Raw genomic sequence first — 1,153,433 nt, forward strand, 5'->3', positions numbered from 1 at the left:
TATATTGCCATTTATTATTCATACTTTTGATTATTTCATCTCCTCCTCCTCCTTCTTCTTCTCCTTCTTCTCCTTCTTCTTCTCCTTCTTCTTCTTCTGTAAGATCCTTTAACATTTTATATAATATTGGTTTGGTGGGGATAAACTCCTTTAGTTTTTTCTTCTCTGGGAAACTTCTTATCTGTCCTTCAATTCTAAATAATACCTTTGCTGGGTAGAGTACTCTTGATTGTAGATCCTTGCTTTTCATGACTTTGAATATTTCTTGGCAATCCCTTCTGGTCTGCAGTCTCTGTTGAGAAGTCAGCTGACAGCCTTACGGAAGCTCCCTTATAGGTGACTAACTGCTTTTCTTTTGTTAGTTTTAAGATTCTCTCTGTGTCTTCAACCTTTGCCATTAAAAAAAAAAAAAGACATTATTTATTTATTTTTAGAGAGAGGGGAAGGGAGGGAGAAAGAGAGGGAGAGAAACATCAATGTGTGGTCACCTCTCATGTGCACCCAACTGGGAACCTGGCCTGCAACCCAGGCATGTGCCCTGACTGGGAATCGAACTGGTGGCCCTTTGGTTCACAGGCTGGTGCTCAATCCACTGAGCTACACCAGCCAGGGTTAACTTTTGCCATTTTAATTATGATGTGTCTTGGTGTATGCCTTTTTGGGTTCATCTTATTTGGAGCTCTCTGCTCCTCCTGCTGGACTTTTATGTCTATTTCCATCACGAGGTTAGGGAAGTTTTCCATCATTAATTTTTCACACAGATTTTCAATTCCTTGCTCTCTCTTTTCTCCTTCTGGTACCCTGATGATTTGTATGTTGGTGTACTTGAAGTTTTCTCAGAGGCTCCTTATACCATCCTCATTTTCTCATTTTTTGGGTTTTTTTTTTTTTTTTCCTGTTCTGATTGGGTATTTTCTGTTTCCTACTTCTTCCAAATCTCTGATTTGATCCTTTGCTTCATCTACTCTACTGTTGATTTCCTGTAATGTATTATTCATTTCAGTATGTAGTCTTTATTTTTGACTTCTGTTTTATTTTGTTTTCTAATTCCATTTTCATGTTTCCTACCTCCTTGTTGAAGTTCTAAGTTCTTCTCCTCTTTCCCTAAGTTCATTGAGCATTCTTTTAACCAGTGTTTTAAACTCTGCATCTAGTAGATTACTTGTCTCCATTTTTGCTTGGTCTCTTTCTGGAGTTTTGTTCTGCTCTCTGTTCTTTCATTTGGGACCTATTTCTTTGTCTCCCCATTTTGGCTGTCTCACTCTGTTTCTTTGTATTAGGTTTAGCTGCTATGTCTCTCATTCTTGGTAGAGTGGCTTTATGTAGTAGGTGTTCTGCAGGTGCAGTAGCACAGCCTCCCTGACAATCCAAGCTGGGCTGTATACACCCTCCTGCTGCAGTAGAGAATTGATTGCTGTTGGCATGTCAGTGGGACATGCCACTCCATTCAGCTGCACACACTTGCTGCAATCACCATGGAGGATTAGCTGTGCAGGGGCTCACCCCTACAGAGCAGGACTTATTTCAGCAGGGCTGTGGTGCCTCCTGAGCCTGCCCCTTGAATGGGTTGCTTATGGAAGTGGTTGGGTGGTTCTTTGATGTGGTCTGAAACTGTCCACTGGGGGCTCTATCCTCCCAGGAGGTGCAGGCCAAAGTCAGCATTGCTTGTGTCCTGCCTGGGGCCACCTGGCACGAGCTACAAAGTGATCTGCAATTGGCTGCTACTTGTGCTGGGCTTGGAGGTGCCCAGAACAGGCCAAACTGCAAACCAAGACCAGTTAACACCAGTGCCAACTCAGGAGCCACTTAACAAGAGGTCCTGGACGTGCAAGGCCAGGTGCTACTTATTTGAGAGATTTAGGAAAATCTGAAGCACGAGCCAACACAGGCTGTTCATATGGAAAGCCGTCGGAGACAGCCTGGGTGAGCCTAAACCTTGGATTGTGCATTGTCTCAGGGAATCACCAGAGTGGGGTAGTGTTAGCCAGGTTGATGGAGACTGAGATATGGCACCTGCCTACCAGCTCTGTTGGGGAAGGGCTCAGAACAGGTACAATGGCCTCTGTGTGGTAGAGAGCTGCACCTTTAGCCCTCAGCCTGATGCCAGTCACTTCAGTTCCTCCTCGTATGTCCCTGGTGCCTCTTGAGCTGCTGCCCCAGCACTGGAGCTCAGAGGGAGTGAGTCCAAGTAAGACTGTGCATGGACCCTTTAAGATAAACTGCCTGGACTCCAGAGCCCTCCATCTTATTCAGCCACAGTCCCCACTGTTTTCTTTTGAAGATTTTATTTATTTACTTTTAGAAAAAGGGGAAGAGAAGGAGAAATAGAGAGAGAGAAACACCAATGTGTGCAAGAGATACATCGATCAGTTGCCTCTTTCACACCCCCAACCAGGAACCTGGCCTGTAACTCAGGTATGTGCCCTGATCGGGAGTAGAACTGGCAACCTTTCAGTTCATAGGCAAGCATTCAGTTCACTGAGCCACACCAGCCGTGGCTGTCTGGTTTCTACAGCCAGAAGTTATACAGACTTCTCTTTCTGGCACTGGAATCCTGGGCTAGGGTCCTCCTCAAGGGGGACCTTCACAGCCAAAACATCACTCAATTTTTATTCAACACACAAGGCCTGGGGGAAAAAATCCCTCCGACTGACAAGCCAAAAGCAATCAATTCTCTACTACAGCAGGAGGGTGTACACAGACAGCCCATCTTGGGTTATCAGGGGGGCTTGTTCCACACCTTCGCCCCTCCTACCAGTCCCAATGTGGCTTCTTTATATCCTCAGTTATAGGACCCCTGTTCAGCTAGATTTCAGGTGGTTTTGAATGATGGCTGGTCTGTAGTTTAGTTGTAGCTTTGATGTGGTTGTGGGAGGATTTGTGCACCGTATTTATCTACACTGCCATCTTGATTGGAAATTATTTTAACTCTTAAAGCATAAATAGACAAATATACCCATAACTATAACTTTTCAGAACAAGAGGGTCAATAATAAGTGGACATTTCCTTTCTCAGAAAACCCTGAATTTTATAAAAATCCCCAGAAATAGGGATGGGATGATAGCACAAATAGTTCCTCTTTGGAGTTGTTCTTTTAGTATAAAATAGGGGAAAAACTAGCTTTTATATGGCCTACTTAAAATAAGATTTCTACAGAACTTCAAATAAGAAAAAGAAATGAATTTCCCATTTTACCAGAATAGGTTATTGCTTTCAACTGGTTTTGCTAAGACCACTCAGACACAATGTTCATATCCTACTTTCTCTTATACATAGTCCTAGCTAAGTTTCACATTATGTTTAATCAGAGGATTTTAAAGCTAAAAAGGCTCTTAGAAATAACACACAGATTGAGATGAAAGCTCAAAGAGACAGGAAACAATAATAGCTAGCATTTATTGGGCACGAGTTCTTTTGTGAAGTGCCCATACAACAGGGAGTATCAGCCTTGAAGCTGTTAACATTTAAGGCCGTGAAATTCTCTGTTGTGAGGCCCGTCCTTTGCATTGTAAATTGCTTTAGTAGCATCCCTGGACTCCACCCACTAGATGCCAGTAGCATCCTCCCTCAGTCAGGGCCACCAAAATATCTCCAGACATTACCAAATATCTGCTTGGTGACATTTGAGAACCACTGCCATACAACCTTCAAAAAAATCCCTCATGACAATGAGATATTATGATGCCCGGTTTACAGAGGTGGGAATCTTCCAAGTCACTGAGTAAATAAGGGACAGAACCAGGACTCAGATTAGTCTCTCCCTAACTCCATATGATAACAATGTTAACTACCAATGAATAAACATTTATCTATAATGTCAGGCATTGTACTAAGTACTTGACTTGCATATGCTCATAAAATCCCCATATCAACTCTAATAAGTGAATGTGCTCTTTATTCCTGATTTCCATAGGAGCAAACTGAGACTTTGCAAGGTTATATATCTTGACCAACGTCACATAGCCAAAATTATGCAATCCTGAGTTGTAATGAATCTCTGCTTGGCTTCACAGTTTATGCTCTCCACATTAAGCCTGAGGTTTTATTACATCACACTCGTTGCCAAGGGTGGGTGGGAGAATTGCAAAAATATGCTTTGCTCATACAATTAGGGGTAATACCTGCTGTAATTGAGCTCATTTGTCATTCATTAGTTGATTCATTGCATATGCCCACACACTGGGGTGGCAGTATAGCATTGTCTAAAGAGCATGGCCTCAAATCCTGCTCCACCAGTTACTAGCTGTGTGGCTTTGGGCAAATTATGTAACTTCTCTGAGTCTTAAGCCTCATTTTCCTTGTCTGTAAAATTGGGGTAAATGACTACTTTTTAGAATTATAAAGAGAGAGTGAAATAATGCATGGACAATGTGGAGCATAGTAAGAAACACTCTAAGTGATAGATAAGGTTTATCAATAAATGTTATTATTGTTATCACTCCTCAGAAGGAATTGACCTGGCTGGGTTCTGAATGCACACAGGGTTGAATAATATAAAAACAGCATATGGAAAATCATCACTCAAGGGAAATGCAATTAAAATGCCAAAGCAATCTCAGGACAGTCCAATATGATAGCATTTACCTGCTGTTCTATAAGTTAGCTTTTGAAAAAAAAAAAAATCCACATTAACCCATGTGCGTCATTAAAATTTTTAAAAAATCAACTTTATGTGGGAAAATGCAACAAGATAGTCTTACAACACCATTTTACTCTAAAAAGAAACTAAAATACAGCTACGGTTTTCTAAATTTCTTATCATTTTGCCTGTTTCTTCTTTGAAGATTTGGGGGTGAAATGAAAACAACTTCTGTTGCTGGGAATATTTTAGTAAATAAAGATATTTCTCTGCCCACAAGATGCCCCAATGAACCAGTTCTTCTGTTCTCCCCCAAACCAAATTACACACAGATGTATGGCTAAGTCTGAAGATGTTTATTAAAGCTAGTTATTACAACTCTGAATTTAGTTACAGATTCAACACCAAATGGAAGAGATAAAAGGATTGTATGAATAATATAAATTCTTTCGCCCAGGAAAGCTTTGGTTTATCTGCTTTGAACCTAGTCGTCTGCCCAATTTGTATTTACCCTTATGTAAATTGCTCTGATGTTCTAAAAATTATATTGGAAGATCAAGGGGTCAGGATTTAGCACTGGACATCTTATGGTCATTAGCCTTACTTTCTAAAGTTACCCCTAAATAAAATCCATGGAATGAATTAATTTACCCACCCTGCATGGATCTTTCAGCTTCCCACTTCAGAGATTAAATTTTAAAAAATAATACAGTTAAGAAAATAGTAGAATCCATGTTAGAAAAATCAGATTAATCTTTCTGAGAAGTAATCAGGTTAATTTGGAAAGACGGTAGAGCATGCTGGTTAACTGTGGGGAACTTCAGAATTTGATGGGACTGATTCAAATCTTAGTTCAGCTCTTTAATTGCAGTGGCAGACAGAGTGTATAGTGAGCTCGAAGGATTCTTGCCTCATGGTATTTGTGCCCATATGTGATCCTCTCACCTTGAGTGTTCGCTTGCCTAGTGACTTGCTTCTAACCAACAGAATCTGACAAAGATGATGAGATGCCACTTCTGTGATGAGAGTATGTGAGAGATGAGTTCTGTCTTGCTAGAAGAGTTTCTCATCTACTAGCATAATGGAGTAAGCTGCTATGTTGGAACGGGCATCTGCCAAGGAAGGGAGCTTCAACCAACAGCCAGCAGGGAACTGAGTCCCTCAGAAAAACAACTGTCAAGGAACTAAGTCCTGCTGACAATCCATCATGTAAGTGAGTTTGGCAACCAATTGTTCCTCAGTCAAGACTTCAGATGAGAACCTAGCCCTGGCTGATGCCTTGATTGCAACCTGTGAGAGCACATGAGCAGAGGGCCTAGCTAAGCTCTGCCTGAATTCCTGAACCACAGAAACTGTAAACTACTGAGTAATTGCTGTTTTAGGCTGCTAAGTATGGGATCATTTGTTATTCCATAAGCAACACATAACTAATACAGGGGCTGTGCTTCCTTGCACAAGCCACTGAACCTCTCTGAGCTCTAGGTCCACATCTGTATAATGAGGATTGCAATACCTACCTCTCAGGGTGGCTGTGAGAATTCAATAATCTAAACGTTTAATATTGTAGCTGGCACCTGTATGCTTACTTTTATTTTATTTTATTAATAACATTCTGTATTCACAGTGCATACCAATCTCAGAAGTTAATTAATGCCAAGTACAGGAGATTTAAATATATCAGCCAGTATTTTTTAGAAATCACATTTCAGGTAATTGTCACAGTTGACATGAGAGAAAGCCCAGTTCAGGTTTCTGCCTCCTGATTCCTGTGCAATTAGGGTTGGGAGAGTCATTTGTGCATCTATAAGACAAAGAAAAGAAGACTCCAAAGGGAGGCAACTGAATACAAAAGTTCCACAGAAAAATCTGTCGGAACGAGGAGTGCATATGTACTTGATAAAAGTGAACTGGCCCACCCATGGCTTAGCAGTTAGGCTGGCAAGGGTAGGGGGCATTGGGGCATCTCCTACACTGTTGGCGGAAATAGGGGGCACTCTGAGAGACATCACCAGCATTTGCATGTGTATGCTCTTCAACCTAATGACCTCATTTCTAGGAACTTACCCTGAAGAAATTATCTGAAAGTATATCAACACGTTTAAGCTATGAGTTGCATTATTTCTTATAAATGTTAGGTTGAAATTGCCAATACAGTGGTAACTTGGTACGCATTAATTTGTTCCAACGAGTGGCGAGCAAGTGATGATTAATGAAGCAATTTCTTTTGTGGGATGGCATCATGACTTATATAAGTTCTAGCGGATGTGAAGAGTGGCAAAAGCAAGAGTCGAGTGATGAAACATTCTTCCTCGTCAAAATGTGATGAATACCAGGTTTGATGAGTTCTGAAGATGACAAGTACTGAGGTTTGACTGTATTTGACTGTTTTTTGATCTATGAAGACAGGAATTTCATGTAGTTTCACTGAGAATGGAATTTGTAACAACTTCAGAACCCAAATGGAATTGTGGGACAATAAGATTTTATACACACGTGCGCACACACATTCCTGTGGGCATCGAAAAATTGGGATATATATATATACATATAGATATATATATGCCAAACTGTTTACTGTAGTAATGCACAGGAAGAATGGAATTACAAAAACACCCATCATTTTCTCTTAACTACTTTGACATTTTATGAAGACCATAATATTTTTAGGTAATTGGACTTTTCTGAAAAATTAAAGAAGTTCCTTAAATGTCACAGAAGCTACCATTTACATTTCTTATAATACTGGAATACGCAGGTGGCAGACAAAGCATGAATAGAATGCCAGAAAATAAGGGTCATAAAAGAAAGAGGGGAAAAAGGAAAGAATCTGATAGATGCTATTTCAAAAATTTAGCATTTACGTGTCAATGATGGGAAAAAATGAGAATTTTGTTGGGTTTTCTCATCTTTATCTTTGGTATTATTTTAAATTATAAAGAAGGAGGCACTATGATTTCAGGTCTTAGGCCTCTAAAATTCTTAAGCTAATTTTAGTTCATGGACTTTCTGACATGGATGTGAGCTATCCAGGAAATATTGTTTACAGTCTGTGGCTCCCTCTAATAAAGCACTGAGGGACAGAAGAGGAAAACAGACCTCTTTGCTCTCTTGTTTTTCAATTTCTCTTATACTTGGTCTATGTCAAGAAGTGCAGAGCTACATGTCATACTGTAGTGCCGAGCTTCTGGTTATTTTGTACTTGTTGCAAGAGTCTTAACAACTGGACTGTAGGTTGTCACAGCACAGCGTTAGGCACAGGGGCAAGCATCACTCACGAATATAGGCTGGGTGACTGACTTGTGGCAAGTTTTATAGATAGTCCCATCCAAGGCCTCTTATAAAACACCATAAGCTTTAGATAATTTTGTTGTCTACTCAACATATTAGTGGGAAGGAATTAAGAGGGTCAGGTAGAACTAGACTCTGTGACTTCTTCCTCTCGTTCTGAGGCATTTCAGTACAGTAACACTTCCCTGAAATGAGATATTGTCTTAGTTTCCTATTGCTGTTGTAACAAATTACCACAAACTTAATGGCTTAAGACAGTACAAATTTATTATAGTTCTGGAGGTCAGAAATTCCAAAAATATTCCCCAGGCTAAAATGAAGGTGTCAGTAGAGCAGTGTTCCTTCTGGAGTCTCTAGGAGAGACTCTGTTTTCTTGCCTTTTATAACTTCCGGAGGTCACTACTCCTTGCTTTTCATCTCCTTTCCCTGTCTTCACAGCCAGCAGCATAGCGTCTTCTACACTCTCTCTGGATCTCGGGCCTCTGCTTCTGTTGTCACATAGCCTCTCTGATCCCAGGGTCACTTCACCTTCTCTTTCTCCATTTCCATCTTATAGGCACCTCTGTGATTACATTGGGCCCACCCAGAGTACCTAGGATACTTTCCCCATTTTAAGATCCTTAATTTGTTCATATCTTCCAAGTCTCTTTCACTGTGTGTAAGATAACACATTCACCAGTGCTGGGATTAGGACATGGACGTTTTTGGAAGACCATTATTCAGAAGTACCACAGGCACACGTCATTTTAGGTGAAACCTACTCCAAAATCAAATTATGTCAGATTACATAGAATGTTATTCCCTGCTCTGTTTCCTTTCAATCACACTGATGACAACAAGGGGGAAGTCTGGGTTGGTGCTCGTATGCCTTTGGCCCCTTTCTAACACTTGCTGATCTTCCTTCTTTACCCAACAGCAGCCCTCAGGTTCAGAGGTTTTAGCGATGACATATCTACCTGGATTCTAATAATGTTTCCTCTGTATTTGGTTTTACAGTTACCTTCTATTATGAGTTCATATGAGTTTTCCATTTTCAATGGTGACTATAAATTTACTTTTCAATTTAAGAGAAATTTAAGATTGACTTAGGGTGGTGGGCACACAATGCAATATAGAGGTCATATATTACAGACATCTACACTTGAAGCCTCTATAAACTTATTAGCCAGTGTCACCCCAATAAATTTAATTTTTAAAGAAAGGGGAAAAAAGTGTGTGGGGGGGATTTTGAAAAGTGACTTGATTTTAAAAAATACATTAAATGAGTAAGTAGTCCGGAAAGGATGCAAACAGGACAAAGATTGCAAAGACTGTTTCCAAATAACAGCAGTTTGAGAAACACTAGTATAGTGGAAAGAAGTCTCTAGTCAGAGATGCAGAACCACACATCACTTCTTCTGGGTGACCTTGTTAAGTTCCACTGTGAGTCTGTTTCCTACTCTAAAAAGTGTGCATAATAAATGAAGATAATTTGTGTAGCCCATGAAGCGCATGACCAACCCCAATAAGTGGTAACTGTTAATATTATTAGGAGTATCAATAAGTCAATTTCTTTATTTTTTCCTTTGTCATTCTCCAGGCATGACTTTCTCAATACGTAGCCTCAATAAACATACTGAGCCTACTCTGGGTGATGCATGGCTTGGAATTATCCTGAATTTCCCTAAGAAACTGATAAGGTTATTTAAAATTGAGTCTTTTTAAAATATGCCCCAGACATCATGGTTCTCGAGTAACCTTTCCCCTGATCTGCTCTGTATCACAGGGTCCTCATTCCTGTGGGCTGGGATCCCAGGTTCCCACATCAGCTGGCTAAATTCGACCAATGGTAGCACCCTTGGGAGGTATTTCCCCTCCTTCAGCTCTATCTTGCGCAATGTCTCTAGCAGGAATTATGTCTCCTTCACAGCTCCAGCCTTCACTGGAGTGGCCCTCCACGGGACCTACTTCTTTGCCTGGTAACACCACCTCCTCCCTCTGTTGCCAGCCAGAGGTGGGAGTGGTTTCCTGCTGTTGCTAATCTCTGATCACTTCGCTGACTCCCGTTTGGTTTCTCAGCTCTTTCCTCCCTGCGCAATGCATCCCCCACATTAAATCCCCTCTGTCGTGAACACTAGGAGAGCACTGTTTCCTGCTTGCACCCTCACTGTCACAACGATGTTAGAAAGAAGAGAACCAGTGACACAAAACAACTCATGTAAACACTGAGATCTCCTGAGATGGGATAATACTTACCAATGAAAAAGGGGAGAAAAAGCTGGACTCCAGAAATTGCCCAGAGTTCAGTCTGAAAGTCAAACGTGTGATGAATGACTGGTGACTTGAAAAAGCTTTCATCAGCTGTCACTTTCCGTTCTGTTATCCCTCCTGTACAACCTGCACCCATTACTTCCTTGCTTTCTTTCACCCTTCACCCTTCAGGGCCTCTGGCATGAAAATGAAATGTTCTATTAGTACTAGATTTCCATGAAACGGATGGGAAACGCCTTATTCTATATGACTTTGAGTAACTTATTTAAAAGTGCAGATCCTCTGTTCCCTCATTTGTGAAATGGGAAAAGTTATAATAGCCTTCTCATTGGGTTGCTCTGAGGACAAAAGGAGCACCATCTGCTAGCCATCCCCATAGTTACTACATTGTTCCTAGATTCCTTGAAATCTGACACCCATTCCTTCTAGATACTTCTTTTGACTCCATTACCCTGCACTATCTCTGTCCATCTAAACTTCCCCTTTTCTGCCTCCTTTATTGCTTTTCAGCTTCCTCCTGTCCTTAATCTTGACCATGGCTGCGCATCCCTGGTTCTCTGCTCTTCTGTTTCTACACTTACACCCATGGTGTTTCTCAAAGGTTTAGCTTACACTTTTACTCATGTGGTCCCCAAATTTGTACCCCTAACTCTGACTTATCACTGACTTGTATTTCCAATTGTATATAAAGGTAAAATATACATTTGTTGAACTGAAAGGGAATTTAGAGAGTCTCTACCTAGCGGGTCTCAAACTCAATTGCCTAAGGGAGACCAGGAACGTAACTTAAATGTGAAGCAGCCTTGGTATAGATGGCAAAAGACAACTGATATTTGGCCTCAGTTTCAGGAAGAATATGGGGCATGGTAGAGATTGTGGGAAAACTGGGGACCACATGTCATTGTCCAGTCTAAAGGGGGCAGTGGACGCTCAGTTTTAACCAACAGCAGGAGGCGGAAATCTGGGCTTTCGTGTAAAATGTTCCAATGTTGAAACGTTGGTAGCTAATTAAAATGTAAAACCTTATGCAGAATAAACAAACCACATCTGTCACCAGTTTGCTTACTTTGGTTTAACGCAATGCCCTCAATTTTAAAAAACCAAGTACCTGGGGCCCAGAGGGGCATATGATTGATTCGTTGTTAAGATCTGACTTAGTCATGACCAGATTCTAGGTTTCCTCATTCCAAATTTCCTCATATTATCTTTATGCAAAACTAACTCATTATCTTTTCTTTTTCTTTCCCAAGCTGGCTCTCCCTTTCAACTAACCTGTTTCTGAGAGTGGATCCAATTTTTCTTCTGTTTTCTCAGGCTAGAAGCCCAAGCCTTGGGATCCTGTGTGTGTTACAGTCCCTGAATTCATTTTGTTACAGGCCCTCTCTTTCATAGCGCATCTGTCTGGCATTTTTTCTGTTCCATTTTGACGGCCAGAACCTAACATTTAGCCAGTCCAGGTTTCAGTTGCCCACTTCCTGTCAATTCCTTCCAAACAGAAGGATGGTCTCTCTGTCTTTAGTCAATTTCTCTGCCTGGCCCCACCTAACCAGTCTTAGTTCCTGTTCTTCCCACAGGTGCATTTCTTCCCCTCCCTTCCTTTGTCGGCTCACCTAGCTTGTTACCTACGCTCACCTCTAGGGGAGCTCAAAAGCCCCCTCCCTTACCTCTAGCTGACTTTGTTGACCAAGGTCAACTGGACTATATTAAGGGGTGAAGCTTTCATACAAAATTAGAAGTAAATTCTGGTTTTTCCTTCTCTTGAAAACATTCTAGCTCGATATATCTATTATTAATACTAACAATAATGACAGTCACAACAGGTACCATTTTTGAGAGCTGACCATGGGCAAGTTAAGGTGTTTTTCCTACAGTTTCTCATTTACTTCTCCCCAAACCTCTATGAAGTAGTCTGTTTTGAAGATGAGACACTATGTCTCAGACAGACTTGGGGACTTGCCTGAGGTCATAGGCTAGTCAGTGATGAAGCTGAGATGCTACCCAGGTCTGTCTCCTCCATCTGCACATAATGTTCCCTACAGCCCAGTGTAATTTCTGGGGGGGAGGGGGGGGTGGGGAGGGCATGTATAACTTCTTTTTATCTTTCATACTGCCTCAGTTTTCTCATATCTCAAATGGCAATAATAGAAATCTGTACTCGTTTCCTAGGGCTGTCATAACAAATATAATATGAGGAACTTTGGAGTGAGGAAACCTAGATTCTGGTTATGACTAAGCCAAATGTTCACAATGAATCAATCATATTCCCCCTCTGGGATCCAGGTACTTGGTTTTTTAAAATTGAGGGCATTGCATTAAATGTTACTGCAGCAAAGAGCTGTAATGTTCACTTGCTGTTCACCCAATTCAGGTAGTTGGCCTCATCTTAGAGTCTAGACAAGTAGTTCTCCATCCCTGCTACATACCAGAATCATCTGGGGCATTTTTTAAGACCAAACCTTAGATCTCACCCAAGACATATTCAACATCAGAAACCCCAGAGTGAAGTCTGGGAATGGATATGCTTAAAAGCTCTCCACGTGATTGATCTAACCTGCAGCTGGGGTTGAGAACCACTTATTGAGAATAATGTGGTCAGAGTCCCAAGAAATCCACACAATGTGTTTGGGTGCTTTTGGATACAGCCCTTATTTTTCCAGAACATTAGCTCAGTGAAAAACTGAGCTAGTGCTTTGGGAAGATAAAAACCAGTAAGACTTGTCAGATTCAGAAGTGAGTCCAGTCATTCTTTCTTGTGGGAAACAAAGCATTGTTACAACATTAGCAAACAGGATTTGCTTTCAACCAAACAGTGCCCAGCACGACAAAGATGGAAAAATAAAATAAGAGGCAGGGCTGAGTGTGCCTATAGTGTTTGCCAACAAAACTAATGGCTATCACTTTGGTCTTGAGCCTCTAATAGCAGAAATGTCACCCAGAGAGGGCCAGGAATCGACTGCAGTTACTTTACACGGACACACGACAAATTAAAGCAAAGCACAATGCAAGAGGCAGGCGTTGAAGTATGCAAAATTTTGTTATGGTTGTCATCATTCACTGCAAACTGATCCAATACTGGAACATACGGAGAAACAACAGAATTTTAAAACTGCTCTCAAGACTCCCTGCATTAGTGAGTTTAATTGAGAATCAAATTCAGTTCAATTTGACATGTATTGATTGAGGGCTTCTTATGTATCAGACACTATTCTGGACACTTGGTGTCTTTCAGTGGAGATATACATACAGATATCTAGCTACCTGTTTATCTGTCTGTCTCTTGGGAAACTTACTTCTCTGCAAGGAGCTTAAATTATACACTAAATATACAATTGAGTTGAAATGATTGGAGATTTAAGGAGAACTCTTATTCTTGTTGGAAAAGGGAAAAATAATTTTTCACAACCCAAACTAAGTAACTGTGAAATATTTAAATGCTTCAGGAAGCTGAGTCCACTATTCAGATGAAGAAAATGAAGATTAGAAAGTCAAAGTGAGCTCCTGCAATCATACCAGAATGTTATTTATGAATGGTGTTAAGCAATGTAGAGAAGTTCCAAACGAAAATAAATGGATGAATAAAAGCCTAAGTGAGGAAATTGAATTCAAATTTCTGGATGAAAAAGGATTGAAATAATTAGTATAATCTGCTTCAAAGGCTAAGAACTTTATAATTAGGAATTCTTTCGGTTGTTCATTGTCCTCATAACAATCCTGTATGTGCCTTTGGGCAGAAAAACAGGAGTAACAGGCAGGGTTCCTTAGCTGCAAGTTGCTCATTGCATTTCTAAAACAGCGCTAGACATTTCTGCAATGATGGGGATATCCCATATCTTTGCTGTCCAATATGATAGCCACTGGCCAGATGAAAATATGGATGCCCAGTTATATTTGAATTTCAGGTAAACAACAAATGATTTTTTCATATAAGTATGCTAGGGCATACTTTATCTGAAACGCAACTTTAACTGTCCTGTGTTTTTTCCTCTAACTCTGCTCATCCTATTCACATGTGACTATTGAGCACTTGAAATATGCCTAGAGTGACTAAGAAATTGTGGTTTTAATTTTATTTAATTTTGGCAAGTTTAAGTAGCCACATGTGGCAAGTGGCTGCTGTAATCGTCAGTCAGCTTGATCTAAAGTAACAGGGTACATGAAAGGACTTATGCCAGCATGAGATTTCACTGGGGACAGACAGTTTTTAAACTCAGATTCTCCATTCCAGGTTCTGAATGTGAGGAAGAATTGCCTCAGTACACAAGAAGCCCGAGTGCACTGCAATACTAGGAGGTCTTCAGTGGTTTATTTTAAATTATAATGACTACAATGATAACAAGCAATTTATTGAGCAATTATTATGTGCTAAGATACACACTTTAAATATTCCATGATCCTGAATCCCGCCAACAATTTTGTCAGTAAAAATCTGTAGGTAATTATTATCCCCCACTTTATGGGTGATGAAAACAAAACTCAGAGAGGTTAAGTGACTTGTCTAAGTGCACAGAGGTAATAAGTACAATAGAATAAGTGAGTTTAAATTCAGATCATAAGACTGACCAACCTAGTCTCTAAAAGATTATGATTTTCAAAGCCAAGACTTAAGAAACTCTTAAAGCCAAATGGTGGGCCACAAGGAGGATTGATATAGATCTAAAGAGTACCAAATGGTCATGGAAATTGACCATGAGAGGCAGGAAGAGGTTATAAAGAGGAATCTTGGCTTTGCAACTTTTGGTAAATGGTGGGACAACTCCAGCCAAGGTACTGAGCTTCCTTAAGGCTTTATGATCTCATTTTTTAAATGAGATGAAATTTCATTTTGTTTGTGGAAAAAAAGGAGAGAATATGCATGAAATGCCTTGGCAGACACTCATAAAGAACAATTATATGCGATAACATACATAAGTTATGTTTTCTCTAATAATGAAAACAAAGCTTATAAGTTATACAACTCACCTAAGAGAGATGCAATGATGTCTAAAGGGTCTCAAGGAGCTGATTTAACTTTCATGTTGAAGAACATAGTTCTACCTGGGATATATCAGAAATTTCTCTAGCATCTTGACAAGGAAGAAAAATATGAAAGTCTTGTTAACATCAAGTCTGTGACAATATCATTAAATCAGTAATTAAAAAAGAACTCATGGGGGGGGGGTCTTAAGCACACATGACACTTTGACCTGGTCAAATCTATTTATTTCCACTTAAAAAAAAAAAGATCAAATGTATAGAACTGACATCTTTGTGGAATTCTCTTTGCCCTGGCCGTATGCCAGCCCCTAGTCACTCATTCCTAAGTTTCACCTGAAGAAGTTCTGGTCAGGACAGGGTAAAGGTAAGTGACATGTGGTGCCCACATTGCTTAGTAATTACATTGTGCTTTCACATTTGCATGTATCTCAAGTGTGCTCCGTGAGAATACCATCCTTCACTGGAGAATGATAATACCATCTTGAATTATGAGACCAACTCTGGGACTCCAACACTTCCAGAGAAGACCTGATAGTCTGTATTAGTCATAGTTCTCCAAAGGAACAGAGACAATGGAAAGTGTAGATACGGAGAAAGATGGCATGTCCCAAATCTGCAAGGTGGGCCAACAGGCTGGAGACCCAAGAAGAGCCACTGCTGCATTTCAAATCCAAAGGCTTTCAGCTGGCTGAATTCCCTCTTGCTGGGGGGAGGTCTTTCTTTTGTTTTATCCAGACCTTCAACTGATTGGATGAGGCCCACCTCATTATGGAGGGCAATCTGCTTTACTGACAGTCCATTGATTTAAATGTAAATCTCATTCAGAAAACATCCTCACAGAAACATCCAGAATAATGCTTGACCAAACGTCTGGCACCGGGGGCCAGCCAAGTTGACACATAAATTAACTACCGCACAGTCTAACCAGGAATGACTCTGCCCATCAAAGTAAAGCCCAAAAAGTTTACCCTAAATGAGACCTCAGGCTCTTAGGTCAAGCCTACTAGCTCAAGTCCATAAGCCAACCTGCCTAATAATCCTAACAACCTTTGTTATCCAGTTTCACAAATCTGGACAGATGAGAAGTAAGGGAGGGAGGGAGGTCTAACTAGAGGCAGATGCCAGAAATAGGAGGAAGGGACAGCTCACAACCTGCCAGTGAGGAAGAAACAGAAGATCTATAAAAAGTAGATAGAATATAAAAGCTCAGCTGCCTAGGGCCTTGGAGTGTTACAACAAATTGTTCTGCTTGCTCCATGGAATGAGGCTTAAATACAGGCCAGTACAGCAACTGATGTTCTTAATAATATACCTGGGTCTCTAATTAACAACACATTTTGATTAGTTGTTACAAGGGGTGGGATGAAAGTAAAAGGGCAGTTTTTAAATGGGGGTAGGGCATGATAATCACTAGCTGATATGCTCTCCCTCCTCTCAACTGCTCACTTATATATGGGGAATGTACTCAGTTATCTGTTGGCTATTTTTTTTCAATTAACCTTTCTCCTTTTCTCAGGACTATGGTATTCTGATCTCATTTTAGAGGATCTGTGCATTCTATTCTCAAGCATGTGGGGGGCAGGGGGGAGATCCTATCACTCATCTCCTACCAGGCAAATATCCTGGTAGTAGTTTGCTGGAAAAGAAAGGAATACTTTATTTAAAAAAATTTTTTTAAGTATATTTTATTGATTATGTTGTTACAGTACTTCCATTTTTTTTCCCCCTTTGCTCCCCTCTGCCCAGTACTCCCTTTCCCTCCAGCAATCCCACCCCACTTAGTTCATGTCTGTGGGTTGTGCATATAAGCTCTTTGGCTTCACCTTTTCCTATGTTATTCTTAACTTCCCCCTGTCTATTTTGTACCAACCGATTATGCTTCTTAGTCACTGCACCATTTCCCTATTTCTCTCCCTCCCCCTCCCAGCTGATAACCCTCCAAATGATCCCCATACCTATGATTCAGTTCCTATTCTGGTTTGCTTAGTTGGATTTTATTTTTATTTTTTAGATTCAGTTGTTGATAGTTGTGAGTTTGTTGTCATTTTGGTGTTCATAGTTTTGATATTCTTCTTCTTAAGTTAATCCCTTTGACATTTCATATAATAATGGCTTGATTATAATGAACTCCTTCAGCTTCACCTTGTCTGGGAAGCACTTCATCTGCCCTTCCATTCTAAATGATAACTTTGCTGGATAGAGTAATCTCGGTTGCACGTTGCCTTTCATCATATTGGATACTGCTTGCCAATCCCTTCCTGCCTGCAAAGTGTCCTCTGAGGAATCAGCTGATAGTCCTATAGGCACCTCCTGTAGGCAACTCTCTGCCCCTCTCTTGCTGCTCCCAGGACTCTGTCTTTATCTTTCACCTTTGGCATCTCAGTCATGATGTGTCCTGGTGTGGGCCCCTCTGGGTCCAGCTCACCTGGGACCCTCTGTGCTTCCCAGACCTGTATGTCCATCTCCTTCACAGAATTTGGGAAGTTTTCCTCATTATTTTCAATTCTTGCTTCCTTGTTCTTCACTGGTTGACTGTTTTTTTTTTTCCTGTGTTCCAAGTCATTGATTTGAACCCCGGTTTCCTTCCCTTCACCATTGGTTTTGTGTGGATTTTCCTTCATTTCACTTAGCATAACCTTCACTTCTTCTCTTATGAGTTTGCCGTACTCAAGTATATCTGTCAATCCTGTGAGCATCTTTATCACCAGTGTTATGAATTCTGCATCTGTTAGGTTGTCTATCTCCTCATCTGTGAGGTTGGCTATCTCCTCGTTGCTTAGTTCTCCCACTGGAACCTTGATCCGTTTCCCCTTTTGGACTATACTTCTCTGTCTCCTCATTCTGATAGGCTCCTGTGTTTGTTTGCCTCCGCATCCCAGGTAGAGCTGTGGCTCCTGTTATGTTGTAAGGGGTGGAGCCTTAGGTATTCGTCAGTACAGGGCGACCTGTTTCACCACGTTGTGGTGCTATATGTGGGGATGGGTCCGAGAGGGAACAATACTGCCTGCCCAGCACTCTCCCCTTTTCCAGGCACCTCTCCCACTTCTGCACCGAACTGGTGCCTCTTCAGCTGCTGCCCTGGCTGTCATTCCCAGAGCGAGTGGGTCTGCGGACGTTCTAGGACCATGGGGGCCCTTTAAAAAAGCAGACTCTGCTGAGAGACCAGCAGTTTCTGCTTCCACCCCAACCCCCACTGGTCTGCAGTCAGAAGCAATGAGGCTTGATTTTCCCCGGTGCTGGAACGGTGAGCTGCTAGGACTGGTGAGGAGCTGGGGATGCTCCCCGGGTGTCCCTCCTGACTTTTTAAAACATGTTACTGCACTTTCCTCCAGCCTGCCACTGCTGCTGCTGCTGCCGCCGCCACCACACTGCATCCTCCCGCCCCGGCTCCGCCCCTCCTACCTATCTAGATGAGTATTTCTTTTTTATATCTTTGTTTGCTGGACTTCCCTGTAGTTTGATTTTCTGGAACTTCTGGTTGTTTCTAGTTTTGATGTAGTTGTATTTCTTCTTAGTGGTGGAGGGAGACGCAGCGTGTCTGTCTACGCCTCCATTTTGGTCGGAAGTCTAGGAATCCTTTATTTAATGGCAAGTTTGTGCCTAAAATATCTGGGTAAAAATGTAAGGGGAAAGAAAAAGTCAGAGTATGACATCAAAAATAGCTACTTAAATATTTGTCATTATAATTACTACATAGATTAAAGGACTGAAAATAACACAATAACAAAAATATGTTCACAGTGCTGACTATTATCACCAAGGTCTTTGGAAACAACAGCAAGATTCTGCCTCAAACTCCCTTCCCTCTTAGACACCCAAAGAAAAATCGCCCTGTTACTCTCTGCCAGCTTAGTTCAAGGTTGCACCAGGAGCCTCTGTTCCCACCCAAAAGTATCATAAATGTAGGTGGCTTAGGTGGTCTCCAGTCACTGTCTAACTGCTGGCATCTTTCGAAGTCTGTGCCACCAGGCGTCCATTCACAGGCCTGTACTGGTCGCCACCATTGGCAGGCCTGCTGGTGACTGTTGACACGTACTTCACCCTCCCTCCACTGCTCAGGGAAGGGGAAAGAACCAATTGCCTTTTTGCTTTCCAGCATGCTCCGTTTATAAGTTCTCTTACAGAATCCCATGCATGCCAAAAGCCAATGGGATGTCCAGCCTTCCAACCAATGAGGGCCAGTGTCAGCTATATTTGTCTTTTCCCCTCTTCTGGCTGCCATGTTTAGTAAGGGGGCAAAGTCTTTAGTCACACATGTGCAGCTCAAATCCCTCCCCCATTTCCAGGGGTGTGTGTCCCCCTATTACATTTTGGGTGAAATTGATAGCATTCTTCTAAGGGTGGTTATGTAGCTTAAATAGATCTAAACATGTCCCTTACCCTTTTGACCTTGCTTCAGAGAGCAGCACATATCCAAATTGGCACTGTAGTAATGCAAGGGAATGTTTGCTGGGGCTCCTGAGAAATAGAGACTTCCCCTCTCTCTGTACTAGGTGGTGTTTCATGAGTATGTGGTCTAGAAGTGCTATCATCATTTTCCTCCTGTGAAAGGGGGAGCCTGGGGCTTCCAAGTGATGAGATGGAGTCCTCTGTGAAGATTAATATAAAGCCAAAATTACAAAAGGCAGAGAGGTTAAATGGAGAGAAGTTGTACTCTTATAACATCATATAAACAGCTGGGTCAAACTTCACCTGAAGCTGTTTGGAGTTTTTATTTATACATGCCAATGGATTCCCCCCCATACACACTTTTTTTCCCTGATTAAGCCAATTTGAACTATTTTTAGTTATTTTCAATGAAATGATACTGGCTAATATAATAGATGACACCTGAATAGAATCTTGAAAGAAGGGTAAAATTTTGACCAGAAAAGAATGAGTTAAGCATATTTCAACAACAACAGTAATAACAATAATATTAACAATATCAACTACAGCAAAAACTATCAACCACTCACCTAGTATGCTCCAGAAACTGCCCAGAGCTTCATTTACTTGTCACAAAAAACATATGAGTTTGGAGCTTCATTTGAGATGAACCTCAGATTGATTAAGTGACTTGCCCAAGGTCATACAGCTTGTTACCTGGACAGAACAGGTTAACCTGATGTTCAGGAATATGCTCTTTTCATGTTGCCTGTCTGCCTCCTCTAATCTTCCAGGCAGACAGCTGAAGAGTCTACGTGTTGTAAGACTATAGTCAGAGGGGAGTGGAATCACTGATGTGTACAGTGATAAGGGGAGAATAGGACAGTCATTGTGGTTCAAAGGTCACTGGACTCAGTGGTGGGCAAGTTGTAGTTGCAGCCATTACTACTGTCAACACACAAAATGTCCAAACCTATAGAGAATTTTTATAAGAATTTATTTCAGCCAAAATGATGACATGTCAGCGAGCAAGATCTCAAATGCTCTAGAGAGTAACAGTTTTGCAGCTTCTTTTATGCATTTGAAATTAAGGAGGGAACTAAGGAAGATTACATGGAGGTGGGTGAAAGCAAGGCGGGCGATTTGGCAGTGATCCCCACCCTTTTTGGCACCAGGGACCAGTTTTGTGGAGACAATTTTTCCACAGACTTGCGTGGGGAGGGATGGTTTCGGGATGATCCAAGTGCATTACATTCGAGCTCACCTCCTGCTGTGCGGTCCTGTTCCTAACAGGCCCAGACAGGTACCGGTTTGTGGCCTGGAACTGGTCCATGGCCCAGAAGTTGGCAACCCCTGGATTACAGGATATTTAACAAGAATTTGTTCTCTCTTGAGGGCTAATACCCTCTTTGAGGGGTAAGACTTTTGGTATTCAAAGGTGTGTTAACCTAGATGTACAAGAACAATGGAGAGGGCTGACTTAAAAGCTTTTACTAAAGAAGTTGTATCTTTGAGGCATGACTACCCACCATGACCTGCCCAGTTAGGAATTTATGACTAAATCACTGTGCAGCTACTTCCATATAACCCCCTTTTTGTTCAAATGTATCATTCCCAACCATGCAAAGGGCTGAGGGATAAGAGCAGAGTCCTATGAAAAGAATGAAGGAGACTTAGTTTAGATCAGAAGAGTATGCAAGTATGTAGGGCAAGGCCTTTCCATGAAAGTGTGATGTAAGCAGAGGCATTGATGTTCAAGTGAGCAGATACAGTCTAAGCAGAAGGAACCACATATGCAAAGAGGCAAACAGACTGTGTGTTTAAGGAACTGAAAGAGAACATGTGGCTGCAAAATTAGTGGGTGAGAGAGACAGGGGAACTCAAGAGTCAAAATTTTTAACTGTAATTATAGTTAATAGGCTTAAGTGAAAGCTGGGACCACAGCTCTTATCTGATTAACCTTTTTTTCCAAAACCACAAGTACCTACCTTTTTCTTCTCCTTATAAAGAGGTCAGCTTGAGATGAAATGTGAACATGGTTTTTAGGGTACATAACCTGCCATCTTCTCAGATCACTGGCATCTGAATAAAGCACCCATAAAGATTCAATTCTTGTCTCTACTTATTGGTTCTGGTAGTGACACCCAGCACGAATACTGACTTTTCCGGTTTCAAGATGTAGGCAGGGGCTGGATTTTGCAGGGCCTTTAGGCCACTATTGGAACTTTTGATTCTCATTTACTCATTTCCTTTTCAAACATTTCCAGAGAATCCTCCACTGGGCCAGGCCCTCTCCAGGGAATAGGGATAGTGATTAATAATAATGAAAATGATAATGGCTAATATTCATTGACTACTACTTACCACTGGCTGTTATTAGTTTCTAACCTTCCAACCCTATGCTGGGAGGTTAAAAACTAAAAAATTTTAGTTAGAAACTAATTAATTTTCAAGATCATACTACCAGCAAGTGATAACAGGCAGTCTGACTCAAAACTCCTAGGCACTTATACTCTTAATGTGAGGGAGTGTAAGAAACAACACAAAGAGAATTTTTATGAGTTTATTTGAGCTAACCTGATGACATATACCAGAGAGCAAGATCACACGTGCATTTGAAATTCAGGAGTGAATATAAGGAAGATTATATGAAAGTGGGAGAAAGCAAGATGGGATTGGATTACAGAATAGTTAACAAGATTACATGCTCTTGAGGAGGGCTACTTCAAAAGTGTGTTAACCTAGATACATAGAAAAGATAAAGCTTATACATGCTTCCCTGGGGCATGACCTACCACCATGACCTGACCGTTTAGGAATTTAAGATCAGATCACTGTGTGAAGTTATTTTCCATATGTTAGGGATAAAGAAGCAAGCCAGTGACTCTCAAACCAGTAGTAGATATTTTGGAAAAGAGGTCAGGTAATGACATTCCACAGCTCCTCACACCTATCTCTGGGATCAAAAGGAAGAAAATTGTCATTGCCAAACACAGAAAAATGGGAGGATGTAGCTAGATAACTTCACAAATAGGTTGAAAAATAGACCTTTAACTAGATTACCCTTAGTTAATCACACCCTGAGTTAAGTAGTTAATTGCCTTAGATTGTGAACCCGGATTAACCAGTAATGGAGAAACAGGGGAGAAAGAGAGGTGAGGGGTAGCTAATCACATTAGGGAGGGGGAGATAATCGCATTAGTATAAACCAGTTTTCTTTGTCTATTTAGCATGCACATGCTCCTGGCTGGAGGTGTGCCTGACTCTGCAGACTTGTGAATAAACGCCTCACTTCGCTGCTGAAGTCCTGAGTCCTGGTGATTTATTGTGAGCGTTTCTCACACATAGAACCCCCTTTTCTTTCATCCACAGGAGGAAGAAACTTTTCTCTACCCTCAAAGTTCTTTTGTCTGGTCTAATAATCAAATAAACATGAGACAGATTAGCAAGAGAAAATGACCAAATTTAATTGCATGTTTACATATGGGAACCCCTTATACATGAAAGATTTTAAAACAGCAAGGGAAAAGGAGGTATATGATATTCTGAGCAAAGGATTACTTTGCAGCTTCAGAGGGGAGGAAGGTAATTGCAGGACAATAAGAGAGCAGATGTACAATAATTAATTAGAAGTTTGCCCTGCCCTATAGATAGGACATAAAAAGATTATTTCTTGTAATCTCTTATTGTGGGCAAGGCCCCTAATTCAAAGTCTTCTAGGTCATTAAGGGGGAAGACAGGTACAGAAATATCTCTTGATCCCACAGAGTCTTGGTTGCCCTTAGCTCAGAGGACTCTGCATACCACAGAGGCACATTTTGGGGTGACTGATTTCAAACTCCTACATTAACCACTATGATTTACTGCCTCTGGTCTAAAATTAGAGGACAGTCTTCCTGGTCAGTTTAGCCACCAAAACAGTGCTTCCGATGTAGGCGGCTAGTTTAGAAAAGAAATTTCCCAGACTTGGCAGAACATAAGAGTTCTTTAGGGGAGTTAAAAACAGACCCTTTTCCTTAAGATTTCGTTTCAGTAGGTCCACCCTGGAATTTGCAGTTTTAACAGGTTTGACAAACTCTGGCTTGTAGTTCAGTTCAGTGGTTTTTGCTGGACAGTTGAAGCTTTGCTACTTTTCTAGAAGAGAGTCACCTTGTGCAAGCTGCTTCACCTCTCTGAGCATCAGTTTCCCCATCTGACAGATGATGATAATGATGCAGCACCATTTCCTAGGGCTGTTATGTGGATTAAGTGAGCCTCTCGCAAAGCGCCTGGAGCAGTGTCTGATATGTAGTGAGCGATGATGATGATGATAATAATAGGATGGTGATGATGACAGGGAAGCCGAAGACGTCTGATGATTAAGTGTCATAGATCACAGCTGGTGGTTGGAGCACTGTAGTGAGACAGGGCTTAGTTTTTTTGACCTTAAGGCAGTGTTTCCAGATAAAATACAGGCGTCCCTTGAAATTGGAATTTCAGATAAACAACGAAATAAATTTTTAGCATGTGACCCCCTAAATAATGCATGGAACATGCTTATATTGTACTAAGCAGTCATTCGCCGCCTATTAAACCCGACAAGCCTATTTGAAGGGAAGGGCTAGTCCCCCACTTTAGCCCAGATAGCCCGCTGAGCACAAGGGTCCCAGAATGGGATCCCCTCTTTCCCGTCCCCCAACTCGCCAGGCGCCTCAGTCGATCCCGGAGGGGCCGCTCAAGCTTCCGCCCCGCCCAGGCAACCGTAGCGGCGCCCCGAGCAGCCGAGCCCGCAGGCCAGTCCTAAGGTCCCGCCCCGAGCAGAGGGTGCACCAGCGCCCGGCCAGCGGTTGGGCGGTGTGGAGTTGCGCTGCTCCCTCCCACGCAGTGTACTCAGGCAGGGCGAGAAATTCGCTCGTCATGTCCACGGCGGAGGAGGGGGGAGTTTTCCACAGAGCCCGGGGCAGGACCCTGGACGCGTTTTCCGCAGGTACTCGGGGAGGGGATGACTTCAGGGCTGCGGAACCTTGCGCTGGGGGAACCTTCAGTCTGGGTGCGCGTTACTCCAGCCGGACCCCAACGCGGGCCGCAGCCGGTGCCGGGGACCGATAAGGTCTGCACACCCCGCATGTGAAGGCTTCCACCGGAGCTACAGAGACAAGCGTGTCCGCGCCAGGAGGCCGGTTAGGAAGCCTCGCTGGCCTTGACCTAACTTCCCTTAGAGTAGAGAGGATAAGTTAGGCGGCAAAGCAGTTAATAGTAGCGTGGGCTCTGCAGTTGGTTTTGGTTTCCGCCCCTTGCCTAGGGCACGTTACTCAGCAAGTCTTAGCCTCAGTTTCCTCATCTGTAAAAGGGGAATAAAAACAGGTTTTGTGGAGCACTCAAGCATAAGCGTCTGGTGCATGTTAGATGCCGTTATTTTTATTATAGTTTTCACCATGATGTATTTTATAGGCTGTAGTCACGGTTATCTAGTATAATATGAGTCATTAGTAGCGCCCCTCAGAAAGGTAGAGAGGGAAGGCAGTCGAGTTGTGTTCGAGTTAAGTGCTTGGACTTTAGATTTAGATAATCTGCCTCGCAGAAATGGGTTTGTTAATGTTCTCATAGATAACATTAAACAGATTATTCTTTTAACAGACTGAAACTTCTTGAAACCCAGCGTCTGACACTGACTAGGTTCCAAGTGAATGTTGGCCCTGGAGCTGTAAGGCTAAAGGGAAGTCTTTCTCTTCTGGGTTCTCTCTGTGCTTTTTTCTGCCTGGAGTCAAATTCCCTCCTTTGCACTCACCGGTTTTGTAAACCAAGGGAAGTCACCGATGCCCTGTTAGATCTGGCGTGCGCTCACATATCTTGCTTCATGCTCCGTTCTTTCTCTTGCCCGGTTCTCCTGCCACATTCGTTTTCTTTAATGGCATTTGAAAGGGCCAACTGCAGTATCTCTTTCTCCTCAGGACCTTGGTGGTACTTGCCCTTCCCTGCTCTCATAGCTAATAACTAGGCTGGGGGCCCCGGCTCTTTCTCAGTCTTCACCTCTCATTTAAAGTTAAATCACTTCTCATGCTATATCTAAGGTAGGTTTCTCTTGTAATTCTGTCCTAAAACCTTGTTCTTTTCTTTCTTTGTAGTTCTTGGGGAGAGTGGCTGGAAGAGCATGTGGGGACCAAAAATAGAGCTGTGGTGGATTTGGAAAATACAGTCTGCTGTAATGCCCATTTTCTAAATATTTTAATATGCCTTTGGTCCAACATGAGATTTTGTATTTATTCATATTGATACAAGTAGCTCTAGTTCAGTCATTTCTCTGCTGGGCAGTAACTTTCCATTTATAAACGTATACTTTGTGCATTCTGTTGCTGGACATGCTGAGTATCTTCCCTTTTTCTCTCCAGATTACTTTCCCTTCTCCACCATGCTCTGGGAGGTTGACCTCTATGGGCTTCAGTAGACTTCTTGCCTTTTTGGCTTTCTCTTGGGTTCAGCCAATGGGTAGTCCCAACCAGAGAGCAAAGGAAGGGGGAACCAAAAGTCAGGGTGTTTATTCTTCCATTTTACTCCCTGTGGGGTTGCCTTGGACTGGCTATATGCCTTAGCTGAAGATCACTGCTTTCAGGATAGCCTTTCCTTTGGTACTTTCTTTTCAGATTTCGGTAACCACTTACTCCTTCCCTCCTTTTGGATGTAGGAGTGGCAACAGCTCTGCTTTTCTATATTGTGGCTACTAAACTGTCTTTTGTAGTTTTTCTACACTCAACTCTTCTAAACAATCTATTTTTAAACTCCCCTTTAATTATCTTAATTTTGAGTGTCCCAGCTACTTCCTGATATAATGGACATTGAGTTGTTTCTGTTTCTTATACTTGGTAACAGTGCTGTTGTGAACATTTTTGTATAAATCTTGTGGACATGTGGGGAAATCTTTCCAGGGCATATACCTAGGAACAAAGTTCTGGACTATAGGGTATAATCATCCCCAGCTTTACTAGATCTTGTCAAACTGCCTTCCAGAGCCCTGGCACCAATTTATACATCCACAAGCAGTAAATGAGAGTTCCTTGTTACTCTCTGAGATATCTCTTATTTTCAGTTCCAGATTATTTGTTAGGTTCCAATAGCAAGCTACATGTCCTCTGGGGATCATAATCTAGGCACAGAGCCGTGGTACAAAAAACTAATTCTTGTCAACTGGTGGGCTTGTAGGCCACCGCAGTAGGAAGAGTCGGGATATTAAGTATTGGTCCTGGGTGATGGTGGGTCTGTTAAAATGGAATAAGGAGTGGGATCATGTTCGATGGGATTGGTTTGGGAAGTAATGTCTTCGAGGTACCATCAAGAAATAATGAAAAAAATTGGAACTATTGTAACAATATAATCAATAAAATACACTTTAAGAAAAAAAAGAAATAATGATGCAGCTTATGGGGTGTGGTGCACATCTGGGGATGAAAGTGTCAGTTCCACCCACAGCGAGGAGAAGAGGTATTGTTGCTGTAGGAGCCCATGCATTGCTAAGGGGAAGAGTGAGGAGTAGTGGACAGTGTGTGTCTCTGTGTGCATAATCTTAGAGTATGCCAGTGTTTAGGGGCCAGGAAGAAGAAAATGATATGCTGAAGGGCTCAGAGCAGAAAACAACCAGAAATTTAAAAGATTATTTTTAGAGAGAGGGGAAAGGAGGGAGAAAGGGAGAGCGACCTTTCACTTTGCAGGATGACGCCCAACCAATTGAGCCACACAGGTCAGGGACAACAGATTTGATTGTTATGTCACCTTGAGGAGAGCAGTTTCAGTAGAGTTGTAGGGGAACACCTGGTAAACAGTGTTTAAGGAATGGCAGAGAGTGAGGATATGAAGTCAGTCAGGGTAGGATTCTGTTTGGAGCCATTTCGTGATGCAAGGTAGATCTAAGGTCAGTAGCAGCTTAGGGGAGGAGGAATGCGGAAGGAAGCCTGAAGAGTCTGAAATAGGAATGATAAGAACAGCAGCATCTAACATTTATCAGGTGTTTATGGCAGCCAGGCACTATACTCTGGGCTGTATGTGGGTTATGTGATGTAATCTCCAAAATAGTCCTGTTGTGATTTAGCTATTATGGTTATCCTTATTTTATAATGGAAAGAGAAAAAAAAAAAAAAAAAAAAAAACACCCATCAAACTCAAAAAGACTAGGCACTTGCCCAAGGTCTCATGATTGGTATAAGATGGATTTGGGGTTGAAAATGTAAAAGGTGGGATAATTGTTGGAGAGAGATATCCGTGGAAATGGGATTTAGGGCTCAGAAGAGGTGTTGGCCCTGGGATCAAATGCACTCTTCAACCACCTCTCTGTTCTATCCATCTGTCTACCAGGCCATACATCCACCATTCTATACATCACATGTCCATCTCTTTATCTCTCTGTCTATCCAACTGTCAGTTCATTCATTTGCCCTTTCATCAAATATACTGAACACTTGCCTTGTCCCAGCCATGGTCCCGGATGCCAAGGTGGAGTGGTGGGCGAGAAACAGATGTGATTCTGCACCTCTAGCACATAGCTACTTGGAAGGTCTGACTTTCACTAGTCAGTAACACAAACCAGTGGAAATTGCAGTTATGATAAATGTCAGAGAAGGAGGGATTGGTTCCATGAGAGCCTCTCATTGGAGCATTAATAAGGGCATTCGGGGAGGGCTTCCTTGAGGAAGGGGTGTGTCATCTGATTGCTGAAGGATGATTAGAAGTTAACTGGACCTTGATGGGTGGGAAGACCTTGTGGACCATGGGCAGAGCAAGTTTGAAAGTCTGGTATGGTGGGACTGGAAAGGGAAAGATGAAGAAAGCAAGCCATTGAGTCTGGAGCAGTGTATGGGAGGACACTGGAGAATGGGGTGGGGAGTAGTCGAGTTTGTCTTTAGGTAATAGCATCAGAGGGTTTTAAGCTGCGTGTATGAAGAAACAGGGACACATAATCAGATACTCATTTTGAAAAGAATGGTCTGACTGCAGAATAACAAAAGAATTTCTACTTACAAGGGACTTGGGGTACACTCTGGAAGCTAGAGCTCAAGAACTTGACTTGCATATCATTTCCATATCACCACATTGTTTATTTTCAGTAACTGGAGTTGCATGTGGTCGTGGTGGTAGGAGATTCCAGTGGACTTACGGGGCTGCTGAGGTGTTGAAGCTCCCTAGTCCTTTGGAGCTGCCACAGGGCTGCCAGTGAGACCAGGAACAAGAGCATTGTTCACCTGGAAAAGAATCAGGGGAGGGGGATGGAGAGAGACTCAGAAGATAAATTGATGAGGTAGGAGGAGGGAAAATGACCCTGGGCTTTTCTAGAAGTGGGGCCTGCACTTGGTCTTCTCTGTGGGCATGCCCTGCATGGGTCACAGGGCATAGTTCAGGGCTTTTAGAGGCTTCTTCTTGAAGGCTTAGGCCTAGAGTCTCTAGTCCTGTTGGTTTACTTCACTGGGTGCTGAACCCCTAGTCCACCCCTGAGCTGTCTTTGTCACTGTCACTGTCTTTTCCCGGGGTTCTAGTTCCCTGCTGACTTTGAGAGATGCCTTTAAGGCCCAGTGTCAGTCCAGACTCTGCTGCTGGAAGGTAGAACCTTGAGCTGATAGAGTTGCCCCAACGGCCAGCCTGGAAGAGAAAGGGAAGGAACTGGCTTTTCTGGTCTGTTGCCCAAATGCATAATGACTGTCAGAGGTTCGGTTAACTCAAGCAGCAGTGTCCAGCATCACAGCCCCGATAACTAACACTCACTACTAGAAGCCCCTCCAGAATTAGCTAGTTAAACAGTTTGCTTTTCAAGTGAAGTCTGGCAAGTAAATGAAAGAACACTGTCTGAATCTGTCTGGGCTGCTATAACAGAATACCATAGACTGAGTGGTTTATAAACAAATTACTGCTCACCGTTCTGGAGGCTGAAAGTCCAAGGTCAAGGCACCTGGACGTTCGGTGTCTAGTGAGAACCCTCTTCCTGGTTCATAGAGGTCTATTCTCTCGCTGTGTCCCGACATGACAGAAAGGGTGAGGGAGCTCTCTAGGGTGTCTTTTATAAGGGCACTAATCCCATTACTAAGCCCTCAAGATCTAATCACCTCTCGAAGGCCCCCACCTCCACATACCATCACACTGAGGGTTAGGTTTCAACATAAGAATTTGGGGGAAGACATTCAGCCTCTGGCAAGCACTTTAAGACCATTTCCCCCTGATGATTTACATGAGTAATGGTATTCTCCTGCATGTCTTCCTGTAGTGTTACAGGTGAAGCTTGGCTTCAGTCATCCATTCCCTGTTAACATCATCTGCTAGGCTCTGTCGACAGATGTTTACAAAAAGCAAATTGTACATGTTTCACCTGAGAAGGCTCACAGTCCTTGGCATGTTCCAATAGTCATTTTAATCAGACAAATTGGTAATTATATTTCCTTGACACACATCCTAATTAAGACCACTTTTTCCTAACAAATCACTGTCTTTAAAAAGTTTATGACATCTCTTTTGAAGATTAAAATGTTCTAAAAATTACCTATATTTAGCCCTGGCTGGTGTGGTTAAGTGGACTGAGCATTGGCCTGTGCACTGAAGGGTCACCAGTTCGATTCCCAGTCAGGGCACATGCCTTGGTTGCGGGCCAGGTCCCCAGTTGGGGGCATGTGGGAGGCAACCACACAGTGATGTTTCTCTCCCTCTCTTTCTCTCTCTCTTCCCCTGTCTCTATAAATAAATAAAATCTTTTTTAAAATTACCTATATTTAATTGTTTTCCAGTCCAAATATGTTTTCCCAGATCATTTTACCACCAGAATATTTCCTCCTTACAAAACAGGGTTTTCTTAAAAAGGTTTCTGGTTTTCTTTAAAAAAGGTGACTTCCCTGGACATTTGAAACCTCAGCAGTTGTTTCAGAGAAACCAGTTTTGTTTATTCTGAATATTTTTTGGTCCCCTCTGGTAACCCTCTCACATGCAGAAAATAGAGTCTCTGTTAAAAAAAAACAAACAACAACAACAAAAAAAAAAACAACCTTTATCTCTTTAAGGTTTCACCTAAGAACCTTTTTAGAAACAGTAGACCTATTTATGCAAGTCTGAACGGGGTTGTAAATGTTGTAGTTTTAAAAATTCTAAAATATCAATGAAGAAAATTAAATGAATGCTTTTAATTATGCCATAATTCAGGCCAACCCACTCTATTTAAGAAGGGTTCTCATGACTAAAATAGAAATTTTGATTATTTATCCCCTGCTCATTGTCATCAAAGGTCAAAATTATTGTGTAAAAATTTCCCATTACAACATTTTTAAGAGGCAAATGAGCTTTTAATTTTGAATGTCCTTTTTTTTTTATTTTTGGCTTTTCTGTTTTTTAATAACTTTATTGAGGTACCTAACATTTACTCTTTTAAGCTTACAAGTCAGTGGTTTTTAATAAATTTACAAAGTGGTACAACATCACAATTTTAGAACATCTCAGTCTCCTCCCCCAAAGAAACTTTGTGCCCATTTTCAGTCTCTTCCTGTTTTGACTCGTAGTACACTCTTAATTTACCTCTATAGCTTTGCCTTTTCTGGACATTCCATATAAATGGAATCATATAATCTGTGGTCTTTCGTGATTGGCTTCTTTCCTTTAGCATAATCCATTTAAGATTCACTAATGTTGCAGCACATATCATCAGCACAATATAATATAATTCCGTTGGTATGGGTCACCACATTTTATTTATCCATTCATCCATTGACGGACATTTGGACACTGGCTGTTATGAGTAAAGCTGCCAAGAAAATCTACATGCAAGTCTTTGTATGGACATGTTTCATTTTTCTTGGGTGGAAGCCTAGGATTGGAATTGCTGGGTCATATAAGTAACTAACATTTTGAGGAACCACCAAACTGTTTTCCAAAGCAGCTGTGCCATTTTATGTTCCCACCAGCAATGTATGGGGTTCACATTTCTCTATATTTGTCAACACTTGTTATTGTCTGCCTGTTTTATTATAACTAGCCAAATGGGTATGAAGTGGAATCTCACTGTGGTTTTGATTTGCATTTTCCTAATGGCTAATTATTTGAACATCTTTTCGTGTGCTTATTGGCCATTTATAATCTTTGTAGAAATGTCTATTCAGGTCCTTTGCCCAGTTTTTAATGAGGTTATTTGTGTTTTTATTATTGAGTTGTAAGAGCTTTTTATATATTCTGGATATAATATCCTTATCAAGTATATGGTGTGCAAATATCTTCTCCCATTCTTTGGATTGTCTTTTACTTTCTTGGTATCATTTGCAGCACCACAGTTTTTAATTCTGTTGAAGTCCATGCGACCATCTTTTTCTTTTATCACTTGTGCTTTTGATGTCATAGTTAAGAAATTTTTGCCTAACCCCAAATCATACTCCTGTGTTTTCTCAAGTATTGTAGTTTAAGCTCTTATATTTAGGTCTAGGTCCATATTGAGCTAATTATCATATATGGTAGTTTTTTAAAACTGGAGTAGAAGGCTGATATTTAGCCAATGAATAGAAAAAATCAGTTCGAGAGGGCAATCATAAAAGTACCACATATTCTAACATTTCATTTTAATGTAAACTATAAATGTACATTTATTTACCAGTCTTTTGAGGTCAAGCCAAGGATGTGTCTTGGAGTATGGGTTTGTGGATGGGACTGTCATATAGCCTTTTTTGTATAAACACCTATAATGAATCTTTTCCAGTTTGGGATTTTTCCAGTGGGTAGTCAGTTAAAAATCACTTGGAAAACACCCTGAAGGAAGAATGATTCTAGGGTTATACTTCTTTTTCTTCAAAATTTTTACACTTGTTTCCCTAACACCTAATTCAATTAAAGTACTAGCATAAACAGATTTGGGGACAACTGATGGACATGTAATGAGCAAACCCCTTGAGGGGCAGGGGCCAAGGCGCACAGAGCATGAGAGGGTGACTCAGTGTGCCCTGAGCGATCGGCAGTGCCTTTACAGAGGGCATGGGGAGTGTCGCTAAACCCTTCATTTGGTCTCGTGGAGGTCTGTTAAGACAGTGTCTTCCTCACAGAGAGGACTGACAACTTTTTATGTATGTGCAGTATGTGATTTTTAACTTCGCCAAACCCTCCAGCATGGAAGGGGCACATGGTGCCAGAACTACTAGAGACTCCAGGAGCCCCAGAACCAAGTCTGATGTGTAGTCAGACACTCCGGAAATCTTCGTTGGGTCCCCAAACGCCCCATGCAACCTTGTTTAAAAGACAAAGAAAAACCTAGTTGCGCTAGTGCCACAGGTCCTCATTTGTAAAATGAAGGCAGAGTGTCGGCTAGATCTGTGTTAAGGTGCAGCTGTATTGATGTATGCAGTGATTTCATTTGCATGAGGGCACCGTGCCACTGGGCTGATTTCAGGTCCCCAACTAGTAAGTGGGAGGGCCAAAAAGGGATGCAGCTTTTCTGGCGCCCAGCCCTTTGGCTTTGCCACCAGAACACACTGGAATAGGACAGAGCTCTTCATCTTTCCACTCCTCCCCAACCTGCATCTTTCCAGTCTTCCCCAACCAGAAGCTTAGGAGTCATTTCTGACCTCAGCTTCACCCCTCCTCTCCATGTCGCAGCCGTCCACAGTCCTGTCTATTCAACCTCCAGAGGTCACCTTGGTTTTGCCCACTTCCTTCCTGGCTCTCACCACTGTGACCCCAATCACCCTGTCTCTCACCTGGACAATTCCACCAGCCTTCAGCACCACTCCTGCCCCTATAATCCTTTCCCCATATGGGATTCAGAGTCATCTCCTTGAAACAAAAATTGGGTCTGTCACTGCTTGACATGGCTTTTCTCTGTCCCTCTCTTTTTCTCTCTGTGCTTTCTTATTCTCAGGTCACAGTTTAAGAGGAGCCTGTGCTGATTCTCCCATTCTAAATTAGATCCTCTGTCATTCACCCTCACTCATTCTTTTCCTTTATGACTTATTACAACTGATAGTTGTGTATTCAGTGAATTTGATGTCTTTTCCTGCCTCTAGACTAACTTCCTGGAGGGCAGGAAGCCTGGACCTAGGATGGTGTTAGCAGTATTGGATACTCAGTGGCATCTGTTATGTGAATAAACAAATAAATAGGAATGAGTGAATACACTGCCTCTGGGCCACAAGTATGCATCTGCCTAACTCATTGCTTTGCACACACCATGTATTCACTGGATGAAACAAAACAGAAACCATGATTTGAACCAATCAACATGACCCTTACAAACCACCCTGGCTCTCTACAGTTTGTGAATTACTCAGAGACATCCATTGGAAGGAGGTTCTGGTAACCAGGTGGGTGCCTTTGCAAGGAGCTCATCTCACTCGAGTGAGGGTAGCCTTCTCTTGACATCCAGGCTTCTGCTTGCCTAGCCTTGTGCCTGCAGGGCTGCCTCTGCCCGGGGAGAGCGCTTTTGTCCAGTTCTCCCTGAAGCACCACCTGGGCCAGCAGTCTGGGCCAGGAGCCTGGGGAACATGGGGAAAGGTGGGGAAAAGTCGTAGCAAACATCCACCCAAGACAGGCGAACCCCCAATGGAGTTCTGCTTCTGAAAAGCAAGTGAGGTTTGGGAAATGCCTTTTTATCCCCTGTCACCTGTTGTCTAGAATAGCCTGGCCAAAACCAGCGACGCTGAAAGCCACCTGGCCAAGTTGTGCTGGCCCATCTGCTTTCTTACGTCTCTGAAGGGTAGCGGATAAGGTTTTGGCAGGTCTTTCCTTCCCAAATGGCGAGTGTGGCCGCCAAACCATGACTCAGAAGCTTTTGTGTATCTCAGAAACTACCTTTTGGGCGCATTTAGGCCAAGAAAAGAGAAGTTGGGTAAATTCACTAGGTACTTAGGAAACGTAATTTGGAGACTCTGAGGATATTGCTGTCACAGTTAATTATTTTTGCAGAGGAGGGGGTCCTGAAGGACACTTTTTTTCAACAGCTTCACATACCATACAGTTCACGCTTTTAAAGCGAACAATTCAGTCAGTGGCTTTTAGTCTGTTCACAGAGTCGTGCAGCCATCACCACAGTCAGTATTAGCACATTTTCACCACCCCAGTAGAAGCCTCACACCCCTTAGCAGTCACCCCCCACCTCCCCTCCCAGCCCTAGGCAACCACTATTGAAAGACACTATTAGCTGTTGCATTGAGTTCTGGCAGTTGAACAGTTGGGACATTTGGGATGTTAAACAAGAAAGAGTCCCAAAGTGGTGAAGGATTGTTTTGCTACTATTTTTTGTTTTGTTTACCACAGAAACAAGATTAGTCCCCAGAGAACATGAGGCATATTGCTGAAGACATTTACATAGTGATTCACTGTGCAGATTGCTACTGTGAGAAACTACAGAAACTGCATTTTGTTGGCGTTTGTTCTTTAGCCAGAAAGCCTCCTGGTTATTCATTTTTGCTGTTTTATAACCAAAGCAGTGTCCACAATATGTGAAGGAAAACATGTGAAGGCCAGAGCATGTAAATATATGTGTGTGTGGGGGCAAAGTAGGTTTACAATTGTTCATATAGAAAGTAATACACTAATGAATAAATAATGCAAGAATACACTATGTTTTGTATACTCACAAAAGGCTACTTTTGCCCAACTCTGTATACATACGTATGTAACTATATCATCAGATAATTTCTGAACCCTACTTGTTCTATGGGGAACAAAGAATTGGGTGAGATTTGATAGCTCTGTCTCTGCTAAGACAAGGGTAGGAGTTACCATGAGTAATAGTCATGGAAATAGAAGCTCACGCTTGACTGCCTTTTGTGGGCCAAGTCCAAATGCTTTACATATATTAACTCATTAATTCTTCACAACAACCCTTCTGAGGTGGGTGCATTCCTCTTACTTTACAGATAAGAAAACAGAGGCCGAAAGAGGTTAAGGAACTTGCATCATGTCACTTAGTTGGTAAAGGATGGAAATGGGATTTGAACCTGGCACTCAAGCCTCAGAGTCTACACTACACTGGGACCAGATTAACGCTTCAGGAGATGGAAGCTCAAGGTGCTACAGGGGTTTTAAGCCCTTCCCCAAGCCCTCATGTCCTGGCGTGATATATTCCACCCTATATTCCCATTTGCCCCTGGTCTCAGGATCTGGGTACTTGCCATGCCCTCTGCCTGAGGGCATACCCACAGCTTCCCCCATACCTGGCTCTTTCTTATTCTTTTTTTTTTTTTTTAAGTATATATTTTTGATTATGCTTTTACAGTTGTTTCAATTTTTTTCTCTTTACCCCCCCTCTGCCCGGTATCCCCTTTCGCTCCAGCAATCCCACTCCCTTAGTTCATGCCCATGGATTGTGCATGTAAGTTCTTTGGCTTCGCCCTTTCCTATATTATTTTTAACTTCCCTCTGTCTACTTTCTACCAACCGATTATGCTTCTTAATCCCTGCACCTTTTCCCCATTTCTCCCCTTCCCCCTCCCAGCTGATAACCCTTCAAATGGTCCCCATACCTATGATTCTGTTCCTGTTCTGGTTGTTTGCTTTGTTTTTGTTTTTATTTTTTAGATTCAGTTGCTGACCGTTGTGCATTTATTGTCATTTTAATGTTCATAGTTTTGATCTTCTTTTTCTTAAATAAGTCCCTTTAACATTTCATATAATAATGGCTTGGTGATGATGAACTCCTTTAGTTTTCCCTTGTCTGGGAAGCACTTTATCTGCCCTTCCATTTCAAATGATAGTTTTGCTGGATAGAGTAATCTTGGTTGTAAGTCCTTGCTTTTCGTTTCTTGGAATACTTCTTCTTTTTTTTTTTAATATGTTTTATTGATTATGCTATTACAGTTGTCCCAATTTCTTTTCCCCTGCTCCCCTCCATCTAGTGGCCCCCCTCCCTCCAGTTGTCCCCCCCTTTTAGTCCATGTCCATTGGTTGTGCATATAATTCTTTTCAACATCTTCCTGTCTACTCCACTCCCTCCTACTATGCTTCTTAATTCCTGTACCATCTCCCTCTTTATTTCCCCCTTCCTCCTCCTTGCTGACCTCCCCCCCAGTATGTTCCCCATACCTATAGTTTTTTTCCCACTCTTGTTGCCTACTTAGTTTGTCTTTGTTTCGATTCCCTAGCTTCTGTTGTTGGCTGTTATGATGCAGTTTTCATTTTAATGTTCATAGTTTTGATCCTCCTTCTTCTAAACAAGTCCCTTTAACATCTCATATAACAGTGGTTTGGATCTAATGAACTCCTTTGGTTTTACTTTGTCCTGGAAGCACTTTCTCTGCCCTTCTATTCTGAATGACAGTTTCGCTGGATAGAATAATCGTGGCTGTAGGTTTTTGCTTTTCATTACTTTGAATATTTCTTGCCAGTCCCTTCTTGCCTGTAGGGTCTCCTTTGAGAAATCAGCTGATAGTCTAATTGGGACCCCTTTGCACATAATTCTCTTCTCTCTTGCTGCTTTTAAGATTCTCTCTTTATCTTTAATTTTTGATATGTTGATTATAATGTGTCTTGTTCTCCCTGGGTCCAGTTTTTCTGGAACTCTCTGTGCTTCCTGGACCTGTAAGTCTATTTCCTTCCCCAAGTTAGGGAAGTTCTGTTTCATTATTTTTTCACGTAATTTTTCAATTTCTAGTTCTTCTTCTTCGCCCTCTGGCAATCCAATTATTCGAATGTTCGTTTGCTTAAAGCTGCCCCAGAGGTTTCTGATCCTCTCCTCACATTCCTCACTTTTTGTTTCCTCTTTCCGCACTGGTTGACTGTTCCTTCTCTATGTTCCGGTTTGTTGATTTGATCTCTGGATTTTACTTCCTCACCACTTGTTTCATATGTGTTTTTGTTCGTTTCAGTATGAGTAGCTTTCATTCCTTCCCTGTCTTGTTCCAAATCTTTTGTTAATTCTGTAAGCCACCTTATAACTATAGCTCTAAACTGAGCCTCAGAAAGGTTTTTTATTTGTTTGTCTGTCAGGTTTCGCATCTGTTGCCTGGTGAGCTGCATCATCAGGATTTCAATCACTGTCTGCTTCATTCTGACAGATTTGTGTTTAGCTTTGCTTCCTGGGCAGGCTATAGGGGGCGGAGCCCCGTGCAGTCATCACTACCCAGCGATGGTGGTGATTGGCGACCTTTTTCGCCGCGCTGTGGCGCTTTGTGTGGGGCGGGGGTCCAAGATGGATTCCTGCCGTTACTCTCTGCTGAGAGACTGGGATCTGTCCCCCTGCCCTCCAGGCCTCACTGCCTGAGGCAATGAGGGGGCTGCCTTCCCCAGCGTTGGGATCATGAGCTACCGGGTCTTGACTGCAGCTGGGATTGCTCCCCTTGCATTTCTCACAGTCCCGCCTCTATCCCCGCTGCTATCACAGACAGCACCATGTTTTCTCGCCCCTCCTACCTGTCTGGATGAGCTCCGCTGGTTTATAACTTCATACGTTGGGCTTCCATGTAGTTTTATTTTCTGGAATTTCTAGTTATATTTTGTTTTGAGGTAGTTGTTTTCCTTTTTAGTTGTAGAGGGAGACCGAGCATGTCAGTCTAAGCCTCCATCTTGGCCGGAAGTCCGTTTCTTGGAATACTAAATGCCAGTCCCTTCTTGCCTGCAAAATTTCTTTTGAGAAATCAGCCAATAGTCTCATGGGAATTCCTTTGATGTTGTGGTCTGCACTAGTTTTTGTTGTGAAACTTCCCTGTGTAATGTGGGATGTTTAGTATCACCCCTGGCCTCTATCTGGGTGCCAGAAGCACCACCCACCTCCCGGTGTGACATCCAAAAATGTCTTCAGACATCAAATGTCCCCTGGGGATCAAAGTTGCCCACGGGTTAGAGCCACAGGTCTAGTGGGAACAGTAATCTGTACAGCTGGGAAAGTTTTGGGTTATGTTTTAGCCTCAAGTGCCAGAAGGAGTAGGGATCCATTGCTGTCTTTATTATGCCTTCTCCAAATGTTTATGGGTGCCTCCCACAAGAAAGGACCAAGTCATACTGCTGACAATATACTGGAAAGGGAAAGCAACCTGGGACTTTTCTCATGGAGATTAATGCCCTTTCACAAGTGAGTTTGATGATCAGGGTGAGGGTTTTAGGAAGAGTGGCAGCGGCAGTGATTGCCTGGGGTGGGTCAGAGTGGGAGGCGCTGCACGGAGCTGTCCTGGTAGCACCAGGTGGGAAAGGTGAGCGCCTCGCCCAAGGTGGTGCTGCTGCGCATGGTAAGGACGGAGGAGTGTGGGAGATGCTGTGGACTGAATGCAACCACCTGGGTGGCTAAAGGTACACAGTGGCACATGATCCTAATAACTATAGACTGGTGGACTGGGGACCATGGCGGCAGAATCAGGGCCATCAGGGGAAGGACTCAGTCTTGAAGGAAAGATGATAAATTTGCTTGTGGGAGTGTTGAAGTTAAGGTGCTGAAGGGACAAACTGGGAGCTTGGACATGTCCAGAAAAACAAAAAATGGCTTTCTACTCATGTTTTTGTTAATTCTGTGGCTTTCTAGTCAGATAGAGAAGTGTGGCCCCTGTAGTCCCAGTTCATGTATTATTTTGAGTCAAATAACAGGAGCCAAAACATTGAATTTTTAAATATTCTTACAGTGCAATGGATGTGGTATTGCAATAACAGCAACCTTGTTAATCAGATTGCCTGCTCATCAGACTTCTTAACCAGTATCTTATGATTTTGTTTTCCAAAAGGCAAACTAGATTTAGAAAATGAGGCTTTATAAGAATTAAATTATCATTGGGTTCACCTTGAATTTATGAGGTTGCCTATAAACTAACAGGTTTAGCACATCATGAGAGCATAGATTACTATAGTATTAGGTATTAATAACAGGACTGACTCCCATAGGCCTTTTCCTAGTTGGGTGATGAAAGTAGTGGTTCATTTGTTTTTGGGAGCACACTTAGTATAGTTAGTCATTGATTAACTGGTTATAGTGAAAGGATCAATGAAATTTCTAATTCTTGGTATATATTAAAAAGTAAGCTTTCATTAACAATTGACAAATATGCCCAAAAGGTCTTATTAAAAGTGCAACTGTAAAGAGTGATTGCAATTTTTTTTTTGTTTTGTTTTTGGTAATTGTTTTATAACCACAGCAAATGACTACAGAGAATGCCCTGTACAAAACAACACAATAAAGGTTCAAGATCAAGGTGTTCCTTTAAGCAAGCCTGAAGATTTCAATCTCTGGTATTTGGAATTTAGGCTGCAATCCTTATTTTTGGATGGATCACTAGGTATGTGGTACAGTCCACTTTAAACCAGATTTGAACGGAAGAATGGCCACTTGGCCCAGGTAGAAGCAGGTGAAGTGTCTGGTTTCATGTGCCACATAACTACCAAAGTTCCTCCCCACGATGCAGTGCCAGGTGGGATTGTACTTCTTGTCAAACTTCTTCTTGATATGGGCCACAATATCCTTTTCTGTGTTGTATTTCTCCAACGCCTGAGTAGCACATTCCACAGAGTCTTGTTGCATCTCCTCCGACGTATCGGCATTTTTGATCACCGCCTTTCAGCTGCCCTTGATTACAGCGCAGCAGGTGCTGGCCAACTGCGACAGTCTCCTGGGGGAGGGGCTGGCGAAGCTCACACGCTGCGGGAGAAGCCATTGCTACCGAAGCCGTGGCGCATCTCTGATTGCAACGTGAATATCTGTCTTTAAGACAGGATATGGCACAGAAATAGATTATCATAGGAGGGGTTAGTGGTAAGGCATTGTATGACTATTTAGAGGTTTTTAAGATTTTTCTCTGTATGCCGTTGCTATGAACTTGATAATATTTAAAGAGGACTCACAGGCCTTTCCTGTCCCCAGTATAATGCCACCCCAGATCCACTGTCTTTTTATTCCTCAATTTTGAAAGATGGTTACTATGACAGTCTCTGTCAGTTAAGTGGCCAAATCTTGTTATTCTCTATATGATGGCTGAGTCAAATTTCTTTCTAAGGCCGTTTTTTTCTTTGGAAAAGAATTTCAGTTTAAAATTTTGATTTAGGCAATAGTAACAATAAATTATACTTTATGATGGTAACTCAGAGCTTGTTTTTTCTGGCTTGTTAATTTGGACACACACTTCAGCATTCGTAGCTGAATAGTTCCCTGTAATCTCACCTGTGTAATCACCTGCCCTGAAGCTGGGGCTCTGGGGCACGGTAGGCCTGGTTCTGCCCCTCACCACTTTTTGATCTCGATCAGGTGATTTACCCTAGAGCTTGCCTGGTTCCGTCTTCTGCACCACTGAGCAAAATGGAGGTCTTACCATAGATAAACGGCTTGTCGGCACAGGTCTACAGAGGTTTGGTGATGAATTGGGTCAGGTGTGGACTCCGGTGAATTTGAGAACACATGCCGCATTAGAGGGGCAGGCACTGCTCAGCCCCAGCCAATTGTTGGCATGCTCCACTGGGGCCTGGTGTGGCCAGATTTTCTACAAGAAATCACAAAGCCAGGTGTATGTGTCAAATTCATGAATTTAAAATGTTGGCAACAAATTCAAAATTTTATAAACACTGTATGAGCCAAATAGAAGACATCTGCTAACCAGACCATATCCAAAGATCGGGAGTTTGTAACCGCTGAAGAAATCACTGGTTAGCATCCCACAGAAGATGAAGGTGCTGGCTCTCAGGCTGTACCCCACAGTTAGCCCTGTGCTCCCGGCAGGGTCTGTGAGCACCACAGCCTGTGGGGAAAAGTTTGGGGCCTTGCCAGTGTTATCTTTGTGTACAGTCTTATTATTTACCAAAATGCTCCATTCAGAGGAAACTTTTTGGAGACGCACGTGTCTTTGTGGGGGTGGACAACTTGCGGGCACCTCTGGGCACATTCCATCTTCGTGGCTCTCTCCTCTTCAGACTGGCCTGGCTGCACTGAGATTTTTGAACAGTAAAAGCTGCTGCTTATTAACTATGTGACTTTGAACTTGAGCCATGACTAAGATCCCTACCCAGGCTTCAGTATCTCCTCTTGGGTGAATGAAAGGGTTGGTTAAGGTAACTCGACACCCTTCCATCACTGACAATTTCCAGTTCTTCAGTGGGAAAAGTGGGCCTCTGTACGTAAGCCTTTGGCCTCCTCAGATGGGTTGCAATAAACAGGCTCACTCAGCTCAGACAGATAACTTAGAGGGTGATGATTATATAGTAAGGGATAATACCAAGAAATGTTTAGGACCAAATACCTGAGCTGGGCACAGACAGGGACCTAAAAATGAGTAGGAAAATATACAAAACAACACAAAATCATAAAAATACCACCTCTAACAACAAAATCCTCCAAGTCATTATTTCAGTTTAGGAAAACAAAAATCACTTTGCATCTGTTTCTTATAAAACATGTTAAAGCAATTCCTTGATTCGTTGCAGGCCAATGCTTCTCAAAGATGGATTTGCATACAGATCACCCAGAGGTTTGTTAAAGTGCAGATTCTGCTTTACAGCAAAGTCCCAGCTGATGCTGATGCTGATGCGCCACACCTTGAGGACTCAGGTGTAGGCCGGGCCCCACCCTCTGAGCCCCAGTGCAGCCTGCTTCATTGTTACTGTCATCCTTGCCTTCTCTCTCTGCCTCAGCCTCCATTTCCAGACAATTCTGCTCCTTAATTTGAATTGTATTTACTCTTTAACCAGGCAGTCTCATATTTAAGTTATTTGACTAGGAAAAAAGAAAACCCACCCCATCCCAACACGGGATTCTAAAGTGTCTTTTCTAATGCTCTGATGGTGTAGCAGGGTGCTTGAATTGCCAGAACAATGCTTTCAGGGAGTCTAACGAGAGAATCTGGGCTCTGCCAGGGGCCAGACACCTGCTCTGCCCCAGAAAGGATGGCATCACAGGCTCTTCCCTGGCTCCTGTAGATGTCAGCTAATATCTGTGCCCTGCACTGTGCGTAACTCGGGACTTTGGTGAAACAATTTAATGCAAATGTTCATTTATTCTCATAATATAAAAGTTTGCCCTTCTGAAGGGTTGGGGGAGGTAAAAATGTATACAACAGATTCTTCCTTCTAGAACTAAGGATTAAAGGCCTCAGGTATCTTTAATTCAGCTTTATTAAAGTTAAGGTGAGACCGAAGACCACAAACTTTTGTAGCAGGGACCTTAAGAGGATCCAAGTGCTTTTGAGAATGCAGAGCCTTGAGTCAACAAATTACCTTTATTATGCAGCTAAGGTAGCTGGAATAGTGAAATGTGAGCTGTCATTCATTTTAGGTCAGATTTATTTATTTTGTACCTTATCATCATAAAATTGAAATTCTAAGATTTTAGTAAGTAGACAAGTAAAAATGAAAATTTTATTTTAATACCTCCAAGAACTACTGATTTTTGAGATTCTGACTAGTGATTTTCAACCTTTTTCATCTCATGGCACATGTAAACTAATTACTAAAATTCTGTGGCAACCAAAAATATATTATTTGCCAATCTGACAAAAAAAAAAGTATAATTTTGATTCACTCACACAGGACAGCTATTTTTGTGTTGGCTGATATCATTTTTTTATTTGACAGTCTAAGAAAAAAGAGGTCAGTGCCCCTGACTAAAGAGTCAGATATTGCATGTTTTAAAAATTCTTGCAACACACCAATATGCCATTGCACACTGCTTGAAAATCACTGTTGGAGGAAACTATATATGTTAAAACACTTGCTGTAGAAAACTGTTTATAAATTCTGTTTGTTGTAGAACACTGAGTTATGCTTCAACCTTGGAGTGACAGTCACCTCTCTGATCTGGTTCTTACTAATTTATCCAGTTGAAACAGCTCTGCAAACTGTCTCATAGACAGAAACATAGTGCCTTGACTGGTGTGGCTCAGTAGGTTGGGCTTCCTCCTGCAAAGGAAAAAGTTCGCTAGTTCGATTCCTGGTCAGGGCACACGCCTGGGTTGTAGGTTCGAAACCCAGTTAGGGCACCTATGAAAGGCAACTGATCGATGTTTCTCTCTCATATCTGTGTTTCTCTTGGTTGCTTCCTTCCCCCCTCTCTCCAAAAAATAAAAAAATCATGTCCTTGGGTGAGGATTAAAAAAAAAAGGTCAGACAATATTTGTCTTTCTGTGACTGGCTTATTTCACTTAGCAAAATGTCCTCTAGGTCCAGCCATATTGTCCCAAGTGGCAAACTTCTCTTTTTCTCTTTAAGGTAATATTATATTTATTTATTGCGCATTTTCGCTCTATTGCGGGATTTTGCGGTACTGTACAGTAAAACCTAAAATGAAAGTAAGGTTCCTACTTCGCGGATTTTCACCTATTGCGGGGGATCAAGAACGTAATACCCACGATAAGTGAGGGATCACTGTACGACATTTTCTTTATCCATTCATCATCAAGGGACATTTAGGTTATTTCTATATCTTGGTCTAGCCTACCCCCTGACCAAACTGGACATCATATCACTGCATTCTGTTTACTAGAAGAAAGTCACTAGGTCCAGCCCACACTCAATGGGAGGGGATTGCACAAGGATGTTGAGTATCATGATGCAGGGGTCTTTGGGGCCATCATGGAGGCTTTCTGCCACACAGAAAGGTCTCAGTGAATGAGTTGAGTCCATTATGGTAGAGGATCACTTGCTGTTTCTAGCAATAAGATGCATACACCGGGGTTTTATGCAGTCCTTGTTCAGGATGAATTCAGGTTGATTGTGATTTGACTGAGCAGCTAACACTCTGAGCTGTAGGTCAAGAACTGGTGGATTAACATACATATACAATATCTTCCATGAAGTATGTACAGGTTGCTTTGTTTACATGCTTGTCTTTTTAAGTTCTGAAAAAAAAATTAAGAAGGAAGGGAGGCCTAAAGCCAGAGGTCCACTTTAAGATGATAGTAAGCTAGGTAGGGTGAGTGGGAGGCTGGTTGTGGTATTTCTAAAGGTTCTATGCACCTGGCTCTTCCTTGCTTTATAGTTCTCAGCTTAAGTGACACCACCTCTGAGCGGTGTGCCCTCTGCATCCAATTTAAATTACAATAGCATAGCTTCCCTCTTCATCCTCACATAGCCCTTGGCACCCTCTGGCTCCATTCTGTGCTTTTGTCTTTATCTATCTCTCCTCTGAGAACTTCGCCCAGGACAGCAGGGACCTCACCTGTCTTGGCCCACCCCTGTATGGTCAGCACCTGGAACCGAGCCTGGGAAAGAGTAGGCTCTCAGTAACTATTGTATTTACTGAGTAAACATGAAAAGAATGGAGACATGAGATTATTCCAAGGAGCTTTTGGAAATTATATATTTTTGACTTCCTAAGGAAATGCCACTTACCCAATTAACATGTAAAATACATTAATTTATTTTTAAAAAGAAAAGAGTTTCAAGATTGTGGGGTAGTTTTGTCGCTGTCACTGATTGCTGTTGGGCCATTAGGCAGGTCAGGTCACTTCTCTGGGCTTCAGTTTCCTTGGAGAATAAACACCAGGGCTGTAGATCAGGATCAGGGGCCTTCAGACTGTGCCATCCTCAGATCCCATTTTGGCAGAGGCAGCTCTTTGTTTTCAACTGGTCTGCCACGTGAGGTTTTGGTGGAAGAAAGAACTCTGACCCCCAAAAAACACACACAAAAAAACAAAACAAGCTTGAATCCACAGGGCTTCCATGTGCATTAATGGCTCTTCCAGCTCTGCAGAAGCAGTCACTGGCTGTGGTTCTCTTGGCAGATAAGGGTAGAGACATGTGGTTGGCGAAACTTTGGGCCTGTGGAACCAATAAGAAGGGCAAGCCTGGTCATTTCGGAGTCTGTGACTAGCTCCTTTCCCAATAATCCCCTCTCCCTTTCCCCATCCTTCCCACCCCCCAGACTCACACCTAGCTTATGCCCACGTCATGCTGCCTTTGAAATGTTAGCATTGATTTTTTTTCACATTGACTTACTCATTTCAAGATTTCATTTCTGGCACAGCGTTTCCCACCAGATAGCCAGAGCTTCCGAGCTCTAAGTTTTATAATTAAAATTCTGTTAACATCCCCTCGAAACAGTGTAAATTGTGCCATTAAGCCTGGCATAAAAGATTTGAGAACACTTCACCAGTAATTTAAAAATAATACTTCTAGCAGCTTTCAATTTGAGGTATTTTTAATTCTAATTAAAAAACTATTATTGAACATTAATATCCTCTATCTAGAGTGTTGTTGCGCCTCTGAGCTCCATTTTGGCCAGCTAGCTTTTAAACAAACAGCTTGGTTGCGTGGCTGTTGAGGCCCACGTGGTTTGTCCTGGCCTTTGGGAAGCACCAGGTCCCAGGCATAATTAGTATAAATCAAAATCCTCTAGACTATGACAGGAAAATGGTATGTTTGAACAGCAGCTTATTAAAATGACCTACTTAATTTAAGAAAAATATTGTATCCATTCGCATAGTAATCTGGATGCTTTCCCTGAAAGATTTCATAATATTTCTTCTCTCTCTCTCCCTCTCTCTTTTTTAAGAAAAGGAAAGGGAATGGAAAGGCCCATTCTACTTCATCCAGGGTGCAGACCCACAGTTTGGACTGATGAAGGCCTGGGCCACTGGGGACTGTGACAACGGTGGAGATGAGTGGGAGCAAGAGATTCGTCTAACTGAGCAAGCTGTTCAGGCCATCAATAAGCTGAACCCCAAACCCAGATTTTTTGTTCTGTGTGGGGACCTTATCCATGCCATGCCAGGTAAGATCTGGGTGGTTGCTGTGGCCTTTTCTCCTTTACCCGGTTATAACTGTATTTGGGGAAAAAAAAAAGATTTCTCTTAAAAGATGTCTTTGTTCTTTAATGGCTCATTTGTTCTCTTCATGACTGTTGCAGTATCATTGAACATCAGAAAATGCACGCTCATTTTATATTTAGAATTTGGCGAGATTAATCACAGTAATTAGGGAGAGCTACAGTTCCAATGATCTGAGCTTAATATGAAAAATAGAATAGATTTCCCCATGTCACCTTTCTTATTTCCAGGGGACAAACTTGAACTGCTTCCAGATAACTATATCCATAAATGTAATTTTCTCATCTCATTTCCCATCTTCTAACACTTTTATTTCTCCTGTATTTGTTAGTGTTTTTTTAGTTTCAAGTGACAGAAATCTAACTTAAACTGGATTTTTTTTTAAGGTATGTTTTACTCAGTGGGACTGTAAATATCATGGGTAGAGTTGGTTTTCAGGTATGGCTGAATCCAGGGCCTCAGAGGAATTTTCAGGACTTGGATTCTCAATCTCTCAGCCCTGGTTTCCTCTGGGTTGATTTCATTCTAATGTAGACTCTCTTGAGGTAGTGGTCCCTGGGGGCTCTAGGTTTACATCCTTCTTACAGAAACTACAACAGAAAGAAAGTGCCTCATTCTTGGTGGTACAACAATCAAAGCCCCAGACGGACACTCATCTGGTTCATATGGCCCCCTGAAGCCAGGATGTGGGGTCAGCTCTGTCACAGCCATGCGGTCTGAAGAATAGGATGGTTCCCCTAAAGAGGAGTATTATTCTGGGAACGTGAAAATAATAGATGCCTTCTAGAACTCACTTCCTTTTTTTTTCCTCCCCTACTCTGATATCCTTCTCTTCCAAGCAAGAATAAAACCCAGTGAGCAAGTATAAGCAAGGGGATAGTGCCCGTGCCCCTTAGGGAGGCAGAGCAGGTATCCATGGCTGCTTTTATGGGGTCCTGGTCTCTGCCTAGTGGAGTAGCAATGACCTGAGGAGCGTTGCATAAAACATTGCAGTGGCTGTAGAAGTTTGTTTTCATCTGATGTTATCTTGTAAACCAAGCCTCTTGAGTACTGTGATGATGGCCATGCCTTTGGAAGCCAAGGCTCTTTGCAGTAAGCCGAGGTGTAGTAATTCCTTCCCATCAAGGCTCACTTGTCGGAAAGCTCACCTATCCAGAGCAATCCCAGGATGAAGATATAAGAATGGGGAAAGGGCTGCCCAGAATTGCTCTCTCCAAAGTACAGGCAGTGTAATTAGCAAGGAGAACCCTCAGACCCTTCCTTATTCTGTTGACTAGTATTTTACACAAACTCATGAATATACACATGTGCATATCATCAACTCCCACCAGGCAGAACTCAGTGATGTGATCTCTGGAGAAGCAGCCTGTTCTGCTATGGGACCTCTACAAAGGTGGCAGGACAGAGAAGATGGAAAATAAAGTAGTGAAGAAAAACCTGAATGAGGGCTCAGGTAGGCAGGATACCAGCTCCCCATGTGCTCCTGATGCACTGAGTTAACTTGGACACACTTCTTACCTTCTTAAGGCCTCAGTGTCTGAGCCAAAGCCCATTGATGGCAGCAAGAATTTAAAACCTCAACAGTCTGGGGCAATGTAGTGCAGTGGCAGATGACTATACTCCTGTTCAGGTGCTGGACATCTTAGCAGCTTGGTACAGAAACACATTCACAGGGAAGTTCTTAGTTTTGTTTTGTAGAGTTGCCTGTGAACTTGGCCACCCTTGGTGACTCCTGGCCAAAGTTTCTCAGGTGCTGTGATTGTACAGTGCTCAAGTGACCACAGAGTGCCCAGTTTCTAAAGGAGTTAGAAATCATAACAAGATTCAAAGGCTTGGTTTACAGAGTAAATCAAGATAAGGTGTTAGTTGACCAGATAGGTTAATTTCCATTTACAAATGATATATTTGCAGTAAGCTGTTTTTTTTTATTTTTTTTAACTTTTTAAAAAACACTTTTATTTATTTTTAGAGAGAGGAGAACGGAGGGAGAAAGAGAGGGAGAGAAACATCAATGTGTGAGTGATGCATCGATTGGTTGCCTCTTGCGTGCCCCCAACTGGGGACCTGGCCTGCAACCCGGGCATGTGCCCTGACTGGGAATCAAACTGGTAACCTCTTGGTTTGCAGGCTGGCACTCAATCCACTGAGGCACACCAGCCAGGTCAGTAAGCTGGCTTTTTTAGGAATCATTTGGCCCAGTAAGCACTGTAGCATCAGCTAGAGCTCTCACTCTAGATCACACAGTAACCAAATTTCTATTTTTACTGGACACTTGAAAATCAGATTCTGAGTTTAACATTTTTCTGTCCAGTGGTTTCTTTTCTTTGAAAATAGAGTATTTTGGGACTCATTAGAATTATATAACACGTTCTTGTAGATTTTTTTTTATTGTTGTTCTATTATAGTTGTCCAAACTTTTCCCCTGTTGCTCTCCCCTGTCCCGCTCACCCCCACTGCTTCCAGAGTCAATTTCCACACTGTTCTCCATGCCCATGGGTCATTCATACATGTTCCTTGACTAGATTCTTCCCCTTCTAACCACCCCCCCTTCTCCCCCTTCCCCATCCCCTCTGGTCACTGTCAGTCGGTTTCTTGTTTCCTCTTGTAGATGTTTACTGACTTGTTCTGAATTATGTTACGTATTCTGTTATGTTGTCACCAGAAAGGGACCAGGACCCAGGCAGGTCTGCCCTGGCACTGTCTGGAATGTGTGGTTTTTTATTTCATGCAGGAAAGGTTTCATAACACAAACCCAGGGGATTTGGGGATTACATTTACTAAAGCTGGGGACAGTGAAACCAAGGAAGAGTTTAAGAGAGAAGAAGCAAGATCACAGCAACAGGAGTGAGCCTAGGAGGAGCTGTCTCAGCCCTTTAGAAAGGAAGTCACAGAGGCAGAAGTGAGCCAGCTGGCTGTGAGGACTCAGGGACAAATTACAGAAGCAAAAGGAAGGCCCTTGGAGACAAGTTCAGGGGCTTAGCCTGGCGTGAATTGCAGCTGCCTGCTGCTCCCCTGGTTGCAAGTCTTCTGGGAACCCTTTTTGCTTAGGAGAAAGAAAGCAAAGATGCATGCCTGAGAAACAACGGGAGGGGAAGGTGCTGGTGTGCTCCAAAGAGAGTGTACAGTGGAAGGGCTTTTATCTGTTTTCTAAAGGTGGGAATTTTAGGGGTCATCTGAGAAGGATATCAGTAGAACACTCATCAGCTTTCCAGGTGTGTTCTTTAATATGCAGATTCATCAAAATGAGCTTACAGGGTCAGAGTCATTTCTCTGGCCAGTTTCACCTTCAAAGAATGTCACCAAAGAGGGAACGGGACTGAGGTGGGTCTTCCTTCTAAGTGTCCTTGGTTAGGGAAGATAAGACCTTGGCGATTTATCATCTGGCTGCAGATTGCTCAGCCATTTAACTCTCTGTCTCCGTTTCCCCATTCCACTTGCCAGGGAATTTTCCTAACTTTTTACTATCCTGCCTTAATATTGCAAAATAAGATTTAAAATCATAACTTTCCATGAGATTACATTGCTTCTTAAATAAAATATACTGAACATAAGTACATTAAAAGATACAGTTTTTATGATCAACCTTACCAGTTGGTCAGAAGACCTCATAAATGTGACCTGGTAAACTTTTGTATATGTATTTTATATTCAGTGTGACCCAAGCAGAATTTACATCTGTTGTGAAGATTTGGATTGTTTTGTGAGGTTGTAACTGAGCCAATGAAAGGACTGACTGTTTTGCATGTTGTGGTCTGAGATTAAATTAAAACTAGTTACCATTTTTTAATATGCAATTAGTGACTTCCCCCTCATTTTGTTCTTATACAGGGGCAGACACTAGAAAAGTAATTATTTGCTTTGACTGCTTAGCACATTGTTAATTATCAAATGAATATATTAGGCAAATAAAATCAGAAAGATACTTTTAATTCTACCTTAAATATTATCTTGGTCCAAGTAGTTTTAAGTTCAAACTGGAGAAAAAGAACTTTATGGGTAATTATCTTTCTAATGAAAGTGATAATATGCTTTTTCCATTGTAAATATGTATCATACTTGTTCCTCCACAAATATTTATTGTGTGCAAACTAGGTGCCAGTAACAGAGCTAGATGCTGTGGACATAATAGTTGTGAATAAGATACCCAGACCTTCCCATGGAGCTTAGAGTCTGGTAAGGGAAATGCAAAACCAGAGATGGTAAGGAGAGCTGTTGGAGCCGAAGAATTCAGGACAAAATCCATTTCGTTTTGAAACACGTTTCCTTCTACAGTCATCTTTTTTATTATCTTGATATTTTCTTATTTTCATGAAGCCTCTCTATGGGAGAAGCCACATTATAAATAACAAATGAAGATTTGTACAAATATTGAGACCACTGATTTTCAGTCCTTCACTCTTAAGCCCAGGGTTACTTTCTTTGGTCCTCCTGACGCTGAGGCATAGACCCGCTGATGCTGTCCCGGGGAGCCTTGTTAGATTTCAGCAATTACATGAGAAGCCGACCAATGGGAACGCGATGCGAGTGTAGGAGATTCCCTTCTGCCTTTAGCATAGTTTTTTATTAACACATGTGTCCAGGCCTGTTTATTAAAAATTGCCCTAACCAAACAAAACAGATAGTGTGGGAGGAATTCTTCCCTTGATACCAAGTCTCCTTGAAGAATTCTTTGTGTATGTGAAGTGAGGCAGGCCTGCTTTAGCGGTGTTCTTGTAGATGGTGTGTTAGTGTCCTGTGGCTGCTGTAACAAATTACTACCAACTTAGTGACGTTTTTTAAAACAACCCAAATTTATCCTCTTAAAATTATGGAGGTCAGAGTCTAAAATGGATCTTAAGAGAAGCCTTCCTTCTAAAGGTTTCTGCTTCTAGAGATTGCTCACATTTCTTGGAATTAGGCCCTTTACCCTACCTTCAAACAGCATCTTCTCTCCTCTCGGACCTTTAGATTTTTTCATATTCTCTCTATTACTCCTACCCTCCTGCTTCGTTTTATAAAAACACCTGTGATTACATTGACCCATTCAGGTAACCCAGGATAAGGTCCATCTTAAGTACCTTAATTTATCATATCAGAAATTCACCTTTTGCCATGTATGGTAATGTATTCACAGATTCTGGGGACTGGGAGGTGGACATCTTTGGGGGGACCATTATTTAGCCTGCCACAGATGGCATAGGATGGAATTCAGGGTCTGTTATTCTTCCAGAAACTGTGTTGCTAGCTCACCTACTCAGTATGGTCATGAAAAGGAGTTGTCCTTGTTATTTCCACTTTTACCAATGGTGGAAACTGGCTCATAGCAGTTAAGTACTTATCCCAGGGTCATTCAGCTTTTAAGTGGAGTCAGGATCTGGCTCAACTTCCAAACTTCATGCACTTACCACTGCAGCCTTCCGACAAAAAGGATGGTCCTCAGAGAGGAGCCAGGAGCTTGTGTGAAGTGTAAAATCTCTGCTCCACCCAGACCCATTGAGACAGGCAGCATTATAACAAGATCCCCAGATCAGTCAGAAGCACTTACTAGACTAAAATGCCCAGGACCTTGCATGTTTTTGCTTTTCAATGTATGGCAGGCAGACTGACAGGAGCAGAGCAAGGATGGTGGGCCAAGTACAGAAGGTCACCAGGGTGGAAAGCCCTGGGTGCCTAGCAAGGGGCAAAACTGGGAAGACAGGACCTCGCCCTCAGGGTAACCTTTCTTCCCCTAACATATCGCTGGTCATGTGGTTTAGACTCTCTGACCTTTCATATTGTTGGTCATACTGTTTGGACCCTTCCTGACCTTTCCTCCCCTGGCATGTTGCTAGTCATGTGGGTTAGACCCCCTTAAAGAAAATGAACAAGGGGGCAGGAGAATAGCCCTTAAGCATTAGGCCCCTGGACAATGGGGTTTTGACCTGCATCAAGTACATCTAGGCCTCAGCTGTGTTTCAGCTCTAGGCCCAGGAAAGTAACAAAACCAGACAAGTGATGCTTAGGCTGACATTAGGACCAGCTTCATTGACTAATAACCCCAAGTCCTGGCACTGACCAATCAGTAGAGACCTCAACCCTGAAAGGACACACCTGGAAAGCTGATGAATATTCTACTGCAATCCTCCCCTGAGACCTCCAGATAAATACCCTCAAGATGAGAACCCAGCACAACTCTCTAGGGAGCAGCCCATGCCTTTCACCACCCCCATCTTCCCAGGCACGTTTTCCTTGCCTTTCTTTCTCCTAAGCTCCAAGGGCCCATTCTTTGTAATTTGTTTCCTGAGCCTACTTCTTCTACAACTTACTTCTTCTCTGTGACTTTCTAAATAAACTTTCTCTTATAGTTTGAGTCTTGGCTCTAAATTCTTTCTTAGCCAGAACTCAAGTACCAAGGTTGCTGAACCAAGGTCCAGTCTTGAGTCCACCAGTCTAACATCTGGCGCCATTTTGCCACCAACAAGTATATTATGTACAATTTTTGTGTATGTACAAGTGGTTTGATCTTCTAGTCAGGGCACATCAGAGAAGGAAAACTCTGATTCCAAAAAACCTCCGCTCCCTTGCGGCATACCTCTTCAGGGGAAAGGCTAAGGGAGTAAACCCCGACAGAAAATCCGGAGCCGGAGTCCCTAAGGCGGTTTGACGTTGTAGTCAACACCGGCAACTCCTGCGGCGCACCTGAAGCCAAGCACTATTGACTCCGTCTTTCCCTTGGATCCTTCAGCTGCGAAGAGAGGGAGGGTCTGCTGCATGGGCAACAGCAGACCCTCCATATCACCCTGCCCAGGCTCTGTAGCTTCAGCTTCGCTGGAGAGGACACTCCAGCGTCATCGCAAGATGTCGATTCAACACGGGAGGAGACAGATACCGTGTCACTCCCGAGTCGGACTGCACAGCCATTCTCGGCGGTGCAGATAGACTCTTAAGAAGCTACACCATCGTCTCTCGAGACGGACGGCTGCCGACGATTCCATGGATTGGAATCTCATAATTGGTTAATCCTCTCTCCTAGCCAGATCTAAGCATGATAATGTCCCTGAGTGGGAGCTAATTAAAACTATGCTGCTATCAGACGTTCTTCTTGTGTACTCAGGTCAGTTTTCTTTAAGTTTGAAGTCAGAATGGATTGGCTAGGTTTGAGTTCTGCTCCAGTACTTGCATTGAGTGAACACTAGCCAGTTTGCTAGGTAGTTTCCTGGAAGACATCTCTCAGGACTGACTGGCATTTTCCTTCCATATTATGTCTTTTCTGCAACCAGTGTCTCAGTCCCTGTCATACAAAGTGGTAAGTGCCTGCACTGCCTACCACAATGTGGGTACTCAGAAAGTTTCCACTGACCGGGAACCATTCAGTCTCTGTTACAATAGGATTTGTTGTTGCTGTTTTTAAAAGAAACTTAGTTAACTCAGGTTCATTTCCTCAGCAATATAATTTACCTTGAGTTTTTATTTTTAAGTGCTTATTCTAGGCACTAAGAAATACCAAGATTAAAGACAACTTGCTGTACAGTTTAATATACAGAAACATAAAAGGGAAGTTACGTGAGTGCCAAAGAGTGATATGCCTGGCTTGGGCGTGGGCTGTCTGCCTCAGCTTTTCCAGCAGGTTGTGTGAACCAATGCTGAGCAATGGTACCCAGAGCAATCAGACAGCCCTGTGGCTCCATGGCTCCTTCACATCCATTAGCAGCACTGTTAAAGCAGCCAGGCAATCAGCAACACTACCTCCCTCCTGCAGAAGCTGATTGAAAGTGGTTTGAGCTAATTTACCTAATATTGCTAATTAGTGAGCTCAGAGCGTTGAAAAGTTGTTTCTGATTAGGAGTGCGATCAGAAGCAGTATTGTTGGCAGCAGCGATCCTCCTCCCACCCAGCCAGCGTTTGCCACATGGCATCGTGGCTGAGGGGCTGTGCTCACTGCTGGCTGAGTCAACTCTTTGTTCCCAGTCAGGGCATCCTAACCTGTTTCGTGCCTTAGACCCCCTTGGCAGATTGGTGACTCCTCTGGACTACCTCTCAGAATAGTGTTTTTAAATGCTTAAAATAAAATGCATGGGATTTCAAAGGAAATCAATTATACTGAAATATAGTTATCAAAATATTTTAAAAATTATTGCATACGGTGATATACATGCTTCTTTGTTGATCTGTTATATAACACAGCCTAACAGCGGGGCTCATAACTGGGGTAATTTCCAAGTGGTGTTGAGCTTAAACAATATTGCAAGATATTGACAACAACCATAAAGGGATAGAAAAATTCTTGTGCTTTCTGTTGATGACAAAGTCACTGGAGCATTAATAATGCTATGAGTTTTCTGCCCAACTTCATAGTGGAAGGAAATGCTAAATATTAGCTAGAGATTAGTGAAAATTAAATGTTTTCCCCCTCCAGATTCACGGATCCCTGTGACCCCAGGTTAAGAGCTCTTCTCCATGTACACATATGGATACACTCTTATTTGGGTAGTTGGAGCTGTCTCTTCATAGTCAATATGTGGATATTATAATTGACCAAAGTATAAACTCAATGGCAGAAACTCTACCTTTAATTAAAGGCTAAAGCTTATTAATTGTAGCTAAAAAAAATGGCCATTTTATTATTCAGTGAAAATAAATGACTGTGGCTGAATAATCATATTCAGGAACTAGTTTACAATTGCTTTTTGATTAAGAAAAAACAATAAATCTTCCATATTTTTTTCTTTCTGGTTTCCAGCTTTTGGAACATTGAAAGATCCTTGCATTAGTTTTTTGTTCCATGAAGTGCTTGAAAAGGCTTTAAATGAAGAGAAACATACATTGAAAAAATATAAGAATCAACCAATCAAGACCAAAGAAAACATAAGTTCATATAGGAAGTCAAGACCAGAGGGAGGGAGGCAGAAGCAAATAGGGCCATTGTAGTTGATAAGATGGAAGTTTAGCCAGAAAGAGAGTTGTCAAAATAACAAAGTCACACCCATATCTAACAGAGACACAGATTTTCATAGAAAGTCCTTGATTTAAAAGATAATTTGTAATAGAATTCCATTCTGGGGTACTAAGTAATATAACATCCAGTGGGAGAATTCTACAGGCAGGTTTCTTAACCTGGGTTCCAAGTTCATGAATGGCTTTGGCCAGTGAGACCCATAAAATTGGGCAAAATCCATTGTATTTGCATAGATGCTTTTGGAGTGGAGGGGGGAGGTCTATAGCTTCCATCAGATTCTCTAAGGGCTCCGTGACTCAAAAGAATGATAAGGAGCCAAGGAACAAAACTAATTTACTCAGTGCTCTTGTTTTTGACTCGCATCTAAGGATGTTTTCCCTTGGAGCAGACCGTGACTGTAGAGGGCATTGACAGAGAACCTGTGACAGTCTGCTTAGGGATGCTGAACCAGCCCTCTGAGCAGAATAGCTCTGGAGCCCACTTCTACCCTCTGCCCTTCCTTGGGGCTTTTCTGGAGATGGTGGGTGGGTTCTATGGAAGCTTGCAGGGTCCCCTGGCAAACCAGTATGGTGTAGACAAAACTAGTGCCTTCAAGCTTCTGCTTAGCTGATTAGAATATTTACATCTCTCCTTTCATTGTTTTTTTTCTTCGAACAGTCATTTTCTAGAATTGGAACATTTTACCTCTTTGATGGGCCTATTTGCTGCAGCTAATGAAATGCTAAAAGGGAGCATGATCCCAAAGGAGTTTAATTATCAAATAATTGGTCAAGTGCTCAGAATGTGAAATGAAAAAAATAATGAGAGGTCAGGAAACAGAGCACATTTAAATACCAAAACTGCTGAGGACACCCATTGTGTAATACCCAGAGTTTAGAAACTCACCGGCATATTTGGAATTCTATATTGTTCCCTCCAGTTCCTAAATAGTTTATTGGAAAACCATGATAGGTTCTTTTCAATATATATTATTGGGGTTGTATAACAAATTCATTATTCCTGTCTTTGTAAATACATTTTATGGGTGAAATACTGTGTCATAATCCATAAATATTCTTGTGAAGAAATTTTATATTGATATATAAGGTAGCATCTTTAGAAATTTCACTTGGATAATATACCTTCCTTAATCTTTTTTTCCAAGACACATTAAAGTGTATTTTATATCATACCAAAGTCCCCCATTATATCAGTTTATTTTATTAATCAGATCCTAAGTTTGCTCATAGTACAGATTCAACACTGAGTTGCTATAAATGTCTGAGAGCAGCAAAGGTAATAGCTGTAGCTGTTAGATACAAAATTATGTGAATCTTGTCTAATAACGTGTGTAATTAAAAAACCAGTAGAACTTGATTAAGCTTGATCTGTTAGCAATGTGGTGCTGGATCACTACGTGAGCAATGTTTATGCGTGCAAAGTTTCAGATCAATGAATTTACATACCTCAGTTAATTAGGAAAAGATAATGGAAAAGATCTGATATGGAAATGATTATGGTTCCATACATTCTCTGGGACTAGATGAAAGTAAGTGGTTTTGGAGAGTTCAAGGGGGTTGAAAGTAAATGTTTTTAATTAAAATAATAAGTCATTTTCTTAAGGCTGCTTGTGCCACTGTGTCCTAGCGCCCCACTTCCACCAATCACTGCTTGCGCCCTTGAGTGTTGGCAGTTGAAATCAGTAATTTGACCTTAATTCATTTACTCATTTTTTTGTCTGATGCATAATAGCAAGTAATTGTAGAGAGTCTGCTTAGCAAGAAACCCATCGTCTGCCTTCAGGAAGCTTACAGGCTGGTCAGAGAGAGGAAGGAAGCAGAAAGCCAGGGAAATGAAACAAAATGGTGGCCTCAGTGAGTGACACCAGGAGTGAGTGACACCGGGAGTGGGCGACACCAGTATGGTGAGGGATGACATTAGGAGGTGCAACGTGCAGCCCTGTCCTTGACTGGTGGGTTAGAAAAGGCTTCTTTGAAATGGACACTTCCTGCCACCACGGACCTACTTCTCAGAGAAAACCACTTACTAGGTTTTCTCTGACAGAAAATCATCATGCATATGTATACTTGCACATAGAGTGTTTTGTGAAAAGCACAAATGGGAACAAGAAAGGCGCTACATTTGTTTACATTGTTTCTGTTGTCTTTCCATAGCAGCACACACACATAGCCTCATTCTTTTCAGTGGACAAGATACCAGAATGTGTTTGTACTGTTTCCAACTGGTGGACATTTATGCTGTGTCCTGTGTTCTGTCGTGACAAGTGCTGCAGGGCCTCTGACTGAGCCCGCACTTCTTTGTACGTGTGTAGCTGTTAAGAGGATGGCTGTAAAGTCAGGTTGCTTAAATTCAAATCCCAGACCCCTGTTTCCTAGCTTTTCACCTTGGGCAAGTTATCTCTCCTTTTTGTAGCTGAATTTTCTTACCTGTAAAATGCAGATAATAATGGTACCTACTTCAAAGGCTCCTCCTAAAACTTAAAAAAATGCTTAGAACACTGTCTGGCATTTAATACCATTCAATAACTACAATTACTTCTACTAGTTGTTTTTTAATAAAAGCTTTTTGAGATATAATTCTTATGTCACACAGGGCTGGGCAAAAGTAGGTTTACGGTTGTGAGTACTCAAAACACAGAGTTTATTCTTTTATTATTACTTTCTAATTATTGTATTATTTTCCATACAAACAACTGTAAACCTACTTTTGCCCCATCCTGTATAATTCATCCATTTCAAGTATACAATTCAGTGGTTTTTAGTGTAGTTACAGAGTTTTGCAATCACCACCACCAATTTTGGAACATTTTCATCAACCTAAAAGGAAGCCTCATACCCATTAGCAATCACTCCCCATTTCCCCCACCCTCTTCCTTATCCGCAACCCTGGGCACCCACTAGCCTACTTTTTGTCTTTATGAATTATCTTTTCTGGATGTTTTATATAAGTGGAATCGTAAAATATGTGGTCCTTTGACTGCTTCTCTCACTGAGCATCACATTTTCGAGGCATCCATATTATAGCATGTATCAGCACTTCATTTCTTCCTATATCTAAGTAATATTCCATTTTGGTGTTTGTTGTTATTCTGGGAGATAAAGTGTTAGAAATAGATTGAACCAAGTGGTAATTTTAAGGAAAGTGGAAATTAGGCTATTATCTTAACATATGGTACAACTAGTATATTTTAATCTTTTTATTCCATTACTAAATAATATCACCAGGGGCCGAAAAGATCAGATTTACTCTCTTCTTTGTATTACCCTCCCCACTCCCCCCAAAAGTAAAAGCAAATATGAGGGTGTTTTGAATGTGTTGGGTTGGCCAAAAGTTCATTTAGTTTTTTTTTTGTAAGATGGTCCTAGTAGTGCTTAGTTGTCTTTAACTTCATCCGAAACAATTTTGTTAGATTGTATTGTGACAGCTGTAATATTGGCCTGTATTAAAACATCAATTCAAAAGAACCTATGCACCCCCATGTTCATAGCAGCACTATTCACAATAGCCAAATGCTGGAAACAGCCAAAGTGCCCATCTGTAGATGAGTGGATTAAAAAACTGTGGTACATTTACACAGTGGTGTACTATGTAGCAGAAAGAAAGAAGGAACTTCTACCTTTTGCAACAACATGGATGGAACTAGAGAGAATTATGCTTAGTGAAATAAGCCAGGCAATGAAAGAAAAATGCCATGTGTTATCATCTAATACAGGAGACTAATGAGCAAGACAAACAAATGAGCAAAATAGAACCAGAGGCAAGTAAACAAAGAGCAGACTGACAGTGACCAGTGGGGAGAGGAGAAGAGGGGGGTAAAGGAGAAGGGTCTAGACAAGGAACTAGTATAAAAGATCCATGGACATGGACAACGGGGTAATGAGGTGGGGATGGACTGTGGGAGAAGGGTGGGTGGGGTGGGGGTGGTGAGCAATGGGAGAAAAAGTGGAAAAACTGTAATAGAAAAAAAAACATTAAGATTGGTGAATTTTTATGCAGCCATTTTAATATTGAAAATGGAAGAAGATACACAACATTTTAGACATATTATGCTTTATTATTTCAACAAAGGTAAAAATGCAACTGAAATGCAAAAAAAAAAAAAGATTTGTGCAGTGTATAGAGAAGGGGCTGTGACTGATTGAACATGTCAAAAGTGCTTAGCAAAGTTTCTTGGTACTATTGAGATTTTGGCCAAATAATTCTTTGCTGTGGGGCTCTTCTGCATTGGGAGATGTTCAGTAGCATCTCTGGCCTCTACCCACTAAAAGCCAATAGCAGGAGATAGCTGACATACTCGAAATATCCAAATCAATAAAGTTATTGGTGAAAATTAAAAATGTGTCTTTTATTTTGTGGAAAAAACATAATGGACTTTTTGGCCAACCCAACAGAAATTAAAGTCCCAGGGCATGAAGTAGAGGGAAGGGGTCTAGCGTGGCTCATCTCCTTGCCTTTGGGCAAACTCCAGTTTGCTGTCTCAAATAACTGAGTGCCTTTCTTTTTTTTTTTTTTAAGACTCTACTTCATTTTTTAGAGTTTTAATTAAAGATATTTTGTCTGAAAATGAAACCCAAACTTTTGGGAAAAAAGCAGCACATTTACTAAGTTCAGTTGAGTTGCTGATATCCTTAGCCTTCTTTCATTTCTTTGTAGTAGTCAGTATGAAAAAGTCTCCTCTGATTCCTTCCTCATCATTAGGTAAACTTAAGTGGCCACTAAAAATGGGGCAGAGCTTGTTACTATAAAAAGTAGTACTCTTGGTACTGTAGAGTCACCAAGGTAGCTGTATTATGATGAAATAAGAGTATTTGTATCCCCTTTTCTGGATGAGCAAATGGTCAGATCTGGCAACTTGCCCAGCACCACCTGCTGGTGATGTGCTGTGGCTGAGCCCAGCGCAGTAACTCAGAATGAGGACGCCTTGTACTGGACCCTCAGAGAGTACAGTCCTGCTTGGGGGAACCCTCCTATCTGCTGCCCTCCAACGGGCCACGGATGCATAAAAACTGGGGGAACGGGGTGCTGAAGGCGGAGGACAAGGTTCCCTACTAGAATTTGCTGATAGCCGGCCCTAGGTGTGCTTTTGGATCTAAACCTATAAAATACAAGATGATCTGTCTCTGCATCTATGTAAGGGTGAAGCTGTGTCTCTGTGAACGGAAGCAGGTGCTGTTTAGCTGCAATGTAGGCCATCCGGCCAGCCCTGCGCCACGTCAGCATTATCAGGTTAAGTTTATAGGATGACCTTGGCATGGAAATTGCTTCTCTTTGTTTAATAGACCAGGGCAGCAGTACTCAAAGATGCCACATTTTAAAATTTCGCTTATCAGTAAGTTAAAAATGGTCCTCAGAGTCCCACACTTGGCACAGGCTCTGGGAGATTCACAGCACTTCTGAACAGAAGACAGTTTTGTTTTTCTCAGTGAATGGGGCCTGCTGACAGCCCACTCCAGGACCACTGACCCCCCCCCCCAAGTCTGAAAAACAGACTGTATCGTTATAGCAGCTTCTAGACTCCACTAAGGATGAATGTGACCATCTTGTCCAAAATCTTGGCATCGCCATCTTAAACTCTTTGTTCATTCTGAGACATGTAAAATTTAACAATTATTTGGAAAAGACAGAACAGGATACTTGCAGTGGACATTTAGCCTTCTTGACCTCCCAGTATCTTTGAACTCCACCTCCCATCTGCCTTGGAGGGAGGCAGAAGTTACCTGCCGTGCGTGATTGAAGCTAGATGCCCCGGTGTTCTTTCCAGCTTCCCGTGCTTCTAAGACTCGAGCATGTGACCTGGTCTTAACCATTCAGACCCACCTGAAGCAGATTTTGAATCTTTGGCCATTGACAGAGAGGAGGCAAGATTCATCCAGGTGAGGGAATTGACAGCTCCACCCGCCTTCCAGTGGCTGCAGTGCGCAGGGTCTCAGCATTATGAGCACCCAGCCTCTCCATCAGCAGTGGTAGTGGGCAGGAGGGGGCTGGGCTAGTCTGAGCTTAGGCCAGTGGTTTTGCATGTGTTTTGAGGTGCTGCTTCTGCCCTCTCAGCCTCAAAATCTGGTTTTCCAGCTTTCTTTAAGACTCACAGCTACCTGATATCCTTGAACAAATTGCTTTTCTTATTAAACTAGCCAGTGTCAGTTGTTGGCAATGAAGAACCTGACTGATGGAAGCTTCCACAGTCACTTCTTCTAGTTGCTGCCCAAATGACCACTCCAGGGCCAGATTTTGCTCTGTGCTTCTCTCTGGGTACTTCTGCCTGTTTGTTCCACTCACTGCTCAGGGTTATTATGTAAACACCAAATTCATTCCCTTCTTGGAGCTTCCTTTTGGTTTGGTGCTATATTATTGTTTCCTCAATCATAAGGATGTGAACTTCGTGGATTCATTCTTGAACCAGCTTCCCTCTCCTCACCCCTTGCCCAGTTCTGTCCACCCTTCCTATAGTTTTGACTCCCCTCTGTCTTGACTCTCAGGCCAGGACTTTTACAGCTGCCTCCTGTTTGAGCTTTCTACGTACAGGGTGGCTCCTTGTCACATTGTCCCTTCCTTTGTTTGCCTGATCCATCTTCGCCCTGTTACATGCTTGGCTCACCACCCCTGTGGTACTCTTATTACAAAAGGGCCATAGTCCTATATCCGTCCCTGTGTTTCTGCCCTTCAGCATAACTGCAGCTCTTCCCATTGGGAGATAGAGTGTGTCCTCATGTTTCTCCCACTTTGCACTAACAAAGGGGCAGTATGAGGTGGTAATTAAAAGCACAGGCCATAGCATCTGTCTTTATTGCAGGGGTGCGACTCGCAGCTCCATCCTGTCATGGCCATGAGACTTTTGGCCACTCCTCTATAGAATGGGGCTAATAATGGTACCGATTTCAGAAGCTTGTTGTGGGATGAGGCAGGGTAATGACCAGAAAAAGGCGGGCACAAAATAAGCAGTGAATAAATGGTGACTGCCCCATCCTTCCTCTCCATCACCTTCCATCTGTGTTGTTGCTATTGTCATTGTCATCACTGTCATCATCACCATGTCTTCCTTTGCGATTCAGCACCATTTCCTATATCCTTGAAAACTTCCCCAGGAGTACTAGTTTTTAGTGATTTCTTCTCCTTGTAAACTCAGCGGTCCATGCACTTCATTAATGTGTTGCTGAGCTCAGGCTGTCATCTATTGCATTTGCCTGGTACACAGTCTAGTTAAAGAGTCTGGGTTTTAGAGTCAGAACCTGTGACTAATTAACCTTGTGACTTTGTTTTAGTTGCTTAACTTCTCCGAGCCTGAGGGTTTATAAAACATGGAAAATAATAGCTATATCAATAGGTAGTGGGAAGATTAACTGAAATATGGACTGGAAAACATTTTGCATGATATCTGGCACCTGATACGCACTTAGTAATTGTAGTAATTTTTAGCGGTGTTGCTGCTTGTATTCCTTCCCAGCTTGTGAACCTCTTCAAGACATGCTTTCTGCCATTTATCCATTAGTATCCCAGGACCTACCACAGTATGTGACACATAGTAGGTGCTCAAAGCATAGGTGCTCATATAAGCTGTTTGGAGACAGGCAGACCCAAGTTTAAAACTGCCATTTAGTAGCTGTTTGAACCCTGGGTAAGGTCCTCAACCTCCCCGAGTACCTGCCTCCTTATCTGGAAGCCAGGGCGGGGGCAGAGGATGATAATCTATGCTCCTGGGACGTTTGGAGAGTTAAACAGGATCATAAATTACAGGGTCTGTGACAGACCTTGATGGTGGCAGTAATGGGCTGATGGCCTGGCTTGTTTTTATCATGTGATACCATGCTAGACCATGTAGTAGTTACTATGTGTCTTTTCCTGTAGGAAGAAGATATCTGAAGAAGGGAGAGGGGCTTTGTTTTTTTTATTCCTTTGACTTTCTAGCTTTTATTCAAAGTATTCCAAAAGCTTGCACAGAAAATCAGGAACAGCCACAAGCCCTATGAAGAGAAGTGGCTGTTTGATGACATGATTTACCTAGATAACTGGTTCCCCTTCTGCCTTTCATTGCCATATATTTTGCTCAGAGCAGCCTTAGCTACCTACCAAATTTATTTGGAAACATGGCCTTTTCAGCCAAATACTCTGATATACCATCATCTCCTGTAACTAATTACACAGTGTTTGAATCTAGTATCACCTGGCAGCCTGCTAGGATTTGTTGTCCTCTTTTAAAAGGTTGCTATTAGGGCTGCTTTTGTAGATCATCCTGAAGGAATAAAGCCTGCCCGTAGATGCAAACTGATGTTCATTCATGACACCTGCTGCCTAAACCTCCATGGAGAATGTCAGTGCCTAGGGTCAGAGGCTCTGTCTATGAAATACCCTGTGCTCAAAGGGACACTAGTTGAAGCATTCAGTCATGTGGGGCAGGCTTTCTTTCTTTCTTTCTTTTTTTTTCTCTTTCTTTCTTCCTTCCTTTCTTTTTTTTTAAGGTTTTTATTTTTGAATTCAAAGCTTTTTTATTGAGGTATAATTGATATTATATTGGATTCTGCTGTATAATAATGATTCAATACTTGTACATATTGTGAAATCATCAGCACAGTAAGTCTAGTTAACATTGTTATCATACATGGTTACAGATATTTTTCTTGTGGTGAGAACTTTTAAGATCTTTCAAATATGCAGTACAGTATTATTAACTATAGTCACTCTGCTGTATATTATATCCCCAGGGCTTATTATTTTTATTTTCAAGTGTATTAAAGTCCTTCTGTACAGTTAAGATGGGCAAACCCTATAGGCAGACAGCATTATATGGAGCTCTTAGCATTGGTGGGAATGTTTGCAGTTATACTTTGGAGTTCTGTATTGCTCAGGACTAGGGTGGCCAGCCACTCTTGTTTGCTGGGGACCGTCCCGGTTTCAGCACCAGAAATTCTCACAATCTGGGAAACTTCTTAGTTGAGGGCAACTGAGATGGTGAATCACCCTCAATATGCTGTAATAGGCTCCTCCTATACCCAGATTGTAGTTTGTGAAGACAAACATTTTTCAGGGCATTGTAATTAAAAATTGTAGAAGTGAGACATGGAAAGTGCTTGATACATACATTTAACATAAATGTTCACCACTTGAGGAAATAATCCATTGAAGATATATTTGGGGAGCATCATAGTTGAGATATATAATTTTGATCTCAGGGGTTAAAGATGTACCTTAAACTTCCCTAAATACCCTTCAGTTGCTTATTTTTTGTCTGATTTATTATGTTGCCAGTTGGCTTTCCTGGCATTTCTCAAGAGAATCACTAACTATTGTTAAATAAATACATCTCTGCTGCTGCTTCCCCTGGAGCTGTTTGCACAGAACAGTGCATGTGAGAGGCAGCTCCCTCGCAGACCACCTGTCATTCACAGCATTTGCCCTGTGACTTTCTGAGTGGGGCTCTTATGTAAAACACAGCTGTGTTCACAGCCTCAGGTACTATGGACGGTGTGCTTTCCCAGTCCCCCACCCCGTGGACATCCCAAAATGGACATTCCACTCTGTAGCTGAACCAACTTCCACTTCTTTGAGGCGCCTCATAGAGCTTCCCAGGGCAAATTTCAAATGTACCACTTAACCTGATTTCACATCATACTGTCCCAAGCATACCTTCCAAATTAGATGTGTCTAGCTGTTTTCGTATGATGAAGCAATAGAGTGAATTAACTTTTTAAGTATATTTTATCGGTTATGCTGTTACAGTTGTCCCAATTTTTTTCTCTTTGCCCCCTTTCACTCAGTACCCTCTTCCCTTCAGCAGCCGCCACCCCATTAGTTCATGTTCATGGGTCATGCGTGTAAGTTCTTTGGGTTCACCCTTTCGTATATTATTCTTAACATCCCCCTATTTTGTCCCTACCAATTATGCTTCTTGGTCCCTGCACCACTTCCCCATTTCTCCCCCCTTCTCCCTCCCAGTTGATAACCCTCCAAATTATATCCATTCCTATTATTCTGTTCCCATTCTGGTGGTTTGCTTAGTTTGTTTTTGTTTTTTAGATTCAGTTGTTGATAGTTGTGAGTTTGTTGTCATTTTAATGTTCATAGTTTTGATCTTCTTTTCTTAGATAAGTCCCTTTAACATTTCATAGGGTAATGGCTTGGTGATGATGAACTTCTTTAGCTTTACCTTGTCTGGGAAGCTTTTTATCTGCCCTTCCATTCTAAATGATAGCTTTGCTGGATAGAGTAATCTTGGTTGTACGTCCTTGCTTTTCATCACTTTGAATATTTCTTGCCAGTTTCTTCTTCCCTGCAAAGTATCTTTTGAGAAATCAGCTGATAGTCTCATAGGCACCCCTTTGTAAGTAACTCTCTGCTTTTCTCTTGCTGCTTTTAAGATTCTCTGTTTTTGACCTTTAGCATTTTAATTATGATGTACATTGGTGTGATCCTTTTTGGGTCAAACTTGTTTGGGACTCTCTGTGCTTCCTGGACTTGTATGTCTACTTCCTTTGCCAAATTAGGGAAATTTTCTTTCATTGTTTTTTCAAATAAATTTTCAATTTCTTGCTCTTTTTCTTCTCATTCTGGCACCCCTGTGATTCGGATATTTGTATGTTTATAGTTGTCCCAGAGGTTTGTAATCTTCTTTTTGTTTTTTCCTTTTCTTATTTATTTATTTATTGTTTTTCTATTACAGTGGTTGTTTTTCTCAATTCTTGTTTCTTCTTTCTGTTCTGGGTAAATGTTTATGTCTTCCTTTTGTTCCCAATCATTGATTTGAATACCTCTTCCTTCCCATCACTGTTGGTTCTCTGTATATTTTTCTATAATTCACTTTAGTATAACCTTCACTTCTTCCTTTATTTCGTGCCTGTACTTAATCAATTCTCTGAGTATCTTTATCACCAGTGTTTTGAACTCTCTGCATCTGACAGGTTGGCTAGATCCTTTTCACTCAGTCTTTTTCTGGAGTTTTGATCTGCTTTTCCATTTGGGCTGTACTTCATTGTCTCCTCAATTTGACAGCTTCCCTGTATTTGCTTCTGTGTCTTAGTAGAACTACCACACCTGTTACATTGTATGGGATGGAGCATTAGGTATTCGTCAGTGTGGGGCGACCCATTTCACCACCTTGTGGTGCTGTATGTGGGGGAGGGGTCTGAGAGGGAACAATGCCCCTTGCCCAGCACTTGTCCCTTTTCCCGTCACTTCACCTACTTCCCATACGTGACTGGCACCCCTCTAACTGTTGCCCTGGCCATTGTTCCTAGAGTGGGTGGGTTTGCGTATGGTCTAAGACTGTGGGGGCCCTCTAAACGGACTCTCCTGAGAAACCAGCAGTTTCTTTTACTGCCCCAACCCCCACTAGTTTTCACAAATAGACTCTGTGAGGCTTTATTTTCCTGGTGCTAGAACCGTGAGCTGCGTGATCTAGCCTGGGGCTGGGATCGCTCCCTAGGTGTCCCTTCTGGTTTTTATCTGCTACACGTGAGTTGGGGACCACTGGTTCCACTGTCTTCTGCCTTGCCACTGCTGCCTAGTGTCTGCCACACCACATCCTCTCCACCCCAGCTCCCCATCTCCGCCCCTCCTACCTGCCTGGATTAGTATTTCTCCTTTAAATCTTCAGTTGTCAGACTTCTGTACAATTTGATTTTCTGGTAGTTCTGGTTGTTCTTTTGTTTTGAAGTAGATGTAATCCTTCTTATGGTTGTGTAAGGAGGAGAAGCATGTCTACCTACGTCTCCATCTTGGCTGGAAGCCCCACAGAGAATTCTTTACTATCAAACTAGTCATTAGCTACTTTGACAGAAGGTAGGTCATCAAATGATACTATGGACAGCAGTAGCACCCCCACCACTCCCTCCTTTATCTCTACTACTACTGCTGTCCATGGTCCTGAGGAGGGTTACAGGAGCTTTGCTGCTGGCCATAGTTAGGCTGCTGTCCACGCAGCCCCCACTCTGGGGCTGCCCATAGTTGGCTCTGAGAACTTTACCGTAACTTCCTGAGGTGCTGCTAGGAGCTGGTTGCTGGCCATAGCCAGGGTAGGATGACTGAGAACTGTGGCCACCACCACAGCCACTAGTTGAGCCATATCCCTGGGGAGCTGAATGCCATAGTCTGTCTTTTGGTTCTGTCCATAAGAACCACAGGTGCTCTGGCCATAGCCTGAAGTGTCCGCTCACTGACTGTAGCCACATAATTCTGTTGTCCATAGGGCTGATTGCTCTGCTGGGAATAATCCTGCCCAGGCTGTGTGGGGTAGGCCCCATAGCTTTGAGTTGCTTGTTGGGTATAGTCAGTTGAGGCCATGTTGGTGCATGCGCACACAGGCCAACATGCAACAAGATTCCAACAGCACAGAGCACTCACACCTGGAGGACTGAGACCTGTACCTCCTAATACCACCGGATTGGGGGTTGGGATTTCAACATAGGAATTGGGGGTAGGGGCATAAACATTCAGTCCATAACGTGTTAAAAATTTAGTAATTTATTTTAAAGAAATATTTTTAGTGGTTGATAGGATAATAAGAAACAATGTTAACATGAACTCACACTACTGAATTTATGATGGTGCATACTAGTTGAATTTGCTTTAACTTCATTTTGCTATTTATTTTTAGCTTGTAAATCTGAAAGGCAAGAGAGTTTGTAGCTGGTATTGACACACATTACATATAGTCTCTTTCTTTATTCATTTTTTTCTACCTGCCAGAATAGCCTTCAATTAACTGATTTTTCAGAGTTTAATAAATCTGATCTACTTAAAACTGACACAGATGGATTTATTCCCACCAATCGAAAGACAACCATGGTTGAACAGAAGGCAGTTAGGGAGAATTAAGTGGGAGCTGTCAAGATTAAACAAAGCTCCCCTATTTGTGTGGTAGAATTAGATAACATGAGCATTTCTTATCCAACATGGCAACTCATTAAATCTCGAACAGTGATTCAGGCACACGTTGATGTTATAAACTAACATCAAGTAGGATTTTTAGGATCCGAAAGATGTTTCTCATCAAACTTCATTTATACTCTGTATTCTTTTTTTTTTTTTTGAAACCTGAGAACATTTATTTTGTTTTGCACAAAACTCTTAACCTGACAGAACATAATCAACAGTATGTTCCACATTAAGAAAAAGTCCATCACCAAACAAAAACCTCCTCAGGAGAGGGGTCCATCTATTCTAAATACACCCAGTGTCTCATACAGGTAGTTACTCAGGGTTCTCATATGAAGGAAGCATCACTGTGGCCTGGGGGATGGTCCACTTTTCTTGACCAAGATCTTCAGGCCACAGAGCAGCCACAATGGTACGTGGGCTTCTGGTGCCAGGACTTAGCCCCACCTGATGCTGCCTCAGCCTTCTTGACCCTTTGGATCTCCTGGATGAGCAGGGAAAAGGCCTCCTCTACACCTTGCCGTGTTTTAGCTGAGGTCTACACAAAAGGGGGCCCCCAGCTCTTTGCAAGGGCTATAGCAGCAGCATAAGCATCTCCCTTGGTGGTCACAAGGTCGCACTTGTTGCCCACAAGGACAAGGGGCCGGGTATAGTGAGGGCCCCAGTTAGCCTGCATCTACTGCAGCTGGGTTAGAGATGAGGGGTCATCGAGGGCAAAGATACCCAACACACCATCCCCAGCAGCCAAGCACTGGTCACGCAGGGCCTTATGAGCAGCCTGCCCAGCTGTATCCAGCACATTTAGAACACAGCTCCCTTGGTCCAGGGTCACCTCCTTCCAGTAGGAATCCTGGATCGTGGGGTCATGATCTTCCACAAAGCACTCATGGTTCAGCTGGATGGTCAGTGCGCTCTTGCCCACACCACTTGCACCCACCACCACTGCCTTGTACTCTGGCAGCTTCTTGCTAACACCACTGGAAGGTGCCTGAGCACCATGGCTCTCCTCTTGGGCACCAGCATTCAACGTACCCAGGCCCAGATCGAACACATTAGGCTTTTTTGGTGGTGCCATGCTCAGGCAAGAGATGTGGATAGCAGACCATGCAACTCGGTCATGGGAGAGGAGGTTGCGCTGAGACCCGAACTCACTGGAGCTCTATATACTCTGTATTCTTAATAGATTCTTTTAAAGAAAAAGTGAGCCCTTTTATTTTAAAATAGTACTTTAACCTTTGTCGTATTTGTGTTCTGTTTGATTTTATAAACTAGAACTAGTTTATTATGAGAAACCTTTATCTTTAAGGCAAACTGTGTTTACTTGTTAATTTAGGCTGTACTGGGAAACACGTGAGTCTGAGGTCAGATATAGCTGGGTTTTCTATGAGCTAGGTGACTCTAGAAAGTTTTCTTATTATTTCCAATTTAGTTTATTTATTGAGTTGCCTACCACAGGCATTTCTCATATATTTTATCATTGAGTCTTCAAAATCTTACTGAGGATTAGGTATTAAGCTACATATTTTTAAAGTTATAAATGTTTCAGCATTTTAAAAAACTGAAAAGCATAAATAACACCCAAAATAGTCTAAAGATTAATAAAATGAGTACACAGCCAGCTTGTGAAATATAACATTAACAATACTATTGAAGTATCTAGTGTGCCAGTTTCAGTTAGGCATTAAGGGCATGTGACAGAAAATCCAAATAACAGTGGCATATATGTTTTATTCCTCTCAGGCAGTAAGAAGTTTGGAGATAGGTGTTCCTGGGACCCACGCTTTTCTAGTTTTGTGCTGCTTCATCTTTAGGGGGTGGCCCTTGTTTCCATGCTGACAGAGTGGCTGCCAGGGCTGCAGCCATAATGTTTGAGTTCCATGAAAGAGGAAAGGCCCGTGACAAAGGGGCTTTTCTGAAAGGCCCATCCTGTGGCTTTTCCATTTTAGAGATCAGAATTGTACTGGACAATGTAGTTATTAGCAGAGACCATTTTTGCTGCCATCAAAATGTAGGTTCTTGAGACGACCGGTCAAGATGGAGACGTAGGCAAGGCAGCTCGCCTCCTTGTACAACCACAGAAAAGTTACAGGTAAACTACAGAACAAATATCACTCAGAACTGTCAGAAAATCAAGCTGTGTGGAAATTCTGACAACTAAGGAATTAAAGAAGCCGAGTTCATCCAGATGGGTAGGAGGGGTGGAGGGGTGGAGACATGGAGATGCAGAGCTGGCTGCTCCCAAACTCCCGTGTGGTGGATGTAAAGCAGGAGGATATCTTGGGAGTGAGGGATCCCAGGCCCTCACCAGACCACCCAGCCTGGCGTTCCAGTGCCAAGAAGATAAGTTCCCATTATTTCTGGCTGTGAAAACCAATAGGGGTTTGGGTCAGCAAAAGGAACTGCGGGATTCTCAGGCCCCTCCTCTTAAAGGTCTTCTCACTGCACACCGACTTGCTCAGACTCACTCCGTCTGGGCTTCAGCACTGGGGCAGTGCCTTGAAGGGCACCAGTGGCATACGAGGAGGAACTAAAGTGTCTGGCGTCAGGGCGAGAGCTGGGGACAGTTTCTTCCCAGACAGAACTGTAGACAGGGCCCATTGTACCTTTTCTGAGCCCTCTCCACACAGAGCCACAGTGTGGTGGCACCATATCTGACTCTCCATCTGCTTGGCTCACATAGTAAGTCCCACCCTGACAATTACCTAAGGGCCCACCCCATCCAACTTACAGGCCCACCTAAGCTGGTAACAGTGGCTTTTTTATATGAAGGGCTGACCTAGGCTCAGCCTTCAGACCTTCCTAAATCTCTTCAAACAAGCAATAGCTGAACCCAGCCGCTGTATCTCTCACTGAATGGCTCCAGGACCAGCACTAGCAGCAGCCATCTGCAGATTGCTTTGTAGCTTATACCAAGAGGCCCCAGACAGAACACAGGTGGAAGCTGACCTTGTCCTACACCACCTGGGAAACCCCAGAGCCTGCACACCCCAGCAGACAGTTACCACATCAGAGTGCCACCCAACCACCTCCACAAGCCAGGGAGGGAGGTGGTTGCTGGCTATGGGTCACAGCCAGTTCCACCAGCTGTCTGGACTGGCCTACAGACAGCAATCAAGACTTATCAATGAGAGGAAGGAGTATTCAGCCCACACAGAGGGCACATCTCGAGTTCATAGCTTGAGAGATCGGGGAGGCTGTGCTACTGGACTCTATAGGACACCTACTACATTAGGCCATGCCACCAAGACACGAAGACAAAGCAGCTCTACCTAATACATAGAAACAAACACAGGGAGGCTGCCAAAATGAGAAGACAAAGAAATAATGGTCCAAATGAAAGAACACAACAAAACTCTAGACAAAAAGCTAAATGAAGTGGAGATAAGCAATCTCTCAGATGCAGAGTTCAAAACACTGATTATAAAAGACCCAGGCAGAAGTGAAGGATATACTAATTGAAATAAAAAACAGTTGACAGGGAAAAAACAGTAGAGTGGATGAAGCTGAAAATCAAGTCAATGATTTGGAATGAAAGGAAGAAAAAGACATCCAGTCAATACAGCAAGAAGAAAAAGAATCCAAAAAATCGAGGATATTGTAAGGAGCTTCTGGAACAACTTTAAATGTTTCAACATTTGTATCATAGGGGTGCCAGAAGGAGAAGAGAAAGAGCAAGAAACTGGAAACCTATTTGAAAAAATAATAAAAGGAAACTTTCCTAATTAGGTGAAGGAAATAGACATACAAGTGCAGGACCTACAGAGAGTCCCAGAGAAGGTGAAGTAAAGAGCACCACACCAATGCACATCGTAATTAAAATGCTAAAGTTTAAAAGTAAAGAGAGAATCTTAAAAGAATCAAGACAAAAGCAGATAGTTACCCACAAAGGAGTTCCCATAAGATTGTCAGCTGATTTCTCAAAAGAAGCTTGCAGGCAAGAAGGGGCTGGCAAGAAGTATTCAATGTGATGAATAGCAAGGACCTACAACCAAGATTACTCTATCCAGCAAAGCTATCGTTTAGAATGGAAGGGCAGATAAAGTGCTTCCCAGATGAAAGGTAAAAGCTAAAGGAATTCATCATCACCTAACCATTATTTTATGAATTGTTGAAGGAACTTATTTAAGATAAAGATCAGAAATATGAGGATTAAAATGGCAATAAATACATAACTATCAACAACTGAATCTTTAAAAAGTAAGCAAACAAGCAGAACAGAAACAGAATCATAGATATGGAAAACATTGGGATGGTGGCCAGTGGGGATGGTTGGTCTGGGTGAATGGGGGAAAGGTGAACGGATTAAGAAGTACAGTTCGGTAGGTATAGAATAGACGGGGGGGTGTTATAGGAAGTGGGGTTGCCAAAGAACTTATATGCATGGACATGAACAAAGGAGCAGGGATGGCTGGAGGGAGTGGTGGGTGCTGGGTGGAGGGGGGCAAAGGGGGAAAAGTTAGGACAACTGTAATAGCATAATCAATAAAGAAAATGTAGATTCTGTTAGTAAGGCAGAAAGTAAGGGTTATTACGTAGTCAGCTAGCAGCTTCTCCCTGACAACTAAACACTATCCTAAATTAAGATTTTTTAAATCGCATCTCTCTATTTTTCCTAAATATGTATGTATTCCTTAGAAATATATAAGCATATTTCACATGTTTTTAAACTTCACATAAAGGGTATCATGTCCTTTATATGTTTTACCACAACTTGCTTTTTTTCTTTCACCCAGCTGTATGTTAGGGTCATCTACATTCATACATAGCATTCTAGTTAATTTCTTTTCACTGTTGGAAAGTATACTAGTATATGACAGTATTATAATTTACTTATCCATCATGTTGTTGTTAGACATACAGGACGTTTTCAGTTTTTTGCTACTATGTCTACCCTCTTTCATGTCATTGATCAATTGATTTCTCCTTGTTGTGGGTGTTACTTTCCCGCATCTTTGCATTTCTGGTAATTTTTTACTGGATTTCAGACATAGTGAGTTTTACCTGGTTGGATGCTAGATTTTTTCCCCCTCTGTATCTAAATATTTTTGAACCATTCTAGGATACAATTATTTGGAAACAGTTAATCCTTTCAGTCTTACTATTGCGTTTGTCAGGCAGGACCAGAGCAGTTTGGTTCGGGGCTCGTTTTGCCCCATTACTCAGTGGTATTCCTCTCTTGGTAGGTGTGCATAGGAATTTCCCTGGCCCTGTGTGAATACTGCGACTGTTCCTCCTAGTTTTTTCATGTGTTTCCTTCCTTGGCCTGGTATAGTTTCCTCGCATGTGGTGGTCAGTTCTTAGCACAGTCTGAAGCAGGGACCCTCAGCAGGTATCTGGAGTTCTCTGTCAATGCAGCTCTCTCCTCTCTTGCTCTCTGTCCTCAAACTCTTGATGCCTTGATATCTGGACTCCCAGCTCTGTGTTCTTAACTCAGGAAGACCTTTAGGCTCTGCCTGAGTCTCCCCTCCCTGCAGCATGACCTGGAAACTCCACACAGGATTTGGGCAGTGTAGGGCTCTCCTCACGTGTTTCCTGTCTCTTACAGTTACTGACTGCACTGGCCTCCGGTTCAGGGTCTTGAGTGCCATTGGTTTATATAGTTTGTTCAGTTTTTCAGTTGTTCTAGGTAGAAGAGTAAATGCAGTGTGCATTCCTCCTCAGTTGGAAGCAGAAGTTAGTTCTCATTGTGGTTTTGATTTCCCTTTTTGTAATTACCAGAGGTTTAGCATCTTTTTACGTGCGATGACCACGTGGATGACATCCTTTTTGAATTGTCTGTTCATCTCAGCCTGTTTTTTCCATTGAGATATAGATGCCTTTTTCTAGTAACTTGCAATACTTCTTTATGTATTATACAGATCATTCTTTTGTCAGCTTATATTGGTTATAGCTAACTTTGTTGATTTAACTACCCTTTCATTTTAAAATATTTTGTTTTTGATGAGCAGAAGTTTTTAAGTTAAATGTAGTCGAATTTCCTTCATGCTCAGTGCATTTTTTTTGTTTTGTTCTGTTTAAGATATCATTCTTTACCCTGAGGTCATTAAAATGCTCTGTTTTCTTCTAAAAGCTTAAAAGATCTTTTATACTTAGGTCTTTAATTTGTTTGGAACTGACTTTTGGATGTGGTAGTGATAAGTGCCAGTTACCTAGCACCATTTAATGAATAGTCTGTGCAGAAGAGAGGCAGCATGGTGGCCCTGAGACTCCCCTCCGAGAGGCCCCTAGCTGACTTGGGGATCCTGGATTTCGGGAGGGTTCCTACCATTTCCTGGGCTGGTGAGAAGGGCTCACTGTGCCCCCACTGTACAGACAAGTGGTCCATGCTGACACCCCCTTTCCTTCTGTGAGCCTCGAATGGTGGGATGTGCCAGGCAGAGGCTGCCTTCATGACCAGCCCCCAGTAAAAAGCCTGAGAATGGGGGTCTCTGATGAGCTTCTCTGGTAGACATGTCACACGTGTTGTCACAGCTCCTTGCTGGAGGAGTTAAGCACATCCTGTGTGAGTCCACTCAGAGAGGAAGCTGGCACCTGATTTGCTGCATACTTTGCCCTGTGCACCCGATCCCTTTGCTGATATTGGTCTGTGTCCTGTGCTGGGATAAATTACACCAGGAGTAATATGTGCTGAGTCCCATGAGTCTTCCCAGTGAGTCATGAAACCTGAAATGTAGATATTGGGCAATGTTCCTACCACTCTTAAACATTAGGTTCATCATCTGAACATCTGAGCCCCCTTCCCTTTCAGCTCTTTTTTATAATGCCTGGCAGATATTCTTTATCACTCAATGAATGATTATAAATAACCCTAAGAAAGGAATAGGTAAAGTACTATGGTAGTTTGGAGGAAGGTTAAATATTCAGCAGTAAATCTTTCAGGCAGGTATATTTTATGTTTTTGCAAATAGTGAAATAAATTTACCTATATTTAATGTTGATAGTCATGATTTTTTTTTATCATCTTGGAATACTTATCGTTCCTTTAATATTCTTATGAATTTTCAGTTTTCTCAATTTTGTCTGAGATTTTAAAAGTCCAAGGTTATTTAACATGCTTCATACTCATGCCCTTGTGTCATGCTATGGACTGAATATTCCCCCCAAATTCCTGTGTTGAAATCGTAACCCCCATGTGATGGTATCAGGAGGTGAAGTCTTTGGGAGGTGATAGAACATGGGGGTAGAGCCCTCATGATTGAGATTAGTGCCCTTAGGAAAGAGACCCTAGGGAGCTCTCTCGCCGCTCTTTCCATCATGTGAGGACACAGTGAGAAGTCAACCCGCTGCACTTGAAAGAGATCCTCACCAGAACCCCACCATGCTGGCACCCTGGTCTCAGGCTTCCAGGACTGTGAGACAAAAAGTTCTGTTGTGTGTAGGCCACCCAGTTTATGGCACTTTGTTATAGCAGCTCAGATTGACTAAAACATGTCCCTATATGATTTTTAATGTAGCAGGCCTGCTCTTCAGCCAGTTGCTTTTGTCATATAATGTTTCTTCAAGCAGTAGTTCATTATTAGTTAAATTATTTTATTAAAATATGTTGAAAGGCATGTCCACAGTTGTTTAAAATATTTTTCCTGAAGTATTATAGCTATTTTTACATATTTCTCTATTTGTGTGTTTTTTAGAATGTCTCCATTTTGTCATGTTTTAAGTACTATTGACTTTGCCATTAGATAGGAAGTAAGCAAGCATATAGTGACTGGCATTTTAAGTCATAGCACAGTTAACTGTGAACCCGCTCACAAAATTCCAACAGGTGTCTTATTTGACCATTTAGTGTCTCTTGTTCCTCAGAAATTCACATGCCTGACTTGATTTTCGGTAGTGATTTTTTTCCGGTGGCTTGTGTGAACAGATCAATAGTGTCCCACTAATTTCTTCCCCCAATGAATGGAAGCAACTAATCATGCCCATTTCAAAAACTGTGAATTGAGCTTAAAATACCTTAAATCATACCCACAGTGAATGGAGTCCCTTTATCACTCAAAATGACGGCCATCACTCCCCACTCACATGTAATTCTCCACAGCTCTCCATAAACAAGTTCATCTCAATTTACTTATTCTACAGAAAAGCATTTGAAGGAGGATTTTTCTGCCCCTTTTAAAAAATATGAAACCATTCTGAGTGTCTGGTGCTATTTATGAGGCAGAACAGCTCTTTCTGGTGATTTACCTCATCTGTTGTCTTGCCCACTCCATGATAAGTACCATCCAGCTAGTTGGCCTGAAGTTATAGTCGTATTTTTTCATAATTGGTTCCCATTATATTGCTGTTTCAAGCAATTCTGGTTTTGAAATGGGAATGTTACCTAGTGCAGTGCATGCTCCTTAGAGCTGTTAAGCAAGTTCCTTACCAAGCATATTGAATAGTTGTGGGCCCTTAGCCTTTTCTCCTTTGATCAAGTGAGAAAAGACAGTACATGACTTAGGAAAGTGTTTGGCTGCAATTAACAGGCCACCCAAGTGTTGGCAGCTTAAACAAATAGGGGTCTTCAGTTCACCAGCCCGGCAGTGCCCTCGCTGACCCAGGGTCTTCCTGACCTTAAACACATTCGCTCTTAGCATGCTGGCTTTCATCTTCCTGTTTGTTGTCTTGTGGTCTCAGGATGGCTGTGCTGACCACACACAGTACCCTTTTAACAGGATTGTGCCCTCTGAACACACCTTCACCCCCAGCCCACCCCCACCACCAGCTGGACTTCTTCTGAGCTCCCATCAGTCAGATCCAGGTCACATGACCATTCCTGGACTTGAAGGAGTCTTGGACAAAAGGGAAGAGGGAAGAGGGATTGGCTTGGACCAATCATAGTCCTTTAGTTGAGCATGGCACATTTGCTGCCCCGAACAAAATTTGCTTTCTGGTGGCAAGGAAGAAGGGAGAACAGATATTGGGTATGTGGTTGTCAGTGTTGGCCACAGATATGTATCCTCAATCTCTGTCTCGTATGCCACAGCACACTCACAAAGATGCACGACCACCAGAATCCAAAATGAAAATGTCCCCTCTTTGCCAAGCTCACTTATGTTGCTTCCCCTTGCTCTTGGGGGGGAGGGGGGAGTGGACAACTGAATACTTTAAAGAAATACAAGGTCGAAAGAGGTCTGACCCTGCCCACCTCCCGTAGTCTGATCCTGTATTATACTTCTTCAGGCAGCCCACTGTCATATCTAAGATCTCACACTTATACTCTTCTATTCTGCCACAGGGCCTCATACCTGCTGTTCACTCTGCCGAGAATTGTCTCCTTCACCCCCCACTTTTTCCGCTATCATCATGACCTCTCGGGAAGCTTTACCTAACCACTTCAGCTGGCTCCAAACCCCTGATATATGAAGGAGAAGATTTCAAGTAGCCCCATTTTCATAACACTAATAGTACATTATAATTTTACTTTTATTTGTGAACCCTTTTTATTGTCCTTATCCTCAGCAGGCAATAAACTCCGTGAGAGCAAGGACCAGATGTAATTGTATTGATGATCTGTATTCTTTCAGAATGTTTTTGGCTGCAGGTTTAAACAAAAAGTAGCCTAAATAAATTGGAGCTTATTTTTCTTTCATAGTAACAAGTCTAAATGTAGGCAGCTCCTAGTATTGATTAAATTGCTTAACACTGCCATAATCAGTGTTTCTGCCACTTTTTTTTTTTAACTTAACTCCTGGTTGCCTGACAGGTGCTATAGCTGAGACATGGCCCCCATCTTAAAGAGGAGAGGAAGGAAGGTTGGGAGGCAATACCAGGGACATCCGATCCCTTTTTCAAAGTAACAGAGGTTTCCCTGGAATTCCCCCAGCCAATTTCTGCTTGTGTCACCTTTAACTAGAGAGGAGTCTGGAAACCATGTGGGTAGCTTTTCCAGCTTGTACACTGGAGGTGAACAAGGGAGAAAAGGCAAGGAAGTGGGAGCTGGGAGTGGTCTGCCCCACCCCGTTGCTCCCGCACTTCCCCGAACAAGTACTTTGGCATCAGCAGACAATACAGAAAAGGAGGGAAAGCTCACCTGCTGTGATTACTTGTCCTTTCACTTATTCATTGTCTGGTCTGAGCCAGTCTGCTAGTCACTGCACATACACTTGCGTATTCTTATGGCAGCTCTGGCAAGTTAGACTTTGTACTTATTTTGGGATAAGGATCGGAATTTCAGGGAGAATGAATGACTTGCCTAAGGTTGAGCATCGCTGTAAGGACAGATCCGAGATTCAGACCCAAATCTCCCACCCTGTAGGAGCCCCCTTGTCTACCACAGCGCTCCACTGCCTCCCGTAACAATTACCTCTGATCCCGTGAAAACTCCTGCATTTGACGCTTGTCTATCATGGGGCAGTAGTTATTAGCCTGCCGAAATTCAGCTTCTTCATTAAACATGTTGGCAAAAACAGTCTGCTAATAATATTACAACTGTAATTTGGCGTAGCTCTTTGTATTTGGGCGCTAATAAGGTAACATTCATTTTATGAGCAGGGTTATAATTTTTAGGACAGGGCCCTGTATGGTAGACTACTTAAAAAGCATTTTCCCAGTAGTCAGTTCATACTCCTAGCACTCTAAATAATTTGCATATATTTTTCCTGTTTAAGTATGTAAAGCACTTTGCCAGGAGCTTTTGCCCTTTATTATTCCTGAAAATCCCAGCATTCATTTTTGTTTCAGAATAAATGAAATAGTGATCATCTGTATTCATGTCCACAGCTTATAGTTATGCATTTGTGAACTAAAATATTCAGAGATATTTTATTTCTGCACCATGTTTTTTACAAAAAATAGTGTGTGTTTGTGATTATAAGAAAAAAAATTGGAAGTATGAGAAAAATCACTCATAATTCTGTACCAACCAGGGGTAATAACTATTAACATTTTTAGTGTGTTTCCTTCCTAATCTTTAAAAGACATTTTTTGCATAGCTGAATTCATAAATTATTTGCAGTTTTCTATGCTGTGATTTTTCATGTAACATAAACAAGCCTCCTTGTTATTACAAACATCATTGTGAATAGCTGTATAATCTCTCTTCATTAAAACACACCATTCTTCACAATTTTGAAATGCTCACTACAATAAGACAGTGATATAGCATCATAAGTAAAAAAATATTTTCAATGTTATTTTACATACTTTAAGATAGAAGCATTTTCTTTTTATCAAAAGAAACATTTTCTTGTTAGATATGCTTCAGGATCTGCCTCTTCAAATTAAGAAGACTTTGTACTTGTGTTTGTGGAGCTACGTACAATGGTGTACTGCCCTCCTTGCCAGTCTCTCCTTTATTCCAGTAATGTTTGTTCTTTTTTTAAACGTCCACTGTCTTCCTCATTTTATGGTTCACCATGACTGGTGCCTGTTTCCCTGGCTCATTTTCTGTGTCTTGCTTTATTCCTGCCCCGCAAGCATTACAGGGCTAACATCAAGTCCAGATTTGTCAAAACAACAGTAGAAAAGCCTGTCTCCAACTCCACTATCCTCATTTCTCCTTTTCTTTTCCCAACACTTCTGATCAAATGGCCTCCAAATAGAGTGACTCAAGCTTCTGAACCAAGGCCCTCCCTCAGAAGCAGCAGGTTACCACCCTGATCCCCACCAGAGCTCTGAATAAATGGCAGCAGGTTTTGTGGAAGGGATTTCTGTAATTGCTTTCATGGCTGGAGCTGATCCTAAAGTTAGTATGGAGAAAATACTTTTTGTGTGTGTTTCTTTTAGTTTTGTGGTTCAAGACTTGGAAAATAATTTATTCTACTCTGTGATGTGATGTATGCTTCAAATATGAGAATTTATTAGAGAAGAGATATTTTTAGGTATATTTTATTGATTACGTTGTTACAGTAGTCCCAGTTTGTATTTTCCCTTTGCTCCGTTCCATCCAGTACTCCCCTTCCCTCCAGCAATCCCACCCCCCCTTAGTTCATGTCCATGGGTCATGCATAAAAGTTCTTTGACTTCACCCTTTCCTATATTATTCTTAACTTTCCCCTGTCTGTTTTGTACCAACCAACTATGCTTCTTAATCCCTGCACTATTTTCCTATTTCTCTCCCTTACCCCTCCCAGCTGATAACCCTCCAAATGATCCCCATACTTATGATTCTGTTCCTATTCTGGTATGCTTAGTTTGATTTTGTTTTTAGATTCCATTGTTGATCATTGTGAGTTTGTTGTCATTTTAATGTTCATAGTTTTGATCTTCTTTTTCTTAAATAAGTCCCTTTAACATTTCATATGATAATGGCTTGGTGATGATGAACTTCTTTAGCTTTACCTTGCCCTTCAATTATAAATGATAGCTTTGCTGGATAGAGTAAAATTTGTTGTAGGTCCTTGCTTTTCATCACACTGAATACTTGTTGCCAGTCCCTTCTTGCCTGCAAAATTTCTTTTTAGAAATCAGCTGATAGTCTTATAGGCACCCCTTTGTAGGTAACTCTATGCTTTTCTCCTGCTGCTTTTAAGATTCTCTCTTTATTTTGAACCTTTGGCATTTTAATTATGATGTGTCTTGGTGTGGTCCTCTTTGGGTCTAGCTTGTTTGGGACTCTCTATGCATCCTGGACTAGTATGTCTATTTTCTCCACCAAATTAGGGACGTTTTCCTTCATTATTTTTTCATATAAGCTTTCAATTTCTTGCTCTTCCTCTTCTCCTTCTGGCACCCCTATGGTTTGGTTGTTGGCATGTTTGAAGTTGTCCCAGAAGTTCCTAAGCCTCTCCTCATTTTTTTTTCAATTCTTGTTTCTTCATTCTGTACTGGGTCAACTGTTTTTTTTTTCTTCCTTATGTTCCAGATCATTTATTTGAACCCTGGTTTCCTTCCCTTCACCATTGGTTTTATGTGGATTTTTCTTCATTTCCTTTAGCATAGCCTTCACTTCTTCCCTTATGCTTTTGCCATACTTAAGCATATCTGTCAAGCCTTTGAGCATCTTTATCACCAGTGTTTTGAATTCTGTGTCTGTTAGGTTCTCTATCTCCTCATCTGTGAGGTTGGCTATCTCCTCGTCGCTTACTTCTCACACTGGAACCTTGATCTGTTCCCTCTTTTGGGCCATACTTCTCTGTCTCCTCATCTTGACAAGCTCCTGTGTTGGTTTGCCTCTGTGTCTTAGGTAGAGCTATAGAACCTGTTATGTTGTAAGGCACGGAGCCTTAGGTATTCATCAGTATGGGCGACGCATTTCACCACATTGTGGTGCTGTATGTGGGGGAAGGGTCTAAGAGGGAACAATGCCACTTGCTCAGCACTCACCTCTTTTCCAGGCACTTCTCCAACTTCTGTATGGGACTGGTGCCTCTCTAGCTGTTGTACTGGCTGTTGTTCCCAGAATGGGTGGGTCTGTGGATGTTCTAGGACCATGGGGGCCCTTTAAACAAGTGGACTCTGCTGAGAGACTGGCAGTTTCTTCCTTTGCTCCAATCCCCACTGGTTTACACAGTCAGAAGCAATGAGGCTTTATTTTCTCCAGTGCTGGGACCATGAGCTGCACGGTCTGGTCTGGTGCTGGGAGCACTCTCCAGGTGTCTCTCCCTATTTTTTAAAACATGCGACTACACTTTCCGTTGGCCTGCTGGTGTCGCCACTGCTGCCGCCACCACACCGCATCCTCTCCGCCCCAGCTCTGCCCCTCCTACCTGTCTGGATGAATATTTCTTCTTTATATCTCTTTGTTGGACTTCCATGCAGCTCGATTTTCTGGAACTTCTGGTTGTCTCTAGTTTTGAGGTAGTTGTATTCCTTTTTAGTTGTGGAGGGAGATGCAGTGTGTCTGCCTATGCCTCCCTCTTAGCCAGAAGTCTAGAAGAGAGATATTTTTAATTTTTAGAAAAAGGTATTTCAGATATTTCCTTCAAAAGACATCATTCCCTTCAACATTGAATGTGTAATTTAAAGAGTGACTTTTTAGCAATCTGCAGAGTGTGTTCCAACTCTGTTATGAAGAAGAGTTAAGAACTGGTACCTTGGTGTTCTTCTAATGCCAAGCCTTTGCCTTTGCCCTTTCATTTTCTTTCTTTATAACTAAGTTAACCTGCATATGATGGTTTCTCTGTTGTCAAAACAGCCTAAAGTTCTTTTGGAATTTCCAAATGGCCATTTCCAACACAGAAATAGTTGCTACATAATAGAGACTTCAGTCTAAGAATTTCTCTGCAGATAACTCTTACGTTCATTAATAGAAAGCCTGCCCATCTTAGCATGGCTTTGTGCATGGGAGTCCAGTCCTCGAGCCCACCACTAACAAAGCATTGGCATGAACTTCCTGTTTTACTCTGTAATGCCTTGTGGTGTCGGGGTGCCCAAAGTTTTTAAGAGGCCACTGTCTTAGAGGATGATGTATTGTGCAGAGGAGGCTGTGGAGCTAGGGCTGTGGGTGCTACAGAGGGTGGTTTGACGTTGAGCATAGAAGAGTCTGTAGCTATCCTTACTGAAAGTGAGCACATCTTTGAGTTGCACATCCCTTCATTCCTGCCTTTAACTCCACATCCAGCTCTTCACAGAAAATTATATATAATGGAAGGGTGCCATTCCATAGCCTTGGCTTAAAGGACAACTCCCCAAAATAGAACACACCATCTGTTATTGATTGACATTTAGAATATCTCATGGATGTTATGATGTGAGCCTTGAATTGCTAACATTTTCTAAGTGAAGAATAATCCAAATCATGATACATCTACTAGCAGGTCCTCTACCTACATCAAACAGGTTGTCATTGACAAGCATCAGTCATTCTTATTGTCATGATTTTTCTCTGGTACAAGATACTAGTGAGTTTTTTACTTTTAAAAATAACCAGATCCTTTAGTCTTGCAGGTATGTGTCAAGCCCCCTGACAGCAAGAGGGTGAATACCAAGAAGTCAGAAAATTACTCATGTGTTCCCTCCAGCTGGCCCCTCTGCTGTCCCATATCTTGTCACCACTGCCTGCTCCAGTGTCCCTTTTCTTCTCATGACTCAGCAGGCCCCTCTTTGGTAAGAACTCTTTGGTAAGGCAATAGATCATCTGTTAACTTTTCATTCTTTAGAGATGGTATAGACAATAAAAACATTGCAGCCCAGAGGGATTATTTGAAACCTCAGTCCTGAACATGCCCATCCCTGCTTAAAACCCTTCAGAGGCTGCCATAGCTGTTAGAATCCAGACGTGCATATGGTGGGTCAGTGGCTCTGCCTGATCTGGCCTTGCCGGCCGTGTCTCCTGTCATTCTCCCCTGACCTCTCTGGCCTCTAATCATACCAACTGCTCTCATATACTGTTCTCACATACTGTTCCCTCTTTCTGGAAACTGTTCCTTTTACCTCCTCTCTTTTCTCTCCTTCCCTGACCTCCTGCTTGTCCTTCAGTTTTTTGTTATCTTACCAAGTCTTTGCTCACATGTGGACAGGAAAGTTACTTTTTAAATTAATTTTTTTTTAATAAGGTTACTTTATTTTATTATTTTATTTTATTTTATTTATGTGTTTTTAGAGAGAGGGGAAAGAAGAAAGAGAGGGAGAGAAACATCAATGTGTGGTTGCCTCTCACGCACCCCCAGCTGGGGACCTGGCGTGCAACCTAGTCATGTGCCCTTACTGGGAATCAAACAAGCGATACTTGGTTCGCAGGCCGATGCTCAATCCACTGAGCCACAGCAGCCAGGGCAGGAAAGTTATTTTTAATTACAAAAATTATTGTGTGATCCTTTATAGGTTTGAAATTGCTACTTATAGTAAACAAAAATAGTGTTATGATTTAAAGTTTTGCTTTTTTGATTTAGTTTTTCATTTTTGTCAGTGTTATATATGCAGGCATAATGAGTCAGAATATTGAGAAGCAAAAATTTACAACTTCTCACCTACCCTTTACTCACTTCCCATTGACCACTACCTTCAATGATTTTAGCTAATTTTGTTGATAATCACTTACATAGTTCTAAACAGCATAATCATGTTGCAACTTCTGGATCTGTTATTGTTATTGACTGTGTTTGCATCTTTGTCAAAGCCTAATTTTGGTGATACAGGTTTTAATATTTATAATAGTTCATTGGTATATACATTATTTTAAGCATTATTCACAATTAAGCTATATAGTATGTCATGATTATTTTTTCTGCAAATTTTATTTGCATTTTCAAAATAAAATGTCTTAGTTTCTAAAATACACTAATTCAACCTCAGTATCATCTTCCAAATGCATAAGTGCATAAATTTACTGTCAATAATTTAAAAATATTAGGCATTCTATCAGTTTCAGCTTCTTGAAGAAGTTTCTCCAAGGGCCCTCTGTTCCCCGACTGGTTACTCTCTCAGCCTGCTAACGGCATCACCTTGGGGTGTCCATCCCCATTCTGGGAACTGATTACTTTTCCTTCTCTCTCATGTTGGATCCCCACTTCCTTTCTTTTCAGATGCATCACAGCTTCTTGTGGTTGTTGGGGAAGAATTTACATTTGAAAATATCTTCATTCGACCCTGACATTAAATTGATAGTTTGGTAGTTTGGCTGGGTATAGAACATTAGGTAAGGAGTTATTTTTCTCTCAGAATTTTGTAAGCTCTGCTTCCTTGCTTTTGCTTGGTCAGTATGGGTTTTAAGGTGCTCAATTCTATTCTGATTCTTGATCCTTTTGTGAGACTAGAAACATGTAGGATCTTCTCTTTGTATCCAGGGTTCTGAAGTAGCACTGTGATGTACCATGGTGTGAATCTGCTTAATCTGTTTAATAACATCATGAACTCCAAATATTTTTGAATTATTTCATTGATGATCTTCCCCTGTGAGTTTTTCTATATTCTCTGGTACTCATTTCTTCAGATGTTGGGTTTCCTGTACTGGTCCTCAAATATTATCTCCTTTTTTCCATTTCTTGCTTATTCTACAGTCTGAGATAGTTCCACAACTTTATCTTTTAAGCTTCTGCTGGATTTTCATTTCTTCTACCATAGTTTTAATTTCAAAGAGCTTTTTTGGTCATTACTCTTTTTAAAAATAAGCTACCTGTTCCTGACTGGCATGGCTCAGTTGGGTTGGAGTGTCATCCTGTAAGCCAAAGGGTTGTGGGTTCAATTCCCAGTCAGGGCATATGCCTAGGTTGCAGGTTCTATCCCCAGTCTGGACACATACAGGAGGCAACCAGTCGATGTTTCTCTCCCTTCCTCTCTCTCTAAGGCAATGAAAAAAAATGTCCTTGGGTGAGGATTAAAGAAAAAAAAACCTCTGTAATTGTTTGATGAGTACGGTATCTTCTTTCTCTGAGAATACTGATAGTTTTCCCCATGCTCCCACTTCTCCCTTCTTCCCCTGTGTCTTGAGGTCATTTCTTTTTGGCTCTCAGATGCCCCAGAGTAGACTCTTCCTGTCTCTGGCTGGAGGGCTCTGCCTGGCTGCTCTTATTTGGATTCATTAGAGGCACAAAGCTGTGTTCACAAAATCACAGCAAACCTTTCATCTTCATCTTCCTGGCTTCACTATGGTAACCCAACCGCAGCTCTACCTGTTGGGTCACAGAAACCCCTGTTTACTTTTACAAAAACTGAAACCCCCATCTGCTGAAGTGAGAAGGACAGTAGTCCAGCCTCATGGAACTTCAAGCTATCTTTCTGTTTTAGGGTCTCTTGTACTCCCATTTCTGAGGTTACCTGTCACTAGAAATTCCTGGGTCTGTTGGGTATCTGTGATACAAAACAGATTTTTAAAAATTAATTTTTCTTTCCTTTTTTTTTTTTTTTACAAAATTGAGGTTTAATAAAAAGCAAAATGCAATGAATCTGAAGTGAAGAGCTTGACCATACAAATCCACTCTTAACCACCACTCAACTCAAGATATAGAACGTGTGCCTTATGCCAAAAGGCACCTTTGTGCCTCTTTGCCAATAATCTTTATGTCATTGTCAGTTGGGTTTGTCTGTTCTTTAACTTCATAAGAACAGTGTCATATAGTTGTACTTCTGGCTTGTTTTCTGTATGTACTCTCTGAGACTCATCTGTGTTATAGCATTTATCAGCAATTAGTTCTTTGTTATTATTGTCATATCCATCTAATGATTATATCACAACTTAGCTCCATTCCACTCTTGATGGATAGGTGGGTCATTTTTATTTTGGGACTCTGAATAAAGCTTCTGTGACATTCATATCATATCTTTTTAGCAGGGCTACACACTCATTTCTTTAATTATAGTCCTGCGAGTGGAATTGCTCGGTTCTTGGGAAGATGTAGGTTAACTTTGGGAAATACTGCCAAAGGGTTTTCAAAAGTGGTTGTACCAAGCCAGTTGTTTATTGACTTTCCCACTGCCAGCTGAGTATTTAACTTTCTAAGTTGGCTAAGCACATCACCACTTGTTCATCTGCTTTCTGGTTTTCATTTTTCTGTGTCTTTCTCCTTTCCCATTGTCTTCATCCTTGGGAGTTTACTGTCTTTGCAGTAGGATTTGTGGAAGGGACAAAGCCGAGTTTTTAATCCACCATCTTTAACTAGAAGTTTCTATTAGGATTTTAAGATGGCTTTTAGCTCTGTCTCACCAAATACACTTACCCCGTGTTTTCTCTGAGTTATTTCTGCTTAAAAGGTTTTATTAAATCAAGATTTTATTACTCTCAGCCTTTCACAGCTATCCAAACATTGTTCTCTATGTTCTACATTGTCAACAAAATGACAAGATAATTCTGATCCAGGTCTTTATCACATGAAGATTAATATAGAACACAGACCCAAGGTATAGTTTGTGGGATTCTTCCTCTTAAATTTTTCCCCCTGGGTCTGCAAAACCCTAAGTGTACTATTGTATTTAGGATTCTCAAGGTGATCATATTATATTCAGGACTAGGCAAATCTGAATCCCTAATTTTAACCTCATAATATCCCAACATTTAACCATATTATATTCTAAGTGTGTGTCCAGGTGTTCCCCCCACCCCTTCAACCTTTTCACCCCTTGGTTTAGGTGCAGAAGTCTAGGAGGAAGGGTGGAACTTCTAGAGCTCGGATTGGGAGTCAGATTGTGTTTCCCCAAAAAGCCAATGGTGTATCTTGACCCCTAACCACCACTTGCACTCCCTCTGGCGCCCCCTTCCTTTGTAGAGAAGGTGACAGGCAGGGCAGGGACGGCAGTGAGGAGTCCTTAGACACCTCCTCTTTTCACAGTGGTGACAACTATGTCAGGACAGCAGACACACTCAGTGCCTGAGACTGTACCTTGCATTCATTTGCCACTCAGGCCCTTCCCCAGCAGAGCGGGCTCTTTGTTCTCTACTTAAATTTGTCTTTACCCATCCTTCCTATATCACAGAACTGGCAAGATCATGCTTCTTCTCTCTTGGCTACAGTTCACTTCATTTGATGTGGTTTTTACTCATTAGAATAATATTACCATGACGAGGGCTCCAGTCATGTGGTCAGCCACGCATGTACCATGTTGTGGTACAGTAACAGTTTGTCATTGTGCAAGTAATGCAGGCGCTTAGCACATGGTAAGGATTCCATTAATGACATCATACTTATTCTTCTTATATAGTGAGCTTCTGAACCCAGGAGACTTACTTTCTTAATTTGGCCATACTCCACCGTGACCTTTGGTCACATATTCCTCTGTGGTCTCAAGAAGATAATCAAATTGCAAACCTTTTATTTTGATCTCCCCCTACTTCTTCATGTATTAGAGATGTATTATCCTAAAACCACTAATATAGTATATTTTACTTCTGTTAATATAACAAATAATATCTCTAAGTACAAATAACCACGAAATTATACCTATACCAACCCTCTAATCAGATGCACTTAATATACATATTATTTTACATAATATATTTCTAATATACTAAATTCCCTTTTCATTGTTACCAACAGGTATAAGTAGTGGTTAAGTTCTTATGCTAGCTGGTAAGGTCATTTCTGAAAGGATAAAAAGAAACAAAATCTGGCAACAATAATAAATCTCAAATGTTTTGCTAGGCAAGTAAACATTGCAGCTGGAAAGAGAAGCTTGATTGTAACTCTTCAGTGGTTGAAATAATGCGTTCATCTGTGCTGTGGATTAACTAGGTTTTTGTGAGTTAGCCTGAGATCTAACTACCAGTTAAAATGTTATCTCTGTGAAAAACCCTAATTGCATTACCACAACCCATTTATGAAAAAACTTTTGTCCACATGTGTAAAATAAACACCACTCTAAGAGGTTAAAACAATTTTATAATTGTAGTGTCTTTCTCTTTTTTTTTTACTTCTGCATGCTACAAGGAGATAATTTGCAAAGCAACAAACCTTTTCAAGTTAATAAATCCATATTATAATGTTAAGTGTGGAATTATGATGGATTCAGAAATTCTAAACCCTTATCTTTATTTGAGGACTTGACGTTACTCTGTCAGAATGGAATGCTTAAAAAAATGGCTTCAATACCCAGAATTTTCCCTAAACATCCAGTGATCTCCCTGATACCTTTGGCAGAGTTGAGAATTTGGTCAAAGGATTTTGCTTCTAGGTATTCCCTATTACCACTAGCTGGAATGCCTTCTGAATGATTACATTAGATATATAATATTTCAACAAGTCTAGAACTCCCCTGTATTTGACACACATTTGGTTGTAGTAACTGTATTTTGTAAACCCAGGGGTCAAGTTGTTTATTGTTGAAAGCCTGTAGGGTTATTTGCTCTTTGTGGTCACTTAGTCAATGGTTCACTGACAGGTGCTGTGTGGGCAGTCCTTAACATTGAGTGCAACTGTCCTTCCTCCTGCCTCCTCTGGCATAAACCTTGTGTACAAATTCTAAGCTTCATTTTATCACATTTTCCTGGCATCTAGCCCATATATGTTATGTTGTTACTTGAGGGGGAACCAACCCAGAGCAGGTCTGCCTCAGGCCAGTCTGTTGGGTTCTTGACTCTGTGCAGGAAAGATTTCGCAATACAAGTCCAGGTGATTTTGAGAGTACATTTATTAAAGGTGGGGACAGTGAGACAGGTAAGGGCTTAGATAGAGGAAGCAACAGGAGAGAGCCTAGAAATGATAAGGGAAAGAAGTGAGCTGAGGTGAGGCCGCTTTAGCTCACTGGAAAGTCAGAGAAAAGGGAGGCCTTGGAGACCTGTTCAGGGGGTTAGCTTGGGATGAGCTCCTGCTGCCCCCTGCTCCCCTGGTTGCAAGTCTTATGGGAGCCCTTAAAGTTTAGGAGAAAGAAAATAAAAAGTTCATGTTCAAGAATAGGCTTAGGCAAGCTCCCAAGCAAGCCCGGGCCAGCGTCCTTTGTCTTGAGGGTTTTTATCTCTTCTTTGGGTGAGAATCTTAGGGAAGAGTTTCAGCAGAATACTCATTAGCTTTCCAGGTGAGGTTTTAATATGTTGATGCATCAAAATACACATTATTGTATAAGGGAATTTGGGATTATTCTCTGGTCAGCTTTATTACTTTTATCTTGGGTCTGTCTGGCTGTAATTGGGTTCTTGTTATTTGTTCCCCTGACTTCATCTGTCCTTGGGTTTAGTTGTCACAAATGGTGTTAATTGGGTCTCTGTACCTATCTCCCGACCAGGGTGATCTAAACTATGTATTCTCTGGTTGGGGAGGAGAGGTAGAAACCTTTTGTGCTCAGGTGTCTTGGTTAGGGAAGATAAGGTCTTGTGATTCACTAGCTGACTGTAAATTGGTCAATTGTTTGGCTCTGTTTAATCATCTTGTTTCAGTTTCCTCATTCCACTTGCCAAGGAATTTTCCTAGCTTTTTACCATCCTGCCTCAATGTCATTGTTTTTTTTTTCCATTAGTTCATAATAGATATAGCAAATTCACTGTTACTGCTTTATACCTGAAGAAATTAAGGCAGCATACAGTAAGTAAGAGATGCTGACAAGACTGTTGTCATGACGGAGTAATATGTGAAATGCTTACCTTGGTGCCCCGGCAAATAGAAACACTTACTAGTGATAGTGAGAGGCATATTTGTAATTGATTATTGCCAAAGAGAGCACTGCCAGTGCTTCACAGAGTGAGATTTAGAATGTGGATTGCCTTGCTCCCCAGTGAGCCCCACTGACGAGCCAGTTCCCAGGTTCCCTCCATGGCTGAGCCCTGGGCTCTGCATAGCTCAGCTCTGATTCCTCATTCCCTGCCTCCTCCCCTGTGACTGCAGTAAAGCCTTGGCTAACTCATCTGTAAAGGGCAGTGATAAAACAAGGAGGTTGATGCTCTGTGAATCCAAAATAACACAATACCCCCCAAAAAACCTTTCTTCATGTTTTAGCTTTGAAGCAGTACACAGTTCTTTTTTTGTTTGTTTTTGTTGTTACTTTTATAAGTATATATTTTTGATTATGTTGTTATAGTAGTCCCATTTTTTTCCCTTTGATCCCCTCCACCCAGTACCCTCTTCCCTCCAACAATCCCACCCCCCTTAGTTCATGTCCATGGGTCATGCATAAAAGTTATTTGACTTCACCCTTTCTTATATTATTCTTAACTTCCCCCTGTCTATTTTGTACCAACCAACTATGCTTCTTAATCCCTACACCATTTCCCCATTTCTCCCTCTTCCCCCTCCTGCCTCATAACCCTCCAAATGATCCCCATACCTATGTTTCTGTTCCTATTCTGGTTTGCTTAGTTGGATTTTGTTTTCATTTTTTAGATTCAGTTGTTGATCGTTGTTTGTTTCATTTAAATGTTCATAGTTTTGATCTTCTTTTTCTTAAATAAGAGCCTTTAACATTTCATAGAATAATGCCTTGGTAATGATGAACTCCTTTAGCTTTACCTTGTCTGGGAAGCTCTTTATCTTCCCTTCCATTCTAAATGATAGCTTTGCTGGGTAGAGTAATCTTGGTTGTAGGGCCTTGCTTGTCATCACATTGAATACTTGTTGCCAGTCCCTTCTTGCCTGCAAAGTTTCTTTTTAGAAATCAGCTGATAGTCTTATGGACACCCCTTTGTAGGTAACTCTCTGCTTTTCTCTTGCTGCTTTTAAGATTCTCTCTTTATCTTTCACCTTTGGCATTTTAATTATGATGTGTCTTGCTGTGGTCCTCTTTGGGTCTAGCTTGTTTGGGACTCTCTATGCATCCTGGACTTGCTTGTCTATTTCCTTCACCAAATTAGGGAAGTTTTCCTTCATTATTTTTTCATATAAGCTTTCGATTTCTTGCTCTTCCTTTTCTCCTTCTGGCACCCCTATGATTCAAATGTTGGCATGTTTAAAGTTGTCCCAGAGGTTCCTAAGCCTCTCCTCATTTTTTTCAATTCTTATTTCCTCCTTCTGTCCTGGTTGACTGTTTATTTCTTCCTTATGTTGCAAATCATTGAATTGAACCCTGGTTTCCTTCCCTTCACCATTGGTTTTATGTGGATTTTCCTTCACTTCACTTAGCATAACCTTCATTTCTTCTCTTATGCATTTGCTGTACTTAAGCATACCTGTCAAGCCTGTGATCGTCTTTATCACCAGTGTTTTGAACTCTACATCTGTTAGGTTGGCTATCCCCTCATCACTTAATTCTCCCACTGGAACTGTGATCTGTTCCCTCTTTTGGGCCATACTTATCTGTCTCCTCATCTTGACAGGCTCCTGTGTTGGTTTGCCTCTCTGTCTTAGGTAGAGCTGTTGCACTTGTTATGTTGTAAAGGGCAGAGCCTTAGGTATTTGTCAGTACAGGCAACCCATTTCGCCACGTTGTGGCACTGTATGTGGGGGAGGAGTCTGAGAGGGAACAATGCTGCTTGCTCAGCACTCGCCCTTTTTCCAGACACTTCTCCCACTTCCAAATGGGACTGGTGCTTCTCTAGCTGCTGCCCTGCCTGTCGTTCCCAGAGTGGGTGAGTCTGTGGATATTCTAGGACCATGGAGGCCCTTTAAACAAGCGAACTCTGCTGAGAGACTGGCAGTTTCTTCCTCTGTCCCAACCCCCACTGGTTTGCACAGTCAGAAGCAATGAGGCTTTATTTTCCCTGGCGCTGGGACCATGAGCTGTGTGGTCTGGTATGGTGCTGGGAGCACTCCCCTTCCTACTTTTTAAAACGTGTGACTTCGCTTTCCGCTGGCCTGCCGCTGCTGCCACTGGTGCATCCTCTCCGCCCCTCTTACCTGTCTGGATGAGTGTTTTTCTTTATATCTCTGTTTGTTGGACTTTCATGCAGCTCGATTTTCTGTAACTTCTGGTTGTCTCTAGTATTGAGATAGTTGTATTCCTTCTTAGTTGTGGATGGAGATGCAGCATGTCTGTCTATGCCTCTATCTTGGCCAGAAGTCCTCCACATTTCTTCAATTTAAACATTTGTCAAGAATTGTGTTATCTTAGAGCTGGCAAAGCTGATGATGAAGAAATGCAAAATCCTCTTTGTGCTTCTGCAAAACAGCAGGGACACTTCAGCTGGTACACAAACCGTTCTGTTTCAGGAGTAGTCTTGAAACATGCAAGTTTTGAATTGGGCAACGTTTTTCGATGGTGTCTTTTTCATAAGATGCCAGAAGGCCATCCATTGCACCATCAGAGGGATGATGTAAGGATAGATGGCATAAAATATAAGAAATTGGGATTAAGTATATGTAACTTTGACTTGTGTTTGAGAGAGGTGAGCAGTGTGACAGGCTGGTGACACTGAAAAAGCCGGTGCCAGTGGCCGCGTAAGGACGGACTGAGTGGCCGCCCAGGAGGTTACTGCGGCCTGGCCAGCAGTAAGCTACAGCCAGGGGAGAGGAAGCGTGGTCTTGTGGTGCGGCGACGCAGCAGAGGTGGTAAGGAAGAGCTGAAGGAGGGGACAGAGGGTCAGCTCTCCTGGGCAAAGGCTCAAATACTGTCTGCAGTTACTGGAGATTAGGATTGCAACATAGGAATTGTTGGGGTCAGGGAATTCATTCCATAACAGGCAGATGCTACCACCCATTGTAGTTTCATAGATTGTAATAAACCACAAGTCATAATTTCAATTGCCTAAAGATTGGCCACAGCTATGTGAGGGAAAGAAACTTCAGAAGGCAGGAGGAGCGGTGGTGGTGATGCTGGCAGTGGTGTGTACAGAAGCTGGATTGGAGCTGGGTGGAGAAGCTGCTGAACCTTCTGCTTTTATCAGTAAATCCTGAGGCTGCCCAGCTGATAACACACTACTGAAATCAGGGAAGGAGGAGCTAGAGATGGGTGTTTTGCATGTATCCTAATGTCTCCCTGTTGATTTCTACATTTTGCTGATCCCAAATTAGACCAAATCCACTCACATCTACCCAGCATCTTCACTGTGCAAAGAAAACCCTGCTGGAGACTGCTCACCACTGCACAGCCTGGTACTGGGATGGGGGTGGTGGTGAGGCCGGGGTCCTTGTGAAGTCCCAGCAGAAGAAAGCCTTGAGCTGGGGCGGACCCAGAAGACTGCGGTGTGAAAGGATCTGACAAAGTGCAGCAGCAGTTTTTAGGACAGAAAATTGTAACCCATGGCAGACTTGAGCTATTGGCCTCCCCTTCACAGGCCACAACTGGAGAAATCATTGGGTTTGCAAGTAACTGCTCAGAGTGTGCTTACTTGGGGCCATATTGATTTTGTTGTTCTTTTTGCTGCTAAATGTATTGAACCTGGAAGTCCACTCTATATCCCCCTGAATGAGCAGCTCATTACATCCCCTGGCTGTGTCTCTCCTTAGTCCTGCTATTTAATTTAAATTTTCCTGACAGTGGTTGAATGGGTATCAGCATCAATACTCGTTAGAGTTCTTGTGCCTGCAGGGACTAGGGGATAGAGAGTTCTTATTTTCTTTAAACAACATTCTTTATTGTCCTGTTGTTATAGAGAGCATTGATCTAGTTGAAGAAAGAAGAAAAACTTCTTACTAAAACAGTAAATAGATTCACAACCCTCAAAATCTAATCAGAGTATCTGTTGTTTAGACAGCCTCCATAGGAAAGAGAAAATATTGTGAAGATTGCAGAGGTGGGTGGTTTTTAACAGTAGTTTGTTGGTGAAATTTTGTCCTCACTGTGTATTGCTGGCCAGGGTGGGGATGGTTAAAAAGGAAAGGAAACCCATGGATTTGTTGTTCATTTCTTGCTCCATATTTTCTGTAACCAGGTTGTGTTCTCCAGTACTTTGCAGCAGCTTCCTTTCTTCTCTACCCCCAAAGGGGAAAGCAGAATGTGTGTTATCACGATGTTTTGTGTGTAGCAGGGAAGCACTAAATTTCTCTGGTATCTGCCTGCACTTCTGGCTGAGATATAGTTTAAATGAAGCATAGTGGTTATTTTCCCTTCAGAAGATGGAGCCCTAAGCCAGGGGACAAAACGTGGTGGTAACCTGGACACCTGTGTTCTTGGAAATGAAGCAACCCACCTGGGTTCTCTATAAGCAGTAAATTGTAGTGCATTAAAATCCTAAGAAAAACTGTATGGGCCTAGAGTTCATCTCATCCTTCCAAGGGTTTTACCATTGCTTCTGAAATATTATGGCAATATTCTATGAATAGCCCTCCAGGTTCACTCTGGTGTTTACTTCTAATTTACTACGCCCCAAAGAGTTCAGTTGTGGAATAAACGAATGAAGCAGTGGGATTTTATTCTAATGCAATAAAAACACACAATTTCATTTAATCATGTTGAGCTTCAACCTGTATGAAATCAGAAACCCATGTTACTAGCGAAGATATGGGAAAGAAGAAGGTTCCTTAGTGGCAACGCAAGTCCTTGGGAAAGAATACAGAAACGGAATAAATAGCTTGTTGAGGAAAGCTTGCTAGCAATGGAAGCCAAACCACAAATAGGTGTCTGATTTCAGGTGCAGCCTAGAACACTCCAGAGAATACGACATTCTTATTTTTAGGGCCAAGGATTCTTTCCCCACTGGGGACAAAGCTACAGGTGAGAAAGGCCTGGTCCTGCATTCCTCTCATCAGCCTCTCTGGGTGCCTTCCCCTGGGGAGAAAAATGATGCTACCTCCCAGACCAAGATTGGATGCCCTGAAGTGAGTGGGCTGTGTGAAGACACCCAGGCTTTTATCTGGGCTTGCCTGGGATTATATAAAGTCATCCAGTTTTTTTCAGTTCTAACAGTGGTTTGATAACACAGCATGTGCATGTGTGTGCATATCATGTAATGTGTGTGTAATTAACATTCGTGTCTTTATATGTCTTCAATTTTAAGGTAATACTTGCATATGAGGAAAAAATTAAATTCCATATATGGATTGGCAGCTGGTAAATTAATCACCCCCATTCACACCCCAGATGCCATTTTTCCTCCCAGAGACAACTACCACGTTCTTGTGTAACCTTCCCAGATACATTTCTAAGCATATTTGCATATTTCTTTCTTATATTTTTTCATAATTTTCTTTCTTTACATTTTTAATAGAAATCTATTTATGTGGACCAACTCTCAAAAGTTACAAATAAATATAAAGAATGTATAAAATGTTTCTAACCCAGCTCCTCTCCCGGGAGGCAGCACATAGAACCAGTTTTTAAGGCACCCTTTCAAAGATAGTGTGTGCACATGTTATGTGTAGTTCTACTTTTCTTTTTTTACATAAAAGGCAGCAAATATGCACAATGTACAGGCAGACCTCATTTTTCTTGTGCCAGCAAAATGATTACCACTCACTTTATTGCAATACTTTTGCTTGATTGCAATGGTCTGGAACTAAACCTGCAATATATCTGAGGAATACCTGTATTGATCTTGCTTTTTCCCCTTAGTACAGTATAGACAATTTTCCTCATTCTTTTTTGTGGCTACATAGTATTTCATTGATTGGCTAGACCATAATTTATTTACCAAGTCCCTGTCCATGTTCACTGAGGTTGACTATGATTATATGCTACAGCACCAGGGGTAGGGCGATGCACGTGAGGTGTCCAGGGAGCAGAACTTAAGGAGGCGCCCACTCTTGGTGTCACACAGATGCAGGGCCAGCACTTGCACAAACCCGAGAGTGCTGGCTGCTTACGTTTTCCACTCACTCCCCTTAACCTACTCCTAGCCCTGCTCTGCTCTTACAGGCTGCAATAAAAATTCTTATTTGTACAGTTTTTTCTCACATATTGTTGGGAAATTTTCCAGATGTTAAAATGTTGGGGTCAAAGTATATGTGGGTTTTCAAATTTGAATTCAGAAAACCTTTTACACTCCAGCCAATACTATAAGAAATGACCTATCTCCCCATACCCTGACCAACAGACTATATTAGCAACACTTTTTGGTTGTTGCCAGTTGGGTGGGTAACACATCAAGAAAAACATGGCCAAACTAACTGTTTAAGGGATTGGACTGAAATCATGGTCTTGCATTTCAATGTAGAAAGTCATGGAGTTGTCTGCAGCTCCCTCTCTCATCCACATCATGTTCACCCTGCAGCTGCTCTAGGCTCTGACCAGGAGATGGTGTATGTACCCATTTCCACTCCTAGCTAGGAACAGCAGCTTTGGAGTCAGGCTGGTTAACCCCAGGTGGACCTGAATTTAGGGCTGCCAGATTTGGCAAATAAAAGTACAGGAATACAAATACTGCGTGGGGCATACTAATACTAAAATACTCGTCGTCGGCAGCCGTCCGTCTCGAGAGACGATGGTGTAGCTTCTTAAGAGTCTATCTGCACCGCCGAGAATGGCTGTGCAGTCCGACTCGGGAGTGACACGGTATCTGTCTCCTCCCGTGTTGAATCGACATCTTACGATGACGCTGGAGTGTCCTCTCCAGTGAAGCTGAAGCTACAGAGCCTGGGCAAGGTGATATGGAGGGTCTGCTGTTGCCCATGCAGCAGACCCCCCCTCTCTTCGCAGCTGAAGGGTCCAAGGGAAAGACGGAGTCAATACAGCTTGGCTTCAGGTGCGCCGCAGGAGTTGCCGGTGTTGACTACAACGTCAAACCGCCTTAGGGACTCCGGCTCCGGATTTTCTGTCGGGGTTTACTCCCTTAGCCTTTCCCCTGAAGAGGTATGCCGCAAGGCAGCGGAGGGTTTTTGGAGTCAGAGTTTTCCTTCTCTGATGTGCCCTGACTGGTAGATCGAACCAGCGACACTTAGCTCGCAGGCCGACGCTCAATCCACTGAGCCAAACCAGCCAGGGGTAATACTAAAATACTATCCTCTTGAAATCCATATAACTGGACAGCTTGTATTTCGTCTAGCAGCCCTACCTGAGTTAAAACCCAGTGAGCATCTTATAAACTCTGTGACCTGGAATGAGGGCTTTACCTGTGCCTCAGTTTCTCCATTTGCATTACTAATTCTACTGTGTTGGGTTCTTGTAGGAGCAAATGAAATCATTAGTGTAAAGCACTTAGCTCAGTGCTGAGACCTAATAGGCACTCCAAAAAATGTAAGCTTTTTATTTCTTGCTCTGGCTTGTACACTCTTCATGGTCCCACTTCCCAAAGGGTACCAGGTTGTCTTTCTGACCTCTGTGCTTCAGCCTGCTCTTTCTTTGCCTAGGAAGGCTTCCTTTTTTCTTCAGCAGGCCCTAATTACCCCTAAACCTTTGCTGTTTGATTGGACTATTGCTTGCTCTGGGAAGAGTCTCTCACACCTCTCAACTGTGTAGGTCATCCCAACCCTGTGCTTCCACAGGGCCCAAGGCTTCTAGCACAGAACTTCCCAAGTCGCGTGATGCCATGTCTGGTTCCCCTTCCAGACTTTGAGCTCCATGAGAACAAAGATAACTCACTTCCTTGCAGTGGTGTTGCCATTACCTAGCACACAGTGGGACAGCAAGTGTGCTGAATAAATGCCTATCTGAAGACAAATAGTTTCTATTCTTCTAGCTTTATGATAACTGGGGCATTTTAGATTTTGCCTCTGACTTTGAAAGAACAGTGAGTGTATCTGGAGTTTTAACTGTGAAACTTCTATTAGCTTTTCATTATGTTGTATATTTAAAACCCCAAATGAGACCAAAGATTTAGGTATATAGCCACTGGTGCCAAAGTTCAGATTACAAAATGGAATCTTCAAGTAGAAGAGGCAGTCTTTCTAAATAAGACCTCACCAAGCACCTGACACCAGCAGCTCTAAACAGAAATGCATTGTCATCCCTCCTCCTGAGGGGACTGGCCAGCGCCAAAGGTGAGCCTGCTTATAACTGTCCTGGAGCTTCTTTGTCCGAGGGCATTGCTTTGTCTCTTGTCAGCATCAGCCTTGAACCATGTCTTACATGTACCAAGTGCCTAATAGTCTTTTGTTAAATTGAATATTCTGTCATTATGTATGTACACATCTTATAGTAGCACCAAGGCTGGCTCTAAAGAACATAAATACTAGAGACCTGATCACTTTGGCGGGAAAATAATCTACGGAAGACTGGCCGATAGTAGCAAGTTCAGACAATGACAGACACTTACATATTTTCTCCTCTCTGTTTTCTTACACAAACAGGACAAAGCTTACACATATTTGCGTGGTCTTTTTTTGTTCCATTTCTAGTTTCACAGTCCTGTTCTAGTTTTTATTACCTTGTGCCTGAGAACCATAAAATCGCCTCTCTGCCAACCCCCTTCTCTCTACTCACCTCCCACTAAGCCATCCCGCCTGCCTTTGGCCAATGAATCTTTATGGGGACTGAGTCCTAACATGACAGCACCCTTCTCAGAACACACCAGGGCTCCCACACCCTCGCGGCCTCCCTCTCCTGTGTAGTGCAGGTGCACAGGTGGTTGGGACATTACTTTCAGAGGTACACATCACCTTTATTCTGGGCATGGGCCAACCTTACTGGGTTGCCTTCCACTCCAAGAACTCCAGGCTGTGGGTGTGTCCGCAGTAAGAGAAATCCAAACAAGACTTCTTAAAAGGCTGTGAGCTTCTTGTGTGGTGGACCTTGAGCTTAGCTCTCCTGGATTCTACAACTACCAAAAGCTGATCCTGAAATCATACAGAAATTCAGGGGGCCCTTGCAAAAGGAAAAACAAAGTTGGAGGACTCACATTTCCTGATTTAAACTTATTAGAAACTACAGTAATCAAAACACTATGGTACTGTCATAAGGATAGACATAAAGATCAATGGCATAGAATTGAGAGTCCAGAGATAAACCCTCACAATTAGGGTCAATTGATTTCTGACCCGGTTGCCAAGGCAATTCAATGGGAAAAGGATAATTTTTATAACAAATGGTACTAGGACAGTGGGATAGCCACATGCAAAGGAGTGGCTCCACCTCTTGTTTTTATTTATTTATTAGGATTAAATATAAAAACATTTCAGTGACATGGAAATTCTCAACTCTTAGGCATCTGACAATGTAGCTAAAAGTAAATGAATATGCAAGTTGGCAGAATTTCAAGAAGAAATGGATTGATCCATAATTACAGTAGCCACGTGACCAAGTCTTTCAGAAATTGATACAGATCAATAGGCTAAAAGCAAAGAATAATGACATAGGAGATCTGCACCACACCGTTAACAAGTGTGATTAAGTGGAAATATGAGGAACTGCATAAGCAACAATTAGAGAATGCACATTCTTAATAAGCTCACGTGGGGAATTTAGAAAAACTGGTGTATACTTGGTTGTAAAGGAAATCTCACTACTGCTAATCTTTTTGTAGTAATAATTTCTGAGATAGTTTTGTGTTTTCCTCTATTTCTTTCCTGAGTTATTTCTACCCATTCCTATTTCACCTCTCCCTATTTTATGACCATGTAGATGGATTCTTTTATTTCTGCTTTATGATCTTTCTTAGCTGTAATTGCTTTGTAAAGACTTCTTTGCTTTCTTTGTAATTCATGATGGAAATGAAATGTTGGGTTATAATTTTCATCTGCTTATGGCAACCTTTTTTTCATCATTTTCTTAGGCTGTCTTTGCACAATACTGAGCATATGCCTCAGGACTAACATGGTGAGGGAAGTATGCCTTCTCCCCACTTTACTTTTCTCGGCAACGCTTCAGAACAGTGGACACTGGAAACATTGGAAGTTGACTTCCCAGTTTGAAGGGTAGAATTTGTGTGTCTTTGGCTCATAGCTTGCCCCCACTAACTAAATCAGTGCCTTATACATAGTCTGCACTCAGTAAATATTTATTGAATAAGTTAGCACAGAAAGGCTCAAAAAAAAGATATGTAATTGAATTGTTCATTTTAAAACCCATTTATTAAAGTTGTGAGTTGTGCATTACTATGAGAAGTGTGGAAGCCAGGAATCTGAGGGAGGAGGGTCCGCACACATTTTCCACTTTTTTAACCAAATCATCATCTCCACACTGAGTCCTGGGAGCCAGAGGGGACACACTTACTGTTAGGACGTTGAGCCCTTGCACTAATGGGATATGAAGTCCCCCTTTCTCTGCACAAGGGGTGTTTGGTAAGATGCATGTGCCAGTTGATCACGCCATTCAGCTTCTAAGAATGTTTCCTATAAAGGTGCTCACACAGTTTAGAAGGCCATGTGTATGGTATTAAAAACTTCAGTTTGGGACTGATGTTCAAAGCTGGATCCACACACCATACGGGTACTCAAATCATGATCCATTGAGTTGAGGCAGAAGAGTTATAACTGTTTATATTTATTTTTCATCTTAATAAAAGATAGAAATCAAGCTGCACCAGCATTTAATATTACAATGACTCCACCGTCATTCAGTCAGAAGCCTTGGGTCAAATGGCCACTTAGTCATTGAATTCCAAGGCATCCAGAGGGAAGGACAGATCAAACCAGGGGGTAACGGTTCCCATCTCACTTGTTGATTTGCTTTTAGCATGTTATTACTGTATTTTTCACACCATAAGATGCACCTGACCATGAGACGCACCTAGGTTTAGAGGAGGAAAACAAGAAAAAAAAAATATTTTGAACCATATGCTGTACTAAATTATTTAATAAAATATAACAGAATAATATTTCAACCATGTAAAGTGAACAGCAGTCAACAGCGGTATTAAGAACCATGATCACTGTCATTAACAAATGAGGAGAGACTTTAAGGTTCAAGTACTCTTCTAGTTTTCTGGGAACCCCAAGAACTCATCATCGCTAGTGTCAGAATTTATGAAGCTCGGTTGCTCACAATCACTGATATCACTTTCTTTGCTGTCTTCATACTGACCAGAGGCACTAAGATTCATCAGTAAATGGGACATTTAAGCGTCCCCAGGGGTTTTGCATGGGCCCACCGCTTCCTCTTGTAACAGCCGTTGCCACCGCTGACAGGTCAGGTAATACACATAATGGTCTGTGATGCAATATTCGCTCCACAAGACGCACAGACATTCCCCCCCTCTCCCACTTTTGGGGTGAAAAATGTGTGTCTTATGGAGCAAAACAAACAAACAAAAAAACGGTACTTTTGTCGTTTCCATGTGCTCAGTTGAATGGATTTCTAGATTGTTCCCTCTTATTTTGCATTAGTAAATGTATAAACAGCCTGGCCATTAAAGGATGTGACCCTCACTCTTTCAGGGGCGCCCTGGCGGAAGGAGCAGACAGAGGACTTGCAGCGGGTGCTCAGGAACGTGGACAGTGAGATCCCACTGGTCCTGGTCAGTGGCAACCATGACGTGGGCAATGCCCCCACCCCCGAGACCATCGCGGAGTTCCAGCAGACGTGGGGAGACGACTATTTCAGCTTCTGGGCCGGGGGCGTCCTGTTTCTCGTCCTCAACTCCCAGTTCCTTTACGATGCCTCCAGGTGCCCTACCTTGAAGCAGGCCCAGGACCAGTGGCTGGAGCAGCAGCTGAGCACCGCTGGGCAGCGGAAGTGCCAGCATGCCATTGTCTTCCAGCACATCCCACTGTTCCTGCAGAGCATCGACGAGGACGACGACTACTTCAACCTCACCAAGGCCGTTCGGAAGGAGATGGCAGACAAGTTTGCCAAAGCAGGTAGCGGGCAGGACCCCAGGTGCCTGGGTGGAAAGGTCTGAAGAAGAGGTTTCCAGATCCTTCTCCTGCCCCTCTACAGCCTGGCGAAGGGGAGAGGGGGTGGGGCTGCAGACAGAACCAGGTTCTGATCCCAGCTCTGTCACTCACTGGCCGTGAGGCCTTGGACAAGCGGCTTAGCCCTTCCCAGCCTCAGTTCCTCATCTGTAAAACAGGAATAGCAGAAGGAGTTCTCCTAGGCTGGTCACGAGGATTAAATGAGAAGAGGCTGTAAAGCATTAGAATAACCCCTATCCTATAAGTACTAAAGTTGTGGGAGCTCTCACAGCTGAGGACGGGGGCCCTGCAGGTGGGAGTATGACAGACAACACATACCCCCAGAAAAGGGAAGCTGCCAGGGGCACCTTTTCTCATTTCTCCAAGAAGCAGGCGCTTGTCCCAGGGCAGATGATCTTTAACAACCAAGCTTCACGCTCCTTTAGATGGAACCTGTGACATCCTGGGGTGGGGCTGCAGTGGGCAGGCCCTGGGGCCTCATCGGTTTCCTTAGGAGGAGACCAAGTTCTCCAGAACCAGGAGAGAGAAAGGTATTTGGGGTGATCTTACATTAAGTGTATTTTGTCTGTTGTACATTTTTAAGTGATCAGGCACTTGTCACATGTGTACACACTCACACAAAAGTAAGATGCTCCTTTTGTAGAGATCTTGTTTTCTGATGTTGCCCACACACCTCATTTCTCCTGGTAGCACTTGCAGTATTCCTTGCACAGAAAAGGGTGTGATCTGAGCCGATCCCCTGAGGTGCCATGACTTGCTAGCATTCCAATTTTGACAACTCTTGTGTCTCTTGTTTTGGGCCTAATACCACCTTTAATATCTTTCCAGAGTGTACTTCATCAGACTTTGCTAAAATTTAAATTTATTTCTTAGAAGGTAAGGAGAGGGAGGTGGCCTAACCAAGTAACAATCATTTATTAGAATGTTTTTTAAGTCCTGACACTTTTCTTTTCGTCTTTGAATACTAAATGAGTTCACATTTACTTGTGAGAAGTACAATAGGCCCTTCTGTGTTTCTGAGGCATTTTACAAAAAGCTTGCATAATTAGAGACATTTTCCAACTGTTCCATGGAGATGAAGTTAGAAAATTTCTATTAAGGGCCTTGAGATTTTGTACCGTGCTTGAGTTGGTGCAGAAAACCATTTTGATGCAAGGAAATAGTGTCAAGATGGCATCAGCACCACCATGGAGACTATTTTGTAACTGGAGGATAATGTCAGAGAGAACATTTAATGCCACTGAAATGATTTCTTTCATATCAAAAGATAAATGATGCAAATGCTGTCTCCATGGCTACTCTTTGTTCTCCAATCTTGTCAGCCATAGTCTTGAGTGGCGTGTGGTTCTGGGTTTCTCATCGTAGGATGGAGCACATGAGGACCCCAAGCACCCCCAGATATTTATAAAAAGAAAGCCCACTGCTCTAACAGGGCATCCTTGGGGAAGCCTGCTCCCCCTCCATCAGGAACTCCAGAGGGTGGTATCATGTCTGGGACGCACCAGCCACCTCCCTTGCCCAACCTGCAGCCTTGCAGGCTCAGGAAGGATTTGTTGGCACACCCAGAGCTGGTCTCTGTCTGGGAGGTGGACTCCATTTGCTCTGGCTCACAGAGACTACTGTCTACCACGAGAATGCCAATTAAATAACCTAGGGCAAGACTGAAACACTCCTCTCAGCCCCCGCAGTGTAGTCTCTTCCCAAAGGCAGAGCAGCATGGGGCCGCAAATTTTAATCAGGAGGTTGCTGGAGACAGAGCAGGGATCTAGGTTTCCTGTTCCACTCTAAAGGACATCAGGTTCTGGAATCCTGATGGCCTATCTCCAGTAGGGCCTTCCTGCCCAGGAGGACTCATAATATGTCATGTGACTTTAATTCTACCTCCTTAGTATCTCTCCAGCCTGTCTACTCCTTTAGGCCACCATTGTCTCTCAACCGGGGCACAGCAACAGCTCTGAACTGGTGCCCCTGCACCATTCCATTCCATCTCCACCTACCAGCCAGAGGGGCACGGCGCTCCACCGCCCCCTCACCCCCAGGAGAGGCCCAGCTCCTCACCTTCCCCATTCCCTCTGCCTCACCCATTTGGCCTGGCCAATGCCTCCTCAACTCTGACATCTTCAGTGTGAGGTGCACCCTGACCCATGCCATTTTTTCAGCTTTCCTTGATCCCAGCGGATTTGTATGTCTTGACTTGTCTGAATCCCCCACTAGACTAAGCTTCTTGAACACAGACACTGTTATAGTCACCTCTTCATTCGGGAGGCCTGGCTCAGGTCAGCTCATACTGAATGCCTCATCCATGTTCGTGGGATCATAAAGGCCTGAAACTGACTCACCCTCCTTTCCTCAGGGACAGGCTGACAGCAGCTCGTGTCTTTGGTTAGCACCACTGTATGCCAGGCACGGAGCAGACTGAGTCCCCAGGCACAGGCTTTCCGTGGTGTGTTCTGAGTGTCAGCACATGTCACGTGGCCTCCAAGTCCTTTGGTCCTTGTGCACCTTTCTGCTCTGATCCACATGCAGGCTTTCCAGGTTCACGAAGCAGTCAGTTCTCTCTTCATAAGTGGCCCCCAGTATTCCCACCAGGCACCACTTCACGCGTGATAAGGTGTCTTCTACTTGGCAACTGGTGCTAGGATCTTCACCTAGACCCGCTTATAAGGAAAACCAGAGAGATGGATGCCCTTCTTGCAGTCACCTGTCAGTTTTAGTGGCTTAACCAAATCAGGCTCTTTGCTTAGTGGCCTTTTAAACACAGAACAGACCATGGGCAACATCAGGAAGAGATTGGACCAGAAGTGGGCACAGCCCTGGCCGGCTGAGTGGCTGCTTGGCTTAGCAGCTCAGGTAGGGGGTTCTCACAGGGTGTGCGTGCACCTGTAACTCAGTGGTGCAGGGGGCTGCTGGGGTCACAGCAATGGAATTCGAATTCATTTTGGAAAGCCAGAAATCCAAGTGACGTTTTGTAAAATTAATTAGCTTGAAGACCATGGTAAAATTGGAGGTGATGATGGCAAGATGGTATTTAATACTGCCTCAGCTTTTTCCTCCACAGCAATATTATTCCCTAGTACTATTTCAGTCTCATTTATCTCCTTGTGTTAAAATGCCAGTACTCAAATATATGTCAAAAGCTCATCAGAATATCCAGGGTAGCTTTTAATTATGATAATTGTGTTGTTATAAAATATCCTTTTAAAGAGCACATCCCTTCCAAACTACCTTGGAGGTAAAACCCAGCTCCTTTCTGGCAAGCTTAATGAATAATTCTGAATCATTGTGTGGGATGAATAAATGATTTAATAATGAACATCAACAATCATCTCACATTGTTGCATTAATTTCTAAATGGGATGAGGCAGATGAGGAGGAGGGGTGTTACTATACAATGGGCCACTGTGTGTGTAAGGATGCGATCTCTGAATCAGGCCTGCAAGCTTCCCAGCTCAGGTTTCCCTAGAAACAGATGCATTCTGTTTCTCTTTCTGAAGCTCAGTAAAAACCTTCTTTGTATGATATAAAACGTTGTCAATAGCCAGTGCAGATAAACAGTTATCAGGGCGGGACAGATGCACAGAAGCGAAGCAGCACCTGTTATTTTCTGTCTTCTTTTTGCTCTGCCTGAGGATAATCAATTTCATCATATCCATGGGATGTCGAATTTGGTTTTTCCCTTAATTCACCTGATACCTAGTTGGACTTGCAAAGACAGATAGTAGGTGATGAACTCTTGGTTGAACCTGGCCATTATCTCCATCCTTCATGCCTTTTTCAGCAGTAGGTTAATATGTGACCCCAGCTAATATGGTTTCCAATCTAAAAACTCAATCTTAAAAAACAAAAGTCTTATTCTTTAACTCTTTGCCTTGATGTCTTGATACCTTTTCATCTTTCCTCTCTTCAGCAGAGAGATTAGAACTGTGTAGTGGAGAGCCAAGAGTGAATTTGGCAATTATGAAAAATCCCAGTAAGTGACCTTTCCTGGACAAGTTAATGAGTAATTTCACAGAATTAGTTTCATCCCTAGTATTTATGCTAAAAAGCAAACAAACAAACAAACCTAGAGACAGAGAGCTCTTAGCCCAAGGTTATGGTCTTAGAATTTCAAAGTTTTAAAGAACAAAAATGTTTCACTTTATAGGAAAAAGAAAACACCAAATCGTTCTCTAACATCTACATTGTATTGAAAGTATTTTATATCCTGGGTTTTTTCAGAAAGTAGGATCCCAGCTTTGTTCACCTTTTTAAGCCCAGTCCCTAGCGAAGACTGTCACATAGTAGCCCCTCAATAAATTAATATTGGTTAAATGGAATTGATTTAAATTTGATTCAAATCTATTTATCAGCAGAATCATAAATAATGTCCATATTACCCATAGATCAGTGTTTGCCAACTGACTTTTGGGTGGGAAATGCATTACCTAGAGCAGGGGTTGGCAAACTTGCAAACTTTTCTTGCAAAGGGTCAGGAACTGTGGACCACATTCTTTGTGGAGACTACTCATCGCCACCTTCGCAGCGTGAAAGCAGCCACAGAGGAAACATGGAGCAAATGGGCATGGCCATGTTCCAGTAAAACTTCATTCACAGAAACAGGTGGCAGGCTTACAGGCCGTAGTTCTCCCACTCTTGGCTCAGAGAAATGCTCCCATTACAATGTGTCACTCTTGCTCTCCCCTGTGACCTCTCCACACCGCATACATCCAGTTCCAGGAAGCCCTGGTGACTTCGCTGAGACAACTGTCTGACTCAGTGCCCAGAACTAGGCTCAGCTTCCTCGGTGGAGGGTGTACCTGGGTGAGGCACATTCCATGGGAGGCCCTCGATGTAATTGGAGCTGCAGGCGGAGGTGGAAGGGTGCTGGAGGCACTTACCATCTAAGATTTGAGTGTTTATTTTAAGATGTGTTAGAAAAAAGATAGCTTATCAATTTAAAGAACAATGTTAGGTAAGTAATAATATGGGCAGTATGCAGGTAAGGGAGAAAATGTGAAGGTGGTGCTGGGTGACGCGTTCATGCCTGTGGGGTGGGTGACAGCATATTACGGTGAACAGACGGGCTTTGGCTTCGGATAGACCTAGATTCACATCCTTTGGTGCTGCCCCCAGGTAAGTGGCTCCACGTGAGCTGCTAACCACCTTTCTGCCATAGTTTCTCACGTGTTAATGAGAGTTGATGTGACGATCACTGAGGGGAATGTAAAAGCACTTGGCACCGTGCCTGGAACGTAGTACGTGCTTGGTAAAGGTTTGTTTGTCGTCATACATGTGGTGAGCTCCTAGCAGGTAAATTTGCTTTGGCAGGGGGTCTGGCTTTGCCCTTGAGTTAGAGCAGGGCTTCTCACCCTGGAGGTGCTGGCAGGAGGGTGGCAGGATCCTGTGGGTGCACATGAGACACTCCAGGCAAGGACAGGATGTGTGGGACATGCCTGCAGTGTGCTAACAACATTCTAAATCAAAAAAGGAAGAAATTAGCAACTCTTCATAATACAAACCACAGTAAATGAAGCTACACAAAAAACTTCTTGGCTCTTAGGAAGACAGAGTCACAAGGAATCTGAGATTTTTCACAGTGGATGGCAGTGCATGTTATTTTTAGTTTTATCTAAAGTGTATATTAGTTTAAAAGGTTGGAAAGCACTGAACTAGATGGAAAATTTATGTGGAATTTAGTGATAGAATTTGTTTATTTTTTAAAGCATATACCTTGCCAATTAATGTATTACTAAACACAGCTTTGAATACATAACTTCATAGTCATATTTTTCTAAATCTAGCATATGTGTTCACAAGGAAATGGCAATCAATCAATTTATGATGCCCTCCGTTTAAAATGCATTTTAAAAACTATCTTCTGGCTTCTTTTCTTAAACTACCTTTCAAGTGAGAACTTATAGCCCTATTTGTAAGCATGTGTAAAACCAGAGTTTTTGATATCAGCTTCAGGAATTTACCCTCTTTATTTTTAATAATTTGGCCTTGACTTCGTTTTGTGAATCAATTCAGCATAAAACATCATGCTTTTGTCATTTGAAGTTTGTGTTTCATTCTTTATAAAACTAGATAAAAGACTAACTGCTGAAGCTACATCTGGTGCAAAGTGATGGATTACATTTCCCACTTTGGAGGTATCCTTAACAGTTGGACTAATTAGAGCTAAAACCAAGTCCTGATGGTAAATATTTGTAAATTGAGAATCTGGCATGTGGAAATGTGTGCTGTTGGTTCCCAAAGTTAAGTCAACATTCATTCATTCCACGGACAGCTTGAGCCCAGCACTAGGCACTGAGGATGGGAATGACCAAAACAGATAAAGGCCCTTCTCTGGTATTGTAGATCACATTTAAACTAAAAATTTTTCGAAACTTGTTCAAAAAATCGTATTGCAACATTTCTAAAAGGAGCCACAAGTGCATGGGAAACAGCAATGTCTGTTCATCAACTCAGAATATTATATCTTCTCATTTTAGGTCATGTTCTAAAATGACCTCAATGAGCAGTGGGATTCCTTTGTCAAATTGAAACATCCCAGCCATGGCCGGGTAGCTCAGTTGATTAGAACTTCATCCCGATACACCAGGGTTGTGGGTTTGATCTCCAGTCAGGGCACATACAAGAATCAAATGAATGCATCAATAAGTGGAATAACAAATCAATGTTTTTCTCTTGCCCTCCCCCTTCTCTTATCTCTCTAAAATCAATCAATAAATTTTTTTTAAAAATTGCAATTTCCCTCACTTAGCTGAACATGCATGCTTACTTTCTGTACTAGCTCAGGGTATTTTGTATCTACTGGGCTTGCTTTCACTTGAGGCATTTACCCCCATTATATCCAACAGTATAAGTACAAATTTAGGATAGTGCTACATAAAATAAGCTAGAAACTGCTTTAATTTTATTTTTCTATTTTACTTAACAAAAATGTTTGCATATTGATGATTCCTTTGGAAGTGAAAGAATGGCACTCAGTTAGGTCAAGCCTCCTGGTGCAGATGTGGCTCTTCATCCCCCTGTCATAACCCCGAGGATATCCTGACCTGTCTGCGGTCTAGGTGAGGACACCACGCACACAGTAGGGAGGAGCAGGTAGAAGAGGCTTCGTCTGGAGCAAGTGTGGTGTTCCCTTAGCCATGTGCCTCCAACTGGGCCACCCTGCCTGTGTGGGGCTGCACTTCTGGCTCCCTTGGTGGACTGTGACCTCATTTCCTCCGTTGTACTGCTGAAGGAAGAGCAGTTTTTCCTCCTGAAAAAGACAAAGAATTAACAAGCTTCTTGAGAGCCGCGGTAATAATGTTGAGTTGTATTATTCCTCACATTACTGTCAGTGGCTGTCCTGATCTGATCGTCACCACAGCCTGCACAGCGCCCCTACAGGGTGCTGGCTTTCTCTGCACTTCACTGACAAGCTAACTCAAGTCCTCAAGGCCAAATCTTTTGTTTGGGTCACAGAGCTATGAAGCAGGGATCAGATGACAGATAATCCAACATCTTGTACAGATGTGCTATTAATATTATCCATCTAATGTCATTGATATCATTATAAAAATACTTAAATGACAACATTAGAGAAATTGGTGTGTAAGAAACACATTTTCTCTTTTGCCACAAGTTCATACCTCTGACCCACACTGCTGGGTTGCCCAAGTGTTGTCAGAATGGGAATCCAGCTCTTTGTGGCCATGTGTTCTGCCGCTGCTGTGCCTTCCACACTGGGGAGCCACATCCCAGAGACAGCCCTGTGATGTGCCACCAGTGGGTGCTAAAACCCACAGGGGAACCATCTTCTTGACCATCAATTTTACTCTCTAAGCCATTTAAAACACAATTAACATTATATTAATATAATAACAACAATTATTATTATTATTACCACTCACTAAATTCTATACTTCAGGGAGCATTCTGACTTTATAGACAAGGAAACTGAGGCACGGAGAGACCAGTCTGTTTACCCAGATTCACACAGTTGGGAAGAGGCAGAGCTGGGCTCACATCAAGGGCTCTGCCTCTGGAGCCTGACTTCTTAACCACGCTGCTGTCTGGGTAATGAGGAGAGTGTGCATTGGGCATGGTGTTCACAGACAGACGAGAGGAGCCAGCCGAGCAGGTCCCATTTGCTCACCCACCACATCCACTTTCCACCTGCCCTTTTTAAGGGGCTCTCTCAGAGAAGGAGCTGGCCCAGCCAGACTTTGAAGCTTAGAATGGGAACGTCTGAAGGGGTCTGCAGAGTAAGGGTCCAGGGAGTCCACTGGACATGGAATTTCCCTCTGGCCTCACCAGCCAGCAGTTTTTCTTTCAGAGTAAGCCTCTGAGCTCATTCTTTCACCTTGAGTGTGTGAATTGTGCCTTCCGTGGGCAAAGATGCTGTTTTTGTTGTTTTTCCTGAAACAGGGAAGCATCTTTACTAGCCCCACAGATCTCTGAGGGGCTGCCCAGGGGCACAAGTTCAGTTAAGCTTTTATCTGAGAATTATAGGCCCCTGAAAAAGGTCACTTAAAAAAAATGGGGACTGTAGCTCTAGAAAAATAATGGAAAAATAAAAATAAAGGTTGATTTGAGACACTATCTTTTTTTAAAATTGTTTTTCTATTACAGTTGTCCCACTTTTTCCCCCATTGCTTCCTTCCACCCCACCCACCCCTTCTCCCACAGTCAGTCCCCATTTAGTTGTCCATGTCCATGGGTCATTTGTACTAGTTCCTTGACTAGACCCTTCCCCTTCTTACCCCCCTTCTCTCCATCCCCCTCCCCCCTTGTTACTGTTAGTCTGCTCCTTGTGTTTATATGTCTCTGGTTATTTTGCTCATTTGTTTGTGTTGTTCATTAGTTTCCTGTATTAGGTGATATCATATGGTATTTGTCTTTCATTGCCTGGCTTATTTCACTAAGCATAATTCTCTAGTTCCATCCATGTTGTTGCGAATGGTAGGAGTTCCTTCTTTCTCTCTGCTGCATAGTATTCCATTGTGTAAATGTATGACCTTTTTTTGATCCATTCACCTAAAGATGGGCGCTTAGGCTGTTTCCAGCACTTGGCTATTGTAAAAGAGCTGCTATGAACATAGGGGTGCATAGGTTCTTTTGAATAGGTGTTTCAGGATTCTTCGGGTATAATCCTAGCAATGGAATTCTTGGATCAAAAGGCAGTTTCAGTTTTAGTTTTCTGAGGAAATTCCATACTGTTTTCCATAGAGGATGCACCAGTCTGCATTTCCACCAACAGTGCACTAGCGTTCTCTTTTCTCCACATCCTCGCCAGCACATGTTGTTTGCTGATTTGTTAATGATGGCCATTCTGACTGGTGTGAAGTGGTATCTCATTGTGGTTTTTATCTGCATCTCTCTGATGGCTAGTGATGTTGAGCATTCTTTCATATGCCTATGGGCCCTCTGTATGTCCTCCTTGGGGAAGTGTTTGTTCAGGTCCTTTGCCTATTTTTTAATTGGGTTGTTTGTCTTCTTCGTGTTGAGTCATACAAGTTCTACATATATTTTGGAGATCGACCCCTTGTCTGAGGTATCATTGGCAAATATGTTTTCCCATATGGTTGGTTCCCTTTTCATCTTGCTGATGTTTTCTTTAGCTGAGCATAAACTCTTTAGTTTAATGTAGTCCCATTTGTTTATTCTTTCCTTTATGTCCCTTTCCTTAGGAGACGTATCGGTGAAAATATTGCTACGTGGGATATCTGAAATTTTCCTGCCTATGTTTCCCTCAAGGACTTTTATGTTTCACGGCTTACATTTAAGTCTTTTATCCATCTTGAGTTTATTGTGGTGTATGTGTAAGTTGGTGGTCTAGTTTCATTTTTTTGTATTCCATGTCCAGTTCTCCCAGTACCATTTGTTAAAGAGGCTCTTCTCACTCCATTTGATGTTCCTTCCCTCTTTGTCAAATATTTGTTGACCATAGAGGCCTGGGTTTATTTCTGGGCTCTCTATTCTGTTCCACTGATCTATATATCTGTTCTTATGCCAGTACCAGACTGTTTTGATTACAGTGGCCTTATAGTATTGTTTGATGTCAGGTATTGTGATTCCTCCTATTGCGTTCTTCTGACTCAAAATTGCCGTGGCTATTCGGGCTCTTTTTTGGTTCCATATAAACTTTTGAAGTATTTGTTCTAGCTCTGTGAAATGCATCACTGGTATTTTAATAGGGATTGCATTGAATCTATAAATTGCTTCGGGTAGTATGGACATTTTAATGATGTTGATTCTTCCCATCCATGAACATGGTATATGCTTTGATTTACTTGTATCTTCCTTAATTTCTTTCTTCAGTGTTATGTAGTTTTTCGAGTACAGGTCTTTTACCTCCTTGGTAAGTTTATTTTTAGGTACTTTATTTTTCTTGTTGCTATAGTAAATGGGATTTTTTTCTAGTTTCTATCTCTGATATTTTATTGTTGGTGTACAGAAATGCCTTCAATTTCTGAATATTGACTTTGTACCCTGCTATTTTGCCAAATTCACTTATTAAGTTGAGTAGTTTTTTTCGTGGAGTCTGTAGGGTTTTCTATAAACCGTATCATGTCATCTGCAAATAGTAACAGTTTTACTTCTCTTTTCCAAATTGGATGCCTTTTATTTCTTTTAATTGTCTGATTGCTGTGGCTAGAACTCCCAAGACTATGTTGAATAGGAGTGGAGAGAGTGGACATCCTTGTCTTGTTCCTGATCTCAAGGGCAATGCTTTCAGTTTTTGCCCATTGAGTATGATGTTGGCTTCAGGTTTCTCGTACATGGCCTTTATTATGTTGAGGTATGCTCCCTCTATTCCCAGTTTGCTGAGTGTTTTAATCATAAATGGGTGTTGTACTTTATCAAGTGCTTTTTCAGCATCTATTGATATAATCGTGTGGTTTTTGTCTTTCATTTATGTGGAGTATCACATTTATTGATTGCGGATATTAAACCATCCTTGCATCCCTGGGATGAATCCCACTTGATCATGGTGTATGATCTTTTTAATGTGTTGCTGGATCCGGTTTGCCAATATTTTGTTGAGGATTTTAGCATCTACGTTCATCAGGGATATTAGCCTGTAGTTTTCTTTCTTTGTTGTGTCTTGACCTGGTTTTGGAATTAGGGTAATACTGGCTTCATAGAAAGAGTTTGGGAGTCTTCCCTCTTCTTCGATTTTTTGGAATAATTTGAGAAGGATAGGAGTTAGTTTTTTAAATGTTGGGTAAAATTGGCCTGTGAAACTGTCCTTTCCAGGACTTTTGTGTGCCAGGAGTGTTTTGATCACTGCTTCAGTTTCACTGCTTGTTATCAGTGTGTTCAGGCTTTCTGCTGCTTCTTGATTTAGTTTTGGAAGATTCTATGTTTTCAGAAATTTGTCCATTTCATCTAGGTTTTCAAGTTTCTTGTGATACAGTTGTGTGTTCATTATCATTTGTTTCCAGAAACTTTTTGATTTCTTCTTGATGTCATTATTAACCCATTCATTATTTAATAGCATGTTATTCATTCTCCATGAGTTTGAATGTTTTTGAGTTTTTTCCTTGAGGTTGATTTCCAGTTTCAAGCCATTGTGATCTGAGAAGATGCTTGATATAATTTCAGTTCTCTTGAATTTGTTGAGACTTGTTTTGTGTCCTACCATGTGGTCTATCTTTGAAAATGTTCCATCTGCAGTTGAAAAGAATGTATATTTTGCTTTTGTGGGTGAATGGTTCTCTCTCTCTCTCTCTCTCTCTCTATATATATATATATATATATATTAAGTCCATTTGATATAGAGTGTTGTTCAGTGCCTCAATATCCTTGGTGTTTCTTTGCCTTGGAGATCTGTCCATTGTTGACAGCGGGGTGTTAAAGTCCTCCACTATGAGTGTGTTGCTGTCAATATCCTTCTTGAAGCCCTTCAAGGTTTTTCTTATATATTTCGGTGCTCCTATGTTGGATGCATATATGTTTACAAGGGTTATATCTTCTTGATGGATTGTTCCCTTAAGTATTATGAAATGTCCTTCTTTGTCTCTTTTTATGGCCTTTGCTGTGAAATCTGTTCTGTCTGATGTAAGTATTGCTACCCCAGCTTTTTTTTCATGTCCATTTGCTTGGAATACTTTTTTCCATCCCTTCACTTTCAGTCTGTGTAGATCTTTTGTTCTGAGGTGGGTCTTTTGTAGACAGCATATATGCGGGTCATGCTTTCTAATCAATTCAGCTACACTATGTCTTTTGATTGATGCATTTAATCCATTTACAATTAAGGTTATTATTGATAGCTACTTATTCATTGTCATTTTTCCCCTTCGTACCTGTGTTCTTCTCTGTCTCTCCCTTTAGCATCTCTTGCAATGCTGGTTTGGTGAAGATGTATTCTTTTAGTCTTCTTTTGTCTGGGAAACTCCTTATTTCACCTTCCATTTTGAGTGAAAGCCTTGCTAGGTAGCGTAGTCTTGGTTGCAGACCTTTGTTTTTCATTCCTTGTAATATTTTTTGCCATTCCCTTCTGGCTTGTAGTGTTTCTGTTGAGAAATCTGATGATAGCCTTATCAGAGTTCCTTTGTATGTTATTAGCTGTTTCTCTCTTGCTTCTTTTAGGATTCTCTCTTTGTCTTTGAGTTTTGCCATTTTACCTATGATGTGTCTTGGATTGGGCCTGTTTGGGTTCATCTTCATTGGGACCCGCTGTACTTTCTGGACTTGCATGACTTTTTCTCTCATCAAATTAGGGAAGTTTTCTGTCATTACTTTTTCAAACAGATTTTCTGTCCCTTGCTCCTCTTCTTCTCCTTCTGGTATTCCTATGATACAGATATTATTACATTTCATGTTATTCTGCAGCTCTCTTAAAACCTCTTCATTCTTTTTCAGTCTTTTTTCATTTTGTTGCATTGTCTGGGAATTTTTTTCTACGTTGTTACTTCAGCTCAGTGATCTGATCTTCTGCTTCCTCTAGCCTGCTTTTCATTCCTTCTACTGTGTTCTTCAATGCAGAAATTATATTATTCATTTCCTCCTGGCTCTTATTGATAGCTTCTATGTCCTAGTTAATGCTAGTATAATTCTCAGCAAGTTCCTTATAGTTTCTCTGGAGTTCTTTATAGTTTTCTTTGAGTTCGCTGAGCTCATTGAGCTTCCCTATACAGTATTCCCTCACTTATCGCAGGTATTACATTCTAGACCCCCGCCCCCCATAGGTGAAAATCTGCAAAGTAGGAATCTTACATTTATTTTAGTATTTATATATTTTTAAGGCTTTATAAACCCTTCCCACACACTTATAAACCGTTCCCACTCCCTTATTAACCTTTTCCACACTTTTATAAACACTACTTACGTTCTTAAACATATTCTACCCTCTTAAACCTATGTAACTTTAACAACATACATATACAGTACCACAAAATCCCATGATATAGTGAAAAATCCGCAATAAATAAATATAATATTTTTTAAAATTCTGCGATACAGTGAGGCCATGCTAAGTGAACTGCAATATAGAGAGGGATTACTGTAATCCATATTTTGAATTTTATGTCTGCTAGTTTGCTTCCTTCTGTTTCATTTAGCACTCCTTCTGGGGATTCCTCCTTTCCTTTTAATGGGGGGTTGTTTCTCTCTCTCCCCATTTTTGTGACTCTTCTTTTTTGTTGCTGCTTCTTAGATTTATCTGCACTTCCTGGGTCTGCCCCTGGTGGCAGATCGTGTACCAGTCTGGGCCTTGGCAGCCTGTTAGAGACTACCAGAGATCTACTACCTGTGTCTGTCTCCTTTAGTTGTTAATCTGTTCAATCTGTGATCAGCCATCAGGCTTAAGCACTGAGGGTGGGGCAGATTAATTCCCATTGGCAGAGCTATTGCTTCCCATCAGGCTGATGCCATTTTGGAGGGGAGTGGTCTGCCTGCAGTATGGGGATGAGTCAGCACTGAGACCAGGTCAGCTGCTCCCTCAGTTCTCTTCTCAAAGCCACTGCCCCAAATTCTCCTTAAGCATCTCTAGTCCTCTCTTCCCTCCCTCTGCTGGAGCCCAGGGTAAGTGGGTGCAAATATATTTTCATACATAATCTTTTAAGAGCTCTTTGTCTCCGGCTGTTTCTTTCAGGCCAGCAAAAAAAAAAAAAAAAAAAAAAAAACCTTTGACTTTTCACTTTTTAAAGCTGGATGCTATCTTACTTTCTGCTCTGTTGCTGTAGGCTGGAAAGCCCAGCCGGGGGTTTAGACCCTGCCCTTCTCAGGGGCAACCCCCGGCTGCTGAGCTGTTTCTCAGTCCCTTCAGCTGCCACCCATGGGAGCCCAGCCAGCCCTTTTGCATCTCCACACTTCCTACCAGTCACGTTGTGATGAAGCAGCCTTTTCTGTCTGTCTGTGGTTATAAGGCTTATCACCAGCTAGTGTTCCTTTGGTTATTCCAGATGATTTCTCCACAATTAAGTTGTAATTCCAGATTGGTCCTGGGTGGTTAGTGTAGCTTCCACTTACTCCTCCACCATCTTGGATCTTCTTGAGACATTATCTTGATTAAAAAGAGACCAATTATGACAACCAGTTTATTTCAGCTTGATAAAGCGTTAGTTGTTACTGTGAATATGCACCAAGTCTCAGAATGAACAAAGAACAAATCACATGTCAGCTTGCTCTCCTTGGCCAAAGTTGTCTAAAATAATTGTCTGTCAGCATCCTGCACTTTACATTGGGCGCTGGCAGCAGCATCATGGAGGGTCATTTTGATAAGAGAAAAAACTATTTGCTGGTTCATCAGTTTTCCTAAGGGTCTCTCTCTGAATCCATCAATAATCTGATTATTGCCTTTCTCAGGAGCTAAGCTGCGTGTTTACTCTACCAGAGCTTTATTTGTCAATGACTTCCCCATAATTCCACAGTTCCCTAGCGCCAGTTTCTTGGCTTTATGAAATTTTGCATCTTTAGTATGATTTGTGATTTAACACAAAGGTTCTGTCTGCCTCGTTGCACAGGTTGGGGTGTTTTGAGTAGGTGGCTTTGTTTCTAAGCAATCCATTTATGAGCGTTTTCTGGTTATTAAAAAGGTCCTTTTCATACAACTGAAATATCATTTGAGCATTTTAGAAGCATAAGATTATGTCATTATTGTGTCATTTTAACCATAAACCACAGGTAATGTGTACTATATAGACATACCACGTTCATTGAACTGTTTACATTATTGGACATTTAAGCTGTTTCTACTTCTTTTCTGTGATGAATACTGCTACAGTGAACTTCTTCATGCACGAAAAGCCCAAATCTTAAAATAAAAATGCTCATGAGTGCAAACAGTGTGGCTGCCATCTAGTTTGTACTCCTACTTCATGCAGGCTTCACTCTTTGTAACACATGCTTCCCCTCTTTTCTGTGGTGCCCAGGCCTCTGCCTTGCCCAGCTCCGCTGGAGCTCAGGGGCAGCTCCCATTCTTCCCTGGACTCCTGAGCAGGGGCATACCTTACTTTAGGGCTTCTGGTTAAGATGGAGGCATAGGTAAACATCACTCGCCTCCTCGTGCAACCACAGCAAAAATTACAACTAAACTACAGAACAACTATCACCCAGAATTGCCAGAAAATCAAGTTGTATGGAGGCCTGACAATCAAAGAATTGAAGAAGTCATATCCACATGGGTAGGAGGGGTGCAGACATGGAGATGTTGAATGACCAGTCCAACCCCCATGCATGGTGGATAAAAATCAGGAGGGATACCTTGGGAGTAAGGAATCACAGTCCCACACCAGACCAGCCAGCCCAGGGTTCCAGTGCCAGGAAGATAAGTCCCCACAGCTTCTAGTGGTAAAAACAGTAGGGGTTGGGGTGGTGGAAGAAACTCTGGGATTCTCAGGAGTCTCATTTTAAAGGGCCTGCGACAACTTTAGGACTTAACACAGACTCACTCCCTCTGAGCTTCAGCACCAGGGCAGCAGCTAGAAGGGCCCCAGTGGCATATGAGGAGAAACTGAAGTGTCTGGCATCAGGTTGAGTGCTGGGGGACAAAACTCCAGAGGCCAGGCAGTGGCATCGTCCTCTCGCTGAGCCCTCCCCCACCCAGAGCCACAGAGCAGCAACTCCATATTGGAGATTCCATCAACCTGCCTAAGGCTCCACCCCACCCAATTTACTAGTGTGCTTTTCTACAACAGGCCACGCTACTAAAGGAATCAAAGCAGTTCTACCTAATACATAGAAAAAAACACAGGGAGGCTGCCAAAATGAGGGGACAAAGAAATATGGCCCAAATGAAAGAACAGAATGAAACTCCAGAAAACGAACTAAACAAAATGGAAATAAGTAATCTATCAGATGCAGAGTTCAAAACACTGATTATAAGGATGCTTAAGGAACTCATTGGGTATTTAATGGCATAAAAAAAAGACCCAGGCAGAAATGAAGGTTACACTAAGTGGAATACAGAAAAATTACAGGGAACCAACAGTGGAAGGGATGAAGCTGAGAATCAGATCAGTGATTTGGAACATAAGGAAGAAATAAACATTCAATCAGAACAGCAAGAAGAAAAAAGTCCAGAACAATAAGGATAGGCTGAGAGCCTCTGGGACAACTTCAAATGTACCAACATTTGAATCGTAGGGGTGCTAGAAGGAGAGGAGAAAGAGCAAGAAATTGAAAACTTACTCGAAAAAATAATGAAAGAACACTTCCCTAATTTGGTGAAGGAAATAGACATACAAGTCCAGGAAGCACAGAGTCCCAAACAAGATGGACACAAAGAAGACCGCATCATAATTAAAATGCTAAAGGTTAAAGACAAAGAGAGAATCTTAAAAGCAGCAAGAGAAAAGCAGATAGTTACCCACAAAGGCGTTCCCATAAAACCGTCAGCTGATTTCTTAAAAGAAACTTTGCAGGCAAGAAGGGACTGGCAAGAAGTATTCAAAGTGATCAAAAGCAAGGACCTACAACCAAGATTACTCTATCCAGTGAAGCTATCATTTAGAATGGAAGGGCAGATAAAGCGCTTCCCAAACAAGAGAAAACGAAAGGAGTTCATCAGCAACAAGCCATTATTCTATGAAATGTTAAGGGGACTTATTTAAGCAAAAGAAGATAAAAACTATGAACATTAAAATGGCAACAAATTCACAACTATCAACAGTTGAATCTTAAAAACAAATTAAGTAAACAAGCTGAACGGAAACAGAATCATAGATATGGAGATCATTTGGAGGGTTATCAGTTGGGTGGGCGAAGGGAGAGAATGGGGGAAAAGGTTCAGGGATTAAGAAGTACAAATTGGTAGGTACGAAATAGACAGGGGGATGTTAAAAACAGTATAAAAAGTGGAATATCCGAAGAACTTACATGCACAATCCATGGACATGAACTAATGGGGCATTGCTGGAGGGAATGGGGGTACAGGGTGGAGGAGGGCAAAGGGGGAAAAATGGAACAACTGTAATAGCATAATCAATAAAATATATTAAAAACAATGTACATTTTTAAATTTATAAAATTAATGCCTGAAATTGGTCTTGGTAAGGTATAATTTGACGAGAATGTTTTGTGGAAGAGGTTCTGCATTTTCATTAAAGAGTTATTGGAGCTTTTGCCACTGGGATGGGGTGCTTTGATTGTTATTACATTCTTACATGCATTTGTGATCACTTACTGTGCATGCTCTCTGCATTTCCAAACTGGGGGACAAAGATAATAATAGTCTACACTCAAAAAACTCAGAGTCTAGGGGGAGAAATCAGGAAAGGGACCAAAGCCTTCCTATCAATGTAGAAGTCTTGGAATGGGGATTTCATGACACTTTAGAGAGTTTTTTAAATATTTAAATTCCTTTATCTATAAATCACATTTGAAGATGTGGTATTGCTTTGCTTAGCTACCTGTTGGGTAGGGGTGTGGTTTCCCTGAAGAACGTGTGAATAGTGTCCCGCCTGTTGCCATGGGTGAGCTCCACATCAAGAACATGTTAATATTCCTTACTGTTTTCGTCCTTTCCTCTTCCTTCATTATTTTTCCTTCCTTCCTTTACTTTAATTCATAACAACTTTTACTTCATGGTTGTGTCTCCATGAAATCAGTCTGTCAAAAGTTTGCTTTGGGGGCACTCATTCAGTTAATTTGGTAGATTTGGAATTGCCTATTTTGTGCTAAGCCCTAGTAGCATGGCAAAGATCACTTGGAAGGGAAATAAACCGTTTTTGGGTGACTGATTCATCAATACATGGAAGCACTATGATTAGTGCCCCCATTTCCTGTCTTCAGATCAGATTTATGGAAGAGCTATTCTTAACCTTGTCAGGGTCACTGACCCTCTGACCAGAGGTGTCCATTCTTTATAAAGGTAAAGCCAAGTGCCTCTGGGACAGCAGGGGGTGGTAAAAGGGACTCTGTAATTATATACAAATTATGTGAGTATATTTTTTTCTCTTAAGAACTGTGAAAGCATCTTACGAGATGTTAATATTTGTTATCTGTGGGTGGTGGGAATATACATGTTATATTACTTTTTGGACTTACCTGACTCTTCTTAGTTTCTCAAAAAAATGAAAAAACAATAATGAAAAGAATCCCTTTAATGAGGTCTAGGTCAGGGGTTGGCAGACTGTTTCTGCAAAGGACCAGATAGTAAATATTTTAGACTTTGTGGGCTAGAGGCAAAATTGAGAATATTACATTGGTACTTGCATAAACCTAAATGTAGTGATTTAATAATGTAAGAGGCATTCTTAACTCATATTCTTTATAAGCAAACAGACAATGGGCTGTGGTTTGCTGACCCCTGGTCTAGGTACTTAAGATCAATCATTGTTGTCACACATTTAAGGATAACAATTACAAATCCATCGATTTTCAAAAATGTATGCCATTTAGCACTCTCCACACTTAATCTCATCTAGCCACAAGTGCAAGGCTAAAATTGAAGGGAGAAAAGAGTTTTTTCATTCCTGGTTGACCATGTTTCAGGCGTTGTAATAACTCACCGTGTGTTGTTTGTCTCTCACTTCCAAGTTGCCTCCGTTGTCTTACAGACGTGGCCTGAGGCTATGGAGCCGTCCTCCCCCTCTGTGCCGCGGCCCGCCTGGGACCCGCGCCTGAACACGTGCACCACAAAGCAACCTCACGAGCAGTAGAAAGAATGTCCAGAAGAACACTGACAAAACAATACTTCCATGGAATCCTACTGAATTCTACCCTGTCAAGGAAATGTCCTGGGACCTCTTATTTTGAAAGAGCTTCTGAAGGCCAGCTTAAGTAGTTCTCAGAACCAGATTATGGTCACCCATAAGGAGTTACTGTCCTAAAATATACACTGTAGGATTAATTCCTTTTGGCTGCGCTCCAGCTCACCCGGCTCAGACAGGGAAGTTGATCGTCTCCTGGGGTGGCTCAGGCTCTCTGATGAGCTAACTCAGGGACCAGGATCTTGCCTTAATTCTGGCTCCCCACACCCCATGCGGCCCTTCTCTTGAGTTAGACTTTCTCAGGTGGCTGCCACGGCTCTGGACGTCACTTAACAACCACCAGAAGCAGAAAAGGAGACTTCTTAAAAGAACCAGAGCCTGTCCCGGGACCCCCAGCAGGCATCCTCCCCCAGCTCCCTGTTCAGAGCTGGACCACAGACCCTTTCCCAGCCCTCGAGTGGCCGCAGGAAGAGACTTGCCACAGCTCCCTCAGTCCCGGTTCTGGGGATGGGGCCCAAGACCTCCCAGAGCAGGACATTTCCCAGAACAAAATGAGGATTCTTTCAGCAAAGAGGAAAAGATGTGATACTGGGAGGCAACCAGCATATCTTCATGGTAAGGCAGAAAGAACCCCATGCTCACACCTTATTTCAAAAACAATGCCAAAAAACATTGTGTTCCTGTGTGCAATAAGGAGCCTGTGCTGGGTTTTAAACTCATCATCTCTGAGACTCACAGCACTTCCATGAGGGATCTGTCATTACACAGTTTTTAAAACTGAGGAAATGGATGTTCAGGGAAGTAAAAATAGTTTATCATGAAACACTGAAGTAACAACAGGATTCAAAGTCAGTGTTCATTCCACTCTCTTTCACCCATCAGGAGGCCTGACGTTACCCACATGAGGGTAACACCTAAGGAATATGGCAATTCTTATTCAATATCAGAAAATGCTGGAACTCTTCTTTTCCTTAGATGATATTGGCAAAGAGGGAAGATTTGAGTTTGTCCTTTAGGGCAACTACTAAAAATGTAGCATGTGAGTTGCCACAAGTTTCAAATATCCAACCGTCCATTCATTTATCCGACAGTCATTTTTAGAGTGGCAGCTCTAGTCCATTCATTCTGGAGATAGATATTCAGTTACCTAGATTTGGTCTCTGCCCTCACAGACCAGGAAGACACCAAGGTGGGAACAAGAAATCGCAGGACAAAAGTAGAGGAATGTTAAAGGATCAGGAGGAAGGAGAATCCATGTGTTGCAGCTGGGCCAGGGCTGTTTTCCCTGAGGAGAGGAGCATGCAGGGTCTTGAAGGATGAATAAGAGTTCGTCACACAGACATGGGCAGGAAGAGGGCATTCAAGCACAGGACTGAGCATGGGCTGAGACGGGAGCCACGGAACAGCCCAGCTGGCACCGAAGCTACTCAGTGAGGAGAGTGGGGCTCAGGTGTCTGATGACATGGCACAGGCGCCGAATCAGGACCCTGAGGCGGCGGGGAAGCACGGAGAAGCTTTCCATGGATAAGTGCCACCGTTGGGTCTCGCATTTTAGAAAGACAACCTTGCTCAGTGTGTCCATGATGCATTTTCTCTTCCTTCCCTAGTTTTGTTTAGGGCATCAGCATGACAGGCTGAAAGCACTTCCCTTCAGACCTGGTTACAGATACATGTGGCCACATGACCCATTCCTGAAATTGCGCAAGTGGGGCTACTGGGAAAGCTTTTCATTGGCTCTTTCCTCTTCTTTCTGCTTGGAATTTGGACACAATGCCAGGAAGCCCAGCAGCCATTTTGTAATCTTGAGGACAAAGCCACAAGCTGAGGATGGCAGAGCAGAAAAATAGAAGGAGCCTGATTCTTACTGAAATCCTTAAACAGTTGCATCCACCCTGGCTGCCCACCTCCTTTCTTTCTATGGGATGGAGCAGTAATCATAAGTAAACACAAATATACCCTTTACTGGTTTAAGCCACTGACAGATGAATGTCCTGAGACATCTGGGGTTGGAAAGGAGGGCAGACTGGAAAGGCACAAGGACTGCACTGAGGATGGAGAACAGAGACGGCTATGAGCGGGTTCGGGCAGGAAAACAACGAGACGCATGGCCCAGGGGAAGGAAGGGAGTCTGGAGCGACTCCTACATTACCTGCTGACGGTGCCTGCTGGCCCGGGGAGCCCACAGGAGGAGGAATAGGGAGCAGGCAAGAGGAGCAAGTGAGAGAGTGAGTGAGTGATCAGTGTTTGCAGGGATGTCAGGAGGAGAAGTCCCTGAGGCAGTCCAGGAGCTGAGTCTGGGCTGGAAATGATTTGGAATCATGGGCAGGTGGGGTAGCTGAGGTTATGACAAAGGCTGTGGCCATCATCCGGTGACAGGGAAGGCCACCTTCGAAGGCTGTGGGAAAGCATGCTACCTTGGCGAATGCTGTGCTCTTTAAGGCATCTCTGCCAGTTTAGAATCTTTCTTTCCCAGTCATTAGCACGGCTTTCCCATTTGGTTGCCTGCAGCGCTCTCTCCCGGGACCTTGCCGGCTAAAGTCCCACTAGAGCCCTTTTTTCTGAGTGAATCTCATCTTCCGCACTGCAAAACTCCCTTCCGTGACTCGCTGCCACCCCTGTCTACCTCCCCTGAGTATTTTTGGACAGATTTCCAATTTGATACATGAACATGCCATCAGTCAAAACAATCTTTTTAATGAGCCTCTTGTCCTGACAGCTGTGTTTAAGGTAGGCCATGGAGAACAAGAATGGAAATCTAGAAAATTGTCCACTCTGCATGGAAGCCTTAATGTGTGCCCCACACTCCATGTCCTAAAGAGGAGATTATGAATAGCTTAAAAAAAAAAAAAAAGCTGTAATTTGTGCAAATGAAAAAAAGATCTCTTAGATACTTAGAAAAGGATGAAAGGAAGGTACAATTAATGAGCGCCGCCTGAGTGTGTCACACACAGCTTCCTGCTGTGTGACCTGTGCATTGCTCTGAGTCTCACTTGAACTCCGTGACCCGAGGGGTGGTTGATGTCACGTCTGCCTCCGAGTCTGAGAGGGCAGTGGAAATGGCGCACTCACACCCCATGGCAGTGGCAGCCTGAGTTCCACGTTCATGCCACCTGACCCCTGCCCTAAGCTGCCACTGCTTTTCTGGCAGCCAAATATTAATCTAATAGAATACACCCTCCTCTGGCATACACATACATGTTTTGAATTTCCAAGTCATCAGGAAAGGGGGAGATTAACTAAAAGTTGAGCATAGCCTCCCATGTAGAAAAGAATAAGGGGGAGTAAGTGAAGGCTGAAGGAGCATACTTAATCCCTGAGTGCCTGGGGTGGGGGGCCGGTGGGCGGGGAGTGCCCTACTCTGTGCTGCAGCCACAGCCCAGCAGGCCCCCAAAGGAGTGACTTCCCAGCCGCACAGCTCTGTACCCAGGACTGTGGGAGGGCTCCTGTACTCCAAGGTGGGGGAGGCTGGTGTCCTTTATAATTAGCGGGTGCAGTAGTGGAAGTAGAAACATCACTTTGTAAACAGGAGCTGGGCCTTTCCTGGCTGCCTTCGGGTATTGGTGTGAATTGCTCCCTATCTCTCTTCTTTGGGACTTTGGCTGCAGAACCACTTCCATCTTGATGAAGCTGAAAATGCACAACCCTGATCCACTTCTCTGCTGTCACAAATTGTAGCTTCAAAGCCCTCTCCCGCCTTATTGTAGCTTCTATTAAGAGGAGCCTTGAAAGGGAAGAATATAATTTTTATTGATTATTATTTAGATGAGGCAAGAAAACTGTAACTTAACGTGCTTTTTTTAAGGGATGAAATTGGGGGACTCGCACCCTGGCTGGTGTGTCTTAGTGGACTGAGTGCCAGCCTGCGAACCAAAGGGTCGCTGGTTCGATTCCCAGTCAGGGCACGAGCCTGGGTTGTAGGCCAGGTCCCTAGTTGGGTGTGGGCAAGAGGCAACCACACATTGATGTTTCTCTCCCTTTCTTCCTCCCTCCCTCTTCTCTAAAAATAAATAAATATATATGTATATTTTTTTTTTTAAGAAAGAAATTGGGGAATTGTTTTTTAAAAGAAAGAAAAGAAATCACTTCTGGTTATAGAATGTGATCTGGCCTTGGGACTAGGTCATTTCAACAACTGGGCCATTACTTTCTACACAAACAAAACATTTAAAAAAGTAAAGAAAAGAGGGAAAGAGAGAATCTCAAGAAGTGGCTGTGAGTCCTTAACACAAGCCAGATATTTCACATCACAGAGACTAGACATCTAAACAAATGCCTGAGGTGACCAGATGTTGGCATGTATGCACCCACAAGAGGAGAGGAAGGAACCCCTGTTCCCAGCAGTGAAGCAGCCCTGGGCCACTGGGTCCCATGATAATGAAGCCTTCATCAGCCTTCTGTGGCTGCTCTTGACCTTCAGAAGGCAGGGACTCAGCTCCAGTGTGGGATAATGGACCCCTACCCCCAGGTCATGTCACACAGGACAGGGCCCCTTTACTCAGGTGCTTCATAACCTGAGGCTCTTCTTGTGCTAATGATCCTGCAGCAAACATGAACAGATGGCTCCTCCCCTGAGACCTGGCCGCCCTGCTCACCACAGACTCCTGCCCAGGATAGGATGGTCCCTGCCCAGGTCTGAGGGCTTTTTCAGAAGCCACACTAACTCTGAGTGACTCCATCATCCTGAGCAGCCCTGAAGGGCTTAAATCTCTGAGCCCACTTGACCTCCCAGTTTAAGATAAAGAATGACCATCTGACAGCCTGGATTTTCCATACCAGAAATACAGCTGTCAGGATGTTACAGGGTAGCTCTGTATGTCCTGAGTGGGATAATTAAATGATACAGTGTTGAGAGAATGAGAGCAAGTTGCAAATCCATAGATAGTATATCTCATTTTGTGCATATGTGTATTTCTGTAGTTATATCTAAAATCTATATTATTAGTACGGACATTTAAATTATCTGGATAATACACATTGAGCTCCTAAAACAGGAAGAGATTTCAAGACATTTACCCCCCACTTCTTTTATGCTCTGTATCTTTACATTTGATTTTATTTTCTAGCAAATATGCATTGCTCTTTTCTTTTAACTATTTATGAATATTTTTAAGCTTACAGAAAAGCTACAGGTAAAAAAACACCTATCTCTATATGCTCTGCTCAGAGTTATTTGGCATTTTACCCCAGTTGCTTTATTTATTTTTTTATTATTTGTGAGAGATATTGCAAATACATATTTTTTCCTGATCTGAGGGTCAGTTGCATGCTTTGTGTGTGTGTTTTCTTATTTTCCCCTTTTTCATACACAAAGGAAGGCCACTGTATATATATTTTTTGCACGTTCGCATAATTGTTTTGGCACTCATTCCACATCATTCACGGCCATCTTCCTCATTCCTTATGGCTGCAATGTGTGTACCACAGCTGATTCCACTGCTCTCCTGAAGTATGCATTACTTTTGAAGGCAGAAAGGCAATAAAAATAAATAGTGGAAGGAAAATGTAAAAGCCACTGAAAAGAATGAGCTGAAGCTCTAATAGAAAGTCTCTGTTCTATTTATTTTGTATTTTTTTATTGGTTAAGGATATTCTTTTTATATATATACTTATTATACTTGTAAAAAAATTTTATTGTTGACACTGTTGCAGACGTCCCCCATTTCCCCCCTTTTGCCCACCTCCACCCAGCACCCCCTTCCCCTGACACTATTGCCTGTGTCCATGGGTGCGCTGTGGGGGCCCTCAGGCGGCCTCTGCCACTGCAGAGTAACAGGCAGCAGCAGGTCCAGTCGGCCTTAGGTCAGGATCCCTGAAAGCAGAACCAGAGAGGGGTTGGAGGACAAGTGAGGGGCCTCTAGGGAGGAGGGAAGTGACAGTGTAGGACCAGGCAAGGAACAAAGCTGAGCAAGGACATGTGCTCAGCCTGAGGGGGGCCTCAGCCTCAGCCTCATCCAGCCAGAGGTCCAGAGCACAAACCCCACCACAGAAGTAGTCCCGCCTTGCCGGGGGGTGGGAGGGACTCCCTCAGTTCCCATGTACAATAATCCATGGGAATGCTGACGAATTTAAAATAATGCATGTAATTAGGCTTATTCATGGTGCCTGGCTTGTAGATCTTCAACAAATGCTAGCTATTACTCTTACTCTTACTCTTACTATTATGGTCATTGTTCCCTTTTTTGCTTTTTTTCTGCCATTGCAATTTTATTGACATGCCATACCAGTAACATATCATTCAATTCACTTATTTAAAGTGTACAATTGAGTGATTTTTGGTGTATTCACAGAGTTGTGCCTGAATCACCACAGTCAACTTTAGAACATTGCCATGACCCTGTGAAGAAGCCCTGTCCCTTTAGCAGTCACTCCCCCATTTCCTCCCCAACCCTGTCGCTTTCTCTTTGCCCTGTTACTTTTTACTTTTCTTAACGTAGCCACTAGGAAAATGTAAATACACACGAGGCTCACATATTTCCTTGAACAATGTTGCTCGCTACAGAGCTCTTCCCACTTTATCTAGTCTCTAAAGGACAACTAGAAAGTTAATTCAACAGCATATATTTTCATTGATTGAGTGTAAACTATATGCTGGTTAAATTTATGGTTTTTTCTTACTGGTACATATATTTATTCTGTGAACCCATTGGCTATTTAATTTCAAGCAAAAATTGTCAGCAAGCAATTCTTTTTTAACATTTCAGGTCTGAATTAGATTTTTAGGTGAAAGGATGTGGATCCTCTCAGTTTAAAGTAGATAAAGTACAGTGATCCCTCACTTATCGCAGGTATTACGTTCTAGACACCCCCCACCCCCGCAATAGGTGAAAATCCGCGGAGTAGGAACCTTACATTTATTTTAGTATTTATATATATTTTAAGGCTTTATAAACCCTTCCCACACTTATAAACCGTTCCCAGTCCCTTATTAACCTTTTCCACACTTTTATAAACACTACTTATGTTCTTAAACATATTCTACACTCTTAAACCTATGTAACTTTAACAACATATGTATACAGTACTGCAAAATCCTGCCATATAGCAAAAAACCCATGATAAATAATTAAATATAATATTTTTAAAAATCCTGCGATACAGTGAGGCTGCAATAAGTGAACCGTGATATAGAGAGGGACTACCGTAGTCTCTTTCTGACCATCATAACAGATGTTCTCGTTCATAGAATAATTGACTGGTTTTGCATTCATCAAAGCACTGGGCAAATACGTGTGACTCCCCGGTCAGAATGGCAGTTTATAAGCTAAACTACATATTACTGTTTTCTTTGGTTTGGAGAGGCACAGGAGCTTCTAATTTTTGAAGAATCAAGAAATCGTGACTGAATTTTGAGCTCCCATGTTTTTATATTTTTTAGATGCTATGCTTTTGCCCCGTTATTAGGGGTTTCCCTCCTCCTATTTTTGTAAATTAAATTTTATTGGATTACAGTCATGCCCACGTGTTTGCTAACCTTCTGGGGCTATTTCCATGCTCCAAAAGATGGCAGAGTTAAATAATTTAGCAGAGATCCCATGCCCTGAAATATTTACTGTCTGGCCCTTGCAGGAAAATGTTTCTGGACTCCAGGTCAATTAAGTTACAAATAATCCTCAAAGAAGATCCCTGAAAAGTCTTTACTACCCCATTTCAGTTAGCAGGAATGGGGGTGGGGGTGTTGAATGGGTGAGGGGCTGGAACTGGAAGTGCTGGGGTGCTTTGATGCTGCGCATGCAGAGGAAAGGCAGACACGCACCTGAGCTTGGCCCTCGGGTCCCCTCCATCTAAGCCAGTCTGGTCCAGCCTCTGGCCTTGCCTCCCCTGCCCTCCACCTGAGCTGGAATCTGACCTGGAACCTTGGTATTGTCCCCCGTTCATCCCTGGAAAATACACATAAGAATTTGTCCCATGTTGGATGTCTGGTGAGGATTCAGAAGGCTAGAGAGGGAATACCTGTGTGAGGTGGCTAGTTGGCAGGAGCCTTGGAGCGGGAGCCATTGTTTTATTTAGCTCCCGCTGCTTCCTAAACGCACCTGACTCTCGTTCTTGCTCGTGTGGCCCACTTGTGATGTGCCTGTAGTTTGCCTCCATTCGTGAGGTGTTGTGGTTGAGAGCGCTGACTCTGGGTTCGGATTCTGGCCTGCCACTTCTTGGCTGAGGCAGGCAAACTCCTGTCTCTACATCTGTTTCTCATCTGCAAAACTGGGATAAGAACCATGCCTTCTTCATAGGGACATTGTGCAGATTAAGTGACTTAAAAACATGTAAAGTACTGTGAATAGTGTGTGACAAATAGTGAGTACTCCATAAATATTACTTATTACTCATTATTATCACCATAATCATGATTCTACTTCAAGTCCCAGGTCTGACACAAGCAAAAAACTAGAATAAGTTAGGGATGTGTTTAGGTCAAAGCCACCCACTTCAGGAAGCCTTCTGACAGCCTGCAGTGCCATGATCTTTGGCACTTTGTACCTCTGGGGATAGACAGAGCATCTGCTTTTGGGTCAGCCTGATCCAGGTACACGTCATAGCTGTGAGACCCAGGACAAATTATACTTAACTTCTCTGTGCCTCATTCCCTCACCTGGAAAGGGGGGTTGGGGGGTGGGTGATGTTTTCCTTGTTGGGGTCCTCTTGGGCTTAACTGAGATGATACATATTCGAAGTGCTCAAATAAAGCACTGCTAAACCGTGTTATTGTTACTTTCTGCATTTTGTTATGAATAGCTCTTTACGTTACTATTTAGATGTAGGCAGGCCTTAAGCTCTCCATTGCTGGGAGTGGTCGATATGGGTGCCCTGCTGTGCTCCGACAACACTTGGTGCCAAGAGGGAGTTGGTGCAAATGTTTGTTGCCGCAAATTGGCTGAGGAAGCAGCATCCTGACTCACCCACAGAATGTGAAACCAGCCTTTTTTCTCTCCCCGTTCCCTGGCAGTTCTGGCCTGGGGCACTTTGGCATTTGGGAAGATACATGCTAGTAAAACTCAGAGAGTGAGTGTAGAATTCCTAAATTGGCAACTCAAAACCACAGCTTAATAGTGAAGAACCTCTGGCTGAATGAGCCTTGACCCCTATTTTGTATCAGCGACTGCACCTTCCAGCCCTGCTCCGGAAACACCTGTCCCTCCCCCTTTTCCTGGGCCAGGCAGGCATCTGGCTGCAGCCTCTGGGCTGCCTGCTGAGGAAGTGGTTTCCCTGCAGGAGAGGTTATTAAATACCTGCTTTCTATACATTCATACCCAGCCTTTCTTATTTTTACTTTCCTTTTTTTTTCTTCCTTTTTTAAAAAAATGAGTCGCTTTTTTTTTTCTTATTGCTGAGAGAATAAATTTGGTGTGATAATGATTTACGATGGATTTTTTCACTCTTTCAGCTGGCAATATAAAGGTGCATGAGATCCTTCATAAATGTGTACATACTCAGGCAGGATGCAAGTAGAAGCTGTCCGATTTGAACTTGTTTACAATTTTTGGGCCTAAGTCACACGAAGGCTGGAGGAAGCCAGTTTTTAATATCAAAATTGTCCCAAGGTGGATTCCCATTTTCTGATTGATTTGAGGAAGTTTCTGATATTAGACTATTAAATTATACAGAGATTGCATCCCAATCCTCTGATTGATTTGAAATGAATTTGAATCAGGGCAGCTTAAAAATAGCTTTTATAGCATCTTCATGACTTGATACCTTGGAGAAATAAACATGAGGCTAATGCCACAGAAGTCATCCTCTGCTGATGCAGGGGCTGCCTTTGCTGGGAATTCTTCTAATTGTTATTTAAGAAGATGCTTGTCATCTCCACACTGCAGTTCATAATTCAAAAACAATCTATATGTAATATTCAATTAAGGAACCATAGAGGCATGTTGGCCAGATGACTGATGAACAGCCGAAATGGAAATTCTGCACAGCTATTGAAAACACGGGTAAAATCAATCCCCCGTCAGGGAAACCATAACTTATTAATACATTCCCTGCCTCCACTGAGTCATGAATCAATGCTTTCCTATCAAAAGCTTACAGAAAGCCAAGATGGGTAAAACTTCTTACAGGTCCCTGTGGCCTGTTGGTAAAGGGCAGAACCGTGACGGAGACTGAGGCCAGCCCCCGAGTCGGTCCCACCCCAGCAGTGAGCGGCTGGCCCAGGGGTGATGAGCCCCTGCTGTTTACTGGTGCTCGTTACCAGCGTCCAAACTCTCCTTCAGACCTGCAAACCTGAGGCAGATGTTGTCATTATTCATCTTACAAATGAGGAAATCAAAGCTCACGCATTTCAGTAGCTTCCCAAAGGTCCTGAAGACCAGAACCTGCGTCTGCAAGGCTGGTCAGGGACTTGGACTCTGACATCAGAGCACCCATGTTCTGATCCTGGCCGCCCTGTCTCCTGACTGTGTAACTTTGCCTTGGTTTCATACCTCCTCCAGGCCTCTGTTTTCTCATCTGTAAAGTGGAGATGATTCAAGTCCTTAGGACATAGGTCCATTGGGATGGTTCAATGAGATGATGGGTAAAAAGTCCTTAACCCTTTGAGTGCCATGCGTAATTTGAAATTTGGATCAACATGAGGAAAAGTTATATATAACCTGAGGTACAAGAAAAGAGAACAAAACATAAAATATGAATTAGTCCCTTGTTATTGACTTTTATAGCCATCAAAAAAAGTCACTGGGCGCGACACTGGCACTTTTGGGAAAATCTGTCAGCATCACTCACAGTGACATTGGCACTCAAAGGGTTAACGTCCTGTTCTGTCCTCACCCCACTCTGCCTCAGTGTTTGCCGTTCCTTGGGGCAAGACAAGGAGGACATAATCCTGGACTTGCCAGGAGGTAGGAAATAGACTCAGAAACTCCCACTACCAAATAATAACTCACCAGGATTCTGCTCTGGTTTCCCAAGAGGAGGCTTCCTCACCTCCCACCCCAAGTCTCATCCCTGGGTTTTCGGTTTCTACTAGACTATCCAGAAATAACTCAGAGCTTTGAACTCTGCCCCAGAACCGAGAGAATGGAGAGTTCTTCATATGCTCGTACTTTTGAGGCAGATCCAAGTCTGTAATGCCGGTTGAAAGCTTGGGCTCTGACATCAGCGTACCGTGTGGCCTTCTGCTTGACCATTTCTTTGTAAACTTATTATATGATCATTGCGTACTTTCTCATTCAGGATCCAAAATGTCGAGTTCCTCATTGTAATGGGGGTGGGGGGAAAGCTCTTTTACCAAAAGAGAAGGTTCTGACACAGTGGCTCTGCTCACTGACAGCCTCTTTCATCTTTTTTTCTAGTTCTCTGTGGACATCTTTGCTCATGTAAGGATCTGCGTTTGGTCGTTTTCTGTGACTTGGGACAATAGCAATGAATCGTGAGCCTTAGGGTCCTGCAATGGGGGGTTGGACGGGACAGTGCATTGCAGAGAAGCCCTGCTGCCTCGGTCCCCTGAGGCCTGCTCTGAAAGTTCCGCTGGTCACTTGAACAATCCCATTAACACTCCTGTCTCTGCAAATGCCAATTAATGGCATGAAATTTAAACATAAATGAGTTTTTACAGCTAATTACTGCTAATGTGAGCTACTTTCAAAATTGCTAAACATTCCTTCCAGAATAGTACAGTTTGCAGCTACGAATTAGGGATAAAGAGCCAAGTTTCATAAACATAATTTAGCATACAACAAAATAATAATAATGCTAAGTGCTTTCTCACCGGCCATTAGGAGCTCCTCCAGGCGGGACTAATAGCACCCGCTTTCATTTGGGTCTCTGAGGGCCACAAGCCTTTGAAACCCCAGGACGGCAGCAGAGGAAGCAGTCATTTCCACAGCCCTTCAGCCGAGTGATCGGGAGCTGTTTACGGCTCCATTTGCAGCGAGGACCCATTGGGCACCCAACCCAGTGGTTCCAGCGGCAGCTCTTGAATGAACACTCAGCTCAGGCCTGGGATGTTGGCACCTCCATCTTTCCTGTCACCCTTTTCTTTGTCCATCAGTCACGCCACCTCTATACTGTTCATCTCACCTTGATATTTTGTTTGTGATCACCAGATCAGTTCATAATCACTGCAAGCATTACAGTAGTAAAAAGGTAGAAAGTGATTCCCCTCTTGCTGATCCTGCCCAACCAATCTCACCATGAAATCACCAGTATGAGGAGCTGAGTGTGTGTTTCTCCCCCATTCAGCTGGGGCTACAAATGCATTCACACATACCCTCTTACACATTCTTTTTTTTTTTTTTTTTTTTTTACAATAACAGGATTACACTTTTACATCTTTTTGTTCATACTGAATATTTGGTGCCTTTCAATGTCAGTATATGTTAATCTACCTCTTTTTAAAAATATACGTACTATAATTTATCCAGTCTCCCGTACGTGAACATTACAAACAGTGCCTCAGTGAACACTGTACTTTATTTTCTGCCCACAAACACAACACACCTACATCTGCCGACTCTTCGCTGGGTATTTCTGAAGGATAAACTTATACGGAAATGGTAGTGTTGGATCAAGGGCACAATAAAATGTGATAAGATAGCATCTAATTACCCTCTGAAAGGAGTCAGATCTGTTTCCATCTAATAGTAGTATCGGGTTGGCAAAAAAGTCCGTTCAGTTTTTTCCATAAAATAAAAGACACATTTTTCATTTTCACCAATAATGTTATTGATTTGGATATTTTTGAGTATGTCAGCTCTCTCCCGCTATTGGCTTCCAGTGGGCAGAGGCCAGGGGTGCTGCTGAACACCTAGTGCATAAGACAGCCCCACAGCAAAGAATTATTTGGCCACAGTGTCAGTAGTACCAAGAAACTTCACAAACTATTTTTGACACATTCCATCAGTCATAGCACCTTCTCTGTACACTGCACAAATCTTTTTTTTTTATTTGCACTTCTGTCACATTTTTTATCTTTCTTAAAATAATAAAGCATAATATTGCAAAAATGTTGCGTGTTTTCTTCCATCTTCAATATTAAAATGGCTACACAGAGATTCACCAATTTTGGTGTCTTTTTTTAATGCATGCTAATACGACAGCTGTCACAATACAACCTAACAAAATTGTTTCGCATGAATTTGAAGACAACTAAGCACCAATAGGGCCATCTCATGGAAAAAAAACAAATGAACTTTTTGGCAAACCCAGTAAATGGAAATAGTTGTTTCTCCTCACCCTTGGCTGTAGGGTAACCCGGGTCACCTTCCTTTCCATCCCTAGTGGGTCTCAGTTCCTGCCACATGCTTGTGGCTGTGGCCTTGAGAGCTCTGTCGAAAGTCGCCCAAGCCCTGGCTGCTGTGGCTCAGTGGATTGAGTGTCGGCCTGTGAGCCAAGTGTCGCTGGTTTGATTCCCAGGCAGGGCACATGACTAGGTTGCACGTCAGGCCCCCAGTTGGGGGTGCAAGTGAGAGGCAACCACACAGTGATGTTTCTCTCCCTCTTTCTCCATTCCCCTCTCTCTAAAATAAAAAAATAAACAAACAAATAAATAAATTATTTTAAAAAATAAAAGAAAGTCTCCCAGAATCCTACTGACCAGCAGCCGCTGCTGTAAACATTTTGAATGTATTTCCCTCATGCCTTTTTGAATGGTTGTCAAATGCACACCCCAAGGATCCCTCCTGCTACCCTCCTGTAGCCACACCCACTCCCAGCTCCTTTCATCTCTGTTCCTAACTCTTAGCAATGATATCTATACTTTTGTCATTTTAAGAATATGACATAAATGGAATTACACAGTCTGAAACCTTTTTGGCTTTCTTTAACCATTATACTTTCCTTGATATCCACTCAAGTTATGCGTATCAATAATTTCTTCCTTTTTATCGCTGAGTAGTATTTCACAGCGTAGATGTATCATAGTTTAACCATTCACCCTCTAAAGGACATGTTTCCATTTCCTGGCTATTACATGTAAAGCTGATATGACTGTCTATGCACAGGTTTTTGAGTGAACATACTTTTCATTTCTGACACTGATGTCCAAGAGTTCCCTTGCTAGTATGTTCAGTTTTATAAGGAACTGCTAGACAGTTTTCCAGGTTGGCTGTGCATATTTACTTTGCTTCAGCCCTGTAAGAGTGATCCAGTGTCTCTGTACCAGAGCCAGTATTTATTTGTGTTAGCAACATTTTTAAATTTTTTGTTTGGTTGGTTGTTGTAGTTATTGTGATTAACCCCATTTTTGCAGATTAAAGGCTATAAATTCCACTTCTATTCTTTTGGAAATTAATATGTTTTTTAAAAATATAAACTTTTAAATTTTGGAACTATTTTAGACTTACACAAATATTACGAATATAAATACAGAGAATTCCCGTATACCCCATACCCACTACTAATATCTTATGCAGTATATAAGGTCTGTCTTGAAAAAGTCCAGCCATTGTTAATATAATGAGAACAGTTTGTGCGACATCATTGTAACCTGGCACCAAGGAGAGTGGACTGGAATGTGCTTGTGTGAACCATGATGACTTCACTGTATGTCAGTGGGGGCAGTAGATGCCTTTGAGTGAGCGTGTGTACTGTGTGGCTGTCGCAGTCAAAATGACAGCGTGAGTTGAGCAATGAATCTGCATCAAAGTTTGTGTTAAGCTTGAACATTCCTCTGTGGAAACTATCCGGATGATTCAGTAGGCATTCAGGGTTGATGCAATGAGTGCAGCACAAATAAAAGTGTGGCACAAATGCTTCAAAGTTGGTTGAGAATCTGTTGAAAGTGATCCACGTTCTGGAAGGCCTGCAACAAGCAGAGCACCTGAGAATGTTGAATGTGATTCAGCCCCCCTACAGCCCAGATTTGGCACCCTGTTACTTCTGGCTTTTCCCAAAACTAAAATCACCTTTGAAAGGGAAGAAGTTTCAGACCATCAATGAGATCCAGGAAAATACGATGGGGCAGCTGATGGCAATTGGGAGAACTGTGTGAGGTCCCAAGGTGCCTACTTTGAAGGGGACTGAGGCATCATTGTCCTATGTACGGTGTTTCTTGTATCTTGTATCTTCTCCAATAAATGTCTCTAGTTTTTAAATCATACATGGCTGGATACTTTCTGGACAAACCTAACATAGAATCCATAATCAGATTCCATTACTTTTTACCTAATGTCCTTGTTTTGCTCAGGTTCCCATCTAGCATACTGCATTATAACTAGTCATCATATTTCCTTAGTCTCCTCTTAGCTGTGACAGTTTCTCAGACTTTGCTTGTTTTTAGTGACCTTGACCATTTTGAGAGGTACAGCTCAGCATTTATAGAATGCCTTTCTATTGGGACATGTCTGATGTTTTTCTTATTACCAGGGTTATGGATTTTGGGAAGACCACACAGGTAAAGTGACATTGTCATCGCAGTCATACCAAGGGCACAAACTGTCAGCGTGACATCATCACTGTTGATATTTGTTTAGTTTCTCCACTGTAAACTTAACTCTGGGAAGAAAGTCATTAAGCCCAGTCCACATACGAGTAAGAGGTGAGGAATTATGCTCCACCTCCTTGAGGACAGAATATCCATGTAAAGTATTTGTTATTCTTCAGTGTGGGAGGTCTGTCTTTTTTCCCACCTGTAGTTATTTATTTAACCATTTAGCTGGACTCATGGATTTTTAAAAAGTATTCTGACTTATAATTTAATACTCATTTTGCCCTGACTGGTGTGGCTCAGTGGGTTGTGCATTGTCCCACAAACCAGAAGGTCACAGGTTCAATTCTCAGTCAGGGCACATGCCTGGGTTGCAGGCCAGGTCCCAGTTGGGGGCACGTGAGAGACAACTGATTGATGTTTCTCTCACACATTAATGTTTCTTTCCCTCTCTTTCTGCCTCCCTTCCCCTCTCTCTGAAAATAGATTTAAAAATCTTTTAAAAATACTAGTTTTGTTTTGTTTTCTTAAATTGTTAAGTTTGTCCATTGAGAGCTCTTTCAGTTAGCTATTGCATCCCTAAGATACGCCCTCTCCATTGTGAATTTTTGAACGCTTGCCTACATTCTGACTTTGCTAGATTATTTCCTGCCCCAGCCCTGCAGTTAGCCATTTCTCCATGGAAATGTAAGTTGTTTTGTTGGAGAATGGTATGAGAAACTAGTGTCTGGATACTGGTGTGCTCATGGCTAGTACGTGTCCTTGCTTCTCAAGACGCTCTCAGCTGACAGCAAGGAAATGTGGGTCTGAATACCAACCTGTGTTTTACACATCAATGAATATTCCTGTATATAACCATTTGCTTCAATATTAAACTAAACATGAGTTCATACTAATGTGTTCAACTTTATTACCACATGGATCATTCTAGCCTCCTCCCTTTCCCCTGCCTCTTCTTTTTGCATTTTTTTGAGCTGTGTAATTCACACACCATAAAATTCACCCTTTTAGAGTATAAAAATCACTGGTTTTACTACATTCACAAGGTTGTCTGACCATCACCACTAATTCCAGACCATTTTGCCATCCCCTAGGGAAACACTGTGCCCGTTAGCAGTCGCTCTGCATTCACCCTTCCCTTTCTTCCCCCAGCCCCTGGCAATAATCTTCGTTCTCTGTGGATTTGCCTATTCTGGGCATTTTATATTAATGAATCACGCAGTATAGAGCATTTTGTTTCTGACTTCTTTCCCTTAGCATAATGTTTTTGTGGTCACTCCATGTTGTAATATGTGTCCCTACTTGTTTTCTTCTAATGGCTGAATAATGTTCCATGTCATGGATGTACCACATTTTGTTCATCCATTCATCAGTTAATGGACATTTAGGTTGTTTACACTTTTAGTCCATTGTGAATAATGCTATTATGAACATCCTTGTACAATGTTTGCATTAATGTATGTTTTTATTTTTCTTGACTATATATAACTAGGAGTGAAGTTGCTAGGTCATGTGGTAACTATATATTTAACATTTTGACGAATTGTCAAAGTGTTTTTCTAAAACTCCTGCACCATTTTATATTCCCACCAGTACTGTATAAAGTTTCTGATTTCTCCAAATCTCTGTGAACACTTGTTATTTTCCATTGTTTTTATTATAGCCATTTCGGTGGGTGTGAAGTGATATCTCATTGTGGTTTTGATTTGCATTTCCCTAATGGCTGATGATATTGACCATCTTTTTATGTGCTTATTGGTCATTTGTATATCTTCTTTGGAGAAGAGTTCAAATTCTTTGCCTATTCGTTGATTTGGTTATTTCTGTGTGTGTGTGTGTGTGTGTGTGTGTGTGTGACAAAGTGTTTATTTCCTGAGCCCCAATGACAAAAAAACAATGATTTAGGTTTGGGTGAGGAAATAGGACAGCTATTAAATGTAGTGAAGAAATTGCACAGGCCTAAAGAAATTATTAAAAGGAAGAATGAAGTAGAATTATATCATGAAATAGAATCCTACTTCTGATAAAACACGTCAGCTTGAATTTATGAATAATCAGTAGGATTCAAAGTGACTATTTTCAATTGCAATCTCATTCTTAATATTCTCCCAGAATCCTTAATCCTGGGAAAAGCAGGGCAAAATATGGCCAAAGGTTTCAGAACCTTTCTTTCCAATGTTATCCCACCAGCAATCAGAACGTAATTAAAGATCTAACTATGGCAGATTCCAAGCTCCAAAGTCAATTCTTCCCATTCTCTCTTTTGCTATGCACTTTAGTTGATCTAATGAAAGCTTCTGATTTCACAGTTAAAACACCTCAAGATAAACCAGAGTAAGAAATCCCATTTACTTAACCCTGCTACATTCAAAACTGTTTCATTTTTAAAGTAGTTACATATTCTGTTATGCACTGTTATAAACTGTGATGAATTAAAGGCTGTAAAGAGCTGATAAATGTATGGACCTCTTAATTTGCAAAACCAAATAATTCCCAAAGGAGCTGTAATCTTTTATAAATCTACAAATTTTCCTATAAATACAAAAAAATGTATATGTTTCTTTTACAAATAATCTATAAATTTTCCTGTAAATACAGAAAAATTAGAGGAAATTATTAAAGCCTGTACTTAATACAAAACTTAGTAAAGGGGGGGCAGGAAATTACCTGTTTTAATACCTACCTTAGATGATTTCTGCATACTTTTTGGTGAGATTTAATCACACTCTGGAAGCCTCTGCTTTTTCTGTCCCCCAAATGGTGGCACAAGGCTTTCTGGTTATTTATTTTTATTGTTGAATTTAAGATTTATTTTCTGGTTACTTTAGACCCTTATCAGACATAGGATTTGCAAATATTCCTTCCCATTCTGTGGGTTATCTTTTCAGTTTCTTGATAATGATCTTTTTCAATTTTTAAAAATTTTTGTAAAGCAAGTTTATTATTTTTACACTGAAATTCAACCTTTTTTATTCCCAGATCCCTCCACTCCCCTTCCTCTTTGGCAACCATCAGCTTGTTCCCTGTATCTATGAGTCTGTTTCTGTTCTATTTGTCCATTTATTTTTGTGTTTTAGTTGCCACATATAGGTGAAATCTTGTGGTATTTGTTTCTCTCTGCTTGACTTATTTCACTTATGTACCTGAATAATATTCCATTCATCTTTTTTATTCATCTTTTGATGGACATTTTGACTATTACTAGTAATACTGCAATGAACATAGAGATGCTTATATCTTTTTGAATAGATGTTTTTCTTTCTTTGAATAAAAACCCAGAAGTGGAATTGCTGGATCATACAGCAGCCCTATTTTTAATTTTTTGAGGAATCTCCATACTGTTTTCCACAGTGGCTGCACAGATTTACCCTCCTGCCAACAGGGTATGAGGGCTCCCTCTCCACATCCTTACCAGCACTTACTTGTTGATTTTTTGATGGTAGCCATTCTGGCCAGTATGAGGTGATATCTTGTGGTTTTCATTTGCATTTCCCTCATGATTAGTGATGTTGAATGTATTTTCTTTCTTTGTTGACCACCTCTATGTCCTCTTGGAAGAAATGTCTATTAAGTTACACTTGCCATTTTTTAATTGGATTGGATTATTTTTTTTAGTGTTAAGTTGTATGAATTCCTTATATATGTTATTTTGGATAGTAATCCCTTATTTGATGTATCATTGGCGAGTATCTTCTTCCATTAGTAAATTGCCTTTTTGTTTTGTTGATGGTTTACTTCACTGTGCAAAAACTTTTAGTTTGATGAAGTCCTATTTGTTTATTTTTTCTTTTGTTTCTCTTGCTTGTTGAGACATATCAAAAAAAATATTGCTAAGAGTTTACTGTCTGTGTTTTCTTCTAGGAGTTTTAGGGTAGCCAGTCTTACATTGAGGTCCTTACTTCATTTTGTGTTCATTTTTTATATGGTATAAGAAAGTGATCTAGTTTCATATTTTTGTGTATATCTGTCCAGTTTTTCCAAAGTTGCTTATTGAATAGGCTGTCTTTATCTCATGAAGATCCTTTTGTCCTTTGTCATAGATTAATTTTCCATGTATGCAAAGATTTATTTCTGGGCTTTCTATTCTATTCCATTGATCTATATATCTCTGTTTTTATGCCAGTCCCATGCTGTTAGGATTATTGTAGTTTTATAGTATAGTTTGATGTCACAGATCATCATACCTCCCACTTTTCTCTTTCTCAAAATTTATTTGGCTATTCGGGATCTTTTGTGGTTCCATATAAATTTTAGGATTAGTTATTATAATTCTGAGAAGAGTATCATTGGTATTTTAATAGGAGTTGCAATGACTCTATATATTGCTTTAGGCAATAAGGACATTTTAACAAAATTAACCCTTTCAGTTCATGAGCAAGGTATATCCTTCCATTTATTTGTGTCTTCATTTAGTGAAGGTTTTGAAGTGGTAAACTTTTAGTCTTTATATGGCCAAACATGTATTTATTTTGCCTTAAAATCGAATGATGGTTTGTTTAGCTAGGTATAAAATTTGAAAATTTGAAAAATCAGCATTTTGAATATAACTCCTTGATTCTGTTATTGCTGAGATGCCTGCTATCTAATTGTCATTCCTTTGTAATATTTTACCATGTTATCTTAAGACTTTTTCTCTTTGATGCCCCACAATTTTACTATGATATAGAAAATTCTCATTATTACTTTTTCAGAAGTCTTACAACTATTTCCTCCTTTCTCCTGTTTCGGTTTCTCTTAAGCATCCATCGATATCTCTTAATCTATCATTTGGGTTGTTTGGAATGATTGTTATATCAATTGTGTCTGGGACTCTGTGTTGTCTTCTGGTTCATTTCCTCAATTCTACCTTTTAACTCATTGATACCACATGAGTACTTGTTTAACATATCAGCACAACCCTACCCTAGCCCTAAGCGACAGCTGTTTTCTTCAGTCCCCTTCCATAAACAGAGGCACTCTCGCCACCTCTATTTCAAGTGGGGATTGCCTGTGTGTTTCAGGCTGGATTGCCTGTCTCACAGAAAATGCTTCAGTCTCGATTATCTTTTTTTTTTAAGATTTTATTTGTTTATTTTTAGAGAGAGGGGAAGAGAGGGAGAGAAACACCCGTTGGCTGCCTCTCAATGTCCCCTGGCCAGGAATCAAACCAGCAACCTTTCTGTTCACAGGCCGGTTCTCAATCCACTGAGCCACACCAGCCAGGGTTCAATTATCTTATAATAAGAGCTTAGTTCACAGAAGCATTATAACCCCACTCATTACTCTGCCTTCCTGTTTTGTTTCTGGTCCACAGCACTATTTACTTTGTTGTTGTGGTTGCCTCTGTCCTTCGGTTTTCTTTTTTTTTTTTTTTCAGATTTAATGTGTTTTATTGATTAAAATATTACATTTGTGCCAATTTCCCTTCCCTCTGCTCCCCTCCACCCGGTGACCCCCCTCCCTCCAGTTGTTCCCCCCTTTTAGATTATGTCCATTAGTTGTGCATACAGTTCCTCCCAACCTCTCTCCGTCTATTCCATTCCCTCCTACCTTGATCCCCAATTCCTATATCATCTCCCTCCCTCTCCCCACTCCCCCTCCCTGTTGACCTCCCCCCAATATGCTTCCCGTACCCACAGTTCCTTTTCCACTCTCGTTGCCTATTTAGTTTGCCTTTGTTTCATCTCCCTAGCTTCTGTTTTTTTAAACCAGTCCCTTTAACATCTCATATAACAGTGGTTTGGATCTAATGAACTCTTTCAGTTTTATTTTGTCCTGGAAACACTTTCTCTGTCCTTCTATTCTGAATGACAATTTTGCTGGATAGAGTATTCGTGGTTGTAGGTTTTGGATTTTCATTACTTTGAATATTTCTTGCCAGTCCCTTCTTGTCTGTAGGGTCTCCCTTGAGAAGTCAGCTGATAGTCTAATTGGGACCCCTTTGTACATAATTCTTTTCTTCTCTCTTGCTGCTTTTAAGATTCTCTCTTTATCTTTAATTTTTGACATTTTGATTATAATGTGTCTTGGAGTGGTTCTCCCTGGGTCCAGTCTCTTGGGAACTCTCCTTGCTTCCTGGACCTGCAAGTCTATTCCCTTCCCCAAGTCTGGGAAGTTCTCCTTTATTATATTTTCACTCAATTTTTCAAGTTCTAGTTCATCTTCCTCACTCTCTGGCAAACCAATGATTCTTATGTTGGGCCTTTTATAGCTGTCCCAGAGGTTTCTGATCCTCTCATTGTTGCTTCCCATTTCCTCTCTCTGCATTGGTTGACTGCTTGTTCCTTCTCCATATTCCAGTTTGTTGAAATGAACTCTGGATTTTTTTTTCTCACCATCTATCTCGTATGCGGTTTTGTTCCTTTCGTTATGAAAGTTTTTCGCTTCTTATCTTTTTCCTGCTCTTTTGTGAATTCTGTAAGCCACCTGATAACAATGGCCCAGAACTGAGCCTCTGACAGGTTTCTTATCTGTTCATCTGTCAGGTTCTCTATCTGTTGCCTGGTGAGCTGTGCCACCGGGATTTCTATAGTTGTCTGCCTCATTTTGACAGATGCGTTTTGTTTTCTTGGGCCGGCTGTCGGGGGCAGTGCCTGTGTACGCGTCACAAATTAGCGACCGGCGCCTGCCTGTCCGCGACCTATTTCGCAGCCCTGTGGTGCTTTCTTTGGGGGCGGGGGTCCAAGATGGATTCACACAGTTATTCAGCTAGGAGACCGGGATCGTCCTCCCGCCCCCCTGGGCCTCACTGTTCAAGGCGATGCGGCGGCCGCTCTCCCCAGCGCCGGAGTCGCACACCGCCTGGGGCTTGGCCGCAGCCGGGATTCCTCGCCAGGGTCGTGCACCGCCAGGGGCTTGACGGATCCGGGATTCCCCGCCGCCGTTGTCCAGGTGCGACCGCAAACAGCGCTGCCCTCTTTAACTCTTACCTGCCCAAATGGCACCGCTGGTTTATAACTTCATATGTTGGACTTCCGTGTAGTTTTATTTTCTGGAATTTCTAGTTATCCTTTGTTTTGAAGTAGTTGTATTCCTCTCTAGTTGTAGAGGGAGACCTAGCGTGTCCGTCTAAGCCTCCATCTTGGCCGGAAGTCCCCGGTTTTCTTTTTTATGTTTTATCCATCATCGCTTTAAGTTTGGAGTAGACGATGTACCTTAAGTATTGAACATGCTGTGCTGTCTTGCCTAGAACTCCATAAATGTTATTTTTTGTAGACATAAAACTTGGGTCATATGGCTACTTATGTTGCCCTCAAAATATTTCCTTCAGCCTTCTTCATCTCTCCCAAAATCATTCACCTTCTCCTCATTTTCTGTTCTTCCTTAGTACTTTCCTGTACTAGTTACTACAAATGTAGTAACACAGTGTACTTAAGAGTTATCTTTAAAAAGATTCTGGATGTCAATATGCTGCTTTCTTATTTATTATATACTGGATAATATTATGCATGTAATATAATATATTATTGTTCAAACAAGAAAACAGTGGAGCCCCCATTTTACCGAAATGGAAATCCTTGGCTCCTAATATTTATTTTCCTTCCCTGCAGGTATCAAAGCTGTGTTCTCAGGCCACTACCACAGGAATGCTGGGGGCATCTACCAGAACCTTGACATGGTGGTATCATCTGCCATCGGGTGCCAGCTGGGCAAAGATACCCATGGGCTCCGAATCGTGGTGGTCACTGCTGAGAAAATCGTTCATCGGTACTACAGTTTAGATGAGCTGAGTGAGAGAGGAATAGAAGATGACCTTATGGATTTAATGAAGAAAAAATGATTGCCATTTATGATCCATTCACTTTTCATTTCCACTATTTTTAAATTTTGCCTGAGGGAGCAGCTGCACACAACCACTTATTGAATATAAAATATTTCAAGCAGATTTGTGAATCTGTGTCCTGTTGCGTAAATCAGAGAGCTGGGTCCTATCCTAAATTATATTTGAAATAGAAATGCCCTCCCTTTGAAAAAGAGAAGTGGATGTGGGTTAGAGCCTGGGAATAAAAGAATAAATGATATCTCTGCATGAGTGTTTGAATAAACTCTCCTAATGATATGTTTCTCAACTTTCTCAAGTTTTCTGCTTTAGAATCAAATTGTTTTCTCAGAGCATATGGTGAGTGTCTGTCTACCCATGGGCCTCAATCCCGAATTGACAACCAAGTGCGATCTTTGATAATTCCTTGAACAAACTGCATCTGGTCATGTTAAATTGCAGTCATGACTCTCATACTTGGCAAATCAAAGGTCATTTCCATTCTTTCCTGACAGAACATTGTTTCCTAGTACCAGAGCCACATAGACTCATTTTAACAAGGAGTTGGGTGGCCAAGATTTGCCGTTAAATGCTGAGACTTCTCTGATGACTGGTGATGCAGTTGATAGAAGTCAAAGCTTGAGTTGGCCTTGTTGGTGACTAGAAAAGTCACCTTTGCACATAAAACATAAATTAGCCTTTTATAAAAATCTCATCCAGGAGAGTAGAACCAAAGCTCTGAAGTGCCTCCTCTGCCGTCGCTCAGCAACACATTCTGGTTTACGTATTCCTTTCACCTTGGATGCGGCAGTAACTCCACAGGTCGGTGTCCTCATGCGATCGTAATGACCCTCCATTCCCGAGACTCTTCACTATGTGTACTTGGACAGAAAAGGGAGGAACCTATGCAGGAGTTCTCAAAGGAAACAAAGCAGAAATTTCAGTGGGGCAAAAACTGCTTTTAGATGCTTTTTTGGAATTGGCACCAACTTGGATTAATTGCACCAGTGCAGTGGAGCGTGGATGGTTAAAATCAGCATTGTTTTCATGTGGTCTGCTTTGTAGCATCTCCTCCACAGCTCCTGACTACGTGTTATTTCCTCTACGTGGTCCGTTTCAGCCGTTGTCCTGATGGACAAGGAATGTAGGCACCCCTGTCCTGCCAGGACAATCTCACAGCATTACACGGTAGCATTCAGTTATCTTAAAATGCCTTTAACAACTCACTGCTTACAAATGAACTTCAAAATACGTTAAATTAAAAGGCTTTCCTGTTAAAAAAGTTATAGGCAATGTAGCAAAACCATGAGAAATTAAATAGAAAGATAATTGGGTATGTAAATTCACAAAGAGCAAAAGACAAAAAGTTAATTATACTACAGATTGGTGACATCATAGCTCATTGTTATGTGGCACAAAAAGATTGAATATTTTCAAAATTAGAATGTTCTTGTTTTAAGCGTTTTGCCACATTCTTGCTTTGTATTCATTTTTCTTTACAACAGGTGTGGATATGAGCGTTCCAGAAGAAGAAATCCAGTTAGTGGCATAACTAATAAGCCACATGGGTGAGGCACAGGATGTGGGAGTACTTTGAGAATTAGCTACCATGATTGTGCACCAGGATCCTAAGCGCAGGGTAGGGTTCCTGGGGGGGAAATGGAAGAGTTTAATCAGAGTGGACTGATGGAGTCATCTTTGTTGTGTTATGTGGCACTTGAGTTTTGGGGGAGGATACACAGATAATGAAAAGCAATGGAAATTAAATTTACTGAGCATCCTTCCCAGAAACCTAATAAGTGAAAGAATTGATTCAAAACACAGCAAGACTATGCTAAGAATAGGGAATCATATGAAATTCTCACCATTTTTGAAGTAACCAAACAGCAATATTCCCACTGGTGAGAGGGTCAGAAGAGGTTAGGAAGTGATTCTGTAAATAAGCATGTATCACTCCAATAGTAGAGAAGTGCTAATGCATTCATTTATGATTCCTTTTTAAGAAAAAAAAATATTAAACAACTGCCTTATACTGTGAAAAACAAGAAAACAATGATCATAAAAACTGTGGTTTTTGAGTGTTTCTTATGTGCTAAATGCTGTTTTGAGTGCTTAGGTTCAGAGCGGTGGTGCCACTTGGCCAAGGTCGTACAGCTTATCTGTGGGGAAGGAAGAGTCAGATACATACTGTCCAGCGCATGCTCCCTAACACTGTCCTCTCTTCCTGGAAAATGTTTTTAATGAGGGAGAGTTTGTACCAGCTCAGCCCATGACAGCACTACAGTATTCAGCACCTTTGATCATCTTTCCTGGATGAGAACCCAGTGTTGGCTGGAGGACCTGGGACTTCATCCCAGGGTTTGCAAAGCCGAGGGGAGGCCCAGAGCGCCTTCTCTGAACTGCACTGGGTTCTCAGTGGCAAAGCCTGTCCAAGGAGCAGATTGTTCCAGATGGAGAATTTTCACTGGAGGATGCTGGAAAACAACTGAACTGTAATGGGCCAGAGGACACAGCTCTGCTGCCCACATGATAAATGCAGTAAATGCTTGTCAGATCACGCTTCACGTCTGGTTTATAGCTCCCAACCCAGGGGCAGGGAGTGTGACATTCTCTTGAGGCAAGGAGTGCCAACTAATTAATGCTTCCCCTTCCAATTAATCATGTTAATTAGAAAAAAAATAAGGGGCTGCCAAAGGGGAAAGGTTACTTAAGGTGATCTAAAATTGGATTGTCAAGACTCAAAAAGAGCAAGTTTGCAGATTAGGCGGAGAGATGATCATCTAACTACATTCACTTTTTACAATAAATAAGTTTATCTCTAGGCTCCAATCATGTTTCTCCTGAGTCTGGAGACCAGTAAACTTTATGGAACCAGCAAACAGACGGAACATTTCATAATGTGCTTTTCAGCATTAACAGATTGTTAGTCCCTGATGGTTACAAGGCAAACACTACCTGCAAAAGATACCAAGTTATATGTAACTGTAGAAACTATATTTACATAATACAGTCTAATGTTCTAGTCTGTTTTCTAATGTGAAATCTTTTGAGAAAAGGTAGCAAAAACATCATTTGCATTTACTTGAACTCTTAAAATTTCCCCAAATTCTTAAAACAGCTTTGTGCAGTCATGAAGTTGGTGGCAATATTGTATTAAGCTGAGATGGGGGGATGATTTAGGAATAAATTGTCAAGGCAAGTTCTACTAAAAGCTTTGTGTAATAGGCACTAGGGATTCCTTGTTGTGATAACCTTAGCAGTTGGGTTGCACATGCAGAAGATTTTATCAATGTAAATAAAGTTGACTGAAAAATTACAAGGTATCTTTCATTATTCTTCATTATTCTGATACTTGTCTTTAAAATGTAATTTTCTTAATTAAAGTAGCTTTGCACCTCACGTAGACAGAAGCCCGGACTCTTCCCCGTGACTTTCCAGGCCCCACCCGCTTGGCCCCATACCCACCGCAGCTTCATCTGCGCTGCCTAGCCCTCGCTGACCATCCCACTGCCCTGTGCACTTGGAGCTTCCTCTGATGGAAATTCATTTATGTGTTTATTTACTTATTCATTTAGAGGGGAAGAAAGGGAGAAAGAGGGAGAGAAACATCAATATGTGAGAGAAATCATGCGGTTGTTTCTTGGGTGACCCCCACCAGGGACCTGGCCCACAGCTCAGGCATGTGCCCTGACCGGGAATCAAACCAGTGACCTCTTAGTTTGCGGATGATGCCCAGCTCACCGAGCCACACCACTCAAGGGTACTCAGCTTCTTCACATCATTTTGATCTTAGCACAAAAATCACTTCTCAGAGTGGCCAGCCCTCGCCGCTCTGCCTGTGGTCGTGCACCTCAGCCGCAGGCATCACCTCTCACGCCCGCGTTTAGTTCCCTCGTAGCACATCGGGAGTGCTTGTTTCATGTTCTTGGTGAAGTCAAGCTCCAGGACAGCAAGGACCTTTCCGTCTCATCTGTCTTCCCAATGCCCAGGGCTGCCTGGCCACAGCGTAGCTGTTCAGTGGATACTTGGCAGTGAATGAGGAATAAACAAAGTGAGCAAAGGTATGCACGTATAGCAATACTCTTATAAATATGAGCACTTAGTGCAGAGGGGGAAGGAAGGAGAGGAGGCCGTATTCCTAAGTCTTATGGTTGTTCTTTGGGGGTTGTCCTCAAATTTAGGTATTGCCAACGGGTCAATAAATAACGTGAGTGGTTCTCCACTCCCATGGAGAAATTGGGGATCATATGAGAAGTGTTTTTGCCTTAGTATTGCTAAACCAGCTCACTGAACAAATAACTATATCAGGTACCAAATCAGGTGAGTCCAGAAAAGGGACTGATTCTAGGCTAAAGTTATATGGGAATATGTAAAACAGATGGCTGGTATAAATACAAGTATAAAACCCAAAAGACAGTGAAAAATGTGTCTTGGAAGTGCTGCCCAGAAAGGTTATGTGAATGAATGGGATTCTTGAGAAAATGTAGCAGCACCAGAGGAGACCGAAGGACCGAATTTTAAAATAGACCTTTGGGGAACTTCTTTGTTTCAGCAAATGAAGAGAGAGATGGAAACCAGAAACGGAGTGAAGGGAAATCTTTTTTAAAGTTCAGACTGGTGCACATGGAACAAGCAGGAAAAGGAATTGGCTTCACTTTGAGTTCAGTGGTCTAAGCCCCCACAGACCAGCCCTCCCGCAGATAACGATAAACTCAAACCTACCTCTCTGCCTGCCCCCACTCTGCCCTGAGGACAGCCCACAGTTGGAGAACAGCACGTCAGGGATGAGACAGTTTTTATCAGAAAGTCCAGCATATTAAAGCCCAAGCCACTGGAGAATGAGGAATCCCTCATTTTGTATGCGAACTTCACACACATCTCTGGCTTACCTGTAAGTATGCATGAGCAGAACAGACGCAGCAGCAGAAGTTTAAAGAATTGAACTGAGATTCGAACTACTGCCCAGGGCTAGCAGCAGAGCCTACAGTTTGATCAAGTTGCCTATTCAAGCAAAAACCTCAACATTCAGGAATAAAACAGAATCCTGATTCTTCACAGTGTAACATGTACAATATCCAGGATACAACTCAAAATAACCTGATGTACAACAAAAAATAAAATGAAATCAAGAAAATCTGAGCCACTCTCAAAGGAAAAGACAATCAAACCCTAAGATGTCCCAGATGTTGCAGTTTCACACTACGGCAGTAAAGTGCCCATTAGTAAAAAAAATTTTTAATATTTAAAAATTTTTTAAATTTAAAAACATGCTGGAAATGAATGAAAAGAAAGGATATCTCATCTGAGAAATAGACCATGTAAAAATAATCAAATGGAAATTTCAAAACTAAAAATGTACAATATCTGAAAATTCTTAATTCTCTGAATGGGCTTTAATAAGAATGAAAATGAGAGAGGAAAAGAGTCAGTGAACATGAAGATAAATGAATAGACATTATCCAATTTAGAGAGAAAAAAAGGTTGGAAAAAATTGAACAAAGCCTTGGGGACCTGTGGGGCAATGTCAAAAGGGCTAATTACATGCAATATGAGTCTCAAAAAGGAAAGAAAAAATGGAGCAGGTAAGTAATTGAAGAAATTATAGCCAACAACTTTCCATATTTGTTGAGAGACAAAAAGTTACAAATTTTAGATGTCAGCAAATGCAGAAAATACAAACCATAAGACAAAATATTGCCAAATAGGACTTTATAAAGATTCTACTCTTCAAAGGACATCACTCTGAAATGGAAAGCAAGCCACAGGTCAGAAAGATGCGTTTGCAACACATTTACCAGATAAAATTGGCAAAATATTTGAGCAGACACTTAATAAAAGAAAATATAAGAAAGGCCAATAAACACATGAAAAATACTCAACATCACAGCCAGCGTGGAAGTGCAAATTAAAACTGCAGTGAGATGCCATCTGTCACTCAGTAGAATGGCTACAATGGAAACAATCGACAAAACCAAATGTTGATGAGAATTTGGTACAAGCCTAACTGTAACATTGTGATGCATGTTAAGAAATATTTATTTGCCCTTCTTTGTCTCTGGCAGAGTTTATAAAACCCTTGGAATTTTTTAAGTGTTAAGAGAGATAAAGGTGCTTTTTGCTATTCATAACAAGCCCCCTTCTACCACACCTGAGTTGGTTAATGAGGTGACTTTTTGGGAAACCCCTAAGGATGGGAGCTGGTTGCCAAGGAAACCGATCATGTGATTAGAGCAGCGATTTTCAACCCTTTTCATCTCATGGCACACATAAACTAATCACTAAAGTTCTGCGGAACACCAAAAGTATGTTATTTGCCGGTCTGACAAAAACAGAGATATAATTTTGATTCATTTACATTGGATGGCTATTGTTCTGTTAGCTGCTGTCATTTTCTTAATTTGACAGTCTAAGAGAAAAGAGGTCAGTGCCCCTGATTGAGTAGTCAGGTACTGCATGTTTTAAAAATTCTTGCAGCACACCAGTAGAAAAATCTCTGGATCAGAGGGTTGGAAATTTTAGCCCCATCACCCATCCTCAGGGGAAGACAGAAGGGCTGGCGGTTGAATTGATCACTAATGGCCAATGACTTAATAAATTATGCCTACATAATGAAACCTCCATTAAAAAAAAAAGATGGGGTTCAGGGAGCCTCCAAGTTGGTCAACACATGGAGATTCGGGGAGAGTGGTGCACCTGGAGAGGGCATGGGTGCTCTGCGCCCCCTTCCCACCCTTTGCCTTGTGCTTCTCTCCATCCTGGCTGTTCCTGAGTTATGTCTGTTTATAATAAACTGCTAGTTTAGTTAGTAAGATGTATCCATTAATCCTGTGAGCCACTTTAGCAAATGAATCTGAGGGGGGGTAGGCGTGGAACCTCTGATCTATAGCAGGTCAGTCAGAAGCACAGGTGAGACCCGCAGTTGGCCTCTGAAGTAGAAGGTGGGAACCAGTCTCGTGGGAGCCCTTTCACCTGCGGGATCAGATGCTGTCTCCAGGTCGTGTTGGAATTGAGTTTAATCGTACGATGCCCAGCTGGTGTAGCAGAATTGCCCAGTGTGTGTGGGGGTGGGGGTGGGGGGCATTTGGTGACTAGAAGTGCCAGAAGGGAAGTATTCTGTGAGTAGAGAATAAAGGGAAAGAAGACTTTTTTCTGTGCATTAATTCATACATTCCTGGCAAGAATATATATGGTACGACCATGTCAGAAAACAGTTGGGCAGTTTCTTAAAAATTAAACTCCACCAAAACCCAGTAATTCCACTCCTAGAGATTCATTCTGTTTACCCAAGGAAAATGTAAACATATATCCACCAGGAACAACCCAGATGCCCATCAATGGATGAGTAAAACTGAATGGATAAGCAAAAGGTGGTACAGTTGTACATTGGGATAGCTCTCAGCATTACAAAGGAAGGAACTCTTGATAAATGCAACAGATGAATCTCAGACTTGTCATGCTCAGTGAAAGAAGTCTCACTTCTTTCTGTATATTCAAGTCAGTTCCATTTACATAAAAGTCTAGAAAATACAGACTAATTTACAGTGACAGAGGCAGACCAGTGGTTGCCTGGGAATGGGTGGGGGGAGTGATGCCCTGAAAGAGGTGTACGAGGAGACTTGGGGTGACAAAGGTGACCTTTTTCCATGTGACATGCTGCTTCCAGAGTCCTTGTGCCTCAAGAGTGAAACCCAGGTTTCAGCCTGTGCCATCAGGGTGGCCGTGACCATGCACTCTCGAGCAACATGTTCTAACCTCTCTGTCCCTCAGTTTCCTTGTCAGTAAAAGTGCACACACTCCACCAGGTGGAATGCCCTTGCTGACAGTGACACTATCAGATCAGAAGTGGTCTTACTTTCTCACACAAGGTCCATCCTGAGTCCTGAAGTCAGTGTTTCCAGGGTGTTCCAGGAGCTCAGCATGTGGGCGGCCCCGTGACTCCTACTCACAATAGGGCTGCCCAGCTTCAAGCATCATGTCTTTGTAAAACCATGTTTAAAGACAAGAAGAAAAGGCTGGTGGAGCAGATCTTCACCTCCACAGTTGCTTTTTTTCTGAGAGGAAATCATCTCCCAGAAGCCCCCAACAGATTCTCAACAGGCCCCATTGGCCAGAACCGGACTTGCCAACAGTTCATTCCATCAGATCCTACAGGTCAAAAAGGCAGGTGGGAGGGGGGGCCAGGGCCATCTGTGATGATGGAAGGGCTCCTCGCCAAGCTTCAGAAAGTCACACTACAAGTTCCGTAATAGATGAGTAGCGAGAAAGAAAAGGGAATAAGCAAAGACCAGTTTTTCCAGGGAACTTGGGAGGGGAGCAGACTGAGAGGTAATGAGTGGAGAGAAGTGTGGGTTGAGCGTGTTAACAGAAGGAGGAAATAATCGAGAACGAGGGTAAAAATGGACCCTAAACAGGAGAATAACTGACGGAACAAGGACATGGGGAGGGGAAAGAAATGGGTTTGGAGCACAACCTGGACTTGTGAGACCGGAATGAAGAGGATGGAACGGGCTGGTACCTCTAAGAGAGTAGGTGGACTGTGGGTTGACTGACTGATTGACAGGTATCTTCCACTCGCTGCAAATGCTGTTCTCACAGGTACTCTGTGCAACCGTGTGGAGCACGTGACTTTCTGGACTTACGTATGGTTCCCCTTCGTCTCCTCAGGCAAAAGCCACCATCTGTACAGAACTGGTAACCATCTGGCTTCCACTGAAGCTCTGCCTCCAGGCAGACCATATGGGAGTGGGCTTTGGGCGTTGAAAGAGAGCAAATTTAGGGTGTGGCTTACTACCATGCCATATAAATAGTCTGTTCTTGGGCTTGAAAGCTGCCCTTTCAAGCTTTCATAGAAAAATTAGACAATTTCATGTCTTATACTATCTTTGAAAGACTGAATTTACTTTTTTTGAAACTACTAACTGGAGCATCATATCCCTCAACCACATATTTTAGCTGTCACAGATTTCCTGAAAAGACATTTAAATGAAATCGCACCATACTTACCACACAGGCCGTACTTCTCTGGTCTCCTGTGTTTGTCAGACAAGCTCCTGAGGATGGTACACCATTTTTTTTTTTTTGGCCACCATGTTCCCGCGACGTGGCCCAGGGCCCGGCACTCCTTCTTAACATTTGCTGATTCCCTACCAATACACTCCCCTCAGCAGCCTTGCGTCTGATTATTCCTCCATCCCAAAGACACTTGCCAAGTACAAGCCACGCCTCATGCCAAGCCCCAGCAAACAGAGCAACCTTTGACTTCAATGAGACCAATCAATATCGATCTTTTCATGTCCCAGCAGCCTTCTCTGTGCCCTTTGTCCCTGGGACACTTTGACACCGGTAGCATTAATCACCACTCTTGTGATGACAATTCCCACGTAAACCATTCTTAAGATGAGGTGAACGTCTAAGCCTTGGAGTCCCGTATGCCAATGCCAATTGCACAGCATGACAATGTCCCAAAAATGACTCAGACACACCATTTCCAAAATTTAATTCCTCTCCCTTCCAAAAATACTTTCTCTTCTATTGTTCCCGGTCTTGACAAGTGGCAACATCCCCCACATGACTGCCCTGAATTGGAAACCCAGCTCCCACCTCTCCCTCTGCCCCATGTGCCAAGTCTGATCTCTCACTGCTTCAAACCCCTCGGTGCCCCCTGGTCCTGGGCATAGTGGTTGACGGCGGGAGCTCCAAACACAGACTTGAATCCAAATCTCCTCTGGGCCACTAGTGGCTGCCTGACGGGGCGAGTTTTTAACCTCTGTAAACCTTTAACGTCCTCTTCTGTAAAACAAGAATTACAGTGGCACCTGGGTGAAGATTAAGTGACACGATGCTTGTTGAGCCATTAACCTATGTCAGGCACACAGTGGGCACTTAGTAAATGTCATCCCCATAGCCATGGCCCTCATCCAGGTCACTGAACCATTGCTGCAGCCTCCTAACCAGCCTCCTTGCCTCTAGTACATCCTGCTTCCTTCGAGCCAGGGAGGGAGAGAGGCAGTGAGGGGGGATGGGAGGCAGGGAGGAAAAGTTGCTAACAGGACAGAGTCAGCCCATCTGGGACTGAGTCCTGGCTCTGTCACTCAGTGACTCTGTGGCCTTGGACAGGTAATGTGCAGTTCGGGGGACTAAGTTTCTTTATTTATAAAATGGGTACAATATAGTACCTTCCCCGCAAGGTTTAAATGAGCTTATTTCTTAGTGCATTAGGTGCAGAATGTGCACACAATAAATAATGATGCCGATCATCATCAAACATTACACAGTTGGTTGCCCACCCCCCAGCCCTCAGCACAGACCCCTGCAGTACACCACAAGGGGCTCGCTGTCCCCAACTTGTGTTGAGTCTTCCAGGTGGGCTCCTTAAGAATAGAGTTATATTCCTGGATCCTAGGCTAACACTGGTGTTCATTACAAAAGGCGTTGAGAATGGGCATGACGATGGGAAGGGAAAGGAGAAGGCGGGTGCATGTGAACAGCAAAGTAGCAGTCAGTGTTTTTATAATCCAGCCTCAAAAGGAGAAAAGAAGCCGCCTTCTGGTCAGTGAGGACAGGACAGTTGAGACACGGAGGAGGTCACCTAAATACCAGTCACTCTTCTGATTCCCTCACGTGTATAAAAACCACCCAACCAAGGTAAGACCTTTTATTAGCCCCATTTTACAGATGAGGACACTGAAGAACTTGCCCGATATCACACAACTTGTAAGTGGCAGAGCTGGGATTCAAATCCAAGCCACACACTGTACAAGTGGCCCGCCAGGGGCTGGCGTTAGCCGAACCTCCAGTCTCCTGTAGTGGGAGGGGCGGAAACAACACGCAGACCCCTTAGCTGCACAGCCGACGTGGTACCAAGCAGGACCTCGGCGTGTCCTCCATCCAACCCGGAGGTCCCTCTGCTCACCTCAGAGTCAGCCTGGAAAGCAAATTCTTTCCCTTCCAAAAGTATGTCTCCTCTGACAAATGGAACCAAGTGTTATCTATTTAATTATTAAATTTAGTTCAGTAGCTTTTTTTTCTCTTGCCAAGGAATTCTAGCAATAAAGTCACACATTCCCCAGAAGATCTCCAGCAGAGGGGTTTCTGGGCCAACCTTACACACCTACAGAGACTCCACAGCTCCTGGCGCAGATGAAAAGGAAGTTTCATTAGCTTTATTTACTTCTCCCGACATAATTGGCCAGCGGAGTATAAATGCTGATGTCATGTCTAAGGAGCGGCGGCCTCTGCCTCCCTGGTCACAGTACCCCGTCTAGCTTGTTTGTGTGGATGAAGCAATTTCATAGGGAGTGTCTTTATGAACTGGCCTCCCACCAAGATGTTCTAATTATAATTTAAGAAAACAAGCTTTTTGATGTTGTATACAGTTCAGCAACATCTCCCCAACAGGGCGGATAACTGTGACATCCTTCTCGTGCGTGGTGGGCTTTTCTGAAGGTGCGAACACCTGATTCTGGAGAACTAGGAGTTAGGAACACATCTCTGCTTCTCTGTCCTGGACACCTTGCCGACCTTGGCTCCTGTTGCGTTCTTCAAGAGCTCTAAAGCTAATTGCATCGGGATGGGTTTTGCTAAGTATCAGAAGTTCAAATTAAACCACCAATGCAATCATGTGCCCTGGGTACCATTGTCTCAAAATCAAACCCAGCAGAAAGGAACATCTTTCAATACCTAAAGATTAGAGCAGATACAAATATTAATTGATATGGATGCACTTCACAATATGCTTTTGTTTAAAAAGGGAAAAAAGGGGAATAATTTGAATCCTCCAGTGGCAGGATTCCACCGAGCTTTGGAGAAGAAACGATTTTTAGCAGAGTCAATTACAGCGTGAGAACGGCAGTCTGGCAACGGCGCTTCCTTCTGGTTTCCATCCTTAGGTTCCGGAAACCCATAAGGGAGAAACCATGTGCCATCAGGGGCTCGAGGCGGCTCATCTCAAGTTTTCTCAATTCCTCTAATGAGGCGGCCTTCTTGACCCTTCTCTTTGGGTCCATCCCCAGACCTGTCTGTGCTCTCAACCTCTCCTCCGAGCTCTGACAACTCCCCTCCCGCTCTGACGTGGCTATCCAGCAGGGCCTTGCGTTGCCTACAGCTCCCTCTGTGTGTAAGCTGTCCCCTCCCCTCGATGGCAGTGACCCCAGTTCCCTTAAATAAGGCTGCTGTGCTCCCAGTTATCCCGCATGTATTCCAAGCCACATTATTCCACTGCCTTTTGCTCCTTTGTGTATCCATGCTGCAAATTCTTGGCCACCTGCTCTATTCTGCGGACATCCTCATGGCTCATTCTCCTTGTAATCATCTACCAATTTGTCAACTCATCCGCCTTCCATGGAAGGCTTTAGGACCTTGTTAGCAGTCTTCCTGTTCACGCAAATCTAACCTTTATCCAGGATGACTTCATGGCCATGCCACTGGCATCCATTGCTTATATCTGTGGAGCATCCATCACACCTTCTGATTGTATTTGGGGGGCCTGCTCTCCCCTACTTTAGTCTGCTGTTTAGGTGGGGTTGGTCCCATTCCTGGGTTTTGCTGCAGTGGAAGTAGGAGTGCATGTGACATGTCAGAATGCCATGGTTCTGGTGCCAGGGCAGACAAGCCCAGGTCTCCTGCTGGAAATACCGTGAGGACAGACTCTCTTTCTGCTCGGGATCCCACCTGGGAGAGCACTTAGCTGGGAGTGAAGCATCAGAGAGGAAACTAGAGCAGAGAAATGGGTTCTGGAGAGAACAAGAATGAAGAGGTAAAGACCCAGAATAAGCCCATGGGTCCAGCCATTCCTGAAGCCAGTGAATGCCTGGCTGCTCAATTAAATGAACAGACAACTTTCCTTCATTGCTTAGGCCTGTTTTCTGTTGTTTGCAAACCAAAAGAGCCCTGACTAATATGCCATGCCATATGTTGATCTCAACTCCCATTATCTTCTCCATTCCACCTCTGCGACTTCCTCCAGTAAGCCAGAGCTGGGGCTGGGTGAGGGGATTATAGGCATGGCAAGGGAGTAATGCGCCCCTACTGGTCAGGAGAGAAATCAGAAATTCAGACCATCCTACTTGGATGAGTGAGTCACACTTCACAGATACACATTTGTGACTCTCAATTAGTTCTGCAAATATTCATTGAGCACCTACTACTCACCAGGCCCTGGCTGGTTTGGCTCAGTGGATTGAGCGTCGGCCTGCGAGCTAAGTGTCGCTGGTTCGATCTTCCAGTCAGGGCACATCAGAGAAGGAAAACTCTGACTCCAAAAAACCTCCGCTGCCTTGCGGCATACCTCTTCAGGGGAAAGGCTAAGGGAGTAAACCCCGACAGAAAATCCGGAGACGGAGTCCCTAAGGCAGTTTGACGTTGTAGTCAACACCGGCAACTCCTGCGGCGCACCTGAAGCCAAGCTGTATTGACTCCGTCTTTCCCTTGGATCCTTCAGCTGCGAAGAGAGGGGGGGTCTGCTGCATGGGCAACAGCAGACCCTCCATATCACCCTGCCCAGGCTCTGTAGCTTCAGCTCCACTGGAGAGGACACTCCAGCTTCATCGCAAGATGTCGATTCAACACGGGAGGAGACAGATACCGTGTCACTCCCGAGTCGGACTGCACAGCCATTCTCGGCGGTGCAGATAGACTCTTAAGAAGCTACACCATCGTCTCTCGAGACGGACGGCTGCCGACTCGACTCACCAGGCCCTCTTCCAGGTCCATGGATGGAGCAGTGGACCAGTGAGATGGACTCCCTGCTCTGAAGCCTGTTAGGTAAAGTCTACTGGCTTGTACATCTGATCAAATTCCTCCTGTTATGCATCAGTTGCCAAGTAGCCTCCCTGCCCTCCCTAAGCCTTAAAAAGATGAAAATCCCAGGTGCTTTTATTATGTTATGAGTTCACCACGTGAGTGGCCTTTATTCTGCCAAATAGCTTAGGCACTCTTATTATATTTTTCAAAATATATTCTATTTATAACTTATAAATTTATTTTAAGCTATTTGATATCATGACAGTACATATTTTCCTTTGTTGCCATCTTTCATCTGAGGAGACCCAGATAGATAAATCTGGCAACTAAGTTTCAAGAGCTGTCTGTATATGGAAATCTGCAGTATTGTGCTATGGACTGCATGTTTGTATCCCCCCAAAAATCTGTATGTTGAAGCCCTAACCCCAAATGTGATGGTGTTGGGGTGGGGTTTTCGAGAAGTGATTAGGTTCAGACGATGATGTCTTGAGGATGAGGCTCTTACGGGTTTACTGTCCTTATAAGAAGAGGAAAAGACCAGAGATCACTTGCTCTCTCCCCACCTCTCTCTCCCCACTCCTTCTTTCTCTCTTCCCTCCCTCTCTCCTTCTCCCTCCTCCTTCCCTCTCTCTCAACCACCTGAGGACACAGGGAGAAGACAGCCATCTGCAGACCAGTAAGAGAGCTGGGATGCCATTTGGAATGTCAGAACCACGGTCCTAATTATGACAGAGGAGAAGGACTTGGACAAAGGCAGGTGATCAGAAACATGGTGAACTGAGTCGAGTTATATGTCACCAAATTTTTCTGATCCATTCAAAATATTTTATTTCACAAATGGGAAACTGGGTCAGAGAGGCCATGGGGCTTATTCAAGGTAATTCAACAACAGGAAGAAGCAGAAGGAAAAAGAAACCAAGTTGGCCTTGACATTTCAGGGTTGTGGTCTAAATGATAAATACCAGAAAAGAAAAGAAAATGATGACTAGGGTACTGGGCTAAGACAAAAGACACATCAAAAACACAAACGCTCCCAAATGAGAAAATCAAAAGGTCACTGCTTAGTTGAAGGATAATTATAAAGCTGTCTGCAATGGCAGCCAGGTCAGCCCCTTGACCCATCCCTCCTGCCTGGCAGGGATGCGGGGGAGGACTGTGGGCACACCACCAGCCTTCCTGACATCAGTTTCTCTTGGGAGGCCGCAGCTCTGTGCTCGGCCTCCTTCCTCCACAGCTGAAGCCTCCTGACAGCCTGTCCCACCTCTGCAGTCACATGACCAAAGGTTATTTCCAGAGTCCCATTTTGAGCCACACATTAAACAGAAGGGGTCCTTCCCTTTTCCGTTGGTAATGACCCCCTGCCTCTATAGAGGTGGCTTTTCAATGTCTTTCTTGAGAAAAAGAGATCGTGACTCACATCTCACAAGTCTGAAATCACTCGTTTCAGGGCAAATGCATGTAGATACGGGTAAATGCCTTCACGTTAAGCTCTCTAATCAACAGGAAAGGAGCAGATGGCAGGTTTTTAAAGGAATTCAGAGACCAGAGACAAACACTTCCACTACATCCTGGGCTGGACAGATCATTTAATGGAGCTTTAGGGAAGAATATACAATTCTGGAATGTTAGGGCTATAAAAACCCTGTAAGGAAACAGTATATTGTAGCAATGACCAATAAATGGCACTCTCTCCATCACCTCCCCTCTCGCACCCATGCCAGACATTAATAATCTATCACAGCACTATTGCCCTCTGGATCCTCCGAGAGACAGTCCAGGCAGTCACTCTCAATCATGGTTATCACCCTGGATCTAAATTGTCTTATATGGTAAAATTTAAATTAAGTAAAATTAAATTAAAAATAGAGTTCCTCAGTCACACTGGCCACATGTCAAGTGCTCAGTATTCACATGTGGCCAGTGGCTGCCATGTCAGCAGAGATGAGAGTCCTGTCACTGTGAAAATTTCCATCGGACTGCGCTGCCCTCAGTCCACATTTCCCAAATGTCAGGCAGTCCCGTGCCTTTACACTTCTTGCCACACTGACTCACTTTTTTATTTAAGAAGGAAATTTTACATTATCAACTGAAATGGAAAGCCGTTATTGCTTACCATAAAGAGAAGGTAACAGTGGACACGCCGCTCTGAAAACCAATGTGACTTCATTCTGTGGAGACGCTGTGACTTCCAGAATGCCCCGGCCCTCAGGACTGGCATGCATGGCAGTGACTGGCTAATAGTTCACAGTTTCGGTGTTCTCTCTCTCTGTTATTGGTTCACGCCCCTCGGTGCCAGTTCCAGCTCTGAGACCCTCGCTGGCCATCCTCAAGCTGTCTTCTTCCCCCTGCCTGCCAGCTGGATGCAGAGGTGGAAGGAATCCGCCAAGGCCAGGGGTTTGGCGGAGCCACAGAGGGATGGAGGTGGGTACCTGACCAGGATGGAGCAAGAAAGGAGCCGTTTTGAGTTCAGACAGTAAACTTTCTGGACTTGCTTGTTACACTAGCTAGTCGTACTTTTCCTGATTACTCCAACTCTTTAGGAGAGTTAAAAGCATACCAGCACTCAACTATGGCTTTCTCCTTGATGTAAGCAGAGAGACTGAAAAAGAATTTGAGGTGAAATAACTTTCTCAATAAGTAACTTGAAGTTATTTAATGCCAGGTGGGTCCTGTAGCAGGAGAGCACCATGTCATTCAAGGAATGGGGACAGTGGCACTGGATGAGGCTGGCCAGGGCGGCAGCATCCAGACCTGGGAGAGCCTTCTAGATCACACGGGTGACTGGTCTAGACACTGGCATGGGACCAGGCTCCAGCCAATGAGATATAAGGGGAAATCTGATAGGGTCTGGCATCTATTTAAAAGAGAGACATGTCCTCAGAGAACCCCTCCCGCCCTGCCCGCTTTTGGGCATCATGAGGTGCTGGTGTCAGTGCAACCCTAGGAGGAAGGTAAAACAAAACCAAAATTGCAGAAAAACTGTCCCAGAGATGTTGAGATCAAGGGCTGGATTAAGTAACTTTAAAATCACCTACCCCCAGGCTGTTCATTCAATGAGACAATGAACGTCTTTGCTGTTTGGGCCACTTTTAAGCAGATATTCTTTTACGTGTGGCCCCAAACCATCACACCATTTTTCAGAAGAGAAAGAGAAGGTTGGCTGGGAGGGAGAAGTACCCAGGTCAGACAGCTGGGGTGCCTCACTGACACCAGTGCCCTCAGCAGCCCTCCAGCCCAGCAGAGCCACTCAGGAGAGAGGAATCTCTGTGGGGATCACAGAGTTGTGTATTTCTGGCCCCCACACACCCCAGCACCTGTCAGCCTCCCAAGGAGCTGCGTTCCTGCTGCCCCATCTTTCGCCGTTGGAGTTCTGCCATCTCTTCTAGCCAGTGATTGCATGTGAGGAGCAACTCATGGGACCTCCTATTTGTAGCCAAGTCAGACAGAAGTCATGGGTAATATCTGTAATTGGCATCTGAAGTGGGGCGGGGTCAGTCTCATGGGAAGGAGACTTTAACCTGAGGGGTCTGCACGCACTCTGAGTAGCATCAGGATTGGATTTTGGGTCACCTAGCTAGTGTTGCAGAGTGTTGCTTGGTGGGGAAAACTCCACATCTGGGGTCAGAAATGAAGTGTGGAGGAGGGGAGACACACAGAGTGCCCGTCCCAGACAGCTTCCTTTTTACCCCAGCCCACTGCTCTGTTCCTCTCTCTGAACCTCCGTTTCCTCATCTGTAAAATATCAATAATATTAGCTACCTCATAGGGCTTAATAAAAATTAAAGAAGATAAATCTGGAGCATTTTGAAAATAAACTATTCAATATTATATATTACCCTTTTCATTTAAGACTGAATTACTTAAAAGCAAAGACCATTTCACTTAAATTTTTTTTGTTAATTCCCAGATCTTAGCAAAGGATTTGACACATACCAGGGTACTCAGTAAATGTTTGTTAATGAAATAAAGAGATGATATTTAATGAGCTCTTCATAGGGATTATCTCATTTAATTCTTTTAGCCCCTTGAGATAGATAGATATTATTACTCACTCCATCCTACACAAGAGGAAAGGAGGGCTCGAAGGAGTTGGATACATTTTCCAAGGGCACACAGTAAGTGGTGGAAGCAAGTCTTCTTAAACTTCATAATCGCTGTAGGTGCCAAGTTCCCTATAATGGGTGTGCAAGACTTGAATAAACAAGATCTTTCCAAAGGGCCTGATTTGTAATAATAAAGCTTTGTTTCCTTGTCTATACAGCGCCTGGCTCATAACAGGAGTGGAGTCGTTTCCCCTCCTTTGCTATTAAGAGAAGGCAAGCGAGTAAATGTGAAGCCCCTCAGGGCCCCAGTAACAAACAGCCTGAAAATGCACATAGAGTGACCTCCTCAGACTCAACTCTGTGTGTGTGTGTGTGTGTGTGTGTGTGTGTCTGGCATCTCTGGTGAAAATGCAGACCCAGGCTTCCCCCCAGCAGCAGCTGAGGCTCGTTGGGTCTGGGTGAATCCACAAAGGTGGTGGAGATCAGATCCTGCCCTGGGACGCTAGGCCCTCAGCTGTGGAGCATATTCATCAGCCAGCGTGAAGCCCAGGTGCCCCTCCTGCTTGTCAGCGAGAGAAGAGGGGGCACAGGGAAATCCAGGTCTCCGGGGAGCCCAGGAGGTCTCCGGAAGCCAGAGAGGTGAGTGCCCCCTTCTCCCATCTCTCCACAGGCTGGGGAAGCCCCAGACTTGAGCTGCATGTCCATGTCCCTGCTGACTCAGCCTTGGACCAGGCCTCTGAGGTTTCACTCAACTGACGGCTGTAGTTCAGGGAGAAGATGGGATTATCTGAGGACAGCTGCGCATGGGGGAGGGGCTGAGGAACCATGGCGCGGGGGATGAGGGCTGGACTGTCCACTGTCTGGGACAGGGCCTGGCACCCGTGAGTGATGCAGGGACAGGGAGAGGGGGCCAGAGGCCAAGTGCTTGATGAAGGCTCTTTAAACCACAGCCTCCACACTCCCGGCTGTATTCTTAGAGAGGGGGATGGGTGTGCAGAAAGGAAAGCAACACCCTCTTGGTCCCTGTGTCCCCTCTGCTGGCTGTGACCTAATTAAGAAGCAGCTCCAGGGACTGCTGTGCAAGGAGCAGCCACCACCTCTCTAGTAATAACTCAGCCAGGGAGACACAGTCATCCATGTCCCCAGCTCCCTGCACCTGTTTCCCCTCATGAAAGCAAGTGCTGCCCTCTCCAGTGAATCTTCAGAAAGTCACCTTGAGGGGGCGCCCTGCTGGGGGAACAGGAGGAGGGGCTCCTGGACCCAGTGTGCAGAGCTTAGAGGGGCAGGCGTGGGGCCTGGCTGGCTGAGGAGAGGAGAACAGTGTAGAGGTGGGCACAGGGAAATCCAGGGAAAGGGCAGTTTTTCACGGTCTGCTGGGGCACCTGATGAGTGGCTGACCACTACAGTATAGCTTGAGAAGGAGAAAGGGCCCCAATCCCAGCCTGGAAGGTCAAGGAAGGCTCCCGGGAGAGGGTGCACAAGCAGGGTTAGCCCCTTAAAGGCAGCAGTCAAGGGTGTTTGCTGGGCCAGGGAGCAGCTTTAGCTTCCTGAAGTTGGGGGAGTAGGGGCAGGTGGAGATGGCATTGGGGTTCCTGGATCAGCATTGCCTGGGAAAGTGTTAGAAATGCACAGTCTCGGGCCCTGCCCAGATGGGCTGACTCAAACTGTGGGAAGGAAGAGTGGGAAGCCATCTGTATTCTAACGAACCCTCCTGGTGATGTGGGTACACCGGGAAGTCTGAGGAGCACCGTCATAGTGATTCAGCAACGGAGATGGCAGAGCTCAGGCACTGAGGTGTTTCGGGGCCTGAAGCTTCTACGATTTGGTGGGCCTCCTTAAGAAAAGATGACGGAGTTATAGCTATGAAGTCAGTTACTGGGTCTTGGAAGGGGACTTTGCAAGTAATGGGAGGCATTATTAGCTTCCTGTTAAGTTTGCCTTCGACTTACAGCTCCCAGTCAGTATCAGCAGAGGGGAGGCTGAGGCTGGAAGCAGAAAGGTGGGGTTATTGGTGCCGTCCCTCGCTCAGGCTGGCCGTGGCTTTGCCGCAGTGGGGAAATTCTGCACAGCAGCTGTGGACGGCTGGGAAGGTGCCTGCTGCCTGCTTACTGCAGGCTCTGGGTCTCTGCAGGCTGGGCCTGCCCTCAGAGTGGGGCTCCCTTCAGAGTGTGTGTCTCTAACAAGCTGCTGGGCAGGCCTGGCTACAGAGTTTGCAGGGCCCCTTGCTCAAATTAAGAATTTCAAGGTGGAGAGAGCAGCTCTTGAAATCCAGCAAGGGGACATTCTGAGCGCGGGACCCAGTGTGGCTGCACAGGCCTCTCGGCCGGGACGCTGGCTTGCCTCCCAGGTGCTGATGCTGTTGGTCTGGGGATTGTTCCTTGAGAGCCACTGCCTTAGAGTGTCCAGAATAAGAAAAATGAGAGCTGTACCTTTGGAAATGGGCATTAGAACAGTATATTACCTCTAATCACTACTATTCATCCTCATAACACCTCTATGAACCATCAGGTGTGCAGTGCTAAGCTAAGCATCTTTGTGTCTCCCCTCGTGACGTGTTTCCTCAACCCCAGAAGTAGTTGCTGCGTTATTCCCAGTTTGCGGATGAGAAAACGGAGGTTCAGGGATATCAAAGGAGCTGCCTGGGAGCCCACAGTGAGGCCCCAACCCAGGCATCCTGCCTCTAGGGTCTCAGACACACTGACTCTTTCTCATCCAACCCTCATGTTTCTTTCTTAACTGAAGGGGACTGGGCAGGGCACACATTTCCCTACTCGGAATCTTAGCACCTGCGCAGACAGATGATTGTGGCTGTAATTTCCTGGGCACCTGCTCTGGGCCAGGCATTTTGCTTATGTTGAACTCTGTGAGGCTGGTAATATTACTGTTTCCATTTTTACAAAGGAGGGAGCTGGAGCACCTGGCTGCTGGGGTCAGGATCCTAATTCGAGCCTGCCTGACAGCACAGCTCTGGGGCTATCCCACGTAAGCACTATGACTTTTGGGATTGACTGGAGCCTGGTGGCCAGGGCAGGGCCCAGCACCCAGGCCATAGGCATTGTGACCATTGCTCCCTGTGGGCACAGCTGGAGTGGGATGCTCTGGGCTGGCGATGGTGGCTGCCTGCACACTGCCACGTGACCCCAGCAAGGCTGGAGAGGAGGTCCAGGCCATCTGAAGGCTCAGGGCCCCAGCTTTTTATTTTCTTATACAAGATCACCTCTGACTCCCAGGTTTTGGTCCCAGGAAGGAATCCCCTCTCCTGATGGCTGTTGAGCCTCCCTCAGGATCTCCTCACTTACCCCAGTTTCCCCCATGCAGTCAGGAGCCAGCTTGGGAAGCTGAATCTATTCCCTGATTAAGCTTTTGAATGGCAGCCAGCTGCACTGGAGATGAAATTGAGGACCCTTTGATTTTGCACCCCTGCTTACCTGCCCAGTGACCACTGCTTCTCACTCCCTCGCTGCAACCACAGTGCTGTTTCAGCCACTCTGCAAACATGCATGTGCACCCCTGCCTCTGGGCCTTTGCATTAGCCATACCCTCTGCCCGGCATGATTTCACCGCAGATTTCTTGGATGACCGTAGTTGTTCAGACACCAGCTTTTCAGAGAGCTCCCCAACTACCCTGCGTAAAGTAATCCCCTCTCTATCGAATCACCCTCTTTTATTCTTAGCTAGGAGCTTATTGCTGAAGTTACTGTGGTATTAATTTGTTGGCTTATCTGTCAGTTTTCTTCCCATTCAAGTCTAAGTGCCAATGAGGATAGTGATTTTTTTTTCTTTTTACTAGTCCCTGAGACCTAAAATAGTGTCTGGCACATAGTAGGTATTCAGCTAATATTATTTGCTGGCAAATGCCTCTCTGCTCTTTTACTGCTCTGATCATAAAGCTTGGTGATGCCCTGGACTTCTCCCTTTCTCTCGTACTCCACCTCCAGTCCTTCAGAAGCCCTGTTGGCCCCGCCTTCACAGTGCACCTCCAGCCTGAGTCCTCCTGGCCACCCTGCTCCAAACCACCACCGTCTCTTTTCTAGACTATTCAGCAGGCTAGCTGGGCTCCTTGCTTCTGCATGTCCCCTGCAGTCTGTTCTCTACCAGTGCCTGGGGCTGGTTCATCCTTTGCTGTGGGGCTGTCCTGTGTACCATAGGACACCTAGCAGAACCCCTGGCCTTGCCCACTGGAAACCCCTGACTTGAGACAAGAAGTATCTCTAGACATTGCCAAATGTCGCCTAGGAGGCCCAGCCGCTCGTTTGAGAACAGCTGCCCCTAGAGAGATCCTCTGAAGTGTGAAGCATGTGATGTTCCTCCTCTGCTTAGAACCCTCCAAAGACTTCAGTCTCACTCAGAGTAGCTTCTGGAGCCCCATGTCTCCAACATCATCTTCCAGCCCTCACACACTCCTCTTCCAGTCCCCCCACCCCCCTGCCACTTCCTGGTTCTCAGACCCACCAGGCATCCCTGGCCTCAGGTCTTTGCACCAATAGTTCCCTCTGGAGTGTTCTTCTCCAGCTGTCTCTGTGCCCAGGAGTCACAGTTCCTCTCTGGCCCCCTGCTCCGTTGGCACCACTGCAAGGAGACGTCACTAGAATGTTTCATCTCAGTAGCCCCCTTCTCCTTCCAGGCTGTAAGACCCCCTGAAAGCAGAGACTTGGCTTTGCCCGGCACATAGTAGGGGCTCAGCGCTTGATGGGTGAAGGGAGAGAGTGACTGCCTAGTCCTCCAAGCTTCAGGCTTTTTCTGAGAATGGCTTTTGCTGGGATGTTTGTAAAGCACTCAGCACAGTACCTGGCTCACCAGGAAATGTTACCTGTCAGACTCAGCTGAGCCTCCCCTTACCCCCCAACCCCCGCCTGCCCCGCAAGACCAGTCAGTCCCTGTTCAACTCTCTCATTGTGTCCTTATTTCTTACATAAGTTACAACTATTTTGTACAGTATTTGAACGTATGCCTCTCTGTGCTGATCAGGATGTCTTGGGCTCTGCTGCTGTAGCACACCCCGCGTCTCTGTGGTTCACACACTACAGCCTGGTGGCTGTCCCCCATGTGAGGTCACTCGGTGGTCATCCAGGTGGTGGCTCAGCACCTGCCTCCAAGGAGAGCTGAGAGTCGTGTCTGGACTCCTAAGGTCAGTGACTCCCACTGCAGAGGGTTAGAGCCCCATCACAGGCCCCTCCTACTCGGCTGCCATGGGGCAGGGAACTGGCACCAGGAAACCGGCCTCAGTAAGTGATGTTGGCACAGTCACCCACTGGGGACGGGGCTCTGGGGTCTCGGTCTATCCCACTCATTTCTGAAGTCTGTGTGTCGAGGAGTGCCAGGCGCAGAGCGGGCGGCCAGTGAATGGGCGAGTCTGAAGGAAGGAGGGATGAGCCTTCAGAGGGAACCGGAGCTTTAGGATGAGGCTCAGTTCTCCTGCTCAGCCACTCACCTGCTTTGTTCCCTTAGATGTTCCTCCCAGGCTTAGTTTTCTAATCTGTGAGGTGCAAATGATGGCGCTGCGCCTGTAGGGTTGGTGAGAGACTTATACATAAAAATATATGTGAATTCTTAGCACAGGGCTAGCACACAGTCGGTGCTTAATAACCCACTGCCAACACGCTGGCCTTCGAAGTGGCCCCTCATTCGAAGCGGCACGGCAGTAACATGAGCACTTCTCTCTGACGCATTGTGGGCTATACTCGGCGACGAGGCAGGTATCGGGTGGAGACTGAGGCAGCAGGAACGCACCCCACTTGGTGGCCTTGCCCCCATCACCAGTCACCTGGGAAGAGCATATAAAACACCCTCCACAGGGGAGTCCCCACCCCCCACTTATTAACTGTTGGCCCTTGGGCAGGTCGGTTCCCTATAAAACGAGGAAAACGACCAATGCTGTTTTACAAGTTTCTGAGAGAAGTAAATGAGCCAACCTGTGCAAGGGGCTTAGCACAGTGCCTGACACACAGGAGGTGCCCATGTGGTGGCTCCTTCTCCTTGGTACCGTCTTGGCCTAATGATGTGCTAAGAAGTAGTGCCCCAGATGGAACCCCAGGTCCCCCAAGGACAGTGGGAGCCCCCGCTGGTGCCTGGGGAGAGATGAGAGCACCTGAGAGGGCAGGGTCGGGGCAGCTCACACACAGAGCTGGAGCGGCATTGGGCACGGCTGCTTGGCTTTGGTTCCAACCGGAGGGCGCTGCCGCTCACGGACAGCGAGGCCCGCCCAGGTCACGGTCCTCTGCCGAGCCTGGTCCCTGTCTGCGCACCGGAGGCGCACAGGTTGTTGCTGAAGAACCGAAAGCATTTGGCCCTACGGTCTGCTCAACGCATGAAACCTATAGCTTCTTCTTATTATCACGCTCCCTCTTGACATGGTCGCTTACTATTTAGATCATGAGAACCGAGAACGTGCCGATTAAGGACTGCGCTGTGGTCTCGTGGGAGAACAGTCGCGGCGGGACGGAAAAGGACGGCGGATGTTCCCATCGGAACCGTGGAAGGTTCGACGGGTGCGGGACCGAAGCAGTAAGTCTAGAAATTTTCCAATAAAAAATTTAGGATCTGGATTAAAATGCTGTAAGTATGGCATAGACTCTAAATTTCAAAGAATTAGTATTCCTCAAGAGAATGTAAATCTCTCACTAATAATTTTATAGCAAGTTAAACTAATCCTTTTGATATATTGGATTACATAAGTAAAAATTAATTTTACCTGTTTCTGTTTACTTTTGAACATGCTGGCAAGTTCCGAATTGCATGTACGGCTGATGTATTTCCTCGGCCAACATTGCTCTGGAGGCTCCACTGATTTTATTTTGTCAGTACCTAGTGTTGCTGGTGTTTGTAATTTTGTCCAGTTTGGTGCTCAATACCAGTATCTCATTTGTTTTTAATTTTCCTTTTCTTGATCTTTCATTGAGGTCAGGTATTTTCTTGATTTATTGGCTTATAATTCTGGAAATTATCTTTTTCTATTAGAGAATTTGCATTTTTCATCGTGGCTTATGAATGATCTTTCTGTATTAAATGTGGCATTTATTGCTTTGAAAGTTTGTTACCTACCTTTTAATTTTTGCTTATATTAATTGATGCAAAGAAGTTTAAATTTTTTGTGATCAGATATTTTCTTTTTAGCCAGGAACCACATTGTTTGATGCATTTTTTGTTAAATGGTTTCCTTTTTTTCTATTTGATTATTTCACCTTGGCTTTATTTTAGAATGTGACATAAGGTATTGAACTGATGAGAAAGCTTTGGGGAAAAAAAGCTATATTAAATAAGTTTTTAATTACTTTTAAAAAATATATTTTATTGATTATGTTGTTACAGTAGTTCCAATTCTTTTCTCCGGAGCTCCCCTCTGCCCAGTACTCCCTTTCCCTCCAGCAATCCCACCCCCCTTAGTTCATGTCCATGGGTCGTGCATATAAGTTCTTTGGCTTCACCCTTTCCTGTATTATTCTTAACATTCCCCTGTCTATTTTGTACAACTGATTATGCTTCTTAGTCCCTGCACCATTTCCCCATTTCTCTCCCACCCCTCTCCCAGCTGATAACCCTCCAAATGATGCCCATACCTATGATTCTGTTCCTATTCTGCTCTGCTTAGTTGGATTTTGTTTTATTTTTTAGATTCACTTGTTGATAGTTGTAAGTTAGTTGTCATTTTAGTGTTCATAGTTTTGATTTTCTTTTTCTTAAGTTAATCCCTTTGACATTTCATATAATAATGGCTTGGTGATGATGAACTCCTCTAGCTTCACCTTGTCTGGGAAGCATTTGATCTGCCCTTCCATTCTAAATGATAGCTTTGCTGGATAGAGTAATCTTGATTGTAGGTTGCTTTTTGTCACATTGAATACTGCTTGCCAGCCCCTTCCTGCCTGCAAAGTGTCCTCTGAGAAATCAGCTGATAGTCCTATAGGCACTCCCCTATAGGCAACTCTCTGCCTCTCTCTTGCTGCTCCCAGGACTCTGTCTTTATCTTTCACCTTTGGCATCTCAGTCATGATGTGTCCTGTTGTGGTCCCCTCTGGGTCCAGCTTGCCCAGGACCCTCTGTGCTTCCTGGACCTGTATGTCCATCTCCTTTGCAAAATTTGGGAAGTTTTCCTCATTTTTTTCAATTTTTGCTTCCTCATTCTGCACTGGTTGACTATTTTTTTCTTCCTTATGTTCCAAATCATTGATTTGAACCCTGGTTTCCTTCCCTTCACCATTGGTTTTGTGTGGATTTTCCTTCGTTTCATGTAGCATAGCCTTCACTTCTTCCTTTATGCGCCTGCCATACTCAAGCATATCTGTCAAGCCTATGAGCATCTTTTAACACCAGTGTTTTGAATTCTGCATCTGTTAGGTTGTTTATCTCCTCATCTGTGAGGTTGGCTATCTCCTCATCGCTTAGTTCTCCCACTGGAACCTTGATCCATTTCCCCTTTTGGGCCATACTTTTCTGTCTCCTCATTTTGACAGGCTCCTGTGTTTGTTTGCCTCAGCATCCCAGGTAGATCTGTCACTCCTGTTACGTTGTAAGGGGCGGAGCCTTAGGGATTCGTCAGTGCAGGGGAACCTGTTTCACCACGTTGTGCCACTGTATGTGGGGGAGGGGTCCGAGAGGGAACAATGCTGCCTGCCCGGCACTCGCCCCTTTTCCAGGCACCTCTCTCACTTCTGCACTGGACTGTTGCCCCTCTAGCTGCTGCCCTGGCCATCCTTCCCAGAGCGGGTGGGTCTGTAGACATTCTAGAACCGTGGGGTCCATTTAAACATCAGACTCTGCTGAGATGGGCAGTTTCTGCCTCCACCTCCAACCCCCCTGGTCTGCACAGTCAGAAGCAATGAGTCTTGATTTTCCCTGGTGCTGGGACCACAGGCTGAGAAGTCCAGTGAGGAGCTGGGAACACTGCCCAGGTGTCCCTCCTGACTTTTTAAAATGTGTGACTGTGCTTTCTGTCCACCTGCCACTGCCACTGCTGTTGCCGCTGCTGTTGTCACCGCCACACCACGTCCCCTCTGCCTGGGTCCACCCCTCCTACCTGTGTGGATGAGTATTTCTTCTTTATATTTTTGTTTGCTGGACTTCCATGCAGTTTTACTTCCTGGAACTTCTGGTTGTTTCTAGTTTTGAGGTAGTTGTATTCCTTCTTAGTTGTGGAGAGAGACGCAGCATGTCTGTCTATGCCTCCATCTTCTAATTACTTTTTAAAAAGTATGTTTTATTATGTCATTACAGTGGTCCCAATTTTTCCCCTTTGCCCCCCTCTGTCCAGTACCCCCCTTCCCTCCAACAATCACACCCCCCTTAGTTCATGTCTATGGGTTGTGCATATAAGTTCTTTGGCTTCACCCTTTCCTATATTATTCATAACTCCCCCTGTCTATTTTGTACCAACCGATTATGCTTCTTAGTCCCTGCACCATATCCCCATCCCTCCCCCTCCCCCCTCCCAGCTGATAACCCTCCAAATGATGCCCATACCTATGATTCTCTTCCTATTCTGCTCTGCTTAGTTGGATTTTTTATTTTTATTTTTTAGATTCAGTTGTTGATAGTTGTGAGTTTGCCATCATTTTAATGTTCATAATTTTGATCTTCTTTTTCTTAAGTCCCTTTGACATTTCATATAATAATAGCTTGGTGATAATGAACTCCTTTAGCTTTACCTTGTCTGGAAAGCACTTCATCTGCCCTTCCATTCTAAATGATGCCTTTGCTGGACAGAGTAATCTTGGTTGTAAGTCCTTGCTTTTCCTCACCTTGAATACTTCTTGCCAGCCTTTTCTTGCCTTCAAAGTTTCTTTTGAGAAATCAGCTGATAGTCTTATAGGCACCCCTTTGTAGGTAACTCTCTGCTTTTCTCTTGCTGCTTTTAAGATTCTCTCTTTATCTTGAACCTTTGGCATTTTAATTATGATTTGTCTTGGTGTGGTCCTCTTTGAATCTAGCTTGTTTGGGACTCTCTGTGCTTCCTGGACTTGTATGTCTATTTCCTTTGCCAAATTTGGAGAGTTTTCCTTCATTATTTTCTCACATAAGCTTTCAGTTTCTTACTCTTCTTCTCTTTCTGGCACCCCTATGGTTCAGATGTTTGGACATTTAAAGTTTTCCTCGAGGTTCCCAAGCCTCTCCTCATTTTTTTCAATTATTTTTTCCTCATTCTGTACTGGTTGACTATTTTTTTCTTCCTTATGTTCCAAATCATTGATCTGAACCCCAGTTTTTGTCCCTTCACCATTGGTTTTGTGTGGGTTTTCCTTCACTTCATTTAGCATAGCCTTCATTTCTTCCCTTATGTGTTTGCCATACTTAAGCATATTTGTCAAGTCAGTGAGCATCTTTATCACCAGTGTTTTGAACTGTACGTCTGTTAGGTTGGCTGTCTCCTTGTCGCTTAGTTCTCCCACTGGAACCTTGATCTGTTCCCTCCTTTGGGCCATACTTCTCTGTCTCCTTATCTTGACAGGCTCCTGTGTTTGTTTGCCTCTATGTCTTAAGTAGAGCTGTCACACCTGTTACATTGTAAGGTGGGGAGCCTTAGGTATTCATCAGTATGGGTGACCCATTTCACCATGTAGTGGTGCTGTATGTGAGGGAAGGGTCTGAGAGGGAACAATTCCGCTTGCTCAGCGCTCGCCCCTTTTCCAGGCACTTCTCCCACTTCCATATGGGACTGATGTCTCTCTAGCTGTTCTCCTGGCTGTTGTTCCCTCAGTGGGTGGGTCTGTGGACATTCTAGGACCATGGAGGCCCTTTAAACAAGTGGACTCTACAGACTGGCAGTTTCTTCCTTTGCCCCAACCCCCACTAGTTTGCACAGTCAAAAGCAATGAGGCTTTATTTTCCCAAGTGCTGGAACCATGCAGCGGTCTGGTCTGGTGCTGGAAGCGCTCCCCAGGTGTGCCTCCTGACTTTTAAAAATGCACTACTGTGCTTTTCCGCGACCTGCTGCTGCCGCCGCCACCACCACACCACATTCTCTCTGCCCCTCCTATTTGTCTGGATGAGTATTTCTTCTTTATATCTTTTTTTGCTGGACTTCCATGCAGCTCGATTTTCTGGAACTTCTAGTTGTCTCTGGTTTTGAGGTAGTTGTATTTCTTCTTAGTTGTGGAGGGAGATTCAGCATATCTGTCTAGGTCTCCATCTGGCTGGAAGTCGAGTTTTTAATTACTTAATGAGTATGTACATACTTTATCCTGGTATCTGGGTCTTTCTTTTTAGGGGTGGGGTGAGTCATATTGAATTATGTTATTATAGTTTTTGTTACAGTTTTCAGAGCGCTTTTGCTTATATATGTTTTTTGTGTAAGACTCACCATAACCCAGGAAGGTAGCAAAGACATGCCATGTGACCCTGTTCCATGTATATGGAAGTCTTAGACTCAGCAAGGGCAAATGGTTTGCCCACAGATTGCTGGTTTAGAAGTTTTGGAGGTAGGACTGGAATACAGCAATTCCGATTTTGTCACTGTATGGAAGCTGTGGCACTGGGATCAGATGATATACTACTTCCTTAGGTTGTTAAGTTGATCTCCCGGAACTTGAACCAAAGAACACTTTACTCCCGAAATCGGTGTACTCAAGTTAAGCAAACCCAACCTAACACATCTCCAAGTCTGGTTCCCTGCTCACACCCATTGCACATTTCCTTAGGATTAAAGCAGCTATTTCTCAAGATCCTTTTCAAGACTTTAAATATATTGACCAAGTGTGAGTTATTCTCATTCTCTTTAGAGAATGACGTTCTGTACAATCCTTTTGGATTGTTTATAAGACTAGAGTCCTCCCTGACCACTAGCCACAGTCTCGGTCTCCTCTCCTTTCCCTCCTGTGGGCGTGATGTGTGATGAGTTTCAAATGTGTCTTTCCAGACCTTTTCCTGTATGTTAACGTCCAAACCATTAGAAACTATTATTTTTGGTGTCATTCACCCAGTAGCTGGCATTTGGGTTGTCGTCTGATTTTGCTGTTAAACACAGTGCACTGAACACACTTGTTCAGGCTTTCTTATTGATATAGGCAAGTGCTTTTCCAGAGGAGACAGTAGAACCTAGAATTGCTCCATCCTAGGGTATGTGCATATTTTACTGTCAAAATACTCCCCCAAATGGTTATAGCAATTTACCAGCTGCAATGTATGAAAGTACATTATCATACTATTTAAATTTGTGGCAATTTAATAAGTGGAAATGTTATTTCATTGTTTTAATTTGCATTTCTCTGATTGCTAATGAGGTGGAACATCTTTTCATGGGATCACTGGGTATTTGTATTTCTTTTCCTGGGAATTGCTCGTTCATAATCACTCTTATTTCCCTTCTGATTGATAAGTGTTACCGCCCCCCCCAAAAAAACATATATTGGTATATTGTAGATAATTATTATATATGTTACAAATATCTTATGGAATCTTGCTTGTTTAACTTTGTTGATACATTTTGTTATGCAGAACCATAGCATTTTAGGACAGTAAGTCCTCACTTAATGTTGATATGTTCTTAGAACTGTGGCAGAACTACATACAATAAACCAGTATTACTATAGACTAATTGATATCAGCAAGAGTTAAATTCCTACAGCATCTTATCAACATTATAACAAAATGATGTTATTGGAGGACTTGTTTTATGGTCAAATTTTATCAGTCCTTTATGGTTTTTAAAACATTTTGTTTGTACAGGTCTTTAAAGCCCCAAAGTCAAAAACACTTGCTTATATTTCAGTAGTTTTTGTTTTTACTGAAATTTGTTTTTGTGTGTCCTATGAGGTAGAAGTCCAACTTATATTTTTTTCTAAATGTACAGCCAGTTGTTTTAATACAAAGTATTGAAAAGTTTTTCTTTCTCTGCTCATGTGAAATACCTCCTTAAACACATATTAAACCTTCATTCCTGCCTGGGTCTGTAGTCTCTTTCATTGATTTATTTCTGTATCACAATAGCTAGTCACATAGCTTTGTCATATATTTTTGGTGTCTGGTGAAAGAAAATGTCCTTTCTTTTTTTACCCCCAAGTTAGCTTGGTAATTCTTTTGAATTTCAGAATAAATTTGTCAAATTCTGTGAAAAATATAATTGGGACTGCATTTAATTTATAAAATAATTCGGGAAGAATTGACTAACACTTTTATACTATTGAGTCTTCTCATTCATAAACACGGTATATCACCCCATTTATGCAAGTCTCTTGTTCAGTGAAGAGTTATTATTGTCTCTATAAATATCTCACTTCTTATAAAGTTAGTTTTGTTACTATTGTTCAATTTTTTTAAATTCCCTATTTTACCTTCTACTTGTTATTTTTATGTTGATCTAATATCTGGCCACTTTGTTCTCTTAATTATCAATGGTTTGTCAATTTGTACCCTTAGAATTTTGTAGGGAATATCTTCATTTATATCATCTAACTATAGTTTTATATTTCCCTTTCTAATATTTATAGTTCTTATTGCATAGGCTACCACCTTCAGCACAATTTTGAAAAGTAGCAGTGATGGCATGAATGTCTACAATGCCCCTAACCTTTACAGAATTACAGTGGGGTCCGTTTTAAGGTTATTCACTCAGTTCCAGTTATTGGAGGGGCATTCTTACTCTATGCACCACACTGCTCTACTCATTGCTGCTTTATACTGTGCTTTAATGTGTAGGTAGATTACTCACCACCATCATTGTTTTCCTTTATTTTCCTTTAACTATTGCCTCCTTATTCTTTCGATGCTGTCTTTTCTCAGCTTTAAGCATGAACAACAGGTTCTTTGGGCATAAAATGGTTAGGTCCATGGCTTTTCCTCTCAGAATCCTTTAGCTATTGTTCTGCTGTATTCTTATTTTTTTTCTCCCAGAAAATCTGTGGCCTATTGAGGGTAACCTTTATTGAATTTTTTCCTGGATATTTTTAGAGTTTATTTTATCCTCATAATATAAAAACATTATTTTTTGGTTTATGCAACTTTATTGAAGAAAAAATAATTACTAGCAGAGCTATTAGTTGATAACTCACCCATCAACAACTTGCATCATTTATTCAGTGCTGTATTAAACAGTGTACTGGAAGATAGATCAACTAATAGCTCCAAGCCTCCTAACAATTTAAATGAAAATTGTAAAATGTTTGAGACCCTATTTTGGAACACAAAGGATGTCTGACTTCCAATTTCCAGTCTCTGTAGAACTAGAACAAGTCATTCCTTCGTTGAAATGCATAAAATACCTCCCATTTTCTGTTCTGCTGATGCTATAAATTCAATACTTAATCTCCAGCCACATCAGTTATGAGCATAAAATATATCATGTAACCTCAGATTTCTGACAGTGGAAGGATGTACAAGAATGGATGCTGCTGGAGCAATGCTGCTTCCCTTGATGCGACAACTGAGCATCCATCCCCCTCCCCCACAGATGATTTTTTCAGCACGTTAGAGCAGCGAGGAATGGTTTTAGTCTCATAACAAGTTGGAGTGAAGACGTGAGCCATATAATAACACATGCTCCATGTTTTAAAAAAAATTCTGAATCTTGAACAACTGTTCTCTTATAATTACTTTAATGTTTCTAAAAGCAATTATTGTCCAAAGCTGGACGAACTTAAGTCTTCTCTGATGAGCATATGAACAAATGGAGGGAGGTAAACAAAAAATAAGATGAAAAAAGATGAGGTCTGATAGAAGAGCAGCCAGATAAGAGAATCAAAAAAGGAGCAATAAGTTAAAGTTCATTTCAGCTATAATGCAGGTTATTCTGACTTGAAGGTAGCATCACATGGCACACTTCTGAGTTCATTCCCGAGATACTGTGTTGTACTTACCTCTGTCTGTTTTATAGATCTGTGTCATCTCTGGCACTAGAGAGTCATCTAGGTTTGGATCACATAGCAGTGAATAGATGGATAAAAGAGCTTTAGAAATAGGTTAAGCAGGAGACCACTATGATCTTAGCGTTTTGAGACAAATGCTGCCATTACTGTAAATATTTGGATGATAAATTTTCTTATATATGCAACCTTAGGTGTTTTGAAGGGGCAGTCTGAAGGAAAATGAATTGTCAAAAAGAATACACAGCCTTGCTATGGCTGTCATTAGGTCCCATAGTTGTGGCTTGCCAGTGAAACATACCATCCCCAACTGGACCTGCAGAACACGGTGCTGGAGGGTCACGGGCCAGATCACTGAGTTCCGTTTTGGTGTCAGTCTGTGTTTCACGTCTGGCTCGTCACTAACTCAGTGTGTGCACCGGCCAAAACTCCTGATTATCCCAGCAGCAGGGAAGGATTGTCTCTTTGTCTCACACTGGCTCTGCCAGACCCAGGCGCATTTCTTTCTTTTCAGAACAGCACCTTCTTATGAAGCAGATGGGAGGCTGGACTGGGAGGGCACAGGGCTGAGGCCGGTCGTGGGCTGGGGGGAAGGGTAGACGGGCAGCAGAAACTCTTTGTCAGAGAAGCAGCGAGAACTGTAGACCATGAGAGGAAGGTCTGTCCTCATAATATAAAAACTTTAAGAACATTTTCCAATGCTAAGTAGTTTCCTCAGCTACATCTTTGTTTATTCCTTCTGTTTTAATTTCTTGGGGAAACCATCATTTTTAAGGATCATGCTTCTTTCTTCTCCTCCAGATGCATTATCCTCTCCTTTGCTTTCTTGGTTCTTTCTCCTGGTTTGTGGGACAAATGAATTATCTCACGGTCAGTTCTGCTTATTCCCCCAAGTGCTGTGGATTCACGGACACTCTTCAGCTCACTCACCTCTTCTGAACGGTACTCTGGGCGTGGTTCTAAACAATTTCCTCAGGACTATTTTTTTTTTTTTTTTAGTGCAAAGAACTCTTAAAACTAAGATTGAGGATAACGATGGGATGTATTCGTACATCTCTCATGATTGTGAGTGCTTTGATCTAAGTCACCTGATTGATTGTCACAGTGAAGCATCGTAGAGATTAGTACCCCCTCTGTACAGAGGAGGTGAACTAAGGATGTTCTGTAGCCATGCGTAGTGTCATGGGTGAAGGCAGGGTCCATGTTCCTAAACTCCTGGTCCTCAAATGGCTGATCATTGAATTGTCCAGGCGCTTTTCTAAAAGTATTCTTGCCAGGGGACGCTTCCTTGGTCTGCATACAGGAAGTGCGCCCTAGCACCCACGAAGGGCAGGATCACCCTGTGGTCAGGAGCACAGCTCTCATCCTGCACACTATGTACCTTGAGCCTCCATTCCACAGCTGTTAAATGTAAAATGGGTAATAACAGTACCTACCTTTAGTATAGTAGTTATGATTGCGATAATCCATGTATTATGGACTGAATCATGTCCCTCCCTGCCAAATTCATATGTGGAAGCCCTAATCCCCAATGTGACTGTACTTGGAGATGAGGCCTTTAAGGGGTAATTAAGGTTAAATGAGGTCATAAGGGTGGGGCTCTAATTCAATAGAACTGGTGTCCTTATAAGAGGAAAAGACACGAGGACAGTGTACACTAAGAAGAGGCAAAGTGAGCCCAAGGAAAAGGTAGCTATCTGCAAACCAAGGAGAGAAATTTCAGGAGACACCAACCCTGTTGGCATCTTGACCTTGAACTTCAGCCCCCAGAACTGTGCAAAAACCAGTTTCTGTTGGATAAGCTACCCAGTTCATGCTACTTCATCATGGCAACCCAAGCAAGCGCTATGTAAATGACAGTGCCTGGCACACTGCAAGCACTCAATAAATTTTGGCTACTTTTACTTATGAGTACCATAGCTATTATCATCATTATTTCACAGCCTTTTAGGACAGAAGTAGACAAATCATGCTTGGACCCTTGACCCCTTTTGCCAGTTCCTTCCTCCATTGAGTATCTGCCATTGAATAGCATTCCACATAGATGTATAATGTTATTTATTTATTATTAGGTAACATATACATTGACTAGCTGCTGGAGTCCCTCTTCGGAGTGTGATGTCAAGGCTGCGTCGTCGGCGAAGAGCATCTCACGGATGAGCACCTCTTTGACTTTGGTCTTGGCTCGTAGACGGGCCAGGTTGTAGAGCTTGCCATCGGATCTGGTGTGAATGAAGACACCCTCGCTGCAGTCCTTAAAGGCATATTGGAGGAGCATGGAGAAGAAGATTCCGAACAGCGTAGGCGCGAGGACGCAGCCCTGCTTTACTCCGCTGCTGACTGGGAAGGCCTCAGAGGTTGCGCCGTTGTAGGACACCGTGCTGTGCATGTTGTCGTGAAAGGACATGACCACAGCAAGCAGATGTGGTGGACAGCCAATCTTCCGTAGCAAGCTGAAGAGTCCGCTTCGACTGACCAGATCAAACGCCTTCGTGAGGTCGATAAAGGCGAGGTAGAGTGGTTTATGCTGCTCGTGACACTTCTCCTGCAGCTGGCGTAGGGAGAAGATCATGTCCACTGTTGATCGGCCAGCTCTGAAGCCACACTGGGACTCTGGGAAGACGCGGGAAGCAAGGGTCTGCAGGCGGGCAAGAGCGACCCGGGTGAATACTTTGCCGACGACGCTGAGGAGAGAGATGCCCCGGTAGTTGTTGCAGTCGCTGCGGTCTCCTTTGTTCTTGTACATGGTGATAATGTTGGCGTCTCTCATATCCTGGGGGATGTAACCCTCCTTCCAGCAGAGACAGAGTAGATGGTGGAGCGGCTATAGCAGGACTGGTTTCCCGCTCTTTAGGATTTCTGGAGGGATTCCGTCGCTTCCTGGTGCTTTCCCGCAAGCGAGGCGGTCGATGGCTTTGCCGAGCTCTGCCGCAGTAGGTGGGGTGTCTAGCTCCTCCATGACTGGTAGGTCTGGGATGGCGTTAAGAGCAGTGTCTGTTACGGTGTTCCTCGTCGCGTACAGCTCGAAGAGGGACTCCAGCAGCTAGTCACTTGCCTTTCCCACGCATGCAAGGAGTTCGGACTAGCCATCAGCCTGACGAAGACGAACGTTATGGCTCAAGGCACGGGGACTCCCCCATGCATCACCATCGACGGATACACCCTGGAGGTTGTCAACGACTTCACTTACCTCGGGTCCACCATCTCGAGCTCTCTGTCAGTTGACTTGGAGGTCAACCGGAGAATCGCCAGGGCAGCCACAGTTATGGCCAAACTGAACCGGTGAGCGTGGAACAATTCCAGCCTCACTGAGAAAACCAGACTGCGCATCTACCAAGCCTGCGTACTCAGCACTCTCCTCTATGGCAGCGAGACGTGGACCACCTACGCAAGGCACGAAAGGAAACTCAACAGCTTCCACATGAGGTGCCTGCGACGCGTCCTGCATGTCGCCTGGCAGGATAAGGTTCCCAACACCGAGGTGCTGAAGCGAGCCAACATGAGCAGTTTGCATGCAGTTCTTAGTGAGAGACGCCTCAGGTGGCTCGGCCATGTCAAAAGAATGGATGCAGGCCGTATTCCCAAAGACCTCCTCTACGGCGAGCTAGCAGAAGGCCAGAGGATGACAGGGCGCCCAAAACTGTGGTTCAAAGACATCTGCAAAAAGGATATGACACAATGCTCCATCAATCTCAACACATGGGAAGTTCAAGCAGACGACCGCCTAGCCTGGAGGCTCGCGGTCAGGCAAGGTACGTCACGCGCGGAGGCTGCGCGCAACGAGGAGGCGGCCCAGAAAAGATCGAGGCGGAAGCAGCGTCAACAGCAGCAACAACAGCCATCTGCCTTCACCTGTAACAAGTGCGGCAGGGATTGTCACTCCCGAGTCGGACTGCACAGCCATTCTCGGCGGTGCAGATAGACTCTCAGGAAGCTACGCCATCGTCTCTCGAGACGGACGGCTGCCGATGATGACGATGAACATATACATTGTTAAAGACTAACACCTTGGTCACTTACAGAGTTTTCTTGGCCCCAAAATAAACAAAGTTGGCGGGCGATAAACTGCGAACATCCTTGAGAAAGATGGGGCTCACACATCAAGAGATTAATAGTACATGCAGTTAAACATCCATTATAGTTCAGAATCAGGACTCTTGCTGATTTCAGGCTACAAACTGATATCACAGAACTTTGTAAGAAACTAGCAGGTGAGCCCTGGCTGGATGGGTAAGTTGGTTGGAGCGTCATCCTGTGCACCAAAATGTTGCAGGTTAGATTCCTGGTCAGGGCACATACCTAGGTTGCATGTTCAATCCCCTGTGAGGGTGCTTATGGAAGGCAGCTGATCATTGTTTCTCTCTCACATCATCGTCTCGCTCCCTCTTTCTTCCTTCCTCTCTCTAAAATCAATAAACATATCCTCGAGTGAGGATAAAAAAACAACAACTAGAAGGTGAGCCCCAAAAGAAAAGCAAATATGCATGTCTGCAGCTTTGATTGAGTCACCAGGTTTGTGTGAGTCGCTCCTGCAATAGTTTCCCCAAACACTGTGGCTGTTGGAAGGTTTCTAATGAACTAAGCGATGGTGCCAGATGTGCCAGATGTGGGAAGGAAATGAGAAAGAGTGCCTCCTCCCCCTTAGTCCTTGAGTTCAAGGGCAGACACACCCAAGTGTGTGTTCATTAACAAGTTATTAACATCTTCTGGTCTTGCACTGTTTTCCCTGGGAGCTTGACCAAGGTTTTTCTTTCCCTTTTTAATCCATTCTCTCTCCTGGTTAAAGTGTGATTTTCATCTAATGTACAATTTGCATTGTAATTATCAAATCTCAAGGCTAAAAGAGACTTTAATTAAAGTATCATTTAGTTCAGTGATTTTTTTTTTCCTGTAAGAAAGGGGAAATGCAGTAAGCAGCTTCCCGGGCCTGTTACTTCCCATTTCAATTAGAACAGCACCCTTATCAATTTTACACATATTTAGTGTGGAACCCTAATGCCAGCTGGGGGTCTCCCAGGACCCTAAGAGATAGGTGAGATTGATTTACACCCCTGTTCCCTGCATTTGGAGGACTTCAAAGGACTCTCCAACATTTTCCCAAATCCCCAGAGGCTTCCTAATGTCACATCATGACCTTTTCTCGGACTTTGTTTCTTACCAAGTTCTTATTTGGGCTTCAGTGGTCAGCACGCCGCCTGGGCTACCGCGAGTCCTCCGATGCTCGTGGGATGGCCGCCTCCACGGGAAGCTTTTGTGTCTGTTGTGCCCTGAACTCCCGGGGGGACCTTGCAGGGCTGTCTCAGTGAGTATCATGAGGCCGCTTCACAAACAAGAACTGAGGCCAGGATGGGATCAGAACCAGCATCGTCTGGTAGGAAGAGAATAGGCTTCTGTGTTGGAATCCTGACTCTACCCCTCTCCTGGCTTTGTGGTTTTTGGCAGCCTCCTTAACTTCTCTGAACCTCTTCCTGTGTCTGGAAGACAGGACTAGAGCCCTCTTCCTCTGAGAGTTAATGTGAGGATTACAGCTAATGAATGTAAGGCACCTCACAGGTAGCAGATGTCAAATTAAATGCAAATATCATTATTCTCCTGTCTCCACAGAATTTGCTCACTTTCTTACAAGAAAGGGAAAGAACACTGACCTCATTCTCTGAGATCTAATATCCACTCATCTCCCCAGAGCTGGATTTTAGTAATTGCTTATAGTGTGTGGGGTTCAGCAAACTTTGGGCCAAATCTGGCCTGTGCCCCCATTTTGTAAATACAGTGTGATTTGAATGCAGTCATGCCCAGGTAGAAACGAAGATCTAATGTCCTGCAAAGCCTAAAATATTTAGTAACTGGCCCTTCAGAGGAAAAGTTTGCCGACCCCTAACTTACAGCAGTGATTTCTTCTCATTCTCTTGTCCAGTCAGAGCTGGAGAAGGTTCATGCAATTAACCAAATCAGCCATCGAGGGTTACCTGCTCTGAGCTCAGTGTTTGGGGAAGGGGTGTGTGTGGGTGGGCCCTGCCCCGCGAAGCTTGCAGCTTAGCTGTGTGGACAAATACGCACTGGTGAGCCATGACCAGAACTTCAGTCCAGGCTGTGCACTGACCAGCTTTGATCTTTTCATCTGTCCGGCCTCTGATTCCCCATAATAACAGGACTTGCCTCATTTGATTATTGTAAAGACTAAACACGCTATTAAAAATTCTTAGTTCATATAGTATTTGGGTTATATGATGACTTCTCACCTCTACTCCCAACTTGCCTGGCAAACGGTGCTCTTCTTAAAGGGCGCATTCTAAGAAGTTTCCCACCTTCCTGCCTGTGCTTCCCTGTGCACACCCTCCTCTCCAGCCTGTGGGCTCTGGGGGCCACCACCGTGCACTGCTTGTCAGCTTCCCTGCTGGGTGCCCTCTGCATGGGACCCCCAGTGCAGACAGACCACCCCAGGCACCCTGCTCTGGGTGGGGAAGCCAGAGCCACTTTCCGGGTGGGGAGCTAGAGAAACTCTGTCTGTCTGCTAAGGGCATCGCCAAGGACGTCTGATCTGGGTACCTTCAGCTCAGACCTGGAGGCTGCTACACTTTGAACTAAATTGGGGTCACTGATTCCACCTCTGCATGCTAGCCCCTCCCCTTCCCCGAAGCACTGGAGCAGATGGTGGTCATTTTCTTTCCCTCCCCTCGGTCTCCCTCTTAATCAGCATGCCTCTTCCTCCGCCAGGGCCTCTCTCAGCAGATGGTAAATGACAACCCCTGTTCTGTGTCAAAAGCTCCTCTAGGGACAGGGGAGGAGCTTGCGGTGGCTTCAAGAGTACAGAGCAGCTCTTAGAGATGCTGGGTAAAATGTGTTGGAATGTGGTAGGAGGAGGTGCTGAGAGCCTCCAATAAGACTCTCATGTCCCTTCTTCGTCCCCCTCCATGCCCCAGCAAGCAGCCCAGGCGACCACTCCTTGGATATGTCTCCTCCCCCTGTCCCCCACCCCAGTGCCCCTGTCCAGGCCTCCGCAGCCTCTGCTTGGATGCCGCAGTAGTGTCTGTGTGGTCTGCCTGCCTCCGGCCTCACCCTCCCTTCTGCTCACAGGGCAGCCCAGGGTGGGCTTGGCGCAAGGCAAATTTGAAGAGGCCAAGCATTACCCAGCTGCAGGCTCCCATGGGATTGGGAGTCAAGTCCATCAACTCTAACATGGCCCCTGCCCTGCTCAGTGCTGCTCCCCCCTTTGCCTGTAGAGAGCCAGCTGCCTGCAGTTCCCGGGCACAGTCTTCCAGCTCACCTCCCCATGGGGGTCTCCGTGAAAACCGCAGCTCCTTCCTCCCGTGGCTTGAACCACAAGCTTTAGCTCAGGCACTGCTTCCTCTTGAAAGTCTCCTTGATTCCCCCCTGTCCTCTGCCCCAAGACTACCTTTAGTGATCTTGTGTTTCATAGCACCCAGTACCTACTATGTGCGAGGAAAAGTACTGGATATACTGGGGTCCTCTTGCTGCTGTGACAGATTACTGTATGCTTATTGGCTTAACTACACAGTTATCTTATATAGTTTTGTAGTTCAGATCTGAAATGCGTCTCACTGGGCTAAAACTCAAGGTGTCAGCAGGGCCACACTCCTTTCTGAAGGCTCTCAGGAGCATCCTTTTCCTTGCCCTTTCCGGCTCCCAGAAGCCACCTGCATTGCTTGGCTTGTGGCCCCTTCCCCTTCCTTCAAAGCCAATAACAGCAGGTAGACTTCTCATGTTGCATCTCTACCCTCTTCTGTCCCCAGTGAAGGACTCTGGATTACTGGATTACATTGAGCCCTGCCCAGATAATCACCCCATCTAAGATCCGCTGGCTAACACCATTAAGTTGCCTTTGCCATGTAGCTGAGCACATTCATGTTCCAGTGATTAGGATGTGGACATCTTCAGGGCCATTTTTCTATCACAACTTGTTGAACTTTAATATTTGCCAGCTTGCCATGCATAAACAATGGATCTTCTTTACATTTTTCAATTACAGTTGATATACAAGTTTATATTCGTTTCAAGTGTACAACATAGTGATTAGACATTTATATAACTTATGAAAGTGATCACCCCAATAAGTCTAAGACCTGTCTGACACCACACGTAGTTATTACAATATTATTGACTGTATTCCCTATGCTGTACTTGACATCCCTGTGACTGTTTTTATAACTAGCAATTTGTACTTCTTAATCCCTCCCCCTTTTCATCCAGCTCCTGCTATCTTACAACCATCAATTTGTTCTCTGTATTCCTGAGTTTGTTTGTTTTGTGTGTTTATATCCTTCCATTTAATTGTATCTTCTGCAATTTCTCTCTTCAATGTCTTATAGTTTTCCAAGTGCAGGTCTTTTATCTCCTCGGTAAATTTATTTCTAGGTATTTTTTCTTCCTGATGCAATTGTAGATGGCATGGCTTTGTTTCCTTAATTTTTCTCTCTGACAGTTTGTTATCAGTGAATAAAAATCCAACCAAATTCTAAATATTAATTTGTGTCCTACTTTACTGCATTCATTTTAGTTCTGAGAGTTTTTTGGTAGACTCTTTAAGGTTCTCTATATAGTATTATGTCATCTGCAAAGAATGATAGTTTTACTTCTTCTTTTCCAATTTCAATGTCATTTCTTTTTATTTTCTGATCTCTGTGGCTAGAATTTCCAGTACTATGTTGAATAAAAGTGGTGAAAGTGGACAACCTTGTCTGTTCCTGATCTTAAAGAAAAAGCTTTCAGCTTCACACCGTTGAGTGTGATGCTAGCAGTGGGTGGGTCATATATGCCTTTATTATGCTGTGGTATGTTCCCTCTATTCCCACTTTGCTGAGAGTTTTTTATCATAAATTGATGTGGGATTTTGTCAGATGCTTTTCCTGCATCTATAAATATGATTATATATTTTTATCCTTTGTTTATGTTGTGTATCCTGTTTATTGATTTGTGAATATTGAACCAATCTTGCATCCCAGGAATAAATCCCAGTTGAACATAGTGTGTGACCTTTTTAATGCTGAATTGGGTTTGCTAATGTTTTGTTGAGGATGTTGGCTTCTATATTTATCAGGGATGTTGGCCTTATTTTCTTTTTTTTAGTGTCTTTGTCTGGTTTTGATATCAGCTTAATTCTGGCCTTGTAAAATGAGTTTGGGATCATTCCCTTCTCTTCAGTTTTTTGGAATGGTTTGAGAAACAGAGGTATTAATTTTTCTTTCATTGTTTGGTAAAATTCACCTGCAAAGCCATCTGATTAAAGACTTTTGTTTTTTGGGGCTTTATTAATTACTGGTTTGATTTTATTAGTAGTTACCAGTCTGTTCAGATTTCCTGTTTCATCCTAACTCAATCTGGGAAGATTTTATGTTTCTAGAAATTTATCCATTTCTTCCAGGTTGTCTAATTTGTTGTCATATAATTGTTCATAGTATTTTTTAAAATAATCTGTTGTCACTTCTCTTCCATTTCTTATTAATTTTGGGCCCTCTCTTTTTCTTGATGAGTATCTAAAGATTTATCTATTTTGTTTATATTTTCATCAAACTAGTTCTTGGGTTTCATTTATCTTCTGTGTTTTATCTTTAGGCTCTGTTTTGTTTATTTCTGCTCTGATCTCTCTGGGCTTTGTTTTTCTTTTTCTAGTTCCTCTAGGTGTAAAGTTAGATTGTTTGAGATTTTTCTTTTTTCACTGATGCAAGCCTATATTGCTATGAATTTCCCTCTTAGAACTGCTTTAGTTGTGTTAATTTTGGGTTTTTATTTATCTCAAAATATATTGTGATTTCTTCCTTGATCTTGTTGTTAACCCATTCACTGTTTAGTAGCATGTTATTTAGCCTCCACATGTTTGTGCATTTTTGAGTTTTCTTCTTTTAATTGTTTTCTAGTTTCATACTGCTGTGACTGGAAATGATGCTTCATATAATTTTGATGTTCTTAAATTTATCGAGACTTGTTTTGTTTCAAAACATGTGGTCTACCCTGGAAAATGCCCCATGCATGCTTGAATGTGTATTCTTGGGAGAAATGCTCTAAAAATATCAATTAGATATGTATGGTATAATGTGTCATTTAAGGCCACTGTTTCTATGTTGATTTTCTGTCTGGATGATCTATCCATGGATGTCAATTAGGTATAGAGTCTCCTATTATGATTGTATTACTGTCAGTCTCTCATTTATGTCCATCAATATTTGCTTTATGTATTTAGGTGCTCCTGTGTTGGGCATGTAGATGTTACAAGAGGCATATCCTCTTGTTGGAAATACCCCTTTATCATTATGAAATGTCCCTCTGTATCTCATATTATGGCCTAAAGTCAATTTTGTCTGCTATAAGTATTGCTACCTCAGCTTTTTCCTCATTTCCATCTGCATGAAATTTATTTTGAATCCCTTTAATTTCCTGTGTGTGCTTCCATCTGAAATGGGCTCCTGTAGGCAGCATAGGTACAAGTCTTGTGTGTTTTTAATCCATTTAGCCACTACAAGCCTTTTGATTGGAGCATTTAGTTCATTTACATTTAAAATAATTATTGATAGGTATGTAGTTATTGCCATTTTATTAATTGTTTTCTGATTGTTTTTGTAGTTCTTCTTTCTTCCTTATTGTCTTGCTCTCTTCTGTATGTAGGTGACTTTCTATAGTATTATGTTTAGAGTCCTTTCTCTTCATTTTTTGTATATCTATTATAGATTTTTGGCTGTGATTACTCTGTGATTCCTATATATAAAAAGCTATGCTTATAGCAGACTGTTTTAAGTTTATGGTCTTTTAAGTTTGAACACAATCTAAAATCACTACAATTTTTACTCACCCCCCTCCATGTTCATATTTTTGTCATTATTTTTAACTTTTATGTGTATGTTTTTTTTTTTAAGATTTTATTTTTTAGAGAGGGGAAGGGAGGGAGGAAAAAAGGAAGAGCAACATTCATATGTAAGAGAAACATCAGTTGGCTGCCTCTTGCATACCCTCAACGGGGGACCTGGCCCACAGCACAGGCATGTGCCCTGACCGAGAATTGAACTGGTGACCTCTCAGTTTGCAGATGACACCCAACTCACTGAACCACACCAGTCAGAGCCTGTGTGTATCTCTTCATTTATTGTTGCAATTACACATGATCCTTCTATGTTTGCCTTTAAACCTTTGTGCAAGCTTTATAGTTGGTTGATCCACTGCTTTTACTAAGTATTTGTCTTTGTCAATGAGCATCTTTTCTTTCCTATAGTTAATTATTTCTACTTTTGATATTTTCTTTTCTACTTAAAGAGGTCTCTTTAACATTTCTTGTAATACTGGTTTAGTGGTAATGAACTCCTTCTGCTTTTTCTTATCTGAAAAACTTTCTCTCCTTAAATACTAAATGATAGCCTTGCTGGGTAGAGTAATCGTGGTTGTAGGTTTTTACTTTAAACATCACTTTGACTATTTTGTGCCAATCCCTCTGGCCTCCAAAGTTTCTGTTGAGAAGTCAGCTAACAGTCTTATGGTTGCTCCATTGTAACTAAATAACTGCTTTTCTCTTGCTACTTTTAAGATTCTCTGCCTTTAACTTTTGGCATTTTAATTATGATGTGTCTTAGTGTGGGCCTCTTTGGGTCCATCTTATCTGCACTTTCTGAACTTGTATGTTTATTTCCTTCACCAGGTTGAGGAAGTTTTCAGTCATTATTTCTTCAAGTAGGTTTTTCAATCCCCTCTCTCTTTTCCTTCTAGTACCCCTATGATGCTAATGTTGGTATACTTGATGTTGTCCCAGAGGTTTCTTAAACTATCTTCATTTTAAAAAATTTCTTTCTGCTGTTCCAATTGGGTGCATTCCTCTACCTTGCCTTCTAGATCACTGATTTGATTCTCTTCTTCATGTAATCTATTGTTCTCTTCCTCTAATGTATTCTTCATTGCATTTATTGTACTCTTCATTTCTGACTAGTTCTTTGTTTTCTATCTCCATTTTTAAGTTTTCTATGTCTTTGTTAAAGTTCTCAGAAAATTTATATATTTTTTCTGCTGAGTTTATTGAGAATCTTTATAACCAATGTTTTGAACTCTGCATCTTATAGATGGCCTGTCTCCCTTTCATTTCATTTTTTGGGAGTTCTGTGTTCTTTCATTTGGGAAATATTTATCTTTCTCCTCATTTTAGCTGCTTTCCTGTGTTTATTTCCATGCATTACATGGATCTCGTATGTCTCCTGATGTTGGAAGAGTAGCTTGTGTAGCGGGTCCCCTATTGTATCCAGTGGCATTCTTCTGAGTTGGTTGTCCCTTGTGTGGGTTGTGTGTGCCCTTCTGTTGTAGTTGAGCCTTGATTGCTGCTGGCACATCAGTGGTGAGTAGAATTCTCCCTCACCCTGATGGTTGTGAGGACTGGCTCTGACTGCAGTGGACAAACTGTTGTTTGGCACCTGACCCCATGGAGTAGAAGCTACTATATGGGGCTCTAGTGCCAAATGAACCAGCCTTTTGGGTATGTCATTTGTGGAGCTGGTTTGGGTAGTGCTCTGGTGTAGTCTGAAGCTAGCCACTGGGAGTGTTGGTTCTGGGGCCTCTTGGGAGGTGCTCCAGTGGAAGTCAAGGTCAGCCATCACTTATGCTCAGCTTGAGGCCATGTTGTAGGAGCTAGAAAGTGATCTGTGGTTGATTGCTGATTGTTCTGGGTTTGGAGGTGCTTGGGAGAGGTTATTCTGTAAACTGAGACTGCCCCTAGTGTTGGGCTTGGGACCCTTTGGCAATGTGAGCTGATTTCAGCTGCTACTTGTGCTGGGTTTGTGGCCACTACATTCCAAGCCAAGACTGGCCACTGCTTATGCCAGCCTTGGGGCTATGTGATAGGAGTTACGATGCAAGTTGAGACTGGTCACCACCTGTGCTGGTGTGGGGGTAGCTTAGCAAGTGGTGCCAGGCACACCAAGGCTAGCTGCTGCTTGTTTGGGGCTTTTAGACACTGGAGAGATTTTAGGAAAGTACACAGCATGAGCCAAGGCAGGCCACTTATATGGAGGATCTGCTGGAAGAGGTTTGGCCATGTGTGTGAATTAGGTGGGGTGGGACAAACACTGTTAGCTGGGTAAGTAGAGAACTGAGATTTGGCACCTGCCTGTTCTGGGCTGTCTTGGGTGGGGAAGGGCTCAACAAAGGAACAATGGCACCTGCCAGCATTTCCGTCCTCAGAGAGAGCCTGTGCCCCTCCCACCATTGCCCAGAAGCCAGTCAGTTGAGTTCCTCCTGTGTGCCCCTGGCATCTTCTGAGCTGCTGTCTCTGTGCTGGAGCCCAAGTGAGTGAGTCTGTGAGGGAGTGAGTGAGTCTGTGAGGGAGGGAGTGAGTCTGTGAGGGAGGGAGTGAGTCTGTGAGGGAGGGAGGGAGTCTGTGAGGGAGTGAGTGAGTCTGTGAGGGAGGGAGTGAGTCTGTGAGGGAGGGAGTGAGTCTGTGAGGGAGTGAGTCTGTGAGGGAGTGAGTCTGAGGGAGGGAGTGAGTCTGTGAGGGAGTGAGTCTGTGAGGGAGGGAGTGAGTCTGTGAGGGAGGGAGTGAGTCTGTGAGGGAGGGAGTCTGTGAGGGAGTGAGTGAGTCTGTGAGGGAGTGAGTCTGTGAGGGAGGGAGTGAGTCTGTGAGGGAGGGAGGGAGTCTGTGAGGGAGTGAGTGAGTCTGTGAGGGAGGGAGTGAGTCTGTGAGGGAGGGAGTGAGTCTGTGAGGGAGTGAGTCTGTGAGGGAGTGAGTCTGTGAGGGAGGGAGTGAGTCTGTGAGGGAGTGAGTCTGTGAGGGAGGGAGTGAGTCTGTGAGGGAGGGAGTGAGTCTGTGAGGGAGGGAGTCTGTGAGGGAGTGAGTGAGTCTGGGAGGGAGTGAGTCTGTGAGGGAGGGAGTGAGTCTGTGAGGGAGGGAGTGAGTCTGTGAGGGAGGGAGTCTGTGAGGGAGTGAGTGAGTCTGTGAGGGAGTGAGTCTGTGAGGGAGGGAGTGAGTCTGTGAGGGAGGGAGTCTGTGAGGGAGTGAGTGAGTCTGTGAGGGAGGGAGTCTGTGAGGGAGGGAGTCTGTGAGTGAGTGAGTCTGTGAGTGAGTGAGTCTGTGAGGGGGTGAGTCTGTGAGGGAGTGAGTCTTTTCTTTGGCCCTTTAAGACTTGCAGTGCCTGGGTCTCCAGAAGCTCTCTGCCTCACTTAGATGCGATCTCTCCGCTGGTTTTCACAGCCAGATGTTATGGGGGCTTTTCTTCCTGGCCCATTCCACATCTCTGCCTCTCCTACAAGCCTTGAGGTGGCTTCTTGTTTATATCCTTAGTTAGAGGACATCTGTTCAGCTAGTTTTAAGTGGTTCCCAGAGACGGTTGTTCTATAATTTAGTGGTAATTTTGATGTTGTGGGAGGAGGCACAGCATTTATCTATTCTGACATCTTGACCAGATGTCTGGTCCTTGGTCATCTTAACAAAGAGTGGTTTCAGGTGAGTGGCTGGGCAAATGCAAGATCAGATGGGTTCAGGGGAGAGTGGGAGGAGAGGAATGTGGAGAATGCATATGAGAAGAAAATTGTACAAATCAGGATAGAAAAGGTTATGCTGTAGTAATAAATGTCCCCAAAGTCACTGGCTTCATTCAGTAACACTTTCTTGTTTCTGTTTGACATAGGCCCACAAGAGGGCTCTAGTCATTGGAATTAACCTGTTGCCCTGGCAGGTACAAGGTCTCTCTAAACATGAACTTGCTTGATCACTATGGGCAGAAGGAAGGGAAGGTGAATTGTGCACCAGCGTCTCAAGCTTCCACCTGGAAGAACACATATTAGTTCCTTTCAAATTTCACAGGTGGAAGCATGTCACATGGCCATGCCTACGTTAAATAGTGTCTAGAAGGAACCAGGGATATCACTGAGTAGCACTAATGAATAACACAAAAAGCGCAACCTATAGTTGAACTTTCTTGCAAATCATTTGTTCATTCAACAAATATCGTCAAAGAGATTCCTCAAGGCACTGAGACTGCCCTGGTGAGTGAGGCCGAGTCCTGCCCTCCCCAAGCTCACAGTGTAAGGGGTGGACCAACTGCCTAGGATTAAGCAGTAACATAATTTGGAATGAACTAGTACACTGGGCATGTGTGGTGCTATTTTACACCGGATGGGCAGGGAAGGATGAGTTAGTCACGTCTGAGGAAGGAATGGAGGCTGCAGGGCAGCGGCGCCCCGGGAGCCGGAGGCCAGTGCAGGCCCTGCCCAGTCACAGAGTCAGGGTGGTTGGCAGAATTCAGGGCACATGAAGCCGGAGCCACAGTCAGAGGCTGTATTTCAGCCTGAGCCCTTGGGAGCCGTTGGTGAGCTTTAAGCACTGGGAAGACATGATCTGATTGTTTTTAACACATTATTTGGTCCACTGGGATAAGTCAGCAGTAAAAGAGGATACATTCTCGACATACACAGCACCATGGATGAGTCTCAGAGATTATGCTGAGCAAAAGAAGCCAGATTCAATGAGGGTGTACACTGTATGATTTGATTTATGATGCCCAGGAATAGGCGAACTCATCTATGTGACCGTGATCAGAAAGTGGGTACTTGGTAGGTCACGTGTGTGTGGGAATTAACAGGAAAGGGGAAGGAAGGGGCTTTCTGGGAAGAAGGAGATATCCTCTCTTTTTCTGTTAGGTGGTTATACTAGTGCACATCACACGCACACAGCATATGCACACGTACGTCTATTGTATTTATATATCATTTATAAATATACACATACGTACACATATACTTGTGTGTGTGTACGAGGGAGAGAATGGAGACCAGCTGGCAGGGTGTTGGGAGGCCCCAGGTGAGGGCTGATGGTCACCTGGAAGAATGGTGGCAGAGTAGATGGTTTTGTTTAGTGTATTAGTTTCTTCCTGGAGTTGCTACACAAAATTACCACAAACTTGGTGTGTGGGGGACCGGTGGTCAGGGCACGCGGCATGCTGGGAAAGCCAGCCCGAGGGATGCGTGAAGGGAATAGAGTGCACAAGGGGGAGCAAACCAGGGCAGGTGAGGGCTTGGCGCGCGGGAGTCCTGGGAAGATCAGAAAGAGGGGTGCAAGGGGAGGGAGGGAGAGAGTGTGCAAGGCGTATGTGGAAAAGAAGGCCTGGGCCAGGGCATGGGCACTGAGAGCAGGAGGGATGGGGGTGGGGCACAAAACAAATGTGGAGCCATCGGTCCATCTAGGAACACTGACTGACTCAGTGGCCCCAGAGTGCAAACACTGGCTCTGATGGTCCCAGGCTTGGATGCCAGTCCTGGCCTCAGCCCTTGCCAATGGGGTGGCCGTGGGCAAGTGCCCTGCCCTGTTGGTTTCAGGGATCCTGCCCACAGGGACGTGGAAGGAGCTGGAGATCAGGAATGTGAAGCACACAGCCTGTGCCTGGCATGGGGTGGCTGCTCCATGAAGGCAGCTGTGTGGAGGGTACTTGTCACTGGGCACTGAAGTCCTGATCGCAGTGGCTGCTGACCTTGAAACTTTGATGACAGACTCTGGTCCCTCCATCACAATTAAATGGTGACATTTCCCCTCCATTCCTGCCAATGTCTTGGGGATCTTCTGGCATTGACCTTGATGCTCCTGTTCCAGCTCAGTTCCACACAGCACATGACCCTCACCCTCCCTTCCTCCTATCTGTCCTTCCATCCAGTCTACCCAAGGAATATCTATTGGATGTCTGCTCTTGGCCAGGTGACTTTAACATGGCTGCTGACCTTGGCAATCTCCAGCTTGCCATTGGCATCCGCTCACTTGTGGGCTCCTCCATGTCTGGCCGCCCAAGGTCAGGTCGCCATGGGCACCTTCCCCCACTGCAGGTGGGCATCGGGTAGAAAGTGGAGGTGTTGTCTGTGACCACACCTGGAAGGAGGCTTCACTCCAGAACCTTGTGATGACAGTACAAGGATGCCTTGGGAACCTCTGAACCCACATCGTGGCACGTGAGACCTCGTGGTCAGACTACCTGGGAGCAGACTGCGAGCTCCATCCCTCACAGTTTCACCTTTCTGGGCTTGACTTGGCTTTTGTGAAGCAGGGAGCATGAGGTTTCCTGCCACGCGGGGCTGCTGTGAGGATTAAATGGGATGCTGCAAAGACAGCACCTGCACTGTGCCTGACCCGGAGCAGGTGCCCACTGCACAGGAAGTTTAGAGCTGGGGTACAGGGGAATTTGGAATCGGAAGACGAGGGCTGGGATCCCTAATAACCGCCCCCTCCCTTGCTAGCTGTATGATCTTGGACAAGGTGCTTAAACCATGACCTCCATGTGTTCACCTGCAAAATGGGGACCGTTGTTCCCACCTCAGCTGTTTGTTAGAGGGTGAGATGAAACGATCCACACATAGTGCTAAGAAGGGTGTTTAATGCATAGCTAGTCTCAAACCTACCGCAGTTATTGAAGTGAGCTAGATGAAAGCCAAGAACTTTTGAAACTTCAGAGGTGGCAAAACTGGGAGGAAAAGAATGATTTCAAGTCTGCAGACAGACTCATTTCTTGCTGAGTATTTTTCTCCTGCAGGTTGTGTGCAGTCTGCTCCCTCTGCCCGAGCACCGTGCCTTTCATTGTTTAGACCAGTTCCTACTTCCCCCTTGCGCAGTGGCTTAAATCTTGCTCCCTCAGAGTGTTCTCCTGTCCTGCCAGCTGCACATGAGCCCTGCCTCAAATCACAGCTCCAGTCCCAGCCCCGGGGACCCCCACCCAGGAGCACGGCCTGCAGGCATCAAGGCAGCACTTGGCTTTGGGCTGCTTTTCATCCCAGTTCAGAGCTTTCTGATAAATGGGGCTGGGAGGGGGCAACTCTGATTTAGACCAAATAGGCCTCCTTCCCACACCCTCACCCCCAGGTCAGGCCCCTCGTGTCTGGCAACCGACTGGCCCCGCGCCTGAAGGGTCTGGGGTGAGGAATGGAAACACATGAGGCCTTAATATATGAACTACCTGGGAACGTGCTGGGCTGGAACACTTGCCCCTGGGGAGAGGGAGGGGAGCTGGGAGCCCTTCTACCCAGCGGCCTGGGACATCCTTGGGGTCCCTGAGGCCCATGGTCTTGGGCTCTGCAGCAGTGCCACTGTGCGTTTTATCTCCCCACACCTCGGTTTGCTCATCTGTGAGACGGGCCTAGTGATAGCACCTGCCCCCTGGGGGTGTGGGGAGAGAGGGGGTTACTTATGCAAAGGACCCTGCACAGGCACAGATCTCACAGCCACTGGCTGAGCGTTAGCTCCTAACGCTTCCGCTTCCGTCGCCGCTGCTGCCACCTCTGCTGCCCAGGTTCTCCAGTGTGGCCCCCGGTCTGCAGAAGGGGCTGCAGCTGGGAGCTCGGTAGAAATGCATATTCTTGGGTCTCCAGCCTCCTGCCCCCCGGGAGCAGAAGCTCTGGGAGTGTGCCTGGCAATCTGGGTTTTAATAACCCCTCAAGTATACCAACTGGGGTCTTGCGATGGGCCGGGGGTGATCCTGAGATGGGGGTCCTGAGGTGGAGTGGTGAGTTGTTGAGCATCGCTCACGGTGGACCAGGGGCTGAGGGAAGACACCGTCAGGACTTAAGCCCAGGGCTGTCAGCCTCTGGTGGTACATCCATCCCCCACAGTGACAGGGACAATAGGAATGTTCCTGGGCCAGGAGGTGGCCTCTCTGAACCACAGGTCCCCCAGTGTCCCAGGTGATAGTCTGTCCGGCCACTACGAGGGATTTACACATACAAAAACCACTGCAAATAAAACTTGCATGGGCACCATCCTTGGCTCTTCGCCAGAACTCTGTGCGCACAGAAGGACAAAGAGCACAGGGGGACGAGTGCTGTGCTCAGGAAAGAGCAGAAGGACAGGGAGCAGGCAGAGAGATGACGCAGGAGTCAGGACGGTCGCAGGATGGCAGCGTGAAATAAGAGTAAATTGTTTTTTTTCTGGAAAAGGCACACAGCTGAGCCACTCATTTCCACAACAGCTGAGGGAGCGAGTCGGGAGCAAAGACAAGACTCGGGTATCCCCCGCAGCGGTGCTCCAGGGAAGCCTGCCTTGCAGTGCTGTGCGGCCCCACGCGTGGTCCGCACCTCTCTGGGCCTCGTTTCCTCCGGAGGTTGCTGTGAGGAGAAAATACTGGCTAGGGGCTTAGCCAGTGCCTGGCACACAGCCGCCTCAGTAAATGAGAGTAATCGCCTTCACTGGCGGTATAGGACGCCCCAGGCTCCTGCCTGCCACTGCGGGACACTTTCATGGCGCAGCCCGGTTTCCACTCCCGTGGGGCAGGAAGGGCCCTCTGTCATTGAGCTCCTGTCACTCGCACTCTGTCACTGTCCTCTTGTTTGGTTCTCCTACCAACCCTGTGAGGTGAGTGATACTGTTCCCACCTGACAGGTAAACAGGCCACACAGAACGGGGGGCACCTGCTTGAGTCTTCTTCCTCGTGGTTCTAGAATCTTTGTTGACCCTCGTGAGGGATTTTTGGTTTGCAAGTTGCTTCTCTTCCCCAAACCTCACTTTCCCTGTCAGTGAAATGGGTTGATCAGAATCCCTCCCTCATGGGATTGTGAGGATTGTAAGTCAGACAAGTCAGAGAGGAAGAGGTTTACTCGTGTGGTCACTGGACATGATGCTTTTGGTTCCCGGGGCATGTTGAGAGCGCCGGGGTCACAGCGGAGGGAGTGAGAAGCCAGGAGCTCACAGTGTGTGCAGCCTGGGGAGAGAGAGAACACGGGAATGATACACGGTATGAATAGCAGAACACCTGTGCTAGCAGGTGCTGGGCGCACCAGAAACACTCTAGAGGCCGGTGTCCTAAGCGTTTTACACGTTTTCCTCATTTAATACTCAAAAGGAAGTGTGCTGTGATCCTCATTTCACAGATGGGGACACTAAAACCCAGAGAGGCTGAGGCACATCCAAGGTCACACAGTCAGGAGGTGGCAGAGCTGGGATTCAAGCCTGGGCAGGAGGCTCTGTTGCATGCCTGTCACGGCCTCACAGCACTCGATGCCTTTTCATCAGTAGGCACGCAGGGCTTCCATTCTTTATTCACCCAGTATTTCTGGATCTGATCATGACATTGGTGGGAGCAAACCTGGGAGACTGGAATGGCCGACTGTGTCATCCAAGAGGGAAACCCAGTCCCTGTGGCAGGCTGGCCTCTTCATGGTGGAGCCGGCCCAGCCTCACCTTGCTCAGCGGCCCCTTGACCCTGCACACACCTGTTCCCTTCGGCATGGGCTGTTAGACTGTCTTAGACGTCATTTGGGCCACCCCCACCTGGAATGGCAATCCTCCGGCAGTCTTCTGGATAGAGAGATGGTGGCTCAGCCTCTATTTGACTACGTTGACGGCTTCCACAGAGCCATCACCCAGTTCCGTTGTAAATGTCTCCATTGTACTGACAAACTCTTGGGCAACCTTTGAAGTCCAAACTTCAAAGTGACAGAAAGCCCTATGGGACATAGGATAGAAAAGATCATACATTGATGGACTTTCAACTTTTATCCACTATTTTAAAAATTTAATCTTTATGGTATATTTTTCCATTACCATTTAGTCCCCTTATACCCCCTCCCCCAGCAGTCACCACATGGTTGTCCATGTCCACGAGTTGCTCAGTTGTTCCTTGTAGCTCAGTCCCTCCTTCCACTGTTGCTTTAATGCCCTTTAGTGAGAAGAGCCACATGTGGAGTGTGCCCAGCCTGAGTCTGCCTCCCCACAGGGACACACAGAAGCCACAGTCACTGGGAAAGCTGCTTCACTCCTCTGGGCTTCAATCATCTCTTCTTTGAAATCAGGGTGACAGTTATTTCAGTTGTGATAAAATACACATAACATTAACTTTACACTCAACCGATTTTAGGTGTGCAGTTCAGGGGCGCTGAGCACATTCAGAACACTGTTATGGAACCATCGCCACCATCCCCTCCAGAACTTCTTTCACCCTGTGACACTGAAACTCTGTCCCCATTAAATGCTCACTCCCTATTGTCCCCTCCCCTAAGCCCCTGGCAACCCCCCTTCCGCTCTCAGTCTCTATGGGTTTGACTCTAGGTGCCTCATGTAAGTGGAATCATACAGTGTTTGTCCATTTGGGACTGACTTATTTCACTTAACATAATGTCCTCAAAATGCACGTGCCAGCATTTCCTTCCTTTTCAAGGCTGAGTAATATTCCATTATATGGATAGACCAGATTTTATTTATCCATCCATTAGAATGACATGTTTTTTTTTTTTCAGATTTAATGTGTTTTATTGATTAAAATATTACATTTGTGCCAATTTCCCTTCCCTCTGCTCCCCTCCACCCGGTGGCCCCTCTCCCTCCAGTTGTCCCCCCCTTTTAGATTATGTCTATTAGTTATGCATACAGTTCCTCCCAACCTCTCTCCGTCTATTCCATTCCCTCCTACCATGATCCCCAATTCCTATATCATCTCCCTCCCTCTCCCCACTCCCCCTCCCTGTTGACCTCCCCCCAATATGCTTCCCGTACCCATAGTTCCTTTTCCACTCTCGTTGCCTGTTTAGTTTGCCTTTGTTTCATCTCCCTAGCTTCTGTTTTTTAAACCAGTCCCTTTAACATCTCATATAACAGTGGTTTGGATCTAATGAACTCTTTCAGTTTTATTTTGTCCTGGAAACACTTTCTCTGTCCTTCTATTCTGAATGACAATTTCGCTGGATAGAGTATTCGTGGTTGTAGGTTTTGGATTTTCATTACTTTGAATATTTCTTGCCAGTCCCTTCTTGCCTGTAGGGTCTCTCTTGAGAAGTCAGCTGATAGTCTAATTGGGACCCCTTTGTACATAATTCTTTTCTTCTCTCTTGCTGCTTTTAAGATTCTCTCTTTATCTTTAATTTTTGACATTTTGATTATAATGTGTCTTGGAGTGGTTCTCCCTGGGTCCACTCTCTTGGGAACTCTCCTTGCTTCCTGGACCTGCAAGTCTATTCCCTTCCCCAAGTCTGGGAAGTTCTCCTTTATTATATTTTCACTCAATTTTTCAAGTTCTAGTTCATCTTCCTCGCTCTCTGGCAAACCAATGATTCTTATGTTGGGCCTTTTATAGCTGTCCCAGAGGTTTCTGATCCTCTCATCGTTGCTTCCCATTTCCTCTCTCTGCATTGGTTGACTGCTTGTTCCTTCTCCATATTCCAGTTTGTTGAAATGAACTCTGGATTTTTTTTCCTCACCATCTGTCTCGTATGTGGTTTTGTTCCTTTCGTTATGAATGTTTTTCGCTTCTTTCTCATCTTTTTCCTGCTCTTTTGTGAATTCTGTAAGCCACCTGATAACAATGGCCCAGAACTGAGCCTCTGACAGGTTTCTTATCTGTTCATCTGTCAGGTTCTCTATCTGTTGCCTGGTGAGCTGTGCCACCGGGATTTCTATAGTTGTCTGCCTCATTTTGACAGATGCGTTTTGTTTTCTTGGGCCGGCTGTAGGGGGCAGTGCCTGTGTACTCGTCACAATTCAGTGACTGGCGCCTGTCTGCGACCTATTTCGCAGCCCTGTGGTGCTTTCTTTGGGGGCGGGGGTCCAAGATGGATTCACACAGTTATTCAGCTAGGAGACCGGGATCCGTCCTCCCGCCCCCCTGGGCCTCACTGTTCAAGGCGATGCGGTGGCTGCTTTCCCCAGCGTTGGGGTCGCGCACTGCCAGGGGCTTGACTGCAGCCGGGGTTGTTCTCCCCGGCGCTGTCCCAGGTGCGACCGCAAACAGCACTGCCCTCTTTAACTCTTACCTGCCCAAATGGCACCGCTGGTTTATAACTTCATATGTTGGGCTTCCGTGTAGTTTTATTTTCTGGAATTTCTAGTTATCCTTTGTTTTGAAGTAGTTGTATTCCTCTCTAGTTGTAGAGGGAGACCTAGCGTGTCCGTCTAAGCCTCCATCTTGGCCGGAAGTAGAATGACATGTTTTGAGGACAAGAGGCCGTGTCCTGTTCTTGCTCCTCTGTCCTTTAGCATAGCCCCAAGATGTCATAAATTGTTTAGGTGTCCTCAGCATCATCAAAGAAGGAGATGCGTGTACTTAAGTAGTTCTACTTATCTGAGGGTATCAAATGACTGCCGGTCCTGGCAGCCTATCTTCTGCTTCGAGGTCACTGGATGCCCAGGCCAGCCTGGGGTTGGTGTTGTTCAGAAGATGCATTTGCTCTCTGGCCTTTTCCAGCTTCTACAGCCATTTACATTCCTTGGCCCATGGCCCCTGCCCCTCACCATGTTCAAAGCAAGTAGTGTAGCATCTTCAAACCTCTCTCTCTCTCTGCTCCCACCATCACATCTCCTGTCTCTCTAAGGACCCCTAGAGTTACATTGGGATCACCTGGATGACCTGAGATAATCTCATCATCCGGCAGCCCTTCGCTTACTCACAGCTTCCAAGTCCCTCTTACCACCTGCAAAGCTTCCTGGGCTGCTGTGACAGATAACTACACATGGGGTGACTTAAAACAACAGAAATTTATTCTCTCACAGTTCAGGGGCCAGAAGTCCAAAAGCAAGGGGTCAGCAGGGCTGATACCTGCCGGGGCTCTGGGATAGTCTGCCGTTGCCTCCCTCCCGCTGTCTGGCAGCCGGCAGTCCTGGCGCTCCTTGCCTTGCAGCTGTGTCCCTCCCATCTCTGCCTCCACCTTCACGCTGCCATCTTTCCTCTGTGTGTACTTCTGTTGTCCAAATTTTCCTCTTTTAAGGACACTGCTATTGCATTAGGGCCCTCACTCACCCAGCACGGCCTCATCTTAAACTGGTAACATCTACAAAGACCCTCTTCCCAGTCAGGCCACACTCATGGGTTCTGTGTAGAAATGAGTTTGGAGGAGACTGTTCAACCCGCTGCAGATATAAGATAGCACAGTCACTCAGTGCAGGGATGAGGTGTGGATGTTTGGGGGCCATGGATTAATTGGTAATAGATGGGGTTGTGCGGGTGTGCTGGTGACCTCAGGGTGCCCCATGCGCCAGGGCTCAGGAGGCCCAGAGTGACACACTGTCATGCCCTCATTACCAGTTAGTCAGTGGACTGGATACAAGGTCCTCAGAAGCCAACCTCCGAGGCCTTTCCCCTGATTATCCGGTGGGCTGCAAGGCTGCCCCCAAGACAGGTTTCCATGACAACCTCCAAAGGCCTATGATGATCATTACTGCACATTGTCCCCACAGAGCCAGCTGGGGTTGAGGGGCATGGAATATTCCATGAGGAGAAACTGAGCCTTCAGGGTAATCCCGCCGTGTCTGTTCACCCAGCTGACGAGGGGACAGGAGCGGCCCAGCTGTACCCACCCCAGGATCCCAGCTCCAAACCACAGATGAACAAATCTGGCCTGCTCAGTTTTTGCAGCCTTACCCTAACTTAGTGTGCATCTGCTGAGTGTGAGAGACCGTGAGGTTAATGACAATGACTAGTCTGTCATGAAAGTCCTCACGGGCCAGGTGCTTTGCAGACCCAGCAGACCAGAGCCCAGGTGTCCCATTATATTCTAACATGAAAATTGGAGCCTTAAGCCCTACAGCTAGTAAGTCGCAGAGTTCAGATTTGAACTTGAGTTCTTGCGATTTCAAAACACTTGCTTTCTTTTATTTTCAATTTTTTTTTACGATGGTAAAATACATATAACATAAAATTTACCATCTTAACCATTTTTAAGAGTGAAGTTTAGTGGTATTAAATAATTCATTATGCTGTACAACCTCCACCACCATCCACCTCCGTAACTTTCATTTTGTAAAACTGAAAATCCATAGCCACTAAATAGGAACTGCACGTTCCTTCTCCCCGCACCCGCCCTTGGCACCACCATCCTGCTTTCTGTCTAAATGACTGATGACGCGCCATGTCTCACGTAAGTCTCTTCTGTGTTTATCTTACTTCCTTAGTGTAATGTCATCGGGGTTCATCCACGTTGTAGCACATGCCAGAATTTCCTTCCTTTTTAAGGCTGAATAATGCCCATTGTATGGAGAGACCACATTTTGCTAACCCGTTCATCTGTCAGTGAATTCTTGGGTTGCTTCCATGTTTTAGCTCTTGCAAAAAAAATATTGCTGTGAACATGGGTGTACAAATATCTCTTTGAGACCCTGCTTTTAATTCTTTTAAGTATATATGCAGAAGTGGAATGACTGGGTCATGTGGTAATTATATGTTTAATTTTTAGAGGAACCACCATACTGGCATTTTGTTTGTTTTCAATTGCAATTGATATAAAATATATTAGTTTCAGGTATAAAGCACAGTGATTAGACATTTATATAGCTTACAAAGTGATCACCCCAGCTAAGTCTCCTGACCATCTGACACCACACATACTTATTACAATGTTACTGACTATATTCCCTCTGCTGTACTTTATGTTCCCATGACTAGCTTTATAACTGGCAATTTATACTTAATCCTTTCCCTTTTTATTGTCCATTTCCCCAATCCCCTCCCATCTGGCAACCATCAGTTTATTCCCTGTATCTATTAGTTTGTTTCTGTTTTGTTCGTTCATTTATTTTGTTTTTGGATTCCACATAAAAGTGAAATAATATGGAATTTATCTTCCTCTGTCTGACTTATTTCACTCAGCACAACACCCTCTCGGTCCCTCCATGTTGCCACAGAAGGCACGATGTCACTCCTTTTCATGGCTCAGTCATACGTCCATATGCACCACTTCTTCATCCGCTCATCTATTGACGGACATTGTTTCCTCTGTGATTACCGTGAGGATGACACTTAACATCCTAAAGTCGTGTGGATGATAATTTGAATTTATATCAGCCTAACTTCGGTGACAAGACACTGTTCTTTTCCAGCTCTGTCCTCACTCCTTCCAGTTGTTGATGCTGTAGACATGTTTGTATGTCATCTGTGCCAAAACACAAACTAGTAACTCTTTTAACTGCATTGACCTCTTCAGTTATGCAGTTGGGTTTGAGTAGGGCTGGGTTTTCAGCAAGCAGCTGTGAGAGAGGGACAGGGAATCTGGGAGGCCTGGAGGGAGCAACGGCCATCCTGGCCCCGAGAACCAGTGCAGGGATGTGTAAGGACGACAGAGTTTTGTTTGTTTTTAAATGACAATTAAGGTCTTGAAGAATTTGAAGCGTTGTTGCTGTCCCCACAGAGCTGTGTTGAGAGGATAGAGTGGAAAATCTGAAGGCAGAAGCCCAAGCTGTGCAGTCATTACTGCCCTAGTCAGGAAGAGGACCAGGTGGCGCAAAGGAAAAGCCTATGGGGGGGGGGGGCGGTGGGCAAAGGTCAGAGAAGTGAGCCTGGAGGGAGGAGACCAGTGTGCGTGGTGCTGACCCTCAGAGTGCGGGGCGCTGACCTCGGAGTGCGGGGCGCTGACCCTCGGAGTGCTGGGCGCTGACCCTCGGAGTGCAGGGCGCTGACCCTCGGAGTGCGGGGCGCTGACCCTCGGAGTGCGGGGCGCTGACCCTCGGAGTGCTGGGCGCTGACCCTTGGAGTGCAGGGCGCTGACCCTCGGAGTGCGGGGCGCTGACCTCGGAATGCGGGGCGCTGACCTCGGAGTGTGGGGCGCTGACCCTCGGAGTGCAGGGTGCTGACCCTCAGAGTGCGGGGCGCTGACCCTTGGTGAGTGAGGAGAAGCAGCTCCCAGGTCCATAGATGAAGCCAAGAGTAGGTGTAGAGGGTTTTACAGGCAGATGGTATGAGCTTCAAAGGAACTGATGTTTTTGAGGAGGCAGTGGTTTAAAATAGGGAAACTGAGAGGTAGGAATATGGATTAAGGGAGGGAAAAAAAAGAGCCTCTACTTGGGAGAGCTCAAGGGAATCCTGTCCTTGGGGCACTAAGAGGCTTCACTGAGAAGTTGGGGGTGTCAGGAGGGAAGCAGAAGAGGGAGACTGGGACCGACCACAGAGCAGCCGAGATGACCCAGGCTGAGCACAGCAGCAGCAGTGCCTTCGGTTTCTCCTCTGAGCCAGGGGACCGCAGGCCAGCACTCAGTCTGTGCTTAGTTTTCTCATCTGTTTGAATACAGAGTATAGCACCTACTTTGCTGGGGCGGTGCAAGGATTAGGTAAAGAGGCGTGGCCTCCCTGCAGCGCTGGGCGCAGCGGCCTAAGGTGACACCTTTCGTGGGGCCCTGGTCAGAACTCACCCAGGAATTGTGCTGAGTTACATGTACAGACTTCATGCCCGGGCTCTTATTCTGAGGCTCTGTTTCTTCTCCTCAGTCACCATAATTAGGTTAAAAAGGTAAAGTCCCTTGCTAGCTCTTATGGATTTTTAACCCAAGGTCATTGGAGGTGTGGGGACAGCGTAGCATTTCTTTCTCATTCCACAGGTCATGGCTTAAAGGTCAAGTCACTTCCGCCAACGTAACCGTTGGCCTGGCCCCACAGTTCTTAACTGGGGACCATGCTCATTCAGGCGACATGTGGCCATATCCTGGAGACATTTCTGGCTGTCACGACGGTAAGGATTCTGCTGGCATCGGTGGGCGGAGGCCAGCAATGCTGTGAACACCCTTCAGCACACAGAACAGCCCCAGCAGCTGTCCGGCCCCACCTGGTGCCAGTGGTGCCGAGAGAGGAGCCCCGGCCTGGAACCTCTGCAGCAGCTCCTCTTTTTCCAAGTCCTGCTGCTTGAGTTCTTCGTGGAGCTCACTGCAGTCTGTAATTATCTGGGTGGCTAACTCTTCTGAGGAAAATGTTTTTATTGTCCTGGGTGTCAGTCCAAGACAGCAGGGCTTTTCCTGTCTGGTTCACTGCCAAATGCCCAGCGCCTGGTCCGATGACGGGTGTCCAGTAGGTGCACAGTAATGATGTTTTTGAGCAAATGCATAGGGGCCTGTCATGAGTGCTCTGTCTCTCCCACTTACACAGCTCTGCCTAGTGACTCAAAATGGAATTTTGCTCCACTTCAATTCAAATCAGATTGCTATTAGTCCAATCCAACCCTGTTGTCCAGGATATCATGTCCAACGGTGAACGGCCATTATCAAAGTGCTTATAACATGCACACTGAAAATTCACCTACTCTCCACCTGCTGAAAAAGGGCTAAGACAAGACACAGAGACCATAAACTGAGTATTTAATTTATAAAATGTCACCATTTTTATTTTGTCATTGTAAAGAGGTGTGTCTCAACCAGATTGTAACAAAATTACCACAGTTTATTCCAAAAGAAAATTTTAATACAAGAGATTTTAGAAAATTAAACACATTTGTTTAAAAATTCTATCATGTAAACCTTAACATAAGAGGGTAGTTAAGATAATACTACACGTTTCAGAGCAAATCTGCACATATCTAGGCCTCATTTACAGACAGTAGACCAGACTCGGATGTGCTGCCTTCTTACCCCAACAGCCGGATCCCGGGGACCCAGTTGTGGGGACTTCGGCCAGGCTGAGGGCCTCCAACCTGGGATGAACATGGCTCCTGCATTCAAAAGACCCCCTCCTCCGAGAAGTCAGTACCTGATGGGTTAAGTGTTTTACCGAACAGCTATGCCAGGGATGGTGAAGCTAAGGCTGCAGAGGTAAAGACATTCTTTCTAGGATGAATCCTAGGTAATAAAAAATCCTAATTAGCTCCCCAACCCCCTCACTCCTGGAAACACGTGTCCTCCAGGCTCATTTCTGGAGTGGTTAGCAACTCGTTGCAAAGGTGCAGTCTGCCCCCTGGTACCCTTCCATGTCCCCAGACCCAGGTTTTGCAAGGGCATCTCCTGCGTGGTCTATAGATGGGAAAAAGAATCATTGCGGGGAATGAGTGGCCTCTCCCCTTGAAGTTCCCGATGGCTGGAGGCAGCCCTGAGCAGACTTGAGGGGAAGGTGGAAGTCTGGACGGGTCAGCTGTGGTTTTCCAGTTATGATGGGAAAAGTCACGTGCCAGTAACAACTGACCCCCTGGACTCAAAACACTAATGGACCCAGCATGTTCTACTACTGGGATGATCACCCAGGCTACAGGCTCAACCATCTTTTAGAGAAATCAGAACTTTTTTGCCCCAGATAAACTGATTGGGAAGGTCAGAAAGCCCATTCAGTGCGGCCATTAGGACCCAGAGACAGAAATAAGGGCTCTGTGACCGACTGGCTGTGCCTCAGGGCTGAGAAGGTGTGGAATGCAGAGATGAACCAGTGAGCATTTCAGTCACTGGGCTGAGTAGAACAGGGTTTGCTCAGAGCACGGAGCTCATCAGTGCTCCACCCTCATCCCTATTGATCCAGCAGCTGAAGTTTTATTTTAGAGACATAATCAAGACCGCGTGTTACAGAAACATGAAAATGAATTTTTTGGCACAGAAGTCTTAGATAAAATATACAGTGCTACAATTGTGCAAAATTAGCACAGAAGCCAATCTGAACAGCAAATATTTAGTGAAACAATGCACAATATTTAAAAAATAATAGCTCTAAAAGACCTTGCACAGAAGCAGACGCCTGTCTGCCAGAAGGGCCCTCTGTCTGTCGAGGCTCAGCCCGCAGGCCGGGGGACAGTCCAGCATGCGTAGCCTTGTCCTGGGGAAACACCCAGGGTGAGTTGGGATAGTTATTGCCTTTGTGGCTGAAGACTGAGTATGAGGTGCACCTCCTCTCAGGTACCTCTTAGCCAGTCTGATGTTGTGGGCAGATGGGCCCCAGGAGGGTCTTTCTCGGGCAGGTCTGGGGCATGCCCGTCCCCAGGTCTAGGCTGGAAACCAGCCTGTTCTTTGCTGTCAGTTACATGCTATGGTGAGAAGACAGCCTGGGTGCCTCTGGACACGGGCTTGTAGAGAGGAGCCAGGGTGGAGGGCTGTGGGACTGGTGAGAAGCTGCCTGCTGGGACCCCGGAGAACAGGGCATGGCCTCCACGGGAGGGGCCCGCTGGCACCTCTGGGCTGGGCTGGGCTGCCCCCTTGTGAAGGTGAGCAGGTGGCGTGGGAGCCGAGGCCTGTAACCCTGTGACCTGGTCCTCAGGTGGGCAAATAGTCCCATGTGATACCGAGGAAAAGGAGGCCGCTAGCTGGCCCGGCCGCAGCCCTGCTGCTGGGAAATAAGCCACTTTGCGTCTGGTCATCCTGGCTGGGCTGGCAGTCTTCCTTCTCCTGACTCTGGCCCTAAACCTGGGGATTCATTATTGGGCCTCCAGGGCCTGTTGCCTCTTGCATTAGTTGTAGGTGTTATCAATCCTAGAGATGTAAACAGCTTTGATTGCCTCTGTTTTGTTATAGTCACAACATACAACCTGCCACCCTTGTAAAATTTCAGTGGTTTTATCAAAGGACTCATCTTAATAAGCTCTGAGCCGGGGCAGAGCCACGTGCTGTAATTAGACCTCGTCCTCAGGCCCTTGCCCACTCGTCTCACAAGATGGTGTCTTGTCTTACAACTCAAATCAGGTGCCCCTTTTGTAACCAGGAATCCCGTGGACGTGCCTGGCTAGCGGGGGTCAAGTGCAACCTTCATGGACATGAAAGCCAAGCCCTCCTCCAGGGGCCTGACTAGGCAAATGCCAGGCTGTTTTAACTGTGGCTCCATGAGCCCCGCCACTGATTGCTTGTCAGTGACGTGAGCAGTGCGTGCCCGGGAGTGAGAGTCTGTGAGCGGGAGCTGGCTGTGCCGAGCTCCACCGTGGACTGACCTCAGGCCCTGGCCGCGGAGGCTCACCCCGTCGGAGTTGCTCTGGGCTCAGTTACAGCAGCCTTGGACCGCTTTCCTGGGAACTTTGGTTTTCTCTTTTAAGGAGAGGCATCTCTGCCGACCCTGCTCTCCCTGACTATTTCATCTGGGGGATGGAGGAAGCAGCAAACGTAGATGATGACAGAGACAGACCCTAGCGATGTTCTTGCTGGAGCTTCTGGTGAGCCGACAGCTGTCCTTTGGTGAGATGACCTGGGATGGACTCGTGCACCCAATCTAGGTGTGGTCCTCAAGGCCCTCCAGAGAGAGGCAGACCCTTTGTTTTCCCTCTGAACAGAAAGGGCATCCCCTCTCAGCTGCCAATTTTGGAGGCACCGAAAAACCTTCAAGCGGATCAAGGAGAAACTGGTCCTTTCCACAGGCTGTCTCTTCTGCTGACGGGCCCCAGGGGGCCGAGGGGGTATTCGGAGGGAGGGCCACGGCCTGCCTGTCCTCTAGATTGAATCTGGGTTGAAGGGGAGATGAATGTCCTGAAGGGGTGACGTTTAATGCACCAGCTCTCAGCCTGGACCTTGCTGGTCCTGGGTAGTTTGTCTTTTTCCGGAACTAGGGGTCAGGGGTTTTCTGAGCAGCTGAATGGATTAAATCATTGCAGAGCATTCTATGTGATTCCAAAATTAAGGCTTTGAGGAGTTGCGGTAATGTGCATGTCACATGCATATCTAAGCTAAAATCAGAGGGGGTAGTCTGTGCATTAAAGATGATTCCAGGGTTTCTGCAAAGAGGGGGTGCAAAGAGCAAGTAGCTGATGATCCTTTTATAATCCACACTTTGGGAAAGCAGGGCAAGTTTTCCATGAATAATTAAGCTTTTAAAAATGGGGAGGCAGGGTTTCTCCTTTTTAAATACAGGCTGGGTGTGGACTTTTTTTCCCGACTTAGCATCTGTCCTGTCTTGGCTGTGAAGCAGGTTCCTGGGGCGGAGGTTGGAGAAGACAGATGTTTCAGGTCAGGTACCAGGAGGCTGGCCAATCAGAACCCTGGGCTCCAGTCAGGGTATGCCAGGGGTGGGCGGTCCCATTCCATCTCTAACACACACAGCAAGGGGAGATGGCTGGGGCAGGTTCCACTGTCCAGACAGGCGATGCTGGGACAGCCTTACAGCTGGGATCAGAGACTAACCTCACAATGACCGAGGTGGAGAAAACACCACGAGGGCGTCAGGCACGGGGCAGCCTGCGCTCCGGGGCAGTCCTGACGCCGCAGTGGAGGAGACCTGTGCAGAGCAGACAGCTGCAGGGGCCGCGGGGCCCATAGGCTTGCCACTGAAACAGAGGAAGAAAGAAACCGTGCTGCCATCTAGGACACGGTCTCTCAGCGCCTCTCACCCCCACGAGCGGAGAGCAGGGACCCCGGCCACACACTCCTGCTTCCAGCCAGGAGAACGGCAGGCCCTTTGCTCCCCTGGGCACGGCTCGCAGGCTCATGTTCCTCTGCAGGGCTGTGCTGTGCGTACATCATGTCCGCTGTAAAGCTGCCCTGAGTAAGGTTCCTCTGGCTGACAGGCACACGCAGCATAACCTTCGGGTGGGTCTCCCCAGAGCCTGCCTCTGTCTAGGAAACGCTCAGTGCACCCCAGCTCATTCACCACGTCCCAAGCTAATGAGGCAACATGTCCCAGGTAGACAGCGTGGGTAGCCGCCCACTGACCGTCTGTCACACGTTCACGTCATCAAACTCCCCACGCATCTATCTATCTTGCGGTTTAATTTGGTCCCATGTAGACTGCTGCACAATTTCGTATCTAGTTTTTTAATATTTCCTCCAGAAAATGCAAACTCTTCATAATGGCACTCAGCCACTGAGGATGGCTCCTGCCAGGGGGAGAGGCAATTCCATGATTCTGGGTGTAAACACCAGCCGGACAGCTCCTGCCCGGGGAGGGGTCCGGTGTGAGAGGCGGAGGAAGAGCTGGCGGTGATGGCCACGCTCTCATCTTCATCCTGTTCCTGCTTGTCACCAGGGTGGGGAGGTGCGGTGCAGAGGATCAGTCCAGGGGCACACAAGGTCCTGTTCCCACTGCAAGCACATTGGGGGGGCAGAGGGCACACTGTGAACCCATGTCTTCAGGGGATGATCATGATCGTTCAAGGTGGACTCTGTGTCCAAGTTCACAGAGAGCCACGTTGAGGTCCACGGAGCTCCAGAGCTAGTGTGGAAGCCTGGGGGCTTACAGAGCCTTCTGCACAGCTGAGTCTCTCTCAACCTTGACCCTCCTGGCTTGTGAGGCCAAGGCCACTGACTTCTGGACAGTCCAGGGCTCTCCAACATGGGGTCACCAGGTTGCTGTTGATGGTTGGCCTGGATGGGTGAGGTTTCCCCAAACCTGACAAAGGTGCATGTGGATCCAGGGGCCTCAGGTTTCCTACATGGGCTGGTCCTTCCAGAAATCATGCTTCAAGAACCACAGTTCTGCATCACTTCATTGGCTCTTTCACATGAAGGCCACTGCACTGTCTCCCCAGAGGAGAGGTGCCACAGAGCTGCTGCTGGCCGTGGTGGTGATAACCAGGGTGTCTAACGACCACTGGCAGAAAGTAAAAGGGAAAGGAACACCCCACCCGAACTTGGCCATAGGTTGTACCAGGCAATTACATTAAAAAGAAACAAAAAAACACTGTAACAGTCATTCTAATTCCCATGTGGGGAAGAGTTAAGAGGTTGTTTCTGAGTGAATCTTCTGACCAAATGAAATATCAAAGTTGTGCATCTCAACCAGGGGGCTCAAAGCCCAACCTGGCGCCCACCCTCCTGCCAGCCCCTGGGCTAGGGAAGGAAACAGGAGACGCCTGCTGCTCAGGGCAGACCCTGGGAGAGTGGTGCCCATGTGCCTGAGTCTGCCCAGCAAGCAGCCCCCTTGCTCTCTGACCAGCCAGTTTAATCATGGAGTCATGTAACCAGTGGGGAAGGTGTGCTCTCTGGGTTCGCTGGGTGGAGGTGGTTGTCACTCCATGGTGTAAGGGGCCAGCTGCTGTAGCCAGACTGGATGCAGAGTGGCCAGGGTGGAGGCAGCTGGCGCAGCACATAGGGCCTGAGCCTGGGATTCCATCGAGGTCAGAGGTCGCCGCTCTGGGGCTCCACATTGCGCGTCTCCCTGGGGTGACTGCGGGACAGCTTGGGGAAGCGGGAAGCCACTTTGGGCCGGCTGCTCTTGTTCAGTGGTTCTCCAGGAGGGGTGATGTCACTGCAAGACAGAGCAGGGAAGAATCTGATTAAGTCGGGGGTTCCAAATGCAAAGGACCAGGGGACCTGCAGGACAGTCAGAGACAGTTGTTGCCCAGCTCTGACTGGTGAGTGCGACATGGAGAAATCGAAAATTGACATTGTTATGTAAACGTTGTCTTTCAAAAGCTCTCAAGCATAGTTATGGTCCAAGTTAGCTTGTGGGGCCACCAGCTCGACCGTAGTTTAAGGCTATGAAAGAAGCTCCCAGCCACGGCTTTCTTCCCCGACTTCCATTGATCTTTCAGCAGAGGCACACTTCAGGCACAGAAAAGAGGACGCTTTGGAGAACACCGCCTGTAAAGTCATAAAAGAGGCGCAGCACAAACACAGGGTAAGGACTTCCTGTAGAATTTATCCTAAGAGAATAGTCAGGTTGGATACCAACATCTGACTAGAAGGCCGTTCATCACGACATGTGTGGAAGAGCCAAAACAGGGAACAAAATACGAGTCCAGCACGGATGACTGACGCTGGTTACCAAACATCGACACTACGGGGCAGCAGAGGCCCTGCAGGCCAGCGATGGGCGTGGTGTTTATGACGAGGAGAGGAGAGCACAGCTAAAACCAAGTCGGGAGGTGCAGGGCCTCCCGGGGCAAGGCGGTTGGGCTGGAGCTTCAGGAAAACACTAAAGATTGGATTGCAGAAAAAGGAAAATAGAAGCAATGTTTCGAAGACCTGCGCCATGGGTACTTCATCAGTTTGTAGGACACGAGTGAACTAGCTGGCAGCTTTGTTCTCAAAGATCTCTCAACTGCGCAGTGACTTGGGTGGGCGGCTCAGGACCCTGTGCTGAGACAGGCGGACGGGAAAAGCCCAGTCACAGTATTTTCTCTAGCAACACCTGAGATGTGGAAATCTGGAGGGAATGAAGCATATCAATCAAAATGATGTCATTCAAAAGACAACATGGAGCCGATTTTTAGTGTTCCGACCAGGCCTCAGAGATGCTGCATATCAGTATGTGGAAAAGGGGTCTCAACTTCATGTGGAAGGGAAAGTAGACAATGGTGAATGAATACATGGAAAAAATAACGCAGAGCGACAAGCAACAACAATCATAGCTGATAGCTGACTGACCAGACAGAAGAGAAGGCAGAGTGGACATTCTTGTTTGGCTAGTGTTTGGTACTCTCAGTTTCAAATCACGTATGGCCTATATAGTTTCTAAAGACAAGAATTGAAGCATTCTTTTATATTAAAAATAAAAAGTGTCGTGGGCAGGGGGACTCTAACCCTGTCATGTGTAGAAAAACCCTGAAGGACGTTCGTTCATTCCTTCATCCCATGGATCTTTCTTGAACACACACGTGGGTCAAGCACTGTCCTAGGCACTGGGGATAAGACGGAACAAAACAGCTCCCAGTCATATGTTATAACGATTTAGGTTACAAATGCAGCCAGAGTTTCTCTGAGGGGCAGCTGCGAGGCTGCTGCTTGAGGATGGGAGCCCCAGAGAGGGGCGCGTGGGGCTGAGGGGCAGGCCCGGGTGAAGGGGACAGGGACGGGGCCTGAGTGTAAAGGGAACAGCGGAGGGATCTCAGCAGGGAGCCCACAGGCTGGTTGCGTTTTGGGTGACTCACGTCTGCTGGGTGGAGTGGACTGGAGGGGCCAGGGCTCTGGGCCCGGGGAGCATGCAGAAGCTGAGCTATGGCCGTGAACATGGGGTGGTAGGTGGACTCTGATTTTCTTTGGCTACTTGAACTCACTGCCACACAGTTAGTGGCCCAAGACAACACAACATGCTGTCCTGCTGTTCTGGAGGTCAGACATCCAAAATGGGTCTTATGGTCTAAAGTCCAGGCCTTGGCCAGGTAGTTCCTCCTGGAGGCTAAGAGGAGAACCTGTTTCCGTGCCCCTTCCAGCTGCAAAGGCTGGTGTCCCTCCATCCTCAAAGCCAGCAGCGCACTAGCTGCAGCTCTCTCTCCCTCTTCCAAGGCCCCCTGTGATGCACTGGGCCTGCCCAGATAGTCTCCTGTTTCCGGAGACCTGTAATCACACCTGCAAAGTCCCCTTTGCTATGTAAAGCAACACCTTTACGGGTTCCAGGGAACAGGGTGTGGGCATTTTGGAGGTCATGATCTGTTTAGCACAAACCTTTTTTTTTTTTTTTTTTTTTTACCAGCACTTGTGATCTTTACTTCTTAACTTTGTATCACTAACAGTTCACAGTCCCATGAACCTTTGTGTATCTTTTGGTTTGAAAGGCTTTAAAGTACAGCAAAATATTTCATTGGTGCCTAATGTGCTAATCTTTGCACTTTCTTTTAAAACTTTTTACAATTTATTTTTCAATTACAGCTGACATAGTATATTAGTTTAAGGTGTGAAACACAGTTCTTAGACATTTATATGCCTCATGAAATGATCAGCTGATAAGTCTAGTACCACTTGACACCATACACAGATATTACAATATTATTAACTAGACTCCCTGTGCGGTACTTGTCATCCTCATGACTGTTTTTATAACTGTTAAGTCTGTATGTCTTAATCCCTCCCCCTTTTCACCCAGTCTCCCAAGCCTTCTCCTCTCTGGCAACCATCAATTTGTTTTCTGTATCTATGAGTTTGTTTTGTTTGTCCATTTATTTATTATTATTTTTTTAGATTCCACATGTAAGTGAAATTACATGGTATTGTCTTTCTCTGTCTGACTTATTTCACTCAGCACAATACCCTCTAGGTCCATTCATGTTGTTGCAGATGGCAGGATGTCATCCTTTTTATGGCTGAGTCATATCCCATTTTCCTACGTCTTCTTTATCCAATTTTCTATGGATGGACACTTAGGGTGCTTCCATATCTTGACTATTTTAAGTAATGCTCCAGTGAACATAGGGGTGCACATATCTTTTTGAATTAGTGTTCTGGATTTCTTTGGATAAATACCCAGCAGTGGGATTGCTGGGTCATACGGTAATTCTATTATTATTATTATTATTTTTTTTTTTTTGAGGAACCTCTATACTATTTTCCATAGTGGCTGCACCAATTTACAATCCCACTAATAAACACAAGGGATCCCCGTTTCTCCACATCCTCTCTAACACCTGTTGTTTTCTTGATTTACTGATGATAACCGTTCTGAGAGGTGTGATAGCTCAGTGTGGCTTTCATTTGCATCTCCCTGAGGATCAGTGACATTGAGCATCTTTCCATGAGTCCACTGGTCATCTGTGTATCCTCTTTGGAAAAATGGCTGTTCAGATCCTCTGCCCATTTTTAAAACCAGATTATTTGTTTTTTGGTGTTAAGTTGTATGAGTTGACAAGTATCTTCTTCCATTCAGTAGGTTGTCTTTTTGTTTTGTTGAGGGTTTTTCCTTTGCTGCACAGACTGAGATTTGAATAGGAAGTTAAATGGTAAGATTACAGCTAGTAGAAGATATAAATGAGAAATAAGAAAAATACTGTGTAATAGATATCTCACTGGTCCAAAATGCTTTTAAAAATACAAACCCAACTCAGATTAAAGCTCACTCTGTGTCTGTGTCTTCAGGCTCCGTGCCAGGGGCTTCCAGTGTGAGTCCTGAGCCCCCTGCCGCTGCAGGGGTAAGCAGGGCCCACCTAAGATGAGCACTAGGCTCAGGCGGGACCAAGGCCACCCAGTGATAAGTGGCAGATCCAGGATCAGCCAAGCCAGGTCCAGATGAGTTAGGGAGTGAGTCACACTCAAATTGTGACCCCCACCCAGGGGTCCCTGCAGGGTTCCTGAAGTAGCCCCATTCCTTCCTGTCTCAGGAGTGGTTCTGTTTACAATGATCTTCAGGGACATGGCTGCCGTGCTCAGGGAGACTCCCCTTGTTTCAAGTTCGGGACGATAGCTCAATAGGATGGCAAATGAACTAGCCCTCTGGTTCTTTCTTTCTGCCTTGGCAATCTGAGTGTGCTTTGTCTTCTGCCCATGGAAGGAAAGGAAACATCTGACCTGACCCAAGCAGGTACCGTCCCTAATCATTTCTGCAGCCAGTCCAGCTGCTTTGCTGCACGGCCCTCCTTCGAATGCCATTTGGCCATGGGCCCAAAGCTAACATGTCCTCTCCTTTCAAAACACCCATGTGACCAAAGCTTCTTTATCCCCAAATGCCCCTCAGAGGATGGGTAGAAGATGCTGGAAGGAATGTCTGCTCACACTGTGTAAGTGGGCTTACATATAAATGTCATTTAAACCAACTGCCGCCCCTCACACTGGGGGAATCAGCCTTAAGCCTGTGGCTGTTGCCATCCTTGGGCATGGTGTGCAAAGCAGGATTAGCCCCGCTTGCAACAACCAGAGCCAGCTGGGCCCAAAGGTAAGTGGCTTTTGGGCAGGGAGAGTCACAAGTCAGTGGGGCCAAAGACACTGGCCATTTCCTTTTGTTTTCCAATAAATGGCACTGTATGGGAAGGCAGCCCAGTGCTAGGCACCAGGGCAGTCCTGGTCCTGGGAGTGAAGAGCACATGATTCTCACGGTCCTGTGATAAGGACTCGCATGAACCCCAGGCAAAGCCACTTACTAGCTGCATTTCCTTAGATAAGTTCCTTGCTCTCTTTGAGCCTAGGTGTCCTGGATATAATAAAGGTAGGGTGATTCTGAGCATTATTGGATGAAGTTAGGACGATACCTAGCAAGAGTAGCCACTCGGAAAATGTGAGCTTTGCCTTGCCAGATTCCCTGCTAAGCATTGAGTGGTACAGAGGTTAGTACAAGTCTGAGGAACCCACAGTCTCACTGGAGAGTGGGCAGGGCAGACCCCAGAACAGACTGTTACAGTGGAACATGGTAGCTGCTTCAACACAGGTAAACACAGGGTGTTGTGATCAGTGTGCCAGACTTGTTCACTGGGGTAGTTAGAGAGGGCTTCCTGGAGGAGGAAGAGCCAAGAAGGGTGAGCAGCAGTGAGATGGATGGTTTGCCATGAGAAGGGACCTCTAGGTTTAAGAACAGAACACATGAAGGCGGAAGGGCCCTGTGGTGGGATGTGTGGGCCTGGAGCTCGGCAGATGCTGCCCAGCTACTTCACCTCCCTGGAAGGCAGGATTCCCTTGGGGGTGTAAGGAGAAGTCTCTGAGAGCATGTCTGTCAAATGCCCACACTTGGCACCTTAGACCCAGTGTCTGCTGCTGTGGCTGAGGGCACAACAGTGAGTGCAGGTGGTACCCAGGGGTGGTCTGGACTGGCGATAGCCTGTCAAGGCTGGAGCAGGCCTGGGGTACCAGGGATAGCACAATCCTAAGGTCACAGCAAGTACTGACAACGAGCTAAGCCCACAGGTGGCTGAGTAGGGAGAACGTGCTGGGGTGGGGGAGACAGGGGCAGAACTGTTGTAGTAATTCCCACAAACACAGAAGAGTGGGTGGCCGTGAGGCTCCTGGAAGATGAGTTTAGTTGGGGACAAGCTGAGGAGATGACAGCTGTAGAAGATCCAGCCGGAGGCTTCTGTAGCAAGTAGCCGGGTGAATGGAAGAAAAGGCAGCTGGACAAACGGGTCTGGTTCTGTTAAAGAGCCGAGCGGCACAGAAAATGGGGGGTCACTGGCGTACACAAGGCCAACCCACACAGAACTGCCGTTTTTCCAGGTCAAGAACCATCGAATAGTTTCATGTACCTGTTGGCCATCTGCAGGCCTTCTTTGAAGAAATGTCTATTCAAGCCCTTAGCCTAATTTTTTAAAAAGATTTTATTTATTTTACTTTTTAGAGAGAGAGGAAGGGAGGGAGAAAGAAAGAGGGAGAGGAATAGCGATGTGCACATCAGTCGGCTGCCTCTCACACGCCGCCAACTGGGGACCCGGCCCACCACCCAGGCACGTGCCCTGACTGGGAATCGAACCGATGACCTTTTGGTTCGCAGGCCCGAGTACAATTCACTGAGCCACACCAGCCAGGGCACTCTTAGCCTATTTTTAAATCAGGGAAATGAAAATCAAAACCACAATGATACTGCCTCATACCTGTCAAAATGACTATTATAAAAAAAAATTAAAAAGAAAAAAGACAACAAATGTCAGTGAGGATGTGCGAACTTGAAACCCTTGAAGACTGTTGGTGGGAATGCAAAATGGTGCAGCTGCTGCAGCAAACAGTATGGAGGTTCCTCAAACAATTACAAATAGAACTGCTATATGGTCCAGCAATCCCACTTCTGGGTATTTATCCAAAAGAATTAACATGGGGATCTCAAAGAGATATCTGCTCTCCTACATTCACTGCAGCACTATTCACAATAGCCAAGGTTTGCAAATCACCTAATCTTCCTGGAGGATGAATGGATTAAAAAAATGTGGCATATGCATATGACAGAACAGTATTCAGGTTTATGTGACAACATAGATGAAGCTGGAGGACATTATGCTGAATGAACTAAGCCAGTCACAGTAGGACAAATCCCTCAATACCATACCTAAAACAAACAGTCAAACTCATAAAATCAAAGACTGAAATAATGGTCACTAGAGGTGGAGAGAGGTGAGGGTGGGGAGTTATTAATAAATAGGTATAAAGTTTCAGTTAAATCAGGTAAATAAGGTACTACACACTTAAAATTTATTAAGAGGGTAGATCTCATGTTAATTTCCTATGGCTTCACAGTAGAGTCTGAAAGCATGGGGTTGTGGGTGGATGTACACTAGGAGGACAAGGGGCCTGGGGTGGAGAGAGAAAGGGGCAGAGTCGGTACTGAAAGGGGAGGAGACCTGGTGTGTCCCCCAGGTTCCTTCTCTATAGCAGAGCCCCAGGGCTGAGTGCAGGCAGTTTCCAGGGAACTGGGAAGACCTCAAGTTGATGAGGACAGACTTCAAAGAGGGCCACTGATTTTTTTTTTTTTTTTAAACCAAAGTTCACTGGAGCCCTTGCTGCAGCTGCGACCTCCAATTCCATCACATTCTCTGTCTCAATAATGGAATTCTCATTTCTCGTAGCCCTCGTTAGCTGCCGACTCCCTGCCTCCTGCACTGGTGAGACTGAAGGACAGCGCCACTTTCTCCCTCACCATAACAGAAGTCAGGCCATGGAGAAACTAGCCCGTCTCTTCTCCAGCATGTCTGTGCTTTCAAAACAAAGCGGGCTGTGGCACTGGGGCTAGGTGAGAACAGAGCCAACGGGCCTGCCGCTGCTGCTGCTGCTGTTGCCACCACACCCCGTCCTCTCCGCCTTAGCTCCACCCCTCATACCTGTCTGGTAGGTCCTGCCAAACTGCTCTCCAAGATGTTTCCCCACACCTTGGCCAACAAACACATACCTTTTGAATATAAGACCCACCATTTTGTATCCCATTTGCCTCCCAACTGCAAAGAGGAGGAATGTCTGAGGCTACCTGCTTTCTGTTCATCTCTATCAGCAATGGTTGTAGCCTGGAGGAGCTTAGGGAGATATGGAGACTAAATTCAATCTGGATTTTGGATTGGACTGTGAAACAAAGTTTCTGGGAACACTGGTGAAACCTAATAAAATATATAGTTTAACTAAAAAAAAAAAGAACAGAGCCAATGAGCAAAGTAACACTACATTCCTGATCCTGCTGACTCTTTTAATGCAGGGCTGTGTTGACTCCACTTTTATAGACAAGAAAAGGAGGGGGGTTCTGGATAGCAGAAAAGGCCCCATCTCCACCATAAGAATAGATTTCACTCCATATTCAGAATCAGATATGTTAGAACCTTGGAAGAAGATACATAATCTTCCAAGACTCAGTTTTCTGATCTGTGAAATGGGGATGGTATTGGTCCTTCCTACTATTCACATATCACTCTACACATGAGGCTTGTCCAGAAAGTATCCAGCCATGCCGTATAAAAAATAGATATTTATTGAAGAAGATACAAGATAAAAGAAACATTGTACACAGGATAGTGATGTCTCAGTTCCCTTCAAAGTAGGCACCTTGGGACCTCACACAGCTCTCCCAATTGGCATCAGCTGCCCATCATATTTCCCTGAATCTCATTGAGGGTCTGAAATCTCTTCCCTTTCGAAAGTGATTTTAGGTTTCAGAAAAACCAGAAGTTGCAGGGTGCCAAATCTGGGCTGTAAGGGGTCTGAGTCACCTGGGTGATTTGATGTTTCACCAAAAAATCTCTGCACAAAGCAAGATGCATGAGCAGACATGTTGTGATGAAGCTGCCAATCACCAGTTGCCCATAGCTGCGGCCTTCTGAGTCATCTGAGTGGTTTGCACAGAGGAATGTTCAAGCTTAATGCAATTTTTTTTAAAAATTATATTTTATTGATTATGCTTTTACAGTTGTTTCAATTTTTTCCCCCTTTGCCCCACTCTGCCCGGTATCCCCTATCCCTCCAGCAATCCCACCCACTTGTTCATGTCTATGGGTCATGCATGTAAGTTCTTTGGCTTCACCCTCTCCTATACTATTCTTAACATCCCCCTGTCTATTTTGTTCCTACCAATTATGCTTCTTGATCCCTGCACCATTTCCCCATTCTCCCTCTTCCCCTTCCCAGCTGATAACCCTCCAAATGATCCCCATATCTATGATTCTGTTCCTATTCTGGTGGTTTGCTTAGTTTTTGTTTTTGTTTTTTAGATTCAGTTGATAGTTGTGTGTTTGTTTTCATTTTAATATTCATAGTTTTGATCTTCTTCTTTATCTTAAATAAGTCCCTTTAATATTTTCTGTAATAATGGCTTGATGGTGATGAATTCTTTTAGGTTTACCTTGTCTGGGAAGTACTTTATTTGCCTCTCCATTCTAAATGATAGCTTTGCTGGATAGAGTAATCTTGGCTGTAGGTCCTTGCTTTTCATCACCTTGAATACTTCTTGCCAGTCCCTTCTTGCCTGCATAGTTTCTTTTGAAAAATCAGCTGAGATAGTCTTATGGGAAACTCCTTTGTAGGTAATCCTCTGTTTTTCTCTTACTGTTTTTAAGATTCTCTCTTTATATTTAATCTTTGGTATCTTAATTATGGTGTGTCTTGGTGTGGTCCTCTTTGGGTCCAACTTGTTTGGGACTCTCTGTGCTTCCTATTCGTGTATGTCTATTTCCTTCACCACATTAGGGAAGTTTTCTTTCATTATGTTTTCAAGTAAGTTTTCAATTTCTTGCTCTTCCTTTTCTCTTGGTACCCCCATGGTTGGTATGTTTAAAGTTGTCCCAGAGGTTCCCAATCCTCTTCTCATTTTTTAAATTTTTGTTTCTTCTTTCTGTTTTGGGTGAATATTTATTTCTTCCTTTTGTTCCCAATTGTTGATTTGAGTCACAGGTTCCTTATCATCACTGTTGGCTCCCTGTATATTTTTCTCTATTTCACTTTGTATAACCTTCATTTCTTCCTTTATTTTGTGGCTGTACTCAATCATTTCTCTGAGCATCCTGATCATCAGTGCTTTGAACTCTGTGTCTGATAGGTTGGCTATCTCCATTTTGTTTAGTTCTTTTTCTGGGGTTTTGTTCTGTTCTTTCATTTGGGCCACATTTTTTTCCCTCCTCAATTTGGCAGCCTCCCTGTGTCTGTTTGTGTATTTAGTAGAGCTGCTGTGACTCTGTGTTTTGGTAGTACGGTCTAGTGTAGTAAGTGTCCTTTAGGGTCCGGTGGCACAGCCTGTCCTATCACCCAAGGTGGATACTTGAGGTGTGCTCTTTGTGTGGGCTGTGTACACCCGCCTTTTGTAGTTGAGACTTGGGCACTGTTGGCAGATCAATGGGAGAGATTTATTCAGGCCAATCAGTTGCAAAGACTGGCTGTGACCACTGACCACCAACCTCCACTCTCCTTGGAGGATCAGCTATGCAGGGGCAGGGTGGTTGGTGCTCTGATGTGGTCTGTAGCTGTCCACTGGGTGCACAGGCTCTGGAGTTTCCCAAGTGGTGCAGGCAAAGGTCAGCCCCCACCTGTGTTTTGCCTGGGGCACCCTGCCTGAACTATAAAGCAACCTGAGATGGCTGCTACTTGTGCTGGGCTTAGAGATTACCAGGTGAAGCCAAGCTGTGAAACTAAACTGGCTTCTGACAGTGCTGGGCCTGGGGCTCAATGAGGTCAGCTGTTGGTTGCTTAATAGGATTTAGGAAGTTGTGAATCATGAGCCAAGACCAGTCATATGGAAAAGCAGCTTGAGTGGGCCCATAAACTGGGTGGGGCAGAGTCTCTGGGGATCTCCAAGGTGGTCAAACAGTTTTAGCCAGGTTGATGGAGTCTCAGATATGGGACCAGCTTGCCAGCTCTGTGGGGGAAGGGAATAGAAAAGAGATAATGGCCTCTGCTCCCCTTGATGCCGGACACTTGTTTCTCCCTGTACACCACTGGTGCCTTTCAAGCTGCTACCCCCGCTGCTGGAGCTCAGAGGGAGTGAGTCTGAGTAGGTGAATCCTTGTGTGGATTCTTTACGATGAACTGCTTGGATTCCAGAAGTTTCTGCCACTGACTCTATCCCTGCTGGTTTTTGCAGCCAGAAATTGTGAGGACTTATTTTCCTGGCACTAGAACCTGGGCTGGGGGGCCTGGTGTGGGGCTGGGACTCCTCACTCCTGAGATGTCCCTCCCAATTTTTTATCCACCACACGTGTGTGAGGGACCACCCCGTCAGCCTCTGTGCCCCTCCTACCAGTCTGGATGGATATGGTTTCTTTAATTCTGCAGTTGTCAGACTTCCATTCAATTCAATTTCTTTTTTTTAAATTATATTTTATTGATTATGCTTTTACAGTTGTTTCAATTTTTTCCCCCTTTGCCCCACTCTGCCCGGTATCCCCTATCGCTCCAGCAATCCCACCCCCCTTAGTTCATGTTCATGGGTTGTGCATATAAGTTCTTTGGCTTCACCCTTTCCTATATTATTCTTAACTTCCCCCTGTCTATTTTGTACTAACCAATTATGCTTCTTAATCCCTGCACCATTTCCCCATTTCTCCCCCTTCCCCCTCCCAGCTGATAACCCTCCAAATGATCCCCATACCTCTGATTCTGTTCCTATTCTGGTTTGCTTAGTTTGTTTTTGTTTTTATTTTTTAGATTCAGTTGTTGATAGTTGCAAGTTTGTTTTCATTTTAATGTTCATAATTTTGATCTTTTTCTCAAGAGTAAGTCCCTTTGATGTTTCATATAATAATAGTTTGGTGATGATGAACTCCTTTAGCTTTACCTTGTCTGGAAAGCACTTTATCTGCCCTTCCATTATAATAGCTTTGCTGGATAGAGCAATCTTGGTTGTAGGTCCTTGCTTTTCATCACCTTGAATACTTCTTGCCAGTCCCTTTTTGCCTGCAAAGTTCCTTTTGATAAATCAGCTGAGAGTCTTATAGGCACCCTTTTGCAGGTAACTCTCTGCTTTTCTCTTGCTGCTTTTAAGATCCTCTCTTTATCTTGAACCTTTGGCATTTTAAATATGATGTGTTTTGGTGTGGTCCTTTTTGGGTCTACCTTGTTTGGGACTCTCTGTGCTTCCTGAACTTGTATGTCTATTTCCTTTGCCAAATCTGGAGAATTTTCCTTCATTGTGTTCTCACATAAGTTTTCGACTTCTTGCTTTTCCTCTTCTCCTTCTGGCACCCCTATGGTCAAATGCTGGCACGTTTAAAGTTGTCCCAGAGGTTCCTAAGCCTCTCCTCATTTTTTTAAATTCTTGTTTCCTCATTCTGTACTGGTTGACTGTTTTTTTCTTCCTTATATTCCAAATCATTGATTTGAACCCCGGTTTTCTTCCTTTCACCATTGGTTTTGTGTGGACTTTCCTTCATTTCATTTAGCATAGCCTTCACTTCTTCCCTTATGCGTTTGCCATACTTAAGCATATCTGTCAAGCCTGTAAGCATCTTTGTCACCAGTGTTTTGAACTCTGTGTCTATTAGGTTGGCTATCTCCTCGTTTGTTAGGTTGGCTATCTCCTCATCACTTAGTTCTCCCACTGGAACCTTGATCTGTTCCCTCTTTTGGGCCATACTTCTCTGTCTCCTCATTTTGACAGGCTCCTGTGTTTGTTTGCCTCTGTGTCTTAGGTAGAGCTGTCACTCCTGTTACATTGTAAGGGGCAGAGCCCTAGGTATTCATCAGTAGAGGGCAACCCATTTCACCACGTTGTGGCTCTGTTTGTGGGGGAGGGTTCTGGGAGGGAAGAATGTCACCCACTCAGCACTCGCCCCCTTTCCAGGCATTTCTCCCACTTTGTATGGGACTGGTGCCCCTCTAGCTGTTGCCCTGGTCATCATTCCCAGAGTGGGAGGGTCTGTGGTTGTTCTAGGGCCATGGGGGCCCTTTAAACAAGCAGACTCTGCTGAAAGACTGGCAGTTTCTTCCTCTGTTCCACCCCCCACTGGTTTGCACAGTCAGAAGCAACGAGACTCTATTTTCCCCAGCGCTGGGACCATGAGCTGCGTGGTCTGGTCTGGTGCTGGGAATGCTCCCCAGGTGTCCCTCCTGACTTTTTAAAATGTGTGGCTGTGCTCTCCACTGGCCTGCCACTGCCGCCACCACACCGTGTCCTCTCCGCCCCGGCGCCACCCCTCCTACCTGTCTGGCTGAGTATTTCTTCTTTATATCTTTGTTTGTTGGACTTCCATGAGGCTTGATTTTCTGGAACTTCTTGTTGTCTCTAGTTTTGAGGTAGTTGTATTCCTTCTTAGTTGTGGAGGGAGACGCAGCGTGTATATCTAGGTCTTCATCTTGGCCAGAAATCCAACTCAGTTTCTGATGGTTCTGGCTGATGGATGTTCTATATTTTAGTTGTAACCTTGATATTGTTGTGTGAAGAAGTGAGCCATGTCTGCCTATGCTGTCATCTTGACCAGATCCTTAATGCAAAATTTGACATAGATTTGTTGCTCTACTCGCTCATTCATTTTGAATGCGATGGCCACACAGTACACATGGTCACTTAATAGTGTCTACCACCCACACTGATTAGTACAGTGAAGTCATCATTGTTCACACATGCGTGTTCCAGTCCACTCTCCTTGGCTGCCAGGTTAGATCAATGTCACACAAACCATTCTCATTATATTAACAATGGCTGAAATTTTTCTGGACAGACCTCGTATTTACTGAGTTGGTCAGAGTTAGGAATAAATGTGGCTTTTCAAGACCCTGAGATAACTGACAAGAATGTAAGCAGCACACGAAAAATCTGGCAAGATCTTAGGAATTTGGGATGCAGAAGCATCAATATATCAAGAGAACCAAGTAGAGGCATTTACAAAGATTTTAGAAACTACTAAGTAAATTCCCAAATCTCCCTTTTCCTTTTCCCAGAGCCAACTCCTCAACTCCCTACATCTGTCTAACCTGGGGATGAGGCTGGGAGGCAGCAGAAGGAACCTTTCCTAAAGAGACCATCCTAGTCTTTCTGGAACAAAATTAGCCTCTTTGTCTTGATACACGAGATGATGGTCTCATGTGCTATCAGGCAGTCCTAAAAAGTTACAGAGATAGAGAGGTGGGCATTTGGCAGGATGTTTGAAGTGAGCTTGAAGAAATCAGTGAGCAAAGAAGTGGACAATCCAGCAATAAGATATGTCAGCAAACTAGGGCGAGAAAACTGGCCATGCCATAGTGAAGACAGGAGATGAGCACTTTTTCCTCATAGCTGGGGCCAGACCCTGTGCTAGGCTCCGGGGAAATGAAGATCACAGACTCAATTTCTACCTTCAGGCTGCTCAGACCAGGGATCTGATTGGGGGAGGGGAAGGAGGAGGGCAGGGAACAGGCATGACCAAACAGAAGCCACACACAGTGCTGGGGAGGGAGGGAGCTGGGGAGGGCCAAGACTGAAGGATGAGCAAGGCTCAGCAGGGTTCAGGGGGAAGGAAAGGGCTTTCTGGGCAGGAGGAGAAGGACAGCCCATGTGACGATGCTGCTGTATAGTCTACAAGGCAATGTATGGGTCAGGAAGACCATGAGATGACACAGATGTGTGAGGCCCATGAGTTCTAATCCACTTTCCACAGGTGTAGACCTACTTAGCCAGTGATGAGAGATGACAGCTTTTCAATGGCAACAAAATTCATTATGGTTCCGCCTTGGCCAGTGGTTTCCCCATCACTGGCTCGACTCCACTACCAATATGTTAACAACCATACTAGGCTGCTACATTTGCCAACTAAGGACATAATACGCATTCCACAATCCAACTACCATCTGTTTGCACTGTCACTGATACTGACATAATATAAAGCACAGACTCTCAGAAGAAAAGCCACTCCTTTTAGTATAATCACTTTTTTTCACCTGGAGAACACACTGTGGGGTGGGCTCCAGACCAGACAGGATTTTCAGAGCCTCTTGTCTAGATAACTGTGAAGCTCCTCTGGTCCCCAGGGTCAGTGACAAAGGGGAGGCCACCTGGGGGGTATGATTCTCAGACTCTCAGCATGTTTACCATGGGAAGTAACTGTCACTGAGGCCCAGGTCACTCTGCCCAGAGTTGTGATCAGAACATGTAGCAATGTTTCCCAGATCCCATTTTTATCATCTTTTATGATTTCCTTATTGTTTTCCCCAGGTCTTCAAATATCTTATATAAACATGGATGGAACTAGAGAGAATTATGCTTAGTGAAATAAGCCAGACAAAGAAAGAAAAATACCATATGATATCACCTAATACAGGAAACTAAAGAACAACACAAACAAAGGAACTAAATAGAACAAAGAGCAGAATAGCACTCAATAGGGGGAAGGGGAGAGGGAGAGAAGGGGGATAAGTAAGGGAAGGGTTTAATTAAAGAGCCTGTATAAAAGACTCATGGACATGGACAACGGGGAGGGATATGATTGCAGGAGGGGGGGTGGGTTGGGTGGGGGAGAGAAATTAGGGGAAAAGGGGACAACTGTAATTGAAAAACCAAAATAAAAAAAAAAAGATTTTTCTTTTAATACCTTTATGTTTTGGTTACTTTGGCCTGTATATTTAAAAAATCCATAAACATGGATTTAATGCACATTAAAACATTAAAAAATACTTTTCCTATGCATCACCTTCACTTATCACCCCAAATACTGGGTGAATGTTCTCTTGTTCAAAATGTATGTTTTTGGCATGTTGGATAAATCTCGCTCAAAGGCTACACCCTATCTTATTTCATTCATGTCATTCTGGAAAAGGCAAAACTATAGGCACAGAGGACAGACTGTGGGTGCCAGGGGCTGACTAGAGACGGGCACTAGGGAATGCTGGGGGGTGAATGAGCTGTTCTGTCTCTTGGTGGTGGTGGTAGTACATTACCTGACTTCATGCATTTGTCAAAACTCACAGAACTGTACAATAAAAGTGCAAATTTTACCATGTAAATTATACCTCAATCTCAGTAAGCTTGGCTGAAAAAAGGCAGTGTTTTTAAATCTCTGCTTTTTCAGCATGAATGAGCACCTCTTGTCTGTCTGGGTCTCCTAGGAGACAGTGACCTCATCTCCTTCCCTGGATAGAAAGAGCAGGGGCCCTTGGGACAGAAATCTTTGAATCTGTTGTTTACCAGCTAAGTTACCTGGACAGGCCACTGATGCTCCAGTGGACTCAGATTTCTCATGTGTAAGACAAGATCACCTTAAAAAGATACATAACAATTTAAAAATGGACAAAGGTGCCCTGGCCAGTGTGGCTCAGTTGGTTGGAGGATTGTACTGTAACTGAAAGGCTGTGGGTTCAATTCTGACCAGGGCACATGCCTAGGTTGTGGGTTCGATACCCACTCAGGCACAAGGACATGCTACCCCCAGTCCAGATGCTTATGACCCCCAGTCTGGGTGCCTACGACTCTTGGTCTGGGCATGCATGGGAGGCAACCAGTTGATGCTTGTCTCTCACATTGATATTTTCCTCTCTTTAAAAGCATTGAAAAAAATGTCCTTAGGTAAGGATAGAGAAAAAAAATGGATGAAGGATTTGAATAGCCATTATTTCCAAAAGAGATATACAGACGACCAATAAAGACATGAAAAGATACTCAACATCATTAATTATCAGGAAATGAATATCACAACCACATGAGATACCACTTTATAGGCACTAGGATGGCTGCTATCAGAAGGACAGATAATAACAAGTGTTGGCGAGGGTGTGGAGAAATCAGAACCTTCATATACTGCCCATGAGAGTGTAGAGTGGCACGGCCGCTTTGTTTTTTGTTTAAATACATTTTAACTTTTCTATTACAGTTGACGTACATCATTTACTTTCAGGTGTATAATGCAGTGCTTAGACATTTATATAACTTATGAAGTGATCATCCCTGATAAACCTAGTACCCATGTGACACCATACACATTTAATCAATATTATTAACTATATTCCCTATGCTGTGCTCTACATTCCCATGGCTATTCTGTAACTACAAATTTGTACTTCTTAGTCCCTTCTCCTTTTCAGCCACCCGCCCTCCCATCTGGCAACCATCAAAAAGTTCTCTGTATCTATTAGTCTATTTCTGTTCTGCTTATTCATTTATTTTGTTTTTTTAGATTTCACATAAAAGTGAAATCATGGCATTTGTCTTTCTCTGTCTGACTCACCTCACTCAGCACAATACCCTCTAGGTCCATCATTTTGTTGCAGATGGTAAGATTTTATTTTTTATGGCTGAGTCATGTTCCACTGTATATATTCTTTATCCACTCACCTATTGAGGTACACTTAGGTTCATTCCATAGCTTGACTATTGTAAATAATGCTGCAATGAGCATATAGCTGTATATGTCTTTTTTAACTTTTTTCTGTTTTTAAAAATAAATACCCAGAAGTGGAATTGCTGGGTCCTTCTTTTCCTCTTGTTACAGCCTTTGGTGAAAGTCTGTTTTGTCTGGTACAAGTATTGCTACCCCAGCTTTTTTATTCATTTTCATAAAATACTTTTTCTATCCCTTTATTTTCAGTCTATGGGTATGTTTTGATCTGAAGTGAGTCTCTTATAGACAGCATATGTAAGGCTCTTGTTTTCTTATCTATTCAGCAACTATATATTTTTATTAAAACATTTAACCCATTTGCCTTTAAAGTAATTGTTGATACAGATGTATTTATTGCCATTATATTCATATTTTTAAATCTTTCTTCTTTTTTAAAAAGACCCTTTTACATTTCTTATAATACTGGTTTGGTGATGATGAACTCCTTTAGTTTTTTCTTGTCTAGGAAGCTCTTTATCTGTCCTTGGATTCTAAATGATAGTCTTGCTGGGTAGTGTAATCCCGGTTGCAGGTCCTTGCTTTTCATCACTTTGAATATTTGGTGCTAATCCCTTCTGGCCGGCAAAGTTTCAATTAGTAAATCACCTGACAGTCTTATGGGAACTCCCTCGTCAGTAACTAACTGTTTTTCTCTTGCTGCTTTTAAGACTCTCCCTTTGTCTTGGACCTTTGGCATTTTAATTATGATGTGTCTTGGGGAGGTCCTTTTGGGGTTTATCTTGCTTGGGACACTCGGTGCCTCCTGGACCTGTATGTCTTATTCCTTCACCAGGTTAGAAAAGTTTTCTGTCATTATTTTTTCAAATACATTTTCAATTCCTTGCTCTCTCTCTTCTTCTATCATGATGCGAATGTTGGTACATTTGAAGTTGTCCCAGAAGCTCTCTAAACTATCCTCATTTTTTTAAATTCTTTTTTTTCTTTTTGTTGTTCTTACTGGGTGTTTTCTATTTCCTTGTCTTCCAAATCTCTGATTTGATCCTCTGCTTCATCTACTCCATTCTTGGTTCCCTGTAATGGATTCCCCTGTAATGGATTCTTTATATCTGATTGAATCTTTTTTGTTTTCTAGTTCTGTTTTTATGTTTCCTATCTCTTTGTTGAATTTCTCACTAAGTTTATCTACTCTTCCCCTAAGTTCACTGAGTATCATTATAACCACTGTTTTGAACTCCGCATCTGGTAGCTTGCTTGTTTCCATTTTGTTTAGTTCTTTTTCTGGAGTTCTGTTCTGTTCTTTCATTTGGGACATGTATCTTTGTCTTCTCATTTTAGCTGACTCCCTGTGTTTGTTTCTGTGTATTAGGTAGAGTTGCTATATCTCCAAGTCTTGGTACAGCGGCCTAATATAGTAGGACTCAGTGGCACAGCCTCCTCAGTTACTTGAGCCAGGCACTCCAGGTGTACTTTCTGTGTGAGCTATGTGCACCTTCCTTTTGTAATTGAGCCCTGATAGCTCTTGGCACTTCTATGAGAGGAATTTACCCCCAGGCCAAGTGGCTGTGAAGACTGGCTGTAACTACAGCAGAGGATCTGCTGTGCGGAAGTCAACCTAATGGAGCAGAACTTGCTGCAGTGGGGCTCTAGTGCCCAATGAGTCTGCCCCTTGAGTCACTGTGGAGGTGGTTGGGTGGTGCTTCAATGTGGTCTGAAGCTGTCCACCAGGTCTGTGTCCTGCCTAGGGCCACCTGGCCTGAGCTACAAAGTGATCTACAGATGGCTGCTACTTGTGCTGGACTTAGAAGTGCCTGGGAGAGGCCAAACTGTGAACCAGGCCCAGCTGCCACTAGTGCCAGGTCTGGGGCCACTTATCAGGAGGTATGGGATACACCGAGGCCTTTTCTTTGTGTCTCTATTTTGTTTTTTAGTGAAGGTTCCCATGTCATGTAACACTCACATATATCTGCTCCCCTGTCTTATGTTAGTTTGATTCTCAGGCCCAGGCACAAAAACCTAAGAGAGATGAGCCTTGAAAATATTGTACTATGATGTCAGACTGAGGAGTCCACATATTAAATTACTCCATTCATGTGAAAGTCCATAGATATGGGAAGTAAATTTGCGGTTGTTTGGAGAGCAGGAGGAGGCATGGGGTTTGTTTCAGAAGTGACGAAGATGTGGTGATGTGGTGATGGTTGTACATCTGTGAATATACTAAAAATATACTACTGATTTGTGTACTCTTTAAGTGAGTGAATTGTATGGTATGTGAACTATATCTCAATAAGGATGTTTTAAAAAATGGCACAAATAAAGCAAGAAGGACATCACAGGATCTCCTCGGGCACATTTTGTGACAAAGTTGAGGTATGACAGTCAATGCTTGGACAGAGCATGACAGCATGGGGGTTGCTTAGTAAATGTCCCCTCCCTTTACCTGCCTCTGAACTTGGCTTTGGTCACCTCCAGCATGCCTCATGACCCCTCTGAGAAAACTGCCCCCAGGTCATAACTAAGTGCTGTTGAGCCTTTTTGGGGTCAATGAGGGGATAGTTTTGAAATCAATAAATAGGAAACAAGGAAGAAAATGGTGCAGAGGCTTCCTTCCCCCAGTTCCTGAGATGCCAGCCTTCCTGAGCTATAGGGACTCACTGTAACGAAGATGGGGATATGTCTGGGGACAGTACTTCCCCATGGCTTGCACTTTATACCTGGTGCTCAGCTAAGCTGCAACCTGGCCTGGGCCCCCATTTGGAAGACTACAAGAAAAACAGCTTCCTGAGAACTGACGGTCACCCAGGAGATGGCCCCAATGTCCCTATTGTACCTCCTCCCCTCTGCTGCAGGGTGAGGCAGTGAGCCCCTATCCCCGTCAGGTCTCCCACTCCTGAGACGCCAGCTTGGTATTCATTCTGGAAGCTCACTGTCTGATCAAGCTCTCCTTGCTGTTGCCTACCACCAAGGCACCAAGAGTCCAGGCCTGTGCAAATGGCCCCTGCCAGGAGCCCGGGGGGTGCCTGTTCTTTTTAATAAGCCTCTTGGGCACGTTGCCACCATGTCCCAGTCCCCCACACACAGGTGAAATTGATTTGATGGTCTCAACCACTCATCAGTGAAAATGACCACTGGGAGAGATTTGCTTTTCATCTCATTTATCAACTGGCTTTCAAAGGCTGGTCAATATTCTATTTGCTGAGAGCTGCCTTCCGTAGCTTAGAGGGTGGCTTTGCACAGGCCATGCCTGCAGCTGAACTGGACCACAGAATGCAGCTGGGCCCGAGCCGTGTGCTGCAGAAGATGTGGCCACTGTCCCCAGAGACCTGGCTCCCTGAAGAAGTCTGTGCCTGTGGGAGTTGGGAGAACAGTTCTACCTCCAAAATGGGCAAAGCATGGAGGAGCGCTGCCCACCCCGTGTCTCATGCCCTTGGATCTGGGTGCTGGGAGGGGCGGCCCGGCCCTACTTCTGTCTTGGTGGTTGGAGGGCTGCAGGAGACATGTCAGTCAAGGTGATCCAGGCTCAACAGCCTTTGAATTCACTCATAGGCCTGACTATATGATGGGGCCCCGTGGAGAGCCGACTCGACCCTGTCACTCCACTAACGCCTCTAAAGTCTCTCTCTGGGATCCCCACCTAGTGGATCTGTGGAAGGAGGCCGCTGAAGAATTGCTGCAGCATTTCCTGTTTCCTACCCCTTGGTTTGACCCTGGATCCCAAGAGTTTCACCATCCAGATGAGACCCTGAAATGGCTCCGGTAGTACAAGGGTTCTGTGAAGGCAGGACGATGTCCTGCTCTCCTGTGGATCCCCACAGTTCCTGGCTCCAGAAGGCACCAGGTGATTAGTTATTCTGATGGATGAAAGACGGCCACTGCTTGTCAAGTTTTGGGGCTAAAAGTTATACAAATTCTCATATAATCTTTAACCTAATGAAGGAGGGGCTGTGGGTGTCATCTTAGTTTTACAGGTGTGGACATTAACGCAGGGAGGGTAAGTTACTCGCCCACCATCCCACAGCATGTAATGAGAAGAGGCTGGTCTTGAACGTGCAGTTTGACCTCAGAGCTCACAAGGAGACCTTGCAGTTAGACAGGGGCAACAAGCAGACAGGAGTCCAGGCGTCTGGCGATCACTTCTCTCTGAGGTACAGATGGTGCACGGACAAGCTGTTATGGGGAGTTATGGGCAGGTGTATGGCATGAGCCCCTGAGCAAGGTTTCAGTCACAGAAATACAAATGACCTGAACTAGGGGAGGCTGCAAGGCACATGCCTGGCAGAGCAGGAGGTGAGCATGACCACTGGGAGGAAATGGCAGGTCTGGGGGAGGGGACAAGAATGCTTCCTGTGCTGACGGTCTGGCAACTGACCGGTTCAATTTACAGAGGGCACATCTGTCCCCAGATGAATGCAAACCCCACTACAGTTCGAGTGCTTTGATAGTGCTCTGATACAACTGTTGTTTGTTTATAGGTTTCTAATATTTTAGCTTTAAGCTTTTCTACTCCAAGCTCCCACCAGGTAGTTACTCATCCATAAGCTCAAGTTAAATGAAGGTAAAAAGGGAAGCAGGAGGAATGTAGACAATCCTCTCACATCATTAAAAATAGTTAAAGAAGAGAGATACAGCTCACTGGTTGTTGCCGTTGTTGTTTCTTACAGAGACATAAAGGTCTGAAGATGAGAATGGAAGTGGTTTGGAACCCTGTCCGCGTGGATGACTACTATTAGGGGAGTAGGATATGTATGTTTTTTCCAGTCATTTTCAATGTGTGTTCCTTACAGTGAATCATTCAAAATGAAATGGTTACTTCCTACATAAACATGCTCTGAAATTTGATGTTCTTTTAAATTCAAGGTATTCTGTTCACGGAATGCCACAGATATTGGTGATACGGCCTGGAAGATAGATGGTAGTGACCATGATGATCTGCAATGATAACAGATAACGTTTTCTGAGTGCTTGCTGTGTGGCAGGTGCAGGGCTAAGCACCAACCATGGGAGGTAAGGGGTCTGTTTTCCATGTAGCAATGCAAGAAGTTACTGTCTAGTGTAGATTCCAGAGGTGTAGGTGGGCAATGTCACCTGCCTCCTGTGTTACGGAGCAGGATGCAAGCCAGGGCCCATCTGACTGGAGCAAGTTCTTCTCATCCTCTGGGTTAAGTGGCCAGTGACAGGGTAGCATTAGCAGGGAAAAAAGGGCCTTCAGGGTTCTGGGAAGATTCTGTGACTTTGACTATGAATTTACTTGCCTTAAATGAGCCTGTTCATGTTTCTTCCCCATTTGTATATCTCCTGTATAATCATCTATTTACGAAATTTCTTTAATGACCTTAATTATTAGATTAGCCTTATCCTAAGAATTCTTAATCTCTACAATCACCATCTGAAAAATGGGGCAGTGAGATTAAACAAGACAATATGGGGTGTGTTCTCTGTCGAGGAGGCCTCTCTGACAAGGATGGCTGGAGGGGCTGGAAAAGGTCGGATTGTGGACTCCCATGTGAACCCCTGAGAGACCTGGGGTACCCCATTAGGAGTGCAGCCTGCTTTGAATGTACAAATTCTAAAGAATACCCAAGGGGGCTGCGAGTGATAGGGACAGAGGCGGAAGCCTGGTCGTGGGGCTGATGTACCCCAGAGAACAGATCCTGACATCAGATATTTCTCAGGTTCTGAGAGGGACAGCGGGCGGGGGCAGAGCTGGTGGTGACCACCCAAGGTATTGGAAGGAGGTCAACCCTAGGGCGCGATGATCAGTAGGCTGGACTAGGGGAGTGGCTGACCTGGAGAGGAAGGCACAGAAAATGACAGGTGGATGGCAGTGCCTGAGGTGGAGACATGGCATTTGTGTCCCTCAGGTGAATTATGCTATTAAGAAAAGTAGATGCATTTGGCCTGGTTGGCCACAAAGGACAGCGTAAGTCCATAAAAGCACTGTACTGCCTATGTGAGCTGTCAGCTTTGATTATCTCATGGCTACAAACCGCGCTGGATGAGATTCTGGTGGGGCTGCACTGGGCCCTGGCGGGGAGCCTCAATGGCTCCTCCTCATCCAGGGGTCCTGAGCTAACCTGCACTGATGCTTCAAATGGTCTATACATGTATCTTCTACTGGTATCACACATTGTCACCTGAAAGGCTGTTCTGAAAAGGGGCTGATGGTTCTTTTGCTCACTCCCTCTAATACCCCCTCTGCTAATTCCTCATGACCACTCCCTGGATCCTGCCACTGGCCCATTCTCAGCCCTCACTTCCCTTCTTATGGGCTAGACCTTATCACATCCCCATGGTAATCACTGTCCACCCCCTTGTAGAGCCCTCCCCCCAAACCCAGCCCTGGTTTACTTTTCTAGAACAAGGAAAAGAAAATCTTGGAACAAGGCAGAGTATATTTTCAGTTCCTGGCTAACTCTGTAGGCCCCAGAATTATGTTTGGTATGCGTAACCATTTGCATCGAGTCAAAGTGGCCTGTAAATGCCAAGCTTATCCACACTGACCTCGTCCTCCTGGTCTGACAGTACCTTGGACATGCCCAAGGAGGTGGTGTGATGCTGGGACACAGGCCTTGGGATCGGAAGGCCTGGGGTTGGACTCCTGACAATGCAGTGGTACCGACTGTGTCACCGTGAGAAAGCTATTTAACACCTCCGAGGTTGAACTTGAGAAAACAAGTGTAATAATCCACATTTGCTTCTTTCATGCAAAATGGAGATAATAATACTTATTTTTTCTCAGACTGTTAAGAAAAGTAACCCCCTCCGAAGCATCACCCAGGCAAAAGCTACAGTGGTTATAACGTATGGGTGCAGAGGGAACCATAAGGGGCATTACAAGTGCGTGTGAAGTGAACAGACCCAACACCACATGCAAAAATGCATAAAGGAGAAGACTGAGAGCTGCGACTCTCTTCATCAAGAGACAGATACGAAATGTCCGTGTGTCCTACAGACCCACCAGAGAGGCCGACCGCCCAACAGACACGCAGGGGGAGAATGTAGTGAGCACTTCACAGAAGAAAAACGTGTTCAGTAGTTCCGCTGATATTTGTCAAGGTCCCAGTAGGTACCAAATAGCAGAGTTCCTGCTCCTGGAGAGGTGACACTGAGGCGCTGGGCACTAGTACCTGTTTCCTGAACTCCCTGCCCCCCTAGCCCCCCGGCTGCCAGTCCAGTCCCAACACAGCACCCGAGCAGTCCGGCTCAGCAAGCGGCCACACTGCGGCACTCTTCTGCTCCAAACCCTCCCCTCTGCCCCCTTGCTGTGATCCATTCCTTAAAATGTACTCTGACGGGCACTGCCCCTCCACTTCAGACACCTCAGTGGGTGCTGGGCACACCCCTGCCCTGGGGCCTTTGCAGCTCCTGGTGTCGTCACCCCTAAGGAAAGAAAGGCTGTCTGCCTGGCTTCCTCCCTCACCTCCTTCAGGTCTCTGCTCTTCTCTGAGGTTCTCAGTGCAGCCCGCCTTGCCCACCCCCTCATTTCTTACCTCCCCTACTCTGCACTGTCTCTCACTCGGTATGTTTCTCTCATTCGGTACGTTGTACTGATGTGCTATCTTTGTCAGCCTTGTTCACTGCTGTCACCCAGCACCTAGAGAGAGGGTGACACAGAGTCCTAGAGGGGACACAACACAGCCAGGACAGTTATCCTCAGTACTCATCTGGAAATGCAACCTGCAAAAGTTGAAAGATGACTGTTGCCAGGCACTGGCGGGGTGCTGAGAAGTGGTTAGGGGTGGCTGGGAGCTGTACCAGGTGGTGAACACGTAGGGACATTAAGGGAGCTGCGTGTGTGCACGTGTGTGTGCACGGGTACCCACATAAACATACCCATGCAAACCCTTTGACTCAGGAACCCCTTCCAGGCATCTCTCCTACACAAATACAGTGGAACCGCAGTTCTTGAACTGAATTCATTACAGAAAACTGTTTGAAAAACGAATCTCCTTTGCTGGTTGCCTGAGAGATGTGTGATTGACCACACAGGGACCAGCATGGGAGGGATTTGGGTAGATAACTGAGACCTGAAGCTTTGTTCGACAGTTGAGACTTTTTTTTCCATGAACAGCTAGGTTGAGAACCAAGGTCTGACTGTACTTGAGATGTGTGTGCGAGGACGTTCAGTGCAGTATGGTTCTCCTAAGGAAGCGTGGAAACAAAGTCCCTGCCCATAGGTAGGAGACACTAAATATATGAAGGTACATTCACAAAAAACCAACACAATCCTGCCGTTATGGAGGGTGAAACACACCCATGAGCACCGACACAGAAATATCTTCAGGATGTTTAAGTGAAAAAAACAGGTTACATAACCAGATACAATGCATGGTCTCATTTTTACTAAAAACGAAACTTCCGATGCTGACAGTGGGCCTGTGCACGTCATCCTGCACCTAAATGCAGAGACCGCAAGGGCGGTGGTGAAGGCCATGTTCACACTGGCTCTGCATAATCACATTGTTGAACATTTTTCAACTGGAACTTATTCACACGTTCCTCATTCACTAAAAAATGCAATAAAGGAGAAAACTTCGCATGAAAGAGTCCCTAGGCTGCGGCTTAGAGATGAACGAGGGGCAGTTTCCACGGGCGCCTTTGCGCGGCCGTGACAGCAAGTGCGCACAAGCCTGGCCTGGGTTAAGCCATTTAGAATGAGCCTGAGCTGCCAGGTACAGCTCTGACCTGATCCGTGTTTCAGTGATGAGAGCATCTGATCTGTGTTTCGGTGATCAGAATTGCCTCTAACCAGTCCAATTTATCACCTTCTCCTCTGTCTTGACATTGAGTTTGCCAGCTGGGTTTTCCCAGTGTCTTGCTTTCACCCTCCTTCACAGACCTGGGTGGGTAGCTCCAGGAAACAGTGGTCTTCAAGAGTCTCCCTCCCTAGTCCTTAGTCCCCAATCACTAGCACTGCCCCTGGGAAGAATTGCAGGTGTCTGTGGACTAGGATTCAAAAAATCCCAGACAGATCACAGAACTGTATGGCAGAAGTCCAAGACCTCCCCAGTCTGCAAAGCGAAGGCCACACTGAACAACGCAGCAGCTCTGAGAGAGCTGAGGGTGTTAGCGTGGTCTGTTCTAACTAGGTTTACATAGCTTCTTAAATCAAAAAGCTACTTCTGGTCAAGATGGCAGCATAAGTAAACACAGCTCACCTCCTTGCACAACTACATCAAAATTACAACTAAAATATAGAACAGCATCACCCAGAACCATCAGAAATTGAGTTGAATGGAAGTCCGACAACAATGGAATTAAAGAAACCACATCCATCAAGACTGGTAGGAGGGGCAGAGATGCAGAGGGGCTGGTCCCATACCCACAGCTGGTGGGTAAAAATATGGGAGGGAGATCTTTGGAACGAGGAGTCCCAGCCCACACCAGGTACCCCAGCCCAGGGTTCCTATGCCAGGAAGATAAGTCCCCATAACTCTTTGTTGCAAAAACCAGCAGGCATTGAGTCAGTGGAAGAAACTTCTGTGGTCTCAAGCAGTTCCCCTTAACAAACCCACACACGGACTTACTCAGACTCACTCCCTCTGAGCTCCAGCACCAGGGTAGCAGCTTGAAAGGCACCAGTGGCATACAGGGAGGTACTGAAGTGTCTGGCATTAAGGTAAGAGCTAGGGGACAGCTTTCTCCCACACAGAAAGGCAGGCAGAGACCACTGTCCCCTTTCTGACCCCCCGCCACCACCACCACAGAGCTGGCAGGGGGGTGCCACATCGGAGACTTCATCAACCTGGCTAACACTGCTTGCCATGCCCTGGGTATCCCCAGAGAGTCCATCCCATCCAACTTACCAGCACACACAAACTGTTTACAGTGTCCTTTCCATATGAGTGGCTGGTCTTGGCTCACACTTCACAACTTCCTAAATCCTCTCAAACAAGCAACAGCCAGCTTCTGTGGAGTCCCCTGTCCCCATACCTCTTGCTAAGTGGCCTCAGGCTTGACACTAGCAGCAGCCAGTCTAGAGTCACAGCTTGGCTTCACCTGGGAATCTCTAAGCCCAGCACAATTAGCAGCCATCTCAGGTTGCTTTATAGCTCATGCAGGGTGGCTCCAGGCAAAATACAGGTGGGGACTGACCTCAGCCTGCACCACCTGGGAAACCCCAGGGCCTGTGCACCCAGTGGACAGCTACAGACCACATCAGAGCACCAACCACCCTGACCCTGAACAGCTGATCCTCTACAGAGGGTGGAGGTTGGTGGTCAGTAGTCACAGCCAGTACTTGCAGCTGACTGGCCTGGGTAAATCCTTCCCATTGACCTGCCAACAGCAATCAAGGCCCAAGTAAAAGAGGAGTGTGTACTCAGTCCACATGAAGAGTGCACCTCAAGTACCCAGCTTGGGTAATAGAGGAGGCTGTGCCACTAGACTCTAAAAGACACCTACTACATTAGGCCAGGCTACCGAGACAGGGAGTCATAGCAGTTCTACCTAATACATACAAACAAACAAAGGGAGGCTGCCAAAACAAGGAGGCAAAGAAACATGGCCCATGTGAAAGAACAGATCAAAACTCCAGAATAAGAGCTAAATGAAATGGAGATAAGCAATCTATCATATGCAGAGTTCAAAACACTGGTTATAAGGATGCTCAGGAAACTTAGTGAGGACCTCAACAGCATAAAACGATCCAGTCAGAAACAAAGGATAAACTGATTGAAATAAAGAACAATTTACAGGGAAACAACAGTAGGGCGGATGAAGCTGAGCATCAAATCAATGATTTGGAACATGAGGAAGCAAAAAACTAATCAGAACAACAAGAAGAAAAAAGAATAATAATAATAAAAAAGGATAGTAATAAGCAGCCTCTGAGACAACTTCAATAGGTCCAACATTCACATCATCGGGGTGCCAGAAAGAGAAAAGGAAGAACAAGAAATTGGAAATCTATTTGAAAAAATAATGAAAGAAAACTTCCCTAATTTGGTGAAGGAAATAGACATGAAAGTCCAGGAAGCACAGAGAGTCCCAAACAAGATGAACCCAAAGAGGCCCACATCAAGACACATCATAATTAAAATGCCAAAGATTAAAGGTAAAGAATCTTAAAAGTGGCAAGAGAAAAGCAATTAGTTACCTACAGGGGAATTCCCATAAGACTGTCAGCTGATTTCTCAAAAGAAACTTTGTGGACTAGAAGGGGTTGTCAAGAAATATTCAAAGTCATGAAAAGCAGGGACCTACAGCCAAGATCGCTCTACCCAGCAAAGACATCATTTATAATCTAAGGGCAGACAGAGATTCCCAGACAAGAAAAAAATGAAAGAGTTCATCATAACCAAATCATTATTATATGAAATGTAAAGGGACTTATTTAAGAAAAGATCAAAACTATGAATAAAATGGCAATAAATATATATCTATCAATTAAATCTAAAAAACAACCTACGCAAACAAGAAGAACAGAGCCACAATCATGGATACGGAGAGTGTTTTGAGGGTTGCCAGATGGGAGTGGGTGTAGGGGAATGGGTGAAGAGGTGAGGGGACTAAGAAGTACAAATAGGCAGTTACAGAACAGCCATGGGGATGTAAAGTGCAGTACAGGAGATGGAGTAGCCAAAGAACTTATGCATGACCCATGGACATGAACAATGGTGCGGGGATTGCCTGAGGAAATGGGGGGAGGGGGGAAAAGGGGGGAAATTGGGACAACTGTAATAGCATAATCAATAAAATATAATTTAAAAAAATAAAACATAAAGCTGATCATGTCACACTCCTTTAACACAACCCTTCAAAAGCTGCCTGATGCCCTCTGAATAAACTCCGTGCCCCTTAAAACCAGCTGACAAGGCCATGTTCCCTCCACCAGACAGACTGTGTATGAAACCAAATCCTTGCTTATCAGGAATTTACCTCTAAGCTCAGAAGTCACTTCATTGGAACAGTGGCCCCTATTTTAACATGATCCCTCCCTCTCAGGCCCTGTCCTTGCTGCTTTACGTATCCACTCCTTGTATCCACACAAAGCCAGCAAGGGAGGTCCAGCTGATACCCCAACCCCTTCTCAGATGAGGAAACTAAGTCACAGAGGTTCATTGGCCCAAGGTTTAGAGCACATAGGTGAGGGAGCTGGGGCTGGGCAGCTGGCACTCTGAGTCCCAGGCCCTCCCCTGTAATCAGAGCACCATCTTCCTCATCCTAGTGGTGTTCCTCTTTCCATAAACTTTGATAAATACAATGCTAAAGATAACATAAAGGCAAAACCACAAATTAACTTAGAGTAGGGATTAACAAACCACAGGGGTCACATGCCTTTGTAAACAAAGTTTTAATGGAACACAGCCCTCCATTCAGTTCCATATTTTCTATGGTGCAGTCATGTTACAATGGCAGAGTTGAGTAGTTGCAGAGACTGAATAGCCTGCAAAGCTGAAAACATTTACTATCCAATCCCTGACTCACAGCCTCCTCTAGAGAAACACCCAGGTCATGATGTGAAGCAGGCCAGCAGGAGCTGCCATTCCTGAGCACTTACTCTGAGCTGGAGGGTGGGGCCTGGAAGAGGTTCATCTGGTTGAGTCCTCAGGGCAGCTCTGTGGGTTGGCAATGACGAGCCCACCTTTCAGATGAGCAGGCTGAGGCTCAGCAATGTCAAAGAGCTTGTCCCATGTTGCTCAGCTATGAACTATAGAGCTGGGATCCGGAAGTGTGACTCCAAAGTGCACGTGCTAGTTCATGGTACACATAAAGCGGGGCCACTCGTCCCTATAAGCGGTGGCGAGGACGCACTTGTGTACCGAGTCTGCTGCTCCCTTTCACAAGTCCTCTCACTCGGCCCTCGTAAATCGGCTGTGAGGGAGGCGGCATGCATCCTGTCCTACAGATGTAGAGACCAAGGCTGAGAGAGAAAGCTACTGGGCCCAGGCACTGTGGGTGGCTGAGCTGATGTTCTGACCCAGGCCTGACTCCGGAGCCAGAATTTATTCTAGCATTTTAAGTCAGGGGCTTTCAACCCTGTTACTTTAGAATCACCTGAGGAACTTTTAAAAGAAATAGTGATGCTCGGACCCAAGCTCCAAAGATTTATGCTGTACTGATCTGGGCAGGGCTTGACCTCTGCATTTAGAAGCATGCCAGGGGAGCCAATGTGCAAGCGAGGGCTGAGAACCACAGCTTTAAAGCAATTGTACCATTTGAGGAAATTCTGCAAATTTAAAGATTAGCTAAAAGTAGAATAAGGCCATTTATCTCTGAGGTCAAAGGTGGCTTTTTGGTGAGCTGGCAAATGAAAGATAAGTGTCTGAACTTTCTGAAGAAATGTTCTAAACTGTTTTTGGAAGCCAGCAGATCTGGGGACGGACTGTTTTTGAAGGTCCGCTGGAAGGAGATCTGCATGCATGAGGCCAAGGGTTTTCCAGTATTTTCCTGGCAATGTGCACCCTCGTTTCATTATCCCAGACCAAAGCAGGCCTCATGCAGGACAAAGATCACCAGATGATGAGGAGGCTCGGCTCCCCTCGCCAGGATGCACTTGGCTTTTGAGGATCACTCAGCCCACCGTGAACAAATACTAAGATCATGTTTCATTGCACCCTGAGTCCTTCTACCCTGTGACTGAACTGAAAATGTATTCCCATTTAAATACAACTGGCAATCCTGAGCTTCCCTCATAAGTTTCCTCCCAGAAAGAGTGTTATGAAAATACCATTTCAAAAAAAATCCCATGTAAAAAAAAACTACAGTTCAGTCTTCCTTAAATAGTTGAAATAAAGCAAAAGATACTCCTTCCTCCACCTGCCTCTTACCGCTTCAGCCTCAATATACTTTTTGAACTAAGTTATTATTTTTTTGAATAGGTGACACATAAAGTGGTACAAAATAAAACAGCAGAGGGAGACGTATAGAAAGTGAAGTGTCCCCACCCCTGTCCTCCAGCAACTATGCTTATCCCTTTTTAATGTATCTTTCTAAAGCTATCCATTGTCTATATAGCATATAAATATACACATGTGTGTATGTGGGTGTATACTACATATACATCTATTTCCTGTTATTTCTAAAAATGGAAATCTATGCACTGTGCTACACCTTGTATCAGGGAGATTTTTCTGTATCACTACATCTAGATTGGCCCCATTTTTCTCGTCCAGTGGTCAGCAAACTTCTCTAAAGGGTCAGATAATAAACATTTTAGGCCTCCTGGGCTCTTTGGTCTCTATTGCAACTACTCAGTTCTGCTCTTGTAGCGTGAAAGCACCATAGACAGTATGTAAATAAATGGGAGTGGCTATGTTCCAATAAATATTTATTGACAAAAACAGGCAGTGGGTAGGATTTGGCCCACGGGCCAGAGTGTGCTAACTCCTGTTTGTCTTTATACTTCAGCTGTCTAATTGCAGTTCCATCCATCAATGGCTGCATAAGACCAAGGAGGCAACGGCCTACTGGCCCAGAGCACAGGGACGAGGGATGGCCTTTCTCCTTTACAAGTACTTGACTGCAAACGGAGACCATCTATCTGTTTACTACTAAATGCATTTCAAGCTAAATGATGGAACAGATTTTGCATAATGACTCCACTGGCCACTGAGCAGCATCCAGGACACCAAAATGCCAGGCTTTGGGACCACCTCAAGCTGGTTTAAGCAGCTCTGTTTTCTTTTCACATATATGTGCAGAAGGGCTGGGGTCCTGGGACAAGGGATGAACGTGAACTCTGCTTCGACCCTTATCCGCTACATGTGAAAATCCAAAAGACACTAATGCAAAGTGTCTTGAGGTGGCCTGACCTATAGATACTCAACAGACAGCAAATATGATGAGGAGGGAAATCCATTAAATAAAAGGTCAAAACTCTACCCCAGGATTTTCCATCTGCTGTGTTTCCAAGAACCTACATCATTTAATGGAAAATCAGATGCTATGATAAAGACCCAGCTGTGAGTATGGCCACAAATCCAAGATATCCCATGATCTGTTCTCGCTTGCCCAGCCTTCTCTCCCTCCATGTTGGAATGCCTGACTAGATGTGCTGAGGCGACCAACTTGTTCCTTCTTCAGAGAAGTCTGCCCTGACCTCTGGCCTATAGTTAGAATTGCCTGTTAAACTTTTTGCTCTTCAAACAGACACAAACCAACAATTCCCTGCAATTTCTCCAAGCACCTGGCCCATAGCAGGTGCTTCCAAAACATCAGCTGCTGAAGTAAATAATGACATCTTCAGGATGCACACCGTGGACCCTGACTGGAGACTTGAGCCATGAGAAAGAGCTGGCCAGAGCCAGGCACAACACAGGTCCATCCTCTGACCCAGAGCCCCCACAGGTCTAGCTGGAGAGGAATTCTCAACACAGACAGTGTAGTGAGTACAGGACAAGAGACCCCAATTGAAGCCACTTTTATCAAGAGCCTGCACACAGTACCAGACAGTGGGCCCTCAAGGCACACAGGTCAGAGGAGGCACAAACTGTAACCAGCTAACTGCCCCTATACCCCTGTATGAGCCAGCGGGTGGCAGAGCTGTCACAGAGGAGCGCCTTGTGTGCCACTAAGATGCAGCATCAAGGGGAGCTGGGGTCAGTCACAAAGGTGACATCTGACCTGGGTCTTGGAGGTGTGGGATTTCAAAAGGGGATGGGAGGGGCCATTCAGGCAAGGAAAGCAGCCTGATTGAGGGCAGAGGGGACACCGTGTTGTGCTCATGTCCTGTCTTCTATAACAAGTTACAAAAACTTAGCATCTTGAAACAACAGAAGTCCCAGCTGGGCTTCCCTGGGCTAAAATCCTAGTGTCTGTCACAGGACTGGTTCTTTCTGGAGGCTTGAGGGGAAATATCTTTTCTTGCCATTTCCTTCTCCTGCTGCCTGCCTGTGTTCCTTGGCTCGTGGCCCCTCCCAACCTCACAGCCAGAAGTGGCTGGTCAGTCCTCCTCATGTCACGTCTCTGACCCTGGCTGTTCTTCTTCCTCCCTCTCCCACGTGCAAGGACCTCTGTGACTACACTGGGCTCACCCAGCCCAGATAACCAGGCTCATCACTCTACTTTAAGGTCACTAGATTAACAGCCTAATTTGTATCTGTGGCCTTAATTCTCTTTGGCCACATATCGTATTCACAAGTTCTGGAATTAGGACGTGGACGTCTTTAGAGGGACATTAGTCTGTCTACCACAGGTCATTCAGTTTAGCAGGAGGAGGAGGAAGCCGTGGAAAGAAGGTTGTAGCAGAGAATGCAAGCCTGATACGCTGGCCAGGTGGCTACCCACTGCCTGGTTCAAGACCAGGGACAGACTCAGGGAGAGAAGTGTCATGGGAACAAGATGTCTCCTTGAGACAAACCTGGACAATGGACAGCCCTCGCAGCCCTCCTGAGGCAGCCTTCAGGAAGTTTTTCAGAAGCATACATTGAATACTGTGTGCCTGGCAACATGCCTGCTCTTAGACCATCTTGCTTAACTGAGAGTGAGTGGATAGTAGGTGAAGGGCCTGGCTTCTAAGGTACGGCTTCCCCGCTTTCTCCACTGCGTCCTAATAATGGTGGGCTTTCTAGGTCAGTCATAAAAGGAGCAGGTTCCTCTCTGCTCGGGCTTCTCTGCCACCCATGTCCTATATATAGAGCAGGCTAACCGGCTGCAGCCCCAATGGGACATGACAGCCCTTGCCTACTTTTGGGGGTGCCCCTGCAGAGAGAGGAGCTGCAGCAGTGTGGTTTGGAATTTCAGGAGAGTCACTTAATCAGTGGAGCCTCGACTTGCTCAACATGGAACTGCAACACTGTCACCACATTGTAGGGTTAAGGAAGAGGACCCAAACCACATATAAAGTATTTCTCACAATCTCTGCAGTAGGGTGGGATCAATGACAGCTATGACTACTATTGCTATTATTTTGTAAGAACCACAAATCAGGTTCATCTTCAGACCCTGTTCTACGAGCAGAGGCTACCCAGGCTCCACCGCAGCGAGGCTGGGGCTCATCAGCAGTGTCAAACAAAGAGGCAGAGGGGAAGGGCTGGCCTGTGTGCCAGGACTCTGCCTGGGATGAGGTACATGTGGGTGCTCACGACACTGGTCCACAATTAGACCCCAACGGATGCACATTCTGGGTGCTGATTCAACATGCCTAAGGTAGCCACTCTGAGACTGAAACCACCTTCCCAGGGAACCTGCCAGACTGGTATGTCAGCCAGTATGTGGCCGTTTCCTCTGACCCAAGGAAGAAAGTTCCCTTCCTTCGTCCATTGCAAAACCTACACCTGCTCAAGTGAAGGCACTGGAGAGAGGGTTAGAGCTCCTCAGTGCGGTACACCCATTTCAGAAGCGAAGAGCTGAGGCTCAGAGAGGGGACCGAGTCAGCGGAGGTCTCCCTCTAGCTACTTAAAGAAAGGCCCAGCCATTCCTTTGCCCAGGGGCTTTGTGCCTGCTCCTGCCTGGGCTCCTCCACAGACATCAGACTGCCTCCAGGAACACACTGCCCTTGGCAAACTGGGGCCCTGGTTTAGGAAAGGGACCTTCAATATCCTGGAAGCTGACAAGGTAGAATGTGGCCCAGCAGAGCACAATCTTATTGATAGGGCAGCCGCTTTCATGTGTCAAGGGTGCCATTTGTAAAGGAGGACAATGATGGGGCAGATGGACCCCAGGCTGAGACAGAGATGACAGGGAAGACGAGGCATGTGGCCACATGGATGGAGTCCTGCTTGGCCTGGACTATGCCCCTGCCATCCTGTGCTATCTGTCCAGCTCCCCTACCACATGCCACACTCCTCTCTCCAGATCCTATGTGCAGCATCTGCTGAAGGCAGCTGGCTACTCTGGAGGGTCTAAGACAGGGCAATGAGAGGTATAATGGGGAACAACAGCTGTGGGGCACAGACAAAGAGGGTCCAGGAAATTACCATCGTCAGAGATGCCCCTCGAGATTGACGTCAGCATCCTGTCACAGACAAGGTCTCAGAGGGTGACTGCCACTGCAGCCCATGTGGCTGCAGTGCATGGCTACGTCTAGGCTCAGGGCTGTTGACTCCCAAACGTAGTTCTCTCCACCACACCGCAGCCTCCGGGACAAAGCGAAGAGGATCGTCCAGGTGGGAAGAGCCAGAGCTCTAGACCTCATTTCATCAGCCCCCCTGCCAGCCCAAGGCTCACACTCCTTTGGCTCCCAGCTGGGCTTTTCAGGATGCACTGGGTGCCCTCCTCTGTCTTCTCTGTGGGTCCCTATCAGGTACTGACATCCCCAAGGTGTGTGGGCAGGGCTCCATCCTCCTCTCTATTCTCATGTCTTAGCAAACTAATTTCAGCTCATGGCATTAAATGCCACCTACGTGAGATGATTCCTAGGATTCTCTACCCACCCCAGAGCTCCATCTGAACTCCAGGCTAACCTTACACTCAGTGCCCACAAGCACTGCAAACGTACCATGTCCAAGGCCACCTCTTTATTCACCTACTGCCCTTGGCTGTCCCCAAGTTGTAAGTGGCAACTCTCTTCTCTCAGTTCTTTACACCAACAACCTTGGCACCATCCTGACTCCTTTCTTTCCCTCATACCCTCGTTGACCTATCCGCAAATTTTGTCTGTTCTACTTTCAGAATACATCCAGAATCTGACTGCTGCTCACCATTGCCCATCCCAGCCACCATGTCCTCTCACCTGAGAGACACATCATCTTCTACAAGAAAGCTAACAGCTCCCATTTCACTCTGATAGGCAGCCACAGTCCTCCCTTGACAAGGCCTGAGTAACCCAGCTGTCCCATCACCTCCCTGACCTCCCCTCCACGGCTCTTCCTCCCCCTTCACTCCGCTTTCTGCTACACCAGCTTTCTGGCTGTTTCTCAAGCACACTGAACACACTTTGCCACCCCCCTGCATGTGTTTCCTCTGCCTGGCTCAGTCCTTCAGGTTTCTACGCTGTGTCAAACTATCCTTGTGGCCTTCCCCAAACCTTATATAACACATCCCCATCAGGCCCCTTTCCCTACACACCCTCTAGGATGCCCTTTCTGGTTTTTTTTCTTTAAGCACTTACTACCTGACATATATGCATTTATTTAATGTTTATCTCCCCAACTAGAATGTCCATAGGGCAGAGACTTTGTTTTATTCACTGTTGAATTATCAGTATCTGAAATGGTGCCTAGCACATAGTAGGTGCACAATAAGTATTTGCTGGGGGAACAGATGGACGGATGGCCTGAGGAATTTCCCCCACATCATCCCTGCTCAGATCCTGATATGCCTTGTACCTGCTCTCTGCTGGCCCAGATGAGGCAGCTGTGCTTGTCCCTGGAACTCTGACAGATCCTGGGGAGAACCAAGCCAGCCCAATCTTACCTTTTAGTGTTTAGACTAATTTTAATCTCTTTATTTTTATGTATCTTGAAAGCGGTTTTAATCATTTATATTTAAAATGTCTTTTAATAAAAATGTATGCATAGGAGGCAGCTGCTTAAATGTCTCTGTAATTTTCTCATCATGTTTTCTTAGTTTTCCAGTCAAAACAACATCCTTAATCACAGTGGTTCTATATGTATTAAGAAATAAAGATTCCACCCTTTGTTCTTTATAATTATTTATAATTATTAATTGATCAATCAGGTAGTTATATTCTACTTATCCTTCTTGGGTTGAACAAAGGATGGAAAAGGAGAATTAGTTTTACTTTATGGGGTTGAACACCTACTCTGTGCCTTGTTGCTGTGTATTTACTGTGTCACTACCTACCTCCATGCTGTGAGGTCTGGGTCATTAGCTCCATTTGTCGATAAAGAAATATGAGGTGCAGAAGACAGAATAAATTGTCCAAGGCTCTACAGCCAAGTGACAGATTGGGGACCTGAACCCAGACTCCCCATTCTTTTCAGTTGTGGGTTTTGTTGTTGTTAAATTTTTTACATTTATATAGACAAGTTATAGTTCCCCTCAATGTACAGAAAAACAAATATTCCAAAATACCAGGGCTGCTCAGGCTCCCCCTGAGACTCTTTTCCCTTCTTGGTATTTCTTCTCTTAGAAAGGACTCCCACCAGAGGTAGTAATGCCTCCCATCTCTGCACCCCCTGCAGGGAGTGTCTTGAGAGCCAGACTCCAAGGCCGCTGTGATAAGGGAGGCCCTGCCTGGCTTAGCAGCACCACACTGAAGGCAGTGGGGCACAGCAGGGCACCCCATGTGCTGCTGAGGCTGGACGAGCAGATTCAGGAAGCTGACTGAGCCCGGGCCTGGTGTCTGCAGGACCTTGCTGGCCCGGCGGAGGTTGGTCTCTCTCCTGCCCATTGCACAGAGTGGGCACTCAGTGTCTGGTGAGGAAACCAACCAAAGAGCCCCTACGTGCCCAATGAAGAAGACAGAGATGTTTTTCAAAGGCTGCCCCTGGGTCTCAGGCTGGAATCTGAAGGCCTCATCATAACCCCTGAGGCCCCGCCTGGACTCTGACCTCATCTTGTACCACGTACCCCCCAGCTTCAGTCCTCACTGACTCCTGGTCATCCTCCCCACTCAGCACAGACTTCCCTGACCCCAGACCAGGAAAGACTCCAGTATCTCACCTAACAGCAGCGTGGGTCCCTTGTGACACTCATAGTCATAACTGATACCCTGCCCTGGGTAAGTGGGTCATGGCTCACTCTCTCTAATGGTGGCAGTGCCAAGGGGCCACCCCCATAACACCTGCCCCTCATGGTGTGAGGCACTACAGACAGACCCCTGCACTGACTACGGCTTCTGTACCCATACAGAGCCTCCAGGCTGACCTGGAAGCTCCCTGAGGACAGACTGTTGGTTTTGTCTCCCTAAAGCCTAGCATGGTGGCTAGGAAGGGGCAGAAGAGGCTCGACAAGTGTTTTTTTAAATAAAGGCACGACTCTCAAAGCAGGGGTGACGTGGCTATACTGATATCAGAAAAAATTGATTTTAAATAAAAGGTTACAAGAGACAAGAATATTATATATTAATGAAAGATTCAATGCAGCAAGGAGAATTAACAATGATAAACATTTACCCACCTAATAACAGACCATCAAAACCTATGGAGCAAAAACTGACAATTGAAGGGAGAAATAGACAGTTCTACAATAACAGTTGGAGACTTGAAGAACCGACTCTCACTAATGGATAGAACTACAGGCAGAAGATAGAAACAACAAAATAAACCCACTAAACCTAACAGACCTACAGAACACGCTACCCAATAACAGCTTCTCAGGTGCACATGGGACATTCTCCAGGATAGACCATAGGTTAGGCCACACATTAAGTCTCAAAAGATTTAAAAAAATAGATGTGCAAAGTACCTTCTCTGGTTTCAGTGGGATGAAATTAGAATAACAAAATAAAATTCACAAATTGTTAACGGCATTAAATAACACACTCTTAACCAATGGATCAAAGAAGAAATCACAGAGAAATTAGAAAACACTTTGAGGCAAATGAAAACAAAAATCAACCCACCAAAACGTATGGGACACAGCGAAAGCAGTGCTGAGAGGAAAATCTACTGTCATAAATGCTTAAAGAGCTAGAAAGATCCCAAACCAACCATCTAACTTTACAACTCCAGGAACTAGAAAAAGAAGAACAAATTAAACCCGAAGTTAGCAGAAGGGAGGAAACAATAAAGATTAAAGGGGATAAACAAAATAGAGAACAAAGAAGCATTAGAGAAAATTAATCAAACCAGAAGTTGGCTCTCTGAAAATAGCAACAAAATTGACAACCCTTTAGCTAGATGGACTAAGAAAACAAGAAAAAAAGACTTAAGTGACTAAAATCAGAAATGGAAATGGGGACACATCCCAATTCCACAGAAATAAAAAGGATTATAAGAGTGAACAACTGTACCGTCGGCGGCGGCAGCCGTCCATCTCGAGAGACGATGGTGTAGCTTCTTAAGAGTCTATCTGCACCGCCGAGAATGGCTGTGCAGTCCGACTCGGGAGTGACACGGTATCTGTCTCCTCCCGTGTTGAATCGACATCTTGCGATGACGCTGGAGTGTCCTCTCCAGTGAAGCTGAAGCTACAGAGCCTGGGCAGGGTGATATGGAGGGTCTGCTGTTGCCCAATTTGTTGTACCAATAAATTGGAAAACTGAGATGAAATGAACAAATTCTTAGAAACACAAACCAACCAAGACTAAATCAAAGAAGTAAAAAATCTGAATAGACTTATAACTAGTAAGGAGATTGAATCAGTAATAAAAAATCTCCTGACATTTAAAGGCTGGGACCTGATGGCTTCACTGGTGACTTCTGTCAACAATTAAAGAACTAATGCCAATCCTCCTCAAACTTTTCCAAAATATCGAAGAGAAGGAAATGCTTCCTAACTCGTTCTTTGAGATCAGCGTTGTCCTAATATAAAATAGACAGAGACACTACAAGAAAACTATAGATCTATATCCCTGATAAGCATTGATGAAAGATCCTCAACAAAACACCAGCAAATAATTTAGCAGCACATTAAAAGGATCATATGCCAAGACCAAGTGGGATTTATTCCTGGAATCCATGGATGGTTCAACATACAAAGACTGATAATGTAATATAGCGCAGTAACAGAATGAAGAAAAAGACACAATCATGTCGCCTTTTGCTTTGTTGCTCCAGAGAGAGCAAGATGGGTCACCAGGAGCTCTACTGGAGCCATCTGAGAAAATTCAGCCAGAGTTCTTGTTCTTGCTGCATCTGCTCAAACCGGCACAGTCTGATCCACAAATATGGCCTCAATGTGTGTGCCAGTGTTTTCATGAGGACACATAGGATGCAGGATATAGTCTTTGTAAAGTTGGACTAAGTGAACTTCCTTGAATGGGCCATTCAAGACATCCATCTTAACACAGAAACAATGCTAGCTCTTTGCACATAATGTGAATGAAATAGTCATGTGATTATACAAATCTTTTAAAAACTTACTATTATCTTCTCAGTGGATTTATCTTTAAAATTTGTGACTTATTTTCCTCTGGTTATATAAAAGTATTCGTGGTGAACTCTGGTAAATGCCAGTTTTTTAAAGTGTCTGCTGTATATAGGAACATTCAGTATATAATCAGAGACAAACTGTCTCATGGGTTGGGGCAGTAAAAATAAAGCTGTTGAAAAATTAAGGAAAAAACCCATAATCATGTCAATTGATATTAAAAAAGCATAAACAAAGTTCAACACTCTTTCATTACAAATACTCTTGCATCTTTCACTTCCAGAACCCAACCCTGCACTTGGCCATGTGGGGAGGAGTTTAAATGCATTAGTCTCTCTCAATCCTCTTAAGCAATCCCAAGGGAAAGGAACTACAATTACACCCAAACTATAGAGCAGGAACTGGGGCTGAGTGAGGCTTTGTGACTCCCAGGTTCAATACAAATATTAAGCAACCGAACCAAGACTTGGACCATATTCTAATGTAAAGTCCATGCTCTGCAGCAGCAGGGATGGCAAGTGTCTATCACCCCATGCTACAGCTAACTACTTCTTGCTCTGAAATTCTTTATAACGAATACAAATGGGTTAATTATTACCCTTCCTTGGAAGCTATGGCATCTCACCAAGGAGCTCTTGCTGAATTCCCTGGCATGAGGCCCCCGGCATGGTTAAGAGCTTGAGCTTTGGGATCTCGGCGCTGCCATCCACCAGCCAAGCCAGGTGGCCCGGGGGAAGTTCTTTCACCTCGCTGGGCTTAATTTTCCTGATCCTCTTGAGAGGATGGTAAGAGGAGACAATTCTAATTATAGCTCTGTCAAGGGCTGCTGTGAGAAATAATGGGATTTCCTGTGAACCCACTGACCCCAGGGTCTGACAGAATCAGGAATGGCAACTGATTAATAAATGCCTGCCGAGGAAATGAATCCCGTAACGGGTGGCCTGGAGGAATGTTCCTATGCCATACAACTTGAAAATTCCATCAAAGGCCCCAATAAGGGAACTGGCCTCTTCAGAACAAGAGTGAATAGAAAGGAAGTTCAGAGTCTCCACAGATGACAGAGCCTGCAAATTTTACCAGGCAAGCCCTATGACCCCTTTCCACTGTCCAGCATCAGCCCTCCCTTCCACCAGTCTTTTGACGTTTGCTGCTTCAAGACTACTGAGTCCACCTTCCTGACCCTGCCTGAGTGTCAGGGGACACTGCCTCAGAGCCTAAGGCTGTGTTTACGTGTGACAGCGAGCTGCAGCCTGGGTGAAGTCACCCAGGTGTTGTGGTTCCTTGCCCCAGCTTCCCTGTCCCTCCTGCCTATGTTCTGATCAGTGACAAAACCTTATTTAAAAATCCAGGACTGTGGACTTATTCACCAGGACAGCCTTCAGCAGCCACATCTTCTGGAAGACCTTTGCCCCTGGTGAGGTGAGCAACGGTAATTCCTGTGGCTTTGGAATGTGACACGTGAGGGTTGAGTCTAGAGTCTACAGTCTCTGCCCTTAACTCGGGTGACCTTGGCCAAGCCAAGGGATCTGCTCCTGCTCTGTAACAAGAGGGCATCTGATTCTACCTTAGACACCCAGGATGAAGAACGTTAGAGTTCCTGTAGAGCGGTGAGAGGACTTCTCATCCTAGACTCTGTCCTCCAAATGGAAAGAAAGTCCCTCAAAAGTCCCCATCAGCTGGGAGAAACTTGCAGCAGCAGACACCTGGGGAGTCTACTTTACAAGTCCAGGCAAACGCACGACAATTCCCAAGGTCATGAACTCATCCTGGTTAATACTTCACAATAAAACCTCCTTGCCAAATCCCAGCTGGAAGCATGTCTAAAGATAGGTGATGCCTGCTAGGGAGTGTTAAGGCACACTTCCCACTCCATTAGGAGTGATGAGCTGGGGATGTGCAAAAGATTCCTGCACAGAATCGTGATCTTCTGGCTTAGTGGGTGTGGAAGGCTGGGCCAGAGGCCTCACAAGCTTCTTAAACAAAAACGGCCACAGACGTCAGCTGTAACTTTCCTGACAATTGTACAACAGACCCACAGAATGGACGTTTGTCCGCCCACCTTCTTTTCTTTCAGGGGGCCACGCCCTCCTTCTGTAACAGTAATGTTCAGTCCATGAGTTGAGGTGGCTGAATGCCCGCCCCCCACTCCCCCTTTCTCCAGATTTAGCTAATCAAGATCCCGATTCCCTGGGTCACATCATTGGCTCAGAGAGGAGACCATCAGAATCATCCCTGGAATTTCAGCTGGAGCTACGGGAAAGATGTGATGAGGAAAAATCTGACCTAGGGCTTAGGCTGGAACTAGTGATAAGATCAGGACCTGGATCTATAGGTCCATAAGGCCCATAGCTGCCAGGGGCTGTCTTTCTAGCAGATAGAGAAAACTTGCTTGGCATGAAGCCAACACATGAGCTAGTAAGTACTCCTTTTCAGCTTATGCTAATTCAAAGTAGGTTTGTGAAATTTTGCAAACCAGAGTCATTCATGACACATACCTTGCTTCTGGGACTTTTAGAGACTTGGACACTTAGCATTTTGAGCACCTACCATGGGTCCAGATACCTTACTAGAAGCCTTTACCTTATTTTAGCAGTTATCTGATTTTTTAAAGGCAGTGATAGTATAGTGCTTACATGCAATGGACTCTACAGTAAGAAACCTGGGACCAAGAGCTGCCTGTGCCCAAAGTTCATGCTCCCAACACTTTGCCTTAAAACAGTGCAAGTTTAGGAGTTTAGACCCAAGCTCAAATGCCAGCTCTAAAACTTACTCACTGTGTGATCTTGGTCAAGTCCTTCAATCATCACTCTAAGCCTCAACTTCCTCATCTATAAAGAGGGAATAACAATAGACCCAACCTCTCTTAGAACTGCAGACTAAATGAGATCCTGCATATAAAATGTTTAACACAAGGCCTGACACAGCAGGAGCACCAGGTGACCTGGCTGATTCAGAAATGGTGGTTCAATTTCGGGGTAAGTCTGGGATAAGACATTGAAGGATTTGAGCTAACTGGTGATTAGGTCTGTCTTTGCTCTACTAATTTTAAAAAAGAAAATAGCAGCAGTGTTGCAAACATGAGCCCTTCTGGACTTATCAGCTAAGCCACATCTCCTTAAATGGATGTTTGGAGTTCCCTATTGCAGGAAATCAATGGAAAACAGTTTTTGGTCATTACAGTAAATATTCTCTGAGCATCTACCATTCCCCAGCCTTGTGCTCCACAGTAGGCACAAAAGGCAAAGGGGCGGAGTTGCTGCCCTCTGGGCATTTGCACTGGAGGGGCAAGAAGCACAGGCACACATATCACGGTGATAGGGGACGCAAATGTTGGAAAATTTTAGTTTAGGTAATAGCTAATAAACTTAAGAGTCAATGCATGTAAAACGCTATTGTTTCAGGAACTGACTGTATGACCGCATGACTCCAGGAGACCATAAGCAGCTCCACCTCTGGGCCTCAGGAGGACTGCAGGCAATCAAGGTGGCATCTGAGCCATTGTACTCCAGGGTGAGAAGTCCACCACCCAGGACACAGATGAAAGAATGCTACAGCCTTTATCTGACTAACTTTTCCCCTGAATTCCTAACCCCTTACCTATACCTTTCTCCTCCATAACCCACTGTCTTCTCAGGTCACCAGCCATCTGAATAAAGTACCCATAAAGATTCAATCCCTGTCTCTGCTTATTGGGTTTGGTAGTGACAGGCAGCCTGAACACCGTCTTTCCCGGTTTCAAAGTCAGCACGAGGCACTGGCTGCCAGGATGGAGAGAAGTAAGGACACGTGGTGATGGGAATCAAGAGAGGGGCCCATCCCTGCCTGATGGTAGTGGTGATGGGGTATCAGACAGCTTAAGGTAGACTCCATTAAGTCAGAGACTCGGCCCAGGCCTGACCTCAGGAGACAGGTTGGGCTGTGATGTGTGGTCTGGCAGTTCTGATAGGGGAGGGCAATTAGAAACTGCATGGTGGAGTGGTTACAATTTGGGGTCCTGGAGTCACACAATCCTGGCTTCATCACTAAGTATGGATTTTTTGTTAGATTCTTGAGCCTCAGTTTCTTCATAAAATGGGCCATGCAATTACCCTAATAGGGAAAACTATAAAAGTTAAATAAGATAATTCTGGCAGATGGAAAGTGCTCAGTACATGCTGACCATCACGATATTCCTGTTACAGAGTATTCACTCCCTGGCATGATGCATGTTCACACAGCACACCTGTTCTTTGCGTGCATAACTGTTCCATGATACTTGGGTATAGACAATGCTGAAGAAGGAATTGCAGACCTGGGTAAGATGGAGTAAACTCATTTTACCACACGTAGCTATAAAACCTGGAGAGAAAGCACAAGGCAGCTATTCGAGGATTCTGAAAAGTAAATAATTGCAGGCGGATTAGGGAAGATGATCAGAATTTGATGAATCATCAAACCTGCACTGAGTTTACCATTTCTTCCCTCTCGTCTCCTCCAGCCTGAGATCGAGGCAGTCGAACCCCTGAAAGTGGGCAGGGTATGGACAGAAGGCTCCAGGGCAGCCCCCTAGTTCTGGCTCAGAGAACAGAAAAGTGGACAATTAATGCTCAGAAAGAGCGGGGATGTCCGTGTTTCTTTTCTCTCTCTTCTCTGTTTCCTCATACCTCAGTCTGCAGCTGTCTGCAAGCACCTAAAACTCTGAGGGAGGGTACGGTAAAATGAACAATGGTTCCCCAGAAATACCCACATCCTAATCCCTGATACTTGATATGACAAAAGGGATTTTTCAGATGTGATTAAATTAATCACAGAAGGTCCTTCTAAGAGGGAGGCAGGAGGTCAGTCACAGAGCAGTGGATGGAAGCAGAAGGTGGAGTGTTGCAAGGAAGGAGCCACACTGTGAGCAGCTTCTAGAAGCTGGAAATGGCAAGGAAACAGATTCTTCCCTACAGTCTCGAGCAGGACCCAGCCCTGATGACACTGACCTTAGTCTGGTGAGACTGATTTTGTACTTCTGACCTCCAGAACTGTAAGAGAATAAATTCGTGTTGTTTTAAGCCACTGAGTTTGTGGTGATGTGTTACAGTAGCCATAGAAACCTAATGAAGGGGGAAATCTTCCTGTTAAGTGAGAAAGCCATGATCCCTTTTTCTCTCTGCCCTCTCCACTTGGCCCTGGACAAGGGTGCAATCATGGAACTATTTAGCCTTGATCCGATCCTCACACCTTATACAAAAGTTACCTCGAAATGAATGACGGATCAAATGTAAAATTACAGAACCTAGGAGAAAATTTTTGTACCTTTGGATTAGGTAAAGTTCTTAGACATGACACCAAAAGCATGATTCATGACCAAAAAATTTGAGAAACTGGATTTTATCAAAGTCAAAAAGTTCTGTTATGCAAATGTCACTGTTATGAAAAAATTAAAAGGCAAGTTACAGACAGGGAGATAATATTTGCAAATTGCCTATCTGATCAAGGACTTCTATACAGAATAAAAAGCCATCAAAACTCAACTGTAAAACAAAAACAATTTTTAAAAACAGGCATAAGACCTGAATATACATTTCCTCCAAAGAGAACATAGCTAAGAAAAATAAGTTCATGAAAAGATGAGCAATATCAATAGCCATTAGGAAAATGCCAACTAAGGTCATGATGAGATTCTACTATGCATCCTTTGAATGACTAAAATAAGAAACTGACAATACCATGTCCTGACAAGGGTGCAGAGCTCTCTCATGTATCGACTGTGGGAGTGTACAATGGTATAGCCTCTCCAGAACACAGTTACCACCCTACTCTTAAGTATTTACCCCAGAGTAACAAAAAAACTTAGTTCACATAAAAAGCTGCACATGAGAGATTAAACAAACAATTCAAAAGATCAACAAAGGTAGGAGTTGGTTCTTTGAAAAGCTAAACAAAACTGACAAGTCTTTAGCCAGGCTCATCAAGAGAAAAAGAGCACTGGCTGCTGTGGCTCAGTGGATTGAGCATCAGCCTGCAACCCAGGTGTCGCTGGTTCGATTCCCAGTCAGGGCACACATGACTACATTGCACGTCAGGTCCCCAGTTGGGGGTGTGAGTGAGAGGCAACCACACAGTGATGTTTCTCTCCCTCTCTTTCTCCTTTCCCCTCTCTCTAAAAATAAATAAACAAATATAAATAAATAAATTATAAAAAATGAAAAAAAGAGAGAGGACTCAAATAAACAAAATCAGAAATGAAAGAGGAGAAATCACAACCGATATCACAGAAATACAAAGGATTGTAAGAAATTACTACAAACAACTATATGGCAAAAAACTTGACAACCTAGATGAAATGGACAAATTTCTAGAAACATAGAATCTTCCAAAGCTAAATCAAGAAGAAGCAGAAAGCCTGAACAGACCAATAACAAAGAGTGAAACTGAAACAGTAATAAAAAAACTCCCAACACACAAAAGCCCTGGACTGGATGGCTTCACAGGCGAATGTTACAAAACATTTAGGGAAGAACTAACGCCTACCCTTTTCAAACTATTCCAAAACATCTAAGAAGAGGGAAGATTCCCAAACTCTTTCTATGAAGCCAGTATTACCCTAATTCCAAAACCAGGTCAAGACATAACTAAGAAAGAAAACTACACACCAATATCGCTGATGAACATAGATGCTAAAGTCCTCAACAAAATATTGGCAAACTGGATCCAACAACACATTAAAAATATCATACATCACAATCAAGTGGGATTCATCCCAGGGATGCAAGGATGGTTTAATGTTCGCAAATCAATAAATGTAATAAACCACATAAATAAAATGAAAGATAAAAACCACATGATCATATCAATAGATGCTGAAAAGGCATTTGATAAAGTACAACACCCATTTATGATGAAAACTCTCAGCAAACTGGGAATAGAGGGAGCATATCTCAACATAATAAAGGCCATATACGAGAAACCCGAGGCCAACATCATACTCAATGGACAAAAACTGAAAGCATTCCCCTTGAGATCAGGAACAAGATGAGGATGTCCACTCTCTTCACTCCTATTCAACATAGTCTTGGAAGTTCTAGCCACAGCAATCAGATAAGAAAAAGAAATAAAAGGCATCCAAATTGGAAAAGAAGAGGTAAAACTGCTCTTATTTGCAGATGATATGATAGTGTACATAGAAAACCCTATAGACTCCATGAAAAAACTAGACCTAATAAGTGAATTTGGCAAAATAGTAGGGTACAAAGTCAATATTCAGAAATTGAAGGCATTTCTGTACACCAACAATAAAATATCAGAGATAGAAACTAGAAAAAAATCCCATTTACTATAGCAACAAGAAAAATAAAGTACTTAGGAATAAATTTAACCAAAGAGGTAAAAAACCTTTACTCAGAAAACTAACACCGAAGAAAGAAATTAAGGAAGACACAAATAAATGGAAGCATATTCCATGTTCATGGATGGGAAGAATCAACATCATTAAGATGTCCATACTACCTGAAGCAATTTATAGATTCAGTGCAATCTCTATTAAAATACCAGTGATGCATTTCACAGAGCTAGAACAAATACTTCAAAAATTTATATGAAACCAAAAAAGAGCCCGAATAGCCACAGCAATCTTGAGACAGAAGAACGCAATAGGAGGAATCACAATACCTGACATCAAACAATACTATAAGGCCACTGTAATCAAAACAGTCTGGTACTGGCATAAGAACAGACATATAAATCAATGGAACAGAACAGAGAGCCCAGAAATAACCCAGGCCTCTATGGTCAACAAATATTTGAAAGAAGGAAGGAACATCAAATGGAGTAAAAAGAGCGTCTTCAACAAATGGTGTTGGGAGAACTGGACAGGGACATGCAAAAAAATGAAACTAGACCACCAACTTACACCATACACCAAAATAAACTCAAGATGGATAAAAGACTTAAATGTAAGCTGTGAAACATAAAAGTCCTTGAGGGAAACATAGGCAGGAAAATTTCAGATATCCCACGTAGCAATATTTTCACCGATATGTCTCCTAAGGAAAGGGAAATAAAGGAAAGAATAAACAAATGGGACTACATTAAACTAAAGAGTTTCTGCTCAGCAAAAGAAAACATCCACAAGATGAAAAGGGAACCAACCATATGGAAAAACATATTTGCCAATGATACCTCAGACAAGGGATTGATCTCCAAAATATGTAAAGAACTTACATATCTCAACACCAAGAAGACAGACAACCCAATTAAAGAATGGGCAAAGGACCTGAACAAACACTTCCCCAAGGAGGATACACAGAGGGTCCATAGACACATGAAAGAATGCTCAACATCACTAGCGATCAGAGAGATGCAAATAAAAACCACAAGGAAATACCACATCACACCTGTCAGAATGGCTATCATCAACAAATCAGCAAACAACAAATGCTGGCAAGGATGTCGAGAAAAGGGAACCCTACTGCACTGTTGGTGGGAATGCAGACTGGTGCAGCCACTATGGAAAACAGTATGGAATTTCCTCAAAAAACTAAAAATGGAACTGCCTTTTGATCCTGCGATTCCACTGCTAGGACTATACCCAAAGAATCCTGAAATACCAATTCAAAAGAACCTATTCACCCCTATGTTCATAGCAGCGCTGTTTACAATAGCTAAGTGCTGGACACAGCCTAAGTGCCCATCTGTAGGTGAGTGGATCAAAAAACTGTGATATATTTACACAATGGAGTACTATGCGGCAGAAAGAAAGAAGGAACTCCTGCCATTTGCAACAACACGGATGGAACTAGAGAGAATTATGCTTAGTGAAATAAGCCAGTCAATGAAAGAAAAATACCATATGATATCACCTGATACAGGAGACTAATGAACAACACAAACAAATGAACAAAATTGACCAAGGAGCAGAGTAACAGTTATTAGGGGGGAGGGGGAAGGGAGGAAAGGGGGTAGGTAGGGGAAGGGTTTAGTAAAGGAACTAGTATAAATAACCCATGGACACAGACAACGGGGTGGGGATTGACTGTGGGAGAAGGGGTGGGCTGGGTCGGGTGAGCAATGAGGGAAAAAGTGGGACAATTGTAACAGAAAAACAATACAAATAATTTTTTTTAAAAAGCTGCACATGAATGTTTGTATTAGCTCTATTCAAAACTGTCAACAACTAGGAAAAACACAAGTGTCTTTTATGAATGGATAAACAAACTGTGGTATATCCATATAATGGAATACTACTCAGCAATAAAAGGATCTAATTTCAGATACATCCAACAGTGTGGATAAACCTCAAAGGATTTGTGCTAAGTAAAAGAAGCAAGAGGTTACTTATGGCATAATTCCATACAGATGACATTCTCAAAAAGACAAAACTATCATGACAGAAAGCAGATCAGCAGTTGCCAGGGCTCAGGGCTGGGGAGGAATGTGTGACCATAAAGGGACAGCACAAGAAAGCCTTTTGGAGTGACGGAACTGTCCTATATCCTGACTGTGATGGTGGTGGTTACTCAAATCTATACAAGTACTAAAATTCAGAGAACTGAACACCGCACCTCCCCTCCCCCCCACCAAGTTAATTTTACTATCTGCTAAAATTTGTTTTTTAAGTCAAGGCATGGAGGACTCTGGTCAATATATTAAAGACCCTAACTTGGCCCTTTCCCAGAATACAGTGGAATGCCCCCTCTCTGAGTCCCACTGTTGATTTATAGACTGTCTGGGCTCTAATCACTAGCCTTTCTTCCATCTTCTTACTAGTTGAAATATCATTTGCAAAATTTCACAGCTGTGCCCCTACCCCAACCAGTCATACTTTCACATCCTATCAAGGATAAGTTATTAAACTGTGGTAGTTGCAAAATGGCTGTAATTATTCACCCCTCTCTGCATCTTGTGCTTTGCCATGTGACTTTGCAGCACCCGCCCCCCCGAGCCCCCAACTCGGACCTGGTCCCTGCCTTGGCCAATAGGATGTTAGCAAACAGACACAGTTAGAGGTTGGAAAGTGTTACAACAATTGGGCTTTCCCTGTTCTCACTCTCTGCCATACACACCCAGGCTAGCCCTTCCAGCCCCCAGTTGTCCTATTATTCCCGGTCAAGGCCAACCTAGACATGGAAGCAAATGGAGCCAAAATCAACTGGGCCACACAGCCTCTCACCCAGTGCATGAGCAACATGTTCTTGTTACTGCACACACCAAGCACGCAATGGTTGTTTATTACACAGCATTGACATGGTAGTAGATAACTGACACACAGCCCAATAAAGTGACCATTCTCAGTTATCACTCATAGGTATCACTAAAAAGTGCAGGGAGAAATGCAGAGTCCTGTGGAATTGCATGACCCACTGAGAAGAAAGCTATCACAGAGACCGGTTATACTTCGGTGGGATAAGACAATTTGGTCTGCAAAGGGCTCTCAACTTCTTGTGTGGCAGAGCCTCACCTGCCTGGTATTAGAGAATGTTTATTACTATATCTTTTACTAACCCAAAATAGGATGGAGGCTATTGTGCCAAAAATAGCCTAATCTACTTCCCTTGCTCCAAACTGAATTTTCAGATGCTCTAATGTTTAAAAATATAAGACATGAAGTAGGACAAGCAACTGTAATAATACCTAAGCTTTCAACTGAAATCACTTTGAGATTGAAGCGAGAGTCTGAACAAAGAATTAGGGGAAATGTGACTGTAGCTGAAATAGCTCCTCTTGAAGAAGCTCCTATTAGGTGACATTTCATTTAATCCTCTCGGCAAGCCTGCAAGGCCTGTGCTACTGGTCCCAATTTATATAGGGAAACTGAGGCACAAGAAATCAAGGTCACAAGTCCACTAGGTAGTAGAGTTGGCATATGAACTGAGGTCGGACTCAAAGTCTTGCTTTCAGTTAGGTACCAGACTGCTTTGTGAATCATATAAGAAAGTAATAACAGAGCTTGGTTTACCTATTATAAGGAAATCTGACTATTCATTACACTGAACAGTTTACTGGGGTGAAAGTCCATTATTTGGAGGGAACCTGTTACTTTGCAGCCTGGTCTCCGGGCTCAGCAATTTAGGGCTTGGCCATAGGGGTGCCATCTTGATGCTAACAAGATCACAGAGTCTCAGTGTCCCAGGTCAACTTGACTGCTATTTGGGAAGAAAAGGAGTGACCATGGTACGGAGACTCTGCACATAAATGTTTGTATTAGCTCTAGATAAATTTATACTGCCTCCCAAATGTCCTCAGTGAGTGTGCTTGCTGTGTGCTCCTTTGAAAGTCCCAGAGCTCCAAGGTCTTCCCTGGTTCTAAGGAGCCCAGCATGAGCTGTGTATACTCCTGCTAACAACAGAAACGATTATTATTGTCACTACAGCCAAAGGAAAACTAGTAAGTGCTTACTGTGGGCCTGGTGTGAAGTGCTCTGGCACTGTCTTGTTAAATCTTTGAATCTGCCTCTTGAGGTAGGGCCAATTATCTGTCCCATTTTACAGATGGGGGAATCGAGGCACAAAATCCTTACAGGGTGTAATCCAAGTTTACCAAACTAATAAGCGGCACAGCCTCAAGTGCAGCCCAGGCCTGCATCACGGCAGCCCCTTCTGTCAGGTATGCCATTCTGTTTGCACCTTTCATGTGAGAGTCATAAAACAAGCTACATCCCAAACCTAGACAGAACGGTCTGCTTCCCTGCCTCCACAGAACAAGCTGGGGCGAGAAACGCCCACCACTCTGGCACAGCAAGTTCCCACGTGTGAGAAGAAAACTAACAAGGGTCCTGCTCCTACTCAGCAGTCCGTGACCGGCTTCATCTTCTGAGCGATACAGCCCAGCCAGGGCTGTGTGCTCAAAGGAGAGTGTTCCCAGGGCCAAGACAGGACCTTTGCTCACTTTGCTGGTCCAGTTAAAACATCCTGGGCATATTCGATTAACGAAGAACAAGAAGGGGCCGTGGCTCAGAAGCCAACCAGACAGGACGAGGAGGGGTGTGGTGTGGGGTAGAACATATGTCTCAGACCACTTCTCTCAACAGGGTCGAAGCCCTCATTCCTTAAGCCCCCTCAGTCCATTTCCCAGGCCTTCTGTGCAATGGTTACCTAGGAGTTAAACCCAAAGAGGGAGAGAAGGTAGGACCTCGGACAGCACCACCCAGCAGGCTCACAGGTGTATGCAAGGAGAGGCGGCAGCAGGGAAGGGCAGAGACCCTGCAGAGGAGAGGCAGTGTGGCCCAAGCTGAGTGTGAAAAGGGGTGGCTTCCTGTCCCATGGGCATGGAGGCCCAACCATCAAAATCCAGACGTTGGAACTAGTCAAACATGGAGATATGTAGGGCTGCTCTATTAGGTGCTTCATTTGGACATCATGATGACAAAGAATAGAGGCTGCTGAACCACACAGACTCAGCTTACAGTCCCCGCTCCACCACATCTCAGCTGTGAGATGATGGCTAGGTCACTTCACTGTCGGGGGCTCGGTTTATTCGTCTGAAAAAAGGGAATAAAAATGCCAACCTCAACGGTAGATGTGAAGACCTAATGTAAGAAAACCTCCTGGCCTGATGCCTGGTTTCTTCTCCTTATCTCTTTCCTGGCCGTGCAGCCACAGGGGTTTGCAGTTGGTTAAACAAGAACCAATGCCAGGCCAGCTTTGTGGGCAGGATCAGGCTTCTCAGCCTTTGCATACTGATCTTGGGTCAGGTAATTCTGTTGTGGGAGGTTGTCCCATTCATGGTAGGAAGTTAACCAGAATCCCCAGATTCTATCCACTGGGTTCTAGTAGCACAACCCCCCCAACCCCCCAGTGTGACAACCAAAACTGTCTCCACTCACTGCCACTGTCCCTGGGGCTGAAGAGCGAGGCAACACTGCCCCCAGCTGAGAACCATGGGGTGGAGGCACCAGGAAACCCAATGGAGCATACAGGGCAGGGTTAGTGAGTGAGAGAAAGTAGGACCACCAACAAAATCAGAACAAATAATCCTTCAACAGCTGCTCTGCATGAAAACCTTTCAGGAAAATTGTACCTGTGAATAGAATTTTTGTCTTGAACTTAACAGGTGAGATGCCAGACTTCCTTTTCAACTCTAACAACCTGTGACCAACTCCCTGGAATAGATGCCATTGCCCTCCAAGAACCCATATTCCTTGGTCAGTTGCAGAAAATTACAGAATTACAGGCATGTGTGCGTGTGTGTATTATTGGTACGCAAGTACTGCCCGTGGCCAGCAAAAACCAGAAACAAAAAACTGCTATGGAAATGACACTCAGGCAGGCACTTTGCCCAGAAGAGTCAAACATATAGGTGGTCAAGTGGCCCTCTGGGAATACAGTACCTTCCACACAAGGAGAGGGCACGGTGAAGGGGTGTACTTGGATTTGAAGCAGGAATCTACTGCCTGAGGATCGTGTCAATGAAAGCATCCCTTGTCAGATCCAAACTGTGAAGGGGACCTCAGTCAGAATGCCAGGGGACATTCTGTCTTGAGGGCCTGGAGTCAGAGTTACCCTGGTCAATATCTTGTCATCACTGTCTCTGGGGATTGAGTGGGTCCCTGCCTCCTTCCACCCTGCAGCTCTTCATGTGTTGAACAGATCTAATGTAGTTTCCTTTTACCAGAGAAGACTTTTAATGTCCAATAGGCCATATGTGGCCCATAGAAGTTTTGTTTGGCTCACAAATTAGTTTCCAACTATGTAATTTAAAGATTAGATTTTATATCTAGTTACGGGTTTCTGTTATTTCTTGGAAAATTCAAAGATCTGGCAACCTGCAGTCCTACACAGCAATAATTGCCTGGGCGAGTAGTGGCTGACCCTTAGACAGGGTCTGTGAGCTCCACTCCCCACCGCTCCCTATCATCATACCGTTGGGCTTTATTCACTTAAATGACCTGCCTCTTCGATACAGGTGCCTGAGTCTGCCATGGTCCCCAGTCGATAGGGGTAAGTTTGGGGTGTTTGCTCTGTTGATCCTAGATGCGGGGAAGGTGCCAAGCATCAATAAGCAAGATGCTGAAAGATCACAGAAGCAAGTCAGGAGGGCCCTGCCACTGGGACATGTCTGTCCCAATTAGGGATGTCAGTCCTGATGGAGAGCTGCTTCCTCCCCCAAATAACAGTGGGGATAAGAGGTGAAAGCTAAGAGAAGGTGACAAAAGGCTGCAATGGGAAAAAAGGTTTCCCCTCTAATTTCTGCAAGTCTGCTCACGGTGCCCTCTGAGCTGTGGGTGAGGCATCAGTGCTTTGTCCACTATCATGTCCACATGAAGCACCAATACATCAGGAAAGGGTCAAAGACTACCAGTTCAAAGGGCCTCTCTCTGATCTAAGTTATTCCAGGACCCGAAGGAGCTCTAGTTTCCCAAACAGTCACTGAAGTGAATTTCCAGGCAGAGCTGTTCACAGTGCTCCATGTGAGAAGAAACAGCGCCATTGTGCAAAACGACAGCACAGTCCTCCATTGCCTCAGACAGCCGCTAGTTCCAGAACCCAGTTCCTTCAGAGGCCTGTCTGTCAGAGGCAGTGGCATTTCTAAGCAGGGTTCCCAGTGAGAGGCACGACAGGCCAGCTGGGGCTTGCGAAGGCACTGCTTCCCCTCAGCAGCCCTCCGTGACTTGTTCACCGTGCCCTCCCCGTGACAAGGGTGACAGCTGTGCACTGCCACCTGCTCCATGGTCCTCAGCCAACTTGGCAGTGAAAAGGATGGACAGCTTGCTGTTCTTGATGCTCTGAGACTAACTGCTAATTCTGCAGGAGACTTCTCTGGGAAACCCTCTCCCCTCACAAGCCTGACCGAAGTTCCTGCAAGTCTCCCTCCCCTCCCTTGGCTTTGCTGGCTCCACATTGCCTGCCCTGTCCCCACTTCCATCCATCCTGGATGGTCACCTCTTCTTATTCTCCCTCCTTCCTGGGTACCTTCCGCACCTCTGTGTTTACCATTCCCAAGTTTGTATCAGGAAATTGTACCCCAAAGAATACAGGTACACTTTCCAAATTCCTGAAAGAGATGACTCCTTGAGATTTAAGAGCAGGAAGTCAGATTTCCTGGGAGTTCTCAAGAATTCCCCAAATCATAACTTAGTCTTAAACTATTCTTCATGCTATTTATTCATTATTGTGGATATCTAAAGTGATTTGCTTAATAAATAAAAAAATATCTAATTTGGTAGTATTTACAGAGAATCTTTGTAGCAAATATTCAAACACTGGAAAACACTGTTGGGTCGTCGTCGTCGTCGTCGTCGGCAGTCGTCCGTCTCGAGAGACGATGGTGTAGCTTCTTAAGAGTCTATCTGCACCGCCGAGAATGGTTGTGCAGTCCGACTCGGGAGTGACACCGTATCTGTCTCCTCCCGTGTTGAATCGACATCTTGCGATAACGCTGAAGCTACAGAGCCTGGGCAGGGTAATATGGAGGGTCTGCTGTTGCCCATGCAGTAGACCCCCCCTCTCTTCGCAGCTGAAGGGTCCAAGGGAAAGACGGAGTCAATACAGCTTGGCTTCAGGTGCGCCGCAGGAGTTGCCGGTGTTGACTACAACGTCAAACCGCCTTAGGGACTCCGGCTCCGGATTTTCTGTCGGGGTTTACTCCCTTAGCCTTTCCCCTGAAGAGGTATGCCGCAAGGCAGCGGAGGTTTTTTGGAGTCAGAGTTTTCCTTCTCTGATGTACCCTGACTGGAAGATCGAACCAGCGACACTTAGCTCGCAGGCCGACGCTCAATCCACTGAGCTAAACCAGCCAGGGCACTGTTGGGTACTGTTTGAATAACAGTGCACCCAGTGAGTCTCCTACTGCACAGAATCGCTTGTGGGAATCACTGATATAAGGACATACTGTGCTCCAAAACTTATTTTTTCTTGGACTGCCATTCACATCAAGTATACCATGCACATAAACTTATTAGTATTTATTTGCAAGACTGACTCAATGTTTGCAGCAGATAGAACTATGAACACACACAATAGAGCATCAACTAAAAACGCAAGACTGACTAATTAGATTGTGACCATTTCTCTCCTACGGGCTTCCGTCCTGGTTCCTGGAAATGCTGACCTTAACCTCCAGCTTTGTAGTGGCTGTTCCTGCTCTTGCTTCTCTCTGCTGGCTGTGGAATCCTTCAAAGCACGAAAGAAGATTGTTGCACTTTTATTTTCACAGGAGAATTACAGTGTTTCTTCCTGATTTCTTGACTGATTTTTCTGAGATTTGGAAACATAATGTTTCCTGACCTGATGCCAAGGTCAGAGTGTGCAATCCTATCAGACCCTCACATCTCTCTCTTGCTGGGCTTCCAACCTGCCCTCAGGACCTCACAGAGACCAGTTTCTAAACCCAGCACCTCATTCTCACCTACCCTGCTCTCAGACTAGCTCCCCCTCCAGCCCCCTGACCACCATTCACCTAGACATCCACCCTCAGAAACCTGGCAGTCATCTGGTTCAGCCCCGCCCCCCACCTTTTCCCTGGGCTACTATGAAAACACCCTATTGTGTTTCCCATCCCTACTCCATTGTCCCCCCAGCTGCCACTGAGATCATCCCAAAGCGCAGACCTGATCTCTAAGGCCTGCAAGGACACCCCTTCTTGGAGACCAAAATGGAAACTCCCTCAGGACCTGCCACCCACACGTCCCAGCCTTGCGTTCCAGAACACCCTGACCACAGGGCAAGTGTCCTGTTCTCTGGCCACAGGAGATGACATGGGCTCTTTGAACTTGGCAGCTGTCCTGCACATCTGGAAAGAACATCTCTCCCTTCTATGACTATCAACATTCTGCATATCAAATAGGTATACATGGTGGGGTTTGTGATATCTGAAAAAGTTTAAAGGCACATGCCATTGAGCCAGAATCACTCATAACAATCAATCCTACAGCCCTACCTGCCAAAATGTGTACCTATTGATATGTTCCTGGCAACGCTGTTCGAGGGGAAATAATCTGAAAACGTCTAAAAAATGTTCAAATAGAGCAAGGTGAAATAAGTTACAAAACAGCCACTGCACTGGATACTACATAGTTCTCAAAAAGAATGAGCCAGCTTTATTAAATTCAAAAGGCAAACGACAGAACACTGTGTAGAGGGTGCCTTTGGTTTACATAAGTATTGACAATTCCTGCAGTTACATAAGAAACCCGACAGTGATCACAGGGCGGGGGCGGGGGCATGATGCACACTAGAGGGGTGTGTGACGTGTATTTCATCTTATATCTTTCTGTAATGCTTCAGTATTTTTTAATAGTGTAAGTTTATCACTTCCTCCAAAACATCTGCTCCCCAGACTCCCTTTCTGCTGGTAAAAATAGTTACACACGTTCAGAGCTTACTATGTGAAAGGCACTGCTCTAAAAGCTTGGCATACATGTGCTCATGCAACCCTCATGGACACCCACCCCAACAGGTGGATGCTATGGATGCCTCCACTGCGCAGATGAAGACAGGAGGCCCGGCAGAGCTTATGTGACTTGCTTGGGGCCACCCAGTTAGTCAGTGTCGGAGCTGGCAGTCAGACACATAACTAGGCACCCTGGAAATTCCTATTAAGTCAACGAAAGATATAAGGCTTTGTAATATCATGACCTACACATCTGTTGGCCCCTGAGTGCTGAGTCCAGGTTTAGTCATCTGTGTAAAACCCTACCAACCTCCCTGCTAGCCCTGAGGCCTATGAAGAGTAGGTGCTCAGTGTTTGTTGACTTGAGCACAAAGCTTTTCTATATTGAGCAGCTGCGGTCTTCTATATCTCTGCCTGGTCTGGCAGGAGCCCAGGCATGTCACAGAAGTTCTCTTTTCTCACACCTGATATCCGGTCCTCGGTATAACTGCTTGTCACACTGGCCTTCTTGTTACCTTGGCCAACTCACCAACTCCTCCTGCCAGGACCCTAAAAAAGCCTCACAACCTGCCCCCTCCAATTCCATTTTCCATTCCACATCCAGAGTCAGATTTTAAAAACATAAGCTAGGTCATGTCATACCCTGTTCCATACCTTTTGGTTGCTTCCCAACCAACTTAGAATAAATCTCAGCTCTGACCAGCATGGCTCAGTTGGTTGAACATTGTCCCAAAAGACAAAAGGTCACTAGTTCGATTCCTGGTCAGGGCACATGCCTGGGTTGCGGGCCCAGTCCCCAGCTGGGGTGTGTGCGAGAGGCAACTGATCCATGTTTCTCTCCCTCTCTTTCTTCCTCCCTTCCCCTCTCTCTCTAAAAATAAATAAATAAAATATTTTCAAAAAAAGAGTAAATCTCAGTCATTGTCATGGCCTCTGAAGCTCTGGTGACCTTCTCCCCAGTCTCTGTCTGTACTGGCCACACTGGCATCATCTCACACACTCAGCTTGTTCCTGCCTCAGGGCCTTTGCACCTACCTACCCTCTGTCTGAACACACCTCCCTGAGAAATTCACAAGATCTTCCCTCAGAGAGACCTTTCCTGATCATTTTATGAAAAACGCCCTGTGTGATTCTATGATCTCTAATTCTACATTAATTTTCTTCAAATTCATTTTCACGTAGTGGTATAGTATATGCTTATTTGTTCATTTTCCATCTCCCCTACTCTGTAAAGGCAAAAGAATTTTAGCTTTTTTCTGTTTTGTTCTCTGCTATATTCCCAGTATTTTTGGAGTACACAGTAGGTGCTCTATAAGCAGTGGCTAGATGAGAGTCTGCTGAATACAGGCCCCTCTGAGGGGACTTTCCATACATCCACTCAGCAGTGCTTGTCCTGGAGATGTTCCAGATTCCCCCACTTTCTCTGGAAATTGTAAAAGCCAGTCCCAGTCTCCTCTTCCTTGCCCTTCTCCCACCTCTCTGTGGAAATGACCTCTTCCCTGTCACTACCAAATGGAAAGAAATGGCAGAAATGAAACATAATAACTGTGATTGGTGGGCTGCCCAGGGGACAGGAAGCTGTCTGAATATTAGAGAGGAAGAGCTGTCACCCTTGTCACTTTCAAAGAGTGATTCATCCTAATCTCCTTGGATGGGAGCCCTGTGGATCTGGAGGACCAGCACCCTGGGGACCGAACCTTTGCTGAATCTCTTAACAGCCCATTTACATGTCATCTCTCCAGGCTGTGGGTCCTCCAGGGGAGGGGCCTCCAGGTAAGGACCTTCCCAGGAAGGAGGCACTGGTGTTCTGCATGGGAGAACTGGCACCTTAGAGCAGGGCTGCCATCTGGACCCGGGCTAGCCTCTCACCTCCCTGCAAAGCTAGAGTTCAGCTGGAGCACACCGTTCCCCCAGGGCAGGCCCTGAGTTACTGGATCCACAACTGGAGAAACCAGGAGGGCAGGGAAGGAAAGAAAGGCTGACTTCAGAATAACTCATGTTATAATGGTTACCCCAACAGGTAACCGTTATAACAGTGATGGTGGTACTTCTCATTTTATACAGAAGGAAATTCAGACTCAGAGAGGCAAATCCTTGCCCAAGATCACCTCCTCCTTTGTGGCAGAGCTGGGATATCACTGACTCCAAAGTCCCCACACTTTCCATTTGGCAGCCAGGGGTCTCAAACTCATCCGCCTTTGAGAACCAGGTAGCTGATGTGAATCAGTGAAGCAGGCCAAGGGCAAATTAATGCAAGAGGGAGAGGTCGGAAATATGCCAGACTGGGGGATCTTATCCCATCAAGAGTCTTTCACATTTTTATACATTCTCTATGCCTTTCAATTCAATATAATACCAAGTTATTATTACCACTTCAAGGCATATGAAATATATGCTGTTTCTCTCCCCCCTTTTTTTTAAATAAAAATAACTTTTATTATCTCTCCTTATTTTTGCAATGGATATTATGAGAAAAAAATTTTTAATGAACACAAGCAAGAAGATAGCCCATAATTTTACCTACCAGAAAAAAACTATTAAAAAAAAAAGACTTTATTTAATTGTAGAGAGAGGGGAAGGGAGTAAGAAAGAGAGGGAGAGAAACATGTGAGAGAAACATTGATCAGCTGCCTCTCATGCCCCAACCAGGGGCCCAGCCTGCAACCAGGCATGTGCCCTGACGGAACTGAACCAACAACCTTTTGATTTGCAGGCCGGAGCTGAATCCACTGAGCCTCACCAGCCAGGGTCTTTTTATTTTTTCTTTTTTAATTGACGTATAATTGACATAAAACATTATACTAGTTTCAGTGTACAACGTTATGATTTGATATTTGCATACTGCAAAATGATCACAATAAACCTAGTTAAAAACCATACCACATGTAGTTACAAAAATTTTAAATATATTATTTATATTCATATGTATTGCAATATTTTATTTTAAAACACTGTCCACACCTAAGCAGTCTGCCAGTCTAGCCACATTTTTGAAACCTCTGGCAACTGGGCAACACTGAAGACTTTGGAGCCTGGAAGGTTTGGGCTGACAAAGCAATGTGAGTTAAAGGTTCCTAGGAAGGAGCTGTAGAATTCCTGTTAGCAGTGACTTGTAAAGCAAAAGGTATCAATTTAAGTTCAGGTGACCTCTGGTGGTGCATAGGCTGGAGCATTTCATCCCTGAGCTAAACTCCTGCTCACTGGGAGAAAGTGGCAGCTCCTATTTCAGCAAAAAAAAAAAAAAAAAAAAAAAAAAAACTTTAAGAGTGAATGTGGCAGCAGATGGGGGTGGGGAGTGGGGAGAACATCGACTGCATTTTCTGCTGAATATCCAGTTGGGAACTTGTGCTGTGACCTACATTACTTTAGCTTCCACCCCTGTTAACTTTCTCTCCCCTCATAGAACAGAAGAATATGATACATTTCCCAAGGATAAATTATTCTGAGGGGGGGAAAAAAGCCCATTTTAAAAGCGTGCTAAATGACAGCATGCAAATCATTTAAGCCTCCACTGATTTGTGGTCCAGTTACACAGAATGAGTTGTTGGAATCTAAGCCTCCCCTCGTTAACGTGCTTTCAAAGCACACCTGATATTTCCCTCAGTATCTGCTAACATCTTCCACGTGTCACGTCTCTGTACACATTTCTCTGAAATGCCTGGGTAACACAAAGTATATAGGGCTCCCAAAAGAAGAGGGTTTGGGGGGACTGCCATTCATCTACCCACCATTTTGGTGGGCAGACTCTGGTCCCTACCTGGTCCAGATTGTTACATGGAGTTCAAAATGGAAAAGAAAGGGCCCGCTTCCTATGGTCCTACTGTCTGATGCAGAGCCTGCTGCTGGCATTAGCAAGGAAGGCAACGGGAGGCCGAGGGGTTTGAAGAAAAAACTCAACCTGCTGATTCTTCAACTCTCAGATTTGTACAGATGGCAGAATACTTGGACGTCATGGTGCCCCTTGCAGAACACAGTGAAACACTGACACAGTAAACAGAAAAAATAAACCAGAAAAGTATGTGCAAAAGCAGGTCCCATGTAATATGGGACTACAGGCTGCATAAGCCTGAGAGTTTTAAGGAATATTTATGAAAAAAAAAAAAAAAAAACAGCAGAAGAAAACCACAAGCAAATTCTACCTATGGGCTTTTATTCCCCTGCCCATTTTCCCTCTCCCCTCCCAAACTGGAATGGGACCACCTTTTCTGAAGTTTAGCAGTAGACTAGCTCATAAAGCATACATGGGAGCACAAGAGTGAGCCAAATGCATCACGGGCAACAACGTCTGGCCATCACATCCAAACTCTGTATGGAGAGGCCATCTGAGCAGTGTGTAAGAGGAAGGACTGCAAACTCAGGTGTCTACAGAGGCCAGGCAGGTAATGTGAGTGAGTGATACCACTTGAATATACGAGAAAAACATCCAAATACCAACAGGAAATAGCAAGGAAGGCTCAGCTCCGTGTCAAAGAGACAATGGTGGGGGTGGAGGTCCATGGGGACAAAGCAGCATGTTCAGCAAAGATGTAGCCAAGTGTGCTTGAGTGAAAGAGGATGTAGGCACTGGTCTGTCCCACTGCCTTAACAAAATACCACCTAGTATTTGTGCTTTCAGTAACAGAAACTTACTTCTTCCAGAGGCTGCAAGTCCCAGATCAAAGAGCTGGCAGATTTGGTTGCAGGTGAAGGAAGGCAGCCCTCCTGGCTTCCAGACAGCGGCCTTCCCACTCTCTCCTCACAGGGCAGAGAACGCTCCGGTCTCTCTTCCACTTCTGATACTAATGTCATTGGGGCCCCACCCTCGTAACTTCATCCAGACCTTATCACTTCTCAAAGACCCCAAATATCATCACATTGGAGGGCAGCACTTCAACATATGGATTTGTGGTGGGAGGAACAAACATTCACTTCGTAACAAGGTGTGACTGTTCTCATTTTCAAGAGAAGCCTGATATCTGTTTTTTTAAATCTGACACCTTCTAATTTTTCAATGACGGCAACACTTCAATTATGAAAAACAAATAACCAAACTGCACTGGACTGGTCCGAGGGTCAGGCTCCATCCACAGGTTGTGGGCTTGTCATCCACGCCCCAGACACGGGCTATGGGACCAAACAGCCCGGGCTCCCCGTGTGCTGCTGGGTGAGCCGGGGGTCAGCCAGGTAGCCTCTCAGAGCCTCACTTTCCTCAGCAGTACGAGTTTACTGACAACTTGGTAAGACTCTTCCTCATAAAATGGAGATGCGCTGCCCACTTAATAAGCTCTCAGGGAGATAAAAGCAGGTCAGCCGTTAAGCCAGTGCCCATAGTAAGTGCCCACCAAAGGGAGGGGAGGAAGGGGCCGCACCAGCCCCGTAAACAAGCCCATTTGTGTTCAGTACCAAAAGCTGGTCTTTAGGATCCTGAATCACCATCTAAAAGAGCCAAGAAAATCTGTCAAAATTTATTTTAAAAATATGCTTTTCGGGGTTTATTTCCTTACCCAAGAGAGTTTGTTTGTTTGTTTTTAAACTAGGAATCTCTTATGGTGAGCTCCTGAGCTGAAATACCAGTCTCACTGTCATCCGTGGGAGCACACAGACCGGAAATGCTCACGTGGGTTCAGCAGCTCATCTTCCATTCCCGCCCCCCCCCCCCCCACCAAAACCCTGCAAATCCGACCCGTAACCCCACCTAACTCAAAGAGAACTGCAAGGAAAGCCAACAGAGAAAAGCTGTTTAATTCATCTGGGGTCCAGACCAATGTTCAGTCAGAAACCTGATGTCAATATTGTGTCATTCGCGACAATCTCCTACTGAAATTCTTTGTGTTGTTTAAAGTCCTTGAAATTGAACCTTATGTTCTCTGTGCTAATCAGGCACAAAAGGTTTCTCTCCCAGCTCTGATTAATGGCAACCAGTGCAGCCGAGATTGCACAACACACTGGGACGCTCTCATTAACACACAATTTTCACAATTCCTCAGGCTAATGTTTGCTAAATGCTCGACCAGAGATGCCAGGACGTGCCAGGCAGAAAGGCCACCAGCTTGCCTGTGCGGGGCAGTGTTTTCTCCTTCTCAAGACTCGTTTCACGCAGCCTTGCTCAGCATCTGAGCCTTAGGACCAACTTTCTAACTCAAGTTTCATCAGGGAATTTAGCCAAAATGCATAGGACTTGATGAGAGGTTAATTTCCAGTACACCTCACGGGCTGGAGCTGCCTTTAAATGAACAGGGATTCCTTTCACAAACTACCGCAGCACCTTCAAAACGCAAGATCAACGCCGTGGCATCACAAATAATTGAATAAAAGAAAAACATAGTTTTCCATATGGTGGGTGTCTTTTATCACAGGCAGCACAATAAAATGGTATCTTCTCACGAAGCCTTAGAACAATTAGAAAAGCATAAGCAACCAGTTTGGCTACAATTTCCAAGGCCCTAAGCAGGTAAGAGGAGCAGTGCTGCCCATGTTTGTCTGGTTGGAAGTTCAACTTGGAAAACTAGGGAATCAGGATGCTAAAGGAGCACCCCTACAGTCAGACGCAGAAATAAGCCCCCTGTTTTATGTTACAGCATCACTGTTAGAACAAATCAGATCCTCCCAATCCTCATACACCATTTTAAAGAACTTTAGTGAAAGAAACTCTTATTTTACCTCAGTAAAGCATACATACTCAGACCAATGTTTCTCAAATGACAAGTCCCAATCCCATCTTGGGAGGGCCATGGGTTTGCTATGTGTTTCTATCTTGTGTTTCCATTATGATGATAATATTTTAGAAATAATGGAATTAAATTCTACAACATCTAAAGACTCTGTAAAAACCAAGAACTGCTTCATCATTCCAGTTCTCAAAACTCCAAGGATGTACGTGTCTCAGGCTGAGAAGAGACTTAAAGGACAAAGTAGACTCATCGGTGGTAAGGTAGTGACACCAAGTGACGGCCACCTACGTCCAGGCGCAGCACAAACCGATGTTTCCAGGCAACACGACCCGAGAAAGATGGGGAGGAATGGAGTCAGCAGGCACACTGGCGTGGCTCACAGAAAACACGGAAGGCCCCCCGCACACCACAGTGAGCAAAGATTTGGTTTCAGAAAAATGGCCTAAGCATTGCACCGACAGCTTTGAATTGTAACGATTTTGTAAGTGCTTAACATGTAAACATCTTAAAACATTTTTTTTACTTTTATAAGGACATGTAAGAACAAGGAATTTATAGCTAATTTAAAGTTTGTTTACACATAAGTAATAATTAATACAAAAATCATTTAAGTCAGTACCCATGGGAGTCTGAGAATTTTTCTTTGGGTTTGTTACCCAAGCAGAAGACACTGAGAGAGCATTTTAGCTCTGGAACACCTGTGAGCTGCACAGAACCTGAATTTTTCCTGTGATCACAAGGTATGACAGTATAAAACAACACGGCCCTGAATTTATTTGCAAACTTCAAATCAACAAACTCATTTACAGACTCGCTCTCATGAGCCCTTGAGGAATGTGGGAGCGCCATGGCCCGCGTCTCCCCATCAGGCCTCCCACAGCTCCGGGAGCACACTGGGTCCCGGAGTGTCTAGGACACAGCCACGCTTCACTGCCCATCCATGGAGAGAGAAAGAAAGATGTGTGGGCGGAGCACAGCCCTGTGAATGGTACTTACACAAAGAAAGGCATCAGCTGGACGAGGGTCTCTTTCTTGGGATTGGTGGCAAACTCAGGGACCATCTGGATGACTTTGTTCATGACGTTGCGCAGGTAGCTCTGGAGCTGCTTCCTTCGTTCCTCTACAAACTTGGCATCCTGAGAAAACAGGTAGACAGGTGTGCTCAAAGTATGCTTTCCTTTCCTAGCCATAAACCTCCCCCTAGAGCCTACAACGATCAATCATTACAACCCAGACAGCTAACATTTATTGAGTGATTGCCTCATGCAAAGGGTGTCTCAGGCTTACATGTGTGATCACATTTAATAACAGGGAAGATGCTCACGATATTAAGATGGGGAAAGCAGATCCATCAAACTCCCTACAGTGTGTTCCAGTGAATGAAGTCTTAGCAACTGTGGCAGTTATTTACTGAGTATCTACCATGTGCCAAATGTGGTGCTGGGGACTAAGGGTCAAACAGTAAACACATGCATCACTGCTGTGGCCCTGGCGGAGGTCACGGGCCAGAGAGGGAGACACAGATAAATCTAGTGACCACACAGGTGAGTGTATAATTATTAATCACACTAAATGCCACCCTGTAGAGAGGTGCTTAATTTTGCGTTCAGAGGAATTTTCTGAAATATAAATTAGTTGTCACTATTTAAGAAAGATTTTATTAATAAACAAAGAAATGCTATCTTGTCTTGAACAACCCAGAGACATGCAGCACAGTCCTACCCACAGGGTCACACCAGGCCGGGCAGTGCTGTGTGGCCCGAGGCAGGGCAGGGCTGGCACGGGCTCCCCCATCCATGCTCCAGGCCCTCCTGCTCCCGCCCCCACCCCTACCCCCCAGTATCCTCCTGGCCCTTGCCAGCAGAGCCAGCATCCCAGGTGTGTGCCCTGTGCAGTCACCCAGTGTCGGAACTTGGACCTGTGTGATGATCTGCTATCCCTGTCTTGAAATTCTTAATAATTTTGGAACAAGGGGATCCACATTTTCATGCTGCTCTGGGCATCACAGATTCTGTAGCCCATCCTGTTCGTTCCGATGTGCACTGGGGACCCTGGTTTCTAACAAAAAAGCCCTGGCCAGCAAGGGAGCAGGAATGGCTTTCTCTGAGGCAGAGATGCTCCTTCTGGACTGAAGGCCAGAGGGTGAATGAGGGAACAGCAGAGAGGGCGGTGGGGGGGACAGGGTCCCTCACCCTCACAAGTACAGAAGAAGCACATTCTGGTTTAATGTCATTGATGAATGAGGAAATTGCAGCCTAGACAGGAGCTGGGTAGCTCATCCACGGGGTCCTACAGATGGAGCGGGGCGCCTACCTCCGCCACACCCCCAGTGTCAGCACCGAGCGGCCCTGGGCAGACCCAGTAACAGCCTGCTGAAGGAGGCCGCACACTCAGGGCCACCTGAGAACCGCCCAGTATGCACCCTAGTCTCTGGCAAAGTCCCTACAAGGCCTTGCCTAGTTCCCGAGCATGGCAGGGAGATTTTTTAAGAAGTGCCAGATTTAGCAAATAAAAATACAGGACACACAGTGAAATTTGAATTTCAATAAGCAATGAGTCATTTTTCAGTTTTCATAACTCAACATTCAATAATTCATAATTCAATAATTTTTGAGTGTTCAAATGTGCACCACACAATAAAACCTTTCCATAATATTTGGGACACACTGAAACTAAGAAATTATTCATTGTTTATCTGAAATTAAAATTTCACTGGGTGTCCTGTATTTCATCTGGCAACCCTCCTCTGAGCACCAGGCGAGAGGAAGAAACACTGAGTAGGGGCTGGGGCCACTTCTAGGTCTCAGCAGGTCCTCAATCCAAAGCCACTCCCTGATAAATGGTCTCGGCGGGACCTTCCTCCAGAGGGGTGGCAGTCACAGAACACTGCCGATGGCCACTCCACCTCACCACCAGCACAGTCCAGACAGGGGGCAGAGGGATGCACTAAAATCATCTGCAGCCTGGCGGGAGGGGCAGGTGCGCTGAGTGGGCAGGGCCGAGGCATCGGCCAGGAGAGCTGCAGGTACGCGGCCAAGCTGAAGCCACCCAGGCTCTGCTGCTCCCTGGCCTGAATGCCAAGTTCTGCTCCAGGGTCTCCAAGTTTCAACCCATCATTAAGCAATTAGATGCTCCTCCTGGGGAAGGTGGTTAATATGCCAGGTTAGTGCTGAAGCAAGCTCCTTAAACCTAGTTTTTCGTCTGCACGAGAAGCCCTCAAGGACAGCTTGAGAGGTGCAGCTGTGTGCAGGCAAGAAAGGAGCTAATCAGCCTTGGAAGAACTGGCACGGAGTTCTCCCTCTTCTGGAGGGGGCTGCTCAAAACACTAAAGCAACAAGGAGGGACTGGAGATGGCTCCTCATGCGACTTGTGGGCTGGTCTACAGGGTCCTAGGAAGGTGAGACCCCCAAAAGGAAGGCCAGAGGAGCCAAATCCACCCATTTCCGCTTGATTGGTGCTGCTTCTCACCCAAGTCCCAGGGGCAACAGTGACTTGGCAGATGGTTAGCACCTTGGAGGAATTCCAAATTCTTCCCATGTACTGATTCCTCAAGGCAGCCGGTCCTGGGAGCCCCGGCCAGCTGCTGAGAAAACCCAGCGTGGCGGCAATGCGAGTCTGCTATCCAGGCAAGTTTACCCGAGCCATTGGGAAAGGTGACGGCGTCTACGGCATCTTTATTCTCGCTCTGCACTCAGTGCCTTCAGAGAAGGAAAACTCTGACTCCAAAAAACCTCCGCTGCCTTGCGGCATACCTCTTCAGGGGAAAGGCTAAGGGAGTAAACCCCGACAGAAAATCCGGAGCCGGAGTCCCTAAGGCGGTTTGACGTTGTAGTCAACACCGGCAACTCCTGCGGCGCACCTGAAGCCAAGCTGTATTGACTCCGTCTTTCCCTTGGATCCTTCAGCTGCGAAGAGAGGGGGGGTCTGCTGCATGGGCAACAGCAGACCCTCCATATCACCCTGCCCAGGCTCTGTAGCTTCAGCGTCATCGCATGATGTCGATTCAACACGGGAGGAGACAGATACCGTGTCACTCCCGAGTCGGACTGCACAGCCATTCTCGGCGGTGCAGATAGACACTTAGGAAGCTACACCATCGTCTCTCGAGACGGACGGCTGCCGACGACGACTCAGTGCCTTCCCTGCCCCGGATCCTTCCTGCGCCTCTGAGGCTGGGAACTGAGGCCCAGGCAGGGTAAGAGTCTTGCCTGAGAGCACAGAACCCAGGGCAACAATAAGAGCCGCCCACAATCCAGAACAGTCCTGAATTTACATAAGAAAAATCTACAGGCGCCCTGAACCGCAGGCTTGCTGGTTGCCTTGGCCAAAAACACTTGCTGTGTGAATAGCAGGTGCCTGTTACCTGGTGCCTGATGGCCGGCCTCTGCCAAGGACACTGCTTCCTCAGTCCTGGAAGCGTCAGCACTGGCGAGTCATGCGCGTGACTGGGCAGAACGCCGTGGGGCAGAGGCCATCTCAAAACAATTCATGGAAGGCTGTGTGCTTCCTGTGACTGTCATTTCAGTTTTTACATTTCTTATCATGAAAATTTCAAAACATGGCAAAAAGTACAGCAAATAAACGCCCATAACCTTTTATCTAATAAACGTCTTAACTCTTTTTCCTATTTGCTTCTTCATTTTTACCTTTTTGCTAAGGTGTTTTAAATTAGGCCCTGAATACTTCAGTGTGTATTTCTCAATTACTAAGAACATTTTCCTATTTATCCCTCATCACCTCTGACAAAATAAATGGTATTTTTTTTGGTGTTGTCTCATACCTAGTAAGAATGCAAACACTGGCATTTCCAAGAGTGTCCGGCGTTTCTGGGCTTTTGAAAAGGAATTGTAGTCGCTTCCAGAACAAAGCTGCCAGTTCTTCAGCAGGCTGAACGCGACACTGTTCCTAACAGAGTCCCCCTGGGATCAGCCAGGGGCTAACCTTTGGTGAGGGCAGTCCTGCCTTTTCACTGTAAGCTGTTGAAGACTTGTGCAGCCCAACAACATGTAAACCAGGATGTTTCTGCATAAAATTCAGATTCCTGGCTTCCCTCGGAAAATGAGCAGAACTGCCCCCCTGAGCTGGAAGCATAGTGCCAACTCTGTGCCCGCCTGCTCCCCCCAGTCCCGTCCTCTGCCTGGCTTCAGAGGCCTGAGTTTGAGACCCCTAGTTGCACAGACAGTAGGATTGCCTGGGGCCCTACAAAACCATGGAAGAGACTGCCCGCCCTGTGAGATGATCACATTACAAAATGAGATGACATTCCCTCGAGCAGACAGAGCTGTTCACATGGCCATTTACCAGTTTTAAGTCAGGTGGTAAACCGCGTGGAGCCTCACTCTTCTCATCTGTAAAATGGGCATAAGGATGGTGCCCACTTCCTGTATGATAACCTAAACCAAGCGCCTGGCAGCCTAAGCATCACCTGCCAGTCTCTGAGACAGACGCTGCTCATTCACTGATGCTCAGCCAGGATGCTTTTATTCAAGGACTGGCTATGCGTCTGGTGTGGGGCCAGCTAGCAGCTAGCTGGTGAGCACTCAGACAGGGGCATGAGCTGGGAGGCTGCAACCTACAGGTGCCCAGGGAAGCTCGCAGGAAGTTTGCATGAGAAGTGGAGAGAGTTTCATTCAGAGGAAGTGAGTCCTTGCAGATGTTGCTTCAATTTCTTTTAGAGCAAAGACATCCTCAGGTGGTCTAGGTGGTGCCCTCAGGTGGGGGAGGGGCAGGACAGGTGGAGGAAACAGCAAGTGCAAAAGCCATAGGCAGAAGGAGCTTGGCTTGCTGAAAGTACAGCAAAAAGCCTCCCCCCATCCCCCCAGTGACTGGGCTTAACAGGTCCAGGCAGGTAAGACAATAGGGGGTGGGCAGGGTAGGGGAGAGCTATGGGGGGAAATTGGAACAACTGTAATAGAACAACAATACAAAATAATATGAAATAATAAAATTAAAAAAAAAAAAAGACCGTAGAGGCAACCGGTGTCCAATCACATACAGCCTTGGTGACCACGGAGAGAAGCCAAAGGGGAGTGGGGCGCAGGAGGTGCGTGAGCTCACAGCATTTAGAAACACTGCTGTTGGGGAAACAGGCTGTACACAGCCTTAGGTAGAGAGGTCATTCACAACTCTCTCTCCTGTTTGGAATTCTTCACTGGCTCCCTATGGACTCTGCCCACGTCCCAACACTCACATCTAAACCCTGGCAGGGTTCACAGGAACCTTCACCATGTGGCCCTTGCACACCCTGCCAACCTCACTTCACATCATCCTCCTCAATACCCACCCAACACCATCAACATGTGAGCCCATGACTTTCTTCACATGTCCTGCACATCACCTCCAAATATCTCCGGGCCTTTCATGAGCTGTTCCCTGGGCCCGGAATGCCCTGCCATGTAGGCCTCCGCTCCTGTGCCCCACCTCCTGGAGGCCTCCTGGGCAGGCCAGCAAGGTGGCCCAGGCACTCCCCAGCCTCAGCCGTTCCTGTTCCTTCAGAGCCCCTGCTGCTGCCTGGAATGATCTCATGGTTCACCGTGTGCCTCTCCTACTCCATTGTAAGTCCCAGGAAGGCAGGGACCCGTATCGCCAGAGCCTAACACAGGGCCCAGAGCTCATGAGAGCCCCCGTAAATATTTGCTGCAAGAATGAGTAAATGTGGGGGGTAGCTTTAGGGGAAGCACGGCAGGCCACCAGTGAGAATGGTTTGGAGGCTGTTGCCAAGTCCAGACAAGAGATGACAAAAATCCTGACTACAAAGGGGGATGGAGAGAAGGCTGGCCTCTAAACCAGCTCCCTGGACCCCGGACCCTCTAGGCAGGGAGTGAAGAGCAGAAGATCAGTAATAAGTGAATGAAGACAGGAAGCTGGTCCTTCAGAGACCCCATTTGTCACACGGGGCTCCCAGGAAGAAGTCGGCATTGGTATAGGGGCCTGCCTCACTGCGTGGGGTCCAGCGCTTAAAGAGCTAGGGGGTGTTTGTGAGATTTTTTGCTTGGGCTCCTGGGGCTGCAGCCAAGACATGGCGTTAGGAGTGATGGGACTGGATGGAACCCTGGCTCATGAAATCTGCCAGGCTCCTCCGGTGGCCGCTTAGTGAGTCCTCGCTACCCATGGCCCTGCTGTCATTTCATGTGACATTCCAATCATAATACTTTTGTCGATTATGATTTAGAACTAATAATAAGGAGCACTGGGAGTTAGTCCTCACTTTACAAAAGGACATTCAGGACTATTTTAATGGAAGTATTTTCTTTCCTCCAAAAAAGGCTACTTTTATTTTGAGCTTCAAGAAGATAAAGACACCATCAAATTAAGAATAGCTATTTTTAAGACAATAGAATGTTGTGAACAAGATGACAAGCTATGGTTTCTAGAACAAATGCACAGACCCCCAGATCTTCTGCACTTTCACAACCTTTTCTTCCTGGGGTCCTTGCTGACAAGTGCATCTTCCTGACCACACCCCCCTCACCAAGGGGAACTTCCCCAGGAGCTGCCCTTCATGTGAGCTGTCAGCCAGGCAGAGGTGACTCTCCACCTCCAGAGTTCCCTTTTATTTTCATCTAGGAATATCACAGTGTTTCTAAAATAAACAGAAGGTCCATCCATCAGGAGCAGCAGGCAGCTCGGGCCCTGTTGAGAGACGGCTGCTTCAGAGTCAGCTGATCTGTAAGCATGTCACTGGCTAGAAAATTCTGGAACATTGATTGATTGGGACTCTCAAGGAGCCAGGCATTAAGGCCCTCTGGCTCAGATTCCCTCCCATGCCCAGTTCTGATGGGACAGGGCACAAAGGAGGACAGACTTCCCAGCATCCCTGCAGTGAGATGGGAGCCACAAACCAGGTCTGGCCAGTGAGATGTGAGTGGGAGTAAAGCAGCCACGCCCAGGCCTAGTCGGGGCAAGGGAAGTGCTCTGAGACCCTCCTCTCCCTCACTCTCCCCCTCCTTCAGCAATGTGGCACCACATGTGGAGATGGCAGAAACACTTGAAAGAAGGAAGGTGACCAGGGCCACCCAACAGGCATTGGGCTGTGACATGAATAAGAAAACACCTTCATTGCTGAAGGGCACTGAATTGCCAGTTTTCACCACAGACTGTTAGAGCACTTGTGTTAATTATGCTAATTCACACATGGCTTACACAGTGACTGCTTCATGTCTGCCCTTGTCCAAGGCAGCGTGCCCTGAAGGAATGTATACCTATAAAAAGATGTGGCCCTGCCCTGGAGGAGCTTAGAGTCTAGTAGAAAAAGGAGATAAAAGCAGGGACAGGAGTGCATAGTAGTCAGGGCTTTGGTGGAGACAGGTGTGGGATGAACATGAGGAAGGAAGGCAGAATAAGCCTGGGAGGCGCTGCTTTCAAAGGCAAGACCTGCAGAATAAGAGGAGGGCAAAACTGGTGGCAGGAAACACACAAAAATTAACACAAACTGGATTAAAGGCTTAAGTATAAGACTCAAAGTCATAATAATCCTTGCCCTGGCTGGTGTGGTTCAGTGGACTGAGTGCCAGTCTGAAATGTCGCAGGTTCAATTCCCAGTCAGGGCACATGCCTGGGTTGTGGGCCAGGTCTCACTTGGGGGCGTGCTAGAGGCAAATGATCAATGTTTTTCTCACACATATATGTTTCTCTTTCCTTTTCTTTCTCCCTCCTTTCCTCTCTCTCTAAAAATAAAAAGAAAGAAAGAAACCATGAAAATTCTAGAAGAGAATAAAGTAAAACATTGGACATTTTTCATAACAGTATTTTTTTCTGATATATCTCCTTGAGCAGGAAAACAAAGGAAACATATGGGACCACATCAAACTAAAAATTTTATGCATAGCAAAGGAAACCATCAACAAAATGAAAAGATAACCCACTGCAAGGGAGAACATACTTGCCAATGACACATTTGATAAGGGGTTAATATCCAGAATTTATAAATAACTTATACAACTCAACACCAACAAAACAAAAACAACATAAACATTTCAATTAAAAAATGAGCAAAGAATCTGAACAGATACTTCTCCAAAGAGGACATACAGATGGCCAATAGACATATGAAAGGATGCTCAATGTCACTAATCATTAGAGAAATGCAAAGTAAAACCACAATGAGATACCACCTCACACCTGTCAGACTGGCTACCATCAATAAGTCAACAAACAGAAAGTGCTAATGAAGATGTGGGAAAAGGGGAGCCCTCCTGTACTGTTGGTGGGAATGCAGACTGGTGCAGCCACTTTGGAAAACAGCATGGTGTTACCTCAAAAAATAAAAAAATGGAACTTCTTTATGACCCAGTGATTCCACTTCTAGGAATATACCCAAAGAAATCCAAAACACTAATTTGAAAAAATATATGCACCCCTATGTTCATTGCTGTGTTATTTACAATAGCCAAGATTTGGAAGCAGCCCAAGTGCCCATCAGTAGATGACTGGATAAAAATGCTATGGTACATTTTATACAATGGAATACTGCTCAGCCATAAAAAGAAGGAAATCTTACCTTTTGCAATAGCATGGATGGACCTAGAGGGTATTATGCTAAGTGAAGTAAGCCAGTCAGAGAAAGACAAATATCATATGAGTTCACTTATATGTGGAATCTAATTAACAAAATAAACAAAATAGAAGCAGACTTATAGATACAGAGAACAGACTGACAGCTTTCAGATGGGAGGATGGCTGGGGAGCTGTGTGAAAAAGCTGAAAGGAATAAGCAAAAACAAACAAACACACAAACAAATTCATAGATACAGACAACAAAATAGTGATTACCAGAAGGAAAGGGTGTGTGTGAGTGTGTGTGTGTGTGGAGGGAGGTAGAAGAGAGTAAAAGGGGGATAAATGGTGAGGGAAGGAGACTTGACTTTGGGTGGTGAACATACAATATACGGATGATGTATTGTAGAACTATACACCTGAAATCTACATAACTTTATTAACCAATGTCACCCCAATAAATTCAATAAGAATTAATAAAAGAAATCTGGAGGCAAGAATACCAGTCAGGAGACTGGTGAGGTCACCCAGCAGAAGGTGCCCATGCACGGCCAAGGCCAGTGGCCACAAGGAGCAGTGAATGGATCTGAGGTCTATTTTAGAGCTAACCACCCAAGTGGGAGGTGCTGATGGGTTGGAGTCACTCTTTGCTCATTCAGATATTCCTCAGGGCCTCCTGTGAGGCAGGCCCTGTGAATAAGAAGATAAGACACGGATCCTGCCTTCATGCAGCTCACAGTAGGTTGAAAAAGAAAGACAAAGCAATGATCACAGAACACGGAAATAAAACCATGAACACACATGATAAAGATATGCTAGGGTCTGCCGCATAGGCACATGGGGGCACCTTCCCAGAGGACTGTTGATAAGAAAAAGAAATAAAAGGCATCCAACTTGGAAAGGAGGAAATAAAACTGCCATTGTTTGCAGATGACATGATAGTATACATAGAAAACCCTATAGGCTTCGCCAAAAAACGACTTGACTTAAGAAATGAATTTGGCAAAACAGCAGGATACAAAGTCAATATTCAGAAATCAAAGGCATTTCTGTGCACTAACAATGAAATATCAGAAACAGAAACTAGGGGAAAAAAATCCCATTTACTATAGCAACAAGAAAAATAAAGTACCTAGGAATAAACTTAACCAAGGAGGTAAAAAACCTGTACTCAGAAAACTACATAACACTGAAGAAAGAAATTAAGGAAGACACAAATAAATGGAAGTATTATATATACCGTGTTCATGGATTGGAAGAATTAACATCATTAAAATGTTGATACTACCCAAAGCAATCTATAGATTCAACACAATCCCTATTAAAATACCAATGACATATTTCACAGGCTAGAACAAATACTTCAAAAATTTATACGGAACCAAAAAAGACCCTGAATAACTTCAGCAATCTTGAGAAAGAAGCACAAAGTAGGAGGGGTCACAATACAATACCTGATTTCAAACTACACTACAAGGTCACAGTAATCAAAACAGCCTGGTACTGGCATACGAACAGACACATAGATCAACGGAACAGAATAGAGCCGAGAAATAAACCCAGGCCTCTATGGTCAATTAATATTTGACAAAGCGGGCAGAAGATTAAAATGGAGTGAAAATAGCTTCTTCAACAAATGGTGCTGGGAGAATTGGAATGTTACATGCAAAAAAATGAAACTAGACCACCAACTTACACCACGTGTGAGAATAAACTCAAGATGGATCAAATACTTAAATGTAAGCTGTGACACCATAGAAGTCCTAGAGGAAAACATAGGCAGGAAAATTTCTGATATCCCACGCAGCAGTATTTTTGCTAATATATCTCTTAGGCCAAGGGAAATAAAGGAAAGAATAAACAAATGGGACTACATCAAATTGAAAAGCTTCTGCATGGCTAAAGAAAACATAAGCAAAATGAAAAGAGAATAAACCATATGGGAAAACATATTTGCCAACGATACCTTGGACAAGGGTTTAATCTGCAAAATATATAAAGAACTCAAATGAGTCAACACGAGGAAGACAAACAATCCAATTAAAAAAGAGGCAAAGGATAAGCACCTAATAGTAGTAGCATTTACCGAGCAGACCCTCTGCCAGGCACTGGGCTAAAGACAGGTGCACTTTTCTCATTTCAAGCTCCGCAGCCCACTCAGACAGGTACTGTTTAGTATTCCTGCGTCAGAGAGAGGAAGCTGAGACTCAGAGGGGCTAAGTGCCAGGGCCAAGCACACTGCTGCTGAGGCGGGGACAGGCCCTGGCCGCAGGAGGCCCGCACCTGTATGCAGCCTGCTCTGAGACAGGGAGAGAAAGGGGTGCTGGTCAGGGAACAGCCTGGAGGCGCACAGCTGGAGGGCGCCCGGATTTAGGATCAGAGGGACACAGAGCACGGAAGCTGGAGTGGAAATTGAAAGCAGACCTGGGGGTCATGTTAGAGAATCTGGACTCCATCCTTGGGGTGACAGGCATTTTAAGTAAGAGAGTGACAATGAGCTACTCCTTTCGTGAGACTGAAAAGAAGCTTCTGATGCTTCAGTTTTAAACAGCTCTACCTTGTCTCTATCACTCTATTTTGTCCCTGGGGTACTGAAAATCTGCCTTTCCTCTTTCATGTACTGGTCCACTGGGAGGTGTGGGTGCAGCTCAACTGAATATCAGGCCCAAATTCCCCATCCTGGGACACGGGGGATGAACTGTGTTTCGGAGCAAGTACCGCAAAGCTGTGAGCTCTGTTCGAATACAAGTGGGAGGCCTGCCCTTACAAATTTTGTCTATTCAATTTCATGCCTGGCTCTAATGTCATTGGTTTCTGGGTTTCCTTCTCATTAAGCTCTGGTCTACCTTTTCTCCAACCTTCATTTTTTATCGGTTTGTTCTGCAAACCTGGTTGGTTCTCAGAGAAGCCTCCTCTCACTCACCCTGTTGCCACCCCACCCCTGGCCTCCCATGGCATGGAGCTGGCATGAGGTCTAGAGGCGGGTGTGTGGCCAACCCTACCAGCTAATGGGCGTACAAAAACTGGTATCTAGGTGTTTCTGGTCATGGGTTGAAACCAGAGAGAATAACTCCTTCATGTTAAGCATAAAATGAAAATGTATCTCTGCTCTTCCTTGCTCAGAAATCTACGGCTAACTGCGGTTTGGTGAGGTTGAGGGGTCACAGGTTATGAAATGGGAGACCTGGGTCCTGGCCTTTAGCTGCCTGTACACTGTGCATGTTCTCGGGAAAGCCAGGTCCCCTCTGAGCTTTGGTTTCCTTACCTGTAAATGGAGAGAGCAGGTCAAAGGATCCCTCAGCTTCCTTCTTGTGAAGATACCTTAGGATTTTTTATTTAGTTAAGCTGTACTTTCTGCTTTCACTCCACATTTCAAGAGAATTCCCTAAGTATTCTCATGCTCTCACCAGTGACAGCACTTCTCCACAGAATGACAATGTAAATCAAAACAGATGTGGCTAGTTTGTCAGGGGAAAATGCAGAGTGGTCTGATAGCACCCACAGTCAACATGGCAAAGGCCTAAAGAATTCTGAACTTCTGTAGGTCTTCCAATACCCTGACCTCTGTAGTGGAAACCTCCCTTAGAGATGAAGAAACACAAACTCATCAGTCCATGACCTTATTTAACTTTTAACCTGCTGGTGTCTTTTTACTATTTAGGCCCAGGAGCTACTCCATTCTCCCAGGAGTTCCTTTGATAACTTTAAGCTCCTTGCTGTCTTCCCCACTTGAGTTTTGTCCCCATCCTTGTCCCCTCTCCTACTGTGAAGTCAACAACTGCTTCTGTTGGCCGTGAACGGGAAAAAATACAAGGAAGAGGGGGAGGAATAAGGAAACTAATCATAATCACTATGGTGGCTAAAGTTACAGAGCTGGTGGGAAGCACCAGGCCCTTGCTCAGCCCTTGTGGGCCCTGGAGACAAGGTGTTACTGGTGTCACTGTCATCACTGTCATCATCATCGTAGACCCCCTTCACAGGTAAGGACACTGATGCTCAGAGGTGATACTCACCATGCCCAAAGTCAACAAGGATAAAGTGATGGTGCTGGAATTTGAACCCAGGTTGTCTAATACCTGCATCCTTGTTCCTAATCTGCAGGCAACAGTTTCAATAATACTTACTTAAAGGGGGAAGAAGACCAGCATTTCTTACAGGCAACGGGCTGGGTACATTTACCGCTGGGAGCTCACACAGCCCACAAACCGTCGGCACCTTGGGCAGTAACAACCCCACTCCACAGGGAGGCGGTGACAGAGATCTAAGAGGTTATTTACCTTTACCTTTTCCAAAGCCATACAAAAGTAGGAGGGCCAGAATTCAAATTCTGGACTTTTTGACCCAAATCCCACCACTGTCTTTGTACAAAGTTGCTGAATTGCCCTGAATTGTTGCCCTCTTTGTTGTGTTGAATAAATTGTGTGGTGAAGGCAAAGAAACCATGAACTCTGCCTTATTAATGGGGAACAGAAAGTCCTAAGGGCCTAAAAAAACATCCTCACCATGAAGACAAAGAACAACAGCAGGAATAATAATAATAATAATAGCTAACATGTTTACTATAGGACACTCTGTTTTAAGTCCTTTGCATCTATTATCTGGTTCCACCCCCGAAACGACTTTCCAAGGTAGGGTCTCCTGTCATTTCCATCTCCCAGAAGAGGAATCGGAGGTGCAGGGAGAAGAATCACTTGCCCAAGCTCATGGATCTGACACAACGGAGGACTGACATATAACCGAGGTCCTCTGCTCCATCAATAGCATATGCTAACACCCCACGGGGAGGGCAAGGGGCTACTGAAGACCCGCCTCCCTCATCATATCTGAAATAGGACTTTCCGTGTGACCCACATGAAGATTTGCAACCCTGCTGGCCGCTGGGGTCTGATGGCCTCCGGATGGACTGTTGCCTGCGGTGGGAAGAGAAGGGGCTGACTCAAGAGGACATCACAGACCCAAAGCCGTCTCCATACTTCCTTCATGAAAAAGGCCACAGGGCTTAGTGCCCACACTAAACTCGAACTTGCTCTTCCTGTTGGTCCAAGACTCCCTCTTCTTCCTGCTCAAACTATCCCAAGTGATCCCCATTGCTTACAAGGTCTTACTCTAAAACGGAGAAAAGAGAGATCAGACCCCCATGGCTGAGCAACTGAAGGAGGGAATACAACATGTGACACAGCTTGAAAACTGTATAGCAGCAGTCACAGGGTATCAGTGAATTATGCTAAATGTCAGGACAGAAAATAAATCCCGACCCCCCACCCCTGCAGTGAAGGTGCATCCAGTCCAAATCTTAACTGCAAACACAGGGAAGAAAGCAAATCTCTATTTTAGAAAAGGAACAGAGGACCCACAAGGGATTCAAGGTACATTTACACTCTCCTCCCCCCTCTCCCCACAACACTGATGACAGCAATGATGATGATAATAATACCACCCTTTATTTCAAGCTTACTATGTGCCAAGCCCTATGTGAAATGTTTACTTGCATTATATTAACAGACTCCTGCAATCTTTTTTTTTTTTTTTTAAATAGAGAGGTAGGGGAATGGAGGGAGAAAGAGAGGGAAAGAAACATTAATGTGAGAGAGACACATCAATCGGTTGCCTCTCATAGTGCCCCATTTGGGGACCAAACCCGCATCCCAGGCATGTGCCCTAACCGGGAATTGAACCAGCAACTTTCCCCTTTGCAGGACGATGTCCAATCAAGGGAGCCACACCAGTAAGGGCTCCTGCAATAGCTTTATGAAGTACATAATTATATCTCCATTTTGCAGATGAAGAAACTGAGGCTTCAAGAGACTGAGTGCCTTCTTTAAGGTGACCCAGCTGGTGAGGACCAGAGCTGGAATTTATAGCCATGTTCACTGGAGTTTAGCTCATAACCACGATGCTGTCCTGACTCGTAGGATCAATGGAGTCACAACTACAGGACATCTACAGCTTTGCTCAAAACAGAAATGAAAAACAAACTAGTCCTGCAGCTCATATAGGGTGAACAAAATACTATAATTCTGAAAACCTCCTCTTGGCACAGCAATAAGTATTTATGGCTGGATGAATTCTCGTCCTTATATCAACAGAACCCCATCTGTGGGAGGGTGGATTATGTACAGAGGCTTCCTGGCAGACTCGTTTATTAAATGGGTTGGATAAGGTGGCCTGTCACCCACAGGCGGGAATTGGTCTGCAACGTCTCCTCCACCCTCCATGGGTCCTGGCACAGGCTGGGCAGGACACAACAAATGATTTCATGGCAGGAGAGCAGCAGGCTCAGTCGAAGCTAAAGCCTATTTTTCTCTGTTATTGACTTTGTAACCAAGGGAAACTGCAGGCTGGACAGCTGGAAGAAGGGGACAGGCTGGTTCATGCACTCAATGGAAGAACTCAGCAGCCACTTGGGAAGGACACTGCCCACATGCAAAAGTGTCTGTCCCAGGAGCTTCAGACTCCAGTGTTGGAAAGGGCCTGTGGGGGGTGTGGGCAATGGAAGGGGACAGTCTGGACAGGGTGAGCTGGAACGGGACAGCTACTGCTTTAATTCCAGAAATGATGCCTCGTGGGCAAGTGGGCCCACTGTTGCCAGATCACCTACATTATGTGAAGTCTCAGATTTTAAATTATTGAAAAATAATTGTAAAAAATTTAAAGGGCAGATAGATCAAACAAAGCCCAGAGTGCAGGACACACGAAGCCACAAATTTAAGACATACAGTAATCTCATGCTCCTTAACTTGGAACGCTTTCCACAAATTCCAGGGTTAGGATTAGGATTCTTCAGGGAAGCAGTGTGGTGTGTCCCCAAGAGTCACTCAGAGCCAGCTCAGCTCCAGCTACTGCTTGGCTGAGTTACGCTGCCTTTCTGGACCTCCAGTTCTTTATTTGAGCAATGCAGATGTTAAGAATGCCCATTTCAGAATTTTATTGTGTGAGCAAATAATTCTTTTTAAAAATATATTTTATTTATTTACTTTTCAGAATGAGAGGGAGAGAAACATCAATGTGAGAGAAACACTGATCAGCTGCCTCTTACATGCCTGACAACCCAGGCCTGTGCCTTGACTGAGAATCGAACTGGCGACCTTTCAGTTCACAGGCCAGATCTCAGTCCACTGAGCCACACCAACCAGGATGAGATAATTCTTGTAAAGCAAAATCTGGGGCTGTTCTCAGCACATAGTTTAAATATACAACAAACTTCCTTTTTAGAAGGAAGCACAATTCAGGTTCCTTCTGCCTTTAAAACTGCCATATTTTTAATAGCAATTGGCAGTATCTGGTCAAAATAAACATAGCAGACAACATGACCCAGGAAGCCGAGAGAAAAAATATAAAAGACCAGCTACTATAGCACAAAGGCATGTACATAAATGAAAAATACAACAACGCAACATACTCTAGAAGGGTGTATACAAGTTGACAGCTATGAGCCAAACCCACTGGGACAGCTGCCGTGTGGGGACAACAGGAGATGGAGAGGATAAGAGACAAAACACACTGGGCTCGAGGCTTCATGGTGATCAATGAAGTCAGTGTATCAGGAGCTGAGGAATAAATAGCATACATTTACTTTTTTTGTATCTGAGGTCCAAAGAGGAAAAACAAAACAGAGAGATGTGGTACCTTATTGTCTGTACCTGTTGACCTCTCTCCATCAGATGTAAAGATCCACGAGGGATCTTGGGTTCAGATATGTTCTTCCCTAAAAAAACTTCAAGTCCAATTCCAAAACTGAGACTGAGCTGTAACAGTGCAACCAAAAATTGAGAGTGTTGTCTCGTATTTTAGCTCCAGTCTTGCCTTGGGGCACGTGGCCGCCCCCCCCGTCTCCCCACCTGCCTTGCCTCTCCTCTATGCGACTGTTCTGGCTGTGCTTGCCCTGGCCCAGCACAGCGATCGCTGGGCTGACAGATGGCACGCATGCGGCCATTCCCTCATTATCGGTAGGCGGGTTCCCTCACAATGCCCTGATCATTTCACAGTCTACTGAAAATGTGATGGTCACATGGTATCTGACTTAGAGATTCTCAAAGGTTTTAACAGCAGCAGTGGCAGCATCATGTGGCACCACCTCTAACTGCCTTAACTGGAGCTTGTACAATCAGCATAAATTCCGAACCTCTGATGCTTCAGGCTGAAATGGTTGGGAAGGCAAAGGAAGGCAGAATTGAGGCAAAATGTTAACACCAGCCAATGCGTGTTGAATGCCAGGAACTGAGTGGAGGCACTTACGAATATTATTTCTAACCCTAATAACATTTCACAGAGGCTGCTAAAAGGAAACCACATAGCTGAGGTGGGGCAGAGCCACAAGAGAACCATCTCCAGAGCCCGTTTTCCTTCTTCTCTGCTGAACCACCATGCCCCCGGGAGTGCCCCTCATGGGTGGACAAGACTGGGAGGACCAAGGAGGTTCCAAAGCCAAGAGAGAAGAGGTGGCAAGACATCTGCGTGCCCTCCTAGAGCAGGTGGACAAAGGCACACTCCCCAAATGCACTCCCACATGCAATAGGCAGGGGCCAGGGTAAAGGTGTAATGTACAAGACACACCGTGTTCCCGCAGGCCATTGTGACAGGTGGGCGGGTATGGGACGAGGCCCACAGTGCTAACTCATCCCACTCTTTAAGGGAAGCTGCAAACCTGGATTATTAGGTTAAATCTTTCAACTCTCAAATCAGGTGGCAGATCATCTAAATGCTTAAATATTATAGTGCAGAACAGACCAAAGAAAATGTATCTACAGGCCACCTGGAAGCAACAGAAAACATTGATGGGTCATCAAAAAACTGATCTCTGCAAGACTGGTTCCAGCCCACCATTAGTTTCATCACGTGATGCTGCTGAGAGTGTGTGACAGTTCTGTGCTTCTGAAGGTCAGACACCTTTCTGCAGAAACCAGCCAGACACCCTGGGAAAAGCCGCAGCCTGCTCACCCTCCCGGGCAGTGCTGGGATTGTGCTACAGTGCCATCTCCTTGCACTGCTGTCCTGGGTGATAATCACACAAACAGAGCGCCCAGCACACCCACGTGTGCCTAGACATTCAAAATATAATACTGGACTTAATCCTCAAAGACACGCTTCTCAGGGACGGGGTGGCACGTCCCTTTTACAGAAAAGAGCACTGAGACTCAGATGTGAATTAACTTGCCTGTGGCCACACTAGAAAGGTCAGAGCTAGAATTTGAACCCAGGTCCATCCAACTTCCAGGCTCAGTTACTCTGCTGTCCCACACTGTCCCTGTGTTTATACAGGGGAATTTTACAAAAAAAGTCATTCAATTCAAAAACCAGTTGGTCCTCTACCACGGGGACTGCTGGGAGGAGAGACACAGAGGACAGGAGCCCTACCTCTCAGGCCATTTGAGTTTGATGCAAACTTCAACTGTTTTTATCTACAATACTTCTGACACCGAATGTGTGGGTTTCTTTTCCATAACAACCAATTCTCCAACTTTCCAGACACCAACTTGGTACTCCTGACCAACTGGCTAAAAATCAGAGATTCCCATGACCCTCTCTTTGGGTTCAGTAACTTGCTACAAAGGCTCCCAGAACTCAGAAAAACAGCTACTTTAGAAAACGAACAGTGCTTCAAAATGTTAAACAGAATTACCACGTGACCCAGCAATTTCACTTCCAGGAGGAATGAAATGAAACAAAAGGAAAATGAAAACGTATGTGCACACAGCAACTTGCACACAAATGTTCATAGAAAACAATATCTGTAACAGCCAAAACAGCAGAAACAACCACAACCCAAATGTCTATCAACTGATTAATGGATAAACCAGTGTGGCACATGCATGCAGGGCAATGAAAAGGATTGACGTAGGGATACATGTGACAATGTAGCATGAAACATTATGGTTTTGTGAAGTCAAAAAAGATTACATAGAATATGATCCCATACTTATAAAATTTTCAGAATCGGCAAATCTGTAGATACAAAAAGTAGAGTAAAACTGTTAGAATATTTTTGAAAGGCGCAGTGAAATCTGACCCCAGGATTTCTGCTGCAGCTACCGCGATGGAACTACCAGAGGCTCTGTCCTGGAGAAGGGCTGCCTGAGAGAAGGAAGCCTCCGGCACAGAAGGGTGCAAAGGAGAGAGGCAAGGAGAAAAAGGGAGCAAGACATCAAATTCTGCTGGGATCACAGGAGCCCTGGGGCCAGCTATGCCTGAAGCTGATGCCGTTCCTGTTCTTTCCACTCGTAAAACAAAATTCCTCTCATGCCTTTGTCAATCTGGGAGGATTTTAAGTTCCTCACTGAAATGCTGAGTCTTCTTTGGCATCTTGCACTCATCGTGACTGTTCAGGTCATAGACCCTTCCTTCACTGGGCTTTCCCCCGGGGCCCCCTTTGCCCCCAAACCCCGACTCTCCCAGTGCACAGGCTCCGCTGCAGACGGCCTCCCTCCCACTGGCAGCAGCTTCCATCCACCTCGCCGAGCCTCATTTTAGCCGGACACGTCCTCTACCTGGAGCAGGGCCTGTAACACAGCTGCTTAAAAATAAACATAACCAGTATTACTTCCAACAAATCTTCCCACCCTATTTATTATTTATCTACCACCTGCTTCACACAAAAGAGCAACTTGGCAGGGAGGGACTAGGGAGAAGAGTCTGGAAAGAGTAAGCCGACAAGTGTGGGGGTGGGCAGTGGCCCTGGCCAGGGCAGGGGGCGGTGGGTATGGGGAAGAGCCCAGGGCAGAGGGAGGGTGTGAGCATTCTCTGTGGCCTTGCTGAAGCCTACCATCCATCCCCTTATCAGAACTGTATTTTTAAATTCATGAAACATAGGATTAGAAAGAAAAGCACTTATATTTAAGCACAGTTATCAAAACAGTGATAAAGCAATGCCAATGTGTCTTTGCTGAGGGATTAAATAACAAGATCTAGTGTCATTTCAAAGTAGTGATGGGCTTTGAGGCTACTCGGAGCCCAGTGCAGCAACCGTCATGTGAAATGAAAATGCATACAACTGATTTCTGCTGGGGACAAAGTCACAGATACCATGACTGCTGTTATGGTTTGTGGCCTAAATTTATGTTTCAGCTACATATTAGTGAAAATAAGAGCACAATTCTTTTCATTTTGATCATCTGAATTTTACCCTCAGACCCTAGGATAAGAACTTCAGAGCTAGCTCAGACCCACCCCAGAGCAAGCCAGTGGAGGGGGAATAATGCCCTGCCTGCGGTGGGGAGGGGCTGAAAGCAGGGGAGGTAAACGGGTGACATTAAAAGGCAATATGGCCAGAAGAGCCAGGAAATGGCCTTATAATCACCACAAGCAGCTTCTGAGAGCACTCACTGCGGGCCAGGCCATGTTCTAAGCTTAGTCACTGCATTTCCTCACTTAATTCTGGCAGCAACTCAAGAGGGGGTGCAAGTATTCTTACACTTGAGGACACCAAGGCACAGAGAGGTGGCATGCTTGCATGCACTGGTGTCAGGATTAAAACCCAAGCGCACTGACCTCAGAACCCATGCCCTACTCTCCCACCTCTCCTGAGCCCCAAGGAAGATAAATGCCCAGAGGAGACAAAGAGCTGAGTCAGACTTGATTTTGAGCTGGAAGCCTTGGTTGCAAACCTTGTATATCTGTACGGAACATGTCTTATGCCCAGGTCAGAGGCCATTCTCAGGCCAGAGATCAGTCAGACCTCACACTTTCACTAAGACCTAGAATATTTCCATTCCAATGAGATGGAGAGCCTATGAGCCGGGGGGGGGGGGGGGGGGGGGACTGAGACCCTCTGCCCTTGTATCCAGTGTGGCACTGCCCACAGGCCTGCATTTTCCTTGCCACTGCTACTGCCTTGACCTGGAATATACTTTCTGAGTTGTTCCCTAGCTAATGACTACTCAGCCCCCGTATTTCAGTTTAAGTGTCCCTGCCTGGACCCTTTACATCAGGTTCTCTCCATTATAGCTCCCTGCACTGCTCCTACATAAAAATCTGGCACCATTTGGAAATATCTTTATTTAAGGGTTTATTTAACATCTGTCCCTGCTAAAGCAAAAGTTCCACAAGAGCAGGGACCACATCTGTCTTCCTCCACCATCTTAAACACAGGTGATGGATGGCTGTGAATGAGTATCACACAGGAAGAGAAAGGAGCGAGGGACAGAAGCTGCCTGTTTCGGGCTGGGAGGGTGAGACGGAGCACACACAGGCACACCCTGGTTTACCAATTTACCACACATTGGCTCTGCCCACTGACAGGTACGGCTCAGAACCTGACCATCTGACCACCTACGCAGCCACCCCTTGGAGGGGAACAGAGTGAGCAGTGTAGGAAGGGGATGGGGAAGAGCCCTCTTTGAAGGGTCATCAGATATGAACATGAAGGTAACACAGAGCAGTGCCTCTCAGACTTTCATGTGTATACAACTCACCTGGGAAACTGTTAAACATGCAAATTCTGATTCAGTAAGACTAGGGCAGGGCCTCAGAGCCAGCTTTTCTAACAAGCTGATACCACCAGTCCATAGACCACACTTTAAGCGGCAAGATCTTTAGAAAGGATAGCAAGAAGACAGAAGCTTAAAATCATTCTTTGAGGTCCTATATGGTCTCAATAATCTCAAGCCAGATTTTGGCTGGAAAGCCCGACACCAACTCATAAAAACATTTGCCATTTGCTCTTTGCTTCTCTGCATAACAGCACAATGCTGAGACTGAAGGGGACTGCTGAGGTCATACAGGAGAAATTCCAGTCCTGGCTCTGAATACTGCACCATGGAACCTCAGGTAAGTACCTTCCTCCTCCTGGGCCTCGGTCAGCGGCCTCCAATCACTGATCTGCAGACCAGTTGTGTCACCATTATCCAAGAATTTTTCAAAAATACAGATTCTGGGAGAGCAACAGGAAACTTGGGCAACGGTAACTGGACTACAATAAAATAATATATATATATATAGGTTCTAGAGCTTCACCCCTGGATATTTTAATCCACTAGGTCTGGGCTGTGGTCTGAGCAACCAAATATGTTTAAACACAATGATTTAGATACACACCCAGAGCGGGAGGAGGAGGAACTGTCCATGGTGCTGACCAGTGCTGCACATTGGGGCCTGAACACATTATTTAGGGGACACCTGGAGGCAGTAAATTACCACTTCGAGACTCTGGAAAAGACACAGCCATCTTTTGCCCAGCTTGGGTGCTGGCATTATTGGCACACCCATCAATCACCTGTGGTATGGCTATGAAGCCTAACCCATTGGAAAAGAGAAAAGTTATGTGCAATTATTTCCAAACTCAGTACATTTAAGGTATCTTCAACTGTCGCCAAAGCAATGGTGAGAGGCACGATTTACAGCTCCCCAGACCTGCCCGAACACTAATGGTCTGACTGAGGAGAAGGCCCCAGATAGCAAGCCTATTTCTTGTTTATTGCTCTAGTTTGAAGAATGCCTTTGTAAAACTCCAGTTGGGGCTTTCTGCAGGCATTCCCCTCTGTAGAAGGGAGGGATGAAGAGAGGGTGAGGGGAGCAGGTAAAAGGTAGAAATAAGGATTGAGCATTTCATTCAGAATGCCAGGCCTGCCAGGCTGGCTCATTTTTCTAGTTCCCCCAAAGATTTATGCACCTGTCTGAACTGAACTACGGATCCATTACCCAGCTCACAGAGGCACTTTGAAAGTCAAGCAGCAGAAGGTCAAGTCCAAATGATAGTTCATTGCTAGATGAAAACCTACCATCTCCATTTTTACCTGTCTTTCAAAGGGAGCTACATAATTTTACTTCGGTTGGCAGCAGTGGGCAAATATATATATATTTAAATTTGCAGGTTGAAGAAATTCCATACTGTTCAGTTTATAATTTAAAACTGCCTGTGATCTGGGTAACCTTCCAAGACAGTCCTAGAGGTAAATCTCTTTTACCTGGTTTATGTTACTCAGAGATAATTACCTACATGTTTAAGTGTACATTGTCTGCTCCCCTTCCTTGAATTGTAAGCCCATGTAAACAGGGCTTTTCTGTTTAGCTCCCTGATATATTCTCAGTGGCTGGCACATATAATATTAAGTGCTCAAGAAAAATTCCTTGAATAAATGGATGTGTGAGTAAATGATGTTCCTCTTGATATGTTTGTAGCCCTCTGGGCATTTCTCTGGGCTGGTCTCCCCTCCTGCCATTCACCCTCCACACTGCTACTGAGGAAACAGTTTTCTTTTAATGAAAAAACATTTTAATTTTAATTTTTTAAGTTCTCCTTTGAGGATATGTTTTTATTTATTTTAGAGAGAGGAGAAGTGGGAGAGAGAGGCGGGGGGCGGGGAGGGAGAGAGAGAGAGAGAAAGAGAGAGAAGCATTGACGTGAGAGAGAAACATCAGTCAGCTGCCTGCCGTATGCACCCCGGCTGGGATTGTACCTACAGCCTTTTGGTGTGTGGGATGATGCCACCTGGCCAGGACAAACACAAAACCATGCTATTTTCTTTGCTTTCAGGATAAAAGTCCAAACTCAGCTAAGTATGTATGCAAGGTAACTGTCCCTGCCTGGCTCTTCTGAGTCATCTCCTAACACACCATGTGCCTGTCACATGCACCCTGTGTGTGCAGTACATTCCGTCTGCTTGGCAGGCATCATGGGCCTAAGGAGGTCCTGCTGCTCCATGAACTCTGCCTTCTGAAGTGCTGCTCCCTTTGCTTGAAACCCATCATCTAACTCAGCAGCTAGATCCTGCTCATCCTTCAAGGTTCAATTCCGGTATCACCTCTCTTCTGAAGCATCTCTGATCTCACTTTACCTCCCCCCACCCCACCCCTGCCCCCAGGCTGGCTCCCTTTGTTGTTTCACCTACTCACCACCCACTCCCAGGCCATGATGGGATTAATCCCACCTCTGGACCCATGCACATGGCCTGGCCAGTCACTGTCATTATTACTGGTCCTGAGATAGGCACAGGACCCGCACGGGGCCAGTGAGTGTCAGCACTGGGACTAGAACTACTGGGGAAAAGACTTGCTCTTTCTGCCTGAGGTATGAAGGTGATATTAAGAAAGCCTAGAGATGTGTGAGCATCTTTGCCACAAGAAAGGAACCTGTCTAAAAATGCAGCAAACACAGCAAAAAAGAAAAGCAGGTGGAGAGAGAAACAGGCAGACAGACAAAGCAAGAGAGTGCGTCAGTGAAGGAGAGACTGGCTAAGATACTGATGTCTGATGTCTGATGATGCCATTCCCGAAGTCAGCCAAACCAGGAGTCAGTAAAACTTGTCAGTTACGCAAGCCAGTAAATCCTCTTCTTAAATGAAAAGGCTTGATTTGGTTTTGGTCCCTTGCAGCGGGAAGCATCCTAGATGCTATACTCTCCCCTGTGCTCCCACAGAGCCCTGACTTAACCTCCTCCATGGCACCCACTGGGCAGGGGGGATCTCAAGTGCCTCACTAAACTGTGAGCTACCTGAAGGCAAGAGACACATCTCATTTGCCTCTGTAGCCACCAGACTTGGTGTACTGTAGAAACCCAATAAAGATTTGTGAAATGAAAAAATGAAGGAATATTTATCTGGGAATTAATGGAGGTTTCCATTTACTTTGTTTTACTTCAGGGACCTTTCTGACAAGAACTCTTAGACTCCTGGGAATCTTGTCTGCTCTGCTCCAAGAATGCTAGTTTTTCAGTTCTCAGAAGTCAGAGGTCCTAAGGAGAACAGGAAGGGGCAGGTCCAAAGTCTTGAGAAGGCACCTGGCACAGGGCCCTATTATTGGTGTGCTTCTTGCTCACCTGGACTTCGCCGAAGGCCAAAGTCATCACTGGCCCCCTATGTGTCCAGATGAGGGGAGCACTGGGACATATAAAATGCAACACACAGCTGACCCCATTAATCCTCCATGCTCTGCTCCTTTGCTGATGACAAGCCCCCTAAATAGAATGCCCTCCTTCTCTTCTTCTGTCACTCAATTCTTCAAAGCTCAGATGAAAACATCATTCCTCCAAGAAGTCTATCCTGAACTCCCAGTGGTGACAAATTTGAAAGCCTTCAGGGACTAGGAAGTGAGGGAATCAGGGTAGGTTGGCGACCTGGGGAGCACATGCCCCAGCTAAGGGCCAGCCCCCATTCAGCTCCTGCCAACTGTTGTCACAGAAAATCTGCGATAGAGAAAGACCAGCCTCGCTTGCTGGGTAGTCTGGAATCTGATTTGTGGACATGGGTTTACGTATTATTATTGCTGTCCCTGTGAACCACATCAACACCATTATCATCAACACAACCCATGTCTCAGAGGAATGTGGCCTGAGTCACAAGCTGACCACCTCTGGGCCAGGGCTTTGCCACAGCATAACTATAGGTTATGATGCCACAGAGTATACAGCCACCTGTGCATGTCTGCCTGTCTATGAGACGCCATCTCTGCAGGCTGGACCCCACATCTTCAGGTCTGCTAATTACCCTTCCTATCTGCAATGGTGCTGCACTAACCCAAACCTCAGCAGCACTAGGTGCAAACATTCTGCCCATGTACTGGCATGAGTCTCCCTGCTTATCCCACCAAGCCTTCCTCCACATGGTAGCCATGTCTCCAAAACACAAATAGAAACTGGTCATTCCTCTGCTTAAAATCCTTCAATTGTTTGCCTGGCCAACAACAGACATGCGTGCACAGTGTGCGTGTGTACACACGCACACACACACACACCCACCTGCCATGTTTTAAAAAATAACTGTACTTACAAAATGTGATAATACTACAAAAGGAAAAAAAAGGGGGCCAAGAAAGCCCATGAATCATATATTCTGGGAAGTTGGGAAAGGGTTCTCTGAGGAGGAAGAATTTAAACTGACAAGCAAGACCAGCCACAGGAAGAGTGGGGAATGAAGAGTTCTGGAAGGAATGGCATGTACAAAGGCCCAGAGGCAAGAAAGAGCTTGAGAGGTCAAGATCTAGGAGGGAGCAGTCCACAGCAGCATGAGGTGAGGCAGGGGTAACCATTCCTGGGCCACCAGGCTGCTGGGAGGATTAAATGAGAGCAGGCAGGCAAAGCCCTTGGCATGGGGCCTGGTGCGTAGTTAGTGCTCCAAGAATGGCTATTGTTCTTAAAAAGATGGCACTGCTGCTGTGAAGAAAGGCTGGTTGATTTCCTGCTACTAGGGGCAGGCTGCCGAGTACAGGAGGGAGAGCTAAAAGCCAGTATCAAAGGTTCCTGTATGCTACAATACAGTCCCATTTTCATGGGCTTATGAGGATCAGGCACTTAAGTCAAAAAAGCTCCCAAACTCATTCTAAGAAAGAACTTCTCTTTCCTTCAGAAGGCAGAAGAGCTGGGAAATTAATGATGAGCAAGGTCCAAGAGGGTGGCTAAGCTTAACATAGTTTGGAACTGGTAGAGAAGATGGTTCTCCAAAGCAGCAAAGGAAATTATACCCAACACTTCTAGGACACTCAGAGTTTTCTGGGCCCCATCTAGGAGAGAGGAACTGTGCAGAGGGTTTACTGTGAATCCATAATAAAGAATGCAATCTGGGGACTAATGTTTTTGTATCAATAACCCGTAATCCAGCTTCCGCTGATACAAGACACCATGCCAGTGCCTTGGTGTGCACAGGCTGATGAGAAGTTGTTGCTCCTCTGGAAACTCAGACGCAGAGTGTCTGCAATAATCCATGATGGGGGCTGTGAGGACACTGGGTGCAGGAAGCACGGGGAAGGAGGAGGGGTGGTGGGTTCTCCTGTGTGGGGAGCAGGAGAAGTTTCCTAGAGGAGGAGGCAAGAGCTACAAGGGACGACTCGAAAAATACAAAACATATTTGTAAAAAATTGTGTGTTTATTCTTATATGTTTATACTTCAGTCACTTTCAAAGTATTCTCCATTTGATGCAATACTCCTATCGAGACTTTTTTACCACCACTCAAAACAGTTTTGAACTTGTGGATTTTGATGTCTTTTAGTGCTTCTTCCGTTTTTTGTTTCACCTCTTCCACATCAGCAAACCATTTCCCTTTGAGGACATTTTTCATCCAGGGAAACAAACAAACAAAAAAGTCACTCAGGGTAAGATTGAGTGAATAAGGAGGGTGGGGCACAGGGGTCATGATGTTTTTGGTCAAAAACTGCTGAACACCCAGTGCGGTGTGGGGCGGTGTGCTCATAAATCCCCCATCATGAAATGGGCAAACGCATTGAAATAGTCTTCAAAAAAATTCACTGAAGCCAAATGCAGCCTCTCACAATAACACCAGCTGGTACACTGATACAGATGGGTTCTTAGAATACTCACCTAGCAGGGGAAGCCTGTACTATAAAGGCCCTGCCCTCCAGAAAATAATTCTGGGTTTTTTTAGGGGGTCCCCCCTTGTGTATCTTTTAGAGGAATGAACAAAGTTTGGCATCCAGGAAACATAATGAAGTCCTAGACACCAATAAGAAAAACACAAAATCCTCAGTGGAAAAATGACCAATGGATACAAACAGGCAAAAAAGGGAAGAGGGAATCTGAATAGTCAAATATCTTGAACAGATAATCAACCTTGTCAGTAATCAGGCAAACATGAACGAAAACCATGATGAGATACTGTTTTGCACCCATCGTGTTCATAAAAATAAATAAGTTGTAAGTCTAATGATGCTGAGTGTTACTGAGACCATGAAACACGGGAATTCTCATCCACCTGGTTGGGAGTGAACAATTGGTGCCACCACCTTGCAGAGCAGTTTGGAAATAGCTGGGACAGTTAGGGACAAGCATGCCCTATTAGCCACCAACCTCATTCATGGGACACAACCTCGAGAAACTAAGTATCAAGCATGTGTGCCCAGAGATCTGTCCAGGATGTTCACTGCAACACAGCCTGAATAGGGAAGGATGGTAAACAACCTAACTGCCCATCCAAGGGAGAATAAGTAAATACACCATTGAATATTCATACAATTGAATATCAGTAACTATAGCAGTTAAAGTTAATGAATTAGAATGCTACGTGTCCAAATACATAAATCTCAAAAAGGCAATACTGGTTAAAAAAAAAATGCAGGTGTGAAAAAATACTTGAAGACTGATACCATTTATGTGAAATGAAAAAAAAAGAACCATCTTGTAATCATATGTAGTTAAAGTATAAAACCACAGACAGGAAAAATATACAACCATGCCACAGAATGGTTCCCTCTGGGAGAGGGGGTACAAAGAGGATTCTATAATGTTTAATTTCTAAACACTAACATTTATTAAATCAGAGTGATGACACGTGTGCTCCTTATATTTTTCTGTGTATTTTGAGCACATTTGAAACATTTTGTAATAAAATTTTAAGAGCTTAGAAGCAAATATGACAAAATGTGAATAGCTGCTAATGCTAGGTAGTGGGAATATGGTGCTTATTACCTTATTCTTTGTATTTGCCCCTTCCTTTAAGAAAGCATTTTTGTAAACCACGTATCACTGTATAACCACTTCAGAAATTGGCAGTATCTACCAGAGCGAACACACACACAGCCTATGATCCAGTAATTCCATTCCTAAGTATAAACCCACAGAAGTCAGCCTTACAGCGACTAGCAGACATATATAAGAATGTTCATCACAGCACTACGTGAAATTGAGTCAAACTGGGAGCCACCCGAACATCCATCAGAAACAACTGCTACTTGCAATGCTATGGATAAATCTCTCAGAAAGAGAGAGAGACCATACACAAAGGAATACATGCTGTATCATCCCCTTTATGTAAAGTCCAAAAACAGGCAAAACTAACCTAGGGATTAGATATCAGGAGAGTGGACACCCTAGTGGGGAGTGACAAGAGGAGGTTTGGAGTTTTGCTGATGGTGCATTTCTTGGTCTCCAAGCTGTTCGGATAGGTGTATTCATTTTGTAAAAATCCAACAAGCTGTACACTTAAGACTGGAGGTATGTAATATCTCAATTTTTAAAAAACCCAAAAAGGGGGGAAGAGAGAAAACCCGCCACCCATAATGATGAGAGAAGTGAAGGGAAGTAAGAAGAATCTAGCCTGCGTATGTCAAAGTTATCACAAATGACGAAAGAATGCACACCAGATTAGCACGGCTTCCCTATAGGCCTGTTATTTTAAGCAGCGTTTGAAGATTCAGCATGTGCCGTGTGCTGTGCTATATAGCTAACTTACAGCACCTCACTGAATTGCTTAAGGAGCCCGTGATGTAAGCACCCTCACCCCACACGGAAACTGAGACAACTGAGCATCGCAGAGGCTGGGCGATGTGGCGGAGGTCACACAGCCAATGTTGCCAGAGACAGGATATGAACCGAGGCCCGTGAGACCCCACAGCCCAAACTCTTAACCTCTTCGCATAGCTTCTAAAAATGTACAGAACAGTGGAGCCGCAGAGAACATCAGGGGAAGGGGCCTGCTTCCTCCATATACAAGAGCGGCTGAACCCCAGAGACCTGGTAGTGAGAAAATAACTAAAATGGCAGCACCTGAGAAATTAAAAGTGTTTTTTTCTAGCTTGCTTAGATGAACCAAGATTGCAATACACAACTCTCAATGTTAATGGGAATACTAAAGAGAAAGGTGGCAATTATTCTCAATTATTTGAGAAGAGAGTACAAGCTGAGAAGGACTCTTCTGAGTTGTGATTTTAATCAGCTGTCCAAAAATGAAAAGGGGTTAAAGAGGCCTTCAGAGCTAGAAGGAGAGATTAAATAATGACATACAAGCAAGTTAACAGCCTCAGAAATATTTTGGGCAACACCTAATGCCCAGCAGAGCGCCAGGGGTCTTATGACTCATGTCAATGTCCAAACCGATGGCGTCAGCATTGCTTCACTGCGGGCCTCATGCTCAGCCTGAGGTGAGTACAGTAAGGGGAGCTGGCCGACTCTGGTTGGTGAATTGGGAAGGCCAGATCGCAGATGTGTCAAATAACTCATCTTTGTCAGCAGGCATGGCTAATGCAAAGTCTTTGAAGAACTTCCTGCAAATATTTGCAGTGTTTTGTCAGTATCCATTGGGTAGGGAAGGCCCGTGCATCTTTCTATGAACAATGATCAAAGAGCTGTAAGTTAAAGTAATGAAGGGAACTGGGAAGAGGGGGAATTAGTAACCATACTAACCGGTGTTACACACCAATTTCTATATAGTTTGGGCTCATTTGTTCATCAAACACGTTTTACTCAGCATCTATTATGTGCCAGATGTGCCAGATGCTGAAAAGATAGACTCTACAGGCCTTGTTCTGCTCTCTAATTGATAGAGAAATAGGGGAGAGAGAACTGTGTATCAGGTAGCCAAGACAGGATGAGAAAGGAACCCAGAGGAGGTCTCCACGTGTGAGAGGGTGGAGGCTGGTGCTCTGCAGACATCTGCCTGGCTTACATATCAGCTCTGACACTGCCAAGTGAGATGGCCTTAGACAAATCACTTTGCCTCCCTCTGCCTCCATTTCCCCATTTGTAATTGAGATAATAGTAATAGTTCTGTACCTTAAGCAAGGAAAAAGAGGTGTGAGGTTGGCAGAACAATTTCTCCCCAGAAGATGTTCACACCCCACTCTCCAGGACCAGTGCATGTTATCTTACATGGCAAAGGGGACTTTGCAGATGTGATTAAGGACTTTGAGATGGTGACATTATCCTGGGCTTTCAGGGTAGGCCCAATCTAATTCATTGGGACACAACCTGGAGAAATTAAGCATCAAAAGTGGGGGACCTTTCCCTGTTGTGTCAGAGAAAAATGTGACTACGGTGAATGGTCAGAGAGATGCAGCACTGAAGACAGAGGAAGGGACCACGAGCCAAGGAATGCAGGCAGCCCCTAGAAGCTGGAAAGGGCAAGGAAACAAGACTCTCCTAGAGCCTCCAGGACACAGCCCTTCTGACACCTTGACTTCAACGCAGTGAGACTGTGGCAGACTTTTGACTTGCTGAAATATAAAGGTAGGAAATGTGTTTTGTTTTAAGCTACTAGGTTTGTGGTAATTTGTTATGGCAGCAATAGAAGACTAATACAAGATGTATGGAGGAAAAAGGGTGCACAGAAGGAAAAGATGTCCCCTGAACTGACCCTGCTTGCCCACTTGTGAGATTAATTCAGGCTTCTGCTGGCCCTTTAAGCACTTCAACTCCTGCAGAATGTAGCTCTGCTTCCCCTCCTCACTCTTCTCCAGAACACACTGAGACCCTCCTCCAGCTCAGAGGACTCCTCCATGAGAACTGATTTACTTGTCTTTCTCCCTACAAGACCGTGAACTTCATAAAGGCAGAGACTGTTCTTCAAATCATCTTTGTAACCTCTGCACCTAGCATGACACCCCTGCACTCTGAACATGTTTTCCAAATGGAAAAATTAATCAGCTTTATCATTCTTCTAGATGCCCACTCATTCCCACTACTACAGGCATCCACCCTCCACTGCTGGCGTCCTACCATCCCCAGAGCTGCATTTAAAGCTGTGACTCCCAGGAAGCTGCAAAGGCACTCTCCATGGCTCAGTGAGTGTCAGTCAGTTTCTCGCCACACACTGGTGTATGTGTTTTTAATGAGAATTTTAATGCATAATTTCTCCAACAAGTTGAATTATCTGCGGCTCAGGGGGAAGCGATTTGCCTTGCCTTAATGCCAAATGAACTTTCAGAGACCGATGCCATTATCCTAAGAAGGAATGACAGTCTCTCAATGTTCATCTGCTCCCTGAGCAATAATGTAGACTTTTAGTAGCATCATCAAAAATGAGTCTGTTACCTAACCTTCAGGCTGGCAAAGTCCATTTGGATAGGGAGCTAGCCATGCAGCTCCCTCAGATCGGATCGTTAGAGAGCCATCTCTCCCGGCTCCAAAGACCTGCAGCCTCTTGTCCATTCTGCGAAAAGTATTCACTCAGAAGTGGAATGAGAACGACCTCCCAAGTCACCTGAAAGTATGTCTACTCACTTTCAGAATTTAGATTTTTTGAATTTGTGCCAAGAACCCAGTGAAGGGAAGAAGGAAACAAAAGGGAAACTTTTCCATTTGATTTCTGTTCATTTACTCATTAATTCAGGCCATAAGTATCTCGGGTACTATTCTAGGAGCTGGGGGAAAACCAGAGAGAAGAAACTGACTCAGGCCCTGTTTTGTGAACTTCCAGGACATTGACAGGTAATAGTCAAGTACACAAATAAATCATTTCCATTCCTGGGATGTGCTAGGAGAACCTTAAAGCAGAGTAATGGGCTACAGAGTGACTGAAGGGGCAGCATTAATGAGGGTGGTCAGGAAAGGCCTACCCATGAGGAGGTGAAATTTGAGCCGACACCTAATGAGCTAAAGAAGCTGTCCCTGTAGAAACTGGGAAAAAAGACATTCCTGGCAGAGGGACAGCAGGCAACAAGGTCAGGATGTGAGAAGAGCGTGGATTGCTAGGAGGTCAGTGTGGCTGGAGCAGAGGGAGAGGCGTGGGGCATGAGTAAGGCAGGGAGGCGGTGGGGAGTGGTCAGGGACACCTTACAGGCCATAGCAGAGTCCTAAATCCAACAGCCATGGGTGCCGTTGGAGGGCTTTCATCAACAGTGACACAATCTGACTTATGGATACACACCTCACAGTGGCTACAGCGTGGGAAGTAGACTGTTAGTTGGGCAAGAGTGGGAAAGGGCAGCCACTGTAGGTACTCATGCCAGAAAGGCCCATGGCTTGGGTTAGGATCATCTAAGCAGGGAAGGAGGGAAGCAGCTAAACTGAGATTACCTAGAAGTGGAGACCACCAGACTTGGATTAGTGAAGTTCTGCTCTCTTATTATCTCAGTCCTGCTCGATAAAGTGGCTCAAGAGAAGTGCCGCCCCCACGGGGGTCATGAGAGCTGACCACGAAGATTATGGTTCTCCTTCTCCGCACATGGTAAGAGTGGTCTCCTTTGTCACCTTCGCATTAGGCATGGCCCATAAGCTGCTTTGGCCAATGGAATATGAGTGGAATTGACATCTATCACTTCCAGAGAGAGGCCTGAAGCACCCATTTCTGATCTGCCTCTGCCCCTTGCTCTGCTGCCACCATGCAGAGACAGGAGCCTCCAGCAGCCTGGTCCCCAACACTACGATGAGCAAGCTCCCAGCCAACCCACGTGGACACAAAGGGAGCCAAAAACACACTTTAGTTGGTTTGGTCTGCCAAGGTTATAGAGTTGTTTGTTAACTCAGGCTAACCAAACCTATCCTGACCACTATAAGCCCTGCCTGTGATATTTAAACATTAATGAGTAATTTTAATATACAACTCCTGTGGCTTGACTCAGCTAAAAAGGAATAAATTTCATCAAGTGGTGGACTGTTATTCAGGTAAGTATTTTAACAAGATTTGGGCTTGATGTGGTACATGAAGGCATGACTATCTCTAATGAGTACTCTGGGCATCGCTGCATTGACAATTAAACACATTCATGTCCTATCAAGGCAAAAGAAATGCTTTGGTAAAGACAAATCCTATACACAAACTACACAATGTGCTATTTTATCAATTAAAAAATTCAAATTGGGGTTGAGATCACATTTTGCTTCTGTAACTGGCATCATAGGGAAATATCTAGAAATTCAGGCTAGAAAGATACTCATCTGATGAAATAAAAAAGCTAACCTATATTTAATATGTGCTTGAGCATTGTCCAGGTCTGTGGATTCTGGAGTGATTCATTTAACAAATCCAAGGCTGCGAGTATCAAGGTATATATAACCCAGTCCCTCCACAAAGACAGTGTGTCTGAATGTCTTATGGTTCAAGTAACAAGTGCATCATTCTTGAAGTGACTGAATCAAAGAAAAGATTCTGATCTGGTAAATTTTTTTGGTTCAATTCAGAATCAAGTGCTCTAGGAAATTTGCCCTCAGGGTATCAAAGCAAGTATCCAGAGCTATCCGGCCTCACTGGGGCCAGTACGAGCTTTGTCTCTTAGCAGAGTTCACTGATAGCCTCTGCTGAAAAATGAAGGCCTGCATTCTGATTCAGTCTGCACTTGAAAATCAGATGGACCCTCAGAGCTGTGCTGGGGAGCAGCCAAAGTACACTGAAGGGAAGTGGGTACATCTTAGCTGAACGCTGAAGAAAGAGACGATCAAAGTGCAGTCATGGCATGACCAGCCAATTGAAGACTGAAGGGCTGCACAGGCTACTATGCAAGGCACAGGCCCCATGAGGGCACACGAGCTGTCAGATTCCTGAGCAACAGAGGAAACTGTCAGATCCACCCCTGACCACAGGGAGCAGGACCAAAGGGCTAACGAAGAACCAGCTGGAGCATTTGTATAAACCAGTCATCCCTGGGCCAGGCCCACCAAGATGGTACCCTGCATTCCCAAGCTCATTTATTTGCAAATACAGTTGCGCTGAAGGGAGGGGAAGAGAGGGGCACTGCCCTATTGTCACAGATTTCATAAGAAGAAATCACAGCTGCTCAAAGTTGTTCCCAAAATTGGTAATGTTCTTGAGAATCCAAAGCAGGGCTGAGGATGATGCACCTCAGAGGGGAAACTCACTTGTAGGGAAAGTATTCAGCAATGTGTGCCCCAGAAGACGCCCACATCCTAATGCCAGAACCTGTGGGTATTTTAATTTACACCACAGAAGGGACTCTGCAGGTGTGTTAAGGTAAGGATCTTGAGATAGTTTATCAAGGGTTATCTGAGTGGACCCACTGTGATCACAAGGGTCCTTTTGAGAGGAAGCACTGGCCAGAGTCAAAGAAGGACCTGTGACTGTGCTGACAGAAGCAGAGGTCAGAGTCATGTGACTGCAGCTTTGATGACACAGGACAGCCAATGCTGAGGAATGTGGGTGGCCTCTAGGAGCTGGAAAAGGCAAGAACAGACTCTTCCCTGGAGCCTCCAGAAGGAATGCAGCCCTGCTGACACTGTGACTTTACCTCTGTGAGACCAATTTTGGGCTTCCGACCTCCAGGGCTGAGATGATACATTTGTGTTGTTTTGGACCACTACACGTGTGGTGACGTGTTACAGCAGCCACAGGAAGTGAATGCACAATGCAAGACACGTGAATGACCGGGGTCAGCCTTGTGCTAGTTTCGCTTGGCAAGATACAGGCAGGCCAAGCTCCCTGAAGGAAGTGTCATGGAAAGGCTGCTTCAGTGCAATGCCTTCTGCAAGTGAGAACATCTTATAATGATAATAGGATGGTTAGGCAGAATTTTGTTTTATGACATTTTGAGACATTCTGGATGGGTCCCAAGATTTGTATGAGCCTACGAGTCATTAGATTAAATCGGTATATAATTTCTCCTGCTATTTTCATAAGAATTATTATATTCCTTGCTATGAACAAGCATAGAATTTCTAAGTCTTCCATTTTCATGGGCTTAACTCCACTTTTCTTCAACAGAAAAAATGGAATGACAGATTAATTCTGGGCCTGAGATAAACTGCTTTATAACTGTTTAAATTAAGATCTAACAGGCGCTGACGTGATCAGATTTCTAATCGGGTTTAAACATAGAAATCTATGAATATGTAAATATAACAGTCAGTAGCCCCTGGCTGGTTTAGCTCAGTGGATTGAGCGTCGGCCTGCGAGCTAAGTGTCGCTGGTTCGATCTTCCAGTCAGGGTACATCAGAGAAGGAAAACTCTGACTCCAAAAAACCTCCGCTGCCTTGCGGCATACCTCTTCAGGGGAAAGGCTAAGGGAGTAAACCCCGACAGAAAATCCGGAGCCGGAGTCCCTAAGGCGGTTTGACGTTGTAGTCAACACCGGCAACTCCTGCGGCGCACCTGAAGCCAAGCTGTATTGACTCCGTCTCTCCCTTGGACCCTTCAGCTGCGAAGAGAGGGGGGGTCTGCCGCATGGGCAATAGCAGACCCTCCATATCACCTTGCCCAGGCTCTGTAGCTTCAGCTCCACTGGAGAGGACACTCCAGCGTCATCGCAAGATGTCGATTCAACACGGGAGGAGACAGATGCCGTGTCACTCCCGAGTCGGACTGCACAGCCATTCTCGGCGGTGCAGATAGACTCTTAAGAAGCTACACTATCGTCTCTCGAGACGGACGGCTGCCAACGACGAACAGTCAGTAACAGTTTCCCCTGTGGAACTTCAAGTGTTGGGAGTAGGTTATGGAGACTCTTGCTCTGGTTTTCTAAGTTAAAGATGGAAGAAAATTCTGAGAAAATGCATTAAAACCACAATGAGCTATCACTTCACACCTGTCAGAATGGCTACCAACAATAAATCAATGAACAAGTGTACGTGAGGACATGGAAAAAGGGAAACCTGTGCACTGTTGGTGGGATTGAAAATTGGTGTAGCCACCATAGAAAACAGTATGGAGGTTCCTCAAAAACTTAGAACTACCAGATGACTCAGCAATCCCACTTCCAGGTATCTATCTCAAGAAACCCCAAACACTGATTCCAAAAGATGCACCCCAATGTTCACTGCAGCATTACTTACAACAGCAAAGATGTGGAAACAACCTAGATGTCCACTGATAAACAAATGGGTAAAGAAAATGTGGTACATGTATACAATGAGATATTATTTATACATAAAATAGAATGAAATCTTGCCATCTGTGACAATGTAGATGGACCTAGAGGGTATTACATTAAGTGAAACAAGTCAGACAGAGAAAGACAAATACTACATGATTTCACTCATATGTGGGATCTAAAGGAACAAAATGAACAAACAAAACAGAAACAAAGTCATAGACACAGAGAACAAACTGATGGTCACCATGAGAAGGAGGTGGAGGACGGGTGAAAAGGTGAAGGAATTTAGAAGTACAAATTGTCAATTACAAAATAGTCAGGAGGACGTAAAGTGCAGTATAGGGAATACAGTCAATAGTATTGTAATAACTATGTGTGGTATCAGATGGGTACTAGAGTTATCAGGGTGATCATTTTGTAAGTTATAAGTTAAATATCTAACCACTACGCTGTACACCTGAAAGTAATGTAATATTGAGTGTCAACTGTAAGTGAAAAGAAAAATTTTAATTATAAAAAAAAAATGAAAGGAAATTCTAGCCAAGCCACCTCTTCAAAAGAGAAACTAGGAAATCCATCACATGAGGAATCTGCCACAGGGCTTTGCCGATACAAGATGGCACTGTGGTTCTTACACATCCTGGTTCATCAGCACCACCTAGAGGGCTTGTTCAACTCAGATTTCTGGGTCCCAGCCTTGGAACTCGTTTTCAGTAGGTTTGGGGTGGAGCCAGATAATCTGTATTTCTAACAAACTCCGAGGTGATGCTGTTTCTACTAATCAGAGGCCATACTTTAAGAACTACCAGTAGAGGGATCCCTCTTACACAAGGCCCAATTTCTCACATGTCCTGAGATGGGTTATGACTGTTCATCTGATTGAACTGTTCCTGCCAAGCTAGTTAATACACTGCAATTGTTGAAGTAACTCCATCAGCCTACTTGACTCCAAGGCAGAGGGGATCACTGGCTTGGCTGCATATTGGAATTACATAGAGAGCTTTTTAACCCCTCAGGACCCAGGCCTCCCTCCAGACAAATTAAATCAGAATGGAGCTGGGGGATGAGCAAGTCTCAGTAGTTTTTAAAATTCCCCAAAAGATCTAAAGTGCAGCCAAGACAGAGAACTGCTGCTCTAAGCAAACATGAGAAATGACAAAATGATGCCAACTGGCCGAAACAGACATTCCACAGTGCCCTATGCTAAGCACAGGCCTATCTTCTGAAGGGCTGGACTCTTGCATCCTGCACTGTGACATATAATAGGTGCTCAATAAACACTTGCTGAATGAAGAAAACCAATCAATTGGCAAACTTGTGGGGGATTAGTGCCTCCCTTCTCTAGGGTAGCTGGATGAATACACAGAAACAAACTATGTCATTATAAATCATTAAGCCTCGTGACAGCTGTAACCCTACAATAAACGAAGCTCTTTTGAGAAAGCTCTGCTTGGGAAATAACTCCACATTCATAAGTCCAAATATATATCATAAGAAGTATGGATGAAAACTAGGAAACATTTTTTTGGTCCAGAATAGGGGTCAGCAAACTATGACCCACAGGCCAAATCCAGCTGCCACCAATTTTTATAAATAAAGTTTTATTGGCACACTGCCACACCCATTTGTGCCCACACTGTCTGTGGCTGCTTTCACACTCCAAGGGCAGAGCTGAGTATTTTCAGCTAAAACATTATGGTTCACGAAGCCAGAAATATTTATCCTCTGGCCCTTTGAGAACAAGCTTGCTAACCCTTTCCCTAGAGATTTAAAAGAATGTAAGCAAACAAAACATAATGTGATTGTTTTTAGGTAGTGGAATTTTGGGTGACTATTTCCTTTCTTTTTTCTCATATTAATCAGCTTTTGACTTGTATGTTTATAGGATCATGTGAGAAGGGTATGTAGCAAAACGGCTGTAATCAATAAGGGTTACAGGGAGATAGTAAGACCAACCCCCAAAGGATTTATGGCTCAGAACCAGCAGAAGACCAGCTTGATCCAACATAGAAACTAATTTTATCTTATGGAGACCCATCCTCATCACACACTCACCGTCGTACATTAGCACGCTGAACAACAAACCCTGAGCTGCGATCGGACATGCAAGGCCACAGAAGGACACAAAATGGCCAATGGGCCAACTTCCAAGAAAGCTCCACCCCCCCCCAAATTCTAAATATTCCTCCCCCTATTGAATGCCATACCCCTCAATTAAATGAGCCTCAATAAAAGAAGTAAATCCCACGAAAGGGGGACTGCTCTGCCTGTGTGGCAGCCCACTCTCTGTTCCACTGCTTCACGTTAAACTCTATGCTGATGCATATTAGAATTCTTCCCTGTGTGAAGCCAAGAACCCACAGTGGGTCTCACACCTTCAGGTCTCCAGATCCCTGGAATGCCTGTGTCACATGTGTGTTTAAATCAGAAACTTAAGAAAAAAAAGAAACAGTCTGCCTCCATGTAGGCACTAGTGCTGAGACCCTGGCGCCCCATGGCGATGGTACCTTGTTTCCAATGGCCTTTTTGGGTGGGAAGTTGTAGGCTCTCACTTGAGGGTATTTGTTCTGTAACTTGTGGTGCAAACTCCTGAACTCTGTGTACCGTCGATAGACATTCCATTCATCATCCTTTATCCGGATGTAGACCTGAAAAAAAAAAAGAAAAGAGAAAATAATGAAGACTTCTCTTAAAACTTCATTATAAAGGGGTGGGAGTCCGGCAATGCTCCACTCACAAAAACCAGTTCTTTGAGAGCAGAGGTCACACTGTCTCCCATGCCACTGATGCCCAGTGCCTGGCACAGAGTAGGAACTCAGTATTACTGAGTGAACAAATGGGTACATGAATCAGGCAGGTTACAGGAACAACATGCTGTATATCATTTCCCCAGTAAATCTCAGCAATGCATTATTCATATTTTTGTCACAGGCATATTGCAGCAGAGACAAGTTGTTGGTGAGAATCTATCCCTCCTCTCTGGCTGTGCGTTTCCTCATCTGTAAGATGAAGCTAATAGCTCCTCTTCCCAAGGTGGTGTGCACAGCATTCAGGTAAAGAAGCAATGCAGCAGTGACTGGGACCATGCAGACCACCACATGGAGGAGGTGGAACTCAATTTCAGGAAGGAGGGAGGAGGGGTCAGAGATCACCGCAACGTGATGGAAGGTCATGTCCAGATGGGATAAGCACAACAGGGCATAAACCATCTTTATTTTAATCAAGTTGTAACTCCCAAAAGAACACTCTGGAGGTACAAAATGTGAGAGCAGCCTCATCAGCTTTTTACAGGCCCTGGCAACTTCCAGGGACACAAGCAACTACACTGCGAGGAAAATGGGTAAGTGGGAGCGAGAGCAGTGCATTGTAAAAATCACACAAGTTAAGGGCAGCATAGAGTGAAGTCCCCATGATAAATGGCTAGTGTAATTTGCAATCTGTAAATGTCAGTACACATCCTAAAACCTCTTTAACCACAAAAATGTACATTTCAATGCAATGATAACTTCTGCATCTACATAAAAATCACCCAGCATCCCAAGGCAGACATCCTGCATTTGAACTTTGGTTAGGAGACTATCAGAGTTTCTCACAATATTTGACTAAGACAAAGAAAGGAGGACTTAAACCAAGCAATTGCAATTAATGAATAGAAGTTTCCAGTGGAATTAGATAGAGAAACAGAGGCCTACTGGGTTTATTAGAAGTCTCCAAGCTAAGAAAGACAGTAAATATACTGGATGATAGATATCAAGTGGCCTCAACTGGCCTGAGAGATGAGTCTAATCCAATGTAATGAAATGCAGGAAGTTCAATGTCAGGACCTGCCATAAAATCCAAAAAAGTCAACGCCGTAAGTATAGGATGGGGAGATACAGCCCAGCAGTAGCCTGTGGGACAAAGACTTACAGATCTTAGTAATTTCAAGCTAAGTGAATAATGTGGGAGAACCATCAAAAAAGTCCATGTAATCTTCAGACCTCATTTAAAGGTAAATGGTAAGTTCTAGAATAAAGGAGTTGAAAGTCTTGTTCTTTCCTAAATCAACTAGACAAACTTAGTTAGGTTTTGGTTGCTACCTGTTAAAATTAAACTAAAGTATGTTCAGAAAGACTCAAGACCAGTTGCTACTCAAAGTGTGGTCTGTAGACCAGCAGCATTGGCACCACATGAGAAGATGTTAAGAATTCAGCATCTCAGGATCCACCCTAGATGCACTGACCTAGAACCAGCAATTTAGTAAGAATCCCAAGTCGTTCATACACACTTTAAAGTTTGAGAAGCATTAGGCTCTATGAGATGATTTACAGCCAAATTATCAGACCAAAGATAAAAGACATTGGAGGATGATAACCTGAGCCTCTGGATGGAGGGAGTAGAGATCTCCAAGTTCCTGGAATGAAGAAGAGGAAAGACCAAGACAACATGTTTCAATGATTCCAGGAAGTAGAGAAAAACACATTTCAGCAGAGAAGAACTTTCTAGCAGCACAAGCTGCCCAAAGAGGGAAAAGTATGTCTCAAAAGGTTTCTTGGCACTGGGTTTCCAAGCAGTGCTATGATGACTAATGGGACTGTTATAATCACAATTATGCATATATTTGGTTTATAACAAGGAAGTATGCAGAGTCCAAAAGCGTCTGGAATGGCATGGTAGTTATGGAGAACCGGGCCTTCAGGTTCACAATCTCCATAGACTGAGACGTCATTAATCAGTGAATAAAGGAATTCTGGCCAAGATGGGGGCTTAGACTGACATGCTTGGTCTCCCTCAACAACTAGAAAGGAATACAACTACCTCACAACAAAAGATAACTAGAAATTCCAGAAAATAAAACTACACAGAAGCCCAGTGTACGAAGTTATAAACCAGCAGCGCTCGTCAGACAGGTAGGAGGGGCGAAAGCAGGCGGTGCTGTCTGCGGTAGCACCAGGGACAGCAGCAGGGAGAGCAATCCTGGCTGCAGTCGGGCCCCAGCAGCTCACGCCCCCAGTGCTGGGAAAAGCAGCACCTGCATTGCCTCAGAGGGCAAGACCCAGAGGGCAGGAGGACGGATCCCGGAGAATAACGGCAGTAATCCATCTTGGACTCCTGCCCCCACACAAAGCGCCACAGCACCATGAAAAAGGTTGCGGATTGCCACCAGGTCGCTGGGTAGTGACGAGTACACGGGCTCCGCCCCCTATAGCCTGCTCAAGAAGCAAAGCTAAACACAAATCTGTCAAAAGGAGGCAGACCACTATAGAAATCCTGGTGGCGCAGCTCACCAGGCAACAGATGAAGAATCTGACAGAAGAACAAATAAGAAACCTTTCAGAGGCTCAGTTCAGAGCTATAGTCATTAGGTGGCTTACAGAATTAACAAAAGATTTGGAACAAGACGAGAAAGGATTGAAAGCCACTTATATTGAAAAGAACGAAAACACATATGAGACAAGTGATGAGGAAATAAAATCCAGAGATCAAATCAACAAACTGGAACATAGGGAAGGAACAAACAGTCAACCAGTGCAGACAGAGGAAACAGAAAGCAAGGAAAGTGAGGGGAGGATCAGAAACCTCTGGGACAGCTATAAGAGATCGGACATACGGATTATATGATTGCCAGAGGGCAAAGAAGAAGAACTAGAAATTGAAAAATTATGTGAAAAAGGAATAAAGCAGAACTTCCCTAACTTGAGGAAGGAAATAGACTTACAGGTCCAGGAAACACAGAGAGTTCCAGAAAAACTGGACCCAGGGAGAAACACTCCAAGACACATTATAATCAAATTGTCAAAAATTAAAGATAAAGAGAGAATCTTAAAAGCAGCAAGAGAGAAGAAAAGAATCATGTACAAAGGGGTCCCAATTAGACTATCAGCTGATTTCTCAAGGGAGACCTTGCAGGCAAGAAGGGACTGGCAAGAAATATTCAAAGTAATGAAAATCAAAAACCTACAGCCACGAATAGTCCAGTGAAATTGTCATTCAGAATAGAAGGGCAGAGAAAGTGCTTGCAAGACAAAATAAAACTGAAGGAGTTCATTAGAACCAAACTGCTGTTATATGAAATGTTAAAGGGACTTGTTCAGAGAAAGGAGGACCAAAACCATGAACATTAAAATGAAAATTCCATCACAAGAACCGACAACAGAAGCTAGGGAATTGAAACAAAGGCAGACTAAGTAGGCAACGAGAGTGGTGAAAGAATTATAGGTATGGGGAACATTTTGTGGGGAGGTCAGTGGGGAGGGGGAAAGGGGAAGGAGAGGGAGATGGTACAGTAATTAAGAAGCATAGTAGGAGGGAGTGGAGTAGACAGGAAGAGGTTGAGAAGAACTATATGCACAACCAATGGGCATGGACTAAGGTGGGGGACAACTGGAGGGAGGGGGGCCACCGGGTGGAGGGGAACAGAGGGAAGGGAAATTGGGACAACTGTAACAGCATAATCAATAAAACATATTAAATAAATAAATAAGGAATAAAGGCCAATTATGGACCAAAAAAAAAAAAAAATCAGTGAGTAAATAAACCTAGCAAAGCTCAGGGGACTTCATTATGTATATTTGGAGCATTCTTTTGAGTCTTCCTGAGCAACAGCAAGTGTCAGTTGTCCACCCAATATCCATTTTCCCCCAATATTTCTGAGGTAGCAATGTATTCAGACAGAAAAAATTGGACTATATTTTTCTGTCTCCAACAGATAAGAGTAACTAACAATATACAAACAAAAATTATTGTTTGGGGCTTCTAAGAAAGTTCTTAGGGGAAATTTGACTCAGCCAGTAAGTGCCCCCCCCCCGCCCACTCTTCTTCCAGTCCTTTTCTTTCTCAAACAGATGTGATGACTGGAGCTCCAGAGGTCACTTTATGACCATGAGGTGGTTGTGAGAATGGAAGCAAAAAGCAGGACCTTGGATCTCTGATGACTTTTTGAAGTCACCACACCAATTTCTAGAAAAATACTGATCTCAAAGAGAAATATTTATCTCTAATTTGTTCACACTAATGTTTTAAGGGCCTTTGTACTCTAGCGGCTGAATGCAATTCCAATCTGATATATGCTAATAACTGTATCTGCTAGTATATTCTTATACAAGTCCAAACACCCTTCCCCGCCTCCCACTCCCCCAGAGTGGCAGGTTCAGTCACTTGTCTGATCATCATGCACAAAACTAAATCAGAAGAGACAAACTATAACCTGTGAGCCAAATCCTGCACATCCATTTTTTACCTACTGTTTATAGCTGCTTTTGCAATACAATGGCAGAGGTGAGTCGTAACAACAAAGACCATATAGTCTACAAAGCTGAAAATATTTACTTTCTGGCTCTCTCTCTCTCTGTGTGTGTGTGTCCAGATGGGATGAGCACAACTGGGGCACAAAGTTCACACACACACACACACACACACACACACATTTTGTTGACCCCTGATCTAGGTTTTGGAAAGTCTTCATTATTACTTTTTTCACTGATATATCCAAGATCCGGTGTGGAGGAGGGCAGTGCTTTCCAAATAGTAGCAGTTCCTGGATGGGCTATATTAACCATCTGAGACCCAGGAGTCCATGGTGTTCCAAAGCTTCCCTGGTGACTCTAAGGAATGGCTGTTGTGGCCTGAGTGTTTGTGCTCCCCCACCCCCCATCTTTCCCCCATGTTTGCCAATTCATATGTTGAAATCCTAACCTACAGTGTGAAGTTAGTAGGAGGTAGGGTCTGTGAGAGGTGACTAGATCATGAAGGTGGAGCTCTCATGAATGGTATTAGTGCCCTTATTAAAGAGAGCCAGAGAGCTCCCTCGCCATTTCTGCCATGTGAGAGGATGGCTGTCCAAGAACCAAGAAGCAGGTTTTCACCAGACACCAAATCTGTAGCACCTTGATCTTGGACTTCTCATTCTCTACAAAGGTGAGAAATACATGTTTGTTGTTTAAGCCACCCTGCCTATAGCAGTTGGTTATATTGATGCAAGTGGACTAAGACTGCAGGCATTTGGGTGTGTGTGAGACAGACAGGCTATTCCTCCTCTCTGCCAATGCATTTCCTCATTTGTTAAAATGGAGCTCACAGCACCTCCTCCCAAGGTACGGACAGCATTCAGGTATAGACGTAACGCAGCAGTGCCTGAGACCATGCAGACCACCAGACGGAGGAGATAGAACTCTAGTTGGGGTAGGAGGGAGGAATCAGAGATCAGCCTGACTGAATGGAAGGTTATGTCTAGGTGGGATGAGCACAACTGGGACACGAAACATCTTTATTTTAATCTAGTTGTAACTCTCAAGAGAACACTCTGCAGGTACAAAGTGTGAGGGCTATTTAATCATCTTTTTACAGGCCCTAACAGCTTCCAGGGACACACAGCAAGGGAAAACAGAGAAGTGGGAGAGTGATCAATGCATTTTTAGAAATTACACGAGTTAAGAATAGCCCAGAGAATAAAATCTCCAGTGATAAATGGCTGTTGAAACCTGCAACCAGTGAATGTCAATACACATGATAAAAACTTCTAACATAATGATAAAAATAAGCACCTCTAATGTGTGTGATGAATTCTGATTCTATATTTTTCATAACACACTCTGTGAAAGCTCTGAGTCCCCTCCTGCTTCTTCCATGGCCTCTCCTGGCCTTCCACATGGGCACCTCCTTTTCTGCCCACCCCTTAAAGGCGGAGGTCTTATGCAGGGCCCTCCGCTCCCCTACACAAGCATCCAGTCTCAATGGCCCCCACAGCTATAGCTCTAGTCTGGTCCTCTAATATGAACTCCAGACACAGACTTGATAAAACTCATGGTGTCAACATCTGAACCCAACATCTGCACTACAAACCCACTCCTCCTTCTCCTGGGACACCACTCTCTCAGTGTGAATGGACCACTGAGTTGCCTGAGCCAAAAATCTGAGCATCGAGTTTGACCACTCTTGTTCTTTACCCCTCTCCCCTACATCCAAATAGTAAATAATAGGGCTTGTCACCTTCACTCCCAAAATGCACCTCCAGAGCTATGCATACTTCTGCTGGGACACCGCAACAGGCCTCTCGTTGCCCTTCTAGCCAGCTGTTTTCCCCATCCAATTGTGTCCATCTCCCTTGTTCAGACTCCTTTGCTGACTGCCCACAAAGGATGCCAGATGGGTTCTGGACGTAGGCAGCGCAGCCTCCATGGGCTCGGACAGCTCCCGCCTCACCTCACCATTTCCTGCAGGCTCCGTCCCTTGCTTTGGCAAATCAGCAGAGTACCTGTTTCCCTGCATTTTCTTTAAAATTCTTTAATTTCTTAAATTCTTAAAAATTTCTTACAACCAGGTGGTGTCAATTTGCCTGCCTTTCTTTAAAACATTCTATAAAATGTTCAGCTCAGGCCAAATATCCTGCCCTAGCAGTAGCACCCCTTGGTCTTCTAACACTCCGCTTGTTGTGTCTCCTGCTGTGGGTTACAGCAGACATTCAAAAGCCCAGAACTTAAGGATCTGGGTTAGAAAGGAGCTTAGAAACCATTAGGTCAACGCTTCCTTTTATAAGTCATAGGACATTGTGACAAATACCTCCTCCCCATCCCATATCGTCCACTTTGAGAAGGTGTACCCAGGTCTGGCCCCAGCAGACTGATGACTTAGGGGAAGCCACCTGGACTGAGGGTACGAGGAAACCAGCCGAGAAGAAGGAACTTCATGGGCATGTTGACCAGGGCAGGAAGAAGAGGAAGACCCTTTTGGTGACATAATAATGTGATTGGTAAAGTGACACAATGTACTGGGGTGGTTAAGAGTACAGACTCTGCTCCGAATTCCCTGCCACACACTAGCTGTTGGACTAAGAAAGGGACTTTACTTCTCTGTACTTCCACTTCCTCCTTTGAGAAATAAGGGTGATATCACCTCCCTCGCTGGGTCTTGGGAGGATTAAATGAGTTCACATGTGGCATGGGCTTACCAAGGCCTGGTACATAGAAGATGCTATATGAGTGCTTAATAAATAAATAAATACTTAAAAATAATCTAATTGGGGATATTAACTAGACATTGTGGGTATCGTTTTGCTACACACACACACACACACACACACACACACACACACACACTTACATACATCAAACCATTATATTGTACACCTGAAACTAACATAATGTTATGTCAATTATACTTCATAAAAAATAAATTTTAAAAAGTCACCTTATTGATTAGGTTGTCACTGGGAAATGACAAAGATTTTGATTTTGGAAATTTCTGATCTCGGTGATCAGCTTTAACATGAATTTAATCAGGGATCAGGGTAAATCCTCCCTTTGCTAGCTTAAGAGGAAGTTAGAATTTTGAGGTTGAAGTTTCTTTTCCACTGGGAAGAATCACCCCAGTTACATCTGTGGTAACACTCAGGTAAGGAGAGGTTAGCAGGGACAAAGAGTAAGACCTTAGCCCATCAATGAATTGAATCTAGAACAAACTCTTGTGTAGACTGGGCCTCTGCTTTCTCAAGAAGATTGGTAACATCTGCCAGAGCATTCCTATCAGCCCTCCTGCCCCTCACCCACTCTGCTGAGCACTCTACCCCTGGTTTCTTTCATCTGTTTTTGAACTAAATCTAAATGGATTCACAGAGAGTGTGTTCCTTTGTGTCTGGTTTCTTTCATTCTATACTCTGTTTGTGAAATGTCTTCATGTTGTTGTACATAGCACTCACTTGTCCTTGTTCAATGCTGCATAGTATTCCACTGTACAAATAGGTCACAATTTATTTAGCCATTCTGCTAAGATGGGAATTTAGACTGCTTCCAGTTGGGACTATTATGGGTAAAGGAGCTATGAGCATTCTTGAGCATGGCTTTTGTACTCATTTCTTTGGGGAGCATAGATTTCAATGTGAAAGGTAAAATAATACAGCTACTAGGAGAAAACATATTTTATGACCTTGGGAGTAGGCAAGGATTCTTACACAGAACATGAAAGGCCACAAAGAGCCTTCTGGGCAGTAGTTACATGGGTATATTACAAAAGTAAAAATTAATTGAACTAAAAACTAAGAGTTATGTATCTGATATTTATATTAAACCTAGATTTAAAGCAAAAGTGAGGGGGGAAAAAAGTCATGCCTTCACTATCCTCAGGAGAGTGAGCTTTTATCCTGACTCCTGATCCTGGGATATCCACAGTAGACCGTAGTGGGTGGGCATCGACTCGGACACAACATGCAGTCAGATGTCGGCACTCAGAGGGGGTCCAGAGACTGGGCTGGCCTCAGCAGACCTGCATTCAAATCCCAGCTCTCCCTCTTGCTAGCCAAGTGATCCTGGGTAAGTTAGTTCCCCTCTTTAAACCTCAATTCTCCATTTGGAAAATGAGGACAGAGCTGGTAGCTGCTTCTTAAGGGCAGGAGGAGAGCTGAGTGATTAGGTGCAGGATATTCTTTACGTCTGTTAACATGTCCTATCATCAAGTGTTATATGTTCTGGGGTAAAACTGATCTCTGAAACACACACACATATCTATCTATGTAAATCTACATATCTACACAGTATAGCAATCTATCAATCAATTGAGAGAAAGGGAGGGAGGAGGAAAAGGAGGAAAAATGAGAGAGAGATACAAGGAAAGGGAGAATGAAAATTTAAAAGCTGTTTTAAGTCTATTTAAGTCTAAGATGTGTTTTCAGGGTCTGCCAAGCACAGGCACAGGCTTCTAGCCAGCAGCATGCTGGGTCTCAGGCACGCCCGAGGCCTAGAATGCAAGAGGCAGAACGGCCCAGTGAAAGGGCTGTGTAGGGAGAAAGGCCTGGGTTCGAATCCTAGCTCTTCCCTTTGCCAGCTGTGACACTGGGGGTGATATTCCACCTCAAGACGCAGCTCCTCAATCTGTAAAATGGGGACTATACCTATCTGGTTGGGTGGCTCTGATATGCTGTGCTTGGCAGGTAGTAAGCAGTGGCAGATGTTAATGTCGTAACTTCCTCACCTTCGTCGCCATTTGCCTTTGTGTACATGAACTTTCCTATTACAAAATTAGGGGTAATTATAGGATGTGCAATCACGAAATTAAAGCAGGTAATTACCATGCCTAATTAATTGTCAAATGCTAGGCAAGCAAGGAAACACAAACAGCATACAGTCTGTGGGCTGGGCAGTTAAACATCCCCTTTGATTCCAAAATACTGTCAACAGAAACAACAGAATTCAGTAAATGGCCTTCTTGGGTGGAATTTTCAAGCTCTAAAACAAAACCTGGGAAGTGTTACATGGGCTTCTGACTCAGAACAAGCTTGGTACGCCTCTCTGCTGGCTGCAGGATGGCGTGGCCTTCATACTGCCCTTGGACACAAGCACCAAGGTTCTCTGACACGAGGGGACCTCAGAGGAGACATTCGATGGGTGCTGAAAATTCCTCAAGGATCAGACTCTACAGAGAACTCTACTGATGAGAATGCAGCAAGAATGCTGCAATAAATGCCCCTTTATACACCGCTGGCTTGGAAACAAAACATCTGACTGCTCCCACTTCCTGCAGCATAGATCGAAGGTGTCCTCCACTTCAAAATTCAGACAACTTTTTAAATACCTAAACTCCTCCGCCTTAGAAGCAATCACATTTTTATTTATTTAATTTTTAATCCTCACCCAAGGATGTTTATTGATTTTAAAGGGGGAGGAAGAGAAAGAGAGAGAGAGACACCAATGTGAGAGAGAGGACTATCAACCGGTTGCTTCCTGTGTGTGCCCTGAACAGGGATCGAACCCACAACCTAAGTATGTGCTGTGACCAGGGATCAAACCTGCAACCTTTTGGTGTATGGGACAAAGATCCAACCAACTGAGCCACCCAGCAAGGGTGCAAACACATTTTTATTCATGTTGTGATAGTTAAAAGTGAAAGCTAGCAGTAACTATGAAATGTCCCTGGACTTACGGAAGATGATGCACCATTTCATAGCACTATCATGTGTCAGCCATTTCACCTACGATTTTTATAAAAGCCCTGCAATTTTATACACCTTAAAACAGAGACTTGGAACAACAAGCAACATGTCCAATACAATCCAGGGAGGGAGGAGAACCAGACCCAGGCCTTCTGTGATGCTACACGAGGCATGGGCTGCAATGTCTCCATCTTGGAGAAAACCAAGTGCTATAAACTCTAAACTCTGATGCCCTTTACATAGACTGTTAAATTTAAAGATAGTTGATGACATTAGGAAAACAAAGATTCTTTTAAAAATGGCTTTGGGTTCCTAATTCATTTTGTTTCCTTAATATCCAAGAAATGAAATGATTTGTGTTTTGGTTGGCAGCCCGTGTTAATGTATCCTAACAAAGCTTTCCCTTTAATGAAATGGCTTCATGTGTTATTAACTGTAAGTGTCCTCGTTGCTAGAACAAAACGCCTGAATTACTGTATGGCCATGCTGAGGGAGTGATAGTATTGCAGCCCAATGCCGAGAATAAGATGAATAACTTAGCTGGAGAAAAACGACTTTTCAGTTCACTGGATTATGGAAATGAGGCAGAAATGCATTCTTTACTACAAATTGCCAGCCCAAGCCCACATACCTCCTAAAGAAGGATGAGCAGTTTAGAAGTGGGACAGACCACACCCAGTATCTGCCCTCCCGCGATCGGGGACATTACCATCAAGGCAGACTCCTCATTTCAGGGAGAAGACCACAGAACACACCATATTCCCTACGGTCCAGCCCAAGCTCTGCTGTCTCCAGACATCTGACACCAGCCTCAGCACCTCTGAAAGCAGCATGGTCAACCATCCCACCCGACTGCAGCTGACTGGTTTTTGGAGGTGACAGGAGCTGGACACTGGGTTCAGGGCATCTACTCTTCCTTCGAGACCCTGCCCAGGTCAGGCCTCTTCTTTCCCCCATGCCCTGTGGACCCCAAGCAAAACGGGGTGTTCCTTCCCTGGGTAACCGCTAGTGCCTCTTAGTGCCAAGCTCAGGGCTGGGTCCTTGGGATACTGTGGAGAACAAAACCAGGCATGATTCCTGCCCTCCTGGAGCCCAGCCGGCCAGACAGCCAACCAAACAGCCGACCTGATGCCAGTCACAAAACACATGAACCCACCAACTCCTGAGGAGCTAGGACAGCGGGGACAGGAACACGGTTCTCGCGGCTGTTCTAGGCCCGGGAGGGGGTTGGGTTAGTGGCGCAGGGCTGTTTGACCTGGGACAAAAACAGTGAGTTAAGAGTGGGACAGTCTAGCAAGGGAAACAACTCCAGGCAAAGGGCAGGGCACCAGCTGGTGGCAAGAACTGGTGAGGTCCAGGACTGGGACAAGATGGATGTAAGCAGGTGCTGGAGGTGGGTGGAGCCGACTTTCAGATGTAACTTGTAATGAAGGGGGAGAGCCTCAGGGCCTTTGCTTTGCTATTCCCTCTCCCTGGGATGCTTGCCCCCTCATTCCCTTTCACTTCTGGCTCAACCATCTGGCACGCTGGGTCTTCGCTCCTTGTCTGCCTCTCCCAACCAGAGGATAAGCCACCTGAAGGCAGTGCTCTGGGTGATTTTGTCTACTGCTGTACCCTCTGCCCGAGCACAAAGTAGGCACCCAATATACATTCACTGACATGAATGTTTCAAGAGAATGAAATGAATGACTGATAGATAAACAGGCAGATCTGGGTGGACACAGACACTTTGCTCAGACACTGGTTGGAGTACTGCCAAGCGGGTTCCTGTTGACAGGCCTCGCCCAAGGTCTCATAAAAGCAGTGGGCCACCTTCCTCATCTGTGCATGTGCTCTATGGGCCATGTCCAATACATGACCAGGGACCACTAGGAGCACGGGACTGCCAGCTACAGCGCTTATGAATTCGGAGGGGGGATAATGAGAAACAGATGGCTGCTTTAGGGAACAGTGACCATTTATATCCATTTATATGCAACCCAGTGCTCCTCCACTCACTTTCAGATTACCGGAGGGACAACAGAGGTATAAGTTTCTAAGAGGAGAGCAAACCTTTTTGCTTTAACACCACATGTGTGAAACATGGGTGACCCATTCGCTTTCACTTTTTTTGATGTTCTGTCTTACAAGGCTGAACCGCTGGTCCAACACAGAGCTGGTCAGAAGGGGAGCCCAGGGCTTCCTGACTCCTGGGCCCCATCTTCCCGTTACTGTCCACCATCTCCTCCCCAGGACCCAGGGAAGCCAGTGAAAAAGGCAGGAACTCTGGCCCCCCGGACTTGCTGAATTCCTGACCCTGCTTCCCACCCCCTAACTCCCAAGTCAAGCCTATGACTCATAAGTCATGGGCAGTGCCATTTGCAGTGAAGGTCAGATGTAGATGGGCTCTCATAGGGGACTCATGGGGACAGTGTCCACCACACACCCCCTGCAGTCCCTCTGTCTCAGCCCCTGCTCCCACCAGCCCCTGCCCGAGAACTGAGGAAAAGATGGGGTGACATGCCAGTGCTCTGGGACTCATGGCTGCTGAGCCTGGGCTCTGGGCAGAACCCTCCCCTGGTGGGGCAGGAAGCTGGCCTTTCAAGGGAGTGGGAGACCAGAAGTAAGGCTGGGAGACACCATTCAGAGACCCCTGAAGATGGGCTTGGGTGCGAGTGGAGCCATGTCTAGCAGCAGCAACTGAGAGTTCCTGCCTGTGTTTTATTTCTCTGCCAGGATCCCTACACAGCTGGCATAGTTTTGTTAATTGTTCTAGCCTGGTCTCAGCTGAGCTGCAGGATACCAGAAACACACCGAACTGTCATAGTTTGGTTTGAGGAACAAAGCAGAGAAAGCTGCGTGCACCTCCCTCATCCCAGGCCAGAGCGGCAGTGACCACTAGCAGGCAGCTATGCCCAGGAGCTTGGCTGCCTAATGAGGGTCATCGTCAGCATGGCCTGCAACATCAGGGGCCATGGAGAAAGTCACAAGGGTCCCTGAGTGATCATCAGACAGTCCCTGGGGAACTCAGAAACAGCTGCACCCATTTTGATGGAAGTTAGTTTCTGGCAATCATGCTACTGGGGACTCCAATGATCATATTTGGGGAATTTTAAAAGGAAATATGACTATCCTGCAATCACATGTTACAGTTTGGATATTTGAGCCATGCACATTATCCCCCACTTAGCCATGTGCCTGCAATAGACGTTCATTTGCTAAAAGCTGGTTACTTTGTTTGTAGCACTGAAATTACAGAGTTTTAAACTCTCTGGGAAAGCAAACAGGTCTTCTGATTCTTTTGTTGCTGATAAAAATATCAGCCAAGTAGTCTTCCTGGGGTGGGGGTGGAAAGAGAGAACAGAAGCTGGGCATCTGTTTCTTTAAATAATTTAATTCAGGGACTACTCATAATATATTGGTAAATATGATTCCAATCACATGTAAGTATGCATGCAGTTATATTCTTATAAAAATAAGACCAGCAGATCAAATCAAAGCATTAACAGTGGCTACTTCTGAATGTTGGTAGATTTTTATTATCTTTATGATTTCTTTATTGTCGTCCAAATTTCCCAAATTTCTTTCCCTTATTAAATATTGACTTTGGTAATAGAAAAATTAGAGGGTATTTTTCAAGTCAGTGGGGCTTCTGGTGAGCACTGTGAAGACAATATATACCCTACCCACTTCTCCCCAAATACAATTGGATAAATGTTAAAATAGAGAGATACAGTCATATCTTGATACTTGTCAGCTTCGGCACTCATCACGAGTTCTGAACGACTTGATGGTGAGTACTGAGGTACCACTGTATTTTGAAATACACAGCTACATCCAAAGATAAAAGGAAAGTGTCTGCCATTTAGGAACAAAGAGGAAGCCTCCCAGAGTGAAGAGGGGGAGCAGAGCTGACCACAGGAACAGGGCCCAACCTGGGCTGCAGGGCCATCATACGAGTGCTCACTGGGACCCCCGGAGCAGGCATCCCGCCCATGGCTGGAGGCCAAGCTGGGCAACCAGTGGGAAGCCAGCACTGGAGCCCAAGATGTTTGTGCTACTGATCTCCAGACATGCCTGACTTCTTTCAAAATCAAGAAATGTAAAGGAAAACCCTTTTGGAAGATCTGATGTTCCAAACTGTTTCAGCCCCAAACAGCTGTGATGTTGCTTGCTATAATAGATGAGAAGTTACTTTTCACCTGTGTCCTCAGAGCTAGTGCCTTTGAGAAAGCTGCAGGTACAGGAAATAAGGTTTTAAAACACAACTTCTTTGACTCAGAGACAAGGACCCTGGTGAGAACTTGCTCTCTTACTGTGTGGGAAACCAAGCCTGCCTCTAACTCTCACCACAGTCATAAAAGAAGCAAAACCACCTCTGACAATGTCCTTCTCAGAATGAGCTTAGATATATAGATATCAAATCCACTTCAGTTTACCTAGAGTTAACTGAGCACCTACTAAGTGCCAGGACCTGCAAGGAGACAGACAGGAGGATTAACCATGTAGAGCAGTGAATATGAGCACACTCTGGGGACCACACTGCCTGGGTTCATACCTTGATTTCATCTTCTTATTAGCTCTGTGATCTAAAGTAATTTATTAAACCTCTCCATATACCTTTTTCCTAATGTGAAATGAGAACAATTTTAGCATCTACTTTCTAGGATTGTGTTTAAGATCAACTACTTCCCTTGGCATGTAAATATCTAACAAAAATTAGCTATTATTAGCAAAAAGCTATGTGCCTGCTTCTAAAGAAGTTCACACATTAGTGATGCAGACAGAAAGACGGACAAAAACTATAGTTCAGCAGAGTAAGTGTTAGCTCATGCCAGGAGACAGAAGCAGCAGCATTGAAGGCAATGTGGACACTATCAGGGAAGACTTCCTAGAGAAGGTGATGTCTGAGCAAGGCCTTAAAGGATGGGGAGGAGCTGGGAAGGATGTTGAGGGGAGTGGGAAGAGGGCAGTCCAGGTCAAATCTACAAGAGGAGTTTTTGCTTTCTTTGATTATACCAAGATCTTTCCAAATCAAATGTTCTTGAGAATAGGAAATTAGTAATAATAAAATGGTTATAAAATAATTTGGCATTTGAACAAGCAGTGCACCAAACTTGGAAGACACCAAACAAATGGCTGCCCCCAAAAGAAGGTTTGGGGAGTCCCCTACTGAATCAGGATTTCAGCTGCATTTATTTAGCCTCCAAACATGAGCTGAGTGATCAGGTACCATTCAGGCCAGCAGCTCTTGTGTAAATGAATGGGTTAGGGAGGCAATAATTCAGCAAGGATAGCCATTAGGGTGTCACTTTCTAATGCGATTAAGAATGACCCTCCTCTGGCCACTGCTAATGTCCCTTGAAAAACTGGCAGCTCCTCTCATGTGCAGCATTCAATCCCCGCCAGGCTCTGCTCTGCCTACTGTGCCTCTGCTCTGGTCATGTCAATCCCCACTGGGAGCCAGATACATCTGTCCTGGAGAGTAACCCTGTGAGCCAGACTAATGCTGTCCCTGGTCCCTCTCTTTGTAGTCATGGTCTCTTTGACTGCCAGAAAGAAAAGCCAACTCACTGTGGCTTTGTGGAAATGGAGATTTACTGGAAGGATATAAAGGTATCTCAGAGAACTAAGGGCTGGCAGTGCTGCTAGGCTCCCTGGGGGTTGGGCCAGGAGCCAGGAAGCCGTGCAGAACCAGGGCAGTTAGCTTCGCACCCACGCTCTGCTCCTCCTCCCGCTCCTACTCAACTCTGCTCTCTCTGTAGCCTAGCTGTCTCTGTGTCTTGAGCTCATGGTCCCAACACAACACCCCTCAAGCTAAGCCCCATATACACTCAGACCAACCCAGTCGATGCCTGCCCCATCTCAGATGTCCCAGGAGAGAGCCTCGCAGTGGACACTGGGTATTTCTCTCTGCCTGGCTTTCATGCCCCCTCTTTAGGCAGCAGCACTTTGATTCTCCTCTAGGGACCCACTTTCCACTCAACCTCAGTTTCTGTGCTTCCCACGGATCCCACTCCAGCTCCAATGCGAGAGGCAAGCATGAGATCTAGGTCTGGCCAATCAAAGCCCTCCCTGCGTGCCCACAGGACAAGCATTTCATCCAAGTCGTGCTCATTCAGGAGCCTGTGTGAGTGGGAAGGAGAGGAGGGTGTTTCGGTTATACCTGGCCTGTGAGGATGTGACCTCAGAGCTGCTAGTGACACCTACCAAAAGATACAGCCTTTAGAGAAGGAAGCAGAAACGAGAGAGGGGGAGGAAGGAAGGGAGAGTGATCGAGCCCCTGGATCAAGCCACACATCAACTCTTTAGTTACATGAGTCAATAAATTGTTTGGTTTAAGATGATGTTTTTGCCACTTGCAATCAGCATAAGTCAAGCCAAAAGAGAATGTAATAAGACCTGTATCTGGACAGTTTTCTCCTGGGTGAGTGTCCACTCTGGCCAATGAACTACAGCAAGCACCTACCCATGTATCTGTGCAGCGTGTCTGTGGACAGAGGGGCAATGCTCAGAGAAGTATAACTAAACTGGTAAATACCCAAAAGGATAGCTCCTCCTTGGTACTCAAAGTATTCACAAAATAAAGCAAAGCTTCTTCTTGTACCCTTGGCAGTGACTCTGGCAACTGTGGGCTGAGAAACCTTGGAGTCAATACCAGGACTACAAATACGTCCCTCCTCATTCTAGAAACAGGACGACTGGTGACTTTCGAACAACAACAACGAAATGTGGAGAATAAATATTAAGACTCTCCAACTAGAACTGATCCTTAATCACACAGCTGCACACTCCCAGGCAGCCACTGAAGCGAGACTGCACAGAGGTCTGGTGGGCATGTAGAGACCATATTTTTCTTCCTCCTGTGCCTTCTTTCAAGGTCTCCGGCTTTCTTCAGAAAGCCTCAGCATCCCTGTCTTGGCATTATGGGGACCCATTCCTCCACTGAAATGTATTTAGGAGGCATTAGTTAACTAACGCCAAGACGACGGCATCAAGCTCAGGCAGAGATGCTACCAGGAGCCAACTCAGCTCCACGCAGGCCTGTGGAGAGAACACGGCAGAGGCACCCGCGGCAGGCCTGCAGGTTTCTTCACACGTCACCGAGACCCCGAGGTGAAGCCGCTGAAGCTCCACCCAGAGCGCACACATGCTTCTCTTTCCCACACAGCAGCGAGCCCGTGCTCAGGGTCTTTAAGCCTCCTCTTGGAAAAGCATCCAATTTAGGAATTTTTGCAGATTATTTCAGAGTAATGAAAAACAAATAGAACATTTCAGATGTGACACGAGAACTCTGGACACCTCTGTCTAATGTATATTTAGAAAGACGTGTTAGTCGTCAGGAAGAACCCCCTTTCACCTCCCCACACAACCGGATTCTGCCTGCGAGCAGACCGCAAACACTGAGTACAGTCGACACCATCCAGGTAATCATTTCTCCTTCCTAACGATGCCCAGAAGGCAGCATTAAAAATACAGTTCCTGACGTGCAAGATGGGGTGTGATGAACATTTTTCCACATCTCACACTTGCAAGGAACTGAGGTCGGTGCTTTGGTGTCATTTGGTTGTCTGCATCTTTTTACGGTGAGTCAAACGAGTGTGAATGGGGTTTGCCCAAAGGCCCAGAGGCGCTAGTGGTGGAGATCTGACTTGAACTTTTGTCTTTTCCAGCCCCCAATCTGTCTTTCTTCCCCCGCAGCACCCAGGTGGCAGAGAGGAGCTCTGGTCCTAGAGGAAGCAGCATGTGCATCCTTCAGAGCCACGGTGTCTGCAGTGCTCAGCAAACCAAGCATGGGGCTGCCCCACTCCAAAGAACAAAGGTGAAAAATTCCAGGCTGTGGGATCTGCTGCCTTGTTTGCAGCCCCGGCTCCATCCAGCTTGGACCTTGGCCAAACTACTTAAAATTTTCAGAGTCACGGTTTTAGCATCTGTACAAGAGGGATACTACCTCACAGGGTGGCTGTCATGGCCCAATGACATAATGCATGACACGTGTCTACCTTATTATTAATAGTAATTTATGAGGGATTGAATTCTCATCAAATGTTAGATGGACACACGTGACCTGACTCTCTCTGACTGTATTGCTACTTGGTAAGGGGAAGAAAAGGGAAAAAAAAGGCTTCCCTGATATCTCAGCTTACTGCCCACTAAAGGGGGTGGCAAGAAGGCAAAGGAGTTGTCATAGCTCTGGCAACTCGATCCAAACACTCCTTTAGCACTGAGACACACGAGGCATTTTCCCTGGAGGTCTTTGGGAGGTAGGATGATGAAGGTCCCCTGTGTTCCAGGAGTTTGCGTGCAGGGGAGCGCCTGAGCAGCTCTTATCTACCCCGGGATGGCTCCCTGTATTGGGAATCTTTCCTGGGTCATAGGCCCCCAGAAAATACTCATAAAGCCTATGGATTCTCTCCTGGAAAAAGACAGTCACACACAAATACCCACGGGTGAATGTACACACATGTGCACCCACCAGGTACACACGGTTTTACAGATTATCTCAGCTTGTTCGAGGAAGTCCCGGGGCCCATGCAGCCACCACAGCGAGGAAGTGGTGACAGGCCAGGTCTGAGCACGGAGCTCCTGAGCAGCCCACCCTGAAGACCCACAGCCTCAGCACCCCCTGTAGGCCAGTGCTCAGTGGCATTCACATGTCTCCTCCCATTTACTCCCTGCTACAACCCCAAGGGGCAGTGACACATTTTCACCTTAGAGAGGGAGACACTCACCTTCTGATAGGTGATAAGGTGCTTCTGGCTCCAACAGGTTCAAAAAGGATACCACCACACTGAAGACACTTACTGCCCTGCTCCTAGGAGCCCCTCACTCCCAGATCCTAGCTGCTGGTCCAAGCCCCCCAATATGGTGGCAGACAAGCCATAGAGACAGTGAGGCAAAGGGAATGCCTGTGCTTTGGCTGCCAGTAAACCCAGGTGATGGTGCCGCAGCCTGCTGTGAGCTGGCAGCTAAGCGCCGGAGATTCCCTCCAGGTTCCTCCTGAGATTCTGCCAAATCGCCGTCTGAGCCCACAGTCTAAACCTGTTGACCCAGTGGACATGGGCGAAAAAATGGCCTCAGCTGGCCCTGGGGGAGGGGCTGTGTGTCACTGGTCAGCAATGACAACAGCAATGTTAATAGAGGCCCGATCCCTCACCCACAACCCCCACAACAGCTCCCAAATCCAGAAAGTTCTGAAAACCAAAAGGCTCTTAGTAAGTTTAGTGCAAACTGATTTGTTGGCAAAACTTGACTGAACTGATTTAAGGGTATTTATAAACTCAACTCAGCCCACTTAGCGTGAATGCTCCTGTTTCAGTGTAGAAATAGTGAACGATTTGATTACAGGGTGTTGCCTCAGACCTACTGATACTATTATAATCCTATTCCATTCTAAAATCCAAAAATAAAAGAAAAATGAAAACATGTTTCTTAAATTCTGACCTTAAGAATTTTGACTAAGGGACCATGGACCTTCAATAAAAGAGTTCATTTAAATAAAGTTGAACTTCATGTTTTAAAATCCACCCAGAAGCAAAAAAGCAAGCTTGGTCAAAATTATGACCTAGAAATCTCTTAAACTGACCATAAAGTACAGTAAACTTGGCTAGGTATACAACCCTAGACAGTAATTTGGCTATATAAATGTGTAATGCGTACAAGTATTATGCAATATAAAAGGGCTATGTGCAAAATGTAATTTCATAAGATTTTTAATTATATAAAAGAAGCAGATCTTTAACACTACACTCTGGGAGCAACTTTACACTTAACACCAAGAAAAGGGCCAGCAGACTGCCTCCTATCCCGTGCTTCTTTGAGGGGACTTGAAAGAAACGTAGGGTAGCTACACTATTTAAGTTTTTCCTCTATTTTTTGGTTGCCTCCTGTGGTACACTGACTTAGTGGCCCCAGTTCTCTACGCTCCCCATACCCCACACCACTCACCATGCGACTTTTCAGTCCTTCCCTCTAGAGCCAGATTGCACTGTCTTTGACTTTGGGCTTGGCCATCTTGCTTGCTTTGGCCAACAGAAAATAAGCAAATGTAACTCAGGGGGAGGCTTGGGATACGTATACTGAATGGTTGGGTGGATCTTTGCACCTCTGCCCTCCCCAGGAGGGCACATCCCAGTGTATCTGCTGGGCCGAGAAGAATGAGAGACATGTGAAGAGGAGACCAACTGCACATTGTAGCTAAGCCCAGCCTAGATCAGCTAACCTCCAAATAATCCACAGCTACGTGAGCAAGGATTAACTGTTTTAAGCTGCTAAATTTGGGGGTTGTTTGTTACACAAGGCTAGTGTGGCAACAGCTGATTGATATGCTTGGCTAGAATAGGTGAAACTGGGTAAGCTGAACACATGAAGCCACCCTACTGTGTACTTATGACATGGTCACTGTTTTTCACTGTACTAACTGCTTTCTACACATTTTACTTAATCATCCCAAGTACTGGGAAACTGAGCCCCAGAGGGGTTACATGACACAGCCTGGTAGCTGCAGAACAGGGATTTTAGACCTCAGTCTGTCTGACCTTCAAAGCCTGAGCATTTTAGCCACTGTTATACTCTTTCCTCCGAAAAACATCACTAATGTTAATTCATTAATTTTCTGAGTGCTGACTCTGTATCTAGAACTACGCTTAACTCTGGAAAAGTAGAAAAAATAAGAGGTATGAGAACTAATACTAAATCTGACAACAACTACCATTTACTGAGCACTCTACTGTATACCATATTTAATTCTCAAAAACTCCAAAAGGCAGGTACTATTGTTTTCCTTATTTTAGAGACAAATTAACTGATGCTCAGAGAACCAGATCTGATAGCAAAATCCCAGATGGTTAATAACTACACTTAACTTAGAAATCTTCAAATATCTCTCCCCACTCCCACTCTTAGTTTTCAAGCATCCTTTTTACTATCAAATCTCTTTTACAAACCACATCCTATGTGTAGACCTGATATACATAAGACATGAAGGCTGAGCAGCTCCAATTAAGCAAGGAGGGGCTTAGGGCCCCACCTGTCTCTCTCTACCCAGGGGAGAGCTGAGGTACCTCAGTGAAGCATGAGGTCACCACAAACCCACATCTGAAAGGACCCAGGTGGAAGATCAACTCCACAGTTCTTGACAAAGCACATGAGGTCCCTCCCCATCTCCCCTCTCTGCCTGCCTTGGTAGCCCCATCATCTCTCATGTGCCATCCTGGAGCCAGGGCCACATCCCCAGAGATCCCGGAATTCTCCCCGGCCCTGGCCCCTGCCGCAACCCGTGTGCTCGACCCCATGTGGCCTTTTCTATGCCAGGCCCTCTGCCTGCAATGCTGTTCTCTCATCAGTCTGCCTGGCAAAACCGCACACATTTCCCAAGACAGCTCACTGGATTCCTGCTACCCTCCCCAGCTGATTTCCTCCTGCACTCTGTAGAAGCTTTTATCATATCCCCACTCCAAATTATCCTCTACCATATTACTCTATGTTTCTTCCTAGAATTTTACATAGTCAGAAATTTTCTCATATATGTTTTTGACTGCTCTCTGTCTCCTCTCAGCTAGAATGAAAACTACACAATTCTTATTCACTATGCTCCAGCACCGAGACCAGCGCCTAGAAAATAAGAGATGTCCAATAAACATTGTTCAATGAATGAATGAATGAATGGCACGTGAAATGCATTTGTGCATTTTGCAAGTCTTTCTGTATTTACCAGGAAGTAAATTTTCCAAGGACAAGAACCTATGGGTGAGATGCTCCTGGGACTCCTCAGGGCCTAGAGGTGCTCAATGGGTGTTGGATGGGCAGGGATGTAGATGCACAGATGATTGGATCATTGTATAGATGGATAAATGGAAGGAAGAGAAGGAAAGAAAGAAAAAGGCATGCAGGACGGAGGGAAGGCAGGCTGTTCATCCTCTGCATATTGTCACACACACACACATAAACACGCTTATCCTTGCTGGTGACTGGCAGCGAGCAATGGACTGATATCTTTGACAGGCAGGACCAAGGTCAGGGCATGCAAACTTCTGTGTGTGAAACCCAACCCAGCCTCCTGTACAAATAAAGACTTTGTAAAAAAGATATGACATTCGCAAAAGTGGAAACTGAGAAGTCAAAAGGGGTAGCATGTAAGACAACAGAGAGAAAGAGGTAGGGACCTGGATCCAAAATTCAGGAAGGGAAGAGAGGAACACTGGCTACTGTGGACGAAAAAGGACTTCTGGTTGCCATGGCGCTGATAGCCAGAGAGGCAGCAGGCAGCCACCGCCACCTAGAGGTCAGTGGCAGACACAGCGGGATGGTGGCCAAATTTCCATTGTTCACATGGCCTGAGGCTAACCAACAATGGAGAAATTCTCAATTATAAGGCCTTTGACTGGAAGAGACCTACAGTCAGTGGAGAAGTCCCAGCCCAAAATTTCAAGAGCTCTGGGCATTTTTAGAAATGTCATAAGCACTCCAAGGTCTGACTGGTCACCCAAGTAAGATTCAGGGCTCTGGCATTAAAGGGGTCTTAGAGCGGGCAGACAGGCTCAGCTCTTATAGGAAGAAGAAGAAACCTCTGTCAGCATGGATGAAGTCAGCTGTCTCCCTTTTCACTCCCTTCTCCATACCACAGCCAGAGTGATGGTTCCAAAGCACAAACTGAAGTCTTTCAATGGCTTTCTATGGCCCTCAAGTTTAAGTTAAATTCCTGGACGTGGCTTAAAGGATACAGCATGATTTTTCCTTGCTCATCTCTCCTTAAATTCTTCTTGATTACTTTCCCTCTTAAATCCAGCAATGAGCTATACTGCTCAGTACATGTGGAAACTCATAAATAGCTGTTGAATAAATTAAATGAACTTCAAGATCCCTAAATGCCATGTGCTATAGTCACCTCTAGGGTTCTGAGCATGCAGTTCTCTTAATCTCTTTCAAAGAACTGCTTGTAGCAGTTAGGAATTACATTTGGCTCCAAAACACCAGGGGCTTAATCATTTGGGGTTTATTTCCTCATATACAATAGTTTGAAAGGAGACAGTCCAGGATTTCCACAAAGTCATCAGGGACCAAGTGCCCTCCATCTTTCTGCTCTACCATCCTCTCTGCACAGCTGTCATTATCAAGGTCATCTCATGGGCCAAGATGGCTGCTGGAGCTATCATGTCTGAATTCTAGGCAACAGGACTGAGAAAGAAGAGAAGGGCAAGGTACACAGCACTCAGATGAGGTGTGCCCCTTTAAGCAGCCCTCCTGAGAAGCCAGAAACACTGGCCAGATTATAGTCACATTACCATATGTAGCTGCACGGGAAGCTGGGAGATATGGTGTTTTCCACTTAGGCACACTGCCCAGGGCTCTGTTACTAAGATATCTGTGAGAAATGAATATTTTGGATAAGCAACTAGCAATCATTGCCACATTCCCATATATCCAACTACCATATCTTGACAGAAGGCCTGTGAATTAAAAGTTTTCTAAGACACCATTCCTGCTCTCTCAATGCCCACAATCCAATTGAGGATTAAGAAAAATGCAGCTAAAAAGATTAATGACCAAGCAGGTGGAAATAAAATGGACCATAAGTTCTAATGCAGTCATTGAAGGATAAGTTGCATGCAAACAGGAAGGCAATTAATAATTATTGAGTTCATACTAAATACTTGGGGCTATGCTAGGTACTTGATATATTTTTGCCTCTCTAGTGTTCATAACATGGAAAGTAGGTATTATTTTCCCCAGTTAGCAAAAGAAGAAACAAACTTAGAAGGGTCATATGATGTGCTCAGGGCCAAGTCTAGGGTTGCTTGCCTACTCTAGTACTCTATTGGTGGCCACCCAGGGAAGGTAGTGGATGTGTGGAGGATTCTGAGAATGGGTCTGGGCTCACTGAAAAAAGTTGTAATTGATTAGCTATGTCTGCCACAAACATGGTAATGGGGAGAGCCATGCATTTAACATTCCTATTTAAGAGACTTCTCAGGGTCATTTTGACTGTGGAAATGCTGCATTTGTACTCTGATGTCTACGTCTGCGTAGAAGGTGAGAGATAGAGGGTGGGAAGGGAGACACATGCCGCCACTAGGTAAGATGGCCCCAGGTCTTGCTAAGAATCTTTTCTGCATCTACGGCCCCTGTGCCTTGAGAAAATGGGTGCTTGGAAATTTGCCAAAATGAAGGCCACCTCCAAGACATAAATTATGCCTCTTACTACCAAACAGCCCCAAAAGTAACAAAAGAAGTGACCACTATAGTCAGAACAAGATGCTATTTTATTTTAAAACCCAACTTTAAAAGGACAGAGCTGCGATCTCAGACTGGAGCAGACGTGACAGTTCCTGTCCTGGAGCTCCAAGTCTGCCAATACCCTCACCACCCGGCTCCTCTCCTCATTCCCACAGGTCCATATGACTGACATCAGAGGGGCCCAGGAGTCACGCAGGCAGGCCACCTTGTCTCTACACCCCCGTCCCCAGGGCTGGTGCCCCAGCTCTGATATCAACCAGGCCAAATGGTGGAGAGAAAAGGATTCATGGGAAATTCAGGACTCAGCTCCTCCAAGCTGTGGTCCCTGACCCGTTTTCACCCCTGCCTGCTTAAACGCAGGCTGGGTTAAGTGACTCTCCTCTGAACTCCGGTACTTTTATCACCACCACTCAGTGGACGTGTGTCTTTGACCTCTGGCTCTCTAAATCTGGTACAGTCCCTGGCACAGAGCACCCACCATTTGATAGGGACTCTATTGAAAACATGCTCAGTGCCAAGCACTGTACTAAGAAATTTTGTACATCAGAGCTTGTCAGCCTCAGCCTGGGGTTGGATAACTCTTTGTTGTGGTGCTGTCCTGTGCACAGAGGATATTTAGCAGCACCCCTGGCCTCTATTTACTAGACACTAGTGACAGCCCCCAAGTTGTGACAAACAAAAATGCCTCCAGGTTTTGCCAAATGTTCCCTCAGGAGCAAAATCACCCCCAGTGGAGAATCACTGGAAGACACCATCGCAGAGAAGTCCAGGGTCACACAACTAGAAATTGTGCTAAGCATCTTAAAGGTGATCTTGTATCTCATTTAAGCCTCACAACAATCTGATGAAGTGGGTACAAGTACACCTAACCCACAGAGGACAAAACTGAAGTTCGGAGAGGTTCAATGGCTTGCCCAGAGTCAAACAGCTGGGAACAGGCCTTTTAAAAAACAATCCAAAAGACCTGTATGGCTAAAGCTGTGGGTGCATGGTCAGATACATGACCCCCTTGTTTCAGGACAGGAAAAGTGAGAGGTACCAGCAAGGCCAGCTGGGTTTGAAACCATCTGTTTCTTGAAGCAATGTAATCACTGTGTGGTCATCTTTTGTATTTATCTTAGTGCCCCCAAAGGCTGCTGCATAGGACATCTTCTGTTGGTAAATAAAACAGAGAGGGTCATAGGTCATCCTGCACACTGGGCTACCACCAGATCATTAAATTATGGGTCACAGAGGCTGGCTACCAGTCAGTGATTAGTAACACTCCTAACCTAAAGCTCCTTTCTACCCTCCACTAAGAACACTGCTGTCAAAGGAAATGAAATCTCGACCCAGTGGGGCCGGCAGGGAAGCTAATTTTCTATTACAGTGCATCTCCATTTTCTCACAGAGCACTGAAATGGTATTTATGAACCTAACAAATACTTTAGAGGAATGTGGTGAAGAATAATGAGGACATAAATCTCAAGAGTTTGGGGGCCACTGGGTAGTGGGTTGTTGACTACATAAAAATAGCAGTAAGTACTCTGGGAGATCTCCTATTCAAGAACAAAAGTGGCTACTGTTTTGGCAGTGGGTCAGCTTTCTCCCTGACTTGTGGGAGATAAGTACTCAGTTTAAAATCATGATGAAAAGCCTTACATTTCCCAGGACTAGGCCCCCAACTTGACTGCTCAGTATAGCTTCACTCAGTCTTCTCAGCCGGCAAATGAGTGTATCAAGTCCAACCAACTCTACCCTCTCCTGTGTTCTGGGTTTGTTCCCTCTTCTTCTCCAGTCTTGAGTTCAGTCCTTCATCACCTCTTTTCAGGACCCTCAAAGAGCCCCTGCTCAACCTCACCTTCCCCACTGCCTTAATGACTGGCCCAAATCGCTAATCATACATGCCACTTCCCTCTTTGAAAGACTTTACAAACTCCTCATCATATTCTGAGCAAAGACCAAGCTCCTTGGCTCAGCAGACAAGGCCCACTTTGCCAGCCTGTACTATACCTGGGCTGCTTTGGGCCACCTGGTATACATGGCACCCTCTTCGCCTACCGTGGCCTGACTGCTCTTTGAGAAGCCACCGTATTCCCTTCTCTCACACTGTGTGCTCTGAATGGCATCGATGACCCAGGCTTAAGCCAATCAGCCTATTCCCTCATTCCCATGGCCACAGCGAGTGGTTCAAGAATAGGCATACAGGGAACTTATGGCCAAGATGGAGGTGTAGACAGACACTCTGTGTCTCCCTCCACAACTAAGGAGGAATACAACTACCTCAAAACTAGAAACAACCAGAAGTTCCAGAAAATCAAACTGCATGGAAACCCAGCAAACAAAGATATAAAGAAGAAATACTCATCCAGACAGGTAGGAGGGGAGGAGCCAGGGCAGAGAGGACGTGCAGCGGCAGACCAGCAGAAAGCACAGTCATACATTTTAAAAAGTCAGGAGGGACACCTGGGGAGCATTCCCAGCTCCTCACCAAACTGCGCAGCTCACAGTTCCAGCACCGGGGAAAATCAAGCCTCGTTGCTTCTGACTGTGCAGACCAGTGGAGGTTGGGACAGAGGCAGAAATTGCAGGTCTATCAGCAGAGTCCGCTTGTTTAAAGGGCCCCCACAGTCCTAGAACGTCTGCAGACCCACCCACTCTGGGAATAACAGCCAGGGCAACAACTAGAGAGGCACCAGTCCCATACGGAAGTGGGAGAAGTGCCTGGAAAAGGGGCAAGTGCTGGGCAAGCAGCATTGTTCCTTCTCAGACCATTCCCCCACATACAGCACCACAATGTGGTGAAACAAGTCGCCCTATACTGACAAATCCCTAAGGCTCCTCCCCTTATAACGTTAACAGGAGTGACAGCTCTACCTAAGACACAGACACAAACACACACAGGAGACTTCCGGCCAAGATGGAGGCCTAGACTGACACACTCCATCTCCCTCCACAACTAAGAAGGAATACAACTACCGCAAAACCAGAAATAACCAGAAGTTCCAGAAAATAAATGGAAGTCCAACGTATTAAGATATAAAGAAGTGGTGCTCATCCAGATGGGTAGGAGGGGTGAAGCCGGGGCGGAGAAGTCAGGCTGTGCTGGCGGCAGCAGCAGTGCTGACGGAGGCAGGACAGCGGTAAGCGCAGACACCCGTATTTAAGGGCAGGCAAGAAGTGCCTGGGGAGCTCCCTCAGCTGCAGACCAGACCTGTCAGCTTGTGATTCCAATGCCGGGTAAGGCAGACACCCATTGCCTTGGACTGTGAGGCCCCGTGGGGGTGGGGACAGAGGAGGAGGCTCCCGGTCTCTCAGCAGACAGTGCATGGCAGGAATCCATCTTGGGCCCCCACCCCCCCAGAAAATGCCACAGTGTGGTGAGAAGGGTCGCCTGGTAGTGATGAGTGCACGGGGCTCCGCCCCCTATAGTGCAGGAGGTGTGACAGCCCTGCCTAGGAAGCAAAGGTAAACACAAAACTGTCAGGATGGCACAAATCATAATAGAGATCCTGGTGACACATTTAGATGGACAGCAAATATCTAATCTAACGAAGCAGCAGATAGGAAATCTTTCTGAGGCACAGTTCAAAGCTTTGGTTATAAGAATGCTTACAGATCTAACAGCAGATCTTAAACAAGACGGGGAAGGAATGAAGGCTAGTCCTGCTGAAATGAATGAAAACACATACAAAACCAGTGGTGAGGGAAAGAAAACCAGGGATCAAATCAACAAATCAGGACATAGGGAAGGAACAAACTGTCAACCATTGCAGAAAAAGAAACAAAAAGTGAGGAATATGAGGAGAGGCTCAGAAACCTATGGGACAGCTATAAGCGGGCCAACATCTGAATCATAGGGTTGCCAGAAGGTGAAGAAGAAGAACTAGAAATTGAAAAATTATGTGAAAAAATAATGAAAGAAAACTTCTCTAACTTGGGGAAGGAAATAGACTTACAGGTCCAGGAAGCACAGAGTTTTTCAAAAAAACTGGACCCAGGGAGAACCACACCAAGACACATTATAATCAAAATGTCAAAAATTAAGGATAAAAAGAGAATCTTAAAAGCAGCAAGAGAGAAGAGAATTACATACAAAGGAGTCCCAATAAGACTATGAGCTGATTTCTCAAACTCTGCAGACAAGAAGGGACTGGCAAGAAATATTCAAAGTAATGAAAAGCAAAAACCTATAACCATGATTACTCTACCCAGCGAAACTGTCATTCAGAATAGAAGGGCAGAGAAAGTGCTTCCAGGACAAAGTAAAACTGAAGGAGTTCATCAGATCCAAACCACTGTTATATGAGATGTTAAAGGGACTTGTTTAGAAGAAGGAGGATCAAAACTATGAACATTAAAATGAAAACTGTATCACAACAACCAACAACAGAAGCTAGGAAACCGAAACAAAGGCAAACTAAGTAGGCAATGAGAGTGGGAAAAGAATTATAGGTATGGGGAACATTTTGAGGGGAGGTCAGCAGGGAGGGGGAAGTGGAGAAAGGGAGGGAGATGGTACAGGAATTAAGAAGCATAGTAGGAGGAAGTGGAGTAGACAGGAAGATGATGAGAAGTCCAATGGGCATGGACTAAGGGGAGGGGACAACTAGAGGGAGGGGAGTCACTGGGTGGAGGGAAACAAAGGGAAAAGAAATTGGAACAACTGTAACAGCATAATCAATAAAGCATATTAAAAAAAATAATAAAAAAGAATAGGCACACAACTTCCCATGGTTTGGTGAGGCTTTCGCTGAGATTATCAAGAAAGAGATTCTTACTCTTTTCTCATTGACTTGGAGTCAAGTTGATCACATTTAGAACTGCCGCAGCTGACTTTTGCTGTGAGAAGAAAGCCTATCTAAGAATGTGTCTGCAGAGAACAAAGCAGGGAAATGCTAACAGCAGGAGGACCTCATGTGAGCCCCTGATCAACTTGTGCCCAAAGCCAGACTACCCCAAGACTGTTCACTTAGGTAAAATAATAAATTCCTTTTTTTGTTTAAGCCAGTTTGGGTTTTCTGTCACTTCCAAGGGAAGTGCTAGATACAAACCTCAGTACCCACTTTGCGCTGAACCAACTAACTTGTGCTCGGCATTTGTGCCATGTCCCCTGTCCCTGCTATACGTTTTCTCAGCATATGCACTCCACCTGGCCCCACCTGGCCATCTTTATCTGACGGAGTCCTTCTCATCTTGCAAGTCTCGAGCATCTTCTTCTTGGAACAGCATTCCCAGATCTCTCCTCCTACTCTCAATGGTACCCGACTTCCATATTCCCACAGGGCTCTAGGCCAACCTCATCAATGTCCTTCCCCACCTGCTTCTTCCCTGTCTCCTCTGTCCCACCATGTCCCGCCTAAGCAGACTGAGCACCACCTGAGGGCAAGGAGCTGTAGCTCCTCATCTCTCTGCCCCCAGTTTTGGGCACCATACCCAGAAGTAAGTAAGTCATTTGGAAAGATTTTTTGAAATAAAACTCAGTCTCGCTTCATTGGCACCCTCCTGGCAACCAGCAACCATTCAAATACCTTGGATAGCCAATCACTGGGAATCAAACTGGTCCCTCTGGGTAGAGTCTAGTAAATATAGAAACCAAACAAATCACTAATGTCTAAAGGAAAAGGAAGATGCTTAATTAGAAGAAAATGGGCAAGACTGGACACAAATGGTTAATATTCAAACAACCTCATCAGAATGTGTTGGAGAAAGACAGACATGATTATGAACCACACACTTTATGGAAGGTCTCAGCTGTGTCTCAGGGCATCGGGCAGCTGCTTCTATGATTAGCACTGTGTACTGATGTCTAAATGAACAGGATGAGGTCCTATGATAGGGTCAGGCTTTTCTAGGCAATAATGAGGGTAAGAGAATTATCTGGAAAAAATCACCTACTCTTTTCCCACATACCCAAACCAGTGCCACTTAAGACTAACTGTGGATTATGCTATGAGGGAAGTCCAAACAGTGTGATGGGGATTGGGAAGAGGGTGAGGTGAAATCTAGCCAGGCAAGGGAACTCTAGTTGAATGTTGGAGGATAGGTGGAAAAAGAGCAGAGGGGGAAAGAATCCAGGCAGAGAGAATCTAAATTCTAAAGAGACTATAGAAGCATGAAGAGAAAAGGATGGAACATAATTATGTGAGATGTTTTTCTCAAGACCTTGGGAAGTTGGGAGAGGAGGCTACCTTCAGGAAGTTCAAGAAAGTAAGCCACCATGATGGATTTGAACAGAGCGCAACATGACCTGCATAAGAAAGAGGGGTGCTGCCTGTGTGTAAGACCAGCCTGGTACCTAAGTAAAGGCAAGTGTTAGGCCAGCCAGCCCATGTCCAATGCTCATACTTGTTCCTTTTGAGCTAGAAAAAAGAAATTTTCAAATAGTTCAACCTTCAACCTAATACTTATCTAAGAAGGAAGCTAACACTGGCGTTGCTCATCCCAGCATTGTCTGTCACCAGATTTTAGGTCCTTCCTATTGCACTGGCAAACCTTTCCCTATTGTGAGATGAAACATCCAACCATCGTAGCCTGGTGCCATTGACATGTAATTGATTTAATGGTGCCTGGCATCTCAATATGTAGCATCCTTCTAACTAGGATCTGTCTTCTGGGATGCTCTGTCAAGTTTCCATAAATGCAAAGGGTAGGGGTCTTTTGCTCATTAGTGTATACCCAGCACCTAATACAGTGATCAGCATATTGTCTGAATGAGTGAGTGAACAAAAGAACAAATAAAGAATGCACTGACTGCACACACACACACACACACACACACACACACACACACACACACACACACACACTACAGTATTTCCGTTCCTGTGGCAATAACAGCAGGAGCCTTTTTTTTTTTAATCTATTTATTTTGTTGTTTTGTTTTCCTTCCCAGTCTGTCCACTTCCCATTCCTATGGTTAAAATATCCTGATTTTGCTTTAAGGATCTTGTCCCTTAACCTCACTTTTAGCCAACGTGTTGCTAGACCTCCAGAAACGGGAAACCTGAGCTCTTTGAAAAGTCACAGGAGCCCCAGAGACGTAAAACCTTGTGAGAAGTCCCCTGCACAGGGCCAGCTCCTTCACACAAAACTGTTTCTGCTAGCTCCTATTTTGAGAAATGTTCTTGACAAGCTCTTTCCACTCTCTTCTCTGCTCATCGAGCACACAATGGGTGCCTCTTGGAGTGCTAGATCAATCCTGAATTACCCATTCAATTAAAGGAGGTTAACGCATTCAATACGCTACAACATGAAAAAGAACAATTACTAACTGTGCTGCACTTTTAAGATTGAAGTGGAGAAGCTGAAAGAAGTTTCCTGTCTTAAAACAAATGGAATGAGGAGCTACTGTTTCAACAGCACATCCAGGGCTGTAGCAGGCAGGATGTGTGTCATAATGAGCACAGGCTCTGGAGCTCAGCTGATATGTTTGAATGCAGCCCCTTCCCTCACACGTGCATTTACTAGCTGGGTATCCCGGGGAAGCTGCTTAGCCTCTCCAATGTACAATATCCCCATCGGTAGAATGCGGGAAACAGTAACAGGACCTCCTTCTTTGGGTTGTCCTGAGGCTCGAATAGGATAATCCGAAAGCACTGAGTACAAGGGCCTGGCACACAGTAGATGTGTTGTTGACTGTCAGCTACTTTTATTAGTGATACCTACTCATTGTGGGGACAGGGGAGGGACAGAGACTTTCTAGACCACATGTACACTGAGATCACATTTCTGCAGATGAAAAAGCTGAGCTCAGGTTTATCCAGGAAGAACTCTACCTGAGTCCAATATTTACTGTTTGCTTCATTCATTCAGCCAACCAGTCATCTGTCTCATAGTTACTGAGCACCTACTGCATGTGCTGTGAGAGAGATGGGGACCTGGGATGAAAGAAGCACTGTCCTCAAGGAACTCCTAACTGATAGGGAGACATACACAGGAACAGACCATCACTACACAGCAGGGACAGTGCCAAATGCAGGAAGCCTCAGTGACAAGAGCCCTGAAGAGAGACATGGAGGGCAGGGGCGACCATGTTTTCTATAAAGGACCAGATAGTAAATATTTTGGGCTCTGTTGCAAACACTCAACTCTGCCACTGTAGCATAAAAGCACCCATATGTGGAGCAGACTGACAGCTGTCAGAGGGGAATGGGGCAGGGGACACTGAATGAAAGAAGGGGAAGGGATTAGCCAAAGAGCATATATGCATATAGCCATGTGCACAGACAACGGTGTGGTGATGGCCAGAGGGAAGGGGGGGTGGGGGCTGGGTGGAGGCAGGCAAGTGGGGGTGAAATGGGGACATCTGTAATAGTGTCAACAATAAAAATAAAGAAAATACACACACACACACACACACACACAAGCAGCTACAGATATAAATGAACGGGTACACTGCACTCTAATAAAACATTATTTACAAAAACTATCAGGGCCCAATGTGGTTGTGGGCTGTAGTCTGCTGATCCTTGATCTAGAACGAGCTCTGGGAAGATATCTGTAGGGTGGAGCTGGGACCACCAGAAAGAGGCAAAGAGACAAAGGAAAGGCCTGTGGCTGGGGAGTCGGGCTTAGAGCCAGGGAGAAAAAATGTTCCCTCACTCAAAGGTCCAGGAAAACTATACAGGTATAGTCAGAGACAAGCCCAAACAGTAGCTCTGGGACAGAATAAGAATTCCCCCAGACCCACTGACCCAACTCAAGCCAAAGAAGAGGGGTGAGCACCTACTATTCTCCAGGGTCCACAGCCAGTGTTTGAATATCTGTGTCTGTTCATGTTACAGATAAGGGCATGGCTCAGGGATCTGCCGCATGCTGGACACGGACACCTTTATGCCCCTTGCCACCCGTCACAATGAGGGAAGTGGTGGTAACAGCATCCAAAGGGCAACTCGCTCTTATTAAGTGCTTGCTGTGTGAAGAAGTGAATGCTCTCGACTACCCCTTTTTACAAGTGAGGAAAAACTGAGGCTCCAACAGGCTAGCTAACCTGACCAAAGTCTCACAAGACACTGTCTGGCAGAGTCTGTACTGGCTCTAAAATTTATACTTTCCCGAGCAGGATTTAGATGGGCCAGTTGTAGGGCAAGGAGGACTGAGGTTTCCCCCGAAGGGGAGGAAAAATCTGTTGCTGGCATTCCTTACTGTTGGTGTATCAGACAGAGGGTCTGCGTGGAGGGCTTTCTGCTTGCCTGGACAGGGCCTGATGGAGCCCTCAGGGAGGGAGGAGCTGTCTGCAGTGATGCTTCTCTGGTCCCATATGAGTTCTGGGGCCCTGACGTCTCAGTGCAGAGCTGCCGTGTCCCCAGCAGGGCCTACCAAGAAGCTTCCATAGGAAAGAGGTGATTCTGCAAGGAGGGGTGCCAGTAGAGAAAACCCACCCAGGCCCAGGGCCATGCATGATTAAGGGGGATGCTCGGCCTTCCTCTGCAACACTCCCTCAAGATTCATGTCCCTCGAACAGGGATTGACATCCCTGCTGCCTGTTTTTGATGGTCTGCAGATTAAGAATGGTTTTTACATTTTTTAATGGCTGGCAAAAAATCAAAAGAAGAATAAAAATTTTTAACATATGAAAAGCATGTGCAATTTAAGTTTCAGTGTCAAATAAAAAAATTAAGTTTTATTAGAACACAGACATGTCCATTCATTGCATATAGTCTATGATTGCTTTGACTCTACAAGAATAGAGATGTTGAGATAAAGACTGAATGGCCTGCAAAGCTTAAAATATTTACTGTCTCCTACTTAAAAGAGTTGTGAGCCCTTTCTCTAAACTCTAAAGAACGCAAAAAAAGGTCAAAGGAGAAAAAAGAAAGAACAGAGAAAAGGATAATAAATGGGTGGTGAAAAAGGAAGGAGACAGAACAATAGCAGAAAGAAAAGAAAGGGAAGAAGAGAGAACGGAATCCAGCTGAGCTTATAAATTAGGTGAAAGGGTCTCAAGAACAGATGATGCCTTGGCTGGAGACCAAGGAGGGTCTGGCAGGTCTGCAGTGAACTGCCTGCTCCCAAGGCCTCACAGGACTGGTGGCTGCCTAAATACTACTGAACACCTGACCCCACTGAACAGGTAAGAATGAGGACTGCCTGAGGCTCCAGGAGCCAGTCCAAAAGGTGAATATGTGGGGCTACTTGAAAAGGCTGACAGTAAACTCCATTTTCCCAGCAGTCCCATGTTCTGAAACGCAAGGCTCTGCATTTGCCCAACTCGGGGGTGAGGAGCCACACCAGGCAGAATTGGGCCTGGCAGTGAGCAAACTGACTTCTGAAGCCCAGGACTTTGCGGAGCTACAGGAAGCCCAGCATGAACATGCAAGCAGCAGCTATATGGAGGGGAGAAGCATGCCCCCAAAGTGGCTCACAGGCCAGCCCTGTTCGCCCAGAGATAAGAATGTCAAGGGCCAGCAGCCAGCAGGGGAAGATGGGCGGACCAGATCAGGGTGCACCTAGCACTTCCCAGAGCCTTTGGGCCTGAGGCTAGCGGTGTGCAGGGGTAGGGGGAGAGAGTGGAGAGCACCTGTGTGTGAAGAAGGAGCCAGGGTGAGAGGAGAAGGAGTGGAACTGGCTAACCAACTGTACAGAAAGACGGAGATGTCACCCTAACCACTAATCCCACCCTTCCCTTCATTTTCTTTGACAATCAATTTCAGACATGTAGCCCAAGACTCAGCTCAGGTGATACCTGCCCTCCAGAAAGCCTTTTTGACTCTCAGGCCTGGCAGAGGCAATACACCTCTGAGCTCCTTCCACCCTGGACTCCTCTCCCTCCACACCTGACCCCTGCATCACAACTGCCTGAACTCAGGATTCTTTCCCCCTCAGGCGGGTCCCATCTGCTCCAACCCTGGCACTTAGCACAATATTGGCCAATTGCCATGGTTAATGAGAATGAATGAGTGAGTGAATAAATGAACAGGGTAATAAAGCTAGAAAAGAAAAGGAAAGAAAAGAGAAAGAATAGGAAGAGAGGAAGGGAAAAAGAAATGTATCACATTCATTTTGGCTATGGTGAAACAATACAGGATTTCAGTGACATTTTACAAGAAAAATAACAGGTCTGTTGGACATGTTGTCTGTCCCATGCTAAGCAGGAACACAACTTTCTTTCAGAATCACAGGTCTGATACGTTCCTTTCACATATTCAGAAATGTTGCTGTGTCTAACCCGCAGGTTCACAGACAAGGGGAGGGAGGCCGGAGAAGTGAAAGGGCCTGGCCAGGGTCACTAGGCGGAAGGATCCTTGGGGTGATGACCACATCACTGCAGGCCAGGGGTCGGTGGTCCACCAGAGTCCTGCCAGACACAGCTGGAGCTCACAGAGTCCCCTCTGCCATCCCAAATCCTGAGCCAAGCCAACACCTGAGCAGTCGGAGGTGTGAACGCCTGTCTGAGCAACACAGGCATCTTCCTGCAATGGCACCTGGCAGGGAGGAAGGCAGCCAGGTGCTCGCTCCACACTCCCCCGGCAGCACCACACCTTCCACATGGAGACAGCACGCATCACGCATCATGCTTACGCCAAGCTGTCACATCTCCTTGTACTAAAAACGGCACCGTGTTCCTCTCTTCATTCCTTCCCCTCTCTCCAAATAGAAACTTGTCTGGGAGCTCCTTAACCCACCGCCTCCTGTCCAGAAAGTGATGCCCGGGTCCCAGCAGGGGATGTGGCCCTCACCTGTGTGGGTGCCTCTCACTGAGGGGCTTGGAGAGGACATGGCAGCGTGCTTGGGCTTCCCTAGAAAACATCTTTGACCCTCTGAAAAATCAACCCTGAGAGATGGCTGCAACCCACTATGAAACTCCTAGATCATGCATGGCCCCTGTTTGGGCACCATGCACCCCCCTCTTCTCACCTGATCCTAGCAGGTGCTATGACCAAGGGGAATCTGAAACCCAATAACTAGCTCAGGGGCACTGAGCAGGAATGTCCTCAACACGTGGTGGCCAGATGACTCGACCCTCCACCATTCCAGCCACGACCTCCAGGGAGCTAAGTATTAAAAGAAACCCACACCCTGTCTGGTGCGGCTTGGTGGATTGAGCGTAGCCTGCGAACCAAAGGGTTACTTGTCTGACTCCCAGTCAGTGCATGAGCCTGGGTTGCGGGCCAGGTCCCCAGTTGGAGTGTGCGAGAGGCAACAACAATTGATGTTTCTCTCCCTCTCTTTCGCCCTCCTTTCCCCTCTCCCTAAAAATAAGTAAATAAAATCTAAAAGAAAAAAGAAACCCACAGTGAGGACCCAGACAGTGCTCCTAAATGGAGTCACTAGGAGGAACTATGTTCCTCAGGGGGTGAAATATGTACTTAATTAGCATTCCCTAAACGGGGTCCTCAAATGGCTGTCTCACAGGAGAAGTCTACAGGTACTGTTAAAAATGGAAAGACCCAGAGACACGCTGTGTCTCCGGCAGGTCCTCAGAACCTCTGCTATGCCCTTCTGTAGCGAGAGGCTCTACAAGGGTGAGCTGAGAAGGGGCAGGTCACTGACTTACTTGACCAAGTAAATCACTTGACCACCTTGCAGTCCTCAGTTTAATAAATGGGATCTTTCCCTAAGCTGGAGAGAGAACAGTTCAAAATTTTAAGAAATAGGTGTAAGACAGACCATCCTCCTGCAAAGTCGCTTTACGCTAGACACGGGCTGACACCAGGCGAGTCCCACCAGCTGTTACTTAAGCTGATCTCTCAAGGCAGAGAAGCTGCATGCTCTTGACCGAGGACCACCTACAAGGTCCAAGTGCAGCTTTGATTCCTCCCACCCTGCCCTAGGCCTGAGGGAGTGAGGCTCCTGGAATGTAACCTGGTCACAGCCTCTTCCCCTGGAAGGGATCACCCCACCCACTTTTAATATCCAGTAGGACTGACAGCAAAGACACCCAGGGATGGTTACCATCTCTTGGGGACCATAAGGGACTGACTTCATTCTCCCACAGATGTCACAATGTGACATGGAGGAATGTCCCCTGACACAATGGGAATGCCAAGCCTGGAGAGCATCTTGTTTTAGCCCTCCCTCGTAGGTTAACGCCAATGTTCCCAGGGGACTGGAGCAGGCTGAGCTTCCCTGGGGTGAGGTCAGCAGGTCCTAGGGCACCAGATAAAGGCAGCACTGTCACAGATGAAGGGCCAAAAAAGCCATCAGCACTCCAAAGGGCCATTCAAGGGTCCCCAGGACTCAGCGGGGCTGGCTTTTGGGAGTGGAGGGGCACTTGTGGGCCTACTGCTCTAGCTGCGAGATAGAGCAGGAATGGGAGAATGGACCAACAGTGGCAATAGTGTCCTTCTCTGCCTGTGTTCCAACCCATCCTCTACCACAAAACATCCTGCTCCACTGTTGTCAGGGAATAGGGCTGTCACCAGGGTCCTGGGGCCTAATCTTGCAGCTCACCGATTAGCACTCCCTATTTGGAGGCAGAGCAACAAAAAGTGACTAAGAGCTTACATGTTGCAGACACTGCTTTTAACACTTTACATCATCTTACAAAGCTGTCCATATCATCATCCTCGTTTTATAGAAAAGGAAACTGAGGCCTGGAGAGGTCAAATAAGCTGCCCAAGGCCATACAGAAGTTGGTGGGATACAACTGGAAACCAGATGTAGGACACAGAGCCCCAGCATTTCAAAGGATATAAAATAAATGGTGCCTTGTAAACTCACTCATCATCCTTGACCTAGGGACTGAGTTTGGGGGAACATTTAAAAGGATACCGAACAAGCCTCAACAAATTCAAGAAAACTGAAATTATATCAAGCATCTTCTCAGATCACAATGGCTTAAAATTGGAAATCAACCTCAAGGAAAAAACTCAAAAACACTCAAACTCATGGAAAATGAATAACATGCTATTAAATAATGAATGGGTTAACAATGACATCAAGGAAGAAATAAAAAAGTTTCTGGAAACTAATGATAATGAACACACAACAACCCAAAACCTATGGGATACAGCGAAAGCAGTCCTGAGAGGAAAGTTCATAGCAATACAGGCCTACCTAAAAAAGATAGAAGAATCTCTAATAAAAAATTTAACCCTACAGCTACAAGAACTAGAGGAAGAACAACAAGCAAAGCCCAGATCAAGTAGCAGGAAGGAAATCATCAAGATCAGAGCAGAATTAAATGACATAGAGACTAAACTAACAATTCAAAAGATCAACATAAGTAGGAGCTGGTTCTTTGAAAAGATAAAATTGACAAGCCTTTAACCAGGCTCATCAAGAAAAAAAGAGAGGGGACCCAAATAAATAAAATCAGAAAGAAAAAAAAAAGGATACCCAATATGAGGACCTCAAAATAGGGGCAGGTGAGCCAAGCAAGAGGCAAACATAGTAATGAAGACAGCTATGGCTGGAATAAGAGAGTCCAAAGAGAGCACAGCCGGGGTTGCTAAATTCCAGTTTCTGTAACAGTTCTGGGACCCAGAAATGTTTTCATGCACACTCCAGAAAGTTGAATGTGACCTTTGATTTCTGCAATTCTCACTTTCTTGTTAGAAGACTTACTAACGGGTATATCCCAATTAGTGGACATTAAAACAAAGGAAGGAGGCTCATTATGTAGACTATTATTTTCCCCAAGACATTCCCCCCTCCCTTTTCTAACTGATCAAAGCTGTGCAGACTGTAGCTAACCAAGATGTGACAGCAGTAAGGACCCGTGGCGGGAGGAGACCTCTGCAGTGGTCAGAGAGGAATGGGGCAAACAAGCTTCTCAGAGGGGCATGATTGGTGATTGGTTCTGTCTTCTTGGGACCCCCTCCTCAGGCCCCATTCCACGTCATCCTGAAGGCACTGGGGCCCCGTGGCATGGTCCCATACCTTGCCAAGGCTACCACCCCATGTCCCATGTCCACGGGTTGGCCACATCCTTCCAAGGGAACCCCCCCCAAAACCCTCCCCTACAAGTGAAAAGCTTGGAGAAAGTTCTCTGCTCATTGGCCTTCCTAACCCAGGAGGAACACCCACCATGCAAGCATGAGGAGACACAGTGAGTCATGGAGGTGGTGAGTCCAGCTTCCTGGGCTCAGGGATGAGACCACTGAGCTTCCATGATATTCTTCTAGTTGCAAAAATTAAGAACTCTCTTGCATATGTGTGTGTGTGTGTGTGTGTATATATATATATATATATATATATATATATATATATATATATATATATTTTTTTTTTTTTTTTTTTTTTTACCATTAAAACTAACCAAGTTCCTGTCATTGGCCAGCAAATGATCCAGACTAAGACTGCCCTGTACTTGGACTTCACACTTAATAGAAGGTCTGACTCTGGGCCTAGAAGATGTGGACTACAGCCGTGAGTACAGCAATGCTGCTTCTGACACGTGTTGTTTCATGGCTCCTGCTTTGGGTCATTCCCTCCACATGGGATGCCCTGCCCACCCTCTTGGTCTGATCACCCTTCACCAGCCCAAGTATCTCTTTTCCAAAGATGTGTCTTGACTGAACAGTCTCCCTCCCAGTGTGAGCTTAGTGCCCTAACCTTGGACTTCTATAATCCTCATGTTCTCCCCTCACCAGAGGGCATTACAGTGACAGCATTTACCCCAAAACTATCTGTTTCCTCTACCAGGCCATAAAGTTCCCTGAGGACATGGGTCAAGTCTCAGAAAACAAAGACATACAAAGAGCTGTAAGTAACCATAACTGTTTGTTGAATCTTTGAATGGGAAGGACCAATTCATTCAGTTGCCAATAAGCCCAAGGACTTACTCCCACACCAGCCAATAAAGAAAGGCATCCCAGATGTTCCCACCTGAAGCAGCTTCTATGTGAATATGTACTCCCCAGTCCCCTCCATCACATCACGCATCTTATTTCGTACTCAGTACTAACCACTAAATGAAACTTCAGCGTTTGCTTATTTGTTTACTGAGCCTCTGCACTAGAGCACATGCTCCGTGGAAACAGGGATCTTATCCTTTTGGCTCATGAGTATATCCCCAGGGCAAAGAAGAAGTTCTGGCACAGAAGGTGCTCAACAAATATTTATTGGTGGGCTTCTTGGTTGGTTGGAAAAAAATGAATGAATGTACAATGAACAAACTTCCAGAAAGGCACACGTGAGCTAGCTTATGTTGTGAGCATTACCAGGGCTTACGTAATGACTCAGAAGACACTGGGTGCAAGAGCAGCACCTCTGAATTCTTACCGCTCCGAAGCAGAAAATGTTACTCCGTTATTTCATAACTTTGTTCAACTCAGGGAGAAAAATATAGGTGCGCTTTACATCACACACATGGACTTATTTTCCGAAACAGTTTTTAAAGGTTCCATTTTTTTAAGGTGGAATGAGTACTTCACTTTCCGATGTGTTTCATCAAAGCTAAGTTTTTTCATTACACCACAGAGCTAGAGAGCATCACTCATATACCGTGGATCAATAACAGCAATGCAAGAAAATAAAAGGAGGCTCCATCCCCCAATGAACGAGGCAGCAGAAGAATTTAATACTCTCCTACTCCCTTCCTCCCACACCTCCACAGCTCAGTTAGTTGGGGGGATGTTCTCAGAGTCTACTCTGACTCGGCACTTGCTTTGGGATCCTGGCCATTCCTCTAACCAGCCCTTCTCCCAGCCATCCCCTAGTTTGTTCTCATCTCTGGACCTGAGAGCACGCAGGACCCTCTCTCATTCATCAGGCTCATCCCACCTTAGCATAAATACTAGTTCGGGTAGCACTCCTTCCTGGAAGTTTCTCTGACATCCCACCACCACTGGCAAATAGAGTGAGTGTCTCCAAATTCTCCCAGAATTCTCCCATATTCTCCATATTCTCCCAGGTTTATAAAGCTCACATACAGCACTGAAAAATGAGGATGACAGGAATAATAGTAATAACTAACAATAATTGTTCTCGTAAGTACTATGAACTATAGTATAGGTACTCTATGAAGTGCTGAACATATGATCTCATTTTATTAATTTTATTTAATCCTCATAACTCTTTTGTAAGCTTTGTAGAAATCAATAAACTGAGGCTCAGAGGTGTTACATAACTTGCCCAAGGTTTACAGCTCCCTCAGGGCAGAGCTGAGATGAAACTCAGGGATGACCCCATTCCAAAGCCACTGTGTCTGGTTTCAAGGTCACTGCAGATCAGATCTTCTGTTCTTGCAGCCCCCAGCATATCGAGTTACCTGAGTGCTCCCGGGAGGCAGGCACTTCACAGTCATTATTTTGAATTTCATAATGACTCTGCAAGTTTGGGAGCTTTATTCCCCACTGTGCAGATAAAGAAAGTGATGCACAGGCAACTGAATAAGTTGTTTGTGGTCACAAAGCAAGAAAATGGGTTGGAACTTGCATCCACTCAGAAGTGCCTGCCATTCTACATCACAGTGCTGTTCCTCCTCCCATCGCAGACCTATCTGGAAAAAGAATCTAAAATACAGACTAGGCCTGAGAATAATGTGGCTCTCTGCAACTGTTTCAGACAATGAGAAGTTGGAAAAAAACTAAATGATGAATAAAAATTGTTAATCAGACATGGAGGCCATTAGATTGAGGTGCTCTAAATGCCTTGGTCGCCTACATATGCAAACTGAAACCTAAGCCAGGGTGAAGCCCTGTAAACTCTTCAAGGTTAGGAAGAACAACTATGTATCTTTACAAGTATTTTCTAATTTGTTGGGTAGATACCCAGAAAAGGGATTGCTGTGCCATATGGTAGCTCTACTATTCTTTGTTTTTCTGAGGATGCTGCATACTGTTTGCCATAGTAGCTGCGCCAATTTACATTCCAACCAGCAGTGTACGAAGGTTCCCTTTTCTCTACATCCTCACCAACACTATTTCTTGTCTTACTGATAATAGCCCTATGTTCACTGCAGCACTATTCACAATAGCCAAGACATGGAAACAACCTAAGTGTCCTTCGATATTGACTGGACAAAGAAGATGTGGTACATACATACAATGGGATACCACTCAGCTATAAGAACGACGAAACACTGCCGTTTGTGGTGGATGGATCTTGAGAGTATCATGCTAAGTAAAACAAGTCAGGTAGAAAAGGACAAGAACCATATGTGGGATATAAAGCACAAAGCAGCAAATGAACAAACAAAGCAAACATACAAACAAATAAGAAAACAGACTCATAGGTACAACAGAATGGTGATCACCAGAGGGCAAGAGAGTGGGGGAGAATGAAGAGGGTAAAGGGAGTCCAGTACATGGTGACAGGAGACTAGACTTTGGGTGGTGAGTGCACAATAAAGTTAATAAAAAAGAAGAACCAATCACAAACAGGCAACTAGGCTTCCCCAAATAATACAATCACTTAAGCTATAGCCAATTGAATTTGCTTTGTTTCTGCATCTTCTCTCTAAAAACCTTGCCCCTCGCTAGCGCTTTAACCACTTCTGGGTTGGTGCTGCCCAATTTGAATCACTGGTTGCTCAAATAAACTCTTAAAATTTTTAATATGTCTGTATTTCAACAGAACGATCAAAGAAATGATAATACATCACTATGATGGAATTGCATATAGCTTTGAAAGACGAATTTGACACAAAGTGTAGAGTAACGTGGCAAAAATTATGTTAAAAAGGAAGACACAAAAGTTCATATGTGGGCTGATGCCATCTAGAGAACAAATACAGAGAGAAAGATTAGAAAAAGGTATTAATTGTGATTGCATCTATGTAATGGGGTGATGAGTCATTTGTTTTCCTTCTAATTTTCCAAATTTTTAAATAATCAATATGTTCTACTTTTGGCATTTTTAAAGGGTTTTATTTTATATTTTTTTGAAACTAGCTATTATAAAGTAGGGCTGAGTCCTAGCTTATTTTAATCCTTGGAATGGACGCCATCCTGAGTTGTGATTAAGGGTAATTCAAGTCTTTCAAATGTCCAAATTATCTGTTGATTTTTTGAGGCGAATAATTGCATTTTACACTAAATTTATTTGCAGCTCAAATACAGCTCAAAACCTTGTTTTGATTACTTGTTTAGGGAAAGAGTCACATTAGAAAATGCATAAGAATCACATTTGCATGATGGGTGATGAAGCGGGGAATTACAGTTGGGGAAAAAGGAAATGAAAAAAACAACAACCCCTGAATATTCAACAGCGTGTACTGCATCTAAAGCTTACTTCTACATTCACTTCGCAACCAACACATTTTCTCTCCCACCCCACACTGTCTCCTGCATCCTTAAAGGCAAAGGACACATTAGGTAAAGAGAGGCACTGCAGGCAGTTGTACTTTAACTGCTAAATGGCAGTCCAAGTGTCTTACTGCATTATTTTTAGCAACTATTCTGGGAACTTGCTCTCAGAACGTTTCTCCTCTCTCCCCCTAAAATATTTGGCTTCTTTCTGCATCATCCCAATCTTGGTGTCTGTTTTAGGAAGACATGTCGTCCAGCTCCGTGTCCATAGCACCCAGCCCAGAGAGTCCTTGAGGTCAGCCAGCCACCATGGGGGACCCCTGAGCTTTCTTCCCAGCGACCGACCACGTGGGGTTCAGCCTTCCCAGACCACCTGGTCATAGGCACTAGTCCCTGGCAGTTTGATTAACATTAAGCAGCTCCAAGTACAGCCCATGCTTTAGGGAACTATTTTTTGATTAACTGCCAACTGAATAGTGAGTTACAAAATCAAGAGCAATTGCTGTAGCTAAAATATATTTTTTCTTTTATTATTGTTTTCGCTATCATTGTCACTAAGAAATGCCTGGTTTTGTGATAAAGTTAGAAAATAGATCAGTAAAAAAGGGAGGAAAAATCATACAAAATCTCAATACCCAGAGAAAATCATTTTTGGTTCAGGAAGTACAATAACGGCAGTCCATGCAGGTTAAAATTTTTAATCACTTGACAATATTATAAAATAAGAGGTTTTAACATTTAAATCCAGATTTCCATGTTTTTAAAGCCTGAAATATCAGGGGACACAGAGCCCAAATTCCTGCACGGTGACAATCAGCTGGTGCTGAGAAGTAGCGGCTGATTCATTTCCTGCCTGGGCCCTGCAGAAATCAGGTTTGCTGCATATGGCTGGATCCTCCATTTTATCTTCCTGTGCTATTATACACATTTCAAATGTTGGGGGTTATTTTTTAATAGGACTAAACTACATATTCTTATTTAATTAACTGTTTTTCCTTATTTTATCATGTTTAATAACCTTTCAAGCTGCCATAAAAGATCTACATCATCACTTTTAATGGCTCCATAATGCTTCACTATCTTTTCTGATCTTTCTGTTATGAGTATCACTTTTTGAGGTACACCGGATTACTGCCCCACCAGATATTCCAGGTTCCCTCTCAGCAGGTCCCCTTCTGATGAGATGATAATTCTTACTGTCCCGTTCCCATCAGGCTTCTTATGGGAATGATGAGTCTTACTCCTGAGCAGAAGCTTTCAGAACCTAGCAGGGCTTACCATTTTCCCTTCTCCCTCTGCCATGAGAGCAGGATGCCCCAAGGGCAGCTTCTTTGTATTGGATCCTGGCACACGGACCATATGGAGCATAACGAAAGCCAACTCAGGATGGACCACATGCAGCATGAGTGGGAAACAGACATGTAATAAACAACATTGGAAGCAATAGGGACTTGGAGACTGTTTATAACAATGGCATAACTTAGTCTTGGCTGACTGATATGCTGAAGTAATAACACACTTTTTAAATTAAAAAAAGCTATATAAAACCATTCAGAAAGGTCTCTGACCTGAAGGTCTCAGTGGGTGTGGCTGGGGTGGCTATAGGTGCCTGCTGGATCCAGCACAGGGGGGTCCAGATGGGCACTGCAGGAAACACACACGTTCTGTGGCTGAGACAGAGATGGTGATTCGTGTCAGCAGTGCCCAAGGGTGCACGACAGCAGTACTGAAACACATGCAGCTTTGAGCAGCCCAGTGCTCACAACAGGAAAGGAACTTGAAATGAAGTCTGACCAAGGGAAGGGCAGATCCCTGCCACCTGTGTCGATCAAGTCCACTCCGGGACATGTGTTCTTTGCGAGACCTGGTCCAGGCCTCCCCGGGATGGAAACTGGGTTAGATGTGTCTGTCTGCCTCTCTGGGCCTCCTCTTCCATTTCTGGTCAGTGAGGTAGGGTGGACTCCATCTAACTGAAATTGTGCAATGGAATTCCCTGTGCAACCAAAGCCCCTGTCCTTCTTGTGCTCCATGGACATTGTGGTCTCAGAGCCAAAATGGTCTGCTGCTCCCTCAACTAAATAATAAATACATGGGTGAGGCTAGAGTCCTCAAAGGGGACGCTGCGACCTTATGACATCTGTTGAGCTAATGACTAGCAATGGTTTCACCCTGTCTAACCTCTTTGGAATCTGCCCCTCCCAGGCTTTGATGCTGGTTTCTCAACATGTAAGAGGTGACCCAGCTCTCTCTTCTTTCCTGGTCCCTCCACTTTCACCCTGAGTCCTGCTAACCTAAGCGACCCATATCAGCCACACCTCACCACCACCCCCCCAGAGGGCCTGGTTTTTGTGCTTGGGTTTTGTTTTGTTTTGTTTTTTTGTAATGGTGAAAAATTTAGATTTAGAATTAACCAGTTGGGCTCAGTTTAGATGATCCTAACTTTGTCGGCAGCATCCAAAGTTTCATAGTCAGGAGCCAGTCTAATGGGTGCCTCCTTCTTTCCATGAGGCCTGATCAAGGTGTTGACCTTGGTCATGTCAGTATCTTAGAGCTTCTTCACAGCCTACTTGATCTGGTGCTCACTGACACCGATGTCCGCAATGAACACAGTGTATTGTTGCCTTCTGTCTTCCTCATGGCTGACTTGGTGGTCAGGGAACTTCATAATGGCATAGCAGTCAAGCCTGTTTCTCCTGTTAACCACAATCAGCACCTCCTATAGCATGGATCAGTCTTGCCTACTATTGCATTTAGATAAATGCAATCACCTGGTGTGTATTTCTTTCTTTCTTTCTTTCTTTTTTTTTTTTTTTGTATCTAGCTTCTTTCATTCAAATTGGGAGACTCATCCATATTGTAGCATGGAGTTAGAGATCTTCATTCTCCATGCTGGCCAGTGTTCTATTGTATGAATATGCGGACCACGGTTTAGCCACTCTTCTGTGGATGGGAATGTGTGATTATTTTGCACTTATTTATGTGGTTAATTAATATTTGTTTTCCCCTCACTAGGCTGTAACCTCATGATGACAAGAACCTAGTCTACACTTTCCCAAACTGTAATCCAATCCTTAACACAGAGCCTGATCCATAACAGAAGATGGAAGGACAGGGCAGTATGGAAGGAAGGGAGGGAAGAAAGGAAGAATACATGTTACAAGTACACCCAGAGATAGGACCCCACTCTAAAATACAAGGTCTTTTCAATAATCAGGCTAAATAAGTTCTCTATTCCTGCTTGCTATCAGCTCTTTCCCCTGCATATTTCACATTAAATTAAGCCTCTAGGTTCTCATATAACCCTTGCCTCTTATGGCCCACTAAGATATTTAGATGTTATAAGTAATAATTTGCAGATACCAGAAGTCTCTGGCTCTCAAAATAGGCTGCTTACAAAGATTCCAGTTGCCCTAGCAGGGGCCCTAAGACAGACCATTGTCATCTTCATGTTATCTGTACATTCAAGAGATAAAACCATTCATAATTAAATTATCTCTAATTTTCTTTGTAAAATATGCACTGGCAGGAAAAAACAAACCAAAACAAAAAACCACCTCATGTGTACACGCACACTCCAGCACAAGGCAGAGAACAAAACATGATAATGGCCATCTGGCAGCGGCCAGACCCTAGAGGGACTCCACACTCCATTCTTGAAGGACTCACCACACTGCCGTGTAAAAACATAAAGTAGCTTCTGAAATCTGAAAAACACACTTCACCTTTTTAAAAGTGAATCCTCTGCCCTGGCCAATGGCTCAGTTGGTTGCAGCACCATCCTGTGCACCAAAAGGCTGTGGGTTCAATTCCAGTCAGGGCACATACCCAGGTTGCAGGTTCAATGCCCAGTCAGGGCGCGTATGGGAGGCAACCAATCAATGTTTCTCTCACATCAATGTTTGTCTCTCTCCCTCTCTCTCTTTCTCTCTACCCCCTCTCCCCCTCTTCCTCTCTCTCTAAAATCAATAAAAAAATCATATCCTTGGGTGAGGATTAAAAAAAAATTTTTTTTAAGTGAATCCTTCCAATCACACCTGGGAAGCTTTAACTTGGACACATGCAAAGCCAAGGCTACCTGTGGTCCTGCTTCCCCCTGACCAACCAGTAGAAGAATAGCTTGTAGCTTCACTTTGTGGAGCTCACATTCTATGGGTAAAATTATGAACAGCCCAGACACAAGGCACATGGCCACCTCCCCAGCTTCATCTTTTGCCCACATGCGTTGGCTCATAGTGCAAATACTCATTTCCCTAATGCATGTAAACATATGTTTTCCTGGTTTTTTCATTTAATAAATATTTATTGGCAGGCACTGGCCTAGGTACCAGGACACAGCAGAAAAATAAGATGGCACTCATGGAGAACGTGTGAGAGACAGACAGCAAACAAGCAAGCACAAAAAGATAAGCGCTACCATCTAACAGCAAGATGGAAACGGAGAGTAGGCACATGTATATTAAGCATATCCTATGTGCCCAGTACTGTGCTTGGCACTTGTCCTGTGTATCTCACTCAGTTCTCACATCAACCCTGGAAATGAGGTCATCAGTAGATACATTTTACAGATGAGGAAAGCGAGACACAGAAGTTGAGTGCCTTGCCTAAGATCACACGGCTGGTAACAGAGGTGGGCCTTGCATCCTGATCCCTCGGCTCCAAAGCCCAAGGGGTTTAAAAACCAGACTAACAGAAGCCAAGCTAGCTACAGCTTCTCTATTTTTCATAAAAAGACCTCGAAGTCCAAAGTGATAGGTGCTACTCCTAATAGCCATGGGGGTAGAAATCGCAGCAATGAGAACCTCCGCCACCACCTCTAGCCACCTCCCAGGTTGCAGGTTATATCTTTGTTTGCTGGACTTCCATGCACTTTGATTTTCTGGAACTTATGGTTGTTTCTAGTTTTGAGGTAATTGTATTCCTTCTTAGTTGTGGAGGGAGACGCCGCATGTCTGTCTATGCCTCCATCTTGGCCAGAAGTCCTCCTAGTGAATATTTTAATTGAATTATTATATTCTTCAATTCCTGAAGTTCTGTTTTTTAAGATATTTTCATTTTGTTCATGCATCATTTTCCTGATTTTCCTTAGTTGTCTGTTTTCTCTCGAAGTTCATTGAACTTATTTAAGATGGTCGTTTTTATTTTTGTCTCATAATTATTAGGTCTTCATTTCTTTAAGGTTGTTTCTGTGCTGGCTTAGGGGAGGGGCTCTCATGGGTGAAATAATTTTTTTAACCATTTTAATGTAGCTGGTTTTGGCTTTGCACTTTCCTGAGATATTATGACTTTTTAACTGGTTTCTGGAGTTCTCTTAAAGCGTTTTTAGACAGTATATTGTTAAGTTCGTGTCTCTGTGGAAGAACAAAGTGTGGGGCTTCCTATTTTTCTAAAGGATTGGGCTGGCCTGGCAGAGGGTCCCTGGTTTATTCTTTGGGTGTTCTAGAGGGAACAGGCTATGAGGCAGAAGCCTGTCATTCTTCCAAAGTTGTGTAGTTTTTGTATTTTATGCTGTTTTAGTTTGTAACTAGCCCTATAGAAATAAGGTGATTAAAACAGGGGGAAATGATAGCAGGGCCCAGGTGTTAGAGTTTAGCCTTAATTGATAGGCTTAAGTAATTGAAGCTGTGACTGGATAGACTTTCTTTATCACCAAACCTTTGCTTCTGGAAATTTGCCTAGAGGGTGGCGGCAGGCAGCAGGACCCCAAATTGCTTTTCGGTAGCATAACTACTATTGAATCAAGATTAAAGCATTTCCATCTCCCTAAAAATTATCCTGTGTCTTGTTGTATCATCCTTTCCTCTAGCCCCATAGCCCAAGGCAACCAGTGATCTACTTTCTGTCTCTATAATTTTGCATTTTCTAGAACTTCATGTAGACTTTTATGCTTTGCTTCTTTCACTTAGCGTAATGCTTTTTGAGATTCATTTGTGTTGTTTTGTATATCAGTATTTTGATCTTTTTTATTGCTGTGGATGTCTGTGACGCGATATTCTAGCGTCCGCATCGTTTAGAGCTGCGACTCAGAACATGGCGCGTTCCTAGAAGCCGCTTTCGGCATCAGTGGGCGGCGGCGCGTGGACTTGCAAGCGTGGGGCGCGGGACCAACCGACGCCACTTCGTGTTGGACAGTGGAAGCTGGAGAGCCGGGCTATTCGGACTGAGCCAATTGGTTTCCATGGATCTCAATAGTGCCAGCACTGTTGTTCTTCAAGTCTTAACTCAGGCCACCAGTCAGGATACTGCTGTGTTAAAGCCAGCTGAGGAGCAGTTGAAACAGTGGGAAACACAGCCAGGTTTTTATTCAGTGTTGCTGGTAAGTTGCTTAAAAATAGCTATTATTTTTAATAAAATGAGACACTATTCTATTGTTTTAAAAACCTACTTGTGTTGGTGGTTTACTTAGTGAAACTGATCCAAATGTTTGGCTGCCATTGCACTGCCATTTACTAATTCGAGGCATGGCACTTGGAGGACATTTAAGAGATGTTTATTGTTGGGTGAGTATACCCAAGCAGGGTATTGGTAGTATCTGCTTAGAAGGTTACACTGCCAGTTTTCTATTTTAGCCTGTAAATGCTGCCCTCAAGACTGTAAAGGAGGAAAGAGGAAGGACATCTCTAAAATCAGAGAAGGAAAACTCTGACTCCAAAAAACCTCCGCTGCCTTGCGGCATACCTCTTCAGGGGAAAGGCTAAGGGAGTAAACCCCGACAGAAAATCCGGAGCCGGAGTCCCTAAGGCGGTTTGACATTGTAGTCAACACCGGCAACTCCTGCGGCGCACCTGAAGCCAAGCTGTATTGACTTTGTCTTTCCCTTGGACCCTTCAGCTGCGAAGAGAGGGGGGGTCTGCTGCATGGGCAACAGCAGACCCTCCATATCACCCTGCCCAGGCTCTGTAGCTTCAGTTTCACTTGAGAGGACACTCCAGCGTCATCGCAAGATGTCAACTCAACACGGGAGGAGACAGATACCGGTTATAAGCTCATCCGATTGGCGAAGGAAACGAGCGCCAGGGGTCTCCTCTGACGGTGGGAGAGGTCATCGCACCTCACTGGACAGCTACCGTCTCGCCATGGCTCGTCTGCCCCACTGGGTGCGTGGGGATCAGAGAGGCGCCTCTCAAAAAGTGGGCCACAAAACACCCGCACCAGTTAATTCCAAGCAAACAACAAGAAAGAAGCCTCCGGCTCTTCGCCTCGCTAGCTGGAACATCAGGACCATGTGCCCCAGACTTACTGAAGACCTTCCGTGGATCAAAGGTGCCAGGAAAACCGCTGTCATCGATAGGGAACTGGCACGACTAAACATCGACATTGCGGCTCTACAGGAGACCCGGTTGGCCGACAACGGAACTATCAGAGAAACCAACTACACCTTCTACTGGCAAGGGAAGTCTCCGGACCAACCAAGACAGCACGGTGTTGGGTTCGCTGTGAAGAACACGCTTGTTAACTCCATAGAGCCACCCACAGGAGGCACAGAGAGATTACTTACCCTCCGATTGTCAACAACTTTCGGCCCAGTCAGCATTCTTAGCGCGTATGCCCCAACCCTCTGCGCCACCACCGAAGAGAAAGAACAGTTCTACCATGCACTGGACGAAGCGTTATCCAAGATTCCCAGAAGTAACGCTCTCTATCTCCTTGGAGACTTCAACGCAAGAGTAGGAGCCGACCACATGGCCTGGCCCACCTGCCTTGGAAACTTTGGGAGAGGAAAGATCAATGAGAATGGTCAGCGACTGCTTGAGCTTTTGTGTCACCACGGCCTGTGCGTGACAAACACATTCTTCAAGTGCAAAGAGATCCACCAGGTGTCATGGAGGCACCCCCGCTCCCGCCATTGGCACCAGCTTGACCTCGTCATCACCAGAAGAACGGATATTGGCAGCACCCTCCTCACCCGCAGCTACCACAGTGCAGACTGCGACACGGACCATGCCCTCGTGGTAAGCAAGGTGCGCATAATGCCGAAGAGGTTGCACCACTCCAAGATGAAGGGTCGCCCACGCATCAACACCAGTTGTGCCAGCAACCCAGTTAAGACCCAGCAATTCATCAACAAGATGGAAGATGCACTTGGCGAGGGAGTGGCGGCAGATGACATTATCGAATCCAATTGGCCACGTCTCCGCGACGCCATATACAACTCCGCCATTATTGCTTACGGGAAGAAAGAGCGGAAGAACGCTGACTGGTACGAGGCTCACTGGGAAGAAATGGAACCCGTGATCGAGGCTAAGAGGAAGGCCCTACTGGCTTACAAGGTCACGCCCACTCCCAGTACACTTCAAGCTCTACGGGCTGCCAGGAACAAAGTCCAGAAGACCGCCCGCCACTGTGCCAACACCTATTGGCTAAACCAGTGCAGAAGCATTCAGGAAGCCGCCGATATAGGCAACGCACGAGGAATGTATGAGGGTATCAAGAAGGCAACAGGCCCAATCCCCTCCAAGATCGCCCCCCTTAAGTCCAAGACAGGTGAGGTCATCACTGACCAGGAACAGCAAATGCGGCGGTGGACCGAGCACTACCTTGAGCTGTACGCAACGAAGAACACCGTAACAGACACTGCTCTTAAAGCCATCCCAGACCTACCAGTCATGGAGGAGCTAGACACCCCACCTACTGCGGCAGAGCTCGGCAAAGCCATCGACCGCCTTGCTTGCGGGAAAGCACCAGAAAGCGACGGAATCCCTCCAGAAATCCTAAAGAGCGGGAAACCAGTCCTGCTACAGCCGCTCCACCATCTACTCTGTCTCTGCTGGAAGGAGGGTTACATCCCCCAGGATATGAGAGACGCCAACATTATCACCATGTACAAGAACAAAGGAGACCGCAGCGACTGCAACAACTACCGGGGCATCTCTCTCCTCAGCGTCGTCGGCAAAGTATTCGCCCGGGTCGTTCTTGCCCGCCTGCAGACCCTTGCTTCCCGCGTCTTCCCAGAGTCCCAGTGTGGCTTCAGAGCTGGCCGATCAACAGTGGACATGATCTTCTCCCTACGCCAGCTGCAGGAGAAGTGTCACGAGCAGCATAAACCACTCTACCTCGCCTTTATTGACCTCACGAAGGCGTTTGATCTGGTCAGTCGAAGCGGACTCTTCAGCTTGCTACGGAAGATTGGCTGTCCACCACATCTACTTGCTGTGGTCATGTCCTTTCACGACAACATGCACAGCACGGTGTCCTACAACGGCGCAACCTCTGAGGCCTTCCCAGTCAGCAGCGGAGTAAAGCAGGGCTGCGTCCTCGCGCCTACGCTGTTCGGAATCTTCTTCTCCATGCTCCTCCAATACGCCTTTAAGGACTGCAGCGAGGGTGTCTTCATTCACACCAGATCCGATGGCAAGTTCTACAACCTGGCCCGTCTACGAGCCAAGACCAAAGTCAAAGAGGTGCTCATCCGTGAGATGCTCTTCGCCGACGACGCAGCTTTGACATCACACTCCGAAGAGGGACTCCAGCAGCTAGTCACTTGCCTTTCCCACGCATGCAAGGAGTTCGGACTAGCCATCAGCCTGACGAAGACGAATGTTATGGCTCAAGGCACGGGGACTCCCCCATGCATCACCATCGACGGATACACCCTGGAGGTTGTCAACGACTTCACTTACCTCGGGTCCACCATCTCGAGCTCTCTGTCAGTCGACTTGGAGGTCAACCGGAGAATCGCCAGGGCAGCCACAGTTATGGCCAGACTGAACCGGCGAGTGTGGAACAATTCCAGCCTCACTGAGAAAACCAGACTGCGCATCTACCAAGCCTGCGTACTCAGCACTCTCCTCTATGGCAGCGAGACGTGGACCACCTACGCAAGGCACGAAAGGAAACTCAACAGCTTCCACATGAGGTGCCTGCGACGCGTCCTGCATGTCGCCTGGCAGGATAAGGTCCCCAACACCGAGGTGCTGAAGCGAGCCAATATGAGCAGTTTGCATGCAGTTCTTAGCGAGAGACGCCTCAGGTGGCTCGGCCATGTCAAAAGAATGGATGCAGGCCGTATCCCCAAAGACCTCCTCTACGGCGAGCTAGCAGAAGGCAAGAGGATGAGAGGGCGCCCAAAACTGCGGTTCAAAGACATCTGCAAAAAGGACATGACACAATGCTCCATCAATCTCAACACATGGGAAGTTCAAGCAGACGACCGCCTAGCCTGGAGGCTCGCGGTCAGGCAAGGTACATCACGCGCAGAGGCTGCGCGCAACGAGGAGGCGGTCCAGAAAAGATCGAGGCGGAAGCAGCGTCAACAGCAGCAACAACAGCCATCTGCCTTCACCTGTAACAAGTGCGGCAGGGATTGTCACTCCCGAATCGGACTGCACAGCCATTCTCGGCGGTGCAGATAGACTCTCAAGAAGCTACGCCATCGTCTCTCGAGACGGACGGCTGCCGACGAGAAATTCAAAGCTGCCCACTCTGTGCTTTTAACAAGTCCAAGCAAAGATCTAGTCAGAGAGAGAGTACAAACTAAGGTCCCAAAGGAGGTTAGGGGTTTAAGCAGGCCTTTCAGTTCACATTGCTCTGCTAAGGCCTTAGCCACGAACACCTGAAAACCCTTTATAATGTGTAGAACACTTTCTCTAAATGGTGAAAAGAATCCTGGATCTTTCTTGATCTGCTTTTCCTTAAAACAGACAGGGTAGTCAAGGAAAATGCGAGCCTCCTCTTATTCCTATGGCTACAACTAGAACTTTCCCATCAGAGCACTATGAGAGTTTGAGGAGATAAAACAGAGAGAACTCAGCACAATGTTTGGCTCATGGGAAGCACTCAAGAAACACAGCTACTGCCATCATCAATCATCCTCTCAGTATCCTCCACCACCATCCTCATCCTCATCAACCATCACCAGCAACCATCAACCACAGCCATCACCACCATCACCATCACCATCACCATACCATGAGCCATCACCATCCTCTTCCCAATCCACCATCCAACATACTCATATTTATTTCACATTCTCCTTTTCTTCTTAGTGAAACTCAGGTAAGAAAGAGACACAGTTTTCTCTTAAAGAAGGAGAGCTGGAAGATCATCTAGATCTAGGTCTGTAGCTCAGCCCTGCCACTCATTAGCTGTGTTATGTTGGACGAGTTACTATACCTCTTTGATTTCAGTTTACTGTTCTGTAAATAGAGTTGTAAATACTTCCCCTTGTGGGGTGGTGGCAAGGAATCAAAATTATGTATATGAAAGGCTCAATAAATATCAATGCTTACTCTTCATAGTGGCCTTATGTATCTGTTTCTCACGTCCTTTTTTCATAAATAAGCCCATGTGAAAACAAGCAGGGGAGGGGCAGACGTAACATGACTCAGTTACTTCCATAGTCCAGCACGTAGCTTCTTCTAAATCACATGCTGCAAATGCAGCTTGTTGTTCTCTCTTCATCTTCCGGTAATTGGGTTGTTCAAACCTTGTTTCCCTCCAAATCTTCCCTGGCTCTCTGCCTCCAACCTGCCTCCTGTTGCCTGGGCCACGGCGGACCGGCAGCATCACAACCCCAGCTCCACTGCCTTGTGTGACAGTCAGAGTACCGGCCTTCTAGACTTCCTGGGCCCCCGTCAGTGCACCAGGCATTTTCACATACTCCTCTCTAGTGGCCCCTGCAAAGCAGCCTCCGCACACCGCCACCCTGAGTAGCTTCCTCCAGCTCCAGACAGCCAGAGCAGTCTGACAGAATTCCGCTCTGCTGGGAAGTCTGGCAAGGAGCTGGAATTCACAGTCTCTTGGGATGAGTCTGCTGGCGGCACAAGAAGATAACCTTTAAAGGTTGGACTCAAATACTTTTCTGGATCTGGAAGAGGTAGGAAAATAGACCCAAAGCTAAAAGCAACAGCCCCACCCTTTCTACCTTATAAGACCAAGGCTTCTCAAAGCCCAGCACAGTGGACAAAAAACCACAGAAGCCCTAGTGGTGTGAGCCCGTCGGTTCAGATGAGAGCCCTCTCAAGGCCAGCGCAGTCCAAGTCCTGAAGATTGTAAGAGAGCTCACCCCAGCTAGGAGAGGCATTTACTCACCAAAAATGCAGAGGGGCATCTTTTTTAACACAGAAATAAAATAATTATTATTCCCATGCTTTAGGCCTTGGGGAAACACTCATCACATAAACAGAATAAATCACAATAGCTGACAATTGAACAGCTGCCTAATTGCTTGCAAACTGTTTCTACCTGCTGCCTCCCACAACCTGAGGGTGAGTGTCAGGGAGCAGCATCACCAGTTTCAGATGAGGAAACCCAGCTCAGGAGCTCCAGACCACAGGTTAGGTCTTCTAGTCTCAATTAAACCCAACAGCAACGGCCGGACAGGCAGACACTTGCATCCAAACCCAAATTCAACTGAAAGGAAAGCTAGGGTGGTATGGGTTCAGGGTTCCCTGCTGGAGAGGAACATATTTCTAAGGCGCTGGGCCACTGTACGTCTACAGATGCACACGTGTGATGTAAAGGCTCACCGCACACACAGGTCTTTTCATTAACGGGCACATGTGTTTGCACAGAGGTGTGTGCTTGTTCGGCTGGGCAAAGGGTGATAGTGGCTGCCCTCCCTGGGTCCTTCCCTTTCACTGAATAGGCCAGGCACCGTGCTAAGTGCTTTAGCAACACGCTTTCATTTACTGCTCACAGCAGCCTTGTGGAGGGAGCAGTATACCTATTCTAAAGAGGAAAAATTGTGACTTCAACAAGGTAATAGACAGTCCATCATGAAAGGTCTTCCAACTATTCCAACTATGAACAAAGTGGCAGATCTGCGTTTAAACTTGGAGTATTTCTAGAGTCCACACTGGAACCACTATCTCAGGTACCCAGAAACCCTGATAAACTTACATCTCAGACACATCACCTACTCATCTCTCCACAGCCACGTTACAGGTCTAAACCACCATTCTTTCACCTGCTGTCCTGCAGTAGCGATTAGGTACACAGGTAGGTGGGTGGTTCAGTAAGTGGATGGATGGATGGATGGTTGGATACGCAGACAGAAAGACAGACTCCCTTGCAAGACCTTGGAAAAGCCAGCCATCTGCAGAGCCCTGAGCCTGTCTCCCACTTCTCCCCAACTCACCACTCCACTCCAGCCACACCAGCCTCTTAGTTCCTCTAATGCTCCATGTTCTTTCCTACCTGCAGGGCTTCACATGTACCATCCCCTCTGCCTGAGATGTTCCTCCTGCTTACTTATTTAACTCTGGGTCACCTTTTAGGAAGGAGCAGATGCCCTCAAAGGTCCCCTCCTTACCCCCAATTTAACTAAGCCCCTTCTTGTAATCTCTAGAACCTGGTTTAGCATTCCCTCAGAGTACATATACAGTTTATAACTATATATTTATCTGTGTATTATCTTTACATTATACATTTAAAGTATCTTCTCTGACAAGACTATAAGCTCCAATTGGGGGGGGGGGGCAGGGTCGTGTCTGCATTGTTTGCTGATGTCTCCCCAGGACCAAGCACAATGCCTGACTCACAGGAGAGGTTTAATGAATCCTTATTGTCTGACCTTCATAAAGGCCCTTTTGCTGATCCTGAACTCTTACGCCCAGTACCTACGGTGTTGCAGCAGGTGCTGGAACAACGGTCCAGAGTATGTAAAGGTAATTATGGGAAAGTTCGAGGATGACAGCTGGGAGTTGTGGGCTACATTTGACCACTGAACTCTAGGGAAACTAAACCACTACTGAACTACAAGATAGCATAATACCTGGGCCAGGTAAAACTTTCTGATTCGGGGCTGGGCCGATTACAAGCAATGAAAAAAATTGTTTGAATCAGTGAGAAGACTGAGGTAAGGCTGAACTTGAATGATAAGAGGAATGATCAGGAGGGCCTGGGAGTTCAGGAAAGAGTTTCATAACACATCCAATGTGAGCACTCTGGAGGGAGGTTCCTATCAGGATCTACTAGGGCTGGAGAATTACAAGTAAGAGTATGGCATCAAGGCAGCAAACCAGGTGCCTCCCACTATAATGCTTCATTCATTCACTCAGTCACTCATCAACTATGTAATGATTTTGCCTCTAGGCACTGGGGATACAGCAGTGAACAAAACTGACACAGAGCTGTGGCTTCTCGGAGCTGACCTCCTCCTGCGTGAGCAGCAGGGGTCTGGGGGAGCAGTGCCTCATGGCGCTGCCGGTCGTGGCCTGCACATGGTGTGATACCACGGGCCGTGGCCAGGCTAGGCTAGGGACATAAATGTGGTAACCACGGCTGTGCTGACTGCAAGAGAACCTTGGCGAGAAGCTAGGCCTCTGGCTTTTGAAAAGCCACACCCCCTGCTCGGGGGCACCTTGGTTTAGAGGCAAATCTTTATAGTCTGTAGTTCTAACTCTGATGGCTACAAAGAGCTCAGATTTCAGCTACCCCCAAGAAGTGCAAAGCTGAGGGTCAGTCAGTATACAGGCTGCTTCCGGCAGCTGGGTCAGCCTCAATATGCACAGTACCTCTGTACCCACTTCTCTTCTGAGAATCAGTAAGGTTTTAAAAACCTTATAAACTTGGAAAGGGGCTGCAGAGGTCATCTTGCCCCTCCTGCATGGGACAGGGGTCATATGTGGCTGGGGAGTCAAGATTAGTACTTGGTAAGGCCACCTGCTTTTGAACAGCTCTCCACGTTCAATTTTTCTTAAATCAAGTAGTCGATGACTGAGACTGCGTCTCTGTCCTTTGCAACTACATCCCCCCTAGCACTCTGCAGGACGTCTGGATAAAGACACAGACCGATGAGCAGGTAGGTGGTAGGAGAGAACAGCAGATGAGCCAAAACCTGTTTCTCTCCAACTTCACTGGTCTCCATTCTGTCCTCCGGGGGCAGCTGGGAGTCCAGGTCAAAATCCTACTCTTAGTGAGGGGAGATGAGCAGTAATTCTGGCTCTGATGCTTTTGAGCTGTATAACCATGAACAACTTATATACTAACCATTCTGAACATCTCTTTCTCCACCTCTAAAATGGAAAGAATGTCTACAAAAGCTCAGGGCTTTTGCAACAATGAAGTGAAATAAGGCACAGTTCTTGAGCAGGTCAGCCAAGACACGCCTTGCTTCCCACGATTTGGAGACCAAGAAACAAAAGAACACTCAATAAATCTAATAAGTAAAGTGAATGACAAGCAAGAGACTAAACCATATAGTACATACAGTTACTGTCCAAAGGATTATAACTGACAAGAAAATAATGAACAATACCGTAGAAAAGTGGGACAAGGACACAAGTAGGCAATTCACCAAATAAAAATACAAATGACAAATTAAAGCACAAATGTATGCTCAACCTCACAAGTAATCAGGAAAATGCAAATTCAGACACCAATGAAACGTTGTTTTTTCTTCTATCATATTGGTAAAATTTAAAAGACTGATAATAGCCAATGTCAGCAAGGACATGGCGACAAAGTATTCTTCTACCTGTTGGTAAACTGGTTCAGGCTTTTGGGAGAGCAATCTGGACGGCCTATTAAAATAAAAAATGTAGATATTTTTTACCTTTGCAAATCTACTTCTAGCTAATTATCCTAGAGAAAATCTGTAATGTATACAAAGAGGTCTATACACCTTTGTTTGCAATTGGTCAGGAAATAAAACAATCTACGTGTCCATCACCAGAATAGTTACATAAATAATGGTTCACTCATACTAGGAAATAATCTATATGTTGAAGTTTAAGAAGAGTAAAGAGGAGAGAGGTCTATGTACTGAGGAGGAAGGCTTGTATGACAGAAGCTCATTTATTTCCAACGAAGTAAAATAAAACCATAACAGCATGCAATGGATCCATGAAAAGCAGCAGTTCTCAACCTGGAGCAATTGTGCCCTGAAAGGACGATCTGCAATGTTTGGAGACATGTTGAGTCATCTTAACTAAAGAGAGGGTGTGGGAGCTACTGGATAGAGGCCAGGGATGCTGCTCAACATCCTACATGCAGCCCAACCAAGAGAAAGCCAAATCCAAGAAGCCACCCAATGACTGAAGGTATAAAACATAAAAACACTCACCCGCCTATGGCCTACAGAACTTCTCTGTCCAGGGCACGAGAAAAATGGGCAGATACAGGGAGTTACAAATTTCCTCTCTGAATTGAGGATGAAGAATTGCAAGGAGAGAGAAGGTAAGGGGAGGAAGGAGAAGAAAGGCAGGAAGGGGAGAGAGAGGAAGGAGACACAAAACAGAGAGGGAGAGAGGAGAGGGGGAGAAGGAGGTGAAGGGGGAAAGGAGAGGGAAGCAGAATAAGAAAGAGAGGAAAAGACTAGAAAAGGAGGAAGGGAGAGAAGAGGGAGAGAACTACAAGAAAGAAGAATCACAGAGCAAAGAAAAAAAGAGGAAGAAAATGAGAAAAGCACTCCACCCCATTCTCCTATCCTAGCCCATCTTCCTGGCCAGTGTCCCAGAGGGAAGTCGCCACCCCCCTGGCCCTCAGACAGATGCTGGGCTACCAGGGGAGCCAGACAGCACAAAAGAAGCAAGTACACCCTGGAAGCAGGCAGCTTCCATCAAAGCTCATTCTGGAGCCGGGCCCCCAGACTCTGAATACAAGAGGTGTGCTGCAGGGCAAAGTCTGGACTAAACACCTGAAACCCAGGCCACTTTCACTGTAACCCAGCCGGGGGAAATGCAACCATTTTTAAATGACAAGCTATGGATGGATCATGGAGTAGAACGCAAAGTGCCCGCGGCTGTCTAATGTGGCACAGGAGGCTGCCAGTACCTGAGAGGCTGCTGGGCTGGTCGATCTGGAGGGAGGGCCCATTCTACCGCTGATCTGAGCACCGGGCTAGCACACGGGCGGGGCTCAGGAAGTGTTTGATGAATGAATAAATGACTGGACTGTGTCCCAAACGCCTGAGCTTTCCTGGCTTCCATGCTAAGTGGGCTGGAGAGGAAAAGTGTAAGAAAAGCAGGAAGACACTGATGTTTAAGAAGGAAGGACCATCAGCAATCTTTCTGAATCAGAATCTGTGAGCAAAGCACTGCCTGTTCTGCTTTCCTTACCTCCCAACAGGCCAGCAAGGGGCTGAGGACGCGGCAAGAGCGCGCTGTCTCCAAGCACACCTGCCAAGGCGGAGGCAGGCGAGAGAGAAAGGGGGCCCTGGCCACGTCCTAGGGAGTAGCCACTCACTTCAGCAGCACTAATACCCCTCAGACAAGCTTCCCAGGAGATTTCCTGCCATGTCTCCTGGCCAGAGACCCTCCCCAGGGAAGACAAGAACGTAATGGCCATCACTGTCACAACTTCATTAAAAAAAAAAAAAAAAAAAAAAAAAAACCATTTGGGGCGTATTAAAGGAAAGACTGGGCATTCCCAGCCTGCGTTAGGCAGCATCGGGGCACACAGTATGGTACTTTACAGAATGTGCCATCTTTTCTCCGTGGACACTGGCTGGGGTGAAGAATCCATCCACCTGTCAGGCCTGACCAAGTCTCCTCTCCCGGCCTTATTTCATCCCCTGAAGGAGCAAGATGATGTGCTGAGAGGCTGGGCATCTCATCCTTCCTGCTACAAATGATGACAGGTCAGCCTTGTCAGCAAGTGGGATGAAAGGTCTGATGGATGCACTCACTAGGCCTTAGATTATGGAGCAAACATCAACCCTCCTGCGAGGAGACCATCATGGCTGAATTAATTCATCTTGGAATTTTTTTTTAACTTTTGTATTTTGTTCAGGCAAGGGGGTTAGGGAGAAGTGACAACCTGTCCTTCTGGTGTCGTTACAAGACTTCATTCAAACATATGGTGCATGAGGTGGGTATGAAAGTCAAGGTTTGCAGAAGTAACTATTGATTGCATTTCAACCAAAACTCCAAGACAGTCCTGCAGAGTTGGTGCGGAAGGCCACTCAGCCCTCACCGGGATTCTGCCCCCGTGCCTGGTAAAGAGGACAATGTGGGTGCTGACATGGAACCTAGGCCACCCAGAGGGGGCCTCTGACTTGCATACACTGGCATGCTTGCTGCCAGTCTGTGGGTCCTTCCTGGTGTTCTGTCCCCACACCACGCAAGGCCGGCTGGAGCTTTGCCCAGGCCGGGGCTCCAGATGTCCCGGAGGTCTTGCCTCTCCTGGTGCCCCACCACCAGGCACTTTAGCTCCTTCCCCCAGCCCCCGCCTGTTTTCTCAGGCCAACACAAATGCAGTCTCTCTTTAAAAAGCAAGAACTCTAGGCCTTTGTAAAACAACAGTCAAACTGGAAAATGTGTTTGTCAGGACTCCAGCTTTCACCTGGAATCTCAGGACAGAAAAGGGCCAGCTGCCTACGGCTGGGAACCTGGAAAAGAGACTTACCGGCAGAAAACACAGGTGACTACTTTAGCCGAGCTATTCTTCCTTAGGCTTCTGCTTCCCTAACGGCGGGGGTGAGGGTGGGACAGTGACCACACTGATGCAGGCCCACTGCAGCCACGCTTAATGCACCACAACGGAAAGAGAGTGACTCCCAAACACCCCTCCTACTTTTTAGTGTTATTATTTACATCCCGTCTCATCTGGAAAGAAATTAAGGTGGGCTCAGAAAAACTGACACAAACCACCATCTAAAAACAGTAAGTGAAGATGGTAACTGCCAGCAAGGCAGTTCTGAAAGCCAGGGGCTGAGGGAAGAAGGGCCAGGGCCGTGGCACCTGGTACGTGGCCTGTCAGCATTTCTGCCCGTTCACCTCCCTGCCCACCCATCACTCAGAGGGGAGGGAGGGACTCGGCTGTTGCTGCTGCACTGCGGAGTAGAACTGACCACCTCTTTCTGCCTCAGAGGTGCCACTGTCCCTTCCTCTCCCAGTTCCTCCATCAAAAGAGGGGCTGAGCAGGCTGGGACAGCAGGCCTGGGGCAGGGCATCTGGGCAGGCTTCCTCCGGGGACCTGGGAGTCTCAGCTCCAGCTGGAGCAAGAAGTGATGACTTTGGGCTCAGGAGCCTCAGAGACCATCTTATTGGACAGGAAGAGACAGGGGCCCACAGGGGAAGTGGTTTGGCCAAGACACACAGAGGTGGGCAGACCCGGAGCCAGGGCTCTGTCCCCCCTGTGCGAACGCCTGCCGGAGACCAGGGACACCTGAAAACACTGGCTCTGCCTGCCACCCCTCGGCTGGGTTCTCCTCACTCCTTCCTTCCTCCCTTCCCCTGGAATGCCTCCTGCCTCCTTCCACAGAGCCTCTCTACAGCGTCTTTACACCCAGCTTCTCACTGCAACGCTCTCCCCGCCGCCTTTCACTTCGCCTGGCTCACTCCCCTCCCCTGTCTCCCGGGGGAGACCACGCACTCCAGTCTCTGCTGATTAGGCCACTGCTCTGCTCTCCACGTCTGCGGTCCTCCCTGTCCACCGCCCCATCCTGCGCCCTGCCGACGCTTCTGTTTCCTGGGGTGACAGTTATTACTGCTAAGGTAGTTCGCCTGCAAATAGGAGACACCACCACCATGTCAGCACGGGTGGCTTGGCTACAGCCTTTCCTGTTTTTGTGCCTCGCCCTCTGAAACATTCAATGCTTGTCATGAATAACATCCCCAGGCTCCATTAGAACTTAGCTGGTTCATTCACAGACCCCTCCCTTCCCAACTCAACCCAGATGCTCAGTAAGTGACACCTGTGACCACAGAGCAGAGAAGAAACAAAAGCTGCCGAGCTCCATGATGAGCAAACTTAGTAGCGCCGCGCTCTAACCTCCCAAGTCGCCCTCCTAGAAGTGCCCAGAGCAGCTCTCTGGGCAAAACGCAGGCTATGTGGGGCCACGGAGAGAGGGTGGGGTGACCCTGAGACACAGCAGGAAGACAAAGGGCTCAAATGCAATATATCTATCTTCTACCCTATGTGCCGGTATGATCTTTTACAAACCACTTTTGGCTTCCCCATATAAAAAAAATCAATACAGAAGGAGTTAAACCTGGATATCCCACCGCCATGGTGGTGTGTCCACCTCTACCTATAGACTTCTTTCCAAAGCCCATGTCTGTCTTTTACTCAGCTTTCCAAATATACAGTACTGACTACATCTTCCAACACACACACACACTCTCTCTCCCTCCCTCCCTCCCTCTCTCTCTCTCTCTCTCTCTCTCTCTCTCTCAGGTCAGCTCTCCATTTTCTTCAAACTCTCATACTCTACAACTAGATCGCTTTAGGTTGAAAATCTCTGCCTTAATGAATTTCTCAAATTCCCAGGGACCCATTAATTCCACACTCTGGTCTTCCAGCTCTCTCTACTCCATGAGAACATTACGTTGTCACCAGTATCAGCTGCTCATGGGAGTTTTAACAATGAGTGATGGGTCAATGAAATTGTGGGCAGAATTCCTTGGAGGAAAAAAGTGATGGAAATGAGTTCACTTCATTGAAACACATAGTTGTGGCAGATGCCCATGGGGTGGGCAGAAGAGCTGCATGGACAGGAGAAAGAGAGGAACAGGGCCTAGTCTATGCATGGCCCATGGAGTCTTGGCTTCCTTGTTGATAAAAGAAGGGTGATGACAATGCCTTCCTCATAAGCTGGCTGAAAGAATTAAATGACAATGTACATTAAAGTGCTTGTGTCATTGGCCACTGGTTGCCTATCCAGTGGGAGCTCCCTATCCATCTACCTGGCAGCAGAGCCCATGTCCCATTCAGAGACTGAAATGAACAGATGCCATTCTCCTAGCTTCCTTTCCAGCTACAGCGAGCCTATGTGACTTCCCCTTGGGTCAGTGGGATCTAGGAGAGACCACAGGAGGGCTTCGGGCAAAGATTTTCCTTTTTCATAAAAGCACACATGTAAGTCAACACTTCCTTTCTTTCTAACATGAACACTGTCTTGTAATGAGAACAGGCTAGGAGCTCTGAAGCCATTCCACAGACCCGAGAGGGGGGAACCAGGAGAATCTCAAGAGACAGGCTTGTCCAATGCCGAGACCATGAGCTATAGAATACTTCACTCCCCAACTTCCTGTCATGTGTATTTACTCCTACTGCTTAATCACATTGAGTGCGATAAGTTGTTACTTGCAGCCAAAAGCATTCCTAACCCAGGACAGGCAGAACTTGCTTTATTGTGCTTCACAGATAATGTGTTATTTACAAACTGAAGGCAAGACCCTCCAGTAGCAAAAAGATTATGACTCGATGAAGGCTCGGATTATGGTTAGCCTTTCTTTTAATTAGCAATAAAATATATTTTCTACGATTTTATTTATTTATTTTCAGGGAGGGGAAAGGAGGGAAAAAGAGAGGGAGAGAAACATCGATGAGCAAGAGAAACATCGATTGGTTGCCTCTCGCACATCCCCAACTGGGGACTTGGCCTGCAACCCAGGCATGTGCCCTGACCAAGAATCGAACCAGTGATCTTTGAGTCCACAGGCCGGCTCTCAATCTACTGAGCCACACCAGCCAGCGCTGAAGTCTTTTTAATTAAGGTATGTACATTTTTTAGATGTAATGTTATTGCACACTTAATAAACTACAGTATTGTGTAAATATAACTGTTATATTTACTGGGAAACAAAAAATTTTGTGTGATTCCTTTATTGAAGTGCTCTAGAACTGACCCTGCAATATCTCCAAGGAATGCCTGTACTTAATACTCAATAAATTCAATAGAGCCCATTTCTATGCCAAATGAGAAACAGAGATGTCCTGAAAGTCCAACATGAGAAGTCTTGCCAATTCACAGTCAGGGAAAGCCTTAGTGAAGACAGAGATTTTACAAAGCAGATCCGGAAGCAGAAGACCTTCCAGATGGTCATCAACAACAACCAGATGCCAGTTGCAATACGTACAGTGTAGAAAGGTGGGCCAGTACACCAGACCTGAGGGGCTACCCTCGAGACTGGCCCCAGCTACGAGTCCAGCAACTGAAACTAAGGATAAGCAGGTGATTAGGTCATCCAGACCTGCACACGCTGGTGAATAATGCCAGTGGTCCAATTCACTACTTGACAAGTAGTATATTCTAAACAAGACTAAACTTCGCTGACAAAACTGTAATGAACTGGGGCCTGGGCATCAATTCCTTTAGGCCTCTAGGAGTCAGTTCCTCCTGACTGGAAAATCTAAAAACAGGAACAAAAAATAATAGTGACACATACGTCCAGGGGGAGGAAAAAAACAGGCTTGGGGGGGGGGGGGCGGCGCGCGTTGCCTATATCAGGCTTTCCCGGAAGCCTCAGGTATTCCAAGAGCAGCTGGAGGTGAAAAGGCTGCCAACCTCAGAGGTGCCTGACTTTGTGGGATGGGAAGTCTGGGAGGAAGGTGCGAGCAAGAACAAAGGCAAAGGCTCCTCTGGTTTTGCTTACCATGCAGCACGTAAGCCAACACTGGCTGGAATGAAACTCAGAAATCAAACAGCCCATAGCTGTCCTTCCTGCCCGCCTTGCACACAACAGGTATGGCAGGAAGGACCAGACATGAATAAGAGAGAATTGCCTCGGCCTCAGGAGTGACCTGATTTCCCCAGACCTGGCACGGTAACTTCTAGGGCAGTGGCTGCTCAGAGTGTGTGTTTACTGCAGCCGTGGCCCCCGTTTCTGCACTTGGCGCAACCATTTCATCCTGCTTTACTTAATAATCCCTCCCTCTCCACATAGCTACATGCTAAGAAAGCATAAAGGCTGAGCTGTAGGTCAAGCAAACTTGAGGGGCCAAGGGGTAAGCCTTTTTAGAAAAGAAGATGAAAAGAAAGAACTGAGAAACTCAAAACTGCAAAGTGCAAAAACATCACCATCCTGCCAACTACCCGCAGCCCCATGCAGACTACCTAGACCTTGTAATCTATTATTAATAGGAAAAATAATAGAGTTTCCCTGCATTGCATATATAAATATGCTCTGCTACAGTGAACCTTAAAAATAACTGCCTAAGCTACAGGATTTCCCACTGGGGGTGGAGGGGACCTACTGGGGATCTCAAATACTCAGTGACTCTTCCTGGGATACCACCCTTCCTCTGGGCCAAGCCTGTGGTCTCTAGTAAAGGGGACTTATTCCAGAAGGAAAAAGCTTTGCTGAAGCAAAGCAACCTCTTTACAAAGGAGACCTAATTAGTTGTGCCACACAAATGGAATATTGTACAGTAGTAGCCTGTGTTTCTGGTGAGTAAATTCAAAGGCTAAAATTAATCCCGCCTAGAGGTCTGATTCCTGCTGTGGTTACAGTGAATGGCTCTTCTCAAAGGGAAAGACCTAAGCATTCAGACCAATTTAGTGGCTGTAATATTTGCAGAAGGAAAAAAATTGGTGGGTTGTTTGAAGGTCTAGCCTGCCTTTATAAGCACACAGTAGGCTATAAGAGAGTGGACCTCAAACTTGTTTGGAAGCCAGGGCACTTGGGGAATAACATCAAACATTTACAAATGAAGAAACGAGGAACTAAATGATTAACAACAGATGTGACTATCGGATAGAAGTGATGGAAACGCAAACCTAGAAGCACAAATGTGTTAACACCGAGAGAGGAAGCGAGAGAGAGAGAGAAACTAAGCCAGACCAGTGAGTAAACTGAGCTTTGTTTCTTACATTTTACTTGTTGCTGCTCAATCATTTATCTCTAGCTGGTGTCTGTCAGCGGCCACACGTTAGTGGGGGCCAGAAGTGTAAGGAATATTTATGGATGAAAAACTTAAATGAGAGCGTTCTGGACATCAGCTTTACTCATTCTGAAACCTGGTCAAACGCTGGCATTTCTTGCTTTTAGAGCCAGAACCCCCGTGGGCCCCCGTCTCAGAGTGCAGGAGCGGAGCAGGAAACCGCTGTCTGCAGAGGCACAGACCTTGGCTAATAACGTGCACTCAGTCCTGGGCAGGGACAGCACTACTCGTCAGAGTCCTTTGTGCCAGAAATGACTCCAACCCCTTCCCAGTACAAAACCTTAGTTCCTCTGGCAGTTAAGAGTACATTTTCCAAGCATTCAGATGGATTCTCATACAATGTCTCCTGATACTGCTCAAAAGCGAGGCTCTAAGGGGGCATCCCTGGAATCTTCTATGGCCAGAGCAGTCAACGCGAGCCAGTACCTACTTTAACGATTGTCCAAAGCAAAGCCACCTCAGCCTGGCTCTGGAATGGGTGAGGCTTTGCCGACAATGTGTCTGCAGTGGACCAGAGCAGTCCCACAGACTTGCCTGGCTTGGCTCAGGTGTGCCCTTGCCCACCGTCTTAGAGATGCAGGGGACGGCCATGCAGGCAGGACGGTGGTCAGGCCGGGCCCATCCCTTCAGAATAAAGCAACTGTCCCATCTCTTCCTCAGATTTTTAAAGAGCTGGACTCTGTCCTTATTCACAAATCTGAAAACTGGTACCTTGTCAGGAAATGGCATTTGGATTTAAAAAAACATGTTACAGAATGAGATGCTTCTCTATGCCTTTGTTTTCTCATCCATAACATGGGAATAATAACGGTTCTCACTTCACAGGATTGTTGTGAGGATTGAATGAGCTATTTTATGTAACACACTCAGACCAGGGAGAAGCAGCTGCTGCTGCTTCTTAGTAGCATTACTATTATTTCTATTGTATCCCAATCTACCTATTCCTTTAGATCAGTGGTTTCCAAATATTATTCAGTCACATAGTACTGTCCTAAACTTCTTGCTGTTTTCACTATTATTTATTTAGTGTTTTTCTTTAAGCTTGAGTCAGTTTCTACTTATATCTATTTAAAAGTAAATTATATATCACCATGGCAAATGGAAAATAGAATTCTCTGTTATAACTAGAAAGCAAATGTAAAAATAAATACAATGAAAGCAAGTAATTGATTAAACTCAAGTCTGTTGCCTGCCAAAAGCACTGATCCTGAGCCTTCCTCTGTCCTCACTAAAAAGACAGATCAGGGGGTGTAAAGGCACCGTGACTACACGGAGACGCATCCCTCTGGTAATCACAAGCAACGCAACAGCTGAAAAGCGAGTGGCCTCCCTGCAGAATCTGTATGGAACATCCAAGCTCTGTCTTCCTGAAGCCGTCCAAGCACATGTAAAACCATCTGGTTTTCTGCCACTCTGGGCGACTGTTCCGGAGCGTCACTACCCAACAAACCTTCTGCGAGGAAGGAAATGTTCCAGGTCTGCACTGCCCACTACAGCAGCCACTATCCGCATGTGGCACTTAAGCACTTAAAATGTGGTTAGTGTGCCTGAAGAATTGAATTTTTAATTTCATTCAATTTTAAGTAATTGAAATTTAAACTGCCACACCTGACTATTGGCTGTCGTACTGGTTAGCACAGATTTACTGAGGAAACTACATGTGTCACCTGGCTCTTCAAATGAACTTATGTTCACTTTTAGGCTCTGCCCTTGCTTCTTTTGAGGGAGGTCTCATGACACCAGACAGTGACTTGTCATAGGGATGTAACAGCAGATCGCCAACAGTATCCTTCATTATTGTTTAACCTAAAGCCTGGTGTGGAGGTTTCTTTTAAAGTCCCCATTGAGAAAATGATATATTTTCTTCTCATTAGCAATGGAATGATCCAAAATAGTCACACTTCCATTTCACATTGGCTGTCAGGAAGCTTACAGGAAATACAAAAATCAATGCAAGCAACTGTGTAGAATTTCATGACAGCTATATATGATTTCTACTGTTTCCTTAATGAAAATTCTCTTAGTTTATATTTTCTCTGACTCTATTATTTTATTTCTAACTTCTATTTTATTGTTCTTTTCCATGAGTTTCTCTAGAAATTACTTTTTGTGGAATGATATAGAATGCATTATTTACAAAGAAAAATAATGTCCAAAGCTATGAGTATTTTGAGTGAGTCACCTTTTATCCAATATCATTTATGATTTTAAAAAGAAAAAGAAATTATAACAAAAGTTTTCTAAAATGCTTCAAAACACATGCTCAGATTTTGCTCTTGAGATAACCAAGCAGAAGCATCATTAACCCTTTGAGTGCCATGCATAATTCAGAATTTGGATCAACAAGAGAAAAAAATTATATCAATATCTAACCTGAGGTACAAAAAAAGAGAACAAAACATAAAATATGAATTATTCCATGGTTATTTACATTTAAAGCCACCGAAAAAAAGAGTTGCTGGGAGCGATGCTGGCACTTCTGGGAAAATTTGTCAGCGTCGCTCACAGCAATGTTGTCACTCAAAGGGTTAACTAAAAGGTGGAAAAACAATTGCATTCAAGAGCTGCTGCTTCATACATGCCAACATCAAGAAAGATTTCAGAGCCTGAGGTGAGGGCTGAAGCTGCTCCGGGAGAGCGGGAGCTGCCAGGTCTGTGCTGCATGGCATCTGGATTCCACATCCTCCATGCACTGGAAAGCCCTGAGAACAGTGTAGGGGGAGACAGTGGCTTGAATGCCACTGTGACCACTATGGAAACCATCTCCCAGGCAACGGCATATTTGCTCTGTCCATCTCATTTCATAACAGACTTTCAGAAGCTAAAACCTGCCAAGTCACTTCCTGGGGTGAGGAGGTTGTGGGGGGAAGAGTCCAAATGTAAGGGCAAGGAAAAGTCTGAAATGGTATCACATTTTCATTTCACTGTAAAAAACAAAAGGCTGCCAGCTTCACTTTTCTCATCCTCAAGCTCTCTGATGACTGCAAAGCAGAACTTGAAGGGCGTTCAAATAAGGGAGTTGTTTGTTGTTTGGGGTTTGGGATAAAAAAAGAAAGAAAGAAAAGATATTCAGATATCTGTCATATCTAATTCTCTTTTTTAAGTCAGAGCTTATAGCAACATGAACACTCAGCTTCTCTAACACTTTATTAAAGTGCTAGTGTTGCTCAGCTAAAGAAGCAAGCTAAGACGACCCTCCGGTGCAAGCTTCCCTGCCAAAACCACCTGTCCTAAGACTTTAGGTAAGATATGTGTGCCATACTCATACCCGTTCTTGATAACACATGTCCACCACCAGACCTGCCACTGGAGTCCAAGCATGGCAATCGTTTTGGAAGACAAGAAATGAATACTAAGTGTCTACCAGGCACTATATGATTTTAATGCTAAGAGCTTTCCAAGGTAAGTATTATTATTATTTGCATTTTGCACATGAGAAAGTTAAGATTTACTTAAGGTCACAAAATTGAAACTAGAACTTTTATTTTCAGGTCTAATATCATTTTTTTTCACCACATAAGTCTTCAGGGAAAATATCTCAGTATCTGAGAAGACTTCTTCAATGGGCCAATTCCCCACTAAGAGAAATGGCAACAAAACTAAAGTGTGGTGATTTTCTTTTTTTTTTTTTTCTTTGCCCTGGCCAGGTGGCCCAATTGACTGGAACATCCTCCTATGCACCAAAATATTGTGGGTTCAAGTTCCAGTCAAGGCACATACCTAGGCTGTGGGGTTTGATCCCCAGTCAGGGCGCATACCGATCAATGTTTGTCTCTCATATTGATGTTTTTTTCCCTTTCTCTCTTTCTCTCTCTCTCTTTCTCATCAATAATATATCCTTGGGTAAGAATTAAAAAAAAAAAAAACCTCAAGGAGCTCATGGGAAATGAAAACAAAACTTAATGAAAATTGTTGTGATACAAAAAGACAGTAGAACCGGAATCAGCTATGAGTCTGAGTTGAAAACAAAACAGTCCCAGGACAAGTGAACACCAATGACTGGAAATCAGGATCCAAGGCAAGAAAGAAAAAGCAGACAAAAAAGGATACGTAGGCACGGCTGGAAGAGGCATCATAAAATCAGAGAAAAGATGGAAAACCGGGGTCCCAGTTGTTGAGGCAAAATCACTTCCATAACAGACAAAGGTCCCATGGTCCCAGACACTTAATCCCGAACCAGTTGGAGGCAGAGGGGATGCCTGCAGTTTTTGCTTGTCAACTGCCTATTGCTCCTTCTTCGAAAGGAGTAGCTTGGTTTACATTGGGGAGCCATACCTCCCCTCTCTCAGGTCAAATAAGGTCTACTCTGACCCCAGTGCCAGCTGTGGTCGCATGCTCCAAACCCGGCCAATCACAGAGGTCTATCATCTAATCCCAAGGTTTAGAGATGGGCTAGAGACCCAAGACAGACCCATTAAAATTGCTGGGGACCTGGCTGAAACCACCCTGACAGGCTCAGAGTCTGGCGCTGCTGGGAGTCATCTCATCAAGCCACGGAAGCCAGCCTTAAAGGAGATGTCAGCAGACTCCTGAACACAGGAGCAGTCATTCCTGAGGCCAGATCTGTGCCTGGACTTTTCCGTTGCAACAGAAACCAACAAAACCCATTTCTGCTCAAGCAGTCTAAGCTGAGGGGTCAGGGCCTCACTAAGAGACCTAACGAGCGTGCTAAGTTCCACCTTGCTCCCTCCAGTCTGATGGAGGCAGGCCAGCTAGAATGCTGATGTTTGCAGGCTATGGCCTTCTAAGTACACACCAGCACTCCACTGCCAAAAGGAAAAAGGCACCACAAAGAAGTGTCCATTCTAGCCCGGCAGTGATGCCTGCCTGAAAACCAGGTGCTTACCTGATACACATGGAACGCATTCGTGGCTTTGCCCCGGAGAAACACAGATGGGATCCAGACATTGATCAGTGCCCGGTTGGATCTGACCAAAGGGAAAATCAAAATTGGTCATTTCAATATACTGAAAAAAAGGGGAGCTTATCTTTTCTTCTAAGAGGCATTATGCAGAAACAATTTATGACATCTCTAACACTTAACAGTAAAAGACCAGTTTAAGTCTCATTACTTGGTCCCGCAAAATTATTTTTAAAGGACTTAGTTTTGTGTGTGTGTGTGTGTGTATGTGTGTGTGTGTTTAAATTTCTATATGTAGTTTGTATTCTGGAATGAGAAAGAGATGCCCTTCAGTTCTGAGTGACCATGGCTTATAATTTATATGAACTTCAGTTTCCTCATCTGACAAAGGGGATAATAACCAGAGCCCTGATGAGACTGTGGAGGGTCATGTATGGGAATGCCCACGGGGTCTCTGGAGAACCCAGACGAGCCACACTGCCTCCTCACAGTGCTCACTTTAGACCATGTCCCCTTTTTAAGATGAGGCTCCATGAAAGAGTTCAGGAGACCAACAGGCATAGCTGTGAGAACAATAGCTGTTGGGGTGGGGGGACCAAAAATGACAAGGTAGGAGATCAGGAAGCCAGGCACAAGTACCCCTCTTTCAACTTGTTCACAAGCAAAAACTTTGTGTATGGCTCAAATAAAAGAAGATTTAAATTCAAATACAAAATCCTTTACCAAGTACCTAACAACTTATGGCTCTGTGCTTTTTTATATGTATTATCTCAGTTAATCTCATAGGTTGTTTAAGGAATTTTCAAGGGTTATTTTGGTTATGTGACAGTTTTGCCTTCTGTGACGACTTTAAACTTATGAGTCACTGGGTATATACACCTACCACCACCACCACACTTCCACCAGGCTGGATCCAGTTCAGGAGGGGCTGATCAGTTAACTCAAGGAGCTGAAACTTCAAGATCAATCACAACAGCTATCAAAATAATTGGAATTCTGGAAGGGCGAGGGGGTTTCAGCCCTCACCTCTACTTACCAGCTGTTCCAGGGCTTACCACTTAATACTTTTCCCCAAGTTCTGGTTCTCTCTAAAGAGCAACTCATAAAAATTCACCAGCCTGCCATGCTGGAAACCTGAGATGGTGATCATGGAAGATTCCATGGCTCAATATGTCTCACAATCTTTAGAATAAAAAGCATTTTATTTTCACAAAGAAACAGTCCTCTCCTGAAGCAGCATTTCTTCTGAGCTCTGAGCCAAGGTGCTAACCTCCTTTATTGGGCAAAATAAGTCCTATTGATCACTTCTCCTGGGCTGCAAATATAAATTGCAATTCTGAGCCACCAAATTGGTTTGTTTTTCTAATGATTGTCTTCTTGTAAAGGTCCCCCAAATTATACAAGTGCCTAAAGTGTTCTCCTTTCATTTCTGCCACTGTGAGGGGGCAGGGGGGTGCAGAGGTGGAACTAACACTCTGGTTTTCACTAACCTTTCTGGATTGCTAAGGCCTGGACAGCCTCCCCAGGCTACTGCAAGGTCACCTCAATGGGTTAAGTGTTTCTCCCCTTCCAAACATTTACCACACTGTATTAGAACCAACTGTTACATGGCTGTCTCCATCCTAAATATTAGCTCTTTACACATTCTTTTGTTTGTTCACTCATGCATTAAACAAGAATTTATTGAGAACCCACTATGTGCCAGATACTATTCTAGGTACTAGAGATAAACCAGTGAAGAAAGAAGATATAGTCCCAGCCCTCATGGAGTGTGCACTTTAATGAGGGAGAGACAAATCCCCATTAAAATTATTCTGCTGTGGTCACAGAAGATACTTTGTATGATTTTCATCTTTTTAGATTTACTGAGATTTTTTGTGTGGCCTAACCTATGACCTATGCTAGAGAATATTCCATGTGCACTTGAGAAGAACGATGTTTGGTGGGAAATTCTATATGTGTTTGTCAGATCTAACCGCTTCATAGTACAATTCCAGACTTCTATTGCCTAATTAGTCTTTCTGGTTCCTTCCATTATTGAAAATGAGGTATTGAAGTCTTCAAGTATTACTGTAAATCTATTTTTTCCTTCATTTCTGCCAATTTTGTACATGATATATTTTGAGGCTCTATTATTAGGTGCATATATGTTCATAATTGTTACACAGAAATTATTTAACTATCATTGTTGTAGGTACCACCAAAGAACACCGGCTGTAAGGAAAGCAAACACCATGGGGTCCTGCTTCCTTCAGGAAGCCATGTCTGGGCAGGGCTTTGGGGAATGCTGAGAGTTAGCCAAACTGGGGAGGAGAGGCTGAGGTTGGGAAAGGTGCTTCCAGCAAGGGAGTTAACATCTGTGAAGGGCACAGAGTCCAGATCAAGACTGCCTGGGTCTGCATCCTAGCTCAAATTTGTCATCTGTAGACAATATCCATGTCACAGGGTATTGCAGGAACTGAGTTAGAACAATGCCTAGTGTAGAGAAAACGTTATGCCAGGGTGGGCTACAAAAATAAAATAATGATCCTGAGTAGGAGAGACCAAGTGAGTTAGAGATGTCAAGCCATCCAGGGTGACTGATGTGCAGAGAGGGGACAGGAGAGGGCTGGGGAGGAAGCCAGAGGTCAGCGAGGGCCTTCGTGGCAAGCTACAATGAACAGTTGGGTCTCCATCTTGAGAGAGGGAAATAGCGCACCCCTCTGGCTTCAGTGGAGATAGCAAACCAGTGGGAGACGGTCGCAAACCTCCAGGGAAGGGATGATGTGACTGGAGGGGCAGAGGCTGCTTGAGGGCGGGAGCTGTGGCTTATTCAGCCCCTCCAGTCAAGGGCCTGACACAACACTGCCCTGCAACAGGTGCTCGATAAATTCTCACTTTAATAATGAGTCCCTTCTGCTCACAACTGACATGTCTCTAGGATTCTCCGGTACAGCTTTCACCCGTGTTCTCAGCTTGTCCCTACCCTGGCCGTCCAGCAGGCTACCATTCCATTATCCTTTTCACACTGAATTCACCCCACCCACGGACCCATGGGAGGCAAAGTCACCTCTGGTTTTCCTCCTTCACCTTTAACCACATTGACCTCCTCATCCTACCAACCTAATCGCCACCTCCACCTCCGTTGCAGCCACCCCAGCACTGAGAGGCCTCTTGATGCCCTCCATGGTTTTCATAATCTCACTCTTATCACCACCACAACCCTGCAAGGCTGGCATTATGACCTTCGTCTTATGAGTGAGGAAACTCAGGCCCAGTGAGGTTAACTGGCTTGCCCAAGCACACAGCAATGTGAGTCCTATAGCTAAGATTTCAACATAGGCCAGCCTGGCCATGACAAAACACTCTGTCCCATGCCCTGCCCTCTCTCTCCAGAAATGGCCTTTTCCCAGATAATGCCTTTTCTCGAAAGGCTGAACCTTCTTCCACTCCGTGCAAGTGAATGAGAGAGGAGGGGGGGTTCTGCCGGCCTTAATCCAGGACCACCTCCACTTTCTTTACCAGCCCAATGGGATTATCTGTCGGAAAACCAAGGCAACCTAATCCAAAATAGTTAGTGTGAAGACCAACTAAATTCCTTAGGGGTAATCAGCAGAGGCACCAGGTAGAATTAAATCCTATAAAAAAATCAGACCAATATACTAAACTATTGTTGTTTCCAATAACCCAGGGGTTGTAAACTCAGATCCCTACAGGAGACACACAGACAACTAAATGAGTGGGGGGGGGGGGGCAGAGTCAGCAATAGGGAGAAGTGGAGTCAGCTGCTGCTCAGCTCTGACTGTGGCTTTGTAGGGATTTGAGTCTTCTTTTAAAGAAAACAGAAATTTACATTTTTATGTGATATCTTCCAACTCTTAAATGTCAGTCAAAAACATTTGTTTTTCAATACTAAAGCAGAAACATAAAACACCTCTGAAGGCCAGACTTGGCCTGCAGGACAACTTCCCTCCTCTACAAAAACCAAACCAGGCTGTGCAGTCTTAAACTGTGATTTCTGTCCCCTGGGTGGGCCTTCTGGGACTCAAGCCAAACCACAGAGTCCCATTTCTAAAGGGCCCCTCGTAAGCAGACTCTGTGGACTTACATTTCAAAATCCGACAAACTCTGGTCTTCAGATGTTTGACTCAAATCTCCAGGCACCTGCCATCAGGAGAGGGAAAAGGGAAAGAGAAAACACATCATGGTTACCACAGTTTGCATAATCATAAAAGAATCCTGCCTCTCAATGAAGCCTGAACGCTTCCTGCTCAGACTGAGGTGAAAAAGCAGTTGCTGGAAAACAATGAGAGATTCTAATGAAGGAAGGTTAGAGATGGTGTCCAGGAATAAAAATATGCCGCCATGAGAGATCTCAGTTACCTTTACAGAAAAAGTGCTGTTAATCCTATTGAGATAATTACAGACATGTAAAAAGCATGTAATTTTGGAGCTATAAAGACCTAGTTAAAATCTGAGATGAAAGATATCAAATGTCCAGCAAAGAAAATGTCCATTGTCACTAAGATGAACATCCCACACATAGCTGCACCCAGCGCATGAGCACAAACAGCCAATGTCTGCCGCCCGTGGCTCCATTCTTTCCCCCTCACAATGTGTAAGTAATTCAAGGCAACAGAACATGGTTCCTCTTCAGACTCAGAAGGGCCTCACGAGAACATGACTGAGTGAAAGGAACTAATCTGCTTGCAGTGATGATACCGATTATGTAAAGCAGACGGCAAAAGGGCCAGCACAAGTGGATGCTCAATAAATGGTGACGACATGATCACACCCAGGGGATACATTTCCTTTTGTGAACTGATCGAGTCGGAACTGGTTAGAGCTTAAGAATGTGGATCCAAACTAAGAGGAACCAAGTAGAGCTGAGAAAGCTGCAGGGTAGTGAGGGAAAGAGAACTTTTTTTTCACACTTTGCACCTAACAGAGTTTTCATATTATCACAATCTTCATTAGTCTGGATGGCAATACCAGGGGTGGGTATTACCCCTGTCACCCCTTAAGAGGAGACAGAGGCTTGGGGAGGCAGTAAAAGTTGCCCACAGTCTCACATGTAGGAAGTGGATACAAATCCAGGTCTGTCCAATTTCAAAGGCTTTTTTGCTACAAACCCTCCCAGACAGACAGCTGAAAAGTGGGAGGAGAACGTGAGCCTTTGAGCCAGAAGTTCTGCCCTTACAGCAGTTCAGAAGACAAAGGAAGGTACCCCTTAAAGAAACACTGAGTTCCCTTTGGAGGGAGGAGAACCCAGTGATCATGGAGCCTACGCTCTGGGGCCACATGGCTCAGGATAAAATCCCAGCTCCTCTTCTTCCTGACTGCACAGTCATGAACAAATCATTTGATTTCTCTGTGTCTCACTGACCTAATCTGTAAAAAAGTTACAAGAGTAGTAATAGCCATAGGTTATTCTGAGGGCAAAGTGAGTCCATACCTATAGAGTATACAAGGCAGTGCCTGGCAGGTAGAAAGGACTCAATAACTTCCTTGTGCACTATAATAATGAAATAACAGCTATCAAGAAGTAAGAGCAGTATTTTCTGTTATCCTTGACACTAGACACAGATCTGTCCTTCCAACCCAAGGGGTGTCTCTCACCTCATAAACGGCAGCGCAGAGGGAGGCTGACCCAGCCTGAGCCCTTACAGATGTGTGGAGCTAAGCAATTAAACTAGGTTCCAGGCAGCAGACTTTGCTAAGAAATTGCTTTTGAGAGATTCCTTCAAACCCAACAAGGAGGAAACCTGCCTAGACCCTTGAAAAAACTTTATTTTGAAATGATTAGGAACTTCTGGGCTGGCGGTTGGGGGGAGACAGCGTGGCCTTCTGTTAAGGTGACTGTCATTTTTGTGTAGGTGACTGGGAGGAGAGATGCTATAATCTACGAGGAAAGCTGTGAGGCTGTGTGCACCAAGATCCCTAAAAACATCCACACCCTTTAACCCAGAAATCTCACTCCCAAGAATTTATCTAGAAGAAACAACCAAAGACACCAACGTTTACACCAAAGATCATTCTCCTTCCATTGCTTAGACAAATAAAATAAAATTTAAAAAAATGCAAATAACCTAAAGGTCCAACTATAGAGGAATGATTCAAGAAATTATTGCGTGTCTAAATGAGGTGGCCAAGTTAAAAATGGGGTGTACACACACTCATGAGGGTGCAAACATAAAGATAATTCTGGAAAAGTATATAAGAAAACAGTAACAATGGCTACCACTGATAATAGATTAAGAGTGGGATTGGGAGAAAAAAATGCTTATTTTTAATTTGTTATCTTTCTATAAGATAAAAAAAAGAACAACTTTTGAACCGCTTTTAAAAAAATGAAACATGTTTTTGAAGAATGAGTTAGCATTCCATGTGCTGTTTTGAAAAGGGCTTCAAGGCATATCATTAAGTGAGAGCAAAAGCAGGGTGTAGTTTGTGGTTCTAATACACTACCCTGGGTCCAAAAATGGATAATTAAGAATATCAAGTTGTATTTGTTTGTCTTTGCATTAAGAAGCTATAGTGGTGAAATTCAAGACACCAATAAAGAGGGCAGCCAGTGGGTGCTGGGATGAGGGCGCAGGCAGCTCGTGTGCAGCACTGTGTGTGAGGCTATATATTAAACACCCTTTTATATTAGTTGGGGTTTTAAATAATGCACTACTACCCAAAAATTAATATTAAAATGTATAATCCCACCGAAAGAGTGCTTTAGATCAATTTTTAATGACATAGAGAAAAGCTCCTGGTCACTGTTTAATAAAAGCTGCTATGGACTTCCGGCCAAGATGGAGGCATACACAGACACGCTGCGTCTCCCTCTACAACTAAGAAGGAATACAACTACCTCACAACTAGAAATAACCAGAAGTTCCAGAAAATCAAACTACATGGAAGCCCAGCAAACAAACATATAAAGAAGAAATACTCATCCAGACAGGAGCGACAGCTCTCCCTGGGACATGGAAGCAAACAAACACAGGAGATTCCAGCCAAGATGGAGGCCTAGACTGACACACTCCGTCTCCCTCCGCAACTAAGAAGGAATACAACTACCGCAAAACCAGCAGTAACCAGAAGTTCCAGAAAATAAATGGAAGTCCAACGTATGAAGTTATAAAGAAGTGGTGCTTGTCCAGAGAGATAGGAGGGGCGAAGCCAGGGAGGAGAGGTCAAGCTGTGCTGTCCACGGCAGTAGCAGCGACGGCAGCAGGACAGCGGTAAGCACTGATACCTGTATTTAAGGGGAGGCAAGAAGTACCTGGGGAGCACCCCCGGCTGCAGACCAGACCTGTCAGCTTGTGATTCCAAAGCCAGAGAAGGCAGACCTCCATTGCCTTGGACTGTGAGGCCCCCTGGGGGTGGGGAGAGAGGAGGAGGCTCCCAGTCTCTCAGCAGACAGTGCATGGCAGGAATCCATCTTGGACCCCCACACCCCCCAGAAAATGCCACAGCATGGTAAGACGGGTCACCTGGTTGTGATGAGTGCACGGGGCTCCGCCCCCTATAGTGCAGGAGGTGTGACAGCCCTGCCCAGGAAGCAAAAGTAAACACAAAACTGTCAGGATGGCACAGATCATGACAGAGATCCCGGTGATGCAGCTGACCAGACAGCAAATTTCTAATTTAACGAAGCAGCAGATAGGAAATCTTTCTGAGGCTCAGTTCAGAGCTTTGTTTATAAGAATGCTCACAGACCTAACAGCAGATCTTAAACAAAACAGGGAAGGAATGAAGGCTAGTCCTGCTGAAATGAATAAAAACACATATGAAACTAGTGGTGAGGGCAAGAAAACCAGGGATCAAATCAACAAATCGGAACATAAGGAAGGAACAAACAGTAAACCAGTACAGAAACAGGGAAAAAGAAGTGAGGAAAATGAGGAGAGGCTCAGAAACTTATTGGACAGCTATAAGCGGGCTAACCTCCGAATCACAGGGTAGCCAGAAGGTGAAGAAAAAGAACTAGAAATGGAAAATTATGTGAAAAAATAATGAAACAGAACTTTCCTAACTTGGGGAAGGAAATAGACTTACAGGTCCAGGAAGAACAGAGAGTTCCAAAAATACTGGACCCAGGGAGAATCACACCAAGACACATTATAATCAAAATGTCAAAAATTAAGGATAGAGAGAGAATCTTAAAAGCAGCAAGAGAGAAGAAGAGAATTACATACAAAGGGGCCCCAATAAGACTATCAGCTGATTTCTGAAAAGAAACTCTGCAGGCAAGAAGGGACTGGCAAGAAATATTCAAAGTAATGAAAAGCAAAAACCTACAGCCACAAATACTCTATCCAGTGAAATTGTCATTCAGAATAGAAGGGCAGAGAAAGTGTTTCCAGGACAAAATAAAACTGAAAGAGTTCGTTAGATCCAAACCACTGTTATATGAGATGTTAAAGGGACTGGTTTAGAAAAAGGAGGATCAAAACTATGAACACTAAAATGAAAACTGCACCACAAGAAACAACAGAAGCTAGGGAATGGAAACAAAGGCAAACTAAACAGGCAACGAGAGTGGAAAAAGAACTATAGGTATGGGGAGCATATTGGGGGGAGGTCAGCAGGGAGGGGGAAGGGGGAGAGGGAGGGAGATGATATAGGAATTAAGGAGCATGGTAGGAGGGAATGGAATAGACAGAGAGAGGTTGAGAAGAACTATATGCACAACTAATGGACATGGTCTAAAAGGGGGGGACAACTGAAGGGAGGGGGGCCACCGGGTGGAGGGGAGAAGAGGGAAGGGAAATTGGGACAAATGTAACATTATAATCAATAAAACACATTAAAAAAATTATATATTCAAAAAAACAAAAAGAAGCATAGTAGGAGGGAATGGAGTAGACAGGAAGATGTTGAGAAGAACTATATGCACAACCAATGGGCATGGACTAAGGGGGAGGGGACAACTGGAGGGAGGGATGTCACTGGGTGGAGGGGAACAAAGGGAAAAGAAATTAGGACAACTGTAACAGCATAATCAATAAAGCATACTTAAAAAAAAAAAAAAGGCTGCTATGGACTGCAGCCACCCAGTGTGATTCCTAACATAACTTACGGTGCACGCATATCAACAAAGAATGAAACAGGTCTGAAAACTGACAGAGGGAGCTCTCCAAGACAAAGGGCAGATGAGTGTGGATTATATATTTGAATACTGAGAATGCATTAATCGTATAACCACAGATATACATTATATATTAGTGTGTACATATTGCTATGTAAAGTAAATAATACATTTTTTCAACTCCTTCCCCTACCAAGACATTTTGATAGAATGCAGAAAGCCATATGGGAGAGACTTAGCCTTCAAAGTCTCATGCATCAGGGGAAAAAAGGGGCAAAGGAAGGGCCTGAAGACACACCATCTTCCAGACACTGTCTCCTTGATGGAACTGGAAGCTGGTGGAAAAGGCCCAGACTCTGGAGCCTTCTCTGGTGGGCTGTGGGGCAACTTTCAGTCTCTTGTCTCCTCTGAGACTCTCCCTCAGCACCTGCATCCCTCCTGACAGGGTAAGAAGGTTGGATGCAGTAAACAGATCCGAGGAGTGACCATGAAGATACCAGCTGCACCATATGCCCGTCACCGCCTGGAAATGCGGCCTCATTTCAAACTGGAAGTGAACCGAGCTCATACACAGGAAACCCCCATCACCAGGAGGAAGCTTCTGACTGTGTCTATCCCACAAAGCAGAAGGGGATGGCGACCAGAAAGACCAAAGCAGAAGACAAGGTGGGGTCTTTAAGAATGGACATCACCTTACAATGATGAGAACAAAAAGCCTCTTCAAAAATTATTGATTTCTTAGAAGAAGGCATTTTCTTGATAGATTAGTTTTTCCTCAAGATGCTGATTCTTAGGGAACCTTTTAGACAATGGATGTAAGTATCTAGGAGTTGTTAAATCCTTCTGACTTTGAAAGTTTTCTTCTAATTATGTGGTATTAAGGGGATCAGCAAGCCAGGAGACATTTGTGTGTGTACATGAGTTTTGGGGAGGCTGGCTGGAAACAGAATGTGAACTTTATGACCTTGTGGCATGTACCTGGAAAACCAGTCTCAACAGCAACTGCATGATGATAATTGATGGCCAAATTATTAAACTTCTGAAAATTTCATCTTTTCATGTGATCTATACAGACTGGTGCTAGATATCACCTGGGGTTTACAGTAATCATCCGGGAAGCTGGTCTTACTTCATACTCTGGCAGGAGAAGAAGTGTGGAGCAGAGTATTCTAACAGAAAAATCAACTTTCTATTGATACTGGCCAGAAACATCCCTTATGACCTCCTGAAGCCCCAGGGAATCCGGAGGACACAGCTGTGGGATGCTGCCCTCCCTTTGATTTGCCTGCCACCTGGGGCATAAGTAAGTGATTGGCAGCATGGTTGTCTTCAGTCACTTCTCCTTGACCCGCGGAGCAGGCAGCTCACCATCTGGCCTGTGGTCTGGGAAGTCATGTGGCAGAACGTGGGTGCGGAAAAAGGCAGAGTCCCTTACTGGGGAAACAGGGCCACCAGGAAGCCTGGATCCTCTGTGAGCAAAGAATCCAGGTGCTGCACACACAGGACTGAAGGGACAGACAAGAGCCACAGAGAATCAGCGTCTGTGCTACAACAGCAAAGAAGCTTCCACAAACTCTCCTGACAAGAGCAGTTACCTCCAATCTGGGAAGAGGGTTCAAATACTCGAGGTTCTGGCACAGAGAATGACAAATGCACTGAATGAATGTTTATTTGAAGAGGGAGAGTGGGAGGAAAGAATGAAAGAAAGAAGAAGAGCTAGGGAGGATGGAAAGGAGGGAAGGAAAGACAGAAAGAGTCAGTCAACTTGCTGATTCTGCCAATGAGAGAAGGAATAGGGGAAAAACTAACCCTCCGCCCACGGGCAGATCAGGACCCAGGCAGGTGTAGCAGAGGAGGACAGGGCACCCTCCCCACCCTTGAAGATGCCCCCCACTACCGGTCCTGAGAAGTGTACAAACATAGCAACGCCACCATCACAACAGGCTTCCTGCTTTACAGTGCTTTCATATAACACCTCTGCTCACATCCTCCCTCACACAGACTTGTGGGAAAGGCATAACCCCCATTTCACAGATGAGGACAAGTGCCATCAGTGTCAATAAGCAGGAAGTAAAGATGCCATGAGCCCCCCACCCTACCCCCCAAATCTCCCAGCCTCAGCCTGAGTGACTCCAGCTGGAGAAACGCACAATCCCATCTGAGATGCCAGAGGACAGCGGCACCACCTACCACGTGAATGAGTGCGCCACCTTAGATGTCCAGCTCAGTCGGGCCCCAGGTGATGCAGCATAACCACCCAGCTGAGCCCCGTCAACCCAAATAATCATGAGAGATAAGAAAATGGATGTGTTACAAAACAAACTAATGATCAAAATAGAACCAGAGGCATGGAAACAAGGAACAGACTGACAGTAACCAGGGAGGGGGGAGGGGAGAAGGGGGAAATGAAGGGGAAGGGTCTAGTCAAGGAACATAAATGACCCATAGACATGAACAACAGGGTGGGGACTGACTGTGGGAGTGGGGTGGACAGGGCAGGGGAGAGCAAGGGAGAAACATTGGGACAACCGTAGTAGAACAACAATAAAAAAAAGAAAATGAATTTTTTTTTAAGTCATTAAGTTTTGGAGTGGTTTGACATATAGCAATAGAGAGCCCCCAAAGTAGCGTGTCTGAGGTCATTCAGCTAGTAAACGACAGAGGGGGGATCTAAATGCAGGTGGTCTGGCTCCAGAGTCTGCACTTTCCACCATTGAGCAATACTGCCACCCACTACAAAGTACCCGTTCTTTGAGTTTTGCATCTGCATACTAGGAAGCCCAGAAGATGACACAGAACTCCAATGGGGTGAAGAAAGCCTGGAAGGGCTCAACCACTCAGGAGGAGATGCGCACAGGTGTTCAGCTGGGTCTAAAACCCTAAGCCTTTCTTAAAGCCTGTTTTCTCTGTCGCCACAGGATGATTTTGGCAGGCACCAGTCCTGGAGGCTAAGGCACAGACCTGGCCCAGTCCAAGGTGGAGGATTTTCCCCCTTGGAAGCCCCAGCTTCTTTTCCACTCTGAATACATAAGTCACCTTCCAGTCTCTGAGCCGAATCCATAAGATCTCAGGGACAAATGGAAACTTGGATATCTTGAGTTCTAATCCAAGGCTTCCACTGTTAATTAGAGAAATCACTTGGCTTCAGCAAACCCTGGTTTCTTCCTTGCCTACGCCATGACAGTCAGCCTCTGACTATCCTATTAGAAAAACCAACACAGTGGGGTGAGGGACCAACATGTGTTGCACACCTACAATGTGCCAGTATATTCACTCAATCCTCAAATACTCTGAAGCAAGTACTATCGCCGAGTCACGGTTCCCTACTCTCTTATCCCAGCCTCTTCGTGTGGCTGGCTTTCTTCTCTTCCCCTAAGTCCCTGCTAAACCATGAATTCCCATGAGCTGCCTCCCCTGACCACCAAAACTAAACGGCTTCCCCCTGCACGCCTCTATCGTTCATGTGTTTGGCTGGCAATGACTCCACTCTGGTTTATCTGTGCACTGGCCCCTGCCTAGGAACTCAAGGACAGCAGCTTCCACATCTCTGCTCACAGTGACACAAGGCAGCCTTGCCTAGCACCTGGTACACTGTGGAGACCGAATTGACATGTGTGGCTAATTAAATGAATGAATAATAAAATGTAAGTTGTTGTCTCCAAACTGAAATGCCAGTCTGTTTCTAAACTGCTTTGTAGCAAATTCACTATCTTCTCATGATAAGGAAAAGTTAGTTTGGAGATGGGAAGAACCAGAGGAAGTGAATTGTATTCTCTTCTAATTACAGGACTCTCAGGTACACTGCTTTAAAAAAAAGGCTGCAGGAAGGCATTACAGGACATCAAAACTTTGTCCCAGTCATGAAATGAAACTCATAATTTATGTTTCTCAAAGTCACTTTATCACTCATCCCTGTTTTTAAACAGCCTTCCCTTAAGCAATTAGCTCTCATGTTGCACTGCCAAAAATGATAACTATTTCCCATCCCACCAACATCCTTGCTTTCTCACCTCACTTTTTAGTAAGGAACAAAATGTGAAAGGCCGCAGCTCTGTCTTCCAGCATGGCTGGCCAGGTCACAGGACAGACAGGCCCAGGCCTGCAACGCTGAGCATTAAGTCGGCCTGGGCTTTCCTTGCCTCCAGGAGGCACCCACCTGGGTCTGGACCACTGCCAGCGTTCTGTGTGTATCTGTTTGTTAATTTGTTCTTTTGTTTTACAATGAGAGGTATCAGAGCCACATGTAGTTTTAAAAATCAGTTGAGATCTAAGACTTTCTGCTGGGAGTAAAGAATGGGCAAATAAAAGTTTTAAAGAGTTTTTTATTCTCTCCTCTGGGTAGCCCTGGAAGCTTGCACAAATGCAGACTATCACACTTCTGTGAATTAGTTTTTGATGTGTCTCTTTTTCTCAAAAGACTGAGAGTCTTGACGGCGATATTCTCAGAGCCCAAGACAGTATCAAGGACACACTGCTCAAAGAACGCTCCTGTCGGATGGATAGATATAAAGATGTACAAATGGACAGACGGGTCAATGAATGGTTGGAGGAGGGGTGGGGATGAGAGGAAAGGAGTGTGAGCAAATTGTCTAGTTTACTCAGATGGACATCTAATTTCTTTTCAAGTAATTAAGATACATGGATAACACCTGTACAAAGACACCTATACAAGGACATTTATTGCAACACCATTTATGACACTAAAAGCCTGGAAACAATGAAATGGCTCCATAAAATATTGCTACAGTTAGACCAGCCTGTACAACTACTAAAAGAATAACATGGATCTCCTCTGCTAATAGGGAATAAGCTCTAAGATACAATGTCAAACGACAAAAGCAAGACATAAAACAATATGTCATACAAGCTACTATTTTCCTGAAGAAGCTGGGAGACAGATGTGCCTATGTGCCCGGATCTGCATTGATCGTTTCTAGAGACACAAGAAACTGCCGAGTGTGGGTGACTTTGAGGGAAGGGCAGTGAGAAGCAAAGGGTCACAGGCAAGAAGATGATTTATTTTTCCCTGTAAAACTTCACAGCTTGTAAATCTTTACCATGTAGTTGAGTTGTTACCCTTCTAAAAAATAAGTAACAGCCTTGAAATTTTAAATTAAAAGAAAAAAGGATTATGTCTATGATGGGGGAAAAAAATATGGCAGTGACTGGCTCTGAGAGAGTGGGGTGGAGATTCACCTGCAAGGGGCACAGGGAACATTCTGGAAGGATGTGATGTTCTATACCTTGACAGGAATGTCAAAACTCAGTGAGCATCCAATTAAAATGTGTGCACTTCACTGTACATAAATGTTACCACAAAAGAAAAAATGTAAACAAGAATATTAAACTCCAAAAAACACACTTTAGTATTTTGGAAGAACTATAAACTAATATTTGCAATTTACTTTAAAATGCATCAGGGGGGAAAAAAAGATGAATTGATGGATGTATAAAGGGAGGGTAAAACAAATACAGTCAAATACTAATGGCTGCATCTAGGTGATGGGCATACAGGTGTTTGCTGTAAAAATCTTTAATATAACTATTTTAAAATTTTCAAATAAAATGGTGGAAAATATGTCTTGATCAACCATGTAGAAAAACAACTGAATTATCTTTCTATTCTCTGCATAGAAAATGACATTATAATATCATCACTGTCTTATAAAGAGGCTATCCCAGTATAACCTCTATACTTAAAGCTATTAGATTAAAAATGTAGGAGAAATAGTGTAGAATTGTGTTAGATGGTTAATTAATATAACATATGTCTCTGGATTCTGAGATATTGGTGGTATTTACCAGCTCTTTAAAAATGATAATGTGTTGTGATTTCTTTCCCCATTCTAAATAAATAATTTTTTATTTTTTTCCCAAGGACTGGATTGGGACTTAGGCTGCTGGGATTGAGCTCTGACTTGGCTGTGTGACCTAAAATAAGCCACCACACCTCTCTGGGCCACTCCATCCTCCTGTAATAGCCCTGGTGGGGCAGTTGAGAGGCTTCAACTTGATCTGCAAGCACCATCCTTGGCCAGTGCCTGATGGAAGACAGCTGCTTGGTGAATGGCAGTTACTTTCATTATTCACAGACAGAGTTCAAGGATGTTGGACAGAACAGACCAGCAGCTGGGGGTCCCAGCAGCCCTCAGCACTGCTCCATTCCCCAAACACACAGGCTCTCCAGCTTTTCAGGTGCTTACTCTACAAATTCATACTACGTTCCTCTCATGGGGCAGACATTCTGGGTACCAGGGTGGCATCAGTGCACAGGAGAGACAAAGCTCTGGGGCGCAAGAAGTAGTCACTCCATCAGGAGAGACTGCCTTTATACAAATAATCAACACTATTAATTATATGATTTCCGTGTGAAAAGTCTGCAGAGCAGAACTGGGATAACAGGCCTCTCTCTGCAGGAGGATAAGGGAAAAGGACTTGGAGGAAAGGTGACCACCACTGAGGGAGACGCCTGAAGGAAAACAGCCTAGTTTCTAGCCTCTAGTCTCTGCTCAAATCAAGGGCAGCCACTGAAGGGAATTAAGCAAGGGAGAGACTGGGCAAGCTCACGTTCCAATGTCACTCTGGATGCAGAGAGGCTGTGAGGCAGGCAAGAGGGAAATGCCTGGAGGCTGCTGCAGACAGAGAGACACACAGACACAGAGACACAGACACACACATCTCAGCTGTGCACATGAGAGAATATGCCAACATCTCTACCCCACTGCCTTTTATGAACAGATTGTTTTAAAGCTCAGTTTTAAGAAAAGTGCTAATCAACAACTGTCTACACTTCCGCTAGGCTTAATTACTAATATAAAGTTATCCTTGTGAAGAATTTTCAGACAATCTCTAGTGAAATACTTAGGCCTATAATAACAAGATGAGAGATTCTACTACTCCAAGTGGGCTTCTGCCACAGATGAGGAAACCAAGAGCTGAGGAGTGAAGAAACAGCCTCATGGTGTGTTGGTCTCCTGGCTGCAGACTTCTACTGCCTCTCAACTCTATGGGGGAAGGGCCTTCTTACCTGTTCCTGACAGGTCCCTGGAGTTACTAGTACCTGCACCATGGGCTTAGTGACCAGAGGCTCCCCTACTGCCCTCCCCCAATGCCCTGCTTCAGCAAGATCTGGTTCTAACAATACTTGGATCCTTTACCCATACTGAGTTTCCAAGGAGGAGCTCCTCTTAAAGAAAGGGTTATACAAGCATAACTTACTTAAAAGGAAAAAAGTTTAGAAAACACTAAACAAAATGCCTCATTCGACCTCATTTCATCCTTCACTCCTCTTGAATAACCAGAGAAATTGAGGCCCAGAGCAACCAAAAAATGCCAAAGAAAAGCAGAGTTGTGCAAATTCTAGAATCCAAACCCGCTCTCACTAGTTATAACTAGAGAGTAAAGGTAGGACTTCCTTAAAAACACTGCAAACACCACTGGAATTGTCACTTAGAAATTAGCCAGGGAGCAGCATTTAAGAGCATTAAGGGTATCAAAGATGTTTAGGCAGCAGGTCTGAGAAGCTTGTTATTACAGACAGGGGTAGCTTTGGTTTATCTGGGTAGATCTGCTGGAGACATCAGACTGTGAGGAGAAGAGAAGGGACCTGCCATGTCTGTCACTCCAAATGCTGTCTTCTTGCAAACAGAACATCCCTCATGAGCTTGCAAGGGTAGGCGTGTCACTGGGAAAAACCCTCCAGGGCAGAGATTGTGGCTCATTCGCTTTTGCATTTTCAGTCCCTGAGTCTATATCTCCCCAAGGCCCCCATCAGGGGTCGGCAACCACGGCTCCAGTTCCCTGCTCATGACAGTCCCCAGGAACATCCTTCAGGAAACATACGTCAGGAGTCACTTCCTGCTGTGAAAGTGGCCATGTCCACTCCAGGCTCCTTCCTTACACAAGTGCCCAGACATGTACCTTGCAAGGTTTGCACTTTTCAAACCCTACGTGGCTCAGGTGTCCCCGACTCAGTGGAGCCTTTTGAACCTTGCATCCCCTCTCACAAAGGGAGCTGAGTGCTGCCGCAGCGCTTTGTACGTGTGTCTATTACAGCCCCTCTAACACGCATGGAGGTAGGTCACTGGTTTACTTTCTGCTCCCCTACAAGGCTGCAAGCTAACTGGGCACCATGCTGTGCCTTAACTCACCTCAGAATGCCCGGGTGATAATCCATGACATGTATCTTTCTATTCAAACAGAAATGTCTGCAAGGATAAGTACCCAACACATCAGGATGGTTATCTCTGGCCTGGGGAATGGAATTGAGGGTGATGGCGAGAGGTTTCACATAGCACCTGAATGTTTGCATTGAGAATGTACTCACATGTTACTCGTACCTTCCAAACATTTTTCCCTTTAATAGCAGCTATAGTGGATTAAATGGAGACCCCCAATAATACGTCCACATCTTAAGCCCCAGAACAATGTAAATGTGACTTATTTGAAAAAAACAAAATCTTTGGAGCCTGTAAATATGACCTTATTTGAAAAAACAATCTTTTCAGATGTACTTAAGTTAAGGATCTCGAGATGAGCTCATCCTAAATTATCCAGGTGGGCCCTAAATCCAATGAAAAGAGTCCTTATAAGAGACACAAAGAGGAAAGACACTCAGGGATAAAAAGGCATGTGGCCCCTGACCTGCGTGGCTCAGTTGGTCGGGCATCATCCTGCAAAGCCAAAGATCACTGGTTTGATTCCACATGCCTGGGTTGAGGGTTTAGTCCCTGGACAGGGCGTGTAAGGCAACTGATGTTTCTCACATTGATGTTTCTCTCCCTTTCTCCCTCCCTTACCCTCTCTCTAAAAATAAATAGACAAAATATTTTTTTAAAAAGGAAAAAGAATAAGGAATGTGAAGAGAGAGACAGGGATTGGAGTGATGTGGCCACAAGCCAAGGAATGCCAGGAGTCACCAGAAGGCAGAAGAGGTAAGGAAGGATCCTTCCCTAGAGCCTCCAGATGGAGCATGGCCCTACTGACTCCTTGACTTCAGGGTTCTAGTCTACAGAACTGTTGAAGGGTAAGTGTGTATCGTTTTGTTATATCTCTTGCCCTCTTGCTTGGTGCCAGGCCACGTTACACATTTTTAATAGATCATCATCCTAATGGGTCAATATTATGATCATCCTCATTTTACAGATGGGGAAACTGAGATTCAGAGAGTTGACTTAACTTGCGCCAAGGGCACAGGGTTTTAACAGAGCTAGGAGCAGAACCAGGCAGTGTGTGGTACAGAGTCCACCCTGGGCTATAACACCATCTGAAAAGAGCGCAGCTTTACAGTTACAGAGCTCTAGGCTGGCACTCTGACTTTGCTATCCCAACCAAGGCAGCTGACTTTCCTGAGCCTCACTTTTCTCAGTTATAAAGTGGGGAAATATTACTTCCCTGCCAGGCTTATGATGGATTAAGGGAAAGAATGAAACACAGCATCTGGTTATTACATCCCAGTGATTGACACAGAGGAGGTGCTCAGTATCTTCTGAAGAAATGAGTAAAGTAGGGTCACAGTGTTTGTTATTCGTTAGTAGAGAAGGTCATTTCGGAAGGCTGGGGGCAGGGGATGGCTCAAGGACATGTTCTTCCAGGAGGAACACAGTGACTAGAGGTACAAATCATTTTTTAAATTCACTCCCCCAACCTGATCCACTATGCTGTCAGCTCTTGGAAATGCCAGGTAGGTGGGTGGGTAAATAAATTTCAGAGAACAGTTTAGGCAGTTGATTAGCCTTAGTAATTCCATTGTGCAAGACAGAAAGATTATAGTTTTGATAGCAGAAAATGAGAAAGAATTCTTGCAGCTGAACTCTCTGTCCTCAGACATTAAAAAGGCATATTCCAGAACCTGCCTCTTGGACAACTCGCTCTGTGATATTCAATAAGGAAGACTAGCAGTAACAGTACCTCCCAGAAATACTCGTAGAGATTAACAGCCTGCCCCCCACCGTCACCACCAGGGGCTTCCACACCAGCTCAACAATGGCCTCATCACAGTTGGGGAGCCCCTATTCGTGTGCCCTAAGGACTCAGGAAGCCAATCACCAAAACTCTGTTTCCTGCAGAAATTAGACACAAGAAGCTGACCCACAGGGAGAAATCTGCCTGATTTTCAAACTGTCTTTTACCATTAACCAATAAATGATGAAGTTTTGCTAATTAAAGATGGCAGGCATAATACAATTTAACATCCATTTTATAATCACATCTCACTAAGTGCAATGTTTCCCTAAGCCTTTTTGAAACTGATCACTTTTTGAGATGTTTTTAGAACTGAGTCAAAGCAGCACGAGGCACAGTCCTAGACCCACAGACTGGCCCCAATGGTGTTTCTAACACCCTGAGGTGTATCAGGCCAATCATGTCCCTGCTCTGAGCTGCCACATCTCACCCAAGAAAAGGCAGAGGGGCAGAATAAAGGGGGGACTGTGCTGTTTGTTGCCTGCCATACATTCCCTTCCTCGAAAATCACTAACTGCAGATTTGTGTGGAATGACACCATGCCTCGATCCAAAGGTGAGCACAAATAACTCAGGCCAATGAGCATATCCCATTCCTGTGGCCGCAGTGACTGGTTCAAGGCTGGCCAACGAACTAACTAAGCTGGCTCGATCACAATAAACTTTGGGGATTTTGCTGGCAATGCTGGAGAGTCTCATTCTTTCCCAATGACTAGGAAGATGAGCAGCCTAGCTCTGAACTTTTCAGTTACCTAATGCAACAAATTCCCTGCTTTGCTAAGACCAGTTTGGCTTGGGTTCTCTGTTTCTATCATTGAAAGCATTCTAACTGATACAGAAATGATGATCCCTTCCAGGTCCAGCACTCATTTTATATTTTATGTCTTCCTAGCAAAGCTGAGACCTGAAAATAAATACCCAGAGGGAATCCCTCAGTCCCTGCCACCAAGGAGACGGTCAGGTTTCTGAGGACATGGATCTTGTTGCTCTTGTCTTTGATCCTCAGTTCAAAGCGCAGTACCTGGAAATCAGGAAACTGAGAAATGATGGGATACATGGGACTGGCTGAACAGATCAGTAAGACCAAGGTCAGTAAACTTGGGCCCCTAGGGAGGTAAGCTTTACCTCTCTACTCAGCATCGTCACCACAGCCCCCAGCACCGCCCCAGCACCACTGTTCAGTGAGTGCCAACCAGGTGTCGGGCACTAAGAGCTCTGCGCGTATTATCTGATCGAATCCTCATAACCATCCTGGCAGGTGAGTAAGCCGTCTGTCACTTATGGGAGTTATCAGGGTCACCCACAAATAACTCTGGTCTTTCCAGATGCCTGGTTAAGACCACTTCCCCACCCACCTGCAGGGAGGTCTGTCCATGGGACTCGCTTTGCCAATGAAATAAGAAAGAAGTGGTACGTGCGATATCCAGGTGGAAGCTTCAAGGGAGAGTGTGTGCTTGGCCAGGCTCTCCTGTCCCTCTGCCGCAGTCTGAGTGTGAGGATGATGACAAAATGGAGCAGAGGCCCAGCCAATGCATGAAGGACACGTAACTTGACTGAGACAGAAATTTTTGTGTTTTCTGTAATGATATTTTGGAGTTGTTTGTTACTACAGTGTAACTCAGCCTATCCTAAAATTCCCCCTCAGCAGCCTGTGAACAATCCGTGACAGAGGACCAGCAACACTGCACCTGGATTCCTGACCCTCAGAAACTGTGAGGTCATAAATGGTGTCATTCCAAAATAACACCTCTAAGTTTTGGGACAATTCTGTTATGGAGATATGGATAACCAGTACAATCCCCAAATAAAAACAGTAATGAGTTTTGTTCACTATTTGTTATTGGTGCTATCCCTTAATGAATCCCTGGCATGCCACCACATCACTCCCAGTGATTCTGTGGAGCCAAGATACAGGGCCTAAAACTTTAATCCTGGGATAAATTCTAGGAGTACTTCCCAAACTTCAGTCCACCCCGAGGCACCATCACGATTTTGCCACATTCATATACCACTTGCACTACTGTTTACTAATGTTATTTCTTAAATTGACTCACCTTTTTTAGTTATAAAATGTACTTAAAGAGGAAATTACTCTAGCACATGGAAGAATAATTTCACTTGCTATATATGGAAAGCAAACTGACTCCAATGAAAACAAACTTGATTGAATTCTAAGAGTCAGTGGTTCTCAACCCTGGCTGCGTCAGATCACCTGAGGTATCTGGGATATCGGCCCTACTGCAGAGATTCTCTTTCAGCTGACCTGGGCTGAGCCCGGGCATCCAGGCATCTAGGTACCATCCTGACTGGCACCCTGATCCCAAGTCTTTCTTGCTTTGTCAGGGTATCTAAGAAGCAGGAAAGACATGTTAGCACTGCACCAGCATAGCTGAAAGAAAACTGAAAAGGAAACAACTTCTTGCTACCAGAGTCAATGTTACTTACACCTGACTCTTGAACCACCTGAAATCACCCTGCCTCACATCAAGGCTACACAGATCTGGGGACTGAGCAGAACCATCTGTCTGGGAAATCCTCCGTCCATGGTGTGATCTCTCAGAATACAGAGATTCTGAGCAATAGATACTTGTAGATTACGGGCTCTGGTGAGGACCTGGATTTCAGCCTCATAGCTCAGCTTGGGTAGGTATTCTTCCCTACCTTCCCCCCTCCACACACACACACTGCAGACTGGAGGGTCCAGGGGACAGTGCAAGGCCTGTCAGCACCTGACAATAGAAGATGCTAATTTTGCATCCAGTGAATAAATAAATGAGGTGTCATCCTTACTGGATCTTAGGGGATGGGTGAGATTCAGACTACTGTCCAAGGGTAGAAGTGATATTCCAGAGGAGGCCTGGGGCAGAGGGGGCAAGTCTTCTTTAGCCAGCCCTTGCTCTTGTACCAATAGCTTCTCCAAATAAGCTCTGGTTTGTTCTGATAGCCACAGTCTCTCTGTAACTGATGGATAATTTCATACCCAGATTGGAAACTATTTAAATTGAGACATCAGGAAAATCAGGGTGGGAGACATACGATAGCTCCTTATATATGACAGCAAATAGAAAATGAAAAGAGCAGTGTTGATCATCTTGTGACAAATAAATTCATGGTCCCTTGTCGGTATGCGGAATTGACACAGAATATTTTGTTCCGTCAAATTCACCAGCTATTTGCTGGGCATCCACAGTCAGAATGCAATGGTGAAAAGTGGAACCAACGTTTATTCATTCAGTCATCAAATTTTTAATACTCTCTACCAGGCACTGAGGACACAGCCAAACCTAAAATGAACAAAGGCAGAGACAGCAAATGAACAACTCTATGTCAAACAGTGATAAGTGCTATGAAGAAAAATAAAGTGGGGTGCTATTTTATTGAGGGTTATATAAGGTGGTATTTGCCCCCTTACTTTGGGTGATTTAGAGGCATTTTCTCATTTAATTCAAACCTCATACTGCTCACACTGGTGAGCATCACCAGTTCTATTTAAAGATGAGGACATGAAAACTGAAAAAGTAAGAGACTTACAAGCTCCATCACTTATTAGTCCTGAGGACTTGGGGAACATCATCTACCCTACTGCGCCTTATTTCCTCATCTCTAAATTAGAGACAGGAGCATCTACACCATGGGCTTGCTACTACCTATAAAACACTTGGGAAAGGGTTTGGTATACAACAGGCATTCAATAAAATGTTACTTATTGTGGTAGGGTGGAGTGTAAATGCCACTCTCACTTTTAAGGACTTCATTATCTGATGGAGAAGCCAAAAGATACACCTATAAAAACTAGTGGCCGATACTATCCATGAACAAACGATGCTGATCATAATACCATTCTCTCTGCTGAACAGACCCATCTTCCTGGCCAACTTCTAGTAATCCTTGGAAACCCAAGTCAAATGTCTCCTCTTTGAAGCCTTCCATGACCAATCCCAGCAGTTAATTAAGCCACACAGTATCACCATTATACCTGATAACTGACATAACTCTATCTCTTCTTTGTTTGTTCATTCTTCATTCAACAAATATGTTTCAAAAGCTGAGCTCCTGCTAGACTCGCATTGCATCCCATTGCAATCGTGTGGGACAAACTTCCTTCGATGGAAGACAAACTTCTTGAGGATGGAGAGAATTAACTGGATACATTTCAACAGAACAAATTCTTTAGTAACTAAAGAACAACATTTAAAAAGTAGGTAAAATGGGTAGTCCAGAGGGAAAAAGATTAGAGCAATTTAGAGGAAGTTAAAAATAAAAACAAGTCAGTATTGACAAGGCCTCTAACGGCTTTCTTAGAGAATGAACTGGATCTTGAAGGATGGGAAGAGTGGGAAGGAAGGAGGGCCAACACATGGAGAAAGCCAAATCTCAACAATATGAGTAGTACAATATAAATGATCCCGTTTATGTATATGCTTCCCTGTATGTAAATGCACACAAAATATCTAGGAGGACATATACCAAACTCTTCATTATAGGGATCTCTGGAAGAGGGACACATATTTTTTACTCTCTTCAGCTGCACATTATTTCTTTCAAAAATATATTCTTCAGTTATTTATGTAATTTAGAAAAAAAATTTAACGCATGTTTTCTAAAGATAAAAGGTAGAGAAACAAGACACTGCAAATAGAAGGGTATGGTAAAGGGCAGGACTCCATGGCCAAAGGGCCAATAGCAAGAGGTGAAGAAGAAGGTGAAAGTCGGGTCCTGCTTCAGGATCTGACAGACTCCTTTTAAAACAAAGCTAACATGATTCTGCATTATATCAAGGCACTGGGAGCAGCAGCTGGCTGTGAGCCTGGCCGTAACAGGAGCAGAGATGATTCCCATTGGAGGCATGCACACACTCATGCTAGCAAAGGCAATGATACTCCAGAAAAGAAATAAAAAATCTAAGGGGACCTGAGGTTTCCTTGACTGGCCAAGTCAGATCTCAGACACGTGGCTGGCCACATTAGTCGCATGGCAAACTACAACCAACCACTTGGGTCTGGATAAGACCCTTAGTTTTTTAGTTTCCAGGAAAACACATTTGAACCCTGGTCAACAAAATCATTATCCTCAAAACCAGAATAGGAGCTTTGCGGACCCAGGGCAAGAAGGCTTAGGAATCTAATGGGCAACTCCAGGACGATGCCCACTTTTCAAGAGGAGGCCATTTCTAAAACGACAGAAAAAGGGAACCAATGATTTGGCTTTTTGCACCTTAATCAGGGGTCTCTTTACCCAGATACATCTATTCCAATCCAGTCTCATAACCAACTGTTTTACCACAAGAGACAGTAATACAATCTATACACAAAAGGCTATGGATTCCAAAAACCGGCTGGCCAGGGACTCAACCTCTATGAAAATACAGGGAAAAAGCATTTATTTTTACTGGAAATATATATAAATCCATGTAAAGGACATGCAAACAGCTTCCAGAACAAACTGTAGGATCCCTTTGAGGTCCATATGTCACTAAATCAAGCTCAGCCCTAAGTTAATGATTGTCCAGGAGAGAAGGAAGTAGAGATGGGCCTTTTTTAAAAAGACTGTAAAAAATAGGAAGAAATCTAAAAACCAGTATATAGAAAGTCACTTGTAATTGGTGGGGAAGGAAAGACTAATCAGAGGGGAACTCTTAGCATGGAGAAAAAACTATTCATAATAAATATTAGGTAATAAGTACATATATTTAATTAGAGGGTTTTTATAAGTATAATGACATGGTTATTATGTATCCTTAGAAATAATGTGTGCTAATTTAGCAGAAATTAAATTAGGACTTAGACAGATAGACTTGGTCTGTAAGATTTACCAGGCAGGGTGCAGAGAGAATGAAGAGGCTGGGAGAGCCTACATTTTGAGGATGACAAAAAGGAAAGGAGTCAAGGATAGTGCTGCAGTCTGACCACAAGGGACAGACAGAGGGCCCCAGTCCCAGATCAGCCTATACAGGAGTCCCATGTGGTTGACCCAGTCACAGAAACCACTTTTCCATGCTAATAACTTTCTACTGAGAAACGTACATGCTGATTAAATATACAGTGGTCAGGAGCCAAGCATCCCGGGGTCTTGAGGTTGCTACCTGGGAAATCTTGAGGTCACTCCCTGGGGGGTGTGGGGGTGGAGTCTGGGAGCATCTTTCGTAGAAGGCAAAGGGAGAGGTCAAAGCTAACTTATCAAATAAGAGCAGGTCTTTCTTACACCAATAATGAGCATGTGTCATGAGCTCAGTATTTTGATTCATCAGATGAAAACAAAAAAAGAAAGAGCGAGCTCATTTCAGGAAGGACGTGATGGTAAACAAAAGGGGAGCACAGGGCTGTGAGCCCCGAGAGCACCTTGGCTGCTGCCGCCTGTCTTCTCTCCTGCTGGTGGGCGTGGAGCAGCAAACTCAAACCAAGGGCTCCCAAAGCCATGCTGGGGAAAAAACTATCATGGGAGTCAGCGGTTGCCTCATAATCCTGGCTTATACTTCTTCAGAATTTGTGACAGGAAAGGTCTCAGGGTTATATTTTTTTTGGACCTCAGTCTCCAAGCCAAGTCACATGAAATCAAACCAGAGAGGCACAAGTCACATCAAACATATTCTGTCTTTGACCTCATCAAGGGTAGAGTGCATGTTGTCCACATCTGCCACATCCCACCATGTGCCCCACCCTTTCTATAAGACATCACAAAAACACAAGTGACCGACGGGCAGGCTAAGCAGGTGCAGAAAATTCCTCCCTCAACCCACAGCTGGTTGTCATGGAGCAGAAAGTATATAAATCTTGATGATTCTGTACCTTGCCAATGATTCCAATTTGCTGCAATGTGAGATTGATTTTGAGGCAGTCAGCACATGCTGCATTTGCTAATAGACACAAAACTCGCATCTTAATGGAAACGTATTTCCCAAGTTCCACACCCAGAAGCCTTAGGGAGCCAGGATCTGCCCACCTGAGCCCTACACCATGGCCCCGAGAGCTCCCCAGCAGAACCCGACTTCCCCTGGAGATGAGCAAGAGTTTAACATGAGTACATGTTGGGAGAAAGGCCTGTGACTTGGGAGCCCTCTGAGGTATAGGAAGAATCTGCTTTAATGTCAAGAAGCATGTGATCACGTGGGGCAGAAAACGATGGGTGGGCCTAAGGAGAGGCTGTTATTCTCTGGCACGAAGAACTTTAAAGTGCATTCTGCAAGCACCTTTCCAGATGATTTTGTGTCAAAAACTAGTATTTCTGAGCTAAGCTTCTATGTGAGACATATTTTTAGTGGCCTCTCTTTAATGGCACTTTTAAAAATATCTCCTTCAAGACAGGAGACGATTAAAACACAATGTCCAAGTACTGATTTAAAAATCCTCTTATATCTGGAATGTGATGTTTAGAGCTGCTGTGGGACCACAGACAATTTGATATTTGATCATTAGATATTCAGCAAGTGCCACCCAGCTGAAGAATATATCTCGTATTAAGCCTCCTTACTTAAATAGCACCAGCTTCAGATGAGATCACTCCCTCTAAAGGTTTTAAAGATATCAAGAAAGACCCAGGAAGCATTTTATTTCAAAGTGAACCTTATTACAAAACTGGGATGAGTTTTTTCTACCTATCTCACTGCTGAATTTTAAATTACTTGTCTTTCTCTCCCATCAGCTCAGTTATTTCAACAGTGGAGGGAAGGTGACCCAATGGAAACACCAAGGAGCTTACAGCAAGTCTCTGTTATCTAGCAGGATCCAGGAAGGCACCTTCCTGGATAATACAATGTTGTGGCTAACAGAGTGTTACCATAGATACCACAGGTATGTGGTCAGATTTATACATCATATGCTCCATGAGTGACCATGTGTGCCAGCCTCTAAGAAGAAGGAAATGAATATGCAGTCCCTGTCTCAGTCCACAGGTGAAAAAAAGAAAATTCAGCACAAGGTGATTATACAGAGTGACAAATGCTGGAGCACAAAGTGCCTTGGAAACACATATGAGGGTCAGCCACAGACTTGGGAGGGGAGGGTCTGCAAAGGCTTTCATGGATGTGGATTCTACTGGAAGCCACATTACAGGGACCTGGTGCAAAACACAGATGTCTTGGACAATAAAGAAGCCAAAAGAATCTGTGGTTTACCCAAGACAATTGCAACAAACAGCAATAAGTAGCATGTCACAGATTGAGGTACATTTTTACGGACCTAGAGATAATGGGAAGGGAAGAGACAGAGGGAGACGGATGCAGAGGAAGAGACTTAGGCATGGGGGAGAAACAGGCAGACAGCGACCCACACACACAGGGGAGTGAGAGAGAGAGACTCAGAGGAGGTCAGGCAGAGGTAGACCAACAAAGACAAGACAGAGAAAGTGAGGAACAAAGAGAAGCAGGGAGAAAGAGGAAGAGAGCGAGAGAGGAATAAAAGAGATGCACACAGAGGCAAATAAAAAACAGAAACAGAGCAAAGCAGAGAAAACAGAGAATACAGGAGAAAACCAGAACCACCTGGTCTTTGAAAGGCAATGTGAAAGAGGCCCAAAATGCTGGGGGATCCAGGACTGTGACATGGCTGAGACCCAGGCCAGCTGGGGAGGACATAGGCCAGTTGGACTGAATGCCAACCTGTCACTCACCTCCGGTGGACTGTGGGCAGACTCACTGTACCCCGCACCACACAATGTCACCTCCCCTCCTCCAAGCCCATCAGATCCCGTACCCAGGCAGCTCATGAAACAAACCAGGCTTCTACTACCTCCTTGCCAGCCGGTGCCTGGGTAAATAAGATGATATGCAACTCAGCCCTACATCTCCCAAATGCATTCCTTGAAAAGCCTCTTAGAAAAGATGCTCCTTCAGGAAATAATTGTGAGAAATAACGCATATAATGCACACTATATCTACACCCTTTGGAGAGCCATGAGGCACTCTGGAGTAAAGTGCTACAGCCAAGAAACCTATTGAACACCCTTTAATCTAACATTGTTCCATCTTATTCCATCGGAGATCTGAATCTTTAAAACCACCCAGAGTGTTGTGCCTAAAGCAAAATAGACACTACATTTTCCTTGAAATAAAAAAGAAGGAAGGAAGGAAGGAAGGGAGGAAGGGAGGAAGGAAGGAAGGAAGGAAGGAAGGAAGGAAGGAAGGGAGGAAGGAAGACAAAAGTGTAAGCAGCATGGTGTCAAAGAAGGAGATCTGCATTCTGTGCTACCAGGAAGCTGCATGCCTCGACGTAAATCATGAAATTAATCTGCACCTCAGTTTGCTCACCTGAAAAATGGGATGTAATACATTATACAGAGCTGTTCTGAGAGTGAGAGGACAAAAATGCAAACCAAGATCAAGCACACAGTACATGACTAACGAAGTGTGGTTCCCTCACCAAACAGACAAGGGAGGGGTCAGGTGAGAGCAGTGGCAGGAGGAACAAACCAACAGGTTGATGCTTTGAGCCAGGGAAGTGATTATGCGGACCCCAAGTCAGACCACACCAGGCCACCTCTTCTGCTTGGGAACAGAGACTAACCAGAGAAAAAAGAGGACTCCAAATTCAATTATATACAGTGAGACCAAGTTTCCTCCCCCCGCCCCCCATGGGAACAAACCTGCATTTAACGAGTGTTTCACTTTCCGCTTTCCCCATACTGTGGCTTTAAATGACCTCTACAGCTCACATGTTACAGATTCTATTTTCCTGTCTCTACTTATTATTCAAAATAGAAGCTCTTTTCCCAGAGAAGTTTCAGGGCTGTAATCAAATCTAGCTACAAGGTAAAACACAAAAACAAAACCCTCTAGCATTGATTCACATCTTATACAGGGCGGGGGTGGGGGGTGGGAATAATGAGAGCAGTGTCCTAAAAAATACATTCAGAAAAAGAAAAAGAAAAAAGTCAACCCTTACTCCCAAACTCATTCTTAAAGTAAGTGACTTAGCTTAAAAGTCTATAATATCATAAAAAGATACCTACCACTAAGAAGAAACTGTCCCTGTGCCTACCTTTTAACTTCCTGTAACCCTCACCCAAGGATATGTTTATTGATTTTAGAGAAAGGAGCAGGGGGGTGGGGAGGGAAGGAGAGGGGGAGAGAGAGAGAGAAACATAAATGTGAGAAAGAAACATCACCTGGTGACTTCCCATATATGTCCCGACCAGGGATCAAACCCGCAACCTCTTGGTAAACAGGACGATGCTCCAAAGAACTGAGTCAGCCAGCCAAGGCTGTGCCTATCTTTTAAAAAAATTATTGTTTTGTCCATGTAGTCATTTTCTGTCTATGAAAATGAAGTTCTCATTTAACCAACATTCAGTGAGCACCTACTATGTGCAGGGCACAGTGCTGGGCCCTGAGGATTCAGAGATGCAAACAGGGTGGGGCTCTTACCGCATGCCCACCACTGAGCTGTTTTACTGGCAGTGTCTCAACAAGCTGACCAATGAGGCTGCTGCCATGTGATTCCCCATTTGACAGAAGAGGAAACTGGGGGTTCCAAATAAAGCAGCCATAGTTCTGCCCTTCAGGTGTTCAAACACTGTTGGTCTGGGAGAGAGTCTCATCCACGGTCTGTAGAGAGTCAGGCCAAGAGGAAATGAAAGGAGAGGCTGACATTTCCAGGACAAATGCCTCTCACAATTAAAAGGGAGATACGGCTCCAGATCCGCAACTGAACTTCAAATTTTGTCCTTCCTTTTGCCCCAGCTGTCTGACTCTGGAGAGATGAATGAGCAGGGTGGGCTTGAGGCAATAATGATAAGGGCAAAGTGTCCACTTGGGGCCACTGCTAAGTGACCAGCTTTTCCCAACAGCCTTCAGGCCCTCAATGACAGCCTTACTCTTTCCCCACTCTGGCCATCCTAACCTGCCCCAGGAAAGGATCCCATGAGGATCAGAGCTGCCTTTGTGTGAAGAGATATCCTGAAGGGCATGCAGACTTGAAGCAAAAGGGAGTGTGGCATGGAGGAGAGGTGGGCTTGCATGTCATAGGGGCCCTGGAAAAAGCTGGACTCCACTGCATACTACCTGTGATATTCATTCATTCATTCATTCATTCATTCACTCACTCACTCACTCAATGAGCCAACCCACCTTTACTGAGCACCTACTCAAGGGGTGCATAAAAGAGACATGGAAGTTGCCCTCATGGAGCAGGGGAGACAGATACTGATCATTAAGAAACGCAAAATTACATTAAGAGAAGGGAGAGGTACATATAAGCATCATATTCAACATGAAAAATCTGACCTTGTCAGGGCATCAGGAAGGTTTCCTGAGGAAGTAGTGAGCTGATAACTTGAGGAGAAAGCTATCTGGGCCCAGAGTACTACTGCAGGCAGAGGAAACAGCAGGAGCAAAGGCCCCATAGAGGAGGAAGCAAAGGGCCTGGAGCAGAAGAAAGCCGATGGGTTGGGAGCCTAGCACCGCAGTGGAGCATTATGAGAAGCCTCTCAGGACCTATACCCTTCTACATCTCAGATGCCATATTTAAAAGAGGACAATCATCCCACGTGATTCACAGGCTTGTCTTCAACATTAAGTGAGAGAATGAAGGTGAAGACCCAATGTGTGCCTGACACATTGTTGGAACTTGATTAAATCATGAGCTGCTGACGGATGCTCGCCCTCGGGAAAAGTTTTCCTGCAACAGGTGAAGGAGGATGGAACATGGTGGTGGTCTTCCCCAGTGCCCTGGGGTCTTACAAGGCAAGATCTCTGGGGCTTCACTGACCAAGCTGAGCGTCCCCGCTGCCAGATAACATTCTCACCTAAATGTAGGATTTCATAAGAATGTTATGCCAACATTGTTGTAAAAATAAAAACGGGAAGTAACTCAATATCCATCAACAGAAACCTGGTTAAATAAATCATGATATTGCCAGTTTAAGGGAATATAATAGAACCCTTAAATAGAAGGCTGAAGATCTAAATGTAAAGTAAAATAAGATCTCTAAAGTATTTGTTAATTGGGGGAAGGGGGAAGTAATATACAGAACTGCAGGGAGCAGGCTACTAGATAGTAAAACGTGGGGTGTCTGGAAAGACAAATCTAAGACTAGTCATTGTTATTATATTTGGGTAGTAAAACTAGGAGACAGGGATGGAGGGGGAATTTATTTTTCACTACTTGACTGTTCAGCATGGGTGTAACAAGTTTTGTCAGGAATCGAAAATTTTTTAAGTTTCCACTGTTTAAAGAAAAAACCCAGTCTTTCAAAGCAGATAGATGGTCCCAGATCTGCCAATTCGAATTGTGTGAGCTGAGTTACTTCATTTCTGAGTTTCCTCTTCTGCAAAGTGGGATCATAATAGCAATCACTGCTAGGGTTGGTAAGGAATAAATGAATACTAATACTTTTAAGATATTTAGTTAATTTTTTTGCAGATATCAATTACTCAATAAATGTTAGCTATTAAAATCAGAATTATGATTTGTATTAGCTGCTTTATTGCTTTTTACAGTTCACAAGGAGAATAGTGCACTGAAGTTGCTCTCTGGAAATGCATCTGCAGTGAAAGTACTCACCTATCTTCCTTTCAGCATAAAGGACACACAAGGACTCCCACAGAGTTTAAACTGAACTTATCCTATGGAATGGGACCACTTCTTGGTCCCTACCTGTCATCAGGTCCCTCTCCACTAAGGTGGGCCTTAGAGGGTGTCAGGACCTTGAAACTGGGTAGGGGGGCAGGAGAGACTTGCCTGCCCACAGACTGGCCCCACTCATACCAGGAAACTGAGGTCAGCGCCAGGACTTCTCTATCCCTGCACCCTCACTGTCCTTTCCCAGCTGCAGTAAAAGGAGAAGCCACGTTAGACACTGTCCAAGCCTTTCATGTAGGGCAAACTGGGAAGGCCATTGCAGAGGGTCAATGGGCAACACAAGGAAGTCCCTCATAACTGCTCCCCCCAATTCCCTAGGGCTGGTTGAACGTGGAGGAAGAAAATAGACTTTGTGATTAAATCTGAGTTTGAATCCAGCTCTACAACATACTTAATGAAGATGTGGGGTCTCTGTGAGCTTCAGTCAACCTCAAAAACAGAGATAAGGTCACTTCCCACAAAGGGGTCTTAGTGTACATGTAGGTGTTTGTTAAATGTGCTTCCTTCTTAGGAAACCTGCATCTCCCCAATTAAAGAAATCCACAAAGGCGTATACAAAGTTGTGAATTATGAAGGATTAGAAAACAGACTCAATCAGGGAGGGAGTGCACTGTAGGGCTTTAAGTCCTGGAAGCAACATTCATATGCTGGCCTCACATAAACAAACAGGGTCTGATGGGAACCAACGTTCTTGCGCCTCCTGATGGAAGCACACACCACATCCCGAAACATCAGAAAATCAAAGCCGAAACTCATCGAGCTTGTAGAGCTCATGATCAACCCAAAAATCCAAAGGAAGGCAAGGAACAGAGAAATATGGGGAGCATTACCATAGAGTTGCAATCAACAAAATCCTAACTAGGGTCTGGCCAAGATGGAGGCATAGACTGACACACTGCATCTCCCTCCACAACTAAGAAGGAATACAACTACATCAAAACTAGAAACAACCAGAAGTTCCAGAAAATCAAACCACATGGAAGTCCAACAAACAAAGATATAAAGAAGAAATACTCAACCAGACAGGTAGGAGGGGCGGAGCTGGGGTGCAGAGTACGCAGTGTGGTGGCTGGCAGCAGCGGCAGGCCAGCAGAAAGCGCAGACACACATTTTAAAAAGTCGGGAGGGACACCTGGGAAGCATTCCCAGCTCCTCACCGGCCCTCGCATCTCACGGTTCCAGCATCGGGGAAAATCAAGCCTCATTGCTTCTGACTGTGCAGACCAGTGCAGGTTGGGGCAGAGGCAGAAACTGCCAGTCTCTCAGCACAGTCTGCTTATTTAAACGGCCCCCACAGTCCTAGAATGTCTGCAGACCCATCCACCTGGGAACAACGGCCGGGGCAGCAGCTAGAGAGGCACCAGTCTGGTGCGGAAGTGGGAGAGGTGCCTGGAAAAGGGGCAAGTGCTGGGCAGGCAGCATTGTTCCCTCTCAGACCCCTCCCCAACATACAGCACCTTAACGTGGTGAAATAGGTCGCTCTGTACTGACGAATCCCTAAGGCTCCGCCCCTTATAACGTAACAGAAGCAACAGCTCTACCTGGGACGCAGAGGCAAACAAACACAGGAGCCTGTCAGAATGTGGAGACAAAGATGTATGACCCAAAAGGGGAAACAGACCAAGGTTCCATTGGGAGAACTAAATGACAAGGAGATAGCCAACCTAACAGATGCAGAATTCAAAACACTGGTGATAAAGATGCTCACAGACTTGACAGATATGCTTGAGTACAGCAGATGCATAAGGCTATGCTGAGTGAAACAAAGGAAAACCCACACAAAACCAATGGTGAAGGGAAGGAAACCGGGGTTCAAATCAATGATTTGGAACATAAGGAAGGAAAAAACAGTCAACCAGTGCAGAATGAGGAAGCAAGAACTGAAAAAAATGAGGAGAACTTCCCAAATTTTGCGAAGGAGATGGACATACAGGTCTGGGAAGCACAGAGGATCCTGGGAGAACTAGACCCAGAGGGGACCACACCAGGACACAACATGAATGAGATGCCACACGTGAAAGATAAAGAGAGAGTCCTGGGGGCAGCAAGAGGGAGGTCTGGAGAGTTGCCTACAGTGGGGTGCCTATAGGACTATCAGCTGATTTCTCAGAGGACACTTTGCAGGCAGGAAGGGACTGACAAGAAGTATTCAATGTGATGAAAGACAACCTACAACCAGGATTACCCTATCCAGCAAAGTTATCATTTAGAACGGAAGGGCAGATGAAGTGCTTCCCAGACAAGGTAAAGCTAAAGGAGTTCATCATCACCAAGCCATTATTATATGAAATGTCAAAGGGACTTACTTAAGAAAAAGAAGATCAAAACTATGAACACCAAAATGAGAACAAACTCACAACTATCAACAACTGAATCTAAAAAATAAAAGCAAAATCCAACTAAGCAAACCAGAACAGGAACAGAATCATAGGTAAGGGGATCATTTGGAGGATTATCAGCTGGGAGGGGGGAGGGGGAGGAATGGGGATATGGTGCAGGGACTAAGAAGCATAACTGGTTGGTACAAAATAGGGGGAAGTTAAGAATAATATAGAAAAGGGTGAAGCCAAAGAACTTATATGCATGACCCATGGACATGAACTAAGGGGGGTGGGATTGCTGGACGGAAGGGGGGTACTGGGCAGAGGGGAGCAAAGGGGGAAAAAAACTGGAACTACTCTAACAACATAATCAATAAAATATACTTAAAAAAAATTCTATCTAGGAAAAACTACAGTTCAAAGAGCCAAGTTCCTTCAACAGGGACAGCAAAAAGGCAAGGGGAGATAAAACAGAAATAGAGGGGGAATATGCAGATTACAACAGACGGAAGAAACCTATCACTCAAATGCAATATTTGCGCTTCATTGGGATGTGATTAGAGCAAATAAATTGAAAAATATTTTAAGAGAACTGCAGGAAATTGAACACTGATTAGACATTTGATAATATTAAGGAATTACCATTAATTTTTTTAGGCATGATAATGGTACTATAATTATCATTTAGTGATAAATATTAAATTATTTATGAATAAAATATCATGGCTTGAATATGCATCCAAATAATTTGTGTTGGGAAGTGACTGGATTGTATATGAATGACACAAGAATGACTGTGAGTTGATTATTATTGAAGCTGAGTGATGGGGTTTCATTAAATGAGTCTCTGCTTTTAGAGAGGTTTGAAATTTTCTACTTTTATTAAAACTAAATGAGTAAACCAAAGGTTGGGAGGGGATATTTACAACATGTAGAAGTAAAAAAGATATATTAAGAACTGCTATAAATCAATAAGGAAAAGAAACACAATCCATAGAAAGAAAATGGGCAAAAGGCCATGAGAAACCAGTCACAGAGGTAGAAACCCAAGTGGGCAACAAGCAAATGAAAAGATGGTCCAGCCCTGGCTGGTGTGGCTCAGTGCATTGAGCATCAGCCTACAAACGGAAGGGTCACGGTCCCATTTCTGGTCAGGACACATGCCTGGGTTGTAGGCCAGGTCCCCAGGTAGAGGCGTGCAGGAGGAAGCCAATTGATGTTTCTCTCACACATTGATATTTCTGTTCCTCTCTTTTTCCCTCCCTCCCCTGTCTCTAAAAATAAATTAAAAAAAAAAAAGATGATCTACCTTACTTGTGAGTAGAAAATGCAAATTAAAACCACCTCATACTTGAATGTGTTAGTAGGAATGTAAAAATGCTGAAAGGAACTCTTGCACACTGACAGAGGGATCACAAATAGGTTTTTTACTTTACCATATGGCGAAACTCAGTAAAGTTTAAGGTACCACACCCTACAACTCGGGAATTTCATACTTAAGACATTAACTTTCAGGAAACATTTGTGTAATGAATGGATGTAGGAAGTGATAATAAATGGCTACTAAGATCAAAGAGAGAGAGAGAAGTAAGCATTGTGCATTTCCTGATAGAAAACATTGCCCCAATAAGAATTATGTTTCCAGCAAAATAAAACCTGAATCCAAGCCCCGAGATTCAAATGCTAATTTAAGAAAATACAGTTAACCGAGGAGCCTGTCAAATAGCACTGATTAGAGATGCAATCAGGTGGTGAAATGACCCAGGATTCAATAAATGCATTGTAAAAAGAGAGAGAGATATGAAAGAGGGTTCTACAGGATGAAAAGAAATATAAGAGAGCAGTTAAATTCAGAGACTGCAAGTAGCATAATGATTTCCAGAGCTGAGGGAGAGGGGAAGGCGAGTTCATGTTTAATGAGCCTAGAGTTTCAGTTGGGGAAGATGAAACTGCACGTCCAGGAGGCAGGTGGTGGTGACATTCCACAACACTGTGCATGCACCTAAGGCCGCAGAACTGTACACTTAAAAATGGCTAAAGTGATGAATTTTATATTATGTATATTTTATTACAATTTAAAAAAACAAACAAAAAAAACATTAAGAGACATGAACAATATAACACTTGGACCTCATGGATCCTGATTCAAAAATATATATAAAATTATGGTATGATAAATTTAAACACTGATATTTGACGGAATAAAGGAATTTTTGGTAATGGAAGGATGACAATGATATCATACTTATATTTTCCTATTTTTAAATACACACACACATATACACACTGAGGTGTCTGTAGATAAACTAGCCCCCAATATTTGATTCAAAATAAGGCAGAAGAGGGAAGTGGGTATGGGTAACTTCAAAAGGACAGACCAGGATTAATAATTCAATTTAACAATGGATACATAAGGTGCATTATACTAATGTGCCTACCTCTGGGCATTTAACATTTGATGTACCAAAAAAGTTTTCAAATGATAAAGAAATTATTATAAATGTGTTAAAAAAAGACAAGATGTTCTCAGCATCATGATTTGTGATAGCAACATAATGGCAACTATCAATGGACATATGACTGGATTAAAAATACTGTGGTATTTCATTCAGCAGAGAATTAAAGAGTCAAGAAAGTGAGTGAACCAGGTCAGGAGCTCTCAGCTAGGGGTGACTTTGCCTCCAGGGGACATCTGGCAGTGTCCAGAGACATCTCTGGTTGCCATGATGGGGTAGGTGCTACTGGCCTCTCGTGGGAAGAGAGTCAGGGATGCTGCTAAACATCTTACATGCACAGAACATCCCCCTTCCCAAATAATTATACAGCCCAAACTATCAAGAGTGCCACAGTTTAAAATCCCTATGTTAGATCCATATGAGATAGTGTTCAAACCATAGTACTGAATTAAAACAAAAATAAGAAGCAAAGGGATATGTAAAAGTAACACTATGTAGGTAAAATTTACACAAAACCAACATTGTTTATTGCTAATGGGGATTTATCTATGTAGTAAAGTATAAAATACGGAGGGGAAGGCTACTATTGATATAGAGGGCAGGCGTATAAAATGCTGCAAAGGGGGCTTCAATAGAATTTGTAGCATTTATTTTATATATTCTATCCCTCCCACCTAAAAATAAAGCAAATGTTGTTACGGTTAATGTACATAAAATCTGGATGGTAGGTATATAAATGCTCACTCTTTTAGACTCTGAACTTTTCCAAACCCCTGACATTGCTAACAATGAACAAACTGAACTTGTGGGCAGGAAGGGCTGGGTGGACAGACAGAGACTGGGAAGAATGGCAAGACCGAGATGTTCCTGATTGGTGGCACTCACCGGCCCCCGGAGGTCAATGAGCTCCTGTCGCATCTGGGACACGAGGGCCTCCTTGGCCACCAGGGCCCTGTGCAGGCGCTCGTTGAACTCAATCAGCTCGCCGTGCATCTCCGCCACCTGGAACACACAAGCACTGAACAGTGAGCCTCAGGGGCGGACCCTCCCCAGTGGCCTCCCCCGCCTTCTCTGGGCCCCCCATTCGTCCGCAAGGCATCAGGAGGTTGCTTGGGCAGAGACATAACACTGCTCACCTACGAGCTACACAAACCCACCCCTAAGTTGCATACATTTTTTTGATTTTAACACTATGGAATTGACAATCTGCAGTTTATGATCAGAACATGACTGTATCAGGTCATTTTTGTTACCTTAGGCTTTTACTCTTAATTAATGAACACTTGTCTAGTAAACACTTTCTTTCTAACCTGAGTTACATCTATCAAGAATGTCCCTGCTAGTGGCACAGTTAGAATAACTGAGCATTTCTGTTCATCGGGGCCTTGGTTCTGAAAACCAAGAAAACAGAACCAGAGCCTGCTGAGATGATGACAGTGATGGTGACAGACATGGTTGTAGTGGCACAACTACCCTTTAGTCACTGCTTCTTCTGTGCCAGGAAAATACTCCTTGTGCCCTCCTGTGTCTTCATTCCAACAGCGCTATGAAACAGGTATTACCATACCCACCTTACAGAAAGAGAAACATGTTGTAGTTAAAGGCGCTGGGCCGAGGTCAGACAGCTAATAAAGGACTGACTCTGGAGTTCTGGCCCTTGACCACTGGGCTACCTGCCACAGCCCTACCTCTCTACTGTGCCCAGATGTAACCCACTCAGGCCTACTGGAAGCCCTTGAATTTTTCCACATTCATGCAATACTCTTAGCTGATCCCAAATAAATAAAAATGGTGGCAGCCATAAGGTTATTTATAATTGATGTACAAAATGAACAACAGGTATTTCCAGCTGTAACTTACAAAAAGCACAAAGATATATCCTATATGGTCAAGGCATTTATGATGCCCTATATAATTGTAAATATCAGACCATTTGCAATAATACTTTACCTGATATATAAAACGTACTGTTAGAATTAAAAAGAGATATTGGGAGAGGCTTTTTAATAAAAAGGATCCTTAACCTGAGTCCTGCTGCCTCGGGAAGAATAAAGGGGAGCCCTCCTTTTTTGGATATGCTGTTATATAAAAGGCAAAAAAAGGAAATATACCAGAATATTAACATTCGTCAAAGTCTGTTCTATTGTCCCTTACTTTTTTAGTTTCCTAATAAGGTGCACTCTTTCATTTATCAGCCAGGATAACCACTTGGACCTCTTCAAAAGAATTAAAACTCTTCATATGAAACTAAAGGAAGCCATGGTGCAACCAATGTGAAATTTATCAGGCGCCCAACAGTAATTTGAAGCTTCTATTACCTTACTCTGTGAAGCCCCACTCTGTGAATGGCACCCTCTCTGTCCTTTCGGTGCCCATCTCTTTGAAGTCAGTGTGAAATGCAAAGTGGAAGTGGTACAAAAGACACTGCGAGAAGCATGCCATTAACAAAGGGAGAACAAGTCACTGAGCTTTAAAGAGTTTTCCATTGTACAGACCTAAAATTAATATTCTCCAGTTGCCTTATTCCTCTAGCATATAAAAATAGAGACGCTTAAGATGATTTTCCTTTGACCTTTCACAAATAAATACGATCTCACTAATAATGCCTGTGTGGATTCTCTGCACGTATTCACACATACCCTCCATAAACTTCTGCAGGGCTGAGATTCCAGTTACCTCACAGTTAGCAGGAAGCACAAAACTGGCAATATTCCTGCTGAATACCTGCTAATATGCCCCCACAAAATTCAAGCTTTAAATAAATGCCACTCTCATTTCCAAAGCAAAACAGGCTTTGGCTTTGTTTTTGTTTTTATTTTGTTTTGCACAGGGAGACAGGATGTTAAAACAATTTTCCACAAATGCATAAAACATCAGAACATCCCAGCTTCAAGCGGTGTTTAGTGTGAGCTGTCAAATCCCTGGTTCTCTGTTGTAGCCAGAAAAGTGACCTGACCACATCAGACAAAGCTTTCATATCACAAGGAGTGGGAGAAAAATCTGATGGAACTGAGGAGACAAAATTTGATGAAATAATTTCCAGCAGCCATTAAAATTGCAATGTTCATTGCTATTAGCTCAGCTCCAAAATTCCGAATTTCCATATTATATATCCCTATGTGCAGCCATTGATATAAACAGCTTTCATCTTACACAAACCATACCGAGCTTAATGTTCCTCAGATAACTCTTTCCAAACTCTGGAATAACTAGAAATGAATTCAAAACTCAGAGTGAACCTCAGAAGAGGAATCCGAGATCACAAATAGTTCCTATTATCATAAAAATAACAGCAGGCTACACAGCCACTGCCAGCTGGAATTTCTATTAGGTTCTGAGGGCACTTACAGGTCTCATCTAACCTTCTTCCTCATTTTCAACAGCTACAGAGAATTGCAGGGAATAGGACACAGAGAAAACACGTGCCCTCCAAACCATTTCCTGCCAAGTAGGCAGAATGATCTTCCCAAAACAATATCGGATATTGTCACCTGCTGCTTAAAACCTTCAATGCTTCCCACTGTTCTAAGGATAGAATACAAACACCTTTCAAATCTGGCACCAGCCTCTCTAACCCTTTTTCCTGCCTGCTCCCTTTCAGCATCTAACTTTCACTCCATCTTCTATGCTGTATAGAAGTGCTGAGCTGTAGGTCACCCAGGAGACCACGAGGAGAAAGAGGCACCCAGTGGAGGCAAGTTCAGGTGCAAAGGCACAGAGGTTGACAGGGGACAGTTGAGAGAGGTGGTTAAGGGCTCAGACTCTGGTGTAAGACAAGCCTGTGCTTGATCACGTATGGACAACGTGCACTGGTACAAGTCATTTAACCTTGATAAGCCTGAGGCTATTCATCTACAAAATGGGAATTAAAAACCACCCCCACTTTACCAGGCCACTGTGTGGAGGAAGTGAGCTACTGCTCTCAGCAGACCCAGCACCGTGTCTGGGGCTGGCAAATGCTCAGTGAATAAGAGCTGGTTTTACTTGATGGGAGATCACAAAGGAAAATGAAGGAGGAGGAAGACAGGCAGGTCTCCAGAAGCCAGGTGGGAAGGGGCCATATGTGCTGTACCAAGGAGTTCGGACAGCTGTGGAGAGACTCACTGTCCCCCAACAGAAATGTCACCAACAGAATTGTTGGCCATATGTCAGGCACTGTCTTGGGACTGGGAGCAGAAAAGTAATGCTGTTCATATCCTAAAGGTGAAATCATTTAGTGCTCAGGGAGAAAGGAAGACCTGGAAGGAGGGCAGCATGTCAGGGAAGACCTCCCCAGAGAAAATATGGAGAAGCCACCTCTCTAATCAGCCTTAACACATGCCAGGCCTGCCTGGGCCGATCTGTGCCCTAAATCATGGTGCAGGCACTCACTGTGTTCTGGTACCATCAATGCTCAGGGCCACTTTGAGGGTCTGCCGTATTTCTTTCTATTCTCAGCACTTTTATTTCATTGAAAATTAATCTGAAGGTAGTAGAGGAAGTGCCGTTTGACAACACTAATGACAGTGACAAATCAAAAGCAAATGCCAAGTGGAGATACACTAATCACAGCTGATGCAGCTTTAAACATAGACCAACATGGGCCAACGGGTTGAGAATGAAGGCTTGATTCTCTGAAAGGCCCAAGGAGAACACCTGGCTGGCGGAAGACATGGTTCCTAAGTTGTGCTTGGAAAGTGCATGCTCCTAATTAATAAGGTGTAAATGCTTATCAGTCACTATTTGGATTTCATTCTTTAGGCTAGTTCGAGAAGATGGTAGAAAAACTTAAGAAGTCACAGGGTTGTTCAGCAACATCTACCAGCCTTTAAAAATCCCTCATCTGTGACTTGGCCAATCCCTGCTGGGGAGTTATCTTGCCCCTGTAGTTACATATCAGTTCAAAGCAGGAGTTTAGTTCCAAATGGCTGGAACCTACCAAAAGGCCAACCACTGGGGCTGATGAATTATATCAGGTTCAGCTACTCTCTCCCAAGGCCTGCTCCTTGGCAGACATCAATAGTCATCCGCAGAATCCTTCCTCAAGAAGACACCCAGGCAGCCATCAGAGTCTTGGCTTACAGGATGACAACTATTTGTATCACTGGCATAAGGGAAAGAAGGAAAGCGTCATCAAGAAGGTGACATTTGAGCCGGGCTTTAGAAGATGCCTTTGGAGCTTCAGGAGACTGAGCAATCCATTCCAGCTGGAGCATCACGGAAGATATCTCCCAAAATAATGTGGCTGTGAAAAAGCTTTTAAGTCTGTGAAAATCCCAGAAATTATCATAATTACCTGCCAAATCATAAAAGGATTATACATTTTTTTTAAATGCCTCTGGCACTTCCTTTCAAATCAGAGTGTTCTATCTAATCACATGCAAGTAAATCATACTTTGTCCTCCTTCGGCTCCCTAATTAACACACTTCCAGATTAATTAGATCAAGACACACTCACCTTCAAATTTTAACAGCAACCAAGGCTCTATTGGTCATAAAACCAAAGACTTCAAGAATGATCACTTACATGCCTCAAAATATACCTAGCTTAGATAAGATGTCCAAGCTTGTGGTCCCATTTACACTGGCTGGGGGGTGGGGGATCTGGAAGCTCCTTTTGTGATGATGAGACTGCACCTGCCTCAGGAAAGACCAAAACCCCGCCAGCACCCATTTGCCTTAACATACATGGAGTGTCAACTACATGCCAGGCCTTTTCCAGGCATCACACCCATCAGCTCCTGTCAGCCCTGCAACCCTTCTGCAGGATGACGCCTGCAGGCTCAGGGAGTCAGGACGTGGCAAGGCAGGGATGGCCACTGTCTGTGCTCTTTGATCTCCACCTTGGGGTGTGGTAGGAAGCCAAGCCCTTCAGGGGTTCAGGAGAGGAGTAGCGCCCTAAGCAAGCTGATCATTAGTCACAGGAGTGCTTCTGAGAAAGGCGGCTTTCTGAGCCTCACTCCAAGTGGAGGAGTCTGAAGGCCCCAGTGACCTTGACGATCCATCAGATTTGTGAACCGCCGGTAAAGACAAAAGGAAAGGATTTCACTCACTGAAGTCTGAATTGCACTGGTCCACTCCCTAGTTTTAGAAACCAGGTTTCAGATCTTCATTTGTAGACTAGGGATGTCAGAGAAGCTCTTCCACTAGTCAGTTCTCAACTACTGAATTCTCACAGAGATGAACAAGCCACGGGCCAGAGAAATACTGCAGCAAGCCTGCCAGCAGCAGCAGATAACAGCAGTTACACGTGCAGCGCTGTTACTCTTGGCAACTGCATAGAAGCTAGTCTGCAGCAGCGCTGACCAAAGGGGATCTGGGAACCGGGATGCAAACTGTTCCCTGCCGGTCTGAGACAAGCACAGAAATTGACATTAAGCATTTAGAAACATTTAAAGCAATTTCTTGCTGTGGAGAAAGCCAGTATTTTACAAAAGCATCAGTACGCAATGAACTGGAAAAAAAAAATTTTTAAAGCTGGTTTTCACTACAGTTTGAGAAGCAACTATATACAACACATTTGCTATATTTGAAATAATGTCTAGCATTATTAGAAATAATAATGAATAATAATAAAAAAATAAAAATAAAACCATTTTGGATAAAATTTAAGAGAGCTGAAAAATAAAATAGAATCAGCACTATCGACATACTGTTCTTTTAGATGCATACACATTGTTTTCTTATAGAGTGTCAATTTAGGCTTGAAGATTAAGAAAATTACAAATAGTAAGTGAAATAGTGCAAGTCCAGACCTGGCCCCGGACGCAGGTCACATAAGTCCTTGGAAATGACAGCTGCCATCGCGTCTTGGACCCTGGCTTGGTGAGCCCTTCCAACAGTTGCCTGATGGTGCCCATTTCCCAGGGGAAGGTGAGGCTCAGGGAGTAAGTAACAAACTGCCCAGTTCACAAAGCTCATAGGTGACTGCTAGGATTTGAACTCTAGTTGTTATGGCTCCAAAGCCCACATCTTTTCCATCATGTGAGCTGTCGGACAATAAATAAATAACCCAGGAAGAAAACTACTGCGCCCATTTTGGGGTGGAGGAAGCCGAGGCTCAGAGAGGCTAAGTGGCCTGTCTAAGGCCACACGGCCTATTCTCTCACAGAGCCAGTGCTGTAGACCACCTCTCTTGCTTTCAAATCCAATCTGCTCCTCCACTGGGAGGAGCAGGGAGGGAGATGGGGTCTGAGACTCAGAAAAGAAGAGAAACGGGGAAAGCATTTGCACAGCAGCAGTGTGGAGGGGAAGCCAGGCTTGGAGAGCACTCAACTCCGCACCTCTGCAGCAGGCTGCTCTACCTTTTCTCAGTGACACACCTCATTGGAATCCTACAGCTCCCTGGAAGGTATGTATTGTTTCTAATTTTATAGCTAAGGAAGGTGAGGCACAGAACAGGTAAACACCTTGCTCAAGGCCACACAGAAAGCAAGCAGCAGAACTGGGATTCAAATTTCTGAATCTGTTTTGGACTCCCTACCCTGCCTCTCATCTCAACATACACCATCAGCGGCAGCATCTCTCCCCCCGTCCACCCCCACCCCCCACCACACACACACAGAGCAAGAGAAAAGGCAGCCTTGGGCTGTTCCCACTGCCCTCTGAGATCCCAGAGGCCCACCCTGGCTTGGTACAGGCGAGTTTGCATACATACTCCCTGGGGGGATCCTGGCAGTAAGGGAAGGAGCCCCCTTGGTAGTCAGTCCTGCCTGTAAGATTCAGGGGCCAAAGAAGAAACTAGAGAAGATTCTGAGAATTCCAGGAGCCAGAGATGAACCTTCTTCAAAGTGGCTTTGCTTCATGTGAAGGCATTTTGGAAAGCAGTTTCTAAATGAAAATTCCAACATGAAGACATTCCAGGGAACTGACAGGTATTCAGGATGCTCAGCATCAGGAGCCATCTAAGTGGGGGCACCTCAGATGGGTTATAGTAAAAGGAGGAACATGAAGGTCAAACCTAGATCCTGCCTATTCACTGCTGGGTGACCTTGAGTTAATAATTTCAGTCTCTGATTCTTGCTATCGTCTTTGTTAAATGAGGATATTGCCCTCTATTGCACAGGTTTGTTTTGAGGAACAAAGAAATAAGAGTTTGGGTAGCCACAGACAGTGATCCTTAAATAATCCTGATGAGCACTTCCTGGGGGCAGGCAGTGTTCAAGGCATTGTACACATTAGCACACATGGCAACGTGGAGGTAGAGCTGTATGCCCATTTTACAGATGAGGGAATTTCGCAAGGCTCAGAAAGGTAAAGCAAGTGTGCAGTCAGCAGTCTGCAATGGGGGTCAGTCTGACCCGGGAGCTCATGGCCCTATATCTTGCATCACTGGAGCTTCTCCAGTTACTTTCTTTCTTCATTCTGCTTTTTGCTTTGATTAAGCTGCAAGTGGAGCGGACCCCAGGGGCTGCTCAGGCACCTCCAACTGAGGCAGAAGCCCTGGTATCTCGGGACTGAGCTCCTCAACATCACATGGTAGAGCTGCTAAGTGACACTCTCGCTGGAAGCCAGTGAGGCAGATCCACTCTGAAGTGCCACCCAGACAATGCTATGTGGGCTCTGTCTGCAGAGCCACTGAGCTAAGTAGACACTTGTAAAGAAACCCCAGTGATGAGACCACATTCAAAAGAGCCTCCCTTAATCTCCTCTGTAACAAGCCCCTCTGTGCTCAGAATGGAGCTTGAGAGAAGAGCTACTTAAAAACATTTGGCTGAGATTACCCTTTAATGGAAAGAAACACCCAGAACTAACAACAGCTCAATTAATAATAGGATGCCTCTGAGAAACAGATGTTTAGGTAACTGTTACAGCTCCGAAACGGAGCTAGTCCTCATTTCTCCTGACATGTGACCTTTCAGAGAATACACGAGGCAAGCCGGGCGAGGGGCTACACAGAGCAGCAGCGGTAACAGCCCAGATGACACCTCTTCTTCCTGCCTTCCCACTAACAGCCCTTAAGGAACAAGGGCAGAATGTACAGAAATGGCAATAATAAAATAGCAGCCAACACCTTCCTGCATGTTGTTTGAGACAAATCAGCAATGACAGAAGACAAAAGCAAAAACAAACCATAAATTCCAGCCCTCTGCTGAAAGATAGTTATACAAGAACACAAGAGGCATTACACAGCTGTGAAGCTTTGCAAACAGGCTGCCATCAATTGTCACCCGTCCTGTGGCAACAGCATCAGAGACTGCATGGCATGGTGTTTAAAGCACAAACTCCAGAGCCAGGAGGCCTGGGATTAAAACCCTCCTTCCCCCCTCCAAGTTGTGACTTTGGACACGTTGCTTTTACCTCTTGGCCTCAGTTTCTCATCCATAAAATGAGGATTATGAGAGTGTAAATGTCACAGGGCTTTTGTGAAATTTAAATGAGTTCTTATATAAGAAGTGCTCAGCTTAGAGTTTGGCATGCATTAAGCACTCCATAACTGTTAGTCATTATTATACCATTAAAAAGGCACCAATAAAATCATCAAGTGCCACTGGTTCTCCAGAATACACAGCCTTAACCTCTCTCAGATCTGTCCCCTGTCCTCCATCCTGTCACTCCAGCCCTTATTCCGAACCACCTAGGCAGACACGGCAGCCTGCCCACTGCTACCCTGCTGGGCATTTGTCCTCCACCTGCCGCCAGGCTGTTGCTCCAACAGGCACCCCCCCCACCCCAAAGCCTAAACCAGATTATGTCCCTTTCTGCCTAAAACTTTTCACTATTTTGACAAATGAAATAATATCTGCAATTCACTTCCACAACAGAGGAGGGGTAACAGAGAGCCAAGCACGAAGTAGGGCTGGCCTTGGAAGATGGAGCTGAATGGGACTGTGTAATGGGTACCCTGAGGTATATTAAAATTTCTCCATATTCCAGAGTTTAAAATTATCTTTCAATGTATTCCCACTAATTTCCTTGGCATGGCATATAAGCAATGGCAGGAGGGGAAAGGTGGGAAGCGGAGGGGAGGAAATATTTCAAGGGAAATGCTGACACTGATTAAATGAGATTATGTCCACCTCCTCCTTTACTTTTCTCCTACTCACACCTCTTAAAACCCTACCCACCTTTCTAAGCTTAACTCAGATCTCAGTTTAGCTCACTCCCCAACTTCTTAGGTCCTTTCATTCATCTTCTCCACAAATGACTCCTCAATAGTAGTGGCAGCAGTTACTATTTTCTGAGCACTGACTATATGTCAAGTACAGGGCCACAGATAACGGCTCTTCTGTACAAATAAGAAAAAGGTGCCCCCTTGAGTGGCCACAGGCCTATGGGGCCTAGGTTCTAGGAGGTGGAGCATGGGCTGGAGAGAGCTCCCACTGGTCCCAGAGCCACATGCCTTTGCACAGGGTACAAGGTGCACAACCGCACACAGCGGCCTTCAACATTGTGCTGGGTGCTGCTACTGCTCCCATTTGAACTTAGGTCCAAAGGGGCTAGAACGCTTGCCCACGGTCACACAGAGATGATTACAACAGGTGACACCCAGACACACACTCTTTTGTTACAGAGAGCTCCCACAGAGGATGGCGTGGCCCTGCCGAGCTCAGCCGCCATACACCTCAGCCGACAATGCTGTCTCCTGGCAGTTCACAGTCCTGGCTTGGAGCACAGGATATCACCCAACTCCACTTGTCTTACTTGGGATTGCTGCCAAAGCAAATGACAAAACCAGATACTTACAGGGCTGCTTATTTCTGCTGGATCAATGGGGTCGGGGAGGGCAATGGAGGATAAGAGGGCAAAGATTCTCTTCTGTTAATACAGCAGGTAATGTAGTTTACCTGATGTCATACAATGGTTGTAATTATAACCCATTAGAACTACAAAACACTGTGTTTGGCTGGGCTTGTGAAAATGGGTCAAGAGTTACTTTAAAGGGCTCTGCTGGCCTCTCCTTTCTAAAGCACTGTTGTTACAGGCTTGCTGACAGAAATGACTATCGATTTCCAAGAATCCCAGAGTTGGAAGGCAGCTCCACCTTGGCCTCTTCAGGCTCCCCAGCATAGAAAGCCTCCCAGCAGGCAACAGAGGGGGGAGAGAAGAAGGAGGAGATGGAGAAGGAGGAGAGGAAGGGAAGAGAACAAACATTTATTGAGCACATACTCTGTGCTGGCCCCAGGACTAAGCATTGTCCCTACATTTAGTTCATTCACAGGCAACCTTAAAGGCCTGGCAACAGCATATGCCTTTCCTTAGAAATTCATGTTCAGTATCCGAGCCAGCCTGAGGCAGGAGAACAAGCTCAAAACCAGGCCCACCACTTCCAAGTCCCCACACTCATGCTGTCTGTCTCCTTATCTCTGAAGTGGGAATCTGCCACGTTGAGCAGTCAGAGCTGGTGGGAGAACCAAATGGGACCAGCACTGACTTCAGAGCTCCCTGGCTGGCATACAGTAGGGGCTCACCATGGAAGAACTTATTATTATTATTCCTAAGAACTAGTTGCCAGACCAAGGAAGTGCTATAATATCATATTCGCTTCCCAATTCAGTTTTCTCCAGAAAATATTTCACCCTGAAGTGTTGCTTTTATATTTATTGTGTCACATGCTGGAAAGCACAGAATTTCATACAAAGATTTAAATTCTGAAATTACGTGGCCCTTTGGCATATTCTAATGTCTTCCAGAAATCAGGGGAGGCCAAGTGTGCATTTTTAATCATATTTCCTTGGAAGGATTACATAGAGATCTCCTGCATATTTCAAACACAGCTCAATAAATTATGCCCAAGTTTCAAAAGAAAGACAGTAAGTGAAAAACATTAAATTATATGAACATCAAAAAATGTTTTTCTCCCCAGACAGTCCCTTTCTCATACCAAACAGCACTTGCTTAAAGAGCCCCCTTCATAAAAGGACAACCTTGCTTCCCCCAGGGTGGAGTACACAGTCACTCACTCGTGCCAAGTAGGAAACTGTGGTCACAAACACCTGCACAGAAGGAAGGTTGTACTCAAGCATAAGTAGGCAGGGTGGGGTAGTGGTTTCGAGGATGAACTTGGACCTCGATGGCCAGGTTTGGGATCTTGATCTGCCATAAGAGGCTGGGTAACGTTGTACAAGTCATTCAGTCTCTCCGGGCCTCAGTTTCTGCACCTAAATATAGCAGCCACGAAAACAGTATAGTATTCCCTCACTTATCGCAGGTATTACATTCCAGACCTCCCCGCAATAGGTGAAAATCCATGAAGTAGGAACCTTACATTTATTTTAGTATTTATATATCTTTTAAGGCTTTATAAACCCTTCCCACACACTTATAAACTGTTCCCAGTCTCTTATTAACCTTTCCTACTCCCTTATTAACCTTTCCAGACATTTATAAACACTACTTATGTTCTTAAACATACTCTACACTCTTAAACCTACGTAACTTTGACAACATACGTATACAGTACCGCAAAATCCCGCGATATAGCGAAAAATCCGCAGTAAATAATTAAATGTAATATTTTTTTAAATCCTGCAATACAGTGAGGCTGCAATAAGTGAATCGGGATATAGAGAGGGACTACCGTACATCCCAGGGTTGCTCTGAGGATTAAGTGAGCTGATACATAACTAGGGTTCAATTAATAATATTGAAATTATGTTTTGGAGTCTTACAGCTTTTACTAACAAACAAAAGTGAGTGTATCTCTAAAATTGCTTTAAGCTTCATGGCCTTCACAATGGAAAGACAGGATGGGATGGTAAAAAATATATAATAAAAACATGAAAGATGAAGGCAGACAGACTGGGTTTAAATCTGGGACCACACTGAAGGTTGGTTGAGTCCCATGAAGAGGAGAAGTTATTATTTCTCTACAAGTCTAAACATTTTTAAGCCCTGCTGTTTCACTGGCAAAATGGAGATTATAACCTCTTCTCTCAAAGGGGTACTGTGGGATATAACTAAATTCATAGATATTTAAGTAATGAGAGTATGGCCTGGCCCTCGGCAGGCATTCAGCAAACATCAGTTACCTTCTTTCCTTCCATAGAGGACCACAGGAAATATAGCTTTTTCTCTGGGTCATTCAAGCCCTCGTAACATATGTAGTAAAGATAAATACAACAATATCACAGTGCTCCACACCACCCTCAACTCAACTGGCTTATTAAATGTGATTTCCTTCTGTTTTCTATTATTTAGTCATCAGTTGCCCAATAAAACCACATCTATCTCTCAGCATCTGGTACAGGTAAAAGGGAGCTCACATTTTCAGCAGCATCCATCAAGCTAGAAAGCACTGGCCTGGAAGTGATCTGGCTGGCTGTGAAGTCAGGAGCCCACAGCTGCTCTAGCCCTAAAATGGACATTATGCTGAGACAACAAATGGGGCCCTGCAGCAGAGATACTAATGCCCAACAAGCACTCAATCTGCTCCCCACATCTTCCAGTCCCCTGTGCACAACTGGGCACAGACTTTTGAATATTCTGGCCAGCGAGCTCTGGACAGAAGTTACACAGGTGGCTTCTGAGCCTCAGCATAGGCTTAATGCTGTGTGACCCTGCTACATTAAGTGAAAAAAATCATGTTCTCCAGATGATGTAATGGCAAAATGGAAAGCCTCTGTCAACCCAGATTCCTGAGTGACTACATGGAGCAGAACACTCCCACCCTTGGCCCTGGACAGCCCATGTTAGACACATGATATGAATGGGAAATGAACTGTTAATCTGTTAAACCACTGAGACAAGGGGTTGTTTGTTACTGCAGCAAAACCAAACCTATCCTAACTAACACAATCTTCAGCTTGGCAATTCTGTATCTCCATGACTCTCCAACAAGTATGCAGAATGGCATAGAGGCCAAAGAAGTTTGTGTAAGGCTGCCTTAGAACACCCAGGAGAAGGAGGTATCATGTTCCTTCTCCCTTTCACTGAAGAGGAAACTGGTCTCAGACAAATTAAATTAAATCACTTATTGAAGGACATTCAACTAACAAGTTGTGAAACCACAATTTGAACCCAGGTCTGTCCATACCAAGGTTTGTGTTTTATTTACATGGGCCCAGAAAAACACTTTCTAATTTATTTCACATTCTGTGAGGGCCCCAAATACAATACAGTTCTCTCATTGGGCTCCAGTGATAATAGTAACTTTAGGTTTGATGCATTCTATGTGCCAGACACTGTCCTAGGTCATTTAGCAGCATTCCTGCACTGTAATATTCATATCTCCTTATGGCATTATTCCCATTTTTTGGTAAGAAAATAGAGGCTTAAAGACACTATGGGCAGGACTCATAATGTGAGTGTGATATAGATAAAGGAAAGATACTGACATAAACGAACAAAGGATATAAGTTCCTCTAATGGAAGTAAAGAAAAATACTACACATAAACAGCTATAGAATGGGAGACTCAGCAACAGTCCCGGTCAGAGGATGCCTTGCCTTCAAGGGCCCACAAAGGTCTCTCCATGCCCAAGATACTACATGGCCAGAGGGATCTAAGATGCTTCTTCCTAAGGTGGAGGGGAAAGAAAGGAGAGAGATAATCTCTTTCACTGTTCTGGAGGGACTAGTCTCTTGCCTACCTGGCAACCAGGATCAAGTGACTGATAATAACTACACAATGTCCCTGAGTGGTCACTCTACACCAGGTGAATCAAAGATCAGTTTCTCCACAACTGCGGTTTCAAAATCTATCCAGCTCAAAGTTATATTCTTCCCACTCCACCTACCAGATCCATCCGTCCATATAATAAGTAAATATTTACTGTCTAGACACTGGAGATACAGCAGTGAACAGACATAAATTTCTTCCTCCCTTGAGATTCATTCCAGTGCCCAAGGTTATAAATGCTTATTGACCAGAGGACAGAGTGTTTGTGCCCATCCCAAGAAATGGGGCTTCAAACAAAAGGTCGGCTTCCACTGAAACTCTGCTTCCTTCGCAGCGTCCCAACTGTGCATCTGGAAAATTACTTAGGTTTCCGTGCAGCCAGAGTCTGTTCTAGTAGTTAGTTATCCCAGGAAAGGAGAAGGACATGAAGACAATGAAGGTGAAAATGAAGAAGAAAAAGCAGCAGTAAACACTTCTAACTAAGAATTTCAGCAGTTCATTACATTTTATTTAGAAAAACTTTAAAAAGTGATCTTCAATTCCTTCATTTGATGCTCAAAGACCCCTTACCAGTGGCCCTCAGGTCAAACAGCTCTTGTTTCTCTGTGCCCAGAATCCATTTCCCTCTTGTTTAGCTAACGGCACCCTGCTTTTTCTCGAGGAAACTCCCCTCTTCCATTCGTAGCTCAAACCATCTGGGGGGTTGGCTGCACTCTGCCCAATGCCCACTGGGCATGTGCCCTGGTCCTACCAATCAGCATATGCCATCACCTTGGCCACAATGATTGGTTCAGGGACGGCAGGAGACTTGAACCAATGGAATTCAGTTCCAAGATTCTTGTTGGATCTAATGGAAAAGAAACCCTCTCATCACCAGAATTGCTAAGCTCATAGCTCGTGAGCCTGGAGTTGCTGGAAACCACCACAAGAGAGAGGCTGCCTAAAAAAAGACCACAAAGAAGAAAGCAGAGACCAGCAGAAAAATAGGACATTCACACTTTATCATTTGACCCCTAGATGCTGTGGGGCCTGAGGTTACACAAACCCTTGGGTGGATATCCAAGGATTATATGAACCAACAGACCTCATTTTTTATTAAAACTCAGGTTGAGTGGGGCTTTCTGTCATTTGGCTTAGAGAATTCTGCCTAACTGGGCCACCAAGTGACTGTCTAGTCTCTGCTTAGATACCTCCAATCATAAGAAATTCACTACCATTCATATTTGCACAGCAACTACAGTACATTCCTCCTTTCTCTGAGCTAAAGTTGTCTGTGCGGAGTCCTAGGACTGGCCCATGAGGACCAGAGCTGGAACAAGTTCAATCTCTCCCTCCACATGCCATGCCTTCATTTCAGGGGACTCTCAGCTGCAGGATGACATCACAAATCCTCCACTGGGAAACACTGTGTGGTGTTGGGTGATACATTGTTAAATCTATTTCTTTCAAACTCTTTCATTGAGCAAAATGTTCGAAGTGGGCCTCCCACATGTAAGGTGAGGAGGAGTGGGATACAGCAAAGACTTAGATACAGCCCTATCTCTCAGACCCCTGCTATCCAGGAAATCAAGATGTTTAGGATGATGTCTTTCACTAAGACACGTAGCTGTGGCTGACTTCCCCTTGGTGGAATGGTGTATAGGCTGTGGGTTCAGGCAGACCTGGTGTGACCTCATACAAATTACATCACCTCTCTGAGCCTCCATTTTCTCATCTGTAAAATGGGATGTCAACGACAGGGAATTTCCAGAGCTCTTAAGAGCCTGTGACGTATTGCACAGCATCTGATAGACAGCAAAAGCCCAATAAGAGAAGACAAGTTTCAATGCAACTGGAAATACATGACAGTGGAAAGGCCACCAAGAGAGGATGGGAATCCCCACTGGCCCACACCCACAGTGCTGTGTTATGTACCTGCAACATCTGGACAGGGCACGCCTCCTCTCTCCCTCTGACCCTAGGTCTCACACTTCACCTCCGCTCTGGTTAAAGATGTGCACTATATTCCTACACTTCTTTTCAAAGAAAATAAGGGACTTGCCTTAGCAAGTTAAAAAGGTGATGTTTGGCCTAAACAATTGATCAACATCCCACCTTCATAATGACTCACCCCCTGAGAACACCAATGAGACATTTAGGCAGAAGTTGACTTATGCCAAAAAAACAGAAACAAAAAAAATCATATACACCCATTCCATGATGCACCAAATATTCTCCAACTGCAGATGCCTTATGTGCTCTCCAGGAGGCAGCTGCAGAGAGAACATGACTTTGGCCCAAGCATGTGGCACATCAAGTGGACGCAGCTGAGGGCCGGCTCTGGAAGTGTTACTCAACAGTTACTCAGCCCCAGAAACTTTCACTCGGCTCTAGTTTTGTGGCATAATCTGTCTGTTTCCTTGATGCTTTTATTTCTAAAACTTGAGATGAACTGTTCCAGAGCTGGGATGATGAGGGAGGATGCTGAAAGTGGCAGCTGATGGGTAAGGACTGCCAGGTGCCAGGGCTTCCCCGGCAGGCAGTTGTCCCCGTAAAGGCGGGCAGGCCACCTTCTCACTGTCTCAGGCAGACAGTCCTTCATGTCTCTATTCAACACTGGGGCAAATGGGTGTGCAGATGTTTGCAAGCCTTCTTCAAAGTGAGATTTTTAAGAACCTCTTTGGATAAACTCAGCCAGTCCTATGGTTTTCAATACCATCTGTACACTGCTGACTGCGAAATTCCTATCTCCTGCTGGGAACCCCAGACTCACATTCTGCTTACTCAACAGCTCCACTTGGATGTCAACAGGCATCCAAAACATCAAACAAATGGCCTGAAAACCAAACTCTTTAATTTTCCTCCCAAATCTGCTCCCCTTGTAGTCTTCCCCACCCTACTAAATAATAATTAACAGATTCCATTCGCTCAAGCCAGTAACTTTGGAATCATCCTGGACTCGCTTTCAATCAGAGCCTACATGCAACCCACAGCAAATTCTGACAGCCTTGCTGTCAGAGCAAACCTAGAACCCAGCCGTGCCCTCACCCATCCTCTGTTAGCACACTGGTCCAGGCCACCAGAACTCCTGCAAGAGCCCCCAGGCAGTCTCTCTGCCTCTGCCCTGCCCATCATCCACCTGCTTTCAACAGAGTGGCTCTGTCACTCTGCTTAAAATCCACAAGCAGCTCCCCACATGGCTCCAAGTAAAAGCCAATTCCATACAGCTTGACCAGGCCCTTACATCTCTGACCGCTTCTCCCACCAACGATCCCTCCCCCGCCACCTTCTCCAGCCATATCAACCCCATTTCTGTTCTTTAAACACAAAGGGCTTTGCACTTGCTGCCCCCTTTGCATAGGACTTTCCTTGCCGAGACAACTGACTTCCTGGCTCATTCCCTACCTGCAGCTGTGGATCTCTATTCCAACATTATCTTATCAGTATGGCCTTCCAAGTCCACCCCATATAAACTATCCCCCCACCCCCATCGCTCCATACCCTTGTTCTGATTTTCACATAGCCCTTACTATCACCTGATGACTGTTTCTTCACACTCGCTTCATTCCCACAAGGTAAGCAACAAGCGGGCAGCGACTTTTGTCTGCTGTGTCCACTGCTGTGGTCCAGCGCCAGAAGCAGTGCCAGACACACAGGAAACATTCAATAAATATGTGTGGCATGTGAGAGGTGGATAAAAATTACCTATAGGCATTTTTTAAATGTTAAAAAAAGAAACATCCAGAACATTAGAACTTCAGGACTTATTTCCACAGTGAATGGTCTTCAGTCTCACACGTCTCCCTGCAGTGTAAGTTAGTGCTACAGACTGAATGCTTGTGCCCCCGACCTAAATTCATACATTGAAATCTAACACCCAATGTGATGGTATCAGGAGGTAAAGCCTTAGGTCATGAGGGTGGAGCCCTTACAAATGGATCCATGCCAGTCCTAGTCTGCTCAGGCTGCCATAACAAAGTATCACAGACTGGGTGGCTTTGAAACAACAGACATTTCTTTCTGTCAGTTCTGGAGGCTGGAAGTCTGAGATCAGGGCGCCGATGTGGTTGGGTTCTGGTGAGGGGCCTCTCCTGGGCTACGAACCGCTGGCTTCTTACTGTGTCCTTACATGGTGGAACAGGCTAGGGAGCTCTCCTGAGCTTCTTTTATTGGGACATTAATCTTGTCTCTGAGGGCTCTGCCCTCATGACCTAACCACCTTTCATACAGCCACCTCCTAATGCATTAGGCTTTTAACCTATCAGTTGGGGGGGGGGGGGCACAAACGTATAGACCATGGCAATGCCTTTATAAGAAGAGATGAGCAAGCTTGATCTCTCTCTCTCTGCCACGCAATGATACAAGAAGACGGTCACCTCCAATGCAGGAAGTGGGCCCTCACCAAGAACTGGATCTGCTGACACCCTGATCTTGAATTTCCCAGCCTCCAAGACAGTAAGAAATCAATGTCTGTTATTTGCAAGCCACGCAATCTGTGGGATGTTGTTACAGCAGCCCAGACAGACTACGACAGTGAGACACTTTGCTTGGGGGCTCTCTTCTGCTCAAGGAAAGAGCCGGAAGGTGATGGGGGAGGCTCTAGAGCAGAGTGGGAACCACCAGCCTCAGGCGGGGATCACGGGCCTGGTCATGCTTCTCCCCAGGTCGCAGGGCCCCTCTGGCTGACCGTTCCCAGGCTCCTGGGTCCTGCTCACAGACTCTCAGCGTGGCCCAGATCAGCACACCGCCTGCCAGTGGGAATGCAGACGGTGGCCTCAGTGGCCTTCCCAAGATTGTGGCATTTAGAATACAACTTTAACTCTCTTTTTGCACATTAGGGTCTCCCTCTAGACTGGAGTTGGTGCAGCTTAGACAGCCACTTTGGTTTTGTTCTCTGCTGTATCTCTGGGACAGGAAAAAATAAATAAAAGAAAAAAAAATAGTGCCTGGCACACAGTCCATACTCTAAAAAAACTCACCAGTGAACTGACTGGTCAGTCACTGCAGGCAGCCCAGGGGTCCAACCATCAAGAGAAGTGATGGAAATGCCTGCTCACATTCCTGTCCACACGCAGGATGGTCTTTCACACAACACTGAAGCCTCTCTCTACACCTGCTCCATGGGTTCTGGCATCTTCTCAGCATTGTTAATGGATGTTTTTTGACCCAAGACTTTTGAAAAGGAAAATAAAAGAAGGTGTGTGGCCAGCAGGAAGGGGACAGGCTTGGAGGCAGGGGGCTTCAGGGAAGGCCCACCTCCATTAATCCCTGCTATGAAATGGGCAGGCTAACTGAACTCCTGGGCCTGGGCTCCCACACTGCAAAATAGGGTCATGATGCCCACCTCATAGGCAGGGGCTATGAAAATCAGTTCAATAAGCTATACATGTAAAGTTCCAGGGACAGTGCCTTGGATACAGCAAGCATGCAATATAGGGGAGGGAGCATGCAATATACCATGTATAACATGGTACTCGTATAACACAGTTTCACTCTAACATGGTTAGAGAATTGGGGAAAACTTCCGTATAACATGAAATTAGGAAAATCCCCGTATAATACTGAATGTGATAAAAGCTTTTAAGAGTGAAAGATAACGCATTTAAAATTTTTCATTCAAGCGCATACATTGCATCAGATTTGCCTGTAGAATTTTAAAATTAATCAGAATTTTAGACCTATTCTGTTCATGGAGTATTAATCACGCTTTAAAACTTTAATTGTGTTTTTCTTTTTGCTACATTATACATACATAAATTAAAATTTGGGGGGTAATATCCAACCTTTTTTAAAGAAATGGTAATTATGTTTATATTTTTGTGAATTAATTTGTAGTCCTGAACTATGCCTGGCAGAAATTTTTTTAAAAAATACCTCTTACAAGACATTTCATCTCGCTAAAACAAAAATTACAGATTTTGAATCAGCTCAAAAAGGGTGAAAAAATATCATATGTCACAAAAATCCTGGGTTTAAATGAAGCAACAATCCGGACTATACAGAAAAATGAACATAAAATTAGAGCTTCTGTTGCTGCTGGTTGTTCTATCTCTGCAAATATGATATCTCATCCTAGAGCAGCAATAATTGAGAAGATGGAAAAATCCCTTAATATCTGGACTGATGATTGTTCAAAAAACAGATTCTAGAGCGTCAGTCCGCGAGCCAAGTGTCGCTGGTTCGATTCCCAGTCAGGGCACATGACTAGGTTGCACGTCAGGTCCCCAGTTGGGGGCATGAGTGAGAGGCAACCACACAGTGATGTTTCTCTCCCTCTCTCATTTCCCCTCCCTCTAAAAATAAATAAATAAATAAATAAAAACAGATTCCACTGGGCACCAATATTATTAAACATAAGGCTTTAAAAGTTTACAATTACTTAAAGGAAAATGGAGAATCTGCTACGAACCCCAACTTTGTTGCTAGTGATGGGTGGTCTGACCATTTGAGAAAACGTTTATCACTACAAAACCTAAAAATACAAGGAGAAAGCACATCAGCTAATGAAGCAGTGAAAATTTATGAAAATTGCTTTAATAAAGCTATTTCTCTTAATTATAAAAATATAATAGTATGTTTTTTAAGTTTTTGGAAAGTAACCCCTTTTTGAACTAGTTCTTTGTTTCGTAGAACAGACTCGCATAGCACGGCGTCTGTTAGGAACCGAACGAGCGTGCTCTACGGGGTGTGCCCGAACAGCAGCAGGCGCCCGGCCCCCAGACACACTGGCTCTTGGCTTCCCCGAATACAAACACAAACCTCACTAGAAAGTTTAGTTCTGAAGTCAACAAAATGCTCTGGAGCCTTTTCAACGGAGGCACCTGTGAATTTTCAAATATAACATCATCTCTGAGCCCTTCCTCATCTGAGAACTGTCCCCACACTTCAGGTCACCCGCCTAGACTTGCCCAGGCCTGAACCACCTTCCAGCTCCATCACCCTCCGAGACAATGGCCCATGCACTGCTTTTCTGAGATCACGTTCTGCTCCTTTTACCAGGCAGGGTCTCTCCCCAGCATCCCCATGAGCCAGACACCTTCAGTGCTCTGTCCTCCAGAAGCCTCCCCACCCCTCCAGCTGGATGTGATCAGTCTACCTTCAGCTCCCAGTAGACCGAGTGTCCCCCCTACAGAACGGTCTCTGCCACCTCTGCCTTGTTCCTGGGCCTCCTCTTTGGCGCTGCATGCTCTCCGGGGTCAGGGATGATCACTGCAGTGTAAATCCCGTATTGTCCAAACCATCCTGCACACAGGGGCCCGCTGTGTTCTGTATGTTTCATGACTCTGAGTACAGATAACCAGGATAGGATCTGCAGCCAGTGCAAGATGACCAGTTCCAGCTCAAAATAAGAGTAAAACTCCCCGGGTGATGACAGCCCCTCAACAGTCAGGCTGCCCTGTAAGGTGCTGAGTTCCCTGTCACCACAGGTTTCTAGGCAGAGGCTAGTCTGTGCCAAACTTTTCAGCCTAAGCCCACTTTTTTTTTTTTTTTTAACTCACTATGCCTGACATGCCATCCTTCTAGCTCCTCCTGCCTCAGAATCTCAGTCTTCTGTTCCCGCTGCTGGGACTACTCTTCCTCACTCTTCCTTTTCATTACTCAGGACTCAGCTCAAATGTCACAGGCACAGAAAGGCCATCCCCCTGGCCACCCTGCCCTCAGAGGCTCTTCCCAGCCTGGTTCTTCCTCACCTCACACTTGCATATACGGCAATCCCTTTCCCTTGAGTATGAGCCAGACCCAGTAACTTAGTTCTAAACAAGAGAAGATAACAAAAGCCTTGAGACACCATTGCTACAGGTTATAAAAGAGTGACTTCTCTCCTGCATTCACTCTCTCTGCTTCTTCTCCACGACGCCCCCTGAGGAAGCCAGCCACCACGTGTTAGCTGAGAGGCCCACGTGTTCGGAAGTGAAGTCTGTCTGCCCGCCCAGAAGGGAAACGGCCTGTGATCAATCCTGACATACATAGGTTGGACGGGTACTTTAGCCACAAATCAACAATTATAATGTTGTTCTAAACCACTATGTTTTGGAGTCATTTGTTGCCCAGAAATAGATAACTGATGCACCTAGACTAACTTAGTTGTTGACGACTTATTTATAGTCTCTTCCCTTTGCTAGATAGAAGCTCCATAAAAGCAGGACCAAGTCTGCTTCATGTGCTCATATATATTCATATGCACACATGTATGTACATACATACACACACACACACACATTTGGAAAAGGCACTTAATATTTGGGAAAAGATAGGAAAAAAAATATTTCTACAACAGTTAGCAGGTTACTCAGGTTTGGGGATCCCACCCTTCCAGTGCTGGGATTTCATAACATCAGTCATGCTTGGAAATATTTTCCTGGGACAGCTCCCTGGGCCACTCCGCAGCAAGGCTCCCCACAGCAGGGAGAACATCATAAACTTCGAGCTAGCAAGAATAGCTGGCATCTATTGAAATGTGCCAAGCACTGTCTATGAGCTGTGTCACTGAATTCTCTCACAATCAGCCAGGCAGTGTTCTCTTTCATTTCACAGGTGAAGGCACTGGGCTGATGTAACTGGCCAAAGCCACCCTGTAGTCAGATTCAGAGTCAGGTGGGGGGCTTCCCTGAACCTCAAATGACTGCTTTGGCAAAACAAGCTTGGATGAGTTGGGGCAGTTCGCAGGTGGCCTCTCCTGAGCAATTTATTCTGGGGAAGGAACTGGCATATGATTTCAGTACTGACAGACTAATATATACATATGGGTTTTTGTAAATTTAGCCAGAAATCAACTTAAAATAGGTCTTGAAAAACAGCTTGCTGCTCTTCAAGGGGCACTAACACAAAAACTTTCACTGATTCCATGAGATTAAAAAGGAAATCAGCAAAGAAGAGCCTGGGGATGGGGCAGGGGTGAGGCTGGGGCTGGAGAAGCTCTCACCTCGACCCCTCAACCTGGCTGCCAGGATGGGCTGAGCAGCTGAGGAAGGGCGCGCAGAACACACTGTTCTTCACTCTCCGTAAGAGCCCCTGTCAGAAGGGCAGGTGGTTTACTAGATAGGGACTGTGGTGAGCCAGACTAGCTGTCCACTTTCCCAGCTGCAAAGGGAGGTATCAGCTTCTTTCAGCTGTCAGGATGGAGTACTAGAAGGAGCTGACTGTAGTCAAAGAAAATACTGCATGTACCATGGACCACTTAGGGAACATGGCTCAAATGCAACAGGCACTTCTGAGCTAATACGGTGGCAACAGATTTATTACACCAAAAATTAACTTGAAGGTCGCCCAATATCCCTATGTCTCATTTACTCCTTGATATCTCTCTCTCTCTCTCTCTCTCTCTCTCTCTCTCTCTCTCTCTCTCTCTCTCTCTCTCTCTCTCTCCCTCCCTCCCTCTCCTCTCTCTCTCTCTCTCTCTCTCTCTCTCTCTCTCTCTCTCTCTCTCTCTCTCTCTCTCTCTCTCTCTCTCTCTCTCTCCCTCTCTCTCTCTCTCCCGCCCCCCCTCCCTCTGACCTGCCATAGCATCTCTTTGCAATGGGCGTCTGCTATTTACTGCCCAGTACTCATTCCTCCTTCTTTGCAATAGAGCCTATACTTGCCTGTGCAAAACCTGGAAACCCAGAAACTCAAATAAATGATGGACATGCTTAATTACATAGAAAGTAAAAACTTTAGCATGGAAATGACCTTAAGCAAAGTCAATGGTCTAGGTTCACATTCATGGGAATGTAACTCATGCAGTCTTATGGGGCCTCAAGCTGAGAAAGGGCAGTCACTGCACTTGGGGCTTAAAGTTCTGTGTTCACCGACTTGAGATTCTTAATTTTATCTCTGAATTGGTGCTTTGTAAATGAAGTCTGGTGGGACGATGGAGCATGTGCACAAACAGAGGGCACACAGTTTTTGGCTGTCGATTCCCCATGCCCACCTAGCAAGTGCTGCCACGTTCCACCCCCGAAAAGAGGTCTGGGTGTGGGCACATGCCCCGTGTGTCAGATCACAGAACAGGTTCTTGCGCGAGTGTGTCCCTGCCCTGAGAGTATCCCCATGCCCAAGGGGGCACAACTTTAAATAGCAAATAGTATTTTGAAAACACCAGGACTGATCAAAAGAAAGACTGCAGAAGAAAGGAACTTTTGAATAAAGACCAGCACTTATTTCACACTGGGCCCTGCAAATCATGTAGCCAGCCCTGTAATAGGCAAATGACAAATCTAAGGAAGATATTTCCACAACACAGATGACAAGGAGCTTTTCCAAATACCAGGTGAAAGGGTCCCTCTCCATTCTTCCCCACAGGCACTTGGCAGGATCAATCTGACCTCCACCCTGAGGTACTGCTTCAGAGACAGCCACATCAGATGGAACCTCGGTGGGTACTTTAAGACATCTCCATCTAACAGCTTTGGGGGCAACGTGGCACTGGGACATGAACAGGGCTTTTGGAAGGAAGACAAATCTAGTTTTGCCTCCCAGCTCTATCACCTACTAGCTGCATGACCTTGAACATGTCGTAATTTACACCCAGTGCCCTTGTCTATAAAAGCATCCACTGCTACCTGCTGCCTAGGATGGTTAAGAAGATCAAATCAAGAAAAAATTCTCAAGAGCCTAGCCAATGCTGGTACTCAATTCATGCTGAGACCCTCGGCCTTTGATGGCTTACTGTAATACCAGCCTCAGGGGATGGCTATGGTAAAACATGGCTTCCTTGTACCTCAGTCTTCCTTGTATCAGCTCTAAAAGGGAAGAACAAGTCATCTGTTACCTGCCACCCCTTCAGAATACACAAAGAAGAGCAAATGTCTCCAGTTTAAATGGAAAGCCCCTGGACACAGAGGAAACACCATACCTCAATTATTTTTCACTAAGAGGATAGGACTTTAAGGTATTAGAGTCACTACAACAAAAGGAGCAGCCAGTGAATCATGCCAACCTGCTCGGGCCAATCTGAACAGCATCATGACAGATACAGGGCAGTGTGAACAGTTTCATGTCACCTGCTAATAGCTTGCGTTTTAGAAATAATTTCTGCCAAAAACTGCTCTGCAGTCAAATTTATTTATGGCTCTCATACCGTCGTGGGATGCTGAGAGAGAGCCTACTTTAAATACATTGACTGTACCTGCACAGTGAGCTCCATACCAAAACTTTCTCCCTAAAAGCTGAAAGACCGCAATACTAAGTAATTTCGACCTTGTTAGCTACTCTGGGAACAGTCCATGCCTCTGGGTCTCTGGCTATCATCTGACTTAATTTAATTTAAAATGGAAATTTTATGTTTTTCTACCTCTCTAAACAACAGCTGGTTCTTCTTCGAATATGACATTGGTTTGACAAAGATATAAAGTGCCCTGGCCACTGTTATCCACACAGACCCAGAGAGACTGTCATCGTGAATATACCTTGTCCCATGGGAGGCAGGAGGGCATGGAGGTGCCGAGTCAGACTGCAGGTTCAAATCCTGATCCTGCCAGTTGCAAAAAGTATGACCTTGAGCATGTACTGACCATTGCTGGACCTTACCACCTTCATTAGTAAAATGGGTAATCATGGTACCCATCTTACTACTTCAAGAAATACTTGAAATAATCTGGGTCAGGAGCTTGGCAAACCAGAACAGGAACAGAATCATAGGTACGGGAATCATTTGGAGGGTTATTAGCTGCGGGGAGAAGGAGGAGAAATGGGGAAATGGTGCAGGGATTAAGAAGCATAACTGGTAGGCTCAAAATAGACAGGGTGATAGTAAGAATAGTACAGGAAAGGGTGAAACCAAAAAACTTATATGCATGACCCATGGACATGAACTAAGGGCGGTGGGATTGCTGGAGGGAAGAGGTACTGGGTGGAGGGGAGCAATGAGAAAAATATTGGGACTACTGTAACAACATAATCAATAAAGTATACTTTTTTAAAAAAGAAGAAGAAAAAAAGAATGTGAATAGCATTAGCTGCAGCTGTCTTTATTACTAGTGACCATCACTGTTTAGAGAGTTTTTGATTGATAAAATGAATTCTTACAATAACAATAGCTGCAGATAAAATTAAAGTTTCTTTTCCACATCCAGAAGAATCACCTCATCCTCTGTCCCCAGCATGCCTGGAGTCCACAGTCCACAGAGAGCTATTACCCAGCCATCTCAGCCATCTCAGACCATAACAAACATGAGTAACTACAGAGATCTCCAAAGAAGCCACGCTTTCACAGGAGATCACTGTGGGAAGTGTTGCCGAGGGTCCCATTTGCTCTTCCACTGTTCCAGTTTCAGTCATTTCCCACAGAAGAAGTCGTGAAGTGACAGTCAACCAACAGCCTATGCTTCTTGGCAGATTTCATTTTCTGGCACATGTTTGCCAAAATAAATGTTGAATGAATGACATGTCCAAAAGTTTATATATGAAATCAAATTTGAGAAACCATTGCTTTAAAAGTCTTGAAAGGTTGATCATTTAAAGCAGAAGGGGCCAACAAAATGAGTACAGGCACCAGGCAGTAAGATCAGTGAGAGAAAGGAGCTAGGTGGGATGCAGCAACGAGACCAGGGCCACCTCTTGAAAAAGGGACAGCTGCTATTCAGCTGGGCAAGCACGCACCTGTTGCTGTTGAATCTTTCTGCTTTTTTTAAAAGAGAAATTGGAAATCAAAGACATTATGGGAAATGTCTTAGCTGTTCAACACTGACAATAAATTCAATTTGAAAAAACTGTATTAGCCAAATGAAACAGATCTATGGGTCAGATGTGGCCCAGTTTGGCAGATTCCAATCTCTGCTTTAAAGGAGTTCTGCAAATGAATTCATCTTTGAAGGGAAGAATCCTTTGTAATCGGAATAATGTCCCCTTCAGCCCTTCTACAAATCAGGATTAAATGAGATAATCCATGCAAAATGTTTTACACAGTAACTAGCACATAGTATTATGTGGCCAAGTATTATTTTTCCCTGAAGTGGGACTGCCTACAGAGGAAGATGGAAACCTCAGAAAAGCAAAGCCCTGAACCTCAGTCTCCAATGATTCTCCATCAAAGGGCCCATCAGCAAACAGAGGCTGTGGAGGTTGCCCTGAGCTCAGAGGGCTCACCTGCGTTGCCCTTCATTTTAAAGCATCCATCTAAATGATCCCCAGGCTCCTCAGGTTTTTAAATCAACACATCATTCCCTTGTACTTCTCTTCCATCAAAAAACTAGGAAAGCTGGAGGGGCTGGTTTCAGAGGGGTAACTGCCTTTGAAGTGTGATTTCCCGTTTGCTTCCTTCTAGAAAAAAGGAATGATCCATCTTTTTTTCTTTCCTGAAAGGATGTCCAAAAATTAAACCACCCAAGTATTTAGCAACTAGACCCATCCGCTGCAGAAGGAAACAACAAGCGTTCCAATGGGGCTGGAAAGGCCGTGAAATAAAGACAGACATGGGGCACAGAAAGGCTGGATGCATCCAGTCAGGAGCTGCTCATCATTCTCAATTGAGTCTCCAAAACAACCAGAACTGACTGGACTAAACACTCTTTTTCCTAAGTCAGTCATTCAACCTTATGGGAGCCCCCCGTCCCACCCAGTCCGCCAGAGGTAGGCTCTGTGAGGGCTATAAATAATGGTCCAAGTAGGACCTTATCACCTGGTTAGGAGGAGTCCTTATCAGATGATGTGGTGTCATAAATCGAATGAAGAGAATTCCTAGATCACAGCTACAAGCCCAGTACCTGCAACAGCGCCAGGTCCATCGCAGGTGGCTGATGAAAAGTTGTTGAATGACTGAACGGACTCTGAATTCAACACTTCATTGCTACTGTCTCTGGTCAAATTATTTAATGTCTCTGAGCTTCAGGTTTCTTATCTCTCAAACAGGAAAAACAGCACCACCATCCTCAGAGCTATTGTAAAAATTAACTGATTAACTATAAAACTTGGTACCCAGCACACCCCAGGTGTTAAACATTCATTTCCCTCCTCCCTTCCTCTGTTCTTCAATATCCTCCCACCCGAACTGCCAGCAGCAAAACTTGTGTAAGCTCACACCAAAGGTCTCAAAGTTGGAGTTGAAGCTTGAGGGACCGGGGAAGATCTCAAGAGGATGAAGGAAGGTATCTGAAGCCCAGAGGAGAGGCAGGAAAGCAGAGAGGACTGCAAGGACTGAGGAGGATATCAGTCTGCAGAATAAAAGGTGGGAGCAGGGCTGGTAAAGGGGGGGATTTGAAGCTGCCATTCCAACAGGCAGAAGGAACACACAGAGAGTAACACAATTCTAAGATATCACCAATAAAACTGCTTTAACAGGACTTTCTTAACGGGCCTGACTACTAATGAGCAATCCCAGTTAGAGCAAATGTTAATTTGCTCAGTATCCATGGAAAATGATGCAGCTTCATGCAGGGGAAAACTAGATGCAATCTTTCGACAATGAGGTCAGGACATGCACGCATGCATGCATGTGTATACAAGCTCATGTGCACATGTACACACACACACACACACACACTCACATACATACACACAGTTCTAAGCCAGACTAACAGCTCACCTTCCCTGATAATCAATTTTTCTATAAGATGAGCAAAATAATAAAAATAATGCTAAAACAACAGTAACAAAACATGAGTAAATAACACATACTGTAAGTTATTAATTCTCAAAACAACATTCTGCTCTAGGTCTTCTCTTTTCCCCATTACACAGATGGGGAAAACTAAGACTCAGAGAGGTTAGGAACATGCCCAGGACAGTGTTTCTGATCCAACAGCTCACACACCCAGCACCACTACATGTTAGATATGTTGCCCCAAATGCTTTTTGCAACAAGACAGGGTGTAAAGAAAAAATAAATCAGGTTTCGGTTAATCTCTGTATCCATTCTTTGGCACCACTTGGCCCAAGCAATTTGTGCATAGGGGACCCAGCTGGACCACACGGAAAAGGTACTAGAGGCTTTCCTGTAATCTCCTCTGTTCTGTAATCTCAGAATCTCCACATAGGAGGTTCTGGGAATGACACGTGTCCAAGTCCCGCAGCCTGGGAAATTGGGCTAGAGAGGCTGAGGCCAAGATAGAGAAGGGCCGAGCCGACCTGGGCTCCTGGGCCCTGCCCTTGCCTGCTCCCACCAGCCCAAGGTTCATGGTGGGAGCCACGACACCCTGCTCAACACAGATACAAACTGGGAACCAAAGAGGAGCTGTAGTTGGCTTCACAGACCCAAAAAAGATTAGATGCTAAACTGTTCCCAGCATATGGACATCGGTTAAGGAATCCTCTGATAATACATAAGCAAGTAGGGATATAAGAATGGAGTGGACAGACATCCGTGTTCAGTATGTAGGGCTCTGCCCTAGGAATCTCAGGAAATAAATACAGGGAAGATAAACTTTTTCTTTTGAATATGAACATGGCCCAAAGCTCATCCAACCAGCCAATCAAAATGGGCTGTCTGACTGAGCAATTCAAATCTATTGTTAAAAGTATTGATGTGACTTACTGAGAGCCAGGATGTCTATGTCATAGGACAGGAACTCATCACAGGCATAGGCCCTGAGGCCCAGGACTCAGGCACAGGGTAACCAGGGCTCTAGGATCAGCTGCCTGGCTCCATTACTTGCCAGATGTCACCTTAGGCTACTATTCAAACTCTTGAGGACTGTTTCCTCATTCCGTAGAATAGTAGCAAGTGCCCACTTACATATAGAGCTGACGGAAGGATTCAGTGGTTTACTTCTTACAGAAACCCTGGCTCAAAGACACACTGCATGACTGTTAAGCTATTATTATCTACGACCATCAAGCCCATTTCATAGGTGATGCAACTGAGGCTCAGAGACTTTAAGTCACTTGCTCAAGGCGATGAGGAGGTCAATGTTTCCCAAGCAACATCTCTGTACCAGGCCCTTCCTAAGCCCCTGACACCACTGTGAGGTGAGCATTATTGTTCCCATTCTGCACATGCAGATGGGGCCTGAGAAGCTGAGTGGTACAGTCATGACAGAGTAAATGACAGGAACAAAATTTACACCTAAAGCTGTTGAAGATAAAATCTACATTCTTCTAACAATGTCACATGTTCTCTAACGAACAACCCAGAAAATGAGAAACCCCCCCATAAAACCACTTGGAGCAATGGTTAGCAAACGTTGGCTGGCCGGCCATATCCATGCTTTTCTAAACAAAGGTTTGCTGGGACACAGCTGTGACCACCTACTTACATAGTGCCTCAGGCTGCTTTTGCATGACAATGACAGACTATATAATCCACAAAACCTAAAGTACTTTCTCTCTGGCCCATTACAGAAAAAGTTTGTGAACCTCTGGCCTAAAATAATGGCTAGGAGGTAACACTCAATAGATGGTAGCCATCAGCACCACTATCTTGTGTTACTTTTACTACTACACACAGGAGAGCACAGTGAGGAAGACCAGAAACTCAGCCACCAGGCCGGCCTGGATCCCAGTCTGGTTCTGTCACCCCCACCACGTCACCGGATGCAAGCTATCAACCATCTGCACTTAGGGTCTTTGCATGTATGTACTATAGGAATGAGACTAGCCCAGGGTTTCTCAGCCTCGGCACTACTGATATTTTAGGCTGAATAATTCTTTGCCCTAGGGTCTGTCCTGTGAGTTGCACGGTGTATAGCAGCATTGCTGGCCTCTACTCACATAGCCAGTGCCATCCCCTCCCAGTTTCGACAACAAAAATGTGTCCAGACATGACCCAATGCCCCTGGGGGAGGCTAGCCCGCCGTAGGGTTTGGAGAAGGAGTGGATGTGCAGAGCACCCTGTCCCAGGAGCCCGTCAACTGCAGTGGTTGATTCTGAAGCATTTGCAAGATGGCACCTGAGGACAAGAACCGGTGCCACTGGAGGCACTCATTAGTGGAATTTCTATCCCGTTCAATTAGGGGACAGAGAAGACGTATATTCTTACAGTTTTGTTAGTGCTGCTTGGTGACACCTACTTGGATCACAAGAGTGAAGTGGGCCAGCCTAGGAGCGGAACCACTTGCATTTAGAATGGTTTCTGTGAGAAGAGGCAGGGCCACCTGGAAACTAACTACGCACCCCACTTAGAATGACACCGGAATGCAGTGCACTGAAAATGGGCCCAGCTGTTCACACAGGCACACACACAACTGCAAATGGCAGAATCCCCTCGAAAAGGGGGCCCTTTTGTCAAGGAGGAAGAATGACGTTTGTGCTAGTCAAGGAACATGTCTGAAAAATACCAGTGAAGTCATTTAACATCAGCTGAATGAAGAAGGGTCACTTCACATGTGTACAAACATCTCTAGCCCACCCTCTCAAGTGACATAAAGCAGGACTAAGTGTCAATGAACTGTGGACCCTAGATGGCCAATACTCTCCAAAGCAATGTGCTCCACACCTGGCACATGTAGACCCTGAAAGAACACACGCTCCTGTTTACTGCACAGGGTAAACTGTACAGGGTACAATTCTCTCTCATATTATTTATGCCACTGAAAGACAGAGTCCCAAAAGCAATTGGGAGGGCAGGTCCAAGTAAGGATTCAAATTATCTTCAAGTGACAATTTTGTTCAACACCTGGGATTTCTTTGCTGGGTGCTGTATGAGGGGCTGGAACCACAAAACCTGGTAAGCCCCAGTTCCCTGTCCTTGAGGGGTTTGAGAAGAGGTCAGCTCTTTGTGGCAGCCCAGCATCTCCTGCCCTCTACTGGTGACAGCCCAATTTTGTTTTGGGGAAACTGACTGCCCACCTCCAATGTGCATGGCCCCAGTGGATGGCTGCCTAGTCTACTGAGTCCTCCCCCAAGAGGCCATTGGGATTCCACCCCAGGTCTTCAGCTGGGGTCAGTGAGATGCCAGAATGAATGCCTGGAGCTGAAGTGCTTATTCTCCCACTTCATGTGAAGAGCCCACTGAAAAAAAACCCAAGATGGGAAAGCTGAGCTGAGAGAAACAGGGAGATAGTGTCCTGATGGCACCATGTTGGCACCCATATCTAGTCATACCTGAAGCCACTCTCTTAGAACAGTCTGTTACATGAGCCAATAAGTTTTGCTTAAACAATGCTTAAATCTTCTTAAGTTTCTGGTCATCAGAGTGAAAACAAGCCTAACAAGTGGCATACAGATATAAAGTCAGCAGAGCTGTGATAGAAATGTATTCCCATCTAAAGGCAGCCCAAGGGAAGAGACCAACAATTAGTCTTCAAGAAAGGATTGAATGTGGTGAGATATAGGAGGGTGACTGACTGGCTCGAGAGTTGGGTCCTCTGGGGACAGAGAACCACAAGAGGCAGGCACCCAGGAACTGGTCATTCTCCAAGAAGCCTGGCCATCTGCAGCCTTTCACCAGCCAACAATCAAGTGTCTCGGGGTCTGGGCCACAGCCTGTGCTTTTGTCTCCTAAGAGTTGTGCCAGCACAGTCACTGCGAATGTGAGGCAGACAAGGACTTGCTATTTAGCTCGTGGAAGAATTTTCTTTATGTTTAGCTAAGGTACTTGAAACTGTCACAGAGTCCCCTTTAGAATTAGCTGGTTTAATAAACAGGCTATATCTGAAAGACCAAGGGATACATACCAACAAGCTCAAAACATTTTCGGCTGAGAGTGATAATAATAGTAGTAAAACAATAAAAGCATTAGCTATAATAAAAGAATATAGTTAATGTTTACTGAGGCGTACTCTATGGGAGGCACTGAGCTAAACACTTCATGTGTCAATTCGCACTAAATCCTCCCAGCAGTATATGACAGGCGTGTGTATCTCCATTTCACAGGTGAAGAAGCTGAGGCTCAGGCAAGTGGTGACCTGCCCAAGGGCAAACAGCAAGCAGCCCAGCTTCGGAAACCCAGGCTGGTCTGACTTCATGGTGCTGCTTGCGCCACCAGGTGACTATCTGAAGACGGTCCCTCAGTGGGTTTGAGCTCCACAGTCAGGCACTGTGGAAATCGAGAGTACGGTGCCATGACCCAGGCTGGTGCCGTGAAGGGCCCTGTCCACCTGGCTCTCAGTCCAGTGTTGCTTGGACCCAATCCAAAATGGCTTCCTCTCTGGGGTGAGCCCAGCAGGTGGCCCAGTTTAGGACCAGTTGTCCCTGCACACATCAACAGCCCAGAATTTGATTTCTGCACACTCTCATTTATACACTCCCTGTTTCTAGGTGCCAAGAGATTCCATCTGTTAATGGCCTAACTTTATAGTCCTACCCCAAATTCATATGTTGAAATTCTAGCCTCCAGTACTTCAGAATGTGACTGTACTTAGAGATGGGGTCTTTAAAGAAGGTAACTAAGGTTATGTGAGGTCATTACAGTGAGCTCTAATCCAATGGGACTGGCATCCTTAAAGAAGAGATTAGGACACAGACAAACACAGGGGCGGTCACACAGAAAAGACGGCTGTCTACAAGCCACAAGAAGAGGCCTCAGAGGAAACTAGCCCTGCTGACACCTTGATCTTGGACTTCCCAGCCTCCAGGATTGCTAGAAGATAAATGTCTATTGTTTAAGCCACCCAGTGTGGTACTTTGTTGTGGCAGCCTGAGGAAACTAACACACCGTCCAGTCTCCTCAAATTGAAGAAACTCCCACCCTGCTGCAAAAGCTGAAAGCTACTGAGAAGCTGAAAAAGACCCTAATCATGTACAAAAAAGATGTCTGGGGTTATTTCATCAATACTGACCAAGAGATGAATGTGACCGACATGGAAGACTTGAGATCCCAAGTGAAGGAAGCTCCTTTGCTGACCCACGGAGGAAAGGGAGAGGGTGTCCCACAGAAGCTGGGGTGGGTCCTATTAGATCACCCCTCCAGTTCCCTAATGGGAAAGCCCACAATCCCATCAGCCCAACAGGAAGCCTCGAGTATCTACATGTTTAGGAGCTGTCCCACCCCATCCAGCATTTCCAAATGCCTCTGACAATGGCCCACAGTAACAAACACACCGTCCTCCACCCAAACGAGGCTGCCTCCACTGACCCGTGTCTAGGCACAGCCACCTGTGCATACTCTCCACACCTCTCAGGGTCTCTGTGCCACCTTCACTGACCCACCAGGACACCAGGTACTACAATTCGTCCCATTTTACTCTGAGAAACCTACAGAGACACTTGTTCAGAGTTTCAAGCTTGGGAGTGACCTAGATTCAAACCCTGGCAACTTGGCTCCAACTCTAGCTGGGGCTGGCAAACTGCAGCCTGTGGCCAAATCCAGCTCTGCTGTCTGTTTCTGTATAGAAAGTCTTACTGGCACACAGCCCCGCCCACTCATGTCTGTCCTGACTGTGACTGTCCGCACAGTTAAGCAGACGCAACAGAGACCACAAGTCCATTAAGCTGAACTTACTTATTATCTGGCCTTTTTGAGAAAGCTTGCCAACCTCGCTCTAGGTAAGCAATTTTCAGTCTTTTTCATCGCATGGTACACATGAACTAATTACTAAAATTCTGTGACACACCAAAAAGTATATTTTGATTCACTCACACCAGACAGCTATGTTGTTGGCTGTTGTCATTGTTTTATCTGACAGTCTAAGGGGAGAGAGGTCAGTGCCCACGACTAAACAGTCAGGCACTGCAGGCTTTACAAACCCTTGCAGCACACCACTTGAGAATTTCTGCTCTAGACTCTTGACCCCACACCATGCCCACGCAGTTCGAACCTTCCAGGACAGTCCCCAACCCTGACTGCCCCTCACACCCAGACAGAAGAAAAGAAAAAAATTATATTTAAACATAATCCTACTGATAAAATAAAGAACGAGCCTAATTCTTACCAATCCTTTTGTTCTCCAAAATTGCCAAGATGTCAACTTCACACAAGATAATAAATAAGAAGCAGCAGCAAAGTACTTCCCAAATACTTAATTAATGCATTTTATCTGCTTCACCACCTGAGAACAATGGGCCACAGGTTGGAAGATCAACTCTAAGCCTTAATGTTGAATTCTTGGTTTTATAAAGTGCTTGTCACAACCTTCGTATTACTGAAATGTAGTTTTTTTCCTGTTATTATTAATTAGGTTTTCCCTAACAGTCAGTATCACAATTAACCTTCAAAGAAGAGCTGCCAAGCATTTAACCAATTTTTACAATGCAAACCTTTTCCAAATCACTTCACATTGGTTTTCTAATCCTTCTTCCTGGGCACAGTTTCCTTGTCAAATTAAAATCTGCCACAATGCCATGCATATGAATGCCTTGTGACAGCCTAACAATGCTGTTCTCATTCTTAGAAATGTCTTTCAGAGGAGACACACTGGAACGGCTACAGTCAAACTGTAGACACTTCGGAGTTCTGTTCTCACTTCCCATTAGGGAGGGGCCTGCTCAACTGCAGAAATAGGTTAAATTGCTAGTGAAGGGCAAAATTTTGCAAAGGAAAGTCACTTAAGCACTTGGAATAGTTACACATTTTCTGTGCTTTTCAACAGGCAGTCATTTTGCAATATTGCTGTAATGTACCTACCATTATGGAGGATTACATAAAAGGTCAGAGGGAAAAGGAAAATAAAAAGCCTTCTGGGTGAAGTCACTCAGAGCTTGTGTCCTAGTAGAAACTTTTCTGCTACTGTTTCTGCTGTCCTAATTTCCCTCAATATCTTTTATTACCTGATGGAGTTTTGGGGGTTTTAGAAATGGATGTCTAGGTAGTTTGGGAGTTTTCAGTAATTTCTCAAAGATGGATTCCTGGGTCAGGAGAACCATTTGTCAGCTCTGAGCTGTGCCCGTGGCTTTGGCTACCCAGCAGAGGCCAGGGAAGGGGATAGAAGCAATTAACAGAAGGGCTCCATCTGAGATTGCAAATAGGTTTTGCTCACCCAGAATAACGGAAAGAAAGACAACATTAGCCAGACGCCAACACTTAAATGCACAAGAATCAGCTGTACGGGCCATACTCTGGGCACTCCTGCCTTCCTCCCATGTGTCCCAGCCCTCACAAATGCCCCCAGTCTGGGCCTTGGCATCAGCACCAAGGACCCTGCCTTTGGAGCATCCAGGGACCAGTGGTGATGGGCTGCTCTGTTCTCCCAGGTTCTGAGGATGTCGTCTTCAATGTAAACTAATCGGATCCCCAAGAGGCCATGGAACATTGAGAAAGGAGAGAGACTCATGAGGAAGTTATACTCACACTGAGAAAAAAACATCAATAAATAAACCTCTGATGGCTCAACTGGGGTCTCTGAAAGACCAGTGTGAACTCAGACCCTATAGAAAAACTAAGTAACTTTCCTAGATTCTTCTGTGGAGGTAGTTTGCTCAAAAAAAAGACTTAAAATCAATTTCTATTTTAATATTTTTAAACCAAAAATATTTATTAAAAAGTACAGGACAAGCCCTGGTCAGGTGACTCAGTTGGTTGGAGCATCGTCCTTTATACCAAAAGCTTACAGGTTGAAGTCCCAGTCAGGGTACATACCCAGGTTGCAGGTTTGATCCCCGGTTAGGGCGGGTACAGGAGGCAGCTAATTGATGTTTCTCTCTCATATCAATGTTTTTCTCTATCCTTCCCTCCTTCCCTCCCTCTCTACCTCTTTCTTTCTAAAATTAATAAGCATATCCTTGGGTAAGAATTTTTTTTTTTAAGTACAGGACAGCTGAAATAACAACTCAAACCAATAATAATAATACCCTGCATTTATCAACTGCATATTTCACGTGAAGCTTTTTGAAAATATGATTCTGTTTAATCCCGCAACCCTGTGAGGATAGGCCCATATATTACAGATGAGGAAACTGAGGCACGGGAGTTAAGTGATAACGACAGTGTTCAATCTCGCACCTCACACTCCGGGGCATGTGTCTCAAAGGGAAGGGCGGCCCCCGGCAGAGGCCCCGCCTGCGCGCGGCCTGACACCGAGCGCCAGGAGCAGCCACCTCTGCACTGCCGACCAGACTTCCCTAGAGGAGCCCTGCTCCCTGCAGAAAGCCAAGGTACAAGAGAAACTGCTATGATTAGATTTCCTCCAAATAGAGCAGGCAGGAAGCAAGCTGGACAAATCCCATATAATAAAAAAGCAATGTAATGTGATGTTTCTAACCCCCAGGGACAAGGGGCTTCTGCCCCAGCCACCACTCGGCTCCATGCTCTATTTTTCAACCCAACAGTCAGAAGGAGCCTTTTAAAACCTGCCTCTGCTCAAAACTCTCCAATAACTTCCCAACGGCCTTGGAAGAGCTCGCTTTGTGCAGTATTTCCGAGACCACCATGAACCAGCACTGCCCTTATCACTCTACCTACAAGAGAACTGTGGGAAAGTTGGCAAGAGGCAAAAGCATGCAGAGAAGCCAGGAGCAGGAAAATATGAGGATGTGCCCACTCTCACTGAGTCCAAAGGGGGCAGGACCCCGGGAGGGACAAGAGGGTGCAACAGTGAGGACCTTGGGGTGTGGAGTGACACAAAGTGGCAGGGATGACCCCTGAGGTGACAGAGAGTAAGACCCTGACTCCAGTGAAAGGGGCCTTTGCACATAACACTAACCTAGACACAAGTCAGCCTCATATCTGGGAAGTTCACCCAAAACTCTCTACCCTTGAGGCTACTGCCAAGTCCCCTCAGCCTTCTAAGCTTGCCCCTGGCCCCTGATATTTGACCCTACCTGGCTCTCCGCCTGGGACACTCCACTCCTAGACCTTTGCATTCCAAGCATCACCTCCTCAGAGGACCCTCCTAAGCGCTTTCCCCACCCACCCGTGCCCCCAACAGTCCTCTAATCACATCACATGCGTTTTCTTCAGAGCATTTGGCTCGCTATCTGAAATTGGCTCAACAGTATATTTGCACATTTGTTTGCCCATCTCCCCCAGTAGAATGTAACCTCCATTCCAGCAGAGAACTTGTGCCTAGTTAATACCCTTAGATCCTCAGCACCTAACCCAGAATACCTGCACTAAATCTTCCTATTGATGTCTTTAGTGTGGACAGTCCCCTAGAGCAGGGTCAATGAACTATAAGCCACAGGCCAGATATAGCCAGACACCTGTTTTTGTAAATAAAGCTTTATTGGAACTGTATTAGTCTCCTAGAACTGCCAAAGGGCTACTGACTAGGGGACATAAACAACAAAAGTTATTGCTTACAGTTCGGAGGCTGGAAGCCCAAGATCAAGGTGTTGGCAGGGTAGGTTTCTCCCCAGTCCTCTGTCCTTGGCTTGCACCATCTTGCTGTGTCCCCACGTGGCCTTTCCTCTGTGAGCAAACAACCCTGGTGTCTCCTTCTGTATCCACATTTCCTCTTTTTATAAGGACACCAGTCCTGTCCTATTGTCTTAGGGCACCTTTCTTATGACCTGTTTAACCTTAATTACTTCCTTGAAGGCCCTACCTCCACATACAATCACACTGGGGGCTAGGATTTCAACAGTGTGTTACAGAACGCAGCCACCCTTCCCTGTTTACACATGGTCTCTGACGGCTTTCGTGCTACAGCGGCAGAGCTGACCACTTACTACGCAGACCATCAAGTCAGCAAAGCATGAAAACTTTACTCTCTGGCCCTGTATGGAAGTCTGCTGACTCCTGGTCTGGAGCAAGGCCCCCACTCTGGTTAAGCTGTCACAACAATGCTCACTTTCCCATGACTCTTGATGAGGAGACGCCACTGAAGTCCAGTCCAGGGCACCCAGCTTCTTTCATTTTGCTTCACAGTCACCAGTGGTTTTGTCACACACACGCCCACTGCGGGTCAGACAGAATAGGCTCCCAAGATTCTGGAGTATGAAATGAGAGATTAAAAGTGCAAGCCCGTGGGTCATAATTAAGATACGCCCAGGACATGAGGGAACAGAATTACCTGTCAAATGCCAGCCCCACAGCAATTTGGTAGAGCACATGGTTTGCTGGCACCACTTCCATTATAATTCAGAAACCACTCGAGGACTGCTCAGAAGACAGGGAAATCTGGTGTTCCAGGACTTCCGGTATGAGACAACGTGGTGCCATATGTCACTTTTTACCCACTAAGATCTATCATGACTGGCTTCCATTCCTCTTGTGGCTTTCTTCTTTATGCTCAACCACAATTTCAATTAGAGTCGAAGAACCTCAATTTCAAAAGCTTATAGGGAAAAAGATGCTAAGACCCAATTTTAGTTTTTTTTAAACAAAGACTTAAATGGCGCTTCCCGCATGCGAGGCATTGCTATAACCTCTTCATCTCCACTAACTCATTTAATCAATGCCCTCATTAAAACCTGCCCCTCCTATACTTCCCACCTTGTTCTAGGTGGTGCGGACACAGCAGTGACAGCCGAGGTCTCTGCTTCACAGAGCTCACATTCTAACTGGAAACAGACAGAAACACGGAAATGGTCGTTTAGACTGTGTCGATCTGAAGGGAGAAAGATGGAGGGTTTGAGATTAATCTCTGTGAGCATGGGAGGCCAGCAACACCCTCTCAAGGAAGTGAGAGCCAGGAGCTGAAGGCTGAAGAGCTGAGGACTTTGGGAAGAACATTCCAAGGCAAAGGGACCTGCAAGTCCAACAGCACTGAAGCCTTCTGAAAGAAAGAAAAAGAGGCCACTGCAGGGCAGTCCACGGAGCAGAGGAGAATGAGACTGGAAATGAGGACCGAGGGAAGCACCTAAGCTAGCCTGAGTGGTCCAAGGAGGGCTGCCTGGAGGAAACAACACCTGGGCAGGGTCTCAGATGATGTCCAGGGGTGGGAGGGTGTGTTGCAAACAGGCGCAAGTGCACAAGCAAAGGCAATCAGGAGCCTTCGCCCTGAGCCTTCCACTCCTGCCGCCTGTGTACAGACGTGCTGACGTGCCCGCAACCTCTGGGGAGAGAAGCACTGAAGAGCTGGGGAAAAAGGACCCTTGCCCAGAGGGATTTCGGAAAACCAGAAAGTGACTCCTTGACTCCCTGACAGTGTTTCAAATGAAAAGTTGGAGTTTTTAGTGATGCATTTTGGCCTGAAGAGCTGATTATAAGTGATCAGCTCCTGCTTATAAAGGAAGCCGTATTTATACTTTTTACTACAACTTATAACTACGTTATGGTCCTCCCAGGAAAGCCTCTCATTACATACCGCCTTCCTCCTTCCACAGCAGTTAAAGAAATAACACACTTCCCTAAACAGAATTGCTACTTATAATTACTCTTCTCTAAATGGATGGATGGATTTTAGTCTCTCCTGCAGCAGGGCACTGCTCCAAAATGGGCCAGGATGCCCTACGCACTTTTGCCCTCACCTTTTTTCAAGCAGCTTTATTGAGGTATCAGTGACATACAATTAAAATGCACATGTTTAAAGTATGTAATTGGTAAGTTTTGACATTTGTTTATACACACGAAGTTATAATCACCATCAAGCTAATAAACACATCCCTCACCCCAAAAAATTTCCTTGACCCTTTAGTAACTTCTCCCTACTCCTCCTCCTCATACCTCATTCTCAAGCAACAAGTGTCTGTCTGTATAGATTAGTCTGCATCTCCTAGAGTTTTCTATAAATGAAACCATACAGTGCATACTCTTTTGGTCCGATTTTTTTCACTCAACAATAATTTTGAGATTCATCCATGCAATTGCATGTACCAATGGTTCGTTTCTCTTTATTGTATGGACATACCATAATCAGTGTAGCTCTATTTGGGTTTTTCAATTTATGGCTATCACGAATGAAGTCACTCTGAATGTTCATACACAAGTCTTTGCGGGGACATGCATTTCCTCTTCTTGTGGATAAAAACCTAGGAGTGGAATGACAGCCTTGTCTTTGAAGGTGGAGGATCATCCTTTTGGTGCATCTCTTTTTTCACGTTCAAATACTTGGAGTACTGTGTAGATGAATCTCTCCAAATGCAGTACACATGTGATCTTTGCTATGAGAGGGAACCTGAAGTGGTGCAGAGGTAAATGTTTTTGTTTTATTATTACTATTCACATTTGGAGCACTTAATGTATATCTCAGGCTGTGATAAGCACTCCCCGGTTATTAATTGAATTAATCCTTTTAAAGCTCTTTGAGATAAGTATTATTTTTCATCACCACTTTGCAGACAAGGAAACTACTAAGAGCCAGATGGCTGAAGTAACCCGCTGCAGGTGACTGATACAGCAAGTCCACAGTGGTGGCAGGATCTGAACCCAGGCCATCTGGCCCCGAGTTCACATTCTTAACCAATTTGCAAAGCTGCCTCTCAGTGCTTTAATATATTTTTACAGTATGTATTCTGTGGCAACTTTCTAATGTGCCCACCTAGTTGGGCTGAGCTACATTTCCCAGGATTCCCTTTCCTGCATATTTCCAGTTAGGGCAGTCCATGGAATAGATTTGGGGACTGAGGTGATATAGCAAGCAGTCCTTCTGTAGCTCACTCATCTTGCTGATCTGTGGACTCACTTCCCTAGTGGGAAGCAGCAGCTGAGCCTGCAAATACTCCACCTTCGCCTGGGTCCCCCTTCTGCGTCGCTCTCTCCTGAGCAGGGGTGTGTGTGTTCACTTCCATGATGAGAGGCCTGGTGTTTGAGCTGCAGGAAGTCAACAAGAACTGGCATGGGCTGCATTCGTGTATGGCTCCCAGTCGGCTCTGGATCCTCACACCAGACCCCCGCCTCCCTTCCCGGCGGCCTTCCCTGAGGACTGCAAGCCCCAGCACCAGGTGCGAAGACAGCAGCACTACGGAGGCCGCTTAACCTGCAGCCACAGAGTGTACAGCCAGGTTCTGAATCAGATTCCTCAATACATACATGTACATATCTCTCAGTGGTTCTGCTTCTCTGACTGGACCCTGACTGCTGCATACTTAGCTCCAGAAGTATGAAGGCAATATGAACTAGCACTGAGCTGGGACTTCAGCCACAACACTGAAGGGGATGCACGTGGATTTCAGGCAGAGAGCAGGATGACAAAGGCACCGAGTGACACCTACACTGGAGCCTTTAACTCCCCTGCCCTTCCTAAAGGAAACACTTCCAATTTCTCCACACCACACAACGCCTCCAGCCAGACAGTAACTGGCACGAGTGATTTAAAGTTGTGAGTCAGTCCCCATGGCCTCACTGTCCCTGACAACAATGGAGCCCACTTCCAGGAGTCCTTGTGAGTGTTCACCCATTCAACACACACCTGTGAAGAACCTACTGTGTGCCTGGAACTGTGGCAGGTCCGGAATAACACAGTGAGTGAAGCAGCCTCTCTTCTCACAAAGCAGACAACCCAGCTGATGAGGACAGATGGCACACAAACAGGTTCATGTGCCAGGTGCTGGGGACGAAAATGTGGCGGGGAGGGGAGGGCAGGAGCACGACGGCAGGCGGCAGCTCGTTTTGGTATTGAGGATCAGGGAGGGGGGCCGTGCTGGGGGGCAGCCATTTGGGCAGAGACCATGTAATGCCTTTAGCATGAGAGCCCTCACCTGCTGTAGTTGGTTGTTACATACGGTCAACCAGAAGCGTGTGCAGCGGAGTGGGGCCGACTGGAGTTTAGCTCGTGTGTATCTGCACCTCCCCCACCTGGACCCCTTGCGGGCAGAATGAGGCCCTGTCTGCTCAGCCGCTAACCTAGTGCTTTGTCCAAGCCAAGGTCTTGTGAGCTGCACACAGCTCCAGCAGAACCTCAAACTCCCCCGGGGAAGCCCTTCTCTTCACCGGCTTTCTCCGGGTACACAGACATCACCGTGGGGTCTCAGAAACCACAATCGCTCCTAAACACACTGGGTGGGTAATTCTATCTTAGAGCAGTTTCTGCCGATGCTAACGCCCCCCCAAAGAGACAACCTTTTGTGATAGCAAGGCTTCCTTTTAAACAGCCTCTGCTGTCACCATTCATGTTTGTACCATTATCCTCAGCCAGCCGTGACCTGCCGTTTCCCTGATTCATTCTTCTCCTTTCTGCACACAACAGGTTTAATGATCTTCTAATGTATCTGGACATAATCAACAGCTTACATAACCACACTTACCATCGCTGTACCTTGTCAGCATTCTTATTGCCTCTGCTGATTAGATAAACAAAGCCTTACATGTTGTCAAGACTCTCCAGCTGAGAAACTGACGGAGCAGTCTTTAATTTGTACCCATCTAGAAATATCATTTCTGTGTAAACAGCAATAGTGAATATTAGCCATGCATTGCAGCAATCTGCCTTAGACTTACAAAGTCAAGGATTTTTTTTTTTTTCCTGTTTTGTTCACTGTTGATCCCTGGCCCTCAGACAGTGCCTGGCATGTAGTAGGTACTTGATAAGTCAACAAAGTAGAGATAAGGACAGTACCCACCCAGCAGGAGTGTCTAGGGACTAAGAGCAGTATCTGAAACCAGCAGAGTGGCTTAGCAATTGCCTTGTTATGTGGATAACAAGCAACCTGAAGCCTGAATCAAATCCTGGACTACCGCAAACCCTGTGGGAAAATGTTCATGCGACTGATCAGATGGAACAGAGCAGAGGCCTCAGGTCCCAGTAGCTGCCATGAACAGGGACTGGGTAGAAAGCCAGCCAGTGGGGACAGATGAGCAGCAGGCCTTTGCCTGTCAGGCACTAGCACAGCCAGTGAGGCGCCACATCTGCTGCTGCCTGTAAAACCATTCAGAGCAGGGGTGGCTGGTGGGCCAGGAGTCCAGAGGGTGAAGGTCACTGGGGAAGTGAAGGTGGACACAGGGAGTTGGTGGCAGCACTTTACCAACAGGTAGGGGGTATTGTACCACTTTAACAACCAGCACAGCCATGCCATGCTAAATCCAAGCTCTGACAGAGGGCCTCCAGGAGTCCCAGAGCCATCTGAGCTCCAACACAATTGGGACCACTCAGGAGGCCACCACTGATGGCTTCTTGCCTCTTCTTGGCTTAGATGTACATGCAGCAAATGTTTATCCCCAACGAGCTGCCTGACTGCCAGTAAACAAGGGACAAAATGGTGAGAAAAAGGCCCCTGAGACATCTGTCCCCTGTTCAACATTCACGAAACATGTGTGTGGTGATAAGTCCATGTGCCTGCCACCACTCCTTAGGCTGTTCATGACATCACCTCACTTAGTGACAGGAAAGGCAACCTCGCTGCATGGCAGAGCAAACAGTTCTCTCCATCTCCTTCACAATATAATGCACCATTTATCCCACACCCTCTGTCTGCCGGCACCTCATCTAGGTAATCATTCATCCTCCTGACAATTTGCTGTCAGTATCTCTACTGCATTTGACGGAGGAGAAAATGTACACTCGGAGTGGGTAAGAGTACCCAGAAATTGAACACAAATCTTTCTGTTATCAAAGCTGTTACAGTTCACAGGACTCTCTTTTGAAATCCATCCTCAGAACAGCCTGTTCATCAACTGTTTAGGGACAAGGAAACTGAGGTGAAGAGAAGGGAAGGGGCCTGATTCAGGTCACCCAACCCCACCAAAAGGGCCAGCGCGGAGAACCCAGCTGGTATCTCCAGACAGTGTGCTCTCTCTACCACCCCACTCCACTTCCCTCACACCCCTCCCTTCACAGCCATGCTCCCCACGCAGCCGCGTTTCGGGTACATCTGTGCTCCCACGATTCCCAAGGCGGGGTCTTAGGCCAAAGCCTGGAAGAGCCGTGACTCTACCCACCTACCCCTTCCCCCCACCACCAAGACAAACACTCTGCTTCAACTGGACGCTGGCGCTTCCAGTGAGTTTAACAGGACAGCTCAGCTAACATGTCTGTCCTTTGCTGCCAGATCCCTAATAACTTTTTTGAAGAATCTCCAAAGTGCTGAGGGAACAAAATCAAATATTTTGCCATCTTCCCCCAAAGCCAGGCCACTGCAGCAGGTATGCTGCCATTAGCAGTGGGCTTACTCGGAGCAATCATCACTAAGTGCAAAAGGTGCCTTCAATTTCAGCTAGAGGGAACATGGCTGTAAAGGCAGTGGGATATGCTTTCAGACATCTACACACTCAGCCGTGGTCAGAACAGGACAAGGATTTCAAAGGTTCTGTAATATCCTAATTCTCCAGCCAAAGACTCTGCTAGTTCAACAAAGTCCAAAATGTATTTAAAGGCCTGTTGTAAACTTGGACACGTTATAACTTGTCAGTACTCTACCTTTCCACATACAAAGGACAAGTAATTTGACCAAATTCTAGGTGGAAAACACTGTCTTTTCCTATTCAAAGCTCAGAGAACAGTAATTAGGAAACTGCAAATTGTGCTGTGTCAGAGATTTTCTGAGCCCAGATGAGGCCTGATGTCAAGAGCAATCCATTTTTTAGGGTGGGACTGGGGTAACTAAGAGCCAGATGCAAAACTTAAGGGAGCACCAAAAAACTCAGTTATCATAAGTAGTATTTCCATGTAATATTTTGAATAAAAAACAAAGTTAATGCAAAAAAAAAAAAAAAAAAAAAAGAAAAGAAAAAAGAAAAACTATAGTGACCAAAACAGCAAAATTTTAAAATAATACAGACAGGATCAGTATAACTAATTTTTCCTTTTGCCTCAGGCTCTGATACAGCTGGACTCCACCCTGCTATTCTTTCTGAAGACAATAAAACATGTCCCCAAAAGAGAAGTGATTGGCCACCATCACGTTGCCACTGGTCACTAAAATAGGCAGGTCGAGAGGCCCTCTGCACTGTGCTCTTGGGACCCCTGTCACCTTGCAGTGGAGGGAGGTTCTGCACAAGCCTGCCTTGCCCCAGCCTAGCCCCCTTCTAGTCCTGATATCACACTGCTGCGGGTGATCTTCTGGTCACACCTCTGCTGAGAGAGTCATCAGGTGCTTCTCCCAGACTGACAGAGGACAGCAAGTGAGTAGCTGGGAAGCTGAATTCAGCAACCAAATGCATTTTGTTGGACTCCAGGTGTTTACAATTAAAATCAGTTGCCAACATTTTGAAATTAAGATTTCAGAAAAAATGCAGATGTGTGACTTCTCTTTTTTGTTCTTTTTTTTTTTTAGTTCTTTCCTAAATGTTTTGTAAAATTCACCTGTGAAGCCATCTGGTCCAGGGCTTTTGTGTGCTGGGAGGTTTTTGATTACTGCTTCAATTTCACTGGTTGTTATTAGTCTGTTCAGGCTTTCTGCTTCTTCTTGATTCAGTTTTGGAAGATTATATGTTTCCAGGAATTTGTCCATTTCTTCTAGGTTGTCAAATTTCTTGCCATACAGTTGTTTGTAATAATTTCTTACAATCCTTTGTATTTCTGTGGTATCGGTTGTGACTTCTCCTCTTTCGTTTCTGATTTTATTTATTTGGGTCCTCTCTCTTTTTTTCTTGATGAGCCTGGTTAAAGGCTTGTCAGTTTTGTTTATCTTTTCAAAGAACCAGCTCCTACTTTTGTTGATTTTTTGAATTGTTTGTTTATTCTCTACGTCATTTAATTCTGATCTGATCTTGATGACTTCCTTCCTTCTACTCGCTCTGGACTTTGCTTGTTGTTTTTCCTCTAGTTCTTGTAGCTGTAGGGTTAAATTTTTTATTAGAGATTCTTCTGGCTTTTTTAGGTAGGCCTGTATTGCTATGAACTTTCCTCTCAGGACTGCTTTCATTGTATCCCATAGGATTTGGGTTGTTGTGTGTTCATTATCATTAGTTTCCAGAAACTTTTTGATTTCTTCCTTGATGTCATTGTTAACCCATTCATTATTTAATAGCATGTTATTCATTCTCCATGAGTTTGAATGTTTTTGAGTTTTTTCCTTGAGGTTGATTTCCAATTTTAAGCCATTGTGATCTGAGAAGATGCTTGATATAATTTCAATTTTCTTAAATTTTTTGAGGTTTGTTTTGCGTCCTATCATGTGGTCTATCTTTGAAAATGTTCCATGTGCACTTGAGAAGAATGAATATATTGCTTCTTTGGGGTGAAAAGTTCTATATATATCGACTAAGTCCATTTGATCTAGAGTGTTGTTTAATGCCTCAATATCTTTGGTGTTTCTTTGTTTCGAAGATCTGTCCATTGCTGACAATGGGGTGTTAAAGTCCCCTACTATGAGTGTGTTGCTGTCTATATCTTTCCTGGAGTCTTTCAAAATTTTCCTTACATATTTGGCTGCTCCTATGTTGGGTGCATATATGTTTACAAGGGTTATATCTTCTTGATGGATTTTTCCCTTAAGTATTATAAAATGCCCTTCTTTGTCTCTTTTTATGGCCTTTGCTGTGAAATCTGTTTTGTCTGATATAAGTATTGCTATGCCTGCTTTTTTTTCATGTCCATTTGCTTGAAATACTTTTTTCCATCCCTTCACTTTCAGTCTGTGTAGATCTTTTGTTCTAAGGTGGGTCTCTTGTAGACAGCATATATGTGGGTCATGCTTTCTAATCCATTCAATTACCCTATATCTTTTGATTGGAGCATTTAATCCATTTACATTTAAGGTTATTACCGATAAGTACTTATTCATTGTCATTTTCCCCCTTTGTACTTGTGTTCCTCTCTGTCTCTCTCTGTTTCTTCATCTTCTTAAGGCAGACCCTTCAGCATCTCTTGCAATGCTGGTTTGGTGGAGATGTATTCTTTTAGCCTTCTTTTGTCTTGGAAACCCCTTATTTCACCTTCCATTTTGAATGAGAGCCTTGCTGGGTAGAGTATTCTTGGTTGTAGGCCTTTGTTTTTCATTGCTTGGAATATTCTTTGCCATTCCCTTCTGGTTTGTAGTGTTTCTGCTGAGAAATCTGATGATAGCCTTATCAGAGCTCCTTTATATGTTATTAGTTGTTTCTCTCTTGCTGCTTTTAGGATTCTCTCTTTGTCTTTGAATGTTGCCATTTTAATTATGATGTGTCTTGAAGTGGGCCTATTGGGGTTCCTCTTCATTGGGATCCTCTGTGCTTCCTGGACTTGCATGACTCTTTCTTTCCTCATGTAAGGGAAGTTTTCTGTCATTAGTTTTTCAAAGAGGTTTTTTATCCCTTGCTCTTCTTCTTCTCCTTCTGGAAATCTTATGATACGGATATTATTACATTTCATGGTGTCCTACAGCTGTCTTAGAACATCTTCAGTCTCGTTCAGTCTTTTTTCATTTTGTTTCACTGTCTGGGAGTTTTTGTCTACGTTGTCCTCCAGCTCGCTGATCCAATCTTCTGCTTCTTCTAGCCTGCTTTTAATTCCTTCTACTGTGTTCTTCAATTCAGAGATCGTATTCTTCATTTCCTCGTGGCTCTTATTGATAGCTTCTATGTCCTTTTTCATGCTGGTGTAATTCTCAGTAAGTTGCTTGTAGTTTTTCTGGAGTTCCTTGGAGTTTCCCTGCAGTTCTTTGTAATTTCCACAGAGCCCATTCAGCTTCTCCATAATCCATGTTTTGAATTCCATATCTGATAGTTCGCTCCCCTCTATTTTATTTAGCACTCTTTCTGGGGATTCTACCTTTCCTGTCCACGGGGGGTTGTTTCTCTGTCTCCCCCTTTTTGTGACTCTTATTGTTTGTTGCTGCTTCTTAGAATGATCTGCACTTCCTGGATCTGCCCCTGGTGGTGTCATGACTTCTCTTAAGAAAGAAATGTCCTGGTGACTCTGGGCCCACCTTCCCACAGGAAGTGGAGAAAGCACAAGCTCTCCAGTCAGTGTCACCATGTGCTGGGCACTGGTCAAGGCGCTGGGGACACAACAGTGAGCAGAAGTGACTAAACGCCTGTTCTCATGGAGTTTATATTCCAGTGGGAACACACAATGAACAGAGTACATGCAATATAGAGTAAATAGAAATATAACTAACGTGGAAAAAACAAAGCAGAAAAAAGAAGTAGAAATAGTTGGTCATGGGGGTGAGGGGATCAGCTTTAAATAGAATGGACAGAAAAAGATGAAAATCCTGGCTTCTTCAACAACACGAGTGGACCTTGAGGGCATTATTGTGTTTGGAGAACTGAGCTCTTTCCACCATGCCCTACCTGCCTCCCCTTTTCTGATACTCCACCTATAAAATCATATATGAACTACTCACATGTGGGGGCTTGAAAGACCTATATATACACTATAGGCAGGCACTCTAAATTCTAGTTCCCACAGATTTCAAATAATCAGAAAGCTGAAATAACCAGTTTTTTTTATAGTGTCACACTATGATAATTGATGTTCGTAATTATGGTCATGAGGAACGGCAAGTTCCTTAACTGCTTTCTAAATTATCGAAGATCAAATTATGTTCAGTTGCATTTTAGTGTTAAGTGTATTTTAATTATATTCTCATTCTTGGAAAATTAGTAACTCACATGGCTGAAATAGATGATCAAGGCAGCTTTGTAAATAAAATATTCTGGATAAAGCTCAGATTTCCAAAATGTCCTCACAAACCCTAAAATGAGAGTTTTAATTTAGATCCTCTCTTTTTTCAAAGATGAATATGTCCACTTGTCATAAACAGTTATATTGTAGAATAGTATTTTAAAATTACACAAGGAAATAAAAAAGAGAAGAGAGCCAGGAGAACAGATGAAGCCAAAAGAAAGATTAAAATTGAAAATACATGCCACAATATCTCCCTTTTAGCTAAAGATGAGCCCACATTTGCCTCTGAGCTTCCTAGCGGCCAAGGCAAAGAAAAACATGATCAGTGACAACATTTACAACATCCAGAAGACTACTTAGTCAAGAGAATCATTCCTCATTCTTACATGAACACCTGAGGGGAATTTCTCTCATGTAAACATTACTCCCATAGCATACAACATGAATGACCAACAACATCTTTACCTACATTGTTGCAGAAAATACAATGGTGACTTTTCAGCAGGCTGTTTCCCTAACATCCCAAGGCCAGAGGTCAAAAACTCAAATGCTACTGAAAATGAGTGCGATAGGCTGGGCCCAGGGAACAGGAGGAGGAGACAGTAGGTAGTAAGGACTAAAATAGACTAAAGAGTATGTGTAGCATCTGAAGGGCGCAGCTAAGACTGGGCTCCAGCCAACTGCAGCTGTGTAGGAAGATGGGCCTAACACACCCACGTAATCCAGTTTTTTAATTATGAAGTATTTCAAGTATACAAGAGTAAATAACACATACTCACACAAATATAGGAAATGCATAACAGTAATAAAACAAATAACCTGAATGTCACTTAAGATATAGAGCCTTCTGGGCCAAGAAACAACAACAACAACAAAAAAAAAAAAAAAAAAAAAAAAAAAAAAAACCAGAAAATCGAAACTACAGCAAAGTTCCTCAAAGAAATAAAGAAGAAATAATCAGCCAGAAAGGTAGGAGGAGGGGCGGAGCCCAGGCAGAGAGAAAGAAAGAGGAGTGGTACAGTGGCTGCGGAGGCCGTGCTTGGCAGGCATGGCTGTAGGCACGGCTAGCAGTACAGCGACTGTAGCTGTGGGGAAAAACAATCATACAGCCTAAATCCGAGAAGTGATCCCAGCCCCAGACAAGACTGCATAGCTTGCAGTTCCAGCACCATGGAAAATAGAGCCACATTGCTTCTGACTGTGAAAGCCAGTGGGGGTTAGGGCAGAGGAAGAAGCTACCAGTCTTGAAAAAGAGGCAGCTTGCTTAGTATGGGAAGGGGGAGAAGTGCCTGGAAAAGCGACAGCAACTGGCATAGTTTCCTCTCAGACCCCTCCCCACATACAGGGAAAAAACAGGTGAAATGGGCACCAGCACTAACAAATACCTAAGGCTCTGCCCCCTATAACGTAAAAGGTGCAACAGCCCTGACCCAAATCACAGAGGCAAACACAGAAAACTGTCAAGATGAGGAGACAGAGAAGTTCGGCCCAGGGAGAGGGGCAGATCAAGGTTCCAGTGATATAACTAAGCAACGAGCAGCTAGTGAATCTAACAAATGAGAAGATAGCAAATCTAACAAATGCACAGTTTAAGGCATTGGTGATAAAGATGCTCACAAACTTGACAGAAAAGATTAAACAAGACAGGGAAAGAATGCAGGGTATCCTGGATGAAATGAAGAAAAATTCACACGAAACAAGTGGAGAAAAAAAGGAAACCAGGGTTCAAATCACCATATTGGAACATAAAGGAGAAATAAACAGTCAACCAGTACAGAAGGAGGAAATGAGAATTGAAAAAAATAAGGAGAGGCTTAGAAATCTCTAGGATAGCTTTAAACTTGTCAACATCCAAATAATAGGGTTGCCAGAAGGTAAAGAAGGAGAGCAAGAAATTGAAAAATTACGTTAAAAAATAATGAAGGAAAACTTCCCTAATTTGGGGAAGGAAATGGACATACAGGTCCAGAAAGCACAGAGTCCCAAACAGACCAGATCCAGGGAGGACCACACCAAGACACATCATAAGCAAAATGCCAAAGGTTAAGGATAAAGAGAGAATCTTAAAAAGCAGCAAGAGAGAAGAGAATTACCTACAAATGGGTGTCTATAAGACTTAGCTTATTTCTCAAAAGAAACTTTGCAGGCAAGAAGGGACTGGCAGGAAGTATTCAGTGATGAAAAGTAAGGACTTACAACCAAGATTACTCTATCCAGCAAAGCTATCATTTAGAATGGAAGGGCAGATAGAAAGCTTCTCAGACAAGGTAAAGCTGAAGGACTTCACCATCACCAAGCCATTATTATATGAAATGTTAAAGGGACTTATTTAAGAAAAAGATAAAAACTATGAACTTTAAAATGAAAACAGATCACAACTATCAACAACAGAAGGTAGGGAATGGAAACAAAAGCAAACTAAGCAGGCAACCAGAGCAGAAACAGAATCATAGGTATGGGAGCATGGGGCGGTGGGGGGGAGGCCAGCTGGGAGAGAGAAGTGGGGAGAGGGAGGGAAATGGTGCAGGAATTAAGGAGTATAGTAGAAGGGTGCAGAAGGGGCACAGGGATGTTGAGAAGAGCTTTATGTACAACCCATGGACATGGACTAGGGTGGAGGGAACTGCTGGAGGGAGGGGGGTTGCTGGGTGAAGGGGAGCAAAGGAAAAAGAAATTGGAACAACTGTAACAGCATAATCAATAAAACATAAAAATAATAAAACTTAAATTAAATTAAAATTTAAAAAAATTAAAAAATTTTAATTGTATTTTTCCATTACCATTTAACCCTCTTATATGCACCCCCTGCAATCACGACACTGCTGTCCATGTCCATCAGTCCTTTTTCCTTTTTGCTTGACCCCCCCACCTCCCTGCCCCATAGCTGTCATCCTGCTCCCTATCTGTGAGTTTCTCTCTATTATGCTTGTAGTTTCAGTTTGTTCATTAGAGTCCACATAGAAGTGAAATCATATAGTATTTTTCTTTCTCTGACTGGCTTACTTCACTTAGCATAATGTTCTCCAGGTCTACCCATGTTGTCACAAAAGGTAAAATTTTCTTCTTTATTACGGCCACATAGTATTCCATTGCATAAATGTCTCATAGTTATTTCATTCACTTATCTACTGATGGACACTTGGGCTGCTTCCATATCTTGGCTATTGTAAATAATGCTGGAATGAACATAGGGGTGCTTATGTTCTTTCAAATTAGTGTTGTGGGTCTCTTCAGATATATTCCCAGAAATAAATCTAACCAAGGATATAAAAGACCTGTACTTAGGAAATTATAAGACACTGAAGAAAGAAATTGAAGAAGATTCAAATAAATGGAAGCACATACTGTGTTCATGGGTAGGAAGAATTAACATCATTAAAATAGCCATATTACCCAAAGCAATCTGTAGATTCAATTCAATTCCTATCATGATTCCAATGACATATTTCAGAGATTAGTATATTTCAAAAATTTATATGAAACCACAAAGGCCCTGCACAGCAACAGTGATCATGAGAAAGAAGAATAAAGTTGTAGGAATTATGCTACCTAATATCAAACTATACTATAAGGCCCCAGTAATCAAAACAGCATGGTATTGGCATAAAAATAGACACATAGATCAATGAAACAGAACAGAGAACCCAGAAATAAACCCATACCTTTCTAGTCAATTAATATTCCACAGAGGAAGCAAACACATACAATGGGCTAAAGGTAGTTTATTCAATAAATGGTGTTGAAAAAACTGGACAGATACGTGCAGAAAAATGAAACTAAACCACCTTCTTACACCACACACAAAAAATAATTTCAATATGGATCAAAGACTTAAATGTTAGACCCAAAACCATAAAAATTCTAGAAGAAAAGGTAGGCAGCAAAATCTCAGACACTGCTTGTAGCAATTTTTCATTGGATACACCTCCCCAGATAAGGGAAACAAAAGGAAAAATAAACAAATGGAACCATATCAAACTAAAAGGTTTTTGCACAACAAAGGAAAACATCAACAAAATTAAAAGGCAACACATGAAATGGGAGAACATATTCACCAATACATCTGACAAGGGGTTAATATCAAAATTTATAAAATACTTACAAAACTCAACACCAAAAAAGCAATCCAATTTAAAAATTCAGGGCAAAGGACCCAAATAGACACTTGTCCAAATAGGACATATAGATGGCCAATAGACATATGAAAAGACACGGTTACTAATCATCAGAGGGATGCAAATTAAAACCACAATGAGATATCACCTCACACCTGTCAGAATGGCCATCATCAATAAATCAACAAACAAGTGCTGGTGAGGATGTGGAGAAAAGGGAATCCTAGTGCCAGTTGGTGGGAATGCAGACTGGTGCAGCCACTGTGGGTAGCAGTATGCAGATACCTCAAAAAATTTCAAATGGATCTGCTTTTGACTACCCTGATTTTAAATGATTATAATTCCCTTACTTTTCTGAATAGCTTACCCATGTGTGAATTCCTAACCGGTCTCCTGTTCCATTCCACATTTACTGGGGACATTTATTCATTGCTGCATTGATTTCTATGCTATGCCACAGTTTTTAAAATCTACTGTCTTGCTGACTGATTGATATTAGAGTTGTATTGAATGTTTTGTCACTATGAGCGATGTGATGAACATGGCTGTGTGTGTCTCTCTTGGTCCATGAAGGCAACTGTTTCTCTAGGGTGGGGCTAAAATCTAGATGTTTATATTGGCCAAACTAATTCCAATTAAAAAAGAGCATGTGTGGACCAACTCTGTATGTGGAAGAAAAACACACCTGTGGGCTGGTTACTACCAGCTGCTGGTCTGCAGCCTTCAACACAGGCTGACAGCTTCATGGTGAACTATGAAAGAATAATTCTATAGACAGTAAAACAATTCAGGGTGCATTTGCTCCTGCCTGTGATCTAGCTTAATTCAAGGACAAAAGGGTCTTCCGTGGACAGACCATATGACCTTCAGGCAGGTGTTCATGAGTATCGTTTCTTAAAAATGAGTTTTTGAAGACTTTTGGATGGCATCAATTTTGACCTCATAGTCACACAAACCCAGAGGGAAGACATGCTACTGACCGAGGGCAGTTCTCTATCCTATCAGAGCCTGTTGAATCGGGGGGAAATCTGACAACCTGTTAGGTGGTCACATTATGCGCTTGGAAATGGTGCTAACAAAACCTACTGCTGACAACACCTCGGGAGTTGAAACTTGATTTCAATGATAAAGTTACAAAACTCTGCCGAGAGTATGACCCAAGTCTGAAAAATTCATATTCCAGTCAAAATTAAGTATATTATATGATATACAGCATCCATATTTATATAATTATATGGAAACAAATGCTGTCATAACAGACCCCAGGGTTTGCAGTGATTATCTCTGGGATGAACGGTAAGTGAATTTTCTTTTATAAAGTTTTACTTATATATATATTTTCCCCAACAAACGTGGTACTTGTATTCCTAGTGACACAAGGATGTGACTAAACCAGTTACCTTAAATTTGCAATGGCTGCTCTTCTCAAGAGCCCAGAATGGCCCTGGCTGGTGTGACTCAGTGGATTGAGTGACAGCCTGTGAACAGAAAGGTTGCTGGTTCGATTCCCAGTTGGGGCACATGCCTGGGTTGCAGGCCAGTTGGTGAGCATGCGAGAGGAGACCACACACTGATGTTTCTCTCCCTCTCTTTCTCCCTCCCTTCCCCTCTCTCTTAAAGTAAATAAATAAAATCTTTTTTAAGAAAGAGCCCAGAATGGACCCTCTTGAAATAGAAATGCTTTTAGAAAATGGTGAGATTTCTTTCAAAATGCATCACCCTAAAATATGGCTCCAAGAAAATTCACTGTGCTTGGTGAAAGGTATTATCTAACAAAGTTTCTAAAATGACAGAGAGAAAATCATCGACAATAATAAACAGAAAATTACAGTGTCAGTACAAAAAACATATAGATGCCTCCTTAACTGTAGAAGAGAATTTTTATTTTTATTTTTAGAAATGGATTTTCATCAAGTTTTCATAAAGAACACAGCTAGGCCTCACTTTCTTACTCTCTGAAGTGGCAATAACCACCCTTACCGTTCATGCGTTTATGAGCACTAAATAGGCATACTCCCTGGACTGTGACAGGCACTCAAAATAGTGCCTGACCCTGACAACACAATCCCCATCACTGCCATCACCTCCATCATCATGAAGTAGGAGAATTATCTAGATGAGAGACTGGCACACTACCACCTACAGGCCAAATACAACCAGCTGCCTGATTTGATAAATGAAGTTTTATTAAAAGAGCCATGCTCCTATCTTACAAATTGCCCAGAGCTGCTTTAGCACTACCATGGCAAGGTGAGTAGCTACATTATATGCCCTGAAACCCCTAAAATACTTATTATGTGGCCCTTTATAGACAAAAGTTTGCTGACCCATGATCTAGAAACTGTAAAGTGCTATACAAAAAAAAAGGTATAATTCTGATGGATCAAAAAATATTGTAGATAATTTACATTTTATTCCCTACATTTATAAAGGCTGTTGGGCACAAAGTTTCAGATACAAAATGGCGTTTCAACTGCTGACAGCCAATTTAATCCACTCAATTTTATCACTTTTCATCCAAATTGACCACCACTTTTGCTTGAAAATATATGCCCATCAAAGCAGTTCAGACCTCAAACACCAGGAAGGCAGTTGTTAACGCTATTTACAGAGAAACCGACATCTTGCTCTCCTCCTGAGCCACAGCAATAGGGTGGAGGAATTTTCCATTAATTTTAAAAGCTTTCATGACCAAGGGCAGAAAAGATTTTTCAAGAGAAGAAGGTAATATTTTTGCATTTAAATCCAGTTTTCTTCACAAAGGAAAAATAATTTCTACATACGACACAGTTTCAATCAGGTTGTTAACAGAGAACACATTTCATTTAGAGGAGAAGAACTAAATGTAAAAGACTCATTTTCAGAAGCATTAATCTCAGGCACCTGGAAATGAAAGAGCTGGCACGCAGAAGGGGCTGGCCTTTGAAGATAAAAGTTTTCAACTTTTTATAACACTGTCTCCCTGCCCTACCTTTACATTATTAAAAATGGATCTTTCTTTTAAACCATCTGGAGGGTGTGTTGTGTGTGTGTTGTGAGGGGATCACCAGAATCCAATTTCAATTTCCTTTGCTAAAGAAATATCATTCTTTGCCCCAAGGAGGCCACAGAGTTGCTGGCAAGACCCAGAGAAGTAAATGAATCAGGGCATTTTAAAGGTTCCATGAAGGCGAAAAGAAACTTTTAAAAGATACTTGTCACTGTAAAAAGAAAAAGAAAAGAAAGAAAGAAAGGCTGACAGTTTGTCCTGGCGAAGCTGAGTTTCTGGTACTGAACACGGAACCTGTGAGTCACAGTGAGGAACCTGAGGAAGCCGAGTGCATCAGGTCTCTGCCTCACCAGTTCCAGAGGTAAAATTTAGGTTCGTCTATGTAAGTTACAGAAAGACCTGGCTGCTGTTGGAAAAAAACTGGCCTCTAAGGGATTTGTGAGAGAGTTGTTTTCTGAAAAACAAAACACAGAAAGCTGTGGGCCACTTGGCAAACAAACGCGCCGAGGCCGGTAGGAAGCGCCGGCAGGTTCCGGGATTCTGTGGCTGCCCGCACTGCCCTGGCGGTGAGTCTGCAAGGCGCAGGCTCGTGGGAACGCTAACAGGGGTCCCAGGTGAAGCGGGAGGCCGACCTCACCGCCTGTGCTGGGGTAAGGCTTCCCTTAAAGGGGACTGAGGAGCCCATTGTTCATCATTCTGGTAAAGCCAACCCCAGGACAGGCAGAAGTGAGGAACCACAGAAGTGGGAATGGGGAGACATTCTCTCCATGGGGCTCTGCACTGGGCCCAACTGAAGGCCCAGAGAGTCCAGAGCAGTTCTAACAGTAAAAACAAGCTGTCCTTGGCCAAGCCTGGGGGCGAGGAGAAAGGATGGTCTGGGCAGTGACTGAAAGAAAGGGCCTGAATCCATCCCAAGAGATGTGTCCTCATCCCTTAGATGAGGGTCAGGGTGAGGAGCCAGAACTAATTGTGGGGATGGGAGAGGGGGTAGCACAGACGATACTCTCTGCAGTAGTGGCAGCAGCATAAACACAAAGCTGCCCAAACTCCCGCACAGAGGGGCGGTGACATGGACTTCTCTGGCCTCAGGCAGAAGGGGCGTCCTCAGAAACCGGGAATGGTGCATGCTCCCTGAGGAAGCACAACAGGCCGCTCTCAGCCCATCAGGGGACAAGGCCCAAGAAATGACTTCTCTTGTAGCTACTCTATGCCCGGTGGGGCTCAGGGCTGTTCGTCTCAGGAGGGGCACTCTCTGTCCCCTGGCAGGTAAATAAGACAAGAGAGCCCTTCTCCACCGCCCGCACACCACCTGAGGTAGAGAGGCTGTGACAGGAAGCAATGCATTCAATGCATTCCTCCTCATTCAATCTGCAAACACAATACACCAGAAATGAAATGACTATTCCTAGGCTATGGGTGAGGACAACTGAGGCTCACAGAGGTGAGGTGACAGGGCCAGGGCACACACTGAAGGCCATGATGGGAATCCTCATATCTGGCCAGTGTGGGGACACCACCATCTCACATAGTTTAAATTTAAGGTTCTTTTCAACAAAGAGTGGTTATAAGCCTCAGGTCTGGACTTGCCCACCCAGCTCTGCCACCAATTATTTACATAACCCTGAACATCAACAATCTCACCATGCCTCAGTTTCTTCCTATATAAAATAGGGATAAGAATACTAGCACCACACTGCATGACTAAGGATCAAATGAGATCAATAAAAGGCTCAGAAAGCTGCCCAGCACAGTGCATACACTGAATGGAGGTAAGCTAGCCAGCCTTTAAGGAGCTTAACAATTACTCAGAGAGATACCTGCCCAAAAGAACAGAATGGCTCCAAATTAATTAGTAAAAAGGATTCTTTCTGCTTTGTATTTTTTAAGCCACTCAACCATGCCCCAAAGTGGATTAATAAAAATGTTCAACTCCTTCTTTCAACAGAGCTATTGGGTCAAAGCAAGTTATTAGCAAAGCTACATAATTCATCTGATTAATCTGCACTGCAATGGGCCAGGAGAAGCAACAAAAACTCAGTGTCACCCCAAGCCCAATTTTGAGTCTATTTCAAGCATTAGAAAGTATTCTGCTGCAAGACAGTCATAAAATGTGTCAGGAAAGAGAAATGGTGAGCTTAATCTCCAACGAGGGCCATCACATCTCAGTGACACCTTTGTAAATGAAGGCACTATCTGAATAGCAAGGTAGTAGGATCACAGCCACTGCTGTCACCAGAACTGGATTAATACACCAGTTCTACCCACTTTCCAACTGTGTGACTGGGATATTCTACTCGACCTTTCTGACCTTCAGTTTCTTGACCTGTTGTGATGATTAAATGAGAAGGTGCGTGTGATGCCCCAGTCTGGTTTGGCACACACACTAAGTGCTTCTTAAATGGTATCAGCTGTATAACTGTATTTCACAATTCATTCATTCATTTCTAGGTGAGTGAGACACTTTGGGGAAAATTTCAATTTATTTCACTGAAGAAAGGAATTCTTACACACACTTGGATAAAGTTAGTTGCACCTCTGGTTTTTGCAAACCTATCCCCAGACCCACTGTGCTTTGTGTCAGCCTCTCAGTGGAAGAGAACAGGCAGGTGATGGAAGGCGTCAGCTCCTTTAAATAAAACGCACAAGCACACCAAGCTATTAGAAGTAAAGTCCCAAGCCTGGCTATCACAGATCAAGGGCCATTTCTAAAATGACAGGGCACCCTCAGGCAGCACTTTCCACAAGCTGTTTCACAATTACATGCAGCCAAATTGCTATAAAGTGCTCCTGCTGAAAGTCTTCAGGTGGCATCCCTTAGGACCAAACAGCAGAGGCTTTGTGCGAAGTCTCCCGGTACCACTGACTTGACCCACAAAACTGCATCCTCCTGAACAGGTCAAAAATGGCTGGCTGGACTTGAGAATTTGAAAAGGACGTTTCTATCAGGTGGCCAAGAGCAGTGAAGGGGTGGGAGGTGTGGCAGTGCACATGTGCCTGTGGCAGGAAAACTCAGAGAAGAAAAGGCAAAGGAAAGAGAAAACTTTACAACTGTACCATTTGCAGTAAAAGAAACATTAATCCATTATCATAGCATCTGACTGAAAAGACTCTCTCTAATAGGAATGACAAATGGGTAGTGCTAATAAAAAGAAAATCTGAAGACGTTTCGTCCCTGTCTCACTCTGTCATGTATCAGTCAGCTGCCTCCTGACAACTTGGTCAAATCTTTGCATATGCTGTTCCAGAAACTTGATTGCCCTTCCCTTCCCTGTCTTGCTAACAAATTCCTATTCTATGTTCAAAACTACACTTGGAAATGACTGGTTCTGCAGTGTCTTTCTGAGACACTGCAAGCCATGCCCGCTCCAGTACCAGACCGCAGAGCTTATTCCCCCCACCCCAGTGTTACTTCTTCTTATTCACTGATAACTTGCTGCTACAAACAACTATTTTATGAAGCTAAATTCCCTGGTAGGCCCTGTGATTCCCTAAGACAAGAGAAAGGGTTGAGTCATCAATGTATCCACTAATCTGGCATTCATTCATTCATTCATTCATTCACGTATTCATTCAAACATTTACTGAGTACTAAAGGGGACCTTCGTTGTCTGTCTCTATGGCATCCACTTCGTGTCTGACAATAGTCTCAGTTTTCATTTGAGGAGCCAGTCCTCGTCCCACCTTCATTCTCCATTTCTGAATGGAGCTCCTCCCTCAGCCTTAGCATGAGACCCTGTGACTGGTTGGAAAGGGAGAGTGGAATCAAGGATAGCTCTGCAAAAGTGAACTCAAGGCTCTTGCCAGGAAGGGAGACATACATGCTTGCCTTTTCCTTTCAATGTCAACCTGGAATAAAAATTATTTGTCCAGGGGTTATCAGGACCACCTGTGACCAGGAGGGGAAAACCCACCCAAAATGGTATCAAGAGCAGCTCCCTTCCAAGTGGTGACTCAGGGATCTAGGCCACGTTGTCTTTTAGCTATGCCACCTGGAACACATGACTTTTGGGGTCATCACGGTAAGAGGAGCGAGAACAAAGACAATTCATACCAGCTCTTCTGTGTTTCAGCCTTGGATGATGCTCAGCACTTCTACTTAAGAGCCCACTATCCAAAACTAGTCACATGGTCCCAACCTAACCATTAGTGAGCCTGGGAAATGCGCCAGTCCTCTCTGTCCAGGAGAAGAGAAATGAGACAGGCTTGATAAACACATAGTATAGTCTCTGCTACAGTCAGTTTCAGCCAAGTTTTCTGTCACCTGCAACCAAAAGACTCCCAAATGATATAAGCACCAGCCAGGTGCCAGGATCACAATAGATGCTGGGACCACAACAGTGAACAGGATAATGTCAGAGCTGCAGCCACGGAACTGACAGCCCAGTGAGAGGCAGGGAAAGAATGAGGGAAACAAGAACACAGACGAGACGGGCAAATATCCAACACCACACTGTCAGGACCAGGAGAGGCGACATAGAGGATGCAACGAGACACCTGGGCTACCTGAACCCAGCTTCCAGCACTGAGGAGGGGTGATTGGAGAAGGCTTCTAGCATGAGCTCTGAAGGATCAGAAGATGTCAACCACAGAAGATGGGGAGGGGACGGACATGGAGAAACAATAGGGTTCCAGGTGAAAAGCCAATCTGTGTCAAGCTCTGGTGATGAGTGAGAACATGTGCATTCAGAAATGGAAACATGCTCAGAGTGAGCTGAGAAGTATGACTGAAGAGTAAGGCAAGAGCCATAATACACAGAGTCTTATGTTAAAATTACAAAAAATGTGTGATGTTTAAATGAACCTAAGGGGAAAGGTGAGCCACTGGAGAGTTTTCAGCAGGAAAATGGCCCATGCTGACTAGGCCTAAAGTAGTTTTTCATTATTCCATCATGTGCATTAAAATCAACATCTCCCTCTCCTTCCTGTCTCATTAATATGCCACCCAGACCTGCAGTTTCTATAGCTCCACATTTCTAGTGACAACTCCTAGATGTTACTGGTGAGAGAGGCTCATCTGGTACATGGGACAGCCCCGTCCCTTCACCTGGTGTATACTGAACACTGAGTCCAACCCCGACAGGACATAGTCTTCTGTACCCTCTGCCACGGAGACCAGACAACTCCTACTGCAGGCCCCGAAGTAGCTCCAAGAAGCCATTTCCTGCCTTTAGGAGGAATGCAAATATAAATCAGGCCCAAAATAGTGTGAGTCTGAGAAGCTGAAAACCAGTCACCATAATTACAACTATTTTTATCTAGCACCCAAAAAGGAGTACTGGATTATTTTCCAAGTGTCTCTCTAAGGAAGTTCTTCTGTTCATTCTCAAGTACTCCAGACTCCCAGTTCGGAGACACTACTGGCGATGGAAGCAGAACAGAATGCAGAGGCTGGTGGCATGAGCCAACAGCAGGGCGCACAGCACCATCATCGACAGAGGGCAGCGGCACCACCATGAACTGGAAAACGAAGATGCCCAAAGGTTCACAAGAAAAATGAGAAGATGGAAGGGACAAGCACTAACAAGTCTGGGAGCGTGGGCATGCCCACACAGGAGCACAGCTGTCACCTGCAGCTGGCCATGCCCTACCTAGTGCAATAGGCGGTGAAAGGCCAAGGTGACAGGAAAGAAAGAAGACCTGCCCGGTGAAAAGGGGGAGCTGCCTAACATGAAGTCTTTCCCTTTGCTACACTGGGCTGGTCACCTAAGCACACGGGAACAGACTGGGGACCTCCAATGGGCACCAGGGACATAGGAACAGCCTGCCATGTAAGCAAGCACTCAGGTTTGTTTACATCTATAAGGCTTATATCAGGTAGTGTGTCAGCTAGAATGTATTTCCATTTTCCCTCCTTAGTCCTATGATAATTCCCTTGGGTTTGATAAGCTAATAGATAACATGCCTGTCACTGCTTTCATTGTCCTGGTTCATCTTAGAGTTAAAAGTTAAAGCCAACCAGGAAAGCCTGATTCGTGTGTCTAGCCAGGCATAAAGAAGCATAATGGAAAGAGCACCAACTCCAGAGTCAGACAGCCAGGGTCACATCCTGGTTCTACACATGGAAGCTGTGACCTTGGGCAGGTGACTTATCATCTCCAAGCTTTAGCTTCCTCATCTGAAAGGATGCAGCTAACATTAAATTAGGCAACCCTATGGAGCACAATTAGCACAGGACCTAGAAATAGAAAAAGCCCTCAACTTAGGTTGCCATTGTCATTATCATCATCAATGTTTAATGGTTGTTTTTCTTTAAACAAATATTACCAAAATCCTAACAGGTCACAGAGCACCAAGCACATAACAGACCCTCAAAAAACATGGGGGGGTGGAATTCTCCAGGATCAACAACCCAGTTTCTTCAACTAATATAGTAAAGAAAAAAGGGAGAGGAGGAAAGATAGAGATGGAAGAACCTGTAGATTAAGAGAACCTTAAAAGGTCAATCAGCCGATCACAACATGTGGATGGACCCTGTATAAAAACTTATTCAAACATTTGTTTGAAGTGGAAATTTGAACACTTACCAGCTACTTGATGATATTAAGGAATTATTACTAATTTTTAGGTGTGATAATGATATTATAAGGCTCTTTCTTTTTAGAAAATGGGGCCCTTATATTTTATTAGAAATATAGTCCAAAATACTCTGGGATGAAATTAATGTGGTACCTGGATTTGCTCCAAAATATGGAAAAGTAGGAGGATGTCTGGATGAAGCAAGATCAGCCCTGAGATGACAGCTGTTGCAGCCGGGTGATGGGTACATGAAAGCTCATTATATCTGTCTGCCTATGCTTACATATATTTGAAGCATGCATAATAAAAACATTTTTTTAAATGCTGATGAAGACACCTGTGGGAGACAGCCTGCCCCCTTCCCCTTCAGAGCCCGTCCTGAGGGAACTAGTGCATTCATGAACCAGGACACGCAGGAGGCCCCGAAACCCAAACACTGGTGGAAACCTGCAAGCTGTGGTCACCCCTCCTTGATCCAAACTCCCAAATTCCCAAGGGCCAGGGCAGCTGTCCTGCTGCCTCAGCTAGGGCTGATGTTAACTGTAACCAATGGATAAAGCCTAGCAAAGAGCAGAATTGAGAGGCAGAAGAAGCCTGGGCTTGGTCATCTTGCACGAATTAGATGCTAAGGTTCCTCCCTCAGGCAACTGAGGAAGGGCGCAGTAAGCAAGGGAACCACTGAAAGATGTCTCTCTGTGATATCCCAATTTGAGATTCACTGGAACTGGTATGGGCATTCTTTATAAAAGGCTTTTTAATGATACTGTGTTTTGTTTTGTTTTTAAGAGCTCTTATTTTTTATAGATAAACTTGTATTCTGAAACACTTTGTAATGAAATAATGTAAAATCCTGGATTTGCTTCAAAATACCATGAGAGACTGAGCAGCAGGCCAGGACCGAGATAAATCAAGGCCGGCCAGTAGTTACTCACTGCTGCAGCCAGGAGAAGGGTCTGTGGGGGCTCATTACACTGTTCTATTTTTCTGCAAGTTCTAGCTTTTCCATAACAAAAAGATTTTAAGAATTCCTTGGAGGAATTCCTTGTTAGTCGTTCATGCTTTAGTGAGAATTACAGTGGAGGTTTAGCCTTGTTAGTCATTCATGCTTTAGTAAGAATTATAGTGAGCTCCCCAGAAAAGAGAACTCCTTACCAAGTTTTCACTCAATACATGACAAGCACTTAAGCACAGCTGTGCTGGGTGAGAAAACTTTTTTCTCCTCACATGAGGTGACGGCCTGGTTTCAGTCACTCAGCATCATGTGATTAAAAAAATAAATAAAAACAAACTCACATCATGCTTTTTATTTTGAGTGTCAGTTTAATCAGAACTCAGCTCAGAGTTCTTAATCCTAAATTCGGTATTTTATTTAAAAGCCCATCCGTCTTTTGTATAAAAACAATTCTCGGGTACACCAAGAGTGCTGGAACCCACAGTGCCAATTTTGAAGCCAGTGCTGGTGGTGTAACAGCTCCCAAGGTCCCAGCTGCTTCAGGAACTTTTACATTTCATTAAAATGATGATCATGTTCAGTTGTCTATAGTGTGTAATTATGAATGTATTTTCACCAGCTTCATGCTTAAGCTTACTTTTCCATTAATAGTAACTCTGCCATCATAATGAGAATAAATGTTGCTAATATACCATTGATGTCACCCATGAGCAAAAACTCAGGCACTAAATACACTCACAGTGTAAATGATAAGTATCCTAAAATTTGAAAAATCAATCAACAGCTAGCTGAGTCCTGCCCCTGGGAGGAAGTAAAGATCTATTTGCAGAGGGCGCACTGGCGATACTGAGGCACAGGACCCACAGGCCAGGCAACAGCGGGGTGAAGCAAGACGTGGGGCAGGATACAGAGGCAGAGTGTGGAAGGGGAAATGAAAGGAAATGGCACCTACCGATCTTATACACAAACCTGCATATGAGCTAGGGGACTTTGGAGGTAAGGAATGGAAGAAGACTATCCTAAGGTAAAAAGGAATTCCTGTAGCCAGTCAGGAAAGTGGGAGAATCTGGCTCAGAGAAGGGACTGTAACCACAACAGCTCTGGCAAGTTCAACACAGGAACAACTGGCTAGGTACCAGAATCCTCCCCAGCACTTTTGCTATTCTGTTCAAGTCAGGAGAGGGAGCCCCTAGTGCCCTGGCTCACGTCACACACCCACCCCTGGACCAAAGGAGGGCAGAGGACTTAGATTCACTCCTTCACCAAGAGAGTAAGCAGTGGTGGAGAGGCCATTACTCCCAAGGAAATCAGAAGAGAGACAAGGAGGCACATAGTCCCACCTGTCTACCACAAGCACTGAGCCAGATTCTCTATATTTAATTCTCAAAGCCACCCTACTAGTTTGTACTACTGGCTGCATTTTACTGACAGAACAATGAGGCTTGGAGAGGTCACGTGGCCTGCCCAGGAACACATGGCAATAAGTGACAAACTTGAATTCAGTGTGTCTGACGTGGGATGTCATGTGCCTTCTAAGCCACCAGGCTGCAGAGACAGTAGCCAAGAGAAGCAGGATGGAAGCTCAAATGCCACCAAACTTTTACGTTTCTGTTTTTGTTTTTGTTTTTTGGCAGCTACTGCTGGAAAAGAATAAAAAAAAATCTCTGGAGGTGAGTCTAAACCAAAGGAATTGTACTTAAAAGAGGTAAAGAAAATCTTAGAACAGATCTATCCTGGATGTGTCCGATAACTTTTAACTTCAAAACCCATGGTAAGAACAAATTCATTTCCTCTGATGTCTAGAGTTTCAAGATGGATGGGAAGTTTACAGAAGAAATTACAAGTGTCATTACTAACAATCCCAAAGAAAAAGGGAAGAACATCCTAGAAACTCCAGTTAGGTGCACAAGCTCTGCAGAATTGCTTTTGAACACATGGCTCTAGAACCCCATGAAGCAGATGTAACTCTGCGTCTGCATTTCACCCCCGCTTCCTGATGATCACAATGGACAGGTCTACTTAACCCACTGAGAGCTGGGAGTTCGCTGAAGACAGCATGTTGTCGTTCCTCTTTGTAACCTAGGACCAGCCTTGGGGGAATACAGAGCTAATGCTATTCACAGAGAAGCATCAATGACTTTGCAGTCAAAGAAAGAAGAACTCAAATCTAGGGAAGTAAATGCCAGTTGAGGAACATGTCTGCTACAACCCCGCTTTTTTTGTGGCTCCCATCCCAGAACCATCAACTCTATCACTTCCAGGGTGGGGGAAGCCACTGAAGGTGGAGAAAGGAAGCTAAAGGCTGGGCACTTAGAAAGCACTCAACAAAGATGTGTTAAATGAGTTGGCAGCATCCATCTATCTGTTACCCTCTCCAGGCTCTCCAAACTAAATTTCCCCCTAAAATTGAGTGCCAGAAAGTGTGCCTCCTCTAAAGAACCCATGTTTCCTCTCACTAGATACCCAATCCTTCCCACAGAATGCTCTGAGCTATAGCAGGGCCTTGGTACAACTCACTTTCAGTCTGGGGTCCAGAAGTCACATCTATCACCCTTTAAACATTAAACAGCTGAATCCATTCAACAGACTATCATTCCATTCAATATTTATGGACCTCCTTACATATGCTGGAGCTGTGTAAGGCAATGAATATACAACCAAAAAGATAATGTTCCCAACCCCCTCAGGGAGCTCCCAGCCTGTGTTCTATTACAACATGCTTCAGGAGCAGGTAATTCCAGCCACAGAAGACACACTCACTCCCTTCTTCTGCAGTAACTCAGGGTGTGAGAGGGGCCCTCCCAGCACAATTTCAAACTGCTATGGTACATTTTTGTTATCTACAGCTGGCTTTCCTCCTCAGTTCCTTTCATTCATTCTTTTAAATGTTACTGGTCTTTCTGTCAAGTTCACCTTTTGTCTCTTAAATGAGCTCGCCTTCCAGAGCAGAGCAGGATTATGAGTTTGAGTTCTGGGGCTAGATGGCGTGGGTGATTTGAATCAAGCTCTGCTTCTCACCAGCTAGAAAATCTTGGACAAGTTACTTAACTTTTCAAAACCTCCTCTGTGAACAGTTATCTTCCTCACAGGGCGCCGCTGAGGATTACATGAGTCCATCTACGTAAAAGCCTTAGCATGCTGCCTAGAATAGAAGTACACACCCCACAGCTAGCTGCTAGTACTACAGTGGCAGTTATATAATGAGTGTTTTTATACTAATGTTCCTCCCCTGCCAGATTAACCTACGCCTGCCAGCATTTTCCTTCTCTTCTTGTTTTCAAAAGTTAATCATCACAGGGTGCCAAGAACAATCTTTCTACATCCAGTCCTTGGCCCCTGACGCTCCCCAGCTAGTGGAAGATGGCTTACAGTGTTGACTTTGGGTTCTGAACTGCCTGGGATGCTGGATTCCAGGTCACTGAGCTTGAATGTATAGAATGCAGTGTTCATGTGCAGATGGGTGAGGTGGTTTTAATGCTTTAAGAGATACCTAAATAAAGAAGGTTCAAACTTCCAGCCAAGATGCAGGCCTAGACAGACACGCTGGGTCTCCCTCCACGACTAAGAAGGAATACAACTACCTCAAAATTAGAGACAACCAGAAGTTCCAGAAAACCGTGCTGCATGGAAGTCCAACAAATATATAAAGAAGAAATTACTCATCCAGACAGGTAGGAGGGGCAGAGCCAGGGTGGAGAGGATGCAGCATGGTGGTGGCAGCAGCGGGGCAGCAGCAGGCCAGTGGAAAGCAAAATCACATGTTTTAAAAAGTGGGGAGGGACGCGTGGGGAGCTCTCCCAGCACCAGACCAGACCGCACAGCTCACGGTTCCAGCACCGGGAAAAATAAAGCCTCATTGCTTCTGACTGTGCAAACCAGTGGAGGTTGGGGTAGAGTCAGAAACTGCCAGTCTCTCAGCAGAGTTCACTCATTTGAAGGGCCCCCACGGTCCTAAAATGTCCAAAGACCCACACACTCTGGGAACAATGGTCAGGGTAACAGCTGGAGAGGCACCAGTCCCATACAGAAGTGGGAGAGGTGCCTGGAAAGAGGGCAAGTGCTAGGCAGGCAGCACTGTTACCTCTCAGATCCCTCCCCAACATACAGCACCACAACGTGGTGAAATGGGTTGCCTATACTGATGAATCCCTAAGTCTCCCCCTCTTACAGGGTAACAGGTGTGATAGCTCCATCTAAGACACAGAGGCAAACAAACACAGGAGCCTGTCAGGGTGAGGAGACAGAGAAGTATGGGACAAAAGATGGAACAGATCAAGGTTCCAGTGGGAGAACTAAGCAACGAGGAGACAGCCAACCTAACAGATGAGGAGATAGTCAACCTAACAGACATAGAGTACAAACACTGGTGATAAAGATGCTCATAGGCTTGACAGATATACTTAAGTACAGCCAAGATATAAGGAAAGAAGTGAAGGCTATGCTAAATGAAACAAAGGAAAATCCACACAAAACCAATGGTGAAGAGAAGGAAACCTGGGTTCAAATCAATGATTTGGAACATAAGGAAGAAATAAACAGTCAACCAGTACAGAAGGAGGAAACAAGAATCAAAAAAAATGAGAAGAGGCTTAGAAACCTCTGGGACAGCTATAAACGTGCCAACATCTGAATTGCAGGGGTGCAAGAAGGAGAAGAGGAAGAGAAAGAAATTGAAAGCTTATGTGAAAAAATAATGAAGGAAAACTCCCCAAATTTGGCAAAGGAAATAGACATACAAGTCCAGGAAGCAAATAAAGTCCCAAACAAGCTAGACCCAAAGAGGGCCATGCCAAGACACATCATAATTAAAATACCAAAGGTTCAAGGTAAGAGAGAATCTTAAAAGCAACAAGAGAAAAGCAGAGAGTTACCTACAAAGGGGTGTCTATAAGACTGTCAGCTGATTTCTCAAAATAAACTCTGCAGGCAAGAAGAGACGGGCAAGAAGTATTCAATGTGATGACAAGCAAGGCCCTACAACCAAGATTACTCTACCCAGCAAAGCTATCATTTAGAATTGAAGGGCAGATAAAAGTGCTTCCCAGACCAGGTAAAGCTAAAGGAGTTCATCATCACCAAGTCATTATTATATGAAATATTAAAGAGACTTATTTAAGAAAAAGAACATCAAAACAATGAACATTAAAATGACAACAAACTCACAACTACCAACAACTGAATCTAAAAAATAAAAACAAAATCCAACTAAGCAAACCAGAATAGGAACAGAATCAGAGGTATGGGGATCATTTGGAGGGTTATCAGCTGGGAGGGGGAAGGGGGAGAAATGGGGATATGGTGCAGGGATTAAGAAGCATAATCAGTAGGTATAAAATAGACAGGGGGAAGTTAAGGAAAATATAGAAAACGGTGAAGCCAAAAAACTTATATGCACAACCCATGGAGATTAAATAGGGGGGTGGGACTGCTAGAGGGAAAGGGGGTACTGGGTGGAGGGGAGCAAAGGGGAAAAACATTGGGACTACTCTAACAACATAATCAATAAAATATACTTAAAAAATAGAATGTTCAGGAACTCCTTTTTTATTGGAATGATTCACAAAAGAGTAATTCAACTGCTGGGGTACTTCAAAAGTCGTATCATTTAAATTAAAATGTTTCTTCTTCCTTTGCCCTTCTGAAGTAGAAAGAGAAGTACATAAACTTTCCCCCCACATTCTTTCATTAGTCCACTCCAATATGTGTTTACAACTCTTGTTAAAAGCCAATCCATTAATAAAATGACAAGCATCACAAAAAATATAGTAAAGAGTTAGATTAATGTTAACATAGAGGGTTTAGCACAAGTCTTATTGTAATGAAATGCTAATACTATTCACAGATGAAAGATCACTGACAGAACCTCACTTTGCAACCAAAACAAAGAAAAAAAAATCAATCTGGAATAGTCAACTCCACTGGAGGACCATCTTCCCTTCAGTCTCTCATCTCAGCCCGTTGACAATAGCCATCAACTCTGCTACTCCCTGGGTTAGGGAATCACAGAAGCACAAGAAAGGAAATCAAGGCTAGCAACAGAAATCTCTACACCCAACCACTGCTCCCTCTGATGTGACAGTTCCAGATTCACTTGCTGGCAGCTAACAAGAGCAGCAATGCAAGTGGATCTGACAGACACTGGCTGTATACTTAGATGTGTGTACGTATACAACCATACACGACTTGTAATAAATACCACCATGTGACCACCACAACATATACATACACCTGTATGTATTCTATAAACTAGTTACTTAATCAAAAACTTGCGTCCCTGCTTTACCATTGAGTATGGTGATAATAAATGGTTTCTCGCTTAAAAAAAAAAAAAAAAACAAAAACTTTATCATATCAAAGAAATACCTTTATTCTTCATTTATAAAGAATATTTTTATCAGATCTCAATGATCATTGTTATCAAATGACTTTTAGTACCTATCAAGATCAATATCTGGTTTTCTTCCTTTGATCTATCAATGAGTTGGCCTAATGAATTTTTTAACATTAAGTTATACTTGAAATCCTAAATAAATCCTATTTTTATGTGGATTGTTCCTTTAACATGTGACTGAATTTAACTGAGTAATATCCTTCTAGAACTTGTACGCACCTACGCACAAATGAGACGAATCTATAGTATTGTTTCTTATACTATCTTTGTCAGGTTTTTTATATCATAGTAAAGCATACTTAAACCAAGATAAAGAGACAAAAATATATGTATAGATGTAGCTCTATAAATACAGGTATAGATATAGACACAGATAATGCTTTAAGGAAATATAAGTAGCAAAGGGCTTTTGCATATATTTGAAGGGTTTCCTAGAAATTACCATCAAACCATCCAGACTTGCTACCTGCTATGGAAACAGTTCTTTAATTAGTTTCTTAAGTTCTTTGGTACCCATTAGGCTATTTGCTTCATCTTCTATTAATTTTGATGATAATATGCGTTATCCTAGAAAATAGTCCATCTCATCCATAGTTTCACATTTATCAGCCTCAACTTGTATGTGATATTCTCTCCTGTTTTTAATTCTCTCCAAAACCAGGAGTACATTTGTTTTCTTATATTCAATATTACATATTTATGTCTTCTCTCTTATTTCCCGGCCAAATGTATACAAAATTTCAGTTAAATAATATGCTTCAATGAATTAGCTCTTACTTTTCTTTATCAAGTACAATCTTTGATTGCTTTGCTAACATCTGTTTAACAGATTGGGCCTATTTCCAGGAAGTCTCCAAAGCAGCCAATATCAGCAATAAAGGCAGACTGTTCCAGCCTTACCTCAATGAGCTTTCTTTCATAGGAGCTTGCTAGTTCCTCAGCAACTTCTCCCGGCTTCTGTTCAGTGACTGTAACTTCTCCATCGACATTCCAAAGGTTTGGTACAACTTTAGGAAAAGAAAGACATTCCATAAGTATTTTAACAGTAATCAAAAATTATCCCCCCAGAAAAAAAAAAAAAAAACCTCCTTTTCCAAATGGCTTCTCCAGAGAAGAAAGCTCTTTTCAAGGAGTAAAGAATCACAACTACTAATTACTTAAACATTGCGGCATTTTCACACAGTGCAATAAAGTAAAGGATAAGGTGTATTTAAAAATGGAAGAACCATCATAGAGACAGATGCACAGGAGTCTGGGGAATAATCTTGCCACTACTTCCCACTCCAGGGGAACAGACAATGCGGTGGCAAGACGTAAGAGCCTCCTATACTTGCATCTTTTACATGGGACAATTTCTTTTTCTCAAACAAAAAGTTTTCCAGTGAGGTTGGGCCTGCCTACAGCCCAGGGTGAAATGGTAGTGGAGGTCATAGTGCATGTAGAGCCAATAAGAGTTAGCACTGATAAACCATACTCAGCCTGAAAGCAAGGCAGCTTCTGGAAAAACTCTAAAACCAATGCATAATGGCAATGCAAAGACATCTTAAAGAGACTGGCTCCCAGGTCAGCGCAAGAATTAGCAGGATTTGGGGAGATGAAGTTAAGAGAAGAGTAAAGGTCACCAAATTCAGGTTAAGAAGCTTTTACTTTAATGGACAGATATTAAATGTTTTGAACATGCAGTGACATTTATAAAACAATGTTTTGGAAAGAATAAATGATAAAGAGGTGAGAACTGGGTCTAAGTTAAGATAAAGTAGAAGCTGGTATATAGTACATCTTCAATAAATATTTGTTCTGTGAAATGAATATACATAGGGAAGATGGAAGGATAATTACATCCAGATATGAGACAACAGAAGCCTGAATTACGATGTTGGCCTTTACGGAGGTTTGCCATTGAAAGAAAGGAAGATAATGAAATGGTTCAAGGGAATAGGAGGGTTTAGGCACAGACTGAAATCAGTAAAAAACAGAATTTAGTAAATGTTCTTGAACACAGTATGCTCTGTGTGCTCTCTAAAGCCAACTGAACAGAACTGGATCCCACCCCAAAGGGCTTTACAATGTGAAATTTAAAAATTACAAACAAACAAAAAGAAAACTTCCATTACAAAAATTACGTGGTAAATACCAATAGGTATTTTTACGTTTAGGTATATATCCATATATGCTTAGTTTGTAGAGAAGAGTAAATAAAAACTGAATGAGCCAGTTAATTCCAAAAGAAGTACAACAAGAGGAGGAACTGAGGCAGCAGTTAGGAAAAAGACCCAGCGGCGTACGTTGGGAACAGGGATCAGCCCCAAGTCTGAAAACAAGCATCAACCACGCAGATCCAGCTTCCTGCACAGTCTGGGAGGGGAAACTCCTGGATGCCAGATCAAGTGTGATGAGAAGGTCATGAGGCAAAAGAAGAATCTAATAAGGCCAGCCCTGTAATGACGGGGATCTGAGAAACAAGGGGACAAGGAGACGGTGTGAAAAGAAGCGGCACAGAGAAAGGAAGTGAAAGTGGGGAAAGGCTGAGCAAAACTGGGGGTCACCCAGCCTAAAATGACCTGTGGTCCCACCTCCAGTCCTTCATGAAGCCTCCATCAGACTGTAAATAGTTAAGAGCCTGCAGAGGCAGCAAAGCCCCGGAATGGCAATACAGAGCATACTGGAATGAAACCCTATGTTGTTTCCACCCCAGCAGTGACTACAGTTCTAGCCACTCTGTAGGGGCTGACCAAACAACAATCTGAAGCCTGAAAGGGGTATTAAGAAAAAATTTAAAGGACTTCCAGTTAAAGTTGACAGACTCAAGACTAATTTACATTCATATCCTCTCAGAATCCCATTAAAATACCAATTTAAAAAGTCCTTTCTAAGGGCCTCACCCTTAAAGAAAAAAAGAGAGAGAGGAAATGACAATACAATTTTAGAAGCTAAGAAGCAGGTAAGTAACTTGACATACCTGAGAAAATTTCATTCTCAGCTGAAAGTGGGCAACACCGAAACACCATTTGATTAAAATGGAACAACTTGCAAAAGGCTGATGAATGGCTAATACAAGACACTTCTGGAGGTGGGAATGAACTGGGGGTAGAGGGAGGAGGCTACGAAGCAATTTAAAAGACGGTAAGGGTTTATTCTCTGGAAAAGGTAAAACAGTAGGTTTCAACTGAGTTGAAGGCAGAAACATCTTACTGAAAAGGGAGAGAGAAATAAACATACTGAAATTTTGAGGTTCTTCCATCTTGTTCACACCCCTCCCTTCCATTCCCAGAACAGCAGGCAGCCAACCTATAACTCTAAGCAAGGGAATAGAGAGTATTGTCTTGTAAATCTAACTAACTGAAGAGAAAAGACCTGAAGAGACCACTGTGGTGGTAGAAGGGGTCTCTCTAGAGAAATAGCAGAGCCAGAATCATTACACCAAGAAATGATCATAGAGTTTTAAATCAGCTTTTTATTACCCCACTCCTGCCTCTGAGTAGACAGCCAGAAATCACCTTCCACTTGAGACAACCACCTAATATGGAAAGATAGGGACCAGAGTAAACAGACAGAGAAAAATAACTTGTAGGAAAGAGACACAGTTTAGGGAGAAGTGCACTTCAAAAGCAAATGATCAATAATATTCCCAGAGAGAGAGGATAAGATAGTGTAGCTGAGAAACAATAGTAGGGAGATATTTTAAAAAGAGAAAAAAATAACAGAGCGAGAGAAAGCAAAGAAGCTCTTTTGGAGAGCAAAACTGTGATAGCCAAAATGGAACGCTGGATATAAAGATCAGGGGATAAGAAAATATCCAGAGAACAGAGCCAAAGGATACCAAAATGGAAAACTAGAAACAAAATTAAGAGTCACCACATGAGAAGGATTCCCAAAGGGGGTGGAGGAGATAATGCAGACAGGGCAGGAACAAAGATATGATTCTGGAAATGTCCCGGCAGCAAGAGACAGGAGAGCTGAGACAGAAGAGCCCCGAGAGCAGCTGGCATGACAGGTGAGCCATGTGCTGGCGCCTCGTGTTGAAGTCTTAGAACACGGGGACAAAGAGAAGACAGCACAAACCTCCAGACTGGAAGCAGAATTTTGCAGAGGAGGGGAAATTAGAAATGGCAGAGGATTTCTAAACACCAGTATTGTAGGATCAAAACAATAAGTGATGCCATCAACATCCCCCTGGGAATGATTTTCAAGCTAGAATGACATACCAAGCCAAACCACGTGAGAGGTAAGTAAACACATTTGCAGACATGTAACCTCTCAAAAATTTGACCTCCCACCAAGAAAAGGGAGAAGAAATCCAGTTAGAGGAAAACATACATTCCAAGAAATAGGGGATCCAACACTAACATGAGTGAGAATATCATTCATAACCTCCAAAAAGTGAAAACAACACAATACAGGCAACACAGATGGATAAAGAAAATGTGGTTTATTTGTACAATGGAATAGTATTCAGCCATGAAAAAGAATGCCATACTAATACATGCTACAACACAGATCGATCTTGAAAACATCATGCTAAGTGAAAGAAGAGAGATACAAATGGCCTCATATTTCATGATAACATTGATACAAAATGTCCAGAACAAGTATTTGTTTCCAGGGACTGTGAGGACAAAGGTATAGGGAGTGACTGCTAATGAGCATATAGAATTTGTTTTGGGGCTGATAGAAATGTTTTGAAATTAAGAGTGTGGCGATGGTTGCACAATCTTGTGAATGTACCAAAAGCCACTGAATTGAGTACCTGTATGGTATACGAGTTACATCTCACTAAGGAAGGAGCAGGAGCAGGAGCAGCAGCACCTGCAGCAACAGCAGCGGTGAACCGAGGGGGATGGGCCGCAGCACAGTCAGGCTTCCAGCTGCACTGGGTCAGAGAACTCCAGGAAACACTGCCTCTGGATGAAACTGACAGTGTCTCATTTTTTTAACAGATAGAGGAAATTTACATAACTGAGAGGGCATTTGGAGTTGAATTAGTATTAAGTACATAGAACACCAACCAAATTAAAAGATAAGTATTAACTCAAAAGAAATTTAAAAGTTGTGCAAAAATAATGATTATGTACCTCACGGCTTAGCTGGATAGTATTTTCAGAATCATAATAATGTAATCATGGACCAGGGTTTAAGCTGAAAAGATTATATGTCTGTGCTGGAGGATGTGTGTGTGTTTTGTGGGGGTGGAAGGATCAAACAAAGCTAATTGTCATCTTCCACACCTACAACAGAGAAATCAACAAGTGGCAACAGACACATGTTATTCAGAGATATCAAGGCAACTACCAAAAGAATCAGTTAAAAAGCTTAAAGCAGTTGTTTGTGGGGAGTGGGAAATGGGGAAAGGTGGTGGCTAGAAGCATCAGGTGTTTTATGATAAATTATATATATATATACACACACACACACACACACACACATATATGTGTGTGTGTTTGATTTTTTTTAAAGCTAACTAAACTTTATTTTAGATTAAAAAAAGAATTTGAGAGGAGGCAGCACTTAGAAATGAGACCTAGAGAAGTCAGATAACAGCAGTGCCGTCAGAGCAGGGCAGGCACCCCCGTCATGAAGTAGGATGAAGCTGGTTAGCAAACCCTGGTGCTAACGCACACCTAAGGTGCACAGATGTGCAACGGCAGAGTCTAGTCGTACTGTCCACATGACCATCTGATCCTTGCCTGACCTAGGTTTCTTTCCTCCACAAGAGATCCTGCTGATCAGATCAGAAAGAGATGGCCAGCCAATCTGCTTGATAACTGCACATCCTTTTAGAAATCAAGCCACTGGCCTTCTGTCCTCAGGCCCCAAGCCTCTGGGGCACATTTAAGAGAAATCAGCAACCTGCACTGAAGGAGATCAGATTTTAACCTTCACAACTGGGGCACAGACTTTGGACAGTCATGCATTTACAGAACGTGTCTCAGAAACTAGTCAGTCAACCTTTCCCTACAATTATCTGACCCCCTACTGCCTTGGTTCAGCTCCTGTAGCTTTAATAAGCACATCAGAAACTTCTATTCCATATATAATATAATACAATAAAACACTAAGCTCAACTATATCATACTTTTCTCATCAGTAGGCAGCCTCTAAGGTGGCCCCCGGTATTCACACTTTTCTATAATCTCCACCTCTTGAGTATGCGCTGGACTTACTGACTCACCTCTAATGAATAGAATATGGCAGAAATGACAAATGTAACTTCTAAGATTAAGTTATAAAAAGACTGTGGCTTCTCTCTTGGGTACCCCCACTCACTCACTCACTCCGAGAAAAGCCAGTGGAAAGGCCCATGTGGCAGGGAAATAATGTACCCAGCCAATAGTCAGCAAGAACCTGGGGTCTGCCACTAGCCACAGGAGTGGAGATGGATCCTCCCCGGCGAGCCTTGAGGTTCCACCTGCAGCTACAGCTGACACTCCAACTGCAGGCTCATGAGACGATAGGAGCCAGAGCATGTGGCTAAGCCATGCCTGGTGTTTTCAGCTACTAAATTTTGGGATAATTTGTTACACAACAATAAGACTAATAAGGTGCCTTCAATCATTCAACAGGGACTTCTTCAGAGACTAAACCTGAATAAGAATGATTAGACCATGAAGTTACAAAGATAGTTCCACATGGATGATATTTTTGAAAAGGAAAACTAAGAGGTGGACTTGGCCAATGCATCTCAATAGCTTATGGATTAATATCATGAAGGAGAAGGGAGCCATTTAACTGGCCAGCCACTTCTCTATTGGCAAGATCAACACCTCACGAGGCACAAGAAGTCAGTTCATCCCATTAGTTTAAGTTTATATAAGCACCACATCAGATTTGTTAATATTCCAGGGTGTTCAAGGAAGGCAGCACAAAGTCTTAGTAACATCTAGTCATTAGAGAACCCAAATGGCAAGTTACAGTATACCCCCAATCCATAATCTGCATGCCCCCCAATAGGCCATTCACCTTGGAGAGGATCAATTGTGGTTGAATTCTAAAACTGAAATCTAACAATAAATGCAGACATTTGTGACTAATCAAACTACAAGTTTGGTTTTTTTAAAGACACATAGTTTCAGAGAGTAATCTATTAGTTTAGAATGTACAGAAAGAAAATCAAAAAGCTTCGGAGAAAAACATATTTCTATCTATTCATGTCAATAATAGTTCACTCTGAATTCAAGAACACAGGCTTGAGACATTGGTTAGCAATGAAATTGTACACCTAAAATTCAATCCTCAATAATTTCAGTCCATATTTTGAGTTACTTTGAGAGTGCTCAGAACTTATCAAGGACTACGATAGAATTGGAGCAGCAGGCACCCAACAAGACAGAGTATTTCATCTACATGGTTAGATATTTCAGTTTGGGTTAAGAAACTTAAGTTGTACTCAAAGGATCAAAACATGAAGATAAGTCTAAAAACAAAATAAAGAAGTGTACTTAATGTGCTAACCAAAATTTGAGGGCCACATCCATATGCAATGGGCCTCATAAAAATAAAATAATATTCCTTCATCTTATGTAACACTTTGGAGTTTGCAAAACATCTTCAAATGCATCATCTCATTGGATTACCATGAAACTATTTACTTTGCTGGAACAACTATGGTAAGTGCTGTCCTGTAGAAATCATTGCCACCTGACCCAGGAGGAACCTTCTCCGCTGGAACCTTAAAGCGCCCCAGAGTTCCCAGCACAAGGAACCTGGCCTGCTGATCTCAGTGTGGCCGTTGTACGCTGTGCTAAAGGTGAGGATGTTCATGTAATCTGTTTAATACAGGATGCTCCATTAACCCCATCCATCCGGTTACGCCCGCCTCCCGCACAGGAAAAGCTGCATGGTGTTAACCCGCACGCGCTCTGAGCAGTCAGCTGCCTTCTCCTGTATTTCCATGACGGCACAGTTACAGAAGTTAGACTCCAAATGGGAAAATTTGGCAAAAACAATAAGCCTTCTCTTTTTAAATTCAAACAGACACTAAAACTGTGTTTGGTAGAAGCGCACAGACTTTGACTTTAAATCAAAACTATCTTTCATGTTCCAGAAAAGCTGTGGGTTTGTTAGCACCATGAGCAGGTCATTTAAACTTAGCAAGCGTGACACGGGTTTCAGTCCCTTGCAGCCTGCCGTTACAGTTTGGGGTGTCTGTGATAAGTCATCTGAAATAACTAGGCTCTATGCTGGTCTCACTAGCAGGCACCAGAGACACATGGGGTTTTCTGCCTGAATTATTTTAAGCAAAACTTGAGATACCAGGGAGAGCAGCACGGCAAGCAGTATGAGAAAGGTTACTGTTTTGCTTTCAAGTAAGCGAGCTTAGCATGACCCCAGATGCAAACAGGGGGACATGCTGGTGGCGGGCGAGAAGAAGAAACCACTTCTAATTCAGAGACAGTTCCCTTGAACACTCCAGTGATCAAAAGGAAGTGTGCCAGGTCCTGTGACAGAAGGCCAGGTTCTATGTGGCAGGAAATCTGGGACGCTTTCCGGTTGCGAAGAAGAAAGGTTCCCTCTGGGTGGGATGACAAGAATCCCTACAAGACAGCAGGCACCTACAGTTCTTCCAGCTATGGAAACCGTCTTCATAATAATAGCATCCCCCATTTTCCAAGTGCTCACGGCAGCAAGGACAGAGCATGGTGAACAAGACGGCGTGAACTCTGCTCTCAGACAGATGCCAGGTGCAAAGTCCGGCCCCACCACTCACCATGAGTGACCTTGGGAAAGTCCCTTATTCATTCCCTCAACAACTAGCTATGACGATTCATTACATGCCAGGCACTATGCACTGGAGACAAAGGGATGGATTAAGGAGGGAGGGGGGCAGTAAATGCCAACATGAAACTTATACTTGAGTGGGGGACTCAAAATGAAGAACTAACTACTTAACATGTCAGGCTGTGAGAAGTGCTAGGGGAGAGTTAAAGCGTGAGAAAACGGTGTGGAAGAATACTAATTAAATAAAGTGTAATGAAAGGCCTCACTAGGGAGATACCATCTGAGCAGAGACCAGAAGTGAGGAAGTGAGCCATGGAAAGCCCTGGAGGAAAGCATTTCTGGGAAATGCAAGTGCAAAGGCCCTGAGGTGGGCGCAGGCCTAATGCGATCCTGGAACAGCAAGAAGGCCAGTGTGGCTAAAGGATAATGGATGAGAGAGATGAACAGGAAATGAGACCATAGAGAAAATGGCATGAGGTTGTCAGGCTATGGTATTTCATTTTGAGCAAAACGGGAAGCCCCTGGAAGAGTCTGATGAGACTTATTTTTTAAAAGATCATTCTACCAGCTGTATGAAAGGGAAAGTCAGGAGCTGGGAGAGGCAGTGTAGAGGCTGGGAGAAGAGGTGCAGAGCTCAGACCTCCCTTCAAGGAAGGACTTGCCACTGTTACTAAAAGTGCAGTTAGTTGACAACCTCCAGGTCTAGGACCTTCCAGATGTGCTACCCCACATGGGCCACTCTAGCCAATGGCTGAACACAGAAAGGTATTTCTGCCCCTCTGATGGGCAATCTTTACACAGATCTTCCCACTGGGCTGGGTGAGCAAAACTTTGTTAGATCTACATCAAAGTCTGAGGCTTTCACTGCCCAATGCCACCTGCCCCTTCATCTCTCATAGGCATGATCCCCCAAGACTCATCCTGCACTCCTAACTTTGCCTTGGCATCTTCTTCCTAGAGGATCCAACAGACACAGCTAGTCAGGACACCGTAGCAGTGGTCGAGGCACGAGGTGATGATGCTGGCCTGGACGATGGTGATGACAATGGGTGTGAGGAGGAGTGAAAGAAGATGAGGAGGAAAAGTCCATGAGAACTGCACATAGATCTGATGTGGGGTTTGGGCAAAAACAGGAGTCAATGTAACACCAAGATTTTTGGCCTTAGGAACCTGAAAAAGTGGCGCAATCATTTTCCTGGGCTGGGCAAGAGTGGGGAGGGAGGAGGTGTGGTGAAGAGGTGACCACCAGGAATTTGGTTTTCAGACAAGTGGGTTTGATATAACCATTAGCCATCTGAGAAAAAACAGCACAAATGCAGTAGCCTCTGAGCTTGGAACTTAGGGGAGAGATTAGGGTTGGACATATGGAATCAGGAGTCAATATAAAGATGAGAGAAATCATAGGACGAGGTGAGATCACCCAACCTTTGAAAGCTGGGTTTCCAATGACAAAATAATAATAATAACCCCAACTCCTAAGAGTCACAGTATAAAACCCCACTGCCACCTGCTACCTGCTCCCAGCCCAGCTCTAGGTCCACAAAAACCAGGTGTCACCAGGGCAGGAGGTCTCTGTCATCTCAGGTGAGCTCCTGTGATTTGTAGGGATGGGGCAACAGATGAACTTCAGCTGCTACTCAGTTAATTTCAACCGTGGGGAAGGGAGTCCCCCAAAACTGAGAACTCTTTGTTCAACCTAGAGTTTCTCAGAAGAAGCCAGGCCATAGAACTTTGGAAAAGAAGGTGGCATAAAACAGATTGTGGCACTGAAAAGAATGACAGCTCCCTGCCATGTGCTCAGGCTACATACAGCACAGAACATCCACGGGCAGCAATGGAGAGGCAAATGAGCTACGTCTGCTGAGCCCTATGAGCACACCACCACCAGATGATTCATATCATCTCAAAATACCACTGCATGATATTGCCATTGCAGAGAGGAAAAAATAAAGGTTTGGATTTTTTTTCAAAGACATGTTAATTTTGAACCCAGTAATACTAATCCCAGTCTGCTGTCCTCAAAACGCCACTCCCTTCCTAACTCACCACAGTCTTTTCCTACCATCTGAAGCCTACTCACCTCTGTGGTACCAATTTCCACTTGTGACAGACTTCCAGGGCCATGAGCTAAAACTCCAAAGGGTCCCACTTCCCTACATACATCTCACACACACACACACACACACACACACACACACACACACACACACACTTTATGTTTTGGGTTGCCTACTCATGGTATAAGAACACTATAAATGTCAAACTCTCCAGAAAGTTGAAACCAAATTCTTTGAAAACTTAATATAAACCCACCCATCATCTGACAGAGAGATGGTTCTTTGGTAAAAAGCAGGAGGCTCAAGTAATAGCAAAGTTAAGGAAACGTTACCAAATAATGTCCTAACAGACACCATCCACACCGGCAAATGCTATCCAAAGAATGCAGACTCATCTGCATTCCTGAAGAACTGGACCAGGAGCCATGGGATGGAGAGGAGTAATGTTTTTCATAACCGACAAGGACTTATGTATGAGTAGTGTGGGCAGAGACACGGGGCATCCTCGGGTTCAAACTCTGGCTCTGTCACTAACTAGAGTGAAATCTTAGCACATTACTTTATTCTCTGAAACTCAGGTTTCTCATCTATAAAACGGGAATAATGGGCCGTCTTGTGAGGATTAAACATAAACTACTTTATATTCTTACCCCAAACTTTGAAGATAAAATTTTTTAAAGACAATACAAAGTGATAGTCTACCTTCTTTTTCAAATCAGGAAGCCTCTTCATTAGAAGTTTCCATTTCCTACAGGTCTTCCCAGAGAAACCTGCTCACCGGTTCAGATGCTGCATCTCCCTTCCAAGAGATCATCTAAATATATAACGCACACACAGGGACAGCTGGGAATGGCTGTTGCGTAAAAGCAGAACTGTCATCACACCCTTCGCCAAGCACATTTTCACCTGCTCATGAGATGCAGCCTAGCGGAGGCTCTGATAGAAACTTGAGTTGTGTTTTCCCTCTAAGTGAAAAAACACTTTGACAGTGAAAACTGTTTGCTGAAATAAGACACGCAGCTAGGCATGCCAGACAGAGTGATTTCCTGCCCTGAGTGTTTCCTGACAGGACTCTGGGCCGCACTGCACTCTAGAGCCCCGCAGAGGGACAGGTTACCACCACAGGACAAGGTGATGTGGGCGGCTCCGAATGTTGCTTTAAAACTGTTCATTCCAAACTGCAGATGTGTTTAGGTTCAAGAATTACACTAGTAACAGACGTGTGTAATGTGGTTCTATTTTGGTGGAAGGGAGGCAGGGAAGGAGGAAGGGAGAGAAGGATGGGAGGGAGGAGGAAGGACACCATCTAGATGTGTACCTGGTGGTCTGAGCAAGGACAAAGGGCCTGCCTGAGCTGTTAACTTTGGTAACCTGGGTGCAGGGAGCAGTAAATAACAACCAATGTTTTCATTCTAAACCTTTGGATCATTTTATTCAAAATAACAAGCATGTGCAACTTCTGCAATTCATTCTTAAAGCAGCAGAGCTATCCATATCAGAGGCAGAAATTTTCATCTGTAAGCCCTGGGTTTATGGGAATCAAAACCTTCCTTGGGAAATCACTGTACAACCTGCCCTTAAGAAGATACTCCTAGAATTTCTAACATATGTGCAAAGGATTTCTTTCAACTGCCTCAATCCTAGGATTCTGTGCCATACCACAGGCAGTCAGATGTGGTGTGGTTCAAAAAGGAAATGGGTCAATAGAATGAGAGGCACACGGCAGTGCAAAAAGCACAGGAGCTGACTCAGATGGACCTGGATTCAAATCCAGCTTGACTACTTTCTGCAAGGCCTTCTGCTTGATAGGTAGGGGATAACTGCACCCCTCTTTCAGGGTCCTGTTGGAGAATTCAACAAGGAAATAGATGAAGCAACTACAAGAGGCCTGCTGCAGAAAGCACGGTGATGGTACACGGTGACAGGGGTGACAGCTGTTGGGGTAATTAATGGAACGTCAAATCATGACCTTGTATACCTAGACTAGAAGTATCTTAGAGTCAAAGGTGCCATCTTATTTCTCTGAATTCACAAAATGTTCAGAATCAAAGAGAACACAAATCAGATTCTCAATACTTCCTGACTGCCTGAGCAACACCTCTTTGAGTCTGAAGGTATCAACTTATTGAGAACACCGTCAATATAGATTTGCCATTCTTACTGGAGATGCCATCTAACTGACAAGGCATGGTTAGCGCTGCTCTCAGGCCTTATTGTTGTGTTCTCCTTTATTTCTTTAACAGGAAATAAAAGTAACACATGCTCACTGCAGAAAAAACAAATCCACTTTTATATTTTTATGCCACTGTTGTACATTCAACAGCTCTGCAAATCAAGGAGCAGGAAGAGTATATAAATCCCAACCCAGCCACAAGTCATGAGAATCCATTATATTTCTAAACAGCTGAGATTCTCTCAAAGGTGGGTACACACCCACTCTCTCACTTGGTCCATAGAGTTTTTCAGGGATTGGGTGACTGTCCAAGAAGAGAAGACACATAAAGTAACAGCAGTTACCATTTACTAGATGCTAAGTGCCCAGCACTATTGTAAGCACCTTACATGCCCTGATTTATTTCGTCCTCCTGCAAGTACAGGAACTGAGACTACAATCTTAACCACTACATTACATCACTCCACAGGAGCTTCAACCCCGCCCTTCAAACAGGTCAATCTGGCCTAGTGTAGATATATGCAAATCTGGATTCCAGAGGGAAAGGCTGAGCAAGCGTCAGTCAGGTTGGGTATGCTATTCCCCAAGATGTAGGGCTTTTTCCGCTTACAGTGGAAAAACACTAAGAGTCCAGGAAACCTGACATTCTAGATGTTACCACTTATTTTCTATTTCCCAATTCATTATAAATTCAAAAGAAATACATGAGTACAAGACTCATTGTTTAAAAAATTCAATCCAAGAGAATTTAAAATATATGTACACAAAAACTTGTATTCAAATTTTCATAGCAGTATTATTTGCAACAGCCAAAAGGTGGAAGCAACCCAAGTGTCCATCAATGGATGAACAGATAAGCAAATGTGGTACGCACACACAAGGGAATATTATTCAGCCTTCAAAAGTAAGGAAATTGGAACACATTCTATAATATGAATGAACCTAGAGGACATCATGCTCTGCGAAAGAGCCAATCACAAACGAGACAAATACTGTATGATTTCATTTATATGAGGTACTTAGAGTAGTCAAACTCACAGAGACAGAGAGTAGAATGGTGGGTGCCTGGGGCTGGGGGGAGAAAGGAATGGGGAGTTGTTGTTTAATGGGTTTGGATTTTCAGCCTGGGATGATGAAAATGTTCTAGAGGTGGATGGATGGCAGTGATGGTTGTACAACTAAGTGAATGTACCTAATACCATCGAACTGTACGTTTTAAAATGGTTAAGATGATAAATTGTCTGGTGTATGTATTTTACCACAATTAAAAATAAAAAAAATTTTTTAAAGGAATGAAGCACTGATACGTGCCACAACATGGATGAACCTTGAAAACATTATACTAAGTGCAGGAACCAGATACAAAAGGCCACATATAGTATGATTCCATTTATATGAAACGTCCAGAATAGGCAAATCCATAGACACAGAAAGCAGTTTCACAGTTGCCAAGGGCTGAGGGGAGAAGTGGGGGAAAAGAGACTGCTAATGGGTACAGGATTTCTTCTCAGGGTGAAGAAAATATTCTGGAGTAATACAGTGGTTATGCCTGCACAGCTTCATGAATATACTTAAAAAAACACTGAATTGTATACTTAAAACAGGCAAACTGTGTGGTATGTGAATTTTATCTCAAAAAAAAATTCAAATAGTGCCTAGAAAGTACAGGTCATCCTGAACCACAACGTCTCCCTCCCACCCCCAACCCATTCTCCTCATTACTGTCACAGAATTATTCTTCCAGGTCACATATTTTTCTATGTACTTACATGTACATATTTATATATTCTCACAGGTTTTGTTTTTAATACAACATAAATGGCACATCTTGTATACTGGCCTTCGCAACTGCACCCACCAGTACAGATTGACCAGCCTTGTTCTTTATAACAGCTGCATTAGAGGGTGGAACTACAATCTATTTTTTCAATCTTTTATTGATCCCAATTCAAATAACGCCTCAAACCTTGTATCTGTTTCTTTGTGCACCTAAGTAAATCTTTCTTTGCGATAGACCCCTAGGAATGACACAGTTAGGTCAAAGGCTATGCAGTTTAAATTTTGATAGCTAACAAATGATCCCCAGCCCCCAAATCCCACAGAATGTTCTGTGACCTTGAACAGCACCTCACTTCATGGGCCTCAGCATCCTCATTGATGAAACCAAGCAGAAGATGTTCTAAGTGCATTTCAGTTCTAACATTCATTTTGTAAACCACAAGATCAAGAGGAAGCCTGACAAAGAGTCATGTGGAGCTGCAGCAGATATGCAAACCCCACAGAACAGCCACTGCACCAGGGTGGCCTGGCTGAGCAAGCTCAGAGAGCAAGCAGGAGAAAGACACCAGGAGTCTGAAACTCACTCAACCAAACAAGGCCTCAAACCACAGCACCGGCAAGCCACAGGGCAGAGACATACCCCCACCCTACCCCCGGTGGAGGGACACAGGCCTGAGCTCCAAGGAGTGGTCTATCCAGCAACTACATCAAGCAGGGCGCAAGGACTCCCACCACACCTGAGCAGAAGCCCAATGCACAAAGACAGTCATTGAAAGCCAGTAACCCAAAAGATTAAGACTAAGGAAGATGATTTTGTCAGGAGGAAGGGTTAAAGAAAAAGAGTCACACAATTAACGTTGAACACTGGAAGTCCATCCCTGTTCCAGGGACCCACAAGAAAGCAGTGTGAAGGCTGAAAAAGAGACACCCAGAACACAGCCAGAACACAGGCAGGGAAAGAACACTCATCATCCCTGAAACCCAAGGTCATGGTGAAGTCTAATGTTTTGAGGGGTGAAAAAAGATTGGCTTAAAAAAGAAATCATGCTAAAAGCTCACATCTCTTAAGAATTCTAAATAATGCCACAGGGTCACGTCACAAAGGAAAGAAAAAGAGGTCACAGAGAAGCACAGGAGAAGCTTCGACATGGCAGCTGCTTCCTACGGAACAGAAGAGAACAAGGAAAAGAGGATGCTCAGCAGGAGGAGCAAAGGTACGAGCGGCTACACTCACCAGGGCAGGGGCACGTGCAGGAGGGGACAGGAGAAGGCTGCTGGTGGGGACGGTGGACAGGGGCTCATGGGTGTGATGGTGGCCTGGCAGGGAGGGGCATCATGGTTCTAAGAGTGAGTCGTAGGCTACCCATATCAGAACCACTTGGAGAGCGACAGGACAGGGCAGGGCAGTGTTAAGATGCAGGTTCCTGGAACCCATTCCCAGAAATTACTTCAGTGAGTCTGAAGGGGGACAGGAATCTGCATTTTAATAAATATCTGGGGTGGTCGCAACACACACAATAAGTTTGAGAACCAGTACATTAGGCAATGAGAAAATGTCCTAAGACAAAGAAACTAGAAAATGGGAGCACAACCTCATCCAAGGACTCTCCTCTAGAACCCACACATGCCGCTCCAGGGCTGGCCCCGATTCTGACCTTCGGCACTCCACCAGCCTCCCCAGGGGTGATGCCCTCTATTACAGCTCTTCTCAAGGCTGCTGGCATTCCCCACACTCAGCACCATTAGGGCCTGTTCAAGCTGCAGGAGGGCAGAGAGAGGACTCCACGTCAGCCCAAGAGCCCCCTAACCCAACCAAGCCCATGCTGCCTCCTCTCAAAGGGGGTAGGGGGACCAGGTGTCCCAGCCATGTCCACTCTGTATTCTGACTAATTCCCCTGGACACCTGGAAGCTGAGTGTGTCTCTTTCCCACCTGGGAAAGAGTCCTTGACACATTTGGAACAACATGATAACAAATGACAAACCACAGGCAATTTCAAACAGCCCAGAGATGCTCGGCAGCCCTGACAACTTCCCAGAAAAATCTTAATTATATCTAAGAAGCCAGAGCAAGGAAGAGCTAGAGGAAGCAGAGGACAGAAGAGAGAGCAGGAGGAACCTGGGGAAGGAACTGGCACATTCCGAGCTGGAGGGCTGAATTCACCTCTGTCTCTGTGCTGATGAGATTCTCTTGTCTGCTTACAGCAATCTCTCTGTACTTGATTATTACAGACAGATAATGATATAACACAGAAGTCCTCCTCCTACTAAGATTTAAGGAAATTTCCCAAGGGAGGTTGCAAGTCCTCTTGGGTGTCTTATTGTATATTAGATCTTTTTTTTTTTTTAAACTCTCTACACTTGGCACCTCTGAGGACACATCTAAGTCTCAAAACTTTACAAGTCCCACAAGACATGGGCAGATGAAAAGTATTTCTTCCTCTAAACAAAAATTGTGAAATAAGGAGTATATATAAAATAAATAAATAAATATATATATATATATGTATCTATTTGGGTGTGTGTGTGCGTAAGTCTTTGACCCTGGTTCCTGACACAGAGCTCCTAAATCCCTTGGAATTCCTGGATAATGGAGAACCTTTTGTTCTCATCAGGAAACATTGGGTGGGCTCCTACATGGCTGCCGGAAGGGGCTGAGCAGGGGAAAGATCAAGCTATGACTAGAAACTTGGCCCCACCCAGAACGGGAGAGGGGCTAGAAATTGAGTTTATGGCCCATTATGCCTATGTGAGGAAGCCTCCATAAAAACCCCTGAAGTACAGGGCTCATAGCACTTCCAGGTGGGTGAACACAACTTCACGCGGGGAGGATGCAGCACCCAACTCCACGGGAAAGATGCTCCTGTGCTCGGGACCCCTCTAGACCTTGCCCCGTGTACCTCCTCACCTGGCTATGCATCTGTGAGCTTCTTCCTAATAAACCAGTAAATGAAAGTCAGTGTTCCCCTGAACTCTGATCCGTTCTAGCAAACTACTGACCTGAGGAGGAGGCTGTGGGAGTCCCTGCTTTAAAGCCAGTGGATCAGGAATGCAAGCCGTAACCCAGGACTGGTGACTGCTGTCTAAGTGGAAGCTGGAGTGCAGGGCTGTGCCCCTAACCCGTGGGCTGTGCATTAACTCCAATCAGTATTAGAACTGAGCTCAACTGTAGGGCATCCAGTTGGCATCCAGAACGTTGGAGAATTGGTTGGTGTGGGAAAAAATCCCCACAGAAGTGTTGTGAGTCAAGCAAAGAAAGGTTGTTTATTTTAGAAATACAACTCATTCTCCAAAAAGACTCTGAATTCTGAAGCCACGACTGTGTGTTTTCACCCGGCGTATATGGGTCAGACACTGTGGATCCCATGGGGAGCAGGGCGGGCTAGGCTGCTGCCTTCCGGGCCCTCACATCTGGTTTGTGGCAACTGAGCAAAGGGATAGAGAGGATAATTTCTGATGGAAACAACTGCCACGCAAATATACACCCGGAGAAAGTGCCTTGGGGGACCTCCTTTAGACAAGAAGCGATTGGCCTCTCTGAGGGGACAAGAAGATCAGTCATGGAACTGTCCCAGGGAAAGTATTCTGGCAAAGGGCCTGGAGAATGTTACGACATAGGGTCGAGAAGGGCTTCTTCGAAGAACAGAAAGGAGAGCAGTGGAGTGGGAGCACGATGAAGGGGGGCTCGGTGAGAGGTGAGAATGGGCGCAGGCGGCTCACAGGGCTTCTCGGGCTGCGGGAGAATTTCCCATCCTTTTCTCATGAGCAGGCAAAGCCAATGGAGGGTTTTAAGCAGGGAAGACACGTGATGTGATTTGTTTGCTTATTTTCAAATCCCTCTGGTTGCTGTGTGACAAAGGAGTGCAAAGGAGGAAAACTGGAAAAGAGGAGACCAGTTAGAAGCTTCTACAACATTTGAGACAAGAGATGGTGGTGGCCCAATCCAGGCTGGTAGCAGTGAGATGATCAGAAAAAGGATGTATTTTGGAACCGACAGGACTTCCTGATGGATTGGAAATGGGAGGCGACGTACACACAGAAACAAAGGATGACTCCTAGGCTTCTGGCGTGAGCTGGTGGCACTTACTGAGACAGGTGTGGTAAGCAGAATGGCTACAAAGATGCCTATACTATAATCCCCAAAAGCCGTGACTGTGTTACTTTACACAGAAAAAGGAACCCTGAAAATGTGATTAGGACCTTGAGATAGGGGGATTAGCTTGGATTACCTGAGTGGGTCCAACCTAATCATTGAACCCTTAAAAGAAGAGAACTTGGAAGCAGAAGAGAGAGGTGACAGAGAAGGAAGACAGGAAAGATGCAGGAGACAGGGAGCCAGATTCCAAAAGTGAGAAGGAGTTGATGTGACGCTGCTGATCCTGACATGTAGGGGCCACATGCAGGGACTGAAAAGAAGCTGGTGGGAGTTAAGACGGGCCCCCCAAAACAACCAGCAAAGAAATGAGGACCTCAGCTTCACAACTACCGGGAATTGAACTCTGCAACACCTGAATGAGCGATGAAATGCATTCTCCCGTAGAGCTTCCAGAAAGGACACTATCCTGCCAAAACTTCAATTTCAGCCCAGAGACCCACACTGGACTTCTGATCTCCAGAACTATAAGATAATAAAGCTGTGTTGTCTTGACCCACTAAAGTTCTGACCCTGTTATTGCAGCAAGAAGAAACTAATATAACTGGGAAGAATGAAGAGGAATTGAAGGCCAGGTAGAAAGAGAAACAGTTCTGTTTCCACTGTCATAAACCCGACTGGAATAGGCAAGAAGGCACGTGGTTATCACATCTGGAACTAAGTGGAAATATCAGAGGTCACACCTGCCTTTCCTACCATGAACCCCAGTAGACATAACTCCCATGTACTCAGGAGCTATGTCTTGTTCCCCACTGTCAGACCATAGCACAGTACCTAGCACATAGCAGGCTCTCCATAAACAACTGTTGAATGAATGGTGATTATCCTCTTTCAAAAAATTTTGCAGTTCATGCCCCTGCTATTCATTGCTGCATTTCCTTGCTCTCATTTGCAGCCAACCCGCTCCAAAGACCCAACTACATTCAGTGTCCACAATTCGTCTTCTCCTATTCTCTCTTCAACTGTTCAATGCTCTCTAACCAGGCTTTCACCCCACCAGACTATTGACTTATTTCAATCAATGTCACCAAGGCTGCCATCTCATTTGATCCATCAGCAGCACTAACACAGTTGCTCACTCTCTCTTCCTTCAAGCATGTTCTTCACTAGGCTTCCAGGACCCCACACTCTGTTTGTTGGTTTCCCTCCTTCTCCCCAGGCTCTCCTTCTGCATCTCCTTTTCCTACATCCTCTCAATGAGGGAAGCCCTGGGCTCAGTCCTAGTCCATCCACACTTGCTCCCTTGGGGCACGCACCCAGTCTTGGAGTTTTAAATATCCTGATATGTCCACATTTTCTGCGTCCGTGTTTCCAGCCCAGGATTTGCGCTTCTCCTTGCTGTCTCCTCTTAGAAGACCAGGTATCTCAAACTCAGCACGCACACAGCAGAGCTCCGGCTCAACGCCCCCAAAGCCTGCCCTGCCCAAACAATCCCCATCCCGGTTAATGGTGATTCAATCCTCCCAGTTGCTCAGGCCATGGCCATCTTTCACTGCCCCCACTCACACCACGACACCACATTCCAGGAAACCCTCTCAGCTCCAGCTTCACAGAATGCCAGGGCCCGCTGCCCCTCACCACCTGCACTGCCCACCCTGGTCTTGGCCATCAGGTCTTGGCTGGATAACCTCCTTGCTCTCCTCCCTGTTTCCAGCCCTGCTCCCTGACACTCTAGTGAGTAGTCCAAGCCACCCTTGAAAACATAAGTCAGATGATACCCTTTCTCTCTCAAAATCCTTCAATGACAACCTCTCCCCTCCATAGCACAGAAAAAATTCCCAAGCGCCTCACAGCATATCTGACCCGCTGGAAGCTTCTGTGACTTCACTGCCTCCTGCTCTCCCCGTCACCACCTCCTGGATGTTCCTGGGACATGCCAGGCACACCCCCACCCCAGCTCATTACGCGCCGTCTCCTCCGCCTGAAACATTCTCCCACTTGATGGCCGCTCCCACCTTCGTTCAAGTCTGTGCTCAAATACCACCTTCTCAATGAAACACATACTCACTTGTTAAGACTCATAATCTCCCCATGTTCCTGAACCCCCAGCCTGCTCTATTTTACTTTTCCCCATAGCAATTATCACCCTCCAACATGCTGTACATTATTTGTTAGTCATGTTTGTTGATTATCATGTGCCTTCCCCTAAGTAGACTATAACTCCACAAGGGCAGGAACCTTTACCTGTTTTGTTTATTGTTAGCCCAAATACCTAGAATAAGCACTTAATGAATACTTATTAAAATAAGAAATGAAGGAACAAACGTATGATAAGCAAATGAACAAATGAAGAAGGTGAATGCCCAGTTCCCAAGGGCTTAGGTCCAAATGACTGTGTCCCATCAACATTTTATTTCTCATCTCAAGATCTAACTGGCACATGATAGGGTTTAGAAGACATCTGCTGAATAAACACACAAATAACCATTCCCTTGGAATCACCGGGCCCACAAAGATGGCCCAGAGACCCAAACACCACCAGCTTCTCCTTTTGGGTCTGAAAGCTCCTCAAACCCAACCCACAAACCCTCCCTCATCCTGATCTCAAGGCTGGGCAGTCCAGATCATGAGAAATATGGCTTGGGATGAAGGAATAAATGTGTAAAGCTGGTGCTCAAGAGGATCAGATGAGCAATTAAGACAGCTGGGAGAGGCAGCTGCTCCCTCACCGTGGGCCCGGCGCCACTTGGAGAGGCAGCTGGTGGCCCACCGAAGGCTCCATGTGGCTGAGTGCCCAGAGCCTCTCAGATAGCTGTGCCTTTTAGGGGTTGAGCCAGAGAAGCGGAACTTTCCCTGAGATGCAGGACAGAGGCCAGGCCGCCAGCACCGGGAGGAGGCAGCTCTAAGGCAGGTGCACGGAGGCTGCCCTTATGAGCAGGAGTAAGAACAAAGGTCACTGGTGGACTAGGAAATGAGCGCATGTTCACACAGAAAGAGTTAATAATCATAATGGTTATACTATTGATTACTGGATTATTAGACTATTATTCCAGCAAGCATTTATTGAGCATGTAATATAAACAAAGGAGTGCACATTATCTCATTTAATTCTCTCATTAATCCCATTTAGTACGTATACTCCTCCATTCTGGAGACAAAAATCAAATTCCCAAGAGGACAAGAAGCCAGCTGGTGGTGAAGGGGGCGAAGGCTCAGAGTTCCAGGGGAGATTCGAGTAGGTCTTCAGGTGGGGAGCCCAGACCACACCCTTGTGGCAGCTCTCGGTGTTCCAGCTGACACCCATGGGGTTCAAATGTTTTTGGACCTAGGGCTGGGGGTGTAAAAGTTCCCTTTAAATCTAAATCTGTCACTCTGAGGTTTGAGGGTGTCACTTGTGGACTGTTTTCTCTGTCACTTAATTTCATTTCTAGAAATCCTGATGGATGTGGAGAAAACCTGGTCAGAGCAGGGGAAGAGATGAATCATTACAATAAGCAGGGCCTGGAGAAATGCTACAACACCCTTTCAAAGAAATTAGTTAACAGCCTCTTATCACAAAGTTTAAGTCATTAAAAATCCTAAGTAGCAGTCCACTGAGAATATCAATGGTTATAATAACTATATTTATTGAGTTCTTACTGCTCTTAAGTTCTTCACACATATTAGCTCATTTAAACCTGAGAAAAGTTCTGTGAGGTAGGAACTATTATTGCCTCCTCTTTACAGATGAGCAAACGGAGACAAAAGTGGGTTAGGTGTTTTTCTCAAGGCCAAAAAGCCGGTAAAAGGCACAGCCAAGACTCCAACCTGGCAGTCTGACTTCTGACTGTGCTCCTGTGCAATCTGGACCCTGGAGGTCAAGCAGGAAACCTCAGAGAGCTCTGAGAAGGAGCAGCAGGCAACTCTCTCCTGTACCATCCTCCCCAGCATCAAACTACAGTCTCCCAGACAGTACAGCAGCCCAAGGCTGACTGTGAGCAACCCTGACTTTCCCTGGAAGAAAACTAAACCACTGGCAGTGTCTCTGGATGCAGATGGGACACATTCAGAAAATCCTTGTTTGCGTTTCTGCACTGAGCTCAGAAGTCACTTCTTCCAGGAAGCCTGCCCTGACCTACCTAAGACGGCCCATCTCTCTGCCCTCTCAACTTCACATGTGCTGCAACTGGAGCAGTTAGAGTCCAATGCTTCAACCATTTGTGCACAGATCCATATGCTTCATTTCTCTGGCATAAACATAGGTAATGGAAATGCTGCCTTACTTTCACAGGCAGGATCATGCAAACCCAGTGGGGTACAACAGGTCCTCCAAAAACCATAATTGAGGTCAATGTTGTTTCATTATAATGTTGATGAGATACCCCAGAGCCTAACTCTTGTTTATATTGATTAGCCTATGGTAAAATTTGTTCCACCATACACTGCTTTGCTTAAAGTCACAGAACCTACTGACAATGCTCCATGAGGGCTTACCATCCTTCTCACTCATTCGACAAATACAGAGAATACTGTGCACTGGTTACTGAGCCCAGGATTTGGCAGAGAATAGAAGAGACAAAGCCCCTAGTGGGGAGTCAGATAAACCAACAAATAAGTTAATTTTATGTCAAGGGCTGAGAGTTACATTAAAAAAAATAATAAGTCACATCAGTGGTGTTATTCTAGATAGCATGGCCTCTTGATAAAGTGATATCTAAACAAAGACCTAAAGGAAGAGGGGAAGAAAACCATACAAAGGTCTTAGAAGTAGAACCTTCCAGGCCAACAGGACAACAAGAACGAGGGCTGTAAGAGGGAAACGTGCCCAGCAGGGAGGAGGGGAGGCATCTTCAGGCAGGGTCATGGTAGGAAACTGAGGAAAAGGTGCCCAGACCGTGTGGGGCTCTGAGGGCCATGCTCAGGGCCTGCTGTGTCCCAAGGACTAAAGGCAGCCTGAGAGGCTAAAGGCCGGTGAGTGACACGGCCCGACTTCCATTGTCCAAGGATCACTCTGAAGGCAGTGAGCACTCAACAGCAGGGCGGCCCGGCCCGGGTGCATGCAGGGACTCCCGTGAGGAGGCTGCTGCGGAAGTCCAACCACGTGATGCGACAGCTTGGATGGACAGAGGGGCATGTGGGCATGGTAATCCCATGCTGGCAACCAACAGGGGACTGTCTACCTTTCTCTGGGATAAAAATCAGATTGGTAATCACTCTTGTACAGCGACAGGGTTGGAACTGGAAACAAGCGGTTGCTGTCACAGCTGGTTTTCTTTTAAAAGACACTCCAGCAGCACCTCCTGAGCATAGCATGTACGGAACCCAACTAAGGAAAAGCAAAACTAGTCTGGAGACTGCTTGGCAGTGGGACTTTTCAACATTAACTGAAGCTGAAAATGAACCAAACGTTGTAATGCTCCACTGGGTAACACCACTACAAAATGTGGGCCCTGCTGTGTGTTCTGTAAATGAGACACAAGCCCCCAGCTCTCCGGGCTGAGACGCTGCACCTGTGTCAGTCACGGACCACTGGTCCCTTTCTTGGTACAAATCACTGCTCACTGCAGGCACTCACTCATTTGCTTCATCTGAAGAGGAGCTGCTCTTAAGTTGGAACACACTTATTTTTACCCATAGAATCATTTTCAGGGAAAAGCAGATGGAAAGAGACTGTGAAGGCCATAGGAAAATTAAGTAAAGGGAGAAAGGCCAAAGAAAAAATATAGTCTGAGGAGAAAAAAATTCTATCTAAATGCAAGGCATGGCTCCTGGCCCTGTCCATTTCTCTCCCACCTGCCTCCCAATGCTTCGGCACTTCCACCCCAAATGCCACGCAGCAGCCCCAGCTGGGTGACAGCAGCAGCAGCCACTGACCACCCCATACCTTTGTCTGGTCAGTTCTTTCTCCACAGTGCAGGGAAAGGTGATACATTTCAGATGAAGATGACCCTGTCAGTCCCCTATTTACCTCACAATAAAGATTAAACCCTTTCCTGGAACCTATGGGGTCTTGCATGCTCTGGGCCCCACCCCACCCCACTCTCTGAGCTGCAGCAATAGGGGCCTCTTTACAGTCTCTCCAACACCCTGTCCCCACCCCCAACCCCGCCCCAGGCTTTCTCTATCTACTAGGCAACTAGATAACCCCGGAGAAAGATAAACACCCTTCCTGTCTTTCAGATCTGAGCTCCGGCATCTCCTCCTTAGAGAGGCTGCCCCTGACCCAAGCCTCCCACCCCCACACCTGAGCAGATCCTCCAAAGCTGTTGCTTTTTTGTGACTGCTGTGAGCCTGGGGTCATTTTCCTTGGACTATCACAAATTGGCCCTTCTGAACTGGTCATACAAAAAGGTTGCCCTTTGACTCTAGGACTCAATCACCAATAATCAAGCTTAGCACTGTTTTTGATACAGTTTATCCCAGCTATAACCCACACACAAAAAAGAGGGGATTGTTAGCTGTAACATTATTATTAGTTCCGCCTCACACCAATATCCTCTCCCTTCCTCGGGCCATCCAAAGCCACATGCCAAAACTTCTGCAAGCTAGATGCTCTTGGAGACATCAAGACATATGCTTATTTCTGAATAAGGGTACCACCTTATTTCACCATTGAACTTATTTCAGTATTGATATATATCAGCCTAAATGACACACGCCAAGGAAAGGGATGACAAGGTCAACACATGCAGACACACTCCTGGTCATCATTAGTGCTTTGGAAAGAAAGTGACAGCAGAAATAAAAATACAACAGTTCACATTTATGGAGTGCTTACTACATGCCAGGGACTATGTTAATTACCTTTTGTGGACTCATTTAATCTGTACAAAAACTCTACAAAGTAACCATTGTTAACAACCCTATTTCACAGATAAGGAAAATGAGGCTAAGGAAATGATTAACCCAAGGTCAAAGGGCTGATAAATCCAAACACATAACCTTTCCACTGTCAATCAAGACAACCAATTCCTCCAGCAGAAAGCTCTGTCCCCCCAGCCAACTCATCTCTCCAGAACACACCATTGACCTCAGGCCCAGCCTATCTCATAGTAGCCAACAGTGTGTCTCCAGCCAAAGAAACAGATGTGGCTCTTGCAGGAGACAGCTTTTGTTTCAGAACCTTCAACCAAGGCCTGTGAATTCTGCCATAAATCAGGAGACGGGTGACAGTGATGTAAGCTAAATGTCAGCCACAGGATTGGATTTGACCAAAAAGAATAAAATTAAATTTTTTTAAGCATTATACCTTTAAACGTGTTTAAGAGGATTTTTTTTTCTTAAATACAACTAGGAAAAGTCAGTATCTCATATGCCAGAGGAAACATAAACAAAAACCTGTCTCTATAATTCAAAGCCCAAGCATATCTCCTCGGCGCTGCCTACGGAGGCGGCAGTCACCTCCTTCTTGGCCCGATGGTCACCCTCAGGCCCCTTGTGAAATCCAAGAGCATCAAAAAGAGGACCAAGACATTCATCCAGCACCAGCCAGACTGATATTGAAATTAAGCGTAACTGGCTTAATTTAGGAAACACAGAGGCATTGACAATAGGGAGCGCAGAAGATTCAAGGGTCAAATCTTGATGCCCAACGTTGGCTATGGGAGCAACGAGAAAACAAAGCAAATGCTGCCCAGTGGCTTCCAAAAGTTTCCAGTCCACAATGTCAAGGAGCTTGAAGTGCTGCTGAAGTGCAACAAATCTCACTGTGCTGAGATTGCTCACAACATCTCGAAGAACCTCAAAGCCAACGTGGACAGAGCAGCCCATCAGTCACCAATCCCAATGACAGGCTGCGCAGTGAAGAAAATGAATAGACAGCATGTGTGCACATTGTATTGGTGTTAATAAGACCACAAAATTCTGCCCCTCCAAAACAAGCAGATGATAAGAATTCAAAGTAATCATAGTAGTAGTCACACATATTGGGCAGGTTCTAGAGAGACAGCGGCCACCCTACTAAGCACTTGACACACATTGTCACAGCGTATCACAGGCATATAAGTATCCAGTCAACCCTGTGAGGAGCTCCTCTTGTTACACCACTTGACAGATGGTGAAACTGAAGCTGGGACCCATCATACATCTTAGCCAAGGTCCCATAGCTAATAAGGAGCAATGCAAGATTCTGCCTTAAGAATGACCATTCCAGAGTCCAAGCTCTCACCCACCATATAATTAATCCAACAAAAAAGGGAAACATAACTTTTCAATTTACCATTTAGGAACAGTTTTTGTAGGGGAAAAAAATCAATGTTCTCTGTCATTATAAGAAAAACATGCCCTTTCAGACTTATTTTTAAAGCAGTGTTATTACCACTTAGGTGGGTCCTACCTGAAGCCTCATCAAACAAGTGTTATAATTAGATCTACTAATAAATTGCCACAACAAATCTGGAAGGAGAAACGTGACTGTTCTTTTGAGAACACAAAACTGTCGTTTCAAATTAAGTAACAGTAACAAATGGTGAGAAATGTGACTCCAGAAGCCGGGCACATCTGTGCTTGAGCGTTAGCTAGCAATCCTCCTTGTTAATGCATCCACGCTCTTCCCCCCAGCAGAAGACAGTTCTCAGGGATGTGGAACAGTCTTTCAAAGATGGTAAATCATCTTCCTTTTAGGTAATACTGGGCCCAAAGCAATATTGAAAAGATAATTTTGTTTCTAGGATCACAAGAAACCCTCCATTCAGCATATGTGATTTGTGTGATTCTACGAAGGGTAAAAGAGAATTCTTTGTTCCATTCACAGAATTCTAGATGCTGCTTTATCACCCAGAGGGGACGAGAGTAGCCACCAGGACCTAGTTCAAGTTATCCTGCAACCTCAGATCCCACGAGTCCTTCAGCCAAATGTAATCTTACTTAACCATTAAAACTCATCACAAGGCATCAGAGATATTACCAACAGCCAAAGGAGCCGTCAGGCATGAAGAGATGAGCAGCCAGGCAGTAGAATGGGAGAGGCCCGGGCTCAGAGGTCAGCAAGGGCTGGACAGGAAACCTGCCCCAGCACTCCCTCTACAAGCTGGGTGAAGTCCAGGCTAGGTTCCAGGGCCTTGGTCACGTGAAAGGCATGAAGCCTGGCCATGTTTGGCATAAGCCCTAGGGTGACTGACATCAATGCACACTTAGTTTATTCATATTCAACTAGGTGCATGGATCAGTGTGTGCGTGAGAGAGCTGCCAGACCTACATTAAAAGATACCAAAATAGAGAGAAAGAGGAGAAATAATGCCACTATTGTGTGCCACCCCGCAGTTCCATTCATGGAGCCTGTGTGCCAGGTCATAGGGAAACAGATGCGTGAACTACTGCTCCTCCCCAGGAATCTCAGCAGCCACGTGCTTTTTCCCAGTATGAGGCTCAAGACTCTGGCTGAACTGGGAGGTTGTAGGAGAGAAAGGGCGAGAGGAAGAGGGGAAGAGTGGGGAGAGTAGAGTGTGGGAGATGGGAAGGAAGGCAGGGAGGAGATGAGGGAGAGAATGAAAATGACCTTCTTAAATACCCACCAGGCACTTCACCTGTTGTTCGACTTCAGAAACAACATTGCTGGAAGAAAAAGCCACTACAAAATTGCACCTTCCTAGGGGATTTCCCAGAGCAATTCTAACTAGTGATTCTCACCTCCCTGCTGGTGAGAGCCTAACCTCTACAAGAGCGGCAAAGGACTCTGACGTTAGACAATGAACACTAACTGGTGTGCTGAATGGACTTATACAGGAAGTCTTAACAGATCTTATCCTACTTAATCCACACGACACCGTGATGCAGGTGTGACCAGTGCCTCTTCTGTTTGAGCAAAGCAACAGTGTGGTATTCAGGGCCAAGATCCCATGTGCACAGAACCAGACCCACAATCAAAGCCTTTGAAGTCTTTCTAAATGGATGGACCTGAAGCCCAACCAAATTATTCAACCCAATTAAACGCCTCCCAGATGCCTGGTCCAGGATGAAGGCCCAAACAGGCCATCAGTATTCTTGAATAGCAAAGAGGCATTTCTTGAGCCCACCAATGACTCAATCACTGGGCCACTTATTCCAAGCTCGGCAAGACCTTTCATGGGAACACAAAATGCCAGCCAAGACCACAGAACAATGTGTTGGAGAAATACAAATGACAAGAAAAAATATGAATATTAACAGTGTTTTTGGATAAGAGAACATATTTCCATTAAACCTATTGCTTTAACTCTTTATTTACTGCCTTCTTCAAAGCACCTATTTTTCCTCCTCCTGCGTATGTTCTTAACCAACCACCACCATCTTGCTTTGCAGTGACAGTCACATGACCAATGTTGGCTCTGTTTCATCCCTACAGGAAATCAGGTGTTGAAGAAGTAAAAATTGGCAAGAGTATCTTCATTTTCTGGTGGGCTGCATGCGAGTCTGATTCTCTAGTGGTAACTTCAGCCAGCCATACCCGACATCACTGAACTCCTGGGACAGGCGCTCTTCTCTGTGAAACTTGGCAGCCTAATGCTCCTCTCAGCACAAACAGGAACAGAACTGGCCATTTTCAACATAAAAGTCAAGAGGGCCATAAAGAGAAATGCTCACAGGATTCGCAATCAAAAGACTGGCTGCAAGTCCTCCTGAAAAAGTCAGGGCAGGGGCAGCTTCCTCCAACAGCCCCCTCTCGGCTCCTCACTCTCCCATGGTGCATTTCTTGTGAGTGCTCTGCCACTCATAAGAGATTATTGAAGAAATTTGCTATATCTCAGAAGCCTGAACTCCATTCACCCAACTTCTGTTAGGGAAGCCAGTTGTCCCCAATTTTCAATGTCACTGACTCGATCTACCCCAGGACTGACTCCAGTATAGCTCTGAGGGCGGCATGTGACCCATGCCCAGCCAATCAGAGCCTTGTAATCTCCCTGGACAGCTGCTGGTTCTGAGGTCAGCATGCTGGAGCCAGGGCAACTCCAGGAAACTTGTGCAGAGCTTTTCCCCCTCTTCCACACTGGACTTGAACTAGGAAGAATCAAAGTCCTAGAGCAGCTGCAATCATCTTACAGTTAGCCATTCAGAAACTGACCTATCTGATGATGGAACCAATGGGGAAGAGAGAAAATTTTAAAGAAAGACATAAAGACAGACAAGGAGAGAAACAGAGACAAAGAGATACTAACAGACATAACAGACCAACCTAGAGACAGACTAAGTCCTGGTTAACACCAAGACCTTGATCAAGCATTGCCTGAAGCCAGAAAACTTTTGTTACATAAATCAATAAGCTTCCCTTTAATGTGAAACATAATTACTAACTTTTATGGTTCCATGCCTCAATATTAACAATTGTCTTCGTCTATGTATAACAATAACTTCAAAGTGACCACCAGGCCAAGCCAGACAAGAATTTTACTCAATAATCATTAAATCCTCTTAAAAGTCACCTAGGCATTTTATGAGATTCAATTAGAAAATTAGAATCCTACCGCAAGATCCTTCCCCATGTGGGAAAGCCACCCTCCCCTCCACATTCCCACTCTATTAGGGATTTCTGGACCCAAGGGTAGGTAGGACAATGACCATGTCCAGCTTGAAGCAGCTAGAGGAACACAAGACCTTTGCCCATTGTCCTTTATAAGATTATAAAGGGTCTTAAGTCTGAGAGGAGGGAATTATTACAGAGCAGAGGTCCCCCCGCAAAAAAAAATTAATTTAAAAAAATAAAAATTAAAAAAGAAGAAAATTAGAATCCTAGTTAATTATGTTTTTAATTTGACCCAATTTTAAAGCTCATCTAGAAAGCAAACAAATAAAAAGTGACATTTCTATTTTTTAAAAATGCAGTACATTGAGACTTATCCCAACACTTACGCATACTACAAAGTTAAACTAATTAACATAATATAAGTGTCTACCAACAGATTCAGTGCAACAGAAAAAATAACCAGATAAAGACCCCTAAAATGCTGGGAGGTTGTGTCATGATAAAGACAGAAAAGCAGTATCACAAATTATCAAGGGAGAAGAACTGTTACAAAGAATGCAGAACAAAATAATTGGTTAATTAATGGGTGGAGGCAGAGCAGGAACAAGTCAGACCCTCTCTTTATATCTTATACTGCCATAAACTCTAAATATACTAAAGAGATTTAAAAGTTTTAAATAAGTCAAATAAGAAAACACTAGTTCTCAGGACCTGTAAGACATTTCCAAATCAATGGAAGAAATCACAAAGTCAATAGATTTGATTTGGTCAAAATTAAAAACTGGAACATGTCAAAAAACCATTACACAGAAAAACGAAAGAAAAACAACCATTTGCCACAAAAATGACCAAGTGTTGGTATACTTATAAATAAGAAGCACAATCAAATAAAAAATAAAAAAAACATAAAGTTCTGAAAGAAAAAAATATAAAGATTGACAATAAATTCACTATTCACAGTAAAAAACAAACAAAGCAACAAATGATCAACACACTTGGGAAAACCCAACCATTGTAGAAATATAAAATAAAACAAAACTTGCTCTCAAATTAGCAAAGAGTGAAAACAGTAATGCTCACTCCCACGAGGGTGAAGAAAAACAGGCATGTGCACACACGGCGGTGTCGGCACGCTCTCTCTGGAAAGCACAGTGGTGCTGCTTGCCAAGAGCCTTAAATAGACTAATGCTTCTCTCCACAGGAGCAGACCAAAAGAAGTCATTAGAATCACATACTAAAATGTCTGCATAGCACCAGTAACAACAAAAAAAACTTCAGTGCCCACCATAGGAAGTATGAAACATTATGAAGCTATTAACACTGTTAAAAAAAAATATTTAACATAGAAAACTGCTCCTGACATAATCCCAAGTGAAATGAGAGAATACAAAATGATACACATAGAATGATCCAGATTTGTTGTATACAGACACATAAAAATACAAAGGGAAAAGATCAAAAATGGATACTTCAAATATCATAAAAGTGGCTATTTCTGATTGATAAGACTAAGTGATTTTTTTTCTTTGTCCTAGTTCCTATTTTTAATTCTCTCTAACAAATGCACAACGCTTTAAATCAGAAAATACATATACAAATAACAACATACATGTGATATATTATAGAACTGTATATCTGAAACCCATATAATTTTATTAACAAGTGTCACCTCAATAAATTTAATTTAAGAAAAGGAAGAAAACACATATATACACACAGAGAGACGCATATAGGCATTTTTTCAGTAGAAATAGCCTTGGTTTCCTAAGTCAGCATTTGGTGAACATTTCTTAGGTATATAGCACTGAGCTAGGTACTTGGGAGGACAAAAGCAAGTACTTCTGTCCTCAAGGAGTTTACAGTCCAGTGAGCTAGATTCAACCCCGGAAATGGTGTTAAACAATTTACAAATCTATATGCCAAGGTTGAGGGTTCAATTCCTGGTCAGAGCACATACTAGAATCAACCAATGAATGCATAAATAAGTGGAACAATAAATCAGTGTTTCTTTCTCTCTTTCTTCCCCCACCACCTTTCTCTCTTTCTCTAAAATCAATAAAATGAAATAAAATATTTTAAATCTATAAGCCAACCAAATGTTAAATGCTGAGGCAGATGTAAGCTCAACTGGCTACCCACGTGCCACCTCTAATGAGCGCTCAGTGCGCTTCCTGTGGTGTCCTTACTGTGAAGTAATCACTCAGTGAACGTCGGCTACTGCTGGCATGGCCTCTCTAACCGTGGCAGTGTAGCCTGCTGGCATGCACACCCTCCTTCTTCCTCCATGGCAGAAGCCCCATTTTATTCAGGGACGTCATGCATGAAGCCCATATTAAGTGCAGTGAATAAATCCAGCCAGTAAGATGTAAACTCAAGTTGTTAGACAGGACTTGCAAGAAAACTCTTTTACTGAAGGTCAGAAGGCAGGCATGAGGCCGTTCTGTCTCCGCTTTCTTCCTCAGAGATCCATTTGAAAGAAGGCTTTGAAATAAACACGTGAAGACTGAAGCTGACTGCTCTCCTTTCTCCAACCCAGTCATTTGGTTCAACCAACAGGATTTATTAACTGTTGGAACAGTTGATGGACATTTACTTAATGAGATCTGTGTCAAATTAGTATGAAGTAACCAGAGATATATAATCAAAACCTATAGTGTTATAAAATAAATATGTAAAGCAGTTCAGGGTTATCAATGCAATCAGAGGCAGCACATATTTAAAAGAGAGAGACCAGGTTTTATGTCACACGTGTGCCCTTCTCCAGGCAGAAACAAGGCCTACAGAAACAGAAAATTGTACTTTTCCAATAACCCCTAAAGTGTTATTTATTTCTGAATCCTTACTAGTTACACTATTTAGCTCCCTGAGGTTTCTATACACTGTCAAAAAGAACTGTGATTATCAATCAGAATCTACACTCCAAACACACACATACACACAAAGAACAAATTTATAACCTATATATTCACCACCTTTTATTGTGTTTCAGTTTTCTATTCAAAACACTGATTAATTTTCTTTTCAGTAAAGAAGTATGGAGTGCAATTTTTTTTTTTTTTTTTTTACCCAGAGGTTTTTCCATTTCTTTCCTCTGTGTTATTTTGAGTCTTGCCACTGAAATAGAAAGCAAGAATCCTGAAGAATATTCCAACACTGGGCAGATGAAAATATATCATTATAGGAGAGTAACAGGAATATAGAAAGGCAGAAATAGTGATTTCCATAATAAAACTCCTGACAAACTCAGGCAGTAGTGCATAGGGAAAACTTGGCCTGAAATGCTCCCATCCAACATGCCAAATATGTGCCTCGGAATGTGAAAATGTATCTTTGTGGTTTTCTAACCAAGTTTCTTTGTGGTTTTCTAACCAAGTTTCAAGTTAAATTCTATGGGTTGAGGGAACAGGCTCCTATTCAGTAAGGGGGAGGCCTGAGGCTGCAGCACACTGGTGCCAGCTGACTCCCGGGTCACTTCTGCCAACTCTGGGAAATGCAAATCAAAACCAAAGTGAGATACCACTTCACATCTACTAGAATGCCTATCACCAAAGGAAAAAGAGAAATAGACAGAGGGTAACAAATGTAAGCAAGAATGTGGAATAACTGGAACCCTTATTCACGGCTGCAGGAGGTGCAGTCACTTTGGAAAACAGTGTAGCAGTTCCTCAAAATGTTCAACACGGCGTTACCATTTGACCCAGCAATGCCACTCCTAAGGAGACACCCAAGAAAAATGAAAAACGTGTTCTCACAACTTGTACAGAAACGTTCTGAGCAATGTTATTCACAATAGCCAAAAAAAGTGAAAACAACCCAAATGTCCACCAACTGACGACTGGATAAATAAAATGTGATCTGCCCATACAATGAAATGCCATTCAGTCTTAAAAAGGAAGGGAGTACTGATACATGCTACAATATGAATGAACCTTCACATTCTGCTCAATGAAAATGGCCAAACATGAAAGGTCACATATTATATACCACTCTGTTTATGTAAATGTCCAGAATAGATAATTCCATAGAGACAGAAAGGAGATTGGTGTTGCCAGAGGATGGAAGCAAGCGGGTAAGGAGTGGCAGCTTCCAGTGGGGAAGAGAAGACTTGAGCATAGAATTACATAAATGATGGCATAGCTGCAACTGGGCAAGGCTGACCAACAAGCAGCCCAAGTGAAGGGAAATAACCTGCCTGGCTCCTCCGACTGACTGGCCCCTGAGGCCCCTGTGCCTTGTGCCCATAGCTGAGGCCTAAAGGATATAGGCACTGGCCTGTTTACTTTTTTCCCTGGGGTCGGGGGTTGGGAGGTAGGGTTCAAGCAAAAAAAAAAAAAATAAGAATAATAATAAGTCAGTGCAAAGGCTCTAAGAAGAAGAGGGCCATGGCTCCTGAGAACTGAAGGCAGGCACAGGACATGTGGCCAGAACAGCCAGAGAAGAGTGAAGTGGGGTGTGTATGGGGGCGAGGGCTCGGGGACAAGGGGATGAGGCCGAGGAGACAACAGGCTGGGCCACGCTGATATGAAGAGCAACGAGGCGCACATGAAGGGTTTTTAAGCAGTGACACATGGTATAAATTGAACTGTATATTAAAAAAGACCAAAACCCATAAAATTATTTTATGGATGAAAATAGCTAATAAATATGAAAGCACTTTATCTACTCCAGGCATATCACTGTGAGACGGAAAACAGGAAGACAACTTCATCAGAGTCCTTTCTGTGCCACGTGTGCCACTTGCTCCTCTCATGTGATCTCTGTACAGACAGTCCTCAGGGAACTACTGCCACACCCTCTTTGAGGATGAAGACCATAAAGCTCAGCAGAGTGGCCTGCTAAGGGACACAGCTCAACAAAGGGTATGGCCAAGACCCAGCCTGCAGCGAGCCTGACACCTGAACCTTTCTCTCGGCAACCCTCCAGGGCTCAGCACAAAACAAGTGTTCAGCAAACACTGTCAGCCATCAACACACCTTTAACTGGCTGTCTTGAAACCCTTGCTTTGTCCCTATAGTAACAGGCTCCACGCAGTAACTCAGTACCAGAGTCCTTGTAGCTTTGCAGAGAATTACACACTGGTGAGTAGCCAGATTAAATTTCAACTACCCACTGTGAAGCACATTGGGAGACTAAAAACCAGAGCTGTTCTTTTGTTTACTGAAGGAAAAGTAAGCTCAGGACTCAAGCTTTTAGACATCTTGTTAGGGCCAGAGACCGCCACTTTGCCTGCCCTGTGACCTACCCCCTGATGTACTGGGGAGAGGACCTGAGCCACCGCCTGTGCTGAAACAGAGGGTTGTGCCCCCATTGCCCCTTCCCCTCTCCCTTGAGCATTTCCCAGAAACAAGGACATAAATTTCTTGGCAGCCATCCCTCATCAGAGGATGCTGTTTTGCAAACACCTACACCCTGGACATCTGGAACTGACCAGTAGGGAAACTAACCGCCCCCCACCCGGCCCCGGGGTCTACTCCACACCCTTAAAAGTCCCTCTGCCCCTTCCCTTGGCGCTGCAGTCACTCCAGACTCAGCCCGCCTGCTTGCAGCTCCCCAATAAAGGCTTAGAACTAGTTTACACGTCTCCTCTCTTCTTCCTCGCACAATTCTAACACATCTACTACCCAAATAACTATACCACAGGAAAGACAGCAGGGAGATTCCAACAGGGATTACAGATGCTTTCCCCGCTGAATGATCATAAAACCCTTGTAAGTACCTTCAAACAAAGGCTTGAAGGTTTCATCCTCAAAATATAGACTCTCAAAGCACCTAAACCAGGCCAACTGCTAAAAACCTAAACTGGGGGACCCTATACAAGGGAAGGACAAACTATGACTATTCCTATGCTATAGAAAATGTGACCCCCATTAAAACAAAAACCCAGTTATTTGTGCTATAAGGTTAATTAATAAAGGCATTGCTAGTTAAAAAACACGAAGCCAGGATCTTTATTGATGCCAAGCCCTCATATAACCCATAGCAAAAATACTTAAAACATATATGCCAAGGAAATGGAATGATAATTCAGCAAAAGGAATTTTGGTTTATAAATACAGAAAATAATATTCCATCTCTGCAGCAATTCAGGAAATACAAAATACAACCAGCTAGATTTTTGCCTACTGGCGTTTAAGTGATAACCTTCCATTAATGCTAGAGAGGGAGACCAAGGGGCTCTGTTCGCTGGTGACACTTTCAAATGACACAGTCCTTCTGGGAACAATATGAAAATACATAACAGAAGTCAGAAAAAAACAGCATTTCATCCAGCAATCAATCTCTCTCTCTCTCTCTCTCTCTCTCTCTCTCTCTCTCTCTCTCTCTGTCTCTCTCTCTCTCTCTGTGTCTCTCTCTCTCTGTCTCTCTCTCTCTCTCTCTGTATCACATCCTCCCCAATACCAATAGCTGGAAACATGGGAAAATTCTGTACACAAGAGACATTCCTTGCAGCACCTTTCGGTAAAATAACAGTACCAAGGGGTACAACAACAGGCAGTTGACTAAACTCTGGTCTCCCCTCTAGAAATATCAGGCAGTTGTTACAAATTGGAGTTATGCAGTCTATATACTGATAGAAAAAGCCTTGATATAGATGATTAAGGGAAAGAAGATGCCAAATTGTATGTATAGCATGAGTCCAACAATATTTTTTCACTAACTTCTTCAATAAAATTAATAAACGATACAGTATTTCTATGTGTTGAAGTGTGGACTCCGTGCCATACTGACAAACTTCTTGGAACAAAGTCAGCTTTCATAATACATCTCTGGATAAATATGTAATGTTAAAAGATGGGAACTATCTCTAAATATGAAAGCGTAATTTTTTTTATTTGAAAAGTATTTCTATTAGCCTTCTGTGTCACAACTGTATGAACAGTCTTATTGCATGCATGGAGAATGTAACGCAGACTGGGGACTGCCAGAGGCAGGGGGTGGGGGTGAGAAAAATGAGTGAAGGGGATCAGAAGGTTAAAAAGAAAGATATTACCAGAAGGTCCTCCCCACTACCATCCAGAAAGGCAAGACATAGGCTCATAAGCTTATTCTTATCATGTAGCACCTGCATTAGGCATAATGATATTTTTTAAGAGTCTGGAAGGGAGAAAATCTTTTGAAAGAGGTCCTGCTTCCCTTATGTTCTCTAGGGAACCGGCACAGTGTGGTAGACAGGAACCGAGCTTTGGAGCCCCGATGAGTGAGTGAACTTTGCTCCCTATTTACCCAAGCCGAGCCTCAGTTTTCTCAGCCAGTTTAACCTTTAAGTGACTTGTTATGAGGGAATAAACCCTTATTCTTAAAAGCCACGACTGTTACTTGCAGCCAAAATCATTTCTAGGTAGCAGAGGAGTATTAATTCTCACTTTGTACTTGTTTTTGTATTTTTTTTCCAACCTAACTCAAAGATAAGTGTTTGGAGCGTTCAAGGCCTATCAACTGCTCATTGGTCAAAAAAAACAAATGCTGACATTTGTCCACATGCAGTTTTGTTTGCTACACCTTTATTAAAGAAAAAAAGCCCAGGCCCCAAATGGCATCACTCGTGCTAAAAGCCCATGATATCAAACCTAGATTTAATACCAGAGCTAACGGAAGTGAAGTTTCAATCTCTGTCAGAAACATAATCAACTACTATGGAATTTTCTGGTGGGCCCTCTTCGTCCCTCATAGAAAGAAGAGGCAAACTGCTTAATAAAAACACTTCTTCATCTCTTCCCACAAGCAAAAGATGTCTAGGCTCCAAAATAATCCTTCCTTTTCTTTCAATAATAACTCTCTTGCCCATCCTCCTTCCTATAGTCTTCCCATTTTGTATAAAACCTAGGAGTGCCCTTCTAGTTGCTAGATGGGATGCTGCCCAAGTCATGAATCTTGTAGTAAAACCATTTATCTTCAAATTTATTCGGTTGAATTTTGTTTAACATCTTGAAGCATTTTGGCATATCCACTAATGTTGAATGGCCCCACTCAGCATTTGGGCAAGGATAGTGGGTCCATTGACAGAACAGTCAAGTGTCAAAAAAAAAGTGCTACATCACTAAAGAAAGAGTTAGTTTGGATTATGCAATCTTGCTACTGTGTTTACAAACGAATCTTTCCTTGGTGATGCAGAGGGCCCAGAAGATGGATTATTTATGAAGAAAATGTGATTGTTTATTTGAAAAATAAAAACTATTTTTTACAAATGATAAATCATTGCTTGACTTTTTGCCCAAATAGGAAGCCAAAAACATTTCTCAAGTTTAAGAACCAGTTCCCAAATCCAAAGAACAGCTTCAAAGCCATCTTTTCAAGGCATTCTGCAAAAGTCTGGACAACAAATAAAAGCTATCTAATTTTTAAAGTGTTTTAATTTTGGTTTTTATTTTAGACATTGTAGAACAAGGGCCTGCAAACTGTCCTCCCATTCCATAATTCATTCATGCATATGTCCAAATTATATTTATTGAATGCCTACTATGTGCCAGGCACTGTGCTGGTTCTTTGGGTGTGCGGCCAATAATACAAACAGGATTTATGCCACCAGGTAGATTAGACACTAGCAGAGAGACTGAAAACAAGCCAAACAACAAATAAATAAAACTAATGACAAATTATGACAGGTGCTCTGGAGCACACCCATAGAACGCTGAGACAAAGAAGATGGGCTGCTGGAGCAAAACAGCACAGAAGGCCTCTCTAAGGAGGTGATGGGCCCACCCTGAGGGATGCAGAGAAGCAGAAGACTCACTGGAGACTCCCTGGTATGGTCCACTGGGCATTAAAATGAACTCACTCCAGCTCTGACTGGTCAAGTGGCCTCAGGCAGATCAAACCTCTGTGTTCCTCAGCTTTCTCACATGGACAGTGGGGAAGCTTGGGGAGACAGGGACTTAGGTCTGGCCCAGCCCTGAGGTAGGAAGAGCTCTGCATGCTCTAGGAACCATAATGAAGCCAGAGGGCAGAGAACAGGTGGCAAGGAGAGAAGAGAGGCACGAAACAGGGCCAGAAGGTGAGCAGTGACCAAAGCAAGCAAAGTCTTACAAGTCATGACAAGGAATTCAGATTTTACTTTAATTGCAATGGGAAGCCACTAAAGGGTTTGAAGCAGGGGAATTTTGTACAGTTATAGCTTGGTATCCATGAGGGACTGGGTTCCAAGACCTCCTGCAAATACCAAAATCCATGGTGCTCAGTCCCTTACATAAAATGATGTAGTATTTGCATATAGCCTACCATATCCTCCCCTACACTTAAATCATAACTGCATTACTTATAATACCAAATATAAGGTAAATGATGTGTAAATAGTTGTTGTATTGTATTATTTAGGGAAGAATGACAAGAAAAAAGTCTGCATGTTCAGTACAGAGCAACCACTGTAGGTCTAACTACTCAGTACGTGTCAACAACTTAACAGTTTTGTTTTTTCTTTTTTACTTTTTTCAAATAGTTTCTGAGGTTGGTTGAGTCCATGGAGGCAGCAGACCATGGATATGGAAGGTCAACTGCCCTTTAAAAGGATGGCTCTGCTGTGGAGAATGGGGAAGAACATGGGCAGGAGTGGACGCAGGGAGACCAGGATATTGCGATTGTGAGGATTGTGGGCTGTGGGGGAGGTGGGGTAAAGTGGCTGAACTTGATTTCAAGTGCCTCCTCTAAGCAATTGGAATTGACTACTCAAAACACTGTGCTGAGATGTATAATGAAGTTTAGACAGGGCTCCCTGGGGAAACACATCCGGTTCGGTTAGTGACGCCTGCCACAGGAGAGGAAATAACACGGGTGTGTCAATACCTGTCCCCCATCTGTCTACAAAAACTTCAAGCAATGCTTCTCACACTGTAATGTGTGTACAACTCCTCTGAGGATCTTTAGTGCAGATACTGAAAGAGTGGGCCTGGGCCTGAGATTCTACATTTCCAACACTTTCCCACATGATGATGCCAATACTGATGGTCCAGGGACCTCATTTTGAATAGCAAGGATCTAGAGAACTACTCTTTTTTCCCTGTAGATTTGCACATGATGTGCACCAGCTCCCAGGGCTTGACGCAGAAGGACATTCAACAAATGTTCATGATTTGCGTTGGGGTTGGGGTTCTGAGGGGGTTGTTTTTCTTGGGGGGAAGCACTTTGGTGACTTTCAGGCATCAACTGCTATAAAAAGAACTCCAAAAATTCCAGGCAGCTGACCATAAAAAAGCACCCCCTAGAACACGACCAACATCGCACATATGTATTGTACATCCACTGTGGAGTTGCAACTCATCCTAACTGAGCTGGAGATCAGTTGGGTGGGAGTAAGGAGTCTAAAAAGAGAAGTGAGGGCAATGCAAAGGCTAGAAATCTGCTTAGCAGAACTGATTCTTACCACAGGGCTATTATCTGAACTGTAAGCTCCATGACAGGACAGCAGAAATGTGGTAAGGAAAGAGAGAGTCGCTGTTGCTCGGTCCCCAGAAGAGCAGCACTGCACCCCCACCCCTGCTGGGCCCCGAGCTGTGCTGCTTTATGACAGCGAGGCTGACTCTTACAAAAGCCCCAAAGGGGAGTCTGTTCTCCACAACAATCCTGGTCCATAATACCAACTGACTGTGGGCATCAGCCAAGTCCAAATTGCCCCCCGCTCCAAAGACAGATCCAAGTCAGTTCAGAATCAAGAATCGCAGCCAGACCCTGCTACCTGAAGATGAAATCACCTGGCCAGCAGACTCCATGTTATATAAATGTGCACAAAACCTGAAGACTCTGTCCAAGGCATTCCGCATCCCTGGACACCAAAACTCCCTTTCTTTTTTTCAAGTATATCTAATTGATTATGTTACTACAATTGTCCCAATTTTTCCCTTTTGCCCACCTCCATCCAGTACCCCTCTTCCCTCCAGCAATCTCCCCCCCTTAGTTTGGTCCATGGGTCATGCATATAAGTTCTTTGGCTTCTTCATTTCCTATATTATTCTTAACACCCCCCTATCTATCTGCACCTACCAATTCACAATTTCCCCATTCACCCTCCTCCTCTTCCAGCTAAAAACCGTCCAAATGATCTCCATATCTATGATTCTTTTCCTGTTCTGGTTGTTTGCTTAGGTTTTATTATTATTATTATTATTCAGTTGGTAGTTGTGAATTTATTGCCTTTTTAGTGCTCATGGTTTTGATCTTCTTCTTTTTCTGATATAAGTCCCTTAAACATTTCCTGTAATAATGGCTTGCTGGTGATGAACTCCTTTATATTTACCTTGTCTGGGAAGCACTTTATCTGTCCTTGCATTCTAAATGATAGCATTGCTGGATAGAGTAATCTTGGCTGTAGGTCCTTGCTTTTCATTACTTTGAATACTTCTTGCCAGTCCCTTCTAGCCTGCAAAGTTCCTTTTGAGAAATCAGCTAATACTCTTATGGGAACTCCTTGGTAGGTAACCCTGCTTTTCTCCTGCTGCTTTAAAGATTCTCTCTGGCATATCAATTATGATGTGTCTTGGGTTGGTCATCTTTGAGTCCAACTTGTTTGGGACTCTTTGCACTTCCCAAACTTGTATGTCTATTTCCTTCGCCAAATTAGGGAAGTTTCTTTCATTATTTTTTCAAGTAATGCTCTTGAATTCCTTGCTCTTCCTGTTCTCCTTCTGGCATCCCAGTGATTCAGATGCTGGCACATTTGGAGATGTCCCAGAGGTTCCTAAGCCTATTCTTGGTTTTTTGAATTCTTGTTTCTTTCTGTTCTGGTTGAATGTTTATCTCTTCCTTATGTTCCAATTCATTGGTTTGAATCCTGACTTTCTTCCCTTCTCTGTTGGTTTCCTATGGATTACTGTTTATTTCACTTAGCGTAACCTTCATTTCTTCCTTTATTTTTTTTGCCGTACTCAATGAGTTCTCTGGGTATCCTGATAACCAGTGTTTTGAACTCTGTATCTGATAGGTTGGTTACCTCTGTTTCACTTAGTCCTTTTTCTGGGGTTTTGTTCTGTTCTTTCATTTGGGCCATATTTCTTTGTCTCCTCAATTCAGCAGCCTCCCTGTGTTTGTTACTGTGTGTTATGTAGAGCTTCTTTTACACCCCATCTTAGTGGTGTGGCCTATGTAGAAAAGGCACCTGCAAGTTGTGTGGGGCAGAGCCTTAGGTAATTGCTAGGGCAGGCACCCCACTTCACTTTTTTGTGGCTGTGAGGTGAGGGCTCAAAGAGGGGACAGTGTGCCACCTGGCTTCTGGCAGTTCACCTGGCACTTGCCCCATTTCCAGTCACTTCACCCATTTCCCATGTGCTACTGGCACCTTTTGTGTCGCTGGTTCGATCTTCCAGTCAGGGTACATCAGAGAAGGAAAACTCTGACTCCAAAAAACCTCCGCTGCCTAGCGGCATACCTCTTCAGGGGAAAGGCTAAGGGAGTAAACCCCGACAGAAAATCCGGAGCCGGAGTCCCTAAGGCGGTTTGACGTTGTAGTCAACACCGGCAACTCCTGCGGCGCACCTGAACCCAAGCTGTATCGACTCCGTCTTTCCCTTGGACCCTTCAGCTGTGAAGAGAGGGGGGGTCTGCTGCATGGGCAACAGCAGACCCTCCATATTACCCTGCCCAGGCTCTGTAGCTTCAGCGTCATCACAAGATGTCGATTCAACACGGGAGGAGACAGATACCATGTCACTCCCGAGTCGGACTGCACAGCCATTCTCGGCGGTGCAGATAGACTCTTAAGAAGCTACACCATCGTCTCTCGAGACGGACGGCTGCCGACGACGACTGGCACCTTTTATCCTGGCTGGTTTGGCTCAGTGGATTGAGCGTCGGCCTGCGAGCTAAGTGTTGCTGGTTCGATCTTCCAGTCAGGGCACATCAGAGAAGGAAAACTCTGACTCCAAAAAACCTCCGCTGCCTTGCAGCATACCTCTTCAGGGGAAAGGCTAAGGGAGTAAACCCCGACAGAAAATCCGGAGCCGGAGTCCCTAAGGCGGTTTGACGTTGTAGTCAACACCGGCAACTCCTGCGGCGCACCTGAAGCCAAGCTGTATTGACTCCGTCTTTCCCTTGGACCCTTCAGCTGCGAAGAGAGGGGGGGTCTGCTGCATGGGCAACAGCAGACCCTCCATATCACCCTGCCCAGGCTCTGTAGCTTCAGCTTCACTGGAGAGGACACTCCAGCGTCATCGCAAGATGTCGATTCAACACGGGAGGAGACAGATACCGTGTCACTCCCGAGTCGGACTGCACAGCCATTCTCGGCAGTGCAGATAGACTCTTAAGAAGCTACACCATCGTCTCTCGAGACGGACGGCTGCCGACGACGACGACTGGCACCTTTCCAGTTGCTGCCCCAGTGGTGAATTCCAGAGTGAATGGGTTTGCACACATTCTGAGACCATGCTGGTCCTTGAAGCAGCAAAAATCTGGCAGTTTCTTCTGCTGCCCAACCTTCCTTGGTTTTTATAGCCAGAGGTAATGGGGGTCTATCTTCCTGGTGCTGGAACCTTGGGCTTTGCGGTCTGGCCTGGGGTTGGAACCATCTGTCCTAAGGCCTCCCTCCCAACCGTTCAGCCGCCACAGCCACCGCCAGCTTTTGGTGCTACACTGACTCTCCCTCATCTCCAGAACTCCACGCCTCCTACCTTCTTTATATCCTTGGTTGTCAAACTTCCATATAGCTCGATTTCTGGCAGTTCTGGGTATTATTATAGTTTTGAGATATGGTTGTAATTCTTTCTATAGTTGCACGAGGTAGCAAAGTGTGTCTACCTATTCCTCCATCTTGCCCGGAAGTCCCAAAGCCCCCTTTCTAAAGTCAACAGGGACCTTGTGGCTCCATGCAGGTCCAGTCAACCCAAGAATTGCCTGCCTCATATGAATCATAGAGTCTACAGATTCTTCTTGTTTTTTCCCCCTCTCTCTCTCCCTTTTAAAGTCACAGAATTACAAAAGCCTTCATATTTAAAGAAGCTACCTTAATAGTGTACATTCATTTCCAGGAGGCCATTACAAAATCATGAGAATATTCTCCTGTTGCAGAGAAGTGATTCATGCCCTCCACCAGCACACCCCTCACTTGTGGGTCTCTATGGCTTACAGCATCCCAAACTCCCAGACCATATTAATTCAATTTATTCTGCACCTTTTTAAGTGGCTGCCTATTAGCATTAAACACATATAGCACTTCTCAGGTCACCACAATGTTGAACAAGATTGCTCTTCAGATAATGTAAGAGCTAAAAGATTAATCACCGCCAGGATTAATTGTTAGGAATGAGCGGGACAGCAAAGAAGTCATTTGTATGTGAGAGATTTCGTACCTTGGATAAATTTGCCTCTTGCCAGAATGCTAGAGGATGAGGGCCACATGCTAGCTGGTTCCCAAGTGTAAAACAGAACTTGATTGCTCCATTTGTATAACATGGGTTCGTTAAAAGGCAGGAGGACCTCTTCATTAACTCCAGTGTTTTATTGTAGAATTAACTACAATGAGGGTGGCAAAGTCAAAGCATTTTTTAGTAGATCAAGGAAGGATTGCTGAGTTCAGAACTAAGAAAAAAACTTGTTTGAAATCTGGTCAGATCCTCAGATCCTCAAATAATTCAGAAAGAAACCTCTAACCTTCCATGCTACCACTACCCTGCATCCTGGACCTGGGCTGACCCAGATGCCTTCTACAAATTTTACAGCGTATCCAGAGCCAAGTACAAAAGATACCTTTTAAAGATAGAAACATGAAGACCTCAGTCTCTTATCACCACCAAAGACTTTGTTCATTAGAACAATGAGCGTTAGAGAAGATTTTGCATTGAGGTAAAAGGAGGTCAAGATTTACACATTACCTAGAAATGTTGCATACTCTGTCTTGCTTGGATAAAGATAACATCCAAGAAACCCAATAGCCTTCACTCTTTGGGGGAACCCAGGCTCCAGTCTCTACTGGCCTGTGTACAGCCACTGATCTGAACCCCTAATGTTAACTGATCCTGCCCCTAGAATATTGACGCATTTGCCTTGGGCTCTTTCATGAGCAACTATGGCAACATCCCAAAGAGCACTGAGCTAGGACTCCATTAAGCATACCCTAATATATTACCTACTCCTGTGCCTGCTTGCTGTTAAAAACATATATATATATTCACTAGAGAAAGATCAGTTGTGAGGTTCAATGATCCTCCCTGCTTTTGCACACAGGGTTTCTTTAGAATTCTTCAGAAAACTTTGGCCATCTCATCCTTCCTTTTTGATCTAGAGAACACCTACTCAACTGTCAACCCTCAAAACAGATGGCACTTTCTCCAGAAGCCCTTCCCTGCTGCTGTCCCTAGATCTAAAATGGGTAAGGGCTCTCCGCCATGCTCCTGTCACACCTGGACTTTCCTCAGTGCCACTTATGGGGACATACGATGCTGTGCCATAACTTCTCCCCGCTCATCTGTCTGTCCCACTTGTCTGTGAGCTCCAAGTACAGTGACAGTGGCTCATGTTTGCAACCCACCCTCCTGCACTGGGCCTGGTCTGTGGCAGGCCCTCTATAAATGCATCAGAGAAAACAATGAAGCAAGGAGAGGGTGGAAGGAAGAGAGAAGCAAAAGGAAGCAGAAAGAAGAAAAGAAGGAGAAAGGAGCAGTAGGGATGGAGATATATTATTTGCCACATTATTCATTCTGGGAGTCGGATGCAGGTGCCCCCCAATAAATGAAGTAGCTTAGCATTTCATGTGCTGAGGAAAAAGTCTCCCCACAGAACAAACTGGTGAGGGAGTATAAGGGTACCCAATGCAAAGCTACTCCCCGAGGCAAGGGTTAAGAGCTACGACTCGGGTGTTAGTGGACTTGGGTGTCCAAGTCTGCCCTGCATTAGCCACAAGGCCTTAAATAAGTGGCTCACCCTATCTGAAACTCAGTTTCTTTTTATGTTCAACAGCGGAACTATCAGAACATGCCAGAAAGTACTGTGCTGAGGATTTCACACTGACCACGAAGTGCTGAGCCAACAGCCTGGCAAGTGCAAGCACTCAATAATGGTAGCCACCAGGATGGCCAGGGGGAAGCAACACTTCGAGTCTAAATGCTTCATCACTGCTCAGGAGCGCTGGGCCCACACTCCGGGCAAAGCAGAACAACTGCCCATGAATTTCAGGTGCTACTTTCAAGTGCCCACTGCTCTGCAAGGGGTTGCGGGGAGGGGACTAGGCACAGACTTCTAGTTTGCAAGATGAAAAGCATTCCTGCAGACTGCTTGCACAACAACGTACTTAACGCTACCAAAGTACAAACCTAAAAATGGTTAAGATGGTAAATTTTGTTACGTGTATTGTACTACAATTAAAAATAAAATTTATAGAAAAAAATAGCAATGATAGTGAATGTTTACTGAGTATTATCTTATTGCTATCACTCTGCAGTTCTAACAAACCCAATGGCACCACTACCATTACCTCGATTTTACACATAAGAAAGCAGAGGTCCAGGAAAGGTAAGTAACTTCCCCAATGCCACACAGCTATTGAGTAGTAGGGCTGGGCTCACCCTCAGACAGTGACTCCAGAAACCCTACTCTCAACCGTGACCCAAACTGACTAAAAGGATTCCAGAATTACTTGTGTCTAAAGGAGTCCCAAGCCAGAGTCCCAAGCTTGAAATCCAAAACCTCAACTCAATTTCCAGCTCACTCTGCCACTTGTTGGTTGTAGAGCCCCATGTTAAGCCTCAGATCTCTCAGCTATAGAATGAGAAGAATGGTGTCCACACTAGTGACCTCAAAGGGCTGGCAAGGGATTGACAAAAAAACCTGGTTTGCACTCTGCAAACCATAAAGCTTCACTCCAAAATGAAGGAGTTGGCTTGCCTCCTCTTTCTGCTCCAAACAAATGTCCCTTTGATGCAAAACACAGAAATTGGTGATTAGCTTTTATCAAGTAGACTTTTTTCTTATAAAAAGAAATGCAAAAGTGTAAAGAAGGAAACAATCCTCACCCTTAATTCCAGTAGCTCTGAGAGAAATTCCCAGAGCATCAGTGTGGCTGGAGCAAAACAAGAACAAGCAAGTGTGGCAGGAGATAAACGGGGACAGAAGAAAACACAAAGCGGGTCCACAGCACTTCAGAAACAAGCAGACATCATTACTGCGGGAAGGACAACCTAAACCAACATCCAAACCCACAAGAACAAAGACACATACATTTTTTAAAAGAGGCAGTTTAATACCAACAAATATCTGGTACAGGTTGGCGAACTATATCCCATGAGTGGAATCTAATTTATTGTAATAACCATACATTCTAGGAAGAAGAGGTAGAGGAAGAGGAGGTAAAGAGGATGAGGAGACAGAGACCATCTACAAGGCCTAAAATATTTACTATCGGACTTTACAGAAAATGTTTGCCAACGTCTGGCCTCTAAGAGATAATAGAATGTAAACATCTACTTCTTGTCATTTGAAGGTGTGATGAGGTTTGCACACATTTTGGAGGAAAAACAAACACCAAGGAGGGCTGCCCAGACACAAAATAAGGAGGACACCAAGCCTTCCCCATGCTACAGAGGCACGCTATAGGAGGAGTGGCGATCCACACCAAATCTGGGCATAGAAGTAGGAGGCATGGTGGGTGCCCGGACACCTAGATGGGGAAGAGGTGGAGTCAAAAGAGGTAACAGAAGAAGGAGAGATGTCTTCATGAGTAAGTCCAAGTTTGCTTGAGAATGTTTTTGGTGGGCAAATCAGGCATTTTCCCAGTGCCACACTACCAATCAATGGAAACTTACCAGACTGTCTCACCTTCCTACTTTCCTGTATCATCTTAGGCATGTGACTTAAGTTCTCTGTTAATGTTTCTTCATGTGCACGGGGAGATCACAGGAGCACTTACAATATAGGATTGATGTGAGAATTAAATAAGTGGACAGTTCTTCAAATAGTACCTGGCACAGAGCAAGTACCACATGACCATTAGCTGTTGTTATTTTTTTAATCACCCTCTCTACCAAACATTTTGCTGCATGGTTCATTTCAAAGAGAGATGGGAAAGTTCACTCCACTGGCCTTGCTTGCAAGTTGAACTGACATTGTATGGTCAGTGATGGAGCCCTATTAACCAACCCCCTTGCTCTCTCTCAGGGGTTTCTTAGAGCCCCCAAGGGAAGATGGGACCACCAGAGTAAAAGGCAGAAATGAGGCATTACTAACAAGAGAATCTGGAGGGGCAGGCAGGGCCAGGTCATGTGGAGCGTCATGGTTTTATAACAGATGCTGCTCAATTGTTCTCATCCCAGTGTCTCTCCACAATGTTGCTGCCGTTAATATTCAGAAGAGCTTCAGCTCCTATATGCCATGAACATCCCATACGGCCATCCTTTGGACGTGAACAAGATGAGGTCCTGATTTCTAAGGTTCCGCTACAAGGACACCAGCCCCGCCAATGCACCACAGCACACTGCCCTCACCCTCCAATCTGTCCACTCCCTACTCAGCTTTCTCTGTATTAATCACGAACTTGCCATTCTTCAGAACTATTAGAAATTACTACAGTGTGCTGTGCAGAAAATGCTGAGTGGAATGAAGGGGGAGAGGAAAAAAAAAACCCTTCATGAGATTCATATATGGGCAGGAGCTACAAACAATTCAGGGCGCTAAAATTAATTTGCTCCCTTGCCAATGAAGAGATAGTGAGCATCGAGGCAGACTGTAATAAAAACATACTTAATGTGTACAGCACATATTTATTCATTTTTAGAAATTTTTCAATGCTGCCACCCTCCTTCTCCCATAAAATCTGACCATCCTACTCAGCTTCTATTCTTATCCTTTGCTCATTTGCGTAATTTTAACACTGCAGAATATAGCTAGCCTAAGAATTTTTTTATAATTACACCCATCACAGGAACTGTCAGTATCTAATGAAGGATAATTTCAGCTATTATAAGAAGCTTAAAAGATCATTTTCATGAATAATTCGTAATATGAATCATTAAATTCAAACAATGTCAGAAATTTCAAAAAAAAAGAAAAGAAAAATATTTTAGGTATCAAAAAGTAACCATCCTTCTAAAGGCAGAATCGAGTTTCCGACGTGCATGGAAACAACGCAGCACATGGAGAAGATCCTTGTGTGAGGAGGGGAAACAAGAAACTGGCTCACGTCACTTCCCACTTTACATTTTCACCAGGTCCCCCCCGGCCTGAGGATAAAATCCAAGCCTCTTAGCAAGTCACGTGGAGTGCTCCTTGATTTGACCCCTGCCTGTCTCTCCAGCTCATCTCTCATCTCTTCCTCCCTCTGACAAAGAAAACCTGTCTGAAACTGTAAACAAACCTACACTGGAAGCAGAACTAAGAGGGAAAAAGATACATCTTCCTGGTAAACTGTTTGTACACTTGGATCCAGCCATACGCGCACCCTATATTCTTCATTCTATGAGATACACTTTTTCGTTGGCCTCACTTGGTTTCTATTGTTTGGCAAAGGAAAAAAAGTTCTATTACTAAAATAAGGCTGCAGGCTTCAACAGATCCTGACGAAACAGCAGAATATTTCTCATGCTGGTCTAGGCCAAAGCCCACAGAGCACTAAGCAGGGAACACAGTAGGAGTTAAGGCCAGGTGGGGGAGGTGAGGAGGGGGAAGAGGGTGATGGTGGTGGTGGTGGTGGTGTGCAAATGCTGGGGTCGGGGGCTGGTCGGGGTGTATGTCTGAGCAATTGGGCTAGACCTGAGAGGGCACCCCTGAGATGGTTTGGCTAACAGGTGCTTCCATGGTGTCAAAACCCCCAAGTATGTACACTCTCTTCAGGAAAATATCAGGATCAAAGAAAACTCCCAATGGCAAAGGAAACTGGTCTGTGTCCCACCTTGAAACTATAACGACATTATGTATTAAAATATGTGTGAGTTTCCAGCAACAGAAATAATGTTTAGACCTAAAATAAGGGAAGAAGAGAGGGATGACTTTGACCAACAGAAAAAATACCAAATTTCTTAACTAGATTAAAAGATTCCAACAGTATATTCCTTTGTATAAAATGATATTTTTTTCAAGCTACAGGTTGTATCTCTTTATTAAAGTGGCAAAAATAATTGTGAGTCACAACTGATGTTTGTTACAACAGAACAGGATATAAAACATGAGAATGCTTTGCATGTAATAATGGTTAAGTATTGTTCCAGGAAAGCTGTGTCTCAATTACATATATACATGGATGTGTATGATTAAAGCATATTTACTACTGTGGGCCACAGTCAAAAGGGATTGAAAATCACTTTTATAAAAGACATCATAAGAAAATACGCCAGATCAGAGAAGACATTTGATGACATGACATGTTGATTTCAAACCAAAAGACAACCAATGGGCAGAGAGCCCACACTTTCACTCAGGGACTATACTTTATAAACCTTCCACACCAAAATGAGGCCCCAAGAACATAAGGACACATGCATGTGGGGCTTACTGCAACATTGTTTGTAGTGGAAAAACCTGAAAACAACCTAAATGCCAACTATAGGAGAATGATTTTTTAAATGATAGCACAGCCACAATGGATTCCAATATGCTGATATTAAAAAGGATGATTTAGATCTGTATCTGTTGATCTGGAGGAAGATTCATGACTGTTAAGTGGTACACTGTTACCTGAGAAAGGCAGAGTAGATCAGGGGTCATCAAAATTTTTCTTTAAAAGGCCATATGGTACATATATTCAATTTTTCAGGCTACATGTTCTCTGTTGAACTAATATTCAACTCTTCCATTGTATAAAGAGAGCATATATAAGCAATACATGAATGGGCATGGCTGTGTTCCAATAAAACTTTATTTACAAAAACAGATGACACACCTGTGAACCATAATTTGCCAACCCAAGAGAAGAAACTGTAATCCCTTGGTGGGGGAGAGGGGGGTAAATAGGTAGAACAAGCAAGTAAACATGTTTGTAGAGTATAGATTTGCATAAATTTACACATATCGATTAACTCTGGTTGTCTAAAGTGGGCAGTACAGGGGTAGATTATTAACTTTATATATCTCTGCATGGCTAATCTTGTTATAAAGAGCATATGTAACTATTTTCAAATTTCAAAAAAATATTCAATAATAGAAAGTGCATAAAATATAAGCTATCTAGTGATTGCTTTCACTAAAATCAATTCTCTCTAATATATTTAACCTAATTTTTACCATTGTAAATAACAGATGGGACCTTGCATAATTCCTTAATTCATATTTAATTGGAGTCCAACTGTCATACAAAGAACTCTACAGCTAGACATTATCCAAACAAGACAGAAAAAGTAGTAAGTCATGGGAAATCAAGAAAAATTTCATTCTCTCCCTGTGGGAGACCAAATGACATAGAAAGAGTAGTTTAAAACTTAAGCTTATGAACCTGGGGTCCACTGTTAATTAAGCTAGGTAGTTGTTATTGTCCACATCTGACAGATGGAGTCGCTAAGTTTATGCCAACCTAAAATGACATGACAGTTGAGCACTAAGCCAAGACTTAGACCTCGGCCTGAATCCTAGTTCAATCAAATTCTCTCGGCACCGAGCAGTAGCTGATCAATAGGACATGTGCCCAAGATAAGGCTAATCCTTCATGCTACAAGGACACCTGAGATTCACAGGGAAAATTAAGCATGGGACACAAAGTAACGGACTGCCTTCCTTCTTAAAAATAAAAAGGACGACTGTATCACCCAAATGGGGAGAATTTCAAAGTGTTGAGTAGACACCATTGTTCACCTTTTACTTCTCCCCATTTTTCCATTGAAACTGCTCCCAATACCATCATCGCTGGCAGAGCCAGCACCACTGTTTTCCCACTTACACATTAAAATCAGAGTAAGTGCTAATTCAGAAGTGTGGCAAAAACAGCTAGTGTCCTCTAATAGCCATTCTTTCTTAACAAGAAAAACACCAGGTTTCGATGGGGCGTGTGGTCATCTGGGTAGAAAACAAAAGCTATGCTTCCCAGTATTCCTTGCAACTAAATGTGGCTACATAAAAGTGTCACAGGCAAATTGCAGAAGAAAAGATTAGTGAACTTGAATTTAGCAACACGAAACATACAGAGAGAGAAGGCCAGGTAACCTGCCCACAGTCACACTACGGCAAAGGGCAGAGCCAGGACTTTCTGGGCCAAACCCACAGTCCACACCTTCATGCTCTAACACCTCCCAGTATGGCTGCCTTCACGAACGCCTTCCTGTTCTCCTCTGGAAAAGAGGTGAGGAAGGAAGCAAGGCAGCAATAACCAGCTCACATGCCCATCAAACCCCACTTCCATCATCTTCGCACGTGTGCTGCTGACAGGCCCCTGACATAATTTACACTCATATTTTACCCTTCCCTGATTCTCTTACTGACATCCTTACCAATTATTTGTTATTTTTCTATGCCCTCAGCTTTCTTCTTAGCCCATTAAGGCCACGTGTCAAGGAAACGGGTGTAGGGCCTTTAAGCCCGTCACGCAGGGTGCTTATCCCACGAGTGTTCACAGAGCAAAGCGCTATATCTATCTGAACGAACAGGTTGCTAAGCTTTAATCATGCTCGAGAGTATACAGATGATTTTTATTTTCTCCTTTTCTGCTTGTCTCTTTTTTAATTCTCTTGAATAGATATGGTTTCGTTTTTTAACAAGGAAAGTAAACACAAATCATTTCCTCACAATTAAGTTGCTGAAAAACAATGAGGGCAAGCTATGATGAGTTCAGCAGACTGTTTTTGGCCCATGAGTGTATTTTTGCTTATTGTCTATCCCAAATCCTTCATTTGACTCACAAGGAAGCCAAGACCACAGGAACAAGGCCTCAAACTGTGCAGGCACCATTCCTGGTTGTCAATGGGACTCCTGCATTCTGCTAATTGTATTATAATGAGAAAAACCAGATGTAAATGAAGGCAAGAATAATTAAAGGTAGAGTAGAGCTTGGCCTAACCGGTTGGTTCCACCTCAGGGAAGGAGGGCATTCTTTTGGAGGCACTGGGTCCCCCAAACAATGAGATTATGAGGAAAGAGTTGGGGAGAAATGGAAAGGTAACGGGGAGCCTATCGTGGCACGAAGTCTGAGGTACAGCACGTGGTTAGAATGCCCCTCAGTAACTCAGGTCAAGTGCACCACACAGCATATCTTCACCTCTTCTGCTCACTGGATTCCAGGAGCCTGGGTTCCTGTCCCCACCCTGTTACCCAGCGGTGAGCACCATGGGGAGAGATACTGTGGGTCACTCACCTCTGTCTCAGGACGTCTATGTTCCAGCCCCCCTCTCACCACTGAGCACCTTGGGCAACAACAACAGCAACCTGACACCCACACAGTGGACGGCGGAGACTTGATCCAGACAGTTTGGCCCCATTATGCACTCTCACTGACCTAAGCTTCATTTTCCCCACCTGTGAAGTGGGGATGACACCGTACGGACCTCACAGGAACACTGCTTATTAAAAGAAGTGAGCACAGGGCCTGGCATATGGCGCTTAATCCATATTATCAATTATTACTATTATAAGGTGCTCAACAAATACATTCATCCATCCATCAATTTATCAAACATCTACTATCACCTACCAGGGTCAGGTATCAGTTTTAGAAGCTCGGATGAACAACATTATCAAAACCAAGCCATTACCTACTGTCATGGAGCTTACATCCTGGTAAATGTTTAGCATATATGTCACTAAAGGAAGAAATAAATACTTTATATACAAAATAGGCAGTAACTATAGATCTGGATGGCACAACTAGGAAATGACAGTGGGAATCACAGAGAGCTTCCCGGGGCAGTGACATCTGACTGTGAATGGGGGATGTGATGAACAGTCAGAAGATTCTAAGCAGAGTGAGTAGAAGACAGAGGGCGAGAGGCAGTGTATGGCTACTGAAAGGCAAAGAAGGAAACTGAAGCCATAACCAGTGACATAAACCCCTTATCTCTTTACAGGATGTCTTTTTTTTCTGTTCGGTCCAAGAAAAAAATTTAGACATGTCACTCTTAGACGATGTACAAGGCATCATTACCCACTCAAAGGAAAATGACCCGCTGCCTTATGAAAGCTGTAATTAGAAACTTAACACAGAGCAGTGTTCGGAACCAAAATGGCATTTAACAAAACAGGCCACCTGTCGGCTGCCAGGAAGGGGAGAAGTTGAGCACCAAACAAGACACCGACTGACAAACTGCATGACAATCAGCATAGTGCTGAGACGGCTCTAAAAAGCAACGATGCCAATGATAAATACACGTCTCCCCAGGCCTGCAAGGAGAGCGGAAGCGCCCCCAGTGCTCCTGTTCTGTTTCTGGGCCTTTGTTTCCTATGGAACAATAAAAAGGGAATGAACAAAAATCATGAATTGATACTTGGTATTTTCAGACAATTGCTTTTGCAATGACTTAGGAGGGGGAAGCATCCTGCAGGGAATAAAATCTGGTTGAGCAAACAAAACATCATCCAGAGTGACAGAGATAGTCTAGAACCACAGACTGGATTCTTTTGCAACTATGACCCTGTACCTTTGATGAAGCTGTCCCCAGTAGTGACAACATTAAGGGGTGGCTTGGGGGTACTTTAGCACCTGCCCCCACTCCTTCCACAAAACTTCCTTCAGCCTCACCCTCCCCAAAGCCACCTGGGGCAGCAACTGCTGCCTATCTATCCAAAAGCTAATTCCTTATGTGCCAATTAAGCAACCACATTTCCCAACTTTGCTTGCAATTAGAGAGGCCCAAGAGCTACAAGTAGAAGTCATTTAAGGGAAGGGGGAGGGAATCCTGCAAAGCTCCTTAAAAGAAGGCTTAAATCCTTGTAGAACTCACCTATGAAATACAGATGTGATGAACCAAACATCAGCCACTACCTAGGTACCATTAGAAAAGCATTAAGATTAAAAACCGTGTACTAAGGATGGTAGAGCAAAAAGGAAAAAGCAGTCTGAGTTCCTAATGATCATAAAAGCATCACACCAGCCCTGGACTAAACTACTTACTTCTGAAATTGTGTTAGATAATAGAAAACCTTGTTTGTGTTAAGTTTTATTTTTTATGCAGCCAAATCTAGTCCACCTGAAACACTAGCCCAAGTACACATACAGATTCAATAAGAACAAAGTGACAGAGGCAGTCTCAAGACAAGCCCTCCAAACCCCCTTTCTAACAAAACAACCTAATCTCTCCTATATAAAGATTCTGGAGCTGGCACTGTTTCCCATGCAACTCCAGCTGCATGATCACCTGTGTTTCTGCTACCCAGCATCCTCTCTTCTCACATCAGCATCCATCCTGTCTCTGGGGGCCTGCCCCTCTCCCATTCTCAATCCAGCATGTGTGGATGGAACTGCTCCCACCTCACCCCCTTCCAGAAATAAGCCATGTGAGCCTGGATTGGCCCATCAGAGTTCTAACTCCCCACCCCCTTCAGTCCCCAGATCAGCTAAGTTGAGTCATGCCACCAAGCTCGGCCAGAGTTCATCTGAAAACATCTATGGTCATAATCAGTAAGGACACCCTCAACTGCACTTACAACTTTTAATACTTTATTAATCTGAAATAAATATGGAAAATTATGTTAAATCTGGGTGGGAGCACATTGGGGGTGTTGAGTATATTACTCCCTGTACTTTTCCAGTAAATTCTGATTTTTTTAAAAATCAGAGCATGGGCTACTGTCCCTGGAGTATCTTTTCCTGGTGCTACCAGTACAGAGTGAGCACTTACTAAGAGCCAGGTACAAAGGCTACCTGTTCAGATATTTACTTAAAGGCCAGGAAACTAGGTAACCACACAAATATTGTTTTACCAGGATAATGGACTGCCAAGCTTTCAAAGAGGTTTACTCTTTAATTATCACCATAATTATTCACCCACTTTCATAAATTAATGTACAGGTGTTCTGTTAATGTGTCTTGACCTTCCATCACCTGGATGCCCTTCTAAATGCATCTCCAATCCAAAATAATGTCAATAATTGCATGGTACATGGCACATGTCATCCCTTTGAAACTTCAAATAATTCTATAAAGTCAACATTATCATCTCTACTCCTCAAATGGAAATATTGAAGCTCTGAGATAAAAACTTAATTCCAAGAATTTGGAGCTAGTAAATACAGAGCTGAGCTGCAACCCAGATGCTCCAACCTGGAAAACCTTTGCCTGCCTTTTGCCTCCATGCTCTCCTATCCCTTCTTCATGCTCCTTGTCTCCTTTACTGTGGAAGGAGGAGCCTTCATGTAGGAAGGAAAAGTGCCAATTGCGTGCCTTGCCTACACACGCCACTGTGACTGAGAAGTGGGTTGCCCCAAGTCGGATGTCCAGTTGTGAGTCCCTCATGCTCTGACCCAGTCCCTGCCCACCATGTGGCTGATGGCACACAATTAGATTTCAGTCACCCAAAAAGGAGAGGGGAATGGAGTGGATTTTCTTGAGATCAAGTTAAGGGGCAGATGCTGACCAGTCGAGCCACCCAGCCCCAGGCAGAGGCTGCCCCATACAGGCAGGCATCTCTTGGGTAGCTATGACACACTACCTCTGAGGTACTACATAGATCACATGGTACTTTTGACTCAACCTCTTTCGAGGCAGATGACTTGTAATAATTTCACATGTCAACATGGCGGGGCCAGGGCACCCAGATATTTGGACAAAAAGTAGTCTGTCACTATGAAGGCATATTTTAGGATATGACTAACATTTAAAACAGTGGACTTGGAGTAAAGCAAATTGCCCTCCATAATGTGGGTGGGCCTCATTCAAACAGTTGAAGGCCTTAAGAGAAAAACTGAGGTCCCCAGAAGAATAAATTCTGCCTCTAAACTGCCTTCAGACTTGAGTTGCAACATCAACTTTTCCCTGGGTCTCCAGTCTATAGCCTATCCTACAGATTTTGGAGTTCCCAACCTCCACAATAGCATGAGCCAATCCCTTAAAGTCAATCAATCAACTCTAGATAGACAGACATAGATGTGTGTATGTATACATATATACATTTATACATCTCTGTGTGTACATGTATGTGTATGTACATGTATAAGTGCATACATATGAAGTTTGTCCAGAGGTATCCAGCCATGTAATATTAAAAATAGAGATATTTATTGAAGAAGATACAAGGAACATTGTACATAGGACCATGATGCCTCAGTCCTCTTTAAAGTAGGCACCTTAGGACCTCACACAGTTCTCCCAATCGCCATCAGCTTTCCCGTCATATTTTCCTGAATCTCATTGATGGTCTAAAATCTCTTCCCTTTCAAAGGTAATTTTAGTTCTGGGGAAAGTCAGAAGTTGCAGAGCAGCAAATCTGGGCTGTAGAGGAGCTGAGTCACCTGGGTGATTTGATGTTTCATCAAAAAATTCTGCACGAGACGTGATGCACAAGCAGGCGTGTTGTTGTGATGAAGCTGCCAATCACCAGTTGCCCACGGCTGCAGCCTGGCCTTCTAAATCACATGAATAGTTTCCACAGAGGAATGCTCAAGTTTAATTCAAAATTTGATTCAGATTTGTTGCTCTACTCAGTCACTTTGAATGCGATGGCCACACAGTACACATGCTCACTCAATAGGGCTACCACCCCCACTGACTAGCACAGTGAAGTCATCATTGTTCACACATTCCAGTCCACTCTCCTTGGCTGCTAGGTTACATTGATGTTGTGCACACTGTTCTTCTTATATTAATAATAGCTGCACTTCTTCCAGATAGACCTCACGTATGTATATATGTATGTATGTATGTATGTATGTACGTATTGGATGTTACATGGGAAACCAGAAACACCTTTCAGAAAAGGGAAAGTACAACATGGTCTCTTTATCCCAATTAGTGACTGGCAAGAAAATCAGTTATTCTGACAGACATATCGTTGACACATTCACACTTTTCTTTCTACTGCAGACCCCTATAAGCTACCAGGCATTCCTTCTGAGATTCTTAAGAGCACAAACCCAAAAATAGGCTCATTGGGTATAAGGTTCCTTTCTAAGTAGCCACACAAATGGCTTTGAAGATGGAAACCACCTGCATCAAAGTGAGTGCCCAGCACCAGCAGCATGAAGCCATGTTCCTCTGCCATTATATTAGCATCTTGCTGGAAGGCAGCTGCCCAGCCAGAGACAACACTTGGCAGGCCCCTTTGCATCTAGGGGTGACCATATGACTAGTCCTCACCAATGGCTCATGAACAGAGTGGTGTGGGTCACTTCTGGAAGAAGGGAGAGCAACAATAATTATTCTCTTCCTCTTAAGTAGTATGTAACATCACTTCCCCCAACATTTTTCCTTCTTAGAGAATGTTGTTCCCATCTATATCAACTTGTCTATTACTCTGAAATCAGGCCTAAGAGTACTCAGATAGAGTCTGGCAACAAGTTTTTAAACATCTCCTGTGTATTTGGTCAACACACACACAGAAAAGTTTTAAGTCATAGATCACGCTCATTGTGTGGTCAGACTACATACAGACAGGGCTGCCAACTCGCTCATGAGAGCCAACACTGGGCCTTGGTTACTGCTCATAGAGTGCAATAGGAGCTTAGGAAACTGAATGGTCAGAGTGACTAGATTTCTTTAAGGTGACAGGAAAAGAGCTGGCTCTCACAACAAACGTGACATCTGGGCTGAGCAAGGGGAAGAGAAATGGCACACCCAGGAGAGGAAATCAGATGAGCAGAGAGGATCAGAAAGCGGTCAGCATGGGGGCACATGGGAGACAAGAGTGAGTGCAATGAAACTTCGTGATGAGCTGCAAGAGGGAGCGGGTGCAGGACAGAGGGGAAAGGGCCACGTTTTAGTGGAATGTGAAAGGGATGAAATGTGATTAACACTCGCTTCAGATCCTTGACGGGGCCAGGGGCGGGGGTGGGCACCAAAAAAGCACTGCCTTAACTTGTATGGTGATAATGACCAACTTCCACTGCATGCCCCCCGCCTTCCCCCCTGGTTTTCTGAATTGGTGGAGCCTATCTGGAGAAGCAAATTCTGAGGCTAAATCTGAATTTAAGGGGAAAAAAACTAACCTTGATTAACTTGAGATATCTAGTGCTGGCCAAGAATCAAAGAATGTTGGCAAATTTGTAACATATTGGCTGCCCCTAATCTTTATGTATTTGAAAGTGATATCCTCCAAGGCTGTGGTTCCAAGTGGCCAAGCACTGGGATTTTTAAAACTCCCCAGGTGACTCAGTATAGAGCCAAGATTAAGTACCATGGCTCTAAATGGGGATAGATGGTAAATGGTTTATAAGGAAACTAGTGGGGAAGGAAGCTCTCTCTTCCGCTGAGTTGCTGAGAAGATTAAACCTAGAGCTGCTGGCAGCCTCTTGCCTGCATGAGAACACCTGCCTAAGAACGGAGCCAACACGCAGTGGGGTGCCGAGCTGGGACCTGTCAGCTCCCAGGAGCCCTGTGCGTGCGTCTCCGCACTCAGTGACACAGGGGCAGCAGCTTGAAATCAGCCACAGTGGGAGCACTGACACCATAAAGATCAGCAAGCCCTTTTTTCTCCCCAGAGGGATGGATGTTAAACATTTACCAGCACACATGGCCAATACTGAAAAAGAGAGAGAGAGAAAGCTGAGAAACGGGGGGCTGGGGGGATATACTCATGACATAGTCTGAGCTGCTGGATCAAGCCATCCTTGGAGATGGGAGCTCCCAGACTTTTGTTTTGTTTTGTTTAAGCCAGATTAAATTGGATTTTATGACTCTTATAATCAAAAGAGCTCTGGATGATGAAACCATGGAAAATCAAAGGCATGTGCTAACTGTAGTGACAAGGAGCAAATACATGATCAGAAGAATCTGGTTGGAGGCACAACTGAAAGAAGCAGTTACATGAGACACAGCACATTATTGGTGAGCTCCCCACAGCTGCCATGGGTCCTCAATTATCTAAACGCCATGAGGCCAAGTTCTGCAACAGCTACTCTTAGGATGCCATTCATTCATGTTATAAATATGTATGGAGCACGTACCATGGGGTCAAGCACTGCTCAAAGCACTTTGAACACAGCAGGTAACAAAAACTGGCAAGGTCCCTGCTCTTGCAGATTATAGAGTGCAGGGTGGGATGCAGACAGTAAACAGGGAAGGGGATAAACAACCAAGAGACTTTGAGGTACTGGTAAGTCCTGTGATGATGATAAAGGCCAGTATGGTGGAGGTGAAGAGAGCAAGGGGGAGGGAGGTAGGAGAGGGTAGTAGGGGAATATGGGGAAGAGCCAGATCACACCAAGCCCTGAAGGCCATCATCAAAAAGTCTGGACTGGGTTTTAAACAGTAGAGTGATGGGATCTGATTTATCTTTCTGTGAGGTTACATGTTTAGCCCACTAGAACCAGATAGGAAAACATACATAGGCGGTCTGTCCAAAACAAAGTCCAGCCATTGTTAATATAACAAGAAAGGTATGGGTGACAGCGATATAACCTGGCAGCCAAGGAGAGTGGACTGGAATGCACATGTGTGAACAGTGACAACTTCACTGTACAAGTCAGTGGGGGCAGCAGACGCCGTACAGTGTGGCTGTCGCATTCAAAATGACTAAGTAGAGCAAAACTATGCATCAAATTTTGCATTAAGCTTGAACATCCCTCTGCAGAATATATTCACATGACTCAGAAGGCTGCAGCTATGGGCAACTGGTGATTGGCAGCTTCATCACAACAGTGCACCCACTCGTGCATCACGTCCCATGCAGAGTTCTCCTGCGAAACATCAAGTCACCCAGGTGGCTCAGCCCCGCTACAGCCCAGATTTGGCTCCCTGCAACTTCTGGCTTTTCCCAGAACTAAAATCACCTTGGAAAGGGAAGAGATTTTAGACCATCAGTGAGATTCAGAAAAATACAATGGGGTAGCTGATGGCGACTGGGAGAACTGTGTGAGGTCCCATGGTGCCTACTTTGAAGGGGGCCGAGGTGTCATTGTCCCGTGTACAATGTTTCTTGTATCTTATATCTTCTTCAATAAATGTCTCTACTTTTCATAGCACACGGCTGGATACCTTCTGGACAGACCTCGTATAGTCATGAGCTCCCTTTCCGTACAACTCAAGAAGCCTGCTTCAAACAAAAATGTCTTTGTCTCTGTGCACACTGGCGGCAGATTATGAGACCACCCAAGAGGAGACAGTCTAAAGCCTACATGTATGAGGCTGAAAAAATGTAGCCCTAGGAATTCCCTCACCCATAACCAACGATCTCCCCAGAATCAGGCTTCTTAACCGTCAAGTCCTATTTCCTGGGAGCCCCGGGAACCAAGTCCCCTCACTGAGAGCACGAAGCGCATGCATGCAGAGTGGAACAGGGGACCAGCAAGCATGCCACGTGCAGGCAGAGACGTGACATGTGAAAGAGGTTTATGACTTCCTAGTTTTTTTGTTTTTACTTCTTTTGTTTCTTAGAGTGAACTTTTTAAAAACTGCTCCCAAGCTGCCCTCATCTGTCAAGTCCTTCCCAGTATATCTCCCGACTACTGTGACTGCCACTAGCACCAGGCCATTTCTTCTTCCTCTGTCCCTGAGCCTATGGCAGATTAATTAAATGGGGATGCCAGCAAGAGCTTGCAGCCTTAAAATCCATCACTACGAACAGGTCTGTGGTGGCCAGGACAGATGATGACTATGGAGAGTACTGATAAGAGAGAGGGCAGAAGGAAGAGCCTCCTGATACAGCAACTCACTCTGGAGAAATAACACCCTTCACAAGGACAGATGAACTCCATAACCAGTAAAGAAAGAGATAACAGTCTGCCATGGACCATATGAGCTTTCAAAATCCAACTCAAGCTGGAAAATAGGGGCAGAGGGGTTGGTATAATTATTGTTCTTATTAACAAAAAGTTCGGAGTTGGACTATCACATCAGGCACAGCTGAATTAAAGGGCTCAGGACCTGAACAGAGCCCAGTTCCTCTCCACCTCTCAGCTCAGCTTCTCTCTGTGTGTGATGGCTTCATCCCCAGCCTCCACATGGAGAAAAGATAACTTCCAGGCTCAACAGAAAGAAAGAACTCTATTGACAGCCTACTAGAGCCCTGAGACCCAGCTAGAGCCAGCTGGCTAAGGTCAAGTACAGGACAGAGGGTGGAGGATGCTGGTCATATGAAAACTGGAGCAAGTGGGACCTGATGCTACGGAGGACACAGATGTCCACTATACACCGGCAGATAGGGGAGTCAACACAAGTCATGTGACAAGGGCAGGGCCATGTCCTTCCAGAACGCCGAGTCGGCTGCCCCGAGCAGGAAAGTATCTTCCTCAGTACAGAAAGAAAGCTCTGGTTCATAGGCAAATGCTCTTCAGGAGTACCCAGGAGAAGCCCAACACCTAGTGAAGTTTGGTTTAGCATGAAAGGCTTTTGTAAGAATGTCCTCCCATGAGACATTCAGAGAAGCCAGCCTCCCCAGCTACACATGAAAACAAGATTATGCCCAAAAAGTAATACCAAGGGTCCACCAGACAGTGGGGTCACAACCATACAGCTCTGGAGGTTTCAACTCCAATCTCCAGAGAAGGCTGGTGACAAGATTCATCCGTCAGGACTGGTATCAGCAACCCCAGGGTGAGAGAAGTTTGGACTGGGGCAAGGCCTTCCCTTGCTTGACCAGACAAGCATACCATGCATGGGTGTGGGGGAACAGCAAGGGGCTTTACTGTCCCAGATGTGGCTGCAAATCAAAGACCATGCTCTCCTCTGTGGTCCCAAGTTTGACTACCAGGGAGCCTCTGACAATAAAATCCAACCTTCAAAATATCAACCTCCCACCACAAGCTCCATAAGATTATGATGAAGAAAATCCTCAAGTCCATCAATGATAAAGTTAATACTTCAATTTAACTAAATATTTATATTAGCTTCCTATTGCTGCTATAACAAATTGCCACAAATTTAGTGGCTTAAAACAAACAGACAAAAAATCTTATAGTTCAGGAGGTCAGAAGTCCTAAATGGGTCTTACAAGCTAAAATCAAGGTGTCAGCAGAGCTGTGTTCCTTCTAGAGGCTCCAGAGGAAGACCCATTTCCTTGACTTTTCCATTTTTAGCGGATGGTCACATTCCTTGGCTTGTGGCCTCCTCCTTCATCTCCAACTACATCACTCCAGCCTCTGCTTCTATTATCATATCTCCTCTGTCTCTGATCCTCCTGCCTGCCTCCTACAAGGTCCCTTGTGATTACATTGGTGTCAGCTAGATAAACCAGGATAACCTCCCCATCTCAAGACCCTTAACTTAATCATACCTGAAAGTCCCTTTTGCCATATACGGTGGTATACTAACAGATTCCACAAGTAGGATGTAGACATCTTTGGGCAATCATTATTCTGTCTACTACAGCATTTCTAGATCCCAGACTGTAATCCAAACATGTCTATTATCTGAATTATGTCACTTAATAGTTAATCCTGAAGACAACCACCTATTAAGTACATACTATTTTAATCCAAATTTTATGATTTATTGAAAGAGGCTGTGAGAGGTAAAGATAATAAAAGTGGTAAAAACAATTCCAACATTTATTGAGTGGCTACTATGTACAAGACACTTTGTAAGTGTATTAATCTATTTCATCTTCCCCAAACCCTATGAAAAAGGTAATATTACAATGACTGCTTTACAGAGAAAGAAACTAAGTCACAGAAAGGTCATCTTTACTCTTTAAGTCTGTTGCCAAGGGGAGTTTTCAATGTTTTTATCACAGAAGTTATTCATTCTCTAATGTCCATCATGACATGCAAAAAAATGTAGGAATGCACACTTTTTCCTAAATGTTTTGGCCATGACCACTGTTTCCATGGGGGCATATGCAGAGAGGGATGAAGTGACACCCTTGGAGAATAACACACAGCGACAGGTGAGGCAAGCTTTCCTTCTGTTGATACGGCCTTTCTCCAGATAGTCAGGTGCAATGGAGGAGGTGTCCACTCACTGAACCACACTCCTGCCCCAGCCCTGCTGTCCTAGGATCTCCCTCAGGAGGCATCTCAGCGGCTGCAGTCATCACAGTTCTTAGTGAAGGGCCTCCACCCTGAGGCCATGTTTCTATGAGGAGACTTCCACCATAGTCATGACCTCAGTTGCACTTCCTACCTCCAACCTGATTGGTGAGATTTCAACTGGGTAGAGCTGATGTGCTACAAAGTGAAACACCCCCATTGACTCTTTTCCTGCTTGGTCCCCACTGGGTGAGAATAATTCTTCATACCCAACAATCCCTCAGTCTACCTAAGTCTATCTGAGTAGCAGTGTATTATTAGGGAGTGTAACTCTGGTTACAAGTCAAGCTTGAGTTTCCAATCAACTGTCAGTCATAAAAATGTTATTTTGCTCACTATGTGTCTGAGTCTTGCATCTATGTCTTATAGAGAACTTGGAGGTATGGGAGAAGAGCCATCATTAATTACAACCACTAAATTAAAACAACGTTTTTTGCTGACTTTTTATATTGAGGTAAGTACAAAGTATCACTATAAGAGCGGTGCTCTGTCTCACCATCAACCAACATCCAATGGAACTAGCATGTCTCAAAACTTTGATGAAAATAAGGAAAGGGCTATGTGAAGAGCCAGAAATTGAAAGTCTCTCTCCAAATGAGGGCTTTCCCAGGCCTAGAGATCTCTCCCTCTCTAAATAATGGACACATCAAGCCACTGAGCATGTGAAACACCCAACCAGTTTCCCCTTCTCTGACCCAATAAGCAGCCATCAGGTGAGAATCCAGCTCCCCAGGGTGATCAGCCCAGAGCGGTGATAGGGTTGAACATCAGATGTGGACTTTCTGATCTACCCAATGACTCTATTTCTCATTAACGATGAATAAACTACTCTCCTGATTGTACATCACTCTCTATGTGCTAAGCTAACATAATTCCATTCCTAAGAGAATGAGCAAGTCTTGCTAATACAACCCATCATGTATCTGAGGCTAGGAGGTCACCTACTCCCCAGGCCTCTCATTGAGCTGCCAGAAAGCCTCTCCAAGCAAGAGGCCAACTTGCCACATATCTTGTTTCAAACTTCAGCAATAAGCCTGAGAGGAAAGCGTGACTTTGAAGAGTGGTCTCCTGCTCACCCTCTGTAAGTGCAGCTGCCCTACAATGGTTCCCTGGAGTAGGGGTGGGAGTAGAGAAAAAGGTTGTCCAAATTCTTCAACAAAAGAATGAACTGAAAGTCCAATAAGAGTTACAACAGAAGTATAATTGCCAAGCCGGTTCCGCTGGGACATGATGGTCCTTATGCCACAGCTGGAGGGACAGCACAACACAGATCCAGGATGAGAAACATCCCAAAATGCAAATGGAGGCAACAGCTTTTGGAAAATTCTCTGACCTTACCAAGGAAAAAGAGCATTTGAGTGGTGAATACTCTAACCTTACCTCTGGATAACAGGGGAGAAATCTTTCAATTATTTGATGAGGCCACTCAAAACTCTACTTCACACATTGCTGATTAAATCATGATTTTCTCAGAGGGACTATATCACTCTTGAGAAAAAGGGGAAGGGTGGGAATTTGAAATAAAGTTAGAGGTTGTAAACAATCTAGTCTAGAGGTCCATTTTAAGTTTGGGGGGTTTTTTTGTTTTGTTTTCTTTTGTTTTGTTTTGTTTTGATCCTGGATCCATTTTCCTACAACAATGTAATAATGAAGGTGAGGATCCCAATATAGCTCTCAGCAATCTATTCGACCCTAAAGGTATTTCACGTCAATTTAAATGACTTTTTACTCTTTTCCCTGCAGATGAGCTCATAATTTCATAAACAATTTGTTGCCAACACATAAAAAGAAGCTGTATATCCTCAAACTAAAAAGCTTATATGTGGAAAATGATTTCTGAATTTCCATCTGGAATTTGGGGAGCCAGTCCCATCGCTATCTATGTCCGTCACTTTAACATCAGGAGACGAGGAAATTACAGCTCAGAAAGGACCCCCTCCCTCTCGGGGCTCTCCTTGCCCCTGTTCCTCCAACTTCCCAGACACCCGAGCCGCCACAGAGTGGCCAGAACTCCCCAAGCCACTGCAGCCTGGTCGGGGCACATACACAATGGCATCTAACAAACTGAGTCAGTGTGGTTGAGGAGCAAAGCTTCAATTTCTTTGAGTAACATATGACATCACTTGAAAATCAGGTAAAAGCTCTTAAAGGGCCCAAGTGCAATTTTTGAAAGAGTGCCTTTTAATGAGAGACGGAGCTGGTGCTCACTAACATTTGTGGAGTGAGAGAAGGAGTGAAGTGCAGGACTTCAATAGGCAACACAGGGCATCGGTACATCACCAAACTCAAGGGCTTTTATAAAAACCTTCCACTGAAGGATGACTCACAGATAAGGCAGCCAGTCTTAAATTACATGGTAAGAAAGAGTAGTAAGGGACTGCTACTACACAAGGTAACAAAATAAGCTTAATTATCTCTGCTCCAATCCATTTAAGGATCATCTCAACTTTGTCCTGAAAAGGCTCCTTCCTAGCTTTGGTGCAGAGCATTCAGGCTGGGCCTTAGGAAAGGGAGCTGGGCTGCCATGAGAACCCATTCAGCACATTGTAAGTTCCATGTACCCATTTGGAGGGAATCACCCCCAAAACACTCCTACTCAGAAATGTATTTTATAGGGTTGAGGTTTTTAAAGCAAAAGCAAGTCAGGCAGTGCTTCTTTTTTCCCTAGGCTTAATTTTCTTACTGCACAAAATCAAAGTTCTATATAGATAGAATACAGATTTCTGAAAAGGTGGTGGTGTGGTCCACAGGTCACATGCATTAGGGTCACATATCTAGATGTGCAAATCTAGAGCCCCATCCTAGATCCACTGAAATAAGTCCTAAGGAAAAGAATTCTCTTCACCTCTGAGAAAAGGCATATTTAATATGCTACCCAGATAATTCCTCTGCACACTAAAATTTAAACTGTATAAGCAAAGAACCAGAAATTTGGAGAAAATGACCCAAGTTCATTTCCACCCCAGATACATGTTCAAGCCCCATAAGCTCTCCTGAGCCTCCAATAACAAACGTTTTTAAACGGAGGAAAAGGACATACTCATCACAGTTACAGAGCCATATGCGAATAGATTTGAACTTGCTTGGAAAGTGTGAGGGGCTAGACAAATACTATTCATTCAAAACATGTAAGGAATAGAATGAATGACTATAAAAGCCAGGTGCTGGGGAAACAAAGATGAGGAGTGAAAAGTTGGAAGACCAACATATACGTAACTCCATAGAATGAAATGAATTTGGGGCCATAATTGCAATATCTGTATGAAAAGAGTGACGAGCCCACAGGGGAAACCACGATGAATAATTAATTCTGCAATGATAACCCCCAGACTGGTAACAGATACAGACCAATCATGAATGAAGCGAGGCATGTTATTTTGTAAAAATCATCAATATGTTGAATCTGATCAAACTGACACCATAAGAAATAGAAAGGCATCAAAGACAATTCAAGTCTTTATGATAATACTATGCGAGCCATATCCAGATTCCAATCCTGCACCCCTCTGTTACAAGAAAAATAACTAGCATGTACTGAGCACCTAGAATATGCCAAATGCCATACTGGAAGCTTTGCATTGTTTGGTAAACCCCCACAATGACATTGATGTGATGTTTTCGCTCACAGATGACAAAATGACTCCAAGAGGTCAAGTTACAGTGGGTGATCCTTAATTCAAATCCAGGTGTGGCTGACTCCCAAGACCTGTGAGCACAGGCTACCCACCCCTTTGTTAAAATGTCCACAATTCTAAGAGCTCATTTCTGTTAAAGAACATCTTGTAATGGTCATTTGGCTGAAGGCTGCAAGATACTTCAGCCAAAGTTAAACATTCTTTCTTCAGGCTGACCTGAGAAACATTTCAGTAGATTCATGACAGTTAAACTGTAGCCAAACTGCAGAGAGAGGAAGCATAGGTCACCCCCTCATTTTGTGAGAGCTTGTCAAGTGATCATTTCTTATTAATAATATTACTAACAGCTAAAATTTACTCAGTACTTACTCTACAGCAGGCATTATGCTGTCTACATGGATTGCTTTATGAGGCAGGCACTGTCAACAAACCCTGTTTTACAGATAAGAAACTAAGATACAGAGAGTTGAAGAAACTTAACCAGAGGTGGGACTGGAACCTTGTCAACCTAAGTTCAGAGCTTAGATTCTCCACCATTTCAGCATTCTGTTGCTTTCACCCCTGGCCTAACCAGGCTGCAGGATGTCTCAAGACTCTAAATATAAAATCCCCTAAGTATACAAATTGATATGACTGTTGTTAATAATCTAGCAAGTAAGTTTTACAATATTAGTTTAGCTAGAATACACAGCAGGCTTTTCCATCTAATTAAATTTCTCGAATCCAGCTTTTCTAAGTCATCTGAAAATGCACTTGTCACATATTAGTGTCTACTATGTGCAAGGCACAGGAGTGGTAAAGGTGCAAAGGCCTGGCCCCCTCCTCACCCAGGCTTGTCTCCCCCTTACCTTCAGCTGTTTGGCCTTCTCTTTTCAGCATCTGGACAGCTCCTACATATTTCTTCAGCTGGACTTTGAGCACCTCATTTTCCCTGCAGGTACAAGAATGTTAAAAAAATTATTATTTTTAATAGGCAATTTAGACCAAAGGCAGGTGGGGTCTGTGTAAAGAAAAACACACAATGTTTATCTTATAAATAATAACACTGTCTCTGTTTTTGAGATCATCACTGGAAAAGACATTAGGAAAGGCACATTAGCAGAATGCATTCAAGAACTGTTCTTTCATGATGGAAATAAGCTAACTGGTTCCAGTGCCAGTAAAATCAGGATGTTGACATATGCTATGCTCAGGTTATCTACATCTATCAATCTTTTAGATACCTATTCTGTGTCAGGCACTCAGTAATATACTCTGCAATTACAGAAGTACATGCCAAGTACTATGTATTCAACCTGGGGAATATTCTTAATATGTTTATTAATCACTAAATGTAGTGGATATTCACTTTTTGCCAGGCATCATGTGAAATCTTTAAGTATCTCATTTAATCCTTCCAAGGTATACCACAACACCCATTTTAGAGATGAGAAGCAGTTGACCAAGTCCATATCCACCCCCATGTAAGACTGTACTATGAAACATGGAACTCGGGCTAAAACAAGACCTCACTCCACTGAATTCACTACCCAGATACACTGGCTAAGGAAAAGAACATGAGGACCAGGGGAGGAAAACTACCACTTGTTGAGTATTTACAACATAGCTCAGACTTTACATATGTCGCCTCAATGATCAAGCATACATTCACTCATTTATTCGTTCCTCATTCAGTAGAAAAGTGTTTATTAAGTGTCCGTGATGTGTCAGACCCAATGACACTACAGTATTTTCCCCATTTTATAGGAGAGGAATTGGGGCACAGATTATGTCTCCAACCATTGTACAAGTAAGACAAACTGCCAAGATCCAAACACAGGGCTCTCGGCCCCCAAGGCCCAAAAGAGCTTTTCTCCTTCTCCTTTAGGATTTGGACTTGGTTTCTCACCAGTCAGACAAGACAGACATTTCTCTTCCACATTTCTGCTTTTGCTCATCCCCACAAAGGTCGTAAGCCTGAGTGCCTTTGAACCTGCTAGAATATTTTCTCACAATGAAAAAAGCTTTTAAGATTGAGTTTATTTTATTTTTATAAAAATAAATATAAAAGTAAAAATGCTCATTGCAAAATACTCAATTAGAATACATTTAAGAAGGAATATAAAAATCAGTTGAAAACCCAGCACCTTAAAATAAACCCAACATTTTTGTAACTATTCTATCATACCCCTCACTAGGGACACACACACAAACACATACATTTCTAAATATAATATTTCTGTGAATGAAACATCTTTCACACTCCTTTAATTTTTTGCTTGAAGTGTTTTTTTCCTTGTTTACTGTTCCACTCACCCCTTCCCCATGGCACCCAATGTTAAAAACCTGATATACACATTTCATGCCTTCCTCCATGATCATATAGTCACTACAAACCCAAAATACTCAAATAGACATACTTTATAAAACCAGATCATATTATAAATTTTTCTGCAACTGGGTTTGTCTCATTTAACAACTCACCACCAGAAGCTTCTAACTCGGCCTATTTACAAATGAAGTGCCATTCCTTGATATGGATATGCCACAATTTCCCCAGTGGGAAAACCTGAGACTGCCCATCACTGGCTCTGTCTTCTGTTCTCAATGCATCTTAGCCCACAAAGACGGCACTTTGTATTTTGCTTTTCTACACTATATTTTGGCAGAAAAACCATCCTCGCCAACTGCAGACACTACCAAATACTTAGCTGTTGCCTGAGAACGCTACATTCATCCCAGAAACTTTAGAGAGAGTAAAGCACAGAGGAGTCCCTTAATTACCTCCCTCCTCCTAGACAGCCTGTCACGGATGTTTCTATAAGTATCTGCCTTTTGTCTGTGATATGAATAGCTAACATCTGAAGCTATACGACTAACAAGTCCTGAAAAGGTTTGTGGGAGAAAAAACATTCCCCGACGCACAGGGAAACACAGCCTGTTTCCCTGGGCTCCCTCAGCCAGAGTCTTGTCACTCATCCCCAGCCTAGTCTAATCTCCACATGTGAATTCAAGTTACATATGATGTGAAAACTAGGGAAAGAAGGAAATTTACACGCATTTCTGTGTGGCATGATTTTAACAATGGCTTATGGCAGAACCGCCTCCAGAAAGCAGACTAGGCAGGTTCATTCTAGCTGGCTGATAGGTGAGTCACGTCAGCGTTTGGCTGCTTTGTCCCATTTGCTCACACCACACATGCCAACCCTCGGCTTCCTGATTTATCTTCGACTCTACAGCAAGCACTGAAATGTTTCAAGTGGCTGCTTTTCTTCAGGCTTGGATCAATTTTTTTGTAGAGTCCTAAGACTCTATCTAAATATCAGACCTAACATATGAAAGCCAAGATTTTTAACATAAATCCGACTTCCATCAAATGATGAGAAGCCATGAAGAATATACCAAACTACTGGGTCAGACACCTTTGGGAGCCATAAATTCATCCCAGTCAACTTTGTATCAATGAATTTGTTTGCCTTTTGTGGGAAGTGAACACATTCAGGTCACTGGAACTGCTTCTGAATAAAAGTCAAAACACCTGGAGGGCAACTGGCCACTCCAAAGAGTCAACTGGCTCCTGACCACCCCATTCCTGACAGAATGAGGCCCAATTCTTTGTGAGAAAATAATTGTAGATAAACATGAAGTTGCAAAGATAATACCAAGAGATTGGTCAGGTAAACCCTTGGCCCAATTTCCGCAATAGTAACATCTTACATAACCATGGTGCAGTAGCAAAACCAGGACTCTTGACAGGGTCACAGCATGTGTGGGTGGTTCTATCGAGCCCATTATTTTAGCTCTGGTTCATAACAGTCCTCTGCCACAGCGTGTCTCTGAAGATGAAACACAGACTTAAATGACCACAACAGGCCAGGCCAATGAGTACAATAACTACAAAAGGGAATTGGGGGGTGGGGGTGGGGGTTGGCAAACTACAGAGTTTTTGCCCCATCAAAAGGTATTTTTAAAAACTTAACATGTTAGTGACCCAAAAAATAATTCCTAGGCTCTAGACAATTAATCTGCCACCAGCTAAATGGATTTGAATTTGTAAACAGAAGAACTGTATAGAATTCATCATTCTTATTATTACACAGGTCTCCATTATAATCATCAAATAAAAATGTGTTTTTATCTGACACTTCATGAGACAATGGAATGGATCTATTAATTAAGCACATCTAACTGTGAAAGGCCCCAGAACTGCAATGATGGCTGAGGCCCACCCAGCAGGGACCTTTGACCCAGCACAGGTCACACACACGCCAGGGGCCTAGAGGCGAGGACAGCGGCAAAGACCAAAACCTGACCAGGGCTCCAGGGCATCGGCACCCACCTCAGGCCCAGGCAGTCTGTCTTCAGAGCCTGGCAGCCCATCCTCCCCACTATATACCACCTCGCATACATGTGTGTGTGTGTGTGTACATGCACATGCACATGTATAAGAGAGCAACAGTGGCAGAGCCCGGAAGGCTATATACACACGGCTTTTACTTTTAACTTTGTGGGTGGATGATGAAGCTGCTGTGAAGCAGGCTGTCCCTTTGTCTCTTCCCACATTGGGTGAGGTGCCTCCCCTCCTCCGCCTTGTCTACACTGGAGGCAGCTACACTGAGTGGGCCTGTGTGGATGAGACCTCCAAACAGAGGCACAGATGGCTGGCACCGTCCTAGAGCAACTTCCCTTCTCCATGTCACGGGGTTTTACTCCTCTCTGGTTCTAGGGTGAACCTGGCTCAGCTGAATATCACCCTTGCCACCTGGCTCTTTTCAACTAAAAAAGTGATTTCATTAAGGCTCCATCTGAAAGTCCACCCAGAAAAGTTGGGGTGCTGTTATTGTAAAGGAACTGTCAGTGCTCAGATCTTCCACAAAATGGGCTGCATGGGAATCCTGAGGGTTCAACCAGTTTCCCCACCTCCATCCCCAAGGTAGTCACTGGTGCTCCAGGAACAGCTAGTGTACTTCTCACCCTCTGTGACAATCATTGACCCGTGTGAGACAGCTGGGCTCTTCCCAAGGATTCAGCCTTTCAGCTGCAACTCACACATCTGCCTCAAACGAGGAGGTAGATAGACTTGGGGGCCCCTCAGCGATTATAATGGTGACAATAACAGTCCACAGGACAAAAAGGAACAGGGGTAGGGGTCTGCTCAAGTGGACTCTGTCTTTTGTAACCTAAGCAACTACAGTGGAGTCCAACCTTACAAAGATAAACTTGCAGAAACTCCCAATTCTTTCTTGTCCAATTCTTTCTACTCTGTGAAGAGTGGCAGGATCCAACTTCCTCACAGTTCAATGGACCCACAGGAAATGACCTGAAGCAGAATCTCCCACATATGACACTTTCCCAAATTCATTTGAGGAGCTCACCAAACTTTTTTATGTTAGCATTTCTTCTAGTATGTTTTTTAAAAACTGACGTTGCCATTTACTGCAGTGATATACAGAATCCTTTGGAAAGAAATGCAAATGTTTTCAAGAGTGAATGGCTTAAAAGAAGAACATTAAGGAAAGAAAACGTGGGTGATACACAAGCATGGCAAAAGCCGTGAAGGTTGTGCAAAGTGACTGAAATCTGAGAAAGAGAATCTTTGCTTTAGATCAAATAAGGGAATAGGGAGGAGATTTTTTGAAGCACTTTCTCAAACTGTCATCCAGAAAGTGACAAAGGGCTTAAAGAGAGATTAAAGTTAAATACAGTTAGGAAAAGATGCACTAAACATTAGCGAAGTTCTCTCTCCCTCCCTCCCCACCTCCACAGGGCTTCTCAATGCCTTCAAAATATTTATGCACATTGATAACCTATTAACCCCGCAAACCCTACAATTTGCGAAAGACTGCCTTTTCAGATGGAGCACATAGAAAAAATGTAAAGAAACAGAAACAAGTCTCTGTTAGAAAAGTACTGCCCACATGGACTGTGGCAGAGGTGGGTATTTGAGATGCTTCTACCTTCCTTGAAATTCTCCATGCTCGGTAAGAACTGAGGCCTCCTACAGGTAAATACTCTACTTCATTCCCCATATATTTCATAGGAAACAGACTTTTCTTTCCGTCTATATCACATGAGTATTTGCCTCTGAGTGGGGCACTTAATCTCTTGTTTAATCTGCACAGCCACTGTGGAAAGAGTTGTGATTGTCCCCCTTTTTTTTAAATTGTTTGTTTGTTTATTTATTTATTTTTAGAGAGAGGGGAAAGGAGAAAGAGAGGGAGGGAAACATCACTGTGTGGTTGCCTCTAACTTGCGCCCCCAACTGGGGACCTGACGTGCAACCCAGGCATGTGCCCTGACTGGGAATCGAACCAACAACACTTGGCTCGCAGGCCAACGCTCAGTCCACTGAGCCACAGCAGCCAGGGTCTGTCCCCATTTTTTATTACCCTCACTTTACAGATGAAGAAACTGAGGCTCAGGGAGATTAGTGGCCTATCAAAAAATTTACACAGCTAGTACAAAACAGGACCACAATTCACACTTAAGCATCTCCAAGTCCATGTCTTCCTCTCTGTCACACAGCTGGTCTCATTGAATTAACACCTCATAAGGCTGGCTATACTGTGCCCATTTTGCAGATGGAAAAGCTGAAGGCCAGAAAGTCAAATGACACATACACTCAAACCTGGGACTTGAGTGTATTCACATTGCTCCATATAAATTTAGGGAAATGGACAAAATAGAAAATGTAAAGCCGTGAGAGATTCCTGTAGAAAAACAAGGGCTGATAAGCATAGATCTGTAGAATCTTGTGGTTAGACTCTTGCATGAATATGAACAAGATTCTTCTGACTGGTGAGCTGTGTTCAGAGGTTAAGGAACTTTCCTAGGGTTACCCTGAAGCCTCTGCTAGCAATCATCAGACATCCATAAATGTAAGTGGTTGGTCACAGGTGACCTTTAGGAAATATGAATCAACAGCCTCAAGAACTGTATACCTTTGGATTAAGCAATTTCACTTCTAGGAAACTATGCTCAAGAAATAATGAGCAAGTCTCAAACATATACATAAGGATGTTAGGAATATAGCAGAAAGAAACTGGTTACAAAATAAATATCTTATAGTGGAGGAATGAATAGATAAATTTGGTATATCCACCTATAAAAGAATATTACGGAGCTGTTCAAAGTTATGATGAATATGTATGTTTATTAGCATTATGTGATTAGAATATAGCATTACGTGACTGCAGCAGAGAACAAAGAAAGTATATTTACTATAACCTCTTACATACATTAATTGGTATATAAATGCATTGGAATTATATACACCACAATGTTAACAGTATTCATTTCTGATGATGGAATTAGAAGAAAATTTATTTAAATTTTTCATCAACACACTTTACTATTGTTCAAAAAATGTATTTAGAGGAGGTTAGAGCTAGGGAAAAAAATTCTACATCAAGCACCATTGTTGGTGGTGATTTAATGGTCTCCTCTAAAACTGAGAAAAAAGTCAAGAAAGTCTTTTCTCCTCACTGCCATTCAGCACAGTACTAGAGGCTCTCACCAGTGAAATACAGTCCCAAAAAGAGGCACGCAGAGAAAAACTAAAACTGTCCTTATTGGCAGGTGATGTGATTTTCTACACAGAAAATCCCAAGACTCTAAAAAAGCTCCTAGAACTAATAAGTGAGTTTTCCAGGTCAAATATAAAAACTAATTGCATTTCAGCCCTGGTCAGGTAGCTCAGTCAGTTAGAGCATCATACTGATATGTCAAGATTGCGGGTTCAATCTCCGGTCAGGGCACACTCACAAGTAGCAACCAATGAATACATGAGTGGGTTGAACAGCAAATCCATGATTCTCTCTCCCTCTTCTCCTCTCAGCATCACCAATGGCCCTGTCATGAGGATGCCTGGAAAGCCTGTGCAGAGAGGCCCATGCTGTGAGGAACAAGTTCTGCCAGCAGCTGTGTGTGAGCTTAGAAGCAGGTTCCCCAGGCCCAGAGGAGCTTTGAAATCACCACAGCTCCACCCAACACCCTAACCACAACCGCATGAGAGATCATGAGCCAGAGGCATCCAGCTAAGCCATGTCTAGATTCTTGACCCATAGACAGAAACTATGAGATAATAAATGTGTTGTTTTAATCTGCTAAATTTGAGGGTTAATTTGTTACATAGCTGATAACTAATACAGCTTTACATATATTAATGCATTTAATCCTCACAACAATTCTATGAGGTACCTCAATTCCTCAATTTTGGGCTCAGGAACAGAAAGGTAAGAACAACAGAGAGGACAAATAATGTGCCCAAGGCAACTAGTTTCACTGACCCTCAATTCCCTTATGTGTCAAAGGAAAAGTCTAACAGTCTGAGTAATATCACACCTAGCCAAATGTGTGCAAGGTGGACATCTCTCTCTACACCTCAGTTCACTCACCTAAATAATGGGAGTACTGAGGACTTCACCAGATTGTTGCAGAAAGTACAGAATTTATTCAATAACTTTCCTCAGACCTACTATGTACCAAGTATTGTTTAAGCAACAGAAATGGAGGGGGTAACAAAAAGGACTAGGTCTCTAGCCCCATGGAAGTGACATTCATAAAGGGGAGGTGCATAAACCAGTCAGCGAGTAGGATTTGGAAAACAATGAGAACTACAAAAAGCTAAAGCAAGCCACACCTGTTAGAGTAACTAAAATCCAAAACACTGACAACACCAAATGCTGACGAGGATGTGAAGCAACAGGAACTCTCATTCACTGCTTGTGGGAATGTAACATGGTACAACCTCTTTGGAAGACAGTTTGGTGGTTTCTTATAAACTACATACACTCTCACCATGTGATCCAGCAACCTCGCTCCTTGGTATTTACACAACGGAGTTGAAAACTTACACCCACATAAAGCCTTACACACAGGCTGGGAAGATGGCAGCCAACCAGGTGGAAGATGAGTCCACTTGCTCTTGCCTCCAACTCAGATTTTCCACTGATTTTCCAACAAGTGACCTGAACAATCAATGGAATCTTAGCTGATATGAGGTTTTGAAGCCAAGGAGTGCAGAAGTACCTTCGTACCATCCGGTAAGGAGACTGTAAGCTGAAGGGAAAATACCCTGTGTGTGGCACCTTGCAGCAGAGGACAGACTAGACAGAAATCACAGTGTTGCAGCTCCTTCCCTTACTGGGGCAGGGGGCCCTAATCCCACACAGGGACCCCCCAACCCTAATCGGGAGTGACTTGGGATGATACACAGAGCCTGGGAGATCCAGGCTACACGCACACAGCGTGCAGCACACCCACAGCTGCAGCACCATCCGGGACAGTACCAAGAGGGACTATCTCCTAAAATGATCAGGGGCTGCACCTGGGTCTGTCTGAGGCATCGGCAGGCTGCACGCAGCCATGACTGAGAGAGACTTTTTGCTTTTGGGGAAAGTGGTGTGCATGGAGAACTGGACAGTGACTCAGTACTGCAGTGTGGGTGCCACATGGAGACGTTTTAAAAGGAGAGCTGAAGTGTGGCTGGGCAGAGACCCCACGCGCAGCTGCTCTGCCAGCAAGGAGAGCAGATTGAAAGTGCAATCCATTCCCACTGAATCCAGCTGGGCAGGGGTTCAGAAAGTGGCACAACGGCGCAGCTAGCAAGCCCAGGGCTACAAAGAACAGAGAGTTCGGGACTGTGCCATGGGCTGGGAGTTAAGTTGAGTGGCTGAGATCCTCTGCAGCCAGGCAGACTCCCCTCCCCAAGTAGAGTAAAAGCCTGTGGGAAGAGAAGAGACTGCAAGCACCGTATGCAACAGGGAAGCTCTGCAAAACAGTCAGGCGAGGCTCAAGAACGCCCTGCCAGCCGCAAAGCCACAGGAAAAAGAGAGGGAGACACCGGTGGGGAGGTTTTCTGAACTTTTCTCAGCCATGACAAGACACACTGGGTCCTCAGGCCCTATTCCACTGAAACCAGCTGGACTGAGCGAGTACAGAAGTTGGCACAGCAAGTGGAATTCAGGGCCCTGCCCAGCCTTGGCTCTTACACAGACTTGCCATCAGTGCCAGGCAGGAAAGAGCTGACCCTATTACACAGATTGGCCCCTTACATGAAATGGACAGCTAGTTCATCAGAAACTATACATTATTGGAAATAATCTGGGTCAGACCAAGACCTGTGGTACAGGGATGGGGGAACACTTCCACAATTTTCTCTGAAGGCTGAACAGTGCCTTCCAAGGGAGATCCAGGGATCCCACCCTCTCTATTGCACCAGAAGGCTCCTCCAGAGGCAGGCTGAGGTGGTGCCTGCGGTGCCACCGGATGTTAGATGACCCAACTCTGGGCCTTGTGCCAACAGGGTAGAGTAGCAAGGACCAGCCCAGACGCAGCCAAGCATGAAGGAGACAGCCACAAACTGTGGACCACTTGTAGCCTCAAACCGGCTGCCTAGACCTAGACAGGAACAGCACCTGACATTACCAGAGTTGGACCCAGAAGAAGACAACAGGCAAACACCAAACTCTGCTGAGACAAATTCTACCTCGTTCTTTTTCAATATTTGTGTTATTTTATTCTCTTGCATAGCTTTTTAACATTTCCTTTTCTTCTATTTTATTCCTATTATTTCACTTTATTTTAATTTCAAATCTCGTATTTTACTCTTCCCTTCCCTTACTCCAGTTTGCCTTCTTCCTTTCCTTTCTTATTCTTGTTTCAAATTTTATTTTATCCATTTCCAGGTCTTGTTTCTATTCCTTACTCTTACTATTTCTCCCCCCTCTACCCTTTCAAAATCATCTTTCTCTCCTTTAGTCATCTCACATTCCTTTCCCTTTTCTTATATTCTCATTCTCTTTCCACCTTTATTAGTCTTGCTCATTTGTCATTGATACTGCTGCTGTTGTTTTCTTCAATTCTGTTCCTACTGTTTCACTATTTTTAATTTCAAACTCTGTAGTAAACTTGTCTCTTTTCTTACTCCATTTTTGCATTCTTCCTTCCCATTTTTAATTTTTATTTTAAATTTTATTTCTGCCCTTTCTTCGCCTTGTTCTAATCCCTATGCTTATTATCTATCCTCCCTCTACCCTCTCAAAATTGTTTTTCTTTCCTCACTCATCTCATATTCTTTTTTCCTTTCTTATAATATTTTGTTCTCTTTCCATCTTTATTAGTCTTTACTCATTTGCTGTTAATATTGCTGTTGTGGTTGGGGGTATTTCTGCTGATGTGGGTTTTGTTTTCTGGGTTGTTCTGTCTCATTCTGCCAGTACCTGTACAACAGCATGCAAGACATGATGGAGGCCGTGACTCTCAGTCAACCAGCCAGAGGGGAAAAGTCACCAATAAATGAGCCAACAACAGTCAAAATGCAATTACAACAAGAGAGCCCACATAAACTGCATAAAGGGCATCACTAGAGCATCCAGCTCAGGAGATCACAGAGAATGCATCACTGAGTCCCAAAGGACTCCTACCATAGACAGCTACCCCATGAAGACAGAGAATCAAAGCAGATCAATCTACTAGGCAGGGGAAAAAAATAGGGAGACAAATAAATAGCCCCCAATCAAAAGGAAAGGAGGAAGCCCCAAGAAAAGAGCTAAATGAACTTGAGCCAAGCAATCTATCAGATATAGAGTTCAAAGTAATGGTTATAAGGATGCTCAAGGAATTCAATGAGAACTACAAGGAACTTTATGGGAGCTACAGGAACTGAGTAGAAACTACATCAGCATGAAAAAGGACACAGAAACTATGAATAAGAACCAGGTGGGAATGAAGACTACAGTATCTGAAATGAAGAATAAACTAGAAGAAATTAAAAGAAGGCTAGATTAAGCAGAGAAGCAAATCAGTGAGTTAGAAGACAAGGTAGGAAAAAAAGACCCAGTCAGAGCAACAAAATGAAAAAAGACCAGAAGGAGAAGAATAGAAGCAAGGGATAGAAAATCTATTTGAAAAAATATGACAGAAAACTTCCCTAACTTGGTGAGGGAAATAACCACACAACTTAAGGAAGCACAGAGGTTCCCAATCAAGATGAACCCAGAGAGGCCCACTCCAAGACACATCATAAATAAAATGGCAAAATTTAAAGACCAAGAGAGAATCTTAAAAGCAGCAAGGGAGAAACAGCTAATAACATACAAGAGAGTTCTGATGAGGCTAACAACTGATTTCTGAACAGAAACACTACAAATCAGAAGGGAGTGGGGTGAAATATTCCAAGTAATACAAAGCAAAGACCTGCAACCAAGACTACTCAATTCAGCAAGACTCTCATTTAAAATGTAAGGTGAAATAAAGAGCTTCCCAGACTAAAAAAAAAAAAAAAAAAAAAAAACGCTAAAGAGTACATCTCCACCAAACCAGTAAAATAATCACAGTGAATAAGTACCTATCAATAATAACCTTAAATGTAAATGGATTAAATGCTCCAATCAAGACATAGGGTAGCTGAATGGATTAGAAACCACAACCCACATATATGCTGTCTACAGGAGACCCACCTCAAAATAAAATATCTACATAGGCTGAAAGTGAAGGGATGGAAAAATATCTACATAGGCTGAAAGTGAAGGGATGGAAAAAAGTATTCCAAGCAACTGAACATGAAAAGAAAGGTGGAGTAGCAATAATTACATCAGACAAAATAGACTTCACAACAAAGGCTGTAACAAGAGAAAAAACGGTCACTATATAATACTTAAGGGAGCACTCCAACAAGAGGATATAACCCTGGTAAATACATATGCACCTAACATAGGAGCACCTAAATATATAAGAAAAATCTTGGAGGACTTTATGAAAGAGATCAACAGCTATAGTCATCATAGGGATTTTAACACCCCACCGTCAACAATGGACAGATCTTCCGAAGACTCAACAAGGATACTGTGACATTGAACAACATCCTAGATCAAATGGACTTTACAGATATTTACAGAACATTTCACCCCAAAGTAGCAAAATATACATTCTTTTAAAATCCACATGGATTATTTTCAAAGACAGACCACATGGTAGGACACAAAGCAAGCCTTAAAAAATTCAAGAAAATTGAAATAATGTCAAGCATCTTCTTGGATCACAATGGCTTGCAACTAGAAACCAACCTCAAGGAAAAAACTCAAAAATATTCAAATACATGGAGATCGAATAACATGTTATTAAATAGTGAGCAGGTTAATAATAACATCAAGAAACAAATCAAAAAGTATCTGGAAGAAAATGAAAAATTAACACAAAACAACCCAAAACCTATGGGACACAGAGAAGGTAGTCCTGAGAGGGAAGTTCATAGCAATACAGGTCTATCTAAAGAAATTAGGAAAATCTCAAATAAACAACCTAACCCTGCATCTAAAAGAACTAGAGGAACAACAACAATCAAAGACCAGAGAGCAAGCAGAAGGAAGGAAATAATCAAGATCAGAGCAGAATTAGTTGACAGAGACTAAAAAAACATTATAAAGGATCAACAAATCCATGAGTTGGTTCTTTGAAAAGATAAACAAAATTGACAAACCTTTAACCAAACTCATCAAGAAAAAGGAGAGAGGACCCAAATAAATAAAGTCAGAAATGAAAGAGAAGTAACAACTGATACCACAGAAATACAAAGGATCGTAAGAAATTAATATAAACAATTATATGACAAGAAATTGGACAACCTGGGTGAAATGGATAAATTTCTAGAAACATACAATCCTCCAAAACTGAACCAAGAAGAAGCAGAAAGGCTGAACAGACTGATAACTAGAGAAATTGAAGCAATAATCAAAAAACTCCCAGCACACAAAAGCTCGGGACCAGATGGCTTCATAGGCGAATCTTACCAAACACATAAGGAAGAACCAACTCCTATCCTTCTCAAACTATTCCAAAAAATTCAAGAGGGAAGACTCCCAAACTCTTTTTACGAGGCCAGTGTTATCCTAATTCCAAAACCAGGTAAAGACACAAGAAAGAAAGAAAATTACAGGGCAATATTTCTGATGAACTTAGATGCTCAAATCCTCAACAAAATATTGGCAATCCAGATCCAGCAATACATTAAAGAGATCATACACCATGATCAAGTGGGATTTATCCCAGGATGCAAGGATGGTATAATACTTGCAAATCAATAAATGTAATACATCACACAAACAAAATGAAGAACAAAAGCACATGATCATATCAATAGATGCTGAAAAAGCATTTGATAAAATCCAGCACCCTTTTATGATAAAAATATTCAGTAAAGGGAGCACACCTCAACATAATAAAGGCTACATATGAGAAACTATTGCCAATATCATACTCAATGGGCAAAAACTAAAAATGTTTCCCTTAAGATCAGGAACAAGACAAGGATGTCAGCTTTCACCACTCTTACTCAACATAGTACTGGAAGTTCAAGCCCCAGTGATTAGACAAGAAAAAGAAATAAAAGGCATCCAAATTGGAAAGGAAGAAGTAAAACTGCCATTATTTGCAGATGACATGATAGTGTACACAAAAAACCCTATCATCTCCAAAAAATTACTTGACCTAATAGGTGAGTTTGGAAAAATAGCAGGATACAAAGTCAATATTCAGAAATTGATGGCATTTTTGTGTACCAACAATGAACTATCAGAAAGAGAAACTAAGAACAAATGCCATTTACTATAGTAGCAAGAAAAATAAAATACCTAAGAATAAATTTAACCAAGGATGTAAAAAACCTGTACTCAGAAAAGTATAGAACACTGAAGAAAGAAACTGAGCAAGATACAAATAAATGGAAGCATATACCATGTTCATGGATTGGAAGAATTAATATCATTAAAATATCCATACTACCCAAAGCAATCTATAGATTCAATGCAATTCCTATTAAAATATCAATGGCATATTTCACAGATCCAGAACCAATATTTTAAAAATTTATATGGAACTAAAAAAGACCCTGAATGGCTCAATAATCCTGAGAAAGGACAAAGTTGGAGGAATCGCAATACCTGACATCAAACTATATTACAAGGCCACTGTAATCAAAACAGTCTGGTACTGGCATAAGAACAGACACATAGACCAATGAAACAGAAATAAACCAATGTCTCTTTGGGCAACTAATATTTGACAAGAGAGTAGAAGTATACAATGGAGTAAAAACAATCTCTTCAATAAATGGTGCTGGGAGAACTGGACTGGTACATGCAAAGAAAAAATGAAACTAGACCACCAACATACACCATACACCAGAATAAACTCAAAATGCATAAAAGACTTAAATATAGGCCATGGCACCATAAAAGTCATAGCAGAAAACATAGGCAGTAAAATTTCAGATAATCCACATAGCAATATTTTTGCTGATATATCTCCTAGGGCAAGGGAAACAAAAGAAAAAAAATAAACAGGTAGGACTACTACATCAAATTAGAAAGTCTCTGCACAGCTAAAAAAAGCATCATCAAAATGAAAAAGTAATTGTACATGAGAACGTATTTGCCAATGATACATTAGACAAGCGTTTAACTTCAAAAGATATAAAGAACTCAGTGACTAAACTCCAGAAAAACAAACAATCCAATTAAAAGATGGGCAAAGGACCTGAACAGACACTTGTCTGAGGAGGACATACAGAGGGCCCATAGACATATGAAAAGATGCTCAACATCACTAGCCATCAGAGATGCAAATTAAAACCACAGTGAGGTATCACCTCACACCATTATCAGAATGGCCATCATTAACAAAACAACAAACAACTATGGAGACAAGAGAATCCTAGAGCACTGCTGGTGGGAATGCAGACTGGTGCAGTCACTGTGGAAATCAGCACAGAGATACCTCAAAAATCTAAAAATGGAACTGCCTCATGACCCAGTATTTCATTGCTGGGATATACACTAAGAATTCCAAAACACCAATTCTAAAAACTTATGCACCCCTATGTTCACAGAAGCACCATTTATAATAGCCAAGTATTGGAAACAGCCTAAGTGCCCATCAGTGAATGAGTGGATAAAAAGCTGTGGTACATTTACACAATAGAATACTATGCAGCAGGAAAAAAAATTCCTACCTTTTGTGATTGCATGGATGAAACTGGAGAACATTATACTACATGGAATAAGTCAGTCAGTGAAAGAAACACCATGTAATCTCACTTAAAACTGGAATCTAATGAGCAAATCAGAACCAGAGGCATGGAAACATGGAACAGACTGTAAGAAGGGAGGAGGGAGAGGGGCAATGGCAGATGGAAGGGGAAGGGATTAGTCAAAGAACATGTATGAAAGACCCATGGACATGGACAACGAAGTGGGGAATTGACTGAGGGAGTAAGCGTAGGCTGAGAGGAGGGGGACAAAGGGGAAAAATATTTGGGGACATCTGTAATAGAATAAACAAAAACGCCTTACACATAATATTTAGCAGTTTTATTTATAATTGCCAAAAGTTGGAAGCAACCTAGATTACCTTCAACAGGTAAATGGATAAACAAACTGGTGTATCCAGACACTGGAATATTATTCTGTGATGAAAAGAAATGAGCTACACAACCATGAAAAGACATAGAGGAAACTGAAATGCACATTGCTATATGAAAGTAGTCAATTTGAAAAGGCTATAAAATTTGATTCCAACTATAAGATACCCTGAAAAAGGAAAAACCACGGAGACAGTAAAAATATCAGTGGTTGCCAGGCACTGGGGGGAGGGATAAATAGGTAAAACACTGGGGGGTTAGGCAGTGAAACTAGTCTGTGTGATCGATCCTGTAACGGTGGATCCACGTCATTATGCATCTGTCCAAACCCATAGAATGTGCACCACCAAGAGTGAATCCTGATGTAGACTATGGACTTTAGTTAATAATAATGCATCAATGTTAGTTCATCAATTGTAATAAACATGCCCTACCAATGCAAGATGTTAATAATAAGGGAAATGGAGGAGGAACGCAATGAAGGGGGTATGTGGGAACTCTCTGTAATTTCTGTTCATGTTTCTGTAAATCTAAAACTGTTCCCCAAAAAAGTCTATTGATTTAAAAATAAATAAACAAAGCAATGGGAAGGATACAGAGTCAGGGGCATTTTTAGAAGGCCTTTCTAAAAGGTGATATAGGCAAGAACTGAAGGAAGTGAAGAAGTGCACCATGTGGAAGTATGGGGTGGGCTCACCTGGCGGTCTTGCTAAAATGCAAATTCTGATTCAGAGCATCTCAGGTGGGGCCTGATACTCAGCATTTCTACCAAGCCCCCTAGGGATGCAACTACTGACAGACCTTGGGCCACACTCTGAGTAGCAAGGTTCTGGGCAAAGGAAGGAGTCTGGGCAAAGCCCTGAGACCAGCCTGTGCCTGGCCTGTTCCTGGAACTAAGGGGTGCTGCAGCAGGGGTGGTGGAGCAGGGGTGCTGGAGCAGGGTGGGGACTCCTGAGGGGCCCTGAGGCTTGGTGAGAAGTGTGAACTGCAAGCCCGAAGGGCAGCCAGAAATGGTGTTTGCAGGGGAATGACAGGCCACATGGAAAAACAGAAGAAGGGGGCGGGGGGATAGGAACAGACAAGTGTGCAGACCTGAAGAAAGCTGCTGTGATTCATCATCCATCCAGGCAAAAAATGATTATGGTCAGAAGGGGGAAGACTGGGGTGGTGACAAGGGAGACAGAAGTATTCACATATTCATCTAAAGGGTTCCAAAAAGCTTTGCCAGCTGCCACCCTCATCCCCAAATACACCTGCTGGCCACCCTGCTGTTTTCTTTAAAAACATCAGGAAAGGAAGCAAACCATGGAGAACATAGCAAGTACCTCTCAAACAGCTTCCAATGACTGCAATAATTAATGTTTGTAAGTCAAAGCAATTATGCCTGCCCCAATGTCGGAACAAACAACTGGCAACCCCAGACAGCAGCACTCAAAGGGTAATTACTCAAAACAAAACGAATGACCCTGTGAAGTGCATCTGGTAATTCACAGGCTTCAAAACATCACAGTAAGATGCACCTACAGGAATTTGCTTTCCCCAACCAGAAGCTGGCAGGAGAGAGAGTATCTCAGGTCCACTGTTGGGTGGGTACTGAGTAGGCACTAACCATAACTACAACTGACTACTAGAAAAACATGGTTAAGTGACCAGGCTCTCCAAAAAAATGACTGTCCCTTGCAGCCACCAACAAAAGCCAGGAAGAGAGGCATAAATCTCCTGGCTTTATGGTATGTACAGCAACACATAAGGATTCAAGGTCATGATGACTGCAAAATAGAACAGTCGAGTATGCCTTACAGAGTACCTACCCCAAGGCCATCCTGGGGAGCCTGCTCCAGGCTTTCACACAGGCTACCCTGTCCCTTGCCCTCCTCTCGTGCTGTCCAGGGCTCCACCAGTAGCTCATGACAGGCTAAGAGAGAACCCCACCCCTACTCTAGGATTTGGCAACCAGCTCCTCACTGTGGCCCACACCAGTCAGGTTCTTTCTGACTCCTGTGCCTTGCTGAGACTGATCTGACCCTCTGTCTACAATTTCCCCACCTGCCCAGGTCCCTGGTGAGCACCTCCAAGTTTTGTAAGCAGGTCCTCAAAAGCCCTTCCTGCTAACCCACCTCCACTGCCCAGGATTTGTGACACTCCCTTTTCTGCCTCCACCATATCCCAGACAAGCCTCTCTCCCCACTTTATTACTTCGGGCCTGTGCTCATCTCCCCCATCTAGACTGTGAGACCGTGTGGAGATCATATTTATCTCAGTTTACCCCATAACCATAAGGTATTACCACTATCCACACTTGACCAAATGAGGAAATGGAGGCTCAGTAGTGTTGGTTGACTGGCCAAAGTCATGCAGGAGTGGGACAGGGACTGGTGTCTGGGTAACTCTGAAGTCTACACCCTCAAGACTAGGCCAAGGTTCTGCCAATGCAGTCAGAGGTTCTCTTACAATGGGATCAGCTGGAGGGGCTCATTCAAAGAGCTGATCTCCTCCCAGTCCTGCTCTTCCCCCTTCCTGGACAGTTCCGTTCCAAGCCTCTGGAGACCAGTTACATACAGGAGGCGTGAGCAAATAAAGTGAGAAAACCAGAAGTCAGCACTTTAATGTTCAATTGAAGTTCAAGGCGCCAGGGTAAGCTCATGGGACATTTCAAAAGGCCCCAGATGCCAACAAAAAGGTTCCCACTGGACAAATCTGGGACAATTTGAACATTAAGATAATAACAACAATCGATAATGAACTACTGGATATAAAAGAAATCCAGAAATCCACAAATTAATAAATGGAAAGTCTAATGCATAACAAGATATTTACAAAGGTTCCAACTGCCTCTTCACAAAATACTTAATAATCGTAAAAGGGAAAAGATTAACTTCATAGTGGAGAAGGGCGGCAGACACCACCTTAATCAGGATACCAAAGTAAACATGATCGTAATGAAACAAATTGGAGCCATGCACCACCTGCCAGGATGCATCATCTTTGTGATATTCCTACCAAAGATGCATAAACTGAATCAAACCATAAGGAAACACTAAATCAACTAAATTGGGGGCCATCCTGCACAATAAATTGGCCTATAGTTTTTAAAAAATGTCAAGATCACTAAAGTCAAGGAAAGCAAGAAACTGTTCCAGACTGAAGAAACATGACAATTATAATGCAACAAGTCATTTTGGACTCAATCATTTTGCAAAAGAGACAATCAGTCCAAGTTGAATGTGAGGTAAGGACTAGATGGTAGAAATGTATCAATTTTAATTTCCTGATTTTGATTATTGTTTGCAATTATGAAGGAGAATGTTTTGTTTGTAGAAAACCATACACTAACACACGCAGAGTAAGAAGCAAATTCTCAGGTCCCGCTGAAGAACTCAGCAACCCAGACACCAGGAGGGGCCTGGAGCTGCATTTTAGCGAGCCTCCAGGACACTTCTGGGCCACACGAAAGCCCCAGAACCATTCACTGCCCTCTGCTCTCCTCTGATGGCCTGTCTTCTAACACTCTTCAGAAACCAGGAGCCTCCTGCCCTATTCAAGAAATCTGACTACTTCTCCCTTCTTTCCAGCCATTTTCTTTAATAAGACAGGGCAAGGTTTGGCAGGGCACTCAAATTCCAAGAAGTCTGCATTTCTCCTTGAATGTTCTCCGACTTGAGCTGTGTGGTGTCTGATCTGCCAGCTGGAGCGAGGAGGGGGACCATAAAAAGCTTGTTGGATTTTTAGTGCTCTCCCTGTTCCCATCATTTCACTCCTTCTTTTTTATAAACCCCATCTCATTAGCCACCTGGTAAATTCCACTCAGAAAGGCGGGCTGGCCCCCACATTTCATATCCAGAGCCAAGGAAACAGCCCAAACAACTCCAGTAACTCACGAAGGTAATTAATTGCAGATGACACACACCCAAAATATCCTGAGCACAACAGGGAAATCGCAGTGTTCCAAACTCAATAGGCACAATCATACTTGACTGCCATTTCACTCACTCAAAATTCTTCCAAGTTACTTCTTGGGGCATTTATATATCAAGAAAGCAGCTCACGTCAGTCTTCTGTGCCATTAAATGTGTTTGCTCTGAGGTCAGACAGGCTGGCTTTGCCTCTCTGTTACCTTGGACAAGTCACTTAATCTGTCTGGGTCCTGGTTTTATCACCTGTAAAATGGGAGGATAAAAGTACCTACTTCAGAAACTACAGAGAGAGTTAAAATACAGGTATGTCTGTGTTTGGTGTGTACACATATATTCAAATACATATAAAGTGTCTGGCATATAGTAAGTACTAAATGTTGGTTATTATTATTATTCTTTTAATCCTCACTCAAGGATATATTTTATTGATTTTAGAGAGAGAAAGCGGGGGAGAGAAACACAGATGTGAGAGAGAAACATCAGTTGGTTCCCTCCTATATGCACCCTAACCAGGGACTGAACCTGCAACCTAGGTATGTGCCCTGACCAGGAATCAAACCTGCAACCTTTTGGTGAATGGGACAATGCCCCAACCAAATAAGTCACCCAGCCACAGCTGTTAGTTATTATTTTTTATCATTACTATTATCACTATTCATAAATTATAAACCAGGACTCCACTGCTATCGTATTCTAACACCAAGAAGTCTGTTTTCCCCAGGGAAGTGAAGGGCTAAGAAGACCTAGAGTGATTTCCTAATCATCCTTGGAAGTATTTCCAGGTCAAATATCAATATTGAGTCCTCTTCCCCCAGCCTGTCCCCTAGCCAACTCAATGCATCCCCAGATTCAACCTTACCTCCTCAGAAATTACTTGTCTGATTTCCCTAGGCTAGTTTAGGTCCCTCTAGGAAATGTAACATTTCCCCCATTAGCTGGGAATTGAAAGAGCCTCTCACCAAATTGGGCTTCTATGAGAGCCAGTCTGGGGCACCCTAAGGTCCTCCATGTGACAATCTACCTTTAGTAAGAATGAATGCAAATGGTATCCTGCAGGAGAGATAAGAATGAATATCCATAGGCCAACCTCCCTAAAAGAGGGAAGAATAGGCAAGAGGAGCAGATATAAAATGGCAGCTTGTTTCCTGAGAAGCTCAAAGAAGAATGCAGGCACCGTGCAGGAGCGGAATACAAGAGGGAGCAGAACTGCGAGCCTATCCTTGACGTTTCAGAGCCATGTACTGACAGGAGCCAGGCAGGCAACATAAAGGAGCGAAGTAGGCCGGAGGAGTGCACATTGGGCATCATGTGAGGGGTCAAAGTCACAGTGAAGTAGAAAGCGTGTGCCCATCTGAAGGGAACATCTCTGACTTGACACCAGGCACATGGAAATGTGGCCGTGTGTTGCCAGATCTTCAAACATTTCAAGACCTGCTGAAAACCTGTATTTCTCTGTGAGATATCAAGGTCTTAAAACACAGATTCACAATTTCTTACAACATCTCACATGCCAAACAAAACATGTTTGTGAGACAAATTCTGCCTGGGGCCACCGAGTGCTACTTCTGCACTTAGCCTTCACCTTGGTATCAAGCTTTGCCATCCTTAAGACCAGAAGTGTACTTGCTAATTGGTGTCCCTTTATTAGGCCAACAGGAAGTAGACTTAAAACCCTGGTGATCCTGTCAAAAATACAGAACCTGGATCTAATCACGAGAAAACAGCTGACAAACCCAAATGGAGGGCTTTTCTACAAAGCAACTGACCAGAAGAGAAACGCAATAAAGTCAAGGTTATTGAATTGCAAAGAAGCTGTGGAAGTGGTCCAGAATAATGGGGATTGAAGAGCACGATGATTCAATGCAGTGCCTGATTCTGGCCCAGATCCTGGATCAGGCAAAGAAAATGGCCATAAAAGGCTTAATTTGCTCAATTGGTGAAATATGAATATGGGCTCTGGTTTACATAATAATACTGCATCAATGTTAAATTTCCTGAATTTTATCATCACACTGTGGTTATGTAAGAAAGTGCCCTTGCTCTTAGGAAATACAAGTTCTTTGGGGTAAAAAGTCATAATGTTTACAACTCTTTTTTTTTAATTTTATTTATTGATTTTAGAGAGAAGAAGGGAGAGTATGAGAGAGAGAGAGAGAAACATCAATTTGTTCTTCCACTTATTTATGCATTCAAGGGCTGATTCTTGTATGCACCCTGATGGGGGAACAAACCCACAAACTTGGTGTATCAGGATGGCGCTCCAACCAACTGAGCTACCCTGCCAGGGCCTACAGCTAACTCTTAAATGGATCAGGAAAAAGGTTTATATGCGTAAATATGTACATAGATAATCTATTTCAAATGTGGCAAAATAGTAACAATTAGTGTATCTAACTGAAGAGTACATGAGAATTCTTTTGCTATTATTACAATTCTTCAGCAAATTCAAGATTATTTCAAAATAAAAAAAAAATTTTAAAACCCCATTGGAAAGAAAGGTTCCCAAACAACAAAAATATGGGTTTATAATAACATCCTACACAGTAGGGCTGAAAGGGTTACTGAATAGCTTGTAATTGGCACTTAAAGGCCAAGAAAATTAGCTTGGTAAATATAAATACAGGATATTAAATATTTAATAGTATCTAGGAATAACAAGGCCCAAATACCACTATTACTTTGATGAGTATCATGGTTCCGAGGGACGCAGTTTGCAAAACCTGCCCCCCTCCTTTGTGAGAATGCTGCAGGGCCACTGAGACAGAACCTAGAAAACACTTGAAGCAGGGTTGGGGAAGGAGCGGTGTAGTCATTATTATCTTTTGCAACCTGCTTATGAGGGAAGAGGGAAAAGGCTTAGAATGATCCCTTTCTTTCAAAGACAGAGTATGGTGCCTGGCCTTTTGATCTGCTCTGGAGGAGCCGTTGTTACTGACATAGCATTTGGAGAGAAACATCCCACATCTGAATACCAAGTTGAAAATTCATTTTGGCTCTTGAACAAGTCACAATAGTCTCATCAAATTCAAGCCTGTTGAGACCACAGGCAAAAAACATGACTGTGAATGAAGCAAAAATAAAAAGGTAACAACAAAATACAACATTGGAGGCCAAGAAGCAGAGAGAGAGAAAGGCAAAGGTTACTGCAGGAGGGGGATAATACCACTCATCCAAGCCCCAAGGAATGTAGCTTGTAGGCATGCTTTACTGACCCTGAAAGTATATGAATGTGAGTGTGATATGGCTTTTAATTAGGTGAAAATAATTAAAAATCAAGACATTTCCCTTAAAGATCTCGCTTTCCAACATCTCTTGAAAAATCCCAGTACCTAACCACATAGCCCATGTGCCCCTGAGGTGACACACGGCTAGCACTGAGCAGTTGTGGCTAGAGGACAAGTGCTTCCCAGTCCCCTAAAGACTCCGCCACTCCCTCCTCTCACATGTGGCCTGCTTTATGCACTTCTGTTACCCACCGGCCCCTGCAGAAATGCCAGTTTCAGACCCCCTACTGCACATGAGCACTGGGACTCCGGCAAATTCCATTGTTGGATGTGGGATGTGAAGTTAAGGGTCAAAGCAAGGACATGACATAAAATTTAGGTCGCTTATGGTTCAGCAACCATGGCAAAACCATCACTGGTCTGCTTAAAAAATTACATTTGTCTTAATGCAAAGCAGGTCAGTGCCCAAACATGAATGGGTTCTTACAGATTCCAGGAAGCTGACCAGGCATGGCGGGTTGAAGATCAGGAGGGAGGGAGCTAGATGCCAGCTGGTATAAAGGTGAATTGAAACTCCTACAAATAAAGCTACCAGCCTAGAAGTCTAGGAGGTCCGAATCTGTATTGCTTTTATTTGTAATATGGCTGCTTCTAGACCAAATCCAGCAGAGTGCATGGCCAAGAATTCAGTCTCAAGGACAGTCCAATGTCAAAATAAACAAAGGTAATTCATAAACCTTGTTTGGATCTTGAATCTAGAGAATGGCTAAAAGAGACACTTTAAGAACAAGTAGGGAATTGCGAAAATGGACTGTGTGTCAGATATTATGGAATTATTGTCCATTTTTTCAGGCATGATAATAATTGTGTGGTAATATGAGAGACTGTCTTTATTCTTGGGAAATAAATGTAGAAAGATTTAGGAGTAAAAAATCACAATGCCTGAAAAAATTTTCAAATAGTATGGAAAAAAATATCTACGCTGTACACGTGTTTATTCATTTATTTACTTATTAATAAGAGTGTAAAGAAAATGTGCAAAACATGAACAAATGGTGAATCTAGGTGAAGGTTATATGTACCCAAGTTCATTGTACTAGTCTTGTACTTTTTCTGTAGGATTAAATTTTTTCAAAATAAAAGGTAAGAAACTTCTTTAAAAATAAAAAAATTTGATGAATAAATAAATCTATTGTAAATCCATAAGCAAGGCTCAAAATGACATTTCTATGCCCCATTGAGGATGAACAGATGAAGCCCCTCAGATTGGAGGCAACTGGCCAGAGGCTGCTGCCACCTCGGTCCCCCTGGCAGCCCCAAGGGCGGAAGCAATTACCATCTCAGCCCCCATGAGCCCTCTGCAGCAGCCTGGCTGGGAAGCTCTGCTCTGAATAAAGGGCGGTATTTAGGAGCCAGCAGAGTAATCACTTTCGTGAAGCAAAATGAGCTCAGGTCCACAGTAATCAATCGGCCTATTACCAGCTGACTATTCACCTTCCATTTCAACCTCACTGGTAGTTTTCTTCTTTTGTGCTTTGTCTGGTGGGAGTACATTATGAGGGGATTTATTAGTATTATTTTAAATGTCTAGTTAACCAAAAGCCTACAGATAATATAACAAAGCTAGATGACAAGATACTCCCTCAAAGCCAAAAATATAACCAGTAAGGACAAACCAACAGCCACAAGGTCTGTATGGCATCAGCATCCATGTTAAGAGAATACAGAAGAAGCCACACAGGGCATCTGATGAGATATCCTGAGAAGAGAACCCCAAATCACCAACAAGTATTCTCTGAAAAGAAAAACATGCTGGGCCAAATCAGAACTACAATAAAACTACAGCTGAGTGTAAGGAGCCTGTGGTAAAGTGGAAGGGACTAATGCTGGCTGACCTCCACTTATTCTCAACCGTGGCCCACTAGGACCCCCAGGACAGGGCCCCACAGCGACAAAAAAAACTACTGACTGAAGTGGAGTCATAAGTGAGCAGTAAAGAGACACTAGAGACAAAGGAAAGGAAAGATCTTGATAAAAGTAGGGGAGGGAAGCAGAGACAGGGAGTTTCAGAAAACAGGTTGCCATAAACCTGATCAGTACATGAAAACAGCAGAAGGGAGGCTCTGTGAGGTAAGAAACCTCACCCCCCTTTAAAAGTTTACTTTTCTGACTACAGTTAAACAAAAACAACAAGGAAGTATACAGATACAATTCCATACAAAGTTATAAAAGAAGAAAGAGAGAGATTAAGTAGAACTTATCTATAGGTAACGAAGGCATTCCAGAAATACCTATGGAACCGAAACCTTCTATTTCAAAACAAGCTAAGAGACAATACAGAAATGATACAAAATATGAAACATGAACCAGAATTTAAAAAACTAAATAAAGAGGTGATAAAACTCAGGAAACTTAAAGAAAAAATATTCCAAAATAAATACCAATGTAGAAGAAACACTTGGAAGGTGAACAGAAAAAGTGTCAAAAAAAAAAAAAAAAAAAAGAAAGAAACTAAAAGGAAATGAAAAAGGAATTTAAAAAAATGACGAGAGAAAGTGACAAATATTTTAAAACAGGCAAATAAAATACAGCAAACAGAAAACAAGCCCCTGGAGAGAAAAAGTATAAGAAAGGAACAGATACTAAACAATGATTAGAAAAAAATTTTTTGAAATAAATTTGAAGTTACACATTGAGAGAGTACACCATGTACCTGAGAAAACTAATTCTGAGTGACTAACACCAAGATGCATTCTAGTAGAATTCCTGAACTTGAGAGAAAAAGAACTCCTTTGGGCAAGTGATTTCTAAGGGAAAGAAAATGAGACCATGATCCAACTTTGACAGCAATGCTACCCCAGAAGGCAGTAACAGAGTTAGATAAGAAAATGTGATCAAGGATTTTAGATCCACAAAATTGATTTTTAAGTACAAAAAGCACAAACTAGTAATAACATGTAAGAAGTCAGAAAATATGTTCCCATAAGCCCTACTGGCAGAACCTATCAGAGAATAAGCTTGAAATGGTCAGAGCGACAAGCAAGATACCAACAGAACTGATGGGAAAACATACAAATTAAATCAAACTTACAGAACTAAGAATCAATAAGATTAAACGGAAAGACAAAAGTGTATTTTGGCTATATTTTCAGGTCACGTAGATATAGAATGAATATTTTTCAAGAAACAAAGGAGACTGGGGAAAGCATATGTGAAAATTTTTATGTTTTCAGCAATTATATTGTGGCAGTAGTATTGGTGTTATATGAGACTTTACAGATTATCTACACATAGGAACATATATAGATATATATACACAAACATCATTAAGATAAAATATCTCTATTGATAGTGCTATTGGTAACTCAAATTCACTATTACAGTGTTTTTTGCTTAACCGCTTTTATATTGCATTTGTATGTGCTTTCTCCTCATCAAAGTACATCAAAGTTACACAGGATGATAGAATTAGCATATACCATAATAACTCAGGTGTTTTGTACTACAACATATACACAATAGACTCAGAATTACCATACTGCTAGAGACTCAAGAAGTCCGTGTGTCAATTTAGCCAACTATGCTCCATTCGATTTTACAAAGAAAAAAAAAAGACACCATTCAAGTTAGTCTAAACTTGATGAAATTTCTCTGATGACTTGCATGTTATTTCAGGGTCCACAAAGACAGGTAATCCCCATCACAAAGTAAAGGAGAGGACCCCATGGTATGCATACAGTTGACCCTTGAATAGTATGTAGGTTTGAACTTTACAGGTCCGCTTATAAGCAGATTTTTTTTTCAATTGACCCATGTAATTCAAACCCATGATGCTCAAGGATCAAGTCCACCAATGTGGGTTTTCAACTGTGTGGGAAGTCGGCGCCCCTAACCACCACATTGTTAAAGGATTTAACTATACACTGGGAAGTCCTGTTTTGACTCATCTCTGGTGAATCCAAGAACCTGTCCTTATCCTCTCCACAATAAAAAGACAAAATTGCCTATGAAATGAGCTTCCTGATTGTTCAGGGTTCCATATTGTTCCCAGACCACAGGCCTCTTACCCCAGGAGGTTAATTTAAAGGTAAATGAAAGCCAGGGTGGTTTGTGGAATCTTGGGATCTAGCTGATGACCTGCTTGAGAGCTGCATTCCATGGGACCAAGGGCAATGTCCCTAGCTTCACTTTCAAATGAGTAGGACTTAAGCCTTCCATCTCTTCCCACTGCAACTAACAGCTTACACCAGCCTTCTTCCAACACAATAACTATCCACAGATCATGGCAAAGAGAAAACCTTATCAGAAGAGACCAGAGAAGTCACCCCACCACTTCAGCCATTCCGTATAACCAGGAGATGTTTAATCCTGAGACGTTCCCTCATATTTCCTCCTCTGGAGCTCGCAGAATTGTGTAACCTCCGGCCTGATATTTCCTGCTCATGGTACCCTCTCCATGTCCAATGAATACTGATCAGATAAAAACTACAATGACATACAGCCTATGTCAGCAACTTGATAAACAGCAGGGACAATGAAGTCTAAGATAAAGGGAACTGTGGGTTATCACTGGGTAGCTCTATTCAATAGCTAGAGAGAAGCTACATGAGAGCGGGAAAGCCAAACACTACCAAATCTTGGCTCACAGTGTTCCCCTGGCGAGAATGTGAACTTCACCAAGATAGAGGAGTTCATATGACTGTGAGACTGCTGAATCCCCAGTGTTAAAACTAGCTCCTTACCCTGCACATTAAAGTAGGCACTCAGCAAATACTGATACACTGAATGAATGGATGTTACATATGAAGCAACAGATGAAGAATTCATTCATTATTTTAAGTGAGAAAATATTTGAGCACAGTAAATGTACTAAAAAAAAATTAAATTACTTTTTTTTTGGCTTTTAAATAATTTTTAATTAACTTATTTTTTAATTTTTCTTTTTTTAAAGCATATTTTATTAATTATGCTATTCCAGTTGTTGCAATTTTTCCCTTTGCCCCCCTTCATCCAGTACCCCCTTCATTCCAGCAATCCCCCCCTTAGTTCATGTCCATGAGTCATGCATATAAGTTCTTTGGCTTCTCCATTTCCTTTACTATTCTTAACATCCCCCTGCCTATTTTGTACCTACCAATTATGCTTCTTAGTCCCTGTACCTTTTCTCCCATTCTCCCCTTCCCCCTCCCAGCTGATAACCCTCCAAATGATCCCCATACCTATGATTCTGTTCCTCTTCTGGTTGCTTGCTTAGTTTGTTTTTTAGATTTAGTTGTTGATAGTTGTGAGTTTGTTGTCATCTTACTGTCCATAGTTTTGATCTTCTTCTTTTTCTTAAGTAAGTCCCTTTAATATTTCATATAATAATGGCTTGGTGAGGATAAACTCCTTTAGTTTTACCTCATCTGGGAAGTACTTTATCTACCCTTCTACCCTAAATGATAGCTTTGCTGGACAGAGTAATCTTGGCTGTAGGTCCTTGCTTTTCATCACTTTGAATACTTCTTGCCAGTCTCTTCTTGCCTGCAAAGTTTCTTTTGAGAAATCAGCTTATACTTTTATGGGAACTCCTTTGTAGAAAACTCTGTTTTTCTCTTGCTGCTTTTAAGATTCTCTCTTTATCTTTAACCTTTGGCATTTAAATTACGATGTGTCTTGGGTTGGTCCTCTTTGGGTCCAACTTGTATGGGCCTCTCTGTGCTTCCTGGACTTGTATGTCTATTTCCTTCACCAAATTAGGAAAGTTTTCTTTCACTATTTTTTCAAATAATTTTTCAATTTCTTGCTCTTCCTCTTTTCCTTCTGGCATCTCTATGATTCAGATGTTGGCACTTTTGGAGATGTCCCCGAGTCTTCTTATTCTCTCTTCATTTTTTTGAATTCTTATTACTTCATTCTGTACTTGTTGAGTGTTTATTTCTTCCTAATGTTCCAATTCATTGATTTGAACCCCAGTTTCCTTCCATTTACTATTGGTTCCCTGTGGATTATTCTTTATTTCACTTAGTGTAGCCTTCATTTCCTTCATTATGAATTTGCTGTACTGAGTTTTCTGAGCATCCTTATCACCAGTGTTTTGAACTCTGCCTCTGATAGGTTGGCTATCTCCATTTCGCTTAGTTCTTTTTCTAGAGTTTTGATCTGTTTTTTTTTTTTTTTCCATTAGGCCATATTTCTTTGTCTCCTCAATTTGGCAGCCCCCTGTGTTTGTTTCTGTGTGTTAGGTAGAGCTGACTCCCTGTCTTGGTGCACCTGTTATGTTTTAAGTGGTGGAGCCTTAGGTATTTGTCAGTATGGGGTGACCCATTTCACAGCTTTGTGGTGCTGTATGTGGGGGAGTGGTCAGAGAAGGAACAATGCCACTTACTCAGCACTCTCCCCATTTCCAATCACTTCACCCACTTCCCATATATAGCTGGTACCCCTCTAGCTGTTGCCCTGGTGGTGGTTCCCAGAGTGGGTAGATTTGCATACATTCTAATACAATAGGGGCCCTCTAAATGGGCTCTCCTGAGAGAGGAACAGTTTCTTCCACAGCTTCAACCCCCACTGGTTTTCACAGCCAGAAGCTATGAGGCGTTATTTTCCCGGTACCGGAATCCTAGGCTATGGGTTCTGGCCTAGGGCTGGGATTGCTCCCCAGGAGTCCCTCCAAGCTTTTATCCACCACACGTGAATGTGGGACTGCCCTTTCCACAGGCCTCTGCCACCTTTCCACTGTTGCCTCACCACATCCTCTCCGCCCCTCTTACCCATTTGGATGAATATTTCTTCTTTAAATCCTTGGTTGTCAAACTTACATACAGTTCAATTTTCTGGCAGTTCTGGTTGTTTTTGTTTTGATGTTAGTTGTTATCCTTCTTATGGTTGTGCGAGGAGGTGAAGCATGTCTACCTACGCCTCCATCTTGGCCAGAAGTTAAAGTACATTCTTTAGATGGATGAATTACATGACATGGTAACTGTATCTCAATCAAGTTGTTGAAAAATAAAAAATTATTGAGCATCTACTATATACTAGGCATTGATAAAAAGCACTGGAGATATGAGAGTATAACCAACAAGGTCTGCCTCTCAAGAAGATCAACATATTTTTCGTCAAGGCCCTACAGAAACTGTTCTGACTGGTGTAGCTCAATGGGTTGGGTGTCAGCCCACAAACGGAAAGGTCACTTGTTGATTCCCAGTCAGGCACATGCCTGGATTGCAGGTCAGGCCTGTGGCTGGGCGCATGCTAAAGGTAACCAATCGATGTTTCTCTCGTACATTATTGTTTCTCTCCCTCTCTTTCTCCCTCCCTTCCCCACTCTAAAAATAAATAAAATCTTAAAAAAAAAAAAAAAAGAAAAGAAAAAAACGCCCTATAGAAACGAATACCCCCACCAAGCTAGAAAACCCACAAAGACAGTCATGGGAGGTCTAGTCACATTTGGATTATTAAAATGAAGTGATAAAACCAAGTTTGTACCATATACAAGAAGATCCAGCCCAACTCCATTCCCGGCCCCATTTTATAGCTGAACAAACTAAGGCTGTCAATAGGAAAGAAGCTAGCCAATGGCTAACCCCAACAGAGAGACAAAACTGAGATGAAAACCCATGTAGCCTGACCCCAGAACCAGCATATCTGCCCAATGCCACACCACTTTGATCATAAATCCAAACCTATTAAGATGCTTTCCTCCAGCATTGACAAATGTGAGTCTCTGAAAACAAACTAGGATCCTGCAGGGACAATGAACGTCATCAGTATGTGGATTATCATTAGACAGCAGGGCTCTCATGGAGTCAACTCCTTTTACAACTCACACTGAAACAACACATATGTCATGATACTCAATTTCTGGGGAATACACTATCCCCGTTTTACAAAAAAGGAAACTGAGACACAAAAAAGTTAATTAGCTTGTCCCATGTACTCACAGCTAATAAGCGCTGGACTCAGGATTTGAACTTGTACCTGTCAAAGCTGGGAGAAGAGACATCTTCAAGGGCTACCATAGTTCAAATACCACAGACCAGTGGCTTGAACAATAGAAACTAGTTTCTCATGGTCCTGGAGGCTGGAAATCCAAGACCACAGTATAGGAGGTTTGAATTCTCCTGAGGCCTCTCTCCTTGGCTTATAGATGCTGCCTTCTCTCTATGTCCTCAAATGGTCTCTCCTCTGTGTGCACACATTCCTGGTGTCTCATCCTCTCATTATAAGAATATCCAGCATAAGCGCCCCACACTTACAATCTCATTTAACCTTAATTACTTCTTTAAGGATCCTATCTCCAAACATGGTCGCATCGAGGGTTAGAGTCTCAGCATATGATTTTTGGGAGGACATAACTGAGTCCATCACAACCAGGGACCCACTTCTGACAGGGGACCAATGCCTGCTGCAGATCTGTAACAGAGGCAATGAGTAAAATGCAGAACAGAAACAGATTAGTAACAATTTAGATAATCCTTGAACATCGACCCAAAAAATAAAATAATCCCCAAATTATTATTCCCCAAACAATCTCCTTTTAGAAGTTACCTAAGCAGTAAATGACACATAATTAATTTTTGTTGGGCATCTCAGGTGACGGCACTAAGCTATGTACTAACCCTCCTACCTTAGTGTCAAAAAGAATCAAAATTTTAAAAGTATTAACAATACTTTCAATTTATAGAACCATTTTCCTCCCCTAAAAATCCAAAGAGCAAAACCACATAAAATCTTCTTAAATACGCTATTTATTAGAGCAGGGAGAACTTAGCAACTTTCAAACAAGCCACCCAACAGATTTCATTTTCATATCATTTCATAACCTCCTAATCTTTTTATTATTCATTATTTATAAAGCACCAACAGCCTTATCCTGCAGAAAATAAAGCTATTCCTTGGATCTTAAATGAGCTTGGAGAATCCTTTTGTGCTGCTTCAATTGCTGCCTTGAAAGCTGGCAGATGCCACATGAGGTGGTTTGTCAGTCATTTTTAAGTCCTCTTCCTGCCCAGCTCGGGTCAACCCGAGCTACTGTTGCTGCGGAGCTGGCTGAAATCCAATGCTAAATCTCTCTCCCCCTCATCTGCCCAGATCTAACACTGGCAGCAATAACTGGATTCTCTTGCTGATTCTTTTGAGCAGAGGTCAAGGCTGAAAATCTCAAATACTTATCTTGCCAAGATGGGACCTTCTTCTTGCCCTTACTTTCAGCAGTCAGAATGGTGACAGAATGGGACCACTTGCTCTCTTGATGGGTTTCACTCCTCCATCCCTCCCACACAGTTACTCCAGCAGTGCAGAAGCACAAAGCAGATGCCCGGCTACCTCCCAGCAGATGCTGTCGGTGGCTGCTGGGCAGTAGCACCACAGCACCAGGAAGGCTTCTGACCCCCTCTCTGTAGCCTGAGATGGGCGCTATCAGGAGCCGGCCACCCCAGAGACAGACCTAGAGCTCATCAGATTCACTGCTGCTGAACTGTCAACAAGCAGCACGCCAACATAAGACACAGACAGGAAGCCTCGCTACAGGCATCTCACAGGCTGGGAGACGAGGACTTCCCTTCTCTAATCAGCTCCAGAAGCAGGTGTTTTGCTCCTGGTTGGCAGACTAGCATCTCCCAATACTCATATAGAGAAACTCGCGTGTCACAGTGAGACAGGGTTAGATTTTGAAGCCAGAAGACCCAGATGCCAAGACATAACTCAGCACCTGGCCACTTACCAGCTATGTCAGGTTTTGGTAACCATGGCCCACAGGCCAAATTCAGCCACCACCTATCCTTGTAAATACAGGTTTATTGATGCATAACCACAATCAAAGGTTGACGTGTCATCCATGGTCATCCGTGGCTTTCACATCACGACAGCAGAGCTGGGTACTTACCAGAAACCATAAGACCCACAAAGCCAAATAGATTTACTCTCTGGTCCTTGACAGAAGTTTGCTGACCATGTGCCCTGTGATACTTCACACAGTTACTTTGTATCTTTGAATCTCAGTGTCCCTTCTCCTTAAAATGAGAATTGCATGACTATCTATCCTTCATATCTCAGAGTTATAAAAATAAAATTCATTCATTATAGAACCATACTACTGACTATGACAATTCTTTGAGCCCTTAATGTCTGCCAGACAAGATTCTAAGCCCTTTGCCTGGATTATTTTATTTAATCCTCACAACAACCCTATGAGGAAGCTAATATTATGAATCCATTTTATGGGTAAGGACACTGAGGCTCAGAGAAGTGAAGGATGTGGACCAAGATGAGACGTAAACAGTAGAGCTGGAGTTCAATCCCAGCTCCTAACCCATCACCAGCCTCTTCTCTTTCAGGCCCTGGGCACATAGGGGCTGGAGGTGGTGACTACCAGAGCAGTGAAATGATGGCTCTTAGCCCCACACCCACCTTGACACCCTCTAGCCTTTCTCCACACCTTCCTTCCAACCTTGCCCCTCTCTTTCCTTCTATTCCATCCCCTCTTAAATTGCCAAAAGAGTTTTCACCTTTTATTTAAGAAACATGCACTGCTTACTTCTCTTCAGCTGGTAAGCAAAGTCAAACAAAATAAGAGCCACTTCAGGAACCAAATTGATTTCATTCTTACTCAACACTTCACATTGTTACATAGAAACAAACAGACAAACAAAACCTCCAAATCAGAGAGAGTAACACTTCCAAAACAAAGATTCAAAGGTTTTGTTGTGATGTGTGCCCCAGAATGACACCAATAATAATAAGCAGCAAGATGTTTGCTAGGAACGTCATCATTTACCAAGTCGGGATTCTCACCTGATCCTCACAAAGGGGCAATGGAGTAGGCAGACCTGCTGTTCATTGAAAACTAAAGCCCAGAGAGGTGTCAAGAGACTTGCCCTGAAGACATATAGCTGGTAAGGAAGAGAACTGAGAATTAAAACTGTCTGTGGATACAAGAAGCATTAGAGGCTGGTATCAACTGAGTACTTATAATAATCATTAGAGAAAAATGAACTTGACTCACATGTTGTATATTGCCTAAAAGTGAGGCTCCCTACCCTTTTTGGCAGAATTAATTACTCTTTGCTTCAAAGACCTAAAACCTGGGTTCCTATGGCTGTGGGCACTGGCTAAGGTTTCCAGGTGGAGGGATCTCTTCTATTTTTGGTCATCCCATATGTCTTCCTTCTGGAAATTGCCCTTCATGAGATTCTAGTCAGCCTGTCAATCCCATGGCTCCAGCTTCCCTACCAAGGGTGACTGGCCCATCCCTCTGGAACTGATGACTGAACCAGTGAAGGCCCTACAACCCATAAAGGGTACTTTTGCGGAGGAATGAAGTGTCACTTTGCTGAGGTCCTGACCTGCAGGAAGAATGTAAGCCTGGAGCTCTGAAGGCCAAGCCCGCCATGTCTGGAGAAAGCCCATCTAAGCATGATGTCAATCCAGAAAAGCGCAGGGGGAACTCAGAGGCCAGTAACTTCATGATTTTTCTGTATCCATATCATTGGAAGTCTACACCATCCATTCGAACATATTAACCAATATGTTCCTTGATTTTTGGTTTGGTTTTGTATAAACTAATGAGTTCGGAGTCTCTTTATTTGCAATCCAAATAATCTTCATGCACACTGCTTCCCCTAGAGTCTCCATTCTTAAGAGAAAAAACCCATAGACAACAGAGGAGGCTACAGCTCTGAATTACACTCATCTTTAGCAAAGAGAAACAACTACACAGACTCTGGGCCACAGCCAGAGCTGGGGCCTCCTTCCCTCCCTCCCTCAGCAGTCTTTCTGAAGAGCACAGGTTCAAAGTGTGAGAGTCCACCAACACCACCTAAAAAAAACCATGCTCTGGGAAGGACATATCAAAACCAAACATTTATAGCTACCTGACACAGGATGACCCAAGACAGAAGGGACTGTGAGTACTTTTTCCTCTCCCTTTTTATAAATTTCAGCCTTCCAGAAAGGCTTAGCAGTGCAACAGCAGACTTCAGAGCCAGGTTCAATTTGGTGCTCGTAGTTATCACATAAAGATGAAGTGGGCAGCTTTTTGAAATCCACAATTAACGTGACAGTCACCTGTGAATGCCATCAGAGACCAGTCCTTTCATTCTCACAGCAGTGTGGTGAGGCACTGTCTCACCTCCACTTTACAGCTGAGGAGACTGATTGGCACAGAGGAAAGTGACACCCCCTTCCCCAGTGTAACAGGGAGGAGGAATAGAGCCAGGCTCTCAAACACTATGCAGGTTACACTGCTTTTCCAGCACATGCTCAACTGTCAGTCAGTGGGTCCCCTTCACCCACATGCCATCACCGTCACCAGCCCTCTCTCTCAGACCCACATGCTCGCCGTGGTTCCTCCACCACAGGGATCTGACACAGGCTGCTCCCACTATCTAGACTGCAGGTTCTCAATCAGGGGCAATTTCAACCCCAGGGGACACTGGACAACATCTGAAGATGTTCTGGTTGTCATGACTGCGGGGAGTTGCTCCTGGCATCTAGTGACTAGAGATCAGAGACGTTGCTAACCATCCCACAGTGCACAGGACAGCCCCACAACAAACAATTATAGCCCAAAATGTCAGCATGGTTGATGCTGAGAAACCGGCTCTAGACTGTAAACTCCACAGGGAGAGAGCCAATCTACCTTCTCCACCATTTCTTCCAGTGCCTTTTACAGTGGTACTCGTACATTTGAAAAATGAACAAATTCCTCTAAATGTCCACTTTGCTCTCCTGTTCCCAAACCAGCTCCATGGGTGTCCTGCCCAAAGCTGAAGCCACTTCAGGTAGGAGGCAACAAAGGCCTGTCCCCAGCCCAGGCCCAGTCATCCAGCCTTGCCCAATTGCAAGTCCCACGGGGCCTCCTGGGATCGTTTCTAGGAAGAAATCCCATCAAGAGTTCTGCACGTAGTAGGCACACTCTGGTGTATTCATCAGAGCGTGGCCTCACGGGGCCTGTGTACAAACCAGTGAGTCTCAGTAGCGCTTTGAACCTACAGAGCACTGCCCTGCTTCCAAAGATTATCAACATGGGGACCATATTAATGATGAGGATAATGAAGCCAACCCTGGCAAGGAGAGAAGCAACTAGGTGAGTCCAGGGAAGGAATGAGAGATTTTAAGAACTCTACTTGGGTGCAGGGAGACTCCATAACATCTGACACCTGGACAGTCTGGATGGCCAGACAGGTGACCCACCAGTCACCTCTCAGCAACTGACCCACCTGCTTCTGTGACAGAGCTCAGACAGGACCATTAGGTGAGTCCCGCTCTGGGCCAGCCAAGCAGCTGGTGCAGTCACAGGCCACTGGAATCCAAGTTCTCAAGAGACAGGGAGACAGAGAAAAACAACATGGCATTTCCATTTCCAAATGAGGACCATGACCTCACGAGCTGAGAGCTGGCCAGGATGGCAGTTGTCCTGTTCAGCCAGCAAAGTTTAGACTTCATTACAGGGTCTCATAGTCACACGTTCCCTTGGAAGCAAAAGATGGGCATGGAGCTAATGAGCCATGTGGGGAGTTGTAACAGAACGCCCCTAGTTTGCCACCATCATTGATCACTGGCTGACCCCATAGGAAAGACCCATGCAGCAACCCAAAGGACAGATGGAAGCACTGGCATTTTCAAAGTAGGGCTTGAGTTTTGTTTTACAAAATAATTGTATCAATAAATAGCCCAAACAGACCAATAATTAGTTACAGTTACTAATTCAAAGGGTTCCGTTGGACAATCGATTCTCTTGAATCATTTAATTAATGACATTTTTAAAACACAGGAAATATGATGTCTAGGTTTTAAACACACACATACTCACACAAGCAGACATAACACACTCTGATGTTTGAAACTATTGGTGGAAGTTCTCAAATAAGTAGAAAGCCTCTGACAGAGGAAGGGCACAAAGCATTCTCAGAGTTTCCCTGAGTTCGTTCCTATCCTGGCTCCCTAACAGAAAACAGTCACCAGGGAAGTAGGTGGGGAAAGGATGTGACAATGCAATCACCCAAATGACATAACTAGCCCCTAGTGCCACTCTCCTCTGCCCCCGGCACTCGAGCCTTAACCACGGGATTTAGCTGTCGATTCCCTTAGCCCTGTGAGCTCCTCTGCAGGGAGAGCCCTTCCTTCAGTACCTTCACCTGGCTGACTTCTCCAGTTTAAGGCCCAGCTCCACAGCCTTCTCTGATGCTGGCACTGTGCCAGCCCAGCTCCCATGCCACCCTCCAAGCACTCACCACTCCACACTCCTATCATGGCTCCCATTTGTCTCTCCCACTAGACGGACTGCCCTTCAAGAACAAGAGCTCTGCCCACTTACTGCTGCATCTCAAGTACTCTGCTCAGTACCTGGCACACTGTAGATGCTCAATAAACATTTGTTTCATTAATGAAAGACTATCTACTTGGTAGAACCTCCAAACAACATTTTTAACTATGAGCCATGTGTATTATACTAATGCTACTAGTACTACTACCAATAATGACAGCTGATATTGACTAAACATGTACCATGTGTTAATTCACTATGATAAGCACTTTATACGATTCTGTTGCAATTCTTCCAACAGCCCTCCAAGGTAGCCCTACTTCACAGGAAGGACAGGGGCCCAGAGACGTAAGGCAGGAAGCCCAAGGTCACATAGCTAGTGTGCAGACAGATGGCTTACTCTGGGCAGTCTAGCTCAAGACACAAACGCTAAACCATGACAGTGTCAGGTCTGTATGCACATCGCTCACTGGTGAGCCACTCTCAAGCTACTTACTACATCCTATGGCACCTATGTTAATATTGCCTTGATAGTATTTTTTTAAATTAACTCATTTTTTGTATCATCTCATTCTAGGCAATAGAATCTGAAAAGTCACACATGTAATGGTTATAGTTTGTTTTCTAAAACTCAATTGAATAAATGTAATTATGTAAATAAAGAAAATCTTCATCTGAGTAGCAGGGACATTTACTGAATGTACAAGTGGGGCGTGTGCTGGGCAACTAAAGGGCAGGAGGAGGGGTCCGCAGATGGACAGGACGCGTTGTAAGGGGCAGCTCTTGCTTCTGCTCTCAGCAAGAACGTCTCCTCCATACCTATTTTCCCCCAGAGGCTCACCCAGGAGCTACCTCCCCACCTCCCTCACCTCCAGGGATGGGTGTGTAATTCAGAGCTGGCTAATCAGGCCATCGCATTCCCTAGCAGTAGAAACTAACTCAGGGCTGGGCACATATTTGCTCCAATATGAGACAACGAGAATCAAGCCTGAGAACTGACTACGTAAAACTGAGAAGATGGGAGGTCTGGCGCTGCTATGACTATCTTGTGCCTGCCAGTGGAAAGTGTCAAGGAAGGAGGCCCACACAGACAGGGTAGCAGAGGTGGACCCTGGATTCAGCCATGCTAAAGCCAAAATCTACCTAGGCCATGTGAGCCCATGAATCCCCTTTCTGCTTCAGTCAATTTGCATTCAATTTTCTGATGCTTGCCACCCAGAGCCCTACATGAGGCACAGCCCCTCAAGAACTGCTCAGGGAATTTATTTTTTAATATTTGGATGATAAAAATAGGCCTAGAAAACTAGGTTGATATAAACTGTTTAGCTGAGTAAGCACTCAGAAACTAAAGAATCGACAATTTTGACTGTATACATCACTCTTCCCTTTCCTTAGGCAGAAGTGAGTTGACCTGAAACAAAAAAAAAAATGACAGGCAGGTTATCTTTTCATGCCACTAAATTGATGAACGGCTTGACAAGCCATGCATGTGCCACCAAATAACCAGAAAGCACAGTGCGACAAGGACAGAGGTGTTTGCAGACAGTGTGTTGCTCAAGCAAATCTAAGCTTCAGGTCGATTGCCTAGAAAAAGCATGTTTACAAGACTGAGTGATAATGACGCCAAAGCAAAAACACAGGCCTATGCTATTCATACTCACTTCTGTGTGAAACCACCTATTTTCCACTTAATATAAGAAGTTAATCTCTCTCCCAAAGTTGAGATACCTGTTCCTTATCTGTCCTTCGAAAGAATGAACACGATGAATTCTTGATTCATTCATATGGTGGCAATGCAAATTCAAGAATAGCCGTGGGAGAAGTGAGTCAAAGAAACAGGAATAAACACACTCCCTATGAATTTCACTGCCCGAAATAAGATAATCCCATGATCAAAAACAAGCCAAATGCTCAGACTGCTCGACTGCTTTCGAGTGCCAGCCCATTTCGAAGTGAGAAGTTTAAAAAAATATTGTCAATCAAAAAGAAACACACTTGTAAATAGTACTACTTCTCAAAGTTATAATGCTGGACTGGAGCAGAAAGTAAGCTGCTAGGCCTCTAAAAACCTCAAACCTACACAATCAAGAACTCCCAAGTACATCTTATAAATCTCCATCACATACCAGTTCACTATTGCACAGGTTTTCTTAAACTGGCATAACTAGTATCCTATTAACCAGAAAGCTCCATTACCTAGAAATTCTGTTTCCCAAACTCCTTACAGTGGCTTCCGTGACAGGGCTCCTGACAGGCTCACTGGCCTAACTTCACTCCCCTCCAAACATTCTGCTCTAGTCACCCTGGCCTCCTAGACATGCTTACATAGCCCATGCTCATTCTCACCTCAGGGCCTTTGCATATGCCCTTCCCTCTGACTGGAACAGTCTGCCCATCCTTCCTTCCCTTTTCATCCTTCCAATCTCTGCTCCTCTGTGCCCCACCCCCACCAAAAGGCCTTCCTAACTAGGAAAGCAGCTTCTCCTCCCCAAGTGTCCCCACCAACCTTCACATCAACCATCTTGTACTGTCTTCTTGGTCCTTATGCTACCTGAAACCTGATTTTTCAATTCCTTGTTACTGTCTGTCTCTCCCCCCCACCCCACCCCACCAAAATGTCCAAATCTGAACAACATCTGGTCCCCCTCACACACATACCTGCTCACCCCCTGCACCAGGGAATAGTACCCACCGTCTACTAAGCCAGAAACAGAGTCTGCATCAGCCTACCATCCATTCTCGCCCACACCAAGTTCCACGGCAAAGAACAGTTCCCAGCCCTGGCTGAATATAAAATCCAACTTTAACAAACACCCAACCCTGAGACCCCACCCCAGACCAAGACCCACTCTTGGGCAAGAAGCTTCTAAACAGTCTCCCTATCTCCCGCTGCTGCAGAACAGTGACCAGACCACAAGGCACATACACAGGCCCCTCCACAGTCTGACCTCTGAGAACTCAAGTTCCTGTCCAGGCACTCGGGGCACCCTGGGCTGCAGAGTCCTGTCCCTCTTACACATCATTCCTTCCCATCCTTTTCAAAAGCCTTCCTTCCTGCCATCCCACCTTGTTCCACCTGCCAAACCCCTAATCAACCTTCATGATGTGGCTCAAGGGTTCCTCCCTGTGGAGGTCAGTCTTCAACTTTCCCCACGGAGTAAGTCCCTTCACCTGCGAGCACCCATGCAGCCATCTCCATCTGTCATTGGAAGCAACAGACGTGTTGTGCAATAAATGCATGCTATCTGTCCTCCAGAGCCCCCAGGGGCAAGGACTTTGTCTTATTTTACCACTGTTGCCACTGTCCGGCACCATGACGTCCATGGAGCAGGCATTCAGTAAGTGCTTGAACTCAGGGAACATTTACTACACAACTCAGCCTATGTGACAGGCCCAGTTCAGAGCACTGGGGCCCAAAGGGGATGAGACAAGGTTCCTGTGCTCGGGAGCTTTCAGTCTAGTTCAAGGTTCTCAAACTATGGCCCACAGGCCAAATACACCATGCTGTCCACTTTCTTGTCATTCTTTAATAGCTTTATTGAGATATAACTTTCCTACCACAAATTCCTGCTCTGTTTTTGTAAATGAAGTTTTCTTTGGAAAACAGACATGCCTGTTCATTTATTTATTCTTTGTGGCTGCTTTCTGCAGTGATGGCAGACTTCAGAGGTTGCAACAGAGATGATGCAGACTAGTTAAGTGAAAAATATTTACTCTCTGTTCCTTTACAGAAAGTGTCTTCTGACCCCTGCTCTACCTAGGAGTGGGGGATACCCTGGACAAGGCCAGCAGGCCAACCAAGAGATGACCTCAGGGACCAAAGTGTTTTGTTTTTTTAAACCCATGGTCCCAGGACAGAAGTAGACCAGGTGCCTCTAAGGCAGTGATATCTGCACTGAGCCCGGGTGTCCTGAAAAGGAGCCAACCATGCCAAGACCTGGAGAAAAAACATTCCAGAAGGGGAATAATTAAGTGCAAAGCCATTAGCTAGATCAAGCCCAGCAATTCAGTCACAGTCCAGCAGAAACAGATGGCACAGTCCAAGGGGCAGATCATGGGGTTTAACGAAGAAACTCTCTAAAGAGGGGCAGATAACAAGAAACTAGCAAGAGATGGTGACAGACTCAGGGGCTGGCAGTGGTAGAAAGCCACTACCCCACACTCCTCCAGAAACAAAGACAGAAGGGAGTCAGCAGTTACTGGAACCCAGTGTGACACGGGGAGACCCTTAAGGACATGTGAATTCCAAAACAGGAACACAGCCACTGCAAATCCGAGGCCTGGCAGGGAGGGAGCCAGAGGAATAAATGTGCCAACCTTGTCTTCCTCCTGCCAGTACCTCTCACTGACCACAAAGACCAGACCCTACCAGAAGCCGGGGGCAGGGGAGACCAGCGACAAAGTACATCAAGCTGCATTTCCTGGGGTACAGAACAAGGTTGAGAGGAGTGGACAATAAGCCCAGAAGGAAAACACAGTCTATATGGCATCCTTTGTATATCTGAAGGTCAGAATGTAGCTTCAAGGGCTGTCAGTGGGGTTAAAAATGTCAGCATCATACACTATCATGAGGTACCAGATAGACCTACTCTTTGGGAAAAAGAAGTATTATACAAATGAAGGATGAAATTATTATTTCTGTCTCTCTATCAAAAATGTAATCGGGTATGTGCCTTGTTCGGTTGTAACACGTCAGCAACCCTGAGAGGCATTAGGAAAGCAAGGAAAGAATGATCTGCCTATCTCAAAAATCACATATACCTTAACTGCTGCCTGCACAAGGTCAGAAATGAAAGCCATCAAGTTCCGACTAGGTAGGACCCAGAAGAGAAAGCTTACAGTCTTCTTCACCAGGATGTTCTGATGGAAGAACAAGAAACAGGAAACACAGGACACCAACACTTGTGTCACCAATTTATTCTTTAAGTGCTCAATACATGGTGGCTGTTGTTAAAACTTGGTTTTATTTTATTTAAAATCCTCGTGTACTTTTCCATCATTTTTAATTGAGATATAATTCACAATTCACTCTTTAAAAGTATATAATTCAGAGGTTTTTAGCACATTCCCAAGAGTATACAACCACCACAACTAATTCCAGAACGTTTTCTCACCCCAAAAAGAAACCCTGTACCCATTAGCAGTCACGCTCAGCTGCTCCTACTCCATTCCCCATCCTCTGACATCTACTTTCTGTCTCTATAAGTCTGCCAGTTCTAGACATTACCTATGCATGGAATCATATAAGAGTACCAAGCTATTTTTAAATGCTTTGTTTAAGATTATTCTTCTGGCTATGACCTTTCCAAGTTGGTGACTGGTCAGCAGAGAGCCCAAGGCCTCTGCTATGTAACCCAGGACGCAGACTCAGAGGCTAAAATAAAATAGATTGTGAATCCAGACCAAATGAAGACAAAGCATTCTCCAACCAGGGAAGTTTCTTCAAGTGACAACTTGACATTTATTCCTACAACAGCCAGCTGCAGTGTGAATGCAGCTCTTAAAGGGCCAACAGAACCGGCAAGTTGGTCAGAGGTGGACATATCCAGCCTCACTGCCATCATTACCAGGCCTGCCCTTCATGCCAGGCTCAGTGCTCTTTCTGGCTGTGGCAAGACTGTCACCCCCACATGGCCTTAGAACCATTTTTTTTTGAGAAGCGTGGCCCATCTACCCTTTCCAGAAAGGGCCTATCTTAGGGTTCACACATACAGGAAAGGTAAAGAATATATTTCCACAGAAAAACCAACTCTGATCAGAAGTGGCCTCCTAGGCAGAGAACGAAGAAGATTCTGGGGCTAATCCAAGACTGCCAGGATTGGGAAATAACTCCTACCATGGGCACGGGATGCAGGAGCGACAGGAAAGGGCCTGTACCTTCACCTCTCCCTCAGAGGTTCATCACACACAGTGGGCCCAGTAGCCAGGAGACCTCCGTTCTCCCAATCAGCTGTGATTTTATTGTCCTGCTGCTGGGGTCAACTCCTCTAATTAACACTTCACTGTGTCTCCAAGGAGACGGAGCCCCAACACATTTGGTGAAACTGGCATTATCTTCGAGGAGAAAACTTTTGTCCAAAACATCTGAAGCCCAAGCTTAGCAAATAAAATGGCTGGAGTGCTCCCAACCCTCTGTATCGCTCAGTGCTGGGCTCTCGGATGACTAGGGATTAGCTCTCGCCTGTGTTCAGAAGCAGCCAAGCCCACAGCACAGGGCCATGGTCCCTGAGAGAGTAGCAGAGGGGTGGGGAGTACAGCCAGCTCCCTGTCATGCTCTGTGGGCTATGCCTGGTCCTGGGGATTAGGCAGAGCCTGGGATTAATTTGGCAGGGAATCGCGACGCAGTTGTAGAGGTGCCAGCCGCTGCTGGGAGCCAAGGAAGCCCTTTGTTGGACTGATGTCCCTGCAGGGGTCATGTGGAAGCTACATTCGGGCTAACTGCTAAGGTAATGAACAAGACGTGCTCCCCACCAACACCCACACCCTGTTAGCTCCAGAGTTCTCCTGGCAGGAGGGCTGATCTAAACCTGCAACAGGCGTGTGGCAAGCAGCATTCTTCCTTCATCCCCCATGGCTAGAGGAACAACTCAACCCCACAGGCAAAGGAGGCTTTTGTTTTGAGTTGAGATCAAATTAACAACAATCACTGGGCACTAATTAATGATCCGCACTCAGTGGTCAGTAACTTTCTACTCAAGGCTAAGAGTTCCATTTTATTTCATGCTCACACTCCCATTTTACAAATGAAGGCACAGGCTCAAAGGTGCCCAAGGTCACACAGCAGGAAGTGAAGGAACAGGACTCCATTCACCCGCGTCTGGCTCAGTGCACACTGCATTGTGCCTGCTGGCACAGGCCCCTTCCTTGCAGCAGCGTCTGTGACAGAACAGGGGAGGCCACAGGGCTTGTGACCACTCAGCATCTTCATGCTGGTGTGGCCACTCTAGCAGGAAAAACTTGAGAAAAGTCCCAGGTCCAAAGTGCTCTCAGGCACCTAGTTCAGTCTACCCGTTTAACGGCCACCTAAGCATGGCACCAAACTCTAGTCAAAGGCCGGTGAAGGGGTCTGGGCTCCTTCAACCCAAGCCAGATCCTCCCCTCTCCTTGTTAATAACTGTATCCTTGGTTCATCTTCCTTGTGCTTTCAAGAAGATAAACATACAGTTGCTCTTAATTTCTTCCCAAAGTCTTGCTAAATTGTACATGTTCTTCTGAATTCACTGCCTTAGCACAGTAGTTTCCTAACAACATAATACACAGAATATTTCCAAGCGCACACAGCCACACAATTATGCTGTCATAAACCTTCTAAGCAGACCCGTTTCCTCCCAGGATGGAACTTTCTTTTCTAATCAATACAGTGGCAACAAGGACCAGAGTGGCCTACAGAGGGGCACGGCAGTCTGACGGGGCATCCAGGATGGAGGCACACAGGACAGGGGCACCCGTCAGTGGGAATCAGCGGTGGAAGAGTGCAGGGGCTGGTTGTGAGGAGTAAGAGGGCAAGTCTTGTTCAAGTTACATTCATTTCTCAAATACTAAAGATTGTGTGAGCGACGGGGTTCAAGCCTGAGGATGAAGAGCCAGAGACGACAGAAAGAGGCAGGATCCCCTCTTTCATGGGACTCCAAGTCTAGGAGAAGACAGACCTTAATCAGAGGCACATACATATGTGTACAGTAAGTCAAGAGGTTCTGAGACTTCAAGCAAAACAACTTAAAATGAAACTGATTTTATCATAGGTTAACTGATAGAAACAAAAGTTAAGTTCCTACAGTATCTCATCAACATTATAATGAAATGATATTGAGCGAAGCAAGGCTATTCAAGGACCTGCTGTGATTATAAACCCAAGTGAATGCTATGAAGAAAAGCCTGCCAGAAATCTACAAAAGAACAGCCTGTTCCATCTCGAGGATCTCAGAGAGGAAAGGGAAGCCAGCTCCCGTCCTGCCAGGGGGGTCTGTGAGCGGAGGAGACAGCCTGCCTTATCAATGCCACCAAGGCCTGGAAGATCCCTTTCCACCTCTAAAAGTAAACATGTTTTTTCTCCCTCTCTGGGCAATTACCGTAAGCTTGCTGCCAAATTCCCCCTAAAATCCATTTTATTCTAGGACTTTGAGACTTCTTTTAAGGAAAAGCAAGAGAGAGAGCGCCAAACTTCCAATTATTTATATGTCAAAACTGTAAAAATAAAAAAGGACTTTACATCTAATTGTTCTTAATGCTTTAATATAACAGTTCCCGATAAAACACCTCCCAGCAGTTTCACCTTCAAAGCAAAAGGAAATCATCTCCATAATTCAAACTCGAAGAAGGTAGAGGAACAGAACTGGAACACATCAGACAAATTGCCTTCTGGTTTTCTTCAATTTAAAGCTCAACAATTTGTCTTCCTGTCACAATGTCTTGCTACATAAAACTTTCTGAAAAAGCTGCTTTCAAAAGCTCCCCATAAAGATTCAGGGAGAGGTGAAATGTGGGGACCGTGAACAGAAGCGTCCGGCCTGCGGTGGTAACGTGCTGTGAGACTGGCTGAGAGACTGAGAGGGGGAACAAGACGGCAGGTTCAGAACCAGGTGATATTTTGGAAAATGAAATGTCCCTGCTTACAGGATAAGATGAAGGACACAGCCCTTTTAAACTATCATTATCCTTGACTGAAAGCAGCCAGGGCTGGGACACACACACACTACAGTTGTAGACTTGACAACAGAGACACACTGACAATCACACAGTACAAAAACCATCCTGATGACCATAAAGAGTGATGTCAAGGGGACCTGACAACAGAGTCTGGAGGCAGACAGAGCTCCAGCCCTGCCACTGCTTGTGTAACCTTGGATGAGCTGCTTAACCCATCACCCTCCTATGAACTGAGGAAACCACAGTACCCAGCTCATCAGTCACTGGAGGACTGAGCTGATGTATGTGAGACAGCACAATTCCTGGTGCACGAAAACGTTTTGGGGGAAGAAAAAAAAGGATAGCTATTAAAGCACGTTTTGCCCATAATTAATGGGCAGCATCTGTTCCAGAGGCCTGTGGGTGTGCACTGTGTTTATCTCTCGGCCTGACACTGTCGCCAATTATGTTGCTGCCAATACAAACTGGCCTTTCCGTGCAGGACACAGGGAAAGAGTGCGGGGGAGGTCTTATGGCCCACTGTTTGGAGATGCTAGCTCACCCCATTTTATACATGAACTTGAGGTTCAGAGAAGTAAGTGATGCACTTGGGATTATGCAACAAGGAAAGGGCAGGGTTTCCAAACAGTTCTACTCTGAAGCCCCAGGCACGACCCGCTGGGCCTCATTGTCTTCTCTCCAGATCCACGCGAGGCAAAGCCTTGAAATGACCACGTGGAGGTACCCTGACTTCCCAATCCATAAACCAGTTTCCTGGGCTGGATGTGGAAGGTGATGGTTCAAATGTGGATTTGGGACTTCCTGTTAACAGGAAATAATTATATAAACCAAGGATTCTACAATGTGGTGTCTATTAGTTATGCAAATAACAGCTACCACTGGCATGGCTTTTTCCCAGAGCATGAACTGCTTATGCCAACAATGCAATTACAAAAGGAAGGAAGGAAGGAAGGGAGGAAGGGAGGGAGGGAGGAAGGGAGGAAAGGAGGAAAGGAGGAAAGGAGGAAAGGAAGGAAGAAAGGAAGAAAGGAAGAAAGGAAGAAAGAGAAAGGGAAAAGGAAGAAAAACTCCCCTTGTTGGATACTCCCCCCAGAGGTGAGTGCTCCAGCCTTCACGCGCAGAGGGGCTGCGCTGTGCAGCGGCCCACTCACTCAGTAAGCACTGGCCAGGCAGCTCCTGTGTGCAGGTGCTGGGCAACCGAAGTGGCCCGCGGGCCTGCCCACCTCCCTGATCTGACATCTGTGCGAGGAAGGGCAGCTCCATCAAACAAAAACACAGAGAAGTGCACAAGAACAAGTAGTGCAAGGAAGTTTAAAACCAGAACAGGGTAAAAAAAGATGATGGAGGAAGAGGGGCAAGACCTGCTTCAGACGGGCTGCCCTCTCCAGAGATGAGGAGAAGGAGCTGCCACACAAAGGCCGGGGGTGGGAGACTCCAGGCAGAAGACCCAGCAAGAGCCACAGCAAGAAGCAGATTGCAAAGGCCCTCACACCATGGAAAGGAGTGTGGATTTTTGTTTCTGAGTGCAACAGAGAATGACATGAACTGATGTACACTTTTAAGCAGTGAAGTCAGAATTGATTCAGACAAAACCACTGTGAAAGTTTGAGACAACTAAGAATCTTGGAATTTACAGACTAGATGATACCAAGGGATTATTGCTAATTTTATTAAATGTGAGAATAGTGTTGTATAGTGTTGTACGCAGTTATTTTTTTAAGTCCTTATCTATTAGAGCTTTATATATAACCAATATTTATAGGCAGTGAGTGGTAAAGATAGTGAAAAGAGAGTAATAAAATGTTAATAACTGCTATGGAGGGTGATGGGTACACGGGATTTGTTATACTATACTGTCTACTTTCATATGTATTTGGAAAATGTCATAATAAATAAAAGTTAAATAAGAAACATAAACAAAGCCCTGGCTGGTGTAGCTCAATGGATTGAGCTCCGACCTGCGAATCAAAGGGTCGCCAGTTCGATTCCCAGTCAGGGCACATGCCTGGGTTGCAGGACAGGTCCTCTGTAGGGGGTGTGCAAAAGGCAACCACACATCAATGCTTCTCTCCCTCTCTTTCTCCCTCCCTTCCCCTCTCTCTCTAAAAATAAATAAAATCTTTAAAAAAATGTTTCCAAAAAAAAAATTTAAAAAGAAACATAAGCAAGCAGATATTAAAAGTTTCACTCTATAGCTATGTGGCAAAGAGGGTAAAAGCCATCTTACCCTGGTTAAGGACCTCTGAAAGCCATGGTCACATCCATATTAGTAATGAACCTGGGAGGAAAACCCAGGTCAAATCTCGCCTCACACCTTCCATCCCAGTGCATCCATCGGCTAAATGACCACGTCTCCTGCCCAGCTGAGCAATTTCCACTTTAAATAAAGGAGTCAAAACAGATTAGCCTCAATCTGCACAAATGAACCAAAATCACAAGCTGTAACCCCTCTGGTGACCCAGGGAAAACCTCTTCCCTGTGGGCTTGGGGCCTGCTGACATGGTGACCATAGTGATTACAAAGGACTGCAGGCCAGGCACACACAATCTCAGGGTGTGATCGCTGGGCAACAATTAGCTCATTAGCCAGCTATTCCTGGCAGTGATAACCTGCCACAGGACACATGTTTTTAGAGTTGTGATGCTCCCTCGCCCTTCAAAGACCTGCCTCTTAACAGCTTCAAGTCAACAAATGATGCACAGGCTCAGGAACAAGGTAAACACCGTCGGTGAAAAGACCGATGCCAGCAAGGGCCTGAGTAGGATCTGGACTTACTATTTGGAGGAGCTGTGCAAATACTTCATTTACATCTTATTTACCCTCAGGAACAGAATGACTAGCATCAAAACTTATAAGTGTTGATGATCCTACCCATTACCTCACCTGCCACATCTTCTTTCTGGAATCATTGGCCCTGCACCATTTCTTGCCTGAATGACTCCAAGAACCTCCAAACCCAGACTCACCCCCTCCAAGACTTGCCTCCTTCCATCTAGTTCTCCTAAGGCCAAGCAGATGGAACTATCCATAGAACAGACCTAATCAATCACCCTCCTTCATAAAGGCCTTTGCTAGTTAGTTCCCCACTGTCCACAGACCAGGGCCAAACTCCTCACCGGAGCCTTTGGAATCTGCCCCAGGTCACCTTCCCAAAGCTTCTTTAGTCATTCTACAAATATGCCCCGGACTCCAGGACTCAGCACTGCAGTCAGCATGAGCTACCTGCAGCTTCCTCAACACGTCATCCTGGTTCACGCATCTCTCCCTTTGCACAAGCTGTTCTCTCTGCCTGAAATGCCCTTCTGGGAGTTTCTGGAACACAGAAATCACACCTTCATCATCTTTGGATCCTTGGCATCTAGAAACCATATTTGACTAAGATGGTGATAAAGATCATGGGACTGATATAGTAGGCCATTAGACATAAACAGAGTAGGAACAACAGGCCAGGTACAGAAGTTCACCAGGGCAGAAAGCCCCGGGTGCCTAATGACAGGCAAAACTAGGAACACAAGTATTGCAGGGTGGAACCTTGCCCCCAGGGTGACCTTTTCTCCCCTAGCAGACCTCTGATCATGTGGTTTACACCCCCTGACCTTTCATATCAATGGTCATGTGGTTCAGACTCTACCCTGACTTTTCCTCCCCTGGCATGTTGCTAGTCATGTGGTAGACCCCCCTTAGTGGAGAAACAAGGGGGCTGGAAAATAGTCTCATATGACTCTTTTACATGACCGCTCCTTTAAGCATTAAGCCCTTAGGACAATAAGGTTCTGACCCACATCAAATAATCTTAGGAACAAAGTACCAGGTCTATTTACCACAGAGACAGAATTTTGGTCAAACTAGAAAAACATCTAGGCCTCAGCTGTGTTTCAGCTCCAGGTCCAGAAAAGCAGCAAACCAGAGAGAACAACACCATGGCCAACATCAGGACCAGCTGCAATGACTCCCAATGCTAGCGCCAACCAATCAGTAGAGACGGTGACCCTGAAAGGACACTTGGCGGCGGCGGCGGCAGCCGTCCGTCTCGAGAGACGATGGTGTAGCTTCTCAAGAGTCTATCTGCACCGCCGAGAATGGCTGTGCAGTCCGACTCGGGAGTGACATCGTATCTGTCTCCTCCCGTGTTGAATCGACATCTTGCGATGACGCTGAAGCTACAGAGCCTGGGCAGGGTGATATGGAGGGTCTGCTGTTGCCCATGCAGCAGACCCCCCCTCTCTTCGCAGCTGAAGGGTCCAAGGGAAAGACGGAGTCAATACAGCTAGGCTTCAGGTGCGCCGCAGGAGTTGCCGGTGTTGACTACAACGTCAAACCGCCTTAGGGACTCCGGCTCCTGATTTTCTGTCAGGGTTTACTCCCTTAGCCTTTCCCCTGAAGAGGTATGCCGCAAGGCAGCGGAGGTTTTTTGGAATCAGAGTTTTCCTTCTCTGATGTGCCCTGACTGGAAGATCGAACCAGCGACACTTAGCTCGCAGGCCGACGCTCAATCCACTGAGCTAAACCAGCCAGGGCCCAAAGTAGTTGTACTACAGATAAAACTACTAGAAGTTTTTTCAACCTGTTTGTGTGAAGTGATATACTCATTATTATGGTTTTTAACAACCAGAGAAATAGCCCCCTTTTGTCACTAGGATCTGGTCAGAGAACATGTCTATTATACTGGCGGTGGGGAATCAAACGCGCTGGGGTTTGCCTGCAGGCATCAGAAGGACTAGACACCTCCATTGCCCAGGGTACGGGCATCACATCAGTAGGTGTGTCATCAGCTGAGGGCCTACTGCACGCCGGTACCAAGAGCCAGCAGAGGGACGCCCACAGAAAGGAGGCGTAACACAGGCTGAGGAGGCGCTCTGCAGGCGAAGTCGAACTTCGAAGGTCAGAAATGGTAGTAAATCCTGGGAAACTTCCCCGTGAGGGCCACGCGGGAAAGCAATCTAAGCTGTGCCTGTTGCTGAAATGCGTGTCACACCTATAACAACACCTACACAGACACTTGGCAAACCTAATGAAATTCTATTGAGATCCTCCCCTGAGACCTCCCCTAAAAAGCCCCACCTCTGGCCTAGCTGGTGTGGCTCAGTGCATTGAGTGCCGGCCTTCAAAACAAAAGGTCGCTGCTGGTTCAGTTTCCAGTCAGGACACACGCCTGGGTTGCTGGCCACACCCCCAATTAGGGTCGTGAAAGAGGTGACTGATGCATGTATCTCTTTAACACTGATATTTCGCTCCCTCTCTTTCTCCCTCCCTTCCTGTCTCTCTAAAATAAAATCTTTAAAAATCCCCACCTTTGGAAACAGATAAAACCGCTTAAAGTGAAGGATGCAGTGCATGCTCATTCGCTCTGGAGAGAGGGTACACCCACCCCTTACCTCACCTACTTCCCCCAGACATGTTTTCTTAACTTTTCTCTCTCCTAAGCTCCAAGAGCCCTTCTTTTGCCTCTGTAACTTGTTTCCTGAGTCCACACAGCTCAGCTGGCTCACTTCTTCCACCCCTGTGACTTTCTAAATAAACTTTCACTTGTATTTGAGTTCCTTAGTTCTGAATTCTTCTCTTAGCCAAACTCAAGACCCGAGGTATAACATCTGGTGCTGTTTTGCCATCAACAGGATATTTAATGGCCCCCATCTGTTAATTTCCTATACCTTAGACACCATGTCACGTTTCTTTACCTGTACTACCTCACTTTATCCTCACCATCACCCATAAAAAGGCTCTGTATTATCTCTACTTTATAGATTTTTTTAAAAATTGAGTTTCATAGAGGTAAACTAACTTGTCCAAGGTTACATAGTTAGCACGTGCTTAACGTAGGGATTTGAGCCCAGGTCTTCCTGACTCAAAGTCATTCAGTTAATCATCATGGGGACAATCTGATATACTGATGCTCACAGATCTTAAGCTACCTCACCATTTCACATAACAAAAGAAGTAAATTTTTCTAATAAGAGTTTATTATGTTAAGGCACTGATCATAAACCATTATTTGCCTTCCAAAATACCTGTTCTTCCCCTTCTTCTAAAAAAACAAAAAACAAAAAAACACACACTCCTCAGCATTTCTAGCAGAGTAAGAAATGTAAAAGAAAAAGTTTTTAGTGACTTGCAAGTAACCTCTTTATAAGAAGTTAGCACACACTTTTTCCCCTTCTCCTGCTTCACCCTCCCTGCTGCCTAGAATGCAGATGTAATGGCTGGGGCCCTTACAGCCATATTGGACTACGAAGAGACCTTACAAACATAAACCAAATACAGCAGAGCAACAACATGAAGTAATTGACAAATACTCATTTGTTTAGTCAACAAATTTCTGAGGTCTTCTATGTACCAGGCATTGTGATAGATCTACCACAGAACAAATGAGCAAAGGTCCCTATCTATCCTCAGGAGGTTTATAAGAGAAAAAGGCAATAATAGTGAATAAGTAACATATTAGATGACAAATGCTATTGGAAAAACAAAGAAGTAGAGAAAAATAAGTGGGGCTGATAATCCAAGGGAGAGGAGAGATTGCACTATGAAATCTGACAAACAAATGAGTGAATGAGAAGAAATACAAGAAGATCCAATAAGAGGCAGTTAACTTTGCTCCCAAGGACACTCCCTTGGGAAACGAAAGGGCCTTCGAGATGGAGAAGAGATGTGGAGACCATCTGTGGATTGAGTTCAAGCAGGACAGCTCCTTATTCCTCATCACCATAAATGAGAGAGAACTGGACTCAAAGGAAAACTTCGTCCACCCTAGATGGTCATTTGTAAATTGCCTTTTCTATAAGGTTCACAGGAGAGGGTCTGCAGCTTAGTAGGTGGTGTTCCAGACATCCGCACATTTCAGCTCTCAGTAAAGTTACATTTGGAGCTTCCAAGTAAGACTGCATTTGAAGAAACGGTTCTGCTGCTGGAAAGGAAATGCTCGTGTGATGGTGGTTTGGCAGCACGACCAGTGCAGCTGTGCATTGTCTCTGTTTGGCTCCCAGTATGAACTCAGTGAACTTTTGTTTGTTCAGTGAACAAGAACTTTGCAAACTTCCAGAATCACTAGACTTGACAGTTGTCTCTCTTTAAACTGCATAACTGCAGCTGCCAAGAATATCTCCCCTTCACCCTCCACCAAGCTTCCTGTTGTTCCCCTCCCTGGCTCCAAAATAACAAGAAGTTGCTTGGCACTGATGTCATCGCCACTGTCACCACCCGCAGGGCATTCACATGCTGGCTATATTTAAGATCCAGGCTTCATGTTCAGTGACATGGAAATTGCCACCTTGTGAACCGTACCGGAAAGGCAAGATTTGAAAAATTATTTTCTCTGAATAACTAGTTTACAAATTCTACCTCTCCCAAAGCAAACAGGAAAATCCAGGATGTTAAACTGAGCAATGGGCTCCAGCCCTGGGATTAGCTAATACCAGCTGTTAATTTCAAGCATTTCTCTCAAGGAACACAGACAATGACATTCACTTAGTAGCACCATGTCTCTTCCAATTGCCCTCCTTTCCTGGGCTCTTCTGTTATCCCTCAGAACCATTCTGTTGTTTTTGTTTACTCCCCTAGACTTCTCTACCTACTTCTCATTTTAAAAGGCAGCAAATGGAGCAATAATGAATGGTAAACGCATTTCCCTCCCCCCCTGGATAATTACTCTAACCTTTTAATCAGTGTTCTATCATAGTTACTGGTTTTAATCATTTTTTATCTCCTCCTGTTTCTGTGCTTTGATGAGGAAAGTGGTGATCTAAGCAATGTCTCAAACACAACTTTCTCCCTTTTCCCTTAGCAGCTGCATAGTTTTTGCATCTTGATGAACCACCTAAGTCCATGTTTGGTGCACATTTTTCAGGGAACATCTGGCACCAACTACTAATGGCTCTGACACTTAACCATTCTTTGTGGGCACATGCTTCCAACTGCAGATGTTCATGCAAATATACCTTGCTACTTACCCCCTAAAAATTTTAGTTCATCAACAAAATCTGAGTCTTTGATTGGATCTGGAATCAGAAAATAAACAAGCACATGGCTTTCTCCCTGGAACACGACTGCTAAAGAGATGCCACTCTAGCTGTTCCGGTCCATCATTTCTATATGGAAGAATATCCAGGAAAGTTACATTGGTCACAAAATTCTGAAAGGCTGTGAAGGAAGTGATATGGCTCTCCACCGCTCAGTGCGTGTAAGAAGGTGCTTCCATAAATATAAGTTCAGATGGTAACACACTTGGCATTTCTTTTTTTTTTTTTTGAATCCTCATTTAAAAGCATTTTTCATAAAACAGGAAGGGAGAGAGAGAAACATCAATGCAAGAAGAAGCATCAACTGGTTGCCTCCCGAATGCACCTGCACCAGAGAGCGTATGCGCCCACGCTGGAAATCTTACACATCTAGACCAGGAATCAAATCCACAACATTTCAGTTACCACATGACACATCAACCAACTGAGCTACACTAGCCAGGGCTTGGCATTTCCATCCTCCTACTTCTAAGGGATTCCGTGCCTGTAACTGCCATACGAAAAATCAGCTGGAAAATCATTCACACCAAGGGTCCCTTCATCTCCCACAACTGCACAAAGCACAAGCCAAGAGGCAATGAATGATGATGCAATCAGCTCAAGCTCCAGTGCGCAGGTCCTCCAGCCTCCCCCTGGGGCCAGAACACATACCTTGTGCCATTAAAACATTCACATCCTTTGCCCTGTGATCCCACTGCTGAGAATACATACTGAGGAATGAAACTGACAGAGGTAAAATGAGCTACAGACATGAAGAGAGCATCTTGACCTTTGCTACAGTCTCAAAAACCAGAAGTCCCAAAGCACTAACCTATGTGGAAACCACTAAGTAAACTGTGGTGTACTATACAGCCATTAAAAATGACACCACACACTGATGCAGGGATATCAAGTGAGAACGCTTTCTTGAAAAGATTTTGACAATATGAATCAAGAGCTTTTACAGACACTCATTCCTTTTAACACAGGAACTTCACTTCTAAAAATCTAGAGTAAGGAAACTTATTAAAATGTGTGTGCGTGTGTGCGCGTGCGCGCATGCACGCATTTACATGGAAATACTCCTAAAGGTGGAATGGGAAGGAATGCTTCAGGAACTGGTTTGAGAAACAAGGACATATCTAAAAAGAATTCCATGTAGTCATCAAAAGTGGTATCTATACAAGTGAGAAACATAAGAAAATGTTTATGATAGAATATTGCTTTTCAAAGCACATGATCAATTTAGGGATTCAGAATGCTTTGAATTATGTAATATGAATAAATGAATGTATACATAAAATAAACTGGAATATAATGCCTCGTAAGTAATATATAAAGCACACTAAAAATAATTTAAATAATAATAATTGTGATTCCTACCCCCCCCCCAAAAAAAAAACCTCACAGGTAGGAAAGTGAACAAAAGAAAATGTAAAGTATGGAAATGCAATTTTAGTGAATATCAGAAGGACAAGAATTTTCCTTCACATTGTATATTGTTGTGTTTATGCAAATGAACAGGATAAATTAAAACTGGATTTAATGCAGTCCCTTTAATGACAAGGAAGGTAATCTTAAGGAGAAAGATCACGATTCAAGGAAAACCACAATGCTCAGTGGTAGACTATAAAGTAGTACAGCTAACTGTCTTTCAAGTTTATTTTCATTTAAAGTTTGTTTTCATTTAAAAGTTAAACTAGGTCTGTGACATCATCAAAGATGCTTAATTTACAGGCAAGAAGAATGTCAAATGCCTTACAACTGGATATCTTCCCAATAAGACAGTCTCGCAGATTTAGAAACTAGTTTGTGGGTTATATTGCGTAAATTAACATGTGTGTTCTGTTTTCATAGGGCATAAGCCTATGATCTCATTACCTGAGTGATTGTTTGTATGTACAGGCCTCACTTAATCCTGTCTGCATCACTGCATCCTGAGACTCAATGGTTTGGCTGAACAAGTGGCTAGGTTGAAGTATGGGGTGGTCTGTGGGCTTCACTTTAAAACTGGTTTCTCTTTTCTATCCTAATGGCTTGGACAGAAAGGGCCCAGAGGTCTGAGATTGGGGGGGGACCTAAAATATTCCCCTCAGCCCAAACTAAGTATAGTGAGCAAAGGGGTTTTGGACAAGTGTGATGTGCCTTGCACACCTTCCTCCAAAGAAGCCCTTTTTTTCCCCAATATGGGACATTGAAAAATTAATACCTGCCTTTTGTCATCTAGTGGTTATGGATTGAATGATGCCTTTTAACCCTGTTGCCAAAGATGTTGCCCCCAGAATACAACAAGGATGCCAGCCTGTTAAACTAAGCATGCCATTGTCCGGGGACAGCCAACCAACCTGGAGTCTGCATGATTCTTCCCCATGTGAGAAGGCTACCCTCCCACTACACCCCCATTCTTATTAGGAATATCTGGACCCAAGGGTAGGTAGGACAACGACCGTGTCCAGCTTGAAGCAGCTAGAGGAGCTCGAAACCTTCGCCCATTGTCCTTCATAAGATTATAAAGGGTCTTAAGTCTGAGAGGGGGGAGTTGTTATTTTTTAATGTTATAAAAAATGAATTAATTAATTAATTTTTAAAAAGACTAATATAGGAAAGGGTGAAGCCAGGGAACTTACATGCATGAGCCATGGACATGAACTAAGGGGGTTGGGATTGCTGGGGGAGGGGACATGCTGGGCAGAGGGGAGCAAAAGGGGGGGGGGATTGGAACTATTGTAACAATATAATCAATAAAATATACTTAAAAAATAAAAATAAATAATAATAATAATTGTGCCCTGGCCCAGTAGCTCAGTTGGTTAGAGCATCATTCTGATATGCCAAGGTTGCAAATTCAATCTCTGGTCAGGGCACATAAAGGAGGCAACCCACTGATGTTTTGCTCTCACATCAATGTCTGTCTCTCTATCACGACACCCTTCTCTCTCTCCAAAAATCAATTTTTTTAATTTTTAATTAAAATTTTAAATAATAATAATAATAATCATGTCCAGGTGATTTTTTTTTAAGCTTTCTGTTCTTCTCAGACTTACTTATGGATTATAATTTGTGCACTATTTTTTATATTCTGGGGAGGAAAAAATCTCTATTTTAGACATAATTTGAACTCTACATAGAAAGGTAAGAAAACATAATAATAAAAATTGCACTAATGGTGGTGTAACTGCACAAAAATTGTATTTAAATGGTCTAAGAGAGGAAATAATTGTCATGCTAGGGTTGTGAGATTTGGGGCTCTTTTCTCCATTTAAGATTATTAGGTTGTTTTTTACAACTTAAAGGTAATTGTTTGAGGCATGAAAACAAAAGCTTTCCCAAGAAATCTTGAGCTGGCCAGTCATGGCAAATTTCTGTCCTAGAACCCCATTTGTGTGTATCTTAACCTGAAAGCCTTCCACTCAATGTTGGGTGAGCAAAGTAAATAGCAGGAGGATGGGCTCATGTTAAAAGCTCACATGCAGATCCTTTAAAACCCACCAAAAAAGCAAGCCTAAACATCGTTTACAGTTCACATAAAAATAAAACTGAAAGTAAAAATGACCAATGTAGTCATTCCTGTAGTGGGTCACAGCATTTTTTGTCTTTTTCAAAGAAACCAACCAACAAACTAACCCCGAGTTCAGTTCTGAGGTAAAAATCACAAGTGCCTTCAGCTAAGAGCCCCAGTATTCTCAAATATTTGAACTTAACCTTTCAGATCATCATTAGCATTCTGTTTGAGCCCTTGCTACTCCAAGCATGGTCTAGGGCCAGCAGCATCAGCATCACCCGGGAGCTCATTAGAAATACGTATCAGACCCCTCCCAGAACTGCTGAAACACAGTCTGAAATCTACCATGATTCCCAGGTGCACTTGAGATGCGCTGCTCTAAGCCACCAGTTGTCAGCCTTGGTGCACACTGGAATTACCTGAGCAGTGTGGGTCTCACCTCCACAGGTTCTGACTTAATTGGTCTGAAGGGCAGCCTGCACATAGTTTTAAAAGCTCCCTTGGTGACTGTAATGGATAGCAAAGTCAAAGCAAGGCATTTAGCCCTTCCCCAGAGAATTCTCAGTTTGAAAATTAGTTACACCTGAGCAACAGCAGGTTCAGTGAACCCCAGAAAATGACTCTTTGCAGTCTTGAATAGAAGAATAATTTACTTCCACAAAACCAATAATAATCACGGCTGGCTTTTACTAAGTACTTGCTCAGGGCACTCACTGTGCTTAGCACTCTTTTGCATCAGCTCTTGCATAGGATCTATAAGAGAGAGGCTATTATTATTATATTATCCCAGTTTTCTAAGCAAGAAGTATTAGGGATAAAATGGTCACCTAAAATCACACAGCCAGAAGTGGGAGAAGCACTTGCATGACCCTCAGAGTGAGCACCTCTTTAAATGTTGCACCCTCACGCCTCATTCACCTTTCTCTGGGTCCCATTCCTGAGAAGCAGGGCTCAAGTCCAAGGCTTGCCTCACTCCATCACACTATACTTCCTTCTAACAATGGCCAACTCAACTGAAGCATAAGGAATTGTCAGCCAAAGGGTTAAAATCTTTGTTTATATATCCTTCCCTCGATTTTCAATACCTATAGGTTAGAGTCAGCTGCATCTTATTTATCTCTGTTTGACTAAGTTTAACAGGGAATAGATATTTGATGAGCGAATCAACGAATGAACAAATGAGTATTAACTAACCATCAATCTGTCACTGAGTTTCAGCAGCATTAGACTTCAGGAAACTGCCAAGCCATCTTGCCTCCTGCCCTGGCACATGTGTCTTGCATTCATTGCGGTCCCACCCCATGCCTCAACTCTCCTTGGCTGCTCTGGTGTAAGTCATTGAAGACCCATCAGCTGCTGACAAGGATGGCTAATGAATGATGAAGAGCCCAACTCAGCCAATGAGACTCTGCCAAGTGAGAGAATCAGCAACCTCGAGGAAGCAAACTTCATGCCCACAGAGACGTGAGAGACAGGAGAACCAGGGTGGGCTGGGACGCACTATAGGAGCTCAATAGGGTTCCATCTCAAGCCAAAAACTCTAAAAGAGGGAGGCGACTGAAAATGGACCAGAAGGCGCCTAAACACAAAATGCTGATAGTAAACTTGCAAATGGTATTGAAGAAAACACTGGAGAAAGACCTAAGGCAATTATTCTCACTGGGGACCAGCACTGCCTTCTAGAGGTGTAGGCACAGTTGTTGCACAAGTGCCCCCTGTGAGTGCAATGTATAGCAAAGTTAAAGCAAGGCAAGCGTGTGCAGACACTATTGCACATCACAATGATGAAGGGGTGCTCCCAGCGTTTACAGGGTAGGGCCAGGGACACTAGCTGCCCTGAAAAGCCAAGGCAGTCCACAACCAAGAGCAACCTACATTCTGCCATACTTTCAATTGTCCTGACAGCCCAGTGTGTAGGTGAAAAACTTGTTTATAATCTCAGCCTACAATCGAATTCATTTAATATACATTGAATATATTAGTTTTTACTCTTGAGTCCATCCAGCTCTGCTCTTTCATTTTCTGTACTGCTTATAAAGAATGAGTTCTGATCTTCTTACTGCCTTTAAATCCAAACTTATGCATTATAAGTAGGTGCAGGCACTTAACCACCTCATGTTTTCTGGCAAAGCCATGCCCAGTGAATATATATTGAAATCTACTTTCTATTATAAATTACTTTCCTTTTCTTTCTCCTTCATAGAGTTAGCATTTATAGCAAATTTTTAAGAAGTTAGTTGTGTAGGTAGGTTATGAGGGCCCCCCCAAAAAAGCTGGTATTTATTTATAAGTACTTGTGTATTTATTCTTACATGTTTAAACTTCAGTCACCTTCAAAGTACTCTCCATTTGATGCAATACACCTATAGAGATGTTTTTCCACTGCTCAAAATAGTTTTTGGACTCCTCAATTTTGATACCTTTTAGTGCTTCTGTTGTTTTTTTTGTTTCACCTCTTTAGCAAAACAGTTCCATTTGAGGACTTTGTTTTTCCAGGGAAACAAATAAAAAGTCACTTGAGGGTGAGATCAGGTGAATACGAAGGGGGACACAAGGGTCATGACATTTTTGGTCAAAAACTGCTGAACACACAGTGGAGTGTGGGCAGGGGTGAAATGGGCAAACACCCTGAAAGAGTCTTAAAAAAAAAATAAATTCACTGAAGCCCAATGCAGCCTCTCACAACATCACCAGTTGACACACTAATACAGATGGGTACGTAGAACACTCACCTAGCGGGGGAAGCCTGTACTACAAAGGGCCCACCCTCCAGAAGATAATTCTGGTTTTATTGGGTCCCCCCTCATATATTAGCTATGAATTTCATTTCAAGAGTAGTAAAGGGGAAGTTGGTTATCAAATATTTTTCTAAAAATAGAAATACTGATTCGTCTAAGACTAAGAAGTAAACATCTAAAGATGCCAAAATAGCTAGATTCAGTGCCTGCTAGTGAGGTCAAATTATTACTGAATATTAAGATCCTACGAGGAAAGCCACTAAAGAGAACACAGCACAGGGACATTGGACGACAGATTAGAATGGCTTAAGGCAAGATTCATTGATCACAGTTGGCTCAAGAGTGACAGCACAGTACCTTTACTTTGAGAAATCTACAGAACCCAGATGTGCTGAGGAGAGGAGCCCACTGCAAGGAACATCTGTCTTTGCCTACCCAGCATTCATTGCCCCCCGCCATCTGATGGCAGAAGCCCCCTGATTTTCTCTGCTTGAGGAAAGGTGTCTGTCCCCTATAGTCAATGAGGAAAAGTTAGCCACCTCCTGGCTCCAGGGGGTATAGGAGGTGAGGTGCCACCCAGGCCTGTGAGCAAGAATAACACATCCCACTACAGAAATGAAGAATGAATCCCAATACTTTCTCTGGTTCCCACGGAAGGATAGCACAGAGGGACCTAAGCAAGGCTATGGTCAAGTAGGAGATGGTGGGCAAAGCTTTCTGCATCAGTGAGTGCTCTTGATGTAACAAGAAAATCAAAATCAAAATCAAACTCAAACTGGCATACAGCAAAGGGTCCATGTAAGTGGAAAATCTGGCTTCAAGGGGAAGTTGATTCAGCAACACGTTGATGGAATCAGACCCAATTCCCTCATTTCCACCCCTCCACATTCCAAGATGCAGCATAAGCCCACCCTGAGGCTGTCTCCCTCATGACAGTAAAATGAATAAAGAAGTTTCAGCCCTTATGCCCTCACAGCATGTGATGCAGATGAAGGGAGCCACTCTAGGCACCCATGACCATGGGACCATCAGAAGTCCCAGCAAACCTCCAACCAGGTCTCCCAGGCCAGAATTAGATCACATGTCCACTTTCTGAAGAAAGTCCAATTACCACACCTACCTGAGTCAAGCATGAACCAATCACTACGAAAAACAGAGAGAATTCTCTTTACCGTATTAGACAAGCCAGGGTTGAACTATGGCACTTGGGAGAGTTCAACCCCCACCATCAATCAAGGAAGAAAAAAAAAGAAAGCAAGTCATGGCTGGTCCTTCAGTGAGAGAAATGTAGAGGGGACTTTTAGAAAGACAATACAGTGTCCACTACAGCAACTCTTCTAGGGAAAGAATCTGCTCTTTCTCCCCAACTCTTGGGCCATACACATGAGCTTCTTGAATCAGACAATAAAGAAAATGTTAATTTTTTAAAAGATGCACAAACAAAAACTGGGCTTTATTTCTGGTCTCTACCTGAGAGCAAAGTTTCATTGTTTTACATGAGATATTCCTCCAGAGTATGTTGCTTTTACCAGACAGAACTGAACAATGGGGACTTCTTTTTAAAAAATGACAAATTCTCCCTTTTTCAGTCTCTTGTGCAACACTGCCATCTTGGCTTTGGGGTTTTCTCAAGCAGGCTCCACTGCTCCACCAGCACTAGCACAGGAACAGTGAATGCCTGGCATGCTTGTCACCACTCCCTCTTACCTTGTCCACAGAAGACATCGGTAATCAGGGAACAGCACTTCTCCTTGCTCAGCCCAGATGAGACCCCAGAGTCCTTCACAGCCCAGAACCCCAAGCAGCCACTCTCAGAGTTGGCAATAGGATGAAGCCTACTGGCTTTCCCTGTCAGAGCATCTATTATAACAGGGGGCTGGCAATGCAAAGGTCCAGACTCCTAGTTCCAAAGGGCATCCCTAACCCAGGACAGGCTCAGATTTAAAGCCAGTATCTCCATGTTTGACTTTCTCAACTCTGACCATTTAAGTCTTGTGATTAAAAAACAATCAACAGCATTAGCTGGACCCTGAAGCAATTTACTGTCCTTTTTCTCAAAAGACACAGCCTTCATATTTCTCCAATAATTTAAAAACAACAACAAAAAAGGCAAAGACTGAGCATCAGGGTAGAAACTGAGATTTAAAGCCTTCACAGAAAACCAATAAAGGCCTCCCAGGGGGCCTCCGAAGGCCCGTGACACAGCCTTCCCTTGCAATGTGCCGCATGGTTCTGTCTCGCATGCAGGACAGTGTCACAGCAGATTGCTGCTCAGCAGCCCAACAGGGAAATATAAACAAAGAGATACATGCTGGACAGGCAGGGCTGGAAAAATAACACCAGGAGGAGCTGAAGGTCAGATGAAGGCCAGTGGCGAAAGGCTCCAAGATGCTTGTTGCAAAGGGAAGCTGGGACAGGAAAGAATCCACAGATCTGGCCTAGCCTCGGCACCTGTAGCCACCCGTGGGCAAGGCACCAGCTAAGAAGAAAGCAGAGAACATCCACTAAGCACTTAGGATGACCCTGAGCTGCATGGACTGCTTTAGGAGCATTATAGCTCATATAATCTTCCACACAATCCTATGAGAAAGTATAAAAGAAATGATTTATCTGCCCACGTGACCTAACAGCCATGGGGACTTCTGCTCACTCCTGGTCACAATATGCCCAGTAAGAGTCTTCCTAAAATGTTATATATGGAGGAGAAAGGGACTGTCTTCTCCTTGGATCCTTGGGGCAAACACTACCCAATTTTTCTTGGCAGGTTCTTCCCCCTCCTGCCCCATGTAGTTTGGTGAGACTGACCCTACCACTGCCTGCCCTGGGTTCCTGAGTAGGCCAGATGACCCAGGCCTGGACAGTCAGCTTGTTCCATTCCTCAGGCATCGTGGTTGGGTCAGAGAAGGGCATGAGGCCAGGCTGATCTGATTAAGAGCCGATGATAGCATTCCTGAGAGGATATGATATAAGCCAGGCTTCCTGCTCCCAGAGACCATCTTCACAGCTGTGTGCAGAGGTCCTACCTAAGAAGGACACTAACATTCAGAGGGCCCCGAGCCAAGAGTAGGGGAGAAAGAGCACTGACCTCACTTGGAGCACCCAGGTCCAGTGACACCAGAAGAAACCGACCAGTTATAGCCACACAAAATTCCCGCTGACCGAAGTTAATTTGGTTTGGGCTTCCACTGCCAAAAGCATACTAATACTAGTTAAGGCTATATTATAGGACACAGTTGCACAGCATCCTTACATGAAGTATGAAGGGGGCCCATGTCTCCCACTCCCTTTCAAATTTTTAAACAGACGAAGAACCAGAGGCTCAGAGAGGTAAAGGAAATGGCTCTGGTCACACAACTGACAACATGTTCCTGTTAGTGCACCAGAGGTCCTCAACAGGAAAGTTGTGACAAAAGAGTAATAGTAAGGCTGGTCCCGACATGAGAGACAGGAGAAAAGGCCTTGAACACTGTTCTGACAAACAGTCTAGCAAGTCATGTTCACATCCTTGCTGAATCACAACAAACTGGAAGTCTCTTCATGGGCCTGGCAGGTTGATTGTTGAGGGAACACAGAGAAAACACGACTTGCTCCAATCCAAACTAGAAGCCTCATTAATTAGGGCTCAGAATTACAAATGAGAGAAGACCAATAACAAACTGGCTCAAATACAAAAGGAATTTACTGGCTCACATAACTGAAAATTCCAGAGGAAAAACAGCTTCAGGAAAGACTGGATCCAGGAGCTAAAACAATATCGTTAGGACCTATGGGTTTCTCTCTCTCGCTGTTCTCCACTGTGTTGTCAGCATGTGGATCTTCCCACATAGTAGCAAAGACAGCTGCCAACAACTGGCTTACATCATATTCTCTCAGGAATGCTATTACTGGCTCTTATCAGATCAGCCTGGCCTCATGCCCTTCTCTGACCCAACCACGATGGCTGAGGAATGGAACAAGCTGACTGCCCAGGCCTGGATCATCTGGCCTACTCTGGGACCCAGGGCAGGCAGTGGTAGGGTCAGTCTCACCAAACTACATGGGGCAGGAGGGAGAAGAACCTGCCAAGAAAGACTGGGGTATTGTTTGCCCCAAGGAGAAACAGAAGTCTGGTGAACATGGTAGGCAACCTCCAAGATGGCCCCCAACAATCCCCACCTCTTGGCGTGCACACCAAGGTTGATCAATGTAACAACAGAACATAGCAGAAATAATCTTGTCTCATTTCCAAAACTAGGTTATAAAAGACACAGTGGCTTCCATGTTGCATGTGTTCTCTCTCTTGAGTTACTCACTCTGGGAAGCCAGCTGCTGTTTTGTGAGCAGCCCTTTGGAGAGGCCCACGTGAAAAGGAACTAAAGCCTCCTGCCAACAGCTACATGAGTGAGCTTCAGCTTTCAGATGACGACAACTCTGGCCAACAGCTTGACTGCAATCTTATGAGAAACTTAGAGCCAGAACCTACCATCTGAGCCATTCCGATTCCTAACTCACAGAAATTATGAAGGATCATAAATGTTTGTTGTCTAAGCTACCAAGTTTGGAGACAATTTGTTACACAGCAAGAGATAACTAATACAATGAACAGAAAAGAAAATGTCTCCCCAACAATCCAATGACCCTGTTCACTTGCTCCTCTAAAGGTACTTCCCATGTCAATGTGCATCATCTTTCTGTGAACACCTGTCTCAGAGCTTGAGTTTTCTGCACTCGGTGGGAAGTACGGCAACCAATTACTTAGGGAACAAGATTTACCTACCCTGAACTGCTACTGAGTATAATGCCTCCACCTCAGAAACAAGCAGCTGCTTGGGGCCACACAAGTATTGGGCTGGCTATATGACCTTGAAATTGGTTGAGCCATGACAGCATGAAAGGAAAGCCATTAATTTTGAGCAAAAAAAGAAATGTGTAATAAAATGCTCAATTTGTTCAAGGATGTTTCGGTTTTACAGCTAGCATATACTCGGAGCCAGAAAAACACTCATACACACAAACACACTCTTAGAATACTTATAGCAAAAATAATTTTTGAGTCTGAAATAGCCTAGTACTTAATTCTTTTTGCACCACTGCCATTAAACTGTAATTTTTGATTAGGCAAGGTTTCTTAGTAATATAATTATTATACTAAAAATTGATAATGATAGTTAACATTTATTGAGCATTTACGAAGCACATTTATTGAGCTGACATATGGTCTCTCATTTTACTGTGCATTGACCCTATGAAATAGAGCATTTTCTTACCCTCAATTTATAAGTAAGGAAATATAAACAGAGAAATTAAGTAACTTGCCCAAGGTCCCACAACTAACAAGCAGTAGAACCATAGACCCCCGCAGCCCAATGCCAGAATCTTTGCCACCAATCACTAGGCTAAACCACTGGCATTATGATAGTTGCCATCTCAACACACATGAACCTGAGAACAAGGTGGCCCCAATGAACACACATAGGCCTGGCCTCCTGCCCCACTGCCCCATTGCCCCAACCTGCCTGTGCCCCACAGCCCCCAAGAAGCAACTGACCACACAGGGCCACCACTTGATAACACTGACAGCTACTCTTCTGTGGCAAGAAGAAAGTTCTGACAGTTGGAAAAGATTAACTCTGCCTGGAACATATCAGCAGTTGAATTTTTCAAAACGTACACACCCAGTTTCTCTGTTTGCTTTCTTCTTGTTTTTTCCTGAAATATTTGCTTATTTTATAGATGCTCCTTCTACCTGCAAACTGCAGACTTTCAGGAACCTCAAACTCTTAACTACCCATTGTTTAAATGAGATTTCAGATTATAAAACTGCTTTTAAGAAAACTTTTTTCTACTCCATCCACAGTCTAAAATTTTCCTAAGAATTATCATATACTAAAATACGCTTCCTGTGAAGTACACTTGCAACAGCTTGCTCATGTCCAGAGCCTTCTGCCCTTCCACATACACTCTTCCTCACTCGATCCTCTCAGGCGCATAAATAAGATTAGCGTCTCCATTTTATCAACAAGGACATGAACACTTGTGAAAGCTAAGCCATTCACCCAGAAACACACAACCTTTGCGCAATGGAGCAGGGACTCAAGGCTAAGCTGCCTAACACAATCCAAAAGTGACAGAGAATATAAGTCTGTCTTTCTCTGATGATTCAGAACCACAGTCTCCATAGACATCAGCCTTTATTGTGAACAAACACCACACACCACAGAATCCTGGCACGGCCAAGTAAAATGGTGGTCCCGCTGACAAATGCCAAATTAGGCACGGATTACTGTATTTTTCACAGTCATTTAACTGACTCAGACGGCTCTTGAGATGTCATTTTAAAATGTAAGGCAAGGAGAGAAGTTCACATTGAAGTTAAATATGAGATCACGGTGGCAACCTTCGATTACACACACATAACAATTACGTTAGTGGTGCTCGCACTGACGGCCCAGTGATGGGAAGTGCGGGTCTGTGAATTTACTCAGCTCGACATTCCCCTGCACAGCCACAGGCATATTTATCTCCTGGTCTTATTTTAAAGTAGTTTTATATAACAACCAATAAACTCTTTGTCTTACCTAAAACAGGGAAAAACTAGAACTCAAATGCCCACCAAACGTTTATTTTAATATAGTACATCAACGCAATGAAATGCTACATCCACATATTACGGAAATGGTTAACATGAAGCTTCAGTGGTGGAGGAAGCCGGACTAAAAAGTGACAGACTATAGATTTTAAGTATAGTAGAGAAAAATAACTTTCCCTTTGAACAAATTCCATAAAGATGAATGTTTTTATGGAAGCGGGGATTTTGGGGGGGTTTACCTTATAGTTTTCTTTAATAAGATATAAACGAAGTCACAGAAAAATAAAACGGCCTTAACACGTTGCGTACCGGGGTATTTAAATGCCTTTTAGAAATGACGAGAATTCTCGCTACCCGTACGCAATGTGTTAAATAAAAATAGGCTCAACCATACCCTTAATTAGGGAAATGAGAATGAAAAATATTCTGCCAGTGTCATTTTTCACCTGCAATATTATCAAAGGCCCAGAAGTTGGAACTGAACCCCATGGGCATGGCTGTGCAATCATGCTCTCTCCCCTCTACTGTGAAACGTAGGTTGCTCAGCCTCCATGGAGGGCAAGTTGATGAACTCTGTTCACCTGAGAAAAGCACAGAACTTTGACCTTGCAATTCTATCTCCAGGAATTTTTCCAACAAATACAGTCATATAGGAGCAAATAATAAAAGCAATGGTTATTCACAGGAGCATTATTAGAAGTAGCAAAAGACTAAAGTCCACCTCAACACCTGGCTGTTGGCAGAGTGATCAAATGAATTCTGGTGCAGTCAGACAATGAAATATGAGCCATTAAAGATGGCAGCCTTATGTACAGCAACACAGAACAATCTCTACAATGTAAAGTGAGCAGTGTGGAAAATACACCACCACTGTGCATTAAGGAAGGAAAGAATAAAGGGAGGCAGGGAGGGAAATGAAAAGAACGTACATATATATGCATCAGCTTGTGTATACATGGAGCATCTCTGGAATCAGTAATATTGCCCTCCAGGGGCAAACAGGGTCACTGGAGATTGCATACCTTAACCATTTATATTTTGAACCATGTGCATATTATTCAATACATATTCAATAGAATATTAAAATTTCAAATGTAGAAATCTTATTTCCATTGTTCACTATCTTTTTTTAATTAAAAAGTGCGGGTAAATGTGTGCTTGGCTTTTAATAAAGCCTCCCCACACCTTCCTCCCAGTTCCTCTGCCCTCCTACCTTGCCAATGCCTGGATCTTTGTGACGTGCCGCTCCTCCTGCTCAGCTAGCTTCCTTTTCAAGGTGTCAACCTCTTGCCGGAGGGCAGCCGAGTGCTCCATCTCACCATCCAGCAGGTTTCGTAGTGATCTGGGAAGAGGAGGGCCCATCTGTTCAGAAGCTATTAACCTAGAGTCCATTGAGCCCAGAACACAGTTATTTACCTAAGTCAAGTTCTAATGCATTTGTTTTCCACAAGGTTCTGCAGAAATCATAATTCATGTCTACCCATATAAATTCCTGTAAGGAGATACCAAACTCTTCTCAAAAGCCTCAAAGTAATAATTAGGATGAACCCCAGGGGAACCAACTGCAACCCCAGGCCCATAGCCTGTGGGCAGCTTTTCTTTAATTTCATTTTATTTTAATTATTTTTTATTGATTATGCTATTACAGTTGTCCCAATTTTTCCACACTCTGCCCCCTTCACCCACTCCCTGAGGCCACCCCCAGACAACTATTCATGTCCATGGATCATGTGTAGGTTCTTTGGCGGCTCCATTTCCTATGCTGTACTTTACATCCCCGTGGCTATTCTGTAACTGCCTATTTGTACTTCTTAATCCCCTCACCTCTTCACCCATTCCCCCACACCTCCCCTCCCATCTGGCAACCATCAAAACATTTGTATCCATGATTCTGGGTCGGTTCAAACCAAGAGAAACAATGAATTGAACGAATCCCAAGCAAGCCCTTTGATAGACATCCCACTCAAAGGTAGGGTACATTAAACTGAAGCCATTTTGTTATAGCCACACTGAAAAAGAGATTTAATGAAGGAAAGGATGCCAGTTCAGACCAAAAGAATAATCTCAGCCATAAAAACAGAATACAGACTCAGATTACCTGATAGCTGTCTACCCTCATTTTCCACTTCTACCCACAAAACACACTATAACCCTGTCCCTCTGCTATCTCCAGGTTACACAAGCATATATAGAGTTTTATAGAGCTATGTAGTTTGACATTGCATATATTTTATATTATATTTGGAGTTTTTTAACCCACCAAAACATGTTCAGTTGTGAATCTGTCATCCTTGTCTTAAGTAGCAGAGAAGATAGCAGCTCATCCAGAAATAACCATAAATTAGCACCTAGAAGTGAGCCAAACATGGTTCTCCTGACCATTTACTTCACTGGACCTCAAATAGCTATTTCTAGAAAACATTTACTGATTTTGTTGCATCTGCCTCCCAAACCTAGAGGACACTTGCCATGTGACATCAGAATATATATAAGCAGAAATGCATGACCTCCCCACCCCTGCAGTTTACTAAACTCTCCAAGGCCTATGTTTCTTGAGAGTTTTGAGAAAATTCCCTTCTTGGGGCCTGGGACCCCTGACACAAATCACAGTATGATGTGTTTTTTTCTCTGGGAAGAAGAAATTGACAGGCAGTGACTATTGTTTCTCACAAGGGAAGACAAAACCTAAGGATTCTTCCAAGACAACAGCTTCTGCTGGAGCAAGTGGGAAAAAATCCTACAATGTCTACATGCCTTTTGTTGAAAGTGTTAGTTGGAAAACAGTGCTGAGGATTCTGTTTTTAAAAATTCTCTTTTGTTTTAGAAATCATGCTTGAGTTTATATGTTTCCATAAAGGATGAGGGAGAAAGAAGCTTGTCAAGCAGAGCCCAAAATAAGGTTTAAAAAGAAGAATCATGATTACATGTCACCATGGATGCTTAATTTCTGCTCTGAGAAAAAGAATAAAAGGGCGACATGAACAAATATCGACACGTGTGGGCACGCACATGCAGGCACACACAAGCCACCCCGAATCCCCAGGGAGGCAGTCAAGGAACTGTAGGCAAATCACTCTGCTGACCACCTTGTAGCCGACACCAGGTGCTGGCAGTTGAGAAGCTCCTGTGCAGGTAGCCAGACTGTAGTGACACAGATGACACCTTCCTGGTATCTAGCACTGATTTCAACAGGGAATAAAAGACAAAAAAAAAGCCCTTTCCCTCTCAATGTCTGCAACTGAGCTTTTGAGGAAGTCAAAAGAACTCAAATACCTTCTTGCCCGAAGAATCCCTTATTTGAGAAAACTTTAAGACAAGTATTCGAAGTGCCTGGAACATAGTAGATAGGCCCTCAATTAAAGGTTATTCCAGAGACTGCTTGAGCAGGTCAGAGGGTGACAGCTAATGGGTATATGGGATGTGATGAAAATGTTCTAAAATTGTAGTGAATTTTAGCTGTGAATGTACTAAAAACCACTGACTCGTACAAGTCAAATGGGTGAACTGTACGGTATGTGAATTATATCTCAATAAGGCTGTTTTTGAAGAGGTTTACAAAATTTTTAATTTGTTCTAAGGTGGTGCCATGATTGTAAGGTTTTCACTCCTTGCTAATATTCAGACTAATATATATATACATATATATATGTGTGTGTGTGTCTATGTGCGTGTGTGTATATATATATATATATATGAAGTGGTGCTTTGCAGACAAAAAAAAAATTAAAAATAGTTGGTCACAATTTTGCCAATAAAGCAAAATTTTCTTCATCTGTGATATTCTCTCTGTCCTAGAGGTAGAATGTCAAAGGAAGAGACTCTGCCTTGAGCCTGAAGATCACAATACCTGTTCTCTTCCTCCAGCTCATCTTTCCTATTCATCATGGCCACGATGGCTTGTCGCAGTTCATCTAAGGGAAGAAAGCAAAGTCAAAATTAATCAGCAGATCTCACCTGCTCCACCGTCCTCTCATCAATCTGGATTATGTGCTATTTACAGTGACTTGTCTAGCCAAGTTCCCTTTTCCTTTCAAAATAATTCCTATACAGTCTAAGTTACCCAGTGGTCTCAGTTACTCACTTATTAGCCACACGGAATGGAAGGGCAGGGTAAAATGAGAATAAATGTGGAGGTGCTTCCTTGGTGAATATACTCAGCTGCACTGGAAAAAAAGGTTTGCAATTTCTGAGTGCTTTTCCAAGTTCCTCCTACTGGACAACATCTGTTTCAAACAATGATATATTCCCAATTACAGCTGTCTATCAACAGCAGATCAGACAGCAGATCAAGTGACATTTGAGCCCACAATGGCATAGGACTACTCAAGTTTACTGAGATATCTGACTTTCCCACACCATTTTCTGTAGTTAGTACACAGGTGAGACTCTAGGGGAAGGCTTTTCAATACACAATCCATAATTACTTACAGGAGCTACTCTTCTAGGTAACGTCTACATAAGAAATAATCCACTGATAGGAAATCATGCCTTTATAATAAATAACCACCCAAGTTTCCTATCTACACGAAACAATTCTTGTCACTTGTCCACCACATATTAAAGACATTGTTTACCATATCTCTCAGGTATCAAGACCAGGAACTTCCGAATTTCCCCCGGAGCCCCAGTGTTTCCCCCTAAGACACCCTAGTAGCCTGAGATTGGCGACCAGGAAGCTCACAGTCAAAACTGAGCATCTAGTGAGTGTGTACGGTCACACGCAAACCGAGACGTGCTCTGCCCTCCCTCTGTCTTCTCCTCCAGCCTGTAGTTCCACCTGTGGCAACATACGTATCGATGGCCTTGTTTCATTTTTGTTTTAACACGCTGCTTCAAATCTTCTTTTGGAAACAGGTTTTGTTTGTTGGTTTCTTACTTTTAGCTAAAATTTGAACCCTTACACTTGTCAAGCTCTGTTCAAAGTCCTTACTGGCACCATCTCATGTAATCCTTTGCATCCACCTAAGAAATGTATGTCACTGTCCCATTCTATTGGGGTATAAATAAAATACAAAGAAGGAGAAGGAATAAAAAGGAGAAGAAGAATACATATATAAATAGGGTTTCTGTCCCCTTATTCTCAGAAGCCCAGGGAGACAGAAGCCTGCCAAACTCCCCAAGGAAGAAATGGGGTCATGGGGCCAATGCTGTCCTCAGACGTTAACGAAGGAGATAAAAGCCCACAGCCCAGGTTTCATGGGGAAGAAAGGCAAGGAATGAATTATGGGCACTCCTCCCCAGCCTCTAGGTCAGACACTAGAGGCCCCTCTGTTCAGATGAAGCAGGATAAAAAATAGACTGTCCCCTGGGGATATGACTAAGACGTCTTCACACTGGTTTCCTCATCGCACTTTCAAAGATGTAAAACCTGTGGGTTATACTGTGAGACTTCTAAGGTGACTGTGAGGACGTGTATGTCTCAGGTGTCTCTCTCCTGCTGTCACCAAGGCATCACCAAGGAAGATTCAAATACTGGGTCAACACATATTCATTAAGCACCTACAAGGTATAGGCACTATTCTTGGAACTGCAGGTAAAAATGAACAAACGGACCAAGTTCCTGCCTGCAAGCACATAACACTCGGGATGATGAAAAGTGCCCGGAGGAAAACAAAGGCGAGGTGAGTTGAAAGAGACTGATGGTGGGGAGTGGTGCCATTTCACACGGTGCTCCGGAAAGGCCTCTCTGAGGAGAGGACGTATGAGCAGAGGCCTGATGAAGAGAGGGTGCCAGCTATGCTGCTCTATGGAGGAAAAATACTCCACACCGCTAAAAGCACGTGCAAAGGTCCTGAGGAAGGCATAAGCTTGGTCCCATGAGAAAGGCAGAGTGACATGAGGAAGGTGGGACTGGCACGCAATGAGGGCAGAATCCGGCAGACAAAGACTCTGCCAGGGTCGGAGGGCGTGGTGGGGGGCCACAGCACATGACCCTGCCTTCAGGAAACTTCCAGTCTTGAGGGCTTGATGACAGTTCTAGCTCCCACCAGCTAAGTGTGTCATGTAGATGCGTCACTGGTGCCACACATCAGCTCTGTGGGAAGCTATCTTTGAGTCTGTTTCACGGGCAGGCAAACAGGCTCAAAGGACCTGGAATTTGAATCCAAATCTGTCTAATTCCAAACTGTTTAACCCCAGAAAACAATAACTGCTACCACTTACATGCAGAGATGTACATGTAAGAACTATTCTTTTATTGACGCCTCACAGTCATGTTTACCCATTTTACAGGTGAGGAACAAACCTGGGGAGGTTATTCAGTAAGTCGCACGACCGCACACCTTTAAATGTCAGAACCAGGATCAAACCAAGGCCTCTGGCTTCAAGCTGGTGATACTATAAAGCACTGCACGGACTGAGGTAGAAGGACCAGGAGAAGACCACTCACTGTCATCTGTGTGCCATGTCTAGGATCAAGGCCACTGAATAGCATGTGTCCAGCTAATGAGGCCACAACCGGGACACTGAGGGGCTCAGTTCCCGGCACATGTTGTAAGGACAGAGCTATACATGATGCTTTCACTTTTTCTCAATGTTTGATAATTTTCATAATAGAAAACAGGCAGAAAACAACATTTCCATAAACAATCATAAGAAAGATTAGAAAGATGGGGGAGAGAGTGGGACTGAGAAAAGAAGAAAAGAAGGTTAGACCCACAGCAAAGCTAATCCACCTAGAGAGACAGAAAGAAGCTGAGCTACCCACCCACCCCTGAAGCTCCTGAGAGAAGGGAGCTGGCACACGAGCAGAGAAAGCCTCAACCGAGCGGGCCACACTCTGCCTGGGGTTACGGCGGCTCAGAGCCCATGCATTTGTTCATTCGTCAGTAAACACCTATTGGGCACCTACTGGTTACAAGGTACCTTTCCAAAAAGAGAGCCAGACTCCCAACTTACCTAAGGAAGGAATGTCCTTGAAGAAGAATTTCTTAATGGAGAATAATAAATAATACACATTCACATGTGCCTACGATAAAAGTCTGTATGACTGCACTCTGAACATCAACAGATAACTAAGGTTCTGGCTCAAGACCTTAGACCAGTGTCTCATCTACTCTGAGACTTTTTTTCCGGTACAAGGGGTGAAGAGCACCCACTTTCCCAACCTCCCAGGAACTGTACAGTTCAGAGGAGAGATGAGATGGGGTAGTGCTATGTCCAGGCACTGCCTCTTATGGACTGCAGCAGGGAGCAGTGACAATTTAGCACTCATCCTAATGCTAGTTTAAAACAGTAGTTTAACTGAAAACACTGATTAATGTGTAACAAAACAAAACAAAACAAAAAACAGTAACTTATTCCCATGACACCATAGCCATGAAAGAAAATCAGGCTTAACATAATCTTGAACACAGGCAGGACACTCTCACACTGGCTTCCACCTTCCAGAAAGCCAGAGCAGGCAGGGGGCTGCAGCTGTGTGCTGCGGACACACGCTCGGGGTACTGCTCCTGCATGCCAAAGCCTGCAGCAATTCTGAAATTTCCAACCAGGCCTTCTTCCCCACTGGGGTTTTCAACTGCCTGAACTTCATATGGGAGCAAAGAAATGGGTTTTCATAATTGCAATATGAGACTGGAAGAGGTGAAATCTCTTCCCTTTTTTAAGATAGGTATTTTGGGGGCAGTTTTAGAAAACTTGGGAGGAAAGTACAGAGATTTCCCATATACCCCTGCCCCCACACATGCAGAGCCTGCCTCCCCATTATCAACATTCCCCCACCCAAGTGATACATATGCTGCAAAAGATGAACCCACACTGGTACATCATAATTACCCCAAGTTAACATCAGGGTTCACTCTTGAGCTGTATATTCTATAAGATTGGATCAATGTTATAATGACATCTAACCACCATTACAGTATCTAACAGAATCGTCTTGCTGCCATAAAAATTATCTGTGCTCTACCTAGTCCTCCCTCCCTCCCTCAAACCCTCGTAAAATACCCTCTTAATTAAAAAAAATTAAACTGGGGGGACTTCCGGTCAAGATGGAGGCATAGGCAGACACGCTTCTCCTCGTCATGCAACAACAGAAAGAATCACAACCAGATCCCAAAACGAATAACACCCAGAACCATCAGAAAATCAAGCCGTATGGATGTCTGACAACAAAGGATTTAAAGAAGCCACATTCATCCAGATAGGTGGGATGAGCAGAGGCAGCAGAGACATGGACGGGAAGGAGACCTTAGGAATGAGCAATCCCAGCCCTAGGCCAGACCGCAAAGCCCAGGGTTCCAGCACCAAGAAGACAGACCCCAGTTACCTCTGGCTGTAAAAACCAGTGGGGGTTGGAGCAGCAGAAGAAACTGCTGGATTTTTGCTGCTTAAAGGGGCAGCACAGTCTTAGAACATACGCATACCCATTCACTCAGGGATTCACCATTGGAGCAGCAGCTGAAAGGGGCTGAAGTGACAGGAAATGAAGCGAGTGCCAGGCAAACCACCAGAAGTCAGGTGGCAGCACTGTCCCCTCTCCAACCCCTCACCACACAGCCACAAAGCAGTGAAGCAGTTGTCCGACACTGGCAATTACTTAAGGCTCCAACTCACACAATTTACAGGTGCCTTTTCTACATATGTCAATCTACTAAGAAGAGGGAGTAAAAACAGCTCTACCTAATACACAGAAACAAACATAGGGAAGCTGCTAAATTGAGGAGACAAAGAAGTACGGCCCAAACGAAAGAACAGAACAAAATCCCAGAAAAAGTAAATGAAACGGAGATAGCCAACCTATCATATGCAGAGTTCAAAACACTGGTTATCAGATTGCTCAGAGAACTCATTAAGGACAGCAGAAAAATAAAGGAAAAAATGAAGGTTACACTAAGTGAAATAAAGAGTAATCCACAGAAAACCAACAGAGAAGGGAAGAAAGCCAGGATTCAAAGCCACAATTTGGAACATATGGAAGAGATAAACATTTAACCAGAAAAAAAGAAGAAAACAGGAACTCAGAAAAACAAGGATAGACTTAGAAACCTCTGGGACATCTCCAAAAATGCAAACATCCAAATCAGAAGGATGCCAGAAGCAAAAGAGGAAGAGGAAGAAATTGAAAACTTACTTGAAAAATAATTAAAGAAAACTTTCCTAATTTAGCACAGAAGAAAGACATACAAGTCCAGGAAGCACAGAGTCCCAAACAATTTGGACCCAAAGAGGACCACACCAAGACACATCATAATTAAAATGCCAAAGGTTAAAGATAAAGAGAGACTCATAAAAGCAGCAAGAGACAAGAAAAGAGTTACCTACAAAGGAGTTCCCATACAACTATCAGTGGATATCTCAAAAGAAACTTCGTAGGCAAGAAGTAACTGGCAAGTGATGAAGAGCAAGGACCTAAAATCTAGATTACTCTATTCAGAAAAGCCATCATTTAGAATGGAAGGGCAGAAAAAGTGCTTCCCAGGGAAGGTAAAACTAAAGGAGTTCATCACCAGTAAGCCATTATTACAGGAAATGTTAAAGGGACTTATATCAGAAAAATATCAAAATCATGAGCACTAAAAAGGCAACAAATTCACAACTATCAATTGAATAATAATAATAAAAAAAACTTAAGCAAACAACCAAAACAGGAAAAGAATCATAGGTATGGGGATCATTTGGAGGGTTATCAGCTGGGAGGAGGAAGGAGGAGAATGGAGGAAAAGGTACAGGGATTAAGAAGCATAACTGGTTGGTACAAAATAGACAGGGGGATGTTAAGAATAGTATAGGGAAGGGTGAAGCCAAAGAACTTATATGCATGACCCATGGGCAAGAACTAAGGGAAAGGATGGCTGGAGGGAAGGGGGGTACAGGGTGGAGGGAGGCAAAGGGAGAAAAAATTGGGACAACTGTAATAGCATAATCAAAATATACTTAAAAATAAATAAGTTACCAGGAAAAAATAAAAATAAAAGAACTACCCTCTATTCGCCAGGCTTCTGCTCAGTGGCAGCACATCACCGCACATCGGACTTACACTAATGAGACACCTGCACTGGATCTGAGCAGGATGAGAGCAGGGCCGAGCACACAGTGCAGGCACCCCCATTGCTGGTGGGCCCCACACGGGGCACCCTGGGCTGCACGGGACAGGAGCGGCATGAGCCTCTCCTGGAGGGAACAGCTGGCCACTGCAGATGGGAGCCTTACACTAAGATGTTCGTGTTATGCCCTCTCCCACTGTCACCAAGGTGTCATCAACCCCTTACCTGGTCTCAAATGTAGAGACAGCAATCTGTCTGGGCCAGCACCATCTGTCCCAAGGCCTTCCTGAGAGACTCTCCAGAATGATTTTATAGTACTATTTTGTCCCTACCCACAAATGTGACAGCCTCTCCCTGAGTAAGATGCAAACCCAACAGTGTTTTATTGTGGTAAGAGCTCTTAACATAAAGTCTACCCTCTTCATAGATTTTTTTTTTAATCGCTATATGGAAGCACAATGATGTGCAGATCTCCAGAACGTATTTGTCTTACTTAACTGAAACTCTATACCGACTGAACAGCAACTCCCCATTTCCCCTTCAACCCAGCCCTGGCAACGACTGTTCCATCCTCTGCCTCTCTGAGTTTGACTACTTTAGAGTCCTTACATAAGTGAAATCATGCAGCATTTGTCCTTCTGTATCCGGCTTATTTCACTTAGCATCACATCCTCCAGGTTCACCCACAGGCTCGCATAAGTCAGGATTTCCTTCTTTTTTAAGGCTGACTAATATTCCAACAGATTGTTATTGTATGGATTTCTTGGCCAGAATCTATCTTTCCTTGTTTTCACCCCCACTGCCAATCTGATGAAATTCATAGAGAAGCCCTCCCTGATTCCCCTACCCTTGAAGCAACTTGCAGATTGCGCCATAATTAACCACCTCCATCTCCTGCAATTAGCACACAGCTCCTTACAGGTACACAGCGTGTCAGGCATCTCGGGTTCCCAGAGCCCCCACATGCTGGGTGCTCGGTGGAAATTATGGGAAATGAGTGACCCTGTGAGACTGTTCCTATCTGACCATGGTACTCCTAAAACAGCAAAAATAACAGCTGCCATGCAGTGAGCACTTTTCATACACAGTGTCAGCACCTGACAAGCCTTGTTTCAATTCTCACAACCACCTGACGGGGGCGCACAATACTACAGAGCAGGAAACTATGCTGGGACACGTTCCATGCAAGGTCCCAGGGGTCTTTTAAACCCTAAGACTGAAAATTGTGGAAATCACCCTGGGCAGGACAAAGAGATGAGGAGAAATAAAGGGCTTCCGTGGGGAGCTGCAAGTGGCAAGAAGGTGGTCAGGTGGGGACATCCAGTAGCTTCCACTGCCATGACAGAAGCAGGATCCATAAAGAGCTGCTATCAACAGGCTCCTGGGCTGGACAGGTCTGAGTTCAAAACCCTGCTAAGCTACTTACTGACTGCTTATCTATCTCTAGCAGGCCTCCATCTTTGCAAAATACAAAATGAGGAAAATGCCACAGTCTCTGCAGGATGGTTAGAAGAGTAAATTAAAGCTCCCGGCCTGGTGTAAGCACTGCATTGACTGCCAGGAGGTGGTTCAGGGTCCTGGATTTTAGAGCACAGTCCCTAGAGTGAGGGCCCATGTTCAAATTCTGACTCGTCAGCTGGGTAATTTGGGCAAGTTACCTTCCCTCTATGAGCACCAAGTCTCATATCTATAAAATGGGATCTTGAACAGTCACTATTTTATAGAAGTGCTGTAAGGATTTAATAATTATGTGAATGAGGTGCTTAAACAATGCCCAGCACATAGAAAGCATTCAGCAAGCATTATTGATCACTATAATTAGTGCCTTTCCGGGTGATGGAAAGACAGGGACAAGGGAGCAGTGACCACCAAGTGTGCACTGGTTCAATAGAACCCATTTTCAGAAGTTAGGAGATTCACTGAGCTCCTGTGTACATCAACCTCGAGAAATAAAAAGTAATGTTTAAAAGTGGTCTATCCCCTAGATCAGCAGACTAGATAGCAGGATTTTCTGAACATTCAAACAAGATCACCAAGGCCAGTGTGGGAAATCTGACCCGGAGAGTGAGGTGTCACCTGGAGAAGACTGAGCGAGTGTTTGGGTTCTGGGCTTTTAAGGCACAACATGCGGGGATCCCAAATACTGCCTCTCAGACTTTACAGGTGAAAATTGTATATCCCATGGGAAAAAGAAAACCTGGAGGAATAACTGCTTCCCAGGAAGTCCCAGAAAACATAAGAAAGTACTTCAGGCAAAGAACAGCCACAGTCGCTGTCACGAGAAATCTTGGCCACAAGCTCGCTTTGAAGGGAGCAGGAATCACACTGCACAGAAGCCACAGAGACAATGGGTGACCAACGTGACCCAATGCCACCATCATGCTTATAGAGCCCTTCCCCTCCATGCTGTACACATCCAGCCCCTGTGTTTGCATCAATGTCAAAATGACTGAGGACACAAGCCAGTCTTCTGATACTGGGAATCTTAAGGGGAAAAAATCCATCACAGAAATAAGGCTGTCAGGCAGTCCCTTCTGACGTCCCTCCCCATGCTGCCACCACAGAATGTTCGTGGTAATGGTGGAAAAGAAAATGGTCCAAGAGCTGGTATTATACAACCCACCCCAACCCCAAAAGAAAACACTGCTTCTACAAGCTTTAACTTTATATGCACTCACTTTGCTGATTCTTCATGGACAGTAGTAGGTAATGTTTGGGTTGGTTTCCATATATCACATAAATATTATACTTATCCAAGCCAGTGACACTCACACTGGCAGAGGCACTGCCTAACTTATAATTTTCTCTCCTCTCCCCAGCACTGCACATCCCATTATTTGTTTATTCTATCACTGTCATTTCCTTCCTCTCTATTACCTGTCACAGCACACACTGCAAGAGACAACAGAACAGGGTTTCTGCACTGAGGCCTCTGCAGAGCCTGGCTGAGCCGGGTCTCGCTCTCCCCACCACCATCCATCTCAAAATCAGTTCCTGGCTTGGCTTTAGAGAACCAAAAAGCCAACCTGGTCAAGACCACAGGAGTATGTTAACATCGCCATAGGCAGTCAATATGGGATAAAGAACAGCATTTCAAATAGCTGCAGAAAGAATGGATCTGACCATAAATGTTGCCAAGCAAGAAACCATTTTGGGAGCAAGAAGCAAAACTTAAATCTCTTCTGCTATATATCAAAATAAATTTCAGACAGAATAATATAAATATGTGAAATGCAACAATAAAGCTGATAAATATGTGAACCAACATTTATGCCACCTTGGGACAGCAGAGGTCTTTCTTAACGTGAAGCAAAGAACAAGTCCATTAAGGAAATGTTTGACTTTTTTTTTAACTTCTGCACATAACTGGCCAATCTAACAAATCTAACATCAGGGCAGCAAACAGGCAGTGCAGAAAGAACACAGGTTTTCTAATCAAATCCCAGGTCCCCCATGTCTCACCTCTACAACCCTGGGTAAATAAGCATCTCTTTGCTTCTCAATCCCCTCCGCTGAAAAAATGGTGCTAATATTGCCTACCTCATAGGACAGGCCAGGGGTCAGTAACAGTTTTAATGGAACACAGCCATGCTCATTTTTTTTCATATTGCCTATGGCTGCTCTCATGCTACCATGGCAGAGCTGAGTTGTTGTGACAGAAACCGAGGGGCCTGCACGACCTAAAATACTTGCCATCTGGCCCTTTACAGAAAAGGTTTATTGAACCCCATCTTAGGAGGACATCCAGAAGCTCTTCCCTCCTCTCCCCTACTTTCAGCCCTCTCCAGCTCAGGGCTGGAGGAGGCTGTCTGTGGTGAGGCACATGGTCTGCCAGACACTCATGCCAACAGGCAGGGCCGCTGGCTAGACACCAACAAGAAACTATAGACCAGGCTTGAATAGATACAAAACAGCAGTTGAGCAGCTGCTGCCCCAGACACTGTGGATCCCTCCTCACCTCTTCAAAGACCCCCTCAGCTTTGCCTCTGGTCCCTCTGGCTGTCCCCCCTCAGCCTTCTGCCCTGGATATTCTTTCTCCAGAGGCAGCTGCATCTACACCCAGAGCTCAACCACCACCTCCAACCTGCAGACACCCAAAACTCCAGCCCACATGCACCACAGCGCCCCCCACTGGCCAAGGCCTCGGCCTGTCTCCTTCACGCCTCCTCTTCCCCTTCTCTTGTGCCTCTGTGCCTTTGCACAGGCTTTTCCCAGCACCTGGAAGGCCTGGCTGCCTCCCCTACTTGGAGCCTCCTTCAAGTTCCAGCTCAAGATCACCTCTTCTGTGACACCTTTGCCCACCAGCTATGGCAGATGTGTAAGCCAGCAGGCCTGTCCTGTCTTATGCCCCTTCTCTGTCCCCAGAGACCTCCAATTCCCACCCACCCCCAGCTGTAGTGGGTTGGACTAGAGGGGCTAGATGAGTCAAACTAAGCCAACCATAGAGTCTTCCAGAAGTTTGGGATGGGCTAAGTACATGCTCAGAGATGCAAGAGGATGGGGGGCAGGTGTCCTCATCCTAGAGCACAGTTCCACATCACTCCACCAAGATCCGCCTGCTGAAAGGCAAGCCGAGGACAGTTTGCTGGGGCTCTTTTACCACCAGATACAGAGGCCTGGCCGGCCACAAATTAGATGCAAGCACAAGGCAGCAGCCCACCACAGAGAGGAATCGGTGGTAACACCTTTCAGGGCTAGCCCACCCAGCACAGAGAAGATGCAGAGCTCAGCATGGGCTACAAAGCCCTGCAGCCTGACCCTGGAGCAACACCACAGAGGCACCCAAACCCTGAAAAGAGCCCCTATGGATTTGGTAAACTTACCTTTGGCTGACTTGGTTTCTTGCTGTACAGATGTAACCAAACAGCTCTCTGAGGGCGGCATGCAGACACCATGTGGCCATGGGAATAAGCAGGCCCAATGTAGGAATGGCCATCCTAGCTCCTGCCAGACTCCCACCCAGGCTGCTGGGAGCCCTTTGATACTCTCTGCCCTTATGATCTAAACCTGAGTGGATCCCATGTCCTCAGAGTCACTGGCCCCTCTTTCCCTCACCCACCACATATATACCTCCAAGAAAGCATTCTGTTCATCTGCAGGCCAGGTACCAAGCCCCACCCCCAAGCCTGTAAGTCCCTTGAGATCAGGGGCCTTGGGCCCAGCACAGCTCTTGGCCACAGTATACATGAGAGACCTGAAAATAATTAATAATAAATAAATGAGTGAGTGGCTGACACTCACTGGGAAAATGTGCCCCCATCTCCAGGAAATATCAATTGCATTTAACAGTGAGTTCAAGGCCTCACCAAAGAATGCTAACCATCGGGTTCACAGAGGTAATTTCCTGTCCCAGTGACAGGGATTCAGACTCAAATTAAGGTTTTTCCAATATGTGTCTTGGGACCAGATACACGTGGAAGGGAGGGAGCAAATTCTCATATATCACTATAGCAACCTAAAACTGGACAAGCCTACAAAACCATTCCCCTCCTCCTTGGCACCACCACGTGAATCCCCTGACTTCAAATCAATCAGCAGAGCAGGGACCAACCTCGGGCCCCCAGAGACCCAAACATAAACACAGGCACATGCTATAGATAACCTTCAACCATTCCTGCAATGAGTATGGGTGGCAGAGGTTGCTATATGAAGTACTGAGGGAGAGGGGAGAGTCTTCCCACCTTCAGTCATTAACGGCCCTCCGGGGGGCAAGTTACCTTGAGATAAATTGATCTTCAACTCCCTTTTCCAAATTAAACAGGAAGAAGATGCATGCTCACACTCTCTGTCATATACATAGATCTGTGTAATAATTCCTTCGCTGTATATAGCATCTTTTTCCAAAGAACTCAAAAGAGCCTTTACAAACACTCCACTGGGGCCTATCCCCAGTTACATTTAAAGAGAGCACATGAGGGTACATGTATAGAAAAAAAAAACATAAAAAAAATATTCTTCTGTGGATTCATACTTAACCTAGACCATAGTTTTTCAAACTTAGCATACTGCCCCTTTTTTATCTTTTTCTGCCTACCCACTCTCTTTCCTTTTAACTCCAAGAGAAAGAATAATCTATACTGAGTTCCAAGCATAACTTTTAAACAATCTTGGGCCATTCTAGCTTTTTGTTCTGTCTCTCTCTCCTGCCTCCCCCTCCCCAGAGGCCCAGAGAAGGAAAGTGACTGCCCCACCCCACACGGCCGGGGGCAGCAGGGCACAGACCCATACTGGTCAGGCTCCCTCAAAGCCTGTCCCAACCTTCGAGGTACTCCTCCAACAGAGCACATGCCTTCAGGTCATTCACCAGCTCCCTGTGTGACCCCCAACAACCTCTCTGTCCCTTTGGAAAATCAGCAATCTGATTCAATCTGCCCCCAACCACGACTGTCAGCTTTATAACTACTGTTTCTACATGATCTGGAAAGGGGAAGAAAAGGTTTAAGAAACCCATGGAACAGACTGAGAAATATAAGAAAATTACAAGGAATGGAAGAAAACTTCCTTCTAATATCTTGATAAAGCTCCAGATCTTTCTTAACTTTTCTGTGTAATTTGGGGTTCTCTTACCCATTTATGTGTTTGCTCACACACACACACACTGTGTTTATTTCCAGCGACGTGTACAAACCTTAAGGCAGGTGTCCCAAAAACAAAATGAGCGAACGAATATAATGAAGTCCTCAGAGCCATGTGGGATGGTGGGAAGAGGGGGGACGTGCCCTGCTAAGACATCAGCCCCAACCTCCATCCACTGTCCCACAGGGGGATGGAGCCCAGGCTGCCCCGCTTCTCATTTGTCAAGAGCAGCCAGAATCCATGTTTTCATACAAACCGTTTTAAAAGCTATTAACTCAAATTCTCACCAGGCAAGCCCAGCAGATCATGGCGATAAACCACCACTTTGAGACCCTCTGCCCTAAAGTTTGAGTTCCTGACCACCAATCAGCTTGAAAATGTCAAGATAAGTAGCATACACATGTACAGCCATTTTTTAAAAATCAGATTTCTGTCCCACATCAGAGAATGCCCAAAGTATAGAGTTGGAAGGGGCCTGAGAGGCTCTAATGGCAGCAGAGACCTCCAGGAGATGCAGAGAACGGGTAGTAACTAGACACCCAGGGCAGCTCCCCAGGGACCTCCAAGTGCCCAAGTGCCCCTGCCCTGTCCCACTCAGAACAACCTAGGATAAACCTGGATACACATGAAATTGTCAGGTTACTAGGAGTGACATCCAGTGGGGGGAATCTCTTAGTTTCACATAGTTCCACGTTTCTTCTCTAAAGTTAATAAAAAGGCATCAATACATCACTTTGCTTTAAAGAGGTATCTCCAGAAGAACTAAAATCAGGCAGTTTCAAAGGTTGCTTCAAGGAGAAGTAGGAGTGACTGACTTCTCTGACCAGTAAGAAGAGGGAAGGGGTAGAGTTGTGGTATTCTAAAATAATGTATTGAGGCGAGAGTCACATAACACAAAATTGACCATTTTAAAGCGAACAATTGGGTGGCACTTAGTACATTCACGATGCTGTATAACCACCACTCCGCAGAGAACCTCTTAACTGTGAAGCAGTTTCTCTCACCTCTTCCCCTCCCCTGGCAACCACTATTCTACTTTCCGGCTCTAGGAAATTTACTATTTCAGATATTTCACATAAATGGAATTGTACAATATGCGACCTTTTGTGTCTGGCTTCTTTCACTTAGTTAGCAATAATGTTTTCAAGCTGCACCCACGTTGTAGCATGTATCAGCACTTCATTACTTATTACGGCTGATATTCCATTACGGACAGACCACATTTTGTTCATCCATTCATCTGCTGATGGACATAAGGACTGTTTCCACCTTTTGGTGGTTGTGAATAATGCTGCCATGAACATGTATGTACACACACTTGTTAGAATCCCTATTTTTTATTCTTTTGGGTATATACCTAGGAGTGGAATTGTGGGATCATACAATAACTCAATTTCACTTGTCAAAGAACCGTCAAACTGTTTTCCACAGCAAGGGGGGAAAGCAGTTTAAAATCACTACGTCTCACAGAAGAGGTCAGAAATTTGTACACTAGATCTCTATGCCCTCACCTCCCAGCATGGCCAATACTTATCATTTTACCATATTCACTTCAAATATCTTTTTACAATAAATCATTTGAGATGTAGTTAAGAAGTTAATTGTGGAGGATGAGACAGGGAGTTGAGAGGGCAGGGGTGGAAGACAGCTGCTCACCAGGAGGGAAGCTACCGCAGGCTGTGGCAGGGCCTTACTTCGCCTCACACACCGAGCTCACTCTCCCCGCCCTTAGCAGTGTGCAGGAGAGTGCTAGTTACATGCAAAAGGGTTTTACAAAGAAAATCCAGGTGAGAAACATGTAGCCAAAACCAGTGAAGTGTCTGGATTAGCATGACAAGAGGAATACAGGTGTTAATTAGATAGTGTTGCACAGACATGAAGCTATGGAAAGCAGGGCCTACCTGCTCTTCACTGAAAAACAGCTAAATCAGTGGGCATGCATAGAGACGGCACCTTCTGCAAAGGTATTCACGTGGGCAGTACTGAATAACTGAGGCCATCCTACTGCTGCCACCGAGTGATTCCACGTAGCAACTCCCACCCTCCCACCCACACCCTGACCCACCGGGCCTGTGCTGTGCAATAGAGACCAGCAAAAAACAGCATGTGCTATCCCACTAGGCCTTACCCCTGCCTGGGGTTTTATTGGCCTGGCTCCTAAAGTCAGTGACTCTATAACCCCTGGGTAAATGGAGGAACCCCTCTCCTCCTTTGGAGTTGTGGCCAAGAACCCAATCCCTACCACAGGGTAGGATCCCAAGTGAGAAGAAAACCACACCGGTACCCCCACTCCTTCCCCTCTACTTCCAAGACCCCACTGCCAGAATTCTCCAGCCCCATGACGTCACAGAATTGTAAAAATAAATCAAAAGTAGATCCTTCATGGAAAATGATGTCAGATCCTGTCAGCATCCTGGATGTCCATATACCACCTTAATTAGGAGGCAAGGAGACAGCCCCACCCCACTGTGCCTGGTGTATCTCTTTAACGGGTGCAGGAATCTCACCCATGCTGCTAGGTCACAGAGAGTGAAGTCTCTGCTGAAGGAGGCAATTTTCCTGGCTTAAACCCCTAGGAAAAAGGAAAGCCTCTCTCCCAGATCTCACTCTCCAGGGTCTGGACCTGACATGGCCTAGAAAGAATAAGGCAGCACCTAGGTGGTGGGGGAAGGTGGCCTTGCCACATGGGGACAGAGAGAAGATGGCAGACACCAGTAGGTCAATGGCTGTCCAGGTTGGGCTGCATATTAAAACCACCTAGGAAGCTTTGTTTTTTTGTTTGTTTGTTTGTTTGTTTTTTTAATGCTCACACTGCAACACAGAAAAGCTAATTCAATGTCCAGGTGGGAACAGGCACCAGTGTTTCTGTGTAAACTCAGCTGATTCAAACACGCCACCAAGGTTGGGTGGCATGGCTGTAGACCTCAAGCACAGCAGCGGTGGTGGCAGCTAACACTCAAAACCCTACTGTGGGCCAGGCCCTGTCTAATGAACTTTACAGACATTACCTTAGTCACTCCTCCCCCAAAGCCCAAGGTACTTGCTGTCACTGCTCCTATTCTACAGATAAGCAAGCTAAGGCTCCGAGAGGTTAAATAATCTCTCAGGGTCACAGAGCTAGGAAGCAAGGTCGGCTGTGTTCTTCACCACTAGATCACACAACCAGAAGCGTAGGTCCCTGTCCTTGGTCCTGACTCATCACAATGGTTTCTCTGGGAGAGTTCACAGGTGCTTTTCCTCTTAGGGGAAAGGTGACTGCTACATGTACCCCAACACGCAGACAATCCTTATTTAACTGTTCCAGCCCGGTCACAGATATATTCATAAGGAGCAGAGACAGCATTAAAGGGGACACAGCGCCCCCAGAGGAGATGTGGGGTTTCAGTGTAACTGGTGAGCACACCAAAAGGGAAAAGCAGATGGAGAGAGAAGAGGCAGGGCCTGGGGTTCTAACTGCCCTATAGTGACAATTTTTCATCCACTGCCAACCTTGAAAGATAGGACTGGGCTTGGCTGTATTAAAGAAACCAATGAAATCCTTATTTCATGGAACTGGTGGTGTCAACCCCCTCCCACCCCCCCGCCACACACACACTTTACAGTAGAAAAATTGAGATGTTATAAATGACTTTCCTAATAACTAAGCTGCCAGCAGGGCGCATGCCATGTCCAGACACTGGGTGACACTCTGCATAAATTGTCTCACTAAGCCCTCTAAACAACCCCATGAAGGAAGTGCTAGAATCAAACCCATTTTATAGAGAAGGAAACTGAGACACAGATAGCAGAACACAGGCCATTTGACACTGGGACACACAACTATAGTTACCACATGCTACTGTCTCCCCAACCCCATGGTGGGATCTCAGAAAGAGGCAGCCAGAGTTCTATGCCAGCTCTGTATTTTATCCCCAAAATCACCATGCTCAAAATTTTCATTGAAGAGTCAAAGCCTAAGCAGGTTCTGGGCAGAGTCAACTTGGCAATAGGTCATGGATATGCTTTCACCCAGCTTTTCTTCATTGCACCTCTACTAACAGAGCCCTTGTGGGGGAGACCCAGACACCATTCGATCCTGGGGACCCAGTGTTGCCTAAATGCAATGGTGCCTCTGGATGCTAGAGGTATGAGAGCGATAACACTCCCTTATTTTACTTATGCAAGTTCCTGTCACCTGCAACCAAATGAGTCAAATCTCAGATGCTGCAACTTGGAAGCTACAGTGAACTGGCACTGGAGTCAATGTGACCAGTGAGGTGGGATATACACAGGATGAGAAAATGACATTATAAGCAAAGATGTGTGATATGAGCACAAGTAACAAACAAGGACTCTGGATCCATGGTTGGCTCAGCTGCCAACTGGCAAGGTGCTTTAGGCATTTCACGCCCTCTTTGGGTCTCAGATGTTCAGTCTATAAAACAGGAGTTTGACAAGCTGATCCTTTAGGATCTTCTAGCTCTAAGATGCTGTGATTCATCAGAAATAGCAGACAAGCCTTTCTAGCTTCTGGCTCCTGCAAATAAAGATGGCATATGAGGCATCCCCGTCATCTGCTCCTACCCACTGGCTGGACAACCAGCAGAGACATGACCATGACCTGTCTAAAGCCCCAGGTCTGCCACGGTCCCAAGGGCTGCAACACCAGCATCTGCTGCAGTTGGCCTCACGCACAGTAGGGGAGTGGGGTTAACTGATGGCAAGGAAGATTAATTGCATGTGAAATACCCATAAATAATTAGGACATCAGCTGCACAGCTTCCTTCTTCCCTCAGGCTGTGGTATCTATCATGTGTACGGGCAATTCTCAAACAGAGAGACCCACACACACAGTCTGCAATTAATTAGAAGCACACAGCCACCGAGAAAGCACAGGCAGATCTCACACCAGACCGTGTGGACCAACTGTATGGCCTCCTGTTCTAAACCTCGACGCTTTGATGTTTGTTACACAGAACATAAGCTCCATGTCACCAAGATGGACTGGATTCCAGTCCCAGCTCTGCTGCTCAAATCCTCTGCAGCTATGTGCATGCTGCTTGCCCTGTCTGGTTCTCAGTTTCCCACCTCTGAAACGGGCATGATGGCACCTACCATCCACCTCCGAAGTTATGGAGGTGACTCAAGGGGAGAGAAGGCATGAGGTACTCTGTAAATGTAGGATACACCACTCCAGTCACCTCCTCAGTCAGGAACTTCAGAGAAGGGAAGAAGAATGATGCTCCCAAATCTATAGTCAAGGCAAGCGAGGCCCAGAAAGGTGGAATGACAATCAAGAGACACCCAGGCCCTGGCTGGTGTGGCTCAGTTGGTTGGAGCACTGTCCCATAACTGAAGGGCACATACAAGAGGCAATTAGTTGATGCTTCTCTCTCTCTCTTCCTCTCTCTCTAAAAAAATAAAAAATAATAAAATAATAATTTTTAAAAGGCAATGCAAAAACGTCCTCAGGTGAGGGGAAAAAAATTCTTTTAAACAAAAACACCCAAAACACAAGTGGCCAAGAGACCATGGAAATCACTTGGCTCTCCTGACACAGAGCACATCATGCTATTCCTGAGCATGGAGCTCTCCATCACTACTGAGTGCCACAAGGACTACCTCCAAGTGTCCTGATTATTAACAGCAGAGATCTCTAACCTCAGACAGAATACAGGGGGATTCCCTTTGTCAGGCAGGAAGAAGACCAGTCATCAAACTGCCCAGCGCAGGTAACTGACACTCCTAAGCTAAGAACCATATTGGAGGAAGTGTGTGTAGTTTGAAACTGAACAATTAGTAGCCTCTGACATTCATGAATTTAACACTTCACTCCTATTTTACTTTTAAAACCCAGATCAGCCCTGGCTGGTGTGGCTCAATGGACTGAGCACTGGCCTGCGAAGGGCAGGGCGGGGATGGCACCAGTTCCATGTCCAGTCAGGGCAAACGCCTGGGTTGCGGGCCACATCCCCAGTTGGGGGCACACAAGAGGCAGCCACACAATGACGTTTCTCACACACTCTTCCTCCCTTCCCTTCGCTCTAAAAATAAAATAAAATCTTAAAAAAGTAAAATAAAACCCAACTCAAACATCCTCTCCCACAGGAAGCCTTCCAGACTTTGCAAGATGAAGCAAATTCTTTTCCCTGAGGAGGCCTAAGAACCTCAGCTTTAGCTCTAACAATCTTCTCCACTAAATGCAGAGTTCTGTGAGAGCACAATTCAGCCCATCGCCTCTGATTTCCCCTCCCATGTCCCGCCTAACACAATGCCTGTCAGCAGGGCCTTTAGCAAAGGCGCATGGACAGAACTAATTCAGTACCTGGTCACTTCAGCAGCCTAAGGACCAACAAATGCCAAGTTGCCTCTTCACCAAAAACCTTCTGCTACCACCCTCGTTCCAGTTCAAGAAGCTTCAAAAGATAGGGTGAGAACTGCTGCTTTCCGAGTCGAATTCCAACTATAAAGCACCGGTGGCTTATAACTGGCACTGTCACTATGGACCAGCAGCTGGGGTCTTCCTTCTCTCCCCTACCCCATGTCATCAGAGGCTCAGGACTCTGAGATTGAGCTCTAAGTCCCTCAAGGGTGGTGACGGGAAAGCGGGCAAGTTGGTCCTAAGTGGATTTAATTGGTCCCTGAACACAGCTTCAGCAGCCCACTGACCTGCCTCCTCACCAAGAACCTTCTGTTACCACCCTTGTTCTGGTTCAGAAAGCTTCAAAAGGCGAGGAGGAACAATAAACTCTGTGGACTCCCAGTTTTCAGCAAAGTCGTGTGGCTTGGAACGCTTGCGAAGTTCTGCAGGCCCCAATGCGCACCCTCTGCTGGCAGAGCCCTGGGAAGGATGACCACAGGCGGGCATGGCTGTGGACGCCCCAGAAGAAAGACTGCACACTGAACAGCATGGTTGTTCCTTCACATCTCTTCCAGAGGAACCGAAGCAGGCTCCATGGGGCTCAAGAGAGTGAGCCACCCCCACACTACCAAACCTGAACTCTCTCTCTTTGGTGATCTTGTTTGCTCCAGCAGCCACGTAAAGACCTGCCACTCTGGGCTCTCCTAAATTGTCTAAAGTTACTCGCTCAGGCATTCTAGCATACGGCCCTGCCAGCTGCCACCTGCACTGTTCAGGCTGAGCAACCTCTATGTCACACTAAACTAAACTGACTATTGAGTGGCTGTGACAAAAGCTACTCCCCACCATTCTCCTTTGCTGCCTTCCGCCTTACAAGCTGGAAAGCTGGGAACTCCCTTTCCCAGTTTTCATTGCAGCTAGAGGGGCCATGTGATTCAGTTCTGGTCACTGAGATATAAAGAGAAGTCTGCTATGCAATCTTTTGGGAGGGCTTTTTCTTCCTGATAAAGAAGAGAAAGCATATGCTGCCCCTTCTCCCTTGCTTCCTGAGTGAAATGGACATAGTATCCAGAACAGCAACAAGCATTTTGCAAACATGAGGCAACAAGCATTAGGATGAATGCCAACAATTACAGAAGTTGGGTCAGAAAGAGCCTGAATGCTCAGTGGCACGGAGCTGGTAAACCATGCCAGCAACCACCTACGTCCAGACTTCTTGGTAACAGAGAAATACAGACTCACCTCAGGTCCAGTTCCAGGCCACCTCAATAAACTAAGAGCAAGTACCGCAACAAAGCAAATCATAAGCTTTTTGCTGGTGAAAAATCTTGCCTTCAATTTATGAAAAACATCTGTAAAAGGCAATATAGCAAAGCCCAATAGAATGAGTGGGCCTGTATAAATACTTCTTTAAGTCAGTTAATTGGGTTTCTGGTTACTTGAAGCCAAAAGCATTCCTCACTGACTTACCACCTCCCTCTCTCTTGAGCCCACCTGTAAGTGAATGATGACATTGACCTCTTTGCCTCTGAAGCTCTCTCTGGGATCACCCCCACATGAGCCCAAATCTCACTGAGAAATGAGTTACCTGTCCTCTCCAAGCTTTGGAGTCCCCATCTGTTATGATGGGGTTCAAACTACCTATGCCACAGGCTGGCGATGGGGACTAGATGAGATGAAGTACGTGATAGGGTAGGATAGTCTCACATGGTAGACCCTCAGTACATAGTCACTCATTTCCCTGGGAGGTGGCACAGCACAGCACAGCCAAAAAACCCCAGTTTGGTGATCAGGTGGGCTTAGTTTTCATACACCTGGTTCTGTCAATTACCAGCTGGTGACTTCAGGCAAATGATTTAACCTCACTGAACCTGTTCCCTCACCTGTAAGAAGGGGAAATCTATACTCATCTCCTATGGCTGTTATAGGGATTCAATGAGAATGAATGGCTGGCACCAGTAGGAACTCAAAGATCAATCCCTCCCTTCCTCCTATTCATACCCCCACCCAGAAGAGGATCACCCCACATCAAACCCTCCAAGGGCAGCACGAGGACAAAGTCACCTACCCTTTGTGCAGCCAAGTTCCTTTCAGCTCCCTTTCCCAACAGGAGCAGAAGTGAGGAAGGGAAAGCATCGCACGGAGAAAACAGGCTGAAAATCTGCTCCTGGCAGAAATGGTCAACCCTTGACCCAGTCAGGGATTTGCACCTCACATTACATGCAGCCCAAAGGAATGATCTTCCTCTTTCAGGCTGAATCCCCACTCCCAAGACTTAAAAAGCCATGGAGGAAGGCTGTCCTGCTTTCACCTGGTACAGTCTGAGACCTCAAGACCTGCCCCATAGGCCAGCAGGGAGGGGGCGCAGGGAAGGGCTGCCTCCCTCACCCATTTCCTCCACCTCCAGGAAGCCTGGCCAGGGGCTGAATGACACTCCCCAGCCAGGCAGCAGACCTCCCCTTTTTACATGAACCTGCAGTTTTGGTGATCCCTGTGTTGAAAATCACAAACCCTGAGCCACACTGAATACTCACAGTGATTCCTGGCAGTGAGACTCCAAACCACCATGAGACCCATAGGATCAGGATACAAGATAGAAGCCAAATGAGCACTCAGGCCGCTGACCTGAACCTGTGGGCCTCCCCGCATAGCGACCCACGAGACAGGATGCAGGTGTTGTGAATGACCACCAGGCATGAATCAGAGAACTCACTGATCCCACCTGCACACAAGGAGGAGGAGGTGCTGCCCCCAGCACATAGGCCCTGGGGCTCACCCACCGAGTACCACACAGAAAACTGAGATCTGGCCAGCGCCCAAACCCAGCCTCCTTCCTCATACCCAGCCACCAGCGCATTCTGCCCCAGGCTGGTCCTAAAACCAAGGGAGTGGGGAGAAGAAACGCATCTGCCCCTGGACCAGCACTCTGGTCTCCACCTCCCAGCGCTGCCCATCCTTCACTAGCAAATGCACAACTACCTGCCCCAAGAACGGCAGCTCCTCTGGGATCTGATGACTCCAAGTTCTCTCACCCACTTCATGCCGTGGGCAGTTCACAATGCCACACACCTGGTCCACTGCAGTCCCCTCCTGGGAACATTCATCTATTCATTCAGCAACTATTCCCAAGCATCTGCCAGGTGCCATGAATGGCACTGGCCCGTGGGGATTCAGGGTCCCTGTCACATAGCTTCAGACCAGCAGGAGAGACAGACAGTAAACACACAAAGAAATCATCAACTGAGAGAGATGCTGAGATGGGAAAAGAGTGCAAAGGACCAAAAGGACCAAACTATGTGTGGAGGGAGTGGTCGGACAAGGCGGAGGAAACAAAGGTGAAATTTGTAAGATGACTAAGTAGGAGTGCATCGTGTAGGCAGAGGGGGTGAGGGAAGGGAGAACATTCCAGGCGGAAGGAAGGAATGGGTTCAGGGCCTGGGAGAAGAAAGAACTTGGCAAGTCTAAAGAAGTGCCTGAAGGCCGTTGTGGCTAGAGAGTAACAGGTACAGGGAAGAAAAAGGGTAGGTAAGGGACTCATCAGGCCATGGCAGGAATTTTGATTTTGCCCCAAATACAAAAAAAGGGCACTGTGGGGCTCTGAGGAGGAAAGCGAGCCTGGGAGACAGGACACAGATGTGCACCTGTGTCCCATCGCTCCGCATGGACCACTGTCACATTACAAAAATGAGTGCAGTACATCTCTTCACTGTCTATCTTTCTGGGAATCTTTGTGCACATCCCATTTTATTAAAACCTTGGACCCCTAAGGAAAAATACCATTTTCTATTAATAACCAGGTTTGCTTTAAGACAGATATGCAGCCCGTCTTAAAGGGGCCTGAGCCTGTAGACCTTAGGCAGAAAGTCGCCGTGTAATGGAGTCATGGTACAGAGGCTGGCTTTAGACACCAGTGCCTCGTTTGAAGTGATCAACATGGGGCTGTGTGTGTGTGGTATTTTTAAGCCTGGGCCTTGGTCTTGCCAGGGAGCCCAGAAAATCAGGGGTGAGGGGCAAGACAGCCCCAGGCCCCTTCACCCCTGCCCCACATTGAGAAGTTCTCCTGTCCTCATCATTGGGCTCAGTAGGCAGTTTCTGCATTTCTCATACTCTATGGTCTGAGGCATCTGTGTAAAACCCACTCATCTGGAAAGAAGAAGAAAATCGGTGCCAAGTTCCACCATGAGAGCCAGAAAATTAGTCTCTAATCAGACTAACACATGGTCACCATTGTGGGCAGCAAGAGATATTATGTGGGGGAGGACCGACTGCTGCACCCCATGAGAACAGGACTGGCTGAGCACAAGTAAACAGATTTCCACCTCCATCCTGCCTCAGGAATCTCTGGGGGTGAAACCGTGCCCAAGCAGAATCATGGGAAGAAGAGTCATCTGAAACTTGTTGCAGTCTGAGACAGGCAAGCTGTGGTACTGAGAACCACCCCCTCCGCCAGCTCATGCCCGAGGACAGCTCCAGCTTACTGAGGGGTAGCCCTGCACTGTTTGCAAAGCACCTGCAACTCTGCGTTCACTCTGCCCTGGAAGGAAAGCAGGCAAGTGAGATCACTTCCAATATAGGGATGAGGATATTGGAAGCTAACGGGGGCCTGTTAGAATGTCCATGCCCTTCTCACAGGAAGCTTCTAGTCTGGTGCTGGGCTTCTCAGCTGGAGACCCGGACAGCTTTCTAGCTGCTGTGTCCTCTCTGGGCTCCAGTTGGCAACTGCTCTGTGGCACATGCAGAGGTACTTGCATGTGGACGATCAGGACTGAGGTGGAGACAGCTGAGCATGGTGGACTAAGCAGAGGCTTGGGAATTGAGCCTAGGTTCAAATCCTCACTCCAGCAACCACCAGCTGTGCAACTATGAGTTACAAACTGAACCTCTCTGGTTCCCAGCTGTGATATTTGGGCTCAGGATATGATCACCCAACTCACAGGTTGCCAGGGGAGTTGAGTTACAGGCTACAAACTCATATGTCCCTATTAGCACAGTGACAAAGAGACAGTAGGTCTCCAGCAAGCCTGGATGCCTCTTCCCCTCTCCTGAAAGGAGAGATGACACAACACAAGACCCAAAGGGTTAAGGGTGGGGCCAGATCCATCATGCAAGTGCTTCCTGTGCACAGGCTGCCTTGGTCTCCCATGGTCCAGTCCAGCCTAGTCATCCTTTCTTATGGAAGTCACTAACCATGTCTCCCTATGGCCTGGCATGGCGCCTCCCTTAAGGGGGAGCATCAGGACTGCCAGTTGCAAGAATAAGGTGGCAGTTTCCCCCAGACTCACTGGAACCCCTTCCACATTTCCTTCAGTGCGTCTCAAAGCAGGGTTAGTAAAAGTCACCTTCCTCTGGACCAAGAGGACTTCTCGTGCCCAAGATTTGTCCAAGAAGATCCTGGCCTTCAGAAGCCAAGCCCATCTGCCATCTCAGCTGGAGTAGCAACATTATCCTCTTTGGGATAGTAAACAGCAATTATTCTTCAAAAGGAAAATCTCTATGGTTCAACACTGACCTTTCCCTTATTCCTATGTTTTTCTAGCAATTCCTAATACACTTCTACATCTCATTTGGGGACTGTCAATCAATCCTTGACCTTAAAAAAAAATGCTCGCCCTGGCTGCTGTGGCTCAGTGGATTGAGCGTTGGCCTGCGAGCCAAGTGTCGCTGGTTCGATTCCCAGTCAGGGCACATTACTAGGTTGCACGTCAGGTCCCCAGCTGGGGGCGTGAGTGAGAGGCAACCACACAGTGATGTTTCTCTCCCTCTCTTTCTCCTTTCCCCTCTCTCTAAAAATAAAATAAAATAAATAAACAAACAAACAAATAAATAATTTTTTTTAAATCCTCATGGCTGAAGTCATTTCACAGCTTCCTCAGTACCTAATTCTATCACTAAAAAAAGCTCTTTAGGATGAAGCTTCTTCATTTGTAAGATGGACAAAAGCACTCCTTCTGCAGAGTCATGGGGAAGACAAGTGAGGACAGAGATCAAGGCCAAGAAGAGCCCTGGCATACCATGGGCAGTCAACATATCGACACTTACTAATTGCCTTGATTCTGTTCTGTCCACTCAACCAACAACTACGAATCACTCACAAGGTGTCAGGCACCAAGCAAGATGTTAAGGACACATAGATGGATGAGATAAGACACAACTCATGATCCCAACTCTGCTCTCACAGAACCTGCAGATTTGCCAGGGGTACTGACACACAAACAGTGTGAGTCTGGAGTGGCCTAATAGGGATAAGCAAAGAGAAATGTTACCAAATGACTGTGGGGCAGGAGGATCAAGAAATGCTTCCATAGAGAAAGCCTGTGCAGAAGCTTGAAGGGTGGGCTGCTGGCCCCCCAAAACTAGGTCAGGCTTCCCAGTAAGAGAGAAAACTGCTTACATTAGAAATTGCAAACTTAACTGCCTAGGAGCACAAGCAGGAAGCTGGCCAGGTGAGACTAGGAGCAACTAGCAATGGTCTTTTACTTTTTTAAATTTTATCTGCTTATTTGTTTACTTTTAGAGAGGAGGGAAGGGAGGGAGAAAGAGAGGGAGAGAAACATTGATGCAAGAGAGAAACATCAATCAGTTGCCTCCTGTACATGCCCAAATGGGGACCGAACCCACAACCCAGGTATGTGCCCTGCCTGGGAATAGAACTGGTGACCTTTCACTTTGCAGCACGACACCCAACCAACTGAGCCACACTGGTCAGGGTGGCCAGTAATGGCCTTTTAAATAAATGGGCCACTTAATATCTTCACTATTTGGCCACTGCTGAATGCTATACAAAAATGCCTAGTGGTTACTAGATATTCTGATTTTTCCACTGAGGCCAAATGGTTTGGTTTGTTGTTTTATTTTTTAACATGAAAATCTCCTGATAATTAAATGTTGGCAACTAATTCAGAAAATGTTTTCAACACTGTGCAGCCCAAACAAAACCCTCTGTGGACCACCAGTTTGAAACCTGTGAATGCAAGCAGATGCAGAAAGTGAAGGAACCACACAGTAAACCCAAGAGAACTGTCAATTGCTTACATTCTGTTTCAAGATCAAGGAATGCCAGGAGAAGAAGCTACACATGGGCAGAGGCTGTTCATGGAATGTCCTGGACTTAATTCCAGAGGGGATGTGCAACCTCTGAAGGACAAGTGTCACCTCAGTGAAGGCTACATTAATCTATACATGTGATTAAATGTCCAACTACTACTACTACTACCACTACTACTACTACTACTACACACACACACACACACACACAATAGTTCATGTAAAAACTGGCAAAATCCACATAAGGTCTATAACAGTGTCAGTTCCTGGTTCTGACCATGTACTCTGGTTCTATAACATGTCATCACTGGGTCCTGACCAGTGTGGCTCAGTTGGTTGGGTGTCATCCCGCAAAGCAAAAGGTTGCCAGTTTGACTCCTGGACAGGGCACATGCCTAGGTTACAGGTTCAGTCCCCAGTCAGGACATGTACGAGAGGCAACCAATCGATGTTTCTCTCTCAAATCAATGTTTCTTTCCCTCTGCCTCTCTCCCTTTCCCTCTCCCAAAAAAATAAATAAATAAAATTTTTTAAAGATGTTATCATTGGGGGAACCTGGGGGAAGGGTACATTGAAATTCTCAACTATTTTTTACAACTTCTTGTAAGGCTTAAATTCTTTCAAAACAAGAAGCTTAAAAATATACAGGCTAAACAAAAGGTGCAATGATCAGAGTAACAGTGCTGTCTTCCACCTGGAGGAGCCCCAGCTGTCCCACAGACCCCCTTTCCTCTTCTTCCGTAGCTGGCCACATGCAGACAAACATTTCCCACCTGTCCCTGCAGCTAGATATGGGCACAGGATCATATGCATTGACAGTGAGGTGAGTGGAAAGTGATGTAGAAGTTAGGGTTGAGCCTTGAAAAGAAGAGGCCATGCTCCCTCCCCCCTCCCTCCTCCCCCCTCCCCCTGGAAGAAGCGTGAGTGTGATGGACACATAGACAGGACAACATCTGAGAAGTGACAGAACAACTAGATAAAAGGGGACTGAGTCCCAACCTGTCATGTGGGAAGAAATAAAATTCTATCTCATTTAAACCAGTGTTACTCTGGGTCTTTGTAGAATGGCCAGAGCAACTTTCTGCCTAATATGCTACCCTACACATTTCTTGACAAAGCAACCAACAAATTAGCAAGTTGACTTTTCAGGCCCAATGCTCAGCCCACACAGCCAGGCATGAGCAAATGAAATTTACAGGAGGCAGCCCTCTCAGGTCCCCAGTGAAAGCGTCTCGTATTAAGCTGTGACAATCGTGCTGCACTGCCCCTCCCGCCTCCTGGACGTGATACAGATTGAGATGTGTGTTCTGTTCCCCTAGAGGTGCCATCTTAGTGAAGATGGATGATGGAGGGACTCCTCAGGAAAGCAATCACTCTCCATCTCCTCCCACACCAGGCCAAACAGCACGCCCACTGCGGAGCTCTCTGTGGAAAAGGCTGGCGTCCCTCAGTCCCAACCTCTCAGCTCAATCACCTGAACTTAATATCTACACAAAGAGAACTCTGCAAAACTCTCTTCTCCAGAGTGCTCTCTCCACTTCAGGGAATGTGGCACAACTAGATGACAGGACCAAATTGATGAATCTAAAGGCTTCTGGAAGGAGAGAGAATGGACAGGAATCCCCAGAAACACAGACAGCACTTTTCCTCATTTTTTGAGTTTTCCATTGCTAATATATTACCTGAAAAAAGACATCTGCTGCCCTAAGTCATCAGTGCTACAAAGAGAGAACTTATTTAGACTAAAGGGTCAAACTTCATTAAAGATATGTTGGTAGATTCTCTTTTCCAAATGCTCTTTTTCAATTGGATCCTTGGTACAGTCCAGCTTCATTTGTCACCTTCGCTCCAACTGTGAAGAAAATTGCTCACTGTGTTGTCTCATGCTCTGAGGAACGAGGCTGACTTTCCAAAAACTCCCCAAGTAAGCCTCAGTCTCCTTCCTGCACTGATTAGCTAGGGAAGCAGCAAAAAGAAGCCTTCATAAAATGCAAGCCAGTCCAAGTTCAGAGCCAAGTCAACAGGCCTATGGAGAGTCGACCAAGCCAACATTCCCAGCAGGTATTGGATGCAGCAAGAGGGCAGATCTTTGGCATTCTTTCCATTTCAATTTCCTCAGTGTAATTTGTCTTTTGGACCTATCTCTGGAAGGCAAAGAATGCTCTGAATACAACATAAAGCAATAAAAACAAGGGTCAGCAACTATTTTTAACAAAGATTTGCACAGAAAAATGTAGTACATTTCCAGTATTCACAGTGATAGATACGTCAATTATTTCATGTGCTATAAAGAGCATTTAAACTACAGTGAATGAAATTGATGGCCCCAACCCAAAACTAATCCTAGAGCAATTCCGGATGAAGCCATGCCACCAGGCAATGTGGGTGGCAAGAACATTTTTAAAAGCACAGGCCTCTGAGAACTCTAGCAAGGGTGATCTTTGTGTCTGGTTTCCTGGCATCTACGTGCCAACAAGCATCAAACCGTATCTTGACTCAAACAAGGCATATAAATAACTACAGGATGGTCTGTGACCAGGTAGCAGCCACAGTTTTAAGGAAACAAGTCTGATTTTTCGCTGCCTCACCTGGAATGAGAATCTGAGATGTGAGTTTCCAATTCAAGGAAACTGAAGTGAGTAAAAGTCTTTTTTTTTTCAACTATAGTTCATCTTTTTCTCAGCACATTTTAGAAGGGCCCTAATCACACACGCCTCTAGGAATGAATGACTAAATTAATGATTTATTCATTAATAGTGATCCAAGAACACCATGGAGAGATGATAAATGGAAACAAGGACACATTAAGAGGACACTTTCCTTTTTCATTATTATCAAGGGACAGCTGTGACTAACTAAAATTGCCAATATAAAATGATTAAAATTAAATAGGGGTCAATACATAATGATTAAATGGAGGAACACAATGAGAGGGAAACTAAAGTTTCTGAAAGGCAAAGTGGGGAAAAAAGAAAAAACCTACCTTAGGATGCCTAGATTTAGATGAGGTAAAAAACAAAGTCTTAACTTCCGGCCAAGATGGAGGCGTAGACAGACACACTGCATCTCCCTCCACAACTAAGAAGGAATACAACTACCTCAAAACTAGAGACAACCAGAAGTTCAGAAAATCAACCTGCATGGAAGTCCAACAAACAAAGATATAAAGAAGAAACACTCATCCACAAAAGTAGGAGGGGCGGAGCCCGAGTGGAGAGGACACGGTGTGGTGGCAGCAGTGGTGGCAGCAGTGGTGGCAGCGGCGACACAGCATTTTGGCAGAAGGTGCAGTCACGTGTTTGAAAAAGTAGGGAGGGACACCTAGGGAACACACCCAGCACCAGACCAGACCACACAGCTCACGGTTCCAGCGCCAGGGAAAATAAAACCTCATTGCTTCTGACTGTGCAAACCAGTGGGGGTTGGGGCAGAGGAAGAAACTACTGGTCTCTCAGTAGAGTCCGCTTGCTTAAAGGGCCCCCATGGTCCTAGAACAACCACAGACCCTCCCACTCTGGGAACGATGCCCAGGGCAACAGCTTGAGAGGCACCAGTCCCATATAGAAGTGGGAGAAGTGCCTGGAAAAGGGGCAAAGGCTGAACGAGTGACATTGTTCCCTCTCAGACCCCCCCCCCACATACAGCACCACAACGTGGTGAAACAGGTCACCCATACTGACGAATACCTTAGGCTCCACCCCTTACAATGTAACAGAAGTGACAGCTCTACCTAAGACACAGAGGCAAACAAACACAGGAGCCTGTCAAGATGAAGAGACAGAGAAGTATGGCCCAAAAGGGGGAAGAGATCAAGGTTCCAGTGGGAGAACTAAGCGACGAGGAGATAGCCAACCTAACAGATGAGGAGATAGCCAACCTAACAGATGCAGAGTTCAAAACACTGGTGATAAAGATGCTTAGACTTGACAGATATGCTTGAGTATGGCAAACGCATAAGGGAAGAAGTAAAAGCTATGCTATATGAAATGAAGGAAAATCCACACAAAACCAGTGGTAAAGGGAAAAACACTGGTTCAAATCAATGATTTGGAACATAAAGAAGAAAAAAAACAGCCAACCAATACAAAATGAGGAAACAAGAATTGAAAAAAAATGAGGAGAGGCTTAGGAACCTCTGCGACAACTTTAAACATGCCATCATCCGAATCATAGGGGTGCTGGAAGGAGAAGAGAAAGAGCAAGAAATTGAAAGCCTATGTGAAAAAATAACGAAGGAAAACTCCCCATATCTGGCAAAGGAAACAGACATACAAGTCCAGGAAGCACAGAAGAGTTCCAAACAAGCTAGACCCAAAGAGGACCACACCAAGACACATCATAATTAAAATGCCTAAGGTGAAAGATAAAGAGAGAATCTTAAAAGCAGCAAGAGAAAAGCAGAGAGTTACCTACAAAAGGGTGCCTATGAGACTATCAGCTGATTTCTCAAAAGAAACTTTGCAGGCAAGAAGGGACTGGCAAGAAGTATTCAATGTGATGAGAAGCAAAGACTTACAACCAAGACTATTCTATTCAGCAAAGCTATCATTTATAATGGAAGGGCAGATAAAGTGCTTCCCAGACACGGTAAAGCTAAAGAAGATCATCATTACCAAGCCATTATTATATGAAATGTTAAAGGAACTTATTTAAGAAAAGGAAGATCAACACTATGAACATTAAAATGACAACAAACTCACAACTATCAACAACTGAATCTAAAAAATAAAAACAAATTCCAGTTAAGCAAACCAGAATAGGAATAGGATCATAGGTATGGGGATCATTTGGAGGGCTATCAGCTGGGAGGGGGAAAGGGGAGAAATGGGGAAATGGTGCAGGGATTAAGAAGCATAATTGGTTGGTGCAAAATAGACAGGGAGAAGTTAAGAATAATATAGGAAAGGGTGAAGCCAAAGAACTTATATGCATGACCCATGGACATGAACTAATGGAGGTGGGATTGCTAAAGGGAAGGGGAGCACTGGGTGGAGGGGAGCAAAGGAAAAAGAAAATTGGGACTACTTTAACAACATAGTCAATAAAATATACTTAAAAAAAAACAAAAAACAGAGTCTTGAGGAAGAAGAACAAAATAGGTTACTTCCTTCAGCCCAGTGGAGTGCCCAGAATCCCTCCCTATGCTAGCAGAAGTTAACTGATAATTTCTAAGAAGTGCTGGTTCAAGAAATGGTGGTTAAAGAAAAGTTCTGACCTACAGAAGTAATAGCTCAAAGATTGAGAAACACACTCTCAGTCCCAGGAAGGGCTAGAAGTGAGAAAGGTGGGTTAGGGCCAGGTCTTTTAACCTTGGGCAGGTATTGTATTGATCATTTAAATTTCAGAAAAGCCCCACAGGTTACCCTCTCAAGCAGAGTCCCAGGGCCTCCTCCAAGTTGCTGGCATCTGCTGCCTGGACTGGGATAGTCATCTACTAGCTGTTCCCCCTTGTCCCCCAGTCCACACAATCACCACCCAATGGCAAGAGTGGCCCTTCTGCCCTACCAGAGTGGCTCAGTTGGCTGGAACATCATAGTGTACATCAAAAGATCATGGGTTTGATTCTGGTCAAAGCACTTGCCTAGGTTGTGGGTTCAATCCTCAGTCAGAGTGCATATGGAAGGCAACCAATCGATATTTCTCAAATCAATGTCTCTCTCTCTGTCTCTCTCTCTCTCGAATCAATAAGCATATCCTCAGGTGAGGATTTAAAAATAAAAAAGAGTGGCCCTTTGAAGATATGTCAGACTGTGTCACTCCCAATGGTTTCCCACCTCACTCAGAGTAAAAGTCAGAGCAACCCCCACCCCTAACCTCTCTGCCTTCCTTTCAACTGCCCCTGGCTCATTTTCCTTAAGCCAAAAACCCCAGGCCATTCACACTGGCTGTGCCCTCTGCTGGAAACACTCTTCCTCCAATATCCCCCTGGCCCTCTCCCTCACTCTATGCAGGCCTCCTCTCAGAAGTCGCCTTATTAGATGGGGCTTCACAGAGAGCAGGACACATTAGCCTCTTTGGCCACTGTCCATCTATGCTCTTGTTCATTTTGCTTCAGAGGACAGAGCATAACCTGATATACTTATTTATGTTGTGGTCTCCATGCTCCCCCACTAGAATGCAAGCTCCATGTTTCCTGCTATATCCCTAGAACAGTGGTTCTCACCTGAGGGAGATGTTGCAACCCCTGGGACATTTGGCATCGAGTGCGGACAGGCCAGGGATGCTGGTAAACATGCCAGAGTGCACAGGACAGCCCACCAACAGAGAATGATCCAACCCAAAGATCAACAGTGCCAAAACTGAGACCCCCTGCCCGAGAGCCCATCACAGAGCCTGGTGCATAGTACGTTCCCAGAATTTGTTGAATGAACGGCTGAATAAATTATGAACAGCCTGAAACAGGAAGGCACGGAGCTTAGGAAGCTGGGACGTGAGGTCCCACAGTTCCGATCAAGCATGACCTGTGTGACGTTGCTCAAGCCTCTTAATCACCATCAAGCAGACAGGGCTAATAGCAGCCTGCCTGGTGGGGCTGATGTGAGGCTAGACGAGGGAGGTAACGCAGTGCTTCCAGCAGTGCCCGGCACCCAAGTTCCTGACACCTGGTGGTCACTGCTCAGAATGCACTTCAGAGAAACAGACTGGTGACTAGAGTCCCCAAATAAAAGCCCGCAGGACGAGCCAGGTGCAAGGGGTGGACTGCAGGGGACAGGCGGCTGGAATCCCAAGTCACAGGCATGTCTGGGCACTCCACTTTCTCCCCTAGTAAAGCCCAAGTGACCTGTGAGCTTTCCCTGAAGCAAAAGCGCACCACAGGCTGGTGCACTTCCTCCCGAATACAGAAATCTGAGCACAAGAGGGCAGGAGCACCATAGGACAAGGAGGCAGCAGGGCTCCAGCTACACGGGAGTGTTGTAGAAGAAACCCAGAGGCAAGAAAACAGCCTCCTAAGGCAACTGCATCTCCTGTTCCCTGGGGCCTCCTTGCTTCCACTGCCTTCAGAACTCCTAAAGGAGCCAGAGAACGCAGCAGGGAGGGTGTATATGTGGGGAGGGGAGGAGATCGAAACCCACCTAGGCCATGGCATTCTCTCCCCTACTCAACACCTGCCTCCCACAGACACCCAGCACATGTGCCCCCACACACAGGAGGCACTACATCCTGGGCCACTAAATGCTGAGCTGCAGGCTGTCACCTAAAGCTTCAGGACCACGTGGCACCAGCTAACTGGCCCTTCCTTAACCAAACCCAAGTTCACTACTTAGACATGCACCCCAGTCAAAAGATGTGCCTCTAGTTTCCTTGCTTCAGGGAGAAGAGGAGATTTGGGTTTCAAGAAAGATCAAGGAGAAGGGGGGCATGATAAAATAAAACCCAGGTGTCAATGAAGAGGATCAAGGATTTAACACCTGGCAGGTCACCTAGCAGGTTCAGGAACCGTTCTTTACATGCTTTATTTTATCAAACGTTCCCAGCAAATCTATGAGGAGAGGTCATTGTTCCAATTTTGCAGAAAACAGAGCCCAGGAAAGTCACCACCAAGGATCATATATCTAAAACACCCTGAAATCTACATGTTTCTTCCCAAGTGAGGTACTCGGTGTCGGAGGGGAACAGCCAAGTCTCTGACCTGCGATTTCCACAAGGAAGAGGTGCCCTCCAATTCCCCACCCCGATTGCTCTGCCACTTGCTCACTGATTCCAGGAGGGCGGGGGAACTTGTCTCACTCAGGAGCCTGGGAGAAGGAACAGGACATGCGCAGCTCAGTCCCTGTGAGTCCCACCCACTGCTCCCCTACCCGACCCCAGGTCCCCGGGGTAGGCTCAGTAGCTGCCCTGTGAGTCTCCACCTGATTGGTGGACTCAGGGAAGACAGTGTTTGCAAGGCTGCCTTCCCACAGGTTTAAAACTCTGTTTTCCAGTCAGCTTTGATAACAATGCTACTGTTTTGAGCTGTATATCTCTCTCTCTGGAAGAGTTAACGACTAAGAATAAATAAGCTCTACCCAGGCCAGAAAGGAGGACAGGGAAGGATGTCCCAGGAAGAAGGACTAGCACAGAAAGCACCAGGGCACATGAACCTGCCAGTGTGTGCAGAGACCCAGAGTCACCCAGTGCTACGGCAATGCAATGACCCAATGCCACAGTCTGTCAAAGGGCGAGGGGCAGGCGAATGCAAGTGTCGGTGCCCTGTTCGTTGGACCCCTATTCAGTCTGGCAGCTGTGCTCTTCCAGATGCTGAACTCCAAAGGTCAAAGTCCTGGGAGGGAGGGGGCTGTGGGTGGCTGTATTGAGAGTAGAAGAGAAACTACCGTGTCCCATTAGTATCTTTTTAGTTTTTCCATGTAACTGTATTAATATACAAAATAAAAATTTTACAGTAATTTTTAAAGTTAATATGTAAGATCCAGGGGAGGAGGGAGAGGAGTTGAGGCGGGAGAGGGGTAACGGAAGTCCAAGGAGGAAGAGAAACAGAAAGAACTGGGCTAGAACTGACACATAACAAGCACCCCCTACATTTAACAGTCAGGCCCACTGTACCAAGTGTGTGCAGCGCTGCAGTGGCGGGTATTATTCACCTCCTTTCAGAAATAAGGAAACGGGGGTGTCCAGAGAGGGAAGTTAGAAACAAAGCAGAAAGCAGGGCACATAATACAAGCCCATGTGTCAGGGGTGCTCTCCGGTTCTCCCAGCCTCACCGCTCCCTCCCCTTTAATAATACAGCACAGGCACGCAACCCGGTCCCCCCGGATGCTCCGCCCAGCCAGGCTCCCCAGCCCCTGAATTCAAACCTAGTACCTGCCCCCGCTGCAACTCTAAAAACAATACTGCCCCAGCTCTTCTGCTGGTGCATTTCAAACAAAGCTGACATTTCAAACAAAGCTGAGCGGTGCCTCATCCCCTGAGCGAGAAGCCTGTTTTGGATCAGCTCTGAATTGCGTGAAACTATTACATAAGCTGTGTCAGGCTGAAGGCGGGGGGAGGGGGAGGGGGAAAGAGGAACACACAGAAACAGACAGAGACACTACTAGAAAGCTCGAGACCAGAAGTGACCAAAAGTCAATCCTAGCTTAGGGGTTAATAAGCACCTTCACCTAAACATTTGTAAGCAAATTAGGAGTTGGAGTTAAGGAGGGCTCAGTAAAAATGCAACAGGCCTCGAGTGGAAGGATAAAATTCCAAAAAGAAAAAAAAAATCATGTTTCGCTAAAAAAAAAAAACAAAAAACCAGCTGCACAGACATGGTGCTGAGACCTAGGAAGCTCATGCAGCTCCACCCATGGATGACCAGTCAGGGACAGCTTCGCAGTGACACCAGCGTGCAGCAGGAAGTCACTCTGAAAGAATCACTCCTGGAAACGCCTTGGGGACCAGGCCGGGCCAGGGTCTCCAGGGCAGGCTCAAAACAGCCCGGCTGGACTAAGCCCCACAGAGCCCAGCTCTGCCCACCAGCTGCAAGGTGCAAGGCCGGGCACCTCAGCACTGTGGAGTCCACTCTGCCCACAGGGATTGATATGAAAAGCAAGTGAAGTGGCAAGACCATCACATCCCCAAGTGCTTCTAGCTGGTAAGAACAGCCCCTCCCCCCGACTGGCTGGGGGTCTGGAGATGGAGCCCCAAGTATTAGTCTCCCAGGGGGACTCCACAGGCAGCTGCCCTCTCTCTGGATCGTCCTCCTCTCCTTGTCAAGCACCCCCTCCCTGTGAAGGCTTCCTTAAAGTCAGTGCACCCACCCCTTAGCCCTTCCTCCCACACTCTCTGCACAGCCCCAATCCTGTTACATTCACCCCCTTGACTCTCACCAGTTCACCCCCACCCAGGCATGGGCACTGAGGAAAAAAGCATCTATGTGAATTAAGTCAGCCTGAGCATCAGGTTAGAGCGCCCGTGGCTCCAGATAAGGAGTGAAGCTGTCCTATGTGATCTGAACCTCTAGTTAGGATTTCCCACCTCAGGGAAGCCACACAAGGGGAGGGTGGGAGGCAGACCACTACAGAGGTCACGCTGCCCACAGGCAACAAAGAATACATCGTTCTCACGTGACCCAGCAGCCTTCCTTTTCCCCACCCAACCATTCTTTGTTTCTGTATTTTATCACCAATGCTACTTATTTTCACTAGATTGTAAACTCCCTGTGGGCAGGATCTGCATAAAAAGAGCACACGTGTACCGAGTACTGAGTGCACTGGCATAAGCACTTTATGCAGGGTGGGGCAAAAGTCGGTTTACAGTTGTTCATATGGGAAATAATGGAATAGTTAATAAGAAATAATACAAAAATAAACTTTCACATACTCACACTGTAAACTGACTTTTGCCCCACCTGTACGTATGTATTACCTCATTTAGTCCTAACAATCTATGATGCTGGCTCTTATAACTGTGTTTTGATGCTAGGGAAACTGAGGCCTAGAGCTTCTGATCAGTGGAGCTGGATCTCCTTCACCTTTGACTCCCCTGTAGCTAAAGCAGGACTAGGCATGTGGCAGATGCTCAGTAAGTGTTTCTGTATTGAATTAAAAAAGCAGTAAGAAAGTGAGACACATCTAAATTCCATCTGGAACGTTACAGTTACCAAGTCAGTCACTCAAGGTCTGGTAGAGAAAATTCAGTGGTAATGAGACAGGATAGGAAGCACTACCCCAAGAAGCACCTGACTATGTTCAGGGTTTAATTGAGACAGAATAGTAAGAAGCTAGGAAAATTCCTTGGTAAGTGGCATACAGAAACTGAGACAGCTGAACACAATGGCAGAGGAATTTACAGCCAGGTGCAGGTGCAGGTGGTCACCAGGGTGGAAGACCCAGTGCCTGGCAGGGGGCAAAACTGGAAAACACGGACCTCTCCCCCAGGGTAACCTCTTTGCCCTTGGCCTTTCCTCCCTGGAGATAACATCTAGGCCTCAGTTGTGTTTCAGCTCCAGGCCCAGAAAAGCAGCAAGACCAGATAGATGACTCCAGAACCAACTGCAATGACTAATAACTCCTTGCCCTGTCACTGACGAATCAATGGGGACCAGGATCCTGAAAGGGCACACCTGGAGAACTGACGAATATTCTGCAGGAACCCTCCCATGAGACCTCAGTTAAGATGAGGGAGAGAGAGAGAGAGGGGCCTCAAGACAAAGGATCCAGGGTGTGTGCTCTCCCTCTGGGGAGCAGCCCACACCATTCCTGTCCCCTCTTCTTCCCTCACTTATTTCTTCAGAGGCGAGTGTCTCCTAAACTCTAAAGCAACCAGCAGCTGGCAGCTTATCCCAGGCTGATCCCCCAAACCTGTTCTTAAAGCCCCCCTCTCTCTGACTTCCCAGTGAGCTAAGGCCGCCCAGCCTCGGCTCTCCTGTTGCTTCTTCTATACTAAGCCCTTTCTTGTTTTACCATCCCCAGCTTTAGTAAATGTATCCTCATAGTCACCTGGAATCATGTTACAACATCTTTCCTACCTGAAGTCAAGAACCCACACACTACAGCTGGCCTGAGGCAGACCGCTCTGGGCCAGGCCCTGTCCTGTACCAGTAATTTTCTCCTTTAAAGACACTTGCCCAACTTGATGATTTGTGTTGGCTACATAAATTCGATTCACTCCCTTTTGTTAAGGGGCAGGGGGCTCAGGGCCACCAGGGTAACAGCCGCTGCCTTACCATCTCCTCTGAAAAAATATATCATCAAACCCTCAGCCAGGCGACTGGCCAGCTGCTGGGCCATGCCATCTCCCCCTCCATCATTCCTGCAGCCCTCTTCAAGCTGCCCAATGTTTGGAATTGCGTTGCCTGGCAACGAGCCAGACCTCCTCCCCAGTACTGAGAATACCTTCCAATAATAGCTGGAAATAAAAAGGACTTGCTCAACAAGACCTAGTGACAATGGAGGATTTTTTTTTTCTGGCCCTCTCTGCCCTGGCTCAAGATCACAAGTGAGGCAAAATCAAAAGGAAACAACCATGTTGATTATCTGGGCTCACCTCTCTCCACTACCCCTCACTCTCTAGCCACCACCACCCCCTCCCAAAAAGAAAAAAGAGGACAATGATAAAAGATTTCAAATGCTGAATAAATATCCATGGACAATCAATTATAGCTCATGGAAAGCAATAACAAAGGAGAAATATTTTCTAATTAGCTGTATATTCCTTTTCAAAAGAGGACCAGACACACCTATACCTCCCCTTCAAAGTCATGGCAACGTACAACTATAATTATAATAATGGAAAATATAATGTTCTGTACAGGATTGATGTTTTTCACCTAGAAAAGACCATTGCTCCCTGCCACCACCCCACCTCACTGTTAAAATAGGGCAGCAGCAGCTGGACATCAAAAATTGAGATAGCAAAATCCCACAGCTGCAAGAGCAAAGCAGAGAAAGGGCCAGAGCGCCCCCTGGTGGCCCAAATGCTGCTCTTCCTGCAATCAGCAGACAGTCTGAGCCACTTGCCTGCAACTGATAGCTCGGAAATAATCAAAGAAATTAATTCAAGTATGAAAGACCCATGGACATGGACAACGGGGTGGGGATTGACAGAGGGAGAAGGGGTAGGCGTGGTGGGGGGAGAGCAATTGGGTAAAAAGTGGGACAACTGTAATAGAAAAAATAAATAATTTTTTTTTAATTAATTCAAGAGTAGAAACTCATTTTTTAAAGAGGAAGTGAAGGGATGTGAGCCTTACATGAATACCAATAAGTACCAACTAAAGCAGTTTTCAATAGGTTCCAGAAAAACAGCACCAATGAGCTCACATGTTGAATATGAATGTTTCTGTGGCTCTCAGGTGGAGATCACTTATTCTGATACATTCTACAAGTGTTTATCCTTATGCACCTACAGCCCCCCCCCAAATCATTTTCATTACAGGGGTGATGGAACTGAACAGCTCCCTCCCAAACCCACACACAAGGACAAATGCTCTCTGGGATCTATCATTTCATTTAGGATTGTTTTTCTCCTAAATTTCATTCCCTGAGCCATGCAAGAGGCAGGTGGTTTAATTTTGTGTCTAAAACAAATATGGTTCCTGGAAAATAACCCCACTGCCTCCTTCTCCTATTCAGGGTTTCTCATCCTCAGCACTAGTGACACCTGGAGCTGGTTCTCTGCTGTGGGGCTGTCCTGTGCACTATCTGAAGTTTGGCAGCACCCCTGATACCAGCCATTTCTCATACTTGAGAGAGGCTTCTGAAGTCTCTGGACCTATGGACTTCCAATGAGGTACTGAGACATTATATTCTAGGCTCTGTGCTAGACACTTCATATACCTCATAAGACTCCAATATGTTACCTCCATTTCATGGATTGGAAAACCAAGTTCAGAGAAGTTAAGGCATTTGCCCAAGGTGACATAGCTCCTGAATAGCATGCCTGACCCCAGTGTTCTTTCCACCCCTAAAGGCTGCCTTCTTAACCAAATCCATCCATGGCTACCTACACCTGAGTAGTACAAAAATAAAGACTACATAAAGTACAGAAAAGATTTACATGTCAATCTTCTAGCAGCAATGAGGATAGAAACATGGCAGTGACAACGCAAGGGCTGTCTGGCCACCGAAAATTAAAACCTGAAGATGATATTGCCTTTCACAAAGAAGGCTTATTCACCTTTACCAATTCCAATGAGACACTGTCTTCTCCAAGCAGGCCACAAGAGCCCAGGCGCTCACACGAATACCATCCCACCTCTTTCAAACCAATTGTGTTTCCTACACTGGCCAACACCTGGACTAGAGTAGAAAAAGTCATGGGCCAAATGTCAAAGCCAGTGTGTTTATGGATACTAGCTCACCTAGCCAAAGGTCAAAGCCAACTCAACAGTCAACACACTTGCAAAGAAGAGTCAGCAGGGGAAAACAAAGATGCCTGCCTTTGATATCAGAACAAAACTAACAAGATCAGGAAGACACTAGAGACATTTAGACTTCTACAACTTGGCTCTGTAACTACTGCAAAGGAGAATGTGGCTATCATGACTTGTTTCCCAGAACAGATGATTAGAAACACAAGGAATCCTTGAGGACAACCTCTTCCACTTTACATTTAGGGAAACTGAGGCATAGATCGGTCAAGAGACCCACCACTATCAGAGCCAGGGACATAGGGGAGGAACTGAATTGTCTGGCTCCATGGCAAGGACCAAAGGGCACCTTTCTCCCAGACAGAAGTGCTGGCTAAAGCCATTGTTCCTGCACTGAGCCCTCCCCCAACAGAGCCTGGCAGGCAGCACCATAGTTGAGTCTCCATCAACCTGACTCACACTGTTGGCCTGAGCCTGCTATTTCCTGAGACCGAACCCCACCCCACCTGCAGGGCCACCCAAGCCCTTTCCAATGGCTTTTCCATATAATTAGCCAGTCTTGACCCATGCTGCATACTTTCCTAAAATCTCTCAAAGGTTCACAAACCTCACACAAGTAGCATCGGGCCTGGCGTGTCCCATACCACTTGCTAAGCAGCCCCACGCCTGGCACTAGCTGGAGCCCACCTTAGTTCACAGCTTGACCTCTCCCAGACACCTCCAAGCCCAGCACAAGTAGCAGTCATATGCAGATCACTTTGTAGTTCATGTGGGGAGGCCCTGGGCACAGGCAGTGGGCTGACCCTGCCCTGCACATCCCAGGAAGCCCCAGAGCCAGCACAACTGGTAGATAGCTTTAGACCACTTGGAAGCACCAGCTCCATGAGCAACACTTTCAAGGGGCAGACTCAGCAGGCACCAGAGTAGGGACCCTGCTCTGTGGAGTCAATACTGCATAGCTGTAGTCACAGCTATTCCTCGCAGCTGATTGACCTGGGAGGTAAATTTCTCCCATTGATGTGCCAAAAGCAATCAACACTCAACTACAACAGAAGGGTGTACACAGACCACACAGCGATGATGGAGCACCTGGAGTGCCCAATTCCTGTGATGGAGAAGGCTATGCCACTGGCCCCTACAAAACACCTACCAAGACTGGGAGGTGTAGCAGCTCTACCCAATACACAGAAACAAACACAGGGAGGCTGCCAAAATGAGGAGAAAAAGAAACATGTCCCAAATGAAAGAACAAAACAAAACTCCAGAAAAAGAACAAAACTGAGACAAGCAAGCTACCAGATGCAGCATTCAAAGCACTGGTTATAAGGATCCTCAATGAACCTAGAGAAAGAGTAGATGAATGTAGTGAGAACTTCAACAAAAAGAAAGAAAACATAAAAATGAAGATGGAAAACATAAAAAAAGAAGCAGTCAGAAAGGAAGAATACAATAACTGAAATGAATAGTACATTACAGAAAATCAACAGTAGAGTAGATAAAGCACAGAACATTTGAGCAATTTGGAAGATAACAAAGCAGAAGACACGCAGTCAGATCAGCAAAAAGAAAAAGAATTCAAAAAAGTGAGACAAGCTTAAGGAGCCTCTGGGACAACTTTAAGAGTACCAACATTTGCCTCATGGAAGGAGAAGAGAGAGAAAGGAAATGAAAATCTATTTGAAAAAAATCATGATGGAAAACTTCCCTAACTTGGTGAAGGAAACAGATACAAGTCCAGGGAGCACAGAGAGTCCCAAACAAGATGAACCCAAATAGGCCCCCACCAAGACACATTGTAATTAAAATGCCCAAGGTTAAAGAAAAAGTATCTTAAAAGCAAAAAGAGAAAAGCAGTTAGTTACCTACAAAGGAGCTCCTATAAGACTGTCAGCTGATTTCTCAACAGAAACTTTGCATGTCAGAAAGGACTGGTACAAAATATTTAAGAAAAGAAAAGCAAGGACCTACACAGGATTACTCAACCCAGTAAGGCTATCATTTAGAATTGGAAGACAGAACAAAGAGCTTCCCTGACAAGAAAAAGCTAAAGGAGTTCACCACCAAACCAGCATTATAAGAAATGTTAAAGAGACTTTTTTAAGAAGAAAAAAATCAAAAAATATGAATAATAAAATGGCAATAAATATATATCTATCAACAAAAACTTTAAATGCAAATGGATTAAGTGCTCAAATAAAAAGACACAGAGTGGCTGAATGGATAAGAAAATAAGAACCTTACATATTCTGTCTACAAGACAGAAGGGCGTTTCTTGTAGCATATTTTGTATTTTGTAAAAATAAGGCATTTGGTACTTTCGAGATTAGGTACTTATGTGTGGAATCTAAAAAACAACGTAAAGAACAGGCAGACCAGAATCAGCTCACAAACACAAAGAACACTTTGACAACTGTCATATTGGGGGGGGGGGGTGAGAAGAGGGAAGGGATTAATAAGTACAAATTGGTTGTTACAGAATAGTCGTCGTTGGCAGCCGTCCGTCTCGAGAGACGATGGTGTAGCTTCTTAAGAGTCTATCTGCACCGCCGAGAATGGCTGTGCAGTCCGACTCGGGAGTGACACGGTATCTGTCTCCTCCCGTGTTGAATCGACATCTTGCGATGACGCTGGAGTGTCCTCTCCAGCGAAGCTGAAGCTACAGAGCCTGGGCAGGGTGATATGGAGGGTCTGCTGTTGCCCATGCAGCAGACCCCCCCTCTCTTCGCAGCTGAAGGGTCCAAGGGAAAGACGGAGTCAATACAGCTTGGCTTCAGGTGCGCCGCAGGAGTTGCCGGTGTTGACTACAACGTCAAACCGCCTTAGGGACTCCGGCTCCGGATTTTCTGTCGGGGTTTACTCCCTTAGCCTTTCCCCTGAAGAGGTATGCCGCAAGGCAGCGGAGGTTTTTTGGAGTCAGAGTTTTCCTTCTCTGATGTGCCCTGAATAGTCACAGGGATGTAAAGTACAGCATAGGGCATATAGTCAAAAATACTGCAAAATACCCATTTGTGGTGTCAGATGGGTGCTAGACTTATCAGGATGATCACTTCACATGTTATACAAATGTCTAATCACTGGGTTGTACACCTGAAACTAATATAATATTGTACCTCAACTGTAACTGTAAGAGAAGAAAATTATTTAAAACAGCAACAGATGTAAGCCTGCCCTCGGGGGACTCACTTTCAATTCATTCCTACAGGATCATTTTTAATTTTTCCTGCTTGCTGGAACTAGAATAAATATTAGTTCATTCCTGCATTCCTTCATTTCCCCCAATTAAAGTTTCTTGAGCAACAAATCCATGTCAGGCAGGATTTAAGCAGCAGGAACACAGCAGTGAAGAGCAGGCAAAGTGCCTGTCCTCAAGTAGTTTACATTCCAGGGGAGACTCAGAAATAAACAAAGAGTCTATTCCGTCAGAAGGGCTGCAGATGCCTGAAGTCAGCAGACATGAGAAACTGAGCGGGCGATATGACCAGGGAGTTGGGGGCAAGCCCTTTCAAACAGTGCTCAGACAAGGAAAACCTCTTTGAAGAGGGACAATTTATCAGACCAGAATGCTTTCCTCTGAGGGCAGAGCATTCCAGAAGCTGTGGGTTTCCAGGAACAGCAAGGAGAGAGGGAGGGATATGAATCCAGCTCCCCCACATCCTGGCAGTGGGGTCTCCACCACAGCCTCCCTCAGCCTCTGTTTCTCCAACTATAAAGCAAGGCCAACACTCCCACTTGGCAGGAGTGATGTGAAAATTAAGTGATAATATAAACAAAGCCTGGTTCACAGCAGGCAAAATAAATGAGATGTCATATCATTAATCTTTTCCAGGCAGTCCTTGAAGGAAAATCTGGAATTGCCCCAGAAACAGGTATGAACTTAGGGGTGGATCTGATATGTGAAGACCAGCAGAGGTCATCTGAAAAGAGCCAGGATGGGAATGTGAGAGACCAGGCTCTAGAATTCTAAGCGTTTGGGCTTTTACTATGGCTTAGAACTTGAACCCTTGGGGCTACTGAATGGGCTCAAAAATTGGTTTCCAAAGAGGATCTCCAGAAATGATTTCAGAAAAAAATGGCCTTTCTGGAGTGATGCGACCACCTGACACCCACAGATCGTGAGATGATGCTGAACATTCACACTGAATCTCTCACCGTCCTGGGTCACTGGCCTGGTCCTCAGCCTCCCTGGGCAATGACCTGACTCTGAAGAACTAAGAATGGTGATGCTCACACCACCTGTGGAAGCTTCTAATTACTTGATAAGGCTCCAATTCGTATAACACCTTGTTCAGCACTCAAGTCTCCTGCCTTCATGTGTTAGTGCACTTAACCCTCAGATGGCCCTGAGATGCCAGTGTAAGTATCTTTATCTTACAAATATGACAATAGAGCCCAAGGTCTGGAAAAAATAACAAAGGAAGGAGGGAGTGAGATGTAGCTGGGAAGTACTGGAGCCGGGGCTTGACCCTAGGGAGGTGGCTGTGGCTGCAGGCTCCAGATACCCCCAGGAACCCCGCTTCCTCTGCTCTCTCGTAGCACTAAGTACATCTCTTTGAGTTATGGGTGTCAACACACGGTACTTAGGGCACCAACTGGGAACTGTCAGGAGTCCCCACCCTGAGAGTCACAAGCAAGGCCTTCAAGAACCACTAGTGCAAGGAGGGGCCAGCAGAAAGGGAGGAGAACTGAAGACCACACTACTAAACAGCCTGCCCTTTGCAAGAAGAAGTGGGGAAAATCACATCATTCCTGCCTAAGATCCTCTGCCTGCTTCCTACTGAACTTAGAATGAAGTCCAAACTCACCACCGTCTACAGTATCCTCCGACTCGGCTGCCCCCTCTCACCTCTGCCCAGCTGCACTGCCACCAAAACTGTCACTTCAGAAGGATACGACTTTCTTTGACATCAATATTAGGCAAACTTCTTCTCTATTTACCCGTTAAAATTAAGATATTTTAGTCTCATAAAAAAAGAGACAAGGATTTTTGAGACAAAACAGAAAAAAAAAAATTCAACAGATTTGAATAATTATATTCACCACTTACTATTTTATGTAGATATAAAATGATAACCTAAAGTAAAATTCCCTAAATCATGTGTAATGAAAAACACACCAAGAGCTGCAAAACTTACGCATTCTAAGGGGAAAGGTGGTGATGGAGAAAAGAGGATACTAGGGCTAGCTCCTGGACCCTCTACCAGGTGGCACAGTAAGCTGGGACAGCCTGGCTGTCACCTGGGGCATTTCTGGGCTTAGTGCAAGTGGGTGAATTGGAAGGTAGAGATGCAGCAACTTGCAAAGAGCAGCTGGAACAGATAAGAAGTCCCGGTTACAGTGTTCATGCCTCTCCAATCCTCAGTCCGTTCAGGCTGCTCTAACGACACACCACAGATGAGTGCTCATAAACAACAGAAATGTACCGCTCACAGTTCTAGAGACTGCAAGTCCAAGATCAGGGTGCCAGTGCGGACAGGTGAGGGATCTCTTCTGAAGGGTCATAGACTTCTTATTGTGTCTTCACATGGTGAAAAGGGCAACGGAGCTCTGTAGGGCCACTTTTAGAAGGGCACTGGTCTTACTTATAAGCGCTCCACCCTCATGACCTAATCACAATTCAAAGGTCCCAACTCCTAATTCTATTACATTGGGTATTTCAAAATATGAATTTTGGGAAAGGATACAAACATGCAGACTACAGCGCTCAGAGCAGAAAGTACCCCTGAAAATAAACAAGTCTGGTATGCTCTTCCTGAAAACCTAGTATTTTCACTCAAAAGAATTCCTTCCTTTATTTAAAAAAAAAAAAAAGTAATAATAAGTGCACAGCCCTCAGACCTGGATGCTCCCCCACGGCTGGTGCAAGGCTGTGCCCACGGGCTGGGACAGTGGAACGGTCCCCTTAGGTAGTCCACAAATGGGAAGAACTGAAGGCTTTGGAGCAGAAAACCCTGGTTCCTCACACACCTCACCACTTAATCTCCCTAGGAAACACACCTGGCACACAGTAGGTGCTCCACAATTATTTGCTGAATGATATCCCAGCTGTGAGGTCTTGGATAAGTTATTTAACCTTACTAAGCCTCTGTTTTCTTATACAAAAAGAATAATGTTATCTGCACCTCAAAGGTTGCTGGGGGTTAAATAAGAAAATGTAAATTTAAACACTTAAGCACAATCCTTGGCACATATAAACTCTGCCAAAGCATATTATTACTTTACTAGGTTATATTTTTACACAATATTATTATTGTTAGCCCCTGCTTCCAGCCTCCCCCACAAGCCACAGAGCTCCATGCGCTGCAAAGAGCGCCTGTCTTGGTCCCAGCCCTCCTATTCTCATGTTCCTCTCCTAACCAGGCAGACACTCAAGGGGAGAGCAACGCTAAAGACTAAACCAACAACTCAGCTCACACCAGGAAAACAAATGTTCAGCAAGAGTGTGGACAGAAGTGGCCCCTGAAGGAATGCAGTCACACAGCAACAAAGTGCCATTTCCCGGTTTTCAAAGTAGCAAGAACGTATTTCAATGTTAGCGCCTAATGTTGGTGAAGTGGGAAGAAACTGGCAGCTGTCACACCACTGGCCACACACTAACTCGGAACACAGACTGGCCTCTCACAGGCAGCCCATAAAGGCAGGCCTGCACTTCGGTCCACTAGCCCAAAACCAGGAATTTACCCCAAAGAAGCAACTAAGCAGAAAACAATAACAATGAGCAATATTCTTAAAATGCACTTACTGCAAGCCCAGAGCTTCTCATGTTTTCTTTACAATAAAGAAACTCACTGCAAAAAAAAAAAAAAAAAAGGAAACCTGGCAATGCATCACCCCCCAAAAAAATAATCTAGTAAATTGTAATAAATCAAGTGATAGAATATGACGCAGTCATTCAACAGGATGGGCAAGAGATGGAGGACAATAAGGTGACTATGATATAATGTTAGGAAAGCAGAATACAAATCAGCACATTGATAACAGCTACTATTTATTGACTCGGCTCTGATCCCAATACCCTCTAAGAACATCACAGTTAATCTTCACAATGACCACCCAATATGGGTATTCACCCCATCTTCTGTGTAGACAAAACAAGGCACCGAGAGGCTGAAGACCACCCAGCTGGAACTGGCACCGGCCCAGGCCACCTGTTCTAAGCGTGCCCTCCTGGCTATGAGAGAGCTTAGCGCCCCTCAAGCACCAGGCCTGCTGCAAGTCCAACCAGGTGCAACTTGCACACCCACAAACTGAACTGCAGAAACAGAAAGCGCCTCTGAGGCAGAATCATGGGTGTTTGGTGTGCTCGAACTGTCTTTACTACTTCACTGGATGATTAAATTTTCATAATGGGCTTCCATGGTTTCTTAGATACCAACAGGCCTTGTAGAAAGAGACAGCAGTACAGTGGGTCTGGTCGCACTGTCTTCTCTTGGGCGCTAAACAATAGTAAGGATACATGCCCCCAAACCCCAGGACAAAACCCTTTGCCATTTCAGAGACATCCCAGGGTGGAGGCTGCTTGGCAGAGGACTTGTCAGTTACCCCAGGCACCAAGGACTGAGCATACCAGCTCTAGCTGGAGGACAGTGCCCAGGCAGCCACCTGCACAGATTATTAAATGAGGCAGAGAAGCCACGTGGCGGGCCGTAAGGGAAACGTTCACTGCTTCGGGTAGCATAGAATTGGGGTTCCTTTGCTAGGCTCTTCAGGGGTTTGTGAGAGTTGAGCATCTCTTTAGTGGAATCCTGTGTGTCACATGCTGGGATGCAATTCTTAATCTGTATTTGGGTCACTCAGGGACACTGCTCCTGGAAGATACTCTGTTGTGGACTGAACTATATCCCTCCAAAATTCACATGTTGAAGTCCTAACCCCTAGTGTGACAATATTTGGAGGGAGGGATTTAGAGGTCATTAAAGGTAAATGAGGTCATAGGGTAGGGCCCTAGTGCACAAGATTTATAAGAGGAAGAGACACTAGGGATGGTGTACACAGAGAAAAGGCCAAGGAGAGAGCTCTCAACCGAAACCAACCCTGCCAGCAACTTGATCTTGGACTTTCAGTCCCCAGAACTATGAGAAATAAATAAAGCCTCCCTAATCTATGGTATTTTATTATGGTAGCCCGAGCAAACTAACACACCCTACCGAGCCAGACAGCCCAGGAGGAGGGGGAAGGAAGGGAGTATGCAAGTCAAAACCCCCCTCCACTCAAAGTTTCTAAGAATCCTGATTTCTCATCCAGAGTACACACAGGACAGATGACAATGCTATTCCCTTTAGGCTCCCTGAAATTTACACCACCTCAGAAAACAAAGCCCCCCATATACACAAAATTATCTGCACAAACCACGTTATACAAAATATCGAGGGTCAAAATACGGACATAGTGACCTATGTTCTCAAAGATTCAATTGTAAACTCTTAATATGTCTCTACTTGCCAAAGATAAGAAATAAAACTGGATTTACATTTTTAGAAGAATGTATAAGTAAAAATAAGAAAAAGTTTACATCCCTGCCCTCAGCATAACTCGGGTGTTTTCAGAGCAGCGTCCTTAGTGAAGATGCACAGGCAGGGCCGGCACTTTCCTCAAAGACAGAAAATGGCAGAGGGGGACCCACAGACCGTGATGTCTGCAAACCCCAAAGGGTAGCTGGCCCTTACCTGAGAGGGCAGGACCTCAACCCAGGGAGCATAATGCTGGGTACCTGCTGGGGTGCATGAAGTTGCCTGGACTTCTACAAATGTGCCTAGAACGAGGTGCCCACAAAACCTGCTATTTGTGTCCCCAGGCTCAGGGTCACTGTCCTTTTCAAAACAAATGGACATAAGGCAAAAACCGGTTTCTTTAGAGTGGATGCACCTAGAGCCAGAATCAAGTCTCATCCCTCCACATCAAGGTGTACCCACATAGAGAGAGAGCACCCCAGGTGCCGGAGAGGCAAGGCACTAATTAACATGATCAGGGCAGACAGCTTCCTTTCCCTTCTCCAATCCTTCCCATTACTTCCAGGAAAACTATCTGGGGCAGCACAAGGGCCGCCTCCACACCCTTCTCATGCTTCTCACCACTGGCCTCTCATTTCAACAACGGTCACAATCACGACTGAGAATGGGCAGCAACATCACGGCCACTTCATAACACTGTTTCTTTTTCATTGTCTTTATTTTTACAGTTACCTGCTACTTAAGTCAACTCATTATGGCTCTCCAGTCACAGTAATCATAAACTTTCCTTTTTATATAAAGACTTTCAAGTTTTTTAAGCATATGTTCAAAAAAATTACAGGGTAAATTAAATAGTACCATGAGTAAAAAAAAATTTTTTTGACCTGAAACCAGCAACCTTAGCATTCTCCTAGCCTGCGTGCCCCACATCCTGAGTGATCCGCAAACACCCGCTCGGCTGAATTCCAGGCTGCGGAGTGCCCTGAGAAACTACGTTTTCATTGCACAAAGTGAGGCAGGTCATTCCCCCCCACACCAACCTGACAGCATCGACTCATCTCCTTCTTCGCCCTTGAATCACAAAACACTGGTTTTCTCCCAAACGCCACCACTCTTCCCTCCTTCGCAATGAAAACCCTAATTTGGAGGTGGGGGGCACATTGCTTCCTAGGCTCCAGGGCTAACGTATGTTGGCCCTCCAATTGGAATTCAGCGCGCACCTTCTAGGAAGGTTTCCGACAGCAGAGTGGGAGGGCGTCACCTTTTTGTACCAAGGGCCCATTCTGCAGTCTGGTGAAGCACATGGGCTTCTTCTCAGGAAAAATGTTTCAAATTATAATACATAAAATAAGAGACGAGATTACAAAGCAAACTGGTCGTACAGGAATGGGAATTACCAAAATGTAAAAACCAAAACTGGCATAATAATAGATAGGGTTCTTTATTATGACATTTAAAAACTACCATATTTTCCAGCAGAAATGAAATTCTGAGATTTTTTCACATCACAGCTATTGCTGGTGCCTATGACTTCTTTCAGTAAAACGGTCACCCATTTTCTAGCCGTTTTCTATGGTTTGCTGCTACTTTCACAATTAAGAAAATGCTAAATTTCCATCAGAGGCTATAACTTCTTTTCCCTATGTAAGTTCAGACCCTTGAATCCTGTCTAGGGGAATGGAGGACATTTTCCTTCGGCCCCACTCCTTCCGGATACCTGGGGAGAGAACAGGATGGCTGGAGCTGAAACGGCCATTTGAGCTCTAAAGCAAGATAGGGTCCTGGACTCTGATGACCATGAATCCACACACCAGCCCAGCCTGCCCACCTCTGGACGGATATTTCTATCTCATTGAGACACAGCTGGTTCACACTTTATTACATAAAGCCGCTCGAACCTACTCTTAATTGCTATATCTCTAATACTTTTTCTGGGTGGTGAGTTAGAAACAATTTGAATCTGATCACTTGCAACTTTCATTCATCTGTGAGAGACACAAGTTCCTTACTTACAGGGATGACTCCTCCAGAGCCACAAAGGAAACCCACCAAAAGGGTTCCTCTGTAGCTGACAGCCTTGCAGGAGACAAACCTCAACACCTTGAACAAGAGAAGATTCCCCTCTCACTCAGGCCTGCTCCACTCCTGAAGTGTGTCCTTGACAATGTGCATAAGCCCAAGCATCATGTATGGACCATGGCTCACACTTCAAGTCCATGACCAGGGACACAGGCACTCTGCAAAGTCCACAGTCACGTAGGAGCGAGCACAAAGGCACTGCCATGACATACAGGCCCACAGGTCATCCCTGTATTGGTGGAGGCAACTCAGAAAGTACTTACTGACTGTCATCGACTCCGGCACGGAGGCAGAAGGTAACAGGCTGCTCAGAGGGCTTCCTTGGCCTGGAGAACCGGCTTCCACACTGGGAAAAGGCAGGCAGAAGGAAGTTACATTCGCCACTTAAAACGTACAACCTCACCATTCAAAAAACTAACTGGCGCTAAGTTTATTCAGGCATGACTACTAGAAGGAATAGAAGGCAGCCCTTTGAAATCCTCACTGTTTGCAATTATTTATTGACAAATTCACCCACTCACTAAAATTTATTTGTAATCCCCAAATTAATATTCACAGTGCTTTCATGCTCACCTCCCCAGACTATTATACTGTTAATGTGTCCTTCTGATGGGTTATTTAGTGCCACATTTTTCACATTTCTTGGTGATTCTGCTATTTAAAATGGCCCCCAAGCATGGTGCTAAAGTGCTGCCTGGTGTTCCCAATGACAAAAAGGCTCTGATATCCACTGTGGGGAAAATACATGGTAGGTAACCTTCTGTTTAAGCATGGGTTACACTGCTGTTGGTCATGAACTCAATGTCAATAAATCAACAATGTATGTTAAATGAGGTGGCATAAGACAAAGTTATGTATTGACTGGCTGACAAAAATGTTGTGACCAGAGGCTCGCAGGAACCTAGCCCTGCATTTCCCCTAGGAGCAGTGGTTCAGTTCTCATAGCACTTTATAGAATGTAACTACCACAAATAATGAGAACTGATTGCATATTTACAAAGAATTTGCAACATGGAAAAATAACACATCTTTCATGAAAACAGCAGGGTCGTAACATGGTTAAAACACACATGCACATGCACACGTACCACTAGGTGAAAAGGGTCTAAAATATCAACCATGAAGTAGAGTTAAGAGTTACAAGTGATCTTTTTCATTTAATGCTGCATTTCTCTTTTTTTCTAAGATAAACAGCAAAAAGGACTCAGAGTCCTGGATGGGTCCAGGGCACCAATCCTTCCTGAAATTATACTAGTTGGTATAAGCCCCCTACCAATAACATCATTTTCAGAGAGCAGAGCCCCTCTACTAGGGGAGAGACCACAGCACCAAACATGGTGTGGGGCAACAGTGACTGCCAGCCTGGAGCTAAGTGTGCAAATGCAGACATGGTATCGCCCTGAAACACCAAATTAAACCATACAGAGAAAGAAGAGAAACACAGTAACAGCAACAAGGATCATACATAAGAGAGACTTTTCACTGCCACCAAACAGCCAATAACTTTGGACAACTCAAAAATCTCTGAGATACTTTAATTTGAAAAAAATCTGACATGATACTTACTACTACATGTCAGACTAAACACTTCACAAATAGATGCTGTCTAAGCAGCTTAAATATTATATAATACTAATTATTCAGTTGTCATCAAATATTAAAATTAGCAAACAGTGACAGAGCAGGGACCCATATATGTCCCCAAAAGTATACATAGTAAAGGTGGTATGCAAGTGAAGCTTAACAAATCCTGTTGCTTATAGAGTCTCTCATGCTCTTCAACCCTTGACAACTTCACACTTTGTGATGTTAAGACTAAACCTGGACACAAATGAAGCCTTGCCCTTCAATCCTAGCAGGTGCCCACCTATCTTTAAAAAAGAATAAAGTGCCGAATAAAATTCAATCCCTAAGGCATCTTGGTATCTGAATACTGACCTGTACCGAGGTCCAGGTTCTGGGAGAACAGGGTCTTCAGGTCCTGTCCCATTCTCCAGGCTTCCGAGGGGGGCATCTGTGAACACAGAGAAAGTCCAGTTTCTGCTTTCATTTCATTTCTCCATGAGACAAAGATACAATGCAGAGAGATTGGTTCATCTGCTAAACCAGTTGACTTAGAAATTTTTTTCTCATCGGTACACTAGATTTTTATCTGCTACTGGCTTCATTGGGGGGCGGGGAGGGGCATAATCTCAGATTTTGCATCAGTCACTAATAGAAGGCCCTAACATTTTTTACTTTAACCACCTGGAATAACCCATGAAGTCCATATTCTGAGCCAACCTCTGAATCAGGGAATGACAAATCAGCAGTTAGACAAAAACAGCTCCTGCCTGTAGTGAATAAGATGGACACAAGAGGGCAGCACAGTCTAATCACTGACTGTCTGCTCAGGTCAAAATAAAGTGACTGCTGATATCTAAAAAGCCACTTGCCGGCCATTCAGTGGCATGTGGGAAAGGCATCTGGAAGAAGTGAGACCACAAATAATCTTTAGAAACAATAATCAAGAGGCACTAAAGGTTTTCATAAATGCACTAGCTGCTATTCAAGTCTCTTTGCAGGAAAAAATACAAATCTTTTTATATCCTGTAAGCTAGATGGTGACATTAAAGGCAGTTTCACTCAGAACGTTTGCTCACTGGAGAAACTTCTGGCTTGTCAAGGCCCAGCACAAAGGCAGGCCTGGATGGGAACAGGGGACAGAGATGGAAGCGAACACATCTGGTGCCCTAAGCCATCCATCCCAGCCTCCTCTGTATCATCCCTTCAGCTTATGCCCACTTCATCCTGCTCAAGACTCCCCAGCTCTTGAGGGGCTGAACTAAGATAATTCTAAAGGAAAAGGGTTTTTCACCTTTTTTCACCCTGATGCCACCAACAAGCTGTTCCACGGACTCCTTCCTCTTTCAAGAACTTTGAAGGGGAAGGAGTGTCTACGTGGCCGCCTCTCCTTCTCTGCTCCCTGGTTCTCTGGTTAGTTTAAGAATGCGGGCTCTGCCTGGGCTAAGCAGTGCCCAAGACCTGCCCATTCCACCCTATTATCTGCTACTCCTTGCTTATAAACCGTTTCCACCCTAGTTCAAAGGCTTGATATCTTCTAGGGGCCCTTGCAGCAGGTTACCTCGGTTCTGGCTTACCCTCTCTAATCTGATTCACACACAGCTGTCAGACTGCTCCATGAAGCAAGGATGAGAGGACTCCCGGATACACATAGAACCCCCTAGTTGGAGCAAAGGTCAACATCACCCACCAGCAGCCCAGACACAATGCAGACTTGTCCCAAGTGGGTTTCCCTTCCTAACACACGACCAGGATCGGCTACAGCTGCAGTGGCCTGAGGCACCAGAGCCGCAGAGCAGTCAGAGATGCAGACCACCTCACTCACCCATGGTCGCTTCTGAGGCAGGTACTACTATTGTCTTAATTTTATAAATGAGGAAACAGACCTCAAGGATTGAAGTTACCTGTCCAGAACCACATAGCTGAAATGCGAGGATCTGAACCCAGGTCTGCCCAGTGACAGAGCTGAGCCCTTGCCCACTTCTGTCTCTCTCATCAGCTGATCTGAAATATTTGCTTTTCCCCCTACAGGTCCCTGACATTCCTGCCACTATTCCTTTGTCCACACTGTGTCCCCCACCAGATATCACTTTCCAGCTGCCAGAGGTCCACTCCCTGCAGCATGCCCACACCCCCACCTACAGCATCCATCCCCTCACTGCTCGGTAAAGGCTTTCTGAACCCAGCTGTCAGCCTGGCTCTGGCCAGAGTCAAGGTCACACTTGAATCAAGACAGACATGGTCCCTATGTTCATGGACCTCAAAACCAGTGGGGAGTAGGGCAGAGGTATTATCAAGCAATCAAACAAATACATCATCACAAACATAATCACAAAAATAGAGAGCAATGCACACACACCGGATTTACAAGAGCATAAATCACGAGGCCTGGCCTGCCCAGGCAGTGGGGCAAAGGAGCCTTCTCCAGGGCAGCAGCACCTGGGCTGTGACCTGAAGGACGCGCTTAGGCGGGGTGAGCAAGGCAGGAGCAGCGTGAGGCCTGAAGTGATGGCAGGATTGGTGTCGGGAAGGGAAGGGTAGTGCATGTGGGACACTGAGCCACAGGGAAATGGGAGAAGATGAGGCTGCTGGGGGGAGCTGGGGCCTCGGCAGCCACGGTGAGGATTCTAGATTTTATCCTAAGTGGGGTTTGGAGCAGGGGAATAAGGCAAACTGATTTATGTTCTAAAAAAATCACTCTGGCTGCTGAAAGGAGAATGGATGGGGTCAGGGGCCAGGAACAGAAGTGGAGAGAGCTATAGGGAAGCCCCTTTGCTACAGCCCAGGCAAGAGATAAGGCTGGATTAGAACAGAGCGGTGAAAGCACTCAAGGTACACTCTTGACCCATTCATTCCTTTCTCCTTTACATCAGCTGATTAAAATGATGTTCCCTGTCTCCTCTTTGCGTACAAAACTCCAAGAGGGACTCATCTTTGAATCTCCAGAGCCTAGAAGAGTGCTAATGCACAGCAGGATCGCCCACTAAAGGAGCAAAGAAAACCCGGAGTCCTAAGTACTCCTGGTAGAAACCACACAATGCAGGCCCTGCGGCCACTAGTTTCCTGATATTCCAAACAGTAAACTTAGTCCCTGGGAGCAAAGCTCTGAAATCAGCCATCTCAGGTCAAAACAATGGTACCAGAAACCACCCTCACTCTCAGCACGCAACCCAAGAGACCCAATGTCAGGACGAGAAGCTGAACAACATACATCCTGATGGGAGAGGGGTGGTTAAGACCTAAGGGTTCCAGTGAACTGCATCCATCAGAACTGCCTCTGCACTTGCTAAACCCAACAGTACAGGCAGAACCCGCAGTGAGGGCCGCAGCAGTACAGGTTTCACGTGTGCAGTGAGGAGTCACAGAGCTTTGTTGTCCTCCATTTGTCATTCTCAGGTGAAGAGAACTTTGGGGCTCTTTCCCTTCCAGCCTCAAAGAGACATTGGTAGGTGAGGATGCTTTACTCTGTTGCGAGTCAAACACATGCCCTAGGAATGACGGTATCCAATCCTCCTGCTTCTCAGGGACTCATGAGACCCTGGCCTGGCATCTCCCTTAGCTGAGCCCCTCCCTAACCCCAGAATTTCAGCCAAAATCACAGCCCTGATCCACAGAACCACCTCTTCAAACATTCAGAAGGATAATAATTCTGTGTTCAGGGTCCCTTTCTCTGCTGCTTTCTCTCTCCCTAGACTTAGCTACCAAAACATCCATCCTTCCCCGCCATGTCCCTCTCCCCCTTTTTTATCCTTCTCCCTCACTCCCTTTCTCTAAATATCCCAAAGGCAGTGACAGTAAAGGCACTAACATTTTCAAAAATGACAGGAAAGTCTCCTAAGGTAGGAGCTGTCTGTGTGCAAAGTCACCACTAACTACACGAAATGGCTCCCAGGCCCCCGAGAGAGAACCGGTTAACACACTCAATTTGGGGGTATCAGTCAGAAGGAACACTAGTCAGAAATGGAGGGAAAGAAAAGGGGTCTGAGAAAGAAATCTTGGCTGCCCAGGGGAGGACCCCCCTGCAGGTAGGCCGGTCCCAGCACCTCCTGGGCCTGTGCCTGCCATGGAAATGGGACATCAGGCCAGGAGGGGCCTGAGGCAATCTGATTCCCCCAGCTCTGATTCTAGTGTCTTCACGCAGCCCTAGACTAATCTTTCCCCCGGTGCCATGTTCCTACTGACGTTTGCCCCTCAGGCCGTCACAAGCTTCCAAGACTCCTGACATCTTTGTTACTGAGGTAAAATAAAAAGTAGGCAGACTGGCTCCTACCAGCATCTCTGGTGAGGGTAATCAGATAAGCTGGAGCTTGGGTCCCATCAGCAGAAACAAAACGGAGCCTCTGGGTCTGCGAGGACAACAGCCAGAGGTGAGACCGCGGGAACTCTGCCAGGAGGATGTCTTCCCTTGAGAATCTTTGAGGATCCTGGAAGCTGGTCAGAAACTACTTCCCCTAGAGACAATGGCCCACAGAAAGCCCAGAGGGAGGAAGAATGCTGGGTGCTATAGGACTAAACCCCAGCTTTAATGGCAAACAGCATTTGGAGCAGCCAGCCACCCACCCCCAGCACCTGATGGTTAGAGAAGCCCAGTTAAGAAATGAAAAAGCCACTGGAAACAAAACAGACTGCCTAATGCAGGCACCCAACAGCCCACCAATACTGCACCACCCAACTGCAAGGTCCCTCCACTGGGGAGCAGGACAAGGTGAATGGGGACTTGGATCATGACTTGAAAGCCATTAGCAAACCCTAGAAACCCTCCAGGGGTCCTAGACTTGCAGAGGACCACCTGTTCCCTGCAAACCCCCACTCTCGTCTCAGACATTCCACCCATGTCTGCACTGCCACTGAATGGGCAGCAGGCAAGGCAGCCCTTGGACTCTTGGGCCCAGGACGTCACCTGAGTGAAAGGAGGTAACAGGGCAGCCTGGCCCGCAGACATGAGCAAGGCCTGCCAGTCTGCCCACCTCTCTTGGAGATTTCAACTGAGACGCAGAGAGAAGTGCTGGTTGGGATGGGAGGTCACGGGGCTGAGGCGAGGGTGTCAGCACCTCGGCCAAGTACAGGCCAAAAGGGGAGGGGTTGAAAATGACAAGGGATCAGAGACAGAGCAGCAGACAGGATATGGGGGCAGATCTCATACGAAAGAGTGGGGCACAGAATGAGAAAGACGGCAGGACCTCACCAGGTCAAGAGTCCTCTCCATTCCAGGTAAAGGTGCCAGGCCCATGGCTGCTCACAGGATGCCCTGTCACATCACTGCAGCAATGTCAGCAGTACGCTGTCCCTGGCACCCTTGCCCACATGAACTTAGGGAATCTTCACCACATGTCTGAGAAGAAGGTGATAATAGAATGACTACCCCCTCCTCCTCCTAGGCTGTGGTCAAGCGTGAATGAATGAGTTTATCCAGTCGATCACCTTACAGCAGGGGTCCCCAACCTGCAGGCCAAGGACCAGTACCAGTCTGGGCCTGTTAGGAACCTGGCCGCACAGCAGGAGGTGAGCTTGAATGTAATGCACTTGAATCATCCAGAAACCATCCCTATCTCCCCAGTCTGTGGAAATATTGTCCTCCACGAAACCAGTCCCTAGTGCCAAAAAGGCTGTAGACCACTGCCTCACAGTCCTGGACTCACTTCAAGGGCTTGATAAGTGTTGTCCACAGTATTACCATCATCCACTTTCCAGAAGAGGAGACTAGCCTGGCGGACGTGAGTCACCGAGCCACGCATGCTCATTAACCTCCACGTAAACCAGGAATATACTGCTCAGAGCAGCAACCTACTCCAGTCCCTGAAACTTCCTAGAGCTGGGAAGCAAAGATGAGAGGACTCGACTCTGAACTGCTGCCAGTCAGCAGTCCTGCCCACCTCTTCACATGAGCTCCTTTGAGTGGGTTTCTGCTCTCTGCACAGTGGCAAGTACAACAGTCTATCATCCAGTTCAGAATGTCAACAGCTTCCTGAGCAGTTGGTGGCCCCAGTCACAGTTTCCTAAACCTGGCCCTGGGAAGATAAGGGTACTTAGGGGGTGGGGGTTGCGGGGACCGAGGCCTCGCTGCCTCGGTGGTGCTGTGGGGAAGTGCCAAGCACTGAGTCAGTGTGGCGCTGCCCACCCACTCTTCTAGGCGAGCTGGACTCATGCACGGCCCACCACCACTGCGACCTGCCTTAGCTAAGGAAGACAATAACAAACCACACACAGAGTGCTCAACGGCATGGAACAGGTCAGAACTGCTTTTCCACTCCACAGGAAGGTTTTAAGCAAGCTACTCCCTGACCCCCAAGCACTCTGCTACAAAGTGTGCCAGGGCCTTTATAGCTGTGGGTTCTGTGATCTCCCTTCTCCTAAAAGGCAAAAATAATGGTCATCGTTTGCGGTCAGCTCGTACATGACCAAGTTCATCAAATTCCTGGTGGCATGCCAGCTCATTCTGCCCAGCAGTCACTCAAGTGAGATAATCTCAGAATACCCAGGTTCGGCAAGAAATGAAGCCAAAGCCCCCGTCATTCTGAATCTCAACAGGCCCTCCTGTTCTGAGCCCCAAGGCCTCCTTGTTCCCACTCCTACCGGTCGAGGTGACCCAGACACCCCTGCAGTGCTCAGAGGCAAAGCTCGCATTGGAGGAAAAGAGCAATCAGGAAACACCCACCTGCAGGGCTGAAGGAGTCCACTCCACTAACCGGAAAGAGGACATCGACGTCACCATGCAGCACCTGCAGCGGAGCCCAGCTGTGCATCTGGGAGAGGCAGGTGTTCCCGTCCCGTGGCCTAGGGTGAAAGAATACAGCTGTGTGAAAGAGCAAAGCGCCCCTGAGGGCTCAGATCACCACAAGCAACTGCTGGGCCTCCCACAAGTTCCTTCTTGGAACTAACCAGGCCGTGAAGGGGCTGGGCATAGCAGGAGATGCAGGCTGGGAGGCGGGAGGATGGAGCCCGGAGCCAGACCCTTGCATTTGTTCTTTCAGCGGCTGTTTATGAGCACCTATTATATGCCAGGCAGTGTGCAGCACATATGTTTTGTACTGGCAAGAAAGCCAGCACACGGTGTTTAACCTACACTCAAGGAGCTTATGGTCTGTTGGGGGACACAGACATGAATCAAATAATTTCCCTAGAAGGTATAAAACGGCAGCTCAGCTTTGTTGAGCTGGTCAGAAAGGTCATGAAAGGCTTCCCGGAAGAAGGGAAGTTTGAGGTGAGAGCTGAAGGAAGCAAAAGAGTTCCCTGAGTGAAGAGGAGGGACAGAGGGACAGAGCAGGAGGGAGCAGCATGTGCAAAGTACTGAAGGAAAAAGCATGGTATGTCCCAGGTTCTGAAATGATGGCAGCCACATGACCTTCAGCTGGCATCACTTGGCCTGACTGGTTCTCAAACCCTCTCAGGTAAAAGAGCAGAATCAGGTAAGATCATGTCTGGGTCCCTTCCAAGAAAGGGGGTCAGCTCAAATATTAACCAGGCTCATGTGATCTGTGATACTGTCACCGTAGCCACTCAGTAGTACAAAACTAACCTGTACGATCTTTGTAATACCAGGCTGGTTCAATTAAATTTGTTCAAGGAAGTAGTTGCCTCTGGGCAATAAGAGAGCACTAATAAATACCAGGATGTATTCGTGTAGTGCTTTAAAGACTATAAAATCACTTTGCAACTCAGTTTTAAAGAAGACCAAATCAGATCATAATCATACCAACTTAAGAGAGGAAAGGAGAGAGGAGGCGGAGGAGGAGGGGAAAGGGTGAGGGAAGGACAAAGAAAAGGGGGAAAAGAGGGGAGAAGGAAAGGGAAGAAGTGGGGGAGAGAGGGGGAAAACTCTGGGACTTGTCCAAGAGTATCGGCCCTAAGGGCAGAATCAAGGCTTGTAGGGGTTCAAGCACAGGTCATCCAAATCCAAATGTAGTGGGTCTCCTGGCTACTGCCTACCATGACATGATGCATAGAGCTTTTCTTTCTTTCTTTAGAGCATGGATCAACCAAATTTTTCTGTAAAAATCCAGATAGAGAATATTTCAGGCTTTGTGGCCATACTCAACTCTTCTTTGGGTTTTGTTTGTTTTTGTTTGTTTGTTTGTTTTTTGACAACCCTTTAAAAATGTAACAACCAACCATTCCTAGCTTGGGGGGTGGGCATAGTTGGCCACCTCCTTTTTCAGAGACCATCACGCAGACACTCTGCTCTCAGCCCTCTCCAGCTCTTGGTCATACATTTGGCACAGAACAAAAGACCAGAGAATTTTGCAAAATGTTTCATTTAATCCTGCAGGTGACACACACAATGGGACTCTCAGACCACTCTCTAGGGTGCAAAAGAGGAAGTCCAGTTCTTAGATTAACTTGGCCGTGCCCTAGAGTCTGTGCAGACCGGCCCCCAAGAGCTCCAACCCAGCAGCTGGAGACCCAGGGGCGGGCAGGGCACCCTCAGGAGAAGGCAGTAGGACCACCAGTCCTTCCCCCGCCACAGCACTCGTTCCAGGGGGTGGGATGTTCTGCTGTTTCTGAGGGGGAACCCTGCCACTTGCCAGCAGCATATGCAGGGTACAAGGCAAAGCCAGGCCCCAGCAGTTGAGGTCTGGAGGCCAAGTAAAGGCGGCCAAGGGCCACCACCTCAAAAGTAAGCTATGCTGAAGTGATTCCTGAGGCAGAGAATGATCCAGAATATGGTGTCAACCCTGGCTTAGAAACATAATAGCATGTGCTGCTTTTCATTAGAAAAGTAGAAACACATTATAAAACTATGAAAATGTGAAAAAGAGGAGGGAAAAAATACATACCCAAAGCCTCATTACCCAAAACACAACTATTTCCTTAGTGTCTTTTTCTTTCTTTCTTACACATACTTTTCTTTACGAGGTCATAATGAAACTAAGTGTAGAATTTTATATTTGGCTTTTTTCATTCAATAGTAATTCACAAGTTCATCTTCATACTACTTGGATACTCTTAAACTTCATTTAAGAGGCTGAAGATCGTAAACCGTAAACGATGGAACATTCTGTTAAATGTTCCAGGCCAACCTTCCGCTTCTCTAAGTAAGGACTTTGTTATCTAGATGCAACAGCCTTTTTCCTAGGAATGTCCTCAGGGTAGGTCCCTGGCAGTGGAATTGCTAAATCAAGGGAGACAAACATTTTTAAGGCTGCTGACATTGTGTCAAACCGTTTTCCCAGAGGGCTGTCACACTACCAGCTGTCTACGAGGATGCCCCTGTGCCCAGCCCTGCCACATCATTCATGCCACAGCTGACGCCTAATATGCACCTGGAAGACACCAAGCCAGAGGACACACTGAGAGCAAGCCACTCCCAGGGCACTAACCCAGGGTTCGCCTCTTTTCCAGTTCTCACCTTAAGTCTTGGCAAATATGGCAGGCCTATTATGGTATCTGGTTTCACTTTGCATTTGCTTATTTGCTAGTGAAGTACAACATTCTTTCATATATTTGTAATTCTTTCTGAATTACACCCCACTTCCCTACTGGCATCACAGGACACATATGAAGTGACAGAAAAACTCCTTTCTATAATAAAGGTATTACCTTCGTTTTTAAAAAAAGAAAAGACAAAAAGCAAAGCCAACACTTGTAAATATTGGGGCAGGAGAGACAAGATTTTCCTCAGTCATCAAAGAAGTGATTATACTAGCAAGCAGAGGCATAAAAGCCAACTTTGGGCCGACAGAGCATCTTAGAGACGATCAGAGCATGGACTTGGCCAGAGACTGTCGCAGTCTACCATGTGCTTCTCCTGGCCTGACCAGCCACTTCCCCTCACAAATCTAGCTGTGCTCTTAAACTGCTGGCCCCGGCCCCTCCAGTCTTCTAGACCTTTCATGTGAACATTATCTTAGAATCAAAATGAAAGTATTACCCAATAGGCCACCTCATCATTCCTTTGCTCTTTCCCCAAGATGCTCTGCAGAATGTTCGCTCAAGATGCACCCTTTATGCCAGGAGAGGTTGTCCATAATCTGCAGGAGCTCAACAGCCTCAAAGGGCCAGGGCTCTGTAAAGGTCACCCTGCACTGTTTTGTGTTTTACACATCACAATGCTGGCAGCTACCTTGGCTTGCAAGGTGACCTCCCCCCCATACTCCCAAAAATGGTACCAGTCCATTAGGAAAAGAAATGACTGTGTTTGAGGCCAATAAAAACCCATAGAGGGAATCAACTTAGAGATGCACTCTCCTGCAGAGGCACAGAATACAAGTGGCATTTCCTAAAAAGCTCTGATTAAAACTAAAGGCAAGTGTGATGGTTAATTTTAAGTGTTAACTTGGTTATGCCACAACACCAAAAATGTGATCAAATGTTAGTCTAGATGCTCCTGGGAATATATTTTTCATATGAGATTAGCACTTAAATAAGTAGACTTTGAGCAGAGCAGCCTACCCTCCATAATTTGGGTTGGCCTCATTCAATCAGCTAAAAGCCTTAAGAGAAAAAGACTGAGGTTCCCCAAAGAAGAAGAAAATCTGCCAGCAGATTACCTTTGGACTCAAACTGCAATTCTTGCCTGGGTTTCCAGCCTGCCAGCCCATTCTGCAGATTCTGGACCTGCCAAACTTCCACGATCACATGAGCCAATTCCTTAAAATAAATCTCTCTAGATATACACACAGACATACAGACTCTACTGGTTCTGCTTCTCTGGAGAACCCTGACTCATACAGCCTATCACAAGACCTGGATCCCAGGAACAAAACACTCACAGCCTGTCAGCAAAACAAGCTTTAGGGAAGCAACTCTAACAAATATTTCAGGAGGAGAAAAAAGCCATGGGCATGAATATGTTTATTTCAGAATGCAAAAAACAAAGATGTCAACAACATAAATACTAAACAATGGGGGAACCTTTAGCAAATCATGACATATTGATCTGACTGTAAATCAACCAATCGATATTCAGAGTTATGTAGAAACATGGAAAATATTCAACAGTACAGGCATAGGCAAAAGTAGGTTTACAGGTGTACATATGCAAAACAGAGTTTATTCTTGTATTTTTATTTATTAATTATTGTATTATTTTCCATACAACCATAAACCTACTCTGCCCACCCTTGTAAAAACTACGGAACACAGCATAATCTAACCTTAACCCCAGCTTTGCCCAATGTTTTGACAAACCTCAACACTCTGCAAATCCCATTCTTTCAGCCATTACATGGGGGTGATATCCACTAACCTGAGGATTAGGACAAGACATATACAGAGTTTGTAGCATCTGGCATATCCCAGATGATCAATAAGGTAACACACTAAGGTAACACAGATACCCATGTGAATGAGGACCAGGGTAACAATCAGAAACAAAAACAAGCACAGTCTCACAAGAAAGAAAAAAAAAAAATCCTATTAAAACAGCACGAAAATGAAAGGCTTAGGGCTAAGACATATTATGCCCCTTAGTCATAAAATGGGATCTCGATACATCTTTGTTTCACCCTCAAGGACTCGAGATAGGATAGTGAGAATCTAGGAAAGATTCCTTCGCAAGTGGAATAGGGAAACTGAGACAGCTGACCACAACAGCCAAGCAATTTACAGCCAGGTGCAGGTGCAGGTGGTCACCAGGGTGGAAGACCCAGTGCCTGGCAGGGGGCAAAACTGGGAAAACAAGGCCTCACCCCCAGGGTAACCTCTTCTCCCCTGGCCTTTCCTCCCTGGAGATAACATTGAGGCCACGTTGTGTTTCTGCTCCAGGCCCAGAAAAGCAGCAAGACCAGGTAGGTGACACCAGAACCAACTGCAATCACACCCTGCCCTGTCACTGACCAATCAGAGGGGACCACGATCCTGAAAGGGCACAACTGGAGAACTGATATTTTGCTGAAACCCTCCCGAGACCTCCCCTAAGATTCCCACCTGCAAGAGAGAAATAAAAGCCTCAAAGAATCCAGCCCTTCCTTTCTTACCCACCCCCCAATTCTTTCTCCACAGGCACACATCTCCTAAACTCTAACACAATGAGCAGATGGCAGCTTGTCCCAAGCTGACCCCCCGAGCCTGTCCCCAAAGCCCCCTTTTCTCTGACTTCCCAGTGAGCTAAGGCAGCCCAGCCTCAGCTCTCCTGTTGCTTCTTCTATGCTAGGCCCTTCCTTGTATCTTAGTCCCCAGCAGTGATAAATGTATCCTCATAGTAACCTGGACTGGTGGCATGAAATCTTTCCTAAATGAAGTCAAGAAGCCACACACTACAGCTGGCCCTAGGCAGACTCACTCAGGGCCAGGCTCCTGTCTGGTAACAGGCTGGTTTTGAAGTCAGCCATGATTAGGGTGGCACTATGCGCTATAACACCTAAGTGAAGAGGTAACTGATTGATTTGGCATGAAGAGTAAAACCAAGCTTAGGAATTATTACAGGAGTAGTGTGACAGCAGCAGCTGACCTGTGTTGTCTTTTTCCACGTGTCAGCACCCAAGCGGACAGGCCCACACTTACTATCCCATTACTTCGATGAGGCCTGAGACTCCCGAAGATGAAGTTGCTTGTTCAACTTCATCCAACCTAAGCTGTGGAACTAGTAAATGAGGACCCAGGTTGTCTGGATTCCAAAATCCAAGCTCTTAACTATATTCCCTTGCTTTATGCCTTCACATGCATCAAGCCTCTTCCGCAGGCATAAATCTACAGCAACTCCAGTGTTAAAGCAGCAAGTGCAGGCAAATTATGCTGTTCACACCCCTGCAGATAACACAGGAATCACCAGCCCATGACTACTTTCTAGAATAACCCTGCCTTTCTCCTGAGCTTCCTGTGCTAAGTGGCACGTTAAAGATGGGAGGAAAATGTTTTAAAAACATGATAGATTTATATATAAAGCAAAAATTTCAAGGCACACATCTTGACACTAATTTTATAATAAGTACCTTCAAATACACTCCCTTCCTCTCTCTTTGTTCTCAGCAAGCCAATAATGCTCCTTCCTCCCAAATTAAGATCTAATAAATGAATGATGCCCTAAACAAATATAAAAGTTGTACCCTTATTTCACCCAGTACTGCAGAAAGAGAAAGTAGTTACTGTACCACCCTTCATTAAAATCTCATGTGGAACTTACTTCTCAGATGACTCTGAGTGGCTCATGCACTTCCTTCCCGACACGTACACATCATCCTCATTTTCATCCACATCTTCATCATCGATGCTTTTCACATCAAGCTTCTGGTACCCAAACTCCCCATTCAAAGATAGAGAATCAACTTTCCATGAGTTGCTGCTCTGACTTCCATTGGAATTAGGCCCAAAGGGACTTTCAAAGGCCGACATGATATTGACTGAGGAGCGGTCAGAGTTCTCCTCTGAGCTCTCCCCAGTTCCAGGTACCTTTTTGAAACCATCACCAGAGTTCTGTTCGTCTTCCTCATCATCAAATGAGATAATGTTGGTCACCTTCTTTTTCTTCTTCCGTTCCTTTTTACATTTGGCATCTGACGATAGACAAGATATGATATAGAAAAAGTAAGCAAGATAAAGGGATGATCAAACCATCTACTCTGGATTGTGGCAAATCCTCTACTACTCTACTGACAAATAAATTATAAGTTAAATTCAGATATTTTTTAAGTCCTTGGAAAAACATGTTAAACTGGATGTGGGCCTCTACTTTTAATTTAAACAATTTTTAGATATGTGTCCACAAGCAAGGGAAACCAAAGAAAAGCAAATGAGACTACGTTAAAACTAAAAAGTTTTTGCACAGTGAAGGACACCATCAACAAAATGAGAAAACAACCTACTGAATAAGAGAAGATATTCACCAATGACATATCTGATAAGGGGTTAATATCCAAAGTATATAAGGAACTCATACAACTTAACACCAAAAACCAAATAATAAAATTAAAAATTGAACAGAAGACCTTAATAGACATTCCTCCAAAGAGGACATACAGATGGCCAATAAACATATGAAAAGATGCTCAATATCACTAACCATCAGGGAAATGCAAATTAAAATCACATTGAAAGATCACCTCACACCTTGACAAGTTGAGTCTCTTTTTCCAATTTCAATAAAAAGAGCATGGGGAGGCAGGCACATGCATTAAGCCCCTTCTGTAGGCTGAGCCATGAATGGGCAGCCCCATGGGGGCCTTGAAGGTAGAGGCCCTGGAAGCAGCAAAAATGGCGCCAGATAAAGCTGCTAGTGGGAGGGGTGGCAAGGAGGCAAGTCCTCCCCCAACGCGACCCAGCCCAGAGTCTGCAGGGAGCTGGAGAGACCCTGAGCACCAAAACTTCACAGTCAGAAAAATTTGGGCCCAGTGATGGCCAGGGACTTGCCCAGGATTAGAACCCAGGAACTCACGAGACTCCCAGCCTACGGCATTGAGTTGCCTCGAGAGGGTCTCTGCTTGAGAAGGAGGGGGCAAAGAGATAAAGCCAGTGTGTACCAAAGACAACATGAGATTATGAGTTTTCACCATCATTAGTAATCCCAAAGGCATGACCATGATTACTGCCTTGTTTAAGGGTTTTGAGAATACTTAAGTACCAAACCAAAAATTTCCAATTTTGCTGTAGCAGCATTCTGTATGTCCCAGAAGGCTCAAGGAAATGTTGTAAACACATCACAAAATTATTCTTAATTAATTAATTAATTAATCCCTTTCCCTGGCCTCCACTTAAATGTCTTCCCCCCCAAAAGGCAAGCCCAATAATATAGACTTTCCACAACACCCTATGCTTGGCTTCTATCCCAGGGCTATCATCAATAAAAAACAAACAACAGCTCTGGCTGGTGTGGCTCAGTGGATTGAGTGCTGGCCTGCAAACGAAAGTGTTGCCGGTTCGATTCCCAGTCAGGGCACATGCCTGGGTTGCAGGCCAGGTCCCCAGTTGGGGGCACACAAGAGGCAACCACACATTGGTGTTTCTCTCCCTCTCTTTCTTCCTCCTTTTCCCTGTCTCTAAAAATAAATAAATAAAATGGTTTTTTTTAAAAAGTGTTGGCAAGGATGTGGAGAAAACAGAATTCTGGTACACTGTTGGTAGAATTGTAAATTGGTGCAGCCACAGTAGAAAACAGTATGGAGTTACTTCAAACTTTAAAAACTGTTACTATCATATGACCCAGCAATTCCATTTCTATCTAGCTGAAAAAAATCCAAAATACAAATTCAAAAAGATAATATGCACCTCTAGGTTCACTGCAGCATTATTTACAATGGCCAAGATATGGAAGGAGCCTAAATGTCCATCGATAGACAAAGGGATAAAGATGACGCAGTACATCTATGCAATGGAATATTACTCAACCATAAAAAATGAAAGAAATCTGACCATTTGTGACAATATGGATAGACCTAGAGGGTATTATGCTAAGTGAAATAAGTCAGACAAAGACAAATACCATATCGTTTCACTTAGATGTGGAATCTAAAAAACAAAACAAAAAGAACGAACAAACAAAACAGAAACAGACTCACAGATACAGAGAACAAATTATCCGTTTTCAGAAAGGAGAAAGGTGAGGGAATGCCTGAAAATAGTGAAAGAGATTAAGAAGTACTAATTGCCAGTTATAAAAATAGTCATGGTGATGTAAAGTACAGTATAGGGAATATAGTGAGCAATACTATAATACTATGTATGGTGTCAGATGCGTACTAGACTTATTGGGGTGATCACTTCATAAGATATTTGTCAGAACATGGAGGCAGCTAGAATGCACACCTGGACTTTTGGTATATGCTAATGAACTTGGCCCTGGACTTAGCCGTTCCCAAAGGACATGACGAACTTAGCCATTCCCAGGGGAAATGGTAATGGACCTAGCCCGATATGTTAACTAACCTGGTGTGGTAGGGGAAGCAATGAGATGTAAATGACCTACTGAATATGTTGATAAGCAAACTCACCCTTACTGAAAGGTGTGTTTCACAAGTATTAAAAAAGGTGCCTGCAGCAGTAGGGGCAGTGATTCCTATGGGCCCATGAGGAGGACCAGGAATCTCCATTCCCCCGTTCCCTTGCTCCTACCGACCCAGGAGGAGGACCGGGAGTCACCTTTCCCCTCACTTCCCTTGCTCCTATAGGCCCTTGAGTCAGTCCAGGAGTTGCCTCACTCTTTAACCCTCTTCTCCCTTCCTTTGGTCCCTCAATAAACCAGTTATTTGCTTACACAGTGGTCTCCAGGTGATTTCTTATAGCAGGGCTGCCCTGACAGTATATAGTAAATGTCTAAACACTATGTGTACACCTGAGACTAATATAACATTGTATGTCAACTGTCATTGAAAATAAATTTTAAAAAGTATATTACAGAAACAGGGGAGTCCAAAAAAAAACCCCAGAGTTTGCGGCTGGGAGATAGGGAAAAGGAAGCAGCTTTCAGGATGCCCTTGCATGCCTGGGGCTAGTGACTGGAAACATTGTTGCAAAAAGATCAGCTTTACTTCCAAGGCTCAGAAAGATGGGAGGGATCTTGGACTGTGGGATGGTACAGAAGAAGCAGACAGAGCCTACATAGGGTTTTGTGAATGGGCAGAACTGTTTGCAACACCCACTGGGTGAGAGGAGGCAGTGAGGAAGAGATAAGCAGCTGCGGACATTTTTAGCTGGCTCTCTCTGGCTCTCTGGGGCTCTCTCTCTCTCTGGCCCTGGCTCCCGTGGGCTCCCTCCATGTGGCTTGGAGAAGGGGTCTCCAGGCTGCTTAAAGAAGAAGCTCTCGCCATGCGGTTTTGAGAAGGAGAGGAGATCCACGCGATTTGCAGGAAGAAGGCAGTTTACAAGGAAGCTGAGAATCCAGGCGGTCCTGCATTGAGAGCTGGAGCGCACCACGGCGCAGAAAGGACCTCCCCAATCAGAACTGAGTGATTGGCAGCTACTGGTAAAGCTGAACTGTGCCTAGGAAGTAGGGAAATGGTGTTTCTCACTTTCCTAAGACTGGCCAGGTCTGGGAGGGGGAGGCAGAACTATGTGCAAATAAACAATTCTCTTTCTTTTCACCAAACTCTGGTATTGAGAGTTAATTCTGGCGGTGGGCAATCAGGCCCCTAACTAAAGAGCCCGTGGGTTCTGTTTCAATCGGAGCAGCCCAGGGGTTCTGTTACAAGTATGCCACAGATCACAAGTTAAAATTGTTCCCTCTAAGCAGTTCTTCCAAACACTTTGATTCAAAGAATGTTACCATTAATGAAATTATTTTCATTGTTTCACTTTGGAAAATACTCTCATGGCTGGTAAGTGAAACCAAGAAAATTAGGGCTTGTAGCCCATTGTAGATGACCACAAAATCCTCCCATTCCTGCATAAACCCCTTTACAATGGGACTTTGCCCCTCCTTTTATTGAGGGAAGTATCTATTTCTCCACCCTCTTAATCTGAGCTGGCTTAGAGTTCTGCCTTTACCAATGAAATGTGACAAATGACAGTGTGTGAGTTCTAGAGCTTAGGCATCAAGAGGTCTTACACCCTCTTGATGCCCTGAAACTACCATGGAAGAAAACTGATTTAGCTTATTGGAGGATGAGAGGCCATGTGATGAAAAACTGAGATGCCCCAGCCAATAGTACCAATTCCAGACACACAATCCATCTTGGATCATCCAGCCACCAGTTCAATGCAGACCCACAAGTAAGCCCAGGTTACACCAGCAGCAGAACAATCTGCCAAGCCGCAGAATCATTAAAAAATAATAATAAATCATGGTTGTTTTAAGCTACTATGTTTTGGAACTGTTTGTTACGCAGCGAAGTTTAATGGAAACAGAAATTAAGACTGTCTCAGTTACCAGTACTTAGATGAGCCAGTTTGTTCACCCATCTTAATCATCAAACTTGGGTGTGAAACACTTTGAATCAATTCCCAAAACTCCATTCCATCTAAACCAAGGTAATGGATGCTTCACCAGTGTATTACAACCCTGAGACAATGTCAAAAGCAGGGTCCCCAAGATGAACGGAAATTCTACTGCTTTAGCCATATAAATTCCATTGTCTCTGTTACACAAAGCCTTCAACAGTCCTGTTTCCATGTTATTCACATGGGGTCTCTGCTTGAGAAGGAGAAGGCAAAGAGATAAAGCCAGTGTGTACCAAAGACAACATGAGATTATGAGTTTTCACCATCATTAGTAATCCCAAAGGGATGACCATGATTACTGCCTTGTTTAAGGGTTTTGAGAATACTAAGTACCAAACCAAAAATTTCCAACTTTGCTGTAGCAGCATTCTGTATGCCCCAGAAGGCTCAAGGAATGTTGTAAACACATCACAAAATTATTCTTAATTAATTAATCCCTTTCCCTGGCCTCCACTTAAATATCTTCCCCCCAAAAAAGGCAAGCCCAATAATATAGACTCTCCATAACACCCTATGCTTGGCTTCTATCCCAGTTATCAGAAGGATAATTATTTATATAAGTTGTCATTAATTGTCTACCCTCACTCATCGCAAAGAAGACTAAAAGCCAAATGCTGGTAATCTCGTACGTGGCTCACTGCCCAGCACACAGAATGCATTAACTGAACAAATGAATGAATGAACAAAGGAATAAGTGAATGAAGATCAACCTCACCTGGCTTCACGTGGCCATCACACCCTTCCTTTCATTTGCTCTGACTGAGCCCTTTGCTTTTTTACCCATATCATCTGCCCATCTAGGTAAGATTCTCAGATCCCTTTCAGAGTAAGGGTAAAAAGTAAATAAAAACAAATGTGAACTGAAAATGCAGATGCAAATCATATTTCATTCCCCTTGGCACTTTCAGGTGAGGAGGTGTGTCCCCATCAGCCCCTGTCTGTCGCCCTTTACCCGACCCCTTCGAACATCTGTTCTGGCTCACCGGCACTGACGTGCTTGGACATGACAGGCAGGGGGTCGGTCTCCTGCTCAGGTTTGATGAGGATGGAGACAGCAGAGGATGCCGTGATCTCCCTGAAAAGGCTGCTCACTCCTTGCGTCGACTCCTTCAGCAAGGAAGTCACATTCTGCGTTGACTCCTTTAAGAGGTCTGAGACCGTAGGAACAAACTTACTCTGCCCATTTAAATCCTTGTTGTCAATGTTGATCGCGAAGAGTATGGAGTTCAGACCTTCGGCAAGAAAGAAAAAGTATGGAGTGTATGCTGTTGAACAGAGTCACACCTCCAACACGATAAGCAACTTGCAGACATTACAGTACATGGGACAGTACACAATAATCTTAAACACTGATTGAAATCTCCCACAACTGCAGTCAGTAGACACCAGCAATCACAGGAGCTAAGTCATTCCAAATTCTCTCCCTGTCAAGAGAGAGGTTAAGCCGTAAATTCAGAGGTCAGACTGCCTAGATTGAATCCCAGCACTGCCACTTATAACCTATGAGACCTTGATCAATCCATTTATATATAACCTCCCTGAGCTTTAGTTTCCTTTCCTGTCAAATGCGGACACAATATCTCTTTCAAAGGATAATTATTAAAGACCATCTCCCACCGAAAACACTCAGCTCAGTAAGCAATCACAAAAGATATGCCAACGTCATTATTATTACTTATGGAAAAACTTGCACTGGTATCCTATGGCCAACAGAGGAAATCATGGTCAAACCCTGACTCTTTCTCATCACTGAATTAGACTAACATACCTCTCAATATGTGGGACTTGGTGTAAAGTTTCAGGAAAGAAAAAAAAAAGGAAGCAACAAAGGATTTGAAAGAAAGAAGTGGCCCGCTGCTGTCAGGTTGTTTCTGCCTTTGAGTGAGCATGAAATGATAAACAATGTAACAATCCACCAACTAACATCATTCCATGGCTTGCATGTTGGCAAATGGTGTACATGACTCTATCACATCTGATTCTCTCACAGCCCTATAAAGGCGATTGCCATGCCATCAGGTTGCCGCCAACGGAGGAGGAAAGTAAAGATAACAAAGCCCACAGGATCTGTCCCAGGTCACCAGCCAGTAAGCGGGTCGAGCCAGGCTTCAAAGGCAGATCTTCTGCCTCCAACTCCCCAGGTCTTTCAATTACACTTGCAAAGCCACAGCCCAAAACCCTCAACCCCATGCTTTTCCTGCTAAGGTATCAAATTCTAGATAAATGGACTCAATGCTCAATGCCATCATTTAAGGAAGGACAGTAGCAAGTGACTCATTAAGTCACGGAAGGACAGGGAAAATTATAGCATCCCTTGGAGTTATAAATTCACTCCCAAGCAGCCTCCTCTGCTCACCAAGCTTCACAGGACCTATCACCCCTGGCCTTGCCCAGGCTTACCAGCTGCCATGGTAGGAAGCATGCTAGACCTTTCTTCATCCATCACAAAAGACCAGTCTTCATAAAAAGTGCTGCAAGTTGAAAGAGAAAAAGAAAAGTCTCTGAATAGTGGTTCTCTGAGTCCATTCGGCAGACAATTCCGTTATATGCCTTCCTGGGAAATCCATGCCTGGTCATCACAGAGTGAGTACAGGAGGTCTCTGCTGAGTTAAAGCTTCTGGTTATAAACTAAGGACTGACTGCATATATCCTATGACTGCCTCATTAGTCCCTTGAGATCTTTATAGAGTCCCGTGAGCTTGAGAGTACTGAAATAGGCATGAGATGTAAATGTGGTATTTATGAAGCAGCAAAGCAGAAGGGAACAGAGAGGTGACTTCCACTCAAGCAATGTCTCCAAAAGACAGGCAGGAAATCCAAGCTAGCCAACAGGTCCCCTCTGATTGGGCTAACACAAGAAGAGAATATTTCAGAAAGAAATTCTAGAACTCCATGGTTCCATCAATCAAGGCATTTGCATGTAATACCTGCTTGGGCTATAAACCCAAAAGCCCAAGTTATCCTGGGAAGGGTTGGGAAGCTAAAAAGGTCCCATGAATCAAAGTGGAGAGAAGGGGACCAGAAAGGCCTACAGGGTCTGTCCAAGGTCATCCAGCATTAAATGGAGCTCAAAAGCAGGTGTTCCAGTCCAATTCCCCAGCTCTTTATCCAGTCCCCTGCTAAGCAGCAACAAGCAAGTATCCTCAACCCTAGCAGATCAGAGAACTCAAAATTAGTGAAGTCAAAGTTAGATTTCACTAAAGCACAGTCAGTGGTGAGTAACCTGTAGTTTAGCAGGAGACTGGACACAGCTGCTGAAGTGACTGAATACAATTAACAGAAAGAGAGAAGAGACACATCATTTTTAATACGCCTACTCCACAGAATGTCTGGAGAAGCCCCATGTCCACACCGGCACTGCAACACTGATTCCCAAAATTTTTATTCTTTAAAAATATGAATCAGTTTTCATGCACATAAATGAATTTTGTTTTCCTACATCAGGGTAGGTAAGTGACTAGTGATTTATGTAAATTCAACTGTGATTCTTAACAGCTGGATTCACTTCAACTGCTCATTGTTAAATTCAACTTTGACGTTGAACGTGCAACTCTGAGCTACTTGCAAATGATGTGGTGGAAATAGCTTGACGAAAGTCCTTTTTTAGGAACATGAGTATGTTCTCCATAACTAAAGCTGGTTAATGCTAGGAAGGTATAGATAGACATTTGGTTCAGACCCTAGGCAGCTCACAGGTGCAGGCAGCACCAGTCGTCCTGGCCCCCAACCCTTCCATTTTAGACCCACAGAATCTGAGCACAAATGGACAAAGCATCACAGGCAGCATCCATGGGAGAACTTCACGGTATTTGTCAGAGCCCTAGCACACAATCCCAGAATGGCTAACAAATTATCGGTAAAGAGGTAACCCTAACGGGCAGAAGAAAGAGAAGGAGACTTGAGCCAGAGAACACTTGGCAAGATAGGAAACCACAGGAATGTTTCATAGCACTAAGGAAATGCCAGCTTATTGAATTAAATGAAATTTCACTGTTGAGGACACGGACATTGCTGGTGTGGAAGTTATTCAAGGAACCAGGGCAGGATTAATCACTGTCCCTTTGTATCATCACATGACAAAAACCTACACATCTGGTCCACCATTCTCAGAAGGAAAATAATAGCTGAAGTCAGAGAGAGACTGGGAGAGAGAAACATCATAAACATCACGAGTACAGGAAAAATGACAAAATCCTCCATGTTTTTGATGAAAATGTGGCTGACTATATTATCATTGATGCATATTCAGTGCCCTCTCCCCACTGCTATGGTGTAAATCATATCTCCCCACCCTGTTGAGTTTGCCTGTGACCATGTGACTTGCTGGCCAGTGAAATGTGAATGGAGGTGAAGCATCACTTTGGGCAGAAGCTTTAAGAGCCAGTGTTTAGTTCAACCATTATCTCCATAGAGATGGAGCCTTCATCAGCCTGGGTCCCTGAGATGAGAATTCCTATTCTCCATGATGGACATGAAGCAGAGAACAGAAATAAACTTGCCTGTGTCAAGCCACTGTGGTTTTGTTGATGTTTGTTATGGCAGCAAAGCCTGGTCTATGCTACCTGATAGAGTGAACGTTATGATCAAGAAAAATAGAAAACATAATAAATTGGGTAGGGGGTGTTTTTTGTTAATAACAAATGACTTCACTCCTCAACTTAAAACTCATATACTCTTCCAGTCAGTTCAGTATTCATTAACCTCAAAAAAAAAAAAAAAAAAAACCATCAGAAAGATTTGTGAAGACAAAACATATGAGACTGGGCACTAAACACCCAACATCTAAAGAGAAAGTAATTCTGAACCTGAAAGAAGCCCAAATTAAAATTCCATGAAGTGAAGAGCAGGCTGTATCCTATGACAACAGCTCTCTCTACACCCCGAGTCTTAATAATAAAAAGCATTTGTTGAGTGCCTGCTACACGCAGGTGCTGTGCTGAGCCCTTTACAGGCCTTCTCTCCTTTAACAAACGGGCTGAGGGAGACTGGGATGAAAATCCAGGCATCTGACTTCAGATTCTGTGATTTTAACTCGCCTACACCCTCTCCCAGAAGCCCAGTCACCTACCTGAGCCTGCCGCGGTCGGCCAAGAGCATGTGCAGGTAGCGTTCTAGCGAGTGTTCATTGAGGGCACAGCGCAGCCAGGCACGGCCTCGGCCCACGTCAGAGGCGATGTGGCGCAGGGAATAGAAGCGCTGCAGCTCGTGCTTGCTGAGGACCTCCTTCACGTAGAACCAGAACACCGGCTCTGTGGAGACAGCAGAGCGGGCAGGGGCTCTCAGCCTGGGACCCAGCCCAGTTCTGCAGTAATATGCCCTGGGGCACCTCTGAGGACTGTAAGAGTTACTTCCTTAGCGCAGAAAAGGAAGATACCAAAGAGTTTACTCAAAATAAAAACAACCCCCAAATCCACCAACCAGAGATGCCTTTGTTAACATTTTCAAGTATTTCCTTGTACTTTTTCCTGTACTTTCCTTTTTATACAAAATCAACATCTATGATAGGCTGGATTATAACCCCCAAAAATAGTCATGTCTTAATCCACAGAACCCGTGAATGTTAGTTTATATGGCAAAGGGAACTTTGCAGATGTGATTCAATTAAGGATCTCGAGAAGGAGAGCTATTGATTATTCTGTGTAGTCTTCATGGGCCATGGTCACCACAAGTGCCTTTATAAGAGGAAGGCAGAGGGAGATTGGACACAGAAGAGGAGAAGGTGATGTTACCGGTGGAAAATTAGTTATTTTCACGAGGGAAGTAATTTCCCCATGAGGATGGGGATCTCCATTATGGTTCACTGATTATTTAAAATTAAAGGGGTTCCCCTTCCTGAATTCCCAATATCCCATCTCCATCCATCTCTTCATGGAAAAGGTCCAATCTTATCTTCAGCAAGGCCAAGACAAAACCAATGTACAGAGTTTCTGCTCCATGTTGCAGTCCAGCCCAGCCCAGCACCAGCTAGCTTAGTGCCTGTCCAGCTGCTGTGCTGCGGTATTCAGGCTCCATCCCAAAGCCTGCATGTGAAGGCTGCATGGCCACAGGCCACATGGCTGCTGAGGCCACATGGCTATGGAGAGGAGGCACAGGAGTGCAGGGGGAGAGCACGGGTCACCTGGGTGAGAGAGGGGGAGAGAGAGTTCTTTGCTTCCCTGGGGTTACAACCAGGAGCTTGGGTTTGGGATGAATCAGGTGTCTTTTCAAAAGAATAAATCAACTTCCCAAGCTCTCATGGGCTTTGGATGAGTTTACACCCCCTAGTTAGACTGACAGGCTTCTTTGGTCAAGCACTTCCCCTTCACCCCCCAACAATCTGGTGCTGGAGTGGGGAAAGGGAGGAGTGTTAATCCCCTTGATGGAGCAAGGCTGTGATCCCCTAGAGTGTGAAGCTGTAGCTTCCTGGTGAAGCCAACAGGTTCATGCTCCCCAGTTTACTCAGTTCAATATCTAGTTCCCTTTGCTACCCTTTTCTTTTCTAAATAATTAGCTGAAAACCAATGGTATTGAAGAATCCAAAGCTTACCATGGTTGAGTGACCTGCCCATGGACGAGTGACCTCGTCTTTGACATGGAGATGACCTTGGTGGTTATGAGGACTGAGGTCAGATCTGAAGTGTTTAGTGCAATAACTGGTATGTAGTAGTGCTTAATAAATAGTATTGGCTATTGTCGTTGTTACTATTATTGGCAGCAAGAAAAAGTGTTGATATTAAGTAAAGAAAACTGATCACAAAATTAGGTATACACTAGAATTACAACTACAAAAGTATCTGTGTGGGTGGAGATAATAACGGGGGGATGTGAGGAGGTATGTGACTATTTTATCAATAAAAAAAAGTTTCTTAGCTTTCCCTCAAATCCTTAAATTTGTCCATATTCTCAGACCTATGGAAATCTGTCCTAAGGAATTAGAAATGAGGACAATTAGTTATGTACAAGGATGTTCAAAGCAATATGCAGAGAAGAGTGGCAATATCTCATATTCCCAGCTATAGAGAAATAGTTAAATTAATAGGGAAGCCATTAAAAAATCATGTTTCCAAAGATCTTTAAATGTTACAAATACATGTTCAAGATATAGAAGGGAATAAACACACACATATATAATTTTGTACCCACCAAGGTCATCTCCATGTCAAAGATGAGGTCCAAGGCCTGCACAAGTAACTAATGCAGCAATACACAATCAGTCAGCAATACAACAGAATGGGATCTCAGAGCTGCAAACCATAAAATCACACTGCCTTGTGAAACAAGGAAGGCATCTTCATTCTTTAAAATGATCATGTTCACAAATGCCTAATATTCTTAGGGAGAAGATGCTGAGTCTGCTGCTAGACAGTGATTCTAATCCAGCAGCTAAGCAGACACACAGACCCCTCTGAGAATGTGACAAGATCTTTGAACCCTCCCTCCAGAAGGATGCACATACACACATCTCCATGAACTGGAATCCAGGTTAATAAGCTCACTCTAATATTTCAGCTCACCTAGCAACAACTGCCTTCTAATTGAGAGCCATTAACTTGGTGAGGCTATGGGCTACCAGGCAGAGACTAGAAGGACTCATCCCTAACAAGCTTCCAGACCAGTGCGCAAGACAACAGGTGAAGAGATTGTTCACTGGAATGACCTTTGGCAGGTCACTCAATCAGGTTAAACTTTGGATTCCTCTCCCTTAACAAAAGCCCCAAAATACAGCATCACCTGGATTACTGGGGTTACTGGGGTAATTGGAGAAAATGGAGGTAAACTGCTGAGTATGATGCCCAGTCCATGATGACTAACCACTGTCTACTTGATAATTACTTCTTATATGAGAGCATTTGTATTGTTTCCTCTTCTCCTTTTTCTGTTAACAGCATCTAAATGTCTATATACATATGAGTGTGCATACGTATTTGTGGATCATGCCAATCTCTGGGTTCATTTACAATAAACATCCCAAGAGTAACTGAAAAAAATCCCCAACAGGGCAGTTCATTCAGAACAACCTTCTGTCTTGATGCCTAAATGACACACAAATCCCCTTCCCAAACCCAAACTGCAAAAGTATGTTAACAGCCTTCTTTCCACTGAAAGCCTCTCTCAGAAACCAGAACAGGGGGAATTTGGTGACAGCAATGCTCTGAGTGGGCCGGCCAGCAAACCTGTTTTCAAACACAACAAATCGTCGTCGGCAGCCGTCCGTCTCGAGAGACGATGGTGTAGCTTCTTAAGAGTCTATCTGCACCGCCGAGAATGGTTGTGCAGTCTGACTCGGGAGTGACACGGTATCTGTCTCCTCCCGTGTTGAATCGACATCTTGCGATGACGCTGGAGTGTCCTCTCCAGTGAAGCTGAAGCTACAGAGCCTGGGCAGGGTGATATGGAGGGTCTGCTGTTGCCCATGCAGCAGACCCCCCCTCTCTTCGCAGCTGAAGGGTCCAAGGGAAAGACGGAGTCAATACAGCTTGGCTTCAGGTGCGCCGCAGGAGTTGCCGGTGTTGACTACAACGTCAAACCGCCTTAGGGACTCCGGCTCCGGATTTTCTGTCGGGGTTTACTCCCTTAGCCTTTCCCCTGAAGAGGTATGCCACAAGGCAGCGGAGGTTTTTTGGAGTCAGAGTTTTCCTTCTCTGATGTGCCCTGACTGGAAGATCGAACCAGCGACACTTAGCTCGCAGGCCGACGCTCAATCCACTGAGCCAAACCAGCCAAGGGCCTAAACACAACAAATAACCATCTGGATATCCATCATGGTTCAAATCAAGTGACTCTTCATCCATAATCTCTCTTTCTTGAAAACTGCAGTCACCTCTCTGACCTTGAATGCACATAAACACTTTAAGGTATGTTTTCACCTTCCAATTTCTCAAATTGCTTACCACTACAGAATCCTTCTAAAGCTGCCAGAGTGATGCTGATGATAAGAATTATCCCAGCAGGGCTCCACTTCCACTGCCAGAATTAATGTGATCTATTTAAAGTGCCGCTCACCTGCCACTTAATGCTTGCAGTGTCCGTAATTTAATTTGCAAATATACACTGATCTCTTACTGCTTTGAAACAAGAGGCTAATTCCAAAAGGTGAGGGCTCCTGGCTCCCCCCAACTTCGGAAAGCCATCTGCCAACCAGAACAAAAGCCAGGAAGGGGATTACTGAGGCAAGCAACCTGGGGGCTGCTCATTAACAGAAGATAACTAATAAATAACACAGAGCTTTGGCAAAGTTTCTAACAAGCCTCAACTTTAATTGATGCCAAGAATTCAAGAATTATGCTTTGGAGACCAAGGAGGAGCAAAACCTTAACTCCGATTCTAGTTCATATTGTGTGACTTTAGGCAACTTATTTTGTCCTTCATCTTCCTCATCTATAAAATGGGGTTTTTAATGAAAGAAAAAAAAATGAGGAAATAAACATGTAAAGTGCTTAGTGCCAAGGCACCAAGGCAGCCAAACAACATCCCAGAAGAAAACTGTTTCTTCTTTGTAAAAGCAGCACCCTTCTTTCCTAGGGGAACTGTGTTCCATTCGAAGTTGCCTCCAGCACTACCAACCTTCCCTTCCCTTCCCTACCTGGGTGGGCAGGTAACCTAGGCTGGGCAATCACCTGGCCACAGGAGACCATACACGTGACGCACCTTACAAGCCCCATGCTCATCTTAGCCCTGTTTGATACTTTGTGTATGTGTATTTTTACTGTATTCATCCTGATTTTTTGAAATATTGCATGAAAATATTATTTATCTTGATTGCTGAGCTTTTGGTACTCCTGTTAGCAGAGGTAGCTAGTTAGTTAAGGAAAGGAACAAATGGAATTGGGCATTAAGCCTAATTCACTAGGAAGCCACATCATTCACAGGCTCCCCAGGGGATAGCTGCATCCTCCACTAGGTGGACTTAATCCCTGGGGGAGCAGGAAGAATCTCCCTGGGGGACATCCAGTAGCGGGATTATCTGGGAAAGAGTAGGAGAAATTCCTTCGCTAGGTGCATGTACAGTAGAAACCGATATGACAAAGCAGGACTTTGAGACACACACAGTAGGAGCCAAAGTGGTGGCAAAAAGGGGCAGTCTAGCCTGGAAAACCTGAGAAAAGGACTGGAAGGCTAGTGGAAATGACCTAGCACAAGTACATGAAGGACTGGGAAATAGGTTAGTTTGGAAGAAAGCCCGCTCTCTCCCAAGCCCAAGGTAAATACAATCAAAAGTCATCAAAGGCTTCTCGGTAGCAGCTGCACAGCCCCAATCCCAGGCCTGGGCGCAGCGGCGCAGTGCTGGCCCCAGCGCAGCCCAGAGCAGAGACTGCACTGCACTACCAGAGCCCTGGGTGACTGCGTTACAATTCTTGATCCCGACCCTAGTGTTACAGAGCAGGGACCCCAAGGAGATAGGAGGGGCTTTGACCATAAAATGGGGATGAAAAGCTTTAATACTGCGTAAAGTACTACAAGTGGCCACAATCAGTTACCCTGCCCACTGAGTCACAGGCCACAGTCAGGGATTTAAAAATAAGGCAGCAGCCATTTGCAAGGGGAAAACCATGCAGCTTTGAAAGGCAAGGGAGAGCTCCACACGGTTTGCAAGAAGGCTGGGAATTCCATGTGGTTCTGGATTAAGAAAGAGTTGGCGGGCACCGCAACACAGGCAAAACCTCCCCAATCAGGCTCGAGTGATTGGGAGCTGCTGGTAAAACTGAAGTGCGTCTGGTAAGTAGGGAAACAGTATCTCTGACTTTTCTAAAACTAGCCTGGTTTGGCAGGGGGAGGCAGAACTATGTGTTTCTGGGTGTTTTAAAGAAAATAAAACATAACGGCAGAAATCTGCCATTAATCTAAACCTGTATAAGCTTTAAATAAACAATTCCTTCTCTTTTCACCAAACTCTGATATTGAGAGTTATGCTTTTGGTGGCAGGCAATCAGGCCCCTCATAACTGAACAGCCCGTGGGCTCTGTTTCAATCGAGGCAGCCTGTGGGTTCTGTTACACTAGTGGGCACTTATGCTCACCAGCCAGGCCCAGGACTTACTCCAAAGTGAAACAGAGCTAAGCCACCTGGTCCTGATGTAACACCAAGCACCTGAGGACAGTCCTTTGTTTTTACTCCAATAAATCTTACCACTACACCTCATCCTCCTGTGTGGAGGTCCCCAAAACGCTTTACTCTTGACTCCATCCTAGAACCTTATTTCCACCAGCAACATTCATATAAATTTTGTGGCTGAAGTAAGTGTGTCACTGGCCTCACCCCAGTCCCAGCCCTGGATCACAGGTTCTCCCCACAACTTCTACCTGAACCAGTAGAAGAAAGGCCTTATCTCCCTCTTCAACCAAAGTCAGCAAGCAATGGCCCAAGGGCCAAATTCAGCCCACCACCTATTTTTGCAAGTAAACACAGACCTACCCATTTGTTTATATATTGTCTGTGGCTGCTTTCCTACCAGAACAGCAGAGCTAGGGAGTTGTGACAGAGACCTATGGCCTAAAATAATTCTTCTTAAGGAAGAATCTTGCCACACTATTATGGAAGTAGAAGCTCTAATAATCTTGTAAACCTGGAGCCACGTGGGACCATTTTCACCCTATCATATAGAGCAAGCCCACCTAGGAAAGATGCCAACCCAGAGAGAAGTGGGCTGAGAGAGACAGACAGATGTGGGAGGAGCTAAGCCCCAAACCCGCTCAATCTCTAGATTTCTTAGTTACTTGAGTCAACAAATGCTCCTTTTTGCTTAAGTCTGTGTAGTTGTCACTTACAACCAGAAGAAGCCTAATGCCGTTGAAATGGGGTGCAAAATAAGACCACAAAACAGGAGATATCCCCACGCATCCACCACCGCCCACAGTTGGGGGGAGGGGGTAAAGCCGATGATAGGACTTAAGATACTTTCCATAACAACGACAAGGTGAGGGAAGCGGGCTGCTGCCCCAGGGTAAAAGGACTACAAACATGACTTTTAGGGCGTATCCTGACTGTGACCTAGCCAGAGGAGGTGGAAGCCTCGAGTCACTGAGTCACTCTTGCCCTGACTAAAGATGGTAACCAAAGGAAGGTAAAACATATGGGGGAACTGGCAGATGTAGCTCATTATAGGAAGGGCCAGATATGAGGTCAGATTGGAAGCTCCAGGTCAGGATTTAAAATAAGGGCTGTCTGAAAGAGAAGGAGGGATTCTGCCATGCTGCCTGTAGTGAGGGAGGAACTACATCTGCTCCACTGAGGATTCGGCCATGTGGCCTGGGTTAGTAAGAAAGAGGGAGTTAGTCCACCATGGGAGAGAGAAGGAGAAGTAGCAGCCATGCCGAGCTGGAGTGAGGAATGGGCAGCCATGAGGGATCTGGCCATGAGGTCTGAGAGAGAAAGCAGCTAGGCAGTTTGTAGTTGGGTTTCTGCCATGCGGCCAGGTGCAGTAAGGAAACAGCAGCCAGGAGGGAGAGAATAGCATGCTGCTAATCTGCTTGTGCCCACTCTAGCTGACTCCAAAGCCACAAAGGACTCTGCCTTGCAAGATGCTGACCTGCCCCGCAGACCCGGACTCTATCTGGACCCTTGGTACTTGGGATATACAAAGAGGCCACTTTCTTGGGACGTGTGCCTTACTGGACTCCACCATGAACCAATTTAACATGGCACATGATTCCATGAACCACTACATGGAGGCTGAGGACAACGTACCCCAGATCCTAAAGGAGAAAGCTGCTGCAAGAGGATGGTAACTTTGAAACCCACGAGTGCACTTTCCAGAGGGGATGGAGATCTGTTTGCACAGCTGGCTTAAGAACAGATAAGGATATGGGGAATTTCTAGTTTTGGTGGTTTTGGCTTAGAGCCTGGTGTGGAGCAAGGGAAGTGCTGGGACTCATGGGAGAACAGGGCTCTGAGAAGGAGTGCTCCCAGCCCCTTCAAGGTTGGAATCCTGTAAATAAAAACCTGTTTCCCCCAACACTGATTATTAGGTCATACATTAAGGCACCATGTGTACAAGCCCCAGTTTGCTTGGTTACACAATGAGGGGAGGTGGGTGCATTCTTCAATTATCTAACAACCATTTATGGAAACTGACAAACTTCAGGCACTGAGCAATGCCTGTGTGCGCTAAAGGGGCATTGCTTGAAAATAAACAACAACAAAAAGAATTACTCAACAAGAAACAAAAACCCCAACTACAGATCTAGGCTCCTTGTAAACAGAGAAAGGCTTGTTTTTCTCACATACTTAGTCTGGAAGCAGACAGCTGGTTCAAAGGCTCTGTCACAGACAGATCTCCAATGTCTTGACCTCCACCTCACTGTCTCAGAGGATTGTCACATCCACAAATGAAGCAAGAAGAAAGAGGACAGGATAAAGCCAGCGCTATATCCCTGGGATAAGTAATCCCAGAAAAACCACAAGGGAGTGAAGAAAAGAATGTCAAGATCAGCTAATGACTCACAATCCATTACCTAGAGAAGGATATGATTCAGTATTCCAGCCCAAGACCTGGCACAGACACTCCCAAATCCCATCACACCCCAAAGCAGATAAGCCCGACTACAAGATACAAGCGGATCCACAAAGCAGTTTCAAATAAAGGCTATAGTTTTGTCACATGGTCATCCCCCAACCAGCCACAAGACTGACTTCTGGCAGTAGGACACAGGGACTATAGTTTAAATGTGAACCATACATAATAAAGACTTATACAAAATATATAAACTTAGTACTTTTTTGTTTTTAAATTGTAAAATACCAGACTGGTACATAATCTGACGCCACCAGGAGCAGATCCAGGAAGTGCAGATCAATCTAAGAAGCAGCAACAAACAAGAAGAGTCACAAAAATTGGGGAGACAGAGAAGCGATCCCTCATCGAAAGGAAAGGAAGAATCCCCAGAAAGAGTGCTAAGTGAAACAGAGGGAAGCAAACTATCAGACATGGAATTCAAAAGATGGATTATAGGGAAGCTCAATGAGATCAGCAAGTTCAAAGAAAACTACAAAGAACTCCAAGGAAACTATAAGGAACTCCAGGGAAACGACAAGGAACTTACTGAGAATTACACCAGCATGAAGAAGGACATAGAAGCTATCAATAAGAGCCAGGAGGAAATGAAGAATACAATTTCTGAATTGAAGAACACAGTAGAAAGAATTAAAAACAGGCTAGAGGAAGCAGAAGATCGGATCAGTGATCTGGAGGACAACGTAGAAAAAAATTCCCAGACAGTGCAACAAAATGAAAAAAACACTGAGAGCGCGTAACCTCTAGGAGCACAGGCCCGGCAGCCATGGCGGTGGAAGGAGACATGAAATGTGTCAAGATCTTGCTCTACGTGTTTCTGCTGGCCTTTTGTGCCTGTGCGGTGGGACTGATCGCTGTGGGTACTGGGGCCCAGTACATCCTCAATCAGACTATCAGCCAAGGGGTCACTCTTGGCTCCGTGTTGCCTGTGGTCATCATTGCAGTGGGAACCTTCCTCTTCCTGGTGGCCATTGTGGGTTTCTGTGGGGCCTGCAAAGAGAACCACTGTCTTATGATCACATTTGTCATATTCCTCTCCCTTATCATGCCTGTGGAGGTGGCCGCAGCCATTGCTGGCTATGTGTTTAGAGAAAAGGTGATGTCAGAATTTAATGAGGAATTCCGGCAGCAGATGAAGAATTACCCCAAACAGAACCAGACAATTTCGTTCCTGGATGAGATGCAGAAAAATTTCAAGTGCTGTGGGGCTGCTAACTCCACAGATTGGGAGACGATCCCTCTTGAGCCCAAGGGCCATGTCCCTGACTCCTGCTGCATCAATGTCACTGAGGGCTGTGGGATTAATTTCAATGTGAAGCAAATCCATCCTGAGGGCTGTGTGGAGAAGATTGGGTTCTGGCTGAGGAACAGAGTGCTGGTGGAGGCTGGGGCAGCCCTGGGCATTGCCTTTGTGGAGGTCCTGGGAATTGTCTTTGCCTGCTGCCTTGTGAAGAGCATCCAAAGCGGCTATGAGGTGATGTAGAGGGTCTGGTCTCTTCAGTCCCTCATTTCGGAGAGTGGGGTAGTATACTCCACATTTTTCAATTAAACGGATTATTTTTTCAGACCAAAATAAATAAATAAATAAATAAAACACTGAAAAAGAATGAAGAGGTTTTAAGAGAGCTGCTGGGCAACATAAAACGTAATAATATCCGTATCATAGGAATTCCAGAAGGAGAAGAAGAGGAGCAAGGGACAGAAAACCTGTTTGAAAAACTAATGACAGAAACTTCCCTAACTTGATGAGAGGAAGAGTCATGCAAGTCCAGGAAGCACAGAGGATCCTAATGAACAGGAACCCCAACAGGCCCACTTCAAGACACATCATAATTAAAATGGCAACATTCAAAGACAAAGAGAGAATCCTAAAAGCAGCAAGAGAGAAACAGCTAATAACATACAAGGGAGCTCCAATAAGGCTATCATCAGATTTCTCAGCAGAAACACTACAAGCCAGAAGGGAATGGCAAAAAATATACCAAGCAATGAAAAACAAAGGCCTACAACCAAGAATACTCTACCCAGCAAGGCTCTCATTCAAAATGGAAGGTGAAATAAGGAGTTTCCAAGACAAAAGAAGGCTAAAAGAATACATCTCCACCAAACCAGCATTGCAAGAGATGCTGAAGGGTCCACTTTAAGAAAATGAAGAAACAGAGAGAGACAGAGAGGAACACAGGTACAAAGGGGGAAAATGACAATGAATAAGTACCTATCGGTAATAACCTTAAATGTAAATGGATTAAATGCTCCAATCAAAAGACACAGGGTAGCTGAATGGATTAGAAAGCATGACCCACATATATGCTGTCTACAAGAGACCCACCTTAGAACAAATGATCTACACAGACTGAAAGTGAAGGGATGGAAAAAAGTATTTCAAGCAAATGGACATGAAAAAAAAGCTGGAGTAGCAATACTGATATCAGACAAAACAGATTTCACAGCAAAGGCCATAAAAAGAGACAAAGAAGGACATTTCATAATACTTAAGGGAAAAATCCATCAAGAGAATATAACTGTTGCAAACATATATGCACCCAAATATGTAAGGAAACTTTTGAAAGACTTCAGGAAGGATACAGACAGCAACACACTCATAGTAGGGGACTTTAACACCCCATTGTCAACAATGGACAGATCTTCGAAGCAAAGAAACACCAAAGATATTGAGGCATTGAACAACACTCTAGATCAGTACTTCTCAACCTTCCTAATACCACGACCCTTTAATACAGTTCCTCATGTTGTGGTGACCCCCCAACCATAAAATTATTTTCTTTGCTATTTCATAACTATAACTTTGCTACTGTTATAAATTGTAATGTAAATATCTGATATGCAGGATGTATTATCATTGTTACAAATTGAACATAATTAAAGCATAGTGGTTAATCACAAAAAACAATATGTAATTATATATGTGTTTTCCGATGGTCTTAGGTGAGCCCTGTGAAAGAGCTGTTCAACCCCCAAAGGGGTTGCGACCCACAGGTTGAGAACCGCTGCTCTAGATCAAATGGACTTAGTTGATATATATAGAACTTTTCACCCCAAAGAAGCAAAATATACTTTCTTTTCAAGTGCAAATGGAACATTTTCAAAGATAGACCAAGTGGTAGGACACAAGACAAGCCTCAACAAATTCAAGAAAACTGAAATTATATCAAGCATCTTCTCAAGTCACAATGGCATAAAACTGGAAATCAACCTCAAGGAAAAAACTCAAAAACTGAAATTCAAACTCATGGAGAATGAATAACATGCTATTAAATAATGAATGGGTTAACAATGACATCAAGGAAGAAATCAAAAAGTTTCTGGAAACTAATGATAATGAACACACAACAGCCCAAAACCTACGGGATACAGCGAAAGCAGTCCTGAGAGGGAAGTTCATAACAATACAGGCCTACCTAAAAATGATAGAAGAATTTCTAATAAAAATATCTAACCCTACAGCTACAAGAACTAAAGGAACAACAAAAAACAAAGCCCAGAGCGAGTAGAAGGAAGGAAGTCATCAAGATCAGAACAGAATTAAATGACAGAGATTAAACAAACAATTCAAAAGATCAAAAAGTAGGAGCTGGTTCTTTGAAAAGGTAAACAAAATCGACAAGCCTTTAACCAGGTTCATCAAGAAAAAAAGAGAGCGGACCCAAATAAACAAAATCAGAAATGAAAGAGTAGAAATCACAACCTATTCCAAAGTAATACAAAGGATTATAAGAAATTATTACGAACAACTGTATCACAAGAAATTTGACAACCTAGATGAAATGGACAAATATCTGGAAACATAGAATCTTCCAAAACTGAATCAAGAAGAAGCAGAAAGCCTGAACAGACCAATAACAACTAGTGAAATTGAAGCAATAATCAAAAAACTCCCAGCACACAAAAGCCCTGGACTGGATGGCTTCACAGGTGAATTTTACAAACCATTTAGGGAAGAACTAACGCCTATCCTTTTCAAACTATTCCAAAAATCCAAGAAGAGGGAAGACTCCCAAACTCTTTCTATAAAGCCAGTATAACCCTAATTCCAAAACCAGATCAAGACACAACAAAGAAAGAAAACTACAGGCCAATATCGCTGATGAACATAGATGCTAAAATCCTCAACAAAATATTGGCAAACAGGATCCAGCAACACATTAAAAAGATCATACACCATGATCAAGTGGGATTCATCCCAGGAATGCCAGGATCATTTAATATCCACAAATCAATAAATGTAATACACCACATAAACAAAATGAAAGACAAAAACCACATGATTATATCAATCAAATGCAGAAAAAGCATTTGATAAAGTACAACACCCATTTATGATGAAAACTCTCAGCAAAATGGGAATAGAGGGAGCATATCTCAACATAATAAAGGCCATATACAAGAAACCTGAAGCCAACATCATACTCAATGGACAAAAACTGAAAGCATTCCCTCTGAGGTCAGGAACAAGACAAGGATGTCCACTCTCTCCACTCCTATTCAACATAGTCTTGGAAGTTCTAGCCATAGCAATCAGACAAGAAAGAGAAATAAAAGGCATCCAAATTGGAAAAGAGGAAGTAAAACTGTCATTATTTGCAGACGACAAGAGAGTGTACATAGAAAACCCTATAGACTCCACAAAAAAACTACTCAACCTAATAAGTGAATTTGGCAAAATAGCAGGGTACAAAGTCAATATTCAGAAACTGAAGGCATTTCTGTACACCAACAATAAAATATGAGAGATAGAAACTAGAAAAAAAATCCCATTTACCATAGCAACAAGAAAAATAAAGTACCTAGGAATAAACTTAACCAAGGAGGTAAAAGACCTGTACTCAGAAAACTACATAACAATGAAGAAAGAAATTAAGAAAGATACAAATAAATGGAAGCATATACCATATTCATGAATGGGAAGAAGCAACATCATTAAAATGTCCATACTACCCAAAGCAATTTATAGATTCAATGCAATCCCTATTAAAATACCAATGACATATTTCACAGACCTAGAACAAATACTTCAAAAGTTTATATGGAACCAAAAAAGAGCCCGAATAGCCACAGCAATCTTGAGGAGGAAGGACACAGTAGGAGGAATCACAATACCTGATATCAAACTATACTACAAGGCCATGGTAATCAAAACAGTCTGGTACTGGCAATAAGAACAGACATATAGTTCAATGGAACAGAATACAGAAATAAACCTATGTCTATATGATCAAATAATATTTGACAAAGGGGGAAGGAGCATAAAATGGGGTGAAAAGAGCCTCTTCAACAAATGGTGTTGGGAGAACTAGACAGGGACATGCAAAAAAATGAAACTAGACCTCCAACTTACACCATACACCAGAATAAACTCAAGATGTATCAAAGACTTAAATGTAAGCCATGGAAGCATAAAATTGCTAGAGGAAAACATAGGCAGGAAAATTTCAGGTATCCTGCGTAGCAACATTTTCACTGATATATCTCTTAAGGCAAGGGAAATAAAGGAAAGAATAAACAAATGGGACTACATCAAACTAAAGAGTTTCTGCTCAGCAAAAGAAAACATCAGCAAGATGAAAAGGAAACCAACCATATGGGAAAATATATTTGCCAATGATACCTCGACAAGGGATTGATCTCCAAAATATATAAAGAACTTAAACAACTCAACAACCCAATTAAAAAATGGGCAAAGGACCTGAACAAACACTTCTCCAAAGAGGACATACAGAGGCTCCATAGACATATGAAAGAATGCTCAACATCACTAGCGATCAGAGATGCAAATAAAAACCACAATGAGATACCACCTCACACTGGTCAGAATGGCCATCATCAACAAATCAACAAACAACTTGTGCTGGTGAGGATGCAGAGAAATGGGAACCCTACTGCACTGCTGGTGGGAATGGAGACTCGTGCAGCCACTATGGAAAACTGTATGGAATTTCCTCAAAAAACTAAAAATGGGACTGCCTTTTGAACCAGCAATTCCATTGCTAGGATTATATCCAAAGAATCCTGAAACACTAATTCAAAAGAACCTATGCACCCCTATGTTCATAGCAGCACTATTTACAATAGCCAAGTGCTGGAAACAGTGTAAGTGCCCATCTGTAGATGAATGGATCAAAAAACTGTGGTACATTTACACAATGGAGTACTATGTAGCAGAAATAAAGAAGGAACTCCTGCCATTTGCAACAACATGGATGGAACTAGAGAGAATTATGCTTAGCGAAATAGGCCAGGCAACAAAAGAAAAATACCTTATGCTATCACCTATTACAGGAGACTAATGAACAACATAAACAAATGAGCAAAATTGAACCAAAGGGCATAAGCCTATGATCTCATTACCTAAGTGATTGCCAGTACATATAGGTCTCACCTAATCCTGTCTGCATTGGTGCCTCATGAGACTCAACGGTTTGGCTGAACTAAGTGGCTGGAATACAACAAGGAAACCAGCCTGTTAAACCAAGCATGCCATGGTCCGGGGACAGCCAACTGAACTTGAGTCTGCACGATCCTTCCCCTTGGGGGAAGGCCACCCTCCCCTCCACACCCCAACTTTTAGGAGGGATTTCAGGACCCAAGGGTAGGTAGGACGACGACCATGTCCAGCTTGAAGCAGCTAGAGGAGCACAAGACCTTCGATCATTGTCCTTTGTAAGATTATAAAGGGTCTTAAGTCTGAGAAAGGGGAATTGTTATTTTTTATTGTTATAAAAAATTAATTAATTTTTTTTAAAAGAAGAATATAGGAAAGGGTGAAGCCAAAGAACTCGTATGCACGATCCATAGACATGAACTAAGGGGGGTGGCACTGCTGAGGAAAAGAGGGTACTGGGCGGAGGGGAGCAAAGTGGGAAAAAAATTGGAACTATGGCAACGACATAATAAAATATACAAAAAAAATTGTAAAATATACATAATAAAATTTATCATTTTAACCGTTTAAATTGTATAATTCAGTGGCATTAAGTGTACTCACAATGTGCAATTATCACCACTCTCTATTCCCAGAACTTTTTCATCATCCCCAATAAAAACTCCAAAGCCATTAAACAATTAACTCTCCCATTTTACCTCTACCTAGCCCATGGTAACCTCTATTCTACTTTCTATCTCTAGGAATGTGGCTATCCTAGATACTCTGTACAGTGGAATAATACAGTATTTGTCTTTTTGTGACTGGCTACTTACACTTAACATGTTTTTGCGGTCCATTCATGTTATAATACATATTAGTACTTTGTTTCTTTTTATGGCTAATTAATGTTCCATTGTATATATACACCATATTTTGTTTATCCATTCATCTGCTAATGGACATCTGGGTTATTTCTACCTTTTGGCTACTGTGAATAATGCTTTGGATAAAGATAGATATACAAGTATCTGTCTGAGTCCCTGCTTTCAATTCTTTTAGACATATATCTAGAAGTGGAATTGCTGGATCATATAGTTAATTGTTTAACTCTTTGAGAACCCACCAAACTATTTTCCAGTGTAGCTGCACCATTTTACATTGATACTTGTGTGTGTGTGTGTGTGTGTGTGTGTGTGTGTGTATGGAATTGCTTTGATATCTCTGCAACTGAAAGAAAATGTTATTAAATTCCCTTTTAAACAGTTCTTAAACTCCCCTTCAATCAGAAAAAAACTTAACCTTGCCAATTATAGGTAACTTAGTCACTAGTGTCTATTTTTTAATCCTCATCTGAGGATGTTTATTGATGACCAAGAGAAACATCAATGTGACAGAACAACATCGATCAGTTGCCTCCAGTAAGCATCCCAACCAGGGGTCGAACCAGCATGTATGTGCTCTGACTGGGAATCAAACCAGCAACCCCTTGGTTCACAGGCCAGCTCTCAAATCACTGAGCCACACCAGCCAGGGCTCAAAACTTTACACATTTTTAAAGAATGAATAAAGGCACAATAAATCTGAGACACTGGATTACTTTGGGATGTTTCAGTCTATTTAAATTTTAAAATTAAACATCCCTATTGACTCTATAGAATAAACGCCAATTATCTTGGTGGTGGTAGATGGAAATCACAAAAACAAACCAAGGAAAAAAGGAAAAGCTGCCACTGACTGCCTATATATGACCTGGCTACTCCATGACCTCTGCTTTCACTGTGTTCCACTCTTCCAGCCAGTCACCCTACTACAGCCTCACTGGTCTCCTGGCTGTTCCTCCAACATGGCAAGCCTGATCCGACTCAGAGTCTACTCAGCCATGAAAACAGAATATTCTAGGCAGTTTACCAAAGGAACTTAATACAGGGCACCTGCTACAAAGATCTTGAAAGAACTTTTCAAAAAGTCAAATAGGAGATAACAAGGCCACCTAGAGATCACCGATTTCAGAAAGCCAACCCATCCCTAGAGCCAAAAGAACAAAAGAAAGAGCAGGTGTTACCGGGGCTGCCAGGCAACAGATGGACCATGGCAGATGCATCTGGGAGGAAAGGGGAGAAGAGGAGCACCTAAGCAGTAGGCCATGTGGGACCCCCACAGACCACAGAGGATGTACAGGCACTGCTGGAGATGCCACCTAAAGCAGAGGTGAGAGGAAGAAACAGTCTAGTTCCCTCTTCCTCCCACCTTCTCAACTCATTACCACCTCCCACCAGCCAAACCAAAATGGAAGACAATGGGCAAGAGAGCCTGGAAAACACAGTCTGCCGGGAAGGACAGAGACTACATTTCAGAGAAACAGGCAACTAACTGGCACACACTTTTGAACTTATTGAACCACCTGGAATTCGTTCCCCCAATAACAGTATGGCTAATTCCCTCATTTCCTTAGGTCTCTATTCAAATGTCCCTAGAAATAGGCTGTCTGGCCACTCTACAGAAAAGTAAAACATCCTCCCATGGCAGACTGCTAGCTGGTCATCAAAATCTATCCTCTCTTCTTCCTGAAACACCAGACAGACTATATTTCCAGCCTGCTCTACAGTGGCCAAGTTACTCACAGTTCCCACTATGCTAGGTGCCTGTCAACTGGCCTGATTCACTGATTTCTGTCATCTATCCTGTGAGCATCTGAGGTCTGAGATGTAATACCTCAGTATAGTACACTAGGCATTTACCCACATTATACAATAATCTTCAGTACCTCCTTTATTTAAAAGTGAAGACCTTCTCTAGCACTGAAGAAACAGTATTGTTAAAATGTCTGGTTTCCTTCTAGGGGCGTACCCCACCCTCTACTGAAGAGCCATTTTCATGCTGTCAGAAGCAAAGCAAAAGATCCATGGAACCAATGATTATGGACTAGAAACTGACAACTGCGAGGCCAAATCTGGGTCTCAATTTACAGCACACTGGGATCAAACACCTTTGAAGGAGCCAAGGGTCACCTGCAGCCAAGAGACATCAGTGAAGCAATACCAGATCTTAATATGCTAGGACAGTTTCCCTGCCCCTTAGTAAACAGCCACTGGCTCAAGCCTCACCGTCCCAGCTGACAAGGACCCTCCCCAGTACCCTGAGGACAACCCCATAATCTGGCAACTCACAAGTTAACACAGAAGCCTGTGGTGGAGAGCACTCTGGCTTTTGGCTCCCACCCTAAAGGCCAGCAGTTCCCAGTTATCACCATCCCTGGACAGAGCTCAGCAGTTTCTGTCTTTTCCTTTTTTGAGAGAGAAGAAGAAGAAGAAAAAGAAGAAGAAGGGAAAGAAGAAGAAGGGAGTGAGAGAAACATAAATGGGGGAGAGAAGCATCAATTGGTTGCCTCCCATATGCGCCTGGACCAGAGATCATATGTTCCCAGACTGAGGATCATGCACCTAGACCAGGGATCAAACCCACAACCCAGGTATGTGCCCAGACTGGGAAACAAACCCACAACCTTTCAGTTACAAGATGATGCTCCAACCAACTGAGCCACACTGGCCAGGGCAGAGCTCAGTATTTTCTTAGCACCTTCCACAGACAACCTTCCAAGGTCTCTTTCACCAGAAGTAGCTGATTTGCAAGTTCATGAATACAAAGAGGGAACTGAAAACATTATAGAGGTGGGAAGGTGGGGGAGTTGACTTCCCCTCCATAAAAAATGTGGGGCCCAGGGTTTTCGTGGCATATGCAGCTTCCTCCAAAATTAGTTTTCTACAGAAATGAAATTGTTGTCCAAAGTGACCCAATGAAGCAAAATATAAATTCTGCTTTGAGTTAAATGCAATCAACTGTTTTCAAAAATCCCCACTGATGATAAAGGAAGTTGGTTTCTCTAGTTTTACAGCTGTGGGTATATTAATATCACCTGCTTTTCAATGGACTGTGAACATGTACAGACAGCAGATGATGGGGTTCAGCTGCTCAAGAGAATCAGCAGCATGGCCTGAGGTCTGGATCTTTGAGTCATTACTGTGAACACAGTTTTCTGGTTACTAACAACCTTGCCGGACACTGATGAGCAAGGATGGTCCCAGTCTTTAACTATCAAGAGAGACAGTCAAAAAAACAGGTAGTGTGCCCTGGCCCTGGCCAGGTGTTTCAGTTGGTTGGAGCATCATTGCGTGCACCAAAAGGTTGCAGGTTCACATAACATACAAGGCTCACAGGGCAGACTGGAGTGGACTGAGCCTAGCTCTGAGAAGACCACTAAGAAGCTTACTATTTCTATCTAAGTAAGGAGTCAAAAAGGAGCACTCCCAATAAAGTGAGGTGGAACAGAAAAAATTTAAAAAGGCTGCAGGTTCAGTTCCTGGTCAGAGCACATATCTAGGTGTGGGTTTGAACCCCAGTCAAGACACATATGGGAGACAAGAAAATCCTTGTTTCCCTCTCTCTCTCTTTCTCTCCCCCTCTCTAAAATCAATAAACATATCCTTGGGTGAGCCTTAAAAAAAAAAAAAAGTAGTGCTATACATAGGTTTGCTGCCAGACGGACTAGGAATTATAGGAGGGGCACCTATAGGAGGGACGTCCAGCTGAACTGGTGGGGGGAGTTGGTAAATGACTTTGAGAGAAGCCTGAAACTTTTCTGATGATGGCTATCATCATTAAAAAAAAAAAAAAAAAGGCAAATATCAGTAAGAATGTGGACAAATTGAAAGTCTTGTGCATTGCTGATGAGAATGTAAAATAGAACAGTCAGTATGAAAAACGGTATAGTGGTTCTTCAAAAAATTAAACACAGAATTACCATATGACTCAGCAATTTCACTTCTGGGTCTACACACCCAAAAGAATTGAAAGCAGGGACTTGAACAGTTATTGGTACACCCATGTTGTGGCAGCATTATTCACAATAGTCCATAGTGGAAGCAAGCAATCCACATGTTCATCGACAGATGAGTGGATAAACAATTGTGTGGCATATAGATAAAATGGAATGTTATTCAGCCTTAAAAAGGAAATTCTGACACATGCTACAAATACATGAACCTTGAGGACATTATGCTAAATGAAATAAGCAAGACACAAAAGTACAAATATTGTATACATCTACTTATATAAAGTACCTAAAATAGTCAAAGTCCTTGAGACAGTAAGTAGAATGGTGGTTGCCAGGGGCTAGTGGGAGGAGGAAATGGGGAGCTGTTGTTTAATGGAGACAGTTTCAGTACGGGAGATGAAAAGGTTTTAGAGATGCATGGTGGGTAATGGTTGTACAATGTGAATGCACTTAATGCCTCTGAATTGTACACCTGAAATCATTAAAATTGTCGCTTTCATTTTATGTATATCTTATCACAATTTTTTTTTATTTTTATAATTTATTTGTTAGTTTTGTTTATTTATTTATTTATTTACTTTTAGAGAGAGGGGAAAGAAGAAAGAGAGGGAGAGAAACATCACTGTGTGGTTGCCTCTCACTCGCGCCCCCAACTGGGGACCTGATGTGCAACCCAGTCATGTGCCCTGACTGGGAATCGAACCAGCACCATTTGGTTCGCAGGCCCACGCTCAATCCACTGAGCCACAGCAGGCAGGGCTCTTATCACAATTTTTTAAGAGAGAATGAAAATAGAAGTTTGAGCAGCTGTCATTTCAGTGATGGCTGGGGAGGAAAGAGGGAAGTGGAAGGGAAAAAACAAAGGGTACTTCCCAACCTGAAGAGCTTCAGGATTTCAAAAATTAGGAGTGCTGTTCTAAATTTAGAATTTAACCATCTAAATTGGTCAGAGGCACTGAGCAATGAAAAAGCAATAGTACTGAAGACCCCCTCCCCCAGGGTCCAGCATTAACACTGTGGTCGCTGAATTGTGGGGAGAATCTGAGGGTCTCAACACAGGGGCCATGACGAAAGGAGAATCTGTGACGTTCAGGTTCTCATTTCTTTATCAACTGGATAAAAGTGCAGAGGTGTCTTACCTGTCAGACATGTGAGCCCTGGGTGTGTGGTAGGGTTCAGAGGAAAAGCAGAGATAGGCAAAGCTGGTAGTGGACAGGCCTTGGAAGCCACATCAAGGAGTGTGGACTCTTCCAACTATAACAAAGAACCAGGAGGGAGCTTACGTAGGGGGTGGGGTAAGAAAGCAAGCTGGTCATTTAAGACCCCTCTCTCTCGCTATAATATGCAGAGTAGATCAGTGCTGATCAAGGTTGGAGGTCGAAAGACGTAACTAAGGGAGAGAGAAGAAACTCATTAAGGATGGAGAAAATGTGAGTGAATTAGGGGACCATTTGAGTGACAAAACATGGTGCTTGGTAAGGAACTGGTTTGAGGGCAGAGGGGAAGGAGGAGGCTCGGTGGAAGCCCAAGGGACCTGGGTGGAGGGCAGAGCCATTCCCTAAGCAAGGAACACAGGAGCAAACATGGGGAAATGATGAGATTCAGTCTTGAAGAGTTTGACAAGCTTGTGATCCATTCAAACAGAGACACTCAAGAGAAAGAGCTCAAGGGAGTGATCTGCTGGAGATAAAACTGTAATAACACAGAGAAAGCAATTTTCACCAAAGAATTCAGACAGCATATGTAGAAATAAGACAGCAAAAGAATCTGAGGATAAATAATATTATTTGAATATGTAGAAATGATATGCCAAATGGATCAACAAAGAAGTAGAAAGTATGCCAAGAGGTGGTGACATTGCAGAAGAGGGAAAGACAGTGTTTCATGGTCAGAGGGTCACTGGTGCTAAAGGTTGCTGAACAGACAAGGAAAATTAAACTTAAATTCTACAGCAAGTGTATCTCTGGTACGGTCTTTTTGTTTTGTTTTGTTTTTTTTACAGGAAATGACAATCATTTTAGTAACAATTTAAAGAATAACACATTGCATCTGGCATGTTCTAAATCGTGCCTATCACCTTGTAATAAACTGCCAACACATGACCTGATAATACATTACTAATTAACCAGAACTTCAAATTCCAAGATTATGCCATTGCTATAATCTGAATATTGAAATCCTAACCCCCAAAGATGATTGTATTAGAAGGTGGGGCCTCTGGGAGGACGCTTAGGTTATGAGAGTGGAAACCTCACAAATGAGATTAGTGCCCTTATAAAAGGTTCCAGAGGGATCCCTTGCTCCTTCCACCATGTGAGGATACAGCAAGAAGGCACCAGCTACGAACCAGGAAGAGGGCCTTCACCCAACCATGCTGGCATCTTGATCTTAAACTTCTCAACCTCCAGAACTGTAAGAAATGAAATGCTGTTGTTTTTAAGCTACTCAGTTTGTGGCATTTTGTTATAGAAACCCAAATGTACCAAGAAAGTTACTAACTGCAATGGTCCTTTTTTCTTTCTCGAATAGAAAGGAAAATAGTTCATTTTCCATATTGTGTTCTCTATTGGCTACTTGGGCTTCCAATGGCTATGATGCCCACCAATTCTAAGCCAAACCTATGCAGAGCTCTTGGTTACTTTTAATTAATTTTAAAATTAACTTTTACTCTTATCCTCAAAAATTAATCAGTATCTTTGTAGCACTCCGGAGTATATCTCAGGAATCATGAACTACAGTATTATACCATGCACATTGAATAACACTCTCTCTTCCAACCAAAATGTATTTATGGAATGTATTTTTATTGAAGAATCTATATATTTCAAGACACTATGATAGGAGCTGGAAAGTCAAAAGAAAGTAAATATGGTATGATGGTAACATAAAGTGGAATCCCCTGTCCTTTGTTCTCTAACACAGAGGTTGGCAAACTTTTTCTGTAAAAGGCCAAATAATAACTATGTGAGAATTTACATGCCAGATGGTCTCAGATGCAACTCTGCCTAACAGCAGACATAAACAGTAAGTGCACAAATACATGTGGCTGTGTTCCAATAAAACTTTCTTTACAAAAATAGGGGGGGGAGCCAACTAGGGGGGAAAAAGTGGGACAACTGTAAGAGCATAAACAATAAAATATAATTTAAAAAATAGGAGGGGGGACATATCAATACTTTCCTGACTTTGGCTGTGAGTGATCATAACTTGCTCAAAATTCAATGCTTAATTTACTCATGAATTCAAATTATGGGGACTATGATCTCTCAGAGAGCCCTTTTCCTGGAAATAATGTGCCATTATGGATAAAAGTAGAAGCTTTAGAATCACAATCATGTAGACCTGAGTAGAAATCCCAGCCCTGCCACAGATTAGTTCTTAAACATTAAGGAAATAATTTCATTCCTTTGAGCCTTATTTTCTTCATCTGTAAGATGCGGACACCATCATTCACTATGCAGAGTCATTTTAGGAATAAAATGGCATAATGAACATGAAAAGTCTAACCAATCCCCTGAATCACAGGAGCTGCTTGATGTGAGTGTGTATAGCAAACACTAAGAAAACTAGTCTGTGTTCAGCCAATTAATGAGAAAGAGCAGAAAACATCCAGGCATCATTTCCAAGACTACTGTGCTAATCACATCTCTCCTCCCATCTATGGAGCATGGGTAGTTTACTTTTTAAGATTCTATTTATTTATTTTTTTGGAAAGAGGGAGAGAAACATCAATGTGTGGTTCCCTCTCACGTACCCCCAACTGGGGACCTGGCCCGCAACCCAGGCATGTGCCCTGACTGGGAATTGAACCAGTGACCCTTTGGTTCACAGGCTGGCACTCAATCCACTGAGCCACACCAGCCAGGGCTTACTTCATATTTTTTAAGTTATCTTACACTTCTCTGTTGTTTAAGTTAGGATGTTTTGGGACATAAGTAAGGTTGAACTCACAATGGCTTAAAACATTAGGGAATTTATTATTTTGCATAACATTAAGTCCAGGCTTCCACAAAGACAAGAATGTATTCAAAATCCAGATGAAAACAAAAAATAAGGGACTTCTGGTTATAGCCAAGTGAGAAGGTTAACAAATCCCCTCCCCAAAACCAACTATAAACTTGGACAAAACTGACCAAAACAACTGTTTCATTACTCTAGAAACTGATTCAAAAACTTATAATCTGAGAGGTGCTTACGCTTGAAAACTACTGAATTTTAGCAAAGAACAGTGGGAACAGTAACCAAAGTGCAACAAGTAACTGGCAACCAACACTCTATCTCAAGTGTCAGGGGCAGCAGGGAGAGGTGGAGACTGGGGAACCAGAGCGCTTTCGCCCAGTCTGCAGAGGGCAAAAGTACTGGGCTCCAACCAAAATCAATAATAAATATGGGCCCAGATTCACACATCTTCAAGTTTAAGAAAAGTCAGCAATCCATTTTTCAACATACCTTATAACTTTTAAATGTTGACAACTTTTAAAAACATTTATGTATCCTGTACAGGGCACCAGTTTCCAAGCTCTGTCCCTCAGGCACCCTGACCTCAGATGACCAAACGCAGTCATGCCTCTGGCAGACTCAGTATTATCTACTATACTGTGATTTTCAACAACATCATTTTGGTCAGTCATTACTTTTTCAGCCTTTCTCTCTTCAAAAGGCAATGTTCCTCACTTGTAAACAGATCTAATGCAACAGTCCGGTGGATTAATTCACTGTTATTTATTCTCTCCTGTCACTTTCAATTCGGCTAACTAAGCTAGAGTGGTCCACAGAGGAGCAATAATGGGCATGAGGCCCTATGCCAGAGGAGGGGGAGTAGGAAGAGCCAAGAATCTGAATCAGTCTGACCTGGCTTGGAATACTGAGGCTGCATTTACCAGCTGTGGGAACTTGGGCAATTTATTAACTTATTTGAGCCTCACACTCATCATCTGAAAAATAAGGACACCGTCCCCTACCCTAGAAAGTTATTGCCATGTTTTCATCAAGCACCAGCTCCAGCAGCAATGTACCCAGGCTTGGGCTTTGCAGCACTTTCTCATGAAGTCCCTACCACAACCCTGCAAGGCCGGGTCTGCTTTTAACCTTACTTTGCACATGAAAAAACAGAAGCTCAGGGAGGGGGTGTCCCGGAGACCTCATGTGTGATCAGGGATTTCAAACTGTCGTCTGACTAGAGTCTGATATAGACTGCTAAATTACATAAAGGGCCTTGCCCAGCAGCCAGGAGGGACAAAGAAACAGGACGATGATCATTTCCACCAGATTTCATTATCTTCATTCCGCCTGGAAGGTCATTTCAATGGCTTTAAGGACAGCCTCAAGAAGCCATTGATCTGATCCTTCCCAGCTCTTAGCAGTTGAAAGCCCATGGGCCCCCTCTCTTGTGAGGCTTTTAATCACACGTTCAACAACAGGAAAGAGGTTTTAATCGGCCACGGACTATGCTGCACCAGTGAATGGTTAATCAACACTGCTGACAGTGATGGCTAAAGCCCTGGCAGCCACTCAAGGGCTAGTCCAGTTTGGTTTTTCCCCTTCTTCTAATTGTCTAGGAGGTGGCCCGGCACATCCTCCTCAGCAGAAAATGGAGCCAGACACTCATTCATCAGTCTCTTTGGGACGCAGGTGCAGAAATCATGCTAAGATACAGGGAAGTGGCAAGAACGTGAAAGCTGGAGATGCCTTGTAAACATGTTGGTACTCCTCTGGTTATCAGGGCCAAGTCACAAAAAGACAAGAATTCCAGTCTGGATGGGAACAAAGAGTCATTCTTCATGACTAAAAGGTCAGAGCCTTAAGAGGGAAGAGGTTAAAAAGTAAAAGGGTGTTGAGGAAAGAGGGCAACAGGTTAAACATTTATTAGGTGCCATAAACTGAAGAAGGTCTTTACATGAGATTCTCAGTGAAAGCTCCTGACAAGCCCCAGGTAGTGAGACTGCCCACCTTCACAAGTGAAAACAACTAAGGCTCCCAATGTTCCCAGGGTCCTATCAGTTACCCTGACAATCGGACTCCAAAGCCTGGGTTGCCTCTGCCAGCAGCTGCCCTCTCCTGGATGGAAGCAGAGCCAGAGCCTCACCAGTTTCATTACGGTAGCTCCACGCGCCAGGCAGCTAAGATCGAAATGAGAAGAAATACAAGGGCCAAGCAAGCCAAGTAGGACTGTGGGACAACCTATGTCCTTGAACAGCTCATTGACCAGCCAAGTGCCCTCAGCCATCCCCGTGCAGGGGCCCAGGGAAGCGTCCTCGACATGAGATTACAGAGACTGGCATCTGAGGTGGCCACGCAGTTAGCAGTGATTTCTAGGAAAACTGAGTCCGTTGATACTGGCTCTTCTCTGAACGAGCCTCCTACATCCATGACTTTTAAAGGAGGGACACAAGAGTAAAGGAGCAAAATCAACAGTGACAGGAATCCCTCTTGCAGCTTTCCCCTGACCCCAAGACGAATCACATTCATTTCTGAAAATGAGCAACTGGGGAGATGAACAGGCATCAAAGATTTGTTGAAGGGCAGAGAGGAAAAGGAAGATACACCAACAGGAGGGAGAAAGAAAGAACAGCAAAGGGCTCCATCTGCAGAGCGTTTCCACAGATACCTCCACCAAACATGGCAAGGCTGGTTTTTAAGCGGTGAGAAGAGGCAAATGAGCCAAAGATGACACATTTACTCAGCAGTGACACTAACATCATCACAGTAACAAGAAAGATCTGGGAATTCAGGGTTACAACCACAAGCAGCGTCTGAAAGATCATGCTCTTTAAAATGTAAGGGGAAGAGAAGGACACAGGACAGTTTTTTGGGGGGTATCATTTTTACGTATACTTGTTTTATTCATATTTTGTTATGTTTTAGGATACTAAAAGTGATTCTAATGACTGAATTTAACAAAAAGGTATTTAACCTCATCTTAAATCCACGGATCCATTTCAATCAATGTCAATATTCAATGTTAAAGGGAACATAAAAACAAACATGTACACAACTGCACAGTCTTCATGAAAGTCTATTTCATTATCAGTGGGCAGCACATTTAACAACTAAACATACATAAATAATGTATAGGTGACTGCACGACTGCACCACTGGTAACCAGACAGGTAACCAGTTCAACCAGAAACCAGCTAACAAGTAACTATCTGAATATTTAAAGTATAGCTCTTGGTTAGACCATCAACATAGGACAGTTTTTATATGATGGGATACACCCTAAGGTTCAGATCCAAAGCAGATCCCTCTCGGCAGTGTCCTCATCTGTGCAGTGGAGAAAATTAAGGTCCCTACTATTCATAGGGCTGTTGTGAGACTTTAACAAGTTAATTTATATGGAAGACAACGTGCCAGGCTTGCACTAAATACATATAAGTGCTAATAGTTATTATTATTAGCATTATCTCTGTCACTCAGAGACACAGGAACATGGCGCATGAGAAATGCTTTGATAATTTTAAAATGGAAGATAGCAGAACTTATAAGCTCAGAGACTTATGTGATTTCTATAGTTGTTGATGACAGATTTAATTATGAAATATTATGCTATCCCCATGCATAATATTAAAACAGGTTATTAATTTCCCAGCAAATGCCACACACGTCAGTGAAATAAGCACCTCAGCTGCAGGCCCCTTAGCCCCTCAAAGACTACAACATGTGGTTCTAAGGTTTCTGCACAAAGGATGACTTCATTTAAATCAAGATGCCAGACAACACCATACAGACAAGTCAGACAACCTCACACATGATTTCTGCACCACCACGCCCCACCCCACCCCACATCATTCCCCACACAGTGGCTGCCTTGCTCACTACTAAAATAAAAATAAAAAGAGAGACCAAGAGCTCTGGCTGGTGTGGCTCAGTGGACTGAGTGCCAGTCTACGAACCAAAGGGTCGCCAGTTCAATTCCCAGTCATGGCACATGCCTGGGTTGCGGGCCAGGTCCCCAGTTGGGTAGGTGCGAAAGGTAACCACACATTGACGTTTCTCTCCCTCTCTTTCTCCCTCCCCATCTCTCTAAACATAAATAAAATCTTTAAAAATTAAAATTAAAAATTAAAAGAGAAAGCAAGAGAAAAGACAGCATCCTCTGGACCACCATATCAGGCCAAGCAGTACCTGTTTCAGTTTTGCTGGAGAAGCCTGCTGCCTGTTTGATCGCAGCTGCTGTGAGTGCTAATCCACGACTCCTCTTCAAGCCATGCTGTAGGACGGCCTCAAACTGAGCACACAGACAGGTCACCCTGTGAGAAAACCAATGACTCATCAGTCCACCCTGTTAAGGGAGAGAAACAACCCGTGGCCTCAGCATTTCCAGGGAGCAAGTAAGTCCCCAGGTGTGAAGGAACACACTAGACACCTGGATTTATAGGCAGGTAACTGCTATGGGCCACTCCACACACATCTCCCCATGTCTGTTCATTTTCCGTAACTGAGGGAAGCCCCACACAGTCTAGCCATAAGCATTAGACTGGTGAGAGCATAATAACAATTCACAAGAAACAAGGGAAAATGGAATTGGTGCCAGGCAGCAGGGGAGGCAAAAAGAAAAAGCCAATTTAAAAGCAAATCAGTTTGGTGTGGGGAGGGGCTGGGTGTTAATTATATCCAATTCACACATTTCAACTCTAATTTATATCACATGTAGTTTAAGGAACAAGATTATCATTTAAGAAATTGAATTCACCAGCCTGCCAAATTGGAAACATTGTGTAATTTCATGGCCTGTTTCATACACTAAAGAAATAATATGAATTCTGATTCTTGTTCTTTTTTTGTAAGAGATTACATTTGAAGTCAGATCCAGAGTTGATGAAATTTTCATTGAAGTTACAATTACTGTGCATTTAACTGAATTCATTTCTCAATAACCAAAGAAATGGGAGATTCAGGAACATGTTTGCAAGGAGACGAGGTCACAGCAAATACACTCTATTCTTAACAATCCTCCCAACACTCCTAGGCCCCCAGACCAATTGGATCTGTGGATTTCAGAGACCCTTCCATTCACTTGTGCAATAAATGTTAAGAAATCCTGAGTTTCTATGTGCCAGGCACTATTCTAGGCTCTGATGATATGAAAGTGGGAGTGAGACACACAACGTTTGCATAGTTCTAACAGGGAGGAGATACACAAACAAGTAAGCTAACCAAACCATTTTAGTTGATGAGAACTTTGAAAAAAATAAAACAGTAAGGCGATAAGTGAAGAGAGGACATAGATCTGCTTAAATTCTGTGCCCTCGATGAAAGTAACCTTGGAGTTAAAACCTGGATATGACAAGAGGCAGCAGGCTGGGCAGAGAGGTGCAGTACAAAGGCCCTGAGGCCACCATCATCCTCAACCTTGCCTAACTAAAGGCATTTCCTGCTCCACCTACCCCCCACACCTGTAATAATAATACTCCAAGGATATATTGTTCTGTAGGTGGTAAAATATTTTCATACCCATGATATATTAATTAGCTCCTCTCATCAATATTATCATATAAGGCAAGTATTATCTCCATTTTACACTTAAAGAAACTGAGGCTTAAAAACATACAATAAGTACATAATTAGTGGGCGGGGCAAGGGAGAACAATGGGGGAAAGAAAGCACAGCCGTAAAAGAACAACAATTAAAAAATGGACAAAAAATACATAATTAGCAGCAACATCTGTACTCCAGCTCTACACATCCCCACGGTGATCCAAGATAGATTCAGCTACACCCCGTACCACCAAGACAAACATGATTTATTCTAAGACAAAAATCCTCTCCCTCCCAAACCCAACCTCTATTCAAGTCATCTGTCTACACCATTAAACCCTAACACAGCATCAGCAAATACCAACACTAGTACATTTTACTCTCGATTCTGTGCCCATGACAGACATAATTAATCCATCCTGGCATCTAGGCTACCACTGCCAATGATCAAAGCTGGCCCTCCATAGGAAGAAAGCCTATTTGGCATCCCAAACCTAACACTTGTCCTCAACCACACTATTTGGTTTCCAAGTTCTATCTTAGCTTTCTGGCTCCTCTGCAGCTGGTACATAGCATGTGTTACATAAATGCTTTTTTAATGAGTAGGTAAGTAGTTGATTGATCTTGAACCAAGGGTCCCAGAATACTCCCCCACATTGAAACACCCTTTTTTGTTTGGTATATGTCACTCTTAAGTATTATATGTGCATACAACGGGAGAACAAAAAAAAACAGAATTTATTAAAAATTGTGTATTTATTCTTACATGTTTAAACTTTAGTCACTTTCAAAGTACTCTCCATCTGATGCAATACACTTACCAAGACTTTTTTCCCATTGCTCAAAACAGTTTTTGAACTCGTCGATTTTAATGCCTTTCAGTGCTTCTGCCATTTTTTGTTTCACCTCTTCCACATCAGCAAAAACTTTCCCTTTGAGAACTTTTTTCATGTAGCTAGGGGTAAAACTGGATGAATATGGAGGGTGGGACAAAGGGGTCATGCCATTTTTGGTCAAAAACTGCTGAGCACTCAGCAAAGTGTGGGCAGGTATATTCGTAAATCACCTACCATGATAGGCAAACGCATTGAAAAAGTCTTCAAAAAAATTCACTGAAGCTGAATGCAGCCTCTCACAACGATGTCAGCTGGTACACTGATGCAGATGGGTTCTTAGAGCACTCACCTAGCAGGGGAAGCCTGTACTACAAGGGGCCTGCCCTCCAGAAGATAATTCTGGTATTTTTGGGTCCTCCTTCATATGCTAGTCCCTTTACATATCCACACACACGTTTGGGGGGGTTCCTTAAAAACTAAGACACTAAAACTATCTAAATTCCACAGGAACCAAAACAGAGGCATACCAAAATGCAGCCTGACCAGGGCCCTGTCTTAGAATGGAAAACCAAAACAAAACCCTGGGCTGTGCTTATAGTCCTCCATAATAAACCATAGCCTGTACCTTTAAATGAATCATTTGCAAATACAATGATTAACTCAGCAATCCCTGTTAGTTTGCTTGGCTCCTATGCACGAGTCAGTAACTGCCCTGACAACTCTAGATAATACCAGGACCCTAAGAGGAATGGAATGCAAGCGAACAGCACAAACCCAGTCCCTAATGTTTGGGTTACACCAGCAGTAGTATTCCCTTCCAGATGTACACAGGTCACAATCAACTTAACACAGCAGAAAACCCAGGTGGGCACAGGTCCTATAATTATGATGCCTGCCTTGCCAATGGCCATTCTACTTAACACACTCCCCATGTTCCCGCTTCACCTCTCCATTTACCCTGAGCTACTGGTCATTCAAGACTTAGCTAAATGGTCTCCTCCTCCAGGAAGCCTTCCTGAATGCTTCCTCATTCTGAGCTTCTTTCTACTACACCTCTTAGCCAATCCCTCTGTTACTGATCTGCTTTTCACAGCTGTCTCCTCTTGGTAACTTAAGCAAGGATCATGCCTCATTCATTGTAGTTGCCTCAGCACCTAGCACGATGCCTGGCTGCTGTGGTCAGCATGACCAAAATGAGTTCTCCCCTCAGGGAACTCGGAATATGGACTTGGTAATATATTTTGGTGAGAGATGCATCTCAAGAGATCTTGTACAATTTGTAATCCAAATCCAGATCAATTAAGACTAGTGAATCAAGGAGAACACACATGTCCAACTTTATGAATCTGTTACAGAAACAGGGGTGTTCCAAAAAACCCCAGAGTTTGCGGCTGGGAGATGGGGAAAAGGAAGCAGCTTTCAGAATGCCTCCACATGCCTGAGGCTGGTGGCTAGTGTCTTTTTTTATGCAAAATGGCTTTAATGAATCCAAAGCCTCAGGTAGATGGGAGGGGACTTGGACCAGGGGATGATATGGAGAAAGCACACAAAGCCTGCGTGAGGTTCTGTGAATGGTCAGAACTGGTTACCACACCCACTGCATCAGAGGACATAGTCAGGGATTTAAAAATAAGAGACAGACATTTTAACCAGGCTGACCATGCAGATTTAACTAAGGCTGAGGCTGACTACGTGCACTTGACTGAGGCTGAGGCTGAGGCTGACTGTTGCGGATTACAACAGGACTAACTATACAGTTTACAAGGAGGCTGAGAATCCACGAGGTTCTGGATTAAAAGCTGGTGGACCCCATAACACAGACGAGGTCTCCCCAGTCAGGATTGAATGATTGGCAGCTGCTGGTAAAGCTGAACTGTGTTTGGAAAGTAGGGAAAGGGTTTCTCTGACTTTTCTAAAACTATCCTGGTTTGGTGGGGGGGGGGGGGGGCAAGGATATGTGTTTATGGGTGTTTTAAAGAACATTAGACTTAACAACAGAAATCCGCAAGTAACTAAATCTATATAACTGTTAAATAAACAATTCTTTTTCTTTTCACCAAACTCTGGTATTAAGAATTATGATTTTGGCAGCGAGCAATCGGGCCCCTAACTAAAGAGCCCGTGGGTTTGTTTTCAATTGGAGCAGCCCAGGGGTTCTGTAACAAGTCTACATGAAGGACACTATGGGCACTAATTTATAACCATGTCACCTTAAGGTTTTTCATTTCTTCTTACCTTAATTCAGTTAAATGATAATTCCTGAAAAATGAAAGGAGCATCTGCTTTAGTGGATCTGTTTTCTCATGTCAGGCTCTCCTAGTTCCCAGAAGGCTTTTTGCTCAATGCTCTCTGGCATTACTGCGCTGGGTTGGCTGCCTCCGTGGCAGTTATCACATCTAACTTTTATTATACATTAATGTACTGGGGCATGTTTTTTAATTAAGTGGGGCACTTAATCAACAGTGAATGTCTTAATGTTTTCAAGAAGCACCAATCAAGGAAGCACTTCAAGTTTGTAGGCATACAGCTGTTTACCAGAGGAATGGATAAATAAAACATGGTAAATGCCCTTGTTACAGAGGAGTGGTCTCCAAAAATCCCCAGAGCCTGCGGGTTGGGGGATGGGGAAAAGGGAATAGTTTATAAGATACCTTTGCATGACTATGGCTAGCAGCTTAGTGTCTCAGTTATGCAAATGGCTTTGGTTCTTCCAAGGCCCCAGGAAGATGGGAGGGGTTTGACCATGGAATGGTGCAGAAAGAGCACACAGAGCCTACGCAAGGTTCTGGGAATGGTGAGAACTGGTTACCATGCCCACTGCGTCATAGGATGCAGTCAGGGATTTAAAAATAGGTGGCAGACATTTTAGGGGGAGAACAACATGCAGCTTTGAGAAGAGAAGAACACTATGAGAGGTGGAGAGGAGATCCACGCGGTTTGCAAGGAGGGCAGAGGAGAACATGCAGCTTTGAAAGGGCAAAGGGAGAACCATGCGTGATCCAGTGCAACATGGCATGTTTTCCTGGACCGTCATATGGAGGCTGATGACATCGTACCCCAGATCCTGAAGGAGAGAGCTGACAGATAAGGGATGGGGAACTTCTGGGCATGTTTTTGGCTTCCAGCCTTTTGGGGAGCAAGGGAAGTGCTGGGTCCCGTGGGAGAACATGGCTCCGAGCTGAAGTGCTTGCTGTCCTCCCCAGGTTGGAATATTGTAAATAAAGACCTGTTTTCCTCAACACTAGTCGTTGGGTTTTACCCGAAGGCGCCACGTGAAAGAGCCCCCTTTCGCTCTGTAACACCCTGACCAGCAACTGATCGATGTTTCTCTCACACATCAATGTTTCTCTCTCTCCTTTTCTCCCTCCTTTCCCGTTTCTAAAACTCTAAATAAATAAAATCTAAATAAATTTTTTTAAATGTGATGTATCAATACAATGGAATACTACCAGCAATAAAAGGAATAAAGTACTGATACATGTTACAACATGGGTGAACCCTGGAAATATTATGCTAAGGGAAAGAAGTCAGACCCAAAAGCCACATGAATGATTCCACGAAATGTTGAGAAAAGGGAAATACTTAGAAACTGAAAGTCAATTAGTAGTTGCCTAGGGCTGGGAGTAAAATCAGGGATAACTGTAAACTGGCACAAGGGAACTTTTGGGGACAATGAAAACGTTCTAAAACTGGATTGTGGTGATGGTTACCAAATTCTATAAATTGACAATTAAAAAATCACTGCATTTGTACATTTAATGAGGTGTAGATATTTATGATATGCAAATTAGACTTCAATAAAACTTTTTTTTTTTTAATGAACTCTGAACTTTTTATTGGCCTCCTGCCCTGCAAAAAGATCCCCTACTTCTGCTGCCTTTAACGCCTCAAAACTTTGGTGTCGTTGACCTCAGACACCACTTTGCCGTCCACAATCCTGCGGGTGGTGGTCTTTTGGATGGTTTGTAAGGAGTGGCTGTTGTCCAGGGCGTCAACAAGATCGAAGTCCTCCCCTTCTTCCAGTAGTCGGCGGTAGGTGGCAATCTCAGCCTCCAGCTTGACCTTGATGTTCAGCAGGGCCTCATACTCCTGGGCCTGGCGCTGCCCCTCTGCCCGGGTCTGGGCCAGCTCTGACTCCAGGTGCAGCAGGATCCCATTGAGCTGCTCCATCTGCATGGCATAGCGTGTCTCCACCTCCCTCAGGCTGTGCTCCAAACTGGCCTTCAGATTTCTCATTGAGTCCAGGTCAATCTCCAAGGACTGGACTGTATGTCTCAGCTCCGTGAGTGTCATCTCAGCAGCTCCTATCTCAGCGGTCTGCGAGGTGACCACTGTGGTGCTCTCCTCAATCTGATGGGACCAGTACTTGTCTAGCTCCTCTCGGTTCTTCCGAGCCAGATCGTCATACTGGGCCCGGATGTCCGCCATGATTTTGCTGAGGTCCTGAGATTTGGGGGCATCCAACTCCACAGTCAGCCCGGAGTTGGCAATCTGGTTTTGTAGACCATTTACTTCCTCCTCATGGTTCTTCTTCATGAAGAGCAGCTCCTCCTTGAGAGTCTCGATCTCCGTCTCCAGCTGCAGCCGAGTGATGTTTGTGTCATCAATGACCTTTCGGAGTCCATTGATGTCATTCTCCACAGACTGGCGCATGGCAAGCTCCGTCTCATACTTTACTCTGAAGTCATCAGCAGCAAGACGGGCATTGTCAGTCTGCAGAACGATGCGGGCATTGTCCACAGAATTTGCAAAGATCTGAGCCCTCAGGTCCTCAATGATCTTGAAATAATGCGCCCAGTCTCTGACCTGGGGTCCCTTCCTCTCTAGGTGTTCCCGGATTTTGCTCTCCAGTCTCCGATTCTCAGCCTCCAGGCTTCTCACCCTCTCCAGGTAGGAAGCCAGGCGGTCATTCAGGCATTGCATAGTCTCCTTCTCACTCTGGATGCCCCCTATGCCTGCCAGACCCCCGGCCATCCCTGCAGCCAGGCCCCCGGATCCCCAGTTGCCCCGCACTCTGGTGGAGTGGGACACCGAGATCCGGGAGCCCGAGCCCCCGGCGCCGGCATAGACGCTGGCCGCGCTGCTGACCGGCCGGACCCGGTGACTGGAAGACTGCACGGAGCCCAGGCTCCGGTAGTTTGTGGAGAAGCTGGAGCGTGTGCTGAAGCTCATGTTGCTCAGGGAGAAAGGCGAGAAGCCGAGACTCAGGTTGAAGCTGCAGTGAGTGCCAGGTCCGCGACTCAAGTTTTATGGCCGAGCCAATAAAACTTTTTTAAAAACACTTTCCTCAAGGTCTCAGTAAAAGTTTGATGAAGGCATGAAGGAGTTAATGAATGAAAAATGAAATAACTTACTCCTGCTGAATTTAAAAGTATCCACCAGCACCACCAGCACAGCTGGACACTGCAAGAGCTTAACTAGTTTACTGCTAAAATTCTGCAAGCATTGGTTTTCCTGAGCTTTGTCCTAGATTTCAAAACTGCTTAATATGCCACATTAGTCTATAATAAGACTCCTAAGAATCCTGTCTTTTTTTATGGCAACTGTTAGAACAACAAACAGAATCAGTAATAAAAACTACATTTTTTAAAACTGCATCAAATTAACCTTGTGATAGAAGGGTATATTTCAAATTAATCCTTTTGTTACAGGGTGGAAGGAGGCCATCCCCAAATTCCCCACACCCCCTAGTTTTAGGAACAGGGGAAGGAGACAGTGCGGCCTTTAAGGTACTTTGCATATCTATGGCAGGTAGCTAGTGTCTCAGTTATGCAAATGTATGGCTTGCTCCACAGCATGGAGGAGACGGGAGGGGCTTTGACCCTAGAATGGTGATGAGAAAGCTTACAGGGGCCTGCGACATTATGCAAGTGGCAAGGACCGGTTGTTAGAAACAAGGTCATAGTGACTCCCAAACCAGTAGCAAAGTCATTGGTAACAAAAGGCAAATGTAATTGAAGGGTCTTAAGGGCAAATGTAATTAAAGGATCTCTGAGAAGGGAGTGGATAACATTAGCATATTCACAAATCACAATAGGGGCATTTAGATGAACGCGTTAGATTGTACCTCCGGAGTATCCAGTCATGGAGAAACGGGGAAGGAGGAGAGGGGAGGGGAAACTAGTTGCGCTAGGGTGGGGAAGCTAAGACTATAAAACCAGGTTCCTTTGTCTACTTGGAGCGCACGTTCTCCTGGCTATGAGGGTGCGCCCGGCTCTGCAGACTCGTGAATAAAGGCCTCGCTTTACTGCTCAAGTCCTGTGTCCCGGTTTTTATTGTGAGCGTTTCTCACACGGTCACCACACTGACTGCATCACAGACCAGTCAGGGTTTTAAAAATAAGGTGGCAGCATTTGGGTGGCTGAGAGCCACATGGTTTGAAAGGATGTAGAGGCACCCCACCAGCCCACCGTGAGGTCTAGTGGGAAAGGAGGTGCCATGCGGTTCTGGATTAAAAGCTGGAGAACAATGCGACATGGGCGGAACCTCCTCAATCAAGCTCCAATGAATGGGAGCTGCTGGGAAAGCTGAGCTGGGACTGGAAAATAGCCACGGACTTCTATTTTCCTAGAGGGAGACAGTACCTCTTGACTTTCCTGTCCTGAAACTGGCCTGGTTTGGCAGGGGGAGGCAGGACTATAAGCTTGTGGGTGTTTTAAAGGGGGTGAGACTTAACGGCAGAAATCCACCATCAATCTAAATCTGTAAAACACTTAAATAAACAATTCCTTTCCTTTTCACCAAATTCTGGTATTGGGACTTATGCTTTTTGGTGGCGGGCAATCGAGCCCCTCATAACTGAACAGTCCAGGGGTTCTGTTTCACTTTTACTATGTTAAAGCTTTATTGGAAACTTTTGGGAAAAGTCAAAAACAAGCATGAAAACGGACTAGATTAACCACATGTGCAAAGTTCCAATGTCACCTGAAATGGAGTCAATTGTACCCATAAAAATCCATCAATTAATAGTACTAGCCACATCTCATATTTAAAACAGTACAATCATCAACTAGCCTTGCTAAAGCAAGACTATTATTACATGATGATCATTTGTAGGCCATGCCCTACATTTATGGTTTTTAAAAGTTTTTGAAAAGGTTCACACCCTTTAAACTGAATTTTACTGGCAGAAATCAATCCTCAGCTATAGTGCAAAAGTCAGATAAACATCTAAGATAAACAATGGAACATAATAGAGAGCCCAGAAATGAACCCATGCCTATATGGCTGATTAATACATGACAAAGCAGAGGGGAAGGAATAGGGGGGCTGGGTGAAAAAGGTGAAGGAATTAAGAAAAAAACCCTCATAGACAGACAATAGTATGGTGATTACCAGAGGGAAAGTGGGGGTGTGGACAGGCAAAAGAAGGTAAAAGGGAGATAAATGGTAATGGAAGAAGACTTGACTTGTGATAAATACACAATACAACGTACAGATGATGTATTACAGAACTGTACTCCTGAAACCTATATAATTTTATTAACCAATGTCACCCCAATACATTCAACTAAAATATATATATAAATAATAATAAAACAAAAACAAGATACATGACAAGGAGGCAAAAGTATACACTGGGGTAAAGACAGTCTATTCAATAAGTGGTGTTGGTTAAACTGAACAGATACATGCAAAAAAATACAACTAGACTACCTTCTTTCTTAAAATATTTTATTTATTTATTTTTTAGAGACGGGGTAAGGGAGGGAGAAAGACAGGGAGATAAAAACTGATCATTTGCCTATCACATGCACCCCAACCAGAGACTGGGCCTGCAACCCAGGTATGTGCCCTGACCGACAATCAAACTGGCAAACTTTTGCTTTGTGGGACAACACTCAACCAACTGAGCCACACCAGTCAGGGTTAGCCTACCTTCTACTCCATATGAAAGAATAAACATAAAATGGATTAAAGATTTAAATGTAAGACCCAAAGCCATAAAACTCCTAGAAGAAAACAAGAGAAAAAAATAAATGAAACTACATCAAATTTAAAAGCTTTTGCACAGCAAAGGAAATCATCAAAAAATGAAAAGACAACCTATTTTATGGGAGAAGATATTCATATATGGTACACTGGATAAGAGTTAATATCCAAAACCTATAAAAAAACTCATACAATTTAACACCAAAATAAAATGCAATTAAAAAATGGGCAGATGACTTGACTAGACATTTCTCCAAAGAGGATGTACAGAGAGCCAACAGACATATGAAAAGATGTTCAACATCACACTGATCAGACAAATACAAATTAAAACCACAATGAGATATCACCTCAAACCTGTCAGAATGGCCATCATCAATAAATCAATAAACAACAAGTGCTGGCGAGGATGTGGAGAAAAGGGAACCCTACTGCACTGTTGGTGGGAATGCAGACTGGTGCAGCCATTAGGAAAAACAGTATGAAAAGTTCTCAAAAACTAAAAATAGAGCTACCTTATTATCCAGCAATTCCATTTCTGGGTATTTATCCAAAGAAATCCGAAACACTTATCCAAAAAAATATATGTATTATATTCACTGCAGTGTTATTTACAGTAGCCAAGATATGTAAGCAACCTAAATGCCTATCAATAGATGACTAGATAACAAAGATGAGATATATACAACAGAATATTACTTGGTCATAAAAAAGAATGAAGTCTTATATTTTTGCAACAATATAGATGGACCTAGAGGGTATTATGCTAAGTGAAAAGTCAAACAAAGAAAAACAAATACCATATTATTGCACTTACACATGTAGTCTGAAAAACTAAATAAAGAAAACAGAAACTGACTCATAGAGCAAATGGATGGTTGCCAGATTGGACAGGTATTGGGGGAGCATGGTGAAAAGGTGAAGGGATTAAGAAGTATAGATTGGTAGTTACAAAATAGCCATGGGGATATAAACTACAGCAGGGAATATAGTCAATAATAGTATAATAATGTATGGTACCAGGAGGGTACTAGACTTACTGGGTGGATCACTTTTTCATATGTTATATAAATATCTAACCACTATGCTGTATGCCTGAAACTAATGTAAAATAATACTGAACGTCAACTATAATTGAAAAATAAAAAATATATTTAAGATACAGAGTTAACCAAAAAGTCCATTAAATTTTTTTTCCGTAAAATAAAAACAGTTTTCATTTTCACCAATAACTTTATTGATTTGGGTATTCTGAGTATGTCAGCTCTCTCCCACTATTGGCTTCTAGTGGGTAGAGGCAAGGAGTGCTGCTAAACACCTTCCAGTGCATAAGACAGCCCCACAGCAAAGAATTATTTGGTCAAAATGTCAATAGTACCAAGAAACTTCGCAAACCAGTTTTGATACGTTTGATCTGTCACAGCACCTCCTCCATACACTGCACAAATCTATGTGTTTCAGTTGCATTTTTTTATTTCCTTATTTATTTTTTAGAGAGAGGGGAAGGGAGGGAGAAAGAGAAGGAGAGAAACATCACTGTGTGGTTGCCTCTCACTCACACCCCCATCTGGGGACCTGGCCTGCAACCCAGCCATGTGTCCTGACTGGGAATCAAACCAGCGACCCTTTGGTTCACAGCCCAGTGCTCAATCCACTGAGCCACACCAACCAGGGCTCAGTTGCATTTTTACCTTTCTTTAAATAATAAAACATAATAGGCTGAAAGTGTTGTATATCTTCTTCTATCTTCAATATTAAAATGGCTGGCAAAAAATTCACCAATTTTGATAAGATTTTTTAAATGCACACTGATACGACAGCTGTCACAATACAATCTAACAAAATAGTTTCAAATGAAGTTAAAGACAACTAAGCACTACTAGAGCCATCATTTGGAAAATATGTAACAGACTTTTTGGCCAATCCAACAACAATATTTAAATCAACATTATTTATATAAGTGGAAAGTTTTAAAACACCTAAATATTTGAAACACGAGAAACTAGTTAACTAATAGCACAGTATATAAAAATACTGTAACTGAGCAAACCAGGGCTCAGCCACATGGCACCTTGATAAATGACCCAACAATTAGAGTTAAAGGAAACAGGTTTTTATTTACAGGATTCCAACCTCAGGGGTACTGCGAGGACTTCTGCTCAGAGCCTTACTCTCCCATGAGACCCAGCACTTCCTTGCTCCCCAAAAGGCTATAAGCAAAAACCATGCCCAGAAGTTCCCCATTTTCTTATCTGTTCTTGAGCCGGCTGCGCAAACAGGTCTCCATCCCCTCTGGAGTGTGCACTTGTGGGTTTCAGAGTCGCCATCCTCTCGCAGCAGCTCTCTCCTTCAGGATCTGGGGTACGTTGTCCTCTGCCTCCATGAAGTGGTTCAGGGAAACATGTGCCATATTACATTGGTTCATGGTGGAGTCCAGGGAGGCACACGTCCCAAGAGTGGCTTCTCCATACAACCTTCAGAGAAGCAGAAGTCTGCAGTACAGCATTCCCAGTCACAGCTCAGCGCCAAGTATCTCCCACAAATCCACGCTTGGTTAGGCAGGGCCCTGCACAGCTCCATCAGCTCTGCCACAGGCCTCCTCTTACACCAAACCACATGGCTTCCTTCTCATGGCAGACCCCATCCTGCACCCTCTCAAACCACAGCTACCTCCACACTTTTAGCCTGTGTGGCTTCTGCCTCACACACCAGATTTCACAGCAGACCAGACCCCTTCTCTTTCAGCCCTTTCCTCTGCATGCCTGCCTCCTCTCTCTCAGCCTGCACTTATTTTAAATGCTTGCCCCAGAACTTATGTTACCTCATGTCTGGCCCCTCCTATGATGTGCTACTTTTGCCACTTCCCCCATATCATTTACCTTCTTTTGGTTACCATCTTTAGTGGCAAGAGTTCCCATTGACACAAGGGCATCCACCCGTCCTGGCCATGTCATAAGTCACTGTATGCTCTTAGTCACATACACCTTTCACCCTGGGCTGCAGTCCACTTCCCTTCAGGAGTCACTTCCCTTCAGGAAAGGTACGGCTATTAACTTGCCATCGTTATGCAAAGTATCCTAAAGGCCATATCATCTGCTTCCCCCTTCCCCCAACCAAGGAATGTGGGGAATACTTCAGGGGACCCCTGGCTCTGCACCCCATTTTAATACTATTTAGCCCTTTAAAATATTTACCAAAAGCTTATAAGAAGCCAAAATGTTTATAATATAATGAAAAATAAGCATGATATGAAACTATATTTAAGTATGTTCTGAATTATGCTAAAAATTTTTCTGAAGGAAATTATGTGAAAAAATTAAGAGCTACTCGGTAAAAGAATTACTGATGATGTCTTTCTTACCGCTATGTCTTTCTGAAATTAGCTTTTTTTCTAAAACAAATATTTAAAAAGAATTCATGTCTCAAGACCAGAAATACTGCTACCTTGAGCTATAGATGAAGAATATATGGTTTAGGGACTTCCGGCCAAGATGGAGGCGTGGGCAGACATGCTGCGTCTCCCTCCACAACTAGGAAGGAATGCAACTACCTCAAAACTGGAAACGACCAGAAGTTCCAAAAAATCAAACTGCATGGAAGTCCAGCAAACAAAGATGTAGGGAAGGGATACTCATCCAGACAGGTAATGCTACTATTGTCATGTGCTTCTGGGGAAGTTAAGAACTCATATATTTTGACTTCCGGTCAAGACAGACACACTGCGCCTTCCTCCACAACTAAGAAGGAATACAACTACCTCAAAACTAGAAACAACCAGAAGTTCCAGAAAATCAAGCTGCATGGAAGTCCAACAAACAAAGATATAAAGAAGAAATACTCATCCAGATAGGTTTTTATTCCAAAAAAACCTTCTCTCATCATCCTATGGGAAACTGCAAGTCCTACCTCCGTTGTGCTCCCTGACTCTATCTCCAGGTTTGGGCAGGAAGAAGTGGGAGGAGATGCAGGTAGGAAAATAAATATATTAGTAGCACAACAGAGGGAACCTGCATGAACCAGCAATGACAGTGAGCCAGCAACTGAGGAGTATGATACATTCAATCCTGTACACCTGATACTCTTAAAAGAAGATACAAGTGCTGTAAAAATAAATGACTTTCTATATTTACTTAAGAAATAATCTGTTAAAATAGCCTTTAAATAAATATGTAAAATTTACCTATAAGAAAATCTTTCCAAGTAAAGATTGTTAAATACAGGTGTGTACTCTGCTTTATAAAATAAATATGGCCCTGAAGAAAAAAAAGAAAAGAATATATGGTTTAGAAGTTGTGGAGAGAAAAAATCATGCAACTATTTGAAATGTTTATAGAGAAGTTGAAATGGTGTTTTTGTTTTTGTTTTTTTAATTTTAGAAAGAAGGGAGGGAAGGGAGAAAACATTAATCGGCTGCCTTCCATACATGCCCCCAAACCTGCGACCCTTTGGTTTTGTAACTCAATGCCCGACCAACTGAGCCACACCAGCTAGGGCTGGACTAGCATTTTTTAAAAGTTTAGATTATAATGGTAAATGGGGGGGGGGGGGGCGGCGGCGGGGGAGCATATCTACAAAAAGTTATTAAAATGTTTCTAACCCATAAATAAAAATATTGCAATAAAACAAACATTAAAAGTCCATTTTTTAAGCAGACAAAATAGAGAGGGATTCCATCTATAATAGTAAAAAAAAAGTAAAACAAATCATATTTTTAGCAAGAAAGTTACAAATCTTATATGAAGAAAACCGTAAGATGTTCCTAAAGAGTATAAAGATCAAAATAAATGGAAATACCATTTTCCCGAATGGGAAAATTAAAATTAAAATGTCAATTATTACCAAATTAATGTATAAACTTAATATAATTCCAATAATAATCAAAAGAAGAACGTGACGGTGTGACTTTGGATACAGAGATAAACGAATTGATGGAGCAGTACAGAGAACCCCCCTAAAAAAACAAATAAACATGAAAATATTTTATATATAATAATGATAGCACCTCAATTCAGATGGGCAATGACACAAGTAGCAATAGGACTGAAAGAAAATAAGAGTAAACGTCTAACTCAAAGCACAGAGAAAACTAAATTTCAGGCAGATCTGCATCAAAGAAAAATAGATATATAAAATAATAAACTGTAAAAATAATAGAGGAAAATACAGAAGAATTTCAGGACAGGATACTCTAAAACCAAAATTTTAAAGGTTTCATAGAATTAACTGCATAAAAATTTTAAATTTCTGCAAGGCAAAAAATATCATAATATAGTAAAACAATAAACTACAGACTAGAGAAATATTTACAGCACAAATAACTGAAGAAGGATTAATAGCTATAGTACATGAAGGGCTTTCTACAAATGGATAAGAAAAAAAATAAAAATAAGAATAATTAAAGATGAACAAACGAACCATGAAAGAAGGAAATTGAAGTTGGCCAATAACATATGAAAAGATATTCAATCTCACTAATGGCCAAGAAAGTGTCACAATACTAAGATACCAATTTAGGACAATCATTCTTAAAACCACAGATCTAGCAAGAGTATGTGTAAATACTGCTGATAGGAACACAAATATGAGTTGCTATATATTTCTGCAAAGAGATCAGGAAATACAATTTTATAAATACCCATACTCTTTGGCTGAGCATTCCTACTTCTAGGAATTTATCCTATAAAAATAAAAGCAATGCTAATTAGAAAATGAGCAAAAACCAGACATTTCACAAAGGGGATACACATACTAGCACATGAAAACATGCTCAACATCATCATTATCCATTAGAGAAATGCAAATTAAAACTACAATGAGATATGCCTACACTCTGATAAAATGGCTAAAATATAAAATTATGACAATATGCAATGCTGACAAGAATGCAGACAAACTGGATCACTCACATCCTGATGGGTATGCAAATGGTACAGCCAGTCCAGAAAAGCTTGTCAGTTTCTTATGAAACTAAATACTCAAATATCATACAACCCAGCAATTACACTCTTGGTTACTTATCTCAAAAAAAAAATTTTTTTTTTAACCTGTACATGAATATTTACACCAGCATTCTATACAACAGCCAAAAACTGAAAACAAGCCAGATGTCCTCCAATGACTTCATGAATAAACAAACTATAGTATAACCATACCATGAAATACTACTCAGCAACAAAAAGGAACACACACTACGGTAGTCCCTCTCTATATCGTGGTTCACTTATCACGGCCTCACTGTATCGCGGGATTTTTTTAAATATTATATTTAATTATTTATTGCAGATTTTTCGCTACATTGCGGAATTTTGCGGTACTGTATACATATGTTGTTAAAGTTACATAGGTTTAAGAGTGTAGAATATGTTTAAGAACATAAGTAGTGTTTATAAAAGTGTGGGAAAGGTTAATAAGGGACTGGGAACGGTTTATAAGTGTGTGGGAAGAGTTTATAAAGCCTTAAAACATATATAAATACTAAAATAAATGTAAGGTTCCTATTTTGCAGAATTTCACCTATCACGGGTGTAGGGGGGTCTAGAACGTAAAACCCGTGATAAATGAGGGAATATTGTATTGATACATGTAACAACCTGGATGAATCTCACGGGAATTATGCTGAGTGGGGGCAGGCAGAGCCAATTCCAAAAGGTTTACACGCCGTATGATTCCATTTATATAACATTCTTGAAATGACAAAATTATAGAAATGGAGAACAGATTGGTGATGGCCAGGAGTCAGGGACGAGGAGGGAGGGAACAGAGATGAAGTAGGCACGGTTAGAGAAGGACAACAGGAAGCATGCTGCGGGGATGAAACTATTCTGTGTCTTGACTGTGGTGGTGGACAATGAACCTACGCAGTGAGAAAACAGCATGGAATTAAAGACACACGCACAAATAAGTATAAGTAACACTAGGGAAAATTAAAATACTGTGCTGGAGTTTTAGAAGATGTTACATTGAGGGGAACTGGGTAAAGAGTAAATGGGATCTTTATATATCATTTCTTGTAAGTGCATGTGAATCTACAATTATCTCAAAATTAAAAGTTTAAATAAACAATTAAATATAAATGCACTAGTAGGCAAGGATATATGTATACACAAATATTTTTACTGCAGCAGTGTTTACAGCAGCAAAAGCAAAAACAAAACTGGAAACAACCAGAGCATTCACTACAAAATATTATGTGGAAATTTTAAAAGAATAAGATTCTATACTTAATCAACCCTAAGAAGCACCTTTTTCCCCACATTTTAACGCCTCTGACATTCAGGTTTGCCTCATAATTAATTAAATTACACAATCAAAACTGGCATTGGTTTTTCTTTCTTGATTATACATAAAGATGCCATGGATGGCCAGATTATTTTAAGCAAGTTAAAAGTAATAATAAATGGTACGATTCCCATTTAGAGTAGGAGGGAGAGAAAAGTGGACTTTGATAAGAATGTCCTCTCAATTACGTGCACATCTGCTGTCATGTGGGGGGACTTAAGCATCATTAAAAATTCAGGCAAACTTCCAGAGCAAGGGTAAGGATGGCTGAGGCTGGGCATCTCATCCTCAGGATGACAGCACCGGCGTGCAAGGCCTCTCACTACTTGCTCCACCAGGGGCCCCAGAACCAGAGAATCAAATCAACACAGCGCACTCAATTAGTCCCCCGCGCTTTGGTCCTGAGCATCATCCTTTTTCTGTGCTAAGTAAGAGGAGTGAAAGTAAACTGCATCCCAGAGATAAAGGGTCAAAAATATATGTGAGAAAGATGGCAAGCATCTAGAAGAAACTAAAGTTGAATCCTAGACTTATCCCAGAGACCAGGGGTCCCAAATCCCCAGGCCATGGACCGGTACCAGTAGGTGGCCTGTTAGGAAATGGGCCGCACAGCAGGAGGGGAGCAGTGGACACGGGAGCGAAGCTACATCCGTACTTACAGCCGCTCCCCATCGCTCGCATTACCGCCTGAGCTCCCTCCTGTCAGATCAGCGGCAGCATTAGATTCTCACAGGAGCGCGAACCCTACTGTGAACCTGAGCATACGAGGGATCCAGGCTGTGTGCTCCTCATGAGAATCTACTGCCTGATGATCTGAGGTGGAGCTGAGGCGGTGATGCCAGCGCTGCGGAGCGGCTGCAAATAGAGATTATCATTAGCAGAGAGGTCTGACTCCACAGAGACCATAATAAATCAATTGCTTGCAGATTCATATCAAAACCCTATCAGTGAGTGGCAGGTAACAATTAAGCTGCGTCTGATGGCAGGCTATAAAGCCATGCCCCCACCTCCACCCAGGTCTGTAGTAAAATTATCTTCATGAAACTGGTCCTTGGTGCCAAGTATGTTGGGGACCACTGCCAAGGACCACAAAAAAATAATAATAATAAAATAAAATAAAATAAAAATTTCAGCAGGATTAAAGGATTATCTGTAAACAATAAAAATCTACAAGAAAATTTAAAAGACCATATGCACACTCTGTTTGGGAAGATCTTTAAAAAATGAAAACCCAAAAATTAGTAGGTAGGTAACATGAGTTAAAAAACATTTAAGCATGTGAAGATTTTTTCCCCGTTTTTTAAATTATATTTTATTAATTATGCTATAACAGTTGTCCCAATTTTTCCCCCTTTGGTCCCCTCCACCAAGCACCCCTTACCCCCTCAGGAAATCCCCGCACCATTGTTCATGTCCATGGGTCATGTATATAAGTTCTTTGGCTACTCCATTTCCTATACTGTACTTTACATCCCCATGGCTGTTCTATAACTACCTATTTGTACTTCTTAGTCCCCTCACCTCTTCACCCATCCTCCACCATCCACTCCCATCTGGCAACCACCAAAACACTCCGCATATCCATGAGTCTCTCTCTGTTCTTCTTGTTTGCTTAGTTTGTGCTTTAGATTCAATTGTTGATAGAGATGTATTTATTACCATTCTATTGTCCATAGTTTTCATCTTCTTCTTTTTCTTAAATAAGTCCCTTTAACATTTCATATAAAAATGGTTTGGTGAGGATGCACTCCTTTAGTTTTTTCTTGTCTGGGAAGCTCTTTATCTGCCCTTCAATTTTTAAATGATAGCTGTGCTGGGTAGAGAAATCTTGGCTATAGTTTCCCTGCTATTCATGACTTTGAGTATTTCTTGCCAGTCTCTTCTAGCCTGCAAAGTTTCTTTTGAGAAATCAGCTCTGTAGGTAACTAACTGCTTTTCTCTTGCTGCTTTTAAGATTTTCTCTTTATCTTTAACCTTTGGCATTTTAATTATGATGTGTCTTGGCGTGGGTCTCTTTGCATCCATCTTGTTTGGGATTATCTGTGCTTCCTGGACTTGCATGTTTATTTCTATTACCAAATTAGAAAAGTTTTCTTTCATTATTTTTTCAAATAGATTTCCAATGTCTTGCTCTTTCTCTTCTCCGTCTGGCACCCCCATGATGTGAATGTTGGAACACCTGCAGTTGTCCCAGAAGCTCCTTATACTCTCCTCATTTTTTTGGATTCTTTTTTCTTCTTGTTTTTCTGATTGGTTGTTTTTTGCTTCCTTATGTTCCAAATCATTGATTTGATTTCTCAGCTTCATCCACTCTACTGTTGTTTCCCTGTAAACTGTTCTTTATTTCAATTAGTGTATCCTTCATTTATGACTGGATCTTTTTTATGCTGTTGCAGTCCTCACTAAGTTCCTTGAGCATCCTTATAACCAGTGTTTTGAACTCTGCATCTGATTGATTGCTTATCTCTGTGTTGTTTAGTTGTTTTCCTGGCATTTTGATCAATTCTTTCATCTGGGCCATGTTTCTTTGTCTCCTCATTTTAGCCGCCTTTTTGTGTCTGTTTCTATGTATTAGGTAGAGCTGCTATAACGCCCTGTCTTGGTAGCATAGGCTAATGTAGCAGGTGTGCTGTAGGGTCAGGTGGCACAGCCTCCCCTGTCACCCAAGCTAGGTACTTGAGGTGGGCCCTTCCTGTGGGCTGAGTACAACCTCCTCTTGTAGTTGGGCCTTGACTGCTATTGGCAGATCAATGGGAGGGATTTAGCCAGGCCAGTCCACTGTAAGGACTGGCTATGAGAGCACTGACCACCAACCTCCGCCCTCCATGGAGGATCAGCTGTGCAGGGTCAGGGTGGTGGTGCTCTGACATGGTCTATAGCTGGCCACTGGGTGCACAGGCTCTGGGATTTCCTGGGTGGTGCAGGTCAAGGTCAGCCCCCACCTGTGTTCTTCCTGGGGCACCCTGCCTGAGCTATAAAGCAATCTGAGATTGCTGCTACTTGTGCTGGGCTTGGAGACCCAGGCAAAGCCAAGCTATGATTCTAGGCTGGCTGCTTCTAGTACCGGGCCTGGGGCCTGGGGGCTCACTGAGGTCAACTGTTGCTTGTTTGAAAGGATTTAAGAAGTTATGAAGCATCAGCCAAGACCAGACATTCATAAGGAAAAGTCACTGAGGTAGGCCCGTAAGTTGGTGGGATGGAGTCTCAGGGGATCTCCAGGGTGGGGAAAAGAGTATTAGCCAGGTTGATGGAGTCTCAGATATAGCACCCATCTGCCAGCTCTGTGGCTCTGTGGGGGGAAGGTTCAGAAAACGGACAGTGGCCTCTGGCTGTATTTCTGTGTGGGAGAAGGCTGTCCCCCAGTTCTCGCCTTGATGCCAGACACTTCAGTTCCTCCCCATATGCCACTGGTGCCTTTCAAGCTGCTACCCTGGTGCTGCAGCTCAGAGGGAGAGGGGCTGAGTAAGTCCGTGTGTGGATTCTTTAAAAGGAACTGCTTGGGACTCCAGAAGTTTCTTCCACCACTTTTATCCCCAGTGGTTTTGCAGCCAGAAGTTATAGAGCCTTATCTTTTTTGCACTGGAACCCTGAGCTGGGGGGTCTGATGTGGGGCTGGGACTCCTCGTCCCAAGATGTCCCTCCCACATTTTTATCCACCACATGTGGATATGGGACCAGCCTGTTCTCAGTCTCTGTTCCTCCTACCTGCCTGAATGGATGTGGTTTCTTTAATTCTGTAGTTGTCAGACTTCTATTCAACTTGATTTATGATGGTTGTGAGTGATGGTTGTTCTATGGTTTAGTTGTAATTTTGATGTGGTTGTACAAGGAGGCAAGCTGTGTTTACCAATGCTGCTATCTAGGCTGGAAGTCCCTATTCCTCCATGTAAAGATTTTTAAATGTGGTATTATAATAAATAATATTATCTGTGTTTACAAAGGTAATAGACAAACCAACTGGAAAAAAATTTACAACGCAGAATGCAGATGAAAGGTTAATTAGTTATTATAATATACAAAGAGCTTTCACAAATTGACAAGAGGACAAATAATCCAGTAAGATTTGGGCAAATAATATGAAAAAGCTGTGCTCAAAAGAGTAAAGCCTAATAGTCAACAAACATTTTTTTAAAAGATAACTGAAATTTTTAGGAATCAAGAAAAGGCAAATTAAAGTGATAGTGAGCCACCACACTTCACCCATCAGACTGACAAAACTTCAAAACAATACTCAAAGCTTTAAGCAAGAATGAAAAGGGTAGTCTTCTGCACTGCTGGTAGAAATTTTTATAAAAACACCTGACCACAACTATTAAAAATAAACATATTCTCTTTGAGAAAGCAACCCAATTTCCTGTCAATCTAAGCTAAAGAAATAAAATCTTCAGTATATAAGAAAAGATGTGCCCTAGACAGTGGGGCTCAGATGGCTGGGTATTGTCCTGCAAACCAAAACGTCACCAGTTCCATTCCCAGTTAGATCATACGCCTGAGTTGTGGGTTTGGGACCTGGTCAGGGTATGTATGGAAGGCATACAAGCAATGTTTCCCTCTCACATTGATGTTTCTCGCCTTCTCTCTCTCTCTCTCTCTTCCTTTCTCTTTCAAAGAAAAAAAGATGCTCAAGAATGTCTATTGTTTCATTGTCCATAGTGTTCCATTGTCCAATAAAAACTGGACACAAAGTCAGTATTACTTCATAGGCAATTGTTTGTACATCTGCATTGTGCAAAATAATGCAGCCCTTTAAAAATAATTATTAGAACGAAAACTTGGAAAGGTTTCGACAGTAACGCTAGGAGAGATAATAACGATGTGGAACATAATTCAATTTTTATAAAACAATGGCAATAAAACCTATGTGTGTATATACATATATAGTTTATTTATAAAAGATTGTATGAATGTGGGAAAAAACTAAAACAAATAATTCTTCATCATTAACTTAAGTTACCTAAAGGGAGGGTAAATAATATTGTTAGAGAATTAAAAGGCAAAAAAATAAATAGACAAACCCAGACTTGCTAATTATAAAAAGCAGTTAGTTACGTACAAGAGAGTTCCCATTAGAATGTGAGCTAATTTATCAAAAGAAATTTTGCACGCTAAAAGGGATTGGCAAGAAATACTCAAAGTCATGAAAAGCAGGAACCTACAGTCAAGATTGCTCTACCCAGCAAAGCTATCACTTAAGAGTTTAAGGGCGGATAAAGAGCATCCCAGACAAGAAAAAACTAAAGGAGTGCATCCTCACCAAAACATTATTATATGAAATGTTAAAGGGACTTATTTAAGAAAAAGAAGATCAAAACTATGCATAAAATGGCAATAAATACATATCTATCAACAATGAATCTAAAAAACAAACTAAGCAAACAAGAAGAACAGAGAAAGAATCATGGATACGGAAAGCATTGTGATGGTTGCCAGATGGGAAGGTAGCATGGGGGAATGGGTGAAGAGGTGAGGGGACTGAGAAGTACAAATAGGTAGTTACAGAACAGCCATGGGGATGTGAAGTACAGCACAGGAAATGGAATAGCTGAAGAACTTACATGGGTGACCCATGGACATGAGCAATGGTGTGGGGATTGCCTGAGGGAGTGGGGGGTGCTTGGTGGAGAGAGGCAAAGGGGGAAAATTGGGACAACTGTTATAGCATAATCAATAAAATATAATTTTTAAAAAAGAAACAAACCCTAATGAATAAAGTTCCAACACTTCCCCATGATAAGAGAAGAATCCAGTAATGAGTTTCCACCCCCTCCCCCAGCACATACGGCACACCATCTATGATCCCATCATTTTCTTGCACATTCCTGCACCTTCGCATTTGCTATTCCCCCTGCTTGGAATTCCCATCCTGCCCATTTGACCACTAAATATCCAGAACACACCTCTGACTTCTGGACTATGTAATTATTATTACTGGCCACCATGACTGTCCACAATTTACAAGTCCATCTCCCTGATTCAATTTTTTAGTTCCTTGAAGACAGCAACCATCTCATCCCGTTTGCATCCCAGTGCCAACAGTGATCTATAAATAAATATCTGTTAAATGGAGGAATTAATGAGCAATCATTCTAGCCTTTAGTTTCCAAATTATCCAAAATATTGTATGTCTAGACATGGAAAGGAAACACATGGAGTTTATTAAGTTCTTACTGGGTATGCCAAGCAAACATTATTACATCTAATCCTCACTAGGAAGTGGGTGACATGATCATCATCAGATTTTCCAGATGGTGTAACAGAGGTCTAGATAAGCTAAATTCAAAATTCGTCGTCGTCGTCGGCAGCCGTCCGTCTCGAGAGACGATGGCGTAGCTTCTTGAGAGTCTATCTGCACCGCCGAGAATGGCTGTGCAGTCCGATTCGGGAGTGACAATCCCTGCCGCACTTGGTACAGGTGAAGGCAGATGGCTATTGTTGCTGCTGCTGACGCTGCTTCCGCCTCGATCTTTTCTGGACCGCCTCCTCGTTGCGCGCAGCCTCCGCGCATGACGTACCTTGCCTGACCGCGAGCCTCCAGGCTAGGCGGTCGTCTGCTTGAACTTCCCATGTGTTGAGATTGATGGAGCATTGTGTCATGTCCTTTTTGCAGATGTCTTTGAACCGCAGTTTTGGGCGCCCTGTCATCCTCTTGCCTTCTGCTAGCTCGCCGTAGAGGAGGTCTTTGGGGATACGGCCTGCATCCATTCTTTTGACATGGCCGAGCCACCTGAGGCGTCTCTCGCTAAGAACTGCATGCAAACTGCTCATATTGGCTCGCTTCAGCACCTCGGTGTTGGGGACCTTATCCTGCCAGGCGACATGCAGGACGCGTCGCAGGCACCTCATGTGGAAGCTGTTGAGTTTCCTTTCGTGCCTTGCGTAGGTGGTCCACGTCTCGCTGCCATAGAGGAGAGTGCTGAGTACGCAGGCTTGGTAGATGCGCAGTCTGGTTTTCTCAGTGAGGCTGGAATTGTTCCACGCTCGCCGGTTCAGTCTGGCCATAACTGTGGCTGCCCTGGCGATTCTCCGGTTGACCTCCAAGTCGACTGACAGAGAGCTCGAGATGGTGGACCCGAGGTAAGTGAAGTTGTTGACAACCTCCAGGGTGTATCCGTCGATGGTGATGCATGGGGGAGTCCTCGTGCCTTGAGCCATAACATTCGTCTTCGTCAGGCTGATGGCTAGTCCGAACTCCTTGCATGCGTGGGAAAGGCGAGTGACTAGCTGTTGGAGTCCCTCTTCGGAGTGTGATGTCAAAGCTGCGTCGTCGGCGAAGAGCATCTCACGGATGAGCACCTCTTTGACTTTGGTCTTGGCTCGTAGACGGGCCAGGTTGTAGAGCTTGCCATCGGATCTGGTGTGAATGAAGACACCCTCGCTGCAGTCCTTAAAGGCGTATTGGAGGAGCATGGAGAAGAAGATTCCGAACAGCGTAGGCGCGAGGACGCAGCCCTGCTTTACTCCGCTGCTGACTGGGAAGGCCTCAGAGGTTGCGCCGTTGTAGGACACCGTGCTGTGCATGTTGTCGTGAAAGGACATGACCACAGCAAGCAGATGTGGTGGACAGCCAATCTTCCGTAGCAAGCTGAAGAGTCCGCTTCGACTGACCAGATCAAACGCCTTCGTGAGGTCAATAAAGGCGAGGTAGAGTGGTTTATGCTGCTCGTGACACTTCTCCTGCAGCTGGCGTAGGGAGAAGATCATGTCCACTGTTGAGCGGCCAGCTCTGAAGCCACACTGGGACTCTGGGTAGACGCGGGAAGCAAGGGTCTGCAGGCGGGCAAGAGCGACCCGGGCGAATACTTTGCCGACGACGCTGAGGAGAGAGATGCCCCGGTAGTTGTTGCAGTCGCTGCGGTCTCCTTTGTTCTTGTACATGGTGATAATGTTGGCGTCTCTCATATCCTGGGGGATGTAACCCTCCTTCCAGCAGAGACAGAGTAGATGGTGGAGCGGCTGTAGCAGGACTGGTTTCCCGCTCTTTAGGATTTCTGGAGGGATTCCGTCGCTTCCTGGTGCTTTCCCGCAAGCGAGGCGGTCGATGGCTTTGCCGAGCTCTGCCGCAGTAGGTGGGGTGTCTAGCTCCTCCATGACTGGTAGGTCTGGGATGGCGTTAAGAGCAGTGTCTGTTACGGTGTTCTTCGTTGCGTACAGCTCAAGGTAGTGCTCGGTCCACCGCCGCATTTGCTGTTCCTGGTCAGTGATGACCTCACCTGTCTTGGACTTAAGGGGGGCGATCTTGGAGGGGATTGGGCCTGTTGCCTTCTTGATACCCTCATACATTCCTCGTGCGTTGCCTATATCAGCGGCTTCCTGAATGCTTCTGCACAGGTTTAGCCAATAGGTGTTGGCACAGTGGCGGGCGGTCTTCTGGACTTTGTTCCTGGCAGCCCGTAGAGCTTGAAGTGTACTGGGAGTGGGCGTGACCTTGTAAGCCAGTAGGGCCTTCCTCTTAGCCTCGATCACGGGTTCCATTTCTTCCCAGTGAGCCTCATACCAGTCAGCGTTCTTCCGCTCTTTCTTCCCGTAAGCAATAATGGCGGAGTTGTATATGGCGTCGCGGAGACGTGGCCAATTGGATTCGATAATGTCATCTGCCGCCACTCCCTCGCCGAGTGCATCTTCCATCTTGTTGATGAATTGCTGGGTCTTAACTGGGTTGCTGGCACAACTGGTGTTGATGCGTGGGCGACCCTTCATCTTGGAGTGGTGCAACCTCTTCGGCATTATGCGCACCTTGCTTACCACGAGGGCATGGTCCGTGTCGCAGTCTGCACTGTGGTAGCTGCGGGTGAGGAGGGTGCTGCCAATATCCGTTCTTCTGGTGATGACGAGGTCAAGCTGGTGCCAATGACGGGAGCGGGGGTGCCTCCATGACACCTGGTGGATCTCTTTGCACTTGAAGAATGTGTTTGTCACGCACAGGCCGTGGTGACACAAAAGCTCAAGCAGTCGCTGACCATTCTCATTGATCTTTCCTCTCCCAAAGTTTCCAAGGCAGGTGGGCCAGGCCATGTGGTCGGCTCCTACTCTTGCGTTGAAGTCTCCAAGGAGATAGAGAGCGTTACTTCTGGGAATCTTGGATAACGCTTCGTCCAGTGCATGGTAGAACTGTTCTTTCTCTTCGGTGGTGGTGCAGAGGGTTGGGGCATACGCGCTAAGAATGCTGACTGGGCCTAAATTCAAAATTACACAGCTGGTAATTGGTGATCTGTGGCCACATGGGCTACAGGTGAGTACGTCTGACACCGAAGCTCAGACTTTATGTTCACGGCCTCTCTCCACTATCAGGATGGTGATGATGGCAGTGCTCACATATTGTTTCCTATGTGCCAAGCACTGCTCTCAACAACTATCAGTATAAATAATATACATGTATATATTTATTAAAATTCAGACATAGAAATGTGCTCATACTTGCTAAATACCCTAGAGCTCCCTAATTGCTAAAAGTACTTTTTCCCAAAAAAATCAACTCATTTTATCAATATAGTAAAATAAAAGAAGATGCAATGTGGAACTGGCCACCACAGAGCCTCAAAGTGGAAATAAAGTAGTCAAGGTCAGGGAATGAAGAATCGAATTAATTAACTTCAGAAATTTTTGCCAGGCTGAGGAGCATTAGAGCATCTAGTCCACACCTCAAACTAATTAGAGGCTGGTAAGGAACTTGTGACAAACTGAAGATAAAAATCACATGATGAAGATCCAGAGACATTCAAAAGGAAAAGGAATGCCTGAAAAAGCTATTTGGTTTCATAAGTGTCCAGAGGAATACATGCAACAGTTTTTCACTACACTAAGAATAACATTAGGGAACAGCAAAGGGCAGCTGAATTTGTTTTTTTTAGCTTCCTAAAAATTTCAAAACTGTTTCTAATTCCTCAACAGGTACGGAAAAATCACCAAATAAATCACTCTTCCCACTCTTTCCTGGAAGACTTGTAAAGGAAAAAAAGAAAAGTTCTTCTCTTATTTCTTCTGACATAATCAAATGAACAGATCACAAAGGTTGACAATTTCTTTTTTTTTTTTTTTTTGGGGGGGGGGTACACACCTGTAGGGAGAGTGTAATACTGGATGTGGGGACTACCTCTGGATATGGAAGCACTTCTAGGAAGCAGAGGCCATGGCTGGATGTGGCGACTCATAGGGGCTACACCTGGGGAAGGGGCAAGAGCCGCATATAGGAGACACACCCAGGGAGGAGAGAGCCACACGTGTATGGTGGATATGCCTGGGTATGAGGAGGGACCAGTGACCGAATGTGGGAGCACATCTGGAGATGGAACATCTTTGAGAGGGCACAGCTGTACAGTCAAGTGTAGATACATGGAGGGGAGCATTCCATATGAATGGGAGCACCAGAGGTTACAGCCACGGGTAGGAGACACATCTCAAGGCGGAGGAAGTTTTAGCTGGAAGTTGGGAACACATTTGAGGAAATGTACACATTTGTACCTAGGGATCACATCTTTGGAGGAGGGTACCAGAATTAGAATTAGGGGTCGTGGGAACAGGCTCCAGCTGTCCCTGGAGTAATTCAGGAGGTGGGAGGAGCCCAAAGATGGGGACGGGGCAAGGTCCATATCTAGAAATTAATGGAAGTGCATCCTGCCCTGGGCCCCAACTGGATAGAGGCACCAGCACCAAAGAGGCAGGCTAGAAATGGAGGGCGTGGGATACCTCAGGTGGGGATGACTCTGTGGTCTTAGGCACGTGTCCTCCCCCTTTCACTCAGACGCCCCAGGATGGAGCCCCCACCTGGCATGGCGGTGGGGCAGGAGGAGCAGGAGCTGCTGGAGCGGGCCTTCTTCTCGTGGGCTGAGTTCAGCCGCTTCTTCGACGCGTGGTGCCAACAGCGGCTGGCGCTCTTCTTCGTCCAGAGCTCCATGCACCTGACACGCTGCCACTGGGCCAGATTGCCCCCCGACAATTTCTAACGTTGTAAGAGGAATACACAAAGCCAACTCATTGCCACCCATAATGGCAAAGAAAGCCAATGTGCAGAGAATATTTGCCAAGTGTCAAGACACTGGACATAAAATTATAATGACAATGACAACAGCTGACAATATCTGGAAACTTACTAGCTGCAAGGCACTGTTCTAAGGGCTTCCCATGAGCTTACTCACAACAACTCTATAAAGTGAATGTTAGTTCTACTATCCCTGTTGACAGATGAGGACATTGAGGCCCAAGAAAGTGAGAAACTTGCCCACAGTCCATACAACTCAGAACTGGCAATACCACCAAGATTCAAAGTCTGAATTCCAAATTCCATAATCATTCTGCTGCCCCACAACTTGGGTTGCTATTCATAATTCCAAAGAAAAACTTTCAGATTACGTTCTGTAGTTCCACAGGGGAAGACGTTGCTTCTGCGGAACAATAACATATCTAGTCTTTGAGAGAAGTTCCAGTGCCTGCTGAGTTCTTGGGCCATTATATAAAAAAAATATGTTACAGCCTCTCCACAGGCCAAGTCTGACGGAAGGAATGTGGAATAATTTTAATGAAGCACAAGAATGGGCCTTTGTTCTTGGGGAAGCAGAGCAGGAAACAACACCAACAGAAAAGGATGAGGAGAAGCATGCATCACAGAGCCCAGTGACTGCCACCATTTCCTTCTGAGAAGGTTCCTAAGGGCAAAATCTGATAGGAAAGAAGCAAGCCCTGCCTGCCATTTCACTGCATGGAAATGTTTTACAGTTGGCTAGAAGGCTGTTGCATCTTGCTGTGTAATCTCAAAAGATCAAAGCAATCTTTCTCCCAGTGCATGTGCACTCACACTCACTCACACTTTGCGTTCTGGCTTCAGCAGGAAATACTGTGCATTATGTAGGCCCCAAAACCAAACAGCAGCTTCAGTCCCGCCAGTACTCTCCCCAACTTCAGTCACAAAAACCTCAGCCATTTTCATCACATCTGAGATATGTACTATTAGTTACTTGTCTTGAATTTGACTCACTTTTTTCTCTTAAGCCTGTTTTAAAAAGAAAAGCTCTGTCGCTATTGCCAATGGAAATGAGCATGATGGGCTCTAAACAGAGCAGCCCTAAAAGGAAGACCAAGCCTGAAACCTGCACTGTTTAAAGAGGAGAAGGGGGCTATTAGAGAGTATTATTTTGAACTGTATGATACTCTAATTTTTGTAGGTCAAAAACAATCAAATATTGGCAATTTCACTTAATTCAACTTAATATTATTAACACCAAATCAAGCCTTTTCCCCAAAATCGGTAAGACAGAAAAAGAATGTAAAGGAAACTAACTAAGCGACTAGGCAATTGAAAGGAATTGAATGCCATGACTTTTAACACTTAAAACAATGTTAAGAACCTGCAGTGATACTAATCTCTGAATTTGTGAAACTGCTAAAAAAACAAAAGGGATGCAGTGTCAGTGAGTGAAGACCACATTGGAAATAGGAGGTCTGTGCTCCAGTACCTTTCAACTACCTTACAGCCATGCAACCCACTGTACCCCCAGCACCGACACGTAAGAGATGGTCAATAAATACTGCATATGTGACCGGCTTCCAAGCTTTTATGCCTGAGGAGGTAGAAAATGTATCCCCCTCTTGTTCCCCTGGGGTCCTTTTGAGGATCAAATGAGGCTGATGACATAGACTTCAGCATTTTCAAACCAGCCACTGCTGTCACAAAAAAGATTATCATTACAATACAGCAGCGACAGGGGACAAATGTTGGGAATTTTGGCTACCCTGTACTTATTCCACCTTCATAACAGCAGCCAGGTGTCATTTTGAAGGTTTGTTTCGTTCTCCCTGGATTTTATCTTGAGGGATGGAGAACCCAAAGAGACAGTCTTGCACTACACAAGCCCTTGGGGTCCCAGGAAACTCCTTCAGCCCAATCCTTCTGCTGGTGGCCAAGTGACCTGACACTGAGCAACAGGTGCTTCCTCCCTGGAATGTCGATCTTGAGCAGAATGAGAGAGAGTCAGAAAACAACTAGTGTTCACTCCAGCAGTGGGGCCTTAATTGGATCACTGTTCTTGATAGGAGACCATTTCTGGGCTCTTTATTTCCAGCTTAAGAGCCATCCAAAGCTGCTTGACTCCTTCCTGTTTCCAAACCTAGCCTGCCATCAATTCCATAAGATCACAATATCCTCAACTGAAATAGATTTCTGTTGCTTTTCACCAAAGATCCCTGGCAGATACACCAATGTACCATCCTTTCAAATGTTCCTACTGATGTTCATATGACCAGCTGAACTCTCTAGCTGCAATCACAAGCCAACATCTCATAGTCCTGCCTAAACTTTTCCTAAGACAGTAAATAAATGCAAAATGTATTCAAAGAGAACACTTGGCCTTTCAACAAAACTCTCTTCCAGTTATCCATTACTTCTTAGCGGACACAGGGCTTAGATTCCTGGATGAGAATGATGTGGGAAGAGTCACATACAAGAAGTTCCATTTTCCAAGTGGGACTGAGAATCACGCCCACAGTTACATGGAGAGAAATCCTCTATATTCAGTGGTTCCTCTGAGAGCATAAAAAGAACAGCAGCAAGGCTTACTCATTCACTTTTGCCCTTCCATTCTATTTGTAGTCTACTGCTTGCATGGTAGGTGTCATAAGCTGAGTAACAAGTGCCCCAGCCAGACTTCCTCCCTGAAGAGCAAGGACCTCTTTACATGGAATGAAATTAACATTCCTACATGTCTGGCATTTCTACACACAGTATGTGACTTAATCCTCATAACTGGCTTGGCAGATATCAGTGTTTGGGTTTTCCCATATCACCAAACAATCCTCCAGCACCAGCTGGGTGTCCTACAATTCAACTCAATTCTGATACTATCTACCTGGAGACAGCCTCATGTCCCATGGGTTAAGATCTCAGTTCAATAAGACTACACCAGCCCCTGACTTCAGGTGACAGCTGCAACTCCAGGTTGTCACCTGTGCTTCTGACTAACCAGCTACATATCTCAGATGTTCCATAAGCTCCTCTTTGGGTTCACTTAATTTGTTTGTCACTCAAAAAACTCAGAGAAGCATTTTACTTACTAGATTACCAGTCTACCTAAAAAGGATATAACTCAGGCCCTGGCCAGTGTGGCTCAGCTGGTTGGAGCATCGTGCCATGAACCGAAAAGTCTCGGGTTCAATCCCCAGTCAGGGCACATACCCTTGTTGCAGGTTCAATCCCCCCAGTCAGGGTGCGTACAAGAGTCAACCAATCAATGCTTCTCTCTCACATCGATGTTTCTCTCTCTCCCCCTTTCTCTCTATTAAAAGCAATGAAGAAATGTCCTTGGGTGAGGATAAAATAAAAAACTTAAAAGAAAATTTTTAAAGATATAACTCAGGAACAGCCAGAGGGAAGAAATACATTCAGCCAAGTATGTGGAAAAGGGCGTGGAGCTATCGTGTTCTCTCAGAGAGGGCCACTCTCCTGCACCTCAAGTGGTCACCAACCCAGAAGCACTCCAAACCCCGTCCTTTGGGGTTTTCGTGGAGGCTTCATGACACAAGCATAGTTGATTGAATTATTGGCCACTGGCAGCTGAACGCAATCTCCAGTCCCTCTCCCCTCCCCTAAGTGGGGGTTTCTCCTGGCAACCAGCCCCTAGCCTTTGGTAATTTCCAAAGGTCAGTATGTTAACATAACAAAAGATATCTTTATGGATATCATCACTTTGAAAATTCCAGGGGCTTCAGGAGCTCAGAGCCAGAAACAGGAATAAAGAACAAATGTATATCTTTCTTACAAATCACAGAACCGCAGTAGACCTAATTTTTGGCCTCAGAGAGGTAAAGCAAGTGACACAGCTGAAAAAAGGAAGAGCCAGGATTCAAAGCCAGGCCTTGAGAGCCCACGAAATCTCATGTCAGTCCACCCAGGGCATATCAACGGCCCCCAGAAAGAACGGAAGCAATAAATCAGGCTAATGATCTAATGCCACAAACATATTCTGAGAACCTAATGTGTGACAAGCACAAAATGTTTGTGCAAAACGCTGAGAAGTGAAAAAATGAAGAAGCTGCCCTCTGCCCTCAAAGCTTACAAGCCTCGTGATTGCACAGTTATTTAAACACTTGACTATGGTATACAATGCAATGCACACACTGAACCAGACCATGAATCTTTACTAAGCACCTCTAGATGCTTCTAGGGACTGGGTATACATCAGTGAACAAGACAGCATAATATCGCTACTCACACAGCTAGTAGCATGGGAGGCAGAAATAAATAAAACAGAAAAGCATAACGTACAGAGTGTTAGCTGGTGATAAGTGTTATGGAGAAAAACAAAGCAAAGAGGGACAGAAGTGTGAGGGAGGGGGTACCATTTTAAATCTGTACCAATTTCAGAGTCCCCATGGCTCTATTAGGATGTAGTGCTCCATGCTGTGCTCATGGCTGGCGAAGTGTCACAGAAGAACAAGGGTGTGAAAGGACAGAAAAGAAAACTGACTCTGCTTGGTGGGTAAGGGTAAGAGGGTGTGGGCTGTGGAAAGTCTCCAGAACGAGATGAGTATTGAGCAAATGGGTGCCCTTTCCTTCCCTGCCTTTGCAGGAAGGTGCCTCCTGGCTCTCCACCACTGCCGGGCATGAATCAGCTCTGAGTGCCTTCACGCAGCATTTCCAGCAAATGTCTGTGGGTCTCTCATCTTTGCCAAAAGCTTTGTGTCACCTCCCGGTCAATGTTATAAGTTTATGCAATTATGTCAGCCTTTTGGGTCATGAAGGCCAATGGCAATTTTTAAGACTTTTTTAAATTATAAAAGAAACACACAATCACAGTGTAACAGGGGGTATCTGGTCAGATCACTGGGGGATGGGGAGAAACCCCAGCATGAGAGGCTGCACCCACCTCCAAGAAGGGAGGAGCAGGAGGAAACTCCAAGGCAGAGAACTGAAGCAACAGCCTGCCCTGCTCTGAAGAAGCAAGGGACTCCTCAGAGGGGCTGGAAATGGCCAAAGGCAGCCCGGGAGCTAGACCGTGATTCCATTACCCCCGAGGCAACGGTATACAACTAATGCTAGTGACAACACTTGCGCAGAGCCTACAAGGGCTGTGAGAGCTGAAAGGTCACACACACATGTGTAAAACCCTCCTACCCCATTCCAAATCATGGCAGCCAGAGAGGCAGGAACACTGGGCAGCTGATACACATGCTGAAGGTTGGTCCGAACTAGCTAACAAATGGGACCCTCACACAGCATGTAGGATTTTGGGGAATAGATTTAACCAGTGGGTGCGCAGAAGCTCCCTCTCTCTTCTTCGCTCTTGCCCCCAGTCAGGGTGCAGCACAGAGCATTCACAAGAGCTGGTGGATGCCGGGCCCTGCTCAGGCGCCCATTTTGCATTCTCCTCACTTGCATGGTTGGGAGCCAGCCCGAGGGCGCTTAGTCCACGCGCAGGACACATGCCCCACCAGCAGCGGGCCCATGGGACACCAGGCCCCACTAGCGGCTTTGCCTTGCCCTGCTCGCACAGTCTGGAACAGGCTCGTGCAGGACACACACCTGGCCAGCGGCAGGCTCAGACGGGACGCTGGGGCCCTGCGCCACATGGCATGGGTCCTGGACTGCTCCCATTCTCTTGCACTGAGAGCGGTGCACAGACATGCAGGCTGGGAAAGTTCATCAGCCCCAAGTTCAGCAGCTCTGGACACCAGGCGCCCAGCAGACTGGGCCCCTCACACGACTGGCTGCAGTGGTTTGACAGTGCACCCCGGCCCTGGCCCCAGGAGACGGAGGAAGCTGCAGCGAGGCAATGGAGACTCTGGCCTCACAAGTGTGTGCTCCAGAGAGAGAGCCTGGAGCTAGAGCGGTGGAGACACATCCATGTAGTAGCCCTGGACTTCAAAAGGGCAGATAAGAGTGGAGAGGGATCTCTGGGCGTGGATTTGGATTTCAGTGTTTTGGGGAACAAGGGGATTTCTGTATTTTATACAAGAGACTCACTTGGAGCAGGGGAGCTCCCAACTTCCCCAAATTGTGCACCATGTTAATAAAAACCTTTTTCCTTCCCCACCAACCTCTGCTTTATGGTTGTGTATGGCAGCAAGCAGCCAAATCCCATTTAGCCCTGTAACAACATTATAAAATATGAAAAATATCTGGAAATATAAAGTTTCCAATATTCTTAAAATTCAACATTACCCCTGTTCATATTTTGGTATATTTTTTGCCAGTTGTTTAACCCTGCGGAGGTTGTGATCAAAAAAATTACAGCATAGGTCGTATCACACACCCTTACAAAATATGTGTCATAACCAAATTGAACTGCTTAAACATTATGGCTTGACATTAGTCACATACAAACGGGCGGCAAGTCATGACCTTGAACCTATGCACCCGATATATGTAACAATATTTAAGAAAAGAGTTTGTATCTCTCAGATCAGCCACAACCTCCTCAGGGTTGACACAACTAGGATCACTCTGCAGCCATAAAATTTTATACCCTGCTCTTGTTATTTTTACTATATGTAACTTTTAATTCTACGTGTCCATTTTCTGCTTTAAAAAATTCTACACAGACATCAATTTAATAGCTATATAACATTCCACTCTACTGATGCACCATACTTTATTCATCATTTCCCAACTGTCAAGCATTTAGATTGCCATCATTATAAATTTTCCCTGAAAATAATTTTATGCAGAAGGTATTTCTTTTTTTTATTGATTTTTAGAGAAAGAAAAGGAGAGGAACATCAATTTGTCATCCTGCTTATTTATGCATTTGTTGATTGATTTTTGTATGTGCCCTAACTAAGGATCGAACCTGCAACCTTGGCGTATCACAATAATGCTCCTACCAACTGAGCTATCCAGCCAGGGCCTGCAGGAGGTATTTCAAATACTAATTCCCTTGTAATAGATTCAAAGGAGAATTATGGGGAGCTGGAAATACTTTAGAGCAGTCACTACATAGATGATCTACAGATCACCCAAATTTAATCACTGGACCACGTGGCTGCGAAGGCAGAGCATAAAAGCTGGTCACCTCTAGCCACCTTTTTGCTCTTGACAGTAAATGGTTTTAGAAGCGACATATTTACCTGCTGTCAGAATCCGAGGCAATTTCCTTTCTTCCTCCAAAGCGGATCTGGCACTGCACGGAAAAAGAAACCACTGAGGTCAGCTATTGGGATGGGACACTCAAATGTCACAAAGCAGCCACACAGGCCTCAGGGTCACTGGGGACACAGGGCCAGAAACTATCGGTGCTGAGTCAGATGTCCCCTGCCCTGGGTGTCAGCCCAAGACCTAAGATGGTGGACATCCCAGCCTTCCAGCTGCCACTTAAAGGAAGTCCTTATCTCCCACTTGTACAGAAGTGAGCCTTGTGGGAAAACAATGCTAAGAGGAAAACAGAAGCACACAGCTTCTGCACATTATCTAGGATACTTCTATGTGTTCGCAGCTGGCAATGTATAACACGAGCTCTTAATAGGCAATAATTAAATTTCCACAAATCTGCAATGATGGGTCCCTTCTGACAGGGCCCAAAGTTGTTATGACTGGCTAGAAAATTATGACAGCACAAATCATACCTCAGAGAAGTCACCTGGTTGTGCTGAGTAACAATTTACCCAGGTGGGTGCAAACAAAAGCAAACTATTCTCCTTTTTATAAAAATTATGATAAAATATAGAGAACATAAAATTACCAGTTTAACCATTTCTAGTTATACAATTCAATTCACAATATTGTGTGACCATCACCACTATCCACTATTCTCTTTTAAAGATGTAGAATGTCCAATGTGGGTAGCAGGCTTACAAGATTTCTGAACTTATTATCCAAAAGACTATATATATAATATGCATATATATATAATATATATATAATTTTAAGTGATATATCTGTCAAAACTTATAAAACTGCACATTCAGAATTGGTGTATTTATTGCATGCAAACTATACCTCAAAAGGGTTGATTTTTAAAAGGCATATATATACACTTTGTCTCCCAAAATACTAACAATAGCAATAATGGCAGATCTGGGCATAAGCTCCAGTGTATTTCTATTTAACTGCTACACTTAAAGTAGTTCCATTGCCCGCTAATATTCTTGTCATATTTTCCATTTCTGGAGCAAAGAAAGAAGAAACGAATAATGTGGGCTCCTAATTTACAGTGGACCAGGAGCCAGCAGGGCCTTTACCTACTGTAACAAATGCAATTCTCTCCATATCACTGTGAAGTTCAGTGACCAGGTTCCAGAGAAGAATGCCCAGAGAGGCACACACAGCTGGGAAGAAATAAAACTGGCCTTTGACCCCAGCTACACCTGAGCCTGTGTTGTTTCCACCATATCAGGATACCTTGAGGCTTGGGCAGATGCTAAAGTCTCTGAGCTCACCTAACACCTAACACAGTCAACACCTAATACACACCTTTATTAAAGTATTTATCTCCTGTCTCCCTATATACATGCATATAATTGTCATTCACCCCTTCTGAAATCTGAGCTACCTTGAATTCCCAGGGCTGGATCCTAGCTCTGCTACTTATTAACTATGACATGTGAGGAAAGTTATTGGACCTTTCTGAGTTTCAGTTTCTTTAGCAGTAAAATAGAAATAACTGTAGGAATTACCTCACAGGGTCGTTGAAAGGATTAAATGTAAAGCATTTGGATATAAAGCGGAGAGCCCAGCACATGATGAATGTGCAATAGATGTTGCATGCCTGGTACACGCAGGCAAGCAAACTTATGCCAGCTCATGTCAAAGCTCACCTCCCACTCAGCCAAAAGCCAGGCATCAGAACAGCATCAACCAATCAGATCAGAGCCCACCTGGAGGATCGATACCATCAATCCCGGGCAAGGCTCATTCCTCCTCATCTCTGTTCCTACGCTCACAGGGTCCTAACCCTAACTTCCACCTTAGCACCCATAAGAGTTGCCCTAAAATACAATTGCTTGGAAATAAGACTTCAAAACCCTCATCAAGGCCCTTCTCAAAGGGACATCACTGAAAGATGGGGTCCTCCAGAGGGCTTTAAAAAGTCAGGACACAGGAACACCTCTGTGCCTACGTCTGATAACCTTCCTTGCTCTATCATTTCTGGGGGAAACTATTAGCCTCACTGCTCCCAGACACAAAGTGGGAGTAAGTCTGTCTAGATATAAAGACAGAAATGATTTCTACATCAATATCTGACACTATTACTTGATCTCAAGGTCAAACATGAGTGTTCCTCTTACCTGTTTCACTGCATCCAGCAGTCGCTCCAGCAGAAATTGTCTTTTCATGTCATTGTTCTGTGATCCTAAAATGCAATAAGGCTTAATTAGTTCTGTTTGACATTAGCCTTCTAGTAAGATTTTCTGATATATAGTATATGACCGTCCCCAGCTAGTATCAGCCTTCTCTTTAACAAAATCAATAACAAGACCAGGCACCAATAATCTACATCATTACAATGAAGTTTGACCATTTCCCTGTTACTGCAACGTGGAACTATCTAATACAGGGTTTCTCAACCTAGGCGCTACCCCATGAATGTAGGATATCCAGCAGTATCCCTGGCCTCTACCCACTAGATACCATTAGCACACATCCATGTGCACACACACACACTAGTTGTAGCAACAAAAATATCTCAAGATGTCCTCTGGGGAACTGCCCCCAGATGAGAACCAGTGGTCTAACTTAAAATAAATGAGAGTAAGCTTCCTCGTGCACAGGTCGGTTGACCTCACCATCTTCTCCATCATCCCTTTCCCATTCACTGCAATACAAGCTGAAAATCTAATTCCTCCTTTCCTAAACTTCTCTTTTAAGGCTGACTATAAGAAGTTCTAGTAATGAGATGTAAGCACAAGCGCACTGGGAGGGTCCTGGGAAAATTATGCCATCCTAATAAAAGAACAGATGTTAATGGCTTCATTCCTCCTTCCATCCTTCATCCTTTAATCATAAACACATTGGGTGGAGCCAAGCAGCATGTTGCTCCCATGAAGCAACAAGCCTGGAGGAAGACCAAGAGGATCACAAAGACATCATCCCTGTTGTCATTTTGCTGCTGAACCAATACTGGAAATCTACTACCTCTGACAGAGCAAATAACTCCATTTGTTCAAAACACTGTACATTGGGCTGTTACTTGCAGCCGAAAGCTTTCCCAACTGATACACATGGCATACACTGAACTTCCACTAAAGAGGGTCTGGGGCAAGGACACTTCAAAGTACCAGGCAGAACACTGTTAGAGATACATCTGGTGCTTCACAAGAGGCCCAGTGACTCCAACCAACAGAGACACAGCTATGTGTTATGATGCACCACACACAGAACACAACTGTTTCAAAGGAGACTCAGATTCAGAGTTACAAGAGCAGATGTTCCACATCACAAGTCTTGAATTGCCACCAAGTTGCCTCTTTCCTGGGCAACTCAACATGGGCTCCACCAGGGAGTACCAGCAGGGCATCTATCACCTCAGAGATGGTCAGTGATTAATCCAAGTCATGCCAGGGCTGCCCAGTTGATAACAACTGTGACTTTGTGTTGAGCACTTCCTTCATGCCAACCACTGAACTGAGTACTCTGCATGCATTAGGTCATATAATTTTCACAACCACCTTGCAAGCTAGGTATTAAGATCCCCATACCACAGATGGGGAAACTGAAGCTCAGAGAGGACCAACAACTGTGTGCATCGACTCATTTAGTTTTTATTTAACTTCAACTATGCACCAGGCAATGTTCTAAGGGCTGGGGACACAGGAGTTAAGTGGTATAAAAGAGCCATCTTCTCATGGAGTGAAATTCCATTAGGAAGAAACAAGTAGAACCTAAGTAAATAAATAAATCAGATGATGTTGGAGAGTCATCCCACAAAGAAAAACCAAATGGGCTGATGACACAGCGAGGAAGCAAGAGGGCCACGTCAGCCACGGCAGTCATGGAAGGCCTCTCTGAACAGGTGACAATGAGCTGAGCCCTCCTTTATAAAGAGAAGGAGCAGCCGTGAAAAGATATGGAGACCAGGGTTCCAGGCATAGCAAACAGCCAGGGTAGAGCCCAGGAGACAGAAACACACTTGGCTTCTGGTCTTCCAGATCCAGAAGGAAGTCTGCTTTGACATGAGCAAAAAGCAAAAAAGGGCAAGTAAAGATCAGACAGGTGGGCAGGGGCCAGTCACAGAGGGTCTTGTGGACCACAATAACAGGGTGAGTTTTTGTTGTGATTTGAACACTAACTGCTGTAAGTGTGACCTTGATCAAGATCATGCCCCTCAAATGCCTGCACTAGAACTACCACCACACAAGGCTCTTTCCTCACTCCAGGCCCAGAGATAGAACCAGACAGTAGATGCTCCATGGACACACAATAATACAGCTGACTTCCCAGACATTGTTCTGTTACTGTAAGAGGTTTTGAGAAAGGGCAGCCTATACATCATTCCCACCAGACAAGAGGCCATCTTGTAGCGTCACTCATGATGGAGAACCCCCTCACCCAAGGCCCTCAAACATCTCTCTTGACACCTGTGTCTATCAATAAATCCTGCTCTTTGTTTAGAAGGTTTAGTTTCTGTTCTTCTCTAACACGAGAATAGAGAAGTCGGGCTCTCTTTCTTCCTTTTTTCCAGTACTGTACCGGGCAACTCTACACCCCCTTAGGCAATGCAAGCTGGAAAACCTGACAAGGTTTTCACCCCCTGAAATGCCTTTGCTGCTTTTTCTAATCACAAATGTAATTTATGTCACAGAACTACCACATAACCCAGCAATTCCACTTCTGGGTACATACCCAAAAGAATTGAGAGAAGGGTCTCGAAGAGAAATTTTACACCCATGTCCAAAGCCGTATTGTTCACAGTAGCTAAAACATGAAAACAATGCAAGTGTCCATCAACGAGTGAACAGATAAGCAAAATGTGGTATATCAAACAATGGAATATTATTGAGCCTTAAAAAGGAAACTGCAATATGCTACAATATGGGTAAGCCTTGAGCACACTGTAAGTGAAATAAACCAGACACAAAAAGAGAAATATTGTATAATTCCACTTCTTTGAAATACTTAGAATACTTCAATTCATAGAGGAAAATATAATAGCAGTTGCCAAGGGCCAGGGAGTTATTGCTTAATAGGTGCAACAGAAAAAGTTATGGGAATGGATGGTGGTGATGGTTGCCCAACAACATGAATATATTTAATACCACTAAACTACACTTAAAAATAATTAAGTTGGCCCTGGCCAGTGTGGCTCAGTTGGTTAAGAGCATCATCCTATAAACCAAAAGGCCGAGTGTTTGATTCCTCATCAGGGCACATGCCTGGGTTGTAAGTTCAGTCCCCAGTCAGGGTGCATACAAGAGGCAACTTATCAATGTTTCTTTCTCCCATCAATGTTTCTCTCCCTCGCTCTCTCCCTCCCTTCCCTTCTCTCTAAAATCAATAAGCATGTCTTGGATGAAAATTTTAAAAAATAATTAAGATGATAAATCTTATATTATTTACCACAATAAAAAAAGTAATTCATGAATTCATGCAAAAATATATACAATAATAAAAAATTAGAAAAAAATGTACAAAGAAAATAAAAATCTCCATCATCTCACTACTGGCAATTTTTAGTGCAGTAATTCTCAAGCTTTCACATGCACACATATCCCCTGGTTTGCTGTTAAAAGGCAGATTCTGACTCAGCAGATCTGGGGTGGGGCCTGGGGTTCTGCATTTCTCAAACTCCAGGCAGATGCTGATGTTGCTATTCCTGAGCCACATCTGATAGCAGAAATTTAGCACCTACCTTTAATGACATGCACAATTACGCTAGATCTTTTCTACATCATCTTCTCACCAATGTTTTTCCTAAATGAGATGTCAGCAGCCTCCTCCTCTGCCTTACCTTGCCATGTATGTCTCTTGTGGTAAGAAGAAAAGCATGTTCTCTATAGAGGAACAGCCTGCAGTTGTGCAGGTCTTAGCCCACCACTCCCCCTCCCTGGCTGCCATCTCTCTACAGGAGAGGAGTGCACTTGAGTGAGACAACCCTGACCTCAGAAGGGGTACTTGGGGCCGTCCTAGCCCTGAATGAGGGTTAAGAGAAGGGTCTCATAGGGTGGAGGGAGCACAGGCTTGGGAGCACTCATCGACTGCAGGGAGTGCCCAAGAGTCCCATGGCTGTGAGTAGTGGACGGAGCACTGGTGGGAAGTCACAAGGCATCATGAGTCCTCATCCTGGCCAGGCTGCTTGCTGGCCATGTGACAGGGACAGTCACTTCCCTCTCCAGGGCACTGACTTCTGCATGAGCTCATGCCCTCCTAGCTCTGCGGTCTGCCAGCACAGGCCTCTATGGAGTCAGGCAGACAGAGTAAACCATGCCACTGCTCTTTCTTACCTTCTCCCAGTGACAAAGAAGAGATGTAGCACCCCTGCCAGGGCCAAGAAGAATCCCCCCCCCCCCCCCCCCCCCCCCGTCTCAAACGGATGCCCACCTGCTGAGCCTCAGGTGTGGGCTAAGCCATGAAGTGACTGACATTTCATCCTTTCTCCCTTGACAAAGAAGGAAAGGTGGCTCCATTCACCAGAGCACAGAGGCTCAGAAAGGTCAAGACCTTCACCCAAGGCCAGTCCCACAGGAAGTGTTCAAGGACGGATTCGATTTCAAGTCCACTGGCTCCTGGTTCAACCATCTCTAAATCTTGCTGACCCTCAACCCTGAAACAAACCTGCAGTCACAGCCCCACTGGTTGTTAAGAAATGATTCCTCTGTGAGACCCCAGCCTCCCTGCTTCCTTCCTTCTCCAAGGGCAGCCTTCAGTCAACACTATCAACCAAATAAGCCAGAACAGACTTCTTTATAATTTCTTCTGAGATCACCATCAATATGAAAATAAAACATGTAAAGCCACCCCAGGAAATACTGCCAGGTGTCCATAAACCTGTCAGAGAAATGCAGTGATCTTCTAGGGCTCTAAGTCTAAAATCACACATGCATGTGAAAATCACTCACCTGGCTTAGGTGCATCCCTGCTGTCTTGAATGTTTAGAAGCCTTAGGATCCTACATTAATTTTTACTATAACCTCCAAGGGTTAAGAATGGGATAGGCCCAGGTTCAAATCCCACACCACAGCTATGTGACCATGGGCAGGTTACTTAAACTCTCTGCACCTCCTAGGCCTGTTAAATGAGTGAATGTTCACTGTGCACCTACACCAGTGCCTAGTATATAGCAAGCACTTTATACATGTGCTGTGATTATTATTGTTGTAGTTGCCGCCCATATGCACCCCAACTGGGGACTGAACCCGCAACCCAGGTATGTGGCCTGATTGGGAATCGAACCCACAGCCTTTTGGTGTATGAGACAATGCGCCAACCAACCAAGCCACACCAGCAAGAGTAACAATTATTTTCAACTGACTACCTTCTCTCCAAAGCACGGGCAAAGCAATTTAATCTAGGCCTCTGTGTTCACTGTCCTGGGAGATAAAAAGGTAAAAAGGGTCCATGGCATCCAGGGAGGGGAAAACAAGCAAGATGCACCAGGCCTCCTATGTATAGTCCTTCTCTAATCCTTGCAACAACCTTGGAGGTCAAGGTAAACATAGTTCCCATTCACAGAGGACTTAGGTCACTCGATCAAGGCCACAAACACACTTCAATGGTGGGATTTCCCTGCCTCTCCATGCAATGCATTTCTGTGGTCTAAGGCTAACCCTTGCAATGCACTAAGCAGGTATAAGGGAGAAAAGGAAAAGAAGGCAACATTCTTTGGGTGCCTACTGCATACCAGGAATTCTACCCAAGGTCACACAGCAAAGCAAGTGCTACTTCAGAGGCTGAGACGCTGGCCTGCCTGACTCTCAGGCCCGTGTTCCTTTCCCATGCCACACCGCTGTTCTGTTGGGGGGCCAGGGAAAGCTTACTGAAAAAGAGGGAACTTGAGTTTTGCTTTCAAACTGGAGGACCAGAATAAGTAAAGCCATACAGACATATCACGACTGTTAATGGGTACAGGGTTTCCCTTTAGGGTGATGACAATGTTTTGGAACTAGATAGAGGTTGTGGTTGTATGACAGTGTTAATGTGTAAAATGCCACTGAATTGCTCACTTTTAAGTAGTTTTTATAATTGTTAAATTTATAACAATAATTGTTCATTGTTCACTGCATTAAAACCATACATAGCTTTATGCTATGTGAATTTCACCTCAATAAAAACTATTTTTATGGAAAGGGTTGCAACAGGTAGGTATTGGCCCAGAGAACCTCCCCAGCCAAAGGAACAACTACAGTAAGATTCTCCAAAGAGTGGGTGAGGTACACAACCCCCACACTGAACAACAGAGTAGAAGAGCCACCCCACACTCACGTCTCTCTCATATATCTGACTACACTGAGGGGACAGTCTGTCTGACACTAGGAGGTCCTTAATCTGCATCAGTCAAGCCGCTAACAGGGAACAACAGGCACACTCAAATAAGGATAGTTCAAGGAGGTTCACTTATAAGAGGCTCTGCTGAAGAATGGGTATAGATAAGCAATTCTCAATCAGGGTGACTTCACCCCCAGCCCCAAGGGACTGTCGACAATAACTGAAGACACTTTTGGCACAACCGAAGGATGTTATTGGCATCTGGTGGGCAGAGGCCAGGGATGCTGCTAAACATCTTAGGATTCACAAGACAGACCCAACAACAGATAATTATCTAACCTAAAATGTCAGGAGTGCCATAACTAGGAAATTCTGTCCTAAAGCGGGTCTGATGATCCCGTTTCACAGATGATGAGACAGGCTCCAAGAGGCTAAATAACAAAGCCCCACTGTGCTCTAAACCCCATCTCCTCTCATCTGCTCAAGGACATGCTCCAGCAACTGTCCCTTTTTCCCACAGTCAACATTTTTTTTTTCCTCATCTATGAAATTCCTACAGCATACAAGGATATTGTAACATCTCCCCCAAATTTAATATTAGCCACGCCTTGTTGCCACATGCCCTTCCAGCTGCAACCCCATTTCTCTGCTGCCCTGTCCAGCACAGGTCTTCCCTCTGAGAGCCAACATTACTGTTCCAAGGTCTGGCGCCACACCCTCATGCTCCCATTGCCTTTACCTTGCACTGAATTAACTAGACAGTGGCCACAACATCTGGAAGCACAGGTGAATACTCAATAGAGACTCACTAATATTATAGAACAGATGATACACTCACTGATATTATGTGATTTTTTTCAATGTACCCTGAAAAGTTGCAATTAACCAGGCATTTCTATCAAGCCAGACATGGGCTTGTGCACTCTCAGATGATTGTCTTTGGTTTTTACTGAGTAAACCTGCACCTTCAATGTACTACAGGACAGTGGTCAGCAAACTTCTCCTATAAAGGGTCAGGTAGTAAATATTTTTAGCCTTTGCAGTTCATACAGTCACTGCTGCAACTACCCAGCTCTGCTCTTGTATCTCAAAAGCAGCCATAGATAATATATTAATGAATCAGTATGACTGTTTACAAAAACAGTCCTTGGACTGGATTTACCCTACAGGCCAGCTTGCAGACCACTGCCATAGCAGAACTAAAGTGTGTGTGTGGAGGGGGGGGATAAAATGTAAAACAATAGCATTACCTTTCCAGACTTAACAGCCACCCTATAGTAGGACAGTTACATATTAGGTGTGCCTAGCAGGCTATAGACCAGCCCATATCTTAGTCACATTCCCATCTTCCCACCTCCTATTACCAACACCACACATCTGAGCTTTGCAGGGGACAGGTATGTCATCACCTTTTGCCACTGGCAGAATTTATACTCAGTCACATTTGCAGGCATCTAGGACGCTTGACCCTCTCAACACAATGGAGAGTTTAGTACTGTTGTTTTTGTTGAAAGAAAGCAATGAAGGAGGAGGGGAGCAGAAAGAGCCATACAATATAGCTCAGACGCATGCATGCACAAGACTAAGATTAAACCCCTCCAATCCTACCAGGCCAGGATGAGAATGCAAACAAGTGATGTGGCAGAGAAGGCAGCGAAGAGGATGAGGTGGAAACTGCAGGGACCAAGACGGATGCCCCTTGAGAGATGGCAGCCGCGACTCAGCTCTAGCTGACACCCCTCACAGCAACATCAGCACAGCACTGCTCCATTTCCCAGTTCTTGGTTTTTTAAAGTCAGAAATTCAGATTTTCATGTCAGTTAGTTGGCACCTAATTATACTCTTATTAGAGAAGTGTTTCAGCCAACTCTGCATGAACCAAACACAATAAACCTAGAGGCCAGATCTGCTACCAATTTTCCATTCTGAGATATACATTAAACCTTTCCATTCTCCTGTAAGTTGGGTGCTGGCAGCCCCATCATAACAGATAAAGAAACTGAGGCTTGGAAACATCGATCACTTGCCCAAGAAACTGCTCAAAGATGACAAACCCAACATTTAACCCCAAACCCATGCCTTCCAACCTCCACAAGACCAGATAACTTGTGGGGCAGCTCAACTTCAAACAGAAAAAGGTCTCCCTCTACAAAGAGCCAACAAAAACAAACCAACCTCCCAAGGGCTGGCTCAAATGTCACCTTCTCTGAGAAACCTCCATGGGCACAATAAACTGTTCTCAGAACTGTGCTTCCACAGCCCTCCACCCACATCATACCCCTGGTCTAATCCCTACAACAGAACGGGTTATGGAGGCTCCTAAGCCTGCTTCTTGTGCCAACCCTAGGTGGTGAGTCTTTTCAGGGATGGAAACAAGACTTAATGCATCCCTGCCCACAGAAAGGAATCAACAGTTGTTGAATCCAGACTCCAGGGGGAGTTCCATGGTTCCCCAAGTACCTGCTTTAAATAAAGAGGACCAGAACGAGCCAGGCCACAGCAGCAGCCTTGGAGGTGTGATGCGCAGAGAGAAGCAGTTCTGTGTGCTCAAGCACTAGCATGGGAAGACATAAAACGAACAATCATTCATCCCCAAAGTCAGGGTGCTGGTTCCCAGCATTGTGGAGAAAAGTGGCACAGCTGGACCAGGGAGAAAGGACAGATAGTTTGCCGCCACACAATAGGAAGATGAAGGCTCTGCTTGGAGACAGATGGGCTCAGGCCATCTAAGTGGACGTGCGATGTTTAAGAATGAGTCAATAGCAACGTTATAATTGGGCAAAGAATTTACTCCCAAGCAGGAATCAACAAACATTTTCTGTAAAGAGTAAATGGTAAATATCTTAGGCTTCCTACACCATACGGTCAATTCTGCCATCATAGTATGAAAGCAGCCATAGACAATAGTAAATGAATGGTGTGGCTGTGTTCCAACAAAGCTTTATTTACAAAATAGGTGGCCAGCTAGTTTGACTATCTTTGTTGTATCCTCAACAGAAAAAAAAAAAAAAAAGCACTAAAATGGCAGTGTGCAAACACTTGAAAGAAAATGTGAATCTTCTCCCATGGCTGGAGAAATACAAATTATATTCTTACTAAATTAACCACCACGTTACCTTTATATAACTGCTAACTTGAGCAAGAAACATTTAAAATGAAATTCCCCAATGCTGGTAAAGCTCTGGGAAAAAAAGGTACACATCACCAGTAACAAGGTACTGGTGCAGTAAGTTCTTGCAAAACAATATGGCAATGCATACCAAAAGCTACACAAAATTCTTGATGCACTGGAAACTAAGCTAAGGAGGAGGACTGGGGAAATGAGAAAAGGAACAAGTAACTATTTCAGTAACTATTTCACCAGTCCCTCCATCTTCCAGGTACTGAGTAAGGCACTATATGTTCATCACTCACTTCCATTTCCATTTTCTGACCAGGAAATTAAGGGTCAGAGAAGTCCCCACATTCTACCATAGGGAGTTAAACCCAGGATGGCCGGAGTCCAGGTTGTATCCACAACAGCACAATGGCAGCCTAAACATAGCATCATGGATGCACAGATTTTTTTCCTGCAGTGTTCTAAAACTGGGATCAGCAAACTATAGCCCCAAATCAGACCCATCTGCTGCCTGTTGCTCTAAATAAAGTTTTATTGGAACACAGCCATGTCCTTTCATTTATTCATTGCCCGTGCTGCTTTTATCCTACAACAACAAGGATGAGTAGCTGGGACAAAGACCAGATGGCCTGCAAAGCAGAAAATATTTACTATCTGACCCTTTGCAGAAAATGTTTGCCAATTTCATCTTAGAACATCATAAATGCAATTTAATTTCTTTTCCTACAATAGGATAAAGGTTAAATAACTAGGGTACATCAATTTTATGGAATGTTATGCAGCCATTTCTAATCATTGTGAAGAGAAGGAACATGGATAAATGCTGTAATACAGAAGCTGGCAACATAGGTTTACAGTTGCGAGTACACCAAACAGAGTTTATTCTTATATTATTATTTATTCTTGCATTCTATATTTTTCCATTTGAACAACTATAAACCTACTTTGCTCACTCCTGTAAAAGTGGAAACACTAATTCAAATGTAGGCTCAATGTAATTATGTATAATGCATATGCTTGAAACAAAGATAGAACTGGAATACCTAAAACTCTAAATATTTAATGTGCAAGAGAGGTATATTTATGTGTCTATTCTATGTTTTCACAATAGTCTTTAATGTCTTTCAGAGTTTTTGCTTTTTTTTTCTTTTAAGATTGGGGAGGAAAGAACAGAGTCTAAGATATGCAGATGCCAGCAAGGAAAAATGAGATGGGAGTGGGCAAGGCTCCCTGTGGGAAGCTGGGGACACAGGCACAGCAGCGCGCTGCTGAATGGACCAGGAAGTGCTAAGTCATGCCACTGAGGGCTCCTGGGTGGGCAAGTAAAAATCAGGGTCAGGGGATGGGTCCTCACTCCACCTGGAGCCTTCGAACTGCTACATCCCACACCCAAACCTGCTCCTCTCACAGCCTTTCCTACCTCAGTAAAAAGCAGTTCTTACCCCTTCCAGCAGCTCAGGAGGAAAAAACAGCCAGGAATCACTCTCCCCTCCCTCAGGTCTGCTCAGGTGTCACCTTCCCTGTGACATCTACCCTAATTACCCCATTCAAAATTACTACAGCCCTCCTCCTTCAAGTCATCCTCTGTCCAGACAGCAAATAAGTCAGATGCCACTCTTGCACCCTGGACTGAATGAACATTAAGATTCAGACCTAGCCAACCAGGGCCACGGTGATAGGTTCCAGGATGACCACATGGCTAGCCAGACCGCTGTGGTTCAGCCCCAGGACTTTTGCTGGAGCAATTAGGAAAGAGGTCCACTCAGGCTTGGGCATTGCTACATTGTAGGATGTGACCCAAAAGCTGCTGGTGGCCGTCTTGCCTCTACAGAGAAAGGGCTGCCTGAGGATGAAGCCAAGAGAGAAGAAAGTAGAGTTGTGAGCTGGACAGAAAGGTTGTCCTGATGATTCTCTAAGCACCTGAATCCAGCTGGGCCTGAAGCCAGCCCTATCCCTAGACTTTTCCATTACAAGACACTTTAAATTTGCATTGTGCTGAAATAAGCTTCTGCCACATGCACCTGAAGAGTCCTGGCTAACACACCCGTGACTCCAACAAAACATTTTTTGGCAGTTCATTCAATTCACTTCAAGACACCAACAATATAGCGCTTTGCTAAGTGACAGAAGATGCACCAAACTGTCATCTAATAAATGTCTGCTGAATGTTGAATCCTGAATTTCTGGATTTCTGACCTGGCTCTGCTGCTACCAGTGCCCTCACTCTTATGGGTAGCATTTTAAACTACTACAACCACTTTGGGGGCAGGGGGAGCAATCAAGAATGATCAACAGCTCTGTGTTAATGCTGCTTCAGGAAAATCATCCCAAAGACAAAATCTAAAGGAAGAAAAACTACCTTAAACAAAAGATGTTCACCACATCATTACTTATCATAGGAACAAAAAAGAGGAAGGGTAATTAGCTAAGTTTCCCACGTAAAGTCAATAGTTTAAAAATTATGCCACGTGCAAGATGATGGGTTAATGATGGACTATGAAGTCCATAAAAGCGAACAATATGAAGACCACATAGCAATGTGTTGAAGTATTAGCCAAAGATGTTAAGGTAAAAGCAAAATGCAAATGTCTATGATAATGGTAAAATTATTTCAGCCTATATAGGTATTTTGCAACCTTTTGTTTTATTACTTTCCCCCTACCTTAGGATCTTTTCTAGGCTTTTTGTTCTTATTCACTCCCTCTGTGAAATTTTAATGCCACAGATATATTTTACATCTGTTTATGTACTGCTTGCATATCTGCGATTTATACATAACAGTAAAATTTTCATGCCACCCCCAGAGTTGATATCACACCGTGGAGAATGTATAATATACATAAAATCTTAGACTTTAGTTCCAAATTTTAAGAGCTCTAAGAACTTGACTTCCTATTGGTTACCCAGCCATAGTCATGCAACAAGAAGCCGTAGAATCAATGTCAACAAGATTGAGTCTGTTGCCACTTGCTCACATAGGAGGTGGTCAAATATTTGCCGACAACAGAACACTTGCTTCTTACAATCTACCGTAACAGATCAACCCAGTGCCTTCATCAGGGACCAAAAAATAAATAAAGAAAAAGAAAAAGAAAGTTGATATCACTTTTTCTGCTTCAGATGAAAACCACAAATATTCCTTTTTCCATTCACTCATTTCAGCTTATTCTTTATTCCAAACACAAGCCACTGCTGGAGATGACCCAATCAATGCCAAAAAGAAAATCATGACCTACAACATTCCAGAAAATAAGAAGCTGCCAAAATGTACATAAACATCACGCAAGATCAGCAGTAAATTACCCACTAAGCCCAAACTCTGGTGTATCAAGCCCTTGGAGCTTGTCTGTTTCACAAATTATCTGACTTTTCTGTGTCTGCTTTCCCCACACTTGATATGGCAGTTTTGGTGTCCTTCTAACATAAGAATTCTTTACAGAATAATTACTGATTGAAAAGAACATCAAGGGTTTCAAAGATAGTCTTACAAAAGACAATGCTTGAGAATCATGACTTTCTGGACCTACAAGTTTACTTTCCCAATAACAGCAAAAGTATTATCTGAAAATCAGAATTCCTTAGTAGAGGCTGGTAATCAAGTACTCTTGCCTAATATTCTTTATAGAAAAACAAATAAATAATGACCACTATCACCCTGACAATTTGCTTGCTTCTATGTACACATATGAATCCAAAAACACAGTTCATACGCATGTATTAATGTGCACCAAGGTATATATTTTAGGTACTTTTTTTAGAGATTGTTAATGTTAGGACATAGCCATAGAAACATGCATAAAACCATTTTATTCCTTTATCATCTTCGAGGCATTCTTTTTTTTTTCGTCTTTGAGGTTTTCCATCATGTGACCATACCACATATTTATCCACTCCCCTATCAATGGCCATTTGTTTCTTGCCTTATAATACCATTTATCTTGTGTATGCATTTCTTAGAGCCATTCAACTTCCTGGTTATTTGCACTTACGTGTTTGGCCCTGAACCCATTTGACCTCTGACTCCACTCAAACATTTTCAACTCATAATACAGCAGATTCTAACTGCCAACTTATAGGATATACAAGAGACTGAGAAACATCAAACCACACCGAAAGGATGCAATCAGCAAAATCCTGCAAAGAAACCTTACAGGATAAAATGATTCCTTCAACAAAAACTGCAAGGGGGAAAAACAAGAGAGATGAAAGGGGAGCCTATACTTTAAAAAAAAGGCTTTGTGCTTCAGAGGATACCATCAGGTAAGGGAAAAACAACCCACAAAAGGGGAGAAAATGTTTATAAACAACATATCTGATAAGGAACTTGTATCCAGATTATATAGAATTCTTATAGCTCAACAGAAAGAAAAACAACCTATTAAAAAGTGAACAAAGAATCTGAACAGACATTTCTCCAAAGAAGATATACAAGTGGCCAATAAGCACATGAAAAGATGCTCAATATCATTAGTCATTAGGGAAACGCAAATCAAAACCACAAAGAGACACCACTTCACAGTCACCAGAATGGCTAGTATCAAAAAGACTGTGCAGAAACCAGAACCTTCATACAGTGCTGGGAAAGGAAAATGGTACAGCCACATTAGAAAACAGTCTGACACTTTCTCAGGTGGACCTGGTAGTTCTACTCTTAAGATATATACCCGAGGGAAATGAAAACTCATATCCTCACAAAAACTTGTATGTGAATGTTCACCGCATTATTCATAATAGCCAAAAAGTGGAAACAAGTCAAATGTCCATCAACTGATGAAGAGAGAAACAAACTGTGGCATAGCCAAGGCCTGGGTACAGGAGCAGCACCTGCTGAGTGGCAGCAACTTCACTAGAGGATCTGGAGAGAGAATTCAATGAACCACAAAATGAGATGGCAGCCTGCAAACACAGACAAGTCCCCTCTAAAGAGTCAGTGGCACCAGAGGAGCAGACATCACGGAGTCCTCAGGCCCAGCCTGAGGAGTCCCAGCTCACACTGGACGTTGCTCAGGAGTCCCACCCTGACAGAGGACCGAGAATTGCTGCAAAGGAAAAACTGTCCTGTGATAGTGGAGCCACATGGGAGAGAATTTTATAGCGAGACTTAGGAAATGTTACACAAGGACCTGCGACTTGGAGAAGCTGGTGAACATAAGGGTCAGATAGAAGGGCACTGGGGAAACCCCTTAGGAGAAGGATTAACACAAATGTGATGAATGTGGGAAGAGCTCTGTTCAGAGCTCAGGTCTCATTCAACATCAAAGAATTCACACTGGAGAAAGACCCTATGAACGCAGTGAGTGTGGGGAAACCTTCGGTCAGAGCTCTGGTCCTTTTAATCACTGAGGAGTCCACGACATACAGAAGCAGAACCACTGTGAGGAGTGTGGGAAGGCCTTCGGTCAGAGTGTGGGGTCTCATCCAGCACCAAAGAGTCCACAGGGGAGAGGAGCCCATAGGCGCAGCCAGCGCTGTAAGAGCTACAGTCAGCGCTCCTTTCACACAGAGCACCAGAGAAGCCACACAGGGAGCGGCCTCACCAGGGGGTGCTTTTATCAACACCGTAACCTCATCCACCATCAGAAGATTCACAGCGTGCTTGAGCTGGTCTAGTCCTTGCTATGTGCAAGTTTTCCGGATCACTGGCCAAGTCCTGTGAAGCAGGTGAAGACTAGGGAATGCTTTTCTTCCACTAAATGTGTTTTGGAGCAAATACTGACCTGTGGTGTGGGCACTTCCTAAGAGATTTTTGAAGCTGCTGCTTTCCCTTCGGTTTCTTTACCCCTTTCAGGTTACTCGTCCCTCTTATTTCCTCTCTTTCAGATGGCTCTACACCTTCCCAACAATGTAATAAACCATGCCGTGATAGCCAACAAGCCTGACACTCTGTATTTGAGTTTAATTCCTAAAGATCATAAAGAGCTCTGCTGATCTTTACAATCAATGTGTCTTTGGTGTTCCATTACCCACACTTGCATGCCATACGATTTTCACCTTACTGCTTCCCTCCTTTTTGGATGCTGGGTTTGAATACTGTATGTATAAATTTTGGCAAGTTGCTCACCTTTCTATGCTCCAGTTTTATCATTTGTAGAAGATGGATTATAATATAACTACCTCATAAGGTTTTTGAGAGGATTTAAAAAGGTAATCCAGATAAAACTTAGTGCTTGACAGACTAAGCACTTAATAAATATTCACTATTTGTATTAAAAATGTTGACCCTGAGAAGGAATATACCTGCCAAGAAGGACTCCTAGTGGTAAACTGTACCCAAATTCATAACCAGAGTCTAGCAGCCATTGCTGACAAAGGCCTTGTATGCATGCTACATTTCAGGGAAAAGCCAGCCTGAGCTGCCAGCCTCCTGCACTGTGTTCCCACCAACTGAACTAAACCTTATAAAGGAATTCCTGGAATAGGACTTCAATCAATGGGCTGAGAACTGCCCCATCCAATCAGAGCTGTACAGCTATCTCCCCCCATTTGTATCTTTATTGACCAATCAGTGGTTCCATAACAACCAATCTATCAGGACAGTGCTATCTGGACCAATTAAACTGCAAATTTGGATTCCTCATTTGCATAAAGATGGACCAATCAGTGACCCACATGGGCACTTTCTCTATATAAGGGGGACTCCCTGCCCCAACCAGTGTGGCTTAGTTGGTTGGGCGGACAGGACATGTACAGAGAGGCACCCAATTAATGTTTCTCTCTCACACAGTGATGTTTCTTTCCCTCTACCTCCCTCCCCCTCTCTCTAAAAATAAATAAATAAAATCTTCAAAAAACAAAAAAATAAGTGAGCCGCCCTTTGTCTCAGTGGAATGCACTTTCAGTTTCTCTGGTTTGCAAACTATTCACTTGAATAGTCTCTCCTTTTTCTGAACAACAACAAAAATGTGGCATACCTATATAATGGAATATTACTCAGCCAACAAAAAGAAATGAGGTACAGATACATGCTACAACATGAAACTTGGAAAAATTCTTAATGAAAACAGCCAGACACACAGGACACATGTTGTATGATTAATTTATATGAAATATCCAGAGTAGGAAATCCATAAAAAGAGAAAATAGATAGTGATTGCCTGGGGCTGAAGGGAGGGAGAATGAGGAATGGCTACTAAGGGGCATAGGGTTTCTTTTAGAGTAATAAATGTTCTAAATTGATTATGGTGATGTTCACTGAACTCTGTGAATATACTAAACAATAAGTCATTACAATTAAACTTAAAAATTAGAGAGACTTAAAAGACTTAAAAGAAACCAGTTGGCACTGTTTAAACCTTATTTAGATCCTGAGCTTTAAAAAACATTAAAAAATAAAATTGTAAAGCAATAATGAAAATTTGAACACTGATGATTAATATCTGATATTAATGAATTATTGCTAACTTTTATAAATATGAAAATGGGTATGTGTTTTTAAAAAGAAGTACCTGTATTTTAGAGATACATATTAAGATATTTACTGATGAAATGATACAGTGTCTGGGATTTGCTTCAAAATAAACTGGGGAGAGAGGTAGAAAGTAAACAGGGTATATAAGTGAAATGGTCATGAGTTGATAATAGTTCATTAGCCTATTCTCTCCACTTTCCTGATAATTTGAAAATTTCTATTAATAAAGAGGACAGAAGAGAGAAAATATTTCCATGCCATATTATTTTATTGTGCGCCAATTATCAATCCCACAGGTGGGAAAACCCCATTTCAATTGTATTCTCAAAAAATGAGGGATGGAAACCTGTATGTGCATTGTTTACAATTTGAGCAAATAAAGAGTTTTACTTTAAAAAAAAAAAGAAATGATTGAAAGTACCTTGGACTTCCCCTTCCATCCTCAGCACTTTTTCTGCCTCAATTACAATCTTTTCAAAAGAAGGCTTTCCTTCTTAATGCTTTTTCCCTTAAAGAAAAACAAAAAAACATTTGTTGGTCTCCTTTTGTACTTTGGTTGGCTTTGGACCAAATTATTTTTTAAGTAAGTTTTAAAGCTCTTATCTTTGATATTAAGTTGTTCCTTGAAAGACATACAGATCAATTTCCCCTGGCTTGTCAATTTCACTTATTCTTATGATGAAGGCAGAACTGTAAGCCTGAGGCACAGCCTCCTTGGTCACATTAAAAGGAAGAGATTTTCAGGGAGTACTTAGCCCCAGCCCTTGTCCCAGAGTTGAGGCACAAAACAACTCCATCCAAACCTCATGTCCTTATGAAAACAACAGTAACAGCCCTAAGTTCCTGACTACATACCTTGTGAGAGGCACAATACCAATCACTTCACCTAAGTAACATTATTTGGTCATTGCAACAAGCCTAGGAGACAGGTACTATTTATTATTTATCCCAATTTTGCTAGGACTTCCAAAATGATTAACTTGCTCTTAATCACACAGCTTTATGTGGCAGGGCCAGGATTTGAACCCAGGCTGTTTAGCTCCAAGGCCTGCGCTTACTATATTATCTCTTGGGTAGAAACCAGCTCATCACATCTTTGTTGTGGTATCGCTAATGTTCAAGGACCAGAAACTTTAATGAGTCCAAAAATCATTTACTCTGGACACAGAAGATGGACTATCTCCGAGGAGACCCGCCCCTGCATCCCCAGTTCCCTCATTAGAACCATCAATTTCACAAATCTTGCTCTTGAATAGCAAAAACAAAAGCACAAAACTAGAATAAAAAATCCACAGAGATCATTTAAAAGTTAAAAATGAAGAGATGCATTGCCTTCCCCTTGCCTCCCCCACCCAAACCTCCAGAAAAATGCCTTGGTGGAAGGGGCTAGGATCCGAGGGCTAAACCTTTCAGTGAATACGGACAATATGAGGGTAAGAAGGTTCTCCTAAGTAAGTCCAGAGGCTTCTCTGAGTCACTCCCATCTCCACATGCAACACCCAGGAATGACTTAGCATCAAAACAACAGAGGAAAGGACTGAGAATTCCCGTCCAAGTCTTGGGGCTAAACTTCAGAAACACTGAGGACGGCCGCCCACACCTCCCTCCCTCCCCCTCAGAGCCTCCCCACCAAAACCAGTCCCCTCCCTTTGTGGGAGGGAGAGAAGTGGACTGGGCATTTTAAGCGATGGTCCCCAGATGGGCTCAACATTGCACAGGGGAAGGCTGGCAGGACCCGACAAGGGAGATCTCAAATGATCCAAGAAAAGAAACCGAAGGGGCTGGAGTGCAAGGAAAAACCAAAATATAAGAACCAAGGACCAAAGTGGGGAACAAAGTATCTGGGAACAACTGGTGACTGGTTCAGCAAAGCACTGGGGACAGGAGACTAGGCGGACGGGGAAAACAAAGAGGCTGGAGGATTCAGAGTCCTCTGGGGACCAGGAGCTAGGGGTACACAGGGTTCAGGGGTCAGCAAACTAGGCGTGTCTAAGAAAGGACTCTCAGCCTGCGTGGAGACTTAAGGGACTGGAGACAAGAGGCCTGGGTGGTGCGGATGACTGAGGAGCAGGGGGACCCTTAATTTGAAGTGGGACTTAGGGGTCTAAGAGTTAGTTGGAACTGAGACATGGGAGGTCTGAGAACTGGGGGTCTGGTAAACTGGGCAAGGGGTGTCGGAGGACTGGGAGGGACTGGAGGACTGGGGTGCAGGTGTCGAAGAGCTGGTTTTAAGTGATGGACAGGAGTCAGGGTACTAGGAATGCCTAGACTTGGGACGCCAGGGACCTGCAGGTGACCAGGAGCCAGGAACTGGGGTACATGGGTCAGGTAACTGGGAGCGATGGGACGGTAGCCTGGGAATGGGACGCGGGGACTCGGGCCGGAGCATGCGATGAAGTGGCAGGAGCCGGGGCGGCCGGGGCGGGTGACAGCGGCGAGGCCGCCACTCACCGCTCATGGTGCCGCTCTCCAGGCTGGTGCCTGCGTCGTACCGCCGCCACTGCCGCCACTTGCCGCCGCGGAGCGCCAGACAGGCCAGGCGACAGCGCGCCCCGCCCCGTCCGTCCGACCGCCCCGCCCCGGAAGTGCAGCGGCACCACGACGGGCCCGCCCCCCGACCCGGAACGTAAACTCGGGCGCGGCCCAGGGCCCAGGGCCTGAGCACGTCGCAGAGTATTGGCGGCTGGAGACTAGGAGCAGGCAGTATCTCCTACGGGGCCACTCGGTGATCAGCGAGTCCTGGGGGTGGTGCGGTGGGGACGGTCAGGACGCCTGCGCGTCCTCCTGGGCTCACACCTCTGCTGGAAAGCCACCAAGGAAGTGAACAAGGAAGGCTCCTAGATAGATGTTCCAGACCGTGCTAGAAACTGAGAAAGAAAATTTTAAAGAGGAACGGGCCAAAGCGTGGGGACGGGTATATGGACGGTCCTAGAGTTCTTCTCCAAGGAGACGGACGGACTTTAGAGCTGAGACCTGAATGGTAGGGAGACAGCCTGGTAAGATCCTTAGGAAAGGTGTTCCAAAAGGAGCAAGTGTAAAGGCCCTGCCTGGACAGGTTGACTGGAGCGATAGGGTGAGTGAGAAAACGGTAGTAGAGCGAAGATTGAAGAGGTGGGTGGAAGGCCGTGCAAGCCGTGGTAAGGGGTTTGTGCTTCTCCGCCTAACTCATAAGTAGGCAAGCGAATGGAAAGCCACCGCAAGCATTTAAGCAGGGGAGGGACACGGTCCGAATTGCGTTTTGAAACGCTTACTCTTAGGGGTTGAGAATGAGTTGTAGCTGGAAGGAGTAGAGAAGGGGCAGCTGGGTAGGGGGCCATTGCAATTGTCTAAAAAGAGACAGTGCCTGGGGCTAGGGTGTCAGTGGAGGTTGAAAAGGTGGGTGGATCGTGTGCAGGAACGGGCATTCACAACAATTTTATTAATTCAGCTTCCTGCACCATTTTACAGGTGGGGATTAGGGAACCCAGAAAAATTAAAGAAGGAGCATTTGTTCAACGTGGTTGCCTGCAACCCAGAGTAGAAAAGTACATTTTAACGTGACAACCCACGTTTATATTTAACTATTAATAGTTGTTTAACACAACAATTCTGTAGGTAATGTATTCTCTTCCAATTTACTTTTTTTAAAAATGTTGACTGATTTGATTGGTCCACAATATTCCTTGGTACACAGTTGAAATCACTGAACTGCAGACCAAACCCCACTGAGAAAGGAGCCAGAATTCCAGTCCAGTTCTGTTGTGACCCACAGCCCCATGGTCTTCCTACTACATTGCAGCTTGACAGACAATCTCTGGCCCCTAGGAACTTATCTTTTGGCCTCAGCAGAAGTCAAGAGCTCTTTGGAGAATGATGCTCTGCAGCATCGTTTGTGAGAGTGAATAAGTGGGAAGCACCAAAGCCCAACTACAGCAGAATAGCTAAGCAAATTGTGGCCCACCTCACAAGGAATCTTTGCAGTAGTTGAGAATGCTAATTATGAAGATTATGGGAGATGGGGAAAAGCCCCTGATAATACATTAAGTTAAAAAAGTACCATGAAGCCCTAGCCAGCATGGCTCAGTCAGGCGTTGTCCGCAAAGTAAATCTACTGGTTCGATTCCTGGTCAGGGCACATGCCTAGGTTGCAGGTTCAGTCCCCCGTCGGGGTACATACAAGAGTCAACCTATTGATGTTTCTCTCTCTAAAAATTTTTTAAATGTTCTTTTTTTTCTTTTAAGCTGTCATTTATTTATTTTTAGAAAGAGGATAAGGGAGAGAGAAAGAGGGAGAGAAACATCAATGTGTGGTTGCCTCTCTCATGCCCCCAACTGAGGACCAGGCCAACAATCCAGATATGTGCCCTGACCAGGAATCGAACCAGCAACTCTCCAGTTCACAGACCAGTACTCAATGCACTAGGCCACACCAGCCAGGGCAATAAAAAAAAAATTTTTTAAGCCCCATGCAAAATGGTCTGTACACCATGATTATTACAATTGTGTCAAAATACAGCTATGTGTAGGGGAATGTAAAAATGAAAGTCCTTGTCAGATGGATACTAGACTTAGCAGGGTAATCACTTTATCACTCATCTGAGTGTCTAATCACCATATTGTATACCTGAAACAAATATGATATGACAACTAGTTGACATTTTTTTAAATTTTTTGATGAAGATACTTGTGAGTTTGGTTGATAGGGTTGTTTTTCCCATGTTCAAAATTATACTTGACAATTGTTAATTTGTTATTCTAGTTAAAGAGTGAGCATGCCTGAATCCTCCCTTACAAAGCCTAGGTGCCTCTGTAACCTTTGGTAAGACATCACATATGTGCTTCATGGAGTTTTCACGGAGATGACTGTGTCATGCTTTCTCATAGCACCCTGTACCTTTCCTTATGTCACTTCATGCAGGATAAGTGATTGAAATTGTAGTTTGTGTCTTTTGTTTTCTACCACCAACCATCCCCTTTGAGAGTTGCAATGCCTTCTCTCTGAAATGTTAGCCTGGTCCTGGAAGTCAAGAATCAAAAGCCTAACATCAACTTTTGAAAGATCTAAATCCGTTGAGGAGGTTGTACTGGGCATTTAGAGATAAGGAGAAGCTAGGAACAATATAACAAAAGAAATGTGTATCTGCCCTCAGAGAGAGCTGACATCAAATGGGACTAATAAAAATCATCATAGCAATGTAAGTAACCAAATTACTTATTATGAACCAGGTACTTCTATGGAAAAAATTTGTGTGTGTGTGTGTGTGTGTGTGTGTATGTAACATAAAGTAGTTAAGTAACTTTCTTATAGTCATCAAAGGTCTATAACTTTCTAGGAATAGCCAAAATTGAAACCCAAGCAGTCTGGCTCCAGAACCAATGCCTTAACCACTATACTGTTTTTTCTCCTGTGGCCCTCAAGGGCCTGGAATGGAGCCATGATGGGCCCGAAATGGTTAAAAAGATCCATCAAGTTTCCCCATATCCCAGACTGGACACAAAACACAAAGCCCCAAGACCTTGAGGGTCTATGCTGTGGTGCCAGTGGGCCTCGTAACAATGATCAAAGGCAACAGGTCATCACAGGGCATCACCTGTTGCATAGCCTTTTCATAAGGAGCTTTGCACAACCCCAGGACCTTTGCTCAACCCCAGAAAAGGAACCCTCCCCCTATAATGACTAAGATTGTAGCCCAAGGAGATGGAGAACTCAGAAATGGAACTAAGTTGATGTGAAGAGAAAAAAGAAATAGATTAAGATGTCTGGTTTAAATTGTGGGTTTGCCATTTACTGGCTTTGTTACCTTGCTCTGAGTTAGTTTCTGTCATAATCTATAAAATGGAAACGGTAATGGTCCACCTACCTCATAGTTTGTTGTATGCATTAAATGAGTTAGTACAGGTAAAGCACTTATAGCAATCCCTGCACATTAGTAACCATGTAAGAGTTAGCTATCATTATTACCTGTATTTGGGCCTGAAAATGATACCTAGTAAACTTTTATCACAGTTTTAATTCTACATATATTTATATAATTATAATAATGCATAAGGCCTCCATTAAGCTGGAAACTTACCAGGTCAGGAACTACCCATTCATTGCACATTGAATTAGCATGGCTGACTTTTGGCTTCTCCTATCTACAGAAGTGTGTGGAATAACCTCACTTCCTTTAACAATAAAGAGAAAAATTCAGTTTGTTCTGAAGTGCATATGTGCATTTATAGGAGGGAAGTGGTCCAGCCATAGAAATGTGTGACTCTGGAATCTACACACTGCAGTACTTTTATATTTAGCGAGTCAAGAATTTAATCATTGAAACCCATGAAATGTCTACAGTTAAGCTCCCAACAGTAAGATAGAGAAATCTATCTAACATAAAGATTTTCTATGATTAGAGGACAAAAAGCTATATCAGCAACTGATAACAATCATACTAAAGAGATTTCATACATCATCCTTTCCTTCTGACAAAAGATTTTGAAAGTAGCTGTACACCACTCAAAATGGTTAATTATCTGGTAGAAACTGATTTCTCCATCCTTGTGATACTCCCAGCAGCTAGCAGTCCATTGCAATAGTCATTTGTTTTTGTGGTGACAAGGATGGTTGCGCCTTCCTCCATAGCTGGGAGTGGAAAGAAGTGGTCAGAATCAACCTTCGGTTGGCTCTTGACACAATCTTCACAGGTGCATTCTTCTACTGTGTACTCCAGGCTTCTGGGAAGAATTTCCTCATGGGTCCTGCTATCTTTTCTATGATCCACATCAGCATTAGCCTCATTCCGGAGAGCTGATCCTGATTGTGCAGAAACAGAAAAGTTAACCTAAACTTCCCAGGGGGTATGGTCAAGACAGTCTTAGAGTACACCTCAGGCTCAAAGCTGTATGAGACAGATCTTTTCCTACAAAACAAATGAGTATTGTCCTACCCCAGAAGTCAGGAATTAACAGACCACCAACACGACATCCTCAAAGACATACCTTAGGGTATAGAGTGTTTTTAAGTGTTTACTTATGTTGGCCCACATTTTAAAATCAAGTGATTTTATGTACAAATCTAGAGAACTGGACTTGGCCTTATTTTACAAGCATGAAATGACAAATAACCGTATGTTACAGCACACCAAAATCAGTCTATTGGTGACACTTTAGAATTCAAAGTTAAGAGGTTTCTATTTTCACATTGAGTATCAGGTTAAAATTTTTTTAATGAGTCTCTGTGATTGCATAAGGAAGCAGTCTCCATTATGCCCCCATTAGATGCCTGTGAAGATAAGTTTTACTACTTCCCCAACCTTCCACAGTATAACTCCATCTTCCAAAACACCACACTTGACGTCATTCCCCAGCTGTTTCTCAGACCCCAGGCAAAACAAAAAAAGGAGTGGATTATATAGAAAAACCACTTACTTTTCCTTAACTGCAAAAAAGTGGATACTTTATAGATTATGCACAAAAAAATGCATAAAGAAATAGGGCAGTGGCTGCAGAGTGTTTGGGAATCAGATCATAGGTAAATGTGCTGCAGAAATAGTTTTATCTTAAGAAGCCCTTAAGACCTTGAGGGTACTTCTCTAGGAAAATTCAGTCTTCTGGGACTGGTTCTCTACTCCTTATAAAGATAATAATCTTTGAGATGATTACTCAAATAATCCGGGATCAACTGGTTATTCATTTCTAACATTTTTCAGCAGTAAGTTGTTCACCCAAGCAGATATAACATATTAGTATTAAAAATATGGCCACAGGTCTTGACAAATATATTTTTCCTGATAGAGGCAGACCTGGCCAGTAGTTTCTGATAGCATGACATTTAATTAATGTGTGAACTTTGGTCAAAGAGATGGATGTTTTGTCCTGGCCAGGTAGCTCAGTTGTTAGTGTGTCATCCCAATACACCAAGGTTGCTGGTTCCATCCCCAGTCAGGGCACATACAAGAGTCAACTGATGAACGTATCTACGAGTGGAACAAATTGATACTTCTCTCTCTCTCACCCCCTCCCCTGCCCCTTCTCTTAAAAAAAAAAAAAAAGGGAGGGGGAGTTGTTTCCCAAGGAAGCCTTCAGTAATTCAGAGAGTAATTATCAAGGGAAGAATGTCTGAGAAGGTTGACATTGTAGGACACCTGCAAAGAAGGTGTAAACACCGTAAAGAAGGCAGCTGTCTTCTACCGAGTTCATTTAACATTAACTGTCCTTTGACACACTCAAAAGGGCTCTAACCAAATGAAATACTCAGCATAAAAAAATGAAAAGGAACTGAAACTAGCAATAACCATCTCTTTGAAACAAATTTCAAAGACTGACCATCAAACCAACCTGTGCTTTTTAGTTCATCCTTTAATGGTTCAGAGCTCATCTTCCTTAGCAAGAACATCAGCACAAAAACTGTCAAAGATAGTAGCAAGCTCAGGCCCAAACAGATCCAAAGAATGGCATTTGTTTCTTTCACTGAATTAAAAGAAATGTCAGAGAGATAATGAACTGATAACATCTACATCAAGTAAAGATTATTTGCTACCCAATTTCCCTCATTCATCAGCATTGACTTTCAAATTCTAAATAACACTTAGTTAGAAGAGTTGATAAAATCCTGGATTGCTAACAGTGCAGAATAAAATCGAATTCAGCTCCAAACAATTACTTTACTCCTGTTGACATTTAAATAATTGCCTTGTTCCCTTTCTCTTGTTTGATTCAGAAAATTTCACCATCTTCCTTGTAATATTTATTCTTTGAATAAATAGTATAGAGAGCATACTTCACACCAAGGAATAATTGTTCAAGCAGAGGTACTTACTTGCATTACAATAACGCTGACATGTTAGAGGAGGAGTATTAGAACATCGAAGGTGACATGGTTTGCAAGCATTCAGCAATCTGTCAAAATACTCATTTTGGAGGCACTGCTGAGCCATCTGGAACTCGGTCACAAAAAGAAATAAGGAAACCACAGAAAGAACAGCATGGAAAGACAAGTAAAATCTTGTCAAGAATTCCCCAGCAAGTGGAGTGATAAGCAGCTACAATGTCGAGGGAGAAAAAGATGCTCACTTCGATGACTTGGCCACTTGAACTGTGGGTGAGGATTTGAATACCAGCTCGAATTACTGTTTTGTAGTTTGAGGCTTGGGTGGGGTAAGGGTAGAGTGTGGAAATCAAGGGCAAACCATACCTGAAACAGAAACGACTTATTTATAGTGACAATTTCTCAGCCAGGTGGCAGTTACAAGATGTAGACAATCCTGAGGCACCAAGGAGAAGGTCCAGTAACCATGTTTGGAGCATCTGTTTATGAGCTGCGCTTTGTGATAGGCCCCACGGAGCTAGATAAGACAAGGTCTGTATCCCTTAAAAACATACAATCTAACAGAAGAAACAGAAATTGACTCAAGTAACCCCAAAGTATAGTTGAAACTGATGGAATGTGAAAGAGGAGAGGGATATCAAGCACACCTACCAGGTTTTGAACCTAGGAAGAACTCTAGAATTCTCACAGAAATAGGGAAATCTAGGGTAAAAGCTAAATTGGCATGAGGGCTGAAGGGAAAGATAAATTTGGGATATTATTAAAGTAATCCATGTCTCGTTAAAAGTTTAGAAAATACAGACTATCCATAGTCCTAGTATTCATAAATAATCACTGGTAATATTTTGGTGTATCTCAGAGGTGGCAAAAAGGCAGCTGATGCGTTCTGTTTGGCCCACCCCTGAAATAGACCTTTCTGGAAGGATTTCTGTGGACAAATGTAGATAGATTTACATAATATATTTTTCTTTTTACATAAATGGAATCACTAGTATTTGCTTTTAACCATACTGAGTGAGATACCCATATAGAGATCAGTCAGAAATCCACTGGTAGTCTTATAGGCACCCCTTTGTAGGTAACTCTGCTTTTCTCTTGCTGCTTTTAAGATTCTCTCTTTACGGAAGCAAACAAACACAGGAGACTTCCGGCCAAGATGGAGGACTAGACTGACACGCTCTGTTTCCCTCCACAACTAAGAAGGAATACAACTACCACAAAACCATAAATAACCAGAAGTTCCAAAAAATAAATGGAAGTCCAACATATGAAGTTATAAAGAAGTGGTGCTCATCCAGACAGGTAGGAGGGGCGAAGCCAGGGAGAAGAGTTCAAGCTGTACTATCCGTGGCAGCAGCAGAGATGGAGGCAGGACAGCGGTAAGCACAGACAACCATATTTAGGGGGAGGCGAGAAGTGCCTGGGGAGCACCTCTGGCTGCAGACCAGACCCATCACCTTGCAATTCCAAAGCCAGGGAAGGCATACCTCCATTGTCTTGGACTGTGAGGTCCAGAGGGGGTGGAGATGGAGGAGGAGGCTCCCGGTCTCTCAGTGGAGAGTGGACAGCAGGAAACCATCTTGGACCCCCCACCCCCGCAGAAAACACCACAGCGTGGTGAGACAGGTCACCCGGCTGTGATGAGTGCATGGGGCTCTGCCCCCTATAGCATAGGAAGTGTGACAGCCCTGCCCAGGAAACAAAGGTAAACACAAAACGGACAAGATGGCACCGATCATGATAGAGACCCCAATGGCGCAGCTGACCAGACAGCAAATATCTAATCTAACGAAGCAGCAGATAGGAAATCTTTCTGAGGCTCAGTTCAGAGCTTTGCTTATAAAAATGCTTACAGACCTAACAGCAGATCTTAAACAATACGGGGAAGGAATGAAGGCTAGTCCTGCTGAAATGAACAAAAACACATGCAAAACTAGTGGTGAGGGCAAGAAAACCAGGGATCAAATCAACAAATCGGAACATAGGGAAAGGACAAACAGTCAACCAGTGCTGAAAGAGGAAACGAGAAGTGAGGAAAATGAGGAGAAACTCAGAAACTTATCAGACAGCTATAAGTGGGCCAACATCCGAATCATAGGGTTGCCGGAAGGTGAAGAATAACTAGAAATTGAAAAATTATGTGAAAAGATAATGAAGCAGAACCTCCCTAACTTGGGGAAGGAAATAGACTTACAGGTCCAGGAAGCACAGAGAGTTCAAAAAAAACTGGACCCAGGGAGAACCACACCAAGACACATTATAATCAAAATGTCAAAAATTAAGGATAAAGAGAGAATCTTAAAAGCAGCAAGAGAGAGGAAGAGAATTACATACAAAGGGGTCCCAATAAGACTATCAGCTGATTTCTTAAAAGAAACTGCAGGCAAGAAGGGACTGGCAAGAAATGTTCAAACTAATGAAAAGTAAAAACCTACAACCATGATTACTCTATCCAGCAAAGCTGTCATTCAGAATAGAAGGGCAGAGAAAGTGCTCTCAGGACAAAGTGAAACTGAAGGAGTTCATCAGATCCAAACCACTGTTATATGAAATGTTAAAGGGACTTGTTTAGCAGAAGGAGGATCAAAACTATGAACATTAAAATGAAAACTATCACAACAACCAACAACATAAGCTAGGGAATTGAAAAAAAGGCAGACTAAGTAGTCAACGAGAGTGGGAAAAGAATTATAGCTATGGGGAACATTTTGGGGGGAGGTCAGTGGGCGAGGGGGGAAAGAGAGGGAGATGGTACAGGAATTAAGAAGCATAGTAGGAGGGAGTGGAGTAGATAGGAAGATGTTGAGAAGAACTATATGCAGAACCAATGGACATGGACTGGGGGGGGGACAACTCGAGGGAGGGGAGTCACTGGGTGGAGGGGAGCAAAGGGAAAAGAAATTGGGACAACTGTAATAGCATAAACAATAAAGAATATTAAAAAAAAAAAAAAAAAAAGATTCTCTCTTTAACCTTGAGAGTTCAGTCAGAAATGCAGGATTCGACTTCCAGCCAAGATGGAGGCCTAGATATACACAGTGCATCTCCCTCCACAACTAAGAAGGAATACAACTACCTCAAAACTAGAGACAACCAGAAGTTCCAGAAAATCGAACTGCATGGAGGTCCAACAAACAAAGACATAAAGAAGAAATACTTATCCAGACAGGTAGGAGGGGTGGGGCTGGGGCAGAGAGAATGTGGTGTGGTAGCTGCAGCAGCAGCAGCAATGGCAGGCTGGTGGAAAGAGCAGTCACATGTTTTTAAAAGTAGGGAGAGACACCTGGGGAGTGCTCCCAGCACCAGACCAGACCGCATAGCTCACAGTTCCAATGCTGAGGAAAATAAAGCCTCATTGCTTTTGACTGTACAAACCAATGGGGGTTGGGGCAGAGGAAGAAACTGCCGGTCTCTCAGCAGAGTCTGCTTGTTTAAAGGGCCCTCATGGTCTTAGAATGTATGCAGATCCACCAACTCTGGGAATGACGGCCAGGGCAACAGCTAGAGAGGCACCAGGCCCATATGGAAATGGGAGAAGTGCCTGGAAAAGGGCGAGTGCTGAGCAAGTGTCATTGTTCCCTCTCAGACCCCTCCCCACACACAGCACCACAACATGGTGAAATGGGTCGCCATGTACTGACGAATACCTAAGGCTCTGCCCCTTACAGTGTAACAGGAGTGACAGCTCTACCTAAGACACAGAGGCAAACAAACACAGGAACCTGTCAGGATGAGGAAACAGAGAAGTATGGCCCAAAAGGGGGAACATATCAAGGTTCCAGTGGGAGAACTAAGCAACGAGGAGATATTCAACCTAACAAACAAGGAGATAGCCAACCTAACAGATGTAGAGTTCAAAACACTAGTGATAAAGATCCTCACAGGCTTGACAGATATGCTTAAGTATGGCAAATGCATAAGGGAAAAAGTAAAGGCTATGCTAAGTGAAACGAAGTGAAATCCACACAAAACCAATGGTGAAGGGAAGGAAACCAAGGTTCAGATCAATGATTTGGAACATAAGGAAGAAAACAACAGTTAACAGGTACAGAATGAGGAAACAAGAATTGAAAAAAATGAGGAGGGGCTTGGGAACTTCTGGGACAACTTTAAACGTGCCAACATCCAACCCACAGGGATGCTTGAAGGAGAAGAGGAAGAGCAAGAAATTGAAAACTTATGTGAGAAAATAATGAAGGAAAACTCCCCAAATATGGCAAAGGAAATAGACATACAAGTCCAGGAAGCACAGAGAGTCCCAAACAAGCTAGACCCAAAAAGGAACCACACCAAGACACATCATAATTAAAATACCAAAGGTTAAAGATAAAGAGAGAATCTTAAAAGCAGCAAGAGAAAAGAAGAGAATTACCTACAAAGGGGTACCTATAAGACTATCAGCTGACGTCTCAAAAGAAACTTTGCAGGCCAGAAGGGTCTGACAAAAGTATTCAAGGTGATGGAAAGCAAGGACTTACAACCAAGATTACTTTATCCACCAAAGCTGTCATTTAGAATGGAAGGGCAGATAAAGTGCTTCCCAAACAAGGTAAAGCTAAAGGAGCTCATCATCACCAAGCTATTATTACATGAAATGTCAAAGGGACTTACTTAAGAAAAAGGAGATCAAAATTATGAACATTAACATGACAACAAAGTTGCAGCTATGAACAACTGAATCTGAAAAATAAAAACAAAATCCAACTAAGCAAACAATAGGAACAGAATTATAGGTATGGGGATCACTTGGAGGGTTATGAGCTAGGAGGGGGAAGGGGGTGAAAGAGGGAAATTGTGCAGGGATTAGGAAGCATAATTGGTTGGTACAAAATAGACAGGAGGATGTTAAGAATAATACAGGAAAGGGTGAAGCCAAAGAACTTATATGCATGACCCATGGACATGAACTAAGGGGGGATGGAATTGCTGGAGGGAAGGGGGTTACTGGGAGAGGGGAGCAAAGTGAAAAAAATTTGGGACTACTGTAACAACATAATCAATAAAATATACTTTAAAAAAAATAAAAGAAATGCAGGATTTATTTAAAAGGCAAGAAAAAGACAAACTCCAAATTTGGTGGAGTGATTATCTCGTCATGGCAGGGAGAGTACAAAAGAGGCTTCCCCTGTATTGGTCACATTTTATTAGGCTGAATGGTAGAAACATTGGTATTTACTGTGCCATTTGTTGTATTTTTTGTTATTCTTTGCAACTCTTCATATTTTTAAGTAGTACATAATAACTATTAACATAGTGACAATAAAATAAAATGCAAGAATTAAAAACAATTTTTTAATGAATAACATGAGCCTAGAAGAGAGTTCGTACTTGGGTATCGATTACTGTGCACGCCTCTGGGGTCCAAGCAGTGAGCTAACTGGCGTGATTGCCTGTGTACGACAGCCAGGAGCTGAAAGAGCTGGGCAGTGTGTTCCACTCCCTCTATCTTCTGCCAAATGGTGACTTTTGGAAAACAGGCAAAGGACACAAGAAAAGCATGATTAGAGAAAGAGGAAGACAAACATTATCTCCCTATAACAACCAAGCAATGAGAGAGTTTCAGGACAGGATGAGTAGCGAGGTCAAATTCTAAAGAAAAGCCAAAGGTGATATCCTAAGGTCACTGGTAATCTTTGAGTGTGCCAGTGGATAAAAGCCATATTGCAGGTATTTAGGGAGTGGAGAGAAAGAGGAGACAACCAAAGTAGGCCATGCCTGGGAAATCTGGTGGCAACTGGAAGAACAAAGCTTTGATAACTCTTGGAAAAGAAAGCACTGTTGTGTCTCACAGATGTGCTGCCTTAGGTGCCTGAAGTCACATATGCAAGGATGTTCACCACAGCATCATTTGTATTTACAAAAGCCTGTCCATCAATGGGGTGGAAGAGTCACAGTGGAATATTACATAGCCATCAAAAAGAATAAGACAGACACGTTTTGATATGTGATACATCAGTTAGCAGAAAATGAAATGTACCGAACAGTGTATATAATCTGCTCTGCTGTGTTTACAAATAAAATAGCTATGGTTTGAATATAGAGACATAAACAAAAGCTACATCTGGAAAGATACACAGGAAACTGATAGTAATTATTGCCTCTGGCAAGAGACAGGAAATATAATGTGGGGAAGAGACTTACTTTTCATTGAAACATCTTTGGTACTGTTTGAATGATTATTTTTTAATAATAAAGATTATTTTTTAAATAAGAAGCACTTTTTAAAGGGTGATGTCTTAGTCTGTTCTGACTGGTATAACAAAATACCATAGACTGGGCAGCTTATAAATATCAGACATTTATTTCTCATAGTTCTGGAGGCTGGAAGTCCAAGATCAGTGTAGCAGCAGATTTGGTATCTGGTGAGAACCTGCTTCCTGGTTCATAAACAGCCAATTTCCACTACAGCAGTCCCTCTCTGTATCATGGTTCACTTATCGCAGCCTCACTGTATCGCTAGATTTTTTAATTGTTATATTTAATTATTTATCGCGGATTTTTTTGCTATATCATGGGATTGTATATGTATATTGTTAAAGTTACGTAGGTTTAAGAGTGTAGACTATGTTTAAGAACATAAGTAGTGTTTATGAAAGTGCGGAAAAGGTTAATAAGGGAATGGGAAAGGTTAATAAGGGAGGGACTGGGAACAATTTATAAGTGTGTGGGAAGGGTTTACAAAGCCTTAAAATATATATCGTCGTCGTCGTCGTCGTCGGCAGCCGTCCGTCTCGAGAGACGATGGTGTAGCTTCTTAAGAGTCTATCTGCACCACCGAGAATGGCTGTGCAGTCCGACTCGGGAGTGACATCGTATCTGTCTCCTCCCGTGTTGAATCGACATCTTGCGATGACGCTGAAGCTACAGAGCCTGGGCAGGGTGATATGGAGGGTCTGCTGTTGCCCATGCAGCAGACCCCCCCTCTCTTCGCAGCTGAAGGGTCCAAGGGAAAGACGGAGTCAATACAGCTTGGCTTCAGGTGCGCCGCAGGAGTTGCCGGTGTTGACTACAACGTCAAACCGCCTTAGGGACTCCGGCTCCGGATTTTCTGTTGGGGTTTACTCCCTTAGCCTTTCCCCTGAAGAGGTATGCCGCAAGGCAGCGGAGGTTTTTTGGAGTCAGAGTTTTCCTTCTCTGATGTACCCTGACTGGAAGATCGAACCAGCGACACTTAGCTCGCAGGCAGACGCTCAATCCACTGAGCTAAACCAGGATTACTAAAATATATATAAATACTAAAATAAATGTAAGGTTCCTACATCGCGGATTTTCACCTATTGTGGAGGGGTTCTAGAATGCAATACCCTCAATAAGTGAGGGAACACTGTATAACCTCACATGACAGAAGGGGCGAGAGATCTCTCTGGAGCCTCCTTTATAAAGGCATTAATCCCATTCATAAGGGCTCCATCCTCAAAACCTAAATACCTCTCAGAGGCCCCCATCTCCTGGTATCATAATGTTAGATTTAAACATATGAATGGGGGCGAGGAACAAACATTCGGTCTATTGCAGGTGAGAACTTTGAGGAGAAGAGAAAGTAGAGTGAAAGGAGAGTTTTCCTAAAGAAGAAGAGCACAGACTATGGAAAAAAAGAATAAAGATGAGAAATGTCAGAGAGACCACTCCTGGGCAGAACCTGGGACTGTGTGAGGCCTGAAAACCAAAAGCATCAGAGGAAGTCTTTCCCTGGGGACACTCACTGGGCCTACAGAGGTTATTCTTCACCACCTGTAGGCCTCGGGCAACCTGAGGAAGCCCCGGGGTGGCCTCATCCTCAGAGGTTATAGCAGACCCTTCTTGGCCTGTCACCAAGCCTCTCAGACCTGCAGGGTAGGCTCCTAGGGATGAGGGCCAAAGGGCTTTGCCTTCTCTCTCTCCTTGCGTCACCCTGTCTCCTCCCAAGCATACTCACTGTCCTGGTCATTTCAGGCTTGAACACAGACAGTGATGTTGGAAGTCAGCCCTGAGAGGATTCTGATGAAAGCCCGCCGAGGCTCCCCAGGGTGGCTCTGGTTCCTCCCCGTTCCCCAGGTTTGTTGTTCAGCTTGTTCAACTCTGTCTTTGATTCTGGCAACAACACTGTGAACCTTCCAATAAGGTCCCATTTTGGTTTGAGTTAGAGTCAGTTTTGGTTGGCTGCTAGCAATCCAAAAATAAAATTAAAATCCTTAACCAGCTCTGGCCAGTGTGGCTCAGTTGGTTGGAGCATTGGCCTAACACCAAAAGATTGCAGGTTTGTTCGATCCCCAGTCGGAGCACATACAGGAGACAACGAATCAATGTCTCTCTCTCACATCAATGTTTCTCTCTCTCTAAAATCAAACATATTTTTTTAAAGCCTTAACCATATTTACCAATTATTAATTGATTCCTGCACCCATGCCTGAAATACCAATAACCGACTGATTGGGGTAAGTCATGCTTTCCCCTTTGCTCCTCAAGATGGGGGTGACAAGTTGATTCTGACATCATAAAGTCAGCTGATTCTCCTCCATGACAGGTAAGCTGATGGGGAAACAGAGACAAGGGGGACACAGAGTTAAATGTGCAAAAGAGATTGAGAGATGTCATAGTAGTCAGAACTCTTTCCATAAGAAATGACATAAAAACTTAAGTTAAAAAAAGAATTTACTGGCTTTATAGCTGAAAAGTAGAATGGTAGATTCACCTTTAGTGGTTTGCACTGTGGCCAACAATATCCTGGTTTCTCTCTGTCGCTCGTCTCAACAATGCCATCTTCTGGATCTTGGCTCCATTCTTGGGTCCTCCCTTCATGGTCACAAGAGAGCTACAGCACATCCAGACCTCACATACTCTTATTTTTTCTCAACTCTCTCCTGAGAAATCCCATCTGCTCTCATGGTTTTAAACATGTTAACTTCCAAACCTATATATCCAATTCCAACCTTGCCCCTAAAATCCAGACCCATCTACCAACTGCCTACTTCATAACTCCACTTCAAAATCTAAGAGGTGTCTCAAACCTTATGCATTTAGATTCTGTAAAAGAGAGAAGGTGTGCTGCCCTTCTCAAACCTACTTGGTCATAGAATCCTTTTTTTGTTCAAGGACCACCCATGAACATTTAGGAATACAAGTATATGTATTATGGAACAGAATTTGGAAAAATTTCATCAAGATTATTTCCATGATTCCCTTCAATTCTCAAAGACTGTAATTTTGGGACCTTACAGGACCACAGTAAAACAGGTAGCATGGTTTTAAAATAAGGATATTTAAATGTTTCATGAAAGAGCTTGTTGATGTAGTAGCATCACCAAAAGGGAGCTGGGCCTGACCTCGCCCTACACAAAATGAAGAGGACAGCTGTCCCAAGTCATCCTCAGGCTTCAACACTCACTCACAGCTCCAAAGAAGCAAAGCAATGCTGCCTAAAATATCCAAACCCATTAGCATGTTCTGCAAGGAAATTTCCATCCAACTAAAAGATTCTTTTATCCAAAATTACTAAACTACAGTCAAGTTTTCATAGCAGAACACTTTGACCTGAAGCAATTAAACCCAAACCAAAAGTACACAATCTCTTCTGAGAATGTCCAAATAGATTTTGTTACTCAGAAAGTGAAACCTAGGCCTGTATTAGGGTTCTCCAGAAAAACATAACCAACAAGATGTCTATATAGAGAGAACAAGATGTATTACAAGAAATTTGTTCACACAGTTATGGAGGCTGAGAAGTCCTAAGATCTAAAGTTGGCAAGCTGGATACCCAGGAGACTCAATGGTGATGGTGTAGTTTCAGTCTAACTCTGAAGGCTTGAAAACAAGAATAGCCAATGGTATAAGTTTTAGTCCAAGAGCCAGCAGGCTTGAGGCCCAAGAAGAGCCAGTGTTTCAGTTTGAGTTCAAAGGCAGGAAGAGACTAATGTCCCAACTCAATAGTATTCCAGAGGAGTTCCTCTTACTCAAGGGAGAGTCAGTCTTTTTATTCTAGTGAAGCCTTATACTTATTTGATGAGGCCCACCCATGTTGGGGAAGGCAATTTATTTTATTCAGCCTATCCATTTTAATGTCAATCTCATCCAAAAACACCCTCATGGATACACCCAGAATAATGTTTGGCCAAATATCTGGCAGCCCATGGCCCAGCCATGTTGACAAATAAAATTAACCATCACAAGGCCTTGCCTTCTCCCAATGTCCATAAATAACCTCTGCACTACATTGTGTTATGTCCACTTGGCTCTTCTCAGAACTGTGTCTCCCAGAATCTCCCCCCCTCTACCATTCCAGGAAAGAGTTGGCCAACAGAGAAAAACAGGTGGGAAGCAGCAGCCACTGTTCACTGATGGACATCATCATTGCCTGCAGTGATGGATGGTCACAAAGATGTCTGATAGGTTCAAGTATATCTTCAACCTCCTTCGCTCCACTTCCAGCTCTTCTTCCCAGCTGCTGGCCCTGCTGACCAACAACAAACCCAACCCCACCACCAAATGCTTGGCTCCTGAATCACAGAGGTAGAAGATACACGGGAAACCTGGACCATTCTACAAGTTCCCTTCATAACCCTATTTTAGGAACTGGATGTTCCTGGCCTCAGAGACCTCTTCTGGTCCTCACTTCCCCAGCTTTTCCCACAATTATAGAAGCTCTGATTCCACTAACATGTCCCATATGCTGTAACATTCATGGTGACTCAGCTCCCCTGACTAATCCTGACCAATGCACATCTTTAATGTTATTGTTTTGAACTTCCAGTTTAAATATTCACACAGAACTGTCTAGATCCTGCCCACAGAGTGACACAGTATTATAATTAAGGCAAAATTTTAGATCCAGAAAAATATGATGTCTAGTTTCACCACAATGGACCCTATGTGGCCTTGGGCAAGTGGCTTAACCTTCCTGAGACTCTGTTTCCTTATCTGTAATGATGTCCTTGATAATAGTATCAACTTCCTGGGATTGGTGCAAGGATTAATTTATAAAGCATATAAATTTATGTGCAAATCATTCATGAGCACAGTTCCTGGCACAGAATAGGTGCTCAGGAAACTTTAGTGATTTTGTTATTATTAACAAGACACTCAGAGCCAGTCAATTTCTGGGAAGGCTTTTTTCCATGGCTGGCTGAAGCAGTATAATTAGAGGGTGACCCCACATACTTAGGGTCATCTCAAACCAAAGCCAGGAAAACAACACTATGCATTAAATGTTAGAATTACAAGGAAAGATGAGAAAAGGAGACAGTACAAGGTCAGAGGGCAGTATGCATTCGAGTTTGAGAAATGAATTAAGGCAAGGAGTTAGTATTAAGATAATGAGCAGAAGGAAAATGCCAGAACTCCCTTTTTATAGGATGACTGATGTGTAGCCCAGAGCAGGCACAGTGACCTATGGAAAACCTACAAATTCAGACTACACCTCTTACTTTTTCTCAAGATCAAGAAATATTATTCATAAATTCAAATATCATTGCAATACTGCATCTATAGCTAGATGTTTTCAACATCATTTACTTTGGTGGTTACAAATGGTTTTTATTATGACACATTATTATTGGTAGTTATTATTTAGTATTTTCTTTAATATGTCAATAGCATAAGCATGCTTTTCTCTATATATGCTCTCATATGTATTACATAAAAGCTCATTTCTCACATGTTTTTGGGTAATTTCTTTTTAACTACTTCAGGTGGTTAAAAGCAACCAGGTATATGTAGCAAATTTTAACAAGGAACATGGTCCAGTTCATATAAGGATACAGATTTATATAATATTGAGTATTATGCAGCTAATCAATTTTGTTTTTGAAAATATTATGGGACAAGTACAGGATAGGAAAATATATATACATATATATAGCCATAGATATCTGTCTATATATGGGTATAGATAGGACATCTCTCTCATTCTCTAGCTCTATCTCTCTTACATAAGTAAAAGATACATATATATAAAAGATTGGAAGGAAATTCTTATAATTACCTCCCAGCTAAAGACCACCAAAAACACACTTGTAGTTGAACACTAACCTGATATACAACCAGGGGGAACTGTGAAGTGCTCTGGGGCAGACTATGTAGGCATGTGACCTGTAAGCACTGGGCCATGTTCAACTGCACAGGTCACATGTCTTGTAATTGGTTGAGTCTCTGCTATTACCATCTTGAAATTCTTAGTAATTTTTTAACAGGGGCCCTGCATTTTTACTTTATGAAAATTTATGAGGCCGGTCCAAGGTGACTCAATTAAGCAAGGTTAGAAAGTTCTTAAAAGATTTGGACTTGTTAGATGATTGGGGAAAAGGTTCAAGGAAACAAGGCTTTGCTCTGGACTGAGTGTTTGCATGGTGTAGGGGTAATTCTATAATTCGGTTGTAACTATGTATTAGTCAAGGTTTTCCAGAGAAGCTGAGACAATAGAAGATCAGACATACAGTATATATAATTTCAAGGAATTGGCTGATGCAGTTCTGAGAGCTGGCAAGTCTGAAATTATAGGGCAAGCCAGCAAACTAAAAATTCAAGAACAAGTCGATTTTACAGTCTTGAGTCCAAAATCCACAGGGCAAGCCAAGCAGTCTGGAAACTCAAGTAAGGTTTCTATGTTACACTCTTGAAGCCAAATTTCTTCTTTGGAAAGCTTCCATTTTTGCTCTTAAGACCTTCAACTGTTGGATGAGATCCACCCACATTATGGAGGGCAATCTGCTTTATTCAGAATCTGCTGATTTAAATATTAGTCACATCTAGAAAATACCTTCACAGCAAAATCTAGATTATGTTACTCAGGTGATCACTGGAACTGTTCCCAGTAATATAGTTCTGTCCTGAGCTCAAGGCAGAATTGCACTTTCCATGCTTCTCTTTGATGTTACATGTGGATGTGCAACTTGCTTTTGACCAAGGAAATGTGGAAAGAAGGGATCTGTCTCACGGGAAGGCACAAGCTTTCCGAATCAGTGCTTAATTCATCACATTCTCCTTCTTTCTTCCATGGTGAATGGCAATACCCCAGAAGGTGACAGCTCCATGGGCCTGAGTTTCAATGAGAGGATGATGAAGCATGGGGTTGGCTGACCCAGGAGGGACAGTGTCATGGGCTTAACATTTGTCTCTTCCAAAATCCACACGTTGAAGCCCTAGCCCCTCGTCGGCAGCCGTCCGTCTCGAGAGACGATGGTGTAGCTTCTTAAGAGTCTATCTGCACGGCCGAGAATGGCTGTGCAGTCCGACTCGGGAGTGACATGGTATCTGTCTCCTCCCGTGTTGAATCGACATCTTGCGATGACGCTGAAGCTACAGAGCCTGGGCAGGGTGATATGGAGGGCCAGCTGTTGCCCATGCAGCAGACCCCCCCTCTCTTCGCAGCTGAAGGATCCAAGGGAAAGACGGAGTCAATACAGCTTGGGTTCAGGTGCGCCGCAGGAGTTGCCGGTGTTGACTACAACGTCGAACCGCCTTAGGGACTCCGGCTCCGGATTTTCTGTCGGGGTTTACTCCCTTAGCCTTTCCCCTGAAGAGGTATGCCGCAAGGCAGCGGAAGTTTTTTGGAGTCAGAGTTTTCCTTCTCTGATGTACCCTGACTGGAAGATCGAACCAGCGACACTTAGCTCGCAGGCCGATGCTCAATCCACTGAGCTAAACCAGCCAGGGCTAACCAGCCAGCCCTAGCCCCTAATGTGATGGTATTTGGAGATGGAGCCTTTAGGAGATGATTAGGTTTAGATGAGTTCAGAAGGGTGGGGGCCCCATGATAGGATTAGAGCCTTTATAAGAAGAGACATCAGAGAGCTTGGGCAGATACAGTGAAAAAGCACTGGCAAGCCAAGAAGAGTGGCTTCTCCAGATACCAAATCTGCTGGCACTGTGATCTTAGACTTCCTAGCCTCCTATGAGAAATAAATTTCTGTTGTTTAAGCCACCCAGCCTGTGGCATTTTTTTATAGCAGCCCAAGCTAAAACAGACATGTTTTTGTTACTACAACATGACCTAGTCTATCCTGACTGATACAGAGTCCAAAGCCATGGTATTAACCACTGAACATTAATGCCTCTTAAAAAAAAAAAATGAGGATAGATTTAGGAATCTCTGGGACATCTCCAAACATGTCAACACCCAAATCATAGGGGTGCCAAAAAGAGAAGAGGAAGAGCAAGAAATTGAAAACTTATGTGAACAAATAATGAAAGAAAACTTCCCAAAAATGGCAAAGGAAATAGACATACAAGTCCATGAAGCACAGAGAGTCCCAAACAAGCTAGACCCAAAGAGAGCCACACCAAGACTCATCATAATTAAAATGTCAAAGGTTAAAGATAAAGAGAGAATCTTAAAAGCAGCAAGAGAAAAGAAGAGAGTTATCTACAAAGGAGTTCCGATAGACTGTCAGCAGATTTCTCAAAAGAAACTTTACAGGCAAGAAGGGACTGGCAAGAAGTATTCAATGTGATGAAAAGGAAGGACCTACAACCAAGATTACTCTATCCAGCAAAGCTATCATTTAGAATGGAAGGGAAGATAAAGTGCTTCCCAGACAAGGTAAAGCTAAAGGAGCTCATCATCACCAAGCATTGTTATATGAAATGTTAAAGGGACTTATTTAAGAAAAAGGAGATCAAAACTATGAACATTAAAAAGGCAATAAATTCACAACTATCAACAACTGAATCTAAAAAAACAAACAAACAACAACAAAAAATATCCTCAGCAAACAACCAGAACAGGAATACGAAGAACCATAGATATGGGGATCATTTAGAGGGTTATCAGCTGGGAGGGGGACGGAAAAGAATGGGGAAATGGTGCAGGGATTAAGAAGCATAATTGATAGGAACAAAATAGACAGGGGGATGTTAAGAATAATATAGGAAATGGAGAAGCCAAAGAACTTATATGCATGATCAATGGACATGAACTAAGAGGAGGGATGTCTAGAGGAAAGGAGGGTACCAAGAGGAGGGGGGCAAAAGGGAAAAAATTGGGACAACTGTAATAGCATAATCAGTAAAATATACTTAAAAAAATACTGCCTCTCACTGCCACTAAAAACTTCTTTATGAGAACTAAATATTACCAAAGAAGTCCTTTCTAGTGTACTGAGTTTACAGTGAAAGAAACCTCAAAAGAATACAAAACTAACAAGCACACAAAGGAACAGTAAACACTAAGCCAGAAACATTGGGTCTCTAGTGTACCCATAAACTGCAGACAGTTTAGTTTTTTCTTCAGCTTGAAAGAGAGTAGAGGGGGGTCAGAGGGGTGGAGCTGGAGGAGATGAAACAGCTCAAAGCCAGGATCTAATGAAGCACAGAGCTCAGAAGCCCTGCTGAGCAAGTCCTGCACAGCAGATTCCAATGCTGAGATGGTCCACCCTCCCTTCACTCCCTCTTACTCAGATCTCTACACACCCCTCAGAAGCTTTGATTGCTTGTGGACATGAAAAGGCTAATTTGATTTGCGGCCAAGTCTCAATATCCTCTGCTCGTTTTCCATGAAGGTTGCCTTTGTAGATCAGTTCCTCTGAACTTCTGCTCCCTCTGAGCACCATGAGAAGTGCCGCAATCCATCAGCTCTTTAGATTTTTTCAAGTGGCTTCATTCTGTTGTCAGTTGTGTGCTCATTGTGTCAGGGAAGTTTGTTTTCTTGTTTTTCAATTCACTGACTTCTCCCTGTGACACTTTGTGCCTTCACTCTAAACACCAACAATTGCAAGACAAAGAGCATCCTGACAGTAATCTCTGCAGCATTAGCTGATCAATAGTCCCATTTCATAAGTGTTGATGAAATGCTCATTACACACTAGGCACCATGCCAGGCACCAAGTTACAACAGTGAGTTTATTTTAGATGCGGTTCCTGTCCTAATGGAGTTTTCGTTCTGGTGACCAAAACAGAAAAAATAAAGTGATAAATAAGGTACAGGCAACTGTGAAATTTCTATTACAGAAAAAACATGGAGCTAAGATACAGACTGAAAAAAAAAAAATGAGTGGTGGGGGAGGGGGGAGGGGAAAGAAATCCATTGTTAGTTGAAGGTTCTCCAAGAAATAGTCACTGAGATGGACTCAGACTGCAACAGGTTAAGGCTGGGGGAGGCAGAGAAGCACTTGTGAAGAATAAAGAGAGGAAGTCCAAGGGGAAGAAACTTCAGACCATAATGCTGGTCCAACACCACTGAAAGAGAGGGAGAAGGAAGGGAAATTGGGTAGCAAGAGTCTCAGACTGTAGTGCAAGTCCAAGAAAGATCTGGGCAGCCTGATGGGGAGTTTGAGAGCCAAAGCTGTCCCACAGAGCAACCCTGTATCTTATAGCAATGGGCCTGATGCACTAATACCTTTGCCATGTTCAGGCCCGGCTGGGAGCAGCCTGGGGAAGCTCAGGCTCAGTGCGAGAGCAGTGGTGAGTGGCAGCAGCTGGGTGGTCAGTCAAGTTCACTCCCTGTACATCTCAGAGGTCACTGTCATGGCTGCCACAGTCTCCGTGCATGTTTGGGGAGCGACCCTCCATGTTTTTCATGGGCCTGTCTTCCTGAGGGGGAATTTTAAATAGGGAGGTAATTGGTTCACACTAAGGCTTTGAATCACAGCAGCTGGTCTTGAGGTTGCACCTGGTACTCATCCTTTCCTCCTCTACTACTCATTCTAATTCTCCTTGTCCTCCACTAACACCCTAGCTGGTCCTGATAGTCTACTTGGAGGTGTGGCCCAAACCTTCATTCCTGAAAGGTCTCAACTCTTGCCAAATCATACCATTCTCAAGCCAGGGTTACTGCATAGCCCATTCAGTTTCAGTGGGACAATGGCATGCCAGGAGGCCCCCAAGTAGATCACCTGCACTTCACACATGTTCCTCCCCACCCCCACTGTGTAAAAGCAGCCCTGCGCCTCCTGCTGATCCACACCAGTTACCCCTACTAGTATGGTGATGTCCCCTTTCTCCTGCTAGTCTGGGCATAGGTGTCCCAATTGTCCTGGTACAACTTGTATATTTTAGCGGAATCCTTGCTGTGTCCCCCAGTGTATCGTTGAGAGTGATGCTAAGTGGGTGCACTCCTGCTTCTTTCCCTCAGTTCCTGGACCTGTGTACTCCTCCTACTGGGGACACAGCTTCACAGGGTGGTCTCTGATTCAATGCATGTGCCACATCCTGAAGGATGATAATCAATGTTTCAGAGCGCAGCATGTAAGCTGGCATCTCAAGAATGCAATGCTCTATGTGACCAGTTGCTTCTGGATGGTACATATAATATGACCAGCAGTCCTGGGCCCACCCTTGTGCCTCCCTCACTGCAAAGCAGGTCCCCTGGTCAAATGCTATGCCATGTGGGATTCTGTGTCCACAGACTGGGCATCCCGTAAGCCTGCAAATAGTGGTGCTGACTGAGAATCTGTCAGTAGGAAAGGCCATGTCACATCCAGACTGACTTAGGATAGACGTGGAGCCCCCTGAGGACCTACTGGCAGCAGCTGGGGCCATTCAATCCCATTTGCCACCATGGCAGATCTAAGAAGCACATTTTCATGACAGCACAACACCTTTAAATAAGGCTGGAGAGACGAAGTGCTTCAGGACTTCTGTTTGGAGGAATTGTATTAAGGAGGTGTTCGGGTTGAACTGTGTCTCCAAAAAAGGTATGTGGAAGTCCTATCCTCTGCTACCTGTGAACGCAGTCCATTTGGAAATATGGTATTTGCAGATGTAATCATTAAGATGAGGTCATGCTGTATTAGGGCAGCACTAGCAATTGGCTGGTGTCCTTATAAGAAAAGGGAAATTTGCACATGCACAGACACAAGGGACAATGCCATGCGAAGACAAAGGCAGAAATTGGAGCAATGAGTCTACAAGCCAAGGATGGTCAAAAGCAGGTAGCAGCCACCATAAGCTGGAAGAGGGAGGAAGGATCCTCTCCTAGAGCTCAGAGGGAGCAGGCCCTGCCAACACCCTGATTTCAGACTTCTGGCCTCCATAACTATGAGAGAATTAATTTCTCTTGTTTTAGGCCACCAAGTTTGTGGTACTTTGTTACAGCAGCCCTAGACAATGAATACAAAAGGTGATATTTAGTCTGAGACCCACCCAATCCATAGAAGGCAGCCATGTAAGCAACCCAGCAAAGAGCAGAGCAAGGGTAATATCCCGTAAGCCAGGAAAGGAGCAAGCAGGCTGGAGGACCAGAAAGAGGACCTGTGTGCCTGGAGGGTGCTGGAGCTGAGACTGGAGAGGTGGGCAGCGCACAGGTCAGGTAGGGCCCTGTATGGTTAGGAGTGAGGTTTTAGATCAAGTGCACTGAGAAGCCATTGGTGCATTTTAAACAAGGAAGGGTTATGACCCATTTTAGGATAGAAGCTATTTCACTTAATTTCATTGTAGCATGGAACATAGATTTGGGCCAAACTGTGAGATTTGGGGTCTCTTCCCTTACACTACATTAGCCTAAGTTGCCTGGAAAACAGAACCTGAGGCACGGATGTAGGTGTTAATGCTTTATTTGAAACATGCAATCAGGGCAGCAAGGGTAAGACAAGAGAGGAGTGAAGCAATGGAGGATATGAAATGATGTAAATAATGAGTGTTAGGGGCTCGACAGTGTCCCCCAAATTCATATGTTCAAGATGTAATACACCCCTGCCCAAGTACCTCAGAATGTGACTGTTTTTGTAGATAGGTCTTTAAAGGAGTGACAAAAGTAAAATGAGGTTATTAGGGTGGTGAGGCCCTCGTCCAATTTGAATAATGCTGTATAGTTAAAGGGACGCCAGGGATGCACACACACAAAGGAAAGTCCCCGTGAGGAGGATACATGAGAAGGTGGCCACCTGTAAGCCAAGGAGACTCAGGAGAAACCAAACCTGTGAAGCCTTGGTCTTGGGCTTCCAGCCTCCAGAACTGTGAGAAAATTAGTTTCTGCTCTTTAGGGGCCCAACCTATAGTATTTTGTATATTATAGCAGCCCTAAACAGACTCAATATCTTGTGAAGTCATTCAGACATCTGAAATCAAGAATATTTTCCATAATTGCTTCACTTTGCTTTCTTCATGATGGAGATTTAATTACAAAACACTGTCGAGAAGTTGACCTTGGAAGGAATCTGTTTGTGGTTGTGTCTCTGATATGAGATGGGCACTGTGATTTTATCAGTCATCTCCCATAAAGTTTCCTCTCTGGGACACATAACACTCAAAACTGAGGCTTCTGACTAAATGTGAAGCATGAATTCCTGCCCTGGATCAAAGTGACTGTTCTTCTCTCTGGGACATAGAAGGCAAAGTTGCTTCGCCTTCTAATATAGTATTTCATTTCCTAATTTTTGCTATCATTTCAATGCAAGAGCAGCTTGAAACCAAAGGAAGTATTCCTGCATGGAGTCATCACATCAAGGAGTCACACTGCCTGATTTGGAATCCAGGCAAAGCACCTGTTTCTAGTTACATGGCTTTGTCAAACTTTTTTACCTTGTTAGTTTAGGCTACTTTCTCTGTAAAGAGAAATAATAATGGTATCATCTATCACATGACTTGTTGTGAGAGTAGATAAGATAATACTTAGGATATCAGCAATGGGGGCTGTGAGGTGGGAATGACCCACTCAAAGGGAAAGACTACTCAGTCAGTTATATTGTTAATAATTGCCTTGGACATTGTTGTAGCTCAGCACCTAGCACTCAGTTAGGATTCAATAGATGGAGTTCTTCATAAAAGTCTTGTAAAACAATTTGATCCTTAGTACTTCCAGTCAAGATGGTAACATAGGCAAACAGGGCTCTCCTCTTCACATAACCACATCAAAATTACAACTAAAATATAGAACAACCATCGCTCAGAACCATCAGAAGTCAAGTTGAACAGAAGTCTGACAACTATGGAATTAAAGAAATCGCATCCATCCAGACTGGTAAAAGGGCTGCAGACGTGGAACAAGCTGGTCCCTCACCCACATGTGGTGGGTAAAAATTCAGGAGGGATATCTCAGGAGCAAGGAGTCCCAGCCCCACACCAGGCCCCCCAGCCCAGGGTTCCAGTGCCAAGAAGATAAATTCCCACAGGTTCTGGATGCAAAAACCAGTAGGGATTGAATTTGTGGAAGAAACTGCTAGAGCCCCAACCAGTTCCTATTAAAGAATCCACACATGGACTCACCTGCTAAGACGAACTCCCTCTGAGCTCCAGCACTGGGATAGCAGCTTGAAAGGCACCAGTGTTATACAGGGAGAATTGAAGGATCTGATATCAAGGTGAACAGAGGCCATTGTCCCTTTTCTAAGCCATACCCCCACTGAGCCAGCAAGCTGGTGCCGTATCTGAGATTCCATCAACCTGGCTAACATTGTTTGAACTGCCTTGGAGACCCCCAGAAACACCACTCCACCCAACATACAAACGGACCCACCCAAGCTGCTTTTCCATGTGAATGGCTGGTCTTGGCTCATGCTTCAAAACTTTCTAAATCCTATCAAAACAAGCAACAGCTTGTGTCAGTGAGTCCCAGCCTAGATTCACAGCTTGGCTTTGCCTGGGAATCTCCCAGCACAAGTAGCAGCCATCTCAGATTGCTTTATATCTCAGACAGCATGCCCCAGGCAGAACACAGGTCGGGGCTGACCTTAGCCTGCACCACCCAGGAAATCCCAGAGCCTGTGTACCCAATGGACAGCTACAGACCACATCAAAGCACCACCACCCTGCCCCTGCACAGCTGATGCTCCATGGAGGGTGGAGATTAGTGGTTAGTGGTCACAGCCAGTCCTTGCAGCTGACTGGCCTGGGTAAATCCTTCCCATTGACCTGCTAACAGCAATCAAGGCCCAACTACAAGAGGAGGTTGTACTCAGCCCACAGGAAGGGCCCACCTCAAGTACCCATCTTGGGTGACAGGGGAGGCTGTGCCACCTGACCTTACAGCACACCTGCTACATTAGCCTATGCTACCAAGACACGGAGTCAAAGCAGCTCTACTTAGTACATAGAAACAAACACAAAAAGGCTGCCAAGATGAGCCGACAAAGAAACATGGCCCAGATGAAAGAATATATCAAAACACCAGAAAAGAGCTAAACAAAATGTAAATAAGTGATCTATCAGATGCAGAGTTCAAAGCACGGTTATAAGGATGCTCAAGAAACTTAGTGGGGATTTCAACAGCATAAAAATAGATTCACTCAGAAACTAAGGATACACTAATTGAAATAAAGAACAATTTTTAGGGAAACAACAGTAGAATGGATGACGCCAAGAATTAAATCAATAATATGGAACATAAGGAAACAAAAAACAACCAATCAGAACAAAAAGAAGAAAAAGAATTTTTTTTAAATGAGGAGAGTATAAGCAGCTTTTGGGACAAATACAAGAGGTCCAAGATTCACATCATGGCGGTGCCAGAAGGAGAAGAGAAAGAGCAAGAAATTGGAAATCTATTTGAAAAAATAATGAAAGAAAACTTCCCTAATTTAATAATAGAAATAGACGTGCAAGTCCAGGAAGCACAGAGTCCCAAATAAGCTAGACCCAAAGAGGTCTACACCAAGACACATCATAATTAAAATGTCAAAGGTTAAAGGTAAGAGAGAATCTTAAAAGAAGCAACAGAATAGAAGTTAGTTAACTACGGGGGTGTTTCCATAAGACTGTCAGCTGATTTCTCAAAAGAAACTTTTCAGGCTAGAAAGAACTGGCAAGAAATATTCAAAGTCATGAAAAAAGGGACATATAACCAAGATTGCTATACCCAGAAAAGCTATGCTTTAGAATGGAAGGGCAGATAAAGAGCTTCCAAGACAAGGAAAAACTAAAGAAGTTAGTCATCATCAAACCATTATTATATGAAATGTTAAAGGAACTTATTTAAGAAAAAGGAGATCAAAACTATAAACAATAAAGTGGCAAAAAATACAAATCAACAAATGAATCTAAAAATTAAAAAACTGAGCAAACAAGAAGAACAAAGACAGAATCATGGATACTGAAAACATTTTGATGGTTTCCAGAGGAGGGGAGGTGTGGGGAAAAGGGTAAAGAGGTGAGAGGATTAAGAAGTAAAAATACGTAATTATAGAGTAGCCATGGAGATGTAAATTACAGTATAAGAAATGGAGTAACCAAAGAACATACATGGGTGACCCATGGACATGAACAATGGTAGGGGATTGCCTGAGGGAGTAGGGGATGCTGGGTGTTGTCAGGAAAGAAAGGGGAAAGTCAGGACAACTATAATAGCACAATCAAGAAAATATTTTTTTAATTATAACTACAATAAACAACTCAGCCAGCCAAGATGGAGGCATAAGGTAGACACGCTGAGTCTCCTTCACAGCTAAGAAGGAATTTGCAACTACTCAAAATTAAAAACAAAAAACAAAAAAATAATCAAACTATATGGATCAAAAAATGAAGGAATAAAAAAGAAATAGCCAGATAGGTAGGAGGGGTGGAACTGGGGTGGAGAAGATGCAGTGTGGCAGCAGCAGTGGCTGCGGCAGCAGCACAGGGGCTGTAGCTGCAGCAAAAAGTGTAGTCATACATTTTAAAAGTAGGGAGGGAAACCTGGGATGTGATCCCAGACCCAGACCAGACTGCGCAGCTCATTGTTCCAGTGCCGGGGAAAATAGAGCCACATTGCTTCTGATTGTAAAAACCAGTGAGGGTCGGGGCAGAGGAAGAAACTTCGGGTCTCTCAACAGAATCAGCTTGTCTAGTATGGGAAGTGGGAGAATTGCCTTGAAAAGGGACGAGTGCAAAACAAAGGGCATTGTCTTTTCCCTCACCTCTCCCCCACATACAGCACCACAATATGGTAAAACAGGTTTCCGGCAACAATGAATACCTAAGGCTCCACTCTTTATAACATAACAGGTGTTAACAGCTCTACCTAAGACACAGAGGCAAACACAGAAAGCTGTCAAGTTGAGGAGACAGAGTAGTATGGCCCAAAAGGAAGGGCAGATCAAGGTTCCAGTGGGAGAACTAAGTGACAAGGAGATAGTCAACCTAACAGATGCACAGTTCAAAACATTGGTGATAATCATGCTCACAGACTTGACAGACAAGATTAAGCACCGCAAACACTTAAGGCAAGAAGTGAAGCCTATGCTAAATGAAACGAGGGAAAACCCACACGAAACCAGTGGTGAAGGGAAGGAAACCAGGATTCAAACCAACGAACTGGAATGTAAGGAAGAAATAAATAGTCAGTACAGAAGGAGGAAATAAGAATTGAAAAAAATGAGGAGAGGCTTGGGAACCTCTGGGACAACTTTAAATGTAACAACATCCAAATCATAGGGGTACCAGAAGGAGAAGAGGAACAGCAAGAAATTCAAAGCTTATGTGAAAAAATAATGAAGAAATACTTCCCAAATTTGGCAAAGGAAATAGACATGCAATTCTGGGAAGTACAGAGTCCCAAACAAAACAGACACAAAGAGGCCCACACCAACACACATCATAATTAAAATGCCAAAGGCTAAAAATAAAGAGAGGTTCTCAAGAGCAGCAAGAGAAAAGCAATTAGTTACCTATAGGAGAGTTCCCATAAGACTGTCAGCTGATTTCTCAAAAGAAACTTTTGAGGATAGAAGGCATAGGCAGGAAAAATTCAATGTCATGAAGAGCAAAGACTTACAATCAAGATTTCCTTGCCCAAGAAAGCTGTCATTTAGAATTGAAGGGAAAAAAAGAACTCCCAGACAAGAATAGACTAAAGGAGTGCATCCTCACCAAACCATTATTATATGGAATTATTAAAGGGAGTTATTTAAGAAAAAGATCAAAACAATAAACAATAAAATGACAATAAATACATATCCCTCAACAATTGAACCAAGAAAACAAGAAGAACAGAGATAGAAACATGAATACGGAGAGTATTTTGATGGTGGCCAGATGGGATGGGGTTGGGGGGGAATGTATGAAGAGGCAAGGGGATTAAGAAGCACAAATGGGTAGTTCAGAATAGCCATGGGGCTGTAAAGTACCATACAGGAAATGGAGTAGTCGAAGAACTTATACTCATGACCCATGGACATGAACAATAGTGTGGAGATTGCCCGAGGAGTGAGGAGTGCTGCATGGAGGGGGACAAAAGGAGAAAAATTGAGACTACTGTAATATCATAATCAGTAAATGTAATTTTTAAAAATACAAGTTGATCCTTAAACTTAAAGCATGTATAACTTAAAATTTTCAAAGGTGTATGTCAAAGTCACGTACAAACCTTAAACATTTCTATAAGTACATGTCTGTTTGAAAATGCATAGGACTTCTGTACAAAATAGTGGCATGGGTAAATGTGGTACTTTCTTTTACTTTTTTGCTTTAAATTATTTTTTATTTTTCAATTACAGTTGACATACAATATTATATTAGTTTCAAGTGTACAACCCAGTGATTAGATATTATTTAACTTCCTAAATGATCATCCTGATGAATCTCATCTGCATCTGACACCATGCAGTTATTACAATATCACTGGCAATCTTCCTTATGCTGTACTTTATATCCCGTAACTACCAACTTGTACTTTTAATCCCTTCACCTTTTTCACCCATCCCCTCAATCATCCTCCCATCTGGCAAACATCAAAATGTTCCTTGTAGCTATCAATCTGTTTCTGTTCTGCTTACTCATTTATTTTGTTTTTCAGATTCAATTTTTGATCCACATGTATTTATCATCATTTTATTATTTATATTTTTTCATTTTTTCTTCTTCTTGTTCTTTTTAAAGAAGACTTTTTAACATTTCATGTAATACTGATTTTGTGGTGATAAACTCCTTTAGCTTTTTCTTGTCTAGGAAGCTCTTTATCTATCCTTCAACTCTAAATAATAGCTTTGCTGGATAGAGCAATTTTGGCTATAGGTCCTTGCTTTTCATTACGTTGAATATTTCATGCCAATCCCTTCTGGATTGCCAAGTTTCTGTTGAGAAATCAGCTGACAGTATTATGGGATTTCCCTTATAAGTAACTAACTGCTTTTCTTTTTTCATTTTTGCTGTTTTTAAGGTCCTTTCTTTGTCTTTAACCTTCGGCATTTTAATTATGATGTGTCTGCTGTGGGCCCCTTTGGGTTCATCTTGTTTGAGACTCTCTGTGCTTCTTGGGCTTCTATGACTATTTTCTTTACCAGGTTAGGGAAATTTTCTGTCATTTTTTACAAGGTTTTCAATTTCTTGTTCTCTTTCTTCTCCTTCTGGCACCCCCATGATGAGAATGATGTTACACTTGAAGTTGACCCAGAGGCTCCCTACATTGTCCTCATTTGGAGGGGTTTTTCTTTCTTTCTTTATTTATTTTTATTTCTGTTCTGATTGCATATTTTCTGCTTTTTTCTAAATCTTCTGAATCAGAGATCTTCTAAATCTCTGACTTGACCCTCTGCTTCATCTACTCCTCTGTTGATATCCTGTAATATATTTTTATTTTAGTTAATGTATTTTTTCTTTATAACTGGTTATTTTTCATGTTTTCTGTGTCCATTTTAATGTTTCCTATCTCTTTGTTGAAGTTCTCAATAAGTTCATCACCCTTCCCTAAGTTCATCAAGCATCCTTATAACCAATGTTTTAAATTCTGCATCTAAGTTTGTTTTTCTCTATTTTGATTAGATCTGTTTCTGGAGATTTGTTCTGTTTTTTCACTTGGGACCTATTTCTTTGCCACCTCATTTTTGTAGCTTCTCTGTGTTTGTTTCTATGTATTAGGTAGAGTCACTACATCTCCCAGGCTTGGTAGAGTGGCCTTATGCTGTAAGTGTCCTGTAGGGCCCAGTGGTGCAGCCTCCATCATCCAAGGCGGGCGCTCCAGGTGTGCCACCATGTGGGCTGTGTACACCTTCCTGTTGTGGTTGAGCCTTGGTTGCTGTTGGCATGTCAATGGGAAGAATTTACCCCCTGGCTAATCATCTACAAGGAGTGGCTGCAGCCACTGTGGAGAATCAGCTGTGCAAGGGCTGACCTGATGCAGCACGACTTACTTCAGTGGGGCTCTGGTGCCCACTGAGTCTGCTCCCTGAATGTGTCACTTGTGAAGGTGGCTGGTTAATTCTTCAGTGTGGCCTGAAGCTGTCCACCCAGCACTGGCTTTGGGGGCCTCCCCAGAAGTGCAGGCTAAGGTCAGTCATTGCCTGTGTTCTGCCTGGGGCTATCCAGCATGAGCTACAAAGCCATCTGCAGATGACTGTTACTTGTGCTGGGCTTGGGGATGCCCAGGAGAGGCCAAGCTGCAAATCAAGGCTGGCTGCTGCTAGTGCTGGGCCTGGGGCCACTTAGCAAGAGGTATGAGGCACATCGAGGACAGATGCTGCTTGTTTGGGGTTTGTGAACATTTGAGAGATTTTCAGGAAAGTCTGGAGTATGAGCCAAGACAGGCATTTGTGTAGAAAAGCCACTGGAAGTAGCTTTAGCGGGCCTGCAGGTCAGGAGGGATGGGGTCTCAGAGATTCACTAGGGCAGGATGAACAGTGATAATCAGGTTGATGGAGACTCAGATATGGCCCCCCAGCTCTGTGGGGAGAGGGATCAGAAAAGGAACAATGTCCTCTGCCAACGTGTCCATCTGGGATAAAGCTGCCTCCCCATCCCTGCCAGCTCTCTCCCTGATAGCAGATACTTCATTTCCTCCCTATTTGTCTCTGGTGCCCTTCAGGCTGCTGCCCCAGCACTGAGGCTCAGAGCCTGCAAGTCCAAGTAAGTCTGTGTGCAAGCCCTTTAGAAGGAATGCCTGGGACTCCAGAAGCCCTCTGTCTCACTCAGCCATAATCCCCATTGGTTTTTACAGCCAGAAGTTGTGGGGACTTCTCTCCCTGGCACTGAAGTATCCTGGGCTGTTCATTGCAACATTATTTACAATAGCCAAGTTGCTGAAGCTACCTAAGTGCCCATCAATAGACAAGTGGATAAAAAAAAAAAAAAGTGTATATGTACAATGGAACATGACTCTGCCATTAAAAGAATGCAATCTTGACAACTGCAAAAACAAGGATGAACCTAGATGGTACTGTGCTGAGTGAAGTGTCAGACAGAGAAAGACAAATGCCAAACGATTTCACTTGTATATGGAATCTAAATGAACAAACTGAAGAGAAACTAACTCATGGATGGTTGTGAGAGAGATGAGTGAAAAAGATGGGGGGATTAAGAAGTACAAATTGGTAGTTACAGAATAGTTGCGGGGTTGTAAAGTATAGCATAGGGAATATAGTCAGTGATATTGTCTTAACTGCATGGTGTCTGATGGGTATTAAAGCTATTGGGATGATCACTTTGTAAGTTATATAAAAGTCTAATCACTGGGTTGTACACCTGAAAACTAATATAATATTGTACATCAAATGTAATTAAAAAATAAAAATTATTTTTAAAAGAAAAGAAAAAAGAATAGACAATATCTGGAAGAAGACATATGGAAATAACAGTACCAATGCCTATTGACTTTGGAATGAGAAAAACAAGAGTCCCAGGTGGACATGAGAAGAGAATCAAGGAAAATTAACATGTCATCTGTATTATTTTAATTACATACAACATGAAAGTATACTTGTGTAGAGAACACTTTAGAAGATTTTACTTTTTCATAAAATAAAACACTGGGGAGAGTTTCCCTCTCCTACTGGGCATGACCAGGTCGTTGTTTGATTCTCATAGCTTGGAACATTCCCCTGAGTTTTCCCATCAAACAGTCTCTGCCTCTCTGAGTGACTCTAAGAACCCAAGGACCCATAACTACTGCCGGTGTGGTCCAGAAATAGATATATCACAGGCAGAGTGTGCTGCTTGGGGAGGTGGCTGCTGAATCCTCAGTGTTCCCCTACAGGCTATATCACTTTGACCAAAAGCCTCTCTGTTTCTCCCACTAACTTGTAGGAGAATTTCTAATTCTAATAAATAATAAATAACAGTACGCTTGTGTTGCCAGGCACTTGCTGGGGTCAGCTATCTTATCAAGGCATATTTATGCTTCCACTTTCAGTTATTTACTCCCTTCCTTGCTGGCACTATTTTTAAAACTTTCCAAATCAAACCACAGTAGGTTCAGAAAAGCAGCTGATCACATCACAGTTTGGTTCAATTCTAAAGAAGGCCTGACTTTTTGAAAGAAAGCTTTTTATAAAAGTTCTCACCAATTTAGCCTTTCAAATCAATGAGAACTCCCCATCTTATTAAATAACTCTGAGTCAATAGGAAGGTAGTTACAGTATTTAAATTTATTTTACTTATGGGTTTTTTAAAGCAGCTAATGGATAGTCCCTTTACCCTGCTTTGATTCCTCAAATCTCCTGTGCTATAATAAAGTTATGAATATATGAATAATTTTTAGACATTAAAATCTGTTACCATGCATTTTAAACATTTTTTTGAAATATCCTGGTTAAGAGGTTTTCAGAAAAAGAGAGGTTCAATTCTGAGCCATGATTAAAATGAATTATTTTATTTCTATATTCAAGATTATGTCTGTGGTACAAATGATATGATTTTAATGTTCTTTCTTTATTGTGTGCATAATGATATGTGAAAGTCATGCTTTCAAAATAACCATCTTTTCAATAAGCCAAACTTGTTCAACTTCAACAAGCCAAAATGCTAGACCAACTCTGCTTTTTCATCATTTTAACAGTTGTTGGGCAAGCCAGCTTTGAACATGTGATTTTTCAAATATTTTGCCCCATCTTAACCAAGGACTCATTTTATATAGCCAAACAAACGCTGACCTTAATAGTAAAAGCAAGCATTCTCAGGACTCTTGTGATGTGCTGGACTGTGTGCTTTGCATTGATTCTTAGTTAATCTCCACATCCGCCTGGTAAGGTACATGCAATTATTACTGCCATTGCACAGATATTGAGACTGAGGCTGAGAGTTTATGGAGTATGCCCAAAGTCCAACAACTAGTGAAGGGCAATGGAAAATAATAAAGGGTTTAAAGTAGAAAAGTTAGAAGATCAGATTTATATTAGAAAGAGGAGAAAATGTTAAGCAGCAAGGAGGCCAGATGGAATACTCTTGTAATAATTCAGAGGGACCCTAGCCAGGTAGCTCAGTTGGCTGGAGCACCATCCAGATACGCCAAGGTTGCAGGTTCAATCCCCATTCAGGGCACATACAAGAATCAATCAATAAATGCATAAATAAGTGGAACAACATATCAATGTCTCTCTCTCTTTCTCTATAAATAAAATTTTAAAATAATAGTAATTCATAGGAAGATGATGAACAAAAGCAGGACAATGGACAGGATACAGAGCGATGAATACAAAAGAAGCTAAATTTGATAAGATGTTATGGCTGACTATGTGGGGGAATTGATGCATCCAGAAATATTTGGCAAGTACCTACTCTGTGTTAGACACACAGCTGGACACTAGAGAAACAAAAGAGAATAAAGATCCCTGGTAGGGTGACTCAGTTGGCGTCACTAACACCAAAAGGTTGCGGGTTCAACCTCCAGTTGGGGCATGTACCAGAGGCAACCAATTGATGTTTCTCTCTCACATCGATGTTTTTCTCTCTCTTTCTCTCTCCTTTCTCTAAAATCAATGAACAAATCCTTAAGTGAAGATTTTTTTGAAAGGAGAAAGAATAAAGAAATAAAGGTCTGTTCAAGTGGAAGAAAAAGCATAAACAAATAAGCAAACAAAATAATTGCCAACTGTATTAGTTTCCCAGGTAACAAATGACCACTACTTGGTGCCTTAAACCAACAGAAATTTATTTTCTCATAGTTCTGGATGCCAGAAGTCTGAAGTCAAAGTGTTGGCAGGATTGGTTCTATCTGGAGGCTCAAGGGGAGAGCCTTCCTTGTGTCTCCCAACTTCTGGAGGCTACCAGCAGCGATCCTTGGCTTCTGTCACACAGTCTCTGCCTCCGTCTTCATATGGTGTTCTGCCTTGTGCCTGGGTCTGTGAAAACCTCCCACGTCTCATAAGGACATCAGTCAATGGACTAGTGCCCACTCTAGTACAGTGTAGGGGTTCAGAATGAGTCATCCCAAGATGCGCCTTTGTAGTCCACAGATTATTTTGAGCTAAAGGCAACCAAGACTTTATGGTCTCAAAAGAAACTTCTGCCCCAGCCTCTTCTTTAACTACCTAGAAGAATTTGAATCAGGGGCTTTGCCCATAATAAGAGATTATCAGAAAGAACTTTTTTGGCAGATCTGTACGGCAGGATAAAATACTAGTTACTGAACACCTGCTCATCATCCCGCAATGACCTTCCTCCTCTCTGAAGCCCCAAGATGTCTTACCTCATCTGTGGCTCAAAATGTCATATATACCTCATTTTAACCCTCTGTCTCTGAATGTCTCTTGTGTGTGGGGTCTCTGACTCTCTCATGCATGTGAGGTTCCCATGTATATGTATGTAATAAATTTGATTATGTTCTCTTGTTAATCTGTACCCATTAAATTTAGTTATTAGACCAGGCTAAAGAACTTTGAGGGTAGAGGAAAATTTCTTCCTCCCCAACAGCAGTATGAATGACCTCATTTTAACTTGATTATATCTATAAAGATCCTATTTCAAATAAGGCTGCATTCGCAGGTACCAGTGGTTATGACTTGGACATATATTTTTAGCGAACATAATTCAACTTAGTAATAAGTAATTAAAAGAAATGAAAAGAATGATGTCACTTAAAGGAAGGGGAGGTGAAAGCAGCAGTGAGGGCATCAAGAAGCGCTCAGATTCTCGCGGCTGTGCAGGGATATAACCACTACCAGATCAAACAAAAAGGCAAAGACCAAAACCACCAAGAAGTGCTCGCATACACGCAACATCTAATGTATTCACCATGTTTGACCAGTCACAGATTCAGGAGTTTAAATAGTCCTTCTACATGATTGATCAGAACAGAGATGGAAGCCCTGGCCGCTGTGGCTCAGTGGATTGAGCGTCGGCCTGCGAGCCAAGTGTCGCTGGTTCGATTCCCAGTCAGGGCACATGACTAGGTTACACGTCAGGTCCCCAGCTGGGGCCGCAAGTGAGAGGCAACCACACAGCAAAAAAAAAAAAAAAAATAGAACAGAGATGGTTTCATTGACAAGGGAGATCTTCATGGTATGCATGCCTCCCTGGGGAAAATCCAGCCAATGAGTATCTACATGCCATGATGAATGAGGTGCCAGGTCCCATAAATTTCACCTTTTCTCACGATGTTTGGTGAGAAGTTCAATGGTCCAGATCCAGATGTTATCAGAAATGCTTTTGCTTGCTTTGATGAAGAAGCAACTGGCACCTATCAGCCTGCCTTTGCTCTAAGAAGTCACCCAGAAAACAGTCTAGGATTTTACACCAAATTTATTGAGAGAAGGAAGGGAAAAGGAGTTAGAGATAAAAGGGAAACTCCTAGTCCATCTCAAAAGGTCCCTTGGGGGTTGGGGGGTTGGGGATGCGAAGAAGAAGAAAAAAAAGAAACTGCCAGCCACGCAAAAGGACTCATAGAAATTGCCTCTTACATATTTATGTATTTGCAGATGCTGACCCCACATTTCCAGACATACATTCGGTTAGGGTGAGTTTGTACAGCAACATATTCAATGTTATTTACATTTCCCAGCTTTTCCCCAGTCTATATGTTGTGCTAGGTCCATCAACATTTCTGGTACCCGCGCTGCTGCCGCCAAGTCCGGATCCATCTCTGCGCGCCACCGACACCATCCCACCGTGCACACCTGATTCCTTTTGGTTCTAAGTCCAATATGGCAGCTCTCAAGGATCAGCTGATTGTGAATCTTCTTAAGGAAGAACAAACCCCCCAGAATAAGATTACAGTCGTTGGGGTTGGTGCTGTTGGCATGGCCTGTGCCATCAGTATCTTAATGAAGGACTTGGCAGATGAACTTGCTCTTGTTGATGTCATGGAAGACAAATTAAAGGGAGAGATGATGGATCTCCAACATGGCAGCCTTTTCCTTAGAACACCAAAAATTGTCTCTGGCAAAGACTATACTGTAACTGCAAATTCCAAGCTGGTTATTGTCACAGCTGGGACATGTCAACAAGAGGGAGAAAGCCGTCTGAATTTGGTCCAGCGTAACGTGAACATTTTTAAATTCATCATTCCTAATGTTGTAAAATACAGTCCCAACTGCAAATTGCTCATTGTTTCCAATCCAGTGGATATCTTGACTTATGTGGCTTGGAAGATAAGTGGCTTTCCCAAAAGCCGTGTTATTGGAAGTGGTTGCAACCTGGATTCAGCCCGGTTCCGTTACCTAATGGGGGAAAGGCTGGGAGTTCACCCATTAAGCTGTCACGGGTGGGTCCTTGGGGAGCATGGAGACTCTAGTGTGCCTGTGTGGAGTGGTGTGAATGTTGCCGGTGTTGCCCTAAAGACTCTGCACCCTGATTTAGGCACTGATGCAGATAAGGAACAGTGGAAACAAGTTCACAAACAGGTGGTTGACAGTGCTTATGAGTTGATCAAACTGAAAGGCTACACATCCTGGGCCATTGGACTATCTGTGGCAGATTTGGCAGAAAGTATAATGAAGAATCTTAGGCAGGTGCATCCAATTTCCACAATGATCAAGGGTCTCTATGGAATAAAAGAAGACGTCTTCTGTAGTGTTCCTTGCATCTTGGGGCAGAATGGAATCTCAGATGTTGTGAAGGTGACTCTGACACCTGAGGAAGAGACCCGTTTGAAGAAGAGCGCAGATACCCTTTGGGGGATCCAGAAGGAGCTGCAGTTTTAAAGTCTTCTAATGTCGTACCACCTCACTGTCTGGGCTACAACAGGATTTTAGTTGGTGATTGTGAATATTGTCCCTTTTATCTGATCTGTGATTAAAAACATCAATTTCCTAAAGATAGAAGATAGAAATGATAATGGTCCATAAAACCCTGCATCTGTATCCTGATGCTGGAAGGTATTTATCTTGTGTAGCCCTAACCTGGTTAGTGTGAAATTGTTCCACCTCCTCAAAGGCACCACTGCCAGTGTTGCACACACTACAGTTGCCCTTCAAACGGGGTGTGTATTCACTCTGTGCTATATAACTTGTGGTTCCTTTACCAAATGTGCCTGGTCCAGCTTTTTTTCTCCAGTCAATCCCATCCTGGGATCCAATGTATAAATCTAATATTGCATGTCTTGTGCATAACTGTTCTCAAGGATCTTATTTTGTGTACCATATGAATCAGACTAGTGTACATTGCCATATAATGTAAAATGAAAAGTCTACATATAAATAATGCAACCAATGATCCAAGTGTCATACCAACTAAAACAAATAAACCTTGAACAGTGGGAAAAAAAAAAAAAAAAAAAACATTTCTTCTGGGAATGAGCAAAGTCCATTCCCATTTCCCATGGGGGGGAAGTTGGGACCAGGTTAATTTGCATACAGATCATTTGCATATGCCAAAGGTCCAGAGAGCGGTCCTGCCACCGCCATGTTTTGACAACCAACTGGGTAGTGTAGGCTGCAGATGCCCCAAAGGAACTGGGTTGGAGGGAGGAGCCTTTGTGCACAGCGGTTGCACAGCTGCGGTAGAAGCCGGGGTAGAAGCCGCACTCCCTCCCGCCCATCTTACCGACTGGACCGCCGTGTTCGGACAGCACCGTTCAGGAAGGTAAGCTGGGGGAGCTGCTGACAACAGTAGGAGATACGTTTACAGATGAGGAAGTAGATGAGCTATATATAGAAGCACCTATTGACAAAAAGGAAAATTTCAATTACATTGAGTTCACACACATCCTTAAACATGGAACAAAAGACAAAGATGATTGAAAAGAACTCCACATTCCAGCTAAATGTTCCTTGCCGCCATTTTGGGTACTTCTGAGACTTTCTCCTAGAACCTATTGCATGCCCTAGCTTTACAGCGTTAGCCTTTCTTGTGACATTTAGTCTCAGCCATTTTGGGCACATGCATCTCTGTATAAAGACTGAAAATGGGACTTTTAGCATTTTCAGAATAGAAAATAGGATAATTTAACTTACCAGCTCCCCGAGCATAACTACAATCTACAAAGTCAATATATTTTTTCAGAGAAAGTTATTCATTCAGTTTTTTCTGAACTATAATTAAACCTTATGATTTAAAAAGAAGAAGAAGGGGAGAACTGCTAAGATGATCTGGGAGGGACTAACAGCAGAGTCCTGAAAGGTAAGGACCAGGCTCATAGTAGTCCAAGCAGAGGAAGCTGCAAGTGCAGATGCCCTGGGGCTGCGTGAAGCTTGCTAACAGATGGGAACAGAAAGAAAGCCAGTGTGCCTGCAACAAAGGCCAGCCAAGAGAGGTCAGTTCCTGGGCATCTTGGAGGCCAAGGGAAGAAATTTTTATTTTTCCTACAGGCAATGGGAAGACAGCCACTGAAGAATTTTAAGCACAATAGTGACATGATCGGATTTGTGTTTGTAAAAACTCACTCTGCCTGTGTTGTGAGAATAGAAGGCAGTGGGGAAAGAAGGGAGGCTGCAGGCAGTTAAGAGGGGACTGCTGACCCCCTGCCCCAAGTAAGAGAAACCAGAGTGGTGTAAAGCAGACATGCAGAAGAGTCAACAGATGTAAGATGTGTTTGAAGGATTTACTGAAAGTTTGAAATGCTGTAGAGAGAGAATAAGAGGTCCGTGCTGAGTGCTTGGCCACAGGGAGTGTGGGAGAGTGAAGATGACCCTGGGCTGTTTATTTAAGAGCTCAGATGAAGGATGATGCAGCAAACTCACTGAAGGAACTGGGGTTGGCAGGGGAGGAGCGTGTCTGTGCAAAATGGTGACTGAGCACTGACACCTGTCAAAGCTTACATATGGAAATCTCCCCATCACGCACCTTTATTTAAGGGGCTGAATGTCGTAGGAGAGGAAAAATAATTTTCTAGGTTCATGACTGAAATATCCCTGTAATAAAATACAGATTAACAAGAGAAAAACAAATGTAATTATGTATGCATAATTATGTATGTATGTATGTATGTATGGGAGCTCTTAAAGATATGTGACTCTAAGATGTGACTAGAGCTGGAAGCTTTTATACCTTTTAGACAGAGAAACAATAAATTTGTGAATAATTGACAAGGCAGGGGGGTTTCAGCTAGGGGTGTTAAACAGTGAAAAATTAACAAAGTTTGTTTATACAGCCTTGTGGACCCTAAATTCTATGTCTCTGGTGACAAGGATGCTTCTACCCTCCTGGTACAGGGAGGGCACCTTTCACAGGGGAGATTTATCTTCTGCTTTCAGGGGGACAAAGGAGGGTCAGAGGGTTCTTGCACTGGCTGTTTCTCAAGTATGTTTAATTCAAAATAATCAATATGCCAAAATGTCGTATGTGGGGGTGACATATTCTGAACCCCTGTAGTCAGAACAATGAAATCCTGTCTCCAGTTGTTATCAAACACTTAACACTTAGAAAGGCAAGTTCTTTTCTACCAAGTTGGCATTCTGTAGCTCCCTGGTGGCTGAGTCTTGGTGATGCAAACAGAGTAGACCCCAGCCCCAGCATCCTTGATTGGGCAAAGTACTTGCCTTTGCATGAATGCACAGGCTGTGATGTGGGAACGTTCCAAAGATCCCAGTGCTGCCTATCACTAAGCTAGAAAGTCTCCTCATCATTACTCACAGACTTTCCCACTAGAAGGCTCCATCACCTGAACCTATACCTGGAAAAGTGTCCTTGGCCAATATTCATGCCAACTCTTACCTGATCTTACTTTTCTTGGATTCCTCAGGTTGTGCCTCAGAGGTGAGTTTTATTGGGCGGCCTCTCTGCTATGATCTCTGTCTGAGTTACTGGACCTTAAAAAAATGCATCAAAACATCAGATTGAGGGCCTTAGGGTCAAAATTCCAACTTGAAGTTCTGGATTCAAAAGCCTGGTTTCATGACGTGCTCATTATATACTTTGAGTGCGTCCCTTAATCTTTCTGAAAGCCTCCTCTTCCTCCTGGGTAAAATAAGAATGATGAAATGTCCCTCTGTAGCTGGCGTGGGGAAGGCGCCATGGCAGCTGGCACAGGGTCAGTGTTCCGGGCTCAAGCTCACATCAGTTGCACACAGAGGGTTGGGCTGCCGGCTCATGTTTCCAGGCCGACAGCTGCAGCAATCTCCAGGCTGAGGGTCACCTGCCCTGTATGGTGCTTCACCCTGCAGCTTCTTTGCTTCCCAAATTCTGAGGACTAACACCCATCTTGGCAATACTTGGTGCTCTGTAAATGAGAAGGCAGGGCTGTCTGTAAAGCCGTCCTGGGGGCCTGACCAGCAGGACCCCCTCAGTGCCCAGTACCCATAGGGTGAAGCCAAGTAAGGATGGAGCCTGTCAGGAGCAAGAGGAATTTTCAGGAAATGGCCTGGAGAGCCCCCGGAGGAGGTTCCTGGGAGGAGGCTCTGGACAGGCCCTCGGCAACACAATATGAGGGGGGACTGTGTTTGAGGTTATTTTCCATCCAGGTGGCTACCGAGAGCAGTTCCCCAGGAAGCAGCCGTTGAGACGCAATGTGGGTTAGTGGCGAGGGCCCACAAAGCCACGCCCAACCCTGGTTCTCAGAGATGCAGCAGTGAAATAGACACAGCGCCCCATCAGCCAGATCTCAGTGTCTATCAAATAAGATCACAAGGAAGATGTGCCCACCAACATGGATATTGTTCAAGGAAGCAACATCCGAATGGGCAAGGGCAGAGGACAGATCCCTATGTGATTCATGTACTGATGGCAATTTCCTGCCAGCCTTTGCAATGAATAAAAAATAAGTGAAAACTGATGGTTGAAGCAGAGCTTTGGGGTCTGCAGGGATTCTGCAGTGGAAAGAGGCCTTGGGCTGGCTGAGTCATCCACGTGGGTGACCATTTTTTCCTGTCTGCAAAACAAGGTTAGGGCTCCACGAAGGGACACAGGAGTGTGCTTAACGTTTGCCCCCCACCCCACCCCATCAGCTCCTTGGGTAATTTTCCACTATCTGGAAGAACTGGGAAGTAAAATGGTGAATTTCTTATCCAAACATAGCATCTGTCTAAACCCTTAAATCTTCAGAGCTGAAATGATTTGCCTCAAAATAGGAAGGAAGAGGTGAAAGTGAGTGAATTAAGACTAGCCAGTCTGAGTAGGTGATTGCTTTGTGGGGGGCTTTTTTTTCAACCAATAAATGTTTGTTGTTTTAAAATAAAATTTAAACTACAATATTCAATATATATCAAAAGGCTTTTTAAAGTTAATATTCTTTCAATAAACAATTCCACTTTTAGAAATTTAGCATAAAGAGGTGCAATGCAAATTAGTGTGAAGAGCTGTGGAGTTTACTATAGCAGAAAAAATTGGAAACAACTAAAATGTCTAGCAACAAGAAAGTACTTAAAAATTATGGTAGGCTCACTGAATAGAATACTAAGCAGATGTTTTTTAAAAGCATCATGTGATAAACTAGCAATAAACTAAGAAAAAATATTTGTATTTCAAATTCTAAAAGGATAATTACCCTAACATATAAAAAGCTCCTTCAGATCAACAACTCACCAAAACAGGGTAAAGAAAAGTAGTGTGTGTGTGTATTTTCACAGATAAGCAAAGACCACAATTTGATAACACATCCTATCAGGAATTAAAATAGTACAATCTCTGTGAGAAGAATTTAGTGATATTGATAAATATTTCTATATCTGTATCTAGGAGGGGAGACCCAAAAAAACCTGGAATTATCTTCTGGAGGGTGGGCTCCTTGTATTACAGGCTTCCCCCACTAGGTTAGTGTTCCCCCATCTGTATCAGTGTGTCAGCTGTCTTGTTGAGAGAGGCTGCATTTGACTTCAGTGAATTTTTTTGAAGACTCTTTCAATGCGTTTGCCCATTTCATGGTGGGTGATTTATGAGCACACCTGCCCACACCATGCTGAGTGTTCAGCAGTTTTTGACCAAAAATCGGCATGACCTCTGTGCCCTACTCTCCCCAAGTGAACTTTTAGTTTCCCTGGATGAAAAAGATCCTCAAAGGGAAAGGTTTTGCTGATGTGGAAGAGGTGAAACAAAAAAATGGCAGACACGCTCGAAGGCATTAAAATCATCGAGTTCAAAAACTGCTTTGAACAGTGGAAAAAACATCTCAATGGGTGTATTGCATCAAATGGGGAGTACTTTGAAACTGACTGAAGTTTAAACATGTGAGGATAAATACACAATGTTTTATAAATAAATTCCAGCTTTCTGGGGTCCCCCTTCATATATGAATATCTATTGCTAAATTGACCCAACAATACCACCTCTAGCAAGTTATTCAACATGCATAATACAAAGGATGAACAAGATTATTCACTGCAGCATTATTTGTGATAGCAAAAGCCTGGAAACAACCTAAATATCCATCAATAGGAGACTGGTTAAATATATTAAAATGGATTAAATTCAGCAGAAGCATGAACAAGGACCAGAAGTGACCATGAGAACATGAGCATCCCAGCCCACTTCTAATGAGAGAGGATAGTAGGAAGCTAGAAAAATTCCTGGGCAAGTAGAATAGGGAAAATTGAGACAAGAAAATGAAACACAGCCAAACAGTTTAAGCAACTTACAGCCAGCTGGTGAATGGAGAAAGACCTTATCTCCCCTAACCAAGGACATTGGAGAGTAAATGATTTATACCTCTTCTCCCTAACTAGGGAATACACAGCATCTCTGGCCATAAACCACAGGTGTTGGAAAAGAGACTAATATTCATGCAGATGAAGAGATAACACTGGAAAAAATGGAGCAGCTCCGGAAGAAGCTGCGAGACTCCCCTTTCAGCTTGTCCTCCCCTTACTCCCAAGAGAAACAGTGAGTTGGTGCTCCCCCTAGGAACTTCCTCCTCCTAAATTCCCACATTTCCCCTATATAAACTTGCTCCTGAAAGCTCAAGGGGAGGTGGATGTTAGGGTTTTTACCCACTACCTTCTCAGATTGCTCGCATCTGAGGTTAATAAAAGCACAATTATAATCCAATTCCTGTCTCTGCTTTTTGGCTGAGCTGTGACAGGCAGCAATGAGCCCTGGACTCGGTTGTCCTCTGGTTTTGTTAATTCTAACTGGACCCTCCGAATCCACAGGGAATGGACTTGGGGTTCAGGCCAATCTTTTCTACCTAGATTCCAAGGGACAGATCCCCAAACAGCATTTGTGTATGTGTAAATACAGAGACAATTTTTATGTTCTACTGTGGGAAATGGCCATAATGTACTATAAGTGGGGACAGGAAATGTCACAGAATAGTATTAAGGGGTGATTTTATTTCCATCTAAAACTTAATTATCATATACATGTGTTAATATATGCAAAGGAAAAAAAATAGGAGAGAAGAGAATAGACCAAGTCATTACAGCAGTTATTGAATGTTCACTATGTGCTAGGTGCCGAGAACCTACAGATAAATAAGAAATTAAAGTGTCAGTTCCATGAAGGAAGAAAACTACTCTTTTGTTCTCTGTTATTGCTCAAGTGTTTGGCATATAATATGTACTCAATAAATATATATGGAAAGTAAGAAAGGGAGAAAGGGAGGGAGGGATGGAGGGAAGGAAAGAATGATAAGAGGGAGGGATAGAGTCCCTGTTCCCAAGATGCTCACAGCTGCTCGCAGCCTAGTGTGGGCACACATGTGTGAGAAAATGACTTTTCTGAAAAAGGACATTGCAGAGAACTCTTAGAGAAAAGGGCTCCTACTTGGTAGGGCTTTGCATAAACCATCTTTCATCCTTATGGCTTCAATCCCCTTTCGACAAAGTTCATGGCAAAGTCATGGCCGTGAGCCCATTTTCAAACCCAAACGTATCTGGCTACGAGGAACCCTCTTCTTTCAAGACAATGCTTGGCTCTGTAAAGGAGAACCAGATTATCCAGGCTGAGTTGGAGGCAGAAGTGCTGATGATGAATATCTCCAAAATGGATCTTCAGAGAGCCAGAAACTCTTGGAAAACAGTGCATTGTGTCAGTACCTGGGGGAGACTGTCTTCAGACAACTCAGAGGTGACACCCAATGTCGCTATGGGGAACTACACAGAAATCCTAAACTGTTTCTGGAAGGGAGACCCTTGCTCTTTCACTTTTCCAGTTAGCTGCTGAGGTTCTCAAGAGAGGCTGCACTAGATAGGGAGAGCAGGCCAGGGCTTTGTGGAAAGTCCTGACTCGAAAGCTGGCCCAAAGCGAGAAAAGCACACTCTTCTCGGGAACGCTACGACTTTTCTCTGCCTGAGTAAGCTGTTGACAATTTTCATTACTGGGTTCTTCTCTGATTTCTTTCTGATAGCTTTTGCTTAATTACAGTCGCATTTAAGTAGCAGAAGCCTATCACTGGTGGGGATGTTAAATGGTACATTTGCTTTGGAAGACAAACTGGCAGTTCCTCAAAAGGTTAAACAGAGTTACTATATGACCCAGCAATTCCACTCCTAGGTGTATAACCAAGAGAATAAAAACATAAGTCCACATAAAAAACGTACATAGGATGTTCATAGTAGTATCACTTTCTATACTCATATTACTTTCTGTTGATAGCCAAGAAGTGGAAATAATCCAAATATCCGTCAATGGATGACTGGATAAATAATATGTGGCATATCCATACAAATAAATATTATCAGCGATAAAAAGGAATGAGGTACATGCCACAACATGAATGGGCCATGAAACATCACACTCAGTGAAAGAAGCCAGTGAAAGAGGACCACCTAATTTATAATTACATCTATAAGAAATGTTCAGAATAGGCAAATCCATAAAGATAGTAAGTAGATTCATGGTTGCTGGGGACTGGGGAGTAGGTGTTGAGAGGAAATGGGGAGTGATGGAGATGAAAAAAAATGTTCTAAAATTGATTGCGGTGATAGTTGCCTAACTCTGAATATAGCCCACAAAAATTTAACTTCTCACTTTAAGTGAGTGAATTGTATGGTGCATAAATTATATACCAATAAAGCTGTTTTTAAAGAAAAGCTTCAATGTATAAGTAAATTTTAAGACCACTGTATTTGCCACATAACTTACACACTTCAAGTAATCCTTACTGAGACTCACATCACAGTTTTTAGTCTGGGAAAAGAGTTGCGTGAGCCAGGTCCCAGGACAGATATCAGCTGAAGGGCTAAAGACTCACCAATGAATGACCCAATGCATTCCAGCCACGAGCCAACTTGAGCCAGTTTCTTGAAGGCTGGGGGGCTGGGTGTCTGGGCAAAGCCTATTTGGACACATAATAGTAAGTCTCCCTTCTAGATACTTCAGTTAAATTGCTCCCAACCTGCCTTTATTGCTGCTGGCAGTGGTGTTTTACTATCTTGATGAGAGATCTGCAAGGTTCATGCTTGCATGGAATGACTCACACAGTGTGTGATGTAGTAGCTGATTCCTCATTCTTTGGACCATCCATCCTATTTCTAAATGATACAATTGCTCTAGGGTTCTTGGAAGGTGGAGGAGGGAGACTTGCCTTCCACCCTCATCCTTCAGCCTTCTTCACCATCAGTTTACCTGCCAGACCCTAAGCCAATCTTAACACTGAGAACCTTCTCCCAGACTCCAAATAAAAATCACCAAAGCATCAGTGTCTCAGTACATTTGTGCTGCTATCATAAAATATCACAGGCCAGGTGGCTTAAAAATAACAGAAATTTACTTCTCACAGTTCTGGAGGCTGGAAGTCCAAGATCAGGGTGCCAGGGTGTTAGCGTACCAGCATGGACAGGTGAGGACTTTATTCTGGGTCACAGACTTCCCATATCCTCATCTGGTGGAAGGAAAAGGGATCTCTGTGGAAGGAGGTCTGTCTTCTTTTTTTAATAAAGATTTTATTTATTTATTTTTAGAGGAGAAGGGAGAAAGAAAGAGAAGGAGAGAAACACCAGTGTGTGGTTGCCTCTTGCACACCCCAACTGGGGACCTGGTCTGCAACCCAAGCATGTGCCCTGACTGGGAATCGAACCAGCACCACTTTGGTTTGCAGTCTGGTGCTCAATCCACTGAGCCACACCAGCCAGGGCAAGATTTCTCTTTTATAAGGTACTAATCCCATTCATGGGAGTTTCAACCTTATGACTTAAGGTCCTCCCACATGTCCCATTTCCTAAAACCACCACATTGGTGGTTAGGATTTCAACAAATGAATTGGGGATGGGGAGAGACACAAACATTTGACCCCAGCAAGCAATAAAAGTAGAAAGCAAAGGCTTCTGCTGAGCTAGAGAAGAGATTCTGCCTTGCCTTTGCCAAAGCTCCCCTCACCGTATGAGAAGTCAGAATGTTGGGTCAGACACCTCCAAGGGACAACATTCCCATCATAGTTCCTGGGGAGGATGCCCCCAGATTTGGGTGGGCACAGCCTACAAGGCTGTATACTGCAGTTCTGATGAGACACCTAGGGGGAAGAAAAGAATCCCTGCATTTATCTACATCTTCTCAATACAGCCATTTGCCCCACAATGACATTTCAGACAGACCACACATGCCACTGGTCCCATAAGGTTATAATGAAGCTGAAAAATTCCTATCTCCTAGTGACATCATAGCCATCATAACATCATAGTCATCCTGAAGTTCCTAGCGCAAAGTTTGCAAAATCAACAAGCTGTGGTTGAGATGGCAAACAACCTTAACCTGGCTGTGGGTGAGGATGGCACTGAGGAGCTCCTAGAGGTGGTTCCCAAAGAATTGACTACTGAGTTCTTCTTGGAACTGGAATAAGGATACATCATTGAAGAAAAGGAAACTGCATGAGAAAAAAAATAAAGGAACCCCCCCCAAAAGGAGTTAACGGGTGCTTTTTCAGACCCCCTTAAAAAGCTTGTGATTATGGACCATAACACTGAAAGGCTTTCATTAATAGAAATGTTCATGGAGCATTATCTGCTTACAAGCTAATTTATGATCTAAAAAAGAAACAAACCAAGCAAACCACTCAAACATCTTTCTGAAGAGTAACACCTCCTCTAGAAGTGCCTCAGGCAGGTCCTCCAGGAAGTGTTCCAGAAGTCGTAGTTATCACAAGACATGACAGCTCATGCTTGTTACTGCCCCTGAAGACCTTCAGTGGGACAAGATGTGGAGGCAGGAGACAGTGATATAGATGATCCTGACCCTGTGTAGGCCTAGGCTAATGTGTGTTTGTGTTTTAGTTTTTAATAAAAATGTTTAAAAAGTAAAACAATTTTGAAAATTTAATAGAAAAAGACTAATAGATAAGGTGATACAGAAAGAAAATATTTTTGTGCAACTGTGTGACATTGTGTTTTCAGCTAAGTATTACTATAAAAAAGTCAAAAAGTGGTGTTTTTTTATTTGAAAGTTTATAAAGTAAACAAGTTACAGTAAGCTAAGGTTAATTTAAAGATTTCATTTATTTACTTTTAGAGAGAAGGAAGGGAGGAAGAAAGAGAGGGAGAGAAACATGGGTGTGAGAGAAACATCAATCGGTTGCCTCCCACACATCCCAACCAGAGACTTGGCCTGCAAACCAGGCATGTGCCCTGCCCAGGAATCAAACCGGAGACCTTTCGCTTTGAGAGACAATGTTCAACCAACTAAGCCACACTGGTCACAGAAAGCTTAAGTTAATTTATTATTGAAGAAACAAAATACTTGTTTATAAATTTAGTGTAGCCTAAGTGCTCAGTATTTATAAAGTCTACAGTAGTGCACAGTAATGTCCTGGGACTTCACATTCACTCACCGCCCACTCACTGACTCAACCAGAGCAGCTTCCAGTCCTGCAATTACATGCATGGTAAGTGCCCTATACAGATGTACCATTTTTAAGTCTTTTATACCATATTTTTACTGTATCTCTTCTATGTTTACTGTATAGATACACAAATACTTACCATTGTGTTATAATCGCTACAATATTCAGTTCAGTAACATGCTGTACAGGTTTGCAGCCTAGGAGAAATAGGCCATACCATATAGCCTAGGTATGCAGTAGGCTGAACCAAAAACCAGCCATGTTTCCTGTTCATATGATGTCATGATGCTTACAGTTAGATAGTAATCAGGTTACCACTCTGAAAGATGATACACTGCGACTGCACTAAGTAGGAGTTACTATGTATTGAGAAATTATTAGTATATTATCAGAGTGTGGTTATGTTCTCTCGATAAGTTCTCACCTTTTGGAGATATATACTGAAATATTTATAGTCAAAATGATATGATATCTAGGTTTTGCTTGAAAATAGTCCTAGGGGAAGGAAGTGGGGTAAAACTGAAACAATCTTGGCCTTTGGTTGATAATTTTGAAGTCAAGTGGTACAGAGAAGAGAGTGAGCTAAAAATGGGAAATATGAGAAGAGGACACTAAACTGAACCACAACACAGAATATTATTTTAGCCCAAACTAAGAAATTTATAATAGTTCCTCTGTGAGAAACAATAAGAAATTAATATGATAATAAATCTCAGTATATAGGATACAAAATTTGTTGTATGCCTTTCTGTTTAAGTTATTAAAGTTATAGCATTTTCATTCCAGAGTATGGATTTAGCCATTCTCCACTTATTCTTTCCTCATCTTAATATAGTCCCAATAGCCAAAATAGTATATAGATATTGGGTAGACAATACCCAATAGTAGACAGACAAAATAAGATGAAGAAAATGATATGATTTTAACAGCAAAGGAAGAATTCCTTCTAGAGTAAGAACTGTCTTTGTTGGTAAAGGTAACTAGATATGTGTTTTGTTAGAAAGTGAGGCTCCTCTTCTTTCTCAGGCCTTAGAGTCACATGGCACTGAGGTTTCAAAGGAAGGGAAGCTACCCAGTAAAAGAGAAAGAGAAGAAGCTGGGTTCCCAGGCAGGATCCTAGAGGGAGAGGATGAGGGTCAGAATAGGAGGAGGAGAGGAAATGAGAAGCCAGCAAAATGGTAGAAAGCCATGCACTGTGTGATGTTACCACTCTCTATGATTTACCCTAAGATCTGCACTTGATTGGCTGTTGTGGAAACTGAAGAAGTTGAATTCACATCAGGCTTGACATGGTAGGAAAGAGGCAGCACATAAACAAACCAGAAACCAAAGGTGTGAGAGGTCAGGAAAATGTAAACCTCCTAGGAAGAAGCAGAAACCAAGTGGAGGACTTCGGATTTCCACAGGCCTTTGGGTGTCAGATGGAAGGTGATTCTAAAACAGTTCCATATTTCACTTAGCTCAATGATGGGAGGAAGGCCCCCAGCTGACATCTGAGTTACACACACATATCGGGTCTAGATGAACTCTTATTCAGTCATTACAACCAACACCTTAAGAAGTAGATGAATTCCTAGGACTAGGCATTTTTAAAGTGTATAAATAAAGTGCTAAAATAAACTAATGAGTATTAAAGAAACTGAAGTCATCAAGACCTCCATCCCACCAGATTTCAAATTTCATGTTAAGATGGTTTTGTAAGTAGATTCTAAGAGAGAAACAATTTGAAACAGGGAGAGAGAGAAAGTTGCCCAGATAACATGAGACTGGTGTAATCTTGATTCCAAAACCAGAGAAAATCAATACCATAAAAATATAGGCCCATTTCATTTATGAACTTAGATGCCAAAATTCTACACAGTGTTGAACCATCCTTGCATTCCAGGGACAAATTCCACTTTGCCATGGTGCATAATTCTTTTATTGTGCCATTGAATTCAGTTTGCTGGTATTTTATTGAGGATTTTTGCACCTATGTTTATCAGATATATTGGTCTGTAGTTTTCTTTTCTAGTAACTTTTTTGATTTGGGTATCAGTGTGATGCCACTGGCCTGATAAGTGAGTTTGGAGTATTTCCTCTTCTAATACTTTGGAAGAGTTTAATAAGGGTTGATGTTAGTTTTGTGAATGCTTGATAGAATTCACCTATAGAGCTATCTGATCCTGGGCTTTTCTTTGTTAAGAGGTTTTTGATTACTGATTCAATCTCTCTATTTTTTATTGGTCTGGTTAGGCTATTTATTCTTGATTCAGAAAATTTGACTCATAGCTACACAGTGAAATATTACTTAGCCTTAGAAAAGAGGAAATCCTGCCATTTGCAACAATATGAGTAAAACTGGAGAACATTATGCTAGGTGAAATAACCCAGATGCAGAAAGACAAAAGCTGCATGGTCTCACTTATATGTGGAATCTAAAATAGTTGAACTCATAGAAGCAGAGAGTAGTATGGTGGGTGGCAAGGGCTAGGGGGAAGGAGAAATAGGGAGATGTTGGTCAAGGGATACAAAGTTTCAGTTATGCAAGATGAATAAGTTCTGAAGATCTAATATACAAAAATGGTACATCTTAAGTGTCCTCACCAAAAAAAATTTTTTTAATTAAAAAAGGAGTAGAAGGAGGTAAATATGTGAGGTGAAGGATATGTAATTAGCTTAATTGTGGTGATTTCATAATGTATATGTATATCAAATCATCAAGTTGTATACCTTAAGTATATACAATTTCTAATTGTCAATTATACCTCAATAAAAATGGGGGGAAAAGAAAAATTTAACCAACCAAATCCAATAGTGTATTAAGAAAATAGTATACCACAGTCAAGTAGGATTTCTCTCAAGAATCCAAGGATGGCCCAACATAAGAAAATCTATCTTTGTAATTTATCATATTAGTAGGCTAAAGAGGATAAATCATATGTTTATCACAGTTCATGAAGAGAAAGCATTTGATATCACCAGTCAATAATGTTATACAGAGTGAGCAAAGTAACAAAGTAGTGGCCCTCCTAGAATTATTTAATGAGGCATTTTCATTCAACTGAATGACTACTATGTAGCAAGCACTGTGCTACACATGCTTCTTACATGGCATCCTTTAGCTGTCATTACAGCTTCATGTAGTAGGTTCTATTATAATCTTCACATTATAGATGCATAGTTTTCAGTATGCTTCCCCACTGTGAGCCATGTGGCCCTGAAGCCAGTTGTCTGAAAAACAAGATCCCTAGTTCTGCCATGGGCCACAGACACAATAAGTTTCCTGGTCTATGTCGTAGGCCCCTGGCAGGCATCACTTGCATTTGGTGTGCCAAGATACATGGGTCAGCAGAAACCAAGCCTGGAAGTCAACAAAGAGGAAGATTGACAGATCTTGGCTGTCACCAGTGTCCTCTCTCCCACCTGGAACCCCAACTTTATTATTTTTAGCTCCCCTTTCCCCAGCTGGAGGGGGAGGTCTGCCTGTATACTGAGCTGATGGATGACTCAGCCAGAGACTAAAAAACAGGCTGAGCCCTCGTGAACTGGCAGGAAGAACTGAAGCTGGTTACCTCACCTGCTCTGGAAGCCAGAAAGGCCCATGCATACATACAATGAAGAGAGATTCCAGCAAATTAAGAGTCCCACTCTTGGGGTTGCCTATTCCAGGAGGTTCCATTATTTTCAGAGGAACTCTGTACATTTTCCTCCCTCTCACTGCAAGACCACTACTTTTTCCTGGCTTTCAGGCTATACCTATTTGCTGCAGAGACCTGTGTTCAAATCCCAGCTCTGACAGTTACTAGTTTAGTGACCTCCAGCAAGTTACTGGATCTTTTTCAAAGCTTTGATTTATTAATCTATAAAATAGAATCAGAATGCATTCACACAAGATGGTCGCATAGGTAAATGAGGTACTTGCATCTTCCTACAACCACATCAAAATTACAACTACTGAACAACCATCATACAGAACTGCCTGAAGTCTAGCTAACAGAAGTCCTACAACTAAAGATATAAAGAAGAAGCCACATTGAGACTGGTAGGAGGGGCCAAGGTTAAGGACAGGCTGGTCCAACACCCATGTGTTAAAAATCAGGAGAGATATCTTTGCTGCTGAGGTCCCTCCTGAGCAGCGAGGAGTCCAAGCCCCTCTACAAGCTCCCCAGTCCAGGAAGGCAAGTCCCCAAAATTTCTGGCTGTGAAAACCAGGAGAATTGTGGCTGAGTGAGATGAAGGGCTTCTGGAATCCCAGACGTTCCTCTTATTGAGCCTGCACACAGACTTGGACTCACTCTGAGCTCCAGTGCTAGGGCAGCAGCTTGAAAGGCACCAGGGATATACGTGAAGGAAATGAATCATCTGGCTTTGGGGCAAGAGTTGAAGGGGCAGCTTTCTCCCAGACAGAGTGCTGGCAGAGGCCATTTTTACTTTGCTGAGCCGTCCCCTCACAGGGCTGGAAGGTGAGTGCCTTGCCAGAGTCTGTATCTGCACTGCTTGTCCTGCCCTGTGATTTCCTGAAACCCTGCCATATCTAACTTGGGGGTCTACTCAAGCTGCTTCCAGTGGCATTTCCATACAAACAGCCTGCCTTGGCTCATGCTGCAAACTTTCCTAAAATCTCTCAAAGGTTCACAAACCCTAAACAAGCAGCACCTGGCTTCAGCATGCCCCATACCTCTGACTCCAGGCCTAGCACTAGCAGCAGCCAGTCTTGGTTTGCATCCTGGCCTCTCCTAAACACCTCCAAGCCCAGCACACACATACTTAAAGTAAAGGGATGAAAAAAGATATTACATAAAAATGAAAACAAAAAAAGCTAGGGTACCAATACTTATACCAGACAAAATAGACTTAAAACAAAGGCTATATCAAGAGACAATGGAAGACCCAGCAATTTCACTTCTGGGTACATACCCGAAGAAACTCAAAACACTAAATTGAAATGACATATGCACCCATATGTTCATTGACCATTATTTGCAATAGCCAACATACAGAAGCAACCTAAGTTTCCATCAATAGATACATAGATAAGGAATTAGTACATATGTACAATGGAATGACTCAGCCATAAAAAGGAATGAAATCTTATTGTGCTGAATGAAAAAAGTCAGACAGAGAAAGACAAATACCATATTTCACTTATATGTGGAATCTAAAAAACTGCTCTGGCTGGTGTGGCTCAGTGGATCGATCACTGGCGTGTGAACCGAGGGGTCTCCAGTTTGATTCCCAGTCAGGGCACATGCCTGTGCTACAGACCAGGTCCCTGGTTGGGGGTGTGCAAGAAGCCACCAATTGATGTATCTCTTGTACATTGATGTTTCTCTCTCTCTCTCTCTCCCTCTCTCTCTGCTTCCCTTCCCTCTAAAAATAAATTAATAAAATCTTTTAAATAAATAAATATAAAAAAACAAAATAAGGAACAAGCAGACCAGAAACAGACTCATAGATACTGAAAACATTTTAATAGTTGCCAGATGGGAGGGAGTTTGGGGAGGAGGGTGAGGGAATGGGTGAAAACGTTAAGGAATTAAGAAGTCCAAATTGATATTTACAGAATAGTCACGGGGATGTAAAGTACAGCATAGGAAATATAGTCAATAATAGTCTAATAACTATGTATAATGTCAGATGGGTACTAGATTTATGGTGTTGATCACTTCATATGTTATATAAATGTCTAATCACTGGGTTGTACACCTGAAACTAATATTGTATGTCAACTGTAATTGAAAACAAAAATTGTTAAAATATAGAGCCCTGGCTGGTGTGGCTCGGTGGATTGAGTGCCAGCCTACAAACCAAAGGGTCACGGGTCCAATTCCCAGTCAGGGCACATGCCTGGGTTGCAGGCCAGGTCCCCAGTTGGGGGTGTGTGAGAGGCAACCACACTTTTTTTCTCTCCCTCTCTTTCTCCCTCCCTTTTTCTCTCTCTAAAATAAATAAAATATTTAAAAATAAATAAATATAAATAAATAAATAATAGAATCGGTAAAAGCCATTTCATAGGGTTGTTATGAAGCATAAAGTGATACTTTCAAATGGCTTACCACAGTGCCTCGTGTACCATGCACCTATTACATGTTAATTACACATTAGCAGTTATGGTTGTTGTTATTATTAGTATTACTATTAGTGTTCTCCCATCTAAAAATAAAGAATGACACCTATTGGCAATGGCTTTCACAGAATCATTTAATGTCTTAAGTCCTCGTAAAGCATTCTAATGGTCACGTAGTCCAATCTCCCAGCTGATGCCTGATCCCACCAGGTTATCTATAAGTTCCACCTTTTGGACTATTGCAAAGTTCTGCCTATTGTTGCCGAGGACATTTAGAGTTGCTCTTGTGCTGAATGTTTTTCATTTTCTCATCCATATCTACCTTCTGCCTCCTACAGCCTGCTGCCTGCCCCAGGAGGCTGATGCATATGGACTACACCAATAGTAGTTGATCTTTTCTCTCTTTCTTATAGTTGGGTTCAGCCAATGAGAGACACTGGCAGGAGAGCAGTGTTCAGGGGAGGGCAATCCAATTTGCTTAGTCTGTCCATTCAAATGTTATTCTCATACAGAAACACTCTCACAGATACTCAGAATAAAGTTTAACCAAATATCTAGTCCACTCAGTTTGACACAAAAAATTAACCTTCACAGTGATAAAGCTTTCAAAGGCATCAGACCCAAGGGCACCTGATGACTGGAAAGCATTTAGCCAGGCTTCCTCTCCTTTATTTGTGGTTGGGCCTCTATGTTCCTGCTCCCATACTTTGGAGCTCCACTCAGTGACAAAACAGCACATGAAAACACACACACACACAGCCCAGGAGTCATCCAAGCAGAACAATAGGCGTAATCCAGCGTCCATTCTTCAACCCCACCCTCTTCCCCTCCCAGGAACCATTGGTTATTCTTCAGCCCACTGGTCAGAGCTGCTGGGACCACTGCCAATTCTCCAGGAAAACAAGGCAAGTGGCTGGGAACTGCTAAGAAATTCCTCCACCGGTTTTTGTCCAAGGATGCCAAGTCCTTATGGTTATACCTAAATGCTTCCCAGGGAGGCAGAGCTGGAGACAGCTGCTCTCCATTCAGGTGCTGATTTGGGGGTGCTGATGAATCCTCCACAGTTGGGCTGGAGGTGGGAGATGAAGGTGTGAAGAGGAGGAGGAGTTTAAGCACTGGCTTTTATTAACCACTTATTGTGAATCAGACACCTGAATATTCCTCAGTCTTCACCACTGCGGTCCCCACCCCATCCCCACAGTAGTTCATTTTACAGAGCAGAAACTGAGGCCCAGAGAAGTGAAGAGATTTGAGCCATTTCACAGATAGGTAACTGAGGTACAGAGAAGTGGGTGACTTAACCCTGATCACAGAGCTGGTGAGTAGGGATACTTGGAAAGATGATGTCAGACTTCCAAAAAAGAAAGGAAAACAGAAAAGGCCATCAGTGGGGGAGGATGAGGAGAGTAGCCACCTCATTCCATGTTTTGATTTGTCCTTTGGTTTTTCATTTTTATTCACTACCTGAAAATGTCTCCGAGACTCCTTTTCCTGACTCCATCTCCTCCTCCAACTTCATTGGCAAACTGACTGCTTCAAATAAATTTTGTTTTAATGTGAATTCAATATGAACATCTAAAAATTGGGAGATTGCACATGTTTAAAATCTGAATTTTTAACCTCATAAAAAATTGGGTGCTTCAGTAGTCCTCAGCAAGCACTGCCCTGGAGTAAGAATGGGGTGTAAAGGGAAGGGTCTGCCCCTTAGAGGAGTACTAAGCCCCACTGTCTGGGTCCCTTGCCCCATGGCGTGTTTAAACTCAGCTCCTTCTCAAACTCCACTCCAGCCACACTGTCCTCTTGGCTATTCCTCAGATGCATCCAGTTCCTTTCCACCTAAGGACACCAGGCCCAGACCTGTCCTGTACTCAAAATGCTCTTCCACAGGATCGGCTCAGGACTGGAGCCCTCCATCCCTAGTCTCTGTCAATTGAACCCCACAGAACACCTGACCCAAAATAGCAGTGTTCCTCCCTCATTATAGGTTGCATTATGTCTCCCTAGAATGAAATATGTTGAAACCCTAACCCCCAGTACTTGTGAGGTGACCTTATTTGGAAATAAGGTCTTTGCAGATGTAATTAAGCTAAGACGAGGTCATAGTATGAGCTGTAATTCAATACTGGTGTCCTGATAAAAAGAGGAAAATTTGGACACGTGAAGACAGAAGCAGAGATTAAGTGATGCTTCAACAAGCCAAGGAATGCCAAGATTAATGGCTATAACCAGAGGCTAGCATAGAAGCAGAGAAGGGTTCTTCCCTCAAAGAACAGCAGTTTCTGAACCAGGTGCCCACCTTAGTCCAATCATCCCTGGCAAGTAGGTGGAGTAAACTAGTAAAACATGACCTCCTAGGACCACCACTCCAGAAAGCATAGCGGGGCGAACGTCGAAAGAACAGAGAGGAAGAGAGAGGAATCCATGCAATGGTGATAGTGTGCCCTAAACCACCAATGGCTAAATCCCTGGATGATATGCAACAGGTATTTATCAAGCATTCACTCTATCAATGCACCAGAGTATAGTCTCAGTGCCCACTGTTCAGCTATTCTCCTACTTAACCCACATGAAGTCTATGAGTTGATAAGGCATGTCCCTTACAGGAATTAAGAGCCCTGATTAGGTTAAAAACAAGTTCAATTGTCCCTGACCTAGGAACCCTGGAACCCAAAATAGCATTAACAAATTTGTTTTTCAGTTTGATTTTGTTTTTATTTTTTAGATTCAGTTGTTCATAGCTGCGACTTTGTTGTCATTTTAATGTTCATAGTTTTGATCCTCCTTTTCTAAAATAAGTCCCTTTAAAATTTCATATAATAAGGGCTTGGTGATGATTAACTCCTTTAGCTTTACCTTGTCTGGGAACCACTTTATCTTCCCTTCTGTTCTAAATGATAGCTTTGCTGGATAGAGTAATCTTGGTTATAGGTCCTTGCTTTTCATCACTTTGAATACTTCTTGTCAGTCCCTTCTTGCCTGCAAAGTTTCTTTTGAGAAATCAGCTGATAGTCTTATGGGCACCCCTTTGTGGACAACTCTCTGCTTGTCTCTTGCTGTTTTTAAGATGCTCTCTTTATCTTTAAACTTTGGCATTTTAATTATGATGTGTCCTGGTGTGGTCCTTTTTCATCCTAGCTTCTCTGGAACTCTCTGTGCTTCCTGGACTTGTAAGTCTATTTCTTCTTCCAAATTAGGAAAGTTTTCCTTCATTATTTTTTCTCATAAGCTTTCAATTTCTTGCTCTTCTTCTTCTCCTTCTGTCACCCCCATGATTCAGATGTTGTCACATTTAAGGTTGTCCCAGAGGTTCCTAAGCCTCTCCTCTTTTTTTTCAATTGTTCCCTCATTCTGTATTGGCTGACTGTTTGTTTCTCCCTTATGTTCCAAATCATTGATTTGGACCCTGGTTTCCTTCCCTTCACCATTGATTTTGTGTGGATTTTCCTTCATTTCATTTAGCATAGCCTGCACTTCTTCCTCTCTGCATTTGCTGTACTTAAGCATATCTGTCAAGTCTGTGAGCATCATTAACACCAGTGCTTTGGACTCTATATCTGTTAGGTTGGCTACTTTCTCATTGCTTAGTTCTATCACTGGAATCTTGATCCATTCTCTCTTTTGGGCCACACTTCTCTGTCTCCTCATCTTGACAGGCTCCCATGTTTGTTTACCCCTGTGTCTTAGGTAGAGCTGTCGCACCTGTTATGTTGTAAGGGGCAGAACCTTAGGTATTCATCAGTACTGGGTGACCTGTTTCACCATGTTGTGGTGCTGTATGTGGGGGAGGGTCTGAGAGGGAACAATGCTGCTTGCCCTCCACTCGCCCCTTTCCCAGGCACTTCTGCTTCCTGTATGGGACTGGTGCTCTTCTTCTAGCTGTCACCCTGGCAATGGTTTCCAGAGTGGGTAGGTCTGTGGATGTTCTAGGCCCATGGGGGACCTTTAAACAAGTGGACTCTGCTGACAGACAGGCAGTTTCTTCCTCCACCCCAATTCTCGCTGGTTTTCACAGTCAGAAGCAATGAGGCTTTATTTTCCCCAGCGCTGGAACTGTGAGCTCTGCAGTCTGGTTTGGTGCTGGGACTGCTCCCCAGGTGTCCCTCTCTTACTTTTTAAAAGGTATGATTGTGCTTTTTGCTGGCCTGCCCATGCCACCACCGCACTGCTTCTTCTCCGTCCCAGCTCCACCCCTCCTACCTTCTGGATGAGTATTTATTCTTTATGTTTTTTCTGAACTTCCATGCAATTTGATTTTCTGAAACTTCAGGTTGTCTCTAGTTTTGAGGTAGTTGTATTCCTTCTCAGTTGTGGAGGGGGGCACATCATGTCTATCTAGGCCTCCACCTTGGCCAGAAGACTCAATTCTCCTGAAACAAATTTTATTACCATGAATATAGTTCTTTTTATATAGCTTTGTTATCAAATGTTCTACTGTAAATTTCCACTGGAAGATCCCTAAGGCAATGACAACAATGATAATTGCTAATATTTACTGAGGGACTAGTCATATTCCTGGCACATGCTAAGCATTTTTACATTCATTTTCTTATTTAAAGTGAAGCCTTTATTATTATTGTTGTTGTTGTTACTGTTATTATTATCATGCCTCTTTATATATGAGCCTGATGCACAGAGAGATTCAAGATTCAATTACTTGTCCAAGTCACAGGAACTAAACCATCCATTCATGACAGATGATGCAATAGAATAACATAAATATCATGTAGACATAGGAAAAGTGAGAGCTGGTGCACTGTGACAAAGCCATTGTCATTTGAGTATCCTTGCCCTGATCTCTCCAAGTATTTTGTGTCACTGCTCAAACACTTCATGGCTGAAAGAAAGGCTATGGACAAGTGGAGACAAAAACCAAGTGCATCTTCAGAAACAGCCATTAAGTAACAAGGGTGCAAATGTTTATCCAGGAAGTATCAGGCAAATTATCATTCTCTGATTTTATAATCAATTTGAAATTGAAATATAGAAACACCAAGTTTATTGTACATGAACAAAAATTTCAAAAGAATGCTATGTGTCTGGTGTGCTCATTGGAAATCAGCCACTCTGCACCAAGCAGTTATAAACAGACTCTAATGACCTGGCTGGAAATGAAAGGCAAACCTGCTCTGAGTCTAACACTGTGGGTGGTATTAGTTTAGTAACATTAATAGCATTTAGTGACACACTTACCACCCATCAGTGGAACTAATCTGGCAAAGGCAATTAAACACCAAAGAAACAGGATATAATTATAACTTATAAGAGATAAAAGCTTAAAATGTTTTTCTGAACCCTAAACTAATGCAATATGGCTCTCTTTTACAACGTGGACAGCAATCTAGGCAGTACTCCTGCCCCTTGGGTAATGTAAATTGAAAGGCACTGAAAAACACATATTCTTTCATCCAAAAATTCACATCCAGGAAATTATTTTACAGAATTAAGGAAGCCTTCAAAGATTTGCTATAAGAATATTCATCATCACATTGTTTAAAACTGTGAAAAGCATCCTACCATGAGAAATTGTTTTCATCAAATGTAGAACATTTATACAATGGAGTACTGCATTGCTATGACAAAAGATGCAACAGAACCAGATACCCTGACATATAAAAAAGTTATATGACTCAAATATATATTTTTCCAAAGAAGATATACAAATGGACAACAAGCACTTGAAAAAATGCTTAACATCACTAATCATTAAAAATGCACATCAAAACTGCAAGAAGATACTACTTCATACCCATTAGAGTGGCTGTTATCTTTTTTAAGTGTTGATGAGAATTTGAAATTGGAACCCATATGCAATATTGGTGGGAATGTAAAATGGTGCAGCCACTAAGAAATAGTACGGCGACTCCTCAAAAAATTAAACTATGTGAATTACTATATGATTCAGCAATTCCACTTCTGGGTATACATACAAAGGAATTAAAAGCAGGGACTCAAACAGATATTTGTACAACCATGTTTATAGGAATAGCTGATGTTCGTTCACAATAATCAAAAGTTAGAAACAACTCAAATGTCCATTGATGGATAAATGGATAACCAAATATGGCAGAGCCATACAATGAAATATTATTTAGCCTGAAAAAGAAAGGACATTCTGACAACTGTTACAACATGAATGAACTTTGAAAACATTATGCTTAGTGAAATAAGCCAGACAAAAAGGATAAATGCTGTATTCCACTTATATAAGGTACCTAGACTAGTCTAATTCATAGAGACATAAAATAGAATGGTGATTTCCAGAGATAGGGAGTTGTTGTTGTTTAATGTGTAAAAAGTCTTAGTTTTGAAAGATGAAAAAGAATTCTAGAGACTGCTTGCACAACAATGTGAATGTACTTAACAGAACTGAACTGTGCACTTTTATAAACGGTCAAGATGGTAAATTTTATGTTACATATATTTCACCACAAACTTTAAATTGTGAGACTTTTGCTTTCTAGTTTTTCTATAATGAACATGTATTTGTACAACTTCTAACATGTAAAATAATATAGATATAGAACATACAACTAGCCAAATCAAAAAAATCTCAAAAGATAGTTTGTAAATGCATTACAGATAAAGACTTAAGGAATACCAAGTTCAATAAAGTTTTTAAGGGATGTCATCCACCTGAAAATAAAGAAACCTAATTATTTATTCATCCAATATTTATGAGCGACTTCCAGTCAAGAAGGTGGGGCAGGTAAACATGGCCCTCCTCTTCACACAACCACATCAAAACTACAACTAAAATTTAGAACAACTATCACTCAGAACCATCAAAAATTAAGCTGAATGGAAGTTCAGCAACTATGGAATTAAAGAAAAACCACATTGAGACTGCAGGAGAGGTGGAGACACAAAATGGGCTGGTCTCTCGACTATGTGTGGTGAATAAAAATCAGGAGGAATATCTCAGGAGCAAGGGGTTCCAGCTCCATAGCAGGGCCCCCAGCCCAGGGCTTCAGTGCCAGAAAGACAAGTCTCCATAACTCCTGCCTGTAAAAACCAGTGAGGATTGAGGTTGTGGAAGACCCAAACTCCTGAAGTCCCAGATAGTTCCTCCTAAAGGGTCTGTGCAGAGACTTACTTGGACTTACTCCCTCTGAGTTCCAGAACAGGGGTAGGATATTGAAAGGCATTATAGACATACAAGGAGGAAATGAATTTTCCAGCATCAGGGCGAGAACTGGGGGAGCAGCTTTCTCCCAGACAGAAATGCTGGCAAAGGCCATTGTTCATTTTCTGAGCCCTCCCAGAAGAGAACCACAGAGCTGGCAGGCAGGTGCCATATCTGAGATTCCATCAACATGGCTCACACTGTTTGCCCCACCCTGGTGATTCCCTGAGGCCCTGCCCCTTCTAGCTTTCAGGCCCACTCAAGCTGTTTCCAGTGGCTTTTCAATACAAATGGCTTGTCTTAGCCCATGCATCAGATTTTCCCCAATTCTCTCAAACAAGCAGCATTGGCTTCAGCAAGCCCTGTACCTCTAGCTAAGTTGCCTCAGGCCCAACACTAACTGCAACTGGCCTTGGTTCACAGCTTGGCCTTGCCTGGGTAATTCCAAGTCCAGCACAAGTAGCAGCCATCTGCAGATTTCTTTGTAGCTTATGTTGTGTGACCCCAGACAGAACACAGGCAGTGGCTGACTTTGGATATGCAAATAGCAATCAAGGCTTAAATACAACAGAAGGGTGTACACAGCTCACATGGTGGGTGCACCTTGAGTACCCAGCTTGGGTAATAGCGGAGACTGTGCTACTGAACCCTACAGGACACTTACTACATTAGGCCACACTACCAAGCCTCAGAGATGTAGCAGCTCTACCTAACACATGGAAACAAAAACAGGGAAGCTGCCAAAATGAGGAAACAAAGAAACAGGTCCAGAAAAAAGAACTAAACAAAATAGAGAAAAGCAATCTATCAGATGATGAGTTCAAAACACTGGTAATAAGGATGCCCAGTGACCTTAGTGAAAACCTCAACAGCAAAAAAGATCCAGTCAGACTTTCAGCCAAGACAGAGGCATAGGTAGACCTGCTGTGTCTTACTCCACAACTCAGAAGAAATACAACTACCTAAAAAAAAAAGACAACCGGAAGTTCCAGAAAACAGCTGCATGGAATGTCAACAAAGATATAAAGAGGAAATACTCATCCAGACAGGTAAGAGGGGTGGAGCCAGGGCAGAGAGGATGTGGTGTGAAGACTGCAGCAGCAGCAACAGTGGCTGTGGCTGGCTGGCGGAAGCGCAGTCACACATTTTTTAAAAGTAGGGTGGAACACCTGGGGAATGCTCCCAGCACCAGACCAGACCTCACAGCTCACAGTTCCAGGGCTGGGAAAAATGAAGCTTCATTGCTTCTGACTGTGAAAACCAGTGTGGGTTGGGGCGGAGGTAGAAACTACCCGTCTCTCAGCAGAATTCATTTGTTTAGAGGGCCCCCATGGTCCTAGGACGTCTGCAGACCCACCCACCCTATGAACCACGACCAGGGCCACAGTTAGAAGGGCACCAGTCCCATACAGGGAGTGGGAAACGTGCCTGGAAAAAAGACAAGTGCTGAGCAAGCAGCATTGTTCCCTCTCAGACCCCGCCCCCACATAGAGCGCCAAAATGTGGTGAAAGGGGTCGCCCCATACTGACCAATACCCAAGGCTCTGCCCCTTACAATGTAACAGGTGCAACAGCTCTAAGACACTGAGGCAAACGCAGGAGCCTGTCAGGATGAGGACACAAAGAAGTATGGCCCAAAAGAGGGAACAGATCAAGTTCCAGTGGAAGAACTAAGCGACAAAGAGATAGCCAACCTAACAGATGCAGAGTTCAAAACACTGGTAATAAAGATGCTCACAAACTTGACAGATATGCTTTAGTATGGCAAATGCAGAAGGGAAGAAATGAAGGCTATGCTAAATGAAATGAAGAAAAATCCACATGAACCAATTGGGAAGGAAAGGAAACCAGAGGTCAAATCAATGACTTGGGACATAAGAAATAAATCAACAGTCAATCAATACAGAATAAAAAGACAAATTTTTTTTAAATGACGAGAGGCTTAGAAACCTCTGGGACAACTTTCAACGTGTCAACATCCAAATCATAGGGGTGCCAGAAGGAAAAAAGGAAGTGTAAAAATTTGAAAACTTATTTGAAAAAAAAATGAAGGAAACTTCCTAAATTTGGAGAGGAAATAGACATACAAGTCCAGGAAGCACAGAGAGTCCCAAACAAGCTAGACCCAAAGAGGACCACACCAAGACACATCATAATTAAATGCCAAAGGTTAAAGATAAAGAGAGCATCTTAAAAGCAGCACGAGTAAAGCAGAGAGTTACCTACAAAGGGGTGCCTATAAGACTATCAGCTGATTTCTCAAAAGAAACTTTCCAGGCAAGAAGGGACTGACAAGAAGTATTCAAAGTGATGAAAAGCAAGGACCTACAACCAAGATTACTCTCTCCAGCAAAGCTATCATTTAGAACAGAAGGATAGATAACGTGGTTCCCAGACAAGGTAAAGCTAAAGCAGTTGATCATCACCAAGCCCTTATTATATGAAATTTTAAAGGGACTTATTTTAGAAAAGGAGGATCAAAACTATGAACATTAAAATGACAACAAAGTCGCAGCTATGAACAACTGAATCTAAAAAATAAAAACAAAATCCAACTAAGCAAACCAGAATAGGAACAGGGTATGGGAATCATTTGGAGGGTTATCAGCTTTGAGGGGGGAGGGGGAGAAATGGGGAAATGGTGCAGGGACTAAGAAGCATAATTGGTAGGTACAAAATAGGGGGGATATTAAGAATAGTATAGGCATGGGAGAAGCCAAAGGATTTACATACACGACCCATGGACATGAACTAAGGGTGGTGGGATTACTAGATGAAAGGGGATTACTAGGTGGAGGGGAGCAAAGGGAAAAGAAATTGGGACAACTGTAACAGCAAAGTCAATAAAATATGCAGTAGTCCCTCTCTATATCTCGACTCACTGTTTCGCGGGATTTTTAAAAATATTATATTTAATTATTTATCACGGATTTTTCACTATATCGCGGGATTTTGCGGTACTGTATACATATGTTGTTAAAGTTACATAGGTTTAAGAGTGTAGAATATGTTTAAGAACATAAGTAGTGGAAAACGTTAATAAGGGAGTAGGAAAGGTTAATAAGGGACTGGAAATGGTTTATAAGTGTGTGGGAAGGGTTTATAAAGCCTTAAAATATATATAAATACTAAAATAAATGTAATATTCCTACTTTACGGATTTTCACCTATCGCGGGGGGGGGGGGGCGGTCTAGAACGTAATACCTGCAATAAGAGAGGGAATACTGTACATTTTTAAAAAAGATCCAGTCAGAAATGAATGCTATTCTAATTAAAATAAAGAGCAATTTACAGAGAATCAACAGTAGAGTGGATGAAGCCAGAATTGAATCAGCAATTTGGAATATAATGAAGCAAAAAACACCCAATCAGGGCAGCAAGAAGAACACAGAATCAAAAAAAAAAAAATGCAGATAGTGTAAGGAGCCTCTGGGATAACTTTGGGTATACCATCGTTCGCATCATGGGGGTGTCAGAAGGAGAAGAGAAAGTACAAGAAGTTGGAACTGTAATTGAAAAAACAATGAAAGAAAACCTCCCTAACTTGGTGACAGAAATAGACATGCAAATCCAGGAAACACAGTGAGTCCCAAACAAGATGCTGCAAAGAGGTCCACTCCAAGACACATCATAATTAAAATGTCAAAAGTGAAAGACAAAGAGATAATCTTAAAAACAGCAAGAGAAAAGCAGTTAGTTACCTACAAGGGAGCTTCCATAAGACTGACACTGATTTCTCAAAAGAAACTGCGGGCTAGAAGAAATTGGCAAGAAATATTCAAAGTGATGAAAAAGTAAGGGCTTACAACCAAGATTACTCTACCCAGAGTAAGAGCTTCCCTGACAAGAAAAAGTTAAATGAGTACACACCACCAAACCAGTATTATATGAAATGTTAAAGGGTCTTCTTGAAGAAGATCAAACATATGGACAATAAAATGCCAATAAATACATACCTTTCAACTATTGAATCTAAAAAACAAGATAAACAACCAGAACAGAAACAGAATCATAGATACAGAGATCATTTTGATGGCTGCCAAATGGGAGGGGGGTTGGGGAGTGGGTGAAAATGTGAAGGGATTAAGAAGTACAATTTGGTAGTTACAGAATAGTTATGGGGATGTAAAGTACAGCATAGTAACTGGGTAGTCAAAGAACTTATATGCAGAACCCATGGACATGAACAATGGTGAGGGATTGCCTGAGGGAGTGGGGAGGCTCGGGCTGAGGGGGAGAAAGGGGGGAAAATTAGGATGACTATAATAGCATCAACAATAAAATATAATTTATAATTTAAAAATATTTATAGCCCAGGATAGTGTGATTCAGAGGATTAAGTGCTGGCCTGCCAACCAAAAGGTCACCAGTTTGATTCCTGGTCAGGGCACATGCCTGGGTTGTTGGGGACATGTGAAAGGCAACTGATCAATATTTCTCTCACGCATCGATGTTTCTCTCCCTCTTTTTCTCCCTCCATTCCCCTTTCTCTAAAATAAATACATACATACATAAATCTTTAAAAACAAAAACAAAAAAAGTGATACACATTTGTTGAAGTATTTACCAGTAAAGCATATTCTAACTTAATTCAGAAAAAATTACATAGCAATAAATAGTGAATAATCAAGCACATGTGGTAAAATGTTAACACTTGAGGAATCTAGCTGAAGGAATTTCTTGTAACACTCTTACAACCTTCCCATAAATCTAAAAGGTAAAAAAGAACATGGGTCTGGGCTCTATGCTGAATCTTGCCTCTGCCACTTCATAGTTGTGATCTTGTAAAAGTTATTTACTATTTTTGTGCCCAGTTTCCTCATCTGTAGGAATGAATAATAGGACTTATCTCATAGCTTCTACTAAACCCTAAGTGAGTAGAAAATTGTGGAATTATTAGAATAGTATCTAGTATATAATGAATGCTCAATAAACCTTAGTCAATATTATCTTGGTCTATTTCAGTGCTCGAATGGATAGATGGATGGATCCATGAACGCATGGATGGATGGACATGTGCATAAATTCAAGTAATAACAGTTTGAAGAATCTCACCAAATCACTCTCTTAGAGTAATGTGACCCCCAGGTACACTTTACTATATAGAGAGAATTGTTGATCAAGCCAACACAGGATTCTACCCTACTTGGCCATGACATTTCTCTAGGTACATGAGTGAACTGACATTTTCCTTTCTGTATCATAGTCTTAAGATTTTCATAATTATGAATCAGCCCTTGAATCTGATAATCTCAGAATTACTTTAAAAAATACACAAAGCCAACTCATCGGACCCTGAATCACTAGGACCATATGAAGGCAAAGGCACCCTTCGAGGCTCAGTCTCTGTTGGTAGCCCCCTGGAAATCAATGGGGGTAACAAAAGGTGTGTTATGGAAAAGGCAACAGGTTCTGCAGCACTGGTGCTGCTATGTCTTGCTCTATCTATAAATAATGTCAAAATGAAATGTATTAAGTAAATCTAAATTAGAAAATTTAAATGTATGAAGAGTAGGAAGAATTCCACAATTTAAAGACCCTGAAGTAACTACTTTTCATACGGTCACACACATAAATTAAACCCTTCTTTTTTTTCAATTGAGGTTTCTATTATCTTAGCCCAATCAGCTCAGGGTCACAAAGGACAAATCTGTAGGCCATAAAGTCAGGTTTATTGACTTGTTGCAACAAAGGATATCACACACCAGAGGAACCATGGGGTGGGTCACCAAACAAAGGGAAAAATAACATTCTCATAGAATTTAGAAAAAGAGTAGAGTTTGGATGAAATTTAAATGAAGCAGAGTTTTGATAGACTCAGAGAGAGCAGGGCTGTGAGTAAAGGGGTCAAGATCAGGTCTGGACTGCAAAATACACCCAGGGTCCTATTGCCTTAGAATCTATAATTGTAATTGATATGGACTGTCTGTTTAGAACCTCTTATCTGATATTCTGCCATAGTTTAGAATTCAAGGCAGCTTCTCTGTGTCAAAGTGACTTAGATCCCCCAAATGAGAGTGGGATGTTCTTACTGGTATAGTTTCAAACAATAAAATTTCTGGTTGTTAATGATTTTATAGAACAACTTTTCCCAATTAGTAAAAAGGCAGTACTACTTAAGAAGAGATTTGTCATAAAACTTTGCAATGACTTTATCTACCGCTGTTAGCCCAGCCTGATGAAGATGGAACAACTGATTCCTCAGTCCATGCTAATTTATTTTCTCAACATATGTCAATATATTTTTGTGCAAAAAGTAGGTTATTTCATTATACTCCTTACAGTTACTATAAGCAGTATGAAACTAACAGGCTCAGAAAAAATCCAACAAAGCCAGAGTATGGCATAAGATTAAAGGAAGGTAGTTGTAATCATCAAATAGATCAATTTTTAGCCTAACTATAAAGCTGAATAATAATAATGTCAGTTGAACTTCTTGCCACAAGAATGATTTGATTCATCAAAGTGTTTATAAGACGATTACATTCTAATTGTGAGCTACACTCCAAGATTCACACATACTATTTACGTATGGAGCAGTTTATCAACAGCGTCAATGATAATCACTCGAGAACTTCTGGCCAAGGTGGAGACGAAGGTAAACACATTTCACCTCTGTGCACAACTACAGCAAAAATTACAACTAAACTACCAAACAAATTTCACTCAGATTAATCAGAAAACCAAGCTGTATGGAAATCCGACAACCAAGGATTTAAAGAAGCCACATTCATCCAGACAGGTAGGAGGGGCAGAGGTGCAGAGAGTCACAGAGAGGTGCAGAGAGTCAGCAGAACAGGCAGACCCACATTCACATGTGGTGGGTAAAAACCAGGAGAGAAATCTCGGGAGCAAGTGATCCCAGCCCCAGACCAGACCATCCAGCTCAGTTTTCCAGCACCAAGAAGATAAGTCCCCATAACTTCTGAATGTAAAAACCAGTGAGGGTTGGGGCAGCAGAAGAAACTGGGATTCTCGAGAGACTTCTTTTAAAAGCCTAGCAATGGACTTAGGAATCACACATACTCACCCCTTCTAGGGTTCAGCAGCAGGACAACAGCTGGAAGGGCACAAATGGCATATGGAGAAAAGAGGAGAAAGTGAAATGATTGGCAAGGGGTTGAGTGCCAGGGAGAGCACTTCCTCTCGGGCAATCTCCAGAGGCCAGGCAGTAGTATTGTCCCCTCTCTGAACCCTCCCCCCGCAACAGAACCACAAAGTGGTGAAGTGGGTTTCCTTGCTGTGATGATTACCTAAGGCTCTGCCCCACACAATTTACAAGTGTCTTTTCTATAATAGGCCATGCTACTAAGACAAGGACTTAAAGCAGCTCTAATTAATACACAAAAACAAACACAGGAGGATGCCAAATTGAGGAGACAAAGAAATATGGCCCAAATGAAAGAACAGAACAAAACTTCAGAAAAAGAACTAAATGAAATGGAGATAAGCAACCTAACAGATGCAGAGTTCAAAACACTGATTATCAGGATGCTCAAAGAAATCACTGGGTACTGCAACAACATAAAAACAGACTTAGGCAGAAATGAAGGATGCATTAAGTGAAATAAAGAAAAATCCACAGGGAACCAACATTGGAGGGGATGAAATCAAGAATCAAATCAACAATTTGGAATACAAGGAAGAAAAAAGCAATGAATCAGAACAGCAGGAAGAAAAAAGACCCCCCCCCCCAAATGAGAGGGTTAGGAACCTCTGGGATATCTTTAATGTACCAACATCTGAATCATAGGAGTAACAGAAGAAGAGGAAGAGCAAGACATTGAAAGCTTAACTTGAAAAAATAATGAAAGAAAACTTCCCTAATTTGGTGAAGGAAATAGACACACAAGTCCAGGAAGCACAGGCAGTCCCAAGCAAGTTGGACCCAAAGAGGACCACAACAAGATACATTATAATTAAAATGCCAAAAGTTAAAGATAAGGAGAGAATCTTCAAAGCAGCAAGAGAAAAGCAAAGAGTTACCTACTAATGAGCCCCCAAAAATATCTTTTGATTTCTCAAGAGATACTTTACAGGAAAGAAAGGACTGGCAGGAAGTATTCCAAGTGATGAAAAGCAAGGACCTACAACCTAGATTGCTTGATCCAGCAAAGATATCATTCATATTTGAAGGGTAGGTAAAGTGCTTCCAAGACAAGGTAAAGCTAAGGGAGTTCATCATCACCAAGCCATTTTTATATGAAATGTTACAAGGAACTCTATAAGAAGATCAAAATTATGAATGTTGAAATGGCAACAAATGCACAATTATCAACAACTGAATCTAAAAAACAAACTAAGCAAACAAAGGGAACAGGAACAGAATCATAGGTATGGAGATCATTTGGAGAGTTATCAGCTGGGAGGGAGAAGAGGGAGAATGAGGAAAAGGGTGCAGGAATTAAGAAGTACAGATTGCTAAGTACAGAATGGGGAATGTTAAGAACAGTATAGGAAATGGAGTAGCCAAACAACTTATATGTATGACCCATGAATATAAACTAAGGGAGGGGATCGTTGGAGGGAATGGGGGTACTGGGCAGAGGGGAGCAAAGGGGAAAAATTTGGACAACTGTAATAGCATAATCAATAAAATATATTTTTTTAAAAACAATAATCACTCTAAGTAATGTTATTTACAAGGAATGTTATTTCCTTCAGTAATGCACTCTGGCTGCCAGGGAAGTAAATCAATAATATCCACCATGGACAAAGACTAGGAAAAATAAGTGTGTGGTCATCAAGTTGGAGAATTTTTTTACTACGATTCCTCCACCCTTCCTACTGGCTTCTCTTCCCCACCTTAGAGAAACTGTGTCCAGAGATGTTTTCCACTAGGATTCACTCCCAGGTCTTTTCCCTTTAGAGTAGTCACTTTAAAAGTAAAGGAGGCACTGGCTGCTGTGGCTCAGTGGATTGAGTGTCAGCCTGTGAACCAAGTGTCGCTGGTTCAATTCCCAGTCAGGGCACATGACTAGGTTGCGCGTCAGGTCCCCAGTTGGGGGCATGAGTGAGAGGGAACCATACAATGATGTTTCTCTCCCTCTCTTTCTCCTTTCCACTCTCTAGAAATAAATAAATAAATAAACAAATAAGTAAATAAATAAATTATTTTCTTTTAAAGTAAAGGAGGCAACATTAAGATTTTATTGCCTTACTTTTTCTTTTATAGGTTTTATTGTGGTGAAATATATTACACATAACCAAAATATGTCACTCTTAAGTATACAGTTCAGTGGCATTAAGTTCATTCACATAGTACTGAAACCATCACCACCATCCATCTTCTCAAACTGAAACTCTGTACTTACTAAACAATAATAACTCCCCACCCTTTCCTCCCCCGAGCTCCTGGCAATCACCAGTCTACATTTGTCCCTATGGGATTTGATTATTAGAGGTATCTCCTACAAGTGGCTTCATATAGTATTTATCCTTCTGTCACTGGCTTATTTCCTTGAGTATAATGTCTTTGAGGTTCATCCATGTTGTAATATGTGTCAGAATCTCCTTTTTTAAAGATGAATAATATTCCATATTTTGTATACTTCAATAGACTTTTGGGTTGCTTCTACCATTTGACTATTGTGAATAATGCTGCTATGAATGTGAGTGTGCAAATACCTGTTTGAGTCCCTGCTTTTTCTTCTTGTCAGTATAAACTCAAAAGTCTAATTGCTGAAACATATAGATTTTCTTTAATTTTTGAAGAATCACCATACCATTTTCCACAGCAACTACACCATTTTACATTCCCACCAGCAATGCACAAAGGTTCCAATTTCTTCGCATGCTTGCCAACATATTATTTTCCGCGTGTTTTTCGTTTTTTTTTTCTATTTGATAGTAACAATGGGTATGAGGTAGTTTCTTATTGTGATTTTGATTTGCACTCCCCTAATGATTAGTGATAGTGAATGTCTTTTGATATTTATTCAAGTCCTTTGCCCATTTTTAAACTGGATTGTTTTGCCCTGGCTAGGTAGCTCAGTTGGTTGAAGTGTTGTCCCAGTATGTCAAGATTGCAGGTTCAATCCCCTGTCAGGGTGCATACAAGAACAATCAATGAATTCATAAATAGGCAGAACAACAAATCAGTCTCGACTTCCGGCCAAGATGGAGGCCTAGACAGACACGCTGGGTCTCCCTCCACACCTGAGAAGGAATACAACTACCTCAAAACTAGAGACAACCAGAAGTTCCAGAAAGTCAAGCTGCATGGAAGTCCAACAAATAAAGATATAAAGAAGAAACACTCATCCAGACAGGTAGGAGAGGCAGAGCAAGGCCAGAGAGGACGCGGTGTGGTGGCTGTGGCAGTGGCAGCAGCGGCAGGCTGGCAGAAAGCGCAGTCACACGTTTTAAAAAGTGGGGAGGACATGTGGGGAGTGTTCCCAGCTCCTGACCAGACCGAGCAGCTCATGGTCCCAATGCCAGGGAAAATCAAGCCTCATTGCTTCTGACTGTACAAACCAGTGGGGGTTGGGGCAGAGGAAAAAACTGCCAGTCTCTCAGCAAAGTCTGCTTGTTTAAAAGACCCCCACTGTCCTAGAATGTCCACAGACCCACCCACCCTGGGAATGATGGCCAGGGCAACAGCAAGAGAGCCGCCAGTCCCATGTGGAAGTGGGAGAAGTGCCTGGAAAAGGGGTGAATGTGAGCAAGTGTCATTGTTCCCTCTCTGACCCCTCCCCCACATACAGCACCACAACGTGGTGAAACAGGTCACCCATACTGACAAATACCTAAGGTTCCGCCCTTTACAACATAACAGGTGTGACAGTTCAGTCTAAGATAAAGAGGCAAACAAACACAGGAGCCTCTCAAGATGAGGAGACAGATAAGTATGGCCCAAAAGGGGGAACGGATTGAGGTTCCAGTGGAAGAACTAAGCGACAAGGAGATAGCCAACCTAACAGATGCAGAGTTCAAAACACTGGTGATGAAGAAGCTCACAGGCTTGACAGATATGCTTAAGTATGGCAGACGCATAAGGGAAGAAGTGAAGGTTATGCTGAGTGAAATGAAGAAAAATCCACACAAAATAAATGGTGAAGGGAAGGAAACAGTGATTCAAATCAATGATTTGTTACATAAGGAAGAAATAAACAGTCAACCATTACAGAAGGAGGAAACAAGAATTGAAAAAAATGAGGAGGGGCTTAAGACCCTCTGGGACAACTTTAAATGTGCCAACGTCTGAATCATAGCGGTGCTAGAAGAAGAAGAGGAAGAGCAAGAAATTGAAAGCCTATGTGAAAAAATAACAAAGGAATAATTCTCAAACTTAGCAAAGGAAAGAGACATACAAGTCCAGGAAGCAGAGAGAGTCCCAAACAATCTAGACCCAGAAAAGGACCACACCAAGACACATCATAATTAAAATGCCAAAGGTGAATGATAAAGAGAGATTCTTAAAAGCAGCAAAAGAAAAGCAGAGAGTTACCTACAAAGGGGTGCCTATAAGACTATCAGCTGATTTCTCAAATGAAACTTTGCAGGCAAGAAGGGACTGGCAAGAAGTATTCAATGTGATGAAAAGTAAGGACCTACAACCAAGACTATTCTATCTAGCAAAGCTGAAATTTAGAATGGAAGGTCAGATGTAGTGCTTCCCAGACAAGATAAAACTAAAAGAGTTCATTATCACCAAGGCATTATTGTATGAAATGTTAAAGGGGCTTATTTAAGAAAAAGAAGATCAAAACTATGAACATTAAAATGACAACAAACTCACAACTATCAACAACTGAATCTGAAAAATGAAAATAAAATCCAACTAAGCAAACCAGAATAGGAACAGAATCATAGGTATGAGGATCATTTGGAGGGTTATCAGTGGGAGGGGGGAGGGGAAGATATGGGGAAATGGTGCAGGAATTAAGAAGCATATTGGTTGGTACAAAATATACAGGGGGAGGTTAAGAATAATATAGGAAAGGGTGAAGCTAAAGAAGTTATATGCACAACCCATGGACATGAACTAAGGGGTGTGGGATTGCTGGGGGGAAGGGGGTACTGGGAAGTGGGGAGCAACAGGGGAAAAAATTGGGATTACTGTAACAACATAATCAATAAAAAATACTTTAAAAAAATCAGTCTCTCTCTTTTTTTCTCTCTCTAAAACCAATAAATTAAAATTATATATATATATATATATATATATATATATGTTTTTGTTCCTGTTCTTGAGTTACAGAAGTTATATATTTTGGATGTAATCCCTTATCATATATATGATTCTCTAAAGTGTTTCTCCCATTCTGTAGAGATTTTCAATTTTTTTATGTCATAGAAAAAAAACAGAACATTAGGGAATAATTAAAAAACCTACGCAGGACTTCCAGCCACGATGGAGGCTTAGACTGACACACTCTGTCTCCCTCCACAACTAAGTAGGAATACAACTACCTCAAAACCAAAGATAACTAGAAATTTCAGAAAATAAAACTACATGGAAGCCCAACGTATGAAGTTATAAACCAGTGGTTCTCATCTGGTCGGGTAGGAGGGGTGAAATCAGAATCAGGATGGAAAGGTCGGGCTGTGCTGTCCATGGTAGCAGCGGGGATAGCGGCGGGACTGCCAGAAACGCCAGGGGAGCAATCCCAGCTGCAGTCGAGACCCAGCAGCTCACAATTCCAACGCTGGGGAAGGCAGACCCCCATTACCTTGGACAGTGAGGCCATGGGAAAGGAGCCTCCCGATCTCTCAGCAGAGAGTAACAGCAGGAATCCATCGTGGACCCCCGCGCCCACACAAAGCGCCACAGAGCGGTGAAAAACGTCACCAGTCACTAGGTAGTGATGAGTGCAAGGGGCATCGCTCCCTACAGTCCGCCCAGGAAACAAAGGTAAACAGAAAACTGACAGGATGAAACAGACCATGATTGAAATCCCGGTGACGCAGCTCACCAGACAGCAGATGAGGGACCTAACCCATGAGCAAATAAGAAATCTTTCTGAGGCTCAGTTCAGAGCTATAGTCACAAGGTGGCTTACAGAATTAATAAAAGATTTGGAACAAGATGGGGAAGGAATGAAAGCTAGTCACACTGAAACGAACGAAAACACATACGAGACAAGTGGTGAGGAAATGAAAACCAGAGATCAAATTAACAAATCGGAACATAGGGAAGGAACAGTCAACCAGTGCAGAAAAAGGAAACAAAAAGGGAGGAACACGAGGAGAGGCTCAGAAACCTCTGGGACAGCTATAAGCAAACGAACATTCGAGTTATAGGATTGCCAGAGGGCAAAGTAGAAGAACTATAAATAGAAAAATTATGTGAAAAAATAATGAAGCAGAACTTCCTTAACTTGGGGAAGGAAATAGATTTACAGGTCCAGGAAGCACAGAGAGTTCCAGAAAAACTGGACCCAGGGAGAAACACTCCAAGACACATTATAATCAAAATGTCAAAAATTAAAGATAAAGAGAGAATCTTAAAAGCAGCAAGAGAGAAGAAAAGAATTATGTACAAAGGGGTCCCAATTAGACTATCAGCTGATTTCTCAAAAGAAACTCTGCAGGCAAGAAGGGACTGGCAAGAAATATTCAAAGTAATAAAAATCAAAAACCTACAGCCATGAATACTCTACCCAGCAAAACTGTCATTCAGAATAGAAGGGCAGAGAAAGTGCTTCCGGGACAAAGTAAAACTGAAAGAGTTCATTAGATCCAAACCACTGTTATATGAGATGTTAAAGGGACTTGTTTAGAAGGAGGATCAAAATTATGAACACTAACATGAAAACTGCATCACAACAATAAACAACAGAAGCTAGGGAATCAAAACAAAGGCAAACTAAGTAGGCAACGAGAGTGGAAAAATAATTATAGGTATGGGGAACATTATGGGGCAAGGTCAGCAGGGAGGCGGAAGGGGGAAAGGGAAGGAGATGGTACAGGAATTAAGAAGCATAGTAGGAGGGAATGGAGTAGACAGGAAGAGGATGAGATGAACTAAATGCACAACCAAAGGGCATGGACTAAAAGGGGGGAACAACTGTAGGGAGGGGGGTCACTGTGTGGAGGGGAACAGAGGGAAAAGAAATTGTGACAACTGTAACAGTATAATCAATAAAACATATTTTAAAAAAAAACCTATGCAATGGAGCCATATTAAACATGTTTGTTGTTTAGTAAACCCAGTTATAATTGCAAGAGAGAGAGAGAGAAAGAAATTCACCATTTAAACGATGGAGGAGTTTCTGCTTTCCATTCTCTTCAACAGGCACAGGTCTCAGAAGGTGAGCCCAGGACAAAACACACCTGCTGGTCCCTGAGGCTGTCTCAGTCCCTGGGCCTTCTTAAATATAAGCACTCTCTGTGCTTCGCTTGAGTCTAGTGTTTAGAACTCAGCTGTACATTGTGATGAGCCACATGTGGCTATTTAAAGTAATTAAAATAAAGTTATCAGTACTTCAGTCTCTGTAGCCACACTTAAGTACTTAATAGCCACATATAGATATAGAGCATTTCTATCATCACAGAAATTTCTAGTGAACAGTACTAATTTAAAAATATGCATTTTGGAGGGTATCTCATGTCCCCTAACATAAACCCAGTGCAGAACTAAAGAAACAATGAGCACTTCCAATGCTGAAGGAAAAATGGGCTAAGAGTCAGACCTGGTGTGTGGATCCTCAAAGGGATGGTTCTCAATGGATAGTCAAAGCCAATTTTGATTATACTCACTCATGGATGTGGCTGTAATATACATTATAGATCTGGATGGGTATTTTTCAAATGGAGAGTTGGAACCCTAGGACAGAGGTTTTTCCAGTGTGACAATTGGACCATTGGCAACCACATGACTTAGGATGCTTATCTGGAAAGCAGAATCCTGGGTTCACACCAGGTCTGCTGAGCCAGAACCTCAGGGATGGTGCCCAGGCATCTGCATTATTCATTAATTGCTCAAGGGATCCTCCTGTTGAGTGATGTTGGAAAACACCATTAAGAAACTGGGAACTGGAAAGTCAAGAAACTACATGCTGTAATTATGACAAACAGCAGATTATATGAACCAATTTAGACAACATTTTTTTATGTCCCCACTCACTGCTTTTTGAGCTCTTTCTGGCTTCTAATAAGAGAGTGTGCATTTGCATGCATGCTCTACTGTCCCCCCGGAGTGCCCTGCACTCACTCCTCTTGGGCTTTGTAGTATTTCTAGTTATTCTTTAAAGCTCAAACTATAAACCATCACCTCTTCCAGGAAGCCTCCCCAGCTGCCCATAGAGTTATTCCCTCCTCTATGCCACTTCACTTTCTACTTTGTTGTTAAAATATTAATAATTATTATTAATGATTAGTGCAGTAATCATTAATAATAATTAGTTATGGAGCTCTACTTATGGTATTTCAGGCTTTGTGCCAAGAGCTCAACCTACATTAATCCATTTCAGACAGAGGCAAACACGCACAAGAAACTTCTGACCAAGATGGAGGCCTAGACTGACACAGTCTGTCTCCCTCCACAACTAAGAAGGAATACAACTATCGCAAAACCAGAAATAACCAGAAGTTCCAGAAAATAAATGGAAGTCCAACGTATGAAGTTATAAAGAAGTGGTGCTCATCAGGACAGGTAGGAGGGGTGAAGCCATGGAGGAGAGGTCAAGCTGTACTGTCCACGGAAGCAGCAGGGGCAACAGCGGCAGGATGGCAGTAAGCATAGACACCTATATTTAAGGGGAGGCGAGAAGCGCCTGGGGAGCACCCCTGGCTGTAGACCAGACCCATCAGCTTGTGATTCCAATGCCAGAGAAGGCAGACCCCCATTGCCTTGGACTGTGAGGCCCAGAGGGCATGGGGACAGAGAGGGAGGCTCCCGGTCTCTCAGTGGAGAGTGAACAGCAGAAATCCATCTTGGACCCCCACCCGCACAGAAAACATCACAGCATAGCGAGAAGGGTTGCCCGGTTGTGATGAGTGCACAGGGCTCCGCCCCCTATAGCATAGGAGGTGTGACAGTCCCGCCCAGGAAGCAAAGGTAAACACAAAACTGTCAAGATGGCACAGATCATGAGAGAGATCCTGGTGATGAAGCTGACGAGACAGCAAATATCTAATCTAATGGATCAGCAGATAGGAAATCTTTCTGAGGCACAGTTCAGAGCTTTGGTTATAAAAATGCTTACAGACCTAACAGCAGATCTTAAACAATACGGGGAAGGAATGAAGACTAGTCCTGCTGAAATGAACAAAAGCACATACAAAACTAGTGGTGAGAGAAAGAAAACCAGGGATCAAATCAACAAATCGGAACATAGGGAAGGGACAAGCAGTCAACCAGTGCAGAAAGAGGAAACGGAAAGTGAGGAAAATGAGGAGAGGCTCAGAAACCTATGGGAGAGCTATAAGCGGGCCAACATCCGAATCATAGGGTTGCCAGAAGGTGAAGAACAACTAGAAATTGAAAAATTATGTGAAAAAATAATGAAGCAGAGCCTCCCTAACTTGGGGAAGGAAATAGACTTACACGTCCAGGAAGCACAGAGAGTTCCAAAAAAACTGGACCCAGGGAGAACCACACCAAGACACATAATATTCAAAATGTCAAAAATCAAGGATAAAGAATCTTAAAAGCAGCAAGAGAGAAGAAGAGAATTATGTACAAAGGGGTCCCAATAAGACTACCTACCAGCTGATTTCTCAAAAGAAACTCTGCAGGCAATAAGGGACTGGCAAGAAATATTCAAAGTAATGAAAATCAGAAACCTACAACCACAAATACTCTATCCAGTGAAACTGTCATTCAGAATAGAAGGGCAGAGAAAGTGCTTCCGGGACAAAGTAAAACTGAAGGAGTTCATCAGATCCAAGCCACTGTCATATGAAATGTTAAAGGGACTAGTTTAAGAGAAGGAGGATCAAAATTATGAACATTAAAATGAAAACTGTATCACAACAACCAACAATAGAAGCTTGGGAACCGAAAAAAAGGCAAACTAAGTAGGCAACGAGAGTGGAAAAATAATTATAGGTATGGGGAACATTATGGGGGGAGGTCAGGAGGGAGGGGGAAGTGGGGAAAGGGAGGGAGATGGTACAGGAATTAAGAAGCATAGTAGGAGGGAGTGAAGTAGACAGGAAGATGTTGAGAAGAACTCTATGCACAACCAAAGGGCATGGACTAAGAGGAGAGACAACTGTAGGGTGGGGGGTCACTGTGTGGAGGGGAACAGAGGGAAGAGAAATTGTGACAACTGTAACAGCATAATCAATAAAGCATATTTTAAAAAATCCATTTGACCCTTGCAAATAACTCTGTGAAACAGATACTATTGATTTCCCCATTTTACAGGTGGGGAGACTGAGACACAAAAGTAAAGTCACTTGCGCAACTGGGAGAACAAGTGCAGAAACCAAAGTCAGACAGGTCTGTTTAATCCAAAGCTCATTGGTCTTAAATATTTCATGAAGTTCTTGAGGGCACCAACTGTCTCATTCATCTGGCTGCCCAGTACCTAGCACAGTGACTGGCATATAGTGACGAGTATTGTTTGCTGAACAATTGAATTTTAATGGAACACAAATAGAGACCCCTTGATCTCCTATCCCACCTTTTAACTGAAGACCTATTCATTCAGTGACTAAGGGTGAAATCTGGGAAAGAGAAAGAAGTAGGAAGACAGACAGGTGTTTGCCTTCATCGTTCACCACACTTCTCTCCCCAAAGCTGCACTAGCAACCTCTCCCCTCAATTATCCACACTACCCACCAGGTCTGAGATGCCATAAGATCTCTTTTGATTTAAGCCCCAGGCTGTCTCATGCATATTACAACAAATACATCTTATCCTCCAGTATCACTTCTTACGATCAGGCTGTGTAACTTAAGGCTCTGAGAGGAGTCCTATAGCTTTTCCAGCCTGACACCCTCTCCTGTCTGGGTATGTCTTCACTTCTTTGCACATCAAAGAATTGACTCATTTTTGAGAAAGTCTGCAGAGGAAAACTCAGAGTGGGAGACAGAGATATTATGTCCATCTTCAAAATTTGCTTCCCATCTATTATGGCCTATGTGCCACTCCACAATTATTAGTGTCCCTACTGTGCCCTTAGTATTAATTTTGATTTCCTCCAATGACCTCTATTACCATTCTCAAAGCCAGACATGACCTTGCTTCATCCCTGGAAAGCAAACACAGTGGAGTTCTCATTGTCTGAGGCTGCAGGGCCCTCCTCCTGTTCTCTGGAACTGGATCAAATGTCAGCTTAAGGAGTTGCGTTTCCAGCTCTTTAAATTCTCTCTGCAGCTTTCTATAACATAAGCTTTCCTCCTCATGCTGTTCAGAAGGGAAGTTCATCAAGGCATAAGGCTACAAAAGTCTGCTGCTGTTTCCTGAAGCCTAGAGTGGTACATGAATTGGTTATAGGAGGAATATGTGAAGATTGTGCATGGTAAAGAGACATGGTACTAAGTAACACTGAGTCACATATGAGACAGTTATTCTCTGTTCAATCACCCTCTTATTCATTCTAGAAGACAATCTTAGATGAATTCTACTCTGTCTTTAACATATTTCCAATGCTTGCTAACCTCCATTGTGGACAAAGAGAGCGTGGGCCCCCAGCAGGCCACAGGATATGGCAAAAATTAATATTGTTTCCTTTGTATATATTGAATATTTTCAAAGGTATTTTCTTTTCATGGTAAGAGACACTTGTTTTACATTTACTGTAAGTAATAAAGTTTCATTTGAAAATAAATTTGGTGGAAAAGTGTCAGTTTCAAGAAAAAGTGTAAAGTAAATAATAGTATAGATGACCAGTTCAAATGACAAAAATGTGAAGCCTGAAATGAAGCTTGAGACACACAGCTGTGATAGTTAAAAGTCCTGGTTTGGGATCAGACTGACTTAAGTCTGAATTTTGACTCTGCTCCTTGGTAACTCTGTGATCCAGTTATTTCACTTGTTGAGGGCATAATCCCAACCCCACAGAGTAGTTGTGTGAATTAAAAGAAACATGTAGGTGAAACCACAAGCTCAGCAGCTGACTCATAAAAGCAGCCCAGTCAATGGACGCTACTGATGGGATTGTTGGCACCCCCACCGCCAGACTACATTCTGGGTGTCTGAGTGAACACTCAGAAGTCCACCAATGTAAGGGTCCATGCCAGTCCTGTAAGCAACATGGACAAGGATATTTCCAGGTTACTCCCAGTGTGCAGGCCTGATTCTCATGCCTGTACCTGCTTATCCTCACTTCATCTCTTCCATCCCCATGTACTCAAAATTCCCAGTGTGGTTATCCAGTTGGTACTCTCCCACCTTCTTTTTTCTTTCTTTTTTTTTTTAAGTAGAGTTGACATACAATATTATATTAGTTTCAGGTGTACAACATAGTGATTCCACATTTATACACCTTATAACATGATCACCACAATAAGTCTAGTACCCCCCCCCCGTCACGGTAGAAAGTTATTTTGACATTATTGACTATATTCCCTATGTGCACATATATAGCCATGACTTATTTATTTTATAACTGGAAGTTTGTACCTCTTATTCCCCTTCATCTTTTTATCCCAATCCCCAACCCCCACCCCCTCTCCTCTCTAGCAACCATCAGTTTGTTCTCTGTATCTATGAGTCTGTTTCTGTGTTGTTTCTTCATTTTGTTTATTTATATTGGGCTCTCCCAGCTCTTGTCCTTTCATTCCTGAGTGCTGACAGTCATCTTTTCATTCATTGCTTTCATCGTTGTGACAAATACTTATTAAGTGCCTGCTAGGCACAGGGGAAATGGGGGGATAGCACTGAAAGTGGAAGCAAGGGTTCCTCTCTCAGAGCATTTGCACTTCCAAAGCACGGAAATGGGAGATAATAAACCAGACACATAGACATGGAACTATTTGAAACACCTGATCTCCCAAGAAGGCCCCTAGCTTACAATATGAGAGTGAAAGCAAGAAGGACGACAGGGCCCGGCTCCCGCTCAGCGCGAACGTGCACCTCAGGTGACTGAAACTCTCTGCACATCTGGGAATGACCGGGAAAGGGCTGCAAGTATCGATTTGGGGATTACAAATAAATTCAAGCCAGGAGGTAAATTCGCAAATATAGAATCTGCAAGTAACGAGAATCCACTACAAATCAGTGTGATGTGATAAAGAGTGAGAGGGAAGGGGATACATTTTGAACTGGGACTCTCTCAGAGGAGGAGGCAACACCACATTGGGACTTAAATGATGAGAAGTAGCCAGCCATGTGAAGTTCTGGGAGTGTAGCATGCCAGGGCGGAAAAGAAGCAAGAGTCTAGAATTTAAAGAGAAAATAAGCTTGGTGAGTTAGGGCAGCAGCAAGGAGGTCAGTGCAGCTGAAGTGTACAGAGTAGCTGGGGGCATGAGTGGGGGAGGCAGAGGATGAAGTGGAGGAAGAGTAGCTGAAGATGGGCTAATCCTGAAGGCCCACACAGATCCTGACCCATCACCTATATAAATCTCTGATCTTTCTCTATATAAGGGGTTCCCTTCAAGCCACCCCATGGTCCTACCCTCAGCTTGTACCTTTGATGGGCCCTCCCAGGTAGCCCTGTTTCCCTCTAGCAGCCTCTGCCCTGTCCTCTCTCTAATTTAGGATGCTAACAAGTAGAAGTTCTTTCTGATGTGTAAACTCAATCAGTCTTGCAATCATTCAAATCCATTTTCTGTTATCTTAAGTAATAAAGAAGTTACCATTACTATTGTCTCCTTTAACATATTATCTGAGCACAAGCAATATGCTAAAAGCTTTAAAAGAAAAGGCTCAGAGAGGTTAAGAAACTCGTCAAAAGTCACAGAGCTAGATACTACAGGAGGATTCAGACACAGGTCTATCTAACTCCAAGTTGCACTTTTTATGTTGTGTTCTACTTTCCTTAATTGGGCAAACTGATAGACTCAACAATTCTTCTCAAACTGATAGACTCTCAACACTTCTCTTTATGGATGGTCACAATAACCTGATTCACCCATATTATATTAAAAAAAAAAAAAGCTGGGTAATTTATCTAGTTAAAAGTTGTCCATACTTTGCCCTGTACAGGGTTAATCAATAGCCTCTATGGCTTATTATTATTTGTGAGGTTTGGAATCAGCAAGAGTGGATTCATGGTACAACCAAAGGCACATTAATACTATTTAAATCATGAATATGATAGATATGAAACATTTGTGAAATGTATGACTAAGAAGGAGAGATGACATTCTGCTAGTTTGACTGAGTGGACAATGTCCTAGCATTTGGCATGTGATATCCATGCTCTGGTGTTTGTCATGCTGTGTCCTTGTCATGAGTGTCTGTCATACATTTTTGGCTATTCACATCCATTCCCTCTGGTAACACATGGGTTTTTGGTTGGAGAAATACATTTGTAGGTAACCTTTCTCTTGCTGGGAAGCAGTCCCACAGAAGTGCCTTCCACAGTCCACTTCAGTTGAGAAAAACAATGTGACAAGCCCTGATCAGTGTGGCTCACTTGGTTGGGTGTCATCCCACAAAGCAAAAGGTCACTGGTTCAATTCCCAGTCAGGGCACATGCCTGGGTTGTGGGTAGTCTCCAGTTGGGGCACATATGAGAGGCAACTAATCCATATTTCTCTCACACATGAATATTTCTCTTCCTCCCTTTCTCCCTCCCTTTCGTTCTCTCTAAAAATAAATAAGTAAAATATTTTCAAACAAATTTTTTAAAGAATGTGACAAGGGCTTGGTCAATGGGCTGCTCTCCCTAGATTCTGAGTTTTGAGAACAGATTAGAGGGACATTGGTGTGCTGACAAGGCTGTAGGTGATACTGTGATTTATAAGAAATATAGTCATTCAGCCCTTGCCAGGGTGTCTCTGTTGATTGGGCATTGTCCCACAAAGCAAAAGGTCACTGGTTTGATTTCCAGTCAGAATATATGCCTGGATTGTGGGCCGTCCCCAGTTGGGGTGCGTGAAAGAGGCAATCAATCCATGTTTCTCAAATGCATTGATATTTCTCTCCTTCTCTTTGTCTTTTCCTTCCCTTTTCTCTAAAGATAACTACATAAAAACTTTTTTTAAATTTTTATGAAGAAATATAATCATTTAGATGAACAAATAAATTTTTCACATTTTTTGGTCTTGATCTACAATTTCTGGTTCACAACTCAGAAAACTTTGGAATTTTCTAAGTGTTGAGAGTGATGAAGGTGTCTGTTGTTATGCAAATGAGATGACTTTTGGAAACACCAACAGATGGGGCTCATTGCCAGGAGAATCAACTTTGTAATTAGGAGGTAGGAACTTTCACTCCCATTACCCAGCCTCCTAGGAGAAGAAAGTGGCTGGAAATTGAATCAATAGCACTGGAGAACATAATTTTTGTTGAGTTAGATCTGACACTTGTTTTGGACTAACTTTTGGCATCTGAATTCAAAAATAATCACAGGTTTTTTTTCACGTCAACTTTTGAAGGTACAGGATACTCTCCCTTTGTCCCAAAAATCATACAAAATGTACATACAAAGGAAAATATAGAAAAAATTACCTGAATATACTGTTTATTTTGAGTTATTTTATTCATATAAAGGCTATATATTATTACTGTAATTCAAATTGTATACAAGTAGTAAAGTTCTGCTACAAAATATACATATTAAGGTATTTTATCTTTTCAAATGACAGGCTAGGAAATGCCAAAATTAGATACTTGAAACAGTCTGCTTCAGTTGGCAAAGCTTTAACAAATTGCTTCATGCGACCCAGTTTTATGTGCAGAGATGGAAATAGAATGTTCTTTCTGACAACAAGTGGCTCATGCAGAATGTGTGGATCACCAGGTTTGAGGTCAGATCTTGGAGGCCAATTCGACTCCACCCAATGCTTCTCATGAGCTCTGCTGTCCCACATACACAGAAAACAGGGATACTTGGTGTATGCGCGTTGCTGACCAAGAAGGAAGCAGACCATCTGAAGGTCAACACAGATGATCCAGTTGTGCTTGTGATATTGCAACAGAACAATGACTCACTTTATGTCTTCATATTCTTCATGAAAACAAACTGAATGGCCAATTGGGACTGCACCAAATCAATTGCCACTGTGGAGGAAGACACACCTCAAGCTCTGCTTTGAGCTATTGATGAACAGTCACCGTTCAGTTGCGTTATAGATTGGAATTCCCAATTCCTCCATTAAACCATGTATGTTATGGCAATACACAAAGCCACTGTCACTTCAAAAGTACTGCAGAAATGCACTTTCTCTTGATCAAAAGTAGGATGCCTTCACTCATTTTTTAAGCAAGTTTTTCTCATGCAGTCTTGATGCTAGGAGTTCTGAAGCCTTTTTGGATAGTCCCAAATCTTGTGCCAAATCATTCAACTCATACTGATAAAATCCCCTATGAACTGCATCATCTTCAATTTCAAAATTTTCATCATTGCTGTCACTTAGTTCTTCACCATACTCCTGTTTTTCGAAAGAGGGTAGTTCAATAGAAACTGGCACTGTGATTTCACCTGAATGAGACACTGGGCATATAGCTGATGGTAGACTAGGATACTCTATTTTGCATTTATTTTTCTTGTTATATCCTGACATTTTCACTATACAAAAGTAACAGTCATTTGAATGATCTCTGGGCCCTCGCCAAACCATAGGTATACCAAATGACAATTTATCACATGTTCCGTTTGTCCACATCTGTAAACTCTCGACACACAGCTTGCACACCTTGTGAGGGGCCCAAGACTATTATTGATCACCAAGTTTTACTTTAAAATATGCAAAATAGGCTTGCCTGACAAATGCACTGATGTTTGTCCTTTGGGAATGGTGAAACTGCCACAGCTATAACAAAATGAATCAGGGTTGTTTAGGCACTTACAATGAGAGATAGCAGAGGCAGACATGATCTGAAGGAAAGGAAATAAGTATGTATGTAAATAAAAAAATAAATTCTGCTAATTTCTTGTATATAGACAAGAACTTGGATTACACTTTGGAATATGATTCACTATAGAGCAGCACACAACCTCTCGCCACACTTTCTCATGTGTAACTGAATAGCCTAGACATGTATAAACCTGTCGCTGGTCTCCAAGGTCCCCCAGTCCTCCCCACTAGAGGGAGGTTTGCTCTCAGCCAATAGGAGAGCACTAGTGCTTCCCTTGATCCAGGCTTGATCCAGCCTAAAGTGGTCATATTAAGATAAGCTGTAAGAAAAACTTGATGTGATAGAAGAAAACTAATAGCAGTTTTGAAATCAGCATGCCTATTTAAGTCTAAAACAGATGAAAAATCAAACTCAACAGGAATTATGTTAAAAATTGTTCCCCTGTGTAGCAAATGGCCAGTGGTTTAATTAATCGTGATTATGTAATGAAGCCTCCATAAAAACACAAGAGGATGGGATTCAGAGAACTTCCAGGTTGGTGAACAGGGGGAGTGGAGCACCTGGAGAAAGCATGGAAGCTCCATATCTCTTACCACATATATTGATCTATCCATCTCTTCTATCTGGTTGTTCTTGTTAGTGTTGGTTGCTAGTTAGTATTAAGAAAGGAAGGGAACAAATGAAATCAGATGTTAAGCCTAATAAAGTAGGGAGCCTAATCAGATATTAAGATCAGACATTAAGCCTCATTCACTAGGAAGCCACAGCATTCATAGGCTCCCCAGGGGACCACTTCATCCTTGGGACTTAATCCTTAAAGTGGATAATAAAAATCTCCAGGGAACAGCCAGCCCAGTACCAGGATTATTTGGAAGAGTAGAGAGAACATTCTTCTTCTGTGCACATGTGCAGTAGCAGCCATGATTGGACCATAAGGAGGAATCTAGTCTAGGAAAAAATCAGATAGGTTAGGGGGAGGGCCCAGCACAAGCCTGCAAAGGACAGGGAGATTGATTAGTGTGAAAGTCAACTGGTTGCTTCGTAAGTCCGAGGTAATATAATCAAAGCTTAACAAAGGCCTCTAAGAAGCAAATACTTGCTGTGGCTCAGTGGATTGAGTGTCAGCCTGCAAGCCAAGTGTCACTGGTTCGATTCCTAGTCATGGCATATGACTAGGTTGCACGTCAGGTCCCCTGTTGGGAGCACGAGTGAGAGCCAACAACACAGTGATGTTTCGCTCCTTCTCTTTCTCCTTTTTCCTCTCTCTAAAAATAAATAAATAAACAAAACTAAATAAATAAATAAATAATTTAAAAATAAAAAATAAAAAAAGGAAGAAGCAAATGCTTGCCCTGTTCATTCTCCTGCATGCATACATTCTCTCTCCATAGCAGCCACGTGGACCTGGCAGTGACACGGGCCCAAGCACAGACTCCAAGCACAGATCTGAATGTGGCAGCACAGAGCTAGCTGGCTGGAGTACAGCCAGGAACAGAGACTAAGTTAGCTGAATGGCGAGAAACTAAACTGGACTAAGTTTTGTCATGGATGAAACCAATGGCACAAAATTTCTGGATCCTGGCTCTTCTTCTGGGCTTGATGAAGACAGCAGGACAGACAGAGATGAGACACTACTCAAATAAATTTTACCACTACACCTCATCCTCCCATGCATGGATCATCAAAATGCATTTCTTGTGACTCCATGGAAGAGCCCCATTTCCACCAGCAACATTCTGTGTTAAATCCTGAATAACCACCTGAACATTAGCTAGACAGAAGCCTTATAACCAAGGACAGACAGAAGAAACTACTTAACCACAATGAGACTTGTAGGAAGTGCAAAGAAGGAAGAGAGGACTGGTGGGCTCCCATGGGTGGCAGCTGAAGTGCTGGAGGGATATTTCAGCAGCCAGGGTTTCCCCGTGAGAAGTGTGGGGTCTAAACCCCAAGCTAGGCTTCCCAGCTTACAAAGCCAGAGCCAGAAAGGAGCCCAGATAACATCCAGCTATGAAAAGCAGCAGGGTTTTCATTGGAATTCTGCCCAAGATGGAGGCCTAGAGAGACATGCTGCATCTCCCTCCACAACTAAGAAGGAATACAACTACCTCAAAAGTAGAGACAACCAGAGTTCCAGAATATCGAGCTCCATGGAAATCCAACGAATGAAGATATAAAGAAGAAATACTCATCCAGACAGGTAGGAGAGGCAGAGCCAGGGCAGAGAAGACATGATGTGGTGGTGGCAGCAGGGGCAGATGGCAGGCCAGTGGAAAGCAGTCACACATTTTAAAAAGTAGGGAGGGACACCTGGACTCCCAGCACCAGACCAGACCACACAGCTCATGGCCCCAGTACCTACAAAAATAAAGCCTCGACTTCCGGCCAAGATGGAGGCTTAGACGGACACGCTAGGTCTCCCTCTACAACTATAGTGGAATACAACTACTTTAAAACAAAGGATAACTAGAAATTCCAGAAAATAAAGCTACACGGAAGCCCAACATATGAAGTTATAAACCAGCGGTGCCATTTGGGCAGGTAAGAGTTAAAGAAGGCAAAGCTGTTTGCGGAGCAGCGGGGCGGGGTGGCGAAAAATCCTGGAGGTAATCAAGCCCCTGGCGTGCGCGACTCCAATCAAGCCCCTGGCTTGCGCGACTCCGGGCGCTGGGGAGCAGCCGCAGCATCGCCTTGAACAGTGAGGCCCAGGGGGGCGGGAGGACGGATCCCAGTCTCCTAGCTGAATAACTGTGTGAATCCATCTTGGACCCCCGCCCCCACAGAAAGCACCACAGAGCTGCGAAATAGGTCGCGGACAGGCAGGCGCCGGCGGTCGCTGATTTGTGACGCGTACGCAGGCACTGCCCCCTGCCCCCGACAGCCGGCCCAGGAAAACAAAACGCATCTGTCAAAATGAGGCAGGCAACTATAGAGATCCCGGTAACACAACTCACCAGGCAGCAGATAGAGAACCTGACAGATAAACAGATAAGAAACCTGTCAGAGGCTCAGTTCTGGGCCATTGTCATCAGGTGGCTTACAGAATTCACAAAAGAGCAGGAAAAAGATATGAAAGAAGCGAAAAACTTTCATAACGAAAGGAACAAAACCACATACGAGACAGATGGTGAGGAATCCAGAGTCCATTTCAACAAACTGGAATATGGAGAAGGAACAAGCAGTCAACCAATGCAGCGAGAGGAAATGGCAAGCAACAATGAGAGGATCAGAAACCTCTGGGACAGCTATAAAAGGCCCAACATAAGAATCATTGGTTTGCCAGAGAATGAGGAAGATGAACTAGAACTTGAAAAATTGAGTGAAAATATAATAAAGGAGAACTTCCCAGACTTGGGGAAGGGAATAGACTTGCAGATCCAGGAAGCAAGGAGAGTTCCCAAGAGACTGGACCCAGGGAGAACCACTCCAAGACACATTATAATCAAAATGTCAAAAATTAAAGATAAAGAGAGAATCTTAAAAGCAGCAAGAGAGAAGAAAAGAATTATGTACAAAGGGGTCCCAATTAGACTATCAGCTGACTTCTCAAGGGAAACCCTACAGACAAGAAGGGACTGGCAAGAAATATTCAAAGTAATGAAAATCCAAAACCTACAACCACGAATACTCTATCCAGCGAAATTGTCATTCAGAATAGAAGGACAGAGAAAGTGTTTCCAGGACAAAATAAAACTGAAAGAGTTCATTAGATCCAAACCACTGTTATATGAGAAGTTAAAGGGACTGGTTTAAAAAACAGAAGCTAGGGAGATGAAACAAAGGCAAACGAAACAGGCAACGAGAATGGAAAAGGAACTGTGGGTAAGGGAAACATAGTGGGGGGAGGCCAACAGGGAGGGGGAGTGGGGAGAGGGAGGGAGATGATATAGGAATTGGGGATCATGGTAGGAGGGAATGGAATAGACGGAGAGAGGTTGGGAGGAACTGTAAGCACAACTAATGGACATAATCTAAAAGGGGGGGACAACTGGAGGGAGGGGGCCACCGGGTGGAGGGGAGCAGAGGGAAGGGAAAGGGGCACAAATGTAATATTTTAATCAATAAAACACATTAAATCTGAAAAAAAAAAAAATAAAGCCTCATTGCTTCCGAGTGAGCAAAACAGTGGGGGGTGGGGCAGAGGAAGAAACTGCTGGTCTCTCATCAGAGTCGGCTTATATTAAGAGCCCCCACATTCCTAGAACATCTGAACCCACCCACTCTGGGAACAACAGCCAGGGCAACAGTTAGAGAGCTGCCAGTCCCATACAGAAGTGGGAGAAGTGCCTGGGAAAGTGGCGAGTGCTGAACAAGCGGAATTGTTCCCTCTCAGACCTCTCCTCCACATACAGCGCAACAACGTGGTGAAACAGGTCGCCCTATACTGATGAATACCTAAGGCTCAATCCCTTAAACATAACAGATGCGAGAGCTCTACCTAAGACACAGAGGCAAACAAATACAGGAACCTGTCAAGATGAGAAGACAGAGAAGTATGGCCCAAAACGGGAAATGAATCAAGGTTCCAGTGGGAGAACTAAGCAACGAGGAGATAGCTAACCTAATAGATGTAGAGTTCAAAATACTAGTGATAAAGATACTCACAGGCTTGACAGATATGCTTAAATACAGCAAATGCATAAGGGAAAAAGTAAAGGCTGTGCTAAATGAAACGAAGGGAAATCCACACAAAACCAATGGCGAAGGGAAGGAAACGGAGATTCAGATCAATGACTTGGAACATAAGGAAGAAATAAACAGTCAACCAGGACAGAAGGAGGAAACAAGAATTGAAAAAAATCAGGAGAGGCTTAGGAACCTCTGCGACAACTTTAAGCATGACAATATCCAAATCATAGGGGTACCAGAAGGAGAAGTGGAAGAGCAAGAAATTGAAAGCTTATGTGAAAAAATAATGAAAGAAAACTTCCCATATTTGGCAAAGGAAATACAAGTCCAGGAAGCACAGAGTCCCAAACAAGCTAGAGGACCACACCAAGACACATCATAATTAACATGCCAAAGGTTAAAGATAAAGATTGAATCTTAAAAGCAACAAGAATAAGCAGAGAGTTACCTACAAAGGGGTACATATAAGACAATCAGCTGATTTCTCAAATAAATCTTTGCAGGAAAGAAGGGACTGGCAAGAAGTATTCAATGTGATGAAAAGCAAGGACTTACAACCAAGATTACTCTATCCAGCAAAGCTATCATTTAGAATGGAAGAGCAGATAAAGTGCTTCCCAGACATGGTAAAGCTAAAGGAGTTCATCATCATCAAAATTATGAACAGTAAAATGACAACAAACTCACAACTATCAACTGAACCTAAAAATTAAAAACAAAATCCAACTAAACAAACCAGAATAGGAGCAGAATCATAGGTATGGGGATCAGTTGGAGGGTTTTTGGCTGGGAGGGGGTAGGGGGAGAGATGGAAAAATGATGCAGGGATTAAGAAGCATAACTGGTAGGTATAAAATAGACAGGGGTAAGTTATGAATAATATAGGAAAGGGTGAAGCCAAAAAACTTATATGCATTATCCATGGACATGAACTAGGGGCAGTGGGATTACTGGAGGGAAGTGGGGCACTGGGCAGAGGAGAGCAAAGGGAAAAAAAATTGGGACTACTGTAACAACATAATCAATAAAATATACTTTAAAAAAGAGAGAGAGAGCTGGAGATGCAGAGCCCTCTTAAAGGGCCAAGACACAAAATTTCATTTGCAGTCACTTACCCTGGGCTCCAGCAGAGGGAGGGCAGAGTGAACTAGAGACACTTAAGGAGCCTGGGGTTGGTGGCTCTGGGGAGAGAACTGAAGGAACAGCTGCCAGGATCCCTGTGCTGAGTCATTCTCCCTACTGCATAAGCCATCTTTCTCAGGCAGAGCACTCCTCTCTGAATGGCATCAGCCTGAGGGCAAGCAATAGCCATGCTCATAGGAATTACTCTGTCCCACCCTGTGGAGCTTAAGCTGGGCTGCTGATTGCAATCTGAGGCTACATAACTGCTTAGTTTAACAACTAAAGCAGAAAATACAAAGAAGCGACCAAAATGGGAGCATGAAGAAACAGACCCCAAATGAAAGAACAAGAGCATTCTCCAGAAGAAGAATAGATAAAATGGAGGCAAAAAATCTATTAGAGAGTTTAGAGTAATGATTATAAGAATACTCAATAGCATGTAAAAAGACATAGAAACCATAAAAAAGGCTAGTCAGAAATAAAAATGCAATAGCTGAAATAAAGAATATACTGGTCCTGCCTGCTGTGGCTCAGTGAATTGAGTGTCGGTCTGTGAACCAAGTGTAGCTGGTTCGATTCCCATTCAGGGTACATGACTAGGTTGCACATCAGGTCCCCAGTTGGAGGCACGAGTGAGAGGCAACCACACAGTGATGTTTCTCTCCCTCTCTTTCTCCTTTCCCCTCTCTCTAAAAATAAATAAACAAACAAATAAGTAAATAATTTTTTTAAAAACAGAGAATACATTGGAAGGAATAAATAGTAGGTTAGCTGAAACAGAGCATCAAATTAGTGGTTTGGACAACAAAGTAGAACAAAAACCCAGACAGAGCAGCAAAAAGAAAAAAGAATTTAAATAAGGAGTGCTTAAGAAATATTTTGGACAACATGAAGCATAACAACATCTGCATTCATGGGAATACCAGAAGAAGAGAGCGAGCAAGTAATCAAGAACCTATTTGAATAAATAATGACCAAAAACCTCCCTAATCTGGTAAAGGAAAAGACATGCGAGTCCAGGAAGCTGAGAGAGTCCCAAACAAGTTGGACCCAAAGAGGACTATACTGAGATACGTCATAATTAAAATGACAAGCCTTAAAAACAAGCAGAGAATCCAAAAAGCTGCAGGAGGAAAACAGGTGGTTACATATAAGGGAGCACTAGTTAGACTGTCATCTGATTTCTCAACAGACTTTTCAGGCCAGAAGAGAATGAAGTGAAATATTCAAGGTGATGAAAAGCAAGGACCTACAACCAAGGGTACTTTACCCTGCAAGACTATAATTTGAAATTGAAGGAGAAATAAGGAGCTTCCTAGGCAAGAAAAAGCTAACGGATTTTGTAAACAAACCAGTAATGCAACGAATGATAAAGGGCTTGATTTAAGAAGAATAGATCCAAGATGGTGGAGGAGTAAATAGAAGCTACACTAACCTTCTCCCAGGACCAATGTGGAATTACAACTTAATTGTGGAGAAATCATCTGGAGTAGCCCACTGAACACTAGCTGGAGAGAAGTCTTATAACCGTGGACAAATAGAAAAGGCCACTTCATTACAACATGACTGGTAGAAAGTGCAGAGATGTGAAAGGGCTGGCTGGGCTCCCAAAGGTAGCAGCTGAAGGGACTGAGAAACAGCTCAGCAGCCAGGGGTTCCCTCTGAGAAGGGCAGGGTCTAAACCCCCAGGTGGGCTTCCCAGCCTACAGCAACAGAGCAGAAAGTAAAATAGCATCCAGCTGTGAAAAGTGAAAAGCCACAGCAGTTTCTGCTGGCCTGAAAGAAACAGCTGGAGACAAAGAGCTCTTAAAGGGATCACATATAAAAATATTTTGGCACCCACTTACCGTGGGCTCAAGCAGAGGGAGGGCAGAGAGGACTGGTGACACTTAAGAAGAGTTTGGGGCGGTGGCTTTGGGGAGACAACTGAGGGAGCAACAGACCGGGTCCCAGTGCTGACTCATTCCCCATACTACAGGCAGATAGTTCCCCTCCAAGTGGCGTCAGCCTGAGGGAAAGCAAAAGCCCTGCATGCAGGAATTAATCAGCCCCACCCTTGGTGCTTAAACCTGACAGCTCATCACAGATTGAATAGATTAACAACTAAAGGAGACAGGCAAAGACAGCAGATCTTTGGTAGTCTCCAACAGGCTGCCTAGGACCAGACTGGTACACGACTTGATGCCACCAGGGGCAGATCCAGGAAGTACAGATCAATCTAAGAAGCAGCAACAAACAAGAAGGGTTACACACACAAAAAAAGGGTGCGGGGGGGGGGGGGAGAAACAACCCCCCATGGAAAAGAAAGGAGGAATCCTCAGAAAGAGTGCTAAATGAAACAGAGGAAAGCAAACTATCTGAAATGGAATTCAAAATATGGATTATAGAGAAGCTCAATGAGCTCAATAAGCTCAAAGAAAACTACAAAGAACTCCAGGGAAACTACAGGGAACTTACTGAGAATTACACAAGCATGAAAAAGGACATAGATGCTATCAACAAAAGCCAGGAGGAAATTAAGAATACAATTTCTGAATTGAAGAACACAGAAGAAGGAATTAAAAGCTGGCTAGCGGAAGCAGAAGATCAGATCAGGAAGCTGAAGGACAACGTAGAAAAAAATTCCCAGACAGTGCAACAAAATGAAAAAACATTGAAAAAGAATGAAGAGGTTTTACGAGAGTTGCTGGACAACCTGAAACATATTAATATCCATATCATAGGAATACCAGAAGGAGAAGAAGAGGAGCAAGAAATAGAAAACCTGTTTGAAAAAGTAATGGCAGAAAACTTCCCTAACTTGATGAGAGAAAAAGTAACACAAGCCCCAGAAGCACAGAGTCCCAATGAAGATGAACCCCAACAAGCCCATTCCAAGACACATCATATTTTAAATGGCGACATTGAAAGACAAAGAGAGAATCATAAAAGCAGCAAGAGCGAGACAGCTAATAACATACAAGGGAGCTCCAATAAGGCTATCATCAGATTTCTCAACAGAAACACTACAAGCCAGAGGGAATGGCAAAAAATATTCCAAGCAATAAAAATCAAAGGCCTACAACCAAGACTACTCAACCAAGCGAGGCTCTCATTCAAAATGGAAGGTGAAATAAAAAAGTTTCCCAGACAAAATAAGGCTAAAAGAATACATCTCCACCAAACCAGCATTGCAAGAGATGCTAAAGGATCTGCTTTAAGAAGATGAAGAGGACTTCCGGCTAAGATGGAGGCTTAGACAGACATCCTCCATCTCCCTCCGGAGCTAAGAAGAACTACAACTACCTCAAAACTAGAGACAACCAAAAGTTCCAGAAAATCAAGTTGCACAGAAGTCCAACGAACAAAGATATAAAGACAAAATACTCATCTAGACAGGTAGGAGGGGCAGAGCTGGGGTGGAAAGGATGCAGTGTGGCAGCAGCAGGCTAGCAGAAAGCACAATCACATGTTTTAAAAAGTAGGGAGGAACACCTGGAGAACGCTCCCAGCACCAGACCAGACCACGCAGCTCATGGTGCCAGAGCCTGGGAAAATTAAGCCTCATTGCTTTTGACAGTGCAAACCAGTAGGGGTTGGGGCGGAGGAAGAAACTGCTGGTCTCTCAAAAGATTCCACTTTTTTAAAGGGCCCCCACGGTCCTAGAATAAATGAAGACCCACCCATTCTGAGAACAACAGCCTGGGCAACAGCTAGAGAGCCGCCAGTCCCATAGGGAAGTGGAGAAGTGCCTGGAAAAGGAGCGCGTGCCGAGCAAGCAGCATTGTTCTTTCTCAGACCCCTTCTGCACACAGCACCACAACGTGGTGAAATGGATCACCCTATACTGACAAATACCTAATGCTCCTCCCCTCACAATGTAACAAAAACGACAGCTCTACCTAAGACACAGAGGCAAACAAACACAGGAGCCTTTCAAGATGAGGAGACAGAGAGGTATGGCCCAAAAGGAAAAAAGGATCAAGGTTCCAGTTGGAGAACTAAGTGATAAGGAGAGAGCCAACCTAACAGATATAGAGTTCAAAACACTGGTGATAAAGATGCTCACAAGCTTGACAGATATCCTTAAGTATGGCAAATGCATAAGGTAATAAGTGAAGGCTATGTTAAGTTAAATGAAGGAAAATACAAACAAAATTAATAGTGAAGGGAATGAAACAGAGGTTCAAATCAATGACTTGGAACATAAGGAAGAAATAAACAATCAAACAGTACAGAATGAAGAAACAAGAATTGAAAAATGAGGAGAGGCTTAGAAAGCTCTGCGACAACTTTAAAGTACCAACATCCGAATCATAGGGGTGCCAGAAGGAGAAGTGGAAGAAGAGCAAGAAATTGAAAGCTTCAGTGAAAAAATAATGAAGGAAAACTTCCCAAATTTGATTAAGGAAATAGACATACACGTTCAGGAAGCACATAGAGCCCCAAACAAGCTAGACCCAAGATGACCACACCAAGACACATCATAATTAAAATGCCAAAGTTTCAAGATAAAGATTGAATCTTAAAAGCAGGAAAAGAAAAGCAGAGAGTTACCTACAAAGGGGTGCCTATAAGACTATCAGCTAATTTCTCAAAGGAAACTTTGCAGGAAAGAAGGGACTGTCAAGGAGTATTCAATGTGATGAAAAGCAAGAAGCTACAATCAAGATTACTCTATTCAGCAAAGTCATCATTTAGAATGGAAGGGCAGATGAAGTGCTTCCCAGACAAGGTGAAGCTAAAGAAGTTCATCATCACCAAGCCATTGTTATATAAAATGTCAAAGGGAATTACTTAAGAAAAAGAAGATCAAAATTATGAACACTAAAATGACAACAAACTCACAACTATCAACAACTGAATCTAAAAAATAAAAACAAAATCCAACTAAGCAAACCAGAATAGAAACAGAATCATAGGTATGGGGATCGTTTGGAGGGTTATCAGCTGGGAGGGGGAGGGGGAGAAATGGGGAAATGGTACAAAATAGACAGGGGGAAGTTAAGAATAATATAGGAAAGGGCGAAGCCAAAGAACTTATATGCATGACCCATGGACAGGAACTAAGGGGGTGGGATTGCTGGAGGGAAGAGGGGTACTGGGCAGAGGGGAGCAAAGGGGAAAAAACTGGAACTACTATAACAACATAATGAATAAAACAATTAAAAAAAAAAAAAGAAATGCTTCCCATTTGAGATAGAAAGATACACACAGCCTAAAAATAAAGGAATGGAAAAAAGATATTTCATGTAAATGGAAAGGAAAATAAAGATAAGGTAGCAGTACTTATAACTGACAAAGTAGACTTTCAAACCAAGGCTATAGTAAAAGACAAAGAAGGACACTACATAATGATAAAGAGAACAATATAACAAGAGAATATAACCCATGTAAATACTTACTTGCCCAACATAGGAGCGCTTAAATATGTAAAGCAAGTCTTTATGGACATAAAGGGAGAGATGAACAGAAATATAGTCAGAGTTGGGGATTTTAACACCTCATTGACTCCAATGGCTAGATCTTCCAGTTAGAAAATTAACAAGAAGACAGTAGCCTTAAATGGAACACTAGATCAAATGGATTTAATCGATGTCTTCAGAGCATTTCACCCCAAAGCAGCAGAATATACATACTTTTGAAGTGCACATGTAATGCTTTCTAGGATGGACCACTTGTTGGGACACAGAACAAGTCTCAATAATTTTAAGAAGATGGAAATAATATCAAGCATCTCCTCTGACCACAATGCTATGAAACTAGAAATCAATCACAAGAACACTGAAAGACATGCAAAGACATGGGAGCTAAATAACATCTTTTTAAACAATGAGATCAAGGGAGAAATCAAAAGATACCTTGAAACAAATGAAAATGAGGGCACAACAATCCAAAATCTATGGGACACTGGGAAAGCAATCCTAAGAGGGAAGTTCATAGCATTACAGGCCTATCTCAAAAACCAAGAAAAAGCTCAAATAAACACACTGCCTGAAGGTCTGTCTGCGGGTTTGCCCATTAATGAGTCTGCTATGAGGTCAGGAGTTCTGCTTGGAGAGGACGGCAGCAGGGCTGGTGGAGGTGTGAGGGACTTACCTAGCCATCCAGATTTGTGAAAGATGCTCTGAACTGAACTGCAAGCAGGAATGTTGAACTGCAGAGTTCTGCTTTCCTGAAAGACTACACCTCTGAGTGGTGTATTCTGAAGTTGATCTGGTTTGGCAGAGGGAAGTAGGACTATTTGTTTTTGGGTGTTTTTAAAGGGAGCATGACTTAATGGAAGAAATCTGGCATTATTCTAAATCTGTATAACCTTTAAATAACCCCTTCCCTTTTTCACCAGACTCTTGCAATGGGAGTCATGCTTCTTGGTAGTGGGCAATTGAATCCCACAGCTATTCCAGACCATCATTGGCTGGTTCTGTAATAAGATCATCTTCTTCTTCTTTTATAATTTATTTATTTATTTGTTTGTTTATTTATTTATTTTTAGAGAGAGGGGAAAGGAGAAAGAGAGGGAGAGAAACATCACTGTGTGGTTGTCTCTCACTTGTGCCCCCAACTGGGGACCTGACGTGCAACCTAGTTATGTGCCCTGACTGGGAATTGAACCAGTGACACTTGGTCCATAGGCTGATGCTCAATCCACTGAGCCACACCAGCCAGGCATAAGACCATCTTCTTAAACCACACACAAGAATAAATTCAAAATGGATCAAAGACTTAAATTTTAGACCTGAAACCAAAAAAATTTCTAGCAGAGGACTTCTGGCCAAGATGGAGGCATAGGTAGATATGCTTCACCTTCCTCCACAACCAAGAGATGAAATTAAACTACCTCAAACCCAAAAACAACCATAACTACCAGAAAGTCAAACTGCATGGATGTGCAACAAACAAAGATATAAAGAAGTAATACTCATTCAGACAGGTAGGAGGGGCAGAGCTGGGGTAGAAAGGACGTGGTGAGGCAGCAGTGGCAGCAAGGCAGTGGCTGTGGCTGGCTGTCAGAAAGCGCAGTCACACATCATAAAAGTCGGGAGGTGTTACAGTCAAATGAGTACCAGAAGGGAAATAAAGGCAGGACCCTCACCACTGAAGCAAAGGAAGACATGTCTCACCCACTGACCCAGTAATCCTGAGCCTGGCCCGGTAGTCTGTCAGGCATTCTGAACAACACAAGCAAAACTACGATAGTGCAGAATGAGAGTAGCCTTTGAAAGTCTGTGTGTGTCATCTCCACTAGATGGAAAAAGGAAAACCTTGAGACTGTGTATTCATCCCAAGACTTGGAAGGGGAGGGGGAATTGCAGTGCCTAAAGAAAAGCCCCTAAAACAGCTTTGGTTAACTGTCTGCCTCCTTTCATGTATGCAAAATGAACAAATGGTCTGGAGCAAGATAAGGATTCGGGATAACAGATCCCCACACTATGCAGACATTTGGGTATTCATGTCTCCCCAGGAAAGCTGGCACCATCTTAACCCACCAATCAATATGTAACTTCTTCACCCCCATCTCACCAACTATATAAGTCCTCAGAACAAAGGACTCTCACTCTTTTCTCTCGGCCACACGGGAGGCCCTTGGCGTCCCCGCCCCTGACCACTCTCTCTCTTTTCTGGCCATCTGGGCTCTGGCCATCCTTGCTTTTGCTCTTGCATCCACTGATAAACTTTGCATGCATGCTAATAGGCTTACTGATCTGTAATTCCTTTAAAAAAAAACACATAATTTATTTATTTGTTTGTTTTATTTTTAGAGAGAGGGGAAAGGAGAAAGAGAGGGAGAGAAACATCACTGTGTGGTTGCCTCTCACTCGTGCCCCCAACTGGGGACCTGACATGCAACCTAGTAATGTACCCTGACTGGGAATCAAACCAGCGACACTTGGCTTGCAGGCCAATGCTCAATCCACTGAGCCACAGCAGCCAGGGCTTCTGATCTGTAATTCTTTACTCTATCAGCAAGAAGAACCAGGATTTTCCCTGGTAACACCTTGGGAGTGATCCCAGTCTCAGACCAGACCACACAGCTCACAGTTCCAGTGCTGGGGAAAATAAAGCCTCATTGCTTCTGACTGTGAAAACCAGTGGGAGTTGAGGTAGCAGAAGAAATTGCCAGTCTCTTAGCAGAGTCCATTTTTTTGGAGGGCCCCCATGGTCCTTGAACATCCACAAACACACGCACCCTGGAAATCACAACCAGGACAACAGCTGGAGGGGTGCCAGTCCCATATGGGAAGCAAAAGAAGTGCTTGTAAAGGGGTGAGTGCTGAGCAAGCAGTACTGTTGCCTCTCAGGCCCCTCTCCCACACAGTGACACAATGTGGTGAAATGGGTCACCCTGGACTGATGAATACCTAAGGCCCTTCCTCTTACAACATAACAGGTGCAACAGCTCTAAGTAAGACACAGAGGCAAACACAGGAGCCTGTCAAGATGAGGAGACAGAGAATTATGGCCCAAAAGAGGGAGCAGATCCAGGAGATAGCCAACCTAACAGATGTAGAGTTCAAAACACTGGTGATAACGATGCTCATAGACTTGACAGACATGATTGAGTATGGCAAATGCACAAGGAAAGAAGTGAAGGCTATACTAAGTGAAATGAAGGAAAATCCACACAAAATTAATAGTGAAGAGAAGAAAGCCAGGGTTCAGATAAACAATTTGGAACATAAGAAAGAAGTAAACAGTCAACCAGTACAGAATGAAGAAACAAGAATTGAAAAAAATGAGGAGAGGCTCAGGAACCTCTGGGACAACTTTAAACATACCAACATCTGAATCATAGGGGTGCCAGAAGGAGAAGAGGAAGAGGAAGAAATTGAATGCTTATGTTAAAAAATAATGAAAGAAAACTTCCCTAATTTGCTGAAGGAAACAGACATACAAGCCCAGGAAGCACAGAGACTCACAAACAAGATGGACACAAAGAGGCCCACACCAAGACATATCATAATTAAAATGCCCAAGATTAATGATAAAGAGAGAATCTTAAAAGTAGCAAGAGAAAAGAAAAGTTACCTGCACAGAGCTTTCTATAAGACTGTCAACTGATATCTCAAAAGAAACTTTGCAGGCACGAAGGAACTGGCAAGAAGTATTGAAAGTGATGAAAAGCAAGGATGTACAATCAAGATTATTCTATCCAGCAAACCTATCATTTAGAATGGAAAGCAGATAAAGTACTTCCCAGATAAAGTAAAGTTAAAGGAGTTCATCATCACTAAATCATTATTATATGAAATGTTAAAGGGCCTTATTTATGAAAAATAAGAAGATCAAAACTATGAACATTAAAATGACAAGAAACTCACAGCTGTCAACAACAGAACCTAAAAAAATAAAAACAAAAACAAACTAAGCAAACAACCAGAATAGGAACAGAATCATAGGTATGGGGATCATTTGGAGGATTATCAGCTGGGAGGGGGAAGGAGGAGAAATGGGGAAATGAGGCAAGGATTAAGAAGTATAATTGGTAGGTACAAAATAGACAGGGGGGAGTTTCGAATAATGTAGGAAAGGGTGAAGCCAAAGAACTTAGTTGCATGACCCAGGGACATGACCTAGGGGTGTGGGATTGCTGGTGGGAAGAGGAGTACTGGGCAGAGAGAAGCAAAGGGAAAAACAAATTTAAGACAACTGTAACAGCATAATCAATAAAATATACTTCAAAAAAGCACTAGAAAAAAAATCCTAGAAGAAAACATAGGCAGCAAAATCTTGGATTTTGCTTGTAGAAATATTTTATTGGATATAAAATATCCAAGGGAAGGGAAACAAAAGAAAAAATAAACAATTGGAACTACCTCAAACTAAAAAGTTTTTGCACAGGAAAGGAAAACATCAAAAAATAAAGACAACCCATAGAATGGGAAAACATATTTGCCGGTACATCTGATAAGGGGTTAATAACAAAAATTTATAAAGAACTTACAAAACTCAACACCAAAAAACAAACAAACAAACAAGCAAAAGAACTAATTCAGGACCTGAATAGACACTTATCCAAAGAGAACATACAGATGGCCAACAGACATATGAAAAGATGCTAAACATCACTAATCATCAAAGAAATATAAATTAAAACCACAATGAGATATCATTTCACACTTGTTAGAATGACCATCAATAATAAATCAACAAATAACAAGTTCTCGTCAGGATGCGAAGAAAGGGGAACACTTTTGCACTGTTGGTGGAAATACAGATTGGTGCAGCTACTGTGGAAAGCAGTATAGAGATATCTTAAAAAACTAAAAGTGGATCTGCCTTTTTACCCAGTGATCCCACTTCTGGGAATATAGCCAAAGGAACCCGAAACACTAATTCGAAAGAACATAACCACCCCTATGTTCATTGCAGTGTTATTTACAATCACCAGAATATGGAAGCAGCCCAAGTAGCCATCTATAGGTGAGTGGAGAAAACAACTATGGGATATTTACAGTATGGATGGACCTGGAGAACATTTTGCTAAGTAAAATAAGCCAGTCAGAGAAGGACAAATACTGTAGGACTTCACTCATATGTGGAATCTAGTGACAAGCTGAACTAACAAAGGAAAATGGGGACAGATTCATAGATGGAGAGCAGAATGACAGTAGTGGGGGGTGGGTGAGGGGTTGGAGAGATTGAGAAAAAAGGAAAAGGGACTCAGGGACATGGACAACAATGTGGTGATTGCAGTGGGAGGGGTTTATAAGGAAACTAAATGAAAATGGAAAAAAATACAATAAAAATTAAATCAATTTTTAAAAATTGGGACTCAACTCCATGACCACCACAGAGCCTTCCAATAAATATCCTTGTGCAAAGTCAGGCAGAGGTGGTTCCTGAAGCTCTCAGACTAGATCACGGACCCCACCCACTGGACCTATCCTTTAAGAAAAGATGTAGTCCTACCTCAAGATATTGGCAAATGTATGCACATTTATAGATTTAAAGTATGTAGGTGTCATTAAAAAAAAAGATTCCTTGTTTTAACCTGCTCTTTCAAGGAAGTGCTCTATTGTATCGTGCAACTGGGACACAAAGCAAAGTCTCTGCCTTCAGAGAGTAGATAAGGGGAAAATAAACCCTCAAACTAAGTCTTATTGATGCCGGGTGGCACCTGAGGAGGGGAAGGGAAGCTTCAACTGGATACTGGGGTCCAGGTTCTTGTCACGGAAAAAGAAAGAATTTGAGAACCTGACAGAAAGATTTAGCTAAGCCCAGTACATTTATTAAAGCATTGGAGAAGTGAAAGCAGGTGACCTCAGAGAATGAGATGACTGAATAGGTTCTGAGTTGAAGGATTTTTTAAATTGTAGACGAGGGGCGGGGGGGGGTGGTAGGGTAGTCCTCAGTTTCTGACAATGGTAGAATGACTGCCCGCAAGGCTTGTCCTTATCCCTCCTCTCCAGATAGCAATTTCTTTTTTTGGTCCTCTGGAATTGTCATGGCAATTTAGAGGGTCGGGGAGGGTTCCCAAACCATAATGCAAGTTTATTATAAACATATTATAGTGGTCTCGTTGGTCACTTTTAGGTCAGTAAGGCTGATGAATATAGTTGAGACTGGTTTTGTTTATCTCAATTACAAGAAATTGGGGAAGGGAAAGGGGAGGAACAGGTGGCCAGTGGAGGTCATGTCTATGATGTTCTAGCTAAGATAGAAAAGGGGAGGGGTAGAGTTTGAGGCCTTTGTTCCTTATTCTAACTTTCCTGGCTCAGTATGTTAGGCAGTAATAAATGCAATGGAGAAGGCCTTCCTGTGAAGTCATCATTAAGGCTGAGATTTGTATTTCCAAGCAGAGGAAAGAGTAAGAGCAAAGGCCCTGAGGTGGGTATAGTCTTGGCATGTTTAAGGACAAGCAAGGTCAGGGTGGCTGAGCAGAGTGATCAGAGTGCTGGCAGGAAGCCAGGTGAGCCTTACAGGCCATGATGAAGACATTGGCTTTCATCTCTGGGAGATGAAAAATCAATTCACGTAGCATTTTAAGGAGAAGAACCACTGAGGATGACAATAGCTTTGATGCAGAGAGCAGATGGTGGGAACTAAGGCAGAAGCAGGAACTCTGCTAGAGAGCGGCTGCCACTATTAAGGCTCTCCTGGATTTGACTTTGCCTTTTTCTCTCATTGTATTCCATGCCACACCTTTCTCTTGCCCCACTCCCTCCTGAAATCCTTTCTGTTCCTAGAATTAGTTACCTTACACTACTGTGTTTGGGGGCAAATCTGATAGTCATAAAATCTGAGAACCAGCCCTGGCCAAGTGGCTCAGTGGTTGTAGCATCCATTATTTCATACACCAAAAGATCGAGGGTTCAATCCCTGGTTGGGATGCATACTGGAGGCAACCCATTGATGTTTCTCTCTCACATCAATGTTTCTCTCTCTCTCTCTCTCAAAATCAATACACATATCTTCAGGTGAGGATTAAAAAAATAAATCTGAGAACCACTGCCCTGAGGTATGTTGAGAACAGAGTCCTTGGGAACAGAAAGGGGAAGTCTGTTCTAAGAGTGAAGAATTATAGATCTAAAAAGATTAAACTGGTGAATGAATGAATGAATGGATTGGTGTGTAGTCCAGTACCAAAGAAAGATACATCATCTCTCTTTCTCTTGCTTGAAGCTAAATACTGTGATCAGTCTATGCTGCCTTCTTCAGCCAAGAAATCTTATATTCTTTCCCCCTTTTTCTCCTTTTTTAATATCTTGGTTTCTATTATAAAATGCTTCCAATCCTCTTTGGAAGTTGATGAGAGTTTAAATCAGTGACATTTTTAAAACACACAACCACCCTGATGGAACTGAAGATGTTTTAAACCAAAGATTTGTTTTTAATCCAACTGATCAGAAAACAGCTTATTTGTTAAAGTAAAGCTTTAGAAGACATTCTTTACAGGTGCTGGCTTGTGCAGTTTCTGAGTGTGTCCCTATGCAAGACACCAGTGATGTTGTAACCGAACAAACCAGGGCCCATTCACATGGCAACTTGGTATATTTTGTCGGCAGCCGTCCGTCTCGAGAGACGATGGTGTAGCTTCTCAAGAGTCTATCTGCACCGCCGAGAATGGCTGTGCAGTCCGACTCGGGAGTGACACGGTATCTGTCTCCTCCCGTGTTGAATCGACATCTTGCGATGACGCTGGAGTGTCCTCTCCAGTGGAGCTGAAGCTACAGAGCCTGGGCAGGGTGATATGGAGGGTCTGCTGTTGCCCATGCAGCAGACCCCCCCTCTCTTCGCAGCTGAAGGATCCAAGGGAAAGACGGAGTCAATACAGCTTGGCTTCAGGTGCGCCGCAGGAGTTGCCGGTGTTGACTACAACGTCAAACCGCCTTAGGGACTCCGGCTCCGGATTTTCTGTCGGGGTTTACTCCCTTAGCCTTTCCCCTGAAGAGGTATGCCGCAAGGCAGCGGAGGTTTTTTGGAGTCAGAGTTTTCCTTCTCTGATGTGCCCTGACTGGAAGATCGAACCAGCGACACTTAGCTCGCAGGCCGACGCTCAATCCACTGAGCCAAACCAGCCAGGGCTAACTTGGTATATAACCCAGCAATTATTGAGAAACAGGTCTTTATTTACAATATCCCAGCCTTGGGGGTGGGGGCGTGTGCTGGGAGCACTTCGGCTTGGAGCCCTGTTCTCCCATGAGACTCAGCACTTCCCTTGTTCCCCAAAAGGCTATAAGCCAAAGCCAAGCCCAATAGTTTCCCATCTCCTCTGTGCTTAAGCTGACTGCACAAACAGATCTCCATCCCCTCTGGAAGGTACATTTGTGGCTTTTAAAGTCTCCAATGTCTGGCAGCAGCTCTCTCCATCAGGATCTGGGGTATGTTGTCCTCAGCCTCCATATTATAGTCCAGGAAAGCATGTGCCATGTTACACTGGATCATAGTAAAGTCCAGGAAAGACACAAGTCCTAAGAGAGTGTCCTTTCCGTATGTCTCAAGTTCCGAGAGTCCAGATACAATCCAGGTCTGCAAGACAGAGTCCTTGGTGGCTTCGGAGTCAGCTAGAGCTGGCATGATCAAAGCAGCAGCTGGCCTGCTTTCTTACCAGCCCAGGCTGCATGGCCAAATCATCCCTATGAACTGTACAACTGCTTGCAGCTTCCCACATTGCTGTTACATCATGACCTCTTTTCCCTCACCGCGGCTCACCCCTTTTTAAATCCTGACCCTGGAACTTCCTATGTGACCTCATCGCCATCTCCTCCCACAATGAACTACATTTGCCAGTTTCCCCTTATTGTTTACATTATTTCGGCTGCCTTTTTAGCCAGGGCAAGAGTGACTCAATGATACCTGGCCTCCACCTTGCCTGACTCTGTCAGGAGTCTGGATAGCTTCTGAAAGTCACAGACACACCTTTTGCCCTAGGGTGGTAACACAGCTATTATCTAGCCACCAGCTTGCCCTTTTGTTATGCAAAATACCTTAACTGTAGTATTGTCAGCCCTCCCTTTCCCCATCACCCAACCCTGGGATGGGGAGGAACAACAGTCTGTTTTGGGGATCTTTTGATTCTTTGTGTGAGGATGTGGAGAATGTTGCTTCAAATCATTCATTCTCTCTGAACGTCTGGTTTCTCCCCTTGAAAATGGAGATAAAGCTCACAGATTTCAAGGGCTGTTGTGACATTAAAGATAGATAAACTTTGAAGTTATTAAGAAAATAACTAAATAATCCAGCAGCATTATTTACAATAGCCAAAAGGTGGAAACCACCAAGTGTCTACCAATGGATCAATGGATGAACCAAATGAGGTATCCCTCTGCAATGTAATAATGTAATATTCTTCAGCCATAAAAAGGAATGAAGTTTAGATACATGCCATGACATGGATGAACATTGAAAACATGCTAAGTGAAATTAGCCAGACACAAAAGAACATATACTGTACTGTATGATTTACTTATATGAGGTACCTAGAGTAAGCAAATTAACAGAGACAGAAAATAAAAAAGAGGTTACCAGGGGCTTGGGGAAGGGAGGATTATTGTTTATGAAGTTTCAGTTTGGGAAGATGGTGGTGATAGTTGCAGAACAAGGCAGATGTACTTAATGCCACTGAATTGTACATTTTAAAATGGTTAAAATAATAAATTTTGTTAGGTATATTTTACCATAAATGTCAAAGTAAAAAAATAAAGATAATGAAATAATATTTATAAATAAATTATAATTGTTATTATATAGGTGTATAATATATACATTATTTAATGGGCTAGCTGTGCAACTTGACATTACTGAGCCTAGTTGGAGTTTTCCTCCTCCCTCCTTCCCCGAAAAGAGGTCTGTACAAGTGTGCTGGACATTGGAAAGAAAGGTGCCAGGTTCTTCAGTGTAGAGTATAACAAGCAGTATGTTAATATCTCAGGAATAATGAACCCTGATTTCCACAGGATAAATCAGCTTTTCATCTGAATCAACTGATTATTATCAGACTTTTTCTGTGCTCTCTATTATGGGTCTTTTACATTCACAAAGGGATGTAATGAGATAATCATTACAATGAGGCAGCTAATTCAGATGTAAATCAATAAGCCAATGGAACCTGGGGACCGCTGCTGTTTAAGCAACTTTTAATAGTCAAGCTGTGCTAACAGAGGCAGCTGGTTGAGGAAAGAGGTGGCTCTTAGGGTGGTCCTGGTTGTTTCTTTCTCCTTCAGGGGGACAAAGCCATTTACAGGGAAACCCAGCAGACTCAGCGATCAATAAACCTACTGGGTTTTAGTCACAGAGGGCACCCAGAATTGCATTGGCTAAGCATTGCCTCCAGATGGGTGGTCTTGAAAAATGAGGCCTGCAAAGTGAGAAATATTTACCGATAAACATCTCCAATTCCTGAAGAAACTAGAAGTGGTTTTAGTAGCAGTTCAGCAAAAAGGTGGTTAACCCACAGGAGCTGGTGAGGAACCCAATTTTGGTCCAAAAACTGTTCCATTGGCTCCTTAAGACAGAGCTCTCAGGTACTATGCTTAGTGAAATAAGCCAGGTGGTGAAAGACAAATATCATATGATCTCACCTAATACAGAGAACTAATGAACAAAACAAACAAACGAGCAAAATAGAACCAGAGGCATGGAAACAAGGAACAGACTGACAGAGACCAGAGGGGAGGGGGGAGGGGGAGGAGGGGGGAAATAAGGAGAAGGGTCTAGTCAAGGAACAGATATAAATGACCCATGGACATGGACAACTAAATGGGGATTGACTGTGGGAGAGGGTGGAGGTGGGCAGTGCAGGGGAGAGCAATAGGGGAAAATGAGACAATTGTAATAGAAAAACAAGAAATAAATAAATAAATGAAAATGAAAAAATTTTAAAAAGAGAGACAGAGCTCTCAGGCTTGGTGTCTGTGCTCATGTTGGCATTACCAAGTTTTAACAATATGAGCAACATTTTTGGCCAGCGATTCAGTCTTTCATTTTCATTTTTCTTTCCCAGTGCAGGCATCTTTGTGAAGAATTGTTTACGCATTTCATGATTCATGGAGACCCCCTTTTCCTGCTTCTTTTCCACTTGATGTTGTCTCTTGGGTCATTTAATTCCAAACTGCATTTCCATTAATCCAGATTGTTTTTTTTTTAATGCTATGAAATTTGGTGATGGTTTCACAACAGTGAATATAATAAAAACCTTTGAATTGTACACTGTAAATAGGAAAATTGTATGGCATGTGAATAAATCTCAATAAGCTATTAAAAACAAAGAAACCATATGAAAGAAGAAAGTCCAGCCAAAGTGTGGAACCAGTCAATTTTCCACAGTGTTGTTGCCCGTGCTGACAAAATCTTTGCTGAGTGAGAAAATTAAACAGCAAAGAGCGTATTTTCTGTCCATTATAGTTATTTGAGCTAATATGCTACCCTGGTTCTAAATTTCTATGAGTAATTCAGAATTGGTTGTACTTAGTAAGTGCAGAAACTAACTGAAGTCTCAGGAGTTTCACTTCTGAGTCATACTGAACACTGTAATTGATTCTCCAACATCTAGTTTTTGCTTTGGGTAGATTATTTGTCTCTAGACCAGTCTTCCTCAAATTTGAATGCACATAGAGATCTCAGGTAGGCTGTATTTGAAATGTATCAATACCCAGGTCCTGCCCAAGACCAATTAAATCAAAATCTAAAGATGGGTAGGTTGAAATTCCCCAGGTGATTTTAATGTGCAACCAACAGTACAAACCACTAGTTAAAGAGATCCCCTTTCCACAATAAAATACATCTTCACACCGATTAGGGCGACTATTATTTAAAAGACTAAGAAGAAAAGGAGAAGGAGGATGGGGAGGGGGAGGGGAGAGAGGGAAGAGGAGGAAGCATTAGAGGAGGAGGAGGAGAAGGAAAAGAAGAGGAAGAATAAAAGAACAAGTGCTGGTGAGGTGAGGATGTGGAGAAATTGGAACCTTTGTGCATTGCTGGTGAGAATGTAAAATGATACAGCCACTATGGAAAATAGTAAGACTGTTCCTCAAAAAATTAAACATAGGATTACTATATGATTCAACAATTTTACTGCTACGTATATATCTAAAAGAATTTAAATCAGGAACTTGAGCAGATTTTTGTGTACTCATTTCCATAACAGCATTAGTCACAATAGCCAAAAGGTGGAAGCAACCCAAGTGTCCGATGACAGATGAATGATTAAACAAAATGTAGTATATAGAGACAATGCAATATTATTCAACCTTAAAAAGAAGGAAATTCTTATATATGCTACAACATGGATGAACCTTGAGGACAACATGCTAAATGAAATACAGTATGTGTCACTATGGGATTACACGTATATGAAGCACCTAGAGTAGTAGTTCAAGTCATAGAACAGAAAGTAAAATGGTGGTTTCCAAGGGCTGGGGGAGAGGGGCATGAGGAGCTATTGTTAATGGGGACAGAGTTGCAGGTTGGAAAGATGAAAAAGTTCTGGAGATGGATGGTGGTAATGGATACATAGTAATGTGAATGTACTTAATGCCACTGAACTGCACACTTAAAAATGATTAAAATGGTAAGTTTTATGTATATTTTACCACAATAAAAGGAAAGCAATCTCTTTTTTAAGAACATGTATGTGACCCAATTCATGCCAATGACATGGGAGGAGAAAATCAGAAATTCTTCTCATTCTTAGAGATATCTGCAGGATGAGATGGTCTCTTTTGGTTCTATGGATCTGGCATCTGGAACATCTTCTTTTATCCGGAACTCTGCAGCCATCCCAGGACCAGCCTGAGGATGAAGCCAACGCCCTGGGCAGCAGACAGATGGAAAGATGTGGGTCCTTGATGATGTCATGAAGCTACTGAGCCAATGGTTTCAGAAGTCTGTCCTACCGTATGACTTATAGTTTTGTAAGATAAAGCATTTCTCATAGTTATGTCCAATTTGAATTGAAATTTCTGTAACCTGCTTTTGAAAGGATTCTGATGCTTGTCCAAATACTGTTGGTAAAACAAAATTTTGGAAATAACCTAAAAGCCTATCAGTAGAGAAATGAGTAAATAAAAAAAAAGAGGTATAAACATAGATGGAATTACTCTATAGAGGTTAAAAAACAAACACATGAAGTGAAAGGCAGATTTTATACGCTATATGTAAACTTTATAACCATCTAGTGATCTTTCATTGATTTGTATGTTATATATGTAAATGTTTTTAAATAGATTAGATGTAACACCTTAAATATATGATAGTGCTTGCCATTTTTGAGGGGGCAGAACGGGAGTAGCTTGAGGGTAAAAGAAGCAACACGTATTGGAATTGTTTTATTTCTGATCGCAAAACATGGAACAAGGCGATGAGATGTTAAAGATTGACAATCTTAGGACTATGAAGGTAGTGAGCTTTTGTGATTCTTTCTACTATTCTATATTTATAAAATTTTCAAAGAAGAAATAAAAATTCCCTTCCCCAGTGCTATCTCTGGCCCAAATTTATTTAAGGAAGGCAGAAAAAACCTTTGGTAAAGCTTGGGAACTGAGGCTAAAGTCTGTATAATTATAAGTGAGCTGTAAGAGTTCGGAAAACATGGCTTTTTGTTAGTATGAGAGTTTTTATCCTTTTAACTTTTTATTTTGAAATAATTGTAGACACAAGAAATTGCAAAAAATGTTTAAAAAGTTCCCATGTATGTGTCACTCAGCTTCTCCCAAAGGTAACATCTTACATATCTATAGTAACACTAAAAAAAAAAACAGGAAATTAATGTTGCTGCAATACAGTTAAGTTTACTCTAAACTTTACTGGAATTTCATCTGTTTGCCTTTTCTTTTATCCTTAATGCATTTAAGTTACAAAATCAGTTTGTTCATTTATGGATGAATAAACAAGCTTTGGTTACATCCAGCAGTGGAATATTATTTGGCCATAAAAAGGAATAAAGTACTGATATGTATGAAGCTTGAAAACATTACGCTAAGTGCAAAAAGCCAGACACAAAGGTTATATATTATAAACTTCCATTTGTATGAAACAACTAGAATTGGTAAATCCTAGAGGTAGAAAAGTGGTTACCAGTGGCAGGGAGGAGAAGAGAACGGAGAACACGTTCCCATGGGAATGGGAACCATACCCATAAGGTTTATCGGTTTCCTTGTGCCATGATGAAGACAGCTTGGATTTAGACACAGGTGATTACACAATATTGTGACCGCACTAAACCCCACTGAATTATTCACTTTAAAATGGTTAATTTTACGTTATGTGAATTTTGCATCAATAAAAAAATTAAGTGATTTGCTTGTTGTAGGAAAATCCAACCATATAAGTGTAAATAAAAAATGTTAATTTCTTCTCCCAGATGCTCTCCACTCCACATCCAATGCCACCCCACATCTATCCCTTCCATTAACTGTTTCATATGTAACTGTTCACATTTTTTAAGGTTTTAGAACATACAAAGAGCTACATATGTTTCTTCCTCTCCCAAATGTTTACTCAACACTTTGTCCACCCAGGTAATGTTGTGGGTGATGGGAACACAATAATGAATAAGACAGACTAATGGAATGAACTTTCTAGTAGCAGGTGATTGGTAGTAAACATGGGAGTGAATAAGAACTTCAGATCATGACAAGTGCTGTGAAAAATAAAACTTGGTAGAGGGCAGAGAGTGATGTGGGTCAGTGGAGGGTCAGGGTGGTGATGAGGAGAGGCCTCTGAGATGAAAACACAACATCTGAGCTGAAAACAAGGAGCTGGAGAGGTGACGATTCAGGGAAAGAACATACCAGAGAGAGGAAAAGCTAGATATAGTATTCCCTCACTTACCATGGGTATCACGTTCTAGACGCCCCTGCGAAGTAGGAACCTTACATTTCTTCTACACTCTTAAACTTACGTAACTTTAACAACATATGTATACATACCGCAAAATCCCGTGATATAGCGAAAAATCCGCGATAAATAATTGAATAAAATATTTTTTTAAATCCCACAATACAGTGAGGTGGCGGTAAGTGAACCGCGATATAGAGAGGGACTACTGTATAGTAGTTCACTTATTGCGGCCTCACTGTGCGGGATTTTGAGGTACTATATACGTATGTTGTTAAAGTTACATAGGTTTAAGAGTGTAGAATATGTTTAAGAACATAAATAGTGTTTATAAAAGTGTGGAAAAGGTTAATAAGGGAATGGGAAAGATTAATAAGGGACTGGGAACAGTTTATAAATGTGTGGGGTTTATAAAACCTTAAAATATATATAAATACTAAAATGAATGTAAGGTTCCTACTTCGTGGATTTTCACCTATTGTGGGGGGTCTAAAATGTAATATCCGCGATAAGTGAGGGAATACTGTATTTTTAAAGAAATGGTTGTACTAGAGTACTAGATCCACTGATCCACTGTATATTCTACGCATACTAGATCTTGCTTTTCTCCTACCTTACCATGTATTAAAAATGTATTTCCATGTTGGTACCTAATCTGTTTCACTTTTTGATGGCTACATATTATTCCATAAAAGTGATGTAATATCACTTGTTTAACCACTTCTATGTTGATGAACATTTAGGTTGTTTCCAGTTTGGAGCCATTGTACAAATGCTGGAAAGAACAGCTTTTCACACTTGTGTTCATATTTCTGTAGAAAACATTTTCAGGAACAGGACAGCTACATCAGTGCCCATTTGCGTTATTACCCACTAAAACCCTGAGACAGCTGTGAATTTTCCTATCAGTCTCATGGGTTGAAGAATAAAAGATAAACTCTTACATTAAAAAAATAAAGTAGTGTGTAGTTCACTAAAAAGGGCAAACACCGAGACCCTGTCCAGTTTAAAGGCAGAATAACTAAGGGAGGATAGGAAAAGAGCAGAGAACAAAATCCAGAGACTTCTTGTGACTAGGAATGCCAACTGGTGGTATTTGCAATGGAAAATGGGCATTATCTGTTGTGAAATGGCTCAGACCTAGAACTGAGCATAGCTTTGTTAAGCACGACTGTTGTAAGTTCACCCTGTGTGTGCATCACAAAACAGCATGATGTCCTTGAAAAACTCAAATAGTCCTGTGTCTCAACAGCCCTAAATGAAGGGAAAAAATTTAAAAAGGCTGTATCATCCCAAACTCCCTATTGATTTAACCATTCATTAAACATTTATTAATGTTGCTTTCAATGCCAGACATTCTACTGGGCATTGGGAATATTAAAAAGATAAAGAAAAAACCCTGGCCTCAAGCTGCTCAGTCTCAGCTTTACAGTTATGATCAAGAAGATCTTCTCGCTCTTTGGCTGGAGAGGTGCCTCAACCCTGGTCAATCAAGGCTTTTGACAACCAAAGGAGGGTATTTTTCCTGAATATCCATAATTATCTTATTCAGGGATATGGAAGTTAATGACATCAACTGTTTTTCTAAGCTGCGGTCTTAGCAGTTTCTGTCTTTGTCCCTAGGAAAGGCATCAGGCACAAAGAAAATCTAATGTAATTTACTTAGTTGTGAAAAATCGACCCATCAGAGTGATCATACAGGGCCCTATGGGTGACACATTTTGAAGTATGGTATCCAGTGACAGTGATGGGAGAACAGTGTGGTTCACTATTTGAGTCAGCTGCTTGTGTTGACAATTTCTTTGGAATAGGTAGGAGTGCAAATCTTGAGTGGCAAGGCACTTTATTCCAAACACATTGTATTTCCTTCTTGTGACTATAAAAGGAAAATATTTATCTCATTCAATAGCAATGCAGATTTCCTACATAAGTTCTCTGTAAATTTGAGGGCAATCACTTAATACCAACTTTAAAGTGGAACACTTTAAAGAAAGTGTCAATTGGATCTTCAGAAAACTATAATAGATTGTAACCAGAACTTTGTATTAATCAGAGGAGTACATTGTTGTGTGTGTGGGGTGATGTCCAAAAGATTTCAGGGAGCATGGACCACAGACCTGATAATAAACTTAAAGCCAGTCTTATTAAATATAACAGAGGTCTCTGGTTTCTTCACATTTAAAAACATTTTTAAAAACTTGATTTGAGAGAGAGAGAGAGAGAGAGAGAGAGAGAGAAAGAGGAAGGGAGAGAGGCATTGCTTTGTTGTTCCAGCTATTTATGCATTAATTGGTTTATTCTTGAATATACCTTGACCAGGGATCAAACCTGCAACCTTGGTGTATGGGGATGATGCTCTAACCAACTGAGAGCTACTCAGCTAGGTTTCTTCATATTTTGTAGTGCTTAATTTTTCCAGCGTTATGGGTTAAAGAAAAAAAAAAGCATACATCAAGTTTGCTAGTTTAATATTAAACACAATTTCAAGCCACTTTAGTGTAGACTTGTTTTAAAAGGTAACTGAGAGCTTTTTTAACTTGTCTCATTAGGCTGAGTTCTTTTTTATCTTTAAACTACATGTGTTAAAAATTAAAATTAATACCTAGATCTAGATTTTGGACCTTAACATAAGGTCCTGTGTCCATGCCTTTATTCTCAATTAATAGCAGGTTAGGTACACTTTTTCTAGATTTCTTGCATAAATATATCAACAATATGTTTTTCTGTTTAATTTGCAAAGCCTTTGGCCGGAAGGAGGGTATGGAAAAGTCTGGGCGAAGGATTTAAATGACTAGTCAAACAGTGAGTCACTGAAAGTTTCCAGTTAATAATACCCTCGGCGGGGCAGAGCCTGGGCCCGAGCCTTTTACGAGCCACATCGCAGTTTAAGTTGTAATGTCTCACGGTTTTACAGTCTCTTCCATCAAACGAATACCTAAAATGAAAAGACACTCTGCGTCGGCTTTGAAATGTAGGGCAAAATCTGGCTGGGGGAGGGGAAAAGGAAGGTGAAAAGAGAGAACAGGTAGGGAAACAGTGAGGCAGAGAAGACTGGTAAATGAGAAGGAAGAATTTTAGGAGCTGAGAGCTTTCTTTCCACGTTAGAACTGCTGTCCATTTTGCCGCATCCTAGGCCTAAGAGGACGAACGGACCACCCTCGCGGGCGGAAAGGCTCGCAGTCCACGACCGGGCGGTGAGTCGCGCCAACTCCGTGACAGGTGGGGCCGCCGGGCGTCCACCAGATCACCGCCTCCTTGCACTGCCTGCCGGGAGCCCTAGCGGCTTCCGTTTGCTCAGGACCCCGAAACTTCAACTCCCGTCGGCCCCAGCGAAACCGCAGCGGGCCGCGCGGACGCTGCCGGAACTCGTAGTTTTGTCTTCTGCCGCGCTACCTAGTCAGCAACGGGAAAGCACAGGGACGAGAACTACCGAGGCGAAGGTACGGGTGGCGGCGAGAGGTCAGCCCGCGCCTGGCTTGGGGTTGGCGCTGAGGCGGTCGAAGGTGATTGGGGGTGGGTGGGAGGAGATCTGCTCGCACACACGAGGAGGGTTGAGCCGCCGCCGCCGCGAGTGCGGAGTTGGGACTGGAGCTGCCGCCGCGACCACGCCAGGGAGTGTGTCGCTAGCCCTCGGCCCTTCTGCCTCGCCGTCTCCGGGGTCAGCGCGGCCTGCTCCGTCTCCGCCGGTCGCCCCCGCCTCCATTTCCCGCCCGCTCTCCATCACACACACGGCCCCCCCGATCATGGATCCGAGCAGTGGTGGCGGCGGCGGCGTCGGCGGCGGCGGGAGCAGCAGCGGCAGCAGTAGCAGCGACTCGGCACCCGACTGCTGGGACCAGGCGGACATGGAAGCCCCCGGGCCAGGCCTGTGCGGCGGCCCCGGCGGTCCCTTAGCGGCGGCGACTGTGGCAGAGGCCCAGCGTGAACACCTCAGTGCGGCCTTCAGCCGGCAACTCAACGTCAACGCCAAACCTTTCGTGCCCAACGTCCACGCCGCCGAGTTCGTGCCGTCCTTCCTGCGGGGCCCGGCCCAGCCGCCGCCACCCCAGGCTGGCGCCTCCGCCAACAACCACGGAGCCGGCAGCGGCGCGGGAGGCCCTTCGGGTAAAGGGTCGGGACTCGGGGCAGCCCTGAGACGCGGGAGGAAGCCAGGCTGCGAGGGCGGGAGGAGCGGCCCGGGGGCCTGGGCTCACCTAGGATGGGGTGGGGATGGGTTAGAGTCTGGCGGCGCGCCTCGCAGTGCCCGGGGACCTGGGGCCCGGCGGCACGTGGGGCGCTGACAGCGGTGTCGGGCGCCGGCAGTCTTGGGTGGGGCTGCCCGGGGCCGGGGAGTCGGCCTGCGTGGGGTGGCCGCGGCGGAGGGCCGGGCGGGGCTGGAGAAGCGCGCTGGGGACACTGGTGGGGCTAGGGCCCGCCCCTCCCCTGGGGCCACAGTCTCCCACTGGAGGTGGGAGCCATATGGACCCGAGAGGGGTCGGCGGCGGGTCTGTAACACCAGGCCTAGAAGTGAGGACAGATGGAGTCAGGAGTTCGTTGAGTGGGCGTTGAGAGATCCGAGGAGTTGGGGAGGACGAATGCTCGAGTTTTCCTTTCACCTTAAGCCTAGGAGAGGGAGCGTCTCTTGCTGCAATTTCCATTATTGAAACTGTAATTACGTGTTAAGTATCTATGGGCACCGAACCGGCCTGAAGGAATCCCAAGATGCATTGCAGTCTTGTGATCCGGCAGAAACTGTTGGCTGTCAATACAAAGATCTTTTTCACCCTTAGCATTTTGTAAGCTTGTAAAGTTCACAAAATATCACAAAGTTAGAGTACTTCACTTAATATGGGTATGAAACTATATTAATTTGTGTGCCCTTTTTCTTAAGCGGTACTTGGACATTTCGCAGTCGGTGACAGGTTGAGAATTTTCAGTGTCAAAATTGTTTACCTTATTCAAGTTGCTTGGTATAACTAATTGACTTTTCTCTGTGTTCAAGTGTCAGTAGTTCATCTACTCAGACACTTGACCATTTTTTAGACTTCATAGTCACGTGCCGTTCTGACTCGGTAGTAGACAAACTTTCAGTGATTTCAAGTTCGGTCTTTAAAAATCTTCCTCCATTTAGGGGTTGCTTCAGTGATAGCATGCTTGTAGGTACTGATTTTGTAGGAATATCAAATGAGAGAACGTAAGTATTCTCCCTATGTAAAAGGGGCTTAGTTTGGGAACTGTCAGTATTGGCTTAACGAGGAAAAGGAAAGGGCCGAGTTTCTTGCATTTTAGCCAAGATATGGAACTGGATCATAGCCATCCCCAACAATTTGTGAGAGTAGATTGTTGATTTCTCTTTTAAGTTCTATACTGTAATATTTCTTAAATCAGTGGACACTGTAAAAGTGCTGTACTTTAATTTCTTCAGGAACTTTTGCTACATTTTTCTCTAGAGGCAGAGACTTTGGGGAAATACTTTTGAACGTATGGTACATATGTGAGTACACAGTTTGGATTTGGTTGTTTTATTGACTTTTTTTTCCCCCTACTTGTGTGGGTGATTGATATTTTTTCCCTTTGAGCAAGGAAGTTTAGCTTTTATTTATTTGCTTAGATCAAGCCATTTTGTCTACTTAAACTAGTCCACTTTCCAGCTCCTAAAAGTGCCTGTTTCCAGTGCCTTATCATGCTGATCTCTTTTATCCAGACATTCTCTTTTTTGGTCCTCATTCTGGAGCCACTAGCACCACTCTAGGTAGACCTATTTCCATTCAATCTATTAATCAGCCATCCTTAGAGCATTGGTCTGGAATGGTGGTCATTGTTGAGTGATTAGGCATATCTCTTACCAGGGAGAATGTTGCCTCTTCCTGGTATTTGCTAATTTGCAGTTTTACTCTTAATCCTTTTCTCTGTGACTTACTGGAAGTTAAGAGATGTAAAAATGTGTAGGGAAGTGGTTGTAAGAAAAGTCCCTGCATTGTGGTCAACTTTTTCTTTTTATCAGAGACTTATTTCCAGCTGCTTCAACAAAATGTCAGTTAATGCTGGTTATCTATTTGAAAAAGTGAATTTTTAAAAACTGAGGTCCTGAGTTATGTGAGACTTCTTGGATTGCATGTTCCAGTCCATTCAGGTCCATAAAATACCATCAGAGCAGAAAACTGCTTACAAGCAGCAGGATGAAAAATGGAAATAGCAATTAGATTGAAATTTACCAGGGAGGAAATGAAGTTTGCAGTTTTTTTTATAGTGAGGAAATAGGGGTAGCTTGTTTCTTTTTGTTGTTAAGCCATAGCTGAAATTTGTGGTGGGTGTGTTTTTAGACTAGATATAGGGAGAGCTTTTGAAGTAACTTAGAAGTAGAACACTAGAATGAAATATTTCTGTGTGGGATGAATATGTCATTTCTCTTGAAAACAGGCTGGCTTCTTTTTTTCTTTCTGAAAATCTATAGGGGTACCTTAAGCAATCAGTAGAGAAAGATGCTTTCAATTGATTTTACTTATTTATTTTTTTGTACAAAGTGTCCTTCACCTTCACTGGAAGGCTGGCTGCTGGGTATGCCTGTTCCCAGCCATCCCAACTTGGGATTCAGTGTTGACCTAGAATCTCTTTGAAAATGTAATATAGGGTTCCAAAGACATGATTAAGTAGAACCCATTCAGGTGTAATTCATTTAAGTTCAGTTCTCTACAGATCCAAGTAAATTGGTTAAGTAATGCTCTTTAATGTAGAGATCCTAAAATTAATGAAAATATAGAAGACAAGGGTTATTATATGTACTAGAACAAACATTTTATATGATAGGATGTACTTATTTTAAGTTCTAGTTAGTACCTAGGTCAGTCTACTTTTTAGTTAATGAGAAAGAAGGTTAGCAGTGTTAATTAGGGTTACTTGGTGTCTTAGTTCATTTGGTCTGCTAATTACAAAATATTATAGCTGATAAAATTTTTTTTAGATTTATTTATTTATTTTTAGATAGAGGGGAGGGCGGGAGACAGAAACATCAATTGATTGCCTCTTGCACGCCCCCAACTGGGGACCCTGCCCACAACCCAGGCATGTGACTGACTGGGAATAGAACCAGCAACCTTTTATGTTCGCAGGCAAACGCTCACTCCACTGAACCACACCAGCCAGGGTACGACAGAAATTTATTGCTCACAATTCTGGAGGCTGAAGTCCAAGATCAGGGTGCCAGCCTAGTTGGGTGAGGGTCCTCTTATAAATATTAGACTGTTGACTTCTTGTGCCCTCATATGACAGAAGGGTCATGGGAGTTCTCTGCTGCCCCCTCTGTAAAGACACTAATCCCATTCTTGAGGACTCCACTCATTAGGGCCCTCCGAAGGCCTCCTCTAGTACCATCACTTCAGGTGTTAGTATTTCAATTTATGAATTTGGGGGGTGGGGCACAAATATTCAGACCAGAGCACTTGGATTTTAGAGCAGCCTAAGCCTCAAAGTAATGGTATAGTGTTCTTTCCACTGTTCTACCCAAAACACCTCTCAAAACTCTTCCATTAAAAAATAGGTATGGGATAAAAACCAGCAGTCCACAGTAGGTCCTCAGAGGAGGATTTGTCTCCAAAATGTAGCACATTGTATTGTGGAACTTGAATATTAAAGAGAAATGTTTGTTTTGTAGTGCTTGGTCTTTACTGACAGCCTTTTTGTGGGGAAGGAATTTTATTTTTTTAATGATTGAGAGTCATATAGTACAAAATTCATCTTTTTAAAGTGTAACGTTCAGTGGTTTTTAGTATATTCACAAAGTTATGCAACAATCATTCCTTGGCGGATACTTGTCAATCACTGAATAGTCTCAAAGATGACTTCCCCAGAATAGATACAGAATATCAAAGTGGTAATGCTTGTTTCTTCCAGAAGGACTCTTACACTTAGTTATTATTAAACATTACCTGTTGACTGATAGATAAGGTTCTTGACTTTAGATTTGTTTTCCTTTTCCTCTAAGATTGAAATGCCTGCAATAACAATTCTAATATAAAGAATTTTTCAGGCTTCTGTGGGACAGTAAATAGAAAGAATACACAGAGCAAATCAGGGAAAAGTATTGTTCCTGGAGTGGTCCCCCCCACCCCCCATCTTTATCTTTGCTTACTGATTTTAGATTATTGGATTTGGGCTCTTATTTCATGTTTTTACATGCTTGAATGACTCGAGCCAGGAGGATTTAGAGAACTCGTGCTGTGCCATGTTGAGCAGTTTATGCTGTTAGAAATTTTGATTGGGAAAAAAATGCCTTTGGATCAGGTTTTATTTATTAGTGCAGTGAGTACATGGCTTTTTGCATTCTTTTGTCCTTTATTTTTCACTTTTTCTGGAATTGTACTGCATGAAAAGGCAGCAGTTAAAATTTATCAGGGCGAGGTAGGAAAGTATTCTAGAGGACAATGTAGAGGACAGATTTTAAGCCTTGTTTTACTTGCTTTAGTTTACAAGGGAGGAAATGTTTTAGTGTTAAAATATTGTTTTTTTGGTTGAATAGAGAGGAAAAAAAGATTTGATAAGCTCTTCAGGTGAGTGAACAGTTATTAGAATGGAAATTTTTGAGATGTGAATCTCTGGTTTTACTCAAGTATATGTATAGCAATTAATGAACTATCTACAGAATGCAGGATGCTGTTTGCACTTGAAATGCCACCACCAAGATGAGTAGAAAGGGATCAGATTTACCCTAATGGAAGACACAACATAGTAATAGGCTTGTACAAATGGCGTAGAGGGCTTTGAAAGCTAAGAAGAGTTAATTGTTCACAGGTTCCCTTATGTAAATAATTTCAACCATATCATCGTAATCATAAAACTAAAAGATATCTATTTTCTAAGTGTTGTGAATACCTTAAGTTTTTTAAGTTTGCTAGGAATTTGCTAGAGTCTAGTTTTGTGTATCTTTTCACACCAATTGTCTCTTTCATATTAAACAGCAGTGAGTTTGGTTACTGCGATTCTGACTAGTGTTTCTGTGGGTCATGTTAATTTAGAATTTCATTATTCTACTCGTAGTTCTTAGCAATCTTAGGGAAGGAAGAATTTTACTTGTTGAACATTCTTGATTGTTCTGAGATTCTCAGACTTCTGTTTTAGCTGTCAATTGTTGATTCATACCAAAGCTTCTTAAAAATTTTGCCATTGTTTTCAGTAGATGGTTTTTGTTTTATTTTCCTTTTGTTTTTCATAAATGGCTATGTTATAAGGAAATTTAGTTGTTATGCTACTCCAAGTTGAACCAATTCCCCATCATAATTCGGCTTTCTAGGTGAGAGAAACAGTAAGGATTATTTGAGCATCTTCCACTAGCCTGAGAGTGGTAACACCAAATTCCAAACCAGGTTATTGCATGTCACTTCACTTGGAACAAACAAGAAGTGCATACCTTAGAATGTCACTGGGGCAATTTCCTGGTTGACAATTTCTATATAACTCCAGTAGGTTACCATACTACTAAGCAGTATTTGTTATCTCCTTTGGTGGTTGATTTTGGTTGCAGGTGGGTGTTTTTCTGTTATCTCTATACCTTATTGTGGCTGTCTGAAATGGTTTGGGTTTATGTATTTTAAATATACCTCAAATTGTTTTTAAAGTACAGTGGTACCTTGGTACTCGTCATTAATTCATTCTGGAACTCTTGTTGAGTGCTGAAACTTATGAATACGGAATGATGAAGCACTTTCTCTTGTGGGGCAGCATCTTGACTTACATGAGTTCTGGCAAGTGCGATGAGTCCTGAGCAAGCGCCTAGTGCTGAAATATTTTCTTGTCAAAATGCTAAGAGCACAGGTTTTGACGAGTTACTGAGATATGACTATATGGAGTATAAAATCATAAATGAGACTTCTTTTAGGTTCATTTGAAAAATACAGTGGAATTTTAGTTACTCTACAGAAAGTCTGATCAGGTTGGTATGTGGCAATGCTTTGGTGACTGAATAAGTTCTTAGAATGTTAGGGATAGAAATTACCGTAACGATAATACAATCTCCTCATTTTCGGATAGAGAAACTGAAGCCTGGAGATGTTAAATGAATACCTAGGGTCACTCACAAGAGTTAATAACTGTTGAATCTACAGTCCAAATTTGCCAACTGCTAGTTTGGTGCTCTCTTCACCACAACATGCTGTTTTAAAATGGAAAATAGGGTATGTCAAAAGCTAATTACTACAACCAGTATGGATTTTCTAAGAGTGGACTTGGAATTTGCCTTTCTTATATATTTCATTTCTTTCCCCAATTTTCTGATGTATTTTTTTAACTTATTGGATTTATTCGGGTGATGTTGGTTAATAAAATTATATAGGTTTCAGGTATACAATTCTATAAGACATCTGCATATTATATTGTGTGTTCACCACCACAAGTCTTATATTTCATTCTTAAAAGTTTTTGTAATTATAGCGCTTTGAAATGCTTGTTGTGATAAGTTTATTCATCAGTCACTACATGCTTAATATGTCCTTATTTTTACAACAATCTATTGAGGTATAGAGACTGTTGACTCATTTATAGATACAAAAATTAAAGCTCAGAGAAGCTAAATAAATTAGTGAGGTGACATCCAGGAATAAATGGAGGTGCTAGGATTAAAATCTAGGTCTGATTTCAAAGCTTATTCTAGTAATAGTGACTCTGCTAGTCCTTTCCTTGTGATTTGATATTAAAAGATCTTTTTGGCTGAGAGACTTTTTCAGAAACTGCCCATGAGTTTGTGGTCTATGGCAGGGCCTCCATGCCCATCTCAGTAGTTGCGGAGTGACACTGTCCTAAGTACACAGTGTTATAATTTAAAGTAATATTTTGAAATTGCTTCTACCTGCATTTTAGAAAATGATGGTGGAAAATACTTTAAACAGCTCTGTTCACTGTAGCATTGTGCCTTTTTATTTTAGGATGGTTAGATCATTAAGGCAACACCACAGAAATTTTAATGTGGTCTTTTCTTTCTGATAATGTGCTTTTACTATTTTCCGTATTGTCTGTGGGAGAAAAATACCTCAGTGTGCAATTCTGGTAAGACTGTATGGTTAACTGAGTGCTAGAGAATTTTTTGTTCTTTACTCAAACTATACTTGAATATCTCATGAACACACTTTCTCTTCTCCTTCTTAGAAGACTGGCACATATAAAATTGTTTTTACTGTATTTAATCCTAATGGAAATTAGGTAAGCATAGCCGCTAGGGATGGTAAGAAGAGTGAAGTGATAAGACTACAAGGAGATTAGTAAGCCATGAAAATGAAAACCGCTGAAGTTAATTCAGTAAAAGTCAATCTTATATTCTATACAATTCACTGTGTGAGCCTGTGGAGACTCCATGAGTAGAGAGAAAAGTCTCCATGTTTCAGAAAACCAGTCATTCTGGAAGTCTGTGTCCTAGGGATCAAGAACCTAAGATAATGTACAGTATGTGGGTACTTATCATTGAAAGAAGGTTCATATCTTAAGAGGAGTTCAGAAGAGAAATCATTAGCCCTTCAGGGTGGTGGAGTGGGTGGGGAGTGGGATAGAAGTAGAAAATCAGGTAAGATAAGTTTATACTATAATTGAGAACCACATGTGGCTATTTGTTAAGTAAAATTAAGTAAAATTTAAAATTTAGTTCCTCTACAGTAGCCATCTTTCAAGTGCTTAATAGCCACATATGGCTAGTGACTTTCATATTACAGCACAGATATAGAGTATTTCCATCATTGCAGAAACTTGAATTGAACAGAATTGTTGCAGTTTCTGAGTTTCATGCAATGTAAGACATCTGTGACTTCTGTGACTGCACTGAAGTTGCTTTTTTTTTTTCTCTTTAATGAACACACCATTTAACTAACAGGACTAAAAAATTTTAGTTAGGGTGGCTGTTTTAAATACCACTGTTTCATGTGTAAAGAAGATTAAAGATTAGTTTTATATGTAAAGCAGTACAAATTTTAATTGCTGATTTATGAAATATGGATTAAGCACTTTTCACGAATTGGCCAAACATTTGTGTTTAAAACACACCTTGAATCAAATCATGACTTTCATTACTTACTACATGTATGTTGAATTCCTTTGATCCATGATCAAACCTCTAAAAAAATTTTTTAAATATTTTCAACAATTGAGGTGAAATTCACATAACAATATTAACCATTACTTAAAGTGAACAATTCAGTGGCACTGAGTACATTCAGTGTAGTACAGTTACCACCTTTATCTAGATCCAAAATATTTTTGTCACCCCAAAAGGGAACCCGTACCCATTAAGCATTTATTCCCCATTTCCCTTTTCTCCCAGCTTCTGGCAATCACCAATCAGCTTTCTGTCTCTTTGTATTTACCTATTCTGAATAGTTAATATAAATGGAATCATACAGTGTGTGTGACTTTTTGTGTCTGGTTGGCTTATTTCACTATGATCAAATTTTAACTAATGATTTAGAAATCCACATTATCATCTATGTCAAATTACTGTCTTCTGTTAAAATTTTTTCACTTGCCCTAGTCGGGTGGCACAGCTGGTTGGAGCATTGTCCCGTGCACCAAAAGGTTTCAGGTTCTATCCCTGGTTGGGGCATGTATAGGAGACAGCTGATCGATGTTTCTCTCTCACAATGATGTTTCTCTCTCACAATGATGTCTCTCTCTCACAATGATGTCTCTCTCTCCCCCTTCCCTTTCTCTCTCTCTTAAAAAAAAATAAATAAATAAAAGTATATAAATATATTCTTGGATTAAAAAGAATCTTTTCACTTCCTTGTTTTAAAATTTGTGGTAATTGCCCTGGCTGGTGTGGCTCAGTGGATTGAGCACCAGCCTGCAAACCAAAGGGCTGCTGGTTCAGTTTCCACTCAGGGCACATCCCCAGATTGCCAGCCAGGTCCCCAGTTGAGGGTGTGCGAGAGGCAGTCACACATTGATGTTTCTCTCCCTCTTTTTCTCTCCCCGTCTCTCTAAAAATAAATAAATAAATCTTTAAAAAATAAAATAAAATTTGTGGTAGTTTACCTAGATCATGACCAGTTCATTAGTCTTCCTTTATCACAAACAATTGTAGTAGTTTCTCTTTTTAATTTGGGGTATGACAGTTTCATTCAAAACTGGTATTTTCAGATAACTTTTCCACTTAATTAGAATTGTTCCTTGTTTGAATATTTGATAATGGTGTGTTTCTGAACACGGAGATACCACTGGAAAATATGAAACCATAATTTAATTCCTTGTGAGGTTAACTAACTTCTCTTTCACTAGTGGATATGAACCATGCACGATCTGAGAAGTCAGACTCTTAATAATGGTCATCTGTTTGCTAGCCATGAACAAAAGACTTGGGGCCTAGTAGAATTCTAAGCCACAGCTCAGTAAAATCTGGATGTGGTATGCATTATCATAAGACCAGAATGGAATCAGTAAGAGAAGATTGCTTGTGCATGTGTGAAGACTGGGTATAATTATATTGAGAAGTTTAAATTTTAAAAAACATTTTGCTACATCTGATTTTTCTGGTTCACTGTTCCAAAATATCAGCTGGCAAATGTTGCTAACGTTGCCATTAGGTTTATAATGTGATCCATCATCTGAATACATGGAAAGCTTTTTATCCAATGTAACAAAACTAGTCACCTTTTTATTTTTGAGCCCTTTAATATCATCAGTATCTGTATATTAAGTATTTTTTATATTTCCATTACAGATTACATTCTATTATTTTGTATTAGTTTCAGTATATTAAACATTTTGTTGCTTGTGGTACTTGATTCTATCTGCCTCTCTGAGCTTTACAAACTTAAGATAAACATAACTGTAGGATGTCTTGGAAAATACAACTGAACAGATTTTTCATTATGCTGCATTATGCAGCCACGTGGAGGTGGTCTCATGACTGATGTCACTGTCCTAAGAAGTACCTTAGAGCCTTAAGCACGTACAGTATTGTATATTTATAAATCTAAGTGTTGGTGCTAGAACTAGATGGTCAGTTGTATCTAATATTTGGTTTTGAAAAGCTCAGTTACAGTTTGGGGGCTATCTTATTAGGTGATGGAAGGGGAGCCCACCATACCAGTCATCTCTGTGTTTTTCCTGCTTTAAAACACTTGTACATCATAACTTAGTTTACTTTTACTGACTGATTTTCAACCAAGGCTATTTGAGGAAGGACAAGATGGCACTTGAATAGCTTGGAAAAGCCCAGTTGAGTCTGATATGTCTGTATGGTACATGGGTAGTGATTGCAGTATTTCATAGGATTTTGATGAGATTTAAGTGAGATAGCAATCAGCACATAAAAACTCAATAAAAATCAGTTGGAGTTAGGATAATTTGCCACCACCTTCACCCCTACCTTCAGCACTGTATCGATTTGTGAATGCTTGGTATCCCTGTCTGGCCCATAACAGATACTCAATATATGACAGGGTCTGTCCAGAAAATATTCAGCCATGCGATATGAAAAATAGACATGTAATGAAGAAGATATAAGATACAAGAAACATAGGACATGGCACCTCAATCCCCTTCAAAGTAGGCACTTTTGGGACCTCACATAGTTCTCCCAATTGCCATCAGTTGCTAAGTCATAATTTCTCGAATCTCATTGATGGTCTAAAATCTCATCCCTTTCAAAGGTGATTTTAGTTGTGGGAAAAGCCTGAAGTCCCAGAGCACTAAATCTGGGCTTTAGGGGGGCTGAGTCACCTCGGTGATTTGATGTTTTGCAAAAAAAACCCTGCATGAGATAAGTGAGCACATTGTTGTGATGAAGCTGCCAATCACTAGTTGCCCATAGCTTTTACCTTCTGGAGCATCCAAATAGTTTCCGTGGAGGAATGTTCAAGCTTAATGCAAAATTTTGTGCAGATTCATTGTTCTACTCACTCAGTCATTTTGAATGTGATGGCCACACAGTACACATGCTCACTCAGTGGTGTCTACTGCCCCAACTGATTAGTAGTGAAGTCGTCACTGTTCACACATGCATGTTCCAGTCCACTCTCCTTGGCTGCCAGGTTACATTGATGTCACACAAACCTTTCTCGTTATATTAACAATGGCTGGACTTTCTCTGGATAGACCTTGTATGTTGATAAAATTGAGTTGATACTCAGTACATGATAGAGGGTGAAGACTGTCATTTGTTGATTATCTGCTGGGTGCCAAGAGTTATTTGATACTAAACAAATTTTTTTCCTTTTCTTATTTTAAAGATTTTATTATTTATTTTTAGAGAGAGGGAGAGAAACATCAATGTTTGGTCGCCTCTCCCACACCCCCGACTGGGGACTGTGTGCCCTGACTCGGAATTGAACCAGCAACCCTTTGGTTCGATCTCTAGGGGAGCATATTAACTCTACTCACTTAGCACTGTCTGGCTTCCTCTCAAAATTGAGTGTTTTTTCCTTACCTTACCCATAAAGTTACTTTGAGACAGGAAAGCGAAAAAAGGCTAATCTATATTATGTCTAAAGTACAATTCCTATTTCCTTTTAAATCTAGTTCAAACCCCCCACCCCCGCCCCCTTGTTTCTGTTCATACCCTGATAATCAGCCACATAGGCTGGGGTCATCTTAAACCTTTCACTCTTTCTTCCTACTCCTGTCAGATGTTGCCTCCATTATCCTTGCACTTAACCTCACCTATGTAGTTTTACTGCTGTTATCATGATGGCATGCTTTCTTATAGTGATGTTAGTCTTTCTGCCTGTAGTGTTTTTCCCTGTCTAGTTCGTCTATATTCTGCCAGAGAATGATCTTCCTAAGTGATACTAGACTGTCATTTATTTGAATCAAAAAACCTTGATTACCCTTTACTTTTCAAGGATAGGAAATTGTTTTCTTCATAATTACTTGGTGGATTCATGTGATTTCAAATCCTTTGATGTCCTTTTGTAATATTTTGCAGATTCTTTAAAGCAAGGACACTTTCATATTTGAATATCATTTAGGTTTATTGGATATAAAAAATAAATTTAAACAGTTGGGTATCAGTATATATCTCTTTCTGGTGATGTTATAAGTAGATGTGCAGTGTGGAAACTGGATTGTTGCTTGATCTTAGAATTTTAATGTAGGACAAAACTAGCATCACTGTAATCATCTCTAAGATATTCTAAGGGCGTATATATATTTTGGGGATTTTATATGAAGTCCTTTATTTTATAGGTATATCAAATATAATTTATTCAAGGATCTTGATAACATGTGATTATAGAATCTTAAATAGGGCTAATCATAGCCTTCTTGGGCTAGAGCTATCAATAGGGAATTTAGATAAATAGTGTGTATTTGGTTAGCAAAGTCTTACTAATTTGATCTGGGCTGGGCAACAGAGTACTTTTATAGTATCTGTGAAGGAAAAGTTTATGAAGCAAATTAAGAAAATGAGCATGCTCTTAACTTTTCAGTTACTATTTTTTTCCAGTGGTTAAACAGAGAATTCTAATTCCAAAACCTGAATTAGTTGTCATTGGTCTGAATTACTGAGCTTTTTGTTGTGTTTTGAACTTCTGTTTTTAAAAATGTAAGTAATATGGATGTGTAAGTCTTAATTTTTAATAGAACTTATTTCTGTTAAACAGCACCTGTGGAACTTTCTCAAGAGGAACAGTCTTTGTTGTATGAAGGTAATTTTCTATGATGTGACTTTTGTACTATTTAATTTGAGAAAACATTAAGTTGTGTAATGGTGTGTAAAGCTAGATATTGTTTTGTAAATATATTATTATATCTCAATTTCTTGTCTAGGTTCAAATTCAGCTGTTAGCATGGAACTTTCAGAACCCGTTGGTAAGAAAATTTCTGACCATATTAGTACAGTAATAAGAAACTCTTTCACTCTCAAGATTTAAGGTGCAAATGTAAGTGTTATGATTATTGTAATGCCTACGTTTAAAATTGACATTGAGCCTTTGCTATGAAGATTTAGAAAGCAGAACTAATAGGGCATTAACACTGCTGTGATTAATTTAGTGATTGCAAATATTAAAGAATTGAGTGGAGGAATGGTAAAATCAGTTTAAATAGCTGTATCTGTTATATTTATTGTACTTTGTGAAAATTTTGCTTCCCTTTTATAACTTTATTACTCTTAAGGGTTTCATATTCCCAAGGCGATTAATAAAGTTGATGCTAAAGTTATTACTTGCAGAGAAAAAGACCTTCTAAATTCTTTCACACGTTTCTGATGTTCTGATTTAAAATTTTGCCCTTTTTTCCACTGGTGGGGCATCTTGACACTAGAATAACAGGGCTGATAGGAATGTTAGATCTCCTGCTTACATTGTTTGTCCTTATGAAAATGAAGCTTTGTTAAAATAGCAATCCCTCCTAGTCTCTTTAGTCATAGCTCTGACAGCAGTGAGGCCAGGTTGATAGCTATTATCCATTTCTGTTATGAAAGAGATTTTCTTGTTTATGTGTCACTAGACATTAGGAAATGGAACTAAATATGCATAGTTCCATTTTTTGTTTGAAAGTATCTGTGTTTTAAAGTGTATGTTAAAAATCATTTTTAGAATACTGAGTTAAAATGCCTTATTTCAGTAGAAAACGGAGAGACAGAAATGTCCCCAGAAGAATCATGGGAGCACAAAGAAGAAATAAGTGAAGCAGAGCCAGGGGGTGATACCTTGGGAGACGGAAGGCCCCCAGAAGAAAATGCCCAAGAAATGATGGAGGAGGAAGAGGAAATACCAAAACCTAAGTCTGTGGTCGCACCACCAGGTGCTCCTAAAAAAGAACATGTAAATGTAGTATTCATTGGGCACGTAGGTACGTTACATTCGTAGCTATGATAAGAGAGGACCAGAGTAATTGGGTACATAAAACAGAACATCTTATTTAGTAACTTAGAGATGTTTAGTGGAATTGAAGTGTAAGTTTCCAGGTTATTAAGCTGGCAGAATAATCTAGAAACAACACTTTGTTCTTAGAGGTCAGGCAGTTGAACAATATTATAATGGCATGGAAGCTGGAAGAAAATAAGCTTCGGTGTTTGTATGTAATGCATAATTAGTCTATGGTCCACTGATGTTGATGGCTGAGCATATTATGACATTGATTAATATCCTAGGGAATGTGCCTTTTTTGTGTGTGAACTTACTAATTTTATGGTATTAACCTTACTAGGTAGTTTAATTTTGTGGGACGTGAGAATTAGTAACTTAGAGTCAGTTTGCTGATTTAGTACCTAAAAAACCCCCACCTATTTGATTTACTTAGATATTAATCTTCTGACCTATTCCCAAAATTGTGAGAAGAAAATAATAGAATTATGTGCCCTATTTTTTTTGCCTTTATAACTGCCTTGCCCTGAATATGTTGATACACCATTCTACTTTTTTGGTAGCAAGAACTCTTTTGAAATTTTGTATAGGAAAACTTACCTCTACTAAAAGTGAAAGGCAAACTACCTAAGTGTAGTCACAGCACTTGGCTATTTGCTGTCCTCTGAGGCTCCCCATGGATAATTTTTATTCTTTTGCTGCTAGGCTCTTAGCTGACCAAATCTGTTCAAAAATTCTTTCCTTTGTTCTTTATCAGTAAAGTAGTTCTAAGTCATTATTGAGCTGTAGGGGGCTTAGCAGCTTCATTTTCCAAGGGAGGACTTAATCAGAGCTTATGCCCTAGATTCCTATAGTTTCTGTTGCTTTTGCAAGATTTAATTATACAGGGTGAGAGAACAGTAGGTTTACAGTTGTTAATATGGAAACTAATACAATGATTAATTAGTAATAATACAAGAATAAACTGTGTTTCATGTACGCACAATTGTAAACCTACTTTTGCCCCAACCTGTATATGCTAAACCATATCTTTAGTTCTGTTAAGTGTATATACTTGTTGGCTTTTTAAAATACTTTTTATACCTATGCTTTGCATATTGTTGATGTTGTTAATTTTAGATGCTGGCAAGTCAACCATTGGAGGACAAATAATGTAAGTATGCTTTTTTTAAATAATAGAGTTAACTCAGTTGAATGAATTTTGGGAATTGTAAATGTTCACAAAATCATACAAAGGAGATACAGCAGGTCACTCCAAGTTAAGAAAAATTAATAATAAATTGACATTACCTGTAGGGAAAGCTGATACTAAGGATTAGTTTTTGCACTGTGATCATTGTTAGTATTTTCTGATGGAGCATAGGTTGTCACTAAAATTCTTCTGTTGTTACTGGCAGACTCTCATGTAACAGGAATTAAATATATTTCTGAAAGCTGTCTTTTACATTTGTTAATAAAAACTAATATAAAACCAACTCTCAGTTACAGGAAATCTTAGTGTTTGAATATAATTTTCTTGGGAATAATGAAAACCAAATCTTGAATATGATGCATGGAGGGAACTGATTTTTCCTCATCATCAACTCCTTAAATTTCTTTGGGTTTAATCAAAGATAGGTAGTCTTGCTAACATGCTAAGATAATTTTGTATCATATTATAGAAGTTATCAAGGTATGAAGACACTATGTGTGATTGGCCTTTAATAATGTATCCAAGTATTGAAAAAACTTTAAGTTAAAAGGTCCTGAATATTTAATCCCTCCCATTTCTTTAACCTGTCATCAGAGCATCTAAGGGGGGGCATATCATCTTCTTGCCTTGTTAAGTAATCTTAATACGTAATCTCGCCAGTTCTCACTTAGAAGTTTTGGGTACATTTGATTTTTGTTTTAGGAGAATATTTTTGCTTATTGGCTGTAATATTTGTTGGTATTTCACTGGGATTCTACACCCAAATAGTTAGAAATGTGCACCATATAAGACTGCACAGAGAACCCATAGAGATGAAAGCCAGAACGGGAATTACTAAGGAATTATTTTAAAATAATCTCACTTTAAATATTAAATATTGAAACCTTCCATTTAGCCTACCCTAATGTTAACATCTTACATAACTATAGTACAGTCATCAAAACTTGGAAGATAACATTGCTGTAATACTGTTAAATAACAGATCTATTTGGATTTCACCAGTGTTTTTTTTTTTTTTTGTACTAAAGTTTTTCTATTATAGAATTCAGTATTGTGTTTACTTGTCTCCTTAGTCTTTTTGAATATGCAGCATTTCCTCATTCTTGTTTTTCACAGTCTTCATAATTTGAAGAATGTTATTCACTTATTTTATAGGGTACTCTTCAATGTGGGCTGGCTGATGTTTTTTACTATCAGATTCAGGTTACATTTTAGGCAACAATGTCATGAAAGATATGCTGTGCTCTTCTCAGGGCATCCAGTTGGGGTAAAAAGTATCAGTATTTAGTATGTTTTATTTATTACTGGTGATATTAGCCAAAATTACTTGATTAAGGTGCCATCAACCAGGATTCTCCACTATTAAGTTATCTTTTTCCTTTATTTTGCGGGAGATCACTTGAAACTGCAAATATCTTTCCCACTGAAACTTTCCTGATTTATTCATCCACCAGAGATACCTTTACTTCAAAATAGCTGTATTTTTAGAGTTGAAATTCCTTTTTAAGTGCTTTAAAGTTTTCCTAATTTCACTAATTTGTGTTTACTTTTCTTTTTAATCGTTTTCAGGTATTTGACTGGAATGGTTGACAAAAGGACACTTGAGAAATATGAACGAGAAGCTAAAGAAAAAAACAGAGAAACTTGGTATACTAAACTTTTATACTATTATAAATTACTTTTAAGGAACTTCTCCCCACTTACTGCTTTTGTAGTCTATTGAAATGGTGTCATAACAAAGGAAATTCCTTTCCCCTCATACTATGCAGATTATTTCCTGATGACTTCAAAACTTGAGAAAATTTGGAAACATCCAAACATCCAGTATTAAGAGACCTGTTGAATAAATTATAAACCATCCATTTAATTGGGCCATTATCTAACCACCAAAAATGATATTTAAAGACTTCATAGTAATCAAGAACAGTACTTACATTAGAGTAGAATTTGAGGGAAAATAGTACTTAGGATATGATCATCAACTATATAAATAAACAATGGAAAGAAAAAGAGAACGGATGGAATTATTATTGACAGTGGTTTCCTTAGGTGGTGAGAGAAGAGGTCAGCTTTTTTCTCTTTTCTAACCTTATTTACTTTATTTTTTAAAAATTAACAAACTATCTGAATGGTACATTGATTTGTTGTTGTTATATTGCTCTGTAAGGGGAAAATCCTAATAACAAGTGCAGTATTCCCTCACTTAGTGCAGGTATTACGTTCTAGACGCCCTCGTGATAGGTGAAAATCCGCGAAGTAGGGACCTTACATTTATTTTAGTATTTATATATATTTTAAGGCTTTATAAACCCTTTCCCCACACTTATAAACTGTTCCCAGTCCCTTATTAACCTTTCCCACTCCCTTATTAACCTTTTCCACACTTTTATAACACTACTTATGTTCTTGAACATATTCTACACTCTTAAACCTATGTAACTTTAACAACATACGTATACAGTACTGCAAAATCCCACGATATAGCAAAAAATACACGATAAATAATTAAATATAATATTTTAAAAAATCCCGTGATACAGTAAGGCTGCAATAAGTGAACTGCGATATAGAGAGGGACTACTGTACATACTATGAAATACAGGTAATAAGATAATCTAAATTAATGCCTACTATTATGGATATTTGAACTTAAATAATTTTTACCTGGCAAAGTAATATTGAAATTATTTTTAGCAAGTAACTTACTGCTGCCAAATGGCAGGTTATACTAGCCTTCACTTTTAAAAAATATCCATGGACAGCCATTTTTTGTGTTATATTTTCTGACAGATGATTATAAAAATGAAATTAGAGGAACTTATCACTTAAATCATGATATTGGCATTGGTACTTAAAGTCTTTGTATGTTGTCTACTATTTTCATAAGTCATGTTTGCTTCTATAATATATAGTTAACTGTGGATATATGGAAAAGCTCCAATAATTTAAGTTTTATTCTCTCAATTTTCATTTATGCCTGTTTCTGGTTTAAATGTGATATGATGGACATAAAGCTAGATGTCATTAATACATGTTTAATTGTAGAAGAATATCTTTAAAATTCTCATGTTCTTATCAGTATTCTTATTTTAAAATTATTTCAGGTACTTGTCTTGGGCCTTAGACACAAATCAGGAAGAACGAGACAAGGGTAAAACAGTAGAAGTGGGTCGTGCCTATTTTGAAACAGAAAAGAAGCATTTCACAATTCTAGATGCCCCTGGCCACAAGAGTTTTGTTCCAAATATGATTGGTGGTGCTTCTCAAGCTGATTTGGCTGTATTGGTGAGAGACATTTCTAGTTCACCTTTGTATCTGTTAGCAGCCCCAGTTAAAATTTTAAATATTTGAATTTGTTTTTTATTTTATTTTATTTTAATTGTTTTTCTATTACAGTTGTCCCACTTTTTCCCTCATTGCTCACCCGACCCAGCCCAGCCCTTCTCCCAGTCAGTCCCCACCCGGTTGTTGATGTCCTTGGCTTCTTTATACTAGTCCTTTACTAAACCCTTCCCCTACTTACCCTCTTCTCTCCCTCTCCCCCCACCCCCCTCATAACTGTTACTCTGTTCCTTGTTCAGTTTTGTTCATTTGTTTGTGTTCATTATTCTCCTGTATCAGGTGATATCATACGGTATTTTTTTTGTTGCCTGGGCTTATTTTGCTAAGCATAATTCTCTAGTTCCATCCATGTTGTTGCAAATGGCAGGAGTTCCTTCTTTCTTTAGCCGCATAGTATTCCATTGTGTAAATGTACCACAGATTTTTAGTCCACTCCTCTACAGATGGGCACTTCAGCTATTTCTAGCACTTGGCTATTATAAACAGTGCTGCTATGAACATAGGGGTGCATAGGTTCTTTTGAATTGGTGTTTCAGGATTCTTCGGGTATAATCTTAGCAGTGGAATCACTGGTTCAAAAGGCAGTTCCAATTTTAGTTTTCTGAGGAAATTCCATAGTTTTCCTCTGTGGCTGCACCTGTCTGCATTCCCACCAGCAGTGCACTAGGGTTCCCATTTCTCCACATCCTTGCCAGCACCTGTTGTTTATTGATTTGTTGATGATGGCCATTTTGACCAGTGTAAAATGGTATCTCATTGTGGTTTTTATTTGCATCTCTGATGGCTAGTGATGTTGAGCATTCTTTCATATCCCTATGGACCCTCTGTTTGTCCTCCTTGGAGAAGTGTTTGTTCAGGTCCTTTGCCCATTCATTTTTTAATTGGGCTGTCTGTCTTCTTGGTGTTGAGACGTGTACATTCTTCATATATTTTGGAGATCAATCCCTTGTCTGAGGTATCGTTGGCAGAAATGTTTTCCCATATGGCTGGTTCCCTTTTCATCTTGTTAGTATTTTCTCTTGCTGAGCAGAAACTCTTTAGTTTGATGTAGTCCCATTTGTTTATTTTTTCCTTTATTTCTCTTGCCTTAGGAGATGTGTCCGTGAAAATATTGTTACGTGGGATATCTGAAATTTCCCTGCCTATGTTTTCCTCTAGGACTTTTATGGTGTCACGGCTTACATTTAAGTCTTTGATCCATCTTGAGTTTATTCTGGTGTATGGTGTAAGTTGGTGGTCTAGTTTCATTTTTTTGCACATCCCTGTCCAGTTGTCCCAGCACCATTTGTTGAAGAGGCTCTTCTCACTCCATTTTATGTTCATTCCCCCTTTGTTGAATATTAGTTGATCATATAGATCGGGATTTATTTCTGGACTCTATTCTGGTCCATTGAGTATGATGTTGGCTTTAGGTTTCTCGTATATGGCCTTTATTATGTTGAGGTATGCTCCTTCCATTCCCATTTTGCTGAGTGTTTTTATCATAAATGGGTGTTTTACTTTATCAGATATTTTTTCAGCATTATTGATATGATCATGTGAGTTTTGTCTTTCATTTTGTTTATGTGGTGTATTACACTTATTGGTTTGCGAGTATTAAACCATTCTTGCCTCCCTGGGATGAATCCCACTTGATTGTGGTGTATGATCTTTTTAATGTGTTGCTTTATCCAGTTTGCCAATATTTTATTGAGGATTTTACCATACAAGTTCATCAGCGATATTGGCTTGTACTTTTCTTTCTTTGTTGTGTCTTGATCTTGTTTTGGAATTAGGGTAATACTGGCTTCATATAAAGAGTTTGGGAGTCTTCCCACTTCTTGGATTTTTTGGAATAATTTGAGAAGGGTAGGCATTAGTTCTTTCCTAAATGTTTTGTAAAATCCACCTGTGAAGCCATCGAGTCCAGGGCTTTTGTGTGCTCGGGAGTTTTTTGATTACTAGTTCAATTTCACTTTGTTATCAGTCTGTTCAGGCTTTCTGCTGCTTCTTGATTGAGTTTTGGAAGACTATATATTGCTAGAAATTTGTCCATTTCATCTAGGCTGTCAAGTTTCTTGCCATACAGTTGTTTGTAGTAATGTCTTACAATCTTTAGTATTTCTGTGATATTGGTTGTGATTTCTCCTCTTTCGTTTCTAATTTCTTTTGAGTCCTCTCTCGTTTTTTCTTGATGAGCCTGCCTAAAGGCTTGTTGATTTTGTTTATCTTTTCAAAGAACCAGCTCCTACTTTTGTTGACCTTTTGAATTGTTTAGTCTTTATGTCATTTAATTCTGCTCTGATCTTGATGATTTCCTTCCTTCTACTTGCTATGGGCTTTGTTTATTGTTCTTCTAGTTCTTGTAGCTGTAAGGTTCGATTTTTTATTTGATAGTCTTCCTTCCTTTTTAGGTAGGCCCCTGTTGCTATGAACTTTCCTCTCAGTACTGCTTTTGCTGTATCCCACAGGTTTTGGGCTCTTGTGTGCTCATCATTTGTTTCCAGAAACTTCTTGATTTCTTCCTTGATATCATTAACACATTTATTATTTAATAGCTAATAGCATGTTATTCATTCTCCATGAGTTTGAATGTCTTTGAGTTTTTTCCTTGAGGTTGATTTCTAGTTTCGAGGCATTGTGATCTGAGTAGATGCTTGATATAATTTAAATTTTCTTGAATTTGTTGAGGCTTGTTGTGTGTCCTACTATGTGGTCTATCTTTGAAAATGTCCCATGTGCACTTGAAAAGAATGTATATTTTGCTTCTTTGGGGTGAAAGTTCTATCTATATACAGTATTCCCTCACTTACTGAGGGTATTACGTTCTAGACCCCCGCCCCCACGATAGGTGAAAATCTGCGAAGTAGGAACCTTACATTTATTTTAGTATTTATATATATTTTAAGGTTTTATAAACCCTTTCCACATACTTATAAACCTTTCTCATTCCCTTATTAACCTTTTCCACACTTTACACTACTTGTGTTCTTAAACATATTCTACACTCTTAAACCTACATAACTTTAACAACATACGTATACAGTATTGCAAAATCCCATGATACAGCAAAAAATTCGCGATAAATAATTAAATACAATATTTTAAAAAATCCCACGATACGATACAGTGAGACCGCAATAAGTGAACCATGATAATAGAGGGACTACTGTATATCAGCTAAGTCCATTTGATCTAGAATGTTGTTCAGTGCCAATATCTTCCGTGTTTCTTTGCTTCATAGATCTGTCCATTGTTGACAATGGGGTGTTGAAGTCCCCTTCTATGAGTGTGTTGCTGTTGATATCCTTCTTGTAGTCTTCCAAGATTTTCCTTATATATTTGGATGCTCTTATGTTGGGTGCATATATGTTTACAAGGGTTATATATTCTTGATGGATTGTTCCCTTAAGTGTTATGAAATGTCCTTCTTGGTCTCTTTCTATGGCCTTCGCTGTGAAATCTGTTTTGTCTAATATAAGTATTGCTACCCCAGCTTTTTTTTCATGTCCATTTGCTTGGAATACTTTTTTCCATCCCTTCACTTTCAGTCTGTGTAAATCTTTTGTTTTGAGGTGTGTCTCTTGTAGACAGCATATATGTGGGTCATGTTTTCATATCCATTCCACTACCCTGTGTCTTTTGATTGGTGTAGTTAATCTACATTTACATTTATGGTTATTATTGACAGGTATTTATTCATTTCCTTTTGTACCTGTGTCCCTCTCTCTCTCTTTTCTTTTTCTTAAAGCATTCCCTTTAGCATCTCTTGCAATGGTGGTTTGGTGGAGATGTATTCTTTTAGTCTTCCTTTAACAGGAAACTCCTTATTTCACCTTCCATTTTGAATGAGAGCCTTGCTGGGTAGTCTTGGTTTTGTAGGCCTTTGTTTTTCATTGCTTGAAATATTTTTTGCCATTCCCTTCTTGCTTGTAGTGTTTTTGTTGAGGAATCAGTTGATAGTTTTATCAGAGCTCCGTTGTATGTTATTTGCTGTTTTCCTCTTGCTGCCTTTAGGATTCTGTCTTTGAATGTTGCCATTTTAATTATGATGTGCCTTGTAGTGGACCTTTTTGGGTTCATCTTCATTGGGACCCTCTGTGCTTCTTGGACTTGCATGACTTTTTCTCTCACTAAGTCAGGAAATTTTTTCTGTCATTACTTTTTCAAACAGATTTTCTATCCAATGCTCCTCCTCTCCTTCTCCTTTTATCCCTGTGATATGGATATTGTTTCGTTTCATGTTGTCCTGCAGTTGTCTTAAACCCTCTTCATTCTTTTTCAGTCTTCTTTAATTTTGTTACATTGTCTGGGAATTTTTTTCTATGTTGTCCTCTAACTCACTGATCTGATCCTCTGCTTCGTTTAGCCTGCTTTTGATTGGTTCTACTGTGTTCTTCAGTTCAGAAATTGTATTCTTCATTTTTTCCTGGTTCTTATCGTTAGTTTCTATGTCCTTTTTTATGCTGGTGTAGTTCTCAGTAAGTTCCTTGTAGCTTCCCTGGAGTTCTTCATAGTTCCCCTGGAATTTGTTGTAGTTTTCTTGGTTTTTTTGAGTTCATTGAGCTTCCTCATACTATTGTTTTGAATTCCATGTCTGATATTTTGCTTGCTGCTATTTCATCTATCCCTCCTTCTGGGAATTCCTCCTTTTCTTTTGGTGGGGTGTTGTTTCTGTTTGGTGGGGTGTTATTCCGCCTTCCCATTTTGGGTGCTGGTTTTATTTCTGCTTCTTAGATTGATTTTTTACTTTTTGCCTTTGTGGTGTGACCTTCAGGGGTAGGAATATGTGTTACTCAGTGGTGCAGACTCCTTGATCTCCTTAACTTGGTGCTCTTGGCATGCCCTTATGCCTTTTATTTGGACACTCTAGTAGTATTTTGGTTTTGTTTGTTGTGTTGCTCTTTGGTGGGTCCTTCCTTTAAATTAGCTGACTGAGTCACTTTGCCCATTTCTGACAGTTGTTGAGCTGTCTCTGTCTGATGCCTCTTGGAGGGGAGTAGTCTGCTTATGAGATTTCTCCCATAGCACTGAGATTGAGTCTGCCCTGGGATCTGGTCTGCTGCTCCTCCAGTTTTTTCTCCAGAACCAGCGTCCAAAGTTTTCCAAAGCTCCTCTAGTTCATGTCACCTTCTTTCAGCTGCAGCCCAGGTTGAGCAGGGGAAGTGCAATTTTTTTATTGCAAGTCGGCAGGCGGGCCAAGGGCTGCTGGCGGCCATTGGGGGGGGGGCGGGTGCCGGGAGTTCTCCCACACTGGCAGGCGAGGGTGTGCCCTTGTGCTGGCTGGCGTGCGCTCCGGTAGGTAACTATTCCCTGTTCCGGTGGGCGGGCAGGGACAGTGCGCCACGCTGACTTTTGTGCACGCAAGCCAGCTGCAGTCCATCCGGCGCGTGGGTGGGCCAGGAACGCTCCACCAACAGGCCTTGCCTGCGCGGGGCCGTCAGCAATTCCCTGCCCCAGCGTGTGGGCGGGTCAGAACGCTCCGCTGCGCGCGGGCGGCTGTGCCGGGCAGACAGTGATCACCCGCTCTGGCGTGTGGGCGGGCCGGGAACGCTCCGCTGCACTGGCTGGGTGTTGGGGCGAGTGCGTCCCTGCAAGTCTTTAATTTATTTTCTGAAAGCTGGGATTTATGTTGTGGTGAACTATAATATACATGGTCACAATTTTCACTTGTCTCGCTGATCTCAAGAAATCGTTATAATTTGGCTTACTTATGAAAATATATTTCAATTTTCGTCTACCATTGCTGTTATCTATTACTGTGTCGGAACTTACAGTGTCCACTAAATGCTAAGCCCACCATTACGTACTGGGTATGAAAATAAATGATTTGGTCCTGACCTGTGTGGCTCAGTTGGTTGGGTGTTGTCCTGGAAATGGAAAGGCGGGTTGGATTCCCAGTCAGGGCAGGAGCCTGGGTTGCAGGCCCAGTCCCCAGTTGGGGAATGTGCGAGAGGCAGCCAGTTAATGTTTCTCTCCCTCTTTTTCTCCCTCCCTTCCCCTCTCTCTAAAAAAATAAATAAAAATCCTTACAAAAAATTGTTTTCTTAAGGCCTTTGTCACTTTGCAAACTTTTTTTGGTCAATGTACTAAAACTAAATCACGTTTTTTTTTTAATCCTCACCTAAGGAAAGTCTTTTTTTCATTGCCTTTCAGAGAGAGAGGGGGCGGGGAGGAGGGAGTGGGGAAAGAAACATTGATGTGAGAAACATCAGTTGCCTTCATGTATGCGACCTGACCAAGGATTGAACCCACGACCTTTCCATCTTTTGGACGACACTCCAACCAACTGAGCCACAGAGACCAGGGCAAATCACATACATGTTTGAATTGTAAAATATACAGGCATACTAGATTTTGGAAAATTGTGGGATTGGAAGAAACATTTATTCAATACTTAATCTTAAACCACTTCAACATTGGGATATTCAAAAGCATGTATATTATGACTCATTGTCTTCTATATTCTTGCAAAAATATTCTGATAAAACCAAAAGGAAAGGTATTTTACTGCTAGAAGAGTATACCCGAATATGTAAGAATAAACTATTTGATTTCTTGGAATAGGTAATCTCTGCCAGGAAAGGTGAGTTTGAAACTGGATTTGAAAAAGGAGGACAGACAAGAGAACATGCAATGTTGGCAAAGACAGCAGGTGTAAAACACTTAATTGTTCTTATTAATAAGATGGATGATCCAACAGTGAACTGGAGCAATGAGAGGTAAGCTTCAATATCTTAACTGGTTTTATATAAAGGATGGTTTTGTTATTTTATGATTTTTATTTCCCCTGTGGATTTTCTAAACATCATTTTAAAAAAATGAAACTAGAATTCAATTGCTTTATATAACTGAGCTATTTATAAATATTATAGATATGAAGAATGTAAAGAGAAACTAGTGCCATTTTTGAAAAAAGTTGGTTTCAATCCCAAAAAGGACATTCATTTTATGCCCTGCTCAGGACTGACTGGAGCAAATCTTAAAGAGCAGTCAGATTTCTGTCCTTGGTACATGTAAGTAACCTTTTTTTACTTATTTCTTTTAGAGAGAGGGGAAGGGAGGGAGAAAGAGTTGGGAGACATCAATGTGTGGTTGCCTCTCGCACGTCCTCAACTGGGCACCTGGCCTGCAACCCAGGCATGTGCCCTGACTGGGAATCGAACTAGTGACCCTTTGGTTCACAGGCTGACATTCAATCCACTAAGCCACACCAGCCAGGGCTAAGTATTTTTCTTCTTTTTTGTAAGGTGAATTGTGATGATGCTAGGTTTGTAAAGTTTTTAAATTGGGAAGAGTGAGTTTTTGAACTCTTTATTTCTCCCCCCAGATTGCTCTGTTATTCTGGGTTCCTTAAATTTCCATATGAACATCAGAATCAGCTTGACAATTTCTGGAAAAAAAAAAAAAGCAGCTGGGATTTTAACAGGGATTGTATTGAATCTGTAGATCAGTTTGGGGAGCATTGCCATCTTGACAGTATTTTACTTCCCTTATAAACTGTAGTTTTAAAGGGAAAATTATTTTATAGAATCCTGATTGCAGAGCTGGAAAAGTCCATAAAAACTAAGTAAAAGAATGTAGTCATTTTAATACAACATGTGGGCTATTTGCTATAAAATATTTTTTAAATCTTAAATGTTAATGGGGAAGGTTTTTCATATTAAACTATTTTGTTACATATTTAATTTTCTGAGAAATAAACGAGATTAAGTGGATAATAAATTGGGTGAATGAGATGAGTAGTACATGGGTAGCAAGAAAAATTGTTATAACCACGTTTTTTGTATAAAATTACAGTCATGTAACTTAAAATTTTGATATTTATGTTGATACTCTAATGAGTATTTTTATGTTCTCAGTGGATTACCATTTATTCCATATCTGGATAATTTGCCAAATTTCAATAGATCAGTTGATGGACCAATCAGGCTGCCGATTGTGGATAAATACAAGGTACACAAAATGTTCAAGAAATTGTGTTTTATGGGACATGAAATAATTGTTTCGTGCTTTGTTTTAAATTATGAAACAATTTTAATAACAACATAATACAGATGCCTCATAATGGCTGCATATTATTTCCTGGTATAGACAGACTATAATTTATTCAACCACCTTAAATTATTTCAATTGTTTTCCAATGAGACAATGATAATTTTTAAGAGAGACTCATACAAGTGAAACTGTTAGTCTCAAAGGATTTGCACATTAAAGTTTATGCATATTGACAAATAGCCTTCCAAAATACTGTGCCAGTTATTTTGCCACCAGCAATAAGTACATCAGTACTAGTTTTATAACAGTCTCACTAACTGGATGTTGTCTTTTTTTAAAAAAAGGCATTATTTTTTAAAAAGATTTTTATTTATTTTTAGAGAGAGGGGCAGGGAGGGAGACAGAGAGGAAGAGAAATGTCAATGTGTGGTTGCCTCTCTCACGCCGCCAACTGGGGACCTGGCCCACAACTCAGGCATGTGCCCTGACTGGGAATAGAACAGACGACCTTTAGGTTTGCAGACTGGCACTCAGTCCACTGATCCACACCAGCCAGGATGAAGCATCGTTATTTTTAAGTGCAATATCAATGTGATACGTCCCCCCCCAATACTTTATTCCTTAAACAGCTCCATGCTTAATTTCTTGAACAAGTATTGCTTTTCCGATTTTACAGATGAGGGAACAGGCTCAGAGATTGTGAGAACCTGAATTTGAACAAATAACATTCTATCAGTTGATCTAATTTTTTTTTTTTTTAATGTGTAAGACCTGAGAGAATTCACTTTGGGTTGTTGAACTGTTGTAGAGTGGTAATAAAAATCTGAAACTTAATTTTTTTATTTCAAATTTCACCAGGATATGGGCACTGTGGTTCTGGGGAAGCTGGAATCAGGATCTATTTGTAAAGGCCAGCAGCTTGTAATGATGCCAAACAAGGTAAGAATTACTAATGCTCTTCCCATTTAGCTTTCCTCTTGAAAATACTAGAAAGGAGCCAGAACTTTAAAAATATTTAGGGATTTCCATGAAAAGAAACTTAATTTTTTAAATCCCCCTTCCATTTGGCAACCATCTAAGTATTCTCTAAATAGTCAGTATGTATTTTAAGCATAATTGTTCAAACAATTTTTTAAGATGTCACCTCTTCAGGTATTTGGGGGTTGATAAGTAATGGGAGCTATGTCTACTAAATCCTGGCATTCCATAATAAAAATTATATCCATAAAATTAAAATCCATGTTAAATTTAACTTAATTTTGAAAAAGTAAAAAAGGCAAATGCTAGATTATACTGTGTTCTTTCTGGAAATTACTAGGATGTGCTATTAAAAAGACAACATTTTGATTGGCAGCTATACTTCAGGATGATTTTCATTAAGTTCATGTCATACAAATGTATTTTGCCTAATCAACAAGCACAGAGAAATGTGACTTGCAATCATTCAGCAGACAGGTCATTTTATGATCTGTAATGCGGTGAGTGAATATCAGAAAACATTCAATCTTGGTTTCTTTTTAAGCACAACGTGGAAGTTCTTGGAATCCTTTCTGATGATGTAGAAACTGATTCTGTAGCCCCAGGTGAAAACCTCAAAATCAGACTGAAAGGAATTGAAGAGGAGGAGATTCTTCCAGGATTTATACTTTGTGATCCTAATAATCTTTGTCATTCTGGACGCACATTTGATGCCCAGGTAAATCAGCTACTATAGCTGTAGTAGTGATCTTTGCTGTTAAATGAAATTAGAATTTAAATGTCCTTTGTTCTGATTATTGATGACATGCTGTTGTGTGTAGAAGGGGCACTGAAATAGAATAAATCATCTGTCACAACAGCCATAAGGTACTCACAACACAAGGTCTTCAAGATGATATAAGTTCTTACTGGGTAGGTAGTATTCCAAGTTCCTCATTTAAAAAAAAATTATATATATTATTACTTGGTGTCTTTCACTTTAAGTAGAGCAAGTTGCCTTGGAAGTCCTGATTTGTCTTCTCCTTCAGGGCAAATAACTTTCCAGACAGGAAACATGCACATTTCCTGATGTTATTAGCACCCTGACCTCCCCAGGAGAATGACAGTAAATGATTGGTGCATCTCACAGAATTGTTCAGTTCTGTTACAATGTATGGCAACGAATCAAATTAACTTTTGATGCCAGCTACAAGGTTTACTTTTAGTTTATCTTAGATATTGAGAAATGGATAATAAGTTCACATCTAAGGAGAAAAAACACAGTAGCATATGAGCAGGTAGTGATTCCTTGGGGGAAGTGGAAGGGAAAGGCCTTCTAGAGGGAAGAGTCTGCCTGCTGTTTAAAGTTTGGGCACTTGCCAAGATCATCAGTAGGGTAAGGATACCAGAGTTCATTCTTTGAGGTCAAGTGACCTGACCTATCACTTCTAACACATATAAACTTGGACGGTGAGTTACACATTCTTGTGATACTGTATAGCACTTCAGCACACTCTGTTCTTTTTTGCCCTAGGGATAAAGATGTGAATTTTCTTTTTGTTTTGACAGATAGTGATTATAGAGCACAAATCCATCATCTGCCCAGGTTATAATGCGGTGCTGCATATTCATACCTGTATTGAGGAAGTTGAAATAACAGTGAGTTTTAAGATAATTGGGGTTTTTATGTGTTTTAAGATCATTTCATTGTGATAATTTCTATCAATAGTGATGTACTCTTATTTGAAATCCTATTCTTAATTTAAAGATTCTTTTATTTGGCATTATTCTGATGTCCTCTCATCCTTTTATCTTGGCTAGGCCTTAATTTGCTTGGTAGACAAAAAATCAGGAGAAAAAAGTAAGACTCGGCCCCGTTTTGTGAAACAAGATCAAGTATGCATTGCTCGCTTAAGGACAGCAGGAACCATCTGCCTTGAGACCTTTAAAGACTTCCCTCAGATGGGTCGATTTACCTTGAGAGATGAAGGTAAGCCTTTAAATTGACGCCTAGTGGTATGTCTAGTATGTTTAGCTTTGGTAATCTTCAATGACTACAGTGGACATTACAACTACTTCAGAGAGAATTTGGATGCATCTTCTATAATATATATTCATAATGTATGTTTTATGAGTTAAATTAATTCAACAGCAGGTAAAATTCACCATGTATTTTGGTAGTAATGTTCTAGAGGAAGAATTTTTATATTTTGCATATATTGGGTTTTCAGTCATTTATTTACTAAACGAGACATATCTGTGATGAGATCCTTTGTAATATGTGTGATTAAAGCCCACCTTGCCCTTTCAAGATTTTGCCAGGTGAGCCTGAGGTATACACATCTTACAATTTTTGTGGTCAGAAGATATCATTTTAAAATCAAATATGATAATTTCACTACACTGATGCGGGGGTGGGAGTAAAAGGGATCCATAGATTGATAGTCTAATATTCATGTTCTTTTGTGTTTGTGTCTATTTCTGCCTACCTCTGCGTAAATCTGAACAGCTGTAATTTTCTTATCTTGTATCCATGAAATTCTTTGGTGTCATGAAAACAAAATTTTATTAAGTTTTAACAATCCATAGAGAAATGTTTAAGATAACTATTTTACGATTAGAAAATTTATGTAAAGCTTTGGTTCAGCTGAAATATAAAAGTCAATTTGCATGTTCTAATTCCATTCAGCAAAAAAATTGACTGTATAGCTACAGCAAGCACATCAAAAACTGTACTGAACACTCGGTACATAATGATGAATGTGGTTCCCTCAGCTTAGTTCAGAGAAATACATGGTATTTGTTTTATTTTTAAAGTCCTTTAAATTTTTTTTATTTAAAATATCTGCTTGGTGATAGTGAATAGATAAATAAAATGAGAGAGGAAATTAATGTAGCGTGAATTTTTAACCCCAGGAATTACTTCTTCCTAAAAGGTAGTTTAGTTTTTAGGTTTTTTTCTTTACAAGATGGAGAGCCCTTTTATTGAGATAATTCACATAGTATGAAATGGACCTGTTTTAAGTGTAAAAATCAATGAATTTTAGTATGTTTACAGAGTTGTATAGCCATCACATTCTAACTTTAGAACATTTAGAATACCTAAAAAGAAGCTCTTATACATATTTACAGTCACCTCCTCCTACTCCCAGACTTAGGCAATCACATCATTGTTTTCTATTTGCTTATTCAACTATACATACAATACATTCCTTTTTGTTGCAAAATAGTATTCCATTGTACTGATATTCCACATTTTGCTTATCCAAAGAAAGGTTTTTGATACAGGAAATTAGGTCTTCTTTTCATTCCCCCCTAAAAAGACCCAATTTTTAGGACGTCCTAATCAGAAATCATGTCTTCGGTGGTAAAGCCAGTTAATTAGTAATTTACATGGTAAATATTTTTATAATTAAAAATAATAAGCTTTAATGCCTTACATGGCCTTGCTACTAACTACTGAAGGTTTTTTGTTTTATTTCATTTTTAGGTAAGACCATTGCAATTGGAAAAGTTCTGAAACTGGTTCCAGAGAAAGACTAAGCATTTTCTTGATGACCCTGCACAATACTGTGAGGAAAATTGACTGCAAAAGCCTACTTCACACCGCCTTCTCTTATTTTCTGCCCATTCCCATTGACAAACCTCTCCCCATATTTTGCAGAGACAAAATTCAAAGCAAAAGTCCACATTATGTCAGCCTTCTCATATTGAGAGCTCTGCTATGCCACTGTTGAATTTTTCCCAAGATTTTTTTCTTCCCGTCTCAAACTGCTTCCTTGGACAGATTTGGCAATAGCTTTGTAAGTGATGTGGACATAATTGCCTACAATAATGAAAACCTACAGAAATTTTTTAATTTTCAATTTTCCCCTTAGGCATACATAGCCACCCCCCCCTCCCCCCAGGCAGATCATTCTGAGTGTGCGAGTGTGTGTGCACATGTTACAAAGACAACTACCATGTTAATAAAATATTCAATTTGAAACCCTTTCGGTATTTGAATTGCTTTTGAATAATGTTTTTTATCTAGATATAACATTGCTGCATTAGCTTTTTAACTTTACCAAGTAATTGAATACATTTTATTACTTGGATTTTTCTAAACTCTTCCCCTATCCACTACTTTAAATGAGGCATTTACATACAAACTATTCAAGTTTGTATTAAAGGAAAGCATTAGTTTGATCCCTTCTTTTTGATGGTAGCACATACATACAATTAAATACCTTTATGCAACTGTGACACTGCTTTATTAGGTCTATTAGGTCTATCAGTTATTTTCTGCCAATTTATATTTTAACATTTCTTAAACACAGTAAGTTGTTCTAAAATAAAAGCATACTGTAGTTTTTATAGTTGTACCCCTCCAGAAAATTCCATTAACATGTTCAATTAATGAAATTTACAATAAAGAAAGCATGTTGAGACCTGGCAGAAATGCCTCCTCCTTTAGAATTTATAAGAACTGCATGCATCTAGTATGAAAACTAACAACTGCAAGTGCCAGTTCTACAAATTAGTCAGTTTACTACTTGTATCACTGATTTTAAAGGCTGAGTTCTTTGCTGGTTAAAGCTAAATCTCATCTAGCAACTAAATGAACACGTACTTAGGAACCTTCTGAATCTGCACAGATTAAAGTTAACAGTGATAGGTAGAATCAAGCACAGTATATGTTTTTCTCAACTATTTGAAATTGTTTTCTTAAATATAAAACTGAAATTTGTTAAACTATGCTTAGGATGAAACACAGTGCAGCACTGTGGTGGTTTTTAGATTGAAGGATGACTTCTGCTATAACTGTCATGACTTTGAAATTTGTAATGAGAATAAATGGGAAGTGGAAGAGGTAATTTTTTGGTTTATTGGAAGCCCTCTGACCCCTGATTTTGAGTGTTCCCATTTATCAAAGACTTAGCTTCTTTTATATTGTGATTTAGCCCTAAGTAAGATAGTTTGTAATTATTTATTCAGTGACATGTCCCTTCCCTTTGATCTTCCTTAGAAAAGCCTAGTCAAACTATTTCCAGTTACAAAACCTGAAACTTAATGTAACCCTGTTTTCTTAACTAGAAATTTCATTTATTTCATGACTAGGCTGTATCTGATGGACAGAACAGTTACTGTCCTTCAGCCCTGCAGCCCTCCTATAACTGTACTCATGGCTATTACGTTGCATGAATTTTAATTTATTATGTCTGCAAATGTCGGGGGTTTTATTTTTCTGGGAAATATGGGAGCTTTAATCAGTACATAACTTTTTGTACTTCCAAGTTAACAAGATACTAACAATTGCTTGGATTTTAATGAATTTTTAAAAGCTCAAGAGACGTTGAAATTCTGAAGATGAGGTTTCCATTTTTAAGTTGAACACATTTAAAAACCAGTTATGCTTGCTACTAAAACTTTTACACTTTCAGAATATTATGTGCATGTTGCCAACACTTAGGTAAAACATGGTTATCAACTGTGAAGGGCCTACCTCTAAAAAATGATACATATAAATGTAATCATGAAAGAAAATTTCTATGGATTCTTGCACATTTGTGCAAATAATTTGAAAGAAACCTCATTGTTAACAAACACTGTATGCTTTATGGGCTTTGATGTTTTATGGAGAAGTATTCTTAAAGTTGCTGCATTTTAAACTAATTACAATGGATAGTTATTTGGATGAGGAAATACATGTCTGATGTGAACTGGCAGTGTGTGGAGAAGTTGGGCCTTTAAAAAGCAATACAGATTCCCATGCTGTCATTTTGTCTTTTGCAAGTGCAAGTGTGTGTATATGGTTGACAATGCAAAAATAGGGTATTGGCAGCAGATTTAGGATATTTATTACAGACCTAAACATTTATCTTTAGCATAGATATGTTAAGGTAACAGTTCTCTTTGCATCTTTTTACAGTAATGATGTTTGTTATACAATTTTTATGCTAGGTTATTTAATTATAGTTTAAATTAATGAACTGAATTTAAGAGAAGAAAGATATCATTGAAATAGAAATACCTAAGTAATTGCCATTCTAAACCCTTATTTCTTATTGTGTGTGTGTGGGGGTGTATCTATTCCTTGTTTTTAATTTGCAAAAAAGGGACTTACCCAGTGAAAATCTATGTAAAATCAAAAGAGCTAAACTGAGTAAGTGCTGCCGTGAACTTATGTAACAAACAGTAAAGTTCTTGAGTAATTAAGCCCATGTATATTTCTTTGTTTGAACTGAAAGTCTTGGAATATGTGATAATTGAATGTAAAATCTTTGTAAATTGTAAGAGTACAGGCTGTTCATTGTAACAAGATAAATTCATACTTGTCCGCTAGTTACATAAATTACAAAAACTGCTTTTTCAATATGGGATGGACTTTTGACCATGATGCCCTTGAACAGTTACCAGCACCCTGTCATCTGAAGTGCTACAGATATTTTGGGTCATACTTTGAACCAGATAAAGTTTTGCAACCCAAGAAAAAGGTGAACCTATGGTCAGAAACTGCTTCTATGAACTTCTGAAAAAAAATCAGCTAAGTTCCCTGGCAATCTTTAAGAACACTAGTTATGACTACTTGATGACTATTCCACATGACAGCACTCAACACCTTCCTTCACTGGCATGGACTTCCTCATGGACTGCTGCTTCATTGCTTTGGGTAGGGATTTAAGGTAGTCAAGGGACAAATAAACAGTTTATATTACAACTCTTAAAAAATCAGGCAACTTTCAACCTTTACACCCTTTGTGAAAATTCTGGTTCCAGTACTATAGCTGATTGTAGGTTGATTGTTATGTTCAGTGTTGGTCTATTTTATCAGAATAAACTGTGCCATTAATCCTCTCACAGACATGTAAGGTAGATAGCAATCAACAGGATTTAGGAGATGATTTTCTGTCTCCAAATAATACAGCTTTTATTTTTCTCCAGCAAATTTCTCAGTGATTCTAGCAGATGCCATGTAATACATTCATGATCTTGTTTCTTTCTGTAGAGATCTTACCATGGCAGCAACTTGTTAAATAAGTGTAATTACATAGCACAACTCAAAAGACTAGATTTAAATGTAGCAGCCAGTTGGTTAATTAGATTTCATAGTAAATGGAACAGGAAGTGTTTTTACTTGTAGTAGTTCAGTGGATCCCATTTGAACCAATTTACTGCCAAAATTCAGACAGGGCAGATTTGGTTCAACTTCTAATGGTTTTGGCTCTAGGATATCGTTGATTTTCAATATCCTAGAACATATTAAGTCTTCCCTTCAATAAATATACTTTCACATACCTCTAATCCTATGCTTCCGTGAAACAGTAATATGCTAGCCAAGTTGTTTACCAAGGAATGTTTAAAGAGCCCTGAAACTGTGGGAATGGAGATTAAAACCTTTATGTTCTCCAATAAAAGGGAAAAGCAGATAGGCACCTTGTCTGATCAGGCAGAAAACAACAGGATTTCTTAAGCAACTCTTGGAATGGCAATTCTTTTCTGTCTTGTCACACATGCCACTGTGCCATTTAAATTTTAACGTGGAAACCTCAGGACTGTGGGCAGCAAAGGTGAAAAGACATTTGTGCTTCCTGAGGCTCCCCTCTGCCAGGCATATTAGCTTAGTGCTCAGATGTCAGCCCAAGACCCTGCTACCTCCTTTCCTGCTGCCTGGGAAGAGTATTTGCACTGGAGCTCTTGCATGCCTCAGGTGATCATCCACATGAATTAGGTGAAATAGGTCTGAGCTTGGAAGGTTTGCATTTTAAGGATTCATGTTGGGCTCTCAGAAGTCGATAAACCTTAGCTAGTTTCTTCTGTTTGTTCTTGAAAATGGATCTGAGGCCAGGATTTAGTGACTAGTTTTCACTAGATAGTGGGTTAATGCCTAGCTCTCTGTTGTTAGGTTTTTGTTTTAAGTTCACTTTAAAAATAATAATTCCAAAGCATGGCAGAATACGTAGGAATTATGAAAATCCAAGGTAAAGAAACATTTTTCTTATGATTTGTAGCTACCTACTGTGCCTGACTTGGTGCCTGTGTGAGGATTAAGCCCTTAGTCTGTTCTTGCAATTACTCAAGTAACAAGTTTAAAAATAATTGCTTTTGTAATAAAAGTCATCGTCTACCCTTTTGAAGGATTTGTCTGTTTATAATTACCTGTACTGTATCACACACTGAGTGTCCCTGTCTGTTTTCTGTACAATCCTCCTTTTGTATCAAGTATTGGAACCATCTACCAGCAGCCTTGTTGGATGGACCCAATAAGCTCTGTCACGTAAGGAATTTATGAACAGTCTTCCTTGCATACTGTGTCCAAGGCCTTTGTCCAGTGCATATCACTGAATCGTAACAAAGTAGCAACCCAACAGGAAGTTACAGAGATGCTTAACAACAAAATAATTATATCACAGTATGTGGTTTTATGTGAACAGAGTTGAGGAAACATCAACGATTCTGCCAGACTGCAAACTTCAATTGTTCAGGATTTTAAATAATGATCAAGAGACCAAATAGTACTTGTCCTCCTTTACAAGGGCAAACAAATTATTAACCAGGCATTATACATAGTTGTTAATGGATTGGCAGGAATACATTTCTCATCTTTTAAAAATTTTTAAATTTTATTTTTTTTAGGGGGGGGTGGGAAGGAAGGAGAGAAACATCAACGTGCAGGAGATACATTATCGGTTGCCTCATATGCCCCTAACTAGGGACCTGGCCCAAAACCCAGGCATGTGCCCTGACTGGGAATTGAACCAGCAACCTTTCGGTTTGCAGGCTAGTGTTTAAACCACTGTGCCACTCCAGCCAGGACTATATATAATCATCTTTTATTATGGAGTTAGGATGAGTTCTTGCTTAACCTGAGGCGAAAAGAATCACTTCAGGGTTTTGTTAGTCTCTCGTATGGGTGTTTGGCATTAAATAAGTCTTAGCTTAAACAAAAATTACAAGCAAGTTTGCCATCAAAGCAGGGGTTCATATGAGTTATAAATAAATGGCATGACATTCCCCCCACTTTTCTATTAAATGACCAGGTCTCCAACCCTGTCCATCCAACATTGTGTTGTTGAAAGAACTTTCTTAAATGTTGTGTTTGGGCATCAAACCATACATAGGAACTGACTAGAGAATTTTACACTTCTTGGCCCATGGAACCAGGTTCAGAGACAAGTTCTCTGAAAAATCTAAGTACATTGATTTCTTCCCAAGATGTCATAGAACATATTAATTTTTAAAAGTAATTCACATACTTGCATTCAAGATATTTATTTTCCTTTAACATTCAGCTCTATTGTAACTACCTATAGTATTCCTTTAAAAGCACTGCTTATTTTGACTGGCAATTACTATATTTAATCATTTAAGTGTTAAAATGATTAAGCATGATCAGGTGTGATATCAGATTTTAACTAAGCATTCCAACTGAAGGGCAGAGAATGGAAAAAATGTAAAACTGTAGGTAGGAAGAGAACCCAGGAGGCTACTAGGGAAAAAAAAAATGATGGCCTGCACTACAAGGTAGAAGGGATGAAAAGAATTGGATAAATATGAGATATTTAAAAGGAATAAACAAGACTATTTGGGGGATAAGAAATGATGACTCCAATATTCAGGCAACTAGGCAGTTAGTTGGTGGCGCCAATGATTGAGACAGAAAACAGGAGCAGGTTTGAGGGAAAGATAATGAGTTCATGGTGGGACATGTTGGGTGTGAGGCCCAAATAGGACTTCTACATCAATAGTTGATGGGTTTGGACTTCCGGCCAAGATGGAGGCTTAGACGGACACGCTAAGTCTCCCTCTACAACTAGAGAGGAATACAACTACTTCAAAACAAAGGATAACTAGAAATTCCAGAAAATAAAACTACACGGAAGCCCAACATATGAAGTTATAAACCAGCGGTGCCATTCGGGCAGGTAAGAGTTAAAGAGGGCAGTGCTGTTTGCGGAGCGGCGGGGGCGAAAAATCCCGGCGGCAGTCAAGCCCCTGGCAGTGCGCGACCCCAGCGCTGGGGAGAGCGGCCACCGCATCGCCTTGAACAGTGAGGCCCAGGGGGGCGGGAGGACGGATCCCGGTCTCCTAGCTGAATAACTATGTGAATCCATTTTGGACCCCCGCCCCCAAAGAAAGAAAGCACCACAGGGCTGCGAAATAGGTCGCAGACAGGCGCCGGTCGCTGACTTGTGACGCCAAACGGCGCCGGTCGCTGGGTCATTACGAGTACACAGGCACTGCCCCCGACAGCCGGCCCAAGAAAACAAAACACATCTGTCAAAATGAGGCAGACAACTATAGAAATACCGGTGACACAGCTCACCAGGCAGCAGATAGAGAACCTGACAGATGAACAGATAAGAAACCTGTCAGAGGCTCAGTTCTGGGCCATTGTTATCAGGTGGCTTACAGAATTCACAAAAGAGCAGGAAAAAGATAAGAAAGAAGCGAAAAACTTTCATAACGAAAGGAACAAAACCGTATACGAGACAGATGGTGAGGAAAAAAAATCCAGAGTTCATTTCAACAAACTGGAATATGGAGAAGGAACAAGCAGTCAACCAATGCAGCGAGAGGAAATGGGAAGCAACAATGAGAGGATCAGAAACCTCTGGGACAGCTATAAAAGGCCCAACATAAAAATCATTGGTTTGCCAGAGAATGGGGAAGATGAACTAGAACTTGAAAAATTGAGTGAAAATATAATAAAGGAGAACTTCCCAGACTTGGGGAAGGGAATAGACTTGCAGGTCCAGGAAGCAAGGAGAGTTCCCAAGAGACTGGACCCAGGGAGAACCACTCCAAGACACATTATAATCAAAATGTCAAAAATTAAAGATAAAGAGAGAATCTTAAAAGCAGCAAGAGAGAAGAAAAGAATTATGTACAAAGGGGTCCCAATTAGACTATCAGCAGACTTCTCAAGGGAAACCCTACAGGCAAGAAGGGACTGGCAAGAAATATTCAAAGTAATGAAAATCCAAAACCTACAACCACGAATACTCTATCAAGCGAAATTGTCATTCAGAATAGAAGGACAGAGAAAGTGTTTCCAGGACAAAATAAAACTGAAAGAGTTCATTAGATCCAAACCACTGTTATATGAGATGTTAAAGGGACTGGTTTAAAAAACAGAAGCTAAGGAGATGAAACAAAGGCAAACTAAACAGGCAACGAGAGTGGAAAAGGAACTGTGGGTACGGGAAGCATATTGGGGGGAGGTCAACAGGGAGGGGGAATGGGGAAAGGGAGGGAGATGATATAGGAATTGGGGATCAAGGTAGGAGGGAATGGAATAGACGGAGAGAGGTTGGGAAGAACTGTATGCACAACTAATGGACATAATCTAAAAGGGGGGGACAACTGGAGGGAGGGGGGCCACCGGGTGGAGGGGAGCAGAGGGAAGGGAAATTGGCACAAATGTAATATTTTAATCAATAAAACACATTAAATCTGAAAAAAAAAAAATAGTTGATGGGTTTGAAGATGGGAGGTCTACAAATTTCTATTGTTTATGGATAACAAATTACACCAAATTCACCAAGCAAGGACTCACTGCCCAGTGCACATAGAAGCTAATACTACAACACTGGCTTTTGAGAAAATAAAAGTTTTACTGTGAAGTCAACCAAGAGAGGAAACAAGGCTCAAATCTGTTTCCTGATCCAGGGAGAGTTTTAAGAGGTTGCAGGAACAAGCTGGTATATGGAAGCACTGGAGGGGCAGGTTTGGACTTAAGAACTTTGTACCTTGGCTGTTTTGGTAAGATATGGCAAGGGGCTTCAGCACCAGATCTTTCTAGGACAACCAACCAACCCTTTGCTTCTGAAAGTGTTCCAGTATTCCAGTTCCATTCAGGTCCTAGTCCTTTGGTTCTGGGTACATCTGGAGGTTAAATTGTCTTCTCTAAGCATGCTTCAGCTGCATGACTTGTGGTTTTGGTTTGCTGTCTCTGAAAAGCAACTTGATATCTTGTTAGAAACAGGATAGAGCCAGTTTGAGCTGATTCTGCAGTTACAATCCCAATTTTTATGGGTCAGGAGTCTGGAAGCAGCATAGCTAGGTGGTTCTGGCTCAGCATGGACAGATGTGGCTCAGTTAGTTGGGCGGCGTCCCACAAAGTGAAAGGTGGCTGGCTCAATTCCCGTTCAGGCACATGCCTGGGTTGCGGATTTGGTCCCCTGGTTTGGGCATGGGTAAGAGGCAACCAATCGATGTTTCTCCCTCCCTTCCCTTCTCTCTAAAAATAAATAAATAAAATCTTTAAAAAATAAAAAGTCTGCAGTCATCTCGAGGTTTGATTGGGGGAGGATCCATGTTGAAGCTCACTCTAGTGGTTGCTGGCAGGCTGCCTGAGTAGCCTTAAGACCTGGTAGCCGACTTCACCCAAAGCACGTAATATGAAAGAAAAGTGAGGGAAGGAGAGGTGGAGGGAAAATCGGTACACAAGGCCGAACCTATAGTCTTTTCATAACTAATCTCAGAAGTGACATCCTATAACTTCGGTATATATGCTATTTGATAGAAGCAAGTCATTAAGTCCAGCCTACACTCAGGTGGAGGGGAATGAAGGCCCATCACGTCTATATCAAAGAATTTGTGGGTGTATGACATTTTTTAAACCACAATACCCACCCAGATTATTAACTTTCCTACAGCATAATTCATCACTACCTCCTCTTTTTCCCTAGCACTGCTTCAGAAACCTTGTATCTACAATTTCTCCGAAGTATAAACTCAGCTTGATAACAAATTAATTCCTTAACCTACCACTGCAGCCTCATCTCCCATTCCTCCCCTCTGCACATTCCTCATCCAGCCACTTACTACTTCCAGACACCACCACACTCTTTCACCTGAATTCATACCATGCCCTTTCAAACCCGAATGCAGGTGGCAAACGTCGAACAGTCCTAATGCTCTTTTCACATATTAGAAACACTGATAAATGAAACCTAATGTAACAATTAATAATCTTGTGCTAAAACTAATTCCATCTTCTACTAGGTTCTAGAATAGACAAGTGAGAGAGTAGGTACCAAAGATTAAAAAAAAAAAATTATGTAAGTTGATTAAAGATAAAAGTCATTATTAGAGATCAGCAGGTGAACATCCATTCTTCCAGCTTTGGCAATATGGAAGGAATTGTTTTCTCTCAAAAATTTCAAAGCTAGTTGCAAAAAGACTAGAACCATCCTAAAGGCCCATCAAAAAGCTCCTAAATATACTATTGCTTATCTACATACAGGAAAGTCATTCGGAGTTTTGAAAAGATGCTGAGCATTATGTACTGACTTGGCCAACCTTCAAGATACATTAGGAGGAAATGTCAACGTACAGAACGATGGGTACACTAAGCTACTATTTGTGTTTTAAAAAAAGATTAAATTTAAACCTACCCATACAAAGAGAAAAAATTATAACTACTTCCTAAACATGCCTAGAAGACCCCCGGAAGTTTCCAGCAGAAACAGTTAACAGTGGTCACTTCTGGGGATGTGGGGCAGGAGGGAGACTTTCCACCGTATTTCAGGCTGCACGATTAAGTTTACATGCTCTTACCTCCCACCTCTGTGAGACCCGCAGTTCATTCTGGCTCCTCGTTCGGGGCCCCACACCTCTTAATGACGGGACTGCTGTTTCCTGTGTCTCATTCCACGGAATTCTCATCACCTTCGCGTTCGGGGCGGCTGTCCGGGCGGCGTAAGTGGTTCGCCCAAAGTCACCAGGCGGGTGCGTGGTAGGGCCAGAACTCCCTGCTCTCCCAACGCCCCTCGCGGCCTGCCCAAAGGCGGGGTCCACGGAGAGCGGATGATTCCCGTGACACGCCTCCTTTACCGCCTCCCGGCGCTTGCCCGATTCCTTTGTGAAAGAGAGAAATCAAAATCGCCATCCCCCTACCCCGCCAAGCCTTACGAAAACACGGAGTAGAAGTGAAGGAGAGGAGTTACCTCAGAGAAGAGACGGCAGCCGCATACTGAGAAACATTCAGTTCGCTGGTACCCGCCAAACCTCTACGGCACGACGCCCGGAAGTGACGCAAGGATCCCCACACCACGCTCCCTAACTTCCGGCTACGGGCCTGGGCTCGCGCGTGCGCACGGAGAACCCCCTGTAGGGTTCTGCACGCTAATCCACACGAGGTGAGGGAGCGAGATGGAGTCCTCGCCTTCAACGCTCGGCGCAACTTCAACCGCAAACTCTGCCTCCACCTCAGCGACCCAGGCCGCACTGGAACAGCTGGATAAAGGACAGGTGAGAGGCCCCTGGGAAGGGGGTTACGGAAACGAGGTGACCGTGGCCTTGTGGTGCGCGTGGTGCCGGAGGCGGACTCTGCGCCTCCTTGGATGCTCCCGGAGCTTTGAAAGGGTCACTGGTTAGCGGTGCTCTCTGCCTGCCCGCTCTTTTAGACGCCCTGGTAGTGCTTGCTTATCCCTGCCCTACATCCTGGCTCTCTTAAATTGGATTGCAGATATAGGTTAGGACTCTGGGGTGAGATGCACCTTGCTCTGCTTCCCTACCGTTTTACTGAGTGGCTTAATTTTGCAAGGCTCAGTTACCTGGCATTTAAAATGGGCTCTGTTGCCTTCTGCTCTCCAGTATCAGAGGAGGTAATGCACCTAAAGGGCTGTAGCCAGAGGCCTGTCACATAATAAGCGCTCAGTAAATGCTAGTTGCAGAGTATAGCGCATTTGCTGGGGATTACTGCCTTCATTGTGAACAGGGGAAGCCCGTTCCATCTGACACTATCAGACGAGGGTTAGAAGCGGATCCTTAGGTGGTTTCTGATAGATTCTTACATTCCTGTGATACAATTGCAGGATCCTAATAGCTATGGATGTAGAAGTTACCTATTAAAATAGGAATAGAACAGAAAAAAGGAAAAGGCTGTGGGGAGAGGGCAGATGCTAAATTAGATTGAGATTTAATTTATTTGTGTATTTCCACTTTGCAGATCAGAAAGGCAGTGGAAGCTCTGTTGTCACATTCCAGGTCCAGGAAAAACGCGAATGGATTGCTTTTGAATGAAAATGAAAATTTCTTTTTAATGGTGGTATTATGGAAAATTCCAAGTAAAGAACGAAGGGTCAGAATGTAAGTTCTGGTTTTCTGCCTTTGCTGTTTTTATCTGCTTTGTCAATTCTATGTAGCAACTTAGTTTCTAATGGAAACTTTTACAAACTCAAAATAAAAGTCCGAGTTGATATAAATAATTGTGCCTTTAAAAAAAACACATAAGAATTCAGATGGGCTTAAATTTTCTAGAAATTTCACCAGTTTTCTGGGGGCTTGGTGAACAGTTATTTTAAGTAGTTCTGGTGAATCTGAAACCCGATTTTTGAGAGAGCAAAGGTTAGAATAAATTAAACAGCTTTTGTGCTTTCACAGAATCTGTTATCTTTCCATGTCAAGCTAGTTCCAAGCTAAAACCCATGAAGTCCTGGACTTCTTTATACAGAGACTATTAAAAACTTGGCAGTGAACTCGTTATGGAGTTCAAGGTTGTGGGTTCGATCCTGGGTCAGGGCACATACAAGTGTCAACCAGTGAATGCATAAATAAATGGAACAACAAATCGATGTTTCTCTTTGTCTGTAAAACTCACTTGATAAAATCTTTTTTTTAATTGGAGGAAAAAAACAACAACATGATAATCATGGTATGTTTCCTGGTCCCTCTTGATTTGTTTCATGTTTTCTGGTTCCTTGAAGTGTGTCAATACAGGTGGTAAAAAGAGCTCAACATATATAGCATGAATGTGTTTAAAAATGAGGACATGTAAGATGTACAAAAGAGAAGGTATAGAAAAGATTGTTTTATAAGAAAGGCAGATGCATGCCAGAGGCAATGATATTATGTGATAAGCAAGGATGACCTAGATGCTCTCAAAATCTGTAATCTCAGATAAGAATGGTTTTTTGTTTCACCTCTTTAAGAGCTGTGTTGTTTATGGAGCCAGCCCAGAGTTTTCTGCAACAGAACTATCTGGCAGAAAATCAATTTTAGCGTGTTATAGGATGTGTATATAGATAGTAACACATAAAATAATAGTTTTACATATGCAGTATTTGAATTCGGACTCTTATTATATCCCAAATATTAATTGATATTTTGGTCTATGGGTATTTGGTGACTTAACTTCCACCTTAAATATGTCTTCTGTACCATTGAAAACCAGATGTATTTTTAATGTTCTCAGTATAGTATTAAATAGTGTGAATGAAGTTTATTCAAATGACAGTGAATTTCTTGTGTATTCTGTGGTGTATAAACAGACATTCTATGTATTATGATGCTTTATTCCTTGATTCCTTCTCATCTGTTTTGCAGGTTCTTGCCTCATGGTATTCGATCAGATTTAGCGGATATCTGTTTATTTACCAAGGACGAACCCAATGTAACACCTGAAAAGACGGAACGTTTTTATAAAAACCTTTTAAACAACCACGGAATTAAAACCATTTCTCAGGTAGGGAGCAGGTTGATATTTTCAAGACAATTAAAAGATCTGATTCAATTGAAGTGATAAGTAATACATTGCTATGTTACCTAGTATATCTCTCCTAGAAATTTAATTATTCATTTTAATTTTTAATTTTATTCTCCTTGGCTTTAGGTGGGGCATATTCCATTTTTCCTATAATGGCTGAGCTGTCTAGCTGTGTTGACCCAAAGCTCACTGTGAACATCAGTATCTTTCTTGAAGATTGACAAATACGTCATTTCCTCTGTGCTTACAGAGCATCCTGTGTTTGACTTGGCACTTCTCACCCTGTATTGTAGTTGTTGGTATTGATTCTTTAGCTGAGGTTCTATATCATTTGTCTTCATGTTTCCTGCATTTAGCATAGTGCCTGGCACATTTTAGCTATTCACATGCTCAATAAACTATTGCTCTAGGACATTTTAAAATCTAAACAAATTGTTGCCCAAATATTTCTTCTTGTTACTGTTCATTTCCTTAACTTTTTGTGTTCTATGTTTTCTAGATTATCCCCTTCCGAACTTTAAAAAGGGAGTATAAAGCCTATGAGGCCAAGCTCCGCCTCCTGGGTAGTTTCGACCTCTTCCTTACTGATGCAAGAATCAGGCGGCTCTTACCTGCACACCTCGGGAGACATTTCTATAAAAGAAAGAAGTAAGTTTCTGAGCAATACCTGGACTTTAGCAGCACAAAATTTATAGGTGTATGTGCTTTGTGCTGTAAATGCCTGTGTGTTGTTACAGGGTTCCAGTACCTGTAAACCTTAAAGCCAAGAATCTTTCTAAAGAGATAAACGCATCGATAGGTGGAACTGTCTTAAACATCTCTAAAAGTGGTTCTTGCAGGTAGGTGAACTGCATTAATGTGTACCTGTGTTTAATCTTATATTTAATAATGATTTTATAAACATTTTTACAAGATACTGCTAATGAAACCACATTCTACTGTCAAAACTGAAGTTCATTCCTTGGATGTATTTAGTTCTCTAGAACAGTGCTGTCCCATAGAACTTTCTACAGAGATGGAAATGGTTTATATTCCTGCTGTCACCTACAGGAGTCATTATCTATATATGGTTGGTGAGCACTTGAAATGTGGCTGCCACAGCTGAGGAACCAAATTTCTGATTTTGCTTGATTTTAATTAATTTAAATTAGAATAGGCACATGTGCCTAGTGGCTCATGCTTACCATATTTAATAGGGTACCTCTAGATTAAGGATAGCAAGGAGAGTAAGATTAATGCTTAGAGACGATCAGTGGTTCTGGGCTTTCATGTTGACCAGCATCATATTCTTTAATATGAAGATCCACCTCGGTCTTGGTTTAAGCATATTCAAAATCATTTCATAAAATACTGAAGTCTGCTGATTGGGGATCTACTGTGGGGATGGGCAGCTGACAGTAGGGCAGAACTGTAGATAGAGTATGGTCCTTCCTCCCAAAGATACCCAGGAGCCCATGTGTACCCAATGGTTACACATACCATAAAGTAGGACTACCAGGGTTTCTTAACAGTATGTGACAGGGAGGCCAGCCCTTGGCAGAGTGTTTCCAGGTAGGGCAGAATGGAATTTGACTGGGTAAGACAGGTGGGCTCTGGTGTAGCCTTCTACCTTCAGATGGGAAGTCCCGTATTTGGGCGTCATTAGGTAGCTGAGAAAGTTGTTGTCTGGAACGCTACTCTTTGGTAATAGGCTGATATTAAAGTAATGGCTCATGGGAAGCAGTTAGCTAGGAGGTCAGAGGCCTGGTTCATGGGATCAGTGAGTAGCTGGGAGAAGGGGACAGCACCATGCAGCTTGATAAAAGAGGAATAATCTCCTGCCACTGAGGTTTTTCCAAGCCAAATCCACAGATTAAGAAACATGATGGACAACTAATAAAAACAATACAAAACTCTGAACCATTCTTTTATCTATTTTCCCACCTTTTCCTAACAGTAGTTTTCTATCTTCTCCCCTTCCCACCTTCCCTTCCTTTGCCACCTTCCTGCACGTTATGTCTACCTTCCTTCCTCTTTCTCTCTCCTTCCTCCTCTCCCCCTCCCTTCTTGCTATTTTTCCATCTGCAAAGCAAAGGTGTGCTTGCAGGTAGGTGGCAGTGGCCACAGAGGGTGGTCAGAGCATCTCCTTTTTCCAGGAACTTCTCCCGCTTCCATATGGGACTGGCGCCTTTCTAGCTGTTGCCTTGGCTGTCATTCCCAGGGTGAGTGGGTCTGCAGATGTTCTAGAATCGTGGGGTCCTTTAAACAAGCAGACTCTGCTGAGAGACTGGCAGTTTCTTCTTCTGCCCCAACCCACACTGGTTTGCACAGTCAGAAGCAATGAGGCTTTATTTACCCCTGGCGCTGGGATCGTGAGCTCTGCAGTCTGGTCTGGTGCTGGAAGCACTCCCCAGGTGTCCCTCCTCACTTTTTAAAACATGTGACTGCACTTTCCGCTGGCCTGCTGCTGCTGCCGCCACTGCTGCCGCCACTGCTGCCGCCACCACACCACATCCTCTCCACCCAGGCTCCGCCCCTCCTACATGTCTGGATGAGTATTTCTTCTTTATATCTTTGTTGGAGTTCCATGCAGCTCAATTTTCTGGAACTTCTAGTTGTCTCTAGTTTTGAGGTAGTTGTATTCCTTCTTAGTTGTGGAGGAAGACGCAACATGTCTGTCTAAGCCTCCATCTTGGCCAGAAGTTCCTTTTCCATTCTGCCTGTGCCTTATTTTGAAGAATTACTTTAAAAATTGTTTGTCTGAAACTTTACTAAATTTCAGCACTATACGCATTGGTCACACTGGAATGCAGGCTCAGCACATCGCCGAGAACATTGTTGCTGTCACGAAGAAGCTTTCACGGGAATTGCCAGAGGTATAGTCTTGCAGATGCATCAATTGATTGTTCAGTTAAAAGAAACAAAGCATGTGTACATTATATTACTCTTCTTTTGTTTGTTTCAGAAGTGGGAGAGTGTGAAACTTATGTATGTGAAAACAGAGAGATCGGTTGCCCTTCCCATCTTCTCTTCATTTGTCAGCAGTCGGGAAGAAGCCAAAGGAGTGTACACTCCTAGTCAGAAGAAAAAGGTGAGTAGAATTTTAGATATTGGATAGACTTAACCAAGGATGTAAGTGCTGCCCATGAGGGCACGAGGTTGCTGTTCCTGTATGACTTTTCTTTCAGTAGTTTTCCACTGGCTGTGCTTCTGTGTTCATTGTTCCCTCTTTACATATGAGGTTACTTGATATTGGTATGAATAAAGTACAGTAGAATATAAGTATCTTATATTTATGATAAGTTAGGTGTTTTAATTTCTCTTAAAAGGTGTAATTAGGCTTAGAAAGGGTCTATTCATTGGCAAGAGGAGTTAAGAGAAAGAGGAAAACCAAAATCTAGTTTAAGTTCTTCATTATTTATGGGCAAAGATTAAGATTCTGTTAGGCTAACAGGCACCTATTGTTTTTGGTTTGTAGGTTTTCAGTGTTAACAGGTACTATTGAAAAACAAATCAGCATGAGCTAAAACAGAATTTTTTCCTCTGTGTTGGACCAACCTCCTAGTTTGTTTATTCTTCAGCCATGTTAGCTGTGTCCAATGAGTTTTTCTTCACTATTATTTTTTAGATTTTATTTATTTATTTTTAGAGAGAAGGGAAGGGAGAGAGAAAGAAGGAGAGAAACAGCAATGTGTGGTTGCCTCTCGTGCGCCCCCAACTGGGGACCTGGCCTGCCACCCAGGCATGTGCCCTGACGGGGAATTGAAGCAGCTACACTTTAGTTCACAGGCCAGTGCTAAATCCCCTGAGCCACACCAGCCAGGTCCAGTGAGTTTTTAGCTTTGGTCTTTTTCTTTTTTTACTTCTAGAAGTTCCATGCTTTCTTTTTCAAATTGGCTTTACTTTTTTTGGTTCCCTGTTATCTATAAATAGTCTTGATTCTTGAAATATTAAGCATAATTACTCGATAGTTGTCTGCTAATTCAAATAGCAATGGTGTTGCGAGTTGTTGTCTCTACTGGTTGGTTCCTTTTGTATTTGGTTATCTCTGATTACTTGATGATCATGGCATTTGGAAAATTATTTATAGAAATAATTTGAGTGGTAGGGTGCAGATCCTTTCTCTGGAGGATTGACATTTATGTCTGCCAGGCACCTTGGGGCACCACTCTCTCAGTTGGGACCAGCTGAAAGCACACCCAAGGCTTAAGGGTCCCTGAATGACGAAACAAAGCATGGTGTTAAACCTGCAGGACTTCGTTTGTTTTTGTTCCTCTTGCCCTGAGGGTGGAACTCATGGGGTCCCAGCTTATCATGAGGGGTTTCCTCTTAGATTCCCTGCCCAGTGTGGTATGAATAAAGTACAGTAGAATATAAGTATTCTTATATTCTTATATTCTTATATTCTTATATTCTTCTACACACCACCCTCATCCCCTAGTTTTCACGTGGCTGTTAAAGCAGAAGTTAGTGATCAGGTGATACTCTGGGCAAAAATGGATTCTGGGCTCACTCCATTGGGTCCTCTTTTTTAATTTCTTATAATTAGCTTACAGGTGCTTTTATGAAAAAACATTTTTAATATTTTACCTTGCCTTTTTACTTGTTTTTATTTGGAGGATGATCTGAAATAATATAGGCTGCTATTATAGAAAGCAGGAAGTCTGGGTTTTTTGCCATCTGTCAGCACATTCAGTTGAGGGCTTTGTGAAGATGTTGGAATTGCTGGTTATAATGGAATTTGGACACTATAAGAGATGTTATTTAACAGTACTCTGTGGTAAGGATTATGGACCTCTAGCTGTGTAAATTTTTTACTGTTTTATCTTTCAGCCACAACTTAAAGTAGGAAAAAAATAGTTAGGGTTTTTGTTTTTGTTGTTTTATTGGTAACAGCTTGAGATATAATTCACATCATCACATACTATGCAACCTATGGATAATTCTTAATTTACCTATAATGAGACTGACTTTCACAGAACCTGTGACTGTGTATCTCAGATACCCAGATTTTGAGTATTGGTATGTAATTAACCACATAAAATGCATCTGTGGTCATGACTCAAAAGCAAAGTGGAGTTGAGGTTCAAGTGCTGATAATGGGGTTTGTTTTATCAGTGCTTGTACAGGTCAAGGCCCTTTCAGGGTGCTTATGAGTAATCAGAACTGCGAGTGCTAAGTCTCTGCCATTTATTTTCCAACTAAAGTATCTACTACTAAAATTACATTTGGTTTTTTGGTAGGAAGAAAAGAAAATGCAAAAGCGAAAAGAACATAATGAAAAACGAAAGGAGAAGAAAAGAAACATAAGGCTTATGAAACAGGCTAGAAAGGCTACATCTGCCCTAACTACAGAGAAGGCAGCTCCTAAAACTAGTGGTGGTCCAGTGAAGGACTCTGGACTCCAGAAGAAAGAGACCCCCAAGCCTAAGAAGAAAGAGCCCTGCAGAGTAAAAGTTCAAAATGAACTGCAAGACGAATCTGAAGAAGAGATCCCATTACTGGTTCCAATAGGAGAAACTCCTGCCAAAGAAAACATAGAAGTATGTTTACTAATACTGACTATTCACAATGGATTGATTCAGTAACCACTGTGTGTCAGGCAGGTACTGCTGAGTAATGAATTAAGAAGTGTAACACAAGGGGGGGAACACTGTTTATGGAATTCTATTTTGAGAGAAACCTGTTCTAATAAAGAATTTGAAGTAATAGAGAAAAATACTAGGGTAAACCCTAAGAACCCAGGAGATAGTTACTGTCAATTACTTGACCTTTTGTTTAAATATTGGAGCTATGTATAGTGAACACAGCCTTTTGTGTACCTTGGAATGAAGGGAAACTTAACCATATTAATAATTCTTAGAAACTTTGCCTGTGGTTTTAAAAAGCAGGCCAGGATTGACATTTGGGCAGTGGCTCAGCTTCTGAAGGTGGGTCCTGGATCCTGCTTCTGAAATCTTTCAAGCACCCCTTCTCCAGTGGTTTGTAACAGAAATCTGACATCATGAGTTTCAGAGGAGGTCATTTAAAGGAACTGAGTTTTTAAAATTTTTGGTCCTTTGTTAATGCTTTTACTCATATTCGTAGTGTCCTTCCAACCTTTACGGGGCAACCTTGAAAACAAGGGGAAAAATAGGTCCCTGAGAGTCTAGAAAGCTCGCCTACCTACCATGTGTGCAGAGAGGACTCGAGGCCCCTCTGGGCACTGCCTGCACTCGGGTGTCCTGCGCCCATTACAGCACATTATCTATTTGTATTTCGTCCTAACAGTGACCCTTAAACTCTTCAATGGTACTCTAATTGTGTCTCTTAGTAAAAAATATTCCTTTTAAAGAGCCCTCAAAGCACTACTGAATTTTAAAAATATCCTTGAAGTTAACATAAATGATCATGATATTAACTGTTCACAGTATAATTGATTTTAGAAAAAGTAAGCTGTTTGCTTATAATGGGGCTGGAAGGTACTATGTTGGAAATTAAAGAATGGAAAGTACAGGCAACAAGGTATTGTCTGTCAAGAGCTGTAGAAGTGTTTATGCACTTACAATCCATCTGGGAAATAAATCAGGGTAACGTATGGAAGTTCCATCATTGTTCACTGCAGAAGCAAAAAATGGAAAAATATAATGTACCCTTGCAGTAGTTTTTGTAAAGTTGCTTGAAATAATGTTTAGTAAGAGCTTACACTGCTTAGGAAATACTAATGAAATAATTGGGAAAAGGGTGTAATACTTGGCTTTTAAATCCATACTCGTGGAGGGAAAGGTGAGAATTGTTAATACTGTATGGTAAAGTTACTAGCAAGTTTTGATTTTAGATTTTTTATGTTTTTCAGATTTTCCATAATTTATTGGGAAAAATGTTTTGTTTTGTTGGTGGTTGGGTTTTTTTTTTCGTCTACATAGCCTACTTTTATATTGGACAGTTCACTGCTAGAATGTTTTCCTTGAATCATCAGCAGTGGTCATCTGGGGTGCTTGGAAAATTCAGGATTCCTGGCCTGTAACACACTCCTCAGAGGTCTTCAAATTGAACTTCAGGAAGTGGGTTTTTATAACAGGCACCTCAGCTGGTTTTTACACACACAGTTTGGGAACCCCCTATCTTAACCTATGTGTAAGGTGAGTAAGAGTCAGAATTTGGTCACAGGCCTCCCTGCTGTGCTCCTAATGGGTGCTTCCAGGAGGCTCTACACTCAGCCATTAGGGAAGATGGTTTTCCTTTGATTGGACCAGGAAGACCACCAGGGTCCTCTTTTTAATCAGTGATAGAATACAGCTGCCTTTCAAAATGTCTGCAAGATAAAAAGAAAAGCCATTGCTCTTTCATCATGCCAAGGTGTACCTTTGGGGGTTACCTAAATGGTCAAAACTGTAACTCTTGGAGTTACATTGTCAGTTGGTTTCCTTTTTCCCCCAGACCTAACTTTATTCTTTTACTTAGGTACAAAAACGTGCCCCAAGAAAGAAGTCTCCAAGAAAGGGTCCTGGTCCCAACACACCTCGTGGGAAGAAGAGAAAGGCCTCTCCAGCTTCAAAGACCCCGAAAGCAGCAGAGCCCAAGAGTCCAGGTAAAAGCCCAGGGAAGAAGCCTAGACTCAAAGAAATGGTGGAGAAGGAAAGAAAAACTCTGCTGGGGAAAAAAGACCCAAGACAGACACCCAAAAAGCCAGAGGCCAAGTTCTTCACAACAGCTGATAAGTCTGCAAGGAAAGCTCCCCACACCCCCAAACAATGGCCCAAAAAACCCAAAGTGCCCCAGTCGACCTAAAGTCGGTGACGGAACCAGGAGGAAACATGAGAGCTGCCTGGAAAGCTTTTGAAAAATACACAGGTCCTGTCACAGCTTTCTCCAAGAGTGAGGCCTCAACTTTAATTTGTTTAAAACCTTCACAGGTGATTCTGGTGTATGTTCATGGGTATAAGAAAGAACACTAGTTTGAATCCATGTTTTAAATTGCTCATCTGTGTATTTACCAATATATTAGAAAATATAGTACTTTTATTAAAAGTGTAACGGTTGCTTCTGAGTAAACTAGTCCATATCTTGTTAGTGTTACTTGAATGTCTGTGATGTGACCTTTATCCTTATCTGGCTCCAGAGCAGCAATTTGTCAAACACTTCCACAGCTTGTCTTCAAACCAGTGGTAGGCTCACGGCGTAAATCAACTGTGGCATTTACAGAAAATTATATAGTTTCCTGACCCATCGCACTGAGCTGGTTTATCTTGGTGGGTTTTACAAAGGTGGTGGTTGGCCAAGGTTGTAAACCACTGAGTTACTTAGCGTATGTTTGGTGAGGAAAATCAGCATGGTGTCATTTGTAGAGACACCAAATTGAATCCTGCCTGCTAGAGACAAGAAAAAACTTCCTTAAGTCTTTTACCCTTCCTCCAGATTACCCATCATACTGTATAGATTTACTTAGATTTGGCACCTCTCTGATGGGACACCTGGAAGCTAGACTGTTAAATTTGGGTGGTGGTTGAACATATGCTGAGGCAGTATGTGACTTCTCAGGAATGCAGCCTTTCAGCAGATCTGAGTTGGGGTACGCATCTCTAGTAGGAAGTGATGGGTTCACTGTAGCACAAGAAGGCCAGTGTGAGACATGCTTCCAAAGATTACATGGTTCAAAAACAATGACAAGGAATAAAGCTTTAGATGGTTGTTGGCAATTTGAGTTGAGATAGCTGTTGGCTTTTTAGTAGCACAAACTAAACTGTAATGAAATCCTTTAATATACAAAATAATCTGTAATTCCTATGTTCTTATAGGCTTTTAAAAATGAATATACATTTAATATGTTGTAGGAGTTTAGCTTAATTCTTAAACATTTTCCATAGAAACTAGGTTCTGTGGGAGGGATTGCAAATGAAAAACTCCAAATCATTGTGCTCAATTTCCAAGGCTTAAGAAGTTTAGGGGACACCTTACCTGGTGACAGACAGGGCTGCTGTCTACCCAGGGGACAAGAGAAGTCGTAGAAGTCTATGCTGTATATTAGCTCTTTTGTGGGTTAAGATATGAGGCTGGGTGTGTGGCCAGTGTTTCATTGCAAGTCAGTACTGGGTTTCTAGATCCATTCTCCATACTATAAGAGGTTTAGTAGACAAACCCAGAGCTGGTGGGAGAAATCTGTGACAGTTTTATTTTGAAGAAATATTTGAAATTTAGTTAAGTTGTTTTTTGGGGAACTGTAATGAGCATCAGAATTTAAGTATCTTTAAATGCCTTGAATGTATTTAAGGCAGTCCTAAGTCTGTTAGGTTTTTTTTCTGTATGATGGCTCTAGTACTGCTTAGTTGTCTTTAACTTCATTCCAAGCAATTTTGTTAGATTATATGGTGACAGCTGTCATTATAAAAAAAAAGTTTAAAAATTAGTGAATTTTTGTGCAACCATTTTAACATTAAAATGGAAGAAAATATGCAACATTTGCAGCATATTATGCTTTATTATTTCAAGAAATATAAAAACGCACCTGCAACACAAAAAGACATTTGTGCTATGACTGAGCAAGCATGTCAAGAGTTTTCAAAAGTATTGGTACTGTTGACATCTTGGCCAAATAATTCTTTGCTGTAGGGCTGTCTAATGCGTTGAAAGATGTTCAGCAGCATCTCTGGCCTCTACCCACTAGAAGCCAATAGTGAGAGAGAGCTGACATACTCAGAATGTCCAAATCAATAAAGTTATTGGTGAAAATGAAAAATGTGTTTTATTTTACAGAAATAAAAGTGTATGGGCTTTTGGGCCAACCCAATATTTAATAAAGGTCACATTGTATTTTATAGTCTCCTTGAGGCATACTGAAGTGAGGGTGCAAAGAAATAGCTAAGACGTACTAACTGATCGCCAGATCAAAAACCCTTTATCTATTTTTCAGCTCATGGGTGTGTTTAAGGATTTAAAATAGCAAAGACATTCCTTGTCATTAATTAAATATTGAAGATTCTGAACTACTTAAATTTTTTCCCCTTAAGTTGTACTATTTTCCCTGCCTATAATTAGTGTAATAATCACAACACCAAGATCCCAATTAGGACTTAATGAGCCACAAGTTCTCATTAGTCCTTGGATCATAACAGAATTATTGCATGTGATTAGCACAAAATTTTGGTTTTTGTGATTTTAGTATAATAATCTAGAAGAGAGAAAGTGGCAAAGGATTAACATCCATTTGTATAACTCTTACTATACCTGAAGTTGCAGGAAGTAATCGGCATAGGTATAATTTTAACTCACCTAAAAAATGTCAGTTTTTCAAAAAACATTTAACTGGTAATATGAATTAGACACTTTTTTTTTTTTTACCCTCGCCACAATTAAGTTCCCACAAACTGCCGAGTATGTTACTAGGCTTGGAAAACAAATGCACAATAAAACACAGCTTTGAATTTCAAGAGAGTCCTGTTCTACTTCATTGGCTTTCTCAGAATCTGGCATTTGCATCTCATAGTACCACCTAGTCATTCACTAATCTTACACAGACAATTCTTAAATGTAGATATTTTTAAAGACATTTTATAGAGCACTTTTAGGTTCACAGTGAAATTAAGGTACAGAGATTTCCCGTATCTCCCTGTCCCCTCACATGGACAGCTTCCCCCCTCTCAATGTTCCCCACCAGAGTGGTGTATTTTTTTAATTTATTTTTTTGAGAGAGGGAAAGAGAAAAAGGGAGAAAAACATCTATCAGTTGCCCCCAACCAAAGACTTGGCTCACTATCCAGGCATATGCCTTGACCAGGAATTGAACTGGTGATCTTTCAGTTTGCTGGACAATACCCAACCCACTGAACTACACCAGTCAGGACAAGAGTGGTACATCTCCAACAACTTAGGAGCTTACCTTGACATCACTGCTACCCAAAGTTTATAGTTGACTCTAGGGTCGTGGTTGGTGTTATATGATCTATGGACATAGACAAATGTATAGGAACATGTATTCACAATTATAGTATACAGAGTATTTTCACTGCCCTAAAAGTCACCTGTGCTGCACCTATTCATCCCTCTCACCCTCTCCCCAGAGCCCCTGGCAACCACTGATCTTTTTATCATCTCAATAGTTTTGCCTTTCAGAATGTTGTGTAGTTCGAATCATACAGTATGCAGTCTTTTCAGACTTTTTTCCACTTAGTCATATGCGTTCAAGATTCCTTAATGTCTTTTCATGGCTGATAGCATATTTCTTTTTTGTGCTGAAAAATATTTCATTGTCTGGAATATTATAGTCTGCCATTTTGGCATGTATTAATAAAGCTGCCATAAACATCTGCATACAGGTTTAAGTGTGGACATAAATTTTCAACTACTTTGGGTAAACACCAAGGAGTGTAATTGCTAGATCATATGAAAGTGTCTGGTTTTGTAAGAAACTGCCAGACTGTCTTCCAAAGTGGCTGCACCATTCTGTGTTCCCACTAGCAATGAGTGAGAGTTCCTGTTGCTCCACACCCTCATCAGGATTTGGTGTTGGCCATTCTAATAGGTGTGTAGCGGCATTTCTATTTAGTTTGCATTTCCCTGGTGGTATTGGTGTAGAATATGCTTATTTGCCATCTGTATATCTTCTATGCACAAGTATTTCTTTTTTCTTCTAGTCTAGTATATATTTTCCAAGTTTTCTTTAATGAAATTATTTTGTAATGGACAAGCGCCTGCCCGTCTTCCCTTTACTTCTTTAAATGTCTATCATTAAGAGCACAGAGAAAATGTGAAGAAATCCTTCGGGGTGGGAGGATGGCCCTTTTGAAAAATGCATACTCCTGGCCCCAATGCAGACCTGTTTAATTGGTGGGACCTAGGAATCTGTTTTTAACAAGAAGCCAGCCCTGGCTGCTGTGGCTTAGTGGATTGAACGTCGGCCTGTGAGCCAAGTGTCGCTGGTTCAATTCCCAGTCAGGGCACATGACTAGGTTGCACGTCAGGTCCGCAGTTGAGGGCGCGAATGAGAGGCAACCACACAGTGATGTTTCTCTCCCTCTCTTTCTCCTTTCCCCTCTCTCTAAAAATAAATAAAAACAAACAAACAAATAAATTATAATAACAATAACGAAATACAAGAAGCCAGTGATTCCTTGCTCAGGGAGGGTTGGGAAACACTGGTATGAGGGGTGTGGTAGCTAAAATTTGCCTTCATTTGATAACATCTTTACCAAATTATCTGCAGGTGAGACCAGATGAAACAGCCAACTAAAAGAAAGTAGAGTAAACCAGATTTTTTATTTCCTCCTTATTATTCATTTTTTAATAGGACATCCAAGTGAACTATATGCTTTTGGCCCCAGTCTCCACATTAAGAATTTCTTCCAAATCTGTAGAATCAAGGCATTTACAATATTGGATTAATTAAATTAATTTTTTAAGAAAACCTAATCTGATGTGTGAAAACTTTTGCCAATGAGGATTCATGTTATTTTAATCATTCAATCAAGATCCTTTCTCCTATGAAAGAAATGCAAAGAGGTAACTAACAGTTCATCTTGAAGGGTATTTGGCTGTTTTTAAGTACAATGTAGATTCATTTAATTTGTTTAAGAAAATACATTTTTATAAATACAAGTTTGGCATGATTGAAAGTTGTAAAAGTTTTTCCTTTTTACCAGCAAAGTCAAATATATCTACAAAGATTCACTGACCATTGCTTTTATTTTTCAGAGAAGCAAAAGCAATTTGGTTCACACACATAAAAATGTAGGTCTAGAAAAGGGTCTGTTTAGAGCTGTGTCACTGAGTTCTTTGAATTTCAAGATTACATGCAAAAATTTCATAATTATCTTCTACTGAGTTATTCTTACTGAGCTGGCAACTCCATTTATTTCCCCTATTTTTTTTTAGTAAAAAATAAGAGACATGTACTTGTAAAAGCATTTATTACGTAGTCATTAGTCATTCATAATATAAATACCTATTCATTTGAGGGAAAATATGGGTTCCCACTTGAGCAGTGCATAAAAATTTTCCCAGTGGATTAAAATGAATAGGGTAGGTATCAAAACATAAGACTCCATAATCTTGAGGTAGGGCATTGCCTCTTAAATACTTCTTGAAATGTAACAAAACATTTCTGGCACCAGGATTTGCTGGTAACAGGTTATACGCCTGAAAAAGAAAAGATAATAATAAAGAAGAGGGGTGACTCCTTTGATTTAGTTGAGGTTATGACTCTTAGCCACTTTAATTAGAAGCCCAGTCCATCTATAGGTGGGTCCTGCATGGTCCTAAGACACAGGCAGCCCATCTGTTAAAGTACCAGCCAAGACAAACTGCTGGCTGGCTCCTTAGCTGTGCCTCTCACCGGAGACGACTTTGAAGTCTGGTGACTTCAGTTCACTCAGGCAAGATCAGGGGCACTCAGTGGGAAATACCTAGAAGCCTTCTTTCCTCTCACATGTCAAACTTGCACCCAGGTCCTCTTACTGGCAGAGAAGGGGAAAGCAAGACCCTGTACATAGTTTGCTTGTACTTTGGAGTGCATGTTGCTTTTAGCATGTGTTCCATGATATCTGTGTCTAAATGAAATTAGCTTTTGCTTTGTGTTCCATTTCATCTATATCTGAATTAGTATAATTATCTTTTCTTTAATTTTTAAAATTATTTTTTTAGTCTCACTTGAGGACATGCCTCACTCAAGGACATGATTTTAGAGAGGGGAAGAGAGGGAGGGAAACATCAATGAAAGAAAAATGACTGCTTGCCTCATACGTGCCCCAACTACCGACTGAACCCACAACCTAGGCATGTGCCCTGACCAGGAATCTGACCCACTACCTTTCAGTTTGTGGTAAGACACTCCAACCAACAGAGCCACAACAGCCAGGGCTAGTATAATAATCTTATAGTAATAAAATGCAATGTATAATCCTGAGTCATTAATGTCCTCTAGCAAACCTCAAGTCCACAGGATACACCAATAAAGTAGTAATCTCTCTGGAAAATAATCCAGAAGTTTGTGATAGATAGCTTCATGAAGAAATAGAAGAAATTAAGAATATATACTCATCATCCTCTATTTTCTGGCCATCTTCTTTGGATGTCAACTCTCAGGTTGTCCAGAAAGTAGCCCTCTGTGTTACACCATCAGGACACTTGATAACTCATAGTGAATATAATTTAAAACTTGATCTAAAAGCACTGTCATGCCAAATGGAGAGACAGGTTCTGGTCAACCTCTGATTTATCTGACGATAACATTTTCCTATCTGTCATCCTACAGATAAGACCTTGTATGATTCTAGCTACTTAAGCTCATGGTCAGAGGACCTGGTTTCAAGGAATAACACAGAAAGTGTTTTCCTATAGGTTCTGCAAATGTTTCTGTTTGTTCTTTACTGGACTAATATTATTTCTTGAAATTACTGTGGTGACTTTCTTCTCTGAGTATATATACCTTTGTTCCTCTCAATGACAATGATAGCCTCTAACATTGTTTTTGTAGTTATTACTGGAGGGATAGCCTTGTGTGAGTTACACTGAAAGGCAGAGAAGCACGGCTCTCTTGGGCTAGTATAATTAGTGAGATGTCCGACTGCCCAGGGTCGTCCTGAGGATTTCAAAACAGAGGCAGCAACAGCCAGCCCCTGGCTATAATCCTATGTTAATACTATGTATCTACCTTTGGGCCTTTTAACCTTCTGAGAGTCTCTTACTAGTAATTAAATAGGGGTAAGATCTGGTTTCTAAAAAGCTTTCTTATCTGAATTGAGATGTTTTTGTTTCCTGCTCCTGTATGAAACCTGCAGAAGTCCTTTCCCTCAAATTCATGTTGAAATACAGCTGACCTGTGAACAACATGGGTTTGAACTGCGTGGGTCCACTTACATGTGCATTTCTTCAATAAATAAGTACAATACTGTGAATGTATTTTCCTTATGACTTTCTTAAGAAAAGTTTCTTTTCTCTAGCTTACTTTGCTATAAGAATAGTCTGTAATACATAGAACATATGAAATGTCTTAATCAACTGTTTATGTTATTGGTCAACAGTAGTGAAGTATTGGGGGAGTCAGAAGTTTTTATGAGGATTTTTGACTGCATGGGAGGTCAGATCCCTTAAGCCCTGTGTTGTACAAGAGTTAGCTGTAGTTTCCTTCTTCCACCTGTTTCTGCAGCTCTCTTCCTGCCATCACTGACGATCCAGCTGCTCTCTCTCCCTCTGATTCTTCACATCAACTCCTGCAGACTTTAATGTGCACATAAGTGACTCACCCAAGAATGTAGTGCCCAGCTCACACTCTCCTCACCTGCGGTGTCCTGTCCTTTTATCCTGCCAAATACCCACCTCAGTGGTCATGTTTTGTACCTTGTCATAACTGCTGCCTGTAAGACGCCAAAACTTCATTTCAGGCCCCTCATTCCCTCACTACACATGCTTCCTTATCACACATGCCTCTCCGATTGTCTTTGATCACTTTCCCTTATTCCCCTACTTGACAATTCTCAAATGTGATGGGGTTACCAAACCCTCTGATGCCATGGTCTCCCCACTCTCCCACAGTGTTTTCACTTTCTTCTTGTCCCATTTGGGCTCTTCCTTGCTGTCAGAGAAAACCAGAGATACACAGTAAAGTGGTAAAAACAGACTTTACTAAGGAACTGTTATTGTAATAGGGGAAAAGAGACCTCAGTGTAGAACTGGCTCAATTCTAAATACAATAAGGACACGTGGGGATTTATAGCCAAGGAGCAGGGTGGGGGGTACGTGGATGGAAAATTACTAAGAGGAAATATCAGAGCTAAGGTGGAATCAGACATCACCTGGAGGAGGGTGGAGGATGAGGAATTTGATCTGACACGTTTTGAGGATGGGGGGTTCTCACTAAAGCAACTTGTACATTAAGCAATACAAAGACAGACATAGAGGTGCAAATGTTGAGTCCTAGTGGGGAAGAGGATTCAGGAGAGCCTGACTAAAGTTTGGCCAAAGAGAGAGTCTTTGTAATTGGAAATAGCCCAAACTTTTTGCCCCCTCTAACTCTCCACTTAGGAACATGACAACAAAACTACATGAATCTAGAGGCTCAAATATCTTGGAGAAAATCATGCAAAAAGGTTAACTGACTTCTTTTAAAATCATGACTACTGCCTCAAATCACATTCTCTCCTTCTCTCCTGCCATTTGGATGTATGCCCACTCTTTCAGCCCTAATGGAGATCGGAAGATTGTTTCCTAATGTAACTGGTCAAAAAAAAGTCCTCCTTTCTCCCTTGACTGACATGTGGGGACCCGACAGTAAAAGGATGTCAGCCATTCACTTATTTGCCCTAGAAACCCCACCAGTCAGCAAGTCCTGCACAATAGCCCTTAAGTGCCTCACTCTGAAATGGAAAGGAGAGCCCAGAAACTGAGAATCTTTAGGAATGCCTCTGCCATGATCTGCAGACTCAAAGTACTTTAGAGGAAACAGTGCAGAAAAAAATATTTTCAACTTACACTTAACATTTTAAGACGTGTAGGAGACATGGAATAAATAAAATAAATAAGGTGTTATAAAGAATCAGTAAGAAAAAGCAAGAGCTCTTAGAAGTTAATAATGATGGCAGAAATAAAACATCCAAAAATTTTGTATGATAAAAATGGGAGGCTATAGTCAAGAAGAACCATTTATAATGAGGGAAAAAAACTGAAAACAGTGTCTAACAATAGAGATTTTTTTAAAAAGATACAATGCAATAAGACAATGAAACATTTTACTGTCCCTAAAACTTGTCAAAATAAGTCAATGTAATAGAAAAATCAGGACTTCCGGCCAAGATGGAGGCCTAGACTGACACGCTCCATCTCCCTCCATAACTAAGAAAGAATACAACTACCGCAAAACCAGAAATAACCAGAAGTTCCAGAAAATAAAGCTACATGGAAGTCCAAAGTATGAAGTTATAAACAAGTGGTGCTCGTCCGGACGGGTAGGAGGGACGAAGCCAGGGCAGAGAGGGCAAGCTGTGCTGGCGGCAGCAGCGGTGGGACGGCAGTAAGCACAGACACCTGTATTTAAGCGGAGGAGAGAGGCACCCGGGGACCACCCCTGGCTGCAGACTAAACCTGTCAGCTCGCGATTCCAACACTGGGGAAGGCAGACCCCCATTGCCTCGGACTGTGAGGCCCAGAGGGCATGGGGATGGAGGAGGAGGCTCCCAGTCTCTCAGAGGAGAGAGAGCTGCAAGAATCCATCTTGGACCTCCGCTCCCACACAAAGCACCACAGTGTGGTAAGAAGGGTCGCCCAGTAGTGACAAGTGGATGGGGCTCCGCCCCTATAGCATAGGAGATGTGACAGCTCCGCCCAGGAAGGAAAGATAAACAAAAATGGTCAGGATGGCAGGAATCATAATTGAGATCCCAGTCACACAGCTGACCAGAAAGCAAATACCTGAATTAACCGATGAACAAATAGATTATCTTTTTGAGGCTCAGTTCAGAGATAGTCATAAGGCAGCTTACAGAACTAACAAAAGATTTTGAACAGGATAGGGAAGGAATGAAGGCTAGTCCTGCTGAAATGAACAAAAACACATACGAGACAAGTGGTGAGGAAAGGAAGACCAGGGATCAAATCAACGAATTGGGACACAGGGAAGGAACAAACAGACAACCGGGACAGAAAGAGGAAACAAAAAGTGAGGAATATGAGGAGAGGCTCAGAAACCTCTGGGACAGCTATAAGCGAACAAACATATGAATTATAAGATTGCCAGAAGGTGAAGAAGAACTAGAAATTGAAAAATTATGTGAAAAAATAATGAAGCAGAACTTCCCTAACTTGGGGAAGGAAATAGACTTACAGGTCCAGGAAGCACAGAATGTTCCAAAAAAACTGGACACAGGGAGAACCACACCAAGACACATTATAATCAAAATGTCAAAAATTAAAGATAAAGGGAGAATCTTAAAAGCAGCAAGAGAGAAGAAAATAATTATGTACAAAGGGGTCCCAATTAGACTATCAGCTGATTTCTCAAAGGAGACTCTGCAGGCAAGAAGGGACTGGCAAGAAATATTCAAAGTAATGAAAATCAAAAACCTACAGCCACGATTACTCTATCCAGAGAAGCTGTAGAAGGGCAGAGAAAGTGCTTCCAGGACAAAGTAAAACTGAAGGAGTTCATTAGATCCATATGAGGTGTTAAAGGGACTTGTTTAGAAGAAGGAGGATCAAAACTATGAACATTAAAATGAAAACTGCATCACAACAACCAACAACATAAGCTAGGGAATTGAAACAAAGGCAACCTAAATAGGCAACGAGAGTGGGAAAAGAATTGTAGGTATGGGGAACATACTGGGGGGAGGTCAGCAGGGAGGGGGAAGTGGGGAAAGGGAGGGAGATGATGCAGGAATTAAGAAGCGTAGTAGGAGGGAGTGGAGTAGATAGGAAGATGTTGAGAAGAACTATATGCACAATCAATGGACATGGACTAAGCAGGGGGACAACTGGAGGTAGGGGGTCACTGGGTGGAGGTGAACAAAGGGAAAAGAAATTGTAACAACTTTAACAGCATAATCAAGAAAACATATTTAAAAAAGAAAAATCACCATTTCCAGCGAGTGTTTCTGAGTGGTGGGGTAACAATGACCTTTGTTTCTAGTTGTATCTGTTTGTATTTTCCAAAATTTCACCAAGGTATATGTATCACAGTGTAATAAAAAATTAAATGGTTAGAAAGTAAAATTGCCTTTATATATAGATATATCGGTATCCCAGTAACTCAGTGAAAATTTACAGGGAATGAAGATTCATTCCCAAAAGGAGAAGATAAATCCCTCCAGAAAGCAGTAGGAGGTAGAAGATAGTATGCAGTCTCTCTGTTATTTCATAGACTCCATTCCTTGTTATTGTTGTAAAAACAACTACAAACTTGCTGTCTTGGTTTTTCCATTATTGGAGTAGGGTACATCCTCATGATATTTTTGAAATATCTTGCATTTCTGTGATGAAATATCTGTAAGAAGATAATATCCAAAGCCCACCAACTTCCAAACATAGCGATGATTGGTTTTCTGATATTCTTTTATTCTCCCAAATAAATAGGGCTTTTAAATTTATACTTATATTCCCAGTCTATGTTTTTCAAGTTTTAGTCAATAAAATTTATTTTTCAATGAAAAAAAGACTAAAGTGTCATTTATTCTAGCTCTCTAATTACCTAAATTATTTGTAATGATCCCAAACTAGAAACAACTTAAATATTTATAAATGAGTGATTAGCTAAAAAACAGTGATATATCCAAACCATGCAGTACTACTTAAGATAAAAAGGAACAATCTATTAATACTCAGAACAACCTGTGGCACAAGGAAACTTGGGGGGGGGCAATAGATGTGTTTTTTATCTGATTCATGCTGATGCTTTCACTGATGTTTACATATATATAATTCACCGAGTTTCACACACACACACACACAAACTTTAAACAGGTGCTACTTTTGTGCCTCCTATTGCCTCTATGAATGAAGAAAGGTAGAGTGAGTTTTAGCAGTGCTTCCCCAATCTTCACTGATATTAAGGAGACCCTGGGTGTTATGAAAGTCCATACTACTGGCCCTACTGCCAGATCCTTCCTGAAGCACCAAGTGACTTGTACTTTCAACAAGAGCCCTGGGATTCTCATGGTCAAGGAAGTTGGAAAACTCTGGAATCAAGTGGGTGGAAGCTGAGAAGGAGCCTTTTCTCATCTTGACCAGACAATCATCAGGTGAAGCCAAATGAAACCACCACCACCAACATGAGGGGAAAACAAATCTTTGACTTCCTAGTGTTTCACACAGGTACATGATCATTAATGCTATATAACAAGTGTCCCATTCTCTCCTGTAAGAAGTTTTCTCAGACCCTCTGGATCTTATACGTTTGGGTTAATTGGGAGAAGGCTAAGCTGATGGGTGAAAATGGCCTTCCTTGAAAACCCATGTTATTGTAATTATCCAATCAAGAGCCTATTGCCTATAAAGGCAACACAAAGGGGTAGCTGCGCTTGGTGTTTCATCTTGAAGGGTGTTTATTGCTTTCTGTTCTGAAAGAGTTGCATTTAATACGAGGTAAATCGTGCTATGGTTTAAATATATATATGTATATATATTAATACACACACAGAGTAAATGGTGTGTTTTAAAGGCATTAAAGGCACTCTTTTTGTCTTTCCACATTCACTGACCATTGCATTTTCTCAGATGTTTCTTATACCCTTTGTTGGTTTTCTTTTTTCATAATGTTCTTTGTGATCTCGATTCTTTGTCTTTTATTTATATGAAATATGCTCTGTCACTGACAAACTTAGGACTTTGTCTCTGATGTCTTGGGGCATTCAAGGGTTAAAAATATTCTTTAAAACATGTTTTAGGGGAGTAAAACTTAACATTCTTTCCAGTTAACAAGTCAGAAAATACACAAAATGTTGCTTTCAATCTAAGGAACAACAACAACAAAAAAATAAAACTAATAGAAATGAAGAAGGAATTTAATAAGGAAATATAAAAACAACAAATTGGAAAGCAAATACTGCATTGGTGGATAAAACTAAAAGCTTGTTTTTGTAAAAGGTGACAAGTCCCTGAATCTCAGGCACACCAATAAAACTCAGCATTTTCTAAATGAGACTAGAACTATAGTGAGATACACTTGACATTTTACACAAAATAGGTAATTTTCTTGAAAACATAACTTACCAAAATCACCTCAAAAGACAGTAATTTCGATCAGACCAATCTTTCTAGAAGAAAAGAAAAAAGATGCTCACAGAGCAACCTATGGATGGCCTCAGCAGCCAATCACTTTGAGTTCTGGAAGCTTCTAAATTATTTTACAAAGGTAGCTACCTAGCTCCAGTGCCCATAAAAGTCCCCAAGACAAAACTGGAACCTTTTCTAAATTAAATATTGGCCTGTAAAATTCTTAAGACATGAGCAAATAAATTCCTGTCTTTTTTCAAGCCTTAATCACAATAATTTTTAATATGTATACAAGTTTTTAAAAACACACCAGCCTACTCTCCACTTAGGTGCAATTAATTGTTAACATTTGTTGTGATTGTGGCACATGTGTATATAATTTATTATCACTGTAATTTGCTGAATCATTTGAGAGTAAGTTACATCACGACATTGTTAAATATGCATCTGCAACAGTTAAAGGCATTCTCCTACAGAAACTCAATACCACCTTTGTGCAAGAATATTACCTGTACAGTTTAATATAATAGATAACTAGAAGGCTGTATTTCAAGAACACAAGGGTGGTTCCATATTAGGAAAATCAATGAACTTCATGTTATTAAAGAAAGAAGAAAGTCACATTTAGAACAAATGCTGAAAATGCGTTTGACAATATTCCCTAGCCATTTTTATTAAAATTTCATAAGTGAAAATTATTTATAAATTTGCAAAATTATTTCTAATTAGCAAATAGAAAACAGCAAACAGCATAAAATCACAGCATTTCCATAAAAGCAATATGTAAAACTGTGGTTTTTAGTGTTCTCATTCTGTTTGAAATCTTCAAGGGTCCTTGATCCCAGGGACCACAATATTTTAAGGGAACAACTCTGTATTATGTAGATACTATGTTGACCTCTAAAGGTTTTCATTGTAAATTAAAATAATCACAAAGGATAGAATACTGGCATATTGTAAATACTGACACTTCAGAGTAACTGATTCTCCACTTCTTTATTTAAAATTTTTTTCAATTATATTTGACATTCAACATTATATTAGTTTCAGGTGTACAGCAGAGTGATTAGATATTTATATAACTTACAAAGTTATCACCCGGGTAAGTTTAGTACACATCTGGCACCATACATATATTATAATATTTTGACTATATTTCCTATACTGTACTTTATATCCCTGTGACTATTTTTATAACTGGCAATTTGTACATTTTAATCCCTTCCCCTTTTCATCTATTCCCAAGCCCCTCCGATCTGAAAACCATCAAAATATGTCCATCAATAAATGAATGGATAAAGAAGATGTGAAATTTGTGTGTGTATAATAAAATATTAGTCATAAAAATAATTAAAACTTGCCATTTGTGACAACATGGATGGGCCTAGCGAGTATTATGCTAAGTGAAATCAGTCAAAGAGAGAAAGATAAATACTGTAATGATTTCACTTACATGTGGAACCTAAAAATAATAAGCAGTAGAAACAAACTCATAGGTAACTGCTCCACCACTTTTTTTTTTTCGCTCCACTTGTTCAAAGCCATGAACAAGCTCTTCTTTCATAGTCTGAAACTTTGCTCCATTTCTTTTTCTTGTTTTGCTGAATGCATCCTATTCACTCTCCCAAGAATGTATCCTAATATAACATGCTTTAAATCTTTGTTGGTTACCATATCATGTCTTCCACAACCAAAGTATATATGACACTTCCATTTCAAAATTTCTTCTGAACATAATGCTCCAAGTGTTAAACTTCTTCTCAATTAAGCTACAATTACAATTAGTATGCATGTGATCCAAACAATATATAACAAATTTTGTTCTTAAACATGAAAGGAAAGCATTGGTTAAGAGCTGCAGGTGAAACCTGAAAGACAAGCTGATGGGGAACACTTCCAATGAGATCACAAAACAGGGCTGAAATCAGCACAACTTGGAATCAGCAAATGATTAGATAAGCAAGAGAATGTTTCATAATATATCCAAGGATTATAGTTTTTTTTTTGTATGATAAAGGTGACATTTCAAAATACTGAGAAAAATGAAATATTCCATAAATGGTGTAAGAATACTTTGTTTTGTAGGTATCAATGGATTAACATGAACACAGGTAGATATCAGCATTTAGCGCTTTATAATCTTGTGGCGAGGCACTGCTACTTAAATACTTGTTGAAATATGCTCATGTTCTTGGAACACTTGTTTCTTTAAACAAACTTTACACAGAACCAGGATTCATGGTCCAATGGGTTATATGCCTGAAAAATAAAAGATGATAGTACTCCTGGCTGCTGTGGCTCAGTGGATTGAGCGTCGGCCTGCGAGCCAAGTGTCGCTGGTTCGATTCCCAGTCAGGGCACATGACTAGGTTGCATGTCAGGTCCCCAGCTGGGGCCGCAAGTGAGAGGCAACCACACAGTGGTGTTTCTCTCCCTCTCTTTCTCCTTTCCCCTCTCTCTACAAATAAATAAACAAAACAACAAACAAACAAATAAACAAATTATTTAAAAAAAAAAGATGATAGTAATAATGGGGCAGGGTGACTCCCTTGATTCAGCTGAGGTTGTGGCTCTTAACCACATTAATTAAAACCATCTGCAGATGGGTCCTGCATGGTCCTGAGACAGCAGGCAACTCCCTGTCTGAAAAATGTCAAAAGATGAGAGTGACCTGTTGCTTGTCTCTGCCCCTCCCAAGTCGCCATTTTGAAGTCTGGTGAACTTTAAAATGTCCCTTCAGTTCACTCAGGCAAGTACAAGGGCATCAGCGGAAACACCTGGAAGATTTCTTCCCTCTTAATGTCAAATTGCACCCAGGTTCTCCCACTGGCAGAGGAGGAAAAACAGGACGCTGTGCTGGAGGAGGTCAGAGTTACCTTGTTATGCTTTGTCTGAAGTGCATGTTTGTTGCTTTTATCATGTTCCATGATATCTGAGTCTAAATTAACAGAGCTCTTGCTTTGTTTTTATTCCATGTATATATGAATTGGTATAATAGTCTGAAAAACACCACCAATAGTATTGAGATGCCAGTAAAATAAAAACATTTTCCTAAGTTTACATGCCTCCTAGCAAAACTCTATGGGTTATGTCAAAATTCAGAGGTCGTCTCTCTGGAAATGATCCGAGTGCTTGCAATAGGAAGAATTGTGAAGGTTATTGGAAGAAGTATTTAAAATGAATTAAGCCCTGGCCCTTGTGGCTCAGGTGGTTGGAGCATAGTCCCATAACCAAGGGGTTGCAGGTTCAATTCCTGATTACTACACATATGGGAGGCAACTAATAGATAATTATTGCTGGTATTGATGTTTCTGTCCCTTCCTCTCTGTAAAAGCAATAAAAAAAATGTCCTCAGGTGAGGTGTGTGTGTGTGTGTGTGTGTGTGTGTGTGTGTATACTGATTATCCCTGATTTTCTAGCAACCTTTCTTGGAAGTCAACTTCCAGGTTGTCCTAGCCATTAGCCCATTGTATTGCACTATCAGGAATTAAAAACTTCATCTAAAAGCACTGTGCTGCCAGATGAGGAGAGAGATTCCTAGTCAAGGTTTTGACTTATCTGACCTTAATTTTTTTGTGCAGGTGACATTCATCATGATCTCCACTTCTCAAATTGGTCATCATTGGGCCTGGTTTCAAAGTATAATGCAGAAAGGATACTCAAGTAGAACCTACAGACATTTCGGTTTGTCTACTGAATTAATAATTTTGATTTTTGGAATTGTTTGTGATGGTTTTCCATTTGAGTCACACAATTTTCTCTCTTTCATTGACAGTGATTATTTCTGGTATTACATTTTTCATCATTCATAAGCTGATCGCCATTTATAGAAGATAACAGGAGTCAGAGGAAATCACTGAGCCCCAACTAGAAGAATTAGCGGGGTGTTTCATTAACAAGGATCAAATCAATACCTTAGTAGAGGAGAAACTGAAAGACACCACCTCAGTATGCTCTTATATTAAACTTGGACATCTATGGGCTTTTGGGCCTTTTTAAAGTCTCTTGAGCATTTCTAAGTGGAAATAAAATCTGGCTTTAAAAATTTTGCTTCTGGATGTTCTTGTTTATTCCCTATTGCCCCTGTGAAAATTCTTTTTGCTTTCAAATTCAGGTCACCTGGCTCAGCAGTTTCCTCCTGGTTGTTGCACCTGCTGCCCTTCTTGCTCTGTTTCTACCATTGTTGAAGGTCCAGATGCTGTGTATGTCTCATTCTGGCTCTTCATGCCAACTCCTGCAGATTTTAACATGCACAGCAGTGACCCATCCAGACCACAGGTGCCCTGCTCACAGCCCTCCTCCGCTGCAGTGTCCTGTTCTTCTCTTCCCCGTTAGTTCTTATTTCCATGGTTATGTCCTGTACATTGTCACCAGTGCCATCTATGAGGCCCCAAAACATTGCTCCAGAACCTCATTCTCTCACCACACTCTAGTTATTATTCATCACTTTTTCTTCTATCCCTCACCAGAAAATTCTCCAATATAATGGATTTCTCTGACATTTTGATGCCCAGGTCTGCTCATTATTCCACAACATCTTGACTTAAATTTTCTTGGAAATACACCTCACCTTTCATCTCCTTAAGGTCATATGTGAACCTGATTTAGCCAAAGTATCTGTCATATCTATGAATCCATGGAGGTAAATATATTGGAACAAATCACATATGATTTCTATAAAATCACAACCACTAATATGAATGGACTCACATGATTGTGCTTCCTTTTTTGCTCGTTCTCTCATTCTTTCAACTCAGGCAGACAATTGCCAGATTCTTTCCTGAGATACCCAACTAAAGTCCTTCCCTCTCCCTTGGTTGACACTGAGGACTCCACAATGAAACATGAGTTAACCATGCTTCCTACTCCTTCTAGATATTCCACCCATAAGCAATCCCTACTCAACAGCCTTCAAGTGCCTCACTCCGGAAATAAAGGGAAAGCTCAGAAACTAGAACCCTTGAGGATTGCCTCTGCCATGGCCTGCAAACTCAAAGGACTACAGAACAGAGACAGTGCAGGGAGGCATATATAGAAAAATATCTTTCAACTTTGTACTTGACATTTTCAGGTAATTAGAAGAATGTGCTACATAAATGAAAGAAGAATAGAATATTATAAATGATAAGAAAAAAACAAGAGCACTTGGAAATAAACTGGGGCAGGAAAAATACTGTATGCCAAATGTGAGGAGATATATCAAGGAAAACCATTATAATGAGGATGAACTGAAAATAATGTTCAATAACAGGGGATTTCAAAAAATCATGATGCAATACAAGATAAAACATTTACCACCATAAAAATTAATGAGAACCCTCACCAGTATGGCTCAGTTGGTTGGGTGTCAAACTGCAAAGCAAAAGTTTGCAGGTTCTATTCCCAGTCAGGGCACATGCCTAGGTTGCAGGCTCGGTCCCTACTTGGAGCATGAGCAAGAGGCAACCAATCAGTGTTTCTCTCTCACAATGATGTTTCTCTCCCTCCCTTCCCCTCTCTCTCAAATAATAATAATAATATTAAAATAATGAGAAAAATGTAAACACAATAGCAAATCATTATTAATGATGATTGTTTCTGGAAGGTGAAATAATTAATGGCCTTCATTTATACTTGGACAGTTCCTGTATTTCCCAAAATTTCCCTAAGACTTTATAATCCCCAAACAAAACTATTAGAAAGTAAAATTGCTAGAGCATTGTATATATGAATACTATGTATTACAGGAAGTGAAACTGTATTAAAGAAAGGCAGACTTTGTCCCTCAGCTGACTCTGTGGGATCCAGCTGTTCTGTCAATCCTTCATACGGACAACTTCCTGGTATTATTTTTAAAACAACTACAAACTTTTTTGCCTTACTATTTTCATGATTGAAATATGGAGACATCTCCTAGATGGTTTTGAAATACCTTCCACTTCTGAAACTCAAAGTCTATAAGAAAACATTACCGTTACCAAAGCCCTGCTTCTTAACATAAAAATGCTTTATTTTCTGACCATCTTTTTCCATATGTTTAGGGGTTTGCCTTTCCCATATTGTTGTTGTTGTTGTTTATTTACCATCTATAGTTTCAAGGTTTTCTTAATTGTTTTAAATAAAAAGTAATTGCTCTTTTATTGTACCCCTTTCATTATCTAAAATTACTTGAAATGGCCCCAGCTGGAAACAGCCTAAATATCCATCAAGAGGGATGCATAAACTGTGACATACCCATAACATGAAATACCACACAACATGAAACTGTTATTACTGAAAACCACATAGATACATTTCAAAATATTTATGCTGAGTGAAAGCAGACAGAAAAGTACATAAAGAACGATGTCATTCGTATTAAATGCAATGTTATCTATAATGAAAGAAAACAAATTAGTGGTTACCTCAGGGTGGGAGGAGAGGGCACAGGAAACTTTTGGGGTGATAGATGTGTTTTTTTATTTTAATTAGGCTCAATGCTTTTATGGGTATATACAATGTTAAATTCATCAAAATGTAAACTTTATATATCTGTGGTTTTGTACCTCATTTATAACTCCACAAAGCTATGAATAAAGAAGCACAGAGTGAATGAGTTTAAGCTGTTTCCCCAGTCTTTGCTGACATTAAGAAGCTCCTGGGTGCTGTGGAAAATACATACATCTGCCTCTACTGCTGAGTCCTCTATGAAATACCAGGTGAATTGTGTGCTTTGACAATGGTCCAGGGAATTCTCACGCTTAGAGAAGTTGGGAAACTCTGGGATAAATTGGATGGAAGCTGAGAAGGCTTCGCTCACTTGACCAGATCATCATTAGATGAAGCCAGATGAAATCACCACTATCATTAACTATTATATAACAAGTGTTGTCACTAGTCTCTCCTTAAGGAGTTTTCTCAGCCCCTCCGCATCTTATATCATTGGATTAATTGAGAGAAAATTAATTGGGTGAAAATGGCCTTCCATGAGAACCCACGTTATTGCAATTTTCCAAACAAGATCCTATCTCCTATAAAAGAAACACAAAGAACTGTGTTTGCCATCTCATTCTGAAAGGAGTTAGGCTTTTCTGGTTGTTCAAGAGCTACATTTAATACTAGGTAAAGGAATCTACTTTTTTCCCCCCATGTATAACTGTAGTGGTTGTACGTGCTTGGAAATCATGACTGATACTTTTTCTTATTCCTAAGGGAGACCAGAGATGTCTTTTTAGATTCGCTGACCATTGCAATTCCTCAGATGTGAATTTCCTATTATGCCCGTTTTCTGTTTTTCCCTTTTTTTCCTTCCTAATTTGTCTATGTTCTTTGTTTATGAGGAATATTAGTCTTTATCTCCTGTGTAAAATGTATTTTTCTAATCCACCATCACTTTGTCTATGATGCCATTCAAGAGATTTTTTTTCTTTAAGTATAATCTCTATTTCATATTTCTGAGTAAAATGTAAATTCTTTCTGTATTAGCAAGACTCAGAATATGCATTTAATCTAAGGAGCTAGAAATAAATAAAATCAATGGAAGTAGAGAAAAAAATTTAATAAGAAAATCTTAAATTAAATTGGAAATCAAACAGTACTATACCTGACAAGTAAAACTAAAAGCTCACTCTTGGAAATAGTCATAAATAGATCAACTCTGTCAAAACAATGAAAAATGAGCACTTATGAATAATACAAGAAATTAGGTATGAATTATAAAAATGGTAATGTATACTTTATATAATAATATTTGATAATTTAGGATAAGGGGGTTATTTTCTTGAAAAGTTACCAGAATTGAATTAAAAAATCACAGAAACTTGCAGGAGACATGAGAAATGTATTCATACCTCCACCTAAGGATAATCTGAGTGGCCAATTGCTTTGAGCCCTAGAAGCTTTCCCAAGGTGTCTTTTGACAAAGTCAATGTTAGCTTACTCTCAGTACCCATAAAAATCCCCTCAAAAATATAATTTGTAACAATAAAAACTCAGATAGAAACTGAAAGAAAAATTCAATTTACCATAGCAACAAGAAAAATAAAATACCTAGGAATAAAAATATATATATATAATTTGTTGCTACTACTATTATTGCTATTATTGTTTGCTGAATCATTGGAGAGAAAGTGGCAGACTTTATGTATATCTTGCCTAGATACTTGAACTTGAATCCCCTATAAAGAAAGGCATTCTTCTACAAAAACTGAATACTACCCTTGTTTAAAAATGACCTATACAATTTAATATAATAAAGTTGTCAATGAGTGTTTACTGTAGTCCTTCTCTATATAACGGTTCACTTATCATGGCCTCGCTGTATTGTGGGATTTTAAAAAATATTATATTTAATTATTTATCGCGGACTTTTTGCTATATTTTTGCAGTACTGTATACATATGTTGTTAAAGTTACGTAGGTTTAAGAGTGTAGAATATGTTTAAGAACATAAGTAGTGTTTATAAAAGTGTGGAAAATGTTAATAAGGGAATGAGAAAGGTTAATAAGGAATTGGGAACGGTTTATAAGTGTGGGGGAAGGGTTTATAAAGCCTTAAATATATATAAATACTAAAGTAAATGTAAGGTTTCTACTTTGCGGATTTTCACCTATTGCGGGGTGTGTGTGTGTGTGTGTCTAGAATGTAATACCCATGATAAGTGAGGGAGTACTGTAATTCAGAAACAAGAATGGATTCAAATTAGGAAAATCAATTAACTTTATCATATTTATAAAGGAAGTAGAAAGTCACATTTACCAATAAATGCTGAAATGCATTTGACAAAATTTCCTAGCCATTTCTGATAATTTCTCAAAGAATAGAAATGCTGATTCTAAAAGAGTGAATCAGCAAACAGCAAAGAATATAAACAGTAAAATAAACATAGCACTTTCACTAAAGGCAATATACAAAGCTAGGCGGATTTGAACGTTTTTCTCTTTGAGAACAAATTTCTTTGATCTCATTTCATGAATCATAATATTGTATTTTTGGAGACAACTCTGTACTTCCATATAAATTAATTTGACTTCCACAGGTTTCCATCACATTAGAATAGTCACAAAGATTACACTTTCTTACATACTGTAAATGCTGACCCTTTAAATGCTTCATCACTTTTAAATGAATGCATGAATCTGAATCTTTACCACCACCATCCAAGATACACATGAACAAACTCTTTTTTTCTTTTTGTTGTTTAGCTTTATGATCAATGAGAGAATAATCCTAAAAATTGTTCCTTTTAAATCTTTTTTTAATTTAATTTAATTTTTAAAGTGTATTTTATTGATTATGTTGTTACAGTAGTCCCAATTTTTTCTCCTCTGCTCCCCTCCACCCAGTACCCCCTTCCCTCCAGCAATCCCACCCCCCTTAGTTCATGTCCATAGGTCATGCATATTAGTTCTGTGGCTTCACCCTTTCCTATATTATTCTTAACCTCCCCCTGTCTATTTTATACCAACCGATTATGCTTCTTCGTCCCTGCACCATTTCCCCATTTCTCCCCCTCCACCCTCCCAGCTGATAACCCTCCAAATGATCCCCATACCTATGATTCTGTTCCTATTCTGGTTTGCTTAGTTGGATTTTGTTTTTATTTTTTAGATTCAGTTGTTTATAGTTGTAAGTCTGTTGTCATTTTAGTGTTCATAGTTTTGATCTTCTTTTTCTTAAGTAAATCCCTTTGACATTTTATATAATAAGGGCTTGGTGATGATGAACTCTTTTAACTTCACCTTGTCTGGGAAGCACTTCATCTGCCCTTCAATTCCAAATGATAGCTTTGCTGGATGGAGTAATCTTGGTTTTAAGTTGCTTTTCATCACATTGAAAACTGCTTGCCAGTCCCTTCCTGCCTGCAAAGTGTCCTCTGAGAAATCAGCTGATAGTCCTATAGGCAACCTCCTGTAGGCAATTCTCCGCCTCTCTCTTGCTGCCCCCAGGACTCTGTCTTTATCTTTCACCTTTGGCATCTCAATCATGATGCGTCCTGGTGTGGTCCCCTCTGGGTCCAGCTCGCCCAGGACCCTCCGTGCTTCCTGGACCTGTATGTTTATCTCCTTCACAAAATTTGGGAAGCTGTTCCTCATTTTTTTCAATTCTTGCTTCCTCATTCTGCACTGGTTGACTGTTTTTCTCTTCCTTATGTTCCAAATCATTGATTTGAACCCCGGTTTCCTTCCCTTCACCATTGGTTTTGTGTGGATTTTCCTTCGTTTCACGTAGCATAGCCTTCACTTCTTCTCTTATGCGTTTGCCGTACTCCAGCATATCTGTCAAGCCTGTGAGCATCTTTTATCACCAGTGTTTTGAATTCTGCATCTGTTAGGTTGTCTATCTCCTCATCTGTTAGGTTGGCTATCTCCTCGTCGCTTAGTTCTCCCACTGAAACCTTAATTTGTTTCCCCTTCTGTGCCATAATTCTCTGTCTCCTCATTCTGACAGGCTCCTGTGTATTTGTTTGCCCCCGCGTCCCAGGTAGAGCTGTCACTCCTGTTATGTTGTAAGGGGCGGAGCCTTAGGGATTAGTCAGTACAGGGCAACCTGTTTCACCATGTTGTGGTGCTGTATGTGGGGGAGGGGTCTGAGAGGGAACAATGCTGCCTGCCCAGCACTTGCCCCTTTTCAAGTCTTCTCTCCCACTTCCACACCAGATTGGTGCCCCTCTACCTTCTGCCCTGGCCGTCGTCCCCATAGTGGGTGGGTCTGTGCACATCCTAGTACCATGGGGCCCTTTCAATAAGCGGACTCTGATGAGACCTGCAATTTCTGCCTCCACCCTAACCTCCACTGGTCTGCATAGTCAGAAGCAATGAGGCTTGATTTTCCCCGGTGCTGGGACCTTGGGCTTCGAGGATCAGTGAGGAGCTGGGAATGTCCCCCAGGTGTTCCTTCTGACTTTTTAAAATGTGTGACTGCGCTTTCTGTCGGCCTGCCGCTGCCACCACTGCTGCTGTTGCTACTGCTGCCGCCACCACACCGTGCCCTCTCTGCCCTGGCTCTGCCTCTCCTACCTGTCTGGATGAGTATTTCTTCTTTATATGTTTGTTTGCTGGACTTCCATGCAGTTTGATTTTCTGGAACTTCTGGTTGTCTCTAGTTTTGAGGTAGTTGTATTTTTTCTTAGTTGTGGAGGGAGACACAGCGTGTCTATCTACCCAAACTCTTCTTTAACAATCTGAATATTGGCTTCATTTATTTTTCTTCTTTAATCTGATCTTCCATTCCATCCAATGTCTCCTGAATTGTGTCTTAATATGTTATGCTGTAAAGTATTTTTTGCTCATCCACATTATTGTTCTCTATAACAAATGCGTATATATGTGTATAAACTTGGATTTAAGGAAAATTCTTCTGACTATAATGCTCTAACTATAAAATTTCTTCTAAATTGGGTTACAATTACAATTAATATACATGTGACCAAAACAACATGGCTATGGTCTAAATGTTTGTGTCCCCCCAAAATCCATATGTTGAAGTCTTGCCCCCAAGGTGATAGCATTAGGAGGTGGGCCTTTTGGAAATGATTAGATTCTGAGGACTGAGCTCTAAATGGGATTAATGCTCTTATAAAGAGACCCACAAAGCTCCCTTGTCCTTTTCCCCTAATGAAGATAAAGCAAGAAGTCTGTCACCAGGAAGAGATCCCTCACCTGACTTCGCTAGCACCCTGATCTCAGACTTCCAGCCTCCAGAACTGTGAGCACTAAATTTCTGCTGTTTATAAGCCATCCAGTCTGATATTTTGTGATAGCTGCCCAAAGGGAGTAAGGCAAACATATTACCAATTTGTTATTAAAATTGCAGAGGAAACGTTTGTTAAGAACAGCACCTCCAATCATAGAATGTTTGTATATATATATATATAATATACATACACACACATATGCATATACTTTTTTTTTATGTGCATGGAGAACTATCACTGCTGCAATGAAAGGAGGTTCAACATCAATTCTCTTAGGTTTCACAAGCAAAAGCAAAACTAATCATGTTTACATATACAAAAAAGAAGGGAAGTAGTCTTTTTAGTGTCACTGATCCTCAGAGTTCTTTAATTACATGCAAAAAAATTACAAAATGATCTTTTATGAGTAATTTTCTTGAGATGACAATTGCATTAATAACTCGTTTTGTTTTTGTTTTGCTAACAACAAAGAATAAGAGACTTTTACTTGTAAAACTATTGGTAACTCAGTTGTTAGTCATTCACTTTCTCAAGACAGACACCTGTGTTTTGAATTGTCCCTACCTTTGGAACCTCAGATAATTTTTAATACCCTGGTGCAGTGCACCACAGCAAGATAAATAAGAATAAGAGAAATGGTTTTCTTCTGTGAAGAGGAAGAAAGGCATCTGACAAAGGGCTGACCTGACTGCAGGCAGATCAGCTGTAGGAAGGACCACAGGAAGCAGAGGGTGTGGAGCCTGATGGAGCTCCCAACGTAAACTGCCTGAGAAGTCTTTGTGTCCCTTGAGGGTAGGTTTTAGTCCAGTTGAGGACCACTGTTCTAGACAATCGTAAAATAGGAAAAGGAAATAGTATAATTATGGGGAAAGCGACTATTTGCAGATATGACAATGTAGCTAGAATCCAGGATGTAACTGAAGAATTTTTAAATTATTGCTACAAATTAAAATTCTTAACTATCCTGCAAACCAAGTGTCGCTGGTTCGATTCCCAGTCAGGGCACATGACTAGGTTGCACGTCAGGTCCCCAGTCGGGGGCACGTGAGAGGCAACCACACAGTGATGTTTCCCTCTCTTTCTCCTTTCCCCTCTCTCTAAAAAAATAATAAATAAATAAATAAATAAATAAATAAATAAATAAATAAAATTTTTTTAAATTGCTAACTATGAGTAATGGTACACAAAATCAGTGCCTTTCTTAATGAGAAATCAGTTAAAATAGTTAATAATAACCAGAAGTAGACTTGATTAAAAGCTGATAATGTATATATAGGCACATATGTGAATATATATTATATGTAGAATAAATTGAACAGAAACACAAGTATTAAATGGGAAACAAACAAAACTATAATGAAGATTATAATGATGAGCTTAATGAATGGAGAATTCTTCCTAAAGAGGAAGACTTAGTATAATAGAAATATAATGTTCTCTTTAAATTTGTTCTAAATTTATTTTTGTTGTATTTTTTCATTACTATTGATTCCTCTTATACACCGCTTGCTCCCCCACCCACCCCATATAATGTTCTTCTGATAAATTAGTGTGCTGCAATTTCAGTAAAAACCTGACCTACCTGTTTTTGTTGAGGGTAGTGCTGGGAGAAGTCTGCGAGATGAGTTGTTGGGGAAAACACTCCAACCACATCGCAAAACAAGATCTAAATCAGTACAATCTGGAAATGGCAAAAGAGTGGATAAATAAGAAAGAATACTTCAAAATGTGTACAAGATGTGTCATTATTTAATATGATAAAGGTGGCGTTCAAAGTCAAGGGGAAAGGATGAGTAATTCCATAGAAAAATAGGAAAAATTTTCTATCCCTTTTGGGATTACATAGTGTCACACTCATGTAATATACACAAATTCTCAATAAATTAAAATGAGTAAGATAGGTAGAAAATCATAAAACTTTATAATCTGAGGTAGGACATTGACTCTTAAATTTTCTTCGAATGTAACAAAAAACATGCCCAGCACCAGATTTGCTGGCCAGTGGGTTATAAGACTGAAAAATAAGATAATAGTAAAGGGGCAGGGTGACTCCCTTGATTCAGCTGAGATTGTGGCCCTTAACCATATTAATTAGAAACCATGTCCATCTGCAGATGGGTCCTGAGACAACATGTAGCTTCTCTGTCTATTAAAATGCCAGCCAAGACAAGAGCTACCTGCTGGCTGTCTCTCTCACTCTGCGCATTACAAGAGGCCCTTTTGAAGTTGGGTGAACTCAAGAATCCCCCTTCAGTTCACTCAGGCAAGGCAAGGGCATCAGTGGGAAACACAGAAGCATTCTTCTCTCTTTTTTTCTGTTTTAAATCCTCACCCAAGGACATTTTTTTTTTTAATTGCTTTTAGAGAGAGAGGAAGGGAGAGAGAAATATCGATTGATTGCCTCCTGTACGCACCACACCCTGACTGGAAATTGGTGCTCAGACCGGGGATCATAAGCTCCCATTGCATGCACTTGTGCCTGAACCTGGGATCAAACCCACAATCTTGGTATGTACCCTGACCGGGGATGCAACCTGCAACCTTTCTGTTAGGGGACAACATTCCAACCAACTAAGCCACACCAACCAGAGCACTTCCTTCCCTCTTAATGTCAGACTGCACCCAGGTTCTCCCACTGGCAGAGGAGGGGAAAGAGGACCCTGTGCTGAAGTTCATGTTGCTTTTAGCTTGTGCTCCCTGATATCTGTATCTAAATTAACAGAGCTCTTGCTTCTGTTCCATCTGATTTGTATCTGAATTAGTACAACAACCTTAAGTATACCACCAAGTAATTGGTGATATTCCCATAAAATTCAATGTGTATTCTGAGTTTTTACTTGTCCCCTAGCAAATCTCAGGACTACATGAGATATCCAATTCAGTGGTGATCTCACTGGAAATGATCCAGAATTTTGTGACAGCTTGAGAAAGTTATTGAAAGAAAACTTTATAAAGTAAATAAAAAATATATGCTCATCATCTTTGATTTTTTCCAGCCACCTTTCCCTGGAGGTCAAATCCCAGGTTGTCTTAACCACCAGCCCGTCAGGACACAGTAATGTAGAGTGAAAGGGATTTGAAACTTTATCTAAAAGCAACCCATCATGAAGAGGGAAGATAGGATCCTAATCAATCTTGTGATTTATCTAATTTTAACCTTCTTCTTCTCTAATGTCTGCAGATAAGACTCATCATGATCTTGGCACCTCAAGTTTACAGTCAGGAGACCTGGGTGCAGAGAATGATCCAAGAAAAGTGTTCGTATAGATTCTGCAAACGATTCTTTTTCCTTTTTACTGGATTAATGATTCTGGTTTTTGGAATTGCTGTGGCAGGTTTCTCCCCAGATCGTAAAATGTTCGCTCTTGCAATGATAATTATTGCTACTGCCACTGTTTTTTTAATCCTTATTAGTGCAGCAACCTTTGCTGTATGCCGCTGGGAGTCAGAGGAATTCACTGCTCCCCAACTAGAAGAATCATGGAGATACAGAATTGAGCACATCGAAATTTAGGCTTTACCTGCCTATAATTTTATCTGAAATCTGGATATCTCTAGCCCTTTGGACCTTTTTTAAGTTTCTTGAGCTTTTTCCTTATAAAATAAATGCTGGTTATTAAAAGTTTATCTGATTTTGGAATGTTCTCCTCTTTTGGGAAGTCCTTCTCTCTCCAACACAGGACAGATAAAGGAACCAGTTTTCTCCTACCTGTTTCTGCACCAACCAGCATCTCACATCATCAAGCTGTATGCCTTAAATATATACAATTTGTATTAGTTAATTATGCCTTAACAAAGGCTGGGTCAGGGGGAAGGAACAAATTGTTGATGCACAAAACAACTGGGATTGTAAGAAACAAAGGAAATAGTGACTCCCAAAACAGTAGAAAGATAGTCATCACCAGACAAAGGGAAAATGGGAGAAGGGAGTTGACAGCATTAACATATTTACAAATCACAGTAGGGGCATTTAGATAATTGCATTAGATTGTAACTCCGGAGTAACCAGTAATGGAGAAACAGGGGAGAAGGAGAGGGGAGGATGAGCTAATCGCATTACTATAAAACCAGTTTTCTTTGTCTACTTGACACGCACACTCTCCTGGCTGAGGGTGCGCCCAACTCTGCAGACTCATGAATAAACGCCTCACTTTGCTGCTCAAGTCCTGTGTCCTGGTTTTTATTTTGAGCATTTCTCACAGGATCAATCTCATAATATTTGTGCTGAGTGAAAGGAGCCAGACACAGAAGAGTCTGTACTGAATAGTACTTTTTATATAAAGTGCAAAGAAATGGATAGAAAGCAGATCAGTTGCTGCCTGTGGATTGGAGGGAAGAAGGCATGGATAAACAAAGGGACTTTTGGAGGTGATAGATGTGTTCACAATCTTGATAGTACTGATGCATTCACGGGTATATACATATGCCAAAACTCATTGAATTGTACTATTTGAATATGTGCAGTTTAGGTCGTCGTCGTCGTCGGCAGCCGTCCGTCTCGAGAGACGATGGTGTAGCTTCCCAAGAGTCTATCTGCACCGCCGAGAATGGCTGTGCAGTCCGACTCGGGAGTGACATGGTATCTGTCTCCTCCCGTGTTGAATCGACATCTTGTGATGACGCTGAAGCTACAGAGCCTGGGCAGGGTAATATGGAGGGTCTGCTGTTGCCCATGCAGCAGACCCCCCCTCTCTTCGCAGCTGAAGGGTCCAAGGGAAAGACGGAGTCGATACAGCTTGGGTTCAGGTGCGCCGCAGGAGTTGCCGGTGTTGACTACAACGTCAAACCGCCTTAGGGACTCCGGCTCCGGATTTTCTGTCGGGGTTTACTCCCTTAGCCTTTCCCCTGAAGAGGTATGCCGCAAGGCAGCGGAGGTTTTTTGGAGTCAGAGTTTCCTTCTCTGATGTACCCTGACTGGAAGATCGAACCAGCGACACTTAGCTCGCAGGCCGATGCTCAATCCACTGAGCTAAACCAGCCAGGGCAATGCAGTTTAGGTACCTCATTTATATTATCTATGAAAATGTGAATAAAGAAGTACAGAGTGAATGATATAAAGCATTATCTCCCCAAACTTGCTGGCATTGAGATTCCCCTGAGCTGTGGCTGGGTAGCCCAGTTGGTTAGAGCATTGGCTTGATATGCCAAGATTGTGGGTTCGATCCCCAGTTAGGGCACATGTATGAATCAACTGATGAATGTATCAATAAGTGGAACAACAAATTGATGTTCCTCTCTCTCTCTCTCTTGCTCTCTCTCTCTCTCTCTCCTTCCCCCAACTCTCTAAAATAAATAACATTTTAAAAAGTTAAAAAAACAATTCCCCTGAGGTGCTTGTGGAAAGCTATTCCTCCATGAAGAAATCTGAAGAATTGTGCTTTCAAAAAGAGCCCCAAATTTCAAGCCTGAATGATTGGGAAACACTGGGATTAAGCGGGTGGTAGCTGAGAAGGAGCTTTCCATCATCTTCACCAGACCATCATCGGGTGAAGCCAGATGAAACCACCACCATCAACATCAGGAGAAAACAAATGATGATCACTTTCTAGCTTGCTTTCTTTCTTTTTTTTTGCAGGGACACATGATCATTAAATACTACATAACAAATGTTTGTCTCCAGTCTCTCTCTTAAGGAGCTGTCTCCAGTCTCTCCCGTAAGGAGTTTTCTCAGCTGCTCAGCATCTAGGCTCTTATATTATTGGATTAATTGAAAGTTAAGCTGATAGATGAGAATGGCCTTCCATGGGAACCCGTGTTGCTACAGTTAATCAAGATCCTTCCTCCTATAAAAACACAAAGATGTGTTTGGCATTTCATCTTGAAGGGTGCTGGCTGGTTTCTGTTGTCCAAGAGCTGCGTTTACTACAGGTAAAGCATGCTTAAACTTTTAAATATATGTAAAAGTAGTGGTGTGCTTGGAAGTCATTAAAGATGCTCTTTTTCTTATTACTAGGTGAGTTCAGGGATGTCGTTATTTCGCTGACATTGCAATTCCTCAGAAGTGGGTTTCTTGTTGTATTCTCTGTTTTTCTCTTGTTTTTAGTTTTTGGTTTGTAAATTTTTTTTGTATATAGGCATCTGAACTCTTTGTCTTATATGTGTATAAAATATATAATTCCAGACTGACATGTACCAGAACTTTGTGTAAGTTTCCTTACATCATTCAAGTGACATTTCCTGTTTATGGAACTGTTTATTTCCTGTTTTATTTTTTCCAAGTAAAATATAATTGATTTTACGTCCTTTGGGAAGACTGAAATAAATAAAACATCACTTAATTTGTAGACTTAGAAAAAATAACAGAAATGGAGAACTTTAATAAAGAAAACCTAAAATAACAAATACACTCTTGCTTGAATAAATAAAAAACTAGTTCTTGGAAAAGATGACTAGTAGATAAATCCCTGGCAATTCCATAAAAAATATTAGCATTTCCTAAATGAGACAAGAAATATAGTCAGATAAAAAGGATTAAAAAGTTAATCTAACCTGAGGCCTATGTAATTTTGTTAACCAATGTCACCCCAATAGATTCAATTAAAAAAATATAAAATGAGAGAAAAGTTAATCCATAATTTTATGCCAATATAATGTAATAAAATTTAAGAATAAACTCTATGACTATTGGAGAAATAATTTTTTTGTGTGTGTGGAAATGACTGTACAACTAGAAAAATCTAGGATTTAACTAAAGAGTTTTAAAATTATAGTAATAAATTAAAATGACTAGCTGCAAGTATTGGTACACAATTCATAGTTTTCCAGTGTGGGTGTAATTATACCTAGAAATAGACCTGATAAAATTTCCAATTATACAATATAATGTTAATTATATAAATTATATGATATAATTGTAATTGTATAAATGTATGTATTATACATAGATCTATGAATAGCATTGTAAATAGCAATTGGAAAATAAGCATAAAACTGTAATGAAGAATACAAAAATAAACCAATTAGTAGAGAGCATATTCTGAAAAGGAAGATTTAGGATTATGAAACTATAATGTCTTCCAAAGGAATTATTTCCCCACATTTCAAAAAACAAAAACAAACCCCAACATACCTGTGTGTTGAGGGTCAAGCCAGAAAAAGTCTGAAAGACAGGTTGAAGAGGAACAGATAATAAAAGAGGTTCTAAATTAGTGCACTTGGGAATTGGCAAAGAATTGATAAATGGAAAAGAGTGTGTCGAAACACAGCCAAGGGAATAGGATTGTTTAATATGATAAAGCTGGCATATCTTTTATTTTTAAAGATTTTATTTATTCATTCACTTAGAGAGAGAGGAAGGGAGGGAGAAAGAGAGGGAGAGAAACACTGATGTGTTAGAGATACATTGGTTGCTCCTCGAAAGCTCCCAGCTGGGGGCCTGTAGCTGGCAACTGAAGCATGTGCCCTGGCTCAGAATGAAACTGGCAATCTTGAGATTCGCAGGCCAGCACTCAATTCACTAAGCTGCACCAGCCAGGGCTGATAAAGCTGGCATTTCAAATCAATGGGGAAGGATGGTCGACGAATAGTTGGGTATTCGTTTGAGAAAAAATATAGTACTGTTTCATGCAGTCTACAAAAATTCTCAATGGGTTAAAATGAATGAAGATGAGATCAAGACATAGACTTCATGATCTTGTGGTAGGACATTGCCTCTTAAATGTTTCCTAAAGTATAACAAAATGTGCCCAACACCAGGATTTGCTGGTCAAATGGGTTATATATCAGATGATTTTCAAAAGAGGGGACAAGAATGTAGCTATTAAAATAATCTTGTGCTGGAGTTCAACCCTTGTTAGGCTTTGTTTGAAGCACATGTTACTTTCAGCCTCTATTACATTATATCTGAATTTAAATTAATTAACAGGGCTTTTTTGTTTGTTTTAAATGGTATGAGATAATCACCTTTTATTTTTGTCATTGGTTTTTATATAGTTTTTTTTAAAATTCTTGTTGATCTATTACAGTTGTCCCAATTCCCCCCGCCCTTTGCCCTCCTATGTCCAGCCACTGCTCCACTCCCATAGTCCATTCCCACACCATTGTCCATGTCCATGGGTCATTCATACATGTTCTTTGACTAATCCCTTCCCCTTCTTTCCACCCTTCCCTATCCTGCCCCTCTTTCCTCTGGCAGCTGTCAGTCTGTTCCCTGTTTCCATGTCTCTGGTTCTGTTTTGCTTGTTAGTTTATTTTTTCATTAGATTCTTCTAATAAGTGAGATCATATGGTATTTGTCTTTCACTGACTGGTTTATATCACTTAGCATGAAAGTTTCCAGTTCCATCCATGCTGTCGCAAAGGGTAGGAATTCCTTCTTCTTTCTTTGTGCTGCATAATATTCCATTGTGTAAATGTACACAATTTTTTAATACATTTATCTACTGAAGGGCAACCAATAGTTGTATCTATCACACACTGATGTTTCTCTCCCTCCCTTCCCACCTCTCTAAAAGGAAAGAAAGAAAGAAAGAAAGAAAGAAAGAAAGAAAGAAAGAAAGAAAGAAAGAAAGAAAGGAAGAAAGGAAGAAAGAAAGAAAGGAAGAGAGGGGTGAAAGTGGACATGGACACCCCTGTCTTGTTCCTGATCTTAAGGGACAAAATGCTTTTAGTTTTTGCCCACTGATTAGAATGTTGGCAATAGGTTTTTTGTATATGGCCTTTATTATGTTGACGTATCCTCTATTTCTACTTAGCTGAGCATTTTTTATCATAAATGGGTGCTGGATTTTATTAAATATTTTTTTCACCATCTAGTGAAGCAATCATGTGATTTTTGTCTTTGATTTTGTTTATGTGGTGTATCACATTTATTGACTTGTGAATATTGTACCATCCTTGCATCCCTGGAATAAATCCCACTCGATCATGGTGTATGATCTTTTTAATGTATTGTTGGATCTGGTTTGCTAGTATTTTGTTGAGGATTTTAGCAACTATGTTCATTAGAGATATTGGCCTGTAATTTTCTTTCTTTGCTGTGTTTTGACCTGGTTTTGGGATTAGGATAATACTGGCTTCATAAAAGAAGTTTGGGAGTCTTTTTTCTTCCTGGATTTCTTGAAATAGTTTGAGAAGGATAGGAGTGAGCTCTTCCCTAAATGTTTGGTAAAACTTGCCTGTAAAGCCATCTGGTCCAGGGCTTTTGTATGTTGATAGTTTTTTAAATACTGGTTCAATTTCACTAGTTATCAGTCTATTCAGGTTTTCTGGTTCTTCCTGATTCCATTTTGGAAGGCTGTATGTTTCTAGAAATTTATCTGTTTAACCCAGGTTGTCCAATTTCTTGGCATATAGTTGTTCATAGTAATGTCTTACGATCCTTTGTATTTCTGTGGTATCAGCTGTTAGTTTCCCTTTTTCATTTCTCATTTTATTTATTTGGGTTCTCTCTCTTTTTTTTTTCTTGATGAATCTGGTTAATGGTTTGTCAATTTTGTTTATCTTTTCAAAGAAGCAGCTCCTGGATCTACTGATCTATTGATTTGATTTTTTAGTCTCTATGTCATTTAATTCTGCTCTGATCTTGATAATTTCCTTCCTTCTGCTTGCTCTGGGCTTTATTTGTTGTTGTTCCTCTAGTTCTTGTATATGTAGGGTTAGGTTGTTTATTTGAGATTCTTCTGTCTTTTTTAGGTAGGCCTGTATTGCTATGAACTTCCCTCTCAGGACTGCCTTTGTTATGGCCCATAGGTTTTGGGTTGTTGTGTATTCATTTTCATTTGTTTCCAGATACTTTTTGATCTCTTCCTTGACCTCATTGGTAACCCACTCATTATTTAATAAACTGTTATTCAACCTCTATGTTTTTGAGTGTTTTTGACTTTTTTCCTTGAGGTTAGTTTCTAGTTTCAAGCCCTTGTGATTCGAGAAGATGCTTAATATGATTTCAATTTTCTTGCATTTGTTAAGGCTTGTTTTGTATCTTATTATGTGTTCTATCTTTGAGAATGATCCATGTGTGTTTGAGAAGAATGTGTATTTTGCTTCTTTGCAGTGAAATGTTCTATAAATTTCAATTAGGTCCATTTGATCTGGAGTGTCATTCAATTCTGCAATATTTTTGTTGATTTTTTTTGTTTGAAAGATCACTCCATTGTTAACAGTGGGGTGTTAAAATCTCCTACAAAGACTGTCAATCTCTTTCTTAAAGTTCTCCAATATTTTCTTTATATATTTAGGTCCACCTACATTGGATGCATATATGTTTACAAGGGTTATAACCTGTTTGGTGGACTACTCCCTTAAGAAATATGCAGTGAGCTTCTTTGTCTCTTGTTATGGCTTTTGTTTTGATGTCTATTTTGTCTGATATAAGTATTGCTACCCCAGCTTTTTATTTCATGTGCATTTGCATGGAATATTTTTTTCCATCCTTCTACTTCCAACCTGTGTAGATATTTTGTTCTGAGGTGGGTTTCTTGTAGACAACATATATGCAGGTAGTATTTTCTTATTCATTCAGCTACTCTATGTCTTTTGATTGGAGTATTTAATCCATTTACTTTTAAGGTTTTTATTGATAGGTACTTATTCATTGCCATTTTTCCCCTTTGTACCTGTATTCCCACCCCCCCATTTCTCATTTCTTCTTTTTCTTTTTTTTTAAATAATTTATTTGTTTGTTTGTTTATTTATTTTTAGAGAGAGGGGAAAGGAGAAAGAGAGGGAGAGAAACATCACTGTGTGGTTGCCTCTCACTTGTGCCCTCAACTGGGGACCTGCCGTGCAACCTAGTCATGTGCCCTGACTGGGAATTGAGGCAGCGACACTTGGCTCACAGGCCGACACTCAATCCACAGAGCTATAGCAGCCAGGGCTCATTTCTTATTTTTCTTAAAGCAGTCCCTTTAACGTCTCTTGCAGAGCTGGCTGAGGGGAAGGGAGAGAGAAAGAGATGGAGAGAAACATTGATTGGTTGCTTCTCACATGCCCCCAACTGGGGATCTGGCACACAACCCAGGCATGTGTCCTAACTGGGAATTGAACCGGTGACCTTTCAGTTGACAAGTTGGTGCTCAATCCACTGAGCCGCACCAGCAAGGGCTCACCTTCCATTTTAAATGAGAGCTTTGCTGGATAGAGTAGTTTTGGTTGCAGACTCTTGCTCTTCATTACTTGGAATATTTCATGCAATCCCTTCTGGCTTGTAGTGTTTCTGTTGAGAGATCAGCTGATAGCCTTATTGAACTCCCTTAAATGTTACTAGCTGTTTCTCCCTTTCTGCCTTTCAGATTCCCTCTTTGTCTTCAAATTTTGCCATTTTGGTTGTCATATATCTTGGAGGGGCCCTCTTTGGGTTCATCTTGATTGGGACCCTCTGTGCTTCCTGGACTTGCATGATTTTTTCCCTTATCAAGTTAGGGAATTTTCTCTCATTTTTTTCAAACAGGTTTTCTACCCCTTGCTCCTTTTCTTCTCCTGGTATCTCTATGATGTGAACATTGCTACATTTCATGTTGTCCCAAGTCTCCCTTAAACTATCCTCATTCTTTTTGAGTCTTTTTTCATTTTGTTGCTCTGACTGGGTGTTTTTTTGTACCTTGTCTTCCAACTCGCTGATTCAATCATCTGCTTCATCTAGCCTGCTTTTAATTTCTTCTACTGTATTCTTCATTTCAGATACTACTTTCTTCATTTCCAACTGGTTCTTATTCAAGTTTTCCTTTTTCATACTGATGCAGGTCCCACTAAGTTCCTTGTGATTCTCACTAAGTTCCTTAAACATTCTTATAGCCATTACTTTGAACTCTATGTCTGATTAATTACTTGTCTAGATTTCACTTATCTCTTTTTCTGGAGATTCTTCCTTTTCTTTTGTTTGTTTGTTTGTTTTATTTTTCTCCCCATTTTAGTTGTTTCTTTGTGTTTATTTCTATGTATTATACTGGTTTGCTTTGACTCTCTGTCTTATGGAGTGGTCTTGTGTGTTAGGTGACCAGTGGGACCCAATGGTGCAGACTTCTTGATCTCCTGATCTGGATGCTCTAGGAATAACTGCTGTGTGGGTTATGTGGACTCCCTTGCTGTATTTGGGTCCTGATTATTATTAGCCTGTTCATTAGTGAGGACTCCCCTCTGTCTGGCTGGCTAAGAGGCTCAACCCACACTATGTGTTGTATGCTGTTGTATAGGTGCTGTCAGAACAAAGCAAAACAATACAAAAACAACACCAGAACAAGCAACCCTCTGACCAACACAGCAATATCAATCACAAAAGAGAAAAGAAAAATAACAACAGAAAGGAAAATGTAATGGTAGAGAAAGGGGGAAAGGAAAAAGAATATGAGAAGAACAAAGGAAAGAAAAGTGATTATAACAGGAGAAAAGGAAAGAGAACTACTACTTATAATGAATTGAAAGAGGAAAACAGGGAAAAAGGAACACAGAAAAGGTAACAAAAATAATAAAAGGAGAGAAAAATAAAACAGTGGAGTAATCAAAGGTAAGAGTAGAATAGGAAATATGAAAGAAAAATTAGAACACCAAAAAAAGAAAAAATAGATAAAAAGATAAATAAAAAGACTATGAAAAAGAAAAAAATAGCCAAGTTAATGAAAAAAGAACCAAGTGGTTTTGTCTCAGCACAGTTTAGATCTTGCCTTCTGCTTTCTCCATTCGAATACTGCTCTGATGTCTGAATCTGGTGTAAGCCAAAGTTGGGTGCTGTCCATGTCTGGCCCTCAGCCACCTTTTCAAAGCTACAGGTGACCCACAGTTTGTGGCTGATTCCTCTGGCTTGGCTCTTCCCAGGGTGGGCTAAGCTGCTCTGCAAACCTGGCTTTTATCAGCACTGGGTTCAGCGATGTGTCAGCAAATGTCTGAAGTCACCACAGGTTCTGCCTCTGCCTATCTCTGCCTGCTGTTAGTCTCAGACTAGTTGCAGACCTGACTACTTCTAAGAAGGCCTCTAGTGGAAACCAGGGTCTGTGATTCCTGGATCTTCCATGGCAGGTGAGTTTCAGGCTTCAGGGGAGATGGTAGGTGTGTTTCCCCTCCCCCAAGCCACTAGTCTGAGTCAGTCTGGGATTATTTCCCTGAATTTAGCAAGGCAGGGCCCCCAGTGGGCTTCCAGAGCCCAGATTTTGGGTCTGCTGGACACCAGGAGGGTGATCATGTGGCTCTCATGTGAGGGGGGAGCTCCAGTCTGTTTCCCAGGATAGTGTATGGGTTGACTGCACCTTACCTCCAATCTCTGATGAGCCCTGGGTCTGTTTATGTTGCTGTCTCCTCAGCAGGGGTTAAGATGCAGGATTGGAGAAAAGAAAGAAAGGGAAAGAAAGAAAGAAAGAAAGAAAGAAAGAAAGGAAGGAAGGAAGAAAGAAAAAGAAAGAAAGGAAGAAAGAAAGAAAGAAAGAAAGAAAGAAAGGAAGGAAGGAAGGAAGGAAGGAAGGAAGGAAGAAAGAAGAAAGAAAGAAACCAGAATACCAAGACACAGCAAAAGAAAAAAAAGAATTAAAAATGTTGCTGAGTAAAGCAAACAGGATTTCAGAGGTTGTGGCGAGGAGATTTCCAGAGGGTGTGGGGAGCAGTATCCCATACGGTAAGATCATTGACTTCCCTCTGGGAGGGGCTAGCTCTTCTCAAGAAAGATGCTGCTGTGGAGCCAAGGTATATCTGGGCCCCCCAAATCCCACAGCCGCTCCCCCAAGACCCTCCCCAGAGCTTCCCACTCCAGACTCTCCTCAGGTGACCCCAGTCCACACCACCCGCCCTTCACTGAGGCCCAAGGTGGGTGCTGAAAACACAAAACCTGTGCTTTGTCCCTTTAAGGGAAAAAAAAAAAAAAAGATGGTGGGTTTGTCTCCACTGGTTTCCATCTCTCCCCAGAGCACAGTCCACACAGTGCAGACTCCTTGATCTGCTGATCTGGATGCTCTAGGAATGTCCCTTGTGTGGACTCTTGGCCCATTTGTTGATAGGAACTTTCCCCCGTCTACCAGACTAAGGGTCTCAACCCCTACCACGACCGCCTCTGCCTTGAGATGGCTTCTAGGCGTGGGTTGGATCCCCAGTCCAAGCATGTACAGAAGGCCACCTATCCACACTTCTCTCTCACACTGACGTCCCACCTCCTCTCTTCTAAATCAATAGATTATGTCCTGTATACATTGTCTTCTTTCAAGCCCTGTATCATTATTCTGTTGGGGTAAGGGAAGGAAGGGAAGAGTCCAGCAGCAAAACTACGTATAACACTGGACAGTAACAGGGTGCTCGCACTGCTCCCTCCAGTGAGTCTCAGCCTCGGACTCCCACAGCTGCCATCCAGCTGTGGTCTCTGCAGCCAGCGCCACCACTGCCACCTCTCTCTGCCCTGGCACACCTGGCTCCTCCAAATCTGCAGCCTCCTCAGTCAGACCCTGTCCCGTTCATGGTTCCAGCAACACCCTGTCCAGGGAGACAAGAGCCCCCTCCCTGGCAAGTACTGCAGCCCCTGCTCCCTGGCTCCTGGTGGCAGCAGGGTGTGTGGCCCTGCCTGGAGTTGAGGGCACAGAGACAAGTCCAGACGCTGAGGTGCGGCAGCTCCGGTGGCTTCTTCCTGAGGAGGATATTGTAATTTCCACAAGTGCCTCCTGCTCCAAATCTGCGCAGCCAGAGCGCGAGGCTGTGTGGCCGGGGCGGCAGCAGCGGCTCCAGCAGGAGAGCCCAGGCCGCGCGCCCCTGAGTGCCCTCTCAGGTGGGCAGGCACTTGCACACACCCTCACACACGTCCATGCACGCTATCATTCACACCCACTCTCACTCACACTCAGCTGGATTTTTGAGTTGATTGCTCTGTGGTTTAGCTGCAACACCGGTCTGGGGCTGAGAGCAAATGGATGGAGCTTCCAGCTACTCTGCAGCCATCTCAGAACCCCTCAGCAGGGCTCTCGTTTGGTGTTCCATAGCGTCTGTACTAGAACTGGGAGTAAATATGCCATCAGGAAACCTTGATTCGCCCATTAAGTGCAATATATATCTTAAGTCTTTACACATCCCCAGGCAAACCTCAGAACTGTGGGCAATGCCCCTATTCAATATTGGTCTCTCTGGAAAGGTTCCAGAAATTTGTGGTAGCTTCATGGAGGTTATTGGAAGGAGTATTTAAAGGAAATTAAGAATATATACTAATTATCCCTGACTTCCTGGCAACCTTCTTTGGTCATCCTAGCTGCTAGCCCATTGTTTGACACAGTCAGGACACTTGATACCTTAGAGTGAATGGGCTTCAAACCTTCATCTAGGAACAATGTCACGCTAAATGGGGGGCGATAAGTTCCCAGTCAGCCTCTGACTTACCCACCCTTAAATTTTTTGTTCACATCTCTGCAGATAAGACTCATCACGATCCCATCCTCTCAAGTTTACAACCAGAGGAGCTGCTTGCTGAGAATATGGCAGGAATGGTTTCCCCAGAATTTTTACAAATGTACCTGGAGTTTTTATACTGGATTAATCATTTTGCTACTGGAACTTTCTGTGGCATCTTTCTTATCAAATCATATACCCTTTTCACTTGCAATGACAATAGCTGTTTCTGGATTTGTTTTTATTGTTATTACTGTAATGTTCACTTGGTATGAAGCATGACAAAACTCAGAAGATTCACCTTTCAACTTGGAAGAATCACCTTCCAGCTTGGGAGAATTATCAAACCCTAGAAATATCCAGAGGCTCAGAAATAACTGTTGTGAAATGGAGGTGACAACAGCCAGCACTGAATTATAATTTTTATTAAACGAAAATGTCTTTGGGCCTTTGGGCCTTTTTAAACCCCTGTGAGCATTGTTTTAAATAGAAATAAGCCATGGCTTCTTAAAAGCTTATTATCTCACTTTGGAATGTTCTTGTTCTCTACTGTCTCTATGAAATCTCTATTTCTTTTCCAGAAATCCTTGTTCTCTCAAATTCATGTCAGAAGGAAGAACCAGTTTCTTCCTCCTGGTTGCTGCAACTACCCACATTTTGCTCTCTTCTTACCATCATTGAAAGTCTGGCTGCTGCCCCTCACTCTGGCTCTTCACATCCATTTCTGTAAATTTTAACATGCACAGAGGTGACCATCCAAGACCAGAGGTGCCCAGCTCATGACCTTCCTCACGTGAAGTGTCCTGTTCTTCTCTTCCCCAAGAGTTACCTATTTCCATGGTAGTGTCCTATACCTTGTCAGGACCCCAAAACTTCCTTGCAGATACCCATTCCCTTGTCACACATCCCCTCGTGTCCTCAGAGACTCTCTCTTGTGCCCTTCACTTGACAATTCTCAGGTGTCATGGACTCCTCCAGTCCGTTGATGCCACTGTCTCTTTACTGTCCCAAAGCACTTGACTTTCTTCTTGTCCTTTATGGTGCTTATTACACCTTTCTGACCCTCCTATATATTCCTGGCATCTTCATTGGACTATCCAACTTGTACACAAATCCAAGAAGCCAATCTCTTGATATAAAAAAAAAAACAATGAGGACTCCTTCAAATCATGACCACTAACCTCAGATGGGCACTCCCATTGCTGTCCTTCATTTCACTGTGCCTCTCCGTCCTTTGCTGCCCAAGCTGATTCCTCTGTAAGGACGCTGTCTCAAAAACCTACCTTCCTTGGCTTCGCAGGTGAGTTTTTCTAAACATTCAAAGAATTAATACCTATCCTTTCAAACTATTCCAAAAAATTGAGGAGGAGGGAAAGATCCCAAACTCATTTTATGAGGTCAGCATTACCCTGATAACCCAAACCAGACAAAGACACTACAAAAGAAGAAGAAGAAGAAGAGAGAAAGAAAGAAAGAAAAGAAAATTATAGAAATTATAGGCCAATATTCCTGATAAACATAGATGCAAAGATCCTCAACAAAGTATTAGCAAACAAAATTCATCAATACATTAAATAGTTCATATATCATGATCAAGTGGGATTTATTTCTGGGATGCAAGGTCAGTTCAATATCCACAAATTAATTAATGTAATATATCACATAAACAAAATGAAGCATAAAAATCATACAATCATATCAGTGAATGCAGAACAAGCACATGACATTCATCTATGATTAAAAAAAAAAAAACCTCAGCAAAGTGGGAATAGAGGGAACATACCTTAACATAATAAAGTCCATATAAGACACACACAGCTAACATAGCACTCAACAGTGAAAAGCTGAAAGTTTTTTCTTTAATATGAGGAACAAGACAAAAATATTAATTTTCACCACTTTTTTTCCAACACAGTGTGGGAGAGTCCTGGCCACAGCAATCAGACAAGGAAAAGAAATAAAAGACATCCAGTTTGGGAAGGAAGAAGTAAAACTGTCCTAATTTGCAAATGACATAATACTATATAGCGAGAACCCTAAAAATTCCACCAAACAAAATAAAGGAAAACAAAAGCCTACTAGAACTAATACATGAATTCAGTAAAGTAGCAAGATAAAAAATTAATATTCAGAAATCAGTTGCATTTTTTTTACACCAAAGAGAAATTACAATTGCATCAAAAAGAATAAAACAGACTTCCGGCCAAGATGGAGGCTTAGACGGACGCGCTCGGTCTCCCTCTACAACTAGAGAGGAATACAACTACTTCAAAACAAAGGATAACTAGAAATTCCAGAAAATAAAACTACACGGAAGCCCAACGTATGAAGTTATAAACCAGCGGCGCCCTTTGGGCAGGTAAGAGCGAAAGGGGGCGGTGCTGTTTGCGGTCGCACCAGGGACAGCGGCAGGGAGAGCAATCCCAGCGGCAGGGAGGACAATCCCGGCTGCAGTCGAACCCCCGGCAGCTCGCGACCCCGACGCTGGGAAAAGCAGCCACCACATCGCCTTGAACAGTGAGGCCCAGGGGGGCGGGAGGACGGATCTCAATCTCCTAGCGGAATAACTGTGTGAATCCATCTTGGGTCCCCGCCCCCAAAGAAAGCGCCACAGGGCTGCGAAATAGGTTGTGGACAGGCGCCGGTCGCTGGGTTGTGACGAGTACACAGGCACTGCCCTCTATTGCCGGCCCAAGAAAACAAAACGCATCTGTCAAAATGAGGCAGACAACTATAGAAATCCCGGTGGCACAGCTCACCAGGCAACAGATGAGGAATCTGACAGATGAACAAATAAGAAACCTGTCAGAGGCTCAGTTCAGGGCCATTGTTATCAGGTGGCTTACAGAATTAACAAAAGATCTGGAAAAAGATGAGAAAGAAGTGAAAAACACTCATAACGAAAGGAACAAAACCACATACGAGACAGATGGTGAGGAAAAAAAATCCAGAGTTCATTTCAACAAACCGGAATATGGAGAAGGAACAAGCAGTCAACCAATGCAGCGAGAGGAAATGGGAAGCAACGATGAGAGGATCAGAAACCTCTGGGACAGCTATAAAAGGCCCAACATAAGAATCATTGGTTTACCAGAGAGTGAGGAAGATGAACTAGAACTTGAAAAATTGAGTGAAAATATAATAAAGGAGAACTTCCCAGACTTGGGGAAAGAAATAGACTTACAGGTCCAGGAAGCACAGAGAATTCCAAAAATACTGGACCCAGGGAGAACCACTCCAAGACACATTATAATCAAAATGTCAAAAATTAAAGATAAAGAGAGAATCCTAAAAGCAGCAAGAAAGAAGAAAAGAATCATGTACAAAGGGGCCCCAATTAGACTATCAGCTGACTTCTCAAGGGAGACCCTGCAGGCAAGAAGGGACTGGCAAGAAATATTCAAAGTAATGAAAATCCAAAACCTACAGCCACGAATACTCTATCCAGCGAAACTGTCATTCAGAATAGAAGGGCAGAGAAAGTGTTTCCAGGACAAAATAAAACTGAAAGAGTTCATTAGATTCAAACCACTGTTATATGAGATGTTAAAGGGACTGGTTTAGAAAAAGGAGGATCAAGACTATGAAATCTAAAATGAAAACTGCATCACAAGAAACAACAGGAGCTAGGGAATTGAAACAAAGGCAAACTAAACAGGCAATGAGAGTGGAAAAAGAACTATAGGTACGGGGAACATATTGGGGGGAGGTCAGCAGGGAGGGGGAAGGGGGAGAGGGAGGGAGATGATATAGGAATTAAGGAGCATGGTAGGAGGGAATGGAATAGACAGAGAGAGATTGAGAAGAACTATATGCACAACTAATGGACATGATCTAAAAGGGGGGTACAACTGGAGGGAGGGGGACCACCAGGTGGAGGGGAACAGAGGGAAGGGAAATTGGGACAAATGTAGTATTATAATTAATAAAACACATTAAAATAAATAAATAAATGAAGCCCCATCCCCTAATCAAAAAAAAAAAAAAAAAAAAAAAAAAGAATAAAACACCTAGAAATAAATTTAACCAAGGAAACGAAAACTTGTACTTGGAAAACCGTAAGATATTGAAGAAAGAAATTGAAGAAGATACAAAAAAAATGGAAGGCTATGTTGTACCCATAAATAGGAAAAATGAATATCATTAAAATGTCCATGCAATCCTAAACAATCTACAAATTCAATGCAATCCTTATCAAAATACCAATGGCATTTTTTATAGAACTAGTACAAATAATCCAAAACTTACATGGATCTACAAAAGCCCCCAAATAGCCTAAGCAATCTTGAGAAAGAAGAACAAAGTTGGAGTTATCATGCTACCTGATATCAAACTATACTATAAGGCTGTAGTAATCAAAACTGCATAGTACTGGCATAAAAAAACAGATCCATAGATCAGTGGAGTGGAATAGAGAGCCCAGAAATAAACACATGTCTATATAGTCAATTAATCTGTCACAAAGAAGGTAAGTATATACAATGGGGAAAGACAGTTTCTTCAATAAATGGTAGACAGACGCATGCAAAAAAAAAAAAATGAAACTAGACAACTTTCTTATACTATGTACAGAAATAAACTCAAAATGGATTAAAGACTTAAATTAAGACCTAAAATCATAAAACCCCTAGAAGAAATTATAGGCAGTAAACATTGCTTTTAGTAATTTTTTTAATATGTCTTCTTGGGTGAGAGAAACAAAAGAAACAATAAACAAATGGAACAACATCAAACTAAAATGTTTTGCACAGAAAAGGAAATCAATAAAATAAAGACAAGTTACTGAATGAGATAAGATATTCACCAATAATACATTCAATAAAGGGTTAATATCCAAAGTATGTAAGAAACTCATACAACTGAATACTAAAAAACAAACAAACAACCCAATTAAAAATTGGGCAGACCAGCTGGTGTGGTTCAGTGGCTTGAGTGCTGGCCTGTGAACCAAAGGGTCACTGGTTCGATTGCCAGTCAGGGCACATGCCTGGGATGCGGGCCAGGTCTCCAGTTGGGGGCGTGTGAGAGGCAACCACACATTGATGTTTCTCTCCATCTTTCCCCCTACTTTCCCCTCTCTCTATATAAATAAATAAAATCTTAAAAAAATTTTTTTTAATTGCACAGATTATCTGAATAGACGTTTCTCCAAATAACACATAGAGATGGCCAATGGACACCTGAGAAGATGCTCAACATCATTAATCATCAGGGAAATGCAAATTAAAACCACAACGAGATTTACCTCACACCTGTTAGAATGACTATCTTCAATAAATCAACAAACAACAAGTGTTGGTGAGGATGTGGAGAAAAAAGAACTCTTGTGCACTGTTCGTGGGATTGTTAACTGAAGCAGCCATTATGGAAAACATTTCAGAGGTTCCTCAAAAAATTAAAAATAGAATTACTACATTACTCAGCAATTTCATTTTTGGGTATTTATCCAAAACACTAATTTGGAAAGACATATGTACCCCTTTGATCATTGCACCATTATTTACAATAACCAAGATATGGAAACAACCTAAGTATCCATTGATAGACAAATAGATAAAGAAGAGGTGGTACATATATGTGATGAAATGTAACTAGTCATAAAAAATAATGAAATCTTGTTATTTGCGACAACATGGATGGACGTAGATGGTACTATGCAGAGTGAAATAAGCCAGGCAGAAAAGGACAAATACCAAATGATTTCACTTACACATGGGAATCAAACCGGCAACCCTTTGGTTCATAGACCAGCACTCAGTCCACTGAGCCACACCAGCCAGGGCCATTGCTAGATTTTGATGTCTTCCTATTAAAAAAAAAAAAGCTAAACCACTGTTTTGTGTACTATGGATAAAATTCCCTGATTAAAGCTGAAGAAAAGCAATGTAGATGTCACTGATAGTATAGATGAGATGCGGAAAATTAACAGTTAAATTGAGAGGCATGGTAAATTCTTACAAAGCCAGAATGTCTAAAACCTAGTTAGATGTGTTTATTCTAGAAAAGAAACAGGAGATTTACATCTATCTTGTAATAAACTTGTGTGAAATATATGAAAATTTTAGTTGAAATTTTTTTCCTCCAAAGGACAACACACACACACACACACACACACACAGATATTTGGTTCTCTGCACATAAGCACCTGTAGCCATGCATGCTTTCAGAAACATCTCTTCTAATGAAGATGCAGGCCTTAAATATTATGCTTGAAAGATGCAATGCTAAGAGTTAGGAAGCAGAGCTGGCTCATGTTTTTAAATATTTTTACATTAATTTTTAAAATGTATAGCACAAGCACATTACCAGGATTTAGTTTTAGAATGTATTCACATTTATTCTTTTTTACAAATGTATTTAAAATATGTTGGTTTATATGTTGCTATAAATAATTCTAGAGCAGCAAACATAGTGTATTCGTACTAAATACATTTTATATCAAGTTCACAGAAGGGAAAATGGCTTTGGGCATATTTTTGGAAACATACACGTGGCTACTAAAAGGAGGAGATATGCATTTTTTATATTTATGGTTTCAGCAAATTTCCTAATAGCTTAGGCACCTTGTCAAAGGATATAAAAGAGTGTAAATTTTATGACTCTTGATCATGTTTTGTTTGTTTCCTTAAGTTAGCATTCTGTTGTTGATTCGTTGAATCAAAGGAAGCCTGGCCCTGGATTGGTGGCTCAGTTGGTTGGAGCATCATCCCATACTCCAAAACGTTGCAGGTTCAATCCCCTGTCAGGGCACATTACCTAGGTTTCTGGTTTGACCCTGATCTGGGTGCATGTGGGAGGCAACTGATGGATGTTTATCTCTCTCTCTCCTCCTCTCTCTCTAAAATCAATAAACATATCCTGGGGGTTGAGGGAAGGGAGCCCGACAGCAATTTTCTTTGAAGCAATACACATCTTTTAAACTGCAGTGTCAGAGATGAGCTTCATTCTGATTTCATGTTAATTCTCATTTACACATGTCCCCAAAATCTCACGTTAAAAGAGAAAGATCTTGAACCTTACATCTCAAGAGACCAAACTAACTCCCTTAATCTGTGTTTTTGCTCCTTGCTGTTCTGTAGCCCATTTCCCAAACACCCATGTTAGAGGATCTTGAAACAACATGTTTAATTTTGTGTGCAGGAACCATGCATGACCTTTGGGATCCAGCAAACTGCTCTGATTATAGCTGCTACTTATATCTGTCGAACAGATGAATGGAGCTCCCCAACTTCCATCCATGATTCCAGAAAGACCAATTCCAGGTGGCTTAAATTCCACAGGCTGGAGGCAGTAGGAATTATGTTCAGGATTAACTCCATAATCGGAAGGTAGGGGAAGGAAAACTCAACTGGAAATAGGTATGGAGTGGAGGAAGACAGAACACTTTCCCAACGCAGGACAGAAAGAAGTAGGTGAAAGAATTGGATATGGTTCTGGGATGGAAGCACTCCCGATTTCTTATGCTCCTTCATTTCCAGAAGCTACTAGGTCTTGGACCAATTCTTTTTCTGAATATTTTTTATTAATTTATTTTTATTGTATTTTTTTCCATTACCATGTACCCCCCCTTAAACCTCCTTTCCCCTGTAATCACCACACTGTTGTCCATTTCCATGAGTCCTTTTTCTTTTTGTTCAATCCCTCCACCACCTACCACCCCCTTTTCCTGAATATTTAAGCTATCTCCCCAAATAACAAACAGGGAACTATGGGACACATTTTTTGGTATTAAACTTTGTATCAAATCCAGGCTGAGAACCAAAGGACCTCACTTCAGACCTGCTTTCCTACCAGTGCGCGCAGTATCCTTCAGGGGAGCTCCTAAGAATTACTGGGGGAAAATACAAATATAATACAAAGTCTATTTTAAAATTCCCCAAATTATTTATGTATATGCTCTTTTTCTTGGATAGTTAGTGTTCTCTTTATGCAATTTTTAGGATCTAGCTTGCACACAGCCACACACTTAAATTGATGTCCAGACAAACAGCTTATAGGCCAAGTTTTTAGCAAGCCATTTTTGAAAGCTAAAGAGCATATGATAAATACCAAGAGAAAGTGGAGAGAACCCTGCAAAGCCAAATAAAGGAATCCAGTCAATATTTTGTATCTGTCTTACACTTCAGCATTTCATCAAAGCATAATTTGGAAGTCCAGGTGATTCACAGTGATTGTTCAACTCACTTGATTATTCAAGAAGGATTATATTAATATTAAACTTTGAAATGATGCACATTTATGTTACAGCACAGGCTTCTGTATTGAGTAAAGACAAACTTCAATGTATGTGGCTTGTCCAAGTATCACGTGGTCATTTGGCAAACAGATAGCTTATATCTTTCATGTTCTGAGTGATATAAAATTGAAGGTTTTTCTTTTCTTGTACAGGTATGCCATGTTTTCAAACAGATCATTTATATTATTCTTTCTTACTTGAGGTTGTCCCTATGGTCAATCCATTTTTGTAGGCAATACTGTGATTATGGCCCCAAGATTGAGGGTTTCTTTCCTAGGCTCCATTTTTAAGCCAGTGACTCTCAAGCACTTTTTCCACTTTAGTGCACCTAAGAGACCTGCCACCCTTTCATCATGCCCCTCAAGAACAGTTTCTTCAAAGGCAGTAATTCCCTGAGAGACTGAGGAACAAGCCTCACAATCTTGGTGGGGTGAAGTGTCCCTTCCCGCTTCAAATATTATGCTGGAAAGCTTAATCCACACATTAGTCAAAACCTCTAGGGAAAGGTAATGGCTATTAAACACCTTCTCTGCTAGGTGCCTTTGCATACATGTTATTTACTTCTCGCCATGCCAGAGGAATCATTATTCACATTTAGCGATGACAAACTCAAGACTCAGAGATATAAGATATTGGCCCAGGGCCATCAGGATAGGTAAGCAGTGAGTTGGGACTTGACCTGTGTTCCCCAGGATCCAAAATCCCTCTGCCTCTACCACTGTGCTATCTCTTCTATCAACTACTTATATCTTAGATATTCACCGTCTTGGTCCATTTGAGCTGCTTTAACAGAATACCAGAGAGTGAATGGCTTAAACAACAAACGTTTATTTTGTTCAGTTTTAGAGAATGGTGAGTTCAAGATCAAAATCTGGTGTCTGGGGTGACCTTCCTGGCTTGCAAATGACCATATTCTTGCTGTGTTCTCACATGAGAAATCATCTCTCTCATGTCCCTTTTACAAGGGCACTAACCCCATTCAATAGTGTTCTACCCTTATCATCTAATCACCTCCTAAAGGCCCACCTCTTAACATTGTATCATCACATTGGGGGTTAGAATTTCAACATATAAATTTGGGTGGAGGACAACAGATCTTTGGTCTTGTCATGACAGCCCAAGCAGAACGATGCACCTGGTTTGTAAACCTACATCACCTGGACCACTGTAACAGCCATCCAGCTTAGTCTCCCTGCTCCACCTCTTGTCTTTTCCACAACCCTGTCTCTGCACAGTAGCCCAAGAGAACTTTCTGGAATGTAAACCAGATCAGGGCATTCCCAGGTCAGACTGGTCAGTGAGTAACTCCTAGGCCACACAGAGCAAACTACAAATTTCTAATTATGGCCTTCTCTGCCTTTCAGACCTTTCCCCCCTTGCACGCACCAGCCATATAGGCCTTTCCTGCTCCTCAGACAGCAAGCACCAGCCTCAGGGCCTTTGCACTTGCTCTTCCCTCTGCTAGGGCACATTTCCCATCTCAGCTCTGCTGTCATTCTCAGAGGCCTTCCCTGCCACATCTCCTCCTCCCTCTTTAGCCCTTTCATCGCTGTCACATCACTCTGTTTTAGTTGCTTTGGTTTTCACTGTCCCAAATGGTCTTCTTTGTGTCCTTTTGGTCCACACCCCGACTCCCCACCCAGTCATGGGGCAGGGACGCTGCCTTGCCCACTGCTGAGTCCCAGAGCACAGAGAGGGCCTTGCCCCAAGGGGCACCTGCCTGTTGAAAATACAAGTGGAAGAGGTGGCATTTTGGCTGGGACCTGGAGGACAGGGAGCCTGGCCTTCCAAGGGTGGGAGGCTGTTTCTCCATCCCAGAGCTGCCACCGAGCTCCATGCTCCCTCTCATTTGTAAGAAGCGGGGACAACAATGGCTGTTTTGAGGTTCCAAAGAGTTACTAACCGCAGAGTAGGAAGCACTAGGTAGCTCTTGCTAAATAAACAGCCTCTCCGGGAAGGCTTCCTGACACCCGAAACTAGGTCAGTTCCCAGCTAGACTCAGTTCTAACCCCGGGGCTGCTGACTAGGAAAAAAAAAAAAAAGGCGTAAGTCGCATATGAATTTGAATGATGCATCCACTGCCCAGCAGTTAGCAGTACTAGGGTGTCCCGGCCACGACCTGGCCCCTTTATTGGTTCAATCTGGCGGCCCAGCCCGGGGATGACCGCGCGCTCGATTCCGGGACTGGCCTGCGATCACCTGGGCCGAGGGTCGCTACCGCCTATGCCAGTGCCGGGTCCCCGGTCCCCGGTCCCCGGTCCCCGCCCGGCCCGACATGGCGCCGCGGACACCCCCGACGCCGACGCTCCCCGGCGCAGCCAATGGCGGCGTCTCCCAGGAGGCGCGCGCGGCCTCCCGCCGCCAGAGGGCGCTGCGAGGGCGCAGGGGAGCGGTCGTCGCCGCCGATCGCGGAGGGAAGCTGCGAGCAGGCGCCGGGGACTACACCGCCACCGCTGTCGCCCGTTTCACTGCGCGCCGCTGCCGTCTCACCCGCCCGCTGGACGGCGCGACCATCTGCACAGGTAAGTGGGTAACGCTGGGGCTCCGCACCCCCATCGCCTGCTTAGACCGCGCGCCGCCCCTCCCCCACGCGGTGCCCCCCTCCCGGCGCGCGCCCGCCGCCGCCTCGTGCTCGCGCGCGGCCGGTAACGGACCCCGGGCGGGGGAGGGGTGGCACGTACGGTACCCCTAAACAGCATGGAGGGGCCCGGAGCCCGGGGGCGCTCCGCAACAAAGGGTCTACAGGGGTGGGGAAGGTCCAGTTGCGCGCCCCCGCTCGAGCCACGGATTGTCGGGCGGACGTGGGCGCGCGCTCGGGGTCCCCGGGGTTCCCTTCCCTTCCCTTCCCATTCTACCCTGTCGGGCGTTGGGGTGCTCAGCCGGGGGCGCGGCCCCGGGAAGTGGGCGAAAAGGGCTGCTTCTCCCTTCCATCCCATGTTTGCATGCATTTCCGTTGGTCAGATATCTCCTTTCTGGTTATTTAACGAAAAAAATTTTTTTCATTATTTGTGTCTGTTCCGGTGGTCGCGGTTCCCCTAATTAAGTATCTTGGGTTTGGGGGAGGAAAAAATGCACGCGGATTGCGTGGTTCATTTATTTTCGGATAATACCTCTCTCTTTTTTTTTTTTTTATTTGCGCGGGGACACAACGAGGATGGGCAGCGATCGGTTTCTTGTCTTTATTGTGGATGCGGAAACTGCCAGGTTTTAGGTGTCTTTAACCCACCCTTACAGAATTAGGATCTGCCACTTGACATTAGCGTGAATTTCCTGTTGGGGATGGTCATTGCAGGGGTGTGGTCAAGCTGGAAAGCGCTGGCTGGGCCCGAGAGGGTGTGCCTGCGCCCTGATTGGGTGTCTGTCCGTAGTTGGGTATTTTTCCTGTCCCCCCATGATTAGGAATGAAAGAAGGTACCAGCCTTAGGTATTTAAAGAGCAATTAAGTGCTGGAACTGGACCTTCGCTGCACAGGGAGGTGACCGCTGGAATGTGGCCACTTGGAATGTGGCTAGACCAACTTCTGGTGAAAAAAGACAACACACCTGATTTTAAACACTTACTATGGGGGAAAAAAGTAAAACATCTAATAATATTTTTGTGCTTAAATAATACATGTTGATAATATTTTGAACGTATTGTGTTAACTAAAGTATATTAAAAATATCACCAGCTTCCTTTTACTTTTGTTAATGTGGCTATTTGAAAATTTAAAATTAGATATGTGGCTAGCATTATATTTCTGTTGGACAGTGCTCCAATAGAGCCAGTGAATGGGGGCCTATGCCATTTGCTTAATCTTTTCCTGCTTCTCTGATGGCAATTGGCCTCCTGTTCTGTAGGTGCTCCAGGAACCCACTGCCTCTTTCTTCTCACCCTCAGCTGAAGTGAACTGTTGCGCTGATTGCATAATGAGGATCTTGTCCTAATATGCAGAAGAATTCAAGTTAATGGACAGACATTTCTTGAAAATTCTTCTTGCTCTATCTGCTGTGTACTGGAGTCTGGAAATAGTCATGTAATGTTCAACTCAGAATCAGATCATGAATTATTGAGGCTGAATATTTACAGTATTTTCATGTGCGTCTGCAGAGAGCATGTTAATCTTCAGGGCTTCTGTTGCCTAAATGAACTCATGCCTTTCTCAAACTTGCTGTGACTTTTGCTTGGGGCCTGGCTGCTCCTGCCCTGATCTTTCCATTCCTCAGATAGAGTCCGTTTTTTGCCCGTAAAAATGGTGACTGTCAACTGTATTGGCCCACAATTCTTTTTTGATTGATTTAAAAACCTGCCAATTTGGGTGGGCTAAATCAATGCTGTACATGGGAGGGAATTAGGATGGAATCTCACCTCTAGGAACGGTGACAGTGACTGTTGGAAAGTTTTGAACTTTCCAAGAAAGAACTAGGTAGGAACAAAAGATGTCTGTATCCTGTTGCCTCACTCTAGAATAGGCTTTCTAGTATAAGTATGATGTATTGAAACTTGTTTTCTAGTTTATATCTTGAAGTGTTTTTGTTTTAATGAAAATACTTCTCCAGAATCTTAAGATTGTAAGTAAAATTTGTTTTCTCTGAAGTGTGAGATGTTTCTAAATCAATAAAAAACTTTGGATAATATTTTTAGAGGTGAGAAATATTAAAATATCAATCCAGAAGTTTAAAAATTTATGCTGTGGTACTACATCTTTTAATTCACGCACACACACACACACACACACACACTGAGTGAGGTGATTTTCTTTGATATAAAGAAACAAGCCTACTTAGTCTTACCAGGTTTTGTCCCAACAATAAATTTGCTTTTTTAATTTTTTATGAGTTTAGCAATGTGTTGTTTAGTTAATTAATATGCATTAATTTCACATACCTTGTGAAATCTCAGGAACCATGTACGGAACCAGTATGAGAGAAGTAGCAGTTTTTCTATTTTGCTGATGATGATAATGATGAGAGAGGTAGCAGTTTTTCTATTTTGATGATGATGATAATAATAATAATCATAATAATAATAGCAGCAGCCCTGGCTGGTGTGGCTCGGTGGATTGAGCGCCGGCCTGTGAACCAAAGGGTTACTGGTTCATTCCCAGTCAGGGCACATGCCTGGGTTGCAGGCCAGGTCCCCAGTTGAGGGCACGCGAGAGGCAACCACACATTGATGTTTCTCTCCCTCCCTTCCCCTAATCAAAAATAAATAAAAATAGTTAAAATAGAGCCTTTGTATTTTATAAGAATATCTGAATTTAGGGAAGTTATTAATGTGGCCTTTGGGAAGACCTCATCTGCAGTCCTGGGCATGTCACTGATGGTATGTGTGACTCTCAGCAAACTGTCTTGAAGACTTCACTTTTTTATTGATTCCTGCCATACAGACTTGGTGTATGGCGTGAGATGTGCCCTGTGCCTTAGCAGGGCCGGGCACTGTAGGGGACAGTTGTCACATGTATCTGACAGTGATTTCAAAATGAAAGTTGGGGAGGCAAAAATATGAAATTACCTTTCTGATGTTGTTTAGCACAACTTCCATCATGACCTTTTCCTTTTCAGTGAAAGGGAAAAACTGTCTCAAAGCAGCAGTCCCCAGTCTTTGTGGTACCAGGGACCTGTTTTATTTTGGGGCGGGGATGCTGGCTCAAGCAAGCCTGTTGCGAGCTTTGCTGGCCACCCAGTTCCTAACAGGTCGCAGACCCCATGCCCAGGGCTTGGGGACCCCTGTCATAAAGTATCCAGTAGGAGAGACACTGTTTCAAGAAGGTGGTAGACCATCTGTAATAAAGTTACATTTTGGGTTTGTAGTCAGGAGGGTTATTTTGTATCCACATGCTTTTGTAAGTGTTACCAGAGTGAGCTAATACATTGTTGCAAGACAGGGTTAACACTAATGCTACTTTAACTACTTATTGTTTGTTTGCTTGCTTGTTTATGCCATTATAAAGAGGCTTGGGTCTGATGCAGACTGGCAATTATAATTTTGCACTTGAAACTTAGGAATACCTTTTAAGGCAAAAATACAAGCACAGTTCCATATTCCCCAGGGCCCTTTCTCTGGTCCTGTGTTAGAACATCTTGTAAATAAGGTCCTTTAATATTTCTTCCTTGTATCTAAATACATTATGGTAAGGGCAGAGCAGATTTCCATGTTAAGATTTTCCCTGGAGTGGTATCCTGACTCACTTTTGCCCACTGCATTCCTGTGCAAACCCTCTGCTTTGTCTAAATTGCTTTAATTATGTCCCTTGAACATGTATGGCACTGTGTGTGCAGACATGTATTTATTTTGTTCCTTTTCAGTCGCTTTCAAGTGCCCACCTGTCTGTCAGAACTGTATTGTCTTTGAGATCCCAGCCCAATGCCAGCTTAGATGTGCTCTCCTCCTCCAGGCGTCACTGGCTCTTAGTTGCAAGAGTGTGGTGGATGCATTCAGGCTTGGAGCCAGTCTGTCTGACTTTGAAATCTGGGTCTATCACTTGGTAGCTGTGTGACCCTGGACTGCTTGTGTCACTTCTCTGTCCTTCAGTTTCCTCATAGGACCTATGTCTTAAGGTTATTATGAGGATTAAATGACTTAATACATGTAAAGCACTTGGAACAGTGCCTGGCATGTAATAAGTGCATTAAGTGTTAGCTGTTATTTCTGTCTGTGCCATTTGTTGCGGTCACATTTCACCTACCTTGGTGTCTTCTGTTAGTGAGAGGTAGTTAGTTTCCAAAGTTATCATGGAAATGCCAAAATTTGATGGTATGAATACATTGTCCAGTTACTAGCTCTGTACATTGTACTAGACTTTAGTATAATGCATTTCATGTAGCAGGCCTGAGTACATACTTAAAGGAATTACAATGAAGATCCAGGGTATTTTTGTTCTTACACATAAAACTTTAGAATGAGTAATAATTTTTTTTTTTTTTAATTTATTTACCTTTTAGAGAGAGGAGAAGGGAAAGAGAGAGGGAGAGTAACATCAATGTGTGGGAGATATATCAACTGGGACCTGGCCTGCAGCCCAGGCATGTGCCCTGACTGGGAATCGAACCAGTGACCTTTTGGTTCACAGACTGATGCTCAGTCCACTGAGCCACGCCAGCCAGGGCTAGAATGAGTAATAATTTTAAACTCAGCTGTTTCCAGAAAGATGGTGTTCCAGCTTGCAGGAATTTAGTTAATTTAATGAAATTCATATATAACTGAATTTGTTGTTTTAAAATGTAGTACTATTGAAAGCTTCCCTAGCCTCCCACCACCCCCCTTTCCTTTTCATTTAAGGAGAAGGGGGCGTGTCTAATTTGCTTATCCCCTGTCGTCACTGCACTGCTTCAGGACGCTTATGGTTTCAAATTTTTCTCTCTCTTGTCTCTAGTTGATTTACTCCCCAACTTGTTCCTCTGCAGGGTTGGGGGTGGAATCCCCTATAGCCAGCTCTGCTCTGTAGAGTCATTTCCTCCCAGGCACCCTCCTTTCTTGAGCTTGTCTTTTTGTGAAAAGTTTTTACCAGGTTTTAACTCTGGGGCCTCTCAGTTTTGCATTCATTTATTCTTCCACTCAAGTATTTATTGGCCTGGTCCCAGCTATTGTGATACACTCGGACTAAGAAACACAAGGTACTTCTTGAAGTGAAAAATGGGGCCAGAGTGGGATGTGGTGACAGTTTAGGGTAGTAGAGGGAGGCCTCTAAAGGTGACATTTAAGCCTAGACTCCAGGAGGACTAGGAGCCCGCTCTCGGGACCTGGGACGTGTGTTATGGGCAGAGGGAACAGCAAGCGCAATGGCTCAGAAGCACAGAGCCCTCATTTTAGGAACTCACTGAAGGCCGCTGTGGCAGGAGCTGAGTAGGGCCGTCTGGGTGAGAGGGGGCATGAAGAGTGCTGGGGAGGTTGTGCTCCCGGATCTGGTTGGTCAAGGTAAGGAATCTAGGTTTTCTCCTAAATGCTTAAGGAAGCCTTTGCAGGCTTTTAGGCAGGGCTGTAATAACCAATTTCTGTTTTGAAAAGAGCATTCCTTTTAGTTTAGTGCAGGCAACGAATGAGGGAGGGGCAGAGGAGAGGCCTGGAGCAGACAGCAGGGGCTGGTGTGACTCAGGCAAGGAGCAGGATGTGAGTGGCCAGATTTGGGACGCCCTGTACCTATTTGATGGTGTCACTCACAGGCTTTGTCAGTGGATTGTTTGGACGTGGAATGTGAGAGAAAGAAGAGTGTAAAGCCAGGATTCTGGTTTGAGCAGCTGCCAGAAGGTGGTTTCATTAGAAAAGGTAAGATTGGGCAAAGGGTTAGGATTCAGAGGAGGGCAGAGAATTAGGGCCATTCAAGTTAGAAATGCTGAATAAAGGTCACAAACAGACCCAGAATTTCCTATATGATAAAGGCGGCCTTGAATATAGCAGTGTAGAATAGAGGACCTTTTTGTAAATGAAATTTGGGCAACTGAGTAGCTATTTGGGGGGAGGGTGGGCACAATGTATACATTTCTACATCACACCTTACTGTAAACTGGTGGATTGATTTTTTAAAAAGAAGTTTAATGAAAGATTATGAGTACTAGAAGAAACTATGGATAAGTATTTTATAATCTTAGTGGTGAAGGTATTCCTGAATATGTAAAAATCCAGAAGACATAAAGGTAAATATTGGTAAATTCAAAAACTTGTTGACATTGGTATAGTGCTGTTAACAAAGTACAGACCTCAGTTCTCACCAGGTTTTACGTGCACTGTGTGTGTGTTTGTGTGTGACGGGGTCTGTGTCTATGCATACTGCCCCATGCACAGATATGTTCATGTAACTGCCACTACAAGCAAGATTCAGTATTGTTCCACAGACTGTCAGAGCACAGAAAAGTCTGGTAACAGTGGTTGATTGCCCTCAGGAAGGGCAAATGGGTGGTTGAGTAACAGGGTTGGAAGGAGACATTTCATTGTCTTAACATTAAAATAGTACTTTTAAAACAGTTTGTGGTGCCTGTGAGACATCCAAGTAGGACTATCACATCAGTAGAGGGTATCAAGCTCTACCTTGGGATGGACTGGAAGCGTTGTGGGCTAGATGAGGATTTTTAACATCTGGGCAGTGTGGGAGATCCCTGAGGGGAGAGTGTGGTTGGGGGAGAGAAGAAGATCTGATGAAGCCCAGGGGCTCTCACATTTGGAGGTCAGCTGGAGAAGGGATCACAGTTTCAAGGAGGAAGTGGACATCTGCCATGTGCTGCTGAGTTTGAAAAAACAAAACAAAACTACAGATTAACTATTATCAAATTCTTTCTCACTTTAAAATTGAGGCCAGATTTTAACAAAAATAAGATGGTGTATAAAGCATAGATCTTTCTTTCAAAACAGGAGGAGGGTTTATTTCACAGGTAAAACTAATGTGGTGAAAAAAATCAGACCAGCGGTTGCCTGGGGCGGGGGCGGGGTGGGGCAGGGATTGGCTGGGGAAGGGGCAGGAGGCGTGACTTTGACATAATGATCTGTATCATGACTGGGATCTGGGCTACAGGAGTGTCAAAACTTGCCTTAAAATTGGTGCATTTTACATTAAGAAACCTAAACAAATGTCACACTCTAGGTTATGATGTATATGCTTTAGTGGTGAATTATAATTGATGAATTAAATATAACTCACTTTGTAATTTAGTAAAATAATGTGTGTTGATGGAAGGACAAAAGGATGGGGAGGAGGATAAAGACAAGCAGATATGATTAATATAGCAACTGATTGATGTCTTTCTCACATGGATGTTTCTCTCCCTCCCTTCCCCTCCCTCTAAAGATAGATTTAAAAAGTCCTTTAAAAATATTAATTGTAGAATATAGGTACTGTGTAGGTATATGGTGTGCATTGTGAAAAAAAGTAACTTTACTGTGTAAAAATTTTCATAGTAAAATTTTGGGGAAAATTGCAGAACATGTAATATTCTGTCATATATTTCAATATTGCCTAATATTATGCTTCTAAACCTTTAAAACATTAAAGGAGGCATGTAGTTCATGCTATTAAGCGTCTGCATCTGATTTCCTCTTAATCACTTATCTGAGTTGTCAGCTCTTTGTCACCTGCCCTTTGTCCCTAAGAGGTAAATGTTCAAGGTTTTCCTGTACTTTCTGGGGAATAGCTCTAAGGCTGTTAACTTGGTGGATTATCATTACCCAGGAGTCCCTAGTTAGCCAACAGATTTACTTTTTGAGTGAACCACAAACTAATTTCTCACCTGGGCTGGACAGAGGTGGGGAGAAAGGTATGCCATTCACTGAAGAGGGAACAGCCGTTCTTATATTTGGTGTCTCTGCTTTTGTCCCAGTCCTTCTGGCCTGACTGCCATTGAACCCCGAGTGCTGCTCTGTCTGGGTGCCTTTGAGCTCTCTTGTTCTGACTAACTTGGCCCTGCTTTAAGTAAAGTAGAAAAAACCCCTCGGTGGTCCCTAAAGTCATCTTTCCAAGGAAGGGCTCAGAGACTACATAGCCTTTTTTTTTTAATACTTTATTTTTTTCCCAGACGTAATTAAAAAATGTTTTAAAGGAATTCAGTGAAAAGACAATGTCCCACCTGTTCCCGCTGCTGCTGTTGTTTTCTGTGATTCCATCTGGACTTGTTTTTTTGTTTTTGTTTTTAAACAAAAAAAACAAAAACCAGGGTCATATTGGTGGAGGGTTGCTCTTTGCCTCTTCCCTCACCGCCCCCAGCACCATCTAGTCCCCATTTTCTTTTTGATAGACATTGAGTTAACTTTCAATCTTACTCTCTTACAAATGGTGCCTCCTTAGATAACTTTGTACCTACAAGATGAATTTAAAAGACTTTTTTAATCATGGGAATGGTCATACCTATATAACAGCAGAAGTGCAGAATTAACCCCTACCTTCTTCCCCACTGTCCAGTGGGGACAGTTACTCCATATTCTTGGCAACCTTGTTTCATTTCTACCCATTTATTTCCTTTTAGGTTAGATTATCTTGAAAACAGATTCCAGAAATAATGGCATTTTACTTCAATGTAACAGGCTTTTTAAACATTTTATTTTGGAAAAGTTCAAACTTACAAAGAGCGGGTATTAGAAAAAGGCCTTGTACTCTTACTGGTTATCAGTGTTTTGCTGTTCTGTCCCCCCCTACGCTCCCCTTTTTTTTTCAAAGATTTTATTTATTTTTAGAGAGAGAGGAGGACAGGGAGAGAGGGGGAGAAACACCAATGTGTGGTTGCCACTCATGTGCCCCAACTCGGGACCTGGCCCGCAACCCAGATGTGTTCCCTGACTGGGAATCGAACCGGCGACCCTTTGGTTCACAGGCCAGTGCTCAGTCCACTGAGCCACACCAACCAGGGCCAACCCCCTTTTTTATTTGTTGGAGTATTTTAAAGCAAATCCCAGATATCATATCCTTTCACATGTAAACACTTCAGTAAAGTACAACTTTTTAAGTATGAGATTGACATATTTAGAACTGACAGTTTTTTATAAGATGAAAAGAATTAGTACCAGTTGTCAACCTTTGGGGCATTCTAACCTTCATCCTTGCTCCTGCACTTTGAAAAGGCAGATTTAAAGATAAAACTATAGTGGTAAGCAATAATGAAACTAAAACACTTCAGCTCTGTATTTGAAACGTGGGTGCCATTTCCCTGTTATGTGGGTCCAACTACATGGCTTATGTGATCAGATGTCTTCTTAGGCTTGGATCTCAGTGGTTCTCATCCCTGTGGTGATGTACGCCCCTGCCCCCCCCCCCCCCCCCCCCCCGTGACCTTAAACAGTATCTAGAAATAGTTTTGGTTATCACAAAGGGTGGGGGAGGGAGTGCTACTGGCAGCTCATGGGTGGAGTCCAGGGATGCTGCTAACATCCTGCAGTGCACAGGATGGGCCCCATCCTTCCCCATCTGCTGAGCTTGAGAAACCCTAGTATGGGAGATGCTGTTTTATCACAGGTCTCTTCCTTGTCATCCTCCTTTAACTTGCTGGGAACTGCCTAATAGTAACAACAGTGACACATGTTGACATTGACACATGTTGACATTTACATGGAAGGTAAACCCTTAACCTTCCAGAAAATTCCAACTGAAGTAAATTTATCTAGAGCATTTATTTGACCAGTGTGTCAACAAGGATTACTGTATTTCAGAAATTTTTGTAACAAAATAAGTGTAAAGGTTTAGAGTCTGCTTATAAGGAAGTCAGCCTCCCTCAGAGACAAGCGGATGTGAAACCTTTCACTTCTGGAGAGCGTCCAGAAGCAAAACAAGGCCGGACTGTTCTAGTGGCAGCGTACATGCGCAAACGGGAAGGGAAGAAATAAAACCTGAAGTTGGAGGAGAGAAGGAAAGGGGGGAGGAGAGAAATGACTTTTTCATGGAGATTATTTTGGAGGAGCTTCAAAATCTGCATGGCTGTTTAACTTAACTAAAGGAACATGAAAGCCTTGTGCTGTGTGAGCTGGACAGTGGGGGCCACACAGATAACAGAGGGTTCTTGGCTTCGAGGACTCAAGAGTCAAGTCAGCATAGCTGGATGTGTCCACAATGGATTGTGTGACAAGACCTCAAATGATGGGTGTTTCAGCTGGGGTCCAGGAGCTGTATTGTCTGATGTCATTTTGTGTGTTTCTTTTGTGTTCATTTTGTTTCTTTCCAGATTGCTCACTTAGAAAGTGTATGTGTGGGATAACATGTCCAGTGTGTCCGAGGAGAGAAGAAAAAGGCAGCAGAACATTAAGGAAGGGCTACAGTTTATACAGTAAGAGCTTAATTAATACCTGTGTTCTCATCCCCAACTAAATTAAAAAAAATTTTTTTTAAATTGTTACCCAAGGATATATATGTTCATTGATCTTGGGGGGGGGGGGTGAGAGAGAGAAAAAGAGAGAGAGAAAGAAATTGATGCAAGAGAAGCATCAGTTGGCCACGCCCTCCCCCCTCCCTGCAGGCACCCTGATGGGGGATTGAACCAGCAATCCAGGAATCCAGGAATCCAACCCTTTTGGTGCATGGGATGATGCTCCAGCCAACTGAGTCACCCAGCCAGGGCCTTTTTTATATGGCTATACATTTTGTAGAGAATAAGAAATCTTAGTCATGTATCATAAGTCCCGTTAATTTGGGTTAGAAATTAATTGATTTTTTTGTGTGTGTGTGTGTTCCAAAGCAGATCATGCTGTCACTGATTTTTAGGGCCAAAATCTTTAAGGATCCCTGAAAATGTTATACTGAACAATTTGAACCTAATCTCATGAGAATAGTTCTGATGAATGAAAATGAACATCTGTCAACACATAAGGCTTTTGTGATCAAACGTTTCTGTTGAGAAGCTCGGTCTGTAACTGACCTTTGTAAGGCATGTCAGTGATCAGTTATGGCTTGGGTGGATGTATCCATGAAGAAGTCTTCTCTGTTCATCCTGGGAGGGAGACAGTCTTCTCCTTATATAATAGTATATTGGATCAAATAGTATTAGTGGTTCTGTGCTATCTCAAAACATTTTTGGCATGTGAAAAATTAGACCTTCTTTTCATAGCAGTATATTTGAGAAGAAAATATACTTAAGAAAAGACAAAGAATAATTTTAGTATGTTTTTTCATGACTACAGTTATATGTGGATAATGGAGTAAAGGAGAAGTAGGTCTTTAAAATGTGCTTGAACCAGCAGTAAGCTAGGAGACCCTCCTGTTTAAGATGTCTTCTGGGTGAATAAATTCTGATAAGAGCCTGATAATTAAAATTAATTTGTTTCCTCTTCTTAGGTCACCGCTGTCGTATCCAGGAACACAGGAACAATATGCGGTAATAACTCTGGGAAGGTCGGCTTGAAAGCTCTTCAGTAGCTTGTGAGCTATAAATATATAGCAAGGGTTGGCAAACTATGGCCTTGTTGACCAAATCTAGCCCACTGTTTGTTTTTGGAACATAGCCACACGCATTTGTTCATGTATAATCAGTGATTGCTTTCATAAGATATGGTAGTTGGGACAGAGACCATATGACCCACAAAGCCTAAAATATTTAGTATGTGAGCATTTACAGAAAAAATATGCTGACCCTCATATATAGGACAACATTGGCTTTTTTGCATACTTGGACCGTTGCCCTATATTTTCTTTCCTCTATTAGTATAGTTTTGAATTTATATATCTTTTGAGCCCCTTGAAAATCAGTTCTAGCTTACCTCTCATTTCATCAAAAATAAGTGGGACAGAATATGTTGAGAAGGAGAGTGCAGAGACTCTTCTGCTTTTATTTAGGAGAAGAGAAGTTCTAACAATAGTAAAGGGTGACTGAATAATAAGAAAAGCCAGTGATGAATCTACTAGTTATAGAGAGCGCCCAGGTCACCAGGTCCTGGAACCCAGGCCCTTGTCTCTGTGGACTGTTAATTCACCTGTGGTTTTGTGTCTCTGAGGGTTTTGATGCTTCTACTACTTGTCACTCCTTTGTCTCCTCCTCTCCCTGACTTCAGTCTCTCTGTTCTCCCTCTTCCTTTCTTCCTTCTCCTCAAGTAGATGTAGGATCATAAACTATTATGGCTACAAATCACCTAGAATAATCCATTCATTTTGTAACTGATTTTAAAATCCTTACATTTAAATTGGAACTGGGGTCCGAAGAAGTTAAGTGGCATGTTACAAGTCACCTCAATTGTTAAAGATCTTTTTGTCCACTTTATTTCTTCTGTTAGCTTTGACCTAAATTCATAAAATGAGACAGAAGACTTGAACATTTATTTGATCTTGTGATAACAAAGGACTTCTATAATATTAAAGCAATGATAGAAATGACGAAGGATTCTTAAAAACTTTTCTACATACCTAAGTGTTATGCATACTTGATAACAAAAAGGTTTAACATCCCTCTCCCTCTAAATCAGTAAGTGACCTGAGTAAACAGGTCATACAAGAAGAAATACAAATGGTCCATAAAAATGTGGGAAAGTTCAACCTCACTCATAATCAAAGACAGAAAATAAGAAAAGAAACCATTTTTAACTTAGAAATTGGTAGCGATTTTAGGTGCAGACACAGGTGCAGACATGCTGCTCAATGCTTGTGGAGGTGCTGTGAAGGAAACCACTAGAAGCACTCGTTGTTACTGCTCTTTGGAAGGCAATTCAGAAATACTAGTCAGAAGCCTTAGAATTCTCATTCTGTCTGCCCTAGAGGTTCCACTTACAGGAATTTATCCCAGGCACAGGGTTGAAGATGTGGACAAATATTTACAGGGTGCTTTGCTGCATTTTTCTTAATAGTTAAAAATGGAATTTTCTCTTGAAAAAGCAAGTGAGTGAAACTGGCGCTGAGATGGCAGTGACTTGGACCCAATTTCACACTTTCTTACAGCAGAGCTTGTTGTCCTGTCAAATTATTTCCTCTGAAGTTTTAGGTACAAACTGAAATTTACACTTACCCCAACTTGTTCCTTAAATGGTTTCAAGTGATAACTTTCTTTTTTTAGGTATATTTACATGCTCTTGTGAGAAATCTTTTTAATGAAGGAAATGATGTTTATCGGGAATGTGATTGGAACAGCTCGATAAGCCAGTACACGGAAGCTTTGAATATAGCTGATTATGCAAAGTCAGAAGAAATTTTAATCCCTAAAGAAATCATTGAAAAACTACATATAAATCGTATTGCTTGCTATTCTAATATGGTGAGTTGTGGTTTTTAAACCAGTGTTTCAACGTTCAGTTTTAAATAAAAGATATTATTACCTGCTTTTAGAGTTGCCTGAAACTTTCAAAAAATCAGCTTTGGACAAATGTTTAGGAATTTTAACAGTAATTTGTTTCTTTGTTAATGATCCTTGGAGATTCCCACTTGCTATGGCTTTGGGTGGGGTGTCACTTATTTAAAAAAAACCCCACCTAGGGAGACAAGATACAAGTGTTCAGAGATGAGTGTGTCTGTTAGGTACTTGGGTTGACATTCACTTCTTAGTCAAGATTCAGTCCTCTTAGGAACTTTTTTTCTTAGCACAAAAAGTAGTTAGCCTTCAAAAGAATTAACACAAGCTTTCACATATCTACACTTAAAAATTAATATTTTGATGTGTCTATAATTTCCACTATGGACATTCAGTAAACTTAGCCATGAAAATAAGACAGGTACCCATGTTGTCACCTAGTTCTTTGTTAATGAGCATTCATTGCTAATTTATTTTTTAAAGACTATTTATTTTTAGAGGGGAAGAGAGGGAGAAAGAGAGGGAGAGAAACATAGATCAGTTGCCTCTCGCATGCTCCCAACTGGAGACCTGGCCCACAACCTGGGCATGTGCCCTGACTGGGAATTGAACCAGCAACCCTTCGGTTCATAAGCTGGCACTCAATCCACTCAGCCACACCAGCCAGGGCTATTTTGTTTTATACAATGTGTTCTTTTCTCATCATCTAACTGACTGGGAGTTACATTTCCATTTGGCATTTTAAACTACAGATGGGAGGAAAATAGAACAGGAGAGTGATACCTGCAGGCATCCATAATGTCTAGAAAGTTTTATTTCTTGAAGATCTGAGGCAGTCTTAATGGCCAGATGTTAACATTTGTCTGATCTGGGTGATGGGTACATGTATATTCGTGATATTCTTCTTTTGTGTATTTGAAATTTCATCATGAAAGTAGTTTTAAGGAAAAACAATACTGCTAACCCTGTGTTTAAAAAGAGGCAATAGCCGGGGGTCTTAAGTGTTTGTATTCATAGGAAGACATCAGTACAAGAAATGAATTGTTTGATTGCTAACTTTATTTGGTCTTACACACCAGGGTTTCCTTGAAAAAATTGTAGAAGACTGTGATAAAGTCCTCAGTTTAAATGCCAGTAACTGCAAAGCTCTGTATCGGAAATCTAAGGCTCTAAGTGATTTGGGAAGATACAAAGAGGCTTACGATGCAGTAGCAAAATGCTCCTTAGCAGTGCCTCAGGTATGGGATTTGTATTTTCATTCATTTGTTTTTCATCATGACCATTTTATTTTATTTATTTTTTTAATTTTATTTTTTGATTTTTCAATTACAGTTGTCCCATTTTTCCCCTAATGACCATTTTATTATTTCCTTGTGGATATATGGCATTTAAAGAGTTATATTTTACAGCCAGCCATCAGCTTGCTTCACATGGGACTGATTGCTCATAAAGTCACTTGACAGAATATAAGTTATAACTTACAGTTATGTAAGTTAAGTTATATAGGCAAAAGTTTTGCCTGTTCACAGTTAGTAAATATAACTGTCCATTAATTGTATACTCACTTGTTTCAGGATGAACATGTAATAAAACTAACTCAAGAATTAGCTCAGAAATTGGGATTTAAAATAAGAAAAGCATATGTTAGAGCCGAGGTAAGCTGGAGTTCTCTCCATCAGGTGTTTTAATTTTGTTTTGTAATTTGGAGGCAGCTCTGATTTTAAGTTTTTGCATCTTTGTTTTCTTTCAGCTATCGTTAAAATCAGTTCCTGGGAATGGGGCTACTAAGGTAAAGTTATTACTTCTGTCAGAATCATAATTTAAAAAAGGAGAAAAGATAGACTCGTTAGCAGTTTTGCTTTTAATATTTATAGTTTGTGTCTGTTTTTGAGACTATTTCTCGAACACATAATTTGTCAGAGCTTCCTGTTCTATAAAAAGAAAACGGACAACTTGAATAATATCTTTTACTCTTAACCAGCATTTTCTGAAGTTAGGTGGAGCATTTTACAGGGCTTTCAGAGATGTTAGGCTATGTTAGGAAAAATGGTTTAAGGACATATACTGAGTTTGGATGTCACTGGGATAAACACAATTAACAAGTCGTTTTTTCAAGTCTTCTTGAAGCTGTTAGGGTGCTAGTGGCCACTGCGAGTTGGGGAGAGAGTGGTGGGCTGACCAGTAACACTGGAACTGGTATGCCCTTGATTCTTTGAGAATTACTGGTCCATAAGAAACAAGTGGTGGTGCTGACAGACTAGCACTATTTAATACCACATATTACAAATATTTACATATTCCATTTATTTCTTGGATCTTAATTGGAAGGGAGTGAAATTTCTGTGAAAACCTGCATTGGTTTCTTACAGTGAGTTTTACAGGTTGCTTTGTAGTTTAGAATCCTCAGAATACTATGATTCATTATTTGGTTTAATTTTTAGGCTTTGAACTATTCTGTGGAAGATATTGAGCCAGGTATGTTCTTCCATGTCATCTTAATCTGAAAAGTACCAGTTTTAGACATTATATATATTATAGTTGTAAATAAGGTTACTATGTGGTTATTAGTATGAAAGCAAGAATAATTTTGAAAACCACGCTTGTGCTTATGGATGCTGCTCAGCACATGATTGATAATACTGATATCAATAAGCAGTCATTGAAAGCCCACTATTGTTACCAAATAGCAGTTGGGGTCCCGCTGCCCACTGCCACCCTCTAGGCAAAATTCCAGAGGCAAAGGTTTGGTGATAAAGGAATCTTTATTAAAAAGCAGTCACTTAAGCCTATCAAGTCACAGCTTTAATTACTTAAGCCTATTAATTAAGGCTAAACTGTTAACATCTGGTTTCTCCTAGCATTCCCCCTGTTTTTAGTTATTTTATTTCTCTAGGGTTAGTTTACAAACTAAAACAACATAAGATACAAAAGCTACACAATTTTGAAAGAATGGCAGGCTTCTGCCTCAGAGCCTGTCCCCTCTAGAACACCCAAAGAATAAACCTGCCACCCTTTGCCAGGCCAGCCCAATCCTAGGCTGTGTCCAGAGTTCTTTCCCATATAAAATACCATCCGTTTGGAAATGCAGGCAGCTGCAGCATGATCATCCAGGCATCCTCAAGGAAGAAGAGCCTGAGAGCCAGAGCCAGCCAGTCAAACAGCCAGGGAGCCAGGGAGCCAGAGCCAGCTCAAGAGCCAGAAAAGCTCGTGAGCCAAAGAGCCAGTCCTATGTTTAATCCCACTGGCTCTGGAGGCATTCATCTTCTCAGCCTACCCCATCCTAGACTGCTTTCATTGCCTCTGCAAACTCCTCCTACGGCCCCTCCTACTTCTCCCCAGTGATCTTAATCAAATCTCTTATCACAATGGCCTTACCACCATCTATAGCTCCGCCCAAAAGGGGGCCCAGGCGTTTTGAGAAAGAAGGAAATATTTTCTAAAATGGATATATCTATTCCTGGATAAAACAAATTATTTTTAGAATTACTTTTTTATTTGAATTGTTTTTACGTATTGTATTTTCTTGTTATTATAATTGCTTTCGTATCCTCACTTAGGTCTTTATTTTCTCTGTTATTGTTTATTAACATTAGTATTATGTACATACTCTGAAAATGAGTACATTTCTATCCATGTTACAGATTTATTAACTCCAAGGCAAGAAGCAGTTCCTATCCCTGCTTCCAGTTTTTCTCACAAAGTTGGAAGTGAGCTGGCCTCAGTTCCAGTTATGCCCATAACTTCTATTTTGCCACTGCAAGTGGAAGAGAGCTCTCTGCCATCGACAGTGTTGGCAAATGGAGGAAAGATCCCCTTCTCTATGCCGGAAGCTTTTTTAGATGATGGCGATATGGTCCTTGGAGATGAAATAGATGACCTCCTTGATTCTGCACCTGAAACTAATGAAACTGTTATGGTAAAGTTCAATGTTACTTCTTCTGAAGGCAGACTTAATTTTTTTCTTAAATAGCAATCTAACCTTTTAGATATTTTCAGTGTTGCCTATAGGCTAAACTTTAGGTTTCTTATCTTGAAAATTAGTTTTGTCTTTCTTTGGTGGTAACTGGCTAATTTGGAGATGTTTGAAATAAAAAAGAAACATGCTATCTAGTAATTAGCCTATTTTTCTTTAGCTCCTCTTGGAATTACACGTATAGAAAGGGAAAATTTAACATTTGGACAAAGAATAGGTATTTGATATTTAAGGAAAAATAAGTTTTATGAATGAAGGACTTCTGACTCCTCAGTTCCTTTTAAAATGTAGGCTTGAAAAGAAATAAGCTGTTAGCTTAGGTTCCTCTACTGAGTCTTGATTTCGATTTCAACTTTGTTACATAACATATTTACCGAGTGTAATGATTTGCTTTTATATGTTAATGTTAAAAGCAGCTTAGCCAACTTGGAACTGAGTTTCATGGATTATCATTAAATCTTTTATTTTTTTTCCAGCCATCAGCTTTAGTCAGAGGACCCCTCCCGACAGCCGGTGTCACCCCTAGCATACCCTTTTCAGCATCTCTGTTGGGCACCTTGCCCATTGGTGCAAGGTATGCCCCTGCACCCTCCTTCTCAGAGTTGTATCCACCTTTGACCTCATCCTTAGAAGAAGATTTTTGTTCTTCTTTAAATTCATTTTCAGTGAGTGAATCCAAACGAGGTAAGAATCGAGCCATTTGTGTAAACAATTCCAATTCATTTTCTAAAAGTGATAATTTATGTTTGGCAATTATTTAACCCTGGATAGTTGGTACTTGAATTATTTTCCTTGTAGCTGAAAATATAAAAACAAAACCTTCAGTTTTAAATTCTTCTTAATTTAAATGTGCCATCTGGAGGTCAAGAAGCAAAGGAGAATAGGAATGTACATGGCACTTTTGTTGTGTTTTTATGGGATAGTTTGTTAAGCTTGGGGTGTCTGTTGTTTTGGGAGGCAAAATGACTTTTAACATTTTGTCCAAGAAAAGTGTACCCTATCTTAAAGGGTCTGAAAGACAAGCTATCCTTTTAAATTCTGAACTGAGCAAATACTTACTTAAAATTAATTTAAGATCAGTGTTCAGAATGATAATAATTAGACCTATTTTAGGTTGCATCCATCCAGCCTAGTAAGCTGTGCCTTAGTTTTACAGGGATTGCTGAATTTCTTATGGGACTCCTGTTTCTGTAATCCCAGGGTTAATATGTACTTGCAACAGTAATGATACAAATCTTCATGTTTCTGAGGCATTCTTGCATGGTTAAAAGGACAAAAATAAAAACAGTTGATCTAAACATTGACCACGGGAAGAAACTAAAATTTGTGGGAGATAGAATGGAAGGGAGAAAATAATCAAGTGGTAGATTATGAAAAAGAAAGTAATGGAACCTTACTAATTTTATTAATGTTATGGTGAGTTCTTCATATTTTCAAAAGGAGGGACTCTTTTCCCATTGAATATGAATTCTTAGTCTTTTTTTTTTTTTTTTTTAAACAGTCTCACTTGGTAAACCTTGCCTTAGCTTCTGTCTCTGAAAATAGCTTTTTATTAAAATTTTTGTTTTTGTTTTTGATGTCCTTGGTTTCTAGAAGAAAGGAAAAACTCCATAGCCTTCTTTGAATGTCAATCATGAGCAGGAAAGCTCCTAGGAACTGGGATGGAAAGTAATGTGGGGAGCCATAGTGAGCTACTAAGCCCTGATGTTCTTATTATATGATTAGAATGAAAAGGTCTGTTGAAGTTTTTTTATTATTTTAGATCTGTCCACCTCAACTTCTAGAGAGGGAACATCGCTTAACAACAGTAATTCTTCCCTTTTACTTGTAAGTGCCACTTCCTCTTTCGTAAATTGAAAATAGGACTTTTACTTAATTAAGTAACTGAGTTATTGAGTGACTATGACAGTCTCCCTGAAATTTTGTGTGTGCTGTGGGAAATAGTGTTAGAATAAGACTCTTCTGAAACATTCAGCAATAAATGCTCTGTGTTTAAGACTGGATCTGTCATAGCAGATGAATCGCTTTTGCAGACAGTGTAAGAGACTTTAGCACAGAGTAAACAACACGAGGAAACACAGCTGACCCTTGAACTGCACGGGTTTAAACTGTGAGGGTCCACTTATATGCAGATTTTTTTCAATAAATGGAGTTGGGAGTCCGCGGATGTGGAGGACTGACTGTATGTGTTGATATATGCCATTTTATAGACTTTATTTACTTTTATAGAGAGAGGCAGGGAGAGAGAAAGAAAGAGAGAGAAACATCGATGTGAGAGGGACATCGATAGGCTGCGAAACATTGATGTGAGAGGGACATCGATAGGCTGCCTCTAGCAGGCCCCTCAACCTGGGACCAGCCCGCAACCCAGGTGTGTGCCCTGAATGGGAATTGAACCATGACCTTTTGGTTTGCAGGCTGGTGCTCAACCCAACCAGGGCTCTACGCCATTTTAGATAGGGACTTGAACATCCTCAGATTTGGGTATTCACAGAGGCCCTGGAACCAATCTCCTGAAGGTACCACTGGACATTTGAAGTCTTTGGGGAGTCAAAAGTTATATGTGGAGTTTTGACTGCATGGGTGTCAGCCCTCTAATCTCCATGTTGTTCAAGGGTCAACTGTGTAAGATTAAGGCATGTAAAATGTGTTTTGCTATGAAACAGAACAATTACCTATTACATTTAACAACTCATGAATGGTCTGAAAAAGTAGGGGAGGGGCATAGAAACCCAAAGACAGGAAAACATACAAAAAGCCAGTTTTTAAGTACAGTCTTATTAGGGACATAATAGTACCAACTTCAGTTTGTAAAGAATGTCTTTATTTTTCTGAAGAATGTCTTTTCTGCTTTAGTTACAGTGCAATCCGTATTTGTTGGCTGTTTTTTGTTTTTTTATTCTTCTTGCAGATGAATGGACCAGGAAGTCTATTTGCTTCTGAGAGTTTCCTAGGAATTTCAAGTCACCCTAGAAATGACTTTGGAAACTTTTTTGGAAGTGCAGTTACAAAACCACCTTCATCAATGACCCCAAGACATCCCCTTGAAGGAACCCATGAATTGAGACAAGCTTGCCAGATCTGTTTTGTAAAATCAGGTCAGGAGCAACACAAAGCAGTGGGCAGTATTGAACTAGTAACCTGAGAATTCTTAGGAATTTGTAAAATATATGTGGCAAACACCGCTATTGTGACTTTTTCAATCCCTATTTTAATTCTTTCCAAACAAGACACAGTTATTGATTTGGGGCCTTTGGAATCTAATAAGTCTCTGCTTTTATTTGATATTTTATTTAAAGAACATATGAGATAAAATATTTACCTGATTTTGAAAGCTTACTGAGATATTTATGAAATTGTTTATGTTCTAAATATATGTTTAAGAACTTGGTCATTTTCAAATAGAGTAAGAACTAGAAAAAAATATTATAAGACCAGTATATGATATACTGCTTATGAAAATTAAAGTACTTTCTGTTGGTTTGTTTCCTAGCTTTACTCCTAAATTAAGAGATTTAAACACAATTTATTCTGAATTTATTTATTCAGCTGAAACACAATTTATCCCCCAATTCATTTTCTTAATTGTAAATTTAATAGTGTTCTTTATAAGCCATCAGAATTCCTATCCTAATAGTTAAATAAGGGTAAATGTTGGGAGGACTGGTGTTGAATAGAACTTTGTGTTGTCTAACAAACAGCATAAAATGCAAAAATTACTTTAGTAGCTTATTTACAATTTGGGTTATAAAAATGGGATTTTTGTAGGAATTTAGTAATCAATGAATCTGCTCACATCTGCTTGTAAACGTGCCTGTAAAATGAAATGATACTTTTTGTGCATATGAGCAATCCTTTTTACATCTTTTTCAGGCCCTAAGTTAATGGATTTCACTTACCTTGCTAATATAGATCATAAATGTAAGAAAGATATTTTAATTGGTAGGATAAAGAATGTTGAAGATAAATCATGGAAAAAAATACGCCCAAGACCAACAAAAACAAATTATGAAGGTCCTTATTATATATGTAAAGGTATGTGCTATAATTATACTTAATTAGTGTGCATTATATAAGTGATAAATAATGTGCTGCATTTATTATAATTGTTCCAGGATTACTGTTACTAAAAATGTTTGGATAGAGTTAATGGCAAGTTCCTTGGGTTGAGATATTAGTACTTTTTATATAATTTTTATCTTGGTTTTAATCTCCTTGTGTGGTATATATTTTGTAGCTGTTTATGGAAACAGGACTTTGACGAAGTTTTAAACAGAGACTGTCTCAAACTTTTAAGTTCTATGGCTATGTCTATACAGAATTAGAACACTGAACTAAGGCTTTTAAGCTGCTTTGGGGAGAACTTTAGTATTGTTATTTTGTTAAGCTACTTTATCTGAACAAACTTTGAATGTTTCTATATGATTTTTAAAACTTAGATCAAGGCTCTTTTTCCCTGTTGGGGAAAAAAATTTATACTTGTGGTGCTGGGTTTTTTGTTTTGTATTTAAAGAGTTAATACCATCCCTGGATAGTAGCATGGGTATCACTGTTTGAAGATCTCCATGTATTGTTATAAAAATTCAAATGACACCCTAAATGTGTTTAATATTCATTGGCTTTGAAAAACTAGTGGTCCACATTGTAAATTACTTTTAATTCTCTGACTTTATAGATGTTGCTGCTGAGGAGGAATGTAGATATTCAGGCCACTGCACATTTGCTTATTGCCAAGAAGAGATAGATGTCTGGACGCTGGAACGGAAAGGGGCGTTCAGTAGAGAGGCTTTCTTCGGTGGCAATGGAAAGATCAACCTTACCGTATTCAAACTTCTGCAAGAGCATCATGGAGAATTTATATTCCTTTGTGAGGTGCTGTCTCCACACTTTATTTCCTGCTGCAACATTTGTGATAGTTCCTGATTTGCAAGTCCAGAAGTATAAAGTACTTAGCACAGGTTCTGCATATGATAAAGCATTCACTTGGCAATGGTAGCTCCTACTATTATCCAAGAGATAATAATGAGTGTTTGTTGGTATAGGCATATAATGTATATATATGTAATAATATTGAAACTAAGAACTATTCAGGGTATGAAAGTTATATTTTATATTATGTTTTTGTGATAATTTTTTTTCTCTGTCTGTTCCAGAAATGTTTTGATCATAAGCCTAGAATGATCAGTAAAAGAAATAAAGATAATTCTACTTCTTGTTCTCACCCAGTTACAAAGCATGAATTTCAAGACAATAAGTATGTTGGTAGTTTCTAATTTTTTTAATGACAAAATAGATTATTTTCTTAGCTCCAAATAAAACCAGACTATATTATCTGCACAGGCATTTCCCCCTCTCCTTTTGTTGAAAGACAATGACTACTTAAAAATGTCTGTTAGTAGATTTTGCTGGGAGTTTTTAAATGAATTATTAATTATTTAATACGAAAAAGCACTCTTGATTTTTAGCTGCTCATGACATGGATTTAGTTATTTTATTATTTACTATGTAATTATCCTCCTCCCAATTAATCCAATAATTGTATACAGTGATTTTTTTTCTGATAAAGATTTAAAATGTATTTTTAGTCTAAACTTGACATTATATATATAATATTTTAATTTATGGCACAACAATATTAAAATGTCACTCCATTTTCATTTTAGGTGCCTTGTCCACATTTTGCGAGAGACAACAGTAAAATACTCCAAAATACGTCCTTTTAATGATCAGTGTCACCTTGATTTATGTCGACATGAGGTTCGATATGGCTGTTTAAGGGAAGATGAGTGCTTTTATGCTCACAGTCTTGTAGAATTGAAAGTCTGGATATTGCAAAATGAAACAGGTAGATGTGTGTGTGTGATTGAGACATGTATCAAGAGCAGTCTGGGTTTGATGAAACAGTCATGGCTCCCCTTCTCCATCACCCTGATGTGGCCACCCTGTATGATTTTGTCCTGAGCTTTAAACTGTGCAACCACTTTTCATTTTTGAGTAGCCTATTTTTAGTATGGTCCCATCTAATTAATTGCTGGTACAAGTTCATACATGTAGTATGGTTTGTGAGGAAGAGTCCTTAGAAAGCACCAAGAGCTCTATTTGTATTCCAGTTTGAAAAAGAGTCATATGATGTTCATTCCTCCTTGACAGTAGATTATATTGTGGGAATAATTAGCGAATTGAGTCTGACTGTGACCTGATTGGTGGATTGTTATTACATAGAGAACCTAATGGAAGGCTTGTACTTTTCCCAGGTATCTCACATGATGCTATTGCTCAAGAATCTAAACGATATTGGCAAAGTTTGGAAGCAAATGTACCTGGAGCTCAGGTATTTTCTCTTATGTACTTTTTACATTTGGGATCTTTCTGGAATGGCTTAATGGATGTTAGTCGTTGGCAGAGGCAGTTTATACTTGCAGTCCATTACTTTCTTAATATCTGTTGAGTTGGGGAATTCTTAATGTGAAAAAAAATTCCGAATTTTAGTTGGTCATCATAAAAATTGGATATCCCATAATACCTGCCAAGAATATAGGACACAATTTTCTTATTCAGCCTAACTGACAGAACAATTGGTATCTTGGGGCTTTGGGAATTCTACTATTATGCAAAAGAAGAATTTTAAGACTTCATTATTAATATTAATTGGTATAAGTATAGAATGTATAAGTATGTAATCATACTGAAATTAAGAAATTTTAGGGGAACAAAAGTTGTGTTCTGTATTATGTAAGGGAGGTAGATTGTGTTTGTAGTTTTGCTTTCCATCTTGCAAAATTGCTTTATTCACTATTCCCCCTACCCCTCAAAAAACTTCCAGTCATCAATTCCAGAGCTGACTTTCATAAATTGAGGTTTGGCATTTCTAATCTGATTATTTTATCATGTTCTCTTGCATTTGGATGGAGAATTGGAGATTTAGTTATCAGATTGTATATGTTAATGGTCAAATCATCAAACCAGACAAAAAGAGAAATTGTATGCTATTATGAAAAATAAATACATGGCGATTCAGTATTTTGTTCTCAGAAAACTGGTTTTCTGTTAAAATTAAAACTGATCTTTTAATTGTTTAAGGTACTTGGCAATCAAATAATGCCCGGATCTCTTAATATGAAGATAAAATTTGTGTGTGCTCAGTGTCTGAGAAATGGTCAAGTCATTGAACCAGACAAAAACAGAAAATATTGTAGTGCCAAAGCAAGGCATTCGTAAGTAGCACGTGTGTGGAAACAATACCTATTTCATAATGATCTGTTTCATAGGTGTAAAGTCATATATGTGAGAAAAGATTAAAACTTAGAAGAGAGGAGGGGAAAAGTAGGTAGTTTAGGAGTAATTACAAAGCACAAGCGAAGAGATTTTTAGGCTTTAGTAGCTAAGACTTCAACAAAATCCGAGTGTTTTTCTTGTATTTTATCAGATCTTTGTTTAGGATTCATAGGGAATGTTTGTTTACAAATATCGACAGGAAATGAAATGACAGCATCAATAAGGCATTTCTTTTAGAAGGGTTGAAGAAAAAATTCTCTGCTTCTTTAGGTACAAACTTCGTACCTGTCCCTTTATATTATGCCTTTTGCCAGTGTGTCTTTGTTTTTTCTGAACTCCATTTTTCTTAGGTGGACCAAAGATCGTCGTGCGATGAGAGTGATGTCTGTTGAACGTAAGAAGTGGATGAACATCCGTCCTCTCCCCACAAAGAAACAAATGCCTTTACAGTTTGATGTACATACGTAATTTTTAAGCCACTTTTTTTTATTAGGCATTTCAAATTATTATAAATAGTAGTAATTCAGATGGAAACTGGCACTCTTTAAATAATGCTCATCATAATAATGAAATTTAAATGGTCCTCTCTTTTTTCCTTCCCTTTAGTATGTGTGTAATTATGGGACACTTTTCAGATGGATTGGAATTTTATGAGTTACTCGGAAAAAATAGAGAATCAAGAAAGAGACTTGAGAAACACTTATGGGCATGACTTAACTTATTTTTCAGATGAATTACTTTTGGGAGGGAATAGAAGAGAATTTCATTTAAATTTGATTCCTCAGCTTTGCTATCAAACCCAAAGCCTTTTGTATTATTATGAATGCTGTGGATGAGTTTTTATCATGCCAGTTTCTTTCACTGAAGCAATCGATACTGAAAGACACCCTACTGGATAGGACCTTCTAAAAATAACCCAAAGGAAAAATGTTCAACGTTAGAGGAACATGTTCTTCAAAAACCTTTAGAATGAAAATGCCAGACCAACTTAAAGTTAGGATAGTACTTTATTCATGAGGCGGCATATTTCACATCAGTATTCTCTGCTGCCTTACATGGTCTTGAAGATGATTGTCCAGACAAACCCTGTGAGCTGGCTCTGGACTGTCCTCTTCACAAGGGAGTGGGTCTGGAGAGAATTTGGAGGGATTTCACTGTGTGAGTTAATGTACAGGGACACTGAACTATTGATAGGTTGTGAACTTTCTGCCCCAGTGGAGAAAATGTGGAGAGAACCTTTTGCCCAGGGAAGCAGGTCAGATGGATCGTAGAGTCCCCTGGGTGAAGGAAGTCCCTCTCTCTCTGACTTATAGAAAGAGTTGAGGAAAAAACAGCTTAACTTCCCATCACCCAGAGTACCTTGCATTTTGTAAAACTTAACACAGGTTACAAGGTCTGTCTTGGAAGGAGGTGGTGTGTTTGTGCTTCCACTGTGGTTTCAGATTGCTAGATTTGGGAGGGGAAGAAGAGTGATTAGAAACCATTGACATCTAGGGCTTTAAAAGATGGTGGAGGTGATGGTTGTATTCCTTAGTATTTCATTAAAAAAAACGACTGAGAACAATTCTAGTTTATGAGGCAGCTTCCTAGGACTGCTGCTTATTCTGAAATCTCAGATGTGGTGTGCTGCTGTGTGATGTTCTGGAAGCTTATTTCTTCTTTTTATACCAAACTAGGGGTTGCTCAGGGATCCTTTTTGTAAAAGAGAAATAATACTTTGTGTGTGTGTGTATGTGTGTGCGCGCGTGCGTGCTTGTAGACAGTGTAGTCAGGTGGAAAGAAAATGGGCTTCAGAGTCTGCCAGAAGGGCACTGGTCAAGTTACTCAGCCTCAGTTTACTCATCTGTAAGCGGGAATAATTACATTGTAGGGAAGATTACACAAGAAGGTGTTATATAAAAGCCCGCCACAGTGGCCGGCCTTCTCCCTTCTCTTCTCTTTTCCCTGCTCCTTATCATTGAGCTTTAAAGACGATGGTAAATGTTTCCCTCGTAATGGCTAAGTACTTTGTGGGGTTTGATTGGGAAAAGAATATAATAAAGTCAGTCACAGAATGTTTTCTTGACTACTGATGTGTAATACACAAGATTCTGAGAGGGGTTACTGACCTTGGTCCAAGGAAGAGAATATACAGTGTTCAGGGCACTGCTTTAGATTTTTAGCAAAAACCAATGCTAAGCATCTAATATTATGTAAGCTAATATATAAGGCCAGCTCCTTCTGAAATACGAATAAACTAAGATAAGCTAACAATTGTACTAGGATTTATACTCTTATAAAGACAAGTGTATTCATGATATTTAAGAATGAGCGCTCAGTGATGGAGATTTTCTTAGTTCTTCATAGTCTCCGAGGTTCTAGGGAAGTCTGCATTCTGCTGATTGCTATCACTTTATTTTCCTACCAGTATCATTGTATTTACTTTGTAAAATAAAAATGTAAATAACAAGAATAAGTATGATTTGAATGCTATGTACAACTGGATGGCCTGGTTAGCATAATAATTGTCTTCAGAAAATGTGTATCTAGTGAATGATGGCCTAGGTTTGCTTCCAGTGTTGGTTATTAGTAAACTAAATATCCAAGATTTTTTTGACACTGCTTAGTACCTTTGGAGTGATCTGCAGTTTCTTGACTGCTTCCCAAGTGCTGTAAAGGAAGCATCCTGGGTGGTACGTAGGGCAGAGTAGGGGCTGTCAAACTCAGGGGCCAGACATCTCCCTTTTGAGATAAAAATAGTCTGCTATGTCAAAAGCAGATACTCTGAATAAGTGAGTTTGTAGACATTCATATTCCAGTTCCATACTTTCTTTCTTTTGAAAAATTTCTTTTGAAATTTTTGGAATAGAAAGCTTAACATCACCTCGTGTATTTTGGCCTTATAGTCAGTTTGAATAGAATCAAATCAATCTTATTTTCAAATTATATTACTCAGCATTAGCATGGATAATAATGCTGATTTTGCTTAAATGTAAAAATTAGGCAGTTTTACTAAGTGTACTCTGTCCTGTATTCATATTTTTTTATACAGCTGTGCAATCACATTGCTTCTGGGAAAAAATGTCAATATGTTGGAAATTGCTCTTTTGCTCATAGTCCTGAGGAACGAGAAGTGTGGACTTACATGAAGGAGAATGGGAGTAAGTTGATGTTTTAACAATGGCCTTGACATCCACGAAATCTAGCTTGCTTGAAAGTTATGCCAACTTGTCGTGAACACAGAAAGTAGTTTGCATCTGAAGCAATTGTCCTGTTTTATCAGTGGAGCAGAATTTGATATCTGGTCTGTGTTAGGTCAAGATTTGGATACAGATATATAGGTTTGCATCCTTTGATGTTGTGGGTGTGTTCCTGAGTAATGAATGGTCTGGGGAAGTTTAGTCCTTCCATGACTGCTTAAATAAGATCATCTGCTCCTATTTGTGAATAGTCACCCCCTGAATTAATCTGATTAGAATCGAAGGTTTCTTCAAGGAGGCCTTACTGGTAGAACAGGCCCAGATTCAAAGGCCCAAAGAGAGAAAGTTTATGTTGGTCAGACTTCTAGTTAGTTTACTGTGGGAGTCCAATGGAAAGGAGCCTCAGACAACTTTTCACTTTTGACCAGAAAAATTTTTATTATAAGGATCATTCTTCTTTAATCTTAACTGATGGAAAGTTATGGACAGTTTAAGATCTGCAATCTCTGGATTACAAGAACTAATCAGATTTAAGCATGTCACCTACTATGTTTCAACTATGTCAAAATTCAGTGACTTATGTGGATAGGACTCCTCACTGTCTTGCTTGGCATAGGGACATAATAGCAACTGGGGATAAATTTGGTCACACACACCCCTTCTTCCCTGGGGACACTGGCAATATCCGGAGACATTTTTATTGTCATGACTTTTGGGACTATGCTACTGTACTCTAGTGGGTGGAGCCCAGAGATATTGTTAAACATCCTACAGTGCACACAGGACAGCCCCCAACTGCAAAGAATTACTCAGCCCAGAATGTCAACGGTGCTGAGGCTGAGGAACGTGGTAATGTGGAGTGCACCTGTTCTTACATAGGAAGCAGCTTGCAGCCACTGCCCAGGCCCTGGTCATGGTTGTGTTATTGTAAATTGCACCCTAACATGTCAGTGCTTTGGGACTGTGGCTTGACTGATGGACTCCCATCAGGGTCAGAATCTCAGTCCCAACAGTAGTATGTTCTCCTTTTTCTCAGTAAGCAGTGAGGAGCATATCAGCTCCAGGCTCCCCCAAGCTGTGTAAGTAGCTTGTGTGGTTATGGCAGTGATAACAAGTGTTTAATGTGGGCACCATAAAACTGTGTGGAGCCTTTTTTCTTTCTTTTTTTTAGTAGTATTCTTATAATGGTTTCTTAATTTTACCCTCCCCCCAAAGTGTCTTGTAAATGCAGGGAGGAGTTAATTAATCTTGGAAACTAATGTTTGTGGTCTAACAGTCCTGAATTTGATTCTTGCCTATGATAGTTCACCTGCTGCTTGGACATGGACTGTCTTTCCCTGTCTAATATAATTAGTCTCCATTCAGCCTCTTGCTTTTCTTTTGAAAATGTATGCCGACTGATACAAAAAGTATGCATGATCTTGTGTTTATTTAAATGGTGTATTTAAATCTTTGCTGCTGAAAGTGATTTGTTTTGCTTTAGTACAAGATGTGGAGCAGTTTTATGAACTTTGGCTAAAGAGTCAAAAAAGTGAAAGAAGTGATGATATAGCTGGTCAGTCCAACAAGGACAATGGAAAACAAATTCACATGCCAACAGATTACGCCGAAGTTACTGTAAGTACCATTGGTTGTTTCACCTCTCCTTTGCTTCAGAGCTGTAGAAGGAACCTTTCTTTTTTTCCCACTTTCTCCAAAACCTTGCTCTGTCACATATTCCCTGCCCCTTTCCGGTATCTTCATCTTCTCTCTCCATAGGCCTGTTGCTGTCTTTGCTTAAGTCTTTTCATTCTAAAATCCTTTTCTCGATCCTTTTCTTGACTTTGAATCCAGAGAATTTCAAGTCCTGGTTCCTTTCTTACTAGTCTGGGCAGATTAACCATCTACGAGTGGGGTTGTTATGATGGAGAAGTATGGGTCTGTACACTCATCCCAGTGCTAGACCACAGAGAGCACTCAGAAAATGTAGCTCCCTTTCCTTCTGGGCCTCTCGTTCCCTCCTTACCCGCTTGCAGTCTGGCCTGTGCCTCAAGGGTTCTATAGAGACATTAAGTCACTTGTGGTCTTTTACTGCTGTGGTTTCTCTTAAAATTTTCAGAAAACTAAGGAGGATAATGTAATGAATATTTTGAGCCCACAATACCAAGTGAAGTGATGTTAACAGTTTGTTGTATTTGCTTCTGTAAAATAAATGTTACAGATAAAGTTGGAACCCCATTTGTCCCCCTTCCCAGAGGGCTCAGATCAGGTGTACATTTTTCCAGGCCATGTGTACATATCCGTGATGTATTTATTATTAATCTATAGTTCTGCCTGGCATGTTATTTAAATTGACGTAGACTCATGTGTTATTTTGCTACTTGTTCCTTGTTTTGTTTTTTTTGGCCTTTCTTCATATTGATTCAGTCTGATCCAGGGTCATGTCCATGGCTTGGCCTTGCCCCATGCCTCTGCTTGTGTTACACGCTGTGAATCTGCCCTTTCTGCCAAGGCTCAGCTCTGAATCCCTTGCCACCTTTGCTCAAGTCCTTCTTGGGTTCCCAGAGCAGGGCCACCCACATCTGTTGGGTCATGAGATCTACCTGGGGTGTTTAATAAGATAGATTCTCATCTGTATCCCAGACATATTGAGTCAGAATCTCATGGGACATCTCCAGTCTGTTCTTACCCAGCGTTGCAGTGATCCTTACACAGGGCATTTGGGAAATACTACTCAGACACTTAAAGTTTGCATCTGTGGTAGCCCTTACCTCCCACCATAACAGAGTACCTTCTTGGTAGGTCTGTGTCCCAGGGGCAGCGTCTTCCCATCATGGCACAAATCCTGGCCCCAAGTGGGGGCTCCGTTCATGTGCACTGAATGGAGTTGCTGCCAGTCCCTCTGCAGCTGGCAAGCCCTGGGCTTTCACATTCTTCTTTTCCTTGTGTTACTCCTTCCTGGAATCCTTGTTTGAACCTGGCCCGTGTCCTCCTGACAGACATCCTTGTTGCACACTAGCTACTACTGCTTCCTTGCTAGAGACTTCCTAGACACCTGGCTGGATCTATTGCCCCTGCACTCTGCTTCCTGTGCTATGGCACACTTCCCAGTGCTGGCATCCTTTCCTTGATCCTGTTTCTTATTTTATGTTTTTGCCTGGCTCTCCCATTACATGGGCTTCCCAAGAACAGAGTCTAGGCCTTATGTTGGGTGTTTTCTAGTCTTCCTGGTGCCCCGACCATGTTTGAGGGACACACAGACAACACCTGCTAATGGGACGCATGTCTTTTGCACCTTATTTTTTTTTAAAGCATATTTTAATGATTATGTTGTTACAGTAGTTCCAATTTTTTTCCCCTTTGCTCCCCTCTGCCCAGTACCCCCACTTCCCTCTAGCAATCCCACCCCCCTTAGTTCATGCCCATGGGTTGTGCATATAAGTTCTTTGGCTTCACCCTTTCCTATATTATTCTTAACATCTCCCTATTTTCTACCAACCGATTATGCTTCTTAGTCCCTGCACCATTTCCCCATTTCTCCCCCTCCCCCCTCCCAGCTGATAACCCTCCAAATGACCCCCATACTTATGATTCTATTCCTATTCTGGTTTGCTTAGTTGGATTTTGTTTTTATTTTTTAGATTCAGTTGTTGATAGTTGTGAGTTTGTTGTTATTTTAATGTTCATAGTTTTGATCTTCTTTTTCTTAAGTAAGTACCTTTGACATTTCATACAATAATGGCTTGGTGATGATGAACTCCTTTAGCTTTACCTTGTCTGGGAAGCACTTCATCTGCCCTTCCATTCCAAATGATAGCTTTGCTGGATAGAGTAATCTTGGTTTTAATTTGCTTTTCATCACATTGAAAACTGCTTACCAGACCCTTCCTGCCTGCAAAGTGTCCTCTGAGAAATCAGCTGATAGTCCTATAGGCAGCCCCCTGTAGGCAACTCTCCACCTCTCTCTTGCCCCCAGGATTCTGTCTTTATCTTTCACATCTGGCATCTCAGTAATGATGCGTCCTGGTGTGGTCCCCTCTGGGTCCAGCTCGCCCAGCACCCTCTGTGCTTCCCGGACCTGTATGTTCATCTCCTTCACAAAATTTGGGAAGTTTTCCTCATTTTTTTCAATTCTTGCTTCCTCATTCTGCACTGGTTGACTGTTTTTTCTTCCTTATGCTCCAGATCGTTTATTTGAACCCTGGTTTCCTTCCCTTCACCATTGGTTTTGTGTGCATTTTACTTTGTTTCACTTAGCATAGCCTTCACTTCTCTTATGTGTTTGCCGTACTCAAGCATATCTGTCAAGCCTGTGAGCATCTTTTTCACCAGTGTTTGGAATTCTGAGTCTGTTAGGTTGTCTATCTCCTCATCTGTTAGGTTGGCTATCTCCTCTTCACTTAGTTCTCCCACTGGAACCTTGATTCGTTCCCCCTTTTGGGCCATACTTCTCTGTCTCCTCATTCTGACAGGCTCCTGTGTTTGTTTGCCTCTGTGTCCCAGGTAGAGCTGTCGCTCCTGTTACATTGTAAGGGGCGGAGCCTTAGGTATTCATCAGTAAAGGGCGACCTGTTTCACCACGTTGTGGCACTGTATGTGGGGGAGGGGTCCAAGAGAGAACAATGCTTCCTGCCCAGCACTCACCCCTTTTCAAGGCACCTCTCCCACTTCTGCACCAGATTGGCGCCCCTTTAGCTGCTGCCCTGGCCATCGTTCCCGGAGTGGGTGGGTCTGCGGACGTTCTAGGACCGTAGGGGCCCTTTAAACAAGCAGACTCTGCTGAGACCAGCAGTTTCTGCCTCCACCCCAACCCCTACTGGTCTGCACAGTCAGAAGTAATGAGGCTTGATTTCCCCCGGCGCTGGGACTGTGGGCTGCGGAGGTCTAGTGAGGAGCTGGGAATGCTCCCCACGTGTCCCTCCTGACTTTTTAAAACGTGTGACTCTGCTTTCTGCTGGCCTGCCGCTGCCACCTCTGCTGCTGCCACCACCACACCCAGTCCTCTCTGCCCCAGCTCTGCCCTTCATACCTATCTGGATGAGTATTTCTTCTTTATGTTTGTTTGCTGGACTTCCATGCAGTTTGATTTTCTGGAACTTCTGGTGGTTTCTAGTTTTGAGGTAGTTGTATTCCTTCTTAGTTGTGGAGGGAGACGCAGAGTGTCTGTCTACGCCTCCATCTTGGCCAGAAGTCTATATCTCTTTTGTGCTTTTTAGGTGGACTTTCACTGCTGGATGTGTGGGAAGAACTGTAACAGTGAGAAGCAGTGGCAAGACCACATCTCCTCAGAGAAGCACAAAGAGAAGGTTTTCCACACTGAAGACGACCAGTACTGCTGGCAGCACCGCTTTCCAACAGGATATTTTAGTATTTGTGATAGGTACGTAGGTTTCTTAAATTTCCCACATGAAAATGACTGGTCTCACGTGACTTTGATGGTCATTAGCGAATATCTGGATGGTAAGTCTCCTAATAGATTTGAGCTTTAGTTGCTCCTTGAACATTTCTTCACTCTTCTGTGGTTACATGAAAAGATTTAGTAGTCTGTTGATACCAGTTTGAAATGTCTTAAGATAACCGAATAGAGAAGTATGTTTATTTGAGTTTGCCCAGACAGTTTTTGAGTTCCCAGCCGTGATCGTCTAACCCTTCACCACAATCTTTCTTGTTGTAGATGTTCATCAGTTTTGAAACTGCCTTTGAATATTTCAAGTGTAAGTCTGAAACTTGGTCAGGTCAAAGGAGAATGTTTACTCAGAAAATTTTTCAATAGCAAACAAGATAATTTTGAGTTGTTCCTCATTTTTTTAAAATGCTGTTGACGTTTAATTTCCAAATTTATACCTATGTGATACTTAAAACTGTTGAAGGCAGCTTTTACTTAATATCACTCTTCATTTCTCAATACTGCATAAAGAAGATTGTAGTCCCCTCCCTTCATTAAACAATATTTTTCCTTTTTTTAAATGAGAAGTTCATTTTTTTTACCAGATCACAAAATCAGAAAAAGATCATTTTAATCAATTTATCTAAAGATATATTAGTCTTAAAAAAATGTTTTAATTGTAGCAATAAAATAGTATTTTTCACTAAATACAGTTAAATAGCTTAAAGTACTAATTTTTCTATTGTGGCTGTTAAGGTTGTAAAATATCCATTTTTCTAGGTTTAAGATTTGAACTAAATGCTTTATGCAAATCATAAAGCTGGTGAAGTATACATTTTAAGATTTTCATAAACAACTTGTGGATGCTTATAAAGTTGACTTGTTCTGACAGGTATATGAATGGTACCTGCACTGAAGGAAGCAGCTGTAAATTTGCACATGGAAATGCTGAACTTCATGAATGGGAAGAAAGAAGAGATGTCCTAAAGATGAAACTCAACAAAGCAAGAAAAGATCACTTAATTGCCCCAAATGATAATGACTTTGGAAAATATAGTTTTTTGTTTAAAGATTTAAACTAATATGCTGGCTTTTATGTGTGTTACCCAATCAAAGCATTGACCAGAAAAATTGAAAGTGTTCTAAGGAACGTAGCAGAAGAGCTGCAGATTTTCTGCTTGTATTGGTGTCTATCCTCCCTCCTGAGCAGCAACCCACAGTAGGTAGGAAAATGGGCTGTTTAACAGATCTGGCCATGCTCTCATGGCACCATTGGCATCAAATGGTGAAGTGACCGCTACCTGGTTGCCATCTGTTGAACAGACTTTTGGATGAAGTAAGTTGGGGAAGAGGATAAGTTTATGTCTAGGACAACTTGAGATGGTCCTTCAGATAAAACCATGATGGTGAGAGATTAAACATTTGTACTAGGAACAGAACACATGATGAATGAAATTCTTTACACATTTTAAGCAGAATGAATTTGTTTAATATAATAAAGTTTGCTACTTATCTGTATGTAGGTTGCTAAAAAGGATTTTCTTAACTCAGATTTTAAGCCAAATAACCATTTAACACTAGTATACGTTAAATGGGGTATTTTTTTGTATTTGAATGTTTCACTATAATAAGGGAACAGGATAATGTGCATTGAGAATATTTTGAAAAATGATCAGCTGACTCAAATTTTATTTCTTGGTCTTTTGCTGTTTTAATGATGAATTTGAAAGATTAAACTTGTACTGTTGGTATTGTGTAGTGTATGGACCAATATTGCCTGTAATAAAGATTTTATATGTAGATGTCTTTCACTTTTTGGTGTGATCCTTTTCCCACAAAGAATTGTTGAAACTGGGTACTAAAGTCACGAGGTTTGATTTATTTTTATAACGCTTTTATATAAGCAGTAATAGAATGCAAAATTATGGGACAGGGAAGCAATTTGCACTTCTGTCCTACTCCCTAGCTTTCAGTTGATGAGTATTATTTTTACCCCTCACCTGAGGATTTTTTTAAAAATTGATTTTTGAAAGAGGAAGGGAGATAGAAAAAGAGAATCATCAATGTGAGAGAGAAACATTGATTGATTGCCTCCCATATGCACCCTCACTGGGGACTGAACTGGCAATCTAGGTATGTGCCCTGACTGGGAATCGAACCAGCGACCTTTCAGCGTGTGCAATGGCACTCCAACCAACTGAGCCACACTGGCCAAGGGCCAGAGTTTTCTTTTGCTGATTGACATATAACCCTTCCAGGTGCTCTTGTTTTGTTCAGATGAATGATTAGCAAGGCAATGTGGTCAGCTGAGACATGGGTTGTGGGATCCCATAGAGACAAGTGTTAAGCACAATACCCTCAATAGATGCATTTGGTTGTTGAAAGACCACTAAAGGCATGCGCTGACAGAGACAAAGGAAGGGTAAGCTGTCCTCTCTCAGACTAACCTGCTTCAGATGCTGGAACCCACTGAGCTAGGGAGGAGTCATTATCAGGGTATGGGGAGCAGCTTCTCATGAGGACATTGCCAGTTCAGAGTCCTTGTTGGGGGTGGGATTTAGGGAGAATACCTGACAGACTTTAAAGATAGGGATCTGCCAGGCTGTGATGTACCAACCTTTCAAACCCTGAAGCAAAGTCACTTCTTCATGATGACCTTGAATGAGTGGGGTTTGGGGGAAACAAAAGGGCATAGCTGCAAGTACTGTAGCAAGATAAGATGTAGAGCATTTAGCAGAATCAGGAGCTGCAGAGTAAAATGTAAGACTCCATGACTCCTTGAAGATTGTAGGAAAGACTGGTTTCCCCTCATGTGTGGGAAGGCAGGGGGACCAGCTATATTTGACAGGTGCATTAGGAATGCATCTTATTTGACAAATAATCGGTTAGGAGTGACATTTTCTGTACAATAGGTTGGCAATGTTACTGTTCTGTTAGGTCTTCCTCGTCTGATGGTCTTCATTACATTTTTTTCTTCTCCATACTTTCTCCCAATCTACATTTTGTCCTTTCTCTAGGGGAATAGTAAATGTTAAAAAAATTGTCTCTGGTGCTCTGTTTTGTAAGTTTACAGTTTAAAAGGCTGGTTGTCTTAACCTTGGGAATCTAGGCTTGAAACTTAAGAGCTGGAGATCCTGTGTGTAGTCAAGATGAGAATTTTGTGTTTTTCACACTCCCCTGCATTTTCTGTACCTTGGTTTTCAACCTTCCTGCAGCTGATTCTCTGTGTTTTTAACCATCCTTTCAGTAAATTCCATTCCACCTAAATGATCCATTGTCTTGCTCTGGTTTGCAGCTAAGAACCCCACCTGCCACAGCCTTGGTCTCAGTATTAGAAAGTCAACATTAATTATTCCAGTTGAAGTCACAGCCGTTCTAGAATTGAATGGGTAACTTTGGAGGAGGAGAAAGTAATGTGATGAGATGGGTGGGGAGAGTATGAAAGAGTAAAGGTCCAATAGTAATATCAGGGGAAACAGTAATCATTGACATGTCTATTTGGACATGTTTATCTCTAGAGGATGAATTTTTTTTCAACATTTAAGTAATTGAGATACAGTTCACATAATAAAAATGTTATCATTTTAAAGTACAATCCAGTGGTTTCTAATATATTCCAAATGTTGTGGTACAATTACCACAATGAATTTTACAATATTTTCATCCCTTAAAAAAAAAATACACAGCACACCCCAATCTACCCACTTGCCCTGCTTTTCAATCCATAGGCAACCACTGATCTGCTTTCTGTTTGTATAGATCTGGATGTTCTTGACATTTCATATAGGTGAACTCATTCACTAAGTGGCCTTTTGTGATTGGCTTTCACTTAGTATGTTTTCAAGGTTCATCCATGTTGTAGCAGATATGAATACTTCCTCTTAATTGCCAAATAATACTTCATTTTACTGATAAACCACATATTGTTTACCCATTCCTCTATTGATAGACATTTGGGTTTTTGGCCCTATTTTTGGATCTTGTGAATATCAATATTCATGTGCAAGTTTTGTTGGCTGCAATAAGCCACTTCCAGTGAGACATGTGGGAGGTTGCAAGTGGGTCCTTGGTCTCAGGGACTCCTTCCTCTGCCCAGTCCTCCCAAGCAGGCTGGTGCTGGAGCTGCTTACCTTTCTCCATCACCCTCACCCTTCCCTGGGCTCTGTTGACAACTGTTTGCATCAAGTCATTGACATTTGTTTCCACTTAGTTCCAGGGACCTGCATAAATTGGGAAGCTGAAGAACACATTCCCCTGGCAGTGAAGGTTTCAAACACTCTTTAGTTGGCCACTTGCATTTGTTGCAAGGGATAAATGCCAATTTCTGGAAAGCTGCTTCTGGGGTCTTGATGCAAAGTCTCCAATAAACAATGGTGAATACCATTGTCCAGAATACCCAGGGTTAGGGAGTGGCTTCCCTCTGCATTACCTGACAACCTGTACTTTGTTAGACACATCCCATTTGTTAAGTAAATGTTTGGAAGCTTAATAATATTATTTCCCTCTCATTCTAAGAAAGGATTAATATATGGGATATATGCATAAAGAGTGTTTGAAACCTGTACTAATTGCCAGAGGAATGTGTTCTTCAGTTTCCCAATTGATGTAGATAGATCCCTGGAACTCTGGAACTAAGTTGAAACAAATGTCAAGGACTTTATGAAAACAGTCATCAAAGTCTCCCTATATATATATATACATATATATACACACACACATACATACATATATATATATATATATATTCAAATTTCCTTGCCCCCCCCCAACTCTACCAACTTGATCAGGGTATAAAAAGTGGCCACAAAAGCTCATATTCTGGTTGATGTGGACAAGTTAGGGTTGACCTAGCCCCGAAGAGCAGTATAACCTGACCCCAAGAGCCTGCTGTATTCTGAAATGAATTTATCATTATTTCAGAACATTCTGGTGCCAGAGCAACAGCCGGATGTCTAGAAGAAGACGGAAGGAACCATCCTTTTATTAACCCACGGTGGTTTCCTGCCTTGTAAGTCACCACTCTACATTGCCACAAAGTATTGTGGATCTTATGAGATAGTCCACAGGCAGCAAAAGTACTTTGAACCTTATAAAGGCCTGTGCAAAGAACAGGTGTTTCATAGAAGTACAGTGTGGATTGTAACAGTAACCTACTGTGAATGGGAACTTGTGACTTCTGACCATATTTGTTTTCATTAGTAATATACCATGGAACTCAAATCTACATAAAGGAATCAAGAGCCCCGGCTGGTGTGGCTGTGAATTGACCGCTGGCCTGTGAACCAAAGGGTCATCGGTTCAATTCCCAGTCAGGCCACATGCCTGGGTTGCGGGCCAGTTCTCCAAGTTGGGGACGCAGGAGAGGCAACCACACTTGTTTCTCTCCCTCTCTTTCTCCCTTCCTTTCCTTCTCTCTAAAAGTAAGTAAATTTTTTTTTTAAATCAAGAGAACTAGAAATGGCAAGTAAGAAGGTTAATATAAATAAAAACTACAAATGTGTATTTTCTCTTCTTAGCTTCTTTAAACAAGACTATACAAAACAATATAACATTGTAGTATTAGATTTGTAATATATAGATCTAAAAAATAACAGTAGCACAAAAAAGAGAAGGGAACGGAGCTATATTGGAGCAGTTTCTATATCTTACTGGAACTTAGTATCTATCTGAAGCAGAAATTCTGAAATTATGAAAAAATGTATATTGTAAATCCCTAGAGCAATCTCTATCCACTTATTACAAAAAAAGATCAGATACAGAAAACAAATAGCCAAATGACAGGGTAGACTGACAGGCACTTTCCATGAGACACCTCATTTAATTCTCAAAATAACCCTGTGAGAGAGTTATTATTACCCCATTTTAGGACGAAAGATCGTTCCCGCCTCACTTATGGGTTCTTGGACACTTTCGCTTCTGTACGTGCTTTCTTACCGTTAAGAGGGATCATGAACGGCACCTAAGTCCTCCAGGGGCTGTAACGAGACTAGCGGGCACATTTTCCGTCATCACCATGGGTCTTAAAACCCAGTAGGCCAGGAGAGGACTCCCCCGGTACGGTACCGAGTCTCCGTCCGTCAGCGCTGGGCGGATCTCGAAGTGGGCGTGGCCAACGATTCCCCCCCCCCCCCCCCCCCAGTGCCTGCGCAGGCTCCGTAGTCAGAGGGCGGGATAAAGATCAAGCTGTTAGAAGCCTTCGGCCGAGGGGAATCCGCTAGGGTTTCAAGGGCGAGAGGGCGTGGCCATCCAGGGGCAGGGCTCCTGGACAGTGTCAGCATCCGCGCAGACTCCGTGGTCAGGGGGCGGAGCCGTCTGCGTGGAGGCGGGAGCCGCGGCGGCGGCTGGGCTGACGTGGAGGGTCACGGTTAGCGGGCACTACGAGTTGCAGGATTGGGGAGCGACTGGCCGGGCCGGGCCCTCGGGCCCTCGGCTGCGGCGGTATAAAGCTGGCGACGGGGAGCATGTAATGTCGGAATGCGGAGGCCGCGCCGGCGGCGGCGGCAGCAGCAGCAGCGACGACGCCGAGGAGGAGGGTGGCGGTGGCGGCGGCGCCGGCGGCCCCGCGGGTTCCGGCTTCCTCAGCCCGGTCGTGGCTGGAGCGTCTTCGACCGACCGGCTCCGTCGCGGACTGCGCGGCGCCTCCCTCATGGCGCGCCGGCGACCCGAGCTGCTCTGTGGGGCTGTGGCGCTCGGCTGCGCGCTGCTCCTCGCCCTGAAGTTTACCTGCAGGTGAGGCGGCCCGCACCCCCAGATCCCCGGCCCGGCGCCCCTTCATTCCGGCCGGCGGCGTGTGTCTGGGTCGCGGGTTGTAGCAGTCTCTGCGGGTGAAGTCGGACCTTACTTTCCTGGGAGCGAGGGCCTTGGCTCTCCCCAAGTCTGGGGCTTTGCCGGCCACTTTTCGCTCTCCCTGGCCGGCCAGCCAGCCACATGGCGCGGTGTTCAAGTGTTGCTCGGCGCCCCTTCATCCTGTTTCGTGCCGACGAAGGTGGGCCAGGTTCTGAGTTGCTCAGTTGGGGTTTCTTGCGGGTGCACCTGTCACTTCGGCCCAAGCCGTAGGACCCTCACCACCCATTTTGTTTCCCTTATGCTTCGAATGTAGTAATTCACAACCATTAAGAGTCCCAGACCCCTCTGAGAATTCATGCAGTCATTGGTCTAACGATTATTTATCCGCACCTACTCTGGGGAGCACACGTGCAGGTGAGCGTCGAAGATAAAAGTTTCTACTCTCCATTTCAATGGAACAGGCGGTAAACAAGTAAACCTAATTTTAAAGGGCTTCTGTGAGTGCGGTACTGGGAATGGGAGCAGCGAGGGTGCGGCAGAAGGGCTTTCCTTAGGAAGCCACACAGGAAGCGTACACGAGAAGGGGAGGGGCCCGCATGGGGACGGTCTCGGGGAAGAGAGTCCGCGGTTGGGGAAACGAGAAGTGCAGAGGTCCTGGAGCTGGACCAGCCTGGTTTCCTGCAAGTAGGAAAGGCCCGAGCAGACTGAGGAGCGGGCAAAATGAAAGTTAATGCGTCTCTCTTTGGGAAAGTACACAAAGACAAAATTGACTTTAGATTTCAGGACTATTTTTGGCTGACCTAATCCACAGTGTATCTCCTAGTACTCCAGGCTTATGTCTGTGTTGCCACTGACGAGCATATTGGCCAAGAGGAAGATTTCAGTCGCAACGTTGTTATTGAATGCGTTAAGGGCCCTTATCGTTCAAGAGGTGTCAAAGCATTGGGGATTTTAGTGAAAAGGAAACAAATTATAGTAACTATCACAGAGCATTTGCCATGTGCCAGGTGCTGTACTGCCAGCACTGTTTCCCAGCCTAAGCATTGTTGATATTTTGGGTCAGATCATTGTTGTGGGGCACTGTCCTGTTCATTGTAGGATGTTTATTATCCCTGGCTTGTACAGATGTGTCAACCAAAATTGTCTCCAGACATTGCCAAATGTCCCCTGGGGAACAAAATAGCCTGTTTTGGAACTACAGCTTACAAGAATGCATTTGTTCATTTAATGCAGAATCTGAGAGCCTACTGTGGATCATTTAAATTTCAGTTCCCAGTAAAGTCTGGATATACTCTCATCCTTCCAATGTACCGATAAAGGACTTGAGCTTTGACCATGTTACGAAACTGGCCCCAAATCACACCGACCTATTAAATGGCTCAGCTAGAATTTGAATTCTTCATTGTCAGGTACTAGGCTCTTAACCTTGCTCTTTATCATGTTCCCTCATCAAGAAAAAAGTACAAGATATTTTACAAGATAGAATAATTGAAGGTGGCATTGGGTTCAAATTAGCGAGAGAAGTGTTCACCCTCTAAGGGTGGCGAGCTTACTGACATTAGCTTATCTGTCTATAGAAATAATGACCTACTAGACATGAGAGTCCTTTCAATGTTCAGGAAGAAGGAAGAGTGTAAATCTAGTTACTAGAGCACACAGAACAGGATCCCTGCCTGCTTCAGCTAGGAGAGAGAACCACAGCTTGCCTGTCCAACTCCTTTCTGTAGCACTGGCAAATTTGACAGCCTTTTAATAGACTCAGATTTTTTTTTTTTTTTTTTTAAAGAATCCTTTTTGATCGAATGGTGTCATTATACTGTTTTACTGCTATATAACTGACTCAAACACTTCTGGCCCCGTTTCCCTATTTTACTTTTAACATCTTTGCCTTAATGAGGACAGAGGCTTAATGAAGTGTACAGTTTTTTTTAATTTAATTTTTAATAGCTCCAGTCCTGAAATAAGGGAGAACCCTCTTCAGTGTCTGTTGTTTAGCTGGGTTCAAACCAGATAGCATAAGAAGGGTTGATTTCGGATTGAAACAACTAATGATTATATATTTCTGGACATTAAATTTCTATCCTGCTTGCCTTTCTATGTATTGAAATCTCCATGACTTCATCCTGCTCCCTTTCCTTTTACCCTGATTTGGAGGTAAAAATTGTGTGTGTATCTATTTTTACTAATATATACAACCAGCTGTTGAATTTTTTGTACCTGAGACTTAGACACGAAAGCTGCAGGAGGCAATGGCCAGTATTCAGGTGGTTAGAGTGTAGTCCGGATATGTCAAGGTTGTGGGTTTGATCCCCGGTCAGGGCACATACAAGAATCAACCAATGAATGCAAATAAGTGGAACAACAAATTGATGTTTCTTTCTCTCTCTCTCTCTCAAAATACAATAAAGTAAAATAAAATAAAATAGCTGCAGGAAATCTTCAATCTAGATATAGTTTCTCAAAAATGTTTAGCAAATTTAAGAGTTAAATAGAAACTTGTGAATGTTTCCGATAGAGCAGAGGCATATGTCTCTCTTCCCTGATAACGTTTGTTTTTTGAAGGGCCACATATTTTATCTGGTGGTGTGTTTACTTTAGGGACTGCTCTGATCATGCGAAGCAGCAATGCTGAGTTAATAATTATCATTTGTTTGGCTGTCACAGACATATATTTTCTCTAAGATTACAGTATTAACACTTGACAAGCAATTAGAATAGTAGAAAAATTATACCTCCAAAGAGCAGAATTTTGGAGTTTTGAAAATGTGCCACTCTTGCACCACAGGGTCTTCCACACCTCTTTTGCATGACTGTCTTCTTGTCATTCAGGTGTTAGCTTAAAAAAATAACCATTCTGACCAGCACCCCATCAGAGGAGCTTCCAGGTTTTTTGTCATATCACCTTGTTAAGTTTCCCACAAAGCAGTGATCATTTTGTGTTTTTATTGCTTGTTGTTTACATGTTTGGTTGTTTGCCTGCCTTCTTCCCTGAGAAAATAAGCCCCTTGACAACATAACATGCTCACTGCTATCATCTTTGGTACCTAGTACAGTGCCTGAAGCACAATAAGGTTTGCTTAATGAACATTTAAAAAAAAATTATTTTGTAAGTGGCTGAGTTTTTCAGGTTGTGAAGATATTTTACATAGACAAAGGTCCCCGGTAGTAGGGTTAAAAATGTTAGTTTGAGTGAATAAATAGATTTGCTTCAACTTTTAACACCTTTATGATGTTAATAATTTTTGGTTAAAATAGTTAAGTCACATATTTAAAATTGTCTTAATTCAGGAAGCTAACACCTTTGATGCAGAGGAGGATGTGAGACTCTTTCCCTCATTCTAAATTACCCAAAGCTCTTAGAGTAGCTTAATTCTAGGTCTTTGGTGTTTATATATGTTTTCTCTTGTGGTTCTAAATATCTGGCTCTGTCCTACATATCTCAGAGTTGTCAGCACTTTCCTTCGTGTTTCACCTTTCTACTACAGCCTTCCCTTGGTATCTGCAGGGGATTGGTTCCAGGACCCCTTCAGATACCAAAATCATTGGATGCTCAAGTCCCTTATTTAAAATGGTATAGTTTTTGCATATAGCCTACCCACATCCTCCCATATTCTTTGTCATCTCTAGATTACTTATAACATCTAATACATTGTAAATGCTATGTAAACAGTTGTTATACTGTATTGTTTAGAAAATAAAGATAAGAGAAAAAGTCTGTACATGTTCAGTACAGGTGCAACCATGGTAGGCCTAACTATGTAGTACACATAAACAATAACATAACATTTTTTATGTTATGTCGTCACCAGAGAATATGTTTACTGATTTTAGAGAGAGAGGGAGTGAAGGAGGAAGAGAGAGAGAGAGACAGAGAGAGCGGGAAGGAGGGATGGGAAGAGAGAGAGAGAGAGAGAGAGAGACAGAAATATTGATGTGAGAGAGAAACTATGATAGGCCACCTCCTGCACATGCTGTGACTGGGGACTGAACCTGAAACCTAGGTATGTTCCCTGACCACAACCTTCTGGTGCATGGTACGATGCTTCAGCCAACTGAGCCACACAACCAGGGCCAAAGTAACATTTTTTTAAAGAATATTTTTGGTCCAGGGTTGGTTGAATCCATTGATAAGCAACTCATAGATACAGATGACCACCAGTACTTAGCTATTTTCTGAGAAACCTGATTATCAGGTTCATTTGAACACATGTTAAGTTAGAATGCAATTAGGTGTCTCTTAGAATCTTCCCTTAGTAAAGCAAATAGGCCTTCTGACACTTTGATTCTTCTAGATTATTTTAAATATATGTCTGTATGGATTTATATTTAATTTCCCTTCACATATGTTCAGGTGAGGTTAAGTGGGGTAGGTTCGTTCATTTCACAAGTTATTGAACTTTCTAGAGTTAACAGGAGCTATTAAAAAATGAGGATCTAACAGTGCAAAAGATAGGGACCTTGACCTTATGGAGTTAATGATCTGGTAGAGTAGATAAATAATAAAGAGGTAAAATAAGTAACAAACTGTGGTGAGAGCTATGAGGGCAACTAACAGGGAGCTGAGAGAAAATTTCCTCAGTACTGTTCTGCAGTTAGCCTCTGCCCCACTCCACTGATGTGATTTATTTCATTATAAATTAGCTTTGCCTGTTTGGGGATATAAATGCATTCATATGGCAAAAATAGGTTTACATTGTATGGAAAAGAATACAATAATTAATAAATAATAATATAAGAATAAACTTTTGTGTACTCACAACTGTCAACCTACTTTTGCCATACCCTGTATGTTATGCTTTAGTGTCTGACTTCTTCTGTTCTAAATCATTATTTTGAAACTCATTCAGTTATAGTATGTATCAGTTCATTTTTTATTGCTGAATAACATTTAATTGTAAGAATATACCCCAGTTTATTTATCCTAATGAGTTACTCTGGCTTTTTTATGCTTAGTATTTAGATGGTTTATCTTTTTCCACCCTTATGCTTTCATTCTATCTATGTCTTCACGTTTAAAATGCGTCTCTTAGGTAACATATAATGGGGTCTTGCTTCATTATCCGATCTGGCAATCTTTTCCTCTTAATTGAATGGTATGGTCTTTTTATATTTAATATAATTGTTGATATGGTTGGGTTTAAGCCTACCTTCTGGCCATTTGTTTTTCATTTGTACCTTCTGTTTTTTTTGTCCCTTTCTTGGTCCTTTTCTGTCTTCTTTTTGGTTCATTGAATATTTTTTAAGGTTCCATTTTTATTTACTGGTATCTTAGCTAAGCTGCTAAATGGTTTTATACCTTTTTAGTGGAGTTACGTGGACAACTCAAGGTGTTTTTTGGACCCTTTAGCTTGGTGGGAAGCACTCTCAGCAAAGACCTTTCAGTCTTCTTTTTTAAAAAAAATTGATTTTAGAGAGAGAGGAAGGGGTGAGAGAGAGAGAGAGAGAGAGAGAGAGAGAGAGAGAGAGAGAGAGAGAGAGAGAAAGAGAGAGAAACATTGACATGTTGTTCCACTTATTTATGCATTCATTGGTTGATTCTTGTATGTGTCCTGACTAGGGATCAAACCTGCAACCTTGGTGTATTGGGACAATGTTCTAATCAATGGAGCTATCCAGCCAGGGTGATCTTTTTGTCTTAATGGGAAAGTTGTGGCAGCTCTGTGACTTCTGACCACTTGTTCATTCTTTCCTTTTTCCTCCTGAGCGCTCCCTTCTCAAGTATTCAGGAAGCTTGTTTTCTAGTTAAATGGTTTGTTGCTTTGTTACTCATTTTTGTTAACCTTTGAATTATGATACATATCTGGAGAAATCTGTATTACTATTTAATTAGTACTTTTGTCTGAATGCCCTGGGTAAGTACAGGCCAACTCCAGCTAATATGCTTTAAGTTTTCTCAAAGTTGAGTTGAGATATAAGCATTTCCTGTAGAAATCTTATTAGCAGTAGCTGCATATACTCCTTCCCCTTAATTCTGAGCAAGCTTACTAGTGGCTCTGAAGCCCTGTAAATCAGTGACTCCTGTGGAGAACAAAACTGTAGAGAGATGAAGGTGAATCATGGGTATGGAGGCAAGAATATGGATTATTCAGAAACATTCTTCTCTGTTCTCCACTGCTCTCCCACTCCACATCTGGGAGACAATATTATAGAATAATTTCTAGCATATTTTTTTATGTCTTTCATTCTTTCAGCCACATATTGCCTTAATGCAGAATATCATTTTTTACTCCAGGACAGTGTATTGGGGACTCCATTTTCTTATTCAAAAAAAGACCTGAGCTTCATTCTTCCACATGAAGGCTGTTGTTAGAAGAAAATAAACTAAGTGATCTTGTTTGTGTTTGCTCTTTTTTAGTCGAGCAAAAGATGTGATAATACCAGCAAAGCCGCCTGTCAGCTTTTTCTCCTCGAGGTCTCCAGTTCTTGACCTCTTCCAGGGTCAGCTGGACTACGCAGAGCATGTTCGTCAGGATTCAGAGGTGGTGCTGCTCTTCTTCTATGCCCCATGGTGTGGACAGTCCATCGCTGCCAGAGCAGAAATTGAGCAAGCAGCGAGTCAGCTTTCAGACCAGGTAATGCTGACATTCAGCTTGAGAATCAAATAACTGCCAGTCCTGATGCAGGGCAGGTTGTCTCCATAGAGGCATCTCACCCAGCTGGCTGATTATGCCAACTTGAAGGCCAGGAGGGCTTTGTAAATCCTAAAGCCTTCTATAAAGAAACAAAGGATTTCTGATTGTGGTGATCCTGGTTGGGTAGCAGCAGGAGCGGGAGCAGATTTTGCGTCTTGTGATGTAGGCCAGTGCTCATTCCAGGGTACCATGCTGTTTGGTTTTCTTGCTGAAGTAGGTGGGGGACTGAGAGTCCTAGTTGAATATGTATTTGATATTTGCTAGTTAGGTATTTTATTTAGGAGAAATTTATGCATCACATGACTACAGTATAGCTGGCTGACCTTTTAATAACTACCCATATTTGGACCAGAACTATATGTAATAAATACTTAATGAATGAATGCAACCTTTGTGCTAGATAAGAGGGATATATAGGTAAATGAGTTATCTGTATGGCAGAGATTTTCAACCCCGTGGATCCCAGTTGCTCTTTATAAAACAAGTCTTTTTTTAAAAAAATTTGTTTGTTATTTTATTTTTAGAGAGAGAGGAAAGGAGAAAGGGAGAGAAATATCACTCTGTGGTTGCCTCTCACTCGTGCCCCCAGCTGGGGACCTGACATGCAACCCAGTCATGTGCCCTGACTGGGAATCGAACCAGCGACACTTGGCTCGCAGGCCGACGCTCAATCCACTGAGCCACAGCCGCCAGGGCTTTGTAAAACAAGTCTTTTATATTTATTCTTTTTATACCCTGAAAAGGAATTCATAGATGAGAAAACCTTCCTACACATATAATTTCAGAATAGTTACTCTAATGTACTTATTTATAACTTAAAGGTGGTAGGGGGAGCAAAGTAATGTATAATGTATGTGTTTCCATTTGTAAATGCTTGGGCAAAACAAGTACCATTATGTAGAGCTACTGAGGATGGAATGGTTATAAATATAGCTTGATAAAGGTATATAATGTGTTAGACTCAGATACCATGGGGGCATTACTGTTGGTGATTTGATTTTTCTAAAGAATAAACAGCTCTTGGTAAAGTTCTGAACAAAACAAAGTCTTTCTGCCCTCAATTGACATAGAAGTTGCCTTCCTCAGAAATTCAGTGAACACAAGAACTGTCCTTTGGATTCACATATAAAATGGAGTTAGGTTCTGGGCCCGAATAGTAACAAACAGGGTTTCCTCAACATCAGTGTTGGGGAGGACCCAACTGCCCTGGGATGACTCTTCCCGGTGTAGAGTAATTTTGAGCGTTGTAGGGCATTTACCACAGCCCCTGCCTACCACCTGCCACAGGCCCTGTAGCCCCCCACCTGTCCCCTTTCCTCCACCGTCCCTAGTCATTGCAAGAGGCAAAAAACCATGCACAAACTTCTGCTGGGACCCACTTTTCTGAGGTTACTGAAGCAGACAGCTGAGTTCCAGAAGTTCATTTGGAACTCTCAGGTGGTTTTTCATAGAAACAATGTTATAAATGGTCACTAGGCTTCCTACTCAGCCTATAACAGGATTTTAAACCATTACAGTACTCCCTCACTTATCGTGGGTATTACGTTCTAGACCCCACCCCACCCGCAATAGGTGAAAATCCGCAAAGTAGAAACCTTACATTTATTTTAGTATTTATATATATATTTTAAGGCTTTATAAACCCTTCCCACACACTTATAACCGTTCCCACTCCCTTATTAACCTTTTCCACACTTTTATAAACACTACTTATGTTCTTAAACATATTCTACACTCTTAAACCCACGTAATTTTAACAACATATGTATACAGTACTGCAAAATCCTGCCATATAGCGAAAAATCCACGAGAAATAATTAAATATAATATTTTTAAAAATCCCGCGATAAATGAACTGCGATATAGAGAGGGTCTGCTGTACATATCCCTGAACGTGGTACCAAGTACTATTTAAATACAACTCTTTATTCCCTGTAACGCTGATTCTTTCAAGGGGGTGGTGGGGAGGGGTTGTGATGTTGTGTTCCAACTATGGGCCCATGGATTTGATCTATTCCTGTCTTTCCTTTACTGCCTCCCTACCCCCCCATTTTAAATGGCAAATAGTAATCAAACTGGCAGATACTTCCAGGGAGGAAACAGGAACTCTTAATGGAGCAATGGAAGACAAGCAGTATGTTAACATAAAGGAAATCAACCACTTTGCCAGTCATTCCCCGTTTTCTGAATTTAGAGAACAAGTGGAGAATCTATTATATATTAGGGAGTCAATCACTTATTATCTTACTGTCCACTTAAGCAGTATGCCCTTCAGAGAGATTACATAGAAATAATATTTGGGAGTGCTCTGGTCCTATGCTGTTCCGCACAACAGCTCTGCAAGCTGATACTGGTGTCCCTGTTCTTAGGTAGGACCTCAGGCTTAGAGGGCACAGCAGTTTGTTCAAGATCACACAACAAGTGGTTGAGGTTACAGTGCCATAAAGAACTGACTGGCATTGCTTTTCTTTTCAAAAAAATTTCCCAGCTCCTTCTAAATTGAGAGCTTATTGTTCTGTGTTCTCAATAAGGAAAAGGAGATTTATTTTTAGAAACAGGCAAAAATCTTTTGAGCCACATTGATTAGTAAAATGAGTAACCAAGGTAGATTGTGTCATATTTTTGAGTAAAAAAATGTGATGTTAACCTTAAGTAAAGATATGTTTGCTTTTTTTCTGCATAAATAGAATCTAAAGGATCTGTAAAGAGTTTCCACTAAGTTTGAGCAATATTGCTACTTAGTAAGGATAAGGCATCTAAAAGTGACTTTTTGTTGTCTTCATATTTTTTCAATATTAATTATAAAAAATTTTAAACATATAGCAAAGGTGAAGGAATTTTCCATATACTTGTCACTGTTAACATTTTATTATATCTCTCTAATCAGTGGTTCTCAACTAGTGACAATTTTGCCCCCCAGGGAACCTTTGGCACTGTCTGGGGAGTTTGTTTTGGTACTTGAGAGAGAAAGTTAGTGGCATCCAGTGGGTAAAGACCAGGAATACTGCTAACACCATACACCATCCTGCATCCAGTGTGTAGGACAGCCCCTCACAACAGTTCAAGCCCAAAATTTCACTACTGCTAAACTTGAGAAACTTTGTTCCAGTCAAACTATTAATTCATCTTATTTTTGGTACATTTCAAAGTAAGTTGCAGACATAGGGACACTTCTTAAATACTTCAGCATCCACCTAAAAATATGTACTTAATCCATATTTTTTCTATTCTATACTGTGTTTTAGAAGATAGCTTTAATCATCTGTTATCTTTATTAATTTTTAATATAGTCATTAAAAATGGTCCTTTGAAATCTGTGATGTTTTATTTGTAGGTAGCATTTTTTCATTCTCAGATGCTCAGTTTAACTATCAAAATATATATCCTTCTACTAAGTTTTAGTGTTACTCATGCTTATGAAAAGCTCTGTGGTGCTCATTCACTGTAGAATTCAAAGGAAATCATTTTCCTATTGGGCCAGACTCTGAAATATTCAGTTCTAGCTAGACACTACATATAAGAGTCTTTCTTTTTTTATTCTAACAGTCAATGATGACCTCCTTTGAACTTTTGAAACAATTTTTTTATACTTTCTGTTTCAGAGAGGAATAGTTCCATATCTATTATTTTATCTTTTAAGTCTTTATAATTTTTCAGTTGTTATTTATAGTCATTTGAAACCTTTTTTGGCTCTACAGGTGTTGTTTGTGGCAATTAACTGTTGGTGGAACCAGGGGAAATGCAGAAAACAGAAGCATTTCTTTTACTTTCCTGTAATATATCTGTATCATCGGAGGTAAGAAATTTTAAGTAGTATTTCTAATTTCAACTAAGTTCATCAATTTTGAAGTGATTTTTTTTTCATTTAAAAGTATTAGATTGAGAAAATACATATAAGCATAAATAAATAACTAAATAAAAGGATCTGCATAATTTATCAGCCATGCATAATCACTATGTGTTCTGATTTATATTCTCTTGTCAGTATATATCCACACACCACTCTTTTAAAAAAATTAAAACATGGTATCATATAGTAATATTCTTTTCTAAACTGTGTTTTCTTACTTCTGTGAACATCTTTTCATGTCATTACATATTCTACAGCATTATTTTTAATAATACCAGTTACTCCATTGTGTGGCTGTACATTTCAGATATTCTAAAAAGTATTTCATGGTATAAAAATATACAAAATTCCGTATCCTGTTACCTGGCAGGATAGCATAGGATAGCATAATCAAGAGGGTATCTTCCCATCTTTTCATTTGGGAAGAAAATTACAAGTCCACAATCCTATATCCATAATTCTGAAATCCAAAAAGCTCTGAAAACCTGAAATATTTTTCATAAATTTTGTCCCGAAATGCATTCATCTGGCTTGAAGTAACAAGAGGCTGCCTATAGTCTTCAACCCATTTACAGTGCCAGTTTATTCATTTTGCTGTAGAAATATTGGTGTTTGTTTTTAAAGTACTGCCCAAACTTTGCTGTGGTGTTAAGTACTGTCTAAAATTTGACTTGAAGGATTTTGGAGACATGAGATGAGATTCTGGACTTTGTTCAATGTAGTTGGCTAAAGTTTGTTAATGAAGGTAAAATTTGTGAAGAAGATGTGCTTGTAAGAGCTTAACTTTTTACATTTTTTTTTTCCTTCTAAATTTCTTGGGCCTAATCAATGGGGATTTATAACAAATGCCAACAAATTATCATTTGTGGATTACCTGTCACATTCCATTACATTTCCATGTCTAACATAAAATGTTGTGTAGCACATAGTGTTGCTTCTCAGGAGCTTTTAAATAGTATTTGGGTAAAAACATCATTCCCTATCCCATCTCCACCCTCAAAATTTCTTCTGGATATGTGAATACTTCCTCAGTAACTTTCTCATGGTTACTGTTTTTTTAAAGGTAAGTGCTATACTTGAGGGTTCTAAAAGTCTATACTCTGTTAATGGATTGATGAGCTTACATTTCTTTTCTTAGAAATAGAAAATATTTGGTGATAGGAAATAGGACACACGTGCCAAGTGGGGAGTATAGGACTTGCAACTGTATGTCCAAGCAAGCTGCCCAGAAGTAGACTTAACTTGATGTGACATTAAAATCAGCCGAGTTGGCCCTGGCTGCTGTGGCTCAGTGGATTGAGCGTCAGCGTGCAAACCAAGTGTCGCTGGTTCGATTCCCAGTCAGGGCACGTGCCTGGGTTGCATGGCAGGTCCCCAGTTGGGGGTGCGTGAGAGGCAACCACACATTGATGTTTCCCTCTCTTTCTCCCTCCCTTCCCTTCGTTCTGAAAATAAATAAATACAATATAAATAATAATGATTTTTAAAAAAATCAGCGGAGTTCCCTTGAATTGAGTACAAAATATCATTTTGGGATATGCGATGTGCAATATTTTCTTACACTGTTTTCTTTAGTTTTAAAGAAAGCTTGGAAAGAATGAAAAGAACTTTAGAAAGATCTAGTCTACCCTTCTCATTTTATAGATGAGGAATTTGAGGTTGGTACTCACCTTGGTACTCACCTTGAAATGCTTGCCCCTCATCTTTACCTGGTAAAGTTTTACTTATTTATGTCTGTCCAGGCATATTAATACTCATTTCAACATATGCCATTCCCAGTGTATCAAAAACAGAAGAAAGTGCTAAGGCACAGAATTATTCAAAAGGTAGCCTTTTCCCTTTTCATATTCTATTTAAGAATCCTTGCCCATGCCAGGTGGCTCAGTTGGAGCATTGTCCTGCACATCAGAAGGTTGCAGGGTTGATTCCCAGTCAGGGCATAAACCTAGATTGCAGGTTCGATCCCCAGTTACGGCATGTATGGGAGGTAACCCATCAGTGTTTCGCTCTCACCCCCTTCTCTCTCTCTCCCTTCCTCTCACTCTAAAATCAATAAGTATATCAGGTGAAGATTTAAAAATTAAAAAAAAAGACTCTTCAAACCTTTGTTTTACACAGAACACATATGAATGAATGTATTCCTTAACTAAACTCTTGTGAGTATTTGGTTGTCTTGAGACTCTTTTGATCAATGTGCTTGCAAAGTGACCCTTGAGTCTCATCACTGGGCAGACTGCTGATGTTATGTATGTTGTTTCTGTTTGTATAATGACTTACCTGGTTGTAGCTGCTTAAAGTAATTAATAGGCTTTTCTGTTTTGTGGAAGTAGATTTCACTTTTTTGTCTTGTATGAATACCCATTACAAAGACAATTTATCAAAGGCTCTGAAGCAGGGAGTAGTTTCTCAAGACACTCTGTATGAAGCTCAGCAGCCCTCGGTCAGTTTGTCCTATGGCAAAGGCTATAGTGTGTTGCTAAAACATGTTCCCCATCCTGCACTCTGGGAGCTTCTCATTACAAGTCACTGGGACCCTTGAAACGTCATGCCAGGAAAACTCAGCAGAGCCTCTTTGCTTGAGTAGATGAGATTTTCACATTGGTTGGCTCCTTTTTATTGAATGAAAGTGTTACCAGATGATTTTTTTTTTTAATTTCTTCCTTTAAAAATTGTTGGTGGTTGATGGAGGTGATTTTTAAATTAATTGTTCAGTTAGTTAGCAATCAGTTGTAGTAAGTCTTGAATTATAGAATTGTTAACTGTCTTCCCATGGTGCATGTAGAATGCTGCTTTTATTTTTTTCATGCTAATATTCCTTTGCATCATATTCTGCAGTGCACACTGAAGAATTGTGTTTATCTTATCACATTATGTGTGTATTAATTTCTGTAACCATATATTATAGTATGACCGTGGCACTTATATAATTCTTTACTGTGCTCTGTCTATTCTTGCTATTAACAGTAAGCTTAATGTCAATTTCTGTTTAGAGAGAAGAATGGTTATAGAGTTGCTGAATTTCACCATATTCCCTACCCCTTCCACGTACCGTTCAATTATATTTGAGTAATGTCTGTTGATACTGTATAAGATTGAAGAAAGCCATGTGAGGACTCTGATTAGCTTATTAGGAGGAAAACTGAATGTTACTAGTTAGCAATACTAAATTAAATTCCTGTGCATCCCCCAGTACAATTGGAATGGAAAATAAGGAAAATCATTTATACAAGTCCCTGACTTGTATCTTCACTTAATTTTTTGTTGTTGCAATAAAGCTTTAAATAGGCTTAAGGTTCATTTATGATCCTTTGTGTAGTGCCTATAGGACTGTTTAATAACTACTTTTTAGTAGGCCAAGGGCCAAACTGCTCAAAGGAAAATCTGCCCCTCTACATTGAGTTGTGTAGTTCAGATCCTGGGAATCCTTTACCACTTGGTCAGTTTCCAAGGTTGCCTACTTTGTTTTTTTAAGGAAATGTGAGAATTAATTCATTTTTCAGAGATTGCTTGTAATGGCTACCTGTACCTTTCCTCGCATAAATGCTTCTTAATTGGCTTTCTAGTCACCTCCTGAGACAAAGAAGGCTGTTTACCTATAAACCAGTCAGGATCCTAAAGCAAGACATTTTCGTTTTGTGTTGTTGGTGATTTCAGTTATACATTACAGGTTTTAATGCATGGTGTATTATTTTTATTTTTATTTTTTTTGGTACTAGTTTTGGACCAATCGAATACAAAGGCCCCATGAGTGCTGTTTACATTGAGAAGTTTGTCCGCCGGGTGATGAAACCACTTCTGTACATCCCATCTCAATCAGAATTACTAGATTTTCTCTCAAACTACGAGGTACCTGTCTTTCATATCTCCTTCCATTCCCAAAGCTTCACTGAGTTTTATTGGATTGTTTGTATTAGAAAAATTATTTATACCTCCTGATTTGTAGCAATTAAAAGATTATATTATAACTAAGCCCCAATTAAATGCTTTTTGAGATTATAGGGATGGTTTTGTCAAGTGAGTTTTAAGAAAATAGAATGCTTGCAAAACCTTGCTTATTTTTATTTGAGAATTTAAACAAACTTTCAGTTTGTTTAACAATTAACTTAGAGTATGTAAGAATTCACTTACAATTATATACAGCTACAAATTTCTAAAAATTTTATTTGATGCTTTATGGCATCTTACTGATGAGATGTCTGGTTTTTCTTGTCAGCTATAGTTTAGCCTTTAAAAACAAAACAAAACTGGAAATACATTTCTTTATATTTTAAGTGCATAACTATTTTAAGATCTGTAAGTTTCCTAAAATGGCTTCTCTACTGCTGGCCAGCTTCTGTTGGCCTTTAAATTTAAAGGAACTTCCTCCCCAAAACTGTCAATAGTTTTTTTCATGTGCTTCATCTTTTGCTAGGCTTCTCTCACTGAGATGAAATTATCTGGTTGACAAGAGACAATATTAATTGGGACAGAACTCAAGAGTCAAGCTCAGGATGACACTTGTGACCATTTATCTCGTGGAACGTACCAAATGTGACCTAGAAGGAAGTGACATCAATTGCATGCACATACTGGATAAGAGAACATAAAGACAGCATTCCAGATCTAGAAATGAAATCACTGTCATGGTTTGACAGTTAAATAAATAGGAAAGTTAAAGGAGGTCCCACTCTAGAGCACAATATACTTTTAGACATTCCTCTGAATTAATATTTACCAACCTCAGCATTATTAACATTTGGAGTCAGATAATTTTTTTGTGGTAGGAGCTCTCCTGTGCTTTGCCAGAATGTTTAGCAGCATCCTTGGCCTTTCCCTGCTAGATACCATTAACACTCCCACCCCACCTTAGTTGTGACAACCAGAAATATCCTGGTATTACCAAATGTCCCTTGGGGGAAGGGGTGCAAAATCACCCCATTTGAGAACCACCGTTCTAAATTATTGTTTCCCCAAATAAGGCCTTAAGATGATGCCTCATTTGGCGTTAGTACATGCACATCCTTTTTCTCGTATAGCACACAATACCACAATTTGATTGTTGCAGCTTTAATCTGCTTATAAGAGTGACAGTAGAGAGAAGATGAAAATTAAGTAGTGCCTTCGACTAGAAAATTCTGGCATGTTATCTATGGGAGACGAGTGAGTTACATTGTCATCAATAGAGCCGTCTCTGATACTCAGCTGTTTAAATTGTTTGTCCGTATCCTCCCCCAACCCAGAAAAGCATGCATTCTAAGTATGTTGAGGACCTTGCTGATTTAAAGAAATCTTACTAAGAAAGATACTTGTGTTGATCAAGAGTCTTTATCTCTTAATTTATATTTTTTATAAATACAGATTTCATTATCAAGTATGTTATATTTAGGTATACCAGAAATAGGCTGAAATAATTATTTAACATATCTGTGGCACTTCTGAGGTCTGTTAGAATGGCATTTTTTTTTGCTTATATCTCTAGATGGGTTTGTGATGTCTTGTAGTAGTGCATTTGATAATTTTCCCCTCATTAAAAAAAACCATGTTGATTAATTATAAGTTGATTTGTCTCTAATTGATACATTTGCGAACAATTTGGGCCATCATAAAAGTATGTAGTGTTTATTACTTGGGACATGTTGATCTTAACAACATTCTATATTGACATAAGCTTTTATTATATGTTTACTGAACTCTATTCATATATGCTTATATTGCTGCTATGGAGAGGATTCCTCTAATTGTATCTTGGTTTCAATTTGTGTATGTCCTACAGGTGAATCCTTTCAAAAGTTTGTTCAGGTGATTTGATAATGAATTACCTAGAAGAGTAGAAGTTTGTAACCAATGGAAAATCTTTTATTTGACTCACGTCTCTCAGACCTGCCCAAATCACATTATTCATCATAAACCATAGTTTTATGTTGATAAAATATGACTCTGAGCACAGATGCATTTTTAAGGAAAACAATTTGTCTTTAATTTACTGAACGTTGCAGAAAGATATTAAAGAGTGACTATTATAAATACTTGACGCTGTAAGTCCCAAAGTACTTTAATCATTATAAGCAAACAAATAATGAATAAGTTGTGCATTGGTAAGTGCCCTCCAGTTTTCAAGTGCTTTTACTTCTGATCTTCCGAATAACCATGTGAGACAGCTAGAAATTGTAGATACTTTGAACAGGTTAAGAAGATAAGGTACAGAGAGGGTATGATTTACCCTAAGTAGACACTGGACTGTAGCCTAGGTCTAGCTCCCCAAATTCTTCTTTGTACACAAAGAAATGTTTAAGTAAGGTCTCTTGAGTTGAAACTTCACTCTGTAATTAGAGATTAAAACTTTGAATATTTAACTGTTTTGTGTCAATTTTGAACCCTTCTCTTTTATGACAAAAATTTTGAAAGTATTGGCTTCTTAATTTGACTCTTAACTTCTGTTCTTCATTTTTAGCAATGGTCCTAAGAATAAATAGTGATAAAGGATAGGGCCGTGGCTATTGACTTACTGTTTAAGCAGGAGAATTTTTACCATTTGCTGTTATTAATTGGGTTATTAGCATTTGTCACGCAGAACTGGGAGTTAGAGGTCTACGTATGATAATCACAATATGGAGGCAGAGCAGGTAGGTAGGCTTAGAATTTTCTTCCCAGATGTGCACTAAAATTATAGCTACCTCATACATAACAAATATAGCTAAACACTGAATGAACTTGCCAGTGCATACTACAGAGGGAGATCAAGCGCTTTAAGTCCTCATTGTAAACCATGTTAAGAAATTTTAATTTCTTCATTTACTCCAATTGTAGAATCATTCTTCCTCGAGGGTTCTTCTGCCCATTTAAGACAGGAAAATGTCATTTTCTACTTGTGGACAACATAGGCAAACATATCCTAGTGTCATTTTTATTTTGGTGGACATTAAGTCCACCAAAGGAGATAGGACTAAGTAATGGTAATGTCACTTTCAAAGTCACTAGTTTTATGGTTTTTTTAATTTTGGTGTTTTTTAAGGCATCTTTTGGTTGAGGTATCAGTAGTTTCTACATCAATGATGCTTAAAAAAAAAATCAGAATAATCTGATTTGTACCTTATAATTTACCCACTAAATGCCAATAGTATTATTTAGGACTCTTAAAAATGCAGCCAAGATATTTTCTAAATCTTGTCATGAATTTCTTTAATTTATCCATTTAAGAGTAGTGATTTAACTAACATCCATTCATTAATTCTTATCAGTTATGGTAAAACAAATTATTTTACACTTAAGTGGGTTGGGAAAAGGCTTGGGAATCTTTTGCAGGAGGAATCATGGTGTTGGGTAAATTGCCAGGTGACAGAAAACTTGATCACTTTGGAGAAAAACCTAGTAGAATGTCTGGCACCTGCTGTTCCTCTGTTGTTCGTTAATAGAAGACCGCTCTGAATGCTGAGCAAATAGGTACTGTTTCTGTCAATTTATAGATTTATAGCACTGTGAACTAAACAGTTTAAAATTTTCTAGATGTGAGTTAACATTAGTGCAGAAATATTTCAATTGCCATTGAGTAACACACTGAGGTAACTGCTCTTAGGACCACTAGAGGGTGTGCACCTCGTCTGCTGAAATGCATGCCACACTGCAAGTAGTATTCACTTAGGAAGTAAGTATTTAATGCTGATGAGGATTTGCTGGCCTCCCATAAATAGCCTATTTTTAACCTCCTCATTATAGCAGGCACTGAATATATTGTACATCGTGGGATGGAATTAAAAACACAAAGTGAGTCGAATTATAATCTGGCATTCATTATGGTATGTTCTTTGCTAAATTGTAAACTTGATAAAGGAGTATTGTCTTATTTATCCTTTTAGTCCCATTCATTCATTAACAAGTGTTTATTTTGTGCCTGCTCTATGTTGCAAATGTGATGCTGAACAAGAAAGCCTCTGTTTCATGGAGTTTTAATGTGGAGATAGATAACAAAGAAAACAGATAAGCAAGGTGTAGGGGGCTGAGTAGGGTCCTTCCAAAATTTATGTCCACAGTTGAGTTCCCATGACTGTTCACCTGGTAGCTGTTTAAGCATCTGGGAGTGGACTAATAGAAACATTGCAGTAGGAGCCTGGGGTGAGGTGATCTTTATACATGGTAAGCTGCAGAGGAGGGACAACTTAAGCATCAGCAGGGCTTGCACCCTGACTGTAACCCAGTGTAACCCAGTGTCGGGCTGGCTTATGTGCTGCGGAGGCTCATCTGAAAGAGAACCTCAGAAGTATGTTAACAGGGTTAGAGTTCTCCTTTGAACCAGCCACTGGTTTCTTTGCATCTGAACAAACAAAGGGCCTAGACCTAGAAAGGCGCATATGTGAATGTGAATGTGCATGCGTTTTAGTCCCCAAACTCCCCTTTTCCCAGACTTAAGAAGGAGCTGTGGCGGGAACTCTGAAATATATCATCACTTTTCAAATACTGCTTCTGTTGGGGAGACATTGAAACTTTGGGAAGTGGTTGCAAAATTTGTTTTACCTAAAGCATAACCAGAGCCAGTTTAGTAACTTTTAGATGATAATTTGTAGTAGAAATAAACAGATAACTATCACTTCATTTTATTTCCTCCTTTTATTATTTTGAAATACTAATTTTAAGTTACATTCTCAAGCAGGCCAATTTTTAAAATTTAATACAGATTGTCACAGTGTTGTGAATATTTGAAAGATAACACAAAATATATTTTGCCTTGTATGGGTATGTTTTAAAATAGCTGGTATACAGCTTTAAATCATCTCATATAGTTGTTGAAATCTTATGATCTCTGTTTCTTTGGCAACAAAAAGTGAAAGTAATTTTGCTTATGAGATTATTTGCTTTGTATTGTTTATGGAATTTTTTTGGTCAAAGTACTTGAAAAGTTCAATACCAGTTCCTCTGAAGATAGAGGCTCCTTTGTCCAGGCTATGTAGCCCTTTGTTGGAAGATTGAAGCAGTGATACCATCAGGAAGAATAAACCCTTACACTGTAGAAATGTCCACAAAAGACCCCTGCAAACAGTTCAACCTTTGTTCATTTTTAAAGGTTTAATTGGGGTTTCCTTTGAAGACTCAGGATTTAAAAATTTTAAGCTTTCATTAATGTCTCTACATTTGTGCATATATGTATACATAAACACATACGTATTTGCACACATGCATGTAGATATAAATGTATTTGTGGGCCGTATGTTCACTTCCATGAAGCCATCAGAGATAACATGATGTGAGAAGAGAGCTGAAATTCATCTCATTTAATTTTTAACAATGAAACATTTGTTAATATTTAGATGAATTTATTCCATTTGGTTTTGGTTTGGGAGATTGGTCAGAATATAAAGAAACTTAAATGAGTCAATTTTCTTTCCAATAGTTTCCATTTTTATAATCTTGCATCCAACATTTACTAAGTGACTAGAATGTCTGAAGATTTTGTCTTCTTTTGTTCTTGGTAGTAAGGCTTATACCATCGTAGCCTGGTTTGAAACCTTAAGAACCCCCAAGCTATGCAATTCTAGTTTAAGCCAATTCTGGATTGGCTTATTAAGAAGATTTTGAAGGAATTTAGCAAAAGAAAATCCTGTCTTCGATACTTTACTATGAGAAGTTAGTTATTTGCTGGATTTTTTTTTCTTTTTTTAGATATTAGAATTCAACATTCTGAATATCTCAGTTTTTATCAGAATAAAAACCAAGTGATTTATTTAAAATTGGATCTTATGAGAATTAGCAAGTAATTGGATTTGAAAGATAGTATATTCCACTACAGATCAGAAATTTTTTTTTTTTTAATACAACTTACTGATTTTAAACTTTACCAGTAGATTAAATTTCTACCTTACCTTTTGGGTCTGACTTTGCCCCAATGCTCAAATCAGCTCCACAACTATTTTTTAAGAGCATAATATTACATGCTTTAACACTAGAGAGGATTCTTTACATTTGCTTGTGCTTTATAGTTCATCAAGCTCATTCTTCTCAGTAACCCCACGATGAACTGTCTCGTTTGCCAGATAAGGAAACTGAGGCTTTTCTTTGAAAGGTTCACATAAGCTCATTCAGCTATTGTATTTGAGCTTAAGTCTTCTGATTCCAAGCCTAACTCTTTCCTTAGGGGTCTCACTTTGGTTTTTAAGATAGATAAAACATTGTAGAATAAAATTGGACTGAATGACTGCCACAGAACCTTCAAAGATGGAAGAAATTATTCTGAACAGGAAGGCAAAATGTATCTGGAAAGGGATTATTTGTTTGGCAGAATGGAGGGGCATTTTGTCTTAAGCTTAGAGAAATGGAATGAACAGGTGGAAATAAGTTTGTGGGGGTAGAGGGAGGAGCAAGAGGGTAAGAGATGGGACCTTGGCAGACTGACCTGGCAAGAGAGGAGGGTTGCCATTGTAGAAAGCTAGGTTCTGGGTGTTGGGGGTGGAGGGGGTGGGGGGGAGACAAGAGCCCCTCAAAGGATAGCCTGGAACACAAGTGAAATCAATCAGATTTAATCTGGTTTCCAGTAAGTGTGAAGGTGTGTTTGGAGTGAGAGGAAGCAATAGAGGGAGAGATCCAAGAAAAGATTGCAAGGAAATTCACAGCTTGCTTGGAGTTGCTAAACAGAAGTGAGTGACTTAATGATGAAGTTTCGAACCAGAGACCTAGAAGAACTGTCAACAGAGAGCGGAAAGACCTACTTAGGGAGAGGGAAGGAAGTTTCAGCTCTGAATTAATTCCTCCTGTAAAAGCTGCTGCAATTGTATCCCTTAACCGTGATGTCTAAGTGGAGGGAAAGGTCCACCCTAAACCCCAATTTTTTTTATGTGGTTAGGCTCTTTTAAAAACATAAGTTGCAGCAAAATTTCATTGTCAGATTATAATGGCACGTATTTTTTGTTTTAAAATATCTCCCTGCTACACAGTGATAAGTGATACCTCAGTCACCTAATTCTGCTCTTTTTCCTGCAGCCTGGAGTACTGGGGTACTTTGAGTTCAGTGGCTCGCCCCAGCCTCCTGGTTATTTGACCTTCTTCACCTCAGCATTACATTCATTAAAGAAAGGTAAAAATCATTTATATTAAGACATTAGAACTTTAACAAAAGTGTATGTCTATTGATATCTTCTTTTGCATATGTTATCTTTATGATTATTTTCATTTTCTTGATTCCTTTTCTCTGTATTTGTATTAAATAATTATATTTTATGTTCTGTTGGCAAACAGAAAATACTGTGCTCTTTCAAATTTAGTCTCTTAAATGTTTAGCTTTTTAAAACATAGCTTGATCATATTGCCTATAATTATATATTTTGCACTTTAAATTTTATTATATCATAATCTTTTTTGTATTCATAGTTGTAAGATTTGGCCCAAGTTTTTAATGGCTGTGTTATCAGTTTGGATGTACCATAATTTGGGAATACATTTCCTTAAGTATTTTCATAAGTATAGAAATCATGTTACATTGCACTGTAAGCTTACTGCCAGTTTCACTGTTCTTAGATTTTTTTTTTTTACTTAGCTAAGTCGTATATTATTTGAGGTCCTACTTTTTAAATTAAACATTGTATCCTGCCATTTTTTCATGTTGTTCCATGTTCTTTATATCAGTTATAACACCTTGTCCATTCTCTGTTGGATACACTTTCATCTGCTCTCTTGTCATCTGCCTTGTTAGCAGTCTGGTGACAGCCCCTTCCCTTTCCCTGTACTAGACCAGTGGACACTTAACTGGTATCTGCTCTAGCCCCTTTTTCCTTACACTTGGGCTTTTGTGCGTGCCAGTGCTTCTGCTTGTAATGTGCCCTCTGCCTCGCTGTCCCCTAGGGCCAAGCTCCCCACCTGTCAAACCCCTATTCATCCCTCAGGGTCCCTTCAAATATTGCTTCCGCAACCTCGAATCTCAGTTGGGTACCCTGTTGTTTTCTTTCATAGCACTTAACATAGTTTGTATTTATGTATGTGGTTATGAGATCATTTGTTTAATGTCTGTCTTATTCCCCAGGCTGTGAGATTTTGAGGGTAGGGACTGTGTGTCTTCAGTTTAGCATTCTTTCTCCAGTGTCTGGTACATAGCAGGAGCTCAATCACTATTTGCCAACTGAATAATCAGATTGATGGACATATCTTTTCCCCAGTAGATCAACCAAAAATACCTAACCATCCTTCTATTACTGGGTATTAGATTGCTTTATTATTTTTGGTATTATAATACCATACTATTAATACATCAAACAATTATATGACTGGCCATTTTAATATATATTGTCTTCAGGTTTTATACATAAAGAATCTGCTGTATTCATGTTTTTGATCATGGGACATTGGGAGGAGAAATCAAGCTGTCACATAGTATGTCTTCTGTTCACTTGAAAGACTGAGCCGTACAGCTTCAGATGACTAAAAAGACTTAATTTGAATTTTGAAAAAAAATACTATCAACTTAAATAAACTTAAGAAGCAGATATTAAAAAATCTTAGAAAACTAAAGCCCTTTGAAGAAGATCTCAACAGAAGGGAAACCTAGAAACATCCACTAAAATGATGATATCATTCAAGTTCTTAGTGGAAGAGGATATTTCAATATCATGGAAAGATGTTTTGTTACCTGGTTAGTTTATATTATGTGCTAATGATACCTCTTAAATCACTTTTTCATTCAGAGGTTTCCAAAATATTGCTGCTTTTTGGAAAAACCTTGTCAAGTACAAGATAGTGGCCTTCTTTCCCCTGTATTCCCCTTTTTCTTTTCTGTTTTCTTTCTTTCTTCCTTTATTTTTTTAAAATTTTGAGACAGAGAGAGAAGCATTGATTTGTTGTTCCATCTATTTATGCATTCATTGATTACTTCTTGTACGTGTCCTAACCAGAGATTGAAACCACAACCTTGGTGTATGGGGACAATGCTCTAACTCACTGAGCTACCTGACCTGGCTTTTTTTTCCTTCTTCTGTTTTTAAGCAAAGAAAGGTGATAAATGGGTAAAAACTACTTGGACATACAAAATGAACATCTTTGATCAAATCACTAATTTTGACAAATGATTATAAAAAATTTCTTCTTGGAATAAATCTAGTCTGGTTTAACTTTACTGCATTTTTTCCGTATCTTGTGATTCTAGTTGGGTCTTGTAAAATCCTGTTACATATGACCTTTGCAAGAACTGAGATTCATTCTAATTAATCATTTTTCACCTCTTTTGTGTGGATAAGCTCTCATTTAAGGCTAATTGAACCATTTTTAGAAGAACAAGACAAATTTGGAATGATTTTTCATAATATATGCACTATGAAGGACTACCTAAAATAAGTCATGCCTTGGGCATCTGGACTTTTTTTTCTCTCTTCTTTCCCCTACCCTGAAGTCAGACAGTATTTTAATTATTATTAATAGCAGATGTTCAGTAAGAGAAACATATGCACACTTTTTTAATGGTATGATTTGAAGTGTAAATTCTGGGTCAGTGTTGTATTTAGATTGTGTACACAGATTTAGGCCTGAGAAACATTTGACATACTTAATTAACATTTGGTTATAGAGAGCTCAGCTGAAGTAGTGTTTAGACCGTTGTGGTAAAAGGCAGATGTTCTGGTTCAATAAACCACAAGCATTTACAAAATGCACGTCTTTTCATTGCCTCAATGATTTTTTAAAATTGTCTTAGAAATAGCCAGGACACTCTGTGACATTTGTTCCTCGAAGCTAGCTAGCTATCAGTTTACAAATATTTTGAGGATGTACCATATATGAAGCATTATGTGTAGGTGCTGGGGGTGTGCTAAGACGGGCGTGCATTCCTGCCTTCAAGAATGCGACAACCTGGTTGTAAGATCTGGTTCTGTGGTACTATGCCATTGCCATTCTTTTAAGACTGTTTATCTAATGTCTGATATTTTTGCACATTATAATAAAGGAAATTAGGAAATTTTACTTATCACTTCAACACTTAACATTAACTGCTTTCTCTTTTTGTTGTTTTAATTAATTTCTTTTAATAACTGTTACCCATATCCTTTACCTATTGATCTCAGTCTTGGTGTTGATTTGTCAGTTTATGTAGGCCTTGGTGTGAGCAGTAACCATTTGTTATATTTCTGTTTAATACTTTCCTAGCTGGTTTACTTTTGTCATTATTTTTTTAAGTGCAATCTCCCCTGCTGCACCTTAGTTCTTGTCCATGGGTCATGCATGTAAGTTCTTTTACTTCTCAATTTACTTTACTATTCTTAATGTCCCCATCTATTTTGTACCTGACAGTTATGCTTCTTGATCCCTGCACCTTTTCCTTCATTCCCTCCTTCCCCCCTCTCACTGATAGCCTTCCATGTGCTCTCCATATCTGTGATTCTGTTCCTATTCTAGTGGTTTGCTTAGTTTGTTTTTGTTTTTATTTAAGTTCTGTTGTTGATAGTTGTGAATTTGTTGTCATTTTGATGTTCATAGTTTTGATCTTCTTCTTATATAAGTCCCTTTAACATTTCACATAATAATGACTTGGTGATGATGAATTCCTTTAGCTTTACATTGTCTGGGAAGCACTTTATCTGCCCTTCCATTCGAAATGATAGCTTTGCTGGATAGAGTAATCTTGGTTGTGGGTCTTTGCTTTTCATCACTTTGAATACTTCTTGCCAGTTCCTTCTTGCCTGCAAAGTTTCTTTTGAGAAATCAGCTGGTAGTTTCATAGGAACCCCTTTGTAGGTAGCTCTTGTTTTCTCTTGCTGCTTTTAAGATTCTGTCTTTATCTTGAACCTTTGGCATTATAATTATGATGTGTCTTAGTGTGGTCCTCTTTGGGTTTAGCTTGTTTGGGACTCTCTGTGCCTCCTGGTCTTGTATGTCTATTTCCTTTGCCAAATTTGGAAAGTTTTCTTTCATTATTTTTTTCAAATAAGTTTTCAATTTTTTGCTCTTCCTCTTCTCCTTCTGTTACCCCTATGATTCCGATGTTGGTACGTTTAAAGTCGTCCCAGAAGTTCCTAAGCCTCTTCTTGTCTTTTTCAATTCTTGTTTCTTCATTCTGTACTTATTGACTGTTTATTTCTTCTTTGTGTTCCAAATCGTTCATTTGAACCCCAGCTTCCTTCCCTCCACTATTGGTTTTGTGTGGATCTTCATTTCACTTAGTATAATCTTCACTTCTTCCCTTATGTGTTTGCCATACTCAGCCATTTCTGTGAGCATCTTTATCACCAGTGGTTGGAACTCTGTGTCTGTTAGGTTGGCTATCTTCTCGTTGCTTAGTTCTTCTTCTGGAACCTTGATTTGTTCCCTCTTTTGGGCCATACTTCTCTGTCTCCTCAACTTGACAGCCTTCCTGTGCTTGACTCTGTGTCTTAGGTAGAGCTGTCACACCTGTTATGTTGTAAGAAGCAGAGCCTTAAGTATTCATCAGTGCTGGGTGACCTGTTTCACTGTGACCTTGTGGGGCTGTATGTGGGGGAGGGGTCAGAGAGGGAATAATGCTGATTGCTTGGTACTAGCCCCTTTGCCAGTCACTTCACCTGCTTCCCATGTGCAACTGGCACCCCTCTAGCCATTGCCCTGGTGATGGTTCCCAGGGTGGGTGGGGGTGTGTGTGTTCTAGGACCATGGGGGCCCTCTAAGTGGACTCTCCTGAGAGATTGGCAGTTTCTTCTACCACCCCTACCCTTACTCATTGTCAGAACCAGAAGCAATGAGGCTTTATTTTCCTGGCACTGTAACTGTGACCTTTGCCGTCTGGCCTGGGACTGGGGTCACTCCCCTGGTGTCCTTCCTGGCTTTTATAATGTGACTGCTTGTTTCGCTGGGCTACAGCCACTGTCTTGCCACTGCTGCCTTGCCACCACGGCTGCCACTGCCACTGTCACATTGCATCATCTCTGCCAGGGCTCCCTAGTTCCATCCCTCGTACCTGTCTGGATGAGTATTGGTTCATTATATCTTTGTTTGTTGGACTTCCATGCAGTTCAGTTTTCTGCTAGTTCTGGTTGTTTTTTGTTTTGAGGTAGGTGTAATTCTTCTTAACAGTTGTGCAAAGTAGTGAAGCATGTCTACCTATGCGTCTATCTTGGCCAGAAGTTCTGTTATGATTTTTTATATAGCAGTTTTGTATTTTCATGTAGTTAAATCTGTGGTTCCTTTTCTTGTTTAAAATTTTTTTTCTAAAAATCTGATCACTAATTAGTTCATTTCTTTTAAAATTTAAAAATTAGCACTTTATGATACTTGCATTTACTTTGGCTTAAAATATAGAACACAGTTGATTTTTACCACCCCCCCCCCTTATTGGCTAATCAGTTAGTACCATTTACAGAATAATGATTTCTCTTCCCCTCATCTTAATGATGCCTGCTTTATTACAAAATATTTTCTTACATGTAATTGGGTGTATTTCTGTGTTTTCTCTTGGTCTAGGTACCTCTTTTTGTATGAGTAAATACAATATAATTTCCTGACTTTTAGTAATGTCTGGATTCTGCTTCCTCTCATTCTTGTTTTATGGAATATTCTTTTATATCTGTCCATGCGTTTGTTTGATTTTGGTTGGAGTTGTATTTAATATATAAACTGACTTAGAAGTAATTGACATGTTCATCATATTCAGCTTTCTTTTCTAGGATCACAGCATGATTATTCATTTATTCAGTCCTTTTAATTTTTTATAATAGGTCTTACACATCCCTCATTAATGTTTAAGCATTTCAAAGTGTTGAATGATTAATTATAGGCCAACATTCATGTATGTGTCAAGATCCTGAGGGAAACCAGTCTCTTGGACTTAATTCTTCCCAGACTGTAAAGCCCATTTTTAATTTTTTAACATTTGATCTTAGCAGACAGGTTTCTTCCTCCTTCTTTCCTTCCTTCCTTCCTTCCTTCCTTTCTTCTTTTTGACTAAAGAAAATTTGGTAGAGGGGTCAATATTTTTAGCTTGCTTACTTGAATCTTTTTGTTTTCATTATTTGCTGTAAAAATGTGTTCTGGTAAATGTTATATTCTGTGATTCAGTGACTTTTTTTAAAAGAGAAAATTTGCAATAAATTTTGGTATTTTTGTCATTCAACCTACAAAAGAAATGCAGTGCTGTTTAAGGGGGAAAGCAGTGCCTCAGGAACTGCCAGTGTCTGGTCCTATCCTTTGTCTGCCCTTGGCGGGATCTGTAAACTTTAACAAAATATTTGACTTCTGTGTTTGAGGTTGTCTATCTGTAAAATTAGAGAGGGTGGAGTTAGGGTAAATGACAGTTTTTACCAGGTCACATTCTATGTGAAATACATTGGGTATAAATAAAATAATAGTCTCACTGTCTATAGTCTTAAAGTCTTAGAGCACTTAAAATAAGTATCGTGTCTGTTTTCTTAAAAGCATCTACACCAGCCCTGACTGGTGTGGCTCAGTGGGTTGAGTGTTGTCCTCCAGAGCAGAAGGTCGCCAGTTTGATTCCTGGTAGGGACACATGTGTGGGTTGTGGGCCAGGCCCCTAGTTGTGGGCATGTGAAAGGCAACCACATTGAAGTCTCTCTTCCTTTCTTTCTCCTTCCCTTTCCCTTTCTCTAAAAATAAATAAATAAAATCTTTTAATAAACTTTCTTCAGGTGAGGATTTTTTAAAAAGCATCTAAACCACATATTATGTAACCCAACGAGCCAGTAGACACAGGTGTTCTCCTCCCTTTTCCTGTAGCACTCTGTATCTGCTTCTCTGTACTCCATGGTGTCTTTGCTGTACGACTGACTGATCTGTCTCCCACCAGAACAGGAGATGGTTTTTTAAGATAATATTATTGAGTGCCTTGAGGCCAAGGTTTTGCCTTCTCCTATAGCACTAACACTCCACTTGATTCATGCAAAAGGTTGATTGAATGGCTAATAAAGGGCACTTTACCTTGAAATTCCTTAAATGAGAATGATTTTAGCAGTGGGGTATTAAGTCGTTTTGGATCCCCTCCCACCACCACCACTCTCCGCATGCCTAGCCATTCAGGTTCCATGGACCAGTGTGTAGGAATCACAACAGGACTGGGTGGGGCCGCGGCTTGGTGCATTCTTCTTACTCTTTCTTTCCACTGGCTTCTCACTGTCTCCTGACAATAAAATTCTAAATAATTGAATTGAAATTTACATGATACTTATGTTTCACCTTGAAAATATACTAAACTTATTAACTAAAGATATCATTTTCATTCCCTTCTACCACCACCTTTAGGAATTCCTAAGCTTAGTTGCCAAGAAGACCTTGTGACATCAGTTTTCTAAGGAACACCCTTTGCAAAATACTGGTGTAATAAAATTTTTAAAGAGGAATTTGTTAGAGGGAAAAACTTGTAATTCCAGTGTAGGGTCTCTCTACTCCATCAAGGTGGCATCTGATGGTGCTGTGTCTCACTGGTGGAATTTAGTACCTATAAAAAGTGCCGGAATTCCAGCCCTGGCTGCTGTGGCTCAGGGGATTGAGTGTCGGCCTGCAAACCAAGTGTCGCTGTTCGATTCCCAGTCAGGGCACATGACTAGGTTGCACATCAGGTCCCCAGTTGGGCGTGCGAGTGAGAGGCAACCACACATTGATGTTTCTCTCCCTCTCTTTCTCCCTTCCCCTCTCTAAAAAACAACAGAACAAAACAAAAGTGCCTTCCTCCATTGTCTTATTCATAAGTAAAACTTTATTTTATTATTTTTTTTTTTTTTCAAGTAACCTCAGAATCAAAATGGAATGGTTTTAGGAGTGATATCATTTTACTTCATTTGGCAGAATTGGTGCATTACTGGTCATAAGTAAAACTTTATTAGAGCACCTTTCCATTAGATTTTGAAATTTTATGCAGCTTCAAGAGGTCTGAAGGGTAACCCTGTAGGAGACATTCTTAAAGGCGTTGAAAAAACAAGGCACTGACATCTTAAGCAATGTTGATGCTGAGATTACTTTATTTTCTTGGGTCTCTGGGTCTTGGGAGTTTGGACCAGGCATTGGGTTTAACAATTGCCGTTGAATGAAGCAGATTCTAGGATCACTTGATTTTCTCTGATAATCTCATTTGTTGTTACTATACTTACTCATAGAGGGAAATATTTTTCTATCTGCCTGTGTTCTAATGCCCTCTGGGTACTGATTAATACACATTAGAATAAACATATTAGGAATCTCATACTTTTTATTCTCATACCTAAAATGACTTTTTAATGTGTTGCTATTATTTTAGCAAGGATGTCATATTTCATAGGAGATGCTTTTACAGTATTTTCATTATGACTTATCTCTTAAGCCTTGTAAATGCTGCTAGATAAGAACTAAGACCAAAAATAGACCTCCTTGTACTTTAAGTTAGATTCAGAAGCATGACTTATTAATTCAGCGAACATTTGAGTATCCACTATGTGTTATAGCGGAAAAGATTAATGAAACTTCTTCCCCAACATCAGTAGTGCCACCGGCTAGTGTGGCCACCAGGTAGGTTTGCCCACAGTGTGAGTGTGGTGCCAGGTCTGTGACAGGCTTTGTCAGATCATGGAGGCCAAGTGCTCTAATCAGATCAGGGAAGACTACTCTGAGGAGATGTACTAGAATGTGTAGAGGGTTTCCCAGGAGAATGAGCGGACAGCCTTCAGGTAACTGTATAAGGAAGTAGAGAGTGGAAGATAGAAGGGGTAGGGGAAAGCAAAAGATGTGCAGGAAGCTCACAACCAAATTTAGCGGTCTTTGTAGATATTTTGATTCCTTGTTTCCATGTATCAAAAAAATTGTACCATCTTTACTTTCTAATTGTTTTTTGATAGTTTCAACCTTTTTAAAGATGTCTTTTAGGGCGTGTGAGTTTGTGTGTGTGTGTGTGTGTGTGTGTTTTGATCCTGTTTCTTCTAGGTTTTCTGTTTTTATTTGTTTTGAAGCTGTGATAAGACTTCTAGATGAAGAACCAAAAATATTAAAAATCTTGAAAAACTCTCAGAGATCACCTTCTCTAATAAAGTAAGGCACAAGCTTATAGTGAAACAACTCAGTGCAGACAAAGCCAGTTCTGATTTCTATCTGACCACTTTTCATATGAAGTTGAACATGATAAACTGATACTGGACTGAGCCCTTTCATGAGTCTAGCACTTTACCTGGATGATTCAGTCTTCACTGCCACTCTTTGCAGTTGGAGCTGCCATCTCAGTGTTAATATCTCAGGTGAGGAAACTGAGGCCCTGAGGAGGCTGCTTATTGACTCAAGGTGACTATAGTAGAATAATGGCTCCTCAAAGATGTCCACATTCTAATCATCAGAACCTGTGAATGTGTTATGTTACATTGCAAGGAGGAACTGAGGTTGCAAATGAAATTGGGTTGCTAGTCAGCTGATCTTGAGGAAGGAACTTATCCTGGATTGTCTTGAGTGGGCCCTGTATAATCAGAAGGATGCTTCAAAGTGGAATCAAGAGGCAAAGCATAGTGTCAAAGTAATGCAATGTGAGGAGGACTTGTCTGGCCATCGCTGGCTTTGAAGACGGATGGGAGCCACAAGCCAAGAAATGCACGTAGACTCTAAAAGCTGGAAAAGACAAGGAGATAGATTCTTCCTTGGAGCCCCCTGAAGGAACATGCCTGGGCACCCTGATTTTATTTCAGTGAGGCCCATGTTGGGCTTTTGACCTCCAGAACTGTAAGATAAATTCATGTCAATCTTCCCTGATCAGGTGGCTTGGTAGGTTGGAGCATCATCCCACACACCGAAAGATTGTGGGTTCAGTTCCTAGTCAGGGTGCATATGAGAGTCATCCAGTTGCTGCCTCTTCCTCTCTCTCTAGAATCAGTAAACATATCCTTGAGTGAAGATTTAAAAAAAATATATATTCTAAGATAATAAGTTTGTGGTAATTTGTTAGAGCAGAAACAACAAACTAATGCAGTCAGATGCCATAAATGAGGAGCTGAGACACGGAGCCCAGGGCCAGGTTACTCTTACTGCTCTACTCTCCTGGGATGAGTGAGGCAGGTGGCACGATATGCTGATTTCTACCTCTTGGCCTTTGCCTATGGTACTGCTCTAAATATAGTGCCTTTCTCTAATATCTGCCTTTCTAATTTTCAAGGCCTACCTGAAGTCCTGTGGGATTGATAAATTTGCCTAGCTAGGATGGTGTCTGGCACATTGTGGACAATAAGTGGAGATTTCCATACCACTGGTCCCCTTCTTGGAGCTTCTGCTGCACTAGTTGACTGTGTATCTCACTTAGCAATTAGCACTCTTTCCTAATTTTCGCTCGGACTTCAGTGGTTTCTTCTTCCTAAGAAGTTCCCATGGGCAGGGACCAACTCTTCTGACAAGTCATTTTATTGGCAGGTGTCCTGTGTGACCAGGGCCCATTCAGTTACCACTTCTCACTGGTCTTTAGGTTTCCATCTGTAAGTTAAGGGAGCCTTGCCCTATTTGGACTCTAAAGGACATTTCAGCTAGAAAAATGCATTGGCTCTTGGCTTGTTTTTGTAGGCCTGGGAGCTAAGCATAGTATTTTTATTTGTAAAGGATTGTTGGGGGAAAAAAAGAACATGTAGCCCCATGCTGGATGCTAAAGATCAGCCTAAAACGAGGTATAGGAGGGATTTTTCTAAGTAGATATTTCTTTTATGAAGTCCTTCATTCCCCCAGGGCATTTTATAAAGGAATTTAATTGAAATACATACAAGGGAAGTATTTGAATTCATCATTTTAATATTGTGATTTGGTTAAATGGGAACGGCTGGTGTGAGGGTGTTTAGTTGACTGTCATGTTAGTATATGTGCCAGTGCATATTTAGCTCCATAGTTTATGTTTCCCTTAGATAATGTATTTGAAACTGGATTTCTCTTTCCCTCCTCCCTAACTCACAAAAAATAAAGAAATCACTGCTAAGGAGTTGCATGTTTACTTAGGGTTTAGCAGTCTCTTGGCAAGCACCAGAATATGTATATTGTATCTATGGTGCCCAAATGCTAGATTTTTTTTCTAGATCATTGCTTTGTACTTTATGTTAAGAATTTTGAAAATATACACATCTCAGAGTTACATTTTTGGGGAAAATGTAAGTAATAGCTATAGTTCATACATTAAAAACAAACATTTGTATAATCTGTTATATTTCTTTCAAGGCCTTTTCATTTTGGTAAATGTATTTATCATTGGAATTGTGTGAGTCATTATCCAGTGAGTGATTGAGTCCCTGTGTAAGTGTTAAGTAACATTGGAGAGGTTGTTGATGCCTGTCTTATATAATCCTATCTTTTTCTGTTTTCTTCTTTGTCTAAAACTTTGGAAAGAAGAGTGAGAAAGCAGAAATTAATATAATGGCAGAGTATAGAGTAAAATGAGGACTCTTTCCAGGAAGGAAGGTACCACATTACAGGTTTGCCTTTTGGAATGTCACTACTTCCCAGAGTGAGGAAGTGAGAGAAATTCTCCCAGGGAGTATATAACTTCCTAGCCATGCTGATTAAAAACTATGTGACGTAATCCAGTGGTATTTAGCTTTGAAGTTTATCATGATTTATTTGTTAGCAGTTATGTTTATGAGGATTTTTCTTGACCTGATATTCCATTTTGTTCCAATGATCCCGGAGAGATTTGCTCACACAGAAGTCTTCTGGAGGGCAGATCCCGAGTAAAAATTTCCATATTGTTAACTCAGGCATTCTATTCCTTCTTTCACTATGTCCTCAGGTACCTTACTTCGTGGTACAGCAAGTGCTGCTTACTCTAGGCCTCTGAGAGAGCATTTATTTCAGGAGCTCAGCACTTTATACCTAGAGTCACCAGGTCTGGAGTCCTACCTTTTTCTTTCTGAAGGAGAGAGGAGGACATATTCTTAAAAATAATAATTCTCTGCTGTTGGAGGGGTTTTGTCTGCCAAAATTTGAGAAATACTGTCTTATATACTCTCAGATAATTGCCTATTATTCAGACTTACTGGCTACTGGATTATTATCTTAGCCTAATTTTCTTCCTGCATTAAATAATCTTGCTTTTTCATCATTACCACCCTGGCACAGTCCAGTAGAAATATAGCATGAACCATGTAGGTATTTTAAATTTTTCTGGTGTCTACATTAAAATTTAAGAAGAAATAGGCAAAACTAATTTAATAATATATTTTATTTAACCCAATGTATCCAAATTATTATCATTGCAGCATGTGTTAGTATGAAAACTATTGAGTTATTTTATATTCTCTTTTTGAACCAAGTCTTTTATACTTTTACACTTAATAACACACCTCAATTCAGATGCTAAATTTTCATTGGAAATACATGATCTGCATTTAGATTCCATAAAATTTACAGTTGCAAAAGTGATTTACATATCCAAGTTGTTTTAAATATACTTAAAAGTTTCCAATGACTGAGCTGAATATCACTTTAAAATTTAATTAATTAAAATAAAATAAAGCTAAAAATTTAGTCCCCCAATTGCCCATATTTCAAGTGCTCACAAACCTCATTTAGTTATGGACAGAGGCTTCATTACCCAAGTGACTGGGGAAAAGGAATTATTTCATAAGATAATGCAGTCTCCTGCAGACTCATTCCTTTGTTAGCATTTCAGAGTGTGCCCCTGGTAGACTGTTACCTGGTGATTTTGAGTCATGTAGCTTTGCATCTTGCAGGACCTTTTGTTGTTAATTTTAAAAGCACAATAAAAATTTATTCTCTTTCCTAACAGAAGAAATTATTTTTCTTATTTCTGGACTATTTGAGAATTTCACCATCTTGCCTCCTGGAGTTAGTTCTTGCCTCAGAATGTGTATGCTTTACCCTAATACTAAAGTAAAGTTTTAATATTAAAAATTGAGTTTAAGGCAAATAGTTTTAAGTAAAATAAAGTAGTCGATATTAATGTACAAAAGGCCAAAAACAAAAATCCTGGTTGCAAACCAGAGAGATCAAGTGAGTCAGGTGAATCTGAGTGAAAACCAAGTGAAATTTCAGCTCAACCTCATAAAAGATAGCAAGGGGTAAACCTGGGTAAGTGCCAAAATAGAGAAGATTTAATGGCTCAAGGAAAGGCCATTTGTAACTCAAAGCACACAAACAGTGAATCAGCATGGGTAGTTAGTGTTGGTTCCCCTCATCCCACATCGCCAGGATGTGATGCAGTGGGCACACATGGTGGCTGTATGGGAAGTGGGTTCCTTGTAGTTGAGGGACCTGGGGCCAGTGGCAAGTGGCAAGCAAGCCAGCCTTCATGCGGTGGTCACCTTGACCGACTTAGTTGCCTGTATGACCAGCTGCAGATTCTGTTCAGTAACTACTACTTTTACCGAGATGTTTTTTAAGATCTTGTTACACTTGCAGTGGTCTTTCTGACACCTTTCACTGGATGTTTAATAGAGACTCTAAACTGGCCAGTTACCTGGCTGAGTTTATTGATATTTTTATTATATTATTTTTGATTAAATAGTGTCATGCCATTGCTGGACCTTTTTTGAGGGGAGGGAAGAGCATTATTCTGAATTTATTTTTAATCAGCTTCAGAGTATTTAATTAAAATATTGAAGCTTCATTACTTTTAGGACAGAATTATTCAATTTTAAAAATGACAAAGACCACTATTGTAGAAAGCCATGGAGCCCCGCTTAACAGAAAATGTTCTGGATATGGAAATGAGAAGTGTTATTTTCTTGTGTCATTCGTACACTATAAACTCCCTCTGCTAATTCATTTACTCCTTGTGTACATGAAATGGCAAATTTAACCTGCATTTCCAGCAAGAGTTCCACTATATGCATGAGGCTTAAATATATGTGTGATTTTTATAAATTTCTCTGTGTGTAAAAAATAAAATTTTGAAATTGTGATATGTCTGGGCATGATAGAATCTGTTAAGACAGGCTATCCATTCTTATTAATTAAAAGGGCTTTTGAATGTTCCCTTTCAACTTTTGAGTCAAGCTGTCACTTATCCCTTTGATCCAATGAATCATGTTGGTGGCTTTGGCAGACTATCAAGTGAATTTTCTTACTGGCTGCTTTTCCTTCCCTTCTCTCTTTAGCGATGGCTGTGCACCAAGATTCAGATCCCTCCTGGAGAGTGTTGTCTATTGGTTCTACCAATTCATGTACTCTGTTACGACCTGCTTTTTCTAATGACAGCTTTGGAATCTGAGCTTTTATGTTAGGTCATTTAAAAACTTTTTAATTTTGAACTAATGTCATACTTGCAGAAAAGTTGCCTAAATAGAACAGAGTTCCCCAACTCTGTACCTTCACCTAACCTCCCCCAGTGTTAGCATGTTATATAACCATTTGCCAAAGCCAAGAAATTAACATTGGCACGGTATTGTTAACTAAACTACAGACCTTATTTGAATTTTGCTAGTGTTTTCACTAATATCTGTTTTCTGTTCTAGGATCTAATCTGGGATCTCACATCACATTTAATTTTTTTTTTCTCCCTAGTCTCCTCTAACCTGTGACAATTTCTCAATCTTCCCTTGTCTTTTATGACCCAACTTGATACTTTTGAAGAGGAGTGGTCATTACTTAACTTATTGTTCAAATTGTTTCAGCTTTGGCCTTTAGGAGCATCTTGGGGTGGTTCTCATTGTCCTTTAAACAAGTCCCCATTCTTGTATGAGCACCACGAGATGCTTTAGGCTTGTACTTTCTCTGCCCCAGCTCTAGAATCAGCCTCATTTCAAGGAGCCCAGGTTTCTTTTATTGGAGAGTGGCATTTAGAAACCAAGCTCTGGGTGCTAGGTGTACTCTTTGGTATCAGATGTCTTTATTTCTAGACCCTCTCAGCAGATCAAGCTAGGAGATACATGTTCGAAGGTCTGTCCAGAATATATCCAGCCATGTAATAGGAAAAACAGAGACGTTGAAGAAGGTACAAAATATAAGAAACATTGTGCATAGGACAATGATGCCTCAGGCCCCTTCCAAGTAGCACCTTGGGGACTCACACAGTTCTCCCAATCGCCATCAGCTACCCCATCATATTTTCCTTAATCTCATCAGTGGTCTGAAATCTCTTCCCTTTCCAAGGTGATTTTAGTTCTGGGAAAAGCCAGAAGTCACAGGGCACCAAATCTGGGTTGTAGGGGGCTGAGTCATCTGGGTGAATTGATGTTTCACCAAAAAACTCTGCATGAGAGACAATGTATGAGCAGGCACGTTGTCATGATGAAGCTGTGAAGCTGCCAATCACCAGTTGCCCAGTGCTGCGGCCTTCTGAATCATCTGAATAGTCCACGGAGGAATGTTCAAACTTAACACAAAATTTGATGCAGATTCATTGTTTTACTCACTTAGTCATTTTGAATGTGATGGTCACACAGTACACATGCTCATTCAATGGCATCTTCCACCCCTGCTGACTAGTACAGTAAAGTCATCATTGTTCACGCATGTGTATTCCAGTCCACTCTCCTTGGCTGCCAGGTTACATCGAAGTCATGCAAGCTGTTCTCATTTTGTTAATAATGGCTGGACTTTTTTTCTGGACAGACCTCGTATTTATACCCATGCATATGCATATATCTGTAGTTCTATTGTGTGTGTGTTAAAAGCCATAAGTTTATACTGATTTTCTCTGGTTCCAGTCTGACACCACAGGGTCCATTTTAGGGGTCCCCTTTTAATATACTGTATAACTTCTTTCTCTCCACCGTGAGAACCTTGGCTCTCACTGTCTTTATTTTTACAATATCTAGTTAAGATGCTGTTTCTAGTTACTGTTTTTTATCCCCAAGCCTTTACCCCTTCGTTGTAATGTGGTACGTTTGTGATACAGTTAGGTGGGATTTCTAGTGTTTGTATTCCACATTAGGTTCCCCCAGATCTGGGTTAGTTTAATGACTTGTTTAGTTTTTGAGCATGTAAAGGGTGTGAAACAAGAGTCTGATACAAAAAGTCTACGCGGAGGAGGGCCAGGCCATCTCATCCACGTTCTCCAGTTTCCATTTTTCCTTCTTTGCCCTCCTTTGCCACCCATCCTATAAACAATCAATCTCTGTAGTTTTGGTTTACTCTTCCTGTGTTTCTTTGGGTTTGTGCCATTTTAAACTCATCAGGTTTGTATTAAAGATCGTAGAGCATGACGTTGGGGACATAGTCACTTCTACTTTATCCTCAACAACCACTCCTCTGAGAGAAAGAGGATGCCACTGCTGGAAGGTGAGGCTTGTGTGGTTCAGCTAGAAACTTCATGTGTTTAGTACCTTAATATTATATTTTAGCTACTTGGGTATAACTTGATATTATTTAAAGTTTAACTGATTTTATTTCACATCTGCTAATAAAGCAGAAAATAAATAGGAAAAGAATGTACCTTTTCCTACACCATCTTATGCACCCTCCTTTAGCACTAGATATTTAAGTCCATTTCTAATCACACAAGTATTAGATTATATATACTCCTTGGGGAAAGAAAGAAAGCTTCACACATAAGGATAAAGTCCCTTTTGATTTCCATCCCTCAATACAGAACTACTTTTATTATCCTTTGAGATATTTTTACATTTCTAGATATATGTGCCAGTAGGAAAAAAAGAAAACTCTTGTTAAGTGTGAGGTTTTCTTTTTTACATAAAAGGTGTACTTTATCTTTCCTTAGCTTGCTTTTTCACTCACATATATCTTTGAAATCTACTAATGTTTTATAAATAGCCCTGCGCCATTGTTTTTAACATCTGCAGAGTATTTCTGAGTGACTTTTCTCACCTGTGACTCTTAGTGCACATTTGTGGATGCTAAGAAGTTGAATTGCGGGGCTACAGGCTCTGTCCTTGTTTCTTTGTGATCATACAGCGTGTGTCATTGCTTCTCCTAGTGGCTGCCATTTTACCTTTTCCACCAGCATTCTATCAGAGTACTCATTTCTCTATTGATCATCATTACTTGATACTTCTTGTCTCAAATTTTGGATAATCTGAGGATAAAAAGTGATATTTTGTTTTAATTTGCCTTCCTTTGAAATAGTGAAGTTGAATGTATTTTCATGTAATTATTAGCCTTTAACATTTTCTTTTCTGTGACTTCCCCATTTTTAACTGCTTTCTTTGTCTTACTAATTTGTATGAGTTATTTGTATGTGCTAGATTCATTCATTTATTGATCTTTTATCATAAGCTCAAGCACTGCTGTAGGTGCTGGGGGTAACAGCAATAAACCAGGTTTCTAATTTCACAGAACTTAAGAGGAAGTTGGACCAAAGAAAAGCTAAATAAGTCATTAAAATTATGTAGATGTTAGTAAGTGTTATTAAAAAATAGGGTAATGGTAGAGAGAGTGCCTGAGTGGGGTAGGAGCCCTAGTTTTCCCTTACACACTTTACCCTCTGAGTATTTGTCCTGAGATGGTGTGGGCAGGGAAGCTATCTCAAGGAAGGTAGGGTCAGAACTAAAGTCTGAATGATAAGAGGGAGCTAGCCATGGAAGTGTCCAGACAGAGAGAGAACAGCATATGCCTGGGCTCCAAGACGGGGAATGAGGTCAGGTCAGCACAGACTGCACAGACTGATAGAAACAGTGCAGGCAATTGTCGGAGATGTTACTCAGGAGTAGGCTTGAGGTCTGTATCAGGTGGAGGTTTCTTCAGCTCCTCTTCCTTCCCTGTCTAGGCTAGGTGACCAGAAAGAGCTATGCTCCAGGGAATTTGTGCATCAAGACTTGATCATTGGGTTTTGTGGTTGTTTTAAGGCATAGGCCTTTTCTTTAATAAAGGAAAATTTTCTGTTTCAGATTACCTAGGAACAGTACGATTTGGGGTTATCACAAATAAACATCTTGCGAAACTGGTATCCTTAGTACACTCTGGAAGTGTGTATTTACATAGACATTTCAACACATCACTTGTAAGTATTTTGAAATCACGTTTATATTAGTGCAGTGGTTCTTAACCTTGTTTAGGTCATAGACTTCTTTGTGAATTGAATAAAATCTATGGACACTCTAGGAAAGTGCACATGATTTTATATGCAAATTGAGAGTTCTTACAGTCCCACTCTAGAGCCCATGTCCCTGGTTAAGAACCATTCATTAGAGGGATCTTGAATTTAATGTCTAGAAATTCTTATAGTCTTAGGTTTTGGGACAGCCTGTTAGTTTTCCTTCTTGGATGAAATTGCAGAATTATTCTGTTGGAGAATTGTTACTCTGGGCTCATGTTCTCAGAATTTAAGCTTCCACTGGGCGATGTTCTTTGTTCCTTGGTTCCATTTACCAAGAGTAGCCATATGACATGCTTTTCTCCTTAGCTGATATAATGGATTTTGAAGTTCTTGTCAAGTCGCAGTGAGAAGTTGATGGCTTCTCATCCTAGAGAGCCTTGGTTTTCCATTGTAGTCTTTGCTCCCTGATTTAATTTGCTTTTGGTGGATCAACCTCAACTCAGCTATTTCTGAGCTTTTGACCTATATCCTGCTAGTCCTGTGCTTCCGCTTTATTTATTGCTACTTCCTCAGTCCCATCACTGAGAGTTTACTTTTCTTATGTATTTTTTATCTCTTAACTTCATTGACAGTGTCAGTGACTTAAAGGTCCAGTGAAGACCAGTGTCCCCATACCCAGGGACTCCAGCCCTTTAAACCTCGCTCCACTACAAGTCTAGTGCCTTGTAGGTGCAGTTAGGTGCTCTCCCGGGGACACCTCCTTGGTTGCCAGTCACCCTGGCTTCTGTATATTTCTAGTAGCCCAGGTGTTGTGCTTTACTTCTTACAGTTTATATCACAAAAATCAAAGGTATTTTGGGGTTTTCAAAAAAACAAAAATGTTTGTTACAATGTTTGAGTATGTTATTTCAAATTCCCATCGTCCCACTTTAAGAATCACTGATGTGATTGTTTGTCCGCCGCCCACCCACTCCTAGGGCCCCTGTCTGAGCTTCTTTTAACTGGATCTGCTTTTGCTGTCTGTCGTTTTCCTTCATCCTTCTTTCATAACATGCTATATAACCAACATATATCATATTTATAGTAAAATTAAAATAAATGGAAGAAATTAAAATAAATGGAGAAAAGATAGGCCTATGAGAATGACACTGAAAAATATATTGGGTTTACTGCATCAATTCCATAGTTCTTTAAGGTTGGTTGGTTGATTTAGCAGCAGAATTCCTTTTATCAAATGATATATTATTGGGATACTAGTATTTAAAAAATAAAAGCAGTGGACATCTTTGTTATAAGGCAATTTAAATCTCTGTATTAGGGGGGTGGGGTATAAAATATCTCATTCTGTGGAACCCTCCAAAACATTTTTGTGGGAGTTTTGTTTCAAACCCAGTGATTTATAGCATTGAAATTTCAAAAATGATTTTATATTGATACACTTTGGTTGTTATAGAAAAACAAAGCAAAAAATCCAAATGTCCCTTTTTTGTGTTCTACCCATAAGTGTGTTTTGTGGCCTGTACAAGTTCTAGGTCATGTATAGACTCATTCAAATATTTGTTGGGTTTCAGCTCTGTGTCAGGTGTTCTTCCAGTCACTTGGGCTACAGGTGAGCAATACAGATACAATTTTGCCCTGATGGAAGGTCCATTCCCACCCTATGAGCCAACTTTTGAGGGACCAACGTAAAAATCTGAACAATCCTTGACTCCATAATTTCTGCCCCTTTAGATATTCATTCATCCTTTTATAAAGTAATCCAATAACATCTAATAGCTCCCCTTTGGTTAGGGTAGTAGAGGTCCATGCTGCCAGCAGTAGGCAGGAAGAATTATTTGTTGAACAATAATCTGTCTAAAGGGAAAAAGATAAATCACATGATATGAAAGTCACCTCTTGCAACTGCTTTTGCTTTTTCCAGCCACTTGTGAGGAAATGCTCTGTCTGGAGAAGTTGAGCCAGGTTTCAGCTGCACAAGCGCGGGCAGGTCATGTCACAGCTCTAAGCCTCATCTTCCTCACCTGTGAAGTAGTGGGGTTCATTGGAGCTCTTGAGGACAGTACTGATGTGCTTTGATCTTGCTCTGCCTTTCATCCTCCGTGTGTTTGTCCTTCACAGGTCTTTCCCAGGGAGGTCATCAACTACACAGCGGAGAACATCTATAAGTGGGCCTTAGAAAACCGAGAGACACTTCTTCGATGGCTGTGGCCACATGGTGGAAAGAGTCTCCTGCTGAATAATGAATTGAAGAAAGGACCAGCCCTTTTTTTATTTATACCTTTTAATCCCTTAGCTGAAAGTCATCCTTTAATAGATGAGGTAAGAGTCCTAATGTTAAGACTCAAGGAGTAGGAAAACCTCATTCACTTGGACTTCTCTCATTCTATGTTCAGAATAATTTCCACTGGTAACTGAGTGGTTGCCAGGAGTGGCAGCTGTGTTCCTATGGCATTACTCCTTTCTCCTGTAAAGGAGCAGGAAAGCCCATGCTTAGGATAGGATCCACCAAAGCCTCTCTGGCCACGTTTACTGGCAGCTACTCAGGTCTGGGTGAGTTGCAGGGGACAGGAGAGCCAAACCATGCCTCTCCAGAGAAGGACCATATGTTCCCTCTTCCTTTGATGACTAAAGTCAGGGAATGGGACAGAGGGAATGGACAGAAACACAGGCAGGGTTTAGTGTGGCCTAGGAGATGTTATTACCATGGCGGTTGGCCAGACTGCTGGTCCTGGCCATCCTCAGCCCAACAGCCAGGAGCAGCAGTGCTGAGATTGGGATCCCTTATTTTTCTAAACCTTTCCTATTATGCAGGTGGCCAGAGCCTGCCCCTCCCTCCTCCTCTTCTGCCTCATCTGGTATACTCACTCCATCTGGGCATGAGTTTATTTAATACATGGATCATTTGGAGCCACTTGGAGAGAGCAGAAACAGTCAGGAGACAGTGCCTAGGATTGCTAAATTGGATTTACTGGGGGTTTTATTTTTTCCTTCCCTCAAGGATGCCTTAATTTGGCCAAAACCAATTTCAGACAGCCAGTGTACCACCAGCCAGGTTAACCAGACACTGCCTGTCCCCAGCTTCTCCGTGTGAGCCTAATTGTCTGCCTAGAGGGAATGGGGAGGCAGGGTTCTTGCCAAGCCAGACCTTTCACTTCGTTGAAGTTATTATCCTTGCTGGTGAGCATTCTGAATGTTTGCTGCTATCCTGGCTTAGGGGAAGAAAGAAGAGAAAAATGAAGTAGATTTGATTAGGGAGGACTCGAAGTAATAAGACTTAATTTCTTTAGAAAATCCTCACTACACATTTTATGAACTAAGACACTTCCAAATTACTAGGCCTTTACTGCATCTAATATTAAGAATTTTAAAGCTCTTTGTAGGAAAGGTGGGGTTTTTAAGCAAGGTGTGGGTTTTTAAGCAAGGTGTGGGTTTTTACTTTAACTTTTAAAGTTTCCTTCTGGAGAATTTTATTTTGCCTGGTTTGGGCATGTCAGGGTCCTGGGTGGGGTGCTATTTTGTGACCAGAGAGCCCAGGACCTCTGTTCAAGTGGTCATGGTTGAATTGAGGACCCTGGCGCTAGGGCACTTGCTTTCTAGCCCTTTGCTCTGGCTGAACATTTGTCCCCTAACTTCTCTGTCTATGGCCAGGCCTTCTGTTTATTACAGTTTTGCCAGTGGCTCCTTTCCTCAGGGCTCATAGTGTTCCTGCAAGGTGAATGGATTTATTTAACCTGTGTGTGGTTGAGGTTGCTGAAAACCAGGTAACATCTTAGCAGCAATAGAAATTAGCCGGCAAGTATAGTGTTCTGTGCAGTACAGTTCCCTCTTTATTTCAGATCACTTTAGCACATGTTTACTGAGCACCGTATCTGGGAGCCCCAAGGAAGAAAGGTGGAGAAGAAGCAGTCCTGGTCTCAGGATCTCAGTGGCTTGTCCAAAGGGGAACAAGACTGTGCTTATAAATCAAGGCAGAGGAAGGTTAGCCCCAGGCCTGGGTCAGGGGAATTGAAGGAGAGGACTGTGTCCCGGGAGCTGGGAACTGGGTAGGGGAGAGGTTGGGAGAGGCTGTAGGTGGGGCAAGTATTGAGATAGACCTTTAGTGGTGGTCAGGGTCTTTATGAGTTGAAAGAGACTTCTGAGAAAGAACAGCTTGAGCAAAGGCACAGGGGGAGGGAAGTTGCAATAGGTTTAGGTTTTAGGAAATAGTACAGATTTTGTGGTCCCCATAAATGGCCTATTGGAGAAGACCCAGAAAAAAAACTTTGGAAGAGAGGCCCTTGCGTGCTTCTTGGAGGACTTTCGCATTCATTGTCGTTACAAAGTCTAACTGACGTGTCAGTAAAGATGTCAGTAGAGATGTGCATTACTGTTATTAAAGTTTTCCTGGCAGCAATGTTCCAAAAAGTGAGAAGTAGTAGGATCCTGAACTTGGATGGTGGTGGTGGGGATTGTAAGGGGAGTGTGTGACCAGGGAAATAGTGATACACTGACCAGAAGTCTCTAATTCTAAACTCTTCGGCTCCTTGAAGACAAAATAGTTTAAGCCTTCATCCTTCTTTTTCCATTACTGCCTTCAGGCCTGACTTTGGGCAGACAGCTGAGGAAGCTTACATTGTGAGAAGAGTGAGGTCATTGTGGAGTGAGGGTAGTAGAGTTGGGGGCTTGCCAAACAAGGAATTTTGGAGCAGCTGTAGAGGGGAATTTGATGGGGGTTAGTAGGAGACAGTGATGTGATGGCTACACTGAGAGGCCCAGTCCAGGACGGGGCAGCTGCTCTTGTACATGTGCCCACTCCCCACATAGGAGAGCACTGCCTGCACTGCATACAATTTCAGGCCATGGCCCCTGGTGTCTCCAGAGTTCTAGAGAGGTCATAAGACATCTCAGTGTGTTTATCAAAAGAAATGCTTCCCACAGCCAGCAGAGTCTGTGTGACTTGTTTTCAGCTTTAACAGTCCTGCTTTGAGACATTCACAGTCAATGAGTCTGGCAAGCAAAGACATGGTTTTCTTATTCAGGCTTACAGATTTCTCTGATTAAAGAAATGGAATGAAGCAGTTAGAGGGTAAACATTTAAATTTATTTGCCAAATATTCCTCATTAGTTCACATGAATTGAATATGACATCAAGTGATTTACATATGGAATGTAACTTGAGCTGCGTTTTCAAAACTGCCTGTTATGTAAAATAAAACTGCTTCACTTTATAGGAAAAAATAAGAATTCCTCATTATTCAAGAGCATTACTCTATACAAAATATTGTCTTTTTAAAATATATTTTATTGATTATGCTCTTACAGTTGTCCCAGTTTTTCCCACATTGCTCCCCTCCACCTGGTACCCCCCATTTCCTCTGGCAATCCCTTCCCCTTAGTTAATGTCCATGGGTCATGCATATAAGTTCTTTAGATTCTCCATTTCTTATACTATTCTTTTTTTTAAGTCTCTCTCTCTCTCTCTCTATATATATATATTTCCAATTATATATTTTAATTTTTATCTTTATCAAAAAACACATGTACATAATTTTAAGTCAAGTAGTATAAGGTTTATAAAAACAGAGAACTCTTCTCTAGCCAATACATTCCTAATTACAGCTTTTCCAAAACAACCTTAATTATATTCATGACAGTTATTTCTTCTCTCCATTTATATATTTTTTAATTTACAAAAAATTTTTAAGTGTATTTTATTGATTATGTTACAGTAGTTCCAATTTTTCCCCCTTTGCTCCCCTCTGCCCAGTATCCCCCTTCCCTCCAGCAATCCCATCCCCTTAGTTCATGTCCATGGGTCGTGCATGTAAGTTCTTTGGCTTCACCCTTTCCTATATTATTCTTTTTTTAAAAAAAATATTTATTTATTTAGTTGTTTATTTATTTTATTTTTAGAGGGAGGTGAAAGGAGAGAGAGAGGGAGAGAAACATCACTGTGTGGTTGCCTCTCACTTGCGCCTCCAACTGGGGACCTGATGTGCAACCTATTAATGTGCCCTGACTGGGAATCGAACCAGCGACACTTGGCTTGCAGCCTCCTATATTATTCTTAACTTCTCCCTGTCTATTTTGTACCAAACCATTATGCTTATTAATCCCTGCACCATTTCCCCATTTTTCCCCCTTCCCCCTCCTAGCTGATAACCCTCCAAATGATCCCCATACCTATGATTCTGTTCCTATTCAGGTTTGCTTAGTTCTTGTTTTTATTTTTTAGATTCAGTTGTTTATAGTTGTGAGTTTGTTGTCATTTTAGTGTTCATAGTTCTGATCTTCTTAAGTAAGTCCCTTTGACATTTTATATAATAATAGCTTGGTGATGATGAGCTCCTTTAGCTTTATCTTGTCTGGGAAACACTTTATCTGCCCTTCCATTCTAAATGATCACTTTGCTGGATAGAGTAATCCTGGCTGTAGGTCCTTGCTTTTCATCACATTGAATACTGCTTGCCAGTCCCTTCTTGCCTGCAAAATGTCTTTTGAGAAATCAGCTGATAGTCTTATACACACCCCTTTATAGGTAACTCTCCGCTTCTCTCTTGCTGCTTTTAGGATTCTCTCTTTATCTTTCATCATTGGCATTTTAATCATGATGTGTCTTGGTGTGGTCCCCTCTGGGTCCAGATTGCCCGGGACTCTCTGTGCTTCCTGGACTTGTATGTCTATTTCCTTTGACAAATTTGGGAAGTTTTCCTCCATTATTTTTTCACATAAGTTTTCCATTTCTTGCTTTTCCTCTTCTTCTGGCACCCCATGATGTGGATGTTGGCACATTTAAAATTGTCCCAGAGGTTCCCAAGCCTCTCCTTATTTTTTTCAAATCTTATTTCCTCATTCTGTATTGGTTGACTGTTTTTTTCTTCCTTATGTTCCAAATCATTGATTTGAACCCCGGTTTTCTTCCCTTCACCATTGGTTTTGTGTGGATTTTCCTTTGTTTCACTTAGCATAGCCTTCACTTCTCTTTTACATTTGCTGTACTCAAGCATATCTGTCAAGCCTGTGAGCATCTTTATAACCAGTGTTTGGAATTCTGCGTCTTTTAGGTTGACTATCTCCTCGTCACTTAGTTCTCCTACTGGGACCTTGATCCGTTCTTCCCTTTGGGCCATACTTCTCTGTCTCCTCATCTTGACAGATTCCTGTGTTTGTTTGCCTCTGTGTCTTAGGTAGAGCTGTCACACCTGTTATGTTGTAAGGGGCAGAGCCTTAGGTATTCATTAGTATGGGCAACGTGTTGTACCACGTTGTGGCGCTGTATGTGGGAGAGGGGTCTGAGAGGGAACAATGTTGCTTGCTCAGCACTCAACCCTTTTCTAGGCACTTCTCCCACTTTGTACGGGATTGGCGCCGCTCTAGCTGTTGTCCTGGCCGTTGTTCCCAGAGTGGATGGCTCTGTGGACGTTCTAGGACTGTGGGGGCCCTTTAAAGAAGTGGACTCTGCTGAGAGATGGGCTGTTTCTTCCTCCACCCCAACCCTCACTGGTTTGCACAGTGACAAGTAATGAGGCTTTATTTTCCCTGGTGCTGGGACTGTGAGCTGCGTGGTCTGGTCTGAGGCTGGGAACGCTCCCCAGGTGTCCCTCCCGACTTTTTAAAATGTGTGACTGTGCTTTCCGCTGGTCTGCCACTGCTGCCACTGCCACCCCCGCACTGCATCCTCTCTTCCCCAGCTCCACCCCTCCTACCTGTCTGGATAAGTATTTTTTCTTTGTATCTTTGTTTGTTGGACTTCCATGCAGCTTGATTTTCTGGAACTTCTGGTTGTCTCCAGTTTTGAAGTAGTTTTATTCCTCCTTAGTTGTAGAGGGAGATGCAGTGTGTCTGTCTAGGCCTCCATCTTGGCCAGAAGTTCCTATACTATTCTTAATGTCCCCCTGTGTACTCTGTACCTACTAATTTGTACTTCTTAATCCCTGCATCTTTTCCCCCATTCTTCCCCTTCTCCCTCCCAACTGATAACACTCCAAATGATCTCCATATCTGTGATTCTGTTTCTATTCCGCCTCTTTGCTTAGTTTGTTTTTTAGATTTAATTTTTGATAGTTGTGAATTTATTGCCATTTTAACGTTCATAGTTTTGATCTTCTTTTTCTTGAGAGCTTGTTTGGAGGTTCTAGCAGGGGAGCGCAGCTACTCGTATACCCTTGACCGAAGACCGGTCCTCTCCTCTATTTGGGAAGGTCGTCCTCTTCGACCGAGCGCGCAGCTTCGGGAGGGACGCACATGGATCGGTGAGGGAGGAAGGGGACACCCGCCTAGCCAGCCAGATCAGCCGAATCAACCCTGGCGATCAATGGGGTGACAGATGTCGCAGCCAGATCGCCCTCACATCCTGATCTTCTTTTTCTTAAATAAATCCCTTTAACATTTCATATATTAATGGTGATGATGAACTCCTTTAGCTTTACCTTGTCTGGGAAGCACTTTATCTGCCCTTCCATTCTAAATGATAGCTTTGCTGGATGATAGAGTAATCTTGGTTTTGGGCCCTTGCTTTTTATCACTTTGAATACTTCTCACCGGTCCCTTGGAGCCTTAAGGTTTCTTTTGAGAAATCTGCTGACAGTCTTATGGGAACTCCTTTACAGGCAACACTCTGCTTTTCTCTTGCACTTTTAAGATTCTCTCTTTATCTTGAACCTTTGGCATTTTAATTATGATGTGTCTTGATGTGGTCCTCTTTGGGTCCCACTTGTTTGGCACTTTCTGTGCTTTCTGGACTTGTATGTCTATTTCTTTCACCAAATTGGGGAACTTTTCTTTCAGTATTTTTTCACCTAAGTTTTCAATTTCTTGTTCTTCTTCTTCTCCTTCTGGCACCCCTATGATTAGAACGTTGGTATGTTTGAAATTATCCCAGAGGCTCTTTAGTCTATTCTTGTTTTTTTGGATTCTTTTTTCTTCTTGCTCTTCTGATTGAATTTTTTTATTTTTTCCTTATGTTCCAAATCATTGATATGATTTTTAGCATCATCCACTCTACTGTTGGTTTCCTATAAAATTATCTTTATTTCACTTAGTGTAACCTTCATTTCTGCCTGGGTCTTTTTTATGCTGTTGAAGTACCCAACGACTTCCTCGATCATTCTAATAACCAGTGTTTTGAACTCTGCATATGATAGATTGCTTATCTCCATTTTGTTTAGTTCTTTTTCTGGAGTTTTGTTCTGTTCTTTCATTTGGGGCATATTTATTTGTCTCCTCATTTTGGCAGCCTCCCTGTGTTTGCTTCTATGTGTTAGGCAGAGCTGCTTTGACTCCTTGTCTTAATAGCATGGCCTATTGTAGAAAAGTGCAGGAGCCTTAGGTAATCACCAGGGTGGGGCAACCCATGTGAACCGGGTTGATGGAGTCTCCCATATGGTGTCACTGCTCTGTGGCTCTGTATGGAAGAGGACACAGAAAGGGGACAGTGCCACTGCCTGACTTCTGGAGTAATTATCTGGGAGGAAGCTGACCCCTGGCACTCACCCTGATGCCAGACACTTACGCCACTGGTGCCCTTCTAGCTATTGTCCCAGTGCTGTAGCCCAGAGGGAGTGAGTCTGTGTAAGTCCTAAGTCAATTATGGGTCCTTTAAGAGGAAATGCCTGAGAATCCTGCAGTTTCTTTCACCGCCCCAACCTCCACTAGTTTTTACAGCCAGAAGTTATGGGGACTTAACTTCCTGGTACTGGAATCCTGGGTTGGGTGGTCTGGTGGAGGGCTGGGATCCCTCACTCCTAAGGTATCCTTCTGATTTTTATCCACCACATGAGGGTGTAATACTGCCCATTCTGCATCTCCACGTCTCTGTGTCTCCATCCCTCCTATTCGTCTGGATGAATGTGGCTTCTTTAGTTCCTTGGTGGTTGGGCTTCCGTACAGCTCAATTTTCTGAGGTCATAGTTGTTTTGTGGTTTAGTTGTAATTTTTGTTGTAATTGTGCAAGGAAGGCAGGTCATGTTCACCTATGCCTCTATCTTGACCAGAAGTCAAAATATTTTCTTCAATTAAATATCCTTTATATGGCTGCTTTGTTTGTCAGAGGTAACAATCAAAGAGATGAGGAAAGAAGATTTTTAAAGGAATTTTGCGTCCCTAATATACTCAGACCTTTTATAAAATATTACAGTAAATTCTTGAATTTTGGGGTTTTTTGGGGGGTGGAGCATGGGTGGGAGTGCAAATGTACTATTGTGTCTTTGAATATAAAGCCGTACCAAGGTGGGGCTCTTTACAGATTGTATAGGCCTGACCTTGTTAGTATTATGTGCTGTCAGCCTTATCCAAAAAGGGCTGAGAGTTTTATGTGTGAGGAAGAAACAGAACACTGGTTTATCATCTAAAGTGACCTTATATATGCCCAAGAACTATTCAAATTATTTATTTTTCTGTACAAACTCATATGTCTTGGATTAACTTTCTCTATAAATATCATATGTTATAAAGTTTAGGGGTCTTTTGAAATTGGAAAAGCACTCATTAAATGGATTTTACCCACACACACACATTTAATTAAACAAAATCCTGAGTTGCTTAACCTTTTAACTCACTGTAGCAAGATTTGATCCAAGTTAGCATATGATTCTATTTTATAGAGTAAATACATTTTGAATTATAATTACTTATTCGTCTTTCTTATGAAGCTGGGGTGAGTGGTTGGTCGTGAAAGATACTCAATTTGGAAATGGAAGGGTCTTGGAATGAAATGTAAATTTAAATGGCTAATACTAATCTCAGGGTACACGGTTAATGTCACCAGGAAATGGGAACATGTACATTACCCTGAGGTGCCACTTGTTCACCAGGTGTTTATTGAGCATTTGTTTGGTGCCTGGCTCTGTACTAGACTCCGCAGATAGCAGGATAAATCAAATGTGTTCCCTGCCCACGAGGATCCATAGCTTGTGGGGAAGAGGGGTGTCTCAGCAGACACTTATGAGATACTCTAGGAAGGGGTTTTGGGACTCTGAAGATGCAGAACCCAACTCTTTCAGGGTTGGGTGGAGATGGGGATAGCTTTACTGAAGTAGCCACACTGGTTTTGGGTCTTGGGGATGGTAATGAGGTTTGTCAGATGGATGAGGTCCTGACTAAGCCTCCAAAGGCATGGCATTGTGAGAAGGTCTGAAGTGCTCTAAAGAGGGTGAGGTGACCTTGGAAAGGCAGATGCAGGTCAGATTGTTTTACATTTTCTGCCACAGGTAATACGGAGCCATCGAATGCCATTTGTCAGGGAAGTCTCATGCTTAGGGGTTGTATTTTTAAAAATAAGTGGTCACAGTGTGGAGGCTCAGTTAACACAGAGGTGAGAAATTGGTGGTTTGTGAATTGAGGTAGTGGCCATGGGGATTCAAACAAGGGGCTTCTTTACCAAACTGAAGTCAGAGCTGGTTGGATTTGAGGCCTGTGGTGATGCAGAAGAGAAATTGAGGATCAGCTGATTTTTCTAGTTTGATGATGCCCTTTGCCCTGAAGAGGGTGGGTATAAGAGGAGGAAGAGGTTATGGGGGAAGGCAAGATGGATGGATATGATGTGGAACAGAATGAATTCACAGCCTGTGAAGCATGAATTTATGTGAAGCATATTTATTTATATGGTATGAATTAATTTGATCCACTCACTAAATTTTTGGGAAGTTTTTAGACTGTTGGTTTAGATGAAGAAAGAAATTGTATGGACGAGATTTATAGATGTAAAGAAAAATGCACTCAACTGGGAGTTAGATTTAAATTCTTTTCCCATTTTTTTCAGCAACTTGGATGTATATTGTGGGTTGAGCCACATCATCCTTATGGGCTTCATTCTTGTCATATAGTAGGCTAAGGCATCTACCTAAAGACCCCTTTGATCTTTGTTTAGAGATCACTGTTTATTGATAGAATGGTATGTTCTGAGAAATAATCTAAGCCTTTTTATTAATAGAATTTGGGGTGACAGCTTCCTATTTGACGCAGTGTTTCCAGCCAGGATTCCTACTTACAAATCAGATTAGAATGCTTTCCAGGCCTAACAGCTACAGGGTCTTTCCCTCAGTCATCCCTGTGCCCGTCATGCACTCTGCCCTGTGTTTCAGATCACCGAAGTGGCCTTGGAGTACAAGAACTGTCACAGGGACCAGGTGGTAGAGCGGCTCCTTCAGCACCTGCGGCGAGTGGATGCCCCAGTGTTCAAGTCTCTGGCATCTGGACCCCCCGCCCAGCTGCTGGACCCCCCGCTGATAGCGGTGTCCCCCTGCTGCAACACCGTGGTGCTGCCCCAGTGGCACTCCATCTCCAGGACCCACAATGTCTGTGAACTGTGTGTCAACCAGACGGCCGTGGGCATAAGGCTGAGCTCAGTCAGCATGCCACAGTGCAGCTTTCTTGAAATGGCAGCAGCTCTGGATTCTTTCTACCTCAAGGAGCAAGCCTTTTATCATGTGATATCAGATAGCATGGAGTGTAGCAATTTTCTGAGTTCCTACAGCCCTTTCAGCTACTACACTGCGTGTTGCAGGACCATAAACAGGGGTGTGACAGGCTTAATTGATTCTGAACCAGATGTCTTCAAATCCCCAAACATTGCATTTTCTTCCCTTGAGAAGGAATGTGAGGTTGATACCCCAGGCTCCATTCCTCACATTGAGGAGAACAGGCGTGTCTTTCCTGAAGTGGACATGAACAGGACAAACTTCATAGGCCTGAGCTGCAGAACCAACAAGACCCTGAACCTCTACCTTTTGGATTCAAATTTGTTTTGGTTATATGCAGAAAGGCTGGGTGCTCCTAGCACCACTCAGGTGAAAGAATTTGCTGCAATTGTTGATGTGAAAGAAGAGTCTCACTATATCTTGGATCCAAACCAAGCTCTTATGAAGTTCACCCTAGGTACTGTAGACACTTTACTTCCCCAAGCAAAATAAGTTTGCGTAACTTCATATAGGTAACTTTTACCTAGGGAACCCCATTACATTTGGTCATGGGGCTGATATTGCCTCCTTAGCTCATTTGAAATACTTAGGCTACAATTCGTCATAATTTACAAGAAGCTAATTTTGTCTGTTAGATGGAAAATCACTTTTCTAACTCCAAATTTTGGTTAAGTTTGTAATTTAGCGCTTGGAGGGTAAGAATCCAACGTTCCAAATTGGCAGTGTCTGTCACATTTCTAAGGTAGGGAGAGCTGCAGCTGGGAACCTGGCCACTGTGACAGAGAGCCCTTCTGGGGTGAATGTCCCAAGGGGCTGATGAGTGTGAGCCCTAATAGCAGCTTCGTTCTCAAGGAACTTCAACAGAAAGCAGTGAAACAATACAACTGTCTGTCCTCCCTTTTTGTCTCAGAGATTTAAATGTATGTGTCAAGGCCTAATTTGTTCTGTTGCTCTTTTATAAGGGTTGGAAATGTTGCTGTGGCCTTGGGTGCCTAGATTGCAACAACCAAGTGGCAGGTTGCAAAGCAGCAAACGACATTTTTAGGAGGGTAAGATCCCATTATAGGAGAGCTTGCCCTTGGGGCTGCTTGGGGGTTGGCAGCTGCAGTTTCTAGCCCACATTGCCCTGTTCCCAGGACTTTGCTGACATCCTTGATGTACACGTAAGGAAGTGAGAATTCAAAAGCCATGTTACTTCAGCCTCATTGGAAACATGGGGAAAGTCAGTGTTTGCCAAATGGAGACAGGAGGAAAGGAAACCTTTTGTTTTCAAGTTTTAGAAAGTATGACAAACATAAACTCAGAGCCTCTAAATAACAGTCCTTTTAGCTGTCTTTTTTTTAAGTCTCAGTGAAGCTTCTTCCTTATGTTAGACAGATTTGAAAAGGCTTATGTAAGTATTGACTTCGTTGTATATTATTCCTGAGTATTTAAAGGACCCTGTGGCCAGTCACTTTATGAAGTGCATACTCTATTAATTTTACAAATTGCTCCTAATTCATGTTTCCTAAAGTTAGATTTTGGTTACTGAATTTTCTTAAAATGAAACAAGCCTATATTTTTAAAATGTTAATTGAATTTTTCTGGATTCTGTTCGGTTATACTCAAGCACTCAATGAGTTCATAGTGTGTTCACTTTGAATTTAAGGGTAATCCGAAAGAAGCCTTCTCAAGATATCTTTTTATCTTCTGTATATATTCTGAAATATCAAGCTCAGTTGTTCTCTGTCCTGTAGTTGGTGATAAAATGTGTAAGGTCCTTGTTTAAAAAAAAAAAACAAACAAAAAACATCTACTGAGTGTCATTACTGGTTTTGAGTGTTGACTCTTAAGTCAGCTGTCTCTGGGGAAGCCTCACAATTCAGGCCTCATGCAGATTAGGAAATAATTCTTGGTTTTATGTTTCAAAAACATAGCCAACAAAGTGTTATTCAGTGCTGGTAATGAATTCTCTTTAGTTTTCACATTTCATTTTTCACTTCTCTTTTGGCAGAGCATTGCATTGTTCATTAGGAGCTCCGAATGGAGAGAGTTAGATGAAAGAAAAAGAAGTGAAACTCAGATTAGTGCTGCTTCAGATAATACAGTGGCATTTGTGGGGAGGGTAATACTGTTGGTTTAAGTTAGTTTTTTGGGTTATTTGTGGGGGTTTTTAATGTGCTTTCCAGCTACAAATAATTGAGGGTTAAAAAAAAAACATTTTAAGAAAGAAACTTGAAGAACTTCAATAATGGAAACAAAAATCATAACTCCTTTCCTCAAATTAATGAGTATTAAATACCTCATACATTACAGTAGACTAGTGCATTTATTGCATTTGTAGTTATACTTAAAGGTCTTTGGTTGAGATCTCTTAAAAGATTGTAGCGTGTTGATGATTTAAGCAATCTCTGGTGTCTATTTGTGGACCAGTCTTGTTAGGAAAAAGCAGGATAGCATTCCTAGTCTGAATATTAAAGCATCTAACAATGCATAGTGTCTTGTTATCTAAATTACTGTCTGCTGAGTTAGTACCACAGGCTAAAACCTGGTGCCACCCTGGGCAGCTTTGTTCAGTGTTTTGCATGTAGGTGAAATGTTAAAAATGTGAGCCCGCGAAGTCATCCCAGTTTTTAAAATGTAGAGTTTAAAGTAGGCCAGCTACTCCTTGTACTTAGAGAAGAGTTGATCTCATTTTCTCTTTATTTTTAGAGTCTTTTATTCAAAACTTCAGCATTCTCTACAGTCCCTTGAAAAGGCATCTTATTGGAAGTGACTCTGCCCAGTTCTCTTCTCAGCATTTAATCACTGAAGTAACAACTGATACCTTTTGGGAAGTAGTCCTTCAAAAGCAGGTATGGAATCACAAGAGAGGCAAAAATCAAGCCACCTATCCCTATTAAATTATTTCCAAAGCTGCAATTATTGGGGTGAGCAGTTGGTTTTGATGTATAGAAGATTAACCACATGCCAGTCTTATTACAGAACAGGTATGAATTACCTATGATTTTCTAATTGCAAAAAGTCCTTAAGAAAGCAAAGCACGTATTTGGAAAAATCTGAAGGTCAATTTCTTCACTGTAATTTATATATAAGCAGCATTTATTGAATGCCTATTGGCTTCTAAGCAGAGTGAGGGCCTGAGGAGCCATTTACCAGGCGCCAGTCATAGCAATCTCCCCTTTCCCACAGGATGTTTTGCTGCTTTATTATGCACAGTGGTGTGGCTTCTGTCCTTCCCTCAATCATGTCTTCATCCAGCTAGCTCGCCTCCTGCCGATGGATACAGTCACTGTGGCAAGGTAAGGAAGCCTGTTCTACAGCAGCGTGGGCAGTGTTCTTGGCTTCACTCTTTCTTACAGCTTAGCCTTATGTTTTGCGAGGGTCTGCCCATTTTTCATTAACCTTGGGGAAGATTTGGTTGAATTTAATTGTCAGCTTGAAGTCATAAGCAAAATGAAACCAAAGATTTCCAGTGAATTCTGAGTGTTTTTTCCATGATGTTGAGTGTGTTTAGCTCTGATTGAATTCATAGGAGGGTGAGTGAAGTTCTGTGGGAGCATCTGCTGACCTGGTGACTAGAACAGCCCCCTGCAATGGCCAGCTTCCTGTGATACCACAGGAAGGGTACCCAGGAGTTGCATAGCACTGGGACCTTAACCCAGGTAAAAGAGGCCAGTCCCTGATATGCTGCCAACCAGCCCTGGCACCTGGAATACATCTTTCCACAGGTCTTGTTTTTCTCCTCATTCATAAAGTTAAAGGAAAGCTTGGTTGATATCTATGTTTTAGTTCTGTGATTCTGTGGATACTGAATGTGGGCTCTTTAGTAAACAAAAAATTTTAAACCATTGTTCTGTAAAAACAGGGCTTAAATAAAGAGGTTTTTTTTTTTTTTTGATAAGGTAGTAAGCAGTTTGGGGGCCAAAATCCTCCAGATAGATTATAATTAAATATAAAAGGTCAAATAATAGAAAAAATAGAAGATAGATTATTGGATTTGCTAGTTCCTTTTAGAGAAGGCAATTTTCCAAAGTGAAGCAGTTAAAAAAAATGAGAGAAAAATGAACAAATTCCACTAGAAAAATATGCAATGAAAATAAACAAGGAAAACAGACTTAAAAAGGATAAGAGCTATATTTTATGGATACCAGAAGGTATCCAGTCATGTAATACGAAAAATAGAAACATTTATTGAAGAAGATACAAGAAACATTATACATAGGACAATGGCACTTCAGTCCTCTTTGGAGTGGGCACCTTGGGAGCTCACACAGTTCTCCCAAACACTTTCAGCTGCCTTGTTGTATTTTCCTGAATCTCATCGATGGTTTGAAATCTCTTCCTTTTCCAAGGTGATTTTGGTTGTGAGAAAAGCCAGAAGTCACAGGGTGCCAAATCTGGGCTGTAGTGGGACTGAGTCACCTGGGTAATTTGATGTTTCACCAAAAACTTCTGCACAAGATGTGATGCGTGAGCAGGCATGTTGTCATGATGAAGTTTCGAATCACCAGTTGCCCATAGCTGCAGCCTTCTGAGTCATGCAAATAGCTTCCACGGAGGAATGTTCAAACTTAATGCAAAATTTGATGCAGATTATTGCTCTACTCACTCAGTCATTTTGGATGCTGATGGCTACACAGTACACATGTTCATTCAATGGCATCTACCACCCCCACTGACTAGTACAATGAAGTTGTCATTGTTCACACTTGTGCATTTCAGTCAACTCTCTTTGGCTGCCAGGTTACATCAATGTGGCATAAACTGTTCTTGTTATATTAACAATGGCTGGACTTTTTCAGGACAGACATCATATATTTCGCTTCTTACATGCTATAAATGCTAATTAAAGCCCAATTTGAGGGGTTACAGTGCTGAGAGATTTTTATATGTACATATTCTGACTTAGTCCCCAGAATATCCAGTGAAACAGGCATAAGTATCATTCTGTTTTTCCGAGGAAGAAACTGAGGCACAGAGAGATTAGGCAACTTGCCCAGAGTCACACAACCTGTAAGTGAGGGACCAGGATTCAGAATCGGGCAATCATACTCCAGACCTTGAAAAATTAAAATTGTTTAAGAAACTGCTGAGATGAAACAGGTCTGTACAATGGAGTTTTATTCAGCCTTTAAAAAAGGAGGGAATTCTGACACATGCTACAACATGAGTGAACCTTGAAGACATTAATTCTAGGTGAAATAAGACACAAAAGGACATATACTGTGTGGTTTTTGAAGCACCTAGTAGTCTGACTCATAGAGACAGAGTAGAATGTTGGGTGTCATGGGTTGCAGGGGAGGGAGGAATGGGGAGTTAACGGGTAGAGTTGTTTTGCAAGATGATGGTTGTACAGCACTATGAATGTACTTAATACCACTGAACTGTATGTACACTTAGAAGTGGGTAAGATTGTAAGTTTTATGTTACATATATTTTACTGCAATAAAAAAAAGGGGTGGGGGCCGGGTGGAGAAACAGCTGAGAGGGATTCCAGTATGAAAAAAGGATATGAATAGGTGTTTCGTCTAAGAGGAGAATAAATAAATGAGTGGGGAAATTACAATCTAATAAATGTAAATTAAAAAGCAGTAACAATGTGTCATTTATACTTATTAAATTAATGAATGCTTTTAAGTGACAGAATCTTGTTTTGATAAAACAAAGTGAAATTAGCATAGTCGGATGTAGCTAATAGAATTAAGTGAATAGAATTAAGCAACATTGTAAGAAATCACAAAAATGGTTATACAACTTTGACCCAGTTAATTTCACTTAAGGGAATTAGGGAAATAGGACTTCCACAGTAGCATGGTAACATTATTTATATCCAACAATAGAGGAATGCTTAAGTAAATTATGTTTGGGCATTTGATAGGAATTTTACCCATTCATTAGAACAGTGTTTTGCATACAAATAATTGAATAGGGGATGAAATATATGATTAATTTTAAAGGAGGAGAAAAGCATTTGATTATAAAATAAAGTGTTCAACACCACTTGTTTAAAAAATGGAATTCTAATGTTTTAAGTAGGCAGGAGTGCCATTCTATTAGTCAAGCTGTTTAAGACCATTATAATTTGGTTGTCATTTTTTTAAAGTGAATTTCATCCTCTTGGACAAATGCATGGCGCTAATCCTACCTCCCCCAATACTTTCTGAAAACTTCCATCAAGTTAATGAGTCGAAACATATCCATCTTTTTTATGCAGTATTTGTGAGAATAGGACTGAGTGGCCCTCTACTGGTTTCCTCCTTCTAGAATGTTCTTTTTGCTCTGCCTGAGAGGCCTCTGGAGGGGTGGGGAGCCTGCTGCATATCCTGCTAATAGCCAGCTGCAAGAGGGTCCACCACCTAGTTAAATAGTAGTTAAACACAAGTAGGTTGGGTAATTTGGCACAGATGTCATTTTCTGTATTAGAAAATTAATTTTAAATCTGCTAAGATAAAATATATATTTTTGGGCCTCCATCCAGATTTACAAAATATAAAATATAGACTTTCTTTTCCAATTCTCTTGCATCGTGAGAGAGGCTTGATGTATTTTGCACAATGATTTCCTTTGTTTTTCCAGAGCTAATTTAGGGATTAAAGTACTTTCCCAGATCTTATCAGGTAGGTGGACTACTCCTGAGGTGTCAATGAGGCATTTTGGGGGAAGTTCATTTTTACTTTCAAGACATTACATATCCACTCAGTAAGTAAAGTGAGAAGATTCATGTCCTGGAAGTATCAGTGCTTCCTGCACTAGCTGTGCCCAACTTAAAGCTGATGGTGCACTCACTGAGAAGGGGCTGGTTGCAGAAAATGCTCTAGATTCTTCAGTTATTTGAGAAGGTTCTTTCAAGTTGAAGTTTCTTGATAAGTTTTACTTTTTCTGTTCTTTCCATTTTCTAGGATTGATGTATCTCAGAATGATCTTCCTTGGGAATTTATGGTTGACCGTCTTCCTACTGTCTTATTTTTTCCCTGTAACAGGTAATGCAGAATTTTTTTTATATTTGGGCAGATGGGATTCTTTTGTTGAAAATGAAATGGGTTTAAGATAATTTATGGAAGTGAAATGTAAATCACTAGCTATTACTAAACTATTTTGAATAAAATGTTCAAAAAATATGCCATTAGGGACGAAAGGTGAAAGGGCTTTGGTGTCACAGTACAGCTGTGGTGTCTCTGAAAGAAGTATGCCCCTCCCATAGTGTTTTACACAAGAATAGATGTCACCATCAGAACTCAATCGCTTTCTTGGCCTTATGAGCATACAGTGGGTGCCAAGATTGACAGCAGAGAGCCCCACATTCCTGTGTGACAAAACAACAGGCATCTGTTGAGCCTTATAGGGTGTTTTGGTCCCACATACCCAAGCTTTCACATGTGTCATTTCTCACTGAGCCCTGCCCATGACTGCCTTGTCCCTCTTGTGCAAGTAGGAAATAGGGGTCAAGGAGCCTTTTCCCCAAGTGTGCAGACTACTGTGAACATCTACCACGGGGCTGTCACCTGTACCTCCTCACATTTGTTGTCTAAGTGATGCTCCAAGTTCTGTGATTATTGCAATTACCCTGAAAGCCCAGCAAGCAGGGGCGGGACATTAGCAAAGGGGATGTGACTTGGCAATTTGCGGATGCGGATGTTTTGGTAGAAAGGGAAATTAACTCCGGGCCTTTCAAAGCCAATAATCCAGATGTTCTCTCCCTTTTTTCAGATTCTATTTTGTTTTTAAAAGGATGGTTCCTTGGGGACCCAGTCACATGTCTTTGACAGTATCTTTACTGGGAAAAGCATTTGCTGGGTTATTTCAGTGAGGTCCCTAACTCACATGTGACATTTACTGTTTTAATTTCCTGCCCTCACTTTTACCATTTATTGCATCCACTGCTATTTTTTATTATTTCGCCAGGAGAGTGCTTCCTTCATATATATTGAATCATTTCCTTGTTTTTTCCTCTTTATCACGAAGAATTTTTTCTGGAATATTTCCTGTGGTAGTAGGGTCCTGTCGAATCACACACTAAAAAGAGAGTGTGACTCACCCTGTTCTACTGATCGTGTCATGATGAGCCTTTTTCTTTCTAAGAAGCTTTAAAGAGCCACACAGTCATAGAACTGTGGACAATAACACTAGCAATTTCATCTGTGTGGGACAGAAGTTGTGTATGAAGTTTAATGAAGCATAATTTTTGAATCCAGACAGCTTAGAAAAGGATTAAAGTCATAACATGCAGCACTGGCCTTTGCATAAAGAAGTTCTCAGCAACTAGAATCCATGAATATGTATTGAGATAGACAGGAAAAGACAAACAAGAGACTTGGTGGTGGAGAGTTGTGTGTTTGGGGACTTAAGTCTGGCTTGAGTGCCTTTCATCTAAAATTGCCTGATGTAGTCATTGTGGAGGTGACATTGTTCTCCATACCCACATTGAGCTCACTGCAGCCCCTTACTGTTTTCCTTGAATTGAAAAGTCAAGAAGGTAAATACTGAGCATGAAAAGACTGTCCAGTTGTATTTTAATGAAAGAGCTTGCTTGGTAAACAAAAGTATTACTGCTTTGGAATGGAATTTTCCTTATTTTCTCAAAATGAATGATAGAAGTGAAGTAAGCTCCTGTTAGCTGGTCCAAAGTGACTGTTCAATTTACTCACAAAGTAAATGGGCAAAGGATATGAGCTGACAGATCTTGCAAAAGATAAAATGAGAAAGACTGATTGATAACATGTAAATGAGACTTTTTAATGGTACACATGCTTAGGTCATTTTTGGTGAAAATAATATAAACATGTATGTATTTTGATAAAATGGAAATTTGAACTGGTTAAAATGTGTACGTAAGGGAAGAAAAGATGTCAAAATGTTGACAATGCTTATTTTGGAGAAGTGAGGATTACAAGTCATTTGGGAATGCCTCTTGTATGCTTTTTCCATTTTTTGCAAATTGGCTACAGTGAACATGTCTTTATTTGTAATCATGAAAAGAAAACCATATGAAAGGGCTTGTTCTGTGCCACAGTGTGCAACCTGGGCTGCCTCCTGCTCCTGGCCAGGCCAGCCTTCCTTTTCAGGGAGGATCATAGAGCCACATTTCCGTCCACCACTCTGTGTCATTTCAAAATATAGGTGCTAGGAGATCAGAAGGGGGTGGTTCACTCTAATGTGTACCCTGGGGCAGGCCCTCACTTCTTCATAGGAGCAGGCCCACCCTCCCAGTATGATAGCCTCTTCTCTGGGGTAGATACCTTACACCCCATTTTTCATTTTTCTATTTGGCCTTTTATGTGCCAGAGGTGCATAAACATGCTACTAGTGAATTTAGAGGAGAGTCAGATAAACAAAGGGACCTTTACCACCACACTTTCAAAGTGATTACTTTCTTGGAAGTGGTTTGTTGACACTGTGTCCTTGCTACTTCTAGAAAGTTTGGAAGCATTTTAGCACACCCATTAGGTAGATTCATGGCGATTGCTCCAGGAACTCTAAAATGGCATGCTTAGAAGTAGTTTTCAGTCCTATAACTCTCCAGATACACACACAGGTCTCTCAGCAGCTCTTTCCCTGGGGGTGGGGGTGGGGTGTGGGGTGTGTGTGTGTGTGTGTGTGTGTGTAATTCACATTTAGTGTCTGCCCTGGGTGTGTGTGTGTGTGTGTAATTCATATTTAGTGTCTGCCCTGTGTGTGTGTAATTCATATTTAGTGTCTGCCCTGGGGTGTGTGTGTGTGTGTGTGTGTGTGTAATTCATATTTAGTGTCTGCCCTGGGGTGTGTGTGTGTGTGTGTGTGTGTGTGTGTGTGTAATTCATATTTAGTGTCTGCCCTGGGGTGTGTGTGTGTGTGTGTGTGTGTGTGTGTGTAATTCATATTTAGTGTCTGCGCTGGGTGTGTGTGTGTGTATGTGTGTGTGTTTCACATTTAGTGTCTGTCCTAGCCCAGATTTGTGCTGCAACACTTAGAAGCAGATCAGCCTCTCCTTGTCATTCCTCACCCAGATTCACAAGGGCCAGGATGGTTTTACTTACTTGTTGATCTAAAGGGTGAAAGGCCCCACTTGAAGAAAGCGTACATGTTAAGAAAACTGTGCTTTAAAGGAGGGTGTGGTTATACTTAACCCCCAAAATACTTGAAATAATTCCATTTACCTGAAAGTTCCCATAAATGTTGTATAAAATGGGGTATACCTGGTTTTAATTTCCCTGCAATTTTTATTTCTTAGGGAAAGGACTACCCATTAATAGAATACCACTTGTCTTTTCTTAGGTATTTTGTCACTGGCTTTTTGTGTGGAGAAGGTATGCAAGCTTTTAATGAGCGGTTTCTGGTTGTTTTTTTTTAAGGAACAGTGATTTTTTTTTAAAGCTAACATTCACTGAGCATTTGGGTAAACTCATGTATCCTTACAGCAGTGCTGTGGAAAATGATACTCTTGTTACCTCTTGATAGATGAGGCAGTGCAGGGGCACAGAAAAGCCACTTGTCTGGGAGCTCTTGACAGTGAGCAGTAGCCCTGCGAGTTGGTCCTGGGCAGGCGCCTCAGGCCCTGCTCTTAACCTATATTCCTTTGGAGGGCAAGGATAACCTTTATTTGTCCACCCCCTGCATAAAGCTGATGGTTTTGATGTATTGAGGCCAAGTAGTGTATACACAGGGAAATATATGTGGTAGGAATTTTGCTCATCAATTAAATGACAAGTTCTAAAAAGGAATGTTCTACAAACAGACTTGCAGTGAAACTTTGGGGCAAAACCCCTTAATACACCCTCCCTCCTTATCCTGTACTCTTAGGGCCAGGTAGCTTCAGTTCCTCAGTCTCTGGGGTCGTCAGGGCTTCAGTAACACCTTCCCCATCATGGCAATCAAAATGTCTCCAGATGTTGCCAAATGTCCTTCGTGGGGTACAGTCACCCCTAGTTAAGAACTCCTGTCTTAGATAATATGGAATAAATGCTTGCTGAAGAAAACTGGGCTGTTTCAGGTTTTTCCTATTTTATTGTACCAAGCACTGTTGATGGCCACAGAAGTGCCATGGGTAATGGCCCTGCCCCATGACACCCTTCCTGACATGCCCCTGGGCCTCTCAGCATACAGAAGCTACTCTGCCCCTGTGCTCCCAGGGCCCTGCCTCACTGGCTTTAGGCTTGGGCCTGAGAGCTCTCGATTTTCTTGGAGGCTGTGAATAGAAACTGAGCTCTTTGTCCTCAGGAACAGACACATGTTTGAGATAAGCCACCTTAATTATAGAATGAGCATGTGGCAGGCGCATCCTCAGCCTTTTAAGTCCAGTCTTCGGAATGCCTTTTGCAGGAAATAAGCAGCCTGACCTTCAGGAGCAGTCTGGTTTTTGGACTAAACATGTTAGCATGGTTCTCATCTTTGACTCCTTTCCCTTTCTCTTCAGAAAGGACCTAAGTGTGAAATACCCCGAAGACCTTCCCGTCACCCTTCCAAATCTGCTGAGGTTCATTTTGCATCACTCAGACCCTGCTTCTGTCCCCCAGAGCTTGGCTAACCCTCCTGCCAAGGAGTGTCTTCAGAGTGAGGCAGTCTTACAGCAGGGGCACATCTCCCATTTGGAGAGAGAGATCCAGAAGCTGAGGGCTGAAATCAGCACTCTTCAGCGAGCGCAAATGCAGGTGGAGGCCCAGCTTTCAATTGCACGCAGGGATGAGCACCGGCTGCGGCAGCGGCAGCAGACCCTGGAGAAGCAGCACAGCCTGCTCCAGCTGCACAGTGAGCAGCTCCAGGCCCTGTATGAACAGAAGACCCAGGAACTTGAGGAGGTGGCCCAGAAGCTTCAGGAGCTGGCTGATGCCTCGGAAAACCTGCTCACTGAGAACACTTGGCTCAAGATCCTGGTGGCAACCATGGAGAGGAAACTGGAGAGCAAGGATGGAGCTGAAAATCTCTCTCCCCCTGAGGAGGTGCACTCTGACTACCCTGAGCCTTCAGGGGCCCCCCGGTTACTTGGCAGCACCACTCCACCTGTCAATATCAGCTCCTCGCTGGCGGCTGAAAGGAGCAATGAGAATAGGACAGACTAACCTTTTAAATGACATGAAGAAATCAGAGATGAAAACTGTACATTGGGAATATATTTATGCAAATTTTATTGAAATTTATTGTAAATAAAGATTTTCTCAGTGGTCTAGAAAATCAACGTGAATGTCATTCAGCTTTTATTGAACAGGGATGACATCCCTTCCACTTATTGCACAAACTTGGTAACTTTGAGACAAAAACAGTAGCACATCCATTTGAAGATTTGTCTGAAAAACTAGTCCATATTTTAGTGGCTTAGTGTCAGAGTTCTCTCCCCATTCTACTGTTGCTATTGCGATGACATACAGGATGAAAGATTAATTTCTTGACCAACTAGTCAGAAAACTTGAATGCAACATGGGTTATTCAGAAAATTCAAATGAGAGGTCCTAACTTACTAAGCCAGTTGAGTGTGTGGTTCTGGTGTCTAAGCTAAAAAAAAGTAGCTATTATGATAAAAAACAGCGAGAACTATTATGTGGTTGTTCACCGGTTCTGCACGCACTTTCACGTCCTCCCAGAGACAACCATGAATCCCTCACTGTGCCTGTGACCCTCACCCGGCACTGCCACCATGCTCACAGGCTGGATTCAAGCTGCAAAGATGTCATCTCTGGCAACTGGGGAGTGCAATAAAGAACTTCCAGAAGGGAAACTAAGGAGAAAGCCAACATTTCAGCATTTCAAAACCAAAACTCCATTTGCACAGTAAAAACCTCAGGCCAAGTCTGACAGTCAAGTGATGGTCATTTTCAGGGTCAGGCTCAGAGACTGAAAATGCAAGTCCCAGGTTCTCCTGGATCACTAGGGTGAATGATGGCCTAGGAGTATACTGCTGGCTGCATAAAGTAGAGGTAGAAAGCTTGGAAGTTCTGGGATGCGAGGGGAATGGATCAAACGTCCCTGCACCTTCCAATTTTTCTTGCGCATCCTTCATTAGAAAGCAAACCTCCCTGATTTTCAAGTCAGCACCTTTGCAACTTATCCCCTCTGCCAGCCAGCCCACAGGGCTTCTGCTGGTTTCCAGCCTCTCATGCTTGGCCATCCCCAGTTAGGGGCCAAAGACATTTCTTCTTGCCTTCAGTTCAAATTGCCTAACTAGCTGTACTTTTCCCTCCCCCCAAGCTATTACTTAATGTTTAACCCCCAATTTAGGCATATGCTGCTAAAATAAATGTTCCCTAAGCTCCCTCTGTGGGGTTCTAGAAAGTAGATAGTTCAACATGCTTTTTTAGAGGAGACTTGAATGAGGCCATAGGTAAGCCACCTTCAGCCTGACCAGAAGGTCAGGGCTGACGGTGGTGGGGACTGGCAGGCAAGGCTGAGGGCCCCCTTGGGAGCAACCTGCCCTTGCTGCTGGCAGGCCACTCAAGTGCTAAGGGCCAGTGCACTTAGGTTAAGCCAGGACTGGCCTCAGTTTATTACCAAGGATGCCGATACAAGTCATAGTTTAATCATGACAGTTAGAATGTGCATACAGTGGTGGGATTAAAAATCTAAGCAAGTTCACTGACGTGTACACAAGGGACTCCTTGGAGATGCAGGCTATGTAGGTGCTGGCCCAATCCAAGAGCCACCAACTCATCTTTCTGAAAACTAAATACTCAGCCTGAAACTCACTCTCCCCCCAGCTGGGCCCCCCCAGGTGCCCGCGAAGCACTGGCAGTCAGGATGCATCTGGGGACTTCTGTGTACACATGCACAGAAGAAATGTCCTTCTGCTGCACTTGGTGCTCTCATAGTGGGGTCAGGGGACTCTCCTAGGTGATCTGCTGAGGAACATAAAATCCAATATCCAGCAGCTGGGTGGTAATTTAAGAAAGGAAGCTTAATTTGTAAAAAGGGAAGGAGGTAGAGGAAACCTCAGAGTCCCCTACCACTCCCAACAGTGCAGAAAATATTAAATACAACAACAAAACCACAGTTCTCTCTTTTGGGCCAATTGGATTTCAGATAAAAGTAGCTACTGCCTGCTCCGAGAAGCCTGCTGTAAGTAATGCCCAGTGGGGGTGGGGACAGGGACAGGGAGTGCTCAGCATGCTCAAGACCAAGGGGGCCAGAAACTGCTCTGCTACTAGGATGCCTGGCAGCCCTCAGGACGTGTGCGCTGGCTTGTCCTTCACCGGCTCCCAAGCAGCTGGAGTAGCTTCCTTGCAATAATTCCACTATCAACAGGAACTGGTATTTAACGACCGAACCCATCTAGAGAAAGAGACGGTGGTGTGATTCTTCCATCCATTGCTAACCAAGCAGAAATCACAACACCCCAACCAGTCAGCCCCAAAACTTAAAACCAACATGTTATATCCTCTACGTACACATACACATATACTAGAGGCCCCTGCCAAGTGCAACTTGGGCCTCACGTGTCTAAGACCCTCACCCACAGCCTTGACTCAGCGTATTAGTATGGTCAGTCTCATGTACATTATCCGACATTTTAAAAAAATCAGCAAAATAGGTTTAAGCACGTGCTTCTAGGGCCTATTTACAGTTCACAGGTTTGTGAGTTCACACGTTACAGTAGTAGCTCCATCAAAAACAGGCTCAGCTAAACATTCAAGTAACAAAAGCGCTATGGGGCTTTGAACCCCAGCGAAGTGAGGTCTGTCCACTGCCTGCAATGGGCAGCCCCACCAGGAGGCAGAGGGGATGCCCAGGGCCACTGAGTCCTGGCTTAGGACAGCTGGGGCCCCAGGACTCAGTGCATGCGATGACGAAGCCCAGTGAGGCCATGCCAGCAAGTGTCAACCCCTCTTCTCAACAGCAGCCTGTCTGTGGTTTCCCCCTCCCACGCCTCTCAGTTAGCTGCAAGCAGGCCCAGGAGCCTCCGCATCCCAGCTCAGCTGTGCACTTCTGGGCCGTTGGGGGTCAGCTTTGCCTTCCTCTCCACACACGGTCCCTTGGCCGAGTACTGCACCAGCAGGAAGGGCTCCTTGGTCTCGCCATCCCCTACGATGCTCTCCTCATCCTCTGACTGGCTGATGCGCTGTAACCGCAGGTAGCACCAGCAGCCCAGGATCAAGGCCCCCAGGGCAGCAATGGCAATGAGGATAACAATGACTGTGACCACACCTGTGGTGGGACTGTGGTCCATAATAGACATGGTCAGCGCTGGGGGAGGCTTTCTCAGCAGGAAGCTCTTGGGGGATGACCGGCTCAGTGAGGCTGGAACTTGGGCTGGACACGAGAGCCCTGAAAGACAAAGCGACATGAGGCGACACTGGGGACTCTGAATGGCACATAGACAGTTCACGAGCTCACATTAACTCTTCCATAGGGTCTATGTAATCAGTTCTAAAGTCTGACCATCCCGCCCTCATCTTAATGAAAAGCATGCTGGCTGCTTTTTGCTCTTCCCTTCTTGTGGTGTTACCAGCCTTCTCACTCACCCTGGCCCACTTCAGTGCTTCTGCAACGAGACAGGCAACCACCCGCGCCCAGCCACGGAGCCTGAGATGCAGGGGAGAGGGGCCCCACTGCAGTACAGGCTCAAAAGAGGATCTATTTAAGGTGAATGTTCTGGAAGCCCAGCACCACAAGGTGTTCAGAGATGAGGGATGCAACAGCAGGGAAGTGACATCAACCCCTCTCGCGAATAGGTGACATGTTGCTCAATCAAGACTTCGGGAACACCTGTGAGAGGGTGCAGGAGATGACTGCAGCCTCCTGGGAAGAGCCCTGGTCCACCACACCATCTAAAGGAAAGCAAGGCAGCACAGTCCTGGAAGATGGAGGCACTTGACACAGACCACCGCTTCTCCCCAAGCTCAACGTCTGGCATAGGAGCCAGACCACAAACAGGTCAATATACCAAACACCTGTACTACAAATGCAGACATGCCATGCCAGGACAATAAGGGACCAGGTCCCACGATGGGAAACTGGGTGGGGCAGGAGATACTTAAGGAGGCAATGCTGATGCTAAGATGTGCAGGAAAAGCAGCTCTTGGGGAACAACAGTATCTGCTAAGACTCTGAAGGCCAGAGAGGGCCTGCAGGCAAGTGCAAGGAGCTGAGGGTGCTGGTGGCTGAAGTTGGAGCATCAGCTGGTTTGGGTGAAGGCAGAAGGCCGGTGTATGTGCTGGACCACCAACTTCTGGCCTCCTAACCTCAGGTCGCTCCATCCACCTCACTGAGCCCCCTGCTAACAGGGCTGTTGAGGAGCAAAGGAGAGTGCAGCTTCAGGAAGTGCAGAGGATACAAAACACCCAGGCTCACTGCAGGCGATGCCAGCAACAGCCCACTGAGATTGGAAACTAGCAGGGTCCTCTGAGCCCCAAGACCCTGGAACTTATTTCTTGTATCTCACCATAAGCAGAGCAAATGACAGTAACTAACACCCAGGTGGTTATGAGGATGCGGAAAAGCACGAAGTTGGCACTCACTAAGAGCGAGCTGTTTGAATTAGTTTTTTTGTTTGTTTGGGGTTTTTTTTTTTTTGAGAAGACTGACATCAATGCAGGTAGACAGCATTAGAAGAGGAAGGTTTTCCCTCCCCCAACAGGATGGAACCTGCTGTGCTTGAGCAAGTAACAGCTTTAATTAAAAATAACAATGATTTTTATCCACACTAGGACATCTCCCCTCACCCAAAGCCAGGTCTGCCTGAAGGTCAATACCCCAGAGTCTGTCTGGCAACCAGGCCCTGGGAAAAATCTGTAGATCCCTAAGTTCCCCTTGCCACCATGTCCATGTTTACAGAAGGATCCTGGGCAGAAGGGGGGTGGTACCCCTGGAGTCTGCCCCCTTCTTACTGCCTCCAGAGTCAAGAACACTGTGATCACTCTGAAAGGGCTCCCTGGCCCACCACGCAGACCCACTGCAGCCAGTGCCCTTGTCTTCCAGAGGAAAAGCTCCAGGCCTTTACAGTGACCTACGGAATCAGGCATGCTGCATCCCCACACCCTGCTGCCCAAGGCAGTCCCTCTGCCCAAATGCTCTGCTCCCCTTACTCTTGTTTGGTGGTTCTCAAGGGGGCAACTGTGCCCCCAGGGGACATTTGGTAATGTGTGGACACATTTTTGGTTCATAACTGGTGTGTGGAGAGTGCTACAAGTGGAGAGAGCACAGGGATGCTGCTCAAGATCCCAAAGAACATGAGACAGCCCCACCCACCCAAAGATCAACAGTGTGAAGATCAAGATACCCTGACCTAGTTAACTCCAGCTCAGGCAGGGAAGCCTCCGGACCCCACAGTCCAAGAGGGTTTCTTGGTGCTGTGACCAATTGACTCCTCCCTCCAGGGCACTGGCCTTAGTTTGCAACCCTGCTTTTGTAGCATAGCCATCTGGTTGGCACCAACCTCCCCCATCAGACTGTGTGCTCCATGAATAGCCCTGCACACCTCTGTGCTCCAAGTATGCAGGTCATCCTTGCCCCTCCCCTGCCACCATCAGGGCTGCTGTATTCTCCCAGAACCCTGCTCAGCCTGTCCTCTCAGCCCTCCAGGTGGGACAGGTGACTCTCCCCACTCTACCCCCCACCTCAGAACCTACCAGCTTTGGCTGGGTGAACCTGTCTCAACCTCCATTTTTTCTTCCTGCTAGGAGACCACCTTCCTGCCTTGTCCTGCCCCATTTCCCTCTTCCATTGGACATCTTGTGTCCAGCACTTGCTGGGGTACCTGCCCTCCCATCATGCTCATGGGTAGCAAAGGAAGTCAGTATCAATTCAGAAGGGGAAGTGCGTATGTGTGTTTGGAGAGGGGAGTTGCTTCAGGGGCAGGAAATCGAACAATGGCAGCAAGACCTGGGGAGGGGGGACCTCAGGGACCAAACCTGCTGAAGCCAGTGGTCCTGAACTAACGAGGAAACCAAGGCAGAAGCAGCTCCCCTGATCCCGGCTCAAAGGGACTCTGTGAGAGGTATGGTAACCTCAAAAGACACTACCAAGTGTCTGCTGCCCATGACCAGGCCAGGAGTGGGCACAGCTAGGTCTAGGCCCTTTAGCCCCATGAGCAGAGCCAGATGACCAGGCCATAGTCACGCCTGTCCTCTGGTCTCTGGCCCTCCCCTGAGTGTGTTACTTCGTTCCTTCATTTGCTCAGCAAGTATTTCCTGAGAACTCATCTTTTAAAATATTTGATCACATCTGCTGCTCAGAACCCTCCCTAATACCAGCAGAGAATCTAAACTCCTTGCCGCCCAAGCTTCAGCACACCCTCTACCCTCCCACCTCAAAGCCTCTGAACTTTCTATTCCTTGTGCTTGGAATGTTCTTCCCTGATTGTCCCACGTCTGGCTCCTCCTATTTTTAGGGACTTTCTTAGAAGGTACCTCTTGGGGGATGCCTTTTGAGACCACCTTGGCTCCAGATACCCCTCCACCCCATAGTTGCCATCACCTTGCACTATTTCATTTTATTTCCTAGTGCTCTCTGCTACCTGAAATCCTCTTGGGTCAGGGAACACATTTCCTGGCTGCTGTCTCCTTCCTGCAGTGGACTCTGAGCCAGAAAGAGGAGGGCACTGACCATCTTGCCCACTGCGGGATTCCCAGCCCCATTATTGGCACACAGCAGGTGCTCAATAAATATCTGCTGAGTGCTCCAAGCCCAGAGATATAGAGATGAGTCAGATGAGACCATGTTCTCTTGGGGGTCATGGTTGGCAGTCCCCATTCCTGAGCCAGCTCCCTCACTCTGAAGTCGCTCCCAGAACCCTGGACATGGGTCCCCATGCCTGTCCCAACAGACTCAAGGAAGCCTGGGGGTGGGGGTGGGGTGGGGACACTGCTGCCTAAGTGTGGGGGCAGGCGGGGAGGAAGCCTCCAAAAAACAGAGCCCAGAGGAAATCTGAAGCTTGAGGGAGGCTGCCTGGCCTGGGCTGGACACCACCCTACTTGCTTTGCCTCTCCAGGGATTATCCCAATCCCTATACCCCTCTGAGCCAAGGTGTCTTCTGCAAGTTAGCTGCCCTTCATCCTAATCCAGAAAAGCCCCCAGGTGGGAGGTAGAGGGCCACTGCTGAGTATAGACACCTAGGATGGCACCTGGGAAACCTCACTCCCTGAGAACATTCATCATAGTAGTTAAGATTTATTCCATACAATCGTTTAATCCTCCCAAATCCCCCATGGCTAACACTCCTCACCGTTATCATCCCCATTTTATAGGTGAGGAAACTGAGGCACAGAGCATTTGAGTGTATTTGACCAAGAGTACATAGCTAGAAAGCAGGATGTGACCTCATAAAGGGAGTCCAGCGGAGCAAAGGGGAGGGTCTTCCAAGAGCAGAGGGCCAGGCCAGCCTGGGGACCAGAGCACAGCTAGGGGCCTGTGGTCTCTGGGCACTCTGGGGGTAGGTGATGGACCAGATACCCCCACCCCAACCTATGTAGACTCTCCACGCCAGCTCCTTCAGTTAGGACAAAGGCTGGCATTGAAAGTCCAAGACCATTTGGATCCCCCAAACATACAGGGCCAAACTCTACCCTCCCTGCCTCCTTCAGCCAAGGGTGGTCTGAACCTCACTTTGGATCTCACCCACTACTAGAAAAACAAGCCCTAAAGCCCAGCCTCTCCAGTCTGTAGAGGCCACTCCTCTGAGCTCCCCAACCCCTGTCCCCTCTGCCCACCAATGAGTTCAAGAGAACAGTCCTCAGCCAACAACTCCCACTGTCCTGGTGTCCCTAAAGAAGCTGACAGCTTAAGTCTTCCCCAATATAAGGTGAGGTTCCAGTTGTCCCTGCCTCTTCATAAGACCCCCATACTTAGCCTTAACCTCACTCCACAAGTCACTGCACATACTCAAAGCTCAGTGGGGCCACAGCTAGCAAAAAGCCAATTTGAGACCCCTCCTTCACCCCACCCCACTTCTTCACTTGTTCTTGTGAGCTGTTTTGACCCAGCCAAGAAAGCCGCACCTAATGGCCTGTTTCTCACAGTGCAAAATGGGGATGAGGCCCTGACCTCACTCACAAAATTGTGGGGAGGATGAGAAGTGATAAGAAATGTGAAAACAGAAGGACCAGGGGGCCACTAGGTTTGCATGTCACTAGGTACCATGCCTTCCTGGGTGCTACAGAGAGGACAGTGAGCCCTTAGGCTTCCTTTTCCCTAAGGACTTGCCTCCCCAAAGGGTACAGAGCCTGGTCCAGGCCCAATGCCACAAACAGTATCTTCCTCAGGGACCCTGCCGCTGCCTTCTCACTTAACTGGGCATATCACGAGTGTCACCCAGCTCAGCTGGACAGTAGCTCTCCACTCCTGCCTTTTCAGGCTGCCCTGTTTAGAGGGGGCCAACCACCCTCCACCCCAGGGGCTCCAGCACTGCCCCCTTCCCCAACAAGCCATCTGCAGGTGTCCCAACAATCTTCATGGGACCTCAGTTCACAAATTAGAAACATTTCCTGCTCAGTTTCTGATTAGGAACCTAGGATGGCAGAGAGGACGGGGCACTGCTGGGCACAGTCAGGGTGCAAATGGAACATCTGCTCTGTTTCAGGCCCCAGGTGGCCCAGGGATCCTCCAAATGACAGGACCAAGAGAAGTGGGGATGCTCACGGGGAACTAAAAATGACAGCGCTGTGGCTGGCTCTGCAGCCAGCGTTATCGCATCTTCCACCCCTACCCTCTTGAAGAGGAAACTCGCACCAGAACCCCCTTGGTTCCCCTGTGCAGAAGAGGAAGCTGGCTGGGGCAGAACCTGGGGACTGCCCCAAGGTCACACTGGGTCTCCAGCAGCCTGAGGCTTGAAGCTCATGCCCCCACCCCATGAATCAGCCACTCGTCATTCTCAGAGGCTGCCCCAGAGTCAGCCCACTTGGTTCAACAAGTTTGGTAATAACAGATGCCTGACAAAAGTTGGCGATGATTACTATGTACGACACTGAGCTAAATACTTCACACAATCATTTCCTTTCAGCCTCAAAACAACTCTAGAGTTATTACTATGCCCACTTTGCAGATAAAGAATCTGTGGCTCAGAATAGTTAAATCAATTGCCCAAGGTCACACAGCTCAAAATTAGCTGCACAGGGACTCAAATCCAGCAAGCCTGAACCCGAATCCTGGATTTCAACCTTAACTCTAAAGTGTGATATTCCTGACCCACACTTCCCCACTCCTCTTGAAGGGCCAAGGGACAGGTGCACTTCAGTCAGCCTTCCCCGCTACCCCGCTTCCCCCCGGCCCCCGGCAGGGGCAGGCTGGGTGACCTGGCAGAGGGTTCGATGCGGGGTACACAGGGATGAGGGACGCCCCAGCAGCTCCCAGGTGCTGAGCGCGGACGACGTGCAGGCGCGGTGCCAGGCGCGCTCCACATATCCTCTCATTTAACCCTCTGAGTCGACGCCTTCATCTCCCCCATTCTTCCAAAGAGCTGTGCGAGGCTGGAAAAAGGGGCTTGGCCCAAAGGGCGACAGCTGGAGGGGGTAAAACAGCTGGAGAAACAACTCCAATCTGCCAGACAGGGGCGGGGGGACCAGGGTCCACGAGACCCAGTCATGCCCACGCCGCGCAGCCATCGCCGACGGAACCAGGCACCAAATGCTGCGGCTGTCCTCAGTTTCTCCACCTGCCAAATGGGCGCCAGACCTCGCCAGGACCCCACCCTACCCCCAAGAGCCCTCCTGACCACCCTTGGGGACTGCCAGGACGCCCCCTTCCTCCGTTATTTAAAAAAAAAACCCAAGTGTCGGGAGAAGCCAGGAGGCCAGCCCGGAGAGTGAAACTGCGGGCTACATGTACCGGGTAGGGGGGTGCACCCGCTCCCCGCAAAGCGACCGCCGCCCCCCGCCGCCTCCTTTGTCCCGATCTCGCCGCAGCGCAGCGGACAAAGAACCTCGCCCGCGGGCGTGGCCCCCCGGAACAGACCCTCCTCCCGAAGACGCGTCCCCGTCGGAGCTGCCCCTCCCCCGCCGCAGGGACCACCCCCCCCCACGCCCCGGGTCCCCCGGCCAAGCCGCCGAGCACGCGCCCCAACCCCGTCCCAGGTTGCCCCTTCCCCTCCTGCAAGCCCCCACCCGACCCGATCACTTGGCTCCTCCAGCCTCACTCACCATGGCGCCGCCCGCAGCCTGGCTTGATCGCCCCGCAGCAGTCCTGCGGGCCCGGCTCCGCCCGCCCGCTTGCCCGGTCCGGCGGCGGCGCACACTCGGGACGCAGAAGCCCAAGCTCTGCGGCGGGCGGGGCAGCTTAAGCTCCCGCCCCGGACGGGGGCGGGGCCTGCCTGGTGCGACCAATGGAAGCCCGCGCTGGGACGGCGGGGCGGGGTGGGGTCACATGCGCACGGGGCCCGGGTGGTTAAGGCTGGGCCGGGGCTCCCAGCGGCTGGCCGAAAGTGGGCGGAGGGTGCGTTTGTCGTCGACCTAGGAGGATTGGGCGCCCGGGGCTCTGGGCCCCGGGCCGGAAACCTCTCTCCAACCTTGGAGGCTGCCCTTATTCATCCCCGGCTTATAGCGGGGGAAAGTGAGGCGCACAGCAGATAAGAATGTTTCCCGGAAGGGAGACCGGCGGAATCCCGAGCCAGGGCAGGAGAGAAGGACCCCTGAGCTTCATGAATGTCCTTGCTTGGGACGGGAGCTGGTCATTAACTTGTTCGTTAATTCATTTATTTCTTTTCTTTCTTTCTTTCTTTCATTCTTCCTTCCTTCCTTTCTCATTCATTCATTCAGTCAGTCAGTCAGTATTTGCGGAACACCGACCTTGTGCCTGGTAGGCCCAGTGGCTTCGGGATCCACCAGCCAGGAGACAAGGTTCTCGCAGCCCTCAGGGAGTTCTCATTCTGCTGAGGGCTGAGGCTGCGAGGGAATTTGCAGCCTCTTGGCTGCTTATAATCATGGTTATTTAACACAATAACCCTAATTAGGCCCTCACCAAGTGCCACGCCCTGTACTAACCACTCCACACATTTTATCAAGACAGCTGGGAACGGAAGAACTATCCCATTTTACAGATGAGAAACCTGAGGCTCCACAGAGCAGAAGTACACAGCTAGCTTGTGATAGAGCAGGATTCGAGGCCAGGCCTGGGAACCTCGAGGCGCCAGTTATTGCAGTGATTGATTTCCACTTGTCCACTCAACAAGGGAGGGAGGCAGTGAGAGGACACCCTACCTTGTGGCTGCTGGAGCCTCCCAAGGGGGTGAGGGAGGGTCCTTGGAGACTTCTGTGGCCCAAGTCCCCTGGGGCACTTCCTCTGGCTTGGAGAGCAGGAGGGGGCAGGTGAAGCCCCTCATTCTAGGAGCTGGTGGCCTTGCTGGCTGGAAAGATCTCTTCCAGCCTCTTGGTGGACCCTGTGGGAGAAGATAGAGGACTCAACTCACAAGGCCATAGTGGCCAGGCTCTCCTTACTCCCTTCACTGCAGCCTGGCTAGTGGGTCTCTTTCCTGGTTCAGATACACCAAGTTGTTTTCCATCTCTAGGCCTTTGCCTGTGCTGTGTCCTCCAGCTGAAACATTCTTCCACTTCATCTTTCAGATCTTGGCCTAAATGTCCTTCCTCAGGAGGGTCCACTCTGATCTCCACCCAAGAGTGGTTCCCTTTGTTGTTGTCTCCACTGTGTATTGTGAAATTCTACATTTTTCAGTGTGTGTGATTAACCTGTGGTCTGTCTCTTCCCCAGGAATAGATGAGTTTCATTTAGTGCCATGTCTGCAGAATAGTACCTGGCACACAGTATGTGCTGATGCATGTGTGTTGAATGAATGAATGATTAGACTGCAAAGCTCCAGGCCTGGCCCAACTGCATCCACATCAAGAGGCCAGGCACAGATGGTGAACTGGTGGTTGAGCAGGAATGGCAGAAGGAGAGGCAGAGGAAAGCCCGGCTCCAGGCCAGCTGCCCTGGAGGCCAGAGCTCAAGCATCTCAAACAGCTCCTACTCTGCAGTACATATGTCCAGCGCTATCCTCAAAGGCTCCTGCCCCATTAGCCACACCTAGAGGCCCAGAGCAGAAGGAAACAGGTTTTTCCCACAGACTCAGTTCCAGTGGCCTCTGTGGTCCCAGCCTGAAGTTGGCAAAGATCTCTTTAGTGGTGAAGATGTAGGAGGGGCAGGCTCAGAGCCCGAGAGCCAGGGCTGGCGAAGTGATGACAGAGGAGGCAGGGACATTTTTGGAGACAAGATTCTAGGAGAAAAAAATGGTGAGGTGGAATGTAACATGGCACAGAAGTTGAGAGTCAGACTGCCCGTATCCAAATCCAGCCTTTCCTGCTGGGTATTTTAGGAAAAGCAGCCTAACCTCTCTGTGCCTCAATTTCCTCATCTGAAAAATGGAGGTTACAGTGAGGCTGACCTCACAGAGCGGTTGTGAGTACCTCAAGTGCTTGGTGCATAGGCGGCAATCTTATCCATTCACTGGTAACATTATTAGCAGGGTCAGACAGGTGTGGGGGTGAACTTGGGCTTCCCCATTTGGAACTTGGGAAAGTTCCTGCACCTCTATGAGCCTCAGGCTCCCCATCTTCATGTGGGTCTCATGTAACACACCTCTGGGGTGCTAAGAGGTGAGGGCCTGGGAGTAGCTCACCTGGGCCCAGACTGAGCTGCTTCAATAATAACAATAAATAATAATAAAAATAATAAAATAATAATAATAGCAGCAAACACTGTTTGAAGCACTACATGTGCATGAACTCATTTTAATCCCCATTTTACAGATGGGGAAACCGAGACAGAGAATGGCACATGTGCACAGAAATCACTTGGGAGTCTGGTTAAAATGCAGATTCTGATTCAGTAGGTCTATGCACAAGAGTCTACATTTCTTACAAGCTGATAGTTGGGGACCACACTCTGAGCAGTGAGAGGCTAAGGTCCTTGCTTAAGGCCACACAGGTGGTGAGCACTGAGCCTGGACTCAAGCTCACACAGTAGGCCTCAGAGTCTTGCGCCTAACCACCACCCTAACTGCCTGTCACAGCTCCAGCTTTCTCCCCTGCAAAGAAGAGGCAGGAAGTAGAGCTCCCCTCCCTAAGCTCATTTCCTCTCCTGGAGCCTCTACCGTTTCCCTCCATGGTGACATTTGGCCTGTAGAACCTCCTTGCTCCCAGTGTCCCAGGGGGCCTCCCTGTTGATTGCAGGGAGGTTCTCAGATGCTCATTAGCCAGGAAGATAACTAAGGACAAGGGATGAGCTCACTCTGACTCTCTGGGGGCTTGCTGCAGCCCACCTGAGCCTGCCTTATGCCAGCCTGGCCCTGTGCCTGCTTCCCTTTGCCTGAGAGGCTGGGACAAGGGAGGGAATTGCTAGGGAGTAGAGAGGCCTCAGCCAGCCTCATGGGAGACTCCCTCCAGCTGGGCCTCCCTGCCTAGCCCACAGCCACCAGGTTGCATAGGCATCTACTCCCAGGGCATCCCCATAAGGGTTCCAGGCCTTAAAATGAAATGAAAACTGCTTGGCCAGTGGGGAGCTCCCCAAAGAGTGAGAAGTGGCCCACTGGTGAATTCTGCAGGATTAGGTTAGGTGGGACACAGAGAGCACATCACCTAGCAATGAACCATATAACAATTCTCCTTCAAAGGGAGAAAGCCTCATTTGCTGTTATGTGGCTTCAACATCTCTCCACACCAACTTCCCTTATAACCAGGAGGCTGCAGACCTCAGACTCAGAGTTTTGGCAATCCACATCCTTGAGCTAGAGTTTAACAATGTGTCATTTTGGGGGGTATTTATGTTTACAGTTACATTCTGTTTTGGGCACAGTTATTGCTTCTCCATTTGTGTTAGTGGCATGCCTATTCCCTTTTAAATCCATCCATTTGGGGGTGGGGAATGAATTAAAGCAAAGTATTAATGGAAGTAACTAGTGGTGGTACAGGGACATGTAAACAGTGGGGATACTGGCAAATGGATGGCTGAAATGGGGGACCTGCTGGAGATGAACCAGAGGGCTGCTCACAGCCCAGGCACCCAGCCTGGAGAGAAAAAATAACCCACAGGCTCTGCATCTGCCAGAAAAGTTCATCTAGATTGTCCTGGGTTGAGTGGAGCCTGGCTTGGCTTTGGTCTTTATTCCTGGGGTCCATGGTATCAGTGTGATGAGGAGCAGACTAAGGGTAGAGGGTTGGCTGCCCAGCCTGAGGTGCTCCCCTCCCCCAGCCTGCCCTGCTTTTCCATCTTGTAGCACTGATGCCCCCAAGTGTGCTCACACACACACACGCACACTGGGAGCACTGGAGCCTGTTACTCATCCATTCAGTTATTCATTGATCCAACCAACTGTGCTAGCTGCTAGGAAGAGAGCCGTGAGCCACTTAGGCAAATCTTAGCCCTCATGAGGTTTACATTCTCCTGAGAGGAGACAGATATAAACACAGAAACAAGTACAATATATGGCATATCAGACAGTGTATGTGCTATGGAAAAAGACAGAGTAAGATAAGTGAGAGCATGAAGGGATAAGGTGTAGATGGCCTCTATGAGAAGGTGTGCTTGGCACTGTGACACATGCAGCCTTGTCCTGGCACGAGAGAAACTCACAGATGTGGAAGCAGGCAGACAATGAATAAGCACTAGGCATGGCTCTCTCTTTTTTTACTGTTAAGTAATTTTTTAGTGAATCCCAGGTACACAGAATGATGGACAGGTTATAATCCATATCACGGTGTATTCTCTTTGGTCCTTATATGACCTGCTTTTATTCAAAATTTTATAGTTATTTTAATTATGTAATACATACCAGGTAGCTCATCAATCAAAACAAAAGATAGAACCCTAACAATGGCCAACATTCAGTCCTGAGATCCCCCCATTGCATCCCCTGCCTGGGATCCCCCTTATACAGTTTTATTATACTTATACAGTTTTATTATACTTGTATCCTAAAAGCATATTTTTAAATATTAGTTTCTTCTTACTTTATCAAAAGGGCTGCTAGGACAGGTTACTATAAAGTGGATGGCTTAAAACAAGACAAATTTATCTCTCACAGTTCTGGAGGCTAGGCATCCAAAATCAAGGTGTCAGTAGGACCATACTCCCTCCTAAGGCTCTAGAGAAAGATCTGTTTCCTGCTTCTCTCCTGGCTTCTGGTGCTTGCCAGCAATCTTTGACAGTCCTTGGCTTATAGATGCATCACTCCAGTCTTTGTCTCTGTCTTCACATGCATTCTCCTCTATGTATCATTGCCTCTTCTTTTTTTCCCTTCCCAATATTATTGAGGAATACTCGACAAGTAATTGTATATATTTAAAGTGTACAATGTGATGCTTTGATATATATACATATTATGGGATGAGTACCCAGATCAAGATAATTAACCCATCTGTCACCTCACATAGTTACCTCATTTGTGTGTGTGTGGTGAAAATGCTTCATATTTAATCTCAGCAACTTTCACATATACAATGCCAAATAATTAATTATGAAGGGGGACCCAGAAAAACCAGAATTATCTTCTGGAGGGTGGGCCCCTTGTAGTACAGGCTTCCCCTGCAAGGTGAGTGCTCTAAGAACCCATCTGTAACAGTGTACTGGCTGGTGTTGTGAGAGGCTGCATTTGGCTTCAGTGAGGTTTTTTTTTTTTTGAAGACTTTTAATGCGTTTGCCTATTTCAGGATGGGTGATTTACCAGCGCACCTGCCCACACTGCACTGAGTGTTTAGCAGTTTTTGACCAAAAACAGTATGACCCTCATGCCCCACCCTCCCTATTCACCCGATCTCGCCCCAAGCAACGCCCCCCCCCACCATGAAAAACATCCTCAAAGGGAAAGGATTTCCTGATGTGGAAGAGGTGAAACAAAAATGTCAGAAGCACTAACAAAATCAAAATCAACAATTTTGAAAACTGTTTTGAACAGTGGAAAAACATCTTAATAGCTGTATTGCATCAAATGGAGAGTTCTTTGAAGGTGGCTGAAGTTTAAACATGTAAGAATAAATACACACTTTTTTATAAATAAATTCTGGTTGTTTTGGGCCCCCTCTCGTATAGTCACTGTGCTGTACATTATATCCTTAGAACATACTCTTCTTATAGCTGAAAGTTTGTGCCCTTTGACTTACATCCTCATTTCCCCCTCCACCCAGCCCCTGGCAACCACCATTCTGTTTTCTGTTTCTGCAAGATTGGCTTTATTTATTTATTTTTTTATTTTATTTTATTTATTGGGATGAGATTGGTTTATAAGATTACATAGGTTTTAAGAGTACATTTCTATGGTACGTGATCTGTATCTTTCTTATACCACATACAAGTGATAACCACAAAGTATTTGCCTGCCTGGAAATTATTTTGCTTAACATAATGCTCTACATGTTTAGTTATGTTGTTGCAAGTGGCAGGATTTTCCTTTTTATGGCTGAACAATATTTCATTTTATATATATGTCTTTGCATATATTCATACATATATATATATATATATGCATATAGTTTTATCCATTCATTTGTTGAAGGACATTTAGGTTGTTTTCATATCTTGGCTATTGTGAATAATGCTGTAATGGATATAAGAGAGTAGATATCTCTTCATGGTAGTGATTTCATTTCCTTTACGTATATATATCCAGGGTGAAATTGCTGGATTCGTTGGCAGCCGTCCGTCTCGAGAGACGATGGTGTAGCTTCTTAAGAGTCTATCTGCACCGCCGAGAATGGTTGTGCAGTCCGACTCGGGAGTGACACGGTATCTGTCTCCTCCCGTGTTGAATCAACATCTTGCGATGACGCTGGAGTGTCCTCTCCAGTGGAGTTGAAGCTACAGAGCCTGGGCAGGGTGATATGGAGGGTCTGCTGTTGCCCATGCAGCAGACCCCCCCTCTCTTCGCAGCTGAAGGGTCCAAGGGAAAGACGGAGTCAATACAGCTTGGTTTCAGGTGCGCCGCAGGAGTTGCCGGTGTTGACTACAGCGTCAAACCGCCTTAGGGACTCCGGCTCCGGATTTTCTGTTGGGGTTTACTCCCTTAGCCTTTCCCCTGAAGAGGTATGCCGCAAGGCAGCGGAGGTTTTTTGGAGTCAGAGTTTTCCTTCTCTGATGTGCCCTGACTGGAAGATCGAACCAGCGACACTTAGCTCGCAGGCCGACGCTCAATCCACTGAGCCAAACCAGCCAGGGCAAATTGCTGGATTATATAGATATATTTTTAATTCTTTGAGGAACTTCCATATTGTTTTCCATAATGGCTGTGCCAACTTACATTCCTACCAACAGTGCACAAGGGTTCCCTTTTCTTTACAATTCACCAACACTTACTTTCTTGTCTTTTTCATAATAGTCATTCTAACAAATGTGAAGTGATAGCTCATTGGGGTTTTGACTTGCAGTTGCTTGATGAGTAGTGATATTGAGCACCTTTTCATGTGCCTATTGGCCATTTGAGTGTTTTCTTTGAGAAAATGTCTCTTAAGGTCCTTTACCCATTTTAAAAATAGGATTATTTACTTTTATTTCTACTGAGTTCTGTGAATTCTTTATATATTTTGAATATTAATCCCTTATCAGATATATGGGTTGCAAATATTTTCTCACATTCTGTAGGTTGCCTTGTCAGTTTATTGTTTCCTTTGCTATGAAGAAGCCCTTTAGTTTGACATAGTCCCACTTGCTTATTTCACTTTTATTGTCTGAGCTTTTGGTGTCTTATCCAATAAATTAATTCCAAGACCAATGTCAAGGATCTCTTTCCTTACGTTTTCTTCTAGTAGTGTTATGATTTCAGGTCTTACATTTAAGTCTTTGATCCATTTAGGATTTTTTTAAGTGATTTTATTTTATTTTAGAGAGAGGGGAAGGAAGCAAGAAAGAGAGAGAGGAAGAGAAGCATCGATGTGTGAGAGAAACATTGACTGGTTGCCTCTTGTATGTGCCCCAGCTGGGGATGGAGCCTGTAACACAGGCATGTGCCATCGAACTGGTGACCTTTTTGTTTGCGGGATGACGCCCAACCATCTGAGCCACCATGCTAGCCAGCACTATCCATTTTGAATTAATTTTTGTGTGTGGCCTAAGACAGGGGTCCAGTTTCTTTCTTTCCCTTCCTTCCTTCCTTCCTTCCTTCCTTCCTTCCTTCCTTCCTTCCTTCTTTTCCTTCTTTTTCTCTTTCTTTCTTTTTTTGCATGTGGATATCCAGTTTTCCCAGCACTATTTATTAAAGAGACTATTCTTTCTCCATTATGTGTTCTTGTCACCCCTGTCAAAAATTAGTTGACAGTATATGTGTGGGTTTATGTCTGAGCCCTTTATTCAGTTCCATTGGTCTGTGTGTCTATTTTTATGCCACTACCATACTATTTTGATTACTATATCTTTGTAATATAGCTTGAAATCAGGAAGTGTGATGTCTCTAGCTTTGTTCTTCTTTCTCAAGATTGCGTTGGCTCTTTGGAGCCTTTTGTGGTTCCATACCTATTTTAGCATAGTTTTTATTTTCTGTTTCTGTGGAAAATGCCATTAGAATTTCTATAAGAATTGCAATGAATCTATAGATCACTTTGGGTAGTATAGATATTTTTACAACATTAATTCTTCCAGTTCAAGAACACAGTTTAGCTTTCCATTTATTTGTGTCCTCTTCAATTTGTTTCATCAATGTCTTATAATTTTCAGTGTATAGGTCTTTCACTTCCTTGGTTAAATTTATTTCTAAGTATTTTATTGTTTTTGATGTTATAAATGGGACTGTTTTATTAGTTTCTCTTTCACATAGTTTGTTGTTAGTATATAAAAACACAAATGATTTTTGTATGTTGATTTTGTTTGTTTGCTTGTTTATTTGTTTATTTTAGTTTTTTAAAAGTACTATTGCGGTTCACTTATCGTGGCCTCACTGTATCATGGGATTTTTAAAAATATTATATTTAATTATTTATCGCAGGTTTTTTGCTATATCGCAAGATTTTCCGGTACTGAATATGTATGTTGTTAAAGTTACGTAGATTTAAGAGTGTAGAATAAATGTAAGGTTCCTACTTTGTGGGGTGTCTGGACCATAATACCCGTGATAAGTGAGGGAATACTGTATATTTTATTGATTATGTTGTTGCAGTAGTCCTAATTTCTTTTCCCTATGCCCCCTCCACCCAGTACCCCCCTCCCTACAGCAATCCCACCTCCCTTAGTTCATGTCTATGGGTCGTGCATATAAATTCTTTGGCTTCACCTTTTCCTATATTATTCTTAATTTCCCCCTATTTTGTACCAACTAATTATGCTTTTTAATCCCTGCACCATTTCCCCATTACTCCCCCTTCTTCCTCTCAGCTGATAACCCTGCAAATGATCCCCGCACCTATGATTCTCTTCCTGTTCTGGTTGTTTGCTTAGTTTGTTTTTGTTTTTATTTTTTACGTTCAGTTGTTGATAGTTGTGAGTTTGTTGTCATTTTAATGTTCATAGTGTTGATCTTCTTTTTCTTAAATAAGTCCCTTTAACATTTCATATAATAATGACTTAGTGATGATGAACTCCTTTAGCTTTACCTTGTCTGGGAAGCACCTCATCTGCCTTCCATTCCAAATGATACTTTACTGGATAGAGTAAACTTGGTTGTGGGTCTTTGCTTTTCATCACTTTGAATACTTCTTGCCAGTCTCTTCTTGCCTGCAAAGTTTCTTTTGAGAAATCAGCTGATAGTATTATAGGCACTCATTTGTATGTTATCCTCTGCTTTTCTCTTGCTTCTTTTAAGATTCTGTCTTTATCTTTAACCTTTGGCATTTTAATTATGATGTTTCTTGATGTGGTCCTCCTTGGGTCTAGTTTGTTTGGAATTCTCTGTGCTTCCTGGACTTGTATGTCTATTTCCTTTGACAAATTTGGGAAATTTTCCTTCATTATTCTTTACATAAGCTTTCAATTTCTTGCTTTTCCTTTTCTCCTTTTGGCACCCCTATGATTTGGATGTTGGCACATTTAAAGTTGTCCTAGAGGTTCCTAAGCGTCTCCTCATTTTTTTCAATTCTTGTTTCCTCATTTTGTACTGGTTGACTGCTTCTTCTTCCTAATGTTCCAAATCATTGATTTGAATCCTGGTTTTCTTTCCTCCACCATTGGTTTTGTGTGGATTTTTCTTCATTTCACTTAGCATAGCCTTCACTTCTTCCCTTATGCATCTGCCATACTCAAGCATATCTGTCAAGCCTGTGAGCATCTTTATCACCAGTGTTTTGAACTCTGCATCTGTTAGGTTGGCTATCTACTCGTCTGTTAGGTTGGCTATCTCCTCGTCACTTAGTTCTCACACTGAAACCTTGATCCACTTTCCCTTTTGGGCCATACTTCTCTGTCTTCTCATCTTGACAGGTTACTGTGTTTGTTTGCCTCTGTGTCTTAGGTAGAGCTGTTGCACCTGTTACATTGTAAGGGGTGGAGCCTTAGGTATTCATCAGTACAGGGCGACTCATTTCACCACGCTGTGGCGCTGTATGTGGGGGAGGGGTCCGAGAGGGAACAATGCCGCTTGCTCAGCACCTGCCCCTTTTCCAGGAACTTCTCCCACTTTCGTATGGGACTGGCACCTCTCTAGCTGTTGCACTGGCTGTCATTCCCAGATTGGGTGGGTCTTCAGATGTTCTAGTACCATGGGGCCCTTTAAACAAGTGGACTCTGCTGAGAGACCAGCAGTTTCTTCCTCCACCCCAAGCCCCACTGGTTTGCACAGTCAGAAGCAATGAGGCTTGATCTTCCCCAAACTGGGACTGTGAGCTGCACGGTCCGGTCAGGAGCTGGGAATGCTCCCCATGTGTCCTCCCCACTTTCTAAAATGTGTGATTGCGCTTTTCACCAGCCTGCCACTGCTGTCGCTGTGGCCACCACCATACTGCGTCCTCTCCACCCTGGCTCCATCCCTCCTACCTGTCTGGATGAGTATTCATTCTTCATATCTTTGTTTGTTAGACTTCCATGTAGCTCGACCAAATGGAACTTCTGGTTGTCTCCAGTTCTGAGGCAGTTGTATTCCTTCTTAGTTGTGGAGGGAGACCCAGCGTGTCTCTCTACACCTCCATCTTGGTCAGAAGTCTCAAGTATTTTTTCTTTATATCTTTGTTTGTTGGACTTACATGCAGCTCGATTTTCTGGAACTTCTGGTTGTCTCTAGTTTTGAAGTAGTTGTATTCCTTCTTAGTTGTGGAGGGAGACGCAGTGTGTCTGTCTAGGTCTCCATCTTGGTTGGAAGACCTGTATGTTGATTTTGTATCCTGCAACTTTACTGAATTCATTTATTAGTTCTAACAGCTCTTGGGTGCAGTTGGGTTTTCTATATATAAGATTATATCATCTACAAACAGAGATAATTTTACTTCTTTTCTAATTTGAATACCTCTTATTTCTTTTTCTTGCCTAATTGCTATGGCTAGGACTTTCTCCCCTTATGGATTTAGGGCCCACCATAACTTAGTATGACCTTATCAAAACTTTAATCATATCTGCAGAGACGTTCTTTTCAAATAAGATCACATTTACAATTACTGGGGATCAGGACTTCAGTACATTTCTTTGGGGACACAATTCAATATACAAGAAAGGGAATCCAGACAACCAAAAGAGAGTATAAGCTGTACGAATCTTCTGGGGCTTAATTTTTTTGGCTTATTTTTTTTTATATTATATAGCTAAGACTGACCCATATTGTACTTTACCTGTTTTACCTGTTGTGTCATATTCCACCAGGTCAGTGTACCACAGCTGATCCATCTGCTCTCCTTTAGATGGCCTTTTGGATGCTATTCAGGAGTCTGTTAATTTGAACATTCTGGTAAGTGGCTCTTGCTGCATGTGTGCAGGAGCTTCTTTAGAGTGTTTACCCAGATGTGGAGTCACTGAGACTTAGAATATGTGAATGTTCACCTTTAGGAGATAATAGCAAGCTGCTTTTCAAAGTGGTTGTACTAATTACACTCCCACCAGCAGCCTATATGAACCACATCCTCTCCTTCACTTGGTATTATTAGATTTTAAAATGTTTGCCAGTTGAGTGTAAAATTGTTGCCAGTAGAGATCTTAATTTATGTTGCCTTGATCACTGATGATGCTGAACAGTTTTCTCAACCCAAATATCTAAAATATACTCACCTAGCCCAGTTGGTTGGAGTGTAGTCCTATAAATGGAAAGGTCACAGGTTCGATTCCTGGTCAGGGCACATGCCTAGGTTGTGGTTTTGTATCCCAATCAGGGTACATACGAGAGGCAACCAATCGATGTTTCTGTCTCACATCAGTGTTGCTCTCTCTCTCTCCCTCCCTTCCCCTCTCTCTAAAATCAATAAGTATGTCCTCAGGTGAGGATAAAAATAAGTAAGTAAATAAATAAATAACACTGTAAAAAATAAAATAAAATATACTCACCTATACCTTCTGAAGCCTTTATTTTTGACATGTAAGTTCATAGCCTATCATCTTTCCCAACATCAAGGTCTAAAAGATATTTACCAGGTGGAGGGGAGTATAAGGCGGATAAATGGTAAAAAAAAAAAAAAAAAAAGAATAAAAGAAAGTCTTCCTTTAAAAAATAATTAAAAATAAAATAAATTCACCTATAATTTCTACTGAAGATTTTCAAGTGTTTTTTTGTTTGTTTGTTTGTTTGTTTGTTTGTTTTCCCATTTAAGTCCTTAATCTGGAGTTGATTTTTGTGCAAGGAAGATTTGGTTGTATAAACTTAGGAGCTATTATAGGGTGACAAGTATATTTTGGGGATGGTGGGACAGGATATTTGACTAGGACTCATGAGTGTTCTGGAAATTGCTTACTGGACTTGAGTTCAAATTCTCCTCAACAGACTGAGATCTTTTACTTCATTTCTGAGAGCCTCAGTTTTCTCATCTGTAAAATGGGAATTATATTAGATACTGTATACTGAGTTGCCATGAGGATACATGAGGTAAATTATTCAGTATGCTTCCTGCATCACCAGGTATACAGCATAAGAACACTAGCATTTATTGGGCACTTAATATGTGCCGAGTGATGTGCTAAGACACTTTACATGTGTTATTAACTCAACCACTGACAACTAGGTGAAGTAAGTGATATTTTCCACACTTTGCAGATGTATTTCAAACAGGATGGATAAGTCCTCCATAGGTACACAGTTATCACATGTCAGAGGACATGAACCCTGGCAGGTGGACTGCAGAGTCCTCATCCATTACCACCACACATCAAAGCCATTTCCCTTCCTTTCCTCCATTCTCTAGAATCCATTCCCAGGGTTGGGGACAGAAATGGCAGCCTATTCAAGGGAAGGGTCTAGAGATTGAAATGGAGGAGTGGTAGGTAATGGGGTTGACCCCTAATACCCTTGGGGCCCCTGCTTTTGACTCTGAGGCTGGGTTGAGACCAAGGAGGGAAGAAAGAGGTTAGATCTCCTGGTGGAGAAGTCCATCTGTCCTCCCCCTTCATAGGCAGTTGGCCAGGCACTATGGAGATGAATCACTGGCCACATGGTTCCTTCCCCCACCCCCTTGGTGTCATCCATTATTCATAGCTGCCATCCTGGGCCTGGGGTTGCTTTGGGGTCAGGGAGGAATTATTGCCTTGGTCCTGCTCTCTGTAGGTTTTATCCTCAGCTGAGACTGAAGACAAACAACCCTCTTCTCTAAGTCATCATCACATGGTGTATGTTTTATTATAATTTATTTTAGACCCCCTCCTTTTTTTAAAAGAAGGTACTGATTCATGGTAAATCAAAGAGAATACAGTGAAAAGCCAGTCTCCCTCCCTTCTGTTCTCTATTCACTTACCAAAGACAGCTATTTAATTTATTTATTCAGCAAATATTTTTTGAGCACCTACTATGTGCCAGGCACCATGCTAGGCTATGATGACTAATAGAAATATGCAATTCTAAATTTTCCAGGAGCCACATGAAAAACTATAGAGAAACTGATGAAATTAATTTTAATAATATATTTCTTTAACCCAGTATATCCAAACCCAGTACACGGAATCAATATAAAAATTATTAATGAACCCTGGCTGGTGTGGCTCAGTGGATTGAGTGCTGGCCTGCGAACCAAAGGGTCGCTGGTTCAATTCCCAGTTGGTGCACATGCCTGAGTTGCAGGCCAGGTCCTCAGTTGAGGGCACACAAGAGGCAACCATTGATGTTTCATGTCCTCTCTTCCTCTCTCCCTTCCCCTCTCTCTAAAATTAAATAAAATCTTTAAAAAATTATTAATGAGATACTAATGATTTTTTATAGTTTATTAGTTTGCTAGGGTTGCCATAACAAAATACCACAGATTGGGTGGCTTAAACAGCATAAATTAATTTTCTCACCATTCTGGAGGCCACAAGTCCAAGATTAAGGTGCCAGCAGGATTGGTTCCTCCCGAGGTCTCTTTTCTTGGCTTACAGATGGCTTCCTTCTCATATGGTCCTCACATGGTCTTTTCTCAGTATAGCCCCTGGTTTCTCTCCTGTGTTCTGATCTTTTCTTATAAAGACACTAGTCAGATAGGATCAGGACCCATGCTAATGACCTCATTTTACTTTAATCACATCTTTAAAGGCCTTGTCTCCAAATACTGTATAGACATATTCTGAGGAACTCGGTGGTTAGGGCTTCAACATATGAATTTTGAGAGGAATACAATTAAGTCTATAGCCACATTAAGTCTTCAAAACCCAATATGTGTTTGATTCATGCTGCATCTCAGTTCCAAACAGCCCAATTTCAAGTGCTTAGTTAACACACATGGCTGGTGGTTACAGGGTGCTCAGTACTGGGTGTGGGAGTCAGTGTCAAACACAGCAGACAAACATCCCTGCTCTCATGGGGCTTCCATTCTATTGGAGGTGATGGGCAATAAATAGAGATGTGAAATGAATAGTATGCCATATACATTCTAGGGAGTAAAACAAAGGAGAGGGAAGCATGAGGGGGTGAGGTCAAGTGGTGCATTTCATCTCCTGTGTGTCCTTCCAGAGATATCCTGTTCAAACACAGGAAATGGATGGGTGGATGGATAGACAGATAGATATAAATATATCCCCATTTTTTGGCCTTCTTAAAAGATACTCATATCATTGACATATAACATTATATTAGTTTCAGGTGTACAACATAATGATTTGATATTTGTATCTGTTGCAAAATGATAACCACAATAAGTCTAGTTAACCACACATAGTTACAAATAATTTTTTCTTGGGAAGAGAACTTTTAGTATCTATCTTTTTAGCAACTTTCAAATCTACAACACAGTATTATTAACTATAGTCACCATGCAGTACACTACATCCTCATGACTTATTTATTTCATAAGTGAAAGTTTGCACCTTTTTGGTCACCTTCACCCATTTCACCCAACCTTGCCTCTGGCAACCACCTATCTGTTCTCTATATCTGTGAGATTTTTTTTTTTTTTAAGATTCCACCTATAGGTGAGATCATATGGTATTTTTCTTTCTCTGTCTGTCTATTACAGTTAGCATAATGCTCTCCACATTAATCCATTTTGTTGCAAATGGCAAGATTTTCTTCTTTTTGAGGCTGAATAATATTCCATTGTGTGTGTATATATATGTATATATATTGTCGTCGTCGTCGTCGTCGGCAGCCGTCTGTCTCGAGAGACGATGGTGTAGCTTCTTAAGAGTCTATCTGCACCGCCGAGAATGGTTGTGCAGTCCGACTCGGGAGTGACACGGTATCTGTCTCCTCCCGTGTTGAATCGACATCTTGCAATGACGCTGGAGTGTCCTCTCCAGTGAAGCTACAAAGCCTGGGCAGGGTGATATGGAGGGCCAGCTGTTGCCCATGCAGCAGATCCCCCCTCTCTTCGCAGCTGAAGGGTCCAAGGGAAAGATGGAGTCAATACAGCTTGGCTTCAGGTGCGCCGCAGGAGTTGCCGGTATTGACTACAACGTCAAACCGCCTTAGGGACTCCGGCTCCGGATTTTCTGTCGGGGTTTACTCCTTTAGCCCTTCCCCTGAAGAGGTATGCCGCAAGGCAGCGGAGGTTTTTTGGAATCAGAGTTTTCCTTCTCTGATGTACCCTGACTGGAAGATCGAACCAGCGACACTTAGCTCGCAGGCCGACGCTCAATCCACTGAGCCATACACATTATGTGTATACACACACACATACCATATTTTCTTTATTCATCCATCAGTGGGCACTTAGGTTGCTTCCTTTTCTTGGCTGTTGTAAATAATGCTGCAATGAATATGGTGGGGTACAGATATCATTTTTAGCTGGTGTTTTCACTTCATTTGGGTATGTACTCAGAAGTGGAATTGTTAGGTCATATAGTAATTCCATTTTTAAGGAACTTCCATACTGTTTTCCATAGTGGCTGTACCAATTTACATTCCCACCAACAATGTAAAAGGACCCCCTTTTCTCCACATCTTCACCAATGTTTATAATAGCCATTAAATAGGTGTGAGATGGTATCTCATTGTGGTTTTCTCTGATGATTAGTGATGTTGAGCATCTTTTCATGTACCTATTGAGTGTCTATATGTACCTATTGGCCAATGTCTATTCAGATTCTCTGCTTATTTTAAAATCAGATTGTTTGTTTTTTGCTCTTGAGCAGTTTGAGTGCTATATCCCCATCTTAAAAAACACAAATGGTAATATTACATACATGCTATTCTGTGCTTTCCTTTTCTCACTTGAAAATATATCTAGAAAATCACCCCATCATAGACATGCTTTATTCTTTTTGATTTCTTAATTTTAAATAACAATTTGAAACATATAAAGATATGGTGCTGCTGAGCTAGAATAACAGAACATGGCATTTGTTGAGAGCTGATTGTCCCGAGTGCTGTCACCTCATCCAACCCTTCCCATACCCCATAAGGTGGGTGCTATTCCCAAAAAACAGTTCAAGTTCATGGTCAGCTTTTATAATCAGGTGGAAAATAAAAACTAACTTAAGAGAAATGTCAAGCCCTGGATTGCAATGCTGCCCAACAGTAGGGTCTGAGAGACCTCCTGAAGTTAACAGAATAATAAGGTACTGATGTATAGTATTATTATATTACATTAATATGCAGTGATATTATAACAGATGGTAATATATTAACATAATCTATTGTATTAATATATGAGAAATAGAAATACATAATTTATTATAAATATGTTTAATACAGCATGGTGCTAAAGTAGGTTTATAGTCATGGGTACGTGAAACACAGTTTATTCTTGTATTATTATTTATTAATTATTGTATTTTTTTCCATACGAACAACTGTAAGCCTGCTTCTGCCACACCCTGAATATTAAAAATATATAAAGATAATAAAATATACAAAAGAAGAAGAAGAAAAAAAGAAACAATTGAAACAAAATACTGGGAAAACAAAAGCAGGAAGAGCTGAGAGGTTGCTCACGCAGGAATTGACAGGCCCTGTGCAGCTCAGGGTTGGCTCTGGGGCTTTGCTTAGGGATGAGGCTGTTGAAGAGGTCCTTGGATCCAGGGGTCCAGGCTGGACTCTGCTCCCTCTGATCTCACTCCAGGTGGGGAGACTGGGAGAAGCTTCTACAAGGGATAGCACTGATAGGAATCAAGATGGATGGAACCCATCTGCTAGCCAGTTCACGTGTGAGATGGGAGGTGGGTAGAGAGCACATTCCTGCTCTATAGCCCACCCTCCAAGCTCCAGAATTCTCTGCATCCTGGACAGCTGCTCCTTCCTGTTCATAGTATCCTGAGTCAGTGAGCCCTGTCAGGGCATCCTTGGGAGCTCTGTAAACACTGGAATTTCAGGCGGTGTGCCTGTTCTGTTGAGAACCCATAACTCTGGAATGGGCTGTTGGGGTGGCCCAGTACCTGTCTCTGAGGCTGTGGTGAGATAGCTGGGTTTGCATGTGCAGAATGCTCAGACCAGGGCCCGGAAGCACCTTACATGGAGCTAATGCTGTTGAGATTGCCCTGAGCCAACAGGCCCTGTGCAGCTCATGGGCGGCGGGGGGCTTTGCCCCACCTGGAACAGGCTCTTCAGGAGTTGAGTGAGGGAACATTGTTCTGGGCTCTGAGCCATGCAACTATGCATTCAAGCCTGGCTTTGCCCCGTCCCAGCTCTGAGACCCCCCTTCTCGGAACCTCAGTTTCTCTGTCTGTGGCATGGCTTTGGTGCAGTGCCAGCCGGAGCATTTGTTAAGAACTTGCTGAGAGGAGTGTGTAAGAAAATGAGAGATCTCATGCCTCTCGGGCCCCCTGATTCCTGGTGCACTGAGGAAAAACCACCCACACTGTACTGGGCCCCTGCCAAGCCCTGTTCCTGCTGCTCTGGCCCCTAAGGGCAGGGGTTGGAGCTGGTGAGTTGTCTCCAGCAGGTTCTGACCTGTCCTGGCTGGGAGGCTGGAGGGGAGTGAGAGGCTGAGGCAGGAAGGCAGCTCAGGTCCTGAGGTCCTGCTCAGACTCGGGCTCTCAGCATCTCCATCTGTCCTTGTATCCTCTGCGTGCTTCCTCTCTCCCTACGTTGCACCCATAAGCAGCCACAGCACTTCCCTAATGCCTCGGGTCTTCTCTTGTCTTCAGGCCTTTGCACAGGCTGTTCCCATGGCCTGGGGTTCCTCCCCCCACCCTTTGAAGACTTCTACCCACTGTTTAAGATTCTGTCCCCGGATGCCCTCCCTTAAATCCTGCTCTCTGGACTCCAGCCCAGCCCAGATCTCACTGTAGCTTCTGTGATCCCCAAAAGGCTGAAATCCCTAAGGGCCTGGGTCAGATCTGTGTCAGCTTTGTAGCCCAGCTACTGGATTCTCAGTAGTAAATTCTTTAAAAAAAAAAAATGTTTTATTGATTATGCTGTTATAGTCGTCCCAATTTCTCTTCCCTTTGTTCTCCTCCACCCAGTGACCCACCCCCTCCAGTTATCTGCCCCCTTAGTCCATGCCCATTGGTTGTGCATATAGTTCTTCTCAACATCTTTCTGCCTACCATGCTTCTTAATTCCTGCACCACCTCCCTCACTTTCCTCCCTTCCCCCTCCCCACTGACCTCTCCCCAAAATGTTCCCCATACCTATAATTCTTTTCCCACTCTCATTGCCTACTTAGTTTGCCTTTGTTTCGATTCCCTAGCTTCTATTGTTGATTGTTGTGATACAGTCTTCATTTTAATGTTCATAGTTTTGATCCTCCTTCTCTTAAACAAGTCCCTTTAACATTTCATATAACAGGGTTTGGATCTAATGAACTTCTCAGTTTTACTTTGTACTGGAAGCACTCTCTCTGCCCTTCTATTCTGAATGACAGCTTCGCTGGATAGAGAATGGATAATGATTTTCATTACTCTGAATATTTCTTGCCAGTCCCTTCTTGCCTGCAGGGTCTCCTTTGAGAAATCAGCTGATAGTCTTATTGGGACCCCTTTTTATGTAATTCTCTTCTTTCTTGCTGCTTTTAAGATTCTCTCTTTATCCTTAAGTTTTGACATTTTGATTATAATGTGTCTTGGTGTGGTTCTCCCTGGGTTCAGTTTTTTTGGAACTCTCTGTGCTTCCTGGACGTGTAAGTCTATTTCCTTCCCCAAGTTAGGGAAGTTCTGCTTCATTATTTTTTCACATAATTTTTCAATTTCTAGTTGTTCTTCTTCACCTTCTGGCAACCCTATGATTTGGATGTTGGCCTGCTTATAGCTGTCCCAGAGGTTTCTGAGCCTCTCCTCATTTTCCTCACTTTTTGTTTCCTCTTTCTGCACTGGTTGACTGTTTGTTCCTTCCCTATGTTCCAATTTGTTGACATGACCCCTGACTTTCCTTCCTTCAGCACTTGCTTCGTATGTATTTTCATTCATTTCAGCAGGACTAGCCTTCATTCCTTCCCTGTCTTGTTTAAGATCCACTGTTCTTTAAGCTTTCTTATAACTATAGCTCTGAACTGAGCCTCAGAAAGATTATCTATCTGCTGGGCCGATAAATCATGTATTTGCTGTCTGGTCAGCTGTGTGATTGGGATCTCTATCATGAGCCCTGCCATCCTGACAGTTTTTGTTTACCTCCCCTTCTTGGGTGGGGCTGTCACACCTCCTACGCGATAGGGGGTGGAGCCCCATGCACTCGTCACTACTGGGTGGCCCTTCTCACCACACTGTGGCACTTTGTGTGGGGGTGGAGGTCCAAGATGGATTCCTGCTGTTCACTCTCTGCTGAGAGACTGGGAGCCTCCTCCTCCATCCCCATGCCCTCTGGGCCTCACAGTCCGAGGCAATGGGGGTCTGCCTTCCCCGGCATTGGAATCGCAAGCTGACAGGTCTGGTCTGCAGCCAGGGGTGCTGCCCTGGTGCCTCTCGCCTCCCCTTGAATACAGGTGTCCGTGCTTACTGCAGTCTCACCGTCCATCACTGCAGCTGCTGCCACCAGCACAGCTTGACCACTCTGCCCTGGCTTCGCCCCTCCTACCTGTCCAGGCAAGCACCACTTGTTTATAACTTCATATGTTGGACTTCCATGTAGCTTTATTTTCTGGAACTTCTGGTTATTTCTGGTTTTGCGGTAGTTGTAGCCCTTCTTAGTTGTGGAGGGAGATGGAGCATATCAGTTTAGGCCTCCATCTTGGCCAGAAGTCCTCAGTAGTAAGTTCTTATTGAAAACAAATGAATGAATGCAGAAAAGAAGGAACAGGTCTCCCCAACCCCCAAACTTTGATGTATCAGGTGCATTGTTAGGAAAGGCCCAGAAGAGAGAGTTCCCGCCCCCAGGGCATTTGGAATCTAAGGATAGGCAGATATAAAACAAGTAATTATATAATTGCCTCATACAGACATGGAAGGCAAATACGGTGCCAGGGGAATGTGTCGCAGGCAGAATGTGACCTGACCAAGGGTCTGAGAAGGTTTTCTGGAAGAAGGTTTCAGGCCTGAAAAGCTGAGAAAGAACAACTGGGCAGAGACTTGCAGAAAGATCTTCACAGGCAGCAGGAATTGCACATGCAAAGGCCGAGGGGTCAGAGAACACACAGAACAGAGCCTGGGAGAGACCTCATAGGCCATGTTTGTGTGTGTGTGTGTGTGTGTGTGTGTGTGTGTGTGTGTAGGTGGGAGGGTTGGGCAGAGAGCAGGGTGGCTGAGCTTTATCCTCAGAGCAATTTGAGAACATTGAAGGGTTTTGGCATCCCTGGGAAGATGGGATCCAAATTAAATTTTAAAAAGCTGGCTGTACCTGCCTAGTGGAAAACAAATCAGAGGGGCTGGAAGAGCGGGGAGGAGACTGCTACAGCCCCTGAGCGACTCGGACTGAGAGAAAAACAGAGAGAGCAGGCAGTTTCGGAGGACTTTTAGCAAAGAGCTGGTGATGGGCTGAGCCATGGGCTGCGTCTGCAGGTAGAGGAAAGGAAGGATCCAGGATGAGACCTGGTGTCCCACCTTGGCCGGGCCAGGCCAGCGGGGAGCAACTTATTCTCAGGAACAAGATCGGATAAGCCTCCAAGTCCCCAGCCACCCACCAGCAGCCAACCAGTCAAAAGAGACCTCTGGCCAGAGCCAGGGCCTGGAGACACAAGCTGTGATGATTCCGCTGCCACAAAAAATGCAGGAGCCAAAACTCTTCTCCCTCTGGACACAGGCATCCTTGGGAGGAAGAGTTTGAGACCCATACTGTCCTGGAGCTTCTGGGTGACTATCTCTGGGAGCCTCCCCTGCCTTCCAGACTGAGAGCCCAAGGGCCATCACCAGGCATCCTTGGGGACCCAGGGCTCCTGGAGGCCTCCTCCCAGGAAGCCCCTGCCCGCCTGGGAATGTCTTTTCAGCCAGTCAGGATGTGTATGTCAAGTCCTGGGGATGGAATGTGAACAAGAAGACAAGATCCCTTCCCTCATGGGGGTGACGTTCTAAAGGAGAGGGTGGGAACACAAAAACACATTAATAAATACATTGCGTAGCTGCGTGATGTGATGGAGACTAAGAGGGAGGGTGGGCTGGGACCTATATCATAGAGGGCATCCTCTGAGGATGCAAAGAAACCAGTCTTGGAAAGAACATTGCAGATGGGGGACAGGGTAGAAGCTTGAGGTGGGAACAGAGAAGCCAGAGGCCTGAGAGGGGTGAAAGTGGTAGAAAGAGGCAGAGAAGGGGCAGACCAGGCCTCGGGGTGGGGTAGTGTTGGTGAACATGACACTGCAGAGATATGGTGGGTTTCAGATAGGGGGTGATGTGTTCCATTCCCTCACCTTCTGGAATCTCCCTTCTCTTTCATCCTAGAAAGCCCCTCACTGTAGTTCCCTATTTCAGTCCTTTTCCCAGGGTCTTTCCAGCATCTCTGCCTCCCTCACCCCTGTGACAGGTACTCCCTGGGCTGGAAGTCCCCCAGGATCTATAGCCAGAGAGGAAAACTAATGCTCATCCTTGTAAAGGCCACTGTGCGTGAGCCTTCTACTGTGTGCCTCATGCCCCCTGGGACCCTCACAACAGATCCTTCCTGTTGTATAGATCAGAAGACCCAGATGCTGTGTGACCCACTCAATGCCTTGGGGCTCTCAAAGCAGGGAACAACATCTGAATCCAGCTTAGTCTTATCCAGAAGTTTTGTCAAATCTTATTGGGACCTCAAAACAGTTTTGTAAAAGTGGGAGCTACAGATTCTCTGCCCCTTTCCTACCTGCCTCCTTTCACTTCCCTCATTTTGGCAAATGTTGCCAGCAGCTCCCCAGCTGCTGAACCACATACCCCAGAGCCATTCTCGATCCTATCCTTTGTGCCTCGTCTTCCAGGGGCGAGGCATCAAATGCCCCTTGATAGGCTTTGTAGCAACTTTAATACCCTCCATGTCGGTAGTGGTGATCTCTCCCTCCCTCTTGAGAAAAATGGAGGAAATTGAATTGTGGTAGCTTATCATAGATCTAGAGAAAGTTGTACTGAGGTCTGTGGGCACCTTTCTCTAACAACATACTTCACACGATTGCAGGAAATGCATTGTGTCTGGAAGCTGGCCAAACAGCTATTACCTGGTGCCCCGAAAAGAAACCACAAGACTTGTCAGTTGGCCTCACTAAGAGAAGCCCTGTGGAGGTGGTAGCCCCCACAGCCCACCCCTTCTGTCACAAGAGACATGTAAGAGGTCTCGCAGTCACTACCCACCTTCCTTGAAGCAGTGCCCTGCTTAGAGGTAATGTTCTAAAACTGACTGGGGTGGTAGATGCATAACTCCATTAAGACAGTAAAAACCACAGAATTGTACACTTTTCTGTGGTATGTGAATTATATCTCAAAAAATCTGTTTGTGTTTTGTTTTGTTTTTTTAAGAAAACTCAGGTGTTCTGTGGCCTCCTGCACAAGGATGGGAATCCAGATCTGCTCAGACAAATGGAAAGTTAAAAAAAAATCATGAGGACTTCTGGCCAAGATGGAGGTGTAGACAGACACGCTGCGTCTCCCTCCACAACTTAGAAGGAATACAACTACCTCAAAACTAGAAACAACCAGAAGTTCCAGAAAATCAAACTGCATGAAAGTCCAGCAAACAAAGATATAAAGAAGGAATACTCATCCAGACAGGTAGGAGGGGCAGAGCCGGGGTGGAGAGGACACGGTGTGGTGGCAGCAGCAGGCCAGCAGAAGTGCAGTCACACATTTTAAAAAGTCAGGAGGGACACCTGGGGAGCGTTCCCAGCTTCTCACCAGACCTCGCAGCTCACAGTCCCTGCACCAGGGAAAATCAAGCCCCATTGCTTCTGACTGTGCAGACCAGTGGGGGCTGGGGTGGAAGAAGAAACTGCCAGTCTCAGCAGATTCCACTTGTTTAAAGGGCCCCCACGATCCTAGAACATCCGCAGACCCACCCACTCTGGGAACTACAGACAGGGCAGCGTCTAGAGGGCGCCAGTCTGGTGTGGAAGTGGGAGAGGTGCTTGGAAAAGGGGCGAGTGCTAGGCAGGCAGCATTGTTCCCTCTTGGACCCATCCCCCACATACAGCACCACAATGTGGTGAAACAGGTCGCCTGTACTGACTAATCCCTAAAGCTCCGCCCCTTACAATGTAACAGGAGCGACAGCTCTACCTGGGACGTGGAGGCAAACAAACACAGGAGCTTGTCAGAATGAGGAGACAGAGGAGTATGGCCCAAAAGGGAAAACAGATCAAGGTTCCAGTGGGAGAACTAAGCAACGAGGAGATAGCCAACCTAACAAATGAGAAGATAGACAACCTAACAGATGCAGAATTCAAAACACTGGTGATAAAATATGCTCACAGGCTTGACAGATATGCTGGAGTATGGCAAATGCATAAGAGAAGAAGTGAAGGCTATGCTACGTGAAATGAAAGAAAATTCACACAAAACCAATGGTGAAGGGAAGGAAACCAGGGTTCAAATCAATGATTTGGAGCATAAGGAAGAAAAAACAGTCAACCAGTGCAGAATGAGGAAGCAAGAATTGAAAATAATGAGGAAAACTTCCCAAATTTTGTGAAGGGGATGGACATACAGATCCGGGAAGCACGGAGGGTCCCGGGCGAGCTGGACCCAGAGGGGACCACACCCGGACACATCATGATTGAGATGCCAAAGGTGAAAGATAAAGACAGAGTCCTGGGGGCAGCAAGAGAGAGGTGGAGAGTTGCTTACAGGGGGTGCCTATAGGACTATCAGCTGATTTCTCAGAGGACACTTTGCAGGCAGGAGGGGACTGGCAAGCAGTATTCAATGTGATGAAAAGCAACCTGCAACCAGGATTACTCTATCCAGCAAAGCTATCATTTGGAATGGAAGGGCAGATGAAGTGCTTCCCAGACAAGGTAAAGCTAAAGGAGTTCATCATCACCAAGTTATTATTATATGAAATGTCAAAGGTACTTACTTAAGAAAAAGAAGATCAAAACTATGAACATTAAAATAACAACAAACTCACAACTATCAACAACTGAATCTAAAAAATAAAAACAAAATCCAACTAAGCAAACCAGAATAGGAACAGAATCATAGGTATGGGGGTCATTTGGAGGGTTATCAGCTGGGAGAGGGAGTGAGAGAAATGGGGAAATGGTGCAGGGATTAAGAAGCATAATTGGTTGGTACAAAATAGACAGGGGGACGTTAAGAATAATATAGGAAAGGGTGAAGCTAAAGAACTTATATGCACTACCCATGAACATGAACTAAGGGGGGTAGAATTGCTGGAGGGAGGGGGTATACTGGGCAGAGGGAAGCAAAGGTGAAAAAAACTGGAACTACTGTAACATAATCAATAAAATATACTTTTAAAAAAATCATGAGAATACTCACATACTACCTATAGCAATAACAAGAACTAACTTTCCTTAGTGCTGGTGACATGCTGAACCATGATAGCAGTGTTAACTCCTGGGAGCCTACCAACAGCCTTTCAGCAGACATTATTATTCCTCATTTGGCAGATGGGAAACCTGAGGCACACAGCAAGAATGTGACTTGCCAAAGTCACAAGCAAAGTAGTGTCAGAGGCAGGGTTTGAACCATGCAGTCTAGCTCCAAAACCTTCACTCCCGGGCCTCCCCCAGCCCCCATATACACAAAAACAAAGAGGATGATTGTATAATAATCAACAAGTGTCACCACCCCACAGTGGGCCAGCAGGCGGTCGGTCCCCTTATGTTCCTATCAGTACCAGTAAACCACAGGCTGGCCCAGTTTCCAGACACACTGCTCTCACTGTGATCATGTGAAGTACGTCTTATGAGAACAGCACAACTTCCTCTCAGTGAGCTGGTTTTAGCGCTCTTCCCCGCCCCCTGCTGGATTGTTCTGTTACAAATCATATCATCATATAACTTCATAAATTCTTCAGAATGTATCTCTAAGTGATTAAGAACTTTTTTTAATTGCATTTTTATTTAGTTACCTATTTTCACACCTACCAGAAATTAATGATTCTGTAATATCCCCTAAAATCTCATTTCCCCCATCGTTTCCTAAGTGTATTTTTGTGGGTAGTGGTTTAAATGAAGCAACGAAGTTCATATATTAGATTTGGCTGGGAGATCTCTTAAATTCCTTTTGAGCTATAATGAATCCCTCTTTTTAATATCCTTGTGTTTTAGTCATTGCAGAAAGTGCAAACTCCTTGCTTATAATCATTGATTTGCTGCTTTGTAAATGGCTCCAGCAGAAACTGGAGTGTCAGGGGCTGAGGGTGCAGGGCCTTGGCCCAGCCTCCAGGCCTTGTGGAGAGCTTGGTGTTTCTACCTCACTGGTTATCTGAAAGGAAATAAAATTGGGCCTAGGGAGGCACATTGGTGCTGGCAGCAACGACATAGATTCATTTGTCATGTCATTCGTCACAAGTATGCTATACCCACCTTCAAAGGATATATGGAATTTGCCCGTTTCTCTTTTGTAGAAAGTGGGTTGAGGGAAGTAAGGAAGGAAGCAGGAAGACTGATAGAGGCTCCCACAGTGCAGGCAAGTGCTGATGGTGGCCTGGGACAGGGTGCTGGCTTTGATGAAGAGGGAACCGATTCCAGAATATTCTGGAGGTAGAATTGGCCAGGCACATGGGCTGTATGAACACAGAGGGCAAAAGATGTCCAGGGTGCTTGAATAGGAGGCTTCTTTCTCGTTGGGAAAGTAACCTTCTTCCCTCAAGGTCATATCTGCAGACCCCTCACCCTAGCTCCCAGCTGCTGCTGGGGAGATGATACACACACAAAATGAGGGTGACTCACACCTCCTCATGGGCTGCCAGCACCCCATGCTCAACCTTCTGAAGAGGATGAGCCAACAAAACGAAAGTGAGCCGGTGGGATAAGGGCTTGAATGCCAGAATCAGCCGCTTCCCAGTGGCATAAGCTCAGACAGCTCAATACCTCTTGGAGTCTCAGTTTTTCCATCTGGGCAGTGGGGATGCCCATTCCCACCTGGCTGGGCATTGTGAGAAAGTTAAATGGGGATTCCTGCCCTTACGTGATGGTCTGGAGGAAGAGAGCACAGGTGGCCTCAAGTGGGTAGGGAGGATGTGAGGGAGGTTGGGCATGATGGGAGATTGGTCTGTAGCTGACCAAGAAATGGGGCCAAGCACATCCCAGCTGGTCCCTGATTCCCACTGGGATTAGCCTCTGAGCACCCTGGGTTATAGGCACAAGTGGACTGAAAGATGGAAGAAGTGATTGGGGGTGCTGTCCATGGTTCTAAACATGCCCCAGGCTGGCTTCTGCAGAGCCTCAGGCCGATTTCTTTATTTCCTTTTCCACGTTGATGCTGAACAACCTGCATTAAGGAAGAAGCAGGGGAGAAGATGGCTAAGAGCATGGATTTAAGTGTTCTCTTAACCACCTACCTGCTGCATGACCTTGGGCAAATCCCCAGGATTCAGGTTTCCTCATCTAGAAAAGGAGATAATCATTCATAGATCCCTCCTAATAGCCTCATTATGGGGTTAAGTGAAGTTAAGTAATTTTCCTAAGGATGAGTTCATACTTGTAAAGTGCTTGGAACCATGCTCAGCACAAGTAAATGGGGAGCCCCTTCATGCTGTGTCCTGCATCCTTTTGACATGACCTCAGTAGTCTTGACAATTTCCTTGATTTCTGTATGACAACATGTTCCCAGTTCATCTTATACATTTTATACCTGGAATCAGCCATTTCTATTATTTTTGGCAATAAATGGGAGTTAAGGACCATAATCAAGACACGGGGGATACTCATTGTTACTGGGTTACCATTGCGTCTAGGCTTAAAACTGGAAAAACTGACCTTTCTCATTCACATTTAAGATGACAAGGTTTTTATTTAACTTCTTTGATTTTTAAAAATATTTTATTTATTTATTTTTAGAGAGAAAGGGAGAGAAACATCAATGTGTGGTTACCTCTTGCACGCCCCCAACTGGCGACTTGGTCTACAACCCAGGTATGTGTGTTGACTGGGAATTGAACCGGTGACCTTTTGGTTTGTGGACTAGTGCTCAATACACCTGAGCCACACTAGCCACGGTTGATTTGCTTTTTATCTCTTTTCACTTACACAGAACATCTTGGTTCCTGAGAACAGTAATATAGTTTCTTATCTTCTTTTTTTAAATTTTTTATTTATTGATTCGAGAGAGAGAGAGACAAAGAGATTTGTTGTTCTATTTATTTATGCATTCATTGATTGCTTCTTGCATGTGCCCTGACTGGGGATCAAACCTACAACCGTGCATGGCATATAGGGATAACGCTCTAACCAACTGAGCTACCCAGCCAGGGCTCTTATCTTCTTCATCCTATACTGCAAAGCTAATAGTTTCAACGTCACAACACCAATATAATTACTACCTATAAGATGACTGAGTGCAGTTGAAGACTTCATTATGATTCTATGTCATTGTGGTTTTGTGGTCTTTAGGATAAAGCCCATTAGGGACATACAATCAAAATCACTTCGATAATCTTTTGTAGTGTGGTTGCCAAGTTGAGAGTCAGGTTTATTCATTCTTTTTAAATTTTATTTTTAATGGATTGCTTTTTTGTCTTTGCTTTATAATTTTGTAACCAATTTGCATTTATAAAATAAAAACCCTAGAATGGGATATACTCAGAGAAGCTTAGCTTTGATTCCTGTCCCTGTCACTCATACTGTCCCTGTCATTCGTTGTCTCCTCATCATCATTGCTTCCGTCCCCCATGAGTAACCATTCGTATTAGTCTGTGCTTTACTTTTCCATTGTTTCTTTTTGAAAATATAAGCAAATGTAAACACACCCCACACATATTCAGAAGATAGCATATTTTGTATACATAATTCTTCTCTTTGAATTTTGCTTTTTTCTTTTTTTAAACTTAATCATATTTCCCGGAGATCACTCCAGTGCAGTATTGGGAGAGCTTCCTCATTCCTTTTAACAGCTACATAGCATTTTTCTCTGTGGCCCTCCGTAGTTTATTCAACCAGTTCCTTCTTGGTGGATGTTAGGGTTGTTTCCAGTCTTTGCTAATACTAGCGACAACAGAGAAACAAAACAAAACAAAATGAACGAACAAACAAATAAAAAAATCTGTGTACACAGACTTGCTATTTTGGGCAGTGTATTTTGGGTGTAGATTCCAAGATGCTCTAATGGGATTTTTAAAAACTTTCTCTTAAGACTTCATTAAATTTTAGGTTCACAGCAAAACTGAGATGACCTTATGGTATTTAAAATCATAACTGTGATACATATTACACAGGAAGGAGTTCATGGTGCATAACCAGTGACTCTATCCTAGTCAGAGCAGTCATTGAGGGCTTTTTGGAGGAGGTGGTGGTCCTGCTGAGATCTGAAGGAAAAGTGGGAGGGGAGTAGGTGAAGAGAAGAGGAAAAGTGTTTCAGGCAGCAGCATGTATTAAGGTCCTGTGGCAGGTGTGAGCATGATACATTCAAATAACGGACCGAAAGTGAGGTGAGGGATTGGGGGACCATGCCTTTGTCTGGGGTGAGGTTGGTGGAGATTAAAAGAAGTGAATGAATTTGGGTGATAATTAGGAGGTGAAATGCAAGGAATCTGGTAACTCTATTAGTTGAAATACAGATTTGGCTGCCACTTCAGAGACCCAAAGTAACTAGTCATTTTTGCTTTTGCATATTGTCCTGGTGTAAGTGTTCTGGTTCTGATTTGGCTGCTTCAAGGCATTAGGGATTCAGGCTTCTACTGCCTTGTTCCTCTGCCATTCCTAAGCTATTGCCGTTTTTTAATGATCTGAATAGATTGTCACCAGGTGCTTCACTCTGACTGCTAGGAAGGGGAATGCAGATGGGAAGGAGAGAGACTCCCCCTTTCCCTTGAGGGCATAACTGGAAAGTTGTACACATCGCTTTTGCTCACATTCTATTTACCCAAATTTAATCACCTGGCCATACCTGGCTGTAAGGGAGGCTGGGAAATGTCTGCAAAAGGGTCCCATCTATAATGACAGAGGAGAGAGGGGTCACCTACTATAAAGCTGAGGGGTCTTCATGCTGACTTGAAAGCTGCTGTTGGGAGGGGCTGGGTTCGTCGCGGGAATTAGGTGGGGAGGCTTCCAGCAGCCCCAGCCCCAGTAGGGCATGCAGAGGCAGGATGGCTGCAGCGGGGCTGAAGTCCCAGGGGCTGTGGTAATGAACAGGAGGGGATGGGGGGTGTCCGTGGAGGAAGTGGCTGCTCTGGATGAAGTTGACCAGACACTGATGGATGGTATGGGTGTTTTGGGGGGCGGGGAGCAGGAATACAAGAAGGGCCAGAGAAATTCCAGATCCTGGAAAAACCTGCCTATAAAGCTCAGCTAGAGGAGCAATCTGGTGGCCTGTGTGAGGCACAGAGGGCATTGGGGCAGAGGGAGCATTAGCGACCTTAGGGACTCCCTCCACATTCCATTTTGAAAGCAACCCTTAAATGGCCCATGAGATTTGACATCAGGCACTCAAATTCCAGGCCATTTGACCTTGGGCTAGTAATACCCAGGATTGATCCTACTCAACTCTTACAACCACCTGGGAAATGTATTACTATTTTCCCAAGTTTGCATATGGAGAAACTGAGGCTTAGGTGGGGTGAAAGGAGCCAAGATCTGTGTCAGAGCAAAGCCTTTTTCACTTTCCATGAAGCCAAGAGGCCCAGTAAGTAGCTCTCAGGAATCCCTCCTTGTGATCACCAGCTCTAAGCTGCTTGTCTGAATTCCTTCATTCATTTGTTCATTTGTTAGTTCATTCATCCATCCACCAAACCCCAGCTGACTTCTTTCTCTATGGGGTTCCTGATTAGGCACCGGGGATACCTGAGTACTCAGACCCTGATATCACAGAGCTCACAGTCCCCATGGGCAGTTGGGTCAAAGGAAGCCATCCCAACCCAAGACCTTGGGGTGGAGAGGTGT

General features: G+C 43.2%; 9 protein-coding genes, 1 non-coding gene and 8 pseudogenes across 16 annotated transcripts; 11 read left to right on the forward strand and 7 right to left on the reverse strand.

The window, feature by feature from the left end:
• Nucleotides 1-24,230: 24,230 nt before the first annotated feature.
• Nucleotides 24,231-144,209, forward strand: CPPED1 (calcineurin like phosphoesterase domain containing 1). The gene is made up of 4 exons (XM_090276994.1): nt 24,231-24,426; nt 45,823-46,041; nt 101,210-101,632; nt 143,701-144,209. Exons 1-4 carry the CDS (start codon nt 24,357-24,359, stop codon nt 143,928-143,930), a joined length of 942 nt encoding a protein of 313 aa, XP_090133120.1. The 5' UTR covers nt 24,231-24,356; the 3' UTR covers nt 143,931-144,209.
• On the reverse strand, nt 68,263-68,949 carry LOC150009250 (GTPase ERas-like; annotated as a pseudogene).
• A 32,216-nt stretch (nt 144,210-176,425) lies between the features above and the next one.
• LOC150009251 (ubiquitin-conjugating enzyme E2 D3 pseudogene) lies at nt 176,426-176,837 on the reverse strand (annotated as a pseudogene).
• Nucleotides 176,838-209,003: 32,166 nt separating this feature from the next.
• On the reverse strand, nt 209,004-790,453 carry SNX29 (sorting nexin 29). Of its 2 annotated transcripts, XM_090279146.1 has the most exons (22): nt 790,365-790,453; nt 788,335-788,421; nt 771,255-771,319; nt 769,098-769,150; nt 733,648-733,772; nt 705,890-706,070; nt 703,222-703,292; nt 701,805-702,053; nt 696,077-696,446; nt 689,672-689,790; nt 683,392-683,467; nt 681,717-681,799; nt 631,043-631,106; nt 628,409-628,537; nt 560,817-560,899; nt 493,064-493,170; nt 422,473-422,589; nt 389,300-389,355; nt 385,198-385,279; nt 313,082-313,222; nt 274,659-274,798; nt 209,004-210,251 (listed from the first exon to the last, which is right to left on the reverse strand). In XM_090279146.1, the coding sequence occupies exons 2-22, from the start codon at nt 788,351-788,353 to the stop codon at nt 210,122-210,124; spliced, it is 2,460 nt and encodes an 819-aa protein (XP_090135272.1). In that variant the 5' UTR covers nt 788,354-788,421; nt 790,365-790,453; the 3' UTR covers nt 209,004-210,121. The 2 variants fall into 2 exon arrangements, with proteins under 2 accessions (XP_090135272.1, XP_090135273.1); XM_090279147.1 differs by lacking the exon at nt 788,335-788,421.
• On the forward strand, nt 210,958-211,414 carry LOC150009253 (single-stranded DNA-binding protein, mitochondrial pseudogene; annotated as a pseudogene).
• Nucleotides 249,418-249,594, forward strand: LOC150009254 (small ribosomal subunit protein uS14 pseudogene; annotated as a pseudogene).
• LOC150009255 (CD63 antigen pseudogene) lies at nt 715,047-715,868 on the forward strand (annotated as a pseudogene).
• On the reverse strand, nt 739,648-741,086 carry LOC150009256 (keratin, type I cytoskeletal 18 pseudogene; annotated as a pseudogene).
• On the forward strand, nt 772,452-786,115 carry LOC150009257 (zinc finger and SCAN domain-containing protein 9-like; annotated as a pseudogene).
• Nucleotides 790,454-794,166: 3,713 nt separating the features above from the next.
• Nucleotides 794,167-796,979, reverse strand: TNFRSF17 (TNF receptor superfamily member 17). The gene is made up of 3 exons (XM_090279148.1): nt 796,693-796,979; nt 796,212-796,343; nt 794,167-794,688 (listed from the first exon to the last, which is right to left on the reverse strand). The coding sequence occupies exons 1-3, from the start codon at nt 796,808-796,810 to the stop codon at nt 794,405-794,407; spliced, it is 534 nt and encodes a 177-aa protein (XP_090135274.1). The 5' UTR covers nt 796,811-796,979; the 3' UTR covers nt 794,167-794,404.
• Nucleotides 796,980-807,055: 10,076 nt separating this feature from the next.
• Nucleotides 807,056-830,405, forward strand: LOC150009259 (myosin regulatory light chain 2, smooth muscle minor isoform-like; annotated as a pseudogene).
• Nucleotides 828,336-829,916, forward strand: LOC150009260 (L-lactate dehydrogenase A chain-like). 2 transcript variants are annotated; one of them, XM_090276997.1, is made up of 2 exons: nt 828,336-829,055; nt 829,325-829,916. In XM_090276997.1, exons 1-2 carry the CDS (start codon nt 828,369-828,371, stop codon nt 829,460-829,462), a joined length of 825 nt encoding a protein of 274 aa, XP_090133123.1. In that variant the 5' UTR covers nt 828,336-828,368; the 3' UTR covers nt 829,463-829,916. The 2 variants fall into 2 exon arrangements, with proteins under 2 accessions (XP_090133123.1, XP_090133122.1); XM_090276996.1 differs by having other exon boundaries at nt 828,336-829,480.
• Nucleotides 830,406-906,856: 76,451 nt separating the features above from the next.
• Nucleotides 906,857-942,697, forward strand: GSPT1 (G1 to S phase transition 1). 2 transcript variants are annotated; one of them, XM_090276998.1, is made up of 15 exons: nt 906,857-907,457; nt 919,907-919,951; nt 920,073-920,114; nt 920,871-921,098; nt 922,232-922,265; nt 923,874-923,951; nt 925,409-925,589; nt 932,193-932,347; nt 932,501-932,641; nt 933,488-933,581; nt 934,482-934,562; nt 935,146-935,319; nt 936,150-936,239; nt 936,402-936,570; nt 938,071-942,697. In XM_090276998.1, exons 1-15 carry the CDS (start codon nt 907,097-907,099, stop codon nt 938,121-938,123), a joined length of 1,926 nt encoding a protein of 641 aa, XP_090133124.1. In that variant the 5' UTR covers nt 906,857-907,096; the 3' UTR covers nt 938,124-942,697. The 2 variants fall into 2 exon arrangements, with proteins under 2 accessions (XP_090133124.1, XP_090133125.1); XM_090276999.1 differs by having other exon boundaries at nt 920,874-921,098.
• Nucleotides 942,698-948,670: 5,973 nt separating this feature from the next.
• On the forward strand, nt 948,671-958,897 carry RSL1D1 (ribosomal L1 domain containing 1). Its single transcript, XM_090277000.1, has 9 exons — nt 948,671-948,818; nt 949,519-949,658; nt 950,895-951,033; nt 951,554-951,702; nt 951,792-951,893; nt 953,816-953,909; nt 953,999-954,124; nt 956,277-956,576; nt 958,477-958,897. Exons 1-9 carry the CDS (start codon nt 948,720-948,722, stop codon nt 958,801-958,803), a joined length of 1,476 nt encoding a protein of 491 aa, XP_090133126.1. The 5' UTR covers nt 948,671-948,719; the 3' UTR covers nt 958,804-958,897.
• A 50,382-nt stretch (nt 958,898-1,009,279) lies between these two features.
• Nucleotides 1,009,280-1,043,420, forward strand: ZC3H7A (zinc finger CCCH-type containing 7A). Of its 2 annotated transcripts, none has more exons than XM_090277001.1 (23): nt 1,009,280-1,009,403; nt 1,019,496-1,019,597; nt 1,020,602-1,020,641; nt 1,022,307-1,022,504; nt 1,023,617-1,023,775; nt 1,024,112-1,024,192; nt 1,024,288-1,024,326; nt 1,024,979-1,025,012; nt 1,026,179-1,026,453; nt 1,026,987-1,027,194; nt 1,028,273-1,028,337; nt 1,029,422-1,029,608; nt 1,030,384-1,030,545; nt 1,031,186-1,031,382; nt 1,031,664-1,031,764; nt 1,032,174-1,032,355; nt 1,032,765-1,032,841; nt 1,033,591-1,033,724; nt 1,034,136-1,034,241; nt 1,036,817-1,036,925; nt 1,038,448-1,038,581; nt 1,042,160-1,042,323; nt 1,043,222-1,043,420. In XM_090277001.1, exons 2-23 carry the CDS (start codon nt 1,019,530-1,019,532, stop codon nt 1,043,409-1,043,411), a joined length of 2,910 nt encoding a protein of 969 aa, XP_090133127.1. In that variant the 5' UTR covers nt 1,009,280-1,009,403; nt 1,019,496-1,019,529; the 3' UTR covers nt 1,043,412-1,043,420. The 2 variants fall into 2 exon arrangements, with proteins under 2 accessions (XP_090133127.1, XP_090133128.1); XM_090277002.1 differs by lacking the exon at nt 1,009,280-1,009,403 and adding an exon at nt 1,015,043-1,015,125.
• A 5,228-nt stretch (nt 1,043,421-1,048,648) lies between these two features.
• On the forward strand, nt 1,048,649-1,112,920 carry TXNDC11 (thioredoxin domain containing 11). Of its 3 annotated transcripts, XM_090277003.1 has the most exons (12): nt 1,048,649-1,049,058; nt 1,055,471-1,055,687; nt 1,059,446-1,059,543; nt 1,063,314-1,063,443; nt 1,070,542-1,070,635; nt 1,088,247-1,088,359; nt 1,090,514-1,090,714; nt 1,100,455-1,101,247; nt 1,103,482-1,103,624; nt 1,103,962-1,104,071; nt 1,107,672-1,107,752; nt 1,112,162-1,112,920. In XM_090277003.1, the coding sequence occupies exons 1-12, from the start codon at nt 1,048,796-1,048,798 to the stop codon at nt 1,112,802-1,112,804; spliced, it is 2,886 nt and encodes a 961-aa protein (XP_090133129.1). In that variant the 5' UTR covers nt 1,048,649-1,048,795; the 3' UTR covers nt 1,112,805-1,112,920. The 3 variants fall into 3 exon arrangements, with proteins under 3 accessions (XP_090133129.1, XP_090133130.1, XP_090133131.1); XM_090277004.1 differs by lacking the exons at nt 1,070,542-1,070,635; nt 1,088,247-1,088,359 and having other exon boundaries at nt 1,048,650-1,049,058; XM_090277005.1 differs by lacking the exons at nt 1,048,649-1,049,058; nt 1,063,314-1,063,443 and having other exon boundaries at nt 1,055,623-1,055,687.
• On the reverse strand, nt 1,078,247-1,078,324 carry LOC150009265 (small nucleolar RNA SNORD47). The gene has a single exon (XR_016511522.1). It is a non-coding gene; the product is annotated as a small nucleolar RNA SNORD47 (small nucleolar RNA).
• Nucleotides 1,112,921-1,115,125: 2,205 nt separating the features above from the next.
• Nucleotides 1,115,126-1,122,907, reverse strand: SNN (stannin). Its single transcript, XM_090277006.1, has 2 exons — nt 1,122,804-1,122,907; nt 1,115,126-1,115,997 (listed from the first exon to the last, which is right to left on the reverse strand). Exon 2 carries the CDS (start codon nt 1,115,906-1,115,908, stop codon nt 1,115,645-1,115,647), a length of 264 nt encoding a protein of 87 aa, XP_090133132.1. The 5' UTR covers nt 1,115,909-1,115,997; nt 1,122,804-1,122,907; the 3' UTR covers nt 1,115,126-1,115,644.
• Between the last annotated feature and the right edge of the window lie 30,526 nt (nt 1,122,908-1,153,433).

The sequence above is a fragment of the Furipterus horrens genome, unplaced genomic scaffold, assembly GCF_987537825.1.
Source record: "Furipterus horrens unplaced genomic scaffold, mFurHor1.1.pri manual_scaffold_5, whole genome shotgun sequence".
NCBI classification, from domain to species: domain Eukaryota; kingdom Metazoa; phylum Chordata; class Mammalia; order Chiroptera; family Furipteridae; genus Furipterus; species Furipterus horrens.

What these genes read in the sequence shown, in the direction of transcription:
- ZC3H7A (XM_090277001.1), top strand. Translation starts at nt 1,019,530, where the DNA reads ATGTCCAGTGTGTCCGAGGAGAGAAGAAAAAGGCAGCAGAACATTAAG. An exon ending in GATCTGTTTTGTAAAATCAG is followed by an intron (nt 1,029,609 to 1,030,383) that starts GTCAGGAGCAAC and finishes CATCTTTTTCAG; the next exon opens with GCCCTAAGTTAATGGATTTC. An exon ending in TATTTTAGTATTTGTGATAG is followed by an intron (nt 1,042,324 to 1,043,221) that starts GTACGTAGGTTT and finishes TTGTTCTGACAG; the next exon opens with GTATATGAATGGTACCTGCA.
- CPPED1 (XM_090276994.1), top strand. Translation starts at nt 24,357, where the DNA reads ATGTCCACGGCGGAGGAGGGGGGAGTTTTCCACAGAGCCCGGGGCAGG. An exon ending in CCTTATCCATGCCATGCCAG is followed by an intron (nt 46,042 to 101,209) that starts GTAAGATCTGGG and finishes TCACTCTTTCAG; the next exon opens with GGGCGCCCTGGCGGAAGGAG. An exon ending in AGACAAGTTTGCCAAAGCAG is followed by an intron (nt 101,633 to 143,700) that starts GTAGCGGGCAGG and finishes CCTTCCCTGCAG; the next exon opens with GTATCAAAGCTGTGTTCTCA.
- SNX29 (XM_090279146.1), bottom strand. An exon ending in GCTTCCTACCATGGCAGCTG is followed by an intron (nt 702,054 to 703,221) that starts GTAAGCCTGGGC and finishes TTCTTGCCGAAG; the next exon opens with GTCTGAACTCCATACTCTTC. An exon ending in TCATTGACCTCCGGGGGCCG is followed by an intron (nt 389,356 to 422,472) that starts GTGAGTGCCACC and finishes TCCTGATGGCAG; the next exon opens with GTGCCTGGAGATTTGAGTCA.
- SNN (XM_090277006.1), bottom strand. Translation starts at nt 1,115,908, where the DNA reads ATGTCTATTATGGACCACAGTCCCACCACAGGTGTGGTCACAGTCATT.
- TNFRSF17 (XM_090279148.1), bottom strand. Translation starts at nt 796,810, where the DNA reads ATGGCTCAGCAGTGCCTCCAAAATGAGTATTTTGACAGATTGCTGAAT. An exon ending in TCAGCGTTATTGTAATGCAA is followed by an intron (nt 796,344 to 796,692) that starts GTAAGTACCTCT and finishes CTTTTAATTCAG; the next exon opens with TGAAAGAAACAAATGCCATT. An exon ending in GGATGAACTAAAAAGCACAG is followed by an intron (nt 794,689 to 796,211) that starts GTTGGTTTGATG and finishes CTGCACAATCAG; the next exon opens with GATCAGCTCTCCGGAATGAG.
- TXNDC11 (XM_090277003.1), top strand. Translation starts at nt 1,048,796, where the DNA reads ATGTCGGAATGCGGAGGCCGCGCCGGCGGCGGCGGCAGCAGCAGCAGC. An exon ending in GCCCTGAAGTTTACCTGCAG is followed by an intron (nt 1,049,059 to 1,055,470) that starts GTGAGGCGGCCC and finishes GCTCTTTTTTAG; the next exon opens with TCGAGCAAAAGATGTGATAA. An exon ending in ATTTTCTCTCAAACTACGAG is followed by an intron (nt 1,063,444 to 1,070,541) that starts GTACCTGTCTTT and finishes TTTTTCCTGCAG; the next exon opens with CCTGGAGTACTGGGGTACTT.
- RSL1D1 (XM_090277000.1), top strand. Translation starts at nt 948,720, where the DNA reads ATGGAGTCCTCGCCTTCAACGCTCGGCGCAACTTCAACCGCAAACTCT. An exon ending in CATTTCTATAAAAGAAAGAA is followed by an intron (nt 951,703 to 951,791) that starts GTAAGTTTCTGA and finishes GTGTTGTTACAG; the next exon opens with GGTTCCAGTACCTGTAAACC. An exon ending in TTTCACGGGAATTGCCAGAG is followed by an intron (nt 953,910 to 953,998) that starts GTATAGTCTTGC and finishes TGTTTGTTTCAG; the next exon opens with AAGTGGGAGAGTGTGAAACT.
- GSPT1 (XM_090276998.1), top strand. Translation starts at nt 907,097, where the DNA reads ATGGATCCGAGCAGTGGTGGCGGCGGCGGCGTCGGCGGCGGCGGGAGC. An exon ending in CGATTGTGGATAAATACAAG is followed by an intron (nt 933,582 to 934,481) that starts GTACACAAAATG and finishes AAATTTCACCAG; the next exon opens with GATATGGGCACTGTGGTTCT. An exon ending in TTGAGGAAGTTGAAATAACA is followed by an intron (nt 936,240 to 936,401) that starts GTGAGTTTTAAG and finishes TATCTTGGCTAG; the next exon opens with GCCTTAATTTGCTTGGTAGA.
- LOC150009260 (XM_090276996.1), top strand. Translation starts at nt 828,369, where the DNA reads ATGGCAGCTCTCAAGGATCAGCTGATTGTGAATCTTCTTAAGGAAGAA.